The sequence below is a fragment of the Anabrus simplex genome, chromosome 2 (genome assembly GCF_040414725.1).
Source record: "Anabrus simplex isolate iqAnaSimp1 chromosome 2, ASM4041472v1, whole genome shotgun sequence".
NCBI lineage: Eukaryota > Metazoa > Arthropoda > Insecta > Orthoptera > Tettigoniidae > Anabrus > Anabrus simplex.
The window spans coordinates 1,216,802,900-1,217,956,332 of record NC_090266.1 but is presented as its reverse complement, the minus strand read 5'-3'; the positions used below and the strand labels follow the sequence as shown (position 1 = coordinate 1,217,956,332).

The 1,153,433-nt window shown below is 40.2% G+C and overlaps 4 protein-coding genes across 16 annotated transcripts in view; 2 read left to right on the top strand and 2 right to left on the bottom strand.

The window, feature by feature from the left end:
- The window catches only part of DNAlig3 (DNA ligase 3), a 957,513-nt gene extending 469,953 nt beyond the window's left edge, over positions 1-487,560 (bottom strand). Inside the window, exons 1-5 of one of the 7 annotated variants that reach the window (XM_067142216.2) lie at positions 487,323-487,560; positions 444,705-444,824; positions 215,579-215,779; positions 75,882-76,201; positions 50,349-50,573 (exon numbers count right to left, since the gene is read on the bottom strand). In XM_067142216.2, the coding sequence (XP_066998317.2) occupies positions 50,349-50,573; positions 75,882-76,201; positions 215,579-215,763 (730 nt within the window). In that variant the 5' untranslated portion in view covers positions 215,764-215,779; positions 444,705-444,824; positions 487,323-487,560. Of the gene's footprint in view, positions 1-50,348; positions 50,574-75,881; positions 76,202-92,022; positions 92,147-155,900; positions 155,973-215,578; positions 215,938-444,704; positions 444,825-487,322 lie in introns of those variants that run through there. The other 6 variants (XM_067142215.2, XM_067142218.2, XM_068226432.1 and 3 more) reach the window with 6 other exon arrangements.
- On the top strand, positions 9,731-438,079 carry CNMa (CNMamide). Of its 3 annotated transcripts, none has more exons than XM_067142221.2 (6): positions 9,779-9,878; positions 178,633-178,765; positions 181,093-181,242; positions 401,622-401,776; positions 431,413-431,599; positions 435,380-438,079. In XM_067142221.2, exons 2-6 carry the CDS (start codon positions 178,756-178,758, stop codon positions 435,457-435,459), a joined length of 582 nt encoding a protein of 193 aa, XP_066998322.2. In that variant the 5' UTR covers positions 9,779-9,878; positions 178,633-178,755; the 3' UTR covers positions 435,460-438,079. The 3 variants fall into 3 exon arrangements, with proteins under 3 accessions (XP_066998324.2, XP_066998322.2, XP_066998323.2); XM_067142222.2 differs by having other exon boundaries at positions 9,789-9,878; positions 401,625-401,776; XM_067142223.2 differs by lacking the exon at positions 178,633-178,765 and having other exon boundaries at positions 9,731-9,878.
- A 32,108-nt stretch (positions 487,561-519,668) lies between the features above and the next one.
- LOC136864803 (arrestin domain-containing protein 2) lies at positions 519,669-1,054,021 on the top strand. 5 transcript variants are annotated; one of them, XM_067142211.2, is made up of 10 exons: positions 519,669-519,737; positions 583,362-583,514; positions 671,059-671,181; positions 751,723-751,853; positions 751,944-752,039; positions 839,415-839,594; positions 918,050-918,247; positions 980,966-981,080; positions 1,020,388-1,020,480; positions 1,050,323-1,050,449. In XM_067142211.2, exons 2-9 carry the CDS (start codon positions 583,403-583,405, stop codon positions 1,020,429-1,020,431), a joined length of 999 nt encoding a protein of 332 aa, XP_066998312.1. In that variant the 5' UTR covers positions 519,669-519,737; positions 583,362-583,402; the 3' UTR covers positions 1,020,432-1,020,480; positions 1,050,323-1,050,449. The 5 variants fall into 5 exon arrangements, with proteins under 5 accessions (XP_066998312.1, XP_066998311.1, XP_066998314.1 ...); XM_067142210.2 differs by lacking the exon at positions 1,020,388-1,020,480 and having other exon boundaries at positions 1,050,323-1,054,021; XM_067142213.2 differs by lacking the exons at positions 1,020,388-1,020,480; positions 1,050,323-1,050,449 and adding an exon at positions 999,486-999,587.
- LOC137498635 (uncharacterized) lies at positions 628,246-630,629 on the bottom strand. The gene is made up of 4 exons (XM_068226508.1): positions 630,245-630,629; positions 630,012-630,143; positions 628,654-628,754; positions 628,246-628,257 (listed from the first exon to the last, which is right to left on the bottom strand). The coding sequence occupies exons 1-4, from the start codon at positions 630,474-630,476 to the stop codon at positions 628,246-628,248; spliced, it is 477 nt and encodes a 158-aa protein (XP_068082609.1). The 5' UTR covers positions 630,477-630,629.
- Positions 1,054,022-1,153,433: the final 99,412 nt, after the last annotated feature.

Below are 1,153,433 nucleotides of genomic sequence, written 5' to 3'. Positions count from 1 at the left end.
CCACTCTGGTAAGCATGCATCTTCGCCAGAACGAACTTTGTCATACGATTTGTGTTATAGTATGTGGCGTGAGTTTAATACCCGTACACTTTTCATACCTTCTTGAATCAGCTTCATTCCTGTAAAATGGCAATGAGGAACTTTCTCGGAATATTTTTGTGATTGGGTATCGTTCTTGATCTTGTTTATACAAATTTGTAATAACTTTATTGCAGTGTCACCACATTACGTCCACAGCTCTGCTGGAATCTCGTCAAGTCCTACTGTTTCCTATCCATAATTTGGTGCACTACTTCCTCGACTTCTTCAAAAGTGATATCATCAACGCCATCTCAGTTAACTAGGGCAACAATAGGTGTTATGTTCCGTAGGAACGGTTCATTTAGCCGTTTCTCAAAGTAGAGTTTTCAGCCTTCCTTGATGTTATCGCCCTTGGTAGGAAGTCTGCCGTGATCATCATTGAACCGGGCGAGTAGGCCGTGCGGTTAGGGGTGCACAGCTGTGAGCTTGCATCCAGGAAATAGTGGGTTCGAACCACACTGTCGGCAGCCCTGAAGATGGTTTTCCGTGGTTTCCCATTTTCACACCAGGCAATTGCCGGGGCTGTACCATAATTAAGGCCACGGCCGCTTCTTTCCAACTCCTAGGCCTTTCCTATCCCATCGTCGCCATAATACCTATCTGTGTCAGTGCGACGTAAAGCAAATAGCAAAAAGAAAATAGTGCCTGCATTACGATATTAGAACTAATGTGGCCACTTGACAGATAGTTTTGTTCCAGGCCAAAAGACGTAAAGAGCCATGTTCTTTGGCTGTATAAGGGCAAATGAAATGAACGTAACTAGGGAAGGCCATGTTGCATGTCCTATCCTCCCACCAGTATGTTTTGCGGGCAACCAGGGGACACTCGCTCACAGTGTCGGCAAGTATGAAAACACATAGCGGCATTAAAGTCCACTAAATCTCAATATGCAATACTTCTTGAGCGTGAGCACTGCATTATGTTCCTTCATCAATACCATAATTAATTTTATTACCATTGCAAATGAAAGTCGTTTCGAGCTAAAGCAAGAGCCATGTATACGCCTCAGACAGAAGGGTGCTGATAGTCTGTTCACCAGGGCTGTCTACCCGATTACTGCTCTAGATCAGAATAACGCTTGTGCCGCGTTTTCCAAGAAGCAGTTGTTCGCCAAATAGGACGTAAATCTCCACGTGCACCATGCCACCCATTCTACACTAGAAGATTAGTGGGAGTGTTATCCTACAGAGCGCAACACGTACAACTGCAGCACACTGCAGGGCGCACAGTGCGTAACTTCAGGAATCTAGCCGGCCAAAAATCGTATCTCGGAAACTAATGGACCGATTTACATAAAACTTAGTATGTAACTGCTATTATTGGAGATAATTAAGTGTGTGGTCAATCAAGTACAACGAACAAATTAATACGCCAGTAATAGAATTAGTAATCTTTGTAATTTTAATAATTTTTCGTTATAGCTTTAAGAAATTAAATAGATGTTAATAGTGGGACATGCTGTTTAGAATGTTTAAAAACAGATACAGGAATACATGTACTTGCCAAACAATTTATTCATTAGATGCAGTTACATCAGAATCGCTATCGTCACTTTCATTATCTCCTTCGGCAGAACCAGATACAGGAGGCTCGGACAGTGAGTTGAGCACCTCTCGTGAAAGCGAAATCAACTTCCTCCTCCTTGATTTCCCTAAGCTGGTAATATAATGGTCCGATGATATAGGCAGCGTATGGAAAAGGTCAGTATTTGTGTCTTTCTGGAAGGTTTCCTATTATCTTTATTCCTGGTCTCCTGGGCTTCCTCGGAGAGGTGTCCAATAGGTATAATACAGTGCCATGACCCAAGAGTTTGTGCAAAGTTACAGACATGTAGTACGATTTGTATTTTTGTAAGTATAATTGTATAGTCTCCTTTGCGTACATGCCAATGTTACTTTATCAATGGCATACCCACACGAAAGAGTTTCTACGATGGCACGTAGATGGTTTATTAAATTTATATCTACTCCAGTAATATCCGCAGAAGTGGAAGCCTCTCTGAAGAATCTTCTAGCGGTTTCCATCATTGGTATTGCCAATACTTTGCTTCGGATATCAACCAATAGACGCGTTTCCACTCTGAACTTCTGTAGTGAAGTCATCTACAGTATTTATTTATTGCGTCTGTATTTTAGGCTCTAAATCAGTATGTAAATGTATTGTGTTGAATGAGAGTTATGCGATAAGCCTACGTGTGTGATTTATTTCTTTACTATTAATACTGTGATCTTTTGTAGTCATCTGCAGTATTTATTTACTGCGTCTGTTTTCTAGCCTTTATTGTCTGGATAAATTTATTAAATGCAATTAAATACATCACCCGCCCCTCAAGTCCATAAAAATTATTTGTCAATTTTCTCTCGCACTTAGCCTTATATTTCAGTGCTGAGGTTTCTTATGTGCCGTAGTTTACCTCTGATTCTGTACGAACCGAAAGTGGCCCCTGTAAACCCCACGTCCCCTTCAGTTCATAAAAGTAATTTTTAGCTTAGTTTCTTCAGCCTTTTGTCTTGAACTTACATACTGAATTTCACTTATGTATGTGCCGCCGTTTTCCCGTGATGGCGTTGAGCGGAGCAAATATTCATTTATAGGAAGGGGAGTTAGGGATTGGAATAACTTACCAAGGGAGATGTTCAATAAATTTCCAATTTCTTTGAAATCATTTCGGAAAAGGCTAGGAAAGCAACAGATAGGGAATCTGCCACCTGGGCGACTGCCCTAAATGCAGATCAGTATTGATTGATTGATTGTTCGATATGGCAACCCTGTTGTCATAAGAGGAATACTGTTTTCTTAACATGGAATGAGCTATAGTACTGGCAGGCTCATCCTGACGTTGTGATGCACGTCCTTCTGCAAGGCTCATTCTCTGCTCGAACCAACTTTTATTGTACTTCAGCAATTCGTCCCTTTTTCTACCATATTTTATCCAGCGTGATCCAATTTTAGCACAAAAAATACTGACAGATTTCCTTATTGACTTGGATATATCCTCGGAACAATCCTCAAAGCCTAAATGTTCAGTTACAACATTAGCAATATCATCGTTCCGCTTATATTCCCTGCTGTTCCTGAACAGCACGAAAACCGACCTCCTGGTTACAGAGTACATGGCTTCTGAAAAAAATAAATTACTCTCATGGTCGCGCCTGGTCGCAGCAAAAAGTCACAGTTTTCTATTCTTTGAAGTATAGATAACTCATCTAAAAGACTTTTATTGCGGAAATCAAAGGCAATCCATTTTGAAAGTCAGCTCGAATTTGTATAATTAGATAGCGCTTGGACACCGTGTACCTGAATTTTAAGTGCATGTTTCGGGCAACAATATAGTAATTTTCAGAAAATGCTACATACTATATAAAAATACATACCTTCATCTAATATAACCACATTGCTAGCTAGTTCTGACGTCTTTACTGAGCCCTCACATAATAATTACTGCGCGCTCGCCTCGCCAGAATATGATGCCCTGACGGAGGAGAGCCACTTTAGGCCTTCGGTGAGATTAGATAATCAGATAGCGCGACTTTTCAATACTTAATTACTGTACCCAAGAGTCTATAAACACGACTCACAGAAAATGCTACCCAAAGACAAGGGTTGAAAATATTATTTTTGGCCGGCTGGATGGTAGAAATTACCCACTGTGGGGCGAGGAGTCTATAGCGACGTACGCCGCGTGTTTGACTACAAGTTTCAATATCGGGAATGTTTTGTCTGTAGTTGCCTCAAAATGGCACAAGTACTGTACGTCTCAGAGCCCAAGAGGACGAACAATTTGAGTTCGTATGTATTAATGATGTTCCATGGGATATGAAGGACCTCAGATTTTAAAAAAAAACACAGTTAAAAAGGATGCAACTTGGACAGAAATTAGAAACATGGTCAAATGGTTATTTCATACTGTGTTTAAAAGTCGATAATTTTTATATGGTGTGATTTGGACTGTGCCATATTTGAATTTTAAAGCATTTAACAAAGAGAAAAGAATTTACTTGGTTCATTGTTAACCAGTGGTGAATTTCCCATATATGCGATTTATGTGTTACATCCCTTGTATTTTTAACGAAAAATGCATATGCATTGTTCATATTTTAATGGAAGTTATTTATATAAAATTCAAATGCACAATTATCAATACTCAGAGAGGGATGAAACGAGCTTGGTTGGATAGTGACTGCTACCGATTGCCAAACTACTTCAGAGATGGCAGCACGAGCATTGTACCTTTGTTGGTTGTTGAAGTCTTTCGTGGGGTTGAGATGCGGAACGAACAACCACATCTGTCAATAGGGCGGTGCAAGGTGGAATCCTCCAAGTTATTGCGTGTGGCTGGGGTTTATTTGCTATTTCGTGGAATATTGGCGTTCTTGCTTCTGAGTGGTTATTTTTTTGTTATACATGATGATACATGACAAATGTGCGTTCTAGTAATATAAATGATTTAGTTTTGTGTGCTTGTAGTGTAAATATGCGGGAATGATGCGATTTTGAAATGACATCACACCGATCAAAGAGTCAGGGTCACACGTTTCTACCACGCAATCCGAATTGAATTCTAACCATGTGTAATCGAACGATTATTAAGATAATCATTAGTATACTTTTGGAGAAAATCATAATTATAAATGAAGGACAACCGCGTCCAACTCTGAATGTAACTACACAACTTAAGTCGTCTGTTCGTCATTTCAACAGAAATATTTATGAAACAGACCATTGGATTATTGGATCTGAGATCTTAAATATATTTTCTGTTGACCTTGTTTGTTGTTTTCTCTTGAAAAATGTGTTTGGAATGACGGTCTGTTTGTGTTGGTGTTCGCAGCTTTTTTCGGTTACATCCCCCAAAACAGAAGTCAGAAGTCGCCACTGTTGTTAACCTGTCTCAGAAAGAAACATTTTTTTCTGTGTTAGGAATTAACCATACGCAGTTAAAATTCCCGAGACGGCCGGGAATCGAACCCAGGACCCTTTGAACACAACCGAACGGAAACCCATGGCGCTGACCATTTTAGCCAAGGGGCCGGACACACCACTATATATACACTTCCTCACTAAAATCTACGATGATTAGCGTAGAAACGGTTATTTTTTGCGAAAAAAACAGAACCTTCCTGGAGTTTGGAGTTCCCGACGTTTCAATGAAAATTGTGTTCAGCATTTCCAATGTCCACTGTGGACCTTCGTCAGATTCCACAGGATCACGACCTACAAGACCAGAAAACTACTTTGAACATGAAGCCAGTTGTGAAAGCCAAGGTGTTGTTACTGGGTGAACTTCAGTTTATTCATCAAACTATAAAGCATGTAAAAATAATGCAGGTGACAGGTTCGAATATTCCCTTTACAACAATCACAGAAGAATGAGTATGTCTCCCCAATTCTAACAACTGTATGCGACAACAACGAAAAAGTCCGAATTTTCAGAAGATCACGCCATACTATCGTTAACTGAATAGGTAAGACTAAAAAGGAAAATATTTTACTAGCAGCAGTTCTTGGTAGATAAAAGAAAAATTACAACAAAACCATTACTCAGATTGAAATACATACAATTACAATAATAATGTTGTTTTTACGTCACACTAACTACTTTTGAAAGTTTTCGGAGACATCAAGGTGCCGGAGTTCTTCTACATGCCAGTAAATCTACCGATATACCGAGCTCGATAGCTGCAGTCGCTTAAGTGCGGCCAGTATCCAGTATTCGGGAGATAGTGGGTTCGAACCCCACTGTCGGCAGCCCTGAAGATGGTTTTCCGTGGTTTCCCATTTTCACACCAGGCAAATGCTGGGGCTGTACCTTAATTAAGGCCACGGCCGCTTCCTTCCCACTTCCAGCCCTCTCCCGTCCCATCTTCGCCATAAGACCTATCTCTGTCGGTGCGACGTAAAACAAATAGAAAAAAATCTACCGATACGAGGCTGACGTATTTGAGCACCTACAAATACCACCGGACTGACCCAGGATCGAACCTGCCAAGTTGGGTGGGGCATACGACTGCATGTTTGTTTGCACAGGGTTATTCTGTTTACATGTAACAAAATTTAACAGCTTCATTTTCGGAAAAAACTCGTATTGACTATAAAATCAAGTAGTGAATATTCAATAATAAAAATATTATATTTAAGTGGTCCGCCTATTCAATACATTTATAATTTATTAAATCTAGTACATGTTTCTTTCCCTAACGGCAATCAGGTAGAGTAAATCACACAAAATATCAGATAAAAAAATTACATGAATAGATGGGTAAGAAAAATTAAAACACACTTTTATACACAAGAACATTTAAAAGAAAATATTTACAAACTTTGTTAAAGTTTCAAGTCATATAGTCAAAACAATTGGTGTGAATTGTTCATTAAAATTCTTGATGACAAAGTTCGTAAAAATTAACATTTGTGTTCGTAAAATCGTAAGATGAACATTGGTGAGAGTAAAAGAGAAAATGTAAAAAGTGAAAAAGAGAGTAATAAAGAATCCTTAATATCTTTGATAAAAATTCCTTTAAATTGCATTTACGAATGAACACTTGAGGATTCCAAGTCAATACGGAGGCGAAGCAGTGAAGTTAGCTGTAGAATTGAATAATGCTCAGTTTGAAATTAAAAGAAAACTAACTATAAGTGAAGAGAGATGGAAGATGAAATAATATACCTATATGATCTAAATTGCGTAACAAGGCTCTGAGGCCCGGAAGAGAATTCACCTCTGCTGAGGTATGTGTATCTGAATTCAACAAGTAGTGGCTACGTTGAGGCGAGCCTCCGTGGCTCAGGCGACTGTGTGCCGGCCTCTCACCGCTGGGTTCCGTGGTTCAAATCCCCGTCACTCCATGTGAGATTTGTGCTGGACAAAGCGGAGGCGGGACAGGTTTTTCTCCGGGTACTCCGGTTTTCTCTGTCATATTTCATTCCAGAAACACTCTCCAATATAATTTCATTTCATCCGTCATTCATTAATCATTGCCCCAGAGAAGTGCGACAGGCTTCGGCAGCCGGCATAATTCCTATCATTGCCGCTAGACGGGGGCTTCATTCACTCCATTCCTGACCCGGTCGAATGACTGGAAACCGGCTGTGGATTTTTACGTTGAGCGGGGAATGTAGAGGGGAAGTGGGAGGGCGGAGGAACGACCTGAATGTAACCGAGCGTGTGACACGTTCAGTTTTGACGTTTCTTTCTAACTTTCACTTGAACCAATTCCTCATACAAGATGTTAATCTTCTCAGAAAGGTCGTTTATACTACTCGTTGGATCGTTACTCTGGTCCAGAAAATGTAAATTTCCTCGTATATGTTCAACGCATGGCCTTTATTTAAAGTTTTCAAAATTTTAATATTTGTAAACATGTGGTTGAAGTCTGTCATGTGATCACTCATGGCCGAGTATCTGTTGTATTTCTTAGCCCTGACATGTTCCTGATATCTTGTGACAAAGTTTCTTCTGTTCTGCCCGTTTATACATAATTAAACAACTCGCACAGTTCAATTTGTATACATCCGAATTTTGAAATTTATTGTTATTATGAACGATATGGGTGTTACGAAATAATTTTAAGAGTTCGTGTTGTTGGTTCTAAAAGCGATTCTTAAATTACGTCTCTTGAATAAATTCGTGATCCTATATACTTAGTCATCATACTGTAATATATAGCCTATTACCAAGTAGTATGCTTTATTTTGGCATATCGATAAGAACGCAACCAGATAAGAGTAAATTCAGCTGGAATAATGTGGTATCCCTATCATTCAACACAAATAATGTCGTAATGATTACAAAGTTCCGGTCACACGGAAGAAAACTCTGTCCACGTACGGGAAAATACACATTTATTACGTTAAACGGTTTTGTAATGATAAGACTGGAAAGACCCGTTCTGTCCAGGACAAGAATCGCTAAACGCATTCAGTTCTTTAATATCTGATGAACTATGTAGTGGTTCAACATCGTCCTGCCACGCTCTCATACTATGAATGCAAATTACATAATGCCATAACTTCCTACGGGCATAGACTATTCCAGCTACGTTATTTCTGTTACTACACATTTCAGTAACCTGCTGGATATTTTTTACATAACTTACAAGGCCCATGTTCATGTGCTGTAAGTTCTGCAAAAGCACAACGTTTTGAATTGTCATTCAGTGTTGAGGATTTAATATTTGTATTCACAGGTAGAACAGACATCAACCTGTGGTCGAGTAAACCGATACTCATACTTTTCTTTGTAATAACTAAAAAAATAAACGTATTTTATTATGCTTGCAAGGTCAGCCTGCTTTGCAATCAGCATATCATGGATTGTTATACAAGTCAATTAAGCTTCTATATTGGAATAATGGGAGGTTCCCTTCATAAAACTTCCGATGTGGGCATCAAGCTTTATTAAGACCTCCCGTGGTATTCTATTATGATTATGATGCTTACCCCACATGCCAAAAGCTGGAACACCGTTCGCTAGCAGGGACGTTAGTCTGAAAACAACTTTGCTGGAAATTTCATGCCAACTGAGAAAAGCATTGCGACATACTTCGACATACTTCGACACGATAAACTTCCATCATTGCAAAATACTTGAAAGAATATAAAAACTGTTCAGAATTTTCAGACTTAGGCCTGTGACTGTTAGCATCATGGCATTCTATTAAACCTATTAGATAGGTATTTCGTTCGTTTTTAGGCCTTCCGTTACATATTGCACTAATAATTCGCTCTTTCTCTTCCTTGCTAAACATCGCTGTATATTTTGTCCTATAGTTACATTTAGGTCCACTAGTCTGCCTGCCCTTGTTACGAACGCTTCTTTCATTAAAAGTTGTCACATGTCCACTAACTCTTCTCTTCCTGATGGGATTTTCAATATCACTTTCAAGTCACAGACATCTCACTGTCTTGGTAAATACTAAATGGAAATATTTCGAAAACTACAATAATACAAAATGCACAACAAGCTCTTCACTATTCTAACCTCAAACGTTCAACACGTTGTTCAGAATACAAGCAAACACTACCGTAGCGCTCCTAGCGGTAAAAAAGGAAATTGGTTAGCAGCTGAGTTTAAGAAGGAAAAGAAGGAATGTTTTCCTTTTAAAACGCATTCCGAATTTCAACCTCGAATAGCGCCATAGAAATTCGTTGGTTCTTTTCACTGTTTGATGCAACTGCTATCTCAGTTTCATTTGAACAAATGTTGAATCTTTTCCTTCCTTCCTTCCTTCCTTCCTTCTTAATCTCACCCTGTCAATTGCAATAGGTTTTTTTGTCAAAGAACGCATATTTTGTGCAAACTATTCGCACATTTAGATATGTAAACACTGTCATTTACAGCATTTTACCCGTTAGATCATCCGTGTTTTCACCTAATCTCCCAAAGGTCATGATCTAACTTTACCACGCAGTATTATCAAATATCGCGTATCGCAAGTTAACGGTATTATCATGATGGACTCGGGCCATTCAAATTCATGGAGCGCAACAATCACTGGGGCCGAATAGCACATGACAAACGGGCAGGAAGAGAGGTCGAAGATCAGAATAAAGCCAACGAGGCTGATAATGGCGCCGAGGCCGGGCCAAGATAAGACGAGCGACTAGGATTCGGAGCCAAGCTGGCTGCTGTGTCGACATACCAAGTCTATATACGCATGCAGTGAAGCCATTGCGTCAGTTTAACCACTGCTTTCTTCTCGTAAGTGTTGCCCAGGACTGTACGTTGTATCTATAATCAAATCAAGTGAACTATTGCCTGAAACGCAAAAATTACTTTTACTACTGGAACTTCAAGGGTGAGCACTAATTTGCAATATTAACACTATGTGTGGCTAATAAGTAATGTCACCAATTGAGTATTTAGTAATGCTACTCTTATTTTTCCACATGTTCTCCACCTTGCACATCAATTCATATACGTGCCATCCGTAAACAGTACACGGCTCTCCCAAGGAAAATATTCACATTTAGAGATCACATACTTTCCAGAAATACAGCCATTAAATACTTGAAGTAATTCGTACTCCACCAGAAAACACACGTGATGGTAACTTACTGTCTGAATTGTTGCAACAGACATTTTACACACGGGGCGGAATAAACCATCTAAATATGCCGAAAAATTGTCAGAGTGGGAAATATAATTAACTACGTAGTAGGAGAAATGAACTTGTCAACAGTATCATTATGATATATGAGAGGAAAGTACAGAATTAACAACGAACGAACTGGAAAATGTATCCCAACATAAAATGCAAAATATAATCGGTGGCTAAAGAAGTAACATATAAAGTACTGGAACTTCCAAGCCAAGTTTTCTCTGCAATCTATAATATTTCATATACACGAGGCAACGACTACGCAAAACTGAAAATATATATTCTATTCAGGTTTAGCAAACACCGTTAATAGTGCAAACTGGAGTAATTTAAAAACACTTCCAGGCTTAAATCTTTGAACAGCAAATTACGTCGACAAAATCCACCACAACATATACTGTGACCTATAAAACATTGAAGGTTGAGCACTAATTCGATGTGGTCAGCATTAAGCAATACTGTACATACGATAATAGCAGAACACATACCAAGCCACCGGTGTTACCTATGCTGTGATCTCCCTCTTACGGAATATTTGATTGACGAAACTAATCTGTCACACTTCTAACCCAAAGTAGAATACTGAATTGGTATAATTTCATAACATACTTGAGTACAGAAGGACAAAACAGAAACAACAGAACGCATCTCACAAGTCATAACCACATTTCAAGTATCCATGGCGTGTTTAGAATGTGTTGGAAACCAAGAGAACATCACACAGTCCACAGACATCTGAATCATTTGCTTTACAGGCGTTTTCACACTACTAAAAGACTAAAACTGCAGTATGTTCTTCAAAGTGTCCGTGAAAATAGTACAGGCCAATAATGAAGTATCACCGAAATTTACTCACGTAAGTCAAACATTTTTAAAAGGGAACACTTAAGGAAAGAGGAATGCTGAAGAAAATATATTGTTAAACATGAAGAGAGTATGTGTGTTCAACGATAGGGATACCACAATATTCCAGCTGAATTTACTCTTATCTGGTCGCGTTCTTATCGATATGCCAAAATAAAGTATTAGTAACTGAGAACGTCTTCAGCTTTCGTATTTCATTACATAAGAGTAATTTCACATTTAAAAAAGGAGAGAACATCAATCGAACTGGGTACTATCTGGATATAGTTAAACAAGAAATCAAGAAAGGACAAAAACAAAACAACATGCAAGATAGGTACTCACACAGTTCTCACCGGTTACAACACATCCATATACTCCATTTCGTCTCTTCTTACGGCATCGGTAAGTACGTTCCACCACTGCCCTCTTGGGTGAACGAGAATTTTTTTTAAAAAAACATGGCTTAGTGAATTGACGAGTAACACTAACACTAGACCAGGTCTGAGAAGGTTCCTTAGTGGTCAGTTTCTTGAAAAGGGTGTACGTAACAGAGCCGAAACACATTGTATTTTTCACAAGCAGCAGCAATCGACATGGCAGGGATATATAAAAAAGTGGTACAACTATGGAAACTACGCAACAGTAATCCAAGGTTCTGCATGTAATATATAATACCTATATATAAAATATTTTGAAAATATAGTTCTGGATCGTTAATGGCCTACCGAAACCTATTTTCTGGACACAGTTTATATAACTAAGTAGAACTCGGAGTTGAACAACTCGAAAATTGAAGAAAAACCCATGCTTCTTGAAAACGATGGGGCCTGCCTGTATATATAATGAAAACAGAAAATTCAGAGAAATTCGGAAGGGATCCAAGTAAGAGGAAGATAGCATTTCTTAAGTCATTTTAAAAATAATTAGCAAATCAATTCGTCGTTGAATATATTTAAAATAAATGCATACAAAAATAAATAAATCGTAGGCCTATGAACTGTTATTAGTTCCATCGGTATCAATATGTTTTGTAGCTTGCATTCGAGAAATGGTGTGTTCGAATCCTACCGTCAGTAATACGGAAGATAATTTTCTGCGTTTTCCTATTTTCACACTAAACAAATGGCGGGGCAATACCTTAATTGAAACCACGGCCACTACCCTTTCGGTCCTTTCGAACTTCTTCGTCGCCAAAAACCTGTATGCGTTAGTGCGACATCTGGGTGCGCACCTTTTCAATTGCTATAACAGCACAATGAATACGGAGTAGATGAAATACAAATTTGGATATAATGATTTCCTTATTACATAATTAACGATAGTTCCAATGCTAAGTTTTCCCTTCCCTTTGTGTATTAAAGGGCGTCCTTAACTTCCATTCATATTCGATTATTTCGAAATAGTCATCCAGGCGACCGGACTCCCATCTTAGCTGTAATGTTAACTTCTTTACATCCCAGTTAGGACTAAATTCGAAATTGCTTCAATTCCATGTTTCTTCATCCATTTATACAGAGATAAACTCGGCAGCTTCTACAGATTTGCTTTTGAGTGTATTTCTATTTTTTGACCCATTTTCCTAATAAAATTTAAAGGAAAATTATTTTCAGAAAATAATGACTCTTTTCTCGATATATTTCCAATTACTGTCACATCTTCAACATGGACACTAGAAATAAATCTGTTTTTCCATCTCCTGTTCGTATTTTTTTCAATGTTGCTTTACGTCGCACCGATACAGATAGGTCTTACGGTGACGATGGGATATGAAAGGGCTGGTAGAGGGAAGGAATCGGTCATGGCCTTAATTAAGGTACAGCTCCAGTATTTGCCTGGTGTGAAATTGGGAAACCACGGAAAACCATCTTCAGAGCTGCCGACAGTGGGGCTCGATTCCACTATCTCCCGAATGCAAGCGCATAGCTGCGCGCCCCTAACCGCCCGGCCAACTCGCTCGGTACTTCTGTTCATAGTGTATGTATTCCAAACTGCGAAAATAAACTCGGGTGATGTTGCAAAAATTTATCTCTCTGTGTTTCTTAATTTTAACAAGAATGATTTCACGGAAAAACAAGCATTAATACATCATAATGTGCAAAAGAACCAAGGGATTTCTGCGCATCGCCCTGTAACAAAAAAGACACTATGCCTCATTCTCCCAAGAGAGAATTATAGAGGCTTCGCGTATGAGCTATGAGGCTCGGAGGGGTGAGAGAACTGTTAATCAACACGTCATTTTATGTCCTCACATTAATCATTTAATCGTAATTCCCATGATTGACATACATTTATCATCACTCCTCACATTTATATCAATTTCCTACACACAGCATAAATTTCGCTACTTCAATATTTAGCATATCATCACATTCGAAATTAAATTAATGATACATTAGAGTATTTGCATATGAAAACGAAAATATTAAATAAACGAGTACGGCTCTCGACGTACTGTAGATATCGCAACTCTCGTTACCAAGAAATGAAAAGATTTCACGGAAACTACTGTCATGATGGGGGATATTCTATGCCTAGATTCTTACAATCATTCCTCGAGGAGGAGATGAAATGTGAATGTGTCCCATCTATTAATGGACAGAGGCACAGAGAACGTTAAGTGCTTCTCCTTAAGTCCGGTTTAAAGGGACCTGCGAGCAATATCAAGGCAAATTCGAGCAACGGTGTCAAGCTACGTTACAAGACAAACATTTGCGTACAGCCTGTGTTCCTGGAGTAAGTGTTCTAATGACCCCACAAAATCAACGAGATTTGTCGGGAAAGATCGCGCTGCGTCGAAGAACGGTACAATGTCGTCCCTATTGATGAATCATGACTGTCTTGGCCACAAGGATGGCCGCAATCAGGTTCGACGAGGTACCGAGGAACAAAGCCGATCGTATTGCCGAGAGGCACACGGCATTAAGGCATTATGGTCCGAGGAGCAACTGGCTTTAATCTGAAAGCGCAGTTGTCGTTGTTGAACGCGCGCTCACACAGTACATCGTAAGTTTAGAACTGAGGGACAACTGACCCTCGTGGTGCACCAAGCATGGGAAGTAATCCAGTGCCTTATTGACTTCATACTTGGATGAATTCAGCAATGCATTGCAAACTGAGGAGGGTCAATCCCGAACGTGAACAGAGTGACCACCATCCTGCATGTTCCCGTACATGATACTCCAATTTCCATTCTAAATAGTGCATTTAAAACTCGCCGCCCCCCCCCCCCCTCCTACGTTCTGAAAATCCTGCGGACTTCTGCACCCCTAAGTTAAATGGGCCTCCTTCCCGTCATTCATATTTATGTCGTTCAGCATCATTCATCAGTGAACATTTAATTTTAACTTTCAAGGTATTAGGACACGCTCAGTAACATTTATTTATTTATTTATCTGTCTTTATTTATGGCGAAATTAGGGGTCTTGGCCCTCTCCTACACTTAACCACATTATGCAGCTTGATACAGAATGCATGTATATGTTTCGTTACTTAATATAGACTAAAATTAAAAGATCGACATCCTAAGTCTGAAATGAGCACAATTAATTCAATATTAACTACTCTACGTGAAATTTGTATCACAGAACAGTAATTTATAAAACATTTAGGAACTATTTACTCAAGACATTCACTCGCACATTCACACGTAAATAGATAATATAGCCTACGCATACAAGAGGATATCTTTAGATTGTCTTTTGAAGGTAATTAATGAGGAACAATTTCTAATTTCAGAAGGTAAAGCATATTCCACCGTCCAAGATAAGGAAAGAATTACTGAAGGCAGATGTATGATGTGAAGGTATTGCAATTATTGATCCACGGTCATGAAAGGATGATAGAAAACGGAAATTTTAGGAGAGATATTCAGGTATATTTTCAGTCAGAAGTCGATAGATTAGGGTTGATACATGCTGAGTTCTCTCCTGCTCCACTTATAACCAACAAAGTTGTGCATACATGTGAGGCAAAGTTCAACGAACAAATAAATCTAATGCACGAGTTTAAAGCTATACGAAGTTCACTGGTAGCATCACAACGTCACAACTGGATATTGTTATTTTATCTGAGACTGCAGCAGATCCGGAGAAATTGCTGAATGGTATGGACAGAGTCTTGGATGAGGAGTACACGATGAAAATATGTCCAAAACAAAAGTAATGGAGTGCAGTCGAAGTCAGGTGATGCAGGATATATTTGATTAGGAAACGGAGTCTTAAGGGAAGTAGATGAATATTCATACTGGGGTAGTAAAATAACTAACGATGGCAGAAGTAAGGAGAACATAAAATGCTGCTGCTGATGATGATGATGCTTGTTGTTTAAAGGGGCCTAACATCTAAGGTCATCGGCCCCTAATGGTACGAAATGGACGGCATGATATGATAATTAAAATTTTAAATTGTATCCACTGACTACAGTTTAAAATAAATGCTGATGAAAAATGATTATGAGATTAAAACAATTAGTGGATCTAATTCGCAATGCCTTATCTACTAATAAAATTATAGAAAATACAGGTGACAATGGAATAAAGCATTGCCTGGAAGTACAGAGGTTAAAATAACACATTAAAATATGCAAACACGAACTAAAATAATGTCAACGGGATAAAAACCCAGTTAAGGTGTTTGACCTTCAAAAAAACAATTTTTCAAAATATTTTCTTTATTTTATGCTCCTATCCTTCAGGAATAATTTGGTGAAAAAAAGTGTGTCATTATGCGCAATAGTTTTTGAGTTATGATTTAAAAGGCAAAGCCCTGCACCCAATGTTCGTCCTGACAATGTGGAATGCCACATTGCTACGTCCCCGCGTGTTCTTTCCATTTCATTTTTTAATACACATAAGAATACCTTACCACCTGCAATAATGGAGGCAATCAAGCCTGTGTCTAAAAGGTTAGTTGCAACTGAACTGCTGTCAAGATGTGTGGGATCAAACACTCAAAATGCAAATAAGTCCTTGAACACAAAAATATGGAAAATTTACCCTAAAACTGGCTTTTGTGTGAAGAAAATAGCGAAAATTTCTACAAATGATGCAACTATCATATTCAATGATGACATGAAGAATAGGCTGCTTGTTATGAAAGCGTTAGGGGTAGAACCTGGAACATTTTGTGAACTTGCTCTACGTGATGAAGATGAAACAAGAGGAGCGGCGGCAGAGAAAAGGAAACGTCAAGCGACAAAAGAGGCAAGAAACAGCAAGAAGAGGATCAGTTTGGAAGAAACTGAACAGAAATCAGAAGCAGAAGGCACAACGGCACAACTTATGCTGTAGCGGCATTTTAACTTCATTGGCAAGATTTGGTATGTAAGATTTATGTACAGATGTTTATCGCTCATTTTCGCTGAGTTGTGTTTTTAACATCCGTTTTAATGATAACTCAAAAACTAATTGACATACACTAACGCAATTTTTTGTATGTATTTCTGCTTACTATATCTACAAAATGATGTACATTCATGTCTCTCTCTAAGATAGCTTCTCTTTTAAAAAAGTAGCAAAAAATTGAAAATTTTGACATTTTCTTTTCAATACAAAAGTAAAAATATTATTTGTTCAGATATGTTGCTGAAAGTACCTGCATTTTTCTAGAGGGATATGTTTGCAATAAAATAAAATTAACACAACCTAAAAATATTGAAAATTACAGGAGCTTTGTATGAGGAACAACCACCATTTTGAGTTTTGAAAAAATACGCAAATTGTTATTTTTTACATAGCGGTAATGCTGTTTTTTTATATAAAATAATGCCAGTGTTTCATGTGCACAAAATTTCATTTATGTGACTGCTGAGGTTTTGAAGAAAAAATGTCATAATTGTTAAAATTTTACCAGGGTAACCCGTAGCAGACCCCTTAACAGAAATACACAGAAAGACAAAAGACATTCTTACAAACGATAAAAAAGACCACTCTCCCTCATAAAACGGATGACGAGGTCTGCTGACTGCTCGTCATCTCGCAGGATGAGGGAGATGGTACTCGGGAGTTTTAGCATACAGCGCAGATCGACCAGGTCCACGCACCCCGTAAGGATGTGTACCACGGTAAGATGATCGCCGAAAGGACACACCGGAGGGTTTTCTCCTTTCAATAAATAGGACTGCGTTACTATACCGTGGCCGATCCGACGACATAATACGACTGCTTCCCTCCGAGAAGCCCGAAGGGAAGTCCTCCATACCTTCCTTGTACCTTTTCCCGCTCTCGGTTTATTTGGAAGTGGTGGCCTGCCACTCCACCTCCCAATAGGACATAATCAAATGTCTTAGCTGAGTGCGAATATCACTTGCTGGAACCTTGTAAGGCAACGGGGGCAGTGTAACTGCCTCCTTGGCAGCCTTATCGGCTTACTCGTTTCTCTCTACACCCATGTGGCTTGGGAGCCACATAAACGTGATTCCGGTGCCAGCATCCGAACACCCGGCCAGCAGGTCCTGGATCCGCTTCACCAGACGGTGCCGAGGAAAACAGGTATCAAGAGACTGTAGCGAGCTCAAGGAGTTAGTACACAGAAGAAAGTCCCGGCGCTCATCGGACAGGGCGTACCACAGAGCTTCCCAAATAGCTTAGAGCTCTGCTGTGTACACACTACAGGTTTCCGGGAGAGCAAAAAGAAACCTATCATTGTCGACAACGAACGCACAGCCCACTTTCGTTTCTGCCCTCGAACCATCCGTGTAAACGACGAGTGAACCTGGATACTGGCCAACAATGGACAGGAAGAGCCTTCGATAAATCGAAGGGTCCGTGTTTTCCTTCGGGCCAGGGAACCGAAGGTACATCAAACAATATGTGACTGCTATCCAACCGGTCGCGTTGCAGCGTACAGCCGACAGTTTTCACTGTGGAATACGCAAGGATAGCTTGGGTAAAGTGGCATCGGTCGCAAATTTACAGCATTGGACAGGTGTAAAGGCGGCACACCAGATTCAACGAGCAGGCTAGCAATGGGGCTTATACAAAAAGCTCCCGTCGCAAACCTAAACCCGCTGTGGTGGATGCTATTCAGTTTCGCAAGGACGCTTTGCCTTGCTAATCCATATGCTGCACTGCCGTAGTCTAACCTGGATAAAAAATGTGCCCTATAAAATCGTAGGAGCACCGTGCGGTCAGGCCCCCAATTAGTGCTACTAATAAACTTGAAGATATTTAACTTCTTAGTGCATTGCACTTTTAACTGACGCACATGTGGCTCCCACGATAATTTGCTATCGAAAAAGAGTCCAAGAAATCGGTTAAGTATCAACTACGGGAAGAGCGACTTTTCCTAAATAAAGCTCAGGATGCGAGTGAAGAGTGCGCTTCCGACAAAAGTGCTCAGTGCGAGACTTCCGTGACTTAGAAGACAAATTACTGAGACTGCTACCTTCATACGAGCACGTGATACTTTTTGGAGACTTTAACACAAATTATTAACCCAGAACAACACCGCCTTACGACTACAAAATATTTTTGAAATCCTGTGACATGACTAGGCCCTATATTGCCCCTTAAACCCACCCACCACGTCCATGCATAATTTTCTCCAGAACCTTAGAAAGTGCTGTGGGAATGCAGACAGGTCGGTAGTCGGTAGTCAGATGTATTGCTTGCAGGAGAGTTTTTTGGAACTGGCACAATGAGTGCATTTTTCCATATAATTGGGATATTGCATGAAGTAAGGCAGGTATTAATTAAAAGCATAATAATGGGCAATATTATGTCGAATATGTAGGTCACGAATGAAATGGGAATTTCATCAGCTTCTGTTGGGTGAGATTGAATTGACATAACTTCCCCTCTTACTTTATGTTCGGTAACAGTAGCAAATTCAAATACTGGACGGACTGGTGATTGTTGCCTTAATATATTGTCAATGGTGTTTTGTACTGTCGGTGAGTCAGGAGTGAGACGTTCCGTGGAGAAATATGTATAATTCATCAAGGGACACCTCGGGATCAGTATGCTTCGCAAGTGGTTTGCCAATACCCAGTGACCGAAGTTGTCGCCATGTGGAACCATTGTTAATATTTTTGTTTAAATGCTGGAAATAATTAAATTTCTTATTGCGAATTACAAGCTTAATTCGGTTTCGAAGAACACGGTACTGCTCATGTACGTCAGCTAGTTGAGTCTGCTTATAGCGTCGGTGTAGTGCGTCTCGTTCTTTCATCATGGTCTTAACATCAGAAGTCAGCCAAGGACAGGGCGGCGTGTTACTCTCACATTACGCTTTGGTGCGTGTTTGTTGTACAATTCATGTAAATAGGAATTAAATATTTCCACTTTCTCGTCAAAGTCGCTCGTTATCATTATGTCATACATGGGGCCGAGTTGTGCATCTTGTCTCAGTAGTATTAAATTCATGCTTTTAAAGTCTAAACGTTACATATTTCGGTCGGTACTTAGGCACCCGAAGAGAGTGTATATGAGATTATGTATAGATATGTCAGGAACAGATACTTGACCGCGGTGAAGGATTTTTTGGGGGATATTTGTTATTACTAGGTCTATGAATGTATCAGCGGAAATGGTGGAAGTGTCTCGTGCCTTGTTCAAAATGTCCTTTCTCAACCTAGTGAGGGATTCTGTTATGAGTAGTTTGGAGCCTTTCAGCTGTCGCTTTAGCGCGCCAAACTTGATCCCGCTGGTGGTAGCGATAGGCCGATTACCCTCAGTCACTACGTCGGCAGTCGATCTACGTTGCCGTCCCAGGGGTCTCGTCCACTGGAAGCGGAAACCTGCGAAAAGCCGCGATGACGAATTCGTACGAACACACAAGAAATCGGACGAACGATCCAAACCGCTGAATTCAAGTGGGACTGCGTCCATTGGAACCGGCGTTGTTCGTCAGTGAATACCTGCGAACTATTCAGATTGGTTTGGATTTTTCGGCCGAAGAGCTGCGTTTTATCATCAATGCTGAAACTTCCGGTACAAGATGGGAAGTACTTGTGGGATCAGCGATAGTCTCATTACCAGATGTGGGATATGCAAAAGTTGTCATGGAATGAGGTGGCGACAGACATGGGTGAGCCAGGCAAATTTTATATAGTTATTCACTTTACACCACTTACTTGATTCTTGTATCTGAAGATTCTTTACAACACAAGTTCAAAGTGTAATTTTAAATTAAGAAAACTTGCCCGCCTCCGTAGCGTAACGGTTAGCACTATTAGCTGCCGTCCGCGGTGGCGTGGGTTCGATTCACGGTACTGCTAGAAATTTAAGAATGGCAGGAGGGCTGCTATGTGGTTGAAATGCTACATGCAGCTCAACTCCATTGGGGCATGAAAAGAGCTGCACCACCTCGGGATTAGAACACGAGTTAACTTTAAAAAACTCTTTTTGCTAGGGGCTTTACGTCGCACAGACACAGATAGGTCTTATGTCGACGATGGGATAGGAAAGGCCTATAAGTTGGAAGGAAGCGGCCGTGGCCTTAATTAAGGTACAGCCCCAGCATTTGCCTGGTGTGAAAATGGGAAACCACGGAAAACCATCTTTGGGGCTGCCGATAGTGGGATTCGAACCTACTATCTCCCGGATGCAAGCTCACAGCAGCGCGCCTCTACGCGCACGGCCAACTCGCCCGGTTTAAAAAACTCTAGCAATATTTATACTTTCCCGTTCGATCACTTCATACCTACGTCTAATTATGTTTTGTAAAATATGTTCCAAAAATACCGTACATAATAAATCACTGGCTCCAGTATTTGATTTATAGAAAATAAAGATGCAGTTTCTCATTTCAGATAAAGGTTATCGTTCTGTGACTTGACAGCGAAACTCCACACATGGCCGCTCGAACCCAGCTTTATCGCACTGATGAGAGAGAATCATTTCCACTATTTCTATTACCTCTCGCTGTTACAAAACATCTTTATTCATTTCTTTTAAAACGCCGCTGTTCGCCCATTACAAACAGAACTATGGGGTATTTGTAGTTGTCTACACGGGCGGCTTGCACACCGTGGGTGGACACGTCCATGAGCGAGCAGGCGGGTCAGACCCTACACGGTCAGTAAAACTGAGTCAATAATACTGACAGTACGCATCAATACTGTAGCGACCTTACATGATAATTATTACTGTCAATATTTTGATCAGTTAATACTGCACTTGCTTACCATTGCGGTACTCTTACGTTACAAATAAAAAGTCAATAGCCGTCAATATAACTTGAAACTGTATCGTAAAAGACGGGCATGTGTACCTATCATACTAGCATTCTGCAAAACACACAGTGTGGTAAAAAGTAGGTAAACGAGAAGAGTATTCTCATATGAAGTTCGTCTTCATCTTCTTAATCAGTTGACCCTCCAGGGTTGGTTTTTCCCTCGGACCCTGCGAGGGATCCCACCTCTACCGCCTCAAGGGCAGAGTCCTGGAGCGTGATACATTGGGGATACAACTGGGTAGGATGACCAGTACCTCGCTATGCTATGCTGAACAGGGGCCTTGGTGGGTGATGTGAAGATTGGAAGGGATAGACAAGAAAGAGGGAAGGAAGCGACCGTGGCCTTAAGTTAGCCATCCTGGCATTTGCCTGGAGGAGATGTGGGAAACCACGGAAAACTACTTCCAGGATGGCTGAGGTGAGAATCGAACCCACCTCTACTCAGTTGATCTCCCGAGGCAGGCAGAGTGGACCTCGTACCAATTTTTAAATATGGTGGTAGAGCCGGGAATCGAACCCGGGCCTCCGGGAGTGGCAGCTAATCACACTAACCACTACACTACAGAGGCGGGCTCATATGAAGTTGTTGGGGGAAATATACCGATATAATATATCGAAGCAGAAGATTATCAGAACGATCTCCGAATGAGTGAGGTAGGCCTACTTTTGCGAAATTACTAGGAGTGGTAGAGCCTTTTCTAATAAGGCAAAATACAAACATACGGACCTGTTTATCGATGGCAGAGAGATTAGCAGTGACACTGAGGTATCTTGAAACTGGTATATATTTTGAAGATTTAATTAGGCCTAAAGTTTTCCGCTATAATGTCACCAGTTTCCACCAGTACAGCAGTTGTGGAAACATGTGAAGTATTGTGTTACGTTTATTCTGGCAGCGTTTCGTACAGCTCGATAAACTTTTGCGCTAGGCCACCTTGGCGGTTCCACAAGCACCTCTACTTGGCCTTGGTGAGAAACACATCGCTGCTCCGTTAATACTGACAGAAATAATGACGAGCACACTCACACGGTCAGTATAACTGTCAGTATCCCCACCACTCTACAGTACTGACGCTCGCAGATCAGGAAATCCGGGTGTGCTTCAGTACTGGCCTTCATTCCATCATTTCAGTCCACACGCGATCAGTATTACTGTCAATACTTTCGGCAAAAATCAGCATTCAATGGTCAAATCCATAATTTCTTAAAGCCACTCCGGAACTCCTCAGTAGAGGCAAGGTCCACATATAATTCGCCTCAGTAACGCTGTGCGGCGCCGCTAGTACATTCCGCACGGTGTCTTGATTTGCACGCCCCCTTGGTTTAATGATTAGGTAGGGTACTGGCCTTCCTTTCAGAGTGCCCTGGGATCGATTCCCGGTCGGGCCGATCATTTTAAATGCGTTGGTTAACTCCTCTCAGTGGAGGACTGGATGAACGTGCCCCACAGGCATGATTTGATTAGAGATTCGTGTGTGAACACTGAAGTGGACAAAGTTAATACACATATGGTTAAAATTTGTAAACATTTTCGTAATACGCAGGTAATTGATAGCAGTTTCGAAATTCAGGTAAACGAAAGGTAGCAAATACTGTTCTAGATTTTATTAATCTTACGATATGTACTGTTATAATACTGACCAGGAAAACTAGTAGAAAGAGCCAGCTGTACTTCAAGCTGGCTCAGCCAACTAGAAAATGAAACTCAGGAAAGTAAGGAATTTCGAGTTACCCAATTGCAACAGTCAAGTTTTAGGGAGGAAGGGGGTCTGAAATTGCTCTTGGTAAACTGTCAGAGTGTAGTAAGTAAACAATTAAAATTCGGTACATTGATGGAATCTTATGAGACTGATGTGGTGATAGGAGTGGAATCGTGGTTGAGAGAAGGGGTGGGTAATAGAGAAGTATTTCCAGAAGGGTACACAGTCTATCGTAGAGACCGAGGAGATAAAAGAGGGAGGTGGGTGTTTATTCTGGTGAAGGAAACTTATTGTTCACATGAATAGTTTACCGATGAAAGGAATGAAATATTAGGGATAAAGTAGTTTGTGATAATATGAAGGAGGTGGGAATTATAGGAACATACAGGCCTGGAAGAGAAGAAAGAGACATGGAAATATTTGATAAAATAATAGATTATACACATAAAAACAATAATAATGATATGGTAATAATTGGGGGAGATCTAAACTTGCCTGAAGTTGAATGGAATGGAGCTGCAAGTGAAGCCCATTAACAGAAACTGGCAAATAAGTTAATTTGGGAGGTAGGATTTACACAAGTAGTACAAGAACCGACTCATCTCAATAACTTGCTAGATGTATTCTTGGTTAAACCATGGGAAATTGTTGATAAAACTGAGGTAATTGAAGGAATAGGTGACCATAAGGCTGTAATAATGGATGTAGGACTGGTACCAAAAAGGCTTAATAAGAGGGTCACACAAGACAAGAACATGTACAGAAAAACTAAAGTTGATGAATTTGGGACTTACCTTAAATCACAATTCACTTGTTGGATAAGGGAAGGGAGTAATGTGGATACACTTTGGGCTAAATTTAAAGGAATCATTTGGGAAGGAGAGAAGAGATGTGTACCTGTTAAGAAGGGTAAAATGAACTCAGGCCCTGTTTATTATACAAGGGAAATAAGGAAATTAAAAAGAAAATGTAGAATAGTAAACAGGAAAATCAAAGAGGGTAGGGAGAGTAGAAAAACTAGAAAACTGCTAATGAGGGAACTGAATAGAGTGAAAAAGGAAGCAAAAGAGAATTATATGCATGGCATACTTCAAGAGGTTAATGACCACAAAGGGGAATGGAAAAAGGCTGTATTCATATATCAGGAATCAAAAAGGAAAAGGAATCCAAATTTCTACAATGGTGAGAGAAGGGGGTGAACACTATTTAACAGATACTGAGAAAGCAAACCTCTTTAGTAGGGACTTCAGAGATTCAGTAGATGATTGTCAGGAGTTGGAAACCGAAACAGAAGATAGAGAGGGAGAGACACAGAGGAAAACAGGAAGCTTCTCATTCACAAATCAAGATATTTTCTGAGAAATCCAACTGCTTCAGCAAGGAAAAGCAGCAAGAAGTGATCAAATTACTGGGGAGGTATTAAAGACAATGGGGTGGTACATAGTGACTTATTTAAAATTTCTCTTTGACTATGTCATAAGTAATAGTGTAATACCAAAGGAATGGAAGGAATCTATAATAATACCAATTTATAAAGGAAAGAGTAATAAATGGAAACCAGAGAACTACAGACCAATCAGCCTGACCAGTATAGTTTGTAAAATACTGGAGAGTTTAATAGCAAAGTACATTAGAGGGATATGTGATGATAAAAATTGGTTCATGAGGAGCCAGTATGGATTTAGAAAGAAATTTTCTTGCGAGGCACAACTGGTGGGATTTCAGCAGGACATATCAGATCAGTTGGATTCAGGAGGCCAGTTAGATTGCATAGCCATAGATCTTTCCAAAGCCTTTGATAGAGTGGAACATGGAATATTATTAAAGTAATTGAAGAGAATAGGATTGGACGCAAGGGTTACACGTTGGATAAAAACATTTCTAAATTCCAGGGTTCAGAAAGTCAAAGTAGGAAATAATGTATCTCAGGAAGAGAAAGTTTGGAAGGGAATTGCACAGGGTAGTATAATCGGTCCATTAATTCTCTTAATATACACAAATGATTTAGGGAACAATATAACATCAAAAATAAGATTGTATGCAGATGACATAATTGTTTATAGGGAAATAAATAACATTGAGGATTGTTCAGAATTACAAAGGGACCTTGAGAGTATCCAACAATGGGTTGAAGAGAATAATATGAAGGTTAATGGAGGCAAATCAACTGTTACAACATTTCCAAACAGGAGTTTTAAAACTGAATTTGAATATACTTTCGATGAGGTAGTTATCCCAAAAGATGGCAAGTGCAAATACTTAGGTGTGAAATTTGAAAGTAATTTGCACTGGAAGGGTCATGTGGATGACATTGTTGGGAAAGCATACAGATCGTTACATGTCATAATGAGGCTACTTAAAGGATGCAACAAAGAATTAAAAGAGAAAAGTTACTTTGGTTCGTCCATTATTGGAATATGCAAACAGTGTTTGGGATCCTCACCAAGAATACCTAATAAAAGAAATAGTGTGCAGAGGAAAGCAGCAAGATTTGTAACAGGGGATTTCAGGGGAAAGAGTAGTGTATCAGAAATGTTAAAGGAACTTGGGTGGGAAACTTAAAGGAAGAGAAGGGACGAGACTAGATTTATAGGATTATATAGAGCCTATACAGGAGAAGAAGCATGGAGAGATATCCGTGAGAGGCTTCAGTTGGAAAATAATTATATCGGCAGAACTGACCACAAGTATAAAATTGGAAGGAATTTTAGCAGAAGCGATTGGGGTAAATTTTCATTCATTGGGAAGGGTGTGAAGGAGTGGAACAGTTTACCAGGGGTAGTGTTTGATCCTTTTCCAAAATCTGTACAGATATTCAAGAAGAGAATAAACAGCAACAGAGAAAATAAATGAAATGTTAGAGGGCATTCGACCAGTGTAGGTTAATGTAAATAAAAAATGTGTGTGAATAAATTAATTCCCTCCCCTGGTCTAAGGAGTCTGGACAGCCAAAGTAGGGTACAGCCTGTAGGGGTGAAGTACAGTGGGGACTTCGAGGCCCCTGGGGCCGCTACAGTGGCTTTGAAGGCCCTTCAGGAACTCTGAAAAGTGGTGGCTAAAGGGGCTCTGGTTAAGATGCAACGTGTCGTTATGCTACTTAGGTTCCAGAATGGGTAAAAAAAAGTAAATAAATGACACCCATTCCTCGGGCCATTGGAATTAACCAATGAAGGTTAAAATCCCCGACCCGGCCGGGAATCGAACCCGGGCCCCTCTGAACCGAAGGCCAGAACGCTGACCATTCTGCCAACGAGTCGGACATTAAGGATGAGCTGTGTGTTTAATAGAAAATATTGTTAGCGTAAATTGTATAATATTGTATTATAGGAAAATTTTCTTCTCTTGTTAATTTAATATTTAGTGCTTGACAATAATGTATTTCAGTGTACCATTTGCCACCGAGGTAGACACCTCATTTGCAAATAAAGAGATTTTGATTTGATTTTTTGTTTGAGTTCGACTTGGTATATTTCTCTTCATCTTCATTCAACACAACACAACACAACACAACACAACACAACATAGCGTTGGCGTCAGGAACGGTTTCCATCAAATATCGACCCCAAAACATTGGTAAAAGTGTCCGGGCGAATTGATCTTAAAACGGAAGAGACACCTCTATGTCCTGTACATCTTACATGTCGCATTAACACATCGACGGTTTTTGAGGAAGGTAGCGGCCGTGGTCTTAAATAAGGTACAGTTTGGTGTGAGAATGGGAAAACACGGAAAACCATCTTCAGGGCTGCCAACGGTGGGATTTGAACGCAGTGTCTCCCGAACGCAAGCTCATAGCAGCGCGACCCTAATCACAAGCCCAACTCGCAATCAACTTGTCAGTTACTGACAGCAACGATGGTGCAAAAATGTATGATAAATATTACCCACCAAAGCAGTGAACAGTACACTATAAGAATATTTTTTCTAAATTTAAATGGCAATGGACACTTTATAAACGCGTCGGAAACAGAGGCGAAAATCACTAGTTTCTTCGAAGCGTTGCTGACGAAATAACCGATTTCTTGCCCTTTTAAGGAGAAGTAAAATGCCCTATATAGCGAATGTAAAAACTACCAAATGCATCACCAAAACTCAGAAGCTAGAACATTGAATTTTATAAGTGGTATCGGCATCTACTATAAGATTTCTAAGCTAGAATTAAGGGACTTTCAGAGTTTGAAAAACATGTTTATGATTTCTCTTAATTAGGCAAATTTAAGACGAGTGTCTGACTTAGACGGTGGTTTAAATAAATATTTTAGTTCAATAGCTGCTTTCAATTTTCATACAGTATAACTAAAATCCAAATACTCGTACTATCGGTCAATAGTTGGCGATATATAGGTAGGCATATACTGTTTGTTGGAATATCTGCACAACTAAATACCATATTACAACCAAAATAACGCATTCTCGGCCGTCGTCTTTGTCATTACAGTGCTACCAACATAACGAATGGCAGTTTCGCTACAAATAGTAGTGAAACCAAGAAAATAATCTTTATTACCATTGAACATAGCAGGCTTTCACCCAGATAAATGTTCACCATACCCATAAAAATAATAAAAATACTATTCCTCTTACCACCTCCTACTAAATATGATTACTAATTTACATCTAACCCAATACATACAGAACTGATAAAACAGAGAAATGTCTCGCTCCTTATCGGAGACCTTGGCAGAACGGCAACACTGAATATAAAAAAATAATAAATAATGCCTTCCGCGATAAAAAGACAAAAAACATTGAAAAAATAAAACACATCGGCACTCTAGGGGGGTACATGACCTGCCCCCATCCTTAGTGTCAGCAACAATTGTCTATTAACTTCCTTCTCACACTCATACATCTTAGCAAGCAGTGCCTGCGTAAGCATGCAGACAGGTACAACCATATTGAACAGGGTTGGACCTGTCTGCTTGCTCTTAGACATTCTCTATTCTTCCATTGTCCGACTCGTTGGCCGAATGGTCAGCGTACTGGCCTTCGGTTCAGAGGGTCCCGGGTTCGATTCCCGGCCGGGTCGGGGATTTTAAACTTAATTGGTTAATTCCAATGGTCCGGGGGCTGGGTGTTTGTGCTGTCCCCAACATCACTCACAACTCACACACCACACATAACACTATCCTCCACCACAATAACACGCAGTTACCTACATATGGCAGATGCCGCCCACCCTCATCGGAGGGTCTGCACTCGGCTAGAAATAGCCACACGAAATTATTATATGATTGTTCCATTTCGCTGCACACACATCACTTTTATAGGGTGCTGAGTTATACACTAACTACTTCCAACTCGAAGTCACCTAAGAGCAGCATTTAAATCGCACTCACCAAGTCGTCTTTTAACATTGTTTATTTAAGATATTTGACCATTTCCTTCTTCTATTTTGCCCACACACAATTTTTAGCAGCAAATAAGTATTCATTTAAGTTACCGGTCCTGGTCCATTCATTCACTACCAATTTAGTAATTTTCCGTTCATCCCCCTGGTTAAGTAGGGATTGTTCCTCTGGATTCAATAATTTATTTCTCACTTTCTCTAAAGCAACACATTCTTTCACCAAGTGCAGGTTATTGGACACTTTCTCGCATAATAAACACCGTGATTTATCTGCCCTTCTGGTCCATCTCTTATTCTTATACAGCCCCATTAACCACCATAACATAGCTCTTCTCTCTGCTCTGTTTACATTGGTAATGCTTATTCTTGCTTCTTTGGTGATTTTTATTATACAGGCCAAGGGAACACTTCTCCCTACCTTCCTCTATAAGACGCTGTCTTTAACTCTCCCTACTATCTCTCTCAGTCTATAGTTCTCTTTCCCGTACCACACTGTCTTCCAGATATACCGCATACCGATCGTAATTAAATACGCTTTAACTTTCGTAAGCCAACACCCCTTAATACATATGCTTCGACTGTTGGAGATATGCTGCTTGCAAAACATCACCCCCTTCTCCTATTTTAAGTCTCATCCAATATTTTAGTACTCTTTTGACACAATCGGCTTCGATACACTCCCCACACATTAAGACGTGCATTGTGGTAATTGTATTATTTTGTTGAATCTGGATATAATCTGTTTCAACATGTCTTTTTTGTCCTCTAAACGCCATAGTTCCGTCCCGTACAGTACTCTGCCTAGCACCAGCGTTTTTAAAACCAGTCTCTGCAGGCTGTAATTTATACCAGGGAATTTTGATTCTAGGATGTAGACCACCGAAAGTGCTGCGGCCCACTTCCATTTCGCTGTCCTCACTTGGTCATTCCAGTCTCCTCTCCTGTTTATAATTACCCCCAGATAATCTAGTTTGCTTACCTCTTCAATCTTCAATCCCTGTACCACCCATATCCTTTCATTCTTCCTTCTCTTAGTTTTACTTACTACCATCACCTTCGACTTACTTCCATTGATTCTCAGGGACCATTTCCTTGCAAACTCCTCAACCATGTTGAGGCTTTTCTGTAAACCTCCCACTGTCAGGACTAGTAGGATCACATCATCAGCAAATATTAAGCCTGGTACCTCTAAACCATTAACCGCTGGAGCCGCCCAGCTATCTCCACTGTGGCCCTGGAGAATGTCATTAATGAACAGGAGAAATAATATGGGCGATAACTTACAGCCCTCTTTCAGACCTACCTTACATTCTATTTGGCAGCTCAACCGATTATCCTCAATCTAACCGTACAATATACCTTCCCATATATAGCTTCAATCGCTTTGATCATTTTCCTAGACACCCCCACTTTCCTAATAGAGCTTTTCTACTAACCGTGTCAAATGCTTTCTCAAAGTCTATTGCAGCTAGGTACACTTTACCCCCTTTCCTATCCAGATATTTTTCTATGATCATCTTGACGGTCATTATGCTATCTGTTGTTCTGCGTCGTCTCCTGAACGCCCCTTGATAGACTGACAATATCGACTGTCTCTCAGCCCAATCACTTAGACTGTTCGCTAGTACCCCTGTGTAAACCTTACTCAGCGAGTCCAGCAGTGTTATTCCTCTATAATTCTTTGGTAGATTTCTGTAGCCTTTCTTTTTGTAAATAGGACATATTACACCAACTTCCCATTCTTTTGGGTAGTTCCCTCCTTCGAAAATTCTGTTGAAAAGTTTAACTACACCTTCTACTATCTGATCGTGTTTACCTATTTCCTTCCAAAAAACGTTACTTATACCATTACATCCTCCCGCTGAATTACTCTTAAGATTGCTCAGCACCTTCATCACTGCATCTCTCGAGATCTCTTTATCCAGTTGCTGAATGTGAACCTCTAGATTTCTCCCTTCTGTCATTTCTATTTCTATCTTTTCTCCATTTGTCTTCACCTCCTAACAGCTCCCGAAATTAATCAAACCATTAATCGTCCGCTGTATTCGGTTTGCCAACCCTTTTCCCGCCCTTGTTAATTTTATTAATTCTGTCCCATACTCTATCCACTTGTTTCATTTTGTACTCCTTCTTTATTAGCTCTGTTTGCTCTTTCATCCACATTCTCTTTCTCTCTGCGATTTTTATTTGTATTCTTTTCTTAGGTTACAGAACGCTATTCTTTCTTGGCACCCTCCCTTCTTCCTAAACTCTTTTAGCGCCACCCTCACTAATTTTCTTTTTTCTTTACATTCATTGTTGTACCAGCCCTCTTCATTCTTCTTCGACCTGCTAGGGACTCTATTAGCCTTTGCCACCATTTTTATTGGGTATTCTACTAACTCAAGTGCTCTATCAGTACTACCTTCACTCAAGGCCTCTTCTCATTCACACCAAATTACATCCAGCTCCTTCTCTAAAAGGGCATTTAGCTCCTGTGTTGCCTTTTCCGTCCACCTGTATTTAGTGTAACTAGTGCCCTTCCCCATGCATCCCTTTACCTCCTCCCCTTCTATTTTCCTCTCGCTTCTTTGTAACATTACCCATACTGGTGCATGATGGGACATAGCCCAGTCTCCAACCTGCATCTTTCTTATATACTCTAGCACGTCCTCTGTACACAATATTAAATCAATCACCCCCCCCCCTGTTCCACAATGAAAGTTACAGTAGCTTACTCCCCCCTATCTCCTTCCCAGCATCCATTCAAAATATAAAATTGGCCTGTGGCACATAGCTCCAACAGTTTTGATCCATACCCACTCCTTTCTTTATCTGCACTTCACCTTCTTACCCTCATCGTCATCTCGTCTTCTTTACTGTAAACAGGGCACAATTCTCCTATTCTGGCATTCCAATCCCCGAATAACAACAATCCATCTTCATCAAATTTCCCTATTATTGTACTCGCTTCTATAACTAATTCCTCATAGAAATTTTCGTTCGCGTAGGCAGAGTTCTGTGGGTGGCAGTAAGCAAAGGCCAAACATATCTTCCTTTCCCTCCGTTTTACCTTCCCCCTACTAAACCTGGCCCAAATTACTTCGTCCATCTGGTTGTCAATCACTTCTACTAGGCTCACGATTCTCTTCTTTTATCAATAACGCTATTCCTCCCGGAACTCTCCCTTTTCCGCTATTTTATCTCCTAATTTATACTATACCTCATACCCTTTCCATTTTATCTCTTTCCCAAATTCAAGCCAGGTCTCTAGCAGCGCCCCAATGTCAAAGCTTTCTATAGTTTTAATAACTGCCCCGTTACCTAATTTATTTAGTAGCCCTTCAATATTGATAAACCCTATCTTCCAGTCTAGCTATGACTTCCCCTCCCGTCCCTCCCGGTAATCTCCATTATTTTTGCTTCTTGTTATTATGGCCCTTTCCTCTTCTATTCCCATTCCATCTTTCTTTTGCCCTTTGCAGCTCAGCCTGTCATGCTTTTCTTCGGCAAGTCTACTTTTCTTACCCCATAAGTCTTTTAGGCTTAAACTTCTCCCTCTATTCAGGGCATCTCGACCTTTTGATTCCTCGCGTGCTCCTTGTTCTTTATTGGACACTTGCCTACTTACATTTAAACTTCCCGGATCTTGTGAGTCAACTTCTGCCGGCACTTGCTGACTCCCCGTTTCGGCTTCCGCACTGCTTACTGGACTGCTAGGTACACTGACCCCTGACGTGCGTTCCTTACTTGCTTCGTTGTCCCGCGCTGCTTCCTCCTCTATCTTCCCGTCTGCTAGCCTGTTTTCTTCTCGTTTTAGGTTTTCGTCAATCATCTGCAACTTCTCCACCGTCCATCGCCTTACCCACTTTCCGTTTGAAACTATCAACTGCTGTCCTCTGATATGTGCTCTGAGCCCTTGACTTCTTGCTCTAAATAGATGCGCTCTTGAAGTATTTAAGCACTTACTACCTTCACTTCTCATGTCTCTTCTCACCCATAATTTCTCGCCTTGAAGATTGTTCGCATTTCTTACGATAATTTCCGCCATAATAGTTGATATCAATTTCACTCTGATAAGCCTGCTCCCCCTCACTTTTCCAACCCATTCCACATCGTCGATATCCACTTCGCTAAAGTTGATCTTCATCTTAGTCTGAATTACATCGACCACCTTGTATATGAGTTCAACTTTAGCTTCTTTTACCTCTCCCTTCACTCCGTATATAAAAATGCATTTCTTTACGCGTTCCTGTCCACTGTTCGTCTCCACTTTCTTCAATTTCGTTACTTCTTCTCCCAGGTTTTTGACTTTTTCCTTCAGTTTCCTGAATTATTCTTCATTATTTCCCGTCTTTACAGCTACCTCTTCAGTGTTGTCCTTTATCCATCCCTCCAGCACTTCGAATTTACTTGACTGGTTCTGGAACATCTGCTTTAGTTGTTCTGTTGTACAGATATCCTTCACCTCTTCTCTGACTCGTATTCCCGGGATTAAGTTCCACGCCCCCAATAACTAACAGCGTCGTAACCACCACAACCACCAGCACCATCTCTCCCATCTTCCATAAGACACTCTTATACACTCTCTTCCCATTCCATTCTCCGTAACCTATCGCTGCTCGGTACTGCTCCACACCAATGATTGTTCTGCACACTCCACTTAGCACAACCGCTTCCTTCGGTAGTTTGAGTTAGACTGCAGTAGTGAAACCACACCCTACTTTGTCGCTTGCTTCCAAAAAATGCAAAGTTTGCAATAAAAGCATTTCAAGAAATGAATTTCTTAACAATACAAGCATACCACAGTAAATGTTAAAAGCATTGTTCAAGAATATGTTTCTTAAAATTGATGCCGCAACTTAGAAAGAAAATTCCAAACTATTTTGGGGATGAGTGTGTAGAAATATTAATTCTTAGATTTCAGCGTACAAAGTCCGCTTAAATGCCCCGATAACTTAATACGAGCTACACTGCTAATGAGTGCTTCGCACAACCCCAACAATCATCGAAGCGAATACCAATAAAAATTAATGTAATAACATGAAAAACTATCTGAATATGCATCGCATTTAATTAAGAAAACACTTTAGCCAATATCCTGTGCCATTCGAATCAAGATGATTACCACAACAGGACCAAGAAGCCACGACAACTTTGAGTGAAAATCACGAGAGGTTAATTTTTACAATAATTCGAGGAAAATGGTTCACAATATCGTTCCTAACCCTAAGAGGTATGGGAACCAACATAGGCACCACCTGAGGCAATAAAGTTAATAATAATGTTATTTGCTTTACGTCCCACTAACTACTTTTACGGTCTTCGGAGACGCCGAGGTGTCGGAATTTAGTCCCACAGGAGTTCTTTTACGTGCCAGTAAATCTACCGACACGAGGCTGTCGTATTTGAACACCTTCAAATACCATCGGACAGAGCCAGGATCGAACCTGCAGAGTTGGGGTTAGAAGGCCAGCGCCTTAACTGTCTGAGCCACTCAGCCCGGCAGGCAATAAAGTAAGCAATAGAAATCTCTCTCTCTCTCTCTCTCTCTCTCTCTCTCTTTCACTCACGTTGCCACTGTTTTCCAGAAGTACTCATAATCTTTCCTTGTAAGGGAACATTTTTTTCTATTTGCTTTACGTCGCACCGACATAAATAGGTCTTATGGCGACGATGGGGCAGGAAAGGCCTAGGAATGGGAAGGCAGCAGCCGTAGCCTTAAGGTACAGCCCCAGCATTTGCCTGGTGTGAAAATGGGAAATCACGGAAAACCATCGTCAGGGCTGCCGACAGTGGGATTCAAACCCACTATCTCCCGGATGCGCGCTCCTAACCGTACGGCCAACTCGCCCGGTGTAAGGGAACGAACCATTATACAAATCATATTGTGGAGCACGTAAAACTCTCAACCCCACCCCTCATACCTTGGTAGAAAAACATCAATTTACACATCATTATTCTTTTATCTCGCAGTCCAATCAGAGCAGCACTACGTGCTACGTCTCTCTCAGGTCGTAAACCGTCTGTAGCTTAGCTGTCAAGAAATGCACTGCAGAAGGAAACTTTCGTACATATCTGTATCTTTAGTCTTCAATTATCCCACGTTCAGCTACAGTGGACGAAAAACAAACATGGTGTAAAAGTGATAAAATATTTGTATGCCTAAAGAAGGCACTATTACCTTCCTAAAAATTGTAGTAATTAAAACAAACTTAGCGTTCTGAGTAGTTCTCAATCCCGTGGTCAAAAATCACGGAAAATCCGAATGAGAGGGAAATGCCTTTACATTTTTCTCATATGGAATGGCATGAATTCTAATTCAATGGTCATAACGAAAATATTACGCAGTTGTTACACCAAGACAAAAGAGAAGCAAGTTAATAAATTTGGCTTTATTCATAAGACTCACATCAATTCAAATTTGCAAGTCTATTTTAACTACAAATTCTCAAATTGCAAACGTTGATGACCGCTAGAAACAATACAGGGTAATGCTACAGTAAACACAGTGTAAATGATAAGGAATATACACAGTGGAAATATAAAGTATTAATCAGCATTGCCAAAGATGTGATTTAAAAACCTAACCGAAATACCTGCAGATTTAAATCTACTATTCAGATTTAAAATTATGTAGACTCCAGTTTAAACCTCTATAAATAATGAACGAGTGAAACGAACTAAACTTCTTAACAATGAAAATGAAAACCTACAACCCGTTTTCGAGTCAATGACCGGGTCAGGGATGGGATGAATGAAGCCCCCAACATGCGGCGAGGATAGAAATTGTGCCGGCTGCCGAAGCCCTTCGCACTCCTCTGTGGCAATGATTAATGACTGGCAGATGAAATGAAATGATAGTGGAGTGTGTTGCTGGAATGAAAGATAACAGGGAAAACAGGAGTACCCGGAGAAAAACGTGTCCTATACCGCCTCCGCTTTGTCCAGCACAAATCTCACATGGAGTGGCCGGGATTTGAACCACGGTAGCCAGCGGTGAGAGGCCGGCGCGCTGCCGCCTCAGCCACGGAGGCTCCATAAACTTCTTAAGATACACCAAAATTTATCTCCTTTTATTTTCTACGTTCAAGAGCGGGTATAGAATATTTTTTCGTGTATTTAATGCTTCAAATATGTTGAAGGCATCGGGAAAATAACCTGTGCTTTGACCCTCAACGGACGAACCTGCATGTTAAAAACACTAACAATAAAACCTAGCCTTGCGATCGTAAGCAAATGTCAATATAACCTAGCCTCGAGTGTTGTTAACAAAGCCTCTTCAATTTTCAACTTTTATTTATTATTAATATAAACGCTCTTATAAACTTAACGAAGTAACGTTATCTCAGTACTGGGAACTCGGATGAAGTCATAGTAAGCAACGTTACAAGCCCCCAATTCGTCTTTTTATAAAGAATAACGAAAAAATTGGATCGATGCGTTGACTTTATATCGTGTTCTATTGATAGATAAAGACAATGCTTGCCACACACTCAGCAATGCGTTGATCCGGCTGGCTGTGGGGCGCGTTCCGTTCTGACTGAGAGCTATACTCCATACTGAAATTAGCAATCACACACACATTCTTTTTTTCCAACATCGTGCAGTTATACAGAGTGTTGGGGATATGCCTGCAGATATTTCTTCTAGCAATAGAGAACGATGTGACGAACCACTATATATCAAACTTCTAGTAATCCTCGAAAGTTATTTTCGAGAGCAAAGACATACGATGATTTTAGAATAGGTAGTATGCATTGTCCTTGTGAATGAATAGCTTCCCTTTGTTAACAGGCAAGTCACGCGCCATCCGTGCCAAACTGGTTTCTGTTTATGTTTACGAGCAAATGTACTACTGTAACAGCTGAACGCTACCTATGCAATGCACGAGATATTACGTATCATACTTGTCAAACTGGTTTTATGTTTAAGAGCAACTGAACAGCTGAAGGAGGCTACCACAGTAGTGTATGCCATGTTACGTTACATTCTCACCAGACTGGTTTTGTTGTTAGTATTTAGTTTCCGTCTTAGGGGCTTCAGACAACACTGGTCATCGGTTTCGGACCCTGGAGATGTAACGAATTCTCAGCGTTAATACTGTTCATTTGCTGTTACGTCCTTCAGGGGATTGGGATATCTGTGGTCATCAGCCCCGTGGTCTAGTGAGTATGGAAATGATCTGAAAACCTGTGTCGGTGCAGGACCTGTACGAGCGTGTGATATAATTATCGGCTGGGATAGGCGCGCCGGGACGTGAAATACGGTACGATCCCCGTTGTGCATCGGAATTGAATGATTGAAACACATCGGACGTTTAGTTTCAAAGGAATAACGGGCATGTTATAGAACTAAATAAATTAAACGTACCTACACTTGATGCTTCCTTCCGGGCTGAGTGGCTCAGACGGTTGAGGTGCCGGCCTTTTGACCCAAATTTCAAGGGTTCGAACCTGGCCCATTCCGGTGGTATTTGAAGGTGCTCAAATACTGTACGTCAGCCTCGTGTCGGTAGATTTACTGGTACATGAAAAGAACTAAATACGGGCATCTCAGCGTCTCAGAAAACCGTAGAAGTAGTTAGTGGCACGTAAAGCACTTAACGTTATTATTATTATTATTATTATTATCAGGTCATTAAAAGCTGAAATACGCGGAAGAAAATAGTAAAATATGCGTGGCTTAAGAGGAAACAAGATGACATATACGTCACGTGATGCAACATCGGTCGCAGTAGTTAACTACACATTTCTATGCGTAAGACGAGAGCCAGGTCAAGTTCGTGGGGATGAGTCAGCTGTTATCTCGTATTGTGTATAAACAACAAACATACACATCAACAAATCTGAGAAACATTAAAAAGGTTACACGTTAGAGACATGTAGCTATTTACTCGAACGCCAGGCCGACGGTCGCTTTCATGAGCACAAGATGAGATATCAAATTATACACAATTCACAGATATCGAACGTATCTAAGAAGACTCCGCCACAACTACATCCTACAACTTACTATGATAGTGCTAATAACAAATCACAGCAGATTACAATACTGCGTGTTAAGATGATGTCGGTAGAATACAGTATACCTCTTAAGACATAAGGCTGCAGTAGAAGAAGGGGAAGAAGCAGGTAACGAGGGTCACATAGTCAAGCAGGACAGAGCCGAACAAGGTGCATATTAGTGACACAGACATAAGAGTGGCGTGGGCGTAGTAACTACAGTCGCAACAGTAACACACTGTTGTAGAAAAGAATGAAAAAATACGAGTACATTAGGGGCTCCGTAATTCCAGATGGACGGTAACAAGACAATCTCGAATAGAAAAGCACGGATTTACGAACGTACACGAAAACGCCTGTGTACAAAAAATGCACCTATGTTAAATATTACAGTAAAACAGTTTAAAAAACAAAAACGTACAGACTGCCTTACACTAAAAGAAATTTTAAACTTTCTTTTGTAAATCAACAAAACACTCTAGGCAACCTTCTTAAGTTAAATGTTTACGTATAGTTCCTATTTCAGTAGCGGTGAATATAAAACTAGCATTTTATTGAATTTTTATACGTGATAATGATGGTGATGATGATGACGATGAAGATTGTTATTTTAATGACATCGGCACTTAAAAACGCAGTGTCTTCTGTTTTAACTCGTAGTGAATAAGAAACAAAATATAAATTGCTCGAACACACGTAATAAACCCAAACCACGTGCAGGATAGGATTGAGGTACAGCCGAACTGCGTTCAAGGTCAATGTCTACCGTTTAAACAAGCAGGTCTTCAAGTGTGTTGTGTTCAGCTTTCGCCACGTACAAGGCACTCGCGCACTGAAACTCTCGATTTATAATTTTTGTTTCCGGAACACCAATTTCTCTGCTCGGATTTATGAGAATATCGAACTATCGAGACTCAAAATACTATATCGATTCTGTACTGTACTCCCAAGCCATTACGTTGCAGAAATGGCGTAACATCTGACATACCGAAGTAAAACTCGTAGCAATTGTTCAAAGTGATCACCCTGGGCTTCTCTGCAGGCTTCACTCTCCGAATCCAGTTGCGACGCATTCGAGCCAAAGTACCAGGGTTGTTCAGAATATCCTCTGCTGCTTAAATAATACGTTCACAGAAGTCATCCGAAGTGGTTACTTCAGTTCGATATACATTCTGCTTCATGTCCCCCCAGACATAAAAATCCACTGAAATAAGGTCTGGAGATCTGGCTGGCCAATTGACAGTTCCACATCGCCCTGTCCACCGTTGAGGAAATGTCTGCACCATCGTGTAAATTCCACATGGTTCTGCGTAGTCAAAGCGACACGTCCTCTGAAAGCTCCAGTAGCGTACTGTATCTACAGGAGCAAGGTAACATTAATAAAAAGATGATTAGTCCACGTAACCGACCTCCTACTACACCCATCCAGGTATTAATTCAGAACCGGTGCTAGAAATTGCCTTGTCCTACTGAATGGGGATGTTCCACAGACTATGAGTGGGATATACTGGGTTCGAACCCCTCTGTCGGCAGCCCTAAAACGGTTTTCCGTGGTTTGCCATGTTCACACCAGGCAAATGCTGGTGCTGTTCCTTAATTAAGTCCACCTTTGCTTCTTCACGATCCTATCCCTTTCCTGTCCCGTCGTTGCCGTAAGATCTATCTGTGTCGTGGCGACGTACATCAACTCGAAAAAAAAATTGTAATCAGCTGTGAAAGACACTGCACCCGTTGAATGTGGTCTGGATGCACTCACTCTTCATGCAGTGCCCTACGTATTGTCCAAGTTGGTACACCAACGGCACGTGTTATACTACGCGTACAACGCGCGGGATCACCTTTTACTATTATCAGGATGCCCGGCTCCATGGCAAAACGGTTGGCGTGATGGTCTTTGGTCACAGCGCTGCCGGGTTCGATTCCCGGCAGGGTCGGGAATTTTAACCATCATGTTTAATCTCCCTGGCACGGGGGCTGGGTGTATGTGTTGTCTTCATCATCATTTCATTCTCATCACGATGTGCAGGTCGCCTACGGGAGTCAAACCAAAGGACATGCACCTGGCGAGTCGAACCCGTCCTGGGATCTCCCGGCACTAAAAGCCATACGCCAAATCATTTCATTGTCAGGATGTCTTCTTCCGCGTCTAGGATTACACGTGGCCGTTCAGGCCATCGCTTTTCAAAGCGTGATGTAACACAACCTGTATCGCGGATACGCTGCAGTACAGCAAGTATCGTTGCTGGATTCGGCACCCGTCTGTTGGGACGCCTTTCCCGAGAGATTCATGGAGGGCGACTCCTGTTCCGTTCTGCCACACGATACACTAGCAGCATATCATGGCATTCGTGGTATTCATACACTGGCATTATTCAAATACTACTACTACTACTAGGAAGTAACTCGCGTACTAGTACGGAGGATAATTCACCTATCCGTCAGCTGTTATTCAGGTCAAGGTCAGACGGACAACTCATACTTCTAGTCCGGTTTCATGTAGGGGCGGGAATCCGTCCTACCACATCCCCGTAGCTAGGAACAGCAGACAACCGGCACGTGACAGGTCTAGTTCTTTTGTCGAACTGCTGACGTGGAATATTCTCTCAAATTGTGATTTCAATATCATGGATTTTTTTTTTGCTAGGGGCTTTACGTCGCGCCGACAGAGATAGGTCTTATGGCGACGATGGGATAGGCCTAGGAGTTGGAAGGAAGCGGCCGTGGCCTTAATTAAGGTACAGCCCCAGCATTTGCCTGGTGTGAAAATGGGAAACCACGGAAAACCATTTTCAGGGCTGCCGATAGTGGGATTCGAACCTACTATCTCCCGGATGCAAGCTCACAGCCGCGCGCCTCTACGCGCACGGCCAACTTGCCCGGTCATGGATTTTTGGGAGACCAACTCGCCGTATGCAGAAACAACCCGTGTTGACGTGTACGTAAATAAAGTTTCTTATGTCAACGAAAGAATGCATGGGATAGGATTTCAAAGTGAGTAGTATCAGAGTTGAATTGTCAAAGCACATCGAACGTTTTGCTTCATACCAATAAGGGACATGTTATAAAATAAATTAAACTGGTAAATTAAAATTAAGCACTGGTTTCATGAACTTAGCAGGCTCGATCCAGGCTCAGTCCGCTGGTATTTGAAGGTGCTCAAATACGTCCGCTTCGGATCAGTAGATTTACAGACATGTTAAAGAATACCTGTGGGCAAAATTCCGAAACCGCGCGTCTCCACTGGAATTACATAAGGCTTTTTATTGTTTCCATAGTCCTTCCTTTCTCTGCAGCATTAACCATATTAACAGCCAAACGAGCTCGACATCAGGTCCAAGTTGTTTTCTCAGTATTTCACGTTTCCTTTCTGGTGATTTAAATGAGGTGGAGCGTGATCTCTTGGTAACATCGCTCAATACAGGATGGAGGTGAAATATTCCTTGCCGTAAGCCAGATATAATAGCCTATCTGGTTTTCTCCACCATTTACTCGTATGCGACAAAAGTCTCAAGATTTTGCGAATCCACTCTTCAAAATGATAACAGCTCGTTTCGTTGTTGTAGTCACTATACCTCTTGTTTCAAAAAACATCTCCGACCCAGGTCAACAGCCACCTTCAATTCCAATATATTTATTTCGGTCTAGCAATTACCCGCGGCTTTGCTCGCGGGCATTTCGTAATTTGTTAAAAGTGATCGATCCTCGGTAGTGTATTAAAGACATTGTCTGAAAATCCCTAAACCAAAAATACTCACCGAAATATTGCGTTCCATTTACCCCAGAAAGTCTTCGTTAATCACGTTTCCACGTTTGTGGTATGGCCTTTCGGGGGATAAGATGACCATGAGACATAGAACTGTACATGTGAGAAACAGTCTTCTCGCAAATCGGAAAAAGAAAAGAAACCAAAACAAAAAACATGTTTCTTTATTTTTAAAGGAGATTCCAAATACCAATTTTCATATCTGTAACATCTTTAGCTTTTTTAGATATAAGTATCCTCATTCAAAATATTCAAGTATTTTTCCAATTCAATGAGCACTCCCCCCCGCCACGTAAGAGAATTTTTCGAAAACAAAGGAATATGTGTTCCTTTATTTATGAGTTTCCAAATATCAATTATCACGGAAGTAACATCTTCAGATTTTGAGATATATGTGTTCTCATGAAATAATTCAACTCCTTTTTCAGAACCCCTCCCCCTCTAAGTTGATTCCCCACCACCCAATGCGTGTTTCTTTATTGTTAAACGAGATTCCAAATACCAATTTTCACGTCTGTAACCTTCAGTTTTTGAGATGTAAGTATCCCCATAAAAAGAATTCAATTATTTTCACCTCCTTTCACCCTCCCCCTTATGTGAATTTTGCGAAAATAAAAAATACGTGTTTCTTTATTTATGAAGGAGCTTCCAAACACCAATTACCACTACTGTAACATCTTCAGTTCTTGTGATATATGTATCCTCATTAAACGAATTTAACTCCTTTTTCTGCCCACCCCCTAAGTTGATTTTCCCCCGAAAATGGGTGTTTCCTTATTTTAAAGGGAACTCCAAATACGAATTTTAACATCTGTAACATCTTTAGTTTTGTTAGATACATGTATTCTCATACAAATAATTTAACTAATTTTTCGATTCTTACACCCAATTAAATTGAATTTTCCGAAAACAAAAGAATACTTGTTTCTTTATTTTTAAAGGAGATTCCTAATACCAATTTTCACGTCTGCAACATCTTTAGTTTTTGAGATATAAGCATCCTCATATAAGGAATTCATCTAATTCTTAAATTCTTTCAACCCCCGCCCCCAAGGTGGATTTTCCGAAAAGAAAGAAATGCATATTTCTTTAGTTTTAAAGGAGACTCCAAATATCAATTTTCACGTCTGTAACATCTCCAGTTTTTGAGATATCATTATCCTAATAAACAGAATTCAACCCCCTTTCAGTCCTTTTTACCCCCTCCCCTTAAATGGTTTTTTCGAAAAGAGAAAATACATGTTTCTTTACTTTCAAAAGAGATTTAAAATACCAATTTTCACACGCGCAACATGTTAAGTTTTTGAGATGTTCTGTAGATATGCTCATTTTAAAAATTTACCCCCATTTCCAGTTCCCTTTAAGTGGATTTTCTGAAAACAAATTATCTTTGTTTAATTTTACATGGAGATTCCAAGTGCCAATTTTCTCGTCTGTAATATGATACGTTTCTGAGATACACTGCAAAAATAGTATTTTAAAAATTCACCCCCTTTGTCACTCCTGTTCACCCCCTCCCCCATTAATTGAACTTTCCAAAAATAAAAAATACGTGTATTTTTAAAGGACAATCCAAACAAAAAAACCAAACCCCAGGGCACTACAGCCCTTGGAGGGCCGTGGCCTACCAAGCGACCGCTGCTCAGCCCGAAGGCCTGCAGATTACGAGGTGTCGTGTGGTCAGCACGACGAATCCTCTCGGCCGTTAATCTTGGCTTTCTAGACCGGGGTCGCTACCTCACCGTCAGATAGCTCCTCAATTCTAATCACGTAGGCTGAGTGGACCTCGAACCAGCCCTCAGGTCCAGGTAAAAATCCCTGACCTGGCCGGGAATCGAACCCGGGGCCTCCGGGTAAGAGGCAGGCACGCTACCCCTACACCACGGGGCTGGCGGACAATCCAAATACCAATTTTTATGTCTGTAAACTTTGCAGTTTTTGAGATATATATATACTAATTTCAACCATTCACCCCTCTTTTCACTCCCTTAGCGACGGAATATCAAAAATTCTCCCCTAGTGATTATTATGCGTTTGCCGGCCCCGGGTAGTGTTCTGAAGCATCCTCATAGCATATACTTGTTGGATATGCATTGGATACTGGACGAAGTTCAAGACATTTCTGAAGGCAATCTGCCATCTCTAAGACATTGTATAACTCTAACCACATATTGTTACGTGGCCGTTTCAGTACTTTCTAGAGGGGACGATGAGCCTGAAGGGGTGCGAGGTGCACCGAGAATGTTTCGTCTCCCAGTACACATCACCTGAACAATAAAAAGGAGGCTAGCAGCGGACAGTCAATGTTGGACTGCTGACTACATTTCCACCTAACTGATTCCCTCCCTGCCACTTTATACCTTTCAGCAGATGATCCATGTAAACTACGAACAGCAAAGGTGAAATATCACAGCCTTGTGTAACCCCTGTAAGTACCCTGAACCAAGAACTCATCTATCATCAATTCTCACTTCAGCCCAATTGTCAACATAATAAATATCTTTTGATTGAATTTAATAATCTACACTTAAATCCATAGTCCCCCAGTATAGCGAACATCTCTTCCTCGGTACCCTGTCATATGTTTTCTCTAGATCTACAAAACAAACACAACTGCCTATTCCTCTCGTAGCATTTTTCAATTACCTGGCGTATACTGAAAATCTGATCCTGACAGCCCCTCTGTGGTCTGAAATCACTCTGCTTTTCACCCAACTTCCTCTCAACCACTGATCGCACCCTCCCTTCCAAGATGTCAGCGAATACTTTGCCTAGTATGCTAATCAATGAGATACCTCGATAGCTGTTGCAATCTTTCCTCTTCCCTTGCTGTTAGATAGGTGCAATTTTTGCTTTTGTCCAATCTGAAGGTACCTTACCAACACTCCAAGCTAACCTTATTACTTTATGAAGCCATTTCATCCCTGTCTTCCCACTATACTTCACAATTTCGGGTATGATTTAATCTATTCCTGCTGCTTTATGACAATGAAGTATATTTACCATCCTTTCCACTTCCTCAAGCGTAATTTCACCAACATCATTTTCTCTTTCGCCATGAGCTCAGTTGTTAGCGGACACCACCAGGAAGATTTCCTTTTACGTTGAGTTGATTTTCAAAATATTCCCTCCACCTGTCCAGTGATTCCTTGGGATCTATTACGAGTTCACCTGAATTACCCAAAACACTGTTCACTTCCTTTTCCCTCCCTTCCTAAGAATGTTACTGTCCAGAAAGGTTTCCTTGCTGCGTGACCTAGCCTTTCCAGGTTATTACCAAAATCTTCCCAGGACTTATTTTTGGATTCAACTCCTATTTCTTTCGTTCTGTTTCTTTCATCTACGTGTCTGCATCAGCCCTTCTTTGGAGCCATTTATGATAAGCGTTCTTTCTACATTTACAAGAAGCCTCCGTGGCTCAGGCGGCAGCGTGTCGGCCTCTCACCGCTGGATACCGTTGTTCAAATCCCGGTTACTCCACGTGAGATTTGTGCTGGACAAGGCGGAGGCGGGACAGGTTTTTCTCCGGCTACTACGGTTTTCCCTTTCATGTTTCATTCAAGCAGCACTCTCCATTAACATTTCATCTGTCATTCATTTATCATTGCCCCAGGGGGAGTGCTACAGGCTTCGGCAGCCGGCACATTTTCTATCCTCGTCAGAGGGGGGCTTCATTCATTCCATTCCTGACCCGGTTGAATGACTAGTAAGAGGCTGTGAATATTCATTTTTTTCTGTATTTTCAAGCTGCTCTCACTTCATAATTCCACCAAGCGCTTTTTCCCATCTTTACACACAGTTGTTCCTAGGCGTTCCCTTGCTCTATCTACTACAGCATCCCTGTACGCCACCCATTCTCTTTCTATATCCTGAACCTGCTTACTGTCCACTGTTCGGAACTTCTCATTAATCATATCCATGTACTTCTGTCTAATTTTTTCGTCCTGGAGATTTTCTACCCTTATTCGCTTGCAGATAGGTTTCACTTTCTCTATCCTATGCTTAGAGATACTTAGTTCACTACAGATCAGATAGTGGTCTGTATCATAGAAAAATTCCAGAAAAACCTGTACATTCTTAACGGATTTCCTGAATTCGAAGTCAGTTAAGATATAGTCTATTATGGATCTGGTACCCCTAGCGTCCCATGCGTAGCGGTGAATAGACTTATGCTTGAAGAATGTATTCGTAACTGCTAAACCCATGTTAACACAGAAGTCCAGCAAACGCTTCCCAATCTTATTAGCTTCCATATCTTCCCCACATTTACCAATCACCCTTTCGTATCCTTCAGTTCTATTTCCAACTCTTGCACTGAAATGGCCCATTAGCACTATCCTCTCCTTGCTGCTGACCCTGACTGCAATGTCACTCGATGCTTCATAAAACCTGTCAACTTCATCCTCATCTGCACTCTCACATGGTAAATACACTGACAATTCTCGTCCTGATTCCTCCAACTGCCAAATCTACCCACATCATTCGCTCATTTACGTACCTAACAGAACTATGTTGCGTGCAAAGTATTCCTGATGAACAGCCGTACCCCACACTCCGCCCTTTACTTTTTGACACCCATCAAGTACACTTGATAATCGCCTATCTCTTCCTCTTTATCTCCCCTTACTCGAATAGCACTTGCTCCCATACTAAGCGGCACGAACGGTGACGGGTCGCGCAGACAGAGACAGAAATACGAACTACAACGTTGTCACGCGTAAGAGAAGGCAATAGCTGCCAGTAATCCTTACATTAGGTTACGTTTCGTTTTGTTTCAGTTTTATATAATCATCCCGTAAGATTATTTCGGAAGTTCCAGTCGTTGAGGATATTCAGCTACAAACCTCCAGTATACAAGATACTTTTAACATATAGGCTATTTTTTATGGGTTTAATAATAATAATAATAATAATAATAATAATAATAATAATAATAATAATAATGTTATTTGCTTTACGTCCCACTAACTACTTTTTAAGGTCTTCGGAGACGCCGAGGTGCCGGAATTTAGTCCCGCAGGAGTTCTTTTACGTGCCAGTAAATCTACCGACACGGGGCTGTCGTATTTGAGCACCTTCAAATACCACCGGACTGAGCCAGGATCGAACCTGCCAAGTTGGGGTTAGAAGGCCAGCGCCTTAACCGTCTGAGCCACTCAGCCCGGCTTTTATGGGTTTATATTCACACCAATACATACTTCAACGAAGCAATGTGAAACCAATAACAATGTAAACTCTGTAAATAATAGATTCTCGTGTCTATATACATTGTCAGAGATTATACTCCACCATACCTCCTCTCCATCACTCGTATCTTCATCCGATGAAGATTCTTACAGGTTGATGATTACAGGTTCTTGAATGGTTTCAGCATGCCGAACACAGTCCGCCCATGCCTTTGTCGTAATACTTTTAATAGCTTCGTGAACTAATTTCTCCGTGTCTGCAATTTTGAAAGTAGTGTCTTTCTGCTACGAATCCCACATAACATTCTTCCCTCAACACTTTTTAGGATTGGCTGGTATAACACGACGTTACTCTGATTATCCAGACAGTTACACTTCTTGAAATATTGTTTCAAGATTGGGATCAACAATCTCATTTATCGGAATAATTTTCCTCAACCTGTGAACATACTCAAGTTCTATCGGATTGTACTGGCAATGATACGGCAGTAAGCGCACATTACTATGGCCGCGCTCACGAGCGACAGCGTCAAGTTCGTAATCTTTTTCGCGCGACTTATGCATTTTAACCAGTTGCAACAACCCCGCACGTGTCTGTGAAGCCATGCTACAATATCAGCCTTCTTACTGTGTACTTGGCGCTTTATACCTTATAACTAGGCGATAGCTAGCACTATCCATCACAATTATGGACGCTGGAGCTAGATAGGGTAGAAATTGTACTTTGAAGCACTCAGTAAACGTCACTGTATTCATTTCACTACGATAGTCACTATTACTGTTATGTTTGGACCTAAACACTAATTTGCTTTGAGGAATGAATCCAGAAACAGCAGAACCAGTTGGACAAATTATTAAACGACCCCTCTTAGCAGTCGGAATTTTCAGACCGCCCTCAAGCCATCATTCAATTTCCAGCAAGTACTTCTGGTATGGTTCTGACTTACCCAAGTTTCATCTAAGTAATAAATCTGGGCTCTTTCTTCTTGCCTAACTTGTTGCATTGTCATCAAGAATACGGCCCTTGCAGCAGCGATACGGCAGACCTTCCGTCATTACACTTCATGTATCTGAAATCCATACAGTTTAAAATACGTAGCATTGACGTGGTACTTCCCTTGATTCGCACACATTCGTCTTCTTCCATAGCCTTCACCAATTTCTTTGCCGTTGGAAATTCACCTGCAGCATACATGTCATGTACACTGACTTAGCAAAATGTCATGGGATGGTCACCTAACAGCGTGTGGGGCCTCCTCTGGCCCTGCGAACTGCAGCGAGACGCCGTGGAAGTGAGTCGACAAGTCCCTGGTAGTCCTCTGGATGCAGCTGACACCAAATCGTTTTCAGAGCGGCCGCCAATGCTGGTCTATTCGTGGGTGCAGGATCCATGGCACTGAGCCTGCGTTCCAGGACATCCCAGATATGCTCGATAGGGTTAATATCGGGGCTCCTGAGTGGCCGTGGCAGTCGTTGGAGCTCCGCTGCATGTTCCTGAAACCATCCCCGGGCAACGTGGGAGCGATGCGGCGGCGCGTTATGATCTTGAAACACCGCATAACCGTCTGGGCGCTGCAAGGCCAAAAATGGGTGGAGATGGTCTCCGAGCAGCTCAACATACCGCGTACCATTCAAAGTCTCTTCCAGAACAACTAGGGGGCCCATTCCATACCAGCCATACCAGGAAAATGCACACCAGATCATAACAGAGACACCAGCACCCTGGACCACACCTTCGAGGCAGGCGGGATCCACCGCTTCATGTGGTCTGCGCCATACACGGTGCCTCCCATCGGCATGGTGCAGTTGAAATCGTGATTCGTCCGACCATATCACGTTACGCCATTGTTCCAGTGTCTATACCTGGTGACTGGCGACAAATGCGCTTCGTTGTGCCCGATGACGTTAGGTTAACAGTGGCACCCGTGTGCGGCGCCGGCTCCCATACCCCATAGAACCCATATTCCTATGGATTGTCCACTGGGAGACGTATCTATCACGGCCTGTGTTGAATTGAGCCGTGATGTGTTGCATGGTTGCCCGTCTGTCACTACTGACAATCCGTCTCAGATGTCGCCGATCACGGTCATCGAGGGTGGCTGGACGGCCGGTCGTTCGTCTGTTGTGGACGGTGACACCCGCATTCAGCCATTCACGATACACAGTGGACATGGTTGATCGTGTGAAGTCGAATTACCGCACCACTTTCGAAATCGCACTTCCCATCCGTCGGGTATCGACCACCATACCCCCTTCGAACGGTGTCAGCTCACGACGACGTTCCATGTTACACCTGTCACATGCACAGCCACTGCTCACAAGGTCTCCTATACAACTGCCGCTGGTACAGGGGGCGTGTGGTGCGCAGACAACATACCTGCGCATCAGTGCTCCGCTATCCGATGACATTTGCTCAGTCAGTGTATTTTGCGCCTAAGAACACCTTGATTAAAACCGTCTAAATTAGTCACAGTCTTTTTACATTTGTGATGTTTACCTGGTGACCGTAATAGTACGCTACCACTTCCCTCTAATGAACATTTACTTTCCTGAATTTCGTGAATCGGCATGGCAGCATTTGATTCTCGCTTGAAGTACTTATATACATTAAACACTTGCTCTCTGGCTTGCTTATGCAGAACCTTACACTTATGTTGTTCATCTTCCATGATTTAACACACGGATTTACAGTTGATATAGCGAAATAACAACGATTCTCTTCCTATAAACTTTACATTAAGTAGTTACCTTGCCACCACAATCTCAAAACGTTAAGTAAGCTGATTGGCTTTCTGCGGAGTAATGAAGTAACTGCGCAGAATCTCGCTAAACTGGGCCGTCATCGTTCATGCCGCGCACTATAGCACATCCAGATGCATCCCCTTTGCAGACTCAGCCAGTTCTACTTTCTTCCATAAGCACCGTTAATACTGATAGCTCCCAATCGAATTCCATTTCGTTCGCCAAGTTGTTTCCAGAGTGTCCATCGTCTGTCAAATGGGAGTGGGAATCCTGTTACTCTCATAGGTTCGAAGCTTGCTTAAAATGTTCTGAGCTCGGTAAATTCGTGAAGAAGGATGCTACCCTACTTACACATAATACAAGTGAGGATATCTCCTCTAACGGGTTAAGGACCACTGATTGTATAGTCCTATTGAGCACAAGGAGGGCCATGACTCAGAATATGTCCGAGATGCCCACTCCCATTCCATAGCAACTGGTATCCCAACTCTGGGGACCACTTACTAGGCCACTCAGCCGTTTCCCATGGTTCACGAACTAGGACGTGACTGCAGTAGAATCATCCGTTTCATCTAGCGTTAATGAAATTATTTATAGCCTATACTGTAGTGCCTTATTCTCTGACTTCATTCACTTCTCATCCTCATGGTTCGGCGTTGATATGGACTTAGCAACAAAAATCGAAATTCATAAGCACCGTTAATATTGATAGCTCCCCATCGAATTCCATTTCGGTGCTTATCGGCTATCTCTTATCATAGCCGGTTGGTAAACATGTGTTAGACATACATGATCGAAAATTTAATTCTATATAACTTTAGTAATTTAGTATTTATCGACATGACTACTAATAACATAGCTATTTAAACATTAAATTTTAGGCCTTCCCTAGACAACCATCTCATTCAGCGTGAATACAATTCTTTATACCCTAGATTGCAGAGCTTCATTCCCCGACATTACATACAGATTTTCATTACATTCTCTTCAGCCATTTTCTCATGATGAGCGTAGAGGGATGACAGAAAATTAAAAAGTGCATTTCCTTGTTACTCTGAACACGACCGATATAGAAATACTATTCCTTTTTAATTCTGAGCAATGCACAGACAAAACTATTATTTTATTTATAGATGAGTATGTTTCTTACTACTACTACTACTACTACTAATGGTAGAGGTGTTCTCACGATCGTTCTGCAGTATATAAGGGAGATGAAAGGACAAAATATGACTAACCCCAGATATTCGGTACATTTGGAATGAAGTCCCTCTGTTCATAGAGAAGGATAACACAATGGGAGAAGAGTTTCTGTGCATCAAGAAATACGCTTGAGTAAGCAAGTGGTCACGTATCAATGGTACTCCATATTAGCATTTAAATGAAAGGAACACGCCTGGAACGAATTAGATTTCACTTACCGCCATCGGAACCAGATTCGAAGAGCTTGCGAATGATCGCCGTCTTTCCTGTGTAAGTATTTTCGTTGGACAGGTCCACCAGCAAGCGCCTAAACTCACGGAAGGAATTGTCTTTGTGGCCAGGAACACCTCGCCACTTATCATCACCACCTTTCTTCTGAACCTTATCTTTTGCACTGATTTTCCCGGTCTCTTTGGAGGACCTGGTTCCTTCTTTCGATGTACCTGAAAGGAGAAATATTTCAAAGCTACAGTTTTTTGGAAAATTTAAGCACGAAGTACCGGTTTAATTTGTTACACCAAGAAAAATGTCACTTAATTTTAAAATGTTATTAAATTCCCCTTAGGGAAAATGAACTGATCATAAGTGTTTCAATAAAATAGGCGACTGTGTAGACTGTGTTGTGAAGTACTGACTTACATATCCATGACCTGTGCCGCTCTCAAGGTAACATAATGTAAGGGTAAGGGTGTATTCTGCCCGAAGGCAGGTCCAAACCTCCGCAGAGGTATGCCTGAGCCGGAGTTTACGTACGGTAGGGTGGCCAGTTCCTTTCCGCTCCTCCATTCACTTACCCCCACCTACAGCGCGTGGCAACCCATCCATATATTGACCACGCCCAATTTTGCTTAACTTCCGAGATCCCACGGGATCCGGTGTTTCAAAACGGCTACGACCGTTGGCCAAGGTAACATCGAGTGACACATTTTGTCACATGACACTATTTCATTACAAACATTTTCGGATAACCTCTAGGTCCAGGTCTAAGATATTATTTATGTCAAGAGAGAGAGAGAGATACTGTTGTCTATAGCAGATTGAATTTTATTCTAATTCCATCTTTTTTCCCCTTTGTGTGGACCGCTATCAGCAGCTAGTCCACTTCACCATCACGTCCACTCCGTGGTAGAGAAGCATTTATTACGTGTAATGTGAACAGAACTACTGCTGAGTGGTTCTCTGCTCGAACTAAGAAGCATGCCACATCGCTAACTTAGCCCCACCTGAACGTTCTAAGCATTTTACACTCGCGTCTAGAAAATTTGGCCCATACCGGTATCGAAATAGTGTTTTCCCTTCCTTAAAGTTTCCACATTTAATCTAACCAGCCGTTACTGCTTCTTTCTATGACTGATTTGAAGTAAATCCGGGGAAACAAATGCGAACCAATAAATTATGTTACATCCTGTGTAAAATGAAGAGTCGGTGAGAAATAGCCTCCATTAATGACATTTATTACGAGTATAGAGAATAAGAAGAGGGGGTAATTGTGTGTATATATATGGAGTTTGCATTGGAGCAACTGCAGATATTTCATTCCCAACCAAAATCACCGTTTCTATATGGTTCACATTTTTTGCACGCAACTGTACACTCTAAATAATCCATCTCCGGCTGGCCACTTTTGTTCTGTACTTAACATCTCTTCAACACGTACTACATGTACGTAACACGACCTAATACGTTGAACGTCTGTTTCGATTAACAAATCTTATATCTGCAGGTCGAACTGTTCCTGAGAAGCGCTGAAGATGGTTTTCCGTGGTTTCCCATTTTCACACCAGGCTGTGCCAAAGACGCTACCATCTCAAACCTAGCCATTTCTCATCTTTCCGTCGCCAAACACCTTCGATGAGTTAGCGCGACGTTAAACCAGCGCGAGGAATTTACGCAATACCATGCATTTATTCTGTTATTTTGTCTTTCTTTCGAGTGACTGTACATTACGGTTACAATCCTCTTGTTCAACTTACATTTCAGCCTCGTAGCGTAACGGTTAGCCGTCCTGGGAGGCCCGGGTTCGAGGTGCTACATCCAGCTCACCTCACTCTTGTAAAAGCTACACACAAACACAGCACAGCTCCCTCTCGTATCGGGCAACTCCTCAGTTGGTCACATGAGGCTGAGTTAAAATCCCTGGACTAGCCGAGAATCAAAGCAGGGGCCTCCGGATAAAAAGGAAGCCACGCTATCCTCCATGTAAATTATACGTCAAGCAAACTAGAAAATAACTAGAAAAGAACTGAAATATGAACTGCAGTAGTCACTCGCGAACCTATTACGAGTCTTATTCATCGAATTTTGGTATACAATAACAAGCAACCACGAGAATGGCCAACTGTCTTTTTAATGACCACATAATTGCAACAACGCTAATGGCAAGGCCCGTTGACATTCATTCGCTCTTACATTGTGTACAGGAGGTCGAAGATAAGTCAACTACACTAGCAGCTGCTTCTATACATTGTTATGACTTCCTTTCATCTACAAATAAGGAATACCATGGCCGTCAGTCTCAGACATTTACAATATTATCAGATTAATTTTATATAGAGGTTATGTCTTCAGTCTGGCCAGAATACCCTGCTACGGTAATGGAGTAGACCGTACTGCCAACAACTCAACGCCGAGTGTTGGGCGACGGAAAATAACCTGACACCCTACGGCTTCGGTGGATGAGCTCCCTTAGGAGGGGGTGGCCCTTAGTAAAGGAAATGTCACTAAAATCCATCAAATAAAGGAGTCAGCAGCTCCAATGGCGAAGGAGGACAACAAATCCCAACGGAAAAGGAGGTCGAAGAACTTCCTTTAAAACTTAAATCCACACATGTCTGTTCTCGTAACGAGCGGTGTTGTGGTCAGCATCTGTACACCATATGAGGTGCGGCTGAGAAATAGATTCAACGGATCACAACCGTAGTTTGAATCTTGGAACCGTCAACAAACCGTTCCCCAAGTGTCAAGTAATCTTACGGAATAACTACTCCACGTGGCAACCGGAAAAGTCAGTCCACCATGCAACTGGGCCTAAGGATTCTGGAGATCTCAGAACAGCATGCAAGAAGGAGTCGGAGCCTTCTACTGGTGATTGCTACGCTAAATATCAATACACTTCTGAAAGTTGGAAAACTAAGAGAACTAATCAAAATTCTAGACGACCAGAAAAACTTAATACATGCTTTTCAGGAAACCACATATACAGAGTGTAACTACAATACAATACAATGGATTTATTTTGTCTGGCAAGATTAAGGCCATTAGGCCTTCTCTTCCATCTAACCAGAAAATACAGTATCTACATGTGCAAATTAAAATAAATAGACTTAGGCCTACAATTGAAACATCTTGCAACTATTAAACAATGCGCTATTATGACGAAAAGCAAGAAATTAAAATAGGAAAAATAGGAAAATGATGATGATGATGAAGATGATGATGATGATGATTATTTACACAATTATGACATGATTACCTAATTTCAATTAACCTTGATAATAACAGTGAGATTATATAAAGTCTATAGTTTGAGGAAGGCTAAATCTACAATATTTCCATAACATACAAATAACAATATAGGACTTCATCTATTACTTACTAGGTACCGGTGACAAAGTTGCCTAAAACTAGCAGGTGAGGCTCCTCTAACAGAGACGGGTAGTGTATTCCACTGTCGTGCCGAAGAAATAACAAATGAGTTTGTGTATCGTATGGTGCGGTGAGGTGGAATAGATAAGAGTGTATCAGATTTTGACCGTGTTCCGAAACTATGATTGGATGAGAGGTGGTGAAATTGACTGTACAAGAAGGGAGGTGAGCATGAGGAGAGTATTCGATGAAGAAGGCATAAAGCGTGAAGATTACGGCGCTGTTTGAGTTTTAGCCAACCGAGTTCATCGTAGGCAGGTGTAACATGGTCAAAGTAACGTAGGTCACATATGTAGCGAATACAGGCGTTTTGCGCGCATTGTAGTTTGTCGTTAAGAGTAACAGTCAGGTCGTTGTACACGGTGTCACAGTAGTCGAAATGAGGTAATACAAGAGTGCAAATGAGGCGTTCTTTTAATACTCGAGAAAATATGTTGCGGAATCTTGTGAGTTAAGTGTCGCAAATACTTTCCTGGAGATATGTAGGAAAGATCCGGGGATTCGATAGAGAACCTGACAACAAGCAGAACATGTCCTGTAAACACATGGTTTATTTGCTCTCCTTTCCGTGCTACAGGCTTTGTTTGTGGTGTCCGTAACACAGACCACTTCACTATGCAGGTTGGTAATTTGTGTTGATAACGTGTAATTTACTACTTAAAGAAGGTGCTCAAAATGGCTATCACGAACTGTCTATGCGCATCATTTGACTGTCTCACTCGTTCCCATATTCCAGGGTGACACCCTTGCTCTATTCGCTGACGCAGCATATCCACGCTATGAATAGGTGTGGCATACACAATAATCCCCATAAGTAGAAGTCTAATGAATTGAGATCTGGAGAAGGAGCAGGCCACTGTGTCTGTCCCTGACGCCCTATCCATCTGTTTGGGAATCGCTGATATAAAACTGGTCTAGCAACAAAAGCAAAATGAGGCGGTGCTCCATCATGCATGAACCACATGCGCTGAATTAAATCCAGTGGAACGTCTTCCAACAAAGCATGTAAATCATTTGTCTAAAAGGCGCAGTATGACGCTCCTGTCAATGTTCCCGGTAAAATGAAAGGACCACTTAATGTGTCACCTATTATTCCAGCCCAGACAATAGTGAACTGTTGTTGACGCCTGGTTTGCACAACTTCTCTGGGATTTTCAAACGCCGAGACATGCGTATTGTGAAAGTTCTGGTAAACTTCGCTTCATCGGTAAACAAAATAGCAGAGATGAAATGTTGCTCCTGAACACACATCTGTCTTAACCAGGTGCAAAATGCTACTCTGGGTGGAGAGTCAGCTGCACTAAGACCTTGGACTCTTTGAAGATAAAGGAGTTGTTCTCGTAGAATCCTCCACACTGTCATATGACTCACATCCACCGTTGCCGCTAATTCCCTGGTGTTGCTCCTGCTATTTTCCTTAATATGGTTGAGAACTCGTTCCTCTGTGTCAGGTGTTCTTGTGCTCCTAGGTCGTCCATTATCAGCAACACGTCTGCTAAACGAGCCTGTTTCGCAAAGACGTATTCTTCGGAACGTCTTGTTGTTTGGTAAACGTCTATTAGGTAAGTGTTCCGCATACAAAAGCCCTGCTTCATTTGCGTTACACTGAGACGTGCATGTCTGTCATTTCCTGATTCGAGTACCCCATTGTATCACGACTTGTACTGTACGTGTACTCAACAACAACAACAACAACAACAACAACAGACAACACGTATCACTCCACTCTAGCTTATGGCCTGTGTGGAAGTGTTTACTTTGCTAAGCAACTGACATCACGTGGCTTTGGATACAAAACAAATGCACACAGACTTGAACAGGGACGAAACGTACAAGTGGCCAGTGTGTCCAGACACAAACGACCAACCTGCATAGTGAAGTGGTCTGTGTTAAGTAGACCACAGGCAACGCCTGCAATACGGAAACGAAAGCAAATAAACCATACGTTTACATGACATGCTCTGCTTGTTCTCCGATCGTCTATCGACTCCCCGGAGCTTTCCCACATATTTTGTTATATCATGTACAGACTGTAATATGTTAGGCTCAGAGAATTACAGAATATACAATGCAAAACCAGGGAAGAGAACAATGAAAAACGTCCCCCACCTAGGAACTGCTTTCATAGTACACAAGAGCATAGTGGAATCAGTCCAAAACTTCTATTCACTCTCTGAAAGACTGTCTCTCTTGACCATAAGATGTGGAAATAAAAATTATACATTAATTAATGCTCATGCTCCAATAGATGATAACAGGAAAAATCCTGACAAAGTGGAAGTGTACTGGGAACTCTTGGGAAACGAAATCCACAAAATTCCTGCAGACCACGTCAAAGTGTTACTTTTTAATGCACAAGTTGGGAGAGAAAGGATTTATAAGAAGATTGTAGGAGAATTCCCGGCACAAAAAGAACAAATAGGAATGGAATAAGGTTTGTAGAGCCATACAAGGCTTTTAATCTCAAACTAATGTCTCCCTACTTTAAAAAGCCGAGCAGAAGACAAAAGACCTGGCGGTCTCCAAACCCACACCTCGGGGAATTCCAAATTGACCACGCAGCTGTCTCTACTAAGAGCAAAAAGGAGATCAAAAATGTCAACGTAAAAAAAGGATCATTATCTCGCGACCATAAAAATGAGGTTCATCCCTCAAATTAGACAAAACAAGAGAACAAACAGGAGAACTAAATTTGATGTTGGTATGTTAAAAAAACTCGGAAGTAAACCAAAAATTCAAACGGAAGTTAGAAAAGGACAGTGCGAAGAATTGGGAGGATCTGAGAACAAAAATAACTAAAGATGCACAGGAACTATGCCCTCTGAAGAGGGAAAAGAAACATGGTGGAATGAAAAATGTGAAGAGGTCATAAATGAAAGATTGACAGCCTGGAAAATGTGGCACTCCTCTAACACTGATGAGAATTTTCAGACTTTCAAGACAGTGCGGAAACAAGCTTATAAAACTATAAGAAATGCAAAGAGAAAGTATGAAAGAAGTCGGCTCATGCAAACTGAAGATGATTTCACTAAACATAATACAAAAAACTTTTACAAAATATTCAAAGAGGAAACAACGAAGTATCAACCACCCAGTCTCGGTTTTAAAGACAAAAATGGAAAAATCGGACTAGACAACAAGGACAATTGTGAAATATTGGCAAGTTATTTGAAAAGCTACTGAACTGTGAAAAACCTGAACAAAGATTAGAATTCAGTCAACCACAAACAAAAGCTAAACCCTCGGACCCACCAGATAAGAAAGAAATATATGACATAATCCGAAGTCTGAAAAACAAATAAGGCTGCAGGGGAAGATTTGATTGTTGCAGAACTGTGGAAAGATGCAGGCAGTCAAGCAAGACAATAACTGGCAAACATAATATAAGAAATCTGGCGAACGGAGAAAATCCCTGATGATTGGAAGAATGCACTGATACACCCGTTCTATAACAACGGTTACAAAACAGACGTGAACAGTTACAGAGGAATCTCCCTAGTAGCTATTACATATAAAATACTGCCAAAAGCTTTTCATAATAGAACTGAACGAATAATAGACAAACAAATTGGAGAATACCAAGGTGAGTTCAGAAAAGGCAGACCATGTGCAGAACAAATTCTAAACCTGAAAACTATAACACGAGACAGGGTTACAAAGAACAAAAACTTCAAAAAAGCGTACGATTCAGTAGACAGAATTTCGCTACTGAACATTTTAGAGGAATTTGGGTTGAAATTTATGGGAGACATCTCAGATGAATTTGAAATTAAAACCGGTGTCAGGCAGGGAGATGGGCTTTCGCCGATTCTTTTCAATATCGTCCTGGAAAAGGTACTAAGAGTATGGGAAGAAAGACTTAAAGAAATGGGACTCCAACATGAGATAAGATTAGGTTCAAAGCACAAAGGGGTTGATGTAAACTGTTTGGCCTTTGCTGATGACATACGAATCGTCTCTGGAAGTACAGAGACAGCCTTAGAGCAAATCAACTATCTGAAAGAAATAGCAGGAAAAGTTGGTCTTCAGATATATTTTGAGAAGACTAAATTCATGTCAAATATTAGGGATTCACCCATAGCGCTAAAAACAGAGTACGGGAAAATCAACAAGGCTAATACATTTAAATACCTAGGTGAAATAATTCAGGTTAATGAAATCTGTAAGGAAGCAAACCGGTCAACAGCAAGAAAACTGAAACTAGCATACCAACTCACTAAAGAATCGCTCAAGAAAAACCAATATCAAACACTACAACACAGTAATCAAATCAGAGAGTCTGTATGCCACAGAATGCATGTTCTCTATGAAAACTGGTGAAATAGAAGATACAGAGGAAAAAGAAAATATCGACGACCATTGAAACCGAAGGAAGGAGAGTTTAGATAGGGGGAATAAAGATCTATACAAGGATGAAGACACGATCAGAAAGAGGAGAATGACATCTTTTGGTCGCATAATGAGGATGGATAACAGTAGATTGAGCCTCCGTAGCTCGGGCGGCAGCGCGTCGGCCTCTCTCCGCTGGGTTACGTGGTTCGAATCCCGTTCACTCGATGTGAGATTTGTGCTGGACAAAGCGGAGACGGGACAGGTTTTTCTCCGGGTACTCCGGTTTTCCCTGTCATCTTTCATTCCAGCAACCGGCACACGGCACAATGATTATCCTCGCCGCAAGATGGGGGCTTCATTCATTCTATCCCTGACCCGGTCAATGACTGGAGAACAGGTTGTAGGTTTTCAACAGTAGATTGACGAACCGATTGTTTAACTATGTTTACAAGAGCAAGAATGGCAACCAGTGGATCCAAGGAGTAAAAAAAGTTTTGACAGAGATTGGAATAACAGACGATGTAATACAAGACAGAACAACTTTCAGAAGATTGATACAAAATGTTAAGGGTTTCCAGAAGAAGGAAAAGAGGAAAGGTAATAATAACATCTGGACACAAGAGAGGAGAAAACAGCAAAGTGAAAGGATGAAGAACTATTGCAATTCAAGAAAAGAAGGATTAAGCTGAATGCACATGATTAATTTCCGTGGTCCTTAGATGGCCAAAATCGAAGAAAGAAGAAGAGGTTATGTCGTCTCTGTTCACATATGATGCAAAAGACACCAGAAGTGTACCAAGAAAACGCGCAATTTTCAGGGAAAATCATTTTTTGTTTATTCAAAATATTGGCCATTGGCGTCTACACACTTCGACCATCTTTCACGTAAGTTATGAATACCACACTATAAAAACTTCTTGTCTTTTGCGGCAAACCATTCGTCGAGCTATTTTCCAACTTCCTCGAAATTGCTAAAGTGCTGCTCTGCGAGCGCGTGCCCCAGTGATGCGAAGAGGTGATACATGGCGCCAGGTCGGGGCAGTACGGCGGGTGCGGAAGGATGTCCCATGCAAGCGATTTCAAGGTGTCTTTCACTGGTTTTACTGTATGAGACGGCGCACTGTCGTGTAACAAAATCACTTTACCATGTCTTCTGGCCCATTCCGGTCGTCTTTCGATCAACGCGTGATTTAAATTAATCATTTGTTGGCGATAGCGCTGTGCATTAACGGTTTCGCCGCGCTTCAAGAGTTCATAACGCACAATACCGCTCTGGTCTTTCACAATGAAATCACCACATTTAAATTATCGAAACCATGTCTCACATGTTCTAAAGGATGGAGGGTGTTCACTATATGTTTCTACCAGCAAACGATGGCTTTCCACAACCTTTTTCTTTTGAATAAATATGAAAAGCAATGCGTGCCGCCGCAATTGTTCTTTCTCAGTCGACATGATGACTGAACGATATAACACAGACGCTATTGTTTGGCGGATTCAGCTTGTGTGTGTTGGTAGGTTAATGTCATACGAACAAACTGACATTTGTATCAAGTTTATACGCTGCGTACTGTTCGCTCCCGCCATCTCTTAATGAAACCGGAAAAGGCTAACACATAAACCTGGTACGTTCATACGTAAGTTTGCAAAGCGACGCAACCCAGTCTCATTTATGAATGCTGTTGTTCTATCCTCTACCTGAGAAAGTGAATAGGAAGGAAGGAAGGAAGGAAGGAAGGAAGGAAGGAAGGAAGGAAGGAAGGAAGGAAGGAAGGAAGGAAGCGCATTTACTTAAATAAAAATATCATCCAATCTGTATGCTAACGAATATTGCAAAGGGATTTTCTAGAAATCACAAACGGAATTGCATTTCCCAAACAATTCTGGCGAAGTTTTAAAATACAAATGTAAAGATTACAGTTAATTTACACAAGGTTCAAATACTAAAGAAATAAAGCCGCCAATTTCCAGCTCTGTCTTGGAGGATTTCAATCCTGATATTAATTAATGGTTGGCGTCTAATAAAATAAAATGATAGTTACTACTCAATGCGTGAGAAAGTAAATAAGGAGGAGAGCGAAAATAAGTGTAGAATGCATGAGGCTTTGTATGAATTTCGCCTCTGAGCATTGCTGCGTCTCGCTCGCTAGTCTCGGTTCAGTGCCTGACTTTGGTTCGAGGGTCCGGGATGGCGTGCAGTCAGCCTTAGGTGAAATAACTGAGAGGAAAAGTGAGTTAAAATGCACACCAATGGCATCCCAAAAGTGCGTTTCGATGGTTTTCCCCTTCAAACGCAGGAGAAAGGTGGCATATTACACAATGTATAGGCCACAATTGCTTCATTCGCAACCCTAGTCCCATTCAGTTCCAAATACTGTATATGCACCAGTAAAGAGAGCACATCGACATAAAACATCAAACAAAATTTGACACTCCCGAAGTTCACAGTGCTGATGATAAATATGTCCCAAGCTCCGTACAAAAACAACAACAACGGGTAAAAGATAAAAATGAGCCTAACGCGGAGAGCACAGCAGTTAATTAAATTCCAAAATAACATCGTGATCCTACTAGGGAGAATAGAGATTTACCAAAATAGTTCGTATTAAAGAGGGTTGTAAATAATCAAACGCCATGGCACTACGGGTGACGCGCGGTCAGCGTAGGCTGACTGAACCTCAAACCAGCCCTCAGATGCAAGTAAAAATCCCTGACCTGCCCAGAAAAAGAACCCAGGGCCTACGGATATGAGGCAGACTCGCTAACCCTGGACCACGGGGTCGGCAGGGTTATGAGAGCACTACTAAACAAGTGATCCCCGCTGAGCCTCTGCGATCACTTAAGCCGAAGTAAGCAGGAAGAATTGGAGGCTGTGATAAATATTTCACTCAATCAGCTCAGTGTTCATAATAACGCAAATTGGTATGTCGACGGCAATACACACGGTTTTTTGATGATATTTGTGAGTAAGGTATCCAAATGTCACCCTTGGAAATTCATTATGGGCCTTCTTATAGGCCTTAACTAATTCCTCAGAACTCAACAACTTGACTAGCTAGAACACGCAGTAGCGGCGATTAAGGCCTGTTGCGCAACACGTCGTACGCTTGGCGACTGGTCCTGAACGACTTATTGCGTCTTGCCCAGCGTACTATTTGGATTCAAATTCATCACGCGACATCAGCCAATTCGTTGTCGCAACTTGCACGTTGCAGTGCTGCGGAGGATGAATAATTCATTGAAATAGTTCGTGGCCATCCATTTCTGTAGGAGCTGAAGAATCCGGAGTAACTTACAAAAATACAGTAATGAAATAAATGATTTGGGCTGATATCGGCAATATAATTAAAAAAAAAACCAAATAAGCACTTACATGAAAAGAAATACTTTATTGACAGTACATTACATGAAATGATTCATTATTGTTTATTATTATTTCAGGCACAGTAAAACAAAAGAATGTAGACTCTATAAGTAAACATTAGTATCATTATTGTTGAGTATAGTCAATTTGAAACCTGAAACTGTAGATTTGTTAGTTATCGTGTGCTGTTGTTTACATAATATGTTGATCTCACCGCGGCGTGAAGGTTTCACTGAATTCCCATGAAGAGGATTTCCCTACAAAGAATATGATAATGACTATGGGATAATGTGCTCAAAGATCGTCTGAGGCACCAAAGCGAGCAAAATGTGCACTGTTGAAATAATCTGTAAATCTGCTTCTTATCTGAAATCCTTCTGATTTCGCAAAACCCTTTAGGGGTACGTACTCCCCCCCCCCCCCCTACTTCGTGAAGACATTACATTTCAATTCCATTTTATCCGGCTGAATAGGAATGTTATATGTGATTAAAACAAGCAATTTGTACAAGCCTTGTTGTCTTATCAGCTAATTATTTTCTTTAATTATGAACAAAAGTATTAGCATAAGTACGCACAAAATGTCGCGGCTAACCGACCTGCATAGCGCGACAGCAAGTAGTGGACACTTTGCATGTGCTGTGAGGAAGGGTAGCAGGGATTGTTTTTTTTTGGCCTAGGTCATGGACACTTGTGGTATGATTCACCCGCTTACTGTGCGCATTCGTCAGGTTCCATGTGGTTCATACGGAACTGTAAAATTTGCGCCGTGGAGATTCCCCGCCGGGAGTAGAAGTGGTGTGACAGCTGTCTTAAGCAACTGCTACCTGCGCTGCACCGCAGGGACTTGTTTCCAGGTCCAGCGAATGGTGTGAATATCTGTAGTATTGAGATTTTGAAATTAATATATATAAAATGATATTCACTCTATCAATATTGGTTTCTTGCACATTTAAAAGACCTGGATCGTATTTATATCAGTGGGAGAAATGTGGATAACTACGTAGTTTGACTTTATTTACAAACCAAGTGTCGAAACATGGAATCAGCCTTTCATTCTTATGAAGAATATCCACAGCCTGTTTGTAGCTAACTGACACGGTCAGGAATAGAATGAATGAAGAATGAAATACCGCTAAAGGAAGAAAATGCTGCCGAATGCGAGGACTGGCGTGCTTTTCCGGACAAAGATTCATGAATGGCAAATAAAATGAAATGAGAGCGAATTTGTTGAATAAAGAATGACCAGTGAAAACAAAAGAAAAAACTGTCTCGCCTTACGTTTCCCCTGACATGCACCCGTTATGAAGTGATAAGGAGTCAAGAATGAACCATAGCTACTGCCAAGGAAAGGAAATTGTGTGCCCTGGCGAGGCCTGTCGCATTCCCCTGGGTATAAAAGATTAATACATGACAAATTAAATTGCTTCAAACGGTGAGGTGATGTAAAGATGAAGAAATCAGAAATAATATTTTGAAAGCCAGCTTTGTCCAGCATAAACGCTACCTAAAGTGATCGGACATTGAACCCCCGGAGCAGTGATGGGAGGCCTACGTTCCACCATCAGCGTCATGAAGAAGCCTTTCTAATCTTAACAATAACTAACATTTACAAAAGTATTTTAAACATTCGGAACATCGCCATAAAATTTTCAGAATATTAAATTTAACATGTATTACATTGAAATTTAAAGTTTACCGTCGCAAATGTTCATTCGATCAGCGTTGTTTCATTATGTCTTATAGAGACGATCTCCGTTGAATTTAAAACAGCTGCGTAAGTATTACTTGAATGATTTGACATTATTTAGCAATACAGAAAGCGGCCATTCGGCCTTGTCATCCTTATGAAAACTTATTTCGGTATAACCTTTTCAGTATCTTAAAACTAATATTTGCATTGTATATTTACAAAGTAAGCACCGTTAAATGAACGGTTCAGTACTAAATATCTAATCCAGTTGGAGGAAGTAAGACATATTTGTGATGAATTTCTTTACATTACCGCTTTCCAAATAGACCTCCGTTACTCTCAAGATCCTTTGGTCTAATTGCATGTAACATCTTTTTCTTCTTTTGCCCTCAGGATGTTCATTCCTGGCAATCTTCAAATTCGAGCTTTCTGCTTCGGATTTGAGACACAAAATGAGATCTTCAACTCGTGGGTGAGGTCTCCCTAGAATACTGTTAATTTTGTGGTGCCCAGACAAACAAGACCTCTCGCTAATGAGATCCTAGAATGATTAATGACCACGGCGCAACTTTTACTCGGCGCAAGTTTTGCGACACCGTTCATACATGCGCAATGTGCCACGTGATCAAACTCTAGTTTCTCCTATGCTCAAACGAGTCTCATCCGGTCAAGCGAATGATTAGAGGCCTTTGGACCGAAACGACCTCAATCTATTCTCAAACTTTAAATGGGTGAGATCTCCGGCTTGCTTAAAACATTTTTGAAGCCGCGAGATATTTATTTCTTGGATCGGAGTGCCAAGTGGGCCACTTTTGGTAAGCAGAACTGGCGCTGTGAGATGAACCAAACGCTCGAAACTGTCCTATATTGCGGGTATCGGTGTGCTAGCATGAGTCTGTTTTGATTGTGGAAGTTGTGTTGTTGCTCAATAATTACGTGGAATTTGAATACTATTAACCGTAAATTTTACATATGTATAGGTTTAAAGAAGCTATGGAGCCTCTTTCAGTGCCGTAAGAACCTGTTTATTCTTAAAAAGCTTATTTATTTGAGCAATTTACGTGATTATTAGGTTATTGTTCTAGTGTTCTTCATTAAAAGTATTTTTTCTACATTTTCAGTTAACTGTGCAGTATGTGTATAGTTTAATACGATGGGTCGTATGTGCTGTGTGCCTGGATATAAGTCCAATTATAGGGTTAGTCTACAAGTTTCAGTGTTCAGATGTCCGGCTCCATGGCTAAATGGTTAGTGTGCTGGCCTTTGGTCACAGGGGTCCCGGGTTCGATTCCCGGCAGGGTCGGAAATTTTAACCATCATTGATTAATTTCGCTGGCACGGGGCCCATCCTCATCATGACGTGCAGGTCGCCGACGGGTGTCAAATCGAAAGACCTGGCACCTGGCGAGCCGAACTTGTCATGGGACACTCCCGGCACTAAAAGCCATACGTCATTTCATTTCAGTGTTCAGATTTCCGAAAGACCCAGTATTAAAACAAAAATGGGTTAGGTGCATTCACAGGGAAAACTTCGAACCAAATGATAATAGTGTTGTGTGTATTTATCATTTTGATTTTGAAGACATTATACCCAGAGAAGGTGGTGATCCAGTTCGAGTGCCACGCAAAGTTCCAAAGTTAGCTACTGATGTCTATCCTAGCGTTCTCCCCAATCAGCCAACATACCTGTCTACAAAAGTAAGCCAGTCCCGGAAAGACCCGGAATATCGTAAGCAAAAGGCACGATTGAGAGATGAAAATAATTTTCAACAGTGGTGCAAAACTGATATAACTTAACATTTCCAGTGTTTACAACTGAGGTGCGTAAACGAAACCTAACCCCATTTCTTGTAAGTGAAAATGAGGATTATGTTCTCTTTTACAAATTGCAAGAGGATGATGTGCCATCAATTCCGTTGAGTTTTAAAGTGACGAGTTCTTTCGATGTTCAAGTGTACCATAAAAACATCACTATACCCACTCAACAGTTCAGATGGATTTTGGACAGTGAAGGACAGGGACGCTTGAAATGCAACAGATGGAGCAAGTTTGATTCATTGGTAAGTCACCTTGGAAATTTTTCAGATTCTAGTGTTACAGTTAGTGAAAGACTAAGTATGTTAATAAATTTTGTAAAATATGCTCTCAGAGTGGACAGCGACTCCAATAAACTGAAGGTCAATAAAATAAAACTTGCATTAGAGCAACTGAAATTATGTGAAACAAATCAGGTGCGTTATTCCGCAGAATTATTAGTATGAGCTGGAACTATTTCGTGTTCATTCCTTGATGCATATCATTTCCTCAGGTTTACAAATGTGATGACTTTGCCTCACCCTGTGTCCTTGAGGAAATTTTTGACTAAAATAGGTCCGAACTGTCCAGGCATTGGGCCTTCACAGAAAGCATTCTTGCAAGAAAAAGTAAATCATTTAAGGAACATGAAAAAGTAGTAACAGTGATGTTGGATGAGATTTATGTAAATTGTAAGTTCTCGTACAAATCAGGTAGGATTTATGGAGTGGCGGAAAACTGTTCGCAAGTAGACCCAGCAAGTACCACGCAGGTTTTCATGTGCTCTTCCTTATCTTCTGATGTAAGGGATGTGATAGGTCTTTTCCCTGTGAAGAACATGAATACTGACAACCTTTTAAATCTAACTAATGAAGTTATAAAAGTGATGCATGAAGTAGGACTTTAAGTTGTTTGCTTAATATGTGACAATCAAAGGACCAACAGGAAAATGTTTGAACTTTTATGAGGTGGTTCCTTAAAACCATGTATACCTAACCCGTACGATTCATCAAAGAGCATATTTCCTCTGTTTGATTATGTGCATTTACTAAAGTGTATTAAGAACAATAATTGGTTAAATAGACCTGATGAGACCTTTAACATCCCTAATGTTCAGGAAATATTTGATGCGATTGCTGGCATGTCGGATATTACTGACGGTGCAGTTAACTGTGAATACACCACTGTTGCAGCCAGGTTTTCCCATTTCAAGGACTTATTTCATACTAAAAAAGGTATGTTACAGAAGTTGGCACCAAATTTATACAGAAAACCCCTATATCCATCTTTTATAAAGTGAGTATTTTCAATCTAAAGAATATCTCTGCACTGGAAATGCTAAAAAATCAAGGGCTGGAGATTTCAATTGGGACTGTACAGTTTTTGAAACTCATTAGTAAGTAGTGGAATATTTGCAACATCAGCACCCAATGAAAGGGAAATATACTCGACTTGATGATGCCCATCCTATTATTCGGAGATTTCATTTCTAGAGACTTTTAAAATGTTTCTTGATATCTGGCACACATCAGTCACTGATGGCAAACTGACCCAGGGAAGTTATATTGCCTTGACCCACACGCTTGCAGCAATGGTTGAGTTGTGTAGGTACCTCTTCAGTAAATATGATTTTTCATACATACATACATACATACATACATACATACATACATACATACTTCCTGCCAAATGCAAAATGATGGATTGAAAGGAAGGTTTAGTGCTTACAGACGGCTAAGTGGATACACCTACAAAGTATCAGTAGAGCAGATTTTAGAATCTGAGAGGAAACAAAGTACTGGGTATACTGAAACTTAAGTCTGCACAACTTGGAGAGTTTTCTTTAAAATATTTCTCATTGGGCATTAATAAATGTGCAAAGCTGGAAAACGACGTTGAAAACTTAGAAACTTAGGAAACAGCCCTAGGAAATTTTGACAGTATTGCAATTACCCCAGAGACACGCAACGTTTTAGTTTGTATTACAACCTACACTACTTTTAAAGTTACAGAAAGATTAGGTAGTAAATGTTCTGACTGTTTGCAAGCGCTGCAGTCAGAAGAAGAAATGAGTGAACTTTGTGACGAAGATTTGCATATATTCCTACTTTACTCTGGTAAAACGTGGTGGACCGAAGTGCCCCTCACCCATTCTTGTATTTCTGCGTACTCAGATGTTCGGACTGTTCTAGGTTCTGATTAGCGAAATTTATGAACAGAACTATTTAAAATTTGACAGTCAGCAGTATGGCATGAAGCTAAGTGAATGCATAATTAGTGATTGGGATGATGTCTGCAAATGTGGTACCCCATTAAAATATCTTATTAAGAAGTGCATCAAAATTATCTCTACCAGGCGAGTTGGCCGTGCGGTTAGGGTCGCGCAACTGTGAGCTTGCATCCGGGAGATAGTGGGCTCGAGCCACACTGTCGGTAGCCCCGAAGATGGTTTTCCGTGGTTTCCCATTTTCACACCAGGCAAATGCTGGGGTTGTACCTTAATTAAGGCAACGGTCGCTTCTTTCGCACTCTTAGGCCTTTCCTGTCCCATCGTCGCCATAAGACCTATCTGTGTCGGCGCGACGTCAAGCAAATAGCAAAAATTATCTCTAACATTTTTATAAACAATTATATTCAAGTCTTAGAAGAAAACAGTGCTTCTAAAACAGAGCAAGGAAACTAGCAAGCCAAAAATCAAAAAGGAAAGTTGATGACCCTAATGAAATGTAACTGCAGATACGAAAACAGATGAAACTAAGCAGCAAGTAGATGCATGCTCCAGTAATAAGGTGAATATTAAGTTACCTCTATTTTCTGTATTTATTATTATTATTATTATTAAATTATTATTATTATTATTATTGAAATGTTGTAGGAGAAATGCATTTGTTTGCATGTTTTTTTACATAATAGGCTGTGGGTACTTGTGATGTTGCATGGTATTTAATGTAAGGTTAATAGTGCTATTTGTTGACCTATGTATCTTATCTGCAGTCCGGAGTTTCATATGTGAAAATATTTTATGGTGAGTCTGTTTCAACCATTATAAAGTAATTCTCCCACTGATATTACAATTGGATTTACAATAGAATTACGCGATAATGCTACTTTTGGTGTATAATGATTCATATTTTGAGTTAGTTACTTGCATTTCATGGCGATTCGACTTGTGATGTTTCCTTTAGTTAACTAGGAATGAACACGCATAACCTACTCCTCAATCTCTCACGTCGCCCACCGATGTCCGCCATGTTTTTTCTGTGTTACGGGCTGATGTAGTTGGTCTTGGCCAAAGGGTAAGTTTGTCAGGCACATCGCCAAGCCTCGCTGCTCGACGTTAGGCGATGATTAAAGAAACCATCGCCGGCTATCCTGTAACTTGGAATGTGATTGGTTCTTTCAAGGTCACCCTCTCTCCCATTCTATACAGATCTTCTGTGATCACTTGCTATCTGAAACTGTCTTCGAACGAAATGCGATATGGAACCAGCGGCATGCCCATCATCATAAGAGGTTCAAATGGGAAAAATGGAGTGACGAGATGACGACCAGCCAGTGGACATCGTTCTCCGTTTTATGAGGGATAGTGGCCTGTTTTATCGTTTCTAAAGTGAAGTTTCTATTTGTTTTTAATTTTTCTTTTATTGTTAACTACTCCTTTATCGTGTTGACTATGTGTTCATCTTTGTGAATAAAAAAAATGAATTATATATATAATTATATTATATTTATTTGCGAAAATCACAACCTGCAGGTCGTGTCGACCCACTTTCGCCATCTACCCAGAAAGCAAATGACTTGGCGTTCTCCCGTCCAAGCTCTCGGAGAGTTCCAAATTGATCATGTTGCAATCTCCAGGAGAAACAGCCCTGAGATTATGAATGTCAAGGAAAAGAATGGCATCAGTGTGGCCTCAGATCATTATATGTCTCTTATCAAATTCAAACCAATTCCCGCAAACACAAGGAAGACAACCAAACAGATCACACGCTTCGACAATGATAAACTTCGGCAAAGGGTCGAGGAGTTCTAGGAGAAGGCTAGACCAAATGACTGTGACTTTAACAACGCCAAAAGTTTCCTTGTTGAGGCCGCCAAAGACGTTGCAGAAATCAAGAGAAGCAAAAAGCATGCCTGGTGGAATGGTACCTGCGAATCAGTCCTCCAAGAAAGACTCAATGCGTGGAAACAGTACTACTCTACGAAATCAGAAAATGATTGGGAAACCTACAAAACCCAAGGTGCCCAAGCAGCTAGGGTGTTCAGAACTGAGAAACGTAAATACGAAAAAATCTCTCATTGAAAAGATGGAACAAAACTTTAGGAAGAATGAAAGCAGAGAGTATTACAGAGCCTTCAAACGCAAACTCACTGGCTATAAACCACCATCTCTATGCTTTGAGCGAAAGGACGGCACACTGGCGACGTCAAATGAAGAAAATTGCAGCATTCTGGCAGATTACTTCAAGAATTTACTTAATTGCTCTAAACCGCAAAGCGCCATTGAGACCAAGGAACCCTTACTCAGGTACCCAGATTCCAGACCACCCGACAGAGATGACATCAAGCGCCACATTGCCCGTCTCAAAAATAACAAAGCGCAGGGGGAAGACTCAGTAGTAGCAGAACTATGGAAATATGCCCCAGAGGAATCACTTGATATCTTGCAAAAGCAAATAGAAGAAATTTGGAACAAGGAGACCCTACCCGAAGATTGGAAAATAGCTTTGATCCATCCATTACACAAAAAAGGCAGCATGACGAACATCAACAACTACAGAGGAATATCTTTGCTACCCGTGACAAAATTCTATCACTTGCCATCCTGGAGCGTTTGGAAGCACAAGTCGAACATCAAATAGGTGAATACCAAGGAGGGTTCAGAAAAGGTCGCTCAACAGCTGAACAGATCCAAAATCTCAAAACGATCATCAGATATTTTACACTAAGGTTAAAGCAGTATGTGTCTGTCTTTGTGAACTTTAAGAAAGCGTACGACTCCATTGACCGGGAAGTCCTGCTAAACATCTTCAATGAATTTGGAGTTGATTTGAAACTGCTGGCATTAATTAGAGCCACCCTGACTGATACAAAATCCAAGGTGAAATTCCACGGATGTCTCTCGCATTTCGTTGACATCAAAACAGAAGTCCGACAAGGTGATGGGCTATCCCCGATACTCTTCAACTGTGTTCTTGAAAAGATCATCAGAACCTGGCGGGTGAGATTACAGGAAACCAACTACAGTCCATTGAGAATAGGAACCAAATCCAAGGGGATCGCAACAGACTGCTTAGCATTTGCCGATGATATCGCTGTTCTCTCAAACGACATAGAAACCGCTAGAGCTAAAGTTGAAATTTTAAAGGAAACTGCTGAACAAACTGGTTTGCAGATATCGTTTGAGAAAACAGAAGTAATGACTAACATCAAAGAGATTCCATACAAAATACGGGGACATCACCCGAGTAGACAAATTCAAATACCTGGGTGAGATAGTCATGAAAAATGGACTGGACAAAGAAGCACTTCAGGAGCGAGTACGCAAACTGAAAATAGCCTACCATATATCCCGCACAATCTACAACCAAAAATGCCTTTCCCAAAACACCAAGATTCGTCACTATGAAACAGTTCTGAAGCCAGTAGTTCTATATGCAGCCGAAACCCTGTCTCTAAATGCCAACAAAGGACTCCTTGAAGAACTGGAGAAAAGAGAACGCAAAATTGTGAGAGGAATCTTGGGATCAAAGAACAGAAATGGAATCCATCAAAAGAGATCCAACAAGGAAGTCTACAGCAAAATAGAGAAAATTACCGACACAATCAGAAAAAGACGGGCACGATTTTACGGTCATCTGAAAAGAATGGACGGAAGAAAGTTAACTAAAGAAATCTTTCACTCTTTTGATTCAAACCCCAAAACCACAATTCCCTGGTTTAGAAATACCAAAGAAGACCTGCAAATGCTACATATCTCAACTGAAGACGCCCTTAACAGAGATCTCTTCCGCAAGAAAATATTGATGAACGGGCTAAACCGAGACGAGCAACCGAAGAGAAGACACGGTGCCCCTTGGACAGAGGAGCGTAAGCAGGCCCACTCATAAAGAATGAGGGAAATTTGGGCTCTAAAGAAGGCCAAATTCAGTGTCAAATGCAACAAGACTTAACGTGGTCCTTGATGGCCCCAGCGAATTATATATACATATAATTTTACTTCTATGTCAGTGCCTTATTTAATTTTATCACATTTTTTCCTTTTAATTTTAGACGAAAATAAGGCATTGCGAATTAGATCCACTGATTATTTTAAATTCATAATAATTTTGCTCATCACTGTCATATTTCCAATCCTGTCCGGCTCCATAGCTAAATGGTTAGCGTGCTGGCCTTTGATCACAGGGGTCCCGGGTTCGATTCCCGGCAGTGTTGGGAATTTTAACCATAATTGGCTAATTCCCCTGGTATGGAGACTGGGTGTATGTGCCGTCTTCATCATCATCATTTCATTCTCATCACGAAGGGTAGGTCACCTACGGACGTCAATTCAAAAACTTGCACGAGCTGGCTAAAGACAGCAGCGAGGTGCTAGGGCGAGCATCCATGTGCCAGCAGCGTGATGGCGGTACTTCTGCAGGCTAAAAGCTCCATGGCGAGCAGCCTGGCTACAGCCAGCAGCTGGCTCTCACGGCATCCGGTGTTTCCACACGGCTACGGCCGTTGGCAGAATTACAATGGGGCTGGATAATATCGCACAAGCACAACAAACAGTTATGCATGGGGCTGCCTTGGCAAATGTCGAGCCATTGCTGGAGTACATCGAGGGCCACGATGATGCTTTAAACCCCCGAAATAACTTGTTTTGAGAAACTTGAGAAGCAAAATAAAGAAGAGGTGTTTCTTGGCACAAAAGCAGAAAACTATGACTGATTATTTTCAGAAACAGTAAAGAGCTGTTTATTTTTCCATTTATAAATTGTGCTACGCAACATAGTTCCTGTTAGGTACGTAAATGAGCGAATGATGTGGGTAGATTTGGCAGTTGGAGGAATTGGACGAGAGTTGTCTCTGTGTATTCACCATGTGAGGGTGCAGATGAGGATGAAGTTGACAAGTTTTATGAAGCATCAAGTGACATCGTAGTCAGGGTCAACAGTAAGGATAGGATAGTGCTAATGGGCGATTTCAATGCAAGAGTTGGGAAAAGAACTGAAGGATACGAAAGGGTGATTGGTAAACGTAGGGAAGATACGAAAGCTAACAGGAATGGAAAGTGTTTGCTGGACTTCTGTGCTAGTATGAGTTTAGCAGTTACGAATATATTTTTCAAGCATGCGACTATTCACCGCTGCCTATGGGAGGGTAAAGGTACCAAATTCATAATAGACTAAATCTTAACCGACTTCGAATTTAGGAAATCTGTTAGGAATGTACGGGTTTTTCGATGAAACGGACCACTATCTGATCTGTAGTGAAGTAAGCATCTCCAGGCCAGCATGGAGAAAGTGAGATCTGTTTGCAAAGGAATAAGGGTAGAAAATCTCCAGGACGAGGAAATTAGACAGAAATACATGGATATGATAAGTGAGAAGTTCCGAACACTGGACAGTAAGCAGGTTCAGAATATAGAAAGAGAAAGTGTGGCAAAAAAGGGATGCTATAGTAGAAACAGCAAGGGAATGCCTAGGAAAAACTGTGTGTAAAGATGGAAAAAAGCTAACATCTTGGTGGAAAGATGAGGCGAGAGCAGCTTGTGAACGTAAAAAGAAGGCGTATCAGAAATGGCTGCAAACAAGGGCTTATGTAAACAGGAAATTAGACCTGAAATGGTGAAGTATAGTGGAAAGGCAGGGATGAAATGGTTTCATAGAGTAGTAAGATTGGCATGGAGTGTTGGTAAGGTACCTTCCGACTGAAAAAAAGCAGTAACTACACCTATCTATAAGCAAGGGAACAAGAAGGATTGCAACAACTATCGAGGTATCTCGTTGATTAGTATACCAGGCAAAGTATTCACTGGCATCTTGGAAGGGAGGGCGCGATCAGTGGTTGAGAGGAAGTTGGATGAAAACCAGTAAGGTTTCAGACCACAGAGAGGCTGTTAGGATCAGATTTTCAGTATGCGCCAGTTAATTGAAGAATGCTACGAGAGGAATAGGCAGTTGTGTTTATGTTTCGTAGATCTAGAGAGAGCATATGACAGGGTACCGAGGGAAAATATGTTCGCCATACTGGGAGACTATGGAATTAAAGGTAGATTATAAAAATCAATCAAAGGCATTTATGCTGACATTTGGGCTTCAGTGAGAATTGATGGTAGAATGAGTTCTTGGTTCAGGGTACTTACAGGGGTTAGACAAGGTTGTAATCTTTCATCTTTGTTGTTCGTAGTTTACATGGACCATTTGCTGTAAAGTATAAAGTGGCAGGGAGGGATTCAGTTATGTGGAAATGTAGTAATCAGTCTGGCCTATGCTGACGACCTGGTCTTAATGGCAGATTGCACCGAAAGCCTGCAGTCTAATATCTTGGAACTTGAAAATAAGTACAATGAGTATGTTATGAAAATCAGCCTTTCGAGGACTAAATTGATGCCAGTAGGTAAGAAATCGAAGAAAATTGTATGTCAGACTGGTGAAAGAAAGCTGGAATAGGTATATGATTTCAAGTATTTAGGATGCGTGTTCTCCCAGGATAGTAATAAAGTAAGTGAGATTGAATCAAGGTGCAGTAAAGCTAATGCCGTGAGCTCGCAGTTGCGATCAACACTATTATGTGAGAAGGAAGTCAGCTCCCGAACGAATCTATCTTTATATCGGTCTGTTATCAGACCAACTTTGATTTACGGGAGCGAAAGTTGGGTGGACTCAGTGTATCTTATTCATAAGTTAGAAGTAATAGACATGAAAGTAGCGAGAATGTTTGCTGGTACAAACAGGTGGAAACAATGGCAGGAGGGACCTCGAAATGATGAGATAAAGACCAAGTTAGGAATGAACTCGGTGGATGAAGCTTACGCATAAACCGACTTCAGTGTTGGTGTCATGTGAGGCGAATGGAGGAGGATAGGTTACCTAGGAGAATAGTGGACTCTGTTATGGAGGGTAAGAGAAGTCAGGGAGACCAAGACGACGATGGTTAGACTCAGTTTCTAACGATTTAAAAATAAGAGGTATAAAACTAAATGAGGCCACAGCACTAGTTGTAAATAGAGGGTTGTTGCAACATGTAGTATATTCGCAGAGGCTTGCAGTCTGAACGCTGAAAGGCATAATGGTCTATAATGATGTATGTATGTAAATGAAATTGTGCTTAGTGCTACTTTTACTGCAACGTATTGGGTAAGTTAACAATACAGTGGTATCATTTTAACTGTACTTTCAGTGCGCCTGTTCTATTTTTAACTTTTTGCGGGTTAACCGCAATATTACTTACCCGGGATGACTTACCCCTACATTATCCCGATTAATTGAGAGTTGAGTATACAACTGCCTTACCAACGTAGTGCAAGAATGAACCATAATGGCGGGCCTAGAGAGCCCTAGTAGCTATGGCAGTCTCTTTAGTGTCTGTTTGTTAGTCAAATGATTTTTAATTGTATAATCACACAGTACTTCTATTTAATTGTAATACATGTATAATAATGTTCCTGACCGAGCTCGCTTATGTGCGGCCAGTAACAAGTATTCCGAATATAGTGGGTTCGAATCCCACTGTCGGCAGCCCTGAAGATGGTTTTCCGTGGTTTCCTGTTTTAATTAGGGCACGGCCACTTCCTTTCTACTCCTAGCCCTTTCCTGTCCCTTCGTCGCCATAATACCTCACTGTGTCGGTCCGAAGTAAAGAAACTTGTAAAAAAAGTAATAAAATGTTCCTTTGATGAAAGTTGAATCATAATATTAAAAAAATTATCGCACTTAATTTCGTATACTGTCAACCTTTACCTCTCTGACGAAATTCGCTCATGGAGCGTAAAAACTCACCATTTTGTTGTTTTGTTTTCAGTTTTCACACACATACACACACACACTTGATAACACAACTCTAGATCATTAAATTAGCAATAACAATTTACTGCCCTGAGGAGAAGCAGGATGATATTTTGTCAGCTGAAAATTCTCCCTATCATTGTTATGGAATGAAATCTGGGGACAGTGGGTCAGAATTTGTGAGCGTCAGAATATTTAAGTCTTAATTTAAGAGGAATAATTCCGAACGAAATTCCAACACTGCAGCATCTCATAAACCTATTAGACCTGCAACAGACGTTAATATTTATTTACTCATTTATTTAGGAGCATAAATCCGATGTAGTCCGATATATTCTTATAGAACATCGTATCTCAATTATCAGGACCGCAGACAACGCTACTAAGCTGCTGTCCATGACTCACAAGGAATTATTATTATTATTATTATTATTATTATTATTATTATTATTGATGCTTCTTAATGTAAGGAGTTTGAAACAGTATGTCCAAAACCCACATAGGCGTACTTAATGTGGGTAAAATCTAATAACCTATCTCGATGTGGTGTCTATTATAGTACTAAAATAGCAAATGAAAATAAGTGTATATTGTAAGCAATTAGTACCAACAATTATCACCAAGTCTATAGGAGCATGACAAGTCAGAATATTACATAGAGAATGATTGAATGCATGACTTTATAGAGAACAAGTTAAAACGTAGGCCTACATTATTTCGTGAAAAGTCCACGGTATTCTCCGAGAATCAGGTTGAGCTTGCCTTGTAACGTAGCCTACTGGGATTGTAATTAGGCAAAAAAAAAAACTCGCCACACCACAATATTTTTTAATTAGTGCATTAACTGCGTGCACGTCCTTCATCATTAGCAGAGATGTGCGCTGGACAGCAGAGTGAAATACTACAGGAAGAGAGGTGACAATAGCCCATACCTGCTCCGACATTCGGCAGGAATTTCAAGATAGCCTCCTTATCTTCTTCCTCCAGGTTATCCCAGCCCTCAATATCATCTGGCGAGTTGATGCGGGCTGTTGTCGCACGTTGACGGGAAAAGACGTCGAAAAGACACTCAACGTGATGCCAAAGCTTCATTGGTCCGGGTCCAAATGGATTGTAGCCTGCCTTGGCCAATCGTAGTTTTCCTGTCTCTAGTTTCTGCTTACATTTCTTACAAGTGGCGCGTCCGGTTTTAGCACGTTCAGCAAAGAACTTCTTCTCGTCACCTGTTGATTCTTCATCAGACATCTTAAATCTAGAAAAAGAAAATAAACCTCCAATGTAGTTACCATGAGATCTGGAAATAGGATAAGACAAGCGTGCTAAAAGAAGAGGAAGAAGAAGAATAAGAGGAAGAAGAAGAATTGCATGTACAATAGTAGATACGTAGAATTAATCACAGGCATGAAAAAAATGTCCAAAGCTTATACTGAAAAATAAAATGTAAGAATAGCTTGTGACACCTCGTGTCAATCGTTTTTCAAGGTAACGAGCAAGCTGTCGCGAATTTAGCCGAACGTTCCCAAGAATCTTTTTTTTTTTTTTTTTTTTTGTTATTTGCTTTACGTCGCACCGACACAGATGAGTCTTATGGCGACGATGGGAGAGTAAAGGCCTAGGAATTGGAAGGAAGCGGCCGTGGCCTTAATTAAGGTACAGCCCCAGCATTTGCCTGGTCTGAAAATGGGAAACCACGGAAAACCATCTTCAGGGCTGCCGACAGTGGGGCTCGAACCCACTATCTCCCGATTACTGGATACTGGCCGCACTTAAGCGACTGCAGCTATCGAGCTCGGTTTCCCAAGAATCAACTCTTCAGAAATCCATTCGCAGGGGAAAGTTCCAATTACTGAGAACTACTTCACGAGTTTGGGATAGTAAAGTTTTTTAGTATGTACTGTACATGTCGGTGCTCATCTTTAATTCCTAAACATTGAGATAAAAACACAGCACATTACATTCCAAGCACCACGACCATGCAATCTCGGATACGTACCGCGAGAGAACAGAGACGTCACGGTAGAGTGATTCGATCAACTTTCAAAAACCAATCTGGGATTATTTCCACATTTTATTTATTTTAAAAATCTCCAGATAGTAACATTTTTCAGGTCCCGAGGTTCTTTCCTCATTTCTACCTCCGCTTCATACACATACAGACAAAATAACCCAAGTTTAAAATAAAGATTTCATATAAACAGTAAATCCACTGAGCTAATGACCCAACGACCGTGGCACGTAAATAAATAATAATAATAATAATAATAATAATAATAATAATAATAATAATAATAATAATAATCATAATAATAATAATCATACTTAGGCGTACCTTTCACAGAATTCAAACTCCTGAACTACGAGTTAGGAGATGCGGTTTACACCAAAATATTCCCAATCGTCTGAATAATGCAGGAAAAAACAATTTCTTAGAAAGTCAGCGAAATTACTTACTTTGGGTATAAAATGTACCCCGTGCGCATATACACTGCTGTTTGTAGAAAGTGAAACACTCAGAAGCAATGGTCTGAAACACGGAAAATCAGAGGACGTTTAGAACGGTGGGACCATAATAAGTGATTTAAATTGCAGAGAGATGGCGTGCACGTAGGCCCAGTAGTGCCCTTCTGTGTGTGACCAGCCAGGGCAGTATTTCGCAACGCTGTCAGTCCGGAGCCGTCATACGAAGTGGAAACGTGTACCTCTGTGCCACTATGCCTCGCCGACATCACAGGAGGGAATATCAGCGTGTCAGTGCGTTCGAACGGGGCAGAATGATAGGGCTCCGGGAGATGGGTCTGTCGTTCCGTGACATTGCGGCTCGTACAGGGTACGCTGCTTCAACAGTGAGACGTATGTGGAACCAGTGGAGAGAAGAGAGCCGTACACAACGCCGACAGGGTACTGGACGACACAATGTGACAACAGCGCGAGATGACCGCCATCTTGTCCGCCGGGCAGAACAGCTTCGTCCACGGTGTTGGCTCGACGTTGGAGCACTGCAACGGGTGTGGGGATGTCTGCATCGACGGTTCGACTCCGTCTTCTGAGGGCCGGAATGGTGGCACGCATGCCATTGCGCCGGTTTCCATTGACCAGCAACCACCAACGACTTAGACTGTAATGGGCACGTGAACACCGACACTGGCGTCCTGAGTGGCAAAATGTAGTGTTTTCGGACGAGTTCCGCTTCAACGTGTCCTACAGTGATGGCCGCATACGCGTTAGACGCCGCCGTGGTGAATGCCATCAGGCAGACTGTACTGTTGAGCGGCACAGCGGACAAACTCCAAGTGGGATGGTTTGGGGCGCAATTGCCTATAACATGCGATCTCGCCTTCTACGTCTTGAGGGCAAAGTGCACAGCTACCGCTACATCAGAGAGGTTTTACACCCCGAGGCACTGCCCCTCTTGCAGGCCGTTCTAGACGCCATATTCCAGCAGGACAATGCCCGGCCGCATGTGGCGAGGAATGTGCAAGCTTTCTTCGAAGAACGACGGATACCACTGCTTCCCTGGCCTGCCCGTTCGCCGGATATGTCACCCATTGAACATGTCTGTGATATGGTCGGTCGGCACCTTGTTCGTTCAGGTCCTCCTGCAGCCACTGTTGATGATTTATGGACGCGCCTACAACACGCGTGGCAGAGTATTCCCCAGCAGCATATTCAAGCGCTCTTTGATTCCATGCCACGACGTCTAGCGGCTCTGAATGCAGCGCGTGGTGACGCTACGCCGTACTGAATTTCCACGGTCACCGTACATGTACAGTTCTGTAATTATAATCATTTGTGTCTTGTCATGTCCCTAATATGTGGAATAAATTGCATTGTGATCACAGCTCTCAGTCTTGGTGTTTCACTTTCAACAAACAGCAGTGTATTTCTCTGATCGCCGTCACTGAAATATGACGGCCGTAAAATCGAGGGCAACTAAGTCATCTAAATGTTTAAAATGGACTTTCTGTGCGGACATTTTTAATATTACCCGGGAACTTCATTTTTGTGCCCAATACGACAAATAATGACGTACGTCGGGTCAGCTCGCCTCCAACGGCAACACGGGAAAAGGATTGGGTGGATTTTAATAAAACTTGGTTAGTCTATTTTTAAGTTTAGAATAAGAGTGGGCAGGACCTTAGCTGTAAGTTGTTAAAATAATTCAGAGGAGGGGGTGGGGTCTACAGAGTCTTTTTCCGGTGAGTTTACATTTTAAAAATTTCTCATGACAATTTATTTAGAACATCGTTTGCAATCTTTTTGTTCTATACATTTTACCCGTGGCGGTCGTGAGAAAGCCGACAACTAACTCTATGTAGGTCATCCCAGCTACGTGCGCTTTTTTCAATATGAATCTGATACTTAATTTTATACCAGAAGGAAGATATCAAATAAAGAGCAGTAACAGTGAAAAAAGATACTGTAAAGGGACACTGAGAGCTTAGGAAGCCTACACGGAGCAGTGTTGCCAACCGTAGTGGAATTTGACAGTCATGGAGACAAAGCGGCGAAATGTTAACTTGTAGCAAACGTAGCACTGGATCTGTAGTATGGCTTAGGTCTCTTCTCCATAGTTTTTCCCTAAAGCGTAAGATTGGCCCCCACTCATGTTATTACTAGACATCACAAGGTCACGGACAGGTATGGCAAACCTTTACCGACTAGAGTACCAATAAGGTCGTGTTTATTAATTTTTACTGTTTAGTGTGTCATGGGTTATTCTCCTAAAAATCATCATGAAGCTCCTCATTTGACTTCATTTAGGTATATTGCATTACATAGAAATCCATTCCATCTTATTTTGCAAACATCACTAAAAATTACATTTTTTTAAAGAGGTCGGTTTTCACACGGCATATTATAGCTTTAACCTAGCAAAATTGGTAAAAAAATTGTCCATACAATAAATTGATACATTGATTAAATTTTCAACAAGCTTTCACAGTCGAGTGGATAACGTAACGGACTTTCGCCCGGAGTTCCCTGTCATGGAACTTCCTTTTCTCGTCGTTTTTTTCTTTTTCTTTTTTAGGACAAATTAGTGTTCCATTTTAAATTAAATTGCACGTTTTCTAAATTTTAATATTTGATGTTTCTTGGAATGTAGTGCAATTTCAATAAGGGCGTAGCGGAATTATGACTTCATGGTTAGCAACACTAACAGGGAGAGGCATGGCAGCTCATATGTTCTCAAGCTATCTTCCGCAGACAGAACCACTGTGGTACAGTGCGCTAGCGTGGTTTAGCAGTATTGCACTAGGATTTCAGTATCGCGTTAGCTGTCAACGAAAAAGTCAAGGGAACTATTTTTATGCTCGATATACTGTCGTATGTGGAATTACATTTTCAACAAGCTTTCACAGTGGAGTGGACAACGTAACGGACTTTCGCCCGGAGTTCCCTGTCAAGGAACTTTGTTTTCTCGTCGTTTTCTTTTTTTCGTTTTATCTAGGAGTATTAATAAATGCTTACATTTCCTCAGTGCCATGCAAGTCAGATGTGATATGGCTTTCTTTCTGTGTATACCGCCTAGATGTAGAAACAACAGCCCATGGTACTTCTATTACAGATTATTTTCATCATTTAAAGGCAATCATCATCCATATCATTCGTCTTTTAAGACTATCAACCCAGAGGCCGGTTGGCAGCCGTTCTAAATTGTTCGCGATCACAAAATAGCGCGAATTGCACCTATATGCAATTCCCATGGAATCGTCCTTAAAAATCGACTGGCGGCAGCAACTGAAGCAAGGACTCTAAAAGACATATTTGACATAGAGCAATTTACTGTACCCGGGAATATTAGTTGCGATATTCTGTTGCATCGGAGAACCAGAAAACGATCCCGAACTTTAGGAATAACACAGAGATATACGTAGATATTCTGAAGAAGTGGTCCACAACATTCACTTACAGAAATCAATGACCATCGTAAGCCTTCAGGGTTAGATCTAAGAAATGTAATAATCCAGATATAACGCTGCAGGCGTACAATCTGGGAATGCAAGGAAAACAACACATACACGAGCTACGGCCACTAGTGACTGAAATTAACTTAATGGAGAAAACTAATGACTGCTACTCTTGTCCTTGATGCCATGTATGAAAACGAAACACATACATTAAAACAGAAGTGTTCTTTTCAGATGGATCAGTAGGTACGGAAGGTACAACTGCATCGTGTCATCAGATGAAGCGACTTCAGTGACGACTACACTTTTTTCTGGAGGATGAACTGCTCATTCTGCTTTCAAAGTAAATCTGCAACGTAATGGCAAACACAAGTGAAGCAAAAGCCCCCTTAAATAGAAAATTAATAGTGTGGGATGTAGCTCCAATGATGCACGAGCATGCACTCTTAGCTGCAGACAGACTTCACATGTAGTGGTAAAATATCAGTGTGTGGGAGTTTCCATCAAATTGTACTGCAACAATGAAAGGTTCACGTTCTGCGGCTGCCGTCAGCTCCTTGAATCGGTAGAAACTTTGGAACAAATTTAATGTACTGAAACTCATTGGGAATATATGCGCGCTCCATCCTGAGATAGAATTTTCAACGTCGTATTTTGAAATGGAAGAAAGCAGGATTAGAATGACGATTAAGGTACCTGAAAAATGCTACTCACAAATCCTAGACCCAATTGAATAACTTCACTACTGTCGTCGCTCAGCCAGTTTAAAAGAAGAACGATTTTTTTACTGTTGCAAATGAAGAATTAATTGAAATTAACAACTGCGTCTTCCAAGGTTTACCTGGGATGAAAGTGTAGACCGTGTAGATCAACTTGCTTACCTTGAACAATTTCTTAACAGTCTAACACCAACCGGCATTTATTTTATTTATTTAGCTTATGGTACAAGTGAAGTCGCGCACAAATTAAGTAACATGTGAAAGCAACAAATAATTTACAAAAGAGAATAAATATAAAAGGTCAAGGTAAAACAAAGTAGAAATCGAGAGAGATATGCACAATACAGGAAAATAGAAGGAAAAGTACCAAAGTACTAACATGATGTAAAATTTAAAAAAAACATAATTAAGAAAAGAAAATGAAAACTAAACTAGGATGTCCAGTTGTTGCAACCATTGAATAGCTGTTGTTGAAGCTGTCAAGAGGGCATCCGTAGTTCAGCGGAAGGCTGTATGTGGGCATCTGAAGGTGATGTGTCGCATTGTCTGGAATTCTTCACCACAGTCACAGATTGGAGAGGGTCGCAAGCCCCAAGAATGCATCGCAGAGCCGTTTCTTCCTGTTTAGTGTGACCCATACACTCCGTGGGAGACGAGATCCGGGTGGGGGCTGATCAGGGTCAAAGATCGATCTCCATTCGTCAGGGGTCTCAGCAGCCCATTCTTCATTCCACGTTCGCAGTCCACAGGGCTTTCTTTTCATCAGTTTTACAGCCAACAGCAGGGTAGGGTGTCTGTATTTCAGTCGGGTTGAAGCGATTCTTTGGATGTCTTGATGAATTGGAAGTGATTTATTGGCCTGTATTTTACTTGCTCCTCGGATGAGATTGTTCATGCGGCGTAGATCTGGAGGAAGGATGGTGCTAAGGACTGGAAGCCAGTGCAGTGGGATTGTTTTGATGACACCACTGATAATACGCATTGTCTGATTCAGGACGGTGTCAATTTTCTTGGTGTGGGAGCTATTCAGCCAGACGGATGATCAGTATTCAGCTCTTGTATAAACCAAACTTACGGCAGAAGTACTTAAAGTTCCCGCTATATCCCGATGTGCTGCCAGATAACTTGGATAAGATGTTTCTTGTACTTAGTTTGGCTGCAATGTTAGATAGATGTTTATTGTCTAACAGTGTCCGGTCCAGTGTCACACCGAGATATTTTCGGTTTGGGTTGTACGGTAAAATAATGTCAGGGAGAGTCACTTTCAAGGTGGTATGAACCAATATGTTACCCAGATGAAAGCAAGACGTTTCTGTTTTGGTTGTGCTAGGTGTCAGGAGCCACTTTTGAAATAAATTTGTCAGTAAGCAGAGATCTTTCGTTAGCGTGTCCTCAAGGCTGTGGAATGTTGTTTGTTGCGTGGCTATGCAAATGTCATCGGCATAGGCAATTTGTCTTGATACCGTTTCTGGGATGTCTGCGAGATAAACAATCAATAACAAGGGGGCTAATATGGAACCTTGCGGGAGTCAATTATTTAGTCTTCTGGGTTTGCTCAGGGTGTAGTTTATGACCACTTGAATTATTCTATCTGAAAGCATACGATTGATAAGATTTGTAGTGTTTTCACACTGTAAGGTTTTCAGAAGTTTATATATTAACCCATCACTCCATACAGTGTCAAAAATAGCCGTGAGATCTGTGAACAGCGCACTGGTCTCTAGCTTGTCGTCAAATCCAACTTCATGAATTTCGTCAGAGCAAGTACTTGGTCTTCGCAACTTCGTCCCCATCTAAAGCCAGCTGTTCTGCGGGGAGGACCTTGAAGATGGCTGGGCTGATTCTGTTGTAGATCAGCCTTTCCACTAGCTTGTAGGTTGAGCTTAATAATGCTATGAGTCTGTACCTTTCGGGAGCATTGGGCGGTTTTCCAGTTTCAAGAAAGCAATGATCTTCGATCTCTTGAACTCCGGTGGCAGGTGTCCTGTGCGTTGGATGGATGAAAAGAAGCCATTTCCTAGCGTTTTTACCACAGTGAACGAGGAACTCATTACGGACGTTGTCAAAGCCTGGTGCCTTTCCCATTTTGCAGCTTTGGAGGGCTATTGTGACTTCATCCGCGGTGAACGGTGATGCTAGCTCCGGTATAGAGGAGCATGATTTTCTTAGTTTTCACAGGTCTCTTCTGATTGTTTCGGAGTGTGCTTTGTCTGATTTAGTCCTGGACATCTGAACGATTTGGTCTGTTATTCTGTCTGGATTGACTTCTTGAAGTGTTTGTGGTTGGTGAGAGTGGCCTCCTAGTTTCTTTAGAAGGCTCCAGGCTTTTTAAATTGAATGCTTAAAGTCTGACCACTCTGTAGGAACTCCTAATACAGAAGCTCACTAGTGTCGCTTCAACATGGTGTGTACTGTTTTCGATTGCCTCTGGGTATGTTTTTTTGGCCGTTGAGGTTACCATCCTGACGAACTTCTGGTAGTTACCAGGAGTGGGAGCGATCCATCTGATATTGCTGTCTAGGTCTTGAGAAAATTGGTCCCAGTTGGCTTCGGAAAAATTCCATCGCGGGTGTGATGAATTTCCAATGATTGGTATCTGCATTCCTACTTAAAGGATGATGGGCCGATGTTGCCTGTGTGGAAAGTTATCAACAATGTATCTGGTGGTCGGTAGAGGTAATCCGGCATCGTCAGTCGTGACAAAGCTCAAGTCTGGATTTGTTTCACATTTCCATCTGGCTGAACGAAATATGCGTTTGCCTTTAGGATCATACACGAGGTGCAGATTGTGTGCTTCGGCCCAGTTCATTACTACAGCAACATGTGAATTATCCTGTCTGTATCCCCAGTTGGTATGATGACTGTTGAAATCTCCGATGATGATTGCTGGATGTGAGGCGGTTGGCAGGAAACCATCGGGCCATGGTGCATTTGGTGACTTGTAAATGTTTGTAATGCTGAAGTTACCCATTTTGATTGTTATTGCTGAGGAGTCATTGTGAGAGCTTATTTCAATGAGTTGGGCGTTAGGTATTGACTTTCGGACTTAGGTAGCTGTGCCATAGTGGTCATGATAAGTGGCACCTATCATATGATATACAGGGATTGAACCACGTGTCTGAGATTGGTCTGCGTTGCCCACATGCTTTCCTGCAATGCGACAAAATCGACTTCGTGCTCTCTAAGGATCTTGTGTAATATTTCGCATTTTGATCTGCTCAGGCCTTCAATGTTGAGATAGCAGATACGGAGAGCTCCTCCAGGGAATCGACCCTTTGCGCGGCTCTCAGAAGAGCCTTTGACTATGTGCGCGTATCGCTTCATCCGGGAGGTCAGGAGACAGGTCCGGATAACCAATGTTGCAGAGTGCTTTTAGGAGGAGATAGCACTTCCTTTGCGCCTGCAGTGACTGTGCTTTAGCGCCACCCAGGACACACGTATAGCTTAAGGAATGTCCCCACACAACTGAGAATGAAGAACGGTGCGATAGTCACTAAGTAAGAAACTTACTGCCCTCCAAAGGCGTATGCAATGGGATAAGACTTACATGAGAGCTAAATAATCACAGCGTAAAAGGATACAGAATTCTCAGATAGATCCTAGGCCCGGTACTGGAAAACGGGGATACCAGATACGACATAATTCAGCGCTATACTCCAAGACAGAGAAGTTCTCTGACTGCGTCAGAAAAAAGTACCGGCAGTGTTATATCGTCATGTGGCAAGATTGACTCCCAGCAGATTGACAAAATTATTAGCGGAAATACGCAAAAAGTGTCGTTCGTCACAGCTAACCCCAGGAAGTAGTGGAGACTTTGTAATGAGCTGTGAGAAAGGGTAGCAGGGGAGATTGCCGCGCGCATTCGTCAGTTTGGCGGCCTCTTTAGAGTCTTAGTTTGTAGTCAAATACTAAATTATTTTTAAGTGCGTAGTCATGCCGTACTTCTATTTAATTGCAATACATGTGTCATTTTGTTCCTTTGGTGAAAGTTGTACTCTGTAGCACTGAATCAAAATGTCAAAAAAAAACTATTATTACTGCACTTACGTTGGTAAACTGTCAACCTTTACTTCTCTATCGAAATTCGCTCAGAGAACACAAAAAACTTACCATTTTGTAGCTTTTGGGGGGTTGAAGTATATACCCCCCCCCCCCCCCGCCCGCTATAGGCCTATTCCAAAAACCTAGTAGTTTTTGTTGTCTGTACCTTTTTTTGCCCCTCCACTTTCATTTCCCAATCGCCGCTACTGGTTCCCAGTAGGTAGCGTGGCAATTGCACAGAAACTGTTCTTATACACATAACACACACATGCCTTTTACATTTAAACGAAGACAGTTGCCAACAGGGTCAAAAATCCGTCCTTATTTAAAAAAAAGCCAGTGTATATCCATGAACAATGTTGTGCACAAGTTCTCGACGAGCGAGATCGTTTAGCTCACTATATGTTGTACCACGAAGTCGAAAATAACAAACTGTACATTCAGAGAAATCTTCGATGGCGACTGTTACGAAATAATTAAGGAGAACTTTGTTAGGATGGAATGTGAATGTACGTTAACCTTCATCGTTGTTCACTTATTCAAAGGAATAAGAAGGCAAATGTAAGCGGTTTAATTTTGAATTGTTATTTGTTTTACGTTGCACCGACATAAGTAAGTCTTAAGCGACGATGGGATAGGAAAGGTTTAGGATACGGAAGGAAGCGAGGGTGAAAATAGGAAACCACGGTGAACTAAGTCGCTTGGTGAAAGTCTCTGTTATAGGAACATCTACGTGCTTCAACTCGAATACTACCGATTTCATAGGGAGTTAATCAGGCAAACGTGAGCACAGCGCCAAACTGTGTTGCACGATGTATCAGTGACAGAATAGCGTGGAGACATGTACATAAACACTTGCAGATTTAACAGGCTTATTGCGGAGGAGGTTTCGGGTAATTCAAGATTAGATCCATATTTCAGGTTTGAATCTATTCAGAAACTCTGCAAAAGGGTAATTTATTATTTTACGTCACTGTAACCAAAGGGAAATACACCCAATAAGGCTAGAGATCGGACGCTTTCAAATTACCATTAGAAGCTATATTCTAAAATTCTCATAACCGAGGCAGGTTCAACGTCGAAACCTGCTGTGAGGTCAACATACAATATTCATGTTGCTATACCCTGTATACGTTCCTAATGAAGAGTAACGACCCAGTCGATATCATTTGATGGTGTGGAGAGTGCGTATCATACAACACACGCACGGCTCGAAGATTCTCTTTACTAGAAGCGCAAACTATTGACAGAACCAGGTTTTTTCTCATGCATGCCAATCCTTGATGAAGCATGACTAGAGAGAACCCTGCGCGCACATACAAAATATTATCCGCATCCGCGAATGATTATCCGCGGATACTGTAAATATTAAACTACAATACAAGATACAAGATACCCGTCTCCCTTTATCTCAAAATCATAGATTAGGGAGAGGGTATTATTTATTGTAATCGTTCCATAATTTCATAATTTGTGATACATGCCGTATACAAAATTAGAAGGAGTAACTTAAATAACTATTGTGAATATTGTTAATAATTGGTACATGCGATAAATGTTCGTATAAGACAGGTGCATAGAAATTGAACAGAGAAAGAATACTATAAACTGAATGTTGGACTTCCATTCATATATAGTATTATGGCAGAAAGAAACACAAAAACATCTATTTATAGTGATATCTTTTCAGATTATCAAAGCTAGTATTGCCTTTGCAGGCTGTTAAGAAAAAAAAAAGAGAAAACGGAAATTATTACTCGACAATACATAAAACTAGTAGAACTACTGTAACGAGGTAGTTCCATACTATCCCTTAACTCTATGTACCTAGTGGTTCTAGACTTCAACGAAGTTATATTGTCTAGGTTACCTTAGGCACAATTCGGTTCCTGGCTGACATGTATCACATCCTTTCCTTCCTTCAATTTCCTGCTCCACCTTCCCCTAATAATGTTAAATAATTTTGCAATTCTATCCGGGTGCATCCATTCTCTGTTCAATAACTTTACAATTGTATACAACTGATTTTCGTTCTCAATTTTCTTTACATCCTCATCGTCTATGAATTTTTCTCGTATTTCCTTTGTCATAGGGCAATCTTTTATAAGATGTGCCCATCCCATCTCTTCAGAGCATATTAGACATTTATTTTCATCCCTGTTCCTTCTATATGCTTTATTTTTATGTATCCCCATTAACCACCATATTATACCCCTCATTCTCTTTTTTGTTATAAACTCTACATTTATTCTCATTCTCCCATATATATTACAAAATTCTTCTAGTGACCTCTTACTTCTACATTGTGCATCAATGTCTTGTTTTTCAATATCCTTAATTCTTAGAACTATTTGTTTACATATTTTCCACTTCTCAATACATTCTTTTTCCCAGTAACATCCCATTCCAATCGTTTCTAAAATATTCCGTACCCCATCCACCCAGTATCCTTGGTTCTGATGTTTCATTTGGTGCTGATATGCTATCTGTAAAATTCCCCCCCCCCCCCTTCTCGCAACTTCATTCTCAACCAATACGTTATTATCCTTTTAATAATGTCCACTCGTAGACTTATATCTTTGCACATCACTCTCACTCCACAATTAGCTGTACAGCTGGGTAGACCCATAATTATTTTCCCAAATCTACTCGTAATTGTATCAAGTGAGTCAACCCTTTCATCAACTCCCCAAATTTCCGCTCCGTACAACACTCTAGATTTAACTACTGCATTAAAAACATTTTTATGCACTCTGTAGTCTGTGTTGGGCATCTTCTTCTCTAGTATGCTAATGGCTGACAGTGCACTCATGCCTTTCAGCTTTGATCTTTTTATTTGCTCTGACCACTTTCCGTTTCCACTTAAAATCATACCCAAGTATTCTACTTTATTGACAACTTCTAACCTTGTTTCGCCCATCCACCATTTTTCATTCTTTGATAATTTGTGTCCTTTTTTACACACCATTACCTTGGTTTTCTGTACATTGATTTTTAAGTTCCATTCTTGACAGTAATTTACCACTACATTTATACTACCTTGCATACTATTGGGTGTCAAAGTGAGCAGAAGGATGTCGTCAGCAAAAATGAGGCCCGGAATATCCCGGTTCTCAAGACTTGGATAAACCCCTGCCTCGAAGCCTTTCGATTGAAAGATATCATTTATAAAAAGTAGAAACAGTACTGGTGACAATTTACAACCTTGTTTTAATCCTACATTGGAAAATATTTCTCCAAATACTACGCCCTCCTTTGTTTTTATTGTGCACCTTACTTCTGCATATATATTTTCAACCGCTGTTATCATCTTCTGGGACACCCCTATCCTTCTCATCTTGGCCACGACCGCCCCTCTGCTCACAGAATCAAATGCTTTCTCCAAGTCAATAGTAGTCATGTATACTTTTCCTCCTTTCTTTTTTACATACTTATCTATTATTGTTTTCACTACAAAAATATTATCTGTTGTCCTCATCCTTTCTCTAAAACCTGCTTGCAGCCTCTCCAGAATCGATTCCCCCTCTGCCCACTTCATTATCCTTTTTGCTAACACACCTGTATATATTTTACTTAATGTATCTAGCAACGTTATACCCCTGTAGTTGCTAGGGTTATTTTTATCTTCCTTCTTCTTATAGATTGGGCAGATCACTCCCTTTTGCCAAGATTTTGGGAACTCACCTCCTTCAAATATTTTGTTAAATAGTTTCGCCATACTTTCTAGGATATCCTTATTTTGCGCCAGCTGCTTCCAAAATTCGTTGGTGATACCCGAAATCGCTCCAGATTTGCCTTTCCTGGCTTTCCCTAGTACCTCCTTTATTTCTTCTTTCGATATTTCCTTATCTAATGCCGGCACAGTACACCTTAGCCCTACCGATATACCGGCATCGTTTACTCTCGGTCTCCACCTATCTTCAGTCTCTAAAAGATTCTTATAGTGCTCCACCCAGATAGCCTGACTTATTACCGTCTGCCGCGGCAGCTTCCGTATTCCACAAATCCCCTTAATTGTACTCCATACTTTTCTACTATCATTCTGTTTTGCATTGCTATTTAATTCGACAATTCTCTGCTCCTGCCATTCAGACTTGGTTACATACAGTAATTCCCTATATTCTCTTCTCACGTTACAAAATCCCATCCTATGTTTTACTCCCCCATGCTTCCGAAACTCCTTCAATGCTTTCATCACTTCATACTTTTTATGCCTGCATTCGTCATTGTACCAGCCTTTTCCTATTATATTCTGCCCCTCCTTTATCTTCATCTTCTCCCCTGCCATCTTTACAGAATTTTCAATTATTTTAACTGCTGTATTCGTTTGGTTACTCTCGATCATTGAATCTATACCAGCTTTCACTATCTGTCCTATTTCTCCATCATACTAATTCATAAACTCGTTTTTTAGCTCCTCTCTCCACCTATATTTTGTGACAATCGTTTCTTTGTATTTTATCATATTGCTTGTTGGTGTCTTACCCTCTCCAACTTTTATTCTGACAATAATTGGGAGATGGTGTGACTCACCCCATTCCTTAACCTCCATACTTTTAATCACAGGCAACGCACTCCTAGAGCATAACGCCAAGTCTATGCTACTACCCCCTGTTTCCATAATGTATGTCAGGTTCCCTAATTCGTCGCCATGCCACCATCCATTCAAAATATATAATTCTATCGTACCACATAGCTCTAGCAACTTTTCTCCATTTTTATTGCAACCCTTATCCTGGCTCACTCTCTTTTTTACATAAACAGCTTCTGTCTCCTTGTCGTATACCGGCTTCTGGTCTGCAACCCTCGCATTGAAATCCCCCATTATAAGAATGCCTGCATCCTCAAAACTATTTTGTACTCGATTGATTTCTAATGCCAACTCATCAAAGAAAACCCTTTTCGCAAATGGCGAGGTTTCAGGAGGGTTGTAGACAAAACCAATACATAAGTCTGTCTCATTTTCATCATACATCTTTATTCTGACCCACATCATTTCTTCCATTTCTGATTCGATCTGAATTATTCTAGCTTGCAAATCCTCCCTAACCATCACCATTATCCCACCCGGGTATCTGCCCCTTTCGGTTCGTCTCTCTTTTGACTTATAATAGACTGTGAACTCTCCTATTTCTATAATAGTTTTCGGTGGAATCCATGTTTCCACACACGCGAGAATATGCAAGCTATGTAATAACTCTTTAAAAGCTTCATTCTGTAACTTACTCCTAAGGCCTTCAATATTGATACACCCTACTCTTATCTCTAGTTATGTCTTTCTCCCTTGCCCCTCACTCTGGCTGATCTTCTTGGACCTCGTAATCCTTGTTACACCTAGATCTTCAGGGTTCTCATCTAACGTGTTAACACCCTCCCTATCAAGGCTACCCTCATTTGCATTACCTTTTCTGAGCAAGAAGTCCTTGATACTCACACGTCTGCGTTTCGGTGTTGCTTCTTTCAGAGAGTCTGCACTCAGCTGCCTCTGAAGGTCGCCTGGACTGCCTTCGCTAATCGTTGATTCAGCATCTGTTACTTCCTCTCTCCGTCCTTGTTGCATCACTGGCTGGTTGTCCCTCTCTGCTCCGTATTCTGCTGGTCTCAGCTGCCTCGTACGTTCACCTTCCTCCTCGGCCAATGTACTCGCTGTATTGTACATATTCTTTAACTGCTCTACTCCCCAGGTCCTCGTCCAGTGACTGTCCCCCACCACTAATTTGTTGCGCCTTATGAAGGCCCTTAATCCTTCACGTCTAGCTTTCCCTAGGTGAAACTGTAGCATTTTCTGGTTCCTGAAGGCTTCTTTTTCCATCTCCTGTTTGACCCATATTTTCTCACCTTTCAACCGACTTGTACTATGCAGAATCTTTCTCACTAATAAGTTTGATACAAAACTCACTCTCACTGGTCTCTTGCCTTTTGTTTTCCCCATTCTCTGTAATTCTTCTATATCGGCCTCTCTACAGCTAATCTTCATCTTCTCGTTAATTAGCTCCAACACTTTGAATACCAGGTCTTCTTTAGTGTTCTCTGGTAGCCCATATATAAAAATATTTTTCTTTCGGGTTTCCTCGTGTCTTTTTTTCTCCTGCCATCTCAACTCTTATCTCTTCCTCCATTCTCCTCACCTTATCCCTCAAACTTGATATTTCTTTATTATTTTGGACCGCCCTTTGAGTCACTTTTCCTATCTCCTCTTTCACCATTTCTCGTATATCACTAGATTGCTCTCGTAATAGCTCTCTCATTTGTTCAGTTTGGGCCTTACTAAATTCCCTTATCTTCTCCATGTCTTCCCAACCAACCACATTCTCATGATCAGGTCCAGGGTTCATCTCGACCCCTCCAATAACCAACAACACTGCCATCACTGATGCAGCCATCAAAATTGAAACCAAACTCACCTGCTGTCCGGTTCTGCCACTCATATTGCGCCTCGTATTCCTGACTCTACCGTGCCAACGACCTATCGTCGCCCGGTACAATTCTATTGAAATCCCCATGTCAGCACTCACTCACTCAACAACCTTCCTCTTCGCTTGCACGATTACAACTGAAACTACAATATATTACAACCAAGGTACTGAAACGGATATATCTGTTAACATAATACAATAGGCCTGATACTTCGCAGCAGACCCCCCCCCACACACACACACACAATCGCAGGTTAATGAGAGATTTTCTCCTGCGACAACTACCGACGTATTGACATTATTGTTCCTTCCTTCCACTGATTGCGGGAAGGAGCCAGTTAGGCTACGTTCAGATTTACGGGTTTATGGTCTCAAGGCTCTTTTTCCATTGCTACTGCTTTTTATTTAATATCTTCCTTCTGGTATAAAACTAAGTATCAGATTCATATTGAAAAAAGGGAACGTTGCTGGGATGACCTCCATAGAGTTAGTTGTCGTCTTTCTCACGACCGCCACGGGTAAAATGTACACAACAAAAGTTGAAGTGTAAGGGCGAGAGTCCCTCCTTGTCTTACTCCCGTGTTGATTTCAAAGGGATCTGAGGTTTCCCCCATGAATTTAACCTTGGACTTCGTGTGTGTCAGTGTCTGTTTTATGACTGAAGGTGTTTTCATGTCTAAACCTTGTTCTTTCAATATTTGAAGGAGTGATTGCGATCAACTGAATCATAGGCTTTTTTGTAATCAACAAATGTGCAGACTAAATTTTTGCTACAAATTCTCTGATGTCATTAGGATTAGCTTTAGGTTCAAGATTTGCTCTGGACATGACCGGCCTGGTCTGAATCCTGCCCGATAGTCTCCGATTTGTGGTTCTAGTTGTTGTTGTTGTTGTACTCTATCAAGAATACATTGGGGAGAATATTTTCTCTCTGGTTGTAGATTGTTTTATAACTGACCAAAATTATTTTCGTTTATAACCGGTAGTTGGCTGTTCGGAAAACAAACGAACAAACACACGAACAAACAAGCAAACGAACAACTCTGCGTGATTATTTCCTAAGACTGGGCTCACAAAAATTGAAGTGGATTTTGTGTGGTCTTACTTTTTACCTAGAAATTTAACTACTCTAATTATGAAGTGGCCGGTGGTGAATGTGACATGCCTCTCATACAGAATGATACCGAGGATTTATGCTCTTTCCTTCAATCAATCGAGATCCTTACGCCTGCTCCAACTTCGGGTATTATGGAGGGGGGTGTGTCATGATTAACATGAACAGACATGTGAAATGAGGAACAACTGTTAATGCAAGCATTCCTATATAGTAGAAATATTCACAAACGAAGAGAAAAAAGCAGAACAATAATGGAGCTTGTTTCTCAAATACATTTTTGAACGAGATTTCAATAATATTCACAGGTAAACAGAAAAATAGAACTTGATTCATAAATAATTATTCTGATGGAATATTTTATGTTCGAAGCTATAAAAATAATCACAAGTAAAAAAAAGAACTTGCTGAATAAATGTCCTATTACTGTATATTGTTCATTTCATGATACGAAATGTGAAAAGCTCTACCACCAGATGTACCGCCCGCTTCCTAATCTCATTTAAAAAATGTAAAACCATCCACCACCTTCTCCAGAGTTAACGCCTTAGGAGCCTTCACTGACATCCTGCCCTCTAAGATCATTTGGGGGGGGGGCAGGAAACGTCGTCGCCAGTGTTTTCTAGTCTGCAAAACTATCGTGTGTTATGCTTCTCGGACGTCACAATTCCCTCACTCGAGTGCTGATGCATAATACTTATACAACTCCCTCTTTTTAGGTGACTGTTGATACAGTGGTCATAGCCAAGGACCATTAACGAAGTTCGTGAAAGTGTGCAATTCGTATGACTCAAGATTAGTTTCATCCCTTTCAACTAAAATATATTTATGGCCCTGCCCAAATGTGCTGATTTTGCTCTTTGGCGTTCAATAAAGTTGCATTTCCGCAGGTTAGCTATTCCTTATAAGTACCGGTAATTAATTTCAAATGAAGCATAAATGTAGAACACCTAACTAGTAATGTAATTGCTCGTGGTCACGAGATGAAATCCTAATTAGAGAGACGTGTCGCATACATTCAGAACCATGATACATCCTGGAGCATGCAGCCTTGAGGCACTAACGAGTGCTATGTCTAAACGAGTGCGGGCCCATGAAATAACTTGTATTTAAAGTTATTGTCATTTTAACTTCATTCTATTTTTCAAGACCGATATATTCTTTGAAGATAATGTTCAATCTTGATACATGCATTGAAGTTCCTTTTCTAACAATAACACTTTACTTTGTAGGACTATACGGTTATCTACGAAAGTAAATTCTAATCCGGAACATGCTGAAGTACTGTAGTTTATTATTTAGGCAAAACACTTCACCCAATTTAGATAAGCGACGGTTGCGAACAAAATTTATGAAAGATCCTCGTTCTAAGACACCTCTGATGAAATGTTAAATTTGTCTTCCGTATGACGTGTTACTAAGTCAGTCTGTCAGAGTTATTTTCCTCTTAGGACAGATTGTTGCTGTCATGTGAGCTTTAGCAATTAGCGATTACGGAGGGGTGGCTCTGTTCTCGGTTTTATCGCCTCGATGCGGCCATCTGCTTCTGGTATTAAGATCTCGCAATATTTTGTCAGATGACCTTGAAACACGACGTACTGCAATATTCTCGAATGAGCTTCCTGTGAGGAAAAGTTTTCTAAGTGTAAAAACAATACAGAACGCTACGTTTCATCTTATGAGAAGATACAACTTGGTCTGTGAGTTTGTGTGTTTGTCTCTTATCGCTCCCTCAGCATATATGTAGAGATTTATCCAATAGGACATCTCATATTATCTTTATGAAAAAACGACGGGGTATCAATTTTATGATTCTGTTTCCCCACTTTCAGTCATCGTTTTAGCTCACTGAACTTTCATAGGGGTGAACTCACTGTTAATTGTGGAAGTGGGTATTCAAAAGCGGGTCAGTATTTTTAAAAATAAATGTACCAATACAATTTTTATACTTTCTTTCTACAAAGGTATCATTTTGGAGGTCAGGTAGTCCAACTGTAAGTCTTGTCTTACTTCCACAATGTCTTTTTCTCTTGTGCGTTTTTGTCCTGCTCTAAGCGATAACATATATGGTTCAGTAAGTAATTCACAAGTTACAACGAAACATTGTGTAAAGATGTTTGCCATGAAACACCACTGGAATATTTTTCAATTTCATAGTAGCTTTATGGCTGGGGTTCTTGTCGCTGAGACATTACGAACGGTAACTTCTTATACAATAATGGTGAATGTTATCGAAGAAATTATTTTATATCCATTCTCCCCATTCTTTGACATTCAATTCCAGACGTCGACAGCGCTTAATATTTTAATTTCTGCCACTCTGGATTCCGTTGCATTGGTTTGATATAAGGATGATTTTATTGGAAGAATTTTATCGGCGTTATGCATTCGAGATTCTATTGCATAGATTATTCTTGTCACCTACTTAATTCGATGGTACTGGATTCACTTAAGGCGACACTCCGGAGATAAAGATAGTTTTACCTAATGCATGGATTTTCACGAAACTTTGTGAGAATGTCACCTACATAAAAGTAGAGATATCATTAACATTTTTCATATACAATTAATAGTTTTTCCAAAATATTTTTTTTCTTTTGACATTTTTAATTCCATTTTTTCATGAAATTTAATTAAAATGTTAATGTAAATTCGTAATTAGGTAGATAATACTTATTTTAAAAGCACTACGTATCGATGTGTCTGTACATAACATTCTGCCAAATGTAACAAAAGTTTGTAAGGTATATGTATCACAGGTATATTAAGAAACTTTAGTACAATCTCTACACGACATATAGACGGTGCGCCAGCAATACCTCGTATCTCACAATGTTCTTCCTACGGCGTGAACAGTCTTACAGAAAATAATGTATAAGAAGGACATTGTGAAATACGAGGTATTGCTGGCGCACAGTCGATATGTCGTGTAAAGATCGTACTAAAGTTTGTGCAATTTGTACGTTCTAAAATTTTGGACTTAAAAATCTCTACTACTTGAAAAATTCTTCAATCAAAAATTCCATAAGCCGATTTCTTAATATAGGCCTACCTGTGATACATATACCTTGTAAATTTTGTTACATTTGGCAGAATAGTATGCGAGAAAATGGGATTTAAATGTAAAATTACAATTGGCAAACAAAGCATTATTAAAGAGAAATGAAATGGCGTATGGCTTTTTGTGTCGGGAAATCCCAGGACGGGTTCGGCTCGCCAGGTGCAGGTCTATTGATGTGACGCCCATAGGCGACCTGCGCGTCGTGATGAGGATGAAATGATGATGAAAACAACACATACACCCAGCCCCCGTGACCAAAAGCCAGCACGCTAACCATTTAGCCATCGAGCCGGACCATTATTACAGTGATAAATTGTTTGAATTCAGCGGAATAACTTAGTGACAAGAAAAAATAAACTCAATTCTTTCAGTTTCAGTTATTAAAAAAGTTTCGCCAAAATGACGAAGATATCGATCTTTATCTCCGGAGTGTCGCCTTAAGCGACCATCACCAAAATTTTGCGCAAAAATTGTTTCCGATATGGAATTATTCCTGAGGAGAGATGATAAAGCTGAAAGTCTTACGTGACAATTGGTTTTAAGCAGTCAGACAATTTTGATTAATCCGAACCACAGGAACCAAAACTCTCACATATTGACTGGGCTTCCTAAGTCATGTTAGTCTCTCACATTCCATTTGATGGACGTAAGGAAAATTTGTTTTGTAAAGCAAAGTTTTACAACTCTTGGTATATTCGCTCATATGTCTCGAGATTTTCTAACAGTCAGTGCAAATACGAGTGGAAGTACATAACCCATGTACCTCGTATCCCACAACGTTCCTCCGATCTGATTTCCTTAAGACTGGTCACACATGGATATCAGAACAACGCTCATTGTGTTCATTTTCCTGTGCTAATGTGTAAAGGAAAATGAACCTTAAATGCGTAAACATTTCATGAAAATGTACATTCGTACAGTACGATAAAATAAGGTTCATTTTCCTTTACATATTGGCGTAGGAAAATGAATGCAACGAACATTGTTCTAAGAGGCTGTATATCCATGTGTGGCTAGGAGGCGTGACCAGTCTTAAAGAAAATAATGTATAGGAAGAACATTGTGAGATACGAGGTATTGCTGACGCACCGTCGATATGCCGTATAAAGATTGTATAAAGGTTACATCGAGGAATATTGTTTCACTCTCTGCAAGTAATTCCATGCTGTTCACAGTAGAAAATATTAGAATCATTGTTGCCACTATCATGGAGAAGAAATTGTGCATCCGTTGTAATCACTTTTAAAAAACTATATTTGTTCGTGGCGTCGACCTCTGTAGATCTTTTGCCACTAGGCCTACTTGCACCATATGATATGAACCCGCGTGGAAATGGAATTGCGGAAGTGTATGGTGTTGAATGTGAGGAAAGGAACGTTAAGGACGACACGAACACGCAGTCTCCAGGCCAGGGATAAATCATTTACAATTAAAAACCCCCGGCCCGGCCGGGAATCGAACCCGGGGTCGCTGGGTGACAGGCGGACTCGTTGCCCACTACACCGCGGGGCTGGACTTGTAATCACTTAATATGGATTTATTACTCTTATATCTTCTAAATTACTGCGAATGGGAGGTCTCATTCTGTTTTGTTCCAAGTTCAGAGCTTTCCTTTGAGGCAATACCTCCTCATTACGTATATGCGATGCACCTCTTGCTATGCTATTTTAAAGAACTTCCTTGGCAACATCTTTGCTCCATCTGGTGGATGGAGATGTTCATCCAGATTTAACTTGTGGGTGACGCAATTATCAATACCTACATTCATTCTACATCTTTCGTTTCATGATGATAGGTCGTCGCAATGCCAGGATTTTCTTGTAGGATTTTTGTTGTAGGAATGATGCTAATAGCAATATCCTTCATTTACGAATAGTGGATTATTCCTCTTCGACATTACAGACCTCGGAGCCATAGACTGCGGTAAAATTAAATACATTTTCTAATAACGTTCTAAATGTAACGACCCGCATCCATAGTTATAACATTAATATATCCCCCTTGTTTCGAAAAAAATATGGCCTTAGTTTCATATTGCAAGCGGATCATGGGCAGAGGACGACAGAATGTATATTTGGAATTTAATGAAAGCACAAACATTGGTATTGGGCATAAATTGCATCGGGGCACACATGGAGTGGTTCAGCTTTTGTGGAAATATGAACTCTGGACGAACATGCCTGAGTGTTTTTTATCGCGGTATTTCTCCATGCATAATTGGAGGAAAACGGAATAGAACCTTATTTATCGTCCTGGAACACTTACCTCGATTCTGTTCCAAAGAGACAACCCCACACTAACACATACCGCAGAAAGATTCTCCGACAGCTCACTCCTCCACATACACATATACAGTTGAGAAAATCTCGTATGGCACATACGAGTCCATTTCAGTATCATACCTTCGAATGTCATTGTGAGTTATCCATTGCACTGAGATACACAAATAATGTAATGAGCATTATTGAAAATACAAACAAGCTTGTGGATTAGGACTGTGTCGTTTACGTTCTCAAGACTTCTTGATGATAATCCTCTCTGTCCGTCTTACGCTTATTACGTTTCACAAGTTGCGCCTCGCATGCTAAAACATACGTTGTTCTACCAGAGTACTCTGCTAGAATGAATTTGCATGGTAGTCTTCCCTTGTTATGGACGGATGCGGATCTTGGCGGATACGAACTGTATGGCAGTGCGGATAATTTTGCTGATAATTTCTAAATAATTAAGAGAATTTTGTATGCAAACGATACTAGTGAGATTCCTCTTTAGTTGTTTACATCTGTTCTGTCTCCTTTCTTGTGTAGCGGGTGAATTAACGCATTTTTACAGTATTCTGGGATTTGTTCTGTTTTCCAAATGTCCTGCATGATTTTTGTGATTTCTCTTATGGTGTTTGGGCCTGCTGATTTGAGGACTTCCACAACGATTCAATCCTCACCCGATGCTTTGGTGTTTCTAAGTCTCTTGATCTGTCTTGAGATTCTTTTTTTATCTGGTGACAATGAATTTGGATTAGTATTTTCACGTTCTTGTGGAGAAAATCTTTGTGTTGGTTGTGGACAGATCAGTAATTCTTTAAAATATCTGCAGTCTCAATCGAGTAAGCAGAGTAGACGGATGTGCTGAGTGTGCGCTGAAGTATGGGGATAGTGCTAGAAATTTATCGAGTGAGGATTGGATGTTGGCAGTGCAGGAGGAAGAAGAAAACGTAATTAAGTAAGAGGATGAAGGGTGAGGAAGTATGGGAGATGGCAGGGCTGCTGGTGGCGGTGGTGCTATCAGCGCTGCTTATAATAGGTGGAGTAGCGTAAAACTCAGGGCCTGAAGATGGTTTTCCGTGGTTTCCCATTTTCACACCAGCCAAATGCCGGGGCTGTACCTTAAGGCCACGGCCGCTTTCTTCCAACTCCTAGGCCTTTCCTATCCCATCGTCACCGTAAGACATATCTATGTCGGTGCGACGTAAAGCAAATAGCAAAAAAACTCAGGACCAGACCCAATTGGTGCCCTAGGGTGGGAAGAGATAGAGGCGCTAAAAGAAGTGGTGAAGGAGGTGTGTCAGATAGACCAACTAATGGAGATGATACGAGATCATTCCAAGGAGTAAAAGAACTTAAGGCAGTTCGTTAAAAGTAAGGTGGATGAGCTGAAGGAAAACGTGGGGAGAAATGTGGCGGAGATGGAGGAAATGCGATTAAAAGTCCAGAAATGGTGGATGGGAACCAGGAACGAAGGAGGAAAATATTTTTATATACGGAGTTGAAGAAGCAGCAGCGAAGGAAAATAAGGTGGCATTAATTTATAAGGTCGTGAACTTGATACAAAAAGAATGAACATCAATTTTAGTGAAGTAGATACTGATGAGGTACAGAGAGTGGGAAGAGTAAAAGGCGGAGGTGGGAGACCAATTAAGCTCACGCTGATATCTACCCTGATGGCGGACATTGTCCTAAGAAACGCAGGGACTTTCAAGGGAGAGAAGGTATGGTTGAAACAGGATATAGGTAGTGAAGCGAGCAGAGAGTTTAAAGTGTTAAGAAGACACATGTGGAGTGCGAGGAAACAAGGGTTGAGGGCGTTCATTAGGAGCAATAAGTTGGTGGTGGGGAATGGCCGCTGGGTAAGAGAATGCCAATACAGAGGTTGCAACGTACGGATCAGAATTACCTACAGACGATTAGGGAAAAGAGAGCGGCAGGTGCGACAAGAGAAGAGGAGAGCTCGGCGGGGGACGATGGAGAAATGGCTGTTGGCGAGGGGAGGAGTGAGGACCAGCGTGAAGAAGAGGCGGCAAGAAAGATGGCCGGGAAGAAGAGGATGTTCATCGTACGGAGAGAGGCGTGAGCAGTCGTGCGCCACCAGAAAGTGCTGTCGTGGAGGAGGAGGCAAGTACCCGGAGAAAGGTAACGACCAGGAATAGAAGTGTAAGTCTGAAAGATCTGTGGGGGAAGAAAAGTAAAGGGCAGGAGGAAAGAGGAGCAAAGAGTCCGGTAAGACGTCTACGAAGGTAGAGAGCAGAGAGGAAACAGAAGGACTGCGTAGAACTAGAAGTAAGTTGAATAACGCAGCTGAGGTAAATAGAAATGAGGGTGACAAGGAGGGTAGTAGGTAGCTAGGGTGTAAGATAGGCTTTGTAAATATTGAAGGGGTAGGAAGTAAATTGGGGAATGAAGAGGTTAGTAAGATGGTGGAGAGTTTTGATATAGTGGCCCTCCTAGAGACATGGCTAAAAGAAGGGATAAATCCAACCTGGAAGGGGTTCGTGGTAAGGAATAAAACGAAGAAAAAGCAGGGAAAGAAAGGGAGGAATCCTGGCGGAATTTCATTATTAGTTAAAGAAGAGCTAAGTGATAAAGTTATAGATATAGATAATGAGCTAGAAGAGGTTTTATGGGTTAGATTTAAAATGGAGGGAGCTGAAAGGAAGAATGTGTGTATGGGTTTTATATACACCCACCAAGGGGATCGATATATGCAAATTATTACTTCTTCGATGGTCTGATACAGGAAATAAATATTGGCGGAAAGTACGAAGAGGAAGGATTGATTTTGTTAGGGGACTTAAATGCGAGAATTGGGTGCTCCAGCCTAGAGTATGGTAGAGAGGAAATGAGAGTAAAGATGGGAGGTAGGATAAGTGAAGATAAAGGGAGGAACGTTTACGGACAGAAGTTGTTAGAAGTACGTGGGGCGAGCGACTTGTACATTCTAAATGGGTGGTGGAAGGCCGATAGCGAAGGAAAAATGGCATATTACAAATGAAGGAGGAAGTGTTATTATTTTATCTGATTATTAGTTCGGAAGATATGTTAGACAGAATCAACAGGATGGAAGTGGTTGATTGGGTGGAATCTCTCCATTCCCCGGTATATATAATCGTGAATAGGAATGGGGGCGCGGAAGACAGGGGATCAGGAAGAGGGGGGGGGGAGTGAGAGAGGCGGCAAAGTCCCCAAGTATATCTGGACAGAGGAGGGTAAAGCGAAGTTAAGCAATTACCTGGAAGAGGAAGAATTCCATATCATCAGGGTGGGGATTGACGTAGCATTGTAAGGCAATAATATTGATAGGGCAGTAGAGCTTCTGGAATATCCGGGGAGGAGAGTAGTGGAGGAAAAATCATACAGGAATAAGACCCGAGAGGTGGGGGAGCGTTGGTTTGATAAGGAATGTAAGGCGAAAAGGAAGGCAGTGATAAGAGCGCTGGCTGAGTTCAGGAAACGTCTTGGGAGGGAGTTAAGGGAACAATTCTGCAAGTTGAGAAAGGAATTTAAGAAAATGCTCGGAGAGAGGAAAAAGGCATGGCAGGAGGCTCAAACGGAAGCTTTAAACAGGGAGTGTAAAAACAGGGAAGGAGATAAGGTGTGGGCAAGGGTTAATAAAATTAATAGGGGGACGAGTAGAGAGCCGAAACCGAAAATCGAATATGGAACATGGGTAGGGGGAACTATTAGGCGAACAGGAAGGGTGGGAAAGGGTTGATGGAGGTTATAAAGCGGAAAGGGGGTTAGAGAGGGGCTGTTAAGGGTTGGATAGGAGAATAACAGGTGAGGAGGTGATGGGAGTGATACGTAAACTGAAGATCAGGACTGCGGGAGGGGAAAGTGGAATAACGAATGTGTATTGGAAGGAAATAGCAAAAAATAGGCAGATGGTAGATAGTTTGGTAACATTCCTAAACAAGATATTCGAAGGGGCGAAATTCCCTAAGCAACGGCAGAAGGGGATCATATGTCCTATTTATAAAAACAAAGGGGACAAGACAAATCCCAGTAATTATAGAGGTATAACCCTGCTGGACTCTCTGAGCAAGGTGTACACGGGTATTCTAGCAAACAGGATGAGGAAGTCGGCAGAGGATTACTCAATTCTATCGATTTTTCAAAATGGATTCAGGAAAGGGAGGATGGCGGCTGATAATTTAATGATTGTGAGAACTATAAATGATAAATATGTGAGAAAAGTAGGCGCCAAAGTGTTTATTGCTACAATTGACTTCCAGAAGGCGTTCGATACAGTGAGCAAGGAGGCCTTGTTTGAAAGATTGGGGAGGGTTGGGGTGGGAGAGAAGATGAGAAGAGCGATCAGAAGTACACTGACTGACAGAGCAAATGCAACACCAAGAAGGAGTGGTTCGAAAGGGATGAAAGTTGGGGAAAAAACAGAGACGGCACGGACGAATAATTGATGTTTATTTCAAACCGATATGCAGGTTACACAATGCGCACGGCATCGACTCAGTAGGATGTAGGACCACCGCGCGCGGCGATGCACGCAGAAACACGTCGAGGTACAGAGTCAATAACAGTGCGGATGGTGTCCTGAGGGATGGTTCTCCATTCTCTGTCAACCATTTGCCACAGTTGGTCGTCCGTACGAGGCTGGGGCAGAGTTTGCAAACGGCGTCCAATGAGATCCCACACGTGTTCGATTGGTGAGAGATCCGGAGAGTACGCTGGCCACGGAAGCATCTGTACACCTCGTAGAGCCTGTTGGGAGATGCGAGCAGTGTGTGGGCGGGCATTATCCTGCTGAAACAGAGCATTGGGCAGCCCCTGAAGGTACGGGAGTGCCACCGGCCGCAGCACATGCTGCACGTAGCGGTGGGCATTTAACGTGCCTTGAATACGCACTAGCGGTGACGTGGAATCATACGCAATAGCGCCCCAAACCATGATGCCGCGCTGTCTAGCGGTAGGGCGCTCCACAGTTACTGCCGGATTTGACCTTTCTCCACGCCGACGCCACACTCGTCTGCGGTGACTATCACTGACAGAACAGAAGCGTGACTCATCGGAGAACACGACGTTCCGCCATTCCCTCATCCAAGTCGCTCTAGCCCGGCACCATGCCAGGCGTGCACGTCTATGCTGTGGAGTCAATGGTAGTCTTCTGAGCGGACGCCGGGAGTGCAGGCCTCCTTCAACCAATCGACGGGAAATTGTTCTGGTCGATATTGGAACAGCCAGGGTGTCTTGCACATGCTGAAGAATGGCGGTTGACGTGGCGTGCGGGGCTGCCACCGCTTGGCGGCGGATGCGCCGATCCTCGCGTGCTGACGTCACTCGGGCTGCGCCTGGACCCCTCGCACGTGCCACATGTCCCTGCGCCAACCATCTTCGCCACAGGCGCTGCACCGTGGACACATCCCTATGGGTATCGGCTGCGATTTGACGAAGCGACCAACCTGCCCTTCTCAGCCCGATCACCATACCCCTCGTAAAGTCGTCTGTCTGCTGGAAATGCCTCCGTTGACGGCGGCCTGGCATTCTTAGCTATACACGTGTCCTATGGCACACGACAACACGTTCTACAATGACTGTCGGCTGAGAAATCACGGTACGAAGTGGGCCATTCGCCAACGCCGTGTCCCATTTATCGTTCGCTATGTGGGCAGCACAGCGGCGCATTTCACATCATGAGCATACCTCAGTGACGTCAGTCTACCCTGCAATTGGCACAAAGTTCTGACCACTCCTTCTTGGTGTTGCATTTGCTCTGTCAGTCAGTGTATATATGAGAAAGTCTATTGTAGCATCAGGGTGGAGGAAGGGGTGGTGAGTGGAGTGACTGAGTCGAAAGTTGGGCTGAAACAGGGATGTAAATTGTCGTCGATCCTTTTCCTATTGTTTATTAACGACCTAATAGATGGTCATGTAGAGAGGAAGTGTGCTCACCCAGTACTAGGCAAACAAGAAATGCCAGGACTGATCTTAGCGGATGACGTATTGTTGCTGTCGTTGACAGCGGGAGGTCTGCAAAGAAGTTTAAATGAAGTAGGGAGTTTTGCGAAGAAAGTGAATAAAAAGAAACCGGGGATAAAGTGAGTAATAAATGGGAATGTGATAGAGATGGTGGAAAAGATGGAGTACCTGGAAATGATGTTGAGTAGAAATGGTAGGTGGGTGGAGCAGATTAGGCGGGCCAAATGGAAGGGCCGAGCGGCACTCTCAGTAACTAGGATATTGGAAAATAAATTTAGGGAGGAAGCTATGCTTCACAAAGTATGGTGTTTAATGCGGTGGCGAAGAGTAAAATACTGTATGCTTCGGAGGTCTGGGGCGTAGAAAAGGAGTGTGTGATATTAGAGCAGATAGAGAGTAAGTTCTGTAAGATTGTTATGGGTCTACCCTTATGCAGCGCGAGTGCAGGAGCGAAGATGTTGTGTAAAGAGTACATCAAGATTGATATTTTAAAAAAAGTGCTTGGTTACTGGCGTAGATTAAGAGAAAGTGAAGGGGGCCTAATTCTTCAGTCGGCCTACCAAAGTCAAATGGAGGACTATTATGGTGATTACTGGGTTGACAAGGTGAAAAATGCCTTAGATAGACTGGGGTTGGGCGAGTCTTATAATTTTATAATTTTAAATGGGGGAGGAGTAGGGGCACGTATTGGAAACATGTGAATAAGATGGCGAGAGATATTGCCGACCAAGAGCTGGTGGCCGAATGTCGGATGAGGGCTACCCTAAAAATGTTTCTGAGGGTTAACCAGACGGTAAATTTGATAGTGGAAAATGTAAATAGGGTGGTGAGGAGAGGGCTAATCTGGTGGTTGTTTGGTGTATATATTTATAAAGGTTGGACGAAGTTAAAAGTAAGTACGTTGTGTGTATTATGTGGTTAAGAAAGGAAGGACTTTCATTTGCTGACAGAGTGTAAAGAAGAGAAGCGGGTGTTTAATAAACAACAGTTGGAGTGGATTTTTCATCCGTGCAATGGAGATAAGCTTTTGAGGTGGTTAGTGTCGGAATGGAAGAATGCTGGAAATTTGTGCAGGTTTTGGACAAAAATCTGAAACAGATGTACAGCAGCAGATGTGCCAAGAGGAGGAAGATCCTAGTAGTGGTTTGTCAGGACACAGGTAGTGTTAAATTTCGCGAATCAGCAAAGAGAAAATGTCCGCCTTCCACGCTGCTGGTTAGCAGCGGGGAAGGGAGGAGGGGAGTTGCTGGCATGTGCCACCACAGGGAGGCATCCTAGCATATGCAAGATGCTAGGTCAGGAGAGATCGGGTGACACATGCCATCACGTACTAAGGAAGTGAGGTATACTGAAATTCAAGTCAAGAGCTTAGGAAAAGTATCCTTCCGCATGTGAGCACGTCCCATGTTCCCCCTTCCCGTCTCCGTTTTCCATCTCCGCCACAACTAGCTTATCATTAACGCCGTGAGTCTATCTGACAAGTACTTCGTTCTGAAACAGTGAAGCATCAAACGAAATCACTTCCTTTCACATAGCTGTACTTTGATTACGTACCATACCTATTTATTCCTTTATTGACCATGTAAAACCTACAGATTACTGACAAATACCGAGGCAAGAGAAGCAAGGTTTATTTTCATTTCATAATGCAATTTGTTTGAGGCACATGGGGAGTTACAACATAAGTATTACGATTCCGCTCTCGTGCAACGACTGTCAGTGGCAGTTTCCCACAGTACAAAAAGCTGAAAACCCCACCCGTGAGTGGGATTGCAAAATACAATGTTTCAAGGAATGTTGTAAATATTGTAGTCTCGTCATTCGGAAGGTAGAAACGAACTCATGATCCCCTCATGACAACATTTCTGCAGGTAGAGGGCGGTTACGAATATAAAGTACAAATAATAATAATATTAATAATAATAATAATACTGTTATTAAATACGCCAAGGATCCTATTCCCATGCCGTGGTAAGGCCCTTCCTGTTTTATTTACGGCGAGTGCATAGTTTGAACTGAACTGACACATCGACCTTTCGCTGGAGACTTGGATTTTCCGTGGAGTTTATATTCCAAGCGAGCGGCATAAACACTGTACACAGAAACGCCGGTCAGTTGCGCGGTCTGTTTCACGTCGTCCACAGTCCACAGCGGATTCTAACCTCGTAGGCTACTGTAAATGTTTAAAACAATTTGGTTTTGATTTCCTACTTAATTTTTCTCCACTTTTGTTAGCTTTGAAGTATTTCTTAGGGGACTCAAGCGTCACAGCATCACGCACGTCTTGCTCACAGCTGGCAGCCATTGTGAATACTGACCATGTTGTTCAGTCAGTATTGCCAACAGTTTTCTTGGATCCATCTTCAATGTCGCACATATTATGGGAACTTATCAGCAATGGAATGAACTCGAACAAAGCTTATTAAGTACACAGTGCAATAAGATACCAATATCATGTTAAATTATTATTATTTTGCTAATACATCACTGAGAACAATAATTATTCATAGCCATATACGTATGAAATATAAGAGTTGGTAACGAACCCGAATAACATACAACCTGTGATATATTTTTCATATTTATACGGGGCAAAATTTTTTAATGCGTCAAGTCAGTCCACCAGAATATCTAACCAAACTGAAGAAAGCTCCTGACTTCAGGAACAAGCAACAAACATAGGGAACTATTTGGCGCTGCGGAAGCCTTTTCACCGACCAGAAGTCTGACTAACATCAAAGGGACCGCTAAGGTCTTGAGTTGACTCTCAGTATAGTTAACCTTGGGTTGCCGTATTTTGCCTTTTTTTTTCTATTTAACACAGCTGGGTATAGGTTTATTCCTTTAATACTAAAAACTCCTGTCTTTAATATAAAGTGAAACCTCTCCTTTGATTTACTCTTTCCTTGTTTTTGTGTTTAATGTTGTTATGCCCACCAGCGTGGGGTGTTATTGTATCCTTATAATGTATTGTCTATATAGTCTTGGTTTCATTGTTTTCTGTTTTTGCTTGTAACTTTCCTAGTTTTGCTTGGTTTTTTCAATTGAGAATTTCCATTTTTCTCCCCTAAGATCGATTCGGTTGTGAAACTATATCGTCGCTTCACCGGTAAAAAGTTGTATTCCACAACGCTCTTCCTATCAATTATCCTCGTTAAGACTGGTCACGCCCCCCAGCTACGTATGGATATGCAGTCCACCAGAACAAATTTCGTTGTGTTCATTTTCCTATGCGCATGTGTAAAGGGAAATGAAACTTACTGTACCGTACTGTAGGAATGTACGTTTGCATTACTTGTTTACGTACTCATAGTGTATAATGCATGTAAGGTTCATTTTCGTTTACTCGTCGGCATAGGAAAACGAACACAACGGACATTGTTCTGGTGGACTGCATATCCATATGTGGCTGGGAGGCGTGACCAGTCTTAAGGAGAATAATGGATAGGAGGAGTGTTGTGGGATGCAACGTTTTACCGGTGAAGCGACGATATAATCGGGAGAAAAATAAAACTAACTTACTTACTTACTTACTTACTTACTTACTTACTTACTCTTTACAATATTTGGCGAGTTCCTCACAGTTTTCTTGGTTGTTTAGTGCCAAATGTCCATTTTCTTTCTTGAAGCAGAGACTTTGTTGTTGATATCCTTCAAGCTTAGTTTTGAAGTTCTTGTAGAAATGTCGTCTGTTGTTTTTCTGAAAGTCTTTCCCGCTGTCATGTAGTTTATCTTTTAAAAATTTCTTTTGGTCTGTCTCATCAATTGAGTTGTCTCTTTCCTCACTGCCAGGAATGCTTTGTGGTTGTTCTCCGTCTTTTTGCTGTTCCAGTTGTTGTATGCCTTCTGTCGAGATTGGATTGCTTGTTCACACTCCCCATTCCACCAAGAGTGCCTCTTCCTTTTCTGCAGAGGAATTAGTGTTTGTGCTGTTGTAATCAATTTGTTTTTGAGTTGTTGCCAATTTTTTGGCCTCCTTTCTCTCTAATTCTTCTGTGAGAGATGGTTGGATCCTCGTGGGGTGAAATTTTGGTTTCTTCTTTGTGAATCTCTGAGGTTTCACCTGTATTTTGATTCTTGTCAGGTAACGATCTGAGTCTACGTCTGCATCACTTCTGACTTGAACATTCATAATTTCTCTGTGGTTTAGATAAGAGATTGCTACACGGTCAATTTGGAATTCGCCGATGTGTTCGGTGATCTCTATGTCATGTGTACTGATGGTTTCTTTTTGAAGTGTGTTAGCATTAATTTTCAGGTTTAATATCCTGCAGAGTTAGACTAATCTTTGCCCATTTTGGTTGGTCCATTCATGGTTTTCTGTTTTTTCTTTCTTGGCCTAACTGTGTACTGAAGTCACCGAGAAAAATTTTGACGTGGTTTGGGGGAATTTCAGATGTTATTTCTTCTAGAGTTTCCCAGGATTTGTCCACCTTTTCGCGGTCATTTTTTACTGTCGTTTTCTTTGCACACTTTACGGTGATTGCCATTAGCCTATCATTTACAGACTTCATATTTGTTATTGAATTGAGTATGTTTTTCTTTATTGCAAAAGCGACTCCTAAAAGTGGTGTGTTTTTGAGAATTCGTTTGTTTTACTTCTGAAGAGTCTGTATGTCCCGAAATCCATTGTTTTCGTCAGTCAGTCTTGTTTCTTGTAGTGCCAGTATCTGTATGTCTTGCTCGTTTAACGTTTGCTCCAGTTCATACAATTTTCCTGCTCGTATGAGAGTATTTATGTTTAGTGTTCCGAAAAAGGTTTTGCTGTTTGCATGAAGTTGGCCAGGGGTCTCCGACTCCCTCTGTTTGCGTATCAGTCCAGACTACCCAGGATCCGACAGTCTGGTCGTACTGTTCTTGACAGCAGTGGATTGGTTACCGCCCGGGGTAAAATTTTGATATCTAACACCGCCTCATGGTACTTGATTATCACAAGTTTGGCTCCAGGTCTAGTTCTTAGGACTGGAGTGGTGAGTTCCAGAACATAAATTTCCAGCCGCACCTCTGGTGATCAGACGCTGACCTCTTTGTCGCTTGCTGCAAGTCGGACGCGAAGTGGATATGAGTTGGCTCTTTCATCCTCTCTGCCATTGGGTTATGTCCTCTTCTGCCTTCGATGCTGTTCACTATTTTTCCTTTTACCTCAGTTGATCCGCGGGTGCTAATTTGGCAATGCCTTATTCACACCATCCACTATCTCCCGAATGCAAGCTCACAGCTGCGCGACATTAACCGCACGGCCAACTCGCTCGGCATTGGGATGGAGGTATCATAACTGACAAGACGATTCCATGTAATAGACCAGACAACGCAGTACTTGGTAAGACCACGGAAATCTGCTACATCATAGATATTGCATGCCCTACGACCTGCAGGTAACACCTACAGAGAAAATATCTTAAGTACACTAATTTTTCGGTTGAATTTAAAGCAACGTGGAGACCCAAAAAGGTTATCATAGTGTCAAAAATCATAGTGTGCAAGGGACTTATTCCAAAGACATAGTATACCAGCCTCAAAATTCTCAATCTGCGCCATCTAAGCTACATAGAACTCCATACTAACCACCTATCACATCATCCGAAAGTTTTTGGAGATGGAACATCCACTGCATGACCCCATCATGTGAATAATAATAATAATAATAATAATAACGTTTTACATACTACTAACGACTTATACGGTTTTCGGAGATGTTGAGGTAGGCTATCGGATTTTTTCCGGCAGGAGTTCTCCTACGAGCCGGTACATCTACAGACACGGGTTTGGAGTATTTAAGCACCTCAATGTATCACCGGACTAAGCCGGAATCGAATCCGTTAACTCAGGCTCAGAGAGCTAGCGCTTACACCATTGAGCCAGTCTGCTCGGCTCAGGGAAAGCAGCAAGCTAGCTTGCTTTCCATCCTTTACCTCTATGATAATTGATAACCTATTCGTAGCAAGCAAGTACTGTGCCCTCTTCTTCTTCTTCTTCTTCTTCACAATATCTTGCCTTTTAAATCATTCACTTCCGAATCCCGTCATCTCATATCAATAGGGTACAAATTCTTTCGTAATTACATATTCCATTCCTTTACATGTAGACAAGTGAAAATTAAAAATGTCCGCTAATTCTGGTTTCTGAGGAACGCAGTTCCCCTGCCGATCTCACAATCCTCTTCCATCCTTTTTGATCTTGAGCCTGCTCTTCCCAGTTATCAATTTGGATTGTCCGGCATACCTTGTTGATCGCCTTCCAGGCGCTTCTGGGTCTTCCTGACGGTCATTTCCCATATCTACTGATGCTGTGTTATCCTGCATCCACAGTTCATGTCCAGCCCAGCGCAGTCTGTTGGATTCTATCACACCCATTATAGTGTTTTGCTGAGAGTGGGTGTAAATCTCATAATTAGATCTTTTCTGCCAGCTTTAAGAGAAAGGATCGAACCATGGGCCAAATATTTTTCTATATACTTCTTTCTCAAATTATCTAGGTAATTATTTAAAAAAAAACTTGTGTCAGCTAGTTTAATTTTCAGACTGTAATAAAATAACTGACGAATTTCATCTCATATAGAATATACACAGTTCAAAAAAATTAGAGGAACATGTTTTGTAACGTCTGGTATGTGAACGTTAATTTGGTAGATGGGGTTCCAATGGTCGTACAGCATACCTCGAGACCTTAGCTACTCAGGGTATGTCAAATTGAAGTTACACTCCATCTGTAGGTGTAGCCACGCATTAAACTGTCAGGTGACCCCTCAAAACAAAGTGAACAGCGGTGCGTCCGTGTGTCGTGTGAGGTACACAGAATACTGCGATCATTTGAGCACGTTGTACGTAAACCAGCATATCTCATGAGACATCGTAACGAGGTTCAAGTCGCAAGGGCCGTCACTTTGATCCAGGAAGGATGGACTTTTCGTCGTGCTACTGTGAATCACAATGTCTCTCCGTCAGTTATTCAACGCTTGCGGAATCGCTATAATGAGACACGCCAGTTCACAAGGAGGGTTGGACAAGGTCGTGGATGCATGACAACCCCACAGGATGACCGATATCTGACCATCTGTGCGTTGCGGCGTCGTTCAGCAACTGTCAGAGAACTGCAACAAGACCTCAGGAGGGTCACTGGAGTCACGGTGTCTGACAAGACAGTAAGGAACAGGTTAAGAGAAGTGTCCTTATGACCCAGACGTCCTGTTTGAGTGCCCCGTTTAACGCAGCAACATCGCGCAGCTCGCTTTCTGTTTGCCCGTACCCACTTCACTGGCAACTTCGCCAATGGAGACCTGTGATGGTCACAGACGAGTCCAATTTCCCCTGACACAGCCTGATGGACGTTAACGTGTATGGAGACGCCGTGGTGAGCAGTACATGCCAAATGTTGTCTAGGAAGGCGACCGATTCGGACAAGGTTCTGTGATGGTGTGGAGGAAGCATCAGTATTGATGCCCGTACGGAACTTGTCGTCGTCGTCCGTGGTAATCTTACGGCTGCGGGTTACATCGAACAGATACTGCTACAGCATGTGTTGGTTGCTGCATACGGTGTTGGCCCTGAATTCGTACTCATGCACGAGAATGCCAGGGCTCATGTAGCGCGCATCACCAGAGCTGCTTTGCGAGAACTGGACATTCAAGAGATGGAATGAGCATGAGTGAGTCCGGACCTCAACCCCATCGAGCATGTGTGGGATACGCTTGACAAAAGTGTTCTTGGACGTCCTGTTCCACCACAGAATCTCCAAAACCTCGAACTGGCTCTCATTGAAGAAAGGGACCTGATACCGCAACGTGACCTCCGTCGACTTATATAGAGCATGCGACGTAGGTACCAAGCTGTGATAAATGCTCGTCGAGGACATACACCATGCTGAAGCTCTCCAACGGCGATAAAAATCCACCCTGGAGGACTGTTATCACCTTGTTTTCGCCCCTATTTGGACATTTCCGTTTGTTTTCTGAAAATGAACGCGAATCCATCGATGTTTTTGTATACTTCAACGGTTAAGAATAGTTGGTAATATACCTGGGCGTGAGGTATTGTTTTGTGGAGCATGGAATACGCTCAAAAACACGTTCCCCTAATATTTTTGAACTGTAAATTACAACTGGTACAGTTGGCTTTAAAATCAGGGTTTCTAACCCTTTGCGAAATACAGTAGGTCTGAGTGCCTCGAGTGCATACAACAGCACTAATCCTTTCTCAGAATTTGGGATCACTCGGTGCCTTTCATTGGTCAGAGTCAGTTTGTTAGGAACTCCATGCAGTTTACTGAAGCTCTGTATATGTCTGCAAGATCATTAATGGCGAACAAGAAGAGGCCCCGAAAGATATTTCACCCGCTAGTTTTATGTTTTAACATACGGACCGGTGAATTCCTGCGATGGTGAACGGTCCTTCTCAGCCTACAAGAATTTTTTTTCCTATCAGCGCCAAAACGCCACAACGGAAAAGTACTTTGTAACACGATAAAGTTGTGTTATTTAACGGGGTTTAAAGACAGAACAATACGTTGAATAATATACCCCGCCATTTCAAGTACATATTTCAAGTGAATTATGCCTTTAACACTGTCAAAATTAGAAAGCGGTAAGCTATATGAATTATCCAAAGCAACGACGATGCCTGTTCATAACTTAAAACAAGCGGGTGAAATATCTTACGGGGGTTGCCGAGAGTGGGGTTCGAACCCACTATCTCCTGAATACTGGATACTGGCCGCACTTAAGCGACTGCAGCTACCGACCTCGGTTCAGAATAGTTTAGGCGAATTGTACCATTTTCATCCTTGAAACATATACTGGAGGATAGATAGCCCTATAATTTACTCTTAAATGTTTGACAGAAGTTAAGGTGTTTTTTTAACAAAACTGTCTTTCAATTCAATAAGTTGTGAATTTTGGAAATATATTTTTAACTTGCGGATTTACACTTTTTTCCATTGATTCGTTCTTTTCCTTAACGCATCTTCAAATATTTTACTGCATATTATTAATATTATATTAACAACGCTATGCAATGAATTGGATACAAATGACATAGCTCGGGCATTCTCAACGCCAGTCCGGGCAAATGATCACCTGTAAGTAACATTTTATGTTGTAAGAAATTTACCAGAATCGACAAATTCACGGGAAATTATGCCTTCATGAACGATGACTACTCAAATACACTGAGATACTACCAGGCAAATTACGTGTAAGTTTATATTAGACAGAAATTTTAAAAGAAATCCTAGGTTGACTTGTGAAATCACTGACCAGTTGCCCTTAAGCTGTGCGTGGAAATTACCTTTTCTTCTAAACTGTGAAACAAATTTACTCAGAAATTAGAAACACTGTCCAAATGTGTATGCAAAGATAGGCATCACGCGTGCGTGAATGAACCAAGCGACCAGAGACACGACGAGTGAATGTAGCATTACGATTTTCATCGTCGGCCATTCAAAAGTCCACCACGCAGTTTTACAGAATGTGTTTAATTCCAAGTGGATGATCATTAGTTAGAAGACAATGTACAGATGGGCAATATCCTACTGCCTTTCGAAACATTTTTTGAATGTATTTTTTACTTACTTATAATGCAATACATTTGGAAACTTTGGATAAGGTATCACACAAATCTTTGCAATGATTTGTACCTGCAAAGCACGTACGTGCTTACCCGCCGGTGCAGTTGTAGCGTACATAATACGATTTATTTACATCCTTATTCTTTGAGACACCGACATGTTTCTGTGTCGTGAGTTTTTAAAACTAAAATCTAAATAAATTCCTGAAATGTTTCTATCATCATGGAGAAAATTTTTCATGGTATAATTTCCATTTATGGGCAAATATTTAAGTTGTAAAATAATTTTCCAAAAACCACAGTTTCTCATGTTTTCCTACAGTAAATTGATACATTGAACTTAACTGCATTAATTTTGAGGGCAATTTATTTCAAAATTTAGAAACTGCAACGTGTAGTGTTCTATATCCGTATTTATTACAATACCGGCTTATCTGGTAACAGCGTGTCCTTGTGCAGGTCTTTTCAGTAGACTCCGCCTAGGCGACCTCCCCACCTAGGATGAATTATATTGCTGAAGTCCTCGAACCAGAGGAATTAACTAATGTAAGCGAAAATTACTGACCGGGCCGGGAATCGAACCGTTGACCTCTTAGACCAAGGGCAAACTGGCGAAACATTTAGCCTTGAAGTCTGAAATAATAATAACAATAATAATAATAACAATAATAATAAACGACCAGACGGATCATTAGAAAGACATAACAAAGAAAACTACAAACTTCTTGCAGACTACTTTACAAATCATTAAATTGCTGAAGTCCAAAAAACCAATTAACCTTTGAGAAACCTACACCAAATCCAGAATCAGAACCTCCCACTCTAGAAAAATCAAGCAAATATTTAAAGAATTGAAAGATAATACAGCACCAGGAAAAGATGGCATAATTGCTGAAATGTTGAAAACAGGTGGTGAGAAAATGGCTTACGCAATTCAAGAAATCATACAGAACATTAGGAATACTGAGAAAATTCCAGAAGACTGGAAATGTGCACTAATTCACCAACTCCACAAGAAAGGGGATAAATCAGGTATAAACAATTACAGAGAGATTTCCTTACTATCAGTCGTCTACAAAATGTTCTCTAAAGCCCTATTGACAGATTAGAAAAACAAACCGACCACGTCATTGGAGAATATCAGGCACGGTTTCGAAAATGAAGATCAGGCCCACAACAAATAACCTTAAACCTAAACTGTTTTAAAAATTCGTAAAACAAAACAACAATAATTACCTTTGTTGACTTCAAAAAAGCTTATGATTCAATAGACCGACAGACTCTATTGAACATACTTGAGGAATTTCAAGTCGACAGAAAAATAAGGGAATTGATCAAGGAAACTCTAACAGGCACAAAGGCGAAAGTTAAATCTTTAGGAGAAATTTCAGAGCCATTCGAAATTACAATAGCGGTCAGACAAGGCGATGGATTATCACCACTACCATTCAATCTAGTTCTGGAAAAAGTGGTTCGAGAATGGAAAAGTGAAACTAAAGGGATCAATATTGGTAGACTTCTCAAAAACGAAAATCTCCTTGACTGCTTCATCTTTGCGGATGACTTGGCAATCCTATCCAACAACAAACAAGAAGCAATCCAGTCCATAGAAAAACTTCATGAAATAGCGACAAGAACAGGTCTGCAAATTTCATGTGAAAAGGCAAAGTATATGGAAGGTACAAAATCAGGATTTAACAACCCTCCTCTAATCAGTTCCCAATTAGCCAAGCTCCTGGGGAGGAGGAAAATGATGTTGGTGAAATTATGCTTGAGGAAGTGGAAAGGATGGTAAATAAACTCCATTGTCATAAAGCAGCAGGAATAGATGAAATCAAACCCAAAATGGTGAAGTATAGTGGAAAAGCAGGGATGAAATGGGTTCATAGAGTAGTAAGATTAGCATGGAATGTTGGTAAGGTACCTTCAGATTGGACAAAAGCAGTAATTGCACCTATCTATAAGCAAGGGAACAGGAAGGATTGCAACAACTATCGAGGTATCTCATTGATTAGTATACCAGGCAAAGTATTCACTGGCGTCTTGGAAGGGAGGGTGCGATCAGTAGTAGAGAGGAAGTTGGATGAAAACCAGTGTGGTTTCAGACCACACAAAGCCTGTTAGGATCAGATTTTCAGTACGCGCCAGGTAAGTGAAAAATGCTACGAGAGAAATAGGCAGTTGTGTTTATGTTTCGTAGATCTAGAGAAAGCATATGATAAGGTACCGCGGGAAAAGATGTTCGTCATAATGGGGGACTATGGAATTAAAGGTAGATTATTAAAATCAATCAAAGGCATTTATGTTGACAATTGGGCTTTAGTGAGAATTGATGGTAGAATGAGTTCGTGGTTCGGGGTACTTACAGGGGTTAGACAAGGCTGTAATCTTTCACCTTTGCTGTTCGTAGTTTACATGGATCATCTGCTGAAAGGTATAAAATGACAGGGAGGGATTCAGTTAGGTGCAAATGTAGTAAGCAGTCTGGCCTATGCTGACGACTTGATCTTAACGGCAGATTGTGCCGAAAGCCTGCAGTCTAATAGCTTGGAACTTGAAAATACGTGCAATGAGTATGGTATGAAAATTAGCCTTTCGAAGACTAAATTGATGTCATTAGGTAAGAAATTCAATAGAATTGAATGTCAGACTGGTGATACAAAGCTAGAACAGGTCGATAATTTCAAGTATTTAGGTTGTATGTTCGAGGATGGTAATTTAGCAAGCGAGATTGAATCAATGTGTAGTAAAGATAATGCAGTGAGCTCGCAGTTGCGATCAACAGTATTCTGTAAGAAGGAAGTCACCTCCCAGACGAAACTATCTTTACATCGGTCTGTTTTCAGACCAACTTTGCTTTACGGGAGCGAAAGTTGGGTGGACTCAGAATATCTTATTCATAAGTTAGAAGTAACAGACATGAAAGTAGCGAGAACGATTGCTGGTACAAACAGGTGGGAACAATGACAGGACGGTACTCGGAATGAGGAGATACAGGCTTATTTACGAATGAACTCGATGGATGAAGCTGTACGCAAAAACCGGCTTCGGTGGTGGGGTCATGTGGAGCAAATGGAGGAGGACAGGTTACGAAGGAGAATAATGGACTCTGTTATGGAGGGTAAGAGAAGTAGAGGTAGACAAAGAGGACGATCGTTAGACTCAGTCTCTAACGGTATAAAGGTAAGAGGTATAGAACTAAATGAGGCCACAGCATTAGTTGCAAATAGAGGATTGTGGCGACGTTTAGTAAATTCACAGGGGCCTGCAGACTGAACGCTGAACGGCTAACATTCAATAATGATAATGTATGTATGTATGTATGTATGTATGTATGTATAATAATAATTTTTGTACTGTATGTTGAACGTCAAATGCCCATGGTCGTAAGAAACGTCGGAATGGCGATTTTTTTTCCTGTGTGGGGTTCTCTAATATCTCTCGACGCAGGTCTCTGGATTTCAGCTACCCTTAAAAACCAAACGACTGTGTCAGCATATGATCCCGCACAAATGACGATAATGTTATTTTGCTTTACGTCCCACTAACTACTTTTTCGGTCTTCGGAGACGCCGAGGTGCCGGAATTTAGTCCCGCGGGAGCTCTTTTTACGTGCCAGTAAATCTACCGACACGAGGCTGTCGTATTTGAGCACCTTCAAATACCACCGGACTGAGCCAGGATCGAACCTGCCAAGTTGGGGTGAGAAGGCCAGCGCCTCAACCGTCTGAGCCACTCAACCCCGGCCCCGCACCAATGAGCTCATAAAGTGAATCCCTAACCATGAACCTACAATATGAGCCTACGCGACAAAAAAGTAGTTTCTTGTGTGTTAAATCCTAAGGGAAATATTTTAATTTATCGCTATATTTCACAGCAGCCAATTTTAACTGAATAGATTCTTTTAAATGATGAATTTGCTACAACATAATAGTTTTCCCACAACCCATAGATGTATATTCTTTACTCCTTCACATTTCTCTGTCATCGGCATCTTGCTCATTTGAGTCTTTTCTAGCCGCCGGGCTTCTGACCCTAACTTGGCAGGTTCGATCCCGGCTCAGGCCGGTGGTATATGAAGGTGCTCAACTACATCAGCCACCTGTCGGTAGATTTACTGGCACGGAAAAGAACTCCTGCGTGGTAAATTCCGGCACTCCGGCGTCTCCGAAAACAGTGATGGTAGTTAGTGGGACGTAAAGCCATTATTATTATTATTATTATTATTATTATTATTATTATTATTATTTTCTAGTCATGGTGCTTTGTTCACCATCCAATGTTCATTTCGTTTTCCCTGTTTCCTGTTACACTCGGCTTTCCAGTTTAGCATCATCTTGAAAATTCAATCATTTGTCACACTTTTCACGTGCGCGACGAGTTTTAATATTATTTCTTTCTCCAATCATATCCAACACATTCTTCTCATCAGCCATAATTGCTTAGATTTTATTGTTTCTTGCTTTATCAAACATTGACTTTCCAGCCGCCCTCGTCCTAAAATAATAAATATCTGTGGCTAATTCGTTCGCTTGTCTGCTCATTATCCCAGTCCTTCGATATACTTTTAAAAAAACTTGGCCTCATTCATTATTCAATTTATTGAATACTTGAAGAGAGCATTTATGGAAATGAAAATACTAGCAAAATAACGAACCTACTGAAACTGTTGACAATAATGAGTAATTCTACCTCCTTCCCCGTCGTAAGTCCATTCAGTAGTTAAGTTTTATCAGAGACAGTCTGCTGTTGTTGAATGCTTTCCTGGTAGACAGGAATTCCTGTTCATTCTAAGCGTCTTGCTGCATTGCTGTCACTTCGTTCCAGATAACTGTAGTCGCACAGAGAACGCAGCAAAATGCTAAGCAACTTGGCGAAATTCTTAGCTCTATTATGTTCAGCAACATTCTTGTTTCAAGTCGCATTGAGGACGCGACAAAATGAGGTGTAACGCTGTGAAAGAGTTTCATTCATTCTGCTTTGTCAACATTGTCTTTCATGTCCCATATGTGTTATTTTTCACCAATTGTAACCATAAGCAGTGACGGAATAAAGACTATATAAGAAAATCCGGAAATCGGAATACTGTCCGAAGTAGGTATCTCATGTCTGTTTTGTTTGAGTTACACAGACAACGAAAGAAATGCTTCCCACGAAGCACAGAAATGAAATATGAGGCGTATGCTGGGATCAAGACATGGCCTACCACTAGACTTAGTTGGTTTAGTGAATGCCAAGCCCCAAGCGATCTGAGCTTCAGCCAATAGCCAACGGAGTAGCCTGCTGTGTTATCCAGCTGTTTCATAAGCTACTGCCCTGGCCTCTGCTATTGTCAATAATCAACACTTGATCAGGGTTAGCAAATTCAAGTCTGGCTTTGTGGCGAAATGGATAAAATGCTTGCCTTTGATCCGATGGGCCCGGTTTAATTCTCAGGATCAAACCCTCGTACTCTTTCCCTGGCTTGGGGACTGGGGATTTAAGACGTCTTCGCCATTCATTTTATCCTCATCAGGTCATCACCAAGCCTATACAGATACCATAAACCATTATTATTTTTATTATTATTAAATTTATTAAATTAAAATGTTTAATTTTACTGCATTACCAGCAGTTCACTGGTTTATTACCTTCCTCGGGAGATCAGTGGTGGTGTCGGACCTTTGATCACAGGTTCGATTCAACCAACCAAAGACAGTACTAAACCTTAAAAAGAGTGCATTTAATTTTAGCAGATCTACCTATAAAAAGAAAACTATATTACTCCTATATCAATAGGCCTGCAGCGTCTTCCTACAAGAATGTAGACGCAAAAGGGAGTGAAGTACTAGCACTCTGTTATCTGTATAATGAAGTCAGAAGTACGAGGAACGCATGTGTCCACTCGGAAACTTCCGGAGAACTTATAGTCTTCGAGTTATTTAAATGAGACAACGTGCCAGATGCTTTACATTTCCATCGTTCTGATTTGAGGTTATGTAGACCAAAGGTATCGGTGAAATGTCACTGTGATATTTATCCCAAATGGAACATAATAATTGTTTTTACACCAATAAAGTGAAAAATCCGCGGTAAATTAAGAAATGCCGTCGATACTAGAGAAATATGTATACGTACTTACGGGCAGTAGACAGGACTCTTTTATGTTGTATTCCGCTGCTCGTGCCATCTCTTGTTTCTTTCTTGAGGTCCAGGGCTTGCACCGACGAATGGGAGTGCTATGTCTGTGAAATGTCATTACCTTTGTCCATATGACTAGCGCGGGCAGTACAAACAGCAAAATAGCATGATCCCTGGACCAATAAATATATTACCTGTTTGTTGAAAGGAAAATAGCATGATCCCTGGACCAATAAATATATCATTTAATGAATGAGTTAGGGTGCAAAACGAATGAGCAACTAATATGGATACATACTTTACTATCTTACAACTATTTTTTCTGCTACGTCGCAGCGCTTCCGTATGTGTTATGTTTGTCTAACACTTTCGTGTGTGATGTCTTTGCCCACTGTAGTTGTTTGAATTAATTAGGTGTCATTTTCTTCATGTTGCTTGAAGGATCACATTTTCGGTTAATCTGCCGCGCTTTGAAGGATCACATTTTCGGTTAATCTGCCGTAATATATGCAAAACATCTCCAGAATACCATATATTGTTCTTGGTTGTTAATATTAACATAATCGGATAAAAACGCGGAAAGTAATTTCAAGGATGGCCGACGGTATAATTCGAAGTTACGTATCCATGGATAGTGGCAACCGCGACCACAAAGCTATCCTGGTCGGTATCAAGCTGCGAAGTGAAAGTACGACAAGCAGACACTGCATACAGCGTTCCTCATTGGCCACAGGACTCACTAAAATGAACAATGATCCCAACAGGTAGGCCTAATACGTCGGAAATGTTGAGTTGTTTTCTCTTTCCATTAAACTTTGAGAAGAAAAAGAAAGGAAGATTGCAGTTCATGAGCCGGCCCCGCAGTCTAAGAGGTAGCAAGCCTGCCTCTGACCAGGAGGCCCCGGGATCGATTCCCGGCCAAGTCAGGGACTTATACCTGGATCTGAGGGCTGGTTCGAGGTCCATTCAGCCTGCGTGAGAACAATTAATAATGTTATTTGCTTTACGTCCCACTAACTACTTTTACGGTTTTCGGAGACGCCGAGGTGCCGGAATTTAGTCCCGCTTGAGTTCTTTTACGTGCCAGTAAATCTACCGACACGAGGCTGACGTATTTGAGCACATTCAAATATCACCGGACTGAGCCAGGATCGAACCTGCCAAGCTGAGGTCAGAAGGCCAGCACCTCAACCGTCTGAGCCACGCAGCCCGGCGTGAAAACAATTAACAATAATAATATCATGCTATTGGTTTTACGTACCACTAACTACTGTTGAGGTAAACGGAGTCACCGAGGTGCCGGAATTTTGTTCCGCATGAGTTCTTTTACGTGCTGGAAAATCTACCGGCACGAGCCTGACGTATTTGAGCACCTTCAAATACCACCGGACTGAGCCGGGATCGAGCTCTATCGTCTGAGCCACGCAGCCCGGCGTGACAATTGGAGAATGGATAACGGCCGAGAGACTTCGTCGCGTACCTGGCGCCACCTCGTAGTCCAGCCTTCCATTCTGAATCTATCAGCATATGTTCCCCAGTTATGACCTTGGTGATGAATTTCAGCATAGCCTACTCCGTAATATTCGTTGCTGTAAATATAATATTCTGTATTTTCAATTTTAGTCTATGGTATATCAATTAAAAGGTTGCGATTTGCTATAGCTCTCGATATACTGCGACCAGGGGCCTATTCCACGAACGAACTTTGCAACTTTTCACTTTGCACTTTTCAGTTCAGATTTTGTTCCACCATCGCTTTTCAGATTTAGCTTGCAAAGTGAAAAGTGAAAAGTGAAAAGTTAGAAATCTTTTCACTTTTCAAGCCTGTTATGTTCCTCCATTGGTACAGAAATGCAAAGTGCAAAGAAATGAAGTGAAAAGTTTTCATAAATCTTGCAAAGAGATGATTACCTTTTCATATGTTAATTAACAAGTATGTACATTAGTTTCTCGGCGTAGAATTTGGTTTAGTGATATAAACACGTTACGACGTGAGCTTTTGTTAGCATCAAGTGAGGACAGTGATGATGAATCCAATAATAGAACGTACAAAGACAGGATTAATTTTCATAACCTCACTTCGACGTAATATCGCGAGTGATTTCGTATTATCCCAACAGAGGCTGACTATATTCTTGAAATGATCGGTCATTTATTGAAACATAAAGAAGTAAATTCCTTTCCGAAAAATAACAAATTCTTATGTTCACATTTTTTAGTAAATGGTGCCCAGCTGTACTGTGTAACAGCAGCGATGCATGGGACATCAAAATCAATTATTTGCAGAACGGTTACCAAAGTCGTAGATGTTATAGTAAATGTAATATTTCCTAAGAGTACGTTGGTCTGATAATCCACTTAATATAGCGACGGGATTTCTAATGAAGGGTGAATGTCTTTCTGTGCGTATATGTGTTGACAGTACTCTCGTTAACATTGATGTGTGTCATCATTTGAGAGGTTATCTTTAAAGTTGTCAAAAAAGGATGTCACGTTTCTCCTTGACAACTTCCAGCACAGCCAGCTTCTTATAATAACCTTTCTTTCCCGTGATAAAATCTTTAACGGTACGACAATTATACCGCCAAGTTCGCCGCGAAAAGTAAAGCATTAAAATCATTAGTCCTATACAGTTTGCTCATGGAATAAACTCGATCGGATCACTCATTCGCAAAGACTTTTCACTTTGCGAAGAAATTGAAAAGTACAGCCTAGTTCATGGTGGGACAGAAAGACTTTGCACTTTGCAAGAATTGAAAATTGAAAAGTGCAAAGTTGAAAAGTTGCAAAGTTCGTTCGTGGAACAGGCCCCAGTATATAACTCCTCAGTTTTCAAAGTTTTTCCGTACCTTTTATAATATTCCCCACCACTTGGTGCTGACTTAAAAGACGAATTTCGAATTCTTCTCTAACACAAGAAAATATTTCTTATCAGTGGCATTTAAATGTACTTGATTATAGGAGGCTTATGGCGATGCTTTCACTAGTGCGTATTGTAACCCCTGTGGTATACAATGTCGGCACCGTTATCTCTGAAGACAGCAGTAAGTTGTTGGGACGTTAATATCTCGTCCTCCTACTTATATTATTCCATTATTATTATTATTATTATTATTATTATTATTATTATTATTATTATTATTTGTTTTTATCTTATTTTAATGTTATTATTTACGTTATTCTATTACTTTTATTTATTTTATTAATTAATCGCTGCAACAGTTCTCTAATTTAAGTATGGTTAGGTATCAGATAGTATTGCTTTTTCAGGAAATACTTTTAAGAGGATAAAGTTCAAAAATATTAGAGGTTCATTGCGTCTCCCTTCCTCATTACGACTCTACTGAGAAGGTACATACGTGTTCCGATACCGTATCACATTTCAAGCGTTAATAATCCTAGAAAATGTAATAAACTAAGCAGAATGATTGCGTTCCTTGTTTCGTTCCGCGAAATTAATAATAATAATAATAATAATAATAATAATAATAATAATAATAATAATAATAATCACGACTACTGTCACTTGACATGTTTCACTGTTCCTCTCAGTGACTGCTTTTCTTTCTCTCCTGTTTATGTACTCACTTTGGTGGATTTATTGTGCTGTGAAATGTTGGAAAAGCAACCGATCTCTTAGAAAATTAAAAAAAAAGCATCTTAAAAGTATACGCCAGTTATTGCGCTGTTTTTATTTAAATATATGGCAACATCATTTCTTTTAACAAATCCTCTCTGCATTGTAGAATCCCTTCATTTGCACAGGAAAAGTGCAGGATTCACGAATTTATAATTAGGCCTGTAGGTAATTTGAATTGCACGTATTTTTATCCTGAATATTCTATTGTTGCTACTCTGTTAAGAATTAATTAAACTGCCGTTGCTAGTGTTTCAGAAAGCAGAAAGAACTTGTCTTTATTTGTGTTGGAATAATGTTTGTAAGTAAGTGCTTCCTCTCTTCTCACAAACACTCATTCCAAGAGTGCAAAAGTACAAATGTTTAAAACTGTAACGTTCAAAATGTATTAAACAAGTGTTTACTTGAATGTGCAAACTGCAATATTTCAATATGGCGGGCACTACAATTTGGCCCATATTGTCAAGCGAGTAGCTCCCCAGCTCATATATACAAATCCTATTCATTACAGAAATGTGTATTTATTAAGTCGTTTATCGTCATTTTTCTAAATATTTTATTTTAGGTTATTTTCTCGCTTTCCGCGTCATTATTATATAATTTTATGGATTTTATTACACTATTTTATACGTTTTGAGTCATTTTCTCACATTCTTAATGGTTATGATGTTGTTCTGCGTAAGGTACTGAAAGTGAGGATGAATAACGAAGACATGAGAATCTTCACAACTTCGTTCAGGAGACACACCTGCGCTTGCAGCTAAGACAGTCTGGTTAAGCACCTCAGTGCAACCATACGTGTGCTAAGTGGATTTGTGTCATCGGTCGCGATTGTTTTTCGAGTGTACTTAAAATGCCGAAGTTAAAGCCATCTAGGGCTGTTCATTTCAAACAAATAAGTTCGGAATTCGGCGAGGATATTTTACCACCGATGGTGAAATTCTCATCCGCAAACTATGTGAAGGGAAAGTGGCAGGAGATAGGAGATTTACCGTTCAGCAACATATCGGTCGAGAGAAGCGCATGCGTGGAGTCCAAAATAGTATCAAACGAAAAGTTTCTCAACTGTTAGACCCCATTCACAATGCAAACGTAACCGTAAACTTAACGACGTAACATAACCGTAAAATCGATGATGATGATGATGATGATGATGATGATGATGATGCTTGTTTAAAGGGGCCTAACATCGAGGTCATCGGCCCCTAATGGTACGAAATGAAATGACAACAAAAAAATTCAAAATCATCCACTGACCAAAATACAAAAAATCGTCACGAAGAAGGAATGGATGGACATGAACCAAAAAACAAAAGAAAACAACCAAAAAACGAGCAAACACAAAAGGAGTGGATCCAACTCAATAAAATATCATAGATAATTTATTACTGACCAAGGGACCACTCATGAAGCACAATCCTGAATCGAGGATGCTTGGTGTCTAAAGGGGTCCAAATTCCAGGTCTAAGGCCCCTCAGAATGGTACATGTCGCGAGTAAAGTAGAACCATGGTATTTGTCATGTTGGGGTACTAATCAAAAGTAGCGAAGACTCACGGTGTTCCACACAAGATGGTACTACTCACAAGTATTGTTCTTCATATAGGTAACGCAAACCGATGAGGTTCCTCACCTAGGTGTACTAACCACACTATCCCGTGGTGTTCCTCACATAGTGGGTACTAATCACAGGCAACGCCCAGACCCGCGGTGTTGTTCACATGGGTACGACGCGCGGGTACTCGAAACCCTTAGGCCAAGCTCACGACTGCTACTAATCACAAACCCATTTCGTACCGAATATAGTGGTACAACTCGCAAGTACAGGCAACCCATGGTGTTCCCCGCGTGATGGTACGAATCAAAAGTAGTTTCATGGTTCTAATTCAATCATCCCTTGGTCGCCCCTTTTAGTCGCCTCTCACAACAGGCAGGGGATACCGTGGGTGTATTATTCGTCTGCGTTCCCCACCCACAGGGGGTAAAGAGAGAGAGAAAAGAAGAAGAAAGAAGGGGTCCGTCACTTCGAAAGATGAAGTAACGGACGAAGAAAGGCAAGGGCCACGAAGGGCGTGAAATGAAAGACTTCCTAGGCCTCGAATGCTCTAATACCGTCGAGGTCGGAAAAGAACAAGAGTTGACCAAGGGAGGTCGGACAGGATAGACGAAAGTGAGGAGCCTGGCACAAGTAAGTGGAAGCAATGCCAAGACTCAGCTACGGGCCCCGTGGTCACCAAAGCACACTCCCAAGTTGAGAGCCCCTTGGGCCCCTGTTAGTCGCCTTTTACGACAGGCAGAGGATACCGCGGGTGTATTCTATATGTGAGTCCCCCACCCGCAGGGGATAAACGTAAAATTTGTGGTATTCACAATGGAGGAACGTAACATTAACGTAAAGAGTACACAGCAGCCAATCAAAACACTGCCATGTTATTTAGCACGGAAGTCGGGTTTTGGGCTATCTCGCAGTTTTATATTTCAATACCTCGATGGAATCAAACAACGTGGTAGCAGATTTTTTTTTTTTTTTGCTAGTTGTTTTACGTCGCTCCGACAGAGATAGATCTTATGGCGACGATGGGACAGGAAAGGGCTAGGAGTGGGAAGGAAATGGCCGTGGCCTTAATTAAAGTACAGCCCCAGCATTTGCCTGGTGTGAAAATGGGAAACCACGGAAAACCATTTTCAGGGCTGCCAACAGTGGGGTTCGAACCTACTATCTCCCGAATACTGGATACTGGCCGCACTTGAGCGACTGCAGCTATCGAGCTCGGTGGTAGCAGAATTCATATTACTTCAAACATCTATTGCTTTGCTCCTGGGGGCTGTGTGCCGGTACCTGAAAAGGCGATCTAAACAACGGTGCAGAAAATGGGTTCATCCTTGAATCAAAGAAGGTTATCTCAGGGCGATTTCGGTAATCTACTGTAAGAAATGACCCTCATGCGGATGAAACCTGAACTGTCTGCCTTTCTTACGGTTTGCTTCCCCTTCCTTTACCGACATCTATGCCCCTATCTATCACACCCCGATGAGATGTTTGGATGATATCGTTTTCGTAAACTAGTAGTCCGTCATAATGTTAAGAAATATACAGGGACACTGTTTTATTTATGACAGGGATTGTCACTCGCCCGGTCGCCAGCGCTGCGAGCTTGTCTCCCGCCATTTACCGTGAAGATTTCATTGCAACAGCATATATATTTCCACATACTCTCTTTCGGCACAGCGTATTTGTAATTCTTTTTTCCTTTTAGCATACATACATACAAAGATTATTCTGAAAGAGGATTACAAGTGTTTCGTCGAAAGAAGTCATTATATCGCGCATAAAATACAATGTGTACGTCTGCTCTGATTGGCTGGTTCTTAAACTTAACGTAAAATTAACCGCAAGAGCTTGGAGTTTGCAATCTCTTAATTTTACGGACTCGCAGTTAAGTTTACATCGGCGCATTGTGAATGGTTCCATCAGATAACATGGCCGCAAACTTCTAGGTTAACGGTAATTTGAAGTTTACGTTACGTTATGTTACGTTACGTTACGTTTGCATTGTGAATGGGGCTTTACTCTCACAGTCCTCCTCCGATGGCAGTACTTCCTCTGTGTTTATAAAGACTTGTGTGAAGCTTTGGTTTCATTTCAACATACAATGACGTAGTCTGCATTTTGTGCGTGATGAAATCGTCAGTTTCATTCAAATTTTTAGGTCTTTTTTTAGTTTTCGGGTCATGTTATGGGATACTTGCAGTCATTTTATAGGTCATTTTTGAAACATTTTTACGTCATCAAAATCCAGGACCTGCTCATCACTACAGAGCAAATTTTTGAGAATGCATATTTTATTGATTTTTAACATAACAGCATATTTCAGCAGATACATTTGAAATTAAGTATAATTTAAAACATCTCGAACCTGCGTGTTAGTCATCTCATGAAAGCAGATAACGGGAGAACAGTATTTTACGCAAGCAATTCAAGAAAGGGATGGAGTGGGACATTTCTTTCACCACCTAAGAGGAGTTTCTTCAGACAATTACTACGTTTACATGGGGACTGAGATCGATTTGAGTACACTTACCGTATTGAATACGATCCCCGTTTACATGTAGTAGGCTATTTGAGTATCGTATTGAATCCGCCAGGCAACGTTGCAGAATTGTAGTCAAATCGATATCACCTCTTAGAATTTAAAAACGCCAAATGCAGTAGAAACCCAGAAGATAATTTTCAGTTTTGAAAGTATATGTGGTATTCCAAATGTAATTGGTGCAATAGATGGAACGCACATTCCAATTTTACCCCCAACAGCAGGTTATCGTGATTTTGTTAATCGTATAATATGATTGCAGTTGCTGATCATTTATACAGGTAAATATATTTACTGGCTTATTATATTTCTTATTTTGACAGAACTTTGATGATGATGGTGATGATGATGATGATGATGATGATGATTTCGTCGTGACAAACATGGAGTGTGTGAGCAGTCGTTTTCAATACGATCTCAGAACGATCCGCGTTTACATGGAACTCAATTCGAACCCAGCACGATACGATCCCAGAATTTACCGTATCGACCTTGAGACGCAATCCGAACTGAGTCCCCGTTTACATGGCGTTTTTAATACGGGAAGTGTACCCAGATCGATCTGAATTCTGCATGTAAACGTACTAAATGTTACTTCACTCAAAATGCCTAAAGAGAAGAGCATCAGAAAGTATTTATTAAATCAGTGGGTGTCAGGTAATAGAGATTATTCTAGTGACGACGTCGTCTATTGTCAAGTATGCTCGAAGGAAGTGAAATGTGAAAAGAAATTTTAACTTGAACAACATGCAAAAACGATTCCACATATTACGGCAAAGGAGAGAAAGAAGAACAACACACTACAACTACTCCTTACGCATGTAAAGGCGTAGCCTCCACTTAATGAATTTTCAGCCTATTTTTGTAAGGCTTTAGTATGCAGCAATAATCCGTGGGATAAATTAAACAATCCAGTTCTACAATTATTCCTGAAGAAATTATGTGTAAACCGAAATATCCCAGGACTGAAGATGATTCATACAATTAGTTAGTACTTAAGTGGAACCAGGGTTTCTATGCCAGGTGAATGTTCGTAACCTTCGGTGCCAGTGAATTAATTTTGACCCATCACTTCAGTTGACTGGCCCTATAAACTTATTTTGACAGACAATAGACGTAATTTGTCTCCAGAAAGCATTGAAAAACTTACGTATTGTGATGCTTCTTTCTGCAGTGAATGATACATGTATAAAGTAAGTGAATAAAACTGGCTTATTCTGAAGTGCATATTTTAACTGTTTTAGTGCATAAAGTCCGGTTCCATGGCTAAATGGTTAGCGTGTTGGCTTATGGTCACAGGGATATCGGGTTCGATTCTCGGCAGGGTCGGGAATTTTAACCATCATTGGTTAATTTCGCTGGCACGGGGGCTGGGTACACATGTCGTCTTCATCATCAGATCATCCTCATCACGACGCGCAGGTCGCCTACGGACGCCATTTCATTTCAGTGCATAAAGATCTGGTCCCTACTCAACATCGCAGATTCATTTTTGCATAATTTAGACTGAGAAAGGTAACCATATGTTCTCTTATGATGGATATTTATTTCGCAAATTTCGGGAGCGAAAGTATGGAGCTATAACTTGGCGTTGTTTATAGGAGAGATGTGAACAGTGCAACAGCATGGCATGCTTATCTGCAAAGGTAACCAAGTTTTACGAGTACCATCAGTGAATACATGATGTTGCAAGGCCAATGTAATGTTTAACATCCCTTCAATTGCTACAGAGATGCCAACTGCTACCCCTCTCAGCCAGAATAGAAAGCAGTTATCTTGGAAATTAAGGCAATGACTCACCAACAGTGTCAATGAGGTCATCAAATTGCTGCTGTTGATATTGCACGTACGGGGCAAGGGACATCGTTTTCCCACTCTTTCCCCGTTCACAACACCAATATCTACGCCCAAGTACTGTGCCAGTCCCAAGGCTGATGTAAATTGTGAGAAAAATAAGTAGTTCTAAAAGTGATAAAGGAAAATGTTAAGAGTTTGTAGACTAACACACAGTGTGCGGAACTATCACTCCCACAGGTTTGAATGACGTCAGTCTTCCAGCGGGTGTGCGGAATCGGCACGTGTGCAACTGTCAGGATACCAACCAGTTTCCCTTGTATTTGAAAATCATCATTAAGGCGATGGACAAGAGGAGAATTTTATTCCAAGTGCAAGTGTTACATCTTCTCAAGAGCATCACATTTCAATAGTATTGCTTATTGGTCTCGAACGAATTAATGTTATAAGGAACAAACTTATTTTAAAACACGAGGTCGATAATGCCAAACATAAAGACTGCAACTAAAACTAAGGTTATCCTAGAACGCTTGGGGTCTGATAGCAAGCTTCGGTTGCTGGACAGAAGGGTCCAATATCAAGGCACTAAGTACCCTTTCACCGCCCAAGAGGAAGGATGAACTAGAAAAAAGAAGATATATCGTCAAGATGGTTACAACAGTGGTACACGAGAAGTTAAAAAGTTTCTTCCTTCGCTATATATTTAACCATCACACTAACACACGAAGACACACACGGACTGGGAAGACAACGGCTGAGGCATGATACAAAGTAAAGCTCCGGCACTTCCCAGGTAAGAAAATGGGAAACCAGAAAAAAACATCTGAAGGACTGGCGACAGTGGGGTTCGAACTAACAGTCTACTTAATGCAAACTTACAGTTACACAACACGTATCGTGTAGCTAAGTCGACTGACGTGAGAGAATAACAATAACCTCTGTAGTATGTGCGTAATTTCCATGCATCACTCGAAAAATGAGACTTTCTTATTGTTGACGCGTGGCATACCATTACCGGAAAGGAAACTAATAACTCCTTTCCTACCCTGCTCTTTGTGGGAAATGTTGTGATTCTATCAACAGTGAAACTTATGCACAAACCGTTTACACAGAATTTAATGAAAGATAACCTTATAATATTGTACGTGTCTGTTCAGTTCTCAATATAGATATTTTCTAATTGCGTACGTCACGTGCAATATATAAGGCCTAGCGAGGAAGTTTCCTATGTAAGCAACTTCCTATTAATTTAGATTTATTTAATATACGGACTGTATATTGAATATTTTACATGAACAATACTGAAACCATTTTTTGTTGTTATCAAAAGTGAAGTGAAGTAAAGACGAAACAATTACATCGTTGCAACATGAACCGAAAATATGATAGTGTTATTGCTTTTAGGTTTTTACTGGTCACAGCAGTGTCCGTGTGATCGATTCAAATAGAGAAAACATTCATAATCTCTCCCAGCACAACGCAGTGCCCATTTTTTTCATTCTTGACATCTGCTCGCCCTAAATCGAATCCGCCAAGATAATCGTAGTTAAAACACACTTGAAGTAACAGTGAAGGAGAGCAGAGTTTCTGAGAAAGTTGCCACCTGTGGCTGTAGCTCAATAACCTGAACTTCCCCACAGCCTGTCAACCGGCCGAGCTATTAGCGCTGTCCCGCCGCGTCAATATAGCGTGTGTGGGCTTTCATCGGGATTCAAGGGGCTTTAATCCTACGACATTAGTTAGCAAATTCGATTATGCTTCGTTGTACATCGTGACACATCGCTAGACATTGTATCTCAAGGCAGATGCAAGTCGATTATGTATGCAAGAGAACTCAATTAATGTGAATACTAACAGTCATTCAACAAATTGAATTTGCATTTGACACTGTTTCGCAAAAACAACACCAAAATGAAACCATGTAATCGCACCGCACATAACACAAAGTATGACAGAATACCAAAATACTAGTCACAGATTTCGTAGTCTTCCTTGCTCTTTTAAACACGGAGCCTCAAATGAAATCTCTGGCTTTTGTCAATGCAGTCTCCATTCCTACAACACAGGCTGAGTGATCGATAGACATATTCTGCTTCGAGATACCTTCGGTGTGGCGATACCCTAAGTGCTTTTAAGCAGCAAAACTTACTATGCATCCCTGGAATTGATACAATCAAGCTTACTACAAGGGAAGGTCCGCAGTTATGGGGTCACCAATTTCGTTCAAAATTTGGGAGATTGATTTACGTAGGAATTTAGCAATTTGTGTGTAAACCACTTGTCCAGTGGTTAGCATCAGTGACTACCACGCGGGCGTCCCGGGTTCGAGGCATGCCAGCGCCTCATTTCTTTTTATTTTATCTGTTTCTTTCTCCATGCGGACAGCGAAATGCGGATATTAAGCATACGCTGTATCATGAACTCGTTTACAATCGTTCCGTCTTGCCACTCATGGCTTGATAAATCTTCGTCTTTGTTATTTTTATAACCACTGCCGCAGTTATGGTAAGATCTGTGTAGACTGTTTGCACGGAAGTCAGCAACTCTCAAACTGCAGAGAGAGGGCAATGCAGAACTTCTTTTCATTATTGCCCAAAAAGCGTACAAAACGTAGGAGGGGGAATGACAAATTAACCGACAACTAACCATGATAGTAAACATGTTTGCAATGATACAGCTTGTATTTAATCTGTGAATTTCCTACTCCGCATTTAGAAAAAAGAAGATAGGTTAAAGAAGGAACGAGTAGAAAAGAAAATGTATAAATGAGGCGCAGACACCCGCGTGAATTCAAGGGCACTGACCACTAGACAAGCGGTGTTACATACTGTATCCGTACGCGAATTGCCAACATGCACGAGGGTATACATTCAAAAGGCTATTTTCCCGTCAAATGGGGGCCAGTGGCACAAATCCTCGGATACGTATCTGTTTGTTTTTGACGTAGAAGTTCTTTATCTCGTGTGTACCCATCTCATGTCCAAACATATCGTACATCACCTCTGCAGCGGACAGATTATACCACGATACCTCCTGACGATCCCGGCTTCAAATCTTAAGTGTAGTTTTCGCAAAAGTTACAACTGCACATTACTAACCACAATACCAGAAGTTTAGGTTTTACACACACAAGTAATTCTTATGACGTTCAGCAAAGATGTAACAAGTAAAATGGAACAGGTTGATTTCATAATGACACTTCGCCGTCGGACATTAGCGTCCGGATGAATGACGAGATTGTTAAGGCACAACTGCACAATACAAAAACTGATGGTCACTAATAAACACTCTATTAGCAGGTAGTTTAATCCCTTACTGTGCAGTGAAGCCCTCCGATTTCGTGTCAAACATCACGATAACAAGCATCAGTTGCTAAAAATATATTTTACTCAAGAAGCGAGGGAGGAAAAACGACCAATCTATGAATCATTGAACGGGTTATGGGCTCCCATGACAGACGACTTTCAATGACTGCATTCCGATGTAACATCTACAATAAAAATAATAATACTGGTTTTACGTCCAACTAACTACATTTTAATGGTCTTCGGAGACCCCGATGTGCAGACATTTTGCCCCGCAGGAGTTCTTTTACGTGCCAGTAAATCTACCGACACGACGCTGACGTATTTGAGCACTTTCAAATACTATCGGACTGAGCCAGGATCGAACCTGCCATGTTGGGCTCAGTCTGAGCTACTCAGCCTGGCGGCTTAACTACTGATTTCATGTGAAATTTTTGCAGACGCGTGATACTTTTTCTCGGGAATCTCGAGTACCCCTCTGAATACTTTTCCAGCAACACCTGGTTACCATCGCCTCGCAAGACAGGGTGGAACTTCGTCGTCACGTTCAGCACCTGGGTACAAAGGGGTTACCCTGCCTCATAACGAGGGACAGGAGAACGCAAACGAGTGTCACGTATCGGCTTGACTGCACGACGGCTATGCTATGAGATTTGCATACCTACAGGATGCGTAAATTATTATTTAAGGACACATTGAGGGCAGCCCGAAAAAACAACCATATCTAACGAGTAACAAAATGCGTTGATGCAAAACTAGGTGCACAGACCCAGAAATGGTTGGAGTACAAGTTTATTCGATGTAACCTTACTTACTTGCAATGACAGTAGTAGGTATCTAAAAAGAGTAATAGAGAAAGCGCTGATTGGCAGACGCTGGTCTCGTGACTGATGACGTCAAGCACGAGTTGACTCCTGACTGCCTGGGAGGCGTGGCGGAAGAGCGCGGAAAATCTGAAACTGTGATGGCGGGCTATTTGAAAAGTGGGCGCGGTCAGCTCTCACCTTACACGCTGGCTAAGAGTTCAAGCTTAACCTCACGCAGAAAATGAAACGTGACTGTGACGCCACAAGTGCCAGAAATTTTAAAATGACAGCTGTCACTTTACAGCCACATGGAGGCGTGTGCTGCGCTCTGGTAAAAAATCTGAGTAGCTAAAGGTGTGCCAACTTGAAAGAGGGATGTCAACTTCACAGATTTGGGCGCGAGTGATTTGAAAAGTAGGATGGCTGGCTGTGTGTGCGGGCTCGGGTTCGACCCAGAACAAACCTAACTAGGCAAGATGGCGGCTATTTGCTAACCTGAAAGAGAAACTCCCAACCTTACAGACCCAAATTCGATGCTTATTAAGACTTCAGACTTACGTTAACCGCCTTACTAGCTGCTATACATAGGGACCGGCTGCCTTTCCTTACACCAGCTTGTAGGTTTGGGCTACTAGGCAAGATGGCTGTTATACATTACCTGTACAGAAGGTTTCATGCCTTTAAGAACGGACTGCTTTTATTTGGAGCTTTGTAACATCATGGTTATCAGCCTTCTGAACTTATAGGTATGTAGAATATGTTTGATAACCTGTGTTACTGTAGTAGTGTGTTAAAATGTTTAATACGTATAAAAATGACTTTGGAGGGCAATGTTAAGGAGTTGGATCTGAGCTTCAAGATGGCGAATATAGCTGGTTGTTATGCGACTAGGGAGGTGGTATAAAGTGTAATACGTATGCATTGCTTATAGAGGAGTAACTTGCAGGGCAAATTCAGGGGTTCGGAGATAGGCTCCATGACGGCAACTATACATGGTTCGTATAGGACTTGGGAGGTGGTGAAAGACTTACTACGTATTGAAACGGGAATGCCGTGCCAAAATTCTACGCCCACAGTATTCCTGAGATAACTCAAGGTAACACCCGTCTAGCTGATTTGAAACTACCGCTGTATGCACAGGCAGCGGATATGACGGCGAGTCATGCGGCTGCTCGCTGCTCTGAGCTTGCCAAGGACAAATGACGTCACAATAGAACCTTCTATACGTTCTATGTCACTATGTCTTGAATGCAACATGTTATCAAGTTTCTAACTACACCATCGTGTAGCCCAGTATAAAATATGGTGATGTGTTAATTTCGAATGACTATTCTCAATGAAAGAACTGTGTGAATTTTTATGACATTGTGCTACGAAAGACGGTGTATCGAGAAAGGACTTTGCTTTCTTTCATTCGATCCTGTCTTAGCGATCGTTCTCATTTCACGAACAGTGCAGTAGTGTGTTAATGGGACTGTACTTAATTACAACGCTTGTCATACTTTCAGGTGTTCTATAAAACTACGTCTCAATGACATTCTTTGATTTTCATTAGACTGTGTTTAGAAAAAATTCAGTGTTATATTCATTGCATTAACCTTAGTGATGGAGAAGGTTACGATCTGTGTTTTTCACACTACTCCATTAATTTCTATTTTTCCGACGAATGAATCGGACAGTTATGATTTCACTTTTGAACTATGTTAATTTACCTTTCGTCGTAGATTGTAAAACTGATTTAATCTCTTCGATAAAATCATCACTTGAAACTTGTTTATACGTGCTAAAGTTTACGAACAGTGGAACTCGTATGAAGAGTGTTACGCAATTATCTCCAGTGCAGTGCTGTATGGAAGTGTCGTTCAGATTTTATTGACATTCTGTTCGTGTTACACGCTTCTTTAATCCCTTCTTGGGACTTAAGTGGAATTCATTTTTTTAAACTATACATTCCACTCTGCACTTTGCCTGTCAACAGACTCCTTGGATTGAGTCCCTCTACCAGATCTTACAGAGCCGTCGACCACAGAGGGATTACGCGGTTCCATTGTGCAGAGAGGTGTTCAATGGTGAGGGGAAGGAGCTCGTCATCACGGGACGTCCTCGACGCCGACGCCGTAGGGACGGCGTCCTTATTTCCCTACCTGGACTCTGTAAATTCAGCTGTTCATCTATGACAAGGCGATATGATTTGCTCGTTTCTTTTGAATAAATAAACGTTCATAACTATAAGAACTTATTGTGCTACCCTCTCTCTGATGTTTCCTAAGCATGGACCGTACACGCCCTGGCGTCAAACCCATGCTCTCCACTGAATTAAGTACGTCGTCGATACGGTTACAGTATGCACTGCTTACATAGGAATTGAAGACGATCAGAAGGACTTATAGCTGAGCTTGTAATTCGGAATAAGATATTGACTACACATGGTTTTTTTGTAGGAGGTGGTGTAAGGGTAATGCATATACATTACTGCTCTGGGTGGCTAACTTTGGAGAGCTAAATTAGGGGAGGCTCACAACTTGTTACTTCGACTTCGATACTCCAGGCTAACCATATAGGACCTTGTTTGGGAATTGTAGGCTCTGTCTGGGACTTGTTTTGTACATTACAGTGAGGATAACAATTCAGCGGAGGAGCAGGAGGAGGAAAAGAAGGGGAAACAAAGGAGGAAGCCGGGCTTTTTTGGTGCTTGATGATGATGATGATGATGATGATGATGATGATGATGCTTGTTGCTTAAAGGGACCTACATCGAAGGTCATCGTCCCCGGGCTTTTTCGGTACTTGGTTTGTACATGGTCGATTTTTTCTTGGCATGATCGGACATCTCATAGGCGTTACAGAGCTTTCTAAGCGCTTGTGGGGGTAGAGGTAGATAGTGTGATAAAGAGTAGAAACGTTATGTTAAACTGTAGAGCAAGTAAAAGGAAACATTTTAAGTTCAAGAACAGCTTTTTTACGACAATCGGTTGAGGAGATACTGACTTTTTAAGTTAAAGGTTGTGTTCATCGCTAATCTTTTTTTTTTACTCTAAAGTCATTTAAAGTGTCATTTTAGGCTTTTTAAGCGTTAAAAGTCATTTCACGCAGAAATTTTGAAAAGAAACAGTCCGGCGTGGGTTGATTATATCACCACTTAGAAGATAATTTTCGATAAATTTTAGGCTAAAAACCAGTTTTTTGCAACTAACTGTTTAGGAGATACTGAAGTTTTAAGGCAAGGGAAGTTTTTTTGCTAGTTGCTTTACGTCGCACAAACAAAGATAGGTCTTATGCCGACGATGGGATAGGAAAGGCCTAGGATTGGGAAGGAAGCGGGCGTGGCCTTAAGTAAGGTACAGCTCCAGCATTTACCTGGTGTGAAAATGGGAAACCCCGGAAAACCACCTTCAGGGCTGCCGACAGTGGGGTTCGAAACCAATATCTCCCGGATGGAAGCTCACAGCTGCGCGCCCCTAACCGCACGACCAACTCGCCCGGTGGGGAAGTTTTCACCCTCAAACTAATTTTTTTTACATTAAAAGCTATCTAAAGTATAATTGGAGACTTTTAAACGTTGGAAATAATGATACCCTAAAATTTTGAAAAGAAAGGGGTGTGTTGATATGTATCACCTGTGGGAGGATACTTCTTACACACACACACACACACACACACACACACACACACACACACACACACACACACACACACACGCGCGCGCGCGCGCGCGCGCGCGCGCGAACATAACGTAAGTTAGGAAAAATACTTTGAATAATAATAATAATAATAATAATAATAATAATAATAATAATCACAATGCTACAAATTCAATTCTGTGTTGAACCTTGGTGCTTACGCACAAGATTATGCCTGCGCATCAATTTTAATGTTTTGCACACACAAACGTTATGCCTGAACGTAAGTTAGGAAAAATAATTATGAATAATAATTATAATAGTAGTTTCTTTTTTGCTTTACGTTGCACCAACACACGTAAGTTTCATAGCAGCAATGCAACTGTTTTATCAATTAAGGTGCAGCCTTAGCATCTGCCTAGTGTGAAAATAAGAAACTACGAAACCACAAATTAGGCTGCTGACGATGGGGTTTATATATGTATTATCTTCTTAATGCAAGCTAATAGCTTTGTGTCCCAAAGTTTGCAGCTACTTGTTCATCATACTACTACTACTACTACTACTACTACCAATTATTATATTTTGTTACAATATACTTTAATTTGCTACGGCTACGTAAGTTTCACAGCAGCAATGAATAGAATAGAATATATTTATTTATCACCTACAGAATGTCCCACCGGGCTGAGTGGCTCAGACGGTTAAGGCGCTGGCCTTCTAACCTCAACTTGGCAGGTGCGATCCTGGCTCAGTCCGGTGGTATTTGAGGGTGCTCAAATACGACAGCCGCGTGTCGGTAGATTTACTGGCACGTAAAAGAACTCCTGCGGGACTAAATTCCGGCACCTCGGCGTCTCCGAAGACCTTAAGAAGTAGTTAGTGGGACGTAAAGCAAATAACATTGGTTACAGAATGTCCCGATTACAGATGATGTGACAGAAAATTAAATAATATATACAAATATACATATTTGGACAAACATGCAGCTATACATCTTCACATATTTTCTACAGAATATTCACATAATAATTCACATAATTTACAAAATTATCACGTCCCACCCCTGAGAAGAGCTTTCCGAATTGCAGTGGAAGGGTGGTGAAAAATGTCGAGAGACCCTTCCAGCTGATTTATGGTCCTAAGGGTTTGCATGAACCAAGAATTTTCATGTGCAACCGTCCTACATTTGGGCAGATGGAATGTCCATTGGATTCAAGCCCAGTATAGCCGGACATTTCGTCGCTAACATTGCGTTCACACATTTTCGGTACGTTGCCAGCGTATTCATTCTTCATACCTGCTTGAAGAGGGTGGCATGCCCAGGAACCCAAAACTAATCCAATTCATGAACCTTATCTGTACTCTCTCGAGATGGTGTATGTGGCATTTCTGATACGGGGGCCACACCTCACAACCATAGTCGAGACAGGGTTTCACCACAGTGTTTTGGCACATGTAATATTAGCGAAATCTTTACAATTCCTTTTGACAAACCCCAGTAGTCTGAAAGATTTCTTTATAATATTATCAACGTGTTTCTCAAAGGATAAGCCATTCCTGTTACTAAGAATTACACCTAGGTCATTAAACTTCTCCACCGATTCTATATCTGTAAAATACAGGTGTTAATTTTCGAGTAAATGACATGACACCACACTTATCATACCACTCGCATCTATGACAGTCGTCAGCCTACGAGAGACATTCACTGCTCTGAACGACTGTAGTAATATCATTCTGAAACAAAATAGAAGAGGCCCTAACAGTGATCCCTATGGGACGCCAGATGAAGGTTGGTAGGGGTCAGAGATCAAACCCTCAGACTTAACAAAATATATTCGTTTTGTCAAGTAACTCTTCAGTCACTCGAAAATACTCCCGGACACTCCATACGCTGACAACTTCTTCAACAAGGCCTCATGTTGTAAAGAGTCGAAGGCTTTGGAGAAATCAGTATTGTATCACATCAACGTGTTTACTTCTGTCTAATGCATCTGAAATTGAAGATAAATAAACTGCTAGATTGGTAACAGTTGATCTGCCTTTAACGAATCCATGCAGTGATGGGTCTATGTACTGACTAAAAAGAGTCACACAGGCGATTTATATATGACTTTTTCCGCCACTTTCGCTAAAAGTGAAAGATACACTACTGGTCTATAATTATTATCGAATAACACCTTTCTTGAAGACAGGGATTACGAAACACTAGGCTGAAAAACACCCACACTTAAATGATTAATTTATAATTTCGCATAGTGCAATTGCCAGTTGGGAAACACATTCACGGAGGACGATGCCAGGTATCTCGCCAGGCCCACAAGATTTGTTAATATCTACCGACGACAGGATCCCTGTCACTTCTGTCACAGAAGTTTGAAGAGACACTGGATCCATTGAAAATGGGGAAGAAAAGGCTGCATTGTAGGGCTCGGAAGGAGAATGGTACTTCGCGAAAGTTTGCGCAAATGTGTTTAGAATTTCATATTTTTTGTGACCGTTGTCTTTACAAGAACACTCGCAGTCTGCACATCAGTTTCTACAGGCTAGATTAAACGAGGATGATACGAGATTTCCTTACAAAAACATCGATTACTTTATGCCATTTAGGCAGCCTGCTTATCAGTTTCAATGGTTTGTGCTACACATATGGTAAGCAGCATTCAGGAGATGGTAGGTTAGAACCCTACTAAAATCGTTCCATGTATTAGTACTACTAATAATAACATTTAATAGCTTTACGTCCTGCTAACTACTTTTACGGTTTTCAGAGACGCCGAAGTGCCATAATTTAGTCCAGCAGGAGTTATTTTACGTGCCAGTAAATTTACTGACACGAAGTGCCAGAATTTCGTCCTGCAAGGGTTTTTTTCGCTGCCAGTAAATCTATCGATACGGGGCTGACCTATCCGAGGACTTAAATATTACTGGACTGAGCCAAGATCGAGCCTGCCAAGTTGGTGTCAGAAGGCCAGCACCCTTAGAGTCTGAGCTATTTAGTCTGGCCATTAAACTGCTAAGTAGAAACGTTTTACAATCTACTCTTCAAACCGTTTCCGAAGACTCCGAAGTGCCGGAATTCAGTCCTGAATAAGTTATTTTACTTGCTAATACAGTATATCTACCGAAATATGTTGCGGAGGCATTCTCAAAGTAGCTTTCCCTAGTTTCATACATGAATAATAATAATAATAACAATAATAATAATATGTGGTTTCCCCGAATCTGGCTGACAGCTGGAGCTATAGTACCAATATAAATGGTCCGTTATTGAACATTATAAATTTTTTAGCTAACTTATTCCTGCTTGCCAGCGTTTCGCCCCCGTGTGCTAAGTTGGGCTCTTCAGTTAGTAAATAGCACATCCACCAAGACGCATGGCTAGTGCATACCGTGGAAGCGAGCTCGATAGCTGCAGTCGCTTAAGTGCGGCCAGTATCCAGTAATCGGGAGATAGTGGGTTCGAGCCCCACTGTCGGCAGCCATGAAGATCCTTTTTCCGTGGTTTCCCATTTTCACACCAGGCAAATGCCGGGGCTGTACCTTAATTAAGGCCACGGCTTCTTCCTTCCAATTCCTAGGCCTTCCCTATCCCATCGTCGCCATAAAACCTATCTGTGTCGGTGCGACGTAAAGCAAATAGCAAAAGAAAATAAATAGCATACCGTGGAGGCCACTGTGTAGGCTACTTGAAGCCATCGGCAGTGCCAATGCACTTTGAGAGGCTTTGTCTCATTACCAAAAATTGATGCCGTTAAAGCAGTTTAACCCGACGTTAAATTCTTACCGAAATTTGATGAAATTGGCCCTTAGTCTTCCAAGAAGGTAGCCACATGTTTGATGTGATAAGGTCTTATGACAATCGGCTGAGTGAGTGGCTCAGACGGTTGAGGCGCTGGCCTTCTGACCTCAACCTGGATCAGTCCGGTGGTATTTGAAGGTGCTCAAATGCGTCAGTCACGTGTCGGTAGATTTACTAGCACGAAAAAAACTCCTGCGGGACTAAACTCCGGCACTTCGACGACTCCGAAAACCGTAAAAAGTAGTTAGTGGGACGTAAAAGCAAATAACATTATTAGTCTTGTGTCATCACAGCTTTGATTCTGTATTTTTAATTTGCTTTACGTCGCTCCGACACAAGACGATGTTATAGTAGGAAAGGGCTGGGAGTGGGAAGGAAACGACCGTTGCCTTGCCAGCATTTGCCTGATGTGAACATGGGAAACCACGGAAGACTATATTCAGGGCTGCCGACAGTAGGGTTCGAACCCACTACCTCCTGAGTGCAAGTTAATATCTACGTGAACAAAACTGCGCACCTATTTGCTCGGTTCACAGCTTTGTACGAAGGTGCAGAGTCCTACTGTAACACATACGGCCTGTTATTAGGACTTGAGCCTCGACGTGTCCTTCGCTAATGACCGCCCCTACAACCATAACAGTTGCGGGAATAACACGGGAGGCATTAGAAGGACCGGCACACAATCATGCGTTATGGCCACGTTCTCGAGTGTACGCTGCCACTGCCTTCATAATATACAAGCCGTACAGTAGAAAGCGCGCAAAGCCAATCAGCTGATCAACTGAGGCGAGCTAAGCGAATGTTACAAATTGTACTTATGAATGTAATCCATAAGGATTGGGGGCATTCATTCTTAGGATAATTGTGACCGTTGAAAGACAAAAATTTATATTTAAGTATTTGATAATTTTTTTCTTTAAATTCATCACATCGGGATTTACGTGAACAGCTGTTATTAAGATAATGAGACCCCATAGTTTAGGTTACGCATGGTATCTTCACGTGGTGATTAATGTAAATTCAAGGGACGTAATACTTCTCATGTAATTTATTCATTTAATTGTTATGTACCGGTATAACACTTTTTTTTTAAATATAATGTGCTACAAATTTAAATACAGTGCGTGAAAGGTCGCATTTGCCACAATGCTAAGAACTTGTGCGTACCACGGCGAAAATACAACTATACAAGTAAATAGACATTAATATTTTCATTTTCTTCGTATGGGGGCAGGTTACTGTTATGAAAAAAGAAAATCCCAAGTGAAAAAATACCTGTTACGAAGAATAAAGGTGTATGTTTCTCTCATTTTCCAGAGCTGATGATGAGTTCTGCTTTTGACTTTATTGTACACAGATTTACAGCAGAGCATTTTATTGTTGATACAGAATAAGTACACCGAGCTCAATAGCTGCAGTCGCTTAAGTGCGGCCAGTATCCAGTATTCGGGAGATAGTGGGTTCGAACCCCACTGTCGGCAGCCCTGAAGATGGTTTTCCGTGGTTTCCCATTTTCACACCAGGCAAATGCTGGGGCTGTACCTTAACTAAGGCCACGGCCGCTTCCTTCGCAGTCCTAGTCCTTTCCTGTCCCATCGTCGCCGTAAGACCTATCTGTGTCGGTGCGACGTAAAGCAAAAAAAACAGAACAAGTATAAAAGTGGACAGTAACCAATGGAATCTACATATGGTTATTTCTTGAGTTCGTGATGTTGAGTACGCGCTGCCTTTTCTCCCAAAATTAATGCGAGTAAAAACCATTCTTCGGCAGTTTCCTTCAATGTGAGAAGTAACTAAGAGATCTGGCTTATCATTGCATTAATATTTGGGAAAACATGGCCTATTCCTAAACAAAAAATGATACAAATATTTGTATAGAAGGAAGGGCTCAAGGAAGTCTTCGAAGGATAGTGCCAGAAGTGTCAACAAAACAAAACAAAACAAAACAAAACAAAACAAAACAAAACAAAACAAAACAAAACAAAACAAAACAAAACAAAACAAAACAAAACAAAACAAAACAAAACAAAACAAAACAAAACAAAACAATAAAGCTACTGTATTTATGGCCATCTAGTAGTATGGAAGTAAAGTTTATTATTGCACGTTTGTTTTCTCCATATTTGTATTAATGCATAATAATTATTTGTTGGGTACATTGTCGAGTAAAACACTGAAGCTTTGACCGCGTAGATGGCACTTCAAACCTACTTCTCCTAAAATTACATAGACCTGACTTACGAGTTATGATGCGATTACAGGTTTTAGTGATCTCACCAGTAATATTAATACAATATTTGTAAATATTTCATAATTACAAAAGGTACAGACGCATCATATCCTTGCATTACACGGGTCGGACGGAGGAAACAGTTCGCCTCTGTGTGACGTCATCGGAGGTACAGTACAGCCTGTACATCAGGAAGGCAGTGACGATGCCGTGAACTGCCCTTTCCTCGTAACATGCGACTTATATAGAATGCCCTTATCTGGTTGTGTCGTCCGACACCTGGAAATCTGTAAATGACCCCACGAACGTCCTGGGGTTCTCATCGATAATACTGAGCAGTTCGAACGTAAACATGACTGCTGCGCATGCGCAAGGCCTCACAAGAAACATCGGTTCCGTCCGCGGTGATTCTTGTGCTGCTGGGATGTTCCAAATTCGTAGTGCAATTGCGCTTTAGTTACAAATTTACTGAAAGTACTACACAATAATGAAAAGGCACTCGCTTAGTGTAGTAGGCCTATCTGTTACTTCTCGCGAGACGCAGATAGTATAAGCGGCACGTCTTCATCGAAGGTTTCAAACTCCTTCCAAATGTTCTGGACAAATGATATGGTGCAATCTCAACATTGCTGTTTTTTGCGTGTATTGCAACACTCAGGCCCGGTTTCTTCAACGAATGTTAAGTGTTAACTCTGCTCTTAAGGAGACTTAACACATAATTTAACAAAATGGTCGTCTCATCAGGGATTGTTAACTGTAACAAATTGTTAATACTTGTATTAAATTAACCTGGCAGCAGCCCTGTGTTAAACCTCTTAACGATTGCTAAAATTTCACAATGGAGGCATGTAGAAGACGTAAGTTTGAAGCTTTACTGCTGTATGAAGACTATTTATAAACTGAAGAAGGCAAAGGACGACCCATACTAAGAAATAACTACTTTCTGGAGTTGTCAGAAGATATATTTCTAATTACCAAAGCCATAATGAACAAGATACTAGACGATATTGAAAATAGGTTCGAGTTTCCAACAGTGAGGACAAATATCATGAGACAGGATCCGCTTCGGACCACATGGAGGTGATAGAACACTAACATGCGAACACATTTTACTCAAACTTGTCAGGTCTGCAACCTAATAATTTCCGAAAAATTTACGAATCCCCCGACTCTAATGCAACATCTACAGGGTGAAGCGTAATTCGCGCACTCGGGCGTCGCAGCGCGACTCCTCACATGCCAGCAATAAAAAAATGTCTCTTACAAATTTTCGTCTTGCGAGTATATCCGGTAGAAAACGGACGTTGAAGAGTAGCAATCTGGCAACACTGTAACCACATGTAGGGTACTACCTCTGTCAGCAGAAGCTAGTCGTACTGTACAGTTGGTGCACTGGGTAGAGTTTTTGGTTGGCATGCAGGAGGTCGATGGTTCGATCCTGGGTTGAGGCGCATTTTTTATTTGCTAATTTCCATCTGACATTACCTACTGTAATACAGTAAGACACCGTTTCTGAGGTCACATGTATCCTACATTTACAACATTTTGTAACGCTGAAACAACGTAACGTAACGTAAGGCCCTAACGAAATGTAATAGACCTGAACGAGGCAAGAATAATAGTTGGTACTAATCTATGGGACCATTGGAGGAGAGTACAAAGAAGGGTACAAAGAAAACAGGTTTCACATCTAGTAGATGAAGTGGTGCGAATAAATTCACGCCCACGACGTGGAAAGGGCGCCTTTCAAAGCTGACCAATGAAAACGATTGTTCGTCCATTTCTAGGATCGTAGTATGTAAGTGCAAATGGTTTCTAGAAGACCCACTGCAATCGCTGTTGACGATTAAGATGCCAGATACCTTACCACCTGGACTACATTTACGAAATAAAAAACATATGCCTCAACCCAGGATCGACCACTCGACCTCCTGCATGCTAACCCAAAACTCTATCCACTGTACCAACTGTACAGTGCGACTGTCTGCTGCTGACAGAGGTAGTTACCCTACATGTGGTTACAGTGTTGCCAGATTGCTACTCTTCAACGTCGTTTTTCTGCCGAATATACTCGCAAGACGAAATTTTGTAAGAGACATTTTTTTATTGCTGGCATGTGAGGAGTCGCGCTGCGACGCCCGAGTGCGCGAATTACGCTTCACCCTGTATATATTTGAAGACTTGCAATCTAGCAAGTGGAGCAGTGGTCGTGTGGTCATCGCACTTCTCTCCGAACCGCGACCACTTGAGTTCAAGTCCCGCCATAGACATACTTCTTACACAAATTAAATCATTGTTTCAGGGAATGTGAAGGTAAAATGCGAATAAAATGAATAATCAAATTGCAGTGGAACTTTATTTTCTACCTCAAATTTATATATATATATATACACAAGGAGATCCAGCAGTAACTGTGAGAACGTTTGCCTATATTAATTTCAGGTAGAAAATAAACTGTACTGCAATTTGCGTAATATTTTTGTTCCATTTTTTTTCTTGACGTTCCCTCAAATATTAATTTAATCGTCGTCGTCTTCTTTATCTGTTTACCCTCCAGGGTCGGTTTTCCCTCGGACTGAGGGAGGGATACCACCTCTACCGCCTTAAGGGCAGTGTCCTCGAGCTTCAGACTCTGGGTCGGGGATACAACTGGGGAGGACGACCAGTACCTCGTCCAGGCGGCCTCACTTGCTATGCTGAACAGGGGCCTTGCTGGGGGATGGGAAGGTTGGAAGGGATAGACAAGGATGAGGGAAGGAAGCGGCCGTGGCCCTAAGTTAGGAGGAGAATTGGGAAACTACGGAAAACCACTTCCAGGATGGCTGAGGAGGGAATCGAGCCCACCTCTAATCAGTTGACTTCCCGAGGCTGAGTGGACCCCGTTCCAGCCCTCGTACCTCTTTTCAAATTTCGTGGCAGAGCCGGGAATCGACCCCGCGCCTCCAGGGGTGGCAGCTAATCACACTAACCACTACACCACAGAGGCGGACATATTAATTTATTTTGTGCAAAAATCATAGCTGCGACGAGACTCGAATTCACGTCTACGAGGTTCACAGACAAGTACGGTGACCACTTGGCCATCACTCCGTTCCGCTGTGATGGAACTCCCAAGTATATATGCCTTGGATTGCAATCGGGGATTCATCAATTTTTCAGAAGTTATTAGGTTGCGGACCTGACATGTTTAAGTAAAATTTGTTCGCTTTTTAGTGTTCTACTACCTCCACTTTGTCCGAAGCGGATTCTGTGTAATGATATCTGACTTCATTTTTTTCGAAAACGAAAGTGTGTTGACTTAAACCCTTATACACGAGATACCGCCTAGTGTCTCCCCACAGGTACATTAAAGCTCGGTGAAATAGGTTGACCGCAGGGTCTGGCCTCTACTTGTTAGATACCGGTATTATGCTTGAGACGCTTTTCATGTAATTGTAGGCGACTATATTTACGAGTGCAAGAAAAAGTGTGTAGAATCCTGCAATGAATTCCTGCTGCCACTGCAGCATTAACAAGGCATTACATTATTTTCCCCGCAATAAAAAATGCCCGAAAACCATTCAAAACACATCAATTATCACATTTTTCCTGTGATAAGAATATAAGAATAGGCTATATCGAATGTTGTGATATAACAGTTTGTTCTTTCATTTTTAAGCACATTCGCATAATTTCAAATTAAAATTAAATGAAATAAAAACTCGCATTCATCATAACGCTTTTGTTCCTCTTACTTAACATGTCTACGTCTTACCGGTCTCCACTAACCATAACCTATAATAATGTCAACCATGTGTCTGTGCGACAAAATACTATTTCAACACACCACTAGGAGCGCTTTATGTGAACAAACAAAAGACGCTCACTGCCAAACGCGTTCAGAAATCTCACTGAAATGTGCTAATTTGTCTTTAACAATTGTTTAGTAACAAATGTTGGAAATGTGTTTGTGAAACAGGGCACTTTTAAAAAAGTGTTAAATTAATTAATTTAACTCCAGTGATCGGAAAATTACGGGAGAAATCAATGAAAGGTAGTCGTCTTAAGTCAGATAATGGCGTGTGGCCACCGGAGAGATCTAGTGGACATAATTCGAGTAGACGCCGTATAGGCGACCTGCGCGTAAAATTTAACATACAGCTGAAGAAACCGGGCCTCAATCTCTTATGTTAGCCGGTAATCTGATACTGACGCTCCGAAGAGTGACTAAAAGGAACAATTAATTCCATCGTAACTACAGGCGCACAACTATATGGCCTAAATACCCCACGTAGGCCTACTCTGTATTTGGAGTAACCTGTTACATCCCCTATAGTTTATGCAATTTTCGCTACACAACAGAAGAGCGGGCAAGAGGATACTTGATACCAGTCTCCATTCCAATCATTTATTGCATTAAATTCTTGGCCAAACTCATAATCCGTGCTAGCATGGAGCCAGGCAACTGGGTACATGTTTCACCTTGTCTTTAACTCCAGTGATCGGAAAATTACGGGAGAAATCAATGAAAGGTAGTCGTCTTAAGTCAGATAATGGCGTGTGGCCACCGGAGAGATCTAGTGGACATAATTCGAGTAGACGCCGTATAGGCGACCTGCGCGACTGGGAGAATGGGGCCCTACATATGATGAGCCATTAGAATTAACCAACGAAGTATAAAACCCGACCCGGCCGGGAATCGAACCCGTGACCCCTGAGCCAAAGACCAACACGATAACCATTTAGCATGAAGCTGGGCATAGTTTTAAATGAAATTGTAACAATTTGACTTCCTAGTTCTATCATGGAATATGTTAGGCAATGAATGTTGTGACGAGTACGGAGCTTAAATACGTTGGAAGTTCAAAAGAAGACGCAGAACGAAATTAATTCTAACTTCAATTCTGTACACCCGTGACGAGATTTCACATGGTCGTGACGTTACAGAGAATGTGCGATTGATGACGTACCTCACTTCTGCGAAATAGACTTTAATCTGTGTGCTCATTGTGGACGATTTAAGACGGCAGTCGAGTTTAAACAACGAAGCCCTTTGTTCACAACACATTCATGAAGTTTCGAATGTTCCAAGACGGGAAAGAGAAAGCAAAATCACAAGCGAACAAGCAGACCAGAACAATTTCTGGTCAGTGTAACGATAAGAATACAAGAACGGGCTTCCTCTATCGAAATGTACCTTCGATGTCAATTCATACGAGAATAATTATCCTCGTAGCTTCCCAACAGGATAAGAAAATCTCAATGGGAAGATAGAGATTAAAATGCGGAAGGCTAACTTTTTAGTTACATTCCACACAATAATCGTTACAACTAACACATAATTAACACAACACCTGAACAGTATGGATGGAAATTTTGGCGGATGCAATTAACCTGATTAAGAATCATTTTAAAATTCGCAAGTCCAATAATCGTAACCAGTAGTTGGGATATTGATCATATTTACTGTATATGACAAATAAAAACGAACAGAGAGAATGGTCAAAGAGGCTTCGTAGTCGAGGAAGATAGAAGTTTGAAAATAATGTTAAATCAATTTTGAAGAAAGTAACAATAGGAGATAATTGAGGAGCTCAACGATGCATTCGGTTTATCGGTTGCCTTCGGTTTCCAAGATACGATCCTGGCTAAAATCGGTTCTATTTGGCAGCGATTAAATACGGTAAATTCATGTCAGTTTCTAGCAATTTAAAGAACTCTTGAAGGAAAAATACAGTCACTGTAGACTATTAAGACTACTGGCAGTTAGAACGGCCTTTAAACAAATTACCTTCGTTTGTACAGAATTAACCCGAAGTTCACTACTATAACATCAAGTGTAATTCCGCGAATTATCACCATACAATAACGGACGCCAACAATGGAAGAAATTTATTTTTATTACTACCACTAGCGACCTTCTCCGCGTTTGCATGGGGTGAGGTTAATTTTTTTTCACAATTTTGCATTACGTGGTACCGATCGCATCTTACGGCGACGATGGGATAGGAAAGAGGTAGGAACGAGAAAGAAGCGGCCGTGGCCGTAATTAAGGTACCTCCCAAGCATTTGCATGGTGTGAAACTAGGAAACCACGGAAACAATCTTCACGGCTTCCATCCACTTGTTCGGGAATTTTGAATCTTCGTGCGGCTATTTCTAGCCGGGTGCAGCCCTTGTAAGGCAGACCATCCCATGGGGGTGGGAAGCATCTGCCATGTGTAGGTAACTGCGTGTTACTGTGCAGGAGGATAGTATTATTGTTGTGAGTTGCAGGGGTGTTTGACAGCACAAACACCCAGTCCCCGAGCCAAGGAAATTAACAATTTAAGGTTAAAATCTCCGAACCAGTCGGGAATCGAACCCGGGACCCTATGGACCAAAGGCCAACACGCTAACCATTTAGTCATGGAGCCAGACGAATCTATGGTGATAGGCAATATATAAGATTTCTCTGTAGTTATTTTCCTGCAGTGGTTCATGGTGTAGTCACGTCCTAGTTCGTGAACCATGGGCAACGGCTGAGTGGCCTAGTAAGTGGTCCTGAGAGTCGGGATACCAGTTGCTATGGAATGGGAGTGGGCATCTCGGTCATATTCTGAGTCATGGCCCTCCTTGTGCTCAGGCGGCTAGGAGTATACAATTCACCGGAGGTCCATAACCCGTTAGAGGAGAGATCCTCACTTGGACTAGGTGCACGTAGAGTAGCATCCAGCTTCATGACTTTACCAAGCTCAGAACATTTTAAGCAAGCCTCGGACTTATGGGAGTAACGGAGTCCCACTCCCATTTGACAGGCGAGGGACTCCTTGGAAACAACTTGGCGAACGAAATGGAATTCGATGGGGAGCTATCAATATTAATGGGGATTATGGAAGAAAGAAAGTAGAACTGGCTGAATCAGCAAAGAGGATGCATCTGGATGTGCTAGGAGTAAGTGATATTCGAGTAAGGGGAGATAACGAGGAAGAGATAGGAGATTATAAAGTGTACTTGACGGGTGTTAGCAAGGGAAGGGCAGAGTTTAGGGTAGGGCTCTTTATCAGGAATACCATTTCACGCAACATAGTTTCCGTTAGGCACGTAAATGAGCGAATGATGTTGGTAGATTTGTCAGTTGGAGGAATTAGGACTAGAATTGTCTCCGTGTATTCACCATGTGAGGGTGCAGATGAGGATGAATTTGACAAGTTTCATGAAGCATTGAATGACATCGTGGTCAGGGTCAACAGCAAGGATAGAATAGTGCTAATGGGCGATTTCAATGCAAGAGTTGGGAATAGAACTGAAGGATACGAAAGGGTGATTGGTAAATGTGGGGAAGATATGGAAGCTAGTGGGAATGGGAAGCGTTTGCTGGACTTCTGTGCTGGTATGGGTTTAGAAGTTACGAATACATTCTTCAAGCATGGGAGGCTAGGGGTCCATAATAGACTATATCTTAACCGACTTCGAATTCAGGAAATCGGTTAGGAATGTACGAGTTTTCCGGGGATTTTTCGATGATACACACCACTATCTGATCTGTAGTGATCTAAGTATTTCTAGGCCTAAGACAGAGAAAGTGAAATCTGTCTGCAAACGAATAAGGGTAGAAAATCTCCAGGACGAGGAAATTAGAAGTACATGGATATGATTAGTGAGAAATTTCGAACAGTGGACAGTAAGTAGGTTCAGGATATAGAAAGTGAATGGGTGGCATACAGGGATGCTGTAGTAGAAACATCAAGCGAATGCCTAGGAACTACTGTGTGTAAAGATGGGAATAGGCGAACATCTTGGTGGAATGATGAAGTGAGAGCAGCTTGTAAAAGTAAAAAGAAGGCTTATCAGAAATGGCTCCAAACAAGGGCCAAAGCAGACAGGGATTTGTACGTAGATGAAAGAAGCAGAGCGAAAGAAATAGTTGAATCCAAAAAGAAGCCCTGGGATGATTTTGGTAATAACATGGAAAGGCTAGGTCAAGCATCAGGGAAACCTTTCTGGACAGTAATAAAGAATCTTAGGAAGGGAGGGAAAAAGGAAATGAACAGTGTTTTGAGTAATCCAAGTGAACTCATAATAGATCCCTAAGAATCACTGGAGAGGTGGAGGGAATATTTTGAACATCTTCCCAATGTAAAAGGAAATCATCCTGGTGGTGATGCGAACAGCCAAGCTCATGGGGAGGAGAAAAATAGTGGAATTACGCTTGAGGAAGTGGAAAGCATGGTAAATAAACTCCATTGTCATAAAGCATCAGGAATAGATGAAATTAGACCTGAAATGGTGAAGTATAGTGGGAAGACAGGGATGAAATGGCTTCATAGAGTAGTAAAATTAGCATGGAGTGTTGGTAAGGTACCTCCAGATTGGACAAAAACAGTAATTGCTCCTATACTGGGGGACTATGGAATTAAAGGTAGATTATTAAAATCAATCAAAGGCATTTACGTTGACAATTGGGCTTCAGTGAGAACTGATGACAGAATGAGCTCTTGGTTCAGGGTACTTACAGGGGTTAGACAAGGCTGTAATATTTCACCTTTGCTGTTCGTAGTTTACATGGATCATCTGCTGAAAGGTATAAAATGGCAGGGAGGGATTCAGTTAGGTGGAAATGTAGTAAGCAGTCTGGCCTATGCTGACGACTTAGTCTTAATGGCAGATTGTGTCGAAAGCCTGTAGTGTAATATCTTGGAACTTGAAAATAGATTCAATGAGTATGGTATGAAAATTAGCCTCGCGAAGACTAAATTGATGTCAGTAGGTAAGAAATTCAACAGAATTGAATGTCAGATTGGTGATACAAAGCTAGAACAGGTCGATAATTTCAAGTATTTAGGTTGTGTGTTCTACCAGAATGGTAATATAGTAAGTGAGATTGAATCAAGGTGTAGTAAAGCTAATGCAGTGATATCGCAGTTGCGATCAGCAGTATTCTGTAAGAAGGAAGTCAGTCCCCAGACGAAACTATCTTTACATCGGTCTGTTTTCAGACCATCTTTGCTTTACGGGAGCGGAAGCTGGGTGGACTCATGATATCTAATTCATAAGTTAGAAGTAACAGACATGAAGGTAGCAAGAATGATTGCTGGTACAAACAGGTGGGAACAATGACAGGAGGGTACTCGGAATGAGGAGATAAAGGCTAATTTAGTAATAAACTCGATGGATGAAGCTGTACGCATAAACCGGCCTCGGTGGTGGGTCATGTGAGGCGAATGGAGGAGGATAGGTTACCTAGGAGAGTGATGGACTCTGTTATGGAGGGCAAGAGAAGTAGAGGTAGACCAAGACGAAGATAGTTAGACTTGGTTTCTAACGATTTAAAGAACTAAATGAGGCCACAACACTAGCTGCAAATAGAGGTTTGTGGCGACGTTTAGTAAATTCACAGAGGCTTGCAGACTGAACGCTGAAAGGCATAACAGTCTATAATGATAATGTATGTATGTATGTATGTATGTATGTATGTATGTATATTTTTCCTCCAGGTGTATGCACGTAGCTCAGTGCGATCTTCCCGGTCGCCTGCCTATGAGCTCGCTCCTTTCCCCTCATGTAATATTTAAACCAATGCTGCGCTGTCGCAAACACGACAATAACTCGTAAACCATGCATACAAATCATACAGTACACTGTTAAGGCTTTTTTTTAACCTAATAAGACTATCAAGGTGAATAAATAATTTATTTTTAAAAAGAACACGCAATTTATCTCAAAATATGTCGTCTAATTAAGGTTGATTTTTTACTGGAAACTATAACACAAAAACGCTCGCCGAGTACAAGCTTGTAAAGATAAATATATAATGTTGACTTTTTCTCTGAAGCTTTTTATGCTCAACAACGATGGTTTAAGAAACGTAAGCCAAGAAGGCGTTTGGATGATCTTTCTTTTTTCCGCCTCCTTCACTAAGACCGTCACAGTTCAGTTAAACGAGTAGCAAAAAAAAATTAAAAATATATATATATATATCTCCAGGCACACATATTTGCACAACGCCATAAGGGGTTATAGTGGAAGATACTGTAGTCTACTTCGGGTTTTGATGGCCTCACTCACCCAACACCAGTGCATTCCCGAAGACTAAACCACCACCGTCATTGAGGCACTCCCGGTACTATGGTTGGGTTGGTTATCAAATTAATGCAGTCAAGGAAAAGTTAAACAATTTGTATTTAGCATCATTGTGTTTACAAAGACCAGAAACATAAGAGCTTGAATGTCGTCTAACGTTAGAGGAAACCACCTGCAATGGCACTCTCTTATTAATTCTGCCCTTAGAATTCCGTAATAAGTAAAAAATAACAAAAATATGTCGGCATGTGATGTAGGCTGTCCCTATAGCTGTAATTCACAAATGTATCTGATTTTACGGAACTGCAATTCCTCTTTCATTTTTTCAGCTTCGGTTGCCATTTAACTTCAGATATCGCTGCCTTCTGCTTATAACGATAAGATTTTAATAGCATCTTCCTACAGTCCGAAAGTAATATTAAAAGATTCTTTCCCCCGTCGAGTATGGCCTTATTCAACATTATTTGCAACGGTTACCTCAAATCACAGATAATTCTACTGGAATGGTGACACGTGACAAGGATGTTCAATGAACTCCTGATAAGGCGCGATAAACACTACATTACATTTTTATAGTTGCTGGAGGGAAATTATGGGGTGCACAAAAGGTGGTAAGTCCGTCGCTGTAAGACCTATCTGTGTCAGTGCGACGTAAAACAACTAGCAAAAAAAAGGTGGTAAGTCATAACGACACACAGTGGGTAATTTCTACCATCCAGCCGGAGAAAAATAATATTTTCAACCCTTGTCTTTGGGTAGCATTTTCTGTGAGTCGTGTTTATAGACTCTTGGGTACAGTAATTAAGTATTGAAAAGTCTCGCTGTCTGATTATCTATTCTCACCGAAGGCCTAAAGTGGCTCTCCTCCGTCAGGGCATCATATTCTGGCGAGGCGAGCGCGCAGTAATTATTATGTGAGGGCTCCGTAAAGACGTCAGAACTAGCTAGCAATGTGGTTATATTAGATGAAGGTATGTATTTTTAGACAGTATGTAGCATTTTCTGAAAATTACTATATTGTTGCCCGAAACATGCACTTAAATTTCAGGTACACGGTGTCCAAGCGCTATCTAATTTTACAAATTTGACCTGACTTTCAAAATGGATTTCCTTTGATTTCCGCAATGAAAGTCTTTTGGAGGAGTTATCCATACTTTAATGACTACAAAACTGTGACTTTTGCTGCGACCAGGCGCGACCATGAGAGTAATTAACTTTTTTCAGAAGCCATGTACTCTGTAACCCCGAGGTCGGTTTTCGAGCTGTTGAGGAACAGCAGGTAATGTAAGCGGAACGATGATATTGCGAATGTTGTAACTGAACATTTAGGCTTTGAGGATTGTTCCGAGGATATATCCAAGTCAATAAGGAAATCTGTCAGTATTTTGTGTGCTAAAATTCGATCACGCTGGGCGAAATTTAGTAGAAAAAGGGACAAATTGTTGAAGTACGATGAAAGTTGGTTCGAGCAGAGAATGAGCCTTGCAGAAGGACGTGCATCACAACAATGTCAGGATGAGACTGCCATTAGCCTACTATAGCTTCCATGTTAAGAAAACAGTACTGTTTTTATGACAACAGGGTTGCCATATCGAACGGCTCCGCTCAACGCCATCACGGGAAAACGGCGGCACATAAATTTGTGAAATTTAGTATGTAAGTTCAAGACAAAAGGCTGAAAAACGAAGCTATAAATTACTTTATGAACTGAAGGGGGCGTGGGGTTTACAGAAGCCACTTTTGGTTTGTACAGAATCAGAGGTAAACTACGACACATAAGAAACCTCAGCACTGAAATATAAGGCAAACTGCGAGATAAAATAGACAAATAATTTTATGGACTTGAGCGGCGCGTGATGTATTTAATTGCATTTAATAAATTTATCCAGACAATAAAGGCTAGAAAACAGATGCAGTAAATAAATACTGCAGATGACTACAAAAGATCACAGTACTAATGTTAAAGAAAAAAATCACACACGTAGGCTTATCGCATAACTCTCATTCAACACAATACATTTACGCACTGATTTAAAGCCTAAAATACACATGCAATAAGTAAATACTGTAGATGACTTCACTACAAAAGTTCAGGGAAGAAACGCGTCTATTGTTTGATATCCGAAGCAAAGTGCTGGCAATACCAATGATGGAAACCGCTAGTAGTTTCTTCAGAGAGGCTTCCACTTCTGCGTATATTACTGGAGTAGATTATAAATTTAATAAAACATCTACTTGCCATCGTAGAAACTTTTTCGTGTGGGTATGCCATTGATAAAGTGACATTTGGCATGTACGCAAAGGCAACTATACAATTGTATTCACAAAAAATACAAATCGTACTACATGCCTGTAACTTTGCACAAACTCTTGGGTCATGGCACTGTATTATACTTATTGCACACCTCTCTGAGGAAGCCCAGCAGACCAGGAATAAAGATAATAGGAAACCTTCCAGAAAGACACAAATACTGACCTTTTCCATAGGCTGCTTATATCATCGGATTCTTATATTACCAACTTAGGGACATCAAGGACGAGGAGGTTGATTCCGCTTTCACGAGAAGTGATCAACTCACTGTCCGAGCCTCCTGTATCTGGTTCTGCCGAAGGAGATAATAAAAGTGACGATAGCGATTCTGATGTAGCTGCATCTAATGAATAAATTGTTTGGCAAGTACATGTATTCCTGTATCTGTTTTTAAACATCTAAAGAGCATGTCCCACTATTGACAACTATTTAATTTCTTAAAGCTATAACGAAATTGATTAAAATTACAAAGATTTCCAAGTCTATTCCTGGCGTAGTAATTTGTTCTTTGTACTTGATTGACCACACACTTAATTATCTCCAATAATAGCAGTTACATACTAAGTTTTATGTAAATCGGTCCATTAGTTTCCGAGATACGATTATTGGCCAGGTAGATTCCTGAAATTACGCACTGCGCGACGGTCTGAATTGCTCCTTCCACGAGCCACCACAGCAAGACATTCGTCTTTTACGGGATAAACTGAAAGAAAATAGACGAATAAGATAACATCTCAGTGTCGGATGCTATTTCCGATCTGTTAACTATCTCAGCCAATGGCTTACGGTTTAACTCAACTTAGAGGGCTTCTCTTTAGCCCGTTCATGAAGATAACACGTATTCTATATGGGCGAAAACTCATGTAGTTCAATACATTTAGCCACTTCCCTTTTCCGATGTCTGCTAATGGTTAATTGCCATTAATCCATTTACTAAAATAAGTCCGAAGTGTTGTAACACAATACTTTAAAATGCATTTTCATCGTGACTAGCTCTTTATAGGAGACGTCGCAAAGCACAGGTTAAAAAGCGAGTTCAACCCCAACAGGAATATTCTGTTATTTATCCACTTAATACGACAAGGGACGTAAGTTTCCTTAAGATTGAAAATCACCAGCATTTGCAGAAAGTCGCATGAATTGGAGATCAGTACGCACTATCATTACCGTGAATTTAACTGATGTCTCTGCACCTTACCCAACATCCGGCAAATCACGATATTGAGTTGCATGGCGCTGCCAAGCGTTAACGGAGGTCTTCTACAGACCAAGAGCTGTTCATGACGAAGACTCAATGACGTCAGATAAGAGATAATGACGAGAAAGGAAACAGTTGGCTGAGGCGGCCTGAATCAGGGTTGCCACCTTTAGTGCTTTAGTACTAGATCTAGTACTTTGTGATCATTTTTAGTACGATAGTTCTTTTTATGGGTATCTAGTAGCGTTTACGGAGGTAGAGTATAAACTCTCCTACTGCAGCAAAATAACAAATAAATTGATAAGAAGTTTCAGAGCCATCTTGAAGTTTGTGATCAGATTTTTAAAACGGTGGATCTTCGTGATCCTATTTTGAGAAATCTGTCCATGGCAAACCTGGAAAATTACTAATGAAATCGCAGTTTCATCAGTATAATCCCATTAGCTATATATTTCCCTACTGTAATTACAGAAAGTGTTAATGAAGACAAAAAGGAAATCGTGGTTGACTAAGTCCACAGGAACTTAAAAGCTTTTCAGCCTGGTGTGAAAATGGGAAACTACGGAAAACTATCTTCAGGGTTGCCAACATTGGGGTTCGAACCCACTATCTCCCGGATGCAAGCTCACAGCTGCGCGCCTCTAAGCGCACAGCCAACTCGCCCGGTGTTTTTGAAATTAAAAATCCTGTAGGCGACTACACCTTTCCAAATTTAACGAATTTTGTGAAGGCAGTTTTCTGTTTACTGCATTCATCTGCTGCAACAGAACGGGTATTTTTTCTGCTGTTACTACCAATAAGACTAAATTGAAAAACAAACTCAAATCCTGTATGTTGATTGGGCTCCTTCTGACAAAGAAGGAACTAAAACATTCGTCTGCCCATAATTTTCACATTTCAAAACAGTTCATTGCTTTGGCAATGTTTTCCAAGGATTACTGTAAGAGAAGAGCAAAATATGAAGATCAAAACCGGTAAGTTTTGTTCTTATTTAATATATGTTTATATTTAATATATAATATATTTAATATATAATATATGTGGATTTTAATAAGTGCTTTCTATAACTTACTGCCTGTATGAATAAACCTATTCCATTGTAAATAAATGATTTAGTACTTTTTCCATAATCTAGTACATTTTTAGGGGGAAATTTAGTACGAAAATTTTTTGCCCAGTGGCAACCCTTGGCCTGGTGTATCCGGATCACTTTACTGAACTGTAGTTAAAAACTTCGATGGACATTAGGAAGAACAAAGTACGTACAATTAGACAATTAGGCATCCTGATACGTTTTTGTTTCAATTTAAAATGAACTGAAAAGAAAACACAGGCAACAAGATTCACGCCAGACCCAACGCATCGCAATTCAAGCGCAGAGGATAACCGCCTAATGTACAAGAACTAATCCCATTCCTCTAGTTTCAAAGCCTCACAAACGTAAACATGACTTGTGACTGAGCAAAGAAATTTCAGGAAGAATGAAATATGATCAATGGCTCGAACTGCACTAAGATCCATAGAACATACCATGTATTATGACACTTGTTTTAACACACCGATGATCGCTCACCAAACTGACAGAGGTAGCATTTACTTTTCGCTCACTCATTGCACTAGTCCATCCGTGTACTACGAATGATCTTTGACCAGTTAGCGTTGATGGCATGAACACAATAAAAACATGCTCAGGAAACACTAAATAGTCTAGTAGAAGTAGGCCTACAGTTATATATTTCCCTTTCGCTCTCGTCTCCTGCAATCAAAGGTTTGATGATGATGATGATGATGATGATGCTTATTGTTTTAAGGGGCCTAACATCGAAGGTCATCGGCCCTAAATGGTACGAAATGAGACGAAATGAAATGGCAATTTAAAATTCCAAAGTCCTCCAATGACCAGAATTCAAAGCATGAGGACGAAGAATGAATGGATGGATGGACGGATATGAATTTAAAATGATCAGTGGATCCGACCCACAGTGCCTCACATGTACAGAAGCTGGCACAAAACAATAGTAGTACTGACCAAGGGACTGCTTCTATAGTACGATGCTGAATCGATTATGCGTATAGTCGAAACGGGTCAAAAATCCAGGTCATCAGCACCTCATAATGGTATTTAACGCTAGGAAAGTAGAACCATGCTGCGTAATATTGCGGTACTAATCAAAAGTAGCGGAGACTCGCGGTATTCCACACAGTATGGTACTATCCACAGGTAGTGTAATGCGCATACGTAACACAGACCTATAGTGTCTCCCACACTGCGGCGCCACTTACAGGCAACGCAAACCTATAACGGCAACGCAAACCTAAGGCGCTCCTCACATACGTGCACTAACCACACGGACTCGTACTATCCCGTGGAAATACTCACATAGTGGGAACGGAGCATGAGCACAGGTAAGGCAGAACCATGGTGTCGCTCATATAGGGGTACGAATCACAGGTACTGTAGGATCCCCATCCTGATCCACACACTGTCGCTTCAAAACACAAACCTACTGCGTACCTAACATAGTGGTACTACGCAAGCAAAGGCAACTCATGGTGTACCCTGCGTGATGGTACTAATTACAAGTAGTTTCATGGTTCTAATTCGATCGTCCCTTGGTCGCCCCTTTTAGTCGCCTCTTGCAACAGGCAGGGGATACCGTGGGTGAATTCTTCGTCTGCCTCCCCCACCCACAAGGGGTGTGTGTTTGGTCCGCGAGAGGTATTTTATTTCCCTCAAGTCCGCCGGCAAGCCGGTTAGGACCCCCCTATCCGCCACCTGGGACGCGCCACGTGGGAGTACCACCTCTCCCCCTGCTACGCCAGCGTAGTAGGTTCGTGGTGCAATCAAAGGTTTAGGGTCGAACTCCAGTACAGTCGGTTGGCATTAGAAACCATTCAATGAGACAGACACGAGACCATCTACTCAACTACACGTTAAATAACCATCTTTAAAAACAAAATATTGTATTTTGTCGTCACCCAAGACCGATAGTATTTGAGGGGATAAGTAGAAGTAATCTAATTAAGTTGAGAATATGGGAATTAAAAAGATGAATAGTGAAAGTCCACACTGATGAAGTTGCCAGAGTAGAAACTGGTAGCAATGCGTAAGGCAGGGATGATCAAACTTTTTTGTATGAGTGCTACTTTTCATTTTAGAAATTACTGGCAGTCAGCAAATAAACTTATGCGTTGACGCATAAAATATAACTGTGCTTACGAAATAGCAAAAGTCAAAACCATGAAATTGACATGGTTTATATAATTACTCAACAACAACAACAACAACAAAAAAACCTTTCTCAAAATATTCATTTCTTATCAGACACACAGCACAGTAGTCCATCATAACAGATATTGCTAGCTGCTTATTTTTTTAAATCACTGATTGCAGAACACATTACACTGCAGTCTATCGATAAAGAAAGGATATGACCATATTATACCTTTATTATCTCAAGAAACATTGAATCGGTTACTGGACGATTGAGGTTTTAGTTAAAAAAAAGTGTATTTACAAACGTTTCCTTCTCAAGAAACATTATACTTTCTGCCAATAATTTCCAGAACGCAGCTTAGCTTTCATGCCAAGGTCTTGGCGCTACTTGATTCTTATTCTACTTTCTCGGGGACTAACATTTTAAAACTGAGTTAATCCACACATTCTTGTTTTGCTAGTGGTCTTACGTCGCGCCGACATAGATAGGTCTTATGGCGACGATGGGATAGGAAAGGCCTAGGAATTAGAAGGAAGCGGCCGTGGCCTTAATTAAGGTACAGCCCCAGCATTAATCCACACATTCGTTTCCAGATCTTTACACGGAAATGCCATGAGTATCACAATGCCTTTCACAACGGACAACTCTGTAGACCTCGTTCCAAATTCCGTATGTTAATGTTCTAATACGTCTGCAAAATATTCCAAACCTGGAAAATGTTTTATCCACCATTCTTATTCCCTATAATGGAAGTTCCTCAGCTGAGTTATCAACATCACAAATTCTGAATTACTGAACTACTGTACGGGATTTTTTTACTTTTCTCGGTATATCACACATAAATGACAGCTTCAGCAACCGGTGCTGGTCTTCTGGGTCACCAAAATATTCTCTTGCGGGTTTTGTAAACAGCCTAATTTCCAAAAGATGGCTTCTGAATGGGTATTAAAAATTTGTATGTCAGTGCTATACCAGTAAAATCAGCACATTCGTCGCATTTCATAGATATAGATTTACGTAGATTTTTCTTTAGCAGGTCCTCCAAATTCTCCGTTCTCATAGCAGTATTATTTGGAAGAGAAATTTCTCTTATGGTAGACAGTATTTCCGAATTATTTTTCAAGTCACTGTAAAATACTTATCCTGCTTTACAAGAACTCATTTAACAAGCTCTCCACTTTCAATTATTTTATTTCCTTGTTTAATAAGAATTTTAACAGCTTCTATTTGAAGGGTACGTGAGGGAATAAAATATATCCTCTGAACTTTTACACAATTTACTCTTTTCATGACCTTCAATTACACATACAAATATTCGCATGCTTAGGATCATAAGGGCGTATCTACATTTTTGCCATTTTGAGAAAATCAGAAAACTCATTATACAATTTATTTTAAAGTATGTCACCAGTACAAGATAAGTACGAGCACATGAAGATGGATTTGAATGGTTTCATTTAGGTTTGAATTAAGCAAAAAAAGCAAGTAATTCAAAACAAGTTCTAATGATATTCTTCCTAATTTTATTTTAAAACCGTTTTCCTTGACATACGCCCTTTTGTTATTTACAGTTTTCAATGAGCCAAGTGGCGTAAGTACTTGTCTGATATTTTAAACCTTAAAGTAACAGCAAGGCATACGTCGAACTGCCCAAGATAAATGTGATAGCAGTAATAATAATAGTTAGGATGTTTGCGTGGAACAAGGTGCTGGGTCTATCTACGATTTTCAAAAGATTCAATTAAAACTTTAAAAATTAAAGTTATATTTCTTTCCATATATTAAATTTTAACAAACAACAAGATTTCAGGTACAGAGCTAGTTTGGTACAAACTAGAAAAAACAGAAAAAATCAGACGAGGTTAGTTTCAATTTGAGCTCCTATTTACGGAAGTCCCTACATCACTAATGTTGCGTTTAGACACATAAGACAACGAGACGAATCTCCCAATTTCTTTTACAGGATAGTTAAAACACAATTTTCAAGAGCACTTTGCTCCAACGGTTACAGGTTACGGCCTTCCAAAGGCACCACTCAATATTTACACAAATACTATTACATTACAAGAAAAGAGCCTCTACGCTGCGCTCCCAAACCCTTACAGCCTACTCAAGGCGACCTTTACCTTTTATACTAGAGATTAGAGCGTCTTTGGCAGGGCTGAGTGGCTCAGACGGTTAAGGCGCTGACCTTCTAACCCCACCTTGGCAGGTTCGATCCTGGCTCAGTCCGGTGGTATTTGAAGGTGCTCAAATACGACAGCCAAGTGTCGGTAGATTTACTGGCACGCAAAAGAACTCCTGCGGGACTAAATTCCGGCACCTCGGCGTCTCCCAAGACCGTAAAAGTAGTTAGTGGGACGTAAAGCATATATTATTATTATTATTATTATTATTATTATTATTATTATTATTAGAGCGTCCTTGCTCAATAAAATGTACACTTTCAGGCCTCTCTGGGCACCACCTACATTTAACAATACCGTATCAGTTTTCTTTCACATGGAAGAAATAATACAGGGGTACCGAATACCCATTCTACTGGGTCTTTATGGAAAGCATCAGGTTCAATTACTGGCCCCAAAATCAAAGATGTATGGAGGCGTACACTTGCGCTCCTTGAAATCAAAGATTAAAACCCTACTTGGGCTTGTGGCCCGACGATGCAGAGGCTAATCCCAAACTACTGAGGTGACTAGATGGGCAAGTTAAGTTACAGTTTACAATAGTGAAAACAGTTACAAAATCGTAGTCACCTCAAGATTAACTGAAGGGGGAATTCGAGAGGTTAACGCACTCTCTATCCCCGGTTTTCAGTTTAAGTACTTTTGACTTACATTAACTTTTACACGAGAAAGAAGAAAATTTACATTTTAGGAAATTGACAGTTACATTGTTAAACTTTGGAAACTTTCCCCTCGAGCCAGCTTGCGGAGATAACTACTGAGATAGAAAAATGGTGGCCGTTATCTTAGCTGATGTTCAGCCTGCCGATGGATGAGGTCCCTGCCTCTTCTCTTAACACACACACACACACACACACACACACACACACACACACACACTCAATAACACGACGGCCAATAGGACAAGTTTACTCGAAAAGGCGTCAGCTTTCATACCCGAGAGGAAGGTTCGCGAAGGCTCTGGACTAAAACCAGACACACCCTCTCATTTTATTGATAGATAAAATAGGTAGAAGGTAGGTATAATTGTCTGAAAAATAAATACAAAAAATTTCCGATTGGCCAGAATCCAACGTTGGCGGGATGAGTAAGAACTGTTGAAAACCTTTAAGTATCCAAAACAAAGAACGTCAATTCAGTTCAGAAAACCTATAAACACAAAGTTTATTTAAATTTCTAGTTGTTCCACTTTGCACCAGAGTGCATTACATAAGTTCTTTAATATTGACATCTATGGACATAAGTCCAAACTTCCTGAAATAGTTGTTGCTAGCTTCATGTGTCAGATAGCGTTCTTCAAGGCGCTTCATTTAAATGCACGGGATTGAGGTGTACTTCCCGGTACAATACTAATAAATGATATTTTTTATTGTTACGATATACTAAAGTGATTATTACATTATCAACACAACCCTGACTAAAAATTTGCGTTTTACATGAAAAAATGCCTAATAAACTCAATACGTTTGTGATACAGAACACTCCAAAGTTACAGCAGAACATCCATACAATATTATATCTAGAATATGCTAAATTCTCACTGATAATAAGACTATTAGTTACTACATTAAACTTTGATACATATGTATATCATTGCTGATTTAAAGCATAACAAGGCTACACTAAAGCAATGTGCCTATAAAGGTAGATCCATTTAGAATGTTCCTCATACTGCTAATAAAAAGCGGCACTGACGTAACACTGATGAAATCTGTAAGCAATAACTGCAATAATCAGTAAAGGAAAAGGACGCTCGTTAATCGCCAACATCATCTACATCATTGTCACTCTCATTGCTTGTGGTGACTCAGTTAAGGGACATATAAAATTTATGATGCTGGGATTTAATAATACCTTGTTTGCAAAGATCTTGTAAATCTTTTGACATTCCAACCGAAATTGAAGAGGTTGTGAATAGGTCCTCTGTAAGGCAATGTTACAGTTCTGTTTCCTACTAAGTGCTGATCTCCTGTTTCCTACAATATGCATTTTGTTGAATTCTTCATGCATGTTGAACTTGAAGTAAACATGGTTGGGATCCTATTTCGAGTACTTCAACCACACAATGTTCATCCATCTTACTTTTTGACCACTAACACCCACTGGTGTATTGTTTATAAGAGCCTGCTTTACTTTTCTAAAATCAAAGAAATCATCTTGTGACATTTCTTCTACTTCGTAAGGTGATTTTCTTGCTAGGCGGATGACTGTATTCCAACCTGACGGCTCAAATATGTGAACACTCTTCTTCATTTTTTTTCGATCATAGAATGTACCGAATCAATCTCCATCTGTGTGTGGCCTGGAGAAAGATATTTGTGGTTGGTTTCAGGTATATTTAATTGTTTTACAGCAAAGAGACACACTGCACTGATATCCGCATTCCTATTTTGGCCACTGCATGTGTCTCTGTAACAACAATCTCTTTGCCATTTACAGTTTTAGTAAGAAATTTATACACACATGATGCTATTTCAGATGACCCTCTCTTAGCTATAGACTCATCCCACGTGTAACAGACAGCACTATTTGCAATTACATTTAACACTGTTAGGTTCCAGAAAGCAAGTCTTCTTTTGTAAAACAATGCTTTGGCATTTCGATGTGGACAGTATAGTACAGCTTGTAAATAGAATTCAATGAGCAGACACTCACCTCTAGTGGCTCTTTGTATAAAATTTTATTGGCTCTTGCAGTCTCCTTCATTCTTATACAAATGAGCTTGGAATTCCATCATATGTTCTTCCTTATCTAATGCGTTCATATGCTCATATATGTAGCATGAGTTGCATATGTCCTTCTTTGGTCTGTGAAAAGCTATATTAAAGTCCTTATTGAAACAATCACTATAAAGCCATTCTTTCTCTGGAATAATATTCCTTTCTCTACACTGCTGAACATAAAGGTCGTACATGATTTTTATAATTAAACCTTCTTGAAGATATTCTTTATTTGAGTTTGCTCCGTTGTGAGAAAGGCATCCTAGGAAAAGAATTAATATGGTCCTCCATAATGTATCTGGCGTCTTGTGATCGTGGTATTCCAGGTTTGTGTTTTCCTCTCTTGTCATCTGATGTCACATGAGAAGAGTTCCTATTTTCTATTGCACATCGAACAAATTTTCCTGAAACACATAGCGTAGCAGGAAAAAAGTGTTTACAGACAGCAACTCTTTCATTGTCACATACTAAAAAATAGAGAGTAGATAATGATCGCTGAAAGTTTTGAGAGTTTGTTCTCGCCGTAGCTTTTGGATGCATATCCAGAAGAGATTTCACATACTGATGTCTGCTGTTTAATGTCAAGTTTTCCCAAAACTTGAAAATATGGATTTTTTCCGTATTCATTTATCTTCTTACTGCAACGCCTCACACAATTATCAAGGCATGGCACTGGCTTCATAACAACAGCTGGCTTTGTTAGTCCTTTCACTGATACCTATTCTTTTTCAGCTTGTCGTCTGTCTCGTCTTTTATTTTGCTTCCAGTTCTTAGGATCAACAGTCTTCTTTCTTCTTTTCACAGGAGGGGAGAAAGGTTCAGTTCCAATCGCCGAAGTAGAAGCTGTATTTTCAGTATCATTTTCACCCTTATCACTACCTGATTGCACCCTAAGCTCTGGTCCATTGGCATGAACATACAAATCACTCTATGTGGCCCTACTGTTGTTAAACTCTTTAAGAACATTATCATCATTTAACAAAAGATGCTCAGAAGAATCTAATGTGATAGGAAGCTGTAATGATTCAGTTTCACACAATGACTCAGTAAACGTATCATTTCCGTCAAAAACATATACAACAGGAGTACTGCTCAAATATTGTAACAGGTCAGTGTTACCAACGCCATCACTAATATCATCACAATTTACTTACTTTGCGGTCGATTCATAGATGTTTCTAACAGCGAGTCAGTCGATTCCAAACTTGCTTTACTACCTACATCACCACTCGCTTCTTCTTCATTCACCGCAATTTGTTGAGGGTTCAAGGATGTTTCACCTTCTGACATGGTGAAATTCAGATGTTTTCCCCTACTAAGTAATGAGCCGTGCGATATTTCCAGTTCTGGTTCCTAGGATTGTAAACACGACTCGGGCTGTTTACCTAATGTCATTTGAACCATTAGTTCTCCACAAGAAAATGCCGCATACATGATCTATAAAGTACATACAAGTAATGATTAAAACGTGAAAAGATGTTAAGCTGAATAACATGATGTATTAACTGTGGTGATAAATATGACTTGTGACAAAGTAGGAGAAAATCAATGTAATTAAAGTTAAAATTACCATTATAACGGGTAATCTTAGCTCATGTTGATTTAGAGATCCGTAATGTGAATAGTGAAAGTAGAAAATATGCCCTGATACTAGTCAGTATCATACGTTATGATCGCAATGCATGCTTCATTAGTCTACTAATACACTTTGCTAATTTGAGTGGCTCATACTTTGGACTCACCTTCTTCACTAATAGTATGATTCCAGTTTAAAAACACTATCAAGTATTTCATTACTCTTAATAGTGCTCGAAAATAGAGAAAATAATTCACCTCGCAATACGGTACCGAATATGCTTAACACACGCTAGTCACACTTGTTTCCATAGAGAATACACGAAATAAACCCCCATGGCGCTACAGCCCTTGAAGGGCCTTGGCCTACCAAGCGACCGCTGTTCAGCCCAAAGGCCTGCAGATTACGAGGTGTCGTGTAGTCAGCACGACGAATCCTCTCAGCCGTTATTCTTGGCTTTCTAGACCGGGGCCGCTATCTCACCGTCAGATAGCTCCTCAATTCTAATCACGTAGGCTGAGTAGACCTCGAACCAGCCCTCAGGTCCAGGTAAAAATCCCTGACCTGGCCGGAAATCGAACCCGGGGCCTCCGGGTAAGAGGCAGGCTCGCTACCCCTACACCACGGGGCCGGCTACACGAAATAATAGATTGAAAATGGCGTATCAGGTGTTACGCCATTTTGTTCCTAAAGTAAGTGCCTCACATATTACGTGTTTGTGAGTAATAAATGGGCGTATAGTGATACGCCCTTTTGTTATTTACTAAAACAAATCTGTTACTGACTTACGCCATACAAAATTTAAAAACTAGCATAGATACGCCGTTCTCTTACTCAAATACAGCATTCTTTACGCAATGTAATGATACCATAACCTCAAAATGTCAAAAATTGTAGATACGCCCTTATGATCCGAAGTTACGTGGTATCCTTACAAAATTAAACAAAGCAATATCAAATCAATAGCAAAAGAAAACTATTAAGGAAAGCTGTGTATGAAAATTTCTAGATTTTTCATTCCTGAAATAAAGTGAGGTTATATGAGGAATCTGGCATGTGATAGCATACTGCAAGCATCAAATAAAGAAGGTAAAAAATTAACAAGAACTCTGAAATTTGATTAATCTTCTTGTTATGTTGTTGCTTGTTGTTTAAAGGGGCCTAACATCCAGGTCATCGGCCCACAGATTAATCATCACTTTATAATCATTATCGGTGATTTCAAACTGATAAACACAGCAACAGTTTGCTACTGTTGCGTAAAGCCTGCTCGAGAATGGTCTGCACATAGAGCTGTCGCCTAGATGGCAGTGTGTTGTTTACCTGAACTTCCTTAGTTGAACGTTTATCTTTTTTCTTGCTACTTGTTTAATGTCGCATTAACACATCAGAAGAATGGGAAAGGGCCAGGATTAGAAAGGTAGCAGCCGCAGCCATAATTAAGGTACAGTCCCAGCATTTGCCTGGTGTAAAAATGGGGAGAAACCGTCTTCAGAACTGCCGAACCCACTATCTCCCGAAAGCACCTTGGTAAACTAATTCGTCTTCTTATAAGTTGAACCAACTTGTCCTCTTTTTCTCCATGCTACGATATTTCCTATTCCTACAATTTCTATTCAAGCTTATTCGTCTACTAATGTCATAGCGCTTAGTCGAACAGCTCGTCTCCTTACTGCAGGCCCTCCCAGCCCAAATTTAGCAACAGGAACAGTTTCGTATCGCTACTCTTTTGTCGGAAACAAATTGTGCTGCTTCTTTTGAATCTCCTCCAGTTTTCGTATCAAATAATCCTGGTGAACGTCTTATGCACTGGAACCATACTCTGATTGGCGTCTTACTAATGACTTACACGCCCTCTCCTTTAAATCCTTACTACAACCCCTAAATAGTATCTAATTGTTGCTGTGACTCCTGGTATAATATTACACTGGACACCCTTTTAATGGGCCGACCCGGTGAAGGACGTCGCTTCTTGTGCCTCGCCCCACTCGATTTCAATCATTTGCTGATCGGTGCAGTGCGCAGGTGTACTATTTTAATGATATTAAAATGAGTGCCGTGAGAAGAAAACGGGACGTTTTAACAATCCAGAAGAACTTGGTGCGTAAGAACATTTAAAGTTGAACCTGTGCAGTTAAATTGTACTATAAATTGCGGGATAGGCCCTTCCTTTTAAAATTGTCGTCGGTTGAAACGGCCATTTCGTTACCTCACAATGGGCCCGGTCCCAAGCAGTCCGGTTAACAGGACCAATTACATTATGAGCACTTCCTGGTCGCGCTCAGTTCATCTTAATACCGTTCAATCAATCAATCAATCAATCAATCAATCAATCAATCAATCAATCAATACTGATCTGCATTTAGGTCAGTCGCCCAGGTGGCAGATTCCCTATCTGTTGCTTTCCTAGCCTTTTCCTAAATGATTTCAAAGAAATTGGAAATTTATTGAACGTCTCCCTTGGTAAGTTATTCCAATCCCTAACTCCCCTTCCTATAAATGAATATTTGCTCCAATTTGTCCTCTTGAATTCCAACTTTATCTTCATATTGTGATCTTTCCTACTTTTATAAACGCCAATCAAACTTATTCGTCTACTAATGTCATTCCACGCCATCTCTCCGCTGACAGCTCGGAACATACCACTTAGTCGAGCAGCTCTTCTTCTTTCTCTCAATTCTTCCCAACCCAAACATTGCAACATTTTTGTAACACTACTCTTTTGTCGGAAATCACCCAGAACAAATCGAGCTGCTTTTCTTTGGATTTTTTCCAGTTCTTGAATCAGGTAATCCTGGTGAGGGTCTCATACACTAGAACCATACCCTATTTGGGATCTTACCAGAGACTTATATGCCCTCTCCTTTACATCCTCACTACAACCCCTAAACACCCTCATAACCATGAGCAGAGATCTGTACCCTTTATTTACAATCATATTTATGTGATTACCCCAATGAAGATCTTTCCTTATATTAACACTTAGATACTTACAATGATCCCCAAAAGGAACATTCACCCCATCAACGCAGTAATTAAAACTGAGAGGACTTTTCCTATTTGTGAAACTCACAACCTGACTTTTAACCCCGTTTATCAACATACCATTGCCTGCTGTCCATCTCACAACATTTTCGAGGTCACTTTGCAGTTGCTCACAATCTTGTAACTTATTTATCACTCTATAGAGAATAACATCATCCGCAAAAAGCCTTACCTCCGATTCCACTCCTTTACTCATATCATTTATATATATAAGAAAACATAAAGGTCCGATAATACTGCCTTGAGGAATTCCCCTTTTAATTATTACAGGGTCAGATAAAGCTTCACCTACTCTAATTCTCTGAGATCTATTTTCTAGAAATACAGCAACCCATTCAGTCACTCTTTTGTCTAGTCCAATTGCACTCATTTTTGCCAGTAGTCTCCCATGATCCACCCTATCAAATGCTTTAGATAGGTCAATCGCGATACAGTCCATTTGACCTCCAGAATCCAAGATATCTGCTATATCTTGCTGGAATCCTACAAGTTGAGCTTCAGTGGAATAACCATTCCTAAAACCGAATTGCCTTCTATCGAACCAGCTATTAATTTCACAAACATGTCTAATATAATCAGAAAGAATGCCTTCACAAAGCTTACATACAATGCATGTCAAACTTACTGGCCTGTAATTTTCAGCTTTATGTCTATCACCATTTCCTTTATACACAGGGGCTACTATAGCAACTCTCCATTCATCTGGTATAGCTCTTTCGACCAAACAATAATCAAATAAGTACTTCAGACATGGTACTATATCCCAACCCATTGTTTTTAGTATATCCCCGGAAATCTGATCAATTCCAGCCGCTTTTCTAGTTTTCAACTTTTGTAACTTATTGTAAGTGTCATTGTTATCATATGTAAATTTTATTACTCCTTTGGCCTTAGTCTCACCCTCTATCTCGACATTATCCTTGTAACCAACAATCTTTACATACTGCCGACTGAATACTTCTGCCTTTTGAAGATCCTCACACACACACTCCCCTTATTCATTAATTATTCCTGGAATGTCCTTCTTGGAACCTGTTTCTGCCTTAAAATACCTATACATACCCTTCCATTTTTCACTAAAATTTGTATGACTGCCAATTATGCTTGCCATCATGTTATCCTTAGCTGCCTTCTTTGCTAGATTCAATTTTCTAGTAAGTTCCTTCAATTTCTCCTTACTTCCACAGCCATTTCTAACTCTATTTCTTTCCAGTCTGCACCTCCTTCTTAGTCCCTTTATTTCTCTATTATAATAAGGTGGGTCTTTACCATTCCTTACCACCCTTAAAGGTACAAACCTGTTTTCGCATTCCTAAACAATTTCTTTAAACCCATCCCAGAGTCTGTTTACATTTTTATTTACCGTTTTCCACCGATCATGGTTACTTTTTAGAAACTACCTCATGCCTGCTTTATCAGCCATATGGTACTGCCTAATAGTCCTAGATTTAAGACCTTCCTTTCTATCACATTTATTTTTAACTACCACAAAAACAGCTTCATGATCACTAATACGATCTATTACTTCAGTTTCCCTATAGAGCTCAGGATATTTTTCCCTCTGGTTGGTTCCATCACTTTCTGAATCAGCTGTCCTTCCGATGTTAACTTATTTGCCATTTGTTGGTCATGCTTCCTGTCGTTCGCATTTCCTTCCCAATTGACATCTGGCAAATTCAGATCTCCCGCTGCAATCACATTTCTTTCCATGTCGTTTCCCACATAGCCGACTATCCTATCAAATAATTCCGAATCCGCGTCAGTGCTACCCTTTCCCGATCTGTACACTCCAAATATATCAAGTTGCCTATTATCTTTAGAAATTAGCTTTACACCTAGAATTGCATGTGTCTCATCTTTAACTTTTTCGGAGCTTACAAATTCTTCTTTCACCAGAATGAACACTCCCCCACCCACCATGCCTATCCTATCTCTACGATACACACTCCAGTGCCGTGAGAAAATTTCTGCATCCGACTTGAGTACATCTTCGTTATTATATGTCGATCTGTATCCAAATTAGCTTTTATACAGGTTGATTTTATTAAGGATTAGTGGACTATCAAAAACAGAAACGTCAATCAACTTTTTCGTTTTATGTTCTACCTGTACGCAAAATTGTAAAACGATTTCTGTTACCTATGCGCAAAATTTCTGTATCTCAGATTCTTCCCGTTATTCATTAACTGAATGTCTTCTTAACATTGATATAACCATAATTGGCAATGATGTCAGCTACTGAAGTATCCAAGAAGGAAAGAATTATCCTGGAGATCACGTTTTCTAGTAGGGACGGGCGTGCAGAAATACAGCATTCGAATAGGAACACGTTGTGTTTGCGTCTCCGGCTCTCTGCTAGAGTACGCATGCACTGACGCGGCAACGAGTGACATCATGTTCAGATAAGTATTCTTACCAGACTTGTCAGATATGCGCACTGCAGTCTTATCATTCGCTTCAAATTATCCAGTACTCGAAGTAGGAATAGTAGAAATTGAAAATGGCTATCTGGAGCTCAGCAGAAATAAAAAATTACGTCATCGTTGCACATTCCAGACAAACCTGAGTGCTGAATATTGACACACACACACAAAATATCCCACTCTCTTGCTCACCATTCCCAAATCGCAAAGGCATAAACTTACCGCAAAATAATTTCTTAGTTTTACATAGTGTAATTCAGTGCTATTATTGAGATCCACATTAATTTCGAATATTTTAGGTCGACAGAGAAATCAACATTTAATCTATCCGAAGTTGGTGCATTCTCGAAGCTCCGAAGCTACCGTTTGGTCCAGTAAATTTCGTAACTTACTAAATTTTGAATGGGAGCATTAATCAGAGCAGTGTTTTTAAATAAACGGTGTAGAATAGAAAGTTTGAGAAGAAAGTAGAAAACAGAGCGAGTTGGCCGCGTAACTATGAGCTTTCATTCGGGATCTCATGGTTTTGAATCCCACCATCAGGAGCCATAAAGATAGTCTGCCGTGGTTTACACCAGTTAAATACTGGGGCTTTACCTTAATTAAGGCCACGGTTGCTGACTATCTACCATGTGTTAGTGCGACGTTAAATCACTATCCGCTATACAGCTTCTGAATTAACGATTGCGTTTAAATCAGGCGAAAATATACGGACCTCAAATACATGCAAGCAGTTTTGAAAATTTTCGTCTGTCATGTTAGAACGCAACCGTGATTTGCGCACTATATAGCCTTTGACTGCCCCTACTGTACCTCAGCACGCAAGATCAGAACTTCTTAAGAAAGACATTATACGTAGGTGGTTTGAAATGTTCTCGGAATGTACTAGAATTAAGTATCTTACCTCGGTGGAACTGCTTTTATTTTTCAACATAATCTCCCTGTAGACTAATGCATTTGGTCCAGCGATGTTCCAATGCCTTGATCCCATCTCGAAAATGAGATTCCCCCAGGCCTGCAAAATACCTCTCCAATTCGGCTGTCAGTTCTTCCCTTGTAGAAAATCTCCGTCCACCGAGGAAAATTTTCAGCTTGGGGAATAGATGAAAGTCTGATGGTGCCAAATCAGGTGAATAAGGTGGATGTGGCAACAATTCATACCCCAGTTCATGAAATTTTGCCATGGCAATAACACTTGTGTGTGGCGGAGCGTTGTCCTGATGAAAGATGACATTTTTCCTTGCCAAACCAGGCCTTGTTTCGCGTATCTTTTCCTGTAGTTGATCTAGGAGGTTTGCATAGTATTGCCCCGTAATTGTTTGGCCAGTAGCAAGATAATCTATATGCAGAATGCCTTTTGCATCCCAGAAAACTGAGGCCATGACTTTTCCGGCCGAACGCACTGCCTTGGCTTTCTTTGGTCGTGGTGAATCAGCACGTTTCCACTGCTTTGACTGCTGTTTTGTCTCTGGGGTATAGTAGTGGACTCAAGTTTCCTCTGTAGTCACAAACCGGCGCAAAAAATCTTGTTGGTTGCACTGAAAACGGGCCAGACTTTGTTCGGACATTTCCAATCTGGTGCGTTTATTGTCCAATGTCAAGAGCCGCGGCACCCATCTTGCGGATAATTTTTTCATACCCAATTCTTCGGTTAAAATATAATATACCCGTTCAGAAGACATCCCTACAGCTTCAGCAATCTCCCGCACTTTAAGTCGACGATCCTCCATGACCATTTTATGCACTTTTGCGATAAATTCTGGGGTCGTAACACTTTTTGGCCGTCCACTACGCGGATCATCATCCAAGCTCTCCCGACCAAATTTAAACTCGCTGGTCCACTTGGCAACAGTTGAAAATGAAGGAGCAGAGTCCCCCAGTGTGTTGTGAAAGTCGGCATGAATTTCCTTTGCTTTCATACCTATCTTTACAGAGTATTTAATCACTGCTCGAAACTCAGTTTTTCCAATTGTCACAAATCACTACGCGGGAACAAACACAAAGAGTCGTCACTACCACACTCCTGCAGCTAGAGCACTGACGCGCCACGTGTTCACTCACAAAGGATGTGTGATTATTGCGCGGGAACCTCGTTCTCTAGCACTGACATCTAGCGGTGATTACGAGAATTTTTCAAAACGTCCTCGTACACTGACGAAGCTCACTTCTCTGGTGATGACTGAAAAAGTTAATTCAGAGACAGGTGACATTTTCGGCGGATTTGAGTTAGACTTGTATGCATATAGAGTATACAAGGGTGCATCATTTGATGCAGAAATCAGTAAATAATATTGTTATTGGCTTTACATCCCACTAACTACTTTTTCAGTTTTCGGAAACGCCGAGGTGCTGGGTTTTGTCCCGCAGTTCTTTTACGTGCCAGTAAATCTACCGACAGAAGGCTGACGTATTTGAGCACCTTCAAATACCACCGGACTGAGCCAGGATCGAACCTGCCAAGTTGGGGCCAGAAGGCCAGCGCCTCAACCGTCTGAACCACTCAGCCCGACCACTATTTACTACAAAAACAACACATGCATTATTTGTGCAGTAAATGGGAATTGTATGTCACTGTTGGCTACCCTGCTCTGTGACAAACAGTTGCTATCCTGACTTTATAATGGACTGTCGAAGTTAACAGCAAGCATTTTAGCATTTTTATTTTTAACTATGGGTAATTTATTAAATTAGTTGGGTTCAGTTGTCTGAGTGTTAAAATTGATGATGTTACAGTTTTCAATTTTGCTTTACGTCGCACCGACACACATAGGTCTTATGGCGACGATAGGATATGAAAGGGCTAGGAGTGAGAAGGGAGCGACCGTGGCCATAATTAAGGTACAGGCCCAGCATTTGTCAGGGGTGAAAATGGGAAACCACGGAAAACCATATTCAGGGCTGCCGACAGTGGGGCTCTAAACCACTCCCGAATCATTGGAAATGCAAGGGTGAAAGACGTGCTTATAAGAACCGGTTCAACCCTCTGCTGGTAAACTAGATGGCAGCTACGCGGAAGGTGAACTAACTGGGGGTATAATGCAGCTGGTACTTGACTTGCGTTCTACCACATCCGCGTAAGCGTTATAGACACCGATATACCCGGTTGGCTGAGCGACTTCTCACTTTCGACTGATGTATGAAGCTCATTTCGATTGTTTTATTTTCCTGTGCTGCTGGGGCATTATTTGACTTTGATAGATTGAGCAGTAAATGTGCTGGGGTTAGTAAAGTGGAAACTTTGGTCATCAACCGATGTAACTTAATTGTGTTTAGCCTTCAGCTTAGAAACTTGGATGGTCATGGGGTCATCAACCTCAGGGCCTTGGATTAGGGCCATATGCTACTGTAACATGTTTTTTCCTTGCGGTCATCATCCATAATAACTTTAAAGTAACTTAGAAACATAGTCGCAGGTCACATCGATTCAATTAAGGATCCATGCCGTATAACCACTGTGTGGTACACACCGATCTGACTGCCTTAATTATACCCAGAGTCCAGAGTTCGTGTTACGAGGGCTAGACCATCAAGAATCATTATGATGGTACATGTAGTCTCACATGGAAGCCGAATTTAAGGATTTCCAGACTTTCCTTTCTTTATTTAATAATTGAGACAATGGTTTCTAGTAAGGATGCCCATCAGGCAGTTAAGTCAAAGGCTCAAACCAGCGTTCGGCCCCTCTGTGTAAAAATGATTGTGGTGGCGTGGACAAGATATGAGTCCGAATTAGACCTGGATTACAAATTCTTAATTTCTTCAGAAAATTTTCCAAAATAAAATACAAATATTTTATGAATAGACCTTTCATTTGAGTAGATAGATTAGGATTACTGAACCCTACCTTTACCTCAGCAAGTGACGAAAAACCCGAAATGACCCAAGAGACAGATCTCATGAAATTTTGCTGATAGGTAAGGAAGGTAGATATCCTTCAGGGTGGACCAAAGGGTTCAGTATGTACTCTTATTCCCGGAAAATAAAACTGTACAAGGTACATATTTGTTGAGTGTAAAAGGAGACGTAAGAAACCAAAACTTCAAGAAACAGTAGACAAGGAACGTGAAGCAAGCCTCAGCAACACTATTCCATATTCTGGATATAAGATGAATAGCCAGTTATTTATTTACCGCAAGACAACAGATGGAAAAATCCAAGAGGTGTGTAAAACTATCTTTATAAAATTGTATGGCATTACTGCAAATAGAGTTCGCAGACTTTGTATCTACTTGTTGCTGAGAGAAGTCCTTAAGTTCTGAGAGGGATAAACGAAAGTGCTAAAGCGTGATGATTCATAATCACTTTTCCAAATGTGAAGTTCAGGAGGGTCACTATGATGGGAGACCAAAGAATTACTTAAACGCTAGACTCACTGTGAAAAATCTCCCCGAATATGTAAATAAGGTTAAATATAGTTTGCATCGAGTGTATTTACTGGGAAACTTTGATTATAGATTTGGCAAACCGCAAGTAGACGTGTGCAGCAAAAGTGAGGTCCGGCTCCGTGGCTAAATGGTTAGCGTGCTGGCCTTCTGTCAACATGTCCCCGGCAGGGTCGGGAATTTTATCCATAATTGGTCAATTTCCCTGGCACGGTGACTGGGTGTATGTGTCGTCTTCATCATCACTTCATCCACAAGAAGACGCGCAGGTCGCCTACAGCAGTCGAATCATAAGACCTGCACCTGGCCACACGTCATTATCATTATACTCTACAGGAATGTACATCGTAGACGTCTCAATAAGTTTCTACACTTCATTGAAAGCAGCATCTCAAAATGATGAGGATGATGATACTGTAGCTGTAGCCTTCAACCCCTTCCGCTGATCCTGTACAAGAAGCGTTTTACCTCCGCTAACGGTGGATTAATATATTCTGTACCCACAACTTGAACGACAATGAAGCTAAATTGTATGCATACCATGACGGACAGTCCTGGTGATGTGTGCGCATTCTTATTGCACTGTTTTGAAAGTGAACTACTCCTACCGTGAAGCAACTTTTGCTTTTAAGTGATAAGGCTGCAAGCCGAAGCAAAAACAACATAGTTGTACGTTTCTTGTTATGTTTATGTGACAGTGGTAGATTTGAATCAGTCAAGCACGCTTTCTGTGTTCGGGGCCCCTCCTGCTTTGGCAGCATCAAACGAGTTATCCGAAGGGTGGATAAGCAGTGTGGTGAACGCATTAAACGAGCGAGTGTTGGTTGGTAAGAGGTTCATAGTTCGAGAAGTAGTGACCAACGATTTTTCTGTCATTCGAAGACTGAAGGCAGCCTTTGCATAAGAAGATGACAACCTCAGATGAGTCGTCTGGACAAGGAATGTCCAAGGAAAATAGAGTGGTTTTCAATATCTCTAGAAATACATAGATTTTTTTTTTTTACGGTTGCTAAAAGAAAGGGAAAGTAACCTCTGTTAGCCAACTGGCAAAGAAGTGGTTCATGCCATTCCCTCAGATGTTGAAGACTAAAACAGTGTTGTGGAACACTTCTGATTTTCAAGTTTTTATAGCAGACTTGTAGGGAGTAAAATATTTGACTTTACAGTTGCAGGGTGCCTATTTCTCATATTCATGTACTGTATATACAATTTTAAAAAAGTATACTTCAGTTTCTGAAAAAAATCATTATAAAATATCAAAGCCATTTCTTATTAATAGTGCTGATGTAGTTAATAATAATAATAATAATAATAATAATAATAATAATAATAATAATAATAATAATAATGTTATTATTACCGGGCGAGTTGGCCGTGCGCGTAGAGGCTCGCGGCTGTGAGCTTGCATCCGGGAGATAGTAGGTTCGAATCCCACTATCGGCAGCCCTGAAGATGGTTTTCCGTGGTTTCCTATTTTCACACCAGGCAAATGCTGGGGCTGTACCAGGCCACGGCCGCTTCCTTCCAACTTCTAGGCCTTTCCTATCCCATCGTCGCCATAAGACCTATCTGTGTCGGTACGGCGTAAAGCCCCTAGCAAAAAAGTTATTATTATTATCATTATTATCAATTATATAGAGTCGTATCAACACACACTTTATTAAAACATAACCGGTTTTCGGACACTACGGTCCATCATCAGTGTTAAAATTTAAATTTAACTGCACATAAGTGTGTCGTCAAAATTGGTTAAAATGAGTTTAAAATGTAGCCCTGTTGACATCAACATAGGAAAAGCCAGCCCTTGCAAAATGCGGTGGAGACTGTTCGCCGTCAAATGTTCGTGTAGGAGTGAAATTATATAAGGGCCGCCATGTTGAGGAAATTACTACTTGACGGGAAGTATCGGAGGCAGACATACGGTCCGCTGGTGTCCTGCCTTACCTGTATTCTGGAGTGCTAATATACATTTTGAAAATACGCTGTGTGAAAAACTTTGTCCAAGTTAAAGATAAAGTTAAAGTACTGAAAGTGTGTGAGAATTTTGATTAACGGGACAAGTATATCGCCGGAAATTCGACCGCGGGAACTGTGTTAAAGTTTCAAAAATTGTGTTCGTGAACGACGTAATTTAATCGAACGTCATTAGACTTGTTACAGTGAAGAAGAGGACCCTAGGATTATGAAGGTGCTCAGCAGGACCAGAAGAGGATTCGAACCTCTGATCCACGCCAGCGCCATGAGGGGTTAAACGAACCATGGATTTCTCAACATGATGATGAGTACATTCATATCTTTGTAAATTGCACGGTTATTTTCATATAAATATGTAGATCACATACGCTAGGTTAGTAATTGTAAAATGCATATATTTTACAATTAGGGAGAGACTTTTCAGTGGTCTTCATATTGTTTTAAATAATATTTATTTAGATGGGAACGGAAATTCTGTAAAATGGGATAAATTTTCGAACCTATAAAATGTTAATTTCAAGTAGAGTATGTACAGAAATTTTGTTATGAAATGCCTGAAAGGTCGAGAGTGCTTTAGATTGAGAGAGTAAAACATAGATTTGTTTTATTGATGATTCAAACCATAAAATGTATATATTTTCTTTATATGAAATATTCAACCTATATTGGTAATGCATGATGGTAGTGTCTTCAAAATGCCAATATTGGCGTAATAATCACGGGTATAGAAGGACACTCTGATTTTAAATAAGTCTGCATGAGTAGAATATAGAGATCGCTGTATTAATTTGTACGTTTGTGACAAGTCTGGACACGAACGGACAACCTCCCAATTTATGTAGAGTTTTTGTTTACATGTCAAGAAGTATAGGTTTTTCTTTAAAATTAGAAAAATATTGTGGATACGATTAGATCAATTAGAAATTTTGTTTTGAGTTCAAGTTTGTAGGAAAGTCATAGATTTATTTTTCCGTACGATCGACTAGATGTGAACCTGGGTATTCAATGTCCACGGATGTGACACTGAAAAGATGAATGGTGACTTGATGTGAGTTAAAGAATTGTAAGCGGGCAGACAATTATTAAGCCAATGAAGTTTTTTGAATATGATGAGAGGATATTGTTGAAATGATTTTATTTGCCATGATGTTCTCTCAGGGAGACTGTCGTCTCGCTTTGAGTTTGTGTGAAATGACGGATCTCCGGCCAGGCATTACATGGTATGGCTCTGCGATGAGTGATTTATGGTTTTAAAAGGGTGCTCCCATACCCTCGTAGGAAGGGATTCTGCCAAGAGTATTGTTCCAAGCTAGTGCACTAAAAACGAGAAGCTAAATGTTTACAAATATTCGATCGTATTTAGAAGATTTCCTTTTAATGTTTTAATGATTATTTCTGTAAAGTACGTAAATAACTGGAACACCAGTAATTGTATTGTTTGTGGATCTTATGAATAATTGAGATAGGGATTAGAGAGACCCATTTGTCGGTGGCATCCTGGTGACCACCGGTTCGAAGTCCAAGGCAGACCCTGGATTTTCGTTACACACGAGTTTATTTTGTTTGTTTCATAAGTACAGCCAATCGAATGTGTTTTTGCTCACCCTTCTGTTTATATGTGTGTACATAATTTTAGTTGTTGAATATGTTCTTTGAGGGTTATTTCATGTTTGATATTGAATTCATGAACGGGTTCTGTCCCGTGTTTGTCACCGGATTCATTGCGACGTGGGTTCGATTCCGGACCAAACATCAGTTTCATTTTATAGTTGGTTGTGATATTGACTAATAACGTTAGGTTATTATTTTTGTTTATTAATTAAGAATGGAGTTAATTAGTTAGGCGACCACTCAAAGTTGTCTCCGATTTTAGCGTAGATAGTGTGTTTCTTCTAATATTGAAGAAAGCCTTAAATGTGAACCGTCGTGTTTTCAAAGATATTCCTGTACTTAAAAACCTTTCAAATGAACAAGGTTTATACATCGTGATGTACCAAAGAATAGACACGATCAACATGAAAAATTGTTATCTAATATAAAGAATTTTTAAAATTCTTAATGAATGGAGTCATATCTCCGAGTTTGTATTTAGTCCATCAGACATTGTACATTTTGTTTTATTATCGTAGTATTATTCAGGGTTGCATTCAATTAATTATGTGTTTATCAAGGTAGAATAAATAGGATTTAATATTTGTCTGCTTATCATTTTGCCGAAGAAATGCATCCTCTTTTCCTCCGTTCACTTATGCCTTTAAGTTAGTTTAGTGTGGTATTTAGATCTTATGCCGCGAACGCACCATGGCCCTGGGAGGCCGGACGTTTGATTCTATGGAACGGAAGAGGTGCAGTTAATCCTTGCACGGTCGAAAGAGCTTTTGTTCACCCATCATTTTGGAGTTTATTTTCCTTCGCTTTCTAGATGAGGTGGCATTTGACTCCAGACTGAAAATGTCTTATACCATCGGACGCACTGGCGTATGGTGCGGTATGGTGGTAGCCCGATTTTGGGGGCAATAATATAGTTCTATGGGGCAAAGGCGTGGGTGGTATGGTTGCAGTATGTACCTTACCTTGAGGACGTTCTTCCTTGAACATTTTGTAAAATATTGGAATTAAATATGGTATGCTGCAGGAAAAATGCCACCAGAGGACTACAACTGCTACGGATTTGAGGATGAGCCCTCCGATGTCGCGGAACGACTCCTAGCACCCAGATGCCCACGGAGCTCGGCGCTTTCGCACGAAGGAGGATTTCCAAGACATCTGTCCCACCCCATGAACGGTGAGTCTAGTTTACTAAATTCTAATACATAATTCCAAGTGTCGAGTTGGGAATTTTGTGCGGAAAGATGCGAGGTATATAATACGGTCTTCTACTTAGACAGATAATGAGCTGCAATAAGGTCCTTTCGCAAATACTATAGTAAAGCAACTTACCATAAAGGAAACTACAGTGTGGTCAACGGGATTCGGCTGTTCATTGGCTACCAAATATGGCATCAAATTTGGATATTACGTACGTGCGCACAGGTCCAATATGGACTTAAGCAGAGAGGTGGCTGCACGATATGTAGCTATAATCATGCATTCGTGAGAATGTAAATACAAGTTTCATCGTTAGTAGCACTGAAGCTAGTTTTCAGTGGTTCCCGTAAAACAAACATATGCCGGAGCTCCCACCATCGCCGAAAACCTTCAGACGTTTTGCGCGACGTCGGTAACTGGTATTCTGTGTTTCTGTCCTATTTTATCCCCTTTTTCTTTTCATGGTTACTTATTCTTTGACTGAATATCCTGCTACCTAGCAGAAAGTCATTTTACGGCGCACACGCACAGTTTTCGAATTTCGTTTGTGAAATGAGTTCTGTTCCTAAGAGAGGACGCCACAGAAGGCATGCTGTTTTACGAAGCAATGCAGAATTATTTAAGTGATTAAAACATGACTATTACATGCATGCACACGAAGATCACGATGGGGCACTTGCCAAGGTTCAAAACTTCCATATGTCTTTGTTGTTGTTGTTGTTGTTGTAGTTGATGATGATGATGATGATGATGCCTGTTGTATAAAAGGGGCCTACCATCTAGGCCATCGGCTCCTAATTGTATGAACTGGAATGACAATTTAAAGGTCCAAAATTCATCCACTGACCAGCATTCAAAACGTGATGAAGAATGAATGGATGAATATGAATTTAAAATAATCAGCGGACCCAACTCACAATACTGAAAGTTAAAAATAATTCCAAAATCGATCCACTGGCTAGAATTTGAATAGACGACGATGAACAATGATTATGAACTTAAAACAATCAGCGGATCCGACCCGCAATGTCCCACCTTCCCAGAAACTATCTTAATAGTATTAATGATCAAGGGACTGCTTCCAAAGCAAAATCATGAATCGACGATGCTTGTTGTCTAAAGGCGTCCAAAATCCAGGTCAACGGCCCCACATAATGGTATTTATCGATAGTAAACTAGAACCATGATACTTCTCATGTTGCGGTACTAATCAAAAGTAGCGTAGACTCGCGGTGTTCCACTCACAAACATCGTACGTCGCACAGGTAACGCAGACCGATGATGTTTCTCACATAATGGCGAAACCCATGGTGTTCGTCACATAGGTGTACTAATCACTGGCGCCGATATTCCCGTGGTGTTCCTCACACAATGGGTACTAATCACAGGTAACACAGACCAACGGTGTCGCTCATATAGCAGTACTAATCACAGGCAACGCTCAGACCCGTAGTGTTTCTCACAATGGTACTAATCACAGGCAACGTAAGCCCGGGGTGTTCCGCATATACGGGCACTAATCACAGGTACTGCAAACCCACAGTAAACCATCCTCTGCAGCTACTAATCACAAACCTATTGTGTGCCTAACATAGGAGTACTACTCGCAAGTAAAGGCGACCCATGGTGTTTCCCCACCTGATGGTACAAGTAGTTTCATGGTTCTAATTCAATCAACCCTTGGTCACTCCTTCAGTCGCCTCTTACGACATGCAGGGGATACCGTAGATTCATTCTTCGTCTGCGACTCCGCCCACAGGGGGATTTCCATATAGACCCAGTTTCTTCAATTAATGTTAAGTGTTAACACTGCTGTTAAGGAGAGGTAAGGTAAGGGTTATTCTGCCCGAAGGCAGGTCCGAACCTCCGCAGAGGCGTTCCTGAGCCGGAGTTTACGTGCGGTAGGGTGGCCAGTTCCTTTCCGCTCCTCCATTCCCTTACCCCCCACCAACAGCGCGTGGCAACCCATCCAACTCCTGACCACGCCCAATGTTGCTTAACTTCGGAGATCTCACGGGATCCGGTGTTTCAACACGGCTACGGCCGTTGGCTGTTAAGGAGACTTAACACATAATTTAACAAGATGGTCATCTCATCAAGAATTGTTAACTCTAACAAATTCTTAATACTTATGTTAAATTAACATGGCAGCAGCCCTGTGTTAAACCTCTATAACCTACTAAAATTACAAAATGGTAGCATGTACAAGACGTAAGTTTGAAGCTTTACTGCTGTACGAAGACTATTTTTAAACTGAAGAAGGCAAAGAACGACCCACACTAACAAGGGACACCTTTGACCTGGAACGCTCGGAACCGCACGCAACCATGCTTAGAATAACAAGCAATCATAAACAAAACAGTGGTGTGCGTCATTTCCATGCAAAACGTTGCATTCTACCTCAAGTAACATTTTAATAGAGAGAAACCAAGTAACAAAATATCAATACCATAGGAAGGAAAATATATGTAATATAATGGCGTCAGTGTATCAGTGTATCATTGCATTTTCAATCAGCAGGGCCAAAAACTCTGTGCTTAAAGAACTTAAAATAGCGCAAAACACACATATACAGCAGTACCGCACACCTGAAAGTGCTTATGCCAGTCCTCAAAGTGCAGATGCGGGATTTCGATGAAGTGGTTAAAACAAAGTGGGAGATAACAATGTGCACACCTCACTAAAGCCATGTTATCACAATCCAAATCACTTTCGCATTCACTCAGTCCAGTATCAAAAACCACACTAATTACATTTTCGCCAAGCATATTGCAACATAGGCTTATACGTAGGTGCAGCAAATTGATTGTAAATCACAGAGTGAACTTTCACGATGAAATAACGATCATGTACCTTCACTTGTGGTTTGGTACCTTGTTATCTTACAAAATCAGTCATCCTTCTGATATAGAGTTTGTATTGCCGAAAAAAGTAAACATCAAGGGGTTGGCAATATTGTGTTGTTTTCGGTGGCAATATCTTTAGTGTAACATCTTTGTTTGGAAAACTTGCATCTAGAAGGGTACGATCTGTATGACCCACCCAGGAATCACACAATAATAGGCTGTTTTCATTTGTAACATGTTCGCTAAGGACTGAAGTTAGAAAACGTTTCATGTGTTCTTTAGTCATTTTTCAACTTTTGCTTGCCTCCACATGAATGTTTCGTGGACAGGTTGTTGCAAGTTTCTTTAAAATATTTGGACCGAAGTGCTTTGTGTCTCTCGAAAACAGATGTACAACTTATTTGCTAGTCTGCCTGCCATTGATAAAGCCACATCAATTGTGTAGCTGTGGGTAGAGCTATGTACAGACTGCAAAACACTATCCGTAGTGTAGGACAATGTTGATGCCGAAGATATTTCATACTGGAATTGACTCTGGTCACTGTTCCAAACATTACCTTTCTCCACACCCTCCTCTGTTATACTGTAAACATGTTCACTTCTTCCACAAACTGTTGTGCATTCTGACGTATAATATTATCGTCTTCTATGTCCTTATGTGTGACAAATGTAGTAATATGCCTGGATGAAATGCCATATTCAGCCTTGAGATGGTCGATAAAGGAAATGGAAGCTTTGAAATTGACCAAGCCAACCATTTTAGCCCCTTCTAGTGCCCACATCTGCAGATGCCAATAGTGAACTGTAGATTCACACCTCCTCGCACCATCAAATTGCGATATTACATACTCTTTTATAGTTCGTAATTGCGACAGTCTGTTTCCCTTGAAACGAGCACCTGCTACCCGTTTCCTAGACACATAATTTAGAATTGATGTGCAATCTGATTTACTTTTGATGCACTTATAGCGCTTCATTAGTTTGCTATAGGAACTGAAGCCACGATTGTAACAGTTCTCACAAATATTCTCTAGTACGCTGTCATCAATATCTTTTAATACATTGGACCTCGTCTTTTTGGGTGGAGAGAGTTCGTACTAACTTTGAATTGACTGTTCCTGTTGATCTAGAGATGAATGGCGTGTACTGCTTGAAGAGCCACCTTCAGGTTCAGGTTCCTTCTGTCCTTCAAAATCCGTATATCTATCCAGCGTAATGTCGTGTATTTCTGTGTCATCGCCATTATATTTCTGAATTATTATGTTATATAATATATCCGCGAACTCCATATCATCGGCCCCGCAGTCATTTCCATATTCAGCACGTCGCAACTTGGTCCCTAATATTTAGACTACATGTGTAGGATTAATTCTCTTGATGATATCACTGCACTGTACACAGTTTACATAGTAACACTCCAAGAGACAAGTACGTACTGCAGCTATACCACTCACGCAACTGGAGCACTGGTTAGTGCAGCTACACTATGCCACCGTCTAGTGGCGCTAGCAGACAAGTGCGGAGTTTAGCATGGAAAAGAAGCACACCACTGCTTTGTTTTTGATTGCTTGTTATTCTAAGCATGGTTTCGTGCGGTTCAGAGCGTTCGAGGTCAAAGGCGTCCGTTGTAAGAAAAAACGACTTTTAAGACTTGTCAGAAGAAATATTTATACAAATATATCTAATTACCAAAACCATAATGAACAAGGTACTAGAAAAAATTGAAAATAGGTCAGAGTTTCTAACAGATTGAAACTTATCAAGGTCTCCAATGCAGCAGTTGGTTATAGTTATTACAAGGAGAGGTCAAACCCTGCGTCCAATCGATTTCAACGAGCTAATTAATGTACCTGTTGGGGGACACTCAACATTAACTCGTGTATGAGGGTTTAGGTCAATACGCTTCCGTTTTCGAAAAAATTGGGGATAAATGTCACGAGGCCTGACATGTTTAAGCAAAATTTATTCGCCTTTTAGTGCTCTATCACCTCCACTGTGTCCGAAGCGGATGTTTCAAGACATTTGACCTCATTTTTTTCGAAAACGAAAGCGTACTGACCTAAACCCTTACACACGACTTACTGTTGAGTGTCCCTCCACAGGTACACTGAAGCTCGTTGAAATCGGTTGACCGCAGGGTCTGGCCTCTACTTGTAAGATATTATGCTTGAGAGACTTTTCATGTAATTGTAGGCGACTGTGTTCACGAGTGCAAGACACGAGTGTGTAGAATTCTGCAAAGATTGCAGCATTAACAAGACATTACATATTTTCCCCACAGTAAACGAATACCCGAAAATCATTCAAAACATATCAATGATCAAATTTACTCGGTGATGTAGGAGCCACATAAGAATAATAATAATGAATGTTGTGATATGACAGTCCATTCTTTCATTTTTCAAGCACACTCACATAATTCCAAATTAAAATGTATAACATTTGTCCCCCCATTCATCATCATAACTTATTACGTCTTAGCAATGTCTACAAACCATAACCTATTATAATTTTTCTTTACAAGTTGCTTTACGTCGCACCGACACTCATAAGTCTTATGGCGACGATGGGACGGGAAAGGGCTAGGAGTGGGAAGGAAGCGCCCCAGCATTTGCCTGGTGTGAAAATGGGAAACCACGGAAAACCATTTTAGGGCTGCCGACAGTGGGGTTCGAACCCACTATCTCCCGAATACTAGATACTGGCCGCACTTAAGCGACCGCAGCTATCGAGCTCGGTAACCTATAATAATGTCAACCATGTGTGACAAATGACGCTCATTGCCAAACGCGTTTAGAAATCTCACGGAAATGTGTTAATTTGTCTGTAACAACTATTTCATAACAAATTTTGCAAATGAGTTCGTGAAACAGGGCATTTTTAACCAAAGTGTTAAATTAATAACAGTTATGAGATAACACTTGTTAAGTAAAATTAAACACAGATTTGTAGAAACCGGGCCGTACAATCACAAAGGAAGTTACACCAACAGGTGGGCTTAATGCATTCATCATGCGAGCTGCTTGATGACAAACCTATCTTTTCTATGTCCACCAAAATAGATCGTAACAGCTTGAATTTATTTTTAGGAGGAAAATATCCGGCCACCAGGTGGAAAGTAGCATCGACGGAGTACAGAGTCCCATATCGAGAGTTATTTCCTGTTCTTGGATAGCTGTACTCGAAATCGAAGTTCTTCAACCCAACGTTCACACTTTTATGACGTCATAGCACTTCAAGACCTCACAGACTCTGACGCATGCACACATAATCCTAGAGAGCAAGTCAAATTTGACGAAGGAGCAGCAAGGGACCAAATTTCTATCTCGTTGACAAGCACTGATAGTACTGGAGCAAGCATGAATCCACATATTTTTAGCTTGATGGTTTCACGGCCAAGAATAACAAACCCGCATTAATTTTGGTCATCGGCCCCATATATTTGAATGTGTGTGTTTGTGTGTATGCCATCCTGAATTATTGGGCAACCCGTAGTAGAAAATAGAACTGCAATGGGGTAGGTTGCTCTCGAACTTGAAATTAGGCACAATTTTCCATAAAACAACGTGAAAATTCCTGGAGGTACACCCATCGCAGAATAGCCACTCTCATTATTGGACGTAAATCCTACATCACCAAAATCTCCAAAACTTGCTGCTCAGTCATACTGTCCCATCGGTTAAGATTTTTTCCGTTACCCAGTACATGTCGTGATACATTTATTATATTATGATATATTTATTTCGGTTCCACTTAAAATACATTAACATTTCGGTCATCAATACATGCCTGCACTTTAAAATATGTTTATATTCAACATACTCACTGTTCTATTTTGTAGTTATGCGTTGCTGATTAATGTCGAAATATTGAATAACATTATGTACTTCATTGCGCACACTATTCTCCAAATCTTATTTCGAAATAACATATTTTGAATAATTCCCAAACTTATACTTTGAGAGATGTAGATCTACTACATTAATGATGGTAATGATGATGATTGCTATTAGGGACCCAGTCTGCTTCAGGGTTCACTCGTGGGTTAAGGAACTCTTTCGAAGTGCGTGGATTATGTAAAGTTGCAAAAGAGAAAAAAGAGCGCAGGGTATTGTGTAAGTTCCACGCAAACGCACTTTTTCTTTTCAGAAACAACTGAACCATACATATAATGGGTGTCCACGGCTACATGGAAGGTGAATTAAAATTTGATAGTAACTAAAACAGATAAACTATTAAACGAGAGGGGCATACAACACCATGCACTCATTTTCTATTTTTATTTTTTGAACAACTAATGTAAATATTATGATTTCTCAGGTTGAAGTTAAACTCACATTAAAAGATGTATTAATGTAGCGTGATGTAATTAACGCCCGAATATTGTGGTACTGCCATGGAACAGGAAATGGGGATTGGCACAGTGTTGCTAATGTCACTTAAGGGTCAAGGTTCAACAGAATGGCCAGCAGGATGAAATTAAACTATCTCCAGTAAACGTGCTGCCAAATAGGCTACTTAGCAGACACTGGGAAAGCTTTTGCAGCACACACAAGTAATTTCGATCAACAAACTATTCAAAAATAATAGTTTATAGCTTTTTATAATTATTCGGGACGATATTTCATATAATGATCATCAATGAAGATATTAATGATCTGCTACCTAATCCTTTGACGCGAATGCATTTTACAATGCTTGCAGTAATAATCAACACTAACGATATAGACAATGAAATGAAATGTCGTATGGCTTTTAGTGCTGGGATATCCCAGGACGGTTTCGGCTCGCCAGGTGCAGGTCTTTCTACTTGACACCCGTAGGTGACCTGCGCGTCGTGATGAGGATGAAATGATGATGAAGACAACACATACACCCAGCCCCCGTGCCATTGGAATTAACCAATTAAGGTTAAAATCCCCGACCCGGCCGGGAATCGAACCCGGGACCCTCTGAACCGAAGGCCAGTACGCTGACCGTTCAGCCAACGAGTCGGACAACGATATAGACAAATATACATGCATACATCTTCATCATAGACTGTTATGCCTTTCAGCGTTCATTCTGCAAGCCTTTGTGAATTTACTAATCGCCGCCACAATCCTCTATTTGTAACTAGGTCTGTGGCCTTGTTTAGGTCTATACCTCTTATCTTTAAATCGTTAGAAACCAAGTCTAAGCATCGTCGTCTTGGTCTCCCTCTACTTCTCTTACCATCCATAACAGAGTCCATTATTCTCCTAGGTAACCTATCCTCCTCCATTCGCCTCACATAACCCCACCACCGAAGCTGGCTTATACGTACAGCTTCATCCACCGAGATCATTCCTATCTTTATATCTGCATTTCGAGTACCCTCCTGTCATTGTTTCCAACTGTTTGTATCAGCAAACATTCTCGCTACTTTCATGTCTGTTATTGCTAACTTATGAACAAGGTATCCTGAGTCCACCCAGCTTTCACTGCCGTAAAGCAAAATTGGTCTGAAAACAGGCCGATGTAAAGATAGTTTCGACTGGGAGCTGACTTCCTTCTTACAGAATACTGTTTATCACAACTGCGAGCTCACTGCATTAGCATTTCTGAACCTTGATTCAATACCATTTACTATACTACCATCCTGGGAAAACACACATCCTAAATACTTGAAATTATGTACCTGTTTCAGCTTTGCATCCCCAATCTGACATTCAGTTCTCTTGGAGTTCTTACCTACTGACATCAATTTGGTCTTGGAAAGGCTAATTTTCATAAAATACTCGTTGCACCTATTATCATGTTCCAAGACTGCAGGCTTTCGGCACAATCTGCCACTAATACCAAGTCGTCTAATGGCAACATTAGATTCGAGGAAACACTATTGGGAACTAGATGCATCTGCATGATTCCGTGCTCTGGACTGTACATATACAACTACAAAACTTTAGAAGTGTAAAACAAAGCGTCTGTGATACTCCCAAGAAATTCTGCATCACGCAGACCAAAAGTCAAGAATACAAAATTATAATTTCACATGAGTCTGTAAGGTTGAATATTGTATACCAGCATATGGAAGACTTTCAATCTACAATAAACACGAGTTTCGACCGGATTCTGCAGCACTGCAGACGGTTTATCAACTGTGTCAAGAAAGACATTCTTGCATCGAACAGTAGCCGGTCTGAGGGAAGAGCGACTCCGTCCATTAGGGTCGAACCAAGCATGTGACAGCTATTTCGGTAATTTCATACAAGAAAAACTGTGATCTACGCTGAGAAGTGGATTAAAATATCGCCGACATAACTTCACTGCGGCTAGGGATGCTGTCTGAAGTGGAGTAATCGGACAGCCGTAACGAACACTTTCAACTACAATGTATTACAGTAACAACTCCCAAGCTGCCACTCACGAAAACCTTGATAAACCTAGTAAGGGAATAAGTAAACAACAAAAACTGCGGAATGTTTTATTAAAATGTATTTGAATTGTTCAACTGCGCTGTGATTACACTGATATACGCCTACTCCTAACGACGACGACGACGACGACGACGACGACTGGTGTTTTGCAAGGTCAATCATCCAGGTCGTTCATAACGATATAGGCTATTTTTGTCGAATTTATAAGAGTCCTTCTACTTAAGATTTCCTCATAACGCTTACTTCTTCTGCGATTCCGATTTTCGCCTTAGCTTTTCTTCTCTCATTTCCTTTCCTTAGGAAGTTATTTGAATTAGCTTAACCATAATATGGACGGATTGTTACCTCCACTATAATTTTCGTTCAACGCACAGTAATTGAATTTTTAATAACTTAGCGATGTATATCATTATGTGAAGATGATAAAAGCCAAGCGATCTAGTTACGAGTGCTTTCTGTTGAGAACGCGTAGTTCCCAGCCACCAACCATCAACACATTAATCAAAGCACAATATCAATATTGCCGGCAAGTGCCAGAATTCGCATCAGCCCGTAAGACAAGAACAAATAATAAACGATACAATTTAACCTCTAAAGTGAGCGGAGAGGAATACGTCAAATTCGAGTGATTGGTGAGAATGTGCTCACAAACGACGGTAACGCACGATTAAAACACAAACATTCTCCGCAGCACGTTACACCTTTTAGCGTTCAAGTCTACAAGTCTCTGTGAACGAACTAACTCTTAGCACTCTGGCCTATTGTAGGCACTCCGCTGTCTCTGCCCTTCTAATCAATACATACACAGTAAGTAACTAGTGCTCTTTTTATCAGCTACGGTAGAAATCAAAAGCTAGCAACAGTGTAATTTTAGGCTACGTGACATTGTGATCATAACAATGGGACCCCAATACTTAGTGGTATCTGAATCAATAGGACGCGACTCTCATTTCAAAAATTTCACGTGCAATGGCCTGGATTCAAACAACGGTAGCCTTGGTGAGAAGCAAGTGACAATGGCACTATGCTATCACGCCCCTACCTTCGTAATATATACAACTAAACTTTTAGGACATGCCATGACGCTATGACGCTTAAACAGAGAAATTCGCAAACCTCGAAAAACAAAACATTGTAAGGAAATGAAAAATGATTTATAATTTGTGCTGGGAGAATGGAAATTAAAGGTCTTTGAAATGTGGAGTTATAAAGGACTGTTGAAGCAGAGATGGGTGAGTTAGATCGCAAATCAGGAGATATTACAATATGTCGGTTACCAACAAAGGACACTGGCGGGATTCATACACTTAGTTATGAAGTGAAGTGTTTGGAGGTAGAAATAATAGGGGCGTGGATATGAAAAAACGTACGGTAGGGTATAGATGTAGATATAGATTATAATAATGTTGTTGGTTTTTATGTTCCACTATCTACTTTTGACGGTTTTCTGAGACGCTTTGGTGTCGGAATTTAGTCCCGCAGGAGTTCTTTAACGTATCAGTAAAACTACCGACGCGAGGCTGACGTATTTGAGCACCTCCAAATACCGTCGGACTGAGAAGGATCGAACATGTCAGAAGGCCAGTGCCTCAACCGTCTCAGCCACTCAACCCGGCAGATACAGATCATATATTTTGGGTGCAGAAGGTAAAAATGAGAAAGTAAGCAAAAATTAGGGTAGCATGGAACAGCTTTAATGAATAACCGATCCTAACAACCTGAAAAAATACAGGGCACAGGAAAAATGGCATCCAATAATCACAAACCATGATGAAGGGGATCAGTACGATAAGAACCACCCCGTCTAACTCGCTTTTTCTCCGGAGTCAACTGAAGAAAGTAAGGAAGGTGGGAGTCTCTGCGGTCGTCCTGATTGGTCGGTACGATTTTCACTTTCGAACGACTGTGCGAGTAAAGGAAGTATTGTATTCGTGCAAAAATTATACATCGGGTTTTTGTCATTTCATGAATCCTGAACACACAACTGTGACAACGACGACACATGGGTTCCTTTCAAGGTATTTGGGCAGCAAACATTAATAATCTGGATGAAAATAGCAACTTAGAGGGCTGCTTACTATCTCCACTTTAATTGCTCTGGTTCCCTTTATCATGCCATGTTATTCTTGAGCGCCAGTTCTCCTGTACCCTGTATACGTTCACAAGTGTTTCACATCAGATATAATTACTGTTTTAGCGGTATAAAATACCAAATTTATTTATTGATCGATCAGCATTTGTGCTATAAAGATCACAGTGTAAAGAATATTTAATAATCACACATACTGAAAAAGAAAAAAGGAACAGAAGTAATTGACACTAACCAAGCACTCTGAGCTTGGCCATGTTGGCTCCTCTAACTCACTGAACTCTGAGAAGAAAGCAGAACGTGAGTTCACACAGAATAGAGTTCTTAGTTCATGCTTTGAATAATGTGTTCATAGGTTGAATTTGAATCCTCTGTGTCTGAGGAGTTACTGAGAAGTCGATCTTGTGGAAATCGTCGTTTTAAGCATGACTTGACGCCGATGATGTAGCGCACAGCACCTGCGACTGCGACTGCTTCAAGCTGTACATTGTCGGTGAATAAATTCCTTCGGGTGATGTGCCTGACTTCTTGGATTTCTTAATTTTTAATAGTTCTTCTCTGTACGTGCTACGAATATTTTTAGTTTTTGTTGATTTCTTCGACGCCTACCCCAGGAATATTCATTTCTTCAGCGATCCGTAGCAACGCTGAATCCCTGGCATCTTTTATTTTATAACTGGTAAACCCAGCATTCCACAACACTTCTTCAGATTCGTATAATTGTACACATTTTATTGTCTGCGTATCGCTCCACTTCCTTCCTTGCACCGCCTTGAAGCTTTCCGCCATCTTGAATTTGTTACTCGCTTGTAGAAAGTTGGGCATGGTCCGAGTTGACTCGCTTCTCTCAAACTCAGGCAACTAGACTCGCATGAACTGTTCACATGATGCGAGTGGCGGGCCACACATGCGCACGCATCATGCGAGTCCACTCGCTCCGAGTCTACTCGCACCGTGTGAACCCGGCTAAATGGTCGGAGAGGTAGAATTCCCATTTCGTTGTGGAGTTGCTTATTGCGCAGGTACCTGGGAGCGTTACCGATCATGCGGAGCACTCTACAATTACTAAGCTGAAACATAACAAAGCTATGCTTCATTTCGTCGATGACCTTGAAGTTAGGCTCCTCGAAACAACTATCTCCATCACTGTTTCATCGAGCCAATGAGAAAATTGATCAGCTACGGAAAACATGACCTCTACGACAAAACAGACCACGAATCTCCGAATTATATTCATTAGCAACCTCAAACTACCATTTAGGAGATTACATTTCGACTAATGATGATGCTTGTTGTTTAAAGGGGTCTAACATCTAGGTCATCGGCCCCTCATAATGGTACTTATCGCAATGAAAGTAGAACCATGGCATTTGTCATATTGTGGTACTAATCAAAAGTAGCGTAGGCTCGCGGTATTCCACACACTATGGTACTACACACAGGTAATGTCATACGCACATGTAATGCAAACCTATGGAGTTTCTCACTTTGCGGCGCCATTTACAAGCAACGCAAACCTGTGGTGCTCCTCACATAGGTGTTCTAATCACAGGGACTCTTACTATCCCGTGGTGTTCCTCACATAGTGTGTACTAATCATAGGCAAGGCAGACCCATGGTGTCGCTCATAGAGTGGCTTTAATCACAGGTACTGTAAAACTCATCCTGATTCACACACTGTCGCTACTAATCACAAACCTATTCTGTACCTAACATAGTGGTACTACGCGCGAGTAAAAGCGACCCATGGCGTTCCCCGCGTGGTGGTACTAATTACAAGTAGTATCATGATTATAATTCGATCATCTCTTGATCACCCCTTTTAGTCGCCTCTTACGACAGGCAGGGGATACCGTGGGTGTATTCTTCGTCTGCGTCCCCCACCCACATGGGGATGTGTGTTTGGTCCGCGAGAGCTATTTTATTTCGCTCAAGTCCTCCGGCAAACCTGTTAGAACCCGCCACCTGGGACGCGCCATGTGGGAGTATCACCAGTATCACCCCCGCCCCCACTTGCTACGCCAGTGTAGTAGGTTCGTGGCATTTCGAATATTCATACGTTAAGATCGCTTAATGAGATCACAATTAATTTCCAAATACTGTACTACGTAAATCCTGAAATCATTTCCAAATGAATCGGCATATGCAAAACGGTGATAAGTGACATTTTTCTAAACTGATATTATTACTGCAATAAACTTAAACAGGGCACACACATAACCTGTGTAAAAACGGGACATGTAGCGCGCTTCTTCATGTGCTGAATAGGAGGTATAGTTAGTATGAAAGATGCAGCACAGTTTAAGTTGGCTGCCGTTTCACATGAGTGATAAATGGCCCTGCAGCGAAGTCGTTACATGTCTTCATTGATTTGGTGTATTTGTGTGGATTTGTTATCAACAATGTCTTCTTCAGAGCCTGAATCTATAGTGAGTGGTCAGTAACGTAAACATAATAATATTGAAACCAGGGCCGGATTAACGGGGGGGGGGGGGGTTGCTAAAGGGGCTGCAGCCCCGGGCCCCGCCCCTTGGCAAAACCTAAAATTGTACAAAAAGTCCTGCTGCTCTACCTCCGTGCATGTATATGAATATTTACGCTCGCAAAATATCGAACACGCACTCTTCCTTCCTTCTTATCAGCTGTCCGCGATTGTATTTCATCACTGCTAGAATCAGTTACCGTCCGGAGACACGAATCATCGCTACTTACGCACTGTAATCATTGTAAAGGTTATTGTTGACGAAAATTCAAATCTGGCAGCTTGCGAATACGGGCAGAGGGGGAAGAGGGAAGAGGTCTTGTAAGTGAGCGGGAGGGGACAGGGGAAGCACGGTGGAATGTGCATGCTACACTATATCTTTGCACCAGGAAGAGAACTTCCAGTTCACCTCTGATTATTGAACCATTCGTAAGTTACAACTGTAATGTTGTTGTAAAATGGATAGAAATTATACTAGTGGTGGCAAAAAACGTAATTCAAAAGAACAACTGTGAAAGAAATTGAAAAGTGGCCGAAAATATCAACATTTTTTGACAGGAAGTCTCCAAGTGCATCAACGACTGAAGAGACTGTTGCTGGTTAATTGGAATCTTCTACAGGTAAGCGAATAGTGTAATATCTTAAGTCTGCTGTTTTAAGAGAGATTTGGTCTTTACGGAATTGGAAAGCATGAGCATTAGGAAGATGATTTTAGGAACAATGAAAGGGAATCCTAATGTGTATTTTAAACTTCAGTCACATGGTATGGAATATTCGGAGTCCTAAATAATAAATGGCCGATCTCGTTGGTGTAGTGGCAGCAATAATGACTGCCACCCCCGAAGACCCAGGCACCTTCCCCGGCGCTGCCTGGTGGGGGGGGGCTTGGTATGGGGTCTCATTAATTTGTTCAGGGCACTCCGAATTGAACTCAGAAACGACACGGTGTGGTCACACGTTTACTTAGTAATAAATTATTTTATAAACGCACGAATTAAAAAACCCCAATGATCTACAGCCGCGGAGGAACTTGCCTTACCAAGAGACCGCTGCCCAACCTCTAGGACCTGCAGATTCTGAGGTGTTGTGTGGTCAGCACAATGCATCATCTCGGTCGTATTCTTCGTTTCCTTGCCCGGGGCTGCCATCTCACCGTCAGATGACTCCTCGACTGTAATCACGCAGGCTGAGTGGGCCACTTTCCAGCCCTCAGGTACAGCTGAAAATCGCTGACTTGGCCTTCGGGTGAGAGGCAAACACTTTACCCCTACACCACGGAGCTGGCTAAATACACGAACACACAAGTGAAATTTTACTTGTGTTCTTACGTTGCAGATTCAGATTTAGTACTCAAGAATGAGGCTGTGTGTGTCATAGAGCCTGGTAGCATCTCTGCCACTGCTAAAGACAGTCCTGCTTCAAATCTTCCTTCTGCTGATCCTGGTTATTGGCCTGAGTACATGATGGACGAGATTAGAGACCAATGTATTCAGCTTGGGCCTCAATACTTCCAAAACCGTCCAGTTACGGGAAAGCATCTTGAATCCAAACAAGTGCAAAAATCACAAAATCGTTACTTGTCAGGCAGTTTGTTTATGCGCAAACTCAGATATGGAGACTCTGTTGAAAGGATTTGGCTTGTATATTCGCCATCTACTGGAAAAGTGTTTTTCAATTTGCTTTTTACGTCACACCGACACAGATAGGTCTTATGGTGACGATGGGATGGGAAATGCCTAGGAGTGGGAAGGAAGCGGCCGTGGCCTCAATTAAGGTACAGCCCCAGCATTTGCCAGGTGTGAAAATGGGAAACCACGGAAAACCATCTTCAGGGCTGCCGACAGTGCGTTTCGAACCCACTATCTCCCGAATACTGGATACTGGCCCACTTAAGAGACTGCAGCTATCGAGCTCGGTGAAAAGTGTTTTGTTACCATTGCAAATTACTTTCAAATGACAAGACGAACTCTGCATTTTCTTCACATGGTTTTTTCAATTCGAGAAAAGGAGACGAAGCTATCAGTAGCCATGAAAACTGTATAGAACATATGAATGCAATTAATTCTTGGCTGTATAGGAAGAAAATTTCCTCAAGAGTTGATAGTTAGTTAAACAGATAACTTTAGAGTCCCAGTTCTGGGGCGAGGTGTTGAAATGAATTGTGGCAGTCATAAAATTTTTGTGTGTGCGAGGACTAGCATTTCGTGGAGAAAATGAGATTTTTGGAGTGTATAATAATGGAAATTACTTAGGATTCCTTGAACTAATTTCCCAGTTTGACCCTTTTCTGAAGGAGCATTTTTCAAAACACGGTAATGAAGGAAAAGGTGTTAAATACAATCCTAAGTGAAATAAAAGAATAAAATTACTATTCACTGATAGTCGGTCTAGAAAGCCAAGAATAACGGCCGAGAGGATTCGCCGTGCTGACCACACGACACCTCGTAATCTGCAGGCCTTTCGGGCTGAGCAGCGGTCGCTTGGTAGGCCAAGGCCCTTCAAGGGCTGTAGTGCCATGGGGTTTGGTTTGGTTTGATTCACTGATAGTAGACTCTTCCCCGGATTGTGCTCATGTAGACCAATTGTCAATTGTATGTAGGTATCTGCATTCTGGGGAAGTCAAAGCTAGATTCCTTTGCTTTAAGGCTATAGAAAGCCACACAGGAATCTCATCGTTTAATGAAGTACATTTTTGGATAGCAAAAGCATACCTTTGAGTCAATGTAGAGGTATTTCTTGTGATAATGCGGCGAATATGTCTGGTTAGTACAATGGGTTTCAGGATCAACTAAAGAAGGAGAATATATTTGCCCCGTTCGTGCCTTGTGCAGGACACTCATTAAATTTAGTCCGAGTGAGTGCTGTTGAATCCTGTCGTGAAGCTTTGAAGTTTTTCGCCTACCTGCAACGACGGTATGTTTATTTCTCAAGCTCTTCTCGTAAATGGGATATGTTGTCGATAAATTTGAAACCGCACTTAAATTACAAACTTCTTCACCTGAAGAGTTTGAGTCAAACCAGATGGTGTTGTCATTATGAAGCAGTGAAAGCCTTGCATATCAATTATGACAATATTTTGTGTGTATTCGATATTATATGTGATAATGCTGAAGAAAAACATGAGTCCCGAATAGAAGCAAAATCACTGAAAAATAAGTTCATGAAATTTGAATCGGCTTTTATGTGTGTCTTTTGGCATGAAATTTTGGAAAGGTTTGATAAAGTTAGTGCGAGTTTACAGAAATCTACACTAGACTTGTTAACAGGCTGTAAACTTCTGGAGAGTCTGGTTACATTCACAGCCAATGAAAGACGAGATTTTGACAAATATGAAGAAGAAGCTAATAGGTTATGTGAAAAATATCTCACAGGGTTTGAGCACACATCTGAAAGACAATCAAAGAAGATATATGCTGATGGAAATGCCCTTAACGAAACTATTTTGAAAGGAAGAAAAGAATTTGAATTAGAAACATTGTTGGTGATAATTGATAGTTTATGTAGTGGACTTAATAAACGTCTTCAGTCTTACAAAACATTTCAGTCATTGTTCCAGTTTCTAGTAAACTGTAAGGCTTCATGTACTGTGGATGAAACTTATCTTAATAACTGTTTACGTTTTTACTGAGATGATCTTGATGAATCTTTGAAACTAGAAATTAAACATTTTTATGATATCGTTAAAAGTCTAGGTGTAGTTACTTGCCAGGAGATAGCTAAATACATATACGAAAATGATTTGATTAGTGTATTTCCAAATGTATTTATTGCTTTGAAATTGTATTTGGTAATTACAATAACCAATTGCGAAGCAGAGCGTTCTTTCTCGTAACTGGCACTAATCAGAAATAAATTACGGTCAACCATGCTTCAACCAAGACTGGACGGTTTGACTACCATGTCTTTAGAACATGACATAACAAATGAGTTTTCATTCGATGGTGTTTTACAGTCATTTTCAAATCTGAAGGCAAGGAAAAATACATGTTCATGTAAAAATTATTCAACTACCAATTTGGTCAGTTCAGTACAGCATCGATTATCCGAAAGAATTCGGGAATGGGAACGCTCAGGTAAGTGAGTTTTCGGGTAGCCGATCATTTGCGAAAAGTCTGCTCCTACGCCATAAGGGCATTGCAGTGATACTGAACACTTTCAAAGTTTTTCTGTTTCAAGCTTCCGTCCTTATTGTCAAATGCACTTATAATTTTCGAATAGGTATCAATCTCGATTTAAATGTTTGTTACTGTGTCCTTCCAGCTCCAAATTCTTGAACTAATCTTGATCCGCCAACACCATCTTTAACTAGTCTATTTTAAATTTATCGGAAAAAAATATAATGACCTGTAATCCTTTAGACGTCATTTCAACAGCTGCCACAAGCCACTGACGGCAACAGCAGTATCGTTAACCACGTCGGAGTAAAAAGATTTACAATTGGGTGAAATGGACCTCGATTACAATTATAATATATTTTAACGATATTTCTGTATTTCTGGATGCGAGGCTGCTGACGTAGGAAGGAGAAAACGTTACTTTGTCACAGCACTTGCAGATATACATAACGCAGATATTTGAATTTGCTGACTGGGACACTTTCTGTTAGCCGATATTTCTATTGATCGACATTCGGATAATCGATACTTTACTGCAGGCGCAGGCAGGAATGAGTTTGCCAATGTCCTTCGTTATCTCATAATACCATTAAACTAAGCCCAACAACATACAAGAAGAAGAATAAAGAAGAAGAATCTCATAATACCACTTGTGCTAGCTTTTTACACTATGATTTAGTTTTAAATTTTAGATTTTAAATTCATGTAATGCCAATAAGATAATGGGAATGTGATCGTAGTAAGTTCTGTTTTGTATGTCGATTTGATAGTGATGATGAGACAAATGTAAAATATGTTTTGGCATTATAAAATATTAACATGAAAAACAGAGAAAAATTGTAGTCTATTTCAACACTTCCCTATTCATCAATTTAAGTGGAAATAGTTCTATAACAACTGCAGTACGCTAGTCTTACGTGATGTTACGAATAAGGAGCCCCACATTTTTAAATAGCCCAGGGCCCCCAGACACCTTAATCCGGCACTGATTGAAACGTACAAAAGGAGCATTATTAAATATCGTGCTATATCCATCAGTCTACCAACAGAAGAATCTTACAGTCAGAGAATTCCAATTAAAAAGAAGAAACTGACAGACATTACAAAGGCAATGAAATACTGTCCAGAAATGCACTTCTATAAGGAATTCTTACAGTGGCCTACAACATCAAAAGAGGACAATGATCAAGAGGTTGAAATAAGTGTAAATGAGTAAGGCACAAGATCAAAGATGTTTCCAAAGCAAACTGTGCTGTACGCAAGTATTAAACATGTATATTAAACATGTGTTTCATTAGTGTTTTGTTGTGATCTAATACTTCATTCATTCTTCATTCATTCAACTTCGCTAATAGGTCAAATAGGGACCACGATAAGCCTCACGTTACTTTCTGGCATTTGTCCATTTTTCGCTTGACTCAAACCGTCTTAATTACATACATACATATCTGTATTTCCAACCATAGCGCAATACCACCGTTATCTGGTAAAAAAAATTGAGCAACTACTATCCCCCTAAATCTATAGCTATCTACTACATCTACTCTGTAGCATCCCACCCATGTGCGGATAGCCAGCACCACATGCTAGACGCTACCTCGACAAATATCTACACTAACTACTTAACTACCGTATTCTAAGACTAAGTTAAAAAAAACTGACTGGTCGCGGCATCCCCCCTGGTAAGGAAACATGCCATCCAACCCGCGGATACCGCTATCAGCCCTGCCTCGTGAGGCCATATGCCGAACATCACAGGGTTCTTGCTGACAACGTGTTCCTCACCATTCCTTACGTAACAGGCCGCATGTAGCGGAGGCCGGTCCAACACGCGGCCTGTCACACTCATCTCCTTACACGGCTAGTCTTCCATGTCACATTGACAGCGAACTTCCTTCCACTTCTCTTTCTCCAAGTGCAGACGTACTTAATCAATAATACCTTGGGATGGTCAGACCAAGGCCAACTAGATAGACAGGCCGTAAGGCTCCCCCTCCACTTCGGACGCTACGTCACACAAGTCGCCAGCCACTTCACTTCTCGCCAGTGACTTGTAAGCTGATCTGAACCTCGCAGCAGTGAGGCTATCGATGGTGTTGAATGATTTAAACGTGTGTGAACATTGTGAATTATGGCCACCTCGTGTTGTATACCTGGTTGTAGAATCAACTACAGTTCAAAACAGCCTAATATTTCAGTGTCTAAATTTCTTACTGACTTGTCTCGGAAACAAAAGTGGATCATAGCCATCCATCGAACCGAATTCGTCCCTTCAGCAAGCTCAGTTGTGTGCATAAAACAACTAACTTCGATGAACGTTTCGTAATTACGGAGGATTCTGTTAAAAGACTTGATGAGTCTATTTTAACTGTAAAACCTAACCATTTAAAACTCTCAAACGACGCAATTCCTAAGTTTGAAAATGTGCCTGCCTATCTGTCTACAAATCTTCCAACACCGAGCAAAATCCTATTCAAAGGCAAGAAGAAACTGAAAAACGGAAAGAGGAAGGAAAGAAAGAAAGCTGAGGAAGAATATGACAGGATCAAGGACTTCGATGACGTTCAGGCTAATTTCAGTATTAAACGCAAATTAGATTTGGACAAAGTTTTCGTCAGTTTTAACAGCCAATTTCAAAATGTGAATGACTGAGGAAAATATTCCGTAAATTGGTACTTCCTTAACATTAAACCAGGCTCTTGATTTTAAAGCCATTAAATAAGATATTTTCATGAGTGATAAACCTGATATACGTGCATTAAGTGACGGGGGCAAGATATTAAAATGGTCGTATTAGAAAAGTATTTGTAACTTCCTGTTTAGACCTGCTTGTAACTCAAAAGTGACTGTCCACGACAAAATAGAATCTGTGCACAAAATAATCGATGAAATTGAAAGCGAAGTTGATGAGTGTATCATTACTGATAAATTATAATTTTGTAAGGAACAGTTAATTATAGCCTTTGCAAAGAAAGTATCTTAATCCTGTATACTAATAACATGGTTCACTTCAATATTTTTCGCATTTCCTGGGGCGTAAAAGAAGATAAGACAGTCAACGTTTCTTACAATGCCTCACCCGGTTATTCACAGTCTTTTACTGCAAAACTAGGCACGGGAAATTCGGGCATTGATGATTCACATTGGAATTACTTGAAAAAGAAACTAAACTAATTAAAGGAGCATGAAATATTTTGTAACTTGTTGGATGGAGTCTACGTAAAACGTGAGCTGAACTATAAAGGAGGAAAGGTTTTATTTTTTGTTTTTGTTTTTGCTAGTGGCTTTACGTCGCACCGACACAGATGGCTCTTATGGCGACGATGGGATAGGAGAGGCCTAACAGCTGGAAGGAAGCAGCTGTGGCCTTAATTAAGGTACAGCCCCAGCATTTGCATGGTGTGAAAATGGGAAACTACGGAAAACCATCTTCAGGGCTGCCGACAGTGGGATTCGAACCCACTATCTCCCGATGCAAGTTCACAGCCGCACGCCCCTAACCGCACAGCCAAATTGCCCGGTAGGAGGAAAGGTAGAGGGAGTTGCTTTTAGTAGTAAAAGCGGAGAAAATAAGACTGCATTAGCTACAAATGCACAAACTTTTATGTTGTCATCCAGTCTTTAAAAAAATAAAGACGTTGTTGATTTGTTTCCATGTAAGAACCTAACGTGACATTTCTTAGAAGAACTAACTTTGCAAGTGTTTAAAGTATTAACAGATAGGCCTATAGCTTATAAGGTAGCATGCATCATTTCTAATAATAACAGTGTTAGTAGGAAAATGTTTGAAAAGCTGTGCAAAAGCAATTTACAAACCACTTTTCAAAACCCATTTGACGAAACACAAAAAATAAATAATTATTTGATACTAGTCATTTATTTAAAATCTTAATAAATAACTGGCTTAATCAAGGTGACAACTTACCCTGACTTTGACAATCCTGGGTCAGACAAAAAAAGTCTATCTGAGTCTATCTAGTGCGGCCTTGGCTTGCTCCTGCCCTGGACCAAAAGGTGTTGTACCAGACTCTTTTAGAGCTACAAAATGTAAACCTGTATACTAATGTTTTTACACGAGGATTCTCAAGAAAAATTCTGATTTCGCTTGTCAAAAATGTTCTGGAAAACGAAAACGTCATGTTTAAAACATGCAGTGATTAAATAAATAGTTTTAAACATTTCGTTGACAAATGTATATACATCATTTGTAATATATTATTGAATAACAATAGAAAAGTTACCGTAGACAAACTCATGGCTAAGAAGAAGATATCCTCAGGAAAATAATAAATGTATAAACTGAAACCTTAGGAATTGTTAGGTAAGTTTTAAGTTGCAGCTTAATTTCTAAGAAAGGTTTCAGACTATTGTTGTGAATTGCCATCGTGTATTTTCCTAGTAACATTACAACTATTTGCATACGTATTATGCGTTCTAATCTTTTACATGATACCGAGTTCAGTTACAAGTGACATGTCAGCATAATTTTACGTAAAGAAATGTACATATACTGCCCAGCCAGTTTTCTCCCCGCATAATACTCGTGTAGTATACAAGCCTAAGCAAAGCCACAATTGAAGGAGTGTTCAATTATATCGTAAAGGTTGAATAAATGAGCAATATCATGGTGAGAGTAAGAGCGGGCCGTACACTGCCATGCTGAACGCCAGCCACTCTCGTGACGTCACGGTTCGAGCCTTGTGGCCCGTCTATCTACTTAGTGCGGCCTTGGTCAGACCCACCCCTCTCTCTCACCTCTTACGTCATGCACTCCGCCACTTCGCTTATTCTAACCTGATCCTACTCACACTACACGTATAAACAATCCATTCTTCTACATAGTCTACTACGCCAGACACACAGCAGTTCATCATCTACATACACTTACACTGCGTCCCTACCAACAGTGCCTCATTCAATCCTCTAAACAATCCATCATTCTGCATCGCCTCCCCCTACAGGCATACAACAGTTTATCCTTCCAAACTCTACTTTGTTCACTTCTTTTCACAGTTCTTCCCACACTGCCTACCTCTCCATTACACTATACCTTAATCCTCTTGCTGCATATTCACTATCTTCTACATAAACGTACACAGCAGTCATGTAAACAGTTCCTTATTCACACTACTACTCTGTTCATTCTTCCTTATTCTTTCTTACGACATATTCAATCATCTATAATCTCCCATACTCTCCTCTTAATGAATATACTTTATGTATACAACCTCCTTATAGCTACTTCGCTACTCCATTTATTCACAATAACATCAGTTCTAGTAGTACATGCTCGTCTCTGAATACATTTAATTATACGCAAATCTCCTCTTAATACATATACCTTAATACGACATTTTTATAGAGCTTTTATACTCAATCTACTTAACAGCATTTTGCTCAGGGAGGATCACCATTCATCTGGGCAAGGTGCTCTCCCTCTTTTACCAAAACCTTCCTTCACTACTGCCTTTATCGTAATCCTACTTATTACGATCTTTCGTTGTATTCCAACACTTTTTCTTACTTATTCGCTATCTTCTACATAACGTACACAGCAGTCATACAAAACAGTTCGTTATTCAAATCACTACTCTGTTCATTCTTCCTTATTTTTTCTTATGACAAATTACAATCATCTATCATTACCCATACTCTCCTCTTAACACATAAACTTAACATATATATAACGGCCTTAAAATCATCTCGCTCAGGGCGGATTACCATTCCCACGTGCAAGATGTTACCCCTCATCTAATTAAATTACATACTCAGCCCGGCATCTGTTCATATCCAATTACCCAACCTTCCTTATCCTATCCAATACTACTTATTAGAAACTCTTTTCACAATCACATTAGTTCTAGTATTACATGCTCGCCTCTTAATACATGTACCTTAATATACAATACAACACTCTTTTACTACTTTTCTAGTCAATTTACATAACAGCATCTTGCTCAGGGCGGGTAACCATTCCTCTGGGCGAGATGCTCTCCCTCATTTACCAAAACCTTCCTTCACTACTGCCTTTATCTTAATCCTTCTTATTACAATCTTTCGTTGTATTCCACCACATTTGCCTATCTCTATCCACTTTAAACTCCCTTCACTCTTCCTATTATTCCCTCAATTTCTTTAAAAATCTTGCTCTAACCATATTTAAAAATTTCGACATATTTGCTCCTCTCTCTCACACACTACACAGCCATGATGCCATCTTATAACCTTTATATAACTTTCCAACTCCTTTTTATTTAGCAATTTCCTTTTTATCTCAACCAAATTACTGCAGTGGTTGAATTTATGCAAATCCGACCAACTCCCTCCACACACAATACATCTATCCTTACTTTCTCTTCCTACACACCCCCTATTTCTCGGAACTCCTAACAACCACCAATACAATCCTTTCTTAGCCCTCCTACCCTCAAACTCCGCCAATTTAATACTGATAGAGAATCGCTATCCCTACATTCCCTTATTAAATTCTGGTTTTCTATATCTAATATTCTCCCCTTTATCCTTTTCCATATCCATTCTTTCCTCTCCCCCACATAACATTCCCATACTCCCCCATACCTATTTTTGTAACCTTTCTTACACTTTTTACCCAATATCCTTCATTCTCCATACTTTTCTGAAATCTATGCGCTTCCTGTAATAATTTCCCTCCCTTCCCTTCCTCCAGTCTTATCCAATACTTTATCACCCTCTTCGCTATTTCAACCTCCATAGACTCTTTGCACACTAATCTAGCCCCCGCATTTGCAGTGCAGTTTGGTAGGCCCATCATGATCTTGCTAAATTTCGCCACTACCTGTTTTAATTGTACCCTATCCTCTTCCAATCCCCATACGTCCAACACAAATAACATTTTGCTCTTAACCAGTGATTGAAACACCAGTTTCTGAATTTTATATTTTATACCTGGGAATTTATTTTCTAAGACCCCTACTGCTGCAAGCGCTGTTCTTCCCTTTAATTTAGACCTCCTACACTTTTTCTTTCCACGTGCCCTATTAATGATTATTACTCCTAAATATTTTATTTCTTCCACTGGTATAATTCCCTCCTGATCTACCTTCCAGACTTTTTTTTCCTTCCTTACTCTACTTTTTTCTATATAATCTGTGTCTTCCTTACATTTACGCCGAGAGACCATCTTCTAGTATAATAAACTACCTGGTCTAACCCTCTTTGCAATCCTCTTGCCGTCAATGCGAAAATCTATAGATCGTCTGCAAATATCAGCCCCGGTACCTCAATCTTCCCTATCCATGGATATTGCCATCGCTTTCCTCCATGTCTCTCTAAAATTTTATTTATAAATAATATAAATAATATCGGGGATAGCTTACATCCTTGTTTCACCCCACTCTTCGACTCAATAAACTCATTCATCCCTCCACTCTGTAATTTAATAATCACAAATACCTTCTCATATATTACACTAGCCAACATGATTTTGCGGTAAAATAGTAAATATGTAATTCTTATGGAAATCGCTGCCCTGATTCCGAAAATGATGCTATTTTTTCCTATCACGTCTAGTTTTGACGCAATTCGGTGTTTTAGTATCTGCATGAATTCGTAAGATGTAATGTTGAGGGATGTTCTCGCGCAACATTTTTAAGAATAGAATTATGTGATTTAATTTGTTATTGTTTGCATTTTATTATAGGTTTATTGCTGTCTAAATTTTCATTTTGTAGTTGGGGATTTCCTGGTAAATTCATAACAAACTCCCCCAGATACGCAATAGACCGCAAGGTATGTAGGATTGAAGATAATACAGTTGAAAGTTTGTCTTTCATCTTGGACCACTTGAATAATCAGACGTGTTAAAGCCCCAGCCCTTATGCAATGTTTATGATGGACTGATAAAGCAGTTTCCCTTCAAAGATAACAGTCCGAAAGTATTATACTCAAGAAGATGAACTTGTATTTTGTACGGATGTTTCAAATTTTCTACGTCGATTGGGAGAGAAAGAGTATGTTCCTACTGTAGTAAGTGACGTGTTTTTATTGACTCTTCCAAAATAAGTTTAAAGGCTGTTTTACTTCAGAATACAAATGTTCTGGCATCCGTCCACTTGCACACTCCACAAAAATGTCTGAAAGATACGAGACCTTAAAGTTGGTGCTTGAAAAAATTAAATATCATGAGCATGGGTGGCAAATTTGCGGAGATTTGAAGATCATTGGATTGTTGCTGGGACAACAAAAAGGCTATACAAAATTTCCCTGTTTCCTATGCGAATGGGATAGCAGGGCACGGGATAAACATTGGGATACAATGAATTGGACAGAAAGGAAACAAGTACAACCAGAATCCAAAATTGTCTTGAATGTAAGTCTTATTGACCGTGAAAAAAGTTAACTTCCACCCTTTCACATCAAATTTGGATTGATGAAACCGTATGTCGAGGCATTAGATAAAAGTAGCCTATGCTTCCAATATTTATCCACTAAATTTCCCTCATTATTAGATGCAAAAATCAAAGAAGGCGTATTTGATGGACCACAGATTCGTAAACAGATGAAGGATAAAATTTTCACAGACACGATGACCAAAATTGAGAAAGAGGCATGGAGCCTTAAGCTTCATTTCTTAGCTTCGCATCTGGATTATTTCCCTCTAAATTTAGGAGCTGTCAGTAAACAACAAGGTGAAAGGTTTCACCAGGATCTCAAAGATGCAGAACGACGCTATCAGGGACGTTGGGATGTGAATATGATGGCCGATTACTGTTGGTCGATTGCACGAGACGACCCTTCTAGAGATCATTCAAGAACTTCAAAAACCCGGAAATTCCACGGGGAACGGGAAAAGACGGAGGTGTGAATCTAACCTGCACATAATGTAAGCAACAAAACTATGTATGTTTAACCATGTAATTTTTATTCAAGGTACGGTTATATTAATTTAAAAGCAACTGTACAGTCCAAACTAAATAGGCGCTTTATGCTTCAGTTTCACGAATTTCAATATACATTAAAAATATAATACATACTACCTACTTGCTTACAAAGCATCATTTATGTGTATTCAATGCATGAAAAATATGATTGCGTTTTGCAAGCTGAAATTTACATTAATACATCAAATTTAATCAATACTAAGTATCAACAATTTTACGTAAGAACAAAATAATATTTTGTAAAATTGCCACCAAACCAAACGTGATTCGCCAAAACTATTTTTTTTTCTCGAATTCTGCGTTAAGAAATTCATTACACCCACCTAGTTTCGTTTTTACCGCACAAAAAAGTTTTATTTTGCAGGCTAGTGTTATCTCAATTGCTCCCCTCATTTTAGTCGACAACCCTACCTCCCTTAATCTCGTGAATAACGCCTCCCTGCTCACCGTAACAAAAGTTTCATCTAAATCAATCGCTGCTACATATAATTTGAGCCCGGCTATCCTCACATATTTCGTAATCAAAGTGTCCAAAATCCACACATTATCAACCGTGTTCCTTTCCTAAATCCATTCTGAAATTCCGATATCCTCCCATACTGTTCCGCCCAATTCTTTATCCTATTCGCCAAGATCCTGTGTACACCTTCGACAAAGGGTCTAGGAGTATTATCCCTCTATAATTATTTGGATAGCTTCTAGCCTCTGAATTATAAATTGCGCATAATACCCCCTTCCCCCATTCACTCGGAAATTTCGCCGTTTCCAACAACTTGTTAAAGAATTTAACCATCCCCCCTCAACTTCTGCTCACTGGCACCTACTTCCCTCCACACACCGTTAGTAATACCATTCCCCCCCCCCGCTGCCTTGGGTCTTGAATTACTTAATACCCTAATTATTTCCTGCCTTGTTATCTACACATCTAGTATCTGATTCCCTACTTCTAATTCTCTCACTTGCCTTGCCAGTTTGCCTACACCAGTTTCTGCCCCTCCAAAAAGCCTTTTGAAGTATCCCACCCACTCATTGTGCCTTATTTTTGTCTCCTTCCCCATTGGTCTCGCTCTCCTTATCTTATTTATAGACTCCCAAATCTTCTCTCATCTATTTTCTCTACAATATCCATTTATTCTTTCTGCTTCCGCCTCCTTCCACCCTATTTTCTTCTCATTCAATACTCCCTTGTATTCTCTTCTTAATATACAATATTCCTCCCTCTTCTCTTGTTCCCCTCCCTTCCTAAACTCCGCTAGAGCTCTCATTACAACCTCTCTTTCCCCCTAAAGTCTTCATCAAACCACCCAGTCACTCTGTTTTAATTTCCACCTTCCCTTCTCTTCACTTTCCTCCTCACACTCCATATTGGGAGCTCTATTAATTCTAACATCCTATCCATGTCATTTCCTTCCAACGCCCTTTCAAATCCCACCCTTAATACTTCTTTTCTCCCCTTAAGCTCCAATCTCAGTTTCTATCTCGTAGTATCATTCCAAACATACGTCCACCCCTCAAACTTATACCCCTCCCTTCTATTTCCCCACATATCCCATCCGTTCCTCTCTCGCACTACTCAATTTTATCTTAATAGGCATGTGTTCTGTTACCTCACACCCTAACACCTCAAAACTTATCATTCTCTTTAAAGCTATCTCCGAACTTATTCCTATATCCACTACACTCCCTCCATTCGTTGTAATGTGTATCAGTTCTCCCTATCTCCCTTCATTCACCCATTTAAAATATATAAAATTTATTGCACATAACTCTAACAGCCTTTCCCCACAGTTATTTACCCCTTTATCTTTACTCCTTCTTCGGTACCCCCTCACTTCTGTGTCCCCTCTACCATAATCCGGTACTCTATTGCTCACTCTTGCATTCCAATCTCCCATTAAACCGTTCAGTCTTCTTCATACAACTCTTTAATCGTGTTTATTTCTTCAATCAATTCCTGAAAGTAATATTTATTTGCATATACTGAGTCTTGTGGGCCAGACAAATTGCCTCATACATCCCTCTTCCCATTTTTATTCCAAACCATACTACCCCGTCTACCCCAATCTGTATCCTCTCCACTCTCCCGACTGCCGGTACGTCATTTCTTATTAAAATCTAATATTCCCCCTGGGTTTCTACCCATCTTCCCTATTTTTACCTTATCACATTTACTACCCTATATCCGTCCCATTCGATCTCTACACCTTTCCCAAAACACAACTCCACTAGGGCAATTATCTCAAAATCTTTTACTAATTCCACAATTTCTCTGTTCCCAATATTCCCTCAACATTCAACACCCCTATCGATATATCTAGTTATTTATTTCCTCCCCCTACCCCTCTCGGCTTATGTGTTTCTCCATTCACACCTTTACTTCTCGTCATTCTTCCTTCTGAGCCCTCCCCATATCTCTCCACTACCTTATCTTTCTTATCACCCCCTCCTTCCCTTTCCCCGTGCCGGAACCTTTTCCCCATCCCCATAAATATTTCAGACTTATCGATCATCCCTTATTCAACGCCTGTCTCGTCTCCACATACCTCTCTGTATTCCCCTTTCTTGGGGAAGCTGGTTCACTTCCCTGCCTCCTATTGTCTACTCTCCCCTTCACCTCCTGATCTCACTAGCGTCTCGTTCCTTGTTTCATTTACACCTGCGCTGCTTTGACTCACCAAGGTCACTGCATTCCCCACCAGCTGACTGCTGACACTGCTGTCACTTCTATCTTCCTTCTCTCCGCTGATGACGTCTTGTGCTCGCTTCCCGCAACTCGCTTCCTCCTCGTTTTTTCCACCCTCAGCTGTTCCTCCGGAGTTCAAGATCGTGTCCATTTCCTGTCTGATGTAACCAAACACCTCCCCACTACCTTGGCTCGTAGTCCCTGCGCTCTTGCCCTCCACATGTGCCGCTTTAAAATTTCCATCTGCTTCCTCTCCTCTTTTTATGTCTGCCTTCAAATGTATGTTTGAACCTTTCAAATTACCGGCATTTCTTAAAATTATATCGGCCATCAGGGTTGATATCAATCTCATTTTCACCGGCCTATTCCCATTGTTCCTTCCCACTCTGTATACGTCATCAATATCCACTTCCGAGAAGTTCATTTTCATCTTATTTTAAATTATATCCACCACTTTCAGCACTAACTCAACTTTCGATTATTTTCTATCCTCAGGTACTCCGTAAACAAACACATTCTTCCGTGATGATTCCTGCATCGCCAACCTTGCTCCTTTCTTCATTACTGCCAGTTCCTCTTCCAATGTACCCACCTTCTCTCTCAAGCTCCCTACTTCCTATTCTAAAGCCGTTATCTTATTGTTCACCCCACCAATTTCTTCTTTTATAAACATTTGTAAGTCCTTCATCTCCCTCATTTGTGTTGATCGTTGTTCCTGCAACATTTACTTAATTTCTTCTCCCTTGCTTGCTTCCTTTACCACTCTATTTCTTCCAATTTTTTCCCATCCGAATGGTCCCTGATTTGGACCCGGGTTCTTTTCTACTCCTCCTAATACCAACAGCGTCGCCATCACCATCGCACACAACATCATTTCTAGCAGCCCTTTAGAGCTGTTTTTATCTCCCCCTCTTTCTACTCAGCCTTCTTCCAACACCATCTTGCTCCACGCTGCAGCGTTATTCCATCACTCACTCCTCGTTTCCGCTAACACGTCTGCGCTAGAGCTGAGAGCAGTTGCTCCTATGATTGCAATCGGTAGTGCGAGTGCAGCGCTCCATCCGGTATTCTCCGGTAGTAAACTGTTGCTTAAAAACCAATCGGTGTTTAGGTGGACGAGCGAAGAGTGAGCAGAGGACGGAGCAACAGTACTGATTGTGTGTTCGCTTGCACTTCCAGTAACGGTGCGCAACGGATGTGTCAGCGACGTACTAAATACTGCTTTATAAGTATGAAGAAGGCGAGTATATGAAATATATACATTCTCATTTATCGTTGGTGTTTAATAATAATAATATGAATGTTAATATTATTATTGTCCACCTCTGTGGTGTAGTGTTTGGTGTGATTAGCTGCCACCCCCGGAGGCCCGGATTCGATTCTAGGCTCTGCCACGAAATTTGGAAAGTGGTATGAGGGCTGAAACGCCTGGACGAGGTACTTGTCCTCCTCCCCAGCTGTATCCCCGACCACCGGGCGAGTTGGCCGTGCGGTCAGGGGCGTACAGCTGTGAGCTTGCATCCGGGAGATAGTGGGTTCAGTCCCACTGTCGGCAGCCCTAAAGGTCGTTTTCCCCATTTTCACACCAGGCAAATCCTGGAACTTTACCTTAATTAAGGCCACGGCTGCTTCCTTCCCTCTCCCAGGCCTGTCTTACCCCATCGTCGCCATAAGACCTATCTGTGTCGGTGCGACGTAAAACAAATTGTAAAAAAATGTATCCCCGACCTAAAGTCTCAAGCTCCAGGTGGGATTCCTCACTGAGTCCGAGGTCCTGGTATTTTGTCCCACAGGATCTTTAATGTGTCGGTAAACCTGCTGACATGAGGCAGTCGTATTTGAGCACCTTCAAGTACCACCAAGCAAGGTCGGGATTGAAACCGCAAACTTGCGCTCAGAAGGCCAGCGCTCTACCGTCTGAACTACTCAGCCCGGTACAGCATATGCATATTAAATATTCCAATGAGTTCTTTCTCTTCAGTAATAAATGAGCTACGACTACAGTATAATTCATGTAAGAGGCATCGCATATAATGCATGTTTACATGCGATGGATATAATTATTATATATACATTTTTACTATTAATCATATTGTAAATGCATTTGTATGGGTATTATATGGCAATATTCAATCTACATTATTCTATCCAACTGCACTTATTGCAAACTGAATTTCGACCGATCAAAATTTGTTATTCATAGCGTAACAAATAATGCGGCAATCTTGAAATGACTGCAGCATTTGAATGGCAAACGTACGCAAACACAAGCATCTGAGGAATTAGTACTGAAACCTAAATTGTAATTCCACCCAAGATCACCGATACAACATTGCCCACATTAAAGCATTTGAATTTTCCGCCAGTGAATTCAATCGGAGGACGACCGGAGGTAGAGCGGAAACAACTGTTCCTAGTCTGCACTATACGCGACTGAACATCGTCTTCACTGTGTTTAGCACGACGTTCTTCTGTCCATTTCGCACCAGTTGCCGGTTTTTCGTCCCGGAAAGTCCCAAAAGTCTTGATGGCTGTAATAATATCACTTTTTTTTTTTGGTGTATTGCATATAAATTTGATTTTTTCAAATGTGATCGATCACATTATTTTAAAGGAAATACATTATACAGTTCTGTTGAGAAAAATGACAATTTGCATAAAGGTGATATGTGATACAAATTAAAATGTATTTTTGAGCCAGAATTGCTGGTGAAATGAAATCCAAGTCACGTGGCATTATAAGGAACGCATATTAGAATTAATTAAAGTTGTGTCCATTCTGTTTCCTGTAAAATTTCATGTCACCTTCTTGAATATGCCGATTCAATTAGAGATCACTCTGGTATTGCCCGGCTCCATGGCTAAATGGCCTTTGGTCCACAGGGTCCCGGGTTCGATTCCCGGCAGGGTCGGGGATTTTAACCTTAATTGGTTCGGGGGATGGGTGTGTGTGTGGCGTATTCAGCATTAAAAATCATCCTAGGTAGGGCCCTCATCTTCACGGGCACCACACTAGGCCTCTCCGGAGGCCATACGCCGTTATTATTTACTCTGATATTACTGTATACAATTGTGTTTTACTTACAGATAGCGTTCAGTTTCAAAACATGGTGAGAATATCTGCTTTTATCGTAACTGCAGGACACTGTGTATAATTGCCATTAATACATGTGCGCACTTTGCACAAGCATTATAATTAGCAAATGGCCAGGCATTCGGTACGACGACGGTGAGCACTGCGCCGTAACAACGCGTTTATATAATCAGTCGGTAGGTGGACAAACAATCACAGATTAATATGAAAGTGTTATTTCAAAACATATCAGAGGCGTCATTAAAACCACCAAAGTTGACAGAATAAATTATCTTCTATCTCTGGTTCAAATTAAATATAACTGTGAATCTTGGTTCTTTGCGAATTTACGTCTTGTGGTCCGTGGAAGTGCGAATAATAATAATAATAATAATAATAATAATAATAATACACATGGGCTTATGCTCCACTAATTGCTTGTACGGTTTTCGGAGACGCCGAGGTGCTGTCAGTAAAGTTACGCGCCTCTAAGTCTACCGAAATGAGGCTCGTGTATGAGTACCATCGGATTGAGCCGAGATAGAAAGCGCTAATTTGGGCCCCCTGGCTAGTCAAACCGGCGTGATAGTAAATATGGAAGGCTAGTATCAGCCTCGTAGCTAAACCCTTTCGCTGTACCATCCCACAAAAAAGTATAGCAGCTGTTTACACACAAGGACATAGCATCAAGGGAAGCGGCTAGTCTAGCGACGAATATGAAGCCATCTGTGTGCCGTGGTCGTGATCTTTCGGACCGATGACCTAGATGTTAGGCCCCTTTAAAGAACAAGCATCATCATCACAAACCAAATATTTTACGAAAACCGCATACGACTCTGAAGAAAAAATGTGTCGTGTCCTTCATGAGTCTTTGTGGACCGAACCAAACGCTATGATGGAGGGCGAAATGCGCTTACTGACACAGTCTGCATGCCCGATCACCGTGTCCCAAAACAAGTACTCTCCTCTGAACTATGGGACGGTAGCCACTGTAACGACCTGCAACGGAACAGCGCACTAGGAGAAAACAGGGCAAAACCTGAGGAAGAATGGCCATCTATGAACTAACCCCCTAAAGCCACCAATGCGTTAGTGTGTGCAGATCGCGAATTGGGTTGATCAGCCGTCTGAAAACATATCGATAGGAAGACTATCATTCTCACTGGCGAGTGACTGCCAATAATGACCGAAAAGGGAGTGGATAAAAGCTACGGTTGGAGAAAGGAAAGGTAGGAGCTTCTGCTACAGGAATTAGTTGGAGAAGACCCAACTGAATGCAGACACATTTTGAGACTGACCTCATAATTCTGAAAACTGCTCCGACTGGCTTTTACTGCATACAGCGTAGACCACAATCTACTAACAGTTTGTAATGCTCTCAATCTTCCGTATTCAATGGGCTTGTACACAAGAGAGCGCGCAACACACAGAAAATACGGTGGTCGGGGCAGGGCAGTGCGATAGTAAATAGTCTACCGTCAAATCCGCTATGCTACCTCAAACACTAGGGCTAGTACTGCACCAGTAGTGAGACAAATAATGGTAAAGAAGCCAAGCAGTCCCAAATCTTTGAAAGAGTGACTGTCAACAGAATAGCGGCAAATATCATCATGAAAATTGATAATGAAAAAAAAAAAAAAAAAAAAAAAAACTTGCAACATAACATTATGTAGAACACATTATAGATAATGTCATGCAATACTTACTGTTCCCAAATGCAGTACTTCTTCAGATACCTCGCGTACCACAGATCGAATGCGACTTGGCTATCATATACCAGACAAAGGCAACGATTACAGGAAGCGTATTTACCGTGACAGAACTTCAGAAAATACCATGTGGCAGCTTCACAGTTTATTAGACGACGTGTATTCACCGCTATTAATACCATTCCACAGGGCTGGAAGCTAAAACAGGTTAGGAAAATAAATCCTAAGTTGATCAATATACAGAAGTACAAAATAAACATAATGCAACATACGTAGCAAATTACATAATTTGCAAACTTCAGGAGTATTTTCTCAGTGCACTTACGTGCTTAAAGACTTTCCTGCTATACTGTACTATCTAGATGTCTGCAATAATATGTAATTATTAGAAACTAGGCTTGTTATATGAGCCCCGAAACTTGAAATATGTTACATTCCCAAAAAATGCCTGGGGTGACCGCTGAAAAAAACAAAAACAAAAAAAACAAAAAACAAGAAGAAACCACACTAACAACAGTCGCCATGGCCTGGAATTGAGGCAGGTAATTTTAGTCTTCTAGTCCTTTTTGCTAGTTGCTTTACGTCGCACCGACACAGATAGGTCTTACGGCGACGATGGGACAGGAAAGGGCTAGGAGTTGGAAGGAAGCGGCCGTGGCCTTAATTAAGGTACAGCCCCAGCATTTGCCTCGTGTGAAAATGGGAAACCACGGAAAACCATTTTCAGGGCTGCCGACAGTGGGGTTCGAACCTACTATCTCCCGAATACTGGATACTGACCGCACTTAAGCGACTGCAGCTATCGAGCTCGGTAGTCTTCTAGTCCTAACATGGTGTAGAGGTAGCGTGCCTGTCTCTTACCCGGAGGCCCGGATTCGGTTCCCGGCAGGGTTTTGCCGCCTGGTTCGAGGTCCACTCAGCCTATATATCTGACGGTGAGATGGCGGCCCCGGTCAAGAAAGCCAAGAATAACGGCCGAGAGGATCCGTTGTACCGATCACACAACACCTCGTAATCTGTAGGCATAGGCCTTCGGGCTGACCAGCGGTCGCTTTGTATGCCCTTCGGCGCTGTTTGGTTTTGTTTTGGTCCTAAAGCGGAACGTGTCTTAGCGCGCTCGCCATCGAGTTACTCGCTTCTGAACCCAATATCTTACGTTATTGCTTAATTTTTATTTATTTACTTATTTATTTACTGATTTAATCACCGGTTTACAACAGGATAGTAAACCCCAATTACAGTAACCCTAAAAATCTTTACAGTACTTATTAAATTTAAAAAACACAAATCTTAGATTTTAATCCCTAAAAAGCTTCTTAATAACTAAATTATTCAGTACCTACAGTAATATTTTGACAGCTTTCAGTGTAATGTTAATTTTTAGTGTTGTGGCGGTGTACTAGACATTGGTATGTCGAAGTTCATTATAACTGTTACCTAACAGTACACAGTCAGATCTCTTTCAGTCCTTAACGTGCTGCGTTCTGTTGAAACGCGAAAATTCAATAGGGACAGTAAATGCGTGTCATCTATTTTATTCTTTATAATTTATGCAGGTATTTGGCATCAATTATTCTTATCTGATTTTCAAGGCTGGTTATTCTGACAATGGCACCATGAATGGGGGCAAGCCATGTATTCGGTGATGTAGGAATATTAGAAAACGTTTTTGCACTCTTTCGATTAACTTAATATATTTATCGAACCTTGGATTCCATACAACGCTAGCATATTCCAGTTTTGTTCGTACAAAGAAAGGCATTATAGAGTGCTATGACCTAAATCGTCTCCCTGAACAGTTTAGTGTTCCTTATGATAAATCCTAATGCCAGGTAGGCCTCTCCTCTCACCTGTGAAGGTGCGACCCTTGTCAAGTCCGCGCCATGGTCAACAATAAGAGTGTAGTGTCTGATGTTCTCTGTAATGGTCACCTCGGGGGAGAGGATCTCGTGACATGCTGGTAGCATGGTTAAGGTTTCCTTCTCCTCCTCCCAGAAGCACTTCATCCTCTCTCTCCTTCTCGCTCGTTCTTCTCTTGTCTCCCCTACTGGTGCTTCTGTATCCCTTCTCTGCCATTCAGCTCTGGCATATTAGTTGGTCTATATCCATTCGACCAGTCCAGTCCTATGAGTTCGACAACCGACTTTGTTCCCGTCTTTCCTCTCGTCCTACCCGTTGTCCATCCTGCCTTTTCGTAGGCGATCCTGCTCCTGCTGTTGAGTTGTTCCGTCTCGCTTACTATGGCTATGTCGTCCGCAAATGCTAGGCAGTCTACCCGTGCCTCATCCCCCACACGTGTCTTTGTATCGTCCACTGTCTGATAACTTCATCCAGTGCTATGTTGAATAACATCGGTGACAGTCCCCGGTCTTGATCTCACAAACTCTTCTGACAGTGCACTCCTGGAATCTGACCCTTGCCCTTGTGTCTGTCAGTATTTCATTTTCAGTTCTCGTGTGGTACCATATAGTCCTCTGTTCTTCAGGATCCTCCCCAGCGTCTGTCTATGGAGTCGTATGCTTTCTTGAAGTCACGAAGGTTACTACCGTCCTCTTGCTCTTCAAGTCCCTGTGCTCTATCAGTTGTTTCAGAGTGAATATATGTTCTGTTCTTTCCTAAAACCCGCTTGGTAATTTCCTATTGCACTGTCTAGCCGCTAGCCTCCGCGGCTCAGGTGGAAGCGCGTCGGCCTCTCACCGCTGGTTTCTGTGGTTCAAATCCCGATCGCTCCATGTGAGATTTGTGCTGGACAAAGCGGAGGCGGGACAGGTTTTTCTCCGGGTTCTCCGGTTTTCCCTTTCATCTTTCATCCCGGCAACACTCCCCAATATCATTTCATTTCACGTGTCAGTCGTTAACCATTGCCCAGAAGTGCGACAGACTTCAGCAGCCGGCACAATTCCTATCTCCGCCGCTAGATGGGGACTTCATTCCACTCCTGATCCGGTCGAATGACTGGAAACAGGCTGTGGATTTTCATTTTCACTGTCTAGCCGCTGTTCTACTCACTTAGGAGTCTAGCAGCACCTTGTAGCAGACCTCTAGTAGCGATATCCTTCTGTAGTTGTTCTCGTCCCGCTTGTCCCCTTTCTTGTGTATCGGCACATTGATTGCATTCTTCCACCCTTCCGGTAATTTCTTCGTCCCCCAGATCTGAGTAATGACCTGGATCATGTTGTCTATTGCCTTGTTGCTTCCGCACTTTACCATCTCCGCCGCTATTCTGTCATCTCCGGTCGCTATGTTATTCTTCAGGTCCCTTATGGCTTGGGCAACCTCATTCCTGGTCGGAGGTCGTGGCTGTCTCTCTGCTACACCCGGTCCGAGTGTGGTTCGCAATTCAGTACGTTGTGCAAGTACTCGGCCAGTATTCTAGTGTTCCCCTTCGCACTTACGGCCATGTTCCCTTTCTCGTCTCTTATGAACAGTTCTTTGCCCTTGCATTCTGTCAGTCTTTGTTTTGAACTTTCCAAACAAGTCTCTAAAGTTGTTCTCAATCTCGTTCAATTCCTGCTTCCTCCTCTGTCTTCTTGTCCATCTTATTGTTCTGGCTGTTGCTTTCCTCGCTTCTAAAAAGACCTCCCATTTTCCAGAGTTTTTCTGGCTGTTCCAGTTTCTCTAGGCCTTTCTCCACTTCTCTACTTTCTCCTAGTCCTCGTTCCACCACCAGAGCTTCTTCTTCTTATTCTTATTCTTTTATCCCACATAACTCAGCCTCTTTTCCCATGTCCATCTTCAAGTCTTCCTATTCAATCTGTGTTTGGATCCCCTCCTCGTACTTGTCCTAGTTGCGTCTTAGATTGCCTCGGTCGATCTTGGATTTTCCCCGTTGCTCTCTCCATCTGTGGCTGTCTACCCCTGTGTTCATGATCTCTTTTGTGCTCGTCCGATTTATCACAACATGATCAATCTGAAATTTCCCTAAACTTGTCCGTGGGCTTGCCCATGTCTTTTTTCTTGTTTAGTTTGGCCCTGAAGTGTGCTGTCATCAGTCTCAATTTGTGTTCGCGATACAGTTCGATTAATCTTTCCGCATTTTTACTTGCCCTCCTGTGAGCTAAATACTCTCCTACTAATCCCTTATGTTGATTATAACTTCCGACCTGTGCATTATAGGCACTCACGAGTATTTTTACCTGTCTGGTATGCTTTCGGACCCTTCCTGTTCTTGTTGTTTGTCGGAACATGGTTGTTCACTATCGTGTACTTCTTGTTCCCTGCTCGGAAAGTCACTGTTGATATCTTTTCCGACCTGCCCTTTACCTCAATTATTCCATCCTCGTATCACTTGCCCCCTATGAACCCTGTACCGAAGCATGTAGGTGCGTCTCTCACCTTTCCCATTCTGATTTCTGGCTTTCTTTCAGCACTATGAAGCTTTCTGACTCAACTGTATTTTTGTCCCTCTCATCTTGTCTCTTGCAAGGCTAGTCTTGTATCCCGATGTTTCTTTCATCCAGTCTATTATCTGTCTGAGTTTGTCAGTCTTCGTCATTGTACGTTTATGGTCCCCATTCCGAATACTCTTTTAGCTTTATCCTTGTTGAGGTTCTGAGAAGCTCTGACTCTTCCCTTGCGCACTTCTCAGCAGGTCCCCCAGAATACGACTGCCTGTTTGCGTCGGTCTTCGCCGAAGGGGGATTGTCCCCCTGGGGTAATTTAGATTCTATTGTGCGAACCATTCCATGAGCTGAAAAGTAAGTTTGTTGGGGCGCCTCGTGGCCGTCCAGTCTTGCGACTGAGGTTGTTAGCCCCTAACATGGGGAACAGAAGCTTTTGGTAGCCGCTGCTAACATGAAGCTACCTCATAGATTTCAGTGGCATTTCCTCCACTGAGGGCCATCGCCCGCCTAAAGGAACTCATCCGCCCGAAGCCATTGGCTATCTTAGGGTGTCAGGTTATTTCCCTCCACACAACAATCGGCATAAAATCGCTGGCTGTATAGTCTACTCTATTACTGTAGCAGGAAGAACCTGGCCATGCTGGCAACAACATATATAGGACAGGTCTACAGTCTTGCTGTTAGTAGAGTCTCCGGCGTCAGAATGGGAGAAGTGGCCGATCTCTCCACGTTTGATAGAGGGCACATTGTGATGGTACGGCACCTTAGTACCAGCATCTCTGAAACGCCGCGGCTTGTGGGCTGCTCTCATGCCGCTGTTTTGAGCACGTCCGAAAGCGGTGCAACGATGGACCAAAAACGGCGCGTCGTCCAGCCATGTGTCAACAAAGCTTCATCCATGCCAGAAGCTAGCAAAGGCTGTCGCACATTGTTCGGAGCAACCCCGGGACATAGTTCGAGAAAACTCCAACAGGTACAGCGGTGATGGGCAGGCCCATGTTTCCCAGCACATGGTTCATCGAACACTGCTGTGCGTTGGACTGCGGAGTCGAAAGATCAGTCGTACTTCAATGCAGACTGCACTCCACCGAAAGTAGTGCATGTGGTGGGCACGTCATCGCCACCGGAAAACGTGTCGCCTAGTCCAGTGAATCCAGATTCCTGGTACATAACTTCGATGGCCGAGTTCCGTCAGTGGCTATGGCACGTGGTTGCACGGCCGGGCGTAGACAGGCTGGGGGAGGTGTGATGATCTGGGCGATGTTTTCAGGGGACACACTAAGGCCCATTATTCGGGTATACCAATCCCTAACACCTATCTGATATCTGGACGTTACTGGGTACCATGTCCATTCGTTCATGTAAACAATGGTCCCTGAAGGCACGGCCACTTCCAACAGGATAATGCACCAAGCCACACCGCCCGGATTGTAAAGGATTGGTTCCAGGATCATGACAGTGAATGTGTATTCACGCCGTGGCGGCCGAATATGAACCACACTGAACATTTGTGGTTCGACTTGGAGAAGCTGGTTCGTGCTACATCACCACCGCCCAGCAGTGTACAACAGCAGGACCTGCTGTTGCGCTCGCGGTACAACCTCGTTGAATCGATGCCTCGCCAAATGGTTCTTCTGGCAAAATGTGGTTCTACATCGTATTAGGTAGGTGGTCATAATACGTAGGTGGATCAAAAGGTTAGTTGCACTAACGCGCCGCAGCAGCGCGCTGTATCTCGCAAACGTGGGCACAGAGGAGAAAGGGACAGACACTGCCCACACGTCTGTTAGGCAGGTCGCTGTGGAGCCTCGTCTAGTATTGTGTGAATAGCGGCCAAATGAAATGGCGCGTCAACTGGACGTTCATTCCAAATATGAGGTGCGTGCGACAATCCGATTCCTATGGGCCAAATGGAAGAATTGCACGGACATGCATCGTGAAATTAGTGCTGTGTATGGGGAGCGGGCCATTTCCCGGCAAGGTAACGTAAAGTGGTGTCAGCAATTCGAAGCCGGACGCACGGATATCACGGACAACCATCGCGAAGGCAGGCCCGCAACGTCCAGGACCCGTGCAAAGGTCAACAGTGTGAATGCGATCATTAGACAGAACAGGCACTTTAAACTGAGAGAAATCGCGACGGAGCTGAACATGTCGTATGGCAGCGTGTTCGCCATTGTTCATGAGGACCTTGGATATCGTAAGCTGTGTCAAAGATGGGTCCCACGTCTTCTCACCGATGAGCACAAGGCACAACGTTTCCAATCCTCCCTGGCATTTTTGCAACGCTATGCCGCAGACGGCAACGGGTTTCTGCGGCGAATCGTCACAGGCGACGAAACGTGGGTCCACCACTTCACCCCCGAAACGAAGCGAACATCAATGGAACGGGTGCACCCCTCATCACCACAACGAAAGAAGGCCAAGGTTCAACCTTCAGCCGGTAAGGTTATGGCGACAGTGTTCTTTGACATGGAGGGTTTGCTGCACGTGGAATTCATGCCGAAAGGAACGACGATCAACGCGGCGTCGTATTGTCAAACGTTGCACCGGTTGCGTAAAGCGATTAAAGAGAACCGCCGGGGGAAATTGAGCGCCGGTGTGATTTTGTTGCACGATAACGCAACACCTCACAAGGCCCGCCAAACGAGAGAACTGCTGTAGCGTTTCAAGTGGGAGGTCTGGCAACATCCACCCTGCAGTTCCGACCTAGCGCCATGTGACTTTCATCTGTTCCGTAAGCTCAAAACGAAGCTCAGTGGTCGACGTTTCCAGACCGATGAGGAGGAGAAGGCCGCTGTCTGCGAGTAGTTGCAGAACGCTGGAGGAAATGTTTATGCGTCCGGCATCGCCAAGTTGGTTGTGCGTTCACAGAAATATTTGGAGTCTCTTGGAAACTATATGGAAATGTGACGTTACAGTGTATGTCGTTATAGTCGTGTTGTTGTTGTATAGGTGGTGTAATAAATGGCCATAACTGGGAAGTACAACTTATTTTCTGATCAGCCCTCGTATGACGACGCCCTAGTAAGGAGATGTTATAGAGCACCATGTACACGGTGGTTGGACTGGAAGAATCGATATTTTGGCTGTAGCGAGACTTTCAACACATAAATCATACATTTTTTGCAGCAAATGGGAAAAGTGTGCCAAACAGCCGTAGGTATTATACAGTATAACAGTTACTAGAAAAAGAACTAAAAGGATTACGAAAGATCTATGACAATATCACACAATGGCTGAGAAAAGCATTCACTAATTGAGGTCGCCAATACATACAGGCTCTTGGCGAAGATGGCATGGAAAATGGTTAGAATTGTGAAGGTAGCGGCTCTGAAATTAATTTGCCTAGTATGAAAATGGGAAACCGCGGAAAACCAACGTCAGCACTGTCGACGGTGAGGTACCACGTAGGCAACTCGTTCGGTTTTAATGGAAATGAATAGGAATGTACGGTGGTGAATTGGCAGGAGCAGGTGCTGCTGCTGCTGCTGCTGATGATGATGATGATGAACATAAGGTGATGATGTTTACAGCTAAAAATAAGGGGTTGCTGAAGGGCTGAAATATAATACTGGAAAAAATACTATTCGGTATCATATGGACGTGACATAGTTATCTTCGCTTCGTCTTACTGGCTAAAGACAATGGAAATATTTACTAATACTTGACTGAATGTTAATGTCCATTTATTGTCTGTACTTGCGGGGTAACTGAGAACTAGCAGAGACGTCCCTACCGAGGAGTTTGGTAGAATAGTGCCACTCTCACGATGGCCACTGAAGGACGTCGAGGTCCCGATTCTAACAATATACTGTATTCAAACGCGGGCTTTCAAATCCTCTCAAGGACTTGGAGGGGTAGTTGGTGGCTTCTTGAACATCTCAATGCATAAAATATGGCTTAAAACAAACACTCATTCCTTGGCTGAATGGTCAGCGTACTGGTGTTTGGTTCAGAGGGCTTGGGTTCGATTCCTGGATGGGCCGAGGATTTTAACTGCGTATGGTTAATTTCTCTGGGAGCCTCCGTGGCTCAGGCGGCAGCGCGCCGACCTCACACCGCTGGGTTCCGTGGTTCAAATCCCGGTCAATCCAAGTGAGATTTGTGCTGGACAAAGGGGAGGCGGGACAGGTTTTTCACCGGGTATTCCGGTTTTCCCTGTCATTTCCAGCAAAACACTCCAATAACATTTCATTTGTCAGTCATTAACTATTGCCCCCGAGGAGTGGGACATACTTCGGCAGCGGGCATAATTCCTGACATCGCCGTTAGATTGGGGCTTCATTCATTCCATTCCTGGCCCAGTTGAATGACTGGAAACAGGCTGTGGATTTTCATGGTTAATTCCTCTGGCTGGGGAACTGGATGTTTGTGCTAACTGCAACTTTCGTGCAACTTATACACAATACTAACCTCCATCACACTAACACGCAGTTTCCTATACACGGCAAACTCCACCCACCCTCGTCGGAGCGTCTGCCTTACATAGGCTGCACCATGCTGGGAACAGCCACACGAAATTATTATTATTATTATTATTATTATTATTATTATTTATGGGAAGAGTTCAGTGCTGTTTAGATGGGCCGTATCTTCTTGGAAGAGATGGCAAACTGCAAACTTTACACTGATGTGTTACATACCAACCGAATATGTAAATGACTGATTGCCCTATTTACTTCCATCTTAATCTTTTTACTTCCTCTAGCAGTAAAGACCGACTCCTGTGAAAAATGAGTTCAGTTATTTCAACAAGATCTCACTACAAATTAATACGTGATCGACTTCCTAAATGCAGCAGTTTAGCCATGCATAACGCAATAAAAGCTGACAAAAGAGTTTTATAACTTCCATCAAAAATGCACAAACATTTCTGGAGTATTTTACTTTTTATTTGCAAAGTCCTGGCACGTAATAATTAAATCATGGACGTGGACTCTTCGATTTGATGATGTGCTTCCACAAAAAATGTTCCAAGTCATCGGAAGAAATGAAAGATCTGTGATAATATCAAGCAATTAATCTGAGAATATCATTAACCGATGTCGCCAAGACTGAGTGAAAGCACAGGCCTGCTTTAGACATTGGCTTACCCAGCATCAACTATCACAGAGAAAATCTAGGTAACTCAGAGAGAAAATCAGCCTTTCATGGACGAGAAATCTCATTACTAAATACATATTCTGAGAAGATTGCGAACTCTATTAACTGATGGGAGAAACCATGGGAAACTTTTCATGAACAAGAAATATATGTACAGTCGAACATCGATATATCGAGCCAACTTTACTCGAATTTTCAGTACCTCGAAATAATTTCAATCTTCCTGCCGTCTGTTCTATTCTTTACGTGTATTTATTTCTCTATTACATGAATTACTCCATTTCTCGAAGCAAACGTTACTTCCACAGAAGATAAAAATATTCTGCATTCTTCGGTCCCACATACAAAGTGGACGAGGAAAAGCTTCAGGGTGAAAAACAGAAGAAACGAACAGTTTTCCCCCAAATTGTTAACGAAGGTATGTTTTCATGTTCGTCTATTGTATGTACTCAGACTTCAACGACTTGCTAAAAAGTTAAAAAATACTTGGAGTTTGTTTTTAAACACTTATGACAGTATCAAGCCGTTCCTTGATATGGAATGTCTTTTACCAATCACAGCTGAGGAGCTAATGAAGATGATTCTTTCTTTTCTTTTACAATTTGCTTCACATCGCACCGACACAGATAGGTCTTAGGCGACGATGGCTAGGAGTGGGAAGGAAGTGATCATGGCCTTAATTAAGGTTGGAGGTGTGAAAATGGGAAACCGCGGAAAAATCATCTTCACGGCTCCCGACTGCAAGCTGATAATTACGTGGCCTAAACCGGTGGGTAAGGAAATGGAAAGAAACGGTTATAGCCCATGAATAGGAATTGTCCCGGTATTTGACTGGAAGTGAAAATGGGAAACCACGGAAAACCATACTCAAGAGAGCCGACGGTAAGGCTCGAACCCTCGAACCCACTCGTCTCCCGAATGCAGAGCTTGGCTCCATAGCCGTAGCGCGTTAACACGTGCGGCCGCCCCTATGTTCATACGAATCTGTACGCGCAGAAAATCACATATCTCTTCAAGTTAGACATATACGTATTTCGATATATACATACATAATCATTATAGACCGTTATGCCTTTCAGCGTTCAGTCTGCAAGTCTCTGTGAATTTACTAAACGTCACCACAATCCTCAATTTGCAACTAGTGATGTGGCCTCATTTAGTTCTATGCCTCTTATCTTTAAATCGTTAGAAACCGAGTCTAACCATCGTCGTCTTGGTCTCCCTCCACTTCTCTTACCCTCCATAAGAGAACCCATTATTCTCCTTGGTAACCTATCCTTCTCCATTCGCCTAACATGACCCAACCACCGAAGCCGGCTTATGCGTACAGCTACATCCACCGAGTTCACTCCTAAATTATCCTTTATCTCCTCATTCCATGTACCCTCCTGCATTGTTCCCATCTATTTGTACCACCAATCATTCTCGCTACTTTCATGTCTGTTACTTCTAATTTATGAATAAGATATCCTGAGTCCACCCAGGTTTCGCTCCCGTAAAGCAAAGTTGGTCTGAAAACAGACCGATGTAAAGATAGTTTCGTCTGGGAGCTGACTTACTTCTTATAGAATACTGTTAATCGCAACTGCGAGCTCACTACATTAGCTTTACTACACCTAGATTCAATCTCACTTACTATATTACCATCCTGGGAGAACACACCACCTAAATACTTGAAATTATCTACCTGTTCTACCTTTGTATTACCAATCTGACATTCAATTCTCTCTAAAGAAGATAATGCAGTTCTTACCTTGTTATTCATGTGGTTTGTTCATTTTCTGAATCATCGTCATCATGTAAGGAAATGAATGGAAAAAAATCATCCATACTCTGTGTACAGTGTTCAATCCTCGGATTTGATCCATCCCAATCATCACCACAATTTTCACCTCGAAGCTTGTTATGACGTTGACAGGTTCATCATAAAGCTACATCGATTGACATCTTACTGTCGAGAGGAAGGATGTCTCAAAAAGCATTTACTAAAGGAGCAGCGTGCGTAGATAAAAATCCTGGCGGTAGACATAGAATCAGATGTTTTGGCATCTGATATAAGGTTCTATGTTTATAGAACATATTAATAGCCACACTTACTTGTGTGAGATAAATAAAATGTTGCGTATTAGCATGCGAACAGCATGCACATTGACAGTTTTGTTTGTTGTCAAGGCGACTGTTTGTAACAGTGTAGACTTTTTCAGCTATCTGTTCCATAGCGTACGATGTCGAAGCACACACTAATGTTGATGATAAAGGATTATCCTTATTTATAGTCTTGTAATAATATTCGTTAGCGGATAGTAAGTAACATCACTCATATGAATAAGACAATACGCTGTTGTGTTAGCAGGAATGTTTTCAGATGTTTCAAATTCTAAACGAATGTAGACAGGAGATTCTTTTATAGATTCTTCATGATAAGAGCAGTTATAACTACAATCGGTTCTTTATTTTGAAATTCTTCAGGCGAAAATAGCGGACGATGTTCTTTCTGATAATACGATGATTGGAATTTACAAAACATGTCATAGAGCATCCCAAATTTATTTTTCTCAAAACTGATGTCCATGTTTTCGTATCGACACGCAATTCCGTTGAAATATAGTCTAATATTTCTTCATTTACAGTGATTAAACTGTGAGCTATTTTTTCCATTATTGAATTTACGATGGGTTTGAAATCCAAAAATAATATACAAAGGCTTCCCAGTAAAAAGGTGACGTTTTAACAGCCCAGCTATGCTTGGTTGTAGGTGGTAACACAGCATATTCATGCAACTCCCAACTTCGAAAACGTATAGGTAATGGTGTATCATTTTCTACAATCTTGAGCAATCGAAGTTTTCTAACTCGATCAGATAATGTTACATGTGGAATCCTCCACAATATACGATTAAGTGTAATTTTCGAGTCCACTGGTGATTCTGCTGCTTTAAGAGAACCATAATCACTTCGATCACGGATCAGAAATAGATCTTGTTTTGCGTTGATTATAATACGTCTAAAAGTCTTCTGCGAAGCCAATAATATGTTTCAATCATAACATACCTGTACAAGTTCCGTCCAGATTAATCATCCAGTTGTTAGTAGCTTTTGGACACCATCCTGCCATCCGTAAATGATAACTTTCTTCATCACAAAAAGAAAGGCAGAGTTTCATTGCACTTATAATACCAACATTCTTCGTTCGATCTATTTCAACATTATTTACTTCATATCGCGCTTCAGAAAAGAGAAAAGCTAGACCATGGCTGTATATTTGCGATGTACTTGGTCCACTTCCATCTGACATATCTAGTCGTCCTTCAATATAAAGGTAGCTTTCGTGTGGTAGGGTGTATTCTTCTTGCTGATTAATGATAAAGCGAATTTCATGATTGTTATTTAATCCAAACGTAAAAGGTTGATAAGAATGAAGCTCCCGTCGTACTACACCTTCATAAGTTTCTAGTGTATTCATAATGTCTAGCATTTCCTCCATTTTGTTGTAGTAGCGTATAACCTAAACATTGGGGTACCTGCTTATGGTTATCTGTTAACTCGGTGAGTCTTCGCAAACATGGAGTATGACTTCGGAACGTACACCGTGTTTTATAGTTGCTTTTTATACTGGTTTAAGATGAAGTTTGTAAGCTACGTACGTGCGCCGATCTAAATAAATAAGCTGATTATGTTTATTTACAAGCCTAAGAGTGATGTTACGAATCTGTTTTACAGACACAGGATGATAAAGAACTACTGACGGTTTCTCACGAACAGTATATCCACGTTCCCCTGTAATAATAAAGTCGTGCAGGACATGCGAAGTTTGCTGATTACCATTCAAGTCTGTAATAATATTACAAGTAATGTATACATGATGATCATCGAAGAGTGTTATATGTTGTTCAGATTCGTAACGTACGTACGGTAGGAGCTCCCTTGGTGAAAATCCAAGCAATGGTCCAATCGAATCATGTTGTGATTTGAAGTTAATCTTAAATGATGATTCAATAACATTTATGTGCAATGTTGCTTACAGTAATTGAGAAATTGTAATTATGATTACTAAACTCTCTTCTCTAAACTGTTCAATTAACGTACTTTCAATGTAGTCGTGATTATCGTCTACTGAATAACTGCCTGATGGTAGCGTTACCACATACTTAATAGAACTTGTTTACACCATCACGCACATCATAGGTTTTATTGTAGCTTTCTAACGACTCTAGTACAAGACTATGTAGCTGATATCCAAGTTCGATCGGTGGATTAAAATAGACGGTTGTTTCAGGTCCTTCTCCACGTACAGCGAACGTTCTTTCACCGCTAATCATCACGTGCACACTAATGCTCTTTGTCTACTGTCTGGGTTTGATATAAGAACGTAAGATATAATCGTCCGCACATGCGTGTATTGAATTTTTGCGAACGGTTTTTATTGTGAACAATGTCTGCACTGCTTCCGAAATAACGTATGAGCTCAAATGGAGGAGGTAAGTCTCCATGGCTATCGAAATACCCTAGTTTAGATTTACGTTTCACGTAGGGAACGTAATGAGTTACAGGTCCGCGACTGTTGTCTAAGTTAATTACAGCACTCTTATTTTCACGTGGGCACGCTGGTAGTTAATCGCGCAAATGCACACCTCGAAAATAATGAATTCCTAGTTGTTTAGCTAACGTAAGAACTTCTTCGTGGGTCAGAGCTCGATGTGGCAGTGCATTCAGTAGACTTTTTTTGGGAGATATGTAGATGCTAAGCCCTTTCTCGTATGGCGCTAGCTTCATGTGTACCCCCTTGCCTCGTAATGCAATTGCCTCCATCGTCTTATGATGTTCTCTCGCTTTCAACTGTTGTTTCACTTCTTCTACAGCCTTAACAGTTCTTGCTACAACACTAGCACCACTCAGCAATAACCTTAAAGCTTCTAGTCCAGTAAACAGCGTAGGAAGAAATCCTCCTCGTTTTGGTACAGGAATAATTCGTGCACGTTTACCAAACATTGCTCTGCACTTTGGAGATATTCTCGCTCTTACTGCGCGTAGTGCCCTAGTAATATCTACACGCGGATTGTATTCCCCTCAAATAGCTTTTTGTGCAGCCTTTAAAAAACTTTCCATCTAACAGTTTTAGTTCTCTTCTTCTTCATATCGTTTGGATATTGATGTTTCACCATTCCGTACACGACTTTACTCGTCAAAAGAAAATTATAAATTAACCGTTACCGTTGTTTCGTTTGATATATATATTGTACCAGGAACCGCCAGCGGTCTGGAACATAATTTATTTCAGCGTGAGGTACTGCGAAGTAAACAAAGTCACAGCTGGAACTTTCGAGTGAGAGCGAGTAACTACGTCACGAGCTTCACGCAAGGATGTGACATTGCTATGACGGGCCGATCACGTGTACAGCGCGTGATGGCATGGAAAGGAATGGTATAAAAGGACAGGTATTCGCCAAGTAAGTCCGTTCATAACTCGCAGCTGAAGGAACAACACGATGTTGTACGCGAGTGACTACGCCGAGGTTCGAACATAGCCGCTACGAGTGAGGTTCGCCGGAAAGAACTCTGCCGTAATTGTCGTCAAAAGACTTGTATTCAAAGTGCTACTTTTGGACTTACAAATCTTCCGAAATTAAAATACGAACTTAGTTTTCACGAACTACTAGGACTATTTTGAGAATGTGTGACAATAACTTAAACTGTGGTATAATGTATTTAAACTTCAACTCAGTCGAAAGCGAGTGTGTAGAACTTGTACTCACACCAGATTTATCTTTAACTTGGAACATTTGTCATATAAAAGTGGGTGCATATTAACGCAATTTTGCAGTGAAATACATAAATACTTAGTCTTTTAAAGCAAGTAACGCAATGAAAGTGTTTAAAGATTGGTATTTAATGCAAGTGTGATTAACTCTAAACAGCATTAAAGCATTCGTCTCGGGTGAACAAGACAGTGCCGCATTAGACGACTTCTTCAAAACAATGTAGCTATTTGAACATACAAACATGCATGTGTTTAGAACACTTCTACTGTTCTAAATATAACTTTTCTTCGTGTGTCATACCAATGATTATATTAGAACTGTGTTTTTCCTCTGAACAGTTATTCCGATAAATGAGCTTTCGTAATTTTGCTTCTAGTGTTAACAACAGTGAACAAGTACACATAACAAAATACCGTGCATACATTTATGAAGTGCAAATACGACTTATTTTGAATGGGACACTACCACGCAATCACAGTCAGTGTTGAACTTTCTCGTGTTCGCTACATTACACAGTGACGCGCGAAATCCTGACGAGTGCCTATTTCTCGTAATAATCATATCTGCCTGCCGCTACACAAGCTGAATCTCGAGTCGACGTGGGGCGTGTCAACAAGGGAATGGAACTGCGGTATACACATGGGATATGGAGCGTGGTGCTATGGTGACGACTTCACGACACCGGCTGCCTATGGTGACAACTTGCTGTTCGCTGACCAGCAGCTGTCTACATTGCAGTCCTGAGTTCCAGTAAAAACAGGTGATATGAAGTGTATTTTAAACCACTTTCAAAACAAGTGCATAAAATTCCACAAAACAAACTTTCTTCTTGCCAAGTGGATTAGTAAAATCAGTGACTTCGTTTAGCAGCTTTACGAACAATTATTACAACGCTCATTGGAAACTAGACTTTTACTAAATTCTAGTTTGCGTTATTTTTGAAGTGTAAAAGTTTTCATACGTATAAAAACTTTTAGGGAGAACTTCACAAACTTTGAAAGTGAAAGAATATTTATTTTAAAGTGAAATATATTATTTAAAAAGGCTGTAGGAAACAAGTGATATGTAGTGTTTAAAAAGACTGTAGGAAACAAGTGATATTTATTATTTAAAAAGAGTTTAGGAAACAAGTGAAATTTATTATTTAAAAAAGACTGTAGGGAAAAATTCAGTATTTGGAATTTTGAATTTGATCTTCTGGTGAAAGACATTCATTTCAGTTAGTTTATGGTGACTTACGTAAAAACAAATTATTTTCAAAACCTCAAGATAAAGGCAATCTTTTGTAGATATCATGTTTTTAAATCAGGTAAACATTGCATTAAGGAAATTTTGTAAAATAACTTTCTTTAATGTTTAAATAATTTGCCAACGAAAGGAGCTGGAATAATACAGTAGCAAACATTGCCCATAAATACATGATGGTGAATAATTTGAGATTTAAGCCCAACTATTATTTTGCTCCGAGTACGCCTCTCTGTAGCTGCTCCATAAGAGCCGTCCACCCCTACGTGAAGATTATCATGCCCACATCCCTAATCATTTCCCGGTACAATATGTATTACTACTGCCTACTTTATTATTCAGTTACAATGAAGATTATAAAGCAGTAAGTGGCACTGTGCCACATCTCTTACCTAGTTCTAGTACAACTACAAAAGGACATCACGGAACGTTGTCTCCTTTTACTGTTCGTTGTATTATATCAGGTCCATCGGGATGTGTGAAGAGAAATATTTTACTTACACTCATTACATCTTTAAATGCATAAAACTTCGAAAATATTTACGTTTTCGCAAAGTCACTCTATCAACCGCTATATACTATTCTACAAATTGTAATGCACGATCTGGTTAAAGATGGAATAACATATTTTGAATTTAAATCACATGAGCAAGTACCTTTACCGGATGATGTGCTTCCCAATTCTCTTATGATATTTGACGATGTCGCAACAGAACAGCAAAAAGTTATTCGTTCATACTTTAGTATGGGACGACATAAATATGTTGATTGCATCTATTTATGTCAAACCTATTCTCGTGTGTCTCAGCAGTTAATACGCGACAACGCAAATATTATGGTGCTTTTTCGGCAAAATGAGCGCAATATGCGGCATGTATCATGTTAACACTGATATGACATTCAATGACTTTAAACGTGTGTATGCTACATGCTGGTCATCACATCGTTACAGCTGAAGAAACTGATGTTCAGCATGGACGATATCGGATGGGTTTCGATCATTTTATATGCATTAACACAGAATTACAGTCACGACTTGATCATACACCATCATCATGTTAACATCTAGCAAGGAGATTACAAAACATATAATCCATGCTCGAAACAATATTCGACGGAAATTTAAAGAGCTTACACGTATTCAAGCAGATACTGATTTATTTTTGAAAACGCAAATAGGTACGCCACTAAAAGAAACTTCATTGCCGCAGTCTTCCACAAGTTTTGTTTCTATGCACACATCATATTCTAAAGAGAAGCATGAAGAGAAGCATAAACAAGAAGAGGAGCAGAAAGAGGAAGGATATGGAAGAAGATAAGAAAGAAGAGGATGAGGAAAGATAATTTAACGATACTTCACCATCTAAGCGTGTTAAGTTTTTAACTACAGATGTTATTGCTGAAACACCTACAACATCGACACAAGATCATCCTTCTTTGTCTGAGGTTATGATCACACCAGAGTATCGTAATCAGTTTAGAACTTTTATTCAAGATACTTATGGGTCTCTCTTTGCTCCTTATATAGAAAAACTCTTTACAGGACAAACTGACACCACCTACCGTATTCGCTATGAAGACGATTGTTTCTGGATAGGAAATGAAAATGTTAAGATTAATAGCAACAGACTCATGTAAAAGGTGTTACCTATCAACCTACTAAATGACTCTTAGAACTTCTTTTCTCACGAATACCTGACAAGATGATCTTAAAAAATATAAAGCAATACTTATTGCTACTGACGCAACACGATGTAATTACAAGAGAACAGAAGCTGTAAATGCAAATAAGGGTCACAAGTGTCGTGAGTTTATTTCTAAGCTGTTTCCGACACACCAATCAACAGTACGTGGTCCTAAGGTTATCTACAAGCCTTTGTTGCCGTATGCAGCCGTAAGATACTGGAATGACCCAAACTTACTCGTTGAACGATTACAACTTCTAAGAGCATCGAAAGATGCTGATCACACAGGTCACGAATCAGAAATTCTAGAAATAGAGAAAGAATTACGACATGCGGGTATTATTCAGTAATGGCTTGTCAGGATAAGATCTCATCTTAAAGGTAAGCATCGCACACGAGTTACATAAACCAGCACATCGCATCTACTGCGCAGACGCGTTATTACACGTGGAAAAGATGATCCCTGGCAAGCAGACTTAGTAGAAATGATTCCATATGCCTCTAGCAATAAGGGGTATAAGTATGTACTTACTGTTATCGATGTGTACTCCAAGTTTGCTTCTGTACAACCTGTGCGTTCCAAAACAGCAGCTCAAGTCAAAGACGCATGTAAACATATTGTTGAAGAATCCAGTTACGTATTTATTTCGCGATCTAAGAGAACAGCCTACTGAAGGAGGATTCCACATCGAAGAACTGCAGAAAACAAAATATCCTGATCACTATTTAATCGAACGTGTTATTCGACGTTGTGGAAATAAACTGTATGTTAAATGGCTTGGTTTTAATAAAAACTTCAATTCATGGATTAATAAAGAGGATATACTTTAAATCTTGTGTTTTTATTCACGAAACTCTACCTATCCTTTCTTCTACATCGTAAGTCGATCGTCGATAAGCAATGCCATGCCCTTTGCAGGCAGCATCTAACATATTAATACCAGGAACACCACGTGCCAAGCGGACATCAAGTCGTGTTCTAGGGCTGCAGTACTGGTGACTAGGAAGATGACGCTCAAATGGAGGAAGATCTATGAGCCCATGTCCAGCATGCTTCCTCACCTTTCTCCCAGCACGTTTCTTAACCTTTCTCTGAGACAACTTGTTTACTCTTTTCGCAGCCATAATGAAATGGCGTATGGCTTTTAGTGCCGGGATGTGTCCGAGGACGTAGGCTCACCAGGTTCAGGTCTTTTCATTTGACTCCCGTAGGCGACCTGCGCGTCGTCATGAGGATGAAACGACGAAGACGACACATAGACCCAGTCCCTGGGCCAGGGGAATCAACCAGTTATGGTTAAAATTCCCGACCCTGCCGGGAATAGACCCCGGGGCCCCTATGCCCAAAGGCCAGCACGCTAACCATTTAGCCATGGAGCCGGACTTTCGCTGCCATGATAAGTGTTTATAAGCGATGTCAACTCGTTAGTTTTAGGTCCGTGATACAGTTTAATGAGTTGACGTGTATGACACTGTCTTACTGAAGGTCTCCTACCTAAACACACATTTTCATGATGTAAACTACACGTTTGAAGCTCTAACAAAACAGAATCTTGAGTCCACCCACGAGGCACCTTATTCCAGATCATCTTCGCAGCATTCGCAGCTACATTTACTATAAATGCCTTAGGCAATGCATTTAATTCTTCTTCAGTAAAAGTGTTTAGTTTCTTTTTGCATGCATAAAACTTTACGATTGCTTTTTCAACTGCGTTACACTTAGTATCAGATAGAAATGAAATGATGTCTTTACAAATGTTTCTTTCGCACTAACATATTTCGACACTGCAATTTACATATGTTGTTCACCTCCCGGCATGCACTGCAACACAACCAATCAAAGAGCACGCACACATGTTGTAAAGGCTGTTTAATTGTTTCTCCACTATACTCATTGAGGAGAGTTTTAAATGATGGACACCCTAATTCATACATGTCGATAATTTCACACGATGATGGTAGATGCTCACGCAACCAGTCCTGCTTTTCACAATCCTTTAAAACACAAGATCTGCTCTTGAGGAATAAGCGTTCATCATTAAAGATAGAAAACGATACGGTATTCCTTTTCCTTCCCACTGCAGAACTATTTATTTCCGATCCATTGAGTCTGCTTTTTATCTTCGTCTGTTTGCAACAGTAAGGGAAAGGTGGACTAAATACCAAACTCATGAGGTTTGGCGCCCACAACACACTGCAAACCAACACAGCCACCTCTTTTGAACACAAATTTTCTGCTGTTTATCTTGAAGCCTTCTACACTAACTATTCATGATCCCGTCATGTTGGAATAAAGCAATATATTCTCTATCACAGTATCTGAGAGCCTAAAGAAAATTTCACGCTCAGTCCATCTATAAAGGCTTGAGTGAGTGACCTTGATAACGAACAAGTTTAAACATGCATCTATGATGACGTCAAAACTGCAAATTAAAAACAGAAGAATAGCACGTGCTCACTCCTGTGATGCGTGAAACGTTAAGCATAAGATCGAGTCACCACAGTTATGCATGTTTAGACTTGTCGGATAGAGACATAAAGCGATGAGCTGACCTCTTACGCCCCGTCGGAGGAGGAGGCCATAAGAGCCTGTGTACAGCCGCCATCTTGCGCAGGCGCCCCTAGGCCGTCTCCTGAAGTCCTATGTCTCCCCTGACCCGTCCTTTGCCATAAGAGCCTATGTACAGCCACCATCATGCGCAGTAGCCTCTAGGCTAGCTTTCTCCATAAGAGCCTGTGTTTAGCCGCCATTTTGCGCAAGCACCCCTAGGCCGTCTCAAGTCCTATGTCTCCCCTGACCCATCTTTCTCCATAAGAGCCTATGTATAGCCGCCATCTTGCGCAGTAGCCTCAATGCTAGCTTTCTTCATAAGAGCCTGTGTATAGCCGCAATCTTGTGCAATTCACGTCGGGAAGGGCATCTAGCCGTAAAACTAGGGCCCCTGGGTAATTAGGCTCCTCCATATGGTTAGGTGTGCTCTTTTATGCGAATCCCCATTGCCCTACTACTTAAGATGGCGTCGCGCGAATCCACAATGGCCTACTATTCAAGATTGCGTCGGGAAGGGCATCAAGCCGTTAAAGTGATGTTAGTTCCCTCCAAGATAGCGACTGTAAGGTTAGGTATGGTCTCTTGTGCAACATTCGCGTCGGGAAGGACATCTGGTAAGATGCCGTCGGGAAGGGCATCTCGTCATGAAAATGAGGTTAGCCTCCAAGATAGCGACTGTCCACGTCGGGAAGGGCATCTCGCCTTAAAACTGAGGTTAGGCCCCTCCAAATAGCGACTGTGAGGTTAGGCTCGCTCTCTTACGCGTCGGGAAGGGCCTCTACCCGTAATACTGAGGTTAGGCCCCTCCAAGATGATGTCTGCGAGGTTAGGCTTGCTCTCTTATGCAAATCCGCAAAATCGGCATTGTACAACTACTATACTAAGGGTGAATGTCCTCGTGTCAGAACCCGCATTGCTACACTACTAGACCTCGGGTGCTGACTCAGCAAAAAATGCTGACACAAGTGTCGAGAACTGGCGTTGCACCTCTACTCACCAAGATGTTCGCCTTTTCCATATTTACACACAGTTGTTCCTAGGCATTCCCTTGCTGTTTCTACGATAGCATCCCTGTATGCCACCCATTCTCTTTTTATATCCTGAACCTGCTTACTGTCTACTGTTCGAAGCTTCTCACTAATCATATCCATGTACTTCTGTCTAATTTCCTCGTCCTGGAGATTTTCTACCCTTATTCGTTTCCAGACAGATTTCGCTTTCTCTGTCCTAGGCCTAGAAATACATAGTTCACTACAGATCAGATAGTGGTATGTATCATCGAAAAATCCCCGGAAAACTCGTCCATTCCTAAGAGATTTCCTGAATTCGAAGTCGGTTAAGATATAGTCTATTATGGATCTGGTACCCCTGGCCTCTCAGGTGTAGCAGTGAATAGCCTTATGCTTGAAGAATGTATTCACAACAGCTAAATCCATACTAGCACAGAAGTCCAGCAAACGCTTCCCATTCCCATTAGCTTCCATATCTTCCCCACTTTTACCAATCACCCTTTCGTACCCTTCAGTTCTATTCCCAACTCTCGCATTGAAATCGCCCATTAGCACTATTCTATCCTTGCTGTTGACCCTGACCACGATGTCACTCAATGCTTCATAAAACATGTCAACTTCATCCTCATCTGCACACTCAAATGGTTAATACACGGAGACAATTCTAGTCCTAATTCCTCCCACTGACAAATCTACCCACACCATTCGCTCATTTACGTACCTAACAGAAACTATGTTGCGTGCAATGGTATTCCTGATAAATAGCCCTACCCCAGACTCTGCCCTTCCCTTTCTAAGACCCGTCAAGTACACTTTATAATCTCCTATATCTTCCTCGTTATCTCCCCTTACCCGAATATCACTTACTCCTAGCACAACCAGATGCATCCTCTTTGCTGACTCAGCCAGTTCTACTTTCTTCCATAAGCCCCATTAATATTGATAGCTCCCCATCAAATTCCATTTCGTTTGCCAAGTCGTTTCCAAGGAGTCCCTCGCCTGTCAAATGGGAGTGGGACTCCATTACTCCCATAGGTCCGAGGCTTGCTTAAAATGTTCTGAGATCAGTAAATTCATGAAGCAGGATGCTACCCTACTTGCACATAACCCAAGTGAGGATCTCTCCTCTAACGGGTTGTGGACCACCGGTGGATTGTGTAATCCTAGCCAGCTGAGCACAAGGAGGGCCACGACTCAGAATATGTCCGAGATACCCACTCCCATTCCATAGCAACTGGTATCCCGACTCTCAGGTGCACTTACTAGGCCACTCAGCCGTTGCCCATGGTTCACGAACTAGGACGTGACTACAGTAACCCACACCATGAACCACGTGATATATGAAAGGAAATAAAAAATACAACTCCATTTGGTAACTATAGGTGTACAAAGCAAACAAAGGTCTCAATATGGTACTATACTTTTTATAACAACATCTTGCTTTCCATCAATCAGTCGCCACTCAAATTGCTCATCGTACGTAAATTATTCCAGTGCTGTAGATGATAAGTATCTAGAGTATCCGTACTATACAATCGAGCTTCAGAAAGCCGTGCACGACGATGCACAAAAAGAAAATGGAGTGTAAATTCCTACCGAAGACATAAATATAACTGGCCACTAACAACCTTCGGTACCAATACTGTTTTTGTTTTGTTTGTAAATGGCAAAAATTGTAGGCTTTAAATTAGCCATCATTTGAATAATGTTATACATTATTTTATTTTCAGTCTTGTTTGAAGATACTGTACATGCAGCCTCAATTTACATTTTTATTAATCTTATATAAATGTTAAAGCAAACCCTCCGAGTTAGAGAAGTTAACCTGACGCAGCTAAAATCCCTTGTTCAGCCGGCAATATAACCCGTAACTCTCTGAACCGAAGGTCTCTATGCTGAGCGTACAACCAAGGTTCATATCTTTGTTTAAAATTGAACATTAACAGTACATTGATTGTAGGTCAATGTTTCCTTGCATTACTAGCATCAGGATTCTTATGCCGAGCTCGATAGCTGCAGTCGCTTAAGTGCGGCCGGTATCCAGTATTCGGGAGATAGTAGGTTCGAACCCCACTGTCGGCAGCCCTGAAAATGGTTTTCCGTGGTTTCCCATTTTCACACCAGGCAAATGCTGGGGCTGTACCTTAATTAAGGCCACGGCCGCTTCCCTCCCACTCCTAGCCCTTTCCTGTCCCATCGTCGCCATAAGACCTATCTGTGTCGGTGCGACGTAAAGCAACTAGCAAAAAAAAGTCTTCCATAACTGAGTATCGTCTCTTAGAAAAACGTAATCTCTTGACAGAACCATAGATGAATACGAGAGCAGTCAAGTTATTACCGCATACAATCCTGAACCTATGACCACTGCTCTCTAAAATAAACGTATAAGAATAATGTTACACCAGTTTCAAAAAACTGTGCACGACGATGCACAAAAAGAAGAAAATTCAATCACAAATTAATTTGTACGAATTTGAAACAATGTCTTACACGGTTACTGAAATAATCATAGGAAACTGTAGGCTACCTCAGACTTTTTAAATCCCAAGGTTCATTTCTGAGATACGTTGGGATCACGGACAGATGAACAGTGGTGATCAAATACGTCAGCGTCGTATCAGTAGATTTAGCAGCACGTAAAAGTACTCCTACAAGACAAGATTCTGACACATCGATGTATTCGAAATCCGTAAAAGTAGTTAGTGGGACGTAAAAACCAATAACACTATTATCAGTTATGAAGCTCTTTTGGTAGCTCTGTGGGGTACTGAAAATTCATTTTCACAGATGAAGTTAAAAGGATAGAAAGCATAGCAATGGAAACATGTGTATAAATAGTTGAACTCCAATCGTCGGCAAGGGAGAGGAACCTGCCCTAAGTTGTAGATTTATTCCACCTTAAAGTGAATGTCAAAGAGCATTTTCTTACAAATCTTTCCTGATGATGATGATGATGATGATAATGCTTGTTCTTTAAAGGGGCCTAAAATCTAGGTCATCGGCCCCCAATGGTGCGAAATGTAATGCCAGTTTAAAAATCCAAAATCATCCACTGATCAGAATTCAAAACATGATGACGAAGAATGAATGGATGGATATGAATTTAAAACAATCAGTGAATCCGACCCGCAATGCCCCACATTCCCAGAAACCAGCGTCAAACTATAGCATTACTGACCAAGGGACTGCTTCTACAGCACAATCCTGAGTCGATGATGCTTGTAGTCTAAAGAGGTCCAAAATCCAGGTCATCGGCCAATCATAATGGTACTTATCGCTAGGAAAGTGCAACCATGGTATTTGTCATATTGTGGTACTAATCAAAAGTAGCGTAGGCTCGCGGTATTCCACACACTATGGTACTACACACAGGTAATGTCATACGCACATGTAATGCAAACCTATGGAGTTTCTCACTTTGCGGCGCCATTTACAAGCAACGCAAACCTGTGGTGCTCTTCACATAGGTGTTCTAATCACAGGGACTCTTACTATCCCGTGGTGTTCCTCACATAGTGGGTACTAATCATAGGCAAGGTGACCCATGGTGTCGCTCATAGAGTGGTTCTAATCACAGGTACTGTAAAACACACCCTAATTCACACACTGTCGCTACTAATCACAAACCTATTCTGTACCTAACATAGTGGTAATACGCGCGAGTAAAAGCGACCGATGGTGTTCCCCGCGTGGTGGTACTAATTACAAGTAGTTTCATGGTTCTAATTCGATCATCTCTTGATCGCCCCTTTTAGTCGCCTCTTACGACACGCAGGGGATACCGTGGGTGTATTTTGCGTCTGCGTCCCCCACCCATATGGGAATGTGCGTTTGGTCCATTATTTCACTCAAGACCACCGGCAAGCCGGTTACGACCCTATCCGCCACATGGGAGTATCACCTCTACCCCTGCTACGCCTGCTTCGTGGAGTCTTCCCTCTGAAGATTAGATAAATTATAAAATAGCTATTAAAAGATATATTTGTCTTCGAATTTACTAGTTTCCGGTAACGAAACAACCGAAATCACTGTAAAGCCACGAAGAAGGAAGGAAATGTAGGCCTATCTGGGATTGGAGTACTAGGTCTGCACTTCTGGTACATTTCTCAAAATACATTCTTTACACACTTCACACAGTGTGAATAAATACTTCTCGGAAGGAAGGCTGGTTCAAACAACAAATCCCATCTTCGTAGCCGAGAGGTTACGTACGGTCCACGATAGGACTGGGAATTACGGCGTCCGGAGTTCCCGAGTTATTATCCTGGCGCAGACATTGGCTATCCTCATAGCAGTTTCCCTCGAATTTTTCAACTCCCACGTCAGAAGTGAGAGCGTGGTGTCCTCTCTATATTTTCATCCTCAGGACACGGCAATTTTCAAAACCTTATTTCTGTATAATTTTCTCAGATTATTAGCACACCAGGAAAATTTTCGTATAGCATCTTATTTCAAGACTCGGGTGGCTATAAAAATACTAGACCTAAATAATGATAACTACACGCTATACTACAGATCCCAACGTATGTTCAAATTTTCATTATGTACCAACAAGATGCTGATGCCAAAAAAGAACAACAATATAAGGTCTTTTAAATTCCAGTCGATCTAAAGGGGACAGCACAGTGATATAATTAGTTTCATTTAATGTAAGTGAATCTAGCAATAGACGTATCTCCCAGTTACAGTATGCAATCTTAAATGCCGAACGACTTTGCTGGAAATCCATCCCACACTGATGCGTACAAGAGGCGTGTGTCTATTGTAACCAGCCAACTGACCACTATTTAAACCGACAGAGTATACTAATCCGGTGATTAGCATTACCACGAAAAGCAAACGAATTACGAGGTCTTTAAAATGAGTATCCGTAAATTATTAAAAATTCGCGAGTAAAGGACGTAGTTACGATGAACAAAGATGTCACTTCAAGGAGAAAAGGTCTATGTTACCATGAATGTAGTCAGCAATATCCTCCTAGTTTCAGACAACACATCTGTACCTTACAACAACAGGAAATTATAGGCTCACGTATATTTTCTTCGTCAGCGTTACGCTTCATTCCTTCCACATACGAGCTAAAATCAAGACGAAATAAATTCATCGCTTTTTATAAGATATTATTTGGCATCAAATACTATCCATGAGGCATGCGTAACGCAATAAAACAAAATCTCGGTCTGATAAACAATCAATAACCATTAGGGCAGTGCTAAGGAGTACAAGGACCGAGCTCGATAGCTGCAGTCGCTTAAGTGCGGCCAGTATCCAGTATTCGGGAGATAGTTGGTTCGAACCCCACTGTCGGCAGCCCTGAAAATGGTTTTCCGTGGTTTCCTATTTTCACTCCAGACAAATGCTGGGGCTGTACCTTAATTAAGGCCACGGCCACTTCCCACTCCTAGCCCTTTCCTGTCCCATCGTCGCCATAAGACCTATATGTGTCGGTGCGACGTAAAGCAACTAGCAAAAAAAAAAAAAAGGAGTACAAGGGAAAAAAACATGCATCATCAAAACGCTATACATACTAGAAATGCGTTCTGAGATCGTATCCGAGAGCTTGAAAAAAACCAATGCATCGATAACAGAACACATCAGGACATATAATAAAGACGAGATAAAAGAAAGTGTTAAAGCTAATAAATCCAAATTTAAGGACAGACCACGAAATTCTTAACGAAAATGTTTTTTCACGCAGGTAGTAAACCGCATTTACCCAAAACATAGAGGAAATGTTTTGAGCCGGATTCTTACCTTAATCCTCTATTTTTTAGAAGACCTTTCTGAATGCCATTATGAAACTTCACATCCAAGTTCATAGCAATGAATGAAATGATCAAAGTTTATACACACCTATGAAACCGAACTTAGAATAAATAACGATCGAAGCAGACGAGAAATATTATAAGACACATTATGAAGACATTAAGCCGCAGTGTGGGGGGCGCGAACCAACGGTGCAAGGAAGAAGAGGGATAAAAGGTAGGGAAAGGGGCATGGGGGCTGCAGAGCGTGCGCCCAGCTCGGCGCGGGTGTGGAGGTGGGGATGCGGGGGCGACGCAAGCACCACCCAGTTCACAAGCGCGGCGAGTATAAATATAAGAGTAGTGGTGTTAGTGGTTCTGCATCAACTTCATCTGGTCATTCGCATCTCGATCGTCTGCCCGTTCTGCCTGACAGCTCGTCGGTCAGTATACGTTCAGGTAAGATTTACAATTTTTTTAAAGTCCACGTCAAAAGTGCGATTCTGATAAGAGCACACTGCTTCAATTCTGAAATTTTACCGGAAACATCTCTGCCTTTATATTAAACACACCAATCCCCGCATGAAACAACTTTCGGCACTGCTTCCAAGGGCAAACAATCCATTAGTATATTTGATACAATATTATTTTCTATTTAATTTCACAAACCTAGCAGCTGAAAATGTTTAAAAGGTGAGCATATTTCAATCGAATCTGTGAGGCGCACAAATATGATTTTTATTTGTTTCAAATTCTCAGCCGCAACTTCTCCATCTCATTGAGGGTGTACGTTTAAGTGGTTGCGTCGACTGCTTTGTCACCAAGGCGGGAACGTTTCGAATTTCGGGCGAAGCATATGGCGTTTTGGTAAACATTCTTGCGGCTCAGACTCGTATAGAGCTAGAGATTCTTTAACTTGCAGGTATCAAATTTCAAATCAAGCAAAAGTACAAATTTGGTTGCTTGATTCCCTGCATCTACTTGTTGTGTTATTCTTGTGTAACTGTGCAAGTGAAACTGTCCCCGACCTGTCAGTAGTAAGGTGTGACTGGAATTACAATATTTCAATCTAAGATTGGGATACATGTGCTTGGACTCTAAATAAGGTATATTCCCAGAATGTATTTGAAGTGTGAAAACCTGAGAACAAAAAGGTCACCCAGACCCGGGAATTCACCAATAAAAATGAGATTATCACTCTGAAGAGGCCCAGTCAAACGCCCACGATAATCAAATTTATTTTCTTCCTGTTATAGTCGGCAAGAGATTGTCACACAAAGTTCTGAAATTTTTACAGTCAGATTAGAATAACAGTAAATATCCTACTTCCAAGTACTTCCTCAAGGAAGATGTCTTAATAAAAAAAATTGTCTTCAGATACTCAGAATAATTTGTTGCTGAATACGTAGTTACCGTAATTTAACATTCGAGGACAGTTTTCCTTCGGCACAGGTACTTCACGTACATTCATTTAGATTACAAGAACAACATTATGCATTACATAAACGAAATCCTTTAAAAATAATTACATTAAGAAGTTATTCGACACTCCTTATTTCAGTATGTCGATTACAAACGAAACACGGAATAATGGATAAAATGTTCAAACAAGCTTGTAGTTTTGCTTGAGTGTTATCATGATCATATACAAGGGGCCTCTAATTTAAATTGGAATCCGAATCACAGGAACGTAGACTTATTTTTAAAATCTCATGATCATTGACTTGGATTCGAACCAAGGCCGCCTTGCTGAGAAACGAACGACGGTGTCATTCGATTGCCACTCCTCCAATACAGTTTTCATCAAGGACTATAGAACTGTACGTTTTTACGTTAGCTCTGTCCATATTTCATAGAGGATAAAGTTAAACCACTGGATCGACCCACCTCTTGCGAGACTTATACTGACGATGCTAATATGAATATGGTTCCTGTTCACAAGACCAACGTGTACAGAGTCGTTTAATAGCAGAATTAATCTTTAAAAAGTCAGACTCTTTGGCTGAATGGCCTACATTGAGGCCTTCGGTTCAGAGGGTCCCGAGTTCGATTCCCGGCCGGAACAGGGATTTTAATCGCGTCTGATAAATTTTCAGGGCTCGGGAACTGGGCGTTTGTGTTTTGTCATATTCAGACATCACACCACACTATCAACCACCACCACCGCCGCCGCCGCCGCCGCCGCCGCCGCCGCCGCCGCCGCCGCCGCAACACGCGTCAGGAAGGGCATCCGGTCGTAAAACAGGGCAAGTTCGCAATCGCGAACCCACACGTGTGGGGAAAAAGCGGTAGCAGAAGAATCATCTTTTTTAAAAACAGGGTAATTGGCATGTCATTTCACTGGCTTTATCTACACACTTTAGTAACTAAATGTAGTGTAACCGAGCTCGATATCTGCAGTCGCTTAAGTGCGGCCAGTATCCAGTATTCGGGCGGTAGTGGGTTCGAACCCCACTGTCGGCAGCCCTGAAGATGGTTTTCGTGTTTTCCCATTTTCACACCAGGCAAATGCTGGGGCTGTACCTTATTTAAGGCCACAGCATCTTCCTTCCCACTCCTAGCCCTTTAAATCCCATCGTCGCCATAAGACCTGTCTGTGTCGGAGCGACGTAAAGCAGCTTGCAAAAGAAAAAGTAGTGTATTACATTACGGCAGAGCTGAGAAACACGTCATTCAGAGAGCCAAGGTTAGAACCTCGATGCAGGTAGCAGCTGTTTTGAGAGTGATTTTTCTTGGTTTCTTCCTCGCAAACGCGAGGCTAGTAATGGTAAAGCAATAGTTTGCTGGGATCAAATCTCTCAGCAAAGTAGATAGGCGTTTGAAGACACTTAAAAGTTGCAAATTTACTAACACGTTCAGGGCAAAATTCCGGCACCTCTGTGTCACATACGACTCTTACTTGAAATATATTGTAACCTTACGTAAAGTACTTAGGGTAACATGACAAACAGTGCTGTGTTTAGTCATGTCTGATAAATTGTCTCGTTGTGTTATCGACAACTGATGAGTGATTTTCCAATGCAAGCTGGGATTGGGGAGGAAGAGACCGAGATCGATGTGTTAGGTACACACCGCCATTCGTCAGGAACTGCGAAATTATGTCGAGGTTGTCCGAAAGGGGAATTTTATTCCACTTTTCTAACAGTGTAAAATGAGGCGGAGTGCTCTTCGTTCCAGTTTCTCAAACCATTAAATTCGCGACAGACTCGGGAATGTAAGCAGATGTACACTTGGAACTCATGCCACAATTATTATTATTATTATTATTATTATTATTATTATTATTATTATTATTATTATTATTATTATACATACTTACACACATACATACATTATCATTATAGACTGTTATGCTTTTCAGCGTTCAGTCTGCAAGCCTCTGTGAATTTACTAAACGTCGCCACAATCCTCGATTTGCAACTAGTGTTGTGGCCTCATTTAGTTCTATACCTCTTATCTTTAAATCGTTAGAAACAGAGTCTAACCATCGTCGTCTTGGTCTCCCTCTACTTCTCTTACCCTCCATAACAGAGTCCATTACTCTCCTGGGTAACCTAACCTCCTCCATTCGCCTCACATGACCCAACCACCGATGCCGGTTTATGCGTACAGCTTCATCCATCGAGTTCATTCCTAAATTAGCCTTTATCTCCTCATTCAGAGTACCCTCCTGCCATTGTTCCCACCTGTTTGTACCAACAATCATTCTTGCTACTTTCATGTCTGTTACTTCTAACTTATGAATAAGATATCCTGAGTCCACCCAGCTTTCGCTCCCGTAAAGCAAAGTTGGTCTGAAAACATACCGATGTAAAGATAGTTTCGTCTGGGCGCTGACTTCCTTCTTACAGAATACTGCTGAACGCAACTGCGAGCTCACTGCATTAGCTTTACTACACCTAGATTCAATCTCACTTTCTATATTACCATCCTGGGAGAACACACAACCTAAATACTTGAAATTATCGACCTGTTCTAGCTTCGTATCACAAATCTGACATTCAATTCTGTTGAATTTCTTACCTACTGACATCAAATTAGGCTTCGAGAGGCTAATTTTCGTACCATACTCATTGCACCTATTTTCAAGTTCCTAGATATTAGACTGCAGGCTTTCGGCACAGTCTGCCATTAAGACCAAGTCGTCAGCATAGGCCAGACTGCTTACTACATTTGCACCTAACTGAATCCCTCCCTGCCATTTTATACCTTTCAGCAGATGATCCATGTAAACTACGAACAGTAAAGGTGAAAGATTACAGCCTTGTCTAACTCCTGTAAGTACCCTGAACCAAGAACTCATTCTACCATCAATTCTCACTGAAGCCCAATTGTTAACATAAATGCCTTTGATTGATTTTAATAATCTACCTTTAATTCCATAGTCTCCCAGTATGGCGAACATCTTTTCCCTCGGTACCCTGTCATATGCTTTCTCTAGATCTACGAAACATAAACACAACTGCCTATTCCTCTTGTAGCATTTTTCAATTACCTGGCGCATACTGAAAATCTGATCCTGACAGCCTCTCTGTGGTCTGAAACCACACGGGTTTTCATCCAACTTCCTCTCAACGACTGATCGCACACTCCCTTCCAAGATGCCAGTGAATACTTTGCCTGGTATACTAATCAATGAGATACCTCGATAGTTGTGCAATCCTTCCTGTTCCCTTGCTTATAGATAGGTGCAATTACTGCTTTTGTCCAAATCTGAAGGTACTTACCAACACTCCACGCTAATTTTATTACTCTATGAAGCCATTTCATCCCTGCCTTCCCACTATACTTCACCATTTCAGGTCTAATTTCATCTATTCCTACTGCCTTATGACAATGGAATTTATTTACTATCCTTTTCACTTCCTCTAGCATAATTTCACCAACATCATTTTCCTCCTCCCCATGAGCTTGGCTGTTTGCAACACCAACATGATAATTTCCTTTTACATTGAGAAGATGTTCAACATATAATAATAATAATAATAATAATAATAATAATAATAATAATAATAATAATAATAATAATAATAATCCGGATTCATGGCTAGGTGGTTAGCATTATGGCCTTTGGTCACAGGGTTCCCGGGTTCAATTTCCTGCAGGGTCGGGAAATTTAACCATAATGGGTTAATTCCGCTGGCACGGGGGCTGGGTGTATGTGTCGTCTTCATCAACATCATCATCATTTCATCCTCATCACGATGCGTAGGTCGCCTCCGGCCGTCAAATCAAATCAAAGGACCTGCATCTGGCGAGCGGAACTTATCCTCGGACACTCCCGGCACTAAAAGTCATAAGCCATTTCATTGTATTATTATTATTATTATTATTATTATTATTATTATTATTATTATTAAAATAATATTCCTCGGGTATACTGCCAAACTAGCCCTTTACCTTAGCACAGAAAAGAAAACAGGGCTCCGATTTAAGCAATGGCGAACTACGAGAGGTAGACAATATTAAAATGAGAATGGGCTAAAAATCACAATCACTCACACACGATACTTGAAAAGACTACAGATTTCAAGCCGGTTGTGAAATCTCTACATCACAACGACGAACGCTCTAGAACACTACACTCTGCATTGATAACACTTGTGAATCCGTACCTAGGAAAGAAATACAGAAATATATTAAGGGTCCAGATCAGATATTTTTTTTAATTTGCAAGTTGTGAATCTCAACAACGAGCATAATCACTGCTATATAGCACTATTTTTAATCACTTCCACGGGAACACAAGCGTGTCCATATTAAGCACGAGGAGCAATACCAAGAAAATATGTTCCTTTATAAACACGCGTGCATTGGTCTGACTTTAAACTACAGATATCGCACACTAAATTAATAAACGCACCATTGAACTCCAGTCCACCATGGCCACTCTCGTCCCACTCCTGTATGTGTCCGTGTACTACCATGTACCGGAACTAACGTACGAGTGGTAAAGGAAAGGGATGAGCACAATGAGGATGTACATACTGGCTATGTGTATCAGAATAAATGATGCAGGGGGTTCAAAGAGAAAAGGGCCGTCTAACAACATCCATGCGACTGATGAAAATTAGGGTTGCTAGGTGTCTCATATTGACACCGTACGGAACGATCAGAACGCCGTTTTTAAGAACAACGGGAACAACATTTTTATAATTGTCTTTCCTTATTTTATTCATTTAAATCGTAAGGCTATTGTGTCCTACGTAAAAACATCACTTCGAAGACCTAAAAATACCACATTATTCAGCATTTTTTACACACAGCCTTCGTTTTACACGTTCTTGACGAGTTTCCTTCTTCTGCACTTATGGCTGCAGAAGAAATAGACCCATGTGTAAGCTGCCCCAAAGTGCAATGACATTAAAGAGACAAATGGGAATGATTTTGAATTCTCGCATTGTAGCAATGGTTATTACTCTGGCCGGAACGTTCTCCGAAATAATTATATTTTATTAGATGTATTTCATTGCAGCCGGCCCCGTGGTGTAGGGGTAGCGTGCCTGCCTCTCTCCCGGAGGCCCCGGGTTTGATTCCCGGCCAGGTCAGGGATTTTTCTCTCGACCTGAGGACTGGTTCGAGGTCTACTCAGCCTACGTGATTAGAATTCAGGAGCTATCTGACGGTGAGATGGCGGCCCTGGTCTCGAAAGCCCAGAATAACGGCCGAGAGGATGCATCGTGCTGACCACACGACCCCTCGTAATCTGCAGGCCTTCGAGCTGATCAGCGGTCGCTGGGGAGGCCAAGGCCCTTTCAAGGGCGTTAAGTGCCGTGGGGTTTGGGTTTTTGGTTTTAGTTTGGTATTTCATTGCGAACGTGAAAATTAAGTTATTAAACCATTAAAAGCAAGTTTCCAAAAAATATTTGAACTAAGGCACCGAAAGTAAGTGATACTCCTTTATTTAAATCAGAAACAGGAGATATATTTAGAGAAAAGAGAAATTACATATTGCTGACTTACACCTGCGAGGAAGTATTCCTACAAAGCCAAATGTAGCCCACAGTTGCTAATAGGGAATTTGCTGCTGCTCGCGGAGCAGCGACTTGAAACACCCTTTAGTATATTTGTAATTAGCTGTTTTTAATGCACTGGTCAGGGACTTCCTGACATATTTGGTTCGGAGGAGGGGATTTCCGAACTAGTCCCGTATTACAGTCCTAAAAATGTCGGCAAACGTAGACGAAATGGTGCGCGAGAACACAAGTGTCACGCTGATGCAAATCATATAAATCATATGACAATTGGGCGCAAATGATCAAAAATTCAGTACATTCACCCATTTCGTACAGTCGCTGCAGCTATGTTCCTCTGTACTGGGTACACAAATTCTATCGAGCTTTATGGCTGTATTTCAGAATAACAAAATAAGGAAGCTGCGAACGTATTTTAAAAAATTTACATCGTATAACCATCTATTTCTTTTCTAATTTACAATTTGCTTTACTTCGCACAGTCTTGGTAGCCATTGCTCGAAATACTTCAACGTAATATAACAATTAATTCTTCCACGCCAGAACTGACAGATATTGTAGCACGAATCTCGTACAAACCCTTACAGACTGTCTGAAGGCTCAAATATGAACCGCTACGATTCAAAATATTTGAGAACATGATCCACAACTACCATCGCTAAAAACGTGTAACGTTTGCAACACAGAATAAAATCGAACGCTGGTATGTAAAGTTCTTACGGTAAGAAGGACTTGATGGAGGAAACGGTGTCAATCTTTTGGGATTTTGTCGTGTCAAGGAAATGAACAGTACGAATGTTTTACATGTCGCGAAGACTCTCCTCCGCCCCCTCAGAAAAGAAACACACCCGTCCACAACTACGACATCTGTAACAATGACGACCGGAACTTGAAAATCACTTGACCGTTAATATATTGTAAATTATACTCTACTGCGTCAATTTATTCCCCATAAGAACTCCTCTTGTCTGACATTACCGAGCAGATAAAGTGTTAAGTAAATCTTCCAAATTAATTCTTTATAGAGCCCTAATTCGATATTTTGAACGAAACTAATAATATTCGTGAAATTTGATACATTTTTAACAGTTAAAAAGCCTAAACCTCGACACAAAATCAAGTAGCATTTTAACTATACAGTATGTAAAATGCAATAATATACAAAAGTATTATACATCGGCCTCTCAGTCAAACGCAAGGGAGCAAAAATAAGAGAAATAAAATCTCGAGGAAGAATACAATACGAATACTCTTAGGGTCGGACAGTTAACATTCTTATTTTAATTGTTCAATTGTCTTGATCTCTCCAAAACATTTGTTAATCAACATTAAAAAACTAGGTCTACAAGGGCAAAATATGCAAGATTGCATTCAGAGATTAAGCATAACTTTCTTCTGCTAGTGGTTTTACGTCGCACCGACACAGATAGGTCTTATGGCGACGATGGGATAGAAAAGGCCTAGGAGCTTGAAGGAAGGGGCCGTGGCCTTAATTAAGGTACAGCCCCAGCATTTGTCTGGTGTGAAAATGGGAAACCATGGAAAACCATCTTCAGGGCTGCCGACAGTGGGATTCGAACCCACTATCTCCCGGGTGCAAGCTCACAGCCGCGCACCCCTGACCGCACGGCCAACTCGCCCGGTAAGCATAACTTTTATTCACATCCAACTAGGAACTCTGTATAAATGAGTCTCTGTGCGAGTTGAAACACTGGAGAAAATATTCGTCTTACCATCTCAAGAAAGTAAAATAATCACAGTAAAAAACCATACAAAGGCAGTCAGCCGGGCTGTTTCTGGAGCCGCATCCGAACCACTGACTATGTTTCACAATCCAAACGTCATTTAATAGCTGGACAGCATTGGTCACGTAAGTTTCCTTGTTAAATTCGACGGAAAAGAAATGATGTATTTTTCTGCATATTTTCCCGTAACAGAACTCACAAATCAACGGAATAAACTTGCCCTCGTCAAACAAATACACACACAGATACTATGCCGAAAGCTTCCATAAACGTTATGAGCCGAACCAGAAGTAGGCCCAATATTCACACACGTGAAGAGGCAGGCTTGGCCTCAACCTGGCTTGGATCTGACCGTAACTTCTGAAATATTATAAACTTGCTCTCGCATTTAGATGGAAAAAAAATCCGTTCATCCATTTCGTTCTAGTTAGACCTGGTAGATAGGAGTTCAGTTGAAGATCGTCACGTTGCGCAAGATGATTTCTACCCAGCGATGAACTAAATGCTACACAATCCAGAGATCCTTCTACGCGTAAAACGAAACATCTATTTTTAATACTAAATTCTACCAAATCGTACGTTTTGGTTTATGTCCTTGTACATATTTCACCAAATTATACCATGTGGTGGATGTAGCATAAATTGGAACATTAACGTGGTACGTCATACAGCTCATTTGGACACAGTATGATTGATTCCCTTGCTTCGTCTTCAATGAATAAGCAGCACAGAGGAATTCTCGATGGTTTACAAGTAAAAGATACATAGGCCTGCATTTCTTCCTACTTTTTAATTATCAAAAACCTACGAAAATAGGTGACTGAAGGTAATAATTCATATAAATGAAATGAGAATGAGTGGAATTAATTAAAATTTACATAATCGTTTCGGCTCGTCAATTCACACACGAAATAACCTATTTATCTGGCTATTTCTATACATGTAGACAAGTCAAGCAATAATATTTAAGCCCTCGAAATTATTGACGTCTGTGATCTTAATTCTCTGTTATCCTGTTGTAAATCAATTCAATTTTCCTACATTAAAAATGATATTTCTTCATTTGCGTATCGTAAAGATCGTGTGGGTGGACACGCATTCTGAACAAGTCATAAATGTAATTGATTTAATACCGTGACATATTTTATTTACTGCTATTTGTTTTATGCTGCACCGGCACTGATAGGTCTTATGGCGACGATGGGATAGGAAAAGACTAGGATCGGGAAGGAAGTGACCGTGGTGTTACTTAAGGTGTGAAAATGGGAAATTCAACACACACGTTCTCATTATTGAGTTGAATGAACACTCCCCGTTTTGATGTGCTCGAGTTGGTAACAGCGCCGCCAGCGGTCTTCAAACTCGTCACCAGACCTTCTGTATTCCCATAATCTTATTTAACCACAGAGGGCTGCGTAAATGGTCTCGAAATGTTTATAAAAAATCCTAGGATTCTGTCTGCATCCTTATTTTACCGTTGAACGTTAACTTACTATCTTTAAACGTCAATAGCCTACCTTCCTTTTCCCCACGTATACGATAGGCCGGTGTTTCAAACTCGTTCCTCCTGGCAAAAATCATGTATTTACATTTACTAACATTATTCAAAGACAAATTGTTAATATCACACCAAAAAATGATGTTATCAATGTCATTTTGGTCTCTCTAGTCGCTACTATATTTGTAAAGAGAGATACTTTCAATGTTAGATCCTTCCGGCACCCAACAAGGACTGATAACATTCTCTAAAATTTCATGTTAAAAAAAGCAAACTGCTGTATATTTTTAAATATGAACACATTCACTGTTGTAACTATTTACAGAAACCAAATATATACATGTTACTAACTAGAATGCTATCGAACTTCACGAATGCCTTTTCAAAATCCGTATAAATAGCATCAGTCCTCCCGTTGTTATTAAGGTTTTTACCGTACAAAATCTTGAATATAGCACGTAAGACCGGTGATAACTCATTTGTTGGGTACAAAGCCATGTTCAAATTCAGATAACGCAATTTTGATATGGTTATAAATCCTATAACATATGTTCGTATACCTTACCTATGCCGTTGATTATTCACACAGGTCGATATAATTATATATCGTACGAAAACTGTCTGTCTTAAAAATGGATGTTACTTTAGTTATTTTCCATTTTTCAGGATGAAGTGCGAAAATAAATAGAAAATAAAGTTAACTGATTAGCTAATAATTCAACACAACCCTAGTTATACAGGGTGGCCCACTTAAAACTTCCACCGCAAATATACCTGGAACAACAAGAGATATTGAAATATGACTTTCACGGGTATGAAGACAGGGAAGGGGCTAATTAAAGTAAATACTATGTGCAACTGCTGCGCGTTTTATTTGTTTCAAGCGTCAACTTCACGTTGCAATACTTCGGGATGTAATTGACCTATTGCGATGAAACAAACGCCATTCCTGATGAGATTTTTTATGTTACCGTTTGTGCAAAAAATAATCCAGGGTGTCCATTTAAAAAAGTACGTTTATGTTGAAAATCATATTTTCTTACGTTTTTGACTGGCTCATAGTATTTAATTAGCGCCGTCCCTGCCTTCATGCCCGTAAAAGTCATTTTTCAATATAACTTGTTGTTCCAGATATATTTACGGTGAAAGTTTTAAGTGGGCCACCCTGCATACGACGGTATACCACCAGGACCACTCGTTCTTTTAGGCTTTAGTTTGCCATTAATAGTCTTTTTACACCTCATCAACAGATATCTCACTAACAAGTAGTATCTCAACAGGGGAAAATAAGGAAATGCCATCCAAAGCCAAATTATCCAATAAGTAATTAAAATCAGATTTGACAAACTGACGAAAATTACAGAGCAAAACCATGGACAACATTACCGCCCTCATAGCTCTCACCATTATATCAAACGTATTTCCTCCTGATCACGTTAATCTTTTACAGTTAATGTGCCACCAGAAATGAGTTAGGGCAATACCACATTAACTCATGTAAGCTGCCTTTATCGATCATCATAATACCTGGAGAACTTTATCATCTTAGGACCCTTCCTTTTTCTTTTGATTATCTGAATGATGTCATGATTAGATTAAACTGGAAATGTTTCCTTTTTAATGACATCTCTTTCATCTGTATAGTGATGAGAAATGAAATCCACGGCCTGATACGAATGCAACAAGTTCCAATCAATATCTCGTAACTGATAGAGTTGAAGAATATCAGCTTTCTTAATATCGTAGTGTTCTCGATTTATATGTTTAGGTAATGAGCACGTATTTACCGTACGTAAAGATAAAGAGTGGAGAATGATTTAAGTCTTCTGATACAAGAGCAAATTCCTCACGTTCCACATCAATACAAGACCTAGCGTCAGAACCGAGCGGAGTGGCAGCTAGGGAGCAAAGCTCTGGGTTCGAAACTCTCCGTCGGCTATTCTGATGTTGGTTTCCTATTTTCACTCCCAGACAAATGCTGGGACTGTTCTTATTCCTATGTTACAGCCGATTACTTACGCCTCCTTACCCAATTTCATTCACCGTCATTCATTTCATCTTCAACGGCTCCTCAACTGAGGTCGGCGTCAGGAGGGTCATCCGCCAGTCAAAATATGGCATCTCATCCACGACCCCGGATCAGCAAACGGGTCTAAAGGGGTAGGCATACACTGCAGGACGCTAGACCCCGTTTTCTAACAATCACAGTTCCTTCACCACTTATCTCAGGAAGATTGACATCATACGACGGTCTGTGGTTTCTAAATAACTACAGTAGTCCTGATACAATGTGGAAGACGATGGTGGAGTAATGTATACAACTTTTATAAATACTTTATTATCATTATCTGAAATATATATATAAGTAGTAAGTGATTCCCAATATTGTACATTGTATGTGGAAAACAATTTTGCCTTAAAACACTTTCTGACGGCTATCAGGACTTCCCCGCCCCACTCCTTGCCGGTTATACTGAAAGATCACTGCCATTTCTTAAACACTAAATCCCTACTGTCAAATAATTCACTACTTGATATCGGGCCTATTACTCAATAAGGAAGTCCCAGGCAATACGACTAAGTCATAACAGCGGAGGAGATTTAGGATAAATATGTCAACCTTAATTCCAAGACCACTCACATTTTGCTAATAAACCAAAAACTCATTCTCGTGGCTCATGAGAAGTCGAAGTTGAAAGAGTAACAAAATTATGATAGAAAAGATCACACTTTACCGAAATCTCATTCACAACGAACAGCATGCACTTGATATCTATCGGTCTTCCTCATCACAATTTTGCCACTCCTGTTCACCCACAGATATTTATAATCCCTATCACTTGCAACTGTCTAGCTACAGAAAATTGAATTCGCCTATTGGGGACTAATGACTGATCAATATACAGTGTACCGGACTAGCGACGGAAAGACCAAGATATGTTGTGCACAAATCCTCTTGATCTTGAAGTTCTGTTCCTTGTACGAATTCTAAGAAATTTTACAATGATGTCAGAAGTTGGACGATTATTCACTTTTTCCAGCCTTCGGCAAGCATCATTCATATCATCTATTATTTCTACATCCAGCGCCTTGGCGATGTTGATGACGTCCGACTGACATTTTCATTCGGAACTTCCGAAATATGGTATATCTCGAGAGTATTTATCCTAGAGTATTGCTCATTATCATCTAATTTTGAGTTCATTGAGAGCTTTTACACAGGTCGATTGTCTTCAGATTAATTAATGCCTGCTGATTGTATAGAATTAGTTTGTGCTTGTCCAGCTTTTCGTCATACCCATCAAACTATTTACCCATTCTTCTTTCTAGCTCACCAGTTGTCTTCTTCACTGTGGACATGTCATCGGTTAAGGTTAGCCACAGACTACACTAGTGTCCAAAAGTTAAGCGTAATCGCTAAACGAGGCCATACCGCCTGGTAGGAATGTCAGGATTGGTGAACAAACGGAAGCTGAATCACACATCATATGTCACACAACTTGTCAAAAAAAAAAAGCAGTGTCAGAAAGGTTCTGACAGATAAGGTACTCATTTGACAACAACTAACAAAACTTGGCAATGTCTTGCACAACAAAATATGCTGTTAATACGGTGTATGGTTACCCCTAACGGCTACATACGCTTCGCAGTGACGTGGCATGCTCTCTATCAGATGGTTCAAGAGCTCTTGTGGCAGTCGAACCCATTCGTCCGAAAGGGCAATGCGAAGGTCTTGGAGGGTCCTTGGTGGAGGCTGACGGGATGCGATTCGCCTCCCCAATGCATCCCTGGCATGTTCTACAGGATTCAGATCCGCAGACCTCGCTGGCCAGTCCATGCGATGAATGTCCTCCCCAGCTAGAAATCAATCCACCAGAGCAGCGCGGTGCAGTCGGGCATTATCGTCCATTAAGAGGAAGTCTGGACCAACCGCACCTCTGAAGAGTCGAACATGTGGTCTCAGTAACTCATCCCTGTATCTCCGTGCCTTAACAGTGTTCCTCGGACCACCCATGAAGATGAGCATGTCTGTACGGCAATTCAACATGATGCCAACCCACACCATGACGCCACCACCTCCATAATGGTCCCGTTCCACGATGTTCCTGTGTTTGTATCGGCTACCCGGTTCTCTCCAGATTAATGTGCGACGAGAATCGTTCTGCAAACTGAAGCGTGATTCATCTGTGAAGAGCACATGCCTCCATTCATTCATGGTCCAGTTTCAATGTTGACGGCTCCACAGCAAATGGGCCCGTCTATGTGCTGGAGTGAGAGGACGCACACCGCTGGACGTCGGGCGAACAGCCCTGCTGTTCTAAGCCTTCGGTACACAGTTTGCCGGGAAACGGCAACCCCTGAGACGGCTGCAAGCTCCGCCGACAATTGTCTTTCGTCGGGCGATTAAGACCAGATACCGGTCCTGCTGTGTGTGTGGGGGGGGGGGGGGGAGGGGTTACTCTTGGTCGACCTGGTACTGGCCGGCCTAGGACTAACATCTCCCGTGTCTCAAAATCGTTTCCAAAGCCTGGAAATGGCATTTTGTGGCACATTCAAGGATAAGGCGACTTCGGTCTGTGTCTGGCCAGGCGGCCGAGTATTCTGCCCTGCAAAACGGGGTCCAAATGGCGTCGTTGTGCCATTATGTTGTCACGTTCACCACGAGGCTACACTACGCACACTATAACAGGTAAAACACGACTGAGGGAATATGGGGCGCAGGCACTGGCTGTATTTACCTTGCGGTTACGCCGCTAGTCATAGCAGGGAACACTCCTTTCCTATACAGAGCGAACACGTAAGGTTGGTAGGTGCATATGTCGTGCGATTTGCGGTCTATTTCTCGTTGCCCTGCTTACTCGTAACTTATGCTTAACTTTTGGACACTAGTGTATATATACCGTATATCCCCAAGTGATGCCTCAGTGGGCCGGAATGCAATATTATCGGGACAATATTACTTAACATAAAATGCAGTTTAAATAGATAGGGCCTACTACAATAATGTAATATCGTATGGTGTCATTAAATGAGGCAAGTTAATTTAAAAATAACAAAAGAAAGAAAAGCAACAAATTCCCCTGAGCACAGTGTCAGCCATCATCAGAAATGATTACATTTTAGAAGCAACCGAACTTACCTATCTGGAACTGTGGTAGACATCTGTTACACTAGTCATTTATAGAACCATCACCTTCTTCATCAATGTCCTGGTCATCATCATCAGTGTGCATGTCACCTCCTTGCTCAGATGCGGCAATGGTTACTCTTCGTTTTTTCAGCAAACAACGGACGTGCAATGGTAATGATCTATTCTTCCTGATCCTTGATACTGGAGTTGGCTGTGAAATCATGGGATCAGAACTTACTAGTAAGAGATTAGAAACATCCTGTGTAGTAGACCTTTGCGAGAACTTTCTCGCAAGGCTCTAACTTGCACCTTCGTTAAGTGCTTATTTCTTGCTTCTACGTCTTCTTGTGATAGCATTCCAGTCGTCAAGATAGCGGGCTGTGTTACTTTTGCACCATGAATGTGGACTGAAGGAGGCATGTAAAACAATGAATACATATCTAATTATAATGTTGCAGTTTCCAAAGCATACTTGTTGAAAGGTTCTACGTTTACTTCGTAGCCACTTGATACGGTCCACAATAATGTAAAAAAATACTTTTGATAAGTTATTCAATCATACTTGTAATTTCGGCCTATAACGCATAGTTCTAAAAAAAGGTGAGCTGTGTTCCTGTCGTTTGAAGTGCCACTGTCTCCTGCTCGCGGTTCATCAGTTATCAGTCAAATTTCGCATCGAAATCTTGTAAATTTTGCGCTTGATTTCTCCAACCATTGCTTTTTCTTCAGTTTTCCTTCCTTGTCACTGTCGAACAACACTTCTGTATGCAATGTATAAAATGCACTCAAACAATCGGATCCAGGCATGCAAAGGAGAAAGTCCAAAATAATAATTCATTACTGCAGTCCGCTGCATTAATGTCATTAATTGTTCTTGCAGTACTGTCGCATATCTTGCAAATCTGCGAAGAAGCGGCTGCCAAGGCATTGCATATTTTGCCATCTACGTTGGTCATAATTAAATTACGACCTATTAAAGTATCTAACATTCTCCAGTTAGTTCTCAATCCGCTGTCTTCGAAGAGTTTCCTAGGCTCACCAACTCTTAAGATGGATGAACTGAACTATTCGTTTGAAGATTAGATAGTCCAGCTTTATGCACTTCTTCAGAAATATGTAAATCCTTTGCTAGACAATTGGATTTTTTCTTAAAACCTAGTCTTTCATCCTATAGCTTCGTTTCCATCGCTCTTTAAATTTGTATTTGAAAACACTCACTGTCAATTTAAGGTAGGTATTGTAAAACATCTGAAGAGCAGTCCTGAATGTTCATCTTTGATAATACATAATCCGCTGGCTCGCTTCTTGTCTCGCAACACTTCACACAGCTCACGGGTCGCGCTGGAGCACCTACCACTGCAAATGGGAAGTGCACGTACTGAGACATTAGCCCCCTCTACATTATGGTACCAAAATGCAGGCAGGAACGTTGATATACATTTTTATAACTTTATATAAATGTTGTAAAGTTAGAATTTCACGCGCTATTCACATTACATAATATAAGTCTTTGGCGTGAAATGGTGATGGAAATAGTTATGTTTCAATTAAATGAAGTTTCAAACTTGCAACTTTCTTTTCCATACTTCGTTCACCGATACTACGTTAGTCGGGCTGAGTGGATCAGACGGTTAAGGCGCTGGCCTTCTGACAACTTGGGAGGTTCGATCCTTGTGGTATTTGAAGGTGCATAAATCAGTCAGTCTCGTGTCGGTAGATTTAGTCCAGCGGGACTAAATTTGGGCACAGCGAAACCGTAAAAGTAGTTAGTGGGACGTAAAGCCATTAATTTCGTTATAGAATAACTCACATTTATTTGAGCAATATTCACTCACAACCAGCGAAGAAAACGAAATGTTAACGATGGCCATGTGGTCTTGTCTTTTTTTAAATTTATTTTAAATGCTATTTGTTCGGGACGTCATTCTGCCCCTACTTGCACCATGTGATATGAACCTGCGTGTAATTGGAATGGAGGAAGTGCAGAGTGTTGAATGTGAGGAAAGAAACGGTAAGGACGACACGAACGCCCAGTCCCCAGGCCAGGGATATTAATCATTTACAATTAAAAACCCCTGACCCAGCCGGGAATCGAACCCGGGGCCGCCAGGTGACAGGCGGACGTGTTGCCCCCTACACCGCGGGGCCAGACTGGTCTTGTCTTACGACATAAGCTAAAGTTATTGCACACTTAGTGCACCGCAAACAGGATGCTTACACGTAGTCTCAGTGAGAATCTCCTGCCGCCTGAGCACAACGCCACGAATAAAGGCTAGTACACACCTAGCGAAAAAGTCGCGGGACATTGTATGGGGACAGTTGCGATACAATGTACCGCGTCCACATCTATAGAGCCAGTTGCACCACAGGAATCGGCGCGAAATGGCGCAAGAAATTGCTTTATGTGCTTTTAATGTTGTGAATCTTTTTCTCCATCTCGTGAATGGACATAGTGAACTTTTTAGGCAGAGACTCAATTGCTTCCCTCCTTTTGTCTGTTTTTATACTCGGTAGACATAACATCCCAAAGACAAGGCAGGGTGTGTATATCTTCAATGATTTTTAGAGTAGTTTCCATCGCAAAACAACAGAACACGAAACACAACACCAACGCGTGGCGGCTATCTGCACACTGGCATCGGCGTGTCCCGGAACTTCGTCTCGCGACACGTCCACACTACATTACGTTGGGCAACATTTGTATCATGTATCCCATTTCGACTGGGAGACCTGCGACACGTAACTTTTGTATCGCGACAGTCCCAAATACGGAAAAAATATCGCACGACATCCCTGGAACTTGTCGCAGTACACGTGTTCCGTAACTTTGTCGCTTGGTGTGTACTAGCCTTAAGAATACGTCCACCGAACTCGATAGCTGCAGTCGCTTAAGTACGGCCAGAATCAAGTAATCGGGAGATAGTGGGTTCGAACCCCACTGTCGGCAGCCCTGAAGATGGTTTTCCGTGGTTTCCCATTTTTCACACCAGGCAAATGCTGGGGCTGCACCTTAATTAAGGCCACGGCCGCTTCCTTCTCATTCCTAGGTCTTTCCTATCCCATCGTCGCCATAAGACCTATCTGTGTCGGTGAGACGAAAAAAAAAATGTCCGAGATGGCCACTCTTATTCCATACCAACTAGTATCCCGACTCTCAGGACCACTTGCCCATGGTTCACAAACTACGAAAATTACAGTAACCCACCCTTGCTGCTTGTTGAATCAATCACTGTGAAGCAATAATAATAATAATAATAATAATAATAATAATAATAATAATAATAATAATAATAATAATAATAATACGAGAGTCTCCGTGACTCAGGCGGCAGCGCGCCGGGCTCTCATCGCTGGGTTCCGCGGTTCAAATCCCGGGCACTCCATGTGAGATTTGTGCTGGACAAAGCAGATGATGATGCGTGTTGTTTAAAGGGGCCTAACATCGAGGTCATCGACCCCTAATGGTACGAAATGAGACGAAATGAAATGACAAATTAAATGTCCAAATTCCTCCACTGACCAGAATGCAAAGATGGATGGATGGATGGATGGATGGATGGATGGATGGATGGATGGATGGATGGATGGATGGATGGATGGATGGATGGATGGATGGATGGATGGATGGGATGGACGGGGTGGATGTGAATTTAAAACGATCAGTGGAACCGACCCACAGTGCCTCACATGCACAGAAGCTGGCACAAAAACAATAGTATTACTGACCAAGGGGCTGCTTCTATAGCACGATATTGAATCGATTATGCTTGTAGTCGAAACGGGTCCAAAATCCAGGTCATCGGCCCATCATAACGGTACTTATCGCTAGGAAAGTAGAACCATGCTATTTGTCATGTTGCGGTACTAATCAAAAGTAGCGTACACTCGCGGTATTCCGCACATTAGGGTACTATTCACAGGCAGTGTAATGCGCACATGTAACACAGACTAGGGTGTTTCGCACATTGCGGCGCTATTTACAGGCAACGCAAACCTATGGCTTTCCGTCAATAAGCGACTAACCACAAGGACTCGCACTATCCCGTGGAATTTCTCACATAGTGGGAACTGAGCATAGGTAAGGCAGAACCATGGTGTCGCTCATATAGGGGTACGAATCACAGGTACTGTAGGACCCACCTCCTGATTCACACGCTGTCGTTACTAATCACAACCCTATTCCGTACCTAACATAGTGGTAACACGCGCAAGTAAATGTGACCCATGGTGTTCCCTGCGTGATGGTACTAATTACAAGTAGTCCCCTGGTTCTAATTTGATCATCCCTTGGTCGCCCCTTTTAATCCCCTCTTACGACAGGCAGGGGATACCGTGGGTGTATTCTCCGTCTGCGTCCCCCACCCACAGGGGGTTGTGTGTTTGGTCCGCGAGAGGTATAGTTGAGGACAAAACATGACGACCTCAGTTCCTAGAAGCGAGCTGGAAGCCAGCTGTAAACCCCACCCTGCACCCTGCTGAGTTAATGAGCTCTAAGTTTTGGCGAGGCTGCCAAACCACTTTCTTCCTCACTCTCTGTAGCATTTACCCTTTCTTCGTGTAGAGTGCAGTAGCCGATTTGGCATCTATGGCTGCAGCAGAGGTAGTAAATCCTATTAGTCACTAATAGACACCGAGCTGCCGCTGGAAAGTAGTGGTGTGAGGCGAGGTCGTTATGATTTGTCCCCAACTATATTTTATTTCCCTCAAGTCAGCCAGCAAGCCGGTTAGGACCCCCCTATCCGCCACCTGGGACGCGCCACGTGGGAGTATCACCTCTCCCCCTACTACGCCAGCGTAGTAGGTTCCTGAGGACAAAGCGGATGCGGGACAGGTTTTTCTCCGGGTAATCCGGTTTTCCCTGTCATCTTTCATTCCAGCAACACTCTCCAATATCATTTCAACTGTCATTGATTAATTATTGCCCCAGAGGAGTGCGACAGGCTTCGTCAGTCAGCACAATTCGCATCCTCGCCGCTAGATGGGGCTTCATTCATTACATTCCTGACCCTGTCGAATAACTGGAAAGAGGCTGTGGGTTTTCAATAATAATATGAAAATGCAACTTTAATATGTTGTTGCAGCATCCACTACCAAGTGAAATACCCACTAACGATTTCTCTTTTAAAATGAAATGCCTGACAACTACGTCTCTCATTTCTCGACGTGCATAAGCGTATTTCACATCTTCACACATTAACACTTCTGTAGTCAGTATCCCGTTTCCTTGAACGGCCAATGGCACTCAACAACATTAATACATACACAACCCACATATCACAGATATTACAGTTTCTTCAAATTGTCATGCACACTTCAAATTACAGTACGGTACAGTGAATGTATTGAACGTGTAACGTGGTCAAGTTGAGTCTTTTATCTAGCGGAGAATGGATTTAATCAGTCGTAGGCTTTTGCTTTTTTTTTCTATTAGTAGCAGTAGAAAGTAGCTGTACGAATTTCAAGATGGTGGTACCTAAGATTCTTGCATGCGAAATACACGTCGTTGTCTTCAGACTTTAAATAACTGAACATACAAAATTTGTACGAAATGCGATTTTTTCGCAGCATCACGGCATTATTAGCTTCCAGACCTTTCATAACATCACAGCTATAATAGTTCCCTACAAATTTTCACGCGAAGCTCAAATTAAATATACCGGTATATAAAGAGATCTGTATTAAGACGATCACAAACACCCAGTCCCCGGGCTAGAGGAATTAATCGAACGCCGCTAAAATCCCAGGCCGGCTGAGATTCGAACCTGCGGCCCCTTGAACCGAAGAACACTACGTTGACCGTTCAGCCGAGCACATAATATTATTATTATTATTATTATTATTATTATTATTATTATTATTATTATTATTATTATTATTATTATATGTAGTGTAGTACCTTCTGGAATTCCAGTCCAATGAACACTCGACAGAACCAAACTAGACTGTATCTGCTATTTCTAGTTTTCTATCTCAGAAAGCCACCTATAAGTTATCTACCGTGCAGCTCTGAGCTTGCATTCGGGAGGTAGTGGGTTCGAACCTCACTGTCGGCAGTCCTGAAGATAGTTTTCCGTGGTTTCCCATTTTCACACCTGGCAAATGCTGGAGCTGTACTTTAATTAAGACTACGACCACTTCCTTCCTCCCACTCCTATCCCATCGTCGCCGTAAGACCTATCTGGTTGGTGCGACGTATAGCAAATTGTAAGTTATCTACCGACACATAACATTACACTAATCTTGCAGTCTCCCCACGATTTCAACAATCTATGACTTCCTTACCCCTGTCATCTTAATCGTACACATCAACAAATATTCTTACGCTTAAACTAACTTTATTTTTAAGAAAACTGGTTATGGTTTTTATTCAATCTGAAACAAACTTTAGCATAAGTATGAAATTTAATTAACATTCAATATAGGTCTTGCAGCAGTCCGACCCTTTGCCTGACTTGTCAGCGATGAGCTTTTCGGTTCAGAAGGCTCTGGGTTCAACCTGGCCGGGCCGCGGATTTTAGCCGCATCTAGCGTATTCCTCCAGATCGGGGACTCTGTGTTAATGATAGTCTTAAATTGTTCAACTTCCTGACGGGGAATCTAACCCACATCTTTCTGTGTGAACCGAGCTCGCCTTTACCGCCTCGGCCAGTCAGCCCAGCTGCAGGAAGTAGGTATTCCAAATCGTACACGAGAATCAAAACAGTACCAATTTCAGAAAACATCTCATGGTGAAAGGTAGGGTTCGGTAGTATGGCGTCAGGAGACCTGCACGTCTAATGTTGAAGACGGTACAAACACCTAGTCCCGAGCCAAAGGAAATAACCAATGAAGGTTATGAACTCGGACGCGTTCAAAAATCGAACCCGGAACCCCTTATACTAAAAAGGGACACGGAGCGAGACGGGAAGCACAAGAATTGCATACATATCCCCGCAACATCGTGATTTGAAGCGAACCTACTGAGGAAAAAGCAATTTGCATTTAGAAATTCATCTCAGAAAATGCGAAAATGACTTTCCTTTGTCTGCAGGGAACTTTTCATTTAAACTGTTGGTGCGGGTGGATTAAAAGGCTAATGAAGAACGTTTCGTTTGACTGAACTTACTTAAGACCGCTCCACAGAAAACCTCTCCCTTTAGGTTGTATAAACTTGCTCTCCCGGTACAGAATAGTATTTAACATTCTAACCCTTCAAAATAAGCAGAACTATCAGTCAGCCAATCACATGCTTCGAAATCAGATCTCAATTTATATTTATAAATAACTGAACACAACGGGACTGGAATATCATGACCGAATCTAAGAATTAAAAGGATGAGCTCATTTAACCTCGTATCATCTGAACCAATCGGCAAGTGACAGTAGAGCAGGCTTCCTGAACATTAGTTAGCTGTCTGTAATACACATCTAAAGCGACATTTTGAATTCAATAGGCAAATACAATAATCACAAGAAACGACTATATGAAAACATCTAGCTAAACAGAAAGGTACAGCACGTATGATCCCACTCTTTAATACTGAGATGACAATTACCCGGTTTATGTACACTTTCACCACCACTAAAGCGAACTAATTTACGACACGAAAGACCAAATAAGCCTAATTCACATTTATTAACCAATAAACAATCTGCCTGTAAGGGACACGCTTGATTTTATTACAAGTACCCTATACCTTGCCTTGTGGCTAATCCCATACCGATAAAGTACAGACAGTACTGCTAGTTTGTCCACCTCCATAATTAAATGGTTAGCGTCCTGGCCCTTGGCCACAGGGGTCCCAGGTTCGATTCCCGGCAGGGTCGGGAATTTTAACCATCATTGGTTAATTTCGCTGGCACTGGGACTGGGTGTATGTGTCGTCTTCATCGTCATTCCATCCTCATCACGACGCGTAGGTCGTCTACGAGTGTCATATCAAAAGATCTTGCACCTGGCGAGCCGAACACGTCCTCGGACACTCCCGGCACTAAAAGCCATACGCCATTTCATTTTTACTGGTAGTTTGGTTTGAAAGACTGTATCTGAGAAATTCTCTCCAACGAGAGATTTATTTAGGGGTTAAAAATTTGCTAAACTGAGTATATCAACTTAATATCGATGACTTACGTCACCTAAGGGGAGGGTCAGAACTTCTGACGGTCGTTGGGGCTAAAATAGCGTTTATTACTTCGAGGAGAAGCGTGGAATAAACGCAGGGAAGCAGTGCATCTTGACTGCTGAATGGCAGCGCCCTGATGATACGTGTGAGCTACTTCTTTCTTCAACAGCCATCTAGAGTCGATATGGACACTTGCCACCCATGCGAGCGTGTCAACCAAGTCACTGAGCTGTTCAGCCTAGCATAGCTTTTCCACTTGACTGTACCTGTTTTTTCTTTCATCCAATTTTCCTGAGATAACTTTTGTTCTATTTCTACTCCGTCGGTATTACAACTGTACGAAATATGTAAGACTCAATAAGATGTAAAAAAAAAAAAAAAACAAGGCGAATCCTGGAATAGCGTAATTATATATAATAATGCGCTCTATTAATGACAGTAATAGTCTTTAATTTTCAGTCATTGTAATATTCTTACTTATTTCAAAGTAATAACGACACTGTACCCTGCAATCATGCTAATAAGTGGACAAGACGGTGCAGTACCACATCGACCGGGCTGCCAACAGTGGGGTTCGAACCCAATATCTCCCGGATGCAAGCTCAAGGCCAACTCACTCGGTGCTGACGTATTTGAGCACCTTTAAATACGACCAGACTGAGCCAGATCGAACCAGCCAAGGTCAGCGTTCTACCCTCGGAGCCCGGCACACACTCGTGCTTTCCAGGACACGTGACCGTTTTATGGTAGCACCGTGCAAATATGACGGGGGGAAAATAGTTATAATGCCCCAATCCTCGTATTTTCGTCAGCAAAATGTACACAAATATCCCCGCCTCGCGTTCATGTTTGTGTTAAGTTTCATGATTTCTCTAGTTCCTTGGTTAAGTATTTGAGATTCTGAGCATTCTCGATTATGGGAGATTAAACGGTCTCTGATTTCGGCCCAATTCTCTGTAATTTACGCTTGCACAAGAAGACGTTGGCTATGTACAAAATTGTAGATGTAGAAAATATTCCTGGGACATAAGTACTTCAAAGAATACTTCAGAGTTTTACATTGTAAGGGTATTGTCAATAGCCCGAGTACTTAAACCGTGGGCAGTCTTAAAGATAACCTGTGTCATTGTGGTGACTGCATTCATATTTGTAATTAGTGTCGGCTAGAGTGGAAAGGAAGCGGTAATAACCCATCCGCCTGGGTGTAATGAGGAAAAACAAGCACTGAAAACCAATTCCAGGATAGCCTCTTCTATTCTCAATCGTGCTTCCGGGGCTGAAAGCACCTTGGTCGTCTGCCTCAATACACTGTTTTACATTCATGATAGAGCCAGAAAATGAAATCACGTCAGACGAGCCGACGGCTACTACATGAACAACTAGACCACGCCAGTGACGTTTGAATTGGAGTCTTCGACACAATTTTCTAGAAATGTCCACAAGAAATCGAACAAATGATTGTTTAGTGTGTAATAAGATTAAGGTTCTCACGCAAATGCCTCCGTGGCTCAGGCGGCAGCGCGCTGGCCTCTCACCTCTGGGTTCCGTGGTTCAAATCCCGGTCACACCAAGTGAGATTTGTGCCGGACAAAGCGGAGGTTTTTCACCGGGTACTCCGGTTTTCCCTGTCATCTTTCATTCCAGCAACACTCCATTATCATTTCATTTCAACATTGACCGTGTTTGGCAGAAGTCACCTGAAATGTTGAAAAACCGAAATCAACTTTAGCATAAGATCTTCTCCGACATTAAATAAAAGTAACATATCTTCAAACAAATCCAGAATTCCATATACAGTATAGGCATGTAGTTCTGTACTTCCAAGCTATGAGAAACAAGTGAAGCATTTTAATGATAATCAAAACAACATGACAATAACGTACAAGGCACTAACACGAGCGAAGTGGTAAACAAACAAAAACTCCTATACTGGCCCAGATAGAATTTGTAATCGATTTATCTTTTAAGTTGTCCTTCGGAGGCTGAATGCACCCTTTCCCATACTCTCAAACAAGTTTTAAATTTCTAGTGGTGCGGAAAATCGAACCCATGCCAATTAAGTAGATAAATCGACACTAAAATAAAGAGTGAATCTTGTGAAAGAGAAGATTACTGGACAATATTCGCGCACACGTGACTTTCAACTTGTTCGAGATCTCCAAGCAGCGTTAACCGCCCTGTCATGTGACGTAGTTCAGAATTATTCCTACGTATTAATTTACCCTGTTCGGTCATTACAAGAATCTACTTTTATTCTCTGTGCACAAAATGCGAGTAACCGAGCATGGGCCTTATGGGACGGCAAAAATAAATATATTTAATAGTTTGAAAACCACTATTTTGAATTCGCGCACTTTCGAAGTATTCAAAAGCAAAAGCTCCCGACACGAGTAACGGAATTTTCGTTCCGCTTTTGTGAAAGCTGTCCTTAATAACACACTACTGGAAAACAATATGCAACATCCTCAAGCACTGGTTCAGTGGCACCAGGGTATGATGTTTGTTGTTTAAAGGGGCCTAACAGCTGCGCCCGTTAATCGCACGGTCCGGCGTACACAAAACCTCCCTTCAATATTACTCTTCATAAATTGGGCACCACAATGTACGGTTACAGTTGTTGTTGTTTCTGATAACCATGACTGAGTGCTTCAAAACAAGCCCACGTTTGCTGCTGTACGTTTATCCTGGGCTGAGAAAGAGTTGCTTTAGAAAAATGATAAGAATGTTTTTCGGGGTGGTTGAAAAAAATTGTAGCTTGAGTATTGCACTACAAATACATGTGGTTATAACATATAAAAATTTCATTACCATCAGACAAGTAGTTTTCCTTGCATATATTCCTAAGTGAGAGCTTCCTAGAGAAAACCAAAAAGACGGGCAATATTGATTACAACCACAAATAAAATAATATTTAATGAACGTCAAAAATAATGTATCTTATATACGCTGATGTAGACTTAAAGAAGGAAACTATTGGTATAACTTGCATTGCAATAGGCCTATTGGTTCGTCTGTAGTTAAAGCCTAAACTTGAGTGTCCACAATAAAAATCCAACTAGTAGGTCATCGGTCCCTAATGTTACGAGGTACTTCAAAATCTATCCACCGACAAGAATCTCAAACGAATGATGATGAAAAATGACCATGAATCCAAAACAATTAGTGGATCCGATTCGAAATGGCTTCTTTTCAAGGATGATGCTTGTTATCCAAAGAGGTCCAAATTTCAGCTCACCGGTCCCTTATAATAGTACTAATCACTGGTAATATTCACAGGTGTTCCTTGCAAAGCGGTAGTGATCACAGGGCATGTCGCACACAACTCTCAGGCAACGCAGACCTATGAGGTTCCTCACATAAGCAACGGTGCTGTAGAGGTACATATAATCAGGGTGTGGCAATGTAGACTCGCCCGATTATACAGACCCTGCTGGAAGCAGTAGCAATACGAATTGCTCTAAGTGGGAGCACAAGGCACTAATCGCAAGTAAAATCGACCCATGGTGTTCATCGCGTAATGGTACAGATGGTCTCATGTTTCCAAATGTATCACACCTCGGTCGCTCCCTTTCATTCGCTCTTACGACAGGCAGGGGATACCGTGGGCGTGTTCTTCATCTGCGCTCCCCACCCACAGGGGATAAAAATGATTCGGCACTTCGAAAAATGAAGTACTGGACAACAAAAGACAAGAGCCACGAAGGGCGCGAAAATGAAAGACTCCCTAGACGTCGAATACCGTCAGTGTCGGAGAAAAGGAGCCTGGCACAATCCAGAGGAAGGGCTCTGTTGTCACTAACCCACGTTAGAAGCTGAGAGCCTCTTACAACTGGCAGGGGATACCGTGAGTGCATTTTTCGTCTGCGTTCCCCACCAGCTGGGAGGTCGAGTCGTTACTCCATACATTACAAAAAGAAGCCGATATTAAGAAACTAGCATTTTTTTTCTATTACATGGTTATTAGTTTCATCTAAAAGTGGGTCTCAAGAAAACCAGTACAATCCTACGACTTTAACCTGGCTTTGTTTAACCTCAAAAGGCATTACATGGACTACAGCTAAATCATAATCAGTGGTTATTTTTTTTTTCTTTGCTAGTTGCTTTACGTCGTACCGACACAGATAGGTCTTATGGCGACGATGGGACAGGGAAGGGCTAGGAGTGGGAAGGAAGCGGCCGTGGCCTTAATTAAGGTACAGCCCCAGCATTTGCCTGGTGTGAAAATGGGAAACCACGGAAAACCATCTTCAGGACTGCCGACAGTGAGGTTCGAACCTACTATCTCCCGAATACTGGATACTGGCCGCACTTAAGCGACTGCAGCTATCGAGCTCGGTCAGTGGTTATTTAAACAATTACGTTGTTCATACAGATTCATAGAAAAGGTAATATAATGCAAGTGGCCGATACAGAATTCCGTTTCTACTGATAAATACTTTGTCTATCGAAGATAAGCGAGTACAAATTTTCGCGAAATTTTATGCGGAAGAAACAGATGTTTTAGCATTTTCGCCTCCAGTAGAATTCGAACCTGTTCCTCAGTGGCAAGTGTCTATTGGCAATAATGAACTCCTTATGGACAGACGAAAGAAATAAGCTGGGCATTGACACCGATGGGGCATACGTGACACGTAAGGTTTTTGTTGTTATTGTTTAAGTGTTTTGATTGACATTTTAAGATATTAATTTTTAACATTTACTTCATAATAAAACAACGAAGTCAACCAATGTATTTCCCCCCTTTAAAAACGAAAGTAAAGGTCTTCTTGCTAGAGTGCCTACTCTCGTGATTTCATCCCCTCACCACTTGTTTTGCAGCTATTACACTACAGCCTACTTTCTGGGCTTTCACTTTCACGGATTTCGCCGGAGCTCTTGGTATTATTGTAAACTAGCGACCTTCTCGATTCACTCAACACAACGCGGTTGTCTCCAGGTGGCGTGGATTTACGCCCGCTTGAATAAGTCGCTGCCCTAAGTCATCTTGATACCCAAACGCAGAACATCGTGGTGGTATTTATAATACGCTGCTGGAAAAACAAAAACATGCAACATCCTCTAGGACAAGGTCATTTAATTCATAAGCGATGTGACAGGTAGTTCATCATTGCAGGAGTATATGATTAGAAATTCAGACCAAATGAAACACACACGTCACAGTAAAGGGTGCCCCTCTGGCGGCAAGCACGCTACGTTAGGTTAGGTCAGGGCAGTAGCTGTACACTACGTACTGTATGTGGACGTGCAGTAGCACGTGGGCAATGTAGCGGGCGCTGCTTACGTTACGCTATAGAGCGACCGCGAGTTGTAATTGATGGCCCCCACAACATGAAGCCTGGGGTAGGACCTGGGTGTCCATTATTTGCATACAGATAGAATTTACTCTCGTCATTGAAGAAAACAGAGCGCCATTCCCCTTTCCAGTAGCCATGCTTGGGGCGGAAAGGCTTAGGAATGGGAAGGAAGCGGTCATGGCCTTAATTAAGGTAGAGCCCCAGGATTTGCCTGGTGTGAAAATGGGAAACCATGGAAAACCATTTTCAGGGCTGCCGACAGTTGGGTTCCAACCCACTACTTCCCGGATGCAAGCTCACAACTGCGCACCCCTAACAGCACGGCCAACTCACCCGGTCAAACAGGAAGTAGTTCAGATGCAGTTAGAATGCAATTTACTCTGAATGTGAAAATGCTTGTTTGCACGGAGTACCATATATTAAGAAGGTCAATTTCTAGTCGCGGCCAATTCTATCAACTAAACTAATAATCCACCGAAATTCCACAATCCATATTATAGAATAACATATGAACCAGACAGAGGGGAAAAACTATAAAAGTGTTTCCTGAAAAGTCAGGATGCAGGTATGAGGAATAAAGATGCTATTTCATTATAGGAAGTTCAAAGAAAGAGGATTACAAGCAGATCAAACTGTTAAATCTTACGCTTTGTAGAACACTGTCAGGTCGAAGTCTGCGCACAAATTTGCAGACGCACAGATTCGATAAGAAAAATATGAACAGGAAAAATAATAGTTCTACGAATTGCAAAGGTTCGAAAATAAGGTTTGGCAATAGAGTCTATATACTGTACTTCGGTGAATACCGATAGCAACACACTATAATTCATTTTGCACATGTAACCATTAAATCCATGTCATGTAATATTATTGCTTTGCTGAGATAGTAAGTTTCTTCTTCATGACCTTCATATCGAAGTTATCTACATTACGCCCTAACCTTCAACAAGCGACAAATGACGTCCACAATTTTGGTTTTGATATTACGGTCTGAGATATTGTACCCGATCTTGATACATACGAAACAAAATCATTTGTATTGCGGCGAGCCACTGAGGCACTCAGCCGGACAGATAGACATCTTGGGCATGCGCCGTTCCATTGAATTCAGTGGTTTGTTTTAGCAGCGATATGGACATCCATAGCGGCCCACTCGGCATCTGTTTGAGAGGATCCGAGCCATGTTAACATAGGCGGCCGCTTTCGAGTGCCAAGGAGGAAACTCCACGGAACCGGATCGCTGATGATAACGTTGTTTGAATCAAGAAGGGAAGACTGGTGATAAATGTATAGTTTAATATCAATACTACGGACATATGATACATTTTTAAATAATGTTCTAGGGCAGAATACTTCTTACGTAAACAGAGAATGCCAACATTAGTGTCAAAATGAAAGTTCCTTGTTGAGATTGGTCGGGCAATAGTGTGTTACGTATTTGTAAAATCCCGTGGTATGTTCATACTAAAACCATGCCTCGTCAGCATAGCACCACGTCTTGCAGAACATTTCCAGAGATAAAAGGACCCTCGTTACCACGCATTTATTTTCTGTTTTGCAGACTGATTCTAATGTGAAGTTTGCACTTTGCATGCTTCAATCACAGCTATACACGTACACGGTGGGTCAGTTTGAGCCACAGAAGCCGCTATGCGCGCGCATCCTCGACCGCTGTTACGTCTCAAACTAGTCGAGAACAGAACGAAGAAATGTGAGTCGATATAAGCGGATGCGGCAAAGACGATGGTATGAACTGAACTGCGCTGAGCTGAGGGGGAAATTTTCCTGGGCCGCTAAGCCTTCTGAGTTAGCTCGGGGCAGGACTCCGCCAAGTCGACAACGCTCTGAAGTTCGTAAGAAGTATGTCTAACATACACCCACCTCCATTTTACCCCAGCATACCCACTTCATGCCTCTATGGCATATCACCGTTTCGTTCACATACCGTATAGCTTGCCACAATCTCTTAACTTCATGGTATAGTGGATCAACACGCAATTACTCGTACCTAACATATAGGCCAATGTTCTTAGAACTGTCGTATAGTTATGAAGCTGAAAATCACTAGACAATGTTATAATGTGATCTGCAAAGAACGTCTCCAGTGTATTAGTAGGATATCCCAGACAGAGGACTGTCGACCATCGCGTAATAACATCTCAACGGGTTATATCACCTCCACGAAAATAGGAGGCGGGAGACTAAACCGGTATAGCTACGAAGCGGAATGATCACGATACAGGGGAACTGAAATGACCAATGGCGATCAAAGAATATACAGTGACAGAATCATACAAAGAAAAAAGCTTTCTTAATTAACGGAATTTGTTTGATGAGTGGATTTTGCTGTAACGAATAGATATTACAACTCCAGAAATGCATGCATACAGATCACGGTAATAAACTCGTATAATCGAAGCCATCAATTCCGAAGCAAGTTCCTACACCCGCACACATAATTCTCATCTGAAAATTCCTTCTAAAAGCAGATCTATTTCTTATTCAATACTCCTGATCTAGTCAGAACTTTCGCTTTCAGTTGGGGAAGAACATTTTAGGGGAAGTCATAAAATTACTTCCGTAAATTTCATATGCACCATTAGAAAGTTTCTAGACGCTAAACTAAGAAACATCATCGTGGGAGGATAGAAGGCCTGTCTTGCGGTTACTCCAAGTTCGGTAGCTCAATTAAATTTGCCACCCTAATTACTGGAGTTACACAAGAATTCCACACGGTTAAATATGTCTTTAACAATATGCAAATGACGTAGTTCAATTTACACAAATGATATTTTCACCAGTTACGATCGATGAGATGCAAATTGTCATGTGCGAATCAAAAGTTGAATAGATTGTTGGTTACCATACTAATTAACACACACTGTTCCTCAGATCTACGTCTTAATCAGAAAGGAACACGAAGAACAGGTGTCAAGGATGATTCTGTATGCTTAGTCGGAAAACGTAGTTATAAAAATATTTCAAGCAAGAAAAATGTATACACAGGTCTTGTCATGGGTCATTTCAGTTTTCAAGTTGACGAGATCATCAGACAGGTATAGCTACAGTACGGAGACGGGTAAAAAGGGGATACAAATAGATCTCGAAGACACTATCATTCACGCGAAGATGCTTACATGGACACGATAGTCGTAAAAAAAAACCTGAAGACCAACAATAAATTCGCAAGTTATATCACAAAAGCAAGGCCAGTCACTTGGTCTGGAAAATAACTCTCTGTACAAAATCCAATATAGTCGTAGGAGTATTCTCACCAAGTTATGTGTATAGTAAAAATATCAGAGAGGGGTGTGTTTTACTTCAGACTAGGAAGCTTATGTGAGTGTCGGCAAATTTTATGGAAAATCTATGCTGAAATACGCGGTTTAAATAGAAGGGAACAACTACCTTTCAGACAACACTAAATGTTCAGGCCTCAAACGTTAATATTACGAATTCACATTTTTATTTCAATGAGGGATTTATATGACAATTTCTTTATAATTGCCTTGCCTTGGATCACACTCTGAGTTCCCTTAAAATCTCCTTCAATTATTATAGCACAGTAAGGCGTTCACCCCTGTGATCAAAGTTGTGATATTGAATACCGATATAACGGCGTCTCTTAAAACAATGGGCAATTAAAAACGTTAAAATCGTATTGTAGTAGTAGTAGTAGTAGTAGTAGTAGTAGTAGTAGTATTATTATTATTATTTAACGTCGCACTAAATCAGATAGGATTTTTGAGACGATGGGATGGGAAGGAGCTATTACTGGGAAGGAAACGGCCATGAACTTAATTAAGGTACAACTCCAGCATTCGTGTGGTGTGCAAATGGGAAACCACGGAAAACCATCTTAAGGGACGCCCAGGGTGGGGTTCGGACCCACCAACTCCCGAATACCAGCTTACAGCTACGGAACCCGTATCACGCAGCCAACTCGCTCAGTGTTATTATTATTATTATTATTATTATTATTATTATTATTATTATTATTATTATTATTCGGTAATTTCTATTAGAAAGTTAAATGTTAGTGTATGATATGATTTAGAGACTTCTTTTACAATTTGCTGTACATCGCACCGACATAGACAAGTCTTATGGCGACGATGGGATAGGAAAGGGCTAGGAGTGGGAAGGAAGCGGCCACGGCCTTAAGGCACAGCCCCAGCATTTGCCTGGTGTGAACATGGAAAACCACGGAAAACATCTTCAGGGCTGCCGAACCCACTATCTCCCGAATGCAAGCTCACAGAGGCGCGCCCCTACCGCACGGTCAAGCCGCTCGGTTATTTAAAGACTTAAACGAAGGAAAAGTATCATCAAAAAGTGAAACGTCGTTCCGAATAATGAACGTGTACTGGAGCATAATACGATACGAAAATAATGATCCCATGAAAACATTACGTTTCTCAGTCCGTCGAACAATAAATACAAACCATACAAGGTTATATTACTTAAACCGAAAGAGATTTTCACTTCCGGAGGCGTATATGGCCATGAGGTTCACTCAGCCTACACCACAAATGAGTACTTTTTTGTTAGTTGCTTTACGTCGCACCGACAGAGATACGTCTTATGGCGACAATGGGATAGGAAAGGGCTAGGAGTGGGAAGGAAGCGGCCATGGCCTTAATTAAGGTACAGCCCCAGCATTTGCCTGGTGTGAAAATGGGAAACCACGGAAAACCATTTTCAGGGCTGCCGACAGTGGGGTTCGAACCTACTATCTCCCGAATACTGGATACTGGCCGTACTTAAGCGACTGCAGCTTTCGAGCTCGGTACAAATGAGTACTAGCTTATTTCCTGGGAATAAAGGAGGCCGGACGTAGAGCTAATCACTTTGCTTTGATCTTTATAGGCCTATTACCTAATCCGACACTGAAAAGAAAGGCTTCCATTTTAACAAACAAAAAAACCATAAAATTATATGAAGATACTTCTCGGTTTCAGGAGACTTGAAATTACCAAAAGCGGACAAACTAAAGAAGATAACGATAACAGTTTTACAGAAATTTGTAATGAACTCTTAAAGGTTTGCTCAAAAGGTGACATTGCTTCCCTGTAACTATTTTCGTTTAAATATTTTACAAGGTGCACGAACATGGGTACCTATAGGGAACAGGCACAACGGTACGGGTTAAAGTTTGTTTTGTTTAACGTCCATTCTAAGTTGTCATTACTGTGATTTATTAGTCTCTTCAATATTGCGACGGAGAACTGAATCTAACAAATAATAATAATAATAATAATAATAATAATAATAATAATAATAATAATAATAATAATAATAATAATAATAATGGCCCATGATCCATCGTTGATGAAGTACGTTCCATTTTGATCCACGGTGGTATGCAACATTTATAGCCGAATAGATGAATTTCTTCCACTGAGAGACCATCACCTTCCCTAAGCCGTTGACCCTCTTACGATGTCAGGTTATTTTCCACCGCCCCGCTGCCTGTACGGAATTACTCCTAACCGTAGAAAGGTAAATATATTGGCCAGACAGGACCTACAATGCGACGTTCCATGGAACTTACGCAATGTGGATGATGTCATGCTTGCCAGTACGTCCAAATTTGGTCTACAACGCTAGGTCCACACCTGGAATGATAGCTGATTTGGTCAAGTAGATAGAATACCTTTTAAATCAGAGTGACGGTGATAATGAAGTAAATGGTGACTACCTACGTAACTTAGGATATCATTTATGTAGTAACTCCAACATCAACGCTGAAGTGCGAGACGCATGCAATGGAGGAAGGTAGCGGGAGTACACCTGTTGCTCGCCCAGTCGCTATCTACGGAGCTGAGTACTGGCCAGTTACGAGACGAGTAGAGCACCAACTTGACGTTATGGAGATGAGTATGTTGCGTTGGTTGATGAGTATCTCAAATTAATGACAAAATGCGAGAGAGACGTCTTCAATGGCATGGCACCTCTCACCGTCGCTTAAGTCAGCGGAACTCAACCAACAAAGCCGAAATAAGAGCGTAATGATGGCGTTGACCCTACACCAGGAGCAATGTGTCCTCCGGAGAGGCCCGGTGCAGGTCTGTATGCGATCTGCGCTTCGGTGAAGAAACACCCAGCCCCGAGTCCGAGGAATTAACCAATCTACTTGTCCTGACTGACTGATTCATCATCGCCGAGCCAAAACTACTGGACATAAAGACATGAAATTTTGTAAATACATTTATATTAGGGTGTAGGTGCTCACTAGGGAGGATTTTTTAATATTCCGTCGCTAAGGGAGTGAAGAAAGGGGGGGGGTGAATTTTTAAAATGAGGATATCTACTGTGTATCTCGAAAACTTCAAAGTTTACAGACGTAAAAATTGGTATTTGGAATCTCCTATAAAAATAAAGAAACACGTAATTTTTTTGTTTTCAGAAAATCCCATTAACGGGAGGGGGGGGGGGTGAAAGAGGGAAATAGGGTTAAGCACATTTTATGAGGAGACATATCGCAAAAACTGAAGATGTTACACACATGACAATTGGTATTTGGAATCTCCTTTGAAAATTAAGAAACACGTATTTTTGTGTTTTGGGATAATCCAATGAATAGGAGGTGAACAAGAGTGACAAACGGGCTGAATTTAAAAAAAGACTATATCTGCAAATTATCTCAGGTACCGTATGTAACATATTACATATTTGAAAACTGGTATTTGAAATTTCCTGTAAAAGTAAAGAAACAAATATGTTTTTCGGAAAATCCGCTTAAGGGGAACTGAAAAACGATGATGATGATGATGATGATGATGATGATGTTTGTTGTTTAAAGGGACCTAACATCGAGGTCATCGGCTCCTAATGGTACGAAATGAGATGAAATGAAATGACAACTTAAAAGTCCAAAATCCTCCACTGACAAGAATTCAAAGCATGAGGACGAAGAATGAATGGATGGATGGACGGATATGAATTTAAAACGATCAGTGGATCCGACCACAGTGCCTCGCAAGCACAGAAGCTGGCACAAAACAATAGTATTACTGACCAAGGGACGGCTTCTATAGCACGATGCAGAATCGATTATGCTTATAGTCGAAAAGGGTCCAACCTCCAGGTCATCAGCCCCTCAATGGTATTTATCGCTAGGAAAGTAGAACCATGCTATGTGTAATGTTGCGGTACTAATCAAAAATAGCAGAGACTCGCGGTATTCCACGCATTATGGCACTATTCACAGGTAGTGTAATGCGTACATGTAACACAGACCTATGGTGTTTCGCACATTGCGGCGCTATTTGCAGGCAACGCAAACCTATGGCGTCCCTCACAAAAGTGGACTAACCACAGGGACTCGTACTATCCCGTGCAAGTCCTCACATAGAGGGAACTGAGCATAGGTAAGGCAGAACCATGGTGTCGCTAATCCCATGGTGTCGCTCATATAGGGATACGAATCACAGGTACTGTAGGACCCACATCCTGATTCACACACTGTCGCTAGTAATTACAAACCTATCGCGTACCTAACATAGTGGTACTACGCGCAAGTAAATGCAGCCCATGGTGTTCCCTGCGTGATGGTACTAATTACAAGCAGTTTCATGGTTCTAATTGGATCATCCCTTGGTCGCCCCTTTCAGTCGCCTCTTACGACAACCAGGGGATACCGTGGGTGAATTCTTCGTCTGCCTCCCCCACCCACAGGGGGCCGCGAGAGGTATTTTATCTACCTGAAGTCCGCCGGCAAGCCGGTTAGGACCCCCTATCCGCCAACTGGGACGCGCCACGTGGGAGTATCATCTCTCCCCCTGCTACGGCAGCGTAGCAGGTTCGTGGAAAATGAAAAAAAGAGGTGAATTTTTAAAAATTAGCATATCTGCAGCGTATTTCAAACACTTAACATGTTGCAGACGTGAAAATTGTTATTTGGAATCTCCTTTAAAAATAAGGAAACATGTATTCTTTGGTTTCGGAAAAAAAACTTAACGGGGTGGAGGTGGAAGAATTGAAAAATTACTTGAATTATTTGTATGAGAATCTGTTGTATAAGGTTGTGCCAGAAGTACTCCTGAAGCTTGTGGTAATGTGATGGGGAGAGCCCACGTGAAATAAACGGTGGTTGGTACACGTGGATGTTGATGGGGTGGAAGAGTCGAACATGTAGTCTCAGTAACTCATTCCTGTATCTTCGAGCGTTAACAGTGGTCCTCGGACCACCCATGACGATGTGCAGGTCCGTATGGCCACTCAACATGATGCCACCCCGCACCATGACGCCGCCACCACCACCACCATACTGATCCAGTTCTACGATGTTCCTGTGGTTGTATCGGCTACCCGGTTCCCTCCAGATTAATGTGCGACGGGAATTGTTCTGCAAACTGAAGCGGGATTCATCTGTGAAGAGCACATGCCTCCATTCATTCATGATCCAGTTTCGATGTTGACGGCTCCACAGTAAACGGGCCCGTCTCTGTGCTGGAGTGAGCGGGACGCACAACGCTGGACGTCGGGCACACAGCCCTGCTGTTCTGAGCCTCCGATACACAGTTTGCCGGGAAACGGCAACCCCTGAGACGGCTGCATGCTCCGCCGACAATTGTCTTGCAGATGCACTCCGATTTCGTCGGGCGGTTAAGGCCAGATACCGGTCCTGCTGTGGGGTGGTTACCCTTGGACGACCTGGTACTGGCCTACGACTATCATCTCCTGTGTCTCGAAATCATCTCCAAAGTCTGGAAATGACATATTGTGGCACATTCAAGGATACGGCGACTTCGGTCTGTGCCTGGCCTCTTCCAGCCGGCCGAGTATTCTACCCTGTAAAACGGGGTCCGAATGGCGTCGTTGTGCCATTATGTTGTCACGTTCACCACGAGGCTACACTCCGCACACTATAACAGGGCAAACACGACTGAGGGAATATGGGGCGCAGGCACTGGCTGTGTTTACCTTGCGGATACGCCGCTAGTCAAAGCAGGGAACTCTCCTCTCCTACACAGAGCGAACACGTAAGGTTGGTAGGTGCATATGTCGTGCGATTTGCGGTTCTGTTGCACTGCTCACTCGTAACTTATGCTTAACGTTTGGACACTAGTGTAGTTCATGTGAAATCACATTGTGCTACATTCTGTGCAACATGTAATGGCTCATATACAGAATTTTCTGTGTCGCACAACTAAATCTACTGAGTATGCTGCAACGGGAACTCCGCCTGCAGTACCTACTGTGCGGATTGAATAGCTCAGTAGTTGCTTTTGCCGGTCCCAAGCCAGGATAAAGGAGGAGATTAGGTTTAAAGCCGTAAAAATAACAGCCAGAAAACATCTTAAGGCAATAAAGGGCACGACGGTTCCACATGTCAGTGGCAGTACCCCAACAGCGTCTGTTTTATATGTTGATGGCGGCTGAATAAATATCCACCCGAGAGTCAACGGGTTGGAAGGCGAAGGAGGATGGCTGGAAACATCCCAACGGCGGAAGAACCCTTGGTCACCAACTGCTGCCTTGCAGTATGTAGGGAGACCTGCAAAGCCTAGGAGACCCACCCTGATGTTAACGGGCAGCAATCTTCAGTGCTGAGAGTGGGAGCCCCCCAGAAGGTTGTGTGTGGGGCCGACGACTTCACCACGGAAAACCCAACTGTCACGAAATTCCAATTACAACATAACCGGACGCATCAACGAAGACTACTCTTGCGCGTAAAGAACAATGAGCTGAATATCGGGACATGGAATTGTGTTAAGCATCTATAGGGCAGGAGCTCTGGATAACTTGGTAGAAGTAATGAAGAAACATAGCAAGAGCATTGTAGCAATCCAGGAAGTACGGTGGACAGGTGCAGATATATTGAAACAGAAATACTTTACTATCTTTTATAGTGGTCGTGATAAATAAACGTTTGGAACAGGGTTTATAGTGAGTAATAAGATGGTGAATGCAGTGATGCGTTTTAAGCCAGGGAATAAAAGACTATGTTCCATACGGCTAATGGGCCAATTTTTCAACACAACATTTATATGTGGACATAACCCTACTGAAGAGACGGTAGGAAGTCAGAACATATTCTATGAACAACTAGAGAAGGAATACGATGCAACGCCTAGACGTGACATTAAAATCGTAGTAGGTGACATGAATGCTGAAACTGGAAGGGAAGAACAACTTAGGTCTATCACTGGACGCAACAGTCTACAATAGATGCCAGACATGGAAGCGATATCCAATATGTAAGGACCTATAGAGGTGCCAATATAGACATTTTTTTGCTAGGGGCTTTACGCCGCACCGACACAGATAGGTCTTATGGCGACGATGGGATAGTAAAGGCTTAGGAGTTGGAAGGAAGCGGCAGTGGCCTTAATTAAGGTACGGCCCCAGCATTTGCCTGGTATGAAAATGGGAAACCACGGAAAACCATTTTCAGGGCTGCCGATAGTGGGATTCGAGCCTACTATCTCCTGGATGCAAGCTCACAGCCGCACGCCTCTACGCGCACGGCCAACTCGCCCGGTCCGATATAGACTCTGATCACTTTTTAGTTAAGGCATGCTATAAGCAACGCATAGGTAGAATTAAGAATAGCAGAACAGGAAGAGCACAGAAATATGATGGCCAGAAATTCATCCAAATTAATCGAGGAAAATAGATGAATTCTCAACGACTTTAGAAAGGAAGCCATTGACAGATCTTAATGTAACAGGAAATATAAATTAACATTGGGGAAGTATTAAGAAGGCCATCAAGGACACTGCGGAAAAGGTGGTAGCATTCAAAAAGCCAGAAAGAAGAGAGAAATGGTTTGATATAGAATGTGAACAGATGATAAATATCAGAAACCAAGCAATGATCAAAATGTTACAAAAAGGATACGAGAGGAAATAGAAACCAATATATAGAGGCAAGAAGAGTAGCACAACGCACATGTACAAGAAAGAACAGGGTTTGGGAAAAGAAGAAAATGGAAAACGTGGAGGAGGCAGCAAGAATAAAGGATTTTAGACAAATGTATGCCCTACTGAAGGCAGCCTGATCTAATATGTGTGAAGACAAAGAGTCAAGAAGAGTGCTTGAGCGTTAGAAGGTATATTTTCAAGAGATTTTGAATTGAACATGTAAGAAAGAAACTCAAGAAGAAGAGGACCTGACTTAGAGATGCAAGAACTAATTTTAAATGAATCGAAAGAAGCTATCAAGGGAATGAAGAATAATAAGACACCCGGAGAAGACAATTTAAATGCAGAGCTACTAAACTATGGTGGTAGTTTTCTACACAGGCAAATACACCAATTTATGAAAAGGATATGGAAAGAAGAACAGATGCCGGAAGAATGGAAAGTAGTGTTGTTGTGCCCAATACACAAGAATGGATCCAAGCTATGCTGCAATAATTATAGGATACAAAATATTCACTCAAATCCTAGCGAGACGGATAGAGCCATACGCGGAACAGGTACTTGGGGATTATCAAAGTGGATTTAGACACAACTGATCATATATTTACATTACGATGCATATTAGAATTTTTTTATGAATACAGTAAACCTGTCCACAAACTATATATTGATTTTCAAGTGGCATACGATTCAGTTGATAGAAGGTACCTGTACGAAACGCTAGAGGAGATGGGAATACCTAGAAAACTGACGCAGTTACAAAGGATGACACTGAACCTCTCAAAATGAATTATCAAAATAATTCTAAACAAACAAGGGGCTTCGGCAAGGTGACTCCCTATCGTGCTTACTTTTCAACCTTGCTATGGAACGAGTCGCCCGAGGCACTGATGTGAGATAAGGTGCACTGACATGTTTTATTCGTGGTAGAAACCCTATTCAAACAGGAACGTTGTACAACCAGGCAGTGCAGATTTTTTTTTTTTTTGCAATTTGCTTTACCACGCACCGACACAGATAGGTCTTATGGCGACGATGGAATAGGAAAGGCTTAGGAGTGGGAAGGAAGCGGTCGTGGCCTTAATTAAGGTACAGCCCCAGCATTTGCCTGGGGTGAAAATAGGAAACCACGGAAAACCATCTTCATGGCTGCCGACAGTGGGATTCGAACCCACTATCTCCCGGACACAAGCTTACAGCTGCGCGCCCCCAACCCCACGGCCAACTCGCCCGGTACAGTGCAGTTTAGCCTATGCTGATGATATAGTAATCTTGGGAAGAACGGTAAAAGCCATAACCGCAACACATAAAGAGCTAGAATAAGAATCAGGAAAAGCAGGCCTGAAAACAAAATATACGTAACTTATGCTTCTACCACTTGAGAAGGGAAATGAAGATAATTAATGTTAATAATTTTAAGCACCTGGGATCAAGACTCACTAATGATAATGATACAATGGCTGAAATCAGGGAGAGAATTGCGCAAGGAAATCGTTGCTATCTTAGCCTTCTAAAAGTAATCAAGTCACGTACAATTTCCCGTAAGATCAAAAAGAGGATTTAGTGAACACTAATTAAGCCTGTGGTACATCGTAGTGCTAACCAAAAGAGGCGAGGAAGCCTTCGATTCGTGGAAGCGTAAAATTCTTAAAAAATATTTATGGTCTAGTCCAGGAAAATGGAGTCTGGCGAATACGAAATAACAGAGTTATACAGCTTGTATAGGGAGCCACGCATATCAGTAGAAGTAAGAAGAGGAAAACTTCGATGGGCAGGACACATGGAGAGAAAGGAAAGACCTAGGAACGGGAAGGAAAAACGAGCAGCACGCCAGGAAATCCATCGACATCCTGACGGAAGAAGACAGCAAGGACGACCGCGTAAGAGATGTTTGGATGAAGTAGAGGCGGAAGTGCGATAACTGCGAGTGCGTGGGAGAAGACGTCTTGCTCTTGACCGCGAAGCATGGACAAATGTGATTGGGAAGGCGCTCCACGAGCTGCAGCGCCGATGGGTATAAGGTAAGGGTATGCTGCAACAGGAGAGTGACAATGTTCAGTCGTTGATGAATCGATAAAAATGTTTCTTCCAAAACCTCTGAGGTCAGAAGAAAAGTGTGCTCGGGGCTATTAGGTTCTAGGGTACCTATCACAACATTACCTACATAACGTCCCTCTGCACCTGTAGTCTCGTGAATTGATATGTAAATATTTTCCCCTTCACACATTCACGTATTCAGTTGAATGTGCCTTAGTAACATTTTGATAGGTAGTTTTTACGCAATGTTGATTCGTTTGGAATAGCATGATCAGAGATGCGTTCAAGAAAATCACTTAATATTGGATTGCTTAATCTCCTACCGGAATATTTGCACTAACACACACTTCACATAATGCTCTATAAAAGGAAGATGACTTGTTACTTGATGTCGAAGCAGTTTCTTTTAAGAGTAATTGGGACACTTTCCTTTTATTCAAATTATCCAAGACCTCGCAAATATTTTTCGCGCCCAACATGTTGTTCGGTGAACTTTTTATCTGCAAGCAACTTTAATTTCGAACACTTTACAGAACAATACAATTCCTTTTTTTGCTATTGGTTTTACGTCGCACCGACACAGATAAGTCTTATGGCGACGATGGGATAGGAAAGGCCTAGGCACGGGAAGGAAGCGGCCGTGGCCTTAATTAAGGTACAGCCCTAGCATTTTCCTGGTGTGAAAATGGAAAATCACGGAAAACCATCTTCAGGGCTGCTGACAGTAGGATTTGAACCCACTATCTCCCGAATGCAAGCTCACAGCTGCGCGCTCCTAAATGCACGGCCAACTCGCCCGGTCAATACAATTCCATCAGTTGAGAATATGTTTTCACCGAACTCTTGCACGTACCGTTTTAAGGCTTGCAGTTGACTGCTTTTGTTTTGGCATTTCAATATTGCACTGCACAACAAAACGTCACACGTCTAACACATCTTAAACGGCCTAACCGAGTGAATGATCAGAGGCCAGAGCTGCGTCATAGCTGTCAACACTTCTAATAAACCGAAACTCGGGCGCTGAGGGGATTACCCCGTGTCTTAACTGAGACCGACGCAATACGCGCTTGAACATGAAGAAATTGGTGACTCAGACCTGTACACACAAATGCATCATGGTCAAAAAAAAACTGCTGGGTAGGTAAGAAACACCTAATAAAAACAGATTAGCACTGCACAACTACAGAAGAATACTTACGTCGACATGTTTTTTTATAGTTTAGAAACACAGATACTAAAAATGACCTTAAAATGAACGTTTAACCATATCTGATAAAAAATGACCTATAAAAGTATGAAATTTAAAGAAATTATCTAAAATGGGCGTACATGTTAAAAATTTACTTTATTCTGGAAAATGTGGACAAAATGCATTTTGATGACCTTTAAAAACCACACATACCTAACATATTTATTGCAGAATACACTTAATTGTCACTAAGCCGTGTCTATGCCTACTCAGAATAAAGGATAATTTTTCATCAAAATCCGGGCCCTAGTTATAAATTAACGAAGTCGACGGTGTAGAAAAATGACTTCCACTATAACGAATTTCCGAACTTGTCTTTTTTAATTTTATTTTACAAGTTGCTTTACGTCGCACCGACACATACGTCTAATAGCGACGATGGGAAAGGAAGGGGCTAGGAGTGGTAAGGAAGCGCTGGTGGTCTTAAGGTGAAAATTGGAAACCACGGAAAATCATCTTCAGGGCTGCCGACAGTGGGGTTCGAACCCACTATCTACCGAATACTGGATACTGGCCGCACTTAAGCGACTGCAGCTACCGAGCTAGGTCCGAACTTCTCAGACGGCCATTGCATAATTCCGTTGCTGAATCTCTACTGGTTCCATGTTTCTGCTCTCTTCAACAGGACCTGTGAATGTCGAAAGAAACATCGAACAGGTTAGATCGGTGCGTTGCCTGCTAGTTCTGTACTAGTGAGACGGGTTTTCCGTTGTTTACCATTTAAACTGCAGGTATATGCCGGGGTAGTAACTCTCTCAAGGCCACACACAGGTACATAGCGAGCTGGACACTCCACACGCAAAAAAGAAAGAGTATAGAGCAACTTATCATAGCAAAAAGAGACACACATTTCATTACACTTGCTGGAAATCGGGTTGACAATGGCGGATATGAAAAGCAGAATTTAAGACAGGGCTTAAGCTGAAGGATGAACACGTACCGCAATGCTGAGCTCCTTACACAAGCATGGAATTATCAGATGAAGGCTTCCTAATTGCAAGGAATTTACTTAGCAACATTCTATATCTTCCACTAACAAGAATTCACCGAATTCTTAAAACAGACAGAAGCGAAGTCCGGAGGATGGCGGGACGGAAAATTATAGGAGTAGCCAGAGATTCTGCAAAGATTCTTTCCTCTTTCGTTCCTCTTTTTATTTCCATATCCAGTATATCAGTCGGTTTTTTTTTTTTTGCTAGGGGCTTTACGTCGCTCCGACACAGATAGGTCTTATGGCGACGATGGGATAGGAAAGGCCTAGGAGTTGGAAGGAAGCGGCCGTGGCCTTAATTAAGGTACAGCCCCAGCATTTGCCTGGTGTGAAAATGGGAAACCACGGAAAACCATCTTCAGGGCTGCCGATAGTGGGATTCGAACCTACTATCTCCCGGATGCAAGCTCACAGCCGCGCGCCTCAACGCGCACGGCCAACTCGCCCGGTATCAGTCGGTTTACAGATGTAGCTGTGAGCTTGCATCCGGGAGATAGTGGGTTCGAATCCCACTGTCGGCAGCCCTGAAGATGGTTTTCCATGGTTTCCCACTTTCACACCAGGCAAGTTATAAATTAACAAAGTCGACAGTGAAGAAAAATGACTTCCATTATAACAACTTTCCGAACTTGTCTTTTTATTTTATTTTATTTTACAAGCTGCTTTACGTCGCACCGACACAGATACGTCATATGGCGACGATGGGAAAGCTGTCACTAGCTGTACCTTAATTAAGGCCACGGCCGATTTCTTCCCACTCCTAGCCCCTTCCTATCTCATCGTCGCCATAAGACCTGCCTGTGTCGGTTCGATGTAAAGCCACTAGCAAAAAATCCTTCATAATAATAATAATAATAATAATAACTATTATTATTATTATTATCATTCTATATCTTGACAAGTAGGCTACATATATAAAGTAAACGTAAAATAAATATAAGGTTAAACAAGAAATGCAGAGTCAAAGCACATTTGTACACTAGCTGTTACAGTGTGAAGTGTGTCCAGTGTAGGCTATTATAGTTTGTTCTGCTCCACAGCCCCAAGACGCTATTCATATTCGATTCAGTGTAGTACATTCCAGGCTAGGAAGATAGAAGCTCTCAACTTTTTCCAACAGGATTCTTGATAAGAGGCCATTATTGAGGTGGATGTTATTTCCAACAATTTCTCCACTTCGTGTTTACACTGAAAATTTTCAATGCCTGTAGATCAATTTATGACAGATTGCGTGAATTTTAATAGCATCTCTGGTGGATCCTGTAAAACGATGTGCAAGAAACCTAGTAATACTATAACCTATATCCTATAACCTGAGAAGCAAGCCACAAGACATTCTCAAAACCCGCTCCAGTTTTCGAACAATTACCTACGCTGTAAAAAATTGCTTACCATTCCTAAAAAATCAATAAATAATTATGATTAACCTGAACAAGCCCTCACTAAAACATGCCGCACTTGTGGTTCCCATATGGTAATAGCGCGGTCCGGCAACCGAGAATGCAAAACTGAGGCTGGCCGCACTGCTATCTCTTAGCTCTGAGAGCATCTCATTTCCTTGCATGAATACTAATTGAACCGATCCCTTAGTGCATAGGATCCAGACTTATTTTCACCTTTCGGTCTGCAAGCCTCTGCAATCCTATTTGAAAGCAGCTCTGTAGCATCTTACCGTTCAATCAATAAAACTGAGTTTAATTATCCTCGTCTTTGTCTTCCTCTGCTTCTCTTAAACCTGGGTAAAATATTCGCCTCCATTCGTCTCACATGACCCACCACCGCACCCGGTTGGTACGCACAGCTTCATCCATCAAGTTCACTCGTAACTTGGCTTTCATCTCCTCGCTGGGAGTGACTTCCTGCCATTGTTTCCGCTGTCTGTACAAGCAATTATTCTCCCTACCGTCATGTCTGCTACTCTTAACTTAGCAATAAGATATGCTGAATCCACCCAACATTCACTCCCGTTCAGCAAAGTAGGTCAGAAAACACACCGATGTTTAGATCATATCGTCTGGGAACTCACGTCTTTCCCTCAGAATACCGCTGATCGCAATTCCGCGCTCACTATATTAAACTTGTAATTCCAACCTGACAATCATGCTCCTAGCTTCCGTCCCAACTAACTTTTTTTTTACAATTAGCTTTACATCACACAGACACACATAAGTCTTATGGCGCGATGACACAGGAAAGGAAGTGGTTGTGGCCTTAATTAACCTTTACCACTCGTCTGTCGGGTGAGGCCCAACATTACGATTTTCCCGTTCCGGTCGCATGTCGGGCGAGACCCGACATGACATTTTATCGCCCGCCGCTCGTCTGCCGTTTCTTAGCCGACAAAATAAACGATGCTATACTGTACTGCCATCTTTTGGTTCAGCGTGGAACTTTGTAGAATCCAGATATTATTTGACAATCAGTCAATAATCTATTATTTAGAGGGCAGTGTAACCGTCAGCTGTCCACTCACGCACACGAAAGGTCGAGCCTTGGGTCGAGCGATAGGAAACAAACATGGTCGCCATGTGCTCTTATAGTCATACATAGTTTACTGTTCAATGTTGTATATGTCGGGTAACACACAAAACCAGAGTATTTTCGCACCTCTTCACCTTCCTTGTACCCTAAAAGTGAACTGGCGATGTTCGGCTTGTGTACCGTAACCCAACATGTGCCTGATGCTGACGGCTGGCACAATTATAAATCAATTGATCCCGATTTCAAGAAATCGCTGTTTAGCCAAAAATCTACAGTGAGGTATGAAACTAGAGACTGAATAGAGTTTTTTAATTGCTTTTTATCGATAATTTGTTCATTGAAATAATTAACGAAACCAATCGGTATGCGATAACGATAGTAATAGTAATAATAATAATAATAATAATAATAATAATAATAATGCAAAATAATTTGTCTTAAATTGCACATATTGCTTTTATTTGCTCCAGTATAGCTTACTTAAAATGTGTATAGCCTAAATTCATCATTTAAAGGCAAATGCTACCTCCAAAATCGTGAAAGATGAACACAGGTCATATAAGAAAAACATTCACATTTAAAATACGGGTAGTAGAGACAACACAGAGAATTTTAATTCGAGGGGTAAGGGTTAAGGCACAGCCCCAGCATTTGTCTGGTGTGAAAATGGGGAACCACGGGCAACAATAATGACCCTCGAACCCACTATCTCCCGAATGCAACACACAATAGGTCCCTTTCCAAGATTAAAGGCTAATATATTGCAACAGTAAATATTATTACGTCGGCTAGCAATGCATGAGACTTGACACAGGGCGTGTCCGGTCTCTATCTGCATCGTTACAGAAGAGAGGGTAGCAAGAAGTAAGTACAATGGAGTTTTTCTAAGTTTGTTGAAGAGTTTATTCATAAAGTAAAGGTCAAAATTCAACATCACCTCATTACAGTAGTTACAGTAAGTGTCTCTCCTTGGATTGGGCTGGAACTGGTACACTGCGGGTTTGTAACGTTCATTTACAGCTGCACCATCTTCCGAGAAGGTCTGGAGTATCTGGAATTTCTGGAAGTTCTCGAATTTGTAGAATATCTCGAATTTCTAGAAGACCTCGATAATTCTGGAGCACTTGTAGAAATGGGAACGACACTGCACTAGTGTTCGAACGAACTCGTAAGGTATTCAATCTCTGCACAAACAAAGTCCCTAAAGTCTGACCGCACTTGATAATTATGATATGTCACTGACGTCGACGTTAACACAGTCAATAAAATAAGAAATCAAATTGAACTCGTAATGTTAATTGAGACTGAATCTGTGATGTATCAGCCACTTAAGAAAGAAAATAAACAGGTCACTCTATCACAGTCAAATATTGGCTGAATAATAACGCAGAAAATAAAGTATTTTACTTGTTATCACTTTCAAGTTCACATGGTTCTATTTCGAATTGATCCTTGAAATAAACTGTAACTAAAGAATCATATTCTGTGAATTTAGTTCCGTTCACAATTAAATAATGTTGAAATGAAAACACTGTTTATTCTAGAACTGTCCTGAGTTCGACACAAGTCCTATCCTACGAAGTAATAAATGTCTTATGCACGTTAACTACACCAGTTTATTTAATCACATATTTGTGATTAAGTTCTACCAAGAATCTGATCACTTGGAAAAATCTAAGTTCGTTGGCACTGTTAAATTCAATTAATTATGCCAGTAACTTGATAAAATAAACGTGCAGTTCGAAGGAATATTTTAACACCTTGGTATATTTAAATACTAAGTTATGTACAGTTTGACGGTTCACTGTTAGAAACGTTCTTGATGATGACTGATTGATGTTTGTTGTTTAAAGGGACCTAACATCGAGGCCATCGGCCCCTAATGGTACGAAATGAGACGAAATGAAGTGACAACTTAAAAGTCCAAAATCCTCCACTGAGCAGAATTCAAAGCGTGAGGGCGAAGAATGAATGGATGGACGGATATGAATTTAAAACGATCAGTGGATCTGACCCACAGTGCCTCACATGCACAGAAGCTGGCACAAAACAACAGTATTACTGACCAAGGGACGGCTTCTATAGCACGATGCAGAATCGATTATGCTTATAGTCGAATCGGGTCCAAAATCCAGGTCATCGGCCCCTCATAATGGTATTTATCGCTAGGGAAGTAGAACCATGCTATGTGTAATGTTGCGGTACTAATCAAAAGTAGCGGAGACACGCGGTATTCCACACATTACGGTACTATTCACAGGTAGTGTAACGCGCACATGTAATAACACAGACCTATGGTGTTTCGCACATTGCGGCGCTATTTACAGGCAACGCAAACCTATAGCGTTCCTCACGTAAGTGGACTAACCACAGGGACTCGTACTATCCCGTGAAATTCGTCACATAGTGGGAACGGAGCATAGGTAAGGCAGAATTGTGGTGTCGCTCATATAGGGGTACGAATCACAGGTACTGTAGGACCCACATCCTGATTCACACGCTGTCGCTACTAATCACAAACCTATTGCGTACCTAACATAGTGGTACTACGCGCAAGTAAATGCAGCCCATGGTGTTCCCTGCGCGATGGTACTAATTACAAGTAGTCTCATGGTTCTAATTGGAACATCCCTTGGTCGCCCCTTTTAGTCGCTTCTTACGACAGGCAGGAGATACCGTGGGTGAATTATTCGTCTGCGTGCCCCACCCACAGGGGTGTGTGTGTGTTTGGTCCGCGAGATGTATTTTATTTCCCTCAAGTCCGCCGGCAAACCGGTTAGGACTCCTCTATCCGCCACCTGGGATGCGCCGCGTGGGAGTATCACCTTCCCCCTGCTACGCCAGCGTAGTAGGTTCGTGGGAAGAGTTCTATCACTGGTTAAATTTAAATACGGAATTATGTACAGGTTGATATTTCACTGTCAGAAAAGTTTTTTCACCTTTAGAATTCAAATACTGGGTTATGTTAAATCACTTTGTAAAGAAAACGTACAGTTTAACGTTTTACTGTCATACAAATTCTATCACTTCATGAAATCCAAACGCCAAATTATGTTCAAGTACTTGGTAAAGTAGAATCGTACTCGTGAGAGAAAAAAAAGTTCGAACCACACTGTTCACGTAAATAATTAATCACTTGAAATGTACACGTCTTGTAGCGGAACTTCTATTGTCACACGCAACACGATGATGAAATATCTTAAGTCTGGTCGAAGCGTTGTAGAGTTACAGTTGTATAACGCGGACCTAATATTTCGTCGAGGTCGAACTGGAGACTTACGTTACGGCGGCGGAGAATAACCAAATTCGGGGATAATGATCACAAAAAATTAGGCTTCACGATGATGTAGTTCATTTTCGCGTACGTTAATCTAATCAAAAGATACTGACGATAGAATGTTTAGAATTTTCTATCGGCTGACAGAACTTCGCCTTGACCGTGCACTGCAAGTCGTGACGTCACACACCCTACTTCGCTCTCAGCTGGCTTGCTTGCAGGCTACCGAATGTGATCGCATGGCGCGGAATACAGTAGAGTCTCGATTATCCGACTTAAACGGGACCTGGAGTACGTCGGATCACCGAAAATGTCGGATAATACGGAATAACTTTGAAACTGAACTATAACAAACAGGAAGGCTATACTGTATTACGTACTATGTTTTACGGGACTCTATTTATTGACTTATTAATTCAATTGTACAGTAGATGCAGTACTCTTTTCTCACTACGCCTGTAGCCAGGTGCAGACGTCTTGGCTTGGGCTGCAAGAGTTTTGATGTCAGCATCTTGAAATTCAGCCCAGTCTCATCACAATTAAAAATCTGATCACCGGTTAATCCTTCAGCAAGAATTATTTCTTGAAATTGTCTTTTAAATTTCACAACCTCATCGGATTTAGCTGACAGTTTTTCTCCACAGATATTAAGCTGCCCAATGCTGTACCGTTTTTTCCACCGATCAAGCCACCCAGCACTGGCAGTAAAATTAGGGTCCTTTTATTAAACTCCTTCTGGATATACACCGCCATTTCTTGCAGAATGGGACCAGATATTGACAAGCCCTTTTCCTGGTTTTTAGTGAACCAAAGAAATAGTGCTTCACTTACTTTTTCGTACTCACATTTTTCATTGTTTTTTTTTTTTCTAATTTTCAGTGCATCACTTGTTGCTCTGGTAGAGCACCACTTTTCAATTTATTCTCTCGTATGTTTCCAGTCCCCCACTGTAACACGTCCAACACCATAATCTGAAGCCATTTTTGGAGAGTTTTCCCTTTGTCCAGTCTCTTTAACCCACTCTACTTGTCTTCCACAGAAACAATCACTTTCTTACGTTTACTCGCCATACTCACAGAGGATTTGAAAACTATAACATCCGCACCCAACCAATACTACATTGAACAATCCTACCGCATGACTGCCAGTGCTTGTCCCACAGTCGCACCCTCCACACTCCGTGTCCTAGAATTGCATCCACCTAAATTTCAAATGAAGCCTACCAGTGTCGGATAACACGGAGTGTCGGATAAGCGAAGGTCGGTTGAGCGAGACTCTACTGTATAACTTTATACATCGGGGACTATCTCGGAGCATCATTCCTGGTACATTTCCCCCTCCCTCCATGAGAAAGAAAATCCGATCAGGGTTTTCTTTTGTCTAGTGTTCCCGATGATAACACTTCTTTTAATTAGCGGCATTGTAGATTCCTTCAAGGTTTCCATTCAATTTGCTTACTTTATAGGCCCCATTATCAAGGACTTCTCTGATATATAAGGTCCTACGTAAAGGGGACAATATTTAGCATATACACGGAGTTGTGGATGTGAGACTGCGAGTTTCCTAATTAACACCATGTCACCTACTCGATGTGATTGCTGAAAAGCTCGGTGTCTCATCCTCCTCTCTCGGATTCGGGCTGCATGTCCAAGTTGTTCCCTTGTAGCTTCCACGCGAGCCTGGTAAGTGACTAAAGTGTCTTGAAGAGGTGGTAGCAGCGGGTCCCATCGCCTATTGGGGGTGACATCTTTATGGATCTTCATGGGAATGTCATGGATAGATTCATGAACTGTTGAGTTCACAACTCGCTGCACTATGGGTAGAACCTCGACCCACTTCCAGTGCTGTGTCCCACAGTACAGTCTACAAAATTTTGTGATTTCCGCATTATCCTTTCAGCAGGGTTAGCCTCAGGATGACGTATTGAATTCATGATGTGCTTAATGTTCATGTCCTCCAATGCTACTTGAAATTCCAGAGAAGTGAATTGGGTACTGTGATCCGTAAGCAAATACTCCGGTTTGCCCATTTCCGTAATAATATTCCACTTAATCCTGCGGATGATATTATTAGCATTTGCTTTCTGTATGGGGAGTAGCATTGTGTATTTAGAGAACACATCTACCACGACTATGATGTGTCGGTTGCCGCGGGTTGCCTTGGGCAAGGGGCCGTACAGGTCCAAAGCCAGTATTTCCTCAGGTCTCTCCGGAACCAGTGGTCTAGCAAATTCCCTTCATAACCTGTTGTTTGGTTTGATCCGTTGGCAAACGTCGCAAGTGCGGATAATGTCTCCGATATCTCGCCTCATGTACTCCCATACACATTTCTCCCTAATGAGCGCAGTCACCTTATCAGTGCCGGCATGTCCGGAGAGAGAATGACAATGCCACACAATGCCTGGTCTGAGCCTGGGAGGAGCATAAATCCTACACTTACTCTTGGCGGGATCTAGATACTTATAAGTAAGTCCATCATGAAAAAAAAAGATCGTGAAAAACGTGAGCTGCGAACATAGTCATCATTGACGGGAATCGAAACCTTGAAGAATCGAAGTTAGCGTATGTTTGCATCGCGTGCTTGAGCTTGCGGTAAATACCGGAGTTTTCGAAGGAACTCTTCATCTTCCCTATTTAAGACCTCAATTGGATGAACAGTAACATCATCAATTGCGCTGCGGATTAGAGCGTCTGCAAAGATGTTTTTCTTCCCAGGTCGATGAACCACAGTGATATTAAATTGTTGGATAAAGAGTGCCCTACGAGTTCCCTTGTCACTGGTAATATCACGTAAGTGCCTTATGATCAGTATAAATGATCACAGGGTAGCCGTAGACTATCTTCTTCCAATAGAGTAGGGATTGCACGATGTCAAGTGCTTCGAGCTCCGTTATTGTATACGATCTCTCATGCGGTCTCAGTTTTCGACTCATAAAGGATATGATTATTCTAACATCAGGTTGTTCTGAATTGATTTGATACAAAGCTGCACCCACTCCCACGGAGCTGGGATAGCATTCAATGCAGAACGGCCATTCGTAATTGGGATAGGCAAGCTGCACACTATCCTTGGTCTTACGAAATGCTTCGTCGCATGCTTCTGATCATTTCCAACGATTGTTCTTCTGTAATAGTGACTGCAATGGCGCTACTGTTTACGTGTAGATGGGGCAGTATTGTGAGAAGAATTGACACAACCCTAAGAACTGTCGTACGTGCTTGACCTTGGTTGGTTTAGGAAAGTCTATAATACTGCTAATTTTGGCTGGATTAGGCTTAATCCCATCTCCACTGATGAGATGACCCAAAAATAACACCCCAGTCTTGAAAAATTGCCTCTTACACATGTTGATTTTGAAATTCTTTTCTCGTAGTTCACATAATACAGTATTGACATCCTCAATATGTTTTTCAAGTGACTCTGAAGCTATGAGGATATCAACATAAATGGTGGCAATATCTTTGACATTGTCAGACAGTTGACTTTCTAAGGCCCCGAGTTCATAACTCCGAACGGAAGTCTGTTAAAGGCGCATGTAATGTTTTCGAAGATAAACCCAGTAAATATCCGGCTATCTTATGGAAATATGTCATATCCATCGCAGAGAACAGTATAATTCCTCTAAACTTCCTAATGACGTCTCGAAGTAGAGATGGGCGGTTGTATTCTAACACTAGTCTCTCATTTAATGCGCGCGCGTCGAAACAGGCGCAAACTGCCATTTGGTTTCCTTACAATAGCCAGAGGGTTTAAATAAGGAGTAATACACTTAGAAATAATGCCATAATATTCTATCAGCCGGATTATAGTCCTAGCTTCTTCCCGGTACTTCTCGGTGACAGCATATGGTCGTTTTCTATACGGTGAAGTATCTCTGACATTCAGATGGTGTTGGATATCCTCAATCACACCAGGCTTGTCATTGAAGACGTCTGAATATTCTTTAAACAATGTCTGGGTCGCCTCTGCCACCTGATAATTGAACTCTGGGCTTTCAATTACACTGATAGAAAATACGAAATCAGAACTACCCAAGTCCAACTCACCTTCAATGATGGGCGTTTCCTGGCAATCGACTGGTCCCTCTGCATCGGGTCTACCCTCTTCATCGATAGGCGGAGCATCACTCTTATTGCCTTCGGAATTAATTATAGGGGCATCCAGACCCTGGCACTTTATATCTTCACTATTTAACAGCTGTAACTCTACAGAGTTAACATTGAAAAACTTCAAGGTATTGCCAGGATAGTCAATAACACTACCATACTTGACCAGAAGATCAGACTCCATAAACAATGTTAAATTTCATGTGTGGTTACTAGAAATACGTGTTCAAAGTCGACACCTTCAATTTCAACTGTTCAGAACGCCTGTGTCGTACACCTGGTGAATTTGTCAGGTACAATCCCTTTAACCTTAAGTTGAGCGACTGGCAATAAGAGTACATCCTCTGTCTTTCTTAATTCAGCAAACAATCTGTCGCAGACTAATGAAGCTTGAGCTCCGGAATCGACTAAGGCAGTTATGAGATGGCTTAGCGTGACATTAATGACTGGGAGACTACGTTGTATCTTAGGGTTGACAATAGTAGGATCTTCGTATAGTTCATCATAATCTAGGTGCCAATAGTTAATGTTCTTAATGCAAAAGATCTCTTCTCCACATCGGTTTTCAGGCTATCTTATTGCTGGGAAATTAAAGTTCTTTTATTGCGCCCTTTGATTCAAGATTTGGCTCGGACGTCTCATTCCGTCTGCCAATATTTTCTTGATACTCCTGTGAAGCGGCGACTGGTTATCCTTCGTCCTGATTCCTACGCTGGATGTATTCACGAGTGTCCCTCCACCTTCTATTTCGGCCTTTTGAGTACCTCGGTCTGGGTCAGGTGATTCGGTGGGCTCTTTCCAAGTTTGATTACGCTCATAGGGTGTTCTACTCTCATATGGGCGTCTTCGAAATCTTCGGAAACGAGAGGGTGGATCTCTTCTCTGTTCCATTTCCACGCGAGGTTCAGGGTTCGATCGCGGCTGCGACTTTATTTCCACATGATTATTCGTGACATCCTTCGGTTTGTTAATCTTGGTTGGATTCAGCGTGTGAGCATTGTCCAATCTCCTCAGAACGTCATCAAGCTGTTCTAAGTCCTGAACATTAGCTGCTACAAGAATCTCTCGAACCTGTACAGGAAACTGAAGTGTCATTACCTGAATTAATTCATGCTCGGGTAGAGGCGGATCGAAAAACTGCATCTTCTTTAATTCGCAAATTCAAGAATCAGAATAACGTGAGGAATTAATGACCGTATTGCACTTACTTGAATATAATTTCAGCTTGATTAAATGCTGAATTTTCGAGTTCCAGAATCTTTTCAGTAATGCTTCTTTAAAGTCATCGTAGTCTTAATATTGAATTTGAACGCCGAGTACATGTTAGCACTCTTCCTTCTAGAAATCGGGAAGCTATTCGTAGTTTGCAATCAGATCTAACTTGATTTTCCAAAAATACTCGTCAAGACTGAGGAGAAATTCCTTCGCGGCATATTCCTCTTTCCCAGACAACTTCGCAGGTTTGTCATCTGACATTCGTATGACAGGAGAAATATTATGAGTTTCTCCGCCAGTACTTGAAAATTTGGCATGGTTCTGTCCTTTTCAATTTGAGAAACTTTGGTACTGAGTGTTCCAATTTTACCTTGAAGTTCTACTTTAATGCTTCTGACTTTACCACTAATTGAAACTTCTACCTCTCAAATTTCTTTTTCAAGGTCTTGTTTGACTTCGGCAACATCACGGCTTATACGGGTGATCTGCGTGTGCGCGCTATCTAGTTAGGATCTAACATGCTTGTCGGTTACTTCTTGTTTAGTTTTTAACAAGTCGACTTCACTAGTTAACTTGTGAATACCATTCTTAAAAGATTCGCGAATATTATCTTGTATTGAAGTGATCTTGGCTTGTGCTTGCGAAAGATGTCCATGCGATTCTTGAAATTTTGCTATTAAACTCCCTACTTGCTGAATTAATTGTCGTGAAGTAGGAAAGGCAGTCTTTAAATCTGCAACTACTTGCCGTTTTATATCTGTTACTGCGTCTAAATCGCGAGTAAGGCGTTCATTGATTTCGGAAAACTGAATTAATTTTGGCATTGGATTCAGAAAATATTTTCTCGATCTCCGAACCAGCTTTAGCAAGTCTACGCTCAAGATTCGTGTTTACTTCAGAAAACTTACTATCTATATTTTCTGTCATCTGAGTAATACGAGTTTCAAGATGGGTACTGGTTACAGTATTTAGCTCCTCGAGTTGTTTTATACTAGCTTCTAAAGCGGTATTGGACTCGTTAATACGCGCATTTATGTCACCTCTTAGCGCCTCCAAATTATTACCAGGTTGATTAGTGGCCGCGTTTGACTCGTTAATGCGGGCTCCTAGGCTAGCGTTAATAGGGGCTTCTAAGCTAGCGTTCGTCCTAAATTGGTGTTAGATTCTATGGCTGCAAATATGTTTTCCATTTTGACAATTAATATTTGACCAGAAATATGATAAACAATTAATTATCAAGCACTTATTAAACTTGTAAGTATCACAATGTTCAATGGTAGACAGTTTGTAAAAAATATCACTTAGACACTGGCAAATATTTCAACATACAACATCAAAGATCAAGACAGTCTAATTGTATCACTTTGAAGAAATTATTTTTGAGGTTCACTGTTCCTTAAATTACCAAGTATCACTTCTAAATAAACTCAAATAAGTTCAGAAATATGTCTGTTCATTTCAAAATTTACTCTGATTAAATGACACACGATCAATGTTGATATTTTTATCACTGCACTTTAGTAAAGTTAACACGATCTGAAATAATCCATTGATATTTCTTTGCTTCAGTTCAAAATGTCTGTAATTTCTACTTGTACACTTATTATATTTATCCAGATCAAGTCCTGAAAGTCTGAGCTTCATTCAATACTTAAGTGTTTATTGTACTGATTCAGATCGATTTGTACTTATGCGTCCCATCATACTATTCAGATCGGGCCCTTATACGCCTGGGGCGCCGTTTATATTTATTCTTCCTCTCTCTGTAACAGTAAATATTATTACGTCGGCTAGCAATGCATGATACTTGACTCAGGGCGTGTCCGGTCTCTATCTGAATCGTTACAGAAGAGAGGGTAGCAAGAAATAAGTGTCTGTCTGTTAGGTCATCAGCCCAGAGGCTGGTTGGATCCTCAAATAGCACCACCAAAGGTTATGCGGTTATAAGGAAACCGCAAAAACCAATGGCAGCACCAAAATGAGGCGTACTAGGCAGGACGAGGAGTGAGGTAGCTTGCCATTGCTTTCCTCACTGGGTCAGAAAGTGATATTGCAGCACGACTGACCCTATGAGCAACACCTTTCATAACGCTCAGATGCACTAGTCATGCCCTGAATGTCATTACTCAGCACCATCCATACCCCAGCAGCTTCCATATTGTCACAGCCATGGATGAGACTGGGACTTCGGTGAAAGCTACACTTTACTCTGGTCTGTGCCAAGGGATGGACACAAAAGTACTGTATCCATCAAGAAATGGCAGCAGGCAAAAAGAAATAAGTATAATGGAGTTTTTCTAAGTTTCTTAAGTTTATTCATAAAGTAAAGGCCAAAGATATCGTAAAATATCGTTAACAAGGCATTTAAAACGTTAGGCTTCCTCAAAAGAAATTGCAAGAATTTTAAATCTGTTGTCGCATTGAAAACCCTGTATTTCTCACTGATACGACCTAGTCTAGAATACTGCTCTGAAGTGTGGATCCTGTCACAGCAATACTTAGTTAATGCCTTAGAGCGAGTACAGATCCGATTCTCGAAATGGATCAGTAAAAAGTGTTTGGGTATCAAGCTGTCGTCGACAGATTATGATTTGTTTTGTACAAACATGTGTATTGAATCTCTTAGGACTAGGCGCAGGTATGTCAATGCACGTTTCATACACAAATGTATCGGTAATTTCCTTGACTGTCCCAATTTACTCCAGTTTCTACCAATTCTGTTCCTTCCCTCAATACCCGACAGGCTGTCACCTTTCACTTACCCAGGTGCAGAACGGAATCACACAGGAACTCTTGGTTTATGCAGGCCCTAAGATTCCTGAACGAAATTAGCGGGATAGTGGATATATTTCACTCGTCAGCTAGTGAAATTCGCAGACATCTTATGGACACTTCATACAGAGAGCGTTCATTGTATCTTGTTCTGCACATTTGGTAACTGAGAGTTATACTTACTTCCTTCCTTCGGTCATTTCAAATGTATAAACACTTTTATGTTTTCATGTCTTTTTTTCTTCCTTATGTTTTTGTATATGTATATATTATATATTGCTTAGTTATAATTAATAGTAGTAGTAAGTGCTGTTCATATTATTATTTGAATGTATTATATCATCTGTAATTGGAGCATTAATAACTCTGTTGATGATAAATAAACAAATCAAATCAAAGGAGACATCACTGTAGTTTTGCAGTTTAGGCTAAGCAACTGTCTAGGTAACATATTTACTTGTTTAAAGTCTCCAGGTTACAAGTTCAGTACGCGTATATTTGAGTTTATTAGATGAGCGTGTTTCGTAGCGTTGATTGAATGCTTTTCGAAGAGTTTGGTTAGGCATGCGAGCTGACTTGAGTTTAATTTGGTATCACATGGGTAGCGGAATGTATTTACGAATATACGAGTAGGATCTTCGACAAGCTACTCGAACGATAATTAGATTGCGAGATTAGCGTCACCTGTAATGTAGATCAACTTGTGGTATTGCTAGATGTAGTAAGTTAGCGCTGTAGAAGTATTTTCAGCAGGATGGAGTGGAGCCGGTGCAACGCAGATCGTCTAGCATTTGATAGTTTTCTTATTTATGTCAGTAGTTAGTACCTTATTTCAGGTGCAGCCACATGATGCCATTGGTTGGATGGAGACATGCAGTTAATTGATTATGGAACACTAATATTATTATGTATTTGATGGATTTTCGGTGTTTATCATGCGCTGTTAGAAAATTCAAGTTATTATTCAGTTAGTTAGGTAATTATAATGAAGTAATAAGAAAAGTAGAGCAGGGAGGACAGGTTCGTCTAGTAATACGTCAGAAATGAACAAACAAGATGAACGAATAGAGACTGAAATTGCTGATTTTCCATTATATTAATTTATATTTATTTAAATGAATCAGTGTTGCGTAGTGATGAGATTTTAACTTAATGACTGACTATTATTTTTCAAGATGGACTTGTTTCTTTTAATGCACAAAGATAATTTTTTTTACGTTGCATATTCAGTTGTTCAATTGTAGTCAGTTAATTTCATTTTATTAAAATTATTATACTTCCAATTTCTCATTGCAACTTTTCATTTATGCTTAATTTAAGTGAACTTATTATCTTGAAACTGATGTTAGATCATCATCAGACTGATTATTGATAGAATGTGACCGCTTTCTTTCCGAAGGGCCATGCCCTGAGTGGAGGATCATATGAACCACTGAATTCTAGTCGAGCGTATCATGAAATTTATTATCATCTCCGAATTAGGCGTCCCACGAACGGTCACATAGGGTATTTATAGTCACAACGATTTTGAATCCAAGCATGCAAACGTGCATGCATTGTGTCGTACAGGTGCCGTATGTAATGCTGTGTGATTGAGTTCCACGCCTGTTGCACTTGGCCAGTCAAATCAGCAACGGTTAATGCTGGTGTTGGATGACGCTAAATTTGACCTCCCATAATGTTTTATACATGCTCGACGGGCAAATGATCTGGTGATCTCGCAGGTCAAGGCAACTGGCCGACACCCTGTAGAGCACGTGGGGTGACAGCAGTGGTATGAGGACGAGAGTTATCCTGCTGGAAAACATCTCCTTGAACACTGCAATGAATGGCAGCCAACCGGCTCGGTCACCAGTCTGACGTAGAAATCCGCTGTCAAGGTACTTGGGATAACGACATCACTGCACCTGCTGTCAACCATAACCCCTGGTGTAGGTCCAGTGTGTTGACGCCACGCACAGATTGGTTCCAAGCGCTCACCTGGACTCCTCACCAACCTACAACCATCACTGGCACAAAGACAGAAACACAACAGATCTTCACTCCGCCCTCCGACGAGCTCTAGCTTGATAGGTGGCAGTAATTCGAAGTTAGTGGCATGAACACAACTGGATGTCTGGCTCGGGGATGTCCTTCAAGTAATCGATTTATTACATTCCGCTGTGTTACTGTGGTGCCAACTGAAACTCGAATGGTTGTTGCAGATGCAGTACGATCCACGACAGCCATGCGGCGAATATGGCGGTCTTCGCTCTCTGCAGTGGCCGTGTGTTTTCTTGAGAGTGTGCCTTCCTGTGATGATTGTTCTCAACACCGATGCACTGTGGATATCGCGGAAAGAGCATCCACCTTCTCGTAGCCCTATTACACGGCCTAATTCAAACTCGTTAAGATGCTGATACTGCCCACTCCGTCTGACTCACACCCAGCTCCCAACGGAAACACCGGAAGAGTACAGCAAACTTGCTTTGCAAGGTCATAGTGGCACTACCAGCACCACTCTCCGTGGTCCAGTTCCATGGCTAAATGGTTAGCGTGCTGTCCTTTGGTCCAGAGGGTCCCGGGTTCGATTCCCGGCCAGGTCAGGGATTTTAACCCTCATTGATTAATTCCGCTGTGTGTGTCCAGTCTTCATCATTAGAATTCATCACAGGTACGGCCCCGCCCTCACAGACATGCAGGTCGTCTATACGGCGTCAGCTCGAAAGACCTGCACCAGGCCCCTTCGGAGGCGACACGCGTACATCTCAATAGGGGTCATCTTTCGGATGTGCAAACACGCCTCCAGAATTTCGTGTATCTACCACAACTCCTCCTTTGTGTTGGGATTTCAATTTTCGCCAGTGCATCATAAATAGCGACCAAGTTCGCTGGAATAGCTCCAGTATTCTTCGGCACACACTCGGATCACTTGACGAAGCTACAGTGTTTATTCAAGGGGCAAGAAAAGCAGTTTTACGTGACTACTGATATTACAATCTTCAGTTTTACGTGGAATCCCAAACAAAGGGACACGAATTTTCAATTTAAAAGTCCAAAAACCGAGCTCGATACCTGCAGTCGCTTAAGTGCGACCAGTATCCAGTATTCGGGAAATAGTGGGTTCGAACCCTACTGTCGGCAACCCTGAAGATGGTTTTCCGTGGTTTCCCATTTTCACACCAAGCAAATGCTGGGGCTGTACCTTAGTTAATGCCACGGCCGCTTCCTTCCTACTCCTAGCAATTTTCTGTCCCTTTGTCGCCATAAGACCTATCTGTGTCGGTGCGACGTAAAACAACTTATAAAAAATAGTCCAACACGTGAAGATAGAATACTTTTATCATCTACAGCGTCTCCCTATTACAGATGATCAAACCGCGGCCGCCTTGCTGAAAAGCCAGTGACTGAGTACAATATTCAACATCATCGCAGTACAATATAGTAAAGGCGTATGGCTGTAAAGAAAGTAGTGGCAACGTAGTCCAGACACTCACAGGAGAAATAGGATGTGAGAGCGGTCAGGCGGCGCTGTGTAGTTTGCATTTGGCGGGCATCCAGTTGGGAGTGTTGTTGCAGTGTGGCGTTGAAGTGAAGAGTGCCGATTTTTCAAAGCTTTAAAGCATTTTTTCAAAAGGTGACCAGCGTTCGTGGATCAAGCCTGGGGTTGCCCGTGGCAAAAATGCATCAGCATGCTGTCGAGGATTACGTGAAACCTGCAGCGAGAATGCATTACCGTATAGCATGGTTGCATGATGGGTCAAGGCGTTTCGTGCGGGTCGGAATGAGACTGCGGATTTGTACCGCACAGGTCAGCCGTTCATTCCTCAGGATCAGATTCACATCGTATGTTGTTTCGGTTCCGTAGACCATCGATGGCCTGTCCGGGAATTATCCGTAGAGGTTGGTCTCAGTCATCAAATGGTGTGGGACATACTGAAGACAGGATTTAACGTGAGGAAAACTGCGTCCCGTTGGGTTCCACATCAACACACTGACGTACTGAAATGGCACCGGTATGCACCGGCTGGTATCCACCCGGACAGATACCGCAACCAAAGAGACCATTCCTGCAGCGTATTGTGGACATTCGCGAGACGTGGCCACAAGCATACGAGCTTGAATTAAAGCGTCAGTCCAATGAATGGTGTCATCCAGGTTCGCCAGGTCCACAGAAATTTCGACAGGAACCCAGTCGGATGAAGCTTATACTGATATACGACTACGAGGGTGTTATTCTTACGTATGCTGTGCCTGGAGGACAAACCGTCAACAATGACTACTCTTGCCGATTTCTGGAGTGACATCTGCGTCCGGCTATGCGGCGCAAACGTCCACGTTTATTGCGACACGATTGCCCTAACGTGCTGCATGACAACGCACGTTGTCATGTCACAAAAATATCAAGCTCTTATTGTTGTATGTCCGGCGCTCCCTTCTCGCTCCGCCAGCCAGCTGCACGCGCGCCTGTGTATCATTCTGCTAGCTTCGACGCGCAGCCCTCAGTGCGCGTGCCTGACCATCGAGTGTACTATAAATAGGAGCTCCCTGCCTGCTCACTTGCCCACTTGCCCCGGTGTCCAGCTCCAGAATACACCCTACGTCGAGCACGGAGGCTACTCCTCTTGAAAATGTGCTTCGACCAGGTGGACTGAATTTCTGGCAGTACGAGGTTTCACCTCTGGTCACCGCTCCCTTACCTGTTTCCGCTGCCTATGTTCCGTAATTCTTTTACAAGCCATTTTCATTCCCTAAGTTATGCAAGCTCCCTTAGTTTCGCTAGGTGGAATTTCTTCAATCAATTGAACTTGCTTTTTAGGAATTCAGGCACTTCAACAAACAAGGACTCTCAAAGACATTTATGTTAGTGTGCCAGATAGTTCTCGACTATCAACGTGTCAATTCACAAAGACTATCTTTTCAAGATAGAAGTGTATATAAAGACTGTAAACCTGTACATATTGTATAAAGACAGACTTTTCTCAAGATTCAATATTACTTTTTGCTTCAAAATAAATTTCAGTTATTTGTGTAAATATCATAAAGTGAAGCAAATAAAAGTTGTGTTTGTAAATTTCAACCTTGGTTACAACACTTATTGCAAATGTTGACAGTGGGAGGTCTTGGAACACTCTCCGTACTCACCTGACGTGAGTCCTTGTGACTTTGACCTGTTTCCGAAGGTGAAGGAACCCCTCCGAGGTCACTGATTTCCTGACGTAACATCTGTACTCCGGTCCCCAACGGCTTCGGGAAATTTGTGGGTGAAGGAATGTACTTGTCAGTTCATTAACTATTGCGTTCTATCAATATTTTATTTACAGTCCTCGTAACTTACAACATGTACGCACAAGAAATTACGCACTTCATAACAAAACGAACAGAGTAAGACACCAGGAACTGTACATCAAATGACAAATCATCTATATTCTTGTTTCCTCCGCGAATGCCGTTTCTATCACAGAAAAAGTCAGCCATGTTGCCATAACATGCCACGAAAAAACTCCCACCAAGAAGAGTCTAACCTGGAAATGCATTAGCCTACTCGAGAAAGTTCAATCACAACCGTCGACACAAAGTACAGGTTATACGAAACCTATCGCTACACAGTGTGCTCTTGTTAGCAACTAATAAGTGGGTTGCATTTTTTAAATAACTTTGGAACGGGCTCCGTATTCTTACCTCTCTTTTGGCGGCCTCTTTCTTGCATACCTCCTTATGCGCCGATAGGTTTATCTTTCATCCCATCCTTCATAATAAAGAATGATCTGCCACGTTGTCCTTTTAACGATCATCAAGATCAGTTTTTTTGTCATGAATATCCGATGTCCCTTAAAGTGGGTTAAGACGTGAATTCCGTCCTTCACGAACATTTCCCGCGGTTCTCTAAGTATACAACAAGCCGACCATCGCTGAGTACGCGAAAAACTCTGTGACACTTTCTTTTTGCGGGCAAAAAATATACTGATCAGTGAAAGAGGGAGGGATAGTGCTGTTTAATAGCGGCTGCCAATATTGGGATAAGAATCCCAGAACTTGAAAGTTCACTCTAATATTAGCCATGGCTCGAATAGAATCATTCAACTATGGTTCCTAGCTCTTACATGACCATGTAAACAAAATAAAATTGGATTACTACAGTTCTCCCTGGGCCTGCCGTGCCGTTGAGCAAGCCTCGTGTCTTGTGGTCAGCAAGGCCTACCCCACAACCGTTCACGACAGTTCACTGCAAAGAGGGCGATAACCTAATGGATCATACAAAATCACAATAATCCTCATTCCATCATTCAACAACAGAGCCGAGGATAGAGTCCAGCATCTCCTGAACAAAATAATTCTACATTAATAACCACCGCGCGGTTAGCAGCACGCAGCTGTGAGCTCGCATCCGGGAGATAGTGGGTTCGAACCCCACTGTCGGCAGCCCTGAAGATTGTTTCCCGTGGTTTCCCATTTTCCCACCACGCGAATGCTGGGGCTGTACCTTAATTAAGGCCACAGCCGCTTCCTTCCCGTTCCTAGGCCTTTCCTGTCACATCATCGCCATAAGACCTATCTGTGTCGGTGCGACGTAAAGCAACTAGAAAAAAAAAACCACTAATGACCAGATTAGGTAGGTGATTCTCTAAGAGATGTTCACATGGTTTTAAAAACCTGATAAGAGAGAGAGAGAGAGAGAGGACCATTGAGTATACCATTAATATTTCTGAATGTAGATCGAAATAAGTCACGAATCGTGGACATCCCGGAAGTCGAGGTCAAATTCCCGTAATCCTAGACGAGTACGATTAGCCACAAGTCAGCCCGGTGCTCATCGCTATAATTACAATTACTCCTAACCTTGTTTTGTTTCATTTGGTTTATGATTAAGCATTTTAGTTTAAACTGGGAATAATAGCTTAAATACTGCAGAGCAAGTTATGGGACATTACAATGAATGACAAAGAACCCACGTTCCTTCTCGGCCTGTACTAGTACACAGGTCCAGGAATTCAATTGAATTATCGTTTACTGCAAGCCCTATACGAACACAGGGTACGGAATGATCTCATTGACAAAAACACGGACGCACACATATACACACGACTGATGACCCAATATGTACAAAAACGAATCAACATAAAATCATCATCATTCACCGAAATGTCATCACACTGTAATGACTATTTTCAAAATCTTTTAAAAAATCGGAATAATCATTCTTATCGCTGACGTATGTCTACAGGAAACAAATCCTACTTTGGACCTGACTGGATAACTCTTCAGTTATAACCCATTACTCTAACAATGTTGGGATAGTGACTTTCTTATATGTTTATTGGTACAATAATTGTTCTCGTTGTATTTGAATTATTGAAAGGTTTTCGTGTGTCCCCCCTCGGCTGCTCTGTTGGACGCCCTTAACTGTGGGCTGGGGAGACTGCTGGACTTGTCTTGGCAACAATGGTCGATTGTAGTTTTGAACTTGAGCTCCTATGTTTCGCTTATGACTCTGTTAGTAATAATCGACGTGCGCTATTGTATTTCTGAAGTATATGATGTAAATATGGACAATAAATTAGTACTAATTGTCTTCCTTATATGTTTTACATCATGAGCTACTTTTTACCAGCAAACAATTTTTTTTGGACCTACGCGCTGGATCTTGTGAATAACTGTCCCGCCGAATGTTAGTTACGAATACTATCGTGAACTTCCGTGCACGGGTCTTTCAGTTCGTATCGTATGTTAGGCTACTTTGCGTGCCGTGCTGTGTGCTGTTCGCCGGTCGATTGAAGCCTAACTGTATGTTACGTCTTGCGGATCTCCGAATGGACTCTGGTTTTAACACGGATACTGTGCTTATCTGCTGACGAAGCTCAGAGTATCAGACTATCGTGCGGGCTCACATTCAAATCCAACCCGACGTGCGCTGAAGAATTCCACTGGAGAGCTGAATACCAGCTGGACCAGGCGACGCGCCCTAGTTCGACTCCAGGCCGATGCACATCTGCAGGCAGACGTAAGTACCTAGACTGGCAACAACCAATCCTTTCTTGCCTAATATTGTTATGTTCATGTTATCCTGGCCCCAGTGTTCCTAATTATTGACCTTGTGCATTCCTGTTCTACGGTCCTTATCTGCCAGCATGGATGAGACTACTAGGAAGAAATTAGTTACTACTCGTGCATTAGCGAAAGCCAGCCTCACGCGTCTTGCGAAATTCTTATAAGGATTTCCATCGGATTCAAATTATCAGGCCATCCTAGTTCGTTTGAAGGAACTGCCTATTATTCGTGACAAATTTGAAACTGCTCAATCACAGCTAGAAATATTTGGGGATTTCCAACAGCAAGCCGGAGACAGAGATCACTTTGAAACCATGCAAAAACGAATAGCTTAATCACATTAACTACCGAAGCTGCCGGCCCCTGTAGTTCTCATTCTAGTGACAGTCAGTTTAATTTAAGTCAAACTAAGAAGGCAATTAAGCTCCCTACCATAAAACTGCCAACCTTCAATGGTAATGAAACTGGATTTAGACACTTTTATGAGATGTTCATAAGTCTTAGTTAACAATGAATCGCTGGACGACATTCAAAGATTGCATTACTTACTGAGTTCTCTAACTCGCGAAGCGCACGCACTACCGTATTTACGCGAATAATCCCCGCACCCTAATTTTAGGAAGGCTCATCTATATAAATAAAAATTAATCGCTAAATGTGTTGCTAAGTGCAAAACTCGGGAACGGCTGGACCAATTCGGCTAAATCTTTTTTTCAAATATTCGTTGAAATCCGACTAAGGTTTTTACGAAGAGAAAAACTGGAAAAAATGCCAGGAAAAACATAAAAGCCCCATTTATCTTTTTCCATTCAAACTGTTCGTCTCTCTTTCCTTCTCCACGTTTGCGCTTAGCCAAATGTCCGTAAATCTGAATGTTATCGGATAAAATGGGTGAATATCGGATTATGTACAAAATTTCAAGCTGCATTTGATGCCGTTAACAAAAAAAAAAAAGTTTAATAAATAATTGAGTGTGGAAATGTTAATATAATAGAATGTTACCTCAAATGCAAAATCTTCATTGCATGTCATAACTCCTATTTTATATTCACTATATTTGTATTTTTTTCACTGCTGGTAAAGGAACGTTTCAGGTCGACGTAGATAAGTTCGTTTTTAAATTTAAATGATAAGAACCTGCACTATGTGTTTTTCAGTCATGTTCAGAGATTTTTATGTGTAGGCACGAAAAAGTCAGTCGCTGGCCAACTTCTTTCCTATTGAATTTGCATGGGGGGGTCAAAGCGAGGCAAATGGTCTTCAGATGTGGAAGTTATTTTTAAAACAAACCCAAAGTTCTTATCTCGCTTAGTTCTCCGTTTGTGACAGGAAGAATGTCTCCTTGGGTTTTGGTTTCGCGCGTGAGGCTGCCTGGCTGCTTCGACCGCCGGTACGGATCTTCCAAACATACGTTCTCCAGACAGTCGCATGCAGTGTCGTGTTTTGTTATAATTGGAGACCTTTGTCTACACTGATTGTTTTTAAATCTTCGCTTCACAACAAACAAGTTCATTGATTTCTTCGGTTGATTGGTTTATTTTGTGTGTCCTTCCATATACTGTACACCCATTTCAAGACTTAACCGCCTATAAGACGCGGGCGGAGCAATTTTGGTCGAAGAACTCGAAATGCTACAAGCCAAGCTAATTTTCAGTATAATCGGACTGCACAACAACGTGAAGAGCGAAATGAAACTGAAAGGATTCGAATATCACAAACCCGTGCAGCTAATAATCTTGGAAGTTTGAATCGAGCTGCTGTCAGTTACGAAGTTTCAATTGACTACAGTGCCTACCAGTGCGTTGCTACTGAATCTATGAACTCAGTTTGCCAAAACTGTAAGGCAATGAAATACAAAAATGAAGCCCCTGGATTGTGTTGCGCAAATGGCAAAGTGAAATTAGTGCCATTGATTCCACCACCAGATCCACTGTACTCATTGCTTTCAGGAACAGGAACATATTACATACATTTCCTTACAAATATCCAAAAATATAACAACTGCTTTCAAATAACCTGATTTGGAGCAACAAATGTACTTCGGGACAATTACATGCCAACTTTCAAGGTAACATATAACATTGCTTTCTTTTAAGATCAAAATGAAATTGCCGGTGATTTGAGGACATACAAATCAGTTGAATCCGCTACTAACCAAGACGAATTTTTGAACTCGCTGGATTTGCCAGGATTGCCGCCTCATATTCTTCAATTAAAGGTCAGATCAGTGGTTATAATGTTGCGAAATATCAACCAACCGCGTCTTTGTAATGGCACACGGCTAGCGGTGGAAACATTACTGAACAACGAGATCGAAGCAACCATTCTAATGGGGAAGTATAAAGGGGATGGCGTTTTGATACCACGCATCCCTACGATTCCGACTGACATACCATATGAATGTAGACGACTGCAGTTTCCAGTGCGGCTCGCTTTTGCTATGACCATAAATAAATCCCAGGGGCAGTCATTGAGTGTTTGAGGCATTAATCATGAAAACCCATGTTTCTCGCATGGCCAATTGTATGTGGCCTGTTCCCGTGTTGGAAAACCATCAACTTTGTTTAGGCGCCAGGTAATCAAACAATATCGTGTAACTTAAAGCTTTACAATGAAAAATATCTTCATAGTGTTCATTGGAATCAGTGTTTTCTATGATAGTTATTTCCTACGAAGAAAGAGGAGTAACTTTTGCCACATTATCTTCACGCCATCAACTTATCAAATTACTTGATTTGCTACGGGGGATAATTGCGGCTCTGTGAGGGATTTGAAGACCTGCTGAACAGTTCCCATCTACGTTACAGTAATATTAATATTGCAGGTAATGAAAACACGTTTTTCCAGTAGTTTGTTACTAACTTTTGATAGCAATAGAAAATTAACTCATTTGATGTTGATAATGTAGTCATTTGCATTATTCTGATTTTTGCGTGCAGTACAGACTGAATTTCAGTTCACTCCATTGTCATTTATTTTTGACAGAACGACGTCTGTCGGGTCAGCTAGTTTTAAATAAAAATGAAATGAACTAAAAGTCCTTTCATCGAAAGAGTAACATAGGCATATCACTCCGCGAGGTCCACGCGGTCTTTAAGCAAATATGAACGTCTAAATTTACGGATATTACTGCTTTGCCCGAATATATTTGAGATGATAAAATACATTATCACCGGGCGAGTTGGCCGTGTGGTTAGGAGCCCACAGCTGTGAGCTCGCATCCGGGAGAGTGGGTTCGAACCCCACTGTCGGCAGCCCTGAAGATGGTTTTCCGTTGTTTCTCATTTTCACACCAGGCAAATGCTGGGGCTGTACCGTAATTGAGGCCACGGCCGCTTCCTTCCCATTCCTAGGCCTTTCCTGTACCATCGTCGCCATAAGACCTGTCTGTGTCAGTGCGACGTGAAGCAACTAGCAAAAAAAAAAAAAAAAAAAAAAAAACCACTATCACTGCTATAAAATATACACAGTTCAAAAAAATTAGAGGAACATGTTTTTGAACGTATGCCATGCTCCACAAAACAATACCTCTCACCCAGGTATACTACCAACTATTCTCTACCGTTGAGGTATACAAAAGAACATCGATGGATTTGCGTTCATTTTCAGAACACATACGGAAATGTCCAAATAGGGGCGAAAGCAAAGTTATTACAGTCCTCCAGGGTGGATTTTTATCACAGCTGGAGAGCTTCAGAAATGTGCATGTCCTCCACGAGCATTTAACACACCTTGGCACCTACGTGGCATGCTCCAAATAAATCGACGGAGGTCACGTTGCAGTATCAGGTCCCAATCTTCAATGAGAGCCTGTTCGAGGTCTTGGAGAGTCTGTGGTGGAACAGGACGCCCACGAACACTTTTGTCAAGTGTATCCCACACATGCTCGATGGGATTAATGTCGGGACTCACTGCTGGCCATTCCATCTCTTGAATGTAAAATTCTCGCAAGACAGTTCTGGTGATGCGCGTTACATGAGTCCTTGCATTGTCGTGCATGAGGATGAATTCAGGGCCAACACATGCTGTAGCAGTATCTGCTCGATGTATCCCGCAGCAGTAAGATTACCACGGACTCGTACGACCATCAATAATGATGCCACCCCCACACCATCACAGAACCTTGTCCGAATCGGTCGCCTTCCTGGACAACATTTGGCAAGTACTGGTCACCGCGGCGTCTCCATACAGGTTAACGCCCACCGCGCTGTGTCAGGGGAAATCTAGACTCGTCTGTGAACAACACACGTCACCTTTGGCGAAGTTGCCAGTTAACGTGGGCACGGGCAAACAGAAGGCGAGCTGCGCGATGTCACTGCGTTAAAAGGGCCACTCGAACAGGACGTCTGGGTCATAAGGACACTTCTCTTAACCTGTTCCTTAGTGTCTGGTCAGACAGCGTGACTCTAGTGACCTTGAAGTCTTGTTGCATTTCTCTGGCAGTTGCTGAACGACGCCGCAACGCACACATGGGCAGATATTGGTCACCCTGTGGGGTTGTCATGCATCCACGACGTTGTCCAACCCTCCTTGTGAACGGTCGTGTCTCACTGTAGCGATTCCACGAACGTTGAATAACGGACGGAGAGACAGTGAGATCCACAGCAACACGACGAAAAGTCCATCCTTCCTGGATCAAAGTGACGGCCCTTGCGACTTGAACCTCGTTACGATGTCTCATGAGATGTGCTGGTTTACGTACATCGTGCTCAAATGACCGCAGCATTCTGTGTACCTCACAACGACACACGGACGCACCGCTATTCACTTTGTTTTGAGGGGTCACCCGACAGTTTAATGCATGGCTACGCCTACAAATGGAGTATAACTACGATTTGACATGCCCTGAGTAGCTAAAGTCTGGAGGTATGCTGTACGACGATTGGAACCCCATATACCAAATTAACGTTCACATACCAGACGTTACAAAACATGAACTGAGTACTTGCCATGAAAATTAGCAAGTAGACCTAGGTATTTCATTAATCTCAACCTGCAATAAGCTCGATTCGTTGTAGATCGAACATTTCGTTGCCTCTTGCATCACTACAATCCCCTCCTAAACTACGAATTCGTCACACCTTCGAATTACGTGATTTCGAATTAACCGCCAACTAGTACTTCAGAAATGCCAACTCTTGCCACGTCACAAAATATTCTGAGACACATTAACACACGCAATCACTTTGGTTCACAGTTTATACCTTCCAAATACTATGGAAAGAACGATTTCCGAAATATATCCAACAAGGTGCATTTACGTTATTCAAATAATGCACGTGGATAAATCACTGACGAATATAACCTCACGCAACGAAAGAAAAAACACGATTCAAAGACGAGGTCAAATTATGCTGGGTCCTCTGCGCAAGTGCTTTTTTTTACTGTACTGTTTGCTTTTTCAGATGCCTTATACTTGCATGGAAAGTACCCCACGCCCTTAAAACATCGTGCCTTATCGAACTTTCCAATGACGAGGGGAGGAAGTCTTTCGCTTCCGTTCGCATTGTACCACAGCACAGTAACCCCATCTCCTTTTAAGAAGTCCGTTTGGGCTAGGGATAAAAAACAATGCAGTTTCATTGGCATTGACAATATTGTTCGTTGCATAGGAATTGATTATAATTATGAGCCATGCTTTTTCGCCAACTGTCGCCATCGCCAAAGAGAGTAGCAGGTGTTCGCGGATTCTGCTTCTCCGCACACTGCTTGTTACGTAATATTGCGGCATTCCTTAAAACGGTGACTGCAAAATAATTACGTAATAATAATAATAATAATGATAATAATAATAATGTTATTTGCTTTACGTTCCATTAACTACTTTTTCGGTCTTGGAGACGCCGAGGTGCCGGAATTAAGTCCCGCGGGAGTTCTTTTACGTGCCAGTAAATCTACCGACACGAGGCTGACGTATATGAGCACCTTCAAATATCACCGGACTGAGCCAGGATCGAACCTGCCACGTTGGGGTCAGAAGGCCAGCGCCTTAACCGTCTGAGCCACTCAGCCCAGCAAAAAAATTACGATTTCACTCGAACTTCGCAACTATGAACACACTGTCGACACACCGAAGTGAGTGAAATTGCCGAAAGCTACCGTGCACGTGCCGGAAGACGCATTCTATCGTGACACAGAGGAATTTTGAATTTCAATTACTCTGTAAAATACTATTTTTTAATGTACAGGCATTTTTAAATTTAGTCTGAATTGTTTTCCGTTTAAATATGACATCTGCGGTTGTACAAAACCTAACTGTATCCAGTATCGAAAACTAGGTGAGCCAGGAGCGTGTTGCCAACCTTGACGCAAATAAAACCCGCACCCCAATTTCGTGCCTCAAATTTTCATTTAAAAAATACGCAGGGATTATTCGCGTAAATACGGTAATAGCAAACCTCTCAGTCGCTAGCTCCAATTTCAACGTGGCTTTCGATACGATTTGTAATCGCTACAATAATCCGAGGTGATTTGCATCTGCACATCTTAAGAATCTATTGATGAGTAAGCCATCAGAGAATGAGCTCCGTGCTCTACTCAATCAAGCCTTGAGTAATTTGAATGCTATCAAGGCCTTAAAGCTAAATGTACTTTTAGATGACCTGATTGGCATCTAATTCTTGAAAGAACGGAAGCGTCAATTCATAGAGAGTACGAAATTACTTATGAGTCCGAAGACATTCCCTACTCTTAGAGATACTTGTGACTTATTTGAAACAAAATACAAGTCCACTTAGATTGAGAGTTCTAGTCTGCCTGTAAAACCAACCCTTTCGAACACCAGAATGTATTACTTATCCAGTCGTAAGCAGCTTCAAACCCAGAAGTCATATGTGATGACCAATCCGCAGTGCACATACTGCGACGAAGCTCTCACACTGAGAAAGTGTCGTAACTTTGCACGTATTTCTGTCAGTGAGCGCAGAGACTTTGCAAGAAGCAACAATGTGTGCTTCAACTGATTACGGGAAGATCACAAGCTACAGGCTTGTAAAACTGGTACTTGCCGCACTTGTGGTAAAGGGCATCATACTACATGCAGACACTACATCTCGGTACTTTACTCAACAAGAGGGTCTGTCACGCAACACCAAGAGAGTACTTCAGCACAATCAGAGTCACGTATTGATAGCTCTTGTTCAATAAAGGTGGAACCAAGTAAACACATCATTTTGGCCACTGCACGCATCAGAATTAAGGACAGGATGGAAATAGGTGGACATATACAGCTCTTCTAGATTCAGGCTAGCAATCCTGTTTTATGTCACAGTCCTGTGTCCAGCGATTAAGGTTGCATAGAGAAACTAACAGAATACCTGTCCAGGGAATAGGTGATACCATTTCAGAAACCAAGTACAGTGTTTAAGTAGATCTTGGCTCATGCACTAGTGACTTTACAACTCCAGCAAATTGTTTTGTGCTTCCTAAGATAACAGATGACTTACCGGGTCACATTATTGATTCTGCAACATGAAACATTCCCCAGCACATTGTTTTAGCTGATCCCGAGTTTTATAAGCCCTCTAGGATCGACATCATCCTAGGAGCTGAGATCTGTCCGTACATTAAGCAGCCAGGCAGGCTCACCAAAGATGCTAAACACCTCGTTCTTCATGAAAACAAACTGGAATGGATTTTAACCGAAAGATACACAATTAGCGAAGGTCCTTCAGGCGCCTCACGGCGGCCGGTACTGTCATACTTTGAAATCCAACAGCAACTTCAAAGATATTGGGAGATTGAAGAGTTGCATCAGACTCCGCGTACGAAAGAAGACGACCTATGTGAAGCACACTTCGTGCAACATACCAAAAAGAATCCTACAGGAAGACTTGTTGTTCGTCTACCATTCAGAGAAGGCTCATTACAAATGGCAGCCAGGCGATTCTATCATCTAGAGAGAAGATTGCGCAAACAACCCAATATCAAGCGAGAATACGTGAAATTCATGAAGGAATACGAAATTAGGGCACATGGAATTGACACTCCCTTCTGAGAATCCTGCATACTATGTACCTCATCGCGTGGTTTACAAAGAACCCAGTTCTACCACTAAGCTACCCCTCCCTGAAGAAAGGCGGAAGATGACGTGTAATATCGCAACGATTCCTGAAGATAATATTATCAACCGCTTTTCCAAGTTTATCAAACTGCAGCATGTTTAAGCATACTGTCTAAGATTTGCAGGAAAATGCAGGACAACTCCTGGGTGCAGGGCATCAGGTGCACTATACCTTCTAGAGTTCAACAGCGCAATTCTCCACTGCATACGAATAGCTCAGTTGACATCGTTCTACAAGGAAATACATTAGCTGCAGTCCAAGAAACCTATTCAGAGCAAGAGAAAATTGAAAACTATAAATCCAATGTTGGACAATACCAATATTCTGAGAGTGGGAGGCTGGCGTGAAGTCTTTCAAGTACCACCTTCGCCGTGTTATGGAAACTATGCGTCTCACTTATGAAGAACTGACCACCCTCACTTCCCAAACAAAAGCCTGCCTGAATTAAAGGCCCCTTACTCCCTTGTCTTGCAACTCTGATGACCCTGAAGCCCTCATTCCAGGTCACTACCTGATTGGCACAGCTCTCACTACCATTCCCCAGCCAGCTTAGCCTACTCACTAGAAGGGAAATACTGTATCAGCAAATGCAGAGGTTCTGCCACCGCTGGTCGAACGACTATCTGCATCACCTTCAGCAGCGATCCAAATGGACACACTCCAGTCCAAATGTGCAACCTGGTGCACTGGTTTTGTTAAAGGAGGATAATCGTCCACCACTAAAGAGGAAACTGGCAATGATCACGGACGTTCACCCAGGATCAGATGGACTAGTGCGTGTGACTACTGCCCGCACCTCTCGTGAGATACTGAAGAGGCCTATCATTAAACTGTGCCCTCTTCCAAACGACGAAAAGTAATTTATGTGTATTGTAAATACTAGCAAGATACCCGTGCTTCGCTACGGTATTATACTGAAATTAATACTTGAATGCTTATTGTTTTAGATATATAATTCGCTGAAATTCGCGATCTGACCCGTTTTCTGCGAGAATCCGCCAAAATTCGCGATCTGACTCGTTTTCTAATAGATTATGGCAAGTTTCCTCCCATTTTTCAATCTTTCTTTCCAGCAAACGATTTCGTACTTCCCGGGCTAGGTCCAGGTATTCCACCCAGTTGGTTGGGTCCCTAAATCTTTGCCATCTTTTCCTATAAGCATTTTTAAGATGGATCAAATCCTTCAGGGGATCTGTCGTGGTGTCGTCTTGGGTGCCTTGGCGGTAGCCTACTGAACCCGCGGCCGGACTGCATTCTTAGTCATTAGCCGTCCAGGACCCGCTTCCAGCGTGGTCCGCACATGTGACGACGGTCCAGAACATTTTATTATCATCATCATCATCATTATTATTATTATTATTATTATTATTATTATTATTATTATTATTATTATTATTATATGTTCTGGACCCCACAGCAATATGCAAGACCGCTACTTCGCGGTAAATTACATCTGCTGCCATTGTCATTGTTGACAATGTGGCCAGCACCATTGTCACGCGTAGGCAAGTGTGCGGGATTTCTGGCGATACGAATGACATACCTCCGTGTATTAGTGACCTTATTATAGAGGTGAAAAATTTGACGGTCAATATCATTCCTATCGTTTATTTCAAATGTGTTTAAATTTTTATTTATATGCCAGGAGAATCTACTCTAATCTAAGAACGTTCTCCGAAGGAAAAGATGGCTGTTGAAAAAGAACCCAGGAAAGATTAAAAATGATCGGTTTATGATCAGAATAAGTACATCGAAAGTTTCCTATCATTCGACAGGATCAGGGATGGAATGAATAAAGCCCCACCTAGCGGCGACAATATGAATTGTGCCGGCTGCCGAAGCTCCCCTCTGGGGCAATGATCGATGAGTGACAAATGAAATGAAATATTGGACAGTGTTGCTGGAATGAATGATGACAGGGAAAGCCGGAGTATCCGGAGAAAAACCTGTCCCGCCGCCATTTTGTCCAGCACGAATGTCACATGGAGTGACCGGGATTTGAAACACGGAACCCAGCTCTGCCGCTTGAGCAACGGAGGCTCCTTATAAGTACATTATGAACAGTAAAAATCAATTGGTCTCACCGCCTTTTACACCCCACCGCCGTTAAGTTTATTTACCCCCACCCCCCAAAAAATTAAAAGAAGGTGTGTTTCTTTATGTTTAAAGGAGATTCCAAATACCAATGTTCACGTTTATTACCTTCAGTTTTGAGATATAATTATCCCCTTAAAAATAATTCACTTTTTTAACTTCCTTTCACACTCCCCCCCCCCTCACAAAGTGATATTAAGGCAAAAAATACTTGTTCCTTTAATAGTAAAGGATCTTCTAAATACCAATTATCACCACTCTAACCTCTTTAGTTTTTGATTTATGTGTCCTCATGAAAGGAATTCAGCTCCTTTTCACTCCCGCCCCCCCCCGAGATTGTTTCCCCCCCCCCAACGCGCTTTTCTTTGTTTTTAAAAGAGATCAAAATACCAATTTTCACGTCTGTAACAACTTTAGTTTTTATTAGATGTATGTATTCTCATACAATTAAGTCAATTCATTTTTTTCAATCCTTTAACCCCCAAACCCCCTTCATTGGATTTTCCGAGAATACGTGTTTGTTTACATTTAAAGCAGATTCCAAAAATCAAATTTCACGTGTGTAACATCTTCATTTTTGAGATATCAGTAGCCTAATTAAAAGAATTCAACACCATTTTCAGTCACTTTTACCCCCCCCCCACTTCCCAAGTGGTATTTCCGAAAACTAAAAATACACGTTTCTTTATTTTTAATAGAATTAAAAAACTGCCATTTTTCACTTCTGTAACATGTTAAGTTTTTTGAGATATACTGTAGAAATTCTCATTTTAAAATTTCACCCCTTTTTAGTTCCCCTTAAGTGGAGTTTCCAAAGACAAATCACCTATGATTCTTTACACTTACAGGAGATTCCAAATACCCACTTTTTACGTCTGTAACATTTTACGCTTCTCGGATATTCTGTAGATATAGTCTTTCAAAAAATTCACCCCAATTTGCCACTCCTGTTTAACCGCCATTAGTTGAATTTTCCAAAAGCAAAAATATACGTGTTTCTTTATTTTTAAAGGAGATCCCATTTACAAATTTTCAGTTCTGTAATATCTTCAGTTTCTGAGATATATGTATCCTCACTAAAGGCATTCAACCCATTATTCACCCTTTTACACCCCTCCTATTGAGATTTAGAGAAAACAAAGAAATACGTGTTCCTTTATTTTTAAGGGAGATTCTAAACACCAATTTTTACATCCGTAAACGTTTAAAGTTTTAAGATGTAGACACACTCATTTTAGAAATTCACCCCCCTTTTCACCCCCCATTATTTGGATTTTCCAAAAACGAAAAAATACCTGTTTCTTTACTTTTAAAGTAGATCCCAAATACCTATTTTCAGGTCTGTAATATCTTCTGGTTCTGAAATATAAGTAGCCTCATTAAAGGCATTCAACCTCTTTTTCACCCTTTTCCACCCTTCCTATTAGGATTTTCCGAAAACAAAAAATACGTGTTTCTTTATTTTTAAAGGAGATTCAAAATACCAAATTTTACATCTATAAACTTTAAAAGTTTTGAGATATAGGTACACTCATTTTAAAAATTTCATCCCCCTTTTCACCCCCCATTATTTGGATATTCCCAAAATGAAAAAATACCTGTTTCTTTATTTTTAAAGTAGATCCCAAATACCAATTTTCAGGTCTGTAATATATTCAGTTTCTAAGATATAAGTATTCTCTTTAAAGGCATTCAACCCAATGTTCACCCCCTTTTCACCCCTCCTATTGGGATTTTCCGAAAACAAAAAACTACGTGTTCCTTGATTTATAATGAAGATTCTAAATACCAATTTTTACATCTCTAAACTTTAAAACTTTTGAGATATAGATGCACTCATTTTAAAAATTCACCCCCCTTTCACCCTCGCATTAACTGGATTTTCCAAAAACAAAAAAATATGTGTTTCTTTCTTTTTGACAGTGATCGCAAGTACCAATTTTGGGGTCTGTAATATCTTCAATTTCTGAGATATAAGTAGCGGTATCCTGATTAAAGGCATTCAACCACTTTTTCACCTTTTTCACCCCTCCCATTGGGATTATCTGAAAACAAAAAAATACGTGTTTCCTTATTTTTAAAGAAGATTCTAAATACCAATTTTCACATCTGTAACCTTTTAAAGTTTTGAGATATAGACACACTCATTTTAAAATTTCACCCCCCTTTTCACCCCCTTAGCGACGGAATATCCAAAAATCCTCTCTTAGCGAGCACCTACATTATAATATGAATATATCCCCAAAATTTCATTTCTTTATGTCCAGTAGTTTTGGCTCGGCGATGATGAATCAGTCAGTCAGTCAGTCAGTCAGTCAGTCAGTCAGTCAGGACAAGCTACTTTATATATATAGATTAAGTGTTATATTATGAACTTGTCTAGTGTAATTTGATCTGAATTATTTGTTTTGATTTCAATTTTTATGTGTACCTTTGCAGTTGTATATTTTAAGAAATTGATATTTCTTGGCGGCTGGAATGTTGGGACATTAACTTTCTTATATGCTCATTTATACAATATTGTTCTTATTATATATGTTGTGGTATTTGAATTATTGAAGAGATTTTCGTGTGTCCCCCTCGACTGCTCTGTTTGACGCCCTTAACAGTGGGCTGGGGAGACTGCTGGACTTGCCTTGGCAACAATGGTCGATTGCAGTTTTGAACTAGAGCTACTATGTTTCGCTTATGGCTTTGTTAGCAATGATCGCCGCGCGCTATTGTATTTCTGAAGTATATGATGTAAATATGGATTATAAAATAGTATTAGTTGTCTTCCGTATATGTTTTACATCATGAGTTATCACAGAGATGTTATTTTACCGGCAAACAAACACGCGGCTGACGGCTGCTTTCAACCACTGTAAGTGACGCTCTCAAATAAAATGTCTGTTTCTAATACTGCAATAGGGAAGTAGAAAGAGCTTCAACCATATACCCGTGACATATTTTTGAATACAATGGCTAGCACAACGCTGTCCTCCCGACCGAAGAGTGAAATAATAGTGTTCTATCTCCGAATAAGATGTAATTAACTGCTCATCTTTTCCTCGCACAATGTGTATTGAAAAATGAAATGGCGTATGGCTTTTAGTGCCGGGAGTATCCGAGGACACGTTCGGCTCGCCATATGCAGGTCTTTTGATTTGACTCCCGTAGACGACCTGCGCGTCGTGATGAGGATGAAATGATGATGAGGACGACACATACACCCAGTCCCCGTGCAAGCGAAATTAACCGATGATGATTAAAATTCCCAACCCTGCCGGGAATCGAACCCGGGACCCCTGTGACCAAAGGCCAGCACGCTAACCATGAAGCGGGACACAATGTGTATTGTATTACGTTCAGAACTAACAGTCAGTAGCACGAGTCGTCATCGTCTACTGTCTAATGTGGGCCTCAGCATCGCGTAGAACCTGTCTCTAGGCTGACCTAACCTTGACAACTGTCCACCACTTCTTCACTGTAAGTCTCTTCACGTCCTGTAAGACTCCGTCAGTTCATCGGAGGTGAGGTCTTTCACATAGGATCTTCCCTTCTGGGTTATACTTCATAATTTTCTTAAGTATATACTCATCGTTCTCTATCTGCACATGCCCTACTCATCTTAGTCTAGTTACGTTGGTTGGTGTCACAATTTCTTTCGTTAAATGATCCACCTCGTGACATGACATACTGTCACCACCTAAGTCTCGCATTCATACAGCTAAACTGGTTTTATTACGACCTTAGGCCGCTATTAGCCGTGGGCGACTAGTGGCGCAACTAGTTGCTCTGGCGAGTCACGGACCATTGGATCAAATGGAGCCTATTAGCCGCAGGCGACCAGTGGCGCAACTGAGCAACTAGTTGCCGGCCGTCATCTGAGCCGGCGACTGCTCTGGCGACTTTTAGTTGCTCAACTGCGTGACGGGGCATTGCAGTAAATGTAGCCTATTAGCCGTGGGCGATTATTGACGCAACTAGTCGACGGAAACATCACTCGAGTTCGTGTTCTCACACCAGCTTGACGTAATGCGGACGATGGAACGCAATTGAGTCAGCGATCCACCTAAAAATTATCTTTTTTCATTACCTTGTTTGGTCTCGTGTTGCGAAAGAGTGAATATTTTACTTATTGTGATAGTTTATGTATTGAACATGGAGACATCAAATAAACTACAACAGCAAATGAAGGAAATGGCAATATTATTTGAAAGTCAAATAAATACTGAAGACAATTTTTGAGGTAGAATGAAAACCGGTCACTTGGGATTCCAGAACTGAAGCTTACACGGACAAAATAGAAACACTGAACACTTGGAACAACATTTTAAAGAACTTTATTCCAGAATTCGAAGCAAAACCCGTAGGTGAGAAGAATGCTCTAGGTGAGTATTATATTTTTTTTTTGCTAGTGGCTTTACGTCGCATCGACACAGATAGGTCATATAGCAACGATGGGATATGAAAGGGCCAGGAGTTGGAAGGAAGCCTTAATTAAGGTACAGCCCCAGAATTTGCCTGGTGTGAAAATGGGAAACCACGGAAAACCATCTTCAGGGCTGCCGACAGTGGGATTCGAACCCACTATCTCCCGGATGCAAGCTCAAAGCTGCGCGCTCCCAACCGCACGGCCAACTCGCCCGGTATGTGAGTATTATAAAACGTTTACTACTCTTATATGGAAATATGTAATACCCATAAAAATTCTATAATCGTTTACATTTACAAGTACCATTGATCCATTATATGGCTATATTAGTGAATTACAGCTCAACTGGGAAACACTTGTTTAGTCCTGTGTCATTTCCCGTTATTTTTTCTTTTATGTGGCCAAGCAATCCGTAAAATGACGACTTTGACATGCGCAGGTAATTGAAAAATTTACTGTCATCCTCATTTAGATCATCAAACAATGTATAATATAATCCTCTCCCGTGTGGGGATTTACCGGTTACCTCCATCGGGCGCGTCCCATTGGAATAGGGGAAGCTCGCTGGCTCTGCCGCCAGCAGAGTCAGAGGGTAGTAGGGAAATAAAATACCACCGTGAAAAAAAAACTGGTCCCTTGCCAGGGTTATGGCGAAGACTGGTAAATGACCAGAAGCCAGAAAACATCTTGAGGCAACCTCTAGGGCTAACAACCCTAGTTGTAAAAGGATGGGTACCCGTCCAAAGCAAAGTCAAGTAAAAAAGCATGATGGCACAACATTTCAAGAAACATACCCCAGGGGGTAAATCTTCGGATAAATCCCTCGTCGTGAACGCCACGGCGCACGAGTCTCGTTCGGATTCTGGGGGAGACTCGACATCATGCAAGAGACGAGTCGGAGCGTCTCGGTGTACCCCGAAGAGTCAAAAACTCAGGCCAAAATCTAAAACCTTTCTAGCAACTTTCAACATAAATTCACTTACACAAACTGGCAAGCTAAAAACCCTCACCAAAGCTCTTCACGAAAATCACATATCCATAATGGCCCTACAAGAAACAAGGTACCCAGATGAAGAGATTTTTGAATCCGAAGGCTACCGATTTTTCAAGAGCAAAGCGCAAAGAGGAATCCTCAATGGAGCTGTGATGCTTGGAACCGCGTTTGCTGTTAGAACCAAGATCCTTAAATCGGTTGCAAATTTCTAACCTGTGAATGAGAGATTGTCTATATCAAAAATGCGCGAACAAAACCTACGCCCTAGTTAACACACATGCTCCTACAAACGATAAGAACAAGTCTAATCCAGACGAAGTTGATAATTTCTGGGACCTACTGGATGAAAAATTAAACAAAATCCCCAAACACCATGTCAAGCTTCTTTTGGGTGACTTCAATGCCCAACTAGGTCATGAACAGAAGTACAAGAAAGTTATAGGAAATTACCCTGCTCACAAAAGAACCAATTCCAACGGCAAAAGACTGGAGTCCATTTGCGAAAATCACAACCTGCAGGTCATGTCGACCCATTTTCGCCATCTACCCAGAAAGCAAATGACTTGGCGTTCTCCCGTCCAAGCTCTCGGAGAGTTCCAAATTGATCATGTTGCAATCTCCAGGAGAAACAGCCCTGAGATTATGAATGTCAAGGTAAAGAAAGGCATCAATGTGGCCTCAGATCATTATATGTCTCTTATCAAATTCAAACCAATTCCCGCAAACACAAAGACAACCAAACAGATCACACGCTTCGACAATGATAAACTTCGGCAAAGGGTCGAGGAGTTCCAGGAGAAGGCTAGACCAAATGACTGTGACTTTACCAACGCCAAAAGTCTCCTTGTTGAGGCCGCCAAAGACGTTGCAGAAATCAAGAGAAGCAAAAAGCATGCCTGGTGGAATAGTAACTGCGAATCAGTCCTCCAAGAAAGACTCAATGCGTGGAAACAGTACTACTCTACGAAATCAGAAAATGATTGGGAAACCTACAAAACCCAACGTGCCCAAGCAGCTAGGGTGTTCAGAACTGAGAAACGTAAATACGAAAAATCTCTCATTGAAAAGATAGAACAAAACATTAGGAAGAATGAAAGCAGAGAGTACTACAGAGCCTTCAAACGAAAACTCACTGGTTATAAACCACCATCTCTATGCTTTGAGCGAAAGGACGGCACACTGGCGACGTCAAATGATGAAAATTGCAGCATTCTGGCAGATTACTTCAAGAATTTACTTAATTGATCTAAACCGCAAAGCGCCATTGAGACCAAGGAACCCTTACTCAGGTACCCAGATTCCAGACCACCCGACAGAGATGAAATCAAGCGCCACATTGCCCGTCTCAAAAATAACAAAGCGCCGGGGGAAGACTCAGTAGTAGCAGAACTATGGAAATATGCCCCAGAGGAATCACTTGATATCTTGCAAAAGCAAATAGAAGAAATTTGAAACAAGGAGACCCTACGCGAAGATTGGAAAATAGCTTTGATCCATCCATTACACAAAAAAGGCAGCATGAAGAACATCAACAACTGCAGAGGAATATCTCTGCTACCAGTGACTTACAGAATTCTATCACTTGTCATCCTGGAGCGTTTGGAAGCACAAGTCGAAGATCAAATAGGTGAATACCAAGGAGGGTTCAGAAAAGGTCGCTCAACAGCTGAACAGATCCAAAATCTCAAAACGATCATCAGATATTGTACACTAAGGTCCAAGCAGTATGCGTCTGTCTTTGTGGACTTTAAGAAAGCGTACGACTCCATTGACCGGGAAGTCCTGCTAAACATCTTAAATGAATTTGGAGTTGATTTGAAACTGCTGGCATTAATTAGAGCCACCCTGACCGATACAAAATCCAAGGTGAAATTCCACGGATGTCTCTCGCATTCCTTTGACATCAAAACAGGAGTCCGACAAGGTGATTGGCTATCCCCGATACTCTTCAACTGTGTTCTTGGAAAGATCATCAGAACCTGGCGGGTGAGATTACAGGAAACCAACTACAGTCCATTGAGAATAGGAACCAAATCCAAGGGGATCGCAACAGACTGCTTAGCATTTGCCGATGATATTGCTGTTCTCTCAAACGACATAGAAACCGCTAGAGCTCAAGTTGAAATTTTAAAGGAAATTGCCGAACAAACTGGTTTGCAGATATCGTTTGAGAAAACAGAAGTAATGACTAACATCAAAGAGACTCCATACAAAATACGGGGACATCACCCGAGTAGACAAATTCAAATACCTGGGTGAGATCATCATGAAAAATGGACTGGACAAAGAAGCACTTCAGGAGCGAGTACGCAAACTGGAAATAGCCTACCAAACATCCCGCACAATCTACAACAAAAAATGCCTTTCCCAAAACACCAAGATACGCCACTATGAAACAGTTCTGAAGCCAGTAGTTCTATATGCAGCCGAAACCCTATCTCTAAATGCCAACAAAGGACTCCTTGAAGAACTGGAGAAAAGAGAACGCAAAATTGTGAGAGGAATCTTGGGATCAAAGTACAGAAATGGAATCCATCAAAAGAGATCCAATAAGGAAGTCTACAGCAAAATAGAGAAAATTACCGACACAATCAGAAAAAGACGGGCACGATTTTACGGTCACCTGAAAAGAATGGACGGAAGAAAGTTAACTAAAGAAATCTTTCACTTTTTTTTATTCAAATCCCAAAACCACAATTCCCTGGTTTAGAAATACCAAAGAAGACCTGCAAATGCTACATATCTCAGCTGAAGACGCCCTTAACAGAGATCTCTTCCGCAAGAAAATATTGACGAACGGGCTAAACCGAGACGAGCAACCGAAGAGAAGACATGGTGCCCCTTGGACAGAGGAGCGTAAGCAGGCCCACTCACAAAGAATGAGGGAAATTTGGGCTCTAAAGAAGGCCAAGTTCAGTGTTAAATGCAACAAGACTTAACGTGGTCCTCGATGGCCCCAGCGAATATTATATATAATCCTCTAGTCAGCCGAGAAACAAATATAGGATGTTTCCGCACCTTCCTAACCCTTCGGTTCTTCCTTTCTAATAGAAGAGCAAAAACAATAAGTTCTTCGTAGGACGCCATTCTCTCAACTGGCTATTCCCTGGTATGAACCGAGCAATTATTCACAAGTTGCGCCACTGATCGCCCGGTACTTAAATCCTCTGGCAATTAGTCGCCCACGGCTAAATGTGGCCTTAGATAATCTAACCTTAGGTTTTAGTCACTGAGTTGTGATTTGAAATATGTTTTCAGCTCATAACATCTGTTAGCATTCTCGATGTACGTACTTATCTTGTATTTACTTATCTCTTCTTTTATATCATTCAGTATAACGAGTAAAGACTCAAATATATTTAACTTTATAATATTGCTAAATTAAATCTCCCTCCAAGTCTCCGCACTAAACTTTCTCACTCCAGCACGTCTTTTAATGAAATGTCTATACACACCAACCTTTCACAGGAACAGTCACAACCCTTGACTTCGGTAAGTTTGTATGCAATAAATACTGGGAATAAAAGCCGAGGGAGTTTAATATTTCCTTATTAACAATCAAAATTGAATTTCGGTTCTGAATGGTGTTTTCAACTCGACCAATGATTGCCTGAACTAAAGTTCACCACGAAGAAGTAACTTTGATGGCTTCTTGGAAAACAGAAATGTACGCCGCCATCTACTTATAGCCTAGGAGCCATGGACTTAACAGAGAAGCGGAAAAATGCTTGTTCCGGTAGTAGCAAAATGAATAAGCAGAGTCATTAACTATATCATTATTTTGAATACGTATTTACACAACAATAACTCACGTGTATGCACTGTTAATGAAGGTGTGTGATCCCACGTGTTAACAGATAATACCCAATACACCGTAGTGAACAGTTCTATATATCAGAATGGATGTATTTATAACTAAATGATTGTGGCTTGTTTCACAACTAAGCTTATTTATAGAATATTACTAGCACTTCCTGTTCAACGGTACAACGAACGAAATCATAATTTGGGAATATGCCAATTATAGGATTAGCACAATCATCCTAAACGTACACAACAACGTCCACCTACTTACACCTTACTTACAATTAAACGACTCCCTAGCTTATCCACGTATCAGTTAGCAAGACAGATGTTGAATACTACCAAGACAGAGGAAAACATATGCAACCAGCACGGACAGACATTCGCTTCTGAAATTAAGCCTGTAGTTAAAACTTCAGGCAGTATTCTAGTACATCAATGTGTGACTTAGGTACAACCTGTTACCACATTGTCAAAAAAGTATATGGTTATATTATATTTCTATGCTTGCTTATACACCAAGTGATACTTAGTATCAGTAGTTTCGAATACCGACTAGTGTCCGTGGCGAGAAGGGAATAAAACGTAAGTGACCTACGGTTTCATTACAGAGGAACGAAACTGTTATTTCGATCACAGCAAGTGGAATTTTTAACATTCGTGCATATGAGTGTGCTTCCATTTACACATAGATCAAAATCATGGTGTAATTAAATAGAACTGTTCCCTACACTTGAATCTTTCATTATGCGCATGTGAATTTCAGGCACATTTCACAACACTGAGGAGCATACATTGTAAAATTAAAATAACACTTTAAAATAATACAGCGGTTTATTTGGACTAGATGCTTCTAAAATATCTCCGTAACATATGGCAATAGGAGTAGGAAGGCAAAATGTAAAGATTCGATTTCGTACCTCTGCTACGTTCGACGGCTGAATTCCAACTTTCCTAACATTTTACCATAATCACTTCTGAAAACTATTTGAATAATAGCTTTAGATCTCTAGATCTCTCCCTTAATCCCAGTATATACACTCACCCACTCACGCATCTTAAAGTAACGCCGGTAAGCAGACAAATTTCATACACATGTGGGGATGGAGACAAGAATATCCCTAGTCCCTGAACAGAAGCAACAGAAAAATAAACGAATCACATCCCATCAGATGACTTTTTTTTACACTTCATTGGCAAGGTCGCTCACAAAAACACGAGCATTTAATATTTAATCAATGTTAATTATTATCAAAATTTAATTCACCGCCCATGTAGATACAAACCCTGTCCATATCCACAACCAACATTGTATCTATAGGTTCAGTTGTTTCCGAGAGAACTGCATCTGCGAGGAACTTACACAATGCAACGCGCCCATTCATTTTATTTTTTTAGTGACTGCACTTATCGAGCAGCATCATTTAAATTATCATCTGTTTAAATTACCAGTACGTTTTTAAAATTTCGATATGTATTCTCTACATTGGGGTCGAAATGTGTCACGCATGTGGATTTAGCCCTGTTTTACTGCCTGATACCCTTCCTGACACCAACAATATGCGGAGGGATGATTTTAAGGTGGAAAGTATGGTTAGACAAGGGGTGGGGGGGGGGATGTGTTGATGAAATTCCTTTAATTACGTAGTAGGTTCAACTGTCTTTATCCCATTTACTGGGTTCTAATAAACGAGGTATATTGGAATACACACAATATTTCAATACTTTGAGCTCAGTAGATTCATATAATAAATATAGATAGATAGATAGATAGATAAACTCCACTCGACATCTACAGAAACCAATGGACTCTTAAAGGGAGTTAAGTCAAAGTTGCAAGAGTTTCCACATCTTCTAGTGTTCCTCCTCCTCCATATCTTCTTCTTCAAGCTCTCAATAACATCAGACAAATACTTGTAGCCGTGCACTGCAATAAGTTACAAATCCAAGACTTTGCTGTTAGGTAATTGTTGGACCTGCTTGATGGCTGGTGCGTCCATTGAGTCTAAGGCATATTTGATTGTATCAAAGTTTTCGCACAAGCAAAAACTGCATCTTATCCAAATACTCCACCTTGCGGTGACAAGAAACTGTGCAAGGTGGACCCCAGTAACTTCCTGGTATAAAAGACGACTGGGTGCCTTTACGAGAATCTTTTTCAGAGTCCAGACGGCTGCTTAGAGTCAGTGTGACTTGAACTCCAGACACTATTAGTAAACCTAAATTGTAACAAAAAAATGTATGTTGAAGTAAATCTGAACCTAAATGCGTTTCAAAGCAAGCAATTGATGAACCACTGAACTGTTCTATGAGTAACCCAGTTTTTTATTTCATGTTTCAAATTTGGCGATATGGAGCTGACAGTTGCAGATAAATAATAGATAGAAGACGACGATTTTAATTTTCCTATTTTTCTGGACTATAAATAATTGCTTATAAACCAAAAAGGTGACTGTTGATGCGCTCAATTTCATGCAATTAAGACAAACGCAAAACTCGGAATATCTCAGTTCTAGGTCGCAATCAAGCACTCAATTGTACGATACTTAACATATGCAGCAGCTATTGACATTATATGAAAAATATAAAAGATAAAGAGTATTTGAGTACTTAAAGTACAGTTCTTCCACCGTTTTGCCAGTATCCCGCCTGTCTAGAAAAATGGGAAATAAAAGTTCTTGTCTCAAAGGCATCCATCTATTGAACTCATCCTTTACTTTTAATGTACTTTCACAAACCGAGAGGCTAGTATATTACATGTATCTTTGATTCTATTTACCAGAAAGAAACCAATGTTTCCGTAAAGTTCCTTGAAGACTATCAAATAATAACTAATAATAATAATGTTATTGGTTTTACGTCCCGCTAACTAATTTTTGCGGTTTTCGGAGACACCGAGGTGCCGTAATTCAGTTCCAAAGGAGTTCATTTACGTGCCAGTTAATCTACCGACATGAGGCTGACGTATTTGAGCACCTTCAAATACCACCGCACTAAGCCGGAAGAATATCATCCTTCAATCTTTTTCGCTTCTAAATGGAAATTTTATATTCTCAGCCTTAATATATTCAAGTTTAAGACTGAAACACAGTGTATCAAATTTCATAACTGCTAAACCCTCTGTTAAACACACTACTACGAATACAAGAACATCATATGATAACACACGGGGAGCGAGTACAGGAGAATATTCATTTACACTGGAATTGCGATTACTTTTTTAACGATTCTGTCAAACAGCGAGCAATGGGTCCATCCGGAAATAAACAAAAGCAAGTTAATACCTTTCATCCCCGCAGAGGGATGCGGAGCTTACCTCCGCAAACTTTATTTATCGCCTCGGCCCGCCTACAACGCGCAGTAAATATATGTTAAAAGTTAGCAAGGCACGTTGCTTGACGATACAATTGCCCTTCTGGTTGTACTACAGCTTCACTTCCTCAACAATTTTACCGTTCATGATCGAAGTGAAGTTTGTATGGTGGTCGCATGAAATTGGCAATATCAGAAAACAAAAGTAAAAAAGAATTTTCTAACCAACATTGCGGTGTTCATTTACGTTACAGACAAAAAGTACTGATAGGAATTCCTGAATGAAAACCTACAACCTGTTTTCCAGTCAGTGACCGGGTCAGGGATGCGGCGAGGATAGGTATTGTGCCGGCTGCCGAAGGAATTCCTACAAGACAAATATTACTTAAATAAAACATCAATTTCGTTAGACTATAGAAGTAAAATGCAGACTGTGCGGAAAAAGAAGATAAATATTTGAAATGCCGTTACAATCGAACGCTGGAGTTCACAAACAATGAAATGTTAAATTGTTAATTTTAGTAACTTCCGAAGTCGTACCCAGCTGCAAGTAAGAATTATGCCTGATAACCTGTGCTACTGCGTTTTCTGTACCAGGGTGTACAATTTTCTACAAATGGGGAGACAACGATTATCCATTTCAAAGATGGCTGGTAATACGGTTCGAATCCACTCGCCTCGTCAGTTCATGGGTAGTGAACACAATTTAAGATTTTTAAAGCGACCGGGATCAAATGCCAAGAAAGAAGCGTTATCTACTACACGTACAAAAATTAGCATGCAGTGATAAAAATAGAGGCTATGAAAAACAGCTATCCAGAGAGAAGTGAGGCGGGACTGTAGTTTGTCCCCTGTCCTTTCCAATGTTTAAATACAATAAACGTCAGACTCGTTGGCTGAATGGCCAGCGTACTAGCCTTCGGTTCAGAGGGTTCCGGATTCGATTCCCGGCCGGGTCGGGGATTTTAACCTTCATTGGTTAATTCCAATGGCCCGGGGGCTGGGTGTTTGTGCTGTCCCCAACATCCTTGCAACTCACACACCACACATAACACTATCCTCCACCACAATAACACGCAGTTACCTACACATGGCAGATGCCGCCCACCCTCGTCGGGTGGTCTGTCTTACAAGGGCTGCACTCGGCTAGAAATAGCCACACGAAATTATTATTATTATTATTATTATTATTATTATTATTATACAATAAACGGAAAAGGAAATCAAAGAAGAATTTGAATCACAGTTCAAGGGGAGGTAATAAAAATCCTGACGCTTGCCGAGGGTATTATTATCTTATCTGAGTCTGCAGAAGGTCTGGAGAAATTGTTGAATGGTATGAAACAGTATGGGAGGAGTAGTACAATACACCCAAAACAAACGTACGATAATGGAATCCAGTCAAAGTCAGTTGATGCGGGAAATATTACACTAGGAAATAAAACCTTAAGGGGAGGTGTTACTTGGGTAGAAGAATAACTAACAATGGCAGAAGAAAGGAGGACTTACAAAGGCAGACGAGAGCAAGCAAGTAAAGCCTTTCTAAAATACAGAAATCTGGGTACTGTAAACGTACTGTAAACGTCTGAAAAATGTTTTTGAAGATTTTTTTCTGGAACGTGGCAGTAACTAGCGCAGAAACAAAGAGAATAGAAGGTTTTGGTCTGGGGATATAAAACGGTATTAGTATGACAAACAGGTAAGAGTGGGTGTAGTAGTTACTACAGGATATGGCAGCATGGAGAGATGAATCAAATCAGTCTACGGACACCGCCTCCATACCACAATGACAAGCGATATATTTATTTATTTATTTATTTATTTATTTATTTATTTATTTATTTATTTATAGTTTGTCAAACAAGCGACAGCAAGGAAGTAAAGTGAGCATAGCAAAGCAAAGTCATCTCCGTACAGGCCATGAAGGCCCCTGGAGGGATGGAGGTAAACGCTTCCAATGTCCGTAACCTCAGCACACTTGATGGCAAAGAGTGGTTAGCTCTACACCCGGCAGCGTTTGCCCCCAGGAATTAACCTGGTACTCATTTTCGGTGTAGGCTGAGTGAACCTCAGGGCCATGTGCACCTCTGGAGTGAAAATCTCGTTTCTTAAATTTTACGACTTCCTGACGGGGATTCGAACCCACGTCCTTCCGGGAGAACCGAGACGCCTTTACCTCCTCGGCCAGGCAGCCCCTGCGAGCATATCTTACTAATATAAATATAATAGTGTCCGTCCAGACTTTCGTTTTCTGTCGGGATTTTGAGAGGCTTGAGAGTATTTATGATGCTGAGACGATAGCCATCATTTTTCAAACATCCGTCTGGCTCTCAGTCATTTTCTTTGAATTTATTAACTTTCTGTTATTAAAGAAGAGACATCCGCAATCTCCCTGCAATTGGTTTTATCTCAAATTGTTAAGCAGAAAATGACATTTTGAACCTCGTGAATAACGCCTCTTAGCCGGAGAGAAGCAAAGAGCTCGGCGACTTCCCATGCGTGCGATGTAGTGTTGGCTACTGAATGCATGATTCGAAGCAGTGTATCGATTCTTTCAAGTGTCCGAGTGAATCGATTCACAGGAACGGCGAGCTCACGGCACACGATTCAGCTTACTCCCAGCGGACAGTGCTGAGTGGCGTACTCACTGGACGTTGACGGGGAGCCGAGCTTACGCTGCAGCGAGACAGTGAATCATGGCACACCGAAAGAATCGTACGCAGTCGCGGATCAGTGACACACACACACACACACACACACACACACACACACACACACACACACACACACACACACACACACACATTATATTATCGGTACACTGGAGATTGGCGGGGAGCCGAACTTCCTCTGAAGCAATACATACAGAGCCATGGTACACTGAAAGAATCGTATCCTATAATGGACTCACGAGCTTAGCTCATTTGAAAATAATACCCACTTGTATTCACTGTCCTCTTCTTACAGGGAGGTTTAAATAATAGATGGATTTATTTGCAGTGTTAAAAAGGTAGTCAAAACATAATTCTGAAGTAGCTAGGAAGCAGGTAGGCTATTAGGTTATATTATTTATTATTTAATGAATCTTAGTATTATAACTTAGTTGACATTTGACAATTAATTAGACTCGACTCTAGCCTGCCCTATGACTAAGAGTCATGCTCATGACCACTCAAAAGTACTTTTTTATATTGGGAAAAACGGGTCAGTATTCTCTCAGTTCATATGTCACATCGTTGCACAAGACTTCAATCATATGTGGACAGTAAGTAAGCCGATTGACGCAATAACTTAACCAACAGTATTGCACCCTTACGGGTCTATGGCCCCGTCGATTAGCACTGCGAGCACTCTACACTCAGGGTCTTACCGGTTCTTCTTGTTGTGGGGCTATTTCAGAGAGTCGCAGGCCTTTGTGTGTGCCACAGCTACCTAATGTGTTCAGATGAATACGTGTCGCATCTGTGGTGTGAAATCGGATTCGGAATCCTATCGAGCGACCTAGTTTCTGAATCTCTGCATTGAGGTTTTCGATCCGTCGCTGTTCAGTTTATATTATCTATTTTTATAATTTGTACCATGCATGTAACGACCGTAACTTTGTTTTAGGTTAAAGCTACTCATACTTCAATACAGCCTTGAGGTTTGAATTAAGTTTACTGGTAAGGTTGTTTACATCTAGGTTATAACGAAATGGAGATATTCTGGATTGGATTCTGTTTATCGATTTAAGTGGCCCTACTTAACTAAGACGAAACCAAAGCGTGATCTTAATTTTAGATATTTGAATCATTGATAATGACACAAGACGGCTGACGTAATTCAATTAATTTAGACCTATTTCAACATAATGCAGTGATCTTGAATTAATTAATCTTCGTTTTCCAAGAGCTATTCGAAATTACGAACACATGTTAACATAGATTCATTAATATACCTGAACTTTGAAATTAATAAGTTATTCTCGAGATCTCGTTTTAAACCTATTCTATTTGCATATACCACCTATCTGATCATACTCTTTGTCTACTTTCATTGTTTTGGGTACCCTTTGGTAATGTTTACATACTATGTTTACATTAGGAGGAGTTTAGTTTTACTTGCGTCAATAAGTCCAGCTAATAATAATGCCTTTTTATGTGATACCTATCCTAACTAAAATCAATAATCATCACTATCCTAACTAACTTATGCCGTCCTGATGAGGCTCGTCTTGACGCAACAATAGCTACACGCCCATCCTCGCACATACCTTCGAGGATCGTATTAACTCAATACTACTGTATGAAATGAATAACAAGAAACAACACATATAAGAACAAGAAATATGTACACTCAAATGTCAACAAAGCATCACATGATATCTCCATTACTTAAACTTAACTACTATGTCCATGAAGTAAAACACCTAACCTAACCAATATCATGGCATGTGTCCTCGTAGTTATGTGCGTGACAAGCTTTCTACACGCCGCAAGCGTATTGCTATCATCATCATCATCATCATCATCATCATCTGTTTACCCTCCAGGGTCGGCTTTTCCCTCGGACACAGCGAGGGATCCCACCTCTACCGCCTCAAGGGCAGTGTCCTGGAGCTTCAGACTCTTGGTCGGGGATACAACCGGGGAGAATGACCAGTACCTCGCCCAGGCGGCCTCACCTGCTATGCTGAACAGGGGCCTTGTGGAGGGATGGGAAGATTGGAAGGGATAGGCAAGGAAGAGGGAAGGAAGCGGCCGTGGCCTTATGTTAGGTACCATCCCGGCATTCGCCTGGAGGAGAAGTGGGAAACCACGGAAAACCACTTCCAGGATGGCTGAGGTGGGAATCGAACCCACCACTACTCAGTTGACCTCCCGAGGCTGAGTGGACCCCGTTCCAGCCCTCATTCCACTTTTCAAATTTCGTGGCAGAGCCGGGAATCGAACCCGGGCCTCCGGGGGTGGCAGCTAATCACGCTAACCACTACACCACAGAGGCGGAAAACTCTATTCACTGCACCAACTGTACAGCACATTGCTATCATACCAACTGAAAATCCTAATAACCGAACGTAAATTCCGAATATGGCATCCGAAGTGTCGTGGTAATCGATTGAACAACCGTGGCCGACATCGCATCGCAATTAATAATCATCAACATCACCATCTTAGCCTACATTTACATATGAACATTACAATCTTAGCATTCACTCATGTATGAATATTACAACCTTAACATTCACTTACACATGGGTATTACAATCTCAGCATTAATTTGTACATGAACATCACACCTCCATTTACGTGATCTAACTTCACAGTAACATAACACAGTTAAACAGCACGTTCTACGTAACGAATTTAGGATGAATTTTCACGATCACACCTCAGCTTATTGTATAATTCTCATGGCGTAGCACCATTCGCTACTTGAATTACTTAACCTCACGTGAGCTCGCCCACGCATCAATAGCATATCACGATAACACCCTACACTATATTATTTATCAGCACAATAACTATCACCATCGCAGGCACTTGGCACTCGCATCATCATCATCATCATCATTATTATTATTATATTTATTTCACGTCGATTCACATTAGTATCATCACTCGTAACTTCGTTATATTTGTATCATTTACCTGCAGAACATCTTCATTGATACCTCGATATGCCGTTGCTTCATGACCATTCTCGTAATTATAGTAACCCTGCTGTAATTATCATTCGAAGAACAACGTACCCTTGAATTTACAATGTTCGCTGTCTCCGTACTTATATTAAATCACGTATCCATTTACCTGCGTTAACTTCACAATACTGTAAATATGCTCAGATTCTGCTAACGCATGTTACATATGCATACATAAGCTCGTGCCTTTCAGTAATCACGGTACCATAACATAATATAAACAATGCCGAAGTCGCCTACTGACATACTAATCGTTCGCTCACATGATATCATAGAATTTCGAATACCGTGTCGTCAAACGCGTATATGAATTACTCTAGACCAAATAACATAATATCACGTCGCTCATTGTGCAATTATTACTACGTCTTGACGAACTACTTTAGGACATGTACTGTATATACACTACTATCTACATTGAGGATACTAGTAAATAAAATAGAATGCAAATAAATGCTGCATAAAATAAAATACAATACAGGCATTATTATTAAGAAGAATGTGAAACTACTGACTTGGATGGCCAGGGTATTGGAAAGCACATGGCCTAGGTTATGCTTCCTCGTAGCCACGCTATCATCTCAGCTGGACCCGCTTGTATTTATTTAACTCTCCATTCTCTCTTGTGTACTTGTATTTCCTGGATATCTTTCTGACATTGTTATATTACTTTCGTGCAGATCACACAATTTCTATCATGTATCGCGTTGCTTTCCTTGTAATAGCTTTGCCTTGTACGACTCTAAGTATTTCCTTGTTATTTCACACTATTTGCACTCATTTACTGCGTACATATCACCTAATAACCTCTTTTCACATTCAATTTACATAGACTAGTAATATGCTCATTTAACAACAACTTTTCTTAAGCTTCCGTGTATCAATTTCACACTACCATTACATCGACACCAACAATGAACAAAAAGACCAGGCTTTGTATTCCACCTTTTCGTTTTAAAACAAGACATGGAATAACAGAATTACCGGAGATTATTCTGGAGAGGCGTAGAGTAGGGAACAACGTAAGGCAGTGATGATGTAAACGGTTAGGGACGATCAGTTGTTAATAGCACAAAACGAACACAGTACTTTAGTTTGATTTTACTTTCGTCGGGTCCAGCAATCCTCTTTGTAGCCATTAAGTTGTCGCAGATGGACTTGCTTACTGTTTATGATATATACCTCATTGTTTGAAAGATCGGTAGAGATCGAGCATATACTCGTGGAGGTAGATAAATTAGAATTAGCAGAGATGAGTTCGATAAAAGAGGTGAAGGCACTCTTTGAGATGTTGCGAGAGGAGTTAGGCAAGGACATTAGTTCTATAAGAGGGGAAATCACCGAAAGTAGGAAAGAGATGATCGACGCGCAGGAAAACGCAAGGAAAGAGATGATCGATGCACAGGAGAACGCGCGAAAGGAGAATGCTCCCAGTGCTAATCGACGGGGCCATAGACCCGTAAGGGTGCAGTATGTTGAATCAGAAAACCAGCGGGCTACTGTACATCTCGGGTAGCCTATACAAAATATGACGCTTTAAAAAAATCCTCAGCTGATAGAAAAATACATATTTTCAAAAATGACTGAGCGAGTTGGACGTGCGGTTAGTATTGCGTAGCTATGCGCTTGCATTCTGGGGATGGTGGGTTCGAATCCCGTCGTCGGCAGCCGTTAAGATGGTTTTCCGTAGTTTCCCCATTTTCACACCAAGAAATGCTGGGACTGTACCATAATTAAGGCCATGGCTGCTATCTTCCTAATCCTAGACCTTTCGCATCCTGCGTCGCTGGAAACCTTCAATGTATTAGAGTGACTAGCATTTTTGTCTAAGGAAGGAGTTCATAGTATGAAGACCTCATGGCAGCTGCGAGTACTGAATGCTGTTGCTGCTGTCTTACCAGTACATACTACACAGATGCAGTAGGAGCGGTGACTAACGTGCCGTGAATCGGATCACTGTATCAATTCAGTAACGTGAACGGAATCAAATGAATCGAATATCCCATCACTAGTGCGAAGCCCGTGGAAAAACCCAATAAATAATGAATCTTCTGACAATAACTTGTAATGGTGTTATGGACATTCCACTGACAACAACAGGAGGCTTTACAGTGACAGTAGGCGCCTCCCCTAGTCTAAACTTTGCATTTTATTAATAAACCGACATATTTTCTATATTTTCTCCAGGACAAGATGTGACGAACAGATTACAGTAAACGTTGCGACGAATGTTAGGGACAATTGAAATGTTTAGCGCAGAAAAGAGTAACGTGCGGACAATATCAAATCAATCTACTATGGACTGTTGACTCCAAAAATAACCTGGCGAAAATAATAATAATAATAATAATAATAATAATGGTTTTACGCCTTACTAACTCTAAGGTTTTTCGGAGACGCCGAGGTGCCGGAATTGTGTCCTTCACGAGGTATTTTGAATGCCAGTAAATTTACCGACACGATGGTAACGCACACTCGTTGGCAAAAAAGCGCACCATGAACAAATCGCGCGACTATAACGAAGGGTGCCATATTACAGCATCATCATCATAGGCAGACATGTGTCTCATTTGTGTTTATTGCTGATACCTTGTGCGGAACTGCCAGTAGAGGTCGCACATGTCCCTCCGCCATTCATAGATGTAAGACACCGAATACGGACTTGTAAGCAGAGTGAGCTACCTCCAGAGCTAAGTTAGTAACCGGAAAGTTGAGTGTGAGGGGGGCTGCAGGGTGGAAGTTGGGGCGCACTTCAATGTGTATCAGTGTTGGACGTAGAAGGCTCGGATCGACCAGCAGGGCCAAGTTGTAAGCACTCCACTCCATCCTGAGACATGTCACACCTGTGTACACCAGTATAATATCCAGGTAGCTATCATCGTGGCGTCCCTATGACGTCTGTCATTATGACCTTCGCAACGCTGAGAACGTTAGGGCAGCATGGCAGCTTGCGGATCGGCGACAAGTGGTCGGTTCTGTCAGGACACAGACGACCACCGAATTCGAGTTTAGAGACGTCCTGGTTCACGTTTCATTGTAATGCGGTACACCATCCCAACGAGAGGTGGTGAGTGAAGGAACACTGATGCGGCGACCGTGCCTTCTTCCTTTCCTGTTGCAACCCGATAATGCTTGGCCTCACATAGCACGAATATCTCTGGCCTGCCTTCGTGATATCAACATACTTCCTTCGCCACCAAGGTATCCAGACCTCTCGCCCTTTGAGAAAGTCTGCGGCCACTTTGGACTGTCTCAGTGCTGCGGGTGGTCCAACACCGCACTAACTGGATTCTGCGTATGTTTGTTATCCTGCGAAAAAATGCTTGGTGTGGTGCAATATTTTGACGTTTTCTCTAAACCACCATGTCCTGTGCCTGCATCCACTCTCGTCCTTTAGCGATGGCTCCTCCATTGTGCGTTTTTTTTTTTTTTTTTTTTTTGCAACTGAGTGTATTTGAGTACTTTCAATAACCACCGGACTGAGCCGGGTTCGCTCGCCAACTTGAGCTCAGAAGGCCAGCGCTCTAGCGTCTGACATGCCAGTAAATCTACTGACGCAGGTCTCTCACATGGAAATACTTTTAAATGCTAACATACAAAGGACATTAAGAAAGTTTTTCAATGTGAGTGAACGCTTTAGACTTTTTCAAAATAATTTCCACCACACTCAAGACACTTCTCTATACGTCGCAATCAGTTACTGAACCAACTCTGCCACTTTTCTGTGGTTACATTTTCACACTCTTGATCCCATGCTGCCAGAAGCTCCTCGTCGGAGGCAAAACGCCGCTTCATCTTTACTTCTGGGAAGAGTGCAAAGTCGCATGGGGCAAGATCAGGACTGTATGGAGGGTGATCAAGCAAAGTCAACCCTCATCTGGCAAGAAAATCCATTGCTACATTAGCACGATGTGCTGGAGCATTGTCGTGATGCAAGAGCCAAGTGTTGTGCCGTGACCTTGGACGGAACTACTTGACAGCCTGGATGACCTGAGGCAGACAAGTCTCACTGTACCACTTCGCAGTAACTGTCCTTTGTGTTTCTAGCATAACCCGATTCAGGATGCCCCGTTCAGTGAAGAATACTGCAATCATCCTTTCCTTCAATGACCTTGACTTTCGCAATTACAGGAGCACCCTCATCTTCAGACAGCCACACCTTGTTCTGGGAATTTGTTGGGACATCGTTATAATAAAGCCAAGTTTCGTCACCTGTAACGATGGTATCGGCGTTACGCGAAGTTCCATTTTCAAACTGTTTTAGCATTTTTCGGCACCATTTCACTCGATGTGCCCTTTGTTCCTCTGAAAGTGAATGGGGCACCCAAAGGGAACAAACCTTTCTAACATGGTGATGGTCGTGCAGAACTGAATGAATAGTTGGTGTACGGATGAGGATCTACCTGCTGATATGTAAACCGCCTCTCTTGCTGCAACATTTTCCTCATAGCTTCAATGTTTTCCTCAGTCACTGATTCAGACGCTCGCCCATAACGAGGATCATCTTCAACCCAAAATTTCCCCTCTGGAACTCTTTGTACAAGCGGAAATTTGTTGTCCGATGTGGACAGTCTTTCCCCAGCACAGGGGACATTTCCTCCAGGCACTGGTCAACAATTAATCGACGAGCAAAACTGTAGCGGATAATTGCGCGACATTCACCTTTAGGCCACACTGACATCTTAACTTGCTTTCAGTCCCAATGCTAGGTAACAACTGGTGTGAAGGTCGTGCCTTGCTGTCTTCTAGACCGGTTTTCACACCTCTTTTCATCCCTCGCCATAACAGGTGTGTCCAGCCAACCGTTATTGCGTATTGCAAACATTTCCTAGTGCCCTTTGTACAACACACTGTGCAAGGATTCGATTCCGAAACTTCGAGCATAAAAGACAAGTGCTTCAACCAACTACGCTACCCGGTTGATCAAAGAGAATGTATTATGACAGTACTAGTAACTCTGAAATCGCACAGAGGTTTTGAAGTCGCTTTCAATGGTACAATCTCGAAATAAATGCGGAAATTAATAGAAAGCAAAGGGAACAGCTATCTCTCAACAGAGTGCAATAATCTGAAAGGTAAACGAGCCAGCAGTCGATCTAATGACGATAGCAAGCTTCAAAGCTGCTCATTAAGCAGCGAAGCGGGATTACTGCTCAGCAACAGGTAGTATGACTGGCATTAACCGACTGCCCACAGGACTTCTCTCAAAGCGCAGGCGCTTCACCGCAGTGCCCCATTTCACTTTCAATGAAATGCACTGTTATTGTATTTTTTAAATAATAAAAGTAAGTTACATGTATATTTGAGCTTATCCCATTACACACGTTTACAACATCACTCACTAAGACATATAATGTATCAGCTTCAACTAGCTACTGTCAATTGCCTTCAAACTACAATAGCTGTTCCCAATCAGCTGTATGTTGACATGCATTCCATTAGAGAACTCAGGAATCGAAGTCCAGTGGCTCAAACTGACTTCATGTCCTTCGAGGAAAGGAGCTTTCTTCAGAATTTGTCACATTCACCTTCAGGGAACATGAGTGGAATGGTATCTCACTTTTCAGTCTCAAGGCACTCTTCCGAATAATAGACCCAAAAATGTACACACCTATTAATTCAATCATTATGACACACATTAAAACACCATTCTCATACATTAAATGTCTGCAAACTGAAGACTACAACATCCGTAATATAATAAAAATATTATGTTAGTATGAGATATTCGTGGCCACAGTGAGAATGGAAAAATTCCGCTGTTATTATTTCATAGAAGAGGTTTGGAATACTGTGATCAACTCGTTCTCTCTCTCTCACTCTGGAAGAGAGTATTTCTGATAATCTGCGATTGCTTTCTATTCTGGTGTATGTGTGCACGAGAAACTAATTCAGGCTGAACATGAGAACGAAACTGCAGTAGTCTTGTGAAAGTTATTATACTAGTATTTTCCTACAGAGTCGCGACTGTGACAACGTAGAGTGCAGACGTGTCAAAGGAAAGAATGATGAGAGTAACGGCTTAGCAGTACAGGATGAGAATAGGATGTTGGGACGGAGCAAGGTGGTGCTCGACAAAGTATCCAATGGAAGGAATGAGAGACAAAAGTATCGCGAAGGGACTGTTAGAAATCATGTTATGTACGGTGGTGGTAGCAACGTTGCTGATGGTGGGAGGAATAGAGAAGAACCCAGGTCCAAACTTAGGATCATTTGGGTGGGAGGAGTTGGAAGAAATATAGTGGTGAAGGAAGCAAGTAAGGGAGAAGATATTGAAGAAATGCTGCAAGAGTAGCGAACGACGCCAATAAGAGAAATGAAGGACGTAAACAATTTTATAAAATAAGAAATTAGTGGTGGAAATGATAAGATAGCGGACTTAGAGGAGGATGTGGGAATTCTGAAAGAAAAGGTGGGTGCATTGGAAGAGGAATTGGCAAAAATAACGAGAGGAACAAGGCTGGTTGTGCAGGAGTCAGCTACGAAAAATGTTTTTGTGTATGGTGTACCAGAAGTTAAGAATCGAAAGTGGAGTTGGTGTTGAAAGTGGTTGACATAATAGCGAATAAAATGAAAGTGAACTTTCCCGAAGTTGATATTGATGATTTGCACAGAGTAGGAAGGAATAATGGAAACAAGCCGGTGAAAGTGAGGCTTATTTCAACCTTGATGGCGGATACATTACTAAGAAATCCACTGAATTACAAGTTGCTTTACGTCGCACCGCCGGCCCCGTGGTGTAGGGGTAGCGTGCCTGCCTCTCACCCGGAGGCCCCAGGTTCGATTCCCGGCCAGGTCAGGGATTTTTACCTGGACCTGAGGGCTGGTTCGAGGTCCACTCAGCCTACGTGATTAGAATTGAGGAGCTATCTGACGGTGAGATAGCGGCCCCGGTCTAGGAAGCCAAGAATAACGACCGAGAGGATTCGTCGTGCTGACCACACGACACCTCGTAATCTGCAGGCCTCCGGGCTGAGTAGCGGTCGCTTGGTAGGCCAAGGCCCTTCAAGGGCTGGGGTTTGGTTTGGTTTGGTTTACGTCGCACCGACTCAGATTGGTCTTATGGCGACGATGGGACAGGAAGGTGCTAGGAGTGGGAAGTGGACGCGGCCTTAATTAAGGTACGGTACAGCCACAGAATTTGCCTGGCGTGAAAATGGGAAACCACGGAAAACCACCTTCAGGGTTGCGGACAGTGGGGTTCGAACCCACTATCTCCCGAATACTGGACGCACATAAGCGACTGCATCTATTGAGCTCGGTAATCCAGTGAATTTGAAAGGTTCAAACATTTATTTGAAGGCAAAGATAGACAAGGGAGAGAGGAAGCAGATGGAAATTTTAAAGCGGCATATGCGGAAGGCTAGAGCACAGGTCTCACGAGCGCAGATATTAGGAAAATGTCTGGTAACAGGAGACCTGAAATGGCCGCGGACTTGGACCCCGGAGAGATTGCAGAAGCTGGAAATGGGCGGGGAAGAGGGAAGCGGCGAGCACCGACCACAAGACGTCAGCAGTGGAGACAGGAGGGAGCAGCGTCAGCAGTAGGTGAATGGAGAAACTATGGTGAGTCAAAGCAGTACAGGAGCAAATGAAACGAGAAAAGAGAGAGAAGCGGAACAGAGAGAGGAGATAATAGGAGGTGAAGTGGAAGTGAGAGCCATAATTAGGCAGGGAAGTGATTCCGTGTCCCATATAAAGGGGAATACAGATCGGAGAGAAGACAGGGGATGAGTAAGGGAAGATCGTAAGTCTGAAAGATTAACCCTGGAGTGGTCGCATGGGTTTTGTCAATATTAATGGTCGCACCGGGTCTCTCAGACCCATTTTCCTCAGTGTTTTACTATTAGATTTTTATACTTTATTTCCAATTACAGTATTATATGACATTATTTCGTTTATTTTAATGCAGTTTACATGACTACAATATTTAACTATCCCGTTTCTTAACCAAATAATGTATTTTTATAATCACACTGAAAACGGAATGTTTTCTGTTAACTTGTGAGAGGTAAAACATGGTGACAGTAAAATGTATTTTACATTTTTTTTTTTCACTTTTCCTTGCATCTGCATGCATAAAGCAACACTTTCATCTATTTTCTACACAGTCTTAATACAGTAAAACATATTTTTGAGAATTTCACACTTGAACTATTGGTACAAAAATATGGATTTTTTTAGGTATGTGTGAATTATATGTCATAATTCATAAAATAAAAATCAAATTAGTTTTAGAAACACATCCAAGTACAGGGAAACATTACTTTAATCAATTTCTACGCACATTCCGCAGACAAGTTGTCCATGTTCTCCACAAACAGTTGGGGCAGATGAAGGATGTCTTCCTGTCTTTGTTTGTTGGGCAGAAATGACCAAGAGCTTCTTCATCTTCAGATTCCCCCAATATGGAATGAATCCAGGCAGAATTAGCTTCATCCACTGTTACACAGAAGAAAAAGTGTACTAAACTAACATTCGAAGTTTGACAACAGACCAACGTTAACAGTCGCACCTGAACAGCCTGTACGAGCAAAGTTTCCAAGGCAACTGAGAGCGGGCTACTGTGTTCGGTTGAAGGTCTGGAGCCAAGAAACTACCAGGGATGGGGAAGATCTCGGTGCATTCCAACAACAGTAAAACCAATAAGTATGTCCGCCCGGGTCTCGTAGACCCATCACGACTACTCCAGGGTTAATGGGAGTGGGGGGGGGGGGGGTAGAAAGAGGTCGGGCTCGGAAAATGGGTAGGAAAGAGGGGACAAGAACGACAAGGGTGAAGACAGGGTTGAGGAGGGCTCACAATGGAAAATTAAGAGAAGCAAGGCGGGCAGTGGAGAAACAAATAATGATAGAGAGAGGGGAGTAGGAAAGAAATAACTATGTATGCTGATAGGGGTGCTGAACATTGAGGGGTTAGTGGGGAAGTTGGGAAGTAAAGAAATTGTGGAATACGTTAACAATTTCGAGATATGGGCCGATGACCTTGGATGATAAGCCCCTTTAAACAACATCATCAAAAATTTCGAGATAATTGCCTTAGTGGAGTCGTGGTTAGGACAGGGGGTAGAAATTGAATGGCATGAATATAGATTTGTCAATGTGATAAGAAAAAGTGGGGAAGATGGGGAGAAATCCAGGGGAAATACTAGTATTAATAAGAAACGAGATAGACGAGAGGGTAGAGAGAATCCAGGAGTGAGGTAGGCGGGGTGGTATGGTTGAGAATTGAAATGGAGAGGGGGTATTCTGAAGCAATGTGTTTGGCCCTTCTACACAATCATCCAAAGGATTCACTATATTCGAATATTTTTTGAGGAATTACTTGAGGATTAAGATTAAAGGGTTATATGAAGAAGATGGGATGATTTTAAGGGGTGACTGAATGCAAGAGTTAGCAATAGAGTTGTTTTTACAACATTCATTAGCGCGTTAACTAAAGGGCCTAAAAGTTGCGACATTTCAAGTTCCGCGCGATCAGCGATGAATACCTGCTGGCCAATGCTAAGCCGGCACACACACTTCCCGTCTGGAGACACCCCTCTGCACCGCCTTTTACCCGCCAAGTTGGTTCTTCCCGGCACGTTCCCCTCCCTTCTCCTCGCGCTTGCAGGCTGCTTGGCTGTGGAACGAGACCGGCGCTATATTTTGCTTCTTTACGTACTATAATTATTGAAATCCTTTAAATCACGTTCCGTTTCACACATAATGATAATAAATAACCTAAACGTATTTACTCATATTTTATGCAAATGTTATATTTTCATTCCTGCTAATTCCGGTGAGTTGTCAATTCGTGGGTACAACCCCGAGTTAAGCACCATCGGGCGTGGACAAACGTGGTATAAGGTACCGCGTCCGACGTAGGCTTAAATTATTATTTACGTCTGAAACACCTTGAAGCTGTCGGTAGTGTCATTTAGAGTGGACATACATATGAAATTTATTAAAATAAATCACCCACCTTGAAACAACGTTAAATATCCTTTTATTTAAGGAAATTACGTGCCCGGGTAGAGGATCTCAATGAATGTAATGAGATGTTGTACCTCGGGATATCAAAATATGGTTACAGGTCCAGACCTTCTTTTCATGTCCACTCCCCTACCCCCATTTTGTGTACGCTATCAGTTGTGTCATAACGAAACGAAATCCCGAACAACAGCAATTATAAACTCCGAGTTAGAAACTGCTGGTATTTCCCGTATTACGTACTCTGGTATAAGGAATCTAGATACAATGTTTTTATTTGTGCTTGTACTGAACGATGTATTTATGTTTTGCAGTGAAAGGCACAACACATTTCAATTGTAGCCATGGTTGTCGAACATAAATCAATTAAATGCATAGACAACTTTTATATGAGTATGACATGGAATGATTGACGTAATATGCAACGTCTTTAAAAAGAAATAAAGATGTGCATTTATATATGCAGTAGATATACCGTAATCACAGGCAGAGCTGTAGTCCTACTTACTCGTACTTTTGCGCTATAGCTGACAGAGGTCTATGTATTCAACAAGTAGCCATATTAAAGTATCACACTACAGTCTTCTGGGTACAATGGCAGTTACATACGTAAAAGTGTACATGGCTATTGTACGAACTGGTACAACAACAAAAAATTACAAGGCACCACAATAAATGACTCCATATACATTACATCGGGCAAACTCCCCGTCAATAATAGTAAGCAAAAACAATTTATGGTCTATTCGAGACATTACAAAATAGTGAAAAGACGACTGAAACAAAACACAATTAACAACAGGCACCATACTTTTCTCAAGGGACGTATGCTTTACAATAGTGGTGTTCCTCGTAGAAGTGTGTGACGCACAAGTCCTTTGTACACCACGCACATTTGACAAAAGCAGTATTCGGGCACAAAGAACATACCAAGCCAACACTGTCAAAGGAATACACTACCGGGTGTTCGAATTGTCCAGGATGATCATCAAGGTACCCACTGCGGTACCACGAGTACTTCCACATGTTTGTGAATCGAGGAGATGTCAGCTGGAAATGTAACAGTGATTGCAACTTTAAGATGGTGTTACGGTGATGCAGCACGATGCCGGTATTCATAAGTCGCAGCCCGGAATACATTCGTCTGGTGTATGTTTTCCAAATACGAAACCCATACACGTCAAATGGCTGACAAACGGCTGTAGCGCCGGCTGGAATCTTCACAACTTCAACTTCCGTGCCATGAACAAGCGCATTGTGGCCAGAGAAAGAATCTAACAATAAAATATTTTGTCCATCGGGTAAACTTGGTTTCAAGATGTCATTATACCAGCTCTGAACTTCTGCTTTGCCCATCTTTCCAGACGTGGTGCACACGACATGAATATTTTCGTGTGAAAATATTCGTTTCTTAACAAGGGAACCAAAAACGCCATTTCCTTTCCTTTAAAACGATTAGCAACGGGGAGAGTAGCTCACCATCTGCTGACATGGTAGGCATAATCGTGTAGCTGTGCGTAGTAGAGGGAATTGATTGGACCACCGTGCTAATCGACTTTTCTCCTCGGCGCGCTAATGTTCTGCCGGTGTACATTTCCAAATTAAAGCCGCTTTGGTCGCTGTTAAAAACATGTGATGGGCTGTGTAACTGTATTTTTTCTTTTACGTTTTCCACAACAAACATTTGGGCTTCCACCATAACGTCACTTCCCCTATCAAGTTTTCTCATTGTTGTCACGACAGTAATTTTTCGGGATGTGATTCCAAATTTCTTTTTGAAGCCGTACACCCAGCGTGAGGACGCTTTAAAGTCATGGAGCCCGCGAGAGCGGGCACTTTGCATTGCCCAATGTTTGATTGTGGCGTCATGGATGGTGGACGTACGGTACTCCGCGTCGAAGTTTTTCTTGCAATCCATCGCAATAAGACCAAATTTGTCTCCGAGAGAGCCTCCTTCATGCACAACTTTTTTCCAGGCGGAGAGCTGTGACACACTATGCAAACGACGGAAGTGCTTTTGCACAGTTGTAAATTTAAGATTTTTCCGTTTTCCACTCCTCCAGAAGTTGACTGCTCTTGTTTTATACTGTAAGTCTACGGTGTCCGCCGAACTGGCACTGTCTTGGCTTTGTCCCGGTTCTGGCTCGCTATATTCAATATCCTTTTCGGTTTCCTCCGACTGATCAGACTTGTACGTCAAACTGGTAACGTCCTCCACATAGAGACTGTCACCTTCAAGACAGCAACTTATAAGCTCTGAAAAAAAATTAAAACAAATAACTAAAATAAATGTTGTTATGTGTATATGCATTGACAGGAACAACGGAGAATACAACTGTTCGTTTAAAAACAACGAGAGTGTTATCGGTAATGAAATGAAATGTCGTATGGCTTTTAGTGCCGGGATATCCCAGGACGGGTTCGGCTCGCCAAGTGCAGGTCTTTCTATTTGACACCCGTAGGCGACCTAGGCGTCGTGATGAGGATGAAATGATGATGAAGACAACACATACACCCAGCCCCCGTGCCGTAGGAATCAACCAATTAAGGTTGCAATCCCCGACCCGGCCGGGAATCGAACCCGGGACCCTCTGAACCGAAGGCCAGTACGCTGACCGTTCAGCCAGCGAGTCGGACAGAGTTATCGGTATCAACATATCATAAACCTACAATTTCACATGCAACGCAAAAGACCACGCTTCAATCTACGTTATTACGGCCTATGTCCGCAGTGTGACATCTCCCCGTGAGCGTCAAAACCTATTTGACAATAGTTGACTGCTTAACACTCACTCTCAATCGCGTCATAAAGCTGCAGCTCCCGAAAGTTCAGAGGACCTTCTTCACCGTGACTTCCGTGCTTTGCTTGAAGATGAAAAATAACTTTTGACACGCTCAGTGACATTGCCCTTAAGGACTCGTCGCAAACGTTTTCATAAATATTTCATAAAATGTAAACTGCCTATACAATGTGGAAATTCCAAGGGAGAGCTATGAGGAAGGCTGATAGCGTACGCAGTGTAGCACAGGTTCTGTTCGACAGCTAAGCAGACGGCAGCGCGGGGAGAGGGAAACGAGTAGTGCTGAACCAGGCGGGGCGGAGGCGAGGAGGAGCAGAGGTGTGGCACAAAGCAGTGTTCCGGCTAAGCATTGGTCAGGAGGAATTCATCGCTATTCGCGCGGAACTTGAAATGTCGCAACTTTTAGGCCCCTTAGTTAACGCACTAATGAATGTTGGCGCCTAAAATTGATGCTGAATTGTTTTTACATGTACCTCAATGTGTTTGCTAAGTTTCATCGCGATCGGCGACTTCACCATTGTGGATGTTTCCTTGTAAGAACCGATCCCTCTGGGACTCCATTTTCTTGAACGTGATATTGCGAATTTGCCCTCCCTACTTGGACAAGGAATAAACAGGGGAACAAACAATCGCAATAAATACCGGCAACTTACCTCGGAATATCCATTGATGCAGGACTGAAAGGATACCATAGCGCCATGTGGTGTTATAGGCCTTTTCTAAGTCAGAGAAAACAGCCACCAAATGCTGTTTGCGGGGAAATGCATCCTGGATAGAACTCTCAAGGCGTACCAAGTGGTCAGTGGTCGAGCGAACGGACTCGGAGAAAAGTCCTTGTTTCTCCAGACACCACAAAAGTCGGCGATTTACCATCCTCTCAAAAAGTTTACACAAACAGTTAATAAGATAAATAGGTCTGAAACTTCCTGCATACATAGGATTTTTGTCAGGCTTCAGGACAGGAATTACTATGCCCTCTCGCCACTGAAACGAAAACTCACCATCTCTCCACATACGGTTCAACACACGAAGGAGATATAATAGACTATCCTCACTAAGGTGTTTCAACATCTGGTTAGCACATTGTCTGGCCCAGGAGACGTGTCCTTGCAAAGTGCCAAGGCGCTGCGGAGTTCCCACAATGTAAAGGGCACGTTATAGTCCTCGGAAGCTTGAGTGGCAAAACTAAGGTGATAACGTTCTGCCTCCCGCTTCAGAGCAAGGAAATCACGATGGTAATTCCCGCAGCCCGAACATCCGCGAAATGACTGGCTAGATGGTGAGCAATCGAGAGTGGTTCAGTGACGATAATGCCTGCAATGGAAATTCCCGGTACAGAAGATGATCGGATACCCGAAATACGCCGAGATGGAGATGGAGTATGTGGCGTCATAGCCCACACATTTCTGCCACGATGCTTTCTTACTTTGACGAATAAGAACTCGTGCCTTAGCGCGGAGTTTAAGTGTTACCAAGTTGGCCACAGTAGGCTGCCGACGATGTCGTTTATGCGCGCGACGGCGTTCTTTGATAGCAGCTGCAGTTTCTCCGTTCCACCAAGGAACGAGTTTTTGGCGAGGAGACCCTCAGCAGCAGCAATAAATAATAACTTGTGTTATGTAAGCTACTTCGCCGTCTACAGTCCGCCTGGTCTCGTCGTTAAAGACAGCTAGTGATGTGAACTTCGGCCAAGGAGCATGTTTGGCTAGACGGATTTTTGTTTCAACATACATACATACATACATTACATAATCATTAAAGACTGTTATGCCTTTCAGCGTTCAGTCTTCAAGCCTCTGTGAATTTACTAAACGTCACCACAATCCTCTATTTGCAACTAGTGCTGTGGCCTCATTTAGTTCTATACCTCTTATTTTTAAATCGTTAGAAACTGAGTCTAACCATCGTCGTCTTGGTCTCCCTCTACATCTCTTACCCTCCATAGCAGAGTCCATTATTATCCTAGGTAACCTATCCTCTTCCATTCATCTCACATGTCCCCACCACCGAAGCCGGTTTATGCGTACAGCTTCATCCATCGACTTCATTCCTAACTTAGACTTTATCTCCTCATTCCGAGTACCCTCCTGCCATTGTTCCCCCTGTTTGTACCAGCAATCATTCTCGCTACTTACATGTCTGTTATTTCTAACTTATGAATAAGATATCCTGAGTCCACCCAGCTTTCGCTCCCGTAAAACAAAGCTGGTCTGAAAACAGCCCGATGTAAAGATAGTTTCGCCTGGGAGCTGACTTCCTTCTTACAGAATAATGTTGCTCGCAACTGCGAGCTCACTGCGTTAGCTTTACTACACCTTGATTCAATATTACCATCCTGGGAGAACACACAACCTAAATACTTGAAATTATAGACCTGTTCTACTTTTGTATCACCAATCTGATATTCAATTTTGTTGAATTTCTTACCAACTGACATCAATTTAGTCTTCGAGAGGCTAATTTTCATACCGTACTCATTGCACCTATTTTCAAGTTCCAAGATATTACACTGCAGGCTTTCGACACAGTCAGCCTTTAAGACCAAGTCGTCAGCATAGGCCAGACTGCTTACTACATTTCCTCCTAACTGAAACCCTCCCTGACATTTTATACCTTTCAGCAGATGATCCATGTAAACTACGAACAGCAAAGGTGAAAGATTACAGCCTTGTCTAACCCCTGTAAGTACCCTGAACCAAGAACTCATTATACCATCAATTCTCACTGAAGCCCAATTGTCAACATAAATGCCTCTGATTGATTTTAAAAATCTACCTTTAATTCCATAGTCCCCGAGTATAGCGAACATCTTTTCCCTCGGTATCCTGTCATATGCTTTCTCTAGATCTACGAAACAAACACAACTGCCTATTCCTCTCGTAGCATTTTTCAATTACCTGGCGCATACTAAAAATCTATTCCTGACAGCCTCTCTGTTGTCTGAAACGACACTGGCTTTCATCCAATTTCCTCTCAAACACTGATCGCACCCTCCCTTCCAAGATGCCAATGAATACTTTGTCTGATATACAAATCGATGATATACCTCGATAGTTGTTGCAATCCTTCCTGTTCCCTTTCTTATAGATAGTGCAATTACTGATTTAGTCCAATCTGAAGGTACCTTGCCAACATTCCGTGCTAATCTTACTACTCTATGAAGCCATTATATCCCTGCCTTCCCACTATAATTCACCATCTCAGGTCTCTCTTCATCTATTCCTGCTGCTTTATGACAATGGAGTTTATTTGCCATCCTTTCTACTTCCTCAAGCGCAATTTCACCAACATCATTTTCGTCCTCCCCAGGAGCTTGGCTGTTCACAGCACCATGAGGAAGATTTCCTTTTATGCTGAGAAGATGTTCAAAATATTCCCTCCACCTCTCCAGTGATTCAATGGGATCTATTTTGAGATCACCTAAATTACTCAAAACACTGTTCATTTCCTTTCTCCCTCCCTTCCTAAGATTCTTTATTACTGTCCAAAAAGGTTTCCCATCTGCTTGGCCTAGCCCTTCTTGGTTATTACCAAATTCTTCCCACGACTTCTTTTTGGATTCAAGTACTATTTGTTTCGCTCTGTTTCTTTCATCTACGTCTACCTCGGCCCTTGTTTGGAGCCATTTCTGATAAGCCTTCTTTCTACGTTTACAAGCTGCTCTCACTTCATCATTCCACCAAGATGTTTGCCGTTTCCCCATCTTTACACACAGCTGTTCCTAGGCATTCCCTTGCTGTTTCCATTACAGCATCCCTGTATGCCACCCATTCTCTTTCTATATCCTGTACGTGCTTACTGTCTACTGTTCGAAGCTTTTCACTAATCATATCCATGTACTTCTGTCTAATTTCCTTGTCCTGGAGATTTTTTACCCTAATAAGTTTGCAGACAGATTTCGCTTTCTCTACCCCAGGACCAGAGATACATAGTTCACTACAGATGAGATAGTGGTGTGTATCATCGAAAAATCCCCGGAAAACTCGTACATTCCTAACAGATTTCCTGAATTCGAAGTCGGTTGAGATATAGTCTATTATGGATCTGGTGCCCCTAGCCTCCCATGTGTAGCGATGAATAGCCTTATTCTTGAAGAATGTATTCGTTACAGCGAAACCCATGCTAGCACAGAGGTAAGAATAATAGCAAAATGGTCACTGTCACAGAGAATCCACCGCGGATCAACTGCGGAACCAACGTTTGGCTGCATAGACTTACGTCTATGCGAGAGTATGTGCCGTTGGTTACCTGTGTTCAACATACATAAATCCAGCTCTGTTACTGTTTCCAACTCGCTTCCCCTGGGGAAAGACGTTCCAGAGCCCCATATGGGGTTATCGGCGTTAAAATCATCCTATAAGAGGAAGGGAGGTGGAAGCTGATCTATAAGATCACTGACATCATTTATGTTAAGAGCCTGGCCTGGTGAATAATAATCATTACACACTGTTGCTATGACAGGCAGCGGTACCCGCACCGCAACTGCTTCCAGTGGGGTTCTTAGAGGAACCTGTTCGCTATAAGCATCAGAACGAACAAAAATACCCACGCCACCGGATGCTCGGTGAGCATAATATCGTTCTGTCGAGTATAGTCTGAAATTTCTTAAGACCGTATGATGACCTGGTCTGAGGTCTGCTCCCCGAATACAGACTATACTCGCCGCGAACTCACTAATGAGCTGGCATAGTTCAGCAAGATGCCTGTCATAACCGTTACAGTACCACTATAACGGTGCCATAGTGTGGACTAAAAGACTTTGTTAGGCTATGAGCGAAAAGATGCTCTTAAACCTAAAGATTATCAATATCAACATCTACATCGACGTCCATTCCGTCGTCGAGAGATGGTTGGACTGACGCCCAGAACGTCGACGCTTTCCGGGGACGGGATGTCCCCTACGAGGGGAGCGCGCAGGTTTTGGAGCAGGCGTACCTGCTGGCGCAGACTAATACCCTCCAGTTGGAGGGCATGATTTCCCTTCGCAGGAGAAGTGCGGGAACAGCCCGGAAAGGGCGCTCCCCTTTTCCGACTTCTTTTCATGTTTAGAAGGGCTGGGAGATGGTTTCGCTGCCCTTGTCGACGATGCAGCCTCCGTCGGCCTGGGCACGGATTTCGCCGACCTCTGACCTCTGATTTGAGCAACGAGATACCATGTTCCCGAACCTCCAGGCTGCGCCGGCTTAGGAGTCCCAGCCGGCACAGACTTCTTTGTGGTCGAGCTTTCACTCTTTGCCGATGTGTTCGCAGGAGCAACAGCCGCCTTGGGCGCAGCAATCGCAACAGGTTTAGACGAAATAAATGATGAACCTGGTAGACTCTGCTGATTTCGTTTAGTCTAAAGTCTTGGCGGGTGCATTCATAGCATTGAACTTACGGCGCGCTTCCTGGTAGGAAAGACCATCCAGGGTCTTGATCTCCTGGATCTTCTTCTCACTGAGATATACCGGACAGTTACGATCTCGGGGCGAGTGAAGACCACGGCAGTTAGTGCACCTGTAAGGAGTTGAGCACTTGTCCACGTCGTGAGCTCCTCTGCCACATGTACCACATACAGACCGATTTGAGCAACGAGATACCATGTGCCCGAACCTCTGGCATTGATAGCAGCGCACTGGAGGCGGGATGTACGATCTCAGATCGCAGCGATAGGTTGTTACCTTGACTTTTTCTGGTAACACTGACAATTTGAAGGAGACAATGAACGCACCTGTGGCAACGTCCTCGCCGCTGACTTTGCGCGCAATGCGCCGGACGTGTGTCACGGCACGGTGCTTCATGTCTTCCATCAACTCATCGTCAGTGTTCAAGATGAGATCACGGTGGAAGATAACTCCACGAACCAGATTCAAGGTCTTGTGCTCTTCCACTTCGACGGGAATATAACCAAAGTGATCGCACTTGAGCAACACATCAACTTGCACGGCAGTGCGCGTCTTTAGTAACAAACTACCGTTGCGCATTTCCTTCGGGTCTTCTAGTTTGCCGTAGACACCTATGTGCCAGCTAAACAAAATAGACTTTACCAGCTTGAAGTCACTCCCATCACTTCTGGTAGCAACCAGAATTCTAGGGAAGCTGGATCCCATTCCTTCACGCTGCACTTGTTCCCAGGGAGTTGAACCCCTCAAGGAATCACAAGTTAAAGACTTTCGGTGGGGACCACCTTGGGCAGGTCGAAGATGTTTCGAAGCCATGCCCAAAATCCTCCTCCCCGAATGCCACCCAAGGCAATACCCACCTGGTCGTAGCCGAATTGCCCGCGGTCCGATGTTGGACGATGCCTAATACGGGATGACAGAGGCAATGAGCACTAGGACTCCCTTCCTCCAGTCACCCGCAATAGCATGTACCCTATAGCGTGTACAGAGCACTAAATATAGAGAAAAATAAAAACAATTAATATGCCCTTCTGGCATTCAGCTGTGCAGGGACCTAGGTTGTCAGGCGGATACTACTGCAAGGGTACATGACGCTCCCACCCGCCGATCCCTGCGTGGTCACAAGCGGGCTTTCGGGCGTAATGGCACACGTAAGAGGCCCATCTTCAAGCAGCACGCACATCAAGAATTTTGAATCGGTCTACAACCCTCAAAAAACGATAACAAATAAAGAAGGGTCCATGGCCACATGACCCTTTTAGTCGCCTTCTACGACAGGCAGGGATTACCTGAGAATGTATTCAGCCCCTCCCATCCATAGGGGGTTGAACACATTATACCAAATCGCAATCCATGTCCACGCCTAGATCGCCCCTTTTAGTCGCCTCTTACGACAGGCAGGGGATACCGCGGGAGTTTCCTACATGTGCGTCCCCCATATGCACGGGGTGTTACCCTTTTAGTCGCCTCTTACGACAGGCAGGGGATAACGTGGGTGTTTTCTTCCTCTGCGTCCCCCACCCACAGCGGGTAATACTTTAAGTTTCTGTACGACCTTATCGGCTACTCTGCCTACAAGTTCGTCGAGGAGTGAACTGTTCTTAATGAGGTTATCCACCGTTAGTGACACCGTAGTATCTATAACCTCCCTACTTACGCTTGTTCGCAACGTGTCCGATGGAGTGCACTGATCATCGCAGGTAAAGATGTTGCCAGCGCTGTTCTGTGAATTTGGAGGACGGTTGATGTTCATCACTTGTTCCCGAGTAGTATCAGCAGTTTCCACATGAGACCGTGGGCTGTCGCTGTTTATTTCCTTGCCTTTAGAGAGTGGGGCGGCACTCCTGCTCGCGGGATGAGCGAAACGGGCTTTAGCCTTTACTTGTTCACGTGAGTTACCCATTGTAATTCGAAAAAAATTACAAATTACCTACGAATCACGATACCTTCTTCCAATTAAAGTACTTCTGCACATGCACAATTAAAACACCATTGAATGCCCACTTGATATACACGTAACACCATCTAAGACACCTTCACAATGATACATACTGGGGAGGCTCTCACTCGTGTCTATACCACCATGAGGCAACAACAGAAGAGACAGTGTGGAAAGAACTATGAAAAGAGTGGACAGATAATGATATATATGAAGGATGGACTGTTTTTGTGTGTGTGTAGTGTAAAGTCTATGTATAATATATTGTTGAGAGGATGGGTTAGTGGCTTAGCTAGTAAATGATAAGGTTTAGGCTTAGCTAGTAAATGATAAGGTTTAGGTAAGTAGGAAGAAGGAAAGAGTATGAACGAGAAGTGGATGGGCGTAATTTGGAAAGTATGTACATTAAGGGTTGAAACAGGAAAAGGTATTGAGGCTACTCTGACCACTACTCTTATACTTACATCTCCTTCACACAATATACATAACATTTGTTTGAGCGCCAGTTGCTTTTTTAAGAAAAACAACAAAATTCGGTAGAGCATACCTCTTATATCATTTATCTCAAGGCGTGAGGTGATAAACTCACATATCTGGCAATATACAGGGATATGGATCAGGACAATATTAAATTACTGTTGCATTTCCACAATTGAGGATTGTACATGGAACTGGAATCACTTATTATAATTAAAAATAAAACTGAGTTTATGACTAAATTTACGTCACAATGAACAATCATTTACGTCTTTTAATTTAACAAAGAAATATATCGTGAGATTTGCGGTACAAAGAAAAGGAAAATTTAATCTAAACAAAAAAAGCTATTGGCATGAACTTGAAGTGAGATATGATATCGCCGCTGATTACACTCTTCTTCATGTTATGAATGCATAACATGTCTGATGCTTTAATTACCTGTTGTCTGCATACACCGCTGTTGAACTTGAAATTCTTGGGAAAACCTGTGAGCTGAAGTCGGGAGCCGTCTGTTGTAATCTTCTTATATAACAAGGAGTTGGCCTACATACCATGTACGCGTGTAGGGAGCTCCAATGTAATTACGTCCACTCAATATATTTTAAATAATTGGAAAATATTATTGAAACATCTTGTGAAGTCCATCCTCACAAGAAGATGATGTTTCTTTATCAGCATAGTACCCGTCTCTGCTCGGATACAACCACCACTTGTAGACTTCCTCGATGATTACCTCTTCAAACACAACTCTTAGCTCCCCATCACACTAAGACCACTTCTTCCATTTGATACATCTGACTGTTACATATGCTCTGCACGATATCAACTGCTTATGAACTGAGTACCATCAACTGAATAGATATGATGAACTGAGTAAGAACAGAATACCTCTCCCCACCGTCGCCTTGACTTTATATAACCTCGCGATGACGACTCCTCTCCCTACTCCTGTTCATCCCTTCCACTTCAACATACAGTAGCTGGCGAATACTGACACTTGGTCGCAATCACGTGTCCACCCACTGATGTCATCAGTCATGTGTCGTCTAAGCGTACCCAAGCGGTCCGAGAATGACTATACCGAATGCGTCACCGGGAAATCTCCTTGTACACAACATTCCCAGTTAAACATAGCCTCGATTGCAAAATACTATGCCAGCTCATCTAGCCAAAGTTACAAGCCACAGCATGACAATATGAAACCAACAAATCTCACTTACTACAATACAGAATAATTACAAACATATTCACTTAACCTATGATGAAATACAATAATATACGTGATACCTAATTATTACAGTCTAAATGATGAGAAACAGAATATATAAAATCTAATGAATCGGGTTAATAATAATAATAATAATAATTAATAATAATAATAATAATAATAATAATAATAATAAATACAGAATGGAGTCTGTAACCCTGTTGTACGGTTACAGAACGCCTCCCTCATGAAATAATCGATGAAATGAATCGATTGATTCATGAAATATATACATAATCACATGAAATCGAGTACACCATAGATACATGTATAAAAATGCCCTTTACAAATTTGGTACATAGTATCATCCATCTGGATGTTCGTTGTTACACATATAAAACATTTATCAATTATCATTTTCACTTTGATTATACAGTATTATTTACATACAGATTACATTTCTTCTCACTTCTGTCGTTTCAAACGTTCATTGAGTGTTCAAAAGTAATTCTCGAAGACATTTCATTATATACACTGTCTCCAAGCACTGGAGTTTATTGCACTGCCGTGCCTCACTTATTATCATAACACACGCTAATTTCACTGAAGTCCTGTTCGCAATGCCAGCTTCATAAAATATGGTGAATTAACATAATAATGAAAATTAATCAACAAACTCACATGATATATTTCTTAAGATTTCTTATATTGTATGTGCCTACGATATTTCCTTCCTTGTCTTCTAATGAATAAGCACATTTCCCAATCCGTTTCACTACGGTGAAGTATCCCTGATATAACAAGAAAAACTTAGAAAATTGACCAGCTTCTGCTGATGACGGGAGTGGCACTCTGAGTAAAACCTTGTCACCCAGCTCAAATTCATCCAATATAGTCTTACAAAAATTATCATGCACAATCTTACCGTGTTATCCTTCTTAGGTATAATAACAAGTGGATTTAAATTAGGACTACATGATGGTTCAATTATATTATAATCTAGCATAATGTCAATCTGCTCTTCAACAGCGCTAGCGTATTTTAACGGAATGGGATATTTCGGTCCTACAAAAGTTGAGTTATCAATAACATTAAATTTGTGTTCGTAAAGATGTGTTCTACCAGGCCGATCGCTAAAAACATCACTATGTGATATCAATAATTCACACAATTCGTCCTTCTGACTTTCCGCTAAATTACATTTCTCCACTGTCTCATACAATTCATCTCTAGAATCTCTCTGTATGGACACATGGCAGACATCAATATTTTTCCTAATATTAGGAATTTCACAAGATCCTTCCGTACTAGAACACACTTTATTCGCACTAATTTCTGACAAAACATCATATGGTAAACTGACTTCCCTGCTACTCTTTCCCCAAATAAGATTGACATTACACAGATCAAAATTTAATTTAGCCTTGTGACACGTTAACCAGTCGGTACCTAAAATAACGGCATAAACTAAATTAGGCACAACTAAGCATGGTTGGAAAATACATTCTCCGCTTATGCTACTGGGGACAGCTATTTGTTTATTCACTCTTTGAGACTTGTTTCCAACAGCTGTTACGATGAACGTATTCCTCACTGGAATTTCCGCTACCTCATACTTCTCTCTCAAAACTTCCTCATACAGCTTGGAATTTACACATGACTTCTCACTACCAGAGTCCAACAAAATCTTAACTTTTCTGCCCCATATCAGCAGTTCAATCGTCGGTGTAACAGTAACACTACTTAAATTATCCTCATTACTTAATATAAGATCACTTAACAAATCTTGCCTTATATCTAAATTTAAATTACACTTATAAAATTTATTGTCTACGATCAAGTCGTCACTTAAAACATTTGAATTATTGCTACTTAGGTCACAATCATGTTCACTTACCACTATAGGCTGGTCGACATTGCCATACTTATCTACCTTATACGTGAACTCACCATTTACGGACTGTCTCAGTGACCTGTTTATACAGTCCGTTGCGCGTTTAAAGTACTTGGTTCGGTTACGACTTGTTGGTTACACACCTCAGTCGGCCTCCCCTGTTGCCTATTTCCTCTAGCGTCATTATTATTATTATTATGGCCTGTATTCTCTCGCCTCCCAGCTTCTGGTTGATTACCATAATCACGCCTCCCAGTCCTGAAATTTTCCGAACTATTCTGATAATTTCTCTCCCTGTGGAAATTATTATTAGGTCTCTCCTGATATTCTCTTCTGTAGTTACGATTATCCATAGTCCTGTCCTGATTATTAGATTGGTTACCCCTTCCTTCTACATTCCTATTTAGTGTCCTACTATGATTCAAGCTACTGCCTAAAGCATCAAAACTTTCCAACAAAATCTCCATTTCCTTAATAGTCTCCACTCTTTGCATACAAACAGCTTCTCTTATTCTATCGGGATAGTGCTTAGCCATAAGTCTAACTATATCAGCTTCAGGTCCAATACATTCTAAATTTCTCCACACCAAAACATGAGCCAAAAAGTATTCAGTCATTCTAACACCCTCGTTAGAATTATACCTGCCAAACATTACTCTCTCTCTCTCTCTCTACTCTGAACACCTTCACTCCAAAATTTAGCCATGAATTTCTCCTTAAATTCAGTTAGACTAGACATCGAGCTTTTATATACTTGAAACCAAGACTTAGTCTCTCCTACGAAAGCATTAGATAAGATCTCCAATACAGTTTCCCAGCTAATAATATTGTCTCTTAATTGAACAGCAAATTTCTTCTCTACTACTCTCATAAATTCCATCGGGTTAAATTCTTTCCCAGAAAACTTAGGTAAGTCATGATCTCTAGTGATTAAACCATTATTTACAATTATTTCACGTACATTTCTACTATCACGCACTTCTTTCTGGAGTATTCTCTGGCAACTCATAAATTTTTCTTCCACTGTTTCCTCAGCCCTCTCTTGAATTTTTCTTAATTCCTCTTGCAACTTTTCTTCCGATTCTCTCACCTTCTGTGATAATGATTTTTGTTCACTCTCTAGATCACCTACTTCTCCAAGTTTTCTTTCCACATGTTCTACCCTACTAATACATTTCCTAGTTTCTTGCCCCACTGTATTGGTTATCTTTTCAAACCTTTCTTCTACTAACTCATTGATTTCTCCTTTATTAGACTCGATCTTGGCACCTAATTCATCAATCTTATGCCCTTGTTTAATGCATGTCTCACTAACTTGCTCTATTTCCGTATGGAGATTGCTCCGACCCAATTCCATCTCAGCTCTGATGTCACTACACTCCCTATTTACCTTACTTTCTAAATTATTAATTTGCTTACTTATTTCTAACACCTTATGATCTATCTTATTACTAACATCATCGATCTTCTTATTAATACTAATACCCTGAGCTTCAATTTTCTCACTAATGACCGCTTCAATTTTCTTACTCATAATATTATTCTGAGATTCAATTTTCTCACTCATATTATTCTGAGATTCAATTTTCTCACTCATAATATTATTCTGAGATTCAATTTTCTCACTCATAATATTATTCTGAGATTCAATTTTCTCACTAATGACCGTTTCAATTTTCTCACTCATAGCATTATTCTGCTCAGTCATTTTGGACATCAGCAAATTAAATAAACCCAGGTCAATCACCCCTTTACTTTGATCTTGCGTGACAGCGTTTTCCTCACTTTCTACTATTTTCTGACTTTCAGCAGGTCCCAACTTAGTCACCAACTTCCTATTTATGTTACCACCTTGGATTTCCTTGGACACAATAACCTCAGCCTCATCACCTGACTGCATATTGCTATCCTTGTCCATCTTCGGTTTCCTACTAATTTTTCGCGATCTCAAAGCTATTTCCCCTTGCACTTCCTCTGACATTACCCCTTAAATACAAACTTCAACAAAATGACCTTCCTAACATTACTCGGTGAATTTAACATGTGCGTATTTATTAAAAGAACTGATCCATGTATATTGCCATTCAGAAACACTTTTTCTGAACCTTTCGAGTCCCACGTTGCTGGCGACACGTTGAGGCTACTCTGACCACTACTCTTATACTTACATCTCCTTCACACAATATACATAACATTTGTTTGAGCGCCAGTTGCTTTTTTAAGAAAAACAACAAAATTCGGTAGAGCATACCTCTTATATCATTTATCTCAAGGCGTGAGGTGATAAACTCACATATCTGGCAATATACAGGGATATGGATCAGGACAATATTAAATTACTGTTGCATTTCCACAATTGAGGATTGTACATGGAACTGGAATCACTTATTATAATTAAAAATAAAACTGAGTTTATGACTAAATTTACGTCACAATGAACAATCATTTACGTCTTTTAATTTAACAAAGAAATATATCGTGAGATTTGCGGTACAAAGAAAAGGAAAATTTAATCTAAACAAAAAAAGCTATTGGCATGAACTTGAAGTGAGATATGATATCGCCGCTGATTACACTCTTCTTCATGTTATGAATGCATAACATGTCTGATGCTTTAATTACCTGTTGTCTGCATACACCGCTGTTGAACTTGAAATTCTTGGGAAAACCTGTGAGCTGAAGTCGGGAGCCGTCTGTTGTAATCTTCTTATACGCCTACATACCATGTACGCGTGTAGGGAGCTCCAATGTAATTACGTCCACTCAATATATTTTAAATAATTGGAAAATATTATTGAAACATCTTGTGAAGTCCATCCTCACAAGAAGATGATGTTTCTTTATCAGCATAGTACCCGTCTCTGCTCGGATACAACCACCACTTGTAGACTTCCTCGATGATTACCTCTTCAAACACAACTCTTAGCTCTGACCATCACACTAAGACCACTTCTTCCATTTGATACATCTGACTGTTACATATGCTCTGCACGATATCAACTGCTTATGAACTGAGTACCATCAACTGAATAGATATGATGAACTGAGTAAGAACAGAATACCTCTCCCCACCGTCGCCTTGACTTTATATAACCTCGCGATGACGACTCCTCTCCCTACTCCTGTTCATCCCTTCCACTTCAACATACAGTAGCTGGCGAATACTGAAACTTGGTCGCAATCACGTGTCCACCCACTGATGTCATCAGTCATGTGTCGTCTAAGCGTACCCAAGCGGTCCGAGAATGACTATACCGAATGCGTCACCGGGAAATCTCCTTGTACACAACATTCCCAGTTAAACATAGCCTCGATTGCAAAATACTATGCCAGCTCATCTAGCCAAAGTTACAAGCCACAGCATGACAATATGAAACCAACAAATCTCACTTACTACAATACAGAATAATTACAAACATATTCACTTAACCTATGATGAAATACAATAATATACGTGATACCTAATTATTACAGTCTAAATGATGAGAAACAGAATATATAAAATCTAATGAATCGGGTTAATAATAATAATAATAATAATAATAAATACAGAATGGAGTCTGTAACCCTGTTGTACGGTTACAGTATAGAGTTGGTCATGGAAGGAAAGAGTGAAAGGCCTGAAAGAGCTCTGTAATAACGAGAAGTGAACGAAGTATTAAGGATAGAATGTTTAAGTGTGTAGTAGTTGTCGATGTATTATATGTTGTTACGTGTATGTGTATGTATAAATGGGAATTTTATGAATGTTAAAAGATAAGTATGAGGGCGGTTAAGAGGGGCTAAGTATAAGGGGGGTCTGGAAATGTACCTGTAATAAAGTGAGAAAGGAACTGTTGACCGAATAGTTAGGGAACAAAGGAAGGAGCAAGATGGTGGCGTTGTGTGACGTAGAGCTAAGAGAGGGAGAGATAGGCCCGACCCATCTCAAGCTAAATGAGGCTGACCGACTGCACTTGTAGAGTAGAGTAAGGTAGAAAATACTATTTGGTAAGAGGGAGTAAGATGTCAATGAGACAGAGAAAGAAGAGCCGAGTTATGGTTTCCGTCTCGGCAGGAGAATGCAGATGTGGCAGGCTACATGTAGAGATGGCAATCCGCTCACATGTGGGCTGTTACATAAAGGAAGGGTGAGGAAGCTAGCAATGGATCTTAAGGGGTCTCTGAGGGCTCGGTTTCCGGCCTCATGAGACATGGCTGGTCGCAGCTTCCCAGGGAACAGTGGTCGCAGTTCCCCACCAGGGGGGGGGGGATGTCGCGACCAGACAGATTTAGCATAGCATTAGTATAGATTTAGTTGTAGTTATGTAGTACGTCGCCAAAAGACCTATCTGTGTCGGTGCGACGTAAAGCCCCTAGCAAAAAAAAAAGTTATGTAGTTAGTCCAGTCATGTACTATTTTCTTTATTTCCTTATACCGATAGTGTGTACTAGGTGTTGTAATAAAGATGTAATGTAATCTTCTTCATAAGTCGCTTAAGTGCGGCCAGTATCCAGTATTCGGGAGATAGTAGGTTCGAACCCCACTGTCGGCAGCCCTGAAAATGGTTTTCCGTGGTTTCCCATATTCACACCAGGCAAATGCTGGGGCTGTACCTTAATTAAGGCCACGGCCGCTTCCTTCCCACTCCTAGCCCTTTCCCGTCCCATCGTCGCCATAAGACCTATCTGTGTCGGTGCGACGTAAAGCAACTAGCAAAAAAAAAAATCTTCTTCTACCGCTTTCCCATACCTGTGGGAACTGTCACACATGGGGCCCTATTTTAAGGCCGGATGCCCTTCCTGACGCCAACGTTATATGGAAGGATGTAAGCACTTTTGCGTGTTTCTGTGGTGGTTGGTAGTGTAGTGTGTAGTCTGAATATGACGAGGAAAGTGTTGGAACAAACACAAACACCCAGTCCCCGAGCCAGAAGAATTAATGAAACACGATTAAAATCTCCGACCCGGCCGGGTATAGAAGCCGGAACCCTCAACGCTGACCATTCAGCCAATGAGTCGGACATGTATTGTAATGTATTTTCCTACAGTTGAAATTTTCGAACCAATCTATCTCCCAAGTCATTCTCAATATTCAGTAGCTAACGCAGTGAAAGGAAGGTAAAACTCCTCTCATGTAAGGTGATTACTAGGCAGCGGAAGTTGAGAAGTGCCCGAAGACGAGGCCCAACATAATATATGATAATTCTGGGTCATTGTAGGTGAAGAAATGGCGGGTTTTATTCTTTTTGCCTTTTTTCGGTGTTTTTTGGCTAATTAGTCCTTTTTAGGTCTCAACGGCTTTTTCTGCAACTTCACCCTCTTTCGACTACATTTTTACTGCCTATTCTCAATTCATCCATCACCTCCTGAACATCTTTTCCTAGTAAATATATATATATTTGAACCATATCCGGAAATAGTGAAAATGAAATGCAAATGAAATGAAATAAGTGAAACTAGTGTTTGAAAAAAGCATGGGGTATCAAATTATGTGCAAAAGTGAAATACTGAAAGGAGAACATCTTTATGTGTTCATTCAAGTATGAACGTATAAACGTGCCGACGATCCTTTACACCTAAGAACCTGGAGAAGTCAGGCTTTCGAATTCCAATTTCTGTAACCCTCGTGTTAAGCCAAATATAATTCCCATTATATTAAATCCAATTTCTTTCTCCAGGAGGTCCACTGCGGGTTTCCTGAACTTATTCTAGGTGGAAAAAAAATATTTCAGTCTAAATTCTGGAAGTACTTTTTTAACAACACAGAATTCCCTTTCTAAAGTTATGTTAATATAACAATATATGTCTGAAAGAAGTATTTCACTCATATTTTTGCACTACATATTGCATACCACCAGAAGTTTGCATTTTTAAGGGCACCCGGAAGGGGCTATGTCTGCCATGTTAAAATGGGCGTTTTTAAGGAACATTTCCTCATAAAGTTACGAACCAAGGAAATTCCTTTTTTGTATACATATTTATTAGACCATCGCACGTTGGTAGACGACATCATTTTTTAATATCTTCTGTTTTTTTGAAAATATACATTTTTAAGTGAACATCAAAATTTTAGGTTCTAAAAGGAGACATTTTGTTCCATAATTCAGAAATTGTACCTTCAATTTTAAAAATCTCGTGTTAAAATACGTAGAATGATTAGTTACACACCACCTACAAGTTTGGTTAATGTGCGTTCAGTGGTATCCGAAGAAATGTTCCTTAGATCCACAAAAAACTACTTTTCAGGAAACGAGCCTCAAAGTTCCTTATGCATTCCACATTCGTACAGAGGATCATCTGGGTTCTCTTCCATCTCATCTTGTAATCTTCTATTTACACTTCCTTTCTTCTGTCTTCCAAGCTTCACCAGATCCCTTTCTGCTGCATCTGCTTTCCTTTTTCTTTATCTATAATTGACATTCGTTTCAGTGTTGTGCTCTAGAGGTACCGGCATACGAGGTCTTTGTAGAACTTCGCTCTTCGAGATATTGCCCTCACTGTATATTGCCATGGCATCATAAACACCAAAGTGGAGTGTTTTTATACTCACAATTTCTCTCTTGGGTACCCGAGTCCAGATCAAATGATTTAAGCATTCGTTAGGGTTTTGGGTTTTACCGAGAAGGCATTTCCGGAAGAGTTTTTCATAGGATAAGTCTCTGAAGACTGGTCTTGTGGGTTCCGCGACTGCATATGGGAGACTGTGCTTGTGATCGTGGTCGCAGTTTCCTTCATTTTTATGGTATTTGCACCACGTGTCCTCCCCTTTTGGTACAAACCATGCTGTGGTTGTTCATTCTGCATCTTTTTTGTAGTCAATTGGAGAACACACATTTGCACACTCACTTGTATCGTTCGGAATAACAACAGTGATTTTCCTCTTTCCCACATTCTTGCGCACCTTGAAAATCCTATTACTATGTTTACGCATCTTGTTCAATGTATAAAACCAAACGAAAAAAAAGCAGCTGAATACTGCTGTAAAAGTAGCCGCCAAAACAAACAATAAACACATGCAGTTATGTTCTCAATCATTCTGCCGTCCAGGTTGGCCAACAATTGAAAGTTGCACTTTCCTGCAGCAGGGATATCCTCTCGCAGAAAATGACCACGTTCTGAAACGTAAACACCTTCAACAGAGTCTTTGTCACCGCTTACAAATCTAAAGTAATGTTATGTCACAACAGTTCGAGGACATGTCACAGGTATATAAAACTGCAAAAGAATAAAAAAATGAAATTTTTTCGATTTCACCCCTTCCGGGTGCTCTTAAACAGTATATCCTTCATTAAATAAGTAATTAAAATTATGAATGAACATAATCGAATTTGTTCGTCTTTTTTTGCAAGTTTTTAGATAATTTTTGGATATATTTTAGGCCTTTTTATAGATCTCTTTTAAGCCAACTTCCGAGCCCTAGTGATGACATACAAAGGTGTCCGGTTGGACATGAGATAATCTTATTTAGCTATTGGTTTCGTGTCGCACAGACACAGCCAGGTCTTATAGCGACGATGGGATAGGAAAGGGCTAGGAGTGGGAAGGAAGCGGCCGTGGGCTTAATTAAGGTACAGCCCCAGCAACTGCCTGGGAAACGACGGAAAACCATCTTCAGGGATGCCGACAGTGGGGGCCGAACCCACTATCTCCCGATTACTGGATACTGACCGCACTCAAGTGACTGCAGCTATCGAGCTCGGTAATTCCTCCCAAAGCACGAAAGTAATATACGAAAAATGTCCGTGGAGTACTTTAGATAGTGCATCGAATTTGTGAAAACCTATTCAGTCTGTTCTCAAAACGTTCATGGAAATTGGCTTACCAATCAGCAACCACCAGACATTGTCTTCGTTAAGATGGAAACAACTTTTACCAGTTTCGACTAATTTAATACAAGCTTTAAGTTTTTCAGTCAGTCGAACACAATACAAACAATACCAAACTGCACTAAAGTAAGTTCAGAACACATTTTTTCATTTGTTAAGGTGCTGAACACCAAATGGTAACATTCAAATGGTTTGTTGCATTTCATTCATAATAAGTGAAACGTTTACGCAACGTAAACAGTTGTATATAAAACTGATGTAATGACATCTGAGACTGGTCATATAGAATAAAATGTCTTCCGTTCCCGGTATGTTCTAATGTTTCCATAAATTTGCATTTTGAGTCTGACAGACTGAAGCACTGGAAAGCCCTCAAAGAGACACAGAAAGGCTTCAGGGCCTGATGGGATACCTGCCGAACGTTTACAGGTCCTACGAGATAAAGCCAAGGGCAATCTATACAAGTTAATAAGTGAAGTATGTATAACAGGAGAAATACCAACAGATTCTGAGTAAACTATTCTTATTCCCGTACCAAAAAAGCACAGAGGTGTGAGGATCATAGAACGTTGAGCCTCCTCTCCCATGCCTCCAAAATTATAACACGTATTATCTATCATCGGACCGAGAGAAAAGTAAAACATAATAAGCCATCCTATGTCTCAGAGTAATTACTGAAAAATCCCCGGAAATTGATAGACTTGTAATTGATTTCATTGACTTAGAGAAAGCCTTTGATAATGTAAATTGGAATGTACTGTTGGAAACCCTAAGAAAGCTGAAAATAGACTACAGGGATAGAAGAATACTCTATCAACATTACAAGAACCAGACAGCATTAATTGAGAAGGAAAGAGTGGAAGCAAGAATTGGAAAGGGAGTAAGACACGGATGTGGACTATCGCCACTTTTATTTAACATCTACATCGAAGAAGCCGTTAAAGAATTTTTGGCTATGAACAGTCATGGTATAAAAGTTAATGGCAAACTGTTCAGTACCATACGTTTTGCAGATGATTTGGCCCTGATAGCTGAGAATGAGAAAGGAATGGAAAAGGCACTGAATCACATAAACGAATTACTACCAGACAGGTGCGGTATGAGAATAAACAAAAAGAAAACCACTAGGGAGGGTGACCAAACTGTCAATGTGCTAATGGATGGAGGAGAATTAGTCCAAGTAAAGGAATTTAAATATCTGGGGAGCCTGATCACATCTAATGGAAAATGTACGAGTGAAGTAAATGCTCGAATTACACAGGCAAAACAAGCCTTCTCAAAAAAGAAGTCTCTACTAGCATCCAAGAATGTTAACTTAGGGTTGCGGAAGCACTTTGTGAAAAGTTTTATAATGGAGTGTTGTAACCTATGGCTCTGAAATATGGACCCTGCGAAAAGCAGATGTTTTGAAAATCAGGACATTTGAGATGTTGTGTTGGAGACGAATACTAAAGATCCCGTACCTTGGACTGATAAAGTCACAAACGTGAATGTTCTCAATAGAGTAAGTGAGAAACGCACCTTGGTTGCACCACCCTTATTGAAGGGAAGCAGGAAGGAGGAGTAAAGGAAGACCAAGAGCTCAATTTATAGACGGGATTAAAGGCAAATACACCTATTGCCACTTGAGGCTACTGGCTAAAGAAAGAAGACGCTTGGAAGACATGCATGTCACCCACCAACCTAACGGTTGAGAAGAAGAAGAAGAAGAAGAAGAAGAAGGATTTAATATGTGGTTTCCATTAGTAACCACTATCAATATAGATATTACAGAAGGGGCATTTTCAGCGTAACGGTGTTACAACTACCAGTAAATATGATTCTCTCTCTCTTTCTCCACACACACACACACACACACACACACACACACACATGCACGCACACCACATTATTTGAGAACGGATTATGTACACTAAATGAGGCTTATAACCCTATGTACGCAATTGTGAAATTAAATAAATAAATAAATAAATAAATAAATAAATAAATAAATAAATAAATAAATAAATAAATAAATAAATAAATAAATAAATACTCTCTAACGATGCCACATTTACACGTGGAGTACAATCAGGGAAAACGGCCACGAGATGAAGAGACCAATAAAAGTGTAGATCGAGCTGTTACATAAGCTGATGACTTTACTTCGATATCTTCGCAAAGAATACTAGCGTGGTAAGGGCTCCTAATTCACAGAGAACAGTGTTATGTCACCTACACTCCTACAGCCTTCTGGGCTAAACTTTTGGGGCAGTTGTATACAATAGTTAACCAAATACATGTTATTAATAATACGAAAATAACCCAATAACACACGAATTCCATTGGAGGACTTAAATAAACTTCCAAATATGGTGAGAAGTTTTATGCTCTACGCTAGCGCGAAAATAACACGCTTAATTCATACATAAACAAAGAAACATGACACTTGCTGTACCTTGCTGTCTCATTACACGTTGTTAACTGACCGCCTAACAGCTTGCAAACTTGGGTCAAGCCATGTAATAACACCGCGGTTGCCGACCCGTGGGCCTTAGTCATTACAAAGCTGATGAGCCCAGCGGTCACCTCGCTGTTCACCGTTCACATATCCCACTAAAAGGTGTTTATCATAGGGACACAATAAGTTACGACACGTAAAATACACTCCTAAGGCATCACACTTCGTGAGTCAGAGACATTGTAATGCCGAGGTCGCTAAGTCATGCCCATCGCTCAATATGGATTCAGTGCGGTTATAATCCTCTATCAAGTCATTTCTTCACCACTGTATGCAGCAAAAAAAATTATGCTTCTACACGAAGGCGAGATAACTTCCCACAGTATTACCGTACAAATGAAAACCTACAACCTGTTTTCCAGTCATTGACCGGGTCAGGGATGTAATGAATGAAGCAGATATAGGCTATTAGTACGATGGGGTCGCCACTCCCAAAGTGATTATTAATGAATGATATATACTATGAAATGATAATGGAGAGTGTTGCTGGAATGAAAGAAAGGGCGAGAAGTGGGAAGGAAGCGGCCGTGGCCTTAATTAAGGTACAGCCCCAGCATTTGCCTGGTGTGAAAATGGGAAACCACAGAAAACCATCTTCAGGGCTGCCAACAGTGGGGTTCGAACCTACTATCTCCCGAATACTGGCCGCACTTAAGCGACTGCAGCTATCGAGCTCGGTCCAGAGAGATTAAAAAATAGGCAACTATCAGAATTTCTCAACGGGATAAATGCACACTAATTATAATTCTCAAGTAAAGTACTACTGCGATTTTTGAAAAAAAGATTTCTTCCGAGAATTGGACAAATGTTATACTTTTAAAACGAAGCTACTGGCCATGCCGTAATATTGTTTCGGTTAACGGAGGTTTGAAGATCATGAGATTTGATGACCTCTACCATTACCGGCAGCGACTAGTAAGTAGTCAATATTACATTCTTAGATGGGAGACAATCGATATAGTATCTATGTTCTGGAAAGGATATCATTCCAAAATAAGGAGGAAAAGTAAATATCATTGTACAGCTTCAAAAGGCAAGAAGGGGCAATACGTTTTATAAACGCGGTGAAGGCTAAAATAAGCAAAATATGCTAAATAAAAATTGGCTGTGCCATTCCCAAATAACAATTATTTTCATTTACGTGCTGATATAGATAATACTTAAGAGTAAATTGGGGAAGATGTTCCAACTGGTCTAACAATATGAAAAAAATACTTGCATACAATAGTGTTGATGAAGTGGAACATCTTCCCCAAATATGTCAAAACATGTTTATGTAACTTTCATATATCACCCCGGCTCTACTTATAACGTTCGAGTAAATCTGCTATAGAGCACTATTACATGTCAACCGACAGCGCCGGGTGAAAAGACCTGAGATCGCTGATGTACAGGAAGGTCCATCCTAAGTATTATTTCCTCAATTTCGAGCCCACAGTTATTTCAGAATAGTACAAGATCCTCGTCCTGCCCCTTTCTTATCACAAATGAGAAAGAGAGAGAGAGAGAGAGAGAGAGAGAGACGACAGGAATGGCTGAAATGTAATTATGCAAAAACAGCTGCATTATTAGCAGTAGTAAGTTTAAATTCTACTGGCAGACAGAATAGTTAACAAATTCCAAAAAGCAAATAAGCTTGCAGTATTATTTGATAGTTGATATCGTGATGATGGCCAAGAGACCTCAAATTTTACGTGGAATCCTAATCAGCGGAACGCGGCTATTCATTACAAAAATGCCACATGAATTGGCCGAGTTTCAAAACGCTAAATGATGAACGGAACTGAATATATTTCCTTTTTGCTAACTGTTCAGCGTCGCACAATAATCACTTTTCGGTATGTATGTATGTATACACGTCGGAAGGAATTCTGTTTCGTCGAGGAATGGTATAGATAAGTACACAGTATTTTACCGAACGATTATATGGGGAGAGACATAGTTCAATAATATGGTATTACTTACATTCGATTCTAGTGTCAGATTAAGGCATTATTCTAAATAAGATGATTTTCGGACAATGACTGAAAGGCAATGCAAGGAAAATGCATTTATAGCTACAAATGAGCCCTCGCTGAATTTGTTAGCGATGTTATTGTCTGAAATACTAAATCACATTACTGATTTCAAACATTCCAAATAAAAATATTACATAATATATCATAATTCAGAAAATAACTAACGATTACAATATTAACGTGTCACCTGTAAGTTAACCTCAATGTGACGAAGACCAGCGCCAAATCAAAGTTAATTCAGAGCACACGTTCCTTTGGAACGAAGAACATAATCCACCATAACACCTGTAGACGTCGCTTCCTTTTTTAAATTATATCAGGAATTATCAAAGGCTACTAAAGAAAAGTTTGCGATATTAAGTTACTGGTTTCGAACGAAAAGTTTCTAGGCACGCACACACGCACACACCTGAACCGCTATGACGAGAATGTTAGCAGAGTTACAGGTTACGAGGAGAAGTCAACACAGGGAAGTTCGTGCCAATCACACTAACATCGTCAACGGCCTCTACTGTTTGTAACAAACTCGTGATATTTGCAAGGACTGGAATTAAATTTGAATGATTTCTGGCCCCTCGCTAAACGTGTTGTGCCGGGCTGAGTGGCTCAAGCGGTTGAGGTTCGATCCTGGCTCAGTCCGGTGGTATCTAAAGGTGCTCAGATACGCCAGCCACGTGTCGGTATATATACTGGCACGTAAAAGAACTCTTGCGGGACAAAGTTCCGATATCTCTGCGTCTCCGAAAACCTTAAAACAGTAGTTAGTGGGACGTAAAGCCAATAACATTATTATTAAACGTGCTGTGCGTATCCATTACCACGAAACCCGTCATTCGCAATCACTGAAATTGTTGTCTATCGTTATGTTCTATTCTAAAGTCATGCAAAAGTTGGTACCGTACATTTCTCAACGTGAAAAGCACTCCCTTTCCAACACAACAGAGCATGTGCTATCCCGGAAGAATTCACAGTGTTTATCTTACAATCGTCAAGAATAGCAAGAACGTGATTTTTCACTTCAAGATATATATACATTGATCAGCCAGAATATTATGACCACCTACCTAATAGCCGGTATGTCCATCTTTGGCACGGATAACAGCGGCGACGCGTTTTGGCATGGAAGCAATGAGGACTTGCTTGGTAGGTCGCTGGAGAGAGTTGGCACCACATCTACACACACGTCACCTAATTCCCGTAAAAAAAATGAAATGGCGTATGGCTTTTAGTGCCGGGAGTATCCGAGGACATGTTCAACTCGCCAGATGCAGGTCTTTTGATTTGACTCCCGTAGGCGACCTGCGCGTCGTGATGAAGATGAAAGGATGATGAAGACGACACATACACCCAGCCCTTGTGCCAGTGAAATTAACCAATGATGGTTAAAATTCCCGACCCTACCAGGAATCGAACCCGGGAGCCCTGTGGCCAAAGGCCAGCACGCTAACCATTTAGCCATGGAGCCGGACACCTCCCGTAAATTCTTGGGAGGGGGCAATGGGCTCTGAAGTCACGTTCAATCACATCCCTGATGTGCACGATCGGGTTAAGATCTGGCGAGTTCGGGGCCAGCACATCAATTGCAACTCGCCACTGTGTTCCTCGGCTAGTGGCTTTACGCCGCACCGACACAGATAGGTCTTATCTCCCGGGTGCAAGCTCACACTGTGTTCCTCGAACCACTCCATCACACTCCTGGTCTTGTGACATGGCGCATTATCTTGTTGAAAACTGCCACTGCCGTTGGGAAACATGATCGTCATGAAGGGGTGTACGTGGTCTGCAACCAGTGCACGATAGTTCTCAGCCGTCATGGTGCCTTGCACGTGCTCCACTAGACCCATGGATGCCCACGTGAATGTTCCCCAGAGCATAACTGAGTCACCGCCAGTTTGTCTCCGTCCTGCAGTACAGGTGTCAAGGAGCTGTTCGCCTCGAAGACGACTGATTCGCACGTTCCCATCGGCATGATGAAGGTATCAGGGTTCATCAGACCATGCAACGCTCTGCCACAGCGTCAACGTCCAGTGACGATGGTCACGTGCCCATTTCAGTTGTAGTTGCCGACGTCGTGGTGTTAAGATTGGCACATGCATGGCTGTGGAGGTTCATCCTTAGGAGTGTTCGGTGTACTGTGTGTTCCGACACACTTGTACTCTGCCCAACATTAAAGTCTGATGTTAGTTCCGGCACAGTTTGCCGCCTGTCCTGTTTTACCAATCTGCCCATCCTACGACATCCTGCATCTGTAATGAGGGGTGGCCGCCCAACCTCTCGGTATTTGGACGTGGTTTCACCTTGGTTTCGCTACTTGTTGAAGGCAATCACCACAGCACTCCGCGAACACCCGAATAGTCGTGCAGTTTCCAAAAATGGTCGTGCCGAACCTCCGGGCCATCACAATCTACCCTCGGTCAAACTCAGATAGATCGCGCGCCTTTCCCATTCTAGATACGGACATCACGCTCACTGATACTAAATGCCCCGGCGTGTGTCTGAACAGCAGTCATTCCTCGTCAGGTGACGCTGACATCGCCTGGACGAGTTTATATCGATAGTAGGTAGGTGGTCATAATGTTTTGGCTGATTAGGGTATAAATTGGGCCGAATTCGGATTACGGACGCCTTGGTTAGAATTATGTGAGGATACCACTAAGCTCCCACTTCCTTTGCTTGTCACAGTCGATTGGAGCCCTGCAAGTGAAGCAGACGTGTGTGCGTGAGTGCTGAGTGTTGTGGCGTAAAGGAAATGGGAATAGGTTTAGAACTCTACCGAGCGGCCGATGGAACAACCGCGGGAACTAGCACGTGCAGTACACCTGTAGCTGTAAAAAGCAGCAGCAAATAGAAGATCATAAGAAAAAGAAGCAAGGACAGAACTTGAAAGACATATGGGCTAAGAAGGGGGTTCTCGTAGATGGAAAACGAGAAGGAGAGATGCTAGGGGAAATTTATACTTCTCTTCATCGAAGTACAGTCCAAATTCATAAAACAATAAACACACGTAGCAAAACAGGAAGCGTTTCTGATAACAGGAAAGCGAAATAACTAGTAATGAGAATTGGTTTTGTTAATATAGAAGGCTTATTAAGTAAACTGGGGAATGATGGAGTGTTTGAGCTTAGGGAAAATTTTGAGATATTTGCCTTTTTAGAAACATGGATGCCCGAAGGGAAGATTTTTATCGTGGAAGGAGTATGTTACGAGAAGTGTACCTAACGATATGCAAAGGTGGCCTGGCATAGAGCTAACAACACTGTAGCATTCGGGGCCAGGGTGTAGCTCGGTTGATCTTAAGGGACCCGACGGGGGTAAACGGTGGGAGTATCCCTGCCTATCTTAACGTAGCCAGGCGCGGGTAAACGGCGGGAGTATATAGATCAAACTCAAACTGTAAGGGAGTAAACAGAGATATATATGCATAGACTTTATATGTAACCATCCTATGGGGTCACCATATACGAATATGAATTGTTTGAGGATTTAATACAGGAGATTAACTTAATGAGAGGTAACTTTGAAGAAGCAGGAATTATTATGTTGGGAGATTGAAACGCACGAATTGGAGAGTCAATTCCAGCATATAGTAAAGCAGGAATAAAGCCAATGAGAGGTAGTAGAAATAGACGGGATAAAGAACGTAAGGTATATGGGGATAAACTCTTAGAACTATGTGCCACAGAAAATCTATTTATTCTAAATAGATGGTGGCGGGGAGGTGAAACATATATAACAACGCATGGAGGCAGTGTAATTGATTTGGTTGTGTGTACAGGATATATTTTAGAAATAGTAAAGGAAATAGAGATCAAAGAATGGGCCGAAAGACTCATTCCCCGGTATCTGTTACCCTAGAGTTGTATGGCAAGGAGCAGGAGGAACGTAACATTGTAAAAAAAGAGAATAATAGGATAATTAATAAATACCAGTGGTTCGAGAATACCCAAAAAGGAATACAGTAGAGGCATATTTAAGAGGAGAAGAATTTCAGATAATTAAGAGTGGAATGTGGACCTAGCGACAGAACTAGTAGAGAAACATTTTAAGACTATAGCTCACGTGAAAAGAAAGCAGAATAATAATAAAGATAAGGGGAAGGGATGGTATAATGATGTGTGTAAAACTATGAAATTGGAGGTGATTAGAGCCCTAAAGGCATACAGAAAAGAGGGGGAGCCTGAGGTTCGGGCACGGTATTGTAAACTAAGGAAGGAATATAAAGTGTTATTAGTAGAACAAAAGAAGATATGGCAACAGCAGCAGACGAAATTAATAAACATAGACTGTAAAAATAATCATAGTGATAAGGTATGGAATAGAATTAACAAAATAAGTAGAGGTGATAGAGGATATGCTAATGTTAAAATTGCTAATGGAGTTTGGACTGATTATTTTAACAAATTGTTAGGACAGCAGGATACTTGGATAAACAATAGAACATGTATGGATATCTCGAGGGGTTTAGAGATATGTATCCCTTGCTTAGAAGAAGAAACATTAGCACATGAGGTTTTAGAAACATCAGAAAGGCCAAATGTAGGAAAGCGGGGGGTTTAAGTGGTATAACAAATGAATTTTGGAAAGAAGCAGTCAAAAGTCAACAAATGCTGGAAATATTAGTAAAATTGTTCAATAAGATATTTGATTCTTCGGAATTTCCTAAGTCATGGCAGACAGGTATAATATGTCCAATCTACAAGAAGCGTGGGGAGAGAAGTAATCCAAGTAACTACAATGACATAACACTATTGGACTCCCTAAGTAAATTATATACAGGAATTTTGGCAAATAAACTGATAAAATGGGCGGAAGAATTCTCCATCCTCTCGAGATATCAAAGTGGTTTCAGGAAAGGTAGAAGAACAGTAGATAACTTCATGATTGTAAAAACAACCATAGATAAGTATATAAAACCGAAAGCAGAAAGACTATATATAACGGCTATAGATTTTGAAAAGGCCTTTGACACAGTCAGCAGGGGCGCATTAGTCGCGAAATTACGCCTTTAGGGGTGTCTAGTAAGATGATACAAGCAATTGAAGCGATCTGTGGAGGGGTGCAATGCAGTATTAGGGTAGGTGATGGGGTAGCATGTGGTCAAATAGAATCTAAACTGGGTTTGAAACAAGGATGCAAGCTATCTCCTATTTTATTTTTGTTATTTATCAGCGATATATTAAGTGGACATGGAGGAGATAAGTGGACGAGTCCAGTTTTAGTAAATCATGAAATACCAGGCCTAATTTTCGCGGACGATGTCCTGCTGATGACGTTAACGGACGGAGGCATGCAAAAGAGCATCAATGCTGTGGTAGAGTTTTCTAAAAAGTGGTCATTAAAAATTAACATCTCCAAGACGAAAGTTCTGATTTGTTCGAAGGGATGTAAGAGAGCGAAGAATGAACAATGGACGATAGATGGATGTCAAGTGGAGGTCACGAATAGATTAGAGTACTTGGGAATATATATAGTAAATAACGGGGAATGGGTCCACCAGATAAAATAAGCAAAATGGAAGGGTCTTGCAGCATTATCAGTAATTAGAATTCTTGAAAATAAATTCCCAAATATAGATTTTAAGATTCAGAGAAATGTCCTGCAAGCTGTAGTAAAAAATCGAATGTTATATGGATCTGAGCTATGGGGTGTAGAGAAAGAGTGTGAGATGCTGAATCAGGTTATAAGTAAGTCCTGTAAAATTGTAATGGGTTTACCAAATTGTACAGCAAACTGTGGAGTAAGATTAATGTGAAGAAAATATCCAAGCAGATATTCTTAAGAGAATTTTGAAATATTTGTTGAGACTGAAAAGAAGAGAGGGTGGCGAGCTTCTGCAGATTGTATATCAACATCAGATAGAAAATATCCAGAGAGAGTACGGACTAACTAAAGTTAAAAGCATACTAGACAGTTTGGGATTCGGAAATTATTGTGAGAAGGACCTCGAGAGGTTGGAGAGATCGACGAGTAAACTAATCATTAGACGACTTAGGGATATTCAAAGACAGTGGTTGGTATCTGAATGTAGGAGCAAGGCGACCCTCTCAGAGTTCAACTGGATAAGGCAGGATATGAGCATAAATATTGTGAATGTAAATAGAAGAGAAACCCGAGGTTTGATATGGTGGATGATGGGAATTTATAAGAATAAGGGATAGACTAGGGGGAAGTGCCTTCTCTGTAGTGAACACAGAGCATAATTTCACATGTTGAAATCCTGTAAAAAAAACCCCTAACGGTTAGAAGCAAAATTTTGAATAGCAAAGAACAATATATGATGAGGATGAGGATGGCTATAGGATTATTAGGATGATAAGCAAATAATGGTATAAGCCTAGTAATCTCAGTAAATTACTAATTGTAACTAGTAATTTATATAGAAGAAAGTAGCAAGAGCCTACAATGCGGGTAGAGCAGATTACGGATGGATGACTGAGTTAAGAACCGGTTAGTTAAGAATCAGTCAATAGTGGTAATTAATATAATGAGAATTAAATATCACTGTGAGGTCGCTATTGTTAGTACGCCATAATGTAATTAACTGTTAAATTGCATGTAATGGGTCAGGGTCCAATAGACGGAATGTTTCTTCCTCAGCTGCGGGCGTTCCGTAGCTGTAGGATGAGCACATTCATTTACTTATTCATTACTCATCCACCCATTCATTATTCATTCAGTCATTCATTTATTTCAGTAATAAGGGCACACTCCGCAGTTACTGGTTATCCGTTACTGGGAGTGAAGAGTTTCCTTTGCTTTTCATGCATGCATGAATACCATTCATCCACTCTGAAGGGAATAATCTCTCCGTAGCTGCTGGCGGTCTGTAGCTACAGGCAGAGTGCGTTTAATGCATTTATTAATGAATTCATTCAAAAATTCATTCATTCATTCATTCATTCATTCATTCATTCATTCATGTAGCCATATAAAATCGTAAGGCCATGTAGTTAAAGTCGTGGCCGTTGCATGTGGAATGGTTTTCCGCTCGCGTAAGGAGTCACAAATTAAGGTAGATTATAGAGTCATTCATGCATTCATTCATTCACAAACCCACCCATACGTTTATCCACAAACGCAGTCAGGGAATCATTCAGTAATTAATTCATTCATTCTTGTAGCTATATAAAATCGTAAGGACATAACAGAGGGAGGACTGGATAGCGAGGGCCTATCCCAACAGAATGGGGTAGAGTGTCAGCAAATGCAACACGGAAAATGTCGAGATAGAAGAGAGGGAGGGGGCACATGGTGAGCAGGATTTCAGCTTACATGTGCCCTGCTGAAATATGGAATGGTCAGAAATTAGTGTTTGACAGCTGCTAGAGTAGGTGGGGTCTTCCGTTTGGGCCTCAGGAGAAAGGGCCGGGCGTGTTATCCCTGGAAAGGTGGCTCCTTTCCTCACCAGGGGTGGATAACACGACCAGGCAGTAGTTATAGGCGTGGCCCTTGCACGTGGAATGGTTTTTCCGCCCGTGTAAGGAGACACAAATTAAAGGTAGATTATAGAGTCATTCATGAATTCATTCACAAACCCACCCATGCATTTACCCATCGACTCGAATGGTCTCTCCTCAGTTGGTGGTTATCCGTGACTGGGAGAGAAGTGTGCATTCATTCATGCATGTTATACAATTCAGTCATGAAATCATTCATTAATTAACTCATTCATGCAATCATGTAGCCACATGCATAGTGTCTGTTGAAGATGGAGGAGAAATCTGTACAGACTTATGACCAGGGCTCGGGATTCTGATGACGTCATCTTTTAAATGGTTCACCACAGACATTGCTAACTTATATACAAAACTTGTTCATGGCCCCCATATTACAGAAGTATATATTTATTAAGTCATTTTTTCGTCATTTTTCTAAGTATTTTATTTTAGGTCATTTTCTCGCTTTTCGCGTCATTATTATTATTATGCCTTTTTATGGAATATTTTATCCGTTTTGAAACATTTTCGCACATTCTTAATGGTTTATGAAACTTTTTTTGTGTATGGTACTGGATAATAACGGAACTGAAAGTGAGGATGAATACGAAGACATGATAAGCTTCACGACTTCGTTCAACCCTTATTTCTTGGAATATCCACATTCCAGGAGACACACCTGCGCATGCAGCTAATTCGCAAGCGATGTTGAAATCCAGGGGGTAGGAAGACAGACAACAGTAGGCCCAGTAATGCCAGTCTGGTTAAGTACCTCAGTGCAACCATACGTGTGCTAAGTGGATTTGTGTTATCGACCGCGATTGTTTTTCGAGTGTATTTAAAATGCTGAAGTTAAAGCCATCTAGGGCTGTTCATTTCAAACAAATAATATCGGAATTCGTAAGGATATTTTTACCACCGATGGTGAAATTCATTTCTGCAAAATATGTGAAGTGAAAGTTGCAGGAGATAGGAGATTTACCGTTCAGCAAGTCCAAAATAGTAGCAAAGGAAAAAAAAATTCAACTGTTACTCTCACAGTCATCCTCCGGTGGCGGTTCTTCCTCTGTGTTTTATAAAGACTTATGTGAAGCTTTCGTTTCTTCGAACATTCCACTCTGGAAATTGAACAATATTAAACTGAGAGATTTCTTAGAAAGTTATACGGGCCGTGTAATTCCGGATGAGTCTTCTCTGAGAAAGAACTATGTATCCCAATGCTATGACGACCCAGTAAGGAATATCAGAGTAGTAGTCTGCGGAAACAAAATATTTGTTTCTATCGATGAAACCAGTGATGTAGAGGGCCGTTACATTGCCAATGTTATCGTAGGTAAGTTAGAAGTGGATAGGTCTAGAAAAATATTTTTGCTCACGGCCGACGTTTTGCATTCTGTGAACCATTCTGGGTACAATATATCGCCTCTTCAACAAATCGATGGGACTACTATGGCCTGAGGGTGTAAGGTATGATGGTGTTCTGCTCTGTGTGACTGATGCAGCGCCTTACATAGTCAAAGCTACCTATGCAAACAAAGCATTTGACTCAAAATTAGTACGTGTAACCTGCCAAGCTCACGCTTTTCACAGAGTGGCTGAAGAAGTCAGATCAAATTTCCCTGAAGTTGACAAGCTTGTGTCTCTAACTAAGAAGGTATATTTATTAAGGCTCCATCACGCAGGGAACTTTTCAGATGCCAAGCACCCGACATTCCATTATCAACGCAGCCTTGCATCACACGGTGGGGGACGTGGATCGACTCCTGTATTTACTATTGTGACCACTTTCAGTTAGTGAAGCATGTAATAGATTCGTTCGACGTACAAGATGCCAAGGACATTCAGATGGCTCAAGAATTGTTTTCGGATACGCAAATGAAGGGCTATTTCTAGCCGTATGCAGCTCTTGTAAGGCAGACCCTCCGATGAGGGTGGGCGGCATCTGCCATGTGTACGTAACTGCGTGTTATTGTGGTGGAGAATGGTGTTATGTGTGGTGTGTGAGCTGCAGGGATGTTGGGGACATCACAAACACCCACTCTCCGAGCCAAGGGAATTAAACATTTAAGGTTGAAATCTCCGACCCGGCCCAGAATCGAACCCGGGGCCCTCCGAACCGAAGATCACTGCGCTCACCACTCAACCAAGGAGCCGGACCTATAAAAAATGATCAATTTAGTCAGAACAGCCACAGACGAATTAAAATGCATTCGTGGCGATTCTGATGTAGCAGTGTCAGACAAACTGAAACGTGTTCTTGACAAGAACCCGGGTTTTAATGTTTTGTGCTCCATCACTCGGATTTCGGCGGGTGAAGATTTCAGCATTATTGGCATTGAAGAAGAACTTACATCCAGTGAAATGCTATTTCCCTTGAAGAAAAGAACTAAGAACTTGAGTGCCAAACAATAGACTGAAATAATAAACAGTATTTGTGTGCAATAATTAATATTTTTCAAGTACCTATTAAAATCCTTTCAACATATAATGGCGTAGTCTGCATTATTTTGTGATGAAATTATGTCAGTTTCACTCAAATTTTTAGGTCTTTTTTTTAAGTTTTCGGGTCATTTTTCTTTTTTGCTATTTGCTTTACGTCTCACCGACACAGATGGGTCTTACATCGACGATGGGACAGGAAAGGTCTAGGAATGAAAAGGAAGCGGCCGTGGCTTTAATTAAGGTACAGCCCCAGCATTTGCCTGGTGTGAAAATGGGAAACCACGGAACCGGGTCATTTTATGGGATATCTGGAATCATTTTATAGGTAATTTTTTTAACATTTTAGGTCATCAAAATCCGCGCCCTGCTTATGAAAAATAAACTTCCTTCCCTTACCAGAGTGCACGAAATATCGATAGTTACAAAGTGCGAGCCTGTCTCGTTGCCGGTTATTCCCTGTCCCGTGTCTGGGCGAGTGGATGATTCAATAGCCGCCTTACCCATATTGCTCGCCCAGTGACGTCATGGACTTATAAAGCAATAAATAATCGGTAAGTGGGCGGGCTGGCACGCGATGAGCGTGACGTTGCGGTTACGTCACACGCCGAAGTTCTCCCAGTCACTCTCGATCACTGCAACAATACCCGAGTATGAAAAGGAGGCAGAAAGTAATTAAAGAAAGAGGGAAGAAATAAGTTATTCATGTTCATTGCAGTTTATGTATTTTGACCGAATGTTGTTGTTTGAGTCATCAGTCCACAGACTGGCTTGATGCAGCTCTCCATGCCATCATACCCTCTGCTAACCTTTTCATTTCTACGTAACTACTGCATATTCATCTGCTCTAAATCTGCTTGTCATATTCATACCTTGGTCTACCCCTACCGTTCTTACCACCTACACTTCCTTCAAAAACCAACTGCACAAGTCCTGGGTGTCTTAAGATGTGTCCTATCATTCTGCCTCTTCTCCTCGCCAAATTTAGCCAGATCGATCTCCTCTCACCAATTCGATTCAGTATCTCTTCATTCGTGATTCGATCTATCCAACTCACCTTCAACATTCTTCTGTAACACCACATTTCAAAAGCTTCTATTCTCTTTCTTTCTGAGCTAGTTATCGTCCATGTTTAACTTCCATACAATGCCACGCTCCACACGAAAGTCTTCAAAAACATCTTTCTAATTCCGATATCAATGTCTGAAGTGAGCAAATATCTTTTCTTATGAAAGCTCTTCCTTACTTGTGCTAGTCTGCATGTTATGTCCTCCTTACTTCTACCATCGTTAGTTATTTTACTCCCCAAGTAACAATATTCATCTACTTCCTTTAATACTTCATTTCCTAACATAATATTTCCTGCATCACCTGCCTTCATTCGACTGCACTCCATTATTTTTGTTTTGGACTTATTTATTTTCATCTTGTACTCCTTACCCAAGACTCTGTCCATACCATTCAGCAGCTTCTCCAGATCTTATGCAGTCTCAGATAAAATAACAATATCATCGGCAAATCGCAAGGTTTTGATTTCCTCTCCTTGGATTGTGATTCCCTTTCCAAATTCCTCTTTCATTTCCTTTACCGCCTGTTCTATGTAAACATTCAAAAGGAGGGGGACAAACTGCAGCCTTGCCTCACTCCTTTCTGGATTGCTGCTTCTTTTTCAAAACCCTCGATACTTATCACTGCAGACTGATTTTTATACAGATTGTAGATAATTCTTCGTTCTCGGTATCTGATCCCAATCACCTTCAGAATATTAAATAGCCTGGTCCAATCAACATTATCGAATGCCTTTTCTAAGATCTACGAATGCCATGTACGTGGGCTTGTCCTTATTGATTCGATCCTCTAACATCAGACGTAAAGTCAGGATTGCTTCACGTGTTCCCACGTTTCTTCTGAAGCCAAATTGATCTTCTTCCAACTCAGCTTCAACTTGTTTTTCCATTCTTCTGTAAATAATACGTTTTAGAATTTTTCAGGCATGAGATACTAAACTAATGGTGCGGTAGTTTTCACACCTATCAGCACCGGCTTTCTTGGGAATAGGTATAACAACATTTTGCCGAAAATCGGATGGGACTTCCCCTGTCTCATACATCTTACACACTAAATGGAATAACCTTGTCATGCTGCTTTCTCCTAAGGCAGTCAGTAATTCACAGGGAATATCATCAATTCCAGGTGCCTTGTTCTTATTTAGGTCTCTCACAGCTCTGTCAAACTAGACCTCAAAATTGGGTCTCTCATTTCATCAGCATCAACAGCCTCTTCATGTTCCAGAACCAAATTATCTACATCTTTACCTTGATACAATTGTTGGATATGTTCTTGCCATCTTTCTGCTTTTTTTCTTTCCCTATAAGTGGCTTTCCATCTGAGCTCTTAATAATTCATACACGTAGATTTCCTTTCTCCAAAGGTTTCCTTGATTTTCCTGTAAGCAGCATCTACCTTTCCCAGGACCATACAACCTTCGACATCCTTGCACTTCTCCTTCAGCCATTCTTCCTTGGCTACCTTGCACTTTCTATCCACTTCATTCTTTAATCGCCTGTATTCTTTTCTGCCCTCTTCATTTCTAGCATTTTTGTACTTTCGTCGTTCATCAATCAGGTCTAGTATCTCCTGAGTTATCCACTGATTCTTAGCTGTTCTTTTCTTCCTTCCTAACATCTCTTCAGCAGCCCTACTGACTTCATTTTTCATAACTATCCACTCTTCCTCTATTGTGTTTCCTTCAGCCTTTTCATTTAGCCCTTGTGCAACATGTTCCTTGAAACAATCCCTTACACTCTTTTCTTTCAACTTGTCTAGATTCCATATTTTTGCATTCTTTCCTTTCTTCAATTTCTTCAGCTTCAGATGGCATTTCATGACCAACAAGTTGTGGTCAGAGTCCACGTCTGCTCCTGGGAAAGTTTTGCAGTCCAACACCTGGTTTTTGAATCTCTGCCTAATCATAATGAAGTCTATTTGATACCTTCCAGTGTCTCCAGGTCTCGTCCACGTATACAGCCGTCGTTTGTGGTGTTTGAACCAAGTACTGGCAAGGACTAAATTATGATCAGTGCAGAATTCAACTAGCCGAGTTCCTCTTTTGTTCCTTTGTCCCAATCCAAATTCTCCTACTGTATTATCTTCTCTTCCTTGGCCTACCACTGCATTCCAGTCTCCCATCACAATTAGATTCTCGTCATCATTCACATATTGTATTAAATCTTCTATCTCTTCATATATTCTTTCGATTTCATCATCATCCGCTGAACTAGTAGGCATATAGACCTGCACTATTGTGGTGGGCTTTGGTTTGGTGTATCTGGACGACAATAATTCTTTCACTATGCTGGTTGTAGTAGCTTACCCGCTGCTCTATTTTCTTATTCATTATTAAACCAACTCCTTCATTTCCCCAGTTTGATTTTGTGTTGATAATTCGGTAGTCGCCTGACCAAAAATCCTGTTCTTCCTGCCAACGTACTTCACTTATACCAACTACATCTAACTTTAGTCTATCCATGTCCATTTTCAGATTCTCTAACCTAACACAACGATTCAAACTTCTAACATTCCACGCTCCGACTCGCAGAATGTCAGTATCCATCTTCCTGATGATCGCCCCCTCTCGTGTAGTCCCCAGCCGGAGATCCGAACGGGGGACTAGTTTACCTCCGGAATATTTTACCCGGGAGGAAGCCATCATCAATACATCATTCACACAGAGAGAGCTGTATGTCCTCGGGAGTTAGTTACGGCTGTAGTTTCCCGTTGCTTTCAGCCGTGTAGCAGTATCAACACAGCTAAGCCATGTTGAGTATTATTACAAGGCCATATCAGTCAATCATCCAGACTGCCGCCCTTGCAACTTCCGAAAGGCTGCTACCCCCCTTTCGATGAACCATTCCTTAACCTGGTCTCTCAACAGATACCGATCCGATATGGTTGCACCTGCGGCTCGGCTATCTGCCTCATTAGGACACGCAAGCCCATAGAGTTAGGAAATGATTCACTAGAGGTAGCATTGGCGCCACCGTCTACGAGAGAATCACTGTAGCGAGCGGAGCATGTTGAAATCGCAGCTGTTTGGCAAAAAGCTCACTCCGCTGTACTCATCAATGTAAAACGGAGCCTTTTAAAAATGTGTGGATATACATAAGGTTTAAGATTCTTACATGTAAATATTCTCAGATACTACAGTATACTTGCGATGCTTCTCTCCAGTAAAAAAGAAAGCCCAAAAAGCATGAATACAGGACTAAATGCGTAATAAAAGAGAACGGTGTTCAGGTGCAGTTAATTTACAGAAAATCAATTTACTGTTCATATTAAGTCTTCTTACAACATACGTTTAGAAGGAGGGCACGTATATTTCGCTTTTGTGTGTGTGTGTGTGTGTGTGTGTGTGTAAATGACCAGAAATTTGGTATAATTCTCCCCAAGGACCGAAAATGTCCTCTCTCGCACGAAGCGGATGAGCGAATTTTTAGGCCTAAAACCGTTGGCGAGATTTTGGGGCAAAGTGGGCAAAATATTATCATCGCCGGTTTAGACCCTAGCTTTCTGAGCCCAAGTTGGCACGTTCGAGCCCGGCTCAGTCCGATGATACTTGAAGGTGCTCATATAAGTCAGCCTCTTGTAAATAGATAGATTTAGCGGCACATGAAAGAAATCCCGTGGGAAAAAATTCCGACACCTCAGCGTCTCCGAAAACCGTGCAAGTACTTAGTGAGACGTAGAGCCATCATCATCATTATTATTATTATTATTATTATTATTATTATTATTATTATTATTATTATTGTCGATGTTTTCTAAACGTGATTACAAGTGGAAATATGACACTCGGTTGTCGTTTCAGCCTCTTATGGAGTTTTTATTTAGCTTTTCCTGAAATGTATGATTTGCTTTAAGATTTTAACTTGTAAAATGATTTCCGTTAATGGAAAGGGAGAGTCGTAAAGTATATCATAGAAAATAATTGAAAAAATACTTCAATATTTTTTATAACTTGCTTTACATCGCACCGATACAGATAGGCTTTCTATGGGATAGGAAAGAACTAGGAGTGGGAAAGAAGCGCCCGTGGGCTTAATTAAGGTACAATCCCAGCATTTGCCTGGTGTGAAAATGGGAAACCAAGGAAAACCATCTTCGGGGCCGCCGACAGTGCCTTTTGAACCCACTATTTCCCGAAAGCAAGCTTACAGCTGCGTGGTCCTAAGCACACGGCAACCTCGCTCGGTCAGTAATTCATTATATGCTTGTATATAGACCTATATGACATTTAAAGGAATAATAACATTGACGAAAATAAAGGACTCAGATGTTCACACGGTATTGCACATCTAGTTTCTAAATTGTAAAATGTGGTAAGGTATGAATGGGGATTGCTACAAGTATTGTACGAAGGGAAAGCAAAAAACTTTATGTACAGAAAATATATTCAATAGCTTTTTATAGGCCTATTATAAATACACACAAAAAGTGAAAAACGGACCACAATTTCAGACTATCATGCACATCTTTTCTCATCTTCTTGTTTGTACCAATTCGCTTTACATCGCAGCGATGACTGTGGGACAGGAAAGGGCTAGGAGTGGGAAGGAAACGACTATGGCCTTAATTAAGGTACAGCCTCAGCATTTGCCTGGTGTAAAAGTTGGAAACCATCTTCAGGGCGCCGAGAGCGGGGTTCAAACCCACTATCTCCTGTATGCAAGCTGACAGCTATGTGACCTACAGCCTGCAGCCTCTCGCTCGGTATCATGGACATGATTTTTCTGTGTATTCGCTTTTAAAGGCATGGCCATTCACTAAAAGAAAAATGTCATCCCTTATATTTCGTAAAACATTAATTTCAGTCTTCAAGGTAAGATCCAAAGTATCACATTCAAGCCGACAGGGGAAGCAGTCGCGAAGTCAGCCTAAGCAGGCCAACTCAACAAAGTATTATTTTATACGCACGGAAATGAATTTCAAGGAAAATACCTGTGAAATGATATGTCATGGCCCTTTGTGAACCTCTCTATTCAGGCATAAGCTGCTCAGGAGACTGGCATTTTCCTTCAAAGAGATATAAACTTCAATTTATCGGGAAGCTCCATTAGTGACAGTGCAAAACAATCCAGCTTTTGCCAAACAGCGCGCTCGTTCAACTTCGCACGCGACTGCAGCGCCAATGCTACCTCTAGTGTATGATTTACTAACTCTATGCGCAAGCCTCCCCACCGCGACAAGCTCACATGGTTCGCAGGGAAAGCCTACAATCTCAAATATTTTTATAATGTACGTAATGAATTACAATTTTCACTGTTATATTTTAGGAGGTGCTTTCGGAAACAGTTCTAATATAATACGTAGTTAAGGTGGATAAGCTCTGGCTTGTGGTTGTTTCGGTTTAAATTATTTGATAACTCAACAACAATCCAGGAATAAAATTAGTGAGGTTTTATTTGAAGGCATATTGTATATCTATCTGGTAAATATATTTATATTGTTGGTGTACTTTAATCTTGGATAGTGAATATCTATGTCCACATTCGTGATGAAACTCCCTCTCGCCATTTAGAGGCTAGCTAGCCGATCATCACCAGACGCCTGTTAAATTTTACTATTTTCAGAAATTCAGTGAAAAGGGAAAGTCACACAACAATACAACACTGTGCAAAATCATTGTTGCATTATGTAATTACATTACTTTTTGGTTAATGAACAGCAGGAATTTTACATTGCAAAAATGGAAATACTGTCATTCCCATTCAAGGAATTGTAAATTGTAGCTTGTACGTTTAAACCTTGTACCTCTGTAGATTGTAACACAAATTTTTATAACGTGTCAGTTTTCTTTGAATGAAGAAATACAAGAAAATAAAACTGACTGTTCATATCGAACACAGTATAAATCAAGGTCATATTTGTTACGGTTATGAAGTTTTATTTTAACACTAGAATCGGGGCTGGGTCATTTGTTACCCAGCTGTTAGTTCTTTCTTCTCTATTCTCTGAAATGTAACTATTTGTATCAAGTGTAGTGCCAATGAATATACCAGTACCTGCGCTGGATTTTTTTTTTTTTTTTTTTTTGAAATTTAACACGCATCGCGTATTTTGATGTAGAATATTAACTATACAAATAAGGAATATGTGGACAATAGGACTGGTCCACTTCGCCGACCCACAATCAGTACAATTCTAAGCCCTTACTCCTATGGCACCGCGAATGTACAGTAAAGCAAGAAAGGCTTCCATATCCTCCTTTTCTTAGAGACCAATCCTATGACATCAGTACACATGATGTACATTGTGCTGCATATAGCTTATTTGTAGGAATGGCACTTCACACAACATACACACGTTGAGAACACATAATATTCCGTGGCTGTATACATGCTAAAATATTTTTCTTTGTAGAAAGTAGAGAAGAAAGAAATAACAGCGGGGTCGCAAATGACCTAGCCGAGGTTCGAGTTTTAAATAATCTCCTCCAATCAACACGCTGAATTATGGAGGAGAGCTTCGTAATCACAGTCCTACGTCAATGCTCCCTCACTTCCCTGCAAAATGTGTTCTCTTTCTCGCTTCACTGTGACGTGTGCTTCTTACGTAATCTGCCCCCATTTACGTCACGCCAACCCGGCCGCACTGGGGGGCTAGCCTCAACGGGCGGCCAGCTCAGTACCTCTGCTGCAGATTTTTAAATGCAATTTGCACCGATATTTTGAATATTCGTAAGGGTGAATTGCAGAGAGTGAACTGGAATATCATCACACGCTACAATGCCTGTCTACAGGCTGTGGGAGAGCATTCCCAATACTTACTGTAATGGGGAAAGTTTTATTGTTTTTCCATTTGATTTTCAATCTGAGTATCGTTTCGTTGAAGTTGATGGGTTTTCTAAGGTTTACAGAAAAGATGTGACTGCGACAGCACTGTCGTTTACCGATACGCGACATGCACGAATAATGGCAACCCCTGCAGGACACGAATTAAGAACACGAGTCAACTACCTATCATAGCCAGATAAGGTGTCTCTTAGCTGTCTTGCAAATCGCTAGGATACTGACCGGTAGGTTTGACCCAAGCGAACCGGCTATCTCGAGTCCTTCAATGTCAGGCGTACAAAAGGCTCTCTTAACCTATGGGGAGCTTGTGGCGCATAGTGCCAGAAACATGGATTGGATTTATTGATGAATAAACGTAATATATAAATAAACCAAAAGAACACCCTTCCGTTGTTAAAATCTTAAACTACAGTAGAGAAAACCTTTTGCAAACTTTCAAGGTTAAAACAACGTTCACGTTATTCACGAATGATTCCTATTCCTAGAGAAAACTACTTAATTTATCTAGCTTTGTGATGCTTGTTGTTTAAAGAGGCCTAACATCTAAGGCCATCGGCCTTATCTAGCTTTGTAATTAACACTTAACTATTAAACGTTGTTAACAATACTAAACTACAGAAGAGGATTGTCATTACAAACAATTTGCAAACTATCAGAATCACAGCACTATCTACCTATCTATCTATCTCGTGAGTATTCCCCTCCCCTGCTTCTGCTTTCCTACTCTCCTTGGGCCTCCGTGCAAGTGTCACAACTTCCGTAAAATTAAGTGCTGCTGGTGATCAGAAGGAAAATGAAAAGTGGAAGAGGTCCGGTACTTCGAAAAATGAAGGTATCGTCAAAAGAAAGGGAAGGACCACGAAGAACGTGAAAATTAAAGACTCCATAGGCCTCGAAAACCTAAAACTGCCCGGGTTGGAAAAAAAACAAAAGTTGATCAAGGGAGGTCAGGCGTGAAAGGTAAGAGCGAGGAACATGAGACAAGTGAAAGCAACGCCAGACTCAGCTACGGGGACCGTGGTCGCCAACCCACACTCCCTGTTCCCCCTTTTGGTCGCATCTTCTTATGACAGACAGGAGATACTGTTGACGTTATTCTGTCATCCCCTCCCACAGGGGGATGTAAGATTAAGTAGGCCTACTAAAATGTGACACAGTTGTGTGTGAGGTAGCTTACATTAAAGCATTTTTATTATTTTAATGCCTATTTTATCATTATATATGCCTATTTTAATTATTGTACCGCCCATTTCCTATATGTTAAGTGTTTATTTGCCTGCCTATTTTAGCAAAAATAAATGCCTGAACTTCCGGGCTCTAATAATAATAATAATAATAATAATAATAATAATAATAATAATAATGTAATTCCCTCTAACTACTATTCATAAGAGTAACAGACTACTCCCATGAAAATGGGCTCTTTAACGTGCCGGTAAATCTGACAGACCTTTATCATTCAAGCGCTTTTAAATGGCAATCGACTGCGCCGGGATTTATTCCCATAACTATGAATGCAGGAGACGACCGTCATGCCAACTAGGCCACTCAGCCAGCTTTCAAATCTACACACCCTAGAGAACCATCTGGTCTCAAATGAGAAGAAATCCGATGTAGCTTCAGGGCGATTATTTTGAGTATTAGAAACTTTACAGATAATATTTTAGAATATTTATGAGATAGACTACCCTACAAAGATCAACCATAAGTTTTTTAAACTCTTCCATTAACAAAAGTATGAAATTATGAAATATAAATATAATAGTTTTGTTGGCCAGGACAAATAAAACGAAAATATTAATATCACTTACAAATAAGGTGTGTTGGTTCTTTCCTCTTCATATTTTTCCTTAGAACATATCAGTAAAATCACTAATGTGCCACAGCTCTCTGACAGCTAACATTCACCCTCAATTACTGATTTCCGCAAACCTTATTTTTACGATCTAACCACCACACAAATTTCAATTTGTAACTTAGATTGTATCTATGTTTCTTGTGAGGAAGCCTTCGCTACACTAATACTTTATGTTCATATGAAGCTTGGCTGGCCATAGCCCGCATCCCGCGGGCATTATTGCTAAAGGGCTACATTATGCCTTCGCGTTTCCAGCGTCGACGTCCAATAAAATTTCCACAATAGCTAACATGCCCATTCAAGCGCAACGCACTTTCACCGGGCAAGGTATGCGAAAAGTTTTATTAGAGATCTCTACTAGCTGTGTCGTGAATTTTAAAAAGAATATAGAGGATACACTCAAATGTCAGATTAACCAACGAGGAGGTGAAGGGCATGTTTCAATAAAATACTTAATGTATGTATACATTTCTTGTATTCGCTATGACCTACGAGGTACAGCGTTTCACAGATGTGGTATGTAATGTCCTTAAATAATGCGAAATACATTGAAAGGCTTTCAGAAAAAAAGTGAATTAACAACTACACGTTCTCCCAGCTGTACTAGCATGTCCATTTTGTCAAGGAAGAGGACACTCCTTGAATTGTATCATCCTGAACGACACGGGATAACTTAAAACCACTTGCAAGTTCGACAGAAACATGATAAAAATCATTCAATCAGACTCAATGCCTCGCTGCTCACAGTGCGATCTGCACTTCTTCCTTAAATCAAAACAGAATGAATTTCGAAGAGAACTTTTACTTTGCAGTATCATAACAGTAATACATAAAATCGTCCTTCAATAAAGAACACTGCTGCAGACACCACATCATAAACGTGAGCCGTTCTGCAGTAATGTTAATATTAATATTCTCGTTTTTTACTCCGAGCCATCAATACTAGTCAAGTAGTGAATTATATGCTGATAGTATGACGAACTATGAAGGACTTCTCGCACACTGGATGGTTTAAAAAAATGTTACAAGTGGACGGGCATTTAAGAAGACAATAGCGATATATTTCAATAGACACTTTTTCATATGTAACCAGTAGCAGGTGTTGAAGTAATTAATATATATTGAAGCCAAAAAAGATGTCAATACTTACTCCGTTTAATGATTCCAGTAACTAATGTTGAGAATATATGCTCTACTACTATTAAATACATATGCTACACAAATATTTCTGTGAATTCCAGGCTAGTGATGGGATATTCGATTCATTTTACTGAATCGATTCGTTTGATTCCATTCACGTTACTGAATCGATACAGTGATCCGATTCGCGGCACATTACTGTCACCGTTCCTAAGTGCCTACTGATAAGACAGCAGCAACAACAATCAAAGCTTGCTCCTGCCGTCTGGTCTTCATTCTATGAACCGCTTTCGTACGCGTCATCTAGCTTTCAGATTCAGGTTTCTCCTGGCAGCCACCTCTTCGCATCAAATTTTGATGTTACAAAGCCTTTCCTCCACAGTGACAACTCCATTAAATAAATATATAGAATTAAATGAAAAAAATTGTACGCACAATCATCAGTGATCTGCATTTAGAGCTGTCGCCCAGGTGGGAGATTCCCTATCAATTGTTTGCCTAGTCTTTTCTTAAATGGTTTCAAAGAACATGGACATTTCATTGTATTAACGGTAAATACACAATACAAAACAAATAAGTTAAAAATGAAATGCAGGAAAAAATAGGCACTTGTGTGGCACTATACATGCTCGTTATATTACAGTACAAAACTTACGTAGTTAATAATAAGAAAAAGAACTGACATAACTCAAATTTTATACAGTAACTTATTCTCTGAAAGTTCTCTGAAAGTCACAACTCTATTATATATACATATACAGAATTAGATTTAAAAATACATGTGTTCGCAATAAGTACCCTGCATATTAAATATAAATCAAATAAGTTGCTTTACCTCGCACGATGGACTTCGAGTGGAAAGGAAGCGGCCGTGGCCTAAATTAAGGTACAACACCAGCATTTGCCTGGTGCGAAAATAGGAAACCACGGAAAACCATCTTAATGGCTGCCGACGGTAGGATCTGAACCCACCATTCCCGAATGCAAGCTCATAGCTACTTGACCATAATCGCATGGCCAAATTGCTCGGTCATCTTTGAAAATATGTATCTTTCTATCAGTAGAGGATTTTTTAAATCGTCATATTTTGTATAGGTTACCCAAGATGCAGAGTAGCAGTGGCGGCTCGTGGCTGTAGAGTATGGTGAAGAGTTATAATCCGTTCGGTTTCGAGTGACAGATATAGGAACTACGTGTTGTTCTTTTGTTGTTCTGTACTCGTACCTCGTACCTGTGACTGGCGGAGTGTCCAGCACGCGACCAAAAATGAACACAGACCGGAGCGCTGTGTAACGTCACAGCGCGGCAACCATGTGGCTGCTTTTGCTCTACAATGCAAAGCAGAGATAAGATCTGACCGGGAGACTAACAATATTCCTCTTAAATACGTGATCAGCTCGTATGAATGTTAGTGTGTATGAGTGCAAGTATGATTTAGAGCTAGGTGATCTAAATATATAATATTAATTATTTAAAAAACAATTATAATAAGTTATAGGCTCATTTAGGTAGCTTTTAGAGACTGTTAACAATGTTATTTTTTCTAATTCATGTGACTATGTACTCTATGTTGTGGTTAAGTGTAAGAGAGGGCCGTGAGCCCTAACTTCGCCACATACAAAGGCATAAAATAAATAAATAAATAAATAAATAAATAATAAATAAATAAATAAATATCGTGCTTTAATAACAAGGCCAACAGGAAAGGCAGAAGTGTAGAATGTGTGCCGTTAGGCCTATACTAATTACATTCGTTTTTCCTTCCCCACTTGCAGTTCCGTTATCAAGTCTCCCGTCATCAGAATCACTAACGAGGCGCAGAAATAACATCACGGTTTTTTCCTTCTTCCTATGGAGAAAAAAGTATCTAAATCCTAAGTACGGAGTATTTTCCGGACGATACCTTCTCCGGTCTTACACTTTTTTTTTTGCTAGGGGCTTTACGTCGCACCGACACAGATAGGTCTTATGGCGACGATGGGATAGGAAAGGCCTAGGAGTTGGAAGGAAGCGGCCGTGGCCTTAATTAAGGTACAGCCCCAGCATTTGCCTGGTGTGAAAATGGGAAACCACGGAAAACCATTTTCAGGGCTGCCGATAGTGGGATTCGAACCTACTATCTCCCGGATGCAAGCTCACAGCCGCGCGCCTCTACACGCACGGCCAACTCGCCCGGTCGGTCTTACATTAACACGTTAATGAACAGCCCAAAGCTTCAAATATTACAAGATGAAACGCGAATACAAAATATCGACTTCAGTAGAATAGTACACAGTGTACGTACCAATAATAATAATAATAATAATAATAATAATAATAATAATAATAATAATAATAATAATAATAATATTTGCTTTACGTCCCACTAACGACTCTTTTACGGTTTTCAGAGACGCCGAGGTGCCGGAATTTTGTCCCGCAGGAGTTCTTTTACGTGCCAATAAATCTACCGACACGAGGCTGACGTATTTGAGCACCTTCAAATACCACCGGACTGAGCCAGGATCGAACCTGCCAAGTTGGGGTCAGAAAGCCAGCGCCTCAACCGTCTGAGCCACTCAGCCCGGCTAGTGTACGTACCCTAACGCCGAAGATTCCTGAGCGTGTGTCACATATATTTCATTTCACTACAGATGTCGAGAGCCCAGTGATGAGCCTACACCCTTCCACTAAATTTGATTCCTTCTAATTTTCATCCAAAAATAATTCAGCACCCACGTTGCTACACGTATTATTCGAAATTCATGCTCCCCTGTAACTCAGAGGTAACAAGGTTACTAAGCTGCAAATGCAGCAAATGGTGACCACTGTTGTTTTAAAAAACTAAACACTGCATTTTGAAATGCATTCGTGTTTAAGTTTGTGTAGAGCCTTATAAGAAAAAAACTGAATGATTCGCCACCTAAATGACTTCAGTGACTTTGAGTTTCTTTAGCTAGATGAGAATATATACATATCAATTTTCAGCACGTCAGTAGTAATGGTTTCAAAGCATAGTGCAGAGTGAAAGAATTTTCTACAACACTCCCAAGAAATTAACCAGTAAAAGAATCTGAAGCGAGTGTATCAAGTCAGGTTGAAACCCGCGGTAACTACAAATTCACTGTAATGAAACATCGTTAATTGATATACATGCAGTAATGTTTTTTATTTACTTATATATTTATTTGTCTATTACATGATAGCACCCCAATTACAATAGAAATTACAGTTTAAATATTCAATATTAAGATTAATGTTACAAAAATAGAAAAACAACTAAAATTACAATCATACAGTAAATACAACTATTTACCAGCCCCGAGGTCTACGGGTAGCGAGCCTGCCTCTAACCGGAATGCCTCGGGTTCGATTTCCGGCCAGGTCAATGACTTTTACCTGGACATGAGGGGTGTTTCGAGGAGCTAATTGTCAGTGAGATAGCGGTGCCGACCTAGAAAGCCCAGAAAAACGGCTGAGAGGATTCGGCGCGCTGACCACGCGCCACCTCGTAATATGCATGCCGCTGGGCTGAGCAGCGGTCGCTTGATACTGTAAGTGATACTGTAAGTGATACAGCATCATGGAATTTGTACATATAGTTAAGTAACAGTGAAAAAGTACCTACTACATCAAAAAATATACTAAATAACAAAATATAACACAATAACATAGCAAACAAATATGTAACCCAAATTAAATTCATAACTATAGTTACAGTGTCACTGTATAACTACAACCATAGTTCAATACATTCTGAACTATGATCCTCTTGACTATTCAAAAATATTTTCTTAAATAGGACAAATATTTTCCGAAAGGCATTTTAAAGTCCAAGAATTGATCATCACCATTCTGTTAATTCATCACAAATTATAATTAGTGGTAAATTTTCATGCAACGAAGACTCAGAAAGAGTACCATGACAAATATATGTTATTTTTTACGCTAAACTTTAAAATTTGAAGAAACTTAGAATTATATATTAATCCATTAATTGTACTGAATAGAAAAATCTACTGAATTATTCCTCTACGGTTGGCTGCGACAGAGAATGGAATTTCTGGGAGGTAGCGATACGAATTTCTTTCCGTATATGACGAAAGTTCGTATATTTTATAGAACAAAAACTTCAGAACTTGTTCAACAATTTGGCAATTTTATTGATGGAATACAAAAAGTAATTATTAATCGATTCAGTTTACTGCCAAGCTCTGTAATACAATTATAGAAACTTAGCAAAATATATTAAATTACAAGGACATAATTATAAAAATCAAATTTGGAATGAATATAAAGAAATAACTTCTTATATCCCAATGGAATTAAACCACATGAACCGGTAGATACGTATACACTGAGACAAACATCAGCCGGTATGTCCACCTCTGGCACGGATAACAGCGGCGACGCGTTTTGGCATGGAAGCAATGAGGACTTGCTTGGTAGGTCGCTGGAGAGAGTTGGCACCACATCTACACACACGTCACCTAATTCCCGTAAATTCCGGGGAGGTGGGCGATGAGCTCTGACGCCACGTTCAATCACATCCCATATGTGTTCGATCGGGTTAAGATCTGACGAGTTGGGGGTCAAGCACATCAATGTGCAGTCGGTATCAATAGACACAATGACTAAAAAGTAAACATTCTGATGGGGACTATCTATCTAGGTATTCTGCCTTATGGCAGGTCTTGTCATGGGATGAACCTCTTCCACTGTTGCCTGTCCTGCGCCAAGTTTTTCATGTCCGAATATTTATTTCCTTGGATATTGTCCAACATTTGATATTTTTTCCTTCCTCTTCCTCGTTTGCCTTTCACCATTCCTTCTATTCCTTCTTTCAGTAAACAGTCCCTCCTCAAACAATGTCCAACCCAGTTCATTTTTCTCCTTCTAATGGTTTGTAAAATACTTCGTTCTTCTCCAACTCTTCGTAATACCTCCTCATTCCTTACCCGGTCTTCCCATTTCACTCGTTCTATTCTCCTCCATACCCACATCTCTAGTGCCTCCAATCTTCTCTCATCTTTCTTTCTCAATGTCCAAGTCTCTGCGCCATACAGCGCTATGCTCCAAATGTAACACTTAGCAAGTCTTTTCCTCAAATCTTTGTTTAGTGGTCCACAAAATAATTTTGATTTTTTCCTAAAGCCTTCTTTTGCTATGGCAATTCTTTTCTTAATTTCTGTTGTGCAATACATATCATCTCTGATCATACTTCCCAAATACTTGAAGTTACTGACTTGCTCTATTTCTTCTCCTCCTATACTAATATGACAACTTCTACCTTTTCCTCCAATTATCATACTTTTGGTCTTCTTCTTATTAATTCTCATTCCATATTCTTCTAGTTTCATGTTGAGTTTATCTAACATTTGTATCATTTCACGTTCGCTTTCTCCCATCACAACCATATCATCTGCAAATCTTATACATTCTACTCTCCTACCTCCAACACAAACTCCACTATTTCCATTAAAACTTTCATTGATTATTTCTTCGAGATAGATGTTGAATAGTGTCGGTGATAAAGAGCAGCCCTGTCTTACACCTCTTCCTAATTCAATTTCTTCACTTAACTCATCTCCTATTCTCACTCTTGCTCTCTGGTTTATATACAAATTCTTTATTAGCCTTCTATCCCTCCAATCAACTCCATGTTTCTTCAGGATTGTCATCAATTTGTCCCATCTGACACAGTCAAAAGCCTTCTCAAGGTCAATAAATACAGCATAAACCTTCCTGTTTTTCTCTATGTACCTCTCTCCTATCACCCTCAGAAGTCCAATGGCGTCTCTTGTTCCAACTCCTCTCCTGAAACCAAACTGTTCTTCACCTATAAAGTTATTCAGCTTTCCATATATCCTTCTGTTGAGCGTCCGCAGTAAGACTTTGGCTGCATGTGAAATTAGACTCAATGTCCTATGTTCTTCACATTTTTTGCTGTTCTTTTTCTTTTCCATAGGGATTAAGATGATTTCACTGAAGTCCTTTGGCCATTTTCCTGTCATGTATATTTGATTACATAACCCAATCAACTCCTTTCTCCCTTCGTTATTTAACGCTTTTAACAGTTCAACAGGAATCTCATCTATTCCCATTGCTTTTCTATTTTTCATGGACAGATACACATTTTAATTTTTTTCATTTCATCGCGTTCAGAATATCAGAATGTGAAATCAGAGAAATGTTGGCAACTTGAGCGCAATAACTTCGGGAGATAAATTAATTTAAAGAATAGTGTGACTAGACTAAGAATTATATGTTAATGAGGAGTTATTGAAGTTCTTACCTCAATTTATGTTGCTTTGTGTTCGTAAAACATCTCCAACTGCGACTCATGAGGAACACAGACAATGCAGTAGTGATAGTCCACAAAATTTTGGTGTAAAGCGTAACTTCTCTGAACACAATTTACATTATTTTAATAGCTGTCATCTTTTCAGATTTAATACAATTACTTTTCACATTGCTGAATAAGTAGCCAGTTATGGTTTGAAAATCGTCGTAGTTTCCTGTACCTAATCCAGCTAAAATCTATGCTACTGATGTTGGTGCTGAAATCGCGGTGAGACGAACTATTGTTTTGTCACGGACTGTGTTTGAGGATGTTAGTTCGCTGCTGCAGAGTATCGACCGACTATTAAAAATAACCTGTGAGAGCTCACCTATCATGTATTTGTACAAACACCACAAATATCGATGGAAGGGCCGAATCTCATTGTTCACCGGAATTATCTTGACGCCAATTTGTCAGTCGTACTTGAAGACTATTCTGTGCCGTTGTGGGCACCATATGAATCGAAAGGCAAGTTTCAAGGACGTGAATATGGAAGAAAGGCCTCTTTTAAAGTGATACATACCTGTCCGCTACGTAAGAAGCCCCTAGAGTTTTGTTTCCACATTGTGTTTTCTCATGATGTAATTGTGGTCAATTTGTAAAACTGAGAATATATATATTTAGTAAAACAGAATATGATGAAATTTAATAATTTTATCTGCCCCTTAAAAAATGTTTGCTTGTAAGACTTGCGAGGATCGGCATCATTCTTGAATGTGTTGTATGCATACGCAACACACTGTACTCCTACTTGCCTTTCCTCAACGAACTTGTCACCAACAAACTTATATAGACCGATGACTTTAAAGGTAGGTCCCTTAAAACAACAATCATCACCACTAATTCCATACACTTTAACTCTTTCAAAGCCTTGATTTACCTTTTCCCTTCCTTGTCCAACCAACCAGTGTCTCCTGAAAGTGTTCAACTCTTTCTAGTATGGAAATATCCTGTCTTTCAAAACCACGAGCAAGAAATTCCATACATGACTGACCACTGGTACAAGAGTCGAAAAACTGAGTAAAAAGACAAGACATTTCCCATCTCTCTCCACTTTATGCAAGCAGTCTAACAATCCCATCAACGAGTTAAATATAAACTAGCGTGGAAGATAACAAGCGAGTGATTGCGTGGCTTTTGTGTTTAGTAGCTGTGAGAATGCATTCGGGATACAGTGGGTTCGAGCCCCACTGTGGCAGGCCTGAAGATGGCTTTCCGTGGCTTCCTATTTGCACACCAGGCAAATACTGGGCCAGTATCTTAATTAAGCCCACGGTCACTTCCTTTCCTACCCCATCGTCACAATTAGACCTATCTGTGTCGGTGCGACGTAAAGCAAATTGTAAAGAAACAACAAGAGAGGAGGGGCGGAAGATAATTGCCTATTACCTATGGTCTTATTTCTTTTTCTTGTTTCAGCAGCAATGACAGCCCAATACGTACTTCTGCTGTTGTGGACGCTGTTATTCGCGACATTCAGCTGTGTGGCAGCCGACGATTCCAGAAGTGTAATTGCACTCGCCCAGCGGCAACAGGATACCGTATACCCCGTCTCCTTCGAAGAATATGAAGCGGTAAGCTTTCTGGCCATCATACAACGAGCAAAATACATGCTAATAAAATCACAATAATAAGTTTCGAGTTTGTTTCTTTGTAGTGTGGTTATTTTCAAGTTTCTCCAATCAACCAAGATAGAGCAAGATACATGCAGTGCTGATATCTTGTTTAAAATCCATGATGCAATTGTGGTCAAATTGTAAAACTGGGAATATGCTTTTTTAGTAAAGCAGAATATCATAGTACGATAACATTTAATAATTTTATCTGCCCCATGAGAATGTTTGCTTGTAAGACTTACGAGAAACGGCATCCTTCTTGAATGTGTTGTATGCATACGCAACACACTGTACTCCTACTTTCCTTTCCTCAGGCTACGGCCACACTTGCGTGTTTTCCCGCAGCTGGACGACCTGCGAGGGGGGTGGCCACACTTGCGGTTTGTTCACGCTGGATTTTTGCGTGTTTTTCACCAACTTGACGACACACGTGGCCACACTTGCGTGTTTGTACGGCGTGATTATATTAGTGTGTTGTATATTGTGATGCCGGCCTCGTGGTGTAGGAGTAGCGTGCCTGCCTCTTACCTGGAGGCCCCGGGTTCGATTCCCGGCCAGGCCCCCCTGTGGGTGGGGGCGGTAGAATAACACCCACGGTATCTCCTGCCTGCCGTAAGAGGCGACTAAACGGGGACCCGGGGGGTTTGAACTTCGGAGCATGGGTTGGCGACCACGGGGCCCTTAGCTGAGTCCTGGCATTGCTTCCACTTACTTGTGCCAGGCTCCTGACTTTCATCTATCCTATCCGACCTCTCTTGGTCAACTCTTGTTCTTTTCCGACCCCGACGCTATTAGGTTTGCGAAGGCTAGGGAGTCTCATTTTCACGCCCTTCGTGGCCCCTGTCTTCCTTTGGCCGATATCTTCATTTTTCGAAGTGTCGGATCCCTTCCATTTTTTCCCTCTGATTAGTGTTATATAGAGGATGGTTGCCTAGTTGTACTTCCTCTTAAAACAATAATCACCACCACTATAATCCCGGTCAGGTCAGGGATTTTTACCTGGACCTGAGGGCTGGTTCGAGGTCCAGTCAGCCTACGTGATTAGAATTGAGGAGCTATCTGACGGTGAGATAGCGGCCCCGGTCTAGAAAGCCCAGAATAACGGCCGAGAGGAGTCGTCGTATTGACCACACGACACGTCGTAATCTGCAGGCCTTCGGGCTGAGCAGCGGTCGCTTGGTAGGCCAAGGCACTTCAAGGGCTGTAGTGCAATGGGGTTTGGTTTTGGTTGTATATTGTGAGTAGTAAAACATCGCCATTGCTCTTCATATGGAAGGCATTCCATTTTTAAATAATAATTCCGTTGTTGTGTTATGTGCTTGGTTGTTCTTCGTCGTCGCCAGCGTCACAGAAAACATTGGATCCATCCTGTATTAAGTGATAGGTCATCAAATGGACAATTTGTGCTCCTACACAATAAACTAAAAGACAACCAAGATAATTTTTTTGAGTATTACAGAATGTCCGTGACCTCATTTGAACTGCTTTTCTGTATGTTGAAAAATGCTATCAGCAAAAGAAACACAAGGCTGCGGGAATGTATTCCTAACGAAGAAAAGCTCGCATTGACATTGAGGTGTCGTTAAGGCATGGGTACCTTTGTACCTCCAAAAGTTCACTGTCTAATATTCTCCTAAGTTTTAAACACGAACAAGAGCACAATAAAACCGCAGCGTCTTCTTCCCGCAAGTGTGGCCAGTCCCATTAAAGTCAGTGTTGTGCATTTTTAGCGCGTGTTTTCCCGCAGTCACGCTGCGGGAAAACACGCAAGTGTGGCCGTACACTCAACGAACTTGTTACCAACAAACGTATATGGACCGATGATAATTATCAATCTTAACACCGAATTACAGTATTTCCCTCACTCACTCTTTCTCTCAAATAATGAACATACAAATATCACGTAATATTTTCATACACTATTACGTGGAATTGGCAATCGTGTAGTACTTACTCTCCAAATTAAAATAACAGTCTCCATAAGGTCTCTACTACTTAATTCTGATGTTCTTCTGTTCTTTCATAATGTAAAACGATGTTATAAATTAACTTTAAAAGCCATCATGTTTAGGACAATTCCGACCAGATCATGAGAAACTGAAGAGGAAGTTTATAGGAAGACAAAACAAATTATTTTGTTTCATTACGATTACCCATTTCCTCTGGTACTGAAGAGGTTACGTTGTTTTGAGATTGAGACATTATTGCACAACTCGTCTGCAGATAACAGATGCAAAAATTCAATTCCCACACAAACAAGTATGGGCTCTTCTTCTGGAGATGATTACTCACATGGACCATTTCTTTTCTATTCATAGGAAACCGGAAGCTAATAATTGTTATTATTCTTATATAGGTTTAGAACCAAACTAGTGGCCTGCAGCAGTAACAACTGCTTCCCTATTGAGAGATTTCTTGAAAAGTTTAATAAATTAATTAGGACAAAGAAAAATACGTCAAGTATGGAACACAATCTCTTTCACCTATGTCCTGAAGGCAGAAACAGATTCAAACACAAAACTGCGTGTAAGACATAAAATAAGATTTTTTTTTGCAGGTTGCTTAACGTAGCATCTTCAGGGCTGCCGACGGTCGGATTCGAACCCACTATCTCCCGGATGCAAGCTCACAGCCGCGCGCCTCTAACCGCACGGCCAACTCGCCCGGTATCATCTATTCTACCCATACATGTCCTGTTCAACAAAATACTGTCGGGAAGACATAAGGCGCATCTCACAAAAGTCAACATAGGCCTACACCTGTGCATTAGTCCACTGTTTACATCTTGCGAGGGTTAAAGAGGGCCATGAGCCAGTCTAGCTCCAACCATCGAGGTGTTCACTTGTGACAAGTGAGTAACTATGGATATTCGTAATTTAATAGTGAAATTACATTATGAAGGTAGATCTTATGGGGATAAGAATCGTGCAACTGTTCAAACAATTGTGCGCGATTTCAAACTGAATGGTAGTGTGATAAATAAATCATGTTTTGGCCGTCCACGCATATTAAATGACAAGTGATGTTCGGTCAGTCTTGAAGACAGTGATGTCCAATCCACGAACAAGTGCCCCTAAAATAGCGACAGATATTGCAAACACTACACATAAGGCTGTGCATCCAGAAATTGTAAAAAGGATTTTACGGACAAACGGATATCGAGGACGAAGTGCAAGACAAACCTCTAATTACGGAGCAGAATCGGCGGAAGAGGATAGAGTTTGCCACAGAGCATCTTGGGAAAGATGTTACGTTTTGGAAACAAGTTCTCTTTACGGATGAAAGTCCATACAAAGTATTTAGAGCAGATGACAGTGGTAAAATATGGCGTAAAGCAAATGAAGCCATGAAAACTGAAAATCTTGTACCAACTGTCAAACATGGTGGAGGCACTGTGATGGTATGGGGATCAATGGCGGCGGCTGTGGTGCGGAATTTTGTTTTTATTGAAGGGATAATGAATTACAGGCAGTAGCTCAGCATATCACGATAACATCTGAAAGCGTCTGCAGAAAATTTAGGGCTTGGACGACAATGGATCTTCCAACAAGATAACGATCCATACCACACAGCTCGCACCGTCCGAGAATGGATCCTGTATAACGTTCCTAAAGAATTCCACTCACCACCCCAGACACCCGATTTAAACCCAATCGAGCATATCTGGGCAGAAGTCGAAAAAAAAAAAGACTTCGTAAATATCGAATCACAAACAGATACTTTCAAAGATGCACTGAAGAGGGCATGGTCCGAAATAACTCTATCGATGACATAACATCTTGTGTTATCTATGCCTAGAAGACTGCAGCCTGTTATAGACACCGATGGAGGTCGTACGAAGTATTGAGAGTGAACACTGGTGTTGTATGTAGAATTTTGTGAGGTGCTACCTTCTGTTCTTTTTCCATTTTTGTCACAAAATAAGTACCTGAATGTTTATTTTTTTATGACAGCGGTTATGTCACTGTAAAGAAGCAAGGTGATATAAGCAAAGTGGTTTAAAACTTCTTAATATTTATGTGTGTTTCTTGTATAGGTAGAACATTTACTAAGTGTATGTAGACTTTTGTGACTGATTGTATTACTTTACTACAGTCTGAAAATCAAACGAGCTAACGCAATTTTTTGTATAATTACCTAGATACGTACAAAAAAAGACTACATTTTTCACATAATATGTAAAAATACGCAATATTACTAAGAATATGTGAAATATATATAAAATGAATCACAGGTATAAGCATATCAGACATTTTCATTTGTCTACAAGTAAAGGAATGGAACATGTAAGAACATAAGAATCCGTGGCCTACTTATAACCATAAAACCGAGCGAGTTGGCCATGCGCTTGCGGGCGCGCAGCTGTGAATTTGGGGTTCGAAACCCACTGTCAGCAGCCCTTAAGATGGTTTTCCGTCGTTTCCCATATTCACACCAGGCAAATGCTGGGGCTGTACCTTATTAAGCCCACGGCCGCTTTCTTCCCACTCCTAGCCCTTGCCTATCCCAACGTCGCCATAAGACCTGTGTCGTAAAGCAACTTGCAATTATATATACAGTATAAGTATAAATTTCCTAACTATATTCATAGAGAAGCATTTAAAGACTAACGAGGGAACACATACACGTGTTACACTCGGATTCGGTTGAAATTTGGTAGGAATATTCGTGGGAGGCAGTAAAATGCTAAGGTGAAAAGTGCATGTGCCCAGCGCAAGTTTAAACGCCAAAATTTAACAAAAATATAATCGTAAAATTAGAAGTGCCGCGGGAGTATCGGGGTGTGGCGGAGAGGTAGGGAGGAGCGAAGCAGCGGACGTGAGCCAACCGGGCTGTGTCGAGCTGCCCCAGCAGCCAGGCAGCGCGTATAGTTAGCGCCTTCCCCTTAACTTCCCAATCAGATGTGCAAAACGTAAATATGAAAACAGCACATGAAACAAGTGTACAAAGGACGATGTTTGAACAACGATGCGAATAAGGTTTGAAAATTTACACCGAGTAACAAGAACTCGGGCGTGAATTACAACGAGTAACAAGAACCCGGGCGTGAATTCTTCAAACCTTATTGGCATCGTTGTTCAAACACCGTCCTTTGTATACTTGTTTCATGTGCTGTTTTCATATTTACGTTTTGCACATCTGATCGGGAAGTTAAGGGGAACGCGCTAAGTATACGCTGCCTGGCTGCTGGCGTAGCTCGTTACAGCCTGGTTGGTTCACGTCCGCTGCTTCGCTCCTCCGTACCTCTCCGCCACACCCCGATACTCCCGCGACACTTCTAATTTTATGACTATTTATTTGTTCAATTATGGCGTTTAAACTTGCGCTGGGCACATGTAGTTTTCACCTTAGCATTCTACTGCCTCCCACGAATATTCTTACCAAGTTTCAACCGAATCCGAGTGTAACACATGCACGTGTTCCCTCGTAAGTTAAATTCAATAGTTTTATTTTAGAAATTCTTAATTTCATAGTAGTGTTGTTTTAATGGGTTGAATTTTTAAAAACCCGTATGTGCTGTTTAAATTTGCCACGTTCATTTCTGGGAAGGTTTGAACCCCCTAACAGAACGGCACCCCCCCCCCCGGGTACAGCCTTGTGCAGGATCATAGTTTTAAAGTTGTTACTGTACAAGAGAAAATAAAAGGGAAAATAAGTACACTGTTGTTGTTTGTGTCATCAGTCCATAGACTGGTTTGATGCAGCTCTCCTTGCCACCCTAACCTGTGTTAACCTTTTCATTTCTATGTGACTACTGCATCCTACATCTGCTCTAATCTGCTTGTCATATTCATACCTTGGTCTACCCCTACCGTTCTTACCACCTACACTTCCTTCAAAAACCAACTGAACAAGTCCTGGGTGTCTTAAGATGTGTCCTATCATTCTATCTCTTCTTCTCGTCAAATTTAGCCAAATCGATCTCCTATCGCCAATTCGATTCAGTATCTCTTCATTTGTGATTCTTTCTATCCATCTCACCTTCAGCATTCTTCTGTAACACCACATTTCAAAAGCTTCTATTCTCTTTCTTTCTGAGCTAGTTATCGTCCATGTTTCACTTCCATACAATGCCACGCTCCACACGCAAGTCTTCAAAAACATCTTTATAATTCCTATATCAATGTTTGAAGTGAGCAAATTTCTTTTCTTAGGAAAGCTCTTCCTTGCTTATGCTGATCTGCATTTTATGTCCTCCTTACTTCTGCCATCGTTAGTTATTTTACTACCCAAGTAACAATATTCATCTACTTCCTTTAAGACTTCATTTCCTAATTTAATATTTCCTGCATCACCTGCCTTCGTTCATCTGCACTCCATTACTTGTGTTTTAGACTTATTTATTTCTTTATTTTCATCTTGTACTCTTTACCCAAGACTTCGTCCATACGGTTCAGCAGCTTCTCGAGATCTTCTGCAGTCTCAGATAAAATATCATCGGCAAATCTCAAGGTTTTGATTTCCTCTCCTTGGATTGTGATTCCCTTTCCAAATTTCTCTTTGATTTCCTTTACTGCCTGTTATATGCAAACATTGAAAAGGAGGGTGGACAAACTACAGTCTTGCCTCACTCCTTTCTGGATTGCTGCTTCTTTTCCAAAGCCCTCGATCCTTATCACTGCAGACTGATTTTTATACGGATTGTAGATAATTCTTCGTTCTCGGTATCTGATTCCAATCACTTTCAGAATCTTAAATAGCTTGGTCCAATCAACATTTCCGAATGCCTTTTCTAGATCTACGAATGCCATGTACGTGGGCTTGTCGTCCTTGATTCGATCCTCTAAGATCAGACATAAAGTCAGGATTGCTTCACGTGTTCCTACATTTCTTCTGAAGCCAAATTGATCTTCTCCCAACTCAGCTTCTCTTCTTTTTCCATTCTTCTGTAAATAATACGTGTTAAAATTTTGCACTAATGGTGCTATAGTTTTTACACCAGTCAATACCGGCTTTCTTAGGAATAGGCATACAAACATTCTGCCAAAAATCGGATGGGACTTCTCCTGTCTCATACATCTTACACACTAAATGGAATAACCTCGCCATGCTGCTTTCTCCTAAGGCAGTCAGTAATTCAGAGGGAATGTCATCAATTCCAGGTGCCTTGTTCCTATTCAGGTCGCTTACAGCTCTGTCGAACTCTGACCTCAAAAATGGGTCTCCCATTTCATCAGCATCAACAGCCTCGTCTTGTTCCAGAACCAAATTATCTAATCTTCACCTTGATACAACTGTTGGATACGTTCCTGCCTTCTTTCTGCTTTGTCTTCTTTCCCTAGACGTGGCTTTCCATCTGAGCTCTTAATATTCATACACCTAGATTTCCCTTCTCCAAAGGTTTCCTTGATTTTCCTGTATGCAGAATCTACCTTTCCTACGACCATACAACCTTCGACATCCTTGCATTTCTCCTTCAGCCAGTCTTCCTTAGCTGCCTGCATGGCCGTCGGCTGTGTGTTACAGATAGGTTAAACAAATCAACTTGACGGTCCGTGCAGTGTATTGTGCCCCAAGGGTCGGTGTTAGGACCCCTTCTTTTTTCTATTTACATTAATGATGTCTCCCAAAACCTAACGCACGGCATATACCATATTTACGCTCATGGTGTACAAATGTACCTCCATACATCTCCAGATCGAATATTTTCGGCCACAGACAAACTCAATCAGGATCTGACATCGTTTTCTTCTTGGTAACACTTTCGAACGCAAGTACCCATCCGGACAGAGTGACGAACCGTATAGCGATGTGCTTGCTTGCATACACACACTGAGTGACACATGCACTCACCGCATTCTGCACACTGCTTTACTCAAGGCTAGCGACTGCCTTTTATTGCCGAAGTGCCTTGGTAACGCGAGCTTGCATGTTGTCTCCCACAATACCTGCGCGTTCGGCGCTCGTTTCGAATGCATACAGCCGGGTGTTAGCGAGTTCCTCTCAAGAAATGTATGAACGTGAATGCTCGCAGGGCATTCCCGTTTCAATACGTCTGTAACATACGGTACTATGACCATTTAACTCCTTCATATAACCATCTACCTTGGCCCCGACTAGAAATCCGTCGCACTGTTCATACCCAATGCCTTCTTCATAAAATCCTTCATTCATCACAGCCATTTTACCTTACTTCATATTTCAAATACCTATCTTCTTATCACAGTCTTAACACCAGATCTACTAATAATTCCATCCTTGCTTTACCTACCCATAGATCTGCCATCTACGATAAAACATTCACGGTAATTGCCTGCCGGGAGTGGAACCTCCTTCCCGAAAGTATCAGAGGGTTAAGCGCTATTCGCATTTTCAAGGAAGCTCTGTGGAGACATTTTATGCATCAGTAAGGTTCATCTTTAAACTTGATGCTGCTACTTACAACCATTCTATTGTCATGGATGTTCTGGTAGAAGATTAGTCTAAAATTCTTACCCGATCTGTTTTCCAAATGTTATTAAATTTTATATACTACCTCTTTTTACATCTAGGATATTAGTTTTAAGAATTTATCTCTTTATTACACCTAATTTATTTCATCTTCATTTAACCTTATCACTCATCATTCTCATATTACTATTAATTTAATTAGTATTAAATCTATTAATGTAAAGTGATACAATGTAATATATGTACATTTCAGTGCCTGGTTAGATGGAAGAGAAGGCCTGAAGGCCTTAATCTTGCCAGGTAAAATAAAACACTACTACTACTACTACTACTACCACCTTGCATTTTCGATGTACTTCATTCTTTAATCGTCTGTATTCTTTTCTGCCGTCTTCATCTCTAGCATTCTTGTACTTTCGTCGTTCATCAATCAGGTCTAGTATCTCCTGAGTTATCCACTGATTCTTAGTTGATCTTTTCTTCCTTCCTAACATCTCTTCAGCAGCCCTACTGACTTCATTTTTCATGACTATCCACTCTTCCCCTATTGTGTTTCCTTCAGCCTTTTCATTTAGTCCTTTTGCAACATGTTCCTTGAAACAATCCCTCACACTCTTTTCTTTCAACTTGTCTAGATTCCATATTTTTGCATTCTTTCCTTTCTTCAATTTCTTCAACTTCAGATGGCATTTCATGACCAACAAGTTGTGATCAAAGTCCACGTCTGCTCCCAGGAAAGTTTTGCAATCCAATACCTGGTTTCTGAATCTCTGCCTAATCATAATGAAGTCTATTTGATACCTTCCAGTGTCTCCAGGTCTCGTCCACATATAAAGCTGTCGTTTGTGGTGTTTGAACCAAGTATTGGCAAGGACTAAATTATGATCAGTGCAGAATTCAACCAGCCGAGTTCCTCTTTTGTTCCTTTGTCCCAATCCAAATTCTCCTACTGTATTACCTTCTATTCCTTGGCCTACCACTGCATTCCAGTCTCCCACCACAATTAGATTCTCGTCACCTTTTACATATTGTACTAAATCTTCTATCTCTTCATATGTTCTTTCGATTTCCTCATCATCCGCTGAGCTAGTAGGCATATAGACCTGCACTACTGTGGTGGGCTTTGGTTTGGTGTCTATCTTGACGACAATAATTCTTCCACTATGCTGGTCGTAGTAGCTTATCCGCTGCCCTATTTTCTTATTCATTATTAAACCAACTCCTGCATTTCCCCAGTTTGATTTTGTGTTGATAATTCGGTAGTCGCCTGACCAAAAATCCCGTCCTTCCTGTCAACGTACTTCACTTATACCAATTACATCTAACTTTAGTCTATCCGTCTCCTTTTTCAGATTCCTTAATCTACCACAACGATTCAAACTTCTAACATTCCACGCTCCGACTCGCTCCATCTTCCTGATGATCGCCCCCTCTTGTGTAGTCCCCACCCGGAGATCCGAATGGGGGACTAGTTTACCTCCGGAATATTTTACCCGGGAGGAAGCCATCATCATTACATCATTCATATAGAGAGAGCTGCATGTCCTCGGGAGTTAGTTACGTCTGTAGTTTTCCGTTGCTTTCAGCCGTGTAGCAGTATCAACACAGTTAAGCCATGTTGAGTATTATTACAAGGCCATGTCAGTCAATTATCCAGACTGCCGCCCTTGCAACTTCCGAAAGGCTGCCACCCCCCTTTCTGGTCTCTCAGCAGATACCCATCCGATATGGTTGCACCTGCGAATCAGCTATCTGCTTCATTGGGACACGCAAGCCTCCCCACCGGCTCAAGGTCACACGGTTCGCAGGGGAGGATAAGTACACTATGGAATATAATGCCTTTCAGCTATGTTAGTGAAGGCAACTGACTGAAACACAAAACTCGTTGAAAGGCAAAACAAAATTACAAGGCCAGTTAAACTCACAACAGTGCTCTCTCTATACTGAACTACACATTACAATATCATTATTTCTGTCAACATCATACATAACATGTAGAACCACCACAGTTAAATCATCTCACAATGATATTTCCCAATAGCTCCTTAAGTACGAAGAAAACAACTAGGATCAAGGTTGCAATATTTATCTAGGCCTATACTCTTCAGTACAGAACAAAATTAGCATCAGAATGAAGGGAACAAGAGGTATACAACTCTTTCTACCTGTATCACACATAATTTACATATCCACCAGAGTTAAATAATTATTGAGTAATATTTCCCCGTAAACAAAGGTTTTGTATTTGCTTTCTCGCCTTCAGTACCTTGTTCATTCGTATTTTAATAAGTATGGAAGTGAATAGACTGACTTGTTATCACGGAAATATTAAAAACAGATTAGTGTCCAAATAAAGATGGAGATAAGACCTCAGCAAAGACTTAGGATTATTTTAAAGAAATACAATTATCCATAGAACACTGTTCTGTCTATACTGAACCACACATCACACCATCCCTCTTTCTGTTAATATCATGCATAACATATAGAACCCCCAAAGTCAAAATCTCACAATGATATATTTCCCAATAGTTTAAGTACGAAGAAAATAATTAGACTCAATGTTACAGTCATATTTAACTCTACTGTTTGAAGTACGGAACATAAATAGCATTCAAATCTGTTTTTGTGTTCTTTCTATTCCTATTATCAAAAACTTGCGTAACCAACAGAATTAAATAATTCTTGTATGATACTTCCCTGCAAACAAAGATTTTGTGCCTTTTTTCTTCAGTGCCTCGTTCACTTGTATTTTAATAAGTATCGAAGATAATAGTGCGACTTGTTATAATGGAAATATTAAAAAGATAACAGTGCCCAAATAAAGCTGGAGAGAAGACCTCAGCAAAGACTTCAAGGATTATTTTAACCTGATTTCTACACTATCTTTTCTAATGAACTCTTTGCACCATTCCAAACTATTCCAATTCATGTATAATTTGTTCTGACTCCAAAAGTGCATGAAATGGAATTCGGAACTCTTCATGGACCCATAAATATCTTGTCTCAAAAATCGCGAATGCAGTAAAAACATGTTACCATAATGTGGGTGGGTACCTTCACACAGTGGAATCCGAAGTAATGAGTCTGCTGATCAGGCAGCGATAGAAGCTAAGAGGTATTCACTGTGTGACCCAACAATACCCATACCACATAGCGACATCGAAATATGTAAGAAAATAAGTTATATCCTCAATGGAAGCTGGACTGGTAAACTACTTCAAGAAGCAAACTCCGTGATATAACATCCAATTCCATAACACAGTATCCAGTTAAAAACTTTTGCAGGCAAGGTCAGGTTCTAATATCACGACTGAGAATAGTATACTCAAAGCTGCCACACAGTTATCTTCTAAGAAAGAAGCATCACCCTCTCTGCAATGTATTTAAACTCACCACTGACAATCAAGCACATAACTACTGAATGTTAACTGTACAACCAATGTAACGCAGTATACCTAATGGGCTTTAAAAGGCACTTAAATTTCCTTCACTATGCCTCCATTCTCGTTTATATGACCAAATATGAAGATTGTCTTTTCACAGGCTGTAATTTCAATGTAATGCATGTCTTCATGTAACACTTTTTATTTTTTATTTTCACATGCAATGTAAGTCGTGATATGACCATCGAGTTAAAGCGACTAGAAACATTTTGAATTTAAAAAATAATAAAATAAAATTAAAAAAAACACTGTTGGATGCTAAGCGAGCGAGTGATTATTTAATTCCCAACATGAAGATGATGCGGGCCACCAAGTGGGTAACGACCGTTCTCTGCCCAAGAGTAGAGAGGAGAGTTGAGTGAGAGGTGATAAATAGCAATGGGTAGAGTTGAGATGTAGATATTGGTGAGCTTAATCTAAATAAACAGGCCGATGTTATAGGAAAATGACATTACATGGTCATGTAAGCGCAGAAGTCTTCAGCAGCTCCTCCCTCCCTTCAACCACGCTAGGAAACAGGCCAAGAAGCTTAACATCATCAGAAGTTATATACTTCCTTCGTCGTTCTTTGACGAGATAGAACCAATTTCTTTTTCTTGCACGTAAGGTCATGAAAAGCTGCCCTGTCAGCTTGCCATACAAAAATAAGTGTCATATAATTCCAATTATGTCCCGCACGCTTAAAGTCATGTTACTGGCGCAACATTGAGAGCACTACTTCTCCTTGGCACAGAATGGATGATTACATGAACTCTAGAATATTTTTCATAAACCGCTACAAGTGAATAAAATGCGCTCTTTATGGGAGGGAACGGACTCCTAAAACCCCAACACGTCATGCTACACGCACTACTGAATGTCCTAAGCAGACAACCTGAATCACCTACACGACTAGGTTAAGGGAAGGTGCTACAATTCGCACACTGCTTTCCAATACCTTTGACACTCTGCAAGCAGAGCCAATAATTACATGTATTTTTAAAATGTTTTTAGGAACATAAAAGGCAACTGATTGTAAATATCACGTATTACTTTGAAGAGCTCTTTCTGAATACTTTTGAAAGTCTGATTAGTGTACTGTCACGAAAGTGTCATTTACTCTAACAGTAACGCCTGATAGCTTTACGCCATTTAGTTTCTACTTAACTGTAGTCCCCAAATTGCACTCGTCTATATAATTCATGTTATGCCCGTTCAACTACCGTAGTTTTTTTAAGAGACGGCGGAGTATTGGAAATTTGCCCAGTAAAAGTTCTTTAAAATGCCGATAAGTTCTTCGCACTTAAGCATTCTTGAGCATGAACAAACTGAGATTCAATTTAGTTATTCAAAATAAATATCATCGACCGAATGATGAAAAGTACACTATGAAACTAGAACTGATCTAGCTACAGTAAATTAGTCTTCACACTCCACTGACACCCTTCTCCAGAGGTTATCAAGCGACGGCCTCTAACACACAGTAAGCGTGATGTCCCATGCAATTAATTCATTTATACTATTTGCCACCATTACTTCGTAATCTGTAAGTTACACACTCATGGCCACAAGGATTGCAAAACATAGTCAAGGTTGAAAAGGGGACGTCACATCAGCATCATCAAAGATACGAGATTCCCCAAATCTCACGGAACTCTCTCCTGAAGATCCTATCTGAAGACGCGCCAATATTTTGGAAGGAAACCTCCTGTTCTAAAACAATCTTCCTCATTTTGAAGCGATTACAAGCTTTCTTCCAACAGCCTCTTACCACAGCTATAAAACAGCATATAAGCCTAATGTTAGTCCATGCCCACAATGAAGCACAACATAAGAGTGGGCATTGACCAACGACCACAGAAAAATAACTGACACACAAAGAAGCACAACAAATTTAGCATGCGCAGTAGCCAGTACTTTATTTGTGTACACTTTTGGAGCAGAAATTAAGCGACCAATGTGAATTTATGAGTTCACGGTAATTTCAAGCATTAAATAATGATTTTATGAATTAAAGAGCTTTAAGATTTGGAGAAAGCCTACATTACCTTTCATCGCATTTACTGAATAATATTAGTATCTAAGTGTCAGGCGCGGTTTCGCGACATGAAATCTCTCAATAGTAAGTTGGACATATGGGCATTAAAAATCCGGTTTAGGAAGCCTAAATAGGCATTACATAGGTGCTCTAGTTTTTTTACAAGGAAACCATACTTCCCAGCGTCTACTCAGTTAATCAAACTTTAAAGTTTGTCAGTGTGTCGAATACTAACCACCTGTATGCCTAAAAGACCACCTTATTAAACAAAGAATGAAATGTTTCGTTCTTAAAAGATCATCAAATTCCGACGTACTACTTGAACACCTAACTGAGGCAATTTCTAACTTTCAAGTATTAAAGGTTATAAACAATTTAAACAAATGTTCCAAAATTTCTAAATAATTTGCATCATTTAAGAAAAGCTGTGATTTGATTGAATCTTTCAAGAACGAAACATGTCACTCTTAGTTTAATACAGTAGTGCGGTTTTTTACAGGTGTGTTATAGTGTTCACAGAATGAAGAAATTCAAAATTATTGATAACATTTGCATGAACTTGTATTAACTACACCACCACCGGCTTTTCCACTCACTAGTGGGGGTCTCGGGTGTGAAATGTGAAGCATATATGGAACTGGCACTATTTTACGATCGAATGCCCTTCCCGACGTCAATCACATGGAGAGGGAATATAAGTTATTTAGTGTTTTTATGACGGCTGTTAATGTGGTGTGTTGTGCGAATATGAAGAGAAATGTGTTGGGACAAACATGAACACTCAGTCCCCGAGTCAGAGAAATAAACCAGACGCGGTTAAAATCCAGCGAGCCGAACGGGAACCAAACCTGGAGCTCTCTGAACCGAAGGTTTTAACACCATTCAGCTAAGGAATCGAAATTCTTGCATTAAGTATTAAAGTCATAAAAATTAAATTATCCCACTAGCAATGTTAAACAGGGATTCTACTGTATTTGTAATTGTCAGTTACTTCCTCATCTCAATTCTGTCAAGACAGAATGAAACTGATCACCGAGTGCCACGAATATTTTTAAAATTACGAACCTCAATAAACCAGTTTTAATCCAAGCTAACAACAGGGAAAATACAGTAGGCCCTATAATGCGAAGGACAAAATTACTGATAGGTTTATTGTGCATCGTAATCCTACAGGCCTTCTCGGAATTTTGTGGATGAGTAGCATGGTTGCTCTTTTGTTTTGGTCATGGCTTTCACATCCTCTGATCAGTGACCCTGATGACCCAAGGGGGTAAGTGTACTTAACAAATACTTTAATACACCAATACCGGACAGCTCTATCTCAACAGCATTGAGTAGAGTGCGAACAGCGAAGGTGGTGACATCTAGCAAGGCCAACTAGATCGACAGGCCGTAAGGCTCCCTCTCCACTTCGGGCGCTACGTCACACGAGTCGCCAGCCGCTTCACTTCTCGCCAGTGACTTGTACTTGTGTCTAGCGCCTGTCAATGTGAAGCCACTCGGCTGCGCTCGGGTGAGATCAGTCGGCTATACTCGGTCGTGCTCGGGTGAGATGTGTCGACTGTACTCGGCCGTGCTCGGGTGACAGTCGGCTATGTTCTACTGGCGCACATTAAGATAGTTATGGAATATCAGTGTCCAAATATTAGGCAATAACCTCATTACAATTACTAACTAATATATTTGTTATGGACTTTGTAATATTGAACTTTCCGAAGCAATGGGACACCAGTATTCTAATGTTACTACAATATGATAGAAGCTTGAGACATGTTTCGGGATGAGAATTGTCGACAGATGCACTGGGCGTTGAAGTTAAGCTGGTTAAGAAACTACTGTTTATTCTATTCAAGGGATTGCCAACAGTTTATAGAATAGTCTCCCGGTTTCGTTATATTTCACTTATTCGCTAACTGGAAAGCAGGTGGCAAAATTTACATTAGATGCCATTGAAGCAGTCAAAGAACATGGTTTTCAAGTTTTTACGAGTTACTTTACTTCACACCAACACAGATAGGTCAAATGGTGACGACGGGATTGTAAAGGGCTAGAAGTGGGAAGGAAGCGGTCGTGCACTTAATTAAGGTACACACCGGGCGAGTTGGCCGTGCGCGTAGAGGCGCGCGGCTGTGAGCTTGCATCCGGGAGATAGTAGGTTCGAATCCCACTATCGGCAGCCCTGAAGATGGTTTTCCGTGGTTTCCCATTTTCACACCAGGCAAATGCTGGGGCTGTACCTTAATTAAGGCCACGGCCGCTTCCTTCCAACTCCTAGGCCTTCCCTATCCCATCGTCGCCATAAGACCTATCTGTGTCGGTGCGACGTAAAGCCCCTAGCAAAAAAAAAAAAAATTAAGGTACAGCCCCAACATTTGCTTGGTATGAAAATGGGAAAGCACGGAAAACCACCTTCAGGGCTGCCGACAGTGGGGTCCTAACCACTATCTCCCGAATACAAGCTCACTGCTGCGCGCCCTTAACCGCACGGCCAACTCGCTCGGTAGTTTTCAAGTTCGAATAGTAACCGATAATTACCAGGTTAATATTTCAATGTTTGAAACATTATGTGGGGGACGTGGTATTTTTGAAGTATGAAATAATACATCCATCCGATAATGGAAGGTCACTATTTCTTTGTTATGACTCTAGTCACCTTTTGTATCGCTTCTGACAATTGTGTCTGATTTTCTTATTGCAGCTCTGCATTACCTTCCTCGAAATGAATTACTAAACTGCTCCAGTCTTATGAAGGACAAATTCACGAGAGAAATATAATGTGACACTTGTAATGATGGGCTTCCACAGTTCTTTTTAGAAATATTTTTAAAGCCACTTTTAATTAACATTGTCACGAATTATTTACACAAGTGCGAGAGATTTATACAATTCAATAGAAGCCTCTCAACAGGAAGATTTTAAAACTTCAGTGAAATTTATGAAACATACGCAGCGTTAATGTGGTAACCTTTTATTCATTTGCCTACTTTCAAAAACCTTGGCATACTGGAGTTGCATGGTTGATTTAAGAAGGTAGTGTAGAAATTAAAATTTGTAAATATCGGTGTGAGCTATGATGGGATTTAAGATTAAACTTAATTTCTACGAACTGTGCGCATTTGAAAGTTGAGGAAGTAAGGCAATGTAGGGAGCTTAACTGCAAACGTGGTGGGTGATTGTCGAACAATTAGCTTGCTGACACGGCTGACTTGATGCGTCGCTCTAGGGCGCAGCGAGGGATCCAGTCGGCCGTGTTGCCGACTACCATCAGCTGCTTATCTGCCGGCTATATTTTATTTCATAGGTGACGGACCGAACTTAGCCGAGTTACTCCGAGTGGCTGCACATTGTCAGGCGCTAGACATAAGTGTGACTTGTAGGCTGATCTGAACCTCGCAGCAGTGAGGCTATCGATGGTGTTGAATGATTTAAACGTGTGTGAACATTGTGAACTATGGCCACGTCGTGATGTATACCTGGTTGTAGAATCAACTACAGTTCGAAACAGCCTAATATTTCAGTGTTTAAATTTCTTACTGACTTATTTCGGAAACAAAAGTGGATCATAGCCATCCATCGACCCGACTTCGTCCTTTCAGCCAGCTCAGTTGTGTGCATACAACACTTCGACGGAGTTTCGTAATTGGGGACGATTCTGTTAAAAGACCTGATGAGTCTATTTTAACTGTAAAACCTAACCATTTAAAACTCTCAAACGACGTTATTCCTAAGTTTGAAAATGTGCCTGCCTATCTGTCTAAAAATCTTCCAACACCGAGCAAAAATCCTATTCAGACAAGAAGAAACTGAAAAACGAAAAGAGGAAGGAAAGAAAGAAAGAAAGAAAGAAAGAAAGAAAGAAAGAATTTTAACAGCCAAAGTCTCTGTATTTTCAAAACGTATATGACTGAGGAAAATATTCCGAAAATTGGTACTTCCTTAACATTAAACGAGGCTCTAGATTTTAAAGCCATTAAACATGATATTTTCGTGAGTGATAACCCTGATATACAGTGACAGTCAGAACTTTTCGGACAGAATAATCTTTACATGTAATTCCCCTGCCATTAAAGAAAGACCAGGTAATAAATTCGAAATTTCTAAACTCTAAATTTAATGCACTTCGTAGATACTGGAATTATCCACGTAGATGAGTTTACAAAGTAATAATATATTTTACTTATTTGAGGTACAAAAAATTGCTGGTATATATTTTTCGGACAGGAGATGTTTAGCTGCAAAAGGTATGCTTTGCACTTGTTATACACTGTGCAGGCAGGTCCCAGTCAGTGCCTTCCTAATGCACAAATCAGACAACCATTCTTGAGTGAAATGGGATGCAGAGCAAACAACAGTACATTTGATCAAAGGCAATTAGTAATATTCCATCATGAAAAGGGGAAAACATGTCGACAAATCTCAGATTTTCTGAACATGAAGAAAATTACTGTTAACGATATTATCTGCCGGTACAAATTTCAAGACGGAATTGAAAATTTGCCACGGACAGGTCACCCGAGGGTCCTTACTAGGAGAGAAGAGAGGGCAGTAGTATGAAAAGTGAAAAGAAATCCACGTCTTAATACAATCACTATTGCTGCAGCAGCTGAGAGCGAGTTTGGAAAGAAGATCAGTGCAAGTACAATCCGGAAGGTGTTATATAGAGGTGATTATCACGGGCGAACTGCAAGAAAGAAGCCCTGTATCAACAAAATAACTAGGATCAAGCGACAACAATTTGCTAAGGAGCATCTACCAAAGACATGAATTGGTGGAAGACTGTTATTTTCTGCGGTGAATCGAAATTCAACGTTTCTGGCTCAGATGGGCGCATCATAGTTTGGAGACAGCCCAATAAAAAGTGTGAAGAAAGAAATATGAAGGCAACGGTAAAACATGGAGGAGGGGCATGATATGGTGTGGGGCTGTATGTCGGCTGGAGGAGTAGGTGAGCTGGTTTTTATGGACGAAAATATGGACCACCACCAGTCTCTTCAGATTTTATAGAAACTACCTGAAGGAAAGGAAAGAGTTGGGGACTGCTTAAATTTTATCAGGACAGCGACCCGAAACATACGGCCTATAATGTACAGCTATAGTTGTTTCAGAATTGACCTAAAGTTGTGAATCCTCCCCCACAAAGCCCTGATATTAACCCCATACAGAATTTATGGTATATACTGGAAAACAACATCCGGAAACTTCCCATAAATTCCAAAGCTGATGTGAAGAGACGACTGCAAGAGGAGTGGGAAAAATTGTACCATTCGACCACAAGAAAACTCGTGTAGAGCATGCCGAGACGCCTGACTGAAGTGCTTCGCAGGAAGAAAAGAATCACGAAGTATTAATATTCCTACACGGACTCCATCCTTCATATTTTTCTTGTACTTGCATTTTTGTCCGAACATTTATGAACAGGCAATTTTCGTACTACTATAATTACATTCATACATTTCAAATTTGTTGTGTGTCATGAAATGAAGTGAGTATTTATTTTTGGTATCTGTATGTGTTACTATTCATTCTGGAGTAAGAAAAATTATACTATTTGTGTTTGTTATTAATCTTCTTATGTCAAATATAAAGGAACTCTGTCTGTCCGAAAAATTATGACGGTCACTGTACGTGCATTAGGTGACAGGGGCAAGATATTAAAATGGTCAAATTAGAAAAGTATTTGTAACTTCCTGTTTAGATCTGCTTGTAACTCAAAAGTGACTGTCCACGACAAAATAGAATCTGTGTACAAAATAATCGATGAAATTGAAAGTGAAGTTGATGAGTGTATCATTACTGATAAATTATAATTTTGTAAGGAACAGTTGAATATAGCCTTTGCAAAGAAAGTATCTTACTCCTGTATACTAATAACATGGTTCACTTTAACATTTTTCGCATTTCTTTTTTTTTTTTTTTTTTTTGCTATTTGCTTTACGTCGCACCGACACAGATATGTCTTATGGCGACGATGGGATAGGAAAGGCCTAGGAATTGGAAGGGAGCGGCCGTGGCCTTAATTAAGGTACAGCCCCAGTATTTGCCTGGTATGAAAATGGGAAACTACGGAAAACCATCTTCAGGGCTGCCGACAGTGGAATTCGAACCCACTATCTCCCGATGCAAGTTCACAGTCGCACGCCCCTAACCGCATGGCCAAATCGCCCGGTAGAAGGAAAAGTAGTGGGAGTTGCTTTTAGTAGTAAAAGCGGAGAAAATAACACTACATTAGCTACAACTGCACAAACTTTTATGTTGTCATCCAGTCTTTAAAAAATTAAGACGTTGTTGATTTGTTTCCATGTAAGAACCTAACGTGACATTTCTTAGAAGAACTAATTTTGCAAGTCTTTTAAGAATTAACAGATAGGCCTATAGCTTATAACGTAGCATGCATAATTTCTAATCATAACAGTGTTAGTGGGAAAATGTTTGAAAAGCTGTGCAAAAGCAATTTACAAACCACTTTTCAAAACCCATCTGACGAAACACAAAAAATAAATAATTGTTTGACACTGGTCATTTATTTAAAATCTTAATAAATAACTGGCTTAATCAAGGTGACAACTTATCCTGACTTTGACAACCCTGAGTCAAACAAAAAAATGTCTATCTGAGTCTATCTAGTGCGGCCTTGGCTTGCTCCTGCCCTGGACCAAAAGGTGTTGTACCAGACTCTTTTAGAGCTACAAAATATAAACCTGTATACTAATGATTTTACACGAGGATTCTCAGAGAAAAATTCTGATTTCGCTTGTCAACAATTTTCTGGAAAACGAAAACGTCATGTTTAAAACATGCAGTGATTAAATAAATAGTTTTAAACATTTCGTTGACAAATGTATATACATCATTTGTAATATATTATTGAATAACAATAGAAAAGTTACCGTAGACAATCTCATGGCTAAGAAGAAGATATCCTCAGGAAAATAAAAAATGTATAAACTGAAACCTAAGGAATTGTTAGGTAAGTTTTAAGTTGCAGCTTAATTTCTAAGAAAGGTTTCAGACTATTGCTGTGAATTGCCATAATGTACTTTGCTAGTAACATTACAACTATTTGTATATTATTTATTATTTATTTGTCATAAGTCTGTACAGAGTTCTCCTCCATTTTCACAGACACTATACACATGTGTATATAAATGCCTGAAAGAGTTGATAATGAATGCTTCCATGACTGAATTGAATTGTCATGCATGCATGAATAAATGAATGAACACTTCTCTCCCAGTCACGGATAGCCACCAACTGAGGAGAGAGCATTCGATTCGCAGAATAAATGCATGGATGGGTTTATGCATAACTACTGCCCGGTCGTGTTATCCACCCCTGGTGAGGAAAGGAACCACCTTCCCAGGGATAACACGCCCGGCCCTTTCACTTGAGGCCCAAATGGAAGATCTAATGGCTGTCAAACACTAATATCTCACCATTCCCTAATTTCTGCGAGGCACACGTAAGCGGAAATCCCGCTCCCCATGTGGCCCCCTCCCTATTCTTCTTTCTCTGTTGCATTTAGGTCACTCTACATATTCGATTGGGATAGGCCCGTCCTACTTCGGTTATATCCTTACATGAATGAATGAATGAATGAATTAATTAATTAATTAATTAGCTATGATTCCCTGCCTAAATTAGTGCCTCCTTGCAGAGGCGGATCACCATTCCACATGCAAGGGCCACGCCTACGATTTTATCTACCTGAATGTATGAATAAATGAATGAATTAATTAATTACTGATTCCCTAACTGTATTGAGGAAACATGTATGGATGGATTTATGAATGGGTATATGAATATTCATGCATGCATGATAGGGGAGAAAACTCATCCCTCCCAGTACGGATAACCAGTAACTGGGGAGAGAGCCCTTATTATGAATTAAATAAATGGTTGAATGAATAATATATGTGGAATGAGTAGTGAATGAATGTTATCAACCTACAGCTACGGATCGCCAGCAGCTGAGGATGGAACATTATATCCATTGAGCCCTGTCTCATTACGAACAGTTTAACAGTTAATTACGTTATGGCTTACTAACATATCGACTTTACAGTGCTACATATACTAATATTCCTTTTACTACATATTATTATTGGCAATTTCTTAACTAACCGGTTCGTAACACAATAATCCATCCGTAATCTGTCCTACCCACATTGTAGGCTCTTTCAACACTCTTCTACATGGATTTCTAATTACAATTAACAATTTACTGAGATTACAAGGCTTATACCATTCTTTGCTTATCATCTTAATAATCCTATAGCCATTCTCATCCTCATTTATCATATATTGTTCCTTGCTATTAAAAATCTCCTTCTCACCGCTATAGTTTCTTTAACTATTTGTATACGTATTATGCGTTCTAATCTTTTACATTATACCGTGTTCACTTAAAGGGACAGATGTTAACATAATTTTACGCAAAGAAATGTACATATACTGCGTAAAACTCGTGTAGTATACAAGCCTAAGCAATTCACCTCACGCTGCTATCCCGCTTTTTCTGTACCGTACTTAACATTTCTGTTTTCCCTCTGAAGACAGAAATACATAATCTGTATATACATATTGGGGTTACGTGAGTTACCGCACAGCCACTTGCTCGGTCACAAGCGAGATCATGGGTATTTTAATACTTACGGTGCTTACCAGTTCCCCTGTCAAGGAAGAAAAGTTCAGAATTTCCTAATGTCTCCTTCACAAATGTATGAATGAAGAATGATCATACATATGTATTAAATTAGTTGAACTGGTGCTCAGGCCTATGTTAACAATACCCTGAAATAATTTTCTCACGCCGGGCCTTCTGATCCCAATTTTGGCAGGTTCAATTCTGGCTCAGTACGGTGGTATTTGAAGGTGCTCAAATACGTCAGCCTCATGTAGGTAGATTTACTGGCACGTAAAAGAGCTCCTGCGGGACAAAATTTCCAGCACCTCGACGTCTCCGAAAACCGTAAAAGTAGTTAGTGGGACGTAGAAAAATCACATTATTATTATCTTACAGTTAAAAAAGCCCTGCATTCGAAACTCATGACCATAAATTTGAAGACTACCGCGATAACTATTACGCTACAGGCCCACAATTTTTCAATTGTGAAATTTATGATACTACTTAACAATGCGGACCCTCAAGTATGAGTGTATTAGAGTTCCATATTTGCTACTATATTTTTTACAATTTGCTTTATGTCGCACCGACACAGATAGGTCTTGTGGCAACGATAGGATAAGGAAGGGCTAGGAGTGTGAAAGGAAGCGCCCGTGGCCTTAAGGTACAGCCCCAGCATTTGCCTCGTGTGAAAATGGGAAACAATTGAAAACCATATTCAGGGCTGCTGACAGTGGGATTCGAACCGACTACCTCCCGAATGCAAGCTGATCACTACGTGACCCAAACCGCACAGCCACTTGCTCGGTCACAGAAGGTGCGAGATCATGACTATTTTAATACTTACGGTGCTTACCAGTTCCCATGTCATTCATTATCTTGCTGGGTGATTTGCTCAGCACATAACACTTTTCTTGGAATATAACTGCAATGTAACATTATTTAGTGACAAACTCTGATACATTATAAACAACACGCTAACGTGTCAAGAATCATATAAGTGGCAGCACTATAGACATCTCGCTGAAAACCGCAAGCTGTCCGGTATTGTCATATTCAAGTACTAGCAAGATACCCGTGCTTCGCTACGGTATTATAATGAAATTAATAATTGAATGCTTAACGTTTTATATATAATCCGCCGAAATTCGCGGATCTGACTCGTTTTCTGAGAGATTACGGCAAAGTTCCTCCCATTTTTCAATCTTTCCTTCCAGCAATCGATTTCGTACTTCTCGGGCTAGGTCCAGGTATTCCACCCGGTCAGTTGGGTCCCTAAATCTTTGCCATCCTTTCCTATAAGCATTTTAAATATGGATCAAATCCTTGAGGAGATCCGGCGTAATGTCGTCTTGGGTGCCTTGGCGGTACTGAACCCGCGGCTGGACTGCAATCATAGTCATTACTCGGCCAGGATCAGTTTCCAGCGCGGTCCGCACATTTTGACGACGGTCCAGAACATTATTATTATTATTATTATTATTATTATTATTATTATTATTATTATTATTATTATTATTATTGTTCTGGACCACACAGCAAGATGCAAGACCGCTACTTGCGGGGAAATTACATCTGCTGTCATTGCCATTGCTGACAACGTGACCAGCACCATCGTCGCGCGTAGGCAAGTGCGGGAGATTTATTGTTTTTTCTGTTATTTGCTTTACGTCGCACCGACACAGATAGGTCTTATGGCGACGATGGGACAGGAAAGGCCTAGGAATGGGAAGGAAGCGGCCGTGGCCTTATTTAAGGTACAGCTCCAGCATTTGCCTGGTGTGAAAATGGGAAACCACGGAAGACCATGTTCAGGGCTGCCGACCGTGGGATTCGAATCCACTATCTCCCGGATGCGAGCTGACAGCTGCGCGCCACAAACCACACGGCCAACTCGCCCGGTCGCGAGATTTCTGGCGACACGAATGATATACTTCCGTACATTATTGACATTATAAAGGTGAACAATTGCACGGACAATATCATTCCTATCGTTTATTTCAAATGTGTTTTGAGATGTGTCCCCTCATAAAAGAAATTCAACTCCTTTTCACCCCCACCCCAAAAATATGATTCCCCCACAAAACGCTTTTTTTCTTTGTTTTTAAAGGAGATCCAAATACCAACTTTTACGTCTGTAACAAATTTAGTTTTTATTAGATCTAAGTATCCTCAGACAATTAATTCAATTAATTTTCAATTCTTTCACCTGCCCCCCGCCCCCTTTACTGGATTTTCCGAGAATACGTGTTTCTTTATTTTTAAAGCAGATTCCAAATACCAATGTTCACGTCTGCAAAATCTTTCGTTTTTGAGATAATAGTCTCCTCATACAAATAATTCAACTATTTTTTCAATTCCCCCACCCCTACCCCTTTTAGGTGGATTTCCGAAAACAAAAAATACGTATTTCTTTATTTTTGAAGCAGATTCCAAATACCAAATTTGACATCTGTAATATCTTCAGCTTTTGAGATATCAGTATCCTAATTAAAGGAACTCAACCCCATTTTCAGTCACTTTTACCACTCCACCCAAGTTGTTTTTCAGAAAACAAAAAATACGTGATTCTTTATTTTTAATAGAGATTAAAAAATACTATTTTTCACTTCGGTAACACGTTAAGTTTTTGAGATATACTGTAGAAATGCTCATTTTAAAATGTCACCTATGTTTCTTCACTTTTACAGGAGATTCTAAATACCAATTTTACGTCTGTAACTTTTTACGTTTCTGAGATATACTGTAGATAGAGTCTTTCTAAAAATTCACCCCAATTTGTCACTCCTGTTTAACCCCCGTTAATTGGATTTTCCAAAAACAAAAAAAATCCTTTATTTTCAAAGGAGATCTCAAATACCAATTTTCAGGTCTGTAATATCTTCTGTTTCTGCGATATAAGTATCCTCATTTAAGGCATTCAAACCCTTTTTCACCCTTCTTCACCCCTCCTATTGGGATTTTCCGAAAACAAAAAAATATGTTTATTTTAAAGGAGATTCAAAATACCAATTTTTATATCTGTAAACTTTAAATGTTTTGTGATATAGATACATTCATTTTTAAAATTCACCCCCCCCCCCATTAATTAGACTTCCCAAAAACAAAAAAAATGCGTGTTTCTTTAGTTATAAAGGAGATCTTAAATACCAATTTTCAGGTCTGTAATATCTTCAGATTCTGAGATATAAGTATCCTCATTAAAGGCATTCAACCCCTTCTTAACCTTCCTATTGAGATTTTCCGAAAACAAAAAAAAACGTGTTTCTTCGTTTTTAAAGGAGATTCTAAACAGCAATTTTTACATCTGTAAACTTTTGAAGTTTTGAGATATAGATACACTCATTTAAAAAATTAACCCCCCTTTTCACCCTCTCATTTACTGTTTTTTCTAAAAACAAAAAATATGTATTCCTTTATTTTTAAAAGAATTCCCAAATACCAATTTTTAGGTCTGTAATATCCTCAGTTTCTGAGATATAAGTATCCTCATTAAAGGCATTCAACCCCTTTTTCACCCTTCTTCACCTCTCCTATTGGGATTTTCCGAAAACAAAAAAATACGTGTTTCCTTATTTTTAAAGGAGATTCTAAATACCAATTTTTACATCTGTAAACTTTTAAAGTTTTGAGATATAGATATACTCATTTTAAAATTTAACCCCCTTTTCATCCCCTTGGCGATGGAATATTAAAAATCCTCCCTTAGCGATCACCTACATTGTACTCTAAATGTATCTACAAAATTTAATTTCGTTATGTCCAGTAGTTTTGGCTCGGCGATGATGAATCAGTCAGTCAGTCAGTCAGGACAAGTTATTTATATATACAGATTTCTATCTATCCACTCGGTCAGGTTCACCAACCAACATATTCTCTCGGCTTGCCAGTGGTGTCAGTTGTCATTGTCAGTAAGCGTGCTCAGTGATCAGTCGTGGTTTAGATTTCTTTGTCAGTGCTCAAGATTATAGTGTTTCGTTAGTTCCTGAAATTAATGATGGCTGAAAAACGAAAGAAGGTTGTGTTAACGATTGCACAAAAGCTTGAAATTATTTCTCAAATAGCAAATGGCACTTCAAGGAAGCAGATGTGTTTGGACTGCGGGATCAGGGAAACAACAGTGCAAGACGTTTTAAAGCAAAAATACATACTGTTGGCCTTTGCATCAGGGTCGGATAGTGCTTCTGGGATGAAAAAAAATGAATAAATCAACAGTGAGAGGTGGATTTTTCATTGTTTCTTCATTGCTCACAGTGGGACAAGACAAAATCATACGTGTAGATAAGTTCAAGTATCTGGGAGAATTGATAACACCAACTTATCAGAGAAAGAAGGATTTACATTACGGATGAACAAAATGGAAATGGCGTACTATTTAACTAAGGGCGTCTACAACAAGAGGTCCATATCTTCTTTCAAAGCAAAACAGATACATTACTGCAGAGTCATCCGTCCAGAGGTCTTATACGCTTCAGAATGTCTTGCAATGAATAAAAAGGGCCTGATCGAAAAACTGGAGGCCAAAGAAAGGAAGATTTTGGGAAAGATCTTCGGTCCCGTCAAAGACAATGAGGAGTACAGAAGACGGCATAACGACGAACTATACACCGATATCATCCGGAGAAGAAGAATTACCTTTTATGGGCATGTGACACGAATGCATCAAACAAGACTGACCAACCGCATCATTACCTTCCTTCAGCAGGAGAAAACCAAAGGGGATTGGTTCACCGAGGTGGGAATCACACATAATGACATCCAGGAGCGTGTCCCACTTAAGAAGAAACTTCAAGCGTTCCAGGACTTCCGAGACAAGACAGAATTAAAAACAGGAAAGGCATAGACACAGGAGAGGAAAGACCGACACCGAGAACGAATGCGGAAGTACTGGGCAGACATCAAAGTCAGAAGTAGCCAGTTGAAATGACGTGGTCCAAAGTTGGCCAATACGACATGAATGACTAAATGAAGAAATCCATCTAAAATGAACATGGTTCGGCATTAGCGGAATAGTTAGCTCAGGTGTGACGTGAGGGCACCCCCGTGTTTGGTCCTACCACTGCAGCTAAACCGAAAACCGGTTTATATTTCTTAGAATTGGAGGGAAATTTTGAATCGAAGTCCGGCTGGTTACATCGTTTTCAGAAACATCATGGAATTAGAGAGATTTGTCTACACGGAGAGAAGCTAAGTGGTGATCAACAAGCAACTAATGATTTTCAAAGTGATTGGGAAAAGTTTGTGTTTTCTGCAGATCTGTCATTAGGATATGAAAACATTTATAACGCTGATGAATCTTTTTTTTTTTTTTTTTTGAAGTGTCACCCCACTCCTTTAGCATATGAAAGTGAACATCAAGCGGCAGGTCACAAAAGTAGCACGGAAAAAACTTCAATCTTGCCACGCAGCAACGCTGCGGCTAGTCACAAACTTAGGCTTCTTGTCATGGGCAAATCTAAGAAACGGAGGTCTTTTAGGGGGACAAGAGCAGAAAATTTACCAGTTTATTATTTCAACCCAAAAAGCAGACTGGATGACCCAGCAGATTTTTCAAGAATGTTTGAAAATATTTTTGTGCCTCAATTACGTAAACAGCTTGACTACTTCGTTCCAGAACGTGATTTCTGGGTGCGGCTGCTCATTTGTGTCATCGCCTGTTTTTCACTATTAGACAATGCCACGATGTGCCACCGAGTCTCATGTCGTTCAAATCGCGACGGCGAGACGGCGGGCGCCAGCTTCACCACTTCCAGTAATGCACGTAATCACCGCTAGATGTTAGGTGGCAAACACTTGTCCCTCCTTACTTCTGTCCTCACCTACTTCTCACTTGTCCCCTCACATGCTCAGTTGTGTCCTCACCTGCAATTCAGTAAAACGTGACTCAAAACATGTTAAATCGGGCATTTATTGAAATTTCTCACCACTGCTCATCACTTGCTACTCAGCTGTATCCCTACCTACTGCTCACCAGTGGCCTCACCTGGCTCCGCCCACTGCTCTCTGATTGGTCGACGGCCAGATTGAATATATTTCAAAAATTCAAATTTTCCCTCCATAAATTCGAACATGCAGCGCAGCCAACTTCTAAATACAATATGCTTCCGCTTGAACTATAGGTTTTCCTAGTAGTTCTCTAAATTTTTCGAGAATGTCAAATATTTCCAAAACGGTGCGTCTTAGAGCAAAACGGAACATTTTTGACTTCCCTTCAGAGAATCCAGCCTATGACGTCTAGAATACGATGCCATAAGTCAAAAAGCGATAGGACCAAACTGGTAAAGGGCAAAAATGCAAATGTCAAAATTCGAAATAGAAAAATGTTGGTTTGGCACACCTGGAAAATTCAACACGGTTACCTCCATAATTTCCCGCCAGTGACGCCATCTTTATTTTCCCCCACCCCTCCAACCAGAAACGTGGTCTGTACTTTTGTTCCTGTGCTATGATTGGCTAGATCGTCACCTCCGTCCTTTTTCCTCAACTACTATTCTTTATTTTAGTGATTTAGACGCAGAGCAAAGGTTTCTGCTGTACTGTATATATTTTTAAGTTTTTAATTTTATGTTTTTGTATAATAAAACATACTTTTTGTGTTGAAATAACTTTATTCGTGTTTAGACCTCATTTTTAGTTTTTTCGGATCATCCGCAATATCTGCTATCCGCGGTGCTCTTGTCGCCCAATTCTACGGACAATCGGGGCTTTGTACTCGTATAAGAATATTTGTTATTGAAATTCATGACAGTATGATTTTACACAACGAAACAAAAGAAAGATCACACTTCGTTAAAAGTGCTCAAGTCATTCTTAATAACAGATTCCAAGGATATAAAATGCATCGTGTATTTAAAAAATAAACTTGCGTATTAAAACACAATGTTTACATAAGAAATCATGCACTCCATTATAATTTCATAAAATTATCCTGCTAAATGTATTTCTTTTGTGGTATATGACCTTTCTAGATATTCCGATTAAATTCTCCCGTGATATTCCTTCCTCATTCAATACATAAGGCATTCAAAGAAGTACGAGTCAAGTCCCTACAAACAAAATCGTACCCCTCACCATACCAACCTCACAAATCAACACAGAATATCTTACTGTTTTACAGGCACAGGTGCCTGCAAAGCTCATGGCTCTGATGAGAATGACTTCCCAGCAGCAACAGCAGCAACAACAACAGCGGTTGTTGGCCTTTGAGGGAGACGAGTCTGAGCCTGATGAAGAAGAATCCGCTGAGCCCCTCCCAATGCCGCTGCCCATGTATGCCAGCAAGGAGGAATCCAAGAGAGGAAGCTGTAAGTTACCCCTAGTCTAATCGTACATACAAAGTGTTAAGCTGTATGCAAATGGCGAATAGTTTCTAGAGCGGAGGGGAAGAGTCAGATATGTGTTTGTTTACAACATGCATACCATACACATATTACTACCTCATGTATGATTGTCAGTGGTAAACAAATAAAATGGAATTTTGGATTCACTTCAGGTTCAGCTTTACAGGGGATAATACGCTCTCCGGTACAGTAATGCCGATTAATAAAGTTTATACTGTTCGTTTTCTTACATAACAATTGAAGAAGCTGAGCTTTCAAGAGAAAGCAACCGACCTTTACGAAAGGGAAGTTTATTTGTAAATGCAATGACAGAGATGAAGCAGAGCTTGTGCTCGGGGCCAGCATAGAGTAGAGCACAAATTGTCATACAGAATATTCAATTCAGATGACGATGATGTTTGTTACTTAAAGGGGCCTAACAGCTAAGTCATCAGCCCCTAATGGTACGAGATGGAACAAAACAACATTATAATTGAAATTTTAAAATATATCCACGTACTAGAATTTAAAATAAATGATGATGAAAAATGATTATGAGATTAAAACATTCAGTGGATCTAATTCGTAATACCTTATTTTCTAATAAAATTATAAAAAGTATAGGTTACAATGGAATAGGCCATTGCCTTGAAGTACAAATATATATATATCATTCAAGTTAGAAGTTAAAATAAACATTCAAATACGCAAACACGAACTACAATATAGTAGTAGAGGGACTGGGCGGGTTCTAAGCCACCTCGTCAGCATTTTTTTGGTGCTGAGACAGCACCCGAGGTCAATGACCCCAGCCAAGGTCACTGACACCATGACGTCATGACAGTGACGTTACGGTCACGTGCTATTGTTTAAAAATAAACGCACGTGCTCTTGACAGACCCAAACCTCACTTTTAAGCATGTGGGCGCTGCTAACCTCACTGCTGCCACCTTGACAGGTCCTAACCTTACTTTCTGTGAACAAGCGAACGAGGCTAACCTCACTGCTGCCATCATAACTACGTGGGCGCGGAATTTGAACAAGTGAACGTGACTAACCTCACTGTTGCCGTCTTGACAGGTCCTATTTTTTTACCACGAGGGCTCGGAATTTGAACAAGTGAACGCGGATAACCTGACAGCTCTCATCTTGACAGGTCCTAACCTCGTGCAATTGTTTTGGCGCGGAATTTTGAATTAGTGTGCATGGCTAACCTCACTGCAGTTGTAAATACCAGTGATCAGTGTTTTCAAAAAGCTATGCATGGTTTTTCAGTCTCAACTTTTGTCTTATACTGTTTTGTAGAAAAATGTAGAACAACCGTATTGGATGGCAGAGGATGCTGCGGCATAAGGACATGATTATTTGAATGTTGATAAAAGTGTGTTTTCAATGATTTATTGAATATATAAATTAATAATTTTAATAGAATTCAGTGCTTTTACTTGTTAAGACTATATCGAAGAAAAACTGGTTAGAGACAGTAAGTCCACCAGGTGCTGGTAAGAATTCTTTTTTTTTCATTTCAGTGTGTAACTTTTGTATATCATGTTGAACTGTTGGAATTTTTTTACATCATAATTCATTTCTATTAAATAACACATACAACAAACGAATTTTAATGTTTAATAAAACCAAATTTGAGATTAGTTTTGGAAGAAGCATTCAAAATATTTGTCGAGAATCCATTAGCATTACGAATAAAGATGTAAAAACGTGTGATCAGTGATTTAAAGAAAACCTGTGCATGTTTTTAGTCCATACTTATGTGTTACAGTGTTGAACTTTTTCATATTTTATAGAAAAATGTAGAACAACCGCATTCGTGGGCAGAGAATGTTGTGGCTTAAAGACATGATTTTTTGAATACTGATAAAAATGAAAGTGTCAGAAAAGCCGAACTTGCTTCAAGCTTTGTGAAGTACAATATAGACATTAAATAAGAATACTAATTTTATTTAACATTATCCTTTATTTCCTTTTACAATCAGGTCTCGGGTTTGATTCTCTAGAGGCAGGGCATAAAAACTAAAAGGTAATGGAAATTGAATATAAACAGAATCGATTAACAATACAACAGATAGTTGTATTGTTAATTTTTATGGTTTTTCATTTTTTATTAACACCACGACGTAAATGTGATAATTATTTTAATATAATTCTGAGTACTATATAGAATCAGTACTGTAAGTAAGTCAAAGTATGCTGTACTCCCGTGTGTGTCTGGCGACGTGCAAGCACACACAGGTCTCGTTCATTCGTTTGATAACATTACTAATACACCTACATACCAGTATATTGGTAATCTCAGGTAAACAAAAAATGTGAATGAAGAATTAATCCCACGTGTGTGTGTTTTGCGCTAAGTTTTTACCGCGCACATGACAATGAAGTGAGCAGAGAAATAAACACGTGTGTGTTTGCTAGCTTACAGCATTTGTTTATCGCACAAATATTTCAATATGTATCAAATTATCAATTCCGTATTTCGCGTCTTGTGTTTAGGGAGTGCAACCAAATTAAATGTCTGCGTGGCCCACATATGGCCGTAATGATTAATGTATAATAATACAAAGTAAAATATTATTATTACTGGGTCATGTAGCTGTGAGCTTGCATTCGAGAGATAGTGGGTTTGGGTTCGGCAACCCCAAGGATGGTTTTCCGTTGTTTCCCATTTTCATACCAAGCTGTAGCTTAATTAAGGCCATGGTCGCTTCCCTCCAACTCCTAGCCCTTTCCTATCCCATCGTCGCCATGAGACTTATTTGTGTTGGTGTGACGTAAAGAAAATTGTTATTATTGTTATTATTTCCTATGTGTTTTAGCTCGTAGTTTTACGCCACTGTTCATATCGTGTCACAGCCACAAGACCTCCAGTTTTACGCGGAATCCAAACCACAGGGACGATACATTTCAGTGCAAAAATCTAATATTTTGCCCAGATTTGAACTTGGAAAAACAGGCAAACAAGATCACGTCAGTTACTTGGAGCAAAGCTGTGAGGAACAGCTACCTATACTTACAACAAATGTATTGCGTACTGCACTCGGCCATGTCAGGAACCAGGCCTACTGCTTGTTTGTGTCTGCCCCCATGTACAGTAGCGCGCTAAATCTCTAACAATATGGCTTTACGTCCTACTAACTACCTTTTACGGTTTTCAGAGACGCTGAGGTGCCGGAATTTAGTCCCGCGGGAGTACTTTTACGTGTCAGTAAATCTACTGACGTATTTGAGCACCTTTAAATACCCCCGGACTAAGCCAGGATCGAACCTGCAAAGTTGGGGTCAGAAGTCCAGCGCCTCAGCCATCTGAGCCACTCAGCCCGGCCGTTAAATCCATGACGACACTGTTTCCTTTCGCACTAACGTTCTTTTTTTTTTTTCAGTGTTAATTAAAAAGGCGCTGGTCCTTGAAAGATAAACACACGCACATTCCATTCTGAATTTGCCCTACTGTTTTTGCATTTGAAGCCCTCATACATTCTACTCTAAAATTCATCTTTTCCTGCCCGCTGCTCCCTCCCAATTAGTCACCCAACTCTGAACGCTGCCTCACCCAAGTACAACCGTATTTTCAGTAATACTTAGATTGTTTACAATATTGTGCTAAAAAACAAAGTAGTTTGCTAACAAATCACAAAGTAAATAAAAATTTTACATTGATGAATAAAATAATACCTTTCCTACCTTTTTATGCATCCTATAACTATTTGAATTAATATAACTGACTGCACTATATCATGCCATTTCTTCTTTTAGATATGTCATTGTGCCACTTCAAGATCTGCAACATGGGCCGAAAACGTAACCTGCGTCCCATTCCCAGGAATCGCTTCTGAATGCCAAGAGGCCCAGTACTTTGCGCATCAAATCAAGTGACTGCGCCATCCCCTGACTTCCGCTTCAAAAGAACTTCCGTAGTTTACATATAAACAGAGTAGAGAATGTATTCTCTACGTGGTGTAAGATCTGACATTAATCATTGATGTTTGCAATTCACTAAGTCACAATTACTGTATTGCAGAGTTGGGGTTTTAACTTGAAGGGGAAGGGTGGCAGTAAATGTAGCTACTGATTACCAATAATAAACTACCCCAATATACCAACTGAGCAACTTTTGTACTTTTGTTTTTAATTAACAATGTTATTCTCCATGTAGTTGTTGCATGTGTATTCTACTAATAACCTAGACTTTACAGTAGAGATAGCTTGTGTTTAACAAACTTTGGATTCAATAAATGTAGACACCATTCACATAGAGTTTCAAAATATGAAGAAGAAGAAGAAGAAGAAGAAACACTGAACTTAAGACTATTATGTAACAACTGGATAGGCCAAACTATACGAGTCCAACACTAGTTAAATTGCATTCATTGTCATAACATCCCATCTAAATGGTTACTGAATCTTAAGTTTTACATGAGGTGAGAAATTTGACCACAAGTCGTTTTCTTTGATCTCCTAACATAACCAGTAAGATATATAGGTATTAAACATATTAGTTCATCAACGATAGTTGATTTTAAGTGATTTTAAGTGATTTTAAGAGTCAATATGTACTGACATGTTAACTACAGTATGGTTTATTATACTAAGGTCTGCGAACACTGATACTCCATGTAGTGGTACCATTCAGTTCAATGAAATTTTCCACAGTACATGAATAAATCAGTAAATAATACATGCCTGCTGTGACATGTACACAGAACTTTATTTCAATAGATTGAAGTTTCGGACAATATGATGACAAATGCATACATTCCTTTTGATGCACTGCTTGGTCATACTGAGCTCGACCAAATACCCTTCAAAAGCCAATTTTAAAATATTCTTACCATTAAAATACAGCCACTACTACTTCCCAAATCTTTCTCTACAAAATGCTTTGGAAACATAGACTGCTCAGAACAAAATTCGATTTAACTTAGTTTACAAGGGAACCATACCTACAATACCTATACAGAGATAAGGGAGCCAAGTGTTATACCATTCAGACCCTCAAACAGAAGACACTGTTTAAAATGCTGCAAAACAAAGGAACGGGCCAATGTTTCTCAATAAACCAAATATTTCAAATACTTAAGTAAAAGTAATGTCAAAAGCATAAGGAAGGACTATTCAGCAGAGAAAACATTATTTTTAAGTACACAATACACTTCACAAGAATGAAATAAAATGCAACAAACTTATAAATAAATAAATAAAAATAATAATAATAATAATAATAATAATAATAATAATAATAATAATATTAATAATAATAATATTAATAATAATAATAATAATAATAATAATAATAATAATCATAATAATATTGCTTTTACATCCCATGGTTTTCGGAGACGCCGAGGTTTAGCCTCGCAGAAGTTCTTTTATGTGCCAGTAAATCTACCGACACGAGGCTGACGTATCTAAACACCTTCAAAACGCTCTGGTCAGAGCCAGGATCGAACCTGCCAAGTTGGGATCAGGAGGCCAGTGCCTCAACCATCTGAGCCACACAGCCCGGCTGCAGCAAACGTCAAAACGTTAATCACATTACTCTTACTCTCACAAGGGTCTACTTTCTTCTGTACTGCAATGACTCATATATCACAATAGGGAAAATGAACCAAATTCTGCCCATGTCTCTAATTCTGCCTGAGGCCATTTTAGATAAATTGATGTACAATTTACAAATTTATGGTTGGCTTGAGTAAATAATTAATTGTTTAATGTAATTTGTTAATAACATAATTTTATTTCATTATAGCAACAACAACGATGTCACTTCTATCCTACACAACAGTGTAAAGGCAAATCAACACATACTTTCCTGATTTGATGGTTTCATGTTTACAAGTAGAAAATGTACAATGTAATGAGTGAAGCACTTTTAACATAACCAAACTATAGCATAAGGTAGGTAAAACTAAAGAAACTGCACCTCTAAATCTAACCTCACTCATTTCTGTGGCACTAATATCATGTACGAGTGAAATTGAGAAATACCTCCCATGTGCAAAATATACTCTTCAGAAACTAGGGTGGAGATATAAAAAAAATAGCCCATGAGAAATTGTAAGAGGGGTAATTTATGATGATTCATCTGATGAGGACATCACAGAAATTGACAATGAGTCCTTCAAACAACAAACTGAATATCTAACATACTGGTATATTTTGCTTTAAAAACATACAGGAAAAGAAAAATTGCATAGCTTGCCTCTGGTGCCAAAAATGTTTCACATGAAATCATCAAATCAGCTAGTTAAAAAAACTACTTAAGAATATTCTGATTAAACATTTAGAACTAAGTATATTCATTTCCTTTCTAATACGAGCAAAACTTTTATTTATTCTAAATTTTAAAAATCCATAATAATTTATTTTTTACTGTTTACATATTGACTGAAATTTTATTTACAAGAAAAATATGACCCTTTCAGTAAAATAAATGTTCTTTTATAAAAATGTTCATTCAGTGTGTTTAATTTTTAATGGCCTCCCTCTTCCACAAAAGATATTAAAAGTTTCTGCCCCTCATTAGGCAGAATTAAGTTCCACAAAAACGAAGTATGAACTTCTAATTTTTGCTGCCTTTAAAAAAACATTTAAAAAGTTTTCCATCACCTATGAAGTATATAGCCAAGAAACTTAACACAAAATATGGACCAGATTCATGTAAGTATAATACATGTGCACTAATTTCTCCACATGAACGTGATGATTTATAGGAGACCAGTAGACACCATTGTGGAGGACAGTACTGTTAAGTTTGAATTGTGTCTTGCCAAACCACACAAATTTCCCCGCAAATTCCTCATCCTCGTGAACCATGCGCTCAAACCATTACATCGTAGCATCATGTGCTGTCATTACGTCAGATACACCGACAGCTGAATTTGGTCTGCAGTTCGGTACCATCGGCGTTGTTCAGAAGCTGCCGATGGTCATTTCAAACATATATCATTACTCTCTCTCAGTGCCAAAATATTGTACCTGCAAGTCAAATTTGTCAGAAGATATGGACTATCAAACAGTGAGTAGATTTCTTTTGGAACCCTCTGTATTTGTACTATGTCTCCCAAATAAAAGTCCATCTGCCAATCCAATTTGTAGCTATAACTGTATATAATCAATGAAATAACAACATTAAATGAAGTGACTGGAAGTTTGGAATAAGACATTAAACAGATTATTAACCCTTTATCTAATAATAATGTTACTGGCTTTATGTCCCACTACATCATTTTTACAATTTTCGGAGACGCCGGCGTGCTGGAATTTAGTCCCGCAGGAGTTCTTTTACATGTCAGTAAATCTAATGACACGAGGCTGAACGTATTTGAGCAACTTCAAATACCACCGGACTGAGCTAGGATCAAACCTGTCAAGTTGGGGTCAGAAGGCCAGCATCTCAACCGTCTGTGTCACTCAGCCTGGCCAAAACCCTTTATCTGCAAGGAAGGTAACTAGATAGACTTTTGTAATAAGTTACTCCAAAGAGAGAACTATTCTTCTTTCATTCAAAACATTTTTCAAACTCATATCAGGTACTCTAATCTGAATTACACCAGACAAGTTTCTGAATGTTAGATGAAGGAAACACTTCATCATATTATGCAGAGTACAAAACATGTGGTTAAAGCCTAAATATTAGAGCAAACAAGGAATTAACAACAAATTCTCATTGTACTTTTAATTAACTCCTCTTTTATTTTCAATATGTAGAGATATTAAAAGAATGACTGTCTCAGATGTGGAGTTAACTATACAGTGGATGTATTCTAAGAGAAGATCACAGAAATTGAACATTCCACATAATGTTTTAACAATAAATTGAAGTAGAAAGTTTAATCTAGCATGTTGAGTTGCAGTCCAAAACACCTTGCATGTGGTTCAGGTCATAGATCAAAATAGCTGAAGAGTCAGGTGCACAAGAGTTACCACAAGTCTGTTTGCCATAATGTAGATGCTATGCAGAACGCAGAGAGTGGATGAATTATACAATAGTCAACTACAGAAGGTGATTTCAAGGGTTCAAAGTTCATTTACCAGTTCAACTTCTTAATTCTTCTCTGCTGTTTCCAATTATGACAGTTAATCGAACAAGTGTCTGGTAATAGGTATAGAAATATACCAGTAGAGTAAAAAAGAACATATCCTAGCAAAGCTCAAAGTATTCTTCTATTCCAGGAATTGGTACAATTTGAATTCATTTTGATATGTCGAACTGTCACTAAAGAGATTGATGTTGCCATTCTTCAGCACCTTCATGACGCAGCACAAAGTACAAGGCGTCATATGTGGCAAAGATAGAATTGGATTTTCCATCAAGACAATGGACATGCACATCCCCTGTACTCTTCAGATCTTGCTCCAGCAGAGCAGAAAGTCAAAACCATGCTCAAGGAGAGGAGAGGTGAGGACAAACGTGTCATACACACTGCAGGCAATAACTAAACATGAACTGCAGGACTGTTTAGAAACGTGTCTCACTGCAAGGTTCTAACTTTAACAGTGGCCTTGTGTAAAATGCTCTGTGTCTGCTGTAATAAAAGTTAGGTTACTTTTCGACTCTATTGGTACAGAAAAAACATACAATTGTAATGACCAAGATGTGTTTAGATAGTGATGTATTCGCTAGTTTGTTCCAGAAAGTAGATATATAAGTAGTGCTGTACTTGCTTTCAAAACCAGGACGTTGATTTTTCAAGGATAGAGAAATAGTACGCTGAAAAGGGAAGCACTGCAGCAGATGACAAACCAAAGGAATCCAACTGCAAACCAAACTACATGTGAAGTATCTTGGTTCTCTTTTTTCATGGTCTGGGTCACAACATGAAGAGCACATTCATTTAAATACGAAACTCAAGCACCAAACATGGTAACATAAACCACATTATGAGACAAGTATTCTTCATCTGGAAAATAATGAAGAATAAGGATTCTGGACTAGCATGTGGTACAAAAAATATATAAATGAGAGTTACCTAAAAGACTAAAGAGATACGGTACTTGAATTAAATACACTGGGTCATATTTGTTTTGGGTGTTAAATTATCAGGCCAGATTCTGATTGGATCTTCAAAAAGAACCACTGATGAATGCATGGCTATAGGAAAATGCCAAAAGTCCATGGTAGTGCTACAATGAAGTGTACTAAGCAAGATGAGCAGTGACAATGTCTGCAATTCTTTTCCACCCCAATGAGCCAGAAAGTGATATTGCAGCACCACTGTACAAAGCATGCACAGCTCTGAATGCCGTTACTCGGCACCACGGAAAGTTCAGCAGCCATAAATGAGACACTGGGAAATCACTGTGAGCTACATTTTTCTCTAGCCTATGCTATAATTCATCCATCATGAGATGCAACAGGCAGTTGGTCAGGCTTTGCTAACTAAGCAGTTATCTAGACATCTTTTAAATCACCATCATTGTTCTTGCCCAAAATCAGATACAGCCAGAAAGGATCAGATATGTATGGTTGGTCTTCACTGTAGCTTATCTCTCCACAAATCTCCATCCAGCACTATGTTCTAGTCACCATTTCGCTGTCATATGTTCCACTTTAAAAGTCGATTCATCATAACCTGCATCCTCATAACTTTTTAAAAATTCATATTCCTTTCATGTTTCAAGATTTCACCTTTACTCACGCTTACACTACTTCTTTTTGACAGCAGTTTAATGCTACATTGACACATGCAGGTATTTCCATGTCACAAGGATGGGAAATGGCTAGGACTGGGAAGGTAGTGGCTGTGGCGTTAATTAAGGCACGAAAATGGAAAACCATATTCAGGGCCGCTGACAGTGGGATTCGAACACACTATTTCCCGAATCCAAGCCACTTGCTCAGTGCATTCCTTGTACAATTACCTACCTTTTGGCACTATCGCAACTTTAAAATACCACTCTTTTGAAATTGCAACCTTTATCTGGCCATGGCTAAAAACTGGCTGAGGTAAACACAGATTTTCACACCCCTTGAGGTTTATTGATCATGATACAAAATGCCAAGCAAACTGGAAATTGTTGCCTCTTGAAAGATAATGGAAGTGTTTTATAGAACATTGTTAAGCCAGTTCAAGGGATTAGAGCTCTCTGTCTAGTTTTATTTCCACTTATTATTTCCAAATGTAAATAATTTCCATACATACTTCTTACAATTCGGCCCTAATCTGGTTCCATTTAGGAGCCATTGCGAAACGTTCAGATTTCTAAGGAGCAACTTTTAGAATAAGATGTGGAGGCAAACCACTAATTCCAAGGAATTCAATAATTATGTGGAAATTGAAGTAGCTAGTTTTCATCTTCAGTATTAATCTGTTGACTAGTGTACGGTTTTGAACTACCGGGTATAACCCTAATGACTATCAAATTAATTACATTAATTAAGAATAGCAACTTTTGAGAAAATGATGACATTTTATGCAGAAGTGAATGTTTTGCTATAAAATCATGATATCATGTGCTAAAATACTGGCTGGTAGTTCAATAACATTTGATCTATCACCATTTACAGAGATTAGAGTCACCTACCGATTTCCTATAAAAAAATCAGCAAATTCCATTTATTTTTTTCTGTGGTTTTGCCCACATATTTTTATCTAAGCAGCATATTTTGAAGAAGGGCTAAAGAGGAGAGTATTTAGTACAATTATAACTCAATAATTGTTTGGCAATAAACATGTGGCAAAACCTTTATGGAATGTCCCCAAGAACAATAATTTTCCTACCAGAAGGAATGGAATATCATTACACATAATATATTTTAGAAGACAATTCACACACAGTAATGCAGCAAAACAGCGACTATTCCTGTCCATGTTACTGATATAACATGAAGGTCTAAATTGAAGCACTTTTGTATTGTACATCCTACATGTTTTACTCGTGCTCCTGGGACCATCAATGAAAAATGCATTCATGACATTTGTGTTGTATTGTTGGAGCACATCAGTGATTTCATTAATAAACGAAAGCTGTTCCTGGTTTGATATGAGTATCATGTCTGTCAAATCAAAATTGAAAATTAGCACATTAATATGACTCGGAGGATCGATTCACTTCGCTGACTACCAGAATGGAAGAAGTTCACAGCTTCAGTGTTAAAATTTCTCCTAAATCACTCAAGCTAACAAACACAGAGAGACGACATATAGAATGAAACGTTTAAATTTATCCAAAATTACTTCAAGCTAGTAAATATAGGGAGAACTACAGAAGAGACAGCAAAATTGCGCTGAATAGCTTCTTCTTGGCCAAGCGACTCGCTACAACACAGGCTGGAATAAGCTGACCAGGAAGAACATCTGACTGCACATGCATGCTTACCCGCTTTCACCTCCTCTATAATGCCACATGCCCCAGTGTTCTAACAGTTTCGGTGGCCTTGAAGTATGGGCAAGCATTTTGGTCAATCAGAATGCTACAATTATCTTTAATCATTTAACAATATACAGCAAGAAATCTTTATGCTTTAAAAGACACTCTGCATATCTACAGGCCAAGAGGTTTACGATGTTAACTGATTCAGCCGTTCTCACAAACTCGCTGTAACGAAAATCAGCCTAGTATTTTCAATATATAGATTATTATTAACTCTCTATTATGTAACATAGTATAAGATGAGGCGATTCCAATCAGGCGGTGTGAATCCCATAATTGATGTATTTTGCAACACAAGGAAATGTGCATGTGGCATCGTAACAAGAACCCTACATCTGAACACAGTTGTGAATTCTTGACTAATTTGGCCATAATAACGGTATGTTGTAGAGCGTGGTTCGAACAAATTTCATTGTCAACAGATGTGTTTTACGTGTGCCACACACATGAAATAAAGATGTCACATCATGCCTGTTGGTATTAAGTACTTCAGCTGGATGACTGTTAAGTTAAATGATCCTTTTACTCTCATATGAACATCTTATGCACTACTCTTCGTTTGCTTGGCCATAGTTTATACCATTTTAACACTATGCGTACGTAATTATATCACAATTTTGTATGGTGAATCCGATCAGGTGAGTATGTAGGGGGGGTTCTAGGACCAACACAAAAATCCAACTACAACCTAGGATATCTTCTTAATGCTCTAAAGGCTATGAGGTCAGAAAAGCTAAGCATTCGCGAAGCATCAGAACAACATGCAGTTCCTTATACAACTTCAAACGACAAACTGAAGAACAGGTACTAACACAAAATAGGTGGCCAGATAAGCATTTTTTTTTCCTGTTTACAATTTGCTTTACATTGCATCGACACACACAGGTGTTATGGCGATGATGGGATAGGAAAAGACTGGGAGTGTAAAGGAATAAACTGTGGCCATCATCAAGATGTGAAAATGGGAAATCATGGAAACCATCTCCATGGCTGCCAGTGGTGAGATTCTAACCCACCATATTCGGAATGCGAGCTCATAGCTACGCAACACTAACCGCAAAGCCAACTCCCTCAGCAGATGAGTAAAATAATTTTTTTTTTTTTTTTTTGCTAGTTGCTTTACGTCGCACCGACACAGATAGGTCTTGTGGCGACGATGGGACAGGGAAGGGCTAGGAGTGGAAGGAAGCGGCCGTGGCCTTAATTAAGGTACAGCCCCAGCATTTGCCTGGTGTGAAAATGGGAAACCACGGAAAACCATTTTCAGGGCTGCCGACAGTGAGGTTCGAACCTACTATCTCCCGAATACTGGATACTGGCCGCACTTAAGCGACTGCAGCTATCGAGCTCGGTCAAAATAAATCTTTAAGCCTGCGTAAATAATTACTGAAGTAATGGCATCTTTTTTAAACCAGAGACTGCATACCATAATTTCGTTAAATTTATTTTTGAGGAAGAGGATTATTCAAATACTTCAGACCTACAAGAATGGATCTTCCATCACGAACTTCAACTTATCACTACTGTGAATTCTGCAGCCCACGGTGATGGTAATTAGAGCGCCATGAACTTCAAGATCAGCCTGGTGACAGAGTGTTGTAGCATCCCGTATCCAGTAAGAAGCAGATGTCCAAACAAAGATAAATTGGGTGATTTTAATATCACACTCTAATGCAATTAACTCTAGACATTGTTTAATAATTACCTTCAAAACTGAGCAGTTCTAGCGGTCTCAAGAATAGTCTCTCTGTGTACCTGGTTCTTATTAAAGAACCATACACGCCCTGAGAGCCTGACCTATCTCTCACCTTGAGTAAGCCCTTACCTGGAATAGAACAGAGGAAATATTTTAAAAATTAGCATCCAATGAATAATTAGCATCCAATGAATAATCCAAAATAGGACAGAACTTGAATATACACTTAAAACAGCAATTCAACAACGTAGCTGCTTTACAAGATTCCATATTTTATAATACAAGTTAATATTCGGTCAAGATGGAGAATTTATTAGCTACTACGGGAGATTTCAAAATCAGTATAGACCAGAAGGGTAAAGAAACTGCTGAAACAAGTGTTCAGGTTAATGCAAAATTAGAACAATTTCCTAAGTCTGGTGTTAAGACTAGCGTACACCCCACTAGTTAACTTCTGGAAACATGAATCCCACACAAAGTTCAAACAAATTAAACAAACCAATGACAACTTCAGAGACAAGTTATCAAAACAATTCACATGCGAATTAGCAAACATCAAAGAAGATGTCCGAACTCAAGTGATAGAGTATGTAAGACAGGGAAAGCCTTAGATTTCAATTCTAAGAATCCAGAACTTTTCAGCCAGACATTTTTCTTTTTACAATCTGCTTTACATCGCACCAACACAGATAGGTCTTATGGCGACTACGGGATAGGAAAGGGCTATGAGTGAAGAGGAAGTGACTATGGCCTCAATTAAGGTACAGCCCCAGCATTTGCCTAGTATGAAAACGAGAAACCATCTTCAGGGCTGCGGCCATTGGGGTTCGAACCCACTATCTCTCAAACCGCACAGCCACTTGTTCAGTGTAAGGTATAAATTTACACCAGAAAACCTTGAAATGTACACAGTAGTCAAATAATATACCAGGAAAGTAAGATGTTTCAGTACAGTTCCATTTCATCTCTACAGACTTAAGATCAATAATAAACTAGTAACTACAGTAAAAACCCTATTCAAAACTGTTCAGGAAGTAATTTACATTTTAAATAGGCTAGTTAAGTAAACATGAGTACCATATACTAATTCTAATAGTGCCTATTTACGCTGCCTAAAATAAGATTTTTAACATCAAAATATCTTCAGCTCAATTACAATTCTCTTTAAATTTAGGAAATCTATTATGAATACACGGGTATTCCGGAGAGTTTTCGATGATACAGACCACAATCTGATCTACAGTTAACTCAGTATCACTAGAACTAGGATAGAGAAAGTATAGTCTGTCAGAAGATGGATGAGATTCTATTACTTCTATTGGTGTTACCCACTTTACTTCTACATGTATGATAAAATATAATGAATTCCTATCAAAATGTATAATTTTTCTTTTGAAACAAGCATTGGTTGTGCCATACAATACTGAAGAAGAGTAAAACCATTTTGATATCTTTGAATTTATCATTTTAAATATCGTATATGCGGTTCAGTACACGGAACAGCCGGCCATGCTTGTCGCATTGCACGCCACATTTCAGGGTGTAGTGCGGAAGTGTGTACAATAGTCAACACGTGTAATAACTCAGCTTAACCACTGCGAATCATCATTGGTGAGGTCAGTGCGGCATGTTTCCCTTTTTGTGTGTGTCCCTCATTACAGTGATTGCTTATGTGAGGGAGATATTCGGCAGCGTGAAGTGATCGTCTTCCTGGGGCGCATGGTGTTTTGTTATAAATACAGTATATTGTGTTTCATTTTGCGTGTATTGCATTGCTTTTGGTTGTGTGTATCGTGTATTGTTCTTGTCTGTTTAGTATTTTATATAATCAATCAGCGAGTAATACATTTAAATTATAGCTGAACATGTGAAAAGGAGAAGTAGTGAAGTTGTCAGGAGAAAAGGACGGCAAATGGCGCTTAATTCATTTTCATATTTGAAAACAAAGCATCCAGGACGAAGTATAAACTGGGTAGTAGATAAAGCCGCAAAGTTTTTAGGAATTTCGAGGTCTTCCATCTTCAAAATAAGGAAGGAAGGCAGCGAAGGGCCACTCCAGAGTCCCAGCAAGAAGCGGGAAAGGAAACAGTAAGTTAATTCGCAGTAATTCCAGACCCATTAAATACGATGATTTTGTCAGAAGTGGAATACGGCGCACTGTTCATGAATTCTATTTTAGAGATGAACCGCCAACTCTGAACGCAATCCTCACTTCCGTAAACAGCAACCCCGAACTACCTGATTTTAGGAAATCATACGAATAGGTCATTCAGCATTCTGTATTTTATGTTGCGGAAGAATATTTAAGTTATCGTATTTTGTGATAAACATGAAGCCCTTGCATCTGTTGTCACGAGTAAATTTATCTGAAATGAGCTGAAGGATACATCACCAAGATAGAGATATCTCACCGTCAGCTTCCAATGTTGTAACCACACAGTACTTGCCTTAATAATGAAATGTTTCTGGGGGCTAATAGACTCAACACTGCGCTCTCTTAAAGCAACAACGATCATGAAACTTTCTCAGATATAAGAAACAGGACAATTATTTCGGTTTCTGAACATGCATGTTATTATTATTATTTAGTTCGCATCCCTGCATGTTCAAACTCTTACTCTATTTCGAATGATACAGTCAGTGGGCTATTATCCTTAGAAACGTTATGGCAAAATGAAATTTCATGACTGTAATTTCATTAATGACTGGAGATGATCTGGCATTTATATTATTATTAGTCTTGCAACAGCTGTACCAAGCGATGTATAATTTTATGATATAGATGTTGATTCCCATAGGGAATCTGAAATATTTGTTCCGAATGAGTAAATTTATAAAACCAATATAAATGGTCCGTTATTGGACATTATAAATTTTCCAGCTAACTCATTCCTGGTTGCCAGCGTTTCGCCCTCGTGTGCTAGGCTGGGCTCATCAGTTGGTACCTAGCACACCTACCAAGACACTGGCTAGTGCATATCATGGAGGCCACTGCATAGGCTAATTGCAGCCACCAGCAGTGCCAATGCACTATGAGAGACTTTGTCCTATTATAAAAAATTGATGCCTGCTTGGCCATCAGATGATATAGATGTTGATTCCCATAGGGAATCTGAAATATTTGTTCCGAATGAGTAAATTTATAAAACCAATATAAATGGTCCGTTATTGGACATTATAAATTTTCCAGGTAACTCATTCCTGGTTGCCAGCGTTTCGCCCTCGTGTGCTAGGCTGGGCTCATCAGTTGGTACCTAGCACACCTACCAAGACGCTGGCTAGTGCATATCATGGAGGCCACTGCATAGGCTAATTGCAGCCACCGGCAGTGCCAATGCACTATGAGAGACTTTGTCATATTATAAAAAATTGATGCCTGCTTGGCCATCACATGATATAGATGTTGATTCCCATAGGGAATCTGAAATATTTGTTCCGAATGAGTAAATTTATAAAACCAATATAAATGGTCCGTTATTGGACATTATAAATTTTCCAGCTAACTCATTCCTGGCTGCCAGCGTTTCGCCCTCGTGTGCTAGGCTGGGCTCATCAGTTGGTACCTAGCACACCTACCAAGACCCTGGCTAGTGCATATCATGGAGGCCACTGCATAGGCTAATTGCAGCCACCGGCAGTGCCAATGCACTATGAGAGACTTTGTCCTATTATAAAAAATTGATGCCTGCTTGGCCATCAGATGATATAGATGTTGATTCCCATAGGGAATCTGAAATATTTGTTCCGAATGAGTAAATTTATAAAACCAATATAAATGGTCCGTTATTGGACATTATAAATTTTCCAGCTAACTCATTCCTGGTTGCCAGCGTTTCACCCTCGTGTGCTAGGCTGGGCTCATCAGTTGGTACCTCAACCAGGAATGAGTTAGCTGGAAAATTTATAATGTCCAATAACGGACCATTTATATTGGTTTTATAAATTTACTCATTCGGAACAAATATTTCAGATTCCCTATGGGAATCAACATCTATATCATCTGATGGCCAAGCAGGCATCAATTTTTTATAATAGGACAAAGTCTCTCATAGTGCATTGGCACTGCCGGTGGCTGCAATTAGCCTATGCAGTGGCCTCCATGATATGCACTAGCCAGCGTCTTGGTAGGTGTGCTAGGTACCAACTGATGAGCCCAGCCTAGCACACGAGGGCGAAACGCTGGCAACCAGGAATGAGTTACCTGGAAAATTTATAATGTCCAATAACGGACCATTTATATTGGTTTTATAAATTTACTCATTCGGAACAAATATTTCAGATTCCCTATGGGAATCAACATCTATATCATCTGATGGCCAAGCAGGCATCAATTTTTTATAATAGGACAGAGTCTCTCATAGTTCATTGGCACTGCCGGTGGCTGCAATTAGCCTATGCAGTGGTCTCCATGATATGCACTAGCCAGCGTCTTGGTAGGTGTGCTAGGTACCAACTGATGAGCCCAGCCTAGCACACGAGGGCGAAACGCTGGCAACCGGGAATGAGTTAGCTGGAAAATTTATAATGTCCAATAACGGACCATTTATATTGGTTTTATAAATTTACTCATTCAGAACAAATATTTCAGATTCCCTATGGGAATCAACATCTATATCATCTGATGGCCAAGCAGGCATCAATTTTTTATAATAGGACAAAGTCTCTCATAGTGCATTGGCACTGCCGGTGGCTGCAATTAGCCTATGCAGTGGCCTCCATGATATGCACTAGCCAGCGTCTTGGTAGGTGTGCTAGGTACCAACTGATGAGCCCAGCCTAGCACACGAGGGCGAAACGCTGGCAGCCAGGAATGAGTTAGCTGGAAAATTTATAATGTCCAATAACGGACCATTTATATTGGTTTTATAAATTTACTCATTCGGAACAAATATTTCAGATTCCCTATGGGAATCAACATCTATATCATCTGATGGCCAAGCAGGCATCAATTTTTTATAATAGGACAAAGTCTCTCATAGTGCATTGGCACTGCCGGTGGCTGCAATTAGCCTATGCAGTGGCCTCCATGATATGCACTAGCCAGCGTCTTGGTAGGTGTGCTAGGTACCAACTGATGAGCCCAGCCTAGCACACGAGGGCGAAACGCTGGCAACCAGGAATGAGTTAGCTGGAAAATTTATAATGTCCAATAACGGACCATTTATATTGGTTGTATAATTTTATGTTATCACTGTATTTCACAAGCAGTGTCCGAGCCGCGGTGAGTGAGCAAGTATGCAACAGTGGAAGGCAGCAGGCCCATAAGGCATGTAGTCTTTTCTTAACCCTGGATGCTCTATAATCACTTGGATTTAACTGTCAAGAGCTACAATCTTGAACAGAAATTGTTTTTCACTGGGGATCTTAACTTGAAATCTTACTGTTCATCACAAAATACTCATCTCGAACCAACCTTCACTCGGTCAGCTGTCCCGGATTGTAAGCGGAATATACTACAGTCTGCCTCAGAAATATCACATTTAATATACAGCCTGTCTCAAAAATTCTTCGCCATCAGCAAATATAGCCTGTCTCAAAAATTAATTCTCATTCCCTCTCACGGCGGTATTACACATGAAATACAGGCTTCCTCTGCCTTCAACATCTATACAACTCTTCTCTCAACATACACAAATTCTTCGCCATCAATCCATTTCTTCTGTTTCAAGACTTTTCAAACCTCAATCCTCTCATGACAAACAACTTTTATAAATATCCTTTTTCATTTTTTACTACAACATTCGGACATCAGGAATACAACAACATGCCGTGATTTCCCATATCACCGACATACACGATGTCCAAAATTTAACTTCCCACGAATAAAAACATGACTTTATCAGTCTTCACTGGATTTAGAGACAAACGCACACCTTATTGGACATATCTGTTAAATACATTTTAACATAGAAAAACTTTATCCCGCGGTAAATATTATTTTAATTATTATTATTATTATTTCTCCGACAAAATTTTCTGACCTCATGCGATATTCGAAATTAAGATATTCACCATGACTGCATTATCGTTGCCACCTTCCTAATTTTACTCAATTTGAACAATATCTCAAAGAATATTAACACATTATTTAAACCTCGCATTTTATAGTTTCTCGACGTGAATTTTACAGCCCTGAAGAGTTTCACACGACGACCAGAAATATAACACATTCGCCTGATAATTATTAAACATCAATTCGACACACGCACTGAAAATTTATTGGGACAAACAAATTCTAACTACAACATTGATACAAGTATATTTACAGACCTGTAGTCGTAGTCGTCATCCTGGATTTCTGGCTGCATTTTTTTTGCTAGGGGGCTTTAAGTCGCACCGACGCAGATAGGTCTTATGGCGACGATGGGATAGGAAAGGCCTAGGAGTTTGAAGGAAGCGGCCGTGGCCTTAATTAAGGAACAGCCCCAGCATTTGCCTGGTGTGAGAATGGGAAACCATGGAAAACCATTTTCAGGGCTGCCGATAGTGGGATTCGAACCTACTATCTCCCGGATGCAAGCTCACAGCCGCACGCCTCTACGCGCACGGTCTGGCTGCATTTAGCCAGCTGGCCTCCTGCTTAGCCTTCGATGGCTACATTTGACATCTTCTTATATATATATATAACTTAAGCTATAGATTTTACACTAGGTGTTGATTAACACCGCAAATAACGCACTTTCTTCGCATTTAACATTCGATGAGCACGCTTCCCAAATGGCGACTGCCACAGTTTTCCCAGGACCCTGCTGTCGTTCACGGTACTACTAGCAAGGTGTTCCAAACAGATAAGAAAATCAGACCTCGCGGCCAGCCTCCAGACTTCCTTTTTGACAAATATTAAACGCACATAATTGTAATACAGAGAAGACTCAGCTACGTATTTTAACCAAATAAATTACCTAAACCTTCAAAGTTTTCATCGGCGGCAGTTCAGGAAAATTTCTATCACCTTCTACTTTAATATTCTACTTGAATCATTGACACGAATATGTAACACGTTAGTTTACAGAACAAAATCCCGCACTTTCTTGCAGACGAATGACGTGCGCTTCGCCGTTCAGACCATCAGACAGAGTGTGTAAAATAGGCGGAGGGAGGTTTCTTTTATACCCTCTGGGAGGGACACCACCCTCTCCGTGAGGCTCAGTTATGCAATCTGCTAATTCCACATCCAATGGACCAATTTTCTTGAAATTTATTCCATAACTTCGGACAGATTTATAATTCAGCATGGTGTGAATTTTATATTTTTCCCATACTTACAACAGGCGAAATTAATTATTTCTGCCCTGGAGTTTCGCGGCATTTTCTTCAGGAAATCGACCTTGCCACGTGTCGCCGATCCGCGAGCAGGAGGCAAACTCTCCTCCGGGCTTAACTGCATTTATATTTACCCTGGGGATTCTAACTTCACATACGGTTTATAAATAATTTAATCCTTTATTCCTGGATTTACCATGTCGCCAAAATCTCTCGTTGTGAAGGATGTCTCGAAATTGACAAATTATTCATTACTCGAGGTCCACCGAAGTATCCCAGCATTTCACGAGCTCACCGCTCGCTTGTCACGGAGTTCGTTCCCACAAGAGGCTCTTGAAATAAAAACATGGCTACTCTCAAAAAGTTGTTTGTAGCTGAAATAAATATTTGGAATTTTTTTCATCGTATAATTATGGGTCCAACGGTTAATTGCATCATGTGTGTATAGGATATGGACTGGATTTACACTCACCATTTCCATAAACTTTGAACTTAAAGTTTCGCTTAGAACTTGATACGAGTTCTGAACGTCAATAACATTGTGTTCTAGTATAATTATCTTGCATTATATGAACTGTGTCTTTAAAAACTCATGTTATTTAAGAAGTGTACATACATACATACATACATACATAATCATTATAGACTGTTATGCCTTTCAGCGTTCAGTCTGCAAGCCTCTGAGAATTTACTAAACGTCGCCACAATCCTCGATTTGCAACTAGTGTTGTGGTCTCATTTAGTTCTATACCTCTTGTACCGGGAGGTACACCTCTATGCCGCTCATTTAAATCTTGCGCCTAAAACAACTCCTCTTCTGGAGAAATCATGAACTTGAAACTACACCTACTTAAACCGTTACTCAGAAGATGTTACTACAGAAATCTAACGAAATTTTGTTATTTTGAAGTTTCATGTACTGTATGAAATTCCACGTGTTTTGTTTACCATTCATCAAGAAGTTGGGACTTTTTCAATAGATGTCACTGCTAATAAACCATGATCATGCACCCTGGTGTGAAGTGGAAGAACTTTGATTTGAAGAAATTTTGTATTCATAAGTTATTTTTTTTTACTAAATTATGTTCATTCATTTTTGGGTTGGCAATATTGATCTTTTCTTTCTGCCAGTTTTGAATTTAGCCAATCATGAATTTCTGTAATTAATTTTCCACCTATCACAGGCCTCTTCCTCGATTCTGAGTGTCACTTTTGATGTTAACCAAGAAAATCCTGTGGGTGTGTCTTGATTATTCATGAAAGGTCTCGAACTTTCCCCGAGGGTTTATAAATTGCGGATTTTTACGTCTCTTGGCCATTTGATCGTCATCGAAGTGTGTGTGTGAAGCAGAAGGCGCCTCTTTCATTAGGCAGCAGTTCTTCAGCAAGGTAATGGCCAAATAACATCTTTACTTCTTGCTAGCTCCGCAGTTTAACCCGAGGGAGAGGTCCGAAACTTTTACTATGTAACCTACTTTGTGAAAATGTAATTTCTGCGGGCTTATGTAATAACTGCACAATATCTTTAACTGTAAATCGGGGATAGAGAGTGATGTACCCTCTCGAGCTCCCCTTCATGTTGGTTTGAGGTGACTATGTTTTGTAACTGGTTTTCTTCTTTTCCGTAAAGTCTTAATTATTCATATACGAGTCACCTCCATAGTTTGGGAATAGCCCCTGTTTCATCGGCCTAGTGCCCTTTAGGTTCTAAGAATTCATGTCTAGGAGTGCAAGCATTCACCTCCTTTCATTTTGTGTTCAGGCCATTTATTTAACTGTTATTTCTTTTACACAAAGGCCCTAAAGGTTGGGTACTTGTTACCCCTGTTTCAATTTGTAAGCTGGGCCATGGAAGGCCAAAAGGTGTAAAATATTTTTGGTGTTGCCTTGAATAGGCTTGAAAACTGAGAGCCTGTTAGCTCTTTTTCAAAGTAAGATTACTGAATGCCTTTTGAAGGCTTGATATTGTGAGTTGGGAGCCAGCGCTCCATGTATTGAGGGATTTCTGCCCTGGTATAAATTTGTACTCTTTTGTAATTTTGAGCTGGGAACTCAAAAATTGTAAAACTAGGGGCTTGTAGCCCAAGAGCGTGAAATTTCTGAAATCTTGGATCTTTCTAAGTCTTGTTTGTAAATTCCTATTTCATTGTTATCTCACTAAATGAAAAGTTGTTTAAAGTTTCTTGTTTCTTTAAAAATATATCCTTTGCTAAAGTTTAAAATCAATTTGTGACATTGTAGTTAGACCCATTCACCCTGGCACCTTCTTTCACCTCTGCTGGTCCACGGGTAACCCCGTAACACCTCTTATCTTTAAATCGTTAGAAATCGAGTCTAACCATCGTCGTCTTGGTCTCCCTCTACTTCTCTTACCCTCCATAGCAGAGTCCATTATTCTCCTAGGTAACCTATCCTCCTCCATTCGCCTCACATGACCCCACCACGGAAACTGGTTTATGCGTACAGCTTCATCCATCAAGTTAATTCCTAAAGTAGCCTTTATCTCCTCATTCCAAATACCCTCCTGCCATTGTTCCCACATGTTTGTACCAGCAATCATTCTTGCTACTTTCATGTCTGTTACTTCTAACTTATGAATAAAATATCCCTGAGTCCACCCAGCTTTCGCTCCCGTAAAGCAAAGTTGGTCTGAAAAACAGACCAATGTAAAGATAGTTTCGTCAGGGAGCTGACTTCCTTCTTACAGAATACTGCTGATCGCAACTGCGAGCTCACTGCATTAGCTTTACTACACCTTGATTCAATCTCACTTACTATATTACAATCCTGGGAGAACACACAACCTAAATACTTGAAATTATCGACCAGTTCTAGTTTGTATCACCAATCTGACATTCAATTCTGTTGAATTTCTTACCTACTGACATCAATTTAGTCTTCACGAGGCTAATTTTCATACCATACTCATTGCACCTATCTTCAAGTTCCAAGATATTAGACTGCAGGCAAGTGTGAATATTTAAAAACTGTGGATACTTCGAACTGTGACATGAGTTTCAAACACTGCAGACTGTGTTTTAATTCATTTTAAAAGCCATAACTATTTCTAATAGTTAGCATTACTTTGAGTTAGATAATGAACTGTGTTTCAGAGGGCACATTACAAACTGTGATTCAAAATTCACGTGATTCTAAGTGCAATTATGAATTATATTTATTCTTGACTTGCGAATATTCAATTAACCAGACAGTGCTATATTTTACATTCACGATCCAGTGTCAATTGAACTTTCTCGTGTGTCCACAACATTATACGACACCAGAAATCTTGACAGAGTGTTAAACCGCATATGAAGTCAACACCTGACTCGATGTGGGACATAGTACGACGTTGGAGGCGGCATGTGTTTCGACGAGGGATGCAATACGCGGTACAACAAGGGAAATGGAACAGGGTATGACGTTGGAGATGGTACTTGGCTCGACGTCGTGCTGACACCATCATTGGAGTTCCAGCTGCTGCTCGTGGAGCTGCATTCACCAGTTCCAGCCTACAAGAACTCTCTGGCGATAGGAGTGCATTTAGCATTTTAAACTGGTAAAAGCAAGTGATTACTTTAAAAACTATTGTACTGGACAATCAGTGACTTACTGAAGAGGCACTCTTTCAATCATTCTTTTAAAGTGCTACGTTAACCACAAATTACAAGTGCCAATTGATGAAAGTTCATTTTCATGTGATAATTAATTTAATAATTTAAACAGACTTTAGGCATTGATTTCAAAAGAATGTAGGTTTCATATGAGAGTGATTTATGAAAACAAGTGTTTATTTTTGAACATTCTAAAGATTTATGAAACCACATTCAACTTATGCATTTCATGAAGAAATAAGTTTATTTTTCAATTTTATTTATATCAGAAAGTTTTCTGAATTTCAATTTTGGGTTGACTATACATGAAAGAAAATATTTTCAAATCATTTTCTCAGTTTGAAATGAGAGATAAGGTTATTTTTGCGCCAAGATTTTGAATAAATTTTCATTAGCAAAATAACATCTATTATTTCACCCTGCGAACTCCTTTTTATGTACCAGCTCCAGTCTGGCTTGAGCAACCGTGGACTGAAGTCGCGTAGTGCAGTGCGTGCCGAGAACATGGTTGGTATTGAGCAGTACTGGGCCGCGATTGGGAAATGGCAGGTGAAGCAGAAGGAGACTAAGAATGGACGGGTGTTCAGAAAAGGAGTAAAAATGGGTGAAGCGGTGCTGGTAGTGACAGTGATAGCGGTGGTACTGGTTATTGGGTGTGGTGGAATTAAACCCAGGCCCAAATACCAGCGGAAAATTAAGCACGGAGGACTTGGCAGCACTCAAGGTGGTTGTGAGTGAGGTAATACAGGAAAAGTGTCAATGGGATAAGGTACAGGAAATAAAGGACATGATGGAGGAGCAGAGAAAGGAGATAGGGAACATGAAGAAATGGCTAGAAATGAAGACTGAGGAATCGAACAGGAGAGTGGACAACAATGAGAAGGAAATGGAGTTATTAAGAGGGAAAATGAAACATCTGGAAGAGGAGGTGATGATGATGAAGACAGAAGCGGTGGGGTACAGGCAGGAGAGAATGAAGAAAGCCATATTTATATATGGTGTGGAGGAAGGTGAGAGGGAAGGCAAAATTGACCTGATATCCAAGGTGGTAGAGGTCATACAGGATAGGATGAAGATAAACTTCAGTGAAGTGGACATAGACGATGTGGAGAGAGTGGGAAAAACTAAAGGACGGAGGCCAATTAGGGTAAAAATTTTCTCAACCCTAATGGCAGAAATTGTGATAAGAAACAGTAATAATTTAAAGGGCCAGAAAGTAGGGGTGAAAAGAGACATGGGAAAGGAAGGAAGTGAAAATATGAAAATCTTGAACAGACACCTATGGAGAGCGAGAAATCAGGGGCTAAAGGCTCAAATAAGAGGTCAGAGGTTGGTGGTGACAAACGGAAGATGGGTTAGAGAGCACTCAGTGGCAAAGCTAAAGGAGACGGACGAATGTGATAGTTCTGAGGGAGGAGAGATGACAAGGCAAGTTGGAAGGAAGAAAGAAGTATCAACGAGGAGTGGAGACAAGGAAGGAGAGAAGATCAACTCAGGTGAGAACGGACAGTGCAGTGTGGATACAGAAGATCAGACAGTGAAGGTGTGAGTGAGGGTGAGCAGCAAGAAACGGTGAGAGCAGAGGGCAGTGGTTTAGTGAGCAAGAAAGGACATGAGAAGACTGATCGACAGGAAGGTAAAGCAGTTATGAGCAAAGGAAGAAGTAGGAGTTTAAAAGACCTCTGGGGTAAAGTATGTAAAGGGATGGAGGATACGGAGGGCATGGAACAGGATAGGTTGGTAAAAAAGGAGGAATGGAGACAAGGGATGAGGGGGAGGTAACTACAAGGAGTAAGATTAGAGGAGGAAACTTAGAAGGGAGGGAGGTAAAGTTATAACTAGGGCTTGGATCGATACGCTCGATAAAATCTCCAGATATGCTCGAAAACCATGTGTTATATGCTCGATAGATATGCTTGAAAAAAGATTATAAGCGGTTAAATATGCAGAATATGCTCAAAAAACACCGTTAAAACTATAGAAAGGAAAGTGAAACTAAAAAACCAATAACATATCTTTATATACGAGCTTTATTTTCTAATTGTATGTATGATACACTGCGATATACTCGCATTCAAGTTTCAAGTATATATATGAGAAGTTTTCTTATAAAAGTTACAGTTTAAAAGTTCATTTACAAGATGTTCAGAATTAGGTGAGTCATTGAAGTAGATCGGCATTGCTCTGTACAACAAGAATTTTTTCTATGTTTTCAGTTTTGCATGATTTTCTTAAATCAGTCAATAAAAGTTTCAATGATGAGAACGATCTTTCGACGTCAACTGACACTAGAGGTAAATACTTGAATGATGCTGCTTCTTGTGCAGAGTAGTTCAGAAAATCCTCTGACGGTGCAGACTCGCCACGCAGCAACCTCTCCAAGTACAACGCTGCACTCCAACCAGGATTTTGAGCCAGCACGAACTCCAATTTTTGTTTCACGGATTTCTCAGTCTCTCCAGGCCACGAGTCGGCTTCTTGGATGACTCCTTGTATTGTAGAGACCACTTCAACCAACTCCCTCTCTCGCGATTCCAACTTTAGGATGGCCTCAGGACTGACGCTCATGTAGGCTTTTATGAAAGTCAAGGATGGCATCAAGCCCTTCATTTTAAAAGCAGCCTTAGCTTTCGCGATGTACTTGCTGTCCGCCTCATCAAACGTACTGATCACCTGGAAAAAATATAAATGAAAAACATTAGCTGAGGAGAATAACTGAGAAAATTACAAAATTAGGCGCCATATGATGGAGTAAACATAAAAGAATGATAGAGAAAACCTTGAAAATGAGAAGATTTTAAACATTTCAACTAGTCTTACCTCTTCAATTGCCCTATGATTTTCAGCGTAATACAAGGCAGCCAATATCCAAGTTCCCCATCGCGTCAATATGGGCTCGGGAGGTAAAGGGAGCTCTGGATGAATCGTCTTGAAGGCACGGACGCGAGAAGGAGCCTTGACGAAAATTTTCTTCACTGAGGAAATGACGCTGTTCACACTGGGCGATTTTTCGCGCAGCTCCTCAGCAACTCTGTGCATTGCATGGGCAAGACAAGTAACATGTAACATCTTCGGGTAGAGAAGCTTGAAGCTCTTCCCAGCCTTAATCATGTAGGGAGCAGCGTCAGTCACCAAGGCGAGTACTTTGTTTACCTCCTCATCTGAAAAGGTTGGCCACAGCAAGCCTGAAACAGGAATGCATAAAATGAAGGGCGAACCGGTCAGTTAATGGGATTCTGACATGTCGTACAATTGTAAGAGATATTTAACTATCAGAACTATCAGAGTCTTCACTGAGCATACGTAGAATGCATTGAAATTATAGCCAGACTGTACTTATTCTTCTTTGGCAAAACGCTCAAAAAAAAAAAAAAAAAAAAACTTACGCAGAGCTACTTGCGCTGTTCGCACAATGGTACCATGGTTTGTCACATCTAGCTCCCTGCACAGAATTAAGTGGCCCTTCTCCGGTTCACTGGGACTGAGTTTTCCAACAATAACGTTGGCCATGTATCTTCCACAACTTTCTGTGGTCTCGTTGATAGATAATCAAATTGGGTGGCTCCCGATGTTGTCCCTGATTGCGTGTAGAACCTGGTGAAGAAAGTACCTGAATGAATATTCTTCGTGGAATGAAGGTATTATTGAGAGATTACCTTCACTACGACAGAGCCAGATCCATGTTAAAATTACTTCTAAATTGTTTAAACGAGAATGCGCAATACGGCAATCGTGCATGAATTCATACCTTTTCATACTCTGAAGAAACGTAATTTTTACGTAGGGTCGACTCATGAGGCAACTCTCTTCCTGCAAAGTCCTTGAAGAGAGCTGTAATCTCAGCATGTTCGACCTTGTAGAGGGGTATGTTGGCACTTAAAAACGCCCTACAAACTCCGGAAGAGAACTCGTCCGAGTGCTGCTGATGATTGAACAAAGGTTGTATCAGCACTTGTTTCTTCGATTTCCTTTTTTTTTTAATTCTTTAACTTTTGCTGAGTGCCCACTTGTGGCTTTATGTTGAGAAAATTGAAAACCCTTCGAAATCTTGATCTGAAAATAAATAGGTAGGTACTGTACCGGGAACTGTTCCAGCCCTGTACATTGTTTTACTGTTGCCGAAATATATGAAAAAAGGGACGGCAATAATATCTGTTCGTGCATCCGACATCTTGTGCTAGTGCAAGGCGAAGCTCCTTGTAGCGAGCTGGACACGTCACGAGCAACGAGTCTGCAAGTGACGTCAATATCACATGTTACATGCCTCTCCATCGAAGCTACTAGAAAGAAAAGGCCTAATTTTTCAGCCGGTTAAGTTTCGGACATGAGGCATGTATCATCATGTAGCTCATGTTCCAAATGCAAACATATATTAATTTCAGTAAATTCCGTCAAGGCATTCTAAAGATATAAGCTAATTTCATCTCTGTGACGTAGCAAGCAGCCTTGAGCCGTACTGAATATAAGCAGAGAGCCAGGCCACAGCAATTCAGCTTCACGCAAAAAGAACCTAGGCCCCTCAGGCAAAAAGGACCCTTCAGGTCTCGCAGGCCCATCAGGCACAAAGGGCCAAAAGCAAGGTCCTTCAGACAACCAGCGCCCATCAGGCGGAGGCATCTTAAATTTCAAGCCCGTACGGACGGTAGGTAAACACAACCCCGGGCCCTCAGCCCAACCAGCCTCCACCTCCGTCCGAACTAAGACCTCAAACAACAACAACAACAACAACAACAACAACAACAACAACAGGAAGGCCCAGCCCCATGAAAATAAACAAAGGCAGGTTAAGTCCACGCCAGCACCTCCCGAGCTGCTAGAGGGCCCGCCCCAAGCCAGCTCCACCCCCCGCAGAGAACCTGCCGATAGCCAGCCGGCATCCGCACCACCACCCCCCTCGCTCCCCCCCCCCCCCCTCTCACCGCACCAAACTCACCAACCACACAGTTACAGGCACAACAGCCAGCGGGGAACATGGCAGTGAAGGCGTTCAGGGAAAGGATAGAAGAAATCCTGAAAACCTTCTTTCCGAACCTGAACCTCTCGGTAGCCATAACCACTGGTGTTATGATGGCCAACATGCTCCCCTACCCCTGGCTAATGCAATCTCCGAACTCCTAACCCCGGATGGCTGAAGAACCCAACGAAGATAATAATAATAATAATAATAATAATAATAATAATAATAATAATAATAATAATAACACGCAGGAGCTTCGAGTTCTAATATGGAACTGACAGGGCGTCAATTCTAGGAAATATGAACTCGAAGCATTCCTAGCCGCGAACACCATACACGTAGCCCTCCTAACTGAAACCTTCCTCCCACCGGGGAAGAAGTTCACCATAAGAGGCTATAAAATACACCGTAGCGACAAGGCAAACAAAGTCGGAGGAGTGGCAGTTCTGGTAAGGAAGGACATTAAACATATGGAAATTGACTTACCAGAACTGGTCGAGCTGGAGGCATGCGGAATTGCCATGCCAGTGCGAGGAACACTCGTTAATGTCATATCGGCATACTCCAGACCTAAACATCTAAACACACAAGACATAGAATCGGTATTAAGGCTAAATCGAAACACGATACTAGGAGACCTAAACTCGAAACACGACAGCTGGGGATGCCTGAAACCTAACCCAGACGGCACAAGGCTGTATAACCACATGCTATCCCAGGACTATGTGGTAACAGCCCCCAGCGAACCCACGTTCCTAGCGCCAAAAGAACAGGTCGATGATATTCTAGACATAGCCCTACTGCGAAATATTCCTCAAAAACACACCATAAAGGTCATTAACGACCTAGGGTCGAGGCATCAACCAGTAATATTTACACTGGAAGCGAACCCGGAGGAATACGAGAATAACCCCAAGCGCCGACTCAACTATAAAGCAGCCAAATGGGGTAAATTTGAAAGAAAACTCGATACACTCCTACAGGGGACTGAGGACATACAAATAGTAAACCCAGCCCAAACGGATGAATCCCTAAAAACACTCATAAATGCGATCCAGGCAGCCACAACTGCGAGTATCCCGGTACACAAACCTAGACAAAACACTAACATTGAATTACCGGCCCACATTAAAGATCTAATACGACAGCGCAACAGACACAAGCGCAACTGGGCCCGATACCACCGCGATGAAGGCCGGATACGCAAAAATGAACTCAGGGTCGAAATCGAAACCGGAATAGTGGAGTATAGGTCTCAGATCTGGAATAACAAACTGAGTACGTTTGACACTAATACCAGACCGGTGTGGAACTTAGCGAGATATTTCACGCGAGAACCACACGTGATCCCAACATTTAAGGGACCTAACGGACCAGTGTACGAAAACCAAGATAAAGCCGAGGTGATAGCCGACTCACTGGAAGAGGCCTTTTCGCCCAATGACGAACCGTCAGACCCTGCCTTCATTAGGCAAACAGAGGCCAAGGTAGCGGAATTCCTAGCAAACGCACCTAAGCCCGAGGTTAAGAAGACTAATATCCACGAAATTAAGTGGATAATAGACCACCTTAACCCGAAGAAGGCACCCGGCCCAGACGAGATACAGAACATAATATTAAAAAAGCTAACTCCGAAAGCCCTCGCACTACTCACTAAAATATACAACGCAATGTTCCAATTGCAGTATTATCCAGAACAATGGAAAAAGGCGAGAATCCTTGTATTTGGCAAACCAGGCAAGGACAAATCTAACCCTAATAACTACAGGCCCATCAGTCTCCTGGACGCCCTCAGCAAAGTATTCGAGAAAATACTGCTGAAAAGGCTAATAGCACATATCAAGGAAAGAGGAATCATTCGAAACGAACAATTCGGTTTCAGGAACGGCCACTCCGCCCCGCAACTGCTTACCCGGGTCCTAGAACAAGCGACCATCGGACTAAACAAGCGGAGGGACACAGGCACGGTATTCCTTGATATCCAGAAGGCATTCGATAAAGTTTGGCACGAAGGCCTATTAGCGAAATTAATAGACCTCGAATTCCACCCAGGGTACATAAGATTAATTAAATCATACCTGGAAGGCCGAGAGTTCCAAGTAGATGTTCATAACACAGTGTCAAGCACGTGACCGATCAGGGTGGGCGTAGCCCAGGGGTCACTAATGGGCCCAATCCTGTTCATCCTATTTACAAATGACATGCCGACAGCGGAACTCACTACCACGCACCTCTACGCGGATGACACTGCTATCACAGTACAACACTTTCAACTAGCATGCACCCGAAAGAGACTACAAGTAGCACTGCGAACCCTCGAGCCCTGGCTAACCAAATGGCGTATCAAGATCAATGTAGACAAATGCCAAGCTGTAATGTTCACTAGGAAGAACAGACGCACACACAGGCCAGCCAATATAAAACCGCTCAAACTATTCAATCGAGATATAGCATGGCACGACAAGGTCAAATATCTAGGAGTAGTCCTAGATAGAAAACTAACCATGCTATATCACATTAAAGAGATCCAGCGGAAAACACACGCACGACTGTCACAGCTCTATCCCATACTGAACAAAAGATCCAGTATTAACAAGAGAGTAGCAATCAACATGTACAAGGCCCTAATTAGGCCAATAATAACGTACGCAGCCCCCGCCTGGGGCCACACTGCTAAGACAAATCTGGATAAGCTGGAGCTAATACAAAACAAATGCATTCGAGCAGCGGCTAGACTCCCGTACGACACGCCAATACGCCAACTACGCTCTATTGCGAAAGTCAGCTCGATAAGGCAACACATTCGAAAGCAAACACTCCGAATGTACAAGAAGTCATGGGGTAGTAAGGTCAACCCACTTGTCAGTGGAATCGGACGCTATGACGTCGACCTATACACAAAATACCCCACGCCGAAACACATTCTGTTCAGCCACAGGGTTGGGAGGCCGGGGGGCCAAAGCCGCCCTCGCTCCTAAGCTGACACCTACCCACTACACCGCTCCACTTAACATTACGCCCACACACCACACTGCAACACCTGTATATACGTACATACCTGATCACCTATATCCTAGATTAAGCTATACTAATATTATTATGCTATGTTATGTGTTTTTGTTATGTTATGTTATGTTATGTTACAGACCTAGCCACCACCGGTAATCAAGCGAGGGAGGATTGAGATAAGAAATACATCAAGACGAAGGCAACTCAGCCTTAATAAGGGACGACCCAATCCACCCCCGCCCCCTGCCAGCGACAAGGGAGTGGACAGATAACCCACACCTGATAATATCACTTAATTTACGATGCACTTGTTTCACAGGACACGAGAGCGGCCCGCACTCTAAAGTTTTAAATTTTAAATGTATATATGTACAAATTGTTGCAGAGACAAGTGTGTTCCAGTAACACCGCATAGAGGGACATCGACAGGCGGAAGAAGATAGCCCCTTGCATTACGTAAGGCTTGGCTTTAATTCCCCCCTCTCCAAAAGGAGACTTGGCACCAGGGACTGCTGGCGGCTGGGCAATGGGACGAACCTGTGGCCCAGAGCCCAGACGCTACCAGACCCGAGCCGCACCAGGCAGTGACAAGAAGGACTGATTCCCTCAATAACAGAAAATTGGCAAGGAAATGGTTATGTTTGCACGACACATAATTCAAACTAACACAACCTCTGGTCTATCTCCAGCCCACATCCTTGCATGTGCTATCAAAAGAAGTCAGGTTTTACATGTAGGCTCTTTCTTCTTTCTGCCTATGTGGTTTTTCCCTGACCCTTCAATACCGTACCTCAACACCATATACCTAACACAATCTCGCCTGGTAACGTGTCTGACATGGAAACAGGCAGATACTCCTTGTATCACTTCCCACTCTACCCAGCTATCTCTTTTCTACCTAGAAATTAATAGCATGTCGGAGGCCATGTAGATTGAGTCGATAGTCACGGCGGGGGAGCGGGCTACGGGGGCCCCCCGTATATAAAAAAAAAACACAGCAATTCAGACAAGGACGAGGTGACTGCAGAAGTGAAAGGACATACGTGCCTCTCGCTGCGCGCTCTCTCTCTCCTTGCTAGGCGCTCAGTACTTCTAGTGCTAACCAGGCAGCTATACTTATTAGTACGACTTCGGAAGAGCATTTGTCTGAGCTGAGCACTTCTCAGTGCTCGCTCTTTCTCTTTCAGAGTTTGTTACAGGAGGACCAGGATGGACAACCAGGCGGATACGATGACAACCCAAGAACGGGCGGTGGCGATCGGGCACTTGCTCCGAGATCTCTTCACCGGCATGACACCAACACCGGAGAGCAACACGGAGCCGCAGACGCTGGAACCTGTGCCGGAGACCCCGGCACCCGAGCCGGAGCTGCCGCAGGAGGAGCCGGAGATCGAGGTGGAGACGGAGCCTTACAGGGACGGGTGTGACCCCCTTAACGGCTTCTACTTCTCCGAAGGCTACACCGACCCGGCGCACGAAGCGCTGCTCGTGTACTACAGGCCGGGGCGCCCTGTAACTTCTGAACGGGGCCTCGTCCTGGACAGAATGCGGCGCCCTCGCCGAGGAGGCAGGATCATCTCGACAACCATGGCCGTCGAGAGCTTCCTACCAGGAGGCCTCATCATCAGGCATCACGACCAGGAGCGGATGCGCGACGCAGAGAGGGAGCTTTCTTCTCTGTTCCAGGTCATCCGTCTACCAGGGAGGGACGGAGTGCCAGGGATGAACACCGGCGCAGTCAGGGCCGCGACGGAGACCAGGGAGACGCCGAGGAGGCTAAGGAGTAGCGCGGTTAATACCGACCTAGTCCTGGCCATCCAGCCGGCGACCAGCGACGCCACCACGGAGGTGGGGCATGACGCCCTCTGGCGCCGCGACTGTGCGACTTCAGTGGAGGAGGACGCCCCCTGGCGTTCTGAGGCTGCTGTCCAGGCCCAGCCTGCCAGCACGTCTATCGAGTTGCAGACCTCGATGTGCGCCCCACAGGACAGGGAACGCAGTCAAGCGCTAGCAACGACCGACGCCGCCGCCGCCAGCCAAGAGAAGGAAGAAGACGGCGACGCAGCGGAGCTATCAGCTACCCTGGGGTCACCAGGCCGGGAGGAGCGTCACCAGGACGAGGACTCTTCCCCTGCCGAGAAGACACGTCCGGGAAGAAGAAGAAGAAGACGACGCCGGACCACGAAGCAGAAGGCGACGCCGGCCCACCAGGAGAGGGCCGCCCAGCCGCAACCCAAGACTGCTCCCAGGACAGCAGTCAACCGAGGAGCCAATCAGGAGAGGACCTCAGCGGGTAGCGGCAGTCAGGTGAGAGTAAAACGTCCCCCTCGGCAGCTCTTGCAGTGTTTCCGCTGTCTGAGGTGGGGCCACCGTCAAGTTAGCTGTGGACTCCAAGTGAAGTGCAACCGCTGTGGTGGTGATCACCACTACACGGCCTGCGCAACACTTAAGGAGGCGCCGGTGTGCGCCAATTGCGCGGGGGGGCCACCCGGCCTCCCACCGCAGTTGCCCAGTCTACAGGGCCATGGCGCGGGCAGAGAGGAGGGAGGCCCGGCGCCATGACCCACCCCATTCCAGGAGGCCCCCGCCTCGGCGGGCTTGGCCTCATTCTCCGGGATCGGAGACTGGGTACGAGGTACCCCAAGGATGTGGAGCCGTGCGACAGGCCCTAGTGGTACTCGACGCATGGCTCCGCAGCCGGCAAGGACCGCGCTAGTCCCAGCAGTGCCCAGACGGACTGATCCCCAGGCGATGGAATGGCGAGGAATTGGTTTATGTTTTGTGCATGTTATCTGTTCCTAACTAACACAACCTCTGGTCTTTTTCCAGCCCACATCCTTGCATGTGCTATCAAAAGATGTCAGGTTTTACATGTAGGCTCTTTCTTCTTTCTGCCTATGTGGTTTTTCCCTGACCCTTCAATACCATACTTCAACACCATATACCTAACACAAACTCTTGCCGTGGTAGCGAGTCTGACTCGGAAACCGGCAGATACTCCTTGTATCACTTCCCACTCCTCCCTGCTATCTCTTTCTTCTTCTTAGAAATAATAGCATGTCGGAGGCCATGTAGATTGAGTCGCTGGTCACGCGGGGGGAGCGGTCTTCGGGGGCCCCCCGAAAAAAAAAAACCACAGCAATTCAGTTCACATCGAGTTCGCACCAATTTCACATCGAGTTTGCGTCAAGTCTACATTCTTTCACAGCTGGCTAGTATATCACGCTGCGCGCGTCGAATCAAGTATTCCTGCGACCGGACCTCGCACTACTTAGAAAGTTTCGATGGCTAGTTGATACTTAGTCTCTGCGATACCAGTGAGTAACCTGTACACTGTGGGACTTGTAATTCGTCTGACATTCAGACTTAGAAAATGAACGTGTGTAATTTCAAAGTCTTAAAGACTTATAGTATTCAGCAACAGTTGTACTTGACACTTAGTAAATATCTTAGTTGACGTGTGAATAACCGTAACCAACTTGGGGTTAACATAAATACTTCACACGGTGATGATCTTGGACTATTTGAACTTTGAATTTCATTGATTGTCTTGGGAGCCTAGAACACTGTCATTTGTGTAGAAGAACTGTTCGCGCGTCGTCATAACAGGCTGTGCTATTTAAAATTAATGCATGTGGACTAACTGTGTACCCAGTGTTATCGTGAAGTATAGGACTTATACTTGAATGATTGAGGTATTACAAGAGAGAGTCGCTTAATTATTTTGCTGTGAAGTTGAGCAATTACAAACTGTGTTCCAAATGTAAGTTAATTTAACCCTACGAACAGTGGGCAGTAAGTGGTGAGATGAACTGTGCCGTGAACGATATTTCTCATGAGCTTGATAGACGATAAAAGACTCGCTCCGACGAATTTCTCATCGAAGTGAATGGTGATAAATTGTGAAACAGTCACCAGTGATAACCGTGCAAAATCAAATAGTGCACGTTTTCAACGTAGAACGGCGGAGATCGACGGGATTTGGTACTACGCGGGAATGGTTCCAGGGGCGTGGTACCATGGAGCAGCTTCGGGCCTGCTGACAGCCGAATCCCAGATTGCTGTTCGCAGAGTGGTTTTCCACTGTTCGAGAAAGCGTATATCGGGTGATGTCAGTGCTTTTCCATTAAATTCTGACTTTAAGCAGGACCTTTATGAACTAAGTCATTACGGACAAAGAATATTAAAAAGAGTTTACTTAATTAATATTCTACTTTAACAGTATTAACGTTTTCCAAGTCAAGAAAGACTTTCAACAACAAAGTGCTCCCGTATACTCCCATTTATTAGAACTTTGAGGTATCAATTAAGTGCACTATTCGTGGTGAAAGTATAACATAAACTCCAAATTTGCCATATTTTTCATAACGTGTGCTCAGAAATTTAAAAGACTAGATTTGATTTCAAGTTTAACGTGTTCTCGAGAAGAAATTTGCTTTACTCAATTCATGTAGGAAGTGTAAATATGAAACCGCAAATACCCCTAGAGAGAGAGACTTTAGGATTTCTCATTTATTTACAACATTCTTGATTCATGACATGAAGAATATGATGAACATATCAAATTGGGAAATATTATTCAGTTAAATTTCATTTGAATTAATTTCGATGTTCTGTTGTTAAAAAAAAAGGAGAATGAGGATTTATTTTCATTTTCAAATATTCATTATTTGGCGACACAATAGGAGGGCATTCCAAAGAATGAAATAAAGGAATGAAAGACGTAATATCTCTTATTTCGCCTGCCATCCTCTCTCTGTACCATCTCCTAAGGACTCAGTACCCCTTAAAAAGACCTCATGCTATTAACAGTCAACTTTTCCTGGTACAGTACGCATAAGTGAGAAAAAATACATTGAATGAACAAAAATAAAGCACTGTGGACTATGAAATTATTTTGAAATATTGCAGTAAAAAATGCGAGCACCCTCTCAACGATCCCATGAAAAACCAGCAAATCCAAACGTCAATTTCCGTCTCGGAAATGTGAACTCTGAGGATCTAACGGGTCTACACTCCGAATTCTTAGACTTCTCTCTACTTACCTAGTAGGGAGGCACCGTATGCTGCACATACGGCTTACTTGAAATTTCAACCGTTTGACCAGTAATATCTTTAAGAACGTAGATGTGAAAATGTCAATAAGAACTTACCTCTTTTTCGCACATTTTGCAGAAAAGAATTTTCTCGTCAGTAGAAAACGAGTCAGGGTCTTCCTTTGCACATTGTCGGAGTAAAACACTGAGAGATTCCTTAACTTCAGGCACCGCGTACTTGGAAACCACAAGAACTCGATAGGTACGTACGGATGCGATTAAGAAACTGAGAGTAGAATGCAGAAACTTCACTTGACCGGGTCGGATCTTCCACCACTTCATGGGAAAATCCACCTAAACAATACTGGTTCCCAAAATAGGCACACCACTAAAATACCTCACATTTCAAAGTGAAAGGATGCTTGGGGCTTCCAGAGCTTATCTGACGAGTTGCACTCTAATCCGGCAGAGGCCAATTAGGGCGTGTGAATGACCTCACTAAAGGTTAAAAACCTGCGATTCTATTATTCGCACCAGATAGGATTTTCAATCATTATTTCTGTTTTAGAACCTTAAAGATGGTAAGGGCCCGAATTCGGGGGGGGGCAATTAGAAGAAAAACAAACTATTTAGACGAAAACCACAAGAATATGCATTCATATGCTATTCTGAAAACCACGGTTTTATGCATTTATATGCTCGATAAATTTACATTCTGTTGATCCCAGAGAGATGAAAATACTGCAGAAAGGCTTCTTTCAATGTGTTCTATTCAGGAAAAAAATATTCTAATATGCTCGAATCCGAGCCCTAGTTATAACTATATTGGAAAATAGGATGTGTGAATATTGAGGGACTAATGAACAAATTAGGAAATAAGGAAGTTCAGGAAGTAATAGAAAGTTTCGATGTTGTGGCACTCTTGGAGACCTGGCTAGAAACAGGGAGGGAGATCTCATGGAAGGGGTTTGTGATTAAATATAAATATAGAAGAAAGGAGAGGACTAAGGGGCGCGCACCAGGAAGGATAATAGTACTAATTAAGGAAGAAATCAGTGAACTGGTTGAGGATATAGACAAAAATGAAAGAAACCATATAGTTGAGATTGAATATGGGAGGGGTAGAGGGAAGGGAGAAGAAAATAATTCTAGCGTTCGTATATTGCCATCGTAGTAGCTCACCATATGCAAATAAGTATCTTTTTGAAGATTTATTGGGGGACATTAGTATGATAGAGAGAAGTTTGCAGGAGAAGAGGATATGTTGTTATTCGGAGACTGGAACGCTAGAAGAGGGGATCAGAGCCCAGTATATAGCAGGGAGGATGGAAGGTGTTTGTCGAAAAGTAGAAGTAGTGAGGATAAAATTATCGACAGCTATGGGGAGAAACTCCTAGAGATGTGTGCTGCGGGAAATTTGTATATTCTGAATGGATGGATGGAGGGTGGCAGCAAGGAGAAATTGACCTATGTTTCAGAGCAGAGGGGTAGTGTGATATAGTTTTAAGCTTGGAGGGAGTGTCAGAGGATATTATAAGGATGGAAGTAGGAAACTGGATTGCATCACACCATTTTCCAGTGTGGGTTCTGTTAAAAAGGGGGGAGGATAAGAATATAAGAAAAGAAGTTAAGATGAACTAGGGAGAGGGTTATAATAAGTACAAATGGACAGAGAAAGTGAAAAGGGACTGGGACAGGGTAGCGAAGGAAGAAGTACACTTAGTGAAATACGGATGGGAAAGAGCGTTAGAGGAGAATAATATCGATAAAGCCTTGGAATTGCTGCTACATCCAATAAAGATGATAGCTCAGATAGATAATGGTGGAAGAAGGAAAAAGAAAGAGGGAGAAGAATGGTTCAATATAGAGTGTGAAAGTATGCGAAAGAGGGTGCTGGGAGCGTTAGGGGAGTATAGGAAAAAAGGAGGGAGCTTAGAAAGAGAGGTTTTTTTGTAAGTTAAGGAAAGATTACAAAAATTTGTGAGGTAAAAAAGGCGTGGTTAGAGGAACAGACGGAAGCCATAAATAAAGAATGTAAGTTGAACAACACTGAGAAAGTTTGGAGAAGGTTAAATAGAATAATTAAGGATGGTAGGAGTCTTGAGAAATTGAGTATTCAGGAAGTACAGTGGGTTACTCGGGGGGAGGGGAGAGTTATGGTTGTGTGAGACGAGGGACGAAGCAATTTGGAGGAATAGAAGGGTGGCAATTTACGAACTAGACAAGGAAATCACAAGAGAAGAAACTTTGGGAGTGATAAGGAGAATTAGAGGCAGGGCGGCGGGGGGTTGCAATGGTATCAATAATAAGTTTTGGAAAGAAATTAGCAAAAATGGGACAATGATAGAGGGCATAGTTAAACTATTCAATAACATTTTTGATGAGGGGAAGTATCCTAGGGAGTGGGGGACGGGAATTGTATGCCCAATATATAAGGGAAAGGGTAGTAAAGACATTATGAATAGTTATAGGGGTATTTCTGTTAGATTCCTTAAGTAAAATTTATACAGGGGTATTAGCGAAAAGAATAAGTGAATGGGCTGTAAGGAACGAAATTTTGTCAGATTTCCAAGAGAGATTTAGAAAAAAGAAAAGAACAGTGGACAATATTATGATAGTGAAGACGGTATTGGAGAAGTATATGAGCTCGTCAAGTGGTAAGGTGTATGTAGCGGCAATCGATTTTGTAAAGGCGTTCGATAAAGTCAATAGAGGGGCTTTATTAGAGAAACTGGGTAGATTGGGGGTGTCGGAAAAGATGCTAAGGGCAGTGGAGGCGATATATAAAATGGTTAGGTGTTGTGTAAAATTGGGTGATGATATGTTGAGTAGACCACTGGAGTCCAGGGTGGGTTTAAAGCAAGGGTGTAAATTGTGTTGAGTTTGAGTCATCAGTCCATAGACTGGTTTGATGCAGCTTTCCATGCCACCCTAACCTGTGCTAACCTTTTCATTTCTACGTAACTATTGCATCCTACATCTGCTCTAATCTGTTTGTCGTATTCATACCTTGGTCTACCCCTACTGTTCTTGCCACCTACACTTCCTTAAAAACCAACTGAACAAGTCCTGGGTGTCTTAAGATGTGTCCTATCATTCTATCTCTTCTTCTCGTCAAATTTAGCCAAATCGATCTCCTCTCACCAATTCGATTCAGTATCTCTTCATTCGTGATTCGATCTATCCATCTCACCTTCAGCATTCTTCTGTAACACCACATTTCAAAAGCTTCTATTCTCTTTCTTTCTGAGCTAGTTATCGTCCATGTTTCACTTCCATACAATGCCACGCTCCACGCAAAAGTCTTCAAAAACATCTTTCTAATTCCGATATCAATGTTTGAAGTGAGCAAATTTCTTTTCTTAAGAAAGCTCTTCCTTGCTTGTGCTAGTCTGCATTTTATGTCCTCCTTACTTCTGCCATCGTTAGTTATTTTACTACCCAAGTAACAATATTCATCTACTTCCTTTAAGACTTCGTTTACTAATCTAATATTTCCTACATCACCTGCCTTCATTCGACTGCACTCCATTACTTCTGTTTTGGACTTATTTATTTTCATCTTGTACTCCTTACCTAAGACTTCATCCATACCATTCAGCAACTTCGAGATCTTCTGCAGTCTCAGATAAAATAATATCATCGGCAAATCTAAAGGCTTTTCTTGGACTGTGATTCCCTTTCCAAATTTCTCTTTCATTTCCTTTACTGCCTGTTCTATGTAAACATTAAAAAGGAGAGGGGACAAACTGCAGCATTGCCTCACTCCTTTCTGGATTGCTGCTTCTTTTTCAAAGCCCTCGATTCTTATCACTGCAGACTGATTTTTATACAGGTTGTAGATAATTCTTCGTTCTTGGTATCTGATCCCTATCATCTTCAGAATCATAAATAGCCTGGTCCAATCAACATTATCGAATGCCTTTTCTAGATCTACGAATGCCATGTACGTGGGCTTGTCCTTCTTGATTCGATCCTCTAAGATCAGATGTAAAGTCAGGATTGCTTCACGTGTTCCTACATTTCTTTTGAAGCCAAACTGATCTTCCCCCAACTCAGCTTCAACTTGTTTTTCCATTCTTCTGTAAATAATACGTGTTAAAATTTTGCAGGCATGAGATACTAAACTAATGGTGTGGTAGTTTTCACACCTGTCAGCACCGGCTTTCTTGGGAATAGGTATAACAACATTCTGCCGAAAATCGGATGGGACTTCTCATGTCTCATACATCTTGCACACTAAATGAAATAACCTTACCATGCTGGTTTCTCCTAAGGCAGTCTGTAATTCAGAGGGAATATCATCAATTCCAGGTGCCTTGTTTAGGTCACTCACAGCTCTGTCAAACTCTGACCTCAAAATTGGGTCTCCCATTTCATCAGCATCAACAGCCTCTTCATGTTCCAGAACCAAATTATCTACATCGTTACCTTGATACAACTGTTGGATATGCTCCTGCCATCTTTCTGCTTTGTCTTCTGTCCCTAGAAGTGGCTTTCCATCTGAGCTCTTAATATTCATGCACCTAGATATCCTTTCTCCAAAGGTTTCCTTGATTTTCCTGTAAGCAGCATCTACCTTTCCCAGGACCATACAGCCTTCGACATCCTTGCACTTCTCCTTCAGCCATTCTTCCTTAGCTACCTTGCACTTTCTATCCACTTCATTCTTTAATCGCCTGTATTCTTTTCTGCCCTCTTCATTTCTAGCATTCTTGTATTTTCGTCGTTCATCAATCAGGTCTAGTATCTCCTGAGTTATCCACTGATTCTTAGTTGATCTTTTCTTCCTTCCTAACATTTCTTCAGCAGCCCTACTGACTTCATTTTTCATGACTCTCCACTCTTCCTCTACTGTGTTTCCTTCCGCCTTTTCATTTAGTCCTTGTGCAACATGTTCCTTGAAACAATCCCTCACACTCTTTTCTTTCAACTTGTGTAGATCCCATCTTTTTGCATTGTTTCCTTTCTTCAACTTCATATGGCATTTCATGACCAACAAGTTGTGGTCAGAGTCCATGTCTGCTCCTGGGAAAGTTTTGCAATCCAACACCTGGTTTCTGAATCTCTGCCTAATCATAATGAAGTCTATTTGATACCTTTCAGTGTCTCCAGGTCTCGTCCACGTATACAGCCGTCGTTTGTGGTGTTTGAACCAAGTATTGGCGAGGACTAAATTATGATCAGTGCAGAATTCAACCAGCCGACTTCCTCTATCGTTCCTTTGTCCCAATCCAAATTCTCCTACTGTGCTACCTTCTCTTCCTTGGCCTACCACTGCATTCCAGTCTCCCATCACAATTAGATTCTCGTCACCTTTGACATATTGTATTAAATCTTCTATCTCCTCATATATTCTTTCAATTTCATCATCCGCTGAACTAGTAGGCATACAGTCCTGCACTATTGTGGTGGGCATTGGTTTGGTGTCTATCTTGGCGACAATAATTCTTTCACTATGCTGGTCGTAGTAGCTTATCCGCTGCCCTATTTTCTTATTCATTATTAAACCAACTCCTGCATTTCCCCTGTTTGATTTCGTGTTGATAATTTGGTAGTCGCCTGACCAAAAATCCTGTTCTTCCTGCCAACGTACTTCACTTATACCAACTACATCTAACTTTAGCCTATCCATCTCCCTTTTCAGATTCTCTAACCTACAACAATGATTCAAACTTCTAACATTCCACGCTCCGACTCGCAGAATGTCAGTATCCATCTTCCTGATGATCGCCCCCTCTCGTGTAGTCCCCACCCAGAGATCCGAATGGAGGACTAGTTTACCTCCGGAATATTTTACCCGGGAGGAAGCCATCATCAGTACATCCTTCATACAGAGAGAGCTGCATGTCCTCGGGAGGTAGTTACGGCTGTAGTTTCCCGTTGCTTTCAGCCGTGTAGCAGTATCAACACAGCTAAGCCATGTTGAGTATTATTACAAGGCCGTATCAGTCAATCATCTAGACTGTCGCCCTTGCAACTACCGAAAGGCTGCTACCCCCCTTTCGATGAACCATTCGTTAGTCTGGTCTCTCAACAGATACCTATCTGATATGGTTGCACCTGCGGCTCGGCTATCTGCATCATTGGGACACGCATCCTCCCCACCGCGGCAAGGTCACATGGTTCGCAGAGGAGGGGGTGTAAATTATCGCCAATATTGTTTATTTTATTTTTAACGACATCTTGGATGGACATGGGGGCGACAATTGGGCCGTACCGGTGATTAATGGGATGGAGATACCGGGTTTGATTTTTGCTGATGATGTGAAATTGATGACGCTAACTTCAACAGGGATGCAGAGGTGGTTAAATTCAGTGTCGGATTTCGCAAAGAAATAGGCCTTGAAAATTTTTTTTGCTAGGGGCTTTACGTCGCACCGACACAGATAGGTCTTATGGCGACGATGGGATAGGAAAGGACAAGGAGTTGGAAGGAAGCGGCCGTGGCCTTAATTAAGCTACAGCCCCAGCATTTGCCTGGTGTGAAAATGGGAAACCACGGAAAACCACGCCTTGAAAATTAACGGGAATAAATCCAAAGTGCTAGTAGCCCAGGTACACAAAGGAAGGAGGAGGGGAAATGGGTTGTGCAGGGAGAAAGGTTGGAACAAGTAAGATGGAATCTTTAGGAGTCATTATTAACAGAAAAGGAACTTGGGATGATCAGATAAGGCGTGCAAGAAACAAAGGGATGGCCGCCCTTGCCTCAGTCAATAACTTGCTGGCTAAATTTCCGGGTATCAGTTATAAAACTTTGAGGTTAGTTTTATGATCGGTGGTTGTCGGTAGGGTAATGTATGGGGCTGAAATTAGGGGGGTGGATGATAAAAGAGTAGAATTAAGACGAATTATTAATAATTTTGGTAAGTCGTGTTGCGGCTCCCGCAGTGCACAGCTAATGCTGGGGTGGAATTACTATGTGGGGAAGACTTGGAATTTGAGCGTTTGAAACGAATAGTGAAATACTGGATAATTCTGAAGAGACAAGATGGCGGGAGGGTACTACAAGCTGCGTACGAACAACTGAAGAGTATGTATAAGGGATGCTGGCTAGTCAAAATTAAAAGATATTTGGAGATGATAGGATTAGGGCATGTATGGGGGGAGGTTTGGACGAAGATAGAAGCGAGAGGGATGAAGGTGCTTGCGAGGAGGATTAGAGACATTCATAGGCAGAAATTATTGGGGGAAAGTAGACTGAGAAATTCGCTGAATGTTTTTATTAAAATAGAGGAAGTAACAGGGATAAATATAAGATACGTTGACAGGTTAAATGGGTGTGGGTTGGTGTGCTGGATTATGGGATTGCATAAGAATAAGGGTTGGTTACAAGGGAGGGACAAGACAGTGTGTATACTATGTGGGGCAGTGAATGACGATTTTCAGTTATTAGGTGACTGTGCAGAAACAAGATAAGATAAGAATTAGATTACTGAGTGCCGAGCATCGGAAACTATTGGGAAGAGGGGATGAGCAGTCTATTTTAAGATGGATTATCAAGCAGTGGGAAAACGGGGGAGATTTTTTTTTTTTTTTTTTTGCTAGGGGCTTTACGTCGCACCGACACAGATAGGTCTTATGGCGACGATGGGATAGGAAAGGCTTAGGAGTTGGAAGGAAGCGGCCGTGGCCTTAATTAAGGTACAGCCCCAGCATTTGCCTGGTGTGAAAATGGGAAACCACGGAAAACCATTTTCAGGGCTGCCGATAGTGGGATTCGAACCTACTATCTCCCGGATGCAAGCTCACAGCCGCGCGCCTCTACGCGCATGGCCAACTCGCCCGGTATGGGGGGAGATTTGAACAGGTATCTATGTGCGGTAAAGAAAGACCTTTGAGAGCAAAATGAAAGAGGTAGAGTAAGAGGGTGGACACGGCGGTATGTGTTTGGAATAGTGATGTATGTCTATGGGAAGCTTGTTTAATAATTTGATGATATGCACTGGATGAAGATTGTATGATAAAATTAATGGTGAGGGGAGTACTGGTGTTGGGTACATAGTTGAGTGGGTGGAATTGAGTAAATGTGTTATTTTGCAAACGTAGTGGACTTTTTGTTTGTGATATGGCAGGATGGAATGTAATTGCTGACTATCGTTGCTGGCGTTTCCATGCCAGAGCATTTCCACAAAAGCTTCCTTGCTATCTTCAAGCAGAAGGGAGATGGCAGAGAATGTGGGAACTATAGAGGCATTAAACTCATATCACACAACCATAAAATTTGGGAACGTGTCATTGTAAATTGCATGAGGAACATTGTAAATATCCAACAAAATCAGAGTAGGTTTCCACTTGATGTGTCAACTACCGATGCAATTCAGACTCTCTGGATATTGATAAACAGTTTGCACTTCAAAAGGATCTCCATATGGTGTTCATCAATCTGGACAAGGCGTTTGACCATATCCTAAAGGAGATCGTCTGGACTGCGTTGCAACATCATAACGTTCCCGAGGAGTATGTGAGAATGATCGAGGACATGTACATCCGCCCCTCTAAGAAAGTGAAATCTAATTCAGGTTCTGGACGTTTCTCTGTTGAAGATGGCATACAAAAGTTCAAGTATCTGGGTTCTGTTATTGCCACCGATACCATGAGCGACGATGATGATGACGTGAAGCACCGCATCAATTTTGGATGGACAAAATGGTGTTTGCTGACAGGTGTCTTGTGTGACAGGCAGATGCCTATAAAACTGAAAAGCAAGATATATAAGGCAGTCATCAAACCTGCAGCTCTGAATGTTGGGCAAGGCAGGAGAAGCACGATCATCAAATGCACGTCACAGAGATGTGAATGCTGGGATGGTCAGCGTGTGTCACCCTGTCTGACGATTGCGCAATAAGCAAGTGCGAAGATCATTTTAATACAGCACCTACCAGTAAGAAACTGGTGGAGCAGGAATTGCACTGGTATAGACACATACGTCGAGATAAAGATAATCCCGTACAAAAAGCTCTTGCCATCGAGGAACCAAGGAAAGGACGAGGACATCCTAGAGCAATGTGGTGGCGAACAGCCGAAAAGGCTTTGAAGATAAATGGTATTCCAGTTGTGCAGACATCGAACCAAAGGGAATACACTCTGAGGATCAGAAGAGCCAAACCTGAGTAATACTCGGGAGTGCCCATTATGGGCACACAGACGACCAGGAAAGAATTCAACCATGACCAACCTTGTCACCTTCCTCTACATCAGATATGCTGTGGTAGAAAAATCCATGGGAATAAATGTACTTGACATCAATGATCCTGTCTTAAGAAAAACAGCAACAATGGGTACTTTCTGAAAACTGTGCCTGTTAATGAAGAAACTAGGCATGAAATCGATTAACCCTAAGAAGAAAACCAACCATTTCTTCCATCTAACAAGGTTATAGCTGAGAAGAGGTTAGTAAATACTATGAAGAAGCTGAAAAACCTTGGACTTCACGAGAATTATGAAAATATATTCAATTTTCACTGAGTGGGAAAGGAACAATATTATCGAACCTATTTAGAAGATGGAAGTTTCAGACACTATCTACCACATCAAGCTGTCATCAGGGAAATCAACCGAACAATGCCCATTTGTTCTATATTTGACACCTCAGCAAAGAATGTAGGACAGCCTGCTTTGAATGATGGTCTGAACCTAACTGAGTTGATCCCTGCTATCCTTCTTAGATTTAGAGATGGAAAACTAGGAATTATTGCTGACATCAAGAAAGCCTCCCTTCAGATAAGCATATGTGAAGAAGATAGAAACTATCTCTTCTTCCTGTGGTGGAAGGAAGTCAATAATAACTACAAAATCCTCAGACAGGCAAGGCTGGCTTTTGGCTTACTTTGCAGTCTGTTTTCTCCTGGTGGCTGTATTGGACTATCATCTTAAGAAATACTTGGAAAAAATTAATTTAATATTTATTTCCAGAAGTCTATACAGAGTTTCCCCCGATGATATCTGGAATATAAGTCTACTTAGAATATTCTTTGTGCAAGTGCCTGCATGGGCGCATATGACAACTCCCCCCCCACTCCCAATCACAGATAACCACCAACCATGGGGTGAGCCTCCTATCTCTCCACACCGTGGATTTCTGGCAGCTGAGGAGAACACGCTATGACCTGATGCCCTTGTCTCGGCAGGTTTCCCATCTCATATAACTGCTATATTAGCCAAGAGCGCCCATGCACGTACAATAGCCTACACCCCCAGCTACAGATTACCGCCAACTGTGGGTACACCCCTGTAGCTCTCAGTGCCTGAGTAATTGTGCATATAACTTTTACCAATTACCACTACATTCTCCCTCCTTCCGTTACTATAACTACTCCTTTCCTGTAACAATCATATACACATATTTCTAACTACAGTTAAGTACTTGCTTATTTTACTAGGGTTATTCCATTTCTTCATCCATTTTATAATTTTATGATCGTGAAAACATCAATTCACCCCACCCCCCGATCATCAAGAGACTTCTACGTGGACAACATTATCACCAGCACTGACAGTAAATCAGAGGTGCACGAGTTTAACATATCCAGAAAGCTGTGTTGTGTTATCAGAAGGACAAAATACTTTAATTTCAAATCAGGTGCCTGATTTAATCTTGATGAGGTACAGTGACTGATGATGCCTTCTATGAAAGGCGAAACATGTCTTCACATTCTTAAGGTAACAATGATCAATTCCTAATTGTATAAAAATTTTAATGTATTGAATAGGTGGTCAAACAATAAATTAATTAGCATCCTGCATTTGTTCACAGAAGATAGTGTCCTCAGGGTCAAAATGACACTACTCCTAAAAGAAGATTTAAGCATTCAGGATCCCAACGATTTTCCCAGCAAATCATGTTGTTACTTCTCCTGATCAGGGAGGAGAATGTGAAAGAAATCATATTGGAGAACAACTTCCTTTAATCATCTGAGACAACGCTTCTTGATCATTGATAGAAATAGAACGGTTAGGAAAACCATACGGAAATATGTCAAGTGCCGTAGGCTTGACGAACAACGTGTTGAAGTTGCCCTGGCCCCTTTGCCGCACACGAGAAGTGTTCAGTGTGGATTTGGCAGGTCCTCTATTTCTGAGAGATGAAAGTAAAGCTCGAATCGTGATTTTTACTGTGCCGTGTACTGTGTTGTACATCTGGAAATGACTACTTCTCTTTCTCTCTCCAGTGAGGCTTTTCAGTGTTTTATAGCTTGAAGAGGACATCCCTCTATCATTTACTCTGACAATGGTACTAATTTCACAGGGACAGATAACACTTTCCAAAACATTTACTAGGAAAATATTTCTCAACACAATTCAGTAGAACTTATCACTTGGACAGGAAAGCAACAGGAAACTACCTCAATACTCATTTTCCTAGTACACCTCTTCAGTGATGCCTAGGCCATATATGATAGCTGATGGTGGAGCTGTTGAGGATCCAACCAGCCTTAGGGCTGCGGACTGAACATATCACTTGGATGTATAGACCTCCTAGTGCTCTTGGTAAGGCGGCTTCTGGGAAAGGTTAATATGACTAATCATACAGCTTCTGAAACTAGTTTCAGGTAAAGCCTGTCTAATTTAACAAGAGATGCTTACTCTCCTTTTGCAATGTAGAAGCCACAATTAACTCAAGGCCACTAACGCATCTTACGGATGGAAGTGAAGATTTAAGTCTTCTCACACCTGCCTGCTTCTGCACAGTTTCTTTATTCCAAGGGCTAACATGTTATTACCGACTTCGCTGTTTCCATTTGGATGAGGTTCGGGACTTTTTTTTTTTGCTAGGGGCTTTACGTCGCACCGACACAGATAGGTCTTATGGCGACGATGGGATAGGAAAGGCCTAGGAGTTGGAAGGAAGCGGCCGTGGCCTTAATTAAGGTACAGCCCCAACATTTGCCTGGTGTGAAAATGGGAAACCACGGAAAACCATCTTCAGGGCTGCCGATAGTGGGATTCGAACCTACTATCTCCCGGATGCAAGCTCACAGCCGCGCGCCTCTACGCGCACGGCCAACTCGCCCGGTGGGTTCGGGACTAGGTGGTGGTGTACTTTCCTGTAGCATTCCAATAATTTTCTCTTTTTTTTATATTTTTTTATTCACAATATCTTCTACTTCTTCCACGCCAGTCTTTTCTAATCTTTGTCTGCTCGCACTGACTCATGTCCCCTATAAGTTTCATTTTTCCTGCTTCTTTCATTGTGCCAGGCTGAAAAGCTCAGACGGTTGAGGTGCTGGCTTTCTGACCTCAACTTGGCAGTTTTGATCCTGGCTCAGTCTGGTTGTATTTGAAGGTGCTCAAATACATCAGCCTCGTGTCAATGGATTTACTGGCACATAAAAGAACTCCTGCAGGACTAAATTCTGGAAACTCAGCATCTCCAGAAACCATAAAAGTAGTTAGTGGAACGTAAAGCCAGTAACATTATTATTTATTATTCTTTCCTTGCATGGTATTGCTCCCTTTCCTTTTGTTTAGCTTCCTCATACCTGAATGGATAATTTTTTATTGATTCCCATACTCTGCTTTCCTTCAGGAACATACTTCAGATGTGAGAATGACCAATTACCAATTCCGCATCTTCCTCGTGAACAGTCGAGATGTTCTTCTGAAGACGCGGAGCAAAGTTCTCTGCAAAACGTAAAGAGTTTCATGTTTATCTACAAGTTACAATGTGCACTTGAAGTCGATTGAGTGAATAAGTGAGTTAATTCATGTTAAAATGGCAAGTAGCAGTGATGTTCGGAGGCAAAAATGTGTGAACAATCCCAACTCTTTCTGTTATATATGTGGCCAGTATACATTAAAGGCCAGAAGCGAAATATTACACCATTTATAAAAAACCTGTACTTGGCATATTTTAACATGGAGTTAGGTGATCAGGACAAGAATTTCGCACGCTATATTGTGTGTAAAGCGTGTGCAGAAAACCTGCGGCTATGGTACAATGGGTCGTTGCCATCAATGCCATTCGGAATCCCAATGGCTTGGCGGGAACAAAGAAATCATTTTCACGAATGTTATTTTTGTGTATGTAAAGTGGCCAGGTTCAATACGAAAAACAAAAAGCACATTGTGTATCCCTGCCTTCCATCTGCCATAACCCCTGTACCACATGGACCTCATATTCCTGTCCCAAAACCACCAATACAGTTACCAGAGTGTGTGTCTTCGTTACCTTCAAGTGCGGAGGATGGTGATGATGATACCTTTGTACCGGATGTTGAGGATGAAACTCCACGTCTTAATAATCAGTGTGACCATGATTTGGTGCGTGACCTAGGCTTCACTAAAGAAAAGAGTTAACTTTTAGGATCAAGATTAAAAGAGAGAAATTTTTTACTTCCTGGGACAAATTCATATTGTTATAGAAATCGGGAGGAAGAATTCCGGCAGTTTTTTGTTCACGAACAGGAATTTGTGTTTTGCTGTGATATCCCTGGCTTGATTCGTCGTCTTGGAGCTATTTACCAGGCAAAGGACTGGCGTCTATTAAATGATACCAGTAAAAGAAGTCTCAAAGGTGTTCTTCTGCACAATGGAAATAAACTTGCTTCAGTGCCAGTCGCCCATTCAACATCTCTTCGTGAAAACTATCACAACTTATCTATGGTGTTGCAGAAACTGACCTACAATGAACACATATGATTACTGTGTTGTGATTTAAAAGTGTGCGGTATCATATTAGGGCAGCAAGAAGGATATACAAAGTTCCCGTGTTTACTGTGTGAGTGGGACTCTCAGGACAGGGATCGTCACTGGTTAGTGTCTGAGTGGCCCAAGAGGAAACAGTTCGTGTCTGGAGAAAAAAAACCTTGTAAATTGTCCATTAATTGATCCTCAAAGTGTGTTATTGCCCCCTTTACATATTAAATTGGGAATTATGAAGCACTACATGACTAGTTTGGATAGAGGCAGTCCCTATTTTTGGTACCTCTGTCAGAAATTTGCAGGACTGTCAGATGCCAAATTAAGGAAGGTGTTTTTGATGGCCCCCAAATTCGGAACCTTATGAAGGATCCGACATTCAGTACGATGATGAACAAAACACAGATTCAGGCATGGGAACCATTCAAGGATGTTTGTAGCAAATTCCTGGGTAATGTTAAAGATGTCAACTACCAACAGATTGTGGAAACCATGCTGTACAACTTCCAAGAAATTGGGTTGCCACATGAGCTTAAAATTACATTTCCTGCACAGTCATCTGGATTATTTTCTGGCAAATTTAGGAGCATTCAGTGAGGAACATGGCAAGCGTTCCATCAGGATCTAAAAGAAATGGAACGAAAGGTATCGAGGTGATGGGACGGCTCCATGATGTCAATTACTGCTGGTGTCTAGTAAATCATTTTTGCCTACCACGTACAGTTTTTTTTGCTATTTGAAATCCAAATTTGACATACTGTTGTCATTTCGATAGAAAATATATGTAATTTTAATGGGACATGATAAAATTGCAACGAATGTACAAAACATGAACAAGCACACTTATATACACATTCCTATTCCTCTTTCACTTTACATTGCACACCCTACTTTTCCTGTCCATAATTTGTTTTGCAGTACACCACAACAGTCTTCTCCAAGATTTCTGGTAAAAACCTGTGGTGTTTGTTAAATTAGCTGCAATGCAGAGAATAATCTTTCTACAGCTACGGATGTGACAGTACGGTACTTGAATTCAGGAGTGAGTGTAGGTGTTAAACATTCTGGTAGATCCCCATTAACAGTACCATGATGTCAAAGCCCAGATTTCATTTAAGGACATAATGATATTTTGTTCGCAGACAGAATCCATGGTTTCCTGGGATACCTTCCAGTTCACGCTTCACGTTCTCCGTATTTCCAGCGAATCACCAGGATGCAGCTTCTTGATTGATTCTGGCTGGTATGATTAGGAAGTGTATCTTGATAAGTGCCAGTTCCCTTCAAACCGTTTCATTGCCAAACAAGTTCATGGTATTAATTAAAATGACATTATCTTGAAGACTGTAAAATATGTTAAAATATGCACAATAAAGGTCCAAAACATGCAAAATTTGAAATGTATGCACTAATCTCAAATATATGGAAATATGCATATACAAACACATGCAAATATGCATATATATGCAATATATGCATTAGCCTATTGAACTTAATAATTTGTCCAATTTCACCTTCGAACACGTTTCCTTGTCGGTTTTGGGGTCTCCATATCGGCAAACAAAATATGCTTTTGAATACAAATCCAATGTCTAGTGATCAGTTCCATGTTCTACCAACCGCGCGGATTTGGTCAAGTAGCTGTGAGACCACTGTTGCCAGCCATGAAGATGGTTTTGCGGAGTTTCCCCACTTTCACACCAGGCAAAGGCCACAGTCGCTTACTTCCCAATCCTCACCCTCCCTCATCCCATCACTGCCGCACGACTTATCTGTGTCAGTGCAACGTAAAACAAGAACAAAAACTTCCGCAGTCTAAGGGTTATGATAACAGTTCTCAATCTGGTAGATTTCGGTTCATGATATGAAGACAATCTCGCAAGTGTATTCAGCCTTGCGGCACAACAGAGAAGGCAAATGCATGAAAGTCTCACTCTCAGCATTTACAAGCAGTTTTTATAATATGTTTCCACATTATTTGCAGGCAACTGCTGCAAAAGTATGAAGTATGTGTTTAAAATACGACTGCACTCGGCAATATCAGGAACTAATGCTTGTTTATGTACCGTGTTATGTCATTCACTTTGTCGAAAGGCATTTAAGCATGTTAAATCTTTGAATGCTCAGTTAGTAAGTCAGTACTCCGTGATACAGTGGTTCCTTTCGCCTTAACATTGCTAGCCCCTCAATTATCAATTCTAAATTCTCCCTACTGTTTTTGTATTTGTAGCACTCGCAAATTCTTCTCTAAAATCTTAATCTTTTCCTGTTGGTAAAGCAAGACTCACACGAAGACTCTGTCAGCTCCACTAGCATACCCGAGGCTCGCAGAGCTGTCCTCTACCCACCGCACTAAATAAACATTAGTTCCACCTCGCCCAAGTGCAACTGTGTATTTAATAACTAATATCTAACATACAGGACACAGCTACTCTTTTTTTCATCCCCAGGAACACATTCCAGAACAGACACTATAGCAATAAACATGATCATATAAGCTTACTTTAACACAACAAATGAAACAATAATTGAAATTAAGAGGGTTCCTCCTATTCAATACAAAGATATTTATTAACATGAATGAATCACATATCGTTCTCATGAGGTACTAGTTTCGACACCAAACTATGTTAGGCATAGATATCAAGGATAATTAAATAAAAAACCACCTATTCAATACTTTCCACGTTTAATGTGGTTATTATCTACATGATTTTATGTAGACTTATTTGGTCAGGTACATGTTTCACCCATTATTTTGGGCATCTTCAGCCTGTAAACAACCTTTAGGTCAAGGTTTGGGACCTTTTTACCTTTTTACTTGTAATTTGTAACCAAACTATGTGCCATCATCAGCCAACAAGTCAAATCGGGCAAACACAATATAACCTTAAAACAACTTTCAATACACTATAACACCTGTGTGGATGAATATGAAATATAACTTTAAAACAACTTTAAAACACACTATAACACTTGCACAGATGAATATGAAATAAAATATGGTACATGATGTTGCATTTCACACACATTCATCTGTGCAAGTGTTATGGTGTGTTTTAAAGTTATATTTCATATTCATCCACGCAGGTGTTATAGTGCATTAAAAGTTGTTTTAAGGTTATATTGTGTTTGCCCGATTTGACTTGTTGGCTGATGATGGCACATAGTTTGGTGCCAAAACTAGTACCTCGTGTGAACGATATGTGATTCATTCACGTTAATAAATATCTTTGTATTGAATAGGAGGAACCCTCTTAATTTCAAGCTGGGCTGAGTGGCTCAGACGGTTAAGGTGCTGGCCTTCTAACCCCAACTTGGCAGGTTCGATCCTGGCTCAGTCCGGTGGTATTTGAAGGTGCTCAAATACGACAGCCCCGTGTCGGTAGATTTACTGGCACGTAAAAGAACTCCTGCGGGACTGAATTCCGGCACCTCGGCGTCTCCGAAGACCTTAAAAAGTAGTTAGTGGGACGTAAAGCAAATAACATTAGTATTATCTTAATTTCAATTATTGTAATCCCACTTCAATATGGATCATGAAATTTCTAAATATTAACAACAAATGAAAACAATGCACGAAGGCCTTAATATGAGGAAACAAGTAGCAATGTAACTTCTTCTGCCCCTACCTGTCCCATCCTGAAATAAATGCATTATAAGTCACGGCAGTACTGGCACTGCCATTCTATTATGTCAAAGAACCAGTCCATCAGTGTCTTTTGTTTCCTAACAAGCGAGACTGCTATGCGGTATGGGTTACGTAGCTGTGAGCTTGCATTCGGAAGATAGTGGGTTCGACCCCCAGAGTCAGCAGCCCTGAAGATGTTTTTTCTTTGCAGTTTCCGATTTCGACACCAGGAAAACACTGGGGCTGTACCTTAATTAAGGCCAAGTTCGCCTCCTTTCCAATCCAAACCCCGCCCTGTCTAGACAGTGCAAAAATGCAAATAGCAAAACATTTTTTTAAACTTACGTTAATTTTGCTCATTAATTTGCAACAGATGACAGTAACATCCAATGCAGATTAAGTGAGGGACGGGGGGCAGGGTTTCACATTTCCCATGATGACTTTGATACCCAAAATTCACCATGACACTGGAAACAACACTCACCACCCAAGAGTTTTGTCATTTAGTGATATCATTTCAAATGTTTTAAGTTATAAATGTTTTTAAATTTTAAAATTATTTAGTAACAAATACCTGATCTATTCTCAACAATTTTCAGCTCTTCTCAATTACAACATTATCAGTATGATTAATATCTTGTGAAAAACAATTCTGATTTATAACCAATTCTGTCAAAAAATGTACATATTTATTCTTAAACTTATCACTGAAGAAGGCATTATAGCATAGTAGACAAACCCTATAACGCTGAAAGTAGGCCTATAGATAATTTTTTTCATTAAAATTGAATTATTATGAACTTCTCGAACTGAATGTCTTAGAAACAGTAGTGCCCATGGCAAAGTTCAATGGTATGATATTGGTACCAGTTTCAGCCCTAAGTTCAGCGTGTTCCAGTTTTGATTCCCAGCTGAGTCGGGGATTTTAATAGTGTCTGGGTAATGCCTCTCACTCGGGGAATTACCGTTTGTGTTTGTCCCAACACATAAAGAAACACACAATAGTGAACACATCCCTCCAAATAAGGGTTACTGTCAGGAAGGGCATCCAACCATAAAAAAGGGCAAAGTCCACATATGCAACACAGTTCACATCCACAACGCCATCAAGGTGGGAAACGCTGTACCATAAAAGAAGCAGGAGATATATATTGCAATACTGATGTGTTCTACTGAAAAGTGCACTTTAGGAGTAAAACCACAAATAAAAGGTATAATATAGGCCTACATTAGCACAAGTTTCTCCCCGTGCTGCCAGAGTATGAAATTGGCTATAAATACAGAATTCAATTAAATTCATGGAAATCCACTAAAGACAGTCTACATAATACAACACATCTACCACAAACACACAGAAATACGTACAATTACTGAGATTAACAAAACAATTTCACATGAGACAGCAGTTCCGACCGAAAAGAAAAGGGAACAATATAATTGTACTACGTTATCATGCGTAATATTATTTCAAATTACCTTGAGAACGGCTTTTAAAATACAGCCGATCACTACCGGTATCTGAATGATTCGGTATGAACACGTACCACAAGACTTAGTTCCAAATTAAACACACCCAATACAGAACATTCACAATACGAATGCAGATAAGAAGAATGCTGATCATATATGCCACACGAATATCGCATGTCAATAATTTCAGAATTTCACCACATACTATGAACGAAAGTTATCCAAATACTGCCGCCATCCGTACACAAAATACCACATGTCAAATCAAGGAATATAACACAACAAAATGACATAATTGGTACACCATAAATATTCTTAGTCGCAACTTAAAACATAGTATCGTAATACGTTATCTATTAACAAGAACCAAATGTGTATTATTACTAGAGCTGGGATTTCTATGTAATTACATATTTTGTTCCTTGCTATTTAGGTGCTGGGAAAAGTTATATGTTCACAAAACACTATATTAGGATTATTATTACAGAATTTCATTTTACATATTTTTTTATATTTGTGGGTATTCTACATATTCTTAGTGATATTACATAAAAATTACATATTTTAGCGTTTTCCTGTTTTCATATATAATAAATTGCTGAATTGAAGTTTCACACTTAATGTGGGACCGTTTTCTGTTCTCTCAACTGGGGGATTAAGGTAATTATGAGTGACAGGTATTTGAAAGGATGATAGGTGGAGGTAGAGACCCTTGCGAAATAAGTTATTCTAAAGGTTCCAATTAGCTGCAGGAAAACTGTTACTTTACATGTGCCAGTCTTAAATCTTTCATCCCTTTAGAGTTAATTGCTTTACAACTAGCCACTTTCATGTTGGAGTTTCCAGGAATATTTTTCTAAGCGAATTTCTGTGACCTCTTTGTTATGTACTTAGGAATTTCCAAATCTGTTGTTAGAGCTGTCTTCCTTTGAAATGTCTCAATTAAGTTTTAGTTTCTTTTGAACAGCTGAAGAACATACCGGTAGTTCATGAACATCAGTTTCCTCTAGAGTTAATATGGCACCAGTAGCGTCCTCGCTGGCTTCAAAGTTAAAATAATGGATTGCAGTTGACGAGTCCTTTGCAACTGATGGCAAAGTAGTGATTTGCCAAGCATGCAACAAATATACCGCATGTTCTATGAAATCCCAGCTTGAGCAACATGCACAAAGTGCTCTGCATGAAAAAAACCAACAGTTAGGTCTACAAAAGAAACAAATCCTTTTAACACAGACGCAGCCTTCACCTTCAAGTAACCCTTTCTATAAAGACTTATGCAGTGCAATGACTGCCGCCAATATTCCATGGTATAAACTAGAAGTGCCTGAATTCACATCTTTTCTGGAAAAATACTACATGCAACATGTTCCTAACCAATCAACACTACGCAAGAATTATCTTCAAGTCTGCTACGACGAGGTAATGCACAACATAACTTTAGTGACTCCAAAGTGGTCTCCTCAATCACCTGCATCAGGGGCAACTTCTGCTGGCTTCTAGAAACAACAGGACTGCCACTGCAAGATTCCATTGACATCATAGAGGATGCTATTGAAAAACTAAGTGCTGTGCATGGGGAAACTGGTGCAAGTGTATTGAGTAAATTGCAAAAAATGTTGAAGAGAAATCCTGGTTATTCAACATTTCACAGTGTGTGCGGAATTCTAAATGGAGATGACGCTGATTCTCTCGAGGACATTTCTCCAGCGAAAATTCCTCTCCTAAAAATTGCCCCAGTTACATCATGTGATGTTGAAAGATCTTTCTCTGCATATAAGAACATCCTAAGTGACAAACGCCTTTCCATGACCACAGAGAAGATCGAAAAATACTTAATAGTTCACTGTACTACAAAATTTAAGGAATAAACGTGCTTTGAGTGTTGAAAATAATAAGTTTCTATTGAATATGTGTGTGATATATTCATATAATATGATTCCAAAAACATTGAAAAATACTTAATTGTTCACTGTGCTGCAAAATGTAATATAAAGCGTGTTTAGTGTGTTGTAACTGACAAAATGGTAAGTTTATATTAATTATATGATATTACATATTTTGCCCATTCTACATATTTTGCTACATATTTTGGTGCTTTTTGTTACATATTTATGTACATATTATGCCACTTGATACTACATTCAAATCCCAGCTCTAATTATTACAAAATGCAAGTAATAGCGATTATCCTGAAATTAAATTATCAATGAATTAACCCTCCAGCGCACGCGCGTTTGAGCGAACATGGTGACCTCCACAGTTTCATGAATGGCATTGTTTATTACTAGGGCTCGGAGGTTTAAAAAAAGTCATATTTTTCCTTTGTCTCTGTTTTCTTGCCTGATGGGATTTTGGGCATTTTTTAAATGGTTGCAAAGAAATAGGAAATTTATTGAAAATCTCCCTTGGCAAGTTATGCCAATCCCTAACTCCCCTTCCTATAAACGAATATCATTCATTCATTTATTTCAATTAATTCCAACGAGCCTGCAGGCTCATACATAGGAATTGTACAGGACATTACATACTGGCGGGCACTTAGACATCAAAATATGGTTTGTGTATATAAGATTATTAGTAAATGGTTGAGCATATAAACACATACAATATATAAAATATGTACCGTACATCATCAATATGAGGATTACAGACTGTATTTTCATTTACACAACATAAGTGTTGCAGAAGTACAAGAATATATTTCAGATTATTTACAATTACATAACATAAAAGTTGCAGACGCACAAGAATTTATTACAGAGTATTTAGAGTACATATACATAACACAGAGTTGCAGAGGTATAAGTACAGATTACAGAGTATTTACATTTACATAACATAAAATTTGCAGAGGTACAAGAATAATTCCGGACAGTTTGCAAGATTGTTTGGGAGAATGACTTAAATGACAACTGATATTTTGATTTATACAGCACTGTACCTTTCCCAAAAATAATGCTAGACTCTTTGTTTGAATTTTGCCAAAGTTGGTGCTGCTTTTACCTCCACAGTGATGTTATTAAATAACTGGAACGCAAAGAACTTCAAGCTGTTTATACCATATTTATAAGAGCTAACATTGTATAAGGCAAAGTCATTTGCGTGCCTAGTACTATAGGGATGGTTGTCAGAATTCAGAGTATATGTAGTGTTGTGGTGTATAAATATATGTTTTATTTTATACATGAGTACAGCTGTATTCAGTTCTGTACTCATGTTTAGGGGTGGTATTTTAGCACTTAGGTATAGATATTTTATTGGCGTTAGGTTGGGAAGATTAAGTATATTTCTAACAGCTCTATTTTGTATTACCATTAGCTCATTCAAGTCAGATTTCTTAAGGCCGGTCTCCACTGATTAACATTTAACAACAACATGTTAAATGTTAAAAGTGTTAAATGTTAAATGTCAAAAACTGTTTCATTTAACATTGTGTCCACACTTAATAAACATGTTAAACTTGACATTCTTTGTTTATATACAGGTAGTTCATCATACAATTTATGGTAATACATTTAGATGGTGTCTAGTATTTTTAAATAAGGACAATGGACTCAGATGAAGAGGAATTGGCCTTTGTTATTGACACTGTTGCTTCTTGTTTTGATTTAGAAATTCAGTTTTATTAGGCACATTTCCTCCCCTCACTCTGCTCATAGCTTCAAAAGCAAACCACTTTGAAGTACAGGGTATAAACTTCGTCCGCTCCCGACTACCGACTTTTCTGAACTTTCTGCAATTCTCGACTGTACTGGGAGCGGAGGGACGCTAGTTTTTTTTTTCGATTTACTCCCGGGAACAATTATAGATATTTTCGAGTTCCTGGAAACTGTCGGCTTTCTTCGCTTTATATCTGTATTCCTCTGATGAGACATCCCACAAATAAGGCCTTTCTATTATATCATTAATTAGGTCCAGAGTAATCTCCTTGCTCTACCCCATTTCTGACATTTTAGTATAGTGCAGAGAGAACGACACACGTGCGTGTACTGTATTTGTAGCTCATAACAAAGAGAAGGAATATTGCGGAGTGTTGTAATTATAATCCTACTTCATGAGGAGCACGTCGTTTGCATCGTTTAGGTTATGTGTTGACATGGAAACATCATGGAAGTTGCCGAAGCTGTGCCGACAACGCACGAACAACGAATTGACTTGACATGTTTTCCACTTGGAGCGGAAAACACGCCAACATGTTAAAAGTGTTAACTCAACATTCTGATTTAACATGCAAAGTCAATTGGAAGACACAATCACAATATACATGTCAACTGTAACATGTTAAATTTAACATGTTGGTGTTAAATGTTAAACAGTGGAGACCGGCCTTTAGAGTCCGTTCGTGTGCCTCGTACGGCGCGGATCGTTCTTTGGTTGCAGTCTGGTGTTTGCCTGCGGTGACAAGTAGTGTGGGAACGTTTGGCGAGTGTGTGTCTGTGTACACTTTGGTGATGGATACTGATAGTGGAGGAGATGAGGCACCGGATCCATCATCTATTGCCAATGTTGGTCGCGAAGAAACTGTGCCGATGCAAACCGATTTGATTAATCTCACTTCAAATATGAATTCATTACAGCAGCCTTTACAACCTCAACAGTCTAATGACCCTCAGCCGCCGCCTCCTCCACCTCCCCCACCTCCTGAAGAGTTGGAGGTTGATCAAGAGGCTCATTTTGGTCCATTTATTGTCTTTGTTGAATCAACTAAGTCGAAAAATATTGGTGGGGTACATCTCATGGCGCCTGGGCGCTTGTTTTACGATAATGATATTTTTGTGAAAGGTATAACGCCCAAAGGACGAAATAGATTATTGGTGGAATTTAGTTCCGCGATCCAAGCTAATTCCTTTCTACGTCATTCAATACTTGCAACTCACTCATTGAAAGCATATATCCTCAGTTCCAATATACACTGACTGACAGAGCAAATGCAACACCAAGGAGGAGTGGTTCGAAAGGGATGAAAGTTGGGGAAAAAACAGAGACGGCACGGACGAATAATTGATGTTTATTTCAAACCGATATGCAGATTACACAATGCGCACGGCATCGACTCAGTAGGAAGTAGGACCACCGCGAGCGGCGATGCACGCAGAAACACGTCGAGGTACAGAGTCAATAAGAGTGCGGATGGTGTCCTGAGGGATGGTTCTCCATTCTCTGTCAACCATTTGCCACAGTTGGTCGTCCGTACGAGGCTGGGGCAGAGTTTGCAAACGGCGTCCAATGAGATCTCACACGTGTTCGATTGCTGAGAGATCCGGAGAGTACGCTGGCCACGGAAGCATCTGTACACCTCATAGAGCCTGTTGGGAGATGCGAGCAGTGTGTGGGCGGGCATTATCCTGCTGAAACAGAGCATTGGGCAGCCCCTGAAGGTACGGGAGTGCCACCGGCCGCAGCACATGCTGCACGTAGCGGTGGGCATTTAACGTGCCTTGAATACGCACTACAGGTGACGTGGAATCATACGCAATAGCGCCCCAAACCATGATGCCGCGTTGTCTAGCGGTAGGGCGCTCCACAGTTACTGCCGGATTTGACCTTTCTCCACGCCGACGCCACACTCGTCTGCGGCGACTATCACTGACAGAACAGAAGCGTGACTCATCGGAGAACACGACGTTCCGCCATTCCCTCATCCAAGTCGCTCTAGCCCGGCACCATGCCAGGCGTGCACGTCTATGCTGTGGAGTCAATGGTAGTCTTCTGAGCGGACGCCGGGAGTGCAGGCCTCCTTCAACCAATCGACGGGAAATTGTTCTGGTCGATATTGGAACAGCCAGGGTGTCTTGCACATGCTGAAGAATGGCGGTTGACGTGGCGTGCGGGGCTGCCCCCGCTTGGCGGCGGATGCGCCGATCCTCGCGTGCTGACGTCACTCGGGCTGCGCCTGGACCCCTCGCACGTGCCACATGTCCCTGCGCCAACCATCTTCGCCACAGGCGCTGCACCGTGGACACATCCCTATGGGTATCGGCTGCGATTTGACGAAGCGACCAACCTGCCCTTCTCAGCCCGATCACCATACCCCTCGTAAAGTCGTCTGTCTGCTGGAAATGCCTCCGTTGACGGCGGCCTGGCATTCTTAGCTATACACGTGTCCTGTGGCACACGACAACACGTTCTACAATGACTGTCGGCTGAGAAATCACGGTACGAAGTGGGCCATTCGCCAACGCCGTGTCCCATTTATCGTTCGCTACGTGCGCAGCACAGCGGCGCATTTCACATCATGAGCATACCTCAGTGACGTCAGTCTACCCTGCAATTGGCATAAAGTTCTGACCACTCCTTCTTGGTGTTGCATTTGCTCCGTCAGTCAGTGTATATTTCTTAGAAGCCAGCTGTTAGTCTCGTCCTAGCGGAAGCTCTAGCAGCAAAGCTAGAAACTACGCAGTACGTGTAGCGCGATCTATTAGCAAACAATAAACGTTCTCCTCACTGCAGTTGCACCACATACGCAACGGCAGTTTGCATTACATAAGGCCGCAGATACGATTACTCACAGCTTTCCTCGTAGCTCAGGAGGTTAAGTATCTGGAATGCTGAGATTTGTTCGCTTAGAAGCGGTGGTTCGAATCCCACTCATTCCTTTCAAAAAATAACTGAGTTAATAAAGGAGGGGAGGAGTAGGGGAGAGTAGAGGAGCAAAGAGCAAATGCTCTCCAGGGTCTGTTAGAGGTATTCTGAGAAATGCAGGAGTAAGAGAGTGGCCACTCAGAGGAAAGAAGGAGGAAGGGGAAAAAATCCTCAGGGGTGTCAACGAGGAGAAATTAGAAGACCAGCGCTGGCTTTGGAACACACCTGGGGTTTTCTCCAATAGTTGGAGTTTTGCAAAATAATATTAACCATTATTCTTTCCATTGTTTCTAAAAATTCACTAGTAATTTTAGCCTTGTTTCAACCATTATTTTCTCCATAATTCTTTTAGACTTAACTTTAGCCTTTATTTTTTAAAAAGACATTCAAAATGCTAGCCCTAACTTTAACCAATATCTTTGTCATAACTTTTTAATTACATTATGGAGCCCGTTTTGTGGTTACTTTTAACCACAATTTTTGAAAAGTCGTTGGTAATTTTATGGGTGCTTTATCCATAATTTTTATTACATTTTAACTCTAATTTTTAAGGATGATTTTGATATATTTCCCATTACTTTTTATGGTAAATTTCAGCCATAAAAATTGTGAACAATTGTTGTCACGTTTTATGGATAAATTCAACCATAATTTGGTTGAAAATTTTTGGAATTTGTAGGGTTTATTTTAACCATAATGTTTATAGTTTTAGGGCTGATATGAACCGTAATTTTATACATAATTTTGATTGGGATTTATGTTTCAGTTTGTCCATGATTTTAATCACTGTTTATGGTTAAATTAATCCATAATACTTTTGAAAAAATTTAATCGTCTCCTAAACCATATCACTTTCCGATAACTGTTTAAAAAATTTAAAGGTCACTTTAACCATAATTTTTGAAGGAAATTTAATGGTTACTTTTGACCAGTATTTTGTGTGTGTCCTATACCTACTCCCTTACTACTTGCATACCTGAACAAGCTCTGTTTTTTCGTTTGTAGTCTTAGGGATAAGGAAATAATTAACTGTTACACGAACCTGCTTTCATTCCTCTCGAGGTCTTGCACGTTTGGGGGATTCACTTTGTGTGTACTTGAGGACAAAGTTGTCTTGTGCTAGTTTGTTCTTTCGGAGTAGAAGGCTTGGTGAAACTTACGATTGTCTTGCATTGAATGTCTTACATGAATGGCATACTTCATGAGGGTAATGACCATAAAGAGAAATGGAAGAAGCTGTATTCATAAATTAGGAATCAAAAGCGAAAAGGAATCCAAATTCCTGCAATGGTGGGAGAAGGGAATGAAATTTTTTTAACAGATAATGAGAAAGCAAATCTACTTAGTAGGGAATTTATAGATTCAATAGAAGATTGTCAGGAGCTGGGAACTGAAACAGAAGATAGAGAGGGAGAGACACATAGGGAAACAATAAGCTTCTAATTCAGAAATGAGAATATTTTCAGAGAAATCCAACTGCTTCAGCAAGGAAAAGCAGCAGGGAGTGATCAATTTACTGGAGAGGTATTAAAGACAATGGAGTGGTACATCGTGCCTTATTTAAAATTTATCTTTGACTACGGTAGGTATATCATAAGTAATAGTGTAATACCAAAGGAATGGATGGAATCTATAATAATACCAATTTATAAAGGAAAGAGTGATAAAAGGAAACATGAGAACTACAGACCAGTCAGCCGACCAGTAAAGTTTGTAAAATGCTGGAGAGTTTAATAGCAAAATATACTATAGGGGTATGTGAAGATAAAAATTGGTTCATGAGGAGCCAGTATGGATTTAGAAAGGAATTTTCTTGTGAGGCACAAGTGGTGGGATTTCAGCAGGACATATCAGAACAGATGGATTCGGGAGGCCAGTTGGATTGTGTAGCCATAGACCTTTCCAAGGCATTTGACAGAGTGGAACATGATATATTATGAAATGAACTGGAGGGAATAGGATGGGAGATAAAGGTTGGAAAAGAAAATTTCTAAATTCAAGGGTTCAAAAAGTCAAAGTAGGAAATCATGTATCACAGGAAGAGAACGCTTGGAAGGGAATTCCACAGGGTAGTAAAATCGGCCCATTACTATTCTTAATATATGCAAATGATTTAGGGAACAATCTGTATATATAAAATAAGAGCTTTGTCTCTACATTGCTCAGAATTTAAGAAGGATGGTATTTCTGTATCGGTCGTGTCCATAGTAGCAAGGAAATGCACTTTTTAATTTTCCGTAATGTCTGTCTGTCTGTCTGTCTGTCTGTCTGTCTGTCTGTCTGTCTGTCTGTCTGTCTGTCTGTCTGTCTGTCTGTCTGTCTGTCTGTCTGTCTGTCTGTCTACGCATCACGAGAAAACGGCTGAAAAGAATGTAATGAAAATCGGCATGTAAAGTCCTGGAATAAGTCGCTACAATCTAGGCCATAAATAATCTTATTCACGCTGAGAAAAATGGTAGTTTAGGGGAAGGCCTAAAATGTATTTCTCAAATATTTATGTTATTAGTGGTCCTTGATGAAAATCGGTATTCAAAGTCGGGAAATAAGTCGCTACAATCTAGGCCATAAATAATCTTGTTCACGCTGAAAGAAATGGTAGTTTAGGGTAAGCCTAAAATTTAATTCTCAAATTTTAATGTTATTATTGGTCCTATCTTAATGAAAATCGGTATATACAGTCAGGAAATAAGTCGCAACAATCTAGGCCACAAATAATTTTATTCACGCGGAGTGGAGTGGTAGTTTAGGGGAAAGTCTCAAATTTAATTCTCAAAAATTTGTGATATTAGTGGTCCTATCAACAAATACTACATTCCTAAAGTTATACAGTAAATTTCCGATCATTTATGCATTATACATTTTTACCATGCCGGCTATGATAACAGAGATATTCATGAATTTGGATTTCTGTTGCTAAGTCCGTATCAGCGCCAAGTCACGAGAAAAAGGGTAAACAGAATTTAATGAAAATCAGTATGTAAAGTCGGGGAATAATGAACTACAGTGAGCTCTATAAATAATTTCGTAAGACACCCTAATATCACAGAGTCGAAAGAAAACTAAATGTGAAGGCCTACAGTACAGAAAGCTCATAACATTCAACAATAATAACATAATTTTGACCATTTTTGTTGTGATGTGCTTTGTGTCTTCTGTTGCCAGTCATGTCCGATAGATGGGATTACTGCTGTTTACCGAATTTTCTAAAACTTGCTTTACGTCGCAGCGACACAGATAGGTATTATGGCGACGATGGGATAGAAAAGGGCTAGGAGTGGATAGGAAGCGGCCCTGGCATTAATTACGGTACTGCCCCAGCATTTGTCTGGTGTGCAAATGGGAGACCACCGAAAACCATCTTCAGGGCTGTGGAGAGTGGGTTTCGAACCCACTACCTCCTGGTTGCAAGGTCACAGATGCGCGCCCCTAAACGCACGGCCAACTCGTCCAGTCATACCGAGTGTAACAGGCTGCCTGAATATTCGCGGGATGTAGATGGGGAGTTAGATAACTTTCTTCTTTAGCATGCCATTCCTCTGGCTCATAAATTTTCTGATACTACTGGTACTTAACGCAGTGGTTCATCACAGAATTCGAGCTATTCAATCCCTACTCTGAGGCACTCAATGGAATGAGCAGTGTGTATATTTAACGGAATAATGGCTGAGGAGTGTTCACGGCTGTTGCGGCCTGGTCACTCCAGCACTGGCATTTTGGACTGTTAGAATGGCACCGTAGTACTGTTTGTTAAAAGTGAGAAAATGTGCGGTTTTTCAATTGAGCCAGTATTTTGTATGATAAATTTCCTTTTATTCCCTATATTCCTACTGTTGTTTTTGTAATAGCCTAAGTTAACTGCAGTTAGGAAAACCTCAAAGACAGTCTTTCTAAGATTCCCGTAGCGAAGCACGGGTACATCTGTTAGTATAACATTAAAAATAAGGTTGCATGCAGATGATGTAATTGTTTATAGGGAAATAAATAACATAGGGGATTGCACAGAATTACAAAAGGACCTTGACAGTATCCAACAATGGGTTGAAGAGAATAATATGAAGATTAATGGAGCCAAATCAATTGTCACAATATTTAAAACAGGAGCTTAAAAACTGAATTTAAATATACTTTGAGTGAGGTAATTGTCCCAAAAGAGGGCAAGTGCAAATACTTAGGTGTGAAATATTAAAGTAATTGGCACTGGAAGAGCATTGTTGGGATAGTATACAGATCGTTATATGTCATAACGAGGCTACTTAAAAGATGCAACAAAGAATTAAAAGAGAAAAGTTAACTTAATAATGGTTCGTCCATTATTGGAATATGCAAACAGTGTTTGGGATCCTCACCAGGAATACCGTACCTAATAAAAGAAATTGATGGTGTGCAGAGGAAAGCAGCAAGATTTGTAACAAGATATTTCAGGAGAAAAAGTAGAGAATCATAAATGTTAGAGAAACTTGGGTGGGAAGCTTTAAGTGAGAGAAGGGGGAAAACTAGACTTATAGGATTATATAGAGCCTATATAGGAGAGGAAGCATGAGGAGAAATCCGCGAGAGGCTTCAGTTGGAAAATAAAATCGGCAGGGCTGATCACAAGTATAAAATTAGACGGGATTTTAGCAGAAATGACTGGGGTAAATTTTTATTCATTGAGAAGGGCGTGAAGGAGTGGAACAGTTCACTTGGGGAAGTGTCTGTTCCTTTTCCAAAATCTGTACAGATATTCAAGAAAAGAATAAACGGCAACAGAGAAAAGTAATGTTAGAGGGAATTCGACCTGTGTAGGTTAATGTAATAAAGAAGTTTTGTGAATAAATTAATTCCATCCCCTTTTCTATGGAGACTGGACAGCTGAATTAGGGGACTGCTTGTAGGGGTGAAGTACAGTGGGGACTTCAAGATCTCTGGGACCGCTACAGTACCGTAGCTGTAAAGGCCGTTCATGAACTCTGAAATTAGTGACAAAAGGGGCTCAGGTTAGGACACAGCAGGTCGTTATGCACGTTAGGTACCGTACCCAAATGGGCAAACGAAAAGCAATGTACGTTTAAAACTTATAGCAATATTGTATAGTACTTTTTAAAGTGATTCCACATACTGTATATGAGTTGATTATGTGTGTAAGTACAGAATATATTATGAATATAATTTTGTAAATAATATAAGTTTGTTAAGGACCTATGGGAGTCCCACTGCCATTTGACAGGCGAGGGATTCCTTGGAAACAACTTGGCGAACAAAATGGAATTCGATGGGGAGCTATCAATATTAATGGGGCTTATGGAAGAAAGAAAGTAGAACGGGTTGAGTCAGCTAAGATGATGCATTTGGATGTGCTAGGAGTAAGTGATATTGGGGTAAGGGGTGATAACGAGGAAGAGATAGGAGATTATAAAGTGTACTTGACGGGTCTTAGAAAGGGAAGGGCAGAGTCTGGGGTAGAGCTCTTTATCAGGAATACCATTGCACGCAACATAGTTTCTCTTAGGCACGAAAATGAGCGAATGATGTGGGTAGATTTGTCAGTTGGAGGAATTAGGACTAGAATTGTCTCCGTGTATTCACCATGTGAGGGTGCAGATGAGGATGAAGTTGACAAGTTTTATGAAGCATTGAGTGACATCGTGGTCAGGGTCAACAGCACGGACAGAATAGTGCTAATGGGCGATTTCAATGCGAGAGTTGGGAATAGAACTGAAGGATACGAAAGGGCGATTAGTAAATGTGGGGAAGATATGAAAGCTAATGGGAATGGGAAACGTTTGCTGGACTTCTGTGCTATAATGGGTTTAGCAGTTACGAATACATTCTTCAAGCATAAGGCTATTCACTGCTACACATGGGAGGCTAGAGGTACCAGATCCATGATAGACTATATCTTAACCGACTTTGAATTCAGGAAATCTGTTAGGAATGTACGAGTTTCCCGGGGATTTTTCGATGGTGCAGACGGCCACTATCCGATCTATAGTGAACTAAGTATCTCTAGGCCTAGGGTAGAGAAAGTGAAATCTGTCTGCAAACGAATAAGGGTAGAAAATCTCCAAGACGAGGAAATTAGACAGAAGTACATGGATATGATTAGTGAGAAATTTTGAACAGTGGACAGTAAGCTGTTCAGGATATAGAAAGTGAATGGGTGGCATACAGGGATGCTGTAGTAGAAACAGCAAGGGAATGCCTAGGAACAACTGTGTGTAAAGATGAGAAAAGGCGAACACCTTCGTGGAATGATGAAGTGAGAGCAGCTTGTAAACGTAAAAAGAAGACTTATCAGATATGGCTCCAAACAAGGGCCGAGGCAGACAGGGATTTGTACGAAGATGAAGGAAACAGAGCGAAGCAAATAGTTGCTGAATCCAAAAAGAAATCGTGGGAAGATTTTGGTAATAACCTGGAAAGGCTAGGTCAAGCAGCAGGGAAACCTTTCTGGACTGTAATAAATAATCTTAGGAAGAGAGGGAAAAAGGAAATGTACAGTGTTTTGAGTAATTCAGGTGAACTCATAATAGATCCCAGGGAATCACTGGAGAGGTGGAGGGAATATTTTGAACATCTTCTCAATGTAAAAGGAAATCATCCTGGTGGTGTTGCGAACAGCCAATTGTGCAGTTCTTGTGTATTACTTTCGATATTCAGTAATTAACAGCAGCTTTTATCCTGTTAGGGGTTGTAGGATAAAAAAATAGAGCACGACTAAGTAGTATTGTAGTGTAGTCGTATATTAATTACCTTATTGTTGTGTACTATCCCAGACAATATATCCCTTCGTTCATTTATTTTTTTTTTTGCAAATAAGTTATTTTATTTTTTAATTTAAAAATTTCCCCCCGTAAAGAATGGCTAAGGAGCGCGAGTGTACTTATTGTGGGTGTGGTGAGGCATTGAGGGGTATGAGGGAGGAGTTGGAAAGTTTGAGGGAGATAATTAGGATTCTCACAGAAGACAGGAAGGAAGATAGGACTCCCTCAAACAATGTACAGGTTACAGTAGGTGTACAAGAGGGAGGGGAAGGAAAGGGAGGAGTTGTAGAAGACAGGTGGTCTAATGTTCTAAGGGGAAGGAGATTGCAGGCCAAGGGCTCTATTCAGGATCAGAATTCAGGACAGGTGTCTGTGCAAAATCGGTACGAGTCACTCCAGGTAGAACAACAGAGGGAAGATGAGGGACAGGGAACTGTTGCTGAGATGCATGGAAGTAGGAGGAAGGGAAACAGTAGGAAAGGGAAAGGTAGAGTAGAGGGTAGGAAAAGACAGGTGGAACAGGGTCATGGGAAGGAGAAAAGGGAGGAGGAAGTAGCTTCTGCAGCTATCAGGAAAGATAGGGCTGACCAGGAGGGGAGGGGATCAAATGAGGTGGGTAGGGTTGAGGCTCTGGTCATGGGGGATTCCATCGTTAGACACGTGGGGAAAGTGTGTGGAGGAAAGGGAACCAGGGTAGAATGTTATCCAGGAATTAGGTTGAGGCAGATGTTGAGGAAAGTAGAAGAGAGGGAGGAGGGGAAGGAGAAGGTGGTAGTGTTTCACGTTGGTACCAACAACGTAAGGCAAGCTGATATAAGTACCAACATAGTTGGAGATGTGTGGGATCTGGTAAATGCAGCACGGGTGAAGTTTAAGAAAGCGGAGATTGTTATTAGTGGAATACTGTGTAGGAGGGATACTGACTGGAGGGTGATTGGGGATTTAAATGAGACTATGGAGTGGGTATGTGGGAAACTGGGAGTGAAATTTCTAGATCCTAATGGGTGGGTAGGAGATAGGGATCTGCGCTCGGATGGCCTTCATTTAAACGGCAGTGGTACGTATAAGTTAGGAAATTTGTTTGGAAGGGTAATAGGGAGGTACATTCAGGGAAACGGGATGGCCTAGGGAGCGGTGATAAGGGAACAGGGAACTGGAAATCAAGTAGGGATGACATAAAATTGTTAGTGTTGAACTGTAGAAGTATTGTAAAGAAAGGAATAGAATTAAGTAATTTAATAGATTTATATTTACCAGATATTGTAATAGGAGTTGAATCATGGCTGAGAAATGATATAATGGATGCAGAAATTTTCTCACGGCACTGGAGTGTGTATCGTAGAGATAGGATAGGAAAGGTGGGAGGGGGAGTTTTCATTCTGGTGAAAGAAGAATTTGTAAGCTACGAAAAAGTTAAAGATGAGACACATGAAATTCTAGGTATAAGGCTCATTTCTAAAGATAATAGGCAACTTGATATATTTGGAGTGTACAGATCGGGAAAGGGTAGCACTGATGCGGATTCGGAATTATTTGATAGGATAGTCAGCTATGTGGGAAACGACATGGAAAGAAATGTGATTGTAGCAGGAGATCTGAATTTGCCAGATGTCAATTGGGAAGGAAATGCGAACGACAGGAAGCATGACCAACAAATGGCAAATAAGTTAATATGGGAAGGACAGCTGATTCAGAAAGTGATGGAACCAACCAGAGGGGAAAATATTTTGGATGTGGTGCTGATAAAACCAGATGAGCTCTATAGGGAAACTGAAGTAATAGATGGTATTAGTGATCATGAAGCTGTTTTTGTGGTAGTTAAAAATAAATGTGATAGAAAGGAAGGTCTTAAAAGTAGGACTGTTAGGCAGTACCATATGGCTGATAAAACAGGTATGAGGCAGTTTCTAAAAAGTTAATATGATCGGTGGAAAACGGTAAATAAAAATGTAAACAGACTCTGGGATGGGTTTAAAGAAATTGTTGAGGAATGCGAAAACAGGTTTGTACCTTTAAGGGTGGTAAGGAATGGTAAAGACCCACCTTATTATAATAGAGAAATAAAGAGACTAAGAAGGAGGTGCAGACTGGAAAGAAATAGAGTTAGAAATGGCTGTGGAAGTAAGGAGAAATTGAAGGAACTTACTAGAAAATTGAATCTAGCAAAGAAGGCAGCTAAGGATAGCATGATGGCAAGCATAATTGGCAGTCATACAAATTTTAGTGAAAAATGGAAGGGTATGTATAGGTATTTTAAGGCAGAAACAGGTTCCAAGAAGGACATTCCAGGAATAATTAATGAACAAGGGGAGTGTGTATGTGAGGATCTTCAAAAGGCAGAAGTATTCAGTCAGCAGTATGTAAAGATTGTTGGTTACAAGGATAATGTTGAGATAGAGGAAGGGACTAAGGCCAAAGAAGTAATAAAATTTACATATGATAACAATGACATTTACAATAAGATACAAAAGTTGAAAACTAGAAAAGCGGCTGGAATTGATCAGATTTCTGGGGATATACTAAAGACAATGGGTTGGGATATAGTACCATATCTGAAGTACTTATTTGATTATTGTTTGGCCGAAGGAGCTATACCAGATGAATGGAGAGTTGCTATAGTAGCCCCTGTGTATAAAGGAAAGGGTGATAGACATAAAGCTGAAAATTACAGGCCAGTAAGTTTGACATGCATTGTCTGTAAGCTTTGGGAAGGCATTCTTTCTGATTATATTAGACATGTTTGTGAAATTAATAACTGGTTCGATAGAAGGCTATTCGGTTTTAGGAAAGGTTATTCCACTGAAGCTCAACTTGTAGGATTCCAGCAAGATATAGCAGATATCTTGGATTCTGGAGGTCAAATGGACTGTATCGCGATTGACATGTCTAAAGCATTTGATAGGGTGGATCATGGGAGACTACTGGCAAAAATGAGTGCAATTGGACTAGACAAAAGAGTGACTGAATGGGTTGCTATATTTCTAAAAAATAGATCTCAGAGAGTTAGAGTAGGTGAAGCTTTGTCTGACCCTGTAATAGTTGAGAGGGGAGTTCCTCAGGGCAGTGTTATCGGACCTTTATGTTTTCTTATATATATAAATGATATGAGTAAAGGAGTGGAATCGGATGTAAGGCTTTTTGCGGATGATGTTATTCTCTATAGAGTGATAAATAAGTTACAAGATTGTGAGCAACTGCAACGTGACCTCGAAAATATTGTGAGATGGACAGCAGACAATGGTATGTTGATAAACGGGGCTAAAAGTCAGGTTGTGAGTTTCACAAATAGGAAAAGTCCTCTCAGTTTTAATTACTGAGTTGATGGGGTGAAAGTTCCTTTCGGGGATCATTGTAAGTATCTAGGTGTTAATATAAGGAAAGATCTTCACTGGGGTAATCACATAAATGGGATTGTAAATAAAGGGTACCGATCTCTGCACATGGTTATGAGGGTGTTTAGTGGTTGTAGTAAGGATGTAAAGGAGAGTGCATATAAGTCTCTGGTAAGACCCCAACTAGAGTATGGTTCCAGTGTATGGGACCCTCACCAGGATTACCTGATTCAAGAACTGGAAAAAATCCAAAGAAAAGCAGCTCGATTTGTTCTGGGTGATTTCCGACAAAAGAGTAGCGTTACAAAAATGTTGCAATGTTTGGGTTGGGAAGAATTGAGAGAAAGAAGACGAGCTGCTCGACTAAGTGGTATGTTCCGAGCTGTCAGCGGAGAGATGGCGTGGAATGACATTAGTAGACGAATAGGTTTGAATGGCGTCTATAAAAGTAGGAAAGATCACAATATGAAGATAAAGTTGGAATTCAAGAGGACAAACTGGGGCAAATATTCATTTATAGGAAGGGGAGTTAGGGATTGGAATAACTTACCAAGGGAGATGTTCAATAAATTTCCAGTTTCTTTGAAATCATTTCGGAAAAGGCTAGGAAAGCAACAGATAGGGAATCTGCCACCTGGGCGACTGCCCTAAATGCAGATCAGTATTGATTGATTGATTGATGTGGAGGAGGAAAATGATGTTGGTGAAATTACGCTTGAGGAAATGGAAAGGATGGTAAATAAACTCCATTGTCATAAAGCAGCAGGAATAGATGAAATTAGACCTGAAATGGTGAAGTATAGTGGGAAGGCAGGGATGAAATGGCTTCATAGAGTAATGAAATTAGCATGGTGTGTTTGTAAGGTACCTTCAGATTGGACAAAAGCAGTAATTGCACCTATCTATAAGCAAGGGAACAGGAAGGATTGCAACAACTATGGAGGTATCTCATTGATTAGTATACCAGGCAAAGTATTCACGGGCATCTTGGAAGGGAGGGTGCGATCAATCATTGAGAGGAAGTTGGATGAAAACCAGTGTGTTTTCAGACCACAGAGAGACTGTCAGGATCAGATTTTCAGTATGCGCCAGGTAATTGAAAAATGCTACGAGAGAAATAGGCAGTTGTGTTTCTGTTTCTGTTTCTGTTTCGTAGATCTCTAGAAAACATATGACAGGGTACCGAGGGAATAGATGTTCGCCATCCTGGGGGACTATGGAATTAAAGGTTGATTATTAAAATCAATCAAAGGCATTTACGTTGACAATTGGGCTTCAGTGAGAATTAATGGTAGAATGAGCTGTTGGTTCAGGGTACTTACAGGGGTTAAACAAGGGTGTAATCTTTCACCTTTGCTGTTCGTAGTTTACATGGATCATCTGCTGAAAGATATAAAATGGCAGGGAGGGATTCAGTTAGGTGGAAATGTAGTAAGCAGTCTGGCCTATGCTGACGACTTGGTCTTAATGGCAGATTTTGCCGAAAGCCTGCAGTCTAATATCTGGGAACTTGAAAATAGATGCAATGAGTATGGTATGAAAATTAGCCTTTCAAAGACTAAATTGTTGCCAGTAGGCAAGAAATTTTCAGATTTGAATGTCAGCTAGAAGAGGTCAATAATTTCAAGTATTTAGGTTGTGTGTTCTCCCAGGATGGTAATATTGTAAGTGAGATTGAATCAAGGTGTCGTAAAGCTAATGCAGTGAGCTCGCAGTTACGATTAACAGTATTCTGTAAGAAGGAAGTCAGCTCCCAGACGAAACTATCTTTACATCGGTCTGTTTTCAGACCAACGTTACTTTACGGGCGCGAAAGCTGGGTGTACTCAGGATATCTTATTCATAAATTAGAAGTAACAGATATGAAAGTAGCAAGAATGATTGCTGGTACAAACAGATGGGAATAATGGCAGGAGGGTACTCGGAATGAGGAGATAAAGGCTAATTTAGGAATGAACTCGGTGTATGAAGCTGTACGCATTTACCGTCTTCGGTGGTGTGGTCATGTGAGGCGAATGGAGGAGGATAGATTACCTAGGAGGATAGTAGACTCTGTTATAGGGGGTAAGAGAAGTAGAGGTAGACCAAGACGACTATGGTCAGACTCGGTTTCTAACGATTTAAAGATAAGAGGTATAGAACAAAATGCGGCCACAACACTAGTTGCAAATCGAGGATTGTGGCGACGTTTAATAAATTCACAGAGGCTTGCAGGCTGAACGCTGTAAGGCATAACAGTCTATGATGATAATGTATGTATGTATGTATGTATGTATGTATGTATGTATTGCCCCCGTTTTGCCGGGCAGCCCAGCCGGTAAGCAAAAGTCCCAGAGGCGGAACGTTCGCTTACAGGCAACGCTAAATTACAGAGGACAGGGACAACCTAAGGACTGACGACAAATGAAAACACTAAAAATAAATGGGTTTTAACATTTATTAAATAAAATATCAGCACTTTCCAAATTCTACTAATATTTTCAAAATCTTGAAATAAAAATATTTAGCTATTTCCTGCTGGAATTCACCCACAGTTCTTCATTAAATTGAATTCTGCAAAGATACGAGACTGAGTCTTAATAAATCGTATTAGGAAATTAATCAAATTATCATCTGAGAAAATCCTATCTCAAAATATCAAAAATCTGATTTTTCAAATTATTATTTAAATTAACAATACTCTGCGATTTATTTTGCAATTTGTCAAAATTTTTACCTCACACGAAAAATCAAATAAATCATTTCTATTAATTAAATATTATTCTAATTAATTATTTAAGTTTCAAATTATATAATTAAATTATTTTGAAATTCAATATCCAACTCATTAGATTTTTACTCTCGTGTCAATTGACCTAGTGTTGTGCACAACTCACAATAAAGACTTAAAATTCTCGCATTGTAAAGTTAAACATTTTACATTTTGTGAGCTTAGTTCATTGACGCGATCCTTGCTTAAGTATTTTCCCTCGAAGCAAAGATCCTAATCTATCTTATTCCGTCATAAAATTACTTAATGATTTATAATTGAGCCAAATATGCTCGCCACAAAACAACAAAAAAAATCGAAACTTTACGCGCTCAGCATACACATATCATGACGAAATATAACCATGAAATCACATTTACAAACAAAATCAGTCATTCTTCCATCTCACATTCAAGCTTTGGTCCACGGTAATATTATCAAATAGATTTATCGATCCCTATCTCTTGATTTTTAATTTTAAATTTTATTTGAAATATGAGAGTTTCTCCCGATGACAATATCGGACAAGGGCTACCATTACGATAGTCTGACGTGTGATTGTAACAGGATTATCACTTTTCCAATGAAATAGATTCCACAACGATGTTCCAGGATAATTTTACAGTAGAAATCATCACTAAAAATTCCATAGAATTGCCTACAGTCATAGATAAATAAGCATTAGCGCATACGGTCTATGAGTCACGACTACGTTATTTTTAATCTCCTATTATCTCAAACTATCGCTCAATATGTGCTGCATAAGAAGAAATTATGTTCAAAGACACACTCTCTTCCTTAACTGACTCATGTAATGGACACACAAATAAAATCCTATCTTAAGATCCATTTACAAGTCTCAAAAATACCAATAACAGTAAATGCAAAATTTGTGGACATTCAAGCCACGACCAATATTCCAGGCCAACATCTACTTCAATATAGCACACATTAATCATTTATAAGCACAGTAATAATTACACTCATGACCTTTAAACATTCTATTAGACCGTAATAATGTCAATTATTATTATTATTATTATTATTATTATTATTATTATTATTATTATTATTATTATTATTATTATTATTATTATTATTATTATTATTATACGCGCGTGGTCGCGTCATCGTAGGCTATGGTCTAATGAAATCATAGATGACTCTATCCTATTTCGAATCTATGGTAAACCACAAAACATCAAGGAAAAATCCTAAATTCACAGAACACGTCGATATTCTGTCCCAAGTAATTCAAAAATTATTCCATCATTATTTTATAAATTAATAACTGTTATCGCGTGGGTCAAATATTTTAAACTCTTTCCTCGACTTATCATGGGACAGTGAGAACATGTCACGAAGCACTCACTCAAATAGAACAAATTATAGGTCCCAAATACACTCTCACACACATCAAATCTACCAAAACCAGTGAAAGAAGAGTGAAATTCCTAACTACAAAGACTATTAGAAATGTTCTCAAATATTCAAGCAAGGACTACGTCTACATAATTATTACAACAGAAAATAGAGAAAAGTATAATTTAAAATCTTAGCTGTAGTAGACTTGGCTTCTGGACTCGGTTGATGGTCAGTGAATATTTAACCAAACTCCATCTCCGATATTATTCTCTCCCGGGCTGAATTATGCCTCACATTTTAATTACACATGGCTGCAGCAGGCGAGGACTTAGGACAATTAGAAACTCCGTCGTAATGCTGAAGTTCCATTCTTCCGAAATATTCCAGGACTGCTAGGGATCTTCCGTCTTCTGGTGAAAGCTGAAACTAAAAGGTCTATTTTAGAAATAGTTCCCAACACAAACTCGATTCTCCAAGCTGGCACAGTTTTTACCTACTTTAAAATTTTTCTCGGATTTATAAAATTAAGGAAATCTGAACTGCTGCGTTTCCAATGTTTCTGTATCTCAAAATTCCCTCAGAAGCAGAAAAAGATATCGTCTTTCATCAAATGAATGCTTGTACTGTTCAACGTCGGATACGCCGTGTCCAATAACACATGTGCTCTAAGCAATTATTCCCGTAGACAACTGAAGACACTCAAAAGAGCAAAAGCAAAAGAGCAAGAATGAGAAAGATTTCCCCAGATTTATTTCTTCAAGACGTAGGTGTGTTTGTTAATTGAATTTTATTGGCTGAGATTTAGCGATCGGGCTAATTGGTTAAATATCATGACGTCAAAATCTCAAAGTATTGATCGCTTTTAGTCTGGTAGAGTTCATGTCCACGTGCTACTCATCTGGTGTCTTCAACAATGCACAAAAAAAACCAGACTCGCTTACACGGCACGGGGAAAAACTGTTTTACTGCGGGCTAGCAGAGAGTGCAGAGTTGAAATCTCCTTCCTGGATGATAATTTTATGCATTGTTCCACCCCAGTAATAAAATATTCTTTACATACAAACCAATAACCAATTTTCAAGGGTGCAGTATGTATGTATGTATGTATGTATGTATGTATGTATGTATGTATGTATGTATGTATGTATGTATGTATGTATGTATGTATGTATGTATGTATGTATGTTAAGGATGATCTGTGTGCTTAATAGAAAAAAATGTTAGTGTAAATTGTACAATACTGCATTTTGGGAAAAATGCCTTCTTTGTTTTTTAACTTAAAGTGTAGTTGTTGAGAATAATGTATTTTTGTACTATTTGCACCGGGGTAGAGACCTCATTCGGAAATAAAGTACTTTGATTTCATTTGATCCTTGCCCTGTCCTATCCCATCGTCGTAAGACCTGTCTTTTTCGGTGCTGCCTAAAAAACATAACTGTGCCGATATTTTTAAAACCTATTTATTTATTTATTTATTTATTTATTTATTTATTTATTTATTTATTTATTTATTTATTTATTTATTTATTTATTTATTTATTTATTTATTTATTTATTTATTTATTTATTTATTTATTTATTTATTTATTTATTTATTTATTTATTTATTTGTTATAGAATGTCCCAGTGAGCTAGTGGTTCAAGGAGGGACTCTCCTTTACAATCACACTTTGACAGCTTTTAGTTTCAGTTAACAGGTAAGCCATAGGCCTACATATATAACGAGGAATATTTTACATTTATATTTTTATAGATTTACATCATAATATCATTATTTTACTTGGAAAAAAAGAAGATGTTAAAAATATACTAAACTTAGGTGGACAAATCGGTACACAGTGGTTATCGATTTAATCTCCAACATACTGTGCAAGGATGTACCTGCGTACTTCTTTCTTAAATCTGAACAACTTATTGATTTGTTTTAATTTGGGAGGTAAATTGTTAAAGGCTGCGCTTGCTGAATAAGAAATGCTTTTAAAACCATATTTGGTAGTGTTTGTGGAATCTTTGTAAAACTGGTTTGCTGATCTTGTGTTATGGGTGTGAATATCTTTTCTGTATCGTAGTTCTGTATTTAAACAAATCATATTATTTTTATACCTGAACCATTCCCTGCTCGATCTACATCCGATGGCTGCTTATACTGCCTGCTCATTCCATATTCAAACGTGTAACACGACTAACAGACAATTTGCCGCTAGATCGCTGCACCAGACGTACCCAGTTATTGCGTGAATACAGCTAGATAAGCGTACAAGCAAAATTTAAAATCTGAAAGTAACAGAAAAATTAAAGAATTGTACGCATAAAGTGGTGCTCTAGGGAGTGATAGCTTCAGGACTTTTGGAGAAAAGGATTTCGACGAACAAGAAATCCTGAAAACTTTGTCTGTATGGTACTTCCCTACATTACTAGGTAGAATTTTCACGAATTTGGCCACCACTGTTTCTGACACAAGTTCCTGGTGCTTAGTGTTACTAAAAGCCTTTAAAATCTTACAGTGACACAAAGAGGGTAGAACGTCGTTTTTTAATGTCTGGAGCAGACTTGCAGATTTCTTGCAGTACAGTAGAGCCGCCGAACAAATTTCTGTAGCCCCATAAGAAATACAGTAGAGATAATACGCGACACTGAGCGAGATATCGAGAGACAAGGTCTGTCTAGGGAGGTCAAGTCACGAATGCTGCTTATGGAGCCGCCATATTGGGTCTTTAAGCGAGCGTAACCAAAGGCAAGTGTATTCGAATTTAGCGGATACCAACCAATTTTGGTAAAGAATTTAATTGGGCATCTCCTGGCCATGTATATATAACTGTATAAAACTTAAATGATATGAATATATTCACAGCTATTTGAATAGGGAGATAATTAACAGAGCCTGAAATTCTATTTTTCTTTTTCTTTTTTGAGAATCAACAGAAAAGCTCATGTTCTTCTCTTTTACGTCCTTACAACTTGGTCTTACTGTGTTTCTTATTAATATTATCTGTCAAGTACGTAATCTTATTGACAGAAACATAGAAATCTGTATAGCACCTGTGTCATATTATTATTACCGGTACATGAAGTACTGAACTTGAAGCACTGTACCGCTATTTAAAGTACTAAACGACGGTTGTAATAAATTACCTTCAGCGTTTTCTTTATTAAGAGAGTCATTTCCGATACTGCGTTTCTAAAAGGTTACCCCAGTATGTTGACAAACTATGAATGCCTCTTGAGTGCATTAAATTATGTATGGTAACTGTTGTTATCCATTCGTGTGGTATTTCTTTCGGTTCCATGGCAAAAATATTCTGCACGTAAACAACAAGAGTGATGTTCTTAGCTACTCTTAACTAGTTTATTGATAACCCATGCAGCTATATAGTACAAAGTGGTGGTGGTGTTTATTGTATTAAGAGGAAGTATAACTGGACAACCATCCTCTATAAACACTAGTCAGAAGAAAACAAATGGAAGGGGACCAAAACTTCGAAAAATGAAGGTATCAGCAAAAGAATAATGAAGGTCACAAAGTGCGTGGAAATGAAAAACTTCCTAGGCCTCGAATGCGCTAATGCCGTCGAGTCGGAAAAGAACAAGTGTTGACCAAGGGAGGTCGGATGGGCTAGAATAGTGAAAGCAATGTCAAGACTCAGCTAAGGACCTCGTAGTTATAACCCAAAATAGATTTCCCCCGTGGGTGGGGGCAATAGAACAACAACCACGGTATACCCTGCCTGTCATAAGAGGCGACTGAAAGGGGCGTCGCGCTCTCCTAACCAGGGAGCGTGAGTTGGCGACCACGGGGATCTTTACTGAGTTTTAACATTCGTGCATATAATAATAATAATAATAACAATAACAATAATAATAATAATGGTTAAAAAATTAAAGCCATTGGTAGACACGATTTCATAAGAAATAGAAATTCAGTCACTATTAGGTTGAGTTAACCTAGGTTAAACTATTTTAGGGATTACATTAGGATATTATGTTAGGCTACGGTACATTAAATTACAGTAGTTGGTTAGTGCGAGTGTTGTGATCTTTAAGTATTTGTCCAGAGCATTTAAGATGAATGAAATTTAGCTGTAAATAATAACTACAGTACAGTATAAGACTGCTATTATAAATACAATTGTTGTAATGATGGCCAGCTGGACATTTGTTGGTTTGAAGTGATAGGCCTATTGTTTGCTGTGATTATAATTGGTAAATGAACAGGAACAAGCATTTCAAATATCTGTGAAACATTTCTACGTTGCATGTAGGGTTAGAATGATACTGTCTGTAGTTTACATGAAAAGGAATGGAATGAAATGGCGTTTGGCTTTTAGTGCCAGGAGCGTCTGAGGACAAGTTCGGTTCGCCAGGTGCAGGTCTTTTGATCTGACTGCCGTAGGCGACCTGCGCGTCGTGATGAGGATGAAATGAGGACGAAGACTACACATACACCCAACTCCCGTGCCAGCGAAATTGACCAATTGTAGTTAAAATTCCTGAACCTGCCGAGAATCGAACCTGGGACCCCTGTGACCAAAGGCCAGCATACTAACCATTTAGCCATGGAGCCAGACACATGAAAAGGAAATTTTCATAAACATCAATACTACTATTACACATTTCCTGTTACTTTTCTTGCTTGTTTTGAAAGACAATTCTCTTTCTTTGGGAGATTTCCTATAATATGTCAAAGACTTAGGTGGATTAGGGACTTTGAAAATTGTTGGAATGGAATTCCACTTGAGTAGTTACCGTCCATCTGCCCTCTTTAGTTCAAAATGCGATTCTTCAAAATTATGCTAGAAGAAAATACACCGGGCGAGTTGGCCGTGCGGTTAGAGGCGCGGGGCTGTGAGCTTGCATCCGGGAGATAGTGGGTTCGAACCCCACTGTCGGCAGCCCTGAAGATGGTTTTCCGTGGTTTCCCATTTTCACACCAGGCAAATGCTGGGGCTGTACTTTAATTAAGGCCACGGCCGCTTCCTTCCTTCCTTCCTAGGCCTTTCCTCTCCCATCGTCGCCATAAGACCTATCTGTGTCGGTGCGACGTAAAGCCACTAGCAAAGAAAAAAAACATAAGACCTATAAATATAAAACATCGTTCATATAAACATACTGTTATTCAGGAATAGTACGAATGTATAACTTCACTAACCTCGCACAAGAAGCAATTATCTGTAGGTTGCCATTTGTAACGCCTACAGTTTTGTACCCACTGAGCTCTCCTTTGCTTATCTCTCGGGAAACGAAACACTCTAATTCCGTCAGTTGTCTTATTTTGACAATTTGGTGCGGCGCAATATCCCGTTTTCCTTCAAAATACAAGTAATAACTCATATTATTACATTGGGCACGCCCACGTAACAACGATATTTGAGACCCAATATGGCCGCCACCGCAAAGGATTGTGGTAGCGTGACCAGACCTCCCTAGACAGACCTTGTCGAGAGACAGCTACTGGAGCTCACTCTAGCGGATAGACCTGAACAGTACTGATTCTCTCATAAGAGCACGTGTACTTTTGTGTGAATTTTTTGGTGTTATTTATGCGTTTTCACTGAGTTGATATAAATAAATAGTAGTGTGTGTCATTCCTTGATATCTCCTCTCAACATGAGGGGAAAGGTATGTGCTGTGTTTGGCTGCAGTAATTACGAAGTAGAGAAAAATGTGCGGTCGTTCTTCAGGTTCCCTCGTGACAAGAACATGTAAGTAATATTGTGTTTGCATATATATTCTTCCAGTGACAGAGATTTTTATAGTACTTCATAATCTTCTGACCTGCTCGATCCATATTTTAACTGGCATAAAATGTAATACGCATGTTTTATTCTATAATGCAGCGATTGACCTTCAATACCGATGTGTTGTTGTAGGTGTGATCTGTGGGTTTTGAAATGTCACATAAGCGATTAGGATAAGGTGTACAAGAACGAAGGGACGTTACGCTTATATAAGAATTACAAGATCTGTTCAGATCATTTCCAGGCCAGCGGCTTTAGAAATCCTCGACAATACAACCAAGGGTATGTTACATTTTCGCTCTAATTGTACGTAAATATTCCTTACAGTATCACTATCGACAACATTTTCATACTTTTCTTTCTTTATCCCTCTTCTCAGATTAAAGCCGGGATTTTATAGATTATCTTTCTGTTAGTAGGCTTCATGTTATGAGGAAAATTTTCCAGCTATTAAATGTTAATTCGCCGGGCTGAGTGGCTTAGACGGTTAAGGCGCTGGCCTTCTGACCCCAACTTGGCAGGTTCGATCCTGGCTCAGTCCGGTGGTATTTGAAGGTGCTCAAATACGTCAGCCTCGTGTCGGTAGATTTATTAGCACGTAAAAGAACTCCTGCGGGACTAAATTCCGGCACCTCGGCGTCTCCGAAAACCGTAAAAGAGTAGTTAGTGGGACGTAAAACAAAAACATTATTATTATTATTATTATTATTATTATTATTATTATTATTATTATTATTATTATTATTATTATTATTATTATTATTATTATTATTATTATTCAGTGGCGAAGCGTGAACTAAGTAAGGGGGTAGACACAGATTTTTTAACATTTTAACTATTTTAATCTTAATATATATATGGAATTTTATTTTCGTTGCATAACGATCTGTATTCAACATTATATTAATGATTATGAAACTAAGACGAAACCTGTAACAACCTACAATCCTACGTGCACTCCAGTGGCGTATACTGAGGGCTACCAAGGCTATCAGTGAAGTCCAAACCTCAAATGCGGGCGATGGAAATCTGAAGCACATTATATTGTAAGCATCTGACACATTGGTCCATTTGCAAACCTTGAAAGCAATGACAAAAAACGTCGCACGTATTTCTGAGAACAAGGCTTCGGAGACTGATACTGCAGCCCAGACTCCCGTGCCGCTCCCCTCGACATGCCTCACGCGGCTTGCTGCTGTTCGCCTACAGGCGCGGGAACCGGCGGAGGATAGGTGTGCTAGGCTTCGGTCCGTCAGATCGCCACTGCTAACTATCAACCATGCGTTACTCATCGTGTATACTTTCTCACCTCATCCTTCTGACTTAATTATATAGATAACGGAGTGCTGGTGTTACACTCCCGTTTACTTCTACATCCTTGTAGGAAGACACTGCAGGCCTGCTGGTATAGGCGTAATATAGTTTTATTTTTATAGGCAGATCTGCTAAAATGAAATGCAATCTTTCAGGTTTAGTGTTCTCTTTTGTATGTTGGGTCGTACACCACCACTGATCATCCGAGGAAGATAATTAACCAGTGAACGATGGGTACGACCGCTGTAAAATTCAACATTGTTATTTAACGATTATGATGATGTGTTTAATAATAATAATAATAATAATAATAATAATAATAATAATAATAATAATAATAATAATAATAATAATAATAATAATAATAATAATAATAATAATAATAATTTAAAAAATAAAAATAATAATAATAATGGTGCATGGCATCTGTAGCCTATAGGCTTGGTGGTGACCTAATAAGGATAAAATAAATGGCGAAGACGTCATAAACACCCGGTTCCGAAGACAGAGGAATTAACAGTATGAGGGGTTGATTCTGAAAATTGAACCGGGGCCGTCGGACCAAAGGCAAGCATTCTATCCATTTAGCCTCAAAGCTGGAATTCAATTTGCTAAACCTTAGGCTACCAACTCGGTTGATCAGGTGTTGAGTATTGGCGGTGGCAGAGTCCAGGACAGTAGCTTGTGAAGCAGCCTTGACAACACAGCAGGTTTCTCCTTTGGCTATTTGGCTGCAGCTCAAAACGCTTAAGGCTTGACTTTCCCTAAACCAACCATCGAAAAGGGGTAACCTAAGTCTAGTGGTAGCCCACGTCTTGATACCAGTATACGCCACTGGTGCACTCGTTTTATTTTTAAATAATGACTAAATAGGCAGCGGGAGTTGTCAAATAAGAACATACTTTTAGAATAAAAAATGCCATATATATTTCATTGTTATGTAGATTTAATGAGAGAAATAAGAAATATAGATTTTCATACAAGTCATCTCTACAATACAGTTCAATCCGCCTGTCCTTCATTGCAGCAAATATATCTATTATAGTTCAGTTATTATGAGTTTCGACTTGACGTTTGAGCGCTGCCTTTTGGCGGAGGGTAAGTGAATTAATCAACAGCCAATCATAGGCAGCTGATCGCTCCGATAGAGCGCGTTAGACTCCAGTTTCGGTTAGCGGTGTTGTCGATCTGTTGTTTATTGTAACCACGTGCTGTCAGCTGTGTGTTGTATTGTGCTCAGTTCTTTTCGCCGTCATTGTGTGTCTTTGTGCTGGGTTGTTGTTCGTTTATATTTCGTAGTGTAGGGTTTATAAATTTATTTTTAATAGTATAGCGCGTTATACTGTAGTGAATAGTGTGTAACAGGTGATCTAGTTTATATAGTAGCTTAGTTTAATTATTTCGTTCGGTAGTTATATAGTAGGTTAATTTTAGATCCGTGTGTGAATTTGATATTCTGTCATGTCGACGCCTATGTCTAAGGATAAAGCTCCCGAGAGAAGAAAGCCCTTTGAACGCTGTACTCCACTAACGAGCCGGGCCCGGGAAATTGTTTGTAATGTTAGGGAGTCATTCTTGACAAAGCACCAACAATGGCGGCTAGAAAGAATGAGTTGATTAAGTGGTTGAAGGAGCACAATATTTCGGTTCGCGGTGACATGGGGAAGGGGGTTCTCATGCATCTCTTGAAACAAAACAAGCCCCAGTGCCCAGTTTATGTGGTGGATGAAATAGCCAGAAGGAACGGGCATAAAGTAGTTCACCGTCCACTATACCATTGCCATTTTAACGCCATAGAACTGATTTGCGTCCAAGTGAAGGATTAAGTAGCTGAGAATAACCGACTCTTCACAGTTTCGGAAGTTAAAAGACTTATTTTCGAAGCCGTAGGCCTTATAAGTGCGGAGGACTGGAGCAACGTTGTGAGACACATGAAATCCGAGTTGATTAAAGCTTGGGAGAAAGAAAGTCTCACAGACGATTACGTTGAAGATTTTATTTTCTCTTTAGGGTCAAGCGAAAGTGAAATCTCAACAGACGATGACAATGCCGATAGTGACTCAGAAATGAGTGGTATATTCGCTTTATAGGATTATTTCCTTCGTTACGGAAACTGAATCTAACAGCAACGCGAGATCTTCTACACGGTGAATAGAAATTTGATTTAATTTTCTCATGTTTTATCTGTTCGAGCCTTATCCTAAATGTGTTGTGTATTATTGATCTTATGTGAATCATGTATGTTGCTACATTATGGACTTATATTCCAGTATTTACATTTCTGTTCGTGTTGTATATCGTAAATCAGCTGTTTGTATTCGTAGCAATTTGGCACCACCGTCTGACTTCCGGCTAACTGTCAAGTCGAAACTCATAAAAACGGAACTATAGTCCCGTCTTGAAGTCAGTCATGTTGCTAAGATGCCACAACAGTGCTCCTTCTGTATAGCTAGAGTTCCCAAGTTAGACAGTCTCTGGTTGGTCATCGAATTCCTTAAATAGGTTTTAATTCGTTTGAAGGCACTCATAGCGCGTTCACTAGCAACTGACGTTAACGGTATATACAGCATCAAATTAAGCAATTTTGTTGTTTTCCGTATTCACACACTGGGAGTTCATTATTAAGAATGTAAGCCAATAGTTGTTGGGGTTATAATACCATAACTAATATTGGCGGGCAAGAAAATGCATGTTCTTGAAGGGTTTTGATTCTATCATTCATTCATTACGTGTAAGTTTGCTATACTTCGTATTTGAATATTATATTGTTTTTAGACGTGCCTTATAATAAAGTGAATTCAAATTGATTACACTAAAACCATGAATCACATGGTAGCCAATAAGAACACCTTTATTACCGAAATCCAAATACTAGCCAATGAGAGCAAGACGAGACGCTGGTAAGTCTGTCTACTGGGCGGAGAAATCTCGCTATAATAAATGTTTTATTGCGCACAAATGTGCATGGAAAAAAAAATTCTGATGAGCAGTCGTCTGTACAGAATTTTGTTAAGGATTCTATTCTCAGTTTACACTTAAGTACGCGATAGCGTCCACAAAGTTCGCCACATCTTTTGCACCTGCAGTCCGGACTTGGCTCATGAAAGCTCGCTTTAATACACGCCTGTGAAATCTTGCTATGGGAAAGTCCTAGCTCCACAGTCAGAACCTACAGATAGCGTTAGTGTTCCTCTTGAAAATTAAAGGGAACATACACAGAATGGACAGCGTCTACTTTCGTGTACGTGCTTCGTGTAACTGACGCGAGCCCTGGCATTGCCAAAGTGAGACGAAAATAAATTAAATCGGGGAATACAATAATATCATAAATGTAGAAATAATTAATGTTCTAAAAAATAATTGAATCAACTAGACAACATTTCATTCACAAAATGTTAAGGGTACACGCTGTCTACCCTGTCTCCCCTGACGCTTCGCCCCTGTTATTATTATTATTATTATTATTATTATTATTATTATTATTATTATTATTATTATTATTATTATTATTATTATTATTATTATTCAATATTAATTCATTGCATCATATGTGTAAGGAATATCTTTCTGTTAGTAGGCTTCATGTTAAGAGGAAAACTGTCCAGCTATTAAATGTTAATTCATTGCATCATATGTGTAAGAAATGTGCCGATATTTTTATTGACAAATATCTTAATGTGATGCTACAATGTTTTTAAATGAGGAAAAAAGACAAATCCAACCGTAAGTGTTCAGGCAGGAATCCTAAAGCTAAAAAAGTAATGCATAAATGAAAGATCAAGCCATTTCACACCTTTTTTATATGTCTAATTTCAGTCTTTCAATAATAACCTTTTAAATAATTCTTCATTCATTTATCCAGAATTGTTTTAGCAACTTCGTAGTTAATATCTCAATAACACTTTCTTTCTAGACGTAATTTATTTATCCATTTCCGTACATACATTTCCATTGATATTTGAATTTAGTACGATTTGTTCAGGTCAAGTCACTAGGAGCGCCACCGTCGAATTGTCTTCCATTTTAGCAAGGCTAAATCCGTAAGTGTCGCGTATTATTTCTACTGTATTTGAGTGACCTGAACATAAATAATGCTTTCATACAAGAACTGTGACAATGGATTTTCAATTTAGAATTTCGGATAATAACCAATCCTTTAGATCCTTTTGGATCCTCTTGTTTACGGTCACTTCAATTACATGACTATATACTTCATTCTATATCTTATTTCGATGTTTCCACAGGCACTTTGCTTTGTAGGTCCTCTCTTTCTTCTTGTAGCCAACCTTGAGACGTAATTCTGTTAATACTATATGTCTGTTATTAGGGCAGAGCAATCCGTAGCTGTCATTGATCTGAATTATTGACGGCCATTCTTTCACACCCATATTGAGTGACGAAGAATTTGAAAGACATCACTGAACACTGTACGTTCCTTAACGCCCAAAAGACGTCTTCAGTCATTTTAGTGATATCTAGTGAATTTGTCTGTCATGTTTGCTCAGTGTGGCCATCCTTGTTGTTATGCTTACGGCTTGTTTCCCAACAGATGTGAAGTTGTGTGGAGTAGTCTGGGTATATATTTCACCCAGCTTTGTGCTGTAAGTAATTGCATTTTCTACTTTTCTGAAATGTAATGTTGTCCAGCATGCTTTATTTAATTGTTTTTATCCGGATCCGGTCCTTTCTCTAAAGCGATCAGGGCTTGTTGAGGTTATTCACGTCATGACGCTGTCAACAAGTTACTTATACTTAGTGTATATATGTGGGCGGTGTTGTGTCCAGACAGTGATATTTCGATAAGCTTCATGATAGGCTAATACTAATGTCGCTGATGTATGTATGTTCGTACCATTCTCTTTGGTTCGTACCGGTATATTTGCCAGTAGAGATGGATAAGGGTATGTCGAACGGCTAAGTTGATTTAAAATTATATAATTTAGTTTTCTGCAAATCACAGCTGTGAGTAATAAGCCAGTTTGTTTCAACTGGTGCCTTCCTACACGAATAATGTACTGTTGGCAACTAGTTACTTGGCATTTAATGACCTACGTCTTTTCACATATTGTAACTTTTCAGGGAGGATTCAAGCAACCACCGAGTTTAGACATTTTCTACAGCAAATCGTTTAGTGAAGTGTTCTTGATCCATTTAGTGCTGGAAGAATATTCTCGTTCTTAAACATATGCTATCATTTAAAGTTATTATTTTCGTCATAATTCACGGATTTTAGGGTTTTGAATTATTTAAAGCCACTGAATAACGGCAGCAGGATACGCTTAACACTTAAGTGAGTAATTGTTAATTTTTTGTTCACAATAATGTGAACATAGAAAATTCTTAGTTCATGTAGGTATATCTTAAATAATTATTTTCCAGTAAACTTGTTAAGGTACCGGTATCTTACAATTGGACTTACCGTTCAGTGAATACCAGCAGTATTTTTCATTTCGGACAGTGTGTGTTTCTAGTAGGTATAGTGCATTAGTACATGTCCTTAGTTTAACATATGGGAACAAGCATATGGATTTCATGAATTCTTTGTTCATAATTTTTCAGTAACACTATTACTGGTAGTTTAAAAAGCAGTGTTATCGTAAAGCATTTCCTTTAAAGCCAAGGACATTCTTGTAATCCTTTACAGGTGTCCATATGTAGTTGGAAGTATGTTTTCTCCCTCATTGCTTCATTGAATTTGTGGACTAATGTGATTTTTGTATATGATATGTTAAAACAGATCATACTTATTTGTCCTTATGTGTTGCGTTCTTCAGTTAATAAAAATTAACTGACAAAGTGATTGTAGTTTGCAAACTGGAAAATAAAGTAGGACATGAAAGAAGTTCAGAAAACCACAGATAGTTACATCATTCCTGGATACTTCTTTCTACTGCACGTAGGGAGAACGCGTACGTTTCTTCCCAATATTCAGCATCCGCAAGTCTCTTAACTTTGTACTCTGAGTCTATATTATTGAAGCAGTAATCGCAATAGTAACTATAGTGACAACGTGAGTTCTTGATTGCGATATCCAATTTCTAAACTGATATTCAGGTTCAGTACCAAGATGACTTGTATAATGTCTAATGAGTCTGTCATCACGACTTCTGCCCAAGGCGGAAAACAATTTGCCCTCAATGGCTACTTGTATCACCGCAGGGATTCAAAAGAGGAAAGGGATTACTGGGTTTGAAAAATAAGCTACAGTGTAAGCCTACTGTAATTATGAGAAGCATTGGGAATACCACCAATGTTCTGAAGGAAGGATAGTATTCTCATCCACCAAATAAGAAAAAAGTTCAGGCTGAGATGGTGTTGTACAGAGTAAAACAAATTGCCTCCATACATGCATACATACATACATACATACATACATACATTATAGACTGTTGTACATTTCAGCATTCAGTCTGCAAGCCTCTGCAAATTTTCTAAACGTCGCCACAATCCTCGATTGGCAACTAGTGTTGTGGCCTCATTTAGTTCTATACCTCTTTACCTCTTTAAATCGTTAGAAACCGAGTCTAACCATCGTCGTCTCGGTCTACCTCTACTTCTCTTACCCTCCACAGCAGAGTCCATTATTCTCCTAGGTAACCTATCCTCCTCCATTCGCCTCACATGACCCCACCACGGAAACTGGTTTATGCGTACAGCTTCATCCATTGAGTTCATTCCTAAATTAGCCTTTATCTCCTCATTCCGAGTACCATCCTGCCATTGTTCCCACCTGTTTGTATCAGCAATCATTCTTGCTACTTTCATGTCTGTTACTTCTAACTTATGAATAAGATATCCTGAGTCCACCCAGCTTTCGCTCCCGTAAAGCAAAGATGGTCTGAAAACAGACCGATGTAAAGATAGTTTCGTCTGGGAGCTGACTTCCTTCTTACAGAATACTGTTGATCGTAACTGCGAGCCCACTGCATTAGCTTTACAACACCTTGATTCAATCTCACTTACTATATTACCATCATGGGAGAACACACAACCTAAATATTTGAAATTATCGATCTGTTCTAGCTTTGTATCACCAATCTGACATTCAATTCTGTTGAATTTCTTACCTACTGACATCACTTTAGTCTTCGAGAGGCTAATTTTCATACCATACTCATTGCACGTATTTTCAAGTTCCAAGATATTACACTGCAGGCTTTCGGCACAATCTGCCATTATGACCAAGTCGTCAGCATAGGCCAGACTGATTATTACATTTCCACCTAACTGAATCCCTCCCTGCCATTTTATACTTTTCAGCAGATGATCCATGTGAACTACGAACATCAAAGGTGAAAGATTACAGCCTTGTCTAACCCCTGTAAGTACCCTGAACCAAGAACTCGTTCTACCATCAATTCTCACTGAAGCCCAATTGTCAACATAAATATATTTGATTGATTTTAATAATCTACCTTTAATTCCATACTCCCCCAGTATGGCAAACATCTTTTCCCTTGGTACCCTGTCATATGCTTTCTCTAGGTCTACGAAACATAGACACAACTGCCTATTCCTCTCGTAGCATTTCTGAATTACCTGGCGCATACTGAAAATCTGATCCTGACAGCCTCTCTGTGGTCTGAAACCATACTGGGTTTCATCCAACTTCCTCTCAACGACTGATCGCACCCTCCCTTCCAAGATGCCAATGAATACTTTGCCTGGTATACTAATCAATGAGATACCTCGATAGTTGTTGCAATCCTTCCTGTTCCCTTGCTTATAGATAGGTGCAGTTACTGCTTTTGTCCAATCTGAAAGCACCTACCAACACTCCATGCTAATTTTACTACTCCATGAAGCCATTTCATCCCTGCCTTCCCACTATACTTCACCATTTCAGGTCTACATGTTTGTGAAATTAATAACTGGTTCGATAGAAGGCAATTCGGTTTTAGGAAAGGTTATTCCACTGAAGCTCAACTTGTAGGATTCCAGCAAGATATAGCAGATATCTTGGATTCTGGAGGTCAAATGGACTGTATCGCGATTGACATGTCTAAAGCATTTGATAGGGTGGATCATGGGAGACTACTGGCAAAAATGAGTGCAATTGGACTAGACAAAAGAGTGACTGAATGGGTTGCTATATTTCTAGAAAATAGATCTCAGAGAGTTTGAGTAGGTGAAGCTTTGTCTGACCCTGTAATAGTTGAGAGGGGAGTTCCTCAGGGCAGTGTTATCGGACCTTTATGTTTTCTTATATATATAAATGATATGAGTAAAGGAGTGGAATCGGAGGTAAGGCTTTTTGCGGATGATGTTATTCTCTACAGAGTGATAAATAAGTTACAAGATTGTGAGCAACTGCAACGTGACCTCGAAAATATTGTGAGATGGACAGCAGGCAATGGTATGTTGATAAACGGGGCTAAAAGTCAGGTTGTGAGTTTCACAAATAGGAAAAGTCCTCTCAGTTTTAATTACTGCGTTGATGGGGTGAAAGTTCCTTTTGGGGATCATTGTAAGTATCTAGGTGTTAATATAAGGAAAGATCTTCACTGGGGTAATCACATAAATGGGATTGTAAATAAAGGGTACCGATCTCTGCACATGGTTATGAGGGTGTTTAGGGGTTGTAGTAACGATGTAAAGGAGAGTGCATATAAGTCTCTGGTAAGACCCCAACTAGAGTATGGTTCCAGTGTATGGGACCCTCACCAGGATTACCTGATTCAAGAACTGGAAAAAATCCAAAGAAAAGCAGCTTGATTTGTTCTGGGTGATTTCCGACAAAAGAGTAGCGTCACAAAAATGTTGCAATGTTTGGGTTGGGAAGAATTGAGAGAAAGAAGAAGAGCTGCTCGACTAAGTGCTATGTTGAAATAATAACATTAAGTTATTTATTAGACCACCTAATCAATACAAAATCGTCTTGGATGATTTACATAAATTTGTTAGCTAATAGTGGTACATGTTTCGCCTTCCCTGAAGGCATCATCAGCCATAGTCTTAACCTTAAATTAAAAATAAGCATCTAAATAACATGTAGTAATGAAATGAATTTTAAAATCTTGAAGAGATTTGAAGTGAAATAACATTAAAAATAACAATGATGGTTTGAAAATACAATGTGATGAGTAGTCTACTTGTTGTATAACAATCTGTTGTTTTATCCATTGTACTTATTTTAGCAGCCTTCTAATGTTAATTTTGTTAATACTTCCACTATTGTATCTCATCACATTGTATTTTCAAACCATCATTGTTATTTTTAATGTTATTTCACTTCAAATCTCTTCAAGATTTTAAAATTCATTTCATTACTACATGTTATTTAAACGCTTATTTTTAATTTAAGGTTAAGACTATGGCTGATGATGCCTTCAGGGAAGGCGAAACATGTACCACTATTAGCTAACAAATTTATGTAAATCATCCAAGACGATTTTGTATTGATTAGGTGGTCTAATAAATAACTTAATGTTATTATTTCAATCAAATATCATCAATACGGACCAAAAATGATATTTATTACATGTAAGTGCTATGTTCCGAGCTCTCAGCGGAGAGATGGCGTGGAATGACATTAGTAGACGAATAGGTTTGAATGGCGTCTATAAAAGTAGGAAAGATCACAATATGAAGATAAAGTTGGAATTCAAGAGAACAAACTGGGGCAAATATTCACTTATAGGAAGGGGAGTTAGGGATTGGAATAACTTACCAAGGGAGATGTTCAATAAATTTCCAATTTCTTTGAAATCATTTCGGAAAAGGCTAGGAAAGAAACAGATAGGGAATCTGCCACCTGGGCAACTGCCCTAAATGCAGATCAGTATTGATTGATTGATATTGATTGATTGATTGATTGATTGATTGATTGATTGATTGATTGATTGATCTAATTTCATCTATTCCTGAGTTTATTTACCACCCTTTCCATTTCCTCAAGTATAATTTCACCATCATCATTTTCCTCCTCCCCATGAGCTTGGCTGTTCGCAACACCACCAGGATGATTTCCTTTTACATTGAGAAGATGTTCAAAATATTCCCTCCACCTCTCCAGTGATTCCCTGGGATCTATTATGAGTTCACCTGAATTACTCAAAACACTGTTCATTTCCTTTTTAACTCCCTTCCTAAGATTCTTTATTACTGTCCAGAAAGGTTTCCCTGCTGCTTGACCTAGCCTTTCGAGGTTGTTACCATAATCTTCCCATGATTTCTTTTTGGATTCAACAACTATTTGTTTCGCTCTGTTTCTTTCATCTACGTACAAATCCCTGTCTGCCTCGGCCCTTGTTTGGAGCCGTTTCTGATAAGCCTTCTTTTTACGTTTACAAGCTGCTCTCACTTCATCATTCCATCAAGATGTTCGCCTTTTCCCATCTTTACACACAGTTGTTCCTTGGCATTCCCTTGCTGTTTCTACTACAGCATCCCTGTATGCCACCCATTCACTTTCTCTATCCTGAACCTGTTTACTGTCTTCTGTTTGAAACTTCTCACTAATCATATCCATGTACTTCTGTCTAATTTCCTCGTCCTGAAGATTTTCTAACCTTATTCGTTTGCAGACAGATTTCACTTTCTTTACCCTAGGCCTAGAGATACTTAGTTCACTACAGATCAGATAGTGGTCTGTTTCATCGAAAAATTCCCTGAAAACTCGTACTTTCTTAGCAGTTTTCCTGAATTTGAAGTCGGTTAAGATATAGTACCTATATTATGGATCTGGTACCCCTAGCCTCCCATGTGTAGCGGTGAATAGCCTTATGCTTGAAGAATGTATTTGTAACAGCTAAACCCATACTAGCACAGAAGTCCAGCAAACGTTTCCCATTCCCATTAGCTTTCATATCTTCCCCACATTTACCAATCACCCTTTCGTATCCTTCAGTTCTATTCCCAACTCTCGCATTGAAATCGCCCATTAGCACTATTCTGTCCTTGCTGTTGACCCTGACCACGATGTCACTCAATGCTTCATAAAACTTGTCAACTTCATCCTCATCTGCACCCTCACATGTTGAATACACGGAGACAATTCTAGTCCTAATTCCTCCAACCGACAAATCTACCCACATCATTCGCTCATTTTCGTGCCTAAGAGAAACTATGCAATGGTATTCCTGATAAAGAGCCCGTCAAGTACACTTTATAATCTCCTATCTCTTCCTCGTTATCACCCCTTGCCCGAATATCACTTACTCCTAGCACATCCAGATGCATCCTCTTAGCTGACTCAGCCAGTTCTACTTTCTTTCTTCCATAAGCCCCATTAATATTGACAGCTCCCCATCGAATTCCATTTCGTTCGCCAAGTTGTTTCCAAGGAGTCCTCGCCTGTCAAATGGGAGTGGGACTCCGTTACTCCCGAGGCTTGCTTAAAATGTTCTGAGCTCGGTAAATTCATGAAGCAGGATGCTACCCTACTTGCACATAGTCCAAGTGAGGATATCTCCTCTAACGAGGACCACCGGTGAATTGTATAGTCCTAGCCGCCTGAACACAAGGAGGGCCACGACTCGGAATATATCCGAGATGCCCACTCCCATTCCATAGCAACGGGTATCCCGACTCTCAGGACCACTTACTAGGCCACTCAGCCGTTGCCCGTGGTTCACGAACTAGGACGTGACTACAGCAACCCACAAACATGAACCACAATCATCCAATCATCCGGAAATTGCCCCTTCCCAGCTATTGTTCACAGAGCTCCCTGCAGTCTCCTCTTGTGTAAAAACTATATCCTGGAGCAAGAAAATTTAAAAAAAGACAACTGTGAGGCAGGAATTGTTGAGAACTCAGTTGATAGATCGAATATCTGTTGACGAGTTGCTAGCTACCCCAAAACGTTATTGGGATCAGTTCCTGCTTAGCCCGCCCAGTGGCCATGATTGTTAAGGTTTTGAAGTCTGACACCATAGTTAGCCGGTTCGAGACCCATTGGTCGAAAAAATGTCATCATCAGAATGTTGGTCGGCATGGTAGGGGATTTGTTGGTATACAATTTCTAATCACCAGATTGCGTGCCAAAAGCCTGGATTAAATTCCAAACTTCTCCGCAGTACTCATATGGATTGAGGGCATATTACGCTGTTGCTGGTGATTCGTCCGTCGGCGTCGGATGGAGACGTAAAGCTATGAACGGTGTTATTCAACAGGAATAGGCTATGTGTCCTCTCCCTACCTTATCATCTTCCCACATCCGGACGTGCAGGTCGCCTATGGGCGTCAACATGTCCTCGGACACTCTCAGCGCTAAAAGCCGTCGGATACCTGGTATGCCGATGGAATGTTAAAGTGCTCACCAAGTCTATTCATGCAAATTTTTGCAGTTTTATGGACTGTTACAACACTTAAGAATAATCAGAGAGTGGCATTCCCATTTCCTTTTGCCGTCTTGTCTGCAAAGACGGAAAATCTGTATGTTCTAGTACTGTAGGCAATCGAGGACAAAGCAGAGCAGGTACAGATGCAAGTTACACCATTGGCAAGAGTAAATGTCGGACTTTGAAGTGGCTATAATTAACTTCCCTGAATCAAACCCTTCGTGTTACTTTTTTCACTTTTTAAATTTTAAGTTGAATAATTTAATATTTGATTAGTATTGCATAAGGTGGAAGCAGAGTTATTTCCTTTCAAGGTTATTATATATTACATTTTTCACCTATGTCAGTCAATGTACCGCAGAATCGAAGGTTGTGGTTTACAAAGACAGTACATGTGCTCCAAGTGCCTGGTGTGTGAAAGAGGTGCAGTACGTATACTTCTGTCTCTCATCTTTGTTCCAGTTGAAGATATACAACCGTGTTTTTACAGTACATTGCAACATTTTCCACAAAATTAATCAAAATAGCTGATAACTTTCTCAAAACATAGATCAGTGGACAGCCAGGGCGGGAAAGAAGACGGCCAATGTCACCACAGTATTCCCTAAAACATCTACAGATCTACATTGCTCGGTAAGCACCATAGCAACAATGCCAGTGAGGGGTGGCATAACCATTTCCAGACAGTCTTTGGGAAAGACCTCTCGCTATATTCACCTCTATTAGAATTCCAGAAGAAACAAAAAATGGCCGTTTTGCAACTGCCCCTTGACCAAGCAATAAAAGCAGAGCCTAAGTGTGAGTGGATAAAAACTCGGGAAAGAGAAAACAAAGAAGAGAACAGGATACCCGATTAACTAAGAACACTGGAACATATTTTCTCCCAAGGATGTATGTTGCTTGATAACTAACTTTCCATAAACTTGGAATAAAATATGTTAGTTTTCTGAAATTATTTTATACAAATGTTTCATGAGGATATGCACATTGGAACAATTGAGGGGAAAAAAAGTTGTGGATATAATTGACGAGGGGGAAAAGAGTTTTGGCTAAGCTGGAAAAAAAAAAAAAAACAATTGGGAAAAATGTCCAGGAATCCAATTATATAAGTTATATAAATTTCCCTTGAAAGACTCTTCCAAGACATGAAAGTAGCAAGCTAGGGTAACCTGTTTTAAAATCTTCCAGCAGCATAGTGGTTGCTATGGTGACAAAGAGTATCTAAAGACATGTAGTTACTGTGTAAAATAACATGTTAAAAAAATCATTTGTATGTGTTAAGGCCCATAAGCGTGGTTCCTAAATATGCAAATGGAACTTTGAAGTGCTGTTAGGGATTTGTTTTTATGAAGGTTTTAGAAAGTCCAAACTGTTTACAGCAGTCGGACTGTTCCTCCAGCCATTGAGTCAGACAGTGTTAATTCATTCAGCGTGATCAGTTCCCCTAAAGAAATTGACAGGTGGCTGGTAGATGCTTTTATTTGTGGTGGTATTGACTTCTTCAGGCTGGCTTTCATGCGCCTTGAACTTGATGGTAGGATCAGTGATGCAACCATGTGGAGAGTTTGGCATAAATGCGATGATATCTGCTTGTTGATTGCTGTCAGCATTAGAGAACAAAAAGTTTTAGAAAGAGACTATGGGGATTAATATGTTGAAAGGTTATCCTTAGGATGTATAAATATTTCTTGAAATGCCATCCTGCCGAACAGAAAGTTATTTCATACATTCTGAATGTTTTTGTTATAAAATATGCTCCCTTTTGTTCTGTGGTTTCATACATTGAAATGTGTGAAGAATTTCAGAAGCAGGAAACAAAAGCCAAAGCCAAAAAATTTAACAAGGCCTCATCCCACTCCCTCAGTACACTGCAGAACAGTTTTAATGCAAGACAACATTGGGTTCGTACGTCTGAGTTGGCTGTGCGGTAGTTGTGAGCTTCTCCATAACAGGGCAGATTTTGATAGAAGTTTTTAAAATTTAAAACTTGTTTCTTTTAATGTTCCCATTGATGCTTTCTTGGCCCGGACGTAAGACATGATATAGGCTTTTGGGCTTATGCTGTGTCAAGAAAATTAGGTGAAATTCTTTACGTTTCGCAGAGAACTTGCTCTGTGTCATCAGAAGAAAATCTCGGCTGTCCAAGAGAAAGGCTTCTAAAACAATGAAATGTAAAGAATTTCACCTACCGGTATATCATGTCTATGTTTCTTTTAAACTTCATATAGGTTTTTTTTGGCTACATTTCATTATGCAGAATGCTACTAAAGAAATTGTCCTAATCACTGATCGGTACAGCTTTTTATATAATCACTTTTAAAAAATGGTATGTTCATGGGGGTGAGAAAATAATTGCACGGAGTGGAGTATCTGTGAAAATAAGGACTAAATTTACTCCAATAAATTTTTACAGATATTATAATAGGAAGGAAAAAACATTTATTACCATATTAGAAAATAAAAAAAACAAAACCTTTTCTCTTTAAAATCAGTATTGTCAAAACTTATTCATGTTGTCTTAAAGTATCAAAATAATAAATGTTGACATTTGCTTCAGGGATACAAAGTCCAATGCTGAAACAGTAAACATAATGGCTGTCAATAAATTCAGTTTGCACACTTCCTTAGTAGGACTGGAGAGGTTTAGATTAAATTTTCATAGTTGTTTAAGCTCTTACTGAAAATCTGATACTTGTACAGTAGATATGCCATAATTATTTGGGAAGATGAATTTATTAGATTTATTAGATGATGATCATCTTGTATAATGTCTTAATTGAGGCATCCCATGCCAAAACTCGCCTTCTCCAAACTAACAAATTTTTCAGGAAACACAAAAAAAATGAATTGCTAACATAATGCCAAGTGTTTTTTGATGAAAACAATTCTATAATTAAGAAAGAAATCATCCAGGTCATTAAATATTGTGTAAATAAATCATGTGTTGTAGAGACTGAGTTATTTACGTTTAAAAAATGGAGAAGGCGAGTTTTGGCATGACTCGTGGGATAAAGCAAGTTTTGCTCCAACACAGATGGGATAAGACCAGTTTTACTGCAACCGAAAATTAAATTGAATATATGTTTACATCGAACAAGGTGGACCCAATTAATTAACACCTTTGAAAATTATGCTTAAACATGTATTTATTAATACATAAAAGATAATGAATTTTTTAAAAATACATGAAATAGTGTTTCATTAGTCCTTGAATGATTTTATTTTAAACAATTACGTCTACACCTTTTTCTTCTTCCTAACAACAGTAAGGTTCTTCATTCTCGTCCTCATTGGCACTAACAACAGCTTCATCACACGTACTGAGAACATTCTTCAGATAGTTCGTTGATGGATTATCAAACCACTGATCACCAAAGTGACTGATAAGTAGTTTTTTGACGTCATTGATCTTGGCTGGCTTAACCATAACACCTCGTGGAACTTCATTAACAACTACGTCTTTTAATGTTTTACCTTTCTTCATAACTGACCTTGGTGCGTTCATGTCAGAATTGTACGATACTTCACCTCTGATCAGAACATCATGCATTGATGTTGTTCGTGAAAGTATGAACCGTTTGCACAAGGAAAACCGGAAATGCCACTTTCCTGGTTTTTTCATAACTGCTGTGGCACAGTTTTTCCAGTCTGAGACTTGGCAATCTTCACCTAGTTTTGTTACTGTTCCATGTTTGTTGAAGACCTCAGTATATGTATCAGGTTCATAGATAAATGGCATTTTTCTGAGTGATTTTTCAATTAAACCAAAAATCCTGTCTGATGGCAGGAAGGAATGGTCTCTAACTGGAAAAACAAGTTCTATTTTTTTCACATTCTGTGGAGCACTATTTAATAAATAATGAGCACACATAAGTAGCATTATAGAATTGCGATTATGGCCACCGCAACCATCAGCACAGAGCCTGATTACAGGGGTATCAGACAGGTCAGTTTTCACTAAGCAATCATGGACTGCAGAAGCTATTTCATTGGATCGCTTGCTATACTCACTTTCATTCCAAGTGTAAATGTGTACACTGTCTTTAGTCAACTTTTCTTTGGATGAACCTTTCACTATGGTAAAATTGTAGGTGTAGAGTTGCCTACAATAGTAGGCACATTGGCCTGGTACTACGGGAACTACTAAGTTCTTCGGACAGTCAAAACTAAATATTTGCATTCCTTCTGCACTGTCTTGAAGCTTAGAGAGCTTTGGACGTAATTCATGACACGTAAACCAATCATTGCCACTGATTTAGAACCAGGATCCTTTGTAGTTTTTAACTGTTCTTTTAACTGTAATGTTCAGTTAGGAGCTTAGGCCTAGTACTGAAGTAAACAACAGTGTGTTACTTTTGTCATTTTGCAATGGTTCTCTTCCAGTTTATGGGGTCTGCACTCCTCTTCCTACCTTTCCCCTTTTCTGCCGGAGTTATACTAGTATTCATTCTAAAACTTTTTTATCAAATAAAGCAACAGTATACCTTTACTCAAACACAACATGAACAGTTAAGAACAACAACTAACTGGCTGCCGGCCGGGTACTCACGTGACCTCCCAGCTGAGCTGTGATTGGCCACTTGGATTAGACCAGTTTAGGAATGACAGATGCATTGGAAAAGACAAGTTTTGCTATGACACTCGATTTTCTGTGCTCATTTTAACAGGAAATGACCAGTTCTAGCACGATATGTGTATCACCATCAGATAGGGATTAACCCAAGGAATCCAGTACTATAGCTATCTCAATTTCGGAAAAAAGTGGATAAGGCCAGTTTTGGCATGGGACGTCTCAATTTTACTTTTTAGTTCAGTTTCATTATTCCAAGGACTAGTCTGTTGTTAAAGACTTTGCTGTTTCCCACTTGGACCAGGCTGGGGATTAGGTGGTGGTGGTGGTGTACTTTCGTCTAGCATTCCATTAATTTTCTCATTCCCTTTTTTTCTTTCTTTTTCTTGTTTTAAATTCATAGTATCTCCTACTTCTTCCTTGCCAGTCTTTTCTGATCTCTCTTTCATGTTGACTTGTATCCCATATAAGTTTTATATTTCTTGTTTTTGTTTAGGTTCCTCATATCTGATTGTATCATTCTTTATTGGTTCCCTTAGATTTCGCATAGATTCTTTTACAATTGCCTTTACTTCGAACCGACTCATTTCACAATCACAAAGAATGGGTACCGTCCACCTAATCAATACTTTATTATGTCTTATTACTATGCAGTACTAGTTTCGACCTTCACAGAGGTCATCCTCAGCTGGTCATGAGATCCATAGTTAACTTAAATTAACGTCATGAGATCCATAGTTAACTTAAATTAACATATACCGGTAATTTAAAAACATTACTAAATCTAATGAAGAAAGTCACATGATATGAGTGATATTAAAATATTCAATGATATTATATGTCCTCTGGTTTTAAATTTCTGGAGTACTGTTTGTGAGTAACAGATAATTTGTTAAAATACAATTTTTTCACTTAAAATGTGTGTAGCATTATTGAGGTACACTTTGGAGTTATATTAATGTTGGTAAAGCATTGTGTACATTCACAGATATGTTTGTACCAAGCATTCTAGAATGTTCAGTGATGTGAATTGTTTATCTTTTGCGTTCATACAGTTGAGAATGTTGGATTATTTACATCAAAATATTGTGGTGTGTCATTAGTTTCCTTGGTATTAATCTCGTTATAAGATATTGAATAGGTGCAGATGCTCCCTCCTTGTGGTTGTGTTCTTGGACATGCTAGTAATCTGCGAGAACAGAAAAGAAAATGAAATATAAGAGTTTTGTCAATGTCTATTGAACGTGTGTAATAAGTGCTTACTTACATTGTACTGTTGACTGGTCGATATGTACAGTTAGGGAGCACGTCGTGCACTTTTCAATGTGCGTCTAGGGCTGGTACTAGCGGTTACAGAGAGGGGAAGTGGAGGGGCATAAGGGGTATTGATTGGGGAAGGTAAAGTAGAGGTGACGGAGAGGGGGAGTGGAGGGGCAATAGGGGTAATGATTGGGGAAGGTGAGGTAGAACTGGGTGTGTCTTCGAGAGGTACCTTGATGTGTAATGGATTCTGTTTCTTAACTATTTTTATGTAGGCGTTTTTTAAAATCGGGATAACTGTATTAAAGAGAATATTAACTCTATCTGTAATTTCATGTAAGTTAAAATTTGGGTTTGTATATTGATCTGTGCTAATGTAAAATTCTTCCGTTATATTGAGTAGAGGGCCCTTGGGGATCATACTTAGAATATGCATGTACTTTTCAATATTTGTAAAATGATGCTTATAATCCTCGTTATGCTGAGCTATAGACGAAAAGTGATTATGTTTTAGGGCATTAATGTGTTCACTGTAACGGATAAAGAAATTTCTTCTAGTACGTCCGATATAGCTAGCCTTGCAGCTGTCGCATTTCATTCGATACACTCCTGAACAACTGTATCTGCTATTATCATTAACGGATTTGGCGTTGTGCAAAATGTTGGCACTGTTATGTGTGGTTTTATATGCTAGTTTTAAATTGCGTTTAAAAGAAATATTTTATCCAATCAAAGCCTTTACATTTGCAGATGATGTTGCGATCTGGAGTGACTCAGAAGAGGAATTGGGAGAGAGAATACAAAGCTGGAATGAGGAGTTTAAGAAATATGGTTTAAACATCAGCAAGACCAAGACGGTGGTGATGAAAGTGTATGGGGAAGGAGCAGAACCAATAGTCATGTTAAATGAAGCTCAACTGGACAGCGTTCCAGTTTTCAAATACTTGGGTAGCGTTATATCAAATGACAACCTAGCAAAACATGAGGTGAACAATCGAATCAATAAGGCAACACAATTTTACCACCAGGTAAGACACCTGCTGTGGGATGAGCAAATACCCATGAAAACAAAAATGACATTGTACAAGTCCTATTATACACCAATTCTTACATACAGTCTCGAAACCACAACACTGACCAATAGAGATAATTCCAAACTTCAGGCAGCTGAAATGAAATTCCTACACACTATGATCCAGAAAACCAGGAAAGACAAGATTAGGAATGAGAAAATTAGAGAAGAAATAGGAATAGATGATTCTCTCCTGAATAAGATTCAGATATCAAGGCTGAAGTGTTTTGGTCACATGAAGAGGATGCCAGTAAACAGAACTGCAAGGAAGGAATTTGACAGAAAGGTAGAAGGAAGACGACCCGTGGGAAGGCCACGAAGGAAATGGATAGATTTAGTTAAGAGCGATGTACTGCTGAGAGGTCATGATTGGGACAAGTTGGTGGAGGAAGAATGGTATAAGGACAGGATGAGATGGAGGTGGCTCATATACCACACCCGGGAAACTGGAGATAGTTTAGGATGATGATGATGATTAAAAGAAATAGTAGTTATGGAATGAATGTGGGTATTATTGTATGTGAAAAGTACGTAATCCTTCTTGGAGTTGTTAGCTCTGGTTAGTCTTGATTTGGGTTGATATTTTATCTTTTGAATGATTTTATTGACCATTTCTCTATTAAATCTGTTTTGATGGGCTATTTTGTAAATCGTGTTTAATTCTTTTTTCAGCTCTTCCTGGGAAAGAGGTATATTGAATGCTCTGTGTACCATACTGTAATAAGCTGCTTTTTTGTGGACCTTAGGTTGGATAGAATCTATTCTAATTGTATTGGAAGTTTGTGTGGACTTCCTATATACTTGATATGTCAGGTGATCGTGGTGTGTAGTGACAGATATCTCTAAATAATTCAAAGTGCAGTCATTTTCTTTTTCTATTGTAAATTTTATATGTGGGTCTATTTTATTTAGTTGTTCTAATATATTTGTCTCATTGGTGAATCTGTTGTCTATAATAACACAAATGTCACCTACAAATCTGCAACAGAAAAAGATGTTCTCAATTTTGCTTATCTCTTGGTGCTCTAAATGATCAATGTAGATTTCTGCTAGTATACCTGAAGCTGGAGATCCCATAGGAAGACCTTGTTGTTGTTAAATAGTGTTATGAAATTTGAAATAATTATTGTTGATGGCGAATTCAAGTAAAATCATAAACTCTTCTGTTTCTAGGATGCTTAAGTTACTGTGGTTTTTTAAATTATGTTCAATTAATTTTATTGTTTTGTGAGTAGGTATGTTAGGATACATGTTCGTTATATCGTATGATGCTAGACTATAGTACTGCTTGATTTCTAGTTTTTTGGTAATGTTGCAAAATTCTATAGAGTTCCATACAGAGGGCATAATTTAAGACTTTGGAGTATTGAGGAATAGGAGCACAGGAAATCGGAGACAGACAGCGCATTGCCTGCAATGGCGAGCGGGCGTAATCGTCTCAAAGAAGCGGCATGATTACGGTTATAGAAAGTAAATGAAACTGAACTTGCCAGTTATATTCAAGCTCAGGACAAATAAATAAATAAAAATAAATTTCGCATCCACAATACTGTTGTGAACATTATTCATTAGCCATGCAAAATCTTCTTGCAATGAAATTTGTAGGCAGTGTGTTATGGACTAAATGAGTCCAATTGGATCGTAAATGTAATCATTATGTTGCATTACGTGCTGATGAATGTAAAATACCAGTTTCCTGAGCTATTCTTCGAAGCGACTTACGTGGACTGACTAGTACTCTTGCCTGTGTATCTTCTAACCTCTCCCGTGTGAGAGCTGTTCTCCTTCCCTGGTTTCTCTTATTAGTTATGTGACCAGTACTATGCCACTTGTTAACAAGTTGCTGCACGTAACGTTTTGATAATACAGTCAAACTGGGAAACTGCCTACGGAATTTTCAGAGGCACATTTTAACTGGTTTCTTCTTCCTGTGCTATTAACACTCGGCCAAAAATATTCTCTACACTGTATTGCACTTAGCCATTGCAATAATAACCTTATAGCACACCTCAGAAGTCAAATAGATAGTTACTTGAGCATGAGAACTACTGTAAGTATCCCTGCGTCAACTGTCAGCACAAGTCATGTGGCGCTGGCGTGGGGATTCCTGTGGCTTGTGACCAGTAGTGCGATGTCCCCCTGTATGATCAGTATTATTAATTTAATGTCTTTGTTTGTTTCTCACATTGAAAATAACACCTGCAACCAGAAATAATAATAGCCTTATAATGATAGTAGCATTAACACATACAAACATTGTCATTATAGATTGTTATGCCTTTCAGTGTTCAGTCTGCAAGCCTCTGTGAATTTACAAAACGTAGCCATGATCTTCGATTTGCAACTAGTGTTCTGGCCTCATTTAGTTCTAACCTCTTATCTTTAAAATCATTAGAAACTGAGTCTAACCATCGTCGTCTTGGTCTACCTCTACTTCTCTTACCCTCTATAACAGAGTCCATTATTCTCGTACGTAAACTATCCTCCATTTGCCCCACATGACCCCACCACCAAAGCTGGTTTATGCGTACAGCTTCGTCCACCGAGTTCATTCCTAAATTAGCCTTTATCTCCTCATTCCGAATACCCTCCTGCCATTGTTCCCACCATTTGTACCAGCAGTCATTCTTGCTACTTTCAAGTCTGTTACTTCTAACTTACGAATAAGATATCCTGAGTCCACCCAGCTTTTGCTCCCGTAAAGCAAAGTTGGTCTGAAAACAGACCGATGTAAAGATAGTTTCGTCTGGGAGCTGACTTCTTTCTTACAGAATACTGTTGATGGCAACTGCGAGCTCACTGCATTAGCTTTACGACACCTTGATTCAATCTCACTTACTATATTACCACCCTGGGAGAACACACAACCTAAATACTTGAAATTATCGACCTGTTCTAGCTTTGTATCACCAATCTGACACTCAATTCTGTTGAATTTCTTACCTACTGACATCACTTTAGTCTTCGAGAGGCTAATTTTCATACCATACTCGTTGAACCTATTTTCAAGTTCCAACATATCAGACTGCAGGCTTTCGGCACAATCTGCCAGTAAGACCAAGTCGTCAGCATAGGCCAGACTGCTTACTACATTTCCACCTAACTGAATCCCTCCCTGCCATTTTATACCTTTCAGCAGATGATCCATGTAAACTACAAACAGCAAAGGTGTCTAACCCCTGTAAGTACCCTGAACCAAGAACTCATTCTACCGTCAGTTCTCACTGAAGCCCAATTGTCAACATAAATGCGTTTGATTGATTTTAATAACCTACCCTTAATGCCATTGTCCCCCAGTATGACGAACATCTTTTCCCTTGGTACCCTGTCATATGCTTTCTCTAGATCTACGAAACATAAACACAACTGCCTATTTCTCTCGTAGCATTTTTCAATTACCTGGCGCATACTGAAAATCTGATCCTGACAGTCTCTCTGTGGTCTGAAACCACACTGGTTTTCATCCAAATCCCTTTCAATGATTGATCGCACCCTCCCTTCCAAGATGCCAGTGAATACTTTGCCTGGTATACTAATCAATGAGATACCTCGATAGTTGTTGCAATCCTTCCTGTTCCCTTGCTTATAGATAGGTGCAATTACTGCTTTTGTCCAATCTGAAAGCACCTTACCCAACACTCCATGCTAATCTTACTACTCTATGAATCCATTTCATCCCTGCCTTCCCACTATACTTCACCATTTCAGGTCTAATTTCATCTATTCCTGCTGCTTTATGACAATGGAGTTTATTTTTTTCCTCCTCCCCATGAGCTTGAGTGTTCGCAACACCACCAGGAAGATTTCCTTTTACATTGAGATGATGTTCAAAATATTCCCTTCACCTCTCCAGTGATTCCCTGGGATCTATTATGAGTTCACCTGAATTACTCAAAACACTGTTCATTTCCTTCTCAAAACACTGTTCATTTCCTTCTTCCCTCCCTTCCTAAGATTCTTTATTACTGTCCAGAAAGGTTTCCCTGCTGCTTGATCTAGCCTTTCCAGGTTATTACCAAAATCTTCCCACGACTTCTTTTTGGATTCAACAACTATTTGTTGGCTCTGTTTCTTCATCTTCGTACAAATCCCTGCCTGCTTTGGCCCATGTTTGGAGCCATATCTGAAAAGCCTTCTTTTTATGTTTACAAGTTGCTCTCACTTCATCATTCCACCAAGATGTTTGCCTTTTCTCATCTTTACACACAGTTGTTCCTAGGCATTCCCTTATTGTTTCTACTACAGCATCCCTGTATGCCACTCATTCTCTTTCTATATCCTGAACCTCCTTACAGTCTACTGTTCAAAACTTCTCAATAATTATATCCATGTACTTCTGTCTAATTTCCTCATTCTGGAGATTTTCCACCCTTATTTGTTTGCAGACAAATTTCACTTTCTCTACCCTAGGCCTACAGATACTGAATTCACTACAGATCAGATAGTGGTCTGTTTCATCGAAAAATTCCCTGAAAACTCGTACTTTCTTAGCAGATTTCCTGAATTTGAAGTCGGTTAAGATATAGTATATTATGGATCTGGTACCCCTAGCCTCCCATGTGTAGCGGTGAATAGCCTTATGCTCGAAGAATGTATTCGTAACTGCTAAACCCATGCTAGCACAGAGGTCCAGCAAACGCTTCTTATTCGTATTAGCTTCCATATGTTCCCCACATTTACCAATTACCCGTTCATATCCTTCAGTGATGGTTATGAATTTCATGTTTTTGGTCCGTATTGAACAATATATAAGTAATAATAATAATAACTTAAATGTTTCCACCTTTTCAATACAATATATTCACAAATTTACAAAATTATACGGTACTAGTTTCGACCCATCTAGGGGTCATCATCAGCCGTATTGAAGCAAAGATCATTTGTCTTAGGATTTCGCCACAAATGATCTTTGCTTCAATACGGCTGATGATGACCCCTAGATGGGTCGAAACTAGTACCGTATAATTTTGTAAATTTGTGAATATATTGTATTGAAAAGGTGGAAACATTTAAGTTATTATTATTATTATTACTTATATCCTTCAGTTCTATTTCCAACTCTCACATTGAAATCGCCCATTAGCACCATTCTATCCTTGCTATTGACCCTGACCACAATGTCACTTCAATGCTTCATAAAACTTGTCAACTTCATCCTCATCTGCACCCTCACATGGTGAATAAATTGAGACAATTCTAGTCCTAATTCCTCCAACTGACAAATCTACCCACATCATTCGCTCATTTACGTGCCTAACAGAAACTATGTTGCGTGCAGTGGTATTCCTGATAAAGAGCCCTACCCCATTCTCTGCCCTTCCCTTTCTAAGACCCGTCAAGTACTCTTTATAATCTCCTATCTCTTCCTCATTATCGCCCGTTACCCGAACATCACTTACTCCTAGCACATCCAGATGCATCCTCTTAGCTGACTCAGCTAGTTCTTCTTTCTTTCTTTCTTTCTTCCATAAGCCCCATTAATATTGATAGCTCCCCATCGAATTCCATTTTGTTCGCCAAGTTGTTTCCAAGGAGTCGCTTGCCTGTCAAATTGGAGTGGGACTCTGTTACTCCCATAGGTCCGAGGCTTGCTTAAAATGTTCTGAGTTCGGTGAATTCATGAAGCAAGATGCTACCCTACTTACACATAGTCCAAGTGAGGATCTCTCCTCTAACGGGTTATGGACCACTGGTGGATTGAATAGTTCTAGCCGCCTGAGCACAATGAGGGCCATGACTCGGAGTATGTCAGAGATGCCCACACCCATTCCATAGCAACTGGTATCCCGACTCTCAGGACCACTTACTAGGCCACTCTGCCATTGCCCATGGTTCACAAACTAGGACGTGACTGCAGTAACCCACACCATGAACCATGTAGCATTAATAATAATAATAATAATAATAATAATAATAATAATAATAATAATGTGAAGAAAAATAAAGCAGTCAGAGAGGATTACTTCAAACGGCGTATGAGGAAATCTTGGCAGACTAGTCAGGATCTTCAAGGAACTCTCGAGAACTGGCAGGATTAGAATATTAAGAGTAAGTTATTTATTAAATTATCCACATAATCAATTCATTAAGTCATTGTCTTGGATGATTTACATTGATCTATTAACTAAAAATGGTACATGTTTCGCCTAGTATGAAGGCATCATCAGCCATAGTCTTAACCTCGGAATAAAAATAAGTACTTGAAAAAAATATAATGAGATGAAATAGATCTTTAAAAGTCTTGAATAAACTTAAACTAAAATTAACATTAAAAATAACAATGTTGGTTTTAAAAATTTGTTCACAATGTGAAGAATTACAAAGGTTGAAGTATTATAATTATTGACATTAAAAGGTTGCTATTACAAGCAAAATGGATAAAGCAACAGACTGTGATGAACAAGTAGTTAGATTGCTATAAAGTTGACCGATTGGCCGTTACAGTTAGACTCTGACGAGAATGACGATCAGTCATATTTATTCAAAAAGTAATATTGAGAAAATAATGTTGAGGGTTGGTCAGGAGATCACTATATTCATTTCTGGGAGACAAAAGACGAAAGTCATAGGCATATGGTAGAAATGTAGAACACATTGTTGAGAAGATATAAAGTTATAGATTAAAGGTTGAAGAACAGTGTTAAAATTGGACCTCTGTGGATCATCTCAGTTTGAAGTGATGTTAAAATGTTGTCAAGAATATGAGTTTATTGACAGTTGAATGTAAAAGGAAACCAGAAACATGGTATTAATTGTGTGGAAAGATTTTTTAAAAAGTTTAGCGGAAATCGTGTATACTTACCATTTGACGAGGTGGAGGTAGCTTGTACGTTATAAATTAAGTGTATTGACAACTGTAGACTTCTTACTACGAGTGTTGTAGCTGTAGGTTTGTGTTGGAGGGGGAACTGTTTACGGAGGCGTGATTATTGGCTTGTCCGTAGTACTTGGAGGGGAGCTGCTATTGGTGGGAGAGAAGGAGAGTGTATTACTGCGCATATTTTATCGGTGAGGAGCCATTGGAGGGAGCGATATTAGAGTAGGTGTGGCTATGGGTTTATTAGTTGCATTTGAATTAGAGGTACTAGCTGTGAGGGGAAGGGGGGGGGGTTATTACTTGTAGAGGAGGTGGGAATGCTTATTAATTTGTGGTTGAAAATTTTTAAGAATTAATTGGCGAGGGGAATTGAATTTTGTAATAGAATTAAAATCTGTTCATATAAGGGGCTTTTTTTTAATCAATAATGTCATTTAGGTTCTTATCTTTATTGAAATGTTGGTCGAGGAAAATGAATAAATTTTCGTATTCTGTCATAAGTTTACTTTTATCGACTCTTTTGAGAATATGAAGGTCTTGTTCTATTGTAGTGAATTTATGTCCTGTGTCTCTCATGTATTTGGCCATTGCGGAGAATTTATCTTGTCTTTGAGCATTGTAATGTTTGGCGTATCTGGTGGAGAAGCTGCAGCCAGTTTGGCCAACATAAGAAAAATTACATGTAGAGCATTTCAATCTATATATTCCTGATCAAGAATAACTATTGTCTGTGATGTTAATGGAGTTATGATTAAAGAATAAATTGCGATTAGTGTTTTTTGTTGTGTAGGCTATTTTTACATCGTGCTTCATTAATGGATTGGTTATCGGATAAATCTTATGGTTGGTGAACGTGAATTTAGCGTATTTTGGTTTGACAGGTTTCAATGGAGTTAAATTTGTAGCTAGTTTTAATTTGGTTTTGTTGATTATTTTGTCAATTATATCTGTGTTAAATCCATTGAATTTAGTTGTTTCCTTAATGAACAGTAATTCTTTCTTTAAATTAGTAGAGGACATCAAATTTTTAATGCTCTATACATTAGACTGTGATAAGTGGCTAATAACAACGTTGTAATTACAAAAGCAGATAAGGGCAGCACCACAGTAATAATGAACAAACAAGATTACATTAATAAAACTGAAACTTTTTCAAACAAAACCTGTACCTTAATTAACAAAGATCCAACAAACAAAATACAGCGTAACTTAAAGAACCTTATACTTAAAGTAGATACAAATTTATTAATGTTCCACCTTCTCAATACTAAAAATCATTTGATGTTTACAAAAACATTACAATGATGTTAACAGGTACTAGTTTCGGTCCACTGTGGACCATCATCAGCCTAATAATACCAATATAAATTGTCCATTATTGGACATTATAAATTTTCCAGCTAACTCATTCCTGGTTGCCAGCGTTTCGCCCCCATGTGCTAGGCTGGGCTCATCAGTTGGTACCTAGCACACCTACCAAGACGCTGGATAGTGCATACTGTGGAGGCCTCTGCGTAGGCTAATTGTAGCACCGGCAGTGCCAATGCACTATGAGAGACATTGACTCATTATCAAAAATTGATGCCTGCTTGGCCATCAGATGATGTAGATGTTGATTCCCATAGGGAATCAGAAATAATTCTTCCGAATTAGTAAATTTATAATACCAATATAAATGGTCCGTTATTGGACATTATAAATTTTCCTTGTGGAGGCCACTGCGTAGGCTAATTGTAGCCACCGGCAGTGCCAATGCACTATGAGAGACATTGTCTCATTATCAAAAATTGATGCCTGCTTGGCCATCAGATGATGTAGATGTTGATTCCCATAAGGAATCAGAAATAATTGTTCCGAATGAGTAAATTTATAATACCAATATAAATGGTCCGTTATTGGACATTCAAAAGCAAAAGACATAGTCATAAAATAGAATGAAGTAATCTGGAGAAATGAGAGAGGATCTAAAAGGATGGGATGGTGGTGGAATGACATACAAAAGTGAAAAACCGTATACATGAAATATGATAAATGTAGCAAAGATGCATTAAAATTGACAAATAAAATCTTTGTGATGTCACATAAAATCTTCTGATGAGAAAGTCTTTGGTTAACGGAACTCCTGTGTTGCACAATTAAAGTTATATCTGGTATATACAAAGTCCTATGTTTCTGGGAAGTTCTGGATGTGAGTTCCACATTAGCGTAGAGGGAAAATTGTCCGATGAGACCAGCATAAAATTAAAAGTTGACAGAGTTGGGCATGTTCTATGGTGGAATGAAAACTTGCTGTGTTAAACAGAATTCCGATGTCCTCTACTAATTTAAATAAAGAATTACTGTTCATTAAGGAAATTCAACGGATTTAACACAGATAAAATTGACAAAATTGTCAACAAAACCATATTAAAAGTAGCTACAAATTTAACTCCATTGAAACCTGTCAAACCAAAATACGCTAAATTCACGTTCACCAACCATAAGATTTATCCGATAACCAATCCATTAATAAAGCACTATGTAAAAATAGCCTACGTAACAAAAAACACTAATCGCAATTTATTCTTTAATCATAACTCCATTAACATCACAGACAATAGTTATTCTTGATCAGGAATATATAGATTGAAATGCTCTACATGTAATTTTTCTTATGTTGGCCAAACTGGCTGCAGCTTCTCCACCAGATACGCTAAACATTACAATGCTCAAAGACACAATAAATTCTCCGCAATGGCCAACTCCACGAGAGACACAGGACATAAATTCACTACAATAGAACAAGACTCTTCATATTCTCAAAAGAGTCGATAAAAGTCAACTTATGACAGAATACGAAAATTTATTCATTTTCCTCGACCAACATTTCAATAAAGATAAGAACCTAAATGACATTATTGATAAAAAAAAAGCCCCTTATATGAACAGATTTTAATTCTATTACAAAATTCAATTCCCCTCACCAATTTATTCTTAAAAATTTTCAACCTCAAATTAATAAGCATTCCCACCTCCTCTACAGCTAATACGCTCCCCTCCCTTCCCCTCACAGCTAGTACCTCTAATTCAAATGCAACTAATAAACCCATAGCCGCACCCACTCTAATATCGCTCCCTCCAATGGCTCCTCACCGATAAAATATGCGCAGTAATTCACTCTCCTTCTCTCCCACCAATAGCAGCTCCCCTCCAAGTACTACGGACAAGCCAATAATCACGCCTCCGCAAACAGTTCCCCCTCCAACACAAATCTACAGCTACAACACTCGTTGTAAGAAGTCTACAGTTGTCAATACACTTAATTCATAACGTACAAGCTACCTCCACCTCGTCAAATGGTAAGTATACACGATTTCCGCTAAACATTTTTAAAAATCTTTTCACACAGTTAATACCATGTTTCTGGTTTCCTTTTACAGATTCAACTGTCAATAAACTCATATTCTTGACAACATTTTAACATCGCTTCAAATTGAGATGATCCACAGAGGTCCAATTTTAACACTGTTCTTCAACCTTTAATCTACAACTTTATATCTTCTCAACAATGTGTTCTACATTTCTACCATATGCCTATGACTTTCGTCTTTTGTCTCCTAGAAATGAATATATTGATCTCCTGACCAACCCTCAACATTATTTTCTCAATATTACTTTTTGAATAAATATGACTGATCGTCATTCTCGTCAGAGTCTAATTGTAACCGCCAATCGGTCAACTTTATAGCAATCTTACTACTTGTTCATCACAGTCTGTTGCTTTGTCCATTTTACTTGTAATAGCAACCTTTTAATGTCAATAATTATAATACTTTCCCCTTTGTAATTCTTTACATTGTAAACAAATTTTTAAAACCAACATTGTTATTTTTAATGTTAATTTTAGTTTAAGTCTCTTCAAGACTTTTTAAAATCAATTTCATCTTATTATATTATTTTCAAGTGCTTATTTTTATTCCGAGGTTAAGACTATGGCTGATGATGCCTTCATACTAGGCGAAACATGTACCATTTTTAGTTAATAGATCATTGTAAATCATCCAAGACAATGACTTAATGTATTGATTATGTGGTTAATTTAATAAATAACTTACTGTTATTATTCTAATCAAATATCATCAATACGGATCAAAAATGATATTTATTACATGTAAAACTGGCAGGATACCGTCCAAATGGCAGTCGGCACTAATCTATCCTGTTTGGAAAGGTGTCGGTAATCATAGGGGCATTTAAGCAGTGGCGATTGTGTACGAGATTCTCACCTAAGCACTTCAGAGCAGAGTCGAAGATCACCTGGATAGACATTATCAGGCTGGCTGAAGAAAAGGGTGTTCCTGCCCAGAACAGATTTTCAACCTGGAGACTTCATCACTTACCAGACAACAGGAGGGTACAATTACCTGGTCGTATTTATTGATTTCAAGAAGGAATAAGGCTCTATCAACTGGGAATTACTAATAATAATATTCTGGAAGTGTTTGGGCTGGATGCCACATCCAGAAACCTGATCAAACAGACTATTATTAACATGGTATCAAAAGTGAAATTCATGGATGAGATCTTGGAACTGTATATAGACAAAACTGGCCTCAAGCAAGATGGTGGGCTATAGCCTCTCCTCTTCAACTGTAATTTGGAAAAGTTCATTCGTGATTGGATGAAAATATTGAGCCAAGAATAAACAACTGAAGATCAGTTCAGATTTGTTTTGGGAAGCCTGGTAGGGAGCAAGTTGGCTGTGTGAGCTTGCATTCGGGAGATAGTGGGTTCGAACCTCACTGTTGCTAGCCCTGAAGATAGTTTTCTGCGGTTTCCTAGGCAAATGCTGGGGCTGTAGTCCTACCTTAATTAAGGTCATGGCCGCTTCCTTCCCATTCCTAGCCCTTTCCTACACTGTTGTCTGCATAAGACAACGTAAAGCAAATAGGAAAGAAAAAAAAAAGACCAGACTGGATGATCGCTCATAATTAGAAGATTAGATGTGTGAAAAATTAAAAATATCTGGGTGAGGTAAAAACATGCCATATAAATTCATGTGGGGAAACAAATGAGCCATAATACCGTTTGTGACTATTCACAGAATTAAGTAAAGAACAAAGCACTAACATACTTGAGAACAGCTGAAATACGACTGCGACATCAGACACTTGTACACGGTCAGTCCGCAGGGATGCACACGCACACAGAACAAAGGACAGGGTCAGGGAACTGAACGTTGATGGCATACCATGCCATCCCCTTTCTGTGTGAGGTGAACAAGTGGGAAGCTCGCCCATAGGAAAAATTAAAATACTGGTAAATAGTCTTAGAATAACCAGTCTTTAAAAAAATATATCTTCCAACCTCTGACAAAATACTGTGTACACCACTGTGTTACAGAAGGAACGTTGTGAACAAAAATCGTTGATTGTAATTTCTAGAGACGGGCTGGTACCAGTTTTTGTCGATACCAATGTACGTTTTTGTCTCAATGCTCCGATACTTTCATTCTTGGAATGAAATATTAAAATGCAAAATTATTTATTAGATGGGCATTTTTGTTTGTTAACAATTCAATATCTGTATAATTGTCAATTAAATTCAAATATATTGTTGAATATACTTCTAGTTAGTGCTGTAGTTAGTTAGTTAGTTAGTTAGTTAGTTAGTTAGTTATGCATCTTTCCTCAAATGAAATGTAAAAAAAAAAAAATCGAAGTCAAATGAGTGTTAAAACAGTAAAGTAATAGTGTTATAAAACTTTTTGCAAAAATACAAGCGTTCTCATTCTGTCGGGGTCTAGCCTACTTCTTTTCTTTGCTAAACATTCACTCAGAAAATACTGTTGCTGGTGGTATTCATGAATATTTCACAACTTAGGAATTTCTGTATTTGTTTTCCAAAATAAATTGCAAACACTTGAAAGGGGGAGGGGGTAACAGATCTTCTGTTGGGTATGTGGTGATTTTCAGAAGTGTTTGCTGACAATGAATTTGTTGTGCCATACTGTTGTACAGTGCATAATGCTGCCATACAAACATCGCTGGCTCCAAAGTATTAGTCATCTGAAATATATACTATGCTCTTGTTACTGAGTATTTAAGTGCATATTAAAATGGATTTACAAGCCTACCTCTTCAGTTGTAGATTCAGGACCCTCCTGTTGATTAGCTAGTTGCAACAGATTGTCTGTAGCAAGAAACTGGTCCTTTTAAGAAGGGGTCCAACAGCGTTGCAGTGGAACTGTTTGTTTTTCTTCAATGTCTTTATACTGCATATCCGTTGCATCCAGCAGTGACTGTCTTACTGTCACAATTCCTGATCCACTGTGTGATGGCTTCTGAAGATGAGATCACACCATTCACAATGGGGATTGTCTAGGACACTGTCACTGTAGAAGAACTTAGGGTGAGTGTTGGTTGATCAAAAATGTTTTGATCAATAAATTAATATGTTCCTATTGTGATACTGTAAGATTTACTGAAAGGGTGAGATTGGCTGATGCAAATACAATGGCTCTCTTCTGTTTTTTAAGCCTTTTTAACATATTGTTCCAAATAAAACACTGTCTGTTTTATCAGTTTAATTTAATGTACGATGGCCCAACTAATACACACCACGCTCAATTATATTTGAGAATGAATGACAAGAGTTCACTAGTTAGTCTCTATTTACGAAGTCTCTGTCCGGCCCACTGATATTACCTGGGATGGGGGATAATCACTTGACTCCACACGCTCAATCACTGCACACAACAGCTGCATGCAGTCAGGTTCGAACATACAGTCTGTTAGCAATCACGAGACACAACAACTGTTCCTTGGCTCAACTCAAACAATCAACAGTCAACTCAGTTAACATAGTCAGTCTCATAACAGCAACAACTCAACCAGCACTACAGTACTCCTCACATCAATGAAAATCAACACTGGTCCAACTCTACTCACATCAGCTGTTCTACGTGCTGATAAGGTAAGATCGAAGCTATAAAATACTGGACATGTTACGTCTATGATGTACTAGCCATCATGGATAGCAGCGTTAACGAAGTAAAGGAAGTGTTGGAACTACTCAACTTTTTAGATCAGAATATTAAATTCACTATGGAAATGGAGAACAATAAACTTGCTTAATTATTTAGACATAACACTATCACGTCATAAGAATAATCGCCTGGCATTTTAACATTTACCGGAAACCAACTTACACTGCTAACACCATTAAACAAAATTCATTACATCCTGAAGCTCACAAAAAGGCTGCCTACAATAGCATGTTAGAAAGAGCTTTAAAAATCCTGCGCTCAAGAAAAATTTGAAAAAAAGAAATCAGGATTATCCGCAAAATAGCTTTGAACAACGGATTCAGCACAAAATTTATAAATAAGCTAATCAAAAACATACTAACAAGCCCACAACTACATTAACAAAAGAGTCAAAAACTTAAGAAAAATATGCCACATTCACATTTAGCAATAATAATATACACTTAATCACCAACATCCTAAGAAAGCAGAACCTAAAAATTGCTTTCAAAACCAGCAACACTAATAAAAGAAAATTATTTAACTCTCATACAGTAAATACTAGCAATCAATACTCAAATTCTGGGGATATATAAACTGGAATGTCAGGCATGCGGGTCAAGTTACGTCGGACAAACTGGTAGGAACCTCCTGATATGATATACAGTACAGAGCATCGCAACGCTTTAAAATATAATCGTTTCCCTGTCATGAGTAACCATCACAAAGATTATAATCGTAATTATACTACAATAGATCAAGATCTAAAAATTCTGCAACGTGAGCAAAAAAGTCCACTACTCAGCATTTTAGAGAATTTTTACATCAGTATGGATCAATATAAGAACCCAGCCCTCAACTTAAATGAAAAAAAAAAAAAAAACATAAGATGGGAAACTTATTCCAATCATTTGTAGTAAAAACAGGAACCTAAGAACTCACAATTATTGCATTCGGTTTTAGTCACCACCTGCATTATTCCCGCAAAGCCCCACTCCACTTCCTTGTAGCAACACGTCTTGCATCTTGACTGCGGGAGCAAGTCGGTCGACAGCTGGACTCCATAACTTAATCTAAATATTCTTCCTGTTAGTTACAATTTTTCAACCTTAATTCAATTAATATTATCCATTTTACAGAATAAAAATCAGACGGTTCAACTTCAATAATGCTTTATGAATATCAGCCCATGTCGGAACACAACAACTAAGCCAACAGTATACAGATACCAGTTGAGAAACACAGAAGGACAATCAAAAACATTGAAACAGAAAGACCTCCAGCTCAAGACTGTTTTAACGGTAAACATTTCACAGCTTTTTAACTTTCATCATGCTTTTTAAAGAACTAACATTTCATTTTGTGTGTTTCTTACGTTTTAAATTCATTTTACATGTCTTACTGAGGATGACCCAATACCGGGTCGAAACATGCCTATTTATGTGTGAAGTTTTGTCTTAATTGGACGTAAAATATATAGTATTGACTAGGAGGATTAAAATAGTATTGTACAATTTTGTAAGAAGTTCAACCGTCAATACTGATTTAACATGAGATTCATAGTTTGTAACACACTGACTTAATATCAGTACACACACAATACTCGGTATTCCACGGCAGTACACACATGGTACTCCACTGAGTACTCAATGGCCTGTACCCCAGTCCATACTCCAGCAGCACTCCAACATGTTGATACTCTGACACTCTGGTGGGACACCCACAACACAAAACCCCTTGTTTGCAGTGATCCCGCTGTTATATCTCTGGTGATGGAAACTTTTCAGGGTGTAGCCAGAATGCAAACATTCTGGTTACTCTTTCCAGAAGATACAAGCGAAACTAGACAAAGAGAAAAATAGATGGCACTAGTTCCCTAGTTACCAAAGGTGGCTACAGATAGAGGGCTGGCATGTAACATCCCCTCCCTTCGAGAGCTGATCTTCCCAGTCAGGTATCTTCTCAGCTGTTCCTCAGCAAGATACCAGTTATTCCAGGTACACCTTAATCTTGCACCTTGGCATCTGTTGTAGCTGAGAGAACATAATTTATTCCCCTCAGACTGTGGTAAGGATCTTCCTGCATCTTCTGGAGCTTGAGAGACAAGCCTCTCACATTATCCAGTGCCTTTTCTACATCTACAAATGCCATGCACGTAGGCTTGTCCTTCTTAATTCGGTCTTGAAAGATCAGATGTAAAGTCAGGATCGCTACATTTCTTTTGAAACCAAATTGATCTTCTCCCCTCGTAGTTCCAAATTTTTTTCCATTCTTCTGTAAATAATACATGTTAAAATTTTGCAGGCATGAGATGTTAAACTAATGGTGTGGTAGTTTTCACTCTTGTCAGCACCTGCTTTCTTGGGAATAGGTATGACAACATTCTGCCCAAAATCGGATGGCACTTCTCTGCTATCATACATCTTATGCACTAAATGGAATAATCTTGCAATGCTGGTTTCTCCTAAGGCAGACAGTAATTCTGACAGTATGTCATTAATTCCACGTGCCTTGTTCCTATTTAGGTCTCTCGAAGCTCTGTAAAATTCTGACCTCAGAATTAGGTTTCCCATTTGATCAGCATCAACAGCCTCTTCTTGTTCCAGAACCATTTCATCTGCATCGTTACCTTGATGCAACTGTTGGATATCTTCCTGCCATCTTTCTGCCTTGTCGTCTTTCCCTAGAAGTGTTTTTCCATCTCAGCTCTTAATATTCATACACCTAGTTTTTCTTTCTCCAAAGGTTTCCTGTATGCAGCAATCTGTTTCCTAGGACCATGCAACCTTCGACATCCTTGCACTTCTCTTTCAGCCATTTTTCTTTAGCCTTCATGCACTTTCTATCTACTTCATTCTTTAATCCTCATTTTTTCATTCTTGTACTTTTGTGATTCGTCAATCACGTCTAGTATCTCCTGAGTAATCCATTGATTCTTAGTTGATCTTTCCTTTCTTCCTAACCTTTTTTTTTATGACTTCCCATTCTTCCTCTCTTGTGTTTCCTTCAGCCTTTTCATTTAGTCCTTGTTCACCATGTTCCTTGAAACAGTCCTCTTTTCTTTCAACGTTTCTAGATCTCATCTCTTTGCACTCTTTCCTTTGTTCAATATCTTCAGCTTCATGACCAACAAGTTGTGGTCGGAGTCCATGTCTGCTCCTGGGAAATTCTTGCAATCCAACACCTAGTTTCTGAATCTCTCCCTAACCATAACAAAGTCTATTTGATACCTTGCAGTCTCCAGGTCTTGTCCATGTATACAGCCATCTTCTTCTTTCATTCCTTTGTCCGAATCCGAATTCTGCTACTGCATTCCAGTCTCTCATCACAATTAGATTCTCGTCACCTTTTACATATTGTATTAAATCTTCTCTCTCTCTTGATATATTCTTTCAATTTCATCATCATCATCATCATCATCATCTGCTGAGCTAGTAGGCATATAGAGCTGGACTATTGTGGTGGGCATTGGTTTTGGTGTCTATCTTGACAACAATAATCCTTTCACTATGCTGGTCGTAGTAGCTTATGCTGTATTTGTATGTATATTATTTAATTTACTTTTTATTTTAATCATTTAATTTAATTTTTTATTTAATTTTCTATTACATCATCTGTAATTGGGACATCCTGTAGATGATAAATAAATATATTCAATTCTATTCTCTTCATTATTAAACCAACACCTGCATTTCCCATGTTTGATTGTGTGTTGATAATTCTGTACTTGCCTGACCAAATATCCTGCTCTTCATGCAAACATACTTCACTTATACCAACTACATCTAAATTTAATCTGTCCATTTCCCTTGTCAGATTCTCTAACCTACCACATCAATTCAAACCTCTAACATTCTACGCTCTGACTTGCAGAATGTCAGTATCCATCTTTCTGATGATTCCCCCCTCTCGAAGATCCTAATGGGCATCTGTTTTACCTCCAGAATATTTTACGCAATAGGAGGCCATCGTCAGTACAGAAAGACCTGCATGTTCTTGGAAGTTAGTTACGACTGTAGTTGTGGCTTGCTTTCAGCCATGTAGCAGTGTAAACATAGCTGAGCCATGTTAAGTATTATAAAAGGCTGTATCAGTCACTCATCTAGACTGCTGCCATTGCATCTTCCGAAAGGCTGTTCTCCTCCCCCCTTTTGGATGAACCATTCATTAGTCTGGTCTCTTGACAGATACCCATGTGATATGATTGCACCTATGTGCTGCACTGGGATACACATGCCTCCCCACTGCGGCAAGGTTCGCAAGGGAGGGCTAATCTATTATTAAACTGAATAATAATAATAATAATAATAATAATAATAATAATAATAATAATAATTGTACCGGTTGGTACACCCCGACCCCGCAAATTTAAATATTGCGCCAGTTGAAAAACTCCTCTACAGGAGAAAGCCTGAACTTTAACAAACTGTATTAACTCAACGGTTTCTCGGAAGATGTCACTATTGTAAATTTGGTAATTTTGAAGTGTTCTCAACTGTGTCTATTTCGATTTGTGTTTGTTTATTCCGTATCAAGAAGTGTGGACATTCTCTTCTAGATGTCTCTACAGAGAAAAGAGTACGATTGGCACTCTGGTGCGAAGTGAAGGGACTGTTCTTGAAGAAACTTTGTATTCATAAGTTGTTCTTTGTTAAATTTCTTTCTTTTATTGTTTGGGTTGGCAATATTAATCCTTCTGTCCGCCAGTTTTGAACTCAGCCAATCCCGAAATTCTTTAATTAATTTTCAGCCAATCATGTATGTCTTCGTCGATATGGATATGCTGCTATTAGCTACCCAATAAAATCGTGTGGGTGTGTCTACTTATTCCTGAAAGGCCTCGAATTCTCCACGAGGGTATAAAAACTGCTGATTTTCTTGTCTCGGTGCCACTTCAGTAACATCTCTCTTAGTGTGTGAATATGTAGCAGGGGGCGGGAAGCGCCTCTTTCTTCAAGCAGAAGTTCTTCAACAAGGTAATGGCCTGTTAACATCTTTATTTCTCGCTAGCTCAGTAGTTTAACTCTCGGGGAGGGTTCGAAGCCTTTAATATGTGACCTATTCCTTTAAAATGTAAATTTCCTTCCTGTGTATGTAAAAACTTCAAATCTCTTTTACTATAAAGCAGGGATAGAGAGTGCTTCACCCTCTCGAACTCCCCTTCATTGTTAATTTGAGGTGACTATGTTTTCGTAACCGTTTTTCTCTTCCTTCTTAAAGTCTTAAACTTATTTTGCCGACTAGTCCCCTCCATAGATTGGGATTAGCCCCTGTATTATCGGCCTAGCGCCACACAGGTTTTTAGACAAAAACGTTGTGTAGGAGTGCAAGTTATCGCCTCCATTCTATTTTGCATTATGGGCCAGTAACTTAACATGATGCTTATTTTCCTCATGTAAAGGCCCTGTAGGTTGGGTATCTAATACCCCTGTTTCCTTGGTGCCTTGAGGGCAGTCTGAAGTGAAAGTTGTTGCAGCCTTTGAGAGGCTTGTCAAATTGAGAGCGGGTCTGCTCTTTTCCTTAACATTGTAATTAGGAGCAAGTGCTCCTTGTACTTAGGGGTTTTCTGCCCTTTAGCAATTGTGATCGTGAACTGAGAGCTCAGAAAGTAAACTTGGGGCTCGAAGCCCAAATTTTGTAATGAGCTGTAATTTGTTAATTGTTGATCTGCTACTTGGTACCTGTTATACTCTGTTATTTGTTGATTTTGAAAAGAAAATATAACCTTTGTTAAAGTTTTAAATTAACTTTAATTTTGTAGTTGAGACCTATTCCAGCCCGCACCTTCTTTCACCTCTAACTACCACAGAGATCTCCGTAACAACAACAATAATAATAATAATAATAATAACTACATTTTTATAGTTTTTAGCAATGCTGAGGTGTCAAATTGGGTCCGGCTGGAGTTCTTTAACACGCCCATTAAAAAAAAATAATAGTACTGGACTGAGCCAGGATCAAACCTGCCAGGTTGGGCTCAGAAGGCCAGTACTCTACTGTCTGAGCTACTCATCCTGGCTGATGAAATTGAGAAGTGAGTTCTGTGCAGTTGAGTAATGCAAGCGAGATGTCTCTCTTCTTATTAGTTCACTTTAATTAAAGCAATTATATTAATATTTCCATTACATTTACAAATAAATATAGTCTTCTTCCACCGCTTTTCCCACATCGGTGGGGTCACGGGTGAGAACTGTGTCAAACGTGGATTTGGCCCTGTTTTATGGCCGAATGCCCTTCGTGAAGCCAACCCTATATGGAGGGATGTAATTACTGTTGCGTGTTTCAGTGGTGATGGTAGTGTGGTGTGTTGTGTGAATATGAAGAGGAACGTGTTGGGACAAACGCAAACGCCTAGTCCCCTGACCAGAACAATTAATGAGACGCAATTCAAATCCCCGACCCGGCCAGGAATCGAGCCTGGGACCCTCTGAATCGAAGGCCTCAATGCTGACCATTCAGCCAATGAGTCGGACTTACAAAAAAATATAGTAGAAGGCGTTTATCATTAGGTGCTGTACAGTCTAACCGTTAGTAGGTTGTTTGAGTCACGTGAGCTGGCCCTTAAGGACATTGTTGTTGAGATCCTGTCCCCTGATACACTGTGGCTGCTATTTTTATCCCTTTTTCACATAGGTAAATTGTACATCTAGTACCACTCAGTGATGATCCCATTGGAATTCTCTTAGTAATTTGTAGCATTAACCCAATTGTTTTGGGAGGTTTAATGCTCCTCAGATTCATTGAACCAATTCACGTATGCCCGTTCGCCACATTACACTGCAGTAGCAGCTATAGCTATAGCTATATTTATTTTGATATACACTGTGAGCTTGCTTGCCCAATCCAATCCCTTTCCCATCCTTCCATCGCTGAAAACTGTCAGTGTGTTAGAGCAACATTAAACAAGTAGCATGCATACATACATACGTACATTATCATTAAAGACTGTTATGCCTTTCAGTGATCAGTCTGCAAGCCTATGTGAATTTATTAAACGTCGCCACAATCCTCTATTTGCAACTAGTGCTGTGGCCTCATTTATTTCTATACCTCTTATCTTTAAATCGTTAGAAACTGAGTCTAACCATTGTCATCTTGGTCTCTCTCTACTTCTCTTACCCTCCATAACAGAGTCCATTCTTCTCCTAGGTAACCTATCCTCCTCCATTTGCCTCACATGACCCCACCAAGGAAGCCAGATTATGCGTGCAGCTTCATCCATAGAGTTCATTCCTAAATTAGTCTTTATCTCCTCATTCCGAGCACCCTCCTGCCATTGTTCCCACCTTGTAAAACTAGCAATCATTCTCGCTACTTTCATGCCTGTTAATTCTAACTTATGAATAAGATATCCTGAGTCCACCCAGCTTTCGCTCCTGTAAAGGAAAGTTGGTCTGAAAACAGACCGATGTAAAGATAATTTTGTCCGGACTGGGCGAGTTGGCCGTGCGGATAGGAGCGCGCAGCTGTGAGCTCGTATCCGGGAGATAGTGGGTTCGAACCCGACTGTCGGCAGCCCTGAAGATGGTTTTCCGTGGTTTCCCATTTTCACACCAGGCTAATGCTGGCGCTGTACCTTAATTAAGTCCACAGCCGCTTCCTTCCCATTCCCTTAGCCTTTCCTCTCCCATTGTCGCCATAAGGCCTATCTGTGCCAGTGCGACGTAAAACAAATAGCAAAAAAAAATTTTTGTCTGGGAGCTGACTTCTTTCTTACAGAATACTGTTGATTGCAACTGCGAGCTCACTGCATTAGCTTTACAACACCTTGATTCAATTTCACTCTATTACCATCCTGGGAGAAAAAACAACCTAAATACTTGAAATTATTGACCTGATCTAGCTTTGTATCACCAATCTGACATTCAGTTCTGTTGAATTTCTTACCTACTGACATCAATTTAAGTCTTCGAAAGGCTAATTTTCATACCATACTCATTGCACCTATTTGTAAGTTCCAAGATATTAGACTGCAGGCTTTCAGCACAATCTGCCATTAAGACCAAGTTGTCAGTATAGGCCAGGCTGCTTACCGTACTACATTTCCACCTAACTGGATCCCTCCCTGCCACTTTATACCTTTCAGCAGATGATCCATGTAAACTATGAACAGCAAAGGTGAAAGATTACAGCCTTGTCTAACCCCTGTAAGTACCCTGAACCAAGAACTCATTCTACCATCAATTCTCACTGAATTCTGATTGTCAACATAAATGCCTTTGATTTTAATAATCTACCTTTAATTCTGTAGTCCCCCAGTATGGCGAACATCCTTTCCGTCAGTACCCTGTCATACGCTTTCTCTAGATCTACGAAACATAAGCACAACTGCCTATTCCTCTCGTAGCATTTTTCAATTACCTGGCGCAAACTGAAAATCTGATCGTGACAGTCTCTCTGTGGTCTGAAACCACACTGGTTTTCATCCAACTTCTTCTCAACCACTGATCTCACCCTCCCTTCCAAGATGCCAGTGAATACTTTGCCTGGTATACTAATCAATGAGATACCTCGATAGTTGTTGCAATCCTTCCTGTTCCCTTGCTTATAGATAGGTGCAATTACTGCTTTTGTCCAATCTGAAAGTACCTTACCAACACTCCATGCTAATCTTACTGCTCTATGAAGCCATTTCATTCCTGCCTTCCCACTATACTTCACCATTTCAGGTCTGATTTCATCTATTCCTGCTGCTTTCTGACAATGGAGTTTATTTACCATCTTTTCCACTTCCTCAAGCATAATTTCACCAACATCATTTTCCTCCTCCCTATGAGCTTGGCTGTTTGCAACACCACCAGGAAGATTTCCTTTTACACTGACATGATGTTCAAAATATTCCCTTCACCTCTCCGGTGATTCCCTGGGATCTATTAAGAGTTCATACGAGTCCACTTGAATTACTCAAAACACTGTTCATTTCTTTTTTCCCTCCCTTCCTAAGATTCTTCATTACTGTCCACACCATTAACCATAAACAAGTAACAAAATATAAATTTTATTACCAGCTAGCTGGCTACATGGTTTGGGTCACATAGCTGTGAGCTTGCATTTGGAATATAGTTGGCAGCCCTGAAGATGGTTTTCCATGTTTTCCCATTGTCACACCATGCACCTTAATTAAGGCCATGGTCACTTCTGTCCCATTCCTAGCCCTGTCTGTATGACATAGAGCAGATAGCAACAAAAAACTTCTTTTATTACCCTCTGTCACTGAAAGTTTCCATATAGAATTCCTGTTCAGAATCAGTATTTTCACAGCTCTTATAGTGCATGGCATCCTTTCCTTAGCTCTAGTCAGTGAATATCAGTGTTGAAAATTTTTTATGATGTGGTGGGTCTCAAAATATAACAACCACATAATTTTTATAGCCAGCCCACACCACCTCTCCTTTTTATCATTCAATTTCAAGTTACTTTCTGCCCGAATGTACAGTCATGGTGACCTGCACATTACATGGTGATGTGTGGTCAGCGTGACAAATTCCCTTGGCTGTTATTCTTCTCTTTCTAGACCGGGGCCAGATAGCTCCTCACTTGTTTTCATGTAGGCTGATTGGTCTTCAAACTAGTCCTGGCGTGGGATGAAAGTTCTCACCTGCAGGTTATTGTTGAGTTTTGGATAGGTTCTGTTACAAATTTGGTTGGGCTCTTGTATCCTTTATTATAATTAGTGGGATTAAATCTTGCCGTAATCAGTTGGCATTTAAAAATGTTTAAATGCGAGAGACCTGTGTAAGTAGATTTATTGACATTTTAGTTCATTTTCCAGCGCTGCTAAGTCTAATCAGACCAATATGTGTAGAAGGGATACAAATATCTACAACTACTGCTGCTGTACTGTTGCATTTGCTTACTTGTGTTGTAATTTCATCTGCAGCTAGGCCACAGAGTGCTGGGTTTGGTTGAGAATCTTATAATTTTCTTCCAGACTACTGATTTGAGAGATCTAAACCTAATTTCCTGCCCCAAGATGGATTAAGACTAGTTTGTGAGTTCTGGAGAAGGATTCATTCAGTCTGGGATATTTTGGGAGCTATCTGTCATGAAAATATAGATGCTGTGGTTAAAGAAACAGGGTGGAACTTGGACTCTGACTGCACATCACCTGTGTCCACCCTCAGAGGATGGTGGCTACGATTTGTTGGGTCCAGATCCACAGAAGATTGTAATACATAGATGTAGTTAGTACCTTGTTTCAAATTCTGAGATACCTCTCCCATTTCTGGGCATAGACAATTACAGTTAACACATTCTCACGCAAGGAGACAAAGCTGCTGATCAATGATTTCAGCCATTCAGCCTTCAGCATTCGTGTTTACTTGAGAATCAGATTCTTCGTACTGTCGCTGTCGAATCTCTTCTTTGTTAAAGCTTGTTTAGTGGCAATCAATCCTTTTCCCTAATTCAGATCCAGCTGGGTTGCTCGCCATTTTGCTCTGTCTCTTCACTACCAAAATTAAGTGACTCGTTTATCATTTAAACTTAGGTGTTTTAACATTATTGAATGTTAAGGTTCTTCACAGCTGAAGATGGCCTATAACAGAGGCTGGAACTGATCCTGCAAAATATATTAAATACATCAAAATGAATAAAAAGCATTGATTAGGTGGGAAATCCAGCTTTATAATAGTGATCAGGTGAGTGGATTCGAATTCCACTGTTACCAGCCTTGAAGATGTTTTTCAGTGATTTCCCATTCTCACATCAGTACATTAATTAAGGTCATGGTCACTTCCTTCCCAAATCAGGTGAACGTATATTTCAGAATGCATTATCAGAATACAGCTGAGTCAGAGTACCACATGACCATGTTCCAGTCCAGGCTCCATTTGCCTTTTTATATCTATCATCTGCCTCTCGTTCCTTTAATTTGTAATTGTATAATTTGTTTTGGCTTTCTTTCTGCATTTATCCATTTAACATATCCAAACCATTGATATATTGTCGCTTCTGGGACAAAATCTTCTATGTGAAATATTTTAGTTTAGAACCTTGGCCTACCGGGTGAGTTGGCCGTGCGGTTAGGAGTGCGCAGCAGTGAACTTGCATCTGGGAGATAGTGGGTTCGAACCCCACTGTCGGCAGCGCTGAAGATGGTTTTCCGTGGTTTCCATTTTCACACCAGGCAAATGCTGGGGCTGTACCTTAATTAAGGCCATGGCCACTTCCTTCCCAGTCCTAGCCCTTTCCTATCCCATCGTTGCCATAAGGCCTATTTGTGTCGGTGCGACGTAAAGCAAATAGCAAAAGAAAATAAAAGAACTTCGTCTGCTAAGGTTCTGTCATCTGAGGTACAATATTGTGTGAATGTTGTCAAGGCATTCTCGCTCTTCATAACACGTGTGCTGTGGGTCAGTATATCTCCAAAAATATTACCATATATATATCTCCATTTTATCATTCAGCATTTTTAATGTTTTTTATTTATTTATTTATTTATTTATTTATTTATTTATTTATTTATTTATTTATTTATTTATTTATTTATTTATTTATTTATTTATTTATTTATTTGCCCTTGTCTTCTGGAACTTATTCCCCATGTGTGTAATTGTTTCTCTGGCCTTCATAGGTTAGGGTGACTGGAATTTCAAGCACAGAAAGCAGGACCTATTTCTGAAAGTAGTGTAGCGGAATACAAATTAATTTTTTTGCAATTTGCGGTATCGCAAACCTAAACTGTATTATAAAACAGTAATGAACACGGGCCGATGACCTAGATGGTAGGCTAGGCCACTTTAAACAACGAGCATTAACACAATACAAATTTACAAATATATTATGTAATAAAAGAAATAATGTATGCCTAATGATTAATTTAAAAATATGTAATCTCATTATGAAGGAGTGTCACAATTACAGCATGTTGTTATCTTCACCATTGAAAGAAACTCTTCATTTTGACTGAATTTGGACACTTTCTCTATTAAATTTCATGGAGGATAGCCAAAGAAACACCTTTCACAGGACTTCCAGCAGGATAATATTAAGATAGTTTTCCATTACATTATGTAATTTTTAATTTTCACCCTAATATTCTCACTCTTTTCTACATAGGTGACAATTTACATGGTGCTCCTCCAATCCCTTAAATTGAAGAAAATATGCAATCCATCTAATGTTAATAGTCCTTAAAGTCTGTATTGCTCTGTATGTTTTCTATATGTCAGCTGCCGGTCTGAGTGGCCTCGATGGTTGAGGCGCTGGCCTTCTGACTCAAACTCGGGAGGTTCGATCCCGGCTTAGAGTGGTGGTATTAGAAGGTGCCCGAATACATCAGCCTCATGTGGATAGATTTACTGGCACGTAAAAGAACTCATGCGGGACTAAATTCCGGCACCTCAGCATCTCTGAAAGCGTAAAAGTAGTTAGTGGGACTTAAAGCAAATAACATTATTATTATTATTATTATTATTATTATTATTATTATTATTATTATTATTATTATTATTATTATTATTATTATACATACATACATCATCATTATAGACCGTTATGCCTTTCACTGTTCAGTCTGCAAGCTTCTGTGAATTTACAAAATGTTGCCACAATCCTCTATTTGCAACTAGTGTTGTGGCCTCGTTTGGTTCTAAATGTCATCGTCTTGGTCTCCCTCTACTTCTCTTACCCTCCATAACAGAGTCCATTATTCTTCTCCACTCACCTCACATGACCCCACCACCATAGCCGGTTTCTGTGTACAGCTTCATCCATTGAGTTCATTCCTAACTTAGCCTTTATCTGCTCATTCCAAGTACCCTCCTGCCATTGTTCCCACCTGTTTGTACCAGCAATCATTTTCGCTAATTTCATGTCTGTTACTTCTAACTTATGAATAAGATATCCTGAGCTTTTGCTCCCATAAAGTAAAGTTGGTCTGAAAACAGATCAATGTAAAGATAGTTTCGTCCAGGAGCAGATTTCCTTCTTACAGAATACTGTTGATCACAACTGCGAGTTCACTGCTTTACTGCACCTTGATTCAATCTCACTTACTATATTACCATCCTGGGAGAACACACATCCCAAATACTTGAAATACCTGTTCCAGCTTTGTATCACCAATCTGACATTCAATTCTCTTTGATTTCTTACCTTTTCCGTGGTTTCCCATGTTCACACCAGGCAAATGCTGGGGCTGTACCTTAATTAAGGCCACGGCCACTTCCTTCCCACTCCTAGCCCTTCCCTGTCCCATCGTCGACATAAGACCTATCTGTGTCGGTGAGACGTAAAGCAACTAGCAAGAAAAGAAAAAATTCTTACCTACTGACATCAATTTAGCCTTTGAAAGGCTAATTTTCATACCATACTCATTGCACCTCTTTTCAAGTGTGATGATATTAGACTGCAGGCTTTTGGCACAATCTGCCATTATGACCAATTCGTCAGCATAGGCTAGGCTGCTTACTACATTTCCACCTAATTGAATCCCTCCCTGCCACTTTATACCTTTCAGCAGATGATCCATATAAACTACAAACAACAAAGGTGAAAGATTACAGCCTTGTCTAACCCCTGTAAGTACCCTGAACCAAGAACTCATTCTACCATCAATTCTCACTGCAGCCCAATTGTTTTAATAATCCACCCTGAATCCCATAGTCCCCTAGTATGGCGAACATCCTTTCCCTCGGTACCCTGTCATAAGCATGACTGTCTATTCCTCTTGTAGCATTTTTCAATTATCTGCCACGTACTGAAAATCTGATTCTGACAGCCCCTCTCTGGTCTGAACCACTCTGGTTTTCATCCAACTTCCTCTCAACGACTGATCTCACCCTCCCTTCCAAGATGCCAGTGAATACTTTGCCTGGTATACTAATCAATGAGATACCTCCATAGTTGTTGCAATCCTTCCTGTTCCCTTGCTTATAGATAGGTGCAATTACTGCTTTTGTCCAATCTGAAGGTACCTTACCAACACTCCATGCTAATCTTACTGCTCTATGAAGCCATTTCATCCCTGCCTTCCCACTATACTTCACCATTTCAGGTCTAATTTCATCTATTCCTGCTGTTTCATGACAGTGGAGTTCATTTACCAATTTCATCAACATCATTTTTCTCCTTCTCATGAGCTCAGTTGTTCGTGACACCACAAGAAATATTTTCTTTTGCGTTGGCAAGATTTTCAAAATATTCCCTCCACCTGCCCAGTGATAACCTGGGATCTATTATGTGTTCACCTGAACTTCCCAAAACACTGTTCATTTCCTTTTACCTTCCCTTCCTAAGATTCTTTATTACTGTCCAGAAAGATTTCCCTGCTGCTTGATCTAGCCTCTCCAGGTTATTACCAAAATCTTCCCACGACTTCTTTTTGGATTCAACAACTATTTGTTTTGCTCTCTTTCTTTCATCTACGTTCATTTATCTGTCTGCATCAGCCCTTGTTTGGAGCCATTTCTGATAAGCCTTCTTTTTACATTTACAACCTGCTCTCGCTTCATCATTCCAACAAGATGTTTGTTTTCCCCATCTTTACACACAGTTGTTCCTAGGCATTCCCTTGCTGTTTCTATTACAGCATCCCTGTATGCCACCCATTCTCTTTCTGTATCCTGAACCTGCTTACTGTCCACTGTTCGGAACTTCTCACTAATCCTATCCATGTACTTCTGTTTAATTTCCTCGTCCTGGAGACTTTCTATTGTTTACACACAGATTTCACTTTCTCTATCCTAGGTCTAGAGATACTGAATTCACTACAGATCAGGTAGTGGTCTGTATCATCGAAAAATCCTCGGAAAACCTGTACATTCCTGATTTCCTTGAATTTGAATTCCGTTAAGTTATTGTCTATTATGAATCTGGTACCCATGTGTAGCAGTGAATAGCCTTATGCTTGAAGAATGTATTCATGATTGCTAAACCCATACTAGCACAGAAGTCCAGCAAACGCTTCCCATTCCTATTATTATTATTATTATTATTATTATTATTTTTATTATTATTATTATTATTATTATTATTATTATTATTATTATTATTATTATTATTATTATTATTATTATTATTATTATTATTATTAATCTATTAGGAATCAACGGGTTTCTGAGGATTTTTCAATGATACAGACCACTATCTGATCTGTAGTGAACTCAGTATCTCTAGGCCTAGGATAGAGAAAGTGAAATCTGTTTGCAAACGAATAAGGATAGGAAATCTCCAAGACGAGGAAATAATAATAATGATGTCAGCAACGCAAAAATGAGGCAGACTTGCAGTGAGAAAATGACTATACCAAGATGAAATGAGTATTCCATAAACATGAGGTTTATCGCATGCTTTTACAATACATTTACAAGTAATGTGAACTAGTCAGTAAGTTGTGCGAAGTGATCTGTTCTGGTAAATTGTTAAATGATTGCTTAAAACATGAATCAGAGGTATGTCCTGGTGGAAGGAATGCAGGAAGTATATCACCATAGTGGATGAATCAGTAAGGTACCGGTCATCTTTGAGATGTGAAAGTAGATCCACAGATCAAATTCCACTTGATGCAGCTATTTTTGAAGGTATGTAGAATGCCTGAGTTTGTAACTATATGCTATTGGTACTATATTTCTTGTTTTTGCTATGAGTCCTTGTATTGATTTAATAGAGCACTGTGTGTCATTGCTAACTTTTCATCTCTAGAATTTTCAGATTCATAGCAGGAGATTTTCCTACCAGTTGTTACTAAGCTGGTACGAGTCTTGGTATTCGACAGTGAATAGGCAATATATGCTTAACATATGCTTCTTATCTAATTTAGGTGATGTTCATAGCTATGATCATTTCTTGAATTCTTTAGTTTCTATTATTGAATCACCATTGACAGTAACGACTCCATCCGTACCGTCAAGCTTCAACCCAGACATATCATGTGTAAGAGCAGGGATCAATAATTTTAGTTAATCTATGAACTACAGGTTCCAAAAAAACTAAATTATAAGGGTCTGGTGGACCACTCTGCGCAGTTAAATTGATGAGTGAGGAAAATCTTCTCTATTTTGGAGAAAAAACTATTGTCACTGCTTTTTTAAGAGACATAACATGAGGTAGTTTCCAGCATGTATGAGAAAGTGCAGAAGGAGCCTTCTTCAAGAAATAAGAGTTTAAAATTTGTTTGTTTCCCTTCTTATTTTTTATTTCCATCTTTTAGTACAGAGGAAAAACCAACATTTGCCTCCATTTATGAGTGTATACAAAGAGCACACTGACCTGGTGTGTAACATCTAGTATGGGTCCCAGCTCAGGGTTACAAGTGAAGACCTCAATGGCATCGAAGATGGAGAAGGTGGATTTTGGTATGGTGGAGAAGGCGGAAGGGACAAACCCGTAGCGTCTGTACTCTAGAGGAGCGGCTACAAAAGGCGTCTGTCTCCATGTTAGGGGCGGTCTAATTTTGAACCTGGCAGTAGGTATAAAATGCCTTTGGGTGTGGCGAGCCCATCGTAACAATAGCCTATATGGATCAAGCAGATATGGTGCCTCGGGAAAGATTAGGGCGTCCCCTGCTAAAAGCGACGCGCAGCTCTTTGGGTGCTAGGGGAACTGTGAGAAGTGGGCAACCAGCACCAATCTACATCAAGATTGTGACAGTAAATGTCCTGACACTGACAGGAAAGACAGAAGAATTGGTTGACTTCATGAAAGAAAAAGATATAGCCATACTTGGACTGTGTGAGACCAAGAAGAGGGGTATGGGAGAGATTCCTCTGAAAGAAGTATACAGGCTGCATTACAGCAGAGGACCTGAAGCAAAAAAATGGAGTGGCCATCATGCTTAGAAAAGAAATCCAAGAATATGTGGAATATACAAAATATGTCAGCGATAGGATGATGGTGATGAGACTCCAGTTTGAAAATGGCATGAAAGATCTATTTCAGGTGTATGCCCCACAAACGGGTTGCATAGATGAACATCTAGAGGACTTTTTAGAGGAAGTGGAGAGACAGATAGAAGATAATGAAGTGCTATTGATGGGAGATCTAAATGCACAAATTGGAATGGAAAGACAAGGAAAGAAAGGTGTTGTAGGGCCCTTTGGATATGGAAATGAAATTCCAGAAGGCTAGTTGTTGGTGGATTTTTGCATGAGGAACCAAATAATTGTTGGAAACACCTGGTTTAGGAAGAATAACAGTCAGAAGATTACAAGGTATGGTTGGGAAGACAGACGAACAAAGACCATGATTGATTATATGATCATAGAGAAAGAACATTGGAAGAACCTTTTAGATGTTACAGCCATGCCTGAAGAAGCCTTTCATGGAGATCATAGAGTTGTGATAGGAAAATTGAAAGTGGGGAAGATAGAAAAAACCCCATTACGAAGAGAGAAAAGAATTAAAGTATGCATGTTGAAGGAGAAAAGCATACAAGAAGAATTTCAAAGGGAAATAATACCCTTGGTACCCAGGACGGAAATGGGGAATGTTGAAGATGAATGGAGAAGATTTAAGGAAGCACTGGTTGGATGTGCAGAAAAGGTATGTGGTAGAACATCAGGACATGAAAAGGACAAAGAGACACACTGGTGGAATGATAGGGTAAAGATTAAAGTGAAGGAAGAGAAAATGGTATGGAAAGCATCTAGGACTGAAGAAAGTAGAAGAAAATATGTGGAGGCAAAGAATTTGACCAAGAAAGTAGTGGAGGAAGAAAAGAGGAAAAGCTGGGCCGTATTCACACAGAAATTGAGAGGTGATATGCAGGGCAGCAAGAAATTACTGTATGGTATCTTAAGAAACAAAAAGATAAAGTAAACACCAGATTTGAGAAGGATGAGGGCAGCATAATATTAACAAAGCCAGAAGAAATAAGAAGTAAATGGAGAGGGTATTTTCAGAAGTTACTGAACATAAGACCTGATGACAGTCATTCAGTGGACGACTTGGAAAGGTAATTAGTTGATGAAGAAATGGATAAAGAAATTATAATGAATAAAATTGAAATGGCAGTAAGAAAGATGAAGAATGGAAAAACTGCTGGAATGGATGAAATTTCAGTGGAGATGATAAAAGCAGTTGGAGCTGTAGGCCTGCAGTAGACATATAGAGTTCTCAGGATTGTCTGGGAGAATAAGGAGGTCGCTGAGGATTGGCATCATCCCGATTTTTAACAAAGGCGGTAAGAAAATATTGAAGAACTGCATGGGAATTACTTTGATATCCCATGTTGCTAAGATAATGGAGAGGAAGGATACTGGAAAGTAGGATAAGGTTGAGGGTTGAAAATCAGATACAGGAAAATCAGTTTGGTTTCAGAAGTGGGGTCAACAACAGAGCCCATCTTCATCATGAGACAACTAATGGAAAGGCAGTGGGAGTATGGGAATGATATGGTGATGGCATTCATTGACATTGAAAAGGCATATGACAGTGTTCCCAGGACTAAAGTTTGGGACAATCTGGTGCAAAAAGGAATTGGACAGGGATTAATAAAAATGATCATGGCAATGTACAAGGAATGTTGTTGTTGCGTGCAAACACAAGTTGGCAGGACAGGTTTGTTCGGAATCACTAGTGGGCTGGGACAGGGAAGTGTTCTTATCGCCAATCCAATCCTGTTTACAACAGTAATGGATGAGTTCATGAGAACAGCAAAAGCAACATATGGAGGAGGAGAAATGAACATCATGTTATTTGCAGATGATATTGTGATTTGGGGAGAAGAAGACATGAAGGTTCAAGCACAGTTGGATGTGGTGAATGGGAAGATCGAAGAACGTGGATTGAAAATAAGTGTAGAAAAGAATAAACTCTTGTTATGACTAGAAGGGAGAAAGAAGGGAAAGGTCAGATTAGACACTCAGACAAGCTCTTGGAAGTAGTGGAGAGGTTCAAATACCTGGGGAGTGAATTAATGGAGAATGCTCGACTGGATGCTGGAATAAGTGGATTCAAGCTGGAAGCTGTTTCTGTCATAGTGTAAGGAACATGTTATGGGACGAAAATGTGCCAATGAAAGCAAAGGAAACTATGTGCAAGATGTTGCCATTGATGCTTTCATGGCCCGTACTTATAGACATGATACTGTATAGGCTTTTGGGCTTATGCCGGGTCAAGAAAATAAGGTGAAATTCTCTACGTTTCGCAGAGAACTGTGCTCTGGCACAGCGCTAGCGCTTGAAGCGGAAGCTGACCGTACCATCAGAATCAGTCTTAGAGGGTCACATAACATGTGTACGTAACATAAGACATTGACACAAACCTGGAGTGAAACATCTGGCGATGAGGATATACGAATTTAGAAAACACTGAGACGAAATAACAATAGTGAAGAAGCAGGGAAGGGAACTACCTATGTAAATCCTTAATGGCTGGCAACCATGTATTAATTTATAGCCGGTGTCCCTGTTGAAATTGTTAGGATTTCTACGTATTTCCACAGCTTTCCGTATAATCCTGGACCTGTAGTGTCTAGTGTGGGTAAAAGCTTGAGCATCTTGGAACATGACATCATGACCCGACAATAGAGCGTGCTCAGCTATTGCCTGCCGATTTGTCTGGCTGGTTGAGATGAATATTACGTTCATGTTCCTTGATACGGGTCATGATGTCATGTTCCAAGATGCTCGAGCTCTTAACCACACTAGACACTACAGGTAGAGGATTATACGGGAATCTGTGGAAATACGTAGAAATCCTAACAATTTCAACAGGGACACTGGCTATCAATTAAGTAGTACCTGGTTGCCAGCCATTAAGAATTTACATAGGTAGTTCCCTTCCCTGTCCCTTCACTTTCGTTATTTCGTCTCGGGGTTTTGCAAATTCGTACATTCCTCATCGCCATATGTTTCATTCCAGGCTTGTGTCAATGTCATACATCTGTCAATGTCATATGTTACGTACACATGTTATGTGACCCTCTTAGACTGATTCTGATGGTTCGATCAGGTTCCACATCAAACGCTAGCGCTGTGCCACGTCCGGGGAGCCATCTGGTGACGAATGGACGTACCATTTCCACTTCTATTATAACATCTAAATTTCAAAACGTCATTGTTTAAGAAGCCTTTCTCATGGACAGTCGAGATTTTCTTCTGATGATGCAGAGCATAGTTCTCTGCGAAACGTAAAAAATTTCACCTTATTTTCTTGACACGGCATAAGCCCAAAAGCCTATACAGTATCATGTCTGTAAGTGCAAGATGTATTACATGCCCATAACAACTTACGGATGCCTTTGCTGGCAGGATGTAGTGTTTACAGTACACTATGTCTTCTGGTATGGGCTAGAATAAATTTGTTACTTTCATTGACCTGTCTCAGTCTCATCCTTGGCTTCGACAATATGAAAGTGACCGAGGTATGAGCGAAGCTAGTAATGCCATTCCTTATGCAGCCAGTCCCTGTTATGAATGGTGTGAAAATATCGCTCATAGGGTCGGTTGGTGCATGCATTTCAGTGGGCTTGGCAGACCGATATGCAATAGCAACATCTGGCTCAGTGAGGAAAGCAACGGGAAACTACCTCACTCCTCGCTTCCCTAGTATGCCTCTTCAGTGACACCTAGGCTATCTATGACAGCTGTTGGTGGAGCTGTAAAGGATCAAACCAGCCTTCGGGCTGAATACCCAACATACATACACAACAACTTACGGAGCATAAACTTGGACAATGACAAAGAAGGATGAGAGTCGAACACAGGCAGCCGAAATGAAGTTCTTGAGGAGCATGATACAGAAGAGTAGAAGAGATAAAATAAGGAATGAGAAAATCCAGGAAGAAATTGGAGTGGAAAAGATTAATTATAGAATAGAGAAGAGCCGATTAAGATGGTTTGGGCACATAAAGCGAATGAGTGACGAAAGAATGCCAAGAAAAGGTGGTGGAAATGCAAGGAAGGAGAGGCTGTGGACGACCACGATTGAAATGGAAGGACACAATCCAACGCAGTATTATAGAAAGAAACCTGGACTGGGACACAGTGTTGGAGGAGGAGTGGTGGAAAGCCCGAAGAAAGTGGAGCGGAACCATATTTGTCCCTACCCGGCTACAGCTGGATAAAAGCAAGTGGTGATGGTGATGATGATGATGATGATGATGTTGTTGACAAATATCTATATCCTATTGGTACTATATTTGTTGTTTCTGTCATCAGTCCTTGTATTGATTTGATAGAGCACTCTGTGTCACTGCTTTTTTTTGCTTTACGTCGCACCGACACACATAGGTCTTATGGCGATGATGGTATAGGAGGGGCCTAGGAATGGGAAGGAAGTGGCCGTGACCTTAATTAAGGTACAGCCCCAGCATTTGCCTGGTGTGAAAATGGGAAACCACAGAAAACCATCTTCAGCGCTGCCGACAGTAGGGTTCGAACCCACTATCTCCCGGATGTGAGCTCACAGCTGCGCGCTCCTAACCACACACCCAACTCGCTCAGTAGTGCTAAGTTTTCATCTCTAGAATTTTCACATTCATAGCATGACGTTTTCCTATGAGTTGTTACTCACTTCACTCTGAAACCAAGTATGGTCCATCTGTTGTGTGTCAGGTTGCATTCGGAAGATAGTGGGTTCAAACCCAACTGTCGGCAGCCCCAAAGATGGTTTTCCATGGTTTCCCATTTTCACACCAGGTTAATGCTGGGGCTGTACCTTAATTAAGACCATTATCACTTCTTCCTACTCCTACCCCTTTGTTGCCATGAAACCTCTCTGTATCAGTGCAGTGTAAACCAAATTGTAAAATAAATAAATTTCTCTTGTGGGTCATCAGAAAAAAAAGAAAATGGTCTTCTAATATTAGTAACACTGGATCCCTCTGCAGTGAATATATTTGATTCCTTACTTGGCACTGGGACTGTACAATGATTAAGAGCACGGTCGCTTCCTTTCCTGTCCTAGCAGTTTCCAACCCCATCATCGCAATAAGATCTTTTCTGTGTCTGTGCAACGTAAAACAAGGTGCAAAAAGAAAAAAAAATGCTTGACTGTGACTATGTACATTGTGTTAATTATGCTTTACAATTTGTTATTTCAATTCTCCATGAGTTACCCATTTGTTGTTTGTTTTCTTATATATATAAATGTTAGGCTGTGAGTAAAGGATTGGAATCGCAGATGATGTACTGTATAGAGTAGTAAATGAGCGATGGCAGGGTTTCTCAAACATTTAGTGCCTGAGGTCGCACCCCCTTGCCACAGAATCCAATACTTAATTCAGTAAACAGAATTTTGTAATGTTAACATGTTTAATTTTATTCATGTAATATTGGCCTAATATTTACTACTTTTTAAACTTAAAAGTTTAATTTAGCTTAATTTTCAGAAACATATTTCCTAAATGTATAAAATACACTGGCAGAAAGAAATATCCAAACACCAAGAAGGGGTTGTGCTGGATTAACGAACGTTGGCAGTTATGTTTCCGCATCTGAAAGATGACGTTCATTCACATTTCCCGCAAATCGCATTAGCGTGGTGCTAGTAGCGGCCCCATGACGTTGCACATTAGGTTTGCTTTAAATATGGACTGTACTGTGCGAGACTGGACGGAGTGACTGTATATATGAAGGTGGATTTTCCTTCCACACTATTGCAGAACGACTTGGCAGGAATGTCTCCGCTGTGCTGTGGTCACAGGAAGGTACGCTTACAAGAAGACTGGGCTCTGGATGTCCCCGTGGCACGACTGAGAGGGAGGACTGCCGTATTCAGCTTATGGCTGTGACTCAGCAGACTGTGTCTGCAGCAGCAATTCGAGTGGTAGTTGACACCACAGTGACGCAACAAACTGTTCAAGATTGGTTACTTGAAGGACAGCTCCAAGCCAGACACCCTGCAGCGTGCATTCCACTTACCCCAAACCACCACCACCTGCGACTTCAGTGGTGTCAAGCGAGAGCTCATTGGAGGATGAAGTGGGGGTCCATTGTGTTTTCCAATGAAAGCCAGTCCTGTCTTGGTGCCAGTGATGGCCGTGTGTTGGTTAGGAGGAGGCCAGGTAAGCGCTTGCATTCCACATGTCTGTGGTGTTGATACACTGGATCTACACCGGGAGTTATGGTCTGGAGAGCAATTTTCTATGACAGCAGGAAGTTCGTTCCGACACAGGTTTCTGACGGTCGCCAACAGATTCATACATTACATTCTGTGCATGCGCCGGTATGGGATCGGACAGCGGCTCGTCCTAAACTTGATCCTGTTGGAACACTTCCTGGACAGCGGTCTGACGTTTAAACAAAGCGTTTGGCATGTATTTTGTATTGCGTATTTTGTATTACCTTGCGCTGTTTAGTTGTTTGTATATTCGTGATGAAAAGGAAAGGGTACTGATGAAGTTCAATATATATAGAACACAGTATATAGAGTATTTTTAAAATTAATAAAGTATGAGACACACATTGTTGATAATCGTTTTAATTAGTTAGGGAGGGATGTCTGCCTCCAAGCCTTACGTCTGTATTACACTGTGAAGGAACTATGATTTAAGTAACTTGGATCAAGCAAATTTTATAATCTTTGATAAAATAACTTGGATGAAACATAAACATAAATGTTTATACATTTCTAAATGTATTTGCGATTAAGGAAATACAGCGAGATAGCGAATGATATATGATATACGGATGTAAGGAAGAAAATAAACGTTTCCAGCTCCCAATACTTGTCAGAAAATACTGTGTAAGGGAACTGCTGATATTGGTACATTTTTGTTAGGCATAGTAAATCTCAAACTACAAACATAAAAATAAATTTACATACAATCTCATTTACGTTGTACTGACACAGATAGATCTTATGGTGATGATGGGATAGAAAAGGACTAGGAGTGGGAAGGAAGTGGCCATGGCCTTAATTAAGGCACAGCCCCAGCATTTGCGTGCTGTAAAAATGGGGAAACCACGGAAAACCATGTTTAGTGCTGCCGACAGTGGTGTTCAAACACACTATCTCCTGAATGCAAGCTCCAGCTGTGCGCCCAACTCGCTCGTTATAACGATAAATACACTTACATGTTTGTTATTATTTATGATCATAATTCACCATTTTCAAAGGTCAGTGTTGCAGCCTTTGGTTCATAGAGTCCCAGGTTCAATTTCTGGCCAAGTCACGGACGCAGGAACTGGGTGTTTGTGTTCATCTCAACACACTGCTCTTCATAGACACACAACTCAGTACCAACCCAACCCAACCCAACCCACCACAACATGTGCAACACAGTCTGCCCCTGGGACCCCATTAAGGTGAGGGGTCGTATAGGATAAATGAAAATGAGGAGCTTGGCACAAATAAGTGGAAGCAATGCCGGGACTCAGCTGAGGGCCCCTTGGTTGCCAACCCACACTCCCAAGTTTAGTCTCCGCTTATGACAGGCAGGGGATACCATGGGGTGTTATTCTACTGCCCCCACCCACATGGGGGGAGGATATGTGGCTGTGACCCTATCATATTCTACCATTAGAAAGAAAAAACTAGAATAATCACTACTGAATTTGGACAGTGAAATCAGAATGACACGATTAGAACCAGGAGAATTCCATAGCACTTACGTAAATAATTTTCATTTCTATTCCTTGGCGGTGCTAACTGCATATCCAACTCATATTCACTGCATAAAGATTCAACGAACTCCCCATCGCTTTCCATTTTTAATACGTATTTATTAATTAGTTATTTATTAATTATTTCTAATTTATTGTTAATACTCCTCAATTCACAAGTACCTTAACAGAATTCAATAAGAGATTTAGAAATAATTGTTACTCCTTAGAGGATATGGCAATGTAAACAAATGACCAGAACAAGGAACAGAAGAGGAGTAGAAATGCAGGTGGTCTGTCCAGTGAGTTTCCTCTCCCGCGCATGTCCGTACTATCTGTTCATACCACAGAAAAAAGAGTGACTGAATGGGTGGCTATATTTCTAGAAAATAGAACTCAGAGAATTAAGGCGAAGCTTTATCTGACCCTGTAGTATTATTGGACCTTTATGTTTTCATATATATATCAATGAAATGTGTAAAGAAGTGGAATCGGAGATAAGGCTGTTTGCAGATGATGTTATTCTGTACAGAGTAATAAATAAGTTACAAGATTGTGAGCAGCTGCAGAGTGACCTTGATTGTGTTGTGAGATGGACGGTGGGCAATGGTATGACGATAAACGGGGTTAAAAGTCAGGTTGTGAGTTTCACAAATAGGAAAAGTCCTCTCAGTTTTAATTACTGCGTTGATGGGGTGAAAGTTCCTTTTGGGGATCATTGTAAGTACCTAGGTGTTAATATAAGGAAAGACTTTCATTGGGGTAATCATAAAAATATGATTTTTAATAAAGGGTACAGATCTCTGCACATGGTTATGAGGGTATTTAGGGGTAGTAGAAAGGATGTAAAGGAGAGGGCATATAAGTCTGTGGTAAGACCCCAACCAGAGTATGGTTCCAGTGTATGGGACCCTCACCAGGATTACTTGATTCAAGAACTGGAAAGAATCCAAAGAAAGGCAGCTCGATTTGTTCTGGGTGATTTCCGACAAAAGAGTAGCGTTACAAGAATGTTGCAAAGTTTGGGCTGGGAAGACTTGGGAGAAAGACGAGCTGCTCGATTAAGTGGTATGTTACATGTTATAAACCTCATTTAGAAATAATTGTTACTCCTTAGAGGATATGGCAATGTAAACAAATGACAAAAATAAGGAACAGAAGAGGAGTAGAAATGCAGGTGGTCTGTTCAGTGAGTTTCCTCTCCTGCGCATGTCCGTACTATCTGTTCATACCACAGAAAAAAGAGTGACTGAATGAGTGGCAACACCAGACTCAGAGCCAACAGATGGGCAGCAACCAACACAACAGTAGATAACAAATAACAACTTCCACTTACATTAAACATTATTTCTGCATCTACTGACATTTTCTGGCAAGGTTTCAGCCAATTGTATTACCTACCGGTGCTAAGGGCCACTTACAATTTTTCAACAGATGCTTCTGTCTCACTTGCTGATAAATTTCATCAGCGGCCTTGGAAAGATTGTATTCATGACAATCAAGTTTATGCTTGTGTTCACGCCCTCATGTCTTTGGCTTTATATTATTATCACTTTGGTTTTCCACTAATATTTTATATGAACTGTTTTTAATTAGAATTTTAATGGAAGGAGTTTTAGTCTCCGACAATCATAAGACAGTTTTCCATTAGCATCTTTATATATTGTATCACTTCACATTTTTATGTTCTGAATTTTAATAACTGACCAAACTTTTAACTTCCACTTTTAATTTAGTTGTATTGTTGATGATTGTGCTTAGGCTGAAGATGCCCTTAATTGAGGGCGAAACATGTCCCATGTAACTAAGAATCTATTTATGTAACCACTATAAGTGAAAATATAAGTATTGAATAGGTGGAACAAATTAAAACACCTTTATTATTGTTGAACTGTAAGTGGTATGTTCCGAGCTGTCAGTGGAGATATGGCGTGGGAGGACATCAGTAGACGAATAAGTTTGAGTGGTGTCTTTAAAAGTAGGAAAGATCACAATATGAAGATAAAGTTGGAATTCAAAAGGACAAATTGGGGGCAAATATTTGTTTATAGGAAGGGGAGTTAGGGATTGCAATAACTTACCAAGGGAGATGTTCAATCAATTTCCAATTTCTTTGCGATCATTTAAGAAAAGGCTAGGAAAACAACAGATAATCTGCCACCTGGGCGACTGCCCTAAATGCAGGTCAGTAGTGATTGATTGATTGATTGATTGATTGATTGATTGATTGATTGATTGAAACACTTTTTCACCTGAATAAACAATAAAAAACTGACAGACTTCTGAAAATTGAAAGGAGGATTGGAAGAACCTGCATCAACAAAAAATATCAGAAAAGATGGACAGTAGCGGTTAATACCTAACAAAGTCGTGTACAAAGAGCTAGAACCCATTACAGATACTATGCGTAAGATGAGACTGGGATTCTTTGGACATATCATGAGGATGCAGGATTCGAGACTTCTGAAACAACTAGTACAACACAATTTTGTTTCAAAAAATACCACAACAGGATGTAAATGGATCAGAGAAGTAAGAGAGGATCTGAAGGAAATAGGCCTTACAACAGAAGACACCACAAATAAAATGGAATACAAAACTCAAGAAAACAATCCTCCGCTTTATCCTTACACAAAACAAACCAACAACACACTTATTTTCAACCGAGGAAAGGGCACGAAGATCGGGGCGTCTGAAGAAGTACTGGGAGGACTGCAAAGCCCGAACAATCCCCTCAAAGAAACCCGAACGATGGACTGACTAAAGTGATCCTATGCGGTCATAAAAAAAGAAGGTGGGACTTTTAATGTTAATATCTTTAAATACTGTATGCTCAGCAGCTGGAAGATCCTGAGAGCCTTTGAAATCTAATTTTGGCAGCCCGCAGATCTGTAACACTTCCTGTGAACGAGTTCAGCAGCGTGCTTAGATGAGCATTAATGTAGAAGGCCACAGTTAATTTGCTAGCAGCCGGGCTGAGTGGCTCCGACGGTTAAGGCGCTGGCCTTCTCTGACCCCAACTTGGCAGGTTCGATCCTGGCTCAGTCCGGTGGTATTTGAAGGTGCTCAAATACGTCAGCCTCGTGTCGGTAGATTTACTGGCACATAAAAGAACTCCTGCGGGACTAAATTCCGGCACCTCGGCGTCTCCGAAAACCGTAAAAGAGTAGTTAGTGGGACGTAAAACAAATAGCATTATTATTATTAATTTGCTAGCAAACGTTTGCTCAGCTACCCGGATTCAAATCACCTGATCCTCTTTCAGCCCTGCTTATTAAACAGCCCTTTTAATGGGCTCATAACCGTTCAGTCATGGAATGAGCATGTGCAAGAAAACACTGTCATTATCTTAGTTATTTTTTCTAGTTGTATCACTTTTCTGGTAGAGTGGAAGAGAAGGCCCTACCCACAACGTGTATACTACACAGGTACATCAGTCAGTCAGTTTGGGCTTATCTCGAGAACCACCGGATGGATTTTGAAGTGGTTTTCACGGTTCGATAAAGTATTTCTCAAGAAAGATTTATGTGTAGAAACATTCACCTTTGACCAAAGGAAGCCAAGCAGTAAACAATTGAAGTGAAGTGAGTGAAATATGAAACAACCCCTATTATGTGCCTTAAAGATGCTTCTATAGTATGAGGGTAAGAATTGTCTGTCATGACAGCATCGAACACATAGCCCACTATAAGTGTTTTATGTTATAGTATGCAGTAAAGAAACAACTTTCTAAATTAGTTAATCCTTATCAAAATAAATTGTTTATTCACCTTGCATAACTAATGTAGATTAAAATGTCATATACAGTATGTAATTTTCATCTATACTCTAGGAGATAACTTCATTTTAAATAACAGTTTAAAGTAATTGTCCGGAATCCCTTCAAGTAGGAGTCAAAATCGTGCAGGGAAGTAGCCCTTAGGCCCTAGGTGCCTGCTAAGAAAGCTTTGTTCATCATAGGTTTTCATAAAATCTTACCTGTTGTTACGAGAGGAACGAGACCTGATGAAGCCATAAAGTATGATTTCCATAGTTTCCGTGTTGATTTCCTAGTTTCAGTAGTTTTAACTTTATTTTGGACACTTCCACCTAATCAACACTTGTAAATTGTGTGGTAGAATTTTATTCTATCCCATTTATAGTAGGACTAGTTTCGGTCTGTTACTAAGACCATCTGCAGCTACAAAGATAAAATTAAAAACTATACATCACAAACTTTAAAATGTGATAAAGCTCTTCAATATAAATTACATTTTTTTTTTTTTTTTTGGTTGAGTCTTCATAAATTAGGAACACCATTTACATATCCATTATATAACACTATAAAAGCATCGTTTTTGTCCTGCAATTTTGTCATCTTGCAACACACCATCAAGAAAGTCAACACGAGAGAGAAAAAGTAGCATTCAGTTCAAAATCTACTTTTGGAAAACCAGTGATAAAATGTGATGTTTTTTTTTTCCCAATTTCAAGCTGGTGCATTTGACTCATAAGAACAACAAGGAATTTCTTGAGGACATCCACCTTTGACAACATTCAGCTGCTTCCATTCATACTAATGTAGCTAAATCAAAACAAGGAGTTAACTGCCTCTCAGGTACCTGATAATTTAAATAATTGTTAGTTGCATACATTCATACTTACATACCAGTAGCATTTCATCATAAATAAGAAGCTACATACATAAGAAGTTACAATTGCATTGCACAAAAGTTTTAATAGTCTTTATTAAAGTTGGTGTAAAGTTTGATGAAGATTAAGATATTTAAAATTGTATTTTATTGTGTTTTAATGTGTTTAGTTTTTTTACATTGCTGGGCAAAAACAATATTTTTATAGAGTTACAGAATGGACTTGTAAATGGTATTTCTAATTCATGAAGACTCAACCAAAAAAAAAAAAAAAAAAAATTATAATATAGAGCTTTATCACATTTTAAAGTTTGTGATATATAATTTTTGAGTTTATCTTTGTAGCTGAAGACAGTCTTAGTAACAGACTGAAACTAGTCCTACTATAAACGGGATAGAATAAAATTCTACAATACAATTTACAAGTGTTGATTAGGTGGAAGTGTCCAAAGTAAAGTTAAAGCTACTGAAGCCTGATGAAGTGACAATTCTTTAAAAAGATATTACGTAGGTGGATCAAAAGGTTAGTTGCACTAACGCGCCGCAGCAGCGCGCTGTGTGTCGCAAACGTGGGCACAACGGAGAAAGGGACCGACACTGCCCACACATCTGTTAGGCAGGTCGCTGCGGTGTCTCGTCTAGTATTGTGTGAATAGCAGCCAAATGCAGTTGGTGTGTCAACTGGACGTTTACTCCAAATATGAGATGCGTGCGACAATCCGATTCCTATGGGCCAAAAGGAAGAATTGCACGGACATTCATCGTGAAATTAGTGCTGTGTATGGGGAGCCGGTCATTTCCCGGCAAGGTATCGTAAAGTGGTGTCAGCAGTTCGAAGCTGGATGCACGGATATCACGGACAACCATCGCTAAGGCAGGCCCGCAACGTCCAGGACCCGTGCAAAGGTCAACAGTGTGAATGTGATCATTAGACAGAACCGGCGCATTAAACTGAGAGAAATCGCGACGCAGCTGAACATGTCATATGGCAGTGTGTTCGCCATTGTTCACGAGGACCTTGGATATCGTAAGCTGTGTCAAAGATGGGTCCCACGTCTTCTCACTGATGAGCACAAGGGACGTTTCCAATCCTCCCTGGCATTTTTGCAATGCTATGCCACAGACGGCAACAGGTTTCTGCGGCGAATCGTCGCAGGAGACAAAACGAAGCGAACATCAGTGGAATGGGTGCACCCCTCATCACCACAACAAAAGAAGTCCAAGGTTCAACCTTCAGCCGGTAAGGTTATGGCGACAGTGCTCTCTGACATGGAGGGTTTGCTGCACGTGGAATTCATGCCGAAAGGAACGACGATCAACGCGGCGGCATATTGTCAAACGTTGCAGCAGTTGCGTACAGCGATTAAAGAGAAGCACCGGGGGAAATTGAGCGCTGGTGTGATTTTGTTGCACGATAACGCAACACCTCACAAGGCCCACCAAACGAGAGAACTGCTGCAGCATTTCAAGTGGGAGGTCTGGCAACATCCATCCTACAGTCCTGACCTAGCGCCATGTGACTTTCATCTGTTCGGTAAGCTCAAAACGGCGCTCGGTGGTCGAGGTTTCCAGACCGATGAGGAGGTGAAGGCCGCTGTCTCAGAGTGGTTGTAGAACGCTGGAGGAAATTTCTATGCATCTGGCATCGACAAGTTGGTTGTGCGTTCGCAGAAATTTTTGGAGTCTCTTAGAAACTATGTGGAAAAGTGACGTTACAGTGTATGCCGTTATTGTCGTGTTGCTGTTGTATAGGTGGTGTAATAAATGGCCATAACTGGGAAGTGCAACTTATTTTCTGATCTGCCCTCGTGTATCTGGCCAGATATAACAAAATTGGCGCTCAAATCTAACATGAGAGTACTCTTTATCTTCAGAAGATAAGAGTCTTTTTGGTTCTGCATTATTTTAAGTCAGAAATGGAAAATAATCTAAGATAGAACGAAAAATTACCCTTAATCTTGATGTATGTATTTTAGTAGGTAGCGTTCAAGAATTGATTGATAGCGTTAATCATGAAATCCAACAAGTACCTTTCAAGGTTTAAAGAAAGGGCAGTATTATCGCTGACAAATGAACAAGTGACTTGGTGTTCTTCAGATTCATCCAGTTTATTACTCAGTACACAATAGTGAAGAAGCTAAGAAGCTGCTCATTACTCTATAAAATTTACGAATTCTTGACTTCTTCTGGCCCACCACCACATAAGCTGAGTGGGGGGGGTGGGAGGGTGCCTATTACATTTTTAGGTAAGTAGTTACACAAGAGCAGTTCAAACACAATGGGAGCTGAATCAGCATTTTCCCATGGGCATCAGGTTATATCCAGTGTCAGTAACCTCTCACTTGATCGAGGTCACAGACAAGATGATTTTGATTGAACTGCCATTGTGTAACTACTTCTGTAATCTACACCTGGTGAAGGTATGTAATGTGACGCGATGTGTAGTAAAAACTTTGAAAAATTGTTTGTTTGAAGCTATTATTTTAACTGAGTGTTCCACAGGAGAAACGGTTTAAATTCCGAGAATCCCAATTATTCCTTCAGATTTACCATTTGATTTGAAATGAATCTAATTCCTGGTAAGAGTCTGCTTTGGCATGACAATAAACAAAGCCCAGGCTGGAGTTGATCTGAATGGAGAATGTTTGTCTTGTGTTGACTTGTTCACTTGTTCCGCAACATTAGGAACTTGAGGCGGAGTGTTTCGGTACAGAGTGCCGAGACACGGGACACAGGACACAGGACTGTAACTGCGTCCTAGAGAGAACTTCGAGAGGCAACAGGACATGCTCCGCTTCAGCTGGAATGTGCCTGAACCGAACGTGCTGTGCCAAGGCCGCACTAGATAGATTAGTTGGTCTTGGCTGTCTGCCTGCCGATACTGGCTGTGTGCCGCCCTGTGTTGGAGTGTCAACATTTTTTCATCCAGTTATATCTTTAATTCCAAAGCGATGACCCGTGTTTTTCTTGGGCTTAAAAGTTTCCTTAAAGTCCAAATTAATTTTTAACATCAATCCCCGAGAAAGTGTTGAGGGAAATTTTCGAGATATTGAAGAAAGTAAATGGAAGTTGAGAGGGAAGGAATTCGAAGTGCAGAGAGCATAAGGCGGGGGCGCACATTGGGACGCAGGCGAAGCAGCTAAAGCAGTGCAGCGCAGAGCAGATTTTTGTAATCCACACAAATCATTGCACCATCGCAAGTTGACAGACAGGGCAGGACAGAGAAGAGCAGCCGGTTCCGCACCTACTTCCGCCTACCACGCGCAGTCTTCGAAATACAGTTTCCTGCGCACGGGTCACACAGTTAGTTAAGAAATGGAGGAGAAAATTACCACAGCCATTCAGTCTCACCATGTTTTGTAGGTACTATGTGAATCATGTGGACTGCAATGCAGTATGTACGTATGTATGTATGTATGTTCGTGAGAAAATGGCTGAACAGAATTTAATGAAAATCGGTATGTAAATTCGGGGAATAAGGCACTACAGTCTAGGCTATAAATAATTTTATTCACGCTGCGTAACAAGGTAGTTTAGAGAAAGGCCTAAAATGTAATCCACCGAGCAAGTGGCCGTGCGGTTAGGGTCGCGCCTCTGTGAGCTTGCATTCGGGAGATAGTGGGTTCGAACCCCACTGTCGGCAGCCCTGAAGATGGTTTTCCGTGGTTTCCTATTTTCACACTAGGCAAATGCTGGGGCTGTACCTTAATTAAGGCCACGCCCGCTACCTTCCCAATCTTTCACCCTTCTTCCATCGCCGAAAACCTTCGATATGTTAGTGCGACGTTAAACAAACAGCAAACAAAAGAATGTAATCCTCATATATCTATGAAACAATCCGTGACCCAAGTTCTCGCAACATATAGAATTTAAGACAAAGATCTAATGCTGATTATGGAGAGCATCATCGCCGACTCCGTCGCCGTCATCCATCATCACATTTATGTGAAGAGATAAATACGGAAAATCATTTATCATGTCTTGTCAAATATAAATGCAAACGCATTCACAACAGATTGTCAATGTTGATTGATTTTAGTATCTTGTGTCTTGTGACAACTAGATGAAAATCTAGCAGTACATTTGTAAATACATATTTTTCCCTCTCCCCCACTGTGATCCTATTAATGAATTTACCATGCAAGTTGGTCGTGCGGTTAGGATCGCCTTGCTATGAGCTTGCATTCAGGAGATAGGGGGTTCGAACCCCACTGTCGGCAACCGTGAAGATAGTTTTCCGGGGTTTCCCATTTTCACACCAGGCTAATGCTGGGGGGGGGGGGGGAGGTTGTACCTTAATTAAGGCCTCGGTCGCTTCCTTCCCATTCCTATTCCATCGTTGCCATAAGACCTATCTGTGTCGGTGCGACGTAAAAATATAAAAAATAATCATGAATTAAATTCTTTGCTTAGTCCATATGAACGCCGAGCATCGGTAACATAGAAATATTGTTCAGTCTTGTAAACTGGCGAAGGTGGTTGTTTTTATTGCGATTGTCTTAAGCTGAATAACCGCGTTGCCATGAGCACAAGGGAAATTGTGAAGATGACTAACAAAATGAGAAAAATCGCGAATGCTTGAAGAAAAAGGAAAAAAGAGCCTCTTTATACTGGATGCCCCAGTATCACAGAGTCTAAAGAAAACATGTTATTTCTGAAAACCGACGAGACCCTGCGTGGCAGTGTGCGCTCACATCCACTTTGCAATTTTGTAAGCTTTGCGCTGTTTTGCTCTGCTCTTCCCTGCTCTGCGAACAACTGCTTCTCAATGTGCGCCCGGCCTAACAGCACGAAAGTACAACAATGTATTCATCCAGTTATATTTTTAATTCCAAAGCGACGACCCATATTTTTATTGGGCTTAAAAGTTTCCTTAAAGTCCAAATTAATGTTTAACGTCAATCCCCGAGAAAGTGTTGAGGGATATTTTCGAGATATTAATTACTCACTAATTACTCACAATACAGGCCAATACATTCAACTGGTAAAAATATTCTTGAATTGGTTACTTTTAAACACCTGCACTGCCATTGTAACCGTGCTATGTGTATTTTATATTGACCGGAAATATCTTAACCTAAAAGCAGCCTTTAACGTGATTATTGGGCGCGAATTTCAGTGTTCCGACTGTTCGTTCACGTTCCCTGCAGCTTTATGCTGGACATGGCCATAACTACACACAGGCACACACCACACAGCACGTTCCGTACAGGCACACTCCCAGTTCCCACTGGCGCGGAGCATGTAATGTTGCCTCTCGAAGTTCTCTCTACACTGCGCAGTTACAGTCCCGCGTCCCGTGCGCCCGGTGTACAGTTCAGCTAGTAGGCGAAGGGCAATGCATAGTGGCGCTTCTGATGGGACAGCGAGTCAGTGTCCCTGGCTCGCTTGAGAATGTTTCGGAACAATTGACACTCTGTGTTCTGGAACAGCGGAACATAACTGTGCACCGGCACCTTGTGCAGAAACAGGGACATAGTGCCCAACCCTAGTGTTGACTGTAAGCTAATGTCATCTTCAGTCCTCGGTAATTCATATCTGTTCTGATGCGAGGCCAGTAAGTAGGAAACCCTCAACATTAACGGAGACAGAACATTCCTAATGGGGATGTGCTGTATGTGGACCTAATGTACATTAACAAATGTTTTGTTTTTTGTAATGGTGGTTTATTGCATCCATTCAGGAGCAGTATTATTCTGCAGTCCATGGGATGACGCCTTCAGGTCACTGGAGAATGTGCACAGCTCCATCCTCCAGCAGGGCCCAATGGTTGTAGGATGTTCATAAAATGCGTGTGGCCTAAAAAAAAAAAAAAAAAAAGCGGGGGGGGGGGGGGCAGCACACTGATACGTCACATGAGCTGATTACATGATTGACCTCGTTGGCTACACCCCGTGCTACTTGGGTAACATGTTCCACCTTTCAAAAATAGCTCTGTATTGAATGTCTATCTCATTTTGACTTTTTGTGGAAAAATCCAGTCCCATTTGGTTTCTTTTCCCTTTTGCTTGTTAGATGTCAGCTTGTTCTGGTCATTCTTCCCATTTTTTTAGCCTTCATCTAACCATATTTTCAAAATATTTTCTCATTTCAGGTGGTGAAGCTATGGTTGCACATTTACAGCAGTAGTCCGTTATGGATTATATCCGTGAATTTGATATCCGGTTAGAGCGGGAAATGTACTACGCTGGAGAGATTCTGGTAGGTCACGTGGTGCTCGATACAGTCGAAAACTTCAAGTTACGTGGTGAGATATCCTACTTGTTTTAAGTGTTCATATAAGTGGTGTGGCTATGTTTTCCTGTCATCTGTTACACTTGGTAATGGTTGTTAGAATAGGATCCATTTTGTAATGCTGTTAGGTCTATTAAGTAAATATTCTATGTAGTAACTATTTAGATATCAACTGTTCATCTATCTGGTGTTGTACCAGTTCAATGTGTGTCATTTTGTACAGATTAGTAGAGGTGCTCAGAGTATAGAGGGTGTCTTTTTGGACTAATAGGCAAATGTCAAGTAAGAGAAGAATTTCATTAGAGCTAAGGATAGTTTGATCATCAATTCAGGTTCTTATGACTGCATGAGTAATGTCTGATAGCTGTGTTTTTATGGTACCTGCAGTAGAGACAGTGCTTTTTGTTATTACTTTATTTGAAGATAAATATTGGTGGAACTTCTCCCATTACTTACAGGATACTCTCCTATTATTTGGCTGGAATGAATGTGGGAAAGGGAGAAAAATCCATGTAGACTGATCACTGTCAAAACTGGGAATAAAACTTTTGACCTCTTGATCATCTGCAGCTTCCATTTTAAATGTACTTCCCCTAAGAAGAATGTAGAGCATTTCTTCCTCCTAATCTTCCTCTTTGAATTTTAGCCCATTACTGGTTTTAAAACAGATTTTCATTTATCAACTATTCATGGAGGTTAGAATTGCCCATCACTTCAAAATTACTTTTGTTCTATGCCTTGCATATCACTTCACTTGTTTGCTATGGCTGAAGTAGGGAGTGGGTTACTTTGATTGTACAAAATGTAACTTGCCAGTGTTTTAATGTCACATTTACATTGTAATGAGAAAATTCAAATATTTTTCTTTTGTGTGAAGGTAATGTAAGACCAGTGGTTATTTTCACCATATGATGTATTTGTCATATAACATTTCTCTGTGTAGAAGGTAGAGTTGAAATTTAAGCCCATTAAAATATCTTTGAGGTTGCATGAGAACCATGTGTTTAGTGGTGAAGCTAACCACAAGCTGTCCTCACATCAGCTATGGCACTTTGTTACTCCATCACAGAATGTGCATGTCATCTGGTGTCAGACAGGTTGATGTGGCTCCATCAGCTTGCAGGGCTTTCTCCATGCTGTATTCCTAGAGAAATAGCTCCAAACAAGCAAAACACAGAAACTACTGCAATTGAATCAACTGAAAGGGCAAGAAAACAAAGATCTCTAAAATCCTGAGACAGATGACGTCAGTGGGGCTACATTGAGTGAAGAGCAAACCATGTGTCCATTTTGTAGATGAACTGTTTAAGGCAATACAAAATATTTGTCACACCTTTGGCTGTGCACAAGATGTTTCTGAAATGAGAATAAAAGTAAATTGGACCCTGTAAATAGCTGAGAATCAATTAGAAAAGATACATCATTTATGTGAAGACAGTTTTTTACTCACTGACTCTCTCTCGATGCCAGTCCATATATGTAGAATCTTGGTACCTCCATTAGTCTCGATCTAAGAGCTTTTCATCTCCAGGCTTTAATGCCTAATTATTGGAGGTCGTTTTCTTTGTTCTGGGTCTACCTCAACTGTTGACAGCTGACAACGTTATTCGGATTATTATCATTCTTCTGCCACTTTCATGAATTAGACTAATTGATTTTTGTTGTTGTGGTACTTGCCTGGCATTACATTATAATTAATTTTTTGTTTTGTTTTACCAAGCTCGGTAGCGCAGTCGCTTAAGTGCGAATTGGGGAGATGGTGGGTTCGACTCCCACTGTCGGCAGCTCTGAAGATGGTTTGCTGTGGTTTTTCATTTTCCCACCAGGTCCTTATCCCATTGTCGTCATAAGATGTATCGATGCTACATAAAACAACTTGATTGAAATAACAATAAGTTATTTTAAGTTATAAATCTTGGCATTAACATGTCAATGTAACTCAACAAAGAAAAGATCTATTGTATTGATTAGGTGGTCAAATTAATAAAATAACTTATTGTTATTATTTCAATCAAATATCATCAATACAGATCAAAAATGATATTTATCACTTATAATAAAACAACTTGTTAAAAAAATGTATTTTTTGCATCAGTGTAGCCCTGGCATTCTATTTGAAAACTGTTTGGAATAATTACTTAATTCCATTTAATTTTATTCAATTCAATCATAGTTGACTTAATTCCTGAAAGAAAAAAACTTGAATACCATAATGACTGTAGCTATTCATGCCAGACAATCTTTCTCTTGGGAGGATTATTGATCTAAGCATCTGCTATCTGCTCAAGAGAAATAGAACCAAATCATATAATAATGTTTATTTGCTTTATGTTCAACTTATTACTTTTACAGTTTTCTGAGATGCTGAGGTGCCAGAATTTCGGCCCGCAGGAGTTCATTTACGTGCCAGTAAATCTGACTTATTTGAGCACTTTCAATTATCACCGGACTGGGCCGGGATCGAACCTGCCAAGTTGGGGTCAGACTGTGTTGGTAGCTCAATGGGCAGAGTACTGTATTTGTGTACTAGCAAGAAACATATTCCTGATAAGGGACAGAGAGAGGCAACAGTAGTGTGTCATATTTATGTAACAGAGTGAAATAGTGGTAGGGGACGTACTGCTGTTTCAAGAGAGGCTAGACTGGCGCAGGACAAGATCGTTACCAAGGAAGTTGGCCGTGGGTTCGAACCCCACTGTCAGCAGTCCTCAAGATGGTTTTCCATGGTTTGCCCATTTTCACACCAGGCACATGGTGGGGCTGTACCTTAATTAATGCCACAGAGGATTCCTTCCCACTCCTAGCCCATGTTGGTGCGACATAAAGCCAGTTGTGTTGGCCCATTGAGCTCAGTATTAGGCTCCATTAAACAACAATCATCTTCATAAGATGACAGGCAAGGCCAACCTGCCATGTACCGAGTCCAAATGTCCACATTCATATCTGGTAAGAGTCTGCTATATCTTCTGGTATGGGTTAGCACATGTTTACTACCTTAATTGACCTATGTCAGTCTCATGCTTGGCTTTAACAGTATTTATTTATTTATTTATTTATTTATTTATTTGTTTGTTTGTTTGTTTGTTTGTTTGTTTGTTTGTTTGTTTGTTTAAAAAAAGACGTGGCCAGTTACTTACTAACTGTTGAAACTAAGACAGGACTTTATACGTACGTACTGGTAGGTAGGATGACAAACACACAACTGGTACTGTGTAACTCAAAGACTAAGATTTATATAACTGCTATTACTTATACTACAGTTCCCAGTTGGCTCGCTCATTCACAGTCTCTCTAGTTCCACAGTTACTCACTACACAATTTCCATGCATCCACTGTCACAATAAGCCATGGACGCTCATTACATCAATTGTGCATTCCAACAGTCTCTGTTCGATAGTGACTGCTTGTCTTTGTCAGATTCCCGCGCTTATACGCCCAACCCGGGGCAATCATAGACTGCAGACAGACTCAAGCCTCAGCTCCACATCACAACTCCAACTGAACCTAACTAAGCACGTCCATAGTCCTCTATTTACAGCTAGCTCTGTGGCCTCATTTAGTTCCACAGCTCTACACAGGGTCTCCCTCTGTTTCTTTACCCTCCATGGCCGAGTCTGTTATTCTCCTCCATTCATCTCACGTGATCCCACCACTGTACTTGGTTTATCCGTCAAGTGTATTCCTAACTTAGCCTTTATCTCCTCATTCTGAGTACCCTTCCGCCATGGTTCCCACATGTTTGTACCACCAGTTCTCATTGCTTTCACATCTTATGAATAAGCTATCCTGAGTCCAGCTAACTGTCATTCCTGTACATTTTTAAAACACTCATTTACAATTGCGCACCATGAATGAATCGCACAAGCATAGTGATGGTTGTCAGAGGCTGATGTGTTCCATTTGCATTTAATGCTGATTGCATACATGTCCTTTCTTCATTCATAGATACAAGGCTCAAAATAAGACCTTACAAGGGAACTGTCCCTACTGTCATATCCAAATCTACAATGAAATTCGGTAGAGAGGATGAGGGGTCCGTGAGAAAGCAATGTATCAAAATTCAGCTGCCATTTCAATCTGTAAGGTCCTGAAATTGATACGGAACTGTCTGATAGAATTGCTTGCGTTAGCGTATAGCTCGACGTGGACAGCCCTGGTGACCAGCTGAAGCAACCGGATTACCTTGAACTTTCTGCGCTAGCCAGTTGACACATGTTCCTTTGAAAGAGCAGTCATGAATCCGGCTAATGTTCTAGAGTATGCTTTACTTTATTTCCATGAAAAATGTTTCTCCTCTTCCCATTAAATAACTTCGGAAGAAAGGGAGATGGGTCGACATGTGTTCGAACTAATTGAAAATCATCCCGTGGATGCCAGCATCATCTCAGAGTCGTGTCTGGAGAGAAATAGTGACAGTGAAAGTAATATTTTCTCTGTTCGTCAGTCAGATCTATTATCTCCCGAGTTATGCACCAATTCTTCTCCTTTTATTTATGCTTCCTCTAAATATTAGTTCCTAACTAGCGTCGAGCTCTAAAATCTTTTGCTACCATGTTTTTCCTTCATTCCCACCTAGATATACCTGCTCCCTCCACAAAGCTGCAGGTTGTTCTTATTGGGTCTTCTTGGATTTTTTCTCTCTCTTCACCTGGTAGTCCCAGAATGGAGAGTCTGATTCTACCCAGCGCCTCACATTCGAAAAGTATGTGTTCAGCTTATTCCTCTGCTTCATTGCATTTCCTACGTATGTTGTCTCTTATTACTCCAATTGTATGTAGGTGTTTTTTCAGATGGCAGTGTCCTGTCAACAGTCCTACTACCCATCTTATATTTTCTCTGCTGAGTTTCAACAGTTCTTTAGTATGCTTCTTGTTTGGTCCTTCTTTCAGTTCCTTTGCAAGCCTGCATCCTGGAGTATTTTTCAGTTTTCCATTTGTTTCTTTTGTACCCATTTTCCTATGTAATGTTGCGCTTGTCCATAGAAAATCCCACATATAGGTTCTGGACCTACAAAATGTGTTTCTGCCCCTTTCCTGGCCAGTTTATCTGCCTTTTCATTTCCTTCTATACCTGCTTGCCCTGGTACCCATATTATTTTGACAATGTTATACTTTGAGAGCTTCAGGAGAAGTGAGTGGCAATACCAGACAATTCTGGATATTATCAGGACTGCCTCTAGTGCCTTAATGGCCGCTTGGCTGTCCATAAAAATGAAAATGTTCTTATTCCTATAGTTCATTTTCAGATTTTCTTGAAGACATGTTGTGATAGCTATCATTTCAGCTTGAAAGACTGTAGTGTGTCTGCCCAGGCTCATCTGGATTGATCTCTCAGGTCTTCCCACGTTGATCCCTCCTCCTGTACCATCACCACCACACTATACCTTCTTTTTCAGTATTCCATTTGTTGATATCCCAGTCTTCTTTTTTACTTATCTGGGTCTCAAACGGTTTTTCAAAGTTGTACTTCGGTATCATATGATCAGAAGGCATGTGTAGAACTCCCTCTGTTATTACTCTGTTAATTTTACAGCTCTGTTATTACTCTGTTAATTTTACAGTGTCCTAGATTGGGTCTTTGTGCATTCCAGCACACTGCTTGTGCCAATCTATATAAACTCATTCTAGCCTGTCCTTTTATGAAATTGCATAGTGATGGGAGGTCTAGTAAAGTATTCAAGACCTCTGTCGGCGTAGTTCTCATAGCCCCAGTTATGGCTATGTATGCCATTCTCTTTAGGCTATCCAATGTACTGCCGAATTTTTCCTTGACTCACTTTCTTCTACCAGATGATTGCAGCATAGGCCATCAATGGTCTAATGATCATTGTGTATATCCACATTACCATTGATGGTCTTAGGCCCCATGTCTTCCCAACGGCTCTTTTACATGCATACAGCAAGTTCTTGGCCCGGGTTATGTTCCTTTCTATATGTGGATTCCAGGTTAGATTTTTATCTAACACTACACCTAGGTGCAGTGCCTGTTCTTCCGTATATATATCTGGCACAAAGAGCTTCAGTGATCTCTTTCCCTCTAATTTTCTCCTTCTTGTAAAAGGAACCAGAGTTATCTTGTTCGGGTTGACTGATAGTTGTTCTTCCCGACACAAGTTCTCCACAAGGTTGAGTGATCTTTGCATGAGGTCCTCGATAACACTCATCACCTTACCTCGTACCACAATCGCTAGGTCATCTGCATATCCTTGTGTATAGAAACCTTGCTCGTTTAGTATAGCTATGATTTTGTTCACCACAAGGTTCCACAGCAGAGGCGAAAGAACTCCTCCCTGTGCACAGCCTCGGGTGGCCCTAACTGTCAGCGTTTCTTCAAAGAGGGTTGCTTTTATCTTCCTTCCATCGAACATTGATTTAATCCATTTGACGACGGTTTTACTCACCTTGCTCTTTTCCAATGCTTTGATCATAGAGTCATAGGTTGTATTGCTGAAGGCTCCTTCTATATCTAGAAATGCCGCCAGTGCAATTTCTTTATATTCTAAGCTTTCCTCTAGTTTACAAACCACCGAGCTCGATAGCTGCAGTCACTTAAGTGGGGCTAGTATCCAGTATTCGGGAGATAGTAGGTTCGAACCCCACTGTCGGCAGCCCTGAAAAGGGTTTTCCGTGGTTTCCCATTTTCACACCAGACAAATGCTGGGGCTGTACCTTAATTAAGGCCATGGCCACTCCCTTCCCACTCCCAGCCCTTCCCTGTCCCATCGTCGCCATAAGACCTATCTTTGTCGGCGCGACGTTAAGCAACTAGCAAAAAAAAAATAATTTACAAACCAACTGGTTGAGTGCTACTTCAGTGAATCTGCCACGTCTATATGCAAACTGATTTTCATGTAACGTTGAGTTCAGTCACACCATTCTTCTGATATATTTATCCAGAATTTTCTCCATTGCTTTCAACATGGAGGAGGTTAAACATACTGGTATGTATGCTTTGGCTTGGGCATAATTTGCCCTTTTCTGTTGGCACAGTTCCAGTCTGCTCTTCGAGCTCTGGTCTTTGTTCCTTCCGTTTCTTCTTCTTCTTCTTCTGTCATCTCCTCATCCTCAGGAAAGTGACATGCCATTAGCATCTCCAGCGTGTCCTTCCCCATCTGAGTAAATGACCCATTGGGTTTCTCCAGTGTCCCCACCTGATTTATATGGGTTGCTTTAAGAAACTTCTGGAGCCTTGCTGTTTCAGTGTGTGATTTCACTTTCTCACAGAACAGTCTCCAAGATTTTCTTTTTGCTTTCCGTATATCTAGGTTATACTCAGTGAGTTTCCTATGATATACGTCCCACATACCATTTCTAGATGATATTCTATACAACATCCTAACCTCTTTTTTCATTTTGGCTAGTTTGTTGTTCCACCACCTTTTTTGGTGTTTTTCTTTTCTTCAAGAGGACAGTTGTCATGGAATGAGTCTATAATGGCCTCTTCTAATAGTTCCACTGCCTCATCCAATTCTTTCTGTCCTCTCACATTAGTTTTTGTACAGCCTTCCCTAGAACTTCTCTGTATCTATCCCAGTTAGTTCTTTTTGGGTCTCTGTACATTTCAATCCCACATAGTCTCGCATCTATTGCAAATTGGATCTGCTGGTGGCCTGCCAATGATGGTTCGTCCAGCACCTTCCAGTCTTTAATAAAGTTTGCAATATGTGTAGTGCTTGGTGTAATGTCTATTACCTCCCTACGATTTTTATTTATAAATGTAGGCTTGTTTCCTATGTTTAGTATCGTCAACTTGGTTCCAATAATAAACTGTAGTAAAGACTCACCTCTTGCATTGCAGTTCTTGCTGCCCCATGCTGTGTGGTGTGAATTTTCATCTACTCCAAGGACTAGGTGTTCACCTTTCCTCTTTGCATTGCAAATTAGGTTTTCAACTTCTTCTGATGGGGGCAGATTAGTTGAGTCATATGGGAGGTATGCAGAGCCTATGGTTATTTCTCTGGGACCTTCCCAATTTCCAAGTTTTATCTTGGCCGCCACTGAGTCCTTTGAACAATGTTCCTGCAACGGAAGGCATTTTAGTCTTCTGCTCACAAGTAAACATGTTCTAGGCATATTCAGTGTAGTATCGTACATTAGCTTACCTTCAGATTTCGCCAGTCCTGCTACTCTGCCTTTATCTACCCATAGCTCTTGTACAAGAACCACATCGATAGCCTCGGACTTGAACTTCCTGACGAAATTGGCCACAGCTGATTTTTTATGTTGTAGGTTGGCCTGTAGAACTTTTAGTCTACTAGGTTTTGTTTTTCCCTTAATTACTTGAAATTTGATCTGCCCAAGTCCAAGCTTGGCCTTAAGGCCTCTCTTCGTGAGCTCTTCAAAGTCTCTTTCATTAAGGGCCGAAACAGTTGTCCTTCCTGTATCATCAGTAGTTGTTGCATACAGCACTCCCCACTCTTTAGTCAGAAGTTTGGTGTCATGCTGATGTATCCGGACAAGCACATCATCAACCTTCATCTTGTCAAATGGACGAGGAATCTTGGTGATGGCCTTTGTAGTATTCAGCACCTTCTTGGCTTCTGCCACCTCCAGTTTCTCCCCTTTCCAAGGGTTGCCATTGGCCACTGTCTGTTCTAGCCAGGTTTTAGTTTCTGGATTTGCACAGATCAGTACCATTGCTCCACTTTCCAGCCTTGGAGACTCGAAGCCTGGAAGGCATCCGTCCGACAGTGGTTTCATTTGCACTATCAGAGCAGATGAAAGTTCCTTCACGTCTTCCTCCTTCAGTTTTCCGTCTGGAAAGGTTTTAAGTATTATTGCTACCTTGATTGAAGTTATTCTTTCCAAAAAGGAAACCATTTCGTGGCGGGCGGTTTTGTAGCAGAACTTGATGGCGTACTATCCCCCGACCTTGGCCTTTTGGGCGTTGTTGGAGGTATAGCCTCTCGCCGATTCCTGTTCCTTGGCTTCTTCTCCGTACAAGTTCCAGCCACTATTTTGGCTTCCTATCTCTCTCTCTTCCTTTCCTTGTAATATGCACTGTTGCGAGGTGGTCTGTTGATATGAAATCTGTTGATTTTCGATGCAGAAATTTTCAGTTCTGTCTCTACGGACGTTCCTGGTTTGCTTGTGGTAGCAGTCTGCTCTACTGGAGCTTCCATTGCCATTTCTTGTTTTGAGTTTGTGACAGCCTGTCCAATTGAGACTTCTGTCTCCATTTTTTCATTTTGGGCTTGCTCCCGGATCTGCTCTACTGGAGCTTCCATGGCTTCCCTTGATGTCGAAGTTTCTGAAATTGGTTCTTTATAAGCATCCATATTTCAATCGGTCATAGGGTTTTTGCCCCTTCTAGGGTTCTGAGCATCGCTCTCGCCATCCGTGGTGAGGCATATAGCCAGACATTGTCCTCCCGCAACTCAGGCTCTCCGTAGCAGAGACCACGCCCCTCAGTCGTCCATCCAGCAGTCCGCCCCTGGCCCGAACGTAGCTAGGTTTGTTCCCCCTTCAGTAGGCCTACTCACGTGGTCTCCACTCCGCGTTATCATGACTGAGTTTACAGCCATGACTTTCCCCCTAGGTTGGGATCGCCCCCTTCCTAACCCGCGGCTCATTCAGGCTACGTAGAGCAAAGTGATGTGTTGGTTCCAGCACCCCGCAGTGAGCCTTCACCTCAGTCACCAGCCCCACTTCACCTGAATCACCGTATTACCCAAGCGGAGGAACCATGGGTGCCTCTCTAGCATGTGTGGGCGAGGCCTCCACTTCCAAGCCTTGACTTGGGCTAGTAACAATCACAGTGCCTCAAGACGTTTTCTGGCAATACCAGTTTTTGGCCTCCGACATGCTATTAATTTCTAAGAAGAAAGAGATAGCAGGGAAGAGTGGGAAGTGATACAAGGAGTATCTGCCGGTTTCCGAGTTATACTCGCTACCACGGCAAGAGTTTGTGTTTGGTAAGGTGGTGTTGAAGTGTGGTATTGAAGGGTCAGGGAAAAACCACATAGGCAGAAAAGAGAGAGAGCCTACATGTAAAACCTGACAACTTTTGATAGCACATGCAAGGATGTGGGCTGGAAAGTCCAGAGGTTGTGTTAGTTAGGAAGATGTGTCATGCAGTCATAACCATTTCCTTGCCATTCTTTGTTATTATGGGGATCAGTCCATCTTGTCACTGCCGGGACGGCTCGGGTCCACTAGCGTCTGGGCTCTGGGCCACAGGATCGTTCCTTTGCCCAGCAGCCAGTGGTCCCTGGTGCCAAGTCTCCGTTTGGAGAGGGGGATTGAGAGCCAAGCCTTACTTGGTGCAAGGGGCTGTCTTCTTTTTCCGCCTGGCGATGTCCCTCTGTGCGGTGTTATTGGAACACACTTGTCACTGCAGATCTGCAACTATGCTAGGGTTATTAGAACAATAATATATATATACACAGGTGCTCCTTGGAGTGCCGGCTTGCTTGCCTGCGCTCACGTCCAGTGCTCTACCTAAGTAATAGAAGAATGACACGAAATAGCAACTATGTTATTACTGCTGTCTTCGTTATAGGGCGCGGGCTGATGTTCCGCTCCCGTGTCTCTTTCGGGGGGCGGAGGTGGTTGATTCGTCCTTGGGCGTCTGGCTGAGTTGCCATCGTCTTCTCGTGTTGTGTTGCTTATCAGTCTTTCCTCGCCTGGTCCCTGGGTTAAAGACAGCTGTAATCATGGGAGCATATTTACATATTTACATAGGTACATGTTGTCTGCAGTGTGTGGTTTAAGTGGTGTCTAGGTGTCAGCTTGGGGAGGAGCCAGCTATCGGCTCTTCGTCCCCCCAACCCTGTGGCTGAACAGAATGTGTTTCGGTGTGGGATATTTTTTGTAGAGGTCGACGTTGTAACGTCCGATCCCGTTTATTAACGGGTTGATCTTATTACCCTATGACTTTGTGTACATTCTTAGTGTTTGTTTTCGTATATGTCGCGTAATCGAGCTGACTTTAGCAATATCGCGTAGTTGGCGTATGGGTGTGTCGAAAGGGAGTCTGGCCGCTGCTCGAATGCATTTATTTTGTATTCGTTCTAGCGCATCCAGGTTCGTCTTTGCAGTGAACCCCCATGCTGGGGCTGCGTACATGATTATTGGCCTAATTAAGGCCTTATACATATTTATGGCTACGTTTGTGTTTATACTGGACTTTTTGTTCAGTATAGGGTATAGCTGGCTGAGTCTAATCTGAGCTTTCCTTTGGATATCTTTGATGCGGTATAGCATGGTGAGCTTTCGGTCTAGGACTACTCCTAGGTATTTGGCTTTATCATGCCATGTTATATCCTGATTGTAAAGCTTTAGCGGTTTAATGTTGGCTGGTCTGCGTGTGCGTCTGTTCTTCCTAGTGAACAGCACAGCTTGGCACTTGTCAACATTGACCTTGATGCGCCATTTCGTTAGCCATGGCTCGAGAGTTCTTAGCGCTACTTGGAGCCTCTTCCGAGCGCACGCTAGTTGTGGGTGTTGGACTGTGATAGCAGTGTCATCAGCGTAGAGGTATGTGGTAGTGAGTTCCGTAGTGGGCATGTCATTTGTATATAGGACGAAGAGGATTGGGCCGATAAGTGACCCTTGGGCTACGCTCGCTCTAATCCTTCGCGTGCTAGACAGCGTGTTGTGTACGTCTACGAATTCGTAGGTCGGGTGGTCCTCCTTTTATACACGTTCGCATGGAAGAGTCTAGAACTCGGGTATTATCTACCCTTATAACTTCTATGATACTCGGTGGATTTTCTTGAAATCTTGACAGACGACGTCCATTGTAATGGTTTTTAAGATGGCAGTGTCGAAATAGCGATACAGTAGCGCAAAATGTACTTTTGAGGGTAAGCTGGAACATTACCATGGCACGAATAGCTGGCTTACGGCGGCCACGTCACTCGCTGGGTACGTCACTGCGTTCGGCGGGCTGCCTACCTTCCACCTCGCGCGAAATTCAACAGACATACTTCGAACTCCTTTCATGTAGCGGCGTTCCCGGTACAATATAGTGTACCGGGAACGCCGCTACGAGAGAAGTCCGAAGTATGTGTGTTGAACTTCACGCAAGGTGGAAGATAGGCAGCCCGCCAAGATCGCTGACGTACTCAGCCGTGACGTAGCCGCTTCGAGTGACCTCCACACAGCCAAGAGTGACCATATATGGTGATGTCCTGGCCCATGTGCAAAAGTCTATTTAGCATTAAAATATTGCTGTTTTGACATCGCCAACGTGGAGGCCGCCGTAATAGATGCAACCTGTCAAATTCTCGAGAAGATCCACCTTATACTTTGGGAGTTATAGAGGTGAATAATACCCACGTTCTAGATGCTTCGTCACAATCTGGTATAAAAGGAGGGCGATCCGGACTACAGATTCAGTGTGTGTTACTCCACCATCTCCCACGAACCTACTACGCTGGCGTAGCAGTGGGAGAGGTGATACTCCCACGTGGCGCGTCCCAGGTGGCGGATAGCTGGGGTCCTAACCGGCTTGCCGGCGGACTTGAGGGAAATAAAATACCTCTCGCGGACCAAACACACCCTCTGCGGGTGGGGGACGCACATGTAGAATACCCCTGGCTGTCGTATGAGGCGACCTAGGCGCGGACATGGATTGCGGTTTGGTAAAATGTGGATGGGAGGGGTTGAATACATCCATAGGTAATCCCTGCCTGTCGTAGAAGGTGACTTAAAGGGTCATGTGGCCATGGTCCCCTCTTTATCTTTTATTGTTTTTCCGAGGATCAGTTGTGGACCATTTCCAAATTTTGATGTGCGTGCTGCTCGGCGATGGCTCTCCTACGTGTGCGACTACGCTCGAAGGCCCGTGCCAGCAACCACCCAGGAAGCGGCGGGTGGTAGTGTCATGTACCCGGGCAGTAGTATCCGCCTGACAACACAGGTCCCTGCAAAGCCGAATGCCAGGAGGACATATTATTATTAATTATTCTTATTTATTTTTTCCTATATTTAGTGTTCTGTATACTCTGTGGGGTACATGCTATTGCGGGTGACTGGAGGGAGTCCCAGTGCTCATTGCCTCAGTCATCCCATATTAGGCATCGTCCAACATCGGACCCCGGGCAGTACCTGCTACGACCAGGTGGGTATTGCCTTGGCTGCTTGGTTCGGCTACAGAGACCCCTGATCGGAGTGGGTGGCATTCGGGGAGGATGATTTCGGGCATGGCGTCGAAACAACTTCCGCCTGCCACCTCGGGTAGTTCGCTACCCAAGTCTTTAACTTCTGATTCCCTAAGGGGGGCAACCCCTTGGGAACAAGCGCAGCAAATTAGTTTGGGTTCCAGCTTCCCTAGGTTCCTGGTTGTTAGCAGAACCGATGGGCAGGATTTCAAACTGGTTAAATCGATCCTTTTCAATCGCTACATCGAAGGTGTATATGGTGAACTTGAGGTCCTGAAGAAAATGCGCAAGGGTGGTTTGCTTCTGAAGACGAGCACTGCGCTCCAAGCCGATCAATTGCTTAAGTCCGACTACTGTGGCGACATCCCCGTCAAAGTGGAAGAGCACAAAACCTTGAATCTGGTTCGTGGAGTTATTTTCCACCGTGATCTCGTCCTGAACACTGACGATGAATTGATGGAAGACATGAAGCACCGTGACGTGACCCACGTCCGGCGTATCACATGCAAAGTCAACGGTGAAGACGTTGCCACAGGTGCATTCATAGTCTCCAAATTGTCAGTGTTGCCCGACAAAGTCAAGGTAACAACCTATCGTTGCGATGTGAGGCCATACATCCCGCCTCCTATGCGATGCTATCAATGCCAGAGATTCGGACACATGGTATCTCGTTGTTCGAATCAGTCATTGTGTGGTACATGTGGGAAAGTAGCTCACGGCGCGGAGGAGTGCACACCTCCGTACAAGTGCACTAACTGCTCTGGTCTTCGTTCTCCTCGGGATCGGAACTCTCCGACCTATCTGAGCGAGAAGAAGATCCAGGATATCAAGACCCTGGATGGTCTTTCCTACCAGGAAGCGTGCCGTAAGTTTAATTCTCTGAATGCATCGGCCAAGACACTAGACTTCAGCTTGATAGCTCAGTCCCTGCCAGGTTCCTTATTTTCATCTGGAACACCTTTCCAGAAGATCGCTGCACCCAAGGCGGCGGTTGCTCCTGCGAGCAACGCCGCAAAGAGAACAAGCTCGAAGGCGGGTTCAACCCAGCCTTCGACCACTAGTAAGCCTGTGACGGCTAAGAGACCTATGTCGGCACAGAAGGGGAAGGAGACGTTGTCTTCTTCCCCTACGAGGTCGGCGAAAGCCGCACCTAAGCCAGCGGAGGCGGCATCGTCGACCAAGGCTGGGAAAACCCCTCCCAGCCCGTCTAAACAAGAATAGACAGCGGGGAAGAAGAGCGCCCTTACCAGGCGTTCTTCCAAATCTCCTGCAAAAGGGGCCTCACACCCTCCACCTTGAGGGCCTGATTCTGCGCCAGCAGGTCTTCCTTCTGGGAAACCTGTGCGCTTCCCTCGTGGGCAGAAACCCTGCCTCCGGACTACGTCGAAGAAATTGAAGGCCTGCATCACCTCGTCTAGTGACGAGGTGCTGCACATGGAGCATGAATCTCCATCTTCGGATGGGGATGTGAGTGTAGGTTAGGTTAGGTTAGGTAGCATTACGCTGCTCCTATCCTAAACCTCAGAAGTTCACACTTAGAATATGGCACTGTTACAATGGAATTGTAACGGTTATGATAGGCATCTTGCTGAGCTGCGCCAGCTCATTAGCGAGTATTCGGCGAGTATAGTCTGTATTCAGGAAACTAATTTCCGACCAGGTCATCATACGGTATTGAGAAATTTTTGACTATACTCGATAGAACGACATTATGCTCACCAGGCTTCCAGTGGCTTTGGCATTTTTGTCTATTCTGATACCTACAGCGAGGACTTTCCCTTAAGAACCCCGCTTTAGGCCGTAGCTGTTCACGTTCCACTGCCTGTCATAACAACAGTGTGTCATGTTTATCTTCCACCAGGCCAGGTTTTTAACATCAATGATGTCACGGATCTTATAGATCAGCTTCCACCTCCCTTCCTCTTGTGCGGAGACTTTAACACCCATCATTCCATTTGGGGCTCTGAGACGCCTTGCCTCCGGGGAAGAGAGCTTGAAACATTAGTAACAGAACTGGATTTATGTATTTTGAACACAGGGGAACCAACACACTTCAGTGTACGTTACGGCATATATTCTTGCATAGACGTAAGTCTATGGAGCCGAACGTTGGTTCCGCTGTTTTGGTGGAACACACACGACGATTTTTGTGACAGTGACCATTTTCCCATCATTTTTACTTTGCTAAACCAAAAATCCGTTCAGGCTCCTCCTCGATGGATTCTTAAACATGCCGATTGGCCAAAGTACACATCACTAGCTGTCTTTAACGACGATATCCGGCAGACCGTCGACGAGGAAATAACTTATATCACCCAAGTTATTCTCGCTGCTGCTGAGAAGTCCATTCCGTTCTATTCGGGGACTCCTCGCCGAACACTCGTTCCTTGGTGGAACGAAGAAATAGCAGCAGCTATCAAAGAACGCTGTCGCGCTCACAAACGTTACCGTAGACAGCCTACTGCGGCCAACTTGGTAACATTCAAGAAACTCTGTGCTAAGGCGCGAGTTCTTATTCGCCAAAGTAAGAAGGCTTCATGGGAGAGATATGTGTCGTCTATGACGTCACATACTCCAGCATCTCAAGTGTGGAATAAGCTTCAACGGATTTCGGGTATCCAAGGATCATCCCCTCTACCGGGAATCTCCATTGCAGGCAGTGTTGCCACTGACCCTCTCACAATTGCAAACCATCTAGCTAGTCATTTCGCGGAATTGCCATCCTGATTTCCTCGCTCTGAAGCGGGAGGCAGAACGTCATCACCTTATTTTGCAACTCAAGCTTCAGAGGACTATAACGTGCCCTTTACGCAGTGGGAATTCCACAGCGCCTTAGCGCTTTGCAAGGACATGTCTCCTGGACGGGACAACATCCATAACCAGATGTTGAAACACCTTAGTGATTATAGTCTACTATATCTCCTTCATGTCTCATTTGAACTTTTGTTTTGCGACAAGCTGTGGAAACATAAAACTTTTCTTATAAGTGTTGCAATTTCCCAAATACCACATTGAACTTGTGTTTCGTGATGAACTGTGGAAACTTAGAGTAATACGTTCAAACGTATGTTTCATAACGAATTGTGGGAACATGAAATATTTTTCGAGTGCTGCATCTGGACTTGTGTTTAAACTTGTGTCATCATAACTGACTGTGGAAACATAGGGTACTCATGCCATATCTGAGTTTGTGTTTTACTCTCGTGGAGTTCTGAGGGAACATAGAACTTTCAGTGTCATAATTGAACTTATAATTTATACTTCGTAATCATTTTTCATGGACAGTGTTAGACTCAATCCAAGTGCAATTTTACATCAATGTTCACTTAATGACATTGCTTAACAGTCTTCAGGTACACGTAGTTTTGTTTATCGATGGAATAAGGCATTTCCGAGTACCATTTAATTTGCTTAATTTATTACAAACGTGCTGGTGTGTCCTGAACTGTCATGAACTGTGCATCTTGTGCTTAATATTGTGTTCTAGTCATAAACTGATGAGATAAGTGAGTTAGGAACTGTGATGACAATGATTAGTGACCCAATAGAACATTCCAGTCTGCCATGCCAATGTTAGCAAACTTATGCCATGAACTTGACATTATAAATGGCACATTATTTTCTCAAGTATTAATTCAGCTAACATCTAACACATGGTCAGATATTTAGTTGAATCGTCTTATTTTCAAGTGATAATTTATGAACATTTGTGATTCCGCGAGGTGTTTGAATCAAGATTCCAGCATCAATTTCATTAACATTTGACATATTCCATTTGCAATGAGTGAACGCAGTAATTTAAAGGTCAATTTATTTAACAGTGCTACAAGTAAGGTGAATGCCATACAGGGGACTTGTGTGTGAATCACGCCTCACCTTCATCAACATTGTCGTGTGAGATCGAACCCCGCAACGTGCGCGCCTAGAGAATCGAGAACTCTCAGATCATCGAGAACTTCGAGAAATTCCAGAACCAATATAATGGTCCATTATTGGACATTATAAATTTTCCACCTAACTCATTCTTGGTTGCCTGTGTTTCGCCCTCGTGTGCTAAGTTGGGCTCGTCAGTTGGGACTTAGCACACCTTCCAAGATGCAAGGCTAGTGCATACCGTGGAGGCCAATGCATAGGTTACCTGAAACCACCAGCAGTGCCAATGTACTATGAGAGCTATGTCTCATTTCCAAAAATTGATGCCTGCCTGGCCATCAGATGATATAGATGTTGATTCCCATAGGGAGGTGTGCTAAGTCCCAATTAACGAACCCAACTAAGCACACGAGGGTGAAACGCAGGCAACCAAGAATGAGTTAGCTGGAAAATTTATAATGTCCAATAACGGACCATTATATTGGTATTATAAATTTACTCATTCAGGACAAATATTATAAGTTCCCTATGGGAACCAACATCTAAATTCCAGAACGTTGAGAACTTAACGGGCGTGGTTCCTGTCCAGCCCGTGCCCAGCAATCATCCCGGAGTCCGGGGATTCCAGCCTGCTACAATGTTTCAACTCAACTTGTATGAAAGATGATATGAATTTGTTTTCAATAAACAATAAAATCAGATTCCCAAAAAAATCTAAGTTCAGTGAACTAATACCCCTCTCTGTATCAGCTCCAGTGTTTCCATGCCACACCGTTAGAAACCCTTCAAGCTAGTGTCAGCACCCCAAAGACAGACATTTTTCCCGGTACAATATACGTAGGTGGATCAAAAGGTTAGTTGCACTAACGCGCTGCAGCAGCGAGCTGTGTGTCGCAAATGTGGGCACAGCGGAGAAAGGTACAGTCGCTGCCCACACGTCTGTTAGGCAGGTCACTGTGGTGTCTCGTCTAGTATTGTGTGAATAGCGGCCAAATGCAATGGCGCGTCAACTGGACGTTCACTCCAAATATGAGATGCGTGCGACAGTCCGATTCCTATGGGCCAAAAGGAAGAATTGCAAAGACGCTCATCGTGAAATTAGTGCTGTGTATGGGGAGCGGGCCATTTCGCGGCAAGGTATCGTAAAGTGGTGTCAGCAATTCGAAACCGGACGCACGGATATCACGGACAACCATCGCGAAGGCAGGCCCGCAACGTCCAGGACCCGTGCAAAGGTCAACAGTGTGAATGTCATCTTTAGACAGAACCGGCGCATTAAACTGAGAGAAATCGCGACGCAGCTGAACATGTCGTATGGCAGTGTGTTCGCCATTGTTCACAAGGACCTTGGATATCGTAAGCGGTGTCAAAGATGGGTCCCACCTCTTCTCACCGATGAGCACAAGGGACGTTTCCAATCCTCCCTGGCATTTTTGCAACGCTATGCCGCAGACGGCAACGGGTTTCTGCGGCGAATCGGCGCAGGAGACAAAACGAAGCGAACATCAATGGAATGGGTGCACCCCTCATTACCACAACGAAAGAAGGCCAAGGTTGAACCTTCAGCCGGTAAGGTTATGGTGACAGTGCTCTTTGACATGGAGGGTTTGCTGCACGTGGAATTCTTGCCGAAAGGAACGACGATCAACGCGGCGGCGTATTGTCAAACGTTGCAGCGGTTGCGTACAGCGATTAAAGAGAAGCGCCAGGGGAAATTGAGCGCCGGTGTAATTTTGTTGCACGATAACGCAACACCTCACAAGGCCCGCCAAACGAGAGAACTGCTGCAGCATTTCAAGTGGGAGGTCTGGCAACATCCACCCTACAGTCCTGACCTAGCGCCATGTGACTTTCATCTGTTCCGTAAGCTCAAAACGGCGCTCGGTGGTCGACGTTTCCAGACCGATGAGGAGGTGAAGGCCGCTGGAGGAAATTTCAATGCATCCAACATCGACAAGTTGGTTGTGCGTTTGCAGAAATGTTCGGAGTCTCTTGGAAACTATGTGGAAAAGTGACGTTACAGTGTATGTCGTTATAACCGTGTTGCTGTTGTATAGGTGGTGTAATAAATGGCAATAACTGGGAAGTGCAACTTATTTTCTGATCTGCCCTCGTGTATATATGCAGAGAAAGAGATCCAGCAGTAACTGTGAGAACGTTTAGGCCTATATTAATTTCAGGTAGAAAATAAAGTGTACTGCATTTTGTGTAATATTTTTGTTCCAATTTTTATCTTAATATTCCCTCAAATATTAATTTATTTTGTACAACAATTATAGCTGCGACGAGACTCGAGCTCACGTCTACGAGGTTCGCAGACAGGTACGGTGACCACTAGGCCACCACTCCCTTTGACTATGATGTAACTCCAAGTACCCTGGGTATAAATGTGTTGCATTGGAATCGGGGATTCATCAATTTTTCAGAAATTATTAGGTTGCGGACCTGACATGTTTAAGTAAAATTTGTTCGCCTTTTAGTGTTCTGTCACCTCCACTTTGTCCGAAGCGGATCCTGTGTAATGACATCTGACCTCTTTTTTTTTTCCAAAAACGAAAGTGTATTAACTGAAGCCTTTGTACACGAGTTACTGTTGAGTGTCCCCGCACAGGTACATTGAAGCTCGGTGAAATCGTTTGACCGCGGGGTCTAGTCTCTCCTTGTTAGATATTTTTTGCTAGTGGCTTTACATCGCACCGACACAGATAGATCTTGTGGCGATTATGTGTTAGGAAAGGCCTAGGGGTTGGAAGGAAGCGGCTGTGGCCTCAGTTAAGGTACAGCCCCAGAATTTGCCTTGTGTGAAAATGGGAAACCACGGAAAACCATGTTCAGGGCTGCCGACAGTGGGATTCGAACCCAATATCTACCGGATTTGTTAGATATTATGCTTGAGACACATTTCATGTAATTGTAGGTGACTGTGTTCATGAGTGCAAGACAAAAGTGTGTAGAATTCTGCAAAGAATTCCTGTTGCCATTCCAGCATTAGCAAGGTATTACCGTACATTATTTTCCCTGCAATAAAAGAATGCCCAAAAATAATTCAAGACATATCACATTTTCCCAGTGATGTAGGAGCCTTAGATTGCACTCGTGTAAGAATAGGCTATGTTGTGATATAACAGTCCGTTCTTTCATTTTTTAAGCACACTTGCATCCTTTCAAATTTAAACTATAACAACATTTGTCTCGCATTCATCATAATTACGCTTTTGTTGCCTCTTACTTGACATGTTTATGTCTTAGCAGACCCCGCTAACCATAACCTATAATTATGTCAACCATGTGTGACAAAATACTATTTCAACACACCGCTAGGAGCGCTTTATGTAAAGAAACAAAAGACACTCACTACCAAACGTGTTCAGAAATCTCACGGAAATATCTTAATTTGTCTTTAACAGTTGTTTCGTAACACATGTTGGAAATGTGTTTGTGAAACAGGGTTAACTAACAATTCTTATTCATTTAACAATTGTTAAGTAAAATTTAACACAGAGTGGAAGAAACCGGGCCTTATTGTAGTGTTTGGTAATTTTACTTCAAGTAATTGGTAAGGAACAAACAAGTGAAATCAATTCATATGCACAAGGAGATAGGAACATGAGTCTTTGACTCCTGGGCCGAATTGGCTTCTTCGGGGTCTTCAGTGTCTCGGGTTTGATTCCCGGTCAGGTCGGGAATTTTAATCGTATCTATTTAATTCCTCTTACTCGGGGACTTGGAGTTAGTGCTTGTCCTAACACACTCACACAAAACACCACACCACACTACCAACTACCACAGAAACACACAATAGTGAACACAGCCCTCCATATTGTGTTGGCCATATCCACATGTGCATCTCAGTTTGCACCTATGACCCCACCGGGAAAAGTGGTAGAAGAAGAGCAACATGCATAGGATTCCTGTTAGCATTGGAAAGATAAACGACTAGGATAGCCTCTTTCCTCTCAACTTCAGATCCTTTCCTTTTTCTGTGTTTTTGGTTTGTTCCATGTCTTTATCACCCGTATCCATCTTTATATTTTTGTTTCTTTCCTTCTCCTGACTTTATTCGGCTTTCTTCTTATCGTACACTTCCCATATTAAGACTTATAGTCTGGCCAGTATGGCAATTTGTCAGTAGCCTCCTGTGATGTGAAAATGACACTCTGTACTTAAATAATAAGATTACTTTGCATATAAACAATTTCATTTCTATTGTCAACGAAAAGAATAAATGCCATGACTACTATAAAAATATGAGATAGAAAAGTGCTGAATATTGATTACAAAGTATAAGAAAAAGTATTTAAATCAGTTGTACCACGTGTATGCATAAGTTTTTGTGGTAAATAAAACACATAATTTTCAAGAGAAATTCATTTTTTATTTATTGAAAATATTGGCCATCGGCTTCTACACACTTTGCCCATCTTTCAGGTAACTTGTTGTTGTTATTATTGTTATTATTATTATTATTATTATTATTATTATTATTATTATTATTATTTATTTTCCACAAATTGTAGTAGGTACAATTTGGGTGTGTTGAATGGAGAAGGGTCATACATAGTCCCACATACACGAACGTGCGTCCATCCCCACTTGAAATTACAATATTACATTATACAATTATATTCTACATAGTGTGCTTCTATACAGTTACCATATTTACACAGACTATTTACATAATATTCACAATGCCTGTTCAACATTAAAGTAATTTGAGAGAGAGAGAGAGAGAGAGTGTGAGTCTCTCTCTCTCTCTTTCTCTCTCAGAATCCCATAAACTTTCATCCGTCCTCCCACACATACTGAACATTCATACAAGTACAAAAATTGTTATGTACAGAAGGTTTCATTATACATACATTCTTTTTACATCTTTGCAAAAAATTTTCTGCAGGTAGTTCTTTTATCTGTGGTGAGAGTTCATTCCACAGCTGAGCAGAAGAAATAAAGAAGCCACTTATATATGATACTGTTCTTGCAAATGCAGGGAAAAGGGTCACACCTCAACCTCTTTGAGCGGAACGATAGTTCAACTGTAAGCGGTAGAAAGGGTTTATATGAATGTTACTGCGAGGGATTTTCTCAGAAAAGCAATATCATTTTGTTTACAGAGGGTTGTTATGGGGGGGGAGCAGTGACCTGGCTGTATTTAAATGACAGTGTTGAGTAATTAGTCGTTCTGCTCGGCATTGAACTCCCTCTAGTTTCATCATGTTCTCCACTGTAGTGGGGTGCCAGGAAGGAAGCCTGTACAATAGCATTGGCCATACTAATGACAAATAAGCTGTCTAAACTGCTTTCTTCCTGGCTTCCAGTAGAGATCTGTGGATGAATCCCAAGACTCTGTATGCTTTGCACCTTATTTCCTCAATATGCTTGTTCCATTTTAAATTGCTGTAAATGTGAATGCCAAGCAATTTTATTGAGGGGCAATACCACACAGTGAAATTTGGTGTTGTAACGGTGATCTTGCTCTATTTAAGCAGATATATGAATACCATACCATGCTAGAAAAACCGCTTGTCTCTACCGACAAACCATTCGTCGTGCCATTTTCCAACTTTCTTGAAACTGCTGAAGTGATGTTTTGCGAGTGCGTGCCCCATTGATGCGAAGAGGTGATAGATGGTGCCAGGTTGGGGCAGTACGGTGAATGCGGAAGGATGTCACATCCAAGCAATTCCAGGGTGTCTTTCACTGGTTTTGCTGTGTGAGACGGCGAATTGTCGTGTAACAAAATCACTTTGCTATATCTTCTGGCCCATTCTGGTTGTATTTTGATCAATGCGTGATTTAAATTAATCATTTGTTGGCGATAGCGTTTTGTATTAACGGCTTCACCGGCCTTCAAGGGTTTTTAATACACAATACCGCTCTGGTCCCACCAGACACAAAGCATGGTCTTCTTGCCAAACTACGAAGTCTCACATGTTCTAATTGATGGAGCATGTTAACCATATGTTTCTACCAGCGAACGATGACTTTCCACAGCCTTTTCCTTTTGATTCAATAAGAAAAGCAATGCGTGCCGCAAATGTTCTTTTTCAGGCACAAACGTTCACATGATCACTGAACAATACAACACAGACGCTAGTGTTTCGCGGACTCAACTTGTGTGTGTTGGTAGGTTAATGTCAGACGAACAAACTGATGAATGTGTCATATTCATATGCTGCGTACTGTTCAGTGGCGCCATCTCATAGTGAAACCAGAAAAGACTAATACATACACCTGGTATAACACGAGTAGAAATTTGAGAAATAGACAATAGACAGTAGACAATAGACAGGTTTTCAAAAAGAATCATGGGTTTGCCATGTTTTACTGCAATTAGCAGAGCCAGACTGATGTGATTTTGTTAAGATTAATATTGGAAACAAACAAACAAATGACAAATTAAGTCATATATAGAGAGGTAGGAATATGAAAACAAACGAGGAAATAATAAGACAGATATAATGGGAGGTCAGTGGGGGCACGAAGAAGAGACAGGGACAAGCATGAAAACATATGAGGCGTGTTTTTAAGTAAGTACTGTTTTGATATAGGAAAAAAGTGACACAATTTTTTACACAACTCTTTTTTTTTACTTGTCTGTCCCTTAAATTACTCCTCAACATAAGTTCCTAGCATATTAAGGCACTTGCCATATTGTGAAACCAGCTTCTGAATTCCGTCGTCATAGAAATCTGCCACCTGATGAGTCAGCCACTGCAGCACACTCGTTTTGAGGTAGTCATTGTCAAGGCGCTGACCTCCTTAAATGCTTTTTCAAGTGCAGGAACAAGTGGCAGTCACTAGACACTAGGTCAGGGCTGTACAGAGGATGATCAAATTGTTCCCAACCAAATGAAGCGGTGAGTTCTCGGGTTTGATTAGCCGTGTAAATTTTACATTTCCGTCTTCCTACACTGAGCTTCCATTATGTTTGTCCTATCATGCTTTCCTTTCCATGTTCCTAACACTCTGTATGTAATGCATTGTTAAGAGAATAGTTAAGAATTGGTTGTGACAAAAATGGAGACAGAAGGTAAAATTAGCCAGGAGTAAAAGGAGAAATTGCAATTTATATGAAGGGTCTCAGAACTATAGCAGTAAGTTAATTGACAATTATTGGGATAAATAAGATATATTGAATTACAGATTCAAAATTCAAATATAATGCTTTCTTCTTTTAGGTGTAAATATGGACTTAAGGAAAGGAGAAATTTCAAGAACAGAGCAAAAAGTATTTTAAATTTTAGCGTATAGTGACTATTTAATAGGTTTCATTCATTTTATGAATTGAACATTATTTTATTTTTAAAGTATTTACTTAATGACGTAGTAAGTGTAAGTGAACAGTTTAGACACAAATAAATATTTTAACGATTTCAAGATTAATGTTTAATTTGTTTTGTTTTGTTGATGACTGTTGTACAAATGTATCAAGTCCAAGGATTTAATTTGATATTTTTGCACCACTGAAGAAGAGAGTAGTAGTTGTTTGAGTTTGACTGGTTTGATGCAGGCCTCCATGCCACCCTCATCATCATTTCCCTTTAGCCAGCTGTAGCTGGGTAGGGGCAAACATGGTTCATCTCCACTTTCTTCGGTCTTTCCACCACTCCACCTCCAACACTGTGTCCCAGTCCAGGTTTCTTTGTCCTTCCCTCTCAGTTGTGGTCGTCCATGGCCTCTCTTGCATTTCCATCACCTTTTTTTTTGGCATTCTTTCATCACTCATTCGCTTTATGTGCCCAAACCATCTAAGTCAGCTCTTCTGTATTCTATCATTCATTTTTTCCACTCCAATTACTTCCTGGATTTTCTCATTCCTTATTTTGTCTCTTCTGTATCATACTCCTCAAGAACTTCATTTCAGCTGCTTGTATTCGACTCTCATCCGTCTTTGTCATTGTCCAAGTTTCTGCTCTGTAAGTTGTTATGGGTAAATAGTACATCTTGTACATAGTTTCCTTTGCTTCCATTGGCACATCTTTGTCCCATAAGATGTTTCTTACACTATGATAGAAACAGCTTTCAGGTTGAATCCTCTTACTAATCTCAGCCTCCAGTCTAGCATTCTCTGTTAATTCACTTCCCAGGTATTTGAATGTCTCCGCTACTTCCAGGGGCTTGTCTGAGAGTCTAATCTGACCTTTCCCCTCTTTCTCCCCTCTTTCTCCCCTCTAGTCATAACAAGTGTTTTACTCTTTTCTACAATTATTTTCAATCCACATTCTTCTGTCTTCCCATTTACCATGCCACCCTATCCTGTGCTAACCTTTTCATTTCTACGTAACTACTGCAACCTACATCTCTTCTACTCTGCCTGACATATTCATACCTTGGTCTACCCCTACCGTTCTTACCACCTACACTTCCCTCAAAAACCATCTGCACAAGTCATGGGTGTCTTAAGATGTGTCTTATTATTCTATCTCTTCTTCTCGTCAAATTTGGCCAAATCGATTTACTCTCACCATTGCAATTCAGTATCTCTTCATTCGTGATTCAATCTATCCATCTTGCCTTCAGCATTCTTCTGTAACACCACACTTCAAAAGCTTCTATAATATTTCTTTCTGAGCTAGTTATCGTCCATGTTTCACTTCCATACAATGCTACGCTCCAGACGAAAGTCTTCAAAAACATCTTTCTAATTCCTATCAGTGTTCGAAGTGAGCAAATTACTTCTCCTAAGGAAGGCCTTCCTTGTTTGTGCTAGCCTGCATTTTATGTCCTCACTTCTGCCATCGCTAGGTATTTTACTACCCAAGTAACAGTATTCATCCACTTTCTTTAAGACTTCATTTCCTAATCTAATGTTTCGTGCTTCACCTGACTTTGTCCGACTGCACTCTATTACTTTCGTTTTGGACTTATTTATTTTCATCTTGTACTCCTTACCCAAGACTCTGTCCATACCATTCAGCAACTTCTCCACATCTTCTGCAGTCTCCGATAAAATAACAATATCATCATCAAATCTCAGGGTTTTGATTTCCTCTCCCTGGATCGTGATTCCCTTCCCAAATTTGTCTTGAATTTTCTTTATTGCCTGGTCTATATAAACATTGAAAAGGAGGGGGGACAAGCTGCAACCTGCCTCACTCCTTTCAGGATTGCTGCTTCTATTTCATAGCCCTCGATTCTTATCACTACAGACTGATTTTTACACAGATTGTAGATAATTCTTCATTCTCTGTATCTGATCCTGATCACCTTCAGTATCAAATAGCTTGGTCCAATCAACATTATTAAATGCCTTTTCTAGATCTACAAACGCCATGTACGTGGGCTTGTCCTTCTTGATTCGATCCTCTAAGATCAGACATAAAGTCAGGATTGCTTCACGTCTTCCTACATTTCTTCTGAATCCAAACTGATCTTCTTCCAGCTCAGTTTCAACTTGTCTTTCCATTCTTCTGTAAATAATACATGTTAAAATTTTGCAGGCATGAGATACCAAACTAATGGTGCGGTAGTTTTCACACTTGTCAGCACCAATTTGTTGGGAATAGGTAAAACAACATTCTGTCGAAAATCGGATGGCACTTCTCCTATCTCATACCTTTTTTACATTAAAAGGAATAACCTTGCCATGCTGGTTTCTCCCAAGGGAGTTGGTAATTCAGAGGGAATGTAATCAATTCCAGGTGCCTTGTTCCTATTTTTGTCTCCTAAAGCTCTATCGAATTCTGACCTCATAATTGGGTCTCCCATTTCATCAGCATCAACAACTTCTTCTTGTTCCAGAGTCATATCATGTACGTCATTACCTTGATACAACTGTTGGATATGTTCCTGCCGTCGTTCTGCCTTGTCTTCTTTCCCTAGAAGTGGTTTCCCATCTGCGCTCTTAATATTCCGACGTTTGTACGTGGTTTCACCACACTCACCACAGCACTCCTCTAGCACCCAACAAAGACTTAATAACAATAAGAATCTTCCACCTTTTTGATACATATATTTGCATTTTAGCAAGTTAATTAATTACAAACAGTATATATTTCGTTCTTTTTTGGAACATCTTCAGTTGTTCACATTGCTTAGGTGATTCATTAAGTGTTTATCTTTTTAAGTACACCATATTCAGGTACCTTGTTCTTCTTAAATACTATGTACAGTAAATATAAATTAAATTAAAATGATTTAAAAACAATGTGTTGGTTAAATGGGTTAGTGAAATGAGATGGAAATGAATTTTACTTATAGGTAGCCTATTAAAAAAAAAACCTATTTCTATTCATTTGAAAAGTTGTTAAAATGTTTCCGGCACTTTATCACTAAAATATTCCGCTTGTCTTCTGATAAAAAAGTTTTGAAAAAATGTATGACTTTCCTTTGTCACAGTTCTGAATATTGTTAAGTCTTCACGTCATTTACTCCTTCCAAGTTGGCTGCTATTTGTTTTGAATTTACAAAATGTGTCTCGAATTGGGTTGGTTCAGGAACCTTGAAGCTGATTGCCATTTGCTATTAATAAAGGAGCTTCCCCATATTCTGAAATGAAATAGAATAAAGTAAAATGGGGGACTTGCTTTTTGATAAAAGATCATGTCTGCTCAAGGAAACATAGTATATAAAAATGGTTTCATAACTTGCTGTTGTCAAAATCCACTCCTACTCTGACCTTGGAGGAGCTACGTTTCAAGCAGCCTTCCGTCTTGTGTAGTAATGATGTGTATGTTCTAATGCTTGCTCCACCTTCTGGGGAGGCAAGGCTGTGGAGAGGGGAGGAGGCTTGTCGTTTACAGTCTCGGTTTCGGCTTTAGAAGAGGTTGGGGGAGTAGATATACAAGATGGCGGAAGTTCATTCATTTTCTTTCTTTTATAGTCTGTGTTGTTTATTTTGCCTAATGTTTCAAGATTTGATAATATCCCTTCGTGTAAAGGGTTCCTGTTATCAGTTATATCATTCAGGCCCGGTTTCTTCAACGAATGTTAAGTGTTAACACTGCTGTTAAGGAGACTTAACACACAATTTAACAAAATGGTCGTCTCATCAAGAATTGTTAACTCTAACAATTGTTAAATCTTGTGTTAAATTAACCTAGCAGCACCCCTGTGTTAAACCTCTTAACAGTTGCTAAAATTTCAAAATGGAGACATGTAGAAGACGTAAGTTTGAGCTTTACTGCTGTATGAGGACTATTTATAAACTGAAGAAGGCAAAGGACGACCCATACTAAGAAATAACGATCTTTTAGAGTTGTCAGAAGAAAGATTTCTAATTACCGAAGCCATAATGAACAAGGTACCTACTAGACGATATAGGTTAGAGTTTCCAACAGATTGCTACTTACCAATCTCTCCAGTGCAGCAGTTGCTTATAGATTTTACAAGGATGGGTCAGACCCTGCGTCCAATCGATTTCAACTAGCTTAATGTACCTGCTGAGGGATACTCAACAGTAACTCGTGTAGAAGGGTTTGGGTCAATACCGTACAGTTTCGGTTTCGAAATAAATGAGGACAAATGTAATGAGGCAGGATCCGCTTCGGACCACGTGGAGGGGATAGAACACTAAAATGCGAACGCATTTAACTTGAACTTGTTAGGTCCGCAACGTAATAATTTCCGAAAAAAATACGAATTTCCGATTGTAAAGCACCGCGTATATACTTGAAAAGTTGCACACTAGTCAAATGTAACAGTGGCTGAGTGGTCATCGTACTTGTCTACGAACCACGACGATGAGAGTTCGAGTCCCGCGTTAGATTACTTTTTTAAAAATACAAATTTAATTAATTATTTCAGGGAATGTGAAGATAAAAATGCGAATAAAAGTAATGAATCCGCCTCTGTGGTGTAGTGGTTAGCGTGATTAGCTGCCACCCCCGGAGGCCCGGGTTCGATTCCCGGCTCTGCCACGAAATTTGAAAAGTGGTACGAGGGCTGGAACGGGTCCACTCAGCCTCGGGAGGTCAACTGAGTAGAGGTAGGTTCGATTCCCACCTCAGCCATCCTGGAAGTGGTTTTCCGTGGTTTCCACTTCTCCTCCAGGCGAATGCCGGGATGGTACCTGACTTAAGGCCACGGCCGCTTCCTTCCCTCTTCCTTGCCTATCTTCCCATCCCTCTACAAGGCCCCAGTTCAGCATAGCAGGTGAGGCCGCCTGGGCGAGGTACTGGTCATACTCCCCAGTTGTATCCCCCGATCAAGAGTCTGAAGCTCCAGGACACTGCCCTTGAGGCGGTAGAGGTGGGATCCCTCGCTAAGTCCGGGGGAAAAACCGAACCTGGAGGGTAAACAGATGATGATGATGATGATGATAAAAGTAATGATCAAATTGCAGTGGAACTTTATTTCCTACCTCAAATTAATATAGTCCGTCTCTGTGGTGTAGTGGTTAGTACCCCCGGAGGTCCGGGTTCGATTCCTGGCTCTGCCACGAAATTTGAAAGGTGGTATGAGGGCTGGAACGGGGTCCACTCAGCCTCGGGAGGTCAACTGAGTAGAGGAGGGTTCGATTCCCACCTCAGCCATCCTCGAAGTGGTTTTCCGTGGGTTCCCACTTCTCCTCCAGGTAATTTTCACAACTCCCTTGTCAATCTCGAAGCTCTTGCTAAATCCCTCTATCCGTAATATACTCGTACTGGCTTTCAATTCATGTGAGCTGCGCAAGGTCTGTGGCTGGATACTTGTCTGGAATTAACCCCCTTACAAAGGCGATCTCTCCGTCCGTACAAAGGCGAAGGGAGTGGCGAGGTGCGAGGGGACGAAAGCCAGCACTAAGGCAAGACCAGGATATCGCAGAATCGGATCTCTGTTCTTTACGCATGCGCAATAGGTCACTGTCTCAAGACTAGCTAGTCGTGTTGTTGGGGTTGGGGTATGTGCCTGCCATCTGTTGGCCTTACGGGAATTTGACTAGGCAACAGAGAATAGTGCACGTAACTAGCGCTAGTGTTGAAAAGCATCGTTACTACCAAAAGTCACATTAAACTGTCAAATTCCAATTAATACCTTGTCCCAAATATATCATTACTTACTAAACACCTATTAATATGCCTTCTTTGGAATAATTACCTTTTGGAGAGAAACTTAACTCAAAAATCATTGAGGCAAAAAATAGCGGCCAGGCAATACCAATGAAAATTTTTATATATAGTTGTTACTATTCCCATGACATCGGAAGCAGAAAGGTGTTTCTCTACCCTGAAGAGAATAAAGACTTTCTAGCGCAGCACAATGACCGAGGATAGACTTATTGCTCTTGCTATGTTGTCAATTGAAAGGAACTTTGTTCGAGACTCTGCGGACTTCAATGAAGCAGTTATTTCTTATTTTGCATGTGGTAAAACTCGGCATGTAGGCCTACCATATTTTCTGCTCCTCTCGTATTTGATCACATTTCTAGAACGTATGTCATCTTAGTTTAGGAGGTTACGGCCCACGACGGAAGAGAAGCTGGCGGAGATGGGGAGAGGAGAGGTTGGGGGGAGGCAATTTTTTCTTCTTTTGAACCCCCAGTGATGAAAGTCACGCGCCGCCACTGCTGTACATAGTATTTAAGAAGAACAAGGTACCTGATTATGGTGTACTTACTAAGATAAACACTTAGTGAATCACCTAAGCAATGTGAACAACTAAAGATGTTCTAAAAAAGAATAAAACACATACTGTTTGTAATTAATTTGCTAAAATGCATATATATATATGTATCAAAAAGTTGGAAGATTTTTATTGTTATTAAGTCTTTGTAAGTAGGATTTGATACGAAAAATGAAGCAGATTTTTTTGCCTGAATTCTCGTGCCAAGCCTCCGGGCCATCACAGTCTGCCCTCGGTCAAACTCGGATAGATTGCGCGCCTTCCCAATTCTGCACATGGACAGCATGTTCACTGATACTACATGCACCGTGCATGTGTCTGACTAGCAGTTTTCCTCGTCTGTTGACGCTGCTATCGCTTGAACGGCTTTATATCGATAGTAGGTAGGTGGTAATAATGTTCTGGCTGATCAGTGTATCATCATCAAATGAAACTTCTAAAAGAGGAATACAGGATAGATGCCATACAAAAAATACTTATCAGCAAAGGAATGGGATATTATTGGAAAATAAATTGAGATCTAAAAATGAATGGGCATACAGTAACTACCGTGGGAGAGAGTAATATAAACACTATGAGAATGCTGTAAAATAAATAACACAATGATGAAGACCACAATATGGTGGTTTATGGGGCCCCTACAAGAATAAATGTGTAAGGATAAAAAGGAGGAATGTATTTAATGCTATGAGGCCATAGATGTGGTTTATCTACAAAAGGAATGCAAAGAAACTATTAATATCAGAAGAATCTATATTATGTTATTAAAGGAATTGCAATTAAACTTGTGGTTCATGGTGTGGGTTACTACATTATAGTCACGTCCCAGTTTTCGAACCATTGGCGACAGCTGAGTACCGTACCCTAGTAAGTGGTCTTGAGAATTGGGATACCAGTTGCTATGGAATAAGTATGGACATCTCAGATATATTCTGAACCATAGCTCCCCTTGTGATCAATTGGCTAAGACTGTCCAACCTACCAGTTGTCTTTTAAGCGTTGGGAGAGAAATGCTGACTGGAACTATGTGTAAGTAAGGCTGCTAGCAACCTACTTCACAGAAAAGAATTTACAAGGATAAGAGGTTGTGAAAGATGATAGTACAAAGATGGACGGACATGGCAAATTTCATAACACTATTCTTTTGTCAGAATTTGCCCAGAACAAACCGTGCTGCTTTCCTTTGGATCTCTTCCTGTTTTTGAATAAAGTAATCCTGGTGAGGTCGTACACACTGGAACCATACTCTAATTTCGGTCTTACCAGTGACTTATATGCCCTCTCCTTTGCAGCCTTACTGCAACCCCAAAATTCCCTCAAAACCAGATGGAGAGATTTGTAACTTTCATTTACAACCTTATTAATGTGATTACCCCAGTCTTATATTAACACCTAGGTCCACGAACCACCTACGCTGGCATAGCAGGGGGAGAGGTGATACTCCCACGTGGCGGATAGGGGGTCCTAACCGGCTTGGCGGCGGATTTGAGTGAAATAAAATAGCTCTCGCAGACCAAACACACATCCCCCTGTGGGTGGGGCATGCAGACAAAGAATACATCCACGGTATCCCCTGCCTGTAATAAGAGAAGACTAAAAGGGGCAACCAAGGGATGATTGAATTAGAACCATGAGACTGCCTGTATAATTAGTACCATCATGCGGGGAACACCATGGGTAACCTTTACTTGTGAGTAGTACCACTATAACATAAAAGCAACTTCATGGTGTGTATCGCACTTTAATAGATTCACAACTAAGTATTTTTTTATTTTCCACCTTGTCGATACATTAGTTGCTTAAGGGAACTTATTGGTTAAAAGTGGTACATGTTTCTTATATTATTAACATCTTCAGCTGCATAACACTGTTTAGATGAAAAATTCATATATTGACAAAGTATCAGTGCTTTCTGAGAAAGTGTCTTTAAAAATAGCGTAAGAAGATTAAATGACAACATTAAAAACAAAATACTCATGAGAAAATATATAAATTCTTTTTACAATAGAAAGCGGTTGTCAAGGAAACACTTGTACAATAGTCCATAGAAAATATGTCCTGATGAATATTCCTTTCTTAAAAAGTTAATGTAAAAAAAATAATCAATTTATAAATTTAAAATTATACATTTTTTAGTAATCGTCAAAATGAAGAAATCTAGGTTTCATAATGTGGCTCTTATTACTATTGGAGATGATAATATCACTAATTCCTAATTGTCAATTCTTTTTAAACCTGCTTTCCTCTGGAAAAGTATCTCTTGTCTTGTCTTGCGTTTGGTGTAGTAGTGGTGTGTTCTTTCTTATTCACGTACTTGAGGAGGTGGAGGAGCAGGGGATATTGGTGTGTCATTACTCATTAACTTCCTCGTTGTTATTTTCTGCTTCAAAGGGGGAGGAACACGTCGCAGGGCTATCTGGAGGGGGAGAGATTCCAATTCTTTTTTTGTAATCTTTTTCAAGTATTTTCAAAAATACCAGAATTTGATCATATATAATGGGTTCTTATACTCTATAGCCTAATTAAGGTTATCATTTTTCTTTACATGTTGGTCAAGATGAATGTACAGATCTTCATATGTGTTCATTAAGCTGCCCTTTTAAATTTTTTTAATGATGGTGAGGTCTTGTTCTATGTTGGTAAATTTATGACCTGTGGTAATCACACAATAGGTTTGTGATTAGTAGCAATATAGTGTGAAGCAGGGTGGGATTTACAGTACCCATGATTAGTACCACTACATACGGAACACCACAGGCTTACGTTGCCTGTAATTAATACCACTACCATGGTTGTGGGCGTTGCCAGTGATTAGTACCACTAGATGAGCGACACCGTGGGTCTGCATTGCCTATGATTAGTACCCACTATGTGAGGAGCACCACGGGATAGTACGAGTCCCTGTGATTAGTACACCTTTGTGAGGACCACCGTAGGTTTGCATTGCCTGTAAGTGGCGCCACAATGTGGGAAACACACTAGGTCTGCGTTACATGCCCGTATTACATTACCTGGGAGTAGTACCATAATGTGTGGAATACCGCGAGTCTATGCTACTCTTGATTAGTACCGCAACATGACAAATACCGTGGTTCTACTTTACTAGCGATAAGTACCATTATGAGGGGCCGATGACCTGGATTTTGTACTCCTTGAGACAATAAGCATCATCGATTCAGGATTGTGCTTTAGTAGCAGTCCCTTTGTCAGTAATACTATTGTTTGACGATAGTTTCTGGGAATGTGGGGCATTGCGGGTCGCATCCACTGATTGTTTTAAATTCATATTCACCCATTCATTCTTTGTCATGATGTTTTGAATTTTGGTCAGTGGATGATTTTGGACTTTAAAATTGTCATTACATTTCGTTTCATTTCGTACCATTAGGGGCCAATGACCTAGATGTTAGGCCCCTTTAAAACAGGCAGTGGCATCATCATCATCATTAACACCTAGGTACTTGCAGAAATCCTCATTACTCTATCAACACTGTAATTAAAACCAAGAGGGCTTCATCACTTGGTAAAATTTACAGTCTGATCATGACTGATTCGCATTTTGGGCTGTTGCCCAGGTGACACACTCCCTATCAGTTGTTTACCAAGAATATTCTTAAATGATTTCAAAGAACTTGGAAATTTATCAACCATCTCCCTCGTAAAATTATTCCAATCCTTAATTCTATTCCTATAAATGATTATTTCCCCCAATAATCTTGAATCTTGAATTCCAACTTTATCTTCATAGCATGATCTTTCCTACTTTTAAAAACTCTACTGAAGCTTATTTGTATATGAATGTCATTCCACACTACCTCTCCACTGACAGCATCTAATGCCCCTACATTCCGTACCCCCATGGGAAACAATCATTGCAGAGTGTAATAGCAGAATGCTTTGAATGCTGACGTAGTCTCATTTCCCGTTGACAGGCCTGAGACTTCTTGGAATCAACTTGACGAATGAAATGGAATTAGATGAGGTGCTCTTTGTATTATTGGGGCTTATGAAAGAAAGAAAGAAAGTAGATCTGGCAGAGTCAGCAAAGAGGATGCATCTGGACATGTTAGTAGTAAACAATTTTTCGACAAGTGTTCTGAACAGGTGTTGTTCATTAGGAAAACAGTTAGGCAAGTAAATGAATGAATAATGAGGTTAGATTTGACAGCTGCAGGAATAAGGACAAGAATTATATCATTGTATTCACCATGTGATTGAGCAGATGAGGAGGAAGTACCAAGTAACAACACATAAGGGTAAATACCAAGGACAGGATAGTGTTGATGGGCAAATTCAGTATATCAATTGGAAATAAAACTGCATAAATGTGCGGAATATTTGGAAACTACTTGGAACAGGGAGCATGCATTGGACTTCAGTGATAGTATGCGTTTAGCAGTTGTAAAATAATTCTTTGAGCACAAAGCTATTTGCCACTCGCATGGTAAGTAGGGGCACTACATTCATAAATAATAAATTATATCATAACTTATAACATATATTATAACTTGGCCTACGATTGAGAAAGTGAAATCTGTCTGCAGATGTATAAATGTAGAGAATTTCCAGGATGAAGATATTAAACAGACGTGCATGGATGTGATTAGTGAAAAGTTCTTAAGGATGGAGGACAGTCAGCAGGTTCGACATACAGAAAAGGAATAAGTGGCATACAGCAAGTTAATGCTGCCAAGGAATAACTCCATTTAAAGATGGGAAAAAGCAAACATGTTGGTGGAATACTGGAGTTAGGGCGGCTTATAAACTTAAAAAGGAGGCGTATCAAAAATTGCTCCAAATAAGTACTGGTCTATGTAGGGAACTGTACGTAGATGAAAGAAATCGAGCAAAACGAATAATTTTGTTGTTGAAGAAGAAACCGTGATGAGGTTTTGGTAATAAAATAGAAAGGTTAGGTCAATTAACAGGGAAACCTCTCTGGACTGTAAGAAAGACAAGTGAACTCTGTATAGATCCCAGAGTGTCATGCTATGAAAGGAATATGTTAATGTTGCATAGATCTAGAGATAGCATATGACAAAGTACTAAGGGAAAATATGTTAGTCATACTGAGGGATTATGGGATTGGGCATAGGATATTACACTTATTACAGGTATTTATGTTGATAATCAGGCCACAGAGAGAATTGTTCAGAGAATGAGTTCTTGGTTCAAAGCAATTAGAGGAGTTAAACAAGGCTCTAATTTTTCATCTTGATTGTTCATGGGATACATCATTTACTGAAAATTATGAAATGACGGAGAGAGATTCATTTAAATGAAAAATTTACTAAACAGTTTGGCCCTTGCCGACAACTTCGTCGTAATGGCAGACTGTGCTAATATCTGGGAGATAGAAAAGAGTTGCAGCAAGTGGCTGTGGGGTTTGCATTCAGGAGATAGTGCTGGCCATGGTCGCTTCCTTTCCACTCCTAGCTTTTCTGTAACACCTATCTGTGTCGGTGTGACATAAAGCAAATTATTTTTAAAAAGTCTATAATGAGGACACAGAGCGAGCCTCATTTCCGTTGTGCTGTGTATGGGCAAGTAGATGAGGAAGTAGCCACGTGACCCATAAGGCTCACCCACTGATGTCCTGGTCTCGGCTAGTCTGCAATAAGGTTCCCTACAGCGTGATTGCTTCTTATCGCTTTAGTGCATTTCATAGCTTCTGAATTAAGTGCTGAACAGGATATTTTCACATGCTGTAGATTTTGAAATGTAATTCGCACTGAAATTTGGAAGATTCCTGAGACTGACCTGCAGAGAGTGAACGCTACAACAATTGTTTACAGGCCGACAGAGAGCTTTTTCAACACGGGCGTACAGGAACTGTGTGACGGTGTGCAGGAAGGACAGCAACTCTGTACATGTATGTAATGTATCAGGACTGGTCAAATTCCAGTATTTTCACATGCAATATGCGTAGAACATGAAAATGAAAATCCACGGCCCGTTTTCAGTCATTCGACCGGGTCAGGAATGGAATGAATGAAGCTCCTATCTAGCATCGAGGATAGGAATTGTGCCCGCTGCCGCAGCCTGTCACATTCCTCTGGGGTAATGATTAATGAGTGATAGATGAAATTAAATGATATTGGAGAGTTTTGCTGGAACGAAATATGACGGTGAAAACCAGAGTACCCGGAGAAAAACCTGTCCTGCTTCTGCTTTGTCCGGCACAAATCTCACACGGAGTGACTGGGATTTGAACCACCGAACCCAGCGGTGGGAGGCCGTTGCTGCTATGTAGAACATATACACAAAGAACGTACCAGTAATTCCACGAGTTGAATGTCAATGTCTAGAACCAGACAATACAAAAGAAAAACACTTGGTGTCATACACAAAACTGCTTATACTGGAGCATTTTGCTTTGATTTTGCCGTGCATAATGTTAAAGAAAAGTACACCCTCTCTGTCCTGCCAGATGCAAATGTAGCAATACATTACACATTCTTCAATTAACCACTACTAATCTGCATTTAGGGCAGTTGCCCAGGTGACAGATTCCCTATCTATAGTAATAGCCACGTAACGAAATACCCCAGAAAGTAAATATCGCCGCCCGATGCTCTTCTTTTCTCTATTTTGTAATGGCTGATCACTGCTGCCAACCTGCCTGGTTACATATTAAAATCACCAGACATAACCAAACAAACTAACCTCAATGTAAACACCGATAATAAATGTTTCCCTACCCTAGTAAATGATAAAAGTTAAGATGAAATAAATCAAGATATTCATAATTAAGTCGGTTTCCACGCTCAATGAGAAATTTAGGAAATAAACACCCTTTCTCACTCAAATTAATGTTACATATATCTGTCTTTATTTTGATATGCAGTAGGCGTACTATAACCATATTCTTGAAAATAGGGGCGTGTTAAACGATGCAATTTGTTTAAAGTCTTTGCAGTGTGATTTTCGAAAGTCCAATGACTTCCCTTTCTTTTGCGCGAACATTTCCTTCTCTCTTCAATACCGGTAACCCGTAGCCTAAGGAGAGAGATTGGGCATATTTTCAGCCTGCAGGCTGGTTATATCTTCACGGTTATCAGGAAACATATAGGAATACTAATGTGCCAAGCTACGTGAACGGAAATTAGGTCAGCTTCAAGCTCACTGCAGAATTGAATATTAGTTCTACTATCTACTTCTATCGTTTTCACATACACCGAGGTGCCAGTATTTCGTCCCGCAAGAGTTCTTTATGTACCAGTAGATCTAGACATGAGGCTGGAGTATTTGAGCACTTTCAAATACCGCCGAACTCGAATCCGCCAACATGAGCTAGTCATACATTCTCTCCTTCACTCGCTTAAAATAATGTTAAACATTTCCTGCCTTTATTCTGATTCTGATGTATGCATTACTATAACTGCATTCTTAAAGAAAGGGGGGAGGGAATATAGATTGAATAATTCATTGCGGTTTCTGCAAGTTCAAGGACTTACCACATAAGACATATGTCCTTCCTTTTAATAATAATGCTAACAGCTTTACATCCCACTAAGAACTTTTACGGTTTTCGGCATTTGGCATTTTAAACATATTTTCAGCTTACAAGTTGGTGTATCTCAAGCTTACAACATTACCAGATTTTTACATATATATTGGCTTAAATCACATGAAGACAGGTTGTGATGCAAGAATTGGATAGGAAAGAGGGCTAGGATTTAAGATGTAAATAAGCGTACAGACACAGCACTAGCCTGAAATGAAAATGACGGGCAAAAAAAAACTTCAGACCTGCCAACTGTGGGGTTCGAATACATCACCATCTCCTGAAACCAAGCTAACAGCAATGTGATCAAACTGCACAGCCAGTTCACTCAGTTTCCTATGACGCGTAATAGGCCTACCACATGGGCGACCCACTTACCTGTATATGGATCTTCAATTCTTCAATTATACATGTATGCAAAAACATTATGCACCTTAGTAAGAGGTACTTCCCTAGTTGGTTCTGATTGGTGCACGTATAACAAATATGTTTGGGAAGAAATACTTTTCTTTTATATTTATTTATATCATAAAGAAGTCATGTTGTCATAGCAAAACGAATACGCAACGAAGAAATGAATCCGAAGAGATAAGCATTATTTACTGCATTAAATATTAGTTTATTTACATGTTAAGCGATATGTAGTAGTAATAACAATAACAACAACAAACGTGTGCAATAAGGAAAAAGGAAATAAATACAAGTAAATATAAATATAATTTACAACATTTAGAGCCATTCCATGGTCACTGAATTACAAAGCAGGGGTATGAATAAACAAACATAATAAACATGAATACTAATATTTAAAAAGCAAAAAGCAAAGTCATCTCCGTACAAACCATGAAAGCCATTGGAAAGGGGGAAGGTGAAGGCTTCCACTATCCATGACGTTGGCACTTGGTGGGGTGGGGTGGAGTGGTTAGCTCAACGCATGACCGCCTTTGCCCCCAATAGTTAACTGGTACTCATTTATCATACGCAAAACATTCCTTCCAAATTACGTTAAACCTCTGTCACTCATTATTATTATTATTATTATTATTAATAAATTGCAAATGGGAAATACCCCGGTGGCAACGGTCACTTACAGTAATGTGATAATAAAGTTAACATAATTACCCAACTACAACAAAGAAACAAAGAAACAAACAAACAACAAGAGTACAAGAAGCAGATATATGGAAGGAAAATATAACAAGAATTACTGCTAGTTTAATATTCTAAATCGAGCAACATCATATACAAATTCACACACAACTTAAGTATTTACAGTGCTTAACAATTTGGCTTACAATATTATAGGTTGACCTTACTACTAGCTTAACATTATAAGTGATAATAAAGTGAAGTTAAACCGTAATTACCCTACAACAACAACAACAACAACATTACAACAAGCAAGAAATACTACTAATTAAACTTTCTAAATCCAGTGTCATTATATACATATTCACACACAACTTAAGTATTTCCAGTACTTAACACTACAAATTACAATACTATAGATTGAACTTACTACTAGCTTAACACTACAAGTGATAATAAAGTTAAATCATACTACCCAACAACTACAACAACTCAAGTACAAAAAGGAATTCCATGGAAAAAAATATTACAAGAAATACTACTAGTCATTCTAAATCCAGCATCATGTACAGTTTCATACACAATTTAATTATTTCCAATACATCCGTATGCTGGTTTCTGGCCCTAATTTTATGCTTATGATAATTTCTCGATAAGTATGAGGGAGGTTAGATAGATAGATAAAGAATGGGTGAACCCTGCCTTCGCAGGGCTCCACACGTAGGTCTGTGAAGACCCTTTGTGTCCCTTAAACGGGTTTGCCTAGTCCAGACCTAGTGCTCCTATAAAGGATACCAGTGCCCGGATGTTGGCATTCCTGATGTCTTCCAGGCTCACGAAATGTGAGCCAAGGTATCGATGTCTAGTGCTTGCAAGAGCCTCACACTGACATAACACATGCGCGGAGGTCTCCTCCTCCCTACCGCATCTTCTACACATCGGATCCTGACTGATTTTCATGATGTGTAGGTGTCTCTTTAAGGTATTGTGGCCTGTCAACAGTCCAACTACCATTCGCATTCTGGTCCTATTCAAATTTATCAGGACCTTTTTATAACTTTGGCTAGGCCCTTTGATAAGTTCACGTGCCTGCCTTGCTATAGTTAACCTCTTCCAAATGTCTTAAGTGAGACTGGTTTGTCCACTGGGATATTACCAGTTTCACGCTTCGGAGTGACACTCCCAGGAAGGGCTCTGGTCCTATAAAAGGACCTTTTGAGCCTTGTTTCGCTAGTTTGTCAGCTTCTTCATTTCCACTGATACCTGTGTGCCCAGGGACCCGTAATAGGGTAACTGAGCTAAATTCACACAGCTGATCTAACATCCTTTGGCATTCCCATACCATTTTTGATGTTGTTTTAACTGCACATAGTGCTTTTAACGCTTCCTGGCTATCGCTGCAAATAGTGATACAATGAGGGAGGTTATAACCTATTCCTAATACAACTCCAAGCAGCCCTTCCCGTATAGCTCTTATAAAGACCACACAGGCGAGCTCTAGTTCTTCTAGATTCAAGACTTTCCCAATTAATGGTATTCCTTCTATTCCCAGTTACGAAACGCATCGCTCTTCTTTGAACTTTCTCTAGGGAATTTATTAAACCAACATGCAGATCCATATTCGAGAATGGGTCTTACAACGTATTTATAAGGTTTATTTAAACCTACTAGGGTGGTGAGCACATAAATAAGAATTCAATGAAAGTATTTTCCTTCTGGACCTTCATGCCAGACAGATTTTTTTTTAAAACAAATTTTTTTTCACTATAATATGATTTATCTATAGAGCAAAACCGCTATGCAGTGTGCGTATCATAGCAATCGAGATGGAATTGGTAATGTACTATGTATCTGTAGAGCCTATATACGACTTTTTACAATTACTTCTAAAGTGAATTTCAGCTGTGTGACAACGCTGAAAAGACTATGGACTTAGAGATTGGCATTCCTGAAGAGGGTTTTCTACACTTTCCCATTTTCACACATTGATTCAAGAGTCTGTATTGACTTGTGACAAAACCACTGTATTCTTCCGAAAACCACTGATAGGGACAGGTTTGGTTGTGATCCACCGAAAACAAATTATAATGACCGGTTAGGTAGTGATCCATCGAAAACCACTGATTGTCGCAGGGTTAGGTTAGGTTTGACAGGATTTGTAATTGAGCGACTGTTGTCATTGAAAAAACTGTCGTGACGACTGAAGGCAATAAACATAAAACTGAATCCATTGGTCTACAAAGTTTTCATTCAGTAGATACGCTAGGAACTGGCGAACCAAAACCGTACATACAAAGTTTACAGGAATCAACAAAACAGGATATTAATTCGTGGTACTCATTGTTCTTTAAAGAGAAGAAATATCCTGTCAACAATAGCTGCAGTGAACATGCTTTTTCACTATTATTGTCTGGCCCCATGGCTAAATGGTTAGCGTGCTGGCCTTTGGTCACAGGGTGTGGGTTTGATTCTCGACAGGGTGGGGAATTTGAACCACCGTTGGTTAATTTCTCTGGCACGGGGGCTGGGTGTATGTCGTCTTCATCAACATTTCACTATTATTGTGTAAAATAGAAACTTACTAGTTTTGACAAGTACAGTATGTTCAACAGCGACTCCTGAATGATGACGCGCAGGATGTCCAACCTCACTAATCTATGTTCCAGACTATTTCTACTTAAAAAATTGTATTTGTCCTTTAATGTGATTTTGCAATTTTTGCTGAATATTTATGTGGCTGAAATGAAGGTGGATAAGCTACATGGTCTCCTTTATATAGGAAGAATGTATCGTGGAAATTAACTCAATTTCGGTTTCATGTACATTACAGTTTCTCTAAGATATATTGATAGTAATTCAGTCATGTACGACGACGATGTATTTCATGGTAAAGACAGCTGCCTCTGTGGATCAGTGGTAGAGTGACGGCCTCCGAATCCCAATATAGCGGGTTCAAACCCGGCAGAGGTAGTCGGATTTTTGAAGGGCAGAAAAAAGTCCATTCGACACTTCATGTCGTACGATGTCGGCATGTAAAAGATCTCTGGTGACGCATTTGGTGTTTACCCGACAAAATTCATTAAATCTCAGCCACAGACGCCCAAGAGAGTTTCGGTTTACTCGGTCTGCCATCTAGTGGGCCTAGAGTATAACGGAACGTCAAAATTTACGAGCAGACAGCCAGATGGCGTCAACTTGAAATGTCTGCACATGGTAGCTGAGGCCATACGATTATTATTATTATTATTATTATTGTTATTATGGTAAAGACAAATTACTTTGCAATGCTATCTATCTTAATGGTAATGTACTATGTACCTCTACTATTGTAGGCTACTGAGTGCTTGATTCGAAGCAGTGTATCGATTCATTCAGTGTCCGAGTGAATCGATTCACAGGAACGGCAAGCTCATGGCACACAAATCATGCACAATCACGGCTCAGTGAGCCACACGACACACACGGCTCCTTATAGGCACACTGGACACTGGCGGGGAGTCGAGCTTTCGCTGCAGTGAGCCACAGTGAATCATGGCACACTGAAAGAATCGTACGCAGTCATGGATCAGTGAGACACAACACACACATGGTTCATTATCGGTACACTGAACATTGGCGGGGAGCCGAACTTCCTCTGAAGCAATACATACAGAGTCATGGTACACTGAAAAAATCGTATGCTATAATGGACTCTCGAGCTCAGCTCATTTGAAAATAATACCTATTCGCATCCACTGTCCTCTTCTTACAGGGAGTTTTAAACAATACATGGATTTATTTGCAGTGTTAAAAAGATAGAACACAATTCCAAAGTACCTAGGTTGTAAGTAGGTAGTCAATTAGGTTATTCTAATTACTGTATTAGTTTAATCAATCAGTATCTTTATAACTAGTTGATGTTCGACAATTACTTAAACTCAGCTCTCTAGCCTCCACACCTGGCTGAGTGGCTCAAACGGTCGAGGCGCTGGCCTTCTGAACCCAACTTGGCAGGGCCGAGCTCAGTGCGGTGGTATTTGAAGGTGCTCAGCCTCATGTCAGTAGATTTACTGACACATAAAAGAGCTCCTGCAGGACTAAATTCCAGCACCTCGACGTCTCAAAAAAAACCTAAAAGTTGATAGTGGGACATAAAGCCAATAACATTATTATTTAGCCTACCCTATGACTATGAGTCATGCTCATGACCACTCGAAATTGTCTGTTTTATATTTGGAAGAACCACTCGGTATTCTCTTAGTTTGTATGTCGCATCATTGCACAATACTTCAATAATCGAATCACGAGGTTACCGATGTACGTGGACAGTGAGTATGTAAGTAGACTGATGCAATAGATTAAATAAATGATGTTTAATCAGAAAACCAGTGGGCTACTGTACATCTCCTGTAGCCTATACAAAATATGACGATTTTAAAAAAGCCTCTGCTGATAGAAAAAGACATTTTCAAAGATGACCGAGTTAGCTGGCCGTGCGTTTAGGGTCGCGTAGCTATGAGCTTGCATTCGGGGAATGGTGGGTTCAAATCCTACCGTCGGCAGCCGTTAAAATGGTTTTCGGTGGTTTCCCATTTTCACACCAGACACATGCTTGTGCTGTACCTTAATTAAGACCACGGCCGCTTCCTTCCCACTTCTAGCCCTTTCCTATCTCTTCTATCCTCTTTGTCGCCATAAGACCTATCTGTGTTGGTGCGACGTAAAGCAAATTGATTTATATTTAATATGTGGGCTACTTATTGTGTACACAGGTATTTTTATATGTAATTCTCTCTATATATATACAGTATACGTGAGTTGTGACTTTCAGAGAACTGTGGAAAACCATTAGATAGTGTATAAAATTTAAGTTATGTCAGTATTTTAACAGGCGTACAATGTTTACATCGTGTATTGGTGACAGAGTGCTGTCTCCCTCTCTCTCTCCCCCCCCTTGCCCGCTCCTCATCACATTGCGCCACAGCAGTTCTAGATAATTCCACTCCGATTGGACACTGATCCCCACCTGCACATCTATACCGCCCTGTAACTTGTAGATACACAATTCCCACAATTTTGAAATGTAACTTCGTTATATCAGAAAGGACGGGGCAATCAGAAATGTATTATTTCCCAGCAAAGTTATAACATTCTTAATCTCATGGAATGGCTCTTACAATGGTACAGCTAACTCCTCGGCTTCTCTTCTTTCTTCTTCTTCTTCTTCTTCATCTTCTTCATCTTCCTCCTCCGATTCACTGCTTCCATGATGAATGACTAGTTCCTCCACTTCAGGAAGACCTCTCACCTCATTATTGTAGAACTCGACAATCTTCTTCTCAGTGTGTTTTACTTCATTTCTCCACATCTCTGCTGTCACCTATAAGATATATTGAAGTATCACAACCTGACAAATATATTATAAACTCCACTTGCATATATCCAATAAATAACATTTCCACTTGGCCTACCTGATCAAGAGATTCTTTCCACACAGCTGTAGCTCTGTCCAATCCGTGACCAGGTCTTGAAGCCACTGTTTTGTTATAATACTGTTTTGCCACAGACCATACAAATTCGATGGCATTGAAAAATGAGTGGTATGGAGGAAGTCGTAAGACAGTATGGCCTTCACTGTGCAGCATCTCGTCAACAATGTACCTGGTTTTAAAGAAACAGAGAAATATTGTTATGCATACATGAAAGTCAAATACACGAGTGTAAACAACATTATCTAAACTTATGTTTACGTGCTTCTGTACCTCTTTAAGTGACTTCGATTCATATTACACAACCTTTGCAGCTCATCTTTTGTGGCATTTTCTGGTGGAGAAACTCCATTCTGCCTTAACCATGACTGTAAATTAAAGGAAAAATAAAAATTAATTTCTGTAACATCATTAAACATCATTCAGTAGAAGGAAATATTCAATTAAGTATAATTACCACTAATTGATCCTTCCTCCATTTCGTTGTTGGTTGATGCTCAACAAGCTTACAGTGATATGGTGCATTATCCATTACAATAACACAGGGTCCTATATTTCTTAATCCTACGATTAATTGCGTCTTCACCCACATCTGAAATTTCTCGCTGTTCATAGCACCATGGTAATCCTGATTTCTCTTCAAGTTTGTAGCAAATATCAAATCAGCACCTGTAAGAATTTTAAGTTTTAGTATGAAGTTATTTGTTCTAAAAAAAGTATAGGCCTATTAATAAAAAATGTGATTTCTGTTGAATGATACAAAAAGCTGTCTGATTTTAAGTAAAACCAACTACTGTGTAGCAAAGTCACCTGATGATGAAGTCAATTAATTACTACTTACACTACTTTATCGTAACATCTCTCATGAATGTATCTCCATTAGTAGGCCTATATCTGGATTAGAAGTCCACGATCACTTGCATAAAAGATATAAGTATAAACACCCATTTCAATACCTTAGAACAAATGTAATTGCTGCGAACACTGAACCTATATCAGGCAGTAAGAAATAAGAAGCTTGGAAGGTGTTCAACAGTCAGGTATCAAGCACTGATTCAGGTGGAGATTGTCGAATGCAGAATAAACATAATAAATAGGCCTACAATACAAGTAATTTACTGATACAAATATCCAGTAATATTATATGAAAATACACTGAGTAAGTTTTGATTGAAATACCTCTCTAAGGTTAATCATTGGCCTAAAGTGAATACCTGCAAGTCTTTTTAATAACAGTGGAGAAGTCAAAATCAAAAACCACGTACAGAGCTCAATGAGCGGTAAGTTATAATGCCACTTCCGACCTAGTGCCAGTCAATTTCAATCAATCAGTCACCACTGATCTGCACTTAGGACAGAAGATGTAGTTTCAGGGATAGGCCTAGTATTTTCTTCAATAATTGCAAAGAATTTGGAAATTTATTGAACATCTCCCTTGGTAAATTATTCCAATCCCTAACTCCCTTCTTAAAAAAAAAACAAATATTTGCCCCACTTTTCATCAACTTTAGCACTGTACTGTGATCTTACCTACTTTTAAAATACCACTGAAACGTATTCGTCTACCAATGTCATTCCACACCACCTATCCACCGACAGCTCGGAATATACCACTTAGTCCAGCAACTTGTCTCCTTTCACCCAAGTCTTCCCAGCCCAAACCCGACAAAATTTTTGTAACGCTACTCTTTTGTCAGAAATCACCCACAACAAATCGTGCTTCTGTCTTTTGAACTTTTCCAATTCTCAAACCAAGTAATCCCAGTGAGGGTCTCATACACAGGAACTGTACTTAAGTTGGGGTCTTATCAGAGACTTATGTGCCCCCCCCTGCATCCGTACTACAAACCCTAAATACCCTCATAACTATGTAAAGAGAGATCACCTCACTACAATAAAATGAAGTAAAATAAATTAAGAACATACCAGGTACAAAGCCATCCTTCGTTCCAGCATGAACAATAACCAGTCTTCCTCCCTCAGACACAGGTCGACGAATTACTCCTTGAACATCATGTCCAGATTTGTGTGGTTTATTCCAGGAGTATGTGGGTGACCCTGAAAGACAAATGCACAATTGAAACCAAAGACACCTGATGAAGATAAATTATTCCAAGATTTTTTAAATATAAAATGTAATATATAACATATATATTCACCATTCATAAAAATCCAAGTCTCATCCAAGAAAACAACAGGTTTTGGTTTCTCACTGTCCTTATTACGCATGTATTCCCTCAGAAAACAAGATCTCTTAAAACAAATGTCTTCATTTTCTCTAACATACGCATAGGGATCACCTTTACTCCACACAAACCCAATGGCCTTCAAAATTCTTCTTAATGATGTTTCGGAGCCCTTGTACAAATAAGTGTCATAATTTGCTTTCATGTGGTCGAAAACCTTTCTTACAGTTACGACTTCTCCTGTGGGAAGAAAAAAGAGAGTTACAAGGGACTCAAAAGAGCTGTATGACAATACATGCACAAAACATTTCTGGGAGCTTATCTCACCTGCGTGCCAATTTCTATAAATAATGTTGCAATAGATTCCTTATGAAGTCACCTTACCTTTATGTAATTTATCATAAATAAACCTTGCTATCGCTTCCTTAGAAAAACTGTCTATGCCGGTCACTGGATGTTCACGCTTTCGGCGTTTACCTGGTGTAGAAAATTCAACTCCCTTCTTGAAATTTCCTATTACTTTTCGGACTAAACCGAAACTACACTGTAAGAATACACACACAGAAATATATTACATACACATATACCATAAGTCAACATGAATACACAAAGGTTAAGTCTACGAACCGTATCGAAGTCGACACAAGACATGGTACCGGTATAGGCCTATAGTAGGGCCCACGAGAGTTGAAGTCTGACAGGTGAGCGGCGAAAGCTGTAACTACGAAGTACGCTGCGTTGTCATAGTTACCTCCATTTGCAGCCTACCACCCTTTCATACAGGCTGAGTGTTTAATAAAACATGTAGGCCTAGGCCTAATACAATTCGTTTACCTTAACCGGTTCCTAAGCTCGTGTTAATAATTCCAGCATTTAAGACAGAACACGACATTATCGATATTTATAAAAGATTTCATAATCACTAACAAAATCATCAGTTTCTGACAATAACCTCAACAAATGCACATGTTAATCACAGAATATAACAACACTACCCACATTGATATGTTTTTTTATTATTTAACTCCGATTGTTAACGGTACCTGTACAATTAAAAAATTATCTACGGTATAATAAACACAATAAGAAGACGATACTTCATCGAGAAAAGAAATCAGTCAGAATATGAATGACAAAAGTGACTGAGAGCAAGCCAACCCATGTGGTGATAGCGTCCTAAAATGTTGCAACTCTGTTATCGTTGCCATAGCAACAGGCCATTTTCGAGCAGCGTTAGTCAACTTTTTCTCGCCGGTGGCGCTAAACGTCAGACTTCAACTCTCGTGGGCCCTACTTTAGGCCTACATGATCAGGTTAGGTTAGGTTAGGTTCAGAATGAAATACTGCTCCTTTTCAACTGATTGTCATTATGCCAGAAACTTATCATAGAAACAAGATAAAAACGAACACTTACCCCAGTTAATAATGAAACTCTTGCCATTAGCTTCGTATCACTACGACTGATACCTTCTTCGTCGTCTTCCTGTTTCAGTTGCTCGTAGCAATGTACAAGCATTTCTTGACCTGAAGCTTGTAAAGGACGTAACCTTGGTTTCCTTTTCGGAGGAGTTTTTGCAGATTTTTCTTCCTTCTTAGACATCCCAATCGAATTCTGTTCGTATAAGTATGGGACGAAATAGGAACGTAATTAATAAAATGATGTGCTCATCATTTCACACAAACTATGTTATTAAATGCATTATCCGAACATGCCACAATTCTACTTACCTGGTATTAGCCAAATAGATTTACAATCCCACAGAAAAAGAAAATATGCTTTAAATATTCTCGCAAATGTATCGCTAGTGACTTTAGAGGCAATGCGGTGGCAACACACAATTCACGCTAGAACAGTGACTGAACGTTGCCAACGTGCCAGATTAACGGTAACAGTAAGACGTCGTATCGGCAAGTAGGGTCCCTAAACTGTATGGTTACCGACACTGAAAAAGACCCAACAGCAAGAAAAGTCACTATAAACCAATACCTTAATATTACAGGGGAGAAAGGGTAAGGTTGCACCCTTAGTGTACGTCCTTACACGGAGAGGACTATATTGTTTTCCTAGGCTTTTCTTAAACGATTTCGAAGAAATTGGAAATTTATTGGACATCTCTCTTGGTAAGTTATTCCAATCCCTAACTCCCCTTCCTATAAACTAATATTTGCCCCAATTTGTCCACTTGAATTCCAACTTTATCTTCATACTGTGATCTTTCCTGCTTTTAAAGACACCGCTCAAATTTATTTGTTTACTAATGTCATTCCACGCCAATTCTCCACTTAGGCCTATTTATTTCTTTTTATTCGGCGTATGATGAATAATGACAACCTATAAACTATTTACACAACCAGTGAAAAATGAGTACAAAGTAATTATAAATTACATCTATATAGTCAAAGAAAGCAATTAACAAAGTTTGAAACAAGAAGAAAACACAATACATTTACATCACTATCCATTTATCAACTATGACAGTTCGTATATACACATAGAGTGCGAGTGTTGTACTGCACCTGTCCAAGGTTCCAGTGCATCATAATTTATCTTAATTGGCTTATGAAGTGGCTGAAAGGATTTATTTGACGAGACTCTCGAACAGTCCCTGGAATCGAAGTCCATCACCCCTACTTGAGTCTTTCCTCGGCTGGCTCAAGACCTTGGGTACGTGATATGTCCGGAAAGGGGCTTAAACTATTTAATTCTATGTAGGGGAAAAGAGTCTTGGATATCAGAGGAATACGAATATACTACTTACTAAATGAAAAGGCGTGGTTTCCCATTTTCACACCAGGCAAATGCTGGGGCTGTACCTTAATTAAGGCCACGGCCGCTTCCTTCACACTTCTAGCCCTTTCCCGTCCCATCGTCGCCATAAGACCTATCTGTGTCGGTGCGACGTAAAGCAACTAGCAAAAAAAAAAGAGAAGGAAAAACATCTATTTTTGCACAAACACTTTTAATTAGCTAAGGAAACACTTGTATAATATGATACATAAAGATATGCCAAAGTATTTATATCTATGCAATACATTAAATTCACAAATTAGGTTTGTGCTTCGGATGTCTCTTTCTGTCTATCTCAGATACGCATCTATTACCTTATAACCTTCAACTCACTGAAAATACATTGAAAGGGGGTCCCCTTTCAGAGCCACTTAACACACGGAAAACCTTATTATATTAACTTATACTATTACAACACTGTACACATATCTTTCCTAAAGGCATATCTCCTTTATGGCATGAATTATTTCATTCAATTTATCCTTCTATTTATATGTCACATTCTACATCGCCCTAATTATATGTATTCAACAGGGGAACTCATATATTTAACACCACTACACTCTCAAAATTACGAACTCACATATCAGGTTTCGTCTTCTCATTCCTCATATCCCGAGAACATGCAAATTTAAATAGAAGACCCTAACCTTCAAGAGGGAAAAAATCATGGCTAATCGCGTGCTACATAATCCACTTACACCCTCACTGTTGACCTTTGTTGTCGTGGAGTTTGCAGCAGTGGCGGTTTCTGGTATAGCGCAATGGAGCAATGAACCTCCAGTTTATATCAAATTTTATTCAAATACTTAATATTCATAACTCCCTCGTCAATCTCGAAGCTCTTGCTTAGCCCATCTATCCGTAATATACTCGTACTGGCTTTCAATTCGTGTGAACTGCGCACGTTCCGTGGCTGGATACTTGTCTGGAATGAACCCCCTTCGAAGGCGCTCTCTCCGTCCGTACCTGGGCGAAGGGAGTGGCGAGGTGCGGGGGGACATCGGCCGGCACGTAGACTAGACCAGGATATCGCAGAAACAGATATCCTTGGTTTACGCATGCGCAATATGCCACTCTCTCTAGTCGTGTTGTCGGGGGTGTTGGGGCAAAGTAGACTGACCTTGTGTTCGGGTATGTGCCTGCCATCTGTTGCCCTTACAGGAATTCAACTACGTAACAGAAAATGGTGCACATAATTAGCGCTAGTGTTGAAGAGCATCATTACTGCCAGCAGTCACATAACTGCCAAATTCCAATTGATGTATTTTCCCAAATGTTGCCTTCTTTGGAATAATTACTTTTTGGAGAGAAAATTAACTTAAAAATCACCGAGGCAAAGAGTAGCGGGAATGTAATACCAAAGAAAACGCTAATTGCCTAGCCACAGGAGTTCTTAAAATTAAGTCACCAACATTGCGAACATGCATCCCTAAAGTTTACTCCGTTTTTCAAGTGTGATGCTAGTGTTTACAACAGTTTGTAATAGTTATCATAATTCGTTATATTATTGTACGCTGTGCAAGCGTGTGAGTGTTTTTCTGCACTGTTGTGCCGTTCAGAAACGTAATTTTTAGGACATAAAGAAGTTACAATATTTTGTCAGTGTGTGTATTTTTGTGCACTGTAGTTGCGTCCATAATTTTTGTTCCCGGCAAAGGTAAGGAGCTACATAATAAGTTTGAAGAGTGATACAATACTTAAGAAGACAACCTTTCCTTCTCTCTCTCTCTTGAGCGTAAACTTAAGATTAAGATTAAGGATGCCGGACGCCCAATGCCTGATTTGATATAACGAGGCATCCTAAAAGTAAAAGTAATGAAATCGTGCGTAAATTCAGGTTGGATTTATACCGTATAAAATAATCGAGTGGATCTGTGGGTGCCAAATTACTAACATGTTGATTTGTTTTCCTTTTTATGATTCATGAGTGATGAAAGCAAAGTGACTTGGACCAAAGTCGGAGTGGTAGATATAGGATATCTGCCCAAAAAATAATAATAAAGAAACACAGAAGTTCTAAATCTCATATGCTTGCCCAGTTACAATTCTATCCCCTGGGAAGACACGATAACCGTCAGTAATTTGACTGTGCTTACAGGCAGTCTGTGGAAAGAGACAACGACCAAGTACGGAAAATTCGTTATGTGCTGTGTAAAGTATGTGGCGCGTTTGAGATGGCACTGCGTGGGCATGACGAAACAAGTGAATCATCGAATCATGGCATATTTCGAGGCCCCGTCAATTTTAATTCTGAAATTGACGTTGCATTAAGGGACCATCTATCCAAAGCTACTGTTTTCAAAGGCACCTCGAAAGACATTCAGAATGATTTGCTTTCGTGAATGTATGAAATCTGTCGTGAGAAAAAAATCACCACAGCGCACTTCATTTCGGTAATCGCAGATGAAACCACCGATATATCATCTACAGCACAATTTGTTATCATTCTTCCCAACAGTAAGCCAGTTGAAATATTCTGGGGTTTCCTCTACCCTCTAGTCATGCTGCTAAGACAATAGCAGAGTGTTTAAAATTTTCTTTGAGCGAAGTTGTGGATAATAGAGATAAGTTGATTTCACAAGGTTACGATGGAGCAAATGTAATGAGTGGTCACCATTCAGGGTGCAAGTTCTAATCAGGGAAGATTTTAGGCATGCACATTATGTGCACCGTTATGCCCATTCTCTGAACTTAGTCATGGCACAGGTGACAGGGGGTAGAGGAGATATTGAGGGGGGGAGGATATTTCCTTCTGTTGAACCCCCAGTGACGAAAGTCACACGCCGCCACTGGTTTGCAGTCTTAAATCTAGACAGGAGGAGTTTCTACCATTATGTGACGTGCAATCAAGAATGAATAATCAGAAACTCTTATGATGAATCATAGCATTTAATCGTATCTTCAAGACGACTGGATCATACTACGAAATTTTATCCCTTTACATTATGCCACGTCACCTATAAGTTATGCTGGGTCTTATAACTATCATGCAATATTTCCCCATAATGAATGAAATAAGTGGTTCAACACCACGAAGAAAATATCACAGAAAAATCTTTCAAGAAAACTCTAATCCTCTAAAGCACCGTTATGGCCAAATAGAATTCAGAGTATTTACATGCATGCTACATATTTACGTTACTGTGACTAACTATCATGCTCGTATGTTCAAAAAATGTACTTTGTACTCAGATATCTGCGTCAGCTTTCCTCAGGAGGTACAGCCATGTATTTAAGCTGCCATCAGCATGTCTTCACTTGCGGTGGCTCCCAGAATCGTTCTCTGTCGATTTGCCAGCACGTTGGTTGAATCCTCGTCTGGCGTCGGAGGCTCTCGAATATCACTGCTGCGTTGGCGTAACTGTATGACGGACTGCTCACAAGACGTCTTCAAACCCGGCGCTCTCGGAGGTCAAATATGCAAATGAGGAAGAAATAATTTGTCCTAAATGCATTAATTACGTCATGCATTATAACTCTGTTATGACTAAGGATAGTTATAAACTCAAGTATCTTAGCCCTATATCGGTATTTGTCCTGTAGCCCGATATCGATACTTTAATTTGCATACTCCAGTTCTCCACAAGTAATTTAATCTCGGAGCATCACACACTAGCCGGTCACCCCCACAGGATGTGAATATTAGGTATTAATATTTTTTACAGGTCATTATTCGACCCACTCCGTTTCAGTAATCATTGATACGATATACAACTCACTGCGTTTGAGAGAATACGGAGGGTGCCGCCCGATCTACTAAAATGATAGCTAATAAGCCGCTCACTGTTATTGTGGGTTCAAGCCTTACTGTAACACTGCTAATGAACTATCCTTGTATTTAATTACTTCCTTCATTTAACCTCATTTATATAATTCGTATAATTTGGCATAATCCGCCACATTGACACAGATAAATTTCATAACTGCACACGAAATAATTTACTTAAATCGACCACCCCTTTTTTTACAACCCCGTGCCGCTCTGACACATAATCGAAGTAAATTTTTTTTTCACATACGGGTCATAGCAAACTGAATTAAAGACGTAACGAATATTTGGTACTCAGCTCACTGTCACTCACTCTGTGTTGTCATTTACCACAACACAATACTGTTCAATAAGAACCTTCACAATGTGAAACACTGAATATTGAAACTGAATGTTCACTAAAGAATGGGTCTGCTGATTAGACCAAATGCACTGGATATACTGCGTATACTGCCTTCTTGCCACTCGCCTTTATAGTGAGAAGCCTTTTTTTTGGAGGGGGAGTCAGACCACCCCCCTTGTCCAACAATGCTCCGTTGGAAGGTATATTTAAAAGTTGAATTTGATATCAAATTAAAGCCTGTACATCCTTCTTTCCACTGATCAATTTTCGTTCCGAGACTTTCGCGGGTTCGTCTGCAATCATCAAAGCGTCAGTATCAATTCTCAGTAGGTGGAGCCTGACTCCTGGGGTTTTTAAGTTTTCCTGGTCCTGTCAGGGTCGGGCATCTGGTTTCACTCTCTTCATGCCATCAACTATCTGCGTACTTCCTATTATTCTTATTATGTAGAATGGTTGTCGGCATGATAAATCCGCATAAAATCTCCTCATTCATCGAAGTCATAACTCGAAATTATCCATCAAGTATTTCCAAGTTATAAATGTTAATATCATCAAAACAGTTGAAAGCTACGCATTGGTAATACTAGATATTTAGGGGAATACATAGGGTGATATTGTCTCATATGTTGAGACGACTTTTTTAGGCTGTTTCATGACCTCACTTCTCAGTCATGTGACATCTTTCTCGTTCCAGCTCTCTCGCTCAGAGAAAGAGCGAACTCCACTTACAAGCGCTTGTACTCCCTCTTTTCCCAATTGCGCGCAACGAGAGGAGGGGCGCGCGACTCTACGGCGAGCGGCTCGAGTCCCGGAACCGTCAAGAATATCCTCGTTTGGCGGCTATTTAACGTAGAACTGCGCGGAAAACGGCATATTCTCTATGCAGGATGTCTCTATATACATATGACGATGTCATGAACGGTTACATCCCTCCCCCACTTGGGTTAAGAAAAATCACTACAAAAGGAGGGATTTTTCTTAGTAATTAGATGCATCATCACGACCCTTTCACTTGATTATTTCGGAGGATGGCATTCTCCAACCTCAACTAATATCCCGTCATGAGGATGCGTAAGCACTCCTGCGTCATCATACTCCGTCTTTCCGCGCAGCCTGTACAATCATCCTCATCTGAATAACCCCCATCATCCTCTGCATCCTCGTCATCTTCTTCCATCAGCACACAGTTGACATCACCCTCTTCTTCCTGTTCAGAGTAATCTTCAGCGTCGGCTTCATCTTCTTCCTTATCTTCTTCTTTCTCCAAACCAACAACCATCATCTCGAACTTCTCCCTGATTTCTTGCATAATTATGATAGTCCGGGTCTTCTGTCAGGTCCTCTGGTTGCATCACCCAGATGTCAACGGTGGCAATGGTCCATTCTAACTCGTTTTGGTGGTTGTTAGTATGGGGAAAACTATCTCCTGGCTACCTAGTTCATTTTTTTCTTTACAGCTCCACGCCCAGCATGATATTCATTTGCGTGAGGGTTGAGTCGGTTCTCGGAATCCTGTCTACGTTGGGCCTGAAGTTGGAGGCTTTCCGCCCCTCTATTTTCTTCCATCGCGGCCGTCTCTAGAATTGGTCCTTGCCATTTGTCATTCATGACAGGTTAACTTCTGAGCTGTTCAAGATATGTTCGAGATTTGGCCTGACGATCCTGTATCTGCCTGTCCGAGCCTCTAGATCTTTCCTATGACCGTCCTCTATCACTTCTCCATTTCGTATATGATCTTTGATAACGATCGACTTGATTATATCTGAGTCCATTTCTTCTTTCGTAGGGTTTTTCTTGTGTTCATAATTTCGACAACCCCATCTTTCACGATACCGTTCTCTTGGTCTATTCAACTTCGAAGTATCCGTATCTTCTGCCGCCGGTGTCGAATACGTTTCTCTCCTTTCTTCTCTGCTAGTCCCCGATTTCTGAGTTGAGGTGTCCCTCCTCGATTTGTATTGACTGTGTGGATGGCCTCATGGTGCCTTTGTCTAACATAGCCCCCGTTAGTTGTTTGGTCGAGCTGCCGCAAAACGTGTTCAGCTTCGACCGCTGTTCTAACATTGGCGGAGATAAGTAATTTCTGCACCTCTAGTGGTAACTGCTTCCCTATTGCCGCCACTAATTCCAATTCCGATGGTGGACTATCCAGTTCCTTCATCCTCAGGAGCTGGTGCACGAAGTATTCACAGAATCGTGTTTGTCCTGTGGCCGAATATCGTCGAGAATACAGTTCCAAGCGTAGATTTTGTTGAGTTTAAATCGACCAGTATTTCTCAAGGAATCGACACCTGAATTCCTCGTAGCTTCCGAAACAATATTTAAACGCCTCAAACCAAATGAGAGGCTGCTCTGCTAGGTACTTCTCCACCATTCTTAGGCGCTTTTTCTGTTGGAATGTTGTGATCAAGAAAGTATTGGTCCATTTCAGACAGGAACCCTGTTGGTGGCATGTGAACGTTCGAACCGAACTTTATTGGTTCATCATAACTCGTGCAAAGAAAGTTGTAAATTGGCATTGAATTATAATCTTGTGGTGCCGAGCTATGTCCGGGTGGAAGACGCATTAGATTCGTTTCATTTATTTGTGAGGAATCCTCCATTTTATCTGGTTTGGTGCGATTTCCTACAATATCGTGTTCACCTTTCTCTGGCTTCTTTAAGGCGGATTTTAATACTCCGTCTCCTCGAGACTCTTGAGATTTAAGGTTCTCGACTTCATCTTGTAACTCCAGTATCAATCTGTCGTGGACATCAGCCTTAATACTTGCTTTATGAACCTTCAGTTCGAATTTATGAACCTTGTCCTTCGTTTCCTTCAAATTGCTTTGAATTTCCCGTTGTTTTCCTTCGACGTCGGTTTTCAGCTCGACTTTCATTAGGTCCACCTGTTGGTCGAGGTACTCCCTACATTTCGTCTCTGTACTGTCGGTGACCATTATCACTTGCGCCTCAATGTCTTGTGATTTCAAGGACAATTCTTCAACTTGAGTTCGTAAATTTACAACCTCTTCCGTTCCGGTATTAACCTTTGCTTCCAACCTATCGATTTTATTCTCCTGAGCGGTAAAATTCGCATCTAATTCCTTTATTTGTCCCTCTAGACGGATGCTTGTTTGGTCTAATTTTTGTGTCAAAGAATCTATATGAGTGGTTAAGTCATTAATACGAGAAGTGAAGTGATCGGTAAGTTCTGCGGCCTGCGCCTTACATGACGCCTCGTATCTCTCTAAGCGTTCAGTGAGTTGCCCAACCTGACTGGTTTGTTGGTTCAAACATTCATCTAACTTACTAAGTTGCTCTTTGGTTTCAGCGTTAGCTTGCTCCTGTCTAACAAAGCGTTCCACAGGCCTGTCACTATCGGCCCTAATCTGCTCCTTCAGGAGTTCCGCTTGCCTCTCACTATCAGTCCTAATCTGGTTCTTCAAAAGTTCCGTTTGCCTTTCACTATCGATTCTGATCTGCTCCTTCTGTTCGGCCAGTAAACTGGCCATCATCGCCTTTATCCCCTCTACGTTCATACTGAAACTTATTTTTGGAGAACGTGTACCCCCTGGATCAAGCTGATCGCAGTATCCTCAGTTAACATGATTTAATTTCCTAAACTTAGGTAGGTGTGTTAATGTTTGAAACACGTAATTTGCCTTATACCAAAATTAGCTTCACAACAGCTACGTCACACCTCCTAATAACTGCAAGTGTTTCCTTAGTATGCCCATATATCATTCGTAAATATTTTCCCGGAACTTACTACAATATAACTTTCTGTTGCCCTTTGTCAAATTAACTGTTTCCCGAATTAACGACCTAAATGTGCTCGGCAATTTACATATAACATACACATGGTATATTCGATAAACATTGGACGATATCAGCTTCAAGATTTACAAGTTGCACTAGCAGTCAGATGTCCGTCTATGAGCTGACAACATTTCACTGTTCATTTTGGGAAATATAAAAGTCATGGGGTGAGGCTCCCTCTCTTATTCGCGGTATCTAATATTTACATGGGACATATCCCCTAAATTACCAAGGCCTGCCACTAATGCTTCGCCTTTAGCATAGACCAGTAATCAGAAGGATTTGAAGAATTCTGTCCGGTCACTTTATCCTCACTAACGGGAAAGTCATTTTATTGTTTCCTTGAAGTTTCACAATTCCGTAACTTCATCGGGTCTGCCATGATTATAAGTGACTATCGTGTACGTTTCCACTTAATCTGGTTACACGATTTCTCCATTTTCTCCGTATCTTTATTAAATATAATATATTCCAATCACTCATTTAAATATCATTACGTTCGATATAACTGTCTACGGCAGTGACCTGAGCACTCCGTCCGACACTTCATTTATACTAGCTACTATGTTCACACGCTCTGATTTTATCTCGTATTCCTCCTTCCTAATAAATTCAATATTCAGATAAATTCGGCATTTCTAATACTTTAGTTCTCACCATACCACTTTGGTACTACTACTTCACCAGGTACTCCTTCTAGAGTAGTAGTGTTCGAACTAAGCCACATGATCGGAAATAAACTTGTACTCTGAAATACGGTTATCGATTTTTGCCATTAAACTACCATATCAAGCCCCCAAACTACCATATCAACGCCCGAACGTTGGTCGCCATTTTGTATGCACCTGTCCAGCGTTCCAGTGCATCATAATTTATCTTAATTGGCTTATGAAGTGGCTGAAAGGATTTATTTGACGAGACCCTCGAACTGTCCCTGGAATCGAAGTCCATCACCCCTACGAGTCTTTCCTCGGCTGGCTCAAGAGCTTGGGTACGTGATATGTCCGGAAAGGGGCTTAAACTATTTAATTCTAAGTAGGGGAAAAGAGTCTCGGAGGAATACGAATATACTACTTACTAAATGAGAAGGAAAATCATCTATTTTTTCACAAACACTTTTAATTAGCTAAGGAAACACTTGTATAATACGATACATAAAGATATGCCGCAGTATTTATATCTATGCAATACATTCAATTCATAAATTAAGTTTGAGCTTTGGATGTCTTTTTCTGTCTATCTCAGATACGCATCTATCACCTTATAACCTTCAAATCACTAAAAATACATTGAAAGGAGGTCCCCTTTCGGAGCCACTTAACACACGGAAAACCTTATTATATAAACTTATACTATTACAACACTGTACACATATCTTTCCTAAAGGCATATCTCCTTTACGGCATGAATTATTTCATTCAATTTATCCTCCTATTTATATGTCACAATATCCTGCTATCATGTTAATTGAGGTTTACCACAAAATTCCTGAGCGCATTTTAAACACATGATAGTTATCACATCGTCTACGTTAATGACCGTGTCTAACTTATCGTACGGAGTATTAACTCCTTCATAACGTCTGCTTCACTGGGATTATTTATACACTAATATTAACATATGACATTTCAACGATGTTCCTATAAACAGCGAATATAGCAGTCAGCAACCAATATCCTACAACATATGTTACATGATAAACAGTCACTAGAAGAAATAACACAACGCTCTGCATTGCATCTCCACGCAGAGAACAAGATCTTGGCACGATCCATCTCATTTGTCACTGACGGGAAACAGTCCTCGCCAGAATATGGGACTTGAACCCAGGGACTTCGACATGTGGGGGGGGGGGGTGTCACAACGTGAAAACCCTATAGCGTTTTTTTACTTTAATAAACCAAAATAATAGAAAGGTGGGAGGATTTCATTCATTTATCACATCTGGGATCTATACGACGATGTCGTTTTCTTAATTTTATGCATGTCTCCGTTATACTAGAGGGAGAAAGGAGCGAACCAAATGTGTGTCCCTTCACAAAGTGGCAAACAAACTTCGCTAGAGCTTCGCCTGACTATTCTCTCATAAATCTGTCAGACGGGTCGGCCCGCTCGTTCTTTTTTTTCTTCCCCGCATATCAAAGCCTCACACTTTACCTGCTATTCTTAAATATTCATATCATCACAAAGACAGTCTCTTTCATCGACTCATTAACATTATCAGCGTAACATCATACACCAGCCTACATTTGGCCTCAATTATCTTATTCTCAAGGCGGCATTCTACATCGCCCTAATTATATGTATTCAACAGGGGAACTCCTATATTTAACACCACTACACTCTCAAAATTACGAACTCACATATCAGGTTTCGTCTTCTCATTCCTCATATCCCGAGAACATACAAATTTAAATAGAAGATCTCAACCTTCAAGAGGGGAAAAAATCACGGCTAACCGCGATCTACATAATTCACTTACACCCCCACAGTTGACCTTTGTTGTCGTGGAGTTTGCAGTCTTAAATCTAGACAGGAGGAGTTTCTACCATTATGTGGCGTGCAATCAAGAATGAATAATCGGAAACTCTTATGATGAATCATAGCATTTAATCGTATCTTCAAGACGACTGGATCATACTACGAAATTTTATCCCTTTTCATTACGTCACGTCACCTTTAAGTTGTGCTAGGGTCTTATAACTATCATGCAATATTTCCCCATAATGAATGAAATAAGTGGTTCAACACCACGAAGAAGATTTCACAGAAAAATCTTACAAAGAAACTATAATCCCTCTAAAGCACCGTTATGGCCAAATAGAATTCAGAGTATTTACATGCATGCTACATATTTACGTTACTGTGACTAACTATCATGCTCGTATGTTCAAAAAATGTACTTTGTACTCAGATATCTGCGTCAGCTTTCCTCAGGAGGTACAGCCATGTATTTAAGCTGCCATCAGCATGCCTTCACTTGTGGTGGCCCCCAGAATCGTTCTCTGTCGATTCGCCTGCATGTTGGTTGAATCCTCGTCTGGCGTCGGAGGCTCTCGAATAACACGACTGCGTTGGCGTAACTGTACGGCGTACTGCTCACAAGACTTCTTCAAACCCGGCGCTCTCGGAGGTCAAATATGCAAATGAGGAAGAACTAATTTGTCCTAAATGCATTAATTATGTCATGCAGTATAACTTTGTTATGACTAAGGATACTGTAGGCCGCCTCTAGTGGACTTTGAGTGAACTAAAAACCGTAGATAACTCTTCTTTGCCGAGAGAAAGGCGGCAGAGGAAAGTAAAGCTGGAGTGAGCTGTTTTTGTACATTTGTGTATCGATAATTGTGGTTTAAAATAAAGTGTAGTTAAACCAGATTCAGTGTGTTGTGTACTTCACTACATAATTGGTTACCCCGATGTGATTCAGTGACGGAGGTGCGGAATAAACATCGCGAAGTGCATAAGTGTAGTGTAAGCGTGAAGAACAGTGGATGAAACAACACAACGGGTACGCCAACGGCAAACGAATCTCATTCAGGACACATGGTGGGTGAAACTAACAAGGTAAGCATCAAGATCCCTCCTTTCTGGATAGAGAAACCTGAAATATGGTTCTTTCAAGTGGAAGCTCAGTTTTCTATTTCAAGAATTACCCAAGAGGACACGAAATTTAACTACCTCGTGTCTCAGCTCGAACCTAAATATCTCGAAAACATTTGGGACATTATCAAAAGTTCGGAACTGAATAAATATTCCGCGGCTAAAGAACGCCTTCTAAATATCTTCAAGGAAAGCGAAGATAAACAAATAAAACGGTTGGTAACAGCCTAGAATTAGGTGATCTGAAACTTAGTCAGCTTTTAAGTAAAATGCAGTCCTTAGCAGGCGTGAATGTTTCCGAAAAATTGCTTCGTACCTTGTGGCTTGGGAAATTACCGGACTCTATCAAACATGTTTTAATCGTATCTGACGAAAACTTGGAAAAATCGCAATTATGGCCGACAAAATCATTGAAATGAATCCCTGCAGTAAACTTTACAGTGTGGAAAATAGCGGTACTGATGCCTCCGTAAGTAACGACGCTATCACGAAACTCTCTGCACAGATAGCCGCCCTAGAGCAACAGATAGCTTCAATGCGAACTTTTAGGCCCCGCAGTCGAAGTTGGAGCCGAAACCGAAGCAAAAAGAAGTATGATCCAAACGGAAAGTACTGTAACTACCACTTCAGATTTGGTAATAAGTGCTTCCCTGACAAATGCAAGCTTCCATGCTCGTAGAAAAATTTGGAAAACACCAAACATTAGTAGAGTTGGCAGCAAGCTCCACTACTGAAAGTAGTAAGGATTGCTGTAAACCCCGTTTATTTGTACGTGACAAAAACACGGGTTTGCACTTCCTAGTGGATAGTGGAGCCGATGTTTCAATAATCCCTGTCACTTCCGGTAACAGACACTGTGACCCAGATTTTATATTATTTGCAGCTAATGGCACAGAAATCCCAACTTATGGACTTAGAACACTGAATATTGATTTGGGACTCCGTCGACAATTCCAATGGCCTTTCATAATAGCTAAAATTAGCAAGGGCATGTTAGCTGCTGATTTTCTGAAGAAGTTGAACTTACTAATTGACCGAAATAAAAAACAGTTAATTGATGGCGAGACTAAACTCTCTGTCATGGGTGAAGTAATAGCCATCACAGCTGATAATGTTGTTAGTACAATGTCAAATGCACAAAAGTTTGCCGATCTCTTATCCAGTTACCCAGATTTAACGAAACCTAATTTACTACCTACTCAAATCAAACACGACATTCAACACTTCATCCCAACTGAAGGCCAACCAGTTTATTGCAAGCCCAGACAGCTGGATCCTCGGAAGCTACACATTGCTAAACAGGAATTCCAGTTTACTGTTCAATAAGAACCTTCACAATGTGAAACACTGAATATTGAAACTAAATGTTCACTAAAGAATGGGTCTGCTGATTAGACCGAATCCACTGGATATACTGCGTATACTGCCTTCTTGCCACTCGCCTTTATAGTGAGAAGCCTTATTTTTTGGAGGGGGAGTCAGACCATGCCCCCTTGTCCAACAACGGTCCGTTGGAAGGTATATTTAAAAGTTGAATTTGATATCAAATTAAAGCCTGTTCATCCTTTCCACTGATCAATTTTCGTTCCGAGTCCTTCGCGGGTTCGTCTGCAATCATCAAAGCGTCAGTATCAATTCTCAGTAGGTGGAGCCTGACTCCTGGGGTTTTTAAGTTTTCCTGGTCCTGTCAGAGTCGGGCATCTGGTTTCACTCTCTTCATGCCATCAACTATCTGCGTACTTCCTATTATTCTTATTATGTAGAATGGTTGTCGGCATGATAAATCCGCATAAAATCTCCTCATTCATCGAAGTCGTAACTCGAAATTATCCATCAAGTATTTCCAAGTTATAAATGTTAATATCATCAAAACAGTTGAAAGCTACGCATTGGTATTACTAGATATTTAGGGGAATACATAGGGTGATATTGTCTCATATGTTGAGACGACTTCTTTCAGGCTGTTTCGTGACCTCACTTCTCATTCATATGACATCTTTCTCGTTCCAGCCCTCTCGCTCGGAGAAAGAGAGAACTCCACTGACAAGCGCTTGTACTCCCTCTTTTCCCAATTGCGCGCAACGAGAGGAGGGGCGTGCGACTCTACGGCGAGCGGCTCGAGTCCCGGAACCGCCAAGAATATCCTCGTTTGGCGGCTATTTAACGTAGAACTGCGTGGGAAACTGCATATTCTCTATGCAGGATGTCTCTATATACATATGACGATGTCATGAACGGGTACAGTACATCTCACTAAATGTGAATGTCAAAACCCCCACCCCTTCACTGCTTCGGGTGTTGCTGAGTTGAGATCTTCCATGGTGCCAGTGAAAGCATGGAGTGGACATTCTTGCACTACATGTTTCAATGTTTTTCGAACCTCCCCAGAATCACTGTATGGAGGAACTGACCAGCCCCAGGTGTGTAAAGTAGATGTTGTTCAACCTACTCCACATCTCATGCGATTTAGTCTACTCCAGGTGCAGCATGGCAGATCGAAGACTGCCAGTTTTCTGGATGGGTTATTAATATCCACTATTGCGCGAGGTGTGGATAAAGAGCACTCTGTTAACCATTTAGAGGTGGGGTTGAAGTCGCTGGATGTTATCTTCACAGCAGTCTTCCAAGCAGGCTGGCGAGATTTAAGGCACGTACATTTCTGTCTGATATCCTCATGAACAGGTAGATGTTCGTTCTTCAGCATTCTGGTCCATAGCTGAAAAAGGGCCTTCTGTCTCCTGATATGTGGAGGTAGTATAATGCTGAGAACCGGTAACCATTGGGTCGGTGCAGCACGAAGTGTACCACCCAGTTATGATCCGCATAGTTTGACGAAGTTGTGAATCTACTAGCTGTGTGTGAGCACTGTTAAGCCAGGCACCGGAGCAGTATTCTGCTGCAGAATAGACCAAGGCCAGAGATGTTGTCCTTAATGTGTTTCCATCCGTTCCCCAAGAAGTTCCAGCTAGGCGTTGGAGAATATTATTACGACTTTTTAGTTTGTTGGCGGTTTTCTTCAGGTGATTTTTTTTACATAAGAGACCTGTCCAGTGTTACTCCTAAGTAACTGGGATTGGCACAATATTGTAGTTCATGACCCTTGAAGAATACCCTTGGATGGTAGTTTGTTTCTGCGTTGTTCAGATGGAATGAAGATGTCACTTTTTTCTGTGGATTGGGATGAAGATACCATCTTTGAAAGTAGTCATCCAACAGTTCAAGGTCTCGGTTAAGAACTGTTTCAGCTTCTGCGAAGTTGGATCGTTGAATTGTAAGGCAAATATCGTCCGCATATATGAACTTTCGGGACACTGTTTCAGGCAGGTCATGGATGTACAAGTTGAAGAGAGTAGGAGATAGAACCGACCCTTGAGGCAGACCATTGTTGACTTTGTGGAATTTGCTTCTGTTGTGTTCTGAATGAACTTGAAATAGTCGGTTGCTTAACATTCTGTCAATTATTGTAGTAATTTTTAAGCAAGGAACAGCTTTAATCAGTCCAAACATAAGACCTTCCCTCCAGACTGTGTCATATGCAGCTGTCAGATCTAAGAAGACAAGAGACGCTTTTCAATTTCTTCTCAAAACCAACCACCAAATATGTGGTCAAGGACAGTACTTGGTCGCTGCAGTCACTGCCGGGTCAAAATCCTGCTTGCTCAACTGAAAGGAATGCTTCGATGGCTGGTGCTATTCGGTTTAGTATCAGTCTTTCTAATAACTTGTAGGTGACGCAAAGTAGATCTATAGGTCGATAGCTTTGTATGGGAGTTGGATCCTTTCCTAGTTTCAGAAGGGCAATAATTTTTGACTTGAAGATTGGGAGAAGTGTTCCTGACTGAAGTATGGAGCTGAAGAATGCAGCGAGCCATCTTCTTGTAGCTGGATCACAGCTTTTTAGTAGTTCTGGGTAGATTCCATCTAGTCCTGCAGCTTTGCCATTTCGGTGTGATTTTAATCCTTCGTCAACCTCTTGTGATGTGAAAGGTTGTGAATAGGTCGCGTTCGGTTGTGTTTCTCGTTTTGCCTGTTCCAGCTCAGTTTTACCCACTTTATGGTCAGTTTATTCCTTGTTGTTTTAGAGGTGGAAACGAGGTGATTTGCTATTGCCTCTACTTTGATTGGGGAATGTTGCTTTGGTGATATGGATGTGGAATCTAATTTCCGAATAAGTGACCATGCTTTTCTGCTAGAATGGGTGAAATTCATGTCTTTTACTGTCCTTACCCACTTCTCTTTTCTAGCAAGGTCAAGTGATTGTAGTAAATCTGTTGCTTTCTCGCGACTGCTATTTTCATCGAATTCCTTACTCAGTCTGCTGGACTCTTCACTCCATCCCAGTATATAGTCTTTACGGAATCCTGTAGTAATACATGTTTTTGCTGCTGACTTTATTAAGCCAACAAACCTCATGTAGTTCTCTGGGACAGGTTTAATCCATCTGATGTTGGCATCAGTAGTCTTGGCATAAGCAACCCAGTCTGCTTTCTGAAAGTTCCAGCGAGGTCTGGGTGTAGATTGTATAACTGGGATCTGAATTCCTATTTAGTATATTATGGGTCTATGCTGGCTGTGCGGGAAGTTATTGAGCACTTGTCGTCTCCACTGACAGCTCGGAACATACCACTTAAATTAAGAATTGGTGTTAGGTTTAATGGCCCACCCAATCAAAACACTTCACTTTACAAGTGAGAGCACATTCAGTATTCAAATATATTATACATTTTTGGTACATGTTTCGTCTAATTTAAGACTTCTTAGCAGATTAAGATGCACCATTATTACTATCTATAATTTTTTAAAAATGGATGAAAGCCATATCCTTTACGAAATGTTGGAGAATACACTAAATCACCTTCTTGTAAAAATTCTTCACATGTTAAAATTTTAATGATATTTCTGGAAAGTATGACATGCGGTGCTGGTAGCCGGTAGCTTCAGTGTACTGACTCGGGTAGACTTGAACACTGGCCTCGGAATAGGAACATGGGACCTTATTCGCATCAGAATACTAATCGCTTTAATTCTTATGAAGATTCCTTTCAAAAGACAAGGTCTGGAAAGAAAGAGAGATATATATTTAATGGGTTTAAGCACTCCATGAGTTTTCGTCACGATTGCGTGACATAAAAACTTACCATCAATGTTGGTGAATCTCCCTATAGGTGGTTCCCATCCGAGCCTCACTCTGACTTGCTTCTAGCCTCGCTACTGCGCGTGTTATAAATGTGTTTCCTCTCGCCCGGCGGAACTTGGCTGGGGGCGGTACCAAAGAATGTATAATATATTTTAATATTGAATGTGTTTTCACTTGTAAAGTGTATTGATTGGGTGGACCATTAAACCTAACACCGGTTCTTAATTTAAGGTGTATCAATACGGATCTATATGATGAAATTTGTAAATTGTAGCAATGCAGCCAACCAGGCTAAGAAAGTCTTAAATAAGTTTATGAATCTTAAAATTAGAGTAGCGAAAATTTCAAGAGACATGGCATTTTTAAAAGAGTGTCAAGTAAACAATTTTATTCCCAAATTTTTAAGACATTCCCAAAGAAAAATCTATCAACTCATTTTCACCTTGTGTTTCAAAATAAGATCAACCACTTGTGGTTAAGGAAAGGGATTAAATTTCTTTACAGAAATAGATCCTTTTTAAATGAAAAGTTATATTTAGCTCATGGCCCCCCTATGGCTGGTCTCATTAGAATGGATTCCAAACAAAATGGAATGTATCTTAAGTTAGAAACAAGCCACATTGGACAAGAAATTAGTAATCTCAAAACAGCAAAATATGATACGGGGGTTCTTAATAATAATAATAATAATGATAGAAAATCCAAAATTAATCAGTTAACGGTTCAAGACAAGTTAAGTTCAGTCAATTTGGACAAAACCCTCTCTGGAATCCATTTCACAGACCAGAAATTGGACACTCTTAATAGAGGACCTAAATTTAATTGGCCAAGTTTTAACAGAGATGATATCATCACAATTATCACCGAAGCAGAATCTAATATCCAAAAAATCTCCCTGTGGACTCTCAAGACTATCTTAGGTACGAAATAAAGAAAAGTCTCCCTTGGTTAGTTAGTCAGCTTAAAACCAATATTCCATTAGACAAGATAAAATGTAACCAGGATCTAAGGAATAAAATAAAAGACACCGACGTTATCGTGGCTAAGGCTGATAAGGGTAATTGTGGTCATATTGGATAGAAAAGATTGTATTGAAAAGACAGAAAAGTTGTTTTCCAGAGTTAATAAGGACCCTCCAGCTAGGATGCAAAAAAGTTTAAAATCATTATCGAAAAATTCTACGTTTATCGTCAATGAAGGCGGAATTCAGAAGATGATAAATATGAACCGCAGGTTACCTACAGCTAGAGCATTGTCCAAAATCCATAAAGTCGGTCGCCATAAGACATATCTGTGTTGGTGCGACGTAAAGCCAATAGCAAAAAAAACCGTAAAGTAGGAGTACCTGTTAGACCTATTATTAATTGTAAGAACAGTCCTACATATAAAATCTCCAAATTTATACACAAATTTCTTTCTAACAACTATAAGTTTCATAATAAATCAATAATAAGAAATTCAGTAGATTTTTGTAAAAGTTTGGAAAGTTTCAAACTTCTGTCACATCATTACTTATGTTCATATGACTTAACTAATATGTATGCAAATATCCTGGTCAGTATAACAATAGATATTATTAGAATGAATATGACTAGTCAAGGTCAACTGGGGAAATTATAGATTGAAAAATTCATGAAAATTCTGGAGTTCGTCATAAAAATCAATTATTTTACGTTCACCAACAATATTACAGTCGAGAGGGATTATGAATGGGAGCTTTCAGCCTCGGGTATCCTGGCCAATATTTATTTAGACCAATTAGAACACCACAAAATAATTGGACATATTTAAGTTTTGGATTTTTGGACGTGGATGATACTTTTGTAATAATAGATAAACGTTATAACAATAGTAACAATATTTTACAATTTTTAAATTCATTAGATTAAAGAATAAACTTTACAGTTGAAAAAGAGAAAGATAATGTTTTTAATTTTTTGGATGTGACCATGAAGAGGGAACCCGGTAAGTTCTCTTATAAAGTACAGTATATAGAAAGGATACGTTTACTCTGGTGACTATTAAAAATGATTCTTTACATCCTGGGAGTCATACGAGAGCTGCTTATTTCCGTATGGTTTAGTGAGCCTTCAATTTGCCTTAATCTCATACGGAAAGAGAGAAAGAATTATGGTATATACATAAGATAGCCAATATGAATGGGTTCAGTGTTAATACAATTAATAAAATTATAAGTAATGTAAAAAGAATGAACATAACAAGACTAGCACCAGAGAATCGCAAGAGTTCAAAGTACGGTACTTTTACGCTTAGAAACCCAGGGATTTTTCAAATCACAAAATTATTTAATAAACATGACTGTCAGGTCTCATTTTCAAGAAAAAACAATAATGGTCATATATTTTATAACCATAATAGTTTCAATTACAATAAAGAGAATTACTGAGGTTCTGGAATCTACAAACTTAAGTGTGATCATGATATCATCCTGTGGACTCTCAAGACGATCTTAGGTACGAAATAAAGAAAAGACTCTGTCACGTACGTTGGGCAAACAGGTAGGAGTTTACAAACTAGGTATCTGGAATACGTCAATGCTAATAGGCACAGGAAGTATTCTGCTATGAGGGTCCATATGGGAGATATGAGTCACCAATATACCGATATAAGTAGAGACTTGACTATATTTAAAAAAGTGAACAAGGAAACCTCATGAGCACACATGAAAATATTTATATAGGTTTGGACCAAGAGTTTCCGGTCTGGCGGAGCTGTTTCCCTTTCCCCTACTAAAAGCGCTGCTCCCCCTCTTACCGCCCCCAGCCAAGTTCCGCCGGGCGAGAGGAAACATTATTATAACACGCGCAGTAGCCAGGCGAGAAGCAAGTCAGAGCGAGGCTTGGATGGGAACCAGCTATAGGGAGATTCACCAACTTTGATGGTAAGTTTTTATGTCACGCAATCGTGATGAAAACTCATTTCTTAATTTGGGAGTGCTTAAACCCATTAAATATATATCTATCTTTCTTTTCATACCTTGTCTTTTGAGAGGATCTTCATAAGAATTAAAGCTATTAGTACTCTAATGCAGATAAGGACCCATGTTCCTATTCCGAGGCCAGTGTTCAAGTCTCCCGGAGTCAGTACACTGAAGCTACCGGCTACCAGCACCGCATGTCATATTTTAAAGAAATATCATTAAAATTTTAACATTTGAAGAATTTTACAAGAAGGTGATTTAGTATATTCTCAAACATTTCATAAAGGACATGGGTTCATCCATGTTTTTAAATTATTGGACAGTAATAATGATGTATCTTAATCTGTTATGACTGTAGAAGTCTTAAATTAGATGAAACATGTACCAAAGAATGTATAATATAGTCATATAGTTTTTCCAGTTCTTGAATCAAGTAATCCTGGTGAGGGTCCCATACACTGGAACCATACTCTATTTGGGTTCTTACCAGAGAATTATATGCCCTCGGCTTTACATACTTAATGAAACTTCTAACTACCCTCATAACCATGTGCAGAGATCTGTACCCTTTATTTACAATCTGATTTATGTGATTACCCCAATTAAGATCTTTCCTTATATTATCACCTAGGTACTTACATTGACTCCCATAAGGAACTTTCACCCCATCAACGCAGTAATTAAAACTTATTTGTACACTTCAGCATTGCAATTCATAACAAGCAGCATTTTCGAGTGTTTGAAAAGAAAGCTCTGCTTATTTTCAGCTAAAACAGTCTTGTATAAAGAGAAGCTTCTCTCCACATTAGATCAGGTTATTGGCACATATTTAAAATACAATGAAAATTCTTCTAGATTGGGGTCCAAATATCTGTTGCCATTAAGGGCACTACTTATTTGCAGAAGTTTATTGTTCTCCAGATTCTTTGGTAACAGCCATTCCTTAATTTTGCCAAAGCTCATTTCCTGGGCTGCCTGGGAGAATTCTCAAGTTTCTCACAGTCTTCAAGAAAGTTCTGCACTGCCGAGGAAAGTGGAACATCTTCCTTCTCGAGTTTCATTATAGTGTAACGTAAGAAAGCAACGTTAAATGGAATGTATACCAAGTCTCGCAAACTCCCTTTGCATGCATAGCCTCTAAAGACTCACTAATGCGCACAGCATCATCTTTGTTTACCTTTCCAAGGACTAATTTTGTAACTGATACTTCAGCGGTTACACGATACACAGTTAAAAGGGAGGAAAATAAAACAAATTATACGGTTCTTTAAACCCTAGACACGCAATAAACATCAATGAACTGCGCCTAATATACCCAAACAAATATCAGGTTGGACAACTTGACAACTATAAACAAGGAACGTGGAACGGGGGCTGGGAAAGCTACCAAAGGCCATAGATCTGCGAAGGTTGCGGGTTTCCAGAAAAATCAATGGTGATCTCTGATCTTAAAAATATTATTTTCCGAAATCAACATTACAAGGTAACTTCCAAACATATTCATCTACCCGCATAATCCAGATACACAATTTACGAATACAAGTTTAGATGTTGTTTGACAAGATATTTGCTATTAGACCAAGAGGTTAACTAAATATATCTTATCATAATCCAAGCTCTACAGTACAACCTTGAAAGTAAGAGGAAACAAGATACAAATACAACCTATAAATGGGAGTTAACGTGCTTTCTAAGACGTCTGAAAAACATAAATGAAATAGGGGAAATCAGAAATATTTAAACTTGGCACAGAGGCCAGTTCAACTTACTCCCACACCCAAAACACTTCTGATGCGGGGCAGTGGAAAAACTAGCGTGCATCAAGTGACACAGAGTTACAAGAGGCAAGCTCCAAGGGAAATTAAATAATCTACAAATTACATGTCTAGCAAAACTAGCAAAGGGGAATGCCTCGGAAGCAAACAGGCAGCCCAAGCTAAAAGCTAAGGCATCTGAAGTAACTGGGTGGCGAGAAATCCTGTGAGAAAATGCAGGCGGACATTAAATATAAATTAAGGTGGAACTGAGATCAATAGTGCTTACCCCAAGGTAGCCCATCCCGGGAGCGAGGATACGCTGACGCGCATCAAAACAGCTGGACTCACAAGAGAATGAAAGACCACAAAATTCTGCCTTGCTCACTTTAAAAAGAGAAGACTGGCCTTGGCCTGATTATCGAGTGACCAATCAGAACGCCGGAGTTTGCCTATCACCACCCAGATTCACCAATCGCAACTCTTTATCCAGTCGTGATGTTTATACAATGTTCCCAAACGTATACAGACACCAATCGCGAATTTTCCATTTTCCCGAATTAGTAAGGACATATTTCTAGAATCCACAACTGACAGGAGCCAACACACACTGTTCTAAAAGTCTGCATCACAACCTTTTCTGGACTGTTCCAGCTATTATAGAACAACAATTCACAATCTATTAGTCACTTAAATGGATAAGGTGAATATAATAAAACATACTACAAAATATTTTACACCATACAGGTTAGGTAGCTAAATGGAATAGGAAAAATATTCTACCACAACACTCCACATCATACAGTAAGTATACCCAAAAAAGGTTTACAAATAAAATATTCTACCACAACATTCCACATCATACATAAAACATTTAAAATTCTACACAGTTCTCATTCTTCCTCCCCCAGAAAATCGAGCTACGCTCGACAGTTAACATAAGGTATTGGGGGGGGGGGGTTGATCACTTCTGGAAACTTGCACACCATGGCACAGATTAGTAAACAGAAATAATGGTATTCACAACTGTAGTTCTCGGGAATTTCGACAGTCATCCCAACAACATAGATTTTCTTCCAGTTTAAATTTCAATTAAAAAAAATAAAAAGCCGTCACTACACCAAAGTCCATTCAGTAACTTGCGGTAGTTTACGGTAAATGTCAAAAATGTGATAAGCATACTTTAGTTCAAAAATGCATTTCCAACATTCCAAAATTGCTTTGACCATCTTTACTCTGTCCACAGAAAGGATGTACATTCTTTCCTTCTACTAAATGTCAGTAACTCCGAGCACTTTCACTTTTCTGTAAGAAAGCGTCCAATGACTCCTTCTTAGCAAGGTTACGAAATAAGTCGATCTTGCACCACTTTTCATACCAATCATAGGATCGAAGTTGCACAACTAGGCCACAGGTTCTTGCTGATGATGTGGCTGCCGACAGAGCCGTTTGTCAACAGCCTCCAAACAAGTTCAGTCCAAACCGGGTTGCTAGGTAAGTTGCAGTGCAGCCCAGCTGTATCTTGAACCAAATGAGCAGATGGGTGAGGCGCAGTCTAGCCAGACTGTCTCCATTGGGACACATTACCACAGGATTGTGGTGCCGGATGATAGCGCTCAAGGTATACAGTGTGTCTCTCAATTTGGCACATTAGAATGCCGTCATATGAAGTTGGTCACTGCAGCCACTGTAACATAAACCAACACGCAGCAGACTGGGGAATACTCAAGGCAAGACTACCCTGCCGGACTAGAAGTTCTTCGAGAAAAACAGTTTTAGGGGAGGGTTAGAGTTCTTTCTTTAATTCACAGACTAGCATAGAGTCACCCCATGGGTGGCTCAATGAATTTGATGTAGAGATCCCCTCCCACACCAAAGACATTAGGGCACCTAACCCTGCGGTAAGCACTATCTACAATCCATACATTTTAGAGAAGTTTACGGTGGGGGTGAAAGAAAACTACAGGAGTTTACCCTGAGCCCGGAATGTTAGGGGAATAAATTCCAATCAGTGACCCTAAACCAAAACCTATCTAACTTATCATACTAAACCCATTACACCAAGGGAGATAGATGCTTGAGGATACCTAATGTATTTACCCACACAATTATAGTCATGATTAATTAACACAAATTACTTATGATTACGGTATAGATATACTTACTACTTGCTGGCCAGCATCTAAAATCTTACAACTACAGTACCTTATAACAAAACTTATCATTATCTTACAACTAAAATCTGACAAATACCCTACAACTAAATCTACATGGTCATCAACAATGGTATTTACCCCTTCCTATATGACTTAAGGTACTTTTATCTGAGAGAGGTGTACCCTGCTGATCCTTTTCTTTTCGGGATCGCTCACCAATGACACTGGGGTAAGGAACTTTAAGAGGGTGCTGGGACCTCGGAATCTGGGGTCCAACTTACTGATAACGTGGTCCGCAGCACTACTGACGGGCTGTGTTTTAATAAACACCTGGTCACCACAGACAGATTATGCGGCCTTTGCCCGCGTTTGTAATTACGCTGGACTTCAGTATAATAAACCTGTAAGTTTTTTCGTGCACTGTGCCAATTACATCGGATCTTTTCTGGGCTGGCATCGTCAGGCAGAAGATCATTAATTGACCACAGATTTGATGGTGGAGAATTAGGAGTAAAGGCCAACATTAACGAAGCAGGAGTTTGCTTGTGGTTTTCATGGACGGCAGTGTTAAATACAAACGACAACCAATTTAGTGATGAATCCCACTTAGAGGGGTCAGCGGAGTGATAAGCGATGAGGGTAGATTGCAGGTTACGATTCACTCTTTCAGCGTAATTTCGCCTCGGGTAATACGGGGTGGTGGTTACATGAGCAATGATAGATCAAAACAGGAAGTCCGGAACTGGACAGAGGTAAAGGCTCTTGCATTATCACTCATCAAAAATTGACAGGTTCCAAAAGAAGCAAAAATCTGTTTCAAGCACGAGATAGTAGTGTTGGCATTAGACATACGAGTTGGAAACAGCCACGTAAAATGCGAAAAGGTGTCAACACACCCAAGTATGAAGCAATGGCCGTTCCGTGATTTCGGGAAAGGACCGATATAGTCTATGAACAATCTCTCCATTGGACAAGAAGCTTGCTCGGAAGACAAGAGACCTAGACGAGTATTAGGGGCAGGTTTACTGATGTTACAAGTCTTACAGGATTTGACAAGGGTACGGATCTCACCATCCATTGATTTCCAAATGAAGTGCTTACGAATTTTCTCTCTGGTTTTGAAAATGCCCAGATGACACCCCACTGGGGATTCATGAAAATACTTGAAGAGACCCGGAACCAGGTTAGATGGGACTACAATTTTGGGGTCTCTGCGACCACGAGCAGGACAACACAAGACACCATTCTTAAGGACATAAGGCTTTACATGTTCACCAGATTGAATCCTGTCGACAATAGCTTTTAACTCAGCGTCATCCTCCTGATGTTTGGTTATATCTTTGAAAAGGAAGGGAGAGTCAGTGAGAACTACATTCACAAAGGCTGATGCTTGTTCGGGAGAGGGGTCTGCAGGCTCTGATTGAGGGTCAGGGTCAGAGCTGCCTGGATAGAACATCCTACTGAGGCCATCAGCCACAACGTTTTCCGTGCCACGAATGTGCCGAGCTTCAAATTGGAAGACTGAGATGCGCACTGCCCAACGCGCAAGACGACCGGTCCTTCGCGGTTTGGCCAGTACCCAACTCAACACCTGATTATCGGTCTCAACATCGAAAGGGAGATGTTCCAGGTACATTCTGAAGCGTTATAAAGAGAAGACAACAGCTAAGGCTTCCAACTCATAAATGGAATAATTTTGTTCAGCAGGATTCAGGGAACGAGAAGCATAAGAAATGGGACGACGCCCCTCTTGAAATTCCTGAAGGAGAACACCGGATATGCCTGAGGAAGAGGTGTCAGTCTGCAGGATGAAGCGTTTAGAAAAGTCTGGCACAGCCAGAATAGGAGCGTTATATAAGGCCGATTTCTAGTCGCAAAAGACTTCACGTTGGGCATCACCCCACACAAATTTGGCATCCTTTCTTCTCAAGGCATTTAATGGGGCTGCCAGTTCAGCAAAATTGGGAATGAATTTACGAAAAAAATAAACCATGCCAATAAATCTGGCTACAGCCTTGACGTCTTTTGGCGTGATAAAATTTTGGATGGCGGCAGTACGAGACTGATCGATTGAGACACCCTTCCCCAATACAATATGGCCTAAGAAGGACATCTGTGGTTGAGCGAAAGAAACCTTGCTAGCTTTAAGGTTTAGTCCTACTCTTTGCAGTCTTACAAGGACTTTTTTTGAGATCGACAAGGTGTCCCTCAAAGGTTTCACTGAATATTACCAAATTGTCAAGGTAATTATAGACAAACTTGTATTTAATGTTAGACAAAACATAATCCAGTAACCGAGTAAGGACAGCAGCTCCCGCCGTGAGCACGAATGGAACACACGCAAATTCATAGAGGTTCCAATGGGTAGCAAAAGCGATGAGGTGCTTGGATTCCTCGGCAAGCGGTATCTGGTAATATGGCTGATTAAAATCGAAGGTTGTAAAAATTTTGGACTTAGCAAACCAAGAGTGCAAATCAGGAAGGGGAACAGATTGGAGGACCACTTTACGGTTCGACATCCGATAGTCAACTACAGGATGATAACCACCTTGCGGTTTAGGGACCAGAAACATGGGAGAAGAATAGGCTGACTTAGAAGGGTGTATCACTCCATCAGGGAGCATTTGGTCAATAATAGCCTTAAGGGTTTTCATTTTGGGAGGTGAAGGTGATACGGAGGAGAGCAAACAGCTATGTTATCCGTGACTTCAATTTCGTACTCTAAGACATTGATGACACCTAACTTGTCGGTAAGGACATCAGGAAACTTATCGCAGAGTTTCTGAAGTTGGTTGGCCTGCTCATCAGGTAAATGATTAAAATCAAAAGCTTTGGGTTCGCCAGTATCTTCAGAAACAGCATTAACATGACAAGGCAGGATAGGGGAGCGATCACACAGCTCAAAGTTTCTTGTGGAAAATTTAAAATGGAATCTGTTGAACTGCAGGTCCAAAATCATCCCAGTTTTAGCAATAAAATTGGCACCCAATATGAACTGACAGGATAAATCTTTTCCCACTAGTACTGGCATTTTCCATGTGAAATCACGGACTCTTATCTTGATATCAAGGGATCCTACAATGTTCAATGAGCTGGAAATAGCAGTATGGCAGGTTAAGGACATGGGTTCTAATGTAGGTAACTTGCAAACGGTTTTCATCGAATCGTATCAGGTCTCGCTCATCAAGGTGATACTTCTCCCAGAGACTAATAACGCAGAGACAGGTTGGTTATTTACCTCTGTACATAAGTATGGTAATTTACAAGAAGATATGGCAGAAATCCCACAAGATTGCAAAAAAATGGGCACTAGAGTCAGACTGGGACCAATCATTAGTCTCAGAATTAGGTAAATCGCCTCCATAGTACACTTATGACAGACAAAACAAGGAGCCACACTTTGGGGTTTGCCATCAGAACTGGCGGTTAGTCATCTAGAGTTACTCTTGCCTGGAGGTCCAGAGCCTGAAGTATTATGTGGGCACTTGCTAGAAGTGCCTAGTTGACCCACAGTTATGGCAAGAAGTATTGGTGGAAGAGCCTCTATCCATGGCAGGTTTTGCATTGCCTAAGGCCCCAACCTTATGACAGTCCCACTTGAGATGAGCAGAGCCACAATTGACACATGAATGAGGGTTACACGAGTTGGAAGCAGGTGAAGGGGTGGTTTTAGAATCCTGCAGGAGAGGGCATGCTCATAGGAAGGGGGGGGCTAATGCAAGGCATAACTGGTGGGCATCTCAATCACCTTCTGCGGAAAAGGTGATAGCTTCCAACTGAGCGAACATTGCTGGTCGCGGTGAAAGAGCCAGATATGATCTGTAGTTCGGGGCGAGACCTTCAATAATGTTGGCAACCATTTGGGCCTTGGAATAGTGGAGCCGGAAAATCCTTGCCTGGAGCTTAATATCTGGAACATATTCAGATAATGACTCGTTGAAATGTTGCACTCTGAAATAGTGCTTCTGCACTAATGAAGACAAGGCACGAGAAGGAATGAAAAATTCAAGCACATGTGTGTGAAATTGATCTACAGTCCATCTTTCGGAAATGGCCCTGACGATATGCTCAGAAAGAGCTCCAGATACATGCGGCCCTCCTCCCCACCCATATTTCTCCTTCCGCCACCAGTCGCACACTATCAGCTAAGCTACACACACCACAGCACGAGGTGAGTGTCCATTCACTTTGTGGTAATCTTTTCCTCTTTCTGCGTACTTTGCTTTTTACTTGCTTTTCTCAATTTTAATAGGTCCAATTTGTTTTTTGCCAGAACTGAGAATTCCACCAATTAATATCACCACGTGCAGTGTCTACTTTCTTCTCAACATGAATTCAAAAACTTCACATTCTGCACAACTCCAACAATCAACCATGCAGCCCATCAACACGGCTTGGTTACTTAATACACCAAGTGCCAAATTCTCCGCTTAAGTTGATACGGTGTATAGTCGATTATTCTTCTAGAGAGTATCAACTACACATTTTGTTACTCAGACAGTGTACATACTTGCATATTTTTATATGTGTGTCAGTTTACATTGTGTTCATTCTTAGTACCATAGCACTCGGTCCACAACCGTTATGTATTACCAGGACCTACTGAAACCAGCATGGCAAGGTTATTTCATTTAGTGTGCAAGATGTATGAGACAGGAGAAGTCCCATCCGATTTTCGGCAGAATGTTGTTATACCTATTCCCAAGAAAGCCGGTGCTGACAGGTGTGAAAACTACCGCACCATTAGTTTAGTATCTCATGCCTGCAAAATTTTAACACGTATTATTTACAGAAGAATGGAAAAACAAGTTGAAGCTGAGTTGGGAGAAGATCAATTTGGCTTCAGAAGAAAAGTAGGAACATGTGAAGCAATCCTGACTTTACATCTGATCTTAGAAGATTGAATCAAGAAGGACAAACCCACGTACGTGGCATTCGTAGATCTAGAAAAGGCATTCGATAATGTTGATTGGACCAAGCTATTTATGATTCTGAAGATGATAGGGATCAGATACCGAGAACGAAGAATTATCTACAATCTGTATAAAAATCAGTCTGCAGTGATAAGAATCGAGGGCTTTGAAAAAGAAGCAGCAATCCAGAAAGGAGTGAGGCAAGGCTGCACTTTGTCCCCTCTCCTTTTCAGTGTTTACATAGAACAGGCAGTAAAGGAAATCAAAGAGAAATTTGGAAAGGGAATCACAGTCCAAGGAGAGGAAATCAAAACCTTGAGATTTGCCGATGATATTGTTATATTATCTGAGACTGCAGAAGATCTCGAAGTTGCTGAATGGTATGGATGAAGTCTTGGGTAAGGAATGCAAGATGAAAATAAATAAGTCCAAAACAAAAGTAATGGAGTGCAGTCGAACGAAGGCAGGTGATGTAGGAAATATTAGATTAGGAAATGAAGTCTTAAAGGAAGTAGATGAATATTGTTACTTGGGTAGTAAAATAACTAACGATGGTAGAAGTAAGGAGGACATAAAATGCAGACTAGCACAAGCAAGGAAGAGCTTTCTTAAGAAAATAAATTTGCTCACTTCAAACATTGATATCGGAATTAGAAAGATGTTTTTGAAGACTTTCGTGTGGAGCGTGGCATTGTATGGAAGTGAAACATGGATGATAACTAGCTCAGAAAGAAAGAGAATAGAAGCTTTTGAAATGTGGTGTTACAGAAGAATGCTGAAGGTGAGATGGATAGATCGAATCATGAATGAAGAGATACTGAATCGAATTGGTGAGAGGAGATCGATTTGACTAAATTTGACAAGAAGAAGAGACAGAATGATAGGACACATCTTAAGACACCAAGGACTTGTTCAGTTGGTTTTTGAAGGAAGTGTAGGTGGTAAGAACGGTAGGGGTAGACCAAGGTATGAATATGACAAGCAGATTAGAGCAGATGTAGGATGCAATAGTTACGTAGAAATGAAAAGGTTAGCACAGGATAGGGTGGCATGGAGGTCTGCATCAAACCAATCTATGGACTGATGACTCAAACAACACTGAATTCCATGAGTCGATAATCATACACAATTTTTTTAACAACACAGAGCACCTCATTTGTACTTTTATTCCAAACTTTTTAACGTGTTTAATGTACTTGTTTTAATTATTACTCACCTACGTCACACGTAATATTTGATTTTCATTTGCAACATTTTGAGCCCCATACTTCATATTGTAAATTATATATTCATAAGATTCTTACTGCTTAGATACATGTTTTAGGATTTTGCCAAATATTGTGTATGTTTGATATGGTTGATGATGACACTGAGTAGGGTTGAAACTAGTCCCATGTAATGTAAATAACATTGTAAATACAACTTAGTATTGTTTAGGTGGAAAACTCTCCTGTGCATAATTTACGAGGTATATGGTAAAGATGCAGATGATGAGATTGATAATATAGAGATTCATGGTCATGAATTAATTCTGAATAGTCCACAGAATCAGATGATGATGTTGATGGTAATAATAATAATAATAATAATAATAATAATAATAATAATAATAATAATAATAATAATAATACCAAGCTCGATAGGTGCAGTTGCTTAAGTGCGGCCATTATCCAGTATTTGGGAGATGGTGGATTGAAACCCCGCTGCCGGCAGACCTGGAGATGGTTTTCTGTGGTTTCCCATTTTCACACCAGGCAAATGCTGGGGCTGTACCTTAATTAAGGCCATGGCCACTTCCTTCCCACTCCTAGCCCCTTCCTGTCCCGTTGTTGCCATAAGACCTATCTCTGTCGGTGCAACATAAAGCAATAATAATAATAATAATAATAATAATAATAATAATAATAATAATAATAATAATAATAATAAATAATGTTATTGTTTTTACTTCCCTCAAACAACTTTCTTATGATTTACATGGACTCTGAGATGACGGAATATTTCTACGTGTCGGTAAAATTAGACCTGAGGCTGACATTCACATAACACAGGATTGAGTTGGGATCGAACCCACAATCTTGAGCTCAGAACATTATTCAGAGTTACCAAATAATCAAATGGTAATAAAAATCACTAAAGCATGTGTTACCGGATTATCGGGTGATAGATGTAGACAAGGTCTTTTCAACCGTGTGTAACTTGCCCCGGGTTAAATTGGATTTATTTCTCACTAGCTGTTATGTACCCATCATTATTCATGAGTTAGTATTTTAATTTCAACAGTAATGTCATCTAGTGGAGACGAGTGGCAGCAGAAGAGACAAAGTATTAATATTGTTGGGACAGTTTTATGGCTTAGGACATTCTGTACTATCATATTTAGCTTTCTTCCAGTTCAGCGATGTTAGGACATCTAATGTCATAAGAATCTTTCATTTCTTTCTTATTATTTACGTTTTCCTCCTCATTTTTGATGGTATGGGCTGATGACCGTGCAGTTTTGCACCTTCCAAAAACTACTGTCATCACCAGTTGATGATTCAACAATATTTCCATAAAAGGGATCTTTGGCATTAGCAACAAAAATCTCTCTCTCTGTTATCGTAACCTGTGTATATGAGACATAAATGATCAGAAATTGTAGTTTCTGTAGTTTTTGTTATATTTCCAGAGATATTTCGAAGTTTGTGAAGAATGCAATTGTCACAATGACAAGATAGCTGTGTTTCATGTTATTTTGAAAGATGTTGTGTATCATTTTATACAATTTTGGAAAGCCTCAAGAAAAGGACATTAAGGATGTTACCAAAGGACAATCGTCATTATCTTCATTTTGATTTTGTAAAATCTGTTCATTTTGTTCTGTCTTGAAAAATTGACTGAGTGTGAAGAACTTTTGTTATTTTGTTTTCTACTACATATAAAATTATAATTACCATTTTATTTTCTGTACATCAAAGACAGTGTCTTTTAATTTGGGATTGTGAACTCTATAAATCATTCATGTAACTTCAAGAAATTATGCGTATAAGATATTTGATGTTATTTAATTATTCAGGAACTATACTAAATTAATTTGGTTATTGTGTAAAGTTTTGTAATGTAAATAACAGTGTAACTAGTATTTGTATAATTTAAGGTAATGACTTTAGTCGCAGGGTGTAACTACATGTGCCAGTGTTAGTAAGATGCTTTCAGTGATTTCCTGTTTCATCAGAAAGGAAATTTCCGGAAGTTGTAAAGATCTTCCCTCATCAAATTTTAGGTGCTCGTATTGGCCAAAATAACACGATTTCTGATTAGTGAATGTAAGAGCCGCAAGTGTAATTCCCGTTCCCTAATTGGTTAGCTCCTGATGGTCCCATTTCCGGTGACCAGCAGCTCATTGAGAGCGTCTCTGGTTTGTTCATCTTTGATTTGTGACCGGCGAAGGGAACAGATGTCTTTTCCTTCTGTCCCGTGATGGGACTACCGGCTGTCCGAGGTGAGCACCGTTCGGTTTATGTTCTTATATTTTAACTTTTAAATGTAAATTCTTAATTTTAATTTCATTTGTGCGCCGGAGTTCGCCCGCGGTATCTTCCACTAGCCAATGTTTAACTTCAAATGACTTAGCCCTCTTGGCTAGTCATAACCACCTTGTTTTCGGAGGCATTTCCCTTTCTTATTTTGAATATTCTAATTATATGTATAAGGTCTTGTAAGTAATATGTAATGTTTTAATTTCCCCATGGGGTTGCCTCCTGTAGCTCTGTATCAGTTTAGCGTACATTAGTTAAAGCTATGCGCCTTTTACTGAAGGGTTTTACAGCTTATAAATCTCATATTTTGTCCTGTATTCGCTCAACACAACTAAGGTTATGTTACAAGGAGATTCCCACCTTCCAATACTTGTCAGTTTCTTATAGCTAGTTTATTATATACATAACATAATCCAGCTTAATCTCTGAGTATAGGCCTAATACTAAATAGAACATGTTTCGTTCCAGTTATGGAACATATTCAGCTAAAAGATTTAACAAAAATTGACAAGACAAATAAAACACTTGTGGTGATTATGATAATGATAAGATAAAATGTTTGTTGCTGGGCTGAGTGGCTCAGACGGTTGAGGCGCTGGCCTTCTGACCCCAACATGGCAGGTTCGATCCTGGCTCAGTCCGGTGGTATTTGAACGTGCTCAAATACGTCAGCCTCGTGTCAGTAGATTTACTGGCACGTAAAAGAACTCCTGCAGGACTAAATTCCGGCACCTCGGCATCTCCGAAAACCGTAAAAGAGTAGCTAGTGGGACGTAAAGCAAATAGCATTATTAAAATGTTCGTTCATGTTCATTCAACGAGTCAATGCCCAAGTTAACGAATAAAATTGATGTGAGGATATCTTCTTTTAAGGCTGGATAAGTATTTGCTTGTTGAATCTTGAATGTAAAATTAAGAATGTAAAAGATTTTCTTAAAATAAAATTTTCGGGGGAACCCTTGAAAGCAACCATAGTTGAAGTTGAATTTAAAGTTTAACTGTTGAAATCAGTCTGAAACGAGAAAGAAATTTAAGTAAGAGGGGTGGTATTTTAAAGGAGAAAACCTTGTGAGGATATATATTGATGGGGTGTATAAGGATACGTGGAATTATTTACCTCATAGTCAGTTGTGTTGTGTTTTGCGTCCTCCCTTACGCCATATCATCAGCTGACTGAGTTTGTATGTGTGTGAGGAGCTCCAACTCCCTCCAACTAAGAATCTAACTGACATTGTTTTCAAGGACAAAGAGTTACAGATCATTAGTAAAGGACCCAAACATAATTGGTCTAGTCCATATAACCAAAACCAATATATAACAACCATTGCCAAAGTGGAACAAGTTATAGCTCAGCTCCCAGTAGATCAGCAACCTGAAATTAAATTCAAAGTTAAAAAGAAGCTTCAAGAATTATTTAGAAATCAGAAAGGTAATACTCCCCATTTAACTTCTAAAGACCAATAACATTAATCAATGTTTAATTTTCAATTACCAAAGCATTGCAAATAATAATAGATATTCAAATTCAGGGATATATAAACTTAAAAGTACAAATTGTGCCAATTTTTACATTGGGCAAAGAAGACGGAATTTCTTAGTAAGGTACCCGGAACATGTTAATGCCGAGAAATATAGGAAATACAGTCTACATATGACCGAATATAAACACAATTTTATGCCAGTAGAAAAAGACTTAACCATTTTACAAATGTTAAATAAAGATAAATTAATGAATATTCTGGAAAAAAATTTTCTTTTGCTATTTGCTTTACTTCGCACCGACACAGATAGGTCTTATGGTGACGATGGGACAGGAACAGCCTAGGAATGGGAAGGAAGCGGCCATGGCCTTAATTAAGGTACAGCCCCAGCATTTGCCTGGTGTGAAAATGGGAAATAACGGTGCCGATAGTGGGATTTGAACCCACTATCTCCTGGATGCGAGCTCATAGGTGCACGCCCCTAACCGCACAGCCAACTTGCCCGGTGCCAGAATATTAATGAAATAACAGATAATATCAACAAATTGTTAGAAGAGGCTACCAAATTGGATTTATCTAGGAAAGCAATCAGAAAGGATCCGGAAAAACATCCAATATGCTTCCCCTCCATTAGCTCCACCCTACACAGCATTCCTCCTACTTCCCCTACGGCCCCTACTTCTCCTTCCGCTTCCCCTCGCCTACCACAAGCTCCTCACACACATACAAACTCAGTCAGCTGACGACACAGCGTAAGGGAGGACGCAAAACACAACACAACTGACTATGAGGTAAATAATTCCACATATCCTTATACACCTCACCAATATATATCCTCACAAGGTTTTCTCCTTTAAAATACCACCCTTCTGACTTAAATTTCTTTCTTGTTTCAGACTGATTTCAACAGTCAAACTTTAAATTCAACTTCAACTATGGTTGTTTTCAGGAGTTCCCCCGAAAATCATATTTTAAGAAAATCTTTTATATTCTTAATTTTACCTGCAAGATTCAACAAGCATATACTTACCCAGCCTTAAAAGAAGACCCCTTACATTGATTTTATTCATTAACTTGGACATTAACTTGTTGGAAATTTTTAACCCAACATGAACGAACATTTTATCTTATCATAATCATCACACAAGTGTTTCATTTGTCTTCTCAATTTTTGTTAAATCTCTTAGCTGAAGATGGTCCATAATTGGAATGAAACATGTTCTATTTAGTATTAGGCCTATACTCAGAGATTAAGCTGGATTATGTTATGTATATAATAAACTAGCTATAAGAAACTGACAAGTATTCGAAGGTGGGAATCTCCCTGTAACATAACCTTAGTTTAGTTGAAGTGTTTTAGGAAAGGCAGCAACTTAATTGGCCTCTACATTAAATTTTATTATTTTTGCTACTATCTGTCTTTTAGTAAATGTTTCAACAGGCCCGTTCCTTAATTTCATGTTATAATTTTCACGTTGATTTCATTTCCTTAAATGTAAATTCCCTGCCATCGTCTGTAATTCCATAATTGACTGTCACGATTTATTGTACATAAAGTAACGAGATAGGCTTGTATTTTGGTTAAATATTGTTTCAAGAAGAAGCAAGGTAGAAATGTTTTTCGTAACGGATGTGCGCTAGCACATGCATTGTAATATGTTATTTTGGCTGTTTGTTAATTAATTTGTTTGTACCTTAACCTGGTTTGTTTATCTAGTAAATTTAAGTGTTCAAGAGGGATCGCCGTTGATTTCCTTCTCACCGCAACGCACTACCTTCTCACGGACCCTGTAGGGTTTCCAGCCTGCTTCCCATCTCCTTTCTTTTAATTGTCATGTTGGTTAACGTGGTATTGATATCTTGACACAGTTTCTGAAGTCTTTATTTGTGTGCGGGTGTTTCATTTAACTTTATCAAATTTCATGAAGTTTAAATTTTCTTTACTACTACTACTACTACTACTACTACTACTACTACTACTACTACTACTACTACTACTACTACTACTACTACTACTATAGTGGTTACAGTAATAATCTTATTAAGTTCTTCCTTTCTCTTCTTTCTCCTTCATCCCCATAATGCTTGTCGCCATTGCCTTTACTGTGTTCCAGGCAAACGGGCTCTCTAACATAATCTGAACCAGATTCCCTGGTGTGAGTTGTCGGCCAAGTTGTTGGCAGGCTTTTCTTCGTTCTTCTTCCCATCGAACACAGTAGAAAAAGGTGTGTTCTACTGTATCCCTTTCAGAACAGTACCGACAACCATCTCCCTGCGTCTTTCCCATCTTCATGGCGTATACGCCGAATCTTCCATGTCCTGTCAGGATCTGCGACAGATAGTAATCTACCTGCCGATGTCTACATTTAAGCCAGTCTCCTATGTTGGGTATTAGCTTTTTTGTCCATTGGCCAACATCGGTTGTGCCATCCCATCGGTCTTGCCAGTCTAGTAAGAGTTGGTTCCTAATCACGATTATCACCATTGTTATTCCTTCTACAGAAAAAATGCATGAAACAAAATATTGGAAACGATATTTTGCATGACTTTGTTATCATTTACAGTTTTTCAACATAGCTGATATTAACAGATAAATTTGACATTTCCTGTTTTAGTCCCCTTAATACTGCTACACCACTGCATACTTATCAAATAATACATTGCCTAGTGCATACTCCTGCCACGTGCCGCCATATGGTCTCACACTGGTCTTCACATTTGAGATGTCGTGACGCCATATGGCAGCACACAGATTTTGAAACCAGAGTTGGCGGCACAACAGAGTTCCGGGTGTTGCGCTGTAGAAAATCAACTGTGACATCTATGCACGTAAAAGTGGTACTACGTGAAGAGCGAACTACAGGGTCTGTTCCAGCTATGTATTGCTACTATGTGACACCATATGATGCCACAGTATTCCTCCAAAATCACTGACTGGCCAGTGGTCATTCTCACAAGTGAAAGCACGCCAAGCATTGTTTTTTCCTCGTTTATGAGCGAATTATCATTCGGTTTGTATAGTTGTACAAAAATATAAAAAATGGAAGGTATTGGTAATATTCTTGGTGGAAATGGTAAGTGACTTACCAAGAAGAGAATTAGTGAATAGGATATTTGTGAATTACTGATGGATTCTGTTAGAGAGAAAGATGTAAGTGTTGATGACAGTGAATATAACGCTAGTGACAAGTGCACTGACAGCATGACGGATGTATCGAGTGATGCGGAAGACGATGGCGATACCGATAGTGATATCATAGGTGGGGACGGTGCTGGTGCAAATGGTGTACACAGTGATGACTGGGGACCTTGTGTAGGGGCACAGAAAGATATTCTATTTACAAGCAAGGAGCATCTAAATCTTCAGATTGATACTTCTTCAGCCACAGGAGCACGCACATCAAGAATTTTGAATCGGTCTACAACTACACCTCAAAAACATAACGAGTGGACATGTCCCTCTTAGTCACCTCTTATGACAGGCAGGGTATACCGGCTGCATCCCCCACTCTCAGGGGGTAACAGTATGTAATGTAATATAAGTACTTGTTTTGCGTTTCAGTATATTTTCATAAATATTATGTTAGTTTGAATTTGACATATTTGAAATGTGTGTTGTACATTCCATATAAAGCATCAAAAAATTCTGTGACACCATGTGGCATCATGCTATATTTTATATTTTGTCAGAATTGATGCAACATCATATGGCATCACACATGACCCTGGTATGATGAGATAAAGTTTACTTAGTACATCATATTAATATATACCAAGGCCGTGTGGTTAGGAGCGCGCAGCTGTGAGCTTGCATCCAGGAGATAGTGGGTTCGAGCCCCACTGTCAACAGCCCTGAAGATGGTTTTCTGTGGTTTCCCATTTTCACACCAGGGGAATGCTTGGGCTGTTCCTTAATTAAGGCCACAGCTGATTCCTTCCCACTCCTACGCCTTTCCTATCCCATCGTCACCATATGACCTATCTGTGTCAGTGTGACATAAAGCAAGTTGCAAAAAAAAATATCCCAAGATTATATAAACAGCCTACAAGGTGAGCAGTTGCTGTGGCACCAGCGGAATACTATTGAAATTCATACCTGAAACCAGTGGAATAATGTGGTATAATCGGCTCGGCACTCAACGTGTTAATAGTGAGTTTGGAGAAATTCCCTTCAACGGTATTCCCATTATCTCAACGGAAAAAAAACAAAAAAAAAACCAACAAAAAACAGACTGATTAAAATTGAACTGAACCTTCTTTTGACATTTATGTACCTAATCTGAGGTAAAAATGAAATATGAGGGAGAAATTAATTTGAAGTGTACAGAGAAAATTATAATTTTATTTGTATAGATGACCCTTGACATCATGTCATTGCATGTAGTTGTGTTTATATCTGTTTTAATTAAAATCGTTTCATGATATATATAGTGTTGATGTGTTTGCATGTTGTAAATATGTTGATTTTATCATATTTATCAGAGTTAGGTGTTTATTGAAATTTGTTGCTTGTTAAATGTATCCAAATCTCTTAAATGCATTTAATATATTCTCATCTTGGATGTTTCTTGTTTCAGCTGTACGAGTTGTTCTTCGAGGCAAAGCACATGCTGAATGGAAGGTGGTGATTAGCGGTGACAGAAGAACTGTGAAAGATGATCAATACTTCCTTGATGATCGTGCCATTATATGGGGAAAAGGTGCTGCATATTATTCCTTTCTTTTTAAATTGTTCAGAGTTGTTTCATACCATTATTGTGGCTGAAAATAAGAGTAATAATTATTTAGTTCTTTTTCCGGGTTGAACCATGTTGTTTTCTGTACATTACGCACAGTTTGCCGAAGTTTTGAATACATTGCAGTATTCTTTGTCAAGGCGACTGAAATATCTCTACTCGATCTGAGGTAATCAGTCTCCCAGGCAGCAAGAGTGGTTTGTGATCTTGTTCTTATTTATCCTACCCTTTCTAGCTGACCAGAACAACATTATAGTAAATGACTGTAGAAGCTTCTTCTCTCAGATGCATGTCAATGTCAATGCTTAACCCTCTTGATGGGGAAGTTTTTGCTGAGAAATGAGCCTTCATAGTGGAGAATATATTTTGGCTGAAGACGAGTTCATTCATCACGCCCAGTACGTTGATGTATCAAAGTAACTCATCCAACCCAGTACGTGGGAGACGAGTTAGTGCTTCCCATTTTGAAATATATTTCATGATTCAAACTATTATTTATTATTTTATTAGACTTCTTTGAACTACAGTGCAATAAGAATAATTCTGACACTAAGGAATGATCACTAAAATGATTGTATTGTCCTGTAATACAGTACATTATCATTGCATCTGAATGTGTGTTATAACAATTGCAATCATTTATTAAGAAAAGCACTAAGGACTGTGCATAAAGTTACCCAAAAACTCATATGTCTGCAATGTAGACATTATTTTTCAGTGATTTGATATTTTTAATTTTAAACCTTGAAGCATGGAATCATTATGATTGGTTGCCGGGCTGAGTGGCTCAGACGGTTAAGGTGCTGGCCTTCTAACCCCAACTTGGCAGGTCGATCCTGGCTCAGTCCGGTGGTATTTGAAGGTGCTCAAATACGACATCCTCGTCTCGGTAGATTTACTGGCACGTAAAAGAACTCCTGCGGGACTAAATTCTGGCACCTCGGCATCTCCGAAGACTGTAAAAGTAGTTAGTGGGACGTAAAAGCAAATAGCATTATTATTATGATTGGTACTACAGTAGATACAATAGAATGTAAAATAGAAATATTATCATATAGCCAAACGCATCAAATCTAGAAACTACTAGCATCCGTAAAATGATAATTGCCCTACTTTTGATAATATATTGGGATGTGTTAGCTTTTCCTACTAATTAGAGAACAGTTTCATAAGGCAATAGATGAGTCGGCTCATCATTACTCGAATATGAAAACTCGTCACGCCCGCTAAAGACGTTAAGAAAAGTCCTCCTTGCTGGGGCTTGTCGATATTTTGTGTCCTCTCTGCTCCTACGGTCATTTATTATTTTACTACCCAAGTAGCAATCTTCATTTTTCTTACTTTAACACTTCATTTCCTAATTTGATATTTCTTGCATAATGTGACTTCATTCAACTGCATCCATTATGTTCATTTTATATTTCTTTATTTTTAACTAAGATTCCTTCGCAAAGACTGTGTCTGTACTATTCAGCAGATAAAATGACAAAATCAGCAAATCTTAGTGTTTAAATTTCTTCTCCCTGATCTGTGATTCCTGTCATACACTTTTCATTGATTTCCTTCACTGCATGTTCCATACAAATGCTGAAAATTAGGAGGGCAAGTTTTAACTTTGCCTCTCTCCTTTCTAGATAATTGTTTCTTTTTCATATCCCTTCATTCCTATCACTGCAATTTGATTCTTGTACAGATTACAGATAATCCGTATTCCAATTGCCCTCAGAATCTTGAAGAGCTTGGACTAATCAATACACATACATGCCATATACACTAGTGTTCAAAAGTTAAGCATAATCACTAAACAAGGCCATACCACCTGATAGGAATGTCAGACGGATTGCTGAACAAGCGGAAGCTCTGACACACACCATATGACACACAACTTGTCCAAAAAAACAGTTTCAGAAAGGTTCTGATAGCTAATATACACTTTTGACAACTAACAAACCTTGGCAATGTCTTTCGCAGAAAAATATGCCGTTAATAGGGTGTATGTTTACCCTTAATGGTGACACATGCTTCACAGCGACGTGGCATGCTCTCTATCAGATGGTCCAAGAGCTCTTGTGGCAGTCGATCCCATTCCTCTGAAAGGGCAATGCGAAGGTCTTGGAGGGTCCTTGGTGGAGGCTGACGGGCTGCAGTTCGCCTTTCCACTGCATCCCAGGCATGTTCTATACGATTCAGATCTGCAGACCTCGCTGGCCAAACCATGCGATAAATGTCTTCCCCAGCCAGAAATTAATCCACCAGAGCAGCGCGGTGCGGTCGGGCATTATCGTCCATTAAGAGGAAGTCTGGACAAACCACACCTCTGAAGAGTCGAACTTGTGGTCTCAGTACCTCATCCCTGTATCTCCGTGCGTTAACAGTGTTTTTCGGACCACCTGTGAAGATGTGCAGGTCCGTACGGCCATTCGACATAATGCCGCTCCACACTATGATGCCACCACCACCATACTGGTACCGTTCCACGATGTTCCTGTGTTTGTATCGGCTAACTGGTTCTCTACAGATTAATATGCGATGGGAATAGTTCTGCAAACTGAAGCGGGATTCATCTGTGAAGAGCACATGCCTCCATTCATTCATGGTCCAGTTTCGATGTTGACGGCTCCGCAGTAAACAGGCCCGTCTCTGTGCTGGAGTGAGTGGGATGCACACTGCTGGACGTCGGGCAAAGAGCCCTGCCGTTCTGAGCCTCCGGTACACAGTTTGCCGGGAAATGGCAACCTCTGAGACGGCTGCAAGCTCTGCCGGCTATTGTCTTGCAGGTGCACTCCGATTTCGTCGGGCGGTTAAGGCCAGATATCAGTCATGCTGTGGGGTGGTTACCCTTTATCGACCTGGTACTGGCCAGCGACTGACATCTTTTATGTCTCAAAATCGTCTCCAAAGCTTGGAAATTACTTTGTCGCACATTCAAGGATACAGCGACTTCGGTCTGTGTCTGGCCTGCTTCCAGGCAGCTGAGTATTCTACCCTGCAAAACGGGTTCCAAATGGTGTCGTTGTGCCATTATGTTGTCACGTTTACCACGAGGCTACACTCCGCACACTATAACGGGGCAAACACGACTGAGGGAATATGGGGCGCAGGCACTGGCTGTGTTTACCTTGTGGTTATGCCGCTAGTCAAAGCAGGGAACACTCCTTTCCTATACAGAGCAAACACGTAAGGTTCGTAGGTGCATTTGTTGTGCGATTTGCAGTCTACTTCCTGTTGCCCTACTTACTCCTAACTTATGCTTAACTTTTGTACACTAATGTATTTGGGCTTGCTCTCCTTTGCTTAGTCTTCAAAGATTAGACCTAGAGTCTCCATAGCTTCACATGTTTCTATGTTTGTATTTCTTCAGAAACCAAATTGATTTGCTTCTAATTTGGCCTCAATTTGTCTTTCCATTCTTCTGTAAATAATTTGTCATAAAATTTTAAAAACATGAAATATTAAACTAGTGGTGTAGTACACAATTTTTACACTTTAGAGCACATGCTTTCTCATGTTTAGGGATAGCAACATTCTTTTTTAAGATTGAAAGGTCCTTCTCTCATCTTATATGTCTTTCATTTTAAATGTAAGAACTTTACCATGGCTGCAAAGCAGCCAGTAATTCTGGGGTGTATCATTATTTTCCATTTATTCGTACTCATGTCTCTGAATGCTCTGTCAAATTCTAACCTCAGGGAAGTGGGACTCCCATCTCATGACCATCAGGTCTCTTCTCTTTCCAGAACACTGTTTTCTTCCCTCAGTGGAGTTGACCATTGTGTTTCTGCAATCTTTCTGCATTATTTTCATTCCCAAGAATGGGTTTTATTTTAGCTCCTAATATTCATGCATGCACTTTTCTTTCCTTCAAAACTTTCAGTGATTTTATATGTTGCACCCACTGCCTACAATTATGCAATCTTCAGCATCTTTACATTTCTCTTTCAGCCATCTTTTTAGCTCTCTTACTCTTTGTCTATTTTTATGTTGGCTGCACTGCTTTTCTTCTTCCTCACCGCTTCCTTCTGCCTCTCAGCATTAGGCCTTCCATCCATCTTTGGTACTCGATTCTGTCCCATACCAGTTGTCTTACTTCATTTGGATCTTTTCCTCGGTATTTCACAATTTCACCTACCGTCTGATCCCAGTTTATCTGTAAACAACCCTCTCTTCTAGATCCCTCATGTCTAGCCTCAAACACTTGCTTAAATTTTCTCTTGGCATCCATGTGGACCAGATGACCAAACCATTTGAATGACTTGTTGTCAATATCGTCCACTACAGATGTTACCCCAAGCTCTTCTCTTACAGGTTTGTTCCGTACTCTCGCTCTTATTCTTGTTGACAACTCAACATAGACATTTCATTTCTGAGCTTGTTACTCTGCTGTCATGCTTCTTTCTTCTAGCTCAAGTCTCTGAGCCATACAGTAAAGCTGAGAGGAACACAGTCTTACAGATGTGAATCTTGGTCTTCTGTGACACTTCTTTTTTGCTGACTAACTGACTCAGCTGGTAATAGATGATATTGGCTTTCTGAGCTCTGTTATTGATTCCATGTTCGATCTTAGTATCTTCAGAAACTTCTATGCCCATATAGATGTAAAAACTGACTTGCCCGAGTTGTTCTCCCTTCCAGTTGATGTTGATATTGTACCTTACCTAACGGCCTCTTCTTTTGCCTGGCTGGTCAGTCAGTAGAGCGGTGGTCTGTCTGGAAGATGGGTCTAACAAATATCTAAAATTGAAGTAGGATGGAGTACTTACATCTATACATGAATGAGAATCCAAAGATGAGGGATGGAAAACATTAATACACAAAAGCATAAAATGAAGATAAAATCCCCCTCAAAAAAAAAAAAAATCAGAACATTAAACAAAGATGAAAAACAAAATTATATATAACAAATATCCTTGAAAGTTGCAGATCTCTGCTCAAATCTTGTGAATGTCTTTATCATTCTTGGAACTGTGAGTTTATTGAACAAATAAGTCTGAAGAGTGAGACACAGATGTCATCATTTAAAACATTCAACTGCAAGGGATTAGGAATGGAAGATTTGCACATTATTTCCACTAATATGACTCCCAATGGTTAGGGAAACAAAAACATAAAACATACACTGGTTTTGGACCACTATAATACCCCCCAAATAATCACTGAAGTTAAATATGAGCCCGCTCTCATAATAAAAAATGAAGACGTAATCCTCTCATCCCATAAAAAGCATTTGAGCTCTCCCCTCACACAAATGACAGCAAATGACAAATAACACTGCAAGGTACATGGGCAACAAAATATGACACACACAAATATCTGAAATAAAAACATAAATAAACACTTGACTTGTCGAGATAAATACATGCTCGTCTTCCTAGTCGGCTGCTTACCTGCTGCCGTGATGGGCGTTTAACAGGGTCGTCTGTCTTTCTATGCCCCAAACAGAAAATTCTTTTTTTGCTGCGGAATCTTATTTAATCGGGAAGGTCACCGCATGGCTGTAACTTAACACTTGGTTTAAAAGGGTCTTCTCCCAGCCTGTCACTCGGGAACACACCCTTCAGCTGGCTACGTTCTTATCTCCGCGCTCGTGAGGAAAATCTCAAGAGTACAAGCACCCATATCTCTCATATGTCTCGTAAAAAAATCTCTCATATGTCTCATAAAAAAATCTCTCATTGGTGTGGGACAACTTTTCCCCAGTCTCGTAGTTCAACATTGGATGGGCCTATCTGCATCATCTTCGCTTCGGGCTGTCCGGAACTATCACTCAGTAAATCACATTTCTTATCTTGCAGACCCCAGTTCGTTTCATGAGGTTTGCCGAGATTTTCCCGGAAGAACCTTTCCAACTCAGGGGTGGGGACTGAACGTCCATTGCTTACTCTGCACCACCGAAAATTTACATGTCTTATACTATTACGACCTCCACTCCTATTCTGTAGGTTGCTTATCTCTCACACCACTAATCTCCTAGCTCCATACCATGTCAGGCACTACTGACCTTACTTTCAGGATTAACTTGTGAAAATCTTAACAAAAAATGTTCCACCTTTACAATACCATAATCGTCTTTGTTAATAAGACTACATAAACCCTTTCACTTCGGTCGACTGCTCTAGCAGTCGGGAGGGAACTGTGCTGCGCACCCGGTGGACTGCTGTAGAAGTCGCGTGTCTTGCGGCTGTTTTCTGTTCCGCTACGATAGACTTCTGGGGAAGTTCAGCCTTGGAGGTCTCTTGTGGCTGACTTGGGAGTCTGTAGTTACGGCTATGATCACCAGGTGACAGGAGTAACCAGTTCGAATATGAAAGCAGTGTGTCCGGTATCCGAATCACTTCGCGTCTACTTGCTCCCCTGTGCTGACGTGCTGGTGCTTCTCGATTTTGCTTTCAATCGCTCTGAAATTGTGAAAAGCCTGATGATAGAGGAAAGATATACTGTGGAGGAAGCTCTAGCCTCATATTGGGTAGTGACTTTGAAGAAGATGATGATGGTAATGATTTATCATCTGATTCTGGTGACAGAATGACTTCAATCACACTTTCTACTTCAGGCACATTTTCAACTTTAGTTACCACTACGTCGTCTAAAAGGTCGCCCTAATTCGACGATTCGACTGAAGATGAGGATAGGATGAAGACCAGATGACGGAACCACTGAGCAGAAAACTAAACTGGAAGTAAAAGGACCTGAATCCGAATAAACATAATTTCGATGCAGCTAATTCCGGACTGAAAAGTTTAGTGGACAATGTTATGTTCCTTTCAGCTGTTTTTTAACACGAGTGTCATAACTGTTCTGTGCGAGGAGAGTAATAGGTACTTTTCTCAGTAGGTGGCCGCAGTTGGAGTTCCGCATTAAAGATAAAATAACATACATTGAACCTCTTTCTGTTCTCAGCTCACGTCGCGAGCCGTATGCGGACGGGAGAGAGGAGCGAGACAAGTATCCCATACAGCGGGCTCGGTTCAGAGGGTCATGCCACCTTACACGTTACGCCGGAGTGAAAGGGTTAAACTATATTGGTGATTTATGTTTCGTCCCTCTTTCTGGACATCTTCATTCACGCATAAAATAATTGAAAACATGGTAAGGACACAGTAAAATCAATAGATAGAAGGTCTGTGAATCTTGTGATGCAGCGTATTGGCGTCTTGTCAATTTTGAGCCATAAAATAACATAAACATGAATGCGATGTGAATCATAAAGTCCAGTTATTGCACGGGTTAAAATATCGTTGCATGCGTCGAATTGCACAAATGTAATACAACATGAGTGGCTATACTAAATAAATTAATCATGTAGTTATCCCAACATTGTGAACATATTGTACATGTTGTTGACATGTGTACATAAACAGTGCAAGATTAATGCCACATTAAATTAGCTTCTTGCGATGAGTTGAACAAAGGTGGACTTATGTGAATGACACAAGTTGATCTTGGCTAACGGGCCTAAAGAGGAAGGACTAATGAATAATGTAAATTGTGTGGCCATCTGGTCACTCACCTCCTCACTCGTCCCACATCAAGCGTTGAAGCTTGCTGAGCGCAGTCCTTGAAGGTTGTTGAGAACTGATTTGGAAGGGAGGTTGTGGGGGGAGAGGTGTGGTGTTGAAATGCTTTACTTACGTGCCTTCGTGTAAAGAATTTAATGATTATCTCCTCGATAAGTATATTGATATCCTCCAATATTTCATTCAGATTATGAGCTGGGTTGCATTTTTTATTAATATTTATAAAAGTACTAGATTTATTTGTATGAATTTCTGTCCATATATTTTAAATATATTTTAGTAAGTAGAGATTTTATTGCCCACATGCGGACGTACCACGCGCTTCTACACTGAGCTGGCCAAATTTTAAGACAGGATACGATGCAATACCTCCTCACAATTTGTATCCACACAGTACGTCGTATGTGTGCCAAGTTTGGTTGAAATCTCTCCTGTAGACCAGAAAAGTATGGATTCAACACTAATATAGGTCGTTACATATAATCATATTTCAGTACCTTCTCTAGGGCTTCTAGGGGTGTATTAGCCCCCCACAGTATTTTTTTTCAGATAGTAGGTAATATTTTTACCAAGTTTAGTTGACACTTATGCTGGAACACACATACAAACATCCATAATCTCGGTCATTTGGACACTTTCATTTCTTTACCCCTTCTCATGCCCTTGCCGATTGGGCCTCAACTTGGAATTAAATGACATCAGGAATGTCACTTTTCATTTCAGCGACCCCGAAAAGTATGGACTCGGCACTGTTTTCGATTATTTTTATATCTTCCCCTTCCTCGACCCCCAACCGCAAGGGAGTGTCACTATTCATTTCAGGGCCTCCGAGGACAATGGATTTTCGATTATTTTTATATCTCACTCCCACTCTCCCAACCCTGAAGAGGGCTGAAATTGGACTTTAAAAATCCGTAGTGTCAATATTAATCTTAGCTACCCTAAAAACTATGAATTCGACACTAATTTTGATTATTTTTATATCTCAACCCCCCCCTCGCTCCCACCGCAAACGGGGCTGAAATTGGATTTTTAAAAATCCAGAGTGTCGTTATTCATCTCAGGGACCCCAAAAACTATGGGTTGAACACTATTTTCAATTATTTTTATATCTCCCCCTCGACCCCCACCCCTAAGGGATAAAAAATCCAGAGTGTCACTATTCAACTCAGTAACCCAGAGAACTATGGATTCAACACTATTTTTGATTATTTTTAGATCTCACTCGCCCCTCATCTCAGAGGGGGCTGATCTTGGACTTTAAAAAAATCCAGAGTCTCACTATTCCTTTCAGTGACCCCGAATATGAATTCGACACTATTTTCGGTTATTTTTGTAACTCATCCCCCTTTCCCCACCCCCTCTGCCTGTAAGGGTGCTTGTGGTGTCTTTCCCCCACAAGGTTTGTCTCCTGATACTAAGTCACAAGTGTACCAAGTTTGGTTGAAATCGCTTCGGTGGTTTAGGAGATGTAATACATACATATCCACATACAATGACATACATGTATATAGACCTATAGATAGACTACATAGATTCGCCTTTGCTCGTTGGAAACCCCTAGTTGCTCTACGTTAGAAGTTGATGATAATTCGTGTCATTCAACTGTTGATATTCTATATTTTTCACAGTTTCATAAATAATTTACACATCTTATACACAGCTACATTCTTCAAACTGGGCAGACCTATCAAAGTTGGTCCTATGACATGAAATTACATTTCGATCACAGCATATTGGATTGCTTTTTCCAAATAACAGGCATAAGAATGAACCTCCTGTCAAAAATGTACTTTATAAAACATGGCGCTGTGCTCCCATCCTCCTATATACATTTTTTATTACCGGACTATCATGATATAGCATAAGCTGCTGCCGCCTAGCGACAATCTGTCCAAGTCGATCTAATCTTGGTGCGGCTTTGCAATTTAATAAAATTACATAAAATTACTTCCTAAACCCTTTCAGATGTAAAAAGAACAAATTGTGAAATTTTCAGCAAAACGGTCCAGTAGTTTTTGAGTCTATTAATCTCAAATATACCAACATCCAATTTTATATATATAGATTTTCAAAAATATTCAGTAGATTCTATTTCTTACATAATTGGAGAATTTGAAGGTCTTGCTTTATGTCTGTGAATATATGATTGGTATCCACCATATGAGGACCATTGCCGAGAATCTGCTGTATTTCGACACATTAACATGTTCCCTATATCTGATGGAAAAATTGTGGCCTGTCTGTCCAATGTATGAATCATACTGTAATATCGTGGTCGCCACAACATTTACATAACTTGATTGCCCACCCGAATTAATTGTGTATATATATATCATGTATCATATGTAATTTTATTCACTATTAACATCCATCATCATCATTTGAATCATGTAGTTTCAAAACCCCCTATCTCCAAATTTCACGAAAATGGAGATAAAGATTGATTTGATTTTGGGCATGTCCAGTGCTGTGTAGTATTAGTACGCATCAAAACCCACTCTAACCGTTTGAAATTCAATGTCAAAGTACGGGGTTATTTTCATATTCCGCCATCTCCAACGCCTTGCGCTCGGCCATAGATAACATAACCCGCCATCTCCGCCGGCCAATAGGAAGGCAATACGTGGCCATGTGTCAGGCGCGTGAGGAGCTCTTGGCGCGACAGTGAGAGGAAGCATTTGTGTTGACACAGTGTTGTGTATTGTCTGTTACTAGTGGATTCACCTCATAAAAGTATTGAGAAGTGTAGCCCTGGCAAGGGTAGGAAGAAATTATGTAAAGAACAGCAGTGGAAATGCAAGGAAGCAAAAATATCAAGGTATGTGTTTTCTTATAGTAACATTATGTTATTACGTTCCTCTCTTGTGAGCATAATTGTAGTACCTGTATCAGAAACTGCACTTTTATTACAAGCCTTAGAAAACATGCATTGCTGCATGAAGTCGGTGCACGGTGTTGTGCCGGATCGGTCGATCTCCTTTCACAAAAATGGCCGCAGTTCCAACCTCGGCCAGTGCACGTTCGATTCCCGAAAGCCCGTACCATTGTCGCTTTGTGCAGCTTCTGATATTACCTTCTATGGTTACGTTGAGAAGCGAACTTCCCTTTATTTTTCGATACAGGCCATTCGTAAATACCTATGATATTTTAGTTAACTTACACATTCTCGTAAGTGAAAAGGGTGTTCATTACACGGGTACTCGTCGACTGGACCTCCTGTCACACCAATGTGCGGCCATAAATCCAAGGCCTACCAGTGCAGAGATATTTCTTTGTTGGATGTGAAGAAGTTCATTCGGTATTCTACTCTACAGCATCAAAACTGCAGCAGAATAGTTTCATTATCAAGCATGTTTCTTGTATACCAGTGGCGAGACGCAGGCCGGGTAACAGTATCAGATCCGGAAAAGCTCACACATTCAAGTGCACTATTCGGAAAAGGGATGGAATGATGGTACCAGTTTGCGGAGAAGCATTTATGGGAGCTCTCCTATTTAAGGACAGAATTCAAGGGGTACTAAAGCGTCATTTTGAATCTGGCGGAATGCCTGTGGAGAGAAGAGGGGGAGATAGAAAAAGCTATGACAATAAACCAAAACATGAGGCCATCTGTAAATTTATTGAATCATTTCGTGCTAAAGAGCTGCACTACTGCCATACCAAGTCAGTGGCACGTATGTACCTACCATGTGAACTAAATATCAAAGAAATGTGGAGACAATACAATACCACTGTTTAACCTGAATTGCATGCAAAACACGCCTTCTTCAGGAAGATCTTGAATCGTAACTATAATATTGGTTTTGGAAGTCCGAAGACTGATTTTTGCTCAACTTACTCACAATTAGACGAGGAATTAAAAAATTGCACATCAGAACATGCAAAAGTTGCCCTGCAGACCAAGAAACAAGTCCACAAGTTAAAATACAGTGCATTCTATGAATATTTAAGAGAAGATGAGCCATTCAGTCTGTTTCCTTTGATTGTCAGAAGTACATGCTATTGCCCAAGCTAAATGACCAAAGTGCTTACTTCAGCAGGCAAATAAATGTGTACAACTTCACAGTAGTGTTTGGAAGCTCTAAAACCTCACTGGGGGCCGATGACCTTCGATGTTAGGCCCCTTAAAACAACGAGCATCAAACCTCACTGACGCATGAAAATGTGATGATCTATTCATGGAATGACGCTGACTTTTGTAGAGGTGCAAATGATATTGCAAGTTGTTTGTTTCATGCTCTTAAGAGCATTGATCTGTCACAAAAAAAAAAAAAAAACTGTATGCCTATTTGCGGATGGATGCGGTGGACAAAATAAAAATAGTATTCTTGTGGCTATGGTTAGTAAGTGGCTTCTATATGCACCAGTGAATGTGAAAGAAGTTGAAATTTACTTTCCTGTAGTTGGTCATTCGTTTTTACCACCCGACAGGGTGTTTGCACGTATAGAGAAAGTTGTTCGAAAAAGAGAAGTTATCCTTAAGCCGGAGGTATACAATAATATTTTCAGTGGACATGGGAAGCTTCTCCAGCCTGGTTGTGAAGTACCAATATTTGACTGGAAGACTGCTGTTCGAGATGTTTTGAAACCTGTCGGCTCGTGGTATTTTCAGTTCAGTCCTGCGAAAAGAATTTATCTGAAAAGGAAGAAAAACAATATATTGGTACAAGGGGAAGTTGCTTATCGTTGCACCTTTGGCCAGCCAAAGAGTGTGTTAAGGAGAGACAAAACCTTTTCTGGATTGGTTCCACAGTCAATCGAAAAAGGCAATGTTCCATTAAACAATGCAAAAGTGAAGGATGTGTGCAGATTGGTTGAGAAACATTATGGGGCTAGATGGAGGGAGCTCGCAGATCTCCAATTTTATGTTTTGCTGGAAACACGACAAGCTGAACATCGTTGTAGAGCAAGAGGAAGGAGAATACTGTGAACCAAGAGATGACTTGTTGTATTAGATTGCAATAATATTCTTCAGAGACAAAAGCATTGCATATTCTCAGTGAACATTTAAACATTTTATACTGTATTTCATGTTTGCAATTCGTTTTCCATCTCAGTGTGCTACATAGATGCTAGTAAGTGAAGTAAAAATAGTTTCTTTGAGCATTAGACAGTAAGGGTATGTTTGCAATATCCATGTTTACTTTCAATCCCCGCCATGTCCACCTGTGTTCAAGATAAATATTGCCCTAGTACAAAAATGTAGAGATGAAACTGCATACATTTTGTGTATATTGTTCAATATGAGCTAATTAAAATAAACGTAAAGAAAATGTTAAAAAGGAGTGTAAAATGCAGTCATGACATTTTCTTGCCCTTCCTTAAATCTGATTTTCTTGGAGATAGGGGGTTTTGAAACTACATGACTCATTTATGGAATTGGTAGGTAAGAACGAGAAATAATTTGTAATTGTAATATACTAGAATATTCCGTTTTAATGTCAAGACAGTAAGTCTTGCGCTAACAGGCTACTTTGTGTCTCGCAATAGTCCAGGAACAGCAGGTTAATTTTGGACGGTTCTTGGAAATGTACGCAACAGTACGAGGGAACGACATAATTTCGTTGTTGGGACGCTAAATCACCTCACATCACGTGCTCCTATCAGGAGGCTTTTTTCTGTCAAGGACAGACACTACATCGATACATCGACAGGGTGGCGATGTACATCAGCTCTCATTGGAATGACATGTCATGTGACATCGAGGGAGGAAGTGAGAATGTGAAGAGGATTTGTATAGAACTACACTGCATGGTGAAATTATTCTGCATCCAGCTTTCTTGAGTCTCAATTCTCAGGTAGTCCCCGGTTTTTTAGAGAGTCACTCTGCTATCTGAGTGGATCGCTTATGATGTGCTTACACTCGATATTTCTTATCTGATCTGTGAGACTTACTCAGTTTATTTAGAAAGCCAAGTTCATATAATATAGAAGGATTGGATGTTTTCAGTCCTCTCTATCCAATTAATTCTGATGTGGAATTTCATATTTTAAGGCTGGTACTATGTTTTTTGTACTTAGCACAATAGGGAGTGATAGGGAGTGATAGATTCAGGGTGGAATCCATTCCATGAAGCAGATGCCGAGGGTGATGCTGTTGGAGGAAGGACGAAAACTATCGACCACGGAAGCAGACGACGAGAAGATCAATCTCTGGTGAGCATTAGTTAGCCCTGGTATCACAAGTCCGCGCGTGTAGATTTTAATTGGTAATCTCAGTCAGTAATTTTCAATTTTGGGAGTAACTCGTTACGTAATTTCATCCTTTTATGGAATAAAACTTTTTTTCCTTGTACATCGTTAAATCATTTACTTTTTAGTAGGTTCCCTATGTTTTTCCACATGGTATTTAATGATTCATGTTTGTGGTTTACTGTAGTCGCGTCCTAGTTCGTGAACCACGGGCAACGGCTTAGTGGCCTAGTAAGTGGTCCTGAGAGTCGGGATACCAGTTGCTATGGAATGGGAGTGGGCATCTCAGACATATTCTGAGTCATGGCCCTCCTTGTGCTCAGGCAGCTAGGACTATACAATTCACTGGTGGTCCATAACCCGTTAGAGGAGAGATCCTCACTTGGACTATGTGCAAGTAGGTTAGCATCCTGCTTCATGAATTTACCGAGCTCAGAACATTTTAAGCAAGCCTCGGACCTATGGGAGTAACGGAGTCCCACTCCCATTTGACAGGCGAGGGACTCCTTGGAAACAACTTGGCGAACGAAATGGAATTCGATGGGGAGCTATCAATATTAATGGGGCTTATGGAAGAAAGAAAGTAGAACTGGCTGAGTCAGCAAAGAGGATGCATCTGGATGTGCCAGGAGTAAGTGATATTCGGGTAAGGGGAGATAATGAGGAAGAGATAGGAGATTATAAAGTGTACTTGACGGGTGTTAGAAAGGGAAGGGCAGAGCAAATGATGTGGGTAGATTTGTTAGTTGGAGGAATTACGACAAGAATTGTGTCCGTGTATTCACCATGTGAGGGTGCAGATGAGGATGAAGTTGACAAGTTTTATGAAGCATTGAGTGACATCGTGGTCAGGGTCAACAGCAAGGATAGAATAGTGCTAATGGGCGATTTCAATGCGAGAGTTGGGAGTAGAACTGAAGGATATGTAAGGTTCATTGGTAAATGTGGGGAAGATATGGAAGCTAATGGGAATGGGAAGCATTTGCTGGACTTCTGTGCTAGTATGGGTTTAGCTGTTATGAATACATTCTTCAAGCATAAGGCTATTCACCGCTACACATGGGAGGCTAGGGGTACCAGATCCATAATAGACTATATCTTAATAACAGACTTTGAATTCAGGAAGTCTTTTAGGAATGTACGAGTTTTTTGGGGATTTTTTGATGATACAGACCACTATCTGATCTGTAGTGAACTAAGTATCTCTAGGCCTAGGGTAGAGAAAGTGAAATCTGTCTGCAAACGAATAAGGGTAGAAAATCTCCAGGACGAGGGAATTAGACAGAAGTACATGGATATGATTAGTGAGAAGTTTCGAACAGTAGATAGTAAGCAGGTTCAGGATATAGAAAGTGAATGGATGGCATACAGGGATGCTGTAGTAGAAACAGCAAGGGAATGCCTAGGAACAACTCTGTGTAAAGATGGGAAAAGGCGAACATCGTGGTGGAATGAAGAAGTGAGAGCAGCCTGTAAACGTGAAAAGAAGGCTTATCAGAAATGGCTCCAAACGAGGGCCGAGGCAGACAGGGATTTGTACGTAGATGAAAGAAACAGAGCGAAACAAATAGTTGTTGAATCCAAAAAGAAGTCATGGGAAGATTTTGGTAATAACCTGGAAAGGCTAGGTCAAGCAGCAGGGAAACCTTTCTGGACAGTAATAAAGAATCTTAAGAAGGGAGGGAAAAAGGAAATGAACAGTGTTTTGAGTAATTCAGGTGAACTCATAATAGATCCCAGGGAATCACTGGAGAGGTGAAGGGAATATTTTGAACATCTTCTCAATGTAAAAGGAAATCTTCCTGGTGGTGTTGCGAACACTCAAGCTCATGGGGAGGAGGAAAAAAATAAACTCCATTGTGATAAAGCAGCAGGAATAGATGAAATTAGACCTGAAATGGTGAAGTATAGTGGGAAGGCAGGGATGAAATGGCTTCATAGAGTAGTAAAATTAGCGTGGACTGTTGGTAAGGTACCTTCATATTGGACAAAAGCAGTAATTGCACCTATCTATAAGCAAGGGAACAGGAAGGATTGCAACGACTATCGAGGTATCTCATTGATTAGTATACCAGGCAAAGTATTCACTGGCATCTTGGAAGGGAGGGTGCGATCAGTCATTGAGTGGAAGTTGGATGAAATCCAGTGTGGTTTCAGACCACAGAGAGGCTGTCAGGATCAGATTTTCAGTATGCGCCAGGTAATTAAAAAATGCTACGAGAGGAATAGGCAGTTGTGTTTATGTTTCGTAGATCTAGAGAAAGCATATGACAGGGTACCGAGGGAAAAGTTGTAGATTATTAAAATCAATCAAAGGCATTTATGTTGACAATTGGGCTTCAGTGAGAATTGATGGTAGAATGAGTTCTTGGTTCAGGGTACTTACAGGAGTTAGACAAAGCTGTAATCTTTCACCTTTGCTGTTCGTAGTTTACATGGATCATCTGCTGAAAGGTATAAAATGGCAGGGAGGGATTCAGTTAGGTGGAAATGTAGTAAGCAGTTTGGCCTATGCTGACGACTTGGTCTTAATGGCAGACTGTGCCGAAAGCCTGCAGTCTAATATCTAGGAACTTGAAAATAGGTGCAATGAGTATGGTATGAAAATTAGCCTCTCGAAGCCTAATTTGATGTCAGTAGGTAAGAAATTCAACAGAATTGAATGTCAGATTGGTGATACGAAGCTAGAACAGGTCGATAATTTCAAGTATTTTGGTTGTGTGTTCTCCCAGGATGGTAATATAGAAAGTGAGATTGAATCTAGGTGTAGTAAAGCTAATGCAGTGAGCTCGCAGTTGCGATCAGCAGTATTCTGTAAGAAGGAAGTCAGCTCCCAGACGAAACTATCTTTACATCGGTCTGTTTTCAGACCAACATTGCTTTACGGGAGTGAATGCTGGTTGGACTCAGGATATCTTATTCATAAATTAGAAGTAACAGACATGAAAGTAGCAAGAATGATTGCTGGTACAAACAGGTGGGAACAATGACAGGAGGGTACTCTGAATGAAGAGTTAAGGCTAATTTAGGAATGAACTCAATGGATGAAGCTGTACGCATAAACCGGCTTCGGTGGTGGGGTCATGTGAGGCGAATGGAGGAGGATAGGTTACCTAGGAGAATAATGGACTCTTCTATGGAGGGTAAGAGAAGTAGAGGTAGACCAAGACGACGATGGTTAGACTCGGTTTCTAACGATTTAAAGATAAGAGGTATAGAACTAAATGAGACCACAACACTAGTTGCAAATCGAGGATTGTGGCGACGTTTAGTAAATTCTCAGAGGCTTGCAGACTGAACGCTGAAAGGCATAACAGTCTATAATGATGTATGTATGTATGTATGTATGTATGTATGTATGTATATATTTAATGGTTAGTATCCTTATACCTCACAACCGGGATAGTCTCATTAAATTAAGTTTAGTATATTTTAGATCTTAACTCGGTTTCAAATTCCATTTAATTTTGAAGCCTGGTGCCCAGCTTGCAATTGTTGTTAATTATCTATATCGTAACTCATGGGCATGTTAATTACGATCGCCATTGTGGAGCAAGGTCATAACGACAATTTATCTTGTCAGAATTTAGTTTGTTCTGGTGTTTGATCCGTTACATAATGACGCCCAACATGGGGCGCGAAAACCATTAAATACGATATAGGGAATGGCAAATCTGAAGATAGGGTCGTGATTTGGGGGGGGGGGGTGCTATCAATAAATCCGTATTTTGGTATATGATTGATATTAGGGAATCATGGCAGATCAAACGCAAGGTAAGATGTTACATGATGGTAATATGCTTAGAGGTGGTTCGTCAACTAACAATAAAGACATGGTAGATGAGTCTGTGGAGGAGATGAGAGTAGATAAGATGGATAACCAGGCTCAATATGATGACTCGCAGGGTAATAAAGTGGGGGCAGAGCGGAGGTTATCCCCACGACCGAAGAAAATAGGAACGAGTTAAGAGGTTTTATACAGTCCATGTTTAAAGAGTTAAAGAAAGAGTTGAGGGATCAGGGGAAGGAAATAAATGAAAAATTAGAGCATCAGGGGAAGGAAATCAAAGAAAAATTAGGGGAGCAGGGGAAGAAAATCAATGAAAAATTAGAGCAGCAGGGGAAGGAAATTAAGGTAGACCTAGAGAAAAATAAGAAAGAGCTATGTGACGAACTAAGAGAGTACAAAGGAGAAACAGATAAGAAAATGAAGGAACATAGTAAGGAAATAAGCGAGCTGTTAAAAAAAAAAAGAGTGAAAATTGCGATAAATGGTTAGAGGAACAGAATGAGAAAACTGAACAACGTAAGAGAGGTGGATAAGAAGTTGGTAGAGCAAAGAGCGAACTTTTAGAAGTTATTGGGAAGAAAAATAATAAAACCAGGGGAGAGTAAAAATACAGGAAAGTGAAATTAAAGTGTTAAGAAACAAACAGGCAAGTATATTCAGTGAGATAGAAGGTGGAGATAAGAAAGTTGAGGAGAGAGTCAATAATGTAGAAGTGAAGTTGCGATGGGAGATAAGAGAGAAACAAGGTAGCTATGATGGGGTGAAGCACGGAGGAAATCACGTAAGAGAAGAGGAGTTACCAAAGTTTAACGGGAGACAAACCAACCCACTGGACTTCCTTAACCTTATTCAGAAGCCGTTTGAGCAAAACATAAATGAGGGATATATATATATATATATATTTTAAATACTTATTTATTGTCACTTTAATTTAGAAAGTCATATCATGACATTCGTAATTATACATAAAGGATAATTACATTGATTACACAGAGTTACAATTATAAAAATAACAACAGTACATATTGAGCAGATAGTGATTACATGTCATTGAATAGATTTGTTTCTCTAAAAAACTTAATGATGTTTTTACACTGAGTATCTTTGTTCAAGATGTCACATACACTATTATTCTGGTTTAAATTACACAATTGTGTTTGTAGATCGTATAGATGAAATTCTAGTAAAATGTGGTCAACAGTTTTTCTTTTTTGACAGGTGTCACATATTGGTGGAGGTTTCTTAGAGAAGATACGTGCATGAGTCAGTTTGCTATGGCCTATACATATTCTAGTAATGAGCACTTGTTCTCGGCGCTGAAGGAATGAAACATCAAATTTATCTGTAAATCCACGCCTGATATCATGGAGTCTTGTGGGATGTTCCCGTGTCCACTCAGTTAACCATCGTTTTCGGATCTTTGTAGTAAGAAAAGGAGCGACATCGGTGTGAGGAATTGGAAAGTTTAGATCATGTACAGGAAGACGAGTTGCTTCTTTAGCTGATATGTCAGCGTGTTCATTGCCTTTTATTCCCTTATGTGAGGGGATCCATGTTATGGTAACTCGCTGTCCTTTATTTTTCACAGTATTGTAAGTCTGCAGTATGTCTTGGGCTAATGTATTTGAGGATGAAGCATTTTGAATGAGTTTTACTGTTGATAAAGAATCACTAAGGATTAAAAAAGGTTCTTTTTTGGGGGAACTCTTTATGGATAGCTTTTAAGATAGCATACAGTTCACATGTGAATATGGAGCATGTAGCTGGTAGTGCATACTTCACTGTGTGATCGGGGTGGACGCTGCCATATTCGGTTTTTGAGCCATCAATGTATATAGGAGTGTGTCTGGGCAGACTTTCACATTTTTCAGATAGCATTTAAATACGGTACTGTCTGTTGTTTCTTTATTGAATTCACTTAAATCTAATATTATTGGTGGTGGTTCAGCTTTCCATGGAGGGAATATGATGTCTTTTTTTAGTTCTTGAAGCGATCGGGGGAAGTGAAGAATTAATTTCCAGTAAGTATTGCGTAAACCTAATGTGGAAGGGTATATGTCTCTTTTGTTGCGAGGAATAGCGTTGAGGCTGATAGTGTGGGAAAACATTTTTGTGTGCTCTGGAGTGAGGAGAGGCCGCTACCTTCACTGCTTAGTTGATAGTCAGTTGTTTTCTGCGAGTCCGAAGCGGAGTTTCATTAGCTTCTATTAATAAACTTGAGATCGGGCTAGTTTTGAATGCTCCCAGGGCAATCTTGAGAGCCGTGTTTTGAATCGGGTCAAGCATTTTCAATGAGGATGCTGTAGCTGAATTATATATATATATATATATATAATAGAACCATAATCCAGTTTGGTGTGAATTATAGATTTGTAAGTGCACATTAATACATGAAGATCTGCTCCCCATTTGTTAGCTGCCAATGCTTTGAGTACATTAATTCGATGTAGGCAATCTTTTTTTACAGTTTTTAGATGAGAGTTCCATGTTAATTTTCTGTCAAAGGTCATTCCTAGTATTTTTATTTCAATTACTATCTTAATTTTATTTCCCTTGAGGGACAATTCTGGGCAGTTACTATTACTCTTTTGTTTGGAAAATAAGATGGATTTAGTTTTGGTTGAAGAAAAGGTAAAGCCTGTGTGTTTTTCTCATTTGGCAATAACTTCAAGAGAATTTTGTATAATTGTTTGGGTGGTTGACAGGTTGCGATCTCTACAAAAAATAGTCATGTCATCAGCAAAGAGGCAAGTCTTTACAGGAGGATTAACGCATGACGTGATGCCATTTATAGCTACTAAGAATAGTGTTACACTCAGAACTGAGCCTTGTGGGACACCATTTTCTAAACTAACTTCTTGGGATAGGACACCATTAGCTCGAACTTGAATGCGTCAGCCTTGCAGGAAGTTATAGATAAAACTGATCATATTTCCCTTAATATTATCTTGCAGTAGAGTTTTAATAACGTGCGTTTTCCATACCATATCATACGCTTTATGAATATCTATGCAGACTGCAAGGAGACGTTGACCATAATGAAAGGCATCCAGGATTTCTGACTCTAATACTACTAAGGTGTCAGCTGTTGAGTGAAACTGTCGGAAGCCACACTGTTCTGCAGTGAAGAAATGCTGTTCTAGAACCCATTTGAGTCTTTTATTTATTATTTTTCCATTAGTTTGTACATAGTGCAGGTTAGAGCTATTGGTCGATAGTTATCTGGTAACATGTGGTCGCAGCAAGGCTTAGGTATTGGAATTACTATAGCTTTCCTCCAAGCCACAGGAAAGACTTTCTGTGACCAAATGAAATTAAATATTCCAGTTAGGAATGCCAGGCCTTCAGGAGGAAGTTCTTTCAAGAAGTCATATAATATCGTCAGGACCTGGGCTTGTACTTCGACAGCTACTGAGTTCAAGTAGTACTTCAGTAATACTGATATTATCATTGTAGCATTGGTCAGCACTTAGATGGATGTGTGACTGTAAATCAGGACAAACTTCACGTGAGGATAAAAATTCTTGTTCATAGTTGGAATCACTTGAAATTTTTGCAAAGTTCTCTGCTAATGCATTTGCAATATCGTGATGTGTAGTTGTAACTGATCCAGTTGTTTTATTGAGGGCTATGATGCGTGAGGGTTTTTTAAACCCTCTTATTTTTTGTAGGTGTTCCCAAATTGTGTTTTGTGGGGTTTGATGAGACAGAGATGACACATATTTTAGCCAAGATGCTCGTTTACTCTCTTTTATGACTTTTCGGGCTGCAGCACAACTTTCTTGGAACAGTAATTTGTTTTGCAAAGTGGGATGACTTTTATACTTGTAGAATGCTTGGTTTTTCTTTTTAATTGCATCTTTACAGGAATCATTCCACCAAGGAACTGATTTTCTGTAAGTTGTTTTGTTGGTTCTTGGAACAGAATTTTCTGCGGTTTGAAGTATAATATTGGTGAATTCTCTTACAATATAATCAATGTTGTAATTTTTGAAATGAGTAGGTGGTGGTAATCTATATAATTCTGCCTTAATATTTTCTTTATATTCTTGCCAATTGGCATGTTTAGTATTCCATTTATTTGGGCGTACACTTGGGTGGGGCTTGTTGTTTCCATTTATTATGATAGGAAAATGATCACTTCCGAAAAGGGTTTTGTTAGCTGATGATGTATATATCGTTGCTGCATCTGGAGTGCTCAGACACAGATCTATAGTACTAAAAGTTCCATGCTGGATATCATAGTGAGTAGGACCATTCGAGTGTATTAGGATCAAATTTTCAGAATCTAGCAACGATTCAATTATCCTTCCTCTTGTGTTAGTGTAGAGACAGTTCCATAGGATGTTAAGGGAGTTGAAATCTCCTAAGAGGAGGAATGGTTTAGGAAGTTGATTTATCAGAACTACTGATTCATTTAAATCCATGTTCTGGCTGCTGGGCAAATAAATATTACAGATGCATACGGAAAATGTTAGAAAAACGGTAACTGCTACTGCTTCCAAATTGGTTTTCAGTGGTATTTCTTTTTGAGGAACATTGTCACGAATGTAAGTAGCAACCCCTCAACTTGCATGAATGGGATTGTTGCAGTTTTTGTGATATGTTGTGAAATGTCTCATATTAGCTACGTAGTTATCTCGAAAATTAGTTTCTTGTAAGCAAATTATTTTGGGTTGGTGTTCATTAATAAGTTGTTGTAGATATTCGTATTGAGGGTAATATCCGTTCATATTCCATTGCAGTATCCAAGAATTCATGATGGCTTTTAAGACATGTATTTACTAGATTTGATCCTTATCAGTTATTGGGATTGTCTGATCTGGGGCAGGCCTATTGCTTTCTCCGTTTATGGCAGTAAGTAGTTTCTTTACAAGTGTGGTACTCTGGTTTTTCATTTTTTTTGTCCTGATAGTAGGGGTATAGTTTATCCAGGGTCTCGATGAGATCTTCAACATGGGAAGTGTAAGATAATGCAATAGATAAGATATTTGTTGCTGATGTTCCTTTAGTATTTTCAAATAAACTTTTGAGTTGTATGAAATTAAGAATAAAATTTGAGGGATTAGCTTCTATTACTTCCTTAACAGGAAGTAGTTGTTCTTCAAGGCTGAGGGGATTTAAAACCATTAGTTTCTTCCTAGGCTGTTTAAAGTCTTGGGTTTTATGTGATCCTAGAACAGGGAATTCATCATCTGTTTTATCATCTCCTGAGATAGAAGAATTATCTAAGAAGGAATTATTATCAGTCTTGGAAGTGTTATTTGAAGAGTCACGTGAAAGCAAGGGTCGTTTTATTCCTTGAGGTTTAGTTATGAGTGATTCTTTGCTTCATATATTGGGACTGAAGTGTTCAAGTTCAAGGAGATGTCCTGTTCAGGGAGGTTTCTAGAGGAAGATGATGTGTCATTAGAATGTTCAATAATTTGCTGAGGGTCAGTAGTTGGCTGAGGATTCATAGTTGCATTTGTTGGGTTGGAAGTGTCCTCCTTGGAGGAAACTGAATGTTGATTAGGTGGCTGGTTGTTTACTTCTAGAGTCTCATACTTGGGCCAGGTGGCCTCCTTCTTTGCAAATAAAACAGGTGGGAACGTCTGACGAAGTGTGGATCCAATAATTGGTTCCTTCAAAACATATTTGGAGTGCATTCGGTAGTTTATTGAAATCGTCGGGTTTAACATACAGTTGTCGGCGGAAGCTAAGAATGTGTGTGAATCCCGGAATTTAATATTAATTCCAGCCTTTAGGCTTGATATAGATGACATTGGTTTGATACCCAGTTGTTGTAAATGTTCTTCAATGACTGTGTTGGGTAAAATAGGACATACATTGGATAATATCACTCTCTTGTTTGCGATAATTGACGGTCTGAGAGTGAGATCAATGTTATTGATTCTAATTATAGGATGACTGAGTGACAATTCCTGAACAATTTTTGTGTTCGTTAGGAATATGCAAATTCTTGAGTTTGAAATACGAGATATATAACGTAAGTTAGCTGGATCTGTTACTTTTCCTACAGCAAGGATGTAGTCTCTTATTGGGATTCCGTCGTGAGTATCAATAATAATAGCCTGTTCTTTTTTTGGTGTTAACTGCATTACAGACGCATAACTCTTCGGAGACTGTTTAGGAACATCATGGGTAGAACTGTCGGTAAGGTTATGTATGGACTGATTTCCTTGGTAAGAAGCCATTTCTTTGAGGGTGGAAGGCTTTAAAGCCTTCCTGAATTACGATGTTCAACTGTTGATTATTGATATCCTAATGGTTTTCTACACGTAGAACAGAAAATAATCAATTTCACTCTAATTAAATAAAATTATGTCGAGTCCAGTCCTCGAAGTTTACACTGAGTGGTAATACATTTAGTCCAGTATTTGTATTGAGAAAGTACTTGAAGTATGTTTATTTAAATCAAAACTGGCACACATCAATAACACGTTTGTAACTCATGCACTGCCAACTCGATGGTTCAGGGGTATATTGAATGGGAGCAGGTTTTGGAATTTTATTTTATTTTTTAATTTTTTTTTTTTTTTGCTATTTGCTTTACGTCGCACCGACACAGATATGTCTTACGGCAACGATGGGATAGGAAAAGCCTAGGAATTGGAAGGAAGCAGCCATGGCCTTAATTAAGGTTCAGCCCCGGCGTTTGCCTGGTATAAAAATGGGAAACCACGGAAAACCATCTTCAGGGCTTGCGACACAAGGGCTCGAACCCACTATCTCCCGATTACTGGATACTGGCGGCACTTAAGCGACTGCAGCTATCAAGCTCGGTTTGGAAATTATTAGCAGTGCTTTCGTGGGAGAAACGAGATCCTGGTGCGTGGTGTACCGTAACAGTATGAAAGACCTCAACTAGTTCCAGAGTAAATTTAAAGAGAAATACTGGAGCGAGACAATTCAGAGTCGTGAGAGGGAAAGAGTCGTTTTTGGCAAGTTTAGGGTAAATGATGGGGTATCCACGACGGAGTACTTCTTGGCTCACGTCATGATATGCCAGAATTTAACTGGGATAGCGATGGATACTGATGTAGTAAGGCTACTACTCAGGCATTTTCCTGAACGAGTAAGAACTGCGGCGGTGATGCAGAAAACTAGCACTATTCAGGTGATGGAACAGCTGCTCACTAAATTTGATGGGTTGGGAATGTTCTGGGGTATCCGTGGAACGCAGCGGTGAAAGAAGGTGCTGGGGTGAATGGGTCTAACTACAATGTCAAGAATTGAATTTAAAACTTAAACTGAAGGTTATATTTTTAGAACTTCAAACTTAACAATTTTTTTAACAATATTACGGGTACAAGTAGCAATCATTAAAAAAGATTGGGAAAAATCCAAGATACAAAACCTTAACACTTCGGGCTTTAAGCCCCTAGTTTTACAATTTTACAAAAAGAAGAGGAATTATTTAAAGAGGGGCAGAAATCACCTAATTCAAGAGCACTTGCTCCCTAGCTCACAATATTTAGCCTCCCCAGAGGCACACTTTACAGTTACAAAACTTGGAAAAGAGCTAACAGGCTCTCAGTTTCTTACTGCCTACATAAAGCAACAACTTACAAGCACTGGCCTCTCAAGGCACAACTTGCGATATGAAAACTGATTTATACAGGGGTATTTAATACGCAACGTACGGGGGCCTTCATAGAAAAGTAACAGGTTAAATAACTGGCCCAAACACAAAATGAATGGAGGCGTACTCTGCACTCCAAGATAATAAACACTAAAAACCTAAAAGGCTCTAGGCCGATGAAACAGGGCCTATTCCCAAACTACTGAGGTGACTCGCATAGAATTTACATTACCACATTACAGAATGAAAAACAGTTATGAAACGTAGTCAAATCAAACCAAGATGAACGGGAGCTCGAGAGGGTACATCACTCTCTATCCCCGATTTACAGTTAAAGATTTATGAAATTTTTACATGAGCTGGCAGAAGTTACATTTTTAGAAAGGAAGATTACATAGTTAACGATTCAGACTTTTCCCTCGGGTTAAACTGCGGAGTTAGCAAGAAAGAAAGATGTTATGTGGCCATTACCGTGTAGATGTACTGCTGACCGATGAAAGAGGCCGCCCGCCTCCTGCTTTTACACACACACTCACACGCACGCACACACACACACACACACACACACACACACACACACACACACACACACACACACACACACACAAATTGGCCAAGAAACGTGAAAAGCCACAGTTTATAAATCCTCAGGGAAGGTTCGAGATCATTCAGGAATAAACCAGCCACACCCTCTCAATTGAATTGGTCAAATTCAAAGTTACACTTCAGGATCGAACAAGAAGCCTGTGAAAGGTAAAAAATTAATTACAGAAATTAGGGATTGGGTAGATTCAAAACTGGCAGAAAGAAAAAGGAAATATTGCCAACCCAAAAATAAATTAACATCATTCATTTAAAAAAACCTAGCAATACAAAACTTCTTTAAATTCTAAGTTCTTACACCTCGCACCAGGGTACATGATCATAGTCTGTTAGTAGTGACATCTGTGGAAGAATGTCCACACTTCTTGATGAATGGAAAACAAAATAGGAGAAATTCAGTCAGTTTAGGAAACTTCACAATAACAAAATTACTCGATATTTCAGTGGTGACCTCTTCTGATTAAAGTTCCAAGTAGGTGTAGTTTCAGTTTCACTATTTTACCAATAGAGGAGTTCTTTTAGGCGCTAGTTTTGAATGCGTGGCATTGCGGTGTACCTCCCAGTACAGGGAAATACGGACAGTAGAAACGGGAACGCACAAAATTATGCTCCGCAGTATGAGCACAGGGAAAACCATAGGCAGCTGAACTACGAAAGTAGAAATCAAGGTAACCAAGGGAACCAAGAACGAGCGGATCAGCAAGCAGGTAACCGACAGGCGGATAGGAATGTGAGCACTAGCGGGAGGAATGGTCAGGGCCAAGTAAGACATTTAAACTAAGTTGTGTGTTGTTTGAGTCATCAGTCCATAGACTGGTTTGATGCAGCCTTCCATGCCACCCTATCGTGTGCTAACCTTTTCATTTCTGCGTAACTATTGCACCCTACATCTGCTCTAATCTGCTTGTCATATTCATACCTTGGTCTACCCCTACCGTTCTTACTACCTACACTTCCTTCAAAGACCAGCTGCACAAGTCCTGGGTGTCTTAAGATGTGTCCTATCATTCTATCTCTTCTACTTGTCAAATTTAGCCAAATCGATCTCTCACCAATTCGATTCAGTATCTCTTCATTCATGATTCGATCTATCCATCTCACCTTCAACATTCTTCTGTAACACCACATTTCAAAAGCTTCTATTCTCTTTCTTTCTGAGCTAGTTATCGTCCATGTTTCACTTCCATACAATGCCAAGCTCTACACGAAAGTCTTCAAAAACATCTTTCTAATTCCGATATCAATGTTTGAAGTGAGGAGATTTCTTTTCTTAAGAAAGCTCATCCTTGCTTGTGGTAGTCTGCATTTTATGTCCTCCTTACTTCTGCCATCGTTAGTTATTTTACTACCCAAGTAACAATATTCATCTACTTCCTTTAAGATTTCATTTCCTAATCTAATATTTCCTGCATCACCTGCCTTCATTCGACTGCACTCCATTACTTTTGTTTTGGACTTATTTATTTTCATCTTGTACTCCTTACACAAGACTTCATCCATACCATTCAGCAACTTCTCGAGATCTTCTGCAGTCTCAGATAAAATAACAATATCATCGGCAAATCTCAAGGTTTTTCTTAGACTGTGATTCCCTTTCCAAATTTCTCTTTGATTTCCTTTACTGCCTGTTCTATGTGAACATTGAAAAGGAGAGGGGGCAAACTGCAGCCTTGCCTCACTCCTTTCTGGATTGCTGCTTCTTTTTTGAAAGCCCTCGATTCTTATCACTGCAGACTGATTTTTATACAGATTGTAGATAATTCTTCTTTCTTGGTATCTGATCCCTATCATCTTCAGAATCATAAATAGCTTGGTCCAATCAACATTATCGAATGCCTTTTCTAGATCTACGAATGCCACGTACGTGGGTTTGTCCTTCTTGATTCGATCCTCTAAGATCAGATGATGATAATAATAATAATAATAATAATAATAATAATAATAATAATAATAATAAAATAATAATAATAATAATAATAATAATAATCGTATGGCCTCAGCTACCGTGTGCAGACATTTCTATTTGACGCCATCTGGCTGTCTGCTCGTCAATTTCGACGTTCCGGTTTACTCTAGGTCCGTTAGATGGCAGACAGAGTAAACCGAAACTCTCTTGGGCGTCTATGGCTGAGATTTAATTAGTTTTGTCGGGTAAATACCAAATGTATCACCAGAGATCTTTTATATGCCGACATCGTACGACATGGAGTGTTGAATGGACTTTTTTCCGCCCTTCAAACATCCGACTACCTCTGCCGGGTTTGAACCCGCTATCTTGGGATCCGGAGGCCGACACTCTACCATGGATCCACAGAGGCAGCGTTAAGATCAGATGTAAAGTCAGGATTGCTTCATGTGTTCCTACTTTTCTTCTGAAGCCAAGCCAAATTGATGTTCTCCACTTGTGAAATGAAAACAGACATAAACATCTATTGTCAGAATGTGCAAAGCCTAAACAATAAGTTGTCTGATTGTGAACTATCCCTGCCAGACTTAAGAGAAGTTGACGTGATTGGACTTCCTGAAACATGGCTCTCTTGGGCTAGTGACAGTGAACTACCACTCAGTGCTAATTACAGCATATTCCGTTGTGATCGCGCGACTTAGGTGGTGGAGTGATGCTAGCAGTAAACAGTGCTTTACCATGTAAATGAAGGACAGATCTCGAACGGACCTGTGAGTTAGTGTGGTTGGAGCTACTCTTTCCTCGATGCCCTGTACTTGTGGGATGTTACTACAGACCACCAAACAGCCCATTCAGTGACCTTGAGCACTACCTGGACTCAGTCATTGCAGCTCTCCCTCATGGTGAAGTAATTTTAATGGGCGACTTTAACTTGTCTATAAAGTGGTCTTCTCCAACTACCGGACTGTCAGCTAACAACTGTGACACATACTTTATAGACAGTTTTATTAATGGCCTCGGACTGAAACAGTTTAATATGTACCCAACCCGTGGACCCAACACCCTGGACTTCATACTCTCCTCATTAGAACTTAAAACATTAACCCCAGGCAGAAACCTTTTCCTGTGCGACCACCAGTCCCTCGATGCTAGATTCCTCCTTCCCCACCCCTCCTCAAAGCTTCACAGCAGGACATCCTACCGCCCTACCTACATCTGGCGCCGTGCCGACTGGCCTGCAATGTGTTGTGCCCTGGAATGCCTTCCCTGGAGTCTGCTCGAAATAGCTGATATCAAATCGGCTCTTGACCTCCTGTACGATTGGCTGCAAGCTGCAATTAAAGACTTCGTACCTGCACAACGGGATACTACTAGGAAACACGAACACTGGATATCACAAGAGACCAGACTGATACTATTTAATAAGAAGAGAGCTTGGCGCCTGTGGAAAGACTTCCCTAACCCACACACTCACAATACCTTCGTTAAAATCCGCCGCCACGCGAGGTTTATGGTCAGAAGAGACTACAAAACACACGTAGACACTGTCACTGAAAACGTCCGCAGCAATCCCAAGCACTACTGGAGTCTCATCAACACACGGAGAAGGACGGAGCGGATTCCTGTCAGCGTGAACCACAACGATGCAACAGCAGATGGCGCCGATCGCAATGAACTGTTCAACAGGTATTTCTTCTCCAACTTCTCCCCTCCCTTACAAAGCCAACCGCTCCCTCCCGTTGGTACAGCTTCAAACAGAACCCTATCAAGCATAACTACCACACCAAGTGAAGTTCATAACCTTCTTCAAACTCTTCGTACCAACAAAGCTAAAGGTGCCGACACTATAGGTCCTCTTTTCCTAAAAAATACTGCCAGCACTCTTTGCGTCCCTCTCTCTAAATTATTTAACAGATGTTTTGCCGCGGGCTATTTCCCTCTTACCTGGAAAAAGGCAAATATTGTTCCACTTCTCAAATCAGGCAACAAATTTAATGTTTCATCTTACCGACCAATCTCTATTCTCCCCACACTATCCTTTATCTTTGAAAAAATTATACACCAGCGTCTCCTCGCTTTCACTTTGCTGTATATCTCAACCAAGCAGCATGGTTTTCTACCAGGTGGCTCTTGTCTAACAAACCTGGCCACTCTGCGTAGCTTTGCATCACACGCCATTGCAGCTAAATCACAACTGGATATCTGCTACGTAGACATTTCGAAAGCTTTCGATTCTGTAGACCATACTCTGTTGCTCCATAAACTCTCCGAACGATTTAATATACATGGCAGTCTTCTGACCCTTCTTGCTGGCTTCCTACATAACCGTTGGCAGAGAGTGGTAATATCAGGCACTTCATCCTCATGGTTACCAGTCACCTCCGGTGTCCCACAAGGCAGTACTTTTGGCCCCCTGCTGTTTTCTTTGTTTATGGACGATCTGCCGTCCAAATTCAACGAAACAGCGAATACCCTACTCTTTGCTGAAGAGTGCAAGATATTTAGGGAGATCAGGAATCCAGCAGATGCAGCTCTGCTACAGTCCTCACTTAATGCCCTCTCGAACTGGTGCCGTACTCGGAAATTTATCCCCAATCCACAAAAATGCAGCCACATGACCATAACACTACGTAAATCTCCTCTACCGACATCATATTACCTACTCGACAAGCCCATCACCGTGGTTACGCAACAGCGTGACCTAGGTGTAATATTCGACATAAAATTACAATTTAAGACTCATATAGAAACATATACAACCAAGGCTATGAAATTACTAGGCATTCTCTATCGCTTCACAGCAATTTCTGACCCCATTGCTCTTCGTCACTTCTTCCTCACGATCGTTCAACCTCTCTTAAACTACTGTTCTCCGATTTGGACAACAGCCGCCCCCTCCAATACTAAGCAGTTAGACAGAGCATTGTCCTCCTTTGCTGCAATTGTAAGGAACAGAAACCCCAAGCTCAGAAATCTGTCTACGCAGCAGATATTAATGGCAATTAATGTGTCACCGCTGCACATCAGGCGACAGGTAGCTGACCTGAGTTTCCTCCACGAGATCTTAAATGGACATTACCGCTCAGAACATCTTGTCTCACTCTTCTCTCTCCGCGTTCCTTCCCTCTCCACCAGAACCAAAGAACTTCTCCACATTCCCCGCACTCAGCACTCAATACTTCAACGATCTTTCCTAATCCGCCTCCCAACACTCTTTGACAATATTAATAGGAGACAAGAGCTTGATATAGCATCAAATAAAAGTGTATTCGAGAGGTGTGTAAATAGTATCTTAAAGATAAGTTGATGTGAAGGGATTATACCGCCATCTTGACCCACGACGACTTGGCTATGAACATGAACATCCTCATGGTTTTCGATTTGGACAGTTATTAGTAGGATGTGTACCTGATCTTGTTATATTTTGTTATGTTTGTTATATTTTGTTATGAAAGTTTACATTTGTTAAATAGTCCGTTGACAGTGCAAGTGAAATTTGCTCAGTGTAGCTGTATCTTGTGCTTCGTGAATAAATAAATAAATAAATAAACAAACTCAGCTTCAACTTGTTTTTCCATTCTTCTGTAAATAATACGTGTTAAAATTTTGCAGGCATGAGATACTAAACTAATGGTGCGGTAGTTTTCACACTGTAACTTCTGCAGACTATTGAAATACTGAACAGATAAACGTTGACTCAACTAAGTGTAAATAACAAGGATAATGGGCGCCACCTTCAAAACACTTGCAGGAATATTTAATTATGTAGAGCAACGAGCCACTCCCTCTCCCAAGGCGACGGTCATCAGGCTGACGAGGCTCCAGACTTGCTTTATAACCTTACCTGTTGCTATATAACCCCTGAAATTAAATGGGTAACATGCCAGGTTCACCCTTACTCCACTGACAAAAGACTCACTTAAAGTTTGATTCTATGACTTTACTCCCAGAATAAGAACTAATATGTGACAAACACCAACAAAATCAACACTAATGCAACCCACTTAGTGCTTGCTGTTTACATAGAGCTAATATACACAATACTATCCAACAAAATCATCTCTTCACGAGATTTACTCGTTTGCCGTCTACAAAGGCAAATTGCAAATCATTAAAATCACCAATAAAAATAGAACATCGAATAAGAACTAATATGTGACAAACACCAACAAAATCAACACTAATGCAACCCACTTAGTGCTTGCTGTTTACATAGAGCTAATATACACAATACTATCCAACAAAATCATCTCTTCACGAGATTTACTCGTTTGCCGTCTACAAAGGCAAATTGCAAATCATTAAAATCACCAATAAAAATAGAACATCGAATAAGAACTAATATGTGACAAACACCAACAAAATCAACACTAATGCAACCCACTTAGTGCTTGCTGTTTACATAGAGCTAATATACACAATACTACCCAACAAAATCATCTCTTCACGAGATTTACTCGTTTGCCGTCTACAAAGGCAAATTGCAAATCATTAAAATCACCAATAAAAATAGAACATCATTATACTTTTAACATACCTCCAGGTAAGAGCCCCACTGTACTCCACTGTTACCGTGAATCTTAATCTGGTAGAGAAAAGTACGACGACTATTTCTCTACATTTGGATGCAACCTTCTTTACTAACAGCATCCCTAACCTTATTTACACTTCTTCGTCGACGTCTTGAATCCTTTCCAATTGCTGGCTGGACAGAAAGCGTTACATGTCCGGAGACAAGCAAACAGCAAAATTCTCCATCAACTGAAGCTGCATACCCGGCTGACAAGTTACAAACAAACACTTTCCTTTTCAGAAAGTCCACTGCAAAGCCGGTAAGTCGCTGCGATTATACCATGTTCACTCCGCAACAGATACGAACAATAGCAGATCGTATAGCAAACTGCGCAAATCCGTAGCTCCCGCAGACCAGTACAAATGAGAAACACACAGTATCAGCATCAGAGTCAGAAACAGAATGAGAATGAGAATCAGAATAACTCGCCGCTTTTTTTATATTTTTTTAATTTTTTTTATACGGGGGGCCCCCGTAGCCCGCTCCCCCGCCGTGACCATCGACTCAATCTACATGGCCTCCGACATGCTATTAATTTCTAAGTAGAAAAGAGATAGCTGGGTAGAGCGGGAAGTGATACAAGGAGTATCTGCCTGTTTCCATGTCAGACACGTTACCAGGCGAGATTGTGTTAGGTATATGGTGTTGAAGTATGGTATTGAAGGGTCAGGGAAAAACCACATAGGCAGAAAGAAGAAAGAGCCTACATGTAAAACCTGACATCTTTTGATAGCACATGCAAGGATGTGGGCTGGAAAAAAGACCAGAGGTTGTGTTAGTTAGGAATATGTGTCATGCAATCATAACCATTTACCTAGCTTTTGTCAATTATTATGGGGGATCAGTCCTACTTGTCACTGCCTGGTGCGGCTCGGGTCCGCTGGCGGCTGGGCTTTGGGCCACAGGTTAGTCCCTTGGTCCAGCAGCCAGCAGTCCCTGGTGCCAAGTCTCCTTTTAAGGAGAAGGGGATTAGTGCCAAGCCTTACTTGTTGTAAGGGGCATCTTCTTTCCCGCCTGATGACGTCCCTTCTTTGCGGTGTTGGTGTCACACACTTGTCTCTGTAAATATATACACAAATATACACACATCCTATTATATATACATTATTACTTTTCTTCTTTAGAGTGCGGGCCGCTTTTCCGCTCTCGTGTCCTGTAGAACAAGTACAAGTACAATTAGTAGATTAATAGTTAGTGGTATTAGCAGGGGTGGGTTTTTCGTCCACTCCTTTGTCGTTGGTGGAGCGGGGTTGGATTCGATCGTCTCTTTCTTGGCTGCGTTGCCTTCGTCGTGTTGTATTACTTCTCTCAATCCTCGCTCGTTTGGCTAAATCTGTAACATAGTAATAACATAATCTAATCTAGGGAAAGTATGTATGTTGTAAACAAGCATGCACATATATACAGGTGTTGTGGTGTGTGTGCATCGTGTTAAGTGGTGCGGTATAGTGAGTTGGTGTCAGTTTAAGAGCGAGGGCGGTTTTGGGCCCCCGGCCTCCTGGCCCTGTGCCTGAACAGAATGTGTTTCTGTGTGGGGTATTTGGTGTATAGGTCGACGTCATAGCGTCCTATTCCGCTGACTAGTGGGTTGACCTTACTACCCCATGACTTCTTGTACATTCGGAGTGTTTGATTTCTTATGTGTTGCCTTATCGAGCTGACTTTCGCAATTGCGCGTAGGTGGCGTATTGGTGTGTCATACGGGAGTCTAGCCGCTGCTCGAATGCATTTATTTTGTATTAGTTCCAGCTTATCCAGGTTTGTCATAGCAGTGTAGCCCCAGGCGGGAGCTGCGTACGTTATTATCGGCCTAATTAGGGCCTTGTACATGTTTATTGCTACTCGCTTGTTAATACTGGATCTTTTATTCAGTATCGGATAGAGCTGTGCCAGTCGTGCGTTTGTTTTCCGCTGGATGTCTTTAATGTGATATAGCATGGTTAGTTTTCTATCTAGGACTACTCCTAGATATTTGACCTTGTCGTGCCATGCTATATCTCGATTAAATAGTTTGAGCGGTTTTATGTTAGCTGGCATATGTGTGCGTCTGTTCTTCCTAGTAAACAGCACAGCTTGGCATTTGTCAACGTTGACCTTGACACGCCATTTGGTTAGCCAGGGCTCGAGAGTTCGCAGTGCTACTTGTAGTCTCTTTCGAGCGCATGCTAGCTGAAAGTGTTGTACTGTGATAGCAGTGTCATCCGCGTAGAGGTGCGTGGTAGTAAGTTCCGCTGTCGGCATGTCATTCGTAAATAGAATGAACAGGATTGGCCCTATTAGTGACCCCTGGGCTACGCCCGCCCTGATTGGTCGCGTGCTTGACAGTGTGTTATGAACATCTACTTGGAACTCTCGGCCTTCCAGGTATGATTTAATTAATCTTATGTACCCTGGGTGGAATTCGAGGTCTATTAATTTCGCTAATAGGCCTTCGTGCCAGACTTTATCGAATGCCTTCTGGATATCAAGGAATACCGTGCCTGTGTCCCTCCGCTTGTTTAGTCCGATGGTCGCTTGTTCTAGGACCCGGGTAAGCAGTTGCGGGGCGGAGTGGCCATTTTCTAAAACCGAATTGTTCGTTTCGAATGATTCCTCTTTCCTTGATATGTGCTATGAGCCTTTTCAGCAGTATTTTCTCAAATACTTTGCTGAGGGCGTCCAGGAGACTGATGGGCCTATAATTATTAGGGTTAGATTTGTCCTTGCCTGGTTTGCCGAATACAAGAATTCTCGCCTTTTTCCACTGTTCCGGATAATACTGCAATTGGAACATTGCATTGTATATTTTAGTGAGTAGTGCGAGGGCTTTCGGTGTTAGCTTTTTGATTATTATGTTTTGAATCTCATCTGGGCCGGGTGCCTTCTCCGGGTTAAGGTGATCTATTATCCACTTAATTTCGTGGATATTAGTCTTCTTAACCTCGGGCTTAGGTGCGTTTGCTAGGAATTCCGCTACCTTGACCTCTGTTTGCCTAATGAAGGCGGGGTCCAACGGTTCGTCATTGGGCTTAAAGGCCTCTTCGAGTGAGTCGGCTATCACCTCTGCTTTGTCTTGATTTTCGTATACTGGTCCGTTAGGTCCCTTAATTGTTGGGATCACGTGTGGTTCTCGCGTGAAATATCTCGCTAAGTTCCACACCGGTCTGGTATTTGCGTCGAACGTACTCAGTTTGTTATTCCAGATCCGTGACCTATACTCCATTATTTCGGTTTCGATTTCGACCCTTAGTTCATTTTTACGTATCCGGTCTTCATCGCGGTGGTGTCGGGCCCAGTTGCCCTTGTGTCTGTTGCGCTGGCGTATTAGATCTTTAATGTGGGCCGGTATTTCAATGTTAGTGTTTTGTCTAGGTTTGTGTACCGGAATGCTCGCAGTTGTGGCTGCCTGAATCGCATTTACAAGTGTTTTTAGGGATTCATCCGTTTGGGCTGGGTTTACTATTTGTATGTCCTCAGTCCCCTGTAGGAGTGAATCTAGTTTTCTTTCGAATTTACCCCATTTGGCTGCTTTATAGTTGAGTCGGCGCTTGGGGTTATTCTCGTATTCCTCCGGGTTCGCTTCCAGTGTAAATATTACTGGTTGATGCCTCGACCCTAGGTCGTTAATGACCTTTATGGTGTGTCTTTGAGGAATATTTCGCAGTAGGGCGATGTCCAGTATGTCGTCGTCCTGTTCGTTTGGTGCTAGGAACGTGGGTTCACTGGGGGCTGTTACCACATAGTCCTGGGATAGCATGTGGTTGTACAGCCTTTCGCCGTCTGCGTTAGGTTTCAGGCACCCCCAGCTGGCGTGTTTCGAATTTAGGTCACCTCCTAGGATCGTGTTTCGGTTTTGCCTTAATACCGATTCTATGTCTTGTGTGTTAAGGTGTTTAGGTCTGGAGTATGCCGATATTACATTGACGAGTGTTCCTCGCACTGGCATGGCAATTCCGCACGCTTCCAGCTCGACCAGTTCTGGTAAGTCTATTTCCATATGTTTGATGTCCTTCCTTACCAGAACTGCCACTCCTCCGACTCTATTAGCCTTATCGCTTCTGTGTATTTTGTAGCCTCTTATAGTGAACTTCTTCCCCGGTGGGAGGAAGGTTTCAGTTAGGAGGGCTACGTGTATAGTGTTCGCGGCTAGGAAGGCTTCGAGTTCGTATTTCCTAGACCTGACGCCCTGGCAGTTCCATATTAGAACTCGAAGCTCCTGCGTGTTATTATTGTTATTATTAGTATTATCGTCCCCGTTTGGTTGTTCAGCCATCTAGGGTCAGGAGGTCAGCAATGGCATTAATCAGGTCCTTCAGCCAGGGGAATGGTAGCATGTTGGCCATCATAGCCCCAGTGGTTATGGCTGCCGTGAGGTTCAGGTTCGGGAAGAAGGTTTTCAGGATTTCTTCGATCCTTTCCCTGAACGCCTTTACTACCATTTTCCCTTCTGGCTTCTGTGCCTGTTCTTGTGTAGGTGTTGTGGTTGGTGTGGTGCAGGGGGCGGGCGTTGGGGGCGGTGGTGCGAATGCCGGTTTACTAGTGGCAGGTTCACTGCGGGGGGTGGAGCTGGCCTGGGTGGGGCCCTGTGGCTGCTCGGGATGAGCTTGCGTGGGCTTAGCCTGCCTTTGATTTCTTGCTTGGGTCTGGGCCTTCTGTTTGTTTAGATTGGAGTTCTTGGTTTGGACGGTGGTGGGGGCTGGTTGGGCTGAGGGCCCGGGGTTGTGTTCACCCACCGTCCTTAGGGGTTTAAAATTTAATATTCTTATGCCTGGAGGGCGCTGTGTGCCTGAAGGGCCTTGTTCTTGGCCCTTTGTGTCTGAGGGACCTGCAGGACCTGAAGGGTCCTTTTTGCCTGACTGGCCTGGTTTATTTTTGCGTGATGCGCCTTTGCCTGAAGGGCCTGCTTGGGCTTTAGGGTTGCCACGCTTATTACCCTTTGGCCCTTTGCCTTGATTGACGGCTTCGAGGGTCCTGCGGCTGGGACAGTTTCTGAAATTAGCCGCGTGTTTTTCCCCGCAGTTTGCGCACTTGGAGTACGCAGGGTCGTTGCCATGGGGGCAGTCGCGAGACAAGTGGGAGGCGGCGCATCTGCGGCACCTGGGCTCCAGTCGGCACCCCGCCCCTGGATGGCCATGCCTCTGACACACTCCACATTGGGGGCCAGTGGCTGGGGGGCGGTACGGCTCGACTGACACCAGCATGTTCGCGAGCATCCTCATTTTCCGCATGTTGTCCGCTCCTGGGGTATCCGCCACGGCAACTAGGAAAAGGTTGCCCTTGGCAGGCCTATTTCCTGGTCTCATTCACACCACGGAGAATGCGGGGATATCCTGCGCCTTCAGGGCAAGTTGGATTTCATCCGCATTACTTCCGTTAATGGGAGTCCTCACTACGAATCGCTTCATAGTGCTGTTGGGCAATATTCTTACAAAGTTAATATTCAGCCGTTTCAGCACCTTGATAGCGATTTCATAGCTCTCAAAGCTAGTCATGTGCAGCCGGATCGCTTCGTGCGCATCTACTCTCGGCCTAGAGAAGTAGTAGTTTCTCTGGTCATGCGTTAGCTTTTTGAGGAGCTCCTCTTCAAGTGACTTGGTGTTCTTGGAGTACACCGTAAGGGGTGGGGGGGTTGCCACCTTACGGGTGTTTGGTTGTGTTCGTGGTGGTGGTGGTTGAGGTGGGCTCAGCCGAGCCTGCCTCGTGTGGGTGGCGTGTTGGGGCTGGGTTGGGCCGATAGATGTTTCTGTGTCGCTATCGGCTTGGGTACTTGGTTTACGTACCCCGCCTTTCTGAGCCTTGCGGCTCAGGGGCTGGGCTACTTTGCCTTTCCCCTTCCCCCTCTTCCTCCCTGAAGCCGTCGCCCTGGTTTCCCGGCCGGGTGGCTGGGACCTCGGGTTCGGTCGCCACGCGCTCGCATGGTTCCTCTCCCTCCGAGCCTTCAGAGTCGGCATCCTGGGATGTGCTTGATGCATCTATCACCAGTCGTTCCTCATCTGAGTCGGAGTCCGATTTGCCAGCTTGCTTGTGGTGGGGTTGATCTTTACCTTGGGCCTTTCGCCCAGACCGTTTATTCTTGCCCTCTCTCCTTACCTTGGGCGCCGCCTCGTCACACAGGTTGGCGGGACTGGGTCCCGCTTTCCCGGCGTCCGGCTGGCTTGCCGCTGGGTTGGGTTTGGGGGCAAGATTTGTGTTAGGGGGAGAGGTGGTCTCCTGTTTATGTTCAGGTATCTCCCCAGTCACTTTCCCATGTGCGAGTTCCGGCACTTCAGGGTCGAACCCCGGTTCCCGCTCGCTCGCACATAACGTCAGGCCTCCTGGTTCGCTTTCCCCGCGCTGTGCGCTCCTTTCTCGGGGCTCAGCTCGAGTAGAGCCAGCCGGCCGAGTGGGCAGCAGCTGCACAGGTATGTGCTTGCCAGTGGCTACTGACGGGGTGGCTATGGGGGTTGTCCTGGTGGTGGTGGTGGTGGTGGTGGTGGTGGTGGTGGTGGTGGTCGTGTTGGTGGTGGTGGTGAGCGCAAAGTACTGCATGGCGCACCCCATTACGTGAGTTTCGTGCGTCAGGTTTACTTGCACAGAATCAGGGGTGAAGACTGTTCTGTGCTCCTCTGGCGCATTTCGCTCACTGCTCACGGGGGGCACGCTGTGTTGGGTAGCCACCGGTCCCCGCTCGGCCGGGTCCTTGGCCGTAGCGGGGGCCGTTAGCGCTGAGCTGCGCGCTTGTGGACACCCATCCAAACACTGACCAAGGCCTATGTTGCTTAACTGCGGTGACAGCACCGTGGAGCACAACATGGTATGGCCGTTGGCGGCCTGGGTAGGGCTACCTGAGGGCAGGAAATGGAGGTAGTCCTTAAAAGTGCCCTTGTGTAGTGATATGGGGCTGGTCAGCCCCACCGTACTGTGAGTGGTTGGCGGGGGGTTGCGCTGTGAGAACAGCGCTGTTCCCTCCGCTGGTGGGCTGACGGCCGTGGAGTGAGTAGCTTGCCGTGATAACGGCTGCCTCTCACTCTCCGTCAGTTCTTGAGGATCGTCGTCGTTGTCTGTAGTAGCTCCAGACTCACTGACAATTTGCTCTTCCCAAGGTGCATTTTTGCTCTTTTGAAGATGAGTCTGGAGCCGTGTGTTTGTATGTGGGGACATCTAAATCGAGCTAGTGGACGCGGGATTATCCCTTGTTACGGGGGTCCCTGGGCCACAGAATCCCTATCTAACCCTAGGTACCGAGAAGCGGTAACAGGCTGGGACAGGTAGTGTAGTCTCTAGAAGTTCTCGGTGAAAGGAGAGAGAGAGCGCAGCGAGAGGCACGTACGTGCTTCCACTACGGCAGTCAACTCGTCCTTAACTCGCCGCTTTTTTTTTCGGGGGGGGGGCCCCGAAGCCCGCTCCCCCCGCGTGACCATCGACTCAATCTACATGGCCTCCGACATGCTATTAGTTCTAAGAAGAAAGAGATAGCAGGGAGGAGTGGAAGTGTGATACTACAGGAGTATCTGCCTGTCCCCATGCTCAGCATGTTACCAGGCCAGATGTGGTGGTGGGTATCAATAGTGGTGTAATCAGGTAGTAAGGGTCAGGACAAAACCACATAGGCAGAAATAGAAAGGTGCCTACATGTAAAACCTGACATTTTGTAGATAGCACATGCAAGGATGTGGTTCTGGAGAGGTCCAGGTAATTGTGTTAGTTGGGAATAGGTATCATGCACAGTCATAAGCCTATTCCTCGCCATTCCAGTTATTCAGGGGATCAGTCCTTCTGGGCACTGCTGTGACTAGCGCGGGCCGTGCCGGTTGCCGAGCCATGCGGCAATAGCCACTAGTGCCTGCCGCACCGCCCGACCCCCTTGAGGTCCCTCGTACCCAGTCTCCAATCCCGGAGAATGAGGCCAAGCCCGCCGAGGCGGGGACCTGCTGGATGGTTGTGGGACATGGCGCCGGGCCTCCTTCCTCTCTGCCCGCGCCATGGCCCGGTAGACAGGGCAACTGCGATGGGAGGCCGGGTGGCCCCCCGAGCAGTTGGCGCACACCGGCGCCTCCCTAAGTGCTGCGCAGGCCGTGTAGTGGTGATCACCACCACAGCGGTTGCACCTCACCTCGAGCCCACAGCTGACCTGACGGTGGCCCCACCTCAGACAGCGGAAACACTGCAAGAGCTGTTGAGGGGGACGTTCTGTTCTCACCTGACTGCCGCTACCTGCTGAGGTCCTCTCCCGGTTGGCTCCTCGGCTGACTGCTGTCCTGGGAGCAGTCTTGGGTTGTGGCTGGGCGGCCATCTCCTGATGGGCCGGCGTCGCCTTCTGCTTCCTGGTCCGGCGTCGTCTTCTTCTTCTTCTTCCCGGGCGTGTCTTCTTGGCAGGGGAAGAGGCCGCGTCCTGGTGGCCCTCCTCCTGGCCTGGTGACCCCGGGGTAGCTGGTGGTTCCGCTGCGTCGCCGTCTTCTTCCTTCTCCAGGCTGGCGGCGGCGGCGTCGGTCGGTGCTAGCACTCGACTGCGTTCCCTGTCCTGTGGGGCGCACATCGAGGTCTGCAGCTCGACAGACATTAACTCGCCGCACACGCCTACACACTTATATATGCTTGCTACACGTGGTTATGGCGTCCTGAAAAGTTTACTGGTAGCAACGCTCACACCAGCACTTCTTCCCGCGTCACTCTGTCAACCCAAACCTCGCTCAAAACCAAGCCCTCGCATTGGCTATCGAGTATATGATGTGACATAGACCGTCCACTCATGTATGTCCACATTGATCTATTCCAATTCTTCAACCGATACAACCTGCCGTACCCCGTGTTTCAAAGCCACTTAGTTGCAACACACACAACCGACCTCAACCGTCCTTCCCGATATAGTCGCTGTTTTCCCGGTTGCACAATCCTTACGGCTAGGCCATATTTACAGACTCTTACCCAAACGGAAATTTATTCAAAATATAATGATGAACATACGCAATATTCCCTAACTATACATTCTTCTTATAATATTACGTTTTTACATGGTAAATAAACAAAATTACATGATTTTAACATTACAAACTATATACGAAAATTTCCTAACCTAAAAACTCGGGGATCATACATACGTACGGTTACAACACCTGTCAGCACCGGCTTTCTTGGGAATAGGTATAACAACATTCTGCCGAAAATCGGATGGGACTTCTCATGTCTCATACATCTTGCACACTAAATGAAATAATCTTACCATGCTGGTTTCTCCTAAGGCAGTCTGTAATTCAGAGGGAATATCATCAATTCCAGGTGCCTTGTTTAGGTCACTCACAGCTCTGTCAAACTCTGACCTCAAAATTGGGTCTCCCATTTCATCAGCATCAACAGCCTCTTCATGTTCCAGAACCAAATTATCTACATCGTTACCTTGATACAACTGTTGGATATGCTCCTGCCATCTTTCTGCTTTGTCTTCTGTCCCTAGAAGTGGCTTTCCATCTGAGCTCTTAATATTCATGCACCTAGATTTCCTTTCTCCAAAGGTTTCCTTGATTTTCCTGTAAGCAGCATCTACCTTTCCCAGGACCATACAGCCTTCGACATCCTTGCACTTCTCCTTCAGCCATTCTTCCTTAGCTACCTTGCACTTTCTATCCACTTCATTCTTTAATCGCCTGTATTCTTTTCTGCCCTCTTCATTTCTAGCATTCTTGTATTTTCGTCGTTCATCAATCAGGTCTAGTATCTCCTGAGTTATCCACTGATTCTTAGTTGATCTTTTCTTCCTTCCTAACATTTCTTCAGCAGCCCTACTGACTTCATTTTTCATGACTCTCCACTCTTCCTCTACTGTGTTTCCTTCGGCCTTTTCATTTAGTCCTTGTGCAACATGTTCCTTGAAACAATCCCTCACACTCTTTTCTTTCAACTTGTCTAGATCCCATCTTTTTGCATTCTTTCCTTTCTTCAATTTCTTCAACTTCAGATGGCATTTCATGACCAACAAGTTGTGGTCAGAGTCCACGTCTGCTCCTGGGAAAGTTTTGCAATCCAACACCTGGTTTCTGAATCTCTGCCTAATCCTAATGAAGTCTATTTGATACCTTCCAGTGTCTCCAGGTCTCGTCCACGTATACAGCCATCGTTTGTGGTGTTTAAACCAAGTATTGGCAAGGACTAAATTATGATCATTGCAGAATTCAACCAGCTGACTTCCTCTTTCGTTCTTTTGTCCCACCCAAATTCTCCTACTGTACTACCTTCTCTTCCTTGGCCTACCACTGCATTCCAGTCTCCCATTAAAATTAGATTCCCGTCACCTTTTATATATTGTGTTAAATCTTCTATCTCCTCATATATTCTTTCGATTTCTTCATCATCCGCTGAACTAGTAGGCATATAGACTTGCACTATTGTGGTGGGCATTGGTTTGGTGTCTATCTTGACGACAATAATTCTTTCACTATGCTGGTCGTAGTAGCTTACCCGCTGCCTTATTTTCTTATTCATTATTAAACCAACTCCTGCATTTCCCCTGTTTGATTTTGTGATGATAATTCGGTAGTCGCCTAAAAAAAATCTTGTTCTTCCTGCCAACGTACTTTACTTATACCAACTACATCTAACTTTAGCCTATCCATCTCCCCTTTCAGATTCTCTAACCTACCACAATGATTCAAACTTCTAACATTCCACGTTCCGACTCGCAGAATTTCAGTATCCATCTTCCTGATGATGGCCCCCTCTCGCGTAGTCCCCACTCGGAGATCCGAATGGGGGACTAGTTTACCTCCGGAATATTTTACCCGGGAGGAATCCATCATCAGTACATCATTCATACAGAGAGAGCTGCATGTCCTCGGGAGGTAGTTACGGCTGTAGTTTTCCGTTGCTTTCAGCCATGGAGCAGTATCAACACAGCTAAGCCGTGTTGAGTATTATTACAAGGCCGCATCAGTCGATCATCTAGACTGCCGCCCTTGCAACTACCGAAAGGCTGGTACCCCCCTTTCGATGAACCATTCGTTAGTCTGGTCTCTCAACAGATACCCATCCGATATGGTTGCACCTGCGGCTCGGCTATCTGCATCGTTGGGACATGCAAGCCTCCCCACCGCGGCAAGGTCACATGGTTCGCAGAGGAGGCTTAAACTAAATACGGGCTGTAATTCAGGGTCTTTATTTCAGCCGTATCCACCGATAACCCGAAGTTATGTTATGGAGTTATCGTATGACCTAGATGTTAGAGATGATTTAATGTTTGAGCCACAGCAGGAATATATTAATAAACAGGAGCAAGAGGTTAATCCCATTGTTAAGTTAGAGGTATGGGGGGGCGGGTGTTCAGGCACTTATTGACTCAGGTAGTCAGAGGTCATGCGTTAGTTATGAGTGGTATATAAGTTTTGTACATCAAGGTATTTATGTGGAGGAAATACCAGTTAAGAGTACGTATATCATCAGTGCTGTTGGCAAGAAATCCAAACAAATATGTAAGTAGGTTGCATTACCTGTAAGTATTGCTGGTTCTATTATGGTTCAGATATTCCGCATCTTGTATTTAATATCATCTTGGGATGTGACTGGCTGACGTCACACTCAGCTCAGTTAGATTACAAAGAAGCTATGGTTAACTTAACGTGGAATGACACTCATATTAAAGTCAATTTTGAGGAAGACATTCAGGGGAAACAGGGTGATTGTGCCATGGGGTGCATTGTCAGGGTTTCACAAGTTACTGAGGAAGCTAGAGAGAGCTTCAGGGAAGAAGAAGTTAGTGAGAGTATAGTTATGTGTCTTGTGTTGTTTGATAAGGGTCAAAAGGTCGCATTGTGGGAAGCTGTGAGCAAGAGTTGCTTAGAGGAAGAACGGCAAGATGAGTTGTTGTCGGTGTTGCTTGAACACGTCAATTAATTTTCTGGGAAACCTGGCAGAACTCATGTGTATGAGCATTCTTTTTCTGTACTGGATAGTAGCCCTTTTAGTGGACTGAAGTATGGCATTCCACACAATTTTTCCAAAGCAGTAGACAAGCAAATACAAAGTATGCTATGAGACGGCGTGATTGAGTCATCAAGAAGTTATTTCTTTTCTATCAGGGACCGTACGGTATTCATAAGAGTTTGGAACCTTGTGCCTATAAACTAGCTGACGGGGGAAATGTTTTACTTGGGTCCTGCAACATTCGTAGTTTTTGGAGGTGTGCGACAAGCAAAGGCGAGCATATAGAATGTAGATAACGGGAAGCCAGCCTGGTTATTGTTTCAAAGTGTTTGTGTGTTTGTGTATCAGCTGTGTGTATGAATGAAGTGTCTGTAGACATGTGTGGAGTGAGCGCACTGTACTGCTGCGCACGTGAATCATGCCAGTGTTTTTTGTTTGTTTGTAAATATCAAGGGATAACTCAATAGGAAGGCCATATATATAAAAAGTTTGTTTTTGTAAAATAGATTCATCGCAGGCAGAGATGTGCCACGAAGTGACTTGTGGTAGCACGGTTACATGTGGGTGAATGAGTGTAACAGTGCTTGTATTGTCATGTGTGGGGATACACTTGGTATTGGATGACACCAGGTGAAATGATGCTATCACATATTGAATAGCGTCGTGTGGTTGCGCTATAGGTCTTCTTTTGTGCCATTTTAAGCTGGTGAAGGCAATCTTAAAACTAATGAACGCTTCATTGTGAAGAAATCAGAGGAGATGTTGTACAGTGGTATTTTTAGCTGTTGTTTTAGTAATTAAGTAAGGTGTGATTTTCAGTGGAAGTTGAAGGACAGTTGAACACTCGAGAGTGTGGAGACTGAGATATATGTAAACATGGTTGGCATGTTAAAGTTAGGTAAATAATGTGTTTTGGTCTAGATGGAGATGCTACCACGTGATAGACTGGTGCAAGATGAACTGTATGAGACTTCGAGATGAGTGTAAATTTGACAAGCTGTGTGTGATGATTTCATTTATTTTCTATGCTATATATATATTTTGTGGGTGATTCCGACACCGTGTGTTACGCGGGTCAAAATCAGGGGCATGAATGTAATATCGTGGTCGCCACGACATTTACGTAACTTGATTGCCCATCCGAATTAATTGTGTGTATATATATATATATATATCATGTATCATATGTAATTTTATTCAATATTAATGTCCATCATCATCATTTATGTAATTGGTACGTAAGAACGAGAAATAATTTTAAATTGTAATATACTAGAATATTCCGTTGTAATGTCAAGACAGTAGGTCTTGCGCTAACAGGCTACTTTGTGTCTCGCAATAGTCCAGGAAATTAAAAATGTCTGTTTGTCTTCCGGTTGTAACAAAGCGAAACTTTTAACAACTATTCTAATGAATAGATATAGTTTTTAAGCAGGCTAACTATGTATTCATCCTGTCTCATTTCATTAACCCATTAACCCCCACATTGTTTTAACATCATTTTAATTTTCTTTTTTTTTTTTTTTGCTAGGGGCTTTACGTCGCACCGACACAGATAGGTCTTATAGCGACGATGGGATAGAAAAGGCCTAGGAGTTGGAAGGAAGCGGCCGTGGCCTTAATTAAGGTACAACCCCAGCATTTGCCTGGTGTGAAAATGGGAAACCACGGAAAACCATCTTCAGGGCTGCCGATAGTGGGATTCGAACCTACTATCTCCCGGATACAAGCTCACAGCCACGCGCCTCTACGCGCGCGGCCAACTCGCCCGGTCATTTTAATTTAATTTGTATTCTAGTAGTCTTTAAGAGTATCAATGTACTTGCAAATAATGTGTTCAGAAACTTAGCGATCCACCTAAGCTTAACAACAGCTGAAGATGTTCCCAAGTGAGAATGAAACGTGTACTGTTTACAAATAAAAATTTGCTAAAAAGCAAATAAAAGGTATCAAAAAGGTGGAAGATTTTCAATTATTGTAACTCTCTCTGATTAGATTTTGGTACGGAAAATGAAACTGATTACTTGCAATGCAATTTCATCCTTTTATGGAATAAAACATTTTTCCCTTGTATATTGTTAAATAATTATTTTTTTTTTATAGTTGCTTAACGTCACACCGACACAGAAAGGTCTTGTGGCGACGATGGGACAGGGAAGGGCTAGGAGTGGGAAGGAAGCGGCCGTGGCCTTAATTAAGGTACAGCCTGGTGTGAAAATGTGAAACCACGGAAAACCATTTTCAGGGCTGCCGACAGTGGGGTTCAAACCTACTATCTCCCGAATACTGAATACTGGCCGCACTTAAGTGACTGCAGCTATCAAGCTCGGTAATTTACTTTTTAGTAGGTTCCCTATGTTTTTCCACATGGTATTTAATGGTTAGTATCCTTATACCTCACGATCGGGATAGTCTCATTAAATTAAGTTTAGTATTTTTTAGATCTAAATTCGGTTTCAAATTGCATTTAATTTCGAAGCCTGGCGCCCAGCTTGCAATTGTTGTTAATTATCTATATCGTAACTCGTGGGCATGTTAATTATGATCACCATTGTGGAGCAAGGTCATAATGACAATTTATCTTGTCAGAATTTAGTTTGTTTTGGTGTTTGATCCGTTACAATACTATAAAAGGAAGCTCTCTTTATGTGCTTCCGGGTGCATGGAATCTTGTCTGATTAAGTTCACTGTCTGAGTTTGTTTTCTAAATATTTTATATCTAAGTTTATTCAAGTCATGACTACAATATCAAGAAAATTTAAAGCTTTATTATTCTCACTTTCAACAGAAAATTTAATCTGTGAATCCATATTTATTTAATTGTTCCAATACCTCTTCTCCGTTAGTAATTCTGTAATCAATTATTGTAAACGGGTTGTACTCATATCTCAACCATAATGTTATCCCTTTAATATTGTTGATTTTTGTATTTTCGAGGAAATCCATGTAAATTTCTGCCCTAATCCCCTAATCCCATGCCAGGCTTAGATCAAAAGAATGAATTGGATACTATTTATTTAATAGCTAAAAGAAACTGTTCAACAACCAGTTTGAGGACAAAATTATTAGCAAAGTCGAGAAGAAATTGTTTTCGACATTAAGTAAGGATACTAAAAACAAAAAAGACACTTACACCCTTTTCACCTACAGTCATAACAAAATCTGTGAAATTATGAATGTTTAAAAAAAACTTAATATGAGGGTTTCTTTCAAGACAACTAACAATAACGCTTATCTATTTTATAATCAGTACACTATTAACAAGGTCAGTAATAAATTTCAGAAATCAGGAGCTTATAAATTAAAGGTCCAACAATGTCCTGCAAGTTACATTGGATAGACAGGCCACAATTTTTCCATCAGATATAAGGAACATGTCAATGACCGAGCTCGATAGCTGCAGTCGCTTAAATGCGGCCAGTATCCAGTATTCGGGAGATAGTAGGTTCGAACCCCACTGTCGGCAGCCCTGAAAATGGTATTCCGTAGTTTCCCATTTTCACACCAGGCAAATGCTGGGGCTGTACCTTAATTAATGCCATGGTCGCTTCCTTCCCACTCCTAGCCCTTCCCTGTCCCATCGTCGCCATAAGACCTATCTGTGTCGGTGCGACGTAAAGCAACTAGCAAAAAAAGAACAAAACATGTCAATGCGTCGAAATATGGCAGATTCTCGGCAATGGGTTCTCATATGATGGATACTAATTATACATTCACAGACATAAGGCAAGACCTTCAAATTCTACAATTAAGTAAAAAAAAAAAAAGGGAATCTATTGAATATTTTTGAAAATATTTTTATAAATATTGATCAAAAATGCAACCCAGCTCATAATCTTAATGAAACATTGGAGGAAATCAATATACTTATCAAGAAGATAATCTTTAAATTCTTTACACAGGCACGTAAGTAAAGCATTTCAACCCCACACCTCTCCCCCCACAACCTGCCCACCAAGTCAGTTCTCAACGACCTTAGAGGACTGCGCTCATTTAGCTTCAACACTTGATGTGAATTGGACGGCACGGGACAAGCGAGGAGGTGAGTGACCAGGTGGGCACACAATTCACATTTCACATTGCACTTATTCATTAGTTCATTTTTATTTCCTTCCTCTTTAGGCCCGTATTGTCAACAAAGTTAGCCAAATCAACTTGTGTCATTCAACATATGTCCACCTTTATTTAGCTCATCACAAGAAGCTAATTTAATGGCATTAATCTTGCACTGTTTATGTACATGTCAACATGTACAATATGTTCACAATGTTATGATAACTACATGATTAATTTATTTTGCATAGCCACTCATGTTGGATTACATGTTGTGGCATACCAACAATCGAAGAAAGGGGCAATCAAACAACTGGCGGCCCAATGCCGCAACCCAGGTCTTCGATTGCTAGCGCAACCACAAAAGAGACAAGAGTCGATCCCAGCATGAAATCACGCCAACTAATTCGGGAAGTCCTTGATTTAAACACAAACCCAGGATAGGGAAGCGATGGAATCTGGGCAAAACCAATAGGTCAATGACCATAACAGAGGGTGGAAAAGGGGAAAAGGATAGAGCAATTCATGTGAAATACCCAAAACACTAAATAGTTTTAACCACATAAAAGTTTAATAAGTAAGAATATTTTCAAAAAATTAATGAACTCAAATTCAGATTAACACTAGTAGAGTTGCATATTTTTCAGAATAACCAAGACATTAAGTTTTACCCTTGTTTTATAACAAGAAAATTTTACTTTACCTTGGTGCACCATTTCAAACATAATTAAGTCCTTGAAAGATTGAGGGAACCCTCGAAAAAGAAAAAACAAACTTGAGGTGTACAATAACCTCAAGAACACTAGAGTGCAAATTTTTTAACTCACAACTAATTACTGTAAAATACCTTACTTCTTCAATCTTACCAAACAAACACGTAACATTAACAGGCCCACATCAGTAATTGACGCTACCAGACAATAGACAATAATGAAAGATGCGACGGAATATCATAGATAAGATCAAGATAAGTCAGTCTAACGGTCTCAAGATCGATCTCACAATGCATACAAGGCAAAATAATATTAAGAAAATAGCAACTTCAGTACACCTTAGAAGGAAGAAAATATAATGATCTACCTAAAATTTCACCTTAACAAAAATAAATATGAGAGAGTGTCCAACAGCTAATACATTTATCCAGTAGCCTCAAAACAATTCCATTTTATTTATGCCTGGAATACCATCTTTATCACATCACCAAGATTCAGCACAATATTAATTTTAACCCTAGCAAGATTTTGGAATTAGAAAACCATAAATATGTTTATGGAACCAGTACATTACTCTCAACTACATTGTATGAGTTCTCGACAGAAAACAGTTTTTATTATTATTTGTGACATATTTAAACACCAGTCTTTCAAAGAGGTTCACATGAAAATCACTTCAGAACATAATTTTGTGAATAAACATTGCTCTCCTGTAAGTAGTAAATTGAGGTTGTGGTTCACAAGATGTCTCTAAAAAATATTCATTCAAAACATCGACGACAGTAGACATCTTGGCATTTTACTCACTGCAGAAAAATGCACCGTAGTTTACGTGGATAAAATCTGTTGGAGTTAATATCACACCAGACGATCACTTACCAGACTGGTGATGAACAATTTTGAAGTACTTGCTTATACAATTTTGTTCAAAATATTGCCAAGGATAATATTATAGTCAGCTGCAGGCACTCTGAGTCACGCATAAAGTTGCATTCCAAATTTACACACAAGTTTAAATTAAAACACTACCAAATAAATGAAATGTAAATGTAAAAGCATTTACACAGGCCTACACCTTCCTTTCACAATCACCTTACGGTGGTTCCAAATCATTCTTGCCTGCCATAGTGACAAGCGACATCACACCTGCTCTTGTCGAGCGCAGGAACAGTAGTCAGGTTTTGAATAACGGCCGCTATGGAGCGCCGTGCAGAACAGTTAACGATCAAGCAGCATAGCTACCCAACAGCAAGTTCATAGACAACAACGTACAATAAAATTCCAATGGCGAAGCAATTGCCCACAGTTATATTATAATTTAGCCCAATCCAATCTTTTAAATGCGTAACAATTAACTATTCACGGCCAATTGCTCTGTTGTATTACATGGCGCAAAGTTAAATGATGGTTTCCTTTCTACTTTTAAATTCCACATGTACTAAGTTCAGGTGTAACGGTAATTCCACATATTCCCAATAAATTATACCGCTACAATTTGTGCAATTCGTTGCATGCAATGATATTTTAACCCGTGCAATAATTGGACTTTATGGTTCACATCGTAATCATGTTTATGTTATTTTATGGCTCAAGATTTACAAGACATCAATACACCACGTCACAAGACTCAAAGACCTTTTATCCACTGATTTTATTGTGTCCTTACCATATCTTCAGTGATTTTATGTGTGACTGAAGATGTCGCGAAAGAGGGACGAAACATGTATCACTAATATAGTATTGATAAAGACGATTATGATATTGTAAAGGTGGAACATTTGTTGTTAAGATTTTCACAAGTTAATACTTTTTGACAATATGGGCTCAAATATGAAATTTATCATGTTACTTTCAGGATGACCCTATGACCTCAGATACTCTCAAATAAAACGGACAAGAATAACTTTATCTGACAAGACCTCAAAGTTACTAAACAGTCACCCTAGTGTACCAACATCTAATACAAAGATAATAACGCTGAACTATACATGCATGGTCCTAAACCTCCTGACGTATTTACATTTATACACCGAAGACATGATTAAATAAATCTCTACAAAAATGTGAATCCTTGTTTGTCCTAATCCATGTTGAAAATTTGTTGAGATTTATCTGTTCCTGTGACGTTCACACATCCATCCAAGGCCGCACTGCGTGACTTAGTGCATGATTGCACTACTGACGTCCATGGTTTCAGGTCCCCGGTTCGGCTCTATGCGGTGGTCCATGATTGGTGCCATCTGCTTCATTAACATGTTCTGTAGGATGCTCTGTTAACGTGAAAAAATCCATTTTCACAGGAAGATCTATTGATTGGAAGTTCAACTTGCTGCCTACTGCAATTAATCCAGATTATCACATTAATGGATATGGCTTCCCACTATAGCACTTGTGACTCTCATACTACAACTTATGAGTGGGAAACGTTTTTACCCATTTCTGCTAACTGGAGCTCAGTCCGTCTCCATAAGCACTTAGTTACTGCATCACATTTATCTACAAACAACTCATATTCATAGCTGTCTTTTTGTTCCTGCACTCTGTTCCTTTGGTTAATTACTCAAAATAGTCTAATTAATATGAGCCGACATGTTTGCTGCACACTTCTACTTGAACTAAGTTAACTAGGTAATTATAACCTATTATCTCCGATTGCACCTTACCATACCGTCTTTGTTCAAGAGCTATATTTCTGCGGCACACACAGTACCATGTTCATGTATCAGCAACAATCCCGTCTCAAGGTTCACACCCTTTTTATAAGTTCCCAGGAGAGACGCATCACAAGGGAGATCCCCAAGAAACATTGCCTTCTCCTTTATGTCAAGTAAGCATCAGTTCCCACGCTTCATAAAAATATTAATATTAATTAGCCAGATCACCAATATGAGATATTTTCATCTAAAGACACTTGGAAAATTACATAACATTTCTCTGTTTTACACTCGCAAACAAGAGCTGATTGGCATAATTTGCGCATCCAAAAAGTCATAAGATCTCCCGTTCTTCTACCTGCAGGGTTAAGTTATGTAATTCCCAAACTTCTGTCTCTGCCACAAGCCTTGTTTCTCTCTCATACAAAAACCACACCCGTGCGCGTTGTGGATGACCAACTATACTGCTACACTGAGCATTCGTGGGCTTTATAAACTGTGACAATAAAGTTCAGTGAATGAAGTCAGAATGGTCGATCCGGCAACACTGGCGACACAACACTGCACCTGCGTAGCAGCAGGTTTTGACCACCTGCTCCCAACGCTGTTCAGTTGAACATCGTGTGTGTGCTGTGTAAGGCCTGTTTGACACAGTGTGTGTTTAATGTGTTGATTCTGAACAGCGAACAGGAACATGAACAACCAAAAGATCAATGTACAGTCTTGTTTTAAGCTTGGCAAGACACCGAAAGAAGTGCATGCGATGCTGGTACGTGTTTATGAAGATCAAGCACTGTCCTTGAAGTGTGAATACAAGTTGTTCGCCCGTTTTCCAAGAGGCCGGGAAAGTGTTTCTGACAACCCCCGTAGCGGAAGACTGGCGACTGCCGTCAGTGACGAAAACATTGAGAAGGTGAGGACATTAATCACGAACGATCGGCGATTAAGTGTGCGCGTTATAGCGGATGAACTGCAAATTAACCATGAATCCGTACGACGAATTGTTACCCAGAAGTTAGGGAAGGGGAAAACTTGTTCTCGTCTTGTGCCACATCACTTAACTGACGATCAGAAGCAGGTACGTTTAGAGGCTTCACAGGATTTTGTGGAAACGGCGGATGCGACACCAAATTTCATGAACTGTATTATCTTTGAGGATGGAACCTAGTGTCTCATGTACAACCCTGAAAGGAAATAGCAAAGTATGGAATGGCGTTCTCTGTTTTCCCTCGTCAGAAAAAAGTAGGAGCCGAAAATTCAGCCCTTGAAGGGCCTTGGCCTACCAAGCGACCGCTGCTCAGCCCGAAGGCCTGCAGGTTACGAGTTGTCGTGTGCTCAGCACGACGAATCCTCTCGGCTGTTATTCTTGGCTTTCTAGACCGGGGCCGCCATCTCACCGTCATGTAGGCTGAGTGGACCTCGAACCAGCCCTCAGGTCTAGGTAAAAATCCCTGACCTGGCTGGGAATCGAACTCGGGGCCTCCGGGTAAGGGACAGGCACACTACCCCTACACCACGGGGCCGGCGTAATTTATAATTAATGCTTGCTAGTATTTTAGCATAGGAGTTTACCCCTACTCGCCCAGACTCGTCACTCAATTATTAAGATACATACATACATACATACATACATACATGCATGCATACATTATCATTATAGACTGTTATTTAAAGATAAAAATTTCATTGTTCCGTATTGAAATTATTGATGTTAAAAATTAAATAACTGGAGGTTCAACCTATTCAATACTCAAAAGAAAGAAACGTAGCAATCACATTTCTATTTAAATGGGACCGGTTTCGACCTTAGTCTAGGTCATCATCAGCCATAAAAAACATGTAAAATGTTTAAGAATGTTGGAGGTCAGTTTTTCACTGTTAGGCACAAAGACACGACATCACATTCTGTTCTGCACAAAGTCACAACATTAACAATCAACTTGCGAAGATCAAAAAGGCTTGAATTCGCAGACGAACAGATCTGTAGATGAAAGCCGCCAGCTCCCGGTGACTACGTGGCACACTCAAGGTCACGCGCTGCGGCCAAACACCAAAGCAGAGTGGAGAACGTTTCGAAGGTCCAGAACCTGTCACGGCTGCGGGAAGCCAAGTACGTATATAAAAATGTACGATGCCAATTAGTATAACCGAACGAGCACCCGTACTCCAGCTAAGATCTTGGTAAACAGTTGATTTGAAAAAACAATTGTAGAGAGAAGAAAAAAATGTAGTAAAAAGCGCAATATCGGAAAACAAATGAAAACTTATATGCACAGTGCGCTATTTAAAAAAAAAAAAAAAAAATTTTTTAGGTTATGATTGAAGTAGTCGAAGTTGGCGCAAGACAAAAATTTTTGAAAGAGGAGAATAAATTAAACGAGGAAGAGTGATAGTGAAATAAGAGAAAGAATAAAAGAAATTGAAGTTAGATGGTAATGAGGAAAGATAAGATAGGGAAATGAAGGAGGGGTAGTTTAAGGTGGGTTAGGAGGGTGGGTTATTGGAGGTAGAAAATGTGGGTGGGAACTATGTAAGACATGGAAAATAGAATTGGGGTTTTGGAATTTGGAATTTTTGAGAAGAAGAATTAGGAAGTCAAAAAGGATATTGGGTTTTTCAGAAATGTCGTTTAAATTGAAATTAGGGTTGAAGTACTGGTCAAGGTGGATAAAGCAATTTTCAGTAATGTTTAAGAGGGGGCCTTTGTTAATGATTTTAAGTATGTTTATGTCATTGTCAATACTGGTGAAATTATGTTTGGAGTCTTGTATGTGCTGTCCTATGGCAGAGAATCTGTTGTATTTAATGGCGTTGACATGTTCAGAGTACCTGATATTGAAGTTGCGGCCAGTTTGTCCGACGTAGGAGGAACTGCAGTTGTTACATTTAAATCTGTATACACCAGATTTAGAAAAGGCATTAGACTTATTTAGAGATTTAGAGTTGTGTAAGATATCAAGACTTCTATTGTTAGTTCTAAAAGAAATTTTCATATTATGTTTTTTAAAGATATTAGTTATTTTATAAGCATCCTGAGTAAAAGTGAAGGTGGAAAAAGCAGTTGGTTTTATTGTGTCTTTAGATAAAGTGGTTTTTGGACGGTGTTTGAATTTGTTGATGATGCGGTTAATGAAGGAGTTGTTAAAGCCATTAAATTTAGCAATGTTGCGGATGGTGTTTAATTCATTATTTAAATCTTTTTTGGACATAGGGGTGTTGAAGGCACGAAAAATTAAGCTGTTATAAGTAGCACGTTTATGAGCTTGGGGGTGCGAAGAATCTTGTCTTATTGTAGTTGCTGTTTGGGTTGGTTTTCTGAAAATTTTGTAAGATAAAGAAGAAGGATGTCTAGTAATAGTTAGGTCTAGAAAATTAAGAGTTTGGTTGTGTTCTGATTCGAGGGTGAATTTAATGTTAGAGTCTAAGTTGTTGAGATGAAGAAGTGTAGAGGCTGCGTTAGTTGATTCCTCATTTAATATTACCAATGTGTCGTCGACATATCTCGCCCAAAAGAGGATGTTGGAGAAATTATTATTATTATTAATTCTTGTGTTTTCTAAGAAGTCGAGGTAAATTTCAGCAAGAATGCCAGAAGCAGGTGAGCCCATAGCCAAGCCATCTTGTTGATAAATGGTGTTGTCAAAGGTAAAATAATTATTGTTGAGAACTAATTTTAAAATAGACATGAAGTCTTGAATTTCAAGTTTACTTAGGTTACTGAATTTGTTTAGGTTGTTGTTTATAATGGGGAATAATTTTGGAATTGGAATACTAGGGTACATGTTGACAATGTCAAAAGAATGGAGAGAAAAATTTGGTTGGATTTCAAAATTTTCTAATTTGTTGATTAGATCAGAAGTGTTTTTGATAGATTTGTTGGATAAAAATCGATAATTTTTTAGTAAAAATGTTTGGATGAATTTAGAAGTGTTGTATAGGGGACTGGGTCTGTAATTAATAATTGGACGGATAGGAATGTTAGTTTTGTGAATTTTAGGGAGGGCTTTGGCAGTGGGTAGTCCAGGGTTCATGTTTATTAGTTTAGTTTTTTCTTGATCTGTGAGGAGAAAGGAAACGTTTTTTAAAGTATGTTTGAGTAGGCGTTGGATTTTTGTGGTTGGGTCTTTTTTTATTATAGAAAAAGAAGGGTCACTGAAAAAGTTTTTGGTTTTATCTAAGTAGTCAGTTTTATCCATTATGACAGTAGTGTTGCCTTTATCAGATTTGGTGATAATGAGATTATTGTCATTGATTTTCTTTTTAAGATCTGAAATGGTTTTATTATCTTTAATTAAATTATTATTATTATTATTATAATTAATAAGAGAAGTGTTTTTGTTATTGTTAATGAAGATTTTTTCAAGTTTCCTTTTTACTTCATATCTGATTTCATCTTGTTCATCTGTTGGCATTTTGTTAATGGCTATTTCAGATTCAATAATTAAATTGGTGGCTACATTGACCCTTCTTTTTCTATAATAAAAAAAGACCCAACCACAAAAATCCAACGCCTACTCAAACATACTTTAAAAAACGTTTCCTTTCTCCTCACAGATCAAGAAAAAACTAAACTAATAAACATGAACCCTGGACTACCCACTGCCAAAGCCCTCCCTAAAATTCACAAAACTAACATTCCTATCCGTCCAATTATTAATTACAGACCCAGTCCCCTATACAACACTTCTAAATTCATCCAAACATTTTTACTAAAAAATTATCGATTTTTATCCAACAAATCTATCAAAAACACTTCTGATCTAATCAACAAATTAGAAAATTTTGAAATCCAACCAAATTTTTCTCTCCATTCTTTTGACATTGTCAACATGTACCCTAGTATTCCAATTCCAAAATTATTCCCCATTATAAACAACAACCTAAACAAATTCAGTAACCTAAGTAAACTTGAAATTCAAGACTTCATGTCTATTTTAAAATTAGTTCTCAACAATAATTATTTTACCTTTGACAACACCATTTATCAACAAGATGGCTTGGCTATGGGCTCACCTGCTTCTGGCATTCTTGCTGAAATTTACCTCGACTTCTTAGAAAACACAAGAATTAATAATAATAATAATTTCTCCAACATCCTCTTTTGGGCGAGATATGTCGACGACACATTGGTAATATTAAATGAGGAATCAACTAACGCAGCCTCTACACTTCTTCATCTCAACAACTTAGACTCTAACATTAAATTCACCCTCGAATCAGAACACAACCAAACTCTTAATTTTCTAGACCTAACTATTACTAGACATCCTTCTTCTTTATCTTACAAAATTTTCAGAAAACCAACCCAAACAGCAACTACAATAAGACAAGATTCTTCGCACCCCCAAGCTCATAAACGTGCTACTTATAACAGCTTAATTTTTCGTGCCTTCAACACCCCTATGTCCAAAAAAGATTTAAATAATGAATTAAACACCATCCGCAACATTGCTAAATTTAATGGCTTTAACAACTCCTTCATTAACCGCATCATCAACAAATTCAAACACCGTCCAAAAACCACTTTATCTAAAGACACAATAAAACCAACTGCTTTTTCCACCTTCACTTTTACTCAGGATGCTTATAAAATAACTAATATCTTTAAAAAACATAATATGAAAATTTCTTTTAGAACTAACAATAGAAGTCTTGATATCTTACACAACTCTAAATCTCTAAATAAGTCTAATGCCTTTTCTAAATCTGGTGTATACAGATTTAAATGTAACAACTGCAGTTCCTCCTACGTCGGACAAACTGGCCGCAACTTCAATATCAGGTACTCTGAACATGTCAACGCCATTAAATACAACAGATTCTCTGCCATAGGACAGCACATACAAGACTCCAAACATAATTTCACCAGTATTGACAATGACATAAACATACTTAAAATCATTAACAAAGGCCCCCTCTTAAACATTACTGAAAATTGCTTTATCCACCTTGACCAGTACTTCAACCCTAATTTCAATTTAAACGACATTTCTGAAAAACCCAATATCCTTTTTGACTTCCTAATTCTTCTTCTCAAAAATTCCAAATTCCAAAACCCCAATTCTATTTTCCATGTCTTACATAGTTCCCACCCACATTTTCTACCTCCAATAACCCACCCTCCTAACCCACCTTAAACTACCCCTCCTTCATTTCCCTATCTTATCTTTCCTCATTACCATCTAACTTCAATTTCTTTTATTCTTTCTCTTATTTCACTATCACTCTTCCTCGTTTAATTTATTCTCCTCTTTCAAAAATTTTTGTCTTGCGCCAACTTCGACTACTTCAATCATAACCTAAAAAATTTTTTTTTTTTTTTTTTAAATAGCGCACTGTGCATATAAGTTTTCATTTGTTTTCCGATATTGCGCTTTTTACTACATTTTTTTCTTCTCTCTACAATTGTTTTTTCAAATCAACTGTTTACCAAGATCTTAGCTGGAGTACGGGTGCTCGTTCGGTTATACTAATTGGCATCGTACATTTTTATATACGTACTTGGCTTCCCGCAGCCGTGACAGGTTCTGGACCTTCGAAACGTTCTCCACTCTGCTTTGGTGTTTGGCCGCAGCGCGTGACCTTGAGTGTGCCACGTAGTCACCGGGAGCTGGCGGCTTTCATCTACAGATCTGTTCGTCTGCGAATTCAAGCCTTTTTGATCTTCGCAAGTTGATTGTTAATGTTGTGACTTTGTGCAGAACAGAATGTGATGTCGTGTCTTTGTGCCTAACAGTGAAAAACTGACCTCCAACATTCTTAAACATTTTACATGTTTTTTATGGCTGATGATGACCTAGACTAAGGTCGAAACCGGTCCCATTTAAATAGAAATGTGATTGCTACGTTTCTTTCTTTTGAGTATTGAATAGGTTGAACCTCCAGTTATTTAATTTTTAACATATAGACTGTTATGCCTTTCAACGTTCAGTCTGCAAGCCTCTGATAATTTACTAAACGTCGCCACAATCCTCGATTTGCAACTAGTGTTGTGGCCTCATTTAGTTCTATACCTCTTATCTTTAAATCGTTAGAAACCGAGTCTAACCATCGTCGTCTTAGTCTCCCTCTACTTCTCTTACCCTCCATAACAAGAGTCCATTATTCTCCTAGGTAACCTATCCCCCTCCATTCGCCACACATGACCCCACCACCGAAGCCAGTTTATGCGTACAGCTTCATCCATCGAGATCATTCCTAAATTAGCCTTTATCTCCTCATCTGAGTACCCTCCTGCCATTGTTCCCACCTGTTTGTATGAACAATCATTCTTGCTACATTCATGTCTGTTACTTCTAACTTATGAATAAGATATGCTGAGTCCACCCAGCTTTCCCTCCCATAAAGCAAAGTTGGTCTGAAAACAGACCGATGTAAAGATAGTTTCGTCTGGGAGCTGACTTCCTTCTTACAGAATACTGTTGATCGCAACTGCGAGCTAACTGCATTAGCTTTACTACACCTTGATTCAATCTCACTTACTATATTACCATCCTGGGAGAACACACAACCTAAATACTTGAAATTATCGACCTGTTCTAGCTTTGTATCACCAATCTGACATTCAATTCTGTTGAATTTCTTACCTACTGACATCAATTTAGTCTTTGAGAGGCTAATTTTCATACCATACTCATTGCACCTATTTTCAAGTTCCAAGATATTAGACTGCAGGCTTTCGGCACAGTCTGCCATTAAAACCAAGTCGTCAGCATAGGCCAAACTGCTTACTACATTTCCACGTAACTGAATCCCTCCCTGCCATTTTATACCTTTCAGCAGATGATCCATGTAAACTACGAACAGCAAAGGTGAAAGATTACAGCCTTGTCTAACTCCTGTAAGTACCCTGAACCAAGAACTCATTCTACCATCAATTCTCACAGAAGCCCAATTGTCAACATAAATGCCTTTGATTGATTTTAATAATCTACCTTTAATTCCATAGTCCCCCAGTATATCGAACAACTTTTCCCTCGGTACCCTGTCATTTGCTTTCTCTAGATCTACGAAACATAAACACATCTGCCTATTCCTCTCGTAGCATTTTTCAATTACCTGGCGCATAATGAAAATCTGATCCTGACAGCCTCTCTGTGGTCTGAAACCACACTGGTTTTCATCCAACTTCCTCTCAACAACTGATCACACCCTCTCTTCCAAGATGCCAGTGAATACTTTGCCTGGTATACTAATCAATGAGATACATTGATAGTCATTGCAATCCTTCCTGTTCCCTTGCTTATAGATAGGTGCAATTACTGCTTTTGTCCAATCTGAAGGTACCTTACCAACAGTCCACGCTAATTTTACTACTCTATGAAGCCATTTCATCCCTGCCTTCCCACTATACTTCACCATTTCAGGTCTAATTTCATCTATTCCTGCTGCGTTATGACAATGGAGTTTATTTACTATCCTTTCCACTTCCTGAAGCATAATTAAACCAACATCATTTTCCTCCTCCCCATGAGCTTGGCTGTTTGCAACACCACCATGACGATTTCCTTTTACATTGAGATGATGATCAAAATATTCCCTCCACCTCTCCAGTGATTCCCTGGGATCTATTATGAGTTCACCTGAATTACTCAAAACACTGTTCATTTCCTTTTTCCCTCCCTTCCTAAGATTGTTTATTACTGTCCAGAAAGGTTTCCCTGCTGCTTGACCTAGCCTTTCCAGGTTATTACCAAAATCTTCCCATGACTTCTTTTTGGATTCAACAACTATTTGTTTCGCTCAGTTTCTTTCATCTACGTACAAATCCCTGTCTGCCTCGGCCCTTGTTTGGAGCCATTTCTGATAAGCCTTCTTTTTACGTTTACAGGCTGCTCTCTCTTCATCATTCCACCAAGATGATCGCCTTTTCCCATCTTTACACACAGTTGTTCCTAGGCATTACCTTGCTGTTTCTACTACAGCATCCCTGTATGCCACCCATTCACTTTCTATATCCTGAACCTGCTTACTGTCTACTGTTCGAAACTTCTCATTAATCATATCCATGTACTTCTGTCTAATTTCCTCGTCCTGGAGATTTTCTACCCTTATTCGTTTGCAGACAGATTTCACTTTCTCTACCCTAGGCCTAGAGATACTTAGTTCAGTACAGATCAGATAGTGGTCTGTATCATCGAAAAATCCCCAAAAAACTCTTATATTCCTAACAGATTTCCTGAGTTCAAAGTCTGTTAGGATATAGTCTATTATGGATCTGGTACCCCTAGCCTCCCATGTGTAGCGGCGAATAGCCTTATGCTTGAAGTAACAGCTAAACCCATACTAGCACAGAAGTCCAGCAAACGCTTCCCATTCCCATTAGCTTCCATATCTTCCCCACATTTACCAATCACCCTTTCATATCCTTCACTTCTACTCCCAACTCTCGCATTGAAATCGCCCATTAGCACTATTCTATCTTTGCTGTTGACCCTGACCACGATGTCACTCAATGCTTCATAAAACTTGTCAACTTCATCCTCATCTGCACCCTCACATGGTGAATATACGGACACAATTCTTGTCCTAATTCCTCCCACTGACAAATCTACCCACATCATTAGCTCGTTTACGTGCCTAACAGAAACTATGTTGCGTGCAATGGTATTCCTGATAAAGAGCCCTACCCCAGACTCTGCCCTTTCCTTTCTAACACCCGTCAAGTACACTTTATAATCTCCTATCTCTTCCTCATTATCTCCCCTTACCCGAATATCACTTACTCCTAACACATCCAGATGCATCCTCTTTGCTGACTCAGCCAGTTCTACCTTCTTTCTTCCATAAGCCCTATTAATATTGATAGCTCCCCATCGAATTTCATTTCGTTCGCCAAGTTGTTTCCAAGGAGTCCCTCACCTGTCAAATGGGAGTGGGACTCCATTACTCCCATAGGTCCGAGGCTTGCTTAAAGTGTTCTGAGCTCAGTAAATTCATGAAGCAGGATGCTGCCCTACTTGCACATAGTCCAAGTGAGGATCTCTCCTCTAACGGGTTATGGACCACCGGTGAATTGTATAGTCCTAGCCGCCTGAGCACAAGGACGGCCACGACTCAGAATATGTCCGAGATGCCCACTCCCATTCCATAGCAACTGGTATCCCGACTCTCAGGACCACTTAGTAGGCCACTCAGCCGTTGCCATGGTTCACGAACTAGGACGTGACTACAGTAACCCACAAACATGAACCAATTATTAAGATATGTTAGCTTTTTAGCTGGGCCTGCCTGTTTGATTTTGGAGGCATTCCCCTTTTCTTTTGGCCTTATAAACAGTGCAATTAGTAGATTAATTTTATTTCCCTCGCGGTTTGCCTCCAGTAACTTTGTTTCACTTGATGCATGCTAGTTTTTCCTCTTCCCCGCATCAGAAGTGTTTTTGGAGTAGGAGCAAGTTGAACTGGCCTCTGCGTCAAATTTAAATATTTCTGGTTTCCGCCTTGTTTCCATTATGTGCCGCGATTGTCTGAAAACGCGTCAACTTTCACTTAATATTGTATTTGTGTCATGTGGTTCCTATTAGCCTTAAATGTTGTATTCTGGAAGTTGCATTATGTTAAGGCATCTTTATTTTGCCTCTTTGACTTGAAAGAAAAGCTCTTCACAAATTACATCTAATTTGTTGTTTTGAGGTATAATAACTGAATTTCTGAATAGATGGATTAGTTTCAAAAATTTCATTGTAATGTTTATTTTGAAAAAAATAATTAACAGATCAAGGGATCACCATTGATTTTTCTTAAAATCTGCAACCTACGTATCCCCATGGCCCTGGTGAGTTTCCCACACCTGCTGCACATCCTATACTCGTTGCGTTGCCCAACCTGATGTTCATTTGTTTATACTTGATGCAGTTTATCTGATGTTTTGGTTTATGCTAAAGGTGTTTAAGTGCCGTTTAATTTAAGTTTTCCTTTCTTCTTTTCTGTGTGTCGTGTATCCACTGAAAAATGGTTACATATTGGTAGTCGAGCAAGTGATTGATTGCGGACGAAAGAAAAGTGAAGGGTGATCGTTGTAACTAACCTAAAAAGGCTTAGTGTCTGTAATTCGTAAATTGCCTTGAAATTTAGTTTCTGCCTGTCAGGATGGCTCGTGCTGTTTCTAACACTTTCCATTTGAGAGAGGTAGAATTAATTTACGAAATTCAAATCCGTAAACCAAATTCCACAGGCAATATCAGAGATGACACGAGGCTGTTGAAACAATCCCTTAATTTGTCCCTGCGTTAAATGCAGACGAATTGCGTGAGCCTTTGGCGGTGGTTAGAGATAAATTGGCAGAATTTAATGCCATTCGTGTGTCTTTCTGTTCTTCTGAGCTCTCGCATGGCCAATTAGCACGGGTTATAAGCACAGTTACAACATTATCTGGACCGGGTTCGGGATTTGTTGTCTCTTAATTTGCCAGCAGACTAGGGGCAGGGATGTGAATCTTTATTAGTACAATTTTCAAGCATATTTGACAAAACCATAGGCTTGCTGGAAGGGAATGAGTTGCCTGATGCAAGTTCTGAGGTTCAAGTGTCTATAACTCTTCTGAATCATGTGAAAGTGTTAACTTTGGTTCCGTATCTGTAGCTTCTCAAGCATGTACTGTGGTCACTAGTGCTAGTGTTATTCAGGAGTCTGATGTGAGTAATGTTCTCTTAGGATCTTCTCCTGCCTTGTTTTCAAGTGCTATGGCTCCTGTAAGTAATTCATATAATGTATCTTCTACGCATGTTGGTATCTCGACTAATTTTCCTGTGGCACCTGGTAATTCTACCGTGGCTACCTGATTCTTATGCAATGGTGTAAAACCATCCTCCTGTCCTAGTGCTCTTTTAGGTTCTATAACCCCTGCGCAAGTGGTTAATGCGCCGATGGTATCTCAAATTTGTAAGAATGTTTCGCAGATGAGAATATCTGCGCTGGTCACATTGCAGTCTATCGGTAGTCCTAACCTCACTTTCAGTACCCCATCCTTTTCGCAAGGGCGCTCGAATCAAGGTCATTGTGTCACTGTATCTCCTCGGGACCACTGTAGTCCTTCCCAGGTATATTCTACACCTGCTTTTCCCCAGATTTTCTCCAACTTACCTCATCCATTGACTACTGTATTTAATGGAGTTTCTAAATTTACGATTAACTCTATTGACGAGGTTATTTCTTTCCTTCAGTTTTTAATAGAGTTTAAGGGTCAGGCTATTTTATACAATCTCATTAATGATCACATGTTTCAAATCTTATATCCACATGTATCTGAAGCTCTTTCTTAGCATATCGTTACAGCCATTTACGAAAGATGGACGGTAGATCAGTTTCATGCACATGTACGTGAATTTTTAATTCCTTCTCGTGCCTTGTCTTCGTTAGTTGTAATGTGTTGTACATATAGTTTAAATATTTTGTGGTGTGGTAGGTAGTGAAAGGTGGTAGTAAAAGGATGGACGTGACGAATAAAAGTAATGTTAATTATCATAGATAAATAGAATGGTCCAAATAAGCAAGTATCAGAAACAAACACGTAGCACAAAAAGGTGGACAGTAAATTAAGACACTAGTCGGACCAGTGTGGTAGCGCAAGCAAACATGGGCGAAGCGAGGTAAGGTATTCAGTGAAAACGATGCACACCTTCATAAAATGCGTGGCCAGCTTTTAACCACCTCTCCATTAAAATAAGTATTCAGAATGAAATCGTAGTGAACAAGCAGAGTTTGCAAAGAAGCGTTACGCTGAGATCATTCCAGAAGTATACATGGTAAGTACAAGTTGACAAGGAGTTTTGAATTAGGGAGGGACAGTAATCAGGAAGATACAATCAGTTAAATTTTCATAATGCACATGTATTATAGAAACAACAAAAATGATCACAAGAACAAGGGTACAATTATTAATTGAATAAGCGACTATATTCAGTTGTATACAATCGAAATAGGATTTGTAACGCCATAAGACTAGGCCGCAGATTGAAGCGGAAAAGAAAGAAAATTATGAATACTACGCTGGTACGCCACAGTATACATGGGGATCTGATACAAAAAGAAGATTGACTAGAATCAAATGTCAAGTTCCCTATCAATGTACACCACACTATATCAAAAAGGAATTCTAAAATTTACAAAGGCCACTGTACAATATGCAAAACCCCCAGAATAGGAAAAAGGGAAAAATAAAGGAGGAGAAAATTATGTCCAAGGGCTGGCAAAGGGAAAGAAAAAGGTACAGCCTGCGAATACTGCGAATAGATTTAGAAAAGTAGTAAGCTCACTCCCAAAAAACAGGCGTAGAAGAGAGTTCCAAGAATGTCACAAATACGACTGTCAGTTCTTGCGTCTGTTCACCAAATTAGTTACCAATTTTTAGATGGAGAATAAAATTTGGAAAATTCAAATATGAACTTGAGAATGAACATACAGGTCTATAATGTTGTCTGGTAACCACAACAAGAGTGGTGTTACATTTTCAGCCAGAATGGCATATTAGGGAAAGCAAATAGTATTCCAGAATTGAGAAGTAGAAAGCACAAAGAGATTAATATCGCTCACCCAGCCAGTGGTCGTAGGTTCAGATCTTGAGTTGCAGACAAAGTAAAACATTGCATACGGACCAGCCGTATATGCGAATGATGGACTCCTCCCTCCACACAGTTCGTTGCAAAAAGTCCGACTCCCTGTTCGAGGCCAGAGCGAGCCTTTTATATCGTAAAAGTAGAATCCAGAAAGTACCAGAGCGCAAGGTGACGTAGACAAGCAGCGGCAGAGGGGAGGGGACGGAGGGCGAGCAGTTGTGAATCATACAATGGGCTGAGTGAGCGAACGGAACACACGTAGAGGTAAGAACAGAAGTAGAGCAGTTGAAAAGGTAGACATCATGACATAGGAGAGCATGTTACATAGTGCAGAGGCACTATTTCAGATTGCAGCATTTGAATGAGTCGTTGTCTGAGTGTATTCAGGACATTAAGCTCTATGCTAAAATTTTTATGCTCAACTATTCTGAGTCTCAAATGGTTGCCAGCAATTCATATCTCGCTCTTTCACGGCGACCAGCAACATTCGCTCAGTTGGAAGCTGTCACGGTTTCTGCCGAAGGTGTTCGATATGCCGACCAGCTATGCGTTGCATTAGCTCCCCCTCCTATGAGCATGTCTTCTCCTCAGGTTATTAAAACCGCCCCTTAACCTTCTTCCACGCCGTGTAATCCTCGTGCATGCTTTAGCTATGATTCCACTAGCATTTCCAGAGGAATTGTCCTGAGATTGTGCCCTTAGGCAAGTCAAGACCGGATGTGGGTAGAGTCTCTTCCACCAATAATTTTTGCCGATACTGTGGGTCAAATAGGCACTTCTCTAGACAGTGCCCACGTAATTCTTCAGGCTCTGGACCTCCAAGCAAAAGTAATTCTGGATGACTAACCGCCAATTCTCATGGTAAACCTCAAAGAGTGGTTTCATGTTTTGTTTGTCATAGCTGTACGTTAAAGGATGGTTTACCTAATTCTGAGACTGATGATTGGTCCCAGTCTGAACCTAGTGTCAATTTCCTGCAATCTTGTGGAATTTCTGCAATCCCTCCTTGTAAATTACCTTACTTATGCTTAGAGGTAAATAATGAACCTGTCTGTGCATTGGTAGATTCAGGAAGTAGCATCACATTGATGAGTGAGAACTGGTGTAACTCAATGAAAAGTGTTTGCAAGTTACCTCCATTACACTGTGTCTTTAACTTGCCATACTGCTAATTCTAACTCGATGAATATTGTAGGATCCCTAGATGTCAAAATAAGAGTCTGTGATTTTACGTGGAAAATGCCGGTACTAGAGGCAAAAGATTCTTGTCCCTTCATTTTGGGTGCAAATTTTATTGCCAAAACTGGCATGATTTTGGACCTGCAGTTCAACAGATTCCATTTTAAATTTTCCACAAGAACTTTTGACTGTGTAATCGCTCCCCTATTCAGTCTTGTCACGTTAATGCTGTTCCTGAAGATACTGCTGAACTCAAAGCTTTTAATTTTGATCATTTGCGTGATGATCAGGCCATCCATCTTACGAATCTCTGCTATAAATTTCCTGGTGTCTTTACAGACAAGTTATGTGTAACTAATGTTTTGGAATACAAAATTGAAGTCACTGATAACATACATGTTTGCTTTTCTCCGTATCGGCTGTTGCCTCCCAAAATGAAAGCCCTTATGTCTATTATTGACCAAATATTCGCTGACGGAGTGATACTTTACAAAAGAAAATATTTATAAAATCCTCCTATCAATACAAGTCAAGTCATCTGTTAGATGAAGCAAAGTCTATACATGTTTCAGCCTAATCTCAAGGCCATCTTCAGTAGTAGAACAATGATTACATAATATACAAACAAATTAAAAATCGTAATGATGTGAAGTGACAGTGATCATGATTAGTGAGTTAAAAACACATTGAGGTACAAAGTCCTCTCGTCTAATAGATCTTGCTGACTGTTAAATAAAAACACTATGCTGAGGAGTGTAGTGAGACCGTCAATACTACGAATAAAACATGTATAACATCTGTAATAAGAAAAAAGGAATATATGAGTGGATGAAGAACAAGTTAAAATGATGTACAAAAAGAAAACTCATATGACTTACTTGTAACTAAAAGTTGTCATCTCGAATGGAGATGGCCTTGTCGGTCTCAAGTCACATTGACAACTAAGCCTGTGTGTGGCTTACTGTGTATCTGTGTCGATGTGGTTGGGAGGGGTAATGGAGGGGAAGGGGCAGGGGTCTTGTTCTAGAATGTCGGTAGTGAAACTCTTTTTTATTAATGAACTGTTCACAGATGAGCGGGACAAAGGTTTCCAATAAAATATTTTTCTTTTCTTCTCTACACCCAGGGACACAGAAGAAGACAGCTTACAATAGTATGATTTTCAGAGCTCTTAATGTTCCTTTATCCCGTAAGAATTTTAGAAAGGAAATCAACACCATTTATGCAATAGCCGAAGGTAATGGTTTCAGTAAAGCTTTCGTGAATAAAATTCTCAATAAATTTAGAAATAAACCCAAGACCACCTTAGAAAAACAATCTTCCCATAAAGAGAAGTTCACCACATTTACCTTTAATAATAATAATAATAATATATCCTATTTCAAACATCTTTAAAAAGCACAAGTTAAAAGTAGCTTTCAAGACCGTTCACACCAATACAAAAATGTTTTTAAATTCTCATACTGTCAACAGCAAAAAATTTTCTAACTCTGGAATATACAAATTAAAATGCCAATCATGTCTTTAAACGTATATTGGGCAAACAGGCCGCAGTTTCAATGTAAGATATTCCGAACATCTTAATGCCCTAAAGTATAATCGCTACTCAGCCATGAGTGAACATTGTAGAGAGAAAAATCATAAATACACAACAGTTGATCAAGACTTAAAGATCCTGCATTACGAACAGAAAGGTCCCTTACTTAATATACTAGAGAATATATATATAGATATCGACCAATATAACAATCCCGTCTATAACTTAAATGAAATCATACATACATACATACATACATACATACATTATCATTATAGACTGTTATGCCTTTCAGCGTTCAGTCTGCAAGCCTCTGAGAATTTACTAAACGTCGCCACAATCCTCGATTTGCAACTAGTGTTGTGGCCTCATTTAGTTCTATACCTCTTATCTTTAAATCGTTAGAAACCGAGTCTAACCATCGTCGTCTTGGTCTCCCTCTACTTCTCTTACCCTCCATAACAGAGTCCATTATTCTCCTAGGTAACCTATCCTCCTCCATTTGTCTCACATGACCCCACCACCGAAGCCGGTTTATGCGTACAGCTTCATCCATCGAGTTCATTCCTAAATTAGCCTTTATCTCCTCATTCCGAGTTCCCTCCTGTCATTGTTCCCACCTGTTTGTACCAGCAATCATTCTTGCTACTTTCATGTCTGTTACTTCTAACTTATGAATAAGATATCCTGAGTCCACCCAGCTTTCACTCCCGTAAAGCAAAGTTGGTCTGAAAACAGACAGATGTAAAGATAGTTTCGTCTGGGAGCTGACTTCCTTCTTACAGAATACTGCTGATTGCAACTGCGAGCTCACTGCATTAGCTTTACTACACCTTGATTCAATCTCACTTACTATATTACCATCCTGGGAGAACACACAACCTAAATACTTGAAATTATCGACCTGTTCTAGCTTTGTATCACCAATCTGACATTCAATTCTGTTGAATTTCTTACCTACTGACATCAATTTAGTCTTCGAGAGGCTAATTTTCATACCATACTCATTGCACCTATTTTCATGTTCCAAGATATTAGATTGCAGGCTTTTGGCACAGTCTGCCATTAAGACCAAGTCGTCAGCATAGGCCAAACTGCTTACTACATTTCCACGTAACTGAATCCCTCCCTGCCATTTTATACCTTTCAGCAGATGATCCATGTAAACTATGAACAGCAAAGGTGAAAGATTACAGCCTTGTCTAACTCCTGTAAGTACCCTGAACCAAGAACTCATTCTACCATCAATTCTCACAGAAGCCCAATTGTCAACATAAATGCCTTTGATTGATTTTAATAATCTACCTTTAATTCCATAGTCCCCCAGTATGGCGAACATGAAATCAACGAAAAGAAGAATATTTTATTGGAAACCTTTGTCCCGCTCATCTGTGAACAGTTCATTAATAAAAAAGAACAAGACCCGCCCTTCCATCAACACCCTCCTTCCGCGAATCACAACGTCCCTCTCTCCCTGCCCCTCCCCCTCCATTACCCCTCCCAACCACATCGACACAGATACACAGTAAGCCACACACAGGCTTAGTTGTCAATGTGACTTGAGACCGACAAGGCCATCTCCATTCGAGACGACAACTTTTAGTTACAAGTAAGTCATATGAGTTTTCTTTTTGTACATCATTTTAACTTGTTCTTCATCCACTCATATATTCCTTTTTTTCTCATTACAGATGTTATACACGTTTTATTTGTAGTATTGACGGTCTCACTACATCCTCAGCATAGTGTTTTTATTTAACAGTTAGCCAGATCTATTAGACGAGAGGACTATGTACCTCAATGTGTTTTTAACTCACTAATCATGATCACTGTCACTTCACATCATTACGATTTTTAATTTGTTTGTATATTATGTAATCATTGTTTTACTACTGAAGATGGCCTTGAGATTAGGCTGAAACATGTATAGACTTTGCTTCATCTAACAGATGACTTGACTTGCATTGATAGGAGGATTTTATAAATATTTTCTTGTGTAAAGTGATAACCGTCAATACGGAATGAGATTCATAACTTGCGACAGAGTGATATGTCCTTCTAAGTTGGCTTATTCTTCTTCTATGTTTCTTGTCACTAAACCGCAGGGTGGTTATCATCCTGTCGTTGACTATCGGATGTTGAACCAGAAAGTGGTCCTTCAATACGTCCCCCTTCCTGATTTGCACTCTTGTTTTTCTTGGTTTGCTAATGCCAAAGTTTTTACCACCTTTGACTTGAATCAGGCATGTTATCAGTTATCTCTTGCTGAGGAATCCAAGCACCTCTGCTTTTGCTACTGATTGGAACCTCTATGAATTTGAACATGTCCCATTCGTATTAAGTATAAGCGCTGCAGTCCTTAGCTGGTTACTGGATAATGTTTTGTCAGACATTAAATTCTAGTTGGTATACAATTACCTAGACAATTTGGTAATATTCATTGAAACATTTGAAGTACACCTTTTCTATCTCAATGAGGTCGTTGAAAGACTGCGTAAAGCAGGCCTAACCCTTAAGGCTAGTTAAGTTACTTTTGCATATCCCCAGATGTCCATCTTAGAGCATATTGTGTCAGAAAAGGGTGTCTCTGTTGATCAGTCTCGTACTGCAGCCATCCAAAATTTTCCCACACCTAATGATGTCAAAGCTGTAGCCAGATTTATTGGCATGGTTAATTTCTTCCATAAATTCACCGCCAATTTTGCTGAACGGACAGCTCCATTAAATGCCTTGAGAAGAAAGAATGCCAAATTTGTGTGGGGTGATGCCCAACGTGAAGCCTTTCGTGACTTGATATCTGCTTTATGCAATGCTCCTGTACTGGCTATGCCAGACTTTTTTAATCATTTCATCCTTCAAACTGAAGCCTCTTCCACAGGTATATCTGGTGTTCTCCTTCAGGAATTTGAAGAGGGGCGTTGTCCCATTTCTTATGCTTCTCGTGCTCTGAATCCTGCTGAACGAAAGTATTCCATTTATGAATTGGAGGCCTTAGCTGTTGTCTTTTCCTTAGAACAGTTCAGAATGTACCTTGAACATCTCACTTTTGATCTTGAAACTGATAATCAGGCGTTGAGTTGGGTGCTGGCCAAGCCAAGAAGGACCGGTCGTCTTGCGCATTGGGCAGTACGGATCTCAGCCTTCAATTTTGAAGCTCATCACATTAGTGGAACTGAAAACGGTTGTGGCTTTTGGCCTCAGTAGGATGTTCTATTCAGGCAGTTCTGATCCTCAATCAAAGCCTGCAGATCCCTCTCCTGAACAAGTTTCAGCCTTTGTGAATGTAGTTCTCCCTGACTCTCCCATCTTTTTCAAAGATATAACTAAACATCAGGAAGACGATGCTGAATGAAAAGCTATTATTGACAGGATTAAATCTGGTGAACATGTGAAGCCTTATGTCCTTAAGAATGACGTCTTGTGTTGTCCTGCTCGCGGTCACAGAGACTCCAAAATTGTAATCCCAGCTAACCTAGTTCTGGCTCTCCTCAAGTATTTTCATGAATCCCTGTTGGGGGGGGTCACCTTGTAGTTTTAAAAAGTAGAGAGAAAATTCGTAAGCATTTCATTTGGAAATCCATGGACGGTGAAATCCGCACCCTTGTTAAATCTTGTAAAACTTGCAACATCAGTGAACCTGCTGCTAATACTCGCCTAGGTCTGTAGTCATCCGAACAAGCTTCTCGTCCTATGGAGAGATTATTCATAGATTTTGTTGGTCCTTTCCCGAGGTCATGGACCGGCCATCGTTTCATACTTGTGTGTGTTGATGCATTTTTGGCGTTTTACGTGACTGTTCTCAACTCGTATGCCTATTGCTAACACTACCATCTCTTGCTTGAAACAGATCTTTGCTTCATTTGGACCCTGTCAGTTTTTGGTGAGTGATAATGCAAGAGCTTTTACCTCTGTGCAGTTCCGTAATTTTTGTTTTGATCTATCCATCTCTCATGTAACCACTACCCGATATTATCCGAGGCCAATTATGCTGAAAGAGTAAATTGCAATCTTCGATCTGCTCTCATTGCTTATCACTCTGCTTACCACTCTAAGTGGGATTCATCACTAAATTGGTTGTCATTAGTTTTCAACACTGCCGTCCATGAGAGTCGTAAGCAAACTTCTGCCTCATTAATGCTAGTCTTTACCCCAAATTCTCTACTTTAAAATCTGTGGTCCATTAACGATCTTCTGCCTGATGACGCCAGTCCAGAAACTATCTGCGCTAATTGGCACCATGCACATAAAAACTTGAAAGTTTATTACGCCATGATTCAACATAATTACAATCATGGGCGATGACCGCACAATCTGTCTGAGGGTGACCAGGTGTTTGTTAAAACGCATCCCATCAGTAGTGCTACAGACCATATTATCAGTATGTTGGCACCCAGATTACGAGGTCCCTGCACCATCTTAAAGTTCCTTACCCAGGTGTCATTATTAGTGAGTGATCCCAAAAGGAAAAGGATCAACATGGTACATCTCTCACAGGTAAAGGTACCGTAAGTTGTATAGGGGTGAGTAAATTCCATTTTTCATGACAATGTAGATTTAGTTGTAAGGTATTTGTAAGATTTTAGATGCTGACCAGCACGTACTCATTATCCCTGTATTCTAATCATAAGTTATTTGAGTAATATAGTAATAGGAATTGTAACTGTTGTGTATAAATACATTAGGTATCCTCCTTAAGCATTGTCTCCTTTAGTGTAATGGATTTAATATGTTAAGTAAGTTAGGTAGGTTTTAATTTAGGGTCACTGATTTATTCCCCTAACATTTCTGGGTTCGGGTAAACTCCTGTAGTTTTATTTTTCTTTCTCCTACCTTTTATCTTGTCTGAAATGTATGAATAGTGCTGCCACTGGGGGGGCTGGTGCCTTAAGTCCCTGGTGTGGGAGAGGGTCTCTACACGAAATTCGTTGAGGCACCAATTGGGTGACTCTAAGCTAGTCAGTAAAAAGGAAAGAAAACTGTAAAAAAAACCTCCCTTGAAAACTGTATTGTCTGCAAGATCTTCTAGTCTGGCAGGGTAGCTTTGCCTCAAGTATTCCCCTGTCCGCTGCGTGTTGGTTTATGTTGCAGTGGCAGCGATAACCGACTCCATCTGACGGCAACCTAATGTGTCTAGTTGAGAGGCACACTGTATGATTTGTGGCGCTACCATCCCTCACCGCAGTCCATTGGCCAAATATCCAGATAGCGGCAGTCTTCCTAGACTGTGCCTCTCTTTGTGCTTGCTACCCGTTAGTTCAAGATATGTTTGGGCTGTGCTGCAACTTGCCAGCTGACCATGGTGGGACTGAACATGTATGGAGGCTGTTGGCAAACGACCATGTTGGCAGCCACATCATCAGCAATAACCATGGTTAAGTTGGGCGACTTTGATCCTATGGTTAATGTGAAAGCTGATGCAAGATCAACTTACTCCAAACTTTGCTAAGAAGGAGGCAGTGGACACTTTCTTACAAGAAAATGAATGGGCTCTGAATTACTAACATATTGTGGAAGCAAAGGGTAATAGATACTTTTCAGTGGACAGAGTTAAAAGGTTAAAGCAATTTTGGAAGATTTTTTTATGCTTATCACCTTTTGATATTTATGTTGTGTTTATGTGTAACCCTTAAAATATCTCAAGTTACTGAAGGGGCCTTTGATGTAGTGACATTTTTTATTTAATTTTTTATGGGAAGTTCAACTTGAAGAAAATCATGTTTATCAATAAAGTGACTGTCAAACTTTCTGAGAACTATCAGTGCACTGTATACTTGAAAATCGTTTGTGAATGCCATTATGTTATGTTTTACATTATATCAGTGCTATGGTGTGGAAGAATGAGACCTGTGGAATGTGTCTCATTGAAAGAAAAGTTTACTATGTGGTGTAAAATATTATTGTAGAATATTTTATTTGTATTCATTTTATCTATCTAAATTTGTAAATGTAACTACTAAATTGTAAAGGGTTATTATTGTTGAGTGATATTTTGTAATATTCTGGACATTGTCATGACACGGACTTTCGGAACAGGGTGTGTCTGCCCCTGTCGATTCTAGAAGCCAGTTTTTACTAAGTTTGGAAGGCCGAAAATTCGCGATTATGGTTAGGTGATGTTCTGGAATATTGTGAAAACATCGTGACTGGTTAAGGGGTTTTGATTGGTGGATCTGGGTGGCGAGAGGGAAGCTTCTGTGGTCTGATTGGTTACTTGGTGATAACACCGGGGCCAGCTTTGCTTTCATAAGGGAGCAAGGCAAGATTTCATGGTCTTTTTCGTTTGTTGTCAGTCCAGCGATCAGACATACTTTGGGGGTCCTCCCACCCAGGATGGCATGCCTTGGGGTAAGCGCTGTTGGTTTCATTTCCATCTTAATTTATATTTAATGTTTGCTTGTATTTTCACATAGGAGTTTATCTCTACTTGCCCAGACTCGCCACTCAGTTATTAAGATGCCTTAGCTTTTTAGCTGGGCCTGCCCGTTTGATTTTGAAGGCATTCCTCTTTTCTTTTGGCCTTATAAACAGTGTAATTAGTAGATTAATTTTATTTCCCTCGCAGTTTGCCTCCAGTAACCTTGTATCACTTGATGCACGTTAGTTTTTCCTCTGCCCCGCATCAGAAGTCTTTTTGGTGTAGGAGCAAGTTGAACTGGCTTCTGCGTCAAATTTAAGTATTTCTGATTTCTGCCTTCTTTCCATTATGTGGCACGATTGTCTGAAAACGCGTCAACTTTCACTTAATATTGTTTTTGTGTCATGTGGTTCCTATTGGCCTTAAACGTTGTATTCTGGAAGTTGCATTATGTTAAGGTATCTTTAGTTAGCCTCTTTGACTTGAAAGAAAAGCCCTTTGCAAATTACATCTAATTTGTTGTTTTGAAATATTGTAAATGAATTTTTGAATTGATGGATTTTGTTTTGAAATTTCTTTGTAATTTTGAAAAAAAAAATTTAACAGATCAAGGGATTACCGTTGATTTTTCTTAAAATCCGCAACCTACATATCCCCATGGCCCTGGTAAGTTTCCCCACACCTGCTCCACATCCTATAGTCGTCGCGTTGCCCAACCTGATGTTAGTTTGTTTATACTTGATGCAGTTTATCTGATGTTTTGGTTTATGCTAAAGGTGTTTAGGTGCCGTGTAATTTAAGTTTTCCTTTCTTCTTTTCTGTGTGTCATGTAACCACTGGAAAACTGTTACAGTATACCTCCATTCCTTGGCTGTTCATCTTCTCAGTCAAATTTCTAATGCAACTGATACAGTTTTAAGTTTGTTGCCAGTTCTAAAACCAGCTTGTTGTTCCTCTAGTTCTTGTTCAACATATGATCGTAGACACTTTTCAACAATTCTTGTTTATAACTTTAATGCTTCACAAGAAAGGCATATCACTTTACAAAAGAAAGATGGCCTTGAGATTAGGCTGAAACATGTTTAGACTTTGCTTCATCTAACAGATGAGTTGATTTGTATTGATAAGGAGGATTTTTAAATATTTTCTTTTGTAAAGTGATAACCGTCAATACGGAATGAGATTTATAACTTGCAAAGAAAGGCATATGGCATGGTTGTTTTGGAATTTACTTGTGCTTCCCTTCTTGCATATGTTTCAATGTTTCTAAATTTCTTTTACTCTTTTTCCTTTAAAGTTTCTCATCAGAGTCAAAAATCTTCTGTTGTTACCTCTGAAGTCGTCTTCTATTTCATTTCGAAATTCTTCCTGTGCTTCCTTCTTTGCTTCTTTAACAACTCGCTTGGCTTCATTTCTTGCCTCCACATAGATGCCCCAATCCTCACATCTCTTGGTAGGGTAGTATTTCTTCCAACCATCTTTCTTCTTTTTAATGGCTTGTTTAACAGTTTTTTTCCACCATTTGGTCAGTTTTTTTCATTCCACCTACTACTTTTATCCCACAGACTTCTTCGGCTGTAATATGGTATCCTTAAATGTTTTCCACACTGCCTCTACATTGTTCATATCTATAGTTCTTTCTGCTATCTCCAGCGATTATTTACTTCAGCTGCATACAATTCTCTCTCTTCTTCACCTAAACTGTGTCTTCATGACCAGTAATTTGTACTGTGTACTGATTTCTGCACTGCGGAATACTTGTACATAGTTTATATCATAAAGTGTACACGTCGTATAAGTGTATACTCCACTCTCATAAGCAACAAATGTCATTTTTTGTATGGTGGTATGTGGAAATAAAGTGTTTCCAATCAAGAGCTGGTTATCGATGCACAATTCTACCATTCTATTACCATTCCTGTTTTGTATAACTTCTACTCCATAATTTCGTTTACAACCAAAACCAAGAGCTGCATCATTAATGATCTGGGCATTCCAATCTCCCATTACTATGATATGGTCCCTTATCCTCATTCAAACCATATATCTGGATCCATGAGACCCTCTCATCCATTTGAAGGCCTGTTCTTCCCAGAATATTACTTTAGCACTGAGTGCTTCATTTAGGATGGTACCAACTCTTCCTTTGGCTCTCTGATATCTGCTTACTTCAGAATACTTCAGAGTATATCCTTTCTCTTTACCTTGTGGAGAACTGGTGTGGGGAAGAACAAGTATCAGTCAACCCAAACAAGATAACTCTGGTTCCTTTTACAAGAAGGAGAAAATTAGAGGGAAAGAGATCACTGGAGCTCTTTGGGCAAGATATATATATATGGAAGAACAGGCACTGCACTTAGGTGTAGTGTTAGATAAAAATCTAACCTGGAATCCACATACAGAAAGGAACATAACCCAGGGCAAGAACTTGCTGTATGCATTTAAAAGAGCCATTGGGAAGGCATGGGGTCTAAAACCATCAATGGTAATGTGGACATACACAATGATCATTAGACCATTGATGGCCTATGCTGCAATCATCTCGTGGCAGAAAGTAAGTCAAGGAAAAGTCGGCAGTAGATTGGACAGCCTAAAGAGAATGGCATACATAGCCATAACTGGGGCTATGAGAACTACGCCGACTGAAGCCTTGAATACTTTACTAGACCTCCCATCACTATGCAATTTCATAAAACGGCAGGCTAGAATGAGTTTATATAGATTGGCACAAGCAGTGTGCTGGAATGCACAAAGACCCAATCTAGGACACTGTAAAATTTACAGAGTAATAACAGAGGAGGTTCTACACATGCCTTCTGATCATATGATACCGAAGTACAACTTTGAAAAACTGTTTGAGACCCAGATAATAAAAAAAGAAGACTGGGATATCAGCAAATGGAATACTGAAAAAGAAGGTATAGTGTGGTGGTGATGGTACAGGAGGAGGGATCAACGTGGGAAGACCTGAGAGATCAATCCAGATGAGCCTGGGCAGACACACTACAGTCTTTCAAGCTGAAATGATAGCTATCACAACATGTCTTCAAGAAAATCTGAAAATGAACTATAGGAATAAGAACATTTTCATTTTTACGGACAGCCAAGCGGCCATTAAGGCATTAGAGGCAGTCCACATAATATCCAGAATTGTCTGGTGTTGCTATTCACTTCTCCTGAAGCTCTCAAAGTACAATATTGTCAAAATAATATGGGTACCAGGGGATGCAGGTATAGGAGGAAATGAAAAGTCAAATAAACTGGCCAGGAAAGGGGCAGAAAAACATTTTACAGGCCCAGAAACTGTATGCAGGATTTCTTATGGACAAGCCCAATACTACATAGGAAAATGGGTACAAAAGAAACAAATGGAAAACTGGAAAAATACTCCAGGGTGCAGACTTACAAAGGAGCTGATAAAAGGACCAAACTAGAAGCATACTAAAGAACTCTTGAAACTCAGCAGGGAAAATATAAGATGGGTAGTAAGACTGTTGACAGGACACTGCCATCTGAAAAAACGCTTACATAGAATTGGACTAATAAGAGACAACATATGTAGGAAATGCAATGAAGCAGAGGAATAAGCTGAACACATACTTTTCGAATGTGAGGCGCTGGGTAGAATCAGACTCTCCATTCTAGGACTACCAGGTGAAGAGAGAGAAAAATCCAAGAAGACCCAATAAGAACAACCTGCAGCTTTGTGGAGGGAGCAGGTATATCTAGGTGGGCATGAAGAAAAAACATGCTAGCAAAAGACCTTAGAGGTCGACACTAATTAGGAACTCATATTTAGAGGCCCCATGAAGGAAAGAAGAAGAAGAAGAAGAAGAAGAAGAAGAAGAAGAAGAAGAAGAAGAAGAAGAAGAAGAAGAAGAAGAAGAAGAAGAAGACGACATCCTTTCTCTAGCTGAATATCTGCATTCCCCTTCTTTTTAGTCTCACAAATTTTCTATATCTGCAAATTATACTTTTCAGTTTCTTTTCCTGTCAGTGATGTGATATTCCATGTACTGATTCTCATTGTCCTATTCTGACTGGGTCATCGTCGCTTCACTTTCATATTTTTCAGAATGGTTTTATCTTACTCATATGGGTTATTAGCCCTACTCTGAGCCAGTCTGGTAGAGGCGCTGCCTCCTTAGCCTCTGGACTTGGTGGAACCTTCCTTTCCTTAGCCTTTGGGTGATACTCTAAAACACAATGCAGTGGATGTCGGTTCTTTTACCTCTTCAGCCATTGGATATTAATCTCATCTGCCTTCAGAACCATTGACCAGTTGTCGTATCACTCAGAGCCCCATTTGCCATCATTTGTCAGGGTTCCTGTAGGACCTTCACAGTTACTGTAGCGGACTCTGGACACACAAAGTCCCTATTGTACTTCACTCCTAGAAGCAGTCCCTTACTTTATCCCATTGTCTATCCCCCACGGATTGGATAAGGGGTTGGATTTATAGCGAATGCACTGCTTTTCGTCTTCTTCATTTCTTGTATTTTTATACTTCCATCATTCTTCAGTCAGATCTAGTATCTCACAATTTATTCATTGAGTCGTACTAAATCTTGTCTATATTCTATCTTATTATCAGCAGCCCTACTTATTTCATTCCTTTGGACTCTTCATCTGTTGTGTTTTCTGTACCTTCTTCTATTAGTCTTGTGGTCCGACTCGTTGGCTGAACAGTCAGCATACTGGCCTTCGGTTCAGAGGGTCCCGGGTTCGATTCCTGGCCGGGTCGGGGATTTTAACCTTAATTGGTTAATTCAAATGGCACGGGGGCTGGGTATATGTGTTGTCTTCATCATCATTTCATCCTCATCATGACGCGCAGGTCGCCTAAGAGCGTCAAATAGAAAGACCTGCACCTGGCGAGCCGAACCCTTCCTGGGATATCCCGACACTAAATGCCATCCGACATTTCATTTAGTCTTGTGCAAGATGTCCTTGCAAATTTTTTCCTCTTTCCTTTTCCTTCAACTTATCTTCTTCCTAGCACATTACTTTCCATATTTCCTTCAGTTTGTCCACCACCAAGTTGTGGTCAGAATTAACAGTTGCTCCTGGGGAAGGTTTTGCTATTTAAGCCTTGGTTTCTGAATCTCTGTCTAACCAATTTGAAGTCTATTCGATACAGTGCTAATTTTTTTTTTTTAAGTTTAAAAAAAATTAAGATTTAACATGGTATATGTCAGAGTACCTCAAACATACTTTTAGTATGTACTGTAGGCCAATTTCTGAGACAAATGATGATATTTGTCTGATAGGAGGCACTTGTGTCATCACTTGTAAGGTTGGTGGTGCGTAGACGGTGCTGGTAGAACTAGCAAGAGTACCCATTTCTGCTTCTCATCACATTTGAATTGTGACATTTTTGCAGTAAGTGGATGTTGCCGCTCATTTTGGAATGAGTCAGAGTGATGTCTCCAGAGTTCAGAAAAAGTCTGGGGAGATACAACAGCAACAGATGGGATGTCCAGGCAAGACAGCTGGCAAAGAGGATCGGCATTTGTTGCTTTCAGCACATTGTAAGGCCACTGCTACTGCCACCTTGTTCTGCCATGATCTTCGGAGGCCCATCAGAGTGAATGTGTCTGATTTTGACAGAGGGTTAATATCAAGAAGGCCTGTGCCTCTCAAACCATACCGTATGATAATATGGCTTAACTACATGTGTGAAACTAAGGGAAAGCTACAGTCATGATTCTCTCTTAATGACTGTATGATGTTCTGATTATGGTTTTTCTCTCAGGTGAAGTATTCTAAAGGTCAAACAGTCACCCTAGCACTTTCTGAGATTATAAATTTGACATATAGTATCAGGCTCCCTCTAGTGTCCTCAAGTGGGAACGGTGTAGCTTACACCAGATGGGAGCCCACTTTTGATGAATCATCATTTAGTTTGGTCTCTTGTGTAGTGTAATTTCACCTATGGCTCGAATATCTGCTTCACATAAACTTGTTCAGAATAGCAGTCATGTAGTTCGCAGGAGAGAGGTTTTTAAAACCATAATTCAAACATATAAGTCAGGGCCCCTGGAAAAAATTGCAAGCATATATGAGATTATAAATTTGACATAGAATATCAGGCCCTCTCTAGTGTCCACAAGTGCGAATGGTGTAGCTTACGCCAGATGCGAGACCAATCATCCTACAAGGAGCCATTAACCCTGATGAAACATGGCTTTCTGGATATGTAGGTGCTAATTAGAAAACATTTGTTGACAGGCCATATTACTTCACCTGTATGTGAAACAATAATGAAATGTTCTGTAATTTTTGCCATTCTGCTCAACTTTTACCAGCATTAATGCTTGGTTTAAATGCTAAATCCAGAACTCTTGTGCTACGTATAATACTGTAAAACTTTTCAAGCTATACAATTTGAGAAGAATTTGTAGAGCTGTAGATTTTTATTGCAGATGTTCCTGAAGGAAATGTGCCAATTCTTCCTCGTGGACTTCATCAGTTTCCTTTTCGTTTTCAACTTCCTGAAAGTTCATTGCCTTGCTCCTTTGAAAGCAAACCTGGCTACATTCGGTACTATATTAAGGTGAGTTAATAAAGTCTCCATTTTTCCACTCCTTCTTTGTAAAATATTATAGATTATTTTCATAATCTTATGGTATTTTTTTATCTTTAGGTGACAGTGGATATTCCTTATGCATCACCTCCCCAAGGAATGAAGTATTTCACAATCATTGGGCCACACATTGATTGCATGGATGAACAATATCTGGTAGGTACCTTCTACCTCTTCAGATTTAAAAATTAAAGAAATTTATTAGTTAGAGAAAAGTTCAATGTTGTCAAAGAAGTGTAGCTTAAATATATTATTTTACTTGCTTTTTATTTAGTATATAACCATTTTATGAATATGAACTGTTTTAATGTTGTCCTTGAGAATTTTAATAAATTACATTCATTTCACTTTATGGCTCCCCCTATAATGTTGGCGACATAGCTGAATAACTGCTGCCTATTTCCCACAGTTAGTTAGGCTGTTTAACCCCTCAGCGTCGCAGCCATTTAAAGAGCTTCTTAACCCGCGGCCGGATGAGATTTCAACTACGCGCAACTGAAATGCATTGATTGACTTAAAGCGTTACTACAAGTATAAGAGTAGCCCGACATTCACGAAATTTGAAATTCCTTATGATAGAACTATGTACATGCAGATAACTACATAATTGTTTCACATTTCCTTAGTAATTTAGTCTCGTGTGATAGAGTTCGAAGCACTCTTCGAGACAGAGACCCAAGTCACATTCCTGGCAGCAGTACACTGACGTCTTCTTTTCGCCGTGTTTTGAACACACTATACAACATTTCTGAGGTTTGGATTTCTCACTCTTGGGTGCTAATTTCCTGATAAAATGTCTTTCCTGCAACCTTGGAACTGTATTATCTGATGCGTGCTGGCCTTGAATGTTTCGTTCACAGCCCGAGTTAGCGAATTTTGTATACAAACCTTCCATCAGCTGAACCCGATAAGATAACTGCTCAATCTTTGTCTCTGTGACTTGTCTGAATATTATTAGAGAATTTAGGAATCAGAATTCACTGTTGAAAACTTCCCTCTGACCTGTATAATTATCCATAATCTCCTACACGAAATTTCCAAGTACTGGTTCCTCCTCATCGTCACTCTCATCATTTACCACTGCATCCGCCACAACCACATCATCTATTTCATTATCACTACTGCTAATACTGTCACTACTACTTGCGACTAAACTTTCATCTGAATTATACAATATTTCAAGCACGTTACTGTCAGTCAAACCACGGCTGGAGCTAGCCATTGAGCGCGACGTGACACATGGTCTGATGAAGCTGCAGTGAGACCGAAAGCAGCAGGACGAAACTGATTGAGGGGAATAACATTTATGATGAAACAAACCAACTCGACACATATTTCAGATAAAAGGTCGAGATATCATCTTTCAAACGAGATATATACCATGAGCAACTGGTTCTCGTATCGTATAACAGAAAGCAGCACTAACTGATGCCTACACAGAGCGCTCGTGGAGAGTTACAAAAATATTACAAGCTGAGAAATAAAGACAAATATAATAAATAAACTGCAATCTTAATGTAAAATTAGAGCAAAGAACATCACGCGAAAAGTCAAACTTCTCAGATCGTCATTTCTTTATTTTATTCTGTGGGAAAGAATGGAGCAAACAGAGTTTAAAGAAAGCAGAGATTAGTGCTCAGACTTACTTGACAAATACTTATCCTTGCAAAAACAACAACATTTTAACAATTTTTAATTCTTATTTACAACACTGATAAAAGTAATGAAAATCACTTTTTCCATATTGAAAGAATCTTAATTTATAATAATATAAGAAATTTATTTTAACTCACCAACGTGTTCACTAGTGTAACATTTTTTAATTAATTTTGATTTTTTGTTAATGATAAGATGTTGTAAATGTTTTTTAATGTATTCACTCAGGTAACATATTTTTATAATTTCCAACCAGACGTCTGGTAGAATTTTGAGGTATTTGATATGACTGACGATGCCCCACAGAAGGGGCGAAAGATGTCTCAATGATTTTTAACGATGTTTAACTAATATGTTAACATCTTGTACTGTATTGAATAGGTTGAGTTAAAATAAATTTCTTATATTATTATAAATTAACACTGATAAACCCGAAAATGTCTTCTTGTAAACAAAACAATTTGCATATCCATAACTCCAAAACTCTTCGTGCTATAGCTGTAAATGTGAAACCATGTATGGGTCTATACCACATATAGAGGTCGGCGCTGAGGGGTTAATTGTGAGAAGCTGATGGCATGTCTCAGTAGGTTTAATGGTACCTTAGGGAATTACTTTTCAGGGCAAGAATCTGTAACACTGCAAGACCAGTATCAGTTGGAAGAACTAGATCTGCTTTGACACTCATCTGTCTTTAACGTAAACGTAAGTTGTGGAAAGGAATAAATAAGTGTAGACTAGGAGGAAGGAGATGAGGATAAACATAAAAACACAAAAGAACAAGGACAGTCCCACATTCTCGTACACTGCCATCAATCCCAGTTCTTCTCGGCCCTCATTGAGCTCGTTTCTGCTTTGTAACTTCATCAGGTCCGTGGTCAGCGACACCATCATAACCAAGGAAAGTAAAATAAATTTCCTAAGATGTATTATTTCAGCTTTTAGACATCATCATCGTCGTCATCATTATTATTATTATTATTATTAGAGCAAGGCATTTAATGACCAAAAAATAGCAAGAAAATGCAAAATAAAAAATGCATTTATGACCTAAAAATTGTTAAAAATGACACAAAATTTGAAAAAAATGACCAATAAATTAATCATAAGTCACTTATTTATTAATCCTTTAAGAAACAATTAGCTGATTTGAGAGAGAATTTTAATGAATGACAATGCATTAAGTTTATATTATTTTTGTTACTAACAAAATAAATACCACTTTGCACCTCTGGTGAAAAAAAAAATGAAATATTTTAGAACTGGCATATTCTTCAAATACTCTCCTAGCAAATAGGTGTCATTTAATTAAGAAAGAATATTTAAGAAAACAAACTTCAGTGGCTGTTTACAATAAATACGAATTGAAATGCACAATAAAAACTTTGCGTAGGTTCTCAAATGAAAACGATTGCCTATTGTCTGCAAGTAACGATTTGTACATGGAAAAGCTTCTCTCTACCTCAACTGAAACAATTGGTGCATACTGAAAACAAGCAATATCTCCCGGATTCAATTCACAGTCGGTAAGAGAAAAATTTTCACCCGACAATGCTTTGCCAATAGAACACAAAGTTTTATACGCACTGTTCTTTTGCAACACCTTATTCAGTTTCATGGATATAACTTCACACACTTAACCACACACACGATTCAGATCATTCACAACTTTATACACAATTTGCAGCTGCTCCACTAGTGGCACTTGGGATTTTTCTAGAGCACTTATTGCATTAGGAAGGGATCCGAAATTTGTTTTTATGTAGGAAAGTTTACCTGCAATTTCTTTGTCAGCCAAGAGTTCCTGGGCTGTTTTTATTGATCCAGCCTCAGTTTTGTCGAAGGAATCGACCACTTTCTTTACAAATTCAAAGTTCTCGCAGTAATAACAAGCAGCCTCAATCCACGTTCCCCATCTAGTCAAAACAGGTGAAAATGGCAAGGGAATTTCAAGAGCTTCTGTTTTGAATGCTAGAACTCTAGATGGGACTTTTAAAAACACTTTCTTTATGCACCCAATTAAGTTGTCAACTTCAGGAAAGTTATGTCGTACCTCTTCCGCGGTCCGATGTAACGCATGGGCTAGGCATGTGACATGCACCATTTTCGAGAAGAGCGCTTGTAACGAATTTGCAGCCTTTACCATGTAGGGTGCTGCATCTGTTATTAAAAGCAGCACATTGTCATTCCGAATGCCATCGGGCCACAATAGCCTCAAACACTGGTCAAACAGTTTGCTAATTGTTGACCAGTTAGCTTTGTCCAATTGCTTACATTGTAGTAGAAATGGTTCTCCAGCATTCCCTGCTTCCAGGACGCCTACAATAATGTTGGCTATATATCGTCCCATACTGTCTGTTGTTTCATCTATGCATACCCATATGTTTCCGTCTCCTACCCTTACCCTTATTTCTTGTCACGTTTTGTCATAGCATCTTCCAACGTAGGTTCTTCTTAATGTTCTGGGATCTGGTACAGATTTTCCAGTCTCCTCTTCTAAGAATGTACGCAGCTTTGGATGGTTCAATTTGTTCAGTGGAATATCGGCGCATAAAAATGCTGTACACAGTTTCTCACAAAATGGAGAAAATGTTGAAGATTCACCCAGTAGTGTCTGGTGTAAGCCACGGTTTCTTTTATCTTCAAGTCGCTGCACACCACGTTTATGTTTTTCTCGCGACACATGTTGTTCAACTGTAAACTTCTTTTCTGCTGAAACTTGCACATCACACACTTTGCAAAATAATATTTTCCCATCAGTGGAAAATATATTTTCTCCATATTGTGTATCAAATTGTTTTAATTTAACAATTGTACTTCCTTTAACTTTGGGCATCTTACAGTACTTGTCAACAAAGAATTCACTCGACTCTCAGCACGCGGGCGACTGACTTCCTTCTTATCTAGCTGAAGATAAGGAGCAATGCCCAGCTTGGGCGAGTCCATTATGCGTCTTACATATAGGGGAAGCAGGTACTGCTTATAGTATGTTTTCTTGGAAGTGCAATCGAGTTGAAAATACTCTTTCCTTGAAAACTAGTGGCAGCAGGGTATGTTGCAAGTCTCCGTTCTTTCTTGAGCAAGTTATTTGTCTAAGTTAAACATAATAGACAAGTATTGTAAACATAAATAATATTAATTAAATATTCAAATATAACGAAATATAACACTTCCCAGAAAACAATTAAAAATGCCAAAAATGACCTATCTCTTGTAAACGGCAAAAAATGAAAAAAAAATGCCCTAACAAATTGCCCTTATTTAATCAGTCAATTCATGAAACACATGTACATATACTCAAGCTATATTTTGGCCTTCATAAAAAAAGATGCAAAATCATCAAATGCCTTGCCCTTATTATTATTATTATCATCATCATCATCATCATCATAATTATTATTATTATAATAACCAACAGCAGCACTCTGAAAGCACCTAATATCATGTATGTCAGTCATTGTGTCCAAATTCTTGAATAAAGTAGACATGAATTCCGCCAGGTCCACATTTCTCACTGCCTGCTCTTTATGGCAATATGAACATTGATGGATATAGACACTTCGCCTGTACATATTTGAGATACAGTAACAAAAATACATCATCATTGCTATTTGCCATGAAAATTAAGAAGTAGACCTACTTGCATGACAGGTACTGGTATTTCATTAACCCTAACTTGCAAGAGGCTAGATTGCCTGTAGATCGGATGAATTGCTTTTGCTTACATCACGAGAATCCTTTCCTAAATTATTAACCATTCGTTCAACTACAGTATCTATGGCTCACATCATTTTCTCTTCATGCGCCACATGCTGGACATAGGAACACCATTGATAAGCATTCACCTCAGGAAATGCTGTGTCAAGATGTCGCAAAGTTTTAACATAAAGTTTGATCTGGCTCCACGAGAGCAGTCTGAGTACATTGTGGCCCGCTTGTTCGGCTAAGTCATCTGTATTTCTCAAACCGAGGCCTGTGAGTCTTCACCAATTCCAGCAAGTCCTTTGTCGCATGTTACATTTTCACTTCTCAGCCAGGAAATTACTTCAGCTTTCTTCCAGAATTTGTTTGGAATATGTTCTAACTTCACACTGTGATAAGGTAACACTATAACACTACCTGCCTGTTTTGGTAATATTCTTTCAAACCATGATTTAAATACGTCACCAGTCATTTCTTCACAGTCGTCTTGTTTTTTCTGGACTCGAGCACAAGATCACCACCCTCCACAAAACCGTCATCACTTCCAGTGTGTACCACTGTCAATCGCTTACCCCTCCGTATTGGATTTTTTTTTAGCCCTGTTCTTAAACTCGAAAGTAATGCCTGTTCTTTTGACTTTACGGTAGTGTCTGGCCATCCTTTTGATGTTGTACACCCTTCTTTAATCCACATCTCATCCAAATAATATAATTTCTGCCCCTTTTGTCTAAATTCTGTTATCTTGCGGAGATAACACCTAACTCACAATGTAATATCATCCCTGTCCACTATGGCGCTTGTTTAATTTCTGCTGATGAACTCGAAACCTATTTCTTTCAGTAGCGTGTGAAGGGAGGATTTTTTTTAAATCTGTGATTTTAGGATCAGAATTTACAGCTGATAACACTTTGTTAATTGTAAGGGGTTCATTCATTCCAACTCCAGTTTCGCGGGTATGGTGTATGAGAGCTCACCATCTCTTCCTGGATATCTTCCCACTTGAGAACATGTGATATCACAGTAAGTTTAAACAGGTCTCATAGTGTGCCCGTATCACTCAAGTCTACGCTTTTTTATTACATTCATAATAGGGACCTCGGTGCCTGTTTACTTCGTCTCTGATTTTCTAGTTCTAATGAATGAGGGCAGTTAATAGGGGTTGTTTTCCATGTTCATAGTTCTAATGAATCTCATTTCTGTTGCTTCAATTCTGCTGTAGTCATTGTTTAGTTGAGTACATGCCTCAGAACCATATGTGAGAATCGGTACGAAGTAGGTGTGGTACAGGGTTGTTATTGCTTTTTGTGGTATTTTGCAGTCCCTGAGTAGATTTCTGACTTGACTGTAAAAGTTTGATGCTTTCTGTGCCCTACTGAGTAATTCCTGCTTGACAGTGTTGTCTTTGCAGATTGTGTTTCCCAGATACTTGAAGTGAGAAACTTCCAAAAAGAGGATTGAGTTTGTTTGTTTCCTGTTAATGGTCATTTTTACAGTATTTGTTTTATTATCTTCATCTCAAATTTATTGAATGTGTAGTTTCACTCAGTAAGGTTTTTCAGTACTTCAGATTCTGTTTCTCCCCATAACAGCACATCATCAGCAAATACCAGGGCATTTAGTCTGCTGTACATTTTCTTGATAGACTTAATATCTTGTCTGTTACTTTTATGAACAAGAGTGATGATAGGGCACTTCCTTCTTGGACACCTCTTTGTCTCCGTCCATTTTCATCTTCCATTACCTATCTCAGCACAGCTGTAGCAATTCCAGTATAGCATTTTTACTTTGTCATTCAGGTACTTCGGAACCTTGGTGTCTTCCAGACATTCCCAGATCTTGTTCCAAGGGACACTGTCATAGACCTTTTCAGTGTCCAAAAATGTAATCAGAAGATTCTTCCCATGTTCCCAGTACTTTTGCCGTAAGAATTCATTATGAAAAATGAGATCCATACTACTTTGGTCTTTTTTGAATTCAGGTTGTACTTCCTCAAGCAAAGATTCCACTATCCTAATTCTCATTTCAATGATCTTTTTCAACAGCTTCAAGGTGTGTGTCAACGTTATGCCCCTATAGTTTCCACATTTCTGTCTGTTGCCGTTTTTAAGCAGTGGAATGATGATCCCTTTTCTCCAATCTTCTGGGATTTTGTTTTCTTTCCAGATCACTGAGAGCACTCTATATAGCCAATTTAAGCCTGATATTCCAGCTACCAAGCTCGATAGCTGCAGTCGCTTAAGTGCGGTCAGTATCCAGTATTTGGGAGATAGTGGGTTCGAGCCCCACTGTCGGCAGCCCTGAAGATGGTTTTCCATGGTTTCCCATTTTCACGCCAGGCTGTACCTTAATCAAGGCCACGGCCACTTCCTTCCCACTCCTAGGCCCTTCCTGTCCCATCGTCGCCTTAAGACCTATCTATGTCGGTGCAACGTAAAGCAAATAGCAAAAGAAAGTAGATATTCCAGTTGCCTTTATCATATCTGAGGTGAAATCATCGAAGCCCAACGACTTCCTGTTTTGCATGTTCTTTAGTGCTGTTTCGATTTCAAGCCATGTTAATGGGTGTTTTTAATTTCATCTCCTCTACAGGTGGTGGTATCTCCGTCTCCGTTTAACGACATGCTGAAGTACTTCATTTCATCTGATCCTTTCCTCTTTTCTTATTAAATTACCATTTCTTGTTTCCAGTGCATAGATGCTTCCATATTCACTTCTTTTACTTTTTACCACTTTATATAGTAGCTTCCTACTTCCTCCATCCAATACTTTCTCTTTTCTTCTTGGATTAGTCATTTTACAGCCAATTTCTTGGTCCGATATTTCTGTGCTCACTCTTCAATTTCTATCTCATTTCTTTTATTGCCTTTTTTATTCTGTTTTACTTGATGTAATTTTATATTCAGCATATTTCTTTCTTTTACTGCTGTCTTCACCTGGTCATTCCACCAAGGTGTTTCCTTCTCTATCGATTTTGCACATGTTTTCCCACAAGAGTTTCTTTGAACAAGGTCCATTCTTCTTCTACCCTTTTAATCTCAGCTTTGGGTGATTTTATTATGCTTACTTGGTATTTCTCTTTCTTCTCTGAGTCCTTCAACAACAAGGTCTTGATCATTGGTATATTTTCGTACACTTAGCTTTGGGGATATGTACATCTTTAAGATCAGCTATTAATAGCTGATGGTTACTATCTAGACACTCGCTGGGTATGACTGACATTACTAACATACCGACCAGCTTTGCCATCACTGATGTTGTAGTCTATCACAGTCTTGAGTTTTCCATCCCAGCTATTATGATCATCATCATCATCATCATCATCATCATCATCATCTGCGGGTCAGGTAGGACTTTTGTGAACAATATGCCTCCATCGGTTCCTGTTATTATAGAGTTCCTCTCGTTTCACATCCTGCAGTGTTGATCCTTTCTCGATAAGGTCTGCATTTATTTGGTCCAGTCCCCTTCTTCTGGGACGTCCAACAGGTCTCCTTCCAGGTACTGTCATTTCCAGGTATTGTCTGGGGATTCTAGTCTCTTCCATCCTTTGCACATGCCCAAACCATTCCAGCCGTGCAATGCGTAGTCTTTCTTCCATTATACAGGTCACTTGCATGTCATTTCTAATTCTGTCTCTTCTTGTTTTTTTGCATAGCAGATCGTAAAAATTTCATTTCACATGCTTGCAGTTTGCTGACACACAGGTTTCCAACCCATATGTCATGACTCTCTCTCTTCTGGTACCATTTGTTTTATATGCTTAAGTTGTTTCGCATGCAGAAATCAATCAAATTGTCTCCTTCGGAATTGCTGTTCCAAAAGCCATGAGGTCCGATGATATTTTCACAACCTTTTCTCTCTTTACCAACTTGGGCATTCAGACCACCCATAATTATGGAGTTCTCCTTCGTTAAATGTTCAAGTTCAGTAAGGATTCTTCCTTCTCATATGCGGTATATCCTGTTTGAGATTCATATCCTTGAAATAAAGTGTGATGCACATTTTCATCTTGTAACCTCATCTGGATGATCCTATCATTGACATTTTAACACTTTTACATCCGAGGCTTGTTTTAGTTTTGAAAGCAACATTCATTTACCATGGTGCAGTTAGCTTGCAGAGTGTTCTCTCTTAGCCTATGGCAGTCCCCTGCCACATCTACCAGGCGGCAGCACTTTGATGAATTTATGTATCATTTCCTACACAAAGGCTTCATCAGGCCTCCTAAGGAAGAACTCCTCCACCCTTAGCTGTTGGTTCTCCCGTAGTTTGTCGGGTTTAGTACTGGCCGCCTGATCGTCGGCAAAACATTCGCAAGTAATACTGTCTGCTGTCACATACGGTAGCAGGATTGCTCCTGACTTGTCCTGTGGAGTGGTGGTGGTGGTAGTGGTGGGGTTCGTTGGTTTTAAAAAATATGTGCACTTTCCTCCAGATAGCAGAACAAAAAATTCATCACACTCCATATCCAGAACACTTCTGACATGCGGCCATCTTTTACCCAGTGTGGTATCATGGCTGGTAGTAAAAATTTCTTCCCGTGCACTAAAACACTTGAAACAGATACACCAGTGAACTCGGATGTTAATTTCATGATATCGTCAGTTGAACTGTTGGGATATGTTTCCATAAACTTATTAAATACATTTAAGACAAGTCTTCCTCTCCACTTTTCAGAGGTTTCCCTCACTTATGCTTTACAATACCAGCCATTGAAGCAGACTGACTCAAGGTCATGCCTTCATGCGTGACCTTCCTCATGGCTGATAGCTACCAGATAAATGGGTATTTACACGAGGATATATCGGATATATACAATAATATAATTTTCATTCGTTAAAACGCTTTTGCATTCAATAATTTATACTTCTAACTTTCAGAAATAACTCATATGTTTAAATATAGAAATGGACTATTTACTGGGCGGACAAAGAGGGAAAGAAGTGTAAAGCACTGAGCTCGATAGCTGCAGTTGCTTAAGTGCGGCCAGTATCCAGTATTCGGGAGATATTGGGTTCAAACCCCACTGTCGGCAGCCCTGAAGATGGTTTTCCGTGGTTTCCCATTTTCATACCAGGCAAATGCTGGGGCTGTACCTTAATTAAGGCCACGGCCACTTCCTTCCCACTCCTAGCCCTTTCCTCTCCCATCGTCGCCATAAGACCTATCTGTGTCAGTGTGACGTAAAGCAACTTGTAATAAATAAATAAATAAATATATAAATAAATAAATAAATAAATAAATAAATAAATAAATAAATAAATAAATAAATAAATGAATGAATGAATGAATAAAAAGTGTAAAGCAGTCAAAGTCACATGGATTTGTTTATGCTAACTTTGTTCTCTAATTGGAAAGAGTTAAGCTTTCTGTACCATCTCAATTGACGTCACAAAATTGAACGAACGCTGTTCCAAGCCAACATGCGTAGGAAAAATTCACTTACTTTGTTAGAATCAAACTCAAAACCCCTCTGTAATTGTAACCAAAAACTGACACACTCTCTTAAATTACAGTTACAGCCATGACAAAAAATGCAAGTGCACCTCCAGTACGATTAAACACCCTAATCATCCCTTGGACTACGCATGCAAATATATTTTCCAGCATGCAAACCTTACTTATCGTTTATACACTGAATCAATACTGTCCTTGAGAGCAGCAGACTCATCCATGATCTATCCATGTGTAAAATGGAGTCTCTAGGAAAATACACACTATATTGTTAACTCAGTTCATGAAATTCTTTACAAAGGAAATTTAATATGTCCTCCTGTCCTCTCCATCTTTAGATGGAGTAATATTAGTCATACATGTTTCAACTCGTTTGAGCCATCTTCAGTGACAAAAAGGTTTAAAATTTGTACATAATTGATGCTAAAAGAATATGTTAAAACACAATGAAGAAAAGAGTGAAAACAAATGAGACATGATGGAATTAAAATAATAAGTGATTATGGCAAGGTTGTGGACCTCTTAGTCTAAACATTGAATGTGTTGCAATTAAAAAACATGATGCTCTGTCTTCATTGAGTCACAGTCACAAATAGTCAGGAGGACAGTGAAAGATTGAGAAACTATGTTTGAGAAGAAAACAAATGCCAGGTAAAATGTGACTGATAGTGTAAACCGCCAATGAAGTTCAAATATGTAATGAGAAAAATTAGTAGTGCTGACAAATATATGGAATGAATGTTTCAAGTAGAATGTTTTTGTTTTGTTTTTCATTGATTTCATTTAAATTATAAGAGTGGTTCCTAAACTTCTCTGCATTGATATGGATGCTCTTGAGAATGTTGAGCAAGGTGCCCTTTTGCTCTTAATGCAAGATCTTAAGATCTTTATCTGTTGTTGTATATTCATGACTGGATTCTTTATGATGCTCACTCATAGCTGAAAAACGATTATATTCAAGAGCATTGCGATGTTCAGCGTATCTTATGACAAAATTGCAGCCTGTTTGACTGACATAGCTGGAATTGCAGGATTGGCATTCCAATTTGTAAACTCTGGAGTTCAAGTATCTATTATTATTATTATTATTATTATTATTATTATTATTATTATTATTATTATTATTATTATTATTATTATTATTGACTGTGCGGATTGAAAATAAGCCTGGAGTGGGTGTGGGAGGTTCTAAACGCTATTTTAATGTTATGTTTTTTGATGACATTAAAAATTTGGTAAATGCTACTACCGTTGAATCTGAAAGCAGAAAACATATCTTCAGGAGCAGAATTATTTTCTAGAGTAGTCTCAGATCTGCTCTTATATCTATTGTTGATTCTGTTGATGAAGGTTCTACTGAAGGTGATGTATTCTGCAATATTGTAAATAGTATTAATATCTTTTTTGTAATTCTTGTGAGATAAGGGAACAGTTAATGCTCTGAATATCATGCTATTATAAGCTGCTTTCTTATGTATGTCTGAGTGCAGAGAAGTTTGTTGGATGGTATTGATGGTGTGGGTTGGTTTTCCTTATATAGTAAAAGATAAAGTGTTGTTGTAGTTGCATGTAATGGTTAAATCCAGGTAATTAAGGGCATTATTGTTTTCTGACTCTACGGTGAATTTTATATATGGATCAGTGGAGTTGAAAAGTACTGTATTGCTGTTAGTAATACATAGTCTAAAATAACAAACTTGTCATCCACATAGCGTGCCCAATGTTGAATGCCATTAATCTTACCAATGATGTGAGAATGTTCTAAATGATCAATGTAAATATCCACAAGTATCCCTGAAGCCGGTGACCCCATGGGATGACCCATCTGTTGGTAAATGACATTATTGAATGTGAAGAAATTGTTATTCAATGTTGTGAATTTCAGAAATTTGAATAAATTCTTTTATTTTGCCTATACTTAATTTACTGAATTTGGAGAGATTGTTCTTAATCAATTGTACGGTGTTGTTAATGGGCACATTAGCATACATGTTAGTAATATCAAATGAATGAAGTGTGTGGTGTTTAGATAAATCTTTTTCTTTCTTACTTTTTAATAAAGATACAGCACACAAATTGCACATTGTCATATGTACTGTCACTTCTCACTATTACAAAAGTTCACAATAGATAATCCCCGGTTTTTGCACGTGATTACATGATATCGACTGCAATGCTCATTGCACAGCTTGCAAACACAGGTTTCGTCGGGGTCATGGAAGTACTCGGTGTTGCACAGTTTATGGTGATACCCATGGACTGCCATCGAGTTAACGAAATGTCGCATGTCTTGATTGGTCTTTGTCCACGTTCTATTCATCTTCGCCTCCATTGAGTAGAAATCGAGCCAGATTTCTTCCCTCTTCTTCACTCTGTCCTGCATTAATTTTTCCCAAGCATCTGTGGATGGAAACCCTCGCTTCATTCGGAGGTCCTCGATGAAGAAGGTTTCCTTTGCAAGCTCATATGCAAGCCTTGATTTTGTGTATTTTGATATTCCCAGTGTAGCTTTCAGGAAGCGTGACTTGACTGCTTCAATTGTCTTCAGCTCAGCCAGAGCCAATTTATTCCATATAATGTCCAGTCCATATGTGGTAGTTGGCGCAATTTTCGCATCGAATATTTTCATAGCAGTTTCTAGTGAAAGCATGGTAATTGCTTTAATATCATATATTGCCTTGGTGGCCGCCGTTGCACTAGACTTTATGTGAATCCTATAGGTTGTTGCTGTTGTTTGCATGGTCAGTCCTAGATACTTAAATGTATTGACAGTCTTGAGGACTGTAGATCCTAGGTATATCCTGTCACTTGCGGCCTCTCGGCCACCTTTCCGAAATGTCATTTTCACTGTTTTCTCTGTGTTCATTTTCATCTTATCTTTTGCCCACCTGTCTAGATTGTCTACAGCTTTTTACACATCATGTAGGGAACTTGATCCAGTGACCATATCGTCTGCATATAAGTATATTTTCAAATCTTCTATTCCTTGCTGAGTAACCTTTACCACATCATACGTCGTAATGTTAAACAGCAAGGGGCTTAGAGGGTCTTCTTGGAGTACTCCCTTGGTCTGCATGATCAATTTCGAAGTCGCGACTTGGTCATCAATTTGTATGTAATTTGTCGTCAGTATGTTACTTATCAGAGTCGTGAGCTTGTCTTTCCCCATTATTGCTTCCAGCTTCGCGATTATTAGTGGTCTGCTTAACGTGTCAAAAGCTTTTGCATAATCAACAAATACTGCATGGAATTTGCCTCTTGGATGTCTGAGGGCTTCTTCAATGTCATTGATGAGGTTGTTAATGGCATGGAGGGTGCTCCTTCCTTTACGGAATCCAAACTGTTCCTCTGGGAGTTTGTGTTCTACTGCGTCTGCAACTCTTTTTGTGAGAAGCTTTGTCATTATTTTCAGCATGCATTTTTCTATAGCTATTCCTCTATATGAGTTAGGGTCTGACTGGTCGCCTTTTCCCTTGTACAACATTTTCATAGTCGAGGTTCTCCAAGATGTTGGGATGTTGCATACTTATAGACAGAGGTTCATTAGGTTTGAAATCACCGGTAATAGTGTTTCTGATGAGTCTTTTATGTGTTTGATGTATATGCCATCGGGTCCTATGGCCTTCTTATTTTTAAGTGACATAATAGCTTCGTACACCTCTTCCTTTGTGAACGGGTCAGTTACTTCTTGGTATGATCCTGTTATGGCAGCCTCAGTACTGACGTCCTCATCAATATTTAGTATATTCCTAAAGTGATCTTCCCATGTATCCATTTCTATCATTCCACTGCTTTGCATTTTCCTAGGCTTTAATGCTACAAACGGGTCCTTGATGGCATCCTTCACGATTTTATCGCTTCCTTTTCCATATGTTCATTTCATATTACCGACAGCAGTTTCTTGTATTAATTCCTGATGACGATATATTGCCTTATTGTCTCAATGCTCTTGTTCTTTGCCGCATGCATGGCCTTAATAGTGCTCTTTCTCTTCTTATAGCAATCTTTATCGAACCATATTCGCGATCTTCTCTTACGCTTATACACAAGTGCTGATTTGATTGTCTTCTCCAGGGATAGTGCAGCTGCATCTATGTCATTATTCTTTATGTTCTTTTCAAGTTCTTTCCATTCTTTGGTTTGTTGTTTGAGTACATTTTTATTTATCTGTCTTGAGGGTTTGGCATCAGCATAGTTCTCTCTCTTCTCTATTCTTGAGGCATTAAAATGCAACTAGTGAAAATTTAGATTTTATAATTCCACCTTTACAATGCCGTAATTGTCTTTATTACATTTTTTTTGCTAGGGGCTTTACATCGCACCGACACAGATAGGTCTTATGGCGACGATGGGATAGGAAAGGCCTAGGAGTTGGAAGGAAGCGGCCGTGGCCTTAATTAAGGTACAGCCCAAGCATTTGCCTGTTGTGAAAATGGGAAACCACGGAAAACCATCTTCAGGGCTGCCGATAGTGGGATTCGAACCTACTATCTCCTGGATGCAAGCTCACAGCCGCGCGCCTCTACGCGCACGGCCAACTCGCTCGGTGTCTTTATTACAAAGACTACATTAAATTACACTCGTGAAACATGTTTCGTCCTCTTATAGGACATCTTCAGTCACAATTGGACTTCTTGCTTCATATCAAATTCACACCGCACCATTTTAACATTGAAGATTGACAAGATGCTATCGCGCCGCGTCACAATATACAAAGACTTTGCATTTACTTATTTTAATGTGTCCTCGCTTTATTTTTAATGTTATGTATTTGTATTGTGACTGAAGATGTCCTATAAGAGGACGAAACATGTTTCACGAGTGTAATTTAATGTAGTCTTTGTAATAAAGACAATTACATTATTGTAAAGGTGGAATTATAAAATCTAAATTTTCACTAGTTGATACTTTGACAATACGGGCTCTAATATGAAATTTATAACATTAAAATGCTTCGAGACAGGACAGTGTTTCCTTATCATCGCCTGTTCTGTAGTGAAACACACGGAGTAATTTATTAGCTTAATGTTTTGACCTTTGTAAAAGATTAAGTCTATAGTACTACTCCCTGTATATGTAAAGTACGTTCTATCTTCGAAGTTGTTAACAAGGTTGAAACCTTCCTCAGTCATCATTTCCAGGAGCTCTTTCGCTCTATGATTGTTGTTGTCAAGTCTACAGTTTAGGTCTCCGGCAAGTATTATGTCTCTTCCCGGAGCTATTTGTTTTATGGAGGACATGATGATTGCTATTAGTTCTTCAGTGGGTGTTAGTTACCCTGCGTATATTGCTATCACGGAGATCCATTTAAAGTTTATTATCATTGTATCCTGTTCTTGGTGTGTACTTAAAATTTTACCTAGTCTTGGTTTGTAGTAGCATGAAATAATGCGCATTGGTCTCCCTCTTGGTCCTTGCGTTGCTGGTAAATGTTGCGCATAGAAGTGCTTTATTATTATTTATAAATTTCATTTTCCGTATTGACAGATTCAAAGTATAGATAAGAAAAGTGTTTTTCCACCAATCAATACACAAGTTATTTTAAATAGATTAAACTAGTACCGGTTTCGGCTCTTTAACGGCTATCATCAGCTAGTACATGATTTGTTTCCAGCCATTAGACAATTCACAAGTTGTTATTGTATTAGACATCCGGATGTCTAATGGGGAATGGAAATGTATACAGTAGCATGTAATTAAAATATCAGTAGTCAAGGTAAAAAGTTACAATAAGTTAGAACATGAGTATGTAGGACATATTAAAACATATGGGTCATAATATAAAACACTTAAAAAGTGTTAACACATTCAAATTTGGTAAGTATAGGTAGACACTTGTTAAAATTTTTTAGTTCATGTTACATAGGTTCCATTCTTCTTCTGTGTAGTTCCTTTGCTTTTATGTTATGTAGATTTTAGCTGTGTATGGTAATCTTCGAGAAAGTTCTGAAGCTGGTATGCGTCATATTGATATGGACCTTTGTCATGAAGAAATTTTTTATATTGTGTTATATATTCCAACTTGTGATGTACTCTGGTAAGTTGTAATATAGTAAACAGCAGGTCTTGAGTTTGAATTAGAAGTAGTTGGTGGCAACACCTCTCTCGTCTACGTTTGTAGTTGTAGTCTGTAAAGATAAGGTAATATAAGTATACCGGTGGTGTGTGTATGAAGGAATGCCTGGTGTGTGTATGGAAAGAGTACTTACTTTAGTTGTTGTGGAAGTCTTGTGCCGATGTGTTTGAAGGCTTGTTGTGTTCTACTGCGAGTGCGTCTGGGGCTCATATTAGCTGTGGAGGGGGATGTAGGTGGAGGGGAAGAAGGAGTGGCCGTTGGGGAAGTAGGGGCGGGGTCGGGCTTGTGATTCGTTGGCTTGTTGGAGCGTGTGTTTACTGTTTTGAGGTAATCATTCTTTAATGCCGGAATGGCTTTGTCAAAAATGATGCTGGTTTTTTCAGTAATATCATTAATGTTATGATTGGGGTTAGCGTATTGGTCTAAAAAAATGTAGAAATCTTCGGTTATGTTGAGCAGTGGACCCTTGGAGTTTATGTTTAGTATCGTCATGTCGTTATTGATGTTTGTGAAACTATGCTTGGATTCTTCTACATGTTGGCCTATTGATGAGAAATGGTTATGTTTTACTGCATTTATATGTTCATTGTAGCGGATGGTGAAGTTTCTGCCTGTACGTCCTATGTAACTTGTGTCACAGTTGTTACATTTGATACGGTAGACACCTGATTGGTTGTATTTATTGTTATTATTGACTGTTTTAGTGTTATGTATAATGTTGGTACTATTGTGTGTGGTTTTGAATGCTATTTTCATGTTGTGCTTCTTGAAAATATTAGTTATAGTATATATATGGGTGTTGTTAAAGGTAAATAGGGCATACTCTTTTTTGGGTTTGGTTGTTTTTGCTAATTTAGTTTTAGGTTGTGGTTTTATTTTGTGAATGATTTTGTTGACCATTTCTTTGCTGTATCCGTTATGTTTAGCTATATCGTGGATTAACTTCAATTCATTGTTTTGGTCTTCTGTTGTCATTGGGATGTTCAAAGCTCTAAAAATCATACTACAATAGGCTGCTCTTTTTTGTGTATTGGGATGAATGGAGTCATTTTTTATGGTATTTGAGGTGTGTGTGGGTTTCCTGTAGATCTTGTAAGATAAGTGGTTGTGGTTGGAAACAAATCATGTACTAGCTGATGATGGCCGTTAAAGAGCCGAAACCGGTACTAGTTTAATCTATCTAAAATAAATTGTGTATTGATTGGTGGAAAAACACTTTTCTTATCTATACTTTGAATCTGTCAATACGGAAAATGAAATTTATAAATAAGAATACGGAAGCCAACCAGGCAAAACGTAAGGCATTTAAATATCAGAACTTGAAAATTAAACTAATGAACGCAACCAAAAGCATTGCCTTTTTGAAGGAATGCCTTTCAAACAACTTAACACCAAAGTTTCTCCAGAAATACAATAATAAACACAGACGAACTGCTCAGACACACGAAACACAAAACAGGACTAATGAAATTTGGTTAAAAGAAGAAATAAAATTCCTATATTGTAAGAAACAACACCTTAATAATGAACTTTACTCAACACACCTGGAAGCATCCCATGAACTCCCACACAGCTATTGGAATTACTCTCAACGAATTTCCAGAGAAAAAATAGAAGACTTAGCCATAAAGAAACAAAACACACTAAACAAAAAACTGGAAACACTGAAACAACAACAAAGTAAACCAAAGCCACTAACCATAATCCAAAACAAAGATCCCTCTCTTTCTAACAAGAATTCCCAACATAAATTCCATCCGCCTATAAAAAATCTTACGCAAACCGTATTTGACGACGTAGAAGCGGATATGTTGAGCAGGGGACCCAAACACAACTGGGGTAATGCATCATCCTACCAGAATATTATAACTACCATTACCGAAACGGAACTTGCTTTACAAAGGATCCCATATGACGTACGAGACGAAGTTAGACACGAAATCAGCAGAAAGATCCCGCAATACATCAATAACATTCACAATAACAACCTAAACATGAATACCACCAATAGATCGAACTTAAACTTAAAAATAAAATAAAACAGAACAATTTACTAGTAACGAAGGCCGACAAAGGCAACTCTATGGTCATAATGGATAAAAATGAATACATAACAAAGACTAAAAAATGTTTCCAAGACAATACTTTTTCTATTAAATGCCGAGATCCAACCAATAACATACAAAGGAATTTAAAAATTTTACTTAAAAACACACACTTTCTTCTCACCGAAACTGAATCTGCTAAACTCATAACAATGAACCCCCAATTACCGTCTGCAAAAGCCTACCCAAAAATACATAAAGACGACGTACCTATGAGACCAATTATAAACTATAGAGCCAGTAAAACCGACAAATAATCGCAATTCATCCACAAATTTAAAAAAAGCACTATACATTTTTAGCAAATAAAACAATACTAAACTCAATAGATTTCTGCAACAGAACCAAAGAGCTAAAGATCGAACAACACCACACCCTTGCTTCATTTGACATAATAAATATGTACCCTAACATTCCTGTTAAACAAACAATCAAAATAATAGAATCTAACCTAAAAAACAATAGCAACTTGAGCACCTTAGAAATAAACGAATTCATAAACTTACTTGAATTCGCCATAAACAATAACTATTTCAGATTTCAAGATACCATTTATCAGCAACAAGGCCTACCTGTGGGGTCTCCTGCCTCCGGAATATTAGCAGAAATATATATAGATTACTTAGAACACACGTCAATCAAAGAAATAGATAATATACATTTTTGGTGCAGATTTGTTGATGATATCTTCGTAATTTTAGATAATAGATCCACTGACGCACAAGCTATACTAGACAAACTTAACACTCTAGATCCCCAAATTAAATTCACCAAAGAAACCGAAAATAACCGTACACTAAATTATCCAGACTTAACAATAACCAGACACGACAACCACTTATCTTACAAGATCTACAGGAAACCCACACACACCTCAAATACCATAAAAAATGACTCCATTCATCCCAATACACAAAAAAGAGCAGCCTATTATAGTATGATTTATAGAGCTTTGGACATCCCAATGACAACAGAAGACCAAAACAATGAATTGAAGTTAATCCACGACATAGCTAAACATAACGGATACAGCAAAGAAATGGTCAACAAAATCATTCACAAAATAAAATCACAACCTAAAACTAAATTAGCAAAAACAACCAAACCCAAAAAAGAGTATACCCTATTTACCTTTAACAACACCCATATATATACTGCAACTAATATTTTCAAGAAGCACAACATGAAAATAGCATTCAAAACCACACACAATAGTACCAACATTATACATAACACTAAAACAGTCAATAATAACAATAAATACAACCAATCAGGTGTCTAACGTATCAAATGTAACAACTGTGACACAAGTTACATAGGACGTACAGGCAGAAACTTCACCATCCGCTACAATGAACAAATAAATGCAGTAAAACATAACCATTTCTCATCAATAGGCCAACATGTAGAAGAATCCAAGCATAGTTTCACAAACATCAATAACGACATGACGATACTAAACATAAACTCCAAGGGCCCACTGCTCAACATAACCGAAGATTTCTACATTTCTTTAGACCAATACGCTAACCCCAATCATAACATTAATGATATTACTGAAAAAACCAGCATCATTTTTGACAAAGCCATTCCGGCATTAAAGAATGATTACCTCAAAACAGTAAACACACGCTCCAACAAACCAACGAATCACAAGCCCGACCCCGCCCCTACTTCCCCAACGGCCACTCCTTCTTCCCCTCCACCTACATCCCCCTCCACAGCTAATATGAGCCCCAGACGCACTCGCAGTAGAACACAACAAGCCTTCAAACACATCGGCACAAGACTTCCACAACAACTAAAGTAAGTACTCTTTCCATACACACACCAGGCATTCCTTCATACACACACCACCGGTATACTTATATTACCTTATCTTTACAGACTACAACCACAAACGTAGACGAGAGAGGTGTTGCCACCAACTACTTCTAATTCAAACTCAAGACCTGCTGTTTACTATATTACAACTTATCAGAGTACATCACAAGTTGGAATATATAACACAATATAAAAAATTTCTTCATGACAAAGGTCCATATCAGTATGACGCATACCAGCTTCAGAACTTTCTCGAAGATTACCATACACAGCTAAAATCTACATAACATAAAAGCAAAGGAACTACACAGAAGAAGAATGGAACCTATGTAACATGAACTAAAAAATTTTAACAAGTGTCTACCTATACTTACCAAATTTGAATGTGTTAAAACTTTTTAAGTGTTTTATATTATGACCCATATGTTTTAATATGTCCTACATACTCATGTTCTAACTTATTGTAACTTTTTACCTTGACTACTGATATTTTAATTACATGGTACTGTATACATTTCCATCCCCCATTAGACATCCGGATGTCTAATACAATAACAACTTGTGAATTGTCTAATGGCTGGAAACAAATCATGTACTAGCTGATGATAGCCGTTAAAGAGCCGAAACCGGTACTAGTTTAATCTATTTAAAATAAATTGTGTATTGATTGGTGGAAAAACACTTTTCTTATCTATACTTAGAAGTGCTTTAGTTCAATGGGTTTGGTAGATAGAGTCTCAAATAGTATGAGAATATCATATGATTCTAGAAGGTTATTGTTTGCCAACTGTATGGCACTCTTTAGACCTTCTACGTTCCATAACAAGATACGAAGAAGGTTAGGCTGGGAGTTTGACTCCTGTTTCTCTGGAGCAAAAAAGACGGTATCGTCTCACGACAACACCTTTAGGCCACGCTTCTGGAGCGTTCACCTTCCCCATTTCATGTAAAGGTATAACTACTCTTAGTGCTTTAAGTGAATTATTAGTTTGTAATTCTTCACATTCAATAATATTTGTCACATTTAACTTGGTTAGGTGTCGCTTTACCATTTCTACAGTGGTATTATGGTGTAGTCGCCCTATGTATATCCAAGCTTTGGGTTCTACTGCTTGTAATTCTGTTTCATTCATCGTGAGGTCCTTTTCGGAGTTGATTAATCGTGCTTCTGCTGTTGTCAAGATTGTCGGCTGTATGTTGGAAGGCGTTGGTGTCTTTTGTGTGGATCGTGACTCTTCCATGATTTCTTTGTATGTGCGGCTGAGGTGCGTTGTGATTTCCATGGATGACATGTTTGAGGAAGTTGCTTGATCTGCTTCTGTGTTCGTTATGAATGAATTATTACCTCGAATATCGTTCAAACTCTTTCGATTGATGAGTTCACCCTTATGGATTGTAATTCTCGTGTTAATTTCCTCACGTAGCATACTCGTTAATTTGGCAGTTAAAGTATCCATCATGGCATGTAAGTCCTGTGTAATTTTTCTTGTGATTCTTTCTTCCATTTCATGTTCTGAGGAACTGACTATGTTGCCCTGCTGGAGGTTGTCCTGCTGACCTCTAGATGGCATCTGGCCCTATTGGCGCTGTTCTAGATTCGATATCTCATCTCTCTGATCATAGGTTGTTCTCCCTGTGCCATCGCTGGTGTCCCTAAAGCTGTTCCGCTTATGTCCGCTAGATAGAACCTGTCCCTCATCATGTTGGTCATTATTCATAACTTCGACTCGTTGCTCGGAGAATGATATCTTTGTGTTATCTCCGTTATTCTCTTGACTGCTCCGTGGCCAATCGGGATATTGCGTGCTACTAGTTATTTCTTGCGAGTTCCCAAGAGATGGCGCCACCTGTCCTGCAGTTAAACTATCTGACGTTCCTGTCATATCATTTTGTTTAACCACATTGTCCTCATGTCGAGGAGTCTGTTTCCTTGCACTGTAATTTTCAAGCATAGTTTTCATTTCATCAAAACGGCTTATGATGACACTCACCATTTTATGAATATCTTTAATTTCTTTCTTCATATATCCTCCTGCATCTGCAGTATTCTGTATAAACCTTAGAGCAATGTGTAACCGGCTTTCGATCTTGTCCGCCATTTTTATATACTTTTCTGTTTACATAAATTAAAGTACTTAATTTTATTGCAAAATTCTGTGGAATTTTTCACTGACGTATTTGCTTGAAAATGATAGAGTGACTGAAAGGATTTGTGAATGAACTGAGATACTTTACAAATCAAACTATTTCTGAAATTGATAATGGGCTTTATGGATCTGCTTTTATAGATCTTTGGTAGCGCTTTTGCTGTGGGAAGCTTCAGATTCATGATAATCATTTTGGATTTTTCAACGTTATTAAACAAAAAACATTCTTAATAATGGTTTACAGATCTCTTTGTATTTAATTTGTTGGATTTTTTTAGATGTTATGAAATTGTTTTCTGTAAAAAAAACATTTGTGCTTTATTGATGTAGTTACTTTTATCCATGATTACGGTAGCGTTCCCTTTGTCGGCTTTTGTTATTATTAATTCATTGTTTTTTACTTTTTTCTTTCATTTATGGATGTTAGCTACGTGCTCAGTGTTGGGTTTAATGGTTTGTTATTGATCAAGGATAAAGGATAGTTTATGTTTGACTTCATATCAGACTACTTCTTGTATGTTTGTGGGTAACTTATTAATGGCTAATTCCGACTCAGCTATGGTGGAAATTAAAATATCACAGTTGAAGGATTACCCCAATTATGTTTCAGTCCCATGCTCAGCCCTTTGAGATCATTGACATTGAGATTGATTTTACTTATGTTCACTACAGGTTGGTGAAAATCATTTGGCTTTACTCTGTTTGGGATGTTACGTTTGCTATGTGTTGTTTTTGAAAGAGCATTCCATTTTTTGTCAACAAAATATAATTAATTTTGTTAGTGACATGTAATTGAAAGGATGTCCATTCAAGGGGGCAAAGTAGAGTGAAAAATTCTAAATGAGTTTCATATAGTTTGTAGTTCAGAAGAGATTTATTTTTATGGAGAAATTTGATTTCGTCTTTAGTACAATTTTATCAGTTTTAAGTTGAGTTGCACAAGTTTTTGCTGTGTTCCTATGAGTTTCCTTAGCAAATTTTAGAAATTTGGGGTTTAAATCGTTGATCAAGCATTTTTTCAAAAAACTGAAGTCTTTCCCTAATTTAGCAACCTTTATTTTAAGATTGCAATAAGGTTGGCTTTCCTGCCTGCCTGGATGGCATTTCCATTACAAGATATGAAAATCATTCCGTATTGATGGTTTCCACCTTACAAAGGAAAATTTAATATTATTTATTTATTTATTTATTTATTTATTTATTTATTTATTTATTTATTTAATTTATTTATTTAAAAGAATCTGTACAGAGTTTTCCTCCATTGTTAGGCCCTGTGGAATATCCATACCTAAACAAGCTCTTTCAAGTTCACTTACTGCACAAGTAAGCAAACAAACAACAAAACAATATAATAATTAGGATCAAATGGCCCACGGTCGACTCTTTTCCGGAGATCCGATAGCCATGTTAATATGGCAACTGGATGAACAAAATAAAAATAACATAAAATAAGGTGAAATAAAATAAATGACAATCATCGGCAAAACGGCACATGAAGGTTAAGGACCTTCATATCTCTCCTGACTTGACTTGCGAACCTTTGCACATTTCACACCTTATACCATCCTCTCTATTGACCTACTAAGGTTTGTTGATCCAGTCTTAACATTACAACACCTGCCGCGTTTGGGTGCCACATTCTCCTCACGTTGCAAATTCCTACTTGAACTACTTCCTTGCTACCAGTCATCATTATCTAACGTCACCTCCAAATCAATCTCTTCTCTTTCAGATATATCTAACCATACTCAATCTCATTTAAACTTCAAGCTAGTCTCCACATTAAATTACTCCATCACGTCTTACAATAACATAATATACCAACCATACTTCACTGTCTCCCTTTTCCTCACTCTTTTTATTTTTTAAATACTCTTAGCCACCACCACTCCAATCTCGTTTAAATTTCAGGCTATATTCACTTAAATTACAAGACCCATCTCTTAAACATAATCACTCATAGCAACCTTCACTCAAAATCGCCATCATACTTTCAATTCACATACAGTTAACAAAATATGACAAGCAGATTAGAGCAGATGTAGGATGCAGTAGTTATGTAGAAATGAAAATGTTAGCACATAATAGGGTGGCATGGAGGGCTGCATCAAACCAGTCTATGAATTGATGACTCAAACATTAACAATTAACAAACACAATCCCTCATCGCCACCACCACTCCCAACTCATTTAAAATTACCGTCAAACCAGTTTCCACATTAAATTATACCGTCACTTCTTACCATACCAAACCTTACCAACAATACTTCACTACCGCCCTTTTCATCACTCTTTCACTCACTCACTCACTCCTTTTTTTAACTCTTAGTCACCACCACTCCAATTTCATTTAAATTTCAGGCCATACTCCCATTAAATTAACATGTCCATCTCTTAAACATGATCACTCTTACCTTTACTTATAATTCAAATATACTTAACTATCAAACTACCGGGCGAGTTGGCCGTGCGGTTAGAAGCGCGCGACTATGAGCTTGCATCCGGGAGATAATGGGTTTGAATCCCACTGTCGGCAGCCCTAAACATGGTTTTCCATGGTTTCCCATTTTCACACCAGGCAAATGCCGGGGCTGTACCTTAATTAAGGCCACGGCCACTTTCTTCCAACTTCTAGTCCTTTCCTATCCCATCATCGCCATAAGACCTATCTGTGTCGGTGCGACGTAAAGCCACTAGCAAAAAACTATCAAACCACATTAAATTCACTATTCATTTAAAACATAATTAACATACACACTCTACCACCCACCAAATTAAACTTCTTAACATCTTCCAATCTAATTATTTACAAGCCAAATTACCTTTCATTATTTCCACTCTCTTGTTAACTTAATCACACTCCACATATAGCTTAATTTCTCTTCACCTTAACTTACCCTCCAAATATACTTAACTTTAATCGCACTATACCTTCCAATGTAATTGTACTTTAACACCATTACCTAGCTTACTTACTAATACTACTTGACTTTTTACTTCTCGTTACTATGCCTTCATCACTTTTACCTTTCTTGCCCCACAGTTCCTTTAGACCCAAAACTCTCCCTTTAATCATAGCTCCTCTTACTTCTACTTCACCGGGCGAGTTGGCCGTGCGCGTAGAGGCGTGCGGCTGGGAGCTTGCATCCGGGAGATAGTAGGTTCGAATCCCACTATCGGCAGCCCTGAAGATGGTTTTCCGTGGTTTCCCATTTTCACACCAGGCAAATGCTGGGGCTGTACCTTAATTAAGGCCACGGCCGCTTCCTTCCAACTCCTAGACATTTCCTCTCCCATCGTCGCCATAAGACCTATCTGTGTCGGTGCGACGTAAAGCCCCTAGCAAAAAAAAAAAAAAAAATTACTTCTACTTCCTCCCTCAAACCATTATTTTCACTATGCTTGTGCCCACTTGCCTTTTCATGTGTTTTTCCCTTCTCCAGCACTTCCCTGATTCCTTCTATACCGCATATACTGTATATATACTCGTCCTCTTCAGTCCTGTTACTCGGTGCTCCTTCTTTTCTATTATGCACGTCCTCTTCAGCCCTACTCATTTCTTCGTACTTAAAGCTCTCTTCCAATGCATGAAGTTTCGACACTGTCCAACCTAGGGTCCAATTCCCATTGGTCACCATCAGTTCCTGGCTCCTAATATGCGCCCTCAACCCTTGCAGCCTTGTTTCTTTAAAATTATGAAATTCTTAATCCCATCTCTTCTCATATCCCTCTTAATCCAAATTTTTTCACTCTGCAGATTTCCGGCGTTTCTTGTCGCTATGTCTGCCGTCAATGTGGATAACAGCGTCATTTTTATAGGTCTGTGCCCTCTCACCTTACCTACTCTTCCAGCATCATCTATATCAATCTCACTGAAATTAATTTTCATTTTATTTTGAACGACATTTACCACTTTATAAATAATGTCGACTTTAGCTTCTGCCTTTTCTTCCTGCACACCATAAATAAATATGGTTTTCTTCCGCCACTCTTGACTGCTGGCTTCTATTTCTTTTTTCACATTCAACACCTCCTCTTCCATATTTTTATTTTCTCCCTTATTAACACAATTTCTCTCTCTATTTTCTACTTAAGTCTTAGTTTCTTTTGTTTTTTCCTGAATCCACTGCCTCATCTTTTCGTACTCCTTAACTTGCTCCTGTAACATCTTTTTTAACTGATCAAAAGGGCAGAGCTCTTCCACTACCTCCTTTACCACCTTCCTTATAACTTTTACGTCCTCCCAGCTCATGTTGCTCCTGTTCTGCGGACCAGGATTTACTTCCATGCCCCCAATAACCAGCAGCACAGTGACCACCGCTGCCACAAACAGCATCTCACCCTTCAGTCCCATCTCCAATTTACCTTCCTTTCTTTTGTTTGTTCCCTTCTTCCCTGCCATCTTCCAATAACGACCCGATATTGCTCTATACCGATCATCTTCCTCATCACACTCCACTCAACCGGCACACTCAACTCAGCACGTCCGTTCCCATTGCTATTTTAGGCTAGACTGAAATTTATTATGTCCTCCTGTTAAATACATACACATCTCCATCTTTATATGGAGTAATATTAGTCATACATGTTACAACTTGTTTGAGGCATCTCCAGTGACAAAAATGGGTAATTTTTTTTTACATAATTGATGCTGAAAGAATATGTTAAAACACAATGAAGAAAAGAATGAAAACATATGAGACATGATGAAATTAAAACAATAAGTAATTATGGCGAGGTTGTGGACCTCTTAATCTAAACGTGCAGTGTGTTACAATAAAAATGACAGTCTGTCTTCGTTGAGTTACAATCACAAATAGTCAAGAGGGCAGCAAAAGATTGAGAAAAGTAGTATAATTGGACAGTTCTGCCGCCACCGCAGGCTCCCAGAGGCCACCTCCACCGCCACCACAGCCAGAGGCCTCCCAGATGCCTCCTCCACCACCACCACAGCCAGAGGCCTCCCAGAGGTCTCCTCCACCACCCGCGGGAAATTTGAATTTGTAAACAAAGCCACGTGCTTTTTGACAGCTATCATCGACAACAACGCATTGCTAACCTCAGTACTGCCATCTTGACGGGCCTAAACCTCAGTGGTACCAACTTAACCTAACTAGCGCGAGATAAACAAATCCACGTGTTTTTTGACAGCCACGTGCTTTTTGACAGACAACAACGCATCGCTAACCTCAGTATTGCCATCTTGACGGGCCTAAACCTCAGTAGTACCAACTTAACCTAACTAGCGCGAGATAAACAAAGCCACGTGTTTTTTGACAGCCACGTGCTTTTTTTGACAGCTGTCATCCGCCATCTTTAAACCACAGAGCACTGTGCTGCCCTCTTTATCGCAGTAGCTGAAAATTCGTCACCTGTCATCCGCAGTGCTGCCATCTTGGCGGGCCTAAACCTTAGTGCTACCAACTTAACCTCACTAGCGTGAGATAAACAAATCCACGTGCTTTTTTGACAGCTGTCATCCGCCATCTTTAAACCACAGAGCACTGTGCTGCCCTCTTTATCGCAGTAGCTGCAAATTCGTCACCTGTCATCCGCAGTGCTGCCATCTTAACGGGCCTGAACCTTAGTGCTACCAACTTAACCTCACTAGCGCGAGATAAACAAATCCACGTGCTTTTTGACAGCTGTCATCCGCCATCTTTAATCTATAGAGCACAGTGGTGCTCTCTTTAGCTACTTACCTTTGAAATGTGGTGGCGGATAATTTGAAAAATGCTTTTTGACAGCAGCCATCTTTAATCTAGAGAGCACCGTGCTGCCCTCTTTAGCTAGATAACTTTGAAATGTGGTGGCAGGCAATTCCACATGACAGCAGCCATCTTTAATCAAGAGAGCACCGTGCTGCCCTCTGTGTGGTGGCGGCAATTTGAAAAATTCTACATGCTCTTGTTTGGAAACAAACTCACACGCTTTTTTGACAGCCGTCATCCGCCATCTTTAATCAACAGAGCACAGTGCTGCCCTCTTTAGCTAGATACCTTTGAAATGTGGTGGCGGCAAATTCCACGTGCTCTTGTTTGGAAACAAAGCTATGTGCTTTTTTGACAGCTGACATCCGCCATCTTTAATCACAGTGCTGCCCTCTTTAGCTACTTACCTTTGAAATGTGGTACGTCACAGCTGTCATCCGCAGTGCTGCCATCTTAACGGGCCTAAACCTTAGTGCTACCAACTTAACCTTACTAGCGCGAGATTTGAATCGGTAAACAAATCCACGTGCTTTTTTGACAGCTGTCATCCACCATCTTTAATCCATAGAGCACAGTGGTGCCCTCTTTAGCTACTTACCTTTGAAATGTGGTGGCGGATAATTTGAAAAATGCTTTTTGATAGCAGCCATCTTTAATCCAGAGAGCACCGTGCTGCCCTCTTTAGCTAGATACCTGTGGTGGCAGGCAATTCTACGTGACAGCAGCCATCTTTAATCAAGAGGGCACCGTGCTGCCCTCTTTGTGGCGGTGGCAAATTCCACGTGCTTTACAAACTCAAGTGCTTTTTTCTGACAGCTGTCATCCGCCATCTTTCATCACAAACCTCAGTGCTGCGCTCTTTAGCTTGTTACCTTTGAAATGTGGTGACGGCAATTTGAAAAATTCTATGTGCTCTTGTTTGGAAACAAAGCCACGTGCTTTTTTGACAGCTGTCATCCACCATCTTAAATAATAGAGCACTGTGCTGCTATCATGCGGGCAATTTCGTCAGCTGTCATCCGCCATCTTTAATCTACAGAGCATCGTGCTGCCCTCTATGTAGTAGCGGGCAATTTGAAAAGTTCTGTTAGCTGTCATCCGCCATCTTTAATCAAGAGAGCACCGTGCAGCCATCTTTAGCTAGATACCTTTGAAATGTGGTGGCGGCAATTTGAAAAATTCTATGTGCTCTTGTTTAGTAAACAAAGCCACGTGCTTTTTTGACAGCTGTCATCCACCATCTTTAATCAATAGAGCACTGTGCTGCTATCATGCGAGCAATTTCGTCAGCTGTCATCCGCCATCTTTAATCTACAGAGCACCGTGCTGCTCTCTGTAGGAGCGGGCAATTTGAAAAGTTATGTTAGCTGTCATCCGCCATCTTTAATCAAGAGAGCACCGTGCTGCCATCTTTAGCTAGATAACTTTGAAATGTGGTGGCGGCAAATTGAAAAATTCCACATGCTCTTGTTTAGTAAACAAACTCCCGCGCTTTTTGTCAGCTGTCATCCGCCATCTTTAATCTATAGAGCTCAGTGCTACACTCTTTAGGTACATACCTTTGAAATATGGTGGCGGATAATTTAAAAAGGAAAAATTCTACATCAGCCATCTCTCGACGCTAATTGCACAAGATGGTGGCTATACATGACTCCTTAAAGGTGCTTATGCAAGATGGCCGCTATACATAGGTTCTTATGAGATGCCCTTGGGATGCTTGCGCAAGATGGCGGTTATACAAGGTTCCTTATCAGACGCCCTAGAGATGCTTGCGCAAGATGGCGGTTGCTCTTATGAGGCGGCTTAAGGGCCCTTGCACAAGATGGCTAGAGATGCCCTAAGGATGCTTGCGCAAGATGGCGGACGCAAGATGGCGGCTATACACGACTCCTTATGAGACGCCTTAAGGGTGCTTGCGCAATATGGCTGCTGCTCTTATGAAGGAAGCTAGCTTAGAGGCTAACGTGTCGTGCTAGTTCGATTCATTAAATTTGGGGCTTAAATGCATAATGTTAAATATTTCGAAAACGATGCATCGTAGAGCAAACCGGACAAAATTTTTCTACCCAACACCTCGGTTCGCAGTATGGGAAACATGATATCATAAGAAAAACATAGTCTAATGATGAGATCAACGGTTCGGTTGTAACTTAGGCCCTTTGGCATTAGCTCTGTTTCAGCTTGTAATGAAGCAAGTCTTCGTAACATGATCAGGTCTAGCTATGGTAGAGAATATAACGTACCGTGCAGGTTCTATTCATTACATTTGGGGCTTAAATGCAAAATGTTAAATATCTCGAAAACGGACAAAATTTTTCTACCTGATACCTAGGTTTGCAGTATCAAGAACATGATAGCCTAAGAAAAACATAGTCTAATGATGAGATCGACGGTTCGATTCCTACTTAGGCCCTTTGGCATTGGCAGCTATCTATTTCTACAAGATGGCGGCTATACATAGCTTCTTATGAGACAGCTTAAGAGCGCTTGCACAAGATTACTGCTGCTCTTATGAGACGCCCTAGGGGTGCTTGCGGGAGGTAGCAGCGACAAGATGATGACTATACACAGCTGCTTATGATACGGCCTAGAGGTGCTTACACAAGATGGTGGCTGCTCTGATGAAGAAAGCTAGCTTTGCATCGTGCAGGTATTTTTACAGCACTAAACCTCATACCTTTGAAATGTGGTGGCGGGTAATTTGAAAAATTCGATGTGCTTTTTCATAAGCTGTTAAGGCCTCCTCTTATGTCAAGGCATAGCTCTATCGAACAAGTTTAAACCTGCATCGGAATAGCTAGAGTAAGCACGTGCTGCAGTGATGACGTCATTAAGCATGTTTAGACTTGCAAATCACAGAAGAAACGTAACAAGGCTGGAATCGAAAACTGCACTCTATGCCGTTAACTTTATCATGTGATCGGAACATTGATTGAAGTGTTTAGAACACTAAATAAGTAGAACCGAACACTGTACTCGATACAACATGTGTTTAGAACATGTCAGGGGATACCTTTGTTCTAAGAAGATTAGTTTACCGCACATTCCTTGTAGGGCTAATAGGCTAAGGGGCTAATGGGCAAAAGGGCTAATGGGCTAAAGGGCTAAAGGAGCAACAACCTCATCGATCGCTATCAGCAAGAACGCTTGTACTTTGTTAAGTGTAGAAAATTAATCTTTATTTGTAAATGGTTTCATGTTCAGAACAAGGAATGGAACCTAGGGGTTACGTCTTACCTAATAAAATCCCTGAGGTGCGATGAGTTACGTTTTTCGAACTAGTGTTTGGAACACTGAACTTTTCAAGATGATAGCAGAGAGTTTAGCAATGTTCTGTTGTTGGATTATAAATTCCGCGCTACAACATGCATAAGGTAGCAGCCTTGAGGTTTACTGCCGTAAAGATGACAAGAGTGAGGTTAACAATGTTCTTGTTTTAGTGCAATTATTCACTCAAGAAAGATTGTCTTCTCCCTCGAAGTTACCACGTCTAATCCCTCAATGTTACCACGTATCTCCAACGATGTCGCCTGTCCCACGCTGGATACGATGTTTAAAGTAATTTTAGGTTACGACACTTCGCCGAGATTTCTGGTGTTTATTAGAAAGAAATATAGACACACGGGGAAGTTCAATTGGCACGATAATGCAAGACGTAGCACTGTCAGTTAATAGTAATGAGTTGCATTTCAGACTTAGACGAGTTTGAAAGCATAGTTCGTACTTGCAATTTATAATGTAGCAGTTAATATGTGACTCGAGATAGCAGTCTTTTATCACAGTCTGAACTACACGTCAGGTCTCTGTGGAAATGTTCACGATAAAAATGAGATAACTTCTTAAGTTACGAAGTCAAAAGCACGGTCTTTAACTACACAGTTCGTATGACATGGAATTAGACACTAGGCACAGTTCAGAATATTCACAAATCATGTAGTAGGTTTAGCATGACTATGAGTGTCACAGTCTATGAAATTCATGCGTAAATTCAACTCACACGACTTCTACAACAGTCTCTAGTATTCTAGTATTCACTGCATAAGTGGATTTTATGTGTGAATTCTCCTGACAAGAGTTCATATTTCCTATTATCGACATAAAATGTCCTTAATGTTCAGTCCCTTTTTCTAACGATACTGTTCAAATATTCACCAAAATACGTGAGAATTAACCGCATTTAATCTCATTAACAATGAGTATTCGGTTAGAATAACACCTTAAATAGTTCACAATCGTATTTACGGACGAAATACATGTCTCAAAACTCATGAATTTGTCAATAATCGTAAGTTTATTTATCGTGCACATTTCTTCTAATATTCTTATCATCGTACGTGATCGCAACAGAGTTCAAATATACATCGAACTAGCAAAGTCAATAATGCACTGTAAACTGGCAAGTTTAACACTTGTATTCTAAGTTCTACCTGAATACACATTCAAGATCACGAGTTCACTACTTGTTAAAGAAATTCATAAGTCTTGTACTATGAAACTCAATTTTCTAGTACTCTACAATATTCCACACGTTCACGACACGGTTGAAGTTTCCAATTATTGCGATCTCGCACAACGAAATTCAAAGTCTTACTGCTTGACTCACTTTTACTTCGCGCAACACGACGTAGCAGCATAACTTTCTCCTATGGTTGAGTTGCGTATTTCATCTGAGTATACCTCTCAAGTCGTTGACCTATATATACCCCGCTGAGGCGGGTTCACTGTGTCAAGCGACAGACAAGTGATTACGTATGACAAACTTCTATCTGCTATATCTTCCAAACTAATGGATGGATTAATTCCAAATTTTGATCATTATACATTCAAAATATGGGCTTCACATTGGTGTATCTCTCAGTTTTGTATGTTAAGCCGTTCAAAAGTTACAGAAGAGTTTCTAGAGCTTACCAAAGGGGAAGTTGAGAACATGTGGTGCTGACGTCCCTCGTCCTGTTCCCCTCTCTCGCTGTCACTCTCACGCCTGCACGAAGCAGCGGAGACCAGAACTTTCGTTCGTACAGCTGTTTCTGACGCTAAAGCTGAGCCGTTCTTTAATGATAAAGATTTAGAAAAATAATGTGGCAGGGCCTATGCGTTCCTGGTACAATATGTAATAACTTTCCAAGGGAGATGTTCAATAAAATTCCAATTTCTCTGAAATCATTTAAGAATAGGCTCGGAAAACAACAGATATCGAATCTGCCGCCTGGGCAACTGCCCTAAATGGAGATCAAAAATGATTTATTTATTCATTTATTTATTTATTTATTTATTTATTTATTTATTTATTTATTTATTTATTTATTTATTTATTTATTTATTTATTTATTTATTTATTTATTTATTTATTTATTTATTTATACAAAAATGTAACAGGCCAGCGATTGAGCCAAAAATAAGGAAGGAATGCTGTGGAAGGAGAAAGTGCCCTTCACCTAGATTATTTTACTGGGCCTTCTGGGAATGGAACAGCTGATAGGTGGGTGGTTCCACGTTTTTCCAAAGACAACAAGCTGACGTCATTGTTGCCATAGAAATGAACTGTTAAAAGTAAACTCAAGCAAGAGACCTTGTGTCCCTTCACATGATCAAAAGAAGAAGAATCTATGTGTCCACCTATTCAAAACATGTATAATTTAATAATCTCTTAGATTATTTTACATTATTGTGGTAATAGTTTTGGCTCCCTGAGTCATCACTAGCCATAAAACTTTCACAATTGACCAAGATATAAAGGAGAATGAAGAAATCACAGTTCACCTATGTTATACACTGACTGACAGAGCAAATGCAACACCAAGAAGGAGTGGTCAGAACTTTATGCCAATTGCAGGGTAGACTGACGTCACTGAGGTATGCTCATGATGTGAAATGCGCCGCTGTGTTGCGCACGTAGCGAACGATAAATGAGACACGGCGTTGGCGAATGGCCCACTTCGTACCGTGATTTCTCAGCCGACAGTCATTGTAGAACGTGTTGTCGTGTGCCACAGGACACGTGTATAGCTAAGAATGCCAGGCCGCCGTCAACGGAGGCATTTCCAGCAGACAGACGACTTTACGAGGGGTATGGTGATCGGGCTGAGAAGGGCAGGTTGGTCGCTTCGTCAAATCGCAGCCGATACCCATAGGGATGTGTCCACGGTGCAGCGCCTGTGGCGAAGATGGTTGGCGCAGGGACATGTGGCACGTGCGAGGGGTCCAGGCGCAGCCCGAGTGACGTCAGCACGCGAGGATCGGCGCATCCGCCGCCAAGCGGTGGCAGCCCCGCACGCCACGTCAACCGCCATTCTTCAGCATGTGCAAGACACCCTGGCTGTTCCAATATCGACCAGAACAATTTCCCGTCGATTGGTTGAAGGAGGCCTGCACTCCCGGCGCCCGCTCAGAAGACTACCATTGACTCCACAGCATAGACGTGCACGCCTGGCATGGTGCCGGGCTAGAGCGACTTGGATGAGGGAATGGCGGAACGTCGTGTTCTCCGATGAGTCACGCTTCTGTTCTGTCAGTGATAGTCACCGCAGACGAGTGTGGCGTCGGCGTGGAGAAAGGTCAAATCCGGCAGTAACTGTGCAGCGCCCTACCGCTAGACAACGCGGCATCATGGTTTGGGGCGCTATTGCGTATGATTCCACGTCACCTCTAGTGCGTATTCAAGGCACGTTAAATGCCCACCGCTACGTGCAGCATGTGCTGCGGCCGGTGGCACTCCCGTACCTTCAGGGGCTGCCCAATGCTCTGTTTCAGCAGGATAATGCCCGCCCACACACTGCTCGCATCTCCCAACAGGCTCTACGAGGTGTACAGATGCTTCCGTGGCCAGCGTACTCTCCGGATCTCTCACCAATCGAACACGTGTGGGATCTCATTGGATGCCGTTTGCAAACTCTGCCCCAGCCTCGTACGGACGACCAACTGTGGCAAATGGTTGACAGAGAATGGAGAACCATCCCTCAGGACACCATCCGCACTCTTATTGACTCTGTACCTCGACGTGTTTCTGCGTGCATCGCCGCTCGCGGTGGTCCTACATCCTACTGAGTCGATGCCGTGCGCATTGTGTAACCTGCATATCGGTTTGAAATAAACATCAATTATTCGTCCGTGCCGACTCTGTTTTTTCCCCAACTTTCATCCCTTTCGAACCACTCCTTCTTGGTGTTGCATTTGCTCTGTCAGTCAGTGTATATTGAAAGAGGAACCGCTCGTGATCGAACTGAGAACTGCACGGCATGTTTCATGAGTTTAAAATGTGCACGTTGTGGACTATGATGCAACGCTTCCTGCTAGCAAACTCGCTGCAGCTTGCTAAGGCACGATCACGACGTCACGGAACATGTGGCTCGTACGTCTCCGCTTCCTGATAGAATATCAACAAACGAATAGCAAGACCGTATAGATGGCGATAACAAATAGCTAGTGCTCAAGTTTCAGGTTGATAGGTATATTATTTGAGGAGATATTGAGATTTTAAAATATCAGGTAATATCAATGACGTTTCCGCTCAGGGTCAAGCTGTGGTATATAAGGCGAGTCTAAAATCTCAAAACGACACAGTGACCAACAGCAGGGACTGGTAATGGTCTGCTGCACGAGATTTGCCGCTAATTGTGTGACTTAATTTAGTGTGTGAGTGCCAAGTTCCGAACTTCGAACTCAGTACCGGTGAGGTATGGTCTCGAACTGTAACTTTGACAGCGGTACAACTCTACACTCTAAAGTTTTCCATCCTTTCTAATGGACTCATGTAGAGCATTCGAACACTTAAATATTTTGTGTGGCGTACTTATAAACACAAGTGTCATACGTTAGACATCATTAATTTATGCCGTGCGCTATGGAACAGTCAATAAAACTTATAACTTAATGAGACAAGTTTACGTGTAGAATTTCTGCAAGTAACCAACTGGCTAGGACTTTGTTTATTGAAGCTACATGCATAATAGTTCACGCAATGGGACATAGACTGTGAAATCGAATATTAACACTTCTTGGTGCTAGATGGAGAGTAGACTTCTTAAAGTTACGTAAGGGAACAGAGACTGAATCTCACATCATCATCATGTATGAAGTAAAATGCGAAGACTCTGCTTAAACAGTTTGAACTGCATTAAAATTTACAGCCGGAATATTTTGCATTCAGTGTATCGTGAAGTTTCGATCACCGTATTAAGTGGAACCTTTGTTCAAAGTCACTCCAAACGTTAGACTTGCTGATTATGAACAGACAGTGCTATATCATTCAAAGTGGCATGTGCAATTTGACGCCACATGCATAATTCAACCACCCATATCATCGTGTGAACTTCCGTCGATGGAGGTGTGGTAGCTTCGGGTGATGCGTGGTGATGGTGTTCCAGTAATGGTGTTCCTGATCGCCTGTGGACATGTGTCTACGGACCTGTGAGGACACAGGCAAATGGAGCCATCACTTCAAACAGGTGATATACATCTGTGTTATTAAAGAACATTATAAACTGCGACTTATCATTTAATTTTCCAGTCCACAAATCACTTTTAATCTTTCAAGCAACTTTTTTCTTATAATGACTTTCAGTATGACTTTCGAGCTCATGAGTAGTTTCCTATTTATCAAATAACTTACAATTTCGTAAAACCAGTGTAGTATTAAGTCATACCAACGAACGTGTTAATGGGTGGGGACTTCGCAGAACACTTATAACACAATTGAGACTTAGCCACTCCATAAAATAACTTTCCAGTGAATTAGAACTGTATTTAATTTCACAAAAACATCGACCAATTAGTTGTTTCAAGAGTGAACTTTGGTTAGTTCGATAATTTTAAATTAGGCACTTCAAGAATGAACTATGTTTGTTTTTATAGTCAATCAAACTGACTAATTCTATCAAGAAGAAACTTAGTTTATTTTGTTATTTATTTTGTTTGAATTGAGCATGAATGAACTTTACTGTAACCGCTACTACAGTGGTTACACAAAACAAAGCACTAAACACAATAAACGGGGAAGTAAGAGCAACTACACAATATCAGAAACCACTACACACTCAGAGAAACATTAGCTGAAATTACGCAGATCTCCGCCGACCAAAACATACGTAAATATCAGTGGGGCCAACTAGTGGACAATAAACCAGGAAAGTGGAAACATGGCTTAGATTGCAGATTCCGAAATAAATCAACCGTGATCCTTAAATTTGAAAAATGTTATTTACAAAAGGATTTTACAAATACATTCCGAAAATAATCCGCCAACTTGCAACTTACGAACTATACTCTCCGTGATACACATAACTTAGAGGTTCCTTGATAATGTTCTTCTACAAGTTCAAAATTTCAAACCAACTATACATCTAGTTACAAATCCAGTTGTACAATGCAATTTACAGTGAAGTAAACGTACTCTCCAAAACTCTAGCGTATATCAAGAGACACTGAACTACCAGAGGCAAACCCCAAGGTAAATATATTAAACTACAATCTACATATTTAGTGAAACAAGAAATGGAAATGCCTCGAAAACAAACAGGCAAGCCCAGCTGAAAAGCTAAGGCGTAATAAATAATTACTTTGACGAATCTAGGTTAGGCTAGGGCAGACTCCTACACGAAATAGCAACCGAACATTACGGAAATTTTAGCCGGAGCGGAATTCAAGAGTGCTTACCCGAAGGTGGCCCATCCCATTAGCGAGGCGTCGCACGCGACGTAAAACATCAGACAGACCAACACAGACTAAGGCAGACCGGGCCAAGACAAAACAAGACCGAATTATTACGAACGCTGCCTCGCTCTCTATATATAGGTAAACCCTGGACTTGGAGTAGCCAATCAGAATGCACGAGTCCGCCTATGCCCACCTAGGTTCACCAATCACAATTTCTACTACAGTCGCGAACTTTAACTAAGCTTCTCGAATACGCACGTTCGCGAATCTTCCATTTCCAGAATAGTTAGAAAATGCCTTCTAGAACATATAACCAACAAAAGGCAACACACCCTGTTCAAAAATTCATGTAACAATTTTCTAGATATTTCCAGTAAGTACAGAACTGAAATCTACTATTTACAAATACCATATGTTACAAATATTACACAGTACAGGTTAGGTCATTACAAATAAAACATACTACCACACTTTACAAATAAAGTCTTCAATAAACATTTTCCACTTCCACTACTTTGTTCACCCGTGACATCAATAAAATTAAACGTTTAACATCACCGAGTATAACATCAAGAATGAACTTTATCTGCTTTTGACACATCGAATTTTGATGCTAGTTCAATTTGATAATGGTTTAATAAAGCCATGGGGAACCCACTTACATTTGCTAACATTAATAAAGTTTATGTGGCCGTATATGGAATGTTTATTCCCTCTCTGTACACTCTCCTGATCTAAGACCGCACACGCCCTGCGTACTTTTCATGCTCCATTACAAACCTAAATTAGTGCGTGTCAGTTGCGGGTACAGTATATTAAAATTATTGTCTTCTATTTCAAATTAGCAACTTGAACTATTAAAACACATGAAAAATGTTGGACTGAGAAGCTCAGACCATTGAGGCGCAGGCCTTCTGACCCCAACTTGGCAGGTTCAATGCTGGCTTAGTCATGAGGTATTTGAAGGTGCTCAAATACATCAGCCTCGTGTTAGTAGATTTACTGCCACGTAAAAGAACTCCTGTGGGACTAAATTCTGGCACCTCAGTGTCTCCGAAAACGGTAAAACGTAGTTGGTGGGATGTAAAGCAAACAACATTATTATTTATTAATTTTACAAAGGAAATTTTAATGTGTCTTCCTATTCAATACATAACATAACTCCATCATTATGGAGTAATAAAAGTCAAACATATTTCAACTCGTTTGAACCATCTTCAGTGAAAAAGGGGGGTTAAAGACACGATCATAAGAACGGGACCGTTAACTTTCTGAAGGTCGGGCCGTTTCGAGAGGACAACCACTTAATATATTGGAACTTCATTGAGGGTTTCCACAATGGTCATATACAGTTTACCATGCATGTGTTATCATCACTAACACAGCTTCTCAAGTCTAGGGACTAGTTTTAGCCACTTAGTGGCCATCATCAACCAAATAAATTTATCAGATTATATGATAACTAAAACATATGTATAAGAGACAAAGACAATGCTGCAGGAATAATTATAACATTAAATTATATATAATAACAAAATTTATGGTTATGATCTTCTTGTCATGATATGATGTCTTAAAGTCCACTTAGGACCTCAGGCAAAGACGGAAATCCGTAAATGATAGCCAGAATTAGGAATGACTAAACATATACAAAATGAAATTAAAAAGGAGAAAAGTTATTTATAAGGCACCTCTAATGTCTGATGTAGAACAATCTGGAAGAAGCAGGCAGGTCATGTAACAAAGTAGTGGGCAGTGAACAAGCACTGGCCTGCTATAGGAAGCAGGCAGTGTAAACAATGGAGTAGATAGGGGGAGGAGGGGAGGGGAAGGTAGAAGTGGTGTCTAAGGTGGGGCTGAAGGTTGTGGAAAGAAAGACTGCTGCTGAGAGGGGAATTTAAAGAGATTATGAAAGAAAGAATTATTTTTATCTGAGACATGATTACTAAAGATAGGAATTAAAAGATAAAATAAAATGTTTCATTTCTCAAATTTCATTTAGATTGAAGTTAGGATTGAAAAACTGTTCCAGATGGATAAAACAATTTTCTGTAATATTGAGCAGGAGGCCTTTTTGTATAACTTTGAGAATTTTCATATCTTGGTTGATATTAGTGAACTCCTCGTTAGTATCACCCATGTGCTGTCCCATGGCTGGAAATCTGTTATATTTCAGGGCGTTATTTGATGTCTTGCTTTCTGAATATGTTTGTGATTTGGTAGACATGTTTATTATTAAACATAAAAGTAGATAAAAAGTTGAGTTTTTGTTAAGGTGGTTGAAGGATGGTGTTTATTAATGATTTTCTCTATAAAGGAGCTGTTGTAGCCATTAAATTTAGCTATACTGCAAATGGTGTTTAATTCCTTTTTAAGTTCTTTTTTAGACAACGAGATGCTAAAAGCACGGTATACCATACTATGGTATGTCGCATATTTCTGGGCATGTGGGTGTATGGAATCTTGATGGATTGTATTAGTGGTTTGTGTTGGTTTCCAAAAAATCTTACAGCTCAATGAACCAGGTTGTCTGATGATTGTTAGATCTAAATAATAAATAAACAATTGAGTTTTTATTGTTCTCTGATTCTAGTGTAAACTTGATATGTGTGTCCATGTGATTAAGGTTGGATAGAGTGGTGATGGCGTCAGTTGCACTTTCGTTCATGATCACAAGAGTGTCGTCCACATATCTTGTTCAAAAAATAATATTACTGAAGATGTTGTTATTATTAATTTTGGTGCATTCTAAATGATCCAGATAGATTTCAGCTAGGATGCCCGATACCGGAGACCCCATAGCTAACCCATTTTGCTGATAAATGGTATTGTCAAATGTGAAATAATTGTTATTCAAAACCATTTTCAGAATAGAGATGAAATCTTGAATTTCTAGTGGGCTCAGACCACTGTAATTATTCAAATTGTTGTGAATAATGGGACAAATCTTTGAAATCGGGATGCTTGGATACATTTAACAATATCGAAGGAATGGAGAGAATAGTTGGGTTGAATAGTAACATGATTTAGTTTTTCAACCAATTCATTAGGTCAGCATCTGGCTCCATGGCTGAATGGTTAACGTGTTGGCCTTTGGTCACAGCGGTTCCGGGTTCGATTCCCGGCAGAGTCGGGAGTTTTAACCATAGTTGGTGAATTTCTCTGGCACGGGGGGCTGGGTGTATGTGTTGTCTTCATCATCTTTTCATCCTCATCACGACCCGCAGGTCGCCTACGGGATTCAAATCAAAAATCTGCATTTGGCGAGCCAAACCTGTCCTCGGACACTCTCAGCACTACCATACGCCATATCATTAGGTCAGTGCTTGTTCCCTGCCCAACTCTTTGTTACATGGCCTGCCTGTTTCTTCCAGATTGTTCTACATCAGACATTAGAGGTGAGTCTCATAAATAATTTTTCTCCTTTTTAATTGATTTTCTATCAGGATGAGATGAAGGAGGCTCACATACCACACCCGGGAAACTGGAGATGGTTTAGGATGATGATGATTTAATTTTCTTTATGGTTATTCATTCCTAACTGTCCGACTCGTTGGCTGAACGGTCAGCGTACTGGCCTTCGGTTCAGAGGGTTCCGGGTTCGATTCCCGGCCGGGTCGGGGATTTTAACCTTAATTGGTTAATTCCAATGGCACGGGGGCTGGGTGTATGTGTTGTCTTTATAATCATTTCATCCTCATCATGACGCGCAGGTCGCCTACGGGAGTCAAATATAAAGACCTGCACCGTGCGAGCCGAACCCTTCCTGGGATATCCCGGCACTAAAAGCCATACGACATTTCATTTCATTCCTAACTCTGGTTATCATTCACAGATTTACTTCTTAGCCTGTGGTCCTAAATGGAATTTAAGACATCATATCATGACATAAATTTTGTTATTATATATAATTTAATGTTATAATTATTCCTGCAACATTGTCCTTGTCTCTTATACATATGTTTTAATTATTACATAACCTGTTAAATTTATTTGGCTGAAGATGGCCACTAAGTACCTGAAACTAGTCCCAAGATTTTATAATATTTATTTACGTGATATATATTGTATTGAAACGGTGGACCCTCTTGCCAATTTATTCTTATAATTGTACTTCATGCCTTTGCTGGCAGGACCTAGTGTTTACAGTGCACTACGTCTTCTGGTATAGGCTAGAGCAATTTTGTTACTTTCATTGATCTGTCTCTGTCTTATCCTTGGCTTTGACAATATGAAAGTGACCGAGGTATGAACGATGCTAGTAACGCCTTTCCTTATGCAGCCAGTCCCTGCTATGAATGGTATGAAAATGTTGCTCATAGGGTCAGTTGGTGCATGCATTTCAGTGGGCTTGGCAGACTGATATGTAATTGCAACTCCTGGCTCGGTGAGGAAAGCAACGGGAAACTGCCTCACTTCCCTAGTACGCCTCTTCAGTGATGCCTAGGCCATCTATGACAGCTGATGGTGGAGCTGTTGAGGATCCAACCAGCCTTAGGGCTGTGGACTAAACATACTATTGCAATTCAATATGGAACAAAAATTAAATAAGGCAAACAAATCTAGCCAACATTGGAAACAATCATCGAGAATGGGACCGCCAAAATTGAGAAGACCAGGCCTTTTGAGAGTGCTACTATTCTAATATTTGAAATTCATTGGCAGTTTTCGTTCATGTGTCACATACATTTCGCCTGGCACGTGTCTCCTCTCAAACTTAGATTCTCACGTTTTTCACTCCCCTCTTAACTATTTGTGGTAATGATGACTACAAAGACAAACTGTCAATTCTGAATTTTTAACACGGCGATTTTGTCCTGTTTTTAATTATATCACACTGCAAAATTTTTAGACTAAGAGGTCCACAACCTCATTACAAACACTTATTGTTCGTTTCCGTCTTATCTCATTTGTTTTAATTCTTTTCTTCATTGATTTTAACACACTTTTAGCTTCAATTATATAAAAATGTTAACTCTTTCACTGAAGATGTCTCAAACGAGTTGATTATTACTCAATCTAATGATGGAAATGTATATATGTTGTATGGTTTTTTATTTCCGCCATGTCTCTTTTGTTTTTCATTTGTTCCTTAATTTTTAGTACATTTTTAGTTTCTATTATGTGAATAACTATAACCCCCATTTTTCACTGAAGATGGCTCAAACGAGTTGAAACATGTTTGACTTTTATTACTCCATCTAATGATGGAGTTATGTTATGTATTGAATAGGACATATTAAAGGGAGGACATATTAAAATTTCCTTTGTAAAGTGAAAACCGTCAATACAGAATGATTCTATCTTGTAAAAATGAAATGAAATGGCGTATGGCTGTTAGTGCCGGGAGTGTCCGAGGACATGTTCGGCTCGCCAGGTGCAGGTCTTTCAATTTGACTCCCGTAGGCGACCTGCGCGTCGTGATGAGGATGAAATGATGATGAAGACAACACATACACCCAGCCCCCGTGCCAGCGAAATTAACCAATGATGGTTAAAATTCCCGACCCTGCCGGGAATCGAACCCGGGACCCCTGTGACCAAAGGCCAGCACGCTAACCATTTAGCCATGGAGCCGGACATCTTGTAAATATTACCGTATAATCCCGAAAACCACCCGCAATTTTTTCTCCAAAATATTGGTTCTAAATCTCGGGTGCGGGTCATATTCAAACTGTTCATTATTGTAAATATTTACTACGTTTACATGGAGTATTGAAATAGGTTTGATACGGTTACCGTACTCAATATCCACATGTAAATGGGCATTCAGGTCTAATTGTGTTTTAGTTGCATTCTAGAAAACAAGATTGATTTTCTCCTCAATACGGTTATCGTACTCAATATCCACATGTAAATGGGCATTCAGGTCTAATTATGTTTTAGTTGCATTCTAGAAAACAAGATTGATTTTCTCCTCAATACGGTTACAGTGGCATGTAAACGCGAAATGTAAGGTAATGAAATCGGTAAATCAAAGAATATGGGTAAATATGCAGTAAATATGAAAGCCGCTGCTGCGGATGCTCGATCTTCATTTGTTTCACAAGTGTTGCTGGTATGCTGGGTGCGCGAATAGCTGATCTCGCGGAATATCGTACTTTGCGATAGGGTTGGCCACTATGTCCCTGTTTCGGCACACTGTGCCGGTGCACAGTTATGTTCCGCTGTTCCGGAACACCGAGTGTCAATTGCTCCGAAACATGTTCAAGCGAAACGGAGACACTGACTCGCTGTCCCGTCAGAAGCGCTACTATGCACTGCCCTTCGGCTACTAGCTGACTGTCGATACCGGCTGTGTGCCGCCCTGTGCTTGAGTGTTCTGTGTTACGTCACATCCCCTTGGTTTTGTGAGTTCCATTGCACCGGCAACTGGCCTTCGGTACATGCGAATAATGTAATGTGTTCTGTTTTGTTTTCATCTGTTTTATAAGAGTGTTTTCATTGAAGACTAGTAATATAACTGTACGAAAGACGGTAAACTTTGTATAATGTCGCATCGGATTCCTGTTCAGGACTTTTCTACTATAATAAAACCGGACAGAGTGAAATCCAATTTATGTTCATCTATTTTGTCTGCAAAGGGATCTTCAGCCGGCACAATGGCAAGACATTTCAAACTTAAACATCTCACAGTTTTTATTTTCGCGTTCTGCGTGTATATTGTGTTTAAGTTTTATTTTCATGTTCTGCTTGTATAGTTTTATTTTTAATCTTCTGTCCCGCTTGTATGTAGTGTTTAATTATTAACTTCGAGTTTCGCTTGTATGGGTTAATTATTATTTTCATGTTCCGCTTGTATGTTGTGTACGTAAATAGAATACTGACGAATGTTTCTTCAACTGTGCGAGTATACTTTTAATTGGTGAAAATAACATTCTGACATTTGTAAACACATCCACTGCCAGTGTAATTGTGACAGGTGTATTTCACAATGAATGAAAACATTCTTATCCTGAAAAGAAAATTTAGACATGATTTTTGGGTGCATATTTCATTCATAGTTCCGACTGCTTTTTCACGTGCTGTGAAGTTTCATCCTGGCCCTAATTACTCACAATACAGGCCGATACATTCACCTGGTGAAAATATTCTTGAATTAGTTACTTTTAAACACCTGTAGTGCCATTGCAACCGTGTTATGTGTATTTCATATTGACCGGAAAAATCTTAACCTAAAAGTAGCCTTTAAACATGATTATTGGGCGCGAATTTCAGTGTTCCAACTGTTCGTTCACGTTCCGTGCAGTTTTATGCTGGCCGTGGGCATAACAACACACAGCACGTTCGGTACAGGCACATTCCTGCTGGCGCGGAGCATGTAATGTTGCCTCTCGAAGTTCTCTCTACTGCGCAGTTACAGTCCCAGGTCCCTTGTGCCCACTGCACACAGCCAAGGTCAACTAGTCTATCTAGTGCGGCCTTGACACGGCACGTTCGGTACAGGCACATTCCAGCTGACGCGGAGCATGTCATGTTGCCGCTCGAAGTTCTCTCTACTACGCAGTTACAGTCCCGTGTGCCGGCACTCTGTACCGAAACACTCCGCCTCAAGCTTCTAATGTTGCGGAGCACTTGAATGCTCCGGTCTGCTCAAACCTATTTTGCGAGAGTCGAGACTATTGGTTACGGAAGTCTACCTCGCTCACATTCGAGTTCAGTATCTGTCCCAATAGTAAGCGATTTATTCAAAACTGCGCCTGCGGTCATTTACTGTGTGTGAGAAACTTAAAATTGTAAGCGAAGCTGAAATATATGGAAATTGTGCTGTTGGCAGAAAGTACGATATTGATGAATCGTGTATTCATGATTGGCGGAAGAAGAAGGAGAAACTTCTAAAAAGTAACGGCGATCACCGAGCGTTCCGCAGAGGGAGTGCAGTGTTTCCGTAAATTGAAGAACGACTCCACAAATTTGTGATAGAAAAACGTGAGTTAGGGTATAGTGTATGTAGTGAAATGTGTTGATTGAAAGCACTAGAGATCTCAAAAGAACTCAAAACACAGGGTTTTACTGCAAGCCGCGGATGGATCCGAAACTTTTATCGGAGAAAGGGATTGTGCATTCGGAGACGTACGTCTATTTCACAACGTCTCCCTGGGGAGTATGAAGAAAAATCAACGGCCTTTCAGCGTCTCATTATTCATTTGAGGAAGCAAAATTCTTAGTTGCTGTCGCAAATTGGGAATGCTGACCAGACCCCTGTCCATTTTGAAATGCCGTTGGAAAATACAGTCGATACGAAGGGTTCTAAAAGTGTAACCATCAGAACAAGTGGTAACGAGAAGCAATGATGCACGGTAATGTTGTGCGTATTAGCGGATGGAACCATACTCCCTCCATATGTGGTTCTGAAAAGGAAAACACTTCCAAAAGGAAACTTGCCGTTCGGTGTTATTGTTAGAACACATGAGTCCGGCTGGATTGGCAGTGTGTTAGTTGAGGACTGGGTGAAGTACGTTTGGCAACATCGCCCGGGAGCCAAACAACGAAACATGCTTGTGTTGGACAGTTCCCGAGGACATACAACTGACGCTGTAAAAGATATGATGAGGAAAGGAAAAACCGATCTTGCGATTGTTCCCGGAGGACTCGCTTATATTCTGCAGCTGTTGGTTGCCGCCTCTCAGTTGCTCCTCCCTCTTTCCCCTAGTTCCCCTCTTCGGCCCAAACCAACCTTGGACACTTGATTGCTAACACAACACGGCTTGCTGAGCTACTCGGTGCTTCGCAAGGACAACGATCTTTTGAGGTGAGTCACATAAATGTTTGCGTTATAAGACGTAAATTTCATATTCCTGCCTTTTCAGTTAAGCGATAGATTCTATTATTTCAGGTCCGCATTGAACTTGGAATGAGATAATCGTTTCCACCTCACTACGATTGCTACATTATAACGGCTTGAAGTTTTTATTGAATTATTTTAATACGGTTCTACATCACGGTTAAGGAAGTGTTAAACTGAGCTAATGTTGTTCTTGTTAAACCCACGTTAATTTATGAGGAAGCAAACCAACGTACAACTCGCAAGTCTCAGATAATATGGACACGGTTTTTAGATCATCAATATGTTTTTTAAAATTTGTTTTATGTGACGTAGATAAACTTATGTGTTTGCCAATATTTCCTAAAATGTATATCAGCTGATGATGACGCAAAAAAAGGCGTTGAAACTAGTTCTGATAAAATATATGTTGTAATTTCATCTTAACAACATTTTAATGTATTGAATAAGGTGGATACAAATTTTAATAAATTGCTGTTATCAATACTCAGAGATGGAAGTAACGAGCGTGGATGTTTGTTTGCCAAACTACACCAGAGATGGCAGCATGAGAACTGAACACTTGTTGGTTGTTAATCTCTTCCGTGGGGTTGGAATGTGGAACGAACAGCCACATCCATGAAGAGGGCGGTGCAAGCTGGAATCCCGTAAGTTATCGCGCGTGGCCGGGATCTATTTGCTATTTCATGAAATACTCGAGTTCTTGCTTTTGAGCGGTTCTTTTCTTGTGCTATAAATGATAAACAATAACGTGTGTTGTTTTATAAATAATTTAGTTTTGTGTGCTTGTAGTGTAAATATCAAACAAAATGCGGAAATGATGCGATTTTGAAATGACATCACACCGGTTAGAGAGTAGTTCATAATACATGGATGTAGGAGCGCCAGGGTCACACGTTTCTACCACATAATCCGAATTGAATTATTCTAACCATTGTGTAATCGAACGATTATTAAGAGAAACATTTATTATGTTTTCTTTTAAGGAGAAAAGAAGAATTATAAATGAAGGACAACTGCGTCCAACTCTGAATATAACTACAGAACTTCAGTCATGTGTTCGTCATTTCACCAGAAATATTTATGAAACAGACCATCGGTTGGTGAATGTGAGATTTTAAATAAACTTTTCTGTTGGCCCTGTTTGTTGTTTTCTCTTGAAAAATTTGTTTGGAATGACGGCCTGTTTGTGTTGATGTTTCCACATTTTTTCTGGTTACATCCCCTAATCCAGAAGTTAGGAGTCGCCACTGGGTCCTTCACATATATATGTCTCTTTATGGAGCTTTAAAGAAGGTGTTCTGGTTGCAGAAGTCTACCAATCTCTAGCCTCTCTCATTCTTCCTTCCTAACTCAAATTGTTCAACACCGACTATTGCATTTCAGTCACCCATGATGTTGACAGTGTCACTAGCTCTTGTGTCTTCAAGACTCATCATACAGTACATATCCTCGACTTCTTGAACTTCACTACTAGATGTTGGAGCATTGAGTTGGACAATGACTGTGTCCACTGGTTATGAATTGAGTCTTATAGCCATCATCCTGTGGTTCTTTACCATTGCATCCCTCAGAGTGGCTGTAGTTCTTCTGTCCAGCAGGATTGATTCACCTCCTTGGTCTTTGAGACTTCCAGAATGCACCACTCTATAATCATCACTTTGAAATTTGCCTCGGTCAGGCCATCTTGTTTCGCACAATCCTGACACACTGATACTGTGAACCTTTGCCTCCATTTTGATGTTTTCTAATTTACCCAGACTCAGCATTGTACGAATATTCCGCGTGGTGATATTTACATAAGGTTTTTGCTTAATGACAACATGGGAAGCCTTGCTTCCTCTCCCGCCAGGCCCAACTACCAGATGTTGCCTGCCAGCTATCAATAACTTTGACATATACATTTCATGGCATTCCCTTGGCAAATGAATGGAAGTGGTTTCCTCTTGCCTTCCTCACCAGTAATAGCCCAGGATATATTGTGCCAGGCATTGTCCCCCACGCATAGGATCTTCTACCTGCCGCGGTGGTGAACCATGTTCTTTCGCCTGGTATCTCCTTGAGGAGACGTTGCTGACCCATCTCCTGTGTTTGATGGATTCACTAAGGGCCACCACCCTCGTAACGGAGCTCGCCTGCCTAAATCCGTTGGCTCCCACAAGGTGTCAGGTTATTTTTCACCAGCAAACCCTTGGTGTCGAGTCGCTGGCAGTACGTTCTTCTACATTGCCAGATCAGGAACCAAGTATCAGCAAAGACTAAATTATGTTTGGTGCAGAATTGTTCCAGCCTACTTTGTCTTTCATTCCTTTGTCCGAGTCCAAATTCTCCTACTACTTTACCTTCTCTTCCTTGCCCTACCACTAAATTCCAGTATGTCATCACAATTAGATCCTCATCTCCTTTTACATACTACATTCATCTTCGATCACTTATGATATCCTGTCTATTTCACCATGACCCGCTGAACTAAAAGGCATTGCCTGACCAAAAGTCCTGCTCTTCCTTCAGTCTTCCGAAACTAATTTATAAACTACCTAAAAAAAGAAAGCTTCTATCAAATTACACTCAAAAATCATTGAAACATTGAAATTGGAACTTATCTTCTCTCCACTCTAGCAGAGAATGCAAGTCAACAACGAAACTTGTCATTCTGTTTTAATTAAGTTGTTTCTTTTTCATGTGTAATACCGTTACCTACATTTTCTTTTTTCACGTAGTTTATAAATTTATTATTCAAAATTAGTTTTGGAGGACTGAAGAATCTAACAGTTATAAATTAACAATTCAAACTTCCAGCAGACTCTAGTATTGCCTCATCTCGTGTAGTTCCCAAATGGGGGTATTTTACCCACGAGGAATCCATCATCGGTACATCATGTCCTCACGAGTTAATTACAGCTTTCAGCCATGTAGCTAAGCATTTACAAGGGCATATCAATTCATCGTCCAGACTAAAAGGCTGCTACCCAATGAGCCATTGCACCTGCGGCTCGGCTATGTGCTTCGTGGGGATGCACAAGCCTGCCCCCTCCCCCTGGTAATGTCCGGTGGTTCACAGGGGAGGCCAGTCTGAATATTACCTTACCTCAAATATGTTTTCTTCTATGTTTTATCTTCAATCTCCAACTTTACTGTGGACAAAATATGTACACTCACTCCGACTTCCAAAGTAAAGTAATTAATTTATAAGAATATAAATTCAAATCACTATTTCAGAATACAGATAATTCCAGTTTGAGTTTCAACCATTAGGAATGGGTAGGTGTTTGAACCAATAGCTGTTCCGGCATTTGTTCTTTGTGATTCTGTGGAGTACTGTTGTGTGTGCAACAATTGCAGGTCTGAAACAATCAGTTCAACACTAGAGATGGGTTACAGAGTCGCGAAGGAGAGAAGCAGAGCTATCATGTGAGTTGACTGTTGAGTTGTGTGCCACCAACCTGGGAAGGCAACAATGTGGGGTCACTGATGTTCAAACTTTGGGAGGTTGATCGTCAAAAATAAATAGATACATGTCTGTAGATTTGAGCTATTGGCCCTTTTTTTAATGAGCATGACCCCATAAATATAACAGCCTGCATACCGCGTAGAAATTTGCTGCTGAATATCTGTAGCACCACTGACCTACCTGGCTTTCATGGCTGACGGACGTGCGTGAGATCAGCTCCTCAGTCAAAGTGAATTAGCAGGTGTTATTTCCTAGTAATATATATCAAACGTTATGTTAAAGTGTGCAAACATAGTCTGAAAGTGTTTAAAGTGAAAGGTCTCCCTGTCGTGGCCATATTTTTAGTAAAACAAGATGACCAGGAGCAACAAGCGCAACAGGAAGGAAGCGAACGGTAGTGCCAACCTCGTGGAAGAGACCGTCACGAGGATCCTGAATGAGACTCTCAGCTCGGTAAGTTTCTGGACAGAATTATAGAGGTAATATCGGAGCGAGTGACCACACTTGTCGTTAAGGAACTAGAGAAATCTCTCCAGTTAAATGCTGAACTTGTAGCGGATTTAAAGAACAAACTTAAGTGTCGGGACAAGGAAATCCAGGCACTTGGGTCAGAATTCGAAGCTAGAAGTGACTCTCTCGAACAATATAGTAGGGGAAATAACCTTAGAATCTTTGGAGTGCAGGAGAGCTCACAAGAAAATACTGATGAACTTGCCGTAAACGTCTTCAGAGATATAGGCGTGAATATAAGTATCAATGATATTGATAGAAGCCACCGTGTTGGACCTAAATCAGTAGGAAAAGCTCGGCCTATCATTGTCAAGTTTACTTCCTATTATAAACGACAAGAAATATTCCGTAACAAAAGGAGACTAAAGGGCACCCATGTTACCATCCGCGAAGATCTCACGTCCGCTAGACTCTCCGTACTGAAGGCCGCCATTCACCGTTTCCATGTAGGCAACTGTTGGACTGCAGACGGTGATATCATCATTAAGAAACCTGGTGGGGGCAAAGTGCGCATTAACCGGCTGTGTGACTTACCGGAGGATAGATATAGCAACTAACCGGACAATTCACTTGACTGTTCTGAGGGCCGATGACCTTCGATGTTAGGCCCTTTAAAACAACAAGCATCATGACTGTTCTGATCTCTGTTTATTATATTTCATTTTATTTAAATACCACTTTAGTGTAATTTAATTAGATTAGCTCACTTTAGTTAGATTATCTCATTCACATAATAATTAATTTTCATAAGCTGGCTACGAGAACTACTCTCCTCCATTGAACGCTGACTGCGACTAGCTGTATGGCAAGGAGGCATGACTGACGTACGCGTACATGCGACGAGACACAAGTATCTTAATGAATGTTTCTTGCAAATTTCACGTCATTTTACGACGAAATATATATATTCAGAGGATTAATAGCAATTTGAAACTGAAAATGGCTAGTAATATTGGATAAAATGAAAATATATTCTAGACCTGATTAATCTCAAACATTGTTTTCTTTAAGAGATCAAAGACAGTAAATGCGTATACGTACAGTAAAAAAAAATGATAACCCCTGGTGCAATGGCCTCGAAGGGCCAGGGCCTAACAAGCGACCGCTGCTCACCCCTACGGCCTGCAGATTAGGAGATGTTGTGGGTTCAGCGCGACGAATCCTTTCGACCGTTATTCTTGGCTTTCGAGACCGATACATTAGAAACGCATTAACATAGACGCCATACAAACACAAGATATGCATAAAAATTTTAGCCTAGTGACTTTAGACGAGAAATATCTGTGAATGATTGTCCATTGAAAATACATTGTATTTAGTTTTTGAACCATATTTATTATCAGGACAAAGACAGCATTTGTATGCGTGTATACATACATACATACATACATACATACATACATACATACATACTGTACATACATACATAAAAAAAATTTGCTACCATAGTTGCTTTACGTTGCACCGACACAGATAGGTCTTGTGGCGACGATGGGACAGGGAAGGGCTAGGAGTGGGAAGGAAGTGGCCGTGGTGTTAATTAAGGTACAGCCCCAGCATTTGCCTGGTGTGAAAATGGGAAACCACGGAAAACCATTTTCAGGGCTGCCGACAGTGGGATTAGAACCTATTATCTCCCGAATACTGGATACTGGCCGCACTTAAGCGACTGCAGCTATCAAGCTCGTACACAATTTAACATTGGAACATACACTTATTAAACAAAATATATACACTTTACAAAATAATCGGTCACCATTGATCTGCATTTAGGCCGCTTGCCCAGGTGGCAGATTCCTTATCAGTTGTTTCCCTACTCTTTTCTGAAATGATTTCAAAGAAGTTGAAAATGTATCGAACATCTCCCTTGGTAGATTAGTCCAATCCCTAACTCCTCTTCCTATAAACAAATATTTGCACCAATTTGTCCTCTTGAATTCCAACTTTACCTTCATACTGTGATCCTTCTTACTTTTAAAAACATCACTCAACATTATTCATCTACCGACATCATTCCACACCATCTCTTCACTGACAGCTCAGAACTTACCCCTTGGTCGAGCTGCTCTTCTCCTTACTCCTAAGTCTTCCCAGCCCAAAGTTTGCAACATTTTCATAACACTCAGCCGTTGTCAGATCTCCCAGAACAAATCATGCTTTCATTTGGAATTTTTCCAGTTCTCAAATCAAGTAATCTTGCTGAGGTTCCATATACTGGAACCATACTCTAATTGTGGTCTTACCAGTCACTTACGTGCCCTCTCCTATACATCCTTACTACAGCCTTAAATACCCTCACATTCAACATTCTTCACTGCAGTTTGAAAATTTAATACAACTAATGACCTCAGAATGTTAGAAATGAATATGCATACCTGTTTACGACGGGTGGAGGTGTATGTGTGAGCAGGGGTGCGGGTGGGGATGGTTCTCGTGAGGGTACAGATAGGCCCTGATGTACGCGTTAAAAATTCATTCTACAGTAGTACATTAAATGGATATACTGGCAACAAAATAATCATTAAACCTTGTACTACCTCTATACAATATCATGCATCCTGTTAACTTATCACTATAATACATGTGGTGAATAATAAAGGTGGCACCATTCAGCTCATGTTTAGCCTACACCTGGCTAAAAATTATAAGTTGGTTCAGCTTTGCCCTAACACTAGAAGAGTTGCCATGAGCTTTATACAATGTTTGTTTTTTGCCATAACTCACTAGCCTAATGAATAGATACATTTCTGCAATTTTCCTGAGGATTTGTAATTGATGCAGCTCTTCACAAAGGTATTTACTATCCACTGGATGTTAAAAATGGAAAGGCAAGTTACCTCCAGTACTTAACTTCATTACCACTGACTGGACAATAATTTTGTCTAGATTACTGGCATTCATCTGCTCACCTAACACAACTCTCAACCTAAATTCCTTCTCTGTGCACTGAATTATTCTTAGAACATCTGGAGATGGTTCAATTAGCTTACCTCTCGAAACATGCTGCACAAAACTGTAACAAGTTTTATGGGGAACTGCATAAGAGTGATCAGGGAAACTCTCAGACTGTCTTATTACCATTGCTCTACAACGAGAGCAAGTGAGGGACTTCAAAAGCCTCATCACAATATACCCTCCAATGTAACACAAAATGTTGTTCTGAAATTCAGACAATTGCATACAAAGCAATTCTGAATATTCTTCTTGTATTCCTGTGTTATTACGCTCATTACACACATTTGAAACTGTACTTTTCTGCGAACGAAATTAAAAAACAGAACCCAATTGAACTGAATCAATATTCAAACAATTCCCAGCAGCAGTTACACTGTTTCTGAACAACAACCATCTTAATGCCCATTTGAACTGCAGATTATTGGGATTATTATTCCACCACCCACGAGCTCGAATGCAGGAAAAGAACAGCTCAATATGGTCCTGTGAAAACTTATATGTCAGCACATATTTAAATGGATTCTGTGCTCTTGTGAGCAATATTCTAGCAACTAAATTTATAGAAGTGGCAGCTATAATAAACCCCACACAGAACATTTTATGAGCATGGCACAGAAGTGGTACACCCTCAATCTTTAAGGACCTCAAGTAATCACAGGTTTCTGTGAACCATTTTACCCAATACTGTTCCCCCTGAATGAACAATGGCTGTTTGTAACCCTTCTGAAATGGGTTCCTTGAATTAAGCAAATAAAAAAGTCTGTCGATCATGTATATAAATTCTTCAGTTGCTTCACTGTCTGCAAAGAAAGGATGGCCCTGTTTTCTTAAAAATGAAATTGCATCAGCTACACCAGAACTTAATGCCTGCACAGCAAATTGTACATTCATTTTTTTATTTCCCCATCTAATGTGTGCACCACTAAGATTATTGGCAAAATTTAATCCCTCATTCTCCTGAATTTCATTTAATTTTGCAATGTAGGCCTACTCCCATTTTATATCACCCTTGGAAGAGGTTATAATCTTCTTATCAGAGAGGGTATTCCTGGCCAACTTTACCATACGGCATGGGTCAAAAATAACAAAAAATACCCATTTTAACATGCTCAAAGCTACAACTATTCACTGTCAAAACTATTGTGCATCCAAGTTGTTTAATTGTTTGTACATTAGTAGAAGTTCCATCACAGGTTAGGCCCCACACTTTAACACCTACTTCATGTAACTTTGTAAGACACACATTTATCATCTGACACTGTATTTCTGCTGATGTTTTGTTAATCAGAAAGTAACCCACAGGTCACTTCAAGTTGTGTGTAAGTGACACTAGCGTTAATACAAGAGCTTCCGATGCCAGTTCATCCTCAGAACCTAAAATTTCACCACAGTCCATATAGCCGGAATATTTGCCCTCAGCCCAGTCCCATACAGTTTGTGTGCGTAGTGACATTGCAACTATCACAAGGTTACAGTCTTTTAACCAAGGTTTCTCATCAACATTCCCTTTCAGATACAAAAATACCTCTTCTAAATAGCCTGGCTCACAGTTCAATTTGGATGTCCAAGCCCTTATTGTTGATGGGTGGGGCAAATAAAACAAATCATGGAACTTTGAACGAACAAACCTAAAAGCCTTCGTGAATAGAAATACAGTGTTGAGGCAAATTGCTTCATGAGACTTGTGTAATGCCACCTGTGTTTAGCAGGTACTTTTATTTGTGAAAGCATTCATAAGAACTTCAAGAGGAAAGTCTTCAAACCTTGATTCAAGCACAGAAATGACACTATTTGATGAATTTGCAGATTTCAGTTCTTTGAGGAGCAGTTGCATATTGCTGATCTTCTTGTTCCTTTGTCTAAGTTTTTCTTGCAGCAAGTTAATTTTTTTCTTCAGAGCTACCTTCTTTGGTGAATCTGGAGGTTTAGGTAACTTAGGAAGAGAATCACATGCAACATGATTTTCTTCAGCACAGAGGTTGGGTGCTGAGTTGGTGCGCTGCTTTTCATCCTGTAAAGTAAAATATGTGTTTATCAAACACAATTTTTTCTACTTTTATTAAACATTCTCTTTCAATAGTATAGGCCTAACTCTCCATCTGTCTGAAAATGTAATGATCGAAGAATGTGTACGATTTAACATGAGCATTTCAGCACCTTGCGGAATAGAACTTTTAACATCAAACGTGAACATACCTTTGATCATGCGTTGGGGTTTGAGGGGATATTTACAGTCTGTGATAACATCAAATGATATGTTCCCTCAGATTAAAGTAACACAGAAAAAATTACTCTTTCTACCAGTAACTAGATGCTGAAATTCTATTTACAGTGCAGTGGAATGTTCACTGTAGGCCTACTGCATATTTGAGATGTGAAACTACTACAGCCTAAAAATATAATACCAAATAATACCTACCTCAACTGGTACTTGCCGTTGAATAATTCTTCGTCTTTTCTTGGGTGGCTGAAGCAAATAATTAGGAAAATTGAAAATTTAAGGTACTGCATCTCTTTAAGAAGTGGTTTGTTTCTATCTGTACTAAACATGTAGCAGGTCTCAGAAAGGTGTTCACTACAGATAAAACTATATTTTGTTGAGGTCCAGTCTTTCCTTCTCACAGCGACAACCTACTTCTTTAATATTTCCGGACGTTTCCATGGAGATCTGCAATTAAAGTTATGAATTCTGTAACTAGATCATTCCCACTATAACCTATAAAACGTAACGTACGACATTTATTATGCCAAGATATCATGTATGATATCTCCATAAACATAGAATACTTAATGGAGAGAGCCAAACCGGAAGAAAATAGTAATTATCGTTGAAAAATACCATATTTATAGCTTTGTAGTGAGGTAGTGCTTTTAGACTGCTTACCTGTGGAAATGAAGCTTTTGTGAATTCACATCTGTTTTCTTCTGCTGTCTGTTAGTGCAACCGTATGCTACACAAGAAATAGGCATCTTGATTGCATCACAAATTCAATGTACGGTCAGATATTACAAAAACAAATCAGCAAACACAACACATCAGCTGACTTCCAGACTCAATATCTCGTCAACAAGTCGTCAACTTTGCCGTACACGACGGGGCGTGACTAGCCAAGGAACAGGAAGCAGCTTTCTGCGAGCGCTACCACGACGGTCAGCATTCCAGAATTACCTATAGTTCAGTGCTCTCCTCTGACAGTACCGGACATTCCTTCCCAGCCACAATCCCTCTCAAGGCCTCACTCACCCCTCCACTCTCCACAAACAGAACACGACCTTGTGACAACTGTCCACTGACCCCTTCTGGAATTACCCTTTCTCTCACAACTAGAGACCTGCTCCTAGCTAAAGTTTCCTCTTTCCCTAAAGGTCTCCATATAGCTCATCTAAATGTACATTCATTGCCTCCCCATTTCAATGAACTTAAAGAACTTGTCCCGGACGTATTTGACGTTTGCCTTCTCACTGAAACCTGGCTTCATGATCTGATACCTTCGAAGAGTTTCAACATACCTGGCTACTGTTTACTTTGGAACGACGGAGCTGGAAAGAGGGGAGGAGGTTTAGCAGCGATAGTCAAAACCAGTTTAAAGCCTAGGATAATTGCATGTTCAGATAGCGAATACAATAGACGACCCGAGTTCCTGCTATTGGAAATAATTGTAGCCCATCAGAAATGTGCTGTCTGTGTGGTGTACAAGCCACCTGCGATTGGACATTTGGAGGACGTAGAGAACGCATTGTTATGCGTACTCCCGCAATATGAACATGTAATTGTCATGGGTGACTTTAACACAGACACCGGAAACAACAATGTCGAATGTCGGCAGCTTTTAAGCATGACTACCGGTACATCTTGCGATATGAGCATTTTGCAAACACTCCCTACTCACCACACCACCATGTCACACATGACAATCGACTTAATGATTGTCAAGAATACAGAAAAGGTACTACAACACGGACAGACATCTGTACCAGGAATTTCAGCTCAAGACCTAATATACATATCCTACTCCTTAAAGACCCGAAAGACAAAACCAAGGACTATTACATTCAGAGATCTCTCTAAAATTAACTACAGTATGTTCACTGAAAATGCACTAGATGTTCCATAGCACCATATACCGACAGTTGACGACATCGACATTGATGTAAACATATTTAATGAATATCTGACAGCGCTGTATGATCGACACGCTCTGCCGAAAACAGTACGGGTAACACGAGCCCCAGCACCGTGGCTAAACTTAGAGCTAAAGGAGTTAATGGTAAGACGAAATGCCGCACATAGAATGTTTAAGCGACAACCGACACAAGACAATTTTGATGCATTTAAACGGCTACGAAATAAAACATCGTAGGCAGTACGCAACTCTAGAATTAGACATGCACATACCCTGCTAAAACCTGCTATGGCTTGGAAAGAACTAAGACACATGGGAATAGGTAAACAAAGAGACGATCATCTTATTGACATATCCCTGGACTCCCTCAATACATATTTTACCACTCCCGGACATACCATTGACAGAGAAAGGAAACATAGAACACTATACAACAATTACAACTCCCCTGCACCTGACAGAATAATTCGACTTTTCACATGCGACACCCTCGCAAGTTAAACAAGCCATATTTAGAATAAATGCGAAGTCCAAAGGGATAGACAGCATAGAAATAGAACTTATTAAGACAATAATTGATATAATTTTACATACTATAATTCACATATTTAACCATTCACTAATGACTGGCAGGTATCCCTCCTTATGGAAAGCTGCCGTTGTTGTCCCGCTCACTAGAAAATCACCGCATGAAGACGTAACTGACTATAGACATGTGAGCATATTATCGGTCCTTTCAAAAGCCCTAGAATTCATTGTACACCAACAAGTCTCCAACTATTTGCAAATACATGATATTCTTGACGAACACCAGTCTGGTTTTCGACATAACCACAGCACTAGTATTGCACTACTTAAGATTACAGACGACTTTTGCAATGCGATGGACAAAAGACAAGTTACCATCCTAGCTCTTGTTGACTTCTCTAAAGCTTTTGACTCAGTTGACATAGACATACTACTTTCCAAACTATTTAAACTCCAATTCTTGACAAACAGTCTTCAATGGATGAATTCATACCTCCGCGGTCGTCTGCAGTATGTAAGGAATAACAATAATGAATATTCATCCTGGCAATCCGTAGAGGTTGGTGTTCCACAGGGGTCTGTCCTAGGACCGCTTTTATTTTCTGTCTATATCAATGATATTATGTCGTCGGTAAACAGCTGCTGCAGACACCACATGTATGCTGACGATATACTATTATACTTGCACTGTGAACCGGAAAGACTAACCGATAAAATTAAAAATTTCAGTAGAGACTTACAAGAAATCTGTAATTGGACTAACATGCATGGACTTGGATTAAACAACGTAAAATCTCAAGCTATAATAATTTAACATCCTTGGCTTTGTTCAAAAACCATAAGCAAATTCACTTTACCAAAACCCTACCTACAAAATTCACCCATTGATTTCAGTGAATCTGTCAAAGATCTCGGCATTATGATAGACGAACATCTTTCTTGGAAGCAGCAGGTTAACAGCATCTCCAGGAAAGTATTTGCGACACTTAACTCACTTAAAAGATTCCGCAACATGTTTTCTCGAGTATTAAAAGAACGCCTCATTTGCACTCTGGTATTACCTCATTTCGACTACTGTGACGCCGTGTACAACGACCTGACTGCTACTCTTAACAACAAACTATAACGTGCGCAAAACTCCTGTCTTTGCTATATATGTGACCTACGTTATTTGACCATGTTACACCTGCCTACGATGAACTCGGTTGGCTAAAACTCAAACAGCGCCGTAATCTTCATGCTTTATGCCTTCTTCGTCGAATACTCTCCTCATGCTCACCTCCCTACTTGTACAATCAATTTCACCACCTCTCATCCACTCACAGTTTTGGAACAAGGTCAAAATCTGATACATTCTTATCTATTCCACCTCACCACACGATACGCAAACTCATTTGTTATTTCTTCGGCACGACAATGGAATGCACTACCCGTCTCTGTCAAAGGAGCCTCACCTGCTAGTTTTAGGCAACTTTGTCACCGCTACCTACTAAGTAATGCTATGGAAATATTGTAGATTTAGCCTTCCTCAAACTATAGACTTTATATAATCCCACTGTTATTACCAAGGATAATAGAAATTAGCTAATCATGTCATAATTCTGTAAATAATCATCTTCATCATCATCATCATTATTCTCCTATTTTTTCCTATTTTTATCATAATATTACATTGTTTAGTAGTTGAAAGATATTTCAGTTGTAAGTGTATTTATTTCAATTTTCCACATGTAGACTGTATTTTCTGGTTAGATGGAAGAGAGGGCCTAATGGCCTTAATCTTGCCAGAAAAATAAATCCTTTGTATTGTATTGTATTGTATTGTATCTAGTGGTCAGCATCCCTGATTTCCAGGTGAACTTCTTTTGTTCTGTATTTTTTTAATCCATTTCTTTCATTGTTCATACGGCCCAGTAAAAGGTAATAGTTAAATATAAGCTGTATCATAAACTCATTTGCTATTGTCCCTTCTGCCACGTGTTCTACAAATCTTTGCTTTCTCTGTTGCAGTTATGATAAGTAAGGGGCAGATTTTAATGACATGTCATACTTTTGCTTGAAAAGTCGTATTTTGGACAAATTTCAGATATTGGTCATATTTCTGCTTGACGCGCAATAACGTCACATTTCCTGTCATATTCCAAGAATTTTCATATTGAGTGAATTTTTGTGGCAAGCTATTCAGTGAGGGAATCTTGCTATAATAGTCTATTTGTGGACTGAATATTACTCTGCGTGCGGGAATGGGCAGGTATCAGGTAACTATAATTATGAGCAAGGGATCTTCTTGGAATTTCCTGATGAGGAGCATAAAGTGATTCACAATACTCATGAGAAAGCCATCCTGGGGTGCATTCGTAGCTAATGAACTGGTATGTCTGTTTCCTAGAAAATAGAGGACTGTATAGCTTGTTGTTTTGAGACCTCTTCTTCAGTGTAGTTTCAACATGCCTAAACCGAAGTGTTCAGAGAGTGTGAAATTAAGGCAGTTTGTTAAGGAATTTGAAGAGCAGAATTTTATACTGTAAACTGCATGAAGTGAAGGCATGTGCTCAGAAAATTTTAATGTGCAACAACACTGCGCTAAAACTAAACATCAGTAGTGCTTAATAAAATCTTCTATGGCAGAGAATAGGCAGCGTTTGCTTTTTGAAATGGCCTCGTGTGCAGCTACTGCTCCATCAGACAGCAGATCAGAATTCTGTAAGGATCTCTGCAGGATGCTGTTTATTTCAAATATTCCCTTGAAGAAAACTGAACAGTACCGGCTTCAGGTCCTTCTTAGAGAAGTATATCAGTCAACCTATTTCCAATGAATCAACTCTGAGAAAATTGTATATCTTGAGTCTCTATGAAGATGTTTTAAAGAAGATAAGATCTGAAGTTCTCAACCACAAGATATGGGTTTCATTGTATGGAACAGCTGACGTAAATGGGAGGTACGTAGCTGACATAATTATTGGCATTCTGAAAGATGACAAGCCCGGTAATGTATTTCTACTGACTCATGCGGTTTTAGAGAAAGTAAATCATTCCTCCATTGCAGTGCTATTTGATGATGCTGTGAAGTTACTGTAGCCAGATGGGGTAAAAAGAAACAACATACTACATCTTGTAACTGATGCCGTCCCATACATGAAGAAGGCAGCGAAAGGACTAAATCTACTTTATCCAAAAATGGTCCACGTAACATGTCTTGCCCATGCTTTGCATAGAGTGGCCGAAGAGGTTCGGATGAACTACCCTCTACTAAGTTTCTTACAAATGGCAAGAAAATATTCCTGAAGGCTCCATTTTTTGTTCAAAAGTTTAAAGAAATTGCTCCTACTCTGCCTGTTCAACCTCAGCCTGTCCTTACTCATTGGGGAACTTGGCTCGACGCTGTTCAATATTACTGCAGCAATTATGATTCCTTCAAGACGGTTGTTCAGGAATTTGATCCTTGCAATTCATCATCTGTGGGGTGCAAGGCAGTTGGATGTGCAACAAATAGCCTCTCCAATTGCAAACGTCAACCTCACCTTCCTGTGGAGCTCCCTGTTATCACAGACGAGGCTCTGCCGACCGAATATGTGGCGGAATAACCATATCACATTTAAGGATACAGTAAATGGCATCCTTACCACCCGTATCATCTGAGGTGGGAGCAAGTGTCAAGGCTTAAAGGTGGCAGCCCCACCATGACACTCGGTGAATGTGGGCTAATAACTCGCAGTCGCTTAAAAATAACTTATTAAAGAAACTAAGTAAAGCAGCTGGATGGATCCTAAGAAAATTGGATTTTGGAACGTCAGAACACTGTATCAAATTGGGAAAGTAACACAACTTGTTACCAAGGCAGAGAGGTACAGACTGGATATCTTAGGAGTTAGTGAAGTAAGGTGGAATACATTTGGAGAGTTAAGAACTTTGAGGGGACAAACAGTCCTCTACTCTGGTAAGCCAAATGAAGCCGACCCACATCAGGAAGGAGTGGCATTTCTTATAAACAAGAGATCAAAGAACAGTCTGATGAAAATGGAAGCCCATCTCATCAAGGATTATCACTGCAAGATTCAAGGGGAAGATCAGGAATGCTTCAATTGTCCAATGCTAGGCACTTACAGAAGAAGCAGAAGCAGATGATAAGGCTAAGTTTTATTCAGAACTACAGAGTACCATTCAGGCAATAAACAAAAGGGACATTGTGATTGTTATGGGAGACTTCAATGCCAAGGTGGGTTCTGAAAATCTGGGTCTTGAACAAGTAATGGGGTGACATGGACTTGGTGCTAGGAATGAGAATGGAGAACTTTTGGTAGGCTTCTGCGCGAGCAATGAACTTGTTATCGGCGGAACCTTATTCCCTCATAAAGAATGCCATAAAGTGACTTGGATTTCACCAGACCAGCGAACTCAAAACCAGATTGATCACCTGGCAATTAGCAGAAATTGGAGAAGGTATCTTTTGGATGTCAGAAATCGAAGAGGTGCAGATATAGGCAGCGATCACCATCTAGTGACTGCCATCATCCGAATTAAGATTGCAACTGCAAAAAGGCGATTTGAGCAACAAAAAAAAAGTTTGATGTTGGAAAACTAGAGGATGATAGATGTAAGGAACAGTTCAAGCTTGTCCTCAGTAACAGGTTTACAGCACTACAGTTAGATGAAGATGATGTTGAAGAACACTGGAAGAAAGTAAAAACTATTTTGACAGACACCGCAGAGGAGGTACTCGGCTTCAAGAACATCAGGAGGAAAGATTGGGTGACATCAAATACTTGAGAATGTATTGAACAACGTAGGGAACTGAAACTAAAGTTGAATAATTGCAGGACACAAACCCAGAAGGTTGAACTCCAAGCGGCATACCATGCTAAAGATCGGGAAGTTAAGAAGAGTGCGAAAGCAGACCGGAAAAAATGGGTAGCAGACCTTGCTGAATTAGCGGAGACTGCAGCAAGAAATAGAAATATGAGAGGCTTGTATGACATCACAAGGAAACTTGCCAAGAAGAAATTTCAACAAAGTAGACCCATCAAGAACAAACAAGGAGATATGCTCACTAGTGATGAAGCTAAATTGAATAGGTGGCGAGAACACTTCGTGGAGGTGTTGAACGGAGAAAATGAAGAGGAAGATAGACAAATGGTAGAGATGAACGAAGAATGTGAAACTGATGGTATCAACCCTCAAGAAATGAGAAAAAAGAAGCGATCAGCCAAATAAAGAATGGGAAGGCCCCAGGAGTGGATAATGTTGCAGCTGAGCTTCTAACATTGTACCCCGATATGACAGCCGATTTGTTGCATCCACTGTTCACAAAAATTTGGAATAAGGAAAGAATGCCAAAGGAATGGAGAGAAGGACTCCTTGTGAAATTACCAAAGAAATCTGACATGACCAACTGTCACAACTGGAGAGGTATCATCTTGCTCTTGATTCCCAGTAAAGTGATGACACAGGTGATCCTGAACAGGATAAAAGCAAGGATAGGAAACCAACTGCGCAATGAACAAGCAGGTTTCAGGAATAACCGCTCATGCGTAGACCAAATAAACACTCTACGAATTATTATTGAACAGTTTAATGAATACAATTCTGGCCTATATCTTCTGTTTGTGGACTTCGAGAAGGCTTTTGATTCATTGAAAAGGAACACCATGTGGAGAAAGCTACAGAGGTATGGCGTACCAACTAAAATCAGCAAAATCATCAAAGAGACTTACAACGACTTCACTTGTAAAGTAATCCATGAAGGGAAGCTTTCGGAGCCTTTCCCCATAAACTCTGGTGTGTGGCAGGGGTGTGTCCTATCTCCAACTATCTTTCTCCTTGTTCTGGATGAAGTCATGAGGAAAGTTACGGAGGGAAGGCAAAGAGGCATCCAATGGCGATTGGGTGACAGATTGGAGGCTTTGGACTATGCCAATGACTTATGCCTATTGACTCAAAAACATACTGATATGGAGGGAAAGATACAGGATCTGGAGAGAGAGGCGGGAACAGTGGGCCTCAGGATAAATGCCCAGAAAACAAAAGCAATGAATATCAACGTGAAGAGCAAATGGAAATTTAGAGCCAGTGATGAAGACATTAAAGAAGTCAAAGTGTTTACATATCTTGGCAGTGTGGTTGCGCAGGATGGAGGAGCAGCTTCTGATGTCAAAATGAGAATCCACAAAGCAAATGCGGCATTCATACAACTCTATCCGATATGGAGGGCCAGAGAAATATCAATGTAAACCAAACTTTGCATTTTCCTAACAAATGTAAAAACAGTACTGTTATATGGTTGTGAAACCTGCAAAGTTACCTCAGAGATTACTCATAAACTACAGGTATTCGTAAACAGATGCTTAAGGAGAATTAAACGTATTTTCTGGCCAAAAGTAATTTCAAACAAAGATCTTTGGAAACAAACAGAAGAAGAGCCCATTGGCATACAAATCAAGCGGAAGAAGTGGAAATGGATCGGCCACACACCACGGAAGCAGCAGGATGCAGTGGAGAGAAAGGCTTTGTTTTGGAACCCCCAAGGACAACGGAAGAGAGGTAGACCCAGGAAGTCATGGAGACCCTGTGTGATGGAGGAGGCAAAACAAGAAGGGAAGACCTTTGGAGAACTCAAGCAGTAAAGAAAGGGAAGGGTGAATTGGCTGAAAAATTTCTGAAAAACTGCAGAGAGTGCTGTTTCCAAATGAAGGTTATTCAATGCTTTGTAAGATAATTTACTCAAAATAGGATACGCTGGCGCTGCTTTGTCGAAGCCCTATGCTCTAAAAAGAGTAAAAGGAAATAAGTCAGGTAAGTGAATTCATCATCTGTCAGGATTGTGCAAACATTTTTTACGTATGCCAGCTTGTTCGGAAATTTGGCGTTCATATAATTGAATTTCGGTGTGATACCAAGAGCAAGCATTCATCTTGAAACTGTGGGGCTTCCACTAAGTGACACGTTGGATATTGTGAAGAACATTGAGTGTGATATAAAGAAAGGGAAGGGTGAATTGGCTGAAAAATTTCTGAAAAACTGCAGAGAGTGCTGTTTCCAAATGAAGGTTATTCAATGCTTTGTAAGATAATTTACTTTCTTTGTGGACACCATACAACATTGGGGGATTTTCAGCAGCAATTTTCTCTGGAAGACATAACCTTGTTCAAATTTGCCCCCATAATATCGTGTGGAGTTTCTCCAGGTACAGAAACATTGCGCCTGACTGCCAGAGAGGGTTCAAGTTTGACAATTTGAAAATGCACATGATCATCCAGTGCAGTTTCACTGCTTGAAAGGAATACTAAGACCAGGTATGGGTATTTTCATCGTCATTTTGTAGAAATTTGCCGATTCAGAACTAGTTAAATACTTTATCAGATTATCATCCATTGCTAATTATTTCTTGATTTTTCAGGATACATGTGCTGCCATATCTGATGATAAAAAAGAACTTTGTGATTAACAGAAATTGAATGTAACAAACAAAAGTGACAAATGTTCAGTTATAGGCCTAAATTAATCAATTATAATATGAGGTCATATTTTTTCCTTTTTCCGTCGTATATTAAAGATTTTTGGGTCATACACTGAAGAAAATAGAAATTGCAACACCCAGAAAGAGTGGTGCTACATTGCTGCAATTGAACATGCAGGACGAGTGTTCGATTGTGATTCGATGATTACACTTTCAGGTCCCTCTGACCGCAAGTTTGGACAACAATCAATACTGGATGTGCCCACCATGAGCTGCAATACATTGATGAATTTGTCGAGGCATGGAGTCAATAAGGCCCTGAATCGCTTCCTGAGGAATTGTGGCCCATGCTTGCTGCATTGCATGGGTCAGTTGTTCCAGAGTTGTGGGTGGCTGAGGACGGTTGGCCAGTTGTCGACCCATCATGTCCCACGCATGCTCAATAGGACTGATGTCCAGGGATCTGGATCTGATATCGTGGAGAGCTTCTGTGGAGATGCGTGCAGTGTGAACCCGGGCATTGTCCTGCTGAAACATCCCATAAGCAATGTTCGCCATCATAGGGACAACCACTGGATTGAGTACCCTATCAACGTACTGTCGAGCAGTCATAGTGCTATCCAAATGCACTAATTGTGTATTCACATTAAAGCCAATAGCTCCCCAGACCATAATGCTTGGTGTTGGCCCTGTGTGCCTCTCGACAGTAAGATCTGGGCGGCCCCTCTCCCCGGTATGTCGGTGCACACGATTCCGGCGATCACTGCGGGCAAGACAGAAGCGCGATTCATAACTAAAGACGACCCTATGCCATTCGTCGACTCACGTCGATCTTTCTCGACACCAGGCCAGCCTTACACGTCGCTGTTGTGGGGTCAATGGAACACCTTCTGCATAACGGGCTCGTAAGCCAGCTGCACGCAGGCGATTACCAATTGTTTGTTGTGTAACGTGGGGTGCCACAGCTGCTCGAATTTGCGCTGCTGTTGCATGGGGTTCCATCCGAGCCATCCGAATGATGCGGCGATCCTCTCTCACAGTTGTCCGTCGCGCTGGGCCTGTGCCAGGTCTATGAGAGTGGGTACCTTCATTTGACCACTGCTGCCATACACGTTGTGCCGTAGATGCCTGTCGGCCAACACGTGCAGCGACAGTCCTTAGCGATAATCCAGCCTCACACAGCCCAATTATCTGAGCCCTCTCAAACGGCGACAGTTGTTGATAGCGTGCTCTTCTCTGTCGTCGAGGCATGTTTGACGGGGAACACTTCACTGCACAGACTGCAAGTCAACTACGCTACACCAGAGTCCGTATACTGGAGTTGATTCCTCCGTGACCAATCACGTGGGGAGACCTGTAGCAACAATCCAATGGGTCTGAAACTTTGATCGTTTACATACCTACATGGCATAGTTCCATATCTTGGAAATCAATACAAATGACCAATGCCTTCATGGAGTTCCAATTTCCATTTTCTAAGTGTATTTGCTTGAGTGATATGGAGAGAAAAGACTGTTCCAAAAGAGTGGACAAAAGGGGTCATTATACAGATTTTCAAGAAAGAGGACAGGAAGCAATGTGAAAATTAGAGGAGTAACACTGATACCTCATACAGCTAAGATCCTTGAAAGAAATTTTGATAAACAAATGAGAGACAGGGTAGAGGGAAAATTGGCAGAATACCAGTATGGATTCAGAAGAGGCAGGTCCACATTTGACTCAATATTTACATTGCATCAAATGATGAAGAGGTATTGGGAATATGGAAAGACATGGTAGTAATGTTTCTAGATATTGAAAAGGCATATGACAGTGTCCCAAGAAATTTGGTATGGAAAACATTGACAGAGGCACAGATTGGGAATGAAACAATGCAGATGGTAATAGCATTGTATCAAAATTGCAATAGCTGTGTTAGAACCAAAGTGGGTCAAACTGAATGGTTTAGAGTTGAGACAGGCTTAAGAAAGAGAAGTGTATTGTCCCCCCTTACTCTTCATTATCAGCATAGATAGAATTCTACATAATATCCAGGAGAAGATGATGGTCGATCAAGTAAAGTCTATGCTCTTTGCTGATGACATCGTAGTTTGGGGAGATAATGAAGAGGAAGTACAAACACAAGTTGATTTATGGAATGAGGAGATAAGAAATTATGAATGAAAATTAGTGGTCTACTGTGAAAAGCAAGACTTTGATCATGACAAGTGGTAACAGAAAATCAAGGGGAGTGATAAAAATAGGAAATGAACCTCTTGAAGTAGTGAAATATTTGGAATATTTGGGCAGCATGATGTCACAAGACTGAAATTTGGATGGAAAAATTGATTTAAGAATACAGCAGTCTGCAAGTTTCTACCAGTGTGTGAGACACATTGTATGGAACAAAGATGTGCCAATGAAGTGCAAGGTTTTATACTCGTCCTATTATAAACCTATACTGACCTATGCTTCAGCTGCCTGGACGTTGACTAAGCGGAACCAAAGTAAGATACAAGCAGCTGAAATGAGGTTCTTGAGGAGCATACAGGGGAAGACAATACAAGATAGAATACGAAATGAGGAAATAAGGAGAAGTGTGGGAGTGTGTAAAATTGAAGAAGAGATTGATATAGCAAAGCTAAAATGGTTTGGACACATGATGAGAATGCCAGGAGAGAGAATACCAAAGAGATCATTCATGGATACAGAGACTGCAAAGAGGCCTAGGGGACGGCCTAGAATGAGATGGGGGATGTCTGTTGTGGACTGTATTGCAAAAAGAGGAGTCGATAGCAATAAAGTACTAGAAGGGGAATGGTGGAAAGATCGAGTAAAGTGGAGGGCTTTGGTTCACTACCCTACCCAGAGAGAATCTGGAGAAGGGAATGGATGAAGAAGAAGATTTGCTTGCACATTTTGAATATTTTCAGGTCATTAAAATCTGCCCCTTAATGATAAGGGATGGAGAGGGAATGAAAGTTTTTATGTTCCACGACAAACAGTCAGTAAAAGAAAAGGGAAACTTGAATAAATAATAACTATGTTATTGGCTTTATGCCCGAGAAATTACTTTTATGGTTTTCGAGGACGCCGAGTTGCCAGAATTTTAGTCCCGCAGAAGTTCTTTTATGTGCTAGTAAATTTACCGACACGAGGCTGACATATTTGAGCACCTTCAGATATCACCGGACTGAACCAGTATCGAATCTGCCAAGTTGAGCTCAAAAGCTCAGCGCTCTACTGTCGGAAATGCTCAGGCCGGCAGATTATAAGCTTTATTATCAATATTAGAATATATGCCATATTCAGTGGAGTGGGTAAGAGATGTAATATTTTGTTACGCGTTTATAGTCGTAGTATTATTGATCTCAAGTCAATATCACCAAATTTGTGTTATTCATTCTGCTCATTCATTAAGAATATTTATATCGTACCGTGCTCTCTCAGTCGCATAAAACCTCAGCGACCACTTTTGTGCATGCTTCATTGTTGCAGGCAAGGGAGAGAAAGAGAGAACGTGTGATGCCATGCTGGCATCGAGCCTTCGTAAGTGAATGACTCTCCAACTCCTGAGTCCACGATCATAACGTACAGTAACTACTATATGTACATGGGCATAGACCGGCAATCGGCATTGGAGACATAACTTCATATATTTTTACTACGTAATTTAATGTTATGTGAAGTTTTTCAATTTTTAGCTGTTATGAGAGAAAAGGGATGCTATTTAATTTCAACAGTCACAAACTTCATTATCCATTCCATTGTTGACGAATAATGTATTGTAGTGTGCCCTCTCCCAGCCCATGGTATGCTGCTCATTTCTACTTCAGAATGATACCTACAACTTATTTGGTAGCTTGTAACATTTCCGAGTAGGGTACCGTACATAGATCTTTCATATTGTTCTCTGTCATGGTTAAATATTTTCACCACAGGCTACTGCATTGTAAATATTTCACAATGCACAGGAATCGGAAACCAGCCTAGTGGTCCGTCATAGTCAACCTCCGCTATTAGTAGACAGGTTGGCTACATTCTGTGCTGTAGTGCAAAGTAAGGAAATGTGAGAGTGACTGATAAAGTTGAACATTTATTTTGTGTTCTAACAGCCGAGAAATGTTGAGATCGAAATCTGCAGTAAAAAGAAAACGTGTAATTTTAACCATACAAACTAAAGTTAATATAATTAAATGGTTAAAGAAATGTGAACTAGTCTCAAATTTAGCATCAGAGTTCGGTGTGGGTGTGACAACAGTGCGGGACCTAATGAAGAATAAAGACAAAGTGTTGCAGTTTTCGGCGAGTTCTGACAGGATGCTAAAGGGTTTATTGTGTCACCTATTCAATACATTATAAATTTTAAACACTTAGGAATTTATTATTAAATCCATCTGAGACATGTTTCACCCTTCATTGAGGGCATCATCAGTCATAGTACCTCCTCAAGGCATAAATCAGGTACCTGATTAGTAAATAACTTGTAAACATTAAGAACATTACAATGGGAAAGTTACAGTTAAACAATATAAGTTTATAGACACAGTAGTCGGCACCAATGCGTAAAATCACTAGGTATTTTAGCAGAGTCCAGCAGTGGTGGTCCGAAGAATAATTGATGCTACTCATTAGAAAATTATAGGAAATTATAAAGTTTATACATATATGTACATTTAAACAGTTAGGGGAGAAAGGGTATAAAGTATCTGGTGTCAATGTTCATGACAGGTTGACAGGGTAACTATACAGTAAATTTACAATGTCCAATTGAACAGTTGAGAAATTACAAGCTTATATACATATTTACAAGAGAGCAGCTTGGTGAGAAGGATATAAAATGTCTGGCATCAAGTGCGTCCCGTTGTTTTAGTCGTTGGTTGACGATTGCAGCATTAACACATCAGTAATATGCAGAGTGGTCCAACCTTAGTTTATAACCACAGGGGGCAGGGAAATACCCAGCGATTTTATGCATTGGTGCTGACTACTGTGTCTATAAACTTATATTGTTTAACTGTAACTTTCCCATTGTAATGTTCTTAATGTTTATTATTCACGTGGTTTCAGCAAAAGAGAGGCGAAGGTGTACCTATTAGTGGTCAAATGATAACAAGGCAGGCACAAATTTTTCACGAATGATGGGTCTCTCAAGGTCCTCACCAGCATCCAATGGTTGGCTACAGAGATTTAAGGACAGGCATAGCATTCGAAAATTAAACATCGGAGGAGAAAAACTAAGTGACAGCAGTGGTGCAGAAAATTTTAGATACAAGTCTAAGCGCATAATTGAGAGATACAATTTCATTCCAAGTCAAGTGTACAATGCCAATGAAACTGGACTTTGTTGGAAGTGCTTACCCAGTAAAGCACTAGCAGCTGCTGAAGAGAAACCAGCTCCACGTCACAAATCTTGTAAAGAGCGCGTTACCATCTTGTGCTGTACGAACGCTAGTGGCGACCATAAATTAAAATTAGCTGTTGTTGGTAAAGCAAAAAATATCTGTTCTTTCAAAGGAACAGTGATGAAATATTTCCCACTAGATTATTGTCATAATCAATCTGCATGGATGACACGCAATATTTTCAGGACTTAGTTCCATAATAAGTTCGTTCTGCGGGTTCGAGATTTCTTGGCGTCCAAAGGTTTGCCATTAAAGGCCATCCTTTTTCTTGATAATGCACCCTCTCACCCTGTTGATACAGAGCCGAAATCAGAGGATGGAGGCATTTTTGCTTCCTATTTGCCATCTAATGTAACTTCATTAATTCAGCCGATGGACCAAGGCATCATCGCAACCTTTAAGGCACATTATAAGCGGGAATTGCTAGGCCTCTTACTTTCCGAAGAAACATCGATGGTTGATTTCTGGAAAAAACTCAATCTTAGAGAAGCGCTTTATCTTGCCCAGAAATCATGGGATCTAGTAACCGCTCAGAACATCACTTGATCGTGGAGAAAATTGTATGTTGATGTCAAAGAGCTAGCTGAATATTTTCATGGGTTCACTGATGAAGATAAAAATGAGGGATTGATGATCAAAGATATCCTGAAGACTATTGAAAATAATAACATTCACTTTTGAGAAGTGGATGAAAGTAACATTGAGGAGTGGCTTCATACTGACGATGTATTGCCTGGGCATCACATTTTAACTTATGACGAAATAGTTAATAAAAGCGCGAGTGGGAACTAGGCAATCAGCTGCAAAGTGACGAGTGAAAGTGAAGGGGATGGGGAAGAAGATTGCATCACAAACAATCGCGTACCGCTTCAGACTGCACTGGAGTCGGCTGAAACATTAATGGAATTCTTGGAGCAGGAGGTCGATACGGATTTTTCAGACATTCTTATAATTAGAAAGCTCAGAATCAACATAAAGAAGAAAATAAGTTGTAGGAGAGTGCAAAAGAAATTAACGGATTTTTTAAAAGCAGCTTAAATGACACCAGGTAAATTAATAATTTATGGTCTGCTGGTAATTTAGGTGAATATTTAGTATGTATTGTTGTAGTTTTGACTACATTTTGGTTTTAAAGAGGGTTTAATGCACTGCATTTTAAGGTTATATGGTGTGTATTTTATGTACTTTAAAGTCCATTAAAATTAGTAGTATGGATTATCGGTTTTTTTTAATTAACCGTTCACCCCTTCCCGGGCATTAGAGTGGATAATCGAGGTTTTACTGTATATAATATATTAAAATACAGCTGGTTGACTTTTGATCCATTGTATTTAAATGTGGCTTTATTATGGTGTTTCATAGTCGCACAGTTTGCTGTTGAGACAGTCTGCTGTCAATACAATATCTTAATGGAAAGTAAATCTGTTCATATGTAGATCAAGCCTGCCAGGTTAAAATGGACATTTTTATTTATTCTCGAAACATGTACGTGTGTTTGTATATAAGTGTGTATATAAGTTAATGATAGTTAATGCCAAAGACAAGTCTGACAATGAGACGGAACAACTACACCAGTATCTACGGCGGAACAGTGTTGAAGTACAGGGTGTTCTGGAAGTACAAGGAGAAAATGTCTACACCATACTAGAGAACATTGGTGAAGATGTTGGATGTACAATAGAGAAACAAGATATTGATATTGCTCACAGAATTCCATCGAGTAATAGGTCCCAACCAAGACCTATAATTGTAAAATTTGTCAATAGATGGAAGAAAGAATTATGCATAGCAGGAAAGAAGAATGCTAGAGTACTTTCATCTTCAACAATTGGCATCAACGCATCAAACCAGACAATCTCCATCAACGATCACCTGACTCCAAGAGCAAGAGGATTATTGAAGCGAGCAAAGGACTTAAGAATGAAAGGGTTTAAGTATGTATGGTCTAGGGAGGGAAAAATATTAGTAAGGAAAGATGACGCATCTAATGTTGTACTTATCAGATGTATTGATTATATATATGCACTTGAGTCTTCTTAGGTTTAACATCCCTGCAAAAAAAAAAGGTCAGTTGCCTGTTCAAATTTTCATTAAAATATGGAAGCTATTGAACATCAGTTAGTAAGTTTATGTGAGCTAGTGGAAAGAGGAAATAACTTACGAATATTTTATGCAAGTGCCCAAAGTATTCATAAATGGAGTGATTTTTCTATATTATTCTTGATTTACAATTTCCAGACATTATAGTAATTGTTGAAACATGGTTATTTCCAGATGAAGAGAAATATTACAACTTAAGGGGATATGATGCTTATTTCTGTTCTTGAATCCGTAAAAGAGGAGGTGGAATAGTTATTTATATCAAAAGAGCCTTATAAAGCAATAGAAATCTTGTCTATTAATAGTCTTGATATTCCGTTTAACTTACTATTACTTGAAGTACCGGTACTTGGTCTCAAAGTTTTAGCATGTTATAACCCCCATGTACAATATTCTAAAGATTTCATAACATTATTAGAAGGTGTCTGAAATAAACATAGCGAACATCTATGTATTACAATGGGTGATTTTAATATTGATAAATTAGAGCAGACTCCACTTAGTAAAGATCTAAAGAACCTCTGTGACAGCTTTAATCAGAATGCTTGTAATATAGTTTTTCCCACTAGAGTCACCAATAACTGTAGATCTCTCATAGACCATGCATATATAAATAAACCTTGTAAATGTAATTTATATAACATCTTCCATGACTTTAGTGATCATAACATGTTAGTTTGTGACTTAGAGATATTACCCAAGACTAACATAACAAGTAAACTCATAACATTTAAGAAAACTAATATTAATAAAGTGGATGAGTATATGTCCAAAAATCCATTAACGATTACGGAAGATGATTGTTGTGATACCATAGTTAACAAAATTGTTGAGTATGTAACAAAAGCTAGTACAGAGGCTACAAATCAGAACAATATGCAGAAAAATGTTAAAAGAACAAGATATTAGATCTTATTAACCAGAAAAATAAAATGTACAGTAAACGTAGGAGGCAACAAGTTAGATTAAAATGGGATGTGGTTATGTATCACAACAGTTGAGGATAGATTACACATTGGTGTGTAGTAAGGTTACCAAACTTAAGAGAGAATTAGAGAACTCATACTATATTAATAATTTAAGGAACACAAGTAATCATTGGAAAGTTATAAATGAGATATTAACAGGAAATACTAACAAAAGCAAGGATATTCACTTGAGAATACATGATAAAATAGTTACAAATCCAAAAGAAATTTCTACAACATTCAATGTATATTTTACTACTAAATATACAAGAAGGAAAATGTAAAAGTCAGTTTCAAAACTTATTAAATCTACATTGTTTTCTACTTAAGATAATTCTTTAACTTTTGAACACTTGTATTGAATAGGCGTTCTTTATATCTTCTGGCAGTTTATTGTAGAGACTAACAGAATAATGCCTAAATTACTTCCATATTTATTTGAATGTATAACAGTGCAGTGGATATTATTAGCATTTCTTGTATTATAATTGTGAATTACTGAATTTGTTTTACATGATGTATTTGAGTGTGCCAAATTACGAATAATTTTATATGTCATAACCAATGAAGATTTCTGTCGTAGGCTATCAAGTGAGAGAACATTACATAGTCCGTACAATTGTTCAGTAGGAATTAAATGAAGCAATTTAAAAAGTATTTTCAATGCTCTTTTATGCATTATAACAACTCTAGTGAATAATTCTTTATTACAACATGCCCATATATGGATCATATAAGTAATGTGGCTCTCAATTAGCGCTTCAAAAACACTTTTCAATAAATCATGAGAAACTTCGTATTTCAGTCTATTTAGAATGCCAATAGCTGGGATCAGTTTGTCACAGATAGATTCAACATGATTCTTCCACGTTAGTGATTCGTCAATAATTAATCCAAGAAATTTAGCAGCCTGTACTCTAGGTATCGATTGCCCAAAAAACGTCAAATGTAAATCTAAAAAATAATTATTTTTAGGTTTATGAAATAATTTTTTTTGCTAGGGGCTTTACGTCGCACCAACACAGATAGGTCTTATGGCGACGACTGAAATAAAATATAATTGGTTTTTGTCAGATTTACTGTAAATCAATTTTTACAGAACCATATTTCAATTAAATTTGCATCATGCTGCATATTTTGTTCAAGTTCTTGAATGTTATCACCAGTATAGAATATATTGGTTGACTGCTTATTTACTCTTACAGTGTATAATTATGAAACAATTCAATTATATAAAACAAAATATATACATATGTTTATATTTATAGGATTATATTAATATTTTATGAAACTAACGTAACGTATGTGTGATATGTAGTACTTAGATCTATTCATGTAACAAAAATTATTATTAACTGATTTGATGTAACAAACTTTTATTACTGGAGTGTATTAATTTACTTTATAAATACTTTGTAGCCATGATAATATTAGAATGTACTGCACCACATTGAGCTTTAGCTCAGGTGCCTCAGCTAATAAAATAAAATAAAAATAATAATAATACATTCTGAATTGTATTGACTAGCGGAACCTGGATACAATTAACTGCTATGATTAAGTCAATACGGACCATTAGTGGCATGGTCAAGTTAGGTGGCTGAGAGTCACTCATAAGGTTCTGTATGAACTGCACACCTTTCAGCACAGCTGGCCTGTTTGCGTGTCACTGAGACCATTGAGTTAGTAAATAACACAGTAGAGGTAGCACCAGCGCCACCAACTGCGAGAGAATCACTGCAGTAAGCAGAGCATGTTGAAATCTCAGCTGTTTGGCAAAAAGCTCCTCCGCTGTACTAATCAGTGCAAATAGAGAACTGTTAAAACTGTTTGGATGTTGATATGGTTTAAAATTCTAATAAGACAACATTCTCAGAGACTACAGTATAGTTGTTCTGTAGAAAGAAAGTTAAAATAGCTTAAATACAGGCAAAATGCGTGCTAAAAGCGGACGGTGTTCAGTTGCCATTAAGTAACACAAAATCAATTTACTGCTCATGTTAAGTCTTCAAACAACGTACTTTAAGATTGGGGGTACATATATTTCTGTATCTCTTGTGTAAATGGCCAAGACTTAAGCATAATTTTATCCAATGACCGAAAACATTCTCTCTCGTACGAAGCTAATGTGCGAGTTCTTAAGACTAAAAGTAATCATGAATATGTTTCTCCATAATGGTAGTGAATTCTTCTGAGTTAGGTAGTCATGAAAATGGAAACAGGAACGTTAGTACCATCAGATGATGTTCCTCCTCCATTAAGAAAGCAGCTCCGAAAGATGTATGCAGGTCTCGGAACCTCTGTAAATATGAGTGTGTCGATACTTTTGATAATCTGAAGAAAGGCTTTTTTGAGACTTTTTGTACAAGTCAGTTATATCCCTCGAAATTGGGATCTTCCTATATTTTGTCAGTACATTTTCAATCTGGTAGGATAGTTCCCGTATTTGTCTGTTACAGTTAATGTGTCACAGTACAGCACTCTGTCTTATTCTATACTATGTTAATGTTTTCTGCCACCACATTAAATAACATCTCTTGGAACGTCATATTAGGCTTCTTTATTCGTTTCTGGGGAATCGCAGACATAATGTATAGTAAAGTGTTTTTAAAGATGAAACCTATTTAAAAAAATTGTTTATTTTTCGATGATGGCAGCAGCACATAATCATTTGTATTCCGTGCGTCAGTTTGAAAAAGGTAAGGTTCAAATTCAGAATGTAACGGAAACTTAGTTTTGGTAAACCAAGAAAATGGTATCAGAGTTTTTGGAAATCTAAGATAACTGATAAAGTAACTGACGTTAATGAATACGGGCCTAGGAGTTAATTTTAACTACACTTACACATGACAAAAACTTGCTACTATAAAGTATGCTGGACATTAACAAATCCGTCGGTGTGGATTGGTTAGTGACAAATTGTTGTTATTCATTCTCATATGAAAATCATCCGTATATTGATAAGAAAAAGTTGTACTGTAGCTGTCAACTGCGCCCTTACTGTAACAAAACATACCCTGCCTGCTCTTGTACTCTGTGCAATCTAATTTCTGTAGATTATAGTATTGCATGTTTAGCCTGTTCTTCTGTTTTCAAGTGCTTTTTTGTAAAAACTCATTCACTGGCGAGTGCAGTTTTGGAGGTCTGCACTGAGAAGTATGTAGTTGGCTTGTGGGTAATGTTTATTGTACTCAGAAAAGTGTACAATAACCATGGCACATGAGAATATTGAAATTAGCTCAGTGTACCAGTGTGTCTTTATAGACAGCTCATAAAGTGGTTGCCCAGAATCATAATTAAAATGTCTAGAGATCAAATTGATAGTTGTGTTGTAGGTAATCTGTGGAGCAGTACTGATATGTACCTGTACGTGGCGTGTTTTGGCCTGGTTCAGGTGTGAACAACCACAACAGAGATTTACCCAGAGAGTGGTTGCGTGGTTTGATCTAGAGAAAATTTCATTTTATGGGTCCGTATTGAACTTTGATTAAACCAAATTAAAATAATAAGTGAGTTATTCCACCTTTTCAATACAAATTAAATATTGTTTATTAAATAAACATTTAATGGGACTAGTTTCGACCTATATAAAGGTCACCTTCAGCCATATCGCGTGTAGAACAGAGTATTTGAAACACAGTTGTTTTAAAGATGGTCTTAAAACATAGAAGTTTGACACTATGAAAAATTTGATTTTAGAATTTCCTGAAAGCACTTTTGTTGTAAGAAATTAGTTCACTTAGCTGTAGGAATATATGAGAAGAAGAAGTCTTATAATATTCTTCGTAGTATTCAATAGCGTAGGTGCAAATCAAAATTCACAGTCTCGATGAGATGTGGAAATGGGCATATATGCATAGTGTTGTTGTGGTTGAGGAGAAGAAGTCTTTTGATATTCTTCATATCACTACGAAGCGTAAATACACTTTAAAATCATTAATAATCTTGATGATATGTTGAATTGAGCATATATGCAAAGTATTGCCTTAGTTAAAATGTGAGTTGAACAAATATATTATTGCAATGGAAAGGAAATTCTACACAGTTGTGTATAAAGAAAACAGTGTAAAAATATTGAAGGTATCCATGGAGATTAATGACTTTAAAAAATGAAAGTGAAAAGGCACTTGAAGATATGAATTAAATTAAAAAATGTATTCTTTGTATTAAAATGGTGGAATGATTTCTCATCTAATGTTGATATAATGAAAAGAAAAATAAATTAGAAAAATGTAGGAAATATTGATTAAACTTATGGAATTGTGGCGGCATCAGGAAGAATGAACTCGCCCCACATACAGAACGCACCCTTGTGCACGATGCAGCATTGCATCAGGGTATAGCTTGCTAAACTAGCGTCATTCGGCTGCGTGGAGTGAGCATGAGCATCACGCCTGTTTGTGTCTTGTTGGTGTAATCAGTGTAACCTATCTCACATGCAAAGGTGTACTAAAACTGTGTGTGGTGTAAATAAATCTTATTATCCATGAGGGCTGGTTTATTTATGAACGATGTGGAGCCGCCTACAACCAAGACTCCATAAATGGTGACCCCGAGTATGGAGAACACGCTCATACCATAACCTATCTTGGACCACGTGCTTCACCACAGATCACGGTATGTTACCACACTTTATTTCAAAGAGGCATTGTGGCGGCATCAGGAAGAATGAACTCGCCCCACAGAATGTTAAATAATAAATGAAAAGAATGAAAGAAAGTAAAGAAAAGTAATCATTCAAAATGAGGCTCATCTTACGTAACCAAGTGTTGGACGTGAGAGTTAACAAATGTACTAGGAAGCAAATGAATGTGAAAAGTAAAAGTATGAGATGGGAAACAAGATAAAGATGAGTAAAATTAAAAGCAATAATGAAATGAAAAGTGAAATGATGAGAATGGAAAAGAAAGGAATTAGCAAAACGTAAAAATTAAATTATGTTGAAAAACAAAGGATGCTTAATATATCTTCCTTGAGGGGAGCGAGAGGAAGGATGAAAGAGAAAAGAGTTAGGATAAGAAATGGAGAAGGAAAATGGAAGAATCAAAAAAAGAAGGGATAAAATACTAAGGTTTAAAAAGTTGAATAAATATATAGTTATAATTAAAGATGTTGTGAATGGAGGGAGAAAACTTAAGGTGGAGCTGAAGAATGAGGGAAATGGGGCAAATGCTGAGGAGAGGTGGAATGAATAGAATGGAAGATTGAATTTAGGTTGGTTAAATTAAAATTTTTAAGAATAATGATAAAAAAGGTCAAAAAGAATATTGGTTTTTTCACATATTTCATTTTGGTTGTAATTAGAGTTAAAATATTGATATAAATGTATGAAAAAATCCTCTGTTATATCAAGTATTGGTCCTTTGTGTAATGTTTTAAGAATTTTTAGGTGTTGTTGAATATCGGTGGTTATAGTCATGCATATGTTGACCTACAGCCGAAAATTTATTGTGTTTAATGGCATTCTTATGTTCTGAGTATCTAGTGATGAAGTTTCTCCCTGTTTGTCCAATATAAGAAAAATTGCAATCATATCATTTGAATCTATAAACACTTGATTTAGAGATGGGGTGAAAGTTCCTTTTGGGGATCATTGTAAGTATCTAGGTTTTAATATAAGGAATGATCTTCATTGGGGTAATCACATAAATGGGATTGTAAATAAAGGGTACAGATCTCTGCACATGGTTATGAGGGTGTTTAGGGGTTGTAGTAAGGATGTAAAGGAGAGTGCATATAAGTCTCTGGTAAGACCCCAACTAGAGTATGGTTCCAGTGTATGGGACCCTCACCAGGATTACCTGATTCAAGAACTGGAAAAAATCCAAAGAAAAGCAGCTCGATTTGTTCTGGGTGATTTCCGACAAAAGAGTAGCGTTACAAAAATGTTGCAATGTTTGGGTTGGGAAGAATTGAGAGAAAGAAGAAGAGCACAATTACTCATTTAATTATACTGAATTGCGTTGTATATTTCTATATATACATACTTAACTTCCCGCAACCGAGGCAAATACTGGATCTTCAGGATATTCTCCATTCTACTTTGGCATTCGAGACCACAGCGCATGACCTTGAAAGTACCGCGCTGATCACCGGGAGCTGGCAGTTTGCTTCTATAAATCTATTCGTCTGCGACTTCAATATATTTATGGATCTTCATATGTTGTTCGATAGTGTTGTGACTTTGTACCTGACAGAGTGTAAAAACTGACCCATTTGACCGTTCTCCACTATTCATAAACATTGTGAGACTTTACCTATCATTGCATGTGCCGTACTACCATTCATAATATTACGTTCTGTTTTTCTTTTAAGTGACTCACAATTTCTACCCCCATCATAAATTTATATTTCATCTTATACCGATCCAGAGTTCACTTAATCTTTTTCTTTTTCATATGCATTGTTTTTCATGTTTTTTATGTTTTGAGCGGCTGACGATGACCTGGACTAGGGTCGAAACCGGTCCCAATTCTAATTACTATTAAATAAGAATGTAATCACTACATTTCTTTCTCTTATGTATTGAATAGGTTGAACCTCTTTTTCAATATTTAATTTTTAACGTTAAGTGGTATGTTCCGAGCTGTCAGCGGAGAGATGGCGTGGAATGACATTAGTAGACGAATAAGTTTGAATGGCGTTTATAAAAGTAGGAAAGATCACAATATGAAGATAAAATTGGAATTCAAGAGGACAAACTGGGGCAAATATTCATTTATAGGAAGGGGAGTTAGGGATTGAAATAACTTACCAAGGGAGATGTTCAATAAATTTCCAATTTCTTTGAAATCATTTAGGAAAAGGCTAGGAAAGCAACAAATAAGGAATCTGCCACCTGGGCGACTGCCCTAAATGCAGATCAGTATTGATTGATTGATTGATTGATTGATTGATTGATTGAACAATTAAATTTATTAATAGAGGTGGAGTTGTATGTGATGTCTGAATTCTTATTATTAGTTTTGAATGCCATAATTATATTGTATTTTTTAAAGGTGTTAGTGATTTTGTAAATGTCCTTGTCAAAAGTAAAGGTTGAAATTATTGAGGTGTTAGGTTTATCTTTTACTAAAGTAGTTGAAAGGTGATGTCTGTATTTATTAATTATTCTATCGATGAAAAATGGTTGTATCGATTTTATTTTACGATGAAATAAATGGAATTAAATACAATTCGTTTCATCGAGATGGAGGACCGCTGTATTCGGCATATGGCTGTGGCACAGTGGACTGCGTCTGCATCAGCAATTCGAGCAGCAGTTGGCACCACAATGACACAACGAACTGTTCAAAATCGGCCTGCATTCCACTTACCACAAAACACCTCTGTCTGCGACTTCAACGGTGTCAAGCGAGATGAAGGCCGGTTCTGCCTTGGTGCCATTGATAGCCGTGTGTTGGTTAGAAGGAGGCCAAGTGAGCGCCTGCATTCCACTGGATCTACACCAGGAGTTCTGGTCTGGGGGACAATTCCTACGACACCAGGAGCATTCTCGTGGTTATCCCACGCACCCTGACTGCGGATGTGTGTGTCCGTCTGGTAATTCGACCTGTTGTGCTGCCATTCATGAACAGCATTCCTGGGGGTGATTTCCAACATAATGCACACCCCCATGCCGCTGTTATAACCCAACGTGCTCTACAGAGAGTAGACGTTTTGCCTTGGCCTGCTTGATCCCTTGATCTGTCCTGAATCGTGCACGTATGGGACATTATTGGACGACAATTCCAGCGTCATCCACAACCAGCCTTAACCATCCTTGTATTGACCGCAGTGCAACAGGCACGGAACTCCATCCCACAAGCTGACATCCAACACCTGTATGACACAGTGCATGCTCGTTTCCATGCCTGCATTCAACAGTCAGGCGATTACACTTGTTATTAATGGACCAGCATGGCACATTTGCAATGGCTTTTCTTGCACGGATATTAACCTGTAGTCTTGTATCTTTAATCAATTAAATATGTTACCTCAGCAAATATATTGCTATAATTTCCATATCCTACGTTCTTTATTTCATAGTGTTTGGATATTTTTTCTGCCAGTGTATTATGTATAGGCCTAGTATGTATACTTTATGATATATTGTTTCTCATAACTGTTTTATATTTTTCTTTGTTTGGTGCGTATGGCTAACTTTACTTACATAATTTTCTAACTTATTATCTTGTTTACGTATCTAATTCAAAGATAGTATTTCTTTATTATGTCGTAATTATGTGGTTAAATGTAAGTTTTGGAGTTTTATTTTTGTAAATCATTGAATACAAAGTTAATCAACGTGCTGAAAAACCTATTGCATTATTTTATATTGTTTAGGCGATGGATGGTGTGAGACCAGTACAGGAGAGATTCTACAGCAGAGCACCTGAAGCAAAAAATGTAGTGGTCATAATACTTAGAAAAGAAATTCAAGAATATGTGGAGTCTACAAAATGCGTCAGTGATAGGATGATGGTGATGAGACTCCAGTTTGAAAATGTAATGAAAGATGTATTTCAGTTGTATGCCCCACAAACGGGTTGAATAGATGAACATCTAGAGGACTTCTTAGAGGAATTGGAGAGACAGATAGAAGATACAGAAGTGCTGTTGATGGGGGATCTAAATGCACAAATTGGAATGGAAAGACAAGGAAAGGAAGATTTTATAGGGCCCTTTGGATATGGAAATGAAAATCCAGAAGGCTAGTTGTTGGTGGATTTTTGCATGAGGAACCAAATGATTGTTGGAAACACCTGGTTCAGGAAGAATAAAGTCAGAAGATTACAAGGTATGGTTGGGAAGACAGACGAACAAAGCCCATGATTGATTATATGATCATAGAGAAAGAACAATGGAAGAACCCTTTAGATGTTACAGTCATGCTTGAAGAAGCCTCTGGTGGAGATCATAGAGTTGTGATACAATAATTGAATGTGGGCAAGATTGAAAAACCCCCATTAAGAAGAAAGAAAAGAATTAAAGTATGGAAATTGAAAAAGAAAAGCATACAGGAAGAATTTCAAAGAGAAAAATAATACCCTTGGTACCCAGGACGGAGATGGGGAACGTTGAAGATGAATGGAGATGATTTAAGGAAGGACTTGTTGGATGTGCAGAAAAGGTATATGGTAGAAGATCAGGAGATGTGAAAGACAAAGACACACACTATTGGAATGATAGGGTAAAGATTAAAGTGAAGGAGGAGAAAATGGCATGGAAAACATCTAGGACTGAAGAAAGTAGAAAATATGTGGAGGCAAAGAATTTGGCCAAGAAAGTAGTGGAGGAAAAAAGAAATTCGCACAGAAATTGAGAGATGATATGCAGGGCAGCAAGAAATTACTGTATGGTATCTTAAGAAACAAAAAGATAAAGTAAACACCAGATTTGTGAAGGATGAAGGCAGCATAATATTAACAAAGCCAGAAGAAATAATAAATAGATGGAGAGAGTATTTTCAGAAGTTACTGAACAAGAGAACTAATGACGGTCATTCAATGGACCACCAGGAAAAGCAATTAGTTGATGAAGAAATGGATAAAGAAATTACTATGAATGAAATTGAAATGGCAGTAAGAAAGATGAAGAATGGAAAAACTGCTGAAATACATGAAATTTCAGTGGAGATGATAAAGGCAGCTGGAGCTGTAGGCGTGCAGTGGACATACAGAGTTCTCAGGATTGTCTGGGAGAATAAGTAGGTCCCTGAGGATTGGCAAAAGGAATAATCTTTCCAATTTTCAAGAAAGATGATAATAAAGTATTGAAAAACTACAAGGGAATTACTCTCATATCCCATGTTGCTATTGTAGGATAATGGAGAAGATACTGGAAAATAGGGTAAGGTTGAGGGTTGAAAATCAGATACAGGAAAATCAGTTTGGTTTCAGAAGTGGAAGGTCAACAATAGAGCCCATTTTCATTATGAGACAAATAATGGAAAAGCAATGGGAGTATGTGAATGATATGGTGATAACATTCACTGACATTGAAAAGGCATATGACAGTGTCCCCAGGACTACAGTTTGGGACAGCCTGGTGCAAAAGGAATTGGCAGGGATTAATAAAAATTATCATGGCATGTACAAGGAATGTTAAGTTGCAAACACAAGTTGGCAGGACAAGTTGGTTCAAAATAACTAGTGGGCTGAGACAGGGAAGTGTTCTATCGCCAATCCTGTTTACAATAGTAATGGATGACATCATGAGAACAGCAAAAGCAGCATCTGGAGGAAGGGAAATGAACATCAAGTTATTTGCAGATGATATAGTGATTGGGGGAGAAGAGGACATTAATGTTCAAGAACATTTGGATGTGGTGAATGGAGAAATCGAAGAATGTGGATTGAAAATAAGTGTAGAAAAAAGTAAAACTCTTGTTATGACTAGAGGGGAGAAGGAAGGGAAAGGTCAGATTAAACTTGCAGATAAGCCGCTGGAAGTAGTGGAGACGTTCAAATACCTGGGGAGTGAATTAATGGAGAATGCTCGACTTGATACTGAGATTAGTAAGAGGATTCAAGCTGGAAGCTGTTTCTATCATAGTGTAAGAAACATGTTATTGGACAAGGATGTGCCAATGGAAGCAAAGAAAACTATGTACAAGATGTATTATGTACCCATAACAACTTACGGAGCAGAAACTTGGACAATGACAAAGAAGGATGAGAGTCGAATACAGGCAGCCGAAATGAAGTTGATGAGGAGTATGATACAGAAGAGACAAAATAAGGAATGAGAAAATCCGGGAAGAAATTGGAATGGAAAAAATTAATGATAAAATAGAGAATAGATGGTTTGGGCACATAAAGCAAATGAGTGATGAAAGAATGCCAAAAAAGGTGATGGAAATGCAAATGCAAGGACGGAGAGGCCGTGTTATACCACGTTTGAGATGGAAGGACATAATGCAACGCAGTATTAGAGAAAGAAACCTGGACTGGGACACAGTGTGGTGGGAAGACTGAAGAAATTGGAGAGGAACCACATTTGCCCCTATCCGGCTACAGCTGGATAATGGGAAATTATGGTAATGATGATGATGAGGAGGAGATATAAGCGGAAAATAGCCATAGTGCGTGAGCAAAGTGACGTCACTGTTGGCAAGCTGCCCCCTGTGTGCTAATAGTAGGTATAGCAGAGTCAGACAGTGCAACTTTAAACGATACCATAGTGAAAACAAGGTTTACTGTGTAGTGTATGGTTGCAACCATTCAAAAACATCGAAGGAAGATGATGTCGATTTTCAGATTCCCCAATCGAGAGAAACTTCCAGAGTGATATCGCACTGAGCTATAAAAGAAATTTATTGTGATGATTTCTCACCAGCTCGATGTATTTTCATATGCTCTGCATGTTTCTGAGAGCAGGACCATTAACTATCGATTAAATATAAAGCTGTGAGCTTGTATTCGGGAGATAGTGCGTTTGAACCCCACTGTTGGCAGCCCTAAAATGGTTTTCCGTGGTTTCCGATTTTCACACTATAATTAGGGCCACAGTCACTTCCTTCCTGCTCATAGCCCTTTCCTATCCCATTGTCATCATAACACCTATCTGCGCTGGTGCGACGTAAAGCAAATAAATCTATCAGCGATAACTTAAAACTTATAGTCCACCTTATCAATACTTATTGCAGTGTTGACCAGGTGAACTATATGTTTTAAGTTATCACTGATAAGATTAGTTTAAAGTCAGTACTGATCCAAATAAATCAAACCATTATGGTTAAAATAATAAACTGTAAAGCAATTTTTTTAAAAGAAAAAGCTTCTTCAAAGTATTGCTAAAATTGAATTGAACTTATTTCATGAAGGAGTACAATTTATGGGATTTGTAGGGGTAATTTTTAAAGGCTTCATGTACGAGATGTCTGAGAAAACATTCAATATTATGTTGGATAATGTATTAAGTGGGTGCATAATTTTGTTGTTTCTCTCTGTTTTTATAAATACCTACAGAATTTCTTTGAGACTAAAACAATTGCTTAAATTTAGAATATATGCTGAGTAGCTCTCATTTTCCTTGAAAGAGTTTTATGTTCTTTTGAGCCTTATCTTCAAAACGTAGATTATGATTGAGACAGTATCAATTTCTTCTGTAGAACTTACGATGCAACCAGCTAATTTTGAACTCCATAGCTGTGTATATTAACTGTCACTCTCTGAGAACCAAAATTTTTATTTTTCCTCAAATTCCTATGTATTTGCTTTATAAATATGCTGGGAGGGTACCTTGTTTTTAAGTCCAAGGGTATCCTTTCCAATCCTATTTTCTAGATTACCTGGTCAGATTTCATAGGTAACACAGGCTACCAGACAACATTTATGCCCAATAAATCACACTGACCTTTTAGATATCTGGCTTAATGGCTGCTGAGGTAAGTTCATCTCATGTTATGTGTTGCCTTCCCATTCAGACCACAATGGTTTCCAGTATAGGTTACTGTTTTTCTGTCAGATTGAGTTGCCCATCTTTTTAGCTCCAGTTGGTGGTGGTGGGTTCGATCCTGGCTCAGTATATGAAGGCACTCAGATATGTCAGTTTTGTGCTGGGAGATTTACCGACTGAGCTCTCCATAACTATGCAGAGATGCTGGAATCAAATGTTTAAAGAATGCCATAATACATTTATTGTTGCATACTTTCATGCAGGTTTCGGAGTCCAGTTATAGTAGTTTGCCATTTTCTTCTCACTTGTATAAAAAATCGAGGGTTTGCTGCATTTGAACTTGTCCTTGACTGGATAGAATAATCGATGAAAGCTTTTAATTTATGTCAGCATTCCACAGCTTGAATTTCCAGAACCTAATGCATTGTTGCCCCTGAGATTTATTCCCAAAGTTCATCAGCTCTCCTTTGGTGTGAAGTATGATGTTTGGAACAACTGTTGCTGTTATCAAAGAGCTGACTAGTAAATATTGGTTTAGTGATTTCACAAACCTATTTGATTTGCAGAAACCAATGATGGGACAAGACAAGCGTACTACATGCTGTTTGTGCTGTGAAAAGGGCCCTGTTGTTTTGAGGTCACAGTTGGAACGCTCAGCTTATGTATGCGGTGAATCCATTAAGCTTCGAGCCAACATCGATAACCAAGGAGAAGAAGAAGTGCGTCTCAAGGTCAAGCTTGTTCAGGTATACTTTTATGTAGACTTTATTCATCATTTGGTTGTTTCTTTCCAGTACTTTTGTTCATTCTTTAGGCTCCTTTTCTCATCCTGTGTTAATCTGATGTTCATAATCTTTTACCACCTGTTTGAACCTGTATCATTTGGCCTTTTTCCTTTTCCCACCTTTCTCTTCATCATGCATTGTACAGAGTTAACGGCTCTGGGAAGCAGAAAGGAGCTTGTTAGGGGATACGAAGATGAGGGGATTGTCCTTGTCCTGTTGCAGTAAATTGAAAAGTTAAGGGTACACCTTTTCAATACAATGACAATTTATTGATGCGAGTTAAATCACATATCATCTATACAATATTTGTACTAGTTTCGACACTCAGGTCGCGTCATCGTCAGCCAAAGAATCAACTGAGCAAATTACAACTGATCAAAAAACAGTATAAAACACAAGACAAGCACCTACAGTGACAAACATTAAATTAAAACAAGTTAAAATTGTAACCGGTACTTCAGCGGTTACACAAATACAGTTAAAGGGAGGAAAGTAAATCACATTACAAGGTACCTAAACACTGTACACACCATAATCATGTAATGAACTGTGGCGAAAACAGCAGAAGTAAAAATCAGTGGGGGCAACTTGGCGATAACAAACAAGGAACGTGGGACGGTGCTGGGAACCTACCAAAGGCATGGAGATGTCTAGGTTGCAGTTTTCGGAAAAATCAACGTTATCTTGGATTTCAAAAATATAATTTACCAAACGTATCTTACAGAATAAATTATGAACAGTTTCAGCAATGCGGAAAATACCGATACATAGTTTGTAAAATACAGATTACAAGTTCTTAAAGACACACAAGTTATATATTCCTTGACAAGAGCTTGCAATAAGTTCAAAGAGTCAAGCAAATACGGTACATCAAATTACAAACCAAGTTGACAATACAATCTTGAAGGTAAGAGGAACACAATACGGTATTACAATTTAGAGTGAAGTTAAACAACCTTTCAAATCATTTGAAACAACATAATAGTGGTGATTAGGGCAATTTCCTGTGATACACCAACGAAAACTAAATGGAACTTAAAACTGGACAGAAAAGAACATTCTGGTAGCGAGGAGACCTTGACGACGTCAAAACTTCGGCAGGTTCGGCAGGCCAAGACCAAGACGGCTCAAAGGCTTCAGACAGCCCCACGAAATGCTGCCTAGCCCCTTTTAAAGGGAAATTAGCCTTTGAGTAGCCAATCAGGACACAGGAGCTTGCCCGGATTGACCAATCACAACTCTTTCTGTGGCCGCGATCTTTAAATCACTTTCTCGAACACATACGATCGCGAATCTTCCATTTTCAGAATAGTAAGAACATATTTCTAGAATGCGTAACTAACAAAGGCCAACACACCCTGTTCAAAAGTTCGCGTCACAAACTTTCTGGACTGTTCCAGTTAATATAGAAATGTAATCTACCAGTTACAACCAACATATGTAGAAAAATATTTTTTACACTGTACAAGTTAGGTATGTGAATGGAATACGAATTAAATATTCTACCACAACACTCCAGATCATAGAGTAAGTACTATTTAAAAAGAATTACAAATAAAATCTTCTACAAACACTTTACACCTCCAAGAGATTCTACACCTGTGCCAAAAATTGTGGTACAAGATAATGGGAGTATGGTACATCTGAGCATGAAGTAAAGTTATGTAAAATCTGAGATGGTAGCACAGTTATTAAGTCTTGGTTGTTTCTGTTGCACCTCCTTTCATTATCATATGTAGAAAGAATGTATATTCCTAACCAAGTTCTTAGTTTTCATCTACGTGAATTTGTTCATCCCTTCTATATTCCTTTCCCTTACTTACAGTTCACTGAGTGTCAACGCAGTTAAAATATCTCACAAGCTTTTCAGTATGTCGCACATGAATAGAACACTTAGAACACTATGAAATACATGCTAAACATCCTCAGAGTCTAACAGATCACTTTTAACCATACATGTGTGCAGTTGAACCTGAGTTGTATGTATATCAAGGTGAAGAGGAAATTTTACATAAAACTGAAAATTAATTTCAAGTCCGGTTTTGATATTACAATGGGGTACTGAAAAAACTGGAATTATTTTTTTAAAGCTATATGTTTTCAAATTTTTTACAAAAGAACCTTATCACCTTCAAAATACTCTTCATTACAACTAATACATTCGTCCCATCGTTGCTTCCACTGTTCCAACATTTTTCGTTGTCATCTTTAGAAATGGCTGACAGCTCCTCCCTATGTTTTTCTTTGACCTCTTCAATGTTGTCAAATCGGTGTACTTTCATGCCCCTTTTCATGCGTGGAAATAAGAAAAAGTCTCGCAGAGCCAGGTCAGGCGTGGGGCAGCTCAACCATGTCATTTTTAGCCAAAAACGGCGCAACAGATATGGCTGTATTTGCAGGTGCATTGTTGTGGTGGGCGAAGCAGTCTCCTGTCTGCCACAAATCGGGTCTTTATTGACGAACACTGTTGCGCAATCTTCAAAACGTCCCAATGAAAGGTTTGCACAATGTTCATTTAAACTTGCCATCATAAAAAACAAAACAAGAACCAAACAACGCTAGCAAAAAGAGTCACTGCAGATGAACAGAACAAGCCAAGTAGACAACACAGGCGTCACTGAACTGGCAATGACGTGCACTACATACGCCTAGCAACAGAAAGCTTCGCCCACGGCAATGTTATTCCGGTTATTTTTGGATACCCCCTCTTATGTCATATCATTCTTTAAATAATTGCCTTCGTCGCCATAAGACCTATCTGTGTCGGTGCGACGTAAAGCCCCTAGCAAAAAAAAAAAAAAAAAAAAAAAAAATAATTGCCGGGCTGAGTGGCTCAGACGGTTGAGGCGCTCGTGTTCTGACCCCAACTTGGCAGGTTCAATCTTGGCTCGGTCCTGTGGTATTTGAAGGTCCTACAATACGTCAGTCACGTGTCAGTAGATTTACTGGCACATAGAAGAACTCCTGCGGGACTAAATTCCGGCACATCAGCGTCTTCGAAAATTGTTAAAGTAGTTTGTGTTATTTATTACTATTCTTTAAATAATTTTGTCTGTTTTCAGGAATAAGATTAAAGACAGGTTATTTCAGACATACAAATTATAAATGTAATTTTTACTAATAATTCTTTTAATAGGTATGAGGTTTGCACCGTTATTGATAAATGCATAACTTAATTCCTAAACTTTTTGTTTCAATATTAATCGGAACTTATCACTTAAATGAGGAAACTAGCTTAATATTATTGTCATTGTAAGAAATGTCATGAAATATTTATTGCTAAAAGTAAGGTACAAAGCAGATGAAATATATATGGGAATTTGAATGTACCACTGCTGTTAGTAATAATTCTGAGGCGGGGCTCTGCCAGGATGTTGGTGGGGGTGTCTGGAGAAGGGGTTTGTGTGCGCTAGCGACGGTGGAGAGCTGGGCTGATTCAGTACGCCATGAGTGGCAAGAGGTGCACATGTCTGTTGCACAATGCATCATTATCAAATTTCCCGCAAAAGTGGGCACCAAACCTTCCAAAATTTTCAGACGGCTCCACACATAGTTTGGAGAAGAAACACTTTCCCAGACTCGAGTGTATGAGTGGACTAAACTTTTTGTGGCAGGAAGAGAAGCTGTGGAAAATGAACCCCGTGAAAGGAGACCACGGACAAGCATAACTGCAAACAAAATTGTTGCCATTCGTGACATCATTGGTGTGAAGATCGCTGAATAAAAATTTTGCAAATTGTCTTAGCTGTATGAGTAAGTTACAGAAGTGTTCAAACCATCATCCAAATATTGAACTCCATTTCAGAAAATTGTCTGCCAGGTAGGTTCCTTGTCTCATCAACCAGGAACAACAAACTTTTATGAGGAAGGAGAGGATTTCTTGCAACATATTTTGATTTGTGGTGAAACTTGGGTGCATTATTACACCCAAGAGTCAAAGAAAGCAAGCAAGCAAGCATGCATGGAGTGACAGCAAAGAGACGAAGCAGGTCCGGTCAAGGCCAAAACAAGCCCATCTTCTGGAAAGGTGCTTGTGACCATTTTCTGGGACTCTCTGGGCATTTTGCTGGTGGATTTTCTTCACAAACAAAGACAATTAACACAGCCTATTACTGTCGCCTTTTGGATGAAGCAAAAGCTGCGGATCGCAACAAGCAACGCCAGCAACCGATCCGTAACGTCATTCTTAACTGTAACAGTGCAAGGCCGCATACTGCCGCTTTAACACGGGAAAAACTGTTGGAAATTCACTGCCCCCTCTGGAACACACTCTGTACAGTCCAGATTTATCGCCCTGCGACTACCACTCAAACAAGACCTAGGAGGGCAGCGGTTCGATGATGATGATGATGATGATGATGATGATGATGATGCAAGTGTCGGCGAGTTAGTGTGCAACTGACTCCGCACACGTCCCTCTTACCAATCCTATGTAGAAAAGTGATATTTCTATGTGTTTATATTTGATCCGCCCTCATAGAAAGATTATGCCAGAGCTATGTCAGCATATGCAAACTCCCTCACTCACTCACTCACTCCATAGGCTTCTGAGGGACGTGAAGTTCCCGTGCCGATCTCATAATCCTCTTCCATCCTTTTCGATCTTGAGCCTGCTCTTCCCAGTTATCAATTTGGAAGGTCCGGCATACCTTGTTGATAACCTTCTTCCAGGTGCTTCGGAGTCTTCCTGAAGGTCTTTTCCCATTAAGAGATCCCTTTTATAGATCTACTGGTGCTCTGTTATCCTGCATCTTCAGTACATGTCCAGCCCAGTGCAGTCTGTTGGATTCTATCACACCCATTATAGTGTGTTGTTGAGAGAGGGTGTAAATCTCATAATTAGATAAGTAGATCTTTTCTGTGAACTTTGAGAGATAGGATTGAACCATGGGCCAAATATTTTTCTATAAACTTTATTCTCAAAGATATGCAACTGCTGCTGCCCTTTCTTGGTTATACTCCATGTCTCAGAACCATACAGAAGTACTGGTCGAATTATTGTATTGTAGATAATTCTTTTCATTCCTTGTTAAAAACTTGGAGCCTAATATATTGCTTATAGAGTAAAATGCCTTATTTGCACTCTTAATTCTAGCTTCGTGTTCCTGTTGCCTTCGGTTTTGCTCATCGATTAATACACTAAGGAATTTAAACTCCTCTACTCTTTTAAATATATATTTCCCAATCTTCAAAGGCAATCTCTCAACCTCCTCATGATTCGGTCTTTGTACAACCATGTAATGTGTCTTTTTATCATTTACCCGTAAGCCAATTTTTGCTGCCGTTTCCTGTAGTTCCACAAATAACTACCTAATTTCTAATTCATTGCGGCCAATAAGAACAATATCATCTGCATATGCAAGGACGATATGTTGTCTCCCCAATATGATTCCAGCAGGTACAAGAGCTAATTTCCTGATAATCTTCTCCAGTGCAATCTTGAATAGAAGAGGAGACAGTGCATTCCCTTGTCTCAGACCAGTGTTATTCTGGAAGAAACTTTATTTTCTGCCTTTGAGCAAAATACAGCTAACATTACCATCCATACACAGTTCGCACATGTTAATTAATTTTTAATGGGAAAGCCAAAGTCCATCATGATGTTCCACAGCCCGTCTCTATTGATTGAAACAGATGCTTTGAAGAAATTGATAAAGAGATAATGAACCGACTCCTTATGTTACCACACCTTATCATTAATAGTCTTAATTGCAAATATGTTGTCTGTAGTGGATCTGTTAATACGGAAACCATTCTGATAGTCCCCAATAACATTTTCAGCGAATGGTTTTAAACGCTGTAAAAGAATAAGAGACAGAATTTGGTTGGCCGTGTTTACAAGAGATATACCACGATAATTTTGAAGCTCTTCCGTATCCCCTCCTTTATGAATTGAGATAGAAGAATAGGCCAGCCTCATCAGTTGTAAATGTTTTGAAGTTGTTATTCTCTGGTGATTTCTGGTAGAATCCCTTCTTTCTATTGTTGCACTGAAACTTGACTCGCCGCAAATTGTTCTTCTGGTAAATCCATGGTAATCTTTTAATCTTTGAAGCCATCTTAATGAGGTCCTAAAATCTTCATTACCGAGCTCGATGGCTGCAGTCGCTTAAGTGCGGCCAGTATCCAGTAATACCAATATAAATGGACCGTTATTGGACATTATAAATTTTCCGGCTAACTCATTCCTGGTTGCCAGCGTTTCGCCCTCGTGTGCTAGGTTGGGCTCATCAGTTGGTACCTACCACACCTACCAAGACGCTGGCTAGTGCATACCGTGGAGGCCACTGCGTAGACTACTTGGAGCCACCGGCAGTGCCAATGCACTATTAGAGACTTTGTCTCTTTACCAAAAATTGATGCCTGCTTGGCCATCAGATGATACAGATGTTGATTCCCATAGGGAACCTGAAATATTTGTCCCAAATTAGTAAATTTATAACACTAATATTGACACCCCCCTTTAGGATTTGGTGACATTAATTTTAGCACATATAAAACAAAGTAATAAAGTAATAATCAAAGTAACAAACCTGAAGGAACAAACGTCAGCCAGTAACACACCAATAAAAACATCTCAAATTTCAAAAACATACACATGGCTAGAAACAAAGATACGCAGGATTACCAACATGACAACTAGAGAAAGGTTATAGGAGACAGGCCGGGAATCCTGACGTTGTAGGGAAAAAGGCGTGAGAGCGTTTACCCTTCAGTCTGGTTTACTAAAAATAAAGAAATTTTAACAAGGTAGAATAATAGCAATTAAAATTGTAACATGATCAATAAAGAAACAAAATGAATCAAACCACGAGGTTCCTGTCGATGGTTCTTCAGAAAACCAAAATAGTAATAAAATATAATGATTACATTTAAGAAGGTGAGCATAACTTCGGCAATGAAATTCACAAGGAAAATTTAACAGGGAATATAAACATAATTACAAGCATCTTACAAGGCAAATAGAAAAAGAGTTTTACAGATTATTACCAATAGTTTACAATGACAACGGAATTTAAAATTTAATGCAGAGGCCTTTAGAGTTGCTGCCCTCTCGTAATACACATCAGCGAGAGACGCATAGTTCAACAGGCGTACACTAAATTGATACGGGACTACGGGAGGCAACCCCAAAAGGAAAATTAAATTTTATATTACACAATAAAAAAGGTTAATAAAACGGAATTGTCTCTGAAACAAAGGATATGCCTAGCTGACGAGCCAAGGCATTATGAAACAAAACAACTAAAACCAGGGTCTAAGGTAAACTCCAAAGCAAGTAAATGTACATGTTAATTTAAAATTCAAGAAAAGGAAACATGCTTACCCTGAGTAGACTGGAGCCGCTGACCAGACCACACGCTAAGTGCGTCTGACCGCGAGGGTGTAAAAAACCAAAGACGAGGACCAGAGCCCTGCTCGTGATGAGGAGCCAATGGCCGGAAGTTGAGAAAACACGCAAACAGCCAATCAGGGCAGCTTATTACAATTCGACCCGAAATTTTCGCCAGTGAAAATGGTAGTTATTCCAACCAATAAATATGAATTACCTATATATGGGCATATGGACAACCCATTCTAGAGGTTTCGATTGTGAAACACAGCGATTTTGTGATTGAAGCCTCCACGTGCAAATACAGGGTGATGTTAGTTACAACAAGCACACTACTGGAGATCTCCAATACCAAAATAAATGTATTTCTTCCAACATTCATAATGTTTAAATAAATATAATTGACTGTGATTCTAGTGTGTCCTGAAAATTCTTACCATTTCTACATAAATTAAATTCACAACAAAAAATCACAAATATTTACTTGACTTCTTCGAGAATAACTGAGAATTCCTTGGTTCTTTCAATGGCTATTACACAAAATTTTTAGCATAATGACAAGAATTACATAATCCCATCCACGTTATGAACTTCTCACCACCGGCGACATTCTCCATCTCCTAATCTCGAGCTCTGCTCAATTATTAAATTTAAAAAAAGGTTAAATCAAATGGAGCAAAATTAACTAAGCTCGACCACAAGTATTGCTGTCCACAGGGTTGCTGACATTGGCCGCTTGCCAACAAGTAGTAAGGCATGGCATAGTACTGAGGAACTGTCACCACCAGGAACTTCGGGTCACTTCACTCCCAAGTTGGATGCAAACTGGTCAGGAATTCACAGTGCCCCTTTCAGCAGGCACGGCAGGTTCCCTGGATGGATCAGGTTATTGTGATCACTGGAACAGATATCAATCCGCAGCAGAAAAGGAAGTTATACAGGAAAAGCCATAGATCGGCTATGCCAAAGAGTCTTTAGAGAAACGTAGGCTGAAGGGTGGGTTTTCTGTTTTACTTGCCAACTTATTACTAAATAAGAGGAGCTGTTAAAATTCCATGCGAGGAGGATAACCTCGCACGAAATATCTTTGGGAACTCCAAGCCCCCCCACACCCCCTAGGGCAAGCATGTTTAATAATTTACCAAATGTAACAAACCAAATAAAATAAAAGAAGTTTACTGGAGTTCACCTTGATGCCTGAAAATTTTACAAATGATCCCTAGTTATGACAATGAATGAAGATCTTAACCTACCTAAAAACATAATGCTAAATTATACCTAACGTGATCTCAAACGACCATCCTTATTACAACTAAAATTTCTAATTAAACTATAAAATCCAGGAGATTACCGGCCAGACTTTTACCCAAAAGAAAATTTTGCTTATAACTAAATTCCATATAACTAGTAAAAAAAAAATACTGTGTACATTCTTAATCGCCCAACGTTAAGAAAAAGAACAAACCAAATACAAGGGAAAATTTAGGATGTTGCAAGAGAACTCACAACAGGGAAATAAGCGCTTAATTACGTTAGCTTGCAACCTTACTACAATATTCCATAAATGAGGTGAGTAAGTCACTATTCATTTACAATGTCGTGTACTCATTAAAATTTTAACACAGATAAAACTCACATTACGTATCACGTGTCACACCTGTCAAATTAGAATGCAATTAAGCCAGGAATACAAAATTGAAATCACATTACTTTACCGATGAACCGAAAATCCCAATGTAACGATGAAAGTAATTCAATAATGCGCATACAGAAATCCATCTCACTGATATAAGCAACAAAAAGACATAAGTAACACCGACTGAGCCTCCTTCATAGTCCACCAATACTCATCAACAATTACCTCTCAGCGACACATCAGATAACTTCCACTTCATACAATACAACTTTCAACAACACGCCGGAACCCAGCGCACATCGGCACAAATATGGCGTGCCACTACGGCTCCTCTTCGCAGTCAGAATGAGAAGATGCCTCACCCCAGCTTTAACGCTCTGACTCTGCAGTTGCCGTATACATTCTAATCTCTCCACAGCAGTTCACAAATCAAGCTACTCTATTCTATCTCACCAGACCAGTAAAGAACAATAACTTCATCCCGACGTCCGCCATACTTTATTCCACGGAACAATATCAATTTGTCTCACCGGCATTTCACACCAATGTCTTCACATCACATTCGATGCTACAGAAGTCAACTAAAAGAATAAGCGAAAGTTTCAACCCGCAACATTTTCCTAATTAGCAATTACCCACTAATAACTGTCACAATTGTTGCCGTTCAAACGCACCGAATACCCATGAATCTCCATCCACACTGACCAGTCTCCGTACCGATCTCGGCGCTGCAACTGGAAAACTTTCAGCTTGATGCCTATAAAACCTCATTTGGCTATGAAATATTTCCCTACCCCCGGTGATTTTAACTAAAATAAACTGCTCTACATATTTCTGAAATGTCAATGCTAAATCCTTCTTCCAACCTCTAAAACATCAGGACGCACTTGGTACTGAATTTTTTTTATCCTTGCACACCAGCTGCTCTTGTGTAATTATGTATATAATTGTAATTCTCAACTATTCAATTAGATAATGTAATTACTATATAGTTACCAACTATTGACATTAGTTTTTATTACAAACATTTACGCTGATGTTATAATGTAAATATTTTAAAACTTTATCTCAACTGTTCAATTGAACAATGTAAATACTGTATAGTTACCAACCTTTGACATTAATTTTTGGTTACAAACATTGACGCCGAACACTACACCTTTTCTCCCTTAATTGTTATAATGTAAATATTTTTAAACTTTTTTTTCCTATAATTGCGTCAACTGTTTCTCCAGAGCACCACTGCCGAACTCTACTATGTTAATTTTAGGCATTGATGCTGACTTTTCATCTATAAACCTATATGTTCAACCATCACTTTTGTACAACTATTTCCCATACTTAATTTTTGTAATTGTATTAATAATATGTATTAATTTGTACATGTCAACTACTAACCAGTTACCTGATTTTTTACCTTGAGGTGATATTTTGACTGATGATGCCCTCAATGAAGGGCGAAACATGTCTCAAGTGGAATCAATAATAAATTCCTAATTTATAAAATTTATATGTATTGAATAGGTGGAAAAAACAAACCTTTTAGCATCCTACATTCAGTATCTTCAATACGGATAACAATGATTTTTATCACTTGCAACACCTTCATACCGGAAATTATCAGAAAACAGCATGACACACAAAACTACCTAGCCCATCTGTCCTCCGACACACACAACACCACCAAAATACACCAAACACAAATGCGAAGACCCCTGAATCAGCATCACTAACCAATGGCAAAAGGCACAAACTACCTCAATACTGATCTACTGATCCCATCTCTCTCTCTCTCTCACACACACACACTCACACTCACACACACTCTCTCTCTCTCTCTCTCAAGACAAACACATAATTAACATGAACAGTTGAACAAAACAACACTAATTGGACAATTAATTGAAGAACCCTTTCTAAATCATAACACCTACAAAATATTACTACAAAGCTTTGGTGATGAAATTAAAATAACCGAAACAAAATCTTGATGCCCTGCAAACCAACTACGAATTTTATTGACATTAAGAGCTCAGCATAATGACACCGAAACGAACATTTGTAGAAAATTTTCCTAGTAAATATTTATAATAACAAGGGACATCAATTTTCCATCTAAGCACCTAATATTGGGTCAAAGATCACAGAAGGATCTCATACCGTAAAGTGGGGTAACTTTGGCCATACAGGGTAACTTCGGCCACTGACGAACAGCAACACTTATTTTCTCCTGCCTTCTATATTGGAAACGATGAACTACTTGCAACAACTAAAATGCACATACAATAGAATGCTCTTTCAACACTGAGTAGTCGAAATAACATTGGCGGGCTCATTGTTGAGTCAGTCGATTTTTTATTGCAGCCCCGACTATTGTCTTCTCTGATAACAGCAGAAAACAAACTGTTCGCTAGCCCCAGCATTCGATTCTACATTCCAGTGGTTTATGGGGTCAAAATGTAAGTTTGTCTGGTAACTGATCAACACAGTTTGATGCATTTTATTCAAATAGGTTATCAGGGAATAGTTTTGTGATAAAAGTTGTCCTCTTCTGGTGTAACTTCGGCCATGACAAGAACGTACAGGAAAACATTTCGCGGCCGCGGGTATTGTAGTTACAATCCTGTTTACTTCAAGAAAGCTTTAGAAGAGATTAATAAAGGCACAATAACAATAAATGGGGAAGTTTATCCCAACAGGGAGGGGAAAGACAGTTTCCATTTTCAATAATAAATAGACAGATATCAGTTGACATGGACGATACACATTTAAGAACTACATGGCGGCCCATATATTTTCTAATTTAGAAGACAGTGTATTATGAGGACAGTCTACAAGATTCCTTCTTTTCCGACCGCTTTTTCTCTCCATACAATTGGGCTTTATGATTTCTGTACCTTTTATTTATTATCTTTTGTACCATTACAAATATTTATGCAATGCAACATGTAATTTGTAATATCATACAATGCTTGTACACTTAGGCTAAATAAAATAGCTTCTTCTTTGGGGAAAAAGTCAATTTGATCACTATACATCTGTTTCACCATAAATCGTTTTAATTTGTTTGTGATTGTTGACACTGGGCGTTTTGCAAGTTTTTTTAAAACATTCACGGTGGCCGAAGTAACACTACATCGAAGAAAACTTCGTCTCTTGAGTTATTTTTATGGCTGCCGAAGTTAACTGCGGCCACTTTTCGATAATCATTATTCATTACTGAATAACAATTAGAATTATGTTCATATTTAAAAATGAAGAACAAACATGGCAGAATTTATATTATATTTTTCAGAAAATTAGAGGGAATATTTCACATTTTATTTTAAAAAATATACGAAAAAGTGGCCGAACTTTATGGTATCAGATGCGCTAGATTTCAAAAATGTCACGAGCACAAGTGCAGACCCGTAACCAGTCAACATTTGCCAAAATGGCCTCAGCGGATGCTGGACTATTAATATGGTGAGCCCCGGGCGAGTTGGCCGTGCGCGTAGAGGCGCACGGCTGTGAGCTTTCATCCGGGAGATCGTGGGTTCGAGCCCCACTGTCGGCAGCCCTGAAGATGGTTTTCTGTTGTTTCCCATTTTCACACCAGGCAAATGCTGGGGCTGTATCTTAATTAAGGCCACGGCCGCTTCCTTCAAACTCCTAGGCCTTTCCTATTGTTGAACACCATGTGTTTTTTTCGACAGAGGTCAGCACAATCAGACTGCTACAGCCCCAGTGGAAGGGGGACAGAGTCACGCGCCTCACTGGCGTCAGTGAGTTCCGAGACATGGACTACCGTGGGTAACGGTATTGTGTTTGGTGCACTACATCATGGACCACGGCGTCCTAATGTATATTTTGTACAGTGTAAATAGTTTTGTGAATAAATGAAGTATGTACACATTATGTTGGCTTTCCCTTTGCACTTAATAAAGTACATTTTGTGGACTGTTTGAAGAGCGTTTGAAAAGTGTTTACATTTGTGTAAGTACGAATGTGTTCGTTTTACCGCCAAACTTACAACCACCCACGTGCTAAGTACTGCGCAGTAAGGTACAAATGAGTGACTTCAACTAACGTGCCGTGTATGTGATTCGCAACCATTTTCTACATGAAACACTGTGACTTGTGATGTGATTAACTGAGTTCTAATACAGTTCTAATTCATTTTAAACTTCGAGATTGAAGCATGTGTTGCTGCCATCTTGCGCAGACGAATACAGTCTTGCCAACTCAATTAGTGGAGATTCCAAGGAGTAGTAATCCAGATCCGTAGCAGTAGTTCCAGATGTGACCACCAGAGTGCAGCCCAGCCGCGCAGTGCTCTTTGGTTTTCAGCCCTGCTGTGGAAGGATACATCCTCCTAATCTGTAAGTAGTCTGGCATTCCCAGTCCTTTATATATATCCATTATTTCTTGTTATCCTTCACCATGGATCCTGTCCAGCGAAAAGGTCTCATAAAGAAGAGAGCCGTTATTAACTCTTGTATAAAGCATATAGCCAGTTTTGTCAGTACATTTAATGAAGGCTCAAATCTGAATGATATCCGAGTTAGGCAAAGGCTGCTATGTTCAAGTAAGGAGGAATACAACGATGTTCATACCCAGTTAGAAATTAGCGATACCGAAGAAGTTCATTATGCAGATAGAGAATCCACTGAAGAACTCATCCTAGAAATAGAATCTAAGATGGAAACTCTATTGAATGCAAATTCGAGTGCAACTTCCCCCGCAACATCTAGTTCTTCAAATACCAGTAGCATGCATGAAATAAGACTCCCTACAATTTCACTGCCAAAATTTACAGGAATTATTTCTGAATTTATTCATTTTTGAGATACCTTCCAGAGCCTAGTAATTAATAATCATACCTTAACAGCATACAGAGGTACTATTACCTACTATCATGCTTATCGGGAGAACCTCATAAATTAATTGAAAACTTGCCTGTCACTGAAAGCAATTTCAAGGTAGCTTGGGAATTAATCTTTCAGAGATATAATAACCCCAAATTGATTGTAGACCTACACGTTAAGCAACTGCTAGATCTTCCGTCAGTTAAAACAGAATCAGCTGAGGATTTAAGAGTGTTGCTAAATCAACTGCTGAGCAACCTGAGCGCTATTGAAGTAATGGAAATAGATGTACCTCTGCATGAAATGTTGTTATCTCGCTTAGTGCTAGATCGAATCAGCCTCGGTCTAAGAAAACAGTGGGAAGTTAAATCCTCAGATAAGAAGTTCCCTCGCTTGAAGGATTTAGTAGCATTCTTGGAGAATAGTTGTCAAACTCTGGAGCTAATCAACCCCGAAAAACACCAAAGCGACAAGCAACAGGTCCTATCCAAACATGGTGGTGATAAGGGCAGTAAGAAGTCCTTTGTCACAACAGCAACTCATTGTGAGTTTTGTAAGGCTTCTCACACCCTAACAAAATGCCCTAAGTTTCGTGAAGCCAGCGTTGGAAATAGAATAGATTTCACCAAGAAATATAAACTTTGTTTTAACTGTCTGGGTGCTAATCATACTTTAAAGGAGTGTAGTTCAGGAAATTGTCAAATCTGCAATGATAGACATCATACTCTTTTGCACAAGGAGCAGAGTACTTCCTACAATGCTTCTACTACATCAGAAACCAACCAGACTCAGCAGCAAACCTACTGTGCTGTGAAGAGCAACTATACTCATGTCAACAGCTCTCGTGGTGGTTACACATGCACATCGGTGTCGAGCGCTACTTGACAGTGCGTCTCAAATGCATTTCATGTCCAGGCGTTTGGCAGATCACTTAGGGATTGAATTGAGTCGGCACTCAATGCCTATAAGGGGAATTAATGATACTAAGGCAACTGAATCATCACATATTTGTCAAATCCAAGTTACATCCAGGGTCACAGACTACACTACCCCTATTGTTTGTGCTGTACTTCCTCGCATAACTGGTCAGCTCCCTACAGTACAGCTTGACACGTCTGACTGGCAGCTACCACAGGACATTCCCTTGGCGGATCCCCAATTTAGTACACCAGGTGAAGTTGATTTACTACTGGGGGCTTCTGTGCTTTTTTACATACTGCGTCGTGGTCAACTCACGAGAGAAAATCATCCTGTACTGCAGGACACTGAATTTGGCTGGATTTTATCAGGCAAGATACCACCACACTCTCTAAAGTCTACCAGCAAGAAAGTAATGTCTTGTCTTGTGCGCGACAATGAACTGCACATACAGGTCGAACGATTTTGGCAACAAGAGGAAGTAAAGATGTCTCCCACGCGTTCTAAGGAAGAAAGTCAGTGCGAAGAACACTTTGTGAACAACACCACTAGGGATAGCACCGGAAGATATGTTGTAAGACTGCCTATTAAACCACACCATGAGGAACTGGGGATTCATTTAAATACGCCACTCATTGTCTCAGTCAAATTGAACAGCGGTTACATCGCCAACCAGACTTGAAGAAGGACTATGTTGAGTTCATGACAGAATATGCTGATCTTTGTCACATGGAACTTGCGACAACGCAAACTAATAAGCCAACATATTACCTGCCGCATCATGCTGTAATTAAGCAGTCCAGCACTACCACTAAGGTCAGAATCGTCTTCAACGCCTTTGCTAAAACTACTAGTAACTACTCACTGAACGATATCTTGATGGTTGGACCTACGGTGCAAGAAGACTTGTATTCTATCATCATGAGATTTAGAACACATAAATATGCCTTCACTGCAGATGTTACAAAAATGTACAGGCAAATTCTAGTTCATCCTGATGACCAAGATCTGCAACGCATTTTATAGCGTTCATCTCCTAATGAACCTATCCAGATTTATCGACTCTCCACTGTAACTTATGGTACCTCAGCAGCGCATTTTTAGCCACAAGATGCTTGGTACAACTTGCCAACGATGGTGCACTGCAATACTCAAGAGCGTCGGAGATATTACGAAGAGACCTCTATGTTGATGATGTTCTGAGTGGAGCAGATACCATTGGAGATGCATTCAGTCTGCAACAAGAACTGATCGAACTACTCAGTAGCGCAGGCTTTCCTCTTCGTAAATGGTGTGCTAACCATCCCACTCTTTTAGAGCACATACGTCTTGAGCACCAAGAATCACAACTGCCCTGGAGTCTGGATGACAAGGAAGAGGGTACCATTAAGGCCTTGGGACTACTGTGGCATCCTCTAAAGGACATCTTCCAGTTTGTAGCTACCAGTCACATCCAAAAGACCACAACCTGGACAAAACGTAGTGTGTTATTCTGCATTTCATCCATTTTTGATCCTTTGGGACTCTTATGTCCAGTAATAATAAAATGTAAAATTTTCTTGCAACACTTATGGCAGGCGAAAGTGGACTGGGTTCAGCATTTGCTTCCTGAGCTATTAACCACTTGGGAACAGTTTCACACACATTTGCCATCACTCAATGATATTTGCATCCCTCGAAGAGTGACGGGAGACGGAGAAATTAAACGATATGAGTTACATGGATTCTCTGATGCTTCAGAAAGGGCCTTTGGAGCATCTGTTTACCTGCGGAGTATAGATGTCAAGGATAATGTAACAGTAGTGCTGTTAAGCTCCAAATCCAGAGTAGCACCACTGAAACAGATTTCCCTCCCTAGACTTGAACTGTGTGGTGCTTTATTCCTTGTAAAATTAATGGATAAGATTAGAACTGCACTTAACCTAAAAATTGAACAAAACTTCTATTGGACTGATTCTACTATAGTACTAGCTTGGCTTGCAGGAGAGCCCGCATCATGGAAAACGTTTGTTGGTAACAGAGTGTCTGAGATACAACTTTCATCTGTAGAACAATGGAACCATGTGACGTCACAGGACAATCCAGCTGACATCATTTCGAGAGGGATTGAACCACATCTTCTTCAAGACAATCTGTTATGGTGGGAGGGACCATCCTGGCTCTACCAGCCACCGTCAACCTGGCCTGTCAGCGACATGAAGAAAACTTCCGAACTCACTGATGTACCAGAGCAATGGAAACCAGCTGTTTGCTTACTTGTTGTTAGTCATTTGCTTGAAGACTTCATCCAACGCTTTTATTCTTGGTCATGGCTGGTGAGAGTCATGGCCTTCATACTGAGATACATGAACAACCTCAGGCTTGCTGCTTCAAGGAGACAGGTGGGAAGTCTGACTGTAGTAGAACTTCAAAATGCATCGCACAGGATCATTCGTACTGCCCAAGAACGAGAATATGGTAAGGAGCTTCAAGATCTGGGACTTGGAAGACCGATCGCAAAGGACAGCAAGTTGAAGTCTCTTCATCCCTTTGTAGATGCAGACCAGATGCTTAGGGTGGGCGGCAGATTGGAACAATCTCAAGCTCCGTACAGGCAGAAACATCCCATCATCCTACCACCTAATCATGATGTGACCAGGTTGTTAGTAATGTGCGAGCACATGCGACTTCTGCATGCTGGACGCCAACTTTTGCTTGCAACCATTAGACAACGATATTGGATATCTAATGGTAAGTCTGTCATTAGGCACATAACACATAAGTGTCTCCCTTGCTACAAGTTGAAGGCAAGTACATCAACTCAACTCATGGGCCAGCTCCCACACCACAGACCATTTTTGAACTGTGGAGTTGACATTGGGGGTCTACTTTACATTAAGCAAGGCACCCGTAAGAGCAAAACAAAGGTAAAATGTTATATTGCTCTATTCATCTGCATGGCTACCAAGGCAATCCATTTTGAACTTGTCTCTGACCTGTCTACTGATGCGTTCCTAGCTGCTTTGCGTAGATTTACATCGCGTCGGGGTATCTGCCAGAATGGAAGTACATTCGTGGGAGCAAGAAACGAGCTACGGGAGCTTCGCACCCTCTTCAGATCTCAAGTACATCAGAGGAAGGTGGATGACTTCGCATCTCAATGTGGAATACAGTGGCATTTTATTCCACCACATGCCCCTCATTTTGGTGGGCTGTGGGAGGCTGGCATAAAATCTACTAAGTCCCATTTGAAGAAGGTTGCAGGAAATCTTGTACTGACATTTGAAGAAATGTCCACATTGTTAGTCCAGGTTGAGGCATGCCTGAATTCGAGACCAATAACCAAATTGTCTGATAATCCTGATGACTATTCATTCCTGACTCCCGGTCATTTCCTGATTGGAGAACCTCTCACAACCATCTCAGAGCCAGATTTACTTACAGTTTCAGGTTCTCGTCTGTCCAGGTGGCAACTACTTCAGCGTTGCAGGCAGTACTGTTGGAAGCGGTGGTCAAGGGGCTATTTATGTCAACTCCAGCAGCGGACTAAGTGGTCAGCAGGAAGGGTAAACCTTCAACCCGGAACTCTGGTTCTTCTCAAGGAAGACAACTTGCCACCTCTTGTGTGGCAGACAGGGATCGTGGTAGATACGCACGCAGGTGCTGATGGCTTGGTGCGAGTTGCCACTATTCGCACTCCCAAGGGGACCTTCAAACGCCCAATTGCAAAACTTTGTGTCTTCCCAGAAGAGGTTGAAACTGTATATAGTGAAAAAGTGTAATTAGTAAAAAGGTGTAATCTTTCATGTGCTAAACCTTTTGTTTTTTTTTCATTTGACTTTTCAATGTGAGTGCTAATTTTTATTGTTCTTAATAATATTTGTGATTGTAATTTATATATAAATTAGGTGGGCGGTATGTTGAACGCCATGTGTTTTTTTGTCAGATGTCAGCACAATCAGACTGCTACAGCCCCAGTGGAAGGGGGACAGAGTCACGCGCCTCACCGGCGTCAGTGAGTTCCGAGACATGGACTAGTGTGGGTAACGGTATTGTGTTTGGTGCGCTACATCATGGACCACGGCGTCCTAATGTATATTTTGTACAGTGTAAATAGTTTTGTGAATAAATGAAGTATGTAATGTACATTATGTTGGCTTTCCCTTTGCACTTAATGAAATACATTTTGTGGACTGTTTGAAGAGCTAGGCCTCGTTCAGCATGAGTAAGCAATTCGAAAACGAGACCGAACACCTATCCCATCGTCGCCATAAGACCTATCTGTGTCGGTGCGACGTAAAGCAACTAGCAAAAAAATATGGCGACCACGAGAGACTATCTCGGTCAACGTAGTACCCTCCCTAGCAAGTATAGGAACACACGTGTAAATAAATATACTTGACCAGAGTACAGACACTTACACGATGGAAACGCTCATTAGACGAACTAGGAAATTTTCACTTGATTAAGAGATCCCATATTCTCTAATCTGATTGGTGAATTTAGTAACTGGCTGGGAATCACTCCAAATAGTCCCATACCTACTTGGAAACGAACTCAGATACAGCAAAAGACCAAACACAATACCACATGACCGGAAATTTAAATACATACCGAGCTAAAACACGGCGTAAAAATAATTTTAGAAGATCACACACGTAGAATACTGCCAAATAGAATACAACAGGCAACAAGAAACGAAACTTGAAACTAATTTGCCGAAACACGAGATTTGCAAACAGAAAAGCACTAGAAGAAATAGGCGGAAAATAACGAACATTAACCTCAAAATGATTGCCGAAAATTTACGAAAACAGATGTTTCGGAAAAGCTAATGAGACTTCATGCTAAAACTTGACCCGAACACAATGATCAGTATAACACACACAGTTTACATCATCTGGAAGAAGCACAAGATTACGACACAAGTAAATTTATAAGGTGGAAAATGCGCGCAGACTCAAGGTATAGGTCAGTAATCAGGTGTGTATAACAGATAAGCACACCAGCTGTTTAGAAAATAACATGCAGTCAGACAAGGAAGTAGAGTACTTAGCATGATTTCATGACATAGTTTAAAGCAACTGGCAATTACTCAGATGTTACAATCGGAACACGGATCGAAGAAACTACCGTAAGTTAAGAACCACACATTGAAATTTATCACCGAAGACTTCATTTAAAACACGGCACACGCAGTGTGATACTATAACTTTACCAAAAACATGTGGTCAGCAGAAGGCCGGCCACCAACGAAAATTTAATGAAAATTAACAACGAAACCAAAAAATTATTACAGGTAGTGACTTACCATTTCCATGTTAATTTAAATTTACATGTTAATTTAAAATTCAAGGAAAGGAAACATGCTTACCCTGAGGAGACTGAAGCCGCTGACCGGACCACACGCTAAGTGCGTCCGACCGTGAGGACGTACGAAAACCAAAGACGTGGACCAGAACCCTGCTCCTGCCGAGGAGCCAAAGGCCGGAAATTGAGAAAACACGCAAACAGCCAATCAGGGCAGCTTAGTACAATTTGACCCGAAATTTTCGCCAGTGAAAATGGTTGTTATTCCGACCAACAAAAACGAATTACCTTTATATGGGCATATGGACAACACATTCTAGAGGTTTCGATTGTGAAACAAAGCGATTTTGTGATCGAAGCCTCCGGGTGGCAAATACAGGGTGATACAAAAGGTTATTTACAACAAGCACACTACTGGAGATCTCCAGTACCAAAATAAATGTCTTTCTTCCAACACTCATAATGTTTAAATAAATATTTTTGACTGTCTTTCTAGTGTGTCCTGAAAATTCTTAATATTTCTACATAAATTAAATTCACAACAAAGAAAACACAAATATTTAATTGACTTCTTCGAAAATGTCTGAGAGTTCCTTAGTTTTTTCAATGGCGATTTCACAAAATTTTTAGCATAATGACAAGAATTAAATAATCCCATCCACGTTTTGAACTTCTCACCACCGGCGACATCATGTCCTGCTTACAGTTAAAATGGAAGTGTGACCTGAGTCGCGAACACATGTCTCGTAATCTCTCTACTGTTGTTTTATGACACACGGTCACTTCCCATGACCATGGTACTGTGCCCCTCCGACATCTGAAGTCCATGATATAGATGTTGATTCCCATAGGGAACCTGAAATATTTGTCCCGAATGAGTCAATTTGTAATACCAATATAAATGGTCCTTTATTGGACATTATAAATTTTCTAGCTAGCTCATTCCTGGTGGCCAGCGTTTCACCCCAGTGTGCGAAGTTGGGCTCATCAGTTGGTAAATAGCACACCCACCATACCATGGAGGCCACTGCGCAGACTACTTTGAGCCACTGGCAATGCCAATGCACTATGATAGACGTTGTCTCATTACCAAAAATTGATGCCTGCCCGGCTCAGATGATATAGATGTTGATTCCCATAGGGAACCTGAAATATTTGTCCCGAATGATAAATTTATAACACCAGTATAAATGGTCCTTTATTGAACATTAAAAATTTTCCAGCAAACTCATTCCTGTTTGCCAGCATTTCACCCCAGTGTGCTAAGTTGGGCTCATCAGTTGGTAATGAGTTAGCTGGAAAATGTATAATGTCAAATAAAGGACCATTTATATTGGTATTATAAATTTACTCATTCAGAAAAAATATCTAAGGTTCCCTATGGGAATCAACATCTATATCATCTGATGGCCATGCAGGCATCAATTTTTGGTAATGGGACAAAGTCTCTTATAGTGCTTTGGCACTGCTGGTGGCTCCAAGTAATCTGCGCAATGGCTTCCGCGTTGTGTACTAGCTATGCGTCTTGGTGGGTGTGCTATTTACCAACTGATGAGCCCAACTTAGCAGACAGGGGTGAAATGCTGGCAACCAGGAGTGAGTTAGCTGGAAAATTTATAATGTCCAATAAAGGACCATTTATATTGATATCTGTGTAGAAGCTGTTCGCGTCTACATAATAATAATAATAATAATAATAATAATAATAATAAAGAAATTAAAAATTTGAAATTAAAAAAATGTAACGCCAAATTTGCGTTGCGGCAACTATCAACTTACAGGTCTAACAACGACAACTACGGAAGGACTATGGAATGTGGAAGGAACCCTAATGAGGCTATGAGATCGTATCTCGTTGTGGGGAAAGAGAAACGTATGGCGACCAACCTTAAGCTCAAATGTATTAAAAGTTTATTAAAAGTTAACAAATAAAAAGATACAAAATAAAATAAACCAAAACAAAGACGTAGCTGATGACAATACATTAAGACGAACTCAAGAAACAGTTAAATTTACGTTAGGTTACACAATTAAGAACAAGAAAAGGTGTTGCCAAAAACAAGAAGCTATGACTGTTGAAGCACAGTCATTCTGAGAAGCGAAATTGGTGAATGCTGGAATCTAGAGGTAACTCCGTCACACAAAATAAAATCTTACATTACCACGGAGAGTTACGTTAAATGAGAAAAGGCCGAAAAACAAGAATAGATTTAAATTAAGTGAAAAGCAATAACATAGCGCTTACCATGAGATTCCGGGGACACAAAACGGGACGGACGCGGACCGCTTCCGCCCACTGAGGCGATCAGAATTCAAAGATGCTGACAAATTGCCTTGCTCACACGAGGAGCCCAAAACAGGAAATCGTGCGATTACAAGTAGCCAATAGCAACACTCCTGATTGCCAAATTTACCAATCAAAAAATGCTAATATACTAGCCAATAAGGATCTTTGTTATTTTGACCAATCACAAGGAGCTTCTAGAGCCATCTTTTCTGCTGATATTAACCCTTTGACCACCAACGTCCCATTAATCGGACGTTCGAGGTTCAGTCTAAAAACGCCAACGTCCGATTGATCCGACGTTCCGGAAAATGTACTTTCCAAGTTATTTATTCGTTTTAATAATGTATAATACATGTTTTGGACTAGTTTTGGATTAAATAAGACTATATACAACAAGTTTATTGAGGAGCTTGCTGCCCAGTTGCTTGGTGGCCAAGCGGCAATTCAGCTCCCGCGGGCGAGTAACGACCCCCTTACTATTTTACCGAAAAAAAAAAAAAAGGAACGTAACTGTTCCGTATTCAGAAAGAGTAGTACTAGTCAAGGTGGTAAATGGAATAAAGACCAGATACATTTGTAGACAGTGTAAGAAAAGTGTACACCCTTTGAGCCTCCCTAAGCACATTTGGTAGAGCACGTCATAAACATGTGTAAATATTAGTAAATAATATCTTATATAATATTTTTAAGGCAAAAAGTGAATTTTTGAGCGTTACGTATGTGTGAAATATACATTAGTAGTAATTTTTTTACTTAAAACGAACCAGGAACTGCAGCATCATTTGCATATAATGTAAGATTAGAAAATTTCATGTTAATGTAATAATAACAACAACAACAACAATAATAATAATAATAATAATAATAATAATAATAATAATAATAATAATAATAATAATAATAATAATATTGTAACTGTAATATTGTACATAAGGCTCTATCATTTTATATATAGCATAGGAAACACCACCTCTCTAAAATAATGCAGATTTTGATAGTAAAAATATTTCTTTCTTACCGGTTTTTGATCATGAATTTTTTTTTCAAAGAAAGGAAATATTTATTTGAATTATCACTTCATAAAATAAAAATTTTAAAAATAAAGGTGCATTAATTTACATCAATAAAATGTCCGAAGCATTACCTTCGAAACAAAAAAATGCCCAACCAATTTACATGAACTGAACAAAAGTTATTACGAATAATTTACTGCAAGGTAAAAAGTGCTCATTAGGCCTTGGCGGTATAGGACATGGACACCGCGTATGAGGCTGGCGGTCAAAGGGTTAAGAAACTACAGGAAAAGGCCACTTACACGTGGCACACTCTGCCTCGCAAGTTATGTATCAAACTGAACATACCTTTATACAATTTTCTTTCAATTTTAGATGCAATTTTCAACAGGAAATTTTTAAATACCCATCAGTTACAATATTTAAAAAGAAATATCTTTCAATCTATTCTTCAGTAATGTCTTAGTCGAGAGTCCTAAAAGCCTTATTCTAAATAACATTTTCCATTCACATAAATTCTCAAAACATAAATTTCTTTGCATAACACTGCCTGGCAAGGATTTCTGTGGCTTCACTGATCTCTGCACACGGCATCTTTGAATATTGGTCACATCTTTATAGATTGAAACTTCTTTATGACTACAATGTCTTTTTCTTCACAATTCCAAACTTTTGATAAATAAAGAAAACGACGATTGAGATTTCAATGTCCTTAAAGTCTTATCTTGAGGCTTCCCTAAATTGCATATAAAAATATATACTACAATATTTTTTTAAACACATAGCTCTTGATGACTGTTCAAACCACTACATCTGAAGTCCAGCCACCAACATGCTCACTCTATTGTATCGTATTTCTAACTCGCGTGTGTTTGGGTAACGTCTACATTATTAACACTGTTACGTGCAAATCAACTTTCTTTCACGAACAGGTACCTGTCTCGTTTAGTTAAATGTCACGCTGTCACTTCCCATGACCTACCTTACACCCCTACAACATCTATAGCTTAAGTACCACTGCCAGCAATGCTGACTAATGTATCACATTTCTAACTTGTCTTTTGATTAGATGCTGGTGACATTTTTTAGCTTTGTTATGTACAAATAAACTGCATTTAACAATAATGAATACATATAACACCGAATTGCATATTGCGGCAGTAAAAAACTGAACACTGCTACCAAGAATTAATAGATGGCAACAAGCCATAAGCAACGCGGTGTTGATCATTAATTTTGTTCCACTCCCAGTATCCACGGTACAAGGGTGGAGGGAAGGCACGACACATAAACGTGGGAGTGTGAGCAAAACCAAGGTCATTAGGCCCAACAGAGGGTGGATCAGGTAACAATAACAAAGGACAAGGACAATTTACCTGAAAGTACACAGAACACATTAAAATTCAAGAGAGATTTAATGAAAAAATAAATTGTTACAATGGTGGTGGACTAGATATAAATATAATAAAATTGAAAAATTAAATCTCATGAACATTAAATAAGATGAATCTTCATGAGTAAAAACTCATTGAAGTGCATTATTGCACTCTTGCTCGTGAAATCTTTCATTTATGGATACTCACTCACTCACTCACTCACTCACTCACTCGCTCACTCCGTAGGCTTCTGCAGGACGTGAAGTTCCCCTGCCAATCTCACAATCCCCTTCCATCCTTTTCCAACTTGAGCCTGCTCTTCCCAGTTATCAATGTGGAGGGTCCGGCATACCTTGTTGATCTCCTTCCAGGTGCTTCGTGTCTTCCTGAAGGTCTTTTCCCATTAAGAGATCCCTTGTACAGGTCTACTCGTGCTCTGTTATCCTGCATCCTCAGTACATGTCCAGCCCAGTGCAGTCTGTTGGATTCTATCACACCCATTATAGTGTTTTGTTGAGAGAGGGAGTCAGCAGGGAAATGATGATCATCATCATCACCATCATTTCCCTTTATCCAGCTGTAGCTGGGTAGGGGCAAACATGGTTCATCTCTTCTTTCTACGGTCTTTCCACCATTCCTCCTCCAACACTGTGCCCCAGTCCAGGTTTCTTTCTCTAATACTGCGTTTAATTGTGTCCTCTTTTTTTTTTTTTTGCTAGTTGTTTTACATCACACCGACAGAGATAGGTCTTACGGCGATGATGGGACAGGAAAGGGCTAGGAGTGGGAAGGAAATGGCCATGGCCTTAATTAAGGTACAGCCCCAGCATTTGCCTGGTGTGAAAATGGGAAACCACGGAAAACCATTTTCAGGGCTGCCGACAGTGGGGTTCGAACCTACTATCTCCCGAATACTGGATACTGGCCGCACTTAAGCGACTACAGCTATCGAGCTCGGTAATTGTGTCCTTCCATCTCAACGTGGTCGTCCGCGGTCTCTCCTTCCTTGCATTTACATTTCCATCACCATTTTTGGCCTTCTTTCATCACTCATTCGCTTTATGTGCCTAAACACCTTAGTCGGCTCTTCTCTATTATCTCATTCATTTTTTCCACTCCAATTTCTTCCCGGATTTTCTCATTTCTTATTTTCTCTCTCCTACTATTCTGTATCATACTCCTCAAGAACTTAATTTCAGCTGCCTGTATTCGACTCTCATCCTTCTTTGTCACTGTCCAAGTTTCTGCTCCGTAAGTTGTTAAGGGTACATAATACATATTGCACATAGTTTCCTTTGCTTCCATTGGCACATCTTTGTCCCATAACATGTTTCTTACACTATGATAGTGAATCCTCTTACTAACTTCAGCATTCAGTCGAGCATTCTCCATTAATTCACTCCGCTGGTATTTGAACGTCTCCACTACTTCCAGCGGCTTGTCTGCAAGTCTAATCTGACCTTTCCCTTCCTTCTCCCCTCTAGTCGTAACAAGAGTTTTACTCTTTTCTACACTTATTTTCAATCCACATTCTTTGATCTTCCCATTCACCACGTCCAACTGTTCTTGAACATTCATGTCCTCTTCTCCCCAAATCACAATATCATCTACAAATAACAGTATGTTCATTTCTCTTCCTCCATATGCTGCTTGTGCTGTTCTCATGATGTCATCCATTACTGTTGTAAACAGGATTGGCGATAGAACACTTCCCTGTCTCAGCCCACCAGTGATTTTGAACCAACACGTCCTGTCAACTTGTGTTTGCACACAACTACAACATTCCTTATGCATTGCCATGATCAATTTTATTAATCCCTGTCCAATTCCTTTTTGCACCAGACTGTCCCAAACTTTAGTTCTGGGGACACTGTCATATGCCTTTTCAATGTCAATGAATGTTATCACTATATCATTCTCATACCCCCATTGCTTTTCCATTATTTGTCTCATAATGAAAATGGGCTCTATTGTTGACCTTCCACTTCTGAAACCAAACTGATTTTCCTGTATCTGATTTTCAACCCTCAACCTTACCCTATTTTCCAGTATCCTCTCCATTATCCTACAATAGCAACATGGGATATCTGAGTAATTCCCTTGTAGTTCCTCAAAACTTTCTTATCGTCTTTCTTGAAAATTGGGATGATTATTCCTTTTTGCCAATCCTGAGGGACCTACTTATTCTCCCAGACAATCCTGAGAACTCTATATGTCCACTGCAGGCCTACAGCTCCAGCTGCCTTTATCGTCTCCACTGAAATTTCATGTATTTCAGCAGTTTTTCCATTCTTCATCTTTCTTACTGCCATTTCAATTTCATTCATAGTAATTTCTTTATCCATTTCTTCATCAACTAATTGCTTTTCCTGGTGGTCCATTGAATGACCGTCATTAGTTCTCCTGTTCAGCAACTTCTGAAAATACTCTCTCAATCTATTTCTTATTTCTTCTGGCTTTGCTAATATTATGCTGCCTTCATCCTTCACAAATCTGGTGTTTACTTTATCTTTTTGTTTCTTAAGATACCATACAGTAATTCCTTGCTGCCCTGCATATCATCTCTCGATTTCTGTGTGAATAAATCCCAGCTTTTCTTCCTCTACTATTTTCTTGACCAAATTCTTTGCCTCCACATATTTTCTTCTACTTTCTTCAGTCCTAGATGTTTTCCATGCCATTTTCAATCAATCATGGTCTTTGTTCATCTGTCTCCCCAACCATACCTTTACCCTATCATTCCACCAATATGTCTCTTTGTCTTTGATATCTCCTGATGTTCTACCACATACTTTTTCCGCACATCCAACCTGTGCTTCCTTAAATCTTTTCTATTCATCTTCAACATTCCCCATATCCATCCTGGGTACCAAGGGTATTATTTATCTCTTTGACATTTTTCTTTTATGCTTTTCTCCTTCAATTTCCATACTTTAATTCTTTTCTCTCTTATTGGGGGTTTTCAATCTTTCCCACTTTCAGTTTTCTTATCACAACTCTATGATCTCCACAAAAGGCTACTTCAGGCATGGCTTTAACATGTAAAATGTTCTTCCGGTGTTCTTTCTCTATGATTATATAATCAATCATGGTCTTTGTTCATCTGTCTCCCCAACCATACCTTGTAATCTTTCTGACTGTTATTCTTCCTAAACCAAGTGTTTCCAACAATCATTTGGTTCCTCATACAAAAATCCGAGGCACCATATCTGCTTTATCCATATAGGCTATTGTTACGATGTGCTCGCCACACCCAAAAGCATTTTATACCTCCTGGATTTACATTTCCATATCGAAAGGGCCCTACATCTTCCTTTCCTTGTCTTTCCATTCAAACTTGTGCATTTAGATCTCCCATCAATAGAACTTCCTTATCTTCTATCTGTCTCTCCACTTCCTCTAAAAAGTCCTCTAGATGTTCATCTATGCAACCCATTTGTGGAGCATACTACTGAAATAAATCTTTCATGCCATTTTGAAACGGGACTCTCATCGCCGCCATCATCCTATCGCTCACGCAGTTTGTAGATTCCACATATTCTTGGATTTATTTTCTAAGTGCGATGACCACTCCATTTTTTGCTTCAGGTCCTCCGCTGTAATACAGCCTTTATCCTTCTTTCAGAGGAATTTTTCCCGTGCCCCTCTTCTTGGTCTCACACAGTCCAAGTATGGCTATATATTTTTCTTTCATGAAGTCAACCAGTTCTTCTGTCTTTCCCGTTAATGTTAGGACATTAACTGTCGCAATCCTGATGTAGTTTGGTGCTGGTTGCCCACTTCTCACAGTTACCACAAACCCCCGAAGAGCTGCGCGTCGCCTGTAGCAGGTGACGCCCTAAACTTTTCTGAGGCAACATATCTGCTTTATCCATATAGGCTGTTGTTACGATGGGCTCGCCACACCCAAAGGCATTTTATACCTACTGCCAAGTTCAAAATTTGGCCGCCCTTAATATGGAGGCAGACACCTTTCGTAGCCGCTCCTCTGAAGTACAGACGCTACGGGCTTGCACCTTCCGCCATCTCCACCGTACCGAAGTTCATCTTTTCCACCGTAGATGCCGTTGAGGACTTCACCCATAACCCTAGGCAAGCGCCCTCCATATTCATGACCTCTGGAGAGAGGGTGTCCCAGTATTTTAAAGCCCCCAGGAATTGGGCTACCTGTTGGTCCGTAGGTTGTATTGGGTATTTCAACCAGCCCTACGCACTGTAGGGGCCCCCTATCCGCCACCTGGGGACGTGCTCTGTAGGGGTCAGTCTCGCCTGGTTACTTTTGGAAATTAACCTCACCCACATAGGCTGAGGTTATTTGCAGAGTGAGAGAGGGTGTAAATCACATGATTAGGTATCTTCTGCCAGCTTTGAGAGATAGGATTGAACCGTGGGCCAAATATTTTTCTACAAACTTTATTCTCAAAGACTTGCAACTGCTGCTGCTCTTTCTTGGTTATACTCCATGTCTCGGAACCATACAGAAGTACTGGTCAAATGATTGTATTGTAGATAATCTTTTTTTCATTCCTTGTTAAAAACTTGGAGCCTAATATAGTGCACCCACTCACCCTCTGAGTCCCATGCTAGCATTAATCTCAGGGGTGACCAGTTCTTAATAGATGTCAAAATTTAATCAATAAAAATACAGGCGCACACAAATAAACACATAGATGAACGGGGCATGCAAATTAAGGTAGAGGCAGGCTCATTCATAGACACAAATTTTAGGACTCCACAATAGGACAGGGAAGTGACAACTTAAATTCCATGGGGTTACTAGACTAACTACAATAAAAAGATATGAAAACTGTTGAATTTGCAATAAGGAGCAATTTATTAACTTAATTCGCCAACTGCAAGTGATGACAATTATTACACTTTAGAAACTTCCATCCTGAAAAAGAATACATAAATTTGGATTCATCTCACTACTCTGGTAGTCTGAATAACATTTCGTGAATTTGTCCCGCTGATCACTGGAGATTGAAATCACATCCGTATGAGTGGACATTTTACCGCTGGATGTCTTATTTTGGAGACGTGGGCATGAGAGTAAACTTGATTTACCATCATCTCCATGTTCCGTGGGATATGAGTCACCTCCGGATATTTACATTCTAGTAGGCCGGATTCCCACCGTGGAAATGTTATCGTATCTAAAACGGGAACTAATTGGACGGACGAACCCTAGCCTACATAACCAGATTTATGAACGTTTCAGACATTGCTCGTCAACTCAAAGCTTATCTCAATATTTGCATTCGTCAATACGACAATAACTTACGGGAAGGTTATTTGTGATGCTCGCATAATTATGACATTTGCCGTCTGTGGGTTATTTCGCACATACTGCCAATTATCTCCCAAGTGGAGTACCAATGATGGTTCCGACTAATCCGACACATGACGATTGTCTCTATCCTATTTTCCCATGATTATTATATCATTATCATTATTTATCTGATTATTATAATTTATTTTGATTACTATCAATTATTTTTTATTATGTTTTATTTCGATTATCATCCTTTATTTGATTATTATCATTTATTTGATTATCATCCTTCATTTGATTATATGCTATCCTTCGCCGACGTTTCAACGAAGGATCGTGTTTCCTCGTAATTAATCTGCATAAATTAATGATCAGTTTTATAATATTATATTATCATAATCATCATTATCATCAGGGGAGATCATCATTATCGTAACACTTATTCATCATTGATTTAATATTTTAATTTCATTTTCACCATGATTATCATTCTCAGAAATAATATAATACGAGTAAATTCTTCTTTTTATTCTTCTTCAAATTATTATTATGATAAATTAATTTCACTTGTTACACTGCAGTTAACTATTATTTTGTTTAATACATAACCTTTTACAATGTGGGTCTAGTCTGGCACTAAGCAATCAATTAAGACATATTTACTTGGCTTCTTCTTCTTATTATTATTATTAATTTGAAAATTCTATATTTTAATTTCCAATCTTGATAATTTAGTCACATATGTTAAATCCCAATATGAACCACCAAGATCCGATTTCACATCAGTCGGTACACCATAGCGGTATTTGAAACCGCAACCTTATTTCTGTACTGCGGTTAATTTGTGGGAACACCATGTCCTCCCAAGACAATTCTCAAATCCCATGGCACCTTGCGACTGAGAATTTCCACCCAGTCATTGCGAGTGCTAATTTATTCCATCCTTTTCATTTGAAGTCCAGTTATTCCACTGGAACTCTTCAAACATTTATTTCACTAATTAATCCTCGGTGTGTGGACTCTTTTGCCACTCATAATACCGGAATCGGCATATTATATCGGCGTAGGCCTCGGAATTAATCTATTTCTTCATCAACATTAGTACGGCTCAATTTTCACCTCATGCCGGATTTTTGTCCCACACGAATTCCGACATCAAAAATGGGCTCAAACCACTCTGGGCCTTCAACATCGCGTGACCATCATACCCAAGTGCCTCTATAGCTTCTGAACAAATGTTTGTGATTATTATGGTGTCCAAAAACGTTAAATCACCCATTAATGTTAAAACCGAATTTACTGGCCGAATTAATGTCTTTTACGCCACATATTATCTCCATATCTATATTACTTTAACTAGCGAACTCGCAAAGCATTGTGATTATTATTATTTACTTTAACTTGGAAACTCACAAAACATTATTATTATTATTATTATTATTATTATTATTATTATTATTATTATTATTATTATTATTATTATTAATGACCTTCCGTACGCAAACACATAATTACACGCCCTGGCACTTTCATATATCTGGATGTCTGGTAACAAATATGCATAACTACGGTACAAATCACTGCAGTGATTGAGAAATTTAAATCAACTGGGTTAGCATAAAGAAAAATCTGACACTTTAAATTAACTTAAATCAATGTATTTACAAACAGCATGCATTATTTGAAAGATATAACGCATAATTACATTATATACAACAAACAAATAATCAGTTAATTAGTCACCCTTAATTACGTTATTGTCAAATAGTTCATCTGTCTATCTTAAATAAAATCGTGGATTCGTGCAACGATCCTACGTTGAGTAACCATGATTAATTTTCACATATTCCCGTCTTATCACGTTAACATCCCCAAATATATCAAATTTATGTACTAATTCCTGTGTAGAATTCCATTGTCTCGTGGCGATTGAGGAGCCTCATGGCCCCATATCTGTCTACTCGTCCATTTTACCGAACTTTATAACGTTAATATAAAAAGCCACTCCTGGGCAATTACCCATTATTAAAACCTTAATTCTGAAGTTACTCTAATTTATACAACAAAACACTTGTAGGTGCCTAAGACCCATTGCACTTTCACAATTCTTTTCTTCGCTTATGTCCGCACCATAAGCTTTGACACTTACGACGATATGTCGTTTTATTCGACCCGGCGCGTTCCGTGCTTGCCAACCGGCACTTCCCGAAATATTCCGCAGGTCGCCCAGTGTTCGTCACGCTCCTAGAGTTTCCTGCTCCGGATAATTGTTTTACCGCCTATCTTGAAACTTATTATAGTAGGGCCCACGAGAGTTGAAGTCTGACAGGTGAGCGGCGAAAGCTGTAACTACGAAGTACGCTGCGTTGTCATAGTTACCTCCATTTGCGGCCTACCACCCTTTCAGACAGGCTGAGTGTTTAATAAAACATGTAGGCCTAGGCCTATTACAATTCATTTACCCTTGACCGGTTCCTAAGCTAGTGTTAATAATTCCAGCATTTAAGACAGAACACGACATTATCGATATATATAAAAGATTTCATAATCACTAACAAAATCATCAGTTTCTGACAATAACCTCAACAAATGCACATGTTAATCACAGAATAGAATAACACTACCCACATTGATAGTTTTTTTTATTATTTAACTCGGATTGTTAACGGTACCTGTACAATTCAGGAATAAACTACGGTATAATAAACACAATAGGAAGACGATACTTCATCGAGAAAAGAAATCAGTCAGAATATGAACGACAAAAGTGACTGAGAGCAAGCCAATCCACGTGATGATAGCGTCCTAAAATGTTGCAACTCTGTTATCGTTGCCATAGCAACAGGCCATTTTCGAGCAGCGTTAGTCAACTTTTTCTCGCCGGTGGCGCTAAACGTCAGACTTCAACTCTCGTGGGCCCTACTGTAATTCAGGCTCCGCACACTGCCTTCATAATTTATTTTCAATCACTGAAACTTTTATAAGTGTATAAAATTCATCGTACAGTTATACTGATAGGCTATTAACACTCGGTACTACGAATAATATCACTGTCCATCTTCACTTCCATAATGACTCACATACTTTCAGCGTGGAGCCGTCTCCATGCACACGCGGCTCTAACTGACTGACTTAGAATGCGTCTCGAGGTACTGACTTGACGTGTCAAAGTATCAAACTGTTTCCGTGAGGTTCCAGTCCATCGTATTTATGGATGATGTGCCTTCCCGTGTGGGTCATTCGCGGTCATTCTAGAGAGAGGGGGGTTTGGTTTTCATAAATCGGCACTTGCACGTTGATTTAGATCTCTCAGCTTATATCACTTAATAAACTGGCGATAAACATTCACGTGTCGTATTATCTCATATCGCTCGGAGATCACGAGGATATTAATGGATTTCTGTCCTCTTTTCGCGCGCTAAGTCGGGGTCCATGTCCGCATGGAGTTTCTGACCAATAGCGATCCAGCGGGAGTCTCTTCCTGGAATTTTATATTTTAATTCATTAAACTTACAATTAATTAACATGGGGATGATATCTAAAAATTCCCATCTGTTGAATTCGGTGGTTGAGAAGATAACTGGAGTTCATATTGTATTCTGCATGTTGGTGCATCTGTGGGCCTTTTAGAAATTTTGTCATTGGCTGAAATTGCAGCGGGTAGTTTAAATCTCTCTCCTCGGCAACTTGACAACAATATGCCTGGAGGCACGGGAAAATTTATTGCGACATTTCTCCGTATTGGTGATGTATGGGTAGCAGCCTTGTTCAGGAATAAACGATCCGTCACTTCCTTGTAGCAATCAGCCCCTTTGTTATGAGTGTCTTTCTTTCTAATTTCGTAACTAATGGATCGGCTACCCGTGCACTTCTTGCTCGATTTAATCACCCATTCTACAGGCCTAAATCTCCCGGTTCCAGCTTGTCGCAGGCACGTCAGACAATGTTGAAATCTTTCCGTACACTCAAGACTTCAGTGTGTATTTCAATGTTCTCATATCCTTGAATTTATTTTATAATACCAAATCATGATACCTATGGTCCATCTCAGCCGGGTACAATAGGGCTTAATTCTAGCTTGGTGTTCCTGTTGCCTACGGTTTTGCTCATCGATTAATACACCAAGGAATTTCAATAGGGCTTAATTCTAGCTTGGTGTTCCTGTTGCCTACGGTTTTGCTCATCGATTAATACACCAAGGAATTTAAACTCCTCTACTCTTTTAAATATATATTTCCCAATCTTCAAAGGCAATCTCTCAACCTTCTAATGATTCGGTCTCTGTATTTTTTTTGCTAGGGGCTTTACGTCGCACCGACACAGATAGGTCTTATGGCGACGATGGAATAGGAAAGGCCTAGGAGTTGGAAGGAAGCTGCCGTGGCCTTAATTAAGGTGAGAAAATGGGAAACCACGGAAAACCATCTTCAGGGCTTCCGACAGTGGGATTCGAACCTTCTATCTCCCGGATGCAAGCTCAAAGCCGCGCGCAGGTCTCTGTAAAACCACGTAATGTGTCTTTCTATCATTTACACGCAAGCCAATTTTTGCTGCCGTTTCTTCTAGTTCCACAAATAACTACCTAATTTCTAATTCATTGTGGCAAATAAGAACCATACCATCCGCATATGCGAGGACGTTATGTTGTCTCCCCAATATGATGCCAGCAAGTACAAGAGCTAATTTCCTGATAACCTTCTCCAGTGTAATGTTGAATAGAAGAGGAGATAGTGCATTTCCTTGTCTCAGACCAGTTTTATTCTGGAAGGAACTTGGTTTTTTGCCCTTGAGCAAAACACAGCTAACATTACCACCATCCATACACAGTATTCACTTGTTAATTAATTTTTAATGGGAAAGCCAAAGTCCATCACGATGTTCCACAGCTCTTCTCTATGGATTGAACCATATGCCTTGAAGAAATCAATAAAGAGATAATGAACAGAATCCCTGTATTCCCTCACCTTATCATTAATAGTCTTAAGTAGGGGAGCAGTGGGTGTTGTGAACCCTCCTCCTCCTCCTCAGGCCCTCCGCAGAGCCCTCTTCCTTCACCACCGGCACACGCTGTCGGGAGCGGCCTCCTCCTCACTCTGGCTAAGAGCGCGACTCTAACCTCACATCCGCCATCTTGGAGGGGCTTATATAGATAGATAATGCCTTTATTGGTGGCGAAGTTAGGACTCAAGGCCCTCTCTTACACTTAACCACTAGAAGAGTATACATGTACATAACTTATACAGTACTTACAAATACAAATAAAACAAATAATATTCATAGCAAAAACAATAGTAATAATCTTAAAAATGACAATAAAAGAAGCCTTAATTTTAAAATACACAAAGTAAGATACACTGCAATAATCCGTTCATTCATCCCATTCATTATTTCATTCACTCAACAATTATCCAGCAAGTCAGCAGGATCTACTCAACAAATACTAGCGACACGCCACTTTAAACTTGCGATGAGAGGGATTGTCCTTAATGTTCGCAGGTAGCAAATTCCATGCCCTGGACGCAGAGATTATAAAGGAGAGGTTGTAAGCAGCAGTGGGATTTACAGGTATGGTAAGAGAGGAACCAGATCTCGTATTGTGGTCATGATATGAAGAGAGGTAAGAAAAAGGTGAAGAAAGATAGTCGGGAGTATTAGTGGAAAATATTTTGTGCAGAAGTGATAACATGTGAAATTCACGGCGCTGGTGCACTCGAAGCCACGACAAGTCCTTATAATATGGTGATATGTGAGCGTCATATCGCAGATTAAATATATATATATTACGCAGCTATTGAGGCTCCGGTCCAATTTCTTGTTACTGTTGCAGGTAATTTCAGTCAACACAGTGTCACAATAGTCAAGTATAGGTACTATAAGAGAGTGAATTAGTTTTACTTTACGTCGAACAGAGAATGCATTGCAGAATCGCTTCAGAGGATATAAGCATTTGTGTACTTTATTACATGTGCTTATCACCTGTTGAGTCCAATTTAGGGTCTCAAGTCATAATAATTCCTAATTTAGTCGCAGAAGTAGAGTAGGGTATGATTTTATTGTTTAAAATTATTGGAGAGATGTCCCGTTGCTTAAGGGAATATAGGTTTTTACTGGTACCAATAAAAATAACTTGAGTTTTATTCGGGTTTATTAGTAAACTGTTTTCATTTGCATAGTCACTAAGATGTTTTAGGTCGGAATTTATTTTAGTAATTGCAGTATCAATATCACTCGGTTTTGAATGACAGTAAATTTGTACATCATCTGCGTACACTTGCACTTTGCAGAATTTAAGAGCTTTCGATATATCATTAATTTGGATGATAAATAACAGTGGTCCCAGGACCGACCCCTGAGGGACACCGAGGGTCTTACTTTGCTACCCTGAAGTCACATTTCACACTGCCACACGTTGCCAGCGATTTTCAAGGTAAGGGGAAAAGAACCGAAGCGACACACTATTAAAATTTAGTTCTCGAAGTTTGTGCAGTAATAACTGAGGGTTGACAGTGTCGAAGGCACGACTGAAGTCTAATAATGTCAGTACAGTCACGTCCCGTTGGTCCATTGCACGTCTAATATCATCTGTCACTCGTAGTAAAGCTGTCGCAGTGTTATGTCCTTTCCTGAAGCCGGATTGGAAGGGATTGAGGAGGGAATGCTTAGTAAGGTATTCAGTAACTTGTGTGTGAACTAGGCGTTCAAGTACCTTGGATAGAGGTGGTAGGATGGATACTGGACGATAATCTGAAGGAGAATCTAACTTGGAACTCTTCGGGATGGTTCTAATTAGTGCATCTTTCCAAACATCTGGGAACACTCCGTTTGTCAGGCAGTAGTTAAATATATGTGTTAGTATTGGCAGAACAGCTCCCAAGATATCTTTAATCACCGATATAGGAATGTCATCATTACCTGTGGCATTAGATGTAATACAGTATATCACACCTTTAACTTAATTCGAAGTGATATTTCTAAAAGAGAATTGATCATGCACAGAATTCTGTTGAAACAAGGGCAGTGAACTTTTAGGGAAGGAGGTAGAGGCTCTTCTTGGCCGTGCGAAATAATCATTTAAAGCCTCTAGTGATATGCTTGGTACATGTTGTTCTACGGTTTTACCTATACCTAACGTACGTAATTTACTCCATTTTTGTCTCGGGCTGTTAGTGTTCATCAGTTCCTGAAAGTATTTATATTTAGAGTTCCTAATTAGCTGCTTGGTTCTGTTTCTCAGAATCCTGTACCGCTCAAAATCATCTGTGTCATGCGTCAGTTTGTATTGTCTGTACAGTTTGTCACGACTGGCCATAGCAGATCTTATTTCGGCCGTTAGCCACGCGGATGAATGGCGAGTGATTCTTACCTGTTTCATTGGTGCGTGCTTATCAAATATTGCCAGTAACATTGAATTGAATTTGTTTACTTTAGAGTTTATGTTCTGAAAATTACGTATACTGTCCCAAGGCAAGGTATATGCATCGTGGCGCAGTTTATTCCGGTCCATATGTCGTAAGTCTCGTATTGTAATGTAGCGTGGTTTGTACTTAGGTATTCGCGTAGAGTAACACATGTACAATAGGTCATCTGAAGGGATGCCAGGAGCAGGGATCTGTCCGTGTTTAATTACTTTCTGAGGTTGATTTGTCACAAGATCAATTAACGTATGACTTGTGCGGTCAGAGTAATGAACGTGATTTGTAGCGTTGAGGGGTAGAACAGTCATGTTTGTGGCGAGAAATAAATTCAGTAGGTTATTCGCTTCACTAGTCTGCTTTAAAAGGTCAGTGCTAAAATCACCCATGATTATAATGTCATCATATGCCGAGATAAGATTTGCTAATGCCTCTTCAAAATCGTCAGTCTGTCTTATTTTAGGTGGCTTGTATACAATGCCTATTAATATCTTTTTATGGCAGTCTAATTCTACAAACATAAATTCTGGTCGTAGTAAAAGTCTTGGGTCAGAAGTGGAAATTATCTTACATTTCAGGTCATTTCTGTAATAAAGTAGAAACCCACCACCTATTTTGTCAGTGCGGTCATGGCGTAATATTGAGTATCTGTCAAGGTTAGCTGCCGATGACGGCATGTCTGTACGCATCCAGCTTTCACTGATTCCAATAATATGTACATTGTTCACTTCAAAAATAGCCTGTACCTCCTCCATATGAGCTAATAATGACTGGCCATTTAGGTGGCAACAGTGTAACGATCGCGGGTGGCTACTGAGCTGCTCTTGCAACAAAAGTCCTGTTGAAGGTGGTAGGGACAAAAGAGAAGGGGTGGGTGAGGGCTGTGGAGAGGAATGCAGGTCAATGGTATTACCGTTGTACTGGTCAACGAACATTTGAAACTAAGCAGTAGGACATACTACAAAACAAGAAGTAAAATGAGCTTATCCGAGCAGCTTGGCGAGTAGATCCACTGACTTTCACAAGCACAAGCACACTTACACAAACACACACACACAAATAAAAACTAATTAGTAAACAGATAATTTCTTTCACTAAGTTCACATGTTCAACCTACTCCCTGCAATGTTTTTTTAATTGAGCCATCGTGCATATTTGAATTTTACTTCCATCTCCCCGTAAAACACAAATGCGTCCATCTTGAGTCCAGCATTTCTGCATTTCCCATAAATCCCTTGCCTTATTAAGGATGTTTTTCTCACACTTGTGGGAGACTCAGTTAGCATGAGTCCACTGCCCTTCAAAGCTCGCTTCGCGCGCCACATTCTATCACGATCAAGGTATCGAAGGAACTTGATAATGATCGGTCGATTTCCATGTGAGACCACCTCAGCAGACGTTCGATTACGGCGGCCCAGCCTGTGGCAGCGATCCACATCCAGAATTGAAATTTCTATTGAGAGTTTATTTTTTAATGTGTCTAGCATTTTGATGTAAACGTCCTCGGACGGCTGTTCCGGCACACCATACAATAAAAGTCAGTTCCGGCGACTGTACTGTTCTGCCTCATCCAAAACGCCATCTTGTTTCTGAAGCCGATTTTCCAGAGCCTTCAACTCCCCTTTAAGTTTAGAGATGTCTTCGTTGGCCTGTTCCTTGAATGCTTGGAACTCGCCGCCAAGCGCTTGGAGCACGTTCGGTGGGTTGGCAGCACCGACTGCTGAGTCTAGGCGATCTTGAAAGTCTTTCATGGAATCTTCAAAACCCGATATCTTCTTAGCTACTTCTTTCAGAGACATGGTGTTTAATTTTAAGGAAGAAGGCGCTTGAAAATATAACTTACCTCACACGGATCAGCACTTTCTGCAACTTAACTTTCTATTTACGCAGGGTGTAGCAAGAGCAACTTTACTCGACCATCTCACTTGCCGCCATCTTTACCATCTTTTATGCGTGAGAGAGCTAGCCTAACCTCACGGAAGGCCTAACCTCAGTTTTACGGCCGGATGCCCTTCTCGACGCCAATTGCACAAGATGGCGGCTATCCATGACTCCGTATGAGACTCCTTAAGGGTGCTTGCGCAAGATGGTAGCTGCAAGAATGCTGCTACAGGCTCTTATGAGACGCCCTTTGGATGCTTGCGCAAGATGGCGGCTATACATGGCTCGTTAATGGACGCGTTAAGGGCGCTTACGCAAGATGGCGGCTATACATGACTCCTTATGAGACGCCCTAGGGATGCTTGCTTAAGATGGCGGCTGCTCTTATGAGACGGCTTAAGGGTGCTTGCACAAAATGGCCTGAGACTCCATAAGGATGCTTGCGCAAGATGGCGGACACAAGATGGCGGCCATACACGGCTCTTTATGAGAAACCTCAAGGGAGCTTGCGTAAGATGACTGCTGCTCTTATCAAGAAAGCTATCTTAGAGGCTAACGTACCGTGCTGGTTCGATTCATTAAATTTGGGGCTTAAATGCAAAATGTTAAATATCTCGAAAACGGTGCGTCATAGAGCAAAACGGACAAAATTTTTCTGCCCTATACCGAGGTTCGCAGTATAAGGAACACGATAGCATAAGAAAAAAGTAGTCTAATGATGAGATCGACGGTTCAGTTCCTACTTAAGCCCTATGGTAGAGATTATAACATGCTTTGCTGGTTCGATTAATTAAATTTGGGGCTTAAATGCAAAATGTTAAATATCTCAAAAACGGTGCTTCGTAGAGCAAAACGGACAAAATTTTTCTGTCTAGTATGCAGGTTCGCAGTATCAGGAGCATGATAGCATAAGATAAACGTAGTCTAATGCTGAGATCAACGTTTCGGTTCATACTTAGGCCCTTGGGCATTGACAGCTATCTAATTCTACAAGATGACGTCTATGCATAGCTTCTTATGAGACTGCTTAAGGGTGCTTGCAAAAGATGGCTGCTGCTTTTATGAGACGCCCTAGGGATGCTTGCGCAAGATGGCGGACAAAATGGCGGCTATACATAGCATCTTATGAGACTGCTTAACCCTTTGTTGCCTGACGGTACTTTAAAGTACCATCTTATATTTCATGGCTTTGGAAGTATGCAGTAAATCCTACCCTTGTATTTTCCTCATGGTACTTTCAAGTAACTAATTCTTGAATCAGAGATATTTCATTTTTGAGGTTGGTATTGATGAAAAACGCAGGAGATCGTTTTGTTCTCAGGAGTGTAGTCATAGTGTTACCACAGTAAACAAATGACATTTTGATTATTTCTTTGCTTCTATTGTTACATTCGACCTGCAAGTGATCTTAGTACATGTAAGCATGCTTCTATAATGCAATAAAATACTCAAATTGATGAAATTTGCAATTGGTGTGGATATATAGCTAGTAAGTGGCGAGGTACTTAGAAGTACCGTCAGGCCATATGGAGGGTCTCATGTTAGTCATATCCAAAACCGAAAGTAATGCTTTACTTCGATGGACATCAGTGTTTTTCTATGGAAAGACAGTAAAGGTGTGTGCTTATCATCTAATTTCCATGGAACAGAAGCCACAACTGTTTCTAGGAAACAGAAGGACGGAAGTAATGTTACTGTTGATTGCCCGGTTGTTGTGCAAGACTACAGTCCACACATGGGTGGAGTGGACCTTGCTGACAGACTTCGGGGCGTATATGGTTTAGACTGTCGATCCAAAAATCGTGGCATAGATTATTTGGGAATGATTGAGATAGCATTTGTCAGTGCCTATATCATATACTGTAATCTGCATGAAAAAGTCCCTCTAATGGCATTCCAGCATAATGTGGCCCTAGGAGTGATGAACCAGAAAGAAATTCCTCTTCCAGAAAAACTTTCACGTGATATGAGGTCACCAAAGTCACCAGAGCAAACTTGTCTACGAAAAAGGAGGAAAACAGAGTATTCTGTGCCCAGTGATGTCAGACTAAGAATTCGTGGAGAGCATTTTGTTGATTTTGTAAAAAAAAAAAAAAAAAAAAACGTGGTCGATGTGAGGTATGTTCGAGAAAGAAGGTGCAGTCAAGACCGCATTCAAAGTTTACTACATGTAGTGTTTTTCTTTGCGGCAATGAAAAAAAGAACTGCTTTGCAGAGTATCATAATGTGTCAGCTGTATAGGATGTATGCAAGATGTTCTACATATGAACAATAATGTTAGGAAACTTCACTCTTATTACACATATTTGCTTTAAATTTTGCTTTTACATTTTTGTAATAGTTTTAGGTATGAAAAACATGTTCTACTAATATTTTGAGACACTAAATGTGATATAATTCCAAAATGTGAATATTCTCATTTGCCCAAATATGAAGCCTCCTATATGCCTGACGGTACTTAAAAGTACCAGGCCCCAAAAACATACCAAAAATTAAAATTATGATTTGAAAGTATTAGCATTTACTATTTGAACATATTCCATTAGCATAAGGTGAAAAAATCATGTATACTTATTATTTTTCACTATTCAGGCAACAAAGGGTTAAGGGTGCTTGCACAAGATGACTACTGCTCTTATGAGACGCCCTAGGGATGCTTACGCAAGATGACTGCAACAGGATGGCGGCTATACACAGCTCCTTATGAGACGGCCTAGGGGTGCTCGCACAAGATGGCGGTTATACACAGGCTCTTATGAAGTAAGCTAGCTTAGAGGCTACTGCGCAAGATGGCGGCTGGTGTTATGTATGCGGTAGAGGGTAATTTGAAATTCCACGTGCTCTTTAAAGCTACGTTCTTTTTGACAAGCTGCCATCTAATCAACAGAGCACCGTGCTGCTATCTTTATCGTAGTAGTGGGCAATTTCCACGTGACAGCTGTCATCCGACATCTTGCATCGCTAACCTTAGTGCTGTTTCCTTTAGCTACTTACCTTAGAAATGTGGTGGCGGACAATTTAAAAAATTCCACATGCTTTTTGACAGCAACCATCTTTAATCAACAGAGCACCGTGCTGCTTTTTTTAGCTACTACTTTTGAAATGTGGTGGCGGCAACTTCTACGTGCTCTTGTTTGGAAACAAACCGACGTGCTTTTTTGACAAGCTGACAGCAGCCATCTTTAATCGACAGAGCATCGTGCTGCCATCTTTATCGTAGTAGTGGGAAATTTGAAAAATTCTAAACAGCTGTCATCCGCTATCTTTACTTAACAGAGCACCGTGCTGCCATCTTTAGCTACTACGTTTGAAATGTGGTGGCGGCAATTTAAAATTATATCCATCTGCCATCGTTAATCAACAGGGCACCGTGCTGCTATCTTTAGCTATATACCTTTGAAATTTGGTGGCGGGTAATTTGATAAAAAATCCGTTCGCTATCATTAACTTTATTGCATACGTGAACCTAACCTCTCATCTGCCATCTTGAAGGAGACTATCCTTAGTTTACGACAGTATGCCCTTTCCGACGCAAATTAGCACTTAGAGGTTACTACACGAGATGGTGGCTGCTGTTATGACCTTCTCCCCTGCTAAGGTACAAGTTTAAACATGCATCGCGAAGGCTAGAGTGAGCACGTGCTGCAGTAATAATAATGTTATTGTACATGTTTAGACTTGATCGTTTTCTCAAGAGTAAAGAGGCAAAGGAATGCAATAAGTATGCGTCATGAAAGCAAGAGTGGACATGTGCTGCAGCGATGACGTCATTATGGTTGTGCGGGTTTAGATTTGCAGATTACAAAAGAAGTGAATGAAACATAACAAAACTAGAATCGAACACTGTACTCGATGTCGTTAACTTCAACATGCGTTTAGATCATTGTTTGATGTGTTTAGATCACTAAATAAGTAATAACAAGACTAGAATCGAATACTGCACTCGACACAACATGTGTTTAGAACATGTCAGGGATACCTTTGTTCTAAGAAGATCAATTTGCCGCACACTCCTTGTAGGGCTAAAGGGCTAATAGACTAATAGGCTAAAGGGCTAATGGGCTATGGTGCCTCTCCTCTTTTTATCCGGGCTTGAGACCGGCTCTACATCTAGAGGCGGAGTTAACACCCTAAGGAAGGGAGAATGTTGGAAAATAATCTATACGAATATAGCTACTCGATCGACTATGTACTACAGAAGGATGACGTAGGTGATGGTAAGCGCTGGGATTGTAGGAACGTGTTTAAGCTGTTGTACTGTCGAGAGAGAGCTATTACTTAATAATACCTACACAACGTAATTCATGCTCTATTTCAAAAATATCTGCTTCGTACTCTCTGTAACCAGCATCATGATAGGCTCTTAGCAGTTGCAAACGTTTTACGAGTACGTTGGGGTCTTTACAGTATCTTATATCTACATAGGGTAACAGGCTTGTTATGTACTTGAACCTATATGCAGAGAGTTGATGTGTAGGGACTTGTTTTGATGCTATACGTGCTTTAGCAGTAGCGTTTCTAGGTGCAAACTTAACTTGTTTCGATAGCAATGAAGCGTTGACATTTTCTTCTTTATCTTGCATCTCTTCTTGAGATGTTTGCACTGCGACAGAACGTGTAGTAGGCTTAGAAAATGAAGTAAAATCATCAATCTGTAATGGCAATGAAACACTGAGATCTTCGTTTTCTTCTTCTTCTTCTTTTACTTATACTACTTTTCTTTTTATACTGTTTTGATCAATATCATTATCCTTATTATCATAATCATGATCTTGCCTCTCTTTATCTTGAAGTTTGTGCTTAGTAACAGAACTTGTAGCAGGCCCAGACAACAAGGGATAATTAAAAATCTCTCGCAGAGGTGTACTTTTTAAAAATAAATCAGTGCTCGCTTGAATACGGTTGAGCTCTTTGTATTTTGTTCTCGATGAAGCTACATTACACGCGGCTTCATGACGTTGAGCGTTGTATGCGTTCTTGAACTCTCTTCTACAATGTTTGCATTGAAAAATTGTCCTACATGATATCTCATGACGTCTCTTGTGATAGCTTCGGGAAAATGCTTTTCCACACTCTTTGCAAATATACCTAGAAATAGGGTTTTCCATGACGGACTTTTATCTTCTGCTAACAGATTCTTCTTTAAATCTGCTAGACACTTGTTACTCGCTACTTCGATGATGCGGAAAGCTTAGCGATTAACAGTAAACTAACACAAAAGCGTATAACCAAGATAGCAACAGTGAGGTTTAACCCCGTTAGGAAGGCAGCATTGAGGTTAGCGATGTTCTGATGTTGGATTTTAAATTCCGCTCTACGACATGCATAAGGTAGCAGCCTTGAGGTTTAGCGCCGTAAAGATTGCAGCAGTGAGATTAACGATGCTCTATTGTCCTTAAAAGTGAGGTTAGGGTCCGTCAAGATGACAGCTGTCAAAAACGCACGTGGCTTTGTTTACCAACAAGAGCACGTGGTCGTGACGTGACGATCACGTAGTATGCTACGTCAGCATGCGAAGTTCGAAATCCACGCCTACGTATTTATAACTTGTGAAAAGCACAAAGATAATCAATTCCATGCTCTACGTTGTTAAGAGCAGCATTAAGAATAGCCATGTTTAAAAATCTTGTGAACAGAGCAGTAGTAAGTTTTTATTCTCAACTGCTAGAGCTTGTATCCATCACCTAGCGATTTTGCATGCATCGACTATCATATTAAACTTCTTCCGCTAGAGTGTACAACGATCGCTGCTACCTTAGCATAACCTATGTGCACGAGCTTAAAGCATAAAGAATAGCCACGTTTAGAAGCGTGTGCACAACACCTGTTGATTTTGTATGCATCGACTATTGTTCTAAACTTCTTCTACTAGAGCATGTGGCAATCGCATTAATATCTTAGCATAACCTATGTGCACGAACTTAAAGCACAAAAAATAGCCATGTTTAAAAGCGTGCACACATCCCCTACCGGTTTTGCATGCATTGACTATTGTTCTAAACTTCTTCCGCTAGATTGTGCAGAAATCGTATAAGTGTGCTCCTATCTTAGCATAACCTAAGTGCACGAACTTAAAGCATAAAAATAGCGATGTTTAAAAGCGTGTACGCATAACCTATCGATTATGCATGCATCGACTATGATACTAAACTTATTTTGGTAGAGTGTACTGCTATCTTAGCGTAACCTATTTGCACGAACTTAAAGCACAAAGAATATATATGTTTAAAAGCCTGTACACATCTCCTATCGATTTTGCATGCATCAACTATCGTACTAAACTTCTTCCGCTAGATTGTGCTGCTATCTTAGCGTAACCTATTTGCACGAACTTAAAGGACAAAGAATATCTGAAAGCCTGTACACATCACCTATCGATTTTGCATGCATCGACTATCGTACTAAACTTCTTCCCCTAGATTGTGCTCCTATCTTAGCATAACCTATGTGCACGAACTTAAAACGCAAAGAAGAGCCATGTGTAAAAGTTTTGCGATCATAGCGGTGTGTTAAGTACGTAGGTGTGGACTTTGAAGCTCGCATACTGACGTAGCATACTATGTGATCGTCACGTCACGACCACGTGCTCTTGTTGGTAAACAAAGCCACATGCGTTTTTGATGGCTGTCATCTTGACGGACCCTAACCTCACTTTTAAGGGCAATAGAGCATCGCTAATCTCACTGCTGCCATCTTTACGGTGCTAAACCTCAAGGCTGCTACTTTATGCATGTCGTAGTGCGGAATTTAATATCCAACATCAGAACATCGCTAACCTCAATGCTGCCTTCCTAACGGGGTTAAACCTCACTGTTGCTATCTTGGTTATACGCCTTTGTGTTAGTTTACTGTTAATCGCTAAGCTTTCCGCATCATCGAAGTAGCGAGTAACAAGTGTCTAGCAGATTTAAAGAAGAATCTGTTAGCAGAAGATAAAAGTCCGTCATGGAAAACCCTATTTCTAGGTATATTTGCAAAGAGTGTGGAAAAGCATTTTCCCGAAGCTATCACAAGAGACGTCATGAGATATCATGTAGGACAATTTTTCAATGCAAACATTGTAGAAGAGAGTTCAAGAACGCATACAACGCTCAACGTCATGAAGCCGCGTGTAATGTAGCTTCATCGAGAACAAAATACAAAGAGCTCAACCGTATTCAAGCGAGCACTGATTTATTTTTAAAAAGTACACCTCTGCGAGAGATTTTTAATTATCCCTTGTTGTCTGGGCCTGCTACAAGTTCTGTTACTAAGCACAAACTTCAAGATAAAGAGAGGCAAGATCATGATTATGATAATAAGGATAATGATATTGATCAAAACAGTATTAAAAGAAAAGTAGTATAAGTAAAAGAAGAAGAAGAAGAAAACGAAGATCTCAGTGTTTCATTGCCATTACAGATTGATGATTTTACTTCATTTTCTAAGCCTACTACACGTTCTGTCGCAGTGCAAACATCTCAAGAAGAGATGCAAGATAAAGAAGAAAATGTCAACGCTTCATTGCTATCGAAACAAGTTAAGTTTGCACCTAGAAACGCTACTGCTAAAGCACGTATAGCATCAAAACAAGTCCCTACACATCAACTCTCTGCATATAGGTTCAAGTACATAAAAAGCCTGTTACCCTATGTAGATATAAGATACTGTAAAGACCCCAACGTACTCGTAAAACGTTTGCAACTGCTAAGAGCCTATCATGATGCTGGTTACAGAGAGTACGAAGCAGATATTTTTGAAATAGAGCATGAATTACGTTGTGTAGGTATTATTAAGTAATAGCTCTCTCTCGACAGTACAACAGCTTAAACACGTTCCTACAATCCCAGCGCTTACCATCACCTACGTCATCCTTCTGTAGTACATAGTCGATCGAGTAGCTATATTCGTATAGATTATTTTCCAACATTCTCCCTTCCTTAGGGTGTTAACTCCGCCTCTAGATGTAGAGCCGGTCTCAAGCCCGGATAAAAAGAGGAGAGGCACCATAGCCCATTAGCCCTTTAGCCTATTAGTCTATTAGCCCTTTAGCCCTACAAGGAGTGTGCGGCAAACTGATCTTCTTAGAACAAAGGTATCCCTGACATGTTCTAAACACATGTTGTGTCGAGTGCAGTATTCGATTCTAGTCTTGTTATTACTTATTTAGTGATCTAAACACATCAAACAATGATCTAAACGCATGTTGAAGTTAACGACATCGAGTACAGTGTTCGATTCTAGTTTTGTTATGTTTCATTCACTTCTTTTGTAATCTGCAAATCTAAACCCGCACAACCATAATGACGTCATCGCTGCAGCACATGTCCACTCTTGCTTTCATGACGCATACTTATTGCATTCCTTTGCCTCTTTACTCTTGAGAAAACGATCAAGTCTAAACATGTACAATAACATTATTATTACTGCAGCACGTGCTCACTCTAGCCTTCGCGATGCATGTTTAAACTTGTACCTTAGCAGGGGAGAAGGTCATAACAGCAGCCACCATCTCGTGTAGTAACCTCTAAGTGCTAATTTGCGTCGGAAAGGGCATATTGTCGTAAACTAAGGATAGTCTCCTTCAAGATGGCAGATGAGAGGTTAGGTTCACGTATGCAATAAAGTTAATGATAGCGAACGGATTTTTTATCAAATTACCCGCCACCAAATTTCAAAGGTATGTAGCTAAAGATAGCAGCACGGTGCCCTGTTGATTAACGATGGCAGATGGATATAATTTTAAATTGCCGCCACCACATTTCAAACGTAGTAGCTAAAGATGGCAGCACGGTGCTCTGTTAAGTAAAGATAGCGGATGACAGCTGTTTAGAATTTTTCAAATTTCCCACTACTACGATAAAGATGGCAGCACGATGCTCTGTCGATTAAAGATGGCTGCTGTCAGCTTGTCAAAAAAGCACGTCGGTTTGTTTCCAAACAAGAGCACGTAGAAGTTGCCGCCACCACATTTCAAAAGTAGTAGCTAAAAAAAGCAGCACGGTGCTCTGTTGATTAAAGATGGTTGCTGTCAAAAAGCATGTGGAATTTTTTTTAATTGTCCGCCACCACATATCTAAGGTAAGTAGCTAAAGAAAAGAGCACTAAGGTTAGCGATGCAAGATGTCGGATGACAGCTGTCACGTGGAAATTGCCCACTACTACGATAAAGATAGCAGCACGGTGCTCTGTTGATTAGATGGCAGCTTGTCAAAAAGAACGTAGCTTTAAAGAGCACGTGGAATTTCAAATTGCCCTCTACCGCATACATAACACCAGCCGCCATCTTGCGCAGTAGCCTCTAAGCAAGCTTACTTCATAAGAGCCTGTGTATAACCGCCATCTTGTGCGAGCACCCCTAGGCCGTCTCATAAGGAGCTATGTATAGCCGCCATTTTGTGTCCGCCATCTTGCGCAAGCATCCCTAGGGCGTCTCATAAAAGCAGCAGCCATCTTGTGCAGACAGCCTTAAGCAGTCTCATAAGAAGCTATGTATAGGCGTCATCTTGTAGAATTAGATAGCTGTCAATGCCCAAGGGCCTAAGTAGGAACCTAACCGTTGATCTCATCATTAGACTACTTTTCTTTCTTATGCTATCGTGTTCCTGATACCGCGAACCTGGGTATTAGGCAGAAAATTTTTGTCTGTTTTGCTCTACGACGCACCGTAATATTTTGCATTTAAGGCCCAAATTTAATGAATCGAACCAGGACAGCATGTTATAATCTCTACCATAGCAAGACCTAATCAAGTTACGAAAACTTGCTTCAATACACGCTAAATCTGACTAAATGCCAAAGGGCTTAAGTGGGAACCGAACCGTTGATCTCATCATTAGACTACTTTTTCTTATGCTATCGCGTTTGTTATACTGCGAACCTGGGTATTCAGCAGAAAAATTTTGTCTGTTTTGCTCTGCGACGCACCGTTTTCGAGATATTTAACATTTTGCATTTAAGCCCCAAATTTAATGAATCGAACCAGCACGGTACGTTAGCCTCTAAGATAGCTTTCTTGATAAGAGCAGCTGCCATCTTGCGCAAGCATCCGAAGGGCGTCTCATAAGAGCCTATGTATAGCAGCTATCTTGCAGCTACCATCTTGCGCAAGCCCCCTTAAGGAGTCTCATAAGGAGTCATGTATAGCCGCCATCTTGTGCAGTTGGCGTCGAAAAGGGCATCCGGCCTAAACTGAGGTTAAGGCCTTCCAGGAGGTTAGGCTTGCTGTCCTGTGCTAGGTTAAGACCCTCTATGATAGCATATGTAAGGTTAAGCCCACTCTCTTAGGCGTCAGGAAGGGTAGCCGGTCGTAAAACTGAGGTTAAGTCCCTTCGTGAGGTTAGGATAGCTCTCTTTGTTAGGTTAAGCCCCTCAAAAATACTGCATGTGAGGTTAGGGTCGTGCTCTTAGGCGTAAGGAAGGGCATCCGGCTGTAAAACTGTGGTTAGGCCCTGCCGTGAGGTTAGGCTAGCTCTCTTACGCATAAAAAGTTAGGTTAAGTCCCTCCAAGATGGCGGATGTGAGGTTAGAGTCGCGCTCTTAGCCAGCGTGAAGAGGAGGCCGCTCCCTTGAGCGTGTGGCGGTGGTGGAGGAGGAGGAATCTGCGGAGGCCTGAGGAAGAGGAGGAGTGTTCAGAACGCCCACTACTCCCCTACAAATATGTTGTCTGTAGTGGATGTGTTACTACGAAAAACATTTTTTTTTGCTAGGGGCTTTACGTCGCTCCGACACAGATAGGTCTTATGGCGACGATGGGATAGGATAGGCCTAGGAGTTGGAAGGAATCGGCCGTGGCCTTAATGAAGGTACAGCCCCAGCATTTGCCTGGTGTGAAAATGGGATACCACGGAAAACCATATTCAGGGCTGCCGACAGTGGGATTCGAACCTACTATCTCCCGGATGCAAGCTCACAGCCGCGCGCCTCTACGCGCACGGCCAACTCGCCCGGTGAAAACCATTTTGATAGTCCCCAATAACATTTTCCGCAAATAATTTTAAACGCTGTAAAAGTATAAAAGACAGAATTTTGTAGGCCGTGTTTACAAGATACATACCACGATGACTTTGAAGCTCTTCCTTATCCCCTCCTTTATGAATTGGGACAATAAGCCATTTTTCCCATTCTTTTTTAATATCATCGTGCCATATCCTTAGAATGATCTTATAGATATAATCTTTCTCCACCGTATTTAATAAGCTCAGCAGGAATGTTGTCACTAGCTGAAGCTTTATTGTTTTTAAGCGTATAATACTTTGTAATACCCCTTGATATGATGGTTCTGGTATTTGTTCTGATGGGGAATTAGGTAACTTACCAATACAGGTTTCTGGATCATCACAATTCAGCAAGGAATCAAAGTATTGCTTACAGTAATTTAATAATTTGTCCTGATCAGCAATTAAATTTCCAGACTTACCTCTCATAATACTCGATCTTGGTTTAAATCCTTTGTTGATTGTGTTGACAGTTCCATACATCTTGCGGATGTTCCTGTTTCTGTAGTCATCTTGGATTGATTCCATTATTTGTTGTCTCAGGTAGACTTCTTTCTCTCTACAAATTAATTTACTACATTCTTTCTGTTTTTCTCTGTATAGTTCTTCAACATCTACATTCTTATTAGACTGCAGCCACTTAATACGCCATATTGCCACTTCATAAACTGCATCTTGACATGCCTCATTGAACCATTTCTTTTTCTTACTAACACCTTTTGATATCACTTTCATTGCTACTGTTGTCATGATTTGTTTCGCGTTATTCCAAATTCGTTCCAAAACTTCATTTGTTTCATCAATGTCTTCTGTAGGATCTTCTCCCAGAATATCAAATCTGTTTGTAATTTCCACATTATACTTTAATCTTTCATCCTCCTGTTTCTCTTTCTCAGTGCCAGCTTTTCATCTTTCCTCAGTCTGTGACTTACAAGAGGTTTTCAATTTAATTTTAACAGAAGCAATTATATTGTGATCAGATCCTATCTCAGCTCCTCTGTAAGCTCTGATATCAGTTATGGGGCTTATATGCCTATTATCAATCATCATATGATATATCTGATTGGCAGTCCTACCGTCACACGAATACCGTGTTTCCTTATGTATTTGTTTATATGGGAAAGTGGTACTCCGCACATTTATGTTTTGCGGATGTAGCGAAATTGATTAGTCTAATGGCATTATCATTGCTTTCGTCATGCACACTTTCCCTGCCTATTGCTCGCGCAAAAGTGTCTTCCTTTCCCACTTTTGCTATTAAATTACCCAAAATCATTTTGACATCATGTTTGAGTAATTTATTCCACAGTTCTAACCGATCCTAATAAAAAGAGTCTTTAACGTGATCATCCTTGTCGTTTTTTGGGGGCATGGCAGTTCACCAGTGATATGTTAAACCATTTAGAATGTACACTCAAATAGCATAATCTTTCATTCACATGTTCAAAGGACAGCACTGACGATACTAGTGAATTTTGGACACAAAATGCAGTACCAAATTCATATGGTACAGTTTCTGTACCACTCTTAAAAAGTGTATACTTCTCCATGTCCTGTATACCATTACCTAATAATCTAGTCTCTTGAATTGCAACAATTCCCACTCTATACTTCTCCAACTGTTAACTGAGGATTTTGAAAGATCCAGGTTTACACAGGGTTCTTACATTCCAAGTTCCTATTCGTAAAGCCAATTTACATTGGACGGTCGTCATCTTTTGATATCCATTCTTATTCATCCGAGGCAAATGTGAGATATTTGTAACAACGTTCTTTTATACAATAGAACCGTTAAGCCTATGTGCAACCCCCAACCTACAATCAATCACTACTGATCTGCATTTAGGGCAGTCGCCCAGGTGGCAGATTCCCTATCTGCTGTTTTTCTAGACTTTTCTTAAATGATTGTAAAGAAATTGGAAATTTATTGAACATATCCCTTGGTAAGTTATTCCAATCCCTAACTCCCCTTCCTATAAACGAATATTTGCCCCAATTTGTCCTCTTGAATTCCAACTTTATCTTCATATTGTGATCCTTCCTACTTTTAAAGACACCATCCAAACTTATTCGTCTACTGATGTCCTCCCACGCCATCTCTCCACTGACAGCTCGGAACATACCACTTAGTCGAGCAGCTCGTCTCCTTTCTCCTAAGTCTTCCCAACCCAAGCTTTGCAACATTTTTGCAACGCTACTCTTTTGTCGGAAATCGCCCAGAACAACTCGAGCTGCTTTTCTTTGGATTTTTTCCAGTTCCTGAATCAAGTAATCCTGGTAAGAGTTCCATACACTGCAACCTGGAGGGCGAGAGACTTTTCTCTCAGGGTTGCCATACCTTAGCCGAGCAGTCCCAGTTTTAAGGCGCCAGATACTCGCCATCACCCCTTCTATTAGAGTGGGACTTGTTGGTTTTAATGTATGTTCCTACGGTACTGCAGTCCAGTTTTAAATAACTCGGTTTAAACAATAACCTTGATATTTACTCTCGATATCTCGTTTGTTCCTTGGGTACCCACATGTGGAAGGCAAATGAGCAAGCATGAAATATAATAAACACACATCACGCTCATGATCGGCATAATTTCCAAATATTACTTGAGTTTTAGCTAGTACACTTACTCGACATGGGTGCACCCCCCGAGGTTCTCAACCAACCGATGCTTGGGATACTCATTCAGGTCTTTAATGGAGTGGTTTCCAGTTCCCTTCCCCATCCTATGCCGTTGGCCATCTAGTGGTTCTTCCGACTTTAGGAGCAGTTTCTCACTCCAAGGGTAAGAGTAACTGCTCATCTGCTCTCCTAGGGGGCCGTTGGCATTTGGTAGAAGGTGGTCTTCTTATACCGGGAGCTACTCGGTCCCTGCATTCGTTACCCGCCTGTATGTAATATATACAGAGTGAACAAAAAATGCTGCACTTGAATGTTGGCATGTGATTCCTCATCCCATTGCAAGACAAAATGTTCTATAGCCAAATCGGATCTGGTGCTGTTAGAAAACAAGTCAAAAACGAGAAGCTGACAACACTGTCACCTCCTGCAGCGCATTGGCATGTAATAGAGAAGCGTGCATCATCCCGCTGCACCGTACCCGCCATCGCAGCTCACTGAGTAGACGGCTGGGTTATCAAACCCACGTGCAACATGGAGCTACGGCTCGAATCTACGTCAGGTTGTTGTTTTTTCTTTTGTGTGTGTGACATCAGGTCCCTAGTTCCCGCCGTGTAACTGCGTTTGTAAGCATGACATCCTGTTGTCACATGACAATAGTCGAACACATGACAGTGTGATCCATTCAACTGAATGCATGAGTCGACTAACCACGCAGTGTGCAACCATAACTGGCCCTGTCAAGTGCAGTAGGGGGACTTCCTGATGGAGTACACAAACGGCGAATACGTCGATATGCTTTTAGTGCTGGGTGCATCCGATAACCAAGCTTCTGCTGCTGTTGCTGCTGCTGCTCGTGAGTATGCAGCACGGTGCCCTCAAAGGCACCGTCCCGTCCCTATACAACGCCTGGGGGAAACCGGTAATCTTCTCCAAAAGTAGTGGACAGAGGTCGTCCAATGACTAGACGTACTCCACAAACAGAGGACGACATTCTTGAAGCAATTCACCTATCACCTCGGCGAAGTACCTGTGATATTGCAAGGCAGTTCCAGATATCTCAAACACTGGTTGTTGACGTGTTGCACGACGAAAAACTGCATCCATATCATTACACGTTAACTCAACACTGGCGGCCAGAATACCGCATTCAACGAGTACAGTTCTGTGAATGGCTTTTGCAACACGTTGAAGATAACGAACATTTTATAAAGAATGTGATATGGAGTGAGGAATGTAGCTTCACTCGGGAAAGTATTTTCAACCATCACAACAGCCATTATTGGCCTGACCACAACCCACATGTCACCCGTGAACGTGGCTTTCAGGCAGGCTTTGGCATAAACCTGTGGGCTGGTATCGTGGGAGGAGTGCTTTTAGGCCCTTAACTATTACCGGACAAGTTGAATTCACCCCGCTATCGTACGTTTCTGGGCAATACTTTGCCTGACGCTTTAGAAAACGTTCCACTTGGTGTTCAGCGACAGCTGTGGTTTCAGTATGGTGGTGCACCGCCACACTTCGGAATGACTGTGTGTAACTGGTTAAATGAAGCGTTTCCAGGGAAATGGATTGGTCGTGGAGGTTCAATGTTCTGGCCTCCATGTTTCCCGGACCTTAATCCACTAGATTTTTATTTGTAGGGACACTTAAAGGAACATGTTTATAGTACTCCACCCATGGATGTACAAGACCTAATAGCTCGCGTGCTGCATCGGCAAGGGTGTTTGCGTAGGGTCCAGCAAAGTATGCTCCAGCGAGTGGCGAAGTGTTTGCAAATGCAAGGTGGTCGCTTTGAACATCTGCTTTGAAGTGAACATTGCTCATAAGTGTACGTACCGGCTCTGTGAAGGTAAGACTGGACGTCGCACGTACACTATGGAATTATTGTGCGTAGCATATTGGAAAATCCAGTGTAGCCTACCTATTATTCTGTATTGTGTTTCCTTGTATCGCATTGGATAGAGACGATGTTACTGTATCCACTATTATGTTCTGCGTATTGGCTTTATTTGTGCCATGGACGAAACAAAGTGGTCGTTTACGTCTGTAAGAAGGTCATGTTATGTTTAAATGAAGGTAACTGTAACGGTAACATAGTGGGGGTGTACGTTGGATACAATTTGATATATTAACTTTAAAAAATTGCCGCTAACGTGACTTGAACATCGGCGCGACCGCACAACCGGCATTTATGGCATTACCTCGTCTCATTGAGCTAATGAGGCAGCTCCGACAGAGCGCCGAGTTCATGCGACCTGTGCTTGGCCATGCTGCAAGGCGTTACAGCGTTGCCAGAGCCTCGTTTCATAACTCGCATTTCTGTTAAACCTATTGGTGGGACTAGGTTTTGCAAGATAATCTTTTCTTCTACAGAACTATTTAAAATAGTTTTACTTGAATCCGCCTTGTCATTACACTTTATAATGAAAGAAAACCATTTATTTTACCATACATGATTCGGGAAGTCATCCCTTCCCTTCATCAGTGGTCAGCTCAAAGAATAAAACAATATAACACTATCTTTTGTTTTTACAATTTAAAGAAGTATTGTGTCCTAATTCACCATATCAGTGAATAAAGAAAACTTATGAAATATTATGAAAATGATCAATACATAAAATTTTGTTGAACTGAATGAGAATACTTATACAAATTTAAGATCTTCAAGTTTTTTTTTCTTTTTGTTCCGTAAATGATAATATGCTGGTCTATACAGTGGGTTATCTTCTGCACTTCTCTCATTTAACTTGATTGAAAATTATTTTTTTTGCAAGATAAATTTGTAAACTTTCCAAAACAGTCATTAATTTTCCCTTTTTGGCCGAATGTATTAATTCCATGTCATCAGAAATGTCTGTAAATTTATGATTCTTTTCAACCATATGTTCTCCCATTGCCGAATATCTTTTATATTTGACTGCATTTCATAAGTTTTCTGTATTCATTGATATGGTGAATTAGGACACAAGACTTCTTTAAAATGTAAAAACAAAACATATTGTTTTATTCTTTGAATTGAAATGAAATGTCGTATGGCTTTTAGTGGCGGGATATCCCAGGATGGGTTCGGCTCGCCAGGTGCAGGTCTTTCTATTTGACTCCCGTAGGCGACCTGCGCGTCGTGATGAGGATGAAATGATGATGAAGACAACACATACACCCGTGCCAGTGAAATTAACCAATTAAGGTTAAAATCCCCGACCCGGCCGGGAATCGAACCCGGGACCCTCTGAACCGAAGGTCAGTACGCTGACCGTTCAGCCAACGAGTCGGACATTCTTTGAATTGACTACTGATGAAGGAAATGGATGACTTCCCGAAACATATATGGTAAAATAAATAGTTTTTTTCATTATAAGGTGTACGGTATTGACAAGGCGGATTCAAGTAAAACAATTTTAAATAGTTCTGTAATAGATGCAGACTAGTCAATACGGATCAAACAACGATATTAACATATCATGGTTAAGTTTATCAACAGATAAACTGTTGTCGTGAATTTCAACGAGGAACCGCATGCCGACCTCCACGTATGGCATTTTTTGTTCACTCTGTATATATACAACCGTTACCCCCTCTCTACCACGGGGAGGTGAATGTCAGGATTTCACCGTCATTGAAACTGGGACCAAAAAACATTTCCCAGTTTCTGTAGTTCTTTAGAGATGATTTATGGATATTTTATGCTAATAGTATATATACCCTAATGTATCATTGTAATCTTCAAAGTGGTGCACCATATTATTTTAAATTATCTTAAGAGCCTTGAAAAAGGGAAGTTAAAGGTATAAATTTGAAAATAAATACAATCTTAAATATGAGAAAATCCATCGCACATAGAGGAAAAACATTAAAGCAAAAAGTTTTTTTTTGCTAGTGGTTTTACGTCGCACCGACACAGATAGGTCTTATGGCGATGATTGGATAGGAAAAGCCTAGGATTTGGCAGGAAGCGGCCGTGGCGTTAAGTAAGGTACAGCCTGGTGTGAAAATAGGAAACCACGGAAAACCATCTTCAGGGCTGCACGGCCAACTCGCCCGGTTTTCTTAAATAAATAAAAAAAAACCCATGTCACTACAGCCCTTGAAGGGCCTTGGCCTACCAAGCGACCGCTGCTCATCTCGAAGGTCTGCAGATTACGAGGTGTTGTGTGGTCAGCATGACGAATCCTCTCGGCCGTTTTCCTTGGCTTTCTACACCGGGACTTAAATAAAAAAATATGTGTAAAAATAAGTTTTGAACAATTGTTTATAACATTCGACTACCCTTTTCTTGCAGTATTATTGTTTATAGTGCGGCAGTCCAGTTTTAAATGCGGGCCCCGCGGTGTAGGGGTAGCGTGCCTGCCTCTTACCCGGAGGCCCCGGGTTCGATTCCCGGCCAGGTCAGGGATTTTTTACCTGCATTTGAGGGCTGATTCGAGGTCCACACAGCCTACGTGATTACAGTTAAGGAGCTATCTGACGGTGAGATGGCGGCCCCTGTCTAGAAAGCCAAGAATAACGGCCGAGAGGATCCGTCGTGCTGACCACACAACACCTCGTAATCTGCAGGCCTTCAGGCTGAGCAGCGGTCGCTTAGTAGGTCATGGTCCTTCGGGGCTGTTGCGCCATGGGGTTTGGTTTGGTTTTTGGTTTTAGTCCAGTTTTAAATAATTCAGTTTACACAATAAACTTGATATTTACTTTCGAGATCTCCTTTGTTCCTTGGGTACCCATGTTCAACCCGACCATAAGTTTTCTAATAAAACAGGGGAAATGAAAATTCCCAAATTCAAATTATGGAAGGCAAGTGAGCAAGCATGAAATATAATAAACACGCATCACGTTAAAGATCAGCATAATCCCCAAATAAAATGAATTAAATGTTTGGTGAAATTCACAGAAACAACATTAAATAATCACATGAAAGTTTACTAAAATCAATGTTCCCATATAACACCACTAAATTCGCATAACATGTCGCTCGTGCAAAATCAGGCCCATCGGACGACAACAACAGGAACAAGCACACTAACACAAAACCGGGCGAGTTGGCCGTAAGGTAAGGGGTGCACAGCTGTGAGCTTGCACCCGGCAGATAGTGGGTTTGAATCCCACTGTCGGCACCCCTGAAGACGGTTTTCCGTGGTTTCCCATTTTCACATCAGGCAAATGCTGGGGCTATACCTTAATTAAGGCCACGGCCGCTTCCTTCCCACTCCTAATCCTTTCCTTTCCCACGTTGCCTGAAGACCTATCTGTGATGGTGCGACGTAAAGAAAATTGAAAAACAAACATTAACACAAAGTGTCCGACACAAAGGATGCTTACATAACAATTCCAGGTGATGCAATATTATCTAATCTTATCTGCTCATCATGGTAGAAACAATGTCATAAACGGTCCCAAGATGTGACGTAATAATTAACAATGCTAAGAGGGCAAGCTACGTGAAAATGAAAGACTGAAATCAATATTAACCCGATTGTGGTCGCTAGGATAAAAGTAATGTGAGTGGTCGCGCGTTGAACAAAATGCTCTCGGTATGATATGATGTGTTTACCATACCTGCCAACTTTCGAAAAGAGAAATCCGGAAGATCCTTAAGCGGAAAATTTTTAACAACACGCACATGCGTAACAGTCTTGAGACTTAATGAAAAAGGACGGCAGGGGAGATTATATACAATACTAATACAAGGTAAATTCAGTAGAACCTCGATGCATCGTTCCTGGAACTGTCGTTTTCCCGTATACATCGTTGAATTTATTCGGTCCAAAAATGTTCCATATAAACCAATGCTAAATTTCCCCGCATCTATCGTTTCTTTTATCCCATCGATTGTCGAAAAATTATTTGTCCTCGGTCACAATTTTCCCGCACTGATCGATCATACGTAAGAAAAATATACGCAACATTTTTTTTTTTTAATTTAAAGGGATTGCTCAATACTCTTAGCATATAACAGCGGTAACCTGTTACGCGAGAATGTACGAGCGATTCAGAGATGCTAGTCTTGTAGGCTGGAGTGCTGTGCGCAGGTTATTCACGCGCAACCTCACTACGACCCTCCTGGTGCCAACACTTCTCCTCGACCCACTAACCGAACCCTACAAGTATTCTTATTTACGAGAATTAAAACGTAGACAGCGTAAAACTCAAATTTGTCGGCATTTTCTGTGTTGGTGTAGTCTGGCTAGAGCTGCCAACTTCATTGAAAACAGAGAAAATCGAGCAGTGCACCAGATTCGTTTTAATTACTCACAGGGTGATGAATGGCGTCGTACCTTGTGGAGTGTGAGGGATGCTAGAGGCCTGTTGGCCGCTTTGTTGCCCTCTGCCCAGTAGTCTTGTTACAAGCCGGACCTAACCAAGCCAGACCAATGATCTTGTAACTAGTTCCTAAGTTGGCAGCTTCACACAAGCCGCTGTGACATCGTTCGAGACGCGCCGCGTTGAATTTCTAACCTCTGTGACATCGTCTGAGCTGAGCTGCGGCGCGCCGTGTTGGGTAACTAACCTATCGTTCGCAAAGGGTCTACAGAATCTTTTCCTAAATACAGGTTATCACCGTAATATCCACGTGTATCTTTGATTTGCATTAAGAGAACTGATCTTAAAGGTTCTCAGTTATTACGAAATGTTTAAAGAAAAGTGAAATGAAACGGCGTAAAAGTCACGCTTTTTATTTTCATCTCGTAGGCCTACATCATCGTTGCAATATTCTGATACCGATATGTATAGTATGGTTAGCACGTGTTGGCCTTTGGTTCAAGGGGTCTCGATTGGGTCGAGGATTTTAATTTTCCTTGGTTAATTCCAACAGTTCGGGGGCTGTCTGTTTGCCCAATTAAACATTAGGTAGGGCCGCATTTTCATATGCGCGTGGATCGCCTATCACGCGACAACTCGAAAGACCTGCACCCAGCTCCGGAGACCACGCGCCATTATTGTTGTTCGTATAATAATAATATTTACATAATGAATAATGTCCCAGTACAGTACCCGTACTTTATTATTTTGCTTTCCCCCTATTTTTCGTGTTGCCCGTATTTAGTTTTCCCGCATCCGTCATCATTTTCCCCCTGTCCCCTGAAAAATGATGCATCTAGGCTTTAGTATATATGTTATGATCAACCCTGAAATAAAATATACGAAGGTATATCTCGATGAGTACTCATCTGTTTTCACTTAACGCTGGGAACACTTTCCATGATCGTATAAAACAAGGAAATTAGGCAGAATAAGCCTCACGAAAAGACTGATGATATCGTTTGTTAGTAACTCATTACGAACACCACTAAAAATGCTAAATCACTTACAAATTTGTCATACAGTTCCACGAGTTTGAGAACTACCGCCAATGTTACACACGCACACAAACAAAGCCTTTCAGCTGCTACGAAGCACGACACAGTTACTAAAGTTGCTTTATATACATTCACAGCCTTCTACTTTTCACTGATTTTTCTTCAAAATCGTAGCGTGCTACTTGTTTGGGAACATATCACTGAATGAAGTAGCAGTTGAGGTCGAACAGGTGACAAAAGCACGGTGATAATCGATAATATGATTATCGATAGTATACATTTACCAGTCGAATTTCAAACACTCCATCTCGTATTACCAGCTACTATCGAAAGTCAAACAAATCCGATTAGACCACAGAAAGCGAAAATAAGCGCGGATATTCAAAATCCGTACAATAACGTTGTTCATCCATACAACCGTAAAACACACTCAAAATCCGTACATCTTACGGAAAAACCGGAATACTTGGCAGGTATGGTTTACATAATAAACTCCAACCGATTTCCAGCGTAAATATATTAACACATTAAATGAACGTATAAATAAATCTCAAATGGTTATAAAGAACATAAAAATTGCAAATAAAATTACAAATAGTAATACATCTCAGGTGGTTGTAACTGTATATGGGATAAACAATTCCCAATTTCTAAAATAGTGTGTGCATCTTTCGCAATGCCCTTTCCACAAAGAGAATGAGTCACTATATTTTCGCACAAGTATGTGAACGTGGATTTCTTCTTGGTGGGTGTCTGCCCCACTTTTCCCTGTATAAACACTGTCACTAATCATGAAATTCTAATTTACCTTGTCGTGATCCTAAAGATTCAGCAGGCTGGGGACTTGGGTTCGAGTTTTCGGGAGCTTAAACTTAAAATAATAAGATTACCTGTACACACTCACACTCTTCCCTTCACCTGTATTGAATAGAAAGACACACATTACATATTTACACTTCATCCATTTAAGAAACTTGAAACTCTTTGTACATATGAGCCACTGAGTGCCAAAGTGGTCTAAGTCAAGAATTGTCAGTTTTTGAGTTATACCACATAGTGCACTTATAATGCATGAAAATTTGTTGTGAAGAAGTGGTATAACGAAAACTCCCATGGGGGACGCTTGAGAGCGCTAGATGCATTCTTCCCATCACACCAGAGTGGAGCGCATTTACAGGAATAGTGGTATAAGTCAAGCGTCAAGCCTATTATTTGAGAAACTCGTGTGTGTATAACTGTGGCATTCATGATCTCAAAACAGACAATGGCTTTATGTACATTTGGGATAAGACTTTGGCATCAAAAGGCTCCCAAGAAGTAGGTTCCTGCCTTCTAAAGCATGTTGAACTCCATGCCCATGATGCTCATCGTGTGATAGCATACAGTGACGCAGCAGCTGGTCAAAATATAAATTCCAGACTTGCACTAATTTGGATAGAGATTGTAAAGAACTCGAGAAATGAAATCCAAGTGGTTGACCATAAGTTCATGCTATCAGGACACTCCTTTCTTCCAAACGGTTGGAATTTCGGAGTTATCGAGAGAAAATCAAGAATTGCTCAAATTTTCACTCTGGATGATTGGTGCAATACCATTCAAAAGGCAAGGAGAAAACAACCCTTTGCCATTTATAGAATGGCTCTGAATGATTTTGTCTCAACAAAAGACGTAGAGAAAAGTGTAATATTTAGAAGATGAACATGCAAACTGAAAAGTTCAGTTAGCTTCATGTTCGATGGCTTCGTTTTCAGAAAGACTTTACTCATCTCATTCTCTACAAGGAATCTCTCGATGAAGGAATCCCTTTCAAAACTTTGGACATTACTTCTTCACATCGTGTTCGTGGCCGTCCTCGTTTGTCTGGTGTTAAACTCATCGCTGTGCTACCTTTCACCGGGGCTAAGAAGAGAGACATGATGACCCTTTACTCATACATCCCTCCGGTATACCACACTTTCTTCAATCAACTGATAACATTGAATTCGGCTGTGGAGTATGGACCTGATTATGTCGACGCATTACAAGAGAAAGATGATGTAGATTGTGAACTTGAGTAAACTCGTATCTTCCATTATAAAGTCTGTTTAAATTTCAGCATGGTAATTTAATCTTCAGAAATTTTCACATTTGGGCAAAACAATTTATTTATAATTCATGAGTGTCCGTACTGCTAAACTATTAGACCAGATGGCGTAGACATTAGACATTTAACAACAGAGCAATTATTTTAACTCAATCTGTGAGAGAAAAGTTTTAATGGAAGCCGTATGTGCAGTTTCACATCTACTGTACAACATTATGTTTCGCTAACAATTATTTTATAAATACATTTCCATATTAGAGGTTAAAACACAACCTGTACATTTTCCTTTTACTCAACTTCGCCGAAACATGTATCGGAAGAGTGGTACAACTCTTGATTTGTACCACCTTACCTTTCGCTATGAGAAAACTGCTGACAGGAAAAGTGGTACTTCAAATTTTAGGAACGATAAAAAGCAATTTAAGGAACAAATAACTAAAATGTCTTTATTAAATATAATTTTAATATATCGTCTGCATATTTCATCACACGAGTCATGAATTCTTGTAAAGCCTGAATTTACATGAAATGAAACGCGAAACCTTTAATGTCTCAGAATGGGAAAAAAATTACTTAGACCACTTTGGCTCTCAGCGGCTCATATACACTTTTTTAGCTCTTGGTTATAGTCTCTTTCAAAGTCTTTGACTAACCAGTGAAATTGCATTCTATAATGCAATAAGATCGTACCATACAAGCTTGGTAGTTACTTAGCTTTTGATTGAAAATTTCTCCAATATTCTGCGTCTTCTCTCTTGATTTCTTCTCTGCGCCCAAGATACCGTAGTTGCGTTGAATGATGCGATGTTTAGCTGACGTGGATGAGTAGTTCCGGGATTCGAACACAACACCTTCATACTCTGTCATTGACCTGAATAGTCTTTCTCCAAACAGTTCTGACTACAAGGTTATGTTTGTTGATAAGATAGGCTCGCTATGACTCTCGGCCCTCCTGTCAAACAGTTCAAGTTCGTGTTGTTGCAGCTTAAGTCTTTGCACTAGCAACCTGCTAATTATGCTGTACACAATGTTTCCCTGAGTGCCTCGCGTAACTCGACTCGACCGTTTGCTAATCCACATTTAACTAGATCTGTGGCTCACTGCTACGTACATAACCTACAAGATCTGCACTACTATGGCTCACAGCCATACACACATTACGTGTACTGAAGCTAGGCAGTTTCTCTCCCTCGTGGCACTCAGCCACAAACACAAGTAGCTATCACAGTAGTCAGTCAGTTTCAGTCTCCCTTTGTGTCATGCAGCCACATGCATGTTGTTAACATGGCAGTCAGTTGGAATCTCCTTGATCTGGCGAAGTATCATTCCCTATATCTTACGTTCGACATTTCTCGAAGCTTGTCCCCACTACTCCCGTAGAAGTACAACGTTTTTAAGTCTGATTGTTTCACGAGTTCCTCCCACCAACTAAAGGAGTGTGTCATAGAATTCACTCGAACAATTTCGCTTCTTGCTGCATCAACAATCTACGCGATATTTGCTTCGATTTTCTTCTACAAACACCTACAGAACTTATTTTGCATTCTCTGATTTTCACTGACGCCGTGTAGCTGATCATTGCACCACATTGCACATAAACCCACTTCACGTTGCACCAGCTTGCTTCAAGTAAAACTTGTATGAAGACTTATGCTTTGAATACCTATAACTCTCTTCCACTTAATAAAATTATCACTCAATATTTTGAAACACTATAACTTCTTGCCACTGTTACATGATCCAAAAAATCTCTAGATCAGTACTCGATATCCTTAGTCTCGGAGGTCGCGGATTCGAGACTACCTCGAGTCCGTTCACTCGGCACTGAGACATGAAAGGGGCGCGTCGCAACACGCTGTCGTGACACCTCCCTCTCCAGGGAAGAAATGTTTGCGACGACTTGATGCGAACATTTCTGTCCATTCTCCTCAACCAATTCTGTTATAATCTTATTACACTGTGTGGCAACACTTGTTCACCATGTGTAGTACGGTACCTTTTGATTTACAGACTCATTTTCTTATGGGATCTCGTACTACGAGTTGGTGTGCACTGTATCACTAGTGACTATCTCTGAGGACTCATCTGAGATTTCCCTTTCATGAATACTGGCTCGACTCTCAACTGGTCGAGGTTTCTCAAAATATACTACCAAATCATCATCTGATGACTTTGCCTTTAAGTGACTTTCATTTACTATCTTCTGTTTAACACAGATCTTTGTGAAACATCCAGTAGTATGATCCCAGTATCTTTTATGATATGTCCCAGCTAAACATGGGCAACATTTGCAACAGATTAACATGATTAAAATTGCTACTATAGTTACTATTGTCCAAATAACTACCTTATACACACTGAGACTTGAATTGACATCAACTACTTTCGACTCTTTATCCCTGATTAAGATCTCCGCTTTCTCTACCTTTCTACCAACATGTTTTAATTCATTTACATGCATTAGGAGATTATGTAGCACATTTTCCTTTACATCTAAATCTTACATTCTGATTTTAGAATTTATATATTCACAACAGTTATATTCAAGAGGTATACTGGGAATTATATCCTTCCCATAAGTAGTATTAACATTGTTAATAGTTTTGATTTTAGTGTCCGAACCATAAACTGTACAAGGTTCGTAAATTATCAATATACCTATACCATTTAATAATACATCACTAGTTTCTTGACAGACAACTGTTAACTTTACTGGTTTTAGGAGTTAAATACAAATACTTGTTTGTGTCTATCGGTAACCATATTAATTTTTATAAGCACTTCATTTTTTAACAACTTTCGGGTATTGAATTAACACCTTAATACAACATAACTACACCTTCTTCTGTTCCATGAACTATTTTCATTATGAATTCTGATTTACACACTCTAGACATCTCAGTTACAAGTTTACAATTGTTCATTTGGTTCCTGCTTGGATAAGTATAGAATTGTTGTTCAGAGTCTATGAGCGCAAAGTCATTTTCTATTTGTACACTTACAAATTGATCATTTTTATTTCTAACTGTAGTAGGAAAAGGACGTATTTCATATAACTTAAAGATTTTCTTATCACTGAGCGGCATTAACACAATATATACCAGCATATTCTTGTTAACAAATGCTGTAACATCCACAATCTTATAAATCAATTGTGCTTGAGTTGTACCTAGCTCAAATGGTAGGGTCATTCCTAATGGAAATTGTTCTCGTGACTTCTTATATGCCTTTATTATCTCAACAGGGCTCAAAATTTGCATGTGTATTACTCCTACTTGAACATACATAATTACAGTAGCAACCATCTGATACCATTCATATAGTTGCGATACAAGATTCTCTATCTCGGTTATGTGTCTTAATGGCTATCTCAATTTCTAATAGTTTAAATGACTGTGTTAACTGTCTTGTTTTGTTCTGAAGAAAATTTTGAATGTCTTCTAAATTCTGATTAAATTTTAACTCATTGGCTGTTACCTCATAAAAGTTCTATTTGTAGATTGTAATGTAGATCTGACCACTATCATCTGTTCTTTAGCTATCGTTAACATGAACATCTGTTCTCTTTCTAACTCAGATGTTTTCCCTAGATTTTCATGTGGTTAAAATGATTTAGTGTTTTGGGTTGTTGTTGCTTGAGTCATCAGTCCATAGACTGGTTTGATGCAGCTCCCCATGCCACCCTATCTTGTGCTAACCTTTTCATTTCTACGTAACTATTGCATCCTACATCTGCTCTAATCTGCTTTTCATATTCATATCTTGGTCTACCCCTACCGTTCTTACCACCTACACTTCCTTGAAAAACCAACTGAACAAGTCCTGGGTGTCTTAAGATGTGTCCTATCATTCTATCTCTTCTTCTCGTTAAATTTAGCCAAATCGATCTCCTCTCACCAATTCAATTCAGTATCTCTTCATTCGTGATTCGATCTATCCATCTCACCTTCAGCATTCTTCTGTAATACCACATTTCAAAAGCTTCTATTCTCTTTCTTTCTGAGCTAGTTATCGTCCATGTTTCACTTCCATACAATGCCATGCTCCACACGAAAGTCTTCAAAAACATCTTTCTAATTCCGATATCAATGTTTGAAGTGAGCAAATTTCTTTTCTTAAGAAAGCTCTTCCCTGCTTGTGGTAGTCTGCCTTTTATGTCCTCCTTACTTCTGCAATCGTTAGTTATTTTACTACCCAAGTAACAATATTCATCTACTTCCTTTAAGACTTCATTTCCTAATCTAATATTTCCTACATCACCTGCCTTCATTCGACTGCACTCCATTACTTTTGTTTTGGACTTATTTTCATCTTGCACTCCTTACCCAAGACTTCATCCATACCATTCAGCGGGGTTAAAAGTCAGGTTGTGAGTTTCACAAATAGGAAAAGTCCTCTCAGTTTTAATTACTGCGTTGATGGGGTGAAAGTTCCTTTTGGGGATCATTGTAAGTATCTAGGTGTTAATATAAGGAAAGATCTTCATTGGGGTAATCACATAAATGGGATTGTAAATAAAGGGTACAGATCTCTGCACATGGTTATGAGGGTGTTTAGGGGTTGTAGTAAGGATGTAAAGGAGAGTTCATGTAAGTCTCTGGTAAGACCCCACCTAGAGTATGGTTCCAGTGTATAGGACCCTCACCAGGATTACCTGATTCAAGAACTGGAACAAATCCAAAGAAAAGCAGCTCGATTTGTTCTGGGTGATTTCCGACAAAAGAGTAGCGTTACAAAAATGTTGCAATGTTTGGGTTGGGAAGAATTGAGAGAAAGAAGAAGAGCTGCTCGACTAAGTGGTATGTTCCGACCTGTCAGCGGAGAGATGGCGTGGAATGACATTAGTAGACGAATAAGTTTGAATGGCATTTATAAAAGTAGGAAAGATCACAATATGAAGATAAAGTTGGAATTCAAGAGGACAAACTGGGGCAAATATTCATTTATAGGAAGGGGAGTTAGGGATTGAAATAACTTACCAAGGGAGATGTTGAATAAATTTCCAGTTTCTTTGAAATCATTTAGGAAAAGGCTAGGAAAGCAACAGATAGGGAATCTGCCACCTGGGCGACTGCCCTAAATGCAGATCAGGATTGATTGATTGATTGATTGATTGATTGATTGATTCTCGAGATCTTCTGCAGTCTCAGATAAAATAACAATATCATCGGCAAATGTCAAGGTTTTAATTTCCTCTCCTTGGACTGTGATTCCCTTTCCAAATTTCTCTTTGATTTCCTTTACTGCCTGTTCTATGTAAACATTGAAAAGGAGAGGGGACAAACTGCAGCCTTGCCTCACTCCTTTCTGCATTGCTGCTTCTTTTTCAAAGCCCTCGATTCTTATCACTGCAGACTGATTTTTATACAGATTGTAGATAACTCTCCGTTCTTGGTTTCTGATCCCTATCATCTTCAGAATCATAAATAGCTTGGTCCAATCAACATTATCGAATGCCTTTTCTACATCTACGAATGCCATGTACGTGGGCTTGTCCTTCTTGATTCGATCCTCTAAGATCAGACGTAAAGTCAGGATTGCTTCACGTGTTCCTACATTTCTTCTGAAGCCAAATTGATCTTCTCCCAACTCAGCTTCAACTTGTTTTTCCATTCTTCTGTAAATAATACGTGTTAAAATTTTGCATGCATGAGATACTAAACTAATGCTGCGGTAGTTTTCACACCTGTCAGCACAGGCTTTCTTTGGAATAGATATAACAACATTCTTCCGAAAATCGAATGGGATTCTCCTGTCTCATACATCTTGCACACTAAATGAAATAACCTTGCCATGCTGGTTTCTCCTAAGGCAGTCAGTAATTCAGAGGGAATGTCATCAATTCCAGGTGCCTTGTTCCTATTGAGCTCACTCACAGCTCTGTCAAACTCTGACCTCAAAATTGGGTCTCCCATTTCATCAGCATCAACAGCCTCTCATGTTCCAGAACCAAATTATCTACATCTTTACCTTGATACAACTGTTGGATATGCTCCTGCCATCTTTCTGCTTTGTCTTCTTTCCCTAGAAGTGGCTTTCCATCTGAGCTCTTAATATTCATACACCTAGATTTCCTTTCTCCAAAGGTTTCCTTGATTTTCCTGTATGCAGCATTTACCTTTCCTACAACCATACAACCTTCGACATCCTTGCACTTCTCCTTCAGCCATTCTTCCTTAGCTACCTTGCACTTTCTATCCACTTGATTCTTTAATCGCCTGTATTCTTTTCTGCCCTCTTCATTTCTAGCATTCTTGTATTTTCGCCGTTCATCCATCAGGTCTAGTATCTCCCGAGTTATCCACTGATTCTTAGTTGATCGTTTCTTCCTAACATTTCTCCAGCAGCCCTACTGACTTCAATTTTCATGACTCTCCACTCTTCTTCTATTGTGTTTCCTTCAGCCTTTTCATTTAGTCCTTGTGCAACATGTTCCTTGAAACAATCCCTCACACTCTTTTCTTTCAACTTGTCTAGATACGATCTTTTTGCATTCTTTCCTTTCTTCAATTTCTTCAACTTCAGATGGCATTTCATGACCAACAAGTTGTGGTCAGAATCCACGTCTGCTCCTGGGAAAGTTCTGCAATCCAACACCTGGTTTCTGAATCTCTGCCTAATCATAATGAAGTCTATTTGATACCTTCCAGTGTCTACAGATCTCGTCCATGTATACAGCCGTCGTTTGTGGTGTTTGAACCAAGTATTAGCAAGGACTAAATTATGATCATTGCAGAATTCAACCAGCCGACTTCCTCTTTCGTTCCGTTGTCCCAATCCAAATTCTCCTACTGTACTACCTTCTCTTCCTTGGCCTATCACTGCATTCCAGTCTCCCTTCACAATTAAATTCTCGGCACCTTTTACATATTGTATTAAATCTTCTATCTCCTCATATATTCTTTCGATTTCTTCATCATCTGCTGAACTAGTAGGCATATAGAACTACACTATTGTGGTGGGCATTGGTTTGGTGTCTATCTTGACGACAATAATTCTTTCACTATGCTGGTCGTAGTAGCTTACCCGCTGCCCTATTTTCTTATTCATTATTAAACCAACTCCTGCATTTCCCCTCTTTGATTTTGTGTTGATAATTCAGTAATAGCCTGACCAAAAAGGTTTTTCTTCCTGCCAACGTACTTCACTTATACCAACTACATCTAACTTTAGCCTATCCATCTCCCTTTTCAGATTCTCTAACCTACCACAACGATTCAAACTTCTAACATTCCACACTCCGACTCGCAGAATGTCAGTATCCATCTTCCTGATGATCACCCCCTCTCGTGTAGTCCCCACCTGGAGATCCGAATGGGGGACTAGTTTACCTCCGGAATATTTTACCTGGGAGGAAGCCATCATCAGTACATCGTTCATACAGAGAGAGCTGCATGTCCTCGGGAGTTAGTTACGGCTGTAGTTTCCCGTTGCTTTCAGCCGTGTAGCAGTATCAACACAGCTAAGCCATGTTGAGTATTATTACAAGGCCGTATCAGTCACTCATCTAGACTGCCGCCCTTGCAACTACCGAAAGGCTGCTACCCCCCCTTTCGATGAACCATTCGTTAGTCTGGTCTCTCAACAGATACCTATCCGACATGGTTGCACCTGCGGGTCGGCTATCTGCATCATTGGGACACGCAAGCCTCCCCACCGCGGCAAGGTCACATGGTTCGCAGAGGAGTGTTTTGGGTACTTCACATGAATTGCTGTATCCTATTCCCCTGGATCCACCCTCTGTTGAGGTTCCTTTTTGACCTTTGGTTCTGCCCAGATTCTATCATTTCCCAGTCCTGTGTCTGTGTTTTTATCGAGGCCTACCCTAAGTAGTTGGCGTTGGCCTCTAGTCTCTTTAGTGGTTGGGCTAGCAATCGAAGACCTGGGCTGCGGTGTTGTGCCTTCAGTTGTTTGATTGGCCTTTTCTTCGGTTGTTGGTACGCCACACATTTATTGGAATTAGAAAGATGTTTCTGAAGATTTTCATCTGGAGCGTGGCATTGTATGGAAGTCGACAAACTTGACTATATTAGTCCTTAGTTGGTCCGTATTGACTCATAATAACAGTAATGTACAACAGGTGATTGTTTGGTCTGCCCTATCAGTATATTATTAATGTTTGAATAATTTAAACGTACATGTTTCGGGAGCCTTAATTTCCTTTGTCAGCGTATTTACATCAAAATCTACCTTACCCTAGACTCAAGACACAACATCTTACATATTAACATTAAGCATTGTCCAGTATAGCCTCAACTCTAGACCACTATATAGACACTTTGCTCTTTTTTGTATAATAATGCCTGTTGTAACCCAACACGTAAAACATGGAACATATTTAAAAACACTCTTGAATTGTCCAATCATTTCTCCTATCCTTTACACTCTTACAGTGTGTATCACCCCCCTGGATGGATCCATTAGCTGAGTCAGCCACTGATAAAATGTTACTTGTCACTGCTTGTATTGTTGCTGCCACTAGGAATCTACCATCTTAACGTCCAATTTGACATCCTTTGAAGTTAATAGGTTGCATTGATATGTTCATCATTGTATGCATATTAAAAATTTTAGCCATGTATGTGCCGTCAGGGCAGATGACGTTTGCTCGATTGTTGCAGGACCGGACGTTTTGAATCAGAGCGGAACAAACCTCCTGTTATGTTTCTGCAAATGCTCCTCTAGTACTATAAAAAAGTATAAAGAAAGAAAAGCTATTTTACCTAGTTAAAATGTATATTAAAATACTTTATGATATAAAATATTAGAACTTACATAAATTGTTAAAGCGGAGGAAACCTATCCGCTCGCCGGCCAGCAACTAAGGACACTTTTTATAGCTTAATCAACAGGGCGATAAACACACCACTTTCAGAAATAGAACGTAAAAAAGAAATGACAATAATTTATGATATAGCAAAAGGGAATGGTTACACAAGAAACTATGTCAATAAAATATAGTATCATCAACAAACCAAAAACATATCTTGAAAAACAGACAGAAAAGAAAAAACATGTAGTACTCACATGTAGGAACAGGCATTCATACGATCTGGCTAACACATTTAAGAAATTCAATATTCAAGTAGAATACCGTACTACTACTGCTACTACTACTACTACTACTACTACTACTACTACTACTACTACTCTGTTCGAAAATTCAAGCAAGATTAACACAGACAACCAATTCAGTAAATCAGGGATATACACACTGACATAAGAAAACTGTAACCAAAAATACATCGAACAATCAGGAAGAAATATAGCCATTAGGTATAAAGAACATATAAACGTCAAAAAGTAGGGAAAATATTCCGCTATGTGCGAACACATACATGAAAATAATCATTCATTCATTCACCAACATCGAACAGGACATGAAATTAATACATTCAACAAACAAAGAGAAATATATGGATGTCCTGGAGAAATTAGAAATTTACATAGATCAGAAACAAAATATTAATAATATATTGACAGGGCGGACCAAACAATCACCCGTTGTACATTATTGTTATTGTATAGAAGTGAAACGTGGATGATAACTAGCTCAGAAAGAAGGAGAATAGAAGCTTTTGAAATGTGGTGTTACAGAAGAATACTGAAGGTGAGCTAGATAGATCGAATCACAAATGAAGTGTACTCAATCGAATTGGTGAGAGGAGATACATTTGGGTAAATTTGACGAGGAGAAGAGATAGAATGATAGAACACGTCTTAAGATACCCAGGACTTGTTCAGTTGGTTTTTGAAGAAAGTGTAGGCAGTAAGAACAGTAGTGGTAGACCAAGGTATGAATATGGCAAGCAGATTAGAGCAAATGTAGGATGCAATAGTTATGTAGAAATGAAAAGGTTAGCATGGGATAGGGTGGCATGAAGAGCTGCATCAAGCCAGTCTGTGGACTGATGACTTATACACAACACATTATTTTTAACATATATCTATTGTATGGTTCATGGTGTGGGTTACTGTAGTCTCGTCCTAGTTCGTGAACCATGGGCAACGGCTGAGTGGCCTAGTAAGTGGTCCTGAGGGTCAGGATACCAGTTGCTACGGAATGGGAGTGGGCATCTCGGACATATTCTGAGTCATGGCCCTCCTTCTGCTTAGGCAACTAGGACTATACAATCCACCGTGGCCCCTAACCCGTTAGAGGAGAGATCCTCACTTGGACTATGTGTAAGTAGGGTAGCATCCTGATTAACAAATTTACCGAGCTCAGAACTTTTTAAGCAGGCCTCAGAACTGTGGGAGTAACGGAGTCCCACTCCTATTTGACAGGCGAGGGACTCCTTGGAAACAACTCGGCGAACGAAATGGAATTCGATGGGGAGCTATCAATATTAATGGGGCTTAGGGAAGGAGGAAGGTAGAACTGGCTGAGTCAGCAAAGAGGATGCATTTGGATGTGCTAGGAGTAAGTGATATTCAGTTAAGGGGAGATAACGAGGAAGAGATAGGAGATTATAAAGTGTACTTACGGATGTTAGAAAGGGAACGGCAGAGTCTGGGGTAGGGCTGTTCATCAGGAATACCATTGCACGCAACACAGTTTCTGTTAGGCACGTAAATGAGCTAATTATGTGGGTAGATTTGGCAGTTGGAGGAATTAGGATGAGAATTGTCTCAGTGTATTAACCATATGAGGGTGCAGATGAAAATGAAGTTGACAAGTTTTATGAAGCATTGAGTGACGTCGTGGTCAGGGTCAACAGCAACGATAGAATAGTGCTAATGGACAATTTCAATGCAAGAGATGGAAATAGAACTGAAAGATACAAAAGGGTGATTGGTAAATGTGGGGAAGATATTGAACCTAATAGGAATGGGAACCATTTGCTGGACTTCTGTGCTGCTATAGGCTTAGCAGTGATGAATACATTCTTCAAGCATAAGGCTATTCACCGCCACACATGGGAGTATAGGGGTACCAAATCCATAATAGACTCTATCTTAACCGACTTTGAATTCAGGAAATCTGTTAGGAATGTATGGGTTTTTTAGGGATTTTTGATAATACAGACCACTATCTGATCTGTAGTGAAATAAGTATCTCTAGGCCTAGGATAAAGTGAAATCTGTCTGCCAACGAATAAGGGTAGAAAATCTCCACATTGAGGAAGTTAGACAGAAATACATGGATATGATTAGTGAGAAGTTCTGAACAGTGGAGAGTAAGCAGGTTCAGGGTATATAAAGAGAATGGGTGACATATAGGGAATGCTGTAATAGCAACAGCAAGGAAATGCCTAGCAACAGCTGTGTGTAAAAATGGGAAAAAGCAAACATCTTGGTGGAACGATGAAGTGAGAGCAGCTTGTAAACGTAAAAAGAAGGCTTATCTTAAATGGCTCTAAACAAGGGCTGATGCAGACAGGGAATAGATGAAAGAAACAGAACGAAACAAATAGTTGTTGAATCCAAAAAGAAGTCATGGGAAGATTTTGATAATAACCTGGAAAGGCTAGGTCAAGCAGCAGAGAAACCTTTCTGGACAATAATAAAGAATCTTAAGAAGGGAGGGAAAAAGGAAATGAACAGTGTTTTGGGTAATTCAGATGAACTCATAATAGATCATCCCAGGGAATCACTGGACAGGTGGAGGGAATATTTTGAAAATCTCCTCAACGTAAAAGGAAATCTTCATGGTGGTTTCGCGAACAACTGAGCTGATGGGGAGGAGGAAAATGTTGTTGGTGAAATTATGCTTGAGGAAGTGGAAAGGATGGTAAATAAATTCCATTGTCATAATGCAGCAGAAATATGGTATTTTCTCGCATAATTAACACCCTACAATAAAATGAGGTATATTTTAGGTTCCACCTTTTCAATACAATACTGCTTTGTTAAGCAAATTACATCATAACATGTTTACATGTGGTACCGGTTTCGACACCATATCTGTGTCATCATCAACCAATCGATCAAAAAGTGCAAGATATGAGAATCACAAGTCAATATTAATAAGAAAAGTTTGTCCATGATAAAAGTCCACATTAAAGCTAAATCTTTTTCACCATAATTTAACGCATTTGACTAAGACATTGTAAGTCGTTTTTAATCTTGATGTGAGGAGGAACACATATATTGATGCCAAGTCTTGACAAAGCATATGTTTAAAATAAATATACCTCATTTTATTGTAATTCACAGTTCAGTACAGACAGTTACGAAATTCTTATCTTTTAATAATTAACGCCCTTGTGTAATTTACGCATCCCAATATTTTTGGGTCCAAAGTGGAGAAAATGAAATGTTCATATCCATCACGCCATGGGAGAGCAATACCACACCATCGCTTCATTTGACATAACTAATATGTATCCGAACATTCCCACCTAAAAAACTATAGAAATAATTCAATCTAATCTAAAAAAACCATAGTAATTTGAGCAATCTAGAGATCGAAGAATTTATAAAATTACTTGGATTCGTCACTAATAACAATTATTTCAGATTTTACGAAACAATTTACCAACAACAAGGCCTACCAATGGGGTCTCCTGCTTCCGGCATACTCGCTGACATTTACATAGATTATTTAGAACATACATCCATTAGCAAAATAGACAATATATTCTTTTGGTGTGGATTTGTCGACGACATCTTCGTCATCATTGATAATAGGTTCACTTCGAAAATACCATACTGGAAAAACTTAACACAATAGACCCCTGCATAAAATTCACAAAAGAAACTGAAAACAATCATACTTTAAATTATCTTGATTTAACAGTAACCAGGCACAAAAACCACTTGTCTTTCAAAATATACCGAAAACCCACACACACATCGAATACCATCAAAATAGACTCCATCCATCCCAATATTCACAAAAAAGCAGCTTATTATAGCACGATCTACAGGGCTTTCAATATACCACTATCAGAAACTGACTTAAAAGAAGAGATACAATTAATCCACGAAATAGCTAAAAATAATGGTTACAAGAAAGAAATGATCAACACCATATCCAAAAAATCAAATCTCAACCAAAAACTAGATTGACCAAAATAGATAAACCTAAAAAGGACTATGTATTATTTACCAATATTGCACACATATATCCATTAACCAATATTTTTAAAAAACATAACATAAAAATAGCCTTCAAGACCACACATAATAGCACTTAAAATCTTACACAACACCAAGACAATCAACAGTAACAATAAGTACCATCAATCAGGAGTATACCGAATGAGATGCAACAACTGTGAGACTAGCTATATAGGACGTACCCGTAGGAACTTCGCAATCCGATATAATGAACACATAAATGCCGTAAAACATAATCATTCTTCCGCAATAGGCCAGCACATTCATGAATACAAACACAGCTTCACAAACATTGTAAATGATATGAAAATATTAAATATAAACCCTAAAGGCCCCTTTCTCAATATAACAGAAGAATTTTACATACTACTAGATCAATATGTCAATCCTAATTACAACATAAATGAAATTACAGAAAAAACCAACACCATATTTAATAAAAGCATCCCCACTTTAAAAAACCACTACTTCAAAAGAATCAACAAACAGAGTTCAGCACCTGCTACAGCGCAGATGACCAACACGCCCAGCTCCACCCCTACCCCTACGATAGCAACTCTCCTCACCCACCCCTCCACCCCCCTTACAGCAGCGGACACAAGCCCAAAGACAGCGCGATACAGTAAACGCCAGGCAGCCAAACTCAACGCATCCCAATCACGACAGCAATAGTAAGTACTCATCACGTTAACACACACACAAGCAGGCATTTTCAGATTATAACTTTCTCACACTACTTTTGTCTCTTACAGACACACACCAGCAAAATATCATAGACGAGAAAAGAGCCACCAACCTGCATCTGAAATATTTACGCACAACGGAGACTACATTCAATACTTAAAGTTAATGTATCAATCACAGCTGCACATATCTACCTCCGTTCATATACTGGAATTGCTATTAACAATATGATAAACCTATTAAATATACAAGTGGATATATCTTAATAACCCCCACGTCAGCACTACCCATGAACGCAAGCACGGATATTCTTCATCTACATTGGACTCAAACAAGAATATAGACATACGCAAGACGTATAAATCCACTCCAATGAAGTGACCTGAGCCATCATAAAGGATTTTAACACGCACTGTATATTTTAATATGTGATTTTAACATGTGTTATGCATTTTAGAGTGTTTAATATACCTGTACTTTTTAAAAATTAGCTAATTTAGACGAATTTTAGGCCTAAAAACAAACTCGCTTTTAACCATCTAGAATGTACCATATAACCAATTTTTACTCTTAAACATGCCCAATTTGAATGCTTGACATAGTGCTTCCCCACAACTTCCCCATTTAGAAAGGCAATTCAACCACTATTTGACTTATGTAAAGGTACCAATGTACAGCTGATGATGACTGTTCAAAAAGTCGAAACCGGTCCTGTAAGTTAACCATATATAAATAAAATTGGTATTGATAAGGTGGAACATTTTCTTATCTATATTACATGTTAACTATCAATACAGAGAATGAAACTTATTCATCAAGATAAACCAGCTTCGGTGGTGTGGTCTTGTGAGACGAATGGAGGAAGATAAGTTACCTAGGAGAATAATGGACTCTGTTATGGAAGGTAAGAGAAGTAGAGGGAGACCAAGACGATGATGGTTAGACTCGGTGTCTAATGATTTACAGATAGGAGGTGTGGAACTAAATGAGGCAACAGCACTGGTTGCAAATAGAGGATTGTGGTGACGTTTAGTAAATTCACAGTGGCTTACAGACTGAACGCTGAAAAGTATAATGGTCTATAATGATGATGTATGTATGTCTATTGTTTTTAACCTCTTCATTATACATATACACTGATTTTCTGTAGTCATTGTCAAACTGTTTAGCAATGTTCACTTTCCCAAATAATGAAAGGCTAGCATTTTTAATGTTTGCTTTGAGGTTTCATGCTTTCTTATCCTGTCTGCTAGATGATTTAAATCTGTCTTCTTCTTGCTCATTTTCCCATCCATTACTATCAACCTGTGCTGTATAGCCAAAGTTTTTCCATTAAAAATTTTCTTAATACCTCTTAGGTAGGATCTGTGTGTGACATAGATGAGAAATATGTGCCAGAACTTTCTGTGGCTATTTCTTGCATTCTTTTTTTTTAAAATCACATTTGACCTGTATCTCTTAACACTTTCACTGGTTCACTTGGCAGAATGAACTACCTAGCTGGGCTGGCCAGAGCTCGCTTATGCTCTAAGTAAAGACAGCAGAATCCTACCAAATTTTACCCTTAGGAAAATAATAATCAGGAAAATAAATGGCTTCTTAGTTACAGGGGGTTAAGTGAAGAATTGAACCTAATGAGAAGCTGTGCCTGGTTACAGACTTCATCATTTACACTTCCCACTAGGCATTTCAACAGGTAACTGTTCCATTGCTTTGTTCCTTCTTGTTCCTTTACCCTCCATCATGAAATTTGACACCTGACATTATTACCAGTATTATTAAGGCCTGACCAACAAGAGAAGGGTTCTGACAGATGCAGCTGTGTTGAGAACTACTGCGAAAACAATGGTGAACTGCGTTGCGAGATATCCATCAGCTGATTTGTCGTTGAATCTCCAAATGGCATTTCTGAGTCAGTTTTCATAATGAAACACTTTTTTTTCGCTTCCGTAAACTACAAAATTTACATATTCGATTAATCGACATCATGCATTCTTAAATAATATTACCCGAACTATAATGATATTAACATAAAATACAAATATAAGAGGGCACGTAATATTAACTGAAACAACTCCATTTGTCATAATGCATAAAGAAAACAGGCACTCAGCGAAGTCATTATAACAAAATAATAGCATTCCTCAATACATACATGCATTGAAATGACAAGCTATAATACATTGCCGTAAGATGGGGCTTCATTCATTCCATTCCTGACCTGGTCAGTAACTGGAAAACAGGTTGCAGGTTTTCATTCATTCTTTCACTTGTGTGATATTCTCATCACAACCATATGATGAAGACTAGACACGGTAGAGGGGTATGAAAATAGGCAGGATCCTTTACTGCATTTATGACCAATTCTTTCAAGAAAATCTTGCTTTAGTGTTAGGTGTGTGTCCCTGTTATTTGTAATTACGTTTCTGTTGCAGTATGTGGAGTATTTCATCGATCGCGGTGTATTAGGAGTAAACAAAGAACTGCAGCACATGGTTCTGGAGTATAGGGGAGATCCTGTCTTGCCTAACACACGTTCCAAATGGGATTCAGCTCAAAGTTTGGTTGTTCCAGTCATGCCTCCCACTTTAGTGGGAATTTGTAGATTATTACAAATCTACTATGTTCTGAAGGTAGGCATTTTGTTAATATTATTTATGTTGAACCAAAACTGATTACAGTATAGAAAAGAATCCCTTAGTACTGTACTATACTATTTCCAATGAAAGAATAAAATAGACATAAACAAACATTTTGTATCGCTGCGCGTGACCATGTATCTCACTGCCTGCTCTTTACGTCTATATGAACATAAATGAAAATTGTTGGATCTATACATATGAATATATTTGAGATACAGTAAAAAAAAATACATCATTGTTGCTATAAAATATATTTGCCATGAAAATTAATAAGTATGCCTACTTACATGACATTTCATTGATCCAAACTTGCACTGTCACTTGCATCACTAGAATCCTCTCCACTTTCCAGGTCCCACACGCCATTGATCAGCTGTCACCTCACACTGTTGTGACGTACCGACGATCGAACACAAGGACGGCACAACACCGCAAACACTCAGTTTCCATTGCCAGTACTACCACAAGAGAGACAAGAAGCCATCCCAGCGTGAAATCACGCCAACTACTTAGGGTAGGCTTCGATCAAAACACAAGACACAGGACTGGGAAGCGATGGAATCTGGGCAAAACTGAAGGTTAAAAGAATCTCAACAGAGGGTGGATCCAGGGGAATAGGATAGAACAATTCATGTGAAACGCCATGAAACACTAAATTGATTTAACCACATAAAAATTTGTTAAAGAATATTTTTTTAATAAAGGAGTGTAACACCCATAAATAATTCATAACAATTTTTAAAACATTAAATTTAACTAACTAAATAAATAAAGAATAAGAAGAAATAAATTCATTCACTGCAACCATTTTTAAATCACAAATCATTTAATATCTTGTAAAAAATATTTGCACACAAACTGCAGTCTGTTTTTTGTTACGTTTAAATCAATGGTCATATGACTATACTAGTTTGAGAGCTCTCAATTAACCTTTATTTTTTAAGAATGGGGTACACCTTTTAGTAGACAAATTTTTCTACTAGAATATTGAAGTGCATTAAAAATAACAACTCCATTTAAAGGTCACACATGAAATAAAATAAAGAAAATAAACCAGAAAGGAAGGTGAAACATCGCAACAAACAAATTCAGAATACCACGAATGGCAGAAGGCGAAGTAGGCCTAGAAAACCAGAAAATTTTCAAGTTGGCGACATGTCAAAACATGACATATTCACACCAACAAAAATTAATTTGACCTAATCACATCACAAATTAAACCGGAGAAATGTCGAAGAGATCACATTCCTCAAATCACATCGACAATGTTACTTAATTTGAGGTACAATAAACTGCACCACACAAGCGTCTAATGACAATAACATGCTACTAGGCCTTAGCTGTGCCTAGAAACACTCTTTATATATAATACTATAAGAACACTTAATTACGGAGATCACAGATTTTTTTTTTTTATAGTTGCTGTACGTCGCACCAATACAGATAGGTCTTGTGGCGATGATGGGACAGGAAAGGCCTAGGAGTTGGAAGGAAGCAGCCATGGCCTTAGTTAAGGTACAGCCACAGCATTTGTGTGGTGTGAAAATGAGAAACCACGGAAAACCATCTTCAGGGCTGCCAACGGTGGGATTCAAACCACTATCCCCCGGATGCAAGCTTTCTGTACCTCAAGAATACTATAAACTTTTTAAGTGTAAAAATTGTATTTTAACAAATTATCTGTTACTCATGAACAGTACACCAGAATTTTAAGTACCATATGCATTTCGTAAAATATTCACGCTTGTTTTTTAAACCAGAGGACACATAATAAATATCATTGTATATTTGAATATTATCTCTCATATCATGTGACATTCTTCATTAGATTTAGTAATGTTTTTAAATTATATGTTATGTTAACTTTGGATCATGACCAGCTGAAGATGACCTTTGTGAAGGTCAAAACCGCTACTGCAAATAAGACATAATAAAGTATTGATTAGGTGGACGGTACCCCTTCCTTGTGATTATCAAAACACTTCTAACATGTAGCCTCTTTTTACCTAGTGTGGTAACACAGACAGAGGAGAAAATTTTTTCTGCATATTGTACACACTTGAAAAACACACACACCAGAGAACTCGGATGTTAATTTCATGATATCATCAATTGAACTTGTTACGGGGATACCCTGGGAATGCAGAGGTGAAAGAAGGTGCGGGCTGGAATGGGTCTATCCACAAAGCCGAGATATGAATTAAAATTTCATTAAAGGTTATATTTTCGAAAATAGCAAAACTTAACAATTTTCACATAGAATTTGAAAATTTAACAAGTAACAACAAGTCAACAAATAACCTACAATCAGGTACAGTACCAGTAAAGGCAAGATTTAGGGACAAATTAACAATCTGGGCTTCAAGCCCAGAACTGTCTGGATATGTTTCCATAAATTTATTATGGAGAAAGTCATAAACAAAAGACTGAGGGATATAATAGAAACACAGTTAGAGGAAGAACAATATGGCTTTAGACTGAACAGATCAACAATAGACTTGATATTTACAGTGCGAACGATAATGGAAAAACATCTGGAAAGGAACAAGGAAATCATCTTATTTTCGGATTTCGAAAAAGCTTATGATACATTTAAGAGAAAACATGTATGGGATTTCCTACTGAAAAGGAATGTACCAAAATCATTAATTAACAAGATAAAAATGTTGTATCATGAGATAAAAGCAGTGTACAAGTGGGGAGTGGTGACTGAAACATTTTATACAAAAAAAGGTCTCAAGCAAGGAAGTGCACTGTCGCCATTATTGTTTATTGTATTGATGGATGAAATCATAAAACGTGTAAAACAGAGTATCAGTAGTGATGAAGTGAATGCTTTGGTATTTGCAGATGATGTGGTGATTTGGGGAAAGGGAGAAAAGGAAGTTCAAAGGAGACTGGACATTTGGAATTAAAATCTGAAGGAGTTTGGAATGGTAAAAAAAAAAAAAAAAAAAAAAAAGTAATCTTGCACTGTGGAAAAGAGAAGCCAAGTGAACATAGACAGAGAACGGTTAGAGAATGTAGAACAGTTTACATATCTGGGTAGCATTATTAATGGAAGTAATTAAATCAACACTGAAATTAATAACAGACTAAGTAAAGGTACAACATTTTATCATCAAGTCAGAGAGCTTTTATGGATTGACAAAGTACCCAAGAGAACGAAATTAACATTATATAAACAGTATTTCATACCAGGTGTAACATACAGACTAGAAACGCTGGTAATTAATAAGAGAGAGGAGATAGTAAGATCCAAGCAGTAAAAATGAAATTTTTAAGAACATTGGTTAAAAAGACAAGAAGGGATAGAATTCAAAAGATTAAAATCAGAGACAAGCTAAATATAGAACCGTTAGTACAGAAGATACAGAAAGCAAGACTGAGATGGTTCGGACATGTAAAAAGAATGGGAAAAGAACGGGTAGCAAGAAGGGAACTGGAAAGAGAAGTTAAGGGAAAGAGACCAGTTGGAAGACTGAGGAGAAAGTGGATGGATCAGATTTGGAAGGACAGAAAGGAGTGGAGGAGGCTCGTTAACCACACTCGGGCAACTGGAGTGGGACATTGATGATGATGATGATGATGATGATGATGATGATGATGATGATGATGATGATGATGATGATGATGATGAAACTTATTAATTTCGTTTAAGGCAATAGTCTTCTCTCCACTTTTCAGAGGTTTCCCTCACTTATCCTTTACAATGTTAGCCATGAAAGTGAAATGATTCAAGGTTGTGCAATCGCACGTGGCTTTCCTTGCAGCTGACAGCTAAGAGTCAAGATGGCGGCTAGAGTAGACATGCGCAAGCTTAGTGCTGCTGCAGTTTGTGTTGTTTGTGTGGTAATAATCAGAGTTGTTGCGCTTTACGGTTCTCTGCACGGGTCTATTCGAGTTAAGGAATCGGTGTGTGCTAGTTTTGAAAAAGCGAGTTCTCCTTTTGCATGGCTACTAGCAGAGAGAAACTACTACATTCCGGCATTTTCTGTGATTGGATGCGCCATTTTCCAGACTTATAGGCGTCTCCCTACTAGCTCTGAGCTGAACAAGCCTAGGCCTGGTCGCTCAGCGATTAGGGGCTTGCTTTGCCTCCGACTACTGGTGAGACATATCCATTTAAACCCCAGTCCCACCACTTGTGAAATGAAAACTGACATAAACATCTATTGTCAGAATGTGCAAAGCCTAGACAATAAGCTGTCTGATTGTGAACTATCCTTGCCAGACTTAAGAGAAGTTGACGTGATTGGACTTACTGAAACATGGCTCTCGTGGGCTAGTGACAGTGAACTACCACTCAATGCTAATTATAGCATATTTCGTCGCGATCGCGCTACTCTAGGTGGTGGAGTGATGCTAGCAGTAAACAGTGCGTTACCGTGTAAACGAAGGACAGGTCTCGAATGGAACTGTGAGTTAGTGTGGGTGGAGCTATTCTTTCCTCGATGCACTGTACTTGTGGGATGTTACTACAGACCACCAAACAGCCCATTCTGTGACCTTGAACAGTGCCTGGACTCAGTAATTGCAGCTCTCCCTCATGGTGAAGTAATTTTAATGGGCGACTTTAACCTGTCTATAAAGTGGTCTTCTCCAACTACCGGACTGTCAGCTAACAACTGTGAGACATACTTTATAGACAGTTTTATTAATGGCCTTGGACTGAAACAGTTTAATATGTACCCAGCCCGTGGATCTCATACTCTCCTCATTAGAACTTAAAACAATAACCCCAGGCAGAAACCTTTTCCTTTGCGACCACCAGTCTCTCGATGCTACATTCCTCCTTCCCCACCCCTCCTCAAAGCCTCACAGCAGGACATCCTACTGCCCTACCTACATCTGGCGCCGTGCCGACTGGCCTGCAATGTGTCGTGCCCTGGAATGCCTTCCCTGGAGTCTGCTTGAAATAGCTGATATCGAATCGGCTCTTGACCTGCTGTACGACTGGCTGCAAGCTGCAATTAAAGACTTTGTACCTGCACAACAGGCTACTACCAGCAAATATCAACACTGGATATCACAAGAGACCAGACTGCCGGGCTGAGTGGCTCAGACGGTTAAGGCGCTGGCCTTCTAACCCCAACTTGGCAGGTTCGATCCTGGCTCAGTCCGGTGGTATTTGAAGGTGCTCAAATACGACAGCCTCGTGTCGGTAGATTTACTGGCACGTGAAAGAACTCCTGCGGGACTAAATTCCGGCACCTCGGCGTCTCCAAAGACCATAAAAGTAGTTAGTGGGACGTAAAGCAAATAAGATTATTATTATTATTATTATTATTAAGAGACCAGACTGATACTATTTAATAAGAAGAGAGCTTGGCGGCTATGGAAAGACTTCCCTAACCCACACACTCACAATACCTTCGTTAAAATCCACCGCCACACGAGGTTTATGGTCAGAAGAGACTACAAAACACACGTAGACACTGTTACTGAAAACGTCCGCAGTAATCCCAAGCGCTACTAGAGTCTCTTGAACACACGGAGAAGGACGGAGTGGATTCCTGTCAGCGTGAACCACAACGATGCAACAGCAGACGGCGCCGATCGCAATGAACTGCTCAACAGGTATTTCTTCTCCAATTTCTCCCCTCCCTTACAAAACCAACCGCTCCCTCCCATTGGTACAGCTTCAAACAGAACCCTATCAAGCATAACTACCACACCAAGTGAAGTTCATAACCTTCTTCAAACTCTTCGTACCAACAAAGCTACCGGTGCCGACACTATAGGTCCTCTTTTCCTAAAAAATTCTTCCAGCACTCTTTGCGTCCCTCTCTCTAAATTATTTAACAGATGTTTTGCTGTGGGCTATTTTCCTATTACCTGGAAACAGGCAAATATTGTTCCACTTCTCAAATCAGGCAACAAATTTAATGTTTCATCTTACCGACCAATTTTTATTCTCCCCACACTATCCTTTATCTTTGAAAAAAATTATACACCAGCATCTCCTCGCATTCACTTTGCCTTATATCTCAACCAAGCAGCATGGTTTTCTACCAGGTGGCTCTTGTCTAACAAACCTGGCCACTCTGCATAGCTTTGTATTACATGCCATTGCAGCTAAATCACAGCTGGATATCTGCCACGTAGACATTTCGAAAGCTTTGAATTCTGTAGACCATACTCTGTTGCTCCATAAACTCTCCAAACGATTTAATATACATGGCAGTTTTCTGACCCTTCTTGCTGGCTTCCTACATAACCGTTGGCAGAGAGTGGTAATATCAGGCACTTCATCCTCATGGTTACCAGTCACCTCCGGTGTCCCACAAGGCAGTACTCTTGGCCCCTTGCTGTTTTCTTTGTTTATGGATGATCTGCCGTCCGAACTCAACGAGACAGCGAATACCCTACTCTTTGCTGACGACTGCAAGATATTTAGGGAGATCAGGAATCCAGCAGATGCAGCTCTGCTACATTCCTCACTTAATGCCCTCTCGAAATGGTGCCGTACTTGGAAACTTATCCCCAATCCACAATAATACAGGGTTGTTCAAGATGGTGAAACGCAGTATCTCCCTACAGGTTCCATTAAGATTGTGTTTCGTGCGCAAATGCTCCCTCCAAAGGTTGCTTTATATAAAGTTTATATGGAGGTTGAGCCTTTTATTTTCACTCATATCCGTTGCCGAAAATGCCAGCGATATGGACACACTATCAGACAATGTCAGGCAAAACATTCACGGTGTGGCAAATGTTCCCAACAACATGAAACCAATACCTGTACTGAACAATTTCTGCACTTAACGCCCTCTCGAACTGGTGCCGTACTTGGAAACTTATCCCCAATCCACAAAAATGCAGCCACATGACCATAACACCACGTAAATCTCCTCTACCGACATCATATTACTTACTCGACAAGCCCATCACCGTGGTTACGCAACAGCGTGACCTAGGTGTAATATTCGATACAAAATTACAATTTAAGACCCACATAGAAACATATACAACCAAGGCTATGAAATTACTAGGCATTCTCTATCACTTCACAGAAATTTCTGACCCCATTGCTCTTCATCACTTCTTTCTCACGATCATTCAACCTCTCTTAAACTACTGCTCTCCGATTTGGACAACAGCCGCCCCCTCCAATACTAAGCAGTTAGACAGAGCAGTGTTCTTCTTTGCTGCAATTGTAAGGAACAGAAACCCCAAGCTCAGAAATCTGTCTACGCAGCAGGTATTAATGGCAATTAATATGTCACCTCTGCACATCAGGCGACAGGTAGCTGACCTGAGTTTTCTCCACAGGATCTTAAATGGACATTACCGCTCAGAACATCTTGTCTCACTCTTCTCTCTCCGTGTTCCATCCCGCTCCACCAGAACCAAAGACCTCCTCCACATTCCCCACACTCAGCACTCAATACTTCAACAATCTTTCCTAATCTGCCTCCGAACACTCTTCAACAGTATTAATAGGGGACAAGAGCTTGATATAGCATCAAATAAAAGCATATTCGAGAGGAGCATAAATAGTCTCTTAAAGACAAGTTGATGTGAAGGGATTATACCGTCATCTTGACCTACGACGACTTGGCTATGAACATGGGCATTCTAATGGTTTTCGATTTGAACAGTTGTTATTAGTAGGCTGTATACCTGATCTTGTTATATTTTATTTTGAAAGTTTACATTTGTTAAATAGTCTGTTGACAGTGCAAGTGAAATTTGCTCAGTGTAGCTGCTTCTTGTGCTTCGTGAATAAAATAATAAATAAATAAATAAATAAATAAATAAATAAATAAATAAATAAATAAATAAATAAATAAATAGGGATTTCCGCGAGCAGATATCAGGTATTTAAGTTACTGACCAGACGCTTAGAACAATAATGTAATTTTCAATCAGTAGGCCCCTACTGAAATCACCTCGTCGTGGTGAAATTTTTTGGGCAACTTATAACTAAAATCTTACTCGACCTTATTCTAAACTGAAATACAGTACCAAGTTTCATTAAAATCCATGAATCCATATTCTCATAATGCTGTAACAGACACAGACAAATATTAAACTGAACTCAAGATAAGTCATTACAATGACGTCGGTATTCTCGTTGAATACAAGATTAACTGACTGGAATGTTGTAGTTAAAAGCATTGCTATCATATGAAATGCTCATCAAGTGAATAGGCACTGTTTTTTGCTTTTCACAAAGAGTAGTGCACCACGAACTTACTACACTGGCGGGCGTAGCAGGGGGAGAGGTGATACTCCCACATGGCGCGTTCCAGGTGGCGGATAGCGGGGTCCAAACCGGCTTGCCGGCAGACTTGAGGAAAATAAAATACGTCTCGGGGACCAAAAAGACAACCCCCTGTAGATGGGGGATGCAGACGAAGAATACACACACAGTATCCCCTGCCTGTCATAAGAGGCGACTAAAAGGTGCGACCAAGGGATGATTAATTAGAACCATGAAACTCTTTGTGATTATTACCACCACGCAGGGAACAGCATGGGTTGCTTTTCCTTGTGCATAGTACCACTATGTTAGGTACCAAATAGGTTTGTGATTTGTAGCAAAAGAACGCGACGCCTTTTACAGTACCTGTGATTAGTAGCACTATATGAGCGACACCATGGGATAACGGAACCCATGGTTCTGGCTTGCCTATGATTAGTACCCACTTTATGAGGAACACCACGGGATAGTACGAGTCCCTGTGGATAGTACACTTAGGTGATGAACACCATAGGTTTGCGTTGCCTGTCAATGGCCCCGCAATGTGTGAAACACAATAGGTCTGTAATACATATGCGAATTTCATTACCTGTGAGTAGTACCATAATGTGTGGAATACCACGAGTCTACACTACTCTTGATTAGTACCGCAACATGACAAATACCGTGGTTCTACTTTTCTAGCGATAAGGACCATTATGAGGGGCCGATGACTTGGATTTTGGACTCATTTCGACTACAAGCATCATCGATTCAGTATCGTGATATAGAAGCAGTCCCTTGGTCAGTAATACTATTGTTTTATGCCAGCTTCTGTGCATGTAAGGCACTGTGGGTCTCTTCCACTGATCGTTTTAAATTCACATCCATCCGTCCGTCCATTTTGAATTGTGGTCAGTGGGGGATTTTGATGTTTTAATTTGTCATTTCATTTTGTCTCATTTCATACCATTAGGGGCCGATGATCTAGATGTTAGGCCCCTTTAAACAAGAAGCATCAATCAATCAAGAGTGGTGCGCTGGCATTCAGGAGCTGCAGACAGCAGTGAACACTGCTCTGCCATTTTCCTATGAGCGCTCAGCACAGGTATCGAATAGCTGGAATACTATGATGAACCAGTGTGTAATGTACCAGTAGTTATCAGAACATATATGAACTGTAGGAATGGCATGCTAAAAAAATAAAGTTATGTAACTACCCAGACTCTTTCCATCAATATTCATGCAGGCTGTTCTGCTCAGGATGTAGCAGTAATCCCATCTATTGGAGATGAGTGGCAGCCGAAGATACAAAGTACATCGCAACAAGCAATAGTCAACAATTCGTAGCGGGTTCCTTGTTTTTAAAAAATATGTGCACTTTCCTCCGGATAGCAGAACGAACAAATTCATCGCACTCCACGTCCAAAACACTTCTAACATGTGGCCTCATTTTACCCAGTGTGGTAACACAGCCGGTAGTAGAAAATTCTTTCTGCGTACTGTACACACTCGAAACAGACACACCGGTGAACTTGAATGTTAATTTCATGATATCGTCAATTGAACTGTCGGGATATGTTTCCATGAACTTATTAAATATGTTTAAGGCAGTAGTCTTCTAAACTTATCCTAAACTGAAATACAGTACTTTCCCACACTGTCAAAACTACCAGAGATAGGAAGCAATATCACGTTGTGTTTTCCAGATGCTGAATTTTGTATTTATATAATGAAACTAGCTGATGTACCTGTGCTTCGCTACGGGATTCTCAGAAAGACTGTCTTTGTTGTTTTCCTAACTGAAGTCAACTTAGGCCATTACAGAAACGTCAGCTCTCTGTGTTGTCTCTACTACTCGTATTTTAAATGTGAATTTTTATCCTCTATGACCTGTATTATTTTTTCATGATTTTGGAGATAGTACTTGCTTTTAAATGATGTATTTAGGCTATACACGTTTACAGCAAGCCATACTGGACTAAATAAAAGCAATATGTGCAATTTAAGATAAATTATTTTGCATTATTATCATTATTATTATTATTATTATTATTATTATTATTATTATTATTATTATTATTATTATTATTATTATTATTATTACGGTATTATTATTATTGTTATCGCATACTGATTTGTTTGGTTAATAATTTCACTGAACAAATTATCGGAAAAAATAAATTGAAAAATTCTATTGAGTCTCTGGTTTCATACCTCGCGGTAGTTTGTAGGCTGAAACCCCTGTATGATATAGATGTTGATTCCCATAGGGAACTTAAAATATTTGTCCTGAATGAGTAAATTTATATACCAATATAATGGTCCGTTATTGGATATATGAAACCCCTGTAAACGGCGATTTCTTGAAATCGGGATCTGTGATTTATAATTGTGCCAGCCATCAGCATCAGGCACATGTTGAGTTACGGTACTCAAGCCGACCATCGCCAGTTCACTTTTAGGCATCGTGAAATACTATTAGATACATTCATTAGGTTACAAGGAAGGAGCAGAGGTGCAAAAATACTGTGGTTTTGTGTGTTACCTGACATACATATGACTAGAAGAGCTCATGGCGACCATATTTTTTTTACTATCGCTCGAGCTTTCATGTGCGTGACTGACTCAAATAGTATCTGGATTCTATAAACTTCCATGCTGAACCAAAAAATAGCAGTACAGTATATTATCGTGTATTTTGTCGGCTAAGAGACAGCAGACGATCGGTGGGCGATGCAATGTCATGTCGGGTCTCGCCCGACATGCGACCGAACCAGGAATATCTTAATGTCGGGCCTCACCCGACAGACGAGTGGTAAGGGTTAAAACTAATGTTATCATATAAAATACTCAATCAAATGAAAAACCGCACATTTTCTCACTTTTAACAAACAGTACTACGGTGCCAATCTAACAGTCCAAAGTTCCAGTGCTGGAATAACCAGACCGCAGACCTGTCATTATTCCGTTAAATATGCACACTACTCATTCCAATCAGTGCCTCAGAGTGGGGATTGACTAGCTCGAATGCTATGTTGAACCAGTTTGTTACATGCCAGTAGTATCAGAAAATTTATGAACCAGAGGAATGGCATGCCTAAGAAGAAAGTTATCTAACTCCCCAGTTACTTCTTGCCAATATTCAGGCAGGCTGTTATACTCGGTACAACAGAGTGAGTTGGCCATGCGTTTAGGGGCATGCGGTTGTGATTTTGCGTCCGGGAGGTAGTGGTTTCGAACCCCACTGTCGACAGCCCTGAAGATGGTTTTCCGTGGTCTCCCATTTTCACACCAGGCAAGCGCTGGGGCTGTACCATAATTAAGGCCAAGGCCACTTCCTTCCCACTCCTAGCCATTTTCTCTCCCATCGTCGCCATAAGACCTATGTGTGTCAGTGCGACGTAAAGCAAATTTAAAAAAAATACTTGGTATACAGCAGTAATCCCATCTATTGGAAGTGAGTGGCAACAGAAGACACAAAGCACATCACAACAAACAGTGGTCAATATAATGTTATGAGCTTTGTGTATTGTAGGCCTTCACATTTAGTTTCCTTTCGACTCTATGATATTAAGGCGTCTTGCAAAATTATTTATAGCGTAGACTCTAGTTCCTTATTCCCCGACTTTACATGCCGATTTTCATTAAATTCTGATTAACCATTTTCTCGTGACTCGGCGCTGATATGGACTTAGCAACAAAAATCCAAATTCATTAATATCTTTGTTATCATAGCCAGTACGGTAAAAATGTATAAGACATGGATGATCGGAAATTTAATACTATATAACATTAGTTATGTAGTATTTGTCAGTAGGACCTCTAATAACACAAATATTTGAGAATTCAATTTTAGGTCTTCCCCTAAACTACCATTTCACTCAGCGTGAATAAAATTATTTATGACCTAGGTTGTGACTTATTCTTTGACTTTGCATACCGATTTTCCTTAAGGTAGGACCACTAATAACTTAAATATTCGAGAATTAAATTCTAGGCCTTCCCCTAAACTACCATTTCTCTAAGCGTGAATAAGATTATTTATGACCTAGATTGTAGCGTTATATTCCCAGAATTCGCACACTGGTTTTCATTAAATTCTCTTCAGTCGTTTTCTCGTGATGCATGTACATACCAGTACATACATACAGACAGACAGACAGACAGAAAATACTGAAAATTAAAAAGTGCATTTCCTTGTTACCGTGGACATGACTGATACAGAAATCCCATCCTTTTTAAATTCTGAGCAATGTACAGACAAAACTCTTATTTTATATATAGAGATATGAAGAAAACCAGGTTCCCTAAGGTACCATATTAGGTACCTGAAGTGAAGTACTCATTAAACTCCTTTTCTCTTGTTCAGTATCCAAAGAATGTTACACTAGGAGCTAGCAGTCTTCACTCATTTAAACAAAAACCCAAAATTTGTGATGATTCCTTCAGGAGAACAAGATCTCTTACTAAGTTGGTAAGATGAGTGGCAGCAGACTTCTCACTCACTCCAAATCACACATCTCGAGTCATCCATGGACCAGCATGATATCTACTTACTATATTACCATCCCGGGAGAATACCATGCGTTTAGAGGTTTCAAAAATAACGATGTAATGCAATGCTTGCTGTAACAGCTGATGGCAGAAACCTTCCACCTTACATTGCTTTGAAACGTCAATTACCGTAGACCGTAAAGACACCCAGAACCTTGCTGTTTCTCACAATGGTACTAATCACAGGCAGCACCCAGACCCATGGTATTCTGCATATAGTGGTACTACTCACAAGTAAAGGCGTCCCATGGTTTACCTCGTGTGATGTTACTAATCCAGTCACTACATTGTGACGTACCCACTTTGCCCACAGATGTACGACAAATTTATAACGTGGCGGGTCACTTTAATATTAAAATAAATAAATGATATGTCATGGTTTCTCCAGAAACAGTATCCCAAGGGCGCCAGTCTTCAAGCTTATGGCTTGAAAACAAAAGTAGATAATTAATAATAATAATAATAAAAATAAATAAAAATACGTAATGAGACTCAAAAAACTCCCAGGGGTGGGGTGAACGTTACACAAATCATTAAGTACACTAACTTGGAATTTAAGGATCATTAATAATCATTTCATAAAATACAAATTAAAACAGCTATTTATTAAGATGAAAAACGTGACGTAACGGCGTATTAACGAAATCTGAACTTACGGAAACAAAAGAAAAAGTGAATGAAATTAACTTTAAGAAAATGAACTGTTGCGCGAAGACTTGCAGTAACTTATGCCATAAGCTCACCAAATGTAGACTCTGTTGTCTTGAAGCTGAAGATGGGTGGATTTCTCGTACAGGCTGCCTCATCTGTTGTTGGATTCCAGTCCTACATCCACATTTCCTGTCTTTAACACTTCCTATTGTACTCCTTACATAAAGTCGTAATGAGTCCTAATTTTAAGTGCAAAACCACCATGGGTTATGTTCATGGAGAGAATACCTTCGTATTCTTCCGTATTACGGAACAGTAGCGTAGCTAAATTCATAATAAAAGCTCTCCTCCCCTATACCAGTCAGAACCGGTCTCCCGTTGACTACCTCTCGTCATTGAGATAACAAGTCCCAATGAGAATAACTTTTGAGTAGAATATACTCAGATGCGAAGTGAACTAAGTTAAAATCTTCTCCGATGTGTAGACGTAGAATCGTAGTAAGAGTATCTTCCAAGCGTGAGAATCAGAATCAGAATGTCCGAATCTCCGAATCTGAATGTGAGTCTGAATGAGAATCTGACTGAGAATCCTCTCTCCAGCCCTTGTCGGTGGTATATATTGGTTCAAAAGTCTCCTTCCATCAGCCATATCGCATGGTCCAGTAAGATTCGAGGTCTCATCCCTTCTCCGATGTATAGCTGTGCATCCATCACGTTGCTTCATTACGTTCATTCACATAGGCTGAACTTTCCCGCTGAAATAAAGCGTCCCCAAGCATAGTTTGAAAAGTGGGTGTTAATAATGTATCAACTGTCTCTTCACGAGGTGGAGAGGGTGAGATCTCTCGTAATCTAGATGACGTACTTTTCCTGGAATTGGGTTGAAATTAGCCTGCTGACTCTGGTCACCTCACAACGGCTATTGGAAAATTTACTGCAAGTTATAAATATGCGTGATGTTGAAATACTTTACCCAATAATTTGTTCGTTCAGAATACGTTATAGCCGCGATACAAAGAAATGAAATGATGATTGAAATGGATGATAAAAACCCTATATATATATACATATTAATTTTAAAATGACCTATCAGTGATTAAATATATACATCTTATCAATTAAATATATAGTTCAATAATTAAAAATGTACAGTGATGTCCCAAACATCACATTCGCCCCTCTGAGCCTGAAACAAGTAGTACTTCGTTGAGGGCTCACACCCACACTTTGCCACTTACGTTACACTTGTTTCCAAAACAACTGTACATTCATTCATTACTGTATACAACATAACACTATTTTACAAAATTACAACTTGATGATTCCACCTACAACTTAATAACAAATAACATATAACACTTCAAAATTTCCATTAAAACACAATATTACAACTTAGCGAGTTTCTGATGTCTCACTTTCTCTACTGTTCGTCACCTCTTGCTGATTTCATGAATCCAGTGTATGCAACACTTGACAATTCAATTTAGATCTGTACAAAATTTACATAAACAAAATGCATCGTATTACTCTTTCAAGTGTTTATACGTTCTTGCTGTATGACTATCACTTCACACACGCTAACACATTCACGTGGTTTTAGCCTAGGGTAAAATTATTGCAAGTCTTTATGAAGACATAATATAGTCTACGGGGAATTTACAAATTTTAAACTGCAATATTAATGATCCTCGTTATATAAAATCAAATACTAAATTACCCATACATGGCGTTACGTAAAGAGAACAGACGTAACCTTGGTAATGAACTCATGTCAATCGTATACACACATCGTGTAGCAAGCAAAACAAAACTTGGGAAACTCCACCTACCAGAGAGCAGTCACTCCACGCAGCGACAGGTGTATATTATATAAGAGATAAGCGTGGCCTGGCTCCCTGACCTATATTCCAGCACTATGGAAAATCCATCGGACTCGTAATATATTTACGTAAACTTCTAATGTTGTATGTACCCATTAAAATGCAATCGCCGTCAGATAATTTATAAGCATAAGGTCCTAGTTTCTTATGTATACGATAAGGTCCTTGATATAAAACTCCAGCCATATCATCAATAAAAATCGTGGCGAAATCACCTGTATCATCACCTAATGCAATATTTACTGCTCTAATTAAGGCTGCAGAACTAGACTTCGTCCCGTAGGGAAAGCGCTGAAACTGATACAGGCTGTACTTATGACTAAATGCTGTCAGAGGCCTGTCCTCCACTCTCAAAGGAATCTGCCAAAAACTACTTCTTAAATCAACAGATGAAAACCATTTTTTACCCTCAAAGCCCTGAATTAACTCTTCAATAGTCTGTGATTTTAACTGGTCAGTACAAATACGTCTATTCATATCCCTCCCATCAATGCAATGTCTAACGCTCCCATCACTCTTAGGCACAACGATTAAAGAATTTACATACTGGCTATTAGACACTTCAATTATCCCATCAGCTAACATAGCTTGTATCTGATCGTCAACTGCCTTGGCATATTTGTGTGGGATAGCATACCGTGGCCCGCTGAAAGGACTGTCATCCAGCACTGAAAAAGAATGTTCATAAACATGTGTTTTACCGGGTTTCTTAGAAAAAATCTCAGCGTGTTCACATAACACTGCCAACAATTCGTCCCTCTGGACTTCCTCTAATTTACTGTTGCTCGCAGCTTCAAATAAGGCATCCTTCTGATCCTCTTTCAACCACAACTGGCATAAATTAAACCCCTCACTGGGTTTATCCTCATATCTAGAAACCTCAATAACACTCCACATAGCACAAACGTTCGTTTTCCTCTGAATTTCATTTTTCAGTTCGAGTTTGACATACTTATTATCCCACTTCAGATTTACCGTTGCATCATCGTAATCTAGCTGAGCCGATTTTAAAGTCAGCCAGTCACATCCCAAGATGAGATCAAATACAAGGTGAGGAATAACCAAACATACCTGTACTGAAATAAAACCCTCTATACAAATCGGCACCGCAACCTGCTTGCATATTTGTTTCGACTTTTTACCAACAGCTGTAATAATGAATGTAGACTTAACAGGCATCTCTTCCATCATAATACCCTGTTTAACTAAAGAGTCATACCATTCTGAACTAATACATGATTTCTGACTTCCAGTATCAATTAACGCGTGAACATATGCCCCCCAAACTTCTAATTGAACCACAGGATTCACCACTTCATCACCTGAATCTAAATAATTATTATCTGGTTCACACATAAGGTCTTCCTTAACATCTAGGTCATATGGCAATAGTTTCATAACACAATTCCTAACTACTTCCTGGTAAGGCTGGAATTCTGACCCATCATTACAGCCTGGATTTAGTTTAAAGGTTGCGATCGTGTACCTACACTTGGCTCGTTAGTAACTTGTCCTCTGACTTGTTGGGCATTTCCGATCTATTTTCAGGTGCGCCACCCCTACCGTTATGCCTTGGCTGAAACTGATTACTATTCTCGTAGTTTGGCTGTCTCCTGTTGTCCCTTGGTTCACTATGAGGAACAAAATAATGTGCGTTTCCTGTTCTATGCCCAATGTTTCCTAGCGCATCAAAACTCCCTAATAACTGCTCCATTTCCTGAATAGTTTTAATACTTTGCATACACGCTGCTTCGCGTACCCTGTCTGGAAAATGTCGTAACAGTAATCTGACTACATCTGAATCAGCCGTGATTCCGTCTAAATTCTGGCAAATCATAACATGTGACAAAAAATACTCAGTCATAGAGACACATTCATTATGTTTGAATTTCCCGAATACTACCCTTTCTCTTTCACGGCTTTGAACGTTTTCGTTCCAGTATTTGTATGTGAACTTCGTCTTAAATTCCTCCAGACTTTTCATGTTACTTTTATAGACTGAAAACCAGGAACGCGTCTCTCCCACAAAAGCATGATCAATAATGTCGATCGCCTCTTCCCAGTCCATAAACCCTTTCTCAATCCGTTTCCCAAACCGTTTTTCTACTATTTTAAGAAATTCTAGTGGGTTAGTTTGTTTCCCATTGAACTTCGGTAATTCGATTTCCTTACTGTAAATCCCTCCATGACTTTGCCTCTCAGTGTTACCTTGCCTTTCTCTTACTTCTCGTCGTATGCGTGCTTCTGCCATCGCTATCCGGTTCTCTACCTCTTTATCTCTTCTTTCAATTTCATTCACTACAGTGTTCTGTTTTTCTTTCAACGTCTTAATTTCCACTGTATTGCCTTCTACCATCGCAAACTTTTCTCTTTGTTCCCTAGTGTTGTCTTCTATTATACACTTAACCGTATCGATCTTGTTTTGTACCTGATCTTTAAATTCTCTTATTTCTTCCTTTTGGGTCTCAACTTTATCATTAATACTTGTCACCTGTGTCTCTAACTCCTTTCTAGTGTTGTTGCTTTCTTTTTCCATTAATCCCAACAACTCACTCCTCTGCTCTACAAATTTCTTTTCTACCTCTTGTTTGTTTTGCTTAGTTGTCTCTTTCTGTTCCTCTATCTGCTTGTTAAAACTTTCATTTTGTTTAAATAATTCTTGTAACTGTTTGCTATGTTCGTCCATCCTTTTATTAGCCTCGACCTTGTGTTCATTCAATGCCTTACTTAATTCTCGTTTAGTTTGTTCTACTTCATTTTTAATTTCTGATTTAGTTTGTTCCAAATCCTTTTTTATTTCAGATTTACTATCCTCTATCTTACTTAACATTAGCTGCATCATTTCAAGTAACTGATTATTATTACCCTCACTGTTAGGGCTAACCTCCGCCTCGCCCCCCATCGTACTATCGTCTGAATCTAACGTAACTTCGTCATTCCTACTCTTATTCCCTTCACTATCTTCGCTCCTAATATCAGTTTCCTCCTCTACACATTTATCTAACTCTTCCTTAGAATTACTTAAAGTACTACCCTTCAGCACGTGTCCACTACGCAGCGTCATGTCTTTCTCCTCTTGCTCAGCCATGTTACCCCCAAAATTAAACACACAAGAAAAATATACTGTGGATACACAACAGTTACCCCCAAACTACTGATTTTATCCTTCTATACCAGTACTTAATGATTTACGAGCCCCTGAGTTGTGGCGACAATATGTGACGTACCCACTTTGCCCACAGATGTATGACAAATTTATAACGTGGCGGGTCACTTTAATATTAAAATAAATAAATGATATGTCATGGTTTCTCCAGAAACAGTATCCCAAGGGCGCCAGTCTTCAAGCTTATGGCTTGAAAACAAAAGTAGATAATTAATAATAATAATAATAAAAATAAATAAAAATACGTAATGAGACTCAAAAAACTCCCAGGGGGTGGGGTGAACGGAACACAAATCATTAAGTACACTAACTTGGAATTTAAGGATCATTAATAATCATTTCATAAAATACAAATTAAAACAGCTATTTATTAAGATGAAAAACGTGACGTAACAGCGTATTAACGAAATCTGAACTTACGGAAACAAAAGAAAAAGTGAATGAAATTAACTTTAAGAAAATGAACTGTTGCGCGAAGACTTGCAGTAACTTATGCCATAAGCTCACCAAATGTAGACTCTGTTGTCTTGAAGCTGAAGATGGGTGGATTTCTCGTACAGGCTGCCTCATCTGTTGTTGGATTCCAGTCCTACATCCGCATTTCCTGTCTTTAACACTTCCTATTGTACTCCTTACATAAAGTCGTAATGAGTCCTAATTTTAAGTGCAAAACCACCATGGGTTATGTTCATGGAGAGAATACCTTCGTATTCTTCCGTATTACGGAACAGTAGCGTAGCTAAATTCATAATAAAAGCTCTCCTCCCCTATACCAGTCAGAACCGGTCTCCCGTTGACTACCTCTCGTCATTGAGATAACAAGTCCCAATGAGAGTAACTTTTGAGTAGAATATACTCAGATGCGAAGTGAACTAAGTTAAAATCTTCTCCGATGTATAGACGTAGAATCGTAGTAAGAGTATCTTCCAAGCGTGAGAATCAGAATCAGAATGTCCGAATCTCCGAATCTGAATGTGAGTCTGAATGAGAATCTGACTGAGAATCCTCTCTCCAGCCCTTGTCGGTGGTATATATTGGTTCAAAAGTCTCCTTCCATCAGCCATATCGCATGGTCCAGTAAGATTCGAGGTCTCATCCCTTCTCCGATGTATAGCTGTGCATCCATCACGTTGCTTCATTACGTTCATTCACATAGGCTGAAATTTCCCACTGAAATAAAGCGTCCCCAAGCATAGTTTGAAAAGTGGGTGTTAATAATGTATCAACTGTCTCTTCATGAGGTGGAGAGGGTAAGATCTCTCGTAATCTAGATGACGTACTTTTCCTGGAATTGGGCTGAAATTAGCCTGCTGACTCTGGTCACCTCACAACGGTTATTGGAAAATTTACTGCAAGTTATAAATATGCGTGATGTTGAAATACTTTACCCAATAATTTGTTCGTTCAGAATACGTTATAGCCGCGATACAAAGAAATGAAATGATGATTGAAATGGATGATAAAAACCCTATATATATATTAATTTTAAAATGACCTATCAGTGATTAAATATATACATCTTATCAATTAAATATATAGTTCAATAATTAAAAATGTATAGTGATGTCCCAAACATCACAACATCTGAGGACTTTTTATACTGTGTTGTATTCAGGAGCATCTCACTGGAATGGTGCAAGATTCAGGTGCAAGAAATTCTGTATTTATTAAATTGCCTCTCAGAAAATATTAGCATATTGATAGCCATCAGAATCCCAGTTAAAGTTTCCAAAAGGGCCATATAGATGAATTGTTAGGAGAGTGAGAGTTTAGCAATATAAAATTTGCAAGATAAAACATAGCCCAAGATTATGAAATAGACTGATAGGCTGGTCTGTTCGTGGGTGCAGGATCCATGGTACGGAGCCTGCGTTCCAGGACATCCCAGATATGCTCGATAGGGTTCATATTGGGACTCCTTGGTGGCCATGGCAGTCATTGGACCTCCGCTGCATGTTCCTGGAACCATTCCCGGACGACGTGGGAGCGATGTGGCGGCACGTTATCATCTTGATACACCGCAGAACTGTCTGGGAACTGGAAAGCCAAGAATGGGTGGAGATGGTCTCTGAGCAGCTCAACATACTGCGTACCATTCAAAGTCTCTTCCAGAACAACTAGGGGGCCCATTCCATACCAGGAAAATGCACCCCAGATCATAACAGACACACCAGCACCCTGGACCACACCTTCGAGGCAGGCGGGATCCATCACTTCATGTGGTCTGGGCCATACACGGTGCCTCCCATCGGCATGGTGCAGTTGATATCGAGATTCATCCAACCATATCACGTTACACCATTGTTCCAGTGTCCATCCCTGGTGACTGGCGACAAATGCGCGTCGTTGTGCCGATGACGTTGGGTTAACAGTGGCACCCGTGTGTGGCGCCGGCTCCCATACTCCATAGAACCCATGTTCCTATGGATTGTCCACTGGGAGACGTGCCTAGCATGGCTTGTGTTGAATTGAGCCGTGATTTGTTGCACCGTTGCACCTCTGTCACTATTGACAATCCGTCTCGCATGTCGCCGGTCACGATCATCAAGGGTGGCTGGACGGCCGGTCGTTCGTCTGTTGTGGACGGTGACAGCTGCATTCAACCTTTCACGATACACCCTGGACACGGTTGATCGTGTGAAGCCGAATTCCCGCACCACTTCCGAAATCGCACTTCCCATCCGTTGGGCACCGAACACCATACCATGATACCAATATAAATGGTCCGTTATTGGACATTATAAATTTTCCTGCTAACTCATTCTTGGTTGCCAGCGTTTCGCCCTCGTGTGCTAGGGTGGGCTCATCAGTTGGTACCTAGCACACCTACCAATACGCTGGCTAGTGCATACCGTGGAGGCCACTGCGTAGGCTAACTGGAGCCACCGGCAGTGCCAATGCACTAAGAGACTTTGTCTCATTATCAAAAATTGATGCCTGCTTGGCCATCAGACGATATAGATGTTGATTCCCATAGGGAATCTGAAATATATTGGTAGGTGTGCTAGGTACCAACTGATGAGCCCACCCTAGCACACGAGGGCGAAACGCTGGCAACCAAGAATGAGTTAGCTGGAAAATTTATAATGTCCAATAACGGACCATTTATATTGGTATTATAAATTTACTCATTCAGGACAAATATTTCAGATTCCCTATGGGAATCAACATCTATATCACCATACCATGTTCGAACGGTGTCAGCTCACGACGACGTTCCATGTTACACCTGTCACGTGCACAGCCACTACTCGCAAGGTCTCCTATACAACTGCCGCTGGCACAGGGGGCGTGTGGTGCGCAGACAACACACCTGCGCATCAGTGCTCCGCTATCCCATGACATTTGCTCAGTCAATGTATATTGCCGTACAGTAGATAATGAGTGAAGATAAATTACTTAAAACACTAAACTAAACTTGTGTTTAGTTTACTTAAAACACTAATAAATTAGGTCACTCTTGTTATTCATCATCATCATCATCGTCATCATCAATGTCCCACTCCAGTTGCCCGAGTGTGGTTAACAAGCCTCCTCCACTCCTTTCTGTCCTTCCAAATCTGATCCATCCACCTTCTCCTCAGTCTTCCAACTGGTCTCTTTCCCTTAACTTCTCTTTCCAGTTCCCTTCTTGCTACTCGTTCTTTTCCCATTCTTTTTACATGTCCGAACCATCTCAGTCTTGCTTTCTGTATCTTCTGTACTAACGGTTCTATATTTAGCTTGTCTCTGATTTTAATCTTTTGAATTCTATCTCTTCTTGTCTTTTTAACCAATGTTCTTAAAAATTTCATTTTTACTGCTTGGATCTTACTATCTCCTCTCTCTTATTAATTACCAGCGTTTCTAGTCTGTATGTTACACCTGGTATGAAATACTGTTTATATAATGTTAATTTCGTTCTCTTGGGTACTTTGTCAATCCATAAAAGCTCTCTGACTTGATGATAAAATGTTGTACCTTTACTTAGTCTGTTATTAATTTCAGTGTTGATTTAATTACTTCCATTAATAATGCTACCCAGATATGTAAACTGTTCTACATTCTCTAACCGTTCTCCGTCTATGTTCACTTGGCTTCTCTTTTCCACAGTGCAAGATTACTTTTTTTTTTTTTTTTTTTTTTTACCATTCCAAACTCCTTCAGATTTTAATTCCAAATGTCCAGTCTCCTTTGAACTTCCTTTTCTCCCTTTCCCCAAATCACCACATCATCTGCAAATACCAAAGCATTCACTTCATCACTACTGATACTCTGTTTTACACGTTTTATGATTTCATCCATCAATACAATAAATAATAATGGCGACAGTGCACTTCCTTGCTTGAGACCTTTTTTTGTATAAAATGTTTCAGTCACCACTCCCCACTTGTACACGGCTTTTATCTCATGATACAACATTTTTATCTTGTTAATTAATGATTTTGGTACATTCCTTTTCAGTAGGCAATCCCATACATGTTTTCTCTTAAATGTATCATAAGCTTTTTTCCAAATCCGAAAATAAGATGATTTCCTTGTTCCTTTCCAGATGTTTTTCCATTATCGTTCGCACTGTAAATATCAAGTCTATTGTTGATCTGTTCAGTCTAAAGCCATATTGTTCTTCCTCTAACTGTGTTTCTATTATATGCCTCAGTCTTTTGTCTATTACTTTCTCCATTATTTTTAGCCCATGTGATAATAGAGTTGAAAATGAAAACCTACAGCCTGTTTGCCAGTCAATGACCGGGTCAGGGATGTAATGAATGAATCATATATAGGCTATTAGTACGATGGGGTCACCACTCCCAAAGTGATTTATTAATGACTGATAGATGCTATGAAATGAGAATGGAGAGTGTTGCTGGAATGAAAGATGACAGGGAAAACCGGAGTACCCGGAGAAAAACCTGTCCCGCCTCCGCTTTGTCCAGCACAAATCTCACATGGAGTGATCGGGATTTGAACCACGGTATCCAGCGGTGAGAGGCGGACGTACTGCCGTCTGAGCCAGGGAGGCTCCGATAATAGAGTTATACCTCTATAATTTTCACATTTCTTCCTATTTCATTTTTTGAATAGTGGTACAATGCCTCCTTGTTGCCAATCTTCAGGTATCCTTTCACCCTTCGATATGGCATTGAGGGCTCTGTATAGCCACTGTAGTTCAATGCTTCCTGCTGCCTTAATCATATCAGCATTGAATTCGTCTTTTCCACTTGCTTTACGTTTGGTCATTCAAGTTCCAACCATGTTATCGGGTTCTCTTCTTTTCTCCATCTATTATTTCCATTTTCTTATCTCCTTCTTCCTCTGAGCAGTCATCCTCATTATAAAGTATCCCAAAATAATTTGCCATCACCTTCTGAAGATCCTTTTTGTAATATACTATGGATCCATCTTCCCTCTCTAATGCCTTGATTTTTTCTTGATTTATTCTTTTCGATTTTATTACTCTGTGTAATAGTTTCTGATTTCCTCGACTATCTTGGTCAATTTTGTTGGTAAACTCTCCCCAACATTTCTCCTTTTCTTCCTTTATACTCGTCTTTACTTGTAGTTTCAATCTTTTGTATTCCAAATGTGATCTTTCTATCTTATTCTCATCCCTCTGATATATTTTTTGCTTTTCCTTATCCATTTCTTTCTTCACCTTGTTCCTTTCTTTTATTTCTGTTTTTATTTTGTCTGTCCACCACTGTGTCTCCTTTCCGTTAGCCTTTGCTTTTGTTATCCTGCATACCTCAATTGCTGCTTCCACAAATGTCTCTTAAATTGTCCCACTCTTCTTCTCCACTTCGTATTTTCATGTTAGGTAACTTTCTTTTTATACAATCTTAGAATGCCAATCTTTTATCCTCCTCCTCCAATTCCCAAATCCTGATCTTTGGTTTTTTCTTCATTACAATTTTAAGGAATTTTACTTGTTTTAATTACAATCAGTAATCTGTGATCACCTTCCATACTTTCACTAGGGATTATCTTTGTATTCATGACGTATCTTCCCCATTCTCGGTCTGTTATTATAAAATCGATGAGTGTTCTATACTGTCCGTCCCAACTATATCAGCTGATCTTATGGCTATTATTATTAATCATTCATTCATTCAATTATTATAAGTAATGATTGTTATTTTTGTATGGTGAAAGTTGAGGGCCATAACAAGAAAAATGTTCGAAGCATTTTATATCCGATTTTCTGTCTCAGTGGCGAGAGGGCATAGTCATTCCTGTCCTCAAGCCTGACAAAGATCCTAAGTATGCAGGAAGTTACAGACCGATTTGTCTTACAAACTGCCTGTGTAAGCTATTTGAGAGGATGGTAATCGCTGACTTGTGTGGTGTCTGGAGAAACAAGGACTCTTGTCCGAGTACCAATGTGGTTTTCGAGCCGCTCGCTCGACCACAGATCACTTGGTACACCTGGAGAGCTCTATTCGGGAAGCATTTCTCCGCAAACAGCATTTGGTAGCTGTTTTCTTTGACTTGACACCACATGGCGATATGGTATCCTTTCAGTCCTGCATCAGTGGAGATTCTGAGGTCACTTGACGGTATTTATTGCAAATTTTTTGTCCCTCCGTCTATTCCATGTCCGAGTAGGGAGGATATATTCACAATACCACATTCAAGAAAATGGGGTTCCACAGGGATCGGTCCTTAGTGTCACTCTGTTGGTGATTGCCATAAACGGTATTGTTGCTGCTGCTGGTTCAGCAGTAATACCGTCGCTCTATGTGGACGATTTTACTCTGCACTATAGCTTGCGTAATATGGCAGTCGCAGAGCAACAATTACAGCAAGCTATTAGGAGAGTGGAACAGTGGGCCTTAGAACATGGCTTTCAGTTTTCCACTGCAGAGTCCTCTGTTGTCCACTTTTGTCAGCTCTGTACTCTTCATTCACAACCTGAGCTTTATTTAGGAAATGTCGTTCTTCCAGTTGTTGACAGTTACCGATTTCTTTGGCTCCTTTTCGATAGCAAATTATCGTGGGAGACACACATGCGGCAGTTAAAAGTGCAATGCACTAAGAAGCTGAATATCATGAAGTTTCTTAGCAGCACTAATTGGGGTGGTGACTGCACAGTGCTCCTACGGTGCTCCGGCTAGACTACGGCAGTGCAGCATGTGGCTCAGCAAGACCAAGCATCCTTGCAAAGCTGAAAAGCATCCACCACAGCGGGGTTAGGTTGGTGACGGGAGCTTTACGTACAAGCCCCATTGCCAGCCTGCTTGCTGAGTCTGGTGTGCCGCCTTTACACCTGAGTCGCCAGCAGCTCCTACTTTTGTATGCTGCAAATTTGTGACATATGCCACTTCATCCAAGCTATCCTTGCGTGTTCAACAATGGCAACCGTTTGCTGTACGCTGTTTGTCCTCGAGCAACGCGGCCGGTTGGATTACGCTTGGATAGCAGTTACAGATTGTTTCACGTACCTTCGGTACCTTGCCTTGTCAGACAACCAAGTGGGGTACCTCTGTGGGTAGTACAACAACCTGAAATAATCCTGGATCTGCACACTGGCCCGAAGGAAAACACGGACCCTTCGATTTATCAGAGGCTCTTCCTGTCCGTTGTTGGCCGATATCCAGGTTCAGTCATCGTCTACACGGATGGTTCAAGGACAGAAATGAAGGTGGGCTGTGCGTTCATTGTCGACACTGATAGGTTTCTTTTTGCTTTCCCAGAAACCTGTAGTGTGTACACAGCAGAGCTCTATGCCATCTGTGAAGCTCTGCGGTACGCACTGTCCGATAAGCGCCGACACTTTCTTCTGTGTACTGACTCCTTGAGCTCGCTACAGTCTATTGATACTTGTTTCCCTCAACACCCTCTGGTGCAGCGGGTCGAGGACCTGCTGGCCGGGTGTTTGGATGCCGGCACCAGAATCACGTTTATGTGGCTCCCAAGCCACGTGGGTGTAGAGGGAAATGAATTAGCAGATAAGGCTGCCAAGGAGGCAGTTACACTGCCCCCGTTGCCTTTCAAGGTTGCAGCAAGTAATATTCGCACTCAGCTGAGACATCTGGTTATGTCCCATTGGGAGGTGGAGTGGCAGGCCATTCCTCTTCCAAATAAGCTGAGAGCGATAAAAGGAACAACGAAGGTATGGAGGACTTCCCTTCAGGCTTCACGGAGGGAAGTGGTATTATGTCGTCTTCGGATCGGCCACAGTATCCTCACTCCCATCTATTGAAAGGAGAATCCCATCCGGTGTGTATTTGCGGTGATCATCTTACCGTGGTACACATCCTTATGGAGTGTGTGGACCTGGTCGATCTGGGCCGTAGTCTTAACCTCCCAAGTACAATCTCCCTTATCTTGCGAGAAGACGAGCAGTCAGCAGACCTCATCATCCGCTTTATGAGGGATAGTGGACTGTTTTATCATGTGTAATGATGTCCTTTGTCCTAGTGTATTTGTGTTAAAATGCACTTTTATCCCATTGACATCATTTTAGTTTGTGTTGCAAATTTTAATGTGTTATTTTAACGTCTAATGTAAATTATGTGTATATATCTGTTCTACCAGGCAATGCCTTATTCCTTTGTTTCCTGTATTTTCTGTTATTTTATTAGAAAATAAGGCATTGCGAATTAGATCCACTGATTGTTTTAATCTCATACTCATTTTTCTTCATCACCATTTTTTTTTAATTCTAGTCAGTGGATACATTTTAAAATTTTAACTATCATATTGTGACCGTTCATGCATGTAGGTGGTTCGAAATGATATGATTTTCTTCAATTAAACCTTGGCTAGTATCAACGGTTCACAAGAAACTCCACTCGCGGGCATGGCCATTCGGCGAGTGCTGGTCAAATCTCTTCCAACATCAGCTCAAAGAGAGTAATTCCCATGTCCTACCTATGTAAAGGCTCTTAAATTGTAATTTTAAAATGAAAGATCGCAATAAAATTTTGGAAGGATATTCCATTTAATTGTCCTCCGTGGCTCAGACGGCAGCGCGTCGGCCTCTCACCGCTGGATACCGTGATTCAAATCCCAGTCACTCCATGTGAGATTTGTGCTGGACAAAGCGGAGGCGGGACAGGTTTTTCTCCGGGTACTCCGGTTTTCCCTGTCATCTCTCATTCCAGCAACACTCTCCATTCTCATTTCATAGCATTTATCAGTCATTAATATATCACTTTGGGAGTGGCGACCCCATCGTACTAATAGCCTATATCTGCTTCATTCATCACATCCCTGACCCGTTCAATGACTGGAAAACAGGTTGTAGGTTTTCATTTTTCCTTCCATTTAATTAAGTAATCATGAAGAAAATATAATAATCATCTAGTTACAGAACATGATGGAGAATTGCAAGTAACACACATCTTATCAATGTTTGTTGGTTCCGCAAACACATTAAGAAAAAACATCATCTGACGTTTTTTAAACTCTTAAATAATTCACCACAATATCTGAAATTATTAATAGTTATGAAATCTGCCAATCGTAAAGTCATTCACTTTGTTCATTCATCTGAGTCAATATTTGCCCATAGTCTGCCTTCCCCAGTTCTATCTGTTTGATCATTTAACTGTCTAGCTATCTAATATGCAACTTGAATATCCGATGGTTAGTCTCCCTAACGTTGCATAAGAAAAATATAATTATCTCTCAGTCATCTAAAAGACACAAATAAATTCAATAAATGAACAATCATGGTGCCATCACACTCATCGAGAACATTCAGCTTCGCTGTGTCTGAAAATCAACAACATCTAGCGACTGGCATGTTCAATGAAACGATAATATCGGAAGGTCTGTACTGCATCTGCTCTTCTCCAGTGTTTCCTGAAAATAATACTACTGCCAAATAACTACAGCAAGCAATTACCTTGAATGCCAACGCACTTCATTAAATTGACATTAACCTCTTAAACAACTTATTTTACGATTTAGATATGTCATTCACTGAAGATCCTAACAATTCATCCGCTAATATATCCGTTTTACCTCTATGCTGTGCCATAAACTCGTATTAGATGATTTCTACATGCTTAACATTTAATCTCTCCGGAATACCTTTGAAAATACTAGTATCATTATTATTCCGCGTGCCTGTTCAAAATCTTTAAAATCACATGTCAAACATCTCACATAACATTACTACCCCAGGTTCATTGACCTTCTCGAAGATTTACCACGTTACCGTAGTATCAATTTCAACAAACCTCATTCTTATTTTAATCACACTATTTTGTCATAACATATTCGATTACCCTAATATTTACCACATCTCATCAAAATTTGCACCATGTCTACATCATTATTCAAATATACAAGCGCAGGTATCGAAGAACCTCAACTATACGCATATAAAACATCATATCACTTACAGCATGTATGCACTTCATTAAATTATTCTGCAGCACAGCTAAGAGAATCGCAACATTGACATAAATTACGTACAATTACTCACTGAACTTACCTTCACAGTACTTGACATTATCTCATCACAAATAGATTCTCATGATTATTCAGACGGTAATAGGACATTAGATGTAATATGATCGTGCCTGTATACCTTTACTACTTGACACTGACGATAGATCGAATTTCACTCTTACCAATGATTAGATCAACACTTCACGCAGATACATAATGACAGACACATTAGGTTACTCAAGCCATATTCTTAAAAAGTCACCCATTATGATGACACATCTAACACTAGTATAAGCTTCTACAAATAGAATACGTGAAGACAGTGCTTGGGTACTTAACATCCGAAGACTCTGTCATTCATCCCATCCTAGGTTGTGGTATATGGACATCTGTTCTCATGTTATTGTGGCCACTCCAGCAGAACTCGGACCCATCAGGATCCCAGTCTTGACTTAGGCACACATCTCCTTTTTAGTTGGATCCTTCATCATAATAATAACCAGTTTCGTTGTTCTTCCACCCTGAAACTTGTACAGACCAAATTCGAATAGTGCTAAACAAAGTTTAAAGTTCTCAATTTCGTTTACTAAACTCACCTTCATATATTGACGTCATATAATTGGTTATTGAGCTCTTTTAAACCTTGCAATATCTTAAAAACTCTTATAATCTCCTCAATTCCTTTCAATATGTGTCAGAGCTATTCTCGAATCAACCTTCTATGCTGTTTTTTCTTCATACAATGTCATAAAACAAAATCCCATTTTAATAACATCACAATAACACTTTGGTTCGCATTTTATGATTCACACTAAAATAGCTATGTCGTAATCTCCGTTACATATGTTTTTGACATTTGAGGAACTTTGCCTAACACAGTCACTCTCTTCATTCACAGAACTGCACAAAGGAACACATTCTGCTATTCATTTATTTCCTCAATGCATACGATCCGTCACTCCGCATACGCCTTCTTGATGGTAGAACTTGCATTGCTCCAAACTGTTCCATGGCCTCCGCCGCACAACGTTTCTGGACCTGAATGTTACATATGAGATTTCTCTTTCGCAGCTGTTAATACGATCTTTCATCTACCGGTCTCTATTTGTATCCCAATTCATGTTCTTAATTCAATCCTCCAAATACCACGGGGTTCTGAGCTTGTGAATTTCCATGATTTCACTCCATTAAATTTCCTTTTAATGAGTGAGTTGTCTCGGTATTCGTACTAGTTGGACGTATAGACTGGACGTATTCCAGCTGGTTGTGTACTTATGTACCGCTTCTGTTGATCTACTCATTTTAACTTTCATTGGCTCCTTCGCTCTTGACCTCGAGACCATTGAAAGGACATAATATATCGTGTCGCCCATCTCGTTCCATTAGGGGCCGATGACCTTCGATGTTAGGTCCCTTAAAACAATCATCATCATCATCATCATCATCATTTTATATCCAAGCCTGAAATCAGCCATGAGACCTGTACCACATGAACCCAGCATTGCTGTACCTAAGCCACCTGTTCTCATCATCAGCAAGACCTCCAAGTCATGATTGTAATCCTCACACTCACATGAAGCAGACCTGAAGATGGTTTTCCGTGGTTTCCTATTTTCACATCAGGCAAACGCTGGGCTGTACCTTAATTAAGGCCATGACCGCTTCCTTCCCACTCCTCGGCCTTTCCTATCCCATCATGGCCTTAAGACCTAACTGTGTTGGTGCGACGTAAAGCAACTTGTAAAAGAAAAACAGTGTATCATCTTCAGTGCCATGAGATATAGTATCTGAAGTACTTATTTGATTATTGTTTGCATGAAGGAGCCATACCAAATGAATGAAGAGGTGCTATAGTAGCCGCTGTGTAAAAATCAAAAAAATCAAAATCTCTTTATTTGCAAATGAGGTGTCTACCTCGGTGGCAAATGGTACACTAAAATACATTATTGTCAAGCACTAAATATTAAATTAACAAGAGAAGAAAATTTTTCCTATAATACAATATTATACAATTTACGCTAACAATGTTTTCTATTAAACACACAGCTCATCCTTAATAAATTTATATTGTTTACAAAATTCTACTTATAATATATCCTGTCCTACTTACAAATATAGTCAACTGATATACAGTAAGTGGAATTACTTCAAATGATACTATACAACTGGTATAACATTAATATTTACATTGCATTTATTTATTTACTTTTTTTTTTTTTTTTTTTTTTTTTTTTTTTTTTACCCGTTCTGGATCCTAAGTAGCATAACGACCTGCTGCGTCTTAACCAGAGCCCCTTTTGCCACCAATTTTCAGAGTTACTGAAGGGCCTTCACAGCTACCGTAGCGGTCCCAGGGCCCTCGAAGTCCCCACTGTACTTCACCCCTACAGGCAGTCCCCTACTTTGGCTGTCCAAACTCCTTAGACCAGGGGATGGAACTAATTTATTCACACACATTTTTTTTATATACAATAACCTGCACTGGTCGAATGCCCTCTAACATTTCATTTATTTTCTCTGTTGCTGTTTATTCTCTTCTTGAATATCTGTACAGATTTTGGAAAAGGATCAAACACTACCCCTGGTAAACTGTTCCACTCCTTCACACCCTTCCCAATGAATGAAAATTTACCCCAATCGCTTCTGCTAAAATTCCTTCTAATTTTATATTTGTGGTCAGTCCTGCCGATATAATTATTTTCCAACTGAAGCCTCTCACGGATATCTCCCCATGCTTCTTCTCCTGTATAGGCTCTATATAATCCTGTAAGTTTAGTTTTTTTTTTTTTTTTTTTTTTGCTAGGGGCTTTACGTCGCACCGACACAGATAGGTCTTATTGCGACGATGGGATAGGAAAGGCCTAGGAGTTGGAAGGAAGCGGCCGTGGCCTTAATTAAGGTACAGCCCCAGCATTTGCCTGGTGTGAAAATGGGAAACCACGGAAAACCATTTTCAGGGCTGCCGACAGTGGGAAAGTTTAGTTTTCTCCCTTCTCTTACTTAAAGTTTCCCACCCAAGTTCCTTTAACATTTCTGATACACTACTCTTTCTCCTGAAATCCCCTGTTACAAATGTTGCTGCTTTCCTCTGCACACTATCTATTTCTTTTATTAGGTATTCTTGGTGAGGATCCCAAACACTGTTTGCATATTCCAATAATGGACGAACCATACTCAAGTAACTTTTTTCTTTTAATTCTTTGTTGCATCCTTTAAGTAGCCTCATTATGACATGTAATGATCTGTATGCTTTCCCAACAATGTCATCAATATGACCCTTCCAGTGCAAATTACTTTCAAATCTCACACCTAAGTATTTGCACTTGCCATCTTTTGGGATAACTACCTCATCCAAAGTATATTCAAATTCAGTTTTAAAGCTCCTGTTTGTAAAAGTTGTAACAGTTGATTTGCCTCCATTAACCTTCATATTATTTTCTTCAACCCATTGTTGGATACTTTCAAGGTCCCTTTGTAATTCTGAACAATCCTCAATGTTGTTTATTTCTCTATAAACAATTATGTCATCTGCATACAATCTTATTTTTGATGTCATATTGTTCCCTAAATCATTTGCGTATATTAAGAAAAGTGACGGACCGATTATACTACCCTGTGCAATTCCCTTCCAAACTTTCTCTTCCTACTTTGACTTTCTGAACCCTTGAATTTAGAAATGCTTTTATCCAACGTGTAACCCTTACGTCCAATCCTATTCCCTCCAATTTCTTTAATAATATTCCATGTTCCACTCTATCAAAGGCTTTGGAAAGATCTATGGCTATGCAATCTAACTGATCTCCTGAATCCAATTGATCTGATATGTCCTGCTGAAATCCCACCAGTTGTGCCTCACAAGAAAATATCTTTCTAAATCCATACTGGCTCCTAATGAACCAATTTTTATCATCACATATCCCTCTGATGTACTTCGATATTAAACTCTCCAGAATTTTACAAACTATACTGGTCAGGCTGATTGGTCTGTAGTTCTCTGGTTTCCTTTTATCACCCTTTCCTTTATAAATTGGTATTATTATAGATTCCTTCCATTCCTTTGGTATTACACTATTATTTATGACATAGTCAAAGAGAAATTTTAAATAAGGCACTATATACCACCCCATTGTCTTTAATACCTCCCCAGTAATTTGATCACTTCCTGCTGCTTTTCCTTGCTGAAGAAGTTGGATTTCTCTGAAAATATCTTCGTTTGTGAATGAGAAGCTTCTTGTTTCCCTCTGTCTCTCTCCCTCTCTATCTTCTGTTTCGGTTTCCAACTCTTGACAATCATCTACTGAATCTCTAAATTCCCTACTAAAGAGGTTTGCTTTCTCAGTATCTGTTAAATAGTGTTCACCCCCTTCTCCCACCATTGTAGGAATTTGGATTCCTTTTCCTTTTTGATTCCTGATATATGAATACAGCTTTTTCCATTTCCCTTTGTGGTCATTAACCTCTTGAAGTATGCCATGCATATAATTCTCTTTTGCTTCCTTTTTCACTCTATTCAGTTCCCTCATTAGCTGTTTTCTAGTTTCTCTATTCTCCCTACCCTCTTTGATTTTCCTGTTTACTATTCTACATTTTCTTTTTAATTTTCTTATTTCCCTTGTATAATAAACAGGGTCTGAGGTCATTTTACCCTTCTTAACAGGTACAAATCTCTTCTCTCCTTCCCAAATAATTCCTTTAAATTTAGCCCAAAGTGTATCCACATTACTCCCTTCACTTATCCAACAACTGAATTGTGATTTAAGGTAAGTCCCAAATTCATCAACTTTAGTTTTTCTGTACATGTTCTTGTCTTGTGTGACCCTCTTATTAAGCCTTTTTGGTACCAGTCCTACATCCATTATTACAGCCTTATGGTCACCTATTCCTTCAATTACCTCAGTTTTATCAACAATTTCCCATGGTTTAACCAAGAATACATCTAGTAAGTTATTGAGACGAGTCGGTTCTTGTACTACTTGTGTAAATCCTCCCTCCCAAATTAACTTATTTGCCAGTTTCTGTTCATGGGCTTCACTTGCAGCTCCTTTCCATTCAACTTCAGGCAAATTTAGATCTCCCCCAATTATTACCATATCATTATTATTGTTTTTACAAGTATAATCTATTATTTTTTCAAAGATTTCCATGTCTCTTTCCTCTCTTCCAGGCCTGTATGTTCCTATAATTCCCACCTCCTTCATATTATCACAAACTAATTTTATCCCTAATATTTCATCCCTTTCATCGGTAAACCATTCATGTGAACAGTAAGTTTCCTTCACCAGAATAAACACCCCCCCTCCCTTTTTATCTCCTCGGTCTCTACGATAGACTGTGTACCCTTCTGGAAATACTTCTCTATTACCCACCCCTTCTTTCAACCACGATTCCACTCCTATCACCACATCAGTCTCATAAGATTCCATCAATGTACCGAATTTTAATTGTTTATTTACTACACTTTGACAGTTTACCAAGAGCAATCTCAGACCCCCTTCCTCCCTAAAACTTGACTGTTGCAATTGGGTAACTTGAAATTCCTTACTATCCTGAGTTTCTTTTTCTAGTTGACTGAGCCAGCTTGAAGTATAGCTGGCTCTTTCTGCTAGTTTTCCTGGTCAGTATTATAACTCAAGGGAGTTGCCTGTTTTACAGTACATATCTTAAGATTAATAAAATCTAGAACAATATTTCCTATCTTTCGTTTACCTGAATTGTTTAGATGGAGGCCATGTTTTGTATAACAGTATCTCTCAAAACTGCTGCATTCAATAACCTGAGTATTCCAAAAATGTTTACAAATTTTAACAATATCTGTATTGACCTTGTCCACTTCAATGTTCACACACGAGTCTCTACTCAAATCATGCCTGTGGGGCACGTTCACCACAAAAACGTTAGTGTGAGTCAGCCTCCCTAGTGTATGTTTAAGTTGTGATCTTACATTCTTGGCGTCGTCGCGAGCTACGTCGTTCGTCCCACCGATGATAAGCACTGCATCGCCGCTCCCGAAGTTCCTAGTTGCTGCTTCTACGTTTTCCACAACCCTGCTGATAGAAGCTCCTGGATATATTTCTCCGGTTGCTGCTATATTCTCGTCGTTAATCACTCCCGCAATTCCCCTTCCTTGGCTATCACCAAACACAGCTACCTTCGCTGATTTAGGCCTAACTGGGTCTTGAATCTGAATTCTAGGCTTAAATTTCAAACTCGGCACGGCAACGGATCGCGATGATTTGGTTTCACGCGCGCGATCACTTTCTTCCAGGATTAAATTATTTAGGGCAGAAAACCTATTTCTAATGTTTATTTCCGGAAATTCAGTTGTAGATTTCTTCTTAGCCGGCCATCCACGAACTACTTGACACCACGTGCTCGAGTTTGTTACTTGTACCGGTATATCACTCGAAGAATGGTCAGTCCCAAATTCTAGCGATCGCAGTCTTTCTTTTAATTCTTGATTTTCAACTTTAAGAGTCTCATTGTCCTTTTTTAGAATGTTTATAATTTCTAATGCACTTTTATATTCCTCATCGACTGTTTTCGGTGCTTCGTCAACGCCGTCCCCAACAACAACATTCCGAACACACTGCTCACAAATCCAGTCAACATTTTCATTAGTTTTTACGTCTCTAGGGTAATTTCCGCACTTATAATGCCACCATCGATCACATGAATCACACAACATTCCATTTTTCACTAATTTTCGACATTTTCCGCACTTTTCGTCACATTTTACGGTTAATTTACTCGGAGAATAAAACACTACGTCGTCATTACCGGGCGCCATTTTGAAAAAAAAACTTCAAACTAGAGATGGGTAGTTCGTGAACGAGCAGTTCAAATTGAACTAGTCGCTAAAGTGAACTATTGAACTAGGTCACAATTACATTTGGCAGCAGTTCAAAATGAACTAAAGTTCCTGCCGACTGCTCGTTCTCTCGAACGTAAATAACAAACGAACGAGATTCCACGTTGCGACTGCAGCGCCTAATAGCGGCTGAATGTCGGGACTTGGTCTACAAGAGAATAACAGATGGTACAATTCTGTATTACATCTTATTTGTATATGGCGTTTTCAACTACAGCCTGAGAAGAGGAAATAAAGGCGGAATCCACAAATTATATTTGCTACATGCACAGAAACTCATATATTTTCTAAAGACCTGCAATACATGTCGATGCTCTGCAGTCGTTACATTCTGTGAGTTGAGACCTATACGAACTGTAAAGAAACAGTTCGTAAAGAACTATTTTGTCTGCAGTTTAGGTCGTTCATTCCGTGAGTTGAGAAATAATCGAACTGTAAAGATACAGTTCGTAAAGAACTTGTTTGCAGTTCAGGTCTTTCGCTTCAGTAGAGTAACGAACTGTAATGACAATTCGTAAAGAACTATTTTGTTTGCAGTTTAGGTCGTTCAACCTGTTCCCTAAATTATTTATTTTGGCTCATAAAATAAAATAATGCAGTACAATTAACATGTGGATAGGTTTCCATAAAATCAAACAGTATGCTTATTTAAATACTTGGAAAAGTATATTAAGCTCACTTTGTAAGAGTTTTTAAAAATTACATACCGTACAGACAATATTTACAAAATTAAGCCTAAGTATTAAAAATATGACTAAATTTATGATAAACATGGCAAAGAAATATTAAAACACATACGTATAGTACAATTAATACGTTGGTATGTTTCTGTAAGATAAAACAGCATTCTTACTTCAGTATGTAGAACATAATATTATAAGACACTTTTTGGTACTTTTTATATAACAAAAAATTATAGTTTAAAAAATAAATCAAACATATAAAGCCCAAGTTTGCAAAATATGAGTAAACTTAAGAAAATTTGATCAAGAAATATACAATATACACCTTATTTATTTAAAGTTAAGAGATTAGAAACTTCTATTATTTAAAAATACTCATAAGAAATAATTGAAATTACCGGAACCATTAATTTGGAGAATATTGACTGCATTTTAAAAGTTACCAATTATGGTGCAAAAATACAATTTGGGATGCCTTTGCTGTAGTAAGTCTATTTCTTTTCTCCGTAATTATCTGCCCTATCTTAGAGAAGATCCTTTCACAGGGGACAGATGTTGCCACTACGCACAGTCTTCTTTTTACAAGCTCGTACAAGCGGGGATAGACGGCTCTCCTTTCCATCCACCACTTCAGCGGATCTTCCCTTCTGTCCAGTAGAGGTTCCTGCAAGTATTTATTTACTTCAACAATTCCTGCTGAAGTCGGGTTTTGAGGGGCGATCACTTCTTTTACCTCGCGGTCAAAATCTTCCCAAAGTGACGACGTGAGGCTAGAAGATGCAGGTCCTGCCACAGATAATGTAATGGCTGGCTCGTGATCCAGCCGCAGATTTACTGCACAAACTTTCTTCTTCAACGAATCGTTAGCTGCGGTGAATTTCGACACATTGCTGAAACCATACTTTTTGAATCTTGGATCCAGTATTGTCGCATGTGCAGTCAATTCGTTGTCTTCAACGTCCTTGAAACGCTTCAGCAACTGTTCTTTTAAAGTCATTACCAAAGAAACTACTTCAACAGGAAATCTCTTATCCTGTTCGTACGCAATAAGTCTTCGGTTCATTGCCCGAACAAACAGTATCACCTTAGCTCTGGATACAGACTTTTCCGAGCTTACCTCAACTGTTATTTCTTCAAATATCTGAAGTACTTCAGTTGCATATTCCACTATATTCCACTCATGTTGGGTCAACACTTCAACACTGCTTTGTAAAATAGCTAATGTGGAAACTACAGCATCTTTTGCTTGAACAATCCGCTTCAACATATCATGCGTAGAATTCCACCTCGTCACTACGTCTTGCTTCAATTTGAGCTCGGGTAGTTCCATTTGTTTTTGTACAGACTGCAGTTTAGCGAGGGCATGCGAGCTCCTTTTGAAATACTCTACTATTGCCTTTACTTTTTGTATGACAACATTTATTTCACCACTGCGCAGCCCTGTCTGCACCACAAGGTTTACTGAGTGCGCGAAACATGACAAGTGCCGCCAGTTACATAACCTTATTGCAGCAACAATGTTACTGGCGTTGTCACTGACGACAGCAACAACTTTATTCTCTAACCCCCACTCACGCACTGTCTCTTTCAAGCGCCCTGACAAATTTTCAGCAGTGTGTCCGTCCCGTAATTCAACACATCCTAACAAAACGGTACTCAACTGGCAATCAGCATTGATATAATGGGCTGTGACGGCCAAGAAACTTTGATTATTTATGGATGTCCAAGAATCGGTTGTAAGACAAACAGCTTGTACATCTTCTAGGAGTTTCTGCACCTTTTCAACAGTGTTGCGATAATATTGTGGCAATAAACTGGTGGAAATAGTTTTTCTAGTTGGGAGATTATATCCTGGGCACAGTAAATTTACAAAATCTTTAAATTCGGGCTCCTCCACCATACTGAAAGGATGGTAGCCTTTAACTACCAGTTTCATTAATTGTTCGTCAATTACTTTTGATTTTTGTACAGTAACCGGTTTCTTTACTCTAATATAGTCACCCATACTTGTCTGAGTAGCATTTCCGCTTGAGGAAGGCTTATCAGGAGGTCGCATTTCGGTGATGTTGTCTGTAAATACATCTGATGCTTCAGAACTAACTTGTTGTTGTGGGTATGGTTCATATCTTGAGGTACAAACGGTCGGGTGCTTTACTTTTATGTGTCTCTGTAAATTACCTAAGGAACCACAGACAATGCTTATAATTTGTGAACAATACACACACTTCGCTCTTTTACCCTCTTCCACTTCACTGAAATGGTTCCACACTTGGCTTCTTCTCCGTGGTGGCATGATTATAAATGTAATAATATCACTTTTATATACTCGCACAAACTCGGAAATACACCAACTAGTTGAACTAAATGAACTCTACGAACTTGTTTACGAAATGAACTATTATAAAATTGACAACTGCACAAGCGCAGGAATAGTCGACCTGTGCATCAGTGTTGCCAACTCCAGCGACAGCGACAAGTCTCTTTGAAGTCCTTTAGCGACAGAATTTCAAAGTTAGAGACAAACGCCTTTTCTGGAGATTTTAGGAACAATTAAGAGACAATTCTGACGAATTATGATTTATGGTTTGATAAATTCGGTGAGTTAAGTAGGTTAGCTAACGCTATGAAAAATACAAGTGGTAAAGTCGCATTCTGATTGACTGCCGGCATCTTTTAACTTAAATAAATGCAATGAAGAATATTACCGTATATTTTTATTGTAAACTTAATTATCATATTTTGTTATGAGAAATCGTTTCGTATGGCAATTATTGCACCCAACTCTAACTGAGCATAGAGTCATTTTTCTTTTATTACGAATAGCGCCTGGGGCAGTCAAAGTCGAACTTCTTCAAATAGCCAAATTACTGAGAAACGATTATGACAAATGTGTTATAGATGACTTAGCAGAGAAGACTAGACATTATGTCCTAAGTTTGCAGCCTTATCACTGCGAGTTGAATTCCATAGAACCAGATTGGGGCCTTGTTAATGGTTAGGTAGGAAAACACACACAACTTTTTGGTTAAGGGACTTGCATGCCTTAGCTAACGGACTTGCTTATGTAACAGCTGAGAAAATGCACCGCAGGCGTATTTCAGTCATGTGGTGAAGGGAAAGGAAAACTGTGGGAGTTAGACGGGATTACGGACTCTGTGATGACCGGTAAATGAAAATGCATCATCATCAAGTGAAGGCGACGACTCTTACACGGATATGGAGGGAATCGAGCCACTGCTAAAAGACGACTAATGAGGCTGCGTAAGTTATGTACAAATTACTTTGATTGCATTGTTTATTTATGAGTCATATCTGTCTGTCTATTCTTGTAAGTTACGGTAGTAAAATTGGTACATATCAGCGTATACACGGCCCGGTGCAGATCTTGTGCAACCTTCGTCGCCTGATTTGAGGGAGCTGTAAAAGTAAGATTTTCTTTTTGCTAGGCACGTGAATATATTTAAATTATTACATATCATACAAATAAACTGTAACTGGATTATGGGGGTTAATTCGACTTACCGACTTTTAATTTAGAATTTGCTGAAGTTTTTCTAACATTAGTTGGCGACCCTGTTGTGCAAGTATCTGGCGAGAAAGCTAGGAAATAGAGAAATAAGAATATGCCGGCATGGCTGTTGGGAAAAACGTGTTGGACATGTTCATCTTATTATGTGCATTGAAAGCCATCAATGTGTATTGTGAAATAACAATTATGTATTTAGACCTAATCAGTGATTTCGTGTTAAATTTTAACTGCTATATATATAAAGATGCACAGTCGAACAAATTATATACTTCACACGGCATAAGCCCAGAAGCCTATAATTATCATGTCTATATATACATGCGCATGCGCGAAGTTGGAGGAAATGGAGATGTGAACTAGTGAACTAAACGAACTAGTTTTTCGAACTGTTCCTGGCAGTGAACTAGTTCACATTGACCTGATCGCAAGAAAGAACTACTTTTCCCATCACTACTTCAAACGTGACCTAAGTACCATTATGTGAATTATTGAATTACATATATTTGGATATGCTGGACAGAAAATGTAAGTAATTATACATTCCTAAAAGTTTGGTGAATTCCTACAGCGGTGAATTAGTTGAAGATATTGCTGTAAATTGAAGTAACAAGCCATTGCTTGTCATGAGACATTATTAAAATTAAGCCTATCTATTATTTGCATCGTTAATCAGAATGATGTTCTCTTTTGGAATAAAACAAAGACAAGACTTTAAATCGTTATTGTAAGATTTTGAATTTTCTTTCTTCTTTTTTTCTTTTGCTAGTGGCTTTACGTCGCACCGACACAGATAGGTCTTATGGCAACGATGGGATAGGAAAGGCCTAGGAGGTAATTTGGAAATGCGGTATATGGCCCTATGAGTGTTAAAGTCAGAGTATTAGTTTAATTTAATTGAGATTATCGTTGTGTTTATTTTCTCGTAATTTTTTGGGGAAATGTTTTTATTATTACTTTTCTTTTTTGGGTGTATTTCTTCCTTTCTATATTTCCTTGATCTTGTAATGTGACCTTTAATTCTGCCGTAATTTTCATGTGATGTCCTGTGTTGGGTGATTTGTTGTAATGGCATCAATCTTCTTGTCTGTATCTTCTGGGTCGGCTTTAAATTCTATCTCATTTAATAACAACAATTTTGGACTTTACTTTACAAAGGAAAAATTAAAAGTATTCACCTAATTCAATGTATTGAATTAGTTTATCATTCCATTAATTTATTATTTTTCATTGTAATATTTTTTGCTATTTTAATCACAATTTTAAGTTGGTGTATTGAATTAGGAGGATACATTCAATTTTTCCTTTGTAAAGAGAAAACCGTCAACACGGAATGATTCTAATATCTTGTAAAAATTTTGGACCTCTATTAGACCATCTGTTAAAAGAAATGTTAAATTCAATTAAATTAGATCCTATCATTTATATATTATTATTATTATTATTATTATTATTATTATTATTATTATTATTAGTATTGTACCAGGAGGTACACCTCAACGCTGCACGTTCAAAATCAGCGCCTAAATGAACTCCTCTATTGGTAAAACAGTGAAACTGAAACTACACCAATTGGAACTTTAATCAGAAGATGTCACCACTAAAATATTGAGTAATTTTGTTATTGTGAAGTTTCCTAAACTGACTGAATTTCTCCTAGTTTCGTTTGCCATTCATCAAGAAGTTTGGACATTTCTCCACAGATGACATTACCAAAAAACTATGATCATGCAGCCTGGTGCAGTGTGTAAGAACTTATAGTTTAAAGAAGTTTTGTATTTCTAGGTTTTTGTAACTGATTGATGTTCATTTATTTTTGGGTTGGCAATATTTCATTTTTCTTTCCACCAGTTTTTGAATCTAGCCAATCCCTAATTTCTGTATTTAATTTTCAACCTATCACAGGCTTCTTGTTCGATTCTGAGTGTAAGTTTGAAATTGACCAATTAAATTGAGAGGGTGTGGCCAGTTTAGTCTTGAATGATCTCGAATCTTCCCTGAGGGTTTATAAACTGTGGCTGTGTGTGTTAAGCAGGAGGCGGGCGGCCTCTTTCGTCGGCAGCTAGAACATCTACAAGGTAATGGCCACATAACTTTATTCTTTCTTGCTAACTCCGCAGTTTAACCTGAGTGAAAGATCCGACTCTTTAGTATGTAACAACTTTTCTAAAATGTAACTTTCTTCCGGCTAATGTGAAAACTTCATAAAATCTTTAACTGTAAACTGCGGATAGAGAGTGAAGTACCCTCTCGAGCTCCCCTTCATCTTGATTTGGGATGACTTCGTTTCATAACTGTTTTTCCTACTGTAATGTGTTAATGAGTCACCTCATTAGTTTGAGAATAGTCCCTGTTTCATCGGCCTAGAGCCCTTTAGGTTTTTAAGTGTTCATTATGTTGGAGCGCAGTACGCCTCCTTTCAGTTTGTGTTTTGGGCCATTTACTTAACCTGTTCATTTCCGCATAGGCCCTATAGGTTGGGTACGAGATGCCCCTGTTTCAAATTGTAAGTTGGGCCATGGAAGGCCAGAGAGTGTAAGATTTCTGAGGTTGCCTCGAGGAGGCTGAAAGAAACGGAGAGCCGGTTAGCTCTTTTTCAAGTTTTGTAATTGTAAAGAGTGCCTCTAGAAGGCTAGAAATTGTATTGTGGGCAGCAAGTGCTCCATGAATTAGGGGATTTCTGCCCTTAACTAAATAATTCTTCTTCCATTTGTATAATTGTAAAACTAGGGACTTAAAGCCCAAAGTGTTAAAAGGTTCTGAATCTTGAATTTTTCCTAATCTGGTTTCTAGATTGGCATTGTACCTGATTGTTATTTTTCCCTGGTGGAAATTTGTTAAGTTTGTTTTTTATAATGAAAGAAATATAACCTTTGTTAAAGTTTTAATTCAATTCTTGACATTGCAGTTAGGCCCATTCACCCCGACACCTTCTTTCACCTCTGCGTTCCACAGATACCCCGGAACTATTATTATTATTATTATTATTATTATTATTGTTATTTATCTTCTGTAACTCCACGGTTTGTATAAAATTGAAATTTGTTTCTCCTATTTCTTAAATCTTTCTTTGGTTTACGCTCACCTGACTTATTCATATCCGTGGGTTTTTTCTTCTTCTCATTCTTTGTTGCATCACTTACCTGTATGCTTTACTTTAGCTGGCTTTGGCTGCTATTATTGATAGCTTGGTTTGGCAAGTGGCATTTTTCTGTTCGTGCGTAGTTGTTCTGTACAATTTGTGGAACTTTAATATATTTTCCCTTTATTATTTTGTGACTGCTTAAGGGAATTTTTCTGCTATTTATTAGTTTGTCATTCCATTAATTTATTATTTTTCAGTGTAATATTTTTTGCTAATTTGGGCATAATTTTGAGTTGGTGTATCTGACCATATTTCCTTGATTTTTCTTTAAAGATTTACATGAAAATCAATTGAAACAAATTTCTATTTAATTAGATTATTTGTACCTTACTGGCCAGTATTTTAATTTTTCAAGAAAGGTTTTATTTAATAATAATGATTAGTTTATTTATAGGTATCAGTTTCTATATTTTCCTTACATTTCATTTCATTATAAGAATTTAAGAAGGTACCAGCCTTTCAGTATTTTGATTTTTCAAGAAAAGACTTTATTTAATATTAAGTATTAATTTCTTAAAGGTACCAAATTCTCCATTTTCCCTATGTTTCAATTTATTGTGAGAATTTAAGAAGGTACCAGCTTTTCAGTATTTGGTAGTGTAATTATTCATAAATTTTTAATTATTTTTAAATTAAGTATTTCACTCCAACTTTAAATTGGTGTTTTCATTTGGTATATTTATTCACATTGACCTAGCAACTGATCAAGTATAAATTTAAGATCCTGCCCTCTTATTTCTCATTTTCTCTGGGCCCCTTGCACGTTTTATGTTCATAAGCTGCTGCACCCAATGTAAGTAACTTTGTGCTTTGATGTTGTTTTTGTTGTTTTGACTTGTTCATTTCCTGTGTCCTTGGGCTGTTGCAATTATATTAGACATGTTTGTGAAATTAATAACTGGTTCTATACAGTGGCAAAGCTAGCTATATTACTTGGGGAGTCTAAGAATATTGTTCAAGCTACTTTAAATTCTTTTATAAAGCAAGTGTATGCCGCGCTCCTTTCTCTCTGCAAATTTATCAATGACACGGTCTCTGAAGCTCTGGTTATTTGACAGTTTGTGCAATAGAGATTTCTCTATCACAAGTATACTTAAATTACATAGTCTACTGTTTGTCATTGAATTCCTCAGGAAGGTTTTTATGCGTTTTAGCACACTCATACTTCTTTCACTCGAACATATTGTAACTGGAAATGTGAGAACTAAACGAACCAAACGTGTTGTTTGTTCATAAACCTTGTCCAGACCATTATCCAACATATATTTTAGCAGTATTTGTGGAGGTAGATGTTTAACTTCATCAGAGTACACATTCACAAATTCATTTATCAGTTGTTCACTTTCGAAAAACAGTACATCTTCAGGAGTTGTTTCAGTTTAATTGAGGGAAAACTTGTGTTATAAGTCTTAAATTGATTCTCATCTAATAATTCCGCAAAATGGAAGTTTTCAAAGTCACAGAACCGTATTTCCATCTGTACCACGGTGGTATCAATTATTTCATATGCTAATGCTGTGAGGGTTGGCACTACAAATGATTCTGTTGTCATTGCGGTATTGAGAGCTTTGCTGGTGTCTATGCATTCATTCACTGTTTCTTAATTTCTCAGATTTTTTAAGTTATCTATGGTTTGCTTTATCTCATGGTTGCAGATATTTACATTAGATGTGCATTTTGCTTGGTGCACCTTGAATAAATGATCTGTGTAACAAAATATCTTGTTGAAGATGCACAACAGGAAGAGGAATTTAGGGTTATCTAATCTCTTAACCAGTCCCATAGCACCATTAACAGATTTGCCATCCCATTCTTCATCTTCATCAACAATGTGTGTGTAAGAGCTTATTTCAAAACCTTGAAATGGGATGCTATTGTTAGTGTTGCTCTGGAGTGGAAGTTCCAATGTGTCGTACATGCCGGGGGAAGTTTAAAGCCTTTATCTTTTAGGACTTGAGTTCTCTTTGATGACTTGCTGAAATATGTATGGAAGGCAGTCAGATCATAAGTAAAGAGACGCACTTTCTTTATAGCTTTGGTTCCATACAAGAGTACCAAATTAAGCATATGTGCATAGCAATATAACCCCACAAACATTTCGTGAACGTTATAGCCAACAAAAAACCGAAATATAATGTTCATCTGATTCTGACAAGATATATCTAATGTTTCATCCGCCTGAACTGATACAAATTCACAAATAGAAAGTTCTTTCTGAATCTCTTCATTCATCACTTGAGTTACACAGTCAATAAGTTCATTCTGAATGTCACTCGAAGTTCCTTTACATCCTGAAGTTGTCCCAGATGCTCTCTCATGAATTGTTCTTCTTGTGCTAGCAATTCCAGGGTCTCGAGGTAGTTACCTTTATTTATGGAGTCACTACTCTCATCATGCCCACGGAATGGAAGTTCTTGTTTTCTGAGAAAACACACCACTTGAACTAACCTGCCAAGAACCCGTGTATTATGATTTACTAACTCATTATGCTTTAGAGCTGCAAGACGAGCTGCTTCTGATATCGCATGATCTATTCTACTCCTGCCGAGAAGAAGAAAACGCTCACTGTTCTGAATATGTCTTTTTGAAATCTGGTGTTTACGTGCACTTCTATGAAATTTTTTTAGGGCACTGATGCCACCCTCATTTCATTCACTATGACCTCCAAATAATATGCAAATGTAACAATAAAACATACAATCTGTCACACTTGCTGTAAGCCATGTATAATCCTTATACCATTGGGAGTGGAAAGTTTTTATTTGGTTTCCACCCTTTTGCACAATTTTTAATAATGGCTGTGGCCGCTTGTCTTTCAGGGCACATTTTTCTTCGAAAGACAAAGAAGAAAATGGAGTTCGAAGCAAGTATGTAATAAGATCGTTACTTTCATTCATGATACACGGATTTAAAAATACTGGCAACTCTTTTCACAAAACACAGACCACTAATATTAAGTTGTAAACACAGATCAACATAAACATTAACTCGTAACTCGAGACTTGGAGACTAGACTCCCAACTAGGTTTTAAAGCGAGCACTTACCGCTGCATGACGTCATACGTTGTCATAGCAACCAGCACAAGCCCTGCCTGCTAGTAGGAAAGTAGGAGTCTGGCTGAAGCCAGACTCTAAGGCTAGTCTCAGTGCTCTGTGAGTAGCGCGGCAGAGCAGAGAGCGGTGAAGTCTATTAAGTTTATTAGACATAATTTTCGTGCCTTATATCAATAATTTATTATTCGTATTTCGTCTGGGGAATCTGAGACTCTTAGATTCCCCCCTAGCTTTGCTACTGGTTCTATAGAAGGCAGTGCGGGTTTAGGAAAAGTTATTCCACAGAAGCTCAACTTGTTGGATTCCAGCAAGATATTATAGCAGATATCCTGGATTCAGGAGGTCAAATGGACTGTATTGCAATTGACCTATCTAAGGCATTTGATAGGGTAGATCATAGGAGACTACTGGCAAAAATGAGTGCAATTGGACTAGACAAAAGTTTGACTGAATGGGTGGCTATATTTCTAGAAAATAGAACTCAGAGAATTAGAGTAGGCAAATCTATATCTGACCTTGTAATAATTAAGAGGGAAATTTCTCAAGGCAGTATTATTGGACCTTTATGTTTTCTTATATATCTCAATGATATGAGTAAAGAAGTGGAATCAGAGATAAGGCATTATGCAGATGATGGTTTTTTTTAATGCTATTTATTCGGGGCGTCGACCTAAGATCTTTTGCCCCTACTTTGCACCATATGTTGTGAACCTGCGTGTGTGTTGAAATGGCGGAAGTGCAACGTGTTGAACGTGAGGAAAGGAACATTAAGGATGACATAACACTCAGTCCCCAGGCCAGTGATATTAATCATTTACAATTAGAAACCCTGACCCGGCCGGGAATTAAACCCAGGGTCGCCGGGTGACAGGCAGATGCGTTGCCCCCATGCCGCGGGGCCGGACTGCAGACGATGTTATTCTGTACAGAGTAATAAATAAGTTACAAGATTGTGAGCAACAGCAAAGTGACCTCGATAATATTGTGAGGTGGACAGTAGGCAATGGTATGTTGATACACGGGGCTAAAAGTCAGGTTGTGAGTTTCACAAATAGGAAAAGTCCTCTCAGTTTTAATTACTGCATTGCTGGGGTGAAAGTTCCTTTTAGGGATCATTGTAAGTATCTAGGTGTTAATATAAGGAAAGATCTTCATTGGGGTAATCACATAAATATGATTGTAAACAAAGGGTACAGTTCTCTGCACATGATTATGAGGGTATTTAGGGGTTGTAGTAAGGATGTAAAAGAGAGGGCATATAAGTCTCTGGTGAGATACCAACTAGAGTATGGTTCCAGTGTTTGGGACCCTCACCAGGATTATTTGATTCAAGAACTGGAAAATATCCAAAGAAAAGCAGCTTGATTTGTTCTGGGTGATTTCCGACAGAAGAGTAGCGTCAGGGGGGTGTCTTCCCACATCACGCTCACTTGTTTCTCTCCCTGGCTGCCTTCTGCGTGACGTCATGTGATATGAAGACAGCACTCACCCGTCCTGCTGACAAAACATTTGTTTCTACTATCGATCTTTTTAGTTACTTCTGCTTTCTACTTTTGTCTGGTGTGAACCTGTGCAATGTAATGATGAGTGGAAACGTTAAAAGTTGTATTTATTGTGCCGTGGCGCAGTGTCATGATTGTGGATTTAAATGTACTGGTTTATGTATCACAGGTTTCCAAAAAATGAGTTAAAGCGTTTGTGGATTTCTCGCTGTAAGCAAACTGATAAGTTAAATCTGGACAATTCTCGTGTTTGTTCTGTTCCTTTCCTTCCAACAGATTACGAGCGAGATATGAAAAATGAGCTTTTAGGTTTGTCCACCAAGAAAATACTACGCCCAGATGCTGTACCATCTCAATTTATTCCCAACTAACATGGAGGGCCTAGTAAAAGTGAAACTACATCACAGGTATGCATTCTTTACTTTAAATCTGTCCTCTAATCTAATGGTATAAGCTGCCTTGAAAACTTTGGCCTAATGGTGTCCAAAAAACTGTCCTAAAGCACATGTGTATTGGCATTCCACAGGTCTCCACTGAACGAGATATACGGCATGAAGGTCGTAATATCAGGAAACGGGCGATGTGTACTGTGACTACATTATCCCCTAAGAAGAGGAAACTTGACCAGTCAACTATTACAGACACAATTGAAGATAATAAGGAGAAGGAAATAGAAAAACTTCAAAGACAAGTCAAAGCATTAAAAAGGAAGCATGCTGCTATGTTGGTGACGCTGAAAGCTACAGAAGATGTGCTTAATAAATGTAGAGGTCCAAGATATGTCGTATCAGTCAAAAGACGGCCGTCATCACCCAAAGTGACAGAACATGTTATAAAAAAAGAGGTAGAGAAAATACTGTCAAAATTTTTTACGCCGGGACAGATACGATGTCTTGTCAGCGCGAAGAAAAGAGTGAAATGGTCCTCAGAAGACATTGCGAGTGCTCTTGCATTAAGGGCACTTTCTAAGAAGGCTTATGCATACCTTAGAAAGAGAAACACGCCTCAACCTGTTAGAAGTAGATACGAAAACTGAAATGCAGACCTGGTCTTTTGAAGGAAGTGCTCCATTTATTAAAGTCTCGCGCAGTAAATTTTCAAGGCCTGGAAAAATATGCTGTTTTGAGTTTTGATGAGATGAATATTGACTCTTGTATTTGATTTGATTCAATGGATGATGTAATACTGGGTCTGTACAGGAATGTCCTTATTGTCATGGTTCGAGGTTTGTTTTCTCAATGGAAACAACTTGCGTATTATGACTTTGACAAGACCATGACAGCCGAACTTCTGCAGGACATTATTATAAACATTGAAGCTTTCCACATTAATGTGGTTGCTGTAACATGTGATATGGGAAGGAAAAATGCTAAAGTGTGGAAAGAGCTGCATGTAAATATGACCAACACTTTTTTTTTATAATCCCGTGGATAAATTTAGAAAAGTGTGGGTTTTCTGTGATGTGCCTCATCTTTTAAAGCTTTTGAGGAACCATTTCTTAGATGAAGTCTTGTGCTGCCCGATGGAACTGAATTACGTAGTGGTATGATACAAGAATTGTTAGCACAACAAAGTGGGTACTTTTTTTCTTTTTTCTTTTGCTATTTGCTTTACGTTGCACCGACACACATAGGTCTTATGGCGACAAAGTGGGTACTTAACACCAACATATCATATCAATGATGTTCACGTGAGTGTAACTGGACGATCTCGTCAAAATTTAGGATTAGCTGCTTCCTGCATAAAGACCATGAAAGTGAGTTCTCCAAGTTGGTTAATGAAATATTCGATGTATTAAATTCTAGAATCCCCAAGGACCATAAAATTCCACTCAGAAGTGGCTACGGACTTAATCTTCACAGCCAAGAAAGTACCCTGCAAAGATTTCTGGACATTATCTCCCAAATAGGGTTGGCAAAGGGATTTCTAATTTCAATTAAGTCCTTACTCAGACTTTTTGAGAACCTGAAAGTGCAAGGTATTTCTTACATACTAACATCGCACCGAAACCAAGATTGTTTGGAGAACTTCTTCTCTCGTGTTCGTGGGTTGGGAGCATTTTATAACAACCCAACTCCATTTGAAGTGAGAAATAGAATTAGGCTACTGTTATTATCGGGAAATGCCAATTTGATTCCTTTATCTGGAAGCACATCAGTCAGGGAAGACTTCAATGGCCCATCAACAAGTATTGTAGAACTAAAGTCTGAAGAAAATTTAATGCTCTTTGTCACAAATGAGCTGTGCATTGACATTGTTGACGAGTCTTCAGAGACTGAAATGTTTGTCAAGGACGTCGAAACTGAGTTGGTAAGGGAGGAGAGTTCATGTCAGTCAGTAGGAGGGGAGGATATCACCCAAGTTTCCCTAAAATACCTTGTGGGTAATGTGGCTTTCAAGTGTCGGTCAATTGATGAAACTCTTAGTGCTTCGAAAGATAACTCTTCACTGCCGCAAGAAGAGACCTGTAACAGGATCTCGGTTATTTCAGAATGGGGCCTCGCACATCCCAGTCATGAGTGGTTAAAAAACATGGCCCAGTTTGAAATTACATTAGGTGTGTTTCACGGTCAGACTGTATCCAGATGCAAAAACGTAATGAAAACTCTTATTTCTATTATTAAGTCAAAATTTCCAGTATTCCATGACAAAATAATTTGTCTCTACCTAAGGACCAGGATATTTATTAGAATACGGCATTTAAATGCAAAGAGTAAGGAGCTAAAAGGCTAAGCTTTGGGCTGGTTCATCAACTAATTAAGTCTCCTGACACATAAGTTTTAATACTGTAATATAATTCCATAAAGATGTCGATATGATGCATATTTTCCTATGCCATTTGATCTAAATATTTTCTTCATAAGGAAAGAAATTAATCATTTTGAGTTGCATGGCAATATTTTATTTCTTATTGTATTATATTGCGCCCGTTTTCAATACGAGCTCATTGAAAGCGTATCCTGGCATCAATTGTATTTATTCTCTAAAGAACGGACAAGGAAATAAATCTTATACAGCGAACAGAGAAAGAACCCTGGGTTGACGTGCAAGTGTTTTCGACGAGAGGTTAAAATGCCAACCCGGCCATAAATTCGCCCGAGGACTGACCGGAAAGAACAACAGGCGGGTTGGTAGCGAGGAAAGACAATTGACCAGGAGGAAACAATACACTCGATATCCAGCTTCACGGTTAAAAGTAGTGTGACGGAAGTGTCATAAAAACAGTTGAAAAGTAACGCAATTGAGCCCAAGTGATACATTCACAACAGATCTGAACTAACGTCAAAAATACAAAGCAGAGGCCTAGAAAATATGACCAAGCTCGTACAATAGTAGAAAGTCTAACCCTAGCCCGCACAAACAGGGGAAGAATTGAATTCAGTGCAAGGAATCACAACGAACCAGCCAATGAGAAAAAGCGCCATGTAAATTATCCCTGTAGGATTGGTTAAAGGCAAGAGAAACCAAAATGAAGAATATACTGGAGGGAGAAAACCGAGTTGATAAATTTAGCCGCGCAGCACCTGGAAAGGCACTCTTTAATTCTTAGTGGTATCGTCTTCGCAGTGGTAGTCCTATCGACATCAGAATTCTTAGTACTATCGGTCTTAGCATCATTCGTCGAACAGTTTATTTCTCGTTCATAGATTGTCAGACTCTTGTACTTGTGAATCGGCACGCGAGTTCGTGTTACTTGGAACGTCTCACTGGTACACTCTACCTATTGACTGGTGACGTTCGTATTTACAGACAGATGCATTGAGACACTGTTATATCGTATTAATATTTACATATCACTTTACCTCGTGTCAAAGAGTTGTCTAGGCACTCTGAACCAAAGTTCGGGAACGCAGGTATCTGAACTTATAAGAAAATAATAACCAGAGAAACAGTTATTTTTAATCAGAGTTATCATTTTACAATCGAGTCCATTGGAACATGCGCGACGGTGGAAGGCTATTGTTCACCGCATAAAGTGACTAACGGGGCTTGATCGACGTTGAAGTCCAAATCGTGTCCCGGAAATGCAGAACAGTGTTAATTGGCAATGCGGGAAATATTCTGTCGGGCGACCGCGGCACGAACGAGAGGGGAGACCCATGAACTGTGAGCAGAGGGAGAGATAGAGAATGTTAGCACCTACAATGAATACCATTACAAATTCTAGGATGCTATAGTAGCCACACAAACTCAGGAGCTCAGTTACACATAGCTCATAAGGTGACCGTAATTTTATAGTGTCACTAGGCTACCGACAAGACAGCAGTGCACGAGATATTCCGGAGACGCAGCCTCAGGAGCAACCTATCCAGGACGAGGGCGCGACAATGGAGAACAGCAGCTGGACCACAGGGAAGACGGAACTGAGATCTGGACATCCTACGCCCACTACAATGATGGCTTAAACAGGATGGGGCCGTCCGATCCGAAGCAAGGAGTGACCTGAAGGCTGAGTAGTAAACATACCATTTTAATCATGTAGCACTTTACGTAGATATTTAGAGGGATTTGTAAATAGTAGCTTTAATTTGTAGAATTTTGTATTTCTAAAGAGGCAATCGCCAGTAACGTAAGATTAAAAGCTAGAATTGGTAAATGAATTGACCCATTTCATCCCATTTCATCTTGTTTTGCGAGGGAACTTAACGTAAGAATGCATGTCATTTGGAAATAAAATGTAAATAAGGGGCAAATCAATGCGGAAAATTACATTTCATTCCGTGACAGTTTTGCTGTCTTAATAAACGCGCAGACAAGCCTCAAATATAATGTCAGGCCTAGTGTAATCTAGTAGTATGCATGCTTTGAAACGAATGAGGACATGCGTGGATATGTGTGATTTTCTACGTATGCTAGAGAATGAATGTGATTGTTACATGCATGTTGTCAATTCTTCGATCCTAATTAAGAGGAGAATCATCGAGAGAATTCAAAGTGTTAAATTAAATTAGTGAAATGTTCGGCCGTCAAATGTGTGTTGAGGAGTGTTAAATTCCAGCATCTAGGAATGAACCAGGTAGTAAGATGTAATTTCAAGGATAATTCCTGTTGTCGTAGGAAGAATTCATATTTACAGGTTTTCGTATTAATAGAATGGTCTAACTAAACGTGGATAGAGTCTTCATTGTAATGACACGATAGTCATGTGAATCAGGTCATAGTGTACAGACAGGCCTTGGGAAGGTAATAGTAAGATTGAGAAGTGTAATTCCTCAAGATATAGAGATTAGGGAGCGTGTGTGATCTCCCAGTGTGTAAATTTCCACCAGGGCTAGTGTGGTCGGGCGAAGTGAATAGTTAATACCCCAGGGATTGTCATAAACGAAGGCCCATGTGCATTCATCACCCACAGTTTTATTTGATGAGTTAGACAGTGCTTTCGGTAAGTGACCTGGGAAGGGCATATGCAAGGTTCATTTCAGAGATAGTCATCGTTGGTATGAATGACAGGCGAACAGTGTTCATGGCTGAATGTTAATATTATGTATTTTGGTTTGGATGTGAGACTGACATTATGTTTACAGGTGTTGTGAGTGCGTCATGTGTTTAATTTATGTTGTGAATAATGTGTGTCCGTGGTAAATTGAAATCCACGTGAGGGATGATATAAGTGATTCGATAATATTGTTTGTGCATAAGTAATTGATTATTGCGATTCATTTTACCAAGCTTTAGAGTTAGCGTTAGTCATCCCTTAAATATTTACGTAGAGGTCGGATAGGATTTCACCACAATGTTTTGTGGGCATGAAATTTAGCTACTCACGCCATTCAACGAGAAATAAAATACAAGCACAGTTTCCGTTTTGCGTCAACATTAAAGAATTAAATCCACAAGTGTAATATGGTTTATTCATGTTCATTATACAGTATATAGGACTTCAGACATTTATATACGCAATGAGTTTCACAGTTATTGAATCCAGGGATGTTTAATTTGTTTTGTTTAATTTGCCTTGCTATTTATGTGTTTATTTTGAATAAATTAGGATCTGTTTTAAATCAACTGTTGCCCATTATTCAGTAGATAGCTTCACCCATTATACAATGTCTGTTTATCGAAGTATATGTTCCCAAAATCTGAAATAGCGGTGTGAGTTCGAATTTTTCATAGAGGGTTAGGACCGGACACGCCTGAGTGGCTGGCTAGTTAGGGCATCACCAGATTTTGGTGGCTATATGGGGACAATATGTCATGTATTTGATATTTGATGTTCTACCTGCTCAGCATGTGATGAAATATAACGCATTTTCACTCATCTTGTTTTTAAATCTATTGGAAGTACCATTACTTATTGAATTGGACTAAGCCAGATTATTTTATGAAAGATTGGGAAGATGCTTCACAGTCGCGAGAATTGACAGGCTTGCTGTACTGTGACTGTGTACCTTACTCGCTATCATTCATATCGCATGATGTCATAGCGCTCCAGCTTCAACCACCGGAGTAGCCTACCTATTGTCGCGGCCACCAAATTAGGCGGGTGAGGAAAACTGCGCTGTCGTCAGATATGGGAACGGCGAAGCGACAGAGGGTCGAGAGTCGCTTACCTCCGAGCATGGACTGGCAACGCGGATCGTGCAGTGCTGTCTAATTGAAGCCCATCCGCTCCAGGTCACCATACCCAAGTCATTCCCTGTCATGCAGCTATTGAGCTCGCACCGTAAGTGCAGTTACAGATGCATAGTGAATGTGTTCAGCATGGTGTTTCTTCGAGTCTATTATCTGACGAGGACGAAGTAAGTGCGAGAAACGAACAAGAAACTCCTCTCAAGCGTCGCCGGTTGGAAGGGCTTAAGAAGGATTTAGCCAGCCAGACAAAATCCGTAATTGTGAATGTATTGCAATATGTACAGAAGTGGCCGACTCAAATATTTTGCAGACTGTGAACTTCAAGAAAAGCCAAGAATTGACTGCAAAATGTGTAATGTTAGCCTTCGTTTGGTCCAGAGATGTGTTAATGAAGCGAAATATTCATCCAACCATAAAATACTTTCATCTCCAAGGAAAACTTGATAAATTAGCTCTCTCTTGAGGCCATGAGTTAGTAAGGTTGCCACCCTACCACTGCCAATACAACCCAATTGAAATAATTTGGGCTCAAGTCAAGAGAGAAGTGGCTGAGAGGAAAAAGACATTCAAAATAAAGGACATAGACAAACTCACATCAGAAGCCATCGACTGTGTGACTGCTGCAGATTGGGAAAAGTGCTTCAATCGCGCGGAAAATCTTCAAGCAGACAGTTGGGCTAAGGAAATAATAAAGGATGATAGAATGGAGCCATTCATCATCAGTGTAAATGACGACTTGACAGATAGTGATGACAGTGACTAAGAAATCTTAGACTGTCTTTTATCTAGAAACCGAATCTTAATTCATTGTAAATTAATGTAAACCTATTCTTTAACGTAGTTCTTTTTCTATATTATTCAGTACAATATACATTATTCAAATATTTAAAGTTATCAAGTAACAAAAGTATTTACGGCGTCCTGCAGCCTGTGCTGGTGCGCGCGCCCCAAACTGCCTCAGCTAGCGCCATTTACATGATCGCTTTCCGGGCAATTTTCCAGGAAAACTACAAGACTCACGGAAATATGTTTCAGATACAAAATGTAAGTCAGGCGATTTTTTACATATTTCCCACAGACAAAATTTGACTGGCTGAAGAAATAAAAAATTGGCCGCTTACTGAAATTTTCAATACATGATTCTACGGATTTAAATGTACTCGTTCAAGATTTTAGTTTAAATAATTATTTAAAGTGGTTTATGTGGAAAATAGTTATACCACTGAAATAAGCAGTCTTTTCTGAAGCTTGTAGTATAATTTGTTTCGAAACATTATATGAAGTAACATCAGGAGCTTGAGAGAGAACAACTTGCCTCGCGCTCCGAAATGATGTGTTCAGTTAGACATTTCTTCGCCAGTAGCTACATAACCTTGGCAACAGTGTAATTTCTCTGACCCGCCTAATTTGGTGGCTGCGACAATAGTAGTGTAGTTACCTTAGAGTAGCGTTACAAAAATGTTGCAAAGTTTGGGCTCAACTAAGTGGTATGTTACAATTTACTAACTTCATCATATAGATCCGTATTGATACAGTTTAAACTAAGAACTATAGTTAGGTTTAATAGTCCACCCAATCAATACACTTAATTTTACAAGTGAAATATATTTAATATAAAAATATATTAAAGATACTTTGGAACATGTTTCGTCTCATTTGAGACTTCTCGTAGCAGATTACAATGCTCATTGTTGCTGTCGAATAATAAATTTAAAAATGGAAGAACCCATGTCCTTTTTAAGACCCCTTTGAGAATATGCTAAATATAAAATATACACATTTTTACATAAAACTGTCCATCAATTCTAGGAAAGCAACCAATAGGGAATCTACCACCTGGGCGAATGCTGTAAATGCAGATCAGGATTGATTGGTTGATTGATTGATTGATTGATTGATTGGTTGATCGATCGATCAAGGGCAAATTATACCGCATTTCTTTAATGACTTTTGATAGCGATTTCCTTTTTCACTGACTCCCATGACAACTTCACCCATTCACAGACTTTCCCAACTCTCTTCATTCATCCTGCTGGCATTAGGTTGTATAAGTTGCAGCCATCCATTTTGTCCACTCTTAATGCATAGAAAACTTGAATGGTTTGTTATTGATACATCCAGTGGCTACAACTGACTTGTGAGGCCCCTGGAATGTCCACAGATTGAATGTTCAATTCCTTCATTCTCCGCTTTGTTGTCTCCGTTGTGTGGCATTTGAACTGGTCCAGTCCAAGAAGGGATTTCTTTTTCAGGAGACCACCGGGACGTTTGGCCCACAATTTCTCCAACCACACATTAATTCCATTTTCATCCATCCATCCCTTCTCTTGAACATGAAGGACAATCTATACCTTGTGGTATTTTGTCTTTGGGTACAGTTTTTTCTCTAAAAAAATATCATTGGAGTCGGTTTTGTACTATTTGCACAGCAAGACGTGACAGTGTAATGTGACTTTTCATGGCCCTTTTTTTTTTTTTTTTTTTATTGTAATGGTCTTAACTTCTTTGCTGTCAACAGTTCTGTTCGATAGAACATCAAAGGTTAAAGGTTCTTCGTCCATATTACTAACTTGATAAGGGTTAATTTTTGTGCATTGATCACAAATTCGTGAAATTCCACTATTTTAGATTCATGTTCTGCTGGCATCTTTGGCAAAATCCTAGTGCGAGTGAGCATCGATAATGCCTGTCTCTTCATAAACCGGTAACACCAAGCAGGTGTTCCCATGAAATCCACAATGATATGTCAGGCCGCCCATGTCCTCACTTCACAGATGATCAGTTTGCTGAACACAGAGGTGCCATTATTTCTGTGGTTTGCCACCCATTCCTTCATTTCTGACTCTAGAAGAGGCCATTTTTCAGCATGCATCCTATCAGTGTTTATTTTTTTCCCAGGTTCGACAAGTGATTTTCTCATTTTTACCATTTGGGCATCTATTTTCAGTTGGTGGAGATCGGAATTGTCTTCCTGCTGGCGAATTACCATGTAATTTTGCATATTCCATAACTTTTAATTTAAATGCTATGTTGTAAGAAAACCTTTGTACAAAACTGGAACATGCTACTGACTACAGAGTGAAATATTTCCTTTCTAACCTTGCTTGAAAATTACCCATAATGGTAGTCAAGGTTGCAGCTCTTTGCGTTCGCCTGGTACAATAAGGTGGTGGGCGGGGTAGGGGTTGCGAGCCATCTTGTTAGGAATTCCCTGGCAACTCACATTCCTGTCAGACAAATGCAGGCCAAATTAACAAAATAACTTATTGTTATTATTTCAATTAAATATCATCAATACAGATCAAAAATTATATTTATCACATGGCTATCAGTGTGCAAGTATTTTCTGAGAGACAATTTATTAAATACAGAATTTTGTTTCCCAGCAAATTTATCATCACAGAACTTTAATTGTTTCCTAGCAACTTTATCATTCTTGGCTGGATTTGTCACTACCGGCTTGTACCAGATCTCTGAAATATGCTCCTGATCGTGTTTAATCGTGAAGTGTAGTTATTTGATGACTCTGTCCCCATCTTACCAAAATGGAACTTGCCAACTTAAGCTTATGGTGTCGATCTTGTTTTTATGGAAAAAGAGGGCATTTATAGGAAGTTTAAGGAAAAACTTGAGACATTTACAAAAAAGTTCAGAGTGAGGGGACAGAAATGTTACCGACAAAATTTTTATTGAACATTTATTTATACCTTTGTATTTTGTCTTATTTTGTTTGAATGCCTATGCAATATTTTCATCATATTAACGGGATGAACAGTACGAGACAAGCCACCACAGTTTCTCCACTGTTGGTGATAGTAGGAAACTGATATTTTATCATGTTACAAAAAGGATAAGGTGCATCCATACACTGTGTCTACAGCTACTAGAAGAATAAAACAACTCAGTAACATATATATACCAACAGTATGACAGCAAAAGACAAAGATTGCAGAGCAATAGACAATTCTACATGTCTAGATGTGCCATTTCGAAGCTTATAACATGTACCTATATTTGGCCAACTAACTACTTGCAAACAAAAACATCCTGCAGCTTAAAACAGATTAGCAAAGCATCACTGCATAAAAGCAGGTTCGATCCTGGTTCAGTCGGGTGGTAATTGAAGATGCTCAAATACGTAAGCCTCCTGTCTGTAGATTTACTGATACATAAAAGAACTCCTGCAGGACAAAATTCTGGCACCTCGACGTCTCCGTAAGCCGTAAAAGTAGTTTCAGGATGTAAAAGCATACCCTAGTGATGTTGAAGCAAACTTCTTGCATATTGCATATTGCATATTGCCAATCTTTCTTCTGCAATCAAATAGTGCAACATTCTATGAGCTGTGTGAGTTATATTTCCCCTTTCTTGTGCTTTCAGTGAGATCACCTTCCTTTTTTTTAAATATGGGCATATTGTAATTATTATTATTATTAACATTCGTGACTCGACTCAGCATGAGGGCCCATGGTCTCGTAAGTTGAGAGCCACCAGGGGGGGTCAACTCTTATGACCCATAGGAAGAATAGGACTCCCTTGACCACGAAAACCTAATACAATGAGAATAATGTTCGACGTGGCTCCTCGGTTGAATGGTCAGTGTCGAGGCTTTCAGTTGGGTTGAGGATTTTAATCACATTTGGTCAATTCGTTTGTGCCAACGCACTACCAACCATGCAGTGTGAGTGGCTGTGCAGTTTCAGTCAGCAGATGGTTTTCCATTTCCACACCTGGCCATCCCAGTGTTGCCATAAGACCTAATCTGTGTCGGTGCTCGTAAAGCAGATTGTAAAAAGGAGGTGGTGGGGGGGGAGGCATCCATCCATAAATTAGGGCCAAGTGGGTGCAACATAGTTCACAGGAAGGTGTAGGAAATGTAGTATATGAAGATAATCTCTCTTTACTACCTGTTAGAGTAGTGGAAGATACTACAGGCTCTGCCAAGTTCTATTGTAAAACCATAGTGAAGCACAAGCTGATGGTCAAATTAGCAATCAGCATGTTGGATGATGAAATCTAGATTACTTTATATATATTGCTTTCCAGTAGATAATGAATGAAGATAAATTACTTAGAAGACTAATAAATTAGGTCACTCTTCTTGTTGTTTTATTATTTATGATAATATTCATAATAACATTAATATAATATTAATAATAAGACATGGCAGGAAAGGGAGGGGTGGTATATTAAAATACTGCTGACCCCTGTGGGTGGGGGACGCAGACGAAGAATACACCCTGCCTGTCGTAAAAGGGGCAACCAAGGGACGATTGAATTAAAACCATGAGACTACTTGTAATTAGTACCATCACACGAGCAACACCATGGGTTGCCTTTAATTGTGAGTAGTACCACTAATGTTAGGTATACAACAGGTTTGTGATTAGTAGCAACAGAGGATGAATCAGTATGGCTTTTACAGTACCCGTGATTAGTACCACTGTATGCGGAGCACCACAGGTCTGGGTATTGCCTGTGATTAGTACCATTGTGAGAAATACTGTGGTTCTGGGCGTTGCCTGTGATTAGTACTCACTATGAGAGGAACACCACAGGATAGTATAAGTCCGTGTGATTAGTACACCTATGTGAGGAACATCATGAGTTTGCGTTGCCTATGGGTGGTGCCGTAATGTGAGAAACACCAACGGTCTGCGTTACCTGTGAGTACTACCGCAATCTATGGAACACCGTAAGGCTGCTCGTCCACTGGAAGCGACTACGCGCGATTTTACTAAGGAAAATTTAACGTGTCCTCCTATTCACTACATAACATAGTCAAACATGTTTCGGCATATTACGAGATGAGGCGACTACGTGTGTACTCACGCGACTGATCACACTGCATGGAGTTAATCAAAACCGCGTCCACTGCAAGTGACCTCGAGCGGCCAACTTCGCGTGACTGCAGCCAACAACAGGCGACAAGCGACTGACCCCCCTCGAATGGGATTCGCTGCTTATAGTTGCCAGTACACTACGGTTTCTACAAGCACTAGGTTGTCTCTCGTCATCATACACAATGTTGTTGTTGTTATTATTATTATTATTATTATTATTATTATTATTATTATTAAAAACACCCCTATGAGAGATAAACGCTGTCATTCTCAAAATATACAACACAAGCTATGGGTGAATGTTACAGAGGAATTGTCAACCCCTCAGTCCCCTTTCTTGACGCGGGGTCGGGTATGAAGCGGGATGAATTTACATGCCGAGTTTTATGGCTGGATCCCTTCCTGACGCCAACCTCAGTTCAGGAGCTAACGGAAATGATATGATGATGGTGAATGAAACTGGGTAATGAGATGGAAGGAATAGGAACTCTGGAAGTGATAACAGGAAACTACAGAAAACCATTCTCGGGACACCCGGCGGTGGGGTCGAACCCACGCCCCTCCCAAATCTAGAGCATGGCTCCACAGCCGTGACCATGCAACTCAGAGGGTGTTGATAATGGTAAGTAGTCTTATTAAATGATTATTTATAATATATTTATAATGTCAGTAACATGCTGTAATTGATCCACATCAGCATAGCTCTTCTGCTGAACAAACAAAATTGGGGCCTCCAGCAAGTAACACAAACAGCATAAGCGAAGGGAAACAAACGATAAAAAAACTGATGATGATGAAAAATTCCTTGAAATAAAGAGAGAAAAATTACAGTTACTTGTCGAAAGTGCCGTTAAGGACGACAGCGATTACCAATTTTTGGTAAGCCTCCTTCCATATATGAAGAACTTTCCTGACAATCAAACTGGCTGTGAGAAATAAACTCCAGCACGTTTTAAAGAAGGGGATGAATTACGTCGAACTTCTCTGCACATGCCATCTCCGTATAAGTACACACGATCCCCGTCATCCTGAACCATCAAACCAAAACCAGAAACAAGTCCACCCAATGACACTCTTGAAGTGGAATCCGGCCTTATAGATGTGGGGTAACTTTTCAGGTGCATTGTAACAAACACAATGGTAAAGTGATATGTATTGTGGAGTTACAACCAACGTTTCTTGAGGATTATAAAATTAAAATAAATGAAAAATGGTTGAAAACAACATGACTTTTTTTAATTTTACAGTTTGCTTTACATCGCACCACACAGATAGGTCGTATGGCTACGATGGACAGGAACGGGCTAGGAGTGGGAAGGAAGTGCCCCCCCCCCCCCCCAATGTATGTTTTACAAAAGAAAATGAACAGAAACTGACAATAAACAAGTAAAAGTCGACTCAAAGTGTTCACTCTTTTGAACATTCACAGAATCATAATTGTAAAACCAACAGATCTCTTGAATTTATTTTCTAAGAAGCCTCAAAAGCTGGATTTTAGATTGTAATCTGAACATACCATTCGCTGTTGACCTTGATCATATTGTTCTTGTTCTGTATTTTGTAATGTACTGCAATCTGAATATCAGCATAATTCCTTTGTACCAGTCTTATGCGCACACCATTCACTCACAAGCACCTTCATTATGTTCTGTCACTATTTTGTAACTATAAACACCCCCTCCCCCAATCAGTCGATCTTGGCTACGCTACTGGCTAGTGTTAACACCGATATCTTCTTTTGTGTTATTTCTTTGGGCGCCTCATCAGGTAGTAAATCTCCAAAAAGTAAACTAAAGCCTTATCATCCATCTTACAGAATCTTTAATGATCTTAATAACTTGACAACACCTACTACAGAAACTCACACAGACCTGTAGTAAGTACAGACGTCAACTGACAGCCTTGTGAAGTCGCCTGCAGTGGACGACCCCAGTCGCATATAGTCGCATGAATCAAAGTCGCTTGTAGTCGCCTCATCTCGTAATTGCATGTAGTCGCTTCCATTGGGCGAGCAGCCTAAGTGTATGTTACTCATAAGTAGTACCGCTAGATGAGAAATACCATGGTTCTTACTTTCCTAGCGATAAGTACCATTATGAGAGGCCATTGACCTAGATTTTGGACCGTTTAGACAACATGCATCATCGATTCGGGATTATTCTTTGGAAGCAGTCGCTTGGTCAGTATTTACTAGTTTCTGGGGAAGTGGAGCATTGCGGGTCTAATCCGCTGATTGTTTTAAGGTCATAAACATTGTTCGTCATCTCATTTTTTGAACTCTAGTCAGTGGATTCATTTTGAAATTATTTTTAAGTTTCAATATTGTGAGCTGGGTCTGATGATTATTTTAAATTCTTATTCATCCATTCATTCTTCATCATCACATTTTGAATTCTGGTCAGTGGATGAGTTTTGGACTTCTAAATTGTCATTACATTTCGTCTTATTTCGTACCATTAGGGGCCGATGACCTTGCAGTTACGCCCCTTTAAACAACAAGCATCCTCATCATCTTCATCATCATCATCATCATCATCATCATCATCAAAATACTGCTGTATTTGATGCTGGTCTTGTGATACAGTCTTACTTTGCATTTCATTATAATAATACATCTCCATTTGACCTTATATGATAAAATTCTCTATTCAGTTGAAAATTATACAATATTTACCTCATTCCATTAATTGCAGGTGAACTTGGAATTTGAGAGATCTGGGGATGAGCTTCAGATGCATTTTCCCATTACAATTGCCACAGTGCCATTCCGAATACCAAATTCCAACCAGCAACCAAGTATACATTACGGTAACCATTTTCTTACTATATTGTCTTCATACAGTTAAGAATTATCTGGTTAAGGTTGTTCTCCATAACAGGGGAGAATTTGATAGAATTTTTAAAATGTAAAATATGTTTCTTTTCACTTGATATTGTTCCTAACCGGGCGAGTTGGCCGTGCGGTTAGGAGCGTGCAGCTGTGAGCTTGCATCCAGGAGATAGTGGGTTCGAATCCCACTGTCGGCAGCCCTGAAGATGGTTTTCCGTGATTTCCCATTTTCACACCAGATAAATGCTGGGGCTGTACCTTAATTAAGGCCACGGCCACTTCCTTCCCATTCCTAGGTGTTTCCTCTCCCATCGTCGCCATAAGACCTATCTGTGTCGGTGCGGCATGAAGCAAAATAGCAAAAAAAAAAAAAAAAAAAATGTTCTTTGTGTTACATTCCATTATGCAGAATGCTACTACAGTACTGGTCCTAATCATTGATCAGTACAGTTTTTAATGTAATCACTTTTTAAAATGGTATATTCATGGAGGTGAGAAAATAATTGCATGAAGTGTATCTGTGAGAATGAGGATTAAATTTACTGCAATAAATGTTTTCAGTTATTATAATAGGAGAGAATAACATTTATTACCATATTAGAAAATAAAAACAAAACCTTTTGTCCTTAAAATCAATCTTAATGGCCGTCAATAAATTGAGTTTGCACACTTCCTAAGTAGGACTGGAGAGATTTAGATCGAAGGCATTACTGAACATGCACTGACCACAGTTCGTAGTCAAGTAACTACAGTACGTCTGATATGTCATCAGTATTTGGGAAGATGATGGTCATCTCATAATATAATGTCTTAATTTTACTTTTGACTTCAGTCTGCTTTCTGCGCAGTTTCTTTATTGTTACTGATTTTGCTGTTTCCACTTGGACTAGGTAGTGGTATGCTTTCCTCTAGTATTCTTTTTTTTTTTTTTTTTTAATCTCCTACTTCTTCCTCTGTAGTCTTTTCCGATCTCTCTCACGTTGACTCATGTCCAATGTAAGTTTTATTTTTCTTGCTTCTTTCGTTGCATGGTATAGCTCCCTTTCCTTTTGTTTAGCTTCTTCATTTCTGATTGGATCATTCTTTATTGATTCTGTTAGATTTCCCATAGATTCTTTTACAATTGGCTTATGATGCACCAACACAGATAGGTTTTATGGTGAGGATGTGAGAGGTTTAGGAGTTAGAAGCAAGGGGCCATGGCGTTAATTAATGTGCATCACCTGCATTTGCCTAGTGTGAAAATGGGAAACCATGGAAAACCATCTTCAGGGCTGCCGCCAGTGGGGTTCGAGCCCACTATCTCCCACATGCAAGCTCACGGCTGTGTGTCCTTACCACACAGCCAACTCACTTGAATGCATGGATTCCTGTTCCTCTTCATTTGAATATTTTGAAGGTTTAGTCTTTCTTGGATATTTTCTTTTTTGTTCTTAGCCATTGTATTACCGTAAAAATAAAGCCTAACTTTAGGAAAAGATATTTTCCAGTTTCATTATTTTGTTGATGAATTACACAGTGTGTACTAAGGAGAAATCCATACAACACAATATAGTCTACTGCATCACAAACTCCCTTACTTGTTCTCACCTCCGTGAATAGCACTCGAGGGTAACAGTAATGGAGGTTGATGTACTTGAAAATATTTGAGGTTAGGGAATCTCACTTTTAAAGTTAAAGTATGTATTATTTACAATTATAATTTGTAGTATAATTAAATTATTAGTCATAATACTTTTCCTTCAGGAGCATGCTTCGAAGGTGAGAAATTCCAATTACCAAATCTCCACTAGCACTTTCATACACTGAAAACAATACCTAGAAAAGCACATGCACAACTTGGCTTGAGACATCTGACAAAATAGCTCCCTATAATTGAATCCAATTAAGCCAGAAAGCGTACAGTGCTATCTGTGGGGTATTATTGAAGTTTTAAATTTTTCACAGAGGTGAAAGTTCACATGGAGACAGGCATATTCATTGCAAAAAGTCTTATTTGTAAAATAATACAAATGTTCTTGAAGTGTTTGAGTAAATTTTCAGCTGCTTATTCTTATTATAATACCAGGATGGCTTAGAAACTAAAATCTATCAAATTATCAAATGTCCAAGATGCCAAGTCAAATGTGGGGATATGACATGGAGGTGCGATCTCACATGCTGTGCTCTGGAAGTTTAAAAATAAAACCTTTATTGAAAAAATATATTACTGGATCAAATACGTTTTATGTCAAATAATTTATAATTTATAAAAACATATTTTACACCAGAAAACTAGCTCGGACACAAATCTGCCCTTTTTTGGAGACTGATCTATTATGAAGATACCCATTTGGAAGCATAATAACTATATTTAGAATAAATGGGTAGTTATTAATGATATAAGGAAGTTGTAGAAATTGTTTAACATGAGTTTAATTTCGAGTCTAACTATTCTTCTAAATTATTTTAATGAATACTATTTAATAGTAATTCTATTACCATAAAACTTTTTTGTGTTCTTAAATGGACAGAGTATTTTTATAGCTTACTTGCGCTTATACGTTATGTTTATAACCTCTTATTAAATTTGGTGAGGGAAATTAATTCTGCAACTAAAATACAGTAGGTTTAACACATATTTAATGTGTATACCAGTATTTGTGAGCTGTATAATAACTACAGTGTCTAATCAAAGATATCTAGACACCACTCGAAACTGTATTGAAAGTGTTCCTCGGATATCATGCCCAGTAATGGTTAGTGGGTACGCCCATCCTTAGTTTTTGTTACTGTCTGAACTCTGCAGGAGAGACTGTCTACCAAGTATTAGAACGTCTCTGTTCTTCCTGCAGCAACGTAGCGAGCACTGTTAGTGTTGTATATCAGTGGGTTCTGAAGTGAAGTTGTCATTCTAGTTCCTCCCAGACGTGTTCAATAGGATTGAGGTTTCGGCTGGCCACTTCATTTATCGAACCTTCATCATCATCATCATCATCATCATCATCATCGTCATTTCCCATTATCCAGCTATAGCCGGGTAGGGGCAGATATGGCTCCTCTCCAATTTCTTCAGTCTTTCCACCACACTGTGTCCCAATCCAGGTTTCTTTCTCTAATACTGCGTTGGATTATGTCCTTCCATCTCAAACGTGGTCATCCGCGGCTTCTCCTTCCTTGCATTTGCATTTCCATCACCTTTTTTTGGCATTATTTCATCACCCATTTGCTTTATGTGCCCAAACCATCTTAATCGGCTCTTCTCTGTTCCATCATTAATTTTTTCCACTCCAATTTCTTCCCGGATTTTCTCCATGCTTATTTTGTCTCTTCTACTCTTCTGTATCATACTCAAGAACTTCATTTCGGCTATCTGTATTGGACTCTCATCCTTCTTTGTCACTGTCCAAGTTTCTTCTCCGTAAGTTGTTATGCGAATATAATACATCTTGTACATAGTTTTCTTTGCTTCCATTGGCACATCTTTGTCCCATAACATGTTCCTTACACTATGATAGAAACAATTTCCAGCTTGAATCCTCTTACTAATCTCAGCATCCAGTCGAGCATTCTCCATTAATTCCCTCCCCAGGTATTTGAACGTCTCCACTACTTCCAGCGGCTTGTCTGCAAGTCTAATCTGACCTTTCCCTTCCTTCTCCCCTCTAGTCATAACAAGAGTTTTACTCTTTTCTACACTTATTTTCAATGCACATTCTTCGATCTTCCAATTCACCACATCCAACTGTTCTTGAACCATCATGTCCTCTTCTCCCCAAATCACAATATCATCTGCAAATAACAACATGTTCATTTCTCTTCCTCCAGATGCTGCTTTTGCTGTTTTCATGATATCATCATCATCATCATCATCTGCAGTTTCCAGCTGTTGGCCGGGTCTGCCTCTCCATGTCCTCTTGTCTTCCCACCATTTCTCCCTAGTCACTCTTGCCCAGTCCTCTCCTCTTCTCTGTACACACTCTTCCACTCCTTTTATCCATTTCTCTCTTGGTCTTCCTCTTGGTCGTTTACCTGTTATCTTCATTTCGTGCATCCTTCTTGGTATTCTTTCCTCTGTCATTCTCTTCATGTGTCCATACCATCTAAGTCTAGATGCCTCTATCCTATTCTGTAGTGGCTCTTCTTTTACTATATCTCGAACCTTCTCATTTCTCATCTTATCCAATCTTGTCACTCCTATCCTGCTTCTCAGAAATTTCATTTCACTTGCCTGTATGCTATTCACGGCTCTCTGCCTCATTACCCAAGTCTCAACTGCGTACTTCAGAATAGGTATATACAATGGAACCTCGATTCTCCGTTTTTGGAGGGACCACGGAAAAAACGTACAACACGGGAAAACGGAAAATCCGGAAACGAATGAACCATCAACAATTTGGCTAAACATCACAAAAATGAAACATGTATACTTATAATCTTACAAACGCCCCTAAACCAAACCAGAATACAGCCCCAATGGACCTTCCGCCTACCAAGCGACTGCCCTCGGTCCGAAGGCCTGCAGATTAACAGGTGACGCATGGTCAGTGTGATGAATCCTCTCGGCCCTTATTCCTGGCTCTCTAGACCGGGGACGGCATATCACCATTAAATAGTTCCTCAATTAAAGGTACCGTAATCGTAGAATGACTGAACTTGTAACCAGCCCTCATATCCTGGTAAAAATGCCTGACCTGGCTAGTAATCGAACCCGGGCCCTTCCGGGTGAGAGGCAGGCAAGTTAGACCGCGGGGCTGGCTTCAAACATTTATTACCGGTACGCGACTTAAACATCTGGAAAATTTACATTCAGTTTTACCAGGGAAACTTTGTCAGTTTCCTCTGAAAACTTCCTTTGAAAACTTCTTTCAGTTCAGTAACTTTGATCAGCTAAACTCTTCAAAAAGTCTAATACCAAATACAGTAGGCCTAGATACTGTATTTGCTAATACCCATAACGCCAAGCCAAACAACAATCGACCACAAGTAGTTTTTCACTCTCTAACCTAATAAAATAAAGCACATTAGATACAAAAGCGTCCAACATGATGGCAAAATCCCCCTTTTTTTTTAAAAAAAAATCTTCCACTGTAATTTGGTCACCGGTGTATTGTTCCTCGTCAGTTTATGGAAATCTTCTACCGCGTAAATTAGGCCTACATTGACATTTAAAGGTTATGTTGAACTCGAGAATATGGTTTCGAAATTAACAATCCTCAAGTTCTCGAATGCATTATATTTAGTTCTGCCCGTCACTAATCACAATCAAACTGGAGAAAAAATATCATTAACATTTCCAAAATTACGGTTATTCGCGACCTTGAGCTCAGCTGGAAAGCGCGCTCGCTGTACAAGCTGTGATACAAGTCAGTATGAGTGCGAAATGATACAAAAATTTTAAATGTAACGTGCGCAAATAAAACGACTACGACTTTTATAACGTTGTAACACAAAAACATGAAATTCCCAGTCTTATATTAGGACGAAAAAAGTAATAGGCAATTCCAAAACCTCCCATGTCTTTATGTATATTAAAAAAAAGGTCCAACATCTGTTCTGGTCTCGATAACATAATCGTACAGGTATACAATAATATTAAAATACTAAATTAGTATTACTTCAGAAGGAGCAGTTTTAATTCCTGCCTGAAAGCCCAGTGACTATACAGTGCCCTGAGGGATATGCCGAAAACCTGTTCGGCGATACATTCGAAAAAGTAAGAAAAGAACATCTAACCCTGGACATAATGTAGACGTTTTGCAAGTATGAACATTTGACGAAACTCGTTCTGTCTTCAAATAGAGCTGTTGAAATGCGCTCTGTCCCCTTCCAATTGTCGTGGGCACTCTCTGCTTTATGATTTCTGAGGATTCTCTAAACAGTACTACCCGAATGCGATGCTAAGATGATCCCTTATACAAGTTCACCGCCGATCGCTTTTCCATACAGTACTTCTTAGAATTACTGCAATGACAGAACAACACCAAGATCCTTAAGTATGCCGTAGCCGTCCTTTCGTAAGTTACAGTTTCATGAAAAACGCGTGATCGAGAATTTAGCATTGATGGGACTGAAATCGAGGAATGGATTAGGCGGGATTTTTACAACGTGACTTAATTAGGATGATCGCGGGACCAGGTAATTTGAACGAATAATACGGGAAAACGTAGTTTCCGGGAACGTATAATAGAGGTTCTACTGTAGTACGTCCTGTATATCACCCTTTTGCTGCTCTGAGGGACATCCTTGCTCCAAAGCAGGCTTCTGACACTTTTCAGGAATGCTCCTGCTTGTCTTCCACGTTCGATTATTTCCTTATCATTTCTTCCACTTTCCTCTATGATACTTCCTAAGTACTTGAAACTCTCTACCTTCCTAAGCTGTTTCCCTCCAAGCATTATCCCTCTCGTAGGTCTCTCTTTCTTTCTTTCTAATTGTGATCACTGTCCGCTCTTTTGGGCATTACATTTCATTCCATATTGTTCCACCTCATCTAACCAAGCATCTAACTGTTCCTGGATATCCTCCTCCTTTTCTCTCCAGACTAGCAGGTCATCTGCAAACATCATCGCTTTCATTTTTCCTTCTCCAGTTTTCCTTGCCACTTTTGTCATTATCTCATCCATTGTTACTACGAAGAGCAAAGATGACAGAGCACTTTTTTGTTCTAATCCATCCTTTTGCTCAAACCAGCCTGTTCTCTCCTATTTTCACACAACTGACACTCCCATTGTACATCTCCTTCACTCTTTCTACGGTCTGTTCCTTGACACCTTTTCTCTGTAAGGCTTCCCATACCTTCTTTCTACACACACACGGACATAAGCTTTCTCAAAGCCCACGAAGGCCATCACAAGATCCTTACCCCATTCATAATGACGCTCTTGTAGCTGTCTTACTGCAAATAAAGGTCTACTGTAGACCTTCCTGATCTGAAGCCATACTGCTCTTCTCTCAACTTTTATTCCACCCTCTTTCTGATTCTATTCTCCAGAATCTTCTCAAACACCTTTGCACAGTGGCATATCAAGGTGACTCCCGTATAGTTCTTAAACTCTTTTCTATTCCCCTTCTTGAAAATGGGTATGATTACCCCCTTCTTCCAATCTTCAGGGGTATTCCTTTCCTTCCATACTACTTTCAACACACGATAAAGCCACTGTTTCCGTACCTCTCCTGCTGCCTTCACCATCTCAATACTCACTTCATCTAACCCTGGGGCTTTCCCTCCTTTCATCTTGTCCAGTGCTAGCTCCACTTCTGCCCATGTTAAGTCATTTTCTTTTTCCATATTTCTTACAACCTCCCTGCTTCTACTTTCATCCTTAGTGCATCCTTCTGGGTTTAGTAAATCTTCAAAATACTCCTTCCACATTCCTTTGAGTTTCTCCACTTCCTGCACTTAATTTCCATTTTTGTCTATCATTATTACATCTTCCCTCATGCCTTTCCTCTTACTCTTGACCTTTCCATACCGTACTTTTTCATTTCCTTTGCTATCCTCTTCCATCATGTTTGTCCACTTTTCCACCCATGTTTTCTTCTCCTCTCTTACAACCTTTTTAGCTTCTTCCTTTTTGGTCTTATAATCTTGTCTCTGTTGTCCTCTGCTGAAACCACACTCTGAAAGCTTTATTCTTCTCCCAAACTGCCGCTTTGACTCTGTCGTTCCACCAAGGGGTCTCCTTGCATCTTTTCCTGGCACTAGTTCTCCCACACAATTCCTCTGCAGTTTTTACTAGTGTCCTCTTGAACCTTTCCCATTCTTCCTCTCCTGTTTTTGTATCATCTGTTGGTAAGTTGAATCTTGGTTTCCTTTTCCTTTAGTTTCCATATTTTGATATGTCTTTCCTGCTTTTCTGTTCTCTTTCTTTCCACCATTGTTCTCAGTTTCATTACTAATAGTCTGTGGTCACTATCTAGGGCCTTTGATGGTATTACCCTTACATCTATAACATTCCTATTTATATCCCTGTCGTAGATCATGTAATCTACACTGGATTTCCTAGACCAGTCATTGCTATACCACATTATCTAATGGCTTTCTCTCTTTTTGAACCGCAAGTTCCCGACCATCATCCCATTTCTTTTACACAAATCCAGTAGTATTTTTCCTTCCTTATTCCTATTTCCCCATCCTTCCATTCCAAGCACGTTCTCATAACCCTTCCTATCCATGCCTACATGGGGATTCAAGTCCCCCATTACCACATTATTTTGTCTATTCAATTGTCTCTCCAGTTCTTCCTCAAAGTCATCTTTCTCATGTTCCATGCATCCTGCTTGTGGAGCATACATTTGTACAATTTCCCAGGTTTTTCCTTTGACTGTTATTTTGACTTTTATCAACTTGTCACTTATCCCTTTTACTTCCTCTTTCAATCCATTTCTTACTACCCCTCCTACTCCTTTTTGCTTTCCCTCATCATTTCCTATCCAGTACAACCAAAAACCATTCCACAGCTCTCTCTTACTCTCACCCCTCCACTTAGTCTCTGCCAGTAGTCTCTAGATCCAGTTTTCTTCTTTCCATCATGTCAACAACCTTTTCTACTTTTCCGGTCAATGTTTGTATATTCAGTGTGCCAGTTTGTAATCCTGTTCCTCGCCAGGGTCATTGTCTGTTACATCCGTCCGGCTTATCGTTCCTTGTTTCTTTGAAAGCGAGTTAATATTCATCGCCGGCTTGCTAGGCCTGTCGTGACTTCACCAGAGCCCCATTAGCCGCCATATTTTTCAGGATTCCTGGAGGGCCTTCACAGCTACCGTAGCGGTCTCGGGGCACCCACAGTCTCCACTGTACTTCACCCACACAGGCTACTCCCTACTTGATGTCATTGCCCATCTCCCACGACGTGGACGAGGGGTTGGACTTGTGGGAGATGATGATGTCATCCATTATTATTGTAAACAGGATTGGCAATAGAACACTTCCCTGTCTCAGCCCACTAGTGATTTTGAACCAACTTGTCCAGTCAATTTGTGTTTACACACAACTACAACATACCTTGTACATTGCCATGGTCATTTTGATTAATCCCTAGCCAATTCCTTTTTGCACCAGACTGTCCCAAACTTTAGTTCTGGGGACACTGTCATATGCCTTTTCAATGTCAGTGAATGTCATCACCATATCATTCCCATACTCCCATTACTTTTCCATTAGTTATCTCTTAATGAAAATGGGCTCTATTGTTGACCTTCCACTTCTGAAACCAAACTGATTTTCCTGTATCTGATTTTCAACCCTCAACCTTATCCTACTTTCCAGTATGCTCTCCATTATCTTAGCAACATGGGATATCAGAGTAATCCCTCCATAGTTCTTCAATACTTTCTTATCGCCTTTCTTGAAAATTGGGATGATTATTCCTTTTTGGCAATCCTCAGGGACCTCCTTATTCTCCCAGACATTCCTGAGAACTCTGTATGTCCACTGCAGGCCTACAGCTCCAGCTGCCTTTATCATCTCCACTGAAATTTCATGTATTCCAGCAGTTTTTCTATTCTTCATCTTTCTTACTGCTATTTCAATTTCAGTCATTGTAATTTCTTTATCCATTTCTTCATCAACTAATTGCCTTTCCTGGTGATCCATTGAATGACTGTTATTAGTTCTCCTGTTCAGCAACTTCTGAAAATCGAGTCTTATTATTCAAAATTTACTCATGAATAGGTCCTGCTTTATGCTGAAACACACAGGGAGCTTCTCCAATCTGGTCATTTACCGTAGACAACATGCAGCTGGTCAAATTTGTCTTTATCTTTCCACCTTTAACATGTTCTCTAGTATTATGAGAGAACCAAGTAAGCCCCTGCCATGAAAAACACACACACTCACCCACCACCTCTGCCAAATTTCACTGTGGGCACTGCACAGCCTGCTTCATGATTGCTTCATGGTATAGCCTGATTTGTCACTCTAAATCTCACATCTCTAGTCATCCATAGACCAGTGGCACTTAGCATTCACTAGAAAAATATGTGGTTAATGAGCCTTCAATCTCCATCCTGTATCTACAGCACACAGTCATGGTGCTAACTGCACAATCACACAATGTCATCCCCTGCTAGTATGTTAGATGATCCCTGACAGTCAACGCACATGGCCTACCTGGCCTGTTTCCACTTCACAATCAACATGGGCAACTTGAGAAGACAACCAATAACCATTTCACGTTCCAAGTCACTAAGCTCCCTTGTTTCACCTATCTCGTAACTCTGAACATCATCGATCTATTGGCCGCCTTTCATAGCAGAAACAGTGGTTAGAGTAACATCTGGGCTCTTTTATATATAGAGAGAAGTGTGTCCGGATACTTTCAATCAGATAATGTATATTCTTGTATTACAACTTAAAAAATATATAATTGCAGTCTGCTTCGCAGTAAGGATCCTGTAGCAATAAGCTTGTATTCAGGAGATGGTGGGTTCAGACATCACCATGAACAGACCTGAAGATGATTTAATATGGTTTCTCCACTTTGATACCAGGGAAATGCTGGGGCAGTGCCTTAATTAACCCCTTAACTGGGGAGCGCATGAAAGATTCCCCCCCCCAAAAAAATCAGGTAAATTCAAGATACCCTCCAAATTTAGAAATACTTGATAATAAAATGCTCCATATATCCTAATTCTGGTATAGAAATAGAAATTTATATTTCACCTATTTGTTAATATTTGCAGGTCTTTCCTTTTTGCAGCAAAAATGACCTAATTCTAATGACCTAATGACTTCTGATGTGTCAAATATAAATTTCATCGGAATATATTAATTTCAAGAAAATTATAGAACACGTACAGTGGAAATACACTTTATCATAAAATAATCTACAAATTTCTGAAATAAATACTGCAGTTGAGTAAAATACTTTTCATTCAGGGTTTGCAGCCTCTTTAATAATTTGAAAGTAAGTATTTACTATTGTAGCCTGGTTCTAATCATCTTCTCACAATAATTACTTCTTTATCACAAATTTACACATCAGGACTGATTTCATTAATTATATTATTTACACTGTTTACACAGTTTGCACCTCCTTGTATGTGGTAACCACGGAAACACAGAGCTGCACAGAGAGTGATTTCGCAGTCGCTGCACCTGTAGATTGTTTCACGTCTCTCCCCTTTCGCCAGACACACCACGCACCTCTTCACACCGTGCTGACTTTTTCCCGATGGCGGATTCACCTCAGGAAATTGCCTACCGAGTCTTTCTGTGGGAGCAGCAGAAAGCGGTCTAAGTGAAAGGACAGGCTTAGCTTCAGAGGGGGTTTGATCCTGTGTACTTCTCGAGGATTTTATCAATGACGTGAATTCTGAACTGCAGGTGATTGTGTTGTCGGAAAATGATGAATGAATTGAACACCACGAGGTCCATAACCCTTTCAGACCGTGTACGCACAATTGTGCGGGTTCGTATTTTCTTTATCCCTGACCGTATTTGATGTTTTTTCGGCACTAGACCGGACTGCAGTGATTGTGCGGGACACGTGGCGTGTAGTTCAATTGTTTTTAGTATGCTCTTGACCGCCAGGGCAAAGGAAGAACAGTTTAAAAAGCAGAGTTGATCGGCGAGATGGTGGGTAGCAGCAGTAGTGCCAAAAGTAAGTATTTATTTATTGCGTTTATATTAATCTAAAAGCTTTACTGAACACCGGAATATATTCAATAAAGTGTGTACATTGGTTCGTGAACGTAAATTTTGAAGATACATCATCGTATGTGATACAACGAGGTTTTGAATTTTGATACGCACAATTGTGTAGGTCCTTTTTTTTCAGATGTTAGTTTTTACTTTGTAAAATAAACTATCAATATGTGTATTGAGGAGCATTTTAGTCAGTTTTTGACATACAAACAAAAATTCACACCTCCAGTTTTCTTTCAGGTCTTAAAGGGCTATGATGGGGGAAAATGTTCAGGGAATATTTCTTCATCCACTTCCTTGCTGTGGAGTACGTAAGACGTACTGATCGGTACGATCAGCTCCCCACATAGAATCATTGTAGTCAGTGCAAACTATAGGTTTCCCTTTGGCTTCATCCTTTCCTCTGATAGAGACTGTTCGCATGTCTGCATCGTGGATGCTACTGAGCATGCAAACATCGCTCTTGTCGTTTCATTTCAGAACCATGAGTTTCTTTTGATAAGCAGCTGATACCTCTCCTTTTTTCAGCTCTTTACTAGTAAGTTCCTTAGGCAGATTTTTCCAGTTGTTCTTACTGTACCCACTGCGTTAGTATCGAGGTCATGTAGCAGGTCGTACAATTCAGGGCTGCTATAATAGTTGTCCATTCCTATCAGGTATCCTTGTTTTTGAAGATTATGTGCCAGGGTACACACAATTCTTTTCAGCTTGGAACACTATGATACATCAGTGCCATGTACTTCACTGTTGAGTTCTGTTTTTCCATTGTACCACAACATATTCCACTCTTAGCCCGTTTTTGCTTCACAAGCTTTGTAAGATTCCATTCTGAACTGGGACCTTTTCTTTGGAATGTAGACCATACAACCAAGGCAGCATTTCCATCCAGGATGTAAGCCTCCTGAAACATTTTCACAAAGTGATGGAAGACTGGCTTTGGAGACATCTGTCCATTGTATTCCTCATGGTCAGAAAAAACCTCTTCTCCATCATGATCTCGTAAAGTATGGGCATGGCTAGTAACTTCTTATGAGAAAAATGCCACATTGTAGGTTTATGGACAATCCCTTGAAGAAGCAAAAGTCCGAATAAAAGATTTAATTCATCCTTATTTGTAGGAATCCAGTCTTTTTCCCTACTCCTTCATTTCAGTTTGCTCACCAGTGTTTTCCCATTAATTTTCTGTTTAGTATAAATATTAGTTTGCTCAGCAACATACTGACACATAGTACCATCCACAAACAGCTCATAAATATCCTCTGGAGTCTTTACCTCTAAGAACAGTCCTTTTACTCCAGGTATGAATTTTGCTGGAAATCTACTCCTCTTCTGTCCATCTTCTACCAACATCTCATGCCCTGACTTATCACTGCCGTTTTAGTCTGCCTGTCTCTCACAATCATCACTGTTGTCACTCGAAGTGTCACTTTCGAACCCATGACAATTCGCTGTGATAGCACCAGAATGTTGTCCTGTACCACTTGTGCCTCTTTCTTCTCCAAGTAATGAATTATATTTGCTATCTGAATGGAAGTCGCTGAAGTCATCATTCTCGTCGCTGAACTCCAACATTTCATATACAAGTGAGCGCAAGCTGTCATCATGTAATTCTTCAACCCAATGTCATTTAGAAGGAACCATTATTACTGAAAAGTACTCTCATGAAACAACAGAAATGCAACTCGTCTATAAATTCAAATTCACTCTTCGCCGTAATTACTTCTTTTCACACTTATATACAATACAGTTCCCAGTCTCATAAAACATTAAAGCATTCGAGTAGGCACATAGTAAGGACGCAGCTGCGGAAGACGAACGCATGGCGCATTTTTGCACGGAAGCAAATATTGTTGAATGATGTACAGCTCGCCTGCTCTGTTTCTATGAATCAGAAGTACTTACTAAAAATACCACTTGATAACAGGAGCATACAGATAACGAGGACTAAATTTCATAACTCTGGCTAGGCTCAGAGTCGAGGAAAAGAAATAAAACAGCAGCGTACGACTGAAGTCGCTTTCCCCGCCTGCTGATTATTTCCTCGAGCATCTTAAGTAGGCCGTTAAAACGTATAATCTAATCAACTTCACTGAACAAGAGTCTAGCTAAAACAAGTCTTATCAGAGAACAAAGTGTGTTTTAATATTCATGACCTCATCGAAGTTTGCAAACGAGTTTTGCTGTCACTAAATAGTAGTATTCTTGCTGGATAAAAACATATATTCAACTGGTACCCTGTATTACCTAATTCTTCCCTGACGTACACTTTCTCTGACCCTGGGATGCAAAATGGAAAACACTGCCATAGTTAACACTTTTAAAAAAGAATTATTAAATACTAAAGTTGTTTGTCCAGCCTTGCTCAACCTTCAGATGTCTCATGCATACCAAAATCTACAACCTGTAGAAAGTGTAGCACTTTTGCGCTTACACATCATCATAATAATAAGGAAATAATGAAAATACACATATATATTGAACCCTTTAGGTCCATATTGAGGGATACCTACCTTCCTTACCTATCAGCAAAGTTCATGAGATCTGTCTCTTGGGTCGTTTCGGGTTCTTCGTCACTTGCTGAGGTAAAGGTAGGGTTCATTAATTCTAATCTATCTACCGGAATGAAAGGTCTGTTTAAAAGATTCCTATTTATTCAGGAAAATTCTGAAGCATGTCAATGGTATCATAGAAGTCAATTGTGTCCACTGGACACCACAATCATTTTACATAAATGTCAGAACACTGGTGTGAGACTTTAACGTAATTGCCTGATGGGCATTCTTACTAGAAACCATTGTCTCAATTATTAATCATTTAAGAAAGGAAAGTCTGGAAATCCTTAAATTCGACTTCCATGTGAGACCACATGTACCATCATAGTGATTCGTTATGGTCCAGCCCTCGTAACACGAACTCTGGACTCTGGTTATAATTAAGGCCGTCCAATCGGTGTGTGCCACACAGTGGTTCTACGGCATGGACCCTTAATTGAATCGATGTGACCTGCGTCTACGTCATGGACCGACATCTAATCTTCTAAGTTACTTTAAAGTCATTGTGGATGATGACCGCAAGGAAATGATGCTACAATGGCATATGGCCCTAATCTAAGTCACTGAGGTTGATGACCCCCTGACCATCCAAGTTTCTAAGCTGAAGGCTAAACACAATTAAGTTACATCGGTTGATGACCAAAGTTCCACTTTACTATCCCCAGCACATTCACTGCTCAATCAATCAAAGTTCAATAATTACAACAACAGCAATGCTCACAAACTTTGCGGCAGAAAAATCCATTTCCTTCGGATATGTCCCTTTTATCTTTACTTTATTTTTTAATATTCCCCAGACAACAAATTAAAATTTCCAGAATGCATCTCCAAGTTATTCGCTTGATTAAAGTTATTTCAAAATGTGGTTTCACTGAATTTAATAATTTAATAAATTTAAATGATTTATCGAAATGTTAAAGAACAGTAAATTTTATTTCCGCGGACTCTGGTTTCTTCACAACTTTCTACGCAGCTGTGATGTGAATTCAATATTGCGATGTTTATCTGGCTGGAAAAGAATTTGTTACATCATTCATGTCCAGCTATATATCTCGTCTCGTGATATCACACTTTAAAATTCTAATCTAGTCCTAACCGTTATTAACACTTGGATATCCTAATAATCTACGTACAAACCAAACAACTCGCCATATAATTACGATGTCATATCTCGTCATTACCATTATGAATTTTGCACACCCCTCACAGACAAACCGATCAATCACGACCATCGCTCTATATTTTGGACAACCCTAAATTTGGTTACTCTGTTCCTTATACTCAAAGTTCATGGTTTCAAATGTTCATTACGTCCTCAATTACAGTATTTCACAATACTTAGATCATTACCGGCTATGAATTTTCAACTAAATCCAGCATTTTAACGTATCCCCTGGCCGAGAATTACAGTACAATCTCAAGTCCACTCCTTTCCCGCTATCATAGCTGAGGTCCCTCACCCCATGCTCGCTTGGCAGTTACATAAACCACCCGGTTCGTTCTACCTGACTGACTTCTCAAAATGCTCTCTTTAAACTCTGCCGACATAATTAAACAAATACGATATTCTAACCAACAAAATGCACAGATTATGCTTCAAGATGCCCACACTAATTATACGCGTCGGCAATTGATACCGCTATGGATTTCTATGAATTTCTTTCCATTCCCAACATTATAAAATATTCCTCGGGCTATCATATCCCGGCTTCAATGACAGGACTCTAACCTGATTCGCACATCTCATCTCAACTCATATAAAACATTCCTCGGGCTTCCGTGTCCCGGCTTCAATGACAGGTCCAACCTGATTCACAAAACTAACCTCTGTTTCCCAGCTCCACAATTATCATCGACAAAGAACTGGAATAAAATCCTCACTAGAAATCCCGACGTCTAATATCGCACAATGCATTACTCATGAATAACTTCGCATAAATGATATCGTATTTAATAACTTGATTTTTACGAGAAATGACTGAAACATTCTACTAGATCCTTTTTATTGTCAGTCAGACACAGTTTAAAATGGGCATTAAAAAAGAACGTTTCTCTCCGTGACCAAATTCATCACCCTTGGCTCTCACCCGACAGCGCGCTTCCACTCGATTGAAAATGAGTGACCATGGATTATTATTATTAACGTCAAATTGCAGACAGAAGAATATTACATCGAATGAACATCTTACTTCGACATCACAAAATACAGGCAGTACACTCACACGGATGACGATCTACATTGGACGTGATATCACTTCAGAACCCTATTCAATAACTTTTAGAACATTATACGACACTCGCAAGACTTCAAAATTTTATCCCAGTGGGAAATAAAACAAATGACTCTTTTAGTCGTACTCTCACATTTACAAAACTTAGTAGGGCGACCACTGCGTCGTATATCCCCCTGCAAATACACTTTTAGAAATCACGAGACGAGATATAAGAGGTAGTAAGATGGAAAGCCACCTACCTCATGTCGTCACGCCAGTATTCGTCTTAGGGCTCACCTGTGACCCTGGCATTTTATTTAGCCATCTTTACATTCATGGCTGTACATCTCATTATGTTTCTTCAGGTTTCCTGGAATAAAGCATAAAAAAAAAGAAATACCCTTCACTTGTTTGCGGAGCGCACACGATGGATTATAATTATTCCCGCACACGAATTACTTAATCACATTAGAATATTTCAGTACTTTGACCGTCCTATCTGGTACAGTTATTTCACTCAAGAAAACTATCTCCTCATGGAGTCAAGACTTAGCCGCAATGGCTAAAATCTGCAGTTGAACTCAGTCTACTTTCGTTGGTTTGATTTCGCAGAGCAGCTCAACAATTTTTCGTCCGCTTTGTATCACAAATGCCGGAGAAGGAAGCTTCGTCATGGCGTCCCTTCATATTTATAGCAGTTACCCCCTCTCTTCGGATCTCTCCCTTTGCCGCCAAGAAAAATTTTATAAATGTTCTGACTTACCTAAACTGTAATTTCAAGAGTTTTGAAAGTGACTACATGCTTGCTACATTTCTGGCGGTAGTGTTCATGGACATTTAAAAATTTTACGGGTTCGATTTGTGAGATGATTGACCTCCTTTGATAGGCACTATATTGTTTTGACTTGGCGTGGTCACGCCGTGTACACGCGCTTTGAAATAGTTCATAAAAATGACTTGAGATTCTTCCGCCGTCGACACGTGTGGTTGACGTCACATACCCCAGAGCGTGGGACCGAAGGTAATCACCCCCTCGTCACGTGTCAAATCCATGCTATCAAGAATCCAACTTTTAATTTAATTGTTACATTATGCATAATGTTCTTAGGGCACAAAGGTCATGGGTTCAATATATATGAGTAATTAAAACAAAATTAACAACATTTTCGAGGTGCAAAAACTTTAAATAACATTTCTACCATATGACAACTACGGAAGGATATGGAAGGTGGAAGGAACCCTGTTAGGCCATGAGATCGTACCTCGTAGTGAGGAAAGAAAGGCCCTCAATAATCACCCTGAACTAATCTGTTAATTATTAACAAAATGAAAAGATACAAAATCAAATAAAACAAAACAACAGATGGCATAGTAGATGGCTATTAAGAACACTTAAATCAAAGGATATTTAAATAAACTTATAAAACAAAACCGTAAACTAATCAAACTCTTCAGACAATAGGAGATTAAACTTTAACATAGAAGTCGACACATAATAAAGGGAGGCATCCTCAGATGAAATAAAAATCTTGATGTGTCATACAGTATCGCTATTCAAGAAAAAAAGTTACATTAACATTTAGTTACAAAATACTGAGCCTGAAAAGAGAATTGCCTCAGAAAACAAAAATGCTATGACTAGACCTCGGATTTTAGGCTATTACCTAGTTTGTTCCTTAAGAGATAACTTAAAATGAAGTTGTATTTACATGTTTCATGTATTTATAAGATTAGAAACAATGGTCCTAGTGCCTAAAAATGCCTAAATTGGCATTACAACCTATTTTTGCCTGTATTCCTATAATTGCATGGTCCTAGTGCCTAAAAATGCCTAAATTGGCATTAGAACCTATTTTGCCTGTATTCCTAAAATTGCTATATTTCATCCGTAAATCGATTAAAAATGCTTTTAATTTAGTCGGAGAAACTTAAATATTTGCTGACTTGTTTTCAGTATCTTGAATAGTATTTTCTTGAAATTATTTTCAGACAAAATGTGAAGCTGTAAACCAATTACCACTCCCTGGAAGTCCTTAAGAACCTCCCGCTCTGAATACTCCCTTTGTCCCTTAGTCTGGGGGACAGTGTCCATTGACCTGCTGGAAACGAAACTCTTCATTCCATTCTGTGAGAAACTCAGTGCGTTCGTTTGCTCAGTGCGAGCATTATGCCAAAAGTGGCAGCTTCCAAGACATCCTTAATTAAACAGTGGTTGCAGGAGTTTCCCCATTTCACATCGGATGGAAAAATTATGTTCTGCGATGTTTGCAGCAATGAGGTAAGTGAAATTTGTTTTATATTTCACTCTGAAGTATGTACTTTGGAGTGAGAGTCGTACTTAATACGTAGGCGTTCTGTCTCTCCGTTGTATTACGTTTGATACATTTTATACATCAATTCAGCGTACATACACTATACGAAGTGTAACAGTAAATATGAATTGTGGATTGTAGCGCATCCCGATCCTTTGATTTTTTGTTTATAGAATCTTTAAAAACTGGCCATGTTTGTGTGGTACTGTAAGGTCTATTCATTTCCGAGAAAGGCAAATTTTCAAGCAGGTTTTAGAAGAGGAATAATAGTACATTTTTTTTGCTATTTGCTTTACATTGCATCGACACAGATAGGTCTTATGGCGATGATGGGATAGGAAAGGCCTAGGAATTGGAAGGAAGCGGCCATGGCCTTAATTAAGGTACAACCCCAGCATTTGCCTGGTGTGAAAATGGGAAACCACGGAAAACCATCTTCAGTGCTGCCGACAGTGGGCCAGATCTCCAGATTACTGAATAAATAATAGTACAAACGTATTGAAAAATGAAAATATCATGCTGCCATAGGGAACCTAAAAATACGAGGTGGAAATTGTAAGAAAATTAGATATGCACTTTTATCAATTGTAGGAAGTGTATGACAGATTATACGCATTATAAATATATACAGCAATGATTTCTTTATAAGCATACAGTAAATGTAGTGGAGGAAAAAACACCGAATTCAGCCATGCGCGGGCATCGGTACCAGTAGTAACAAAAATGTTAGCCAACATAATCTATTAATCTCGTCATTATTCTGTATTGAAAATAGCTAATCACAAAGTTTACACAAGGAGTAATTTTAATACCACCTATTCAATACAATTTATTCCACTATTGTGTGGTCAAATACACATAGAAATTACCAGAATTTTAAAGGTACATGTTTTGCCCACTATTTATCGGGCAACATCAGCCTCGTTCAATCTTAAAACACACACTGGTCTGAGGAATCTTAACACTTTACAAAGAACATATTGATGAACATTTACAGGTCTTGACACTGTGGTTGCATAATGATTACAACACAAAAAATATTGAATAAAATAGATACATGTACTAAAATCACTTGGAAAAATTAAAACTTTCGTCCAACAGTAATTGTGTCACATTGTATTTTAAAAAATAATCCATGTCTGACACTGAAATGGATCTTTTTGATAAAAAGCTTGAAGAATATATATCATGCCTGAAGAACAGAATATCAAAAACAAGGCTTCACAGGATAAGAATAGTACAGTTAAAAGATACAGTAATGATGAAATTGAAGGCTATTATTTAAAATTAGGATGAAAATACATATTACATGTTATAAATCTCATTTTTGGTCTGTATTGAAAATTTATAGTTCAAAAACAATAAAGGCGATCTTTAATCCACCTATTCAGTACATTAATTTCCACTTATAGTGGTTACATAAACATACTATCAGTTAAATGGGACATGTTTCGTCCTCAATTCAGGGCATCTTCAGCCTAAAAACAATCTTCAAGAGTACACCTTATATTAATATCGAAACTAAAAGTTTAGCCAGTTACTAAAATTCAGTATATAAAAATGTGAGAAATGATACATTATACAAACATGTTGATGGAAACACTGTCAATGATTAAACCATAAAAAGATTTTGTCAGAGACTAAAACTTATTCCGTTACAAAATTTCTAATTAAAACAGTTCATTAAAAAAAATTTTTTAGTGGAAAAACAGTGCGACAATGATATAATGCCAACGATATGAGGGCTTGAAAAACAAGCACTAAAATGAATGTCATATCATTATCACACTGTTTTTCCACAAAAAAAAAAATTTAATGAACCGTTTTAAATAGAAATTTTTTAACAGAATAAGTTTTAGTCTCCGACAAAATATTTTCATGGTTTAATCATTGACGGTGTTTCCATCAACATGTTTGTATAATGTATCATTTCTCACATTTTTATATACTGAATTTTAGTAACTGGCTAAACTTTTAGCTTCGATTATAATATAAGGTGTACTCTTGAAGATTGTTTTTAGGCTGAATGTGCCCTGAATTGAGGGCGAAACATGTCCCTTTTAACTGATAGTATGTTTATGTAACCACCATAAGTGGAAATTAATGTTTTGAAAATACGTAATCAAATTGGGGGCGGTATAGATTAAGACATCTTGGAGTGTTGGATAAAAATCGTAGTATGTCGAGAAGCGCTAAAAAACATTGAAGAATATGTCAAACGCTGCTAAAATTATCCAAATAAAAGAGGGTAGGTCAAATGACAATTTCGTGTAACCAGAAAAAGCCTCATGTAGACGTGGATGTCCATAGTAAACAATGTTGTCATTCTGGAATGAAACAGAAAGCGAACTTGACGGCGGGTAATTAGGTCGAGAGTATATCACTGAAAACTATTTGTTGAATAATGGGTACTTACTCATTCTCAAGATGTAAAGTATGCCCTAACGTTTCTGCAGCGTTAGTATGTTTGAAGTTCCTACTTCTAGTGTTGTATCGATTTGGAAGAGGTGCTGGGAATGCTGAGGGGAAGAGGGGGTAGGCGGAGCTTCACGTGATGTTGTCAGTATAGGAGGGGCGTTATTTGGAAGAGCAAGTAAGGGGTCAGTATGTAGCGAAATAGAGGGAGTTTTTCATTCTAAGGATTTAAATATCTGAGGGACTTTACTATGGTTTGGATTGACCGTATTTAACAACTTGGGCATTATGTCATGTAGCGGACTTCTGACTTCCGTGTCGTCATTAAGATTACAATCTTTATTATATGTCCTGTCCAAGAAAATGTATACAATCTCTAATTCATTCAAAAGTTTACCTTTGCCCATATTCCTGATTATTGTGAGATCTTTTTCAATTAAAGTAAAACAGTGTCCAGTTTCCTTCATGTGGGTGCTCATTGCCGAGTATTTATTATGTTTTTCGGCATTGAAATGTTCCATGTACCTTATATAAAAGCTTTGCCCAGTCTGTCCAACGTATGATTTTACACACAGAGAACATGTTAATCTGTAAACTCCTGAACCTGAATATCTATTATTGTCATAATTAATCTTATTATGATTAAAAAATATGTTTTGAGTTGTGTTAATCGTTCGAAAGGCTATGTTCATGTGATATTTACTGAAAGTATTCGCAATTTGATAGACCACTAGGCTACTATATGTGAAAGCGGCGTATTTAGTTCTTTTTGGTTTGTCGGGTATGAGATTCCTAGATAACTTGTTTTCGATTTTATGAATTAAGCGGTTTACCATCTCGACCTTAAACCCATTAAGTCTGGCTATGTTTCTTGTGTAGTTTAACTCATTCCTTAAGTTAGTAGTGGAAAGAGGGATCCTTAGTGCTCTGTAAATTAAACAACATTGCTTACTACGGACATCCACGTGGATGTAATGAGGAATTATTTATAGTTATCAGGGAATGTGTAGGCTTTCTATATATTTGAAATTCAAAAGTGTTATTGGTTCGTGTAACTTATATGTCTAAAAAATTTAAGGAACCCTTGTCTTCATCTTCTTTAGTAAAACTCAGGTTAGGGTTGATATTATTTAAATTTTCCAAAATTTTGCTACTATTGGTAACATCTTTATCAATTATTATGAATGTATCGTCCACGTATCTCAACCATAAGCAAACCCCTTTAATATTAGTTTTTATTTTTGTGTGTTCAATTGAGTCCACGTAAATGTCAGCTAGGATGCCCGATATTGGATCACCCATTTCTAAACCGTTCTGTTTATAAATTTTTTTTGTTAAATGTAAAGTAATTGTGTTCCAGGACAAAATTCAAAAGTTTCATGAACTCATTGATCTCCTTTCTACTGAGTCCACTATGTTTACAGATGACCGAGCTCGATAGCTGCAGTCACTTAAGTGCGGCCAGTATCCAGTATTCTGGAGATAGTAGGTTCGAACCCCACTGTCGGCAGCCCTGAAAATGGTTTTCCGTGGTTTCCCATTTTCACACCAGGCAAATGCTGGGGCTGTACCTTAATTAAGGCCACGGCCGCTTCCTTCCCTCTCCTAGCCCTTTCTTATCCCATAGTCGCCGTAAGACCTATCTGTGTCGGTGTGACGTAAAACAACAAGCAAAAAAAAATTTAACAGATGTTATCATAGATTATGTTAACTGTGTCACTAGTCGGAATATTTAGGTACTCATTAATCACATCGAAAGAGCATATTGCTTGATATGGTTTTAAGATTAAATTTGCTTAAAATCTCACAAAAATCTGTTGAATTCCTTAAGGGCTGCTTGTTATTAAATACGTAATGTCTCTTAAGGAAGCTACGGATGTACTTAGAGGCTTTATAAGTTGGACTGTTACGGCAGTTGATAATAGAGTGCATTGGAATATCATTCTTATGTACTTTAGGAAGAGCTGTTGCCACAGGAATATTCGGATTCATATTTATGAGTGTCTGTTGATCTTGTTCATTAAACAGAAATACATTGTATCTTTATCAGTGGATCTTTATTAACAGCCATGTACCCATTACTGTTAAAGAAATCCTGTTTTTTTAAATATATGTTTCTTTGTTTAAGAGAACTCTTACGGTGACTATGGGACAAGAAAGGGCTAGGAGAGGGAAGGAAGCGGCCGTGGCCTTAATTAAGGTACAGCCCCAGCATTTGCCTGGTGTGAAAATGGGAAACCACGGAAAACCATTTTCAGGGCTGCCGATAGTGGGGTTCGAACCTACTATCTCCAGAATACTGGATACTGGCTGCACTTACGCGACTGCAGCTATCAAGCTCGGTCATCTGTAAACACAGTGGTCTCAGTAGAAAGGAGATCAATGAGTTCATGAAACTTTTGAATTTTGTCCTGGAACACAATTACTTTACATTTAACAAAAGAAATGTATAAACAGAACGGTTTAGCAATGGGTGATCCAATATCGGGCATCCTAGCTGCCATTTACATGGACTCAATTGAACACACAAAAATAAAAACTAATATTAAAGGGGTTTGCTTATGGTTGAGATACGTGGACGATACATTCATAATAATTGATAAAGATGTTGCCAATAGTAGCAAAATTTTGGAAAATTTAAATAATATCGACCCTAACCTGAGTTTTACTAAAGAAGATGAAGACAAGAGTTCCTTAAATTTTTTAGACATAAAAGTTACACGAACCAATAACACTTTTGAATTTCAAATATATAGAAAGCCTACACATTCCCTGATAACTATAAATAATTCCTCAGTACATCCACGCGGATGTCCGTCAGCCTTGTCAGCCTTAGTTAAAACAATGTTGTTGTTTTCTATCTTAGTTTTTAAATTTTGTATTGATGTGTGTTGATGGGTATCAAATTTAGCTTTCAAATCTTCGGCTAGCCTAGAAAGTTTTTTCTTTATTTCCGTTTTTATGCTGCTTTGTATTTCATCGCGAGTTTGGAAACGTTGGTCTCTATTTCGGCCACTGTGTTAATGATATCTACCTCTTTTTTCTTGTTAGGCCAATTGTATTTATGGCCTTCATTTAAGAGCTCCATTTCTTTACCCGAAAATTGTGTATTTGTCAAATTTATGACCGTAGGAGCGTTGGTGTCTAGAGGGTTTATTCTCTGTCTATCTGCATTTTGTTTAGAGTGTTGTGTTTGCGATACCCTCAATTGCATTAGTTTCTTATCCAGTGTCGCCTGTTTCTTATGCAACAAGTGCGTTAATTTATTATCTATGTGTTGTTGGAACGACTTCCATTCTAATGGGACCAATACCTGGGACACTATTAAGTGTGTCTTATAAAGTTGTAAATTTAACTGCAACTTCTTTTTATATAATGCTTTAATTTCATTCCTTATCCAAATATCATTTATTTTATTTTGAACTTTGTTCATACTATAAGTATTTAAGTTCCTTCTTTGCATTGATTTCAAGAATTTTGGAATGAATTTCAGTCTCAGACAATGATTTAAGAACGCTGTATCTTCGGTTAACTTACAAATTTTTGTTTTAAGATTGAGAAAACTATTTAATTGACATCTTGCCTGGTTGGCTATCACATTACAAACCATTAATCCCGTCATTATTCCATATTGAAAATAGCTAATCACAAAGTTTACAAAAGGAGTAATTTTAATACCACCTAATCAATACAAATTATTCCACTATTGTGTGGTCAAATACACATAGAAATACCAGAATTTTAAAGGTACATGTTTTGCCCACTATTTATTGGGCATCATCAGTCTTGTTCAATCTTAAAACACACACTGGTCTGAGGAATCTTAACAATTTACAAAGAACGTATTGATGAACATTTACAGGTCTTGACACTGTGGTTGCATAATGATTACAGCTCAAAAAATATTGAATAAAATAGATACATTAACTAAAATCACTTTGAAAAATTAAAACGTTCATCCAACGGTAATTGTGTCACATTGTATTTTAAAAAATAATCCATGTCTGACACTGAAATGGCTCTTTTTGATAAAAAGCTTGAACAATATATATCACGCCTGGAGAACAGAGTATCAAAACCGAGGCTTCACAGGATAAGAATAGTACAGTTAAAAGATACAGTATTTGATGAAGTTGAAACCTAAAATTTAAAATTAGGATGAAAATATGTAGTCGAATTGGGGGCGGTATAGATTAAGACATCTTGGAATGTTGTACTTATAAAAATCGTAGTATGTTGAGAAGCGCTAAAAAACATTGAAGAATATGTCAAAAACGCTGCTAAAATTATTGAAATAAAAGAAGGTAGGTCAAATGACAAATTCGTGTAACCAGAAAATGCCTCGTGGAGACGTGGATGAGTACATGGCTGTTAATAAAGATCCACTGATAAAGATACAATGTAATTTAAAGACAATAATAAAGAGTTCGACATTTCTGTTTGAGCCCTTCCCGCGTCCAGGTAAGACACAGGCATAAATTCCCGACAGTCAGATGTAATCTAAGGATATCTCATCAAATAAGAAAAATATTTAATTTTTCTTGTAGGTGAGGCTTTATGTGAATTCAGAGAAAAACGCAGGGACCGTATGCGATAATCACAGATGAACGTCTCCATCCTATCGCATAGAAATGTAAATTCTTCACCGACCGCATAATTCTAACGCAAATCACATGGTAAACACCTTACAAACTCAATCTACTTACAACTACTGCAAATTATCACTCACTGTATTATAAACATATTTATTAAACTAAGAAATCTAAGTACGAATTGAGAACTCTTGTCATTATAATCTTCCAGAATCATTGCTCAAAATCAATAATTATTAGTGAAATTCAATATTTAAATCAGCGCTGGCTTACAAAACAAAATAATATGATACAATGAATTCTCTGTTTCTGAAATTAACTCAAGTTTCCATATCTGTAATCATCTTTGAAAAATTAAACTAGTGATTCACATGCATCACTGTATCACAATTACATTATAATTTAAATTTTTTTTGGAATTCCTCCATTTAATTTATAAATTTTTAAGTCATCAAATCTGAATTCGTTAATGTAGAATATCATTGCGGAGAACTGTATTATGATGACTGACGTACTAAGGTTTCCATCCCTATTGCCTCTTAAATCACGGCTCCTAATCTACTATCTTCTCATTTAAAATTTTAGCATGAATTATAAAACAACACTCAAAATATAAAATAATATATCTTACTATTCTATCTAAATAATTCTTAATTCATTTCTATTCGGCTCAGTATGCATTCTTTCGTTGAATTTATCTCTAATATATCATATGTGTAAGTAATTCAATAAGTGTCTACGTTATGATATCTCGGTACTACGTATATACGTCGCCTCTACTATATATATCGTCTTAACATACCTCAAACTTCACATATGTTACGAGAATTCGTCACAAAATTCATATATCTTAATATTAACAGCTGTATTTGACGCTACTTCACCTCTCAAATCTCAACTATATACGAATATTCACCATCCATACCTTATTTCGTGTCACTCCCACGGTGTATTTCTTTCCCTGTGCTTGGATCGTCTAACTGATCCAATATCATTCATATTTATTTATTTATTTGTGTCTTTATTATTTATTTGTGTCTTTATTAAGTGGCGAAGTTAGGGCTCATGACCCTCTCTTATACTTAACCACATACAATTTTTATTTTTATTTTTACAGTATCAATCTAAAATATCATTGTAATCAATTACTGTTATTGAGATATGTGAGTCAGATAAGGAATTACAATAATACAATTAATTAAGGTTACTACTGATCTACCATCCATATATATGTCTCATAATTACCACAACACACATTATCATACTCAAATCAATCATATATTTTCTTACTACCTTATACAACCTTCAATTAATTCCATTTCATCTTTCTCAATACCTATTCTCATCATTCATAACCTCCTTCATAATAATTACAACTACTGAGACATAATATTCTTCTGTACGTAAATACTCCTTTACATTGATAAATTCTCTTCCAAAATTGCGATGCTTAACCTTAAATACTGCGTTTGTGCATTTAACATCATTACTTTACAAGGAATAACTCGACTATATCTTTCACTTCTCACATGCGGTCCACCTGTGACGTAATCTTTGACTGAATGGTTTCGCGAGATTCATAGATATTATTCTCCATATGATCATCCTTGCAATCAGCTATTAGATAACTTTTCTTCCTACTCGTATTGTCAACTACCTCGTTGATCCACTTGTTCATACATAGTCATACTTCACAAGATATCTATTTAATTATTCACTAACTTAATATAGTATTAGCAGCTTAAATGTAACACACCTCACTTCACTGTTTCACTTGCACTCTTAAATATTTCACACTTAGAATACTCTATTATAATGCATATGCTTAGCTAAATTAAGAATTATATTATTTATTGTAAACACTTAGCTCGTCTTTCATCATATCAGCCGTCAGTTGCTCTCCTCCTGCTCATCACATGGCTGGTTCATTGGCCCTGGTTTGAGGTTCGGCTGGACTTCTCATCTCATCTTAGGTTGGTTCGGCTGGGCGAATCCTTCCTCTCATCTTGTGTAGGTTCAGCTGTTTGGATGATATCTCCCTCCAGGCTGGTCCATCTGGATGCTTAGCAATTCATCTTCTTCTCGGAATAACTGCCAATAAAATCAAATATTATCGAGAAGTAAATATTCATTTTAGATTCTTCTTAGAATAATATTTCCTTTAAACTATTCTCTTGATGATGATGATGATGATGATGATGATGCTTGTTGTTTTAAGGGGCCTAAAATCGAAACTATTCTCTTAGTCTTCTCTTGTATTATAATTGACCAATCTCTAAGTCTGCGTAAGATCACTCGTCTTGTCTTACGAAAATCTTCAAATTTAAATTATTTAATTTTCTAAAATATTATTCCTTCCTCGATTTTCCTTCCAATGGAGTAATTCTCTCATATCCTTTTCTCTTCTTACGGCTTCCAATTTATGATTTCCGAAGTATCGCTGATATTGCGCCTCGAGTCTATCAGTATATGTATTTAAATTAATTCTCATATATCTCGCTGTATTTATATCCTCCACAGTGTTCTTCTTTCAAATTATAATAGCTTTTCTTCAGAATTTCTGCCGGAATTTTTACAATTTCCTTTCTTCTACGCAGCAACAGCAATTTGCTTCTTGTCTTTTCGAGTTCAGTTTTTCAAGTAAGTTTTTTCAATAATCAGTTTTTTTACTTGTTTTTTTGAAACAATTCACTTGACTTTGCTCTGTTCTGCACCGCCTTTGAAATGTAATCGTTCCAAGTTAATCATGGCCTCCTATTCTATCTAAATGTTATAAGACTTTGTTGTATACTCTCTTGGGTCTGAGTGGTCTATACCTTTCCTAGGCGCCATTTCAGAACACGTCCGAAAATACAACGGGCACATGTTTAATGAACAAGATCAACAGAAACTCGTAAATATGAATCCAAATATTCCTGTGGCAAGAGCTCTTCCTAAAGTACATAAAAATGATATTCCAATGCGCCCTATTATCAACTGCCATAAGAGTCCAACTTATAAAGCCTCTAAGTACATCCATAACTTCCTTAAGAGACATTACTTATTTATTTTACCGGGCGAGTTGGCCGTGCGCGTAGAGGCGCGCGGCTGTGAGCTTGCATCCGGGAGATAGTAGGTTCGAATCCCACTATCGGCAGCCCTGAAGATGGTTTTCCGTGGTTTCCCATTTTCACACCAGGCAAATGCTGGGGCTGTACCTTAATTAAGGCCACGGCCGCTTCCTTCCAACTCCTAGGCCTTTCCTATCCCATCATCGCCATAAGACCTATCTGTGTCGCTGCGACGTAAAGCCCCTAGCAAAAAAAAAAAAAACTTATTTAATAACAAGCAGCCCTTAAGGAATTCATCAGATTTTTGTGAGATTTTAAGCAAATTTAATCTTTAACCAAATCGAGCTATATGCTCTTTCGATGTGATTAATATGTACCCAAATATTCCGACTAGTGACACAGTTAACATAATCTATGATAACATCTGTAAACATAGTGGACTCAGTAGAAAGGAGATCAATGAGTTCATGAAACATTTGAATTTTGTCCTGGACAACACTTATTTTACATTTAACAAACAAAATTATAAACAGAACGGTTTAGAAATGGGTGACCCAATATCGGGCATCCTAGCTGACATTTACGTGGACTCAATTGAACACACAAAAATAAAAACTAATATTAAAGGGGTTTGCTTATGGTTGAGATACGTGGATGATACATTCGTAATAATTGATAAAGATGTTACCAATAGTAGCAAAATTTTGGAAAATTTAAATAATATCGACCCTAACCTGAGTTTTACTAAAGAAGATGAAGACAAGGGTTCCTTAAATTTTTTAGACATATAAGTTACACGAACCAATAACACTTTTGAATTTCAAATATATAGAAAGCCTACACATTCCCTGATAACTATAAATAATTCCTCATTACATCCACGTGGATGTCCGTAGTAAGCAATGTTGTTTAATTTACAGAGCACTAAGGATCCCTCTTTCCACTACTAACTTAAGGAATGAGTTAAACTACACAAGAAACATAGCCAGACTTAATGGGTTTAAGGTCGAGATGGTAAACCGCTTAATTCATAAAATCGAAAACAAGTTATCTAGGAATCTCATACCCGACAAACCAAAAAGAACTAAATACGCCGCTTTCACATATAGTAGCCTAGTGGTCTATCAAATTGCGAATACTTTCAGTAAATATCACATGAACATAGCCTTTCGAACGATTAACACAACTCAAAACATATTTTTTAATCATAATAAGATTAATTATGACAATAATAGATATTCAGGTTCAGGAGTTTACAGATTAACATGTTCTCTGTGTGTAAAATCATACGTTGGACAGACTGGGCAAAGCTTTTATATAAGGTACATGGAACATTTCAATGCCGAAAAACATAATAAATACTCGGCAATGAGCACCCACATGAAGGAAACTGGACACTGTTTTACTTTAATTGAAAAAGATCTCACAATAATCAGGAATATGGGCAAAGGTAAACTTTTGAATGAATTAGAGATTGTATACATTTTCTTGGACAGGACATATAATAAAGATTGTAATCTTAATGACGACACGGAAGTCAGAAGTCCGCTACATGACATAATGCCCAAGTTGTTAAATACGGTCAATCCAAACCATAGTAAAGTCCCTCAGATATTTAAATCCTTAGAATGAAAAACTCCCTCTATTTCGCTACATACTGACCCCTTACTTGCTCTTCCAAATAACGCCCCTCCTATACTGACAACATCACGTGAAGCTCCGCCTACCCCCTCTTCCCCTCAGCATTCCCAGCACCTCTTCCAAATCGATACAACACTAGAAGTAGGAACTTCAAACATACTAACGCTGCAGAAACGTTAGGGCATACTTTACATCTTGAGAATGAGTAAGTACCCATTATTCAACAAATAGTTTTCAGTGATATACTCTCGACCTAATTACCCGCCGTCAAGTTCGCTTTCTGTTTCATTCCAGAATGACAACATTGTTTACTATGGACATCCACGTCTACATGAGGCTTTTTCTGGTTACACGAAATTGTCATTTGACCTACCCTCTTTTATTTGGATAATTTTAGCAGCGTTTTCGACATATTCTTCAATGTGTTTTAGCACTTCTTGACATACTAAGATTTTTATCTAACATTCCAAGATGTCTTAATCTATACCGCCCCCAATTTGACTACTATTTTCATCCTAATTTTAAATTTTAGCCTTCAACTTCATCCAATACTGTGTCTTTTAACTGTATTATTCTTATCCTGTGAGCCTTGGTTTTGATATCCTGTTCTCCAGGCGTGATATATATTGTTCAAGCTTCTTATCAAAAAGATCCAATTCAGTGTCAGACATGGAATATTATTTAAAATACAATGTGACACAATTACTATTGGACAACCGTTTTAATTTTTCCAAGTGATTTTAGTTAATGTATCTATTTTATTTAATATTTTTTGAGCGGTAATCATTATGCTACCATGGTGTCAACACCTGTAAATGTTCATCAATACGTTCTTTGTAAATTGTTTAGATTCCTCAGTGTGTGCTTTAAGATTGAACGAGGCTGATGATGCCTAATAAATAGTGGGCGAAATATGTATCTTTAAAATTCTGGTAATTTCTATGTGTATTTGACCACACAATAGTGGAATAATCTATATTGAATAGGTGGTATTAAAATTACTCCTTGTGTAAACTTTGTGATCAACATAATGTAACCGAACATAACAAAGCAGGAAAAGAAAAAAATTAAATTCACCTCTACTGTGTTCGGTTCCTTGGTTGAATGGCCAGCATAGTCGCCTTCGGTTCAGTGGGCCGTAGGTTCGATGCCCATCCGGATCGGAGATGTAAACTATAAATGGTTATTTCCCCTGGCTCAGGGACTGTGTATTTGTACTGTCCGAAACTTTCCTCAAACTCACACACAATATTATCGTCCACTATAAAAGCATGCAGTTTCTTGTGCATGGCAGATGCCACCCACCCTCGTTGGAGGGTCTGTCTTACAAAGGCTGGACCAGGATAGGAATGGTCACATTTAATTACCTCTACTGTGCACTTAAAGATCCAGGGTGCATGTCTACTGGGGGGATTGGGAAGCGCTACAAGGCCCTATGTATTTGAATAGTCTTCTGTGCATATTTCCATCTGGCCTATTGCATGGTTTACACAATATTTGCGACTGTTTATAGTTGTCGTTGTTTTTAGGTGTCCAGTGAAAGGCGATCGCACCTTATCAACATGTCCAGGAGATTAAACATCAGGAAAACCTGCAAAGAAAAAATTTAGTCTTAAACCAAGATTATTAACAACGAAATCGCTAAATAAGGGAAGCGAAGACGAATTCATTGCGGACTTACGCAGAGCTCTTGTGTCGGCAAGTATTCCCTTGAACTCACTTGAAAATCCTTCCTTCAAAAGTTTTTTTACAAAAATATTGTCATCGGAATATTCCATCCGAATCAACTTTAAGAAAAAACTACATGGACACACTTTACGAAGACACAGTCAGGGAGACTCATACATCTGGATCTCTGTCGATGAGACTACTGACACTCTAGGTCGTTATATTGCCCACTTGATAGTTGGAAAATTAGATCCCGACATGCCGTGTTCGCCATATTTGATCTGCAGCAGACAGTTAACTAAAACCATTCAGAAGACAGTTGCTCAGTTTGTAAATAAAGGTCTCAAGGTGCTTTTCCCCAATAACATGGACGAAAATAAGGTCCTGCATGATTGCTGCTGTTAAGTTACTGAAAGTATTTTACCCTGTTTTGATTCACGTCACTTGTCTTGCTCATGCTATGAATCGCGTGGCTGAGCAGATATGTACAAAATTTCCTCGAATCAACAAGATGATCTCTTCCACTAGAAATTTTTGTAAAGGCTCCCACACGAATCCAGTTGTTCCGCAATTACCTGACCTTCCACTGCCACCAGAACTCATCCTTATGCCCTGGGGGACTTGGCTTCAGGCCATTGTGTACTACAGCGAACATTTTGATGCAATCAGCAGTTTTGCTCTTGCCCTAGATGAAGATGCCACTGCATCACTTCGGCCAAAAATGTTCTAAAGGATGTAACCATTTCACAAGAAATTGCCTACATCAGGTCCCATTATACTTTTTTGGTCCCTGTTATGTATGCACTTGAGTCTTCCGGGAAACATGTTGACGAACAATTGGATTTGTTAGAAGAGGTGAAAGAAAAAATATGCTTAGCTCCAGGCCCCGCTGGGGATAGAATTTGGGACAAGCTTAATAAAGTACTACAGAAGAACCCAGGACTGTCAACGCTTCGTACTGTGGCTGATGCTTTGATTGATGCGTTGAATTTGACATCTCCCCACGTCTTGTACCAAAATTCAAATACAGACCTGTAACCTCTGTTGTCATTGAGCGTACTTTCTCACCCTACAAGTTAGTGTTGTCAGACAAGTGGTGTAGTTTCACAACAGAAAATCTAGAAAAAGTGCTAGTGATTTACTGTGCATCAAATTATGGGCAGTAACGTGCTTGTAATTCAATGATTTAATTATTTAGAGATAAAAACTCAAAAATGTGGTGAACCATTGTGTATGTGAAATATTATGTTAACATTTATTACTTGTATGCATTTAGAGTTATCAATTTAGAAAAATAAAAATGGTATTTTAATTGATAAGTGCTTATTGAAATACTTAAAATACATAAAATTGAAGCTGCCTGAAACATATTTTTAGAACCTATTTTTACATAATTGAGAGCCTATTTTAGGTACCTAAAATACAAATTTTACCGAGCTCGATAGCTGCAGTCGCTTAAGTGCGGTCAGTATCCAGTATTCGGGAGATAGTAGGTTCGAACCCCACTGTCGGCAGCCCTGAAAATGGTTTTCCGTGGTTTCCCATTTTCACACCAGGCAAATGCTGGGGCTGTACCTTAATTAAGGCCACGGCCGCTTCCTTCCCACTCCTAGCCCTTCCCTGTCCCATCGTCGCCATGAGACCTATCTGTGTCGGTGCGACGTAAAGCAACTATCAAAAAAAAAAAAAAAATACAAATTTTAGCGCCTAAAAATCCGAGGTCTAGGTATGACTGTCTGTCGAGACACAGCCATTCAGAAAACCAAAATTGGTGAATGTGAAAGTATAGGGGAAAACTCCGATGCGCAGAACAAAATTTTACATTACAACGGAAAAGTTACATTAAATGAGAAAAGGCTGAACACAAGAAAGAATTTAAATTAAATCAAACACAAGAACATAGCGCTCACCATGAGAGGCCGGCATCCACATGGCAGAACGGACCCGAGGCACGTCCGCTCGCTATGTTGCTCAAAAACGAAAGACGTCAAGCAAATTACGCTCACACGGATGAGCCCAGAAACTGGAAATGGGGCAGTCAGGAGATAACCAATTAGGGCACGGGAAATTTCTCATCTGACACCCACGTTCACCAATAAGAAATGCACGTATTCCTACCAATTACAATTGTTCTTATTTCCTCCAATAAGGAAGCTCTTCAAGCTTAGTCCAGTAAATTCTGGATTTCATCATGAACTACACGTGGCAGTACCCCCTGCCTCAGAAGTTACCTACCTCATTAAAACATCTTGTTACACAATACAAAATCTCTTTTTTTAAATCAAAATTGTCCATACGTTTAAGTCAGTTGTCTATTTTATATGCATAATTTCTTCAAGTTACATAAATAAGTTATAGAGTTTACATTTCCAAAATAAATAACACTGACCTTGACATACAGAAAATGAAATGATAATAATCATTTTTTATTGCACAAAACAAATTCCGGAAGTTCTTCTTTTAGTCCTCATCCAAAACAATAATTTTAAATATTACACTCTGTCAATTTTTCAAGGCAAAACAAAACAAAGAGATTTTACAAAACCAAATGAAGATAATGGCTTTTATCTTTTTCTGTTTAAACTTCAGTAACAGAAAGTATCTCTTGTTTGTTTAATCGCTCCAGGTAATTTACCAACAATATTTAACTTGGAGTTAATGTTAACAGCCTGATGTTGACTTATCCAATTCATTGCATTTTCCAAATGATTGAAGAGTAAATACAGTGCCTTCAACTATTCTTTCCGCAGAGCACTGCGTGCTTGTAAGATCTCTGTGGCCTGCTGGACAACTTTCTCTGTTCCGCTAGAGCAGTCCCTCATGTGGAATGCAGCCACAGTGTATTTTTGAATCAGTACAGTTTGTTATCTTGTGTGGACATGTTAACTGCTGAAGAGCATAGCTTCTTAATGGAAAATGGGAAAAGTACAGTGAATTTATTGGAGAGAAGTCTCAGAACAAATTTCTAAATACCCCTTTGCCACATCGAGATATGGTCCACAATATAACAAAATTTCAAGAAACTGGAACTGTGTTTGTTGCACCATGACACAGGAAAATTCATGCCTTAATGGAAAATAAAATCTATGAAATTTCAGATAAATTTTTGCAGAATCCTTCTAAATCAATTAATAAATTGTCTCAAGAGACCAATATATCTATAGGTACAGTTCATGAAGCTGTGAAAAAGGATTTCGGCCTACATGTATATAAAGTAACATCGGTTCATGAATTAAAAGCCCCAGACCATGAGAAAAGAGTTTATTATTGCCAGTGGTTTCAAAATTTCATCAGCAGAAAAGGTATTGAAATTTAAATTCTGTGGTAGTAGTTTTCATTCAGTAAACAGTGTTCCATAAACCCATTTGCAGTTCTTGAAACACCTCTACATAGCAACCGACAAGGCTCGTTGCTTTAGGCATGATGGCATGTGACCGCCTTGACATGCTGTTGAAAGTGGTATATACCTATTGCTCAGTGCGGAGAAAATAGTTGATGGTACTGTCTTTAGTTTTCCAGATTAATAATGCTCCTTGAACCCGTTGCCTTACAATTTTTTAATGTGGAAATGTGTGAAAAAAAATCTATTTTTGAGAAAAGTTCAATTAATACGTATATTATAATGTGGCATGTTTAATATTATTTGTGTAATGTGCGATTGAACTTGGCCATGCTAAGATCTGATAACATCTGACCCTATTGCCTAGTGCAGTGGTACTATTGATGAACTTCAAGTAACACACTAAATCTATGACTGCTCGGTTAGTTAGTTAGTTAGTTAGTTAGTCAATCCTTGGTGATAAAGTGATCCTTTTCCCTCTAATGTTGCTAGCTTCTGAACAATCAGCGCACATTCAATTCTGAATTCTACCTATTGTTCTTGTATTTGAAACTTTCACAAATTATTCTCTAAGATTCATCTTGTCCTGTTGGTATTGCGTGGCTTTATGAGCTGTACCTATTGATACATTGGTCTCTTGAGACATTTTTTAAAAATTGATTCAGGAGTCTGCAACAATTTATCTGAAATTTCATAGATTTTATCTTCTTTTAAGACAGTAATCTTCCTTTACTCTGATCATCTTCCTTAATATCACTACAGCTACCTGGCAGATCTTTGATTTGATTTTTATCCCTCAGGAAATTAGCACGAATACCTGCCATGTTCTCCTAAAGGCCATCATGTGATGACTGTAATTGGTCCACTGATGTGCTCACCCCGTTGTCCCCTACCCACTGCGGTAAGCAAACACTAGCGCTGCCTCACGTAGGTGCAGTCATATGTGGAATAAGTAATACTGTTCAAAATTTGTTGCAATAACCTTAAAAATTAACCATTTATAGAGAAAGAGTCATCTCTTTGTATCTCACTGAATGCACTTAGGTCGTTAAGCTCTCCCTAATTTCTTCACTCACATCACTTCCTTGAATTACTGTAATGATGCGAACCACATTTTAAAAAAATGTTTTAGGAGTCTGCAACAATTTATCTGCAATTTCATATATTTTGTCTTCTTTTAAGACAGTAATCTTCCTTTACTCTGATCATCTTCTTTAATATCACTACAGCTACCTGGCAGATCTTTGATTTGATTTTTATCCCTCAGAATACCTGCTTTGCTCTCTCAAAAGCAGTGGTGTCCGTCAGCATGCGCGGGAGATGTATCAGGCTGTGTTTCTACGAGTGTAGGTGCCATTATTGAACATTTCAATAAACTTCTCCAACCTTCTAGTGGTAGATTAAACCATTGAAATGCTAAAAATTAATAACAAGGATTTGCAAGTTCCACTAGTCAAAATATCTTAGGGCCAGAGTAAGTGTGCACGAGTGACTCTCGTGAAAGTAAATGAGTGGGTTAAGAACTGAAGTATAATTATCCAATGAGTGTGACTTCTTTTCCACATGACATATTTCAGTGGAAAACTTCACTTTAAAAATTTTGTGATATTAAATATACTTGCTCTTCTTCTAAAGAACATTAGCTTAGTTTACACCACCCATTTGTCTGAGTATATAATTTGGAAGAAAAAAAAGCAGAAGCTGTGTTATTTGTTAAATAAAACTGATTCAAGTTATTTTAATGAACAACTAACCACTTAATAATTAAATACTTTTCAAATTTGGTTCTAGGTTGCTTCTTGATGAGGCTTCATCAGTGAAGTATGATCTAAAGGACATTTGTTGACAAATCAAGGATAATGTAGTTAAACATTATGTGAACTTTGACAAAAGGATAAAAGAATAACAAGAAATGTAGGGAAGCAAGGAGAAAAACAATTAATACAAAATGTTAAGATATTGCGGCATTTTACTAATATAATAATAATCATAATAATAATAATGACGTGTGGCAGGTCTTATAGGCAACTTGCGCATCTGTGCGAATGAGGCCCTATTGCGGCATACACACCCAGCCCCTGAGACATTGAAATTAACCAATGAAGGTTAAGATCCCCGACCCGTCCAGGAATTGACCCCAGCATGCAAGCCATTAACTACTGAGTAATGATATTGTGGGTCGATAGTAAACTTGTGTAGATGAAGTAAAACTGAAACAAAATATTAACTTGAATACGTTCGGTATGTTAACATGTTGATTTAAGTATTTTCTCAGAATCATAATCACTGGCTTTCCAGCAAGTTGGCTGCAGTTTGAATCCTGGCTAATATATGTGAAATTTTAAAATGAATAGTCATATTTCTCATTATAAAAATGTGTATTTGGATACCATCATGGACTTTTGTATTATTTAAAAGCACTTTTAATATTTACACGAAATATAATAGTCAGCCCCGTAGTGTAGGAGTCTCTCGGTTCAGTTCCCAGCCAGTCCAGGGACTGAGGGTTAGAACATAGGCAACAGATCCAGTCAAGACCTCATAGCACTCCAGTATGGGCTGTTGCGGCATGGATTGGTTGGTTCATTTGTTTTATAATGGTGCTGCTTTAGTTTTTATGTAGTTTAGCAAAAGTTATCATGTGTGAGTGAAAAATTTCAAAGAGACAGTCTGTAGAATCAGTTGTCTTAATTAACATCTGTCAGGAAATTTAACTCCACATATTGAGTATAAATAATAACTAGGGTGCCCTTATCTCTATTTTCTTTGAAGACATAATTAAAAGATAATGAAAATAAATTAACCTGAATACATTGTTCGAAATAACTTCTCAGGTTCTATTTTGTAACTTTGTTTTGTCTAGTTGGCTGGTTCAAATTCTAAAGAAACTAAAGTAATTTTCAACTAGTATTTATTTTATATTGAGTCGGGCTGTGTTGCTCAGACGGTGGAAGCACTAGCCTTCTGAACAAGTTGGCAGGTTCGATCCTGCCTCAGTCCAGTGGTATTTGAATGTGCTGAAATATGCTGTCTTTTAGTCTGTAGATTTACTGGCACATAAAATATCTTCTGCGGGGACAAAGTTCTGGTACCTTGGCATCTCTAAAAGCCATAAAAGTACTTAGTAAGACATAAGACTATATATTTATTATTATTATTATTATTATTATTATTATTATTATTATTATTATTATTATTATTATTATTATTATTATTATTATTATTATTATTATTATTATTATCATTATTGGGTTTATATTGCCTCTCAAGTTATCTCATAAATTATGCTGATACAGATCCTGCTAATATCATCTTCAAGTTAACAGAAATGAAAATCATATCTACTGTCATTCAGAAGCCTCCCTGGCTCAGGCGGCAGTGCGTCGGCCTTTCACCACTGGATACCCTGGTTCAAATCTCAGTCACTCAGTGTGAGATTTGTGCTGGACAAAGTGGAGGCAGGACAGGTTTTTCTCTGGGTACTCCGGTTTTCCCTGTCATCTTTCATTCCAGCAACACTCTCCATTAACATTTCATCTGTCAGTCATTTATCATTGCCTCAGAGGAGTGCGACAGGCTTCGGCAGCCGGCACATTTCTCATCCTCGTTGCTAGATGGGGCTTCATCCATTCCATTCCTGACCCGGTCGAATGACTGGAAACAGGCTATGGATTTTCATTTTCATCTACTGTCATTCATTAGTTCTGTAACTCCAGTAAACAGGAAAAGTTGGTTGTGGAAGTGTAGGGGACTGGTTTCTTTCTTCCTTTATTTCTTTCTTTCTTTCTTTCTTTCTTTCTTTCTTTCTTTCTTTCTTTATTTATTTATTTATTGAAATGTGCAGTTATGTATTTATTTTTTATTTATTTTCAGTTCTAAAACAATTATCTGCAGCCATCAAGAATTGTAAGATATAGAGCAAGGCAAAGCAGCTGTACTGGACAAATTATCTCCCTTACGTTAAAGGTATGCTAAATTATCTGGGATGCTTTCTGATGAACATCATTGCAACAGTCTGTGACTCTGGTTGATCTTCAAGTAGTGTCATACCTTGTTTAGTCATTGCACGGTAGGAGAGTGTGACTGCCTCTGACTTAAATACAAAGTACATTTTGACTCTTGTGCTGCTTTTTCACTGATTCTGTTTGTGGGTTGGGTAGATGGGCCTAAGGCATGACTTAGTTTAGCAGGTTTTATATATTAATAAATAATAAAGAGGCTGATTCACCCGGTATAACACCGCTTTGTTTAAGTTCATATAAAGCAAGATAAACGTAACATGTTGGGTAAAGAATTGTTGGCAGCTGGTCACGTTACTGAAGGCAGAGAGATCTGAAAAACTTGCTTGCAGTGTGTGTATCTTTTGAGTAATAACTTACAGAGAATGTAGGTGACCCAACACTCACTTCTTCTTGGCCTGTAAAATCATATATAGTAACTTCTGGTATGCTTTTCTGAACACACACACACACACACACACACACACACACACACACACACACACACACACACACACACACACACACACACACACACACACACACACACACACACACACACACACACACACAACGCATTTGTAAAGTGATGCAGGTGTTTTTTTGTTTTGTTTCAAAACATTTATTATCCATCGTTGGAGTAGAAAAACTTCAATGGTGTCATGTTTTAACACATTTGCAGTGGAGTTCAGTACAAAATTCTGTGCAACCTGTGCCTTTTTCTTTAAACCCTTTTCTACTCCATTTCTAACATTGAACTTCTGAGCTAGAGTTCTTATTTTGTATTCACCATGTTTTCTTGTAGGCAAACAGGCAAACTTGCAAACAGTTCTAAACCCAATGCAATTTAAGTGAACCAGCCTGACCTCTGTGCTGTACTGTACATTCCCTTATTAGTTTTGAGTTGTTAGCAAAACCTAGTCATTATCACTTAATGATGAATATTATAGCAAGTGTTCCCGCGTTCCACCTACAGAGCCTTCAGTAGCCAGCGAAATGTCTGTTCTTGGGAGTTCACTCTCTACCTAGAAGAAACGTACCCTCATTTCCAGCTGCAGCACTTTTCTCCTCCATTTATTTATCATCCTCAAATTAAACAATATGATGTTTGAACTAAATGTGAATTTTTAATGTTATTTTATATAGGATTATCAAAATACCACATTGAAATGAAAACTACAACCTGTTTTCCAGTCAATGACCAGGTCAGAGATGGGATGAATGAAGCCCTCATCTAGCGGCAAGGATAGGAATTGTGCTGGTTGCCAAGGCCTGTTGCACTCCTCTGGGGCAATGATTAATGACTGACAGGTGAAATGAAATGTTAGTGGAGAGTGTTGTTGGAATGAAAAATGACAGGGAAAACCAGAGTAGCTGCAGAGAAACCTGTCCCTCCTCTGCTTTGTCCAGCACAAATCTCACATGGAGTGACCGGGATTTGAACTACGGTATCCAGCGATGAGAGGCCGATGCGCTGCCGCCTGAGCCACGGAGGCTCTCAAGAGACCACATTAAAAGTTTGAATTATTCATGAATTTGAATTAGAAACATTGAATTAGCCATTTTACTTAACCTCCTCTCTACCATAAGTGTCATACCGTTGGTAACAGACTTCATTTGGTCAAAGACAAAATACCGAAGGGGGTACAAATTGTATACAGGACAGATGGAGGACCTATTCAGTCTTAGCAGACTGCAAGCAAACACTAAGGTATCTACTACTCCTTCTGTTCTTGAACTCCAGTATGCAGACGATAATATTATATTGGCAAACTCTCAAGATGATCTTCAGCATACCCTGGATGCATGTAATGAGGCATATAGGAGCATTGGTATAGACATAAACACCAGTAAAATGCAAATTTTATATCAACCTGCACCAGCCTGTAATGCTGCTGCTCCTGCTATCATGATTAATGGAACTAGCTTAAAACACTTTCCCTTTCCCTATCTGGGCAGTAGTCTTTCAACAAATGCGATAATTGACGCTGAAATTCAATTCGTCTCAAATGTGCCAGCGCAGCCTATGGTCGTATGAGAATTAGGGTGTTTGACAACCCTAACATCAGTACTCAAACTAAGCTGTATGTATACCAATCCTTTTTTGTTCCAACTCTAATCTATGGTTGTGAAACTTGGGTTGTCGTGACCTTCCTGTCCTGCGAGACGTTCTAGTGGGTTGGTCACTGGACGTTGATGTTGGCGTATTACCTGTCCTGCCGAGCTGTTCTGTAGTGAGGTAAACAGTAGATGCAAACTCGGTCCCGGAACTCCCGAAATGAAAGATGAAATAAAGCAACTGTCCTTTATTAGTCAGGACGGCTATACACACTATTTACAAGATATATTTACAAGTTCAGACTATGCCGGTCTGAAGGGAGCTTGCTTCACGAGCCTACTGCTATACGCCAAGTCTGAATTCTGCCTTGCCTTACTTACATACAGCTTCACTGTCAAGTGAATATGAATGACTGATTGAGAGAGAGAGCCCCTCGCCATCTTGGTTTCGGGTTTATATCTGCTCTCACTCAAGCAAAGGTCAGTCCCTTCCCTCTACCACAGGGGTTGGACCATGGGCATTACCTAGCTATTCGCCTTGCTAGGTGGCGCTCTCAGTTACTATTATGAGCTATTTGTCCCAGTAAGTGCTGCTCTCTGGGTACTAGTACCTCTATCCTTTTCCTTGCACTTTTGTCTCTCTGTCTATGCTAGAGTACAACTGCACTGGCTTTGATCTTATTGTCGGCGAAGCCGAGTGCTTCGGTACTGACAATTAGACACGGGTTTGTCAATAACAAACATCCACTCTAGTAAACATGTTATTGCAGGTGCGTGATGCAGGCGCTCTGCATGACTAATGGCTGGTTTTACCAAGCTTCGTCCTAATATGCTCGACGCCTGTCAAAAATGACGACCCGTTTCTTTTTGACGCTTCGTCAAAACCTTTTACATTATTTCATCATCGCTAGTGAGCTGGAATAGACGCTCCGTTTATTTTGACACGATCTCGCATTTCGAAACGACGTTATATCGCGGTATATCAAGTTTTATCATACGTTCTGATTGCCATAGACTTGTTTTGTAATTTAATTTTCTGTTGCAAGAGTGGTCTCAAAAATGGAAGATAATAATAATAATAATAATAATAATAATAATAATAATAATAATAATAATAATATTTGGTCAAAGAAGAGATGATCCAAATTCTCTGAATACGAGAAGTGTTTGTTCATGAGTCTTGTTGCCGAAAGGAAAGAGACAATTGAAAACAAGAAAACCGAAGGCATAACATTGCGTGATAAAGAGAAAGCGTGGATAGAACTTGCAAATTGTTTTAATTCTCATGAATTTGTTTGTAAGAGGTCAGTGAAACAATTGAAAATGTTTTATGACAACTTCAAAAGAAGGGCTAAGCAAAAAAGATGCTAGGATAAGGTGAATATGTTTAAAACTGGAGGTGGAGTTGCTGTAACCCTTTCATTAGACCAAACATCATCACAACTCCTAGAAATAATCAGGGACCAAGTAGAGCCTCTTCCCAACAACTTGGATAGCTATTCTGCATACATAGGCCTCAGCGCATCCAGTAGCAACACTATTGAACCATGCAATGTACTGGTGACATTTGAAGAAAAACAAAGTACAGAGATCCTTATCCCTACCAGTGAAGAAACGGTCCTGAATACAATCCATGACCTTCCACCGTCAACTAGCGGTAGCAAGATATCGTGGGCATCAAGAAACCGGCCTTCTTTTAAGAAGACAAAAAAATCGGAAGTATTGAAAGCGCGTGAAAAAGTTATTGAATTGTCAGAAACAAGAAAGGATCTTTGAAAGCAAGAATTAAAAGACATGTTGCAATTAAGGCATAACAAAGAACTAGCCTTAATACACATGAAAAAAGAAACTGAAAAAATTAAGCAAGAAAATGAAAAACTGAGAAGTGCAGTGCTAGAGGCAAAACTTTCCTTTTATTTGAAGAAACAATAATAATAATAATAATAATAATAATAATAATAATAATAATAATAATAATAATAATAATTGTTCCAGGGTATCTGTGGAACACAGAGGTGATAAAAGAAGGTGCGGGCTTGAATGGGTCTAACTACAGTCTCAAAATTAATTTAAAACTTTAACAAAGGTTATATTTCTTTAGAATTTCAAAAATCAACAAATAACAACATAACAGGTACAATAAGCAATTATTAAAGAAGGTTGGGAAAAATCCAAGATTCATAACCTTAACACTTTGGGCCTTAAACCCCTAGTTTTACAATTTTACAAAGGAAGAGGAATTATTTACTGAGAGGCAGAAATCCCCTAATTCAAGAGTACTTGCTCCCTAAATCACAACATCTAGCCTCCCAGAGGCACGCTTAACAATTACAAAACTTAAAAAAAGATAACAGGCTCTCCGTTTTCTTTCAGCCTACTCAAGGCAACATCAACTTACAATTACTGGCCTCTCAGGGCACCACTTACAATTTGAGAATAATTTATACAGGGTATTTAATACCCAACCTACTGGGCCTTCATGGAAAAATAACAGGTTAGATATCTGGCCCAACCACAGGTGAATGGAGGCACACTGTGCTCCAATATAATGAACACTAAAAAACCGAAAGGGCTCTAGGCCAATGAAAACAGGGGCTAATCCCAAGCTAAAGAGGTGACTCGTATAGAAATTACTTTAACATATTACAAAAGGAAAAACAGTTACGAAACATAGTCACCTCAAACCAAGATGAAGGGGAACTAGAGATGGTACATAACTCTCTATCCCCGATTTACAGTTAAAGATATTATGAAGTTTTTACATTAGCCGACAGAAAGTTACATTTTTAGAAAAGTAGGACGATTCGGACCTTTCCCTCGGATTAAACTGTGAAGGTAGCAAGAAAGAATAAAGTTATGTGGCCATTACCTTGTAGATGTTCTGTTGACCGACTAAAGAGGCCGCCCGCCTCCTGCTTTGACACACACACTCAGTAAGATGACGATCAATTGGCCAAGAAACGTGAAAAGCCGCAGTTTATAAACTCTCAGGGAAGGTTCAAGATCATTCAAGACTAAACCAGCCACACCCTCTCAATTTTATTGGTTAAATTCAAAAGTAACACTCAAAATCGAACAAGAAGCCTGTGATAGGTGGAAAATTAATTACAGAAATTATTGATTGGCTAGATTCAAAACTGGCGGAAAGAAAAAGGAATTATTGCCAACCCAGAAATAAATGAACAAACACTCACAAAAAAGGAGGGGACGGTCATTCACTTCACAAGACCATTTCTCATTCATTGGCCACGCCAGATTCTTCTCTCCCTCACACCATCCAGCCTTCCCTTCTCGGGGACACATATCTATGGCCCACTTCATTTGTTTATTCATCTTACCGCAAAATTCCCAAGAAATACTCATTTATCCCATACATTCTCATTCTCCTCGTAGAGTGATCACTTCCGAATCATCTCATCATAAAACTGTCTGGGCATTTGGCCCTCTCATTACGTCTCATATCGCGTATCTTCTTTCCTTGGACATAGGACTCTCATGATTCCTCACTTCCACGCTTCCTCTTCGCTCACCGCTCAAGGTTATGCATGTATTTATATTTTTACCATCCATAAGACTCTGGCTTCTCTGGATCTCAGCCGGTTGCATACAAAAAAATTCCATACATTTTTGGTTAACTAATCAAGAATCACGGGAAACTCGCGATCTGTCCCTCACTATTATACCTAAATAACATATTTATGGACCTCTCTCTCGGTCAGGATTTCTTCTCTCTTGTTGTACATGCACTTATTATATGTGAAAATTACGCATGCATCGTCTGATTGACCCATGAGTTTCCCCAGCAAATACGATAGCCATGTTGGACATTAACTAGCACCTTTGGACATGGTTTTCCCTGCTCAATTATTATTGTTCCAGCCACCCCTAGGGGAACTCAAATATTCTCCTATCCTTGTCTCCCTTACTTGCTAGGATATTCTACATATTACTGAGAATAACCCCTCACGATAAACTAATCATTAAGAAGAAAACAAATGGGTTGTCCAGGGAGTTAGCTTCCTTTGAATCTTAAGTTAACATGCTCAAGAATAATAAAATTTCCATATTAGGACATGCATTATTTGACAACATTTAGGTATTACAGAGGAACGCTCATCCTATTACCGGTTCTACATTAACGTGCTAAGAGATTTATATTGTGACATCACTCATCTGTTTGGTGGCCATGGTTTTTCCTTCCACGGGAGACCCATGGTGGAGTTTACTGCTGCATGACCTCGGCGCTGGAAACGGGTGTGCTGTCCCTTAGCCCTGGTCCATACAAGTCTGACATCCTGGAGATCTCGTTCAAAGCTGAAATCTCAGAGTAATCCACATGTGTAACACTTCACCACTCGTCACACAGCCTGCTGTTTACCACGACACGAACACAGAGTTTACACCACGAACAAGCAGGTCATGCTAATCACTGCGAGCGCGTTCCCAGCATGAATCGGGTAGCTCACAACACTTGAGCACCCTGAGTTAGAGTAGCAATTTGGGTGATACCAATTTACTAATATCGCGGACTCGTTTAGGCCGGCATTGTACATAGCCACAACCCGCTACTCGTTTATAAATTATGCTCGCAGCTTATTTAATGACACGCGGCACAGAGACATTCGCCTAGGCTCGCTTGGCTTTCCGTCTACACTTCACAAAGGCTTCGTATTTCACGGCCGCGATGTACACAATAGCACTGACTTGGTATGCGGTCAGAAGGGTTCCGACGGTAAAACTAGAGCACAACGGGACACACTGTCCCCTCTCAACGACCCGCTAAGAACTGTCTTCAGCAAGGGTCAGCTCAGCTTTTATGGTATACGCACCGGAAGATAATGGGCGTAAACGATTCACGGTCCATTAAGGACAGTAGCTCCTTTCATCCCAGGAATTCAGAACATTTAAATGGTTCATATTGTAACCCTCTCTTTACTCTCTTATTTGAACCAAGCGTGTTCTCCCGACGATCGGCAGATTCTCCGTAATTCGCTTCCTGCTTTTGATTATTCCATGAGCGTCATCTGGGGGGTAGAGTCAATTTTGAGCGCGACTCTTAGCTTGGGGGACGCTTTCTCATTCACATGTGTTTGCACTCTGTTAAATCTGGACATCTGGTGACCTCCTTTCTTCCCCTGAATAAAGTATTACATATTTTTAGTCTGGGAAACGCAGAAAATTCAGCTCTATTCATTGGTGTGTCTCACATAATTTTCCCATGTCTGGATCAAAATATCTTATTATCTTTACACGCCAAAATTCGACGTTGGCACTCATGAAACATGCATAAAAAACCGGAAGTTCCTTCTGTTAGTTTGGATCCCTGGCAGAATATGCCACACCTCAGGGCGTTTGACTACGGTCGCGTCGCGTCATATCTTCACCTCTCTCTGCAAGTTGAGAGGGTCTTTTCGCGGGGGCTTGGCTCCTCCTCAGTCTTCCCTTTGTCTTCCAGGCGCTCCTTCGCGGGTTCCGTTCTGGCCGGGCGCCGCTCGATCCCCATCTCCCATACTACTACCAATGACGCGACCTTTGGAAGTGATTTTAATGAGGTAGAAAGGCACCTACAATTCCAATGAGCTGTACAGGACACTGTACGGTTTCAGTATAAACAACATCAACTTGTTGCCTCCTATCGAGAGATTCTGAAATGAAATTGATATACACCGCCATATTGGACACGGTAGAGCGTTTCTGTACAAAACCATGCTGTGCTATTTTAATATACTGTGAAACTGAACTATACAATCTCTTATACACGATCTTCTCTGCCACCTTTGAAATTAGGGACAATAACACAATAGGCCTATTGTTATCAAACACCATTTTGTCTCCTTTCTTGAACACTGGTATGACGTAACCTTTCTTCCACACACACTGAAAATACCCTGACGAGAATGACATATTTATTATGATGCTAAGTGGCCTACCTAGCTCAGATGCACATTCTTTCAATACTATTGCGGGTACGTCATCTGGACCACATGATTTGGAGGTATCCAAAGAAGCAAGAATTTAAGATACCTCTGCTGGAGAGGTCACTATTGGAGTTAGGCCTATATCACACACGGACGAAGTGGATAGATTACACTGTGCGGCAGGTGAGTGATACTTTTCAAAGATATCTGCAAAACTGTCCAAGATGCTCCTCTTGTCCTGTAGTTCTTTCCCGTCCTGAAGCATAGTAGATGGCAGGCGAGATGACCTCCGTTTGTTGTTTACAAAATTCCAGAAACACTTCGGGTTGGCAGCTAATTTCGATTCCATCAAAGTTATATAGTTTCTGTATTTTTTGAGCTGAAGACGCTTAAATTCACCGCGTATGGTCGAAAATTGCGCATAATCACTATTATGGCCCGTTTTTTTTAAACTTCCTTCTTGCCCTCTCCTTTTCTTTTAATTTATCTATTACCTCAGAGTCGTACCAGCATGGGTACTTCCGCGTGCTAACTATCCGGGACGGTACAGTGTCTTTTATTGCAGCGCGAAGGAAGTCGTAGAAAAGGGTTAACGCCTCGTCGACGGAGGGGGAGTCCTCAATTAAATTCCAGGGACACAACGAAAGGAGATCTCTCATTTGAAGAAAATCGGCCTTAGTCCATGCGAACATTAACTTCCTCTGCGGCACGGGGCGCATAACTCGCGGTAAAAATGGAGTGAATTCTACAGCTCGATGGTCGGATGTAATTACCTTTTCCGTCTCAAAGCAGTCCAAGTGTCCACAGTATTGATCCGAGATTAGAACAAGGTCCAGGAATTTCTCGTTTCTTGTTGGGAAGTGACACATTTGCTTGAGTCCGAATTCACTGACGATTTCAAGAAGTAAGAAGACTTCCGCACATCTTTGTTTTATAACGGGATCAGGATTCCAAGCCAAATGCCTGATGTTAAAAATCTCCGCAAACTACAAGGATATCCTGCGGATTTAAAACAGCTGTGACGTTGACCAGTGTTGCTCGAAGATTACTCATCCTAGCAATCACTTCATCCGGTGGCAGGTAGCAGCACACTATGAACACAGACCTCCCTGATGTTGGGGTGGCCTTGACCACGAGACACTCCCAGTCTCCCGCCAGCTCTGGCCGGGAAACTGGCCTTAGAGCAGATTTCACAGCAATCATAATCCCTCCCCCTTTCACTTTGCTACTATGGACCTGATGTCTGTCTTGACGAAACACACAGTAATCAGTAGACAAGAGTTCATTATCACCAACAGAATCTTTTAACCAACATTCAACTATACAAATACAATCTTTGCTGGCGTCACTGAAAGCAAGCTTAAAGTCCATCAAAGAATTACACATGCTCCCTACATTTTGGTAGAAGAAATTCATACCGCTGTCATGCTGGGGTCCTGGGTTCAGATGTATGTCGCCGGACAAAGCCAATAGAAGCACACAAATCGCTGAACCAGATGTCTTTGGGCTAGAGTTCGTCTGTTGTTTTCTCGCAGACAGGCCCGCCTGGTTGTGACGTCACCAGATACATAGTTCCATTTAAAGCCAGCACGTGGGCCGATATACGAAGCTCCGAACCATTCACAAAAGCGTTTTCCCAACGGTTTTCATACTTCACGTCAAAGTCTAGCACATTCTCATCCCGGAGGCAAACTCGAACTGACGTGATACTACATTTGAACATTACTAATAGACAAAAGACACGGAGCGATACCGACACATGACTATTCCCGGACGCCATAAGAAAGTGATGCCCCATCAATCTGCTTTTGCCGACTGATCTCCTTCCCGGGGCGAGCCTCGCCTTTATAGGCTCTGGAGGCTCGCGTGTACTGAGGACAGCACTTCCCAGGAAGGAGCGTCCGCGGGGTTATCAGCAGAGGCGATGGGCTACTACGAGAGGGATATCCCTCTCCGTGCAACCAAATTTATTAGAATCAGATACAGATCAAGAACATAGTTATTACAATGGAGGACAGCCCCGTGGCCCGATTTCAGGGTGTATCGGGCCACGGAGCTGTCGGTATACACATGAATGGCATCCACTGGCAGCAGCGGAAGGTCCTGGAGCAGGTGGAATGGTCCCACGATGGCAGCGGCTGTCTCAGCGACGTTGATGCGGGTCTGATGCTCGAAGGCCTGGACCCAGGCTTGGTTGAAGATCGGCACCACAGCAGCAATGGACCAGGGGGTCGCGTTGGTGTAGATGCTGATGGAGCGGCGGCCGCTGGACATGGCCCCGTGGTAACGAAGTCCGGCTGAGGAGGCATCGTAGCCAGAAGAATTAGCCTGCAATAATGTGGCGAGGCAGGAACCAGGGCCAGCCCATGACCCAAGAGAACCATGAGAAGTACTGTAACCGTACGTATGTACGATCCCCGAGTTTTTAGGTTAGGAAATTTTCGTATATAGTTTGTAAGGTTAAAATCATGTAATTTTGTTTATTTACCATGTAAAAACGTAATATTATAAGGAGAATGTATAGTTAGGGAATATTGCATATGTTCATCATTATATTTTGTATAAATTTCCGTTTGGGTAAGAGTCTGTAAATATGGCCTAGCCGTAAGGATTGTGCAACCGGGAAAACTGCGACTATATCGGGAAGGACGGTTGAAGTCAGTTGGATGTGTTGCAACAGGTGGCTTGAAAACACGGGGTACGGCAGGTTGTATCGGTTGAAGAATTGGAGTGAATCAATGTGGACATACATGAGTGGACGGTCTATGTCACATCATATACTCGATAGCCAATGCGAGGGCTTTGTTTTGAGCGAGGTATGGGTTGACAGAGTGACGCGGGAAGAAGTGCCGGTGTGAGCGTTGCTACCACTAAACTTTTCAGGACGCGATTACCACGTGTAGCAAGCACATATAAGTGGGTACGCGTGTGCGGCGAGTCATTCTGTTTCTGATTCTGATTCTCATTGTGTTTCTGACTCTGATGCTGATACTGTGTGTTTCTCATTTGTACTGGTCTGCGGGAGCGACGTATTTGCGCAGTTTGCTATACGATCTGCTATTGTACGTGAGTATCTGTTACGGAGCGATCATGGTATAATCTCAACAACTTACCGGCTTTGCAGTGGACTTTCTGTAAAAGAAAGTGTTTGTTTGGAACTTGTCACCCGAGTATGCAGCTTCAGTTGGTGGAGAATTTTGCTGTTTGCTTGCCTCCGGACATGTAACGCTTTCTGTCCAGCCAGCAATTATAAAGAATTCAAGACGACGAAGAAGTGTAAATAAGGTTAGGGATGCTGTTAGTAAAGAAGGTTGCATCCATATGTAGAGAAATAGTCGTCGTACTTTTCTCTACCAGATTAGGATTCACGGTAACAGTGGAGTGCAGTGGGGCTCTTACCTGGAGGTATGTTAAAAGTATAATGAGGTTCGATTTTTTTTAGTGATGATTTTAATGATGTGTAATTTGCCTTTGTAGACGGCAAATGAGTAAATCTAGTGAAGAGATGATTTTGTTGGATAGTATTGTGTATATTAGCTCTATGTAAACAGCAAGCACTAAGTGGGTGGCATTAGTGTTGATTTTGTTGGTGTTTGTCACATATTAGTTCTTATTCAATGTTCTATTTTATTGGTGAGTTTAATGATGTGTAATTTGCTTTTGTAGACGGCAAACGAATAAATCTCGTGAAGAGATGATTTTGTTGGATAGTATTGTGTATATTAGCTCTATGTAAACAGCAAGCACTAAGTGGGTTGCATAAGTGTTTATTTTTGTTGGTGTTTGTCACATATTAGTTCTTATTCTGGGAGTAAAGTCATAGAATCAAACTTTAAGTGAGTCTTTTGTCAGTGGAGTGAGGCTGAACCTGGCATGTTACCCAAATTTAATTTCAGGGGTTATATAGCAACAGGTAAGGTTACAAAGCAAGTCTGGAGCCTCGTCAGCCTGATGACCGTCGCCTTGGGAGAGGGAGTGGCTCGTTGCTCTACATAATTAAATATTCCTGCAAGTGTTTTGCAGGTGGCGCCCATTATCCTTGTTATTTACACTTATTTGAGTCAACGTTTATCTGCTCAGTATTTCAATAGTCTGCAGTAGTTACAGTACCCCGCTGCCTGTTGGAGCTGATACGGGGAAAGCGTTGGCAGGGCGCGCACAAGGGAGAGGGCGCGCTCCTGGGTGGCATGGTGCAGAGTGAGTTCCTGGGCGGCTACGTTGATAGTGACGCCCAGGTAAGTCAGGGTGGGTGTCGGGTGCTGGACCGACTTAGAGTAATTGATAGTGATACCAAGGACCACTGTGAAGTACGTGTCGATGAGCTGCACCAGCTCAACGTAAGGTCCGGGCTATGGATTAACCAGTCGTCCAGATAAGGAATCATCTGGACGCCAAAGTCGTGGGACAGAAGTTCCTGCACTGCAGAGGCCCAGCATTGCATGATGGATGGGGCCAGGCTATGCCCCATCGGCAGGCGGATCCAGCGATACCAGCGGCCCCGGTAAATCATACCATAGGGATGCCGAGTATGCGGATCTATGGGGATTTGGAAGAACCCGGACCGCAAATCATATTTGCAGGCCAGGTGATGGCACGGAAACGAAACTAACGCCTGCGCTGGGCCTTGGCGAGAGAAGTGTGGATGATCGATATAGAGGGTCCAAGCGCTCAGGTCGTAAATGACCCGCGCGTCCCCTGAGTCCTTTGGAACGAGGAACAGGGGAAAGGCTGACGAGCACTCACCCGGTTCGATGATCCGATTCTGGAGAAGATCGTCGACCACTTGATCCATGAGTTGAGATGGCTTCATAGTCCGGAATATAGTAGGCGCAACACGTGGTCGAGGCAGGTAGGGTCCCCGGGACATCAGACGAGTAGCGTAGCCGCCAAGTTGGAGTCCCCATAGGGGACGGGTAGCGGAAGAGGAACTGCAACAGAAACATACCACCGAGGCCGGGCCGAGATGTCAGGAGGGCGATGAGGATCGCCGGTAGCAGGAGGCGACTCAGGCGGTGGGCGAGGACGCAACCACGGGCCGGAGAAGTCGGCGTCATGGTCTAGAAGGCTGGAGTCAGAAACCTCGCCGTCATCCAGGTCGGGTCGCCGGCCTGGGACCCAGGAATGCCCGGGCGGGATTCGTCGTCACTTCGGTCGCCACTCATGCTGTCCCAGCTTGCTGAACGCTGCCGAAGGATATCCGCGTAGACCATCGAGCAGGGCGGCGGCACCGCATCAATCTCGTCGGAGTAGGACGGGTCAAAGTTAGCCCAGAAGTCTCGTTGGCTCCTTCTATGGTCAGCGTGGGTGCATAGGTGACGAACTCCCTAGCCGGAGGCGAGTGTAACCGCTCTATCTGGCCCAGCTCAGGCCCCCTCTTCGACCAGGGGACCCTACGCACCCGATGATGAGGACGTGACATGGTGAATAGCAAGGAAGGTGATGCCCCATCGCTCTGCCTTCGCCAACTGACCCTTGAATTAGACAATTATTGGAGCATTTATCCTGTCAGGCCCAGATGCTCAGCAAAGATAATGGTAATTTCAACCATTTGTTGCTTGTATCATTTCAGGCAATGGTAAGACTTTACTGCAGTTGCCGCAGCATAAATTAAGTTTTTCTGAAGGGTAAATCTTACCTTGTTCTTCTTGCAGGAGAGTGATGTGTTAATTGCCAAGGTTAGGGACCCTCCAAACTGGCGCTAGATGTATATATATTTTAAGAGAAAACATCAGTTGGGCATATTTTCCATACAACCAACAGCCACGGCCATTGAATGAAATTTATAAGATATGGCATCACTCCCAGAGTTCAATATAAATACTGTATTTATTTGATAGTGAGCTGAACCCCCCCCCCCCCCGGAAATCAGGAATGAAAATTTAAAAAGAAAAGTGTTCCGAGGGTACTGTGGAACAGCAGAGGTGAAAGAAGGTGCGGGTTGGAATAGGTCTCAACTACAGAAGCACGAAAGATGAATTAAAATTTTAACAAGGTTATATTTTCAAAACTTAACAATGGTAGCATAGAATTTTGAGCATACAACAAATACCAAGTTAAATCAGGTACACAATTTAGAGAATATTTAACCGGTTCCCACTAGGGGGGAATAACAAAGACAATCAGGTATACAGCCGCTATACCAAAAACCAGTTAAGTGATATTTACATCTATTGGGCTACGGCCCGAATTCATTAACTCTTGAGCTCTCAGCTCACAATCACAAAAGCTACAAGGCAGAAAACCCCTAAGTACAAGGAGCACTTGCTCCTCATTACAATGTTAAAGAAAAGAGCTGAACCGCTCTCAATATTACCAGCCTATCAAAGGCTACAACCTTCATTTCAGACTGCCCTCAAGGCACACGAAGAAACAGGGGTATTTGATACCCAACCTACAGGGCCTTTACATTGAGGAAAACAAAACATCAGGTTAAATTACTGGCCCATAATACAAGATTGAATGGAGGCGATAACTTGCACTCCTACACAAAGTTTTTGTCTAAAACCTATGTGGCGCTAGGCCGATTATACAGGGGTTAATCCCAATCTATGGAGGTGACTAGTTGGCAAATAAGTTTAAGACTTTAAGAAGGAAGAGAAAAACAGTTACGAAAACATAGTCACCTCAAATTCAAAATGAAGGGGAGTTCGAGAGGGTGAAGCACTCTCTATCCCCGCTTTACAGATTCGTAATTTGTAGATAGACAGAAAAGAATTTACATTTTAAAAGGGTAGGTTACATACTAAAGGTTTCGAACCCTCCCCGAGAGTTAAACTGCTGAGCTAGCAAGAAATGAATATGTTAACAGGCCATTACCTTGTAGATGAACTGCTGCTTGGAGAAAGAGGCGCTTCCCGTCCCCTGCTACGTATCCATACACTAAGAAAGATGTTACAGAAGTGGCCCCGAGACCAGAAAATCAGCAGTTTATATACCCTCGTTGAACATTCGAGACCTTTCATGAATGATAACAACCCGCCCACAAACTTTTATTGGTCGGCTAAAGATTACAAGTCAAAACAGAAGAAGAAATCTAGGATTGGTGGAAAATTAATTTAGAAAATTTAGGATTGGCTAAATTTAAAACTGGCGGAAACAGAGATCAATATTGCCAACCCAAAAAATGAAAGAAAGAAATTTAACAAAGAACAAACTTATAGATACAAAATTTCTTCAAAAACAGTTTGTTCACTTCGCACCAGGGTGCACAGTTATAGTTTTTAAGTAGTGACATCTAGAAGAGAATGTGCACACTTCTTGCTACAGAGCAAACAAACACAAATCGAAATAGACATAGTTCAGAACACATCTTCCAAGAAACCTTTGATTTAATACAGATTTTAAAGTTCAGAGTTTCTCCTGTAGAGAGGTTTCAACTGGCGCAATATTTGAATTCGCGGCGTGGAGGTGTACCGCCCGGTACAAAAAGTATTATTAATGAAGCACACAAATCATAAGGAATGGTTTGAAATGGGAACCAATTACAAAGGGATCCTGAACAGTGTGGGAAGGATGATAGAGTTCCCGTTCTTTGTTGGGATGATTTCACAGGCCATGTTTTACAGCTGTATTAAAAAAAAATCGCATTGGATCGCACTCAAAAGCCGCTTGGTTCTGCCAGTTCCTTCTAGATTCGCATTGTTCATAACTCTCGTGTGAGTTAAAATATGTGTTGGCTAACATTTCTTAGGAAACGTTTGAGGAAAAAAAGAATCTTAACACAGTGTTAACGAATAACTTGTTAGTACAGTAAATCCTGCCTTTAGCAAAGCTTTATGAACCAGTAAATGTCTATATCAGAAAATTGTACCCGTCTCATGAATTATGGTTTAATGTTCATGTAAGTTTACTTGTATTTAGCAGAAACTATCTGACTGTAACAAAAAATATGTAAATCTCCTTCCTTACCATGTTCAGTACATGTGTATTCCAAATGGATCTTAGATGGCCGGGATAGCATTCGGCCACAAAATGTCTGTCTCATTGCAGAAGCAGTGAAGGAATTGTTGCCAAATACAGTACGTCAGTGCTTTCACAAAGACAAGTTTGTCTCACCCTGACAAAGGAACTAAAATACTTACGTGTTACAACAAACTCTTGAACAGCGTAAGTATGATGCGAATGCAGCCATTGATATATAAGTTGGAGCAGAGGCAGCGTTAGGAAATATTGATGAGTTTTTCACCCATCTTCTCCAAGATAAGAAAACAGAAATTGATGGTGATGGTTTATGTAATGTGAAGCCCTACCGACATGCTCTAAACATTCATAAGGATATTGTATTTTTTCCTAACAAAAAATTATGCAAAATTGTTCTACATTGTGTGCCATACCCGCATTTTAATTGAGAATCATGCTACCAGGGATGTTGTGTCCAGCGTACAATTCTGGGTTACTGGAAGATGTAAATGACAGTATTGTACAGTATTTGTTGAGAAAAGTGCTTATAATGTAACGTTAACACAATTTAACACAAATGCTCCAATTTATTTACATAAAACAAATTTACAATTCACTGCACTGACCAAGAGATACATTGTACGCCATGATCTACACCACAACCAAAAATTACACAAACAAGATAAACAGTGTTGTGTCACTTGTAATGTTCATAGATATGCCAATAAGATATGACATGGCAGTCCATGGAATAAATGTGGTTCCGTAACATCCTCCCACCTTGCAATTGTTATTTTCAATTGCAAAATACTCCGTACCGCAACTGAAACACACACACATAACACAATAAATAAATGAACACAAAAGCAAGGTCACATCAAGAGTATTCACAAATCAAGTCTTGATGGCACTTTAATTCTCCGCCCTCCTTTTGACAATTTGAATTCTTCATGTGAAGGCTTTGTCTCAGGCGAAGTGATAGTCACAGTTTCAGGCTGCTTCCAATCCTCTGGAGTTGTGTGCACCTCCAATGGATAGAGACGCTGGAGTGGTCTGATCAGCTCTCCCTCAGATGTCTTCAGTTTGGCTACTCTTGCTACTTCATCCTTCCCTGGATACACTTCCACGACGACCGCGAGGGGCCAGTTGATGCGTTTTGTGGAATCTGCTCCTATCAATATCACATCTCCCACCTTGATGCTGTTGGTCTTCCTCTGGCCGTGGTGAACTAGGAGCGCCAAATATTCATTCCTGAATCTTTGTCGTAGGTCCTCACGTAGTTTCTGGAGGTACCTACAACATTTAACATAGTCAACCTTGTCAACTGCATCCAAATCTGGAGTCTCATTTGTAGGAATACCCTGCAGAAATGTTGCTGGTGTCAAAGGCTTTAGTTGAGACGAATGGTCCGCAATGTATGTAAGTGGTCTAGAGTTGATCGTCGCCTCGCAATCACACAACACAGTATATAACTCTTCATAGTACACAGAGGCTCGTCCCAAGATGCGACGCAGTAGTTCTTTCACTGTTCTGATTAGTCACTCCCACCATCCTCCCCACCAGGCTGCTGTAGGTGGGATAAATTTCCAAGTAATCTTTCTCACAGCCGAGTGGGTGACAATCTCATCCCAATCCAACGCTTTCAGGGCATTATTAAGTCCTATGAAATTGGTCCCGTTGTCTGAGCATAACACAGAAATTCTTCCATGCCGGGCAATGAATCTTCTTAACGCCAATGTATTGCACGATACACCGCACAAGTAAATAATACAACCCGCGCCTTTTCTCCAGACTTTAGATACAGCGGTCCAGTATAATCCACTCCCGAGATCTCAAAAGCTGCTGTTGAGCCCACTCTATCCTTAGTCAAAGGAGCAAAAGCTGGTGCTGTAGGACTAGCCTTGTACCTTTTACATTTGACACATCTTGCAATAACTCTTTTTGCCACTTTCCTAACTCCAAGAATCCAGAATCTTTCCCTGAGTCTAGCTAACAGCGTCAGTAGCCCTGCATGCTGTGACCGATGATGTTCGTCCCAAACCAATCTGGTCACGATGGCATGGTTTGACGGCAACAAGATGGGTTTCGTGAATGCTTCACTTTCTTCCCCAAAGGTAAGTTTTGTTTCAACCCTCAGAACTCCCATTTCATCCTTGAATACCCTGACTTTCTTCTCAAGTTCCTGCTCGGGATCTCGAAAGCATTCCTGCTGCACAACTCTCAACAAGGTGTTCTCGGCTTGTTGCATTTCTTCACCAGTGAGTTCACCTCTTCTTACTTGTTTTGCCTTAGTAAGGTTGCGGAAAAATCTGATGATCCAACCAATCATTCTGACTATCTTGACATAACTTGAGAAATACAAGAGGCGCGAACAAAAGTCAGGTGAACTACACACCACACTCGATATAACTGTCTTCTGTTTCTCAATATTGACTTAGTCTTCAGGTGCGGCAATTTCATAAAACGGCCACTGCTCTGGATTATCCCTTAGCCACCGTGGTCCTTCCCACCATTTGCTTTCAAAGAGTGCCTTAGGACTGCAGCCCCTTGATGGAAGATCTGCTGCGGTCAGAGTCCCCGGTAGGTGGTGCCAATCATCAGTATTGATGTACTGTCGTATTTCATGACAACGGTTACCCACGAATGTACTCCAGTTGTCCGCCCGCTTTATCCAAGTCAAGGCTACCGACGAGTCGCTCCAAAAGAATGTTCTGCACTGCTGTAGTCCCAACGCCTCTTTCACTTGGGTAGAAATTCTGGTACCTATGACTGCTGCCAACATTTCCAAACGTGGTATAGTGACATGTTTGACAGGCGCAATCCTCGCCTTAGCCTGGACCAACTGGACCGATACCTCTGCACCTCTCCTTGCCCTCAAGAATACACAAGCTGCATAAGCAAGTTTACTCGCATGACAAAATACATGAAGACTGATATCTTCCGCTCCCCCAGTCCACTTGTACCATTCTCCTTGGAAGGCGACATCTAGCTAACCATTGCATCTGCTCCACCCAGTTCTTGAATTTACTTGTAATGCTATCCGGAAGCTCTTCATCCCATCGAAATTTGTGTTTCCATGTTTCTTGCAGCATCAGCTTTGGTAGTAAGGTAGACGGACATGTGAAGCCAATTGGGTCGAAAACACGCTGAGCCACAGACAACAGATTCCTCTTGGTAACTCGGCAAGTGGTCATCGCAATGGTTTTGACATCACAGAGAAGCTCATCTGTAGTAACATCCCATAAGAGACCCAGGACCGGAACAACTCCATCTTGCATCGCAGCTCTGTCTTCTTGATGAACGGGGCTGCTGATCCATCCGCGAAGATCAAATTGTGCTGTAGACATCAGTGCAGTAGCTTCCCTCACAAATTTCTGTAGCTGTTCTTCATTGGCTACACTGGTAACACAGTTGTCCACGTAGAAAGAGTATCTGAGTCGCTCTGCAGTACTATTCAGTTCCTCAGGTGCGTGTCAAGTGATGTGCTATAGTCGCACCCAGTAGAAATGGACTAGACGACACTCCAAAAACAACTCTGCAGTGCCTGAGGATTGCCACCTCTTTGTTGCGATAGTCCTTTCACCAAAGAAATCTTAAAAAATCCTTGTCACCTTGGGCTAGCTTGATTTGTAAAAATGCCTTTCTGATATCAGCTGTCACTCCAATAGCATGTTTTCTGAATTGTATCAACAGCTTGGGTATTAATTCCAACAAATTGGGCCCTTTTTCCAGACAGCTGTTAAGTGAGTTGCCTCTTTTTATCTTGGGCTGAGGCATCGAACACAGGCCTAATTTTGGTGGTCATACTAGATTCCTTTATTACTGGCTGGTGAGGGAGGTAGTGACCATCATTCTTGCTGGCAGAGGGTATCATTTCCACTATGCCCTCCCGCAGCAATTCACGAAAGATTTCATCATACTCTTCCAACTTGCCAATGGTTTCTAGTCTTTTGCTTACACTCAACAATATCTTCTCCGCTAGATCGTAGTTGTCCCTCAGCTGCGGGTGCCCCTCTTTCCAGGGTACGCAAACCTCGTATCTTCCTTCTTGGTCAACTTTCACTGTCGGCTCGAAGAATTCAAGTGTCTCGGCCTCTAGAACTTCTTTGGTTTTGACATCTGCCAGGTCCAAGTTACACACTATCAACCCAAATTACATGATCACCTGGTGCAAGTTACACACTATCAACCCAAATTACACGATCACCTCATCCAAGTTACACACTATCAACCCAAATTACACGATCACCTCGTCCAAGTTACACACTATCAACCCAAATTACATGATCACCTGGTCCAAGTTACACACTATGGCTTCCAGACGCCACAAATCAGCTACATTAAAACCTGCCATACAAAAGAGGTCAGTTACTGTGTTGCAGTTGCTGAATATTCTACGTTGCCCCATCACCGTCCAGCCCAGCTTAGATTCGAGAGCAACCATCGTGTCATCTAAAACTAATCTGTAGCCTGTTAGCAGTTGCCCCATTACGTCTGCCCCAAGTAATATCTTTACCTCAGGAACATTATAGCCTACATCTGATAAGATTATGTTGTGGTTTCGAAGCACTGGGTAATACCGCTGGGTCTCAAGCCGGGGTACAAAATTACAAATTTTCTGTTGGTCCAACATAGGAATGGTGAACTCAAATTTTTCATCTAAACTTCTAAGAGTAACTTCATAAATACCATGCACTTCTCGCCCTGTCTCTACTCCACCAAACAGATTATGTATTAACGTCTCTTCCCCTATCTTCTTCAGCCCAAGCTTGTGAACACTGTCCTTCGTGATGTATGATCTTTGAGATCCCGAGTCTAGTAACACTCTTGCCAACTTAGCAACCTTGTCCACCGACACTTTAACTACCAAAGTTTGCAACAATGTCTGACCCTTTTGATGAGACAGTAAGTTCTCTGTTCTACCTGGTTCGTTTCCTTTCTCATCTGAACTTTTCTTGCTGCTATCGACTGGAATTATATCCTTTAAACCCTTGCACATAATAGTGTGATGCCCCTTGCAACAAAGCAAGCACTTGAGGCAATGAAAACATGCTCCTTTCTTTTTCAAAACTTCTTGTTTTTTCTCTGTAGTGAGACCTCTAGCTTTAAAACAGTCCTGAGACATGTGGTTCCCTTTATCGCACCAAATACATGCCCTATCACTCCTTTTCTCTTCACTCGAGAAAATTACAGCTGCTGTCGGTAGCTTTTCTGTGTTGTTTTGCGATGCACTCCCACAGCCACCTAGGAAATTAGAACGAGCCAGAAGGAGTCGTTCTTCACTTTCTACCTCTTGTCTCAAAAATCTCAAAAGTGTCTCGAGATAATTAGATTGGTCACCCTTCTTACATGCCTGCCACATACGAGACCGCTCCCATGCTTTCAAAATGTCATCTGGTAGTGCTGATTCTACAAGCAGGTAGAGCATTGCCGATATTTATCGCTAGTAACCCCTAGTGACTCTAGTGCCCTTAACTGGGTCTCCAGTTTATCAAAAAGACTCCGCAGACTTATATCATTTAGCATGTTACTCTTTTGAAGTACTAATTGCAAGAGTTCACGAACGTAAATCTCAATCAGAAGTTCATCTCCTGCAAACCTCGATTTTAATTGCTCTATAGCTTTCTGATAATTTGAAGCTGAGTGTGGGAAACTTTCCACGAGTTCTCTAGCTGACGTCCCAGGTACAGTAGCCTGGCAAAGGTATTGGAATTTATCCTCTTTCTCGATTTTGTCATCCTCGTGTATCTTTCTGAACTGCCCCCAGAAGGCTATCCAGTTACGCACATCTCCATCGAACTGTTTAAGTTCTAAATTAGGCAATCTTCAATTTCTTTTACTCCTGGATTTACTAGAACTAGTACTAGCAATACTATTTGCCCCATTGTCACTGAGTGTGTCATAATGCAAAAAATTCTCATATCTGGTCTTTAAGGTTAACCACCTTTCGCGGTATCCCTCCATGATTTCGTATTCGGCAGCGATCTCTTCTTCTTCTTCTTCTTCATGATCTCCGACGTACCAAACATCACGAATTTTTTCATCGAGCACGAATAATCGTTCAGCTTTGTCCTCGAAGATCTTGAATCCTGCGGAGACCTCTTCTCTTGTGGGTTGTTCTGCAATTAGCTTCTGTTCAAAGTCATTGCCAGCACGTGTAAACAATCGGCGCAATTGTGTTCGTTTACTTTTCAATTTCGTAATTTCTGCCATATTTACGCGGAAACTAGTCGTGTCACGGTCGCAGATGTTGAGAAAAGTGCTTATAATATAACGTTAACACAATTTAACACAAATGCTCCAATTTATTTACATAAAACAAGTTTACAATTCACTGCACTGACCAAGAGATACATTGTACGCCATGATCTACACCACAACCAAAGATTACACAAACAAGATAAACAGTGTTGTGTCACTTGTAATGTTCATAGATATGCCAATAAGATATGACATGGCAGTCCATGGAATAAATGTGGTTCCGTAACAGTATTAGTGTTGGTGTTATTTGTTTAAAACATCTGATGTGTATTATATAAGTGCATATACTGCACTGCTATGCAATGTGAGGACGTTCTAAGCAAGAGCTGATGAATTAGTATATATACACTGACTGACAGAGCAAATGCAACACCAAGGAGTGGTTCGAAAGGGATGAAAGTTGGGGAAAAAACAGAGACGGCACGGACGAATAATTGATGTTTATTTCAAACCGATATGCAGGTTACACAAAGCGCACGGCATCGACTCAGTAGGATGTAGGACCACCGCGAGCGGCGATGCACGCAGAAACATGTCGAGGTACAGAGTCAATAAGAGTGCGGATGGTGTCCTGAGGGATGGTTCTCCATTCTCTGTCAACCATTTGCCACAGTTGGTCGTCCGTATGAGGCTGGGGCAGAGTTTGCAAACAGCGTCCAATGAGATCCCACACGTGTTCGATTGGTGAGAGATCCGGAGAGTACGCTGGCCACGGAAGCATCTGTACACCTCGTAGAGCCTGTTGGGAGATGCGAGCAGTGTGTGGGCGGGCATTATCCTGCTGAAACAGAGTATTGGGCAGCCCCTGAAGGTACAGAAGTGCCACCGGCCGCAGCACATGCTGCACGTAGCGGTGGGCATTTAACGTGCCTTGAATACGCACTAGAGGTGACGTGGAAACATACGCAATAGTGCCCAAAACCATGATGCCGCGTTGTCTAGCGGTAGGGCGCTCCACAGTTACTGCCGGATTTGACCTTTCTCCACGCCGACGCCACACTCGTCCCTGGTGACTATCACTGACAGAACAGAAGCGTGACTCATCGGAGAACACGACGTTCCGCCATTCCCTCATCCAAGTCGCTCTAGCCCGGCACCATGCCAGGCGTGCACGTCTATGCTGTGGAGTCAATGGTAGTCTTCTGAGCGGGCGCCGGGAGTGCAGGCCTCCTTCAACCAATCGACGGGAAATTGTTCTGGTCGATATTGGAACAGCCAGGGTGTCTTGCACATGCTGAAGAATGGCGGTTGACGTGGCGTGTGGGGCTGCCACCGCTTGGCGGCGGATGCGCCGATCCTCGCGTGCTGACGTCACTCGGGCTGCGCCTGGACCCCTCGCACGTGCCACATGTCCCTGCGCCAACTATCTTCGCCACAGGCGCTGCACCGTGGACACATCCCTATGGGTATCGGCTGCGATTTGATGAAGCGACCAACCTGCCCTTCTCAGCCCGATCACCATACCCCTCGTAAAGTCGTCTGTCTGCTGGAAATGCCTCCGTTGACGGCGGCCTGGCATTCTTAGCTATACACGTGTCCTGTGGCACACGACAACACGTTCTACAATGACTGTCGGCTGAGAAATCACGGTACGAAGTGGGCCATTCGCCAACGCCGTGTCCCATTTATCGTTTGCTACGTGCGCAGCACAGCGGCGCATTTCACATCATGAGCATACCTCAGTGACGTCAGTCTACCCTGCAATTTGGCATAAAGTTCTGACCACTCCTTCTTGGTGTTGCATTTGCTCTGTCAGTCAGTGTGTGTATATATATATACACACATATAAGTGTGTATCTACTACCGCACAAAATCATGAATCTACTGCTGTATTATATATTTTTATTTTATTTTTTAACCACCGTTATGAAACGGAATCCTGCATACAGCAGATAAATATTCGGTCCCGTGGATTTCTGCCGAGGACAGGTTTTACTGTGTATATTTAACAACGGTTGATGAAATTTTACCTGAATCTAAATTACGGCTAAAACTTGCTTATGGCGGCTTCTGGCCCTACTTTTTCCGGCCGTGATAACGATACCCAATACTGATTCTAAGCCGAGGGGTATTTTTTGAACCAAGAAAAGACTGCATAAAGCAGGTCTAACCTTCAAGGCATCCAAGGTTTCCTTCGCACAACCCCAGATGTCCTTCTTAGGACATATCGTGTCGGGGAGGGGTGTCTCAATCGATCAGTCTCGTACTGCCGCCATCCAGAATTTCCCCCCTCCAAAGGACGTCAAGGCTGTAGCCAGATTCATTGGCATGGTGAATTTCTTTCGCAAGTTTATTCCTAATTTTGCTGAACGTGCAGCTCCATTGAACGATTTGAGAAGAAAGGATGCCAAATTTGTGTGGGGTGATGCCCAACGTGAAGCCTTCATGGACTTGAAATCTGCCTTATGTAATGCCCCTGTACTGGCTATGCCAGACTTTTCTAAACGCTTCATCCTTCAGACTGACGCCTCTTCCTCAGGCATATCCGGAGTTCTTCTACAGGAATTTCACGAAGGGCGTCGTCCTATTTCTTATGCTTCCCGTGCCCTGAATCCTGCTGAGCGCAATTATTCCATTTATGAGCTGGAAGCCCTGGCTGTTGTCTTCTCCTTAGAACGCTTCAGAATGTACCTGGAACATCTCCCTTTCGATCTGGAAACTGACAATCAGGCGTTGAGTTGGGTACTGCCCAAGCCGCGAAAGACCGGTCGTCTAGCACGATGGGCAGTGCGCATCTCAGCCTTCCAATTTCAAGCCCGCCACATTCGTGGCACGGAAAACGTTGTGGCTGATGGCCTCAGCAGGATGTTCCATCCAGACAGCTCTGACCCTCAATCCGAGCCAGTTGACTCATCTCCCGAACAAGTATCAGCTTTTGTCAATGTAGTTCTCACTGACTCTCCCTTCCTTTTCAAGGATATTGCCAAACATCAAGAGGATGATCCTGAGTTAAAAGCCATTGTCGACAGGATTAAATCCGGTGAGCATGTTAAGCCCTATATTCTTAAGAATGGTGTCTTGTGTTGTCCTGCTCGTGGTCGGAGAGACCCCAAAATTATAGTCCCAACTAACCTGGTCCCGGCTCTCTTCAAATACTTTCATGAATCCCCAGTGGGCGGTCATCTGGGCGTTTTCAAAACAAGAGAAAAAATCCGTAACCACTTTATTTGGAAATCCATGGATAGTGAGATCCGTACCCTTGTCAAGTCCTGTAAGATTTGCAACATCAGTAAACCTGCCCCGAATACTCGTCTAGGTCTCTTGTCTTCTGAGCAAGCTTATCGCCCCATGGAAAGACTGTTCATAGACTATATTGGGCCTTTCCCGAGATCTCGGAATGGTCATCGTTTCATACTCGTGTGTGTTGACGCCTTTTCGCGTTTCACGTGGCTGTTCCCCACTCGGATGGCTAACGCCAACACTACCATCTCATGCTTGAAACAGATATTCGCCTCGTTTGGACCCTGTCAATTCTTGGTAAGTGATAACGCAAGAGCCTTTACTTCGGCCCAGTTCCGGAATTTCTGTTTTGATCTATCCATTGCTCATGTAACCACTACCCCGTATTACCCGAAGCCCAATTATGTTGAGAGAGTGAATCGTAACCGATCTGCCCTAATCGCTTATCACTCCTCAGATCACTCCAAGTGGGATTCTTCATTGAATTGGTTGTCATTTGCATTTAACACTGCTGTCCATGAAAGCCACAAGGAAACCCCTGCTTCGTTGATGTTGGCTTTTACTCCAAATTCTCCTCTATCTAACCTATGGTCAATTAATGATCTTCTGCCCGACGATGCCAGCCCAGAAAAGATCCGAGCTAATTGGCACCATGCACGAAAGAACTTGAAGGTTTATTACGCTAAGGTCCAGCGTAATTACAACCACGGGCGAAGACCGCACGATCTCTCGGTGGGTGACCAGGTGTTTATTAAAACACATCCCGTCAGTAGTGCTGCGGACCATGTTATCAGTAAGTTGGCCCCCAGATTTCGAGGTCCCTGCACCATCTTAAAGTTCCTCACCCCGGTGACATTATTGGTGAGCGATCCCGAAAGGAAAAGGATCAGCAGAGTACATCTCTCCCAGATCAAGGTACCTTAAGTCTGGTAGGGAAGGGCAAATACCATTGTTGGTGACCTTGTAGATTTAGTTGTAAGTTATTTGTAAGAATTTACTTATAACATAATTTTATGGTGAGGTTATTTATAAGGTTTTAGTTGTAAGATAAGTTTCATTGTAAGTTAGTTGTAAGTAATTGTGTAAGTGAATACTTTAGGTATCCTCTAGTCTAATCGATTTAGTATTATAAGTTAGATAAGTTTTAGTTTAGGGTCACTACTTGGAATTTTCTTCCTTTTACGGTCAGGTTTAGGGCACCCTCCTGTAGTTTCTTTTCACCCCCACCATAATCTTGTCATGTGAATTGTAGATAGCAGTGCTTGCCCCGGGGCTAGTGCCCTAATATCCCTGTGTGCAAGGGAGAATCCCTCCTGCATGTTCATTAAGCCACCCATGGGGTGACCATGAGATATTAAGCCTGGCAGCATACTTTTACCGCAAGTATTCCCCTGTCTGCTGCGGTTTGTGTGTGTTACAGCGGCTGCAGTGACCAGATTCTTCAGGCAGCAACCTGAAGTGCCAACTTGGGAGGCACACTGTGTGCCTTGTGCGTCACCATCCGGCACCACTATCCTGCGGGGAACGTCCTATTGGTGGCAGGCGGACTGGACGGTGTCTCACCCCGGCTTATTTGGTGCAAGAGACCACTGAACTGCATCTCGTCTAGGAGTCGGGTTTGGACTGACATTGAATGAAGGCTGGCGGCAAACGACCGTGTCGGCAGCCGCATCATCAGCAAGAACTTGTGGCCTACCTGTGCTGTGACCGTTGTGGGAAAGTAGTGCAAAGGTGTTAGCAACAAGTGAGGAGTTTTGGTATTTCTAGAATTTGGAAGAAAGTATGGTGTACATGATTTGGTGGACAGACTACAAATTGTCTAATCATCTGCGAAAGAAGGCATTTTGAAGTGCAATGTGACAATCCATGTGGATTTTGTGATATTTATTCAAGAGGTGGATCTATATTATTTTTGAAAATTATATGACAGTTTGTGTTGGTTGATTATCGCAAAGGTTACTTCAAGAAATCGTGTGTGTTAAAGTAATGTACCTTTACTATTGGTACTGTGTGAAAACGTTCTATCGCTTGCTCCCCAGTGATGTTATATTATTGGTCGAGCACGGCTCGACTTTCGGGGGGAGGAAGATGTTACAAGTGAAATATGTAATGCGAGTGGAATGTTTTTTTTTTTGAAGTCTTTGTTTGTAAAATGCAATATGATGTTTTATTTTTATTGACCTAACCTGTACTGTATAATGTTGTAACATAGGCATTTGTAAATAGTAGAATTCTGTCTATAGTTCCTGGAAAGATCTAGAGAGTTACATAACTTTTGTACAGGGTGTGTTACTTTGTTGGTATGTGTTCTAGAAAGCGTGTTCTGTCTATTCTGGAAAAATACGACTTTCGCGATCATGCGTATTCTAGAATGTTAGTCAAAATTCTCGATCGAAAGTAAGGTTGTGATTGGTGAGTCTAGGTGGCGATAGGGAACACATGCATGCTGATTGGTTGCCTCCAAGGCCAGTAATTCCTATATATAGTGAGTGAGGCAGTGTTCGAATTAATTCTGTATCCTGAATTCTGTTGGTCTCGGTTTATCTGTCTGCGAGCAGCCTATCTGGATGACGTCCCTCTGGTTTTCGGGATGGCGCACTCCTCGGGTAAGCACTCTTAAATTCCGTTCCTGCTAAAAATTCCGTAATGTTCCGATTTGGTTTTCATACAGGAGTCTGCCCTAACCTCGCCTAGATTCACCAAATTAGCTACTTATGACGCCTTAGTTTTTCAGCTAGACTTACCTGTTCGTTTCCGAGGCATTCCCGTTTTGTTTCACTAAAATATGTATATTGTAGTTTAATAGTATTTCCCTTGGGGTTTGCCTCTGATAGTTCTGTATCACTTTAGGTACGCTAGATTTTGGATAACCTGTAAATTGCATTGTACTACTGCATTGGTAACTAGATGTACAGTTCATTTGTAATTTGAATTTACACTGCTACGAATAACCTATGTATATCACTGAACTTATAGCTCATAACTTGGAATGTATATGTAGAATTATCTTGTAAATAATATTTTAAAAACTAAGGATCACGGTGATTCATTTCGGAATCCGCTATCTAAGCCATGTCCATGCCTTTGGTAGGTTCCCAGCCCTTCCATCTTCCCGTTTTGTCGTTCACTAGTTGGCCCTACTGATAGTTACGTACTTGTTTTGTTGGAGATCCGCGTAAAGGCTAGTTACTGTTTTTCCAAGTGTGTAGTGTTTTCTTATATTGTGTATTGTACTCTTACCTTCCCCTTTTAACTGTGTTTGTGCCTTTTTTGGTGTTACCACTGTAGTAGAGGTAACAATAACGCTCGCCCGCACGTTGCCCGGCAAACCGTTGTTCTCCTGCAACAGTTTCAGTGGAACATCATCACCCACCCACCCTATAGTCCTTACTTGGCGCCCAGTGACTATCACTTGTTCCCTAAGTTGAAAGAACATTTGACTGGAAAGCGATTCAGCATTGACGATGAGGTGAAAGATGAGGTTCACAACTTCCTGAACAGCATGGCGGCGAGCTGGTATGACATGGACATACAAAAACTGTCACCACGTCTACAAAAATGCACCGACCGAAATGGTGATTATGTAGAAACATAGCTAAATATTCAAGCTGTAACATGATGTAAACCATTGTAGAAATAAACAGGTCAATGTATTTATTTAAAAAAAAGGAAATCTTATTTTTGGGATTACCTTCGTACAACTTCGGCTGGGTTCCTAAAGGCATAAACAGGGATCAGACTTTCACTCATGGAATCCATTAATGTCATCTTTCCCATCATTGACAAAATTTATCTCTTGAAAACAAGGAAAAAATATTTTATGGCACATTAACCTGAGAATCTCGCCAAAAACTAAAGTAACCTATTGAAGTGAGTAGTTTGCAAGAAATTCATCTTTTAAAATTATTCTGGAATAAATAACAGCAGTTTTTAACTCTGTGTGGAGCTCTGATATTACATAGTTAGTACATATTTTGATGTTATCATATATATTTATGTACATAATTTTAGGACATTATTACATAAAACCTCAGAGCATCTGCCAGTCTTGAATCATTACCCCAGAGGAGTGAGGTAGGCTTCGGCAACCGGTAGAATTCCATTCTATTCCTAACCTGTTCGAATGACTGGAAACACACTGTGGATTTTCATTTTTCATTACGTAAAGTTCTGAAAGCTAGTGATAACCAACTGTGACTCAATAAAATTCCAAGGCACTTGTTGAAATGACACACTGTGTTCCTCTCATTTGCCAGGGTAGCTCTATGCTATGCATCCTTGATGATTTGGACTAGTGGAATGTGGCCATGAACGACATCTGTCCAGATAAACCGAGCGTCACTAACAGACATCTCATCAACGGTGGGCATCGTGACCGATTATCGTGCCACAATTGACTAGCAATGAAAGAGCAGCAAGGAGCGGCTTATGGTACCCAAACCCTCTCTGCCATTGCTAGTTTATCAAACTCTTACTTTCTTTATTTCTTTACAGAAGTGGCATGTGAACACGTCGAAGGAGGAATTTACATTGGCCCTGAATTTCTGCTGGGACAAGTTTACGACGGGAGCAGCTCACAAGAAGCCCGTGAAACAGCCGTTCTCTATAGGCCTGTATATGTCTCTGTGTTGAGAAGCAGTAGTTCTGTGATGTAAGAATTACTTGTGCCATGAGTATTACTTGAGCATCTGAGAACTGAAATTCATCAGAGGAGATATCTACAGCCTTATCCCAGAGTTTCTTAAAAAAGGGAAAGGGACAGTGAAATTAAATTATTAACTACTGGGAGGGGTACGCATAAAGAGAATATTTATAAAATAGTTTAAAATCTAACTTGTTAACTTCTACCGCTGCATTATGACACAGGAATGCATAATTTTCTTTTTCAAAAACTGTATATTTACTGAGGTACCCACAGATTGTTCCAGTTAGTATTGTTTCCTTTCTTAAGTTATGTATAATTCTTGGCCTAATGAAAACAGGTTTCAAAATAGCTGCAATGTTTATTTTGTGATGCTGTGAGTGTCTTAGATAGTTCATGATCTACGAAGAGATTGTGGATGGAAGTGGATCTCTTCAGGTTGGTGGGTTATATTCTCCCTGCATTTATTTCAAAGAAATTTCTTCTTCTTCACCATCTTCTTCTTCTCCTTCTGTGAATACAAGTCACGAGATCCTGTCCACAGATTACTAAAGCCTTGGTAAGGTATTAGATACTATCTAACAAGTATGTTTTGGAAAAGAAGTTGTCTTCAATTACAATAAATATGGTAAACTCAATATCTCATTCATTGGAATGTGTTGATGAGATCCATATCGCTGCATTGTTATTAGAAATGAACAAGTTCCCTTCAGGTTTATGCCTCAAACGATTCCTTTGAACCAGTTTAGGGTGCTTGGTATCAGAAAGAGTGTGATAAGGAAGCCCTCTCCAGTTTGTTAAATTTGTAGCAACTTCTTCCTTTGACAGCCTGACATTCAGACCGTTCTTTTTGTCAGATGACAGTTTCTTGTCACTCCAGATTTTTGACAACAGAAAAACTGTGGTTTAATATTTTCTTGTGCCAATGGCTTGGTGATGGTGATTAATGTGACTTCATGATCCGTTATTATGATGCCTTGCTTTTCTTCATTTTCATCGATGTTGTCATAAATGTGAGGGTACCATATGGTATCGGCAGCTGGCAGAGGAGAATGAAGTAAGTTACTCAGTCAAGAGGGTGTTGCTATAAATACACTTTTCTTGTGTACAGAAAATAGCAATAACTATTTATTTATTTTTCAGGTATTGTTTTCATAAGAAATTTTGCATCTAATAATAGAAAGAACAATCAGATAAGAAGCTCGTAATTTCAAACTTATTGTTTTGTTATTTTAAACTGTATGGTTATAGTCCTCTGGTGCAGTGGCGTATGCTGAGTCCAAGACGTGGGCTACCACTAGACTAGGTTACCCCTTTTCGATAGTTGGTTTAGTGAACATCAAGCCTTAAGCATTTTGAGCTGCAGCCAAGCCTGCTATGTTGCCCTGGCCTCTGCCAATACTGAACATCTGATCAGTGGAGATGGTAGCCTACTAGTAAGTTTAGCAAATTGAAGTCTGGCTTTGTGGCTAAATGGATAGAATGCTTGCCTTTGGTCCGATGGCCCCGGTTCTATTTTCAGAATCAATCCCCTCATACTGTTAATTCTCCTGGCACCGGGCGAGTTGGCCGTGCGGTTAGGGCCACGCAGCTGTGAGCTTGCATCCGGGAGATATTGGTTTCGAACCCCACTGTCGGCGGCCCTGAAGGTGGTTTTCCATGGTTTTCCATTTTTACACCAGGCAAATGCCAGGGTTGTACCATAATTAAGGCTACGGCCGCTTCCTTCCCACTCCTAGGTCTTTCCTACCCCATCATCGCCTTAAGGCCTGTTTGTGTCGGTGTGACGTAAAGCAACTAGAAAAAAAACAAAACAATTCTCCTGGCTTGAGGACTGGGTGTTTATGACGTCTTTGCCATTAATTTTATCCTGTATCCAAGCCTATACAGATGTCATGCACCATTATTATTATTTATAGTATTATTATTATTATTAAATTAAAATGTTGAATTTCATAGTGGTCGTACCCTTCGTTCACTGGTTAATTGGCTTCCTCAGATCAGTGGTGGTATCCAACTCATGACCATGGGTTCGATTCCAACCAACAAAAGAAAACACTAAACCTGAAAGATTGCATTCCATTTTAGCAGATCTTCCTATAAAAATAAGACTGTATTTCTCCTATAACAGCAGCCTTGCAGTGTCTTTCTACAAGGATGTAGAAGTAAACGGGAGTGAAATACCAGCACTCTGTTATTTATATAATTAAGTCAGAAGCATGAGGTGAGGAAGTATATACGATGAGTAACGCATGGCGATCTGACGGACCGAAGACTAGCACACCTATCCTCCCCGGTCCCCGCGCCGCAGGCCGCGTGCGGGAGTCGAGGAGAAGGGACGAGAGTCTGGGCTGCAATATCGGTCTCCGAAGCCTTGCTCTCAGAAATACGTGCAGCATTTTTTCTCATTGCTTTCAAGTTTTGTAAATGGAGCAATTTGTCAGATGCTTACATTATAATGTGTTTTAGATTTCCATCGTTCGCATTTTAGGTTCGGGCTTCACCGATAGCCTTGGTAGCCCTCAGTATACGCCACTGCTGTGGTGTAAGGTGAAAAGAATAAACATTGCTTTTGCACTCAATTATGCTTGGCATTTGGTTCTTTAAATATGTTGCTAGTACATTTTACGAGGTAATATGCGAAAGAAAATTTCTACAAATAATTCCCTATTTTCGATACATAATCCATAAATCTTTGCGAGTTGATTACTGCAAAATATTGGGAGTGTACCGTGGTTTTGTCTATTAGGAATCCAAATGATATAAAACCAGTCCATGTCCTTAATTGTACCTCGTTTGATTGAGGTACGTGTACCAAATATTTACAAACATTGCAGTTCACAATGAAGCAGGATTTTCAAAAGCATTAAAGAAAGATGCACTAAGTACAATGTCTCTAGCACATATGATTCACAAAACAACTATCCCTGGTACAGTTCCAATTGTATATTTTTAGCATAACACAACGTACAGTTAAGAATGATGAATGTTGATTCACCTCAGGCCCAGTGACATAGTAAACATTTTTACTGTGAAGGAAACCTCAATCATATTGATCTAAAAGGCATGTTGCTGAGGAGTTATAGTGAACAGATGCTCAGAGTTTTACAAATCAGGAAAATATACACCGCTACATAGATTATGACATGTAAAGTCTCATACCAAAGAAATTTGTTACAAATATATAATTTTGTAAATGTTAGTAATGGTTAGTTGAAGCTCCATTCCTCTATTGTATTCTCCCTGGAATGCTAAAGTATTATGCATTCCAAATATATTAAAGTTGATGTAATGAAATTTAGTATATTATCTGTTAATCGTAAGACTTTCTGTATTTTGAATGTATTTTCTGGAATTGTGACCAATCATCTCCCATGGATGTATTATGTTTGTTTAATGCTGTTTACGTGAATATGTCTTTCATTTGAAGTTAATAACTTATTTTGGTTTGAATCTTCGAAAGTAATTTTCAGACATATTGTTGGTGAATACATACCGTATTTGCTCATAACTGTATCAATATTTCCATACTCTGTTTAATTTGCATTGGGAATGGTACATCAAATAAATTTGTTATGAAAATTGACCATCATTTGTTTATAAACTTCATGATTTTCTTCCATGACCAATACAAATGAAGGTTCGGGGGTAAGAAACAGGTAAGTCAACTTTTTGTTGTAATCGATTTAGTGGTGATATACTGGGTATCGGGCTAAATATAATTCAGTTTATCACATTTTGAACTTCACTTATTCAAATCATATGATTTAGTAACTTTTTAAAAATTAAAATGTCATTTTTCTAAGATTTGAAGGATGACTTACCTGTTATTTTTCCCCCGTCCCATCAAATAAGCTTATCTTGATCAAATACATGTATGTCTCACTTTCACACATCAGCAGCGCAGCACAGTTAGTTAAGCACTCTCGTGTTCAAAGTTTCAGGATGGAATCCCAATACAGTCATTTTGCGTTCAACACGTTTGCAATGGAATTCCATATTATTTTTCCTACTTCATGCTATAAGTAGAATTTTTAATCTTCAGTATTGTGATAGATATTCGAACACCACTGGCAATGGATTTTTGTATGCTTTTCCTCCTAATATTTTGTGTACTGGGGGAAGTCCATGCAATTTGGACCAATAATATTTTTGGTATTTGCATGTTTGGTCACTCCCTGTCTAAGGCAAGGTCAGCAAGACAACCGAGGGTAGCTTTCTTCCTGGAAGTTGTTTAGCTGATGGACTTAAGGTTGAAGGGTGAAGAGGAAAACTATCTTCCTTGTGACAAGTAAGTGTACTGTGAAGTAGTCATTTCAAACAAGAGGATGTTTGGCTTGTCCAAATACTGATGAAATATCTGGGGAATTTTAACATAGTTTCATTCATAAATACATTGCATATTATCTAGTTTTTTATTTGCATGTTGTGTCATTCTGACTGCCCGATAGCTTGTAATTTGGACCGCTTCCTCGTAGTTTTACTGGTGATTCTAAAAGAACTTGTTTTATAACTTTAGGTTGCCTCACGGTGTAGGAGTAGAAAGCCTGCCTCTTACCTTTAGGCCCCAGGTTCAGTCCCCGGCCAGGCCAGAGATTTTTAAGTGGATCTGAGGGTAGCATCAAAGTCCACTCAGCCTACATGGTTACAATTCAGAAGCTGCCTGACGGTGAGATAGCGACCCAGGTCTAGAAAACCAAGAAAAGGGCCGAGAGGATTCGTCGTTCGGATCTCACGACACCTCGTAATCTGCAGGCCTTCGGGCTGAGCGGCAGTTGCTAGGTAGTCCGTGACCGAGTAACCAACGCCGACGACAATGCTACCGAAAATAAAGAAACAACTGTTCACTACAGGCGCATGAAAAAATAAAAAACAGTTTGCATTGTATATGTCAAGTACTATGGTGACTATTGGATTTGTTGTATGAATTGCAGAAAGTGGGGTCATGAAAACTGTGCCCAAATTCCGGATTAATTGTTTTATCATTGTCCTACGTGCCAAAAGTGATGACCACAATTCACAGTGTAATATTTTATGCTTATTATTTCACAACAAATACATTAAATAACTTAGAATTGTTCATATTCACCAGTCCAAATTACACGATCACCTGGTCCAAGTTACACGCTATCGACCCAAATTACATGATCACCTGGTCAAGTTACAAGCTATCAGTCCAAATTACACAATCACCTCATCCATGTTACATGGTATCGGTCCAAATTACTCTATCACCTGGCCCAAGTTACACAGTATCGGTCGAAATTACACCATCACCTGGTCCAAGTTACACATTATCAGCCCAAATTACACGATCACCTTATCCAAGTTGCACGGTATCAGCACAAATTACACGATCACCTGATCCAAGTTACACACTATCAACCCAAATTACACGATCACCTGGTTCAAGTTACACACTATCAACCCAAATTACACGATCACCTGGTTCAAGTTACACACTATCAGCCCAAATTACATGATCACCTGGTCCAAGTTACACACTATCAACCCAAATTACACGATCACCTGGTTCAAGTTACATGTTTTCAGTCCAAATTACATGATCACCTGGTCCAAGTTACACACTATCAGCCCAAATTACATGATCACCTGGTCCAAGTTACACACTATCAACCCAAATTACATGATCACCTGGTCCAAGTTACACACTATCAGCCCAAATTACACGATCACCTGGTTCAAGTTACACACTATCAACCCAAATTACATGATCACCTGGTCCAAGTTACACACTATCAACCCAAATTACACGATCACCTGGTTCAAGTTACACACTATCAACCCAAATTACACAATCACCTGGTCCAAGTTACACGCTATCGGTCCAAATTACACGATCACCTGGTTCAAGTTACACACTATCAACCCAAATTACATGATCACCTGGTCCAAGTTACACACTATCAACCCAAATTACACGATCACCTGGTTCAAGTTACATGTTTTCAGTCCAAATTACATGATCACCTGGTCCAAGTTACACACTATCAACCCAAATTACACGATCACCTGGTTCAAGTTACATGTTTTCAGTCCAAATTACATGATCACTTGGTCCAAGTTACACACTATCAACCCAAATTACACAATCACCTGGTCCAAGTTACACGCTATCGGTCCAAATTACACGATCACCTGGTTCAAGTTACATGTTTTCAGTCCAAATTACATGATCACCTGGTCCAAGTTACACACTATCAACCCAAATTACACGATCACCTTATCCAAGTTGCACGGTATCAGCACAAATTACACGATCACCTGATCCAAGTTACACACTATCAACCCAAATTACACGATCACCTGGTTCAAGTTACACACTATCAACCCAAATTACACGATCACCTGGTTCAAGTTACACACTATCAGCCCAAATTACATGATCACCTGGTCCAAGTTACACACTATCAACACAAATTACACGATCACCTGGTTCAAGTTACATGTTTTCAGTCCAAATTACATGATCACCTGGTCCAAGTTACACACTATCAGCCCAAATTACATGATCACCTGGTCCAAGTTACACACTATCAACCCAAATTACATGATCACCTGGTCCAAGTTACACACTATCAACCCAAATTACATGATCACCTGGTCCAAGTTACACACTATCAGCCCAAATTACACGATCACCTGGTTCAAGTTACATGTTTTCAGTCCAAATTACATGATCACCTGGTCCAAGTTACACACTATCAGCCCAAATTACATGATCACCTGGTCCAAGTTACACACTATCAACCCAAATTACATGATCACCTGGTCCAAGTTACACACTATCAACCCAAATTACATGATCACCTGATCCAAGTTACACACTATCAACCCAAATTACACGATCACCTGGTTCAAGTTACACACTATCAACCCAAATTACACAATCACCTGGTCCAAGTTACACGCTATCGGTCCAAATTACACGATCACCTGGTTCAAGTTACACACTATCAACCCAAATTACACGATCACCTGGTCCAAGTTACACACTATCAACCCAAATTACACGATCACCTGGTCCAAGTTACACACTATCAACCCAAATTACACAATCACCTGGTCCAACTTACACGCAATCGGCCCAAATTACACGAACACCCGGTCCAAGTTACACACTATCAACCCAAATTACACAATCACCTGGTCCAACTTACACGCTATCGGCCCAAATTACACGAACACCCGGTCCAAGTTACACGGTATCATTCAAAATTACACGATCACCTGATCCAAGTTACATGCTATGGGCCCAAATTACACTATCAATTGGCCCAAGTTACACAGTATCGGTCTAAATTACATGATCACCTGGTCCAAGTTACACACTATCGGTCCAAATTACACGATCACCTGGTTCAAGTTACACACTATCTGTCCAAATTACACGATCACCTGGTCCAAATTACACACTATCGGTCCAAATTACACGATCACCTGGTTCAAGTTACACACTATCAACCCAAATTACACGATCACCTCGTCCAAGTTACACATTATCAACCCAAATTACACGATCACCTGGTTCAAGTTACACGCAATCGGTCCAAATTACACGATCACCTGATCCAAGTTACATGCTATGGGCCCAAATTACACTATCAATTGGCCCAAGTTACACAGTATCGGTCTAAATTACATGATCACCTGGTCCAAGTTACACACTATCGGTCCAAATTACACGATCACCTGGTTCATGTTACACACTATCAACCCAAATTACACGATCACCTCGTCCAAGTTACACATTATCAACCCAAATTACACGATCACCTGGTTCAAGTTACACACTATCAGCCCAAATTACATGATCACCTGGTCCAAGTTACACACTATCAACCTAAATTACACGATCACCTGGTCCAAGTTACACACTATCAAACCAAATTACACGATCACCTCGTCCAAGTTACACATTATCAACCCAAATTACACGATCACCTGGTCCAAGTTACACACTATCAAACCAAATTACACGATCACCTGGTTCAAGTTACAAACTAGAGATGGGCGAAGTTGTTCTTTTTCCGGAACAGTTCCGGTTGTTCCGTTTCCGAAAAAATACTATGTTCTGAATAACAGTTCCACAATATCAGTAAAAGGTTTAGGTAGTGGGGAATTAGAAAACATTAACGAACCTCATAAATGCTCATTCTAAAATTGGTTCCTCACTGTTAGTTTCATGCTTTACTCTTAATGTCTGTAGAGAACGCGGAAAAATAGTTGTTATCACAAAGGGTGGGTATTAATGAAACCTGAGAAAGAAACACCTTAATTAAATTTAATTTAATTTTCAGACGTGATCTGTTGTTAAATGTTTCATTTTTCAGGTATCTTACAGGCTAATAAATAAATTAGTTTCGACAGACAGAATAACAGTTAATAGATTAACTAAGAAGACAGGTACCAGTAAAATATGAAATATTTAGGCCTTGTTCAACAACATTTGGTATATTGATATCGCCATGTTTTATATATCGGTATGTATAATAGTCTAACACTTCTTATGAACAAATTAGAGTGGATATCACAACACAGACAGCCGTAAATCGCGCTAAAAGAATACTTTGACAATGCATGTGGTTTCACGCAGTAAGAATTCATACGAATAAAGATTAAAAATCAGTGCCATGCACACTTTCGCTGTCTGTCAAAATGCTAACTGAGATGCGCGCCTCTACGTCTTACAGTTTCATATTTGTGGATTTCTTTCCCTTCCATCGATGCTCCAGTGCAGTCAAGTTTCAAAGAACTTCGAAGCCAGTGCAGAGAAATAGCACTCACGTTCGCCCAGAGTCGGAACAATCAGCCAACCAGGATACGGAACACTGTTCTTTCGGAACAGGGTGTTGCTAGACCAGACCCGGCGAGTGCAGGCGATACGGAACACTGTTCTTTCGGAACAGGGTGTTGCTAGACCAATCCAGCTGAGTGCAGGCGATACGGAACACTGTTCTTTCGGAACAGGGTGTTGCTAGACCAATCCCGCCGAGTGTACAGTAGAACCCCCTTTCATAAAATATTTTTCACTAATATTAAGAAACCAAGAAACCAATAACTAATATTATGAGTATTACGTTTCAAAGAGTTATTAGGTGATAATATTAGTTAGACCAATTAGTTTGTGAGTAAAAATTATTAGTAGACATTCCTAATAATATTTGTAAACTGTTTCAAGAACAATATGACTAATACAAGTTACTCATATTATTGGGATTATTTCCATGAGTGTATTTCGACTCATAATCTATATTATTAGTGAAACCAAAGCGAGTGGACCGAGCTCGATAGCTGCAGTCGCTTAAGTGCGGCCAGTATCCAGTATTCGGGAGGTAGCGGGTTCGAACTCCACTGTCGGCAGCTCTGAAGATGGTTTTGCGTGGTTTCCCATTTTCACACCAGGCAAATGCTGTACCTTAATTAAGGCCACGGCCGCTTCCTTCCCACTCCTAGCCTTTCCTGTCCCATCATCGCCATAAGACGTATCTGTGTCGGTGCGACGTAAAGCCAATAGCAAAAAAAAGCAAAGCGAGTGGTATTTTAATATTTTGGCATAAAATTGTGAAGATCAGTGAACGGGTTGACTCTGATTCAAATAGTGATGAGGTACGAATGTACTGGTGGGGAACAAACATATGAATACAATGAGAGATTTACGTCGGATTACATAACATTTGAATATGTGCTTGATAAGAGAATGCAAAGAATGAAGCACTAACCTCAAAACAGCAGCTTCAGATTGCACTGAACTGGTTAGGTAGTGGTACACAGTAGCATTCTGTTTCTGATATACATGGTATTTCAAAAACGACAATCTGCTGAGTTATGTCAGCGGCAGATGACACCCTTCCTCATGATGTCGCATGTTGGTTAGCTGACTATGGCGAAGTGCTGCATTTGTCATATTCACTGAACTTGGCGGTATTCCTTTAGTTTGTGGAGTACTTGGTGGAACGCCAAAAATTGATGCACCAAGTGCGTATGAACCAGCATTTGCTGATTGATATGGGAAACATTCCTTGAATGTAATGCTCATATGTGGGCCAAATTTAGAATTATACAGTTGATAGCGTGGTTTGACGACCACGGGGCTCATAGCTGAGTCCTGACATTATTCCCACTTACTTGTGCCACTTCCATCTATCCTACCCATCCTCCATTCGTCAACTCTTGTTCTTTTCTGACCCCGATGGCATTAGGTTGCGAGGCCTAGGGAGTCTTTCTTTTTCACGCCCTTCGTGGCCCTTGTCTTCCGTTGGACGATACCTTCATTTTTCGAAGAATCGGATCCCTTCCATTTTTTATCTCTGATTAGTATCATATAGAGGATGGTTGCCTGGTTGTACTTCCTCTTAAAACAATAATCATCACCACCACCACCACTTAGAATTCTATTATGTTGTGAGAATTGGCGTGGTAGTGCACCCTGGTGGGGGTGTGATAAGCGTCATGCAATTGTAAATATGATGAATTATTGAGGAATATATATTTCATGTTCAGAATAAATAGTATCTTACTGTACATACAGTAAGAACAGGCCAGGCCGAGATGGCAGGTTTCACCATACCACAGAATGTTGTCTCCAGTGAGATTAACAAACACAATGAGGGACAGAATTAGGTTTCTCAGAACTTGTGGCAACGGGGAAAGAGAGAGGATAACTTGTTGCCAAAGTTTTCATAGCCCCGGGCAGTCTTGGTAGTAGCAACAGCGCAGGGAGCCGGGTGCAAATTTCTGAGAAATGATGGCGAGGTATCTCCATGTAACTAGCGGGAGTGGAACACGGGGTTGGCACTGGAAGAAAAAAATATGAGCCTTCCCGGTCACGTGGTTAAGGTGGACCAATGGAAAAATTCACTTGACCAAAGCAAGGCGACAACTTCGTATTGTAAGAAGCACTAGCGAGGCTAACTCCGTGGATTAAACTGATAGAAAGAAGTGAAATATCGATTCAGCATAAAGTGGAATTTAGGAGCCTTACTATATCATAAAACTTATAAAAAGTTAATAATTACGGGAGATTGCATGGTGAAATTCTGAGAATTCATGGACGCTATTCGTTGATTGGCTGAAGGCAAAGGACGCCACAATAGAGCGCGAAATCCCGAGCCAGGATACGGCAGCTAAATTCGCGAATATATCCATTACCAGCGAACGATAATAGTTGAGAATTGGTATAGAGTATTTGAGAACATAATTACATAAATGGATCATATATTTAAGCCACGGGCCAAACCGCAAACTGTCGTATGAAGATATCGGGACTGTGCGTTCCAAGATGACCTCCGTTGAACTCGGTAGAGAGGGGATACAAGTATAAATATGAGGTCGTATACTAGGACTCGAAAGTACTTTTGATATTATGTTCGAGCGGTCACCACGCCAGTGCTGCGAAAGTACTTCTGATATTGTGTTCGAGCCGTGACTACGCCAGTGGTGCGCGTGTGTACTTACTCGTGGAGTAGAGTTCGAAGTATTATATTGTTACATAGTACAGTGATTCAGGACGTGATGTAGCTCATATTACAGTCTTGAGCAGTCTACTAGTATGAAGTGTTTCAAATAGACAGGACTCAGTAAAGCCTAACTTACGGAGTGTGAGAGTCTACCAACAGATTAGGAAGTGCGTTACATGAGAACGGTCACGAGTGTTTATGTCACCCAGTAAACAGTCCATTCTAAACTGATACCTGGTCAGCTACACGAGCGTGAGACGGGAAATTCAAGTGCGCGCACGGGCCGTTGTAAAGGGAAACCCGAGGTATCCCATGTTCCTAGTGTCCGGGAAAGGAATGAAGAATGTATATTTACATTAAGTGGGCTAGATACAAGGCCGAGAGTGTAAAATTTGTGAATAGAATTTAGGGTGGAAATTATTCCAAAGTGCAACAGTTAATTTATTTGTTTTTATTCAAAATGTGTAAAGTTGAAAAGGGTCGAGGATTAATTCTTCAAGCTGGCATGAATACCAGTGGAATGCATTGCTAAAAACCGGAGGGGCTATGACTTCTCGTCCGGTTTTAGCAGACTACAATGGCAGAGTTGAGTACCTTTTAACATATTTATAGAGTGCTATCGTTAGGGGGAGGAAATCATATTTTATCATGGTAACTTGATTGTGAAACGAGCCGTTACGGCTCGTATAAGTTCAAAGATAGATAGACAAAGGGACAAATTAATATGTAGATTAGATCAAGCACTCATCGTAATTTTGATTATTAAATAGAGTATAGTAGGGTCGAGTTGTTCATTCAAGTGCTTGAGTTGTTTGCTATGATATGGAGCACGTTTCACGTAAAGATAATGTAAATATTCATTTAGGAGTGCTTCCAAAGTGTTTTTCCGTTATCGGAATTTTTATAGATATTAAGGCATGTTGTTAAGATAATCCAGAGGTAGGATTGCCAAGTGATTTAAATTGTTGTGGGACGGAATGAAGTCCATTGATTTATTTGTAAATATCGCGAAGTTCGCCAGTGGACAAAATAATAATATGTACAAGTGTCGAAGTAATACATTAAAATTTGGTAATGTGTAAAGGCGTGTTTAATAATAATCTTTGAGAATAAAGGCACGGGCATAGTTGGATAGCATGATTGCAAATTAAAGTAATTTATATGTGGAGATCACATGTGCCGTGAATAATTATAATTTGTGCAGTGAATCCGGTTTTAACACTAATTGTTGATTTAACGTTTTTGGACTCCATAATAATCATAAATAAATTTGGTAGAAACGAGATAGGCACTTTTATAATATGGTCACGCTATGTTTGAGGTGCAGAGGGATTTGAGCCAAAAGTTGAGATTTGGAGTTTTGTGGGACAGAAATCCGGCCCGAAATGAAAGTGAATTGTACTGATGTTGATGAAGAAATAGATGGATCTTAAGGCCCACATAGAGGTTGTATTTATATACCGGTGTATTGAGTGGCAGAATAGAGTCACACCGAGGGTTAATTTGTGAAAATGTTTTGAAGAGTTCCAATGGATAAATGGACTTCAAAATGGAAAAGGAAGGAATAATTTAACACTTGCAGAGATTGGGGGTATTTGCCCAACTGCGAGGTGTTATGGGATTTGAGAATTGTCTTAGGAGCATATGGTCTCCATGAATTAACGGCAGTACGAAAATAAGGTGGCGGATTCGAACACTAGTATGTCCCGACCGATGTGAATTCGGATCTTGGTGATTTCTATTTGGGAGAGAACGTATGTGTCCAAATTATAAAGATGGGGAATAAAAATAAAGATTCTCGAAAGAAGTAATAATAATAATAATAATAATAATAATAATAATAATAATAATAATAATAATAATAATAATATTCCAAGTAAATCATATCTGGATTGATTAGTGCCAAAATAAATAGGAATTGTAAAAGGGGTTATGCGTTAAACATATTGAGAGTGGACTACCGTGTAACAGGCGAAATTAAATTTTTTAAATTAATAATAATAATAAATATAAAGAAAAACTACTTTTTTGAAGAAGAAGAATTTACTTTTTTTATTTTGGACATAATAATGATGTTGGGAGTTGAAATGAAAAATTTGAGATTTTAACTAATAATACTAAAAATGAGAATATTTGAAGAAGGAGAAGAAGAATAATCAAAGAAGGTACTTTTATTTATTTCAGATAAAAATAAATAAAATCGCGAAAAGTTGAAATATTAGTCCGAGGATGATTATGGGTTACGATAATCATGATCTCCACAAAACTTAATGATAATAATAGTAATAATAATAATAATAATAATAATAATAATAATAATAATAATATTTATTAAAATATTTTTTATTTTATTTATTTTTCTTATTATTTCGGATGCTGATGATGGATGATACTAGGGAAGTCAGCTGGCGAATTAACGTAATGATGTCAATTGGTTGTAAATAATAAGTTAAGTTAATATGTGTACAATGAAGGCAAATCCCTACATCTGGACCATTAGGTTAGAGTCCCTTTGTCGAATTCCTTCAACTAACGATTAGCATATCTTGGTTAGGAACCCGGGGGAGAGTTTGTAGTTTCCCGGGTTGGTCTCATCTCAATTAAAGTGGAGGCGATAACATGGTCCATGTGATCGCGCCTACTTAGCCAACAGGTAATTGGTCCATGAACAAATAGGGTCATGGAGTTAACGAAGGTAAATCTGATACCTTCAGATATCAACGGTTCCACCACCCAAATGGAAGGGTGATCAAAAGTGATAAATATTATGTAATCATTTTTCAGGAATAATTTGCCAAATTACCGGCAAATCAAGGGCCAACAGATTTTGATTGTGTGTAAAATTTCATTTGTTTACTTAAATAAAATGCTCCTTAAGCATTTGCTAGGAAACAGTTCCAGGTTCTTGTTCTTGTAGAATAGTAAACCCTTGGTGACCGTTTAAATATCCGTCCCCATTCCTAGGACGGAGCCTTCATAATTTCCCTTTGATCTGAATATATATATAATTTGTGTGTTTTATGATGTGCCTTAAAGTTAAAGATTAGAGTGTCCCGTTCAACCCTGTAGTACTGATTGGATGGCGCCCTTACCTTTAGTTTGAGATCTTATATCTCAAAATATTTTTTTTATTGTTTATGAGTTGCGATAGATTCGGACCGTAACACTCCCTGAGATAAATGCTGGTTGGGACTCAGGCTTTGAGCGGGTACAGTAGTGTCAACGATGCTAGGGCTCTAAAGCTAAGTGACTTGAACAATAAGATGACTGATGGTTGGAGACCTTTTTCTGGTGCAGTTCTGCTCGGAGACTCATTCTATCCTTTTATGCTCCGCTTATACCACCGGTAAAGCAAGATGTTGCTAGTCCATCTCAACAGAGATTTTTAAGAGCACATAAAAAAGAAAAAGAAAGGAGGGTTGTAGAGTGTGCAATAGGCTGCAACCCGAAAACTTTCCTCAAAAACATTTCTTCTCTCACATTACTTTAAATCTTTTTACCGGTACCCATTCTCCTATGTACAAAAGTCAGAACAAAGAAAATATCAAGTGACCCTATCGAACATATGGATTAATATCCAGTTGTCAAGCAATAGCCTACTGCTGGGAACAAACACAAACCAAGAACATATGCAACAAACCGATTCTAACCTCCAATTGGATCAGCTGACTAATTAATTGATATTATGAGTGAAGGCCTTTTATTAGTCATGTATACACCTTTATGAAACAGAATTTGGTTAACCAATAAATATTTTTATGAGTTCAAATAATATCAGTTAGTTTTATGAAACAGGGCGATACAGAACACTGTTCCTTCCGAACAGAGTGTTGGTAGACCAGTCCCCCCAAGTGCAGGCGATACGGAGCACTGTTCTTTCGGAACAGGATGTTCCTGCGTACTGTTCACTTAGAGACCAGTTCCGAGTTCGGAACAGTTCCAGAATAACTGTTGTGTTATTTTTTGCCTATCTCTACTACACACTATCAACCCAAATTACACGATCACCTGGTGCAAGTTACACACTATCAACCCAAATTACACGATCACCTCGTCCAAGTTACACATTATCAATCCAAATTACACGATCACTTCGTCCAAGTTAAACGCTATCGGCCCAAATTACACGATCACCTAGTCTATGTTACACGCTATCGGTCCAAATTACACGATCACCTCGTCCAAGTTACACGCAATCGGTCCAAATTACACGATCACCTGGTGCAAGTTACACACTATCAACCCAAATTACACGATCACCTGGTCCAAGTTACACACTATCAACCCAAATTACACGATCACCTGGTGCAAGTTACACACTATCAACCCAAATTACACGATCACCTCGTCCAAGTTACACATTATCAACCCAAATTACACGATCACCTCGTCCAAGTTACACATTATCAACCCAAATTACACGATCACCTCGTCCAAGTTACACATTATCAATCCAAATTACACAATCACCTCGTCCAAGTTACACGCAATCGGTCCAAATTACACAATCACCTCATCCAAGTTACACGCTTTCGGTACAAATTACACAGTCACCTGGTCCAACGTACACGCTATCTGCCCAAATTACATGATCACCCGGTCCAAGTTACACGGTATCATTCAAAATTACACGACCACCTGGTCCAAGTTAAACGCTATCGGCCCAAATTACACGATCACCTAGTCTATGTTACACGCTATCGGTCCAAATTACACGATCACCTAGTCTATGTTACACGCTATCGGTCCAAATTACACAATCACCTTGTCCAATACTATAATCTATTAGCTTCATAGTCCGTATTGATAGTTCAAGCCAGGGGCGTATATAAGGGGGGGCCCAGGGGGCCTGGGCCCCCCCGAAAAAATGTATAAGCCTTGAAGAACCGGACCAAAATGATGGGAATTTTCGATCGTTGTTGAGATTCCGAGCCAACAGTTAGCAGTTTATGTGCCATACCTGGACGATTTTTGTAACTCACTAAAATAATGCTTTGAATCTCACAAGGAAATAGTTGCATCCTTACAGAACATCCTTCCACAATTGTGTATCGTAACAGATTTCGGTTCATTGGAGGCTGCTTTTAGTTTCTACGAAGGAAATCTGTCACATAAAGAGATTGTGCAAAGTGAGTTTATGTTGTGGAAAGAAAAGTGGAGTCAGGAAAATCCTTCAAATCTTCCCAAAATGGCTGTAAGTTCTCTAGAAAAATGTGACAAGACTTTCTTCCCCAACATTTATACCCTTCTCAAATTACTCGCCGTTCTTCCTGTTTCTATCGCAACCGTGGGAAGAACTTTCTCTAGCCTAAGGAGACTGAAGACTTACTTAAGGAACAGCACATCTGAAAGTAGGCTTAACAGGCTTGCTTTACTCTCTATCCACAGAGACATTATAGTTAGTGATGAAGAAGTTCTTGATAAGTTTGCAAGTGTACCAAGAAACCTGGACTTCGTTTTGTAACCATTGGTGTACTGTATGTATGTATGTATGTATGTATGTATGTATGTATGTATGTATGTATGTATGTATGTATGTATGTATGTATGTATCAGCCCAAATCAATGTTTCCTTTTTCCTTTCTAAAGTGTTTGAAATCGTCTGACCTCTTAAAAATTACTTAATCTAACCTTACATCAATCTTGGCCCCCCCCCCAAAAAAAAATATATTCTATATTCGCCACTGGTTCAAGCACACAAGTATGAAGGATGAGTTCTCCACCTAATCAATACTTCATTTTACATAGTGTCAATAGTATTTACATAAAAGGACAGTACCGGTTTCGACCTGTAAATAGGTCATCTTCTGCTGTTGAAGAACCTACTTAATAGCGACTGTAAGGAATAAATACTACTAAAATTAAAATTAAACAAGAATGCCATTAAAATAAACATGAATGCCACAATTCTAAAACTACTTTACGATATATATACGTATGGTACAGTTTTGGGGGTTAGGGGGCTTTTTCTCTGGCCCATGATTTCTACATCAAAAATTACATTTGCTGAGGTTGGATACAATTCTAAGAGTTTATCAAGAATCACTGAATTTTTGGTGTCAAGTTCCGATATCTATATTAAATGACAACAATATGTCCAACGGTTTTATGAGATGTTCAAAGTACATTGTTGGGCACAAATATGCGGGGACGTCGTATTCATTAGAATAAGAGGTTCAGTAACCTGTTTACAGATACATAGCTTACTGCTATTTCAAACAATGACTATGTTGGATCATGTCACCTGCAATGTAGCATTTCTCAAACTTTTTTCAAGTGGGTGCCACTTTTATAAATTGCCCTATTTTAAAAACAAATTATGATACTTACTTTTCCATTTATTTCCATGTATATCACTTGATATATCTACCTTTTAAAAACTGTATTAATTGTAATTGACTTCATTTTATATTAAGATGGATATGAGGATTTTATAGTAATTAAAAGTTGGGGCGAGTTGGCCGTGCGGTTAGGAGCGCGCAGCTGTGAGCTTGCATCCGGGAGATAGTGGGTTCGAACCCACTGTAGACAGCCCTGAAAATGGTTTCCGTGTTTTCCCATTTTCACACCAGGCAAATGCTGGGGCTGTACCTTAATTAAGGCCGCGGCCGCTTCCTTCCCATTCCTAGGCCTTTCCTGTCCCATCGTCGCCATAAGACCTATCTGTGTCGTTACGACGTAAAGCAACTAGCAAAAAAAAGAGGTTGCCGATAGAGTTTAGAAGTTGAGGAACAGTCTTCTTTTCTCGGGTGTCCGAAGACAAAACGCAACCTAATGTATGTTCATTGTAGGCCAGAAAATGCTGAGTTTCATTTGGCCTTTCTTAGGTCTTATCGGCTTTCTCTGCAACTTGACCTTCTTTTGACTACTTTTTATTGCCCATCCTCAATTCGAATCGTCCTTCACCTCTTAAACATGTTTTCTCTAGTAAGCATGCATTAAAAGAGAGAAAATTAAATGAAACTCGGTGTATCCAATTATGTGCAAGATAAGTGATAGGAGAACATTTGGATGCAAAAGGAAGATCTCGCTCCGCTAATGAGGAGAGAAGTTACGCGACTGAAACTACAAACCTGGAGATGACCGCAAAGCCAACGGTCTGTAACCCTAGCCAATTTCTTTCTGCACGATGTCCATTGCGGGTTCGCCGAATTCATTTTAGGTAGAAGAAAACATTTCATTCTAAATTCTGCAAGGACTTGTTTAACAAACACGGAATTCCCTTTTCAAATTACGTTAGTCTAAAAATATGTAACGACTGACAGAAAAAGTATTTCAATCGCACCACGAGAATTTGGACCGCATTTTTATGTCCTTTTTGCCAGTTTTCAGGCCCTTTCTTGGGTATTTTTAGGTCTTCAACTTCCTATTCCTAGTTATCGGTCCATGGGCCTAGTAAGTAGTCCTCAGTCATGACGACAATCCACCGGTCGTTTTTACCGAGCACATTCGGAAAGTTTTAATCAAACCTCCGACCTCAAGGAGTAATGGAGACCCGAGTGGTCGTCGAGAATAGACAAAGAGCACTGGATGATAGAGAAACCGACATTTTTTTAATTATGAGAACTAATCATTCTAGCTATTGCTGAAATATGTTTCTATTGTATATTATAATCAGTAATTTAAAACTCATGGTTCATGCTGTCGGTTACTATAGTCACGTCCTAGGTCCTGAACCACGGGCAACGGCGCTGAGTGGCCTAGTAAGTGGTCCTGAGAGTTGGGATAACGGTTGCAATGGAATGGGAGTGGGCGTCTCGGACATATTCTCAGTCCTGGCCCTCGTTGTGCTCAGGTGGCTAGGACTATACAATCCACCGGTGGTCCCTAACCCGTTAGAGAAGAGATCCTCACTTGGACTATGTGTAAGTAGGATAGCATCCTGCTTCACAGAATTTCCACCAAGCGCGCTCAGAATGGTTTAAACAAGCCTCGGACCTATGGGAGTAACGGAGCCACACTCCCTTTTGGCAGGCGAGGAACTCCCGGGAAACAACTTGGCGAACAAAATGCAATTCGATAAGGCTTACGGAAGAAAGAAAGTAAAACTGGCTGGGTCAGCAAAGAGGATGCATTTGATATTCGGTTAAGAGGAGATAACGAGGAAGAGATAAGTGATTATAAAGTGTCCTTGACGGGTGTTAGAAACGGAAGGGCAAAGTAAGGGGTAAGGTGGTTATCAGGAATACCATTGCAGGCAACATAGTTTCTGTAAGACACGTAAATGAGCTAATGATGTGGGTAGATGTGGCAATTGAAGGAATTAGAACGAGATTTGTCTCAGTGTATTCACCATGTGTGGGTGCAGATGAGGATGAAGTTGACGAATACATTCTTCAAGCATAAGTCTATTCACCGTTAGACATGAGGGGGTAGGGGTACCAGATCCATAATAGACTATATCTTAACCGACATCGAATTCAGGAAGTCCGTTAGGAATGTTCGGGTTTTCGGGGATTTTTGATAATACAGACCACTATCTGATCCGTAGTGAACAAAGTATCTGTAGGCCAAGCATAGAGAAAGTGAAATCTGTCTGCAGACGAATAAGGGAAGGATATCTCCAGGACGAAGAAATTATATATAAGTACGTGGATACAATTGGTGAGAAGTTTCGAACAGTGGACAGTAAGCAGGTTCAGGATATAGAAAAAGAATGGGTGGCATATAGGGATGCTGTAGTAGAAACAGCAAGGGAATGCCTAGGAACAACTGTGTGTAAAGATGGGAAAAGGCGAACATCTTGGTGGAATGATGAAGTCTGAGTAGCTTGTAAACATAAAAAGAAGACATATAAGAAATGGCTTCAAACAAGGATTGATGCAGATAGGGAATGGAACGTAGATGAAAGAAACAGTGCAATACAAACCGTTGTTAAATCCAAAAAGAAGTCGTGGGAAGATTTTGTTAATAACGTGGAAAGGCAAGTTCAGGCGGCAGGGAAACCTTTCTGGACAGTAACAAAGAATCTTAGGAAAGGAGGGAAAAAGTGTTTTGGGTCATTCAGGTGAACTCTAAATTGATCCCAGAGAATCACTGGACAGGTGGAAGGAATATTTTGAAAATCTTTTAGATGTAGAAGGAAATCTGGCTGGTGACGTTGCGAACATCCGAGCTCAAGGGGTGGAGGTGAAATTACGCTTGATTAAGCGGAAAGTTTGGTAAACAAATTCCTGTGTCATAAAGCTGCAGGAATAGATGAAATTAGACCTGAAATGGTGAAATATACTGGGAAGGCAGGGACGAAATGGCTTCATAGAGTAATAAGATTAGCATCATGGAGTGTTGATACCTTGAGATTGGACAAAAGCAGTATTTGCACCTATCTATAAGCAAGGGAACAGGAAGGATTGCAACAACTATCGAGGTATCTCATTCATTAGTGTATCAGGCAAAGTGTACACTTGCATGTTGCAAGGGAGGGTGCCCCGGTGTGGCGATACGCTGGGAACCAGGAATGGGTTAGCTGGAAAATTTATAATGTCCAATAACGGACCATTTATATTGGTATTATAAATTTATTCATTCGGGACAAATATTTCAGGTTCCCTATGGGAATCAACATCTATATCATCGTCTAAATTGATGTCAGTAGGTAAGAAATTCAACAGAATTGAATATCAGGTTGTGAATACAAAGCTCGAACAGGTATATAATTAATTAGGATGTGTGTTCTCGCAGGATGGTAATATAGTAAGTGAGATTGAATCAAGGTGCAGTAAAGCTAATACAATGAGCTCGCAGTTGCGATCAACAGTTCTGTAAGAAGGAAGTAAGCTCCCGGACGAAACTATCTACACATCGGTCTGTTTTCAGACCAACTTTTTTTACGAGAGCAAACGCTGGGTGGACTCGGGATATCTTATTCTTAAGTTAGAAGTAACAGTCATGAAAGTAGTGAGAATGATTCCTGGTACGAAAACAATGGCAGGAGGGTATTCAGAATGAGGAGATAAAGGCTACGTTAGGAATGAACTCGATGGACATATAAACCAGCTTCGGTGGTGGGGTTATTGAGACTGCCATTTTCACTGGTAGCAGTGAATATTCTGGAGCAAAAAGGACGCTATGCCGCGGGAACGTTAAAAATAACACGCTAATATAACCATAGATGTCAAGAAGATCATACTTTTACCAGGTGCAAGCAGAGAAATAAAATATAGAAGGCGGTGAAAAAGAAAGAAAGATGAAATATTGTTAAAATGTTATTATTAGGAAAATTTGCATTCGAGAAGGAATCTACTTAAGGAGTTCGCTGCCTCAAATCCACAAGAAAAGAAGGCTATAATAAGAAAATAAGGTTCCTAATTGAAGAATAAATACCGATATTCAGCGGAAAATCCTACGAGGCGGCTAGAATACCGCACTTCTACAAGTTGATAAATTAAAATAGAACAGCTGGACTGGGTCGTTACGTAGTCCCTTACGTCACGAGATACCAAGGAAAGAAGTACCCAGCATCATAGTTCGTTCTCAAAAAAATATAGGAGAACAACTACGATAAGAAATGAGCTATAGGAAATAAAATTTCATTTTAATCGAAGCTTTGATAACCATATTACTAATCTGCGAAGCTTTAATACTATTCAATTACGAAAAGCATTGGTAGCAATGCATACCTAAATCATAGAAACCTTTTCACTCTAAGATGACGAAAGTGACTATCATAATACATATTTCTGTTCCAACTGCGCAAGATATGGCCTACGTCGTGTGCTAAAAAGACTGAGGCGAAAGCTGCCTGGAGATGGGGACTTGAAAGCTGACAAACCTACTCCCTGATGACCGAGTTACCAGATGTTCCCGGAAGCTGATATGATGTCGCAATCGCATTGACAACATGTCCTAACTGTTTGGACATACACAGCATCGAGGGAAACAGGAAGAAAGGATAAGTTCATAAAAATAAAGATTATGTAAGTGATTTAAAGATCATGTTTTTATGAAGTGCCATTTTCTATTCTTGTAAAGTACATACTGCATGTGTGTAGTGCTATCGTGAATTATATTCAAAGGAAGTGATGTTACGCGAAAAGGCAATCGATTTAATAACATAAGAGGTTATTAGGTCGTCATCTGACCAGAATGACAAGGTCTTTGAGTTAGGATATGTTTAACCAGTGATAACCAAACCTTGCGTTCGTAATGCAATCAATATTGAATGAAGAGGTTAACTTAAAGTCAGCTGTTGATATGAGTTAATATGACATTGTGATTATTGTTAGGTTTATATTAGGACATTATACTATGAAATGGAGTAAATGTGATGTCATATGCAGGTTATATCGCGGCCATAAGAAGACATATGAATAAAATATGAGGAATCTGAAGAGAATTGAGAATTAAATGGAATATTTAAGTGGATGAATAGTAATTATGTATCAACTTGTGAAAATTTAGATTTTATAATTCCACCTTTACAATACTGTAATTGTCTTTATTAAAAAGACTACATTAAATTACACTCGTGAAACACGTTTCGTCCTCTTATAGGACATCTTCAGTCACCAATACAAATACATAACATTACGAATAAGGCGAGGACACAATAAAATAAGTAAATGTAAAGTCTTTGTATCCTGTGACGCAGCGTGATAGCGTCTTGTCAATCTCCAATGTTAAAATGGTGCAGCGTGAACATGATATGAAGCATGAAGTCCAATTAATATCATGTGTTAAAACTGTTGTTCAAAACAACGAATTGTCAATTATAAAACACCGTAAGTGGCTATGCGAATAAAATTATATGCACATTGTACATAAAACAGTGTTGTGATGATGCCACATGATAATGGCTTTCTTGATTAAGAGGTGGAGTTATACTGATGCAAGTTGAACCTGATTGTGTGTTGACAATAGGGGCCTAAAAAGAAAAAGAAAATATGAATGAACTGAAGAATAAAATTCCGTTAAAATGTGAACTAAGTGCCCATCCAGTCACTCCCCTCCCTGCCCGTCCTACGTCGACCACTCCACCTCGAGTGCTAAGGAATTATAAAATCTAAATTTTCACAAGTTGATTACTTTGACAATACGGGCTCTAATATGAAATTTATAACGTGCAATAGTAATTATGTAGTCATATGCGTCAAATTAAGATGAATTATTGTGGATATTGTAATGAAGAATGAAAGATGTGAAATATGAAGTAGAAGATATAGTCGAGTATTAAGAAGAGAAATCATGGTGATGATCATTGTTTCGTCGAGATTGAAGAAATGGATATTTTATTGACGATGTTACGGTAGTTCAAGGTTGAGAATAGTGATATTTGATTCCATAACGCATATTAATCCTTCAGTGTTCCCTATGTAACACGAAATACGATCTATATAACGTGCATATGTTAGTTAAATATCTATAGATCGTCAAAAACGAATCCGCATTGAGAAGTTAATGCGAACTTAGTTTATATTGTCCTTAATTTCTAACCACAAATACTTTTACTCAAATAAATGGAGTTAGGGGGCTTGTTTGATTACATTAAATGGTATCACTGGAAAGGTCATCTGCAATTGAATGTTGTTAACATTGATTAGTGGAGTCTTCATAAATGTCAGACTACAGAATATCCAGAAGAATGATATTAAATAGATGTCAGATGTAACTGATAGCATGATGACAGGTCACATATGATACATACGTTGGCATTTAATTTAATTTTTGAAATCCTGTGAATTGATTAGCAATTATAACATATTCAAATTAAGTGGAAGTCTAAGAAACTAGGTTCGGAAAAGACATAAGCCAGAATGTAAAACGTGATTTTATATTTGGTTATCAATATCCAATAATGTGCATCGGAATCATTTTCTATACCCCAAGGAAAACATTTGTATAACATTATTTTTAATAAAGACAAAAGGCCTTTTCAAATGTTTTAATTAATGGTAAGTAGATTCAAAGTCGGCTGATTAAATAATTATATTTTCTTTTAATGATATTAACTTTTCTCAAATCATTTTTCAACATCTTCTTAATTTAATAAAGTAATGATAGATAAAATTTATCTACTCTTTCACTGACATGTAGTTTCAAGTGAACCTAGGCTAAGAGTTGCAGGAATTTTTAAATGAAATAAACCGAATCGCGAGGTGGAGACGTCCAACGCGTATAGTTAGTATAAATTCAGCCGTTTATCTCGTTTGGCTACTCTCAATCAGGATTCACGGCCCCGATTCGACATTGACTGAAGATTTACGATGGTTTCGATCTAGTCTGGATCTTATTGCGACTCGACCTGGACGCGGGAACGGCGCAAGAGTAATAATGGATTCTGTAATTGTGGGTGAGAGAGCAAGACGACGATGGTTAGACTCACTTTCTAATGATTTAAAGATTAAGAAGTATAGGTCTAGATGAGGCCACAGAATTCGTTACAAATAGAGGACTGTGGGGGCATTTAGTAAATTCACAGAGGCTTACAGACTGTACGCTAAAAGGGATAACGGTGTCTAATGAAGATGTATGTATGATGTACTGTGTAGTAAACTAGTTGTGTTATCATTTGTACATGAACCAAATTGGACAGCTCGACATGATGGCAGACGACATGTGGGCTTGTTCTGCCTTGCCACTGCATCCTTTTGCCACCTTCTCCACTGCATCTCACCCAGTATCAAATAATACTTCAGTTGGTGTCACGAGGCTGAGCGAATCCCCTTTATATTCCATAAGTACCTCGAAGTTAATTTATTATACGCCAAAGTGTAAACAAAAAGTCCCCATTTAAACGGTCTCTTATCTAAATATACAGGGTCTCTTGTAAATCGAGACCGAGCGCGTGGTGTTTGTACCCTGCGCTAATGCATCTGCCTCAGCCAAACTTCTGTTGTGCGCGGTTGCCCTTGTTTTAGTGTGTATACAATCTTATATGAAATCTTTCCTTATAAAATATGCTAGAAGTGTCATCCTTCATTATGAGGGACTTCACAAACACCAGTATCGAGAGTTACGCCTGTTCACACGACAAGCTGTCGGTCGAATAAGCGATCATTATCTCACTCTTGTGGCTGGATCAGCAGGTTTTAAACAATGGGCGCGTTTAAACCTGTACGGTTTGATGTGTAACAGCTTTGTAGCACTCTGTGTAGAAGAAATCAAAACCCTTACTTGTTGTGTTAATTTTATGACTGATTTATTCGGTGTGGTCAGATGAGTCGGGTTTTGAAAATTAGCGAGAGCATTCTGACTCACAGTTTAACCGAGCAAGTGGCTCCGCAGTTTGGGTCAAGTAGGTATCAGCATGCATTTGATGATAGTCGGTGTTCCGTCGTTTCCCATTTTCACACTAGTCTGTACCTTGAGCAAGGCTATGGTCGCTCCCTTCCCACTGCTAACCCTTTCCTATCCCATCGCTGCTATAAGACCTATCTGCGCCGGCATGAGTCAAGTAATTTCTAAAATCTCCACACTCCAAAAAAGGGGGAAGGCTCTGGAAAATGTTCAAATTTAACCCTCATGAAAATGCAGTTTCAGGTGATTTTGAATGAGCAATACTAGATGGAAAACATAAACTATTGTTTTATTGGACGGTTTATCAATAATAATAATAATAATAATAATAATAATAATAATAATAATAAATGAGCACAAACAAAAGTCCACATAAATCCACACACAACCAACATAAAATCCACTCAAATGGTAAAGGAGAGTTTTAATCGTGGAAAAGTAAGGGATTTACCTGAATTAAAAGGAAGGAAGCTAAATAAATAAAAATTGTGTCTCTAAAATCTTAAGGTAAAAACATAACAGTCTAGTTTGCTCATAGATTGATATAAAATGAGTTAAAATTGCCTCAAATTTGGTACTTATTTAGTATAATAATAAAAGAAAACTGAAAGTACAATTTCTATTTCTCGCTCATAAATAGAGTCGATATTTCGAGGTGCATTGTCGATCAGTTTTCCTTGCGTCATGGTACTGCGGAAAGAGGACGTTTTGATGTATGTGTAAAAATGGGTATAGTTAAACCATTTTAATCAAACTTAACTGTCTCTGGAATCAATTACCCTTTCTGAAGTTTCGGATGAATCATATCCAATTAATAAAATAAATATCCATATAACTCGTTTGTGATTGAGCATAAAATAAACAAAAGTTCCTTAGTGGGCTCCTCAGCTGCCCTGTTGGTAATGTAGGGACAAAAACACCTTGGTACTGTTATTTTCTTTTTTTGAAATCTTTCTTCTCCCCGTTCGTGGGGCGCTCGAACACTCTAGCACACCCGGAGTCAGCGCCCCTGGCTGTGGCCTATGAGTCGGAATTGCCCCGGCATTTGCTTGGAAGTGAAAATGGAAAACCACGGAAAAGCAATCTCGGAACAGCCGACGGTGGGACTTAAAACCACGCGTCTCCCGAATGCAGAGATTGGCCGCTCCGCTTGGTGGTCCTCTTGTCTAAATGATTGTAATAATTTCACAATAATCACAGACTTGAGAAGCTGACCATGTAACTTCTCCAATATATCGCGTTATCTCAGAGATCTCAACAGAATCTGTTTCCAAAACAGCTTCACAAATATCTTGAAGGTTAATATCTATTACATTGGTTTTTCTAATGGTACTCAGTGCCTGTTGAGCGCATGTTATGTATTCGTTTGATACGTGTTTATAAAATAATACTGTATAATATGATAAACAAATATTGTGTTGGTTATGGACGTTAACAACTCCAGAAAAGAGATGTTATATTTGATTTCACAGGCATTTTTACCGTTTCGTCACAGAACAAAATACTTAGCGATGACAACATGTAACGTGGAAGGGAGAAGCCCACTCCAAGGGTATATACATCAAAGGCCGGGAAGTATCACTCACTTAAAGCTTTAGCCCTCCTTACCATGTCATGTGAAATGAGCCACACCATTAAACTTAAAAGGCTTTAATAAACCATTCATAATTACAGATAAAATTAAAATTATACTAAGAAAATGAAGAAATAGAGCGACTCAATATCTTGTCAGTTAAATTAATATTGTGGAACAAAATAAAATCAGTAGTTTGAAATATGTTTAGATCAAGATAAAAATTCAAGTTTGAAGTACCTCAAAGCAACCTTAACTGTAACCATAACCACTTATTATTATTACTATTATCATTGGTGTGTGTACCGTATCCGGAAACTCAGAATTAGAACAGGCCTTGGTTAACTAGGCAAGGAATATAGTTAAATATAAATGAATTTTGCTTCTAGAACATGCACAATTAACTGGCAATAAAAAACTGACTAACACAAATAATTCAACAAATAGGATCCACATTTAACTGACTAGCTAGCAGAAATAAAAAACATAGCCATCAAGCACCATTCCATCTATCATTAACATTCGAAGACAGTCATCTATTTTTCAACAACAGAGAGGGCAGAAAAACCAATCATCATCAAACAAAACTCGTAACCAGGTAACAAGCCATAATAATAGGCAAGACAATAAGCATAGAGAAAACTAGCCTTACGGCCACTAATAATTTTGAGGTTTCGTTTACATAAGACAAGAATGCCTCGAAATGCAGTTTTAATTTTTGAGTCTACACTCGTCATGCGATGTTCACATAACACCTTGAATGAACTTTAACCACGAATTAGAACCATAATATAACCTTTAAAACTAGAAGGGATGTGTACCGAATTAAGGTTATCATTTTAGCACATTTTAAGGATTCCAAACAGAATAATTGTGAGTTACAGGTGTAGTTCATCTGCCGATTACACGGCCACCGGAACCAGTTCCACACACAATTTTGATTTACAGCATACCAAAGGATCATATATATATTGTACCGGGAACGCCGCTACGAGAGAAGTCCGAAGTATGTTTGTTGAACTTCGCGCGAGGTGGAAGGTAGGCAGCCCGCCGAACACAGTGACGTACCCAGCGAGTGACGTGGCCGCCGTAAGCCAGCTATACGCAACCATATATGGTAATGTTCCAGCTTACCCTCAAAAGTACATTTTGCGCTACTTTATCGCTATTTCAAGAAAATCCACCGAGTATTATAGGAGTTATAAGGGTAGATAATACCCGGGATCTAGACACTTCCACGCGGACGGGTATAATAGGAGGACCACCCGACCTACAAATTCAGTATCTGTCACTCCGCCGTCTCTGTGACACGGGTGACAGGAGGAGTATAGTGTGTGTCGAACTTCTAGTTGACAGTCTTCGAAATCCAAGTATTGGAACTTCGGTATTTTCTCTAAGTGTTGTGTGGGACTTTATCGTATTCTTGAAGTGCCTGATTGGGACTTTGTTATTTTCTGCGAGCATCGTGTTGGAACTTTGTCATATTGACACATTGGAACTTTGTTATTTTTCGTGTGTCGTGATTGGACTTTGATATTTTCTTAAAGTGCCATTTAAGAACTTCGTTATTTTTCTGAAGCGTCTCATTGGAACTTAGTTATTTTCGCCAAGTGTCGCGGTAAGACTTTATTATTTTCTTAAGGTGACATACTGGAACATTGTCATCGGAACTTTATTTTCTTCGAGTGTCGTGTTGGGACTTTAATATTTTGACACATCGGAACTTTATTTTCTTCGAGTGTCGTGTTGGGACTTTAATATTTTGACACATTGGAACTTCGTTATTTCTACACATTGGAACTTTGTTATTTTTTTGAAGTGCCACATAGGGACTTAGTTATTCGACGACGATTGAAAGGACTTTGAATTTTCACGAGTGTTATGTACCACATTGAACTTACGTTTCGAAATTATTCGAACTTGTATTTCGTGAATCAATTTCTGGAACATTGAAACTTTCCGAGCGTGTAGGATGAACTTGTGCCCTACCAACATAAACTTTCGTGTGAACGATATGACTTGTTTTCCCAAGTGCCTCATTGAATTTACGTCTTGTAAAAACTGTGAAACTTAGAGGACTTTCAACATTACGTTTAATAGTGAAATATGCAATACTTTCCATGTGCTGCACTGGGACTTGTGTTTTGATTCTTATCCTCATTAAAGACTGTGACAATTCAGAATACGCATGTCGCGTTCCCAGAAAGCCTAGAACTTTCCAGTAGTTTGAGTGAATCCATAACACTAATTAACAAATCTAAACTTTTTTTTGCGTCTGGTTTTTAAATGGGTGGATTTACCTAATTTTGGGGTGCTGAATACACTGGTAAAATCAGTTTTTCTCTGTGACGTCACATTTCCTAGATATACAGCAGAATAAAAAACGGCAATAGCGAAAATTGGCACAATAAGTCGAACAAAAATACACATTCAGAACGTTTGAAATCAATACTGTTTTGTATGAATATATGGGCATGATGCCAATAAAAGGTCCATATTAGTTCAGAAGATATTTTCACCTTTAATCGTCGTTGGTTTTTGAAAAATGCAACGACAGAGCTCTTCTTTTGTTTGCCGTTTCATCACTCTCCCTAACAAGACCCCATCATCGAAGGGTTCCAATGGCCTTGGTAACGGTGTTCCATGGTAAGAATGTCTTGGTGAAAGCGTTCACCATGCTTATCGCTTACGGCTCCCAAATTTTTCGGGAAGAAATCAAGTGAGAATGTAAAAAGTGAATTTTAAGCGACATTCTACACCCCATGTTCTTATAGTTGTCCAACAGATCATTCTCAATGGTAACATAGATTTTGTCTTTCCTGTTACCCAAAAAGCCATTCACAATTGCTTTAAAAGAAGACCAAGCAGCTAATTGGATATCTGTGAGTTTGGTATCAAAGGTTTGGTCTTTCCGCAATTTTCTTATTTGTGGTCCAACAAATATGCCCTCTTTCAGCTTTGCCTCACTTAATTTTGGAAACTTTTCTTTTAAGTGATTGAAGGCCTCACCTTCTTTACCCAGAGCTTTTACAAAGTTCTTGATAAGGCCCAACTTGATATGAAGGGGAGGCAAAATGATTTTATCGGGCTCAACCAATGGGGTATTGTTCACATTTACGTTTCCAGGAACATATGACTTCCTTATAGGCCATTCCTTGACTGTATAGTGGTTCTTGGTGTCACTGCTGTCCCAAAGGCACAAAAAGCAGCAGTATTTCGTGAATCCAGCCTGTAAACCTGTAAGGAGTGCAACAACTTTTAAATCACAGCAAAGCTGCCATTCATGATCCTTATATTTGATTGCCTCTAGCAGCAAAGCCATGGCTTCATAAGTTTCTTTCATGTCTACTGCGTAAGCCAAAGGTACCGATGGAAATGCATTGCCATTATGCAATAGTACTGCTTTCAAGCTGGTTTTACTGGAGTCAATAAATAGTCGCCACTCCTGTGGATTATGTTGTACACCTAGCTGCATCATCAGACCATTGACATCTCTACATACACACACTGAATTCTGCATATCGAAATATTGAGCGAAGGAAGCACCTCTTGATCTGAAACAGGAAATTTTTGTCCCTGGAGCTAGAAGGTTCCGTTGCTGCAGTCTAGACCCCAAGAGTTCAGCTTGCTGTTTCGAAAGTTTTAGATCGCGAACCAAATCGTTCAATTCCTCTTGATTAAAGAGCTGAGGTGAAGTGTCATGATATTGAGGGCAGTACTCTTCTATATGTTCAGTACTTTCTGATTCACTTGACACGGTGTCTGGTTCCGTGGCTTTCAAGTTACAGACAGGAACAGGCAACCCCTCATCATGGGGCACAGGCAAATGCACTGAAGATACATTTGGATACTTTATTTTATGTCTAGTTTTGCTTGAATGTCCCGAAATATTTGTAAGACAGAAGTAACAGTCTGAATAATGGTCTTTAGGCTCACACCACACCATCGGAACAGCGAATGGCATGGCTCGGCGTTTTCCTTTCAACCACTCGGTTAAGGTTGTAGTACATGTTATGCAGGCAATATGAGGTGCAAAATTTTTATCTTGATCACGAACAGGACAATCAAAATACAATTTATATGCCTTCTTAACCAAATCAGTGATTGGTTTTATTTGGGCTTTTGGAGTGAATTTCCCACACACATAACAAAAGTTGTCGGGGTGGTTTAGACAGCAACGAGATTTACTAGTTGCCATTTTTCTTATTGTAAGTTTTAAACACAAAAAGTTTGCACTATCTTTCACAGGAAACACTCAATGAGGATCTCTTTCACACCACTGGATTACCACACCAACCATTTACTGACGATTTGTAGATCTTCTAGCTCTCCTCTGCAAATCAATAAGGAACAATTAGACATCAAAACAGAAGAACAGCAAAAAGCGAAATACTGAATACAAAAATAAAAAACCTTTAAAACTCAAAAATGGTACGTGCAAGAACAATTTGAAAGGTATATTCGGATTCGACACACCAAAATACATACTAGTTGATGTATCACATTCCAGATGCAAAATGGCTGTTGACTAGTGACGAAGTCAGACTTTTTCTTTCAAATATCATTTTCTTTAATGGCTATTCACTTCGCCTATTGACGGAACAAGACAGTTTCCGAGTGCTATTTATTCAGTTCATTGCCAATGTGTTTTAAATCTTCAGAAACTATGTATTAAGAACTGTGGTGACTATAATCCTCTAGAACATTCCAATTTAGAATAAGCTTACATTATGAACTTGCATTTCTACCGATACAAAGTCAAAATCATCTTGTTCTTCGAGTGATTATTCCAGAATGTTTTGATTTAATATCGAGAGTTGTAGTAACCATAATTAAAAGGTCATATCTGTTCAGACAGTGCCATGAATGTGTGGAGTGCCGTGCAGAAAACTCAAGTGTGAATTACGTCTCAAATCGAACCCAGGAACGTGTGCCAATCTTCCAGACATTCCAGAACGTCGAGACATTCCAGAACCTCGAGACATTCCAGAACTCCTCATCCGAGCAGGTGTGGTCCCTGTCCAGGCGATGTCCAGCGCCATCCCAGGACTCGGAGGTACCAACCAGCCACGACACTTCCATGCTGCTGTACGAAGGTGATACGAACTTGCTTTTGATGATCAATAAACTCAACTTATCAAAATAATCTCTAAAATTGATAACTATACCCCTCTCTGTACCAACTCCAATGATAAAGCCACTCCCTAGGATAAGATCCATGCTCGTTAATTTAATATCAAGCGCCTTAAAGATATGAACACTTTTTACGGGTACAATATATATATCTTGAGTTTCAGGCTACTACACTACTTAATTAGAAATAAAAATTAAATAAACTATGTTACCTTATGGGCACGTGAAAACTGATCTGCCCAAAAAAAGAAATATCCGTAGCAAATCAAATGATAGTGGCTAGCGCCGACTTAATGAAAACTTCTTGAAAAGACGAAACCCACAAGGGTTCCTATCCAAGATCAAAATCCTCTCCTGCAGACTTCCTTTTCTGCCACACAAACCAATTTGCTTCCGATTCAGAAACCATCTTGGCCTCGACTAAAAGGGTCATTATTCACTTGTCGAGTTCAACTATTTGCTTCATTGTCGCAGTTCAGACTGGCAGCCGCGAGAAGCGCCACCAGCTGAGAGAGACTTGATTAACGAACAACGCCAACAGGTAGCGCAGCGATGCACACTCGTTTCAATTCATAATGTGATACGAATTTCAAATCACTTGCAAAAGGAGTCCAAGTTACTTAATAATGTATCACGTTTTATGATTGATCTTGATGTTTTATCATTGTTATGCCATCATATTGGTTGGATGATAATTTATGCAATATTATTTAGTAACTTGATGTTTTATGTTTGACATTTTTTACATACCGATGCACTATTCTAATTTATTGTCTACTTTCATACCCAAATAGTATATTTATTAGAAATCAGTTTATACTTATATTTCAGTGTATCAAATCTAAATCTATCCTTCATTTGTTAACCATTAACAGCATTGTGGACCAACAGATTGCAGTGAAGCGGTTGATGGAATAAGTAATTGCTTACGTTCATAGTGCTATTTCTGGAATTTTTGGAATGGTTTATAATATATACCGTGCGAGTTGGCCGTGCGGTTAGAGGCGCACGGCTTTGAGCTTGCATCCAGGAGATAGTGGGTTCAAATCCCACCAGGCAAATGCTGGGGCTGTACCTTAATTAAGGCCACAGCCGCTTCCTTCCAACTCCTAAGTCTTTCCTATCCCATCGTTTAAAGTTAAAAAATTCATCAGTGATCCGTATTGAACTAATAATCACAATGCTAAAAAGAGAAAGATGTTCCACCTATTCAATACAGTAATATTGTTGCACGAATTAATGTAGCAACATATTTAATATGTTATGGGACCGGTTTCGACATATGTCCATGTCATCATCAGCCGACACAAAAAGGGGCAATAAGTCAACACAATTGTAACACTTTTGACACTTTTCTTGAATTAAAAATAGAAGTTCATGTAGAGGTTCTTGAGCACTCATCTACACTCATCTACATGAACTTCTATTTTTAATTCAAGAAAAGTATCATAAGTGTTACAATTGTGTTGACTTCTTGCCCTTTTTGTGTCGGCTGATGATGACATGGACATATGTCGAAACCGGTCCCATAACATATTAAATATGTTGCTACGTTAATTCGTGCAACAATATCATTGTATTGAATAGGTGGAGCATCTTTCTCTTTTTAGCATTGTAATTATCCCATCGTAGCCATAAGACCTATCTGTGTCGGTGCGACGTAAAGCCACTAGCAGAAAAAAATTAAATATATTTTTAGTTGATTTTATATCTTACACTATGTTTGAGGTTATATTGTTATTCTTCTTTCCCTTAAGTATAAGTCGTTGAGACAGTAAGTCATATCACATTTGGGGCTGAACTGCTCTCCTCATCCTCTCCTGCAGAATGTACATCCACATCCAGTGACTCATTCTATATATCTCTTACTTCCCTCAAGGCGAGGGAAACTAATTACCAAGTTACAATGCTTGAATTTATGAACACTCTGTAGGTCTCAAAATTCGTAATAAAAATCTATACGGGTCATACTCATGTATTTATGACACACATTTTTTGTAATACTTCACGTCATAGTGCAAAAGTAAGTCAGTAACAGAACACAAGGAAATGCTACTGTAAGTGTACACGCATATTTCTCATCCTCCCAGATCAAGCCAATGGGAAGTTACAGTATACATCGGTATTTGTGACATTCCTTTCATCTGTTACGAATACCTTTCATGCGTTGAAAATTTGTGTACATGTTCAGTCAATAACGGACCTACCTCAGACGAACAGTCATTGCCACTTCACATAAAGATAGTGCCAGCTCACACCACAATCACTGAATGATGTGCAACATTGAACATTGCCCTTTTCGATAATTAGGATAAAATCTAGTAGTACGCGCTGGGACCATACGGTACCGCAAATCCTTCCCGGGTTGTCAGCGTGTGTCACTTGACGTCACATGTTGTAAATTGAAATAGGAATGTGTGGAGGATCTCAGAAGTAAGAAAGAAAGAAAGTAGAACATACAGGGTAGACAGTACCTTCCCTCAAAATTAGTTTTAATATACTAGTACTGAATTGATCAATAAATTACACCTACCTTCATTGCCAGGACCCATCGTGTAGGGGTAGCGTGCCTGTCTCTTACCCGGAGAACCCAGATTCGATTTCCGGCCAGGTCAGGGATTTTTATGTGGATCTCAGGGCTGGCTCGAGGTCCACTCAGCCTACGTAATTAGAATTGAGGAGCTAGCTGACGGTGAGATAGCGGCCCCGGTCTAGAAAGCGAAGAATAAGGGCCGAGATGATTCGTTGTCTTGACCACACGACACCTCATAATCTGCAGGCCTTCGGGCTGAGCAGCGGTCGCTTGGTAGGAAAAGGCCCTTCAGGGCTGTAGTACCATGGGGTTAGTTCATTGCCAGGAGCACACCAGGATTGGAGTAGGAAGTTGCACTGCCCAGATGACCAAAATTCAAATTCAGTTGTTGAAAGCATTTACTCTGAATGTGGACATAGGTCATTACAATGACGTCAGTATTCTTCTCAGATTATTAACGTACTGGAATGTCACGGTTAAAAGCAAAGCTATTGAATCAAATGCTCGATCAGATGAAAAAATATCTGTACTGTTTCTCACTTTTGCATGAATAGTACCAATTTCCAGAACTGGAATGACCCAGCAATAGACAGCGGTGAACACTGCTCTGCCATTTTCCATTAAGTGTGCACACTCCTCATTCGTATCAATGTCTCAGAGCAGAGATCGATTAGCTGGAATACTATGATGAGCCAATGTGTCGCGTACCAGTAGTTATCGGATCATGTATGAACCAGAGGAATGGCAAAGTAAAAATGTATGTTATCAAAACCGACTTTCAACCTATTAGGTCGTGTTACGTACATTTAGTACGTGTTGAAGAGATGTTAAGTACAGAACAAAAATGGCCAACCAGACACCAGTGGGATCCAAACACACAACCTCCCGATTTCGCGTCGGTTGCTCGTGAAAATTCAATATTCTTTAAAAAGGTATGTTATCCAACTCGCCAGCTAGTTCCCGTCAGTATTCAGGCAGGCTACTCAGGATCGAGCAGTAATCCCATCTCTCGGAGATGAGTGGCAGGGGAAGAGAACAAGCACGTTGCAACGAATAATAGTCTATGTTATTGTTGATCAATTTTATTGGCTTTTAATACTGCAGACCTTCACATTTGGTGCCGGGCTGAGTGGCTCAGACGGTTAAGGCGCTGGCCTTCTAACCCCAACTTGGCAGGTTCGATCCTGGCTCAGTCCGGTGGTATTTGAAGGTGCTCAAATACGACAGCCCCTTGTCGGTAGATTTACTGGCACGTAAAAGAACTCCTGCGGGACTAAATTCCGGCACCTCAGCGTCCCGAAGACCTTAAAAAGTAGTTAGTGGGACGTAAAGCAAATAACATTATTATTCACATTTGATTTTCTTAGGACACTGTGATACTAGAGCATCTAATGTAATGGAAGTCCTCCTTCCTCCTTTGATAATTGATATTGATAATCATCTTCACGATCTTCCTTGTTGATATGGGTTGTTGGATTGGATATGGATTGGTTTTTGCCTTAAGACAATCGCGATAAAAACCGCCACTATCACGAGTTAACACGATTCAACTATATTCCCATGTTAGCAATGCTCTGCAGTAGATATGGTGGAGAGTTCGGGCGCATCCTCCTCCTCCGCCACCTCCTCCTCACGCTCTCGGGAGAGCCCTCCTACTCCACCACCGCCACACGCTCACGGGAGCGGCCTCCTCCTCACGCTGGCTAAGAGCGCGACCCTAACCGCACATCCGCCATCTTGGAGGCGCTTAACCTAACGTTTTATGCGTAAGAGAGCTAGCCTAACCTCACGGAAGGGCCTAACCTCAGTTTTACGGCCGGCTGCCTCTCCTGACGCCTAAGAGAGTGAGCTTAACATTATACCTGCTACCTTGGAGGTGCTTAACCTAACAAAGACAGTAAGCCTAACCTAATGGAAGGGCCAAACCTCAGTTTTACGGCTGGATGCCCTCCCCGACGCCAATTGCACAAGGCGGCGGCTGTACATGGCTCCTTATGAGACACCGCCTAACCTCACATCCGCTATCTTAGAGGGGCATAACCTAACACAAGAACGCAAGCCTAACCTCATGGAGGGCCTAAACTCAGTTTTACGACCGGATGCCCTTCTCGACGCCAATTGCACAAGATGGCGGCTATACATGACTCCTTATGAGACGCCTAAAGGGTGCTTACGCAAGATAGTGGTTGCAAGATGGCTGCTATACATTGGCTCTTATGAGACTCCCTTCGGATGATTGCGCAAGATGGCGGATATACATGGCTCCTTATGAGACGCCTTAAGGGTGCTTGCGCAAGATGACTGTTGCTCTTATGAGACGGCTTAAGGGTGCTTGCACAAGCTGGCTTGAGTCGCCCTAAGGAGGCTTGTGCAAGATGGCGGACACAAGATGGCGGCTATATACGGCTCCTTATGAGACGCCTTAAGGGTGCTTGTGCAAGATGGCTGCTGCTCTTATCAAGAAGGCTAGCTTAGAGGCTAATGTGCCGTGCTGGTTCGATTCATTAAATTTGGGGCTTAAATGCAAAATGTTAAATATCTCGAAAACGGTGCGTCGTAGAGCAAAACGAACAAATTTTTTCTGCCTAATACCCAGGTTCGCAGTTTAAGGAACATGGTAGCATAAGAAAAATGTAGTCTAATGATGAGATCAACGGTTCAGTTCCTACGTAGGCCCTTTGGCATTTGGTCTGTTTTAGCTTGTCTTGAAGCAAGTTTTCGTAACTTGATCAGGTCTTGGTATGGTACAGAGTATAACATGCTGTGCTGGTTCGATTCATTAAATTTGGTGCTTAAATGCAAAATGATAAATATATCGAAAACGGTGCGTCGTAGAGCAAAACGGACAAAATTTGTCTGCCTAATACTCAGGATCGCTGTATCAGGAACATGATAGCATAAGAAAAAAAGTAGTCTAATGATGAGATCAACGGTTCGGTTCCTTCTTACGCCCTTTGGCATTTGGTCTTTTTCAGCTTGTCTTGAAGCAAGTTTTCGTAACTTGATCAGGTGTTGGTATGGTAGAGAGTATAACATGCTGTGTTGGTACGATTCATTAAATTTGGGGCTTAAATGCAAAATGTTAAATATCTCGAAAACGGTGCGTCGTAGAGCAAAACGGACAAAAAGTTTCTAGCCAGTACCTCAGTTCGCAATATAAGGAACATGATAGCATAAGAAAAGTAGTCTAATGATGAGATCAACGGTTCGGTTCTACTTAGGCCCTTTGGCACTGACAGCTATCTAATTCTACGAGATGGCGGCTATATATAGCTTCTAATGAGACTGCTTAAGGGTGCTTGACAAGATTTCTTGAGACTCTCTAGGGATGCTTGCGCAAGACGGCGGGGACAAAATAGTGGCCTGCCGGACTGAGTGGTTCAGACGGTTAAGGCGCTGGCCTTCTAACCCCAACTTGGCAGGTTCGACCCTGGCTCAGTCCGGTGATATGTGAAGGTGTTTAAATACGACAGCCCCGTGTCGGTAGATTTACTGGCACGTAAAAGAACTCCCGTGGGACTAAATTCCGGCACCTCGGCTTCTCCGAAGACCTTAAAAAATTGGTTAGTGGGACGTAAAACAAATAACATTATTATTAAAATAGTGGCTATACACAGCTCCTTATGAGACTGCCTAAGGTTGATTGCACAAGATTGCTGCTGCTCTTATGAGACGCCCTGGGGATGCTTGCTCAAGATGGCAGCGACAAGATGGCGGCTATACACAGCTCCTTATGAGACGGCCTAGGGGTGCTCGCACAAGATGGTGGCGGCTCTTATGAAGAAAGCTAGCTTAGAGGCTAATGCGCAAGATGGCGGCTGCTGTTATGCATGTGATAGAGGGCAATTTGAAATTCCACGTGTTCTTTAAAGCAACTCCGCCACTAGGAATGACTCGGATTTCCTAGTGCCGGTCCCAAGCCCGGTAAAGGAGGAGGGTTAATGGCTGCTTGTTGAGTCTTGGGGGTTGCACTGATGTCGAGTAAGTACCGCCATTAAGTCTCAAGAAATGCTTTACTTGACAATCCATCTGTCAATGTAACCAGCAAATCCTACCCCTCATGGGGATGGGTGAGGGCGAGTACCTGGCGCCTTAAAACTGGGTCCTTCGGCTAAGGTATGGTAACCCCTACAGAAGAGTCTCTGGTCCTCCAGGTTGGGGGTTGTGCGAAGGGCTCGTAACTCTTCCACTTAAAAACTTACCTCACTCATAAATCTCAGATGAATAACCGGACGGATTCTATGATGACGACAAAGGCAAGATCAAGGGCCAAACGATTTGTAATTAGAGATAGATTAACGTTGGAAACTTGGAACGTGAGAGGCATAAAAGGCAAAGAAGAAGAACTGGATAGAGAGCTGGCTAGGAAAGAAATCAATGTTGCTGTAATTACTGACACAAAAAAGAAATTACAAGGAACAAAAGAAATTGATAAATACACTATGATTTATAGCGGAGTTACACAGGATAAAAGAGCTGCAGCAGGAGTCGCAATATTAATAGACAGGAAGTGGAAAAACAAAATAGAAAGCTACACCATTATAAGTGAAAGGATTTTGGTGCTGAGGTTGAAGGTAGAGAGAGGGAAATTAACCTTGGTAGCCGTGTATGCTCCTGAAGAAAACAAACAGGAAGAATCTGAACAGTTTTATGAAATTCTTCAATCAGTGATGGATTACACATGTAAAAGTGACTTTGTTGTTCTGGCTGGTGATCTCAATGCCCGAGTAGGGAACAAACCAATTGTAGAAATAGTGGGAAATAAAGGTGAACCAACTTTGAATGAAAATGGTAAATTATTGATACAATTTTCATCCTATAATCAATTAAAAATTACTAACACCTTCTTAGAGAAGAAAGACATACATAAATTCACATGGACTGCAAGAGGACAGCGATCAATTATTGACTATATAATGGTCAATAAAAAGTTAGGCCCAGATGTAACAGATGTCAGAGTACATAGAGGCAGCGATTTATATGCAGATCATTATCTGGTCATTGCAAAAATCAGAATTCTTGCTAAATGGAGGAAAAGGCTGAATAGGACTGCACACAGAAACCAAGAGATCTATAAGCTTTATTTACTACAGGATGATGGAATAAAATACTTATATCAAAATCGGCTGCAACAGTATTTAGGTCAAATTCCGACAAGTACTGATATTAACAAAGAATGGGAAATCATAACCTCAGCAATTCAGAGGGCAGCAGATGAAGCCATTGGAATGAAGAAGAAATTTAGGAGAAAACTGGGCTTAAAATATGGAATAAAGAAAACAGGATAAATTGGAAAAAACACGTTCTGAGGATGGATAACGACAGAATCCCAAAACTTGCCCTGGAATATCATCCTATGGGACGAAGAGATATTGGTCGTCATATGAAAATTGGAATGAAATCTGAGGTCGGAACAGACTATTAGCCTAATCCATGAAGAGGAAGTAAGTAAGTAAGTAAGTTCTTTAAAGCTACGTTCTCTTTGACAGCGGCCATCTTTAATCAACAGAGCACCGTGCTGCCAACTTTAGCTACTACCTCTGAAATGTGGTGGCGGCAATTTGAAAAAATTCTACGTGGTTTTGAAAGCTGTCGACAACCATCTTTAAACAACAACGCATCGTGCTGCTATCTTTATGACACTAAACCTCATCATATATGTAGTGGTGGGTAATGGGCTATTTTGACAGCTCCTATCTTTAATGAACAGAGCATAGTGCTGCTATCTTTACGGCACTAAACCTCATACCTTTGAAATGCTGTGGAGTGTAATTTAAAAAATTCTACGTGCTTTTTTGACAGCTGTCATCTTTAAACAATGGCGGCTATACATAGGCTGTTAAGGCCTTATCCTTCTCCTTCTCCTTCTCCTCCTCCCCTCCTCCTCCTCCTATGTCAAGGCATAGCTTTATCGAACAGGATTTAACCTGCATCGCGAAGGCTAGAGTGTGCATGTTTAGGCTCGCAGATCACAAAAGAAACATAACAAGACTAGAATTAAACACTGTCCTCGATGTCGTTAACCTCAACATGTGATCAGAACATCGATTGATGTGTTCAGAACACTACATAATTGATTAAGACTAGAATCAAACACAGTACTCGATACAACATATGTTTAGGACATGTTAGGGGATAGCTTTGTTCTAAGAAGATCAGATTGAAACATAACAAGACTAGAATCGAACACTGTACTCGATGTTGTTAACTTCAACATGTGATCAGAACATTGCTTGATGTGTTCAGAGCAAAAGTACAACTTCAATGATTTGCCTAGTGTAAAAATGAAAAACTATGGAAACACACTGTGCACATATTGCGTAGCTAACTCGCTCAGTAAACGATACAACTTCAATGATTTACCTAGTGTAAAAATCAAAAACACACACTGCACATATCGCGTAGCTATCTCGCTTAGTAAACGATACAGCAAAGTACAACTTCAATGATTTGCCTAGTACGAAAATCAAAAACACACTGTGCACATATCGCGTAGCTAACTCGCTCGGTAAACGACAATCTGATTTAGTTACAATAGAAGAAACATAGATTCAAACCCTGTTCTATTATTGCAAAGACGGAAAGTGAAAATAAACAGAACAATTAGTGCTATAAGAAATACATTGGTTACATTTAAGTCCCTAGCAGTCGAACAAGTTATCGCATAAACATGAAATATCAGTCAATCTGTTGGCATGGGTTACAAGCATGTAGCTTATGCGGAAAGTAAAATTAAACAGAACGCTAGTGCTATAAGAAATACACTGCTTACATTTAAGTCCCTAGCTGTTGAACAAGTTATCACATAAACATGTAACATGAAATATCGGTTCGGAAACATATTGTTTCAATCTGTTGGCATGGGTTACAAGCATGTAGTTTGTGCAGGCGAGGACTACTATGCAAAATGCTGAACCGACAAAATAATCGTGATAGGGAATGGAACCCAGGGGTTACGTCTTATCATAAGGGCAAAAGGATGAAAGGACTCTTCCTCCACCTCCTCCTCCTCCACCTTCTTTTGTGATCTGCGAGTCTAAACATACACACTCTAGCCTTCGCGATGCAGGTTTAATCCTGTTCGATAAAACTATGCCTTGACATAGGAGGAGGAGGAGGGGGAGGAGGAGAAGGAGAAGGAGAAGGAGAAGGATAAGGCCTTAACAGCCTATGTATAGCCGCCATTGTTTAAAGATGACAGCTGTCAAAAAAGCACGTAGAATTTTTTTAATTACCCACCACCACATTTCAAAGGTATGAGGTTTAGTGCTGTAAATATAGCAGCACTATGCTCTATTCATTAAAGATAGGAGCTGTCAAAATAGCCCATTACCCACCACCACATATATGAGGATGAGGTTTAGTGTCATAAAGATAGCAGCACGATGCGTTGTTTAAAGATGGTTGTCGACAGCTATCAAAACCACGTAGAATTTTTCAAATTGCCGCCACCACATTTCGAAGGTAGTAGCTAAAGTTGGCAGCACGATGCTCTATTGATTCAAGATGGCCGCTGTCAAGGTGAACGTAGTTTTAAAGAGCACGTGGAATTTCAAATTTCCCTCTACCACATGCATAACAGCAGCCGCCATCTTGCGCAGTAGCCTCTAAGAGAGCTTTCTTCATAAGAGCCGCCACCATCTTGTGCGAGCACCCCTAGGCCGTCTCATAAGGAGCTGTGTATAGCCGCTATCTTGTAGCTGCCAACTTGCGCAAGCATCCCTAGGGCGTCTCATATGAGCAGCAGTCATCTTGTGCAAGCACCCTAATGCAGTCTCATAAGGAGCCGTGTATAGCCACTATTTTGTGTCCGCCATCTTGCGTAAGCATCCCTAGGGCGTCTGAAGCCATCTTGCTCAAGCACCCTTAAGCAGTCTCATAATAAGCTATGTATAGCCGCCATCTCGTAGAATTAGATAGCTGTCAATGCCAAAGGGCCTAAGTAGGAACCGAACCGTTGATCTAATCATTAGACTACTTTTTCTTATGCTTTCATGTTCCTGATACTGCGAACCTGGTTATTCGGCGGAAAAATTTTGTCCGTTTTGCTCTACGACGCACCGTTTTCGAGATATTTAACATTTTGCATTTAAGCCCCATATTTAATGAATCGAACCAACACAGCATGTTATACTCTGTACCATACCAAGACCTGATCAAGTTACGAAAACTTGCTTCAAGACAAGCTAAAACAGACCAAATGCCAAAGGGCCTAAGTAGGAACCGAACCGTTGATCTCATCATTAGACTACTTTTTCTTATGCTATCATGTTCCTTAAACTGCGAACCTGGCTATTCGGCTGAGAAATTTTGTCCGTTTTGCTCTACGACGCACCGTTTTCGAGATATTTAACATTTTGCATTTTAGCCCCAAATTTAATAAATCGAACCAGCACGGCACGTTAGCCTCTAAGCTAGCCTTCTTGATAAGAGCAGCAGCCATCTTGCACAAGCCCCCTTAAGGCGTCTCATAAGGAGCCGCCATCTGGCGCAAGCATCCTTAGGGGGTTCACAATTAAGTATTTAATTTATTTTCCACCTAGTCGATACAATGATTGCTTAAGGCAATTTTTAATGGTCAAAAGTGGTAGGCTACATGTTTCGTATATTATCAACATCTTCAGCCACATAACACTGTTTAGATGAAAAATATATAAAATTGACAAAGTAATGCTTGAGAGGAAGTGTCCTTAAAATTAACATAAGATTGACAAGATTAAAACAAAAAAATAACTCAAGAGAAAATATATAAATTATTTCTACAATAGAAAGCAGTCGTCAAGGAAACACTTGTACAATATTCCATAGAGAAATTGTCCTAATAAATATTCTTTTCTTAATAATTCATGAAAAAAGATCAATTTATAAGTTAAAAATTATACAATTTATAAGTAATTATCGAAACGAAGAAATCCTGATATCACAGTGCGGCTCTTATTATTAATGTAGATGAAAATATAACTAATTCCTAGTTATCAAATCTTATTAAGCCTGGTTTCCTTTGGAACAGTAACTCCTGTCATTCTTTCACAGTTTTGCGCCGGGTGTAATATTGATGATGCGATCTTCCTTGCTCTTGCACCTGAGGAGGTGGAGGAGCGGGGGATATAGGTGTGTCAAGAACTTCCTTGCTGTCACCTACAGCTTCAACTGAGGAGGAACAAGTTGTAGGGCTATCTGTAGGTGGAGAAATTCCAATTCTTTTTTCGTGATCCTTCTCAAGCATTTTCAAATATACTAGAATTTGATAATATAATGGATTCTTATATTCTACAGCCTCATTAAGGTTATCATTTTTCTTTACAAGTTGGTCTAGATGAATGTACAGGTCTTCATATGTGTTCATTAAGCTGCCCTTTTTTAACTTTTTTTATGATGGTCAGGTCTTGTTCTATGTTGGTAAATTTATGACCTGTGGCAGTCATGTGTGATCCCATTGCTGAGAATCTTCTATGTTTTTCAGCATTCACATGTTCCAAATATCTAACTTTAAAATTGCGGCCAGATTGTCCTATGTATGTATTCTTACATTCAAAGCATGTGAGTTTATATATTCCGGAATCAAAAAATTTATCTTTTTCCGAGAGATTTATTGTATCATAGTTGAAAATACTATGTTTCATGTTGTTATTGGTGGAAAATGCAATTTTGAAATTTTTTCTCTTAAATAAATTTGTTATTACATGAATGTTTGGATTATTATATGTGAACTTGATCTTTTTTCATGAATTATTAAGAAAAGAATATTTATTAGGACAATTTCTCTATGGAATATTGTACAAGTGTTTCCTTGACGACTGCTTTCTATTGTAGAAATAATTTATATATTTTCTCTTGAGTTATTTGTTTGTTTTAATCTTGTCAATCTTATGTTAATTTTAAGGACACTTCCTCTAAAGCATTACTTTGTCAATTTTATATATTTTTCATCTAAACAGTGTTATGTGGCTGAAGATGTTGATAATATACGAAACATGTACCACTTTTGACCATTAAAAATTGCCTTAAGCAATCATTGTATCGACTAGGTGGAAAATAAATTAAATACTTAATTGTGAATCTATTGAAGTGCGATACGGACCATGAAGCTGATTTTATGTAATCCTTAGGGGGTCTCAAGCCATCTTGCGCAAGCACCCTTAAGTCGACTCATAAGAGCAGCCGTCATCTTGCGCAAGCAACCTTAAGGGGTCTCATAAGGAGTCATATATAGCCGCCATCTTGTAGCCGCCATCCTGCGCAAGCATCCGAAGGGAGTCTCATAAGAGCCTGTGTATAGCAGCCATCAGTCGATTGGAGCCCTGCAAACGAAGCAGACGTGTGTGCGGAGTGCTGAGTGTTGTGGCGTAAGCATAATGGGAATAAGCATAGAACTCTACCGAGCGGTCATCGGCCGATGGAACAATCGAATAAAATATCAGGTATGTGGTTTAAAATGTGATATAAAATACTCTGAAATCGTGCTGGCAGCGTTAGTGATTGCTGCATTATTAGTAATTGGAGGAGTGGAAAGCAACCCTGGGCCACTGACTTGGGAAGATATAGCTAAGATCAAGGAGGTGATAAAAGAGGGCAGCCAAACAGACACAACGAGGGAGCTCATTATGGCACAGAATAAAGATATTCAGGATATGAAAGACAGCCTTCGGGGTGATATGGCAGGTATAAAATAATCTCTAGATAAATACCAGGAAGAAATGAAAATTGCTAAGGAACACCGACTGGTGTTGGAGCAGCGCACACGGGAGCTGGAGATGCAGGTCCGGAGATCAGTGTTTGCCCAACGTAGCAGAGCCTGGTCATACCTGGGATCAAGGAGCATAGAAGCGAGGACAAACTGGCGTTACTAGATGCTGTGTTGGAAGTGTTCACACAAGGAGTGAAAGTAAATTGCACGGAATCCGATGTGGACGACGTGCAGAGAATAGGAAGGACCCAAGGGAACAGGCCGATTAAAGTACAATTGGTATCTGGAATGAAAACCCACCAAATTCTCCGGAATGCCAGGAATTTAAAAGGGACGGAAGTCTGGATCCAGAGAGAATTGAGAATTGGGAATTGAAGAAAGGAAAGAGATGAAAATACTACGATTTCACTTGGGAAGAGCAAGAAGGGAGGGCCTTACAGCGTTTATTAGAGGCAAGAGACTATTCATCACAGGCGATGGTTGGAGAAAGAACTACACGCCATCCCAGCTGGAAGCCCTGGCGCGAGGAGGAAGTGCGGTACCGTCGCAACACAGAAGAAGGAATGATGACGTGCAGGAAACAGGAGCAGAGCTCGTGTCGCCAAGGTTGCTGACACCTACTGACAGTGAGGGCGTTGCCACTACTACGAAGAGACGATCTGTAAGTAAATGTTTAACACCTGATGAGGAACCGGGTAATAGCTCGTGTACTACTCCGGTAGCTAAAAAAAACAGCTGCAGGACAGAGGACGATAAGAAAAAGAAGCAGGGACAGAGCTTGAAAGACATATGGGCTAAGAAGGGAGTGTTCTCAGATGGAAAAGGTAATAAACGGGAAGGAAAGAAGTTAGGGGAAATTTATAGTTCCCCTCATGGAAGTATAGTACAAATTGATAAAACAATAAACACACGTAGTAAAACAGGTAGTGTCTCAGATAATAGGAAAGTGAAATAACTAGCATTGAAAATTGGTTTTGTAAATATAGAAGGCATATTAAGTAAACTGGGGAATGATGGAGTGTCTGAGCTTGTGGAAAATTTTGAGATATTTGCTTTTTTACAAACATGGATGCCGGAAGGAAAGATTTTAACATGGAAGCGCTATGTTACGAGAAGTGTAATAAAAAGAAAACGAGGGACTCGAGGGAGAATTCCGGGAGGAATAACACTTCTGATAAAGGAAGAGTTTAGTAGTCAGATAGAAGAATTGCCTAACGATATGCAAGACGTAATTTGGATCAAACTTAAACTGGAAGGGAGTAAACAGAGAGACATATGCTTAGCCTTTATATATAACCATCCGATGGGGTCACCATATACCAATGTGAACTTTTTTGAGGATTTAATAGAGGAGATTAACCTAATGAGAGGTAAATATGAAGAAGCAGGAATCATTATGTTGGGGGATTGGAACGCACGAATTGGAGATTCAATTCCCGCATATAGTAAAGAAGGAATAGAGCCAATGAGTGGTAGCAGAAACAGTCGGGATAAAGAACGTAATGTTTATGGGGATAAACTACTAGAACTATGTACCGCAGAGAATTTATATATTCTAAATGGATGGTGGCGGGGAGATGAAACGGGAAAGCTAATATATATTACAGCGCAAGGAGGTAGTGTAATTGATTTGGTTGTGTGTACGGAAGATATTTTAGAGATGGTAAAGGAAAAAGAGATATTAGAATGGGCCGAATCACATCATTCCCCGGTATCTGTTACCCTAGAAGTGTATGAGAAAGAACAGGAGGAATGTAACACTGTAACAGAAAAAGATAATATTAGGATAATTAATAAATACAAGTGGTGCGAGAATACCCCAAAAAGAGTAGAGTCATATTTAAAGGGAGAAGAATTCCAGATAATTAAGAGTGGAATAGAGGTTGCGTTACTGAGTAGTAAGGTGGACATAGCGGTAGAACTGGTAGAGAAACCCTTTGAAACTATAGTTCATGTGCAGAGGAAATAGAATAATAATAAAGATAAAAGGAAATGATGGTACAATGATGTGTGTAAAACAAAGAAAATGGAGGTGATTAGAGCCCTAAAGGCATATAGAAAAGAGGGGGAGCCTAAGGTTCGGGCACACTATTGTAAACTAAGAAAAGAATATAAAGTGTTGTTAGTAGAGCAAAAGAGGATATGGCAACAGGAGGAGGCAAAATTAATAAACATAGACTGTAAGAATAATCAAAGTGATAAGGTATGGAATAGAATTAACACAATAAGTAGAGGTGAGAGAGGATATGCCAATGTTAAAATTGAGAATGGAGTCTGGATTGATTATTTTAATAAATTGCTAGGAGGACAGGATACTTGGATAAATAATAGAACATGTATGGATATCTCGAGGGGCTTAGAGATTTGTATCCCCTGTTTAGATGAAGAAATAACGGAATGTGATGTTTTAGAAATGATTAGAAAGGTCAAATGTAGGAAAGCGGGAGGCTTCAGTGGTATAACTAATGAATTTTGGAAAGAAGCAGTAAAAAGTCAACAAATGGTGGAAATATTAGTAAAATTGTTCAATAGGATATTTGATTCTTTGGAATTTCCTAAGGCATGGCAGACAGGTATAATATGTCCAATTTACAAGAAGCGTGGGGAGAGAAGTAATCCAAACAACTACAGAGGTATAACACTATTGGACTCCCTAAGTAAATTATATACAGGAATTTTGGCAAATAGACTGATGAAATGGGCGGAAGAATTCTCCATCCTCTCGAAATATCAAAGTGGTTTCAGAAAACGCAGAAGAACAATAGATAACATCATGATTGTAAAAACAATAATAGATAAGTATATAAAACCGAAAGCAGGAAAATTATATATATCGGCTATAGATTTTGAAAAGGCTTTTGACACAGTCAGCAGGGGCGCATTGTTCGCAAAATTACGCCTATTAGGGGTATCTAGTAAGATGGTACAAGCATTGGAGGCAGTTTACCGAAGGGTGCAATGCAGTATAAGGGTAGGTGATGGGGTAGCATGTGGTCAAATAGATTCTTTATTGGGTTTGAAACAAGGATGTAAGCCATCTCCTATTTTATTTCTGTTATTTATAAACGATATATTAAATGGACATGGAGGTGATAACTGGATGAGCCCAGTTTTAGTAAATCAAGAAATACCAGGCCTAATTTTCGCGGACGATGTCCTGCTGATGATGTTAACGGCCGGAGGCATGTAAAAGAGCATTAATGCTGTGACAGAGTTTGCTAAAACGTGGTCATTAAAAATTAACATTTCCAAGACGAAAGTTCTGATCTGTAAGAAAGGCTGTAAACGAGCGAAGAATGAACAACGGACGATTGATGGTTGTCAAGTGGAGGTCACAAATACAGTAGATTAGAGTACCTGGGAATATATATAGCAAACAACGGGAAGTGGATCCATCAAATAAAACAAGCCAAATGGATAGGTCTTGCAGCATTATCAGTAATTTGAATTCTTGAAAATAAATTCCCAAATATAGACTATAAGATTCAGAGAAATGTTCTGCAAGCCGTAGTCAAAAATCGAATGCTTTATGGAGCTGAGCTATGGGGTGCAGAGAAAGAGTGTGAGATGCTGAATCAGGTTATAAGTAAGTACTGTAAAATTGTAATGGGGTTACCAAATTGTACAGCAAATTGTGGAGTAAGATTAATATGTGAAGAAAATATCCAAGTAGATGTTCTTAAGAGAGTTCTGAAATATCTGTTGAGATTGAAAGGAAGAGAGGGTGGCGAGCTTCTGCAGATCGCATATCAACATCAGAGAGATAATATCCAGGGAGAGTATTGGTTAACGAAAATCAGAAGTATATTAGATAGATTGGGATATGGAAGTTATTGGGAGAGGTTGGAAAGATCAACGAATAAACTAATCATTAGACGACTCAGAGATATTCAAAGACAGTGGTTGGTATCCGAGTGTAGAGGCAAGGCGACCCTCTCAGAGTTTATTAGGATAAGGCAGGATATGAACATAAATATTGTGAGTGTAAATAGAAGAGAAATCAGGGGTTTGATATGGTGGTTAATGGGAATTTACAAGAACAGGGGATGGATTAAAGTGAAAGATGCAACAAGGTGCCTTCTCTGTGGTGAAAACAGAGAAGAATTTCACATGTTGAAATCATGTAAAGAAACCATAGTGGTGAGAAGGAAATGTTTGAATAACAAGGAACAATATATGATAAATGAGGATGAGAATGGCTATAGGATTATTAAGATGATAAGCAAAGAATGGTATAAACCTGGTAATCTCAGTAAACTGTTAATTGTAATTAGAAATTCATGTAGAAGAGTGTTGAAAGAGCCTACAATGAGGGTAGGTCATATTACGGATGGATGATTGTGTTGCGAACCGATTAGTTAAGAAATTGCCAATAGGGATATGTAGTAAAAGGAATATTAGTATATGTAGCACTGTAAAGTCGATATGTTAGTAAGCCATAACGTAATTAACTCTCAAACTGTTTGTAATGAGACAGGGCCCAATGGATATAATGTTTCATCCTCAGCTGCTGGCGATCCGTGGCTGTAGGTTGATAACATTCACTCATTCATTCACTACTCATTCCACATATATTATTCATTCAATCATTTATTTAATTCATAATAAGGGCTCTCTCCCCAGTTACTGGTTATCCTTACTGGGAGGGATGAGTATTTTTTCCTATCATGCATGCATGAATATCCATATACCCATTCATAAATCCATCCATACGTGTTTTCTCAATACAGTTAGGGAATTGGTAATTAATTAATTAATTCATTTATTCATACACTCATATAGATAATCGTAGGCGTGGCCCTTGCATGTGGAATGGCGATCCGCCTGTGCAAAGGGCACTATTTTAGATAGGGAATCATAGCCAATTAATTAATTAATTCATTAATACATACACTTATGTAAGGCTATAACCGAAGTAGGACGGGCCTATCCCAATCGAGTATGTAGAGTGATCTAAATGCAACAGAGAAAGAAGAATAGGGAGGGGGGCACATGGGGAGCGGGATTTCCGCGTACATGTGCCTCGCAGAAATTAGGGAATGGTGAGAAATTAGTGTTTGGCAGCTATTAGATCAGGTGGGGTCTTCCGTTTGGGCCTCAAAGGAAAGGGCCGAACGTGTTATCCTTGGGAAGGTGGCTCCTTTTTCTCACCAGGGGCGGATAACACGGCCGGGCAGTAGTCATGCATAATCCCATCCATGCATTTATCCTGCCAACCGAATGCTCTCTCCTCAGTTGGTGGCTATCCGTGACTGGGAGAGAAGTGTTCATTCATTTGTTAATGCATGCATGACAATTCGGTCATGGAATCATTAAAAAAAACTCATTCATGCATTTATGTACACCTATGTATAGTGTCTGTGAAAATGGAGGAGAACTCTGTACAGACTTATGATAAATAAATAAATAAATAAATAAATAAATATAGCAGCCATCTTGCAGCCACCATCTTGCGTAAGCACCCTTAAGGCGTCTCATAAGGAGTCATGTATAGCCGCCATCTTGTGCAATTGGCGTCGAGAAGGGCATCCGGTCGTGAAACTGAGGTTAAGCCCCTCCATGATGTTAGGCTTGCTGTCTTGTTTTAGGTTAAGCCCCTCTAAGATAGTGGATGTGAGGTTAGGCGGTGTCTCATAAGGAGCCACGTATAGCTGCCATCTTGTGCAATTGGTGTCGGGAAGGGCATCCAGCCGTAAAACTTGGGTTTGGCCCTTCCATTAGGTTAGGCTTACTGTCTTTGTTAGGTTAAGCCCCTCCAAGGTAGCAGATATAATGTTAAGCTCACTCTCTTAGGCGTCAGGAGTGGCAGCCGGCCGTAAAACTGAGGTTAGGCCCTTCCGTGATGTTAGGCTAGCTCTCTTACGCATAAAACGTTAGGTTAAGCCCCTCCAAGATGGCGGATGTGAGGTTGGGGTCGCGCTCTTAGCCAGCGTGAGGAGGAGGCCGCTCCCGAGAGCGTGTGGCGGTGGTGGAGGAGGAGGGCTCTCCCGAGAGCGTGAGGAGGAGGTGGCGGAGGAGGCCTCTGAGGAGGGCCGTAGGAGGAGGAGGCGCCCGAACTCTCCACTATATCTACTCTCTGCGTTGACATGGAGTAAGGGAAGAGTAACTTAACTGAGTTACAGTTTATCTGAGAAATAGTTTATTCAATTTCAATCTACAATATTTAAAACAATAGGCTGATTTTTATTACCGCGAGTTTGAGGGAACGGCTGAACCGACTGATATTTTAAGGCTCTTGGCCTGTAGATTTGCAGTGTCTCTTTGAATGCATAAACATTTATTGCCGAGTATTTTTAAATTATTAAAGAAGAATGTAGTATTCTGATTGGATGAACCACCTGCTGGCGGTCAGTCGTGGACTCGTGGTTTGTGGGGAGTATTTCACGTTGACTACACAAACATTCATCATCATTTTCCAGCTTCAGTTTCACGGGTGTGGTGTACAAGCATCTGCCACTTCTTTCTGTCAGAGTCGAGTTTCTGTTCCTCTACATCTTCCCATTTGCCACTTCTTTCTGTCAGAGTCGAGTTTCTGTTCCTCTACATCTTCCCATTTGGCATTTTGGTCTTTCATATGGCCTCTTCCCTATCACTTCTGTGTCACAAATATGGTCCACCTAATTTACTGTCCTGGAAACCCGAAGGATTTGTCCTATATTAGGTGTCGAAAATTGCTTACTTAGAGCAAGATTTTGTTGCTTATATCAAAACGAAGAACGTCATCGTGAACTGCATTTGCACACTGTTGCAAAAATTGTTGCTGACTGGTAAATAATTATTATAAGGATTTAATTATTCGCGATCAGCCTTAATCGCCTTTCCCTCAAGAACCAATGTGAGCATGAAAATATAATGTCTCTGGATGGTGAATATGCTGGTCATGTTGAACTTCATTGTATAAGCCAATTGTTTATTGTAACGGTTGAAATCCCGTTACAATGTTTTAGTCTCAATTTTTATTTTTATTTTATCTGTGTTATTATTATTATTATTATTATTATTATTATTATTATTATTATTATTATTATTATTATTATTATTATTATTATTATTTCTGTATTATTGTTCAATTCAATTCTGCAATGATTATCGCTTGCGTGATTGTAGTTAAATTGTTATGTATATATGTGTGTGTAGATTAACATTCAATACATGTACAGTGAGAGTTGATGTATGATGACAGATGTGGATCTATTGTGTGTAAAAACTTGTGACATTACAACATTGGGCAATACTCCTAGTGTAACTGCCGAGTCATCGCTCTGTCATTGTGTGCATTAAGCGATGAGCTCATCTTTTGGAGATACCTATAGCCGCCCCAGGCAATTTCTCCATAGTGTGCAACAGTTTGAGCTGGGTGGAGTAATATTATAGTTATTTCTGGAGATTTGTAGGTGTGTCAAATAATTGGTATAAATATTAAGACCAGCGTCTTATAGCGTCAGTCAAATGGATGGTGAACAGTGAGAGAGTCAATTGGAAGGTGGGACCTCAGTCGGTCAGTTCAGTTAGAGGAAGAGACTTGCCATGAAGTCGTACAGAAGAAGAGACTTTCCATGAAGTTAAATGGATGGAGGCATTTGCCAAGAAGTGTTGTACTGAGATGATAGTAGCCAATCATCTGGATGGAGAAGCAGTAGTCACATGGATCCTTAGTCGTCAGTGAAACAAAAAGGATACATCACCAAATTAGGCTTGATCCACCTATAGCAGACACCAATTCAAATAAATACGTCGTAATTACACTCAATGTGTTGAAGGTACAGTCAAGTGAACCAGTGAAGGATAAATTTCTTGTATAAGTTTTAAATATCTGGTCAAGAGGAATTCAATTTAATACCTAGTTTCTTTCAGTTGTTATGTCATACGTTTATATTCTCGTCTGTTTTATCGCAGCAAGTCTTATTAATTTTTTATACAATTTAAAGGATATGTTTTGTTGTATCAAATTAATTTATCGTTGTCTTTCAAGAGTAGAATTAGATAACCTCAAATTTAATGGGGAAACGAAACGACAATCTCCTTTTCCCAGAACCTATATGGTATGTTGTCAAAAGTAAGCTTATTACCCCACACTATTTTAGTATCTACAATGTGTCGCCACAACGTGAGACTCGAATAAATTCAGAACTCAGGTTCATTTTGGGAAGAGTATGCACATTTAAGCCAGCGAATTCTAACCGGTAAATGTCAGGAATGTAATTTTGTAACATATATTTGTAAATTGGTGGCATGTCAAGGGATTTGAAGAGGGAAATTAATTGAGATCGCGTACTATTACTAGTGAACAAAAGATCGACAAGGAAAACAATGATAAGTTAGGTGACGAGGTTGTCATTGCTTCTAAGATCATCCATGGTGAGGTTGAAAATAGGCAGCTGATGTACACGATGGAAGGTTCTGAAGCGAGTCAGGAAAGTGCAGAAGTCGAGAAGCACACTGAAACTGAAAAGGAAATCGCAGGGGGGATGAACCAAGATTTTCTTAATTTGCTGATGGCCAGAATGACCGAGCTCAGGGAACAAATGAGTAGTAAGATGGAAGAATTGATTAGGAGTAGCAGTGAAAAAAGTAATAAACGAATGGAAGAAGTGATTGGTAGCGGTAGTAAGATGGAGGAAAAAATTGATATTAATAACGAAAATAGTAATAAACGAATGGAAGAAATGATTGGTAATCGTAATGAAAATTGCAATAAACAGATTAATGAAGTTGAATCGGAGCAATCTTCATACACAAACCGAGCAAGTCAAGGAAAAAGGTACAGAGGAGAGTAACAATATCGTACCGTTAAGTAATAGAATTTCTAGTAAGCGGGAAGACATTCTTGAGGTCGTAGAGGAAAGATTGGACAAGATTTACAATGCAATGGAGGTCAGTGAACTAAGGAAGAAACAGGAAATGCTATCACGGGAGGCGAGAGAGACAGAGAGGAAGAATTACAGGAAGAATTGAGAGTAGCGGAAGAGAGTGCTGAAAAAGTGTCGGAGGAAGAAGTTTTGAACTGCCAGGAATTTAGAAGTGAGACGGCGGGAGAAGTGGTAGTAGCGTGTGGTATGTTCAGTATGGATCAAGTCTTACCTATGTTTTCTGGAAAACAATTTAATCCTATGGAATTTGCAAAGCTAGTTGAGAAAAGATTTGCAAGTAAGTTGAGGAATAGTATTATTGAATGGGAGTATGTATTGGAAATCTTGCCGAATGTTTTTATTGGTGAGAGTAAAGTATGGTTTCGAGTGTATTGGAATAATATGTCTAATTTAGGAGAATTTGAAGAGAAGTTCATTGACAGGATTTGGGAGGAGTGTGTACGCGAGAGAGCGCGTATTATGTCTAGTGAAAGTAGTACAGTAGAGAGAGGGGGGAATGTTAGCGAGGTATAAGAGGAGAGATAGTAATCATGATCAGCGGAAGAATAAGAGTAGTTTCGAAGGGGATAGGGGTCAGCAGGGTTACCAGAGACAGTCCGAAAATGGAAGGCGTATGAATTTGAAATATCAGAGAGATTATGACAGGCCGAATATGAAGGTTATCCGAGAGTCGTTATCGAGCCAGAGTATTTCAAACTCACAGGGAATCGGATAAGTAAGTCACGTTGACAGGCCGAAGGTAGAAGTTGAACAGTTATGTAGTGAAAGTAGTTTTAAGAGTATAGTGTGATTGTAACCTAGGTAATGTTAAGTGAGATATTTTAAGTAATGATGTGCTGTAGTCATAGTTTATAGAGTAATGAATGGTAGTAATTGAACGGATAAGTCGTATCAGTAGTTGTTTAGTGAAAGTAGATTTAAGAGTATAGTGTAATTGTGACCTAAGTAATGTTAAGTGAGATATTTTAAGTAATGACGTAGTCGTAGATAATGAATTGTAGTAGTAAGTTAGGCGTAAGAAGTGATCTGTTATGTGATGTAAGTACTTATAACACTGAGAATATAAGTAGTGAGGTAGTAACTCCGACGATAGAAATTATGATATGAAAAAGAAAGTGAAGGTACTATTAGATATTATAACAGCCGTTGGTAATAAGTCACAGTGAGTCAATAAAATGATAGTGGTACCAATCACAATTGAAAATAACTGTAACTTTCAGCCATGCCTTGTTGTACCAAATCTTGTGTATTCAGTTATTTAAGGAGCTGACTGGGTTATAAATCATGGGGGTAGTATAGACTTTGATTCAGGAAGTGTTTGTTTGTCCTGGGAGAAAACTAGTAAAGAACTACGTGTAAATTATGATGGATCTGAGGTAAGTGTTGGTAGCGTGTGCCCATTAAAGATATAAGAGAGGTGAATAAAGGTGAGTGAAGGTGTTCCCAGTGAGAGGAATGTTTTGTTGGATGTGACGTGTCTATAAGACCAGGATCCGAAAGATAGTCTGTATGAGGCAGTGACGAAAGTTAATTTGAGTGAATTACAGGAGGAGTAATTGTGTTCGATGTTAGTTGAGCATCGAGATGCATTTAGTAATAAGCCAGGAAGAACACGCATATGAACACAAATTTGTAGTACATGACCATTCATCATTTGTGGGATGTAAGTACCCCATTCCACTTAAATATGCTAGTGCCGTCGTAGAACAAATAAACATTATGCTGGATTAGGAATAACTGAACCATCCTGTAGCCATAGTATTGATCCTTAAATTGTTGTTGCCAAGAAGGATGGGTTTATTGAGATTTGTAAGTTAATAGGGGCAAAATTGATTCAGTTTGAGTGACAATGTGCTACTCATAGTTCCATTTTCATCATCTGCAGAGCCGGGAAATAAGTCTAAATTCTTTCTTTTGCATCAGGGTTATTTTACTATTGTGAACCGTATCGGGAAGTGTGCATATTCTCTAAAAAATAAGAAAGGGAATATTGTCGGTATTTATAACAACAGGAATGTAAAGAAGTACTTCACGTGAAATTTGCTGAAATATTAGTAAGATGATTGTTTTATTTTTTGCTTGGTAAGAAACAGGCAAAATAAATGTAACATCTGTGACTTTCGTGTGAACCAAGTGTCGTATTGCTGCATTGAACTCCAGTACATGGAAGAATAAGTGCTATATTGTCATGTATTGTATGACAAGGAGAGAAGGGACAATGGATAATCTTTGATGACAATATGCTAGAGAGTTCTCATATAAGTGATATTTCATAAAATGTTTGATATGTAAAGAAAAAAAGAAATGTTGTAGATTCATTTAAAATTATTGGTATGAGTTAATTCCAGTGCTATATTATTCTGTAGTGTACAACAAAGAGAGAACAAGACACTTAAGGAGTTATCTATGATGCACTGTGCAAGAATACTTCTCATATCTGTGATATTTTATGAAATGTATTGATATGTAGTAAGAGAAAAATTATTGTTGTTGTATAATCATTTAAAGTGTTTACATGTGTCAAGGGTCAATGTTAGTGTTATATATATCATTTTGTTCATAAATCAATCGATTCTTTATCTTTCTATTTATTTATGAGGGAGGCGAATTGTAATGGTTCAAATCCCGTTACAAGGAGATATCTGTATTTTTATTATTGTTACATCTGTGTTATTATTATTATTGTGTCCGTATTATTATTATTATTATTATTATTATTGTTGTTGTTACGGAGTTTTCCGTGGTAGTTAGAGGTAAAAGAAGGTGCGGGGGATGAACAGGTCTCAGGCTACGAAATTAAAGTGAATTTAAAATTTAACAAGGTTATATTTTCTTAGCAAAAAACAAGAAATAACAATAATGGCGGGTACAGAGTAGCAAAACCACTAATTGAGAATGTACAATTACAGGATTTGGGCTCCGAGAGCCAGACACACAATTCTGAGCAATTAGCCCAACTTTACGATATACAGAATTCAACAAAGGGGCAGAAGACCCCAATCAAGCCCAGGAGCACTTGCTCCAAATTACACAGTAAAGCCTCCTCGAGGCATACAACACTCAATTTTCGAAAAAGAGCCACTCGCTCTCAACTTTAAGCCCATCAAAGGCCACACCAAACTCCACCTTCAAGTTGTCCTCTAAGGACAAATACACAGGGGTAACATACCCAACCTACTGAGGTCTAATAAGTGAGAAAAAGGTTAATTACTTGACCTCTAAAATAACAATTGAGAGGAGGCGATCTGCACTCCTAATACATTTGTTTAAAACCTACTTGGTACTAGGCCGTTAATGCAAGGGCTAATCCCATACTAAAGAGGTGACTTTTAGAAGGAAGCAATTTACGTTACAATTGAAGGGAAGAAACGGTTGTGAAAATAAGTTCACCTCAATGCAATATGAGTGGGAGATCGAGAGGGTTAAGCACTCTCTATCCCAATGTGTAGTTTTGAAAGAGAATAGAGGCTAAGAGTCTTTACATTTTAGGGAAAGTTACATGGTAGAAACGCTTTGGACCCGCCCCGAGAGTTAAACTGCTGAGCTAGCAAGAAAAGAAGTTATTAAAAGGCCATTACCTTGGTGTTGAACTGCTCCCCGAAGAAAGAGGCGCTTCCCGCCCCCTGCTATGTACTTTACACACTGAAAGATGGTACTGAAGTGGCACCGAGACCCGAAAATCAGCAGTTTATATACTCTCGCGGAAAGTTCGAGGCGCTTTTGGAATGAGAACACCCTCCCACAAGGATTTTATTGGTTCACCAAGAAACCCCCTACACAATACGAAGAAGAAACATATTATTGGTGGAAAATTAATTCGAGAAATTCGGGATTGGCTAAATTCAAAACAAGGGGAAGAAAGGGTTAATATTGCCAACTTAAACAATGACTGAAAGAAATTTAGCAAAGAACAACTCTTGAAATTAAATTTTCTCAAAAAAACAGTTCTTTCACTTCGCACTAGGGTGCACCGTTGTAGTTCTTCAGTAGTGTCCTCTAGAAGAGAATGTTCACACTTCTTACTACAAGCAAAACAAAAATACATCGAAAACAACACAGTTCAGAAACTTCAAAATTTCCAAGTAGTGGCATCTTCAGGGTAACTTGAAAATTAACACATAGGACAAAGTTCAGACTTCTTCCAGTAGGGGAGTTTCAACTGGCGCAAAGTTTAAATAAGCGGCGTGGAGGTGTACCGCCCGGTACAGACCTCCCCCCCCCCAAAAGTTCCTCCAAGGGGGTAACACGGAAGAACATAAACTTTTGTTTGAAAACAAGGTCCAAGTTATGATGTTGCTATGGAGATTAATTGCAGAAGCATTTATCAAAATAGTGAAAATTTGATTTGATCCAGTTTCAAAAATTCTTGTAGTAACTGCTGAAGTAATGTCTTTATGTTTGTAGAAGTTGAATTCAGAAGAAAAACTTTTAATACTTGAAAGTGAAGAAAAATTTTCAAAGTCCACCAAATATTGCTGTTGAATTCCCAAGTGTAGTAATTGCTGATAGTAAATGTCCATTTAGTTGATTAAATATTTCGATGTTGATTAAGTTGGATGGCCAGACCGGCCGTTGCAGCTTGCGTCCAAAGGCGGCCGCTCGGACCCCTCAAGTACCCTGAGATACCGCTCGCCCGCACTATGAGGGGAGCAGTGGTGTTGAAGCACGCCGCGCCCGCGGTGAACATGCAGGTCGCGGGCCAGTTACAGGTTGTGCGCCGCACATCAGCCTTGGCCGGGAGGAGGGCTCCGGCTCGCCGTGCACCTGTCGTCCTCGCTGGAGTAGAGGGGGCCCTTCCTCTATCCCAGTCGCGGCACGGCGCCGCGCGGCTGCGGGGGCACTGAAACATTAAAGCTAGGCGGCAGAATTTTGTTGGACCATCATCATTTTTGAGGGCATAGGCTTTGTGGAGAGGTTGAGGGGCCAGCGGCGTGCAGATATCCATGGCATTTTATAAGCCACAGTGTGTGGGGAGCAGGAGACGGGAGCGTGGTAATGGCCGTGGCAAGGACAGGATGGCAGTTCAACTGATCGGGGGAGGTTTACAAAAATAATTACGCTTAAAGGAAACAGATTGCAAGGGCAGAAGGCCTAAAAGTGAAACCTCTCAGAGAAAAAAAAATATAACCTTCCTATTTCTTTCAAAATAATATGAAGCAAGTTAACACAGAAATTACACCGGTTTCACCTGTGACAGGTGAACCCTAAATATCCCCTCGGTGACTGGATTACTTAATAACAACGTAACCGGCGTAAGGAAATCGAGAATGATACACGGCCCATGAAATCTGGGGGCAAGCTTGCCCGCGGGAACAAAGTTCTTGACCATCACCTGGTCACCTACCTTCAAATTGGTGGGTCTCCGTCCACGATTATATCTTTCCCTAACCTTTTCATGAGACACTTTAAGATTGGCTTTAGCCTTCTTCCAAAGATCTTTAATATTGTCCGGGTCTATTGTCTTGGGTAGAATGTCACTCAGAGACCAGAGGTTAGAGAGCGGCGTGTTGGGAACAAACTTGAACATCAAAGACGCTGGAGTAAATTTATGTGATTCATGAACCGCCGAATTCAAAGCAAAAGCTAACCAATGCAGGGACGTGTCCCATCTAAAATGATCTTCATGATGATAGGCAATAAGCGCGGACCTGAGATTACGATTAACCCGTTCAGCCAGAGATGGTTGAGGGTAATAAGCAGAAGTCGTCACATGAGATATGGATAGGTCAAAGCAGAATTTACGAAATAAATTAGATGTGAAAGCCTTAGCATTATCAGATACAATATATTGACACGGACCAAAAGAAGCAAAGATAGAATTTAGACAAGTAATGGTGGACTGAGCGGTAGCCAGCTTAGTCGGAAATAACCAGGAAAATCTTGTAAAACCATCTACGCATACAGAGATGAACTTGTTGGCATTTCCCTTCGACTGGGGGAAGGGTCCTACATAATCAATATACAGGCGTTCCATGGGGCGCGACGCTTCATGAGAAGACAAAAGGCCTACCTTGGTGGACATGGTTGGTTTACTAAGCAAACAGGATTTACAAGCCTTTACTAGTTCACGGATTTCACCGTCCATACCCTTCCAGATGAACATTTCACGAATCTTCTCACGAGTTTTAAAGATGCCTAGATGCCCTCCTAATGGGGTCTCATGATAATACTTGAAGATCATAGGTACAAGAACAGCTGGAACGACAACTTTCATCATCTTATCATGCCTCGATGGGCAACATAAAACACCATTCCTCAAAACATAAGGGACGACATGTTCCCCAGAAGAAAGGGTTTCCATTATCGGAGCCAGCGTCGGATCTTCACGTTGGTATTTCTCGATATCCCTAAAGAGCATGGGAGCATCTGTTAAGATGGCATTAACATCAAATAGCATGGACTCGGGAGGAGATGAACTATCGACCGGTTCATGGTTCTCAACGTCGTTGGAAAACATACGGCTGAGTCCATCAGCGACAACATTTTCGGTACCTCTGATATGCCTGACATCGAATTGGAAGGCAGAGATTTGGATGGCCCAACGTGCTATACGACCAGTACGACGCGGCCTACCTAAGACCCAGCTTGAGGTTTGATTATCTGTCTCCAGGTCGAATTTGACATGTTCCAGATAGAGACGGAACTTTTCTAAGGCAAATAAGACTGCCAAACCTACGAGCTCATATATGGAATACTTTGCTTCTTGAGCCGATAGAGTCCTAGATGCATAGGCGATGGGTCGCCTCCCTAGTTCAGTCTCTTGAAGAAGGACTGCAGCTACTGCTGACGACGACGCGTCAGTTTGGACGATGAATTTCTTTGAGAAAATAGGCATAGCAAGGACAGGGGCATTACAGAGAGCTAATTTAAGATCTTCAAAAGCGGCTTGTTGAGAAGGTCCCCACTCGAATTTGATGCATTTCCTACGAAGAAGGTTTAAGGGCGCCGCTCTATTAGCGAAGTTAGGAATAAACTGCCTGAAGAAATTCGCCATACCAATGAACCTGGCGATACCTTTAATGTCCTTGGGAGGTTTAAAATAACGGATGGCCTGTGTTCTAGAATGATCGACGGCAACACCATCAGGTGACACAATATGCCCTAGGAATGACATAGAGGGCTTAGCAAAGGGAACCTTGGACAACTTGACAGTTAACCCAGCCTTACGAAGACGATTGAGAACTTCTCGCAGATGATCTAGATGTTCTTCAAAGGTCTCCGAAAATACGACGACATCATCCAAGTAGTGATACAAGTACTCAAATTTGATGTCGGAGAAGACCCTATCTAGCAGTCTAGTGAGTACAGCTGCTCCCGTGGGGAGCCCGAAAGGCACGCGGTTGTATTCATACAAATTCCAATCCGTGGCAAACGCTGTAAGATGTTTAGACTCTTCGGCAAGGGGAATTTGATTGTAGGCCTGATTCAAATCCAAGATGGTGAAGAACTTGGCCTTACGGAACGATGAAAAACAAAAATGAAGGTCGGGAAGGGGCACAGATTGTAACACCACCTTCCGATTGAGAGCCCTATTATCAATGACAGGCCTGAAGCCCCCTTGGGGTTTCGGGACTAGAAAAATAGGCGAAGAATACGCCTACTTAGAGGGCCTAATAATACCATCCTTCAACATCTGATCGATGATTTCTTTCAGAGCCTTCATTTTAGGTGGAGATAGCCTATAAGGTGGAAAACGGACAGGAATCGAATCCGTGACTTCAATTTTGTATTCGATAAGGTCAGTAACACCAAGAGTATCAGAGAACACCTCTGGAAACGACTGACACAACTTACGAATACTATCAGCCTGCTCCTCAGGTAGATGTCTAAGGTCTAACAACATCTCATCCTGGGTAGGCGAAATAGATGAACATGACGCAGAATTACATTTTAACAAGGGGATTTTATAATTGGAAGCAAATTTGAATGTGCACGACTTACTCTGAAGATCGAGCACAAGACCAGTGTGAGAAATGAAGTCCGCTCCCAATATGATGGGGCAGGACAAGTGCTTAGCCACAAACAGTTTGATTTTCCATGTAAATTTAAAAATACGAATTTTGACCTGTAAAGAACCTAGAATTTCTAAGGGAGATGAATTAGCCGAAACATATTGGATCGAAGAGGAACAATAGTCAGGAAGTTTACAAACAGATTTCAATTTTGCATACCATTCAGCCGAAATAATAGAACAAACACTGCCTGAATCTAATAGGGCTGTTATAGGCTCATTATTTAACTCAATTTTGAGAAAGGGGACCGGTGCAGGGATATCCGCCGCAATCCTAAGACACTCTTTGGGGCATTCAAAAGATGGATTTGCACATTGAACGTTCCCTGAAGTTTCGATCTGTTTACCAGGGGCTGAGCCTCGGAAAGATGGATTAGTCGACTCAGCCGAAGCCGCTAGTCACTTATTATTAGTGACATTGGTGGAAGTTGCACCAGAAGTTGAGCAGGAGGGGGTGCTATTTGAATTTGGGCAATTCTTGGCGATATGTGAGAAAGCCCCACATTTAAAACAGCCTTGTGATGAGCCAGCTCCATTATTTGCCCTACTAGATTTGATCAATGGACACTTGTTCCGAAGATGGTCAGGCGACCCGCAAGCGTAACATTTACGAGGTGTGACTGATCGGCGAGGTGGAGGCTGAGTATTACTAAACGAAGGAGGGGGTTCTTTCGCGACACGCAAGGAATCGGCGTATCTAACTCCTTCCGCCGAGACGGCCAATGCTTCAAGTACAGAGAAGGTTTGCGGGCACGCCGCGAAACACAAATATGACCTATAGGATGGTGAAATTCCTTCTACAATAGCCTGTACAATCTGATCTTCAGGAAAATGAAGAGCAAAAACCCTAGTATAAAACTTAATGTCTTGTATGAAATCAGCCAGATTTTCATCCAATCTCTGTACTCGATAATAGTACTTCTGAATCAGAGATGACCTTGCCCTAGCCGGGAAGAAGTTAGCTAGCAAGTGGGCGTGGAAGTCTTCAATAGATGATTGCTCGGCAATGGCTCTTACTATTTTGTCTGAGAGAATACCTATTGCATAGGGATAGATGATTTGCAAAATCTGACATGGAGAAAGAGAAAAAACAAGGGCATGATCCTGAAATTCAACTAAAAACCTTAAGAAAGAAATAACTTCACTGGTAGTGTTAACCGAAAACTTCGAGATACCAGTGAGCAACATTGCCAATGGATGAGGCAAGCTGCTGAACCCAGGTGACATAGTAGGTAAAGGTTTCAGTGGCAAAGAAGTTAATTCAGAACGTACATTATTCAACGATGCACGGCGTTCAGACTCGTTGTCCAATGGGGCAGAGATCGTTTGAGCTCCAACGGTTATCCTATTGACTTCTCCCTTAGGAGGCTCTTCCTCACTACCTACATTCACCGTGGTGGGTTGATCGATTTTGGGAGGAACTTCCCCAGTTAACAATTGAGTTACCTTATTAGATAATTCAGAAATATTTTCAAGCACCGTACTAGCTTCCTTCCTCTGAACGTCATTCAACTTCAGAGACAACAGATCGTTAACTCTATTTGAAAAATGAAATAGCCTGGCTTGCACACGCTTAATTTGATTAGGAGAAGGATCATTTTCGTCAAAAAAACTAACTACAGATGTTAGCCCAGTAATATTCTCGATGATCGTGGAAAGAGAGTCGTCAATTTCTTTCTCTCCCAAAGTGGGGATGGAAATGGGCAAATCAAGGGACTCTCTAAGCTTGTTTGTGTCTACCGCAACCGTGCCTCCAGATTGCACATTTCTAATAGTCAATTCATAGATGAACTCCTCCTTGCGCAAATAGTTAAGATGGAGAACATCGCGAGGGCCGGGCATGATGACAAAACAATTTTGAAAAAGGAAAATTTAAAAATTCCAGCAACTGAGAAAATTGTTAGAGTTCGAATCAAAACAATGTTTAGCCGTCAAAAGGGGCTAAATTGAGACCCATTCACCCACGCTCTGCTACCACTTGTTACGGAGTTTTCCGTGGTAGTTAGAGGTAAAAGAAGGTGCGGGGGGTGAACAGGTCTCAGGCTACGAAATTAAAGTGAATTTAAAATTTAACAAGGTTATATTTTCTTAGCAAAAAGCAAGAAATAAAAATAATGGCAGGTACAGAGTAGCAAAACCACTAATCGAGAATGTACAATTACAGGATTTGGGCTCCGAGAGCCAGACACACAATTCTGAGCAATTAGCCCAACTTTACGATATACAGAATTCAACAAAGGGGCAGAAGACCCCAATCAAGCCCAGGAGCACTTGCTCCAAATTACACAGTAAAGCCTCCTCGAGGCATACAACACTCAATTTTCGAAAAAGAGCCACTCGCGCTCAACTTTAAGCCTATCAAAGGCCACACCAAACTCCACCTTCAAGTTGTCCTCTAAGGACATATACACAGGGGTAACATACCCAACCTACTGAGGTCTATTAAGTGAGAAAAAGGTTAATTACTTGACCTCTAAAATAACAATTGAGAGGATGCGATATGCACTCCTAATACATTTGTTTAAAACCTACTTGGCACTAGGCCGTTAATGCAAGGGCTAATCCCATACTAAAGAGGTGACTTCTAGAAGGAAGCAATTTACGTTACAATTGAAGGGAAGAAACGGTTGTGAAAATAAGTTCACCTCAATGCAATATGAGTGGGAGATCGAGAGGGTTAAGCACTCTCTATCCCAATGTGTAGTTTTGAAAGAGAATAGAGGCTAAGAGTCTTTACATTTTAGGGAAAGTTACATGGTAGAAACGCTTTGGACCCGCCCCGAGAGTTAAACTGCTGAGCTAGCAAGAAAAGAAGTTATTAAAAGGCCATTACCTTGGTGTTGAACTGCTCCCCGAAGAAAGAGGCGCTTCCCGCCCCCTGCTATGTACTTTACACACTGAAAGATGGTACTGAAGTGGCACCGAGACCCGAAAATCAGCAGTTTATATACTCTCGCGGAAAGTTCGAGGCGCTTTTGGAATGAGAACACCCTCCCACAAGGATTTTATTGGTTCACCAAGAAACCCCCTACACAATACGAAGAAGAAACATATTATTGGTGGAAAATTAATTCGAGAAATTCGGGATTGGCTAAATTCAAAACAAGGGGAAGAAAGGGTTAATATTGCCAACTTAAACAATGACTGAAAGAAATTTAGCAAAGAACAACTCTTGAAAATAAATTTTCTCAAAAAAACAGTTCTTTCACTTCGCACTAGGGTGCACCGTTGTAGTTCTTCAGTAGTGTCCTCTAGAAGAGAATGTTCACACTTCTTACTACAAGCAAAACAAAAATACATCGAAAACAACACAGTTCAGAAACTTCAAAATTTCCAAGTAGTGGCATCTTCAGGGTAACTTGAAAATTAACACATAGGACAAAGTTCAGACTTCTTCCAGTAGGGGAGTTTCAACTGGCGCAAAGTTTAAATAAGCGGCGTGGAGGTGTACCGCCCGGTACAATTATTATTATTATTATTATTATTATTATTATTATTATTATTATTATTATTACTGTAAATATTATTGTTCTATTCAATTATGAAATGATTATCGCTTGCGTGTTTGTAGTTAAATTGTTATTGTACCGGGAGGTACAACTCGACACCGCTCATTCAAAATAAGCGCCATTATAAACTCCACTATCGATCAAAAGGTGAAACTGATAATACATGAACTTGGAACTTTAACCGGAAGATGTCACCACTGAAATACTGAGTAATTTTGTTACTGTGTAGTTCCCTAAACTGACTGAATTTCTCCTTGTTTTTTTTTTTTTTTGCTATACATCAAGAAGTTTGGAAATTTTTCCACAGATGTCACTACCAAAAAACCCTGATCATGCACTCTGGTGCAAGGTGAAAGAACTTAATTTAAAGAAGTTTTGTACTTCTAGGTTTTCCATGAATGACTCTATGTTCATTTATTTTTGGATTGGCAACACTTCTTTTCTTTCCGCCAGTTTTGAATCGGGCCAATCAAGAATTTTTGTAATTAATTTTCAACCAGTCCCGGATTTCTTGTTCATTTAGAGATAAACCAATTAATTTGAGAGGGTGTGGCCGGTTTAGTCTTGAATTCTCTCGAACCTTCCCTGCGGGTATATAAGTTGCGGTTTTTCGTGTTTCCTTGCCAATTGATCGTCGTCTTTCTGTGTGTGTTAAGGCACATGAACACAAATTTGTAGTACATGACCATTCATCATTTGTGGGATGTAAGTACCCCATTCCACTTAAATATGCTAGTGCCGTCGTAGAACAAATAAACATTATGCTGGATTAGGAATAACTGAACCATCCTGTAGCCATAGTATTGATCCTTAAATTGTTGTTGCCAAGAAGGATGGGTTTATTGAGATTTGTAAGTTAATAGGGGCAAAATTGATTCAGTTTGAGTGACAATGTGCTACTCATAGTTCCATTTTCATCATCTGCAGAGCCGGGAAATAAGTCTAAATTCTTTCTTTTGCATCAGGGTTATTTTACTATTGTGAACCGTATCGGGAAGTGTGCATATTCTCTAAAAAATAAGAAAGGGAATATTGTCGGTATTTATAACAACAGGAATGTAAAGAAGTACTTCACGTGAAATTTGCTGAAATATTAGTAAGATGATTGTTTTATTTTTTTGCTTGGTAAGAAACAGGCAAAATAAATGTAACATCTGTGATTTTCGTGTGAACCAAGTGTCGTATTGCTGCATTGAACTCCAGTACATGGAAGAATAAGTGCTATATTGTCATGTATTGTATGACAAGGAGAGAAGGGACAATGGACAATCTTTGATGACAATATGCTAGAGAGTTCTCATATAAGTGATATTTCATAAAATGTTTGATATGTAAAGAAAAAAAAGAAATGTTGTAGATTCATTTAAAATTATTGGTATGAGTTAATTCCAGTGCTATATTATTCTGTAGTGTACAACAAAGAGAGAACAAGACACTTAAGGAGTTATCTATGATGCACTGTGCAAGAATACTTCTCATATCTGTGGTATTTTATGAAATGTATTGATATGTAGTAAGAGAAAAATTATTGTTGTTGTATAATCATTTAAAGTGTTTACATGTGTCAAGGGTCAATGTTAGTGTTATATATATCATTTTGTTCATAAATCAATCGATTCTTTATCTTTCTATTTATTTATGAGGGAGGCGAATTGTAATGGTTCAAATCCCGTTACAAGGAGATATCTGTATTTTTATTATTGTTACATCTGTGTTATTATTATTATTGTGTCCGTATTATTATTATTATTATTATTATTATTATTATTATTATTATTATTATTATTATTATTATTATTATTATTATTATTATTATTATTACTGTAAATATTATTGTTCAATTCAATTATGAAATGATTATCGCTTGCGTGTTTGTAGTTAAATTGTTATTGTACCGGGAGGTACAACTCGACACCGCTCATTCAAAATAAGCGCCACTATAAACTCCACTATCGATCAAAAGGTGAAACTGATAATACATGAACTTGGAACTTTAACCGGAAGATGTCACCACTGAAATACTGAGTAATTTTGTTACTGTGTAGTTCCCTAAACTGACTGAATTTCTCCTTGTTTTTTTTTTTTTGCTATGCATCAAGAAGTTTGGAAATTTTTCCACAGATGTCACTACCAAAAAACCCTGATCATGCACTCTGGTGCAAGGTGAAAGAACTTAATTTAAAGAAGTTTTGTACTTCTAGGTTTTCCATGAATGACTCTATGTTCATTTATTTTTGGATTGGCAACACTTCTTTTCTTTCCGCCAGCTTTGAATCGGGCCAATCAAGAATTTTTGTAATTAATTTTCAACCAATCCCGGATTTCTTGTTCATTTAGAGATAAACCAATTAATTTGAGAGGGTGTGGCCGGTTTAGTCTTGAATTCTCTCGAACCTTCCCTGCGGGTATATAAGTTGCGGTTTTTCGTGTTTCCTTGCCAATTGATCGTCGTCTTTCTGTGTGTGTTAAGGCACATGAACACAAATTTGTAGTACATGACCATTCATCATTTGTGGGATGTAAGTACCCCATTCCACTTAAATATGCTAGTGCCGTCGTAGAACAAATAAACATTATGCTGGATTAGGAATAACTGAACCATCCTGTAGCCATAGTATTGATCCTTAAATTGTTGTTGCCAAGAAGGATGGGTTTATTCAGATTTGTAAGTTAATAGAGGCAAAATTAATTCGTCGGCAGCCAGGTCATCTTTAAGGTAAAGGCCACATAAAATTCATTCTTTCTTGCTGTCTCCGCTACTTTATCTGAGGGGAAGGTCCGAATATTTAATTATGTAACAATTATTTTCAAAAATGTAACATTTCCTTCGACTAATGTAATGATTTTATAAAGTTATAACTGTAAATCGGGGATAGAGCGTGAGTTACCCTCTCGAGCTCCCATTCATCTTTGTTTGAGGTGGCTACTTTTTCGCAACCTATCGTTTCTGTAATGTATTAAAGTTCTTTCCATCCGAGCCACCTCAGTAGTGTGGGAATAGCCCTAGTTTCATCGGCCAAGAGTCCTGTAGGATTTTATATTTCATTATCTAGAGTCCAGGGTACGCATCCATTCAGTGTGTGTTCGGGCCGTTTATTTAACCTGTTCTTTATTCTCAAAGGCCCTGTATGTCGGGTACTAGATAGGCGTACCCCTGTGTAAAAACCTATTCAATTCGTAAATGGTGGCTTGAGAGGCCAGGGATTGTAAATTTTGATGTAATGTTGCCTTGAGTGGGCCGTAATAAACTGAGAGCCTGTTAGCTCTTTTTCAAAATTCTGTATGAATAACGAGTGCCTCTGGAAAGCTTTTTGGGAGCAAGTGCTCTTGATTTAGAGGATTTCTGCCTTGACTTAATGATTCCTTACTTTTAATTAAAGTTTTGTAAACTGGATCCGGTAACTGTGGAATTGTAAAACTAGGGGCTTGAAGCCCAGAATCTGTAAAATTCACTGATCTTGGATTTTTCTACCCTTGTTTCAAGATTACTTTTGTACCTGACATGTTGTTATGTTCATTAATGAAAATGTGTTGAGTTGTTGTTTTTGAAGAATATAACCTTCAGTTCAAGTTTTAAGTTAATGTTGATATTGTAGATTGACCCATTCACCCCGGCACCTTCTTTAACCTCTTTCTGCTCCACGGGTCCCTCCGTAACAAGTGGTAGAAGAGCGTGGTTGAATGGGTCTCAATTAAGCCCTTTTTGACGGCTAAACATAGGATCCGCGCCGAACTTTAAGTATTTTCTCGGTCGCTGGGTAATTTTCTAAATTTGTAAGTTTGCTATTATCATGTCTGGCCTCGCGAATTCCTTCATCCCGGATACTTGAGTTACTCATTAGAAATGTTCAATCTGGAGGCACGGTTGCGGCAGGTACTGCCAAACTAAAAAATCCCTAGAATTGCCTATTTGTATCCTAATTTCCGGAGAAAAGGATATTGATGGGACTCTCTCCACTATCAGGTACAACACCACCGAGCTGGCGTCTCTAGTTATTTTCTTTGATGTAAGCCATCCATCTGCTAACCAACTTAAAAGAGTACAGGCGAGATTGTTCCATTTTTATAACAGGGCATGAGACCTACTGTCTCCAAAATTAAAAGAACATCATGCTAAGGAGGCTAGTAATCTTGTTGAACACCTTTCAGAAATGTCAAATAGAGTTATTCAATTGTTGACTGGGGCAGCTGCTCCCAAAACCGATCAAGCCCCTTTAAACAAATTGCCTGCTGAGGAGGATTCTTCCAAAGTTGTAGAAAGTAGAAAATCTGTGGTAACTCAACAAACTTCTGCCCCATTAGAAAATAAGTCTGATCGTCGTACACAAATTCCGCCGTTCTTTTTAAATAATGCGGTGTTAGAGACTTCTGAACTTTCTAGGCCGTTACCTATTATGTCACCTGGGTTTAGTAGTTTGCCTCATCCATTGGCTATGTTGCTTAGGGGAATTGCTAAATTTTCAGTAAACTCCACTAACGAAGTAATTTTATTTCTCAGGTTCCTTATTGAATTTCAAGATCACGCTCTAGTGTTTTCTCTCTCTCATTCCCAAATTCTTCAAATTATTTACCCTTACTCTATAGGTGTCCTCTCGGACAAAATAGTTAAAGCAATAGCTGAGCGATCTTCCTTAGAAGACTTCCACGCCAATCTGCTGGCTAACTTCATTTCGGCTCGAGCCATGTCATCATTAATCCAAAAGTACTATTTCACAGTAGAGCGACTGGATGAAAATATTGCAGACTTTATCCAAGGTATTAAATTTTACAGCACGGAATTCGCTCTTCATTTTCCATAAGATCAAATTGTGCAGACGATTGTTGAAGGTATTTCCCCGCCCTACACGTAGTATCTGTGATTCGCGACGCGCCCTCAAATCGTTTCAGAATTAGAGGCTATGGCGTTCTCAGCCGAAGGAGTAAAGTATGCCGACACCTTAAGATTTCAGAAGGAGCACCTTCCGTCTTCTAATAGTTTTCGGCCTCCACTTAGGAAAGGGTGATAGACATAAAGCTGAAAATTACAGGCCAGTAAGTTTGACATGCATTGTATGTAAGCTTTGGGAAGGCATTCTTTCTGATTATATTAGACATGTTTGTGAAATTAATAACTGGTTCGATAGAAGGCAATTCGGTTTTAGGAAAGATTATTCCACTGAAGCTCATCTTGTAGGATTCCAGCAAGATATAGCAGATATCTTGGATTCTGGAGGTCAAATGGACTGTATCGCGATTGACCTGTCTAAAGCATTTGATAGGGTGGATCATGGGAGACTACTGGCAAAAATGAGTACAATTGGACTAGACAAAAGAGTGACTGAATGGGTTGCTATATTTCTAGAAAATAGATCTCAGAGAGTTAGAGTAAGTGAAGCTTTGTCTGACCCTGTAATAGTTGAGAGGGGAGTTCCTCAGGGCAGTGTTATCGGACCTTTATTTTTTCTTATATATATAAATGATATGAGTAAAGGAGTGGAATCGGAGGTAAGGCTTTTTGCGGATGATGTTATTCTCTATAGAGTGATAAATAAGTTACAAGATTGTGAGCAACTGCAACGTGATCTCGAAAATGTTGTGTGATGGACAGCAGGCAATGGTATGTTGATAAACGGGGTTAAAAGTCAGGTTGTGAGTTTCACAAATAGGAAAAGTCCTCTCAGTTTTAATTACTGCGTTGATGGGGTGAAAGTTCCTTTTGGGGATCATTGTAAGTATCTAGGTGTTAATATAAGGAAAGATCTTCATTGGGGTAATCACGTAAATGGGACTGTAAATAAAGGGTACCGATCTCTGCACATGGTTATGAAGGTGTTTAGGGGTTGTAGTAAGGATGTAAAGGAGAGGGCATATAAGTCTCTGGTAATACCCCAACTAGAGTATGGTTCCAGTGTATGGGAACCTCATAGGATTACCTGATTCAAGAACTGGAACAAATCCAAAGAAAAGCAGCTCGATTTGTTCTGAGTGATTTCCGACAAAAGAGTAGCGTTACAAAAATGTTGCAATGTTTGGGTTGGGAAGAACTGAGAGAAAGAAGAAGAGCTGCTCGACTAAGTGGTATGTTCCGAGCTGTCAGCGGAGAGATGGCGTGGAATGACATTAGTAGACGAATAGGTTTGAATGGCGTTTATAAAAGTAGGAAAGATCACAATATGAAGATAAAGTTGGAATTCAAGAGGACAAACTGGGGCAAATATTCATTTATAGGAAGGGGAGTTAGGGATTGGAATAACTTACCAAGGGAGATGTTCAGATCAGTATTGATTAATTGATTGATTGATTGATTGATTGATTGATTGATTGATTGATTGATTGATTGATTGATTGATTGATTGATTGATTGATTGATTGATTGATTGATTGATTGATTGATTGATTGATTGATTGATTGATTGATTGATTGATTGATTGATTGATTGATTGATTGAACTTTCACCACCCGCAAGTGCTATGCTTGTGGGTCTACGGAACATTTACGTAACAAGTGCCCAGAGTTAAAGACGAGTGGGACAAATAATGGAGCAGGGTCATTTCAAGGATGTTTGAAATACGGTTCGTTTACACACCTCTCCAATAATTGCCTTAATGTCAATAGCACCCCCTCCTGCTCAACTTCCGTTGCAACCTCCGCGAGCTCCAATAATAGAAAGTGACTAGTGCCATCGGCTGAGCCGGCATGTTCACCTTCCCAAGGCTCAGCCCCTGTCAAACCCAGAGAAAGCTCTGGTAAGGATAAAGGTTCTTCTAATCTATCGTTCGAAGGCCAGAAAACATGCCTCAGAATTACGGCGGAGTCCCCCGCACTTGTACCATTTCTTAAAATTGAATTGAATAGTGAACCTACCACTGCTCTATTAGAATCGGGGAGCGTGTGTTCTATAATTTCGGCCGAATGGTATTCTAAATTAAAGACTGTTTGTAAGTTTTATTATTATTGTTTGTCTGCAGTCCAATGCGTTTCTGCTAATTTCTCTCCATTAGAAATTTTTGGGTTCACCTTTGCTAAAAATCCAATTTCTAATTTCACATGGAAAATAATTTTTTTGGTGGCTAAACACTTGCCGTGCCCCATAATATTGGGAGCGGATTTCATGTCTTCTACTGGTCTGGTGCTCGACATTCAGAGCAAGTCGTGCACCTTCAAATTTGATCATGGTTGTAACATTCCTTTGCTAAAGTGTAATTCTGTATCATGTTCATCTATTTTGCCTGCCCAGGATGACATGTTGTTAGACTTTAGACATCTACCTGAGGAGCAGGCCGAATGTATTCGTAAATTGTAATCAGTCGTTTCCTGATGTATTTTACGATACTCGTGGTGTTACTGACCTTATAGAATACAAGATTGAGGTTACGGATTCGATTCCAGTTAGATTTCCGCCTTATAGGTTGTCTCCTCCTAAAATGAAGGCTCTTAAAGAGATCATCGACCAAATGCTAAAAGATAGTATTATTCGAACCTCTAAGTCGGAGTAATCATCGCCTATTTTTCTAGTGCCGAAACCCCGAGATGGCTTCAGGCCTATGATTGATTACAGGGCTTTAAATCGTAAGGTGGTTTTACAATCTGTGCCTCTTCCTCACCTTCATTCTTGTTTTTCATGGTTTCGGAAAGCCAAGTTCTTTACCATCATTGATCTTAATCAGGCGTACAACCAAATACCTCTAGCTGAAGAATCGAAACATCTAACTGTTTTTGCCACGGATTGGAACTTGTATAAGTACAACCGCATGCCTTTCGGGCCCCCATGGGCGCAGCTGTCCTCACTAGACGGCTAGATAATGTTTTCTCCGACATCAAATTTGAATACTTGTATCACTATCTTGATGATATCGTCGTATTTTCCGAGACTTTTAAGAAAACCTACATCACCTAAAACCGAGCTCGATAGATGCAGTCGCTTAAGTGCGGCCAGTATCCAATAATCGGGAGATAGTTTGTTCGAACCCCACTGTCGGCAGCCCTCAAGATGGTTTTCCGTGGTTTCCCATTTTCACACCAGGCAAATGCTATTGCTGTACATTAATTAAGGCCACGGCCGCTTCCTCCCCTTTCCTAGGCCTATCATATCCCATCATCGCCATAATACCTATCTGTGTCGGTGCGACGTAAAACAAATAGCAAAAAAATGATCATCTTAAGGAGGTACTCAGTCGCCTTCGTAATGACTGGTTGACTGTCAAGTTATCTAATGTAGCTTTTGCTAAACCTTCTATGTCATTCCTAGGACATATTGTCTCGCCCGATGGGGTTTCTATTGATCATTCTGGAACACAGGCTATCCATGATTTCAATCCCCCTAAGGACATCAAAGGTATTGTGAGGTTCATAGTCATGGTGAATTTCTTCAGAAAATTAATCCTAACTTTGCTAACAGAGCGGCGCCCTTGAACTTACTCCGTAGTAACGGCGTCAAATATGAATGGGGCCGTCTCACCAAGCCGCTTTTGTAGATCTAAAATTAGCTCTTTGCAACGCCCCTGTTCTTGCACTGCCAGACTTTTCGAATAAATTCATTGTTCAAACCGACGCCTCGTCATCGGCGGTGGCTGCTGTCCTTCTTCAGGAAAGAGAACTCGGAAGGCGACCCGTCGCCTATGCTTCTAGAACATACTCGGCTCAAGAGGCCAAATATTCCATCTATGAACTTGAGGGTTTGGCAGTTTTATTTGCACTAGAGAAGTTTCGACTCTATCTGGAAAATGTCAAGTTTGACCTAGAAACAGGTAACCAAGCCTTAAGTTGGGCATTAGCTAGGCCGCGTCGTACTGGTCGTATAACCCGGTAGGGCATCAGGATTTCTGCCTTCCAGTTTGATGTGAGACGTATCAGAGGATTTGAAAATGTTGTTGCGGATGGACTAAGCCGCATGTTTTCTCACGACGTGGAGACCACCGAACAGGAAGATAGTTCTTCTCTTCCCACGCCCATACCTTCGGGTGTTAATGCCATTCTTACTGATGCCCCCATATTGTTTCCGGACATTGAAAAGTACCAACGTGAAGATCCAGTGCTGGCCTCTATTATTGAAACCCTTTCTTCTGGGGAACATGTCGTCCCTTATGTACTGAGGAACAGGGTTTTGTGTTGCCCGTTGAGGCATGAGCAAAAGATGAAAGTTGTGGCTCCAGCTGTGCTTGTACCTATGATCTTCAAGTACATTTAGGCATCTTTAAAACTCGCGAAAAGATCAGAGAAATATTCATTTGGAAAGGTATGGACGCTGAAATTCGTGAATTGGTAAATGTATGTAAATCTTGCTTGCTTAGTAAGCCATCCTTGTCCGCTAAGCTAGGTCTATTATCTTCTCACCAAGCGTCGCGCCCATGGAGCGCCTATGTATAGACTACATCGGACCCTTCCCCCAATCAAAGTGGAACGCCAATAAATTATTCTAGTGTGTGTGGATGGTTTCACTAGATTTTCCTGGTTATTTCCGACTGAGCTGACAACCGCTCAGTGCACTATTTCTTGTTTGAATTTTATTTTTGCTTCTTTTGGCCCTTGTCAATGTATAGTTTCTGCTGATGCTAAAGCATTCACATCCAATTTATTCCGTAAATTCTGCTTCGATCTGTCTACATCTCATGTAACTACTTCGGCTTATTATCCTCAACCATCTCTGGCTGAGCGGGTCAATCGTAACTGATACGGAGTTATCCGTGGAATGCAGACGTGAAAGAAGGTGCGGGCTGGAATGTGTCTAACTACAAGTCCGAAAGATTAATTAAAATTTCAATAAAGGTTATATTTTCAATAGACAACAATTTTAACAAATTGTCACTATGTGAAATAACAATGAAAAATCAGGTACAATTATAACTTTACAAACGAAAGTACAAGTTAAGGGATCTTTACAAATTCTGGGCTTCGAGTCCCAAGTTTATAATTCCTGAGCCTTCAGCTCACAACCACAAATTACCAAAGGGCAGAAAACCCCTCATTACATGGAGCACTTGCTCCACCTAGTAATGTCAAGCCTCCTAGAGGCACCTTTCAAAACACCATAAAGAGCTGACAGGCTCTCAATCTTTCAAGCCTATTAAAGGTAATACAATGCTTCAAAATCACTTGCCATCGAGGCACAACTTACAAGAATTAAGAAGCGGTATCTTGTATCCAGCCTACAGAGCCTTAAAAGAAAAATAATAGGTTGATTAAATGGCCCAAAATACCAATATGAATAGAGGCGTAGCTTGCGCTCCTACATGAAACCTTATAAAACCTAAGGGGCACTAGGCCGCTGACACAGGGGCTATTCCCAAACTAGGGAGGTGACTCGTATAAGGAAATAGAAATAAGAAATAAGAAGAGTAGAAAATCGGTTGTGAAAACGTCGTCACCTAAACTCAAAATGAAGGGGAGCTCGAGAGGGTAAAGCACTCTCTATCCCCGATTTACAGTTAAAGTAATAAGAAACTTTTACATAAGCCGGCACTAAGTTACATTTTTAGAAAGGTAGATTACATTGAAAAGGATTCGGACCTTCCCCGAGGGCTAAACTGCTGAGCTAGCAGGAAATAAAGATGTTAAAAGGACATTACCTTGTAGAAGAGCTGCTGGCGGATGAAAGAAGCGCTTCCCGCCTCCTGCTATACTTCCATACACTAAGCTAGATGTTGTACGAGTGGCGGAGAGCCAGAAAAATAAGCAGTTTTTATACTCTCGGGGAAGATTCGAGACCTTTCATGAATGACTAAAACACACCCACAGTAGTTTATTGGGTAGCTTACAGTTACACATCAACATTGGGGAAGAAAGACGCCATTGGCTGAAAATCAATGACAGAAATTTACGATTGGCTAATTTCAAAACTGGCAGAAAGGAAGATTAATATTGCCAACCCACAAATGAAAGAACAACATTTAGTAAAGAACAAACTTATGAATACAAAATATGTTCAAGAAAAGTTCCTTCCCTTCGCACCAGGGTGCATGATCATAGTTTTTGGTAGAGAGATCTGTGAGAGAATGTCTACACCTCTTGATAATTAGTAAACAAAAACAATTAGAAATTAACACAGTGACATCTTCTGATAAACGGTTGAATTAATTTTATTTTAAAGTTCAGAGTTTCAGCTGTAGAGGAGTACTTTAAGGCGGAAAATTCAAATGTGCGGCGTATAGGTGTGCCAACCGGTACAGTAACCATAGATCTGCCTTAATTGCGTTTCATCATGAAGATCATTCCAGGCGGGATACGTCCCTGCATTGGGTGACCTTTAATTGAAATTCGGCGGTTCATGAATCCCACAAGTTCACACCAGCTTCTCTTATGTTTAAATTTGTTTCTAACACGCCGCTCTCTAACCTTTGTCACTTGATGATGTATTACCAGAGACAATTATCCCGATAATATTAGAGATCTATAGAAGAAGGCTAAAGCCAATCTTAAAGCTTCCCATGAAAAGGTTAGGGACAGATATGAATATGGACGGAGGCCCACCAATTTAAAAGTCGGAGATCAAGTCATGGTTAGGAATTTTGTTCCTGCGGGCACGCTTGCCCCCATATTTCATGGGCCGTGCGTCATTTTAGATTTATGGACTCCATTTACATTATTGGTAAGCAATCCAGCCACACAGAGGTTCTTTAGGGTTCACCTCTCCCAGGCGAAACCTGTATACTGGCATTGCTTTTCCTTTCGCCACTAAAATTTGGCAGGAGTATAAGGTAATGTTTCTTCAATTTGAGGCCTTCTGCCCCAATCGCTTTATTTAAATTTGTATATGACCTGTTATGTACGATCTTCCCCTGTTTGTTCTGCTGTCGATTCCCTGGTGGCCATTACCAAGGCCCCGTCTCCTGCATCCACGCACTATTGGCACACACTCACCTTTCACGCCGCCCGCCCCTCTGCATCACCAATAAAGATCGTACTCTCAAGTCTCCAACAACACTTCTCTGTCGCCAAGATCTTACTGTTTCAGTGCTCCCTCACCTGTCTGCGGCCGTACTGTAACATCTTGTGAGGGACACGAGAGAGGAGAAAGGGCCCACTTCGCTCTAGTAAGGCCTCCTTCTAAACGGTGCGCCGTAGTCCATTTTCCCGGCAAAGGCTGAAGTGCGGTGACCCTACCGCCAACACATCTGGGGACTGTACATATACTTCTAATCTGCGGCGATCATCACCACGACTATCCCTCTCATAACAGCGGGAGAGGTGTATCTGAGGGTACTTGGGGGTCAGGGCGAACTTAGCAGGGTATCGGCAGCGGCGGCAAGTCTTGCCATCAAAACTAATCAGCATGTAATTAACTTCTACGGCCACAAGGACATCTTAAATCTGGATTTACAATTTTTTCTAAAAATCTACTTTCAGTAAAAGGCTTATAAATTTTTCAACTGGAAAGGTTTTCTCAAAAATTCTTCTGTGTCACCCCTAGGAAGGACTTTTGGGGAGGGAGGTTTGTACCGGGAGGTATACCTCGACTCCGCTCATTCAAAATAAGCGCCTTCATAAACTCCCCTATCGAACAAAAAATGAAACTGATAATACCTGAACTTGGAACATTGATCGGAAGATATCACCACTGAAATATTGAGTAATTTTGTCACTGTGTAGTTTCTTAATCTGACTGAATTTCTCCTTGTTTTATTTGCTATACATCAAGAAGTTTGAAAATTTTTCCACAGATGTCACTACCAAAAACTCTGATCATGCACTAAGGTGCAAGGTGAAAGAATTTAACTTAAAGAAGTTTTGTATTTCTAGGTTGTCCATAACTGACTCTATGTTCATTTATTTTTGGATTGGCAACACTTCTTTTCTATCCGCCAGTTTTGAATCGATCTAATCGGGAATTTTTTAATTAATTTTCAACCAATCCCGCATTTCTTTTTCATTTTGAGATTAACCAATTAATTTGAGGGGGTTAGGCCGGTTTAGTCTTGAATTCTCTCGAACCCTCTCTGAAGATATATAAGTTGCTGCTTTTCGTATTTCTTTGCCATTTGATCGTCGTCTTTCTGTGCGTGTGTGAAGGCAAGAGGCGGGGCGCCTCTTTCGTAGGCAGCCAGAATATCTATAGGGTAATGGCCACATAAAATTCATTCTTTCTTGCTGTGTCCGCTACTTTATCTGAGGGAAGGTCCGAATCATTAATTATGTAACTTTTCTTTTCAAAAATGTAACTTTTCTTTCGACTAATGTAAAGATTTCATAAAGTTTTAACTGTAAATCGGAGATAGAGAGTGAGTTGCCCTCTCGAGCTCCCCTTCGTCTTTGTTTGAGGTGGCTACTTTTTCGCAACCTTTCGTTTCTGTAACGTATTAAAGTTATTCCCATCCGAGCCACCTCAGTTGTGTGGGAATAGCCCCAGCTTCGTCAGCCCAGAGCCCTGTAAGATTCTATATTTCATTATCTGGATTGCAGGGTATGTCTCCATTCAGTTTGTGTTCGGGCCGATTATTTAACCTGTTCTTTTTTCGGAAAGGCCCTGTAGGTTGAGTACCAGATACGCCTACCCCTGTGTAAAAACCAATTCAATTCGTTAATGGTGGCTTGAGAGGCCAGGGATTGTAAATTTTGATGTAATGTTGCCTTGAGTGGGCCGTAATAAACTGAGAGCCTGTTAGCTCCTTTCAATATTCTGTAAGAGTAACGAGTGCCTCTGTAAGGCTAGATATTGTATTTTGGGAGCAAGTGCTCTTGAACTAGGGGATGTCTGCCCTTCACATAATGATTCCTTATTTTTAATTAAAGTTTTGTAAACTGGATCCGGTATCTCTGGAATAGTAAAATCAGTAAAATTCACTGATCTTGGATTTTCCTACTCTTGTTTCAAGATTGCTTTTGTACCTGACATGTTGTTATGTTCACTAAGTGAAAATGTGTTGAGTTGTTGTTTTTGGAGAAATATTACCTTCAGTTCAAGTTTTAAATTAATTTTGATATTGTAGATTGACCCATTCACCCTGGCACCTTCTTTAACCTCATTCTGCTCCACGGTTCACCCCGTAACAAGTGGTAGCAGGGCGTGGTGAGTGGGTCTCAATTAAGCCCTTTTAGTCGGCTAAACATAGGATCCGCGCCGAACTCTAAGTATTTTCTCGGTCGCTGGAAAATTTTATAAATTTGTAAGTTTGCTATTATTATGTCCGGCCCTCGCGAAGTCTTCCATCACGGATACTTGAGTTACTCATTAGAAATGTTTAATCTGGAGGCACGGTTGCGACAGATACTGCCAAACTTAAAGAACCCTAGAATTGCCTATTTGTATCCCAATTTTGGAAGAAAAGGAAATTGATGGGGCTCTCTCCACTATTACGGACAACACCACCGAGCTGGCGTCTCTAGTTATTTTCTTTGATGTAAGTGATCCATCTGCTAACCAACTTAAAAGAGTACAGGCGAGATTGTTCCATTTTTATAACAGGGCATGAGACCTACTGTCTCCAAAATTAAAAGAACATCATGCTAAGGAGGCTAGTAATCTTGTTGAACACCTTTCAGAAATGTCAAATAGAGTTATTCAATTGTTGACTGGGGCAGCTGCTCCCAAAACCGATCAAGCCCCTTTAAACAAATTGCCTGCTGAGGAGGATTCTTCCAAAGTTGTAGAAAGTAGAAAATCTGTGGTAACTCAACAAACTTCTGCCCCATTAGAAAATAAGTCTGATCGTCGTACACAAATTCCGCCGTTCTTTTTAAATAATGCGGTGTTAGAGACTTCTGAACTTTCTAGGCCGTTACCTATTATGTCACCTGGGTTTAGTAGTTTGCCTCATCCATTGGCTATGTTGCTTAGGGGAATTGCTAAATTTTCAGTAAACTCCACTAACGAAGTAATTTCATTTCTCAGGTTCCTTGTTGAATTTCAAGATCACGCTCTAGTGTTTTCTCTCTCTCATTCCCAAATTCTTCAAATTTTTTACACTTACTCTATAGGTGTCCTCTCGGACAAAATATTAAAAGCAATAGCTGAGCGATTTTCGATAGAAGACTTCCACGCCAATCTGCTGGCTAACTTAATTCCGGCTCGAGCCATGTCATCATTAATCCAAAAGTACTATTTCACAGTAGAGCGACTGAATGAAAATCTTGCAGACTTCATCCAAGATATTAAGTTATACATCAGGGTATTCGCTCTTCGTTTCCCTGAAGATCAAATTTTGTAGACGATTGTTGAAGGTATTTCCCCGCCCTATACGCCGTATCTGTTTTTCGTGTCGCGCCCTCAGAACGTTTCAGAGTTAGAGGCTATGGCGGTTTCCGCCGAAGGAGTAAGGTATACCGACAACTTAGGATTTCAGAAGGAGCACCTTCCGTCTTCTAATAGTTTCCGGCCTCCACTTCGCCGAACTTTCACCACCCGCAAGTGCTATGCTTGCGGGTCTACGGAACATTTACGTAACAAGTGCCCAGAGTTAAAGACGAGTGGGACAAATAATGGAGCAGGGTCATTTCAAGGATGTTTGAAATACGGTTCGTTTACACACTTCTCCAAGAATTGCCTTAATGTCAATAACACCCCCTCCTGCTCAACTTCTGGTGCAACCTCCGCGAGCTCCAATAATAGAAAGTGACTAGTGCCATCGGCTGAGCCGGCATGTTCACCTTCCCAAGGCTCAGCCCCTGTCAAACCCAGAGAAAGCTCTGGTAAGGATAAAGGTTCTTCTAATCTATCGTTCGAAGGCCAGAAAATATGCCTCAGAATTACGGCGGAGTCCCCCGCACTTGTACCATTTCTTAAAATTGAATTGAATAGTGAACCTACCACTGCTCTATTAGAATCGGGGAGCGTGTGTTCTATAATTTCGGCTGAATGGTATTCTAAATTAAAGACTGTTTGTAAGTTTTATTATTATTGTTCGTCTTCAGTCCAATGCGTTTCTGCTAATTTCTCTCCATTAGAAATTTTTGGGTTCACCTTTGCTAAAAATCCAATTTCTAATTTCACATGGAAAATAATATTTTTGGTGGCTAAACACTTGCCGTGCCCCATAATATTGGGAGTGGATTTCATGTCTTCTGCTGGTCTGGTGCTCGACATTCAGAGCAAGTCGTGCACCTTCAAATTTGATCATGGTTGTAACATTCCTTTGCTAAAGTGTAATTCTGTATCATGTTCATCTATTTTGCCTGCCCAGGATGACATGTTGTTAGACTTTAGACATCTACCTGAGGAGCAGGCCGAATGTATTCGTAAATTGTAATCAGTCGTTTCCTGATGTATTTTCCGATACTCTTGGTGTTACTGACCTTATAGAATACAAGATTGGGGTTACGGTTCTATTCCAGTTAGATTTCCGCCTTATAGGTTGTCTCCTCCTAAAATGAAGGCTCTTAAAGAGATCATCGACCAAATGCTAGAAGATAGTATTATTCGAACCTCTAAGTCGGAGTAATCATCGCCTATTTTTCTAGTACCGAAACCCCAAAGTGGCTTCAGGCCTGTTATTGATTACAGGGCTTTAAATCGTAAAGTGGTTTTAGAATCTGTGCCTCTTCCTGACATTCATTCTTGTTTTACATGGTTTCGGAAAGCCAAGTTCTTTACCATCTTAGATCTTAATCAGGCGTGCTACCGAATAACTCCAGCTGAAGAATCGAAATATCTAACTGCTTTTGCCACGGATTGGATCTTGTATGAGTACAACCGCGTGCCTTTCGGGCTCCCACGAGGGCAGCTGTCCTCACTAGGCTGCTAGATAGGGTTTTCTCCGACATCAAATTTGAATACCTGTATCAATATCTTGATGATGTCGTCGTATTTTCCGAGACCTTTAAAGAACACCTAGATCATCTAAAGAGGTACTCAATCGCCTTCGTAAGGGCTGGGTGACTGTCAAGTTATCGAAGGTAGTTTTTGCTAAACATTCTATGTCATTCCGAGGACAGATTGTGTCGCCCGATGGGGTTTCTATTTATCATTGTAGAACAAAGGACATCCTTGATTTCAAACCCCTTAAGGACTTAAAGGTATTGCCAGGTTCATAGGCATGGTGAATTTCTTCAGAATATGTGTTCCTAACTTTGCTAAAAGAGCGGCGCCCTTGAACTTACTCCTTAGGAAAGGCGTCAAATTTAAATGGGGACCGTCTTAACAAGCCCCTTTTGACGATTTAAAATTAGCTCTTTGCAACGCCCCTGTTCTTGCACTGCCAGATTTTTCGAAGAAATTCATTGTTCAAAGCGACCATGAGTTGATCTCCGACTTTTAAATTTGTGGGCCTCCGTCCACGATCATACCTGTCCCTAACCTTTTCATGGCAGGTGTGCTTGGTAGGTGTGCTATTTACCAACTGATGGGTCCAACTTAGCACACTAGGGCGAAACGCTGGCAACTTTGAATGAGTTAGCTGGAAAAGTTATAATGTCCTATAACGGACCAACTATATTGGTATTATAAATTTACTCATTCGGAACAAATATTTCAGGTTCCCTATGGGAATCAACATCTTTATCATCATAGTTGTAAATTAGGAGAAATCTCTGATATTCATAAGATAGTTTCTGCAGAAATAGCAAATAGCCTACTCATAGAACCACATGGTACAACTTAGTAAAGACACACGTGCTACGCGGACCTTGGCGGCCTCCTGAATCCCAGTTCAATTTGCACGAAAGATGTAAGGAGGATTTTTCCCAAACAATTTGTTCTAGAAACTAAGGAGAATACGGACGGCTATCCACTTAACCGCAGGCAACAGAATGCAAGAACATACACCAAACATGTACAAGGCATCAATATTGAAAGTGATAATTGCTTCATTGTTCCATACAATCGATTTCTATTGCTGTTCTTTCAGACCCATATTAATGTTGAAATTTGTACAAGCGTACAGAGCAAACTTGAAAATCACGCCAAATGATGGAAAATGACATTATGACTTTGTTTCTACGTATTTTAATTTGTTGGTTCAAGTGAGGCTGCGTACAGCATTTTTGGTTACAACATGAACGAACAGTTCCACATTGTTGCCCAGTAACCTGTCCATTTACCAGACCAACAGGATGTATTTTTTCATTCCAGTAATGCTTCACAAGCACTATTACAGGTATCTGGTTTCAGATGAACAAAAATCCAACAACGAGGAGTGCATACATTTATTCCCAAACACCCATTCATTTTATACGGAATAAAAGCAAATATATTTGGGAAAAGCAACTGAAATTTGAAAAAATAACAGGTCGAATGTACAATGTTTCTCCGTCTGAATCAGCAAGATACCATCTGTGCTTACTTTTACTTCATGTAGTATGTGCCACAAAATTTGAGGATCTCCGAACATACCAAGGTATTATCTATCCAACAAACAAGGATGTGGCAGTTGAAGAGTGAAAATGGAGAATGATAAAAGTGCCACAATTGTGAACTTCTTTTTTTATTTGTTCAGAATTGGCTGAAAGGACCATACAGCTTTACATGGTGTGGACTGTAAGTTCGTATTGTGCATCCCCAGACATCCAGCCCTCACCATGATACGCCGTTTGGTCCTTTCAGTCAATTCCAAACCTACAAAATAAGACAATGCACTTTCAACCTTTTCCACATTCACTTTTCAGACAAGCTTATCAGTGCTGTTTGATGGAGGCAATGGATTTCCAAATGCCCTTTCAGCTGAGACAGTTATTCACCTATATTTCATCAGCCTTGCAATGCCAGTCACTTATGGGAAATGTCACTGAGGATCATACAGCTTATCAATTGTCTCTTAGAGATATTAATGAATCTGAAACTGCATGGTATCTCTTTCCCAACAGTCACCTTGCCTGTTATTACTGACACACACTACTAACGTGCCAGTTTTCAATTTGGCCGACATGATGACCCTAGCAAACAAGGAACAAATTTCAGTTATGAATGAAATCACTGACATACTTCAGTAGTATAATCGGATGGTTCGGGCGCCGTCTCCTCCTCCGGGCTCCCAGGGGCCCCTCCGCCTCCCGCGGGAAATTTGAATTTTAGCGGGAAATTTGAATTTTGGCGCGAGGTTTGAATTTGTAAACAAAGCCACGTGCTTTTTGACAGCTGTCATCGACAACAAAGCATCGCATACCTCACTGCTGCCATCCTGACGGGCCTAAACGTCAGTGGTACCAACTTAACCTAACTAGCGCGAGATTTGAATAGGTAAACAAAGCCACGTGCTTTTTGACAGCCACGTGCTTTTTGACAGACAACAACGCATCGCTAACCTCAGTACTGCCATCTTGACGGGCCTAAACCTCAGTAGTACCAACATAACCTTACTAGCGCGAGATTTGAATTTGTAAACAAATCCACGTGTTTTTGACAGCCACGTGCTTTTTGACAGACAACAACGTATCGCTAACCTCAGTGCAGCCATCTTGACGGACCTAAACCTTAGTGGTACGACTTAACCTCACTAGCGCGAGATAAACAAATCCACGTGTTTTTTGACAGCCACGTGCTTTTGACAGCTGTCATCCGCCATCTTTAAACTACAGAGCACCGTGCTGCCCTCTTTATCGCAGTAGCTGCAAATTCGTCACCTGTCATCGGCAGTGCTGCCATCTTGGCGGGCCTAAACCTTAGTGTTTCCAACTTAACCTCACTAGCGCGAGATAAACAAATCCACGTGCTTTTTTGACAGCTGTCATCCGCCATCTTTAATCCATAGAGCACAGTGCTGCCCTCTTTAGCTACTTACCTTTGAAATGTGGTGGCGGGTAATTTTTACGTCACAGCTGTAATCCGCCATCTTGCATCGCAAACCTCAGTGCTGCACTCTTTAGCTAGATACATTTGAAATGTAGTGGCGGCAATTTGAAAAATTATTTATGCTCTTGTTAGGAAAAAAACCTATGCGCTTTTTTTGACAGCTATCATCCGCCATCTTTAATCCAGAGAGCACCGCGCTGCCCTCTTTAGCTACTTACCTTTGAAATGTGGTACGTCACAGCTGTCACCCGCCATCTTGCATCGCAAACCTCAGTGCTGCACGCTTTAGCTAGATACCTTTGAAATGTAGTGGCGGCAATTTGAAAATTCTTTATGCTCTTGTTTGGAAACAAACTTATGCGCTTTTTTTGACAGCTATCATCCTCCATCTTTAATCCAGAGAGCACCGTGCTGCCCTCTTTAGCTACTTAGCATTGAAATGTGATGGTGGTAAATTCTACGCGCTCTTGTTTGGAAACAAACCCATGTGCTTTTCTGACAGCTGTCAGCCGCCATCTTTAATCCAGAGAGCACCGTGCTGCCCTCTTTGTGCCGGTGGCAAATTCCACGTGCTCTTGTTTGGAAACAAACTCACGTGCTTTTTGACAGCTGTCATCCGCCATCTTGCATCACAAACCACAGCGCTGTACTCTTTAGCTAGATACCTTTGAAATGTGGTGGCGGCGAATTCTATGTGCTCTTGTTTGGAAACAAAGCCACGTGCTTTTTTGACAGCTGTCATCCGCCATCTATAATCAATAGAGCACTGTGCTGCTATCATGCGGGTAATTTCGTCAGCTGTCATCCGCCTTCTTTAATCCATAGAGCACCGTGCTGCTCTCTGTAGTAGCGGGCAATTTGAAAAGTTCTGTTAGCTGTCATCCGCCATCTTTAATCAAGAGAGCACCGTGCTGCCATTTTTAGCTAGATACCTTTGAAATGTGGTGGCGGCAAATTGAAAAATTCCACGTGCTCTTGTTTAGTAAACAAACTCACGCGCTTTTTGTCACCTGTCATCCGCAATCTTACATCGCAAACCTCCGTGCTACACTCTTTAGGTACATACCTTTGAAATATGGTGGCGGATAATTTAAAAAGAAAAATTCTACAGCAGCCATCTCTCGACGCTAATTGCACAAGATGATGGGACTCCTTAGAGGTGCTTATGCAAGATGGTCGCTATACATAGGTTCTTATGAGACGCCGTTGGGATGCTTGCGCAAGATGGCAGTTATACAAGGCTCCTTATGAGACACCCTAGGGATGCTTGCGCAAGATGGTGGTTGCTCTTATGACGTGGCTTAAGGGTCCTTGCACAAGATGGCTAGAGACGCCCCTAAGGATGCTTGCGCAAGATGGCGGACGCAAGATGGCGTCTATACACGACTCCTTATGAGACGCTTTAAGGGTGATTGCGCAAGATGGCTGCCGCTCGTAGCTTAGAGGCTAACGTGTCGTGCTAGTTCGATTCATTAAATTTAGGGCTTAAATGCAAAATGTTAAATATCTCGAAAACGGTGCATCGTAGAACAAAACGGACAAAATTTTTCCGCCTGATACGCAGGTTCGCAGTATGAGGAACAAGAAAAACATAGTCTAATGATGGGATCATCGGTTCGATTCCTACTTAAGCCCTTTGGCATTGGCAGCTATCTAATTCTACAAGATGGTGGCTGCTCTTATGAGACACAAGATGGCTTGAGACGTCCTAGGGATGCTTACGCAAGATGGCGGACACAAAATGGTGACTATACATAGCTTCTTATGAGACAGCCTAGGGGGTGCTCACACAAGATGGCGGCTACTCTTATGAAGAAAGCTAGCTTAGAGGCTAGTGCGCAAGATAACGGTTGCTGTTATTCATGCGGTGGAGAGCAAATTGAAATTCTATGTGCTTAATCAACAGAGCACCCTGCTGCCGTCTTTAGCTAAAATGTGGTGGTGGATAATTTGATAAATTCTTTTGACAGGTGCCATCTTTAAACAATGGCGACAATACATAGGCTGTTAAGACCTTATCATTCTCCTCCTGCTCCTCCTCCTCCACCTCTTATGTCAAGGCATAGCTTTATATCGAACAAGTTTAAACCTGCATCGCGAAGGCAAGCGTGTGCAGCGATAACACTATTGTACATGTTTAGACTTGCGAAACATAAGAAGAGTAGAATCAAACGCTGTACTCGGTACAACATGTGATCAGAACATTGATTGATGTGTTCAGAACACAAAATAAGTGATCAAGACTAGAATCGAACACTGTACTCGATACAACATGTCAGGGGATACCCTTGTTCTAGGAAGATCAGATTGAAACATAACAAGACTTGAATCGAACACTGTACTCGATGTCGTTAACTTCAACATGTGATTAAAACATTGTTTGGTGTGTTCAGAACACTACATAAGTGATCAAGACTAGAATCGAACGCTGTACTTAATACAACATGTTAGGGGATACCTTTGTTCTAAGAAGATCAGATTGAAATATAACAAGACTAGAATTGAACACTGTACTCAATACAACACGTCAGGGGATAACTTTGTTCTAAGAAGATCAAATTGAAACATAACAAGACTAGAATCGAACACTGCACTCGATACAACATGTGATCAGAACATTGATTGATGTGTTCAGATCACTAAACAAGTAGAACCGAACACTGTACTCGATACAACATGTCAGGGGATACCTTTGTTCTAAGAAAATTAGATTGAAACATAACAAGACTAGAATAGAACACTACACTCGATGTCGTTAAAATTAATATGTGATCCGATACAACATATTAGGGGATACCTTTGTTCTGAGAACATTAGATTGAAACATAGCAAGACTAGAATCGAACGCTGTGCTCGATACAACATGTGATTAGAACATTGTTTGACTTGTTCAGAGCAAAAGTACAACTTCAATGATTTACCTAGTGTAAAAATCAAAAACACACACTGTGCACATATCGCGTAGCTATCTCGCCTATCACTTGCCTAGTACGAAAATCAAAAAAACACTGTGCACATATCGCATAGCTAACTCGGCAACACTTCAAATGATTTGCTTAGTGCGAAAATAAAAAATATATACCGCGTAGCTAACTCGTTCTCCACACTGCTAAGACGCTTAGTAATTGCAAATACACTGACATATGTCATGCGAAAATCAAGAAAGCACACTGCGTAGCCAACTCGCTCGGTCACACTGCAAATACATTACGATACGTTACTCTTTTTTTTCTCGAAACACACACACACATGGATAAGAATGTTGCGAGATACTACATACTTACATGGTTTTTTAAAAAATAGGGGGGTGAAAAATCATAAACTATATGTACACATGTTGTCTCCTCCAAGTTGTAAGACGAAATAGACGCAGTACTGCGAGTTTCCGCTATAGCTAGCGAACGGAAGTAGCATGTTATCTCAGCAAAAAATACGCGTGAGCTTGCATACACGCAAGTCTGACACAATGATGGATACCGCGATTCAAATCCTGGCAACTTATGCCGTCAGGAAGGGCGTCCGACTAGATCATGTAATTACACGTTATGACGATCGCGCAGGTCCCTCGCCTAGCATTTGCTATTTTTTACGGCTTCCCACAGTAGGAGTTCGAACCCGCTATCTCCCGAAGTAGCGAGAATGATTGCGGGTACAAGAGTGTTGAGGGTGATTCATTTGTCAGATGGAGGTGATAAGCCTTGTGCAGGCTTCTTCGGTAGGAGTAGGCTATGTGCCGGTACCGGGACATCTAGTTATAAAACCTGCTACAACAGATTTGTCGCGTATACTACGATTTAAAATCCTAGTCCTTTAACGTCAGGAAGGGTAACCGGTCGTAAAACTATGGTGTATGATGTTAGAGACGGGGTGTGCAAAAAGCCAGCATTAAGTGAGGACTGTTGATGGGGACGTTAAACCTTGTGCACATGTTGTATCGAGTACAGTGTTCGATTCTAGCCTTGCTATGTTTCAATCTAATGTTCTCAGAACAAAGCTATCCCCTAACATGTTGTATCGGATCATATGTTAAGGTTAACGACATCGAGTGTAGTGTTCCTTTCTAGTCTTGTTATGTTTCAATCTAATTTTCTTAGAACAAAGGTATCCCCTGACATGTTGTATCGAGTACAGTGTTCGGTTCTACTTGTTTAGTGATCTGAACACATCAATCAATGTTCTGATCACATGTTGTATCGAGTGCAGTGTTCGATTCTAGTCTTGTTATGTTTCAATTTGATCTTCTTAGAACAAAGTTATCCCCTGACGTGTTGTATTGAGTACAGTGTTCAATTCTAGTCTTGTTATATTTCAATCTGATCTTCTTAGAACAAAGGTATCCCCTAACATGTTGTATTAAGTACAGCGTTCGATTCTAGTCTTGATCACTTAGGTAGTGTTCTGAACACACCAAACAATGTTTTAATCTCATGTTGAAGTTAACGACATCGAGTACAGTGTTCGATTCAAGTCTTGTTATGTTTCAATCTGATCTTCCTAGAACAAGGGTATCCCCTGACATGTTGTATCGAGTACAGTGTTCGATTCTAGTCTTGATCACTTATTTTGTGTTCTGAACACATCAATCAATGTTCTGATCACATGTTGTACCGAGTACAGCGTTTGATTCTACTCTTCTTATGTTTCGCAAGTCTAAACATGTACAATAGTGTTATCGCTGCACACGCTTGCCTTCGCGATGCAGGTTTAAACTTGTTCGATATAAAGCTATGCCTTGACATAAGAGGCGGAGGAGGAGGAGCAGGAGGAGAATGATAAGGTCTTAACAGCCTATGTATTGTCGCCATTGTTTAAAGATGGCACCTGTCAAAAGAATTTTTCAAATTATCCACCACCACATTTCAGCTAAAGACGGCAGCAGGGTTCTCTGTTGATTAAACACATAGAATTTCAATTTGCTCTCCACCGCATGCATAACAGCAACCGTTATCTTGCGCACTAGCCTCTAAGCTAGCTTTCTTCATAAGAGTAGCCGCCATCTTGTGTGAGCACCCCCTAGGCTGTCTCATAAGGAGCTATGTATAGTCACCATTTTGTGTCCGCCATCTTGCGTAAGCATCCCTAGGACGTCTCAAGCCATCTTGTGTCTCATAAGAGCAGCCACCATCTTGTAGAATTAGATAGCTGCCAATGCCAAAGGGCTTAAGTAGGAATCGAACCGTTGATCCCATCATTAGACTATGTTTTTCTTGTTCCTCATACTGCGAACCTACGTATTAGGCGGTAAAATATTGTCCGTTTTGCTCTACGATGCACCGTTTTCGAGATATTTAACATTTTGCATTTAAGCCCTAAATTTAATGAATCGAACTAGCACGACACGTTAGCCTCTAAGCTACGAGCGGCAGCCATCTTGCGCAATCACCCTTAAAGCGTCTCATAAGGAGTCGAATATAGCCGCCATCTTGCGTCCGCCATCTTGCGCAAGCATCCTTAGGGGTGTCTCTAGCCATCTTGTGCAAGGACCCTTAAGCCGCCTCATAAGAGCAACCACCATCTTGCGCAAGCATCCCTAGGGTGTCTCATAAGGAGCCTTGTATAACTGCCATCTTGCGCAAGCATCCCAAGGGTGTCTCATAAGAACCTATGTATAGCGACCATCTTGCATAAGCACCTCTAAGGAGTCCCACCATCTTGTGCAATTAGCGTCGAGAGATGGCTGCTGTAGAATTTTTCTTTTTAAATTATCCGCCACCATATTTCAAAGGTATCTACCTAAAGAGTGTAGCACTGAGGTTTGCGATGTAAGATGGCGGATGACAGCTGACAAAAAGCGCGTGAGTTTGTTTACTAAACAAGAGCACGTGGAATTTTTCAATTTGCCGCCACCACATTTCAAAGGTATCTAGCTAAAGATGGCAGCACGGTGCTCTCTTGATTAAAGACGGCGGATGACAGCTAACAGAACTTTTCAAATTGCCCGCTACTACAGAGAGCAGCACGTTACTCTGTGGATTAAAGAAGGCGGATGACAGCTGACGAAATTACCCGCATGATAGCAGCACAGTGCTCTATTGATTAAAGATGGCGGATGACAGCTGTCAAAAAAGCACGTGGCTTTGTTTCCAAACAAGAGCACATAGAATTCGCCGCCACCACATTTCAAAGGTATCTAGCTAAAGAGTACAGCACTGAGGTTTGTGATGCAAGATGGCGGATGACAGCTGTCAAAAAGCACGTGAGTTTGTTTCCAAACAAGAGCACGTGGAATTTGCCACCGGCACAAAGAGGGCAGCACGGTGCTCTCTGGATTAAAGATGGCGGTTGACAGCTGTCAGAAAAGCACATGGGTTTGTTTCCAAACAAGAGTCCGTAGAATTTACCACCACCACATTTCAATGCTAAGTAGCTAAAGAGGGCAGCACGGTGCTCTCTGGATTAAAGATGGCGGATGATAGCTGTCAAAAAAGCGCATAGGTTTGTTTCAAAACAAGAGCATAAAGAATTTTTCAAATTGCCGCCACTACATTTCAAAGGTATCTAGCTAAAGAGTGCAGCACTGAGGTTTGCGATGCAAGATGGCGGTTGACAGCTGTGACGTACCACATTTCAAAGGTAAGTAGCTAAAGAGGGCAGCACGGTGCTCTCTGGACTAAAGATGGCCGATGATAGCTGTCAAGAAAGCGCATAGGTTTGTTTTCAAACGAGAGCATAAATAATTTCTCAAATTGCCGCCACTACATTTCAAAGGTATCTAGCTAAAGAGTGCAGCACTGAGGTTTGCGATGCAAGATGGTGGATTAGAGCTGTGACGTAAAAATTACCCGCCACCACATTTCAAAGTTAAGTAGCTAAAGAGGTCAGCACTGTGCTCTATGGATTAAAAATGGCGGATGACAGCTGTCAAAAAAGCACGTGGAATTGTTTATCTCGCGCTAGTGAGGTTATGTTCGAAGCACTAAGGTTTAGGCCCGCCAAGATGACAGCACTGCCGATGACAGGTGACGAATTTGCAGCTACTGCGATAAAGAGGGCAGCACGGTGCTCTGTAGTTTAAAGATGGCGGATGACAGCTGTCAAAAAGCACGTGGCTCTCAAAAAACACGTGGATTTGTTTATCTCGCGCTAGTGAGGTTAAGTTGGTACCACTATGGTTTAGGTCCGTCAAGATGGCTGCACTGAGGTTAGCGATACGTTGTTGTCTGTCAAAAAGCACGTGGCAGTCAAAAACACGTGGATTTGTTTACAAATTCAAATCTCGCGCTGGTTAGGTTAAGTTGGTACCACTGAGGTTTAGCCCCGTCAAGATGGCAGCAGTGAGGTTAGCGATGCGCTGTTGTCGATGACAGCTGTCAAAAAGCACGTGGCTTTGTTTACAAATTCAAATCTCGCGCCAAAATTCAAATTTCCCGCCAAAATTCAAATTTCCCGCTGGAGGTGGAGGGTCCCTTGGGAGCCCGGAGGAGGAGGCGGCGCCCGAATCCGCCTTTTATACTACTTACTTCAACAGAACAACACAACTGTCATGAGTGCATTTTTCATTGACGATCCCGGAGTCACTGGATAAATATTTATTCACCGATGCTTAATACAAAAGCGCTGCAGTTTAAGGCTTCATGTTATATCAGTAGCATAGACTGGAATAGCAGCTGTTTTGCTGACCAACGGTCGAACAGTACACAGTGCATTCAAAAATTTAAATGAGAATTGAGTGTAAGTATTAAAATTAAATTCCAAAGCAGCTGACGATAGTCGATTAGCACGGCTCATAACATGGGATGTAGCTCCATTGGCAAATATTCACTCATTAATGTTGGTGAATCGTCTTCTAAAAGATATAATGGGTAAAGACATTCCTTTTTGGTGGAAAAATTATTGTTCTTGGAGGACACTTCAGACAGCTTCTCACCAAACAATTATTCACAATTGTACTAAATACTGCTCTCTCTGGCCCTTCATTAAAATATGCCATTTGCAAAGAAACATGCAAGCAAAACCAGAAGTAATGGAATTTTCTGCTTTCTTGCTAGGAATTGGTAACGACGATTACCCCTCTGTAGATGGTGAGGAATAAAATGTTATCAAATTACCAGCCAGAATTTTACCATATGATAACATCGTGGCAGAAATTTACGGCAAAACATTCACTTCAGCGAAAGATGTCATCCGTTTATCGAAAGTTTCTGTACTTACACCAAAAAATGAACACTGTAATGAAATTAATTTATACCCGGTGCTTCAAAATCATACACCAGCATTAACAGCTTAATTACTGAAACTACTTCAATTTCCTGCAGAATTTTTAAATTCCTGAGAATAAGGTGGTTTACTTCCACATGTTCTTACTATAGTAGTAGTCATGCTCCTCAGAAATCTGAACGTTTCCCAAGGGCTCTTAAGCCTTTCACACCTGGCATTTTTATAAGCACTGAACATTATTTGGTTGTAATTTCCACTTTAAACTCCAGCTGCTATCACTGGCTGCAGCACTGAATGTGTATTGAGTATACATGACAACTGAAATGCCAAAACAGTCAAAAACACTACGGAAGCCTTTTCAGTTCTGTCCACTGGAATGGGAATAATACATTTAGTGAAAAAAACGTCCTACAGAAAACTGAAACAGTTATCTCCATTGTCATTTATTCCACCCCTCATTTATGCCACCGTGCGATGTATATCAATTACTAAAAAGCAACGATTACAATTTGTTTTTCAAGAAGTAAATTGCAAGTTGAACTGGCCTGGTGCAGCCAATGAACTGGTACAAGTATAAATACTCAAGGAAGCCAAAAACACCCCCCAAAACACAGTATTAAAACAAAAATAGACATGGGACTTACCTTCAGCAGGTTAGGAAGTCATTAATTACCCGCGGATTCAAGAAAATTCTGTCACGGTATCGACTCGACAAGAGTTAAGAAAAAGAACACCTTTTAAAATTTGATAGATAATTTTAATTTAGACAGGAAAATTATATTAATGTTGTAAAAATGAAATATCATCCTCGTATACATAAAAATAAGCTTATTATTATTAAACTCAGAGTACAACCAATAAGTTAAGATAAATTAGTCTTCAATTAACAATCAAACTTAGATCCGGTCGGTCGACTTAAACAAGGAAAAACATGTAAGTATGCATGTCAACTGAGATGGAAAATCAGTGTAAAACACTGCAGAAACCTTTTCACTTCTGTTACAAATGAAAATACGTTATGTCCACTGGAATGGGAATGCATTTAGTGAAAAGACGTCCTACAGAGAACTGGTTAAAAGCATTGATTTACTTCCCGAGAGCTTCCGCAAGAAAATATTTATCGAAGCTCACGAAATTGATTAATTATAGGTTACCAAACCCAGGCAGAGGGAAAGAAACAAACACCAAGAGGGAAGGAAAATCATAAATATCATTAAAGGGGAAAATGAACTTGAAATTACTCCACCAAGATCCAAATCTTTTCTTTAGGAAAATTAATTTCACCCCAAACTGGTCATTCAACAATCAACATTTCCATGGTAACAAAAACACGCTAAAATCCAAAGGACCAATCCCAAAGCCAAAACACAACAATAGTAATTTTCATGGAAAGAACAAAAGAGAAACAGGTAGACCATTAAAACCCAAAAATATTAAGTTAAATAAAATTAATAGAGAAACGGAAGGTAGATATTAAGAATGGGATAAAAACCAAAAACTAGAACCCTTGCGGAAACTCACGTGGTTGTTAAAACCCTTTTAACATGTTTAATTTAAAAAATGCCTAAGAGGGCAAGGATGCCTCGTAACAAATAATCGTCATAATAAGAAGTTACTAATTCAAATATATGGTAGTAAACTATTGAACGTGACGATTAACGCAAGACCTTTTAGGGAATATAAATGATAACAGCACTGGAAACCCAATTACCCCTATCAAAACTCAGAAGGAAAGAATCATTTAAAGTTCAGAATGTGGACGTAATTGGTAAGAGTTTCACTAATCACACGAAGGCCGAAGAGAAGTAGTATATTCCATACAGGCGCAATTTGCAGTGCACTAAGAAAATCCAGAATCAAGGAAAAACACGAAGAAAACTTACAGTTTCAGATGAATCTTCTAGAAATACCTTAACATGAGTCACCACATGCTGTTACTCATAATGGATGAGGCTTATCAGAAGACACTCAATTCACTATAAACTACCGAAGAAAATGAGGATGATTTTAGAAAGAAAAACAAATCTTCTGAGGGTAAAAACACCCTTAAGTTAATAGATCTACCCAGGATCCATAATACTAGCCGAAGCTAGGACGCCACGCGGACTCAAAACACGTCCTTCCTTCGTAGTTGTTGAAAACAGAATCATGACTGCCCCCTGATGCATTGGCTGGCTCAAGGTGTGGTCGTGCACTGACTGGCCAGCGTGAGAGAGAGAGAGAGAGAGAGCCAACAACGTTAGACCGGCTGCCAAAGAGAGCAGCATAAAGCAGAAAGCGAATAAGCACATATCATGCTTAGTTGCTGAAACAAATAACGAAGTTTCAAAAGAATAGGAGCTTAGCGCTCAAGACGTAGAGGATATTAATATTAAAAATGTGACATCAAGTCACATAGAAAATATCAGTAGAAGACACATCGGCAATAAATGCCCAGTGACTCAGATTTCTATGGCGAGTTTGCCACGTCTAAAATGTTTAAAGAGAGGGCCCCAAATTGTGTAACCTTGGTTACAGCCTCCCTCCCTAAAGCTTACCATATTTACAGACAATCAGTCTTACAGCACTGTGGTCTAGACACATACTAATTTCTTTTTTCGCATAATATAATGACCGCTGGTACTAAGTCCATCTTCACATACTTCCAGTATTCCGAATATACAGGTTATTTAAGAACCAAAGCTTTCTTGCAGCCCAAGCCTATTACTTTCTATTCACCAATATATATATTTGCTACTACTCATTTCAGTTCTTTTAATGAAACGCATGATCACCGATCACATTCAATCTATAGAAGTCCCTTGCACAACATCAATTCCAAAACATGAGTTGCAAGGTAGTTGGTTACATATTCTTGGTAACGGTAGCACACATCACAATGATCACATGCTAGGCCTTTTCAAGTATAAGTCTTTGGATGTTCTTCCTTAATTTTAAACTAAAGTATTCTTTTTGAACGCACACGCATGGTAAAATATGCCCCAAAGGATCTGAAACAGTTAGCACATTATACTTTCTTTACCTTTAAATACGTCGCATGTTTCTTCCAAAAGTTAAAATTTAAACATTTCAATCCTAGTTCTGATCCCAACTATCAGTTTTCCTATTTAAAGAAACACGCTATCTTGTTCCTTTTGTCATAGTCGAACTGCAATCACCAGACGAGAAAGAACACAGAACGTGCAAAAGAGGAAGAGAAAAGGGGAAACAAAATTGGTGAGCTTATTACAACAAGGATGACAAGATCCGCATATAAATTTAACATAATTTTACACCCGGCAAATGCTGGGGCTGTACCTTAATGAAGGCCACATCTGCTTCCTTCCCATTCCTAAACCTTTCCTATCCCATCGCGTCATAAGACCTTTCTGTGTTGGTGCGATGTAAAGCAACTAACGAAAAAGAAACAATTTTCACCTACAGTCAACTGACTTAGGACTACAAGAGTAGCGTAGTCAGGATTTCAGTTTGGGGGACCCATTCATTAAGAATTTCATTTTGATAGGTGTCCAAACTTCCAGAATTTAGGTGGTGTAGAATACATAAAAAGGAAATGAGTGTCCTTGGATCCAAGTAAGAGTGGCGGATTCCGGAAGCTAATAGTAAACTTCTTCTTCTTCTTCTCCTTCTTCTTCCCCCGCTTTTCCCACATCTGTAGGGTCACAGGTGCGAACTGTGTCGCACATGTATATTTGGCCCTGTTTTACGGCCGGATGCCCTTCCCGACGCCAACCATATATAGAGGGATGTAATCACTGTTGTGTCTTTGGTGGTTGGTAGTGTAGGACGTTGTCTGAATAAGAAGAGAAAAGTCTTGGGACAAACATCCAGTCCTAGAGACAGAAGAATTAATCAGACGCGATTAAAATCCCCGACCCGGCCGGTAATCGAACCCGTGACTCTCTGAACCGAAGGCCTAAACACTGATCATTCAGCCAATGAGTCGGACTCCGGGAACTAATATGAATATACATTATATATAAATTGCTTAATAAAAGTGCATTCGTTCAAACTCCTCGGGTGTCTGGACTCTTTGGACGATATCGCCCCCCCCCCGCCCCCGGCTACCTTTGTTACTCCCATCCCAACGTAACTGCAGCATTTCATATATTCCGAGTACAAGTGAAATGAATGCAAGAATAAACAGTTTGAGTAAAAGTGAAATATTCTGGTTTAGAATAAATAAGGTAATGTTATTATAATAATGGCCATGTGGTAACCAATAAAGAAGTGACATTTTATACAAATAATGCGGCAAAGAAATACACACATGTCGAATACAGGTTTCTAGCCCTTCTTGTCCATGGCTAGATGATGATAGCCCACCGTGACTCGTTATTTCGACGTTATAAACAAACCCTAAAGAGCACAGACTTCGAAACTTACCGCATCTTAAGAAATTGCACAAAGCAGTTAATCAGAAATTAAAAATGTATATATTTCCGGAATTTAGCTAACAACTTAAATTCTAATCTCGCATGGGACCAACATAGAGCTCTGGGAATAGGAAAACATCAGCAGAGACAGACAACTCCTGACATTCCACTTGACGAACTGAACGATTACTTTAGTAGATTAAATATTCAACCTACCCCAATTAACTGCACCGGCTCACTGCCCTCCCCTCCAGCCAATCCAGCATTCACATTTCACAGTGTCACAGAAAATCAGGTTAAAAGCCTTTGTACCGATTAAATCAAAGACTAAAGGCGTAGATGATATTCCTATTACTTTTATACATAACATTATTGGTGCTGTCCTGCCTATACTGACGCACATACTGAACTACTGTTTACTAAACGTAACTTTCCCTCCTGTCTGTAAGACAGCTAATATTATACCGGTACCTAAGAGTTTAGACCCATCATCACCATCCGACTATCGTCCTATGTCCGTACTCCCTGCGCTTTCTAAGGCCTTTGAACGTTTAGTATACGAGCAAGTTCTGGAATACCTAAATAAAAATGCTCTTTTAGACCCTCTGAAATCAGGATTTAAGAAGGGTAACAGTACCGCGACAGCACTTTTTAAGGTTACTGAAGACATTAGAAACGCTATGAACAAACGACCGCTCACTATACTTACACGTTTTTATTTCAGTAGCGCCTTTGACACTATAGTAATTCCGACTATGATAAAGAAAATGGAACTGCTAAATTTCGACCTGGCTGCCCTTAAAGCTTTTAGTTCTTATTTGAGTAACCGTCAACAGCGTGTAACAGTAAACGACAAGGCCTCTAAATAGAAAATGAAACTTAGTGTTGCCCCACAGGACAGTATTCCAGGGCCCCTAATTTTCTGTATTTATATCAATGACATACCATCTGTGACAGGAAATAACACACACCACCTCTATGCTGACGATTTTCAAATATATGACACTGCAAGACAAGATATTAACAATGACCTCCGACGACTCAGTGTACATGCACAAGGAAACTCTCTTATACTAAACTGCACAAAATCTCTGGCAATCATAATTGGATCACGAAAATTACTGAGCTGCTCAAACAATGTCGAAATCCCGCCTATCCTACTGAACGGTAACATCAGTCCCTACAGTAAAACGGATAAAATTCTCGGCATAATGATGAATGAAACAGTTGATTGGTCTGATCACAGGAAAGAAATACGTAAAACGGTTTTTGGAGTTCTTCACCCCCCTAAACGGCAGAGGGGCGTATTTCCATTTGAGCTACAGGCCAAACTAATACAGGCACTCATTCTCCCTATTCTTGATTATTGTGACCTTGTTTTAGTTGACATGACGAGAGTAGAAACACTTAAACTTCAACAAGCACTGGATTCCTGAATGCGATTTATTTACAATATCGGGTACGATGTTCACATCACCCCATACTATCAGGCTCACTCATGGTTGATGTCTGATAAACGTCGGCACATACACACTTTACGATGGTGTTTAGAGTGGTAGCTGAAAGTCAGCCACTGTATATTTCTTCTAAATTCATCTTTTTATCATCATTTCACAACTTAATACACGTTCTAGATTCAATCTTTCTATTCCACTGCACCACACAAATAAAATTAATAGATAATTTGTGGTGACTGTCGCCAGATTATGGAATACCCTGCCAGCTCAGATCAGAGAAACTAGCTTTTTTTTAAAATCACGATTTCAAGTCACCTGCTGAGACTACCTGCAGAGGACAGCTGACTGAATGGTTGAGGTATGATTGTGTGAGTGCCTGAGGATTAGTCGTTTTTAAGAGTTTTTAATATTAATTTAGTTAGTAACTTATTTAAATTTACTTTCAATTCTATTAATTTATGTAGTTTTAACTATTTTAAGTATCTCAGCATTTTATTTAAGTTTCTGATTAGTATGTCGTTAAGTGTACGAGGGGGCCTGGAGCCCTAACTTCGCCATTGTACAGAAGGCACTAATAAATAAATAAATAAATAAATAAATAAATAAATAAATAAATAAATAAATAAATAAATAAATAAATAAATAAATAAATAAATAAATAAATAAGTAAATAAATAAATAAATAAATAAATAAATAAATAAATAAATACAGAATGTAAAGCGTATGGGTATTGATATTTTGTTAGTTAGTAAAGACAAATACACGTCACAACAGATGCTAGGTAGGGTTTAAACTTGTCCTATTAGTTTCCCTTGCGGTTAGGGCCACACAGCTGTCAGCTTGCATCCGGGAGATAGAGGATTCGAACCCCACTGTCGGCAGCCCCGAAAATGGTTTCCCGTGGTTTCCCATTTTCACACCAGGCAAATGCTGTGGCAGAACATGAATTAAGGCCATGGCCGCTTCCTTCCCACTCTTAGCCATTTCCTTTCCTATCGTCGCCATAAGACCTACGGTGTGACGTAAAGCAATTTCTAAATAAAAATTAGAAAATGTTTTCACAACCCCTTCAAAGAAAAGTTGTATCCACGCTACTGGCCTGGACGTATTTTGTGGGTACGCCACTGCATCCACTTACCATTTAAGGTAAGTCGGAAAGATGGCTGGATACTCAAAATACACCCCCATGAATGATGCTTACCGAGAATGCACACAGTGAAATAACGGTCCTCTTCAAAGGAAGTTACTTATATGGCACAAAAGGAGGAAATAAGTGCAGCTCACAATCCTGTCACTTAAACACAGCACATCTCTCAACCACGGTACAACCCGGGAACCGATGTGCAAAAACTGACACGATGTTGTAAGCTTGCAACTGTCTCTGGCCGTGGCCCCGGTTATCTCGGTGGTCACGTTCCGCCCCCCTACTGAGTAATTCCTTGCTAATTGCCCCTTTCCTCATGTCTTGACATTTGTTAACACACGAATACATTCCCAATACTGAGGCATCTACAGGGAAATATCCCCGCGCATCACAATCCTAAGTGTTTTCCTTTCATTTAAACAGTACGAATATGGTATATGTATGTCTATGTATATGTATGGTCCTATTGAGCCTTGCTAGTAGATTCTTTGCCGCTACGTTAATTTAACATTTCAGCGTAAGTTTTTAAGTTGTTCGTACCGTACGTAAAACAACGGCTGATCCTCGCTCTTGTTTCAGGAAACATTTGGCGGGGCGGCCCCACTGCCCCCGCCCCTTGGCTACGCCAGTGATATTGGATGTTATTACCGACATCATCACGCGGCGACCGGCACACTTTCGATGTTGTCTATGTTCGGAAGCTGACACGCATACCACCAGAGCACGTCAGTTTGCACACTCGTTCAAATGAGAGCAAAATAAGATATGCACACATTTTATTTAAATTTAATATAAACTGTTTTTGAAAAGAAAGGTGGTGGTGCCATAGCATGTGCTGGCCCTGCAAACCTGCATACACTGGAATCATACTCTAGTTGGGGTCTTACTATAACCTTTATAACCTTCATATCCATACGAAGAGATCTGTAACTTTTCTTTACAACCCCAGTGAAGACCATTCGTTATATTCAAACCTAGGTACTTTCCCATTCACAGAACTTAAAACTGAGAGGACTTTTCCTCTTGGTGAAACTTTAGCATCACAAACCTGTAAGTTATTTGCTATCCGCAGTGATTCCAGTCCCTTATTAATATTATCATTGTTACTGTTATTAGAGGGAAGCCTCTGTGCCTCAGGCGGCAGCAGATCGGCCTCTCATCGCTGGGTTCCGTGGTTCAAATCCCGGTCACTCCATGTGAGATTTGTGCTGGACAAAGCGGAGACGGGACAGGGTTTTCTCCGGGTACTCCGGTTCTCCTTGTCATCTTTCATTCCAGAAACACTCTCCAATATCATTTCATTTCATCTGTCAGTCATTAATCATTGCCCCAGAGGAGTGCGACAGGCTTCGGAAGCCGGCACAATTCCTATACTCGCCGCTAAATGGGGCTTCATTCGTTCCATCCCTGACCCGGTCACTGACTGGAAACCAGGTTGTAGGTTTTCATTTTCATTATTATTAGGGGGCAGATGTTGTTAACCTAAAAATATCACTGAAAATGATCAATAAAATCCCCTTAAATATATGGAATGTATGTTCAACCTTCAGCCCTAAGGCTGATTGGATCCTCAACAGCTCCGCCATCAGCTGCATAGATGGCCTAGGCATTACTGAAGAGGCGTACTAGGAAATGAGGAATGAGGCAGTTTCCCGTTGCTTTCCTCAACGAACCAGAAGTTGCAATTACATATCAGTCTGCCAAGCCCACTGAAATGCATGCACCAACCGACCCTATGAGCAACATTTTCACACCGTTCATAGCAGGGACTGGCTGCATAAGGAATGGCATTACTAGCATCACTCATACCTCAGTCACTTTCATATTGTCAAACCAAGGACAAGACAGAGACAGAAATGCTACAAAATAAGTATAAATGACTTTAAAATACCCAACAAAACTGAATTCTCGTGACTGTGTAACAAAATATATCCCTATTCTATTCACTGCACAGCTCTTGTTTTGATAGAAATAATTATCTTGTAAGTTACTTGGAAGTATATATAAATATGGATATAATGATTTGCTGGATTATTACTTTGTCCCCCCCCCCCCCGAAGAACCTGGGAATACTTACTGTTCTTTGCACTCGATACAGTTTTCGGATGTTTTTTCACTTAATATGCCGTTGGATAACAAACTTCCTTTCCGCTCTCACTTTAA

Coding starts and splice junctions, on each gene's coding strand:
- CNMa (XM_067142221.2), top strand. Junction 401,777..431,412: donor CCTTCGAAGAATATGAAGCG/GTAAGCTTTCTG, acceptor ACTGTTTTACAG/GCACAGGTGCCTGCAAAGCT. Junction 431,600..435,379: donor GGAATCCAAGAGAGGAAGCT/GTAAGTTACCCC, acceptor TTCTTCTTTTAG/ATATGTCATTGTGCCACTTC.
- LOC136864803 (XM_067142210.2), top strand. CDS start 583,403: ATGGATTATATCCGTGAATTTGATATCCGGTTAGAGCGGGAAATGTAC. Junction 583,515..671,058: donor CGAAAACTTCAAGTTACGTG/GTGAGATATCCT, acceptor TTCTTGTTTCAG/CTGTACGAGTTGTTCTTCGA. Junction 918,248..980,965: donor AAATCTACTATGTTCTGAAG/GTAGGCATTTTG, acceptor CATTAATTGCAG/GTGAACTTGGAATTTGAGAG.
- LOC137498635 (XM_068226508.1), bottom strand. CDS start 630,476: ATGAAAGCAAATTATGACACTTATTTGTACAAGGGCTCCGAAACATCA. Junction 630,144..630,244: donor GACTTGGATTTTTATGAATG/GTGAATATATAT, acceptor TTTGTCTTTCAG/GGTCACCCACATACTCCTGG. Junction 628,755..630,011: donor GAAGGATGGCTTTGTACCTG/GTATGTTCTTAA, acceptor AAATTCTTACAG/GTGCTGATTTGATATTTGCT.